The sequence below is a fragment of the Schistocerca cancellata genome, chromosome 6, assembly GCF_023864275.1.
Source record: "Schistocerca cancellata isolate TAMUIC-IGC-003103 chromosome 6, iqSchCanc2.1, whole genome shotgun sequence".
NCBI classification, from domain to species: domain Eukaryota; kingdom Metazoa; phylum Arthropoda; class Insecta; order Orthoptera; family Acrididae; genus Schistocerca; species Schistocerca cancellata.
The window spans coordinates 731166140-732319572 of NC_064631.1; positions in this window are offsets into that span (position 1 = coordinate 731166140).

A 1153433-nucleotide genomic window follows, 5' to 3' on the forward strand; every position below is an offset into this window, starting at 1 on the left:
AAGGAAATGTCTTAGAACACATAGTATTTCATAGCGACGCAATTTCCGTGTGAATTCGTCAATGTGTGGGAGTGAGGGATGCAGTAAAGAAGGATTAGTGGATCGGAAATGAGATTGTCGTATCCCAAAAGAAAATCCTGTCGTTTCCATAGAAACGTTACTCGATTTAGAAGGAAATGTCTTAGAACACATAGTATTTCATAGCGACGCAATTTCCGTGTGAATTCGTCAATGAGTGTAAGCGAGGGATGAAGTAAAGAAGGGTTAGTGGATCGTAACTGTGATTGTCGTATCCCAAAAGAAAATCCAGTCGTTTCCATAGAAACGTTACTCGATTTAGAAGGAAATGTCTTAGAACACATAGTATTTCATAGCGACGCAATTTCCGTGAAAATTTGTCAATGTGTGGGAGTGAGGGATGCAGCAAAGTAGGATTAGTGGATCGGAAATGTGATTGTCGTATCCCAAATGAAAATCCTGTCGTTTCCATAGAAACATTACTCGATTTAGAAGGAAATGCCTCAGAACACAAAGTATTTCATAGCGACGCAATTTCCGTGTGAATTCGTCAATGAGTGGTAGTGAGGGATGCAGTGAAGAAGGATTAGTGGATCGGAAATGAGATTGTCGTATCCCAAAAGAAAATCCTGTCGTTTCCGTAGAAACGTTACTCGATTTAGAAGGAAATGTCTTAGAACACATAGTGTTTCATAGCGACGCAATTTCCGTGTGAATTCGTCAATGTGTAAGAGTGAGGGATGCAGTAAAGAAGGATTAGTGGATCGGGAATGAGATTGTCGTATCCCAAAAGAAAATCTGTCGTTTCCATAGAAACGTTACTCGATTTAGAAGGAAATGTCTTAGAACACATAGTATTTCATAGCGACACAATTTCCGTGTGAATTCGTTAATGAGTGGGAGTGAGGGATGCAGTAAAGAAGGATTAGTTGATCGGAAATGTGATTGTCGTATCCCAAAAGAAAATCTTGTCGTTTCCATAGAAACGGTACTCGATGTAGAAGGAAATGTCTTAGAACACATAGTATTTCATAGCGACGCAATTTCCGCGTTAATTCGTCAATGATTGGGAGTGAGGGATGCAGTAAAGAAGGATTAGTGGATCGGAAATAAGATAGTCGTATCCCAAAAGAAAATCCTGTCGTTCCATAGAAACGTTACTCGATTTAGAAGGAAATGTCTTAGAACACATAGTATTTCATAGCGACGCAATTTCCGTGTGAATTCGTCAATGAGTGGGAGTGAGGGATGCAGTAAAGAAGGAATAGAGGATCCGAAATGAGATTGTCGTATCCCAAAAGAAAATCCTTTCGTTTCATAGAAACGTTACTCGATTAAGAAGGAAATGTCTTAGAACACATAGTATTTCATAGCGACGCAATTTCCGTGTGAATTCGTCAATGAGTGGGAGCCAGGGATGAAGTAAAGAAGGATTAGTGGATCGTAACTGTGATTGTCGTATCCCAAAAGAAAATCCAGTCGTTTCCATAGAAACGTTACTCGATTTAGAAGGAAATGTCTTAGAACACATAGTATTTTATAGCGACGCAATTTCCGTGTGAATTCGTCAATGAGTGGGAGTGAATGATGCAGTAAAGAAGGATAAGTGGATCGGAAATGAGATTGTCGTATCCCAAAAGAAAATCCTGTCGTTTCCATAGAAACGTTACTCGATTTAGAAGGAAATGTCTTAGAACACATAGTATTTCATAGCGACGCAATTTCCGTGTGAATTCGTTAATGAGTGGGAGTGAGGGATGCAGTAAAGAAGGATTAGTGGATCGGAAATGAGATTGTCGTATCCCAAAAGAAAATCCTGTCGTTTCCATAGAAACGTTACTCGATTTAGAAGGAAATGTCTTAGAACACATAGTATTTCATAGCGAAGCAATTTCCGTGATAATTCGTCAATGTGTGGAAGTGAGGGATGCAGCAAAGAAGGATTAGTGGATCGGAAATGTGATTGTCGTATCCCAAATGAAAATCCCGTCGTTTCCATAGAAACATTACTCGATTTAGAAGGAAATGCCTTAGAACACAAAGTATTTCATAGCGACGCAATTTCCGTGTGAATTCGTCAATGAGTGGGAGTGAGGGATGCAGTAAAGAAGGATTAGTGGATCGGAAATGAGATTGTCGTATCCCAAAAGAAAATCCTGTCGTTTCCATAGAAACGTTACTCGATTTAGAAGGAAATGTCTTAGAACACATAGTATTTCATAGCGACGCAATGTCCGTGTGAATTAGTCAATGAGTGGGAGTGAGGGATGCAGTAAAGAAGGATTAGTGGATCGGAAATGTGATTGCCGTATCCCAAAAGAAAATCCTGTCGTTCCATAGAAACGTTACTCGATTTAGAAGGAAATGTCTTAGAACACATAGTATTTCATAGCGACGCAATGTCCGTGTGAATTCGTCAATGAGTGGGAGTGAGGGATGCAGTAAAGAAGGATTAGGGGATCGGATATGAGATTGTCGTATCCCAAAAGAAAATCCTGTCGTTTCCATAGAAACGTTACTCGATTTAGAAGGAAATCTCATAGAACACATAGTATTTCATAGCGACGCAATTTCCGTGCGAATTCGTCAATGAGTGGGAGTGAGGGTTGCAGTAAAGAAGGATTAGTGGATCGGAAATGAGATTGTCGTATCCCAAAAGAAACTCCTGTCGTTTCCATAGAAACGTTACTCGATATAGAAGGAAATGTCTTAGAACACATAGTATTTCATAGCGACGCAATTTCCGTGAAAATTTGTCAATGTGTGGGAGTGAGGGATGCAGCAAAGTAGGATTAGTGGATCGGAAATGTGATTGTCGTATCCCAAATGAAAATCCTGTCGTTTCCATAGAAACATTACTCGATTTAGAAGGAAATGCCTCAGAACACAAAGTATTTCATAGCGACGCAATTTCCGTGTGAATTCGTCAATGAGTGGTAGTGAGGGATGCAGTGAAGAGGGATTAGTGGATCGGAAATGAGATTGTCGTATCCCAAAAGAAAATCCTGTCGTTTCCGTAGAAACGTTACTCGATTTAGAAGGAAATGTCTTAGAACACATAGTGTTTCATAGCGACGCAATTTCCGTGTGAATTCGTCGATGTGTAAGAGTGAGGGATGCAGTAAAGTAGGATTAGTGGATCGGAAATGAGATTGTCGTATCCCAAAAGAAAATCTGTCGTTTCCATAGAAACGTTACTCGATTTAGAAGGAAATGCCTTAGAACACATAGTATTTCATAGCGACGCAATTTCCGTGAAAATTCGTCAATGTGTGGAAGTGAGGGATGCAGCAAAGAAGGATTAGTGGATCGGAAATGTGATTGTCGTATCCCAAATGAAAATCCCGTCGTTTCCATAGAAACATTACTCGATTTAGAAGGAAATGCCTTAGAACACATAGTATTTCATAGCGACCCAATTTCCGTGTGAATTCGTCAATGAGTGGGAGTGAGGGATGCAGTAAAGAAGGATTAGTGGATCGGAAATGAGATTGTCGTATCCCAAAAGAAAATCCTGTCGTTTCCATAGAAACGTTACTCGATTTAGAAGGAAATGTCTTAGAACACATAGTATTTCATAGCGACGCAATGTCCGTGTGAATTCGTCAATGAGTGGGAGTGAGGGATGCAGTAAAGAAGGATTAGTGGATCGGAAATGTGATTGCCGTATCCCAAAAGAAAATCCTGTCGTTCCATAGAAACGTTACTCGATTTAGAAGGAAATGTCTTAGAACAGATAGTATTTCATAGCGACGCAATGTCCGTGTGAATTCGTCAATGAGTGGGAGTGAGGGATGCAGTAAAGAAGGATTAGAGGATCGGATATGAGATTGTCGTATCACAAAAGAAAATCCTGTCGTTTCCATAGAAACGTTACTCGATTTAGAAGGAAATCTCATAGAACACATAGTATTTCATAGCGACGCAATTTCCGTGCGAATTCGTCAATGAGTGGGAGTGAGGGATGCAGTAAAGAAGGATTAGTGGATCGGAAATGAGATTGTCATATCCCAAAAGAAAATCCTGTCGTTTCCATAGAAACGTTACTCGATTTAGAAGAATATGTCTTAGAACACATAGTAATTCATAGCGACGCAATGTCCGTGTGAATTCGTCAATGAGTGGGAGTGAGGGATGCAGTAAAGAAGGATTAGTGGATCGGATATGAGATTGTCGTACCACAAAAGAAAATCCTGTCGTTTCCATAGAAACGTTACTCGATTTAGAAGGAAATGTCTTAGAACACATAGTATTTCATAGCGACGCAATTTCCGTGCGAATTCGTCAATGAGTGGGAGTGAGGGATGCAGTAAAGAAGGATTAGTGGATCGGAAATGAGATTGTCATATCCCAAAAGAAAATCCTGTCGTTTCCATAGAAACGTTACTCGATTTAGAAGAATATGTCTTAGAACACATAGTATTTCATATCGACGCAATTTCCGTGTGAATTCGTCAATGAGTGGGAGTGAGGGATGCAGTAAAGAAGGATTAGTGGATCGGAAATGAGATTGTCGTATCCCAAAAGAAAATCCTGTCGTTTCCATAGAAACGTTACTCGATTTAGAAGGAATGTCTTAGAACACATAGTATTTCATAGCGACGCAATTTCCGTGTGAATTCGTCAATGAGTGGGAGTGAGGGATGCAGTAAAGAAGGATTAGTGGATCGGAAATGAGATTGTCGTATCTTAAAAAGAAAATCCTGTCGTTTCCATAGAAAAGTTACTCGACTTAGAAGGAAATGTCTTAGAACACATAGTATTTCATAGCGACGCAATTTCCGTGTGAATTCGTCAATTAGTGGGAGTGAGGGATGCAGTAAAGAAGGATTAGTCGATCGGAAATGAGATTGTCGTATCCCAAAAGAAAATCCTGTCGTTTCCATAGAAACGTTACTCGATTTAGAAGGAAATGTATTAGAACACATAGTATTTCATAGCGACGCAATTTCCGTGTGAATTCGTCAATGAGTGGGAGTGAGGGATGCAGTAAAGAAGGATTAGTGGATCGGAAATGAGATTGTCGTATCCCAAAAGAAAATCCTGTCGTTTCCATAGAAACGTTACTCGATTTAGAAGGAAATGTCTTAGAACACATAGTATTTCATAGCGACGCAATTTCCGTGTGAATTCGCCAATGTGTGGGAGTGCGGGATGCAGTAAAGAAGGATTAGTGGATCGGAAATGTGATTGTCGTATCCCAAAAGAATATCCTGTCGTTTCCATAGAAACGTTACTCGATTTAGAAGGAAATGTCTTATAAAACATAGTATTTCATAGCGACACAATTTCCGTGTGAATTCGTCAATGAGTGGGAGTGAGGGATGCAGTAAAGAAGGATTAGAGGATCGGAAATGAGATTGACGTTACCCAAAAGAAAATCCTGTCGTTTCCATAGAAACGTTACTCGATTTAGAAGGAAATGTCTTAGAACACATAGTATATCATAGCGACGCAATTTCCGTGTGAATTCGTCAAAGAGTGGCAGTGAGGGATGCAGTAAAGAAGGATTAGTGGATCGGAAATGAGATTGTCGTATCGCAAAAGAAAATCCTTGGGTTTCCATAGAAACGTTACTCGATTTATTAGGAGAAGTCATAGAACTCATAGTATTTCATAGCGACGCAATTTCCGTGTGAATTCGTCAATGAGTGGGAGTGAGGGATGCAGTAAAGAAGGATTGGTGGATCGGAAATGAGATTGTCGTATCCCAAAAGAAAATCCTGTCGTTTCCATAGAAACGTTACTCGATTTAGAACGAAATGTCTTAGAACACATAGTATTTCATAGCGACGCAATTTCAGTATGAATTCGTCAATGAGTGGGAGTGAGGGATGCAGTAAAGAAGGATTAGTGGATCGGAAATGAGATTGTCGTATCCCAAAAGAAAATCCATGGGTTTCCATAGAAACGTTACTCGATTTAGAAGGAGAAGTCATAGAACCCATAATATTTCATAGCGACGCAATTTCCGTGTGAATTCGTCAAAGAGTGGCAGTGAGGGATGCAGTAAAGAAGGATTAGTGGATCGGAAATGAGATTGTCGTATCGCAAAAGAAAATCCTTGGGTTTCCATAGAAACGTTACTCGATTTATTAGGAGAAGTCATAGAACTCATAGTATTTCATAGCGACGCAATTTCCGTGTGAATTCGTCAATGAGTGGGAGTGAGGGATGCAGTAAAGAAGGATTGGTGGATCGGAAATGAGATTGTCGTATCCCAAAAGAAAATCCTGTCGTTTCCATAGAAACGTTACTCGATTTAGAACTAAATGTCTTAGAACAGATAGTATTTCATAGCGACGCAATTTCAGTATGAATTCGTCAATGAGTGGGAGTGAGGGATGCAGTAAAGAAGGATTAGTGGATTGGAAATGAGATTGTCGTATCCCAAAAGAAAATCCTTGGGTTTCCATAGAAACGTTACTCGATTTATTAGGAGAAGTCATAGAACTCATAGTATTTCATAGCGACGCAATTTCCGTGTGAATTCGTCAATGAGTGGGAGTGAGGGATGCAGTAAAGAAGGATTGGTGGATCGGAAATGAGATTGTCGTATCCCAAAAGAAAATCCTGTCGTTTCCATAGAAACGTTACTCGATATAGAAGGAAATGTCTTAGAACACATAGTATTTCATAGCGACGCAATTTCCGTGTGAATTCGTCAATGAGTGGGAGTGAGGGATGCAGTAAAGAAGGATTAGTGGATCGGAAGTGAGATTGTCGTATCCCAAAGGAAATCCTGTTGTTTCCATAGAAACGTTACTCGATTTAGAAGGAAATGTCTTAGAACACATAGTATTTCATAGCGACGCAATTTCCGTGTGAATTCGTCAATGTGTGGGAGTGAGGGATGCAGTAAAGAAGGATTAGTGGATCGGAAATGAGATTGTAGTATCCCAAAAGAAAATCCTGTCGTTTCCATAGAAACGTTACTCGATTTAGAAGCAAATGTCTTAGAACACATAGTATTTCATAGCGAAGCAATTTCCGTGTGAATTCGTCAATGAGTGGGAGTGAGGGATGCAGTAAAGAAGGATTAGTGGATCGTAAATGAGATTGTCGTATCCCAAAAGAGAGTCCTTTGGTTTCCATAGAAACGTTACTCGATTTAGAATTAGAAGTCATAGAACACATTGTATTTCATAGCGACGCAATTTCCGTGTGAATTCGTCAATGAGTGGGAGTGAGGGATGCAGTAAAGAAGGATTAGTAGATCGGAAATGAGATTGTCGTATCCCAAATGAAAATCCAGTCGTTTCCATAGAAATGTTACTCGATTTAGAAGGAAATGTCTTAGAACACATAGTATTTTATAGCGACGCAATTTCCGTGTGAATTCGTCAATGAGTGGGAGTGAGGGATGCAGTAAAGAAGGATTGGTGGATCGGAAATGAGATTGTCGTATCCTAAAAGAAAATCCTGTCGTTTCCATAGAAACATTACTCGATTTAGAAGGAAATGTCTTAGAACACATAGTATTTCATAGCGACGCAATTTCCGTGTGAATTCGTCAATGAGTGGGAGTGAGGGATGCAGAAAAGAAGGATTAGTGGATCGGAAATGAGATTGTCGTATCCCAAAAGAAAATCCTTGGGTTTCCATAGAAACGTTACTCGATTTAGAAGGAGAAGTCATAGGACCCATAGTATTTCATAGCGACGCAATTTCCGTGTGAATTCGTCAATGAGTGGGAGTGAGGAATGCAGTAAGGAAGGATTAGTGGATCGGAAATGTGATTGTCGTATCCCAAAAGAAAATCCTGTCGTTTCCATAGAAACGTTACTCGATTTAGAAGGAAATGTCTTAGAACACATAGTATTTCATAGCGACGCAATTTCCGTGTGAATTCGTCAATGAGTGGGAGTGAGGGATGCAGTAAAGAAGGATTAGTGGATCGGAATTGAGATTGTCGTATCCCAAAAGAAAATTCTGTCGTTTCCATAGAAACGTTACTCGATTTAGAAGGAAATGTCTTAGAACACATTGTATTTAATAGCGACGCAATTTCCGTGTGAATTCGTCAATGAGTGGGAGTGAGGGATGCAGTAAAGAAGGATTAGTGGATCGGAAATGAGATTGTCGTATCCCAAAAGAAAATCCTGTCGTTTCCATAGAAACGTTACTCGATTTAGAAGGAAATGTCTTAGAACACATAGTATTTCATAGCGACGCAATGTCCGTGTGAATTCGTCAATGAGTGGGAGTGAGGGATGCAGTAAAGAAGGATTAGTGGATCGGAAATGTGATTGCCGTATCCCAAAAGAAAATCCTGTCGTTCCATAGAAACGTTACTCGATTTAGAAGGAAATGTCTTAGAACACATAGTATTTCATAGCGACGCAATTTCCGTGTGAATTCGTCAATGAGTGGGAGTGAGGGATGCAGTAAAGAAGGATTAGTGGATCGGATATGAGATTGTCGTATCACAAAAGAAAATCCTGTCGTTTCCATAGAAACGTTACTCGATTTAGAAGGAAATCTCATAGAACACATAGTATTTCATAGCGACGCAATTTCCGTGCGAATTCGTCAATGAGTGGGAGTGAGGGATGCAGTAAAGAAGGATTAGTGGATCGGAAATGAGATTGTCGTATCCCAAAAGAAAATCCTGTCGTTTCCATAGAAACGTTACTCGATTTAGAAGAATATGTCTTAGAACACATAGTATTTCATAGCGACGCAATTTCCGTGTGAATTCGTCAATGAGTGGGAGTGAGGGATGCAGTAAAGAAGGATTAGTGGATCGGAAATGAGATTGTCGTATCCCAAAAGAAAATCCTGTCGTTTCCATAGAAACGTTACTCGATTTAGAAGGAAATGTCTTAGAACACATAGTATTTCATAGCGACGCAATTTCCGTGTGAATTCGTCAATGAGTGGGAGTGAGGGATGCAGTAAAGAAGGATTAGTGGATCGGAAATGAGATTGTCGTATCTTAAAAAGAAAATCCTGTCGTTTCCATAGAAAAGTTACTCGACTTAGAAGGAAATGTCTTAGAACACATAGTATTTCATAGCGACGCAATTTCCGTGTGAATTCGTCAATTAGTGGGAGTGAGGGATGCAGTAAAGGAGGATTAGTGGATCGGAAATGTGATTGTCGTATCCCATAAGAAAATCCTGTCGTTTCCATAGAAACATTACTCGATTTAGAAGGAAATGTTTTAGAACACATAGTATTTCATAGCGACGCAATTTCCGTGTGAATTCGTCAATGTGTGGGAGTGAGGGATGCAGTAAAGAAGGATTAGTCGATCGGAAATGAGATTGTCGTATCCCAAAAGAAAATCCTGTCGTTTCCATAGAAAAGTTCCTCGATTTAGAAGGAAATGTATTAGAACACATAGTATTTCATAGCGACGCAATTTCCGTGTGAATTCGTCAATGAGTGGGAGTGAGGGATGCAGTAAAGAAGGATTAGTGGATCGGAAATGAGATTGTCGTATCCCAAAAGAAAATCCTGTCGTTTCCATAGAAACGTTACTCGATTTAGAAGGAAATGTCTTAGAACACATAGTATTTCATAGCGACGCAATTTCCGTGTGAATTCGTCAATGTGTGGGAGTGCGGGATGCAGTAAAGAAGGATTAGTGGATCGGAAATGTGATTGTCGTATCCCAAAAGAATATCCTGTCGTTTCCATAGAAACGTTACTCGATTTAGAAGGAAATGTCTTATAAAACATAGTATTTCATAGCGACACAATTTCCGTGTGAATTCGTCAATGAGTGGGAGTGAGGGATGCAGTAAAGAAGGATTAGAGGATCGGAAATGAGATTGACGTTACCCAAAAGAAAATCCTGTCGTTTCCATAGAAACGTTACTCGATTTAGAAGGAAATGTCTTAGAACACATAGTATTTCATAGCGACGCAATTTCCGTGTGAATTCGTCAAAGAGTGGCAGTGAGGGATGCAGTAAAGAAGGATTAGTGGATCGGAAATGAGATTGTCGTATCGCAAAAGAAAATCCTTGGGTTTCCATAGAAACGTTACTCGATTTATTAGGAGAAGTCATAGAACTCATAGTATTTCATAGCGACATAATTTCCGTGTGAATTCGTCAATGAGTGGGAGTGAGGGATGCAGTAAAGAAGGATTGGTGGATCGGAAATGAGATTGTCGTATCCCAAAAGAAAATCCTGTCGTTTCCATAGAAACGTTACTCGATTTAGAACGAAATGTCTTAGAACACATAGTATTTCATAGCGACGCGATTTCAGTATGAATTCGTCAATGAGTGGGAGTGAGGGATGCAGTAAAGAAGGATTAGTGGATCGGAAATGAGATTGTCGTATCCCAAAAGAAAATCCTGTCGTTTCCATAGAAACGTTACTCGATTTAGAAGGAAATGTCTTAGAACACATAGTATTTCATAGCGATGCAATTTCCGTGTTAATTCGTCAATGAGTGGGAGTGAGGGATGCAGTAAAGAAGGATTAGTGGATCAGGAATGTGATTGTCGTATCCCAAAAGAAAATCCTGTCGTTTCCATAGAAACGTTACTCGATATAGAAGGAAATGTCTTAGAACACATAGTATTTCATAGCGACGCAATTTACGTGTGAATTCGTCAATGAGTGGGAGTGAGGGATGCAGTAAAGAAGGATTAGTGGATCGGAAGTGAGATTGTCGTATCCCAAAGGAAATCCTGTCGTTTCCATAGAAACGTTACTCGATTTAGAAGGAAATGTCTTAGAACACATAGTATTTCATAGCGACGCAATTTCCGTGTGAATTCGTCAATGTGTGGGAGTGAGGGATGCAGTAAAGAAGGTTTAGTGGATCGGAAATGTGATTGTCGTATCCCAAAAGAAAATCCAGTCGTTTCCATAGAAACGTTACTCGATTTAGAAGGAAATGTCTTAGAACATATAGTATTTCATAACGACGCAATTTCCGTATGAATTCGTCAATGAGTGGGAGTGAGGGATGCAGTAAAGAAGGATTAGTGGATCGGAAATGAGAGTGTCGTACCCCAAAAGAAAATCCTTGGGTTTCCATAGAAACGTTACTCGATTTAGAAGGAGAAGTCATAGGACCCATAGTATTTCATAGCGACGCAATTTCCGTGTGAATTCGTCAATGAGTGGGAGTGAGGAATGCAGTAAGGAAGGATTAGTGGATCGGAAATGTGATTGTCGTATCCCAAAAGAAAATCCTGTCGTTTCCATAGAAACGTTACTCGATTTAGAAGGAAATGTCTTAGAACACATAGTATTTCATAGCGACGCAATTTCCGTGTGAATTCGTCAATGAGTGGGAGTGAGGGATGCAGTAAAGAAGGATTAGTGGATCGGAATTGAGATTGTCGTATCCCAAAAGAAAATTCTGTCGTTTCCATAGAAACGTTACTCGATTTAGAAGGAAATGTCTTAGAACACATTGTATTTAATAGCGACGCAATTTCCGTGTGAATTCGTCAATGAGTGGGAGTGAGGGATGCAGTAAAGAAGGATTAGTGGATCGGAAATGAGATTGTCGTATCCCAAAAGAAAATCCTGTCGTTTCCATAGAAACGTTACTCGATTTAGAAGGAAATGTCTTAGAACACATAGTATTTCATAGCGACGCAATGTCCGTGTGAATTCGTCAATGAGTGGGAGTGAGGGATGCAGTAAAGAAGGATTAGTGGATCGGAAATGTGATTGCCGTATCCCAAAAGAAAATCCTGTCGTTCCATAGAAACGTTACTCGATTTAGAAGGAAATGTCTTAGAACACATAGTATTTCATAGCGACGCAATTTCCGTGTGAATTCGTCAATGAGTGGGAGTGAGGGATGCAGTAAAGAAGGATTAGTGGATCGGATATGAGATTGTCGTATCACAAAAGAAAATCCTGTCGTTTCCATAGAAACGTTACTCGATTTAGAAGGAAATCTCATAGAACACATAGTATTTCATAGCGACGCAATTTCCGTGCGAATTCGTCAATGAGTGGGAGTGAGGGATGCAGTAAAGAAGGATTAGTGGATCGGAAATGAGATTGTCGTATCCCAAAAGAAAATCCTGTCGTTTCCATAGAAACGTTACTCGATTTAGAAGAATATGTCTTAGAACACATAGTATTTCATAGCGACGCAATTTCCGTGTGAATTCGTCAATGAGTGGGAGTGAGGGATGCAGTAAAGAAGGATTAGTGGATCGGAAATGAGATTGTCGTATCCCAAAAGAAAATCCTGTCGTTTCCATAGAAACGTTACTCGATTTAGAAGGAAATGTCTTAGAACACATAGTATTTCATAGCGACGCAATTTCCGTGTGAATTCGTCAATGAGTGGGAGTGAGGGATGCAGTAAAGAAGGATTAGTGGATCGGAAATGAGATTGTCGTATCTTAAAAAGAAAATCCTGTCGTTTCCATAGAAAAGTTACTCGACTTAGAAGGAAATGTCTTAGAACACATAGTATTTCATAGCGACGCAATTTCCGTGTGAATTCGTCAATTAGTGGGAGTGAGGGATGCAGTAAAGGAGGATTAGTGGATCGGAAATGTGATTGTCGTATCCCATAAGAAAATCCTGTCGTTTCCATAGAAACATTACTCGATTTAGAAGGAAATGTTTTAGAACACATAGTATTTCATAGCGACGCAATTTCCGTGTGAATTCGTCAATGTGTGGGAGTGAGGGATGCAGTAAAGAAGGATTAGTCGATCGGAAATGAGATTGTCGTATCCCAAAAGAAAATCCTGTCGTTTCCATAGAAAAGTTCCTCGATTTAGAAGGAAATGTATTAGAACACATAGTATTTCATAGCGACGCAATTTCCGTGTGAATTCGTCAATGAGTGGGAGTGAGGGATGCAGTAAAGAAGGATTAGTGGATCGGAAATGAGATTGTCGTATCCCAAAAGAAAATCCTGTCGTTTCCATAGAAACGTTACTCGATTTAGAAGGAAATGTCTTAGAACACATAGTATTTCATAGCGACGCAATTTCCGTGTGAATTCGTCAATGTGTGGGAGTGCGGGATGCAGTAAAGAAGGATTAGTGGATCGGAAATGTGATTGTCGTATCCCAAAAGAATATCCTGTCGTTTCCATAGAAACGTTACTCGATTTAGAAGGAAATGTCTTATAAAACATAGTATTTCATAGCGACACAATTTCCGTGTGAATTCGTCAATGAGTGGGAGTGAGGGATGCAGTAAAGAAGGATTAGAGGATCGGAAATGAGATTGACGTTACCCAAAAGAAAATCCTGTCGTTTCCATAGAAACGTTACTCGATTTAGAAGGAAATGTCTTAGAACACATAGTATTTCATAGCGACGCAATTTCCGTGTGAATTCGTCAAAGAGTGGCAGTGAGGGATGCAGTAAAGAAGGATTAGTGGATCGGAAATGAGATTGTCGTATCGCAAAAGAAAATCCTTGGGTTTCCATAGAAACGTTACTCGATTTATTAGGAGAAGTCATAGAACTCATAGTATTTCATAGCGACATAATTTCCGTGTGAATTCGTCAATGAGTGGGAGTGAGGGATGCAGTAAAGAAGGATTGGTGGATCGGAAATGAGATTGTCGTATCCCAAAAGAAAATCCTGTCGTTTCCATAGAAACGTTACTCGATTTAGAACGAAATGTCTTAGAACACATAGTATTTCATAGCGACGCGATTTCAGTATGAATTCGTCAATGAGTGGGAGTGAGGGATGCAGTAAAGAAGGATTAGTGGATCGGAAATGAGATTGTCGTATCCCAAAAGAAAATCCTGTCGTTTCCATAGAAACGTTACTCGATTTAGAAGGAAATGTCTTAGAACACATAGTATTTCATAGCGATGCAATTTCCGTGTTAATTCGTCAATGAGTGGGAGTGAGGGATGCAGTAAAGAAGGATTAGTGGATCAGGAATGTGATTGTCGTATCCCAAAAGAAAATCCTGTCGTTTCCATAGAAACGTTACTCGATATAGAAGGAAATGTCTTAGAACACATAGTATTTCATAGCGACGCAATTTACGTGTGAATTCGTCAATGAGTGGGAGTGAGGGATGCAGTAAAGAAGGATTAGTGGATCGGAAGTGAGATTGTCGTATCCCAAAGGAAATCCTGTCGTTTCCATAGAAACGTTACTCGATTTAGAAGGAAATGTCTTAGAACACATAGTATTTCATAGCGACGCAATTTCCGTGTGAATTCGTCAATGTGTGGGAGTGAGGGATGCAGTAAAGAAGGTTTAGTGGATCGGAAATGTGATTGTCGTATCCCAAAAGAAAATCCAGTCGTTTCCATAGAAACGTTACTCGATTTAGAAGGAAATGTCTTAGAACATATAGTATTTCATAACGACGCAATTTCCGTATGAATTCGTCAATGAGTGGGAGTGAGGGATGCAGTAAAGAAGGATTAGTGGATCGGAAATGAGAGTGTCGTACCCCAAAAGAAAATCCTGTCATTGCCATAGAAACGTTACTCGATTTAGAAGGAAATGTCTTAGAACACATAGTATTTCATAGCGACGCAATTTCCGTGTGAATTCGTCAATGTGTGGGAGTGAGGGATGCAGTAAAGAAGGATTAGTGGATCGGAAATGAGATTGTCGTATCCCAAAAGAAAATCCTGGCGTTTCCATAGAAACGTTACTCGATTTAGAAGGAAATGTCTTAGAACACATAGTATTTCATAGCGACGCAATTTCCGTGTGAATTCGTCAATGAGTGGGAGTGAGGGATGCAGTGAAGAAGGATTAGTGGATCGGAAATGAGATTGTCGTATCCCAAAAGAAATTCCTGTCGTTTCCATAGAAACGTTACTCGATTTAGAAGGAAATGTCTTAGAACACATAGTGTTTCATAGCGACGCAATTTCCGTGTGAATTCGTCAATGTGTGGGAGTGAGGGATGCAGTAAAGAAGGATTAGTGGATCGGAAATGAGATTGTCGTATCGCAAAAGAAAATCCTTTCGTTTCATAGAAACGTTACTCGATTTAGAAGGAAATGTCTTAGAACACATAGTATTTCATAGCGACGCAATTTCCGTGTGAATTCGTCAATGAGTGGGAGTGAGGGATGCAGTAAAGAAGGATTAGTGGATCGGAAATGAGAGTGTCGTACCCCAAAAGAAAATCCTGTCGTTGCCATAGAAACGTTACTCGATTTAGAAGGAAATGTATTAGAACACATAGTATTTCATAGCGACGCAATTTCCGTGTGAATTCGTCAATGTGTGGGAGTGAGGGATGCAGTAAAGAAGGATTAGTGGATCGGAAATGAGATTGTCGTATCCCAAAAGAAAATCCTGTCGTTTCCATAGAAACGTTACTCGATTTAGAAGGAAATGTCTTAGAACACATAGTATTTCATAGCGACGCAATTTCCGTGTGAATTCGTCAATGAGTGTAAGCGAGGGATGAAGTAAAGAAGGGTTAGTGGATCGTAACTGTGATTGTCGTATCCCAAAAGAAAATCCAGTCGTTTCCATAGAAACGTTACTCGATTTAGAAGGAAATGTCTTATAAAACATAGTATTTCATAGCGACACAATTTCCGTGTGAATTCGTCAATGAGTGGGAGTGAGGGATATGTAAAGAAGGATTAGAGGATCGGAAATGAGATTGACGTTACCCAAAAGAAAATCCTGTCGTTTCCATATAAACGTTACTCGATTTAGAAGGAAATGTCTTAGAACACATAGTATTTCATAGCGACGCAATTTCCGTGTGAATTCGTCAAAGAGTGGCAGTGAGGGATGCAGTAAAGAAGGATTAGTGGATCGGAAATGAGATTGTCGTATCGCAAAAGAAAATCCTTGGGTTTCCATAGAAACGTTACTCGATTTATTAGGAGAAGTCATAGAACTCATAGTATTTCATAGCGACGCAATTTCCGTGTGAATTCGTCAATGAGTGGGAGTGAGGGATGCAGTAAAGAAGGATTGGTGGATCGGAAATGAGATTGTCGTATCCCAAAAGAAAATCCTGTCGTTTCCATAGAAACGTTACTCGATTTAGAACGAAATGTCTTAGAACACATAGTATTTCATAGCGACGCGATTTCAGTATGAATTCGTCAATGAGTGGGAGTGAGGGATGCAGTAAAGAAGGATTAGTGGATCGGAAATGAGATTGTCGTATCCCAAAAGAAAATCCTTGGGTTTCCATAGAAACGTTACTCGATTTAGAAGGAGAAGTCATAGAACCCATAGTATTTCATAGCGATGCAATTTCCGTGTTAATTTGTCAATGAGTGGGAGTGAGGGTTGCAGTAAAGAAGGATTAGTGGATCAGGAATGTGATTGTCGTATCCCAAAAGAAAATCCTGTCGTTTCCATAGAAACGTTACTCGATATAGAAGGAAATGTCTTAGAACACATAGTATTTCATAGCGACGCAATTTACGTGTGAATTCGTCAATGAGTGGGAGTGAGGGATGCAGTAAAGAAGGATTAGTGGATCGGAAGTGAGATTGTCGTATCCCAAAGGAAATCCTGTCGTTTCCATAGAAACGTTACTCGATTTAGAAGGAAATGTCTTAGAACACATAGTATTTCATAGCGACGCAATTTCCGTGTGAATTCGTCAATGTGTGGGAGTGAGGGATGCAGTAAAGAAGGTTTAGTGGATCGGAAATGTGATTGTCGTATCCCAAAAGAAAATCCAGTCGTTTCCATAGAAACGTTACTCGATTTAGAAGGAAATGTCTTAGAACATATAGTATTTCATAACGACGCAATTTCCGTGTGAATTCGTCAATGAGTGGGAGTGAGGGATGCAGTAAAGAAGGATTAGTGGATCGGAAATGAGAGTGTCGTACCCCAAAAGAAAATCCTGTCGTTGCCATAGAAACGTTACTCGATTTAGAAGGAAATGTCTTAGAACACATAGTATTTCATAGCGACGCAATTTCCGTGTGAATTCGTCAATGTGTGGGAGTGAGGGATGCAGTAAAGAATGATTAGTGGATCGGAAATGAGATTGTCGTATCCCAAAAGAAAATCCTGGCGTTTCCATAGAAACGTTACTCGATTTAGAAGGAAATGTCTTAGAACACATAGTATTTCATAGCGACGCAATTTCCGTGTGAATTCGTCAATGAGTGGGAGCGAGGGATGACGTAAAGAAGGATTAGTGGATCGTAACTGTGATTGTCGTATCCCAAAAGAAAATCCAGTCGTTTCCATAGAAACGTTATTCGATTTAGAAGGAAATGTCTTAGAACACATAGTATTTCATAGCGACGCAATTTCCGTGTGAATTCGTCAAAGAGTGGGAGTGAATGGTGCAGTAAAGAAGGATTAGTGGATCGGAAATGAGATTGTCGTGTCCCAAAAGAAACTCCTGTCGTTTCCATAGAAACGTTACTCGATTTAGAAGGAAATGTCTTAGAACACATAGTATTTCATAGCGACGCAATTTCCGTGAAAATTTGTCAATGTGTGGGAGTGAGGGATGCAGCAAAGTAGGATTAGTGGATCGGAAATGTGATTGTCGTATCCCAAAAGAAAATCCTGGCGTTTCCATAGAAACGTTACTCGATTTAGAAGGAAATGTCTTAGAACACATAGTATTTCATAGCGACGCAATTTCCGTGTGAATTCGTCAATGAGTGGGAGTGAGGGATGCAGTAAAGAAGGATTAGTGGATCGGAAATGAGAGTGTCGTACCCCAAAAGAAAATCCTGTCGTTGCCATAGAAACGTTACTCGATTTAGAAGGAAATGTCTTAGAACACATAGTATTTCATAGCGACGCAATTTCCGTGTGAATTCGTCAATGTGTGGGAGTGAGGGATGCAGTAAAGAAGGATTAGTGGATCGGAAATGAGATTGTCGTTTCCCAAAAGAAAATCCTGTCGTTTCCATAGAAACGTTACTCGATTTAGAAGGAAATGTCTTAGAACACATAGTATTTCATAGCGACGCAATTTCCGTGTGAATTCGTCAATGAGTGTAAGCGAGGGATGAAGTAAAGAAGGGTTAGTGGATCGTAACTGTGATTGTCGTATCCCAAAAAAAAAATCCAGTCGTTTCCATAGAAACGTTACTCGATTTAGAAGGAAATGTCTTAGAACACATAGTATTTCATAGCGACGCAATTTCCGTGTGAATTCGTCAATTAGTGGTAGTGAGGGATGCAGTAAAGAAGGATTAGTGGATCGGAAATGAGAGTGTCGTATCCCAAAAGAAAATCCTGTCGTTTCAATAGAAACGTTACTCGATTTATAAGGAAATGTCTTAGAACACATAGTATTTCATAGCGACGCAATTTCCGTGAAAATTTGTCAATGTGTGGGAGTGAGGGATGCAGCAAAGTAGGATTAGGGGATCGGAAATGTGATTGTCGTATCCCAAAAGAAAATCCTGTCGTTTCCATAGAAACGTTACTCGATTTAGAAGGAAATGTCTTAGAACACATAGTGTTTCATAGCGACGCAATTTCCGTGTGAATTCGTCAATGTGTGGGAGTGAGGGATGCAGTAAAGAAGGATTAGTGGATCGGAAATGTGATTGTCGTATCCCAAAAGAAAATCTGTCGTTTCCATAGAAACGTTACTCGATTTTGAAGGAAATGTCTTAGAACACATAGTATTTCATAGCGACACAATATCCGTGTGAATTCGTCAATGAGTGGGAGTGAGGGATGCAGTAAAGAAGGATTCGAGGATCCGAAATGAGATTGTCGTATCCCAAAAGAAAATCCTTTCGTTTCATAGAAACGTTACTCGATTTAGAAGGAAATGTCTTAGAACACATAGTATTTCATAGCGACGCAATTTCCGTGTGAATTCGTCAATGAGTGGGAGTGAGGGATGCAGTAAAGAAGGATTAGTGGATCGGAAATGAGAGTGTCGTACCCCAAAAGAAAATCCTGTCGTTGCCATAGAAACGTTACTCGATTTAGAAGGAAATGTCTTAGAACACATAGTATTTCATAGCGACGCAATTTCCGTGTGAATTCGTCAATGTGTGGGAGTGAGGGATGCAGTAAAGAAGGATTAGTGGATCGGAAATGAGATTGTCGTTTCCCAAAAGAAAATCCTGTCGTTTCCATAGAAACGTTACTCGATTTAGAAGGAAATGTCTTAGAACACATAGTATTTCATAGCGACGCAATTTCCGTGTGAATTCGTCAATGAGTGTAAGCGAGGGATGAAGTAAAGAAGGATTAGTGGATCGTAACTGTGATTGTCGTATCCCAAAAAAAAATCCAGTCGTTTCCATAGAAACGTTACTCGATTTAGAAGGAAATGTCTTAGAACACATAGTATTTCATAGCGACGCAATTTCCGTGTGAATTCGTCAATTAGTGGTAGTGAGGGATGCAGTAAAGAAGGATTAGTGGATCGGAAATGAGAGTGTCGTATCCCAAAAGAAAATCCTGTCGTTTCAATAGAAACGTTACTCGATTTATAAGGAAATGTCTTAGAACACATAGTATTTCATAGCGACGCAATTTCCGTGAAAATTTGTCAATGTGTGGGAGTGAGGGATGCAGCAAAGTAGGATTAGTGGATCGGAAATGTGATTGTCGTATCTCAAATGAAAATCCTGTCGTTTCCATAGAAACATTACTCGATTTAGAAGGAAATGCCTCAGAACACAAAGTATTTCATAGCGACGCAATTTCCGTGTGAATTCGTCAATGAGTGGTAGTGAGGGATGCAGTGAAGAAGGATTAGTGGATCGGAAATGAGATTGTCGTATCCCAAAAGAAAATCCTGTCGTTTCCGTAGAAATGTTACTCGATTTAGAAGGAAATGTCTTAGAACACATAGTGTTTCATAGCGACGCAATTTCCGTGTGAATTCGTCAATGTGTAAGAGTGAGGGATGCAGTAAAGAAGGATTAGTGGATCGGAAATGAGATTGTCGTATCCCAAAAGAAAATCTGTCGTTTCCATAGAAACGTTACTCGATTTAGAAGGAAATGTCTTAGAACACATAGTATTTCATAGCGACACAATTTCCGTGTGAATTCGTCAATGAGTGGGAGTGAGGGATGCAGTAAAGAAGGATTAGTTGATCGGAAATGTGATTGTCGTATCCCAAAAGAAAATCTTGTCGTTTCCATAGAAACGGTACTCGATGTAGAAGGAAATGTCTTAGAACACATAGTATTTCATAGCGACGCAATTTCCGCGTTAATTCGTCAATGATTGGGAGTGAGGGATGCAGTAAAGAAGGATTAGTGGATCGGAAATAAGATAGTCGTATCCCAAAAGAAAATCCTGTCGTTCCATAGAAACGTTACTCGATTTAGAAGGAAATGTCTTAGAACACATAGTATTTCATAGCGACGCAATTTCCGTGTGAATTCGTCAATGAGTGGGAGTGAGGGATGCAGTAAAGAAGGATTAGAGGATCCGAAATGAGATTGTCGTATCCCAAAAGAAAATCCTTTCGTTTCATAGAAACGTTACTCGATTAAGAAGGAAATGTCTTAGAACACATAGTATTTCATAGCGACGCAATTTCCGTGTGAATTCGTCAATGAGTGGGAGCCAGGGATGAAGTAAAGAAGGATTAGTGGATCGTAACTGTGATTGTCGTATCCCAAAAGAAAATCCAGTCGTTTCCATAGAAACGTTACTCGATTTAGAAGGAAATGTCTTAGAACACATAGTATTTTATAGCGACGCAATTTTCGTGTGAATTCGTCAATGAGTGGGAGTGAATGATGCAGTAAAGAAGGATAAGTGGATCGGAAATGAGATTGTCGTATCCCAAAAGAAAATCCTGTCGTTTCCATAGAAACGTTACTCGATTTAGAAGGAAATGTCTTAGAACACATAGTACTTCATAGCGACGCAATTTCCGTGTGAATTCGTTAATGAGTGGGAGTGAGGGATGCAGTAAAGAAGGATTAGTGGATCGGAAATGAGATTGTCGTATCCCAAAAGAAAATCCTGTCGTTTCCATAGAAACGTTACTCGATTTAGAAGGAAATGTCTTAGAACACATAGTATTTCATAGCGACGCAATTTCCGTGAAAATTCGTCAATGTGTGGAAGTGAGGGATGCAGCAAAGAAGGATTAGTGGATCGGAAATGTGATTGTCGTATCCCAAATGAAAATCCCGTCGTTTCCATAGAAACATTACTCGATTTAGAAGGAAATGCCTTAGAACACATAGTATTTCATAGCAACGCATTTTCCGTGAGAGTTCGTCAATGAGTGGGAGTGAGGGATGCAGTGAAGAAGGATTAGTGGATCGGAAATGAGATTGTCGTATCCCAAAAGTAAATACTGTCGTTTCCATAGAAACGTTACTCGATTTAGTAGGAAATGTCTTAGAACACATAGTGTTTCATAGCGACGCAATTTCCGTGTGAATTCGTCAATGTGTGGGAGTGAGGGATGCAGTAAAGAAGGATTAGTGGATCGGAAATGTGATTGTCGTATCCCAAAAGAAAATCCTGTCGTTTCCATAGAAACATTACTCGATTTAGAAGGAAATGTCTTAGAACACATAGTATTTCATAGCGACGCAATTTCCGTGTGAATTCGTCAATGAGTGGGAGTGAGGGATGCAGTAAAGAAGGATTAGTTGATCGGAAGTGTGATTGTCGTATCCCGAAAGAAAATCCTGTCGTTTCCATAGAAACGTTACTCGATGTAGAGGGAAATGTGTTAGAACACATAGTATTTCATAGCGACGCAATTTCCGCGTTAATTCGTCAATGATTGGGAGTGAGGGATGCAGTAAAGGAGGATTAGTTGATCGGAAATGTGATTGTCGTATCCCAAAAGAAAATCTTGTCGTTTCCATAGAACCGTTACTCGATGTAGAAGGAAATGTCTTAGAACACATAGTACTTCATAGCGACGAAATTTCCGTGTGATTTCGTCAATGAGTGGGAGTGAGGGATGCAGTAAAGAAGGGTTAGTGGATCGGAAATGAGATTGTATCCCAAAAGAAAATCCTGTCGTTTCCATAGAAACGTTACTCGATTTAGAAGGAAATGTCTTAGAACACATAGTATTTCATAGCGACGTAATTTCCGTGTGAATTCGTCAATGACTGGGAGTGAGGGATGCAGTAAAGAAGGATTAGTGGATCGGGAATGAGATTGTCGTATCCCAAAAGAAAATCCTATCGTTTCCATAGAAACGTTACTCGATTTGGAAGGGAATGTCTTAGAACACATAGTATTTCATAGCGACGCAATTTTCGTGTGAATTCGTCAACGAGTGGGTGTGACGGATGCAGTAAAGAAGGATTAGTGGATCGGAAATGAGATTGTCGTATCCCAAAAGAAAATCCTGTCGTTTCCATAGAAACGTTACTCGATTTCGAAGGAAATGTCTTAGAACACATAGTATTTAATAGCGACGCAATTTCCGTGTGAATTCGTCAATGAGTGGGAGTGAGGGATGCAGTAAAGAAGGATTAGTGTATCGGAAATGAGATTGTCGTATCCCAAAAGAAAATCCTGTCGTTTCCATAGAAACGTTACTCGATTTAGAAAGAAATGTCTTAGAACACATAGTATTTCATAGCGACGCAATTTCCGTGTGAATTCGTCAATGTGTGATAGTGAGGGATGCAGTAAAGAAGGATTAGTGGATCGGAAATGTGATTGTCGTATCCCAAAAGAAAATCCTGTCGTTACCATAGAAACGTTACTCGAATTAGAAGGAAATGTCTTAGAACACATAGTATTTCATAGCGACGCAATTTCCGTGTGAATTCGTCAATGAGTGGGAGTGAGGGATGCAGTAATGAAGGATTAGTGGATCGGAAATGTAATTGTCGTATCCCAAAAGAAAATCCTGTCGTTTCCATAGAAACGTTACTCGATGTAGAAGGAAATGTCTTAGAACACATAGTATTTCATAGCGACGCAATTTCCGCGTTAATTCGTCAATGATTGGGAGTGAGGGATGCAGTAAACAAGGATTAGTGGATCGGAGATGAGATTGTCGAATCCCAAAAGAAAATCCTGTCGTTTTCATAGAAACGTTACTCGATTTAGAAGGAAATGTCTTAGAACACATAGTATTTCATAGCGACGCAATTTCCGTGTGAATTCGTCAATGAGTGGGAGTGAGGGATGAAGTAAAGAAGGATTAGTGGATCGGATATGTTATTGTCGTATCCCAAAAGGAAATCCAGTCGTTTCCATAGAAACGTTACTCGATTTAGAAGGAAATGTCTTAGAACACATAGTATTTCATAGCGACGCAATTTCCACGTTAATTCGTCAATGAGTGGGAGTGGGGGATGCAGTAAAGAAGGATTAATGGATCGGAAATGAGATTGTCGTTTCCCAAAAGAAAATTCTGTCGTTTCCATAGAAACGTTACTCGATTTAGAAGGAAATGTCTTAGAACTCATAGTATTTCATAGCGACGCAATTTCCGTGTGAATTCGTCAATGAGTGGGAGTGAGGGATGCAGTAAAGAAGGATTAGTGGATCGGAAATGAGATTGTCGTATCCCAAAAGAAAATCCTGTCGTTTCCTTAGAAACCATACTCGATTTAGAGGGAAATGTCTTAGAACACATAGTATTTCATAGCGACGCAATTTCCGTGTGAATTCGTCAATGAGTGGGAGTGAGGGATGAAGTAAAGAAGGATTAGTGGATCGGATATGTTATTGTCGTATCCCAAAAGGAAATCCAGTCGTTTCCATAGAAACGTTACTCGATTTAGAAGGAAATGTCTTAGAACACATAGTATTTCATAGCGACGCAATTTCCACGTTAATTCGTCAATGAGTGGGAGTGAGGGATGCAGTAAAGAAGGATTAATGGATCGGAAATGAGATTGTCGTTTCCCAAAAGAAAATCCTGTCGTTTCCATAGAAACGTTACTCGATTTAGAAGGAAATGTCTTAGAACTCATAGTATTTCATAGCGACGCAATTTCCGTGTGAATTCGTCAATGAGTGGGAGTGAGGGATGCAGTAAAGAAGGATTAGTGGATCGGAAATGTGATTGTCGTATCCCAAAAGAAAATCCTGTCGTTTCCATAGAACGTTATTCGAATTAGAAGGAAATGTCTTAGAACACATTGTATTTCATAGCGACGCAATTTCCATGTGAATTCGTCAATGAGTGGGAGTGAGGGATGCAGTAAAGAAGGATTAGTGGATCGGAAATGAGATTGTCGTATCCCAAAAGAAAATCCTGTCGTTTCCATAGAAACGTTACTCGATTTAGAAGGAAATGTCTTAGAACACATAGTATTTCATAGCGACGCAATTTCCGTGTGAATTAGTCAATGAGTGGGAGTGAGGGATGCAGTAAAGAAGGATCAGTGGATCGGATAAGAGATTGTCGTATCCCAAAAGAAAATCCTGTCGTTTTCATAGAAACGTTACTCGATTTAGAAGGAAATGTCTTAGAACACATAGTATTTCATAGCGACGCAATTTCCGTGTGAATTCGTCAATGAGTGGGAGTGAGGGATGCAGTAAAGAAGGATTAGTGGATCGGAAATGAGATTGTCGTATCCCAAAAGAAAATCCTGTCGTTTCCATAGAAACCATACTCGATTTAGAAGGAAATGTCTTAGAACACATAGTATTTCATAGCGACGCAATGTCCGTGTGAATTCGTCAATGAGTGGGAGTGAGGGATGCAGTAAAGGAGGATTAGTGGATCTGAAATTAGAGTGTCGTAACCCAAAAGAAAATCCTGTCGTTTCCATAGAAACGTTACTCGATTTAGAAGGAAATGTCTTGGAACACATAGTACACTCCTGGAAATTGAAACAAGAACACCGTGAATTCATTGTCCCAGTAAGGGGAAACTTTATTGACACATTCCTGGGGTCAGATACATCACATGATCACACTGACAGAACCACAGGCACATAGACACATGCAACAGAGCATGCACAATGTCGGCACTAGTACAGTGTATATCCACCTTTCGCAGCAATGCAGGCTGCTATTCTCCCATGGAGACGATCGTAGAGATGCTGGATGTAGTCCTGTGGAACGGCTTGCCATGCCATTTCCACCTGGCGCCTCAGTTGGACCAGCGTTCGTGCTGGACGTGCAGACCGCGTGAGACGACGCTCCATCCAGTCCCAAACATGCTCAATGGGGGACAGATCCGGAGATCTTGCTGGCCAGGGTAGTTGACTTACACCTTCTAGAGCACGTTGGGTGGCACGGGATGCATTCGGACGTGCATTGTCCTGTTGGAACAGCAAGTTCCCTTGCCGGTCTAGGAATGGTAGAACGATGGGTTCGATGACGGTTTGGATGTACCGTGCACTATTCAGTGTCCCCTCGACGATCACCAGTGGTGTATGGCCAGTGTAGGAGATCGCTCCCCACACCATGATGCCGGATGTTGGCCCTGTGTGCCTCGGTCGTATGCAGTCCTGATTGTGGCGCTCACCTGCACGGCGCGAAACACGCATACGACCATCATTGGCACCAAGGCAGAAGCGACTCTCATCGCTGAAGACGACACGTCTCCATTCGTCCCTCCATTCACGCCTGTCGCGACACCACTGGGGGCGGGCTGCACGATGTTGGGGCGTGAGCGGAAGACGGCCTAACGGTGTGCGGGACCGTAGCCCAGCTTCATAGAGACGGTTGCGAATGGTCCTCGCCGATATCCCAGGAGCAACAGTGTCCCTAATTTGCTGGGAAGTGGCGGTGCGGTCCCCTACGGCACTGCGTAGGATCCTACGGTCTTGGCGTGCATCCGTGCGTCGCTGCGGTCCGGTCCCAGGTCGACGGGCACGTGCACCTTCCGCCGACCACTGGCGACAACATCGATGTACTGTGGAGACCTCACGCCCCACGTGTTGAGCAATTCGGCGGTACGTCCACCCGGCCTCCCGCATGCCCACTATACGATCTCGCTCAAAGTCCGTCAACTGCACATACGGTTCACGTCCATGCTGTCGCAGCATGCTACCAGTGTTAAAGACTGCGATGGAGCTCCGTATGCCACGGCAAACTGGCTGACACTGACGGCGGCGGTGCACAAATGCTGCGCAGCTAGCGCCATTCGACGGCCAACACCGCGGTTCCTGGTGTGTCCGCTGTGCCGTGCGTGTGATCATTGCTTGTACAGCCCTCTCGCAGTGTCCGGAGCAAGTATGGTGGGTCTGACACACAGGTGTCAATGTGTTCTTTTTTCCATTTCCAGGAGTGTATTTCATAGCGACGCAATTTCCGTGTGAATTCGTCAATGAGTGGGAGTGAGGGATGCAGTAAAGAAGGATTAGTGGATCGGAAATGAGATTGTCGTATCCCAAAAGAAAAACCTGTCGTTTCCATAGAAACGTTACTCGATTTAGAAGGAAATGTCTTAGAACACATAGTATTTCATAGCGACGCAATTTCCGTGTGAATTCGTCAATGAGTGGGAGTGAGGGATGCAGTAAAGAAGGATTAGTGGATCGGAAATGAGATTGTCGTATCCCAAAAGAAAATCCAGTCGTTTCCATAGAAACCATACTCGATTTAGAAAGAAATATCTTAGAACACATAGTATTTCAAAGCGACGCAATTTCCGTGTGAATTCGTCAATGAGTGGGAGTGAGGGATGCAGTAAAGAAGGATTAGTGGATCGGAAATGAGATTGTCGTATCCCATAAGAAAATCCTGTCGTTTCCATAGAAACGTTACTCGATTTAGAAGGAAATGTCTTAGAACACATAGTATTTCATAGCGACGCAATTTCCGTGTGAATTCGTCAATGAGTGAGAGTGATGGATGCAGTAAAGAAGGATTAGTGTATCGGGTCTGAGATTGTCGTATCCCAAAAGATAATCCTGTCGTTTCCATATAAACGTTACTCGATTTAGAAGGATATGTCTTAGAGCACATAGTATTTCATAGCGACTTAATTTTCGTGTGAATTCGTCAATGAGTGGGAGTGAGGGATGCAGTAAAGAAGGATTAGTGGATCGGAAATGAGATTGTCGTATCCCAAAAGAAAATTCTGTCGTTTCCATAGAAACGTTATTCGTTTTAGAAGGAAATGTCTTAGAACACATAGTATTTCACAGCGACGCAATTTCCACGTTAATTCGTCAATGAGTGGGAGTGAGGGATGCAGTAAAGAAGGATTAATGGATCGGAAATGAGATTGTCGTTTCCCAAAAGAAAATCCTGTCGTTTCCATAGAAACGTTACTCGATTTAGAAGGAAATGTCTTAGAACACATAGTATTTCATAGCGACGCAATTTCCGTGTGAATTCGTCAATGAGTGGGAGTGAGGGATGCAGTAAAGAAGGATTAGTGGATCGGAAATGTGATTGTCGTATCCCAAAAGAAAATCCTGTCGTTTCCATAGAAACGTTATTCGAATTAGAAGGAAATGTCTTAGAACACATTGTATTTCATAGCGACGCTTTTTCCATGTGAATTCGTCAATGAGTGGGAGTGAGGGATGCAGTTAAGAAGGATTAGTGGATCGGAAATGAGATTGTCGTATCCCAAAAGAAAATCCTGTCGTTTCCATAGAAACGTTACTCGATTTAGAAGGAAATGTCTTAGAACACATAGTATTTCATAGCGACGCAATTTCCGTGTGAATTAGTCAATGAGTGGGAGTGAGGGATGCAGTAAAGAAGGATCAGTGGATCGGATAAGAGATTGTCGTATCCCAAAAGAAAATGCTGTCGTTTTCATAGAAACGTTACTCGATTTAGAAGGAAATGTCTTAGAACACATAGTATTTCATAGCGACGCAATTTCTGTGTGAATTCGTCAATGAGTGGGAGTGAGGGATGCAGTAAAGAAGGATTAGTGGATCGGAAATGAGATTGTCGTATCCCAAAAGAAAATCCTGTCGTTTCCATAGAAACCATACTCGATTTAGAAAGAAATGTCTTAGAACACATAGTATTTCAAAGCGACGCAATTTCCGTGTGAATTCGTCAATGAGTGGGAGTGAGGGATGCAGTAAAGAAGGATTAGTGGATCGGAAATGAGATTGTCGTATCCCAAAAGAAAATCCTGTCGTTTCCATAGAAACGTTACTCGATTTAGAAGGAAATGTCTTAGAACACATAGTATTTCATAGCGACGCAATTTCCGTGTGAATTCGTCAATGAGTGGGAGTGAGGGATGCAGTAAAGAAGGATTAGTGGATCGGAAATGAGATTGTCGTATCCCAAAAGAAAATCCTGTCGTTTCCATAGAAACGTTACTCGATTTAGAAGCAAATGTCCTGGAACACATAGTATTTCATAGCGACGCAATTTCCGTATGTATTCGTCAATGAGTGGGAGTGAGGGATGCAGTAAAGAAGGACTAGTGTATCGGAAATGAGATTGTCGTATACCAAAAGAAAATCCTGTCGTTTCCATAGAAACGTTACTCGATTTAGAAGGAAATGTCTTAGAACACATAGTATTTCATACCGACGCAATTTCCGTGTGAATTCGTCAATGAGTGGGAGTGAGGGATGCAGTAAAGAAGGATTAGTGGATCGGAAATGAGATTGTCGTATCCCAAAAGAAAATCCTGTCGTTTCCATAGAAACGTTACTCGATTTAGAAGGAAATGTCTTAGAACACATAGTATTTCTTAGCGACGCAATTTCCACGTTAATTCGTCAATGAGTGGGAGTGAGGGATGCAGTACGGAAGGATTAATGGATCGGAAATGAGATTGTCGTATCCCAAAAGAAAATCCTGTCGTCTCCATAGAAACGTTACTCGATTTAGAAGGAAATGTCTTAGAACACATAGTATTTCATAGCGACGCAATTTCCGTGTGAATTCGTCAGTGAGTGGGAGTGAGGGATGCAGTAAAGAAGGATTAGTGGATCGGAAATGAGATTGTCGTATCCCAAAAGAAAATCCTGTCGTTTCCATAGAAACGTTACTCGATTTAGAAGGGAATGTCTTAGAACACATAGTATTTCATAGCGACGCAATGTCCGTGTGAATTCGTCAATGAGTGGGAGTGAGGGATGCAGTAAAGGAGGATTAGTGGATCTGAAATTAGAGTGTCGTAACCCAAAAGAAAATCCTGTCGTTTCCATAGAAACGTTACTCGATTTAGAAGGAAATGTCTTGGAACACATAGTACACTCCTGGAAATTGAAACAAGAACACCGTGAATTCATTGTCCCAGGAAGGGGAAACTTTATTGACACATTCCTGGGGTCAGATACATCACATGATCACACTGACAGAACCACAGGCACATAGACACAGGCAACAGAGCATGCACAATGTCGGCACTAGTACAGTGTATATCCACCTTTCGCAGCAATGCAGGCTGCTATTCTCCCATGGAGACGATCGTAGAGATGCTGGATGTAGTCCTGTGGAACGGCTTGCCATGCCATTTCCACCTGGCGCCTCAGTTGGACCAGCGTTCGTGCTGGACGTGCAGACCGCGTGAGTCGACGCTTCATCCAGTCCCAAACATGCTCAATGGGGGACAGATCCGGAGATCTTGCTGGCCAGGGTACTTGACTTACACCTTCTAGAGCACGTTGGGTGGCACGGGATGCATTCGGACGTGCATTGTCCTGTTGGAACAGCAAGTTCCCTTGCCGGTCTAGGAATGGTAGAACGATGGGTTCGATGACGGTTTGGATGTACCGTGCACTATTCAGTGTCCCCTCGACGATCACCAGTGGTGTATGGCCAGTGTAGGAGATCGCTCCCCACACCATGATGCCGGATGTTGGCCCTGTGTGCCTCGGTCGTATGCAGTCCTGATTGTGGCGCTCACCTGCACGGCGCGAAACACGCATACGACCATCATTGGCACCAAGGCAGAAGCGACTCTCATCGCTGAAGACGACACGTCTCCATTCGTCCCTCCATTCACGCCTGTCGCGACACCACTGGGGGCGGGCTGCACGATGTTGGGGCGTGAGCGGAAGACGGCCTAACGGTGTGCGGGACCGTAGCCCAGCTTCATAGAGACGGTTGCGAATGGTCCTCGCCGATATCCCAGGAGCAACAGTGTCCCTAATTTGCTGGGAAGTGGCGGTGCGGTCCCCTACGGCACTGCGTAGGATCCTACGGTCTTGGCGTCCATCCGTGCGTCGCTGCTGTCCGGTCCCAGGTCGACGGGCACGTGCACCTTCCGCCGACCACTGGCGACAACATCGATGTACTGTGGAGACCTCACGCCCCACGTGTTGAGCAATTCGGCGGTACGTCCACCCGGCCTCCCGCATGCCCACTATACGATCTCGCTCAAAGTCCGTCAACTGCACATACGGTTCACGTCCATGCTGTCGCGGCATGCTACCAGTGTTAAAGACTGCGATGGAGCTCCGTATGCCACGGCAAACTGGCTGACACTGACGGCGGCGGTGCACAAATGCTGCGCAGCTAGCGCCATTCGACGGCCAACACCGCGGTTCCTGGTGTGTCCGCTGTGCCGTGCGTGTGATCATTGCTTGTACAGCCCTCTCGCAGTGTCCGGAGCAAGTATGGTGGGTCTGACACACAGGTGTCAATGTGTTCTTTTTTCCATTTCCAGGAGTGTATTTCATAGAGACGCAATTTCCGTGTGAATTCGTCAATGAGTGGGAGTGAGGGATGCAGTAAAGAAGGATTAGTGGATCGGAAATGAGATTGTCGTATCCCAAAAGAAAATCCTGTCGTTTCCATAGAAACGTTACTCGATTTAGAAGGAAATGTCTTAGAACACATAGTATTTCATAGCGACGCAATTTCCGTGTGAATTCGTCAATGAGTGGGAGTGAGGGATGCAGTAAAGAAGGATTAGTGGATCGGAAACGAGATTGTCGTATCCCAAAAGAAAATCCTGTCGTTTCCATAGAAACGTTACTCGATTTAGAAGGAAATGTCTTAGAACACATAGTATTTCATAGCGACGCAATTTCCGTGTGAATTCGTCAATGTGTGGGAGTGAGGGGTGCAGTAAAGAAGGATTAGTGGATCGGAAATGAGATTGTCATATCCCAAAAGAAAATCCTGTCGTTTCCATAGAAACGTTACTCGATTTAGAAGGAAATGTCTTAGAACACATAGTATTTCATAGCGACGCAATTTCCGTGTGAATTCGTCAATGAGTGGGAGTGAGGGATGAAGTAACGAAGGATTAGTGGATCGGAAATGAGATTGTCGTATCCCAAAAGAAAATCCTGTCGTTTCCATAGAAACGTTACTCGATTTAGAAGGAAATGTCTTAGAACACATAGTATTTCATAGCGACGCAATTTCCGTGTGAATTCGACAATGAGTGGGAGTGAGGGATGCAGTAAAGAAGGATTAGTGGATCGGAAATGTGATTGTCGTATCCCAAAAGAAAATCCTGTCGTTTCCATAGATACGTTAGTCGATTTAGAAGGAAATGTCTTAGAACACATAGTATTTAATAGCGACGCAATTTCCGTGTGAATTCGTCAATGAGTGGGAGTGAGGGATGCAGTAAAGAAGGATTAGTGGATCGGAAATGAGATTGTCGTATCCCAAAAGAAAATCCTGTCGTTTCCATAGAAACGTTACTCGATTTAGAAGGAAATGTCTTAGAACACATAGTATTTCATAGCGACGCAATTTCCGTGTGAATTCGTCAATGAGTGGGAGTGAGGGATGCAGTAAAGAACGATTAGTGGATCGGAAACGAGATTGTCGTATCCCAAAAGAAAATCCTGTCGTTTCCATAGAAACATTACTCGCTTTAGAAGGAAATGCCTTAGAACACATAGTATTTCATAGCGACGCAATTTCCGTGAGAATTCGTCAATGAGTGGGAGTGAGGGATGCAGTGAAGAAGGATTAGTGGATCGGAAATGAGATTGTCGTATCCCAAAAGAAAATCCTGTCGTTTCCATAGAAACGTTACTCGATTTAGAAGGAAATGTCTTAGAACACATAGTGTTTCATAGCGACGCAATTTCCGTGTGAATTCGTCAATGTGTGGGAGTGAGGGATGCAGTAAAGAAGGATTAGTGGATCGGAAATGTGATTGTCGTATCCCAAAAGAAAATCCTGTCGTTTCCATAGAAACGTTACTCGATTTAGAAGGAAATGTCTTAGAACACATAGTATTTCATAGCGACGCAATTTCCGTGTGAATTCGTCAATGAGTGGGAGTGAGGGATGCAGTAAAGAAGGATTAGTTGATTGGAAGTGTGATTGTCGTATCCCAAAAGAAAATCCTGTCGTTTCCATAGAAACGTTACTCGATGTAGAAGGAAATGTGTTAGAACACATAGTATTTCATAGCGACGCAATATCCGCGTTAATTCGTCAATGATTGGGAGTGAGGGATGCAGTAAGGAAGGATTAGTTGATCGGAAATGTTATATTCGTATCCCAAAAGAAAATCCTGTCGTTTCCATAGAACCGTTACTCGATTTAGAAGGATATGTCTTAGAGCACATAGTATTTCATAGCGGCGCAATTTTCGTGTGAATTCGTCAATGAGTGGGAGTGAGGGATGCAGTAAAGAAGGATCAGTGGATCGGAAAAGAGATTGTCGTATCCCAAAAGAAAATCCTGTCGTTTTCATAGAAACGTTACTCGATTTAGAAGGAAATGTCTTAGAACACATAGTATTTCATAGCGACGCAATTTCCGTGTGAATTCGTCAATGAGTGGGAGTGAGGGATGCAGTAAAGAAGGATTAGTGGATCGGAAATGAGATTGTCGTATCCCAAAAGAAAATCCTGTCGTTTCCATAGAAACGTTACTCGATTTAGAAGGAAATGTCTTAGAACACATAGTATTTCTTAGCGACGCAATTTCCACGTTAATTCGTCAATGAGTGGGAGTGAGGGATGCAGTACGGAAGGATTAATGGATCGGAAATGAGATTGTCGTATCCCAAAAGAAAATCCTGTCGTTTCCATAGAAACGTTACTCGATTTAGAAGGAAATGTCTTAGAACACATAGTATTTCATAGCGACGCAATTTCCGTGTGAATTCGTCAATGTGTGGGAGTGGGGGATGCAGTAAAGAAGGATTAGTGGATCGGAAATGAGATTGTCGTATCCCAAAAGAAAATCCTGTCGTTTCCATAGAAACTTTACTCGATTTAGAATGTAATGTCTTAGAACACATAGTATTTCATAGCGACGCAATGTCCGTGTGAATTCGTCAATGAGTGGGAGTGAGGGATGCAGTAAAGGAGGATTAGTGGATCTGAAATTAGAGTGTCGTAACCCAAAAGAAAATCCTGTCGTTTCCATAGAAACGTTACTCGATTTAGAAGGAAATGTCTTGGAACACATAGTACACTCCTGGAAATTGAAACAAGAACACCGTGAATTCATTGTCCCAGGAAGGGGAAACTTTATTGACACATTCCTGGGGTCAGATACATCACATGATCACACTGACAGAACCACAGGCACATAGACACAGGCAACAGAGCATGCACAATGTCGGCACTAGTACAGTGTATATCCACCTTTCGCAGCAATGCAGGCTGCTATTCTCCCATGGAGACGATCGTAGAGATGCTGGATGTAGTCCTGTGGAACGGCTTGCCATGCCATTTCCACCTGGCGCCTCAGTTGGACCAGCGTTCGTGCTGGACGTGCAGACCGCGTGAGTCGACGCTTCATCCAGTCCCAAACATGCTCAATGGGGGACAGATCCGGAGATCTTGCTGGCCAGGGTACTTGACTTACACCTTCTAGAGCACGTTGGGTGGCACGGGATGCATTCGGACGTGCATTGTCCTGTTGGAACAGCAAGTTCCCTTGCCGGTCTAGGAATGGCAGAACGATGGGTTCGATGACGGTTTGGATGTACCGTGCACTATTCAGTGTCCCCTCGACGATCACCAGTGGTGTATGGCCAGTGTAGGAGATCGCTCCCCACACCATGATGCCGGATGTTGGCCCTGTGTGCCTCGGTCGTGTGCAGTCCTGATTGTGGCGCTCACCTGCACGGCGCGAAACACGCATACGACCATCATTGGCACCAAGGCAGAAGCGACTCTCATCGCTGAAGACGACACGTCTCCATTCGTCCCTCCATTCACGCCTGTCGCGACACCACTGGGGGCGGGCTGCACGATGTTGGGGCGTGAGCGGAAGACGGCCTAACGGTGTGCGGGACCGTAGCCCAGCTTCATAGAGACGGTTGCGAATGTTCCTCGCCGATATCCCAGGAGCAACAGTGTCCCTAATTTGCTGGGAAGTGGCGGTGCGGTCCCCTACGGCACTGCGTAGGATCCTACGGTCTTGGCGTCCATCCGTGCGACGCTGCTGTCCGGTCCCAGGTCGACGGGCACGTGCACCTTCCGCCGACCACTGGCGACAACATCGATGTACTGTGGAGACCTCACGCCCCACGTGTTGAGCAATTCGGCGGTACGTCCACCCGGCCTCCCGCATGCCCACTATACGATCTCGCTCAAAGTCCGTCAACTGCACATACGGTTCACGTCCATGCTGTCGCGGCATGCTACCAGTGTTAAAGACTGCGATGGAGCTCCGTATGCCACGGCAAACTGGCTGACACTGACGGCGGCGGTGCACAAATGCTGCGCAGCTAGCGCCATTCGACGGCCAACACCGCGGTTCCTGGTGTGTCCGCTGTGCCGTGCGTGTGATCATTGCTTGTACAGCCCTCTCGCAGTGTCCGGAGCAAGTATGGTGGGTCTGACACACAGGTGTCAATGTGTTCTTTTTTCCATTTCCAGGAGTGTATTTCATAGAGACGCAATTTCCGTGTGAATTCGTCAATGAGTGGGAGTGAGGGATGCAGTAAAGAAGGATTAGTGGATCGGAAATGAGATTGTCGTATCCCAAAAGAAAATCCTGTCGTTTCCATAGAAACGTTACTCGATTTAGAAGGAAATGTCTTAGAACACATAGTATTTCATAGCGACGCAATTTCCGTGTGAATTCGTCAATGAGTGGGAGTGAGGGATGCAGTAAAGAAGGATTAGTGGATCGGAAACGAGATTGTCGTATCCCAAAAGAAAATCCTGTCGTTTCCATAGAAACGTTACTCGATTTAGAAGGAAATGTCTTAGAACACATAGTATTTCATAGCGACGCAATTTCCGTGTGAATTCGTCAATGTGTGGGAGTGAGGGATGCAGTAAAGAAGGATTAGTGGATCGGAAATGAGATTGTCATATCCCAAAAGAAAATCCTGTCGTTTCCATAGAAACGTTACTCGATTTAGAAGGAAATGTCTTAGAACACATAGTATTTCATAGCGACGCAATTTCCGTGTGAATTCGTCAATGAGTGGGAGTGAGGGATGAAGTAACGAAGGATTAGTGGATCGGAAATGAGATTGTCGTATCCCAAAAGAAAATCCTGTCGTTTCCATAGAAACGTTACTCGATTTAGAAGGAAATGTCTTAGAACACATAGTATTTCATAGCGACGCAATTTCCGTGTGAATTCGACAATGTGTGGGAGTGAGGGATGCAGTAAAGAAGGATTAGTGGATCGGAAATGTGATTGTCGTATCCCAAAAGAAAATCCTGTCGTTTCCATAGATACGTTACTCGATTTAGAAGGAAATGTCTTAGAACACATAGTATTTAATAGCGACGCAATTTCCGTGTGAATTCGTCAATGAGTGGGAGTGAGGGATGCAGTAAAGAAGGATTAGTGGATCGGAAATGAGATTGTCGTATCCCAAAAGAAAATCCTGTCGTTTCCATAGAAACGTTACTCGATTTAGAAGGAAATGTCTTAGAACACATAGTATTTCATAGCGACGCAATTTCCGTGTGAATTCGTCAATGAGTGGGAGTGAGGGATGCAGTAAAGAACGATTAGTGGATCGGAAACGAGATTGTCGTATCCCAAAAGAAAATCCTGTCGTTTCCATAGAAACATTACTCGCTTTAGAAGGAAATGCCTTAGAACACATAGTATTTCATAGCGACGCAATTTCCGTGAGAATTCGTCAATGAGTGGGAGTGAGGGATGCAGTGAAGAAGGATTAGTGGATCGGAAATGAGATTGTCGTATCCCAAAAGAAAATCCTGTCGTTTCCATAGAAACGTTACTCGATTTAGAAGGAAATGTCTTAGAACACATAGTGTTTCATAGCGACGCAATTTCCGTGTGAATTCGTCAATGTGTGGGAGTGAGGGATGCAGTAAAGAAGGATTAGTGGATCGGAAATGTGATTGTCGTATCCCAAAAGAAAATCCTGTCGTTTCCATAGAAACGTTACTCGATTTAGAAGGAAATGTCTTAGAACACATAGTATTTCATAGCGACGCAATTTCCGTGTGAATTCGTCAATGAGTGGGAGTGAGGGATGCAGTAAAGAAGGATTAGTTGATTGGAAGTGTGATTGTCGTATCCCAAAAGAAAATCCTGTCGTTTCCATAGAAACGTTACTCGATGTAGAAGGAAATGTGTTAGAACACATAGTATTTCATAGCGACGCAATATCCGCGTTAATTCGTCAATGATTGGGAGTGAGGGATGCAGTAAAGAAGGATTAGTTGATCGGAAATGTGATATTCGTATCCCAAAAGAAAATCCTGTCGTTTCCATAGAACCGTTACTCGATTTAGAAGGATATGTCTTAGAGCACATAGTATTTCATAGCGGCGCAATTTTCGTGTGAATTCGTCAATGAGTGGGAGTGAGGGATGCAGTAAAGAAGGATCAGTGGATCGGAAAAGAGATTGTCGTATCCCAAAAGAAAATCCTGTCGTTTTCATAGAAACGTTACTCGATTTAGAAGGAAATGTCTTAGAACACATAGTATTTCATAGCGACGCAATTTCCGTGTGAATTCGTCAATGAGTGGGAGTGAGGGATGCAGTAAAGAAGGATTAGTGGATCGGAAATGAGATTGTCGTATCCCAAAAGAAAATCCTGTCGTTTCCATAGAAACGTTACTCGATTTAGAAGGAAATGTCTTAGAACACATAGTATTTCATAGCGACGCAATTTCGGTGTGAATTCGTCAATGAGTGGGAGTGAGGGATGCAGTAAAGAAGGATTAGTGGATCGGAAATGAGATTGTCGTATCCCAAAAGAAAATCCTGTCGTTTCCATAGAAACGTTACTCGATTTAGAAGCAAATGTCTTAGAACACATAGTATTTCATAGCGACGCAATTTCCGTATGTATTCGTCAATGAGTGGGAGTGAGGGATGCAGTAAAGAAGGATTAGTGTATCGGAAATGAGATTGTCGTATACCAAAAGAAAATACTGTCGTTTCCATAGAAACGTTACTCGATTTAGAAGGATATGTCTTAGAACACATAGTATTTCATAGAGACGCAATTTCCGTGTGAATTCGTCAATGAGTGGGAGTGAGGGATGCAGTAAAGAAGGATTAGTGGATCGGAAATGAGATTGTCGTATCCCAAAAGAAAATCCTGTGGTTTCCATAGAAACGTTACTCGATTTAGAAGGAAATGTCTTAGAACACATAGTATTTCATAGCGACGCAATTTCCACGTTAATTCGTCAATGAGTGGGAGTGAGGGATGCAGTAAAGAAGGATTAATTGATCGGAAATGAGATTGTCGTATCCCAAAAGAAAATCCTTTCGTTTCTATAGAAACGTTACTCGATTTATAAGGAAATGTCTTAGAACACATAGTATTTCATAGCGACGCAATTTCCGTGTGAATTCTTCAATGAGTGGGAGTGAGGGATGCAGTAAAGAAGGATTAGTGTATCGGAAATGTGATTGTCGTATCCCAAAAGAAATCCTTTCGTTTCCATAGAAACGTTACTCGATTTAGAAGGAAATGTCTTAGAACACATAGTATTTCATAGCGACGCAATTTCCGTGTGAATTCGTCAATGAGTGGGAGTGAGGGATGCAGTAAAGAAGGATTAGTGGATCGGAAATGAGATTGTCGTATCCCAAAAGAAAATCCTGTCGTTTCCATCGAAACGTTACTCGATTTAGAAGGAAATGTCTTAGAACACATAGTATTTCATAGCGACGCAATTTCCGTGTGAATTCGGCAATGAGTGGGAGTGAGGGATGCAGTAAAGAAGGATTAGTGGATCGGAAATAAGATTGTCGTATCCTAAAAGAAAATCCTGTCGTTTCCATAGAAACGTTACTCGAATTAGAAGGAAATGTCTTAGAACACATAGTATTTCATAGCGACGCAATTTCCGTGTGAATTCGTCAATGAGTGGGAGTGAGGGATGCAGTAAAGAAGGATTAGTGGATCGGAAACGAGATTGTCGTATCCCAAAAGAAAATCCTGTCGTTTCCATAGAAACGTTACTCGATTTAGAAGGAAATGTCTTGGAACACATAGTACACTCCTGGAAATTGAAACAAGAACACCGTGAATTCATTGTCCCAGGAAGGGGAAACTTTATTGACACATTCCTGGGGTCAGATACATCACATGATCACACTGACAGAACCACAGGCACATAGACACAGGCAACAGAGCATGCACAATGTCGGCACTAGTACAGTGTATATCCACCTTTCGCAGCAATGCAGGCTGCTATTCTCCCATGGAGACGATCGTAGAGATGCTGGATGTAGTCCTGTGGAACGGCTTGCCATGCCATTTCCACCAGGCGCCTCAGTTGGACCAGCGTTCGTGCTGGACGTGCAGACCGCGTGAGACGACGCTTTATCCAGTCCCAAACATGCTCAATGGGGGACAGATCCGGAGATCTTGCTGGCCAGGGTAGTTGTCTTACACCTTCTAGAGCACGTTGGGTGGCTCGGGATGCATTCGGACGTGCATTGTCCTGTTGGAACAGCAAGTTCCCTTGCCGGTCTAGGAATGGTAGAACGATGGGTTCGATGACGGTTTGGATGTACCGTGCACTATTCAGTGTCCCCTCGACGATCACCAGTTGTGTATGGCCAGTGTAGGAGATCGCTCCCCACACCATGATGCCGGATGTTGGCCCTGTGTGCCTCGGTCGTATGCAGTCCTGATTGTGGCGCTCACCTGCACGGCGCGAAACACGCATACGACCATCATTGGCACCAAGGCAGAAGCGACTCTCATCGCTGAGGACGACACGTCTCCATTCGTCCCTCCATTCACGCCTGTCGCGACACCACTGGGGGCGGGCTGCACGATGTTGGGGCGTGAGCGGAAGACGGCCTAACGGTGTGCGGGACCGTAGCCCAGCTTCATGGAGACGCTTGCGAATGGTCCTCGCCGATATCCCAGGAGCAACAGTGTCCCTAATTTGCTGGGAAGAGGCGGTGCGGTCCCCTACGGCACTGCGTAGGATCCTACGGTCTTGGCGTGCATCCGTGCGTCGCTGCGGTCCGGTCCCAGGTCGACGGGCACGTGCACCTTCCGCCGACCACTGGCGACAACATCGATGTACTGTGGAGACCTCACGCCCCACGTGTTGAGCAATTGGGCGGTACGTCCACCCGGCCTCCCGCATGCCCACTATACGCCCTCGCTCAAAGTCCGTCAACTGCACATACGGTTCACGTCCATGCTGTCGCGGCATGCTACCAGTGTTAAAGACTGCGATGGAGCTCCGTATGCCACGGCAAACTAGCTGACACTGACGGCGGCGGTGCACAAATGCTGCGCAGCTAGCGCCATTCGACGGCCAACACCGCGGTTCCTGATGTGTCCTCTGTGCCGTGCGTGTGATCATTGCTTGTACAGCCCTCTCGCAGTGTCCGGAACAAGTATGGTGGGTCTGACACACCGGTGTCAATGTGTTCTTTTTTCCATTTCCAGGAGTGTATTTCATAGCGACGCAATTTCGGTGTGAATTCGTCAATGAGTGGGAGTGAGGGATGCAGTAAAGAAGGATTAGTGGAGCGGAAATGAGATTGTCGTATCCCAAAAGAAAATCCTGTCGTTTCCATAGAAACGTTACTCGATTTAGAAGGAAATGTCTTAGAACACATAGTATTTCATAGCGACGCAATTTCCGTGTAAATTCGTCAATGTGTGGGAGTGAGGGATGCAGTAAAGAAGGATTAGTGGATCGGAAATGTGATTGTCGTATCCCAAAAGAAAATCCTGTCGTTTCCATAGAAACGTTACACGAATTAGAAGGAAATGTCTTAGAACACATAGTATTTCATAGCGACGCAATTTCCGTGTGAATTTGTCAATGAGTGGGAGTGAGGGATGCAGTAAAGAAGGATTAGTGGATCGGAAATGAGATTGTCGTATCGCAAAAGAAAATCCTGTCGTTTCCATCGAAACGTTACTCGATTTAGAAGGAAATGTCTTAGAACACATAGTATTTCATAGCGACGCAATTTCCGTAAGAATTCGGCAATGAGTGGGAGTGAGGGATGCAGTAAAGAAGGATTAGTGGATCGGAAATAAGATTGTCGTATCCTAAAAGAAAATCCTGTCGTTTCCATAGAAACGTTACTCGATTTAGAAGGAAATGTCTTAGAACACATAGTATTTCATAGCGATGCAATTTCCGTGTGAATTCGTCAATGAGTGGGAGTGAGGGATGCAGTAAAGAAGGATTAGTGGATCGGAAATGTGATTGTCGTAGCCCAAAAGAAAATCCTGTTGTTTCCATAGAAACGTTACTCGAATTAGAAGAAAATGTCTTAGAACACATAGTATTTCATAGCGACGCAATTTCCGTGTGAATTCGTCAATGAGTGGGAGTGAGGGATGCAGTAAAGGAGGATTAGTGGATCGGAAATGAGATTGTCGTATCCCAAAAGAAAATCCTGTAGTTTCCATAGAAACGTTACTCGATTTAGAAGGAAATGTCTTAGAACACATAGTATTTCATAGCGACGCAATTTCCGTGTGAATTCGTCAATGAGTGGGAGTGAGGGATGCAGTAAAGAAGGATTAGTGGATCGGAAATGAGATTGTCGTATCCCAAAAGAAAATCCTGTCGTTTCCATAGAAACGTTACTCGATTTAGAAGGAAATGTCTTAGAACACATAGTATTTCATAGCGACGCAATTTCCGTGTGAATTCGTCAATGTGTGGGAGTGAGGGATGCAGTAAAGAAGGATTAGTGGATCGCAAATGAGATTGTCGTATCCCAAAAGAAAATCCTGTCGTTTCCATAGAAACATTACTCGATTTAGAAGGAAATGTCTTAGAACACATAGTATTTCATAGCGACGCAATTTCCGTGTGAATTCGGCAGTGTGTGGGAGTGAGGGATGCAGTAAACAAGGATTAGTGGATCGGAAATGAGATTGTCGTATCCCAAAAGAAAATACTGTCGCTTCCATAGAAACATTACTCGATTTAGAAGGAAAAGTCTTAGAACACATAGTATTTCATAGCGACGAAATTTCCGTGTGAATTCGTCAATGAGTGGGAGTGAGGGATGCAGTAAAGAAGGATTAGTGGATCGGAAATGAGATTGTCGTATCCCAAAAGAAAATCCTGTCGTTTCCATAGAAACGTTACTCGATTTAGAAGGAAATGTCTTAGAACACATAGCATATCATAGCGACGCAATTTCCGTGTGAATTCAACAATGTGTGGGAGTGAGGGATGCAGTAAAGAAGGATTAGTGGATCGAAAATGTGATTGTCGTATCCCAAAAGAAAATCCTGTCGTTTCCGTAGAAACGTTACTCGATTTAGAAGGAAATGTCTTAGAACACATAGTATTTCATAGCGACGCAATTTCCGTGTGAATTCGTCAATGAGTGGGAGTGAGGGATGCAGTAAAGGAGGATTAGTGGATCGGAAATGAGATTGTCGTATCCCAAAAGAAAATCCTATCGTTTCCATAGAAACGTTACTCGATTTAGAAGGAAATGTCTTAGAACACAAAGTATTTCATAGCGACGCAATTTCCGTGTGAATTCGTCAATTTGTAGGACTGAGGGATGCAGTAAAGAAGGATTAGTGGATCGGAAATGAGATTGTCGTATCCCAAAAGAAAATCCTGTCGTTTCCATAGAAATGTTACTCGATTTAGAAGGAAATGTCTTAGAACACATAGTATTTCATAGCGACGCAATTTCCGTGTGAATTCGACAATGTGTGGGAGTGAGGGATGCAGTAAAGAAGGATTAGTGGATCGGAAATGTGATTGTCGTATCCCAAAAGAAAATCCTGTCGTTTCCATAGAAACGTTATTCGATTTAGAAGGAAATGTCTTAGAACACATAGTATTTCATAGCGACGCAATGTCCGTGTGAATTCGTCAATGAGTGGGAGTGAGGGATGCAGTAAAGAAGGATTAGTGGATCGGAAATGAGATTGTCGTATAACAAAAGAAAATCCTGTCGTTTCCATAGAAACGTTACTCGATTTAGAAGGAAATGTCTTAGAACACATAGTATTTCATAGCGACGCAATTTCCGTGTGAATTCGTCAATGTGTGGGAGTGAGGGATGCAGTAAAGGAGGATTAGTGGATCGGAAATGTGATTGTCGTATCCCAAAAGAAAATCATGTCGTTTCCATAGAAACGTTACTCGATTTAGAAGGAAATGTCTTAGAACACATAGTATTTCATAGCGACGCAATTTCCGTGTGAATTCGTCAATGAGTGGGAGTGAGGGATGCAGTAAACAAGGATTAGTGGATCGGAAATGAGATTGTCGTATCCCAAAAGAAAATCCTGTCGTTTCCATAGAAACGTTACTCGATTTAGAAGGAAATGTCTTAGAACACATAGTATTTCATAGCGACGCAATTTCCGTGTGAATTCGTCAATGAGTGGGAGTGAGGGATGCAGTAAAGAAGGATTAGGTAATCGGAAGTGAGATTGTCGTATCCGAAAGAAAATCCTGTCGTTTCCATAGAAACGTTACTCGATTTAGAAGGAAATGTCTTAGAACACATAGTATTTCATAGCGACGCAATTTCCGTGTGAATTCGACAATGAGTGGGAGTGAGGGATGCAGTAAAGAAGGATTAGTGGATCGGAAATGTGATTGTCGTATCCCAAAAGAAAATCCTGTCGTTTCCATAGAAACGTTACTCGATTTAGAAGGAAATGTCTTAGAACACATAGTATTTCATAGCGACACAATGTCCGTGTGAATTCGTCAATGAGTGGGAGTGAGGGATGCAGTAAAGAAGGATTAGTGGATCGGAAATGAGATTGTCGTATCCCAAAAGAAAATCCTATCGCTTCCATAGAAACGATACTCGATTTAGAGGGAAATGTCTTAGAACACATAGTATTTCATAGCGACGCAATTTCCGTGTGAATTCGTCAGTGTGTGGGAGTGAGGGTTGCAGTAAAGAAGGATAAGTGGATCGGAAATGAGATTGTCGTATCCCAAAAGAAAATCCTGTCGTTTCCATAGAAACGTTACTCGATTTAGAAGGAAATGTCTTAGAACACATAGTATTTCATAGCGACGCAATTTCCGTGTGAATTCGTCAATGTGTGGGAGTGAGGGATGCAGTAAAGAAGGATTAGTGGATCGGAAATGAGATTGTCGTATCCCAAAAGAAAATCCTGTCGTTTCCATAGAAACGTTACTCGATTTAGAAGGAAATGTCTTAGAACACATAGTATTTCATAGCGACGCAATTTCCGTGTGAATTCGTCAATTAGTGGTAGTGAGGGATGCAGTAGAGAAGGATTAGTGGATCGGAAATGAGATTGTCGTATCCCAAAAGAAAATCCTGTCGTTTCAATAGAAACGTTACTCGATTTAGAAGGAAATGTCTTAGAACACATAGTATTTCATAGCGACGCAATTTCCGTGTGAATTCGTCAATGAATGGGAGTGAGGGATGCAGTAAAGAAGGATTAGTGGATCGGAAATGAGAGTGTCGTATCCCAAAAGAGAGTCCTGTCGTTTCCATAGAAACGTCACTCGATTTATAAGGAAATGTCTTAGAACACATAGTATTTCATAGCGACGCAATTTCCGTGTGAATTCGTCAATGAGTGGGAGTGAGGGATGCAGTAAAGAAGGATTAGTGGATCGGAAATGAGATTGTCGTATCCCAAAAGAAAATCCTGTCGTTTCCATAGAAACGTTACTCGATTTAGAAGGAAATGTCTTAGAACACATAGTATTTCATACCGACGCAATTTCCGTGTGAATTCGTCAATTAGTGGTAGTGAGGGATGCAGTAAAGAAGGATTAGTGGATCGGAAATGAGAGTGCCGTATCCCAAAAGAAAATCCTGTCGTTTCAATTGAAACGTTACTCGATTTAGAAGGAAATGTCTTAGAACACATAATATTTCAAAGCGACGCAATTTCCGTGTGAATTCGTCAATAAGTGGGAGTGAGGGATGAAGTAAAGAAGGATTAGTGGATCGGAAATGAGATTGTCGTATCCCAAAAGAAAATCCTGTCGTTTCCATAGAAACGTTACTCGATTTATAAGGAAATGTCTTAGAACACATAGTATTTCATAGCGACGCAATTTCCGTGTGAATTCGTCAATGTGTAGGACTGAGGGATGCAGTAAAGAAGGATTAGTGGATCGGAAATGAGATTGTCGTATCCCAAAAGAAAATCCTGTCGTTTCCATAGAAACGTTACTCGATTTAGAAGGAAATGTCTTAGAACACATAGTATTTCATAGCGAAGCAATTTCCGTGTGAATTCGACAATGTGTGGGAGTGAGGGATGCAGTAAAGAAGGATTAGTGGATCGGAAATGTGATTGTCGTATCCCAAAAGAAAATCCTGTCGTTTCCATAGAAACGTTACTCGATTTAGAAGGAAATGTCTTAGAACACATAGTATTTCATAGCGACTTAATGTCCGTGTGAATTCGTCAATGAGTGGGAGTGAGGGATGCAGTAAAGAAGGATTAGTGGATCGGAAATGAGATTGTCGTATCCCAAACGAAAATCCTGTCGTTTCCATAGAAACGTTACTCGATTTAGAAGGAAATGTCTTAGAACACATAGTATTTCATAGCGACGCAATTTCCGTGTGAATTCGTCAATGTGTGGGAGTGAGGGATGCAGTAAAGGAGGATTAGTGGATCGGAAATGTGATTGTCGTATCCCAAAAGAAAATCCTGTCGTTTCCATAGAAACGTTACTCGATTTAGAAGGAAATGTCTTAGAACACATAGTATTTAATAGCGACGCAATTTCCGTGTGAATTCGTCAATGAGTGGGAGTGAGGGATGCAGTAAAGAAGGATTAGTGGATCGGAAATGAGATTGTCGTATCCCAAAAGAAAATCCTGTCGTTTCCATAGAAACGTTACTCGATTTAGAAGGAAATGTCTTAGAACACATAGTATTTCATAGCGACGCAATTTCCGTGTGAATTCGTCAATGAGTGGGAGTGAGGGATGCAGTAAAGAAGGATTAGGTAATCGGAAGTGAGATTGTCGAATCCGAAAGAAAATCCTGTCGTTTCCATAGAAACGTTACTCGATTTAGAAGGAAATGTTTTAGAACACATAGTATTTCATAGCGATGGAATTTCCGTGTGATTTCGCCAATGAGTGGGAGTGAGGGATGCAGTAAAGAAGGATTAGTGGATCGGAAATGAGATTGTCGTATCCCAAAAGAAAATCCTGTCGTTTCCATAGAAACATTACTCGATTTAGAAGGAAATGTCTTAGAACAAATAGTATTTCATAGCGACGCAATTTCCGTGTGAATTCGTTAATGAGTGGGCGTGAGGGATGCAGTAAAGAAGGATTAGTAAATCGAAAATGAGATTGTCGTATCCCAAAAGGAAATCCTGTCGTTTCCATAGAAACGTTACTCGATTTTGAAGGAAATGTCTTAGAACACATAGTATTTCATAGCGACGCAATTTCCGTGTGAATTCGACAATGTGTGGGAGTGAGGGATGCAGTAAAGAAGGATTAGTGGATCGGAAATGTGATTGTCGTATCCCAAAAGAAAATCCTGTCGTTTCCATAGAAACGTTACTCGATTTAGAAGGAAATGTCTTAGAACACATAGTATTTCATAGCGACACAATGTCCGTGTGAATTCGTCAATGAGTGGGAGTGAGGGATGCAGTAAAGAAGGATTAGTGGATCGGAAATGAGATTGTCGTATCCCAAAAGAAAATCCTGTCGCTTCCATAGAAACGATACTCGATTTAGAGGGAAATGTCTTAGAACACATAGTATTTCATAGCGACGCAATTTCCGTGTGAATTCGTCAGTGTGTGGGAGTGAGGGATGCAGTAAAGAAGGATAAGTGGATCGGAAATGAGATTGTCGTATCCCAAAAGAAAATCCTGTCGTTTCCATAGAAACGTTACTCGATTTAGAAGGAAATGTCTTAGAACACATAGTATTTCATAGCGACGCAATTTCCGTGTGAATTCGTCAATGAGTGGGAGTGAGGGATGCAGTAAAGAAGGATTAGTGGATCGGAAATGAGATTGTCGTATCCCAAAAGAAAATCCTGTCGTTTCCATAGAAACGTTACTCGATTTATAAGGAAATGTCTTAGAACACATAGTATTTCATAGCGACGCAATTTCCGTGTGAATTCGTCAATGAGTGGGAGTGAGGGATGCAGTAAAGAAGGATTAGTGGATCGGAAATGAGATTGTCGTATCCCAAAAGAAAATCCTGTCGTTTCCATAGAAACGTTACTCGATTTAGAAGGAAATGTCTTAGAACACATAGTATTTCATAGCGACGCAATTTCCGTGTGAATTCGTCAATTAGTGGTAGTGAGGGATGCAGTAAAGAAGGATTAGTGGATCGGAAATGAGAGTGCCGTATCCCAAAAGAAAATCCTGTCGTTTCAATAGAAACGTTACTCGATTTAGAATTAAATGTCTTAGAACACATAATATTTCAAAGCGACGCAATTTCCGTGTGAATTCGTCAATGAGTGGAAGTGACGGATGCAGTAAAGAAGGATTAGTGGATCGGAAATGAGACTGTCGTATCCCAAAAGAAAATCCTGTCGTTTCCATAGAAACGTTACTCGATTTAGAAGGAAATGTCTTAGAACACATAGAATTTCATAGCGACGCAATTTCCGTGTGAATTCGACAATGTGAGGGAGTGAGGGATGCAGTAAAGAAGGATTAGTTGATCGGAAATGTGATTGTCGTATCCCAAAAGAAAATCCTGTCGTTTCCATAGAAACGTTACTCGATTTAGATGGAAATGTCTTAGAACACATAGTATTTCATAGCGACGGAATTTCCGTGTGAATTCGTCAATGAGTGGGAGTGAGGGATGCAGTAAAGAAGGATTAGTGGATCGGAAATGAGAGTGTCGTATCCCAAAAGAAAATCCTGTCGGTTCCATAGAAAAGTTACTCGATTTAAAAGGAAATGTCTTAGAACATATAGTATTTCATAGCGACGCAATTTCCGTGTGAATTCGTCAATGAGTGGGAGTGAGGGATGCAGTAAAGAAGGATTAGTGGATCGGAAACGAGATTGTCGTATCCCAAAAGAAAATCCTGTCGTTTCCATAGAAACGTTACTCGATTTAGAAGGAAATGTCTTAGAACACATAGTATTTCATAGCGACGCAATTTCCGTGTGAATTCGTCAATGAGTGGGAGTGAGGGATGCAGTAAAGAAGGATTAGTGGATCGGAAATGAGATTGTCGTATCCCAAAAGAAAATCCTGTCGTTTCCATAGAAACGTTACTCGATTTAGAAGGAAATGTCTTAGAACACATAGTATATCATAGCGACGCAAATTCCGTGTGAATTCATCAATGAGTGGTAGTGAGGGATGCAGTAAAGAAGGATTAGTGGATCGGAAATGAGATTGTCGTATCCCAAAAGAAAATCCTGTCGTTTCCATAGAAACGTTACTCGATTTAGAAGGAAATGTCTTAGAACACATAGTATTTCATAGCGACGCAATTTCCGTGTGAATTCGTCAATTAGTGGTAGTGAGGGATGCAGTAAAGAAGGATTAGTGGATCGGAAATGAGAGTGCCGTATCCCAAAAGAAAATCCTGTCGTTTCAATAGAAACGTTACTCGATTTAGAAGGAAATGTCTTAGAACACATAATATTTCAAAGCGACGCAATTTCCGTGTGAATTCGTCAATGAGTGGAAGTGACGGATGCAGTAAAGAAGGATTAGTGGATCGGAAATGAGACTGTCGTATCCCAAAAGAAAATCCTGTCGTTTCCATAGAAACGTTACTCGATTTAGAAGGAAATGTCTTAGAACACATAGTATTTCATAGCGACGCAATTTCCGTGTGAATTCGTCAATAAGTGGGAGTGAGGGATGAAGTAAAGAAGGATTAGTGGATCGGAAATGAGATTGTCGTATCCCAAAAGAAAATCCTGTCGTTTCCATAGAAACGTTACTCGATTTAGAAGGAAATGTCTTAGAACACATAGAATTTCATAGCGACGCAATTTCCGTGTGAATTCGACAATGTGAGGGAGTGAGGGATGCAGTAAAGAAGGATTAGTTGATCGGAAATGTGATTGTCGTATCCCAAAAGAAAATCCTGTCGTTTCCATAGAAACGTTACTCGATTTATAAGGAAATGTCTTAGAACACATAGTATTTCATAGCGACGCAATTTCCGTGTGAATTCGTCAATGAGTGGGAGTGAGGGATGCAGTAAAGAAGGATTAGTGGATCGGAAATGAGAGTGTCGTATCCCAAAAGAAAATCCTGTCGGTTCCATAGAAAAGTTACTCGATTTAAAAGGAAATGTCTTAGAACATATAGTATTTCATAGCGACGCAATTCCCGTGTTAATTCGTCAATGAGTGGGTGTGTGGGATGCAGTAAAGAAGGATTAGTTGATCGGAAATGAGATTGTCGTATCCCAAAAGAAAATCCTGTCGTTTCCATAGAAACGTTACTCGATTTGGAAGGAAATGTCTTAGAACACATAGTATTTCATAGCGACGCAATTTCCGTGTGAATTCGTCAATGAGTGGGAGTGAGGGATGCAGTAAAGAAGGATTAGTGGATCGGAAACGAGATTGTCGTATCCCAAAAGAAAATCCTGTCGTTTCCATAGAAACGTTACTCGATTTAGAAGGAAATGTCTTAGAACACATAGTATTTCATAGCGACGCAATTTCCGTGTGAATTCGTCAATGAGTGGGAGTGAGGGATGCAGTAAAGAAGGATTAGTGGATCGGAAATGAGATTGTCGTATCCCAAAAGAAAATCCTGTCGTTTCCATAGAAACGTTACTCGATTTAGAAGGAAATGTCTTAGAACACATAGTATATCATAGCGACGCAAATTCCCTGTGAATTCATCAATGAGTGGTAGTGAGGGATGCAGTAAAGAAGGATTAGTGGATCGGAAATGAGATTGTCGTATCCCAAAAGAAAATCCTGTCGTTTCCATAGAAACGTTACTCGATTTAGAAGGAAATGTCTTAGAACACATAGTACTTCATAGTGACGCAATTTCCGTGTGAATTCGTCAGTGTGTGGGAGTGAGGGATGCAGTAAAGAAGGATTAGTGGATCGGAAATGAGATTGTCGTATCCCAAAAGAAAATCCTGTCGTTTCCACAGAAACAATACTCGATTTAGAAGGAAATGTCTTAGAATACATAGTATTTCATAGCGACGCAATTTCCGTGTGAATTCGTCAATGTGTGGGAGTGAGGGATGCAGTAAAGAAGGATTAGTGGATCGGAAATGAGATTGTCGTATCCCAAAAGAAAATCCTGTCGTTTCCATTGAAACATTACTCGATGTAGAAGGAAATGTCTTAGAACACATAGTATTTCATAGCGACGCAATTTTCGTGTGAATTCGTCAATGAGTGGGAGTGAGGGATGAAGTAAAGAAGGATTAGTGGATCGGAAATGAGATTGTCGTATCCCAAAAGAAAATCCTGTCGTTTCCATAGAAACGTTACTCGATTTAGAAGGAAATGTCTTAGAACACATCGTATTTCATAGCGACGCAATTTCCGTGTGAATTCGACAATGTGTGGGAGTGAGGGATGCAGTAAAGAAGGATTAGTGGATCGGAAATGTGATTGTCGTATCCCAAAAGAAAATCCTGTCGTTTCCATAGAAATGTTACTCGATTTATAAGGAAATGTCTTAGAACACATAGTATTTCATAGCGACGCAATTTCCGTGTCAATTCGTCAATGAGTGGGAGTGAGGGATGCAGTAAAGAAGGATTAGTGGATCGGAAATGAGAGTGTCGTATCCCAAAAGAAAATCCTGTCGGTTCCATATAAACGTTACTCGATTTAGAAGGAAATGTCTTAGAACACATAGTATTTCATAGCGACGCAATTTCCGTGTGAATTCGTCAATGAGTGGGTGTGTGGGATGCAGTAGAGAAGGATTAGTAGATCGGAAATGAGATTGTCGTATCCCAAAAGAAAATCCTGTCGTTTCCACAGAAACGTTACTCGATTTAGAAGGAAATGTCTTAGAACACATAGTATTTCATAGCGACGCAATTTCCGTGTGAATTCGTCAATGAGTGGGAGTGAGGGATGCAGTAAAGAAGGATTAGTGGATCGGAAACGAGGTTGTCGTATCCCAAAAGAAAATCCTGTCGTTTCCATAGAAACGTTACTCGATTTCGAAGGAAATCTCTTAGAACACATAGTATTTCATAGCGACGCAATTTCCGTGTGAATTCGTCAATGTGTGGGAGTGAGGGATGCAGTAAAGAAGGATTAGTGGATCGGAAATGAGATTGTCGTATCCCAAAAGAAAATCCTGTCGTTTCCATAGAAACATTACTCGATTTATAAGGAAATGTCTTAGAACACATAGTATTTCATAGCGACGCAATTTCCGTGTGAATTCGACAATGTGTGGGAGTGAGGGATGCAGTAAAGAAGTATTAGTGGATCGGAAATGAATTGTCGTATCCCAAAAGAAAATCCTGTCGTTTCCGTAGAAACGTTACTCGATTTAGAAGGAAATGTCTTAGAACACATAGTATTTCATAGCGACGCAATGTCCGTGTGAATTCGTCAATGAGTGGGAGTGAGGGATGCAGTAAAGAAGGATTAGTGGATCGGAAATGAGATAGTCGTATCCCAAAAGAAAATACTGTCGTTTCCATAGAAACGTTACTCGACTTAGAAGGAAATGTCTTAGAACACATAGTATTTCATAGCGAGCAATTTCCGTGTGAATTCGTCAATGAGTGGGAGTGAGGGATGCAGTAAAGAAGGATTAGTGGATCGGAAATGAGATTGTCGTATCCCAAAAGAAAATCCTGTCGTTTCCATAGAAACATTACTCGATTTAGAAGGAAATGTCTTAGAACACATATTATTTCATAGCGACGGAATTTCCGTGTGAATTCGTCAATGAATGGGAGTGAGGGATGCAGTAAAGAAGGATTAGTGGATCGGAAATGAGAGTGTCGTATCCCAAAAGAAAATCCTCTCGTTTCAATAGAAACGTTACTCGATTTAGAAGGAAATGTCTTAGAACACATAGTATTTCATAGCGACGCAATTTCCGTGTGAATTCGTCAATAAGTGGGAGTGAGGGATGCAGTAAAGAGGGATTAGTGGATCGGAAATGAGATTGTCGTATCCCAAAAGAAAATTCTGTCGTTTCCATTGAAACATTACTCGATTTAGAAGGAAATGTCTTAGAACACATAGTATTTCATAGCGACGCAATTTTCATGTGAATTCGTCAATGAGTGGGAGTGAGGGATGAAGTAAAGAAGGATTAGTGGATCGAAAATGAGATTGTCGTATCCCAAAAAAAATCCTGTCGTTTCCATAGAAACGTTACTCGATTTAGAAGGAAATGTCTTGGAACACATAGTATTTCATAGCGACGCAATTTCCGTGTGAATTCGACAATGTGTGGGAGTGAGGGATGCAGTAAAGAAGGATTAGTGGATCGGAAATGTGATTGTCGTATCCCAAAAGAAAATCCTGTCGTTTCCATAGAAACGTTACTCGATTTATAAGAAAATGTCTTAGAACACATAGTATTTCATAGCGACGCAATTTCCGTGTGAATTCGTCAATGAGTGGGAGTGAGGGATGCAGTAAAGAAGGATTAGTGGATCGGAAATGAGATTGTCGTATCCCAAAAGAAAATCCTGTCGTTTCCATAGAAACGTTACTCGATTTAGAAGGAAATGTCTTAGAACACATAGTATTTCATAGCGACGCAATTTCCGTGTGAATTCGTCAATTAGTGGTAGTGAGGGATGCAGTAATGAAGGATTAGTGGATCGGAAATGAGAGTGTCGTATCCCAAAAGAAAATCCTGTCGTTTCAATAGAAACGTTACTCGATTTATAAGGAAATGTCTTAGAACACATAGTATTTCATAGCGACGCAATTTTCATGTGAATTCGTCAATGAGTGGGAGTGAGGGATGAAGTAAAGAAGGATTAGTGGATCGGAAATGAGATTGTCGTATCCCAAAAAAAATCCTGTCGTTTCCATAGAAACGTTACTCGATTTATAAGGAAATGTCTTAGAACACATAGTATTTCATAGCGACGCAATTTCCGTGTGAATTCGTCAATGAGTGGGAGTGAGGGATGCAGTAAAGAAGGATTAGTGGATCGGAAATGAGAGTGTCGTATCCCAAAAGAAAATCCTGTCGGTTCCATATAAACGTTACTCGATTTAGAAGGAAATGTCTTAGAACACATAGTATTTCATAGCGACGCAATTTCCGTGTGAATTCGTCAATGAGTGGGTGTGTGGGATGCAGTAGAGAAGGATTAGTAGATCGGAAATGAGATTGTCGTATCCCAAAAGAAAATCCTGTCGTTTCCACAGAAACGTTACTCGATTTAGAAGGAAATGTCTTAGAACACATAGTATTTCATAGCGACGCAATTTCCGTGTGAATTCGTCAATGAGTGGGAGTGAGGGATGCAGTAAAGAAGGATTAGTGGATCGGAAACGAGGTTGTCGTATCCCAAAAGAAAATCCTGTCGTTTCCATAGAAACGTTACTCGATTTCGAAGGAAATCTCTTAGAACACATAGTATTTCATAGCGACGCAATTTTCGTGTGAATTCGTCAATGTGTGGGAGTGAGGGATGCAGTAAAGAAGGATTAGTGGATCGGAAATGAGATTGTCGTATCCCAAAAGAAAATCCTGTCGCTTCCATAGAAACATTACTCGATTTATAAGGAAATGTCTTAGAACACATAGTATTTCATAGCGACGCAATTTCCGTGTGAATTCGACAATGTGTGGGAGTGAGGGATGCAGTAAAGAAGTATTAGTGGATCGGAAATGAATTGTCGTATCCCAAAAGAAAATCCTGTCGTTTCCGTAGAAACGTTACTCGATTTAGAAGGAAATGTCTTAGAACACATAGTATTTCATAGCGACGCAATGTCCGTGTGAATTCGTCAATGAGTGGGAGTGAGGGATGCAGTAAAGAAGGATTAGTGGATCGGAAATGAGATAGTCGTATCCCAAAAGAAAATCCTGTCGTTTCCATAGAAACGTTACTCGACTTAGAAGGAAGTGTCTTAGAACACATAGTATTTCATAGCGACGCAATTTCCGTGTGAATTCGTCAATGAGTGGGAGTGAGGGATGCAGTAAAGAAGGATTAGTGGATCGGAAATGAGATTGTCGTATCCCAAAAGAAAATCCTGTCGTTTCCATAGAAACATTACTCGATTTAGAAGGAAATGTCTTAGAACACATATTATTTCATAGCGACGGAATTTCCGTGTGAATTCGTCAATGAATGGGAGTGAGGGATGCAGTAAAGAAGGATTAGTGGATCGGAAATGAGAGTGTCGTATCTCAAAAGAAAATCCTGTCGTTTCAATAGAAACGTTACTCGATTTAGAAGGAAATGTCTTAGAACACATAGTATTTCATAGCGACGCAATTTCCGTGTGAATTCGTCAATGAGTGGGAGTGACGGATGCAGTAAAGAAGGATTAGTGGATCGGAAATGAGATTGTCGTATCCCAAAAGTAAAGCCTGTCGTTTCCATAGAAACGTTACTCGATTAAAAAGAAATGTCTTAGAACACATAGTATTTCATAGCGACGCAATTTTCATGTGAATTCGTCAATGAGTGGGAGTGAGGGATGAAGTAAAGAAGGATTAGTGGATCGGAAATGAGATTGTCGTATCCCAAAAAAAATCCTGTCGTTTCCATAGAAACGTTACTCGATTTAGAAGGAAATGTCTTAGAACACATAGTATTTCATAGCGACGCAATTTCCGTGTGAATTCGACAATGTGTGGGAGTGAGGGATGCAGTAAAGAAGGATTAGTGGATCGGAAATGTGATTGTCGTATCCCAAAAGAAAATCCTGTCGTTTCCATAGAAACGTTACTCGATTTATAAGAAAATGTCTTAGAACACATAGTATTTCATAGCGACGCAATTTCCGTGTGAATTCGTCAATGAGTGGGAGTGAGGGATGCAGTAAAGAAGGATTAGTGGATCGGAAATGAGATAGTCGTATCCCAAAAGAAAATCCTGTCGTTTCCATAGAAACGTTACTCGATTTAGAAGGAAATGTCTCAGAACACATAGTATTTCATAGCGACGCAATTTCCGTGTGAATTCGTCAATTAGTGGTAGTGAGGGATGCAGTAAAGAAGGATTAGTGGATCGGAAATGAGAGTGTCGTATCCCAAAAGAAAATCCTGTCGTTTCAATAGAAACGTTACTCGATTTATAAGGAAATGTCTTAGAACACATAGTATTTCATAGCGACGCAATTTCCGTGTGAATTCGTCAATGAGTGGGAGTGACGGATGCAGTAAAGAAGGATTAGTGGATCGGAAATGAGATTGTCGTATCCCAAAAGAAAATCCTGTCGTTTCCATAGAAACGTTACTCGATTTAGAAGGAAATGTCTTAGAACACATAGTATTTCATAGCGACGCAATTTCCGTGTGAATTCGTCAATAAGTGGGAGTGAGGGATGAAGTAAAGAAGGATTAGTGGATCGGAAATGAGATTGTCGTATCCCAAAAGAAAATCCTGTCGTTTCCATAGAAACGTTACTCGATTTAGAAGGAAATGTCTTAGAACACATAGAATTTCATAGCGACGCAATTTCCATGTGAATTCGACAATGTGAGGGAGTGAGGGATGCAGTAAAGAAGGATTAGTGGATCGGAAATGTGATTGTCGTATCCCAAAAGAAAATCCTGTCGTTTCCATAGAAACGTTGCTCGATTTATAAGGAAATGTCTTAGAACACATAGTATTTCATAGCGACGCAATTTCCGTGTGAATTCGTCAATGAGTGGGAGTGAGGGATGCAGTAAAGAAGGATTAGTGGATCGGAAATCAGAGTGTCGTATCCCAAAAGAAAATCCTGTCGGTTCCATAGAAAAGTTACTCGATTTAGAAGGAAATGTCTTAGAACATATAGTATTTCATAGCGACGAAATTCCCGTGTGAATTCGTCAATGAGTGTGTGTGTGGGATGCAGTAAAGAAGGATTAGTTGATCGGAAATGAGATTGTCGTATCCCAAAAGAAAATCCTGTCGTTTCCATAGAAACGTTACTCGATTTAGAAGGAAATGTCTTAGAACACATAGTATTTCATAGCGACGCAATTTCCGTGTGAATTCGTCAATGAGTGGGAGTGAGGGATGCAGTAAAGAAGGATTAGTGGATCGGAAATGAGATTGTCGTATCCCAAAAGAAAATCCTGTCGTTTCCATAGAAACGTTACTCGATTTAGAATAAAATGTCTTAGAACACATAGTATTTCATAGCGACGCAATTTCCGTGTGAATTCATCAATGAGTGGTAGTGAGGGATGCAGTAAAGAAGGATTAGTGGATCGGAAATGAGATTGTCGTATCCCAAAAGAAAATCTTGTCGTTTCCATAGAAACGTTACTCGATTTAGTAGGAAATGTCTTAGAACACATAGTACTTCATAGCGACGCAATTTCCGTGTGAATTCGTCAATGTGTGGGAGTGAGGGATGCAGTAAAGAAGGATTAGTGGCTCGGAAATGAGATTGTCGTATCCCAAAAGAAAATCCTGTCGTTTCCACAGAAACATTACTCGATTTGGAAGTAAATGTCTTAGAATACATAGTATTTCATAGCGACGCAATTTCCGTGTGAATTCGACAATGTGTGGGAGTGAGGGATGCAGTAAAGAAGGATTAGAGGATCGGAAATGAGATTGTCGTATCCCAAAAGAAAATCCTGTCGTTTCCATTGAAACATTACTCGATGTAGAAGGAAATGTCTTAGAACACATAGTATTTCATAGCGACGCAATTTTCGTGTGAATTCGTCAATGAGTGGGAGTGAGGGATGAAGTAAAGAAGGATTAGTGGATCGGAAATGAGATTGTCGTATCCCAAAAGAAAATCCTGTCGTTTCCATAGAAACGTTACTCGATTTAGAAGGAAATGTCTTAGAACACATAGTATTTCATAGCGACGCAATTTCCGTGTGAATTCGACAATGTGTGGGAGTGAGGGATGCAGTAAAGAAGGATTAGTGGATCGGAAATGTGATTGTCGTATCCCAAAAGAAAATCCTGTCGTTTCCAAAGAAACGTTACTCGATTTATAAGGAAATGTCTTAGAACACATAGTATTTCATAGCGACGCAATTTCCGTGTGAATTCGTCAATGAGTGGGAGTGAGGGATGCAGTAAAGAAGGATTAGTGGATCGGAAATGAGAGTGTCGTATCCCAAAAGAAAATCCTGTCGGTTCCATATAAACGTTACTCGATTTAGAAGGAAATGTCTTAGAACACTAGTATTTCATAGCGACGCAATTTCCGTGTGAATTCGTCAATGAGTGGGTGTGTGGGATGCAGTAGAGAAGGATTAGTAGATCGGAAATGAGATTGTCGTATCCCAAAAGAAAATCCTGTCGTTTCCACAGAAACGTTACTCGATTTAGAAGGAAATGTCTTAGAACACATAGTATTTCATAGCGACGCAATTTCCGTGTGAATTCGTCAATGAGTGGGAGTGAGGGATGCAGTAGAGAAGGATTAGTGGATCGGAAACGAGATTGTCGTATCCCAAAAGAAAATCCTGTCGTTTCCATAGAAACGTTACTCGATTTCGAAGGAAATGTCTTAGAACACATAGTATTTCATAGCGATGCAATTTCCGTGTGAATTCGTCAATGAGTGGGAGTGGGGGATGCAGTAAAGAAGGATTAGTGGATCGGAAATGAGATTGTCGTATCCCAAAAGAAAATCCTGTCGTTTCCATACAAATGTTACTCGATTTAGAAGGAAATGTCTTAGAACACATAGTATTTCATAGCGACGCAATTTCCGTGTGAATTCGTCAATGAGTGGGAGTGAGGGATGCAGTAAAGAAGGATTAGTGGATCGGAAATGAGATTGTCGTATCCCAAAAGAAAATGCTGTCGTTTCCGTAGAAACGTACTCGATTTAGAAGGAAATGTCTTAGAACACATAGTATTTCATAGCGACGCAATTTCCGTGTGAATTCGTCAATGAGTGGTAGTGAGGGATGCAGTAAAGAAGAATTAGTGGATCGGAAATGAGATTGTCGTATCCCAAAAGAAAATCCTGTCGTTTCCATAGAAACGTTACTCGATTTAGAAGGAAATGTCTTAGAACACATAGTACTTCATAGCGACGCAATTTGCGTGCGAATTCGTCAATGTGTGGGAGTGAGGGATGCAGTAAAGAAGGATTAGTGGGTCGGAAATGAGATTGTCGTATCCCAAAAGAAAATGCTGTCGTTTCCATAGAAACATTACTCGATTTGGAATGAAATGTCTTAGAACACATAGTATTTCATAGCGACGCAATTTCCGTGTGAATTCGTCAATGAGTGGGAGTGAGGGATGCAGTAAAGAAGGATTAGTGGATCGGAAATGAGATTGTCGTATCCCAAAAGAAAATCCTGTCGTTTCCATAGAAACGTTATTCGATTTGAAAGGAAATGTCTTAGAACACATAGTATTTCATAGCGACGCAATTTCCGTGTGAATTCGACAATGTGTGGGAGTGAGGGATGCAGTAAAGAAGGATTAGTGGATCGGAAATGTGATTGTCGTATCCCAGAAGAAAATCCTGTCGTTTCCATAGAGACGTTACTCGATTTAGAAGGAAATGTCTTAGAACACATAGTATTTCATAGCGACGCAATTTCCGTGTGAATTCGTCAATGAGTGGGAGTGAGGGATGCAGTAAAGAAGGATTAGTGGATCGGAAATGAGATTGTCGTATCCCAAAAGAAAATCCTGTCGTTTCCATAGAAACGTTACTCGATTTGGAAGGAAATGTCTTAGAACACATAGTATTTCATAGCGACGCAATTTCCGTGTGAATTCGACAATGTGTGGGACTGAGGGATGCAGTAAAGAAGGATTAGTGGATCGGAAATGTGATTGTCGTATCCCAGAAGAAAATCCTGTCGTTTCCATAGAGACGTTACTCGATTTAGAAGGAAATGTCTTAGAACACATAGTATTTCATAGCGACGCAATTTCCGTGTGAATTCGTCAATGAGTGGGAGTGAGGGATGCAGTAAAGAAGGATTAGTGGATCGGAAATGAGATTGTCGTATCCCAAAAGAAAATCCTGTCGTTTCCGTAGAAACGTTACTCGATTTAGAAGGAAATGTCTTAGAACACATAGTACTTCATAGCGACGCAATTTCCGTGTGAATTCGTCAATGTGTGGGAGTGAGGGATGCAGTAAAGAAGGATTAGTGGATCGGAAATGAGATTGTCGTATCCCAAAAGAAAATCCTGTCGTTTCCATAGAAACATTACTCGATTTAGAAGGAAATGTCTTAGAACACATAGTATTTCATAGCGACGCAATTTCCGTGTGAATTCGTCAATGTGTGGGAGTGAGGGATGCAGTAAAGAAGGATTAGTGGATCGGAAATGAGATTGTCGTATCCCAAAAGAAAATCCTGTCGTTTCCATAGAAACGTTACTCGATTTATAGGGAAATGTCTTAGAACACATAGTATTTCATAGCGACGCAATTTCAGTGTGAATTCGACAATGTGTGAGAGTGAGGGATGCAGTAAAGAAGGATTAGTGGATCGGAAATGAATTGTCGTATCCCAAAAGAAAATCCTAGCGTTTCCGTAGAAACGTTACTCGATTTAGAAGGAAATGTCTTAGAACACATAGTATTTCATAGCGACGCAATGTCCGTGTGAATTCGTCAATGAGTGGGAGTGAGGGATGCAGTAAAGAAGGATTAGTGGATCGGAAATGAGATAGTCGTATCCCAAAAGAAAATCCTGTCGTTTCCATAGAAACGTCACTCGACTTAGAAGGAAATGTCTTAGAACACATAGTATTTCATAGCGACGCAATTTCCGTGTGAATTCGTCAATGAGTGGGAGTGAGGGATGCAGTAAAGAAGGATTAGTAGATCGGAAATGAGATTGTCGTATCCCAAAAGAAAATCCTGTCGTTTCCATAGAAACGTTCCTCGATTTAGAAGGAAATGTCTTAGAACGCATAGTATTTCATAGCGACGCAATGTCCGTGTGAATTCGTCAATGAGTGGGAGTGAGGGAAGCAGTAAAGAAGGATTAGTGGATCGGAAATGAGATTGTCGTATCCCAAAAGAAAATCCTGTAGTTTCCATAGAAACGTTACTCGATTTAGAAGTGAATGTCTTAGAACACATAGTATTTCATAGCGACGGAATTTCAGTGTGAATTCGCCAATGAGTGGGAGTAAAGGATGCAGAAAAGAAGGATTTGTGGATCGGAAATGAGATTGTCGTATCCCAAAAGAAAATCCTGTCGTTTCCATAGACACGTTACTCGATTTAGAAGGAAATGTCTTAGAACACATAGTATTTCATAGCGACGCAATTTCCGCGTTAATTCGTCAATGAGTGGGAGTGAGGGATGCAGTAAAGAAGGATTAGTGGATCGAAAATGAGATTGTCGTATCCCAAAAGAAAATCCTGTCGTTTCCATAGAAACGTTACTCGATTTAGAAGGAAATGTCTTAGAACACATAGTATTTCATAGCGACGCAATTTCCGTGTGAATTCGTCAATGAGTGGGAGTGAGGGATGCAGTAAAGAAGGATTAGTGGATCGGAAATGTGATTGTCATATCCCAAAAGAAAATCCTGTCGTTTCCATAGAAACGTTACTCGATTTAGAAGGAAATGTCTTAGAACGCATAGTATTTCATAGCGACGCAATGTCCGTGTGAATTCGTCAATGAGTGGGAGTGAGGGAAGCAGTAAAGAAGGATTAGTGGATCGGAAATGAGATTGTCGTATCCCAAAAGAAAATCCTGTAGTTTCCATAGAAACGTTACTCGATTTAGAAGTGAATGTCTTAGAACACATAGTATTTCATAGCGACGGAATTTCAGTGTGAATTCGCCAATGAGTGGGAGTAAAGGATGCAGAAAAGAAGGATTTGTGGATCGGAAATGAGATTGTCGTATCCCAAAAGAAAATCCTGTCGTTTCCATAGACACGTTACTCGATTTAGAAGGAAATGTCTTAGAACACATAGTATTTCATAGCGACGCAATTTCCGCGTTAATTCGTCAATGAGTGGGAGTGAGGGATGCAGTAAAGAAGGATTAGTGGATCGAAAATGAGATTGTCGTATCCCAAAAGAAAATCCTGTCGTTTCCATAGAAACGTTACTCGATTTAGAAGGAAATGTCTTAGAACACATAGTATCTCATAGCGACGCAATTTCCGTGTGAATTCGTCAATGAGTGGGAGTGAGGGATGCAGTAAAGAAGGATTAGTGGATCGGAAATGTGATTGTCATATCCCAAAAGAAAATCCTGTCGTTTCCATAGAAACGTTACTCGAATTAGAAGGAAATGTCTTAGAACACATAGTATTTCATAGCGACGCAATTTCCGTGTGAATTCGTCAATGAGTGTTAGTGAGGGATGCAGTAAAGAAGGATTAGTGGATCGGAAATGAGATTGTCGTATCCCAAAAGAAAATCCTGTCGTTTCCATAGAAACGTTACTCGATTTAGAAGGAAATGTCTTAGAACACATAGTATCTCATAGCGACGCAATTTCCGTGTGAATTCGTCAATGAGTGGGAGTGAGGGATGCAGTAAAGAAGGATTAGTGGATTGGAAATGAAATTGTCGTATCCCAAAAGAAAATCCTGTCGTTTCCATAGAAACGTTAATCGATTTAGAAGGAAATGTCTTAGAACACATAGTATTTCATAGCGACGCAATTTCCGCGTTAATTCGTCAATGAGTGGGAGTGAGGGATGCAGTAAAGAAGGATTAGTGGATCGGAAATGAGATTGTCGTATCCCAAAAGAAAATCCTGTCGTTTCCATAGAAACGTTACTCGATTTAGAAGAAAATGTCTTAGAACACATAGTATTTCATAGCGACGCAATTTCCGTGTGAATTCGTCAATGAGTGGGAGTGAGGGAAGCAGTAAAGAAGGATTAGTGGATCGGAAATGAGATTGTCGTATCCCAAAAGAAAATCCTGTAGTTTTCATAGAAACGTTACTCGATTTAGAAGGAAATGTCTTAGAACACATAGTATTTCATAGCGACGCAATTTCCAAGTGAATTCGTCAATGAGTGGGAGTGAGGGATGCAGTAAAGAAGGATTAGTGGATCGGAAGTGAGATTGTCGTATCCGAAAGAAAATCCTGTCGTTTCCATAGAAACGTTACTCGATTTAGAAGGAAATGTCTTAGAACACATAGTATTTCATAGCGACGGAATTTCCGTGAGAATTCGCAAATGTGTGGGAGTGAGGGATGCAGTAAACAGGGATTAGTGGATCGGAAATGAGATTGTCGTATCCCAAAAGAAAATCCTGTCGTTTCCATAGAAACGTTACTCGATTTAGAAGGAAATGTCTTAGAACACATAGTATTTCATAGCGACGGAATTTCAGTGTGAATTCGCCAATGAGTGGGAGTGAGGGATGCAGAAAAGAAGGATTAGTGGATCGGAAATGAGATTGTCGTATCCCAAAAGAAAATCCTGTCGTTTCCATAGAAACGTTACTCGATTTAGAAGGAAATGTCTTAGAACACATAGTATCTCATAGCGACGCAATTTCCGTGTGAATTCGTCAATGAGTGGGAGTGAGGGATGCAGTAAAGAAGGATTAGTGGATCGGAAATGAGATTGTCGTATCCCAAAAGAAAATCCTGTCGTTTCCATAGAAACGTTACTCGATTTAGAAGGAAATGTCTTAGAACACATAATATTTCAAAGCGACGCAAATTCCGTGTGAATTCGTCAATGAGTGGGAGTGAGGGATGCAGTAAAGAAGGATTAGTGGATCGGAAATGAGATTGTCGTATCCCAAAAGAAAATCCTGTCGTTTCCATAGAAACGTTACTCGATTTAGAAGGAAATGTCTTAGAACACATAGTATTTCATAGCGACGGAATATCCGTGTGAATTCGACAATGTGTGGGAGTGAGGGATGCAGTAAAGAAGGATTAGTGGATCGGAAATGAGATAGTCGTATCCCAAAAGAAAATCCTGTCGTTTCCATAGAAACGTTACTCGACTTAGAAGGAAATGTCTTAGAACACATAGTGTTTCATAGCGACGCAATTTCCGTGTGAATTCGTCAATGAGTGGGAGTGAGGGATGCAGTAAAGAAGGATTAATGGATCGGAAGTGAGATTGTCGTATCCGAAAGAAAATCCTGTCGTTTCCATAGAAACGCTACTCGATTTAGAAGGAAATGTCTTAGAACACATAGTATTTCATAGCGACGGAATTTCCGTGTGAATTCGCCAATGAGTGGGAGTGAGGGATGCAGAAAAGAAGGATTAGTGGATCGGAAATGAGATTGTCGTATCCCAAAAGAAAATCCTGTCGTTTCCATAGAAACGTTACTCGATTTAGAAGGAAATGTCTTAGAACACATAGTATTTCATAGGGACATAATTTCCGCGTTAATTCGTCAATGAGTGGGAGTGAGGGATGCAGTAAAGAAGGATTAGTGGATCGGAAATGAGATTGTCGTATCCCAAAAGAAAATCCTGTCCTTTCCATAGAAACGTTACTCGATTTTAGAAGGAAATGTCTTAGAACACATAGTATTTCATAGCGACGCAATTTCCGTGTGAATTCGTCAATGAGTGGGAGTGAGGGATGGAGTAAAGAAGGATTAGTGGATCGGAAATGAGATTGTCGTATCCCAAAAGAAAATCCTGTCGTTTCCATAGAAACGTTACTCGATTTAGAAGGAAATGTCTTAGAACACATAGTATTTCATAGCGACGGAATTTCCGTGTGAATTCGCCAATGAGTGAGAGTGAGGGATGCAGAAAAGAAGGATTAGTGGATCGGAAATGAGATTGTCGTATCCCAAAAGAAAATGCTGTCGTTTCCATAGAAACGTTACTCGATTTAGAAGGAAATGTCTTAGAACACATGGTATTTCATAGCGACGCAATTTCCGCGTTAATTCGTCAATGAGAGGGAGTGAGGGATGCAGTGAAGAAGGATTAGTGGATCGGAAATGAGATTGTCGTATCCGAAAAGAAAATCATGTCGTTTCCATAGAAACGTTACTTGATTTAGAAGGAAATGTCATAGAACACACAGTATTTCATAGCGACGGAATTTCCGTGTGAATTCGCCAATGAGTGGGAGTGAGGGATGCAGAAAAGAAGGATTAGTTGATCGGAAATGAGATTGTCGTATCCCAAAAGAAAATGCTGTCGTTTCCATAGAAACGTTACTCGATTTAGATGGAAATGTCTTAGAACACATAGTATTTCATAGCGACGCAATTTCCGCGTTAATTCGTCAATGAGTGGGAGTGAGGGATGCAGTAAAGAAGGATTAGTGGATCGGAAATGAGAGTGTCGTATCCCAAAAGAAAATCCTGTCGTTTCCATAGAAACATTACTCGATTTAGAATGAAATGTCTTAGAACACATAGTATTTCATAGCGACGCAATTTCCGTGTGAATTCGTCAATGAGTGGGAGTGAGGGATGCAGTAAAGAAGGATTAGTGGATCGGAAATGAGATTGTCGTATCCCAAAAGAAAATCCTGTCGTTTCCATAGAAACATTACTCGATTTAGAAGGAAATGTCTTAGAACACATAGTATTTCATAGCGACGCAATTTCCGTGTGAATTCGTCAATGTGTGGGTGTGAGGGATGCAGTAAAGAAGGATTAGTGGATCGGAAATGAGATTGTCGTATCCCAAAAGAAAATCCTGTCGTTTCCATAGAAACGTTACTCGATTTAGAGGAAATGTCTTAGAACACATAGTATTTCATAGCGACGCAATTTCCGTGTGAATTCGACAATGTGTGGGAGTGAGGGATGCAGTAAAGAAGGATTAGTGGATCGGAAATGTGATTGTCGTATCCCAAAAGAAAATCCTGTCGTTTCCGTAGAAACGTTACTCGATTTAGAAGGAAATGTCTTAGAACACACAGTATTTCATAGCGACGCAATGTCCGTGTGAATTCGTCAATGAGTGGGAGTGAGGGATGCAGTAAAAAAGGATTAGTGGATCGTAAATGAGATGGTCGCATCCCAAAAGAAAATCCTGTCGTTTCCATAGAAACGCTACTCGATTTAGAAGGAAATGTCTTAGAACACATAGTATTTCATAGCGACGGAATTTCCGTGTGAATTCGCCAATGAGTGGGAGTGAGGGATGCAGTAAAGAAGGATTAGTGGATCGGAAATGAGATTGTCGTATCCCAAAAGAAAATCCTGTCGTTTCCATAGAAACGTTACTCGATTTAGAAGGAAATGTCTTAGAACACATAGTATTTCATAGGGACATAATTTCCGCGTTAATTCGTCAATGAGTGGGAGTGAGGGATGCAGTAAAGAAGGATTAGTTGATCGGAAATGAGATTGTCGTATCCCAAAAGAAAATCCTGTCGTTTCCATAGAAACGTTACTCGATTTAGAAGGAAATGTCTTAGAACACATAGTATTTCATAGCGACGGAATTTCCGTGTGAATTCGCCAATGAGTGGGAGTGAGGGATGCAGAAAAGAAGGATTAGTGGATCGGAAATGAGATTGACGTATCCCAAAAGAAAATCCTGTCGTTTCCATAGAAACGTTACTCGATTTAGAAAGAAATGTCTTAGAACACATAGTATTTCATAGCGACGCAATTTCCGTGTGAATTCGTCAATGAGTGGGAGTGAGGGATGAAGTAAAGAAGGATTAGTGGATCGGATATGTTATTGTCGTATCCCAAAAGGAAATCCTGTCGTTTCCATAGAAACGTTACTCGATTTAGAAGGAAATGTCTTAGAACACATAGTATTTCATAGCGACGGAATTTCCGTGTGAATTCGCCAATGAGTGGGAGTGAGGGATGCAGTAAAGAAGGATTAGTGGATCGGAAATGAGATTGTCGTATCCCAAAAGAAAATCCTGTCGTTTCCATAGAAACGTTACTCGATTTAGAAGGAAATGTCTTAGAACACATAGTATTTCATAGGGACATAATTTCCGCGTTAATTCGTCAATGAGTGGGAGTGAGGGATGCAGTAAAGAAAGATTAGTGGATCGGAAATGAGATTGTCGTATCCCAAAAGAAAATCCTGTCGTTTCCATAGAAACGTTACTCGATTTAGAAGGAAATGTCTTAGAACACATAGTATTTCATAGCGACGGAATTTCCGTGTGAATTCGCCAATGAGTGAGAGTGAGGGATGCATAAAGAAGGATTAGTGGATCGGAAATGAGATTGTCGTATCCCAAAAGAAAATGCTGTCGTTTCCATAGAAACGTTACTCGATTTAGAAGGAAATGTCTTAGAACACATAGTATTTCATAGCGACGCAATTTCCGCGTTAATTCGTCAATGAGTGGGAGTGAGGGATGCAGTAAAGAAGGATTAGTGGATCGGAAATGAGATTGTCGTATCCGAAAAGAAAATCATGTCGTTTCCATAGAAACGTTACTTGATTTAGAAGGAAATGTCATAGAACACACAGTATTTCATAGCGACGGAATTTCGGTGTGAATTCGCCAATGAGTGGGAGTGAGGGATGCAGAAAAGAAGGATTAGTTGATCGGAAATGAGATTGTCGTATCCCAAAAGAAAATGCTGTCGTTTCCATAGAAACGTTACTCGATTTAGATGGAAATGTCTTAGAACACATAGTATTTCATAGCGACGCAATTTCCGCGTTAATTCGTCAATGAGTGGGAGTGAGGGATGCAGTAAAGAAGGATTAGTGGATCGGAAATGAGAGTGTCGTATCCCAAAAGAAAATCCTGTCGTTTCCATAGAAACATTACTCGATTTAGAATGAAATGTCTTAGAACACATAGTATTTCATAGCGACGCAATTTCCGTGTGAATTCGTCAATGAGTGGGATTGAGGGATGCAGTAAAGAAGGATTAGTTGATCGGAAATGAGATTGTCGTATCCCAAAAGAAAATCCTGTCGTTTCCATAGAAACGTTACTCGATTTAGAAGGAAATGTCTTAGAACACATAGTATTTCATAGCGACGGAATTTCCGTGTGAATTCGCCAATGAGTGGGAGTGAGGGATGCAGAAAAGAAGGATTAGTGGATCGGAAATGAGATTGACGTATCCCAAAAGAAAATCCTGTCGTTTCCATAGAAACGTTACTCGATTTAGAAAGAAATGTCTTAGAACACATAGTATTTCATAGCGACGCAATTTCCGTGTGAATTCGTCAATGAGTGGGAGTGAGGGATGAAGTAAAGAAGGATTAGTGGATCGGATATGTTATTGTCGTATCCCAAAAGGAAATCCTGTCGTTTCCATAGAAACGTTACTCGATTTAGAAGGAAATGTCTTAGAACACATAGTATTTCATAGCGACGGAATTTCCGTGTGAATTCGCCAATGAGTGGGAGTGAGGGATGCAGTAAAGAAGGATTAGTGGATCGGAAATGAGATTGTCGTATCCCAAAAGAAAATCCTGTCGTTTCCATAGAAACGTTACTCGATTTAGAAGGAAATGTCTTAGAACACATAGTATTTCATAGGGACATAATTTCCGCGTTAATTCGTCAATGAGTGGGAGTGAGGGATGCAGTAAAGAAGGATTAGTGGATCGGAAATGAGATTGTCGTATCCCAAAAGAAAATCCTGTCGTTTCCATAGAAACGTTACTCGATTTAGAAGGAAATGTCTTAGAACACATAGTATTTCATAGCGACATAATTTCCGCGTTAATTCGTCAATGAGTGGGAGTGAGGGATGCAGTAAAGAAGGTTTAGTGGATCGGAAATGAGATTGTCGTATCCCAAAAGAAAATCCTGTCGTTTCCATAGAAACGTTACTCGATTTAGAAGGAAATGTCTTAGAACACATAGTATTTCATAGCGACGCAATTTCCGTGTGAATTCGTCAATGAGTGGGAGTGAGGGATGGAGTAAAGAAGGATTAGTGGATCGGAAATGAGATTGTCGTATCCCAAAAGAAAATCCTGTCGTTTCCATAGAAACGTTACTCGATTTAGAAGGAAATGTCTTAGAACACATAGTATTTCATAGCGACGGAATTTCCATGTGAATTCGCCAATGAGTGAGAGTGAGGGATGCATAAAGAAGGATTAGTGGATCGGAAATGAGATTGTCGTATCCCAAAAGAAAATGCTGTCGTTTCCATAGAAACGTTACTCGATTTAGAAGGAAATGTCTTAGAACACATAGTATTTCATAGCGACGCAATTTCCGCGTTAATTCGTCAATGAGTGGGAGTGAGGGATGCAGTAAAGAAGGATTAGTGGATCGGAAATGAGATTGTCGTATCCGAAAAGAAAATCATGTCGTTTCCATAGAAACGTTACTTGATTTAGAAGGAAATGTCATAGAACACACAGTATTTCATAGCGACGGAATTTCGGTGTGAATTCGCCAATGAGTGGGAGTGAGGGATGCAGAAAAGAAGGAATAGTTGATCGGAAATGAGATTGTCGTATCCCAAAAGAAAATGCTGTCGTTTCCATAGAAACGTTACTCGATTTAGATGGAAATGTCTTAGAACACATAGTATTTCATAGCGACGCAATTTCCGCGTTAATTCGTCAATGAGTGGGAGTGAGGGATGCAGTAAAGAAGGATTAGTGGATCGGAAATGAGAGTGTCGTATCCCAAAAGAAAATCCTGTCGTTTCCATAGAAACATTACTCGATTTAGAATGAAATGTCTTAGAACACATAGTATTTCATAGCGACGCAATTTCCGTGTGAATTCGTCAATGAGTGGGATTGAGGGATGCAGTAAAGAAGGATTAGTTGATCGGAAATGAGATTGTCGTATCCCAAAAGAAAATCCTGTCGTTTCCATAGAAACGTTACTCGATTTAGAAGGAAATGTCTTAGAACACATAGTATTTCATAGCGACGGAATTTCCGTGTGAATTCGCCAATGAGTGGGAGTGAGGGATGCAGAAAAGAAGGATTAGTGGATCGGAAATGAGATTGACGTATCCCAAAAGAAAATCCTGTCGTTTCCATAGAAACGTTACTCGATTTAGAAAGAAATGTCTTAGAACACATAGTATTTCATAGCGACGCAATTTCCGTGTGAATTCGTCAATGAGTGGGAGTGAGGGATGAAGTAAAGAAGGATTAGTGGATCGGATATGTTATTGTCGTATCCCAAAAGGAAATCCTGTCGTTTCCATAGAAACGTTACTCGATTTAGAAGGAAATGTCTTAGAACACATAGTATTTCATAGCGACGGAATTTCCGTGTGAATTCGCCAATGAGTGGGAGTGAGGGATGCAGTAAAGAAGGATTAGTGGATCGGAAATGAGATTGTCGTATCCCAAAAGAAAATCCTGTCGTTTCCATAGAAACGTTACTCGATTTAGAAGGAAATGTCTTAGAACACATAGTATTTCATAGGGACATAATTTCCGCGTTAATTCGTCAATGAGTGGGAGTGAGGGATGCAGTAAAGAAGGATTAGTGGATCGGAAATGAGATTGTCGAATCCCAAAAGAAAATCCTGTCGTTTCCATAGAAACGTTACTCGATTTAGAAGGAAATGTCTTAGAACACATAGTATTTCATAGCGACATAATTTCCGCGTTAATTCGTCAATGAGTGGGAGTGAGGGATGCAGTAAAGAAGGTTTAGTGGATCGGAAATGAGATTGTCGTATCCCAAAAGAAAATCCTGTCGTTTCCATAGAAACGTTACTCGATTTAGAAGGAAATGTCTTAGAACACATAGTATTTCATAGCGACGCAATTTCCGTGTGAATTCGTCAATGAGTGGGAGTGAGGGATGGAGTAAAGAAGGATTAGTGGATCGGAAATGAGATTGTCGTATCCCAAAAGAAAATCCTGTCGTTTCCATAGAAACGTTACTCGATTTAGAAGGAAATGTCTTAGAACACATAGTATTTCATAGCGACGGAATTTCCGTGTGAATTCGCCAATGAGTGAGAGTGAGGGATGCATAAAGAAGGATTAGTGGATCGGAAATGAGATTGTCGTATCCCAAAAGAAAATGCTGTCGTTTCCATAGAAACGTTACTCGATTTAGAAGGAAATGTCTTAGAACACATAGTATTTCATAGCGACGCAATTTCCGCGTTAATTCGTCAATGAGTGGGAGTGAGGGATGCAGTAAAGAAGGATTAGTGGATCGGAAATGAGATTGTCGTATCCGAAAAGAAAATCATGTCGTTTCCATAGAAACGTTACTTGATTTAGAAGGAAATGTCATAGAACACACAGTATTTCATAGCGACGGAATTTCGGTGTGAATTCGCCAATGAGTGGGAGTGAGGGATGCAGAAAAGAAGGATTAGTTGATCGGAAATGAGATTGTCGTATCCCAAAAGAAAATGCTGTCGTTTCCATAGAAACGTTACTCGATTTAGATGGAAATGTCTTAGAACACATAGTATTTCATAGCGACGCAATTTCCGCGTTAATTCGTCAATGAGTGGGAGTGAGGGATGCAGTAAAGAAGGATTAGTGGATCGGAAATGAGAGTGTCGTATCCCAAAAGAAAATCCTGTCGTTTCCATAGAAACATTACTCGATTTAGAATGAAATGTCTTAGAACACATAGTATTTCATAGCGACGCAATTTCCGTGTGAATTCGTCAATGAGTGGGATTGAGGGATGCAGTAAAGAAGGATTAGTGGATCGGAAATGAGATTGTCGTATCCCAAAAGAAAATCCTGTCGTTTCCATAGAAACATTACTCGATTTAGAAGGAAATGTCTTAGAACACATAGTATTTCATAGCGACGCAATTTCCGTGTGAATTCGTCAATGTGTGGGTGTGAGGGTTGCAGTAAAGAAGGATTAGTGGATCGGAAATGAGATTGTCGTATCCCAAAAGAAAATCCTGTCGTTTCCATAGAAACGTTACTCGATTTAGAAGGAAATGTCTTAGAACACATAGTATTTCATAGCGACGCAATTTCCGTGTGAATTCGACAATGTGTGGGAGTGAGGGATGCAGTAAAGAAGGATTAGTGGATCGGAAATGTGATTGTCGTATCCCAAAAGAAAATCCTGTCCTTTCCGTAGAAACGTTACTCGATTTAGAAGGAAATGTCTTAGAACACATAGTATTTCATAGCGACGCAATGTCCGTGTGAATTCGTCAATGAGTGGGAGTGAGGGATGCAGTAAAAAAGGATTAGTGGATCGTAAATGAGATGGTCGTATCCCAAAAGAAAATCCTGTCGTTTCCATAGAAACGTTACTCGATTTAGAAGGAAATGTCTTAGAACAGATAGTATTTCATAGCGACGCAATTTTCGTTTGAATTCGTCAATGTGTTGGAGTGAGGGATGCAGTAAAGAAGGATTAGTGGATCGGAAATGAGATAGTCGTATCCCAAAAGAAAATCCTGCCGTTTCCATAGAAACGTTACTCGACTTAGAAGGAAATGTCTTAGAACACATAGTATTTCATAGCGACGCAATTTCCGTGTGAATTCGTCAATGAGTGGGAGTTAGGAATGCAGTAAAGAAGGATTAGTAGATCGGAAATGAGATTGTCGTATCCCAAAAGAAAATCCTGTCGTTTCCATAGAAACGTTACTCGATTTAGAAGGAAATGTCTTAGAACACATAGTATTTCATAGCGACGCAATTTCCGTGTGAATTCGTCAATGAGTGGGAGTGAGGGATGCAGTAAAGAAGGATTAGTGGATCGGAAGTGAGATTGTCGTATCCGAAAGAAAATCCTGTCGTTTCCGTAGAAACGTTACTCGATTTAGAAGTAAATGTCTTAGAACAGATAGCATTTCATAGCGACGAAATTTCCGTGTGAATTCGTCAATGTGTGGGTGTGAGGGATGCAGTAAAGAAGGATTAGTGGATCGGAAATGAGATTGTCGTATCCCAAAAGAAAATCCTGTCGTTTCCATAGAAACGTTACTCGATTTAGAAGGAAATGTCTTAGAACACATAGTATTTCATAGCGACGCAATTTCCGTGTGAATTCGACAATGTGTGGGAGTGAGGGATGCAGTAAAGAAGGATTAGTGGATCGGAAATGTGATTGTCGTATCCCAAAAGAAAATCCTGTCGTTTCCGTAGAAACGTTACTCGATTTAGAAGGAAATGTCTTAGAACACATAGTATTTCATAGCGACGCAATGTCCGTGTGAATTCGTCAATGAGTGGGAGTGAGGGATGCAGTAAAAAAGGATTAGTGGATCGTAAATGAGATGGTCGTATCCCAAAAGAAAATCCTGTCGTTTCCATAGAAACGTTACTCGATTTAGAAGGAAATGTCTTAGAACAGATAGAATTTCATAGCGACGCAATTTTCGTGTGAATTCGTCAATGTGTGGGAGTGAGGGATGCAGTAAAGAAGGATTAGTGGATCGGAAATGAGATAGTCGTATCCCAAAAGAAAATCCTGTCGTTTCCATAGAAACGTTACTCGACTTAGAAGGAAATGTCTTAGAACACATAGTATTTCATAGCGACGCAATTTCCGTGTGAATTCGTCAATGAGTGGGAGTGAGGGATGCAGTAAAGAAGGATTAGTAGATCGGAAATGAGATTGTCGTATCCGAAAAGAAAATCCTGTCGTTTCCATAGAAACGTTACTCGATTTAGAAGGAAAAGTCTTAGAACACATAGTATTTCATAGCGACACAATTTCCGTGTGAATTCGTCAATGAGTGGGAGTGAGGGATTCAGTAAAGAAGGATTAGTGGATCGGAAGTGAGATTGTCGTATCCGAAAGAAAATCCTGTCGTTTCCATAGAAACGTTACTCGATTTAGAAGGAAATGTCTTAGAACACATAGTATTTCATAGCGACGGAATTTCCGTGTGAATTCGCCAATGAGTGGGAGTGAGGGATGCAGTAAAGAAGGATTAGTGGATCGGAAATGAGATTGTCGTATCCCAAAAGAAAATCCTGTCGTTTGCATAGAAACGTTACTCGATTTAGAAGGAAATGTCTTAGAACACATAGTATTTCATAGCGACGCAATTTCCGTGTGAATTCGCCAATGAGTGGGAGTGAGGGATGCAGAAAAGAAGGATTAGTGGATCGGAAATGAGATTGACGTATCCCAAAAGAAAATCCTGTCGTTTCCATAGAAACGTTACTCGATTTAGAAGGAAATGTCTTATAACACATAGTATTTCATAGCGACATAATTTCCGCGTTAATTCGTCAATGAGTGGGAGTGAGGGTTGCAGTAAAGAAGGATTAGTGGATCGGAAATGAGATTGTCGTATCCCAAAAGAAAATCCTGTCGTTTCCATAGAAACGTTACTCGATTTAGAAGGAAATGTCTTAGAACACATAGTATTTCATAGCGACGCAATTTCCGTGTGAATTCGTCAATGTGTGGGTGTGAGGGTTGCAGTAAAGAAGGATTAGTGGATCGGAAATGAGATTGTCGTATCCCAAAAGAAAATCCTGTCGTTTCCATAGAAACGTTACTCGATTTAGAAGGAAATGTCTTAGAACACATAGTATTTCATAGCGACGGAATTTCCGTGTGTATTCGCCAATGAGTGGGAGTGAGGGATGCAGAAAAGTAGGATTAGTGGATCGGAAATGAGATTGTCGTATCCCAAACGAAAATCCTGTCGTTTCCATAGAAACGTTACTCGATTTAGAAGGAAATGTCTTAGAACACATAGTATTTCATAGGGACATAATTTCCGCGTTAATTCGTCAATGAGTGGGAGTGAGGGATGCAGTAAAGAAGGATTAGTGGATCGGAAATGAGATTGTCGTATCCCAAAAGAAAATCCTGTCGTTTGCATAGAAACGTTACTCGATTTAGAATGAAATGTCTTAGAACACATAGTATTTCATAGCGCCGGAATTTCCGTGTGAATTCGTCAATGAGTGGGAGTGAGGGACGGAGTAAAGAAGGATTAGTGGATCGGAAATGAGATTGTCGTATCCCAAAAGAAATTCCTGTCGTTTCCATAGAAACGTTACTCGATTTAGAAGGAAATGTCTTAGAACACATAGTATTTCATAGCGACGGAATTTCCGTGTGAATTCGTCAATGAGTGGGAGTGAGGGATGGAGTAAAGAAGGATTAGTGGATCGGAAATGAGATTGTCGTATCCCAAAAGAAAATCCTGTCGTTTCCATAGAAACGTTACTCGATTTAGAAGGAAATGTCTTGGAACACATAGTATTTCATAGCGACGCAATTTCCGCGTTAATTCGTCAATGAGTTGGAGTGAGGAATGCAGTAAAGAAGGATTAGTGGATCGGAAATGAGATTGTCGTATCCGAAAAGAAAATCATGTCGTTTCCATAGAAACATTGCTAGATTTAGAAGGAAATGTCATAGAACACACAGTATTTCATAGCGACGGAATTTCCGTGTGAATTCGCCAATGAGTGGGAGTGAGGGATGCAGAAAAGAAGGATTAGTTGATCGGAAATGAGATTGTCGTATCCCAAAAGAAAATGCTGTCGTTTCCATAGAAACGTTACTCGATTTAGATGGAAATGTCTTAGAACACATAGTATTTCATAGCGACGCAATTTCCGCGTTAATTCGTCAATGAGTGGGAGTGAGGGATGCAGTAAGGAAAGATTAGTGGATCGGAAATGAGAGTGTCGTATCCCAAAAGAAAATCCTGTCGTTTCCATAGAAACATTACTCGATTTAGAATGAAATGTCTTAGAACACATAGTATTTCATAGCGACGCAATTTCCGTGTGAATTCGTCAATGAGTGGGAGTGAGGGATGCAGTAAAGAAGGATTAGTGGATCGGAAATGAGATTGTCGTATCCCAAAAGAAAATCCTGTCTTTTCCATAGAAACATTACTCGATTTAGAAGGAAATGTCTTAGAACACATAGTATTTCATAGCGACGCAATTTCCGTGTGAATTCGTCAATGTGTGGGTGTGAGGGATGCAGTAAAAAAGGATTAGTGCATCGGAAATGAGATTGTCGTATCCCAAAAGAAAATCCTGTCGTTTCCATAGAAACGTTACTCGATTTAGAAGGAAATGTCTTAGAACACATAGTATTTCATAGCGACGCAATTTCCGTGTGAATTCGACAATGTGTGGGTGTGAGGGATGCAGTAAAGAAGGATTAGTGGATCGGAAATGAGATTGTCGTATCCCAAAAGAAAATCCTGTCGTTTCCATAGAAACGTTACTCGATTTAGAAGGAAATGTCTTAGAACACATAGTATTTCATAGCGACGCAATTTCCGTGTGAATTCGTCAATGTGTGGGTGTGAGGGTTGCAGTAAAGAAGGATTAGTGGATCGGAAATGAGATTGTCGTATCCCAAAAGAAAATCCTGTCGTTTCCATAGAAACGTTACTCGATTTAGAAGGAAATGTCTTAGAACACATAGTATTTCATAGCGACGCAATTTCCGTGTGAATTCGTCAATGAGTGGGAGTGAGGGATGGAGTAAAGAAGGATTAGTGGATCGGAAATGAGATTGTCGTATCCCAAAAGAAAATCCTGTCGTTTCCATAGAAACGTTACTCGATTTAGAAGGAAATGTCTTAGAACACATAGTATTTCATAGCGACGCAATTTCCGCGTTAATTCGTCAATGAGTTGGAGTGAGGAATGCAGTAAAGAAGGATTAGTGGATCGGAAATGAGATTGTCGTACCCGAAAAGAAAATCATGTCGTTTCCATAGAAACATTGCTTGATTTAGAAGGAAATGTCATAGAACACACAGGTTTTCATAGCGACGGAATTTCCGTGTGAATTCGCCAATGAGTGGGAGTGAGGGATGCAGAAAAGAAGGATTAGTTGATCGGAAATGAGATTGTCGTATCCCAAAAGAAAATGCTGTCGTTTCCATAGAAACGTTACTCGATTTAGATGGAAATGTCTTAGAACACATAGTATTTCATAGCGACGCAATTTCCGCGTTAATTCGTCAATGAGTGGGAGTGAGGGATGCAGTAAGGAAGGATTAGTGGATCGGAAATGAGAGTGTCGTATCCCAAAAGAAAATCCTGTCGTTTCCATAGAAACATTACTCGATTTAGAATGAAATGTATTAGAACACATAGTATTTCATAGCGACGCAATTTCCGTGTGAATTCGTCAATGAGTGGGAGTGAGGGATGCAGTAAAGAAGGATTAGTGGATCGGAAATGAGATTGTCGTATCCCAAAAGAAAATCCTGTCGTTTCCATAGAAACATTACTCGATTTAGAAGGAAATGTCTTAGAACACATAGTATTTCATAGCGACGCAATTCCCGTGTGAATTCGTCAATGTGTGGGTGTGAGGGATGCAGTAAAGAAGGATTAGTGGATCGGAAATGAGATTGTCGTATCCCAAAAGAAAATCATGTCGTTTAAATAGAAACGTTACTCGATTTAGAAGGAAATGTCTTAGAACACATAGTATTTCATAGCGACGCAATTTCCGTGTGAATTCGACAATGTGTGGGAGTGAGGGATGCAGTAAAGAAGGATTAGTGGATCGGAAATGTGATTGTCGTATCCCAAAAGAAAATCCTGTCGTTTCCGTAGAAACGTTACTCGATTTAGAAGGAAATGTCTTAGAACACATAGTATTTCATAGCGACATAATTTCCGCGTTAATTCGTCAATGAGAGGGAGTGAGGGATGCAGTAAAGAAGGATTAGTGGATCGGAAATGAGATTGTCGTATCCCAAAAGAAAATCCTGTCGTTTCCATAGAAACGTTACTCGATTTAGAAGGAAATGTCTTAGAACACATAGTATTTCATAGCGACGGAATTTCCGTGTGAATTCGCCAATGAGTGGGAGTGAGGGATGCTGAAAAGAAGGATTAGTGGATCGGAAATGAGATTGACGTATCCCAAAAGAAAATCCTGTCGTTTCCATAGAAACGTTACTCGATTTAGAAGGAAATGTCTTAGAACACATAGTATTTCATAGCGACATAATTTCCGCGTTAATTCATCAATGAGTGGGAGTGAGGGATGCAGTAAAGAAGGTTTAGTGGATCGGAAATGAGATTGTCGTATCCCAAAAGAAAATCCTGTCGTTTCCATAGAAACGTTACTCGATTTAGAAGGAAATGTCTTAGAACACATAGTATTTCATAGCGACGCAATTTCCGTGTGAATTCGTCAATGAGTGGGAGTGAGGAATGGAGTAAAGAAGGATTAGTGGATCGGAAATGAGATTGTCGTATCCCAAAAGAAAATCCTGTCGTTTCCATAGAAACGTTACTCGATTTAGAAGGAAATGTCTTAGAACACATAGTATTTCATAGCGACGGAATTTCCGTGTGAATTCGCCAATGAGTGAGAGTGAGGGATGCATAAAGAAGGATTAGTGGATCGGAAATGAGATTGTCGTATCCCAAAAGAAAATGCTGTCGTTTCCATAGAAACGTTACTCGATTTAGAAGGAAATGTCTTAGAACACATAGTATTTCATAGCGACGCAATTTCCGCGTTAATTCGTCTATGAGTGGGAGTGAGGGATGCAGTAAAGAAGGATTAGTGGATCGGAAATGAGATTGTCGTATCCGAAAAGAAAATCATGTCGTTTCCATAGAAACGTTACTTGATTTAGAAGGAAATGTCATAGAACACACAGTATTTCATAGCGACGGAATTTCCGTGTGAATTCGCCAATGAGTGGGAGTGAGGGATGCAGAAAAGAAGGATTAGTTGATCGGAAATGAGATTGTCGTATCCCAAAAGAAAATGCTGTCGTTTCCATAGAAACGTTACTAGATTTAGATGGAAATGTCTTAGAACACATAGTATTTCATAGCGACGCAATTTCCGCGATAATTCGTCAATGAGTGGGAGTGAGGGATGCAGTAAAGAAGGATTAGTGGATCGGAAATGAGAGTGTCGTATCCCAAAAGAAAATCCTGTCGTTTCCATAGAAACATTACTCGATTTAGAATGAAATGTCTTAGAACACATAGTATTTCATAGCGACGCAATTTCCGTGTGAATTCGTCAATGAGTGGGAGTGAGGGATGCAGTAAAGAAGGATTAGTGGATCGGAAATGAGATTGTCGTATCCCAAAAGAAAATCCTGTCGTTTCCATAGAAACATTACTCGATTTAGAAGGAAATGTCTTAGAACACATAGTATTTCATAGCGACGCAATTTCCGTGTGAATTCGTCAATGTGTGGGTGTGAGGGTTGCAGTAAAGAAGGATTAGTGGATCGGAAATGAGATTGTCGTATCCCAAAAGAAAATCCTGTCGTTTCCATAGAAACGTTACTCGATTTAGAAAGAAATGTCTTAGAACACATAGTATTTCATAGCGACGCAATTTCCGTGTGAATTCGTCAATGTGTGGGAGTGAGGGATGCAGTAAATAAGGATTAGTGGATCGGAAATGTGATTGTCGTATCCCAAAAGAAAATCCTGTCCTTTCCGTAGAAACGTTACTCGATTTAGAAGGAAATGTCTTAGAACACATAGTATTTCATAGCGACGCAATGTCCGTGTGAATTCGTCAATGAGTGGGAGTGAGGGATGCAGTAAAAAAGGATTAGTGGATCGTAAATGAGATGGTCGTATCCCAAAAGAAAATCCTGTCGTTTCCATAGAAACGTTACTCGATTTAGAAGGAAATGTCTTAGAACAGATAGTATTTCATAGCGACGCAATTTTCGTGTGAATTCGTCAATGTGTGGGAGTGAGGGATGCAGTAAAGAAGGATTAGTGGATCGGAAATGAGATAGTCGTATCCCAAAAGAAAATCCTGCCGTTTCCATAGAAACGTTACTCGACTTAGAAGGAAATGTCTTAGAACACATAGTATTTCATAGCGACGCAATTTACGTGTGAATTCGTCAATGAGTGGGAGTGAGGGATGCAGTAAAGAAGGATTAGTAGATCGGAAATGAGATTGTCGTATCCCAAAAGAAAATCCTGTCGTTTCCATAGAAACGTTACTCGATTTAGAAGGAAATGTCTTAGAACACATAGTATTTCATAGCGACGCAATTTCCGTGTGAATTCGTCAATGAGTGGGAGTGAGGGATGCAGTAAAGAAGGATTAGTGGATCGAGAGTGAGATTGTCGTATCCGAAAGAAAATCCTGTCGTTTCCGTAGAAACGTTACTCGATTTAGAAGGAAATGTCTTAGAACAGATAGTATTTCATAGCGACGAAATTTCCGTGTGAATTCGTCAATGTGTGGGTGTGAGGGAAGCAGTAAAGAAGGATTAGTGGATCGGAAATGAGATTGTCGTATCCCAAAAGAAAATCCTGTCGTTTCCATAGAAACGTTACTCGATTTAGAAGGAAATGTCTTACAACACATAGTATTTCATAGCGACGCAATTTCCGTGTGAATTCGTCAATGAGTGGGAGTGAGGGATGCAGTAAAGAAGGATTAGTAGATCGGAAATGAGATTGTCGTATCCCAAAAGAAAATCCTGTCGTTTCCATAGAAACGTTACTCGATTTAGAAGGAAATGTCTTAGAACACATAGTATTTCATAGCGACGCAATTTCCGTGTGAATTCGTCAATGAGTGGGAGTGAGGGATGCAGTAAAGAAGGATTAGTGGATCGGAAGTGAGATTGTCGTATCCGAAAGAAAATCCTGTCGTTTCCATAGAAACGTTACTCGATTTAGAAGGAAATGTCTTAGAACACATAGTATTTCATAGCGACGGAATTTCCGTGTGAATTCGCCAATGAGTGGGAGTGAGGGATGCAGTAAAGTAGGATTAGTGGATCGGAAATGAGATTGTCGTATCACAAAAGAAAATCCTGTCGTTTCCATAGAAACGTTAATCGATTTAGAAGGAAATGTCTTATAACACATAGTATTTCATAGCGACGGAATTTCCGTGTGAATTCGCCAATGAGTGGGAGTGAGGGATGCAGAAAAGTAGGATTAGTGGATCGGAAATGAGATTGTCGTATCCCAAACGAAAATCCTGTCGTTTCCATAGAAACGTTACTCGATTTAGAAGGAAATGTCTTAGAACACATAGTATTTCATAGGGACATAATTTCCGCGTTAATTCGTCAATGAGTGGGAGTGAGGGATGCAGTAAAGAAGGATTAGTGGATCGGAAATGAGATTGTCGTATCCCAAAAGAAAATCCTGTCGTTTGCATAGAAACGTTACTCGATTTAGAAGGAAATGTCTTAGAACACATAGTATTTCATAGCGACGGAATTTCCGTGTGAATTCGCCAATGAGTGGGAGTTAGGGATGCAGAAAAGAAGGATTAGTGGATCGGAAATGAGATTGACGTATCCCAAAAGAAAGTCCTGTCGTTTCCATAGAAACGTTACTCGATTTAGAAGGAAATGTCTTAGAACACATAGTATTTCATAGCGACATAATTTCCGCGTTAATTCGTCAATGAGTGGGAGTGAGGGATGCAGTAAAGAAGGATTAGTGGATCGGAAATGAGATTGTCGTATCCCAAAAGAAAATCCTGTCGTTTCCATAGAAACGTTACTCGATTTAGAAGGAAATGTCTTAGAACACATAGTATTTCATAGCGACGCAATTTCCGTGTGAATTCGTCAATGAGTGGGAGTGAGGGATGGAGTAAAGAAGGATTAGTGGATCGGAAATGAGATTGTCGTATCCCAAAAGAAATTCCTGTCGTTTCCATAGAAACGTTACTCGATTTAGAAGGAAATGTCTTAGAACACATAGTATTTCATAGCGACGGAAGTTCCGTGTGAATTCGCCAATGAGTGAGAGTGAGGGATGCAGAAAAGAAGGATTAGTGGATCGGAAATGAGATTGTCGTATCCCAAAAGAAAATGCTGTCGTTTCCATAGAAACGTTACTCGATTTAGAAGGAAATGTCTTAGAACACATTGTATTTCATAGCGACGCAATTTCCGCGTTAATTCGTCAATGAGTTGGAGTGAGGAATGCAGTAAAGAAGGATTAGTGGATCGGAAATGAGATTGTCGTATCCGAAAAGAAAATCATGTCGTTTCCATAGAAACATTGCTTGATTTAGAAGGAAATGTCATAGAACACACAGTATTTCATAGCGACGGAATTTCCGTGTGAATTCGCCAATGAGTGGGAGTGAGGGATGCAGAAAAGAAGGATTAGTTGATCGGAAATGAGATTGTCGTATCCCAAAAGAAAATGCTGTCGTTTCCATAGAAACGTTACTCGATTTAGATGGAAATGTCTTAGAACACATAGTATTTCATAGCGACGCAATTTCCGCGTTAATTCGTCAATGAGTGGGAGTGAGGGATGCAGTAAGGAAGGATTAGTGGATCGGAAATGAGAGTGTCGTATCCCAAAAGAAAATCCTGTCGTTTCCATAGAAACATTACTCGATTTAGAATGAAATGTCTTAGAACACATAGTATTTCATAGCGACGCAATTTCCGTGTGAATTCGTCAATGTGTGGGTGTGAGGGATGCAGTAAAGAAGGATTAGTGCATCGGAAATGAGATTGTCGTATCCCAAAAGAAAATCCTGTCGTTTCCATAGAAACGTTACTCGATTTAGAAGGAAATGTCTTAGAACACATAGTATTTCATAGCGACGCAATTTCCGTGTGAATTCGACAATGTGTGGGTGTGAGGGATGCAGTAAAGAAGGATTAGTGGATCGGAAATGAGATTGTCGTATCCCAAAAGAAAATCCTGTCGTTTCCATAGAAACGTTACTCGATTTAGAAGGAAATGTCTTAGAACACATAGTATTTCATAGCGACGGAATTTCCGTGTGAATTCGCCAATGAGTGGGAGTGAGGGATGCAGTAAAGAAGGATTAGTGGATCGGAAATGAGATTGTCGTATCCCAAAAGAAAATCCTGTCGTTTCCATAGAAACGTTAATCGATTTAGAAGGAAATGTCTTATAACACATAGTATTTCATAGCGACGGAATTTCCGTGTGAATTCGCCAATAAGTGGGAGTGAGGGATGCAGAAAAGTAGGATTAGTGGATCGGAAATGAGATTGTCGTATCCCAAACGAAAATCCTGTCGTTTCCATAGAAACGTTACTCGATTTAGAAGGAAATGTCTTAGAACACATAGTATTTCATAGAGACATAATTTCCGCGTTAATTCGTCAATGAGTGGGAGTGAGGGATGCAGTAAAGAAGGATTAGTGGATCGGAAATGAGATTGTCGTATCCCAAAAGAAAATCCTGTCGTTCCATAGAAACGTTACTCGATTTAGAAGGAAATGTCTTACAACACATAGTATTTCATAGCGACGGAATTTCCGTGTGAATTCGCCAATGAGTGGGAGTGAGGGATGCAGAAAAGAAGGATTAGTGGATCGGAAATGAGATTGACGTATCCCAAAAGAAAATCCTGTCGTTTCCATAGAAACGTTACTCGATTTAGAAGGAAATGTCTTAGAACACATAGTATTTCATAGCGACATAATTTCCGCGTTAATTCGTCAATGAGTGGGAGTGAGGGATGCAGTAAAGAAGGATTAGTGGATCGGAAATGAGATTGTCGTATCCCAAAAGAAAATCCTGTCGTTTCCATAGAAGCGTTACTCGATTTAGAAGGAAAAGTCTTAGAACACATAGTATTTCATAGCGACGGAATTTCCGTGTGAATTCGCCAATAAGTGGGAGTGAGGGATGCAGAAAAGTAGGATTAGTGGATCGGAAATGAGATTGTCGTATCCCAAACGAAAATCCTGTCGTTTCCATAGAAACGTTACTCGATTTAGAAGGAAATGTCTTAGAACACATAGTATTTCATAGGGACATAATTTCCGCGTTAATTCGTCAATGAGTGGGAGTGAGGGATGCAGTAAAGAAGGATTAGTGGATCGGAAATGAGATTGTCGTATCCCAAAAGAAAATCCTGTCGTTTCCATAGAAACGTTACTCGATTTAGAAGGAAATGTCTTAGAACACATAGTATTTCATAGCGACGGAATTTCCGTGTGAATTCGCCAATGAGTGGGAGTGAGGGATGCAGAAAAGAAGGATTAGTGGATCGGAAATGAGATTGACGTATCCTAAAAGAAAATCCTGTCGTTTCCATAGAAACGTTACTCGATTTAGAAGGAAATGTCTTAGAACACATAGTATTTCATAGCGACATAATATCCGCGTTAATTCGTCAATGAGTGGGAGTGAGGGATGCAGTAAAGAAGGATTAGTGGATCGGAAATGAGATTGTCGTATCCCAAAAGAAAATCCTGTCGTTTCCATAGAAGCGTTACTCGATTTAGAAGGAAAAGTCATAGAATACATAGTATTTCATAGCGACGCAATTTCCATGTGAATTCGTCAATGAGTGGGAGTGAGGGATGGAGTAAAGAAGGATTAGTGGATCGGAAATGAGATTGTCGTATCCCAAAAGGAAATCCTGTCGTTTCCATAGAAAAGTTACTCGATTTAGAAGGAAATGTCTTAGAACACATAGTATTTCATAGCGACGGAATTTCTGTGTGAATTCGCCAATGAGTGAGAGTGAGGGATGCAGAAAGGAAGGATTAGTGGATCGGAAATGAGATTGTCGTATCCCAAAAGAAAATGCTGTCGTTTCCATAGAAACGTTACTCGATTTAGATGGAAATGTCTTAGAACACATAGTATTTCATAGCGACGCAATTTCCGCGTTAATTCGTCAATGAGTGGGAGTGAGGGATGCAGTAAAGAAGGATTAGTGGATCGGAAATGAGATTGTCGTATCCGAAAAGAAAATCATGTCGTTTCCATAGAAACGTTACTTGATTTAGAAGGAAATGTCATAGAACACACAGTATTTCATAGCGACGGAATTTCCGTGTGAATTCGCCAATGAGTGGGAGTGAGGGATGCAGAAAAGAAGGATTAGTTGATCGGAAATGAGATTGTCGTATCCCAAAAGAAAATGCTGTCGTTTCCATAGAAACGTTACTCGATTTAGATGGAAATGTCTTAGAACACATAGTATTTCATAGCGACGCAATTTCCGCGTTAATTCGTCAATGAGTGGGAGTGAGGGATGCAGTAAGGAAGGATTAGTGGATCGGAAATGAGAGTGTCGTATCCCAAAAGAAAATCCTGTCGTTTCCATAGAAACATTACTCGATTTAGAATGAAATGTCTTAGAACACATAGTATTTCATAGCGACGCAATTTCCGTGTGAATTCGTCAATGTGTGGGTGTGAGGGATGCAGTAAAGAAGGATTAGTGCATCGGAAATGAGATTGTCGTATCCCAAAAGAAAATCCTGTCGTTTCCATAGAAACGTTACTCGATTTAGAAGGAAATGTCTTAGAACACATAGTATTTCATAGCGACGCAATTTCCGTGTGAATTCGACAATGTGTGGGTGTGAGGGATGCAGTAAAGAAGGATTAGTGGATCGGAAATGAGATTGTCGTATCCCAAAAGAAAATCCTGTCGTTTCCATAGAAACGTTACTCGATTTAGAAGGAAATGTCTTAGAACACATAGTATTTCATAGCGACGGAATTTCCGTGTGAATTCGCCAATGAGTGGGAGTGAGGGATGCAGTAAAGAAGGATTAGTGGATCGGAAATGAGATTGTCGTATCCCAAAAGAAAATCCTGTCGTTTCCATAGAAACGTTAATCGATTTAGAAGGAAATGTCTTATAACACATAGTATTTCATAGCGACGGAATTTCCGTGTGAATTCGCCAATAAGTGGGAGTGAGGGATGCAGAAAAGTAGGATTAGTGGATCGGAAATGAGATTGTCGTATCCCAAACGAAAATCCTGTCGTTTCCATAGAAACGTTACTCGATTTAGAAGGAAATGTCTTAGAACACATAGTATTTCATAGAGACATAATTTCCGCGTTAATTCGTCAATGAGTGGGAGTGAGGGATGCAGTAAAGAAGGATTAGTGGATCGGAAATGAGATTGTCGTATCCCAAAAGAAAATCCTGTCGTTCCATAGAAACGTTACTCGATTTAGAAGGAAATGTCTTACAACACATAGTATTTCATAGCGACGGAATTTCCGTGTGAATTCGCCAATGAGTGGGAGTGAGGGATGCAGAAAAGAAGGATTAGTGGATCGGAAATGAGATTGACGTATCCCAAAAGAAAATCCTGTCGTTTCCATAGAAACGTTACTCGATTTAGAAGGAAATGTCTTAGAACACATAGTATTTCATAGCGACATAATTTCCGCGTTAATTCGTCAATGAGTGGGAGTGAGGGATGCAGTAAAGAAGGATTAGTGGATCGGAAATGAGATTGTCGTATCCCAAAAGAAAATCCTGTCGTTTCCATAGAAGCGTTACTCGATTTAGAAGGAAAAGTCTTAGAACACATAGTATTTCATAGCGACGGAATTTCCGTGTGAATTCGCCAATAAGTGGGAGTGAGGGATGCAGAAAAGTAGGATTAGTGGATCGGAAATGAGATTGTCGTATCCCAAACGAAAATCCTGTCGTTTCCATAGAAACGTTACTCGATTTAGAAGGAAATGTCTTAGAACACATAGTATTTCATAGGGACATAATTTCCGCGTTAATTCGTCAATGAGTGGGAGTGAGGGATGCAGTAAAGAAGGATTAGTGGATCGGAAATGAGATTGTCGTATCCCAAAAGAAAATCCTGTCGTTTCCATAGAAACGTTACTCGATTTAGAAGGAAATGTCTTAGAACACATAGTATTTCATAGCGACGGAATTTCCGTGTGAATTCGCCAATGAGTGGGAGTGAGGGATGCAGAAAAGAAGGATTAGTGGATCGGAAATGAGATTGACGTATCCTAAAAGAAAATCCTGTCGTTTCCATAGAAACGTTACTCGATTTAGAAGGAAATGTCTTAGAACACATAGTATTTCATAGCGACATAATATCCGCGTTAATTCGTCAATGAGTGGGAGTGAGGGATGCAGTAAAGAAGGATTAGTGGATCGGAAATGAGATTGTCGTATCCCAAAAGAAAATCCTGTCGTTTCCATAGAAGCGTTACTCGATTTAGAAGGAAAAGTCATAGAATACATAGTATTTCATAGCGACGCAATTTCCATGTGAATTCGTCAATGAGTGGGAGTGAGGGATGGAGTAAAGAAGGATTAGTGGATCGGAAATGAGATTGTCGTATCCCAAAAGGAAATCCTGTCGTTTCCATAGAAAAGTTACTCGATTTAGAAGGAAATGTCTTAGAACACATAGTATTTCATAGCGACGGAATTTCTGTGTGAATTCGCCAATGAGTGAGAGTGAGGGATGCAGAAAGGAAGGATTAGTGGATCGGAAATGAGATTGTCGTATCCCAAAAGAAAATGCTGTCGTTTCCATAGAAACGTTACTCGATTTAGATGGAAATGTCTTAGAACACATAGTATTTCATAGCGACGCAATTTCCGCGTTAATTCGTCAATGAGTGGGAGTGAGGGATGCAGTAAAGAAGGATTAGTGGATCGGAAATGAGATTGTCGTATCCGAAAAGAAAATCATGTCGTTTCCATAGAAACGTTACTTGATTTAGAAGGAAATGTCATAGAACACACAGTATTTCATAGCGACGGAATTTCCGTGTGAATTCGCCAATGAGTGGGAGTGAGGGATGCAGAAAAGAAGGATTAGTTGATCGGAAATGAGATTGTCGTATCCCAAAAGAAAATGCTGTCGTTTCCATAGAAACGTTACTCGATTTAGATGGAAATGTCTTAGAATACGTAGTATTTCATAGCGACGCAATTTCCGCGTTAATTCGTCAATGAGTGGGAGTGAGGGATGCAGTAAAGAAGGATTAGTGAATCGGAAATGAGAGTGTCGTATCCCAAAAGAAAATCCTGTCGTTTCCATAGAAACATTACTCGATTTAGAAGGAAATGTCTTAGAACACATAGTATTTCATAGCGACGCAATTTCCGTGTGAATTCGTCAATGTGTGGGTGTGAGGGATGCAGTAAAGAAGGATTAGTGGATCGGAAATGAGATTGTCGTATCCCAAAAGAAAATCCTGTCGTTTCCATAGAAACGTTACTCGATTTAGAAGGAAATGTCTTAGAACACATAGTATTTCATAGCGACGCAATTTCCGTGTGAATTCGACAATGTGTGGGAGTGAGGGATGCAGTAAAGAAGGATTAGTGGATCGGAAATGTGATTGTCGTATCCCAAAAGAAAATCCTGTCGTTTCCGTAGAAACATTACTCGATTTAGAAGGAAATGTCTTAGAACACATAGTATTTCATAGCGACGCAATGTCCGTGTGAATTCGTCAATGAGTGGGAGTGAGGGATGCAGTAAAAAAGGATTAGTGGATCGTAAATGAGATGGTCGTATCCCAAAAGAAAATCCTGTCGTTTCCATAGAAACGTTACTCGATTTAGAAGGAAATGTCTTAGAACAGATAGTATTTCATAGCGACGCAATTTTCGTGTGAATTCGTCAATGTGTGGGAGTGAGGGATGCAGTAAAGAAGGATTAGTGGATCGGAAATGAGATAGTCGTATCCCAAAAGAAAATCCAGTCGTTTCCATAGAAACGTTACTCGACTTAGAAGGAAATGTCTTAGAACACATAGTATTTCATAGCGACGCAATTTCCGTGTGAATTCGTCAATGAGTGGGAGTGAGGGATGCATTAAAGAAGGATTAGTAGATCGGAAATGAGATTGTCGTATCCCAAAAGAAAATCCTGTCGTTTCCATAGAAACGTTACTCGATTTAGAAGGAAATGTCTTAGAACACATAGTATTTCATAGCGACGCAATTTCCGTGTGAATTCGTCAATGAGTGGGAGTGAGGGATGCAGTAAAGAAGGATTAGTGGATCGGAAGTGAGATTGTCGTATCCGAAAGAAAATCCTGTCGTTTCCATAGAAACGTTACTCGATTTAGAAGGAAATGTCTTAGAACACATAGTATTTCATAGCGACGCAATTTGCGTGTGAATTCGTCAATGAGTGGGAGTGAGGGATGGAGTAAAGAAGGATTCGTGGATCGGAAATGAGATTGTCGTATCCCAAAAGAAAATCATGTCGTTTCCATAGAAACGTTAATCGATTTAGAAGGAAATGTCTTATAACACATAGTATTTCATAGCGACGGAATTTCCGTGTGAATTCGCCAATGAGTGGGAGTGAGGGATGCAGTAAAGTAGGATTAGTGGATCGGAAATGAGATTGTCGTATCCCAAAAGAAAATCCTGTCGTTTCCATAGAAACGTTAATCGATTTAGAAGGAAATGTCTTATAACACATAGTATTTCATAGCGACGGAATTTCCGTGTGAATTCGCCAATGAGTGGGAGTGAGGGATGCAGAAAAGTAGGATTAGTGGATCGGAAATGAGATTGTCGTATCCCAAACGAAAATCCTGTCGTTTCCATAGAAACGTTACTCGATTTAGAAGGAAATGTCTTAGAACACATAGTATTTCATAGGGACATAATTTCCGCGTTAATTCGTCAATGAGTGGGAGTGAGGGATGCAGTAAAGAAGGATTAGTGGATCGGAAATGAGATTGTCGTATCCCAAAAGAAAATCCTGTCGTTTCCATAGAAACGTTACTCGATTTAGAAGGAAATGTCTTAGAACACATAGTATTTCATAGCGACGGAATTTCCGTGTGAATTCGCCAATGAGAGGGAGTGAGGGATGCAGAAAAGAAGGATTAGTGGATCGGAAATGAGATTGACGTATCCCAAAAGAAAATCCTGTCGTTTCCATAGAAACGTTACTCGATTTAGAAGGAAATGTCTTAGAACACATAGTATTTCATAGCGACATAATTTCCGCGTTAATTCGTCAATGAGTGGGAGTGAGGGATGCAATAAAGAAGGATTAGTGGATCGGAAATGAGATTGTCGTATCCCAAAAGAAAATCCTGTCGTTTCCATAGAAACGTTACTCGATTTAGAAGGAAATGTCTTAGAACACATAGTATTTCATAGCGACGCAATTTGCGTGTGAATTCGTCAATGAGTGGGAGTGAGGGATGGAGTAAAGAAGGATTCGTGGATCGGAAATGAGATTGTCGTATCCCAAAAGAAAATCATGTCGTTTCCATAGAAACGTTACTCGATTTAGGAGGAAATGTCTTAGAACACATAGTATTTCATAGCGACGGAATTTCCGTGTGAATTCGCCAATGAGTGAGAGTGAGGGATGCAGAAAAGAAGGATTAGTGGATCGGAAATGAGATTGTCGTATCCCAAAAGAAAATCCTGTCGTTTCCATAGAAACGTTACTCGATTTAGAAGGAAATGTCTTAGAACACATAGTATTTCATAGCGACGCAATTTCCGCGTTGATTCGTCAATGAGTATGAGTGAGGGATGCAGTAAAGAAGGATTAGTGGATCGGAAATGAGATTGTCGTATCCGAAAGGAAAATCATGTCGTTTCCATAGAAACGTTACTTGATTTAGAAGGAAATGTCATAGAACACACAGTATTTCATAGCGACGCAATTTCCGTGTGAATTCGCCAATGAGTGGGAGTGAGGGATGCAGAAAAGAAGGATTAGTTGATCGGAAATGAAATTGTCGTATCCCAAAAGAAAATGCTGTCGTTTCCATAGAAACGTTACTCGATTTAGATGGAAATGTCTTAGAACACATAGTATTTCATAGCGACGCCATTTCCGCGTTAATTCGTCAATGAGTGGGAGTGAGGGATGCAGTAAAGAAGGATTAGTGGATCGGAAATGAGAGTGTCGTATCCCAAAAGAAAATCCTGTCGTTTCCATAGATACATTACTCGATTTAGAATGAAATGTCTTAGAACACATAGTATTTCATAGCGACGCAATTTCCGTGTGAATTCGTCAATGAGTGGGAGTGAGGGATGCAGTAAAGAAGGATTAGTGGATCGGCAATGAGATTGTCGTATCCCAAAAGAAAATCCTGTCGTTTCCATAGAAACATTACTCGATTTAGAAGGAAATGTCTTAGAACACATAGTGTTTCATAGCGACGCAATTTCCGCGTGAATTCGTCAATGTGTGGGTGTGAGGGATGCAGTAAAGAAGGATTAGTGGATCGGAAATGAGATTGTCGTATCCCAAAAGAAAATCCTGTCGTTTCCATAGAAACGTTACACGATTTAGAAGGAAATGTCTTAGAACACATAGTATTTCATAGCGACGCAATTTCCGTGTGAATTCGACAACGTGTGGGAGTGAGGGATGCAGTAAAGAAGGATTAGTGGATCGGAAATGTGATTGTCGTATCCCAAAAGAAAATCCTGTCGTTTCCGTAGAAACGTTACTCGATTTAGAAGGAAATGTCTTAGAACACATAGTATTTCATAGCGACGCAATGTCCGTGTGAATTCGTCAATGAGTGGGAGTGAGGGATGCAGTAAAAAAGGATTAGTGGATCGTAAATGAGATGGTCGTATCCCAAAAGAAAATCCTGTCGTTTCCATAGAAACGTTACTCGATTAAAAGGAAATGTCTTAGAACAGATAGTATTTCATAGCGACGCAATTTTCGTGTGAATTCGTCAATGTGTGGGAGTGAGGGATGCAGTAAAGAAGGATTAGTGGATCGGAAATGAGATAGTCGTATCCCAAAAGAAAATCTTGTCGTTTCCATAGAAACGTTACTCGACTTAGAAGGAAATGTCTTAGAACACATAGTATTTCATAGCGACGCAATTTCCGTGTGAATTCGTCAATGAGTGGGAGTGAGGGATGCAGTAAAGAAGGATTAGTAGATCGGAAATGAGATTGTCGTATCCCAAAAGAAAATCCTGTGGTTTCCATAGAAACGTCACTCGATTTAGAAGGAAATGTCTTAGAACACATAGTATTTCATAGCGACGCAATTTCCGTGTGAATTCGTCAATGAGTGATAGTGAGGGATGCAGTAAAGAAGGGTTAGTGTATCGGAAATGAGATTGTCGTATCCCAAAAGAAAATCCTGTCGTTTCCATAGAAACGTTACTCGATTTAGAAGGAAATGTCTTAGAACAAATAGTATTTCATAGCGACGCAATTTCCGTGTGAATTTGTCAATGTGTGGGAGTGAGGGATGCAGTAAAGGAGGATTAGTGGATCGGAAATGAGATTGTCGTATCCCATAAGAAAATCCTGTCGTTTCCATAGAAACGTTACTCGATTTAGAAGGAAATGTCTTAGAACACATAGTATTTCATAGCGACGCAATTTCCGTGTGAATTCGTCAATGAGTGGGAGTGAGGGATGCAGTAAAGAAGGATTAGTGGATCGGAAATGAGATTGTCGTATCCCAAAAGAAAATCCTGTCGTTTGCATAGAAACGTTACTTGATTTAGAAGGAAATGACTTAGAACACATAGTATTTCATAGCGACGCAATTTCCTCGATAATTCGTAAATGAGTGGGAGTGAGGGATGCAGTAACGAAGGATTAGTGGATCGGAAATGAGATTGTCGTATCCCAAAAGAAAATCCTGTCGTTTCCATAGAAACGTTACTCGATTTAGAAGGAAATGTCTTAGAACACATAGTATTTCATAGCGACGCAATTTCCGTGTGAATTCGTCATTGAGTGGGAGTGAGGGATGCAGTAAAGAAGGAATAGTGGATCGGAAATGAGATTGTCGTATCCCAAAAGAAAATCCTGTCGTTTCCATAGAAACATTACTCGATTTAGAAGGAAATGTCTTAGAACACATAGTAATTCATAGCGACGCAATTTCCGTGTGAATTCGTCAATGAGTGGGAGTGAGGGATGCAGTAAAGAAGGATTAGTGGATCGGAAATGAGATTGTCGTATCCCAAAAGAAAATCCTGTCGTTTCCATAGAAACGTTACTCGATTTAGAAGGAAATGTCTTAGAACACATAGTATTTCATAGCGACGCAATTTCCGCGTTAATTCGTCAATGAGTGGGAGTGAGGGATGCAGTAAAGAAGGATTAGTGGATCGGAAATGAGATTGTCGTATCCCAAAAGAAAATCCTGTCGTTTCCATAGAAACGTTACTCGATTTAGAAGGAAGTGTCTTAGAACACATAGTATTTCATAGCGACGCAATTTCCGTGTGAATTCGTCAATGAGTGGGAGTGAGGGATGCAGTAATGTAGGATTAGTGGATCGGAAATGTGATTGTCGTATCCCAAAAGAAAATCCTGTCGTTTCCATAGAAACGTTACTCGAATTAGAAGGAAATGTCTTAGAACACATAGTATTTCGTAGCGACGTAATTTCCGTGTGAATTCGTCAATGTGTGGGAGTGATGGATGCAGTAAAGTAGGATTAGTGGATCGGAAATGAGATTGTCGTATCCCAAAAGAAAATCCTGTCGTTTCCATAGAAACGTTACTCGATTTAGATGGAAATGTCTTAGAACACATAGTATTTCATAGCGACGGAATTTCCGTGTGAATTCGTCAATGAGTGGGAGTGAGGGATGCAGTAAAGAAGGATTAGTGTATCGGAAATGAGATTGTCGTATCCCAAAAGAAAATCCTGTCGTTTCCATAGAAACGTTACTCGATTTAGAAGGAAATGTCTTAGAACACATAGGATTTCATAGCGACGCAAATTCCGTGTGAATTCGTCAATGAGTGGGAGTGAGGGATGTAGTAAACAAGGATTAGTGGATCGGAAATGAGATTGTCGTATCCCAAAAGAAAATCCTGTAGTTTCCATAGAAATGTTACTCGATTTAGAAGGAAATGTCTTAGAACACATAGTATTTCATAGCGACGCAATTTCCGTGTGAATTTGTCAATGAGTGGGAGTGAGGGATGCAGTAAAGAAGGATTAGTGGATCGGAAGTGAGATTGTCGTATCCGAAAGAAAATCCTGTCGTTTCCATAGAAACGTTACTCGATTTAGAAGGAAATGTCTTAGAACACATAGTATTTCATAGCGACGGAATTTCCGTGTGAATTCGCCAATGAGTGGGAGTGAGGGATGCAGTAAAGAAGGATTAGTGGATCGGAAATGAGATTGTCGTATCCCAAAAGAAAATCCTGTCGTTTCCATAGAAACGTTAATCGATTTAGAAGGAAATGTCTTATAACACATAGTATTTCATAGCGACGGAATTTCCGTGTGAATTCGCCAATGAGTGGGAGTGAGGGATGCAGAAAAGTAGGATTAGTGGATCAGAAATGAGATTGTCGTATCCCAAACGAAAATCCTGTCGTTTCCATAGAAACGTTACTCGATTTAGAAGGAAATGTCTTAGAACACATAGTATTTCATAGGGACATTATTTCCGCGTTAATTCGTCAATGAGTGGGAGTGAGGGATGCAGTAAAGAAGGATTAGTGGATCGGAAATGAGATTGTCGTATCCCAAAAGAAAATCCTGTCATTTCCATAGAAACGTTACTCGATTTAGAAGGAAATGTCTTAGAACACATAGTATTTCATAGCGACGGAATTTCCGTGTGAATTCGCCAATGAGTGGGAGTGAGGGATGCAGAAAAGAAGGATTAGTGGATCGGAAATGAGATTGACGTATCCCAAAAGAAAATCCTGTCGTTTCCATAGAAACGTTACTCGATTTAGAAGGAAATGTCTTAGAACACATAGTATTTCATAGCGACATAATTTCCGCGTTAATTCGTCAATGAGTGGGAGTGAGGGATACAGTAAAGAAGGATTAGTGGATCGGAAATGAGATTGTCGTATCCCAAAAGAAAATCCTGTCGTTTCCATAGAAACGTTACTCGATTTAGAAGGAAATCTCATAGAACACATAGTATTTCATAGCGACGCAATTTCCGTGTGAATTCGCCAATGAGTGAGAGTGAGGGATGCAGAAAAGAAGGATTAGTGGATCGGAAATGAGATTGTCGTATCCCAAAAGAAAATGCTGTCGTTTCCATAGAAACGTTACTCGATTTAGAAGGAAATGAGATTGTCGTATCCCAAAAGAAAATCCTGTCGTTTCCATAGAAACGTTACTCGATTTAGAAGGAAATCTCATAGAACACATAGTATTTCATAGCGACGCAATTTCCGTGTGAATTCGCCAATGAGTGAGAGTGAGGCATGCAGAAAAGAAGGATTAGTGGATCGGAAATGAGATTGTCGTATCCCAAAAGAAAATGCTGTCGTTTCCATAGAAACGTTACTCGATTTAGAAGGAAATGTCTTAGAACACATAGTATTTCATAGCGACGCAATTTCCTGCGTTAATTCGTCAATGAGTGGGAGTGAGGGATGCAGTAAAGAAAGATTAGTGGATCGGAAATGAGATTGTCGTATCCGAAAAGAAAATCATGTCGTTTCCATAGAAACGTTACTTGATTTAGAAGGAAATGTCATAGAACACACAGTATTTCATAGCGACGGAACTTCCGTGTGAATTCGCCAATGAGTGGGAGTGAGGGATGCAGAAAAGAAGGATTAGTTGATCGGAAATGAGATTGTCGTATCCCAAAAGAAAATGCTGTCGTTTCCATAGAAACGTTACTCGATTTAGATGGAAATGTCTTAGAACACATAGCATTTCATAGCGACGCAATTTCCGCGTTAATTCGTCAATGAGTGGGAGTGAGGGATGCAGTAAAGAAGGATTAGTGGATCGGAAATGAGAGTGTCGTATCCCAAAAGAAAATCCTGTCGTTTCCATAGAAACATTACTCGATTTAGAATGAAATATCTTAGAACACATAGTATTTCATAGCGACGCAATTTCCGTGTGAATTAGTCAATGAGTGGGAGTGAGGGATGCAGTAAAGAAGGATTAGTGGATCGGAAATGAGATTGTCGTATCCCAAAAGAAAATCCTGTCGTTTCCATAGAAACATTACTCGATTTAGAAGGAAATGTCTTAGAACACATAGTATTTCATAGCGACGCAATTTCCGTGTGAATTCGTCAATGTGTGGGTGTGAGGGATGCAGTAAAGAAGGATTAGTGGATCGGAAATGAGATTGTCGTATCCCAAAAGAAAATCCTGTCGTTTCCATAGAAACGTTACTCGATTTAGAAGGAAATGTCTTAGAACACATAGTATTTCATAGCGACGCAATTTCCGTGTGAATTCGACAATGTGTGGGAGTGAGGGATGCAGTGAAGAAGGATTAGTGGATCGGAAATGTGATTGTCGTATCCCAAAAGAAAATCCTGTCGTTTCCGTAGAAACGCTACTCGATTTAGAAGGAAATGTCTTAGAACACATAGTATTTCATAGCGACGCAATGTCCGTGTGAATTCGTCAATGATTGGGAGTGAGGGATGCAGTAAAAAAGGATTAGTGGATCGTAAATGAGATGGTCGTATCCCAAAAGAAAATCCTGCCGTTTCCATAGAAACGTTACTCGACTTAGAAGGAAATGTCTTAGAACACATAGTATTTCATAGCGACGCAATTTCCGTGTGAATTCGTCAATGAGTGGGAGTGAGGGATGCAGTAAAGAAGGATTAGTAGATCGGAAATGAGATTGTCGTATCCCAAAAGAAAATCCTGTGGTTTCCATAGAAACGTTACTCGATTTAGAAGGAAATGTCTTAGAACACATAGTGTTTCATAGCGACGCAATATCCGTGTGAATTCGTCAATGAGTGATAGTGAGGGATGCAGTAAAGAAGGGTTAGTGTATCGGAAATGAGATTGTCGATTCCCAAGAGAAAATCCTGTCGTTTCCATAGAAACGTTACTCGATTTAGAAGGAAATGTCTTAGAACAAATAGTATTTCATAGCGACGCAATTTCCGTGTGAATTTGTCAATGTGTGGGAGTGAGGGATGCAGTAAAGGAAGATTAGTGGATCGGAAATGAGATTGTCGTATCCCATAAGAAAATCCTGTCGTTTCCATAGAAACGTTACTCGATTTAGAAGGAAATGTCTTAGAACACATAGTATTTCATAGCGACGCAATTTCCGTGTGAATTCGTCAATGAGTGGGAGTGAGGGATGCAGTAAAGAAGGATTAGTGGATCGGAAATGAGATTGTCGTATCCCAAAAGAAAATCCTGTCGTTTGCATAGAAACGTTACTTGATTTAGAAGGAAATGTCTTAGAACACATAGTATTTCATAGCGACGCAATTTCCTCGATAATTCGTAAATGAGTGGGAGTGAGGGATGCAGTAAATAAGGATTAGTGGATCGGAAGTGAGATTGTCGTATCCCAAAAGAAAATCCTGTCGTTTCCATAGAAACGTTACTCGATTTAGAAGGAAATGTCTTAGAACACATAGTATTTCATAGCGACGCAATTTCCGTGTGAATTCGTGCTTGAGTGGGAGTGAGGGATGCAGTAAAGAAGGATTAGTGTATCGGAAATGAGATTGTTGTATCCCAAAAGAAAATCCTGTCGTTTCCATAGAAACATTACTCGATTTAGAAGGAAATGTCTTAGAACACATAGTATTTCATAGCGACGCAATTTCCGCGTTAATTCGTCAATGAGTGGGAGTGAGGGATGCAGTAAAGAAGGATTAGTGGATCGGAAATGAGATTGTCGTATCCCAAAAGAAAATCCTGTCGTTTCCATAGAAACGTTACTCGATTTAGAAGGAAATGTCTTAGAACACATAGTATTTCATAGCGACGCAATTTCCGCGTTAATTCGTCAATGAGTGGGAGTGAGGGATGCAGTAAAGAAGGATTAGTGGATCGGAAATGAGATTGTCGTATCCCAAAAGAAAATCCTGTCGTTTCCATAGAAACGTTACTCGATTTAGAAGGAAGTGTCTTAGAACACATAGTATTTCATAGCGACGCAATTTCCGTGTGAATTCGTCAATGAGTGGGAGTGAGGGATGCAGTAATGTAGGATTAGTGGATCGGAAATGTGATTGTCGTATCCCAAAAGAAAATCCTGTCGTTTCCATAGAAACGTTACTCGAATTAGAAGGAAATGTCTTAGAACACATAGTATTTCGTAGCGACGCAATTTCCGTGTGAAATCGTCAATGAGTGGGAGTGATGGATGCAGTAAAGAAGGATTAGTGGATCGGAAATGAGATTGTCGTATCCCAAAAGAAAATCCTGTCGTTTCCATAGAAACGTTACTCGATTTAGAAGGAAATGTCTTAGAACACATAGTATTTCATAGCGACGCAATTTCCGTGTGAATTCGTCAATGAGTGGGAGTGAGGGATGCAGTAAAGAAGGATTAGTGGATCGGAAATGAGATTGTCGTATCCCAAAAGAAAATCCTGTCGTTTCCATTAGAAACGTTACTCGATTTAGAAGGAAATGTCTTAGAACACATAGTATTTCATAGCGACGCAAATTCCGTGTGAATTCGTCAATGAGTGGGAGTGACGGATGTAGTAAAGAAGGATTAGTGGATCGGAAATGAGATTGTCGTATCCCAAAAGAAAATCCTGTAGTTTCCATAGAAATCTTACTCGATTTAGAAGAAAATGTCTTAGAACACATAGTATTTCATAGCGACGCAATTTCCGTGTGAATTCGTCAATGAGTGGGAGTGAGGGATGCAGTAAAGAAGGATTAGTGGATAGGAAGTGAGATTGTCGTATCCGAAAGAAAATCCTGACGTTTGCATAGAAACGTTACTTGATTTAGAAGGAAATGTCTTAGAACACATAGTATTTCATAGCGACGCAATTTCCGTGTGAATTCGTCAATGTGTGGGAGTGGGGAATGCAGTATAGAAGGATTAGTGGATCGTAAATGAGATTGTCGTATCCCAAAAGAAAATCCTGTCGTTTCCATAGAAACTTTACTCGATTTAGAAGGAAATATCTTAGAACACATAGTATATCATAGCGACGCAATTTCCTTGTGAATTCGTCAATGAGTGGGAGTGAGGGATGCAGTAAAGAAGGATTAGTGGATCGGAAATGAGATTGTCGTGTCCCAAAAGAAAATCCTGCCGTTTCCATAGAAACATTACGCGATTTAGAAGGAAATGTCTTAGAACACATAGTATTTCATAGCGACGCAATTTCCGTGTGAATTCGTCAATGAGTGGGAGTGAGGGATGCAGTAAAGAAGGATTAGTGGATCGGAAATGAGATTGTCGTATCCCAAAAGAAAATCCTGTCGTTTCCATAGAAACGTTACTCGATTTAGAAGGAAATGTCTTAGAACACATAGTATTTCATAGCGACGCAATTTCCGTGTGAATTCGTCAATGAGTGGGAGTGAGGGATGCAGTAAAGAAGGATTAGTGGATCGGAAATGAGTTTGTCGTATCCCAAAAGAAAATCCTGTCGTTTCCGTAGAAACGTTACTCGATTTAGAAGGAAATGTCTTAGAACACATAGTATTTCATAGCGACGCAATTTCCGTGTGAATTCGTCAATGAGTGGGAGTGAGGGATGTAGAAAAGAAGGATTAGTGGATCGGAAATGAGATTGTCGTATCCCAAAAGAAAATCGTGTAGTTTAATTAGAAATGTTACTCGATTTAGAAGGAAATGTCTTAGAACACATAGTATTTCATACCGACGCAATTTCCGTGTGAATTCGTCAATGAGTGGGAGTGAGGGATGCAGTAAAGAAGGATTAGTGGATCGGAAGTGAGATTGTCGTATCCGAAAGAAAATCCTGTCGTTTGCATAGAAACGTTACTTGATTTAGAAGGAAATGTCTTAGAACACATAGTATTTCATAGCGACGGAATTTCCTTGTGAATTCGCCAATGAGTGGGAGTGAGGGATGCAGTAAATAAGGATCAGTGGATCGGAAATGAGATTGTCGTATCCCAAAAGAAAATCCTGTCGTTTCCATAGAAACGTTACTCGATTTAGAAGGAAATGTCTTAGAACACATAGTATTTCATAGCGACGCAATTTCCGTGTGAATTCGTCAATGAGTGGGAGTGAGGGATGCAGTAAAGAAGGATTAGTGGATCGGAAATGAGATTGTCGTATCCCAAAAGAAAATCCTGTCGTTTCCATTAGAAACGTTACTCGATTTAGAAGGAAATGTCTTAGAACACATAGTATTTCATAGCGACGCAAATTCCGTGTGAATTCGTCAATGAGTGGGAGTGACGGATGTAGTAAAGAAGGATTAGTGGATCGGAAATGAGATTGTCGTATCCCAAAAGAAAATCCTGTAGTTTCCATAGTAATCTTACTCGATTTAGAAGAAAATGTCTTAGAACACATAGTATTTCATAGCGACGCAATTTCCGTGTGAATTCGTCAATGAGTGGGAGTGAGGGATGCAGTAAAGAAGGATTAGTGGATAGGAAGTGAGATTGTCGTATCCGAAAGAAAATCCTGACGTTTGCATAGAAACGTTACTTGATTTAGAAGGAAATGTCTTAGAACACATAGTATTTCATAGCGACGCAATTTCCGTGTGAATTCGTCAATGTGTGGGAGTGGGGAATGCAGTATAGAAGGATTAGTGGATCGTAAATGAGATTGTCGTATCCCAAAAGAAAATCCTGTCGTTTCCATAGAAACTTTACTCGATTTAGAAGGAAATATCTTAGAACACATAGTATATCATAGCGACGCAATTTCCTTGTGAATTCGTCAATGAGTGGGAGTGAGGGATGCAGTAAAGAAGGATTAGTGGATCGGAAATGAGATTGTCGTGTCCCAAAAGAAAATCCTGCCGTTTCCATAGAAACATTACGCGATTTAGAAGGAAATGTCTTAGAACACATAGTATTTCATAGCGACGCAATTTCCGTGTGAATTCGTCAATGAGTGGGAGTGAGGGATGCAGTAAAGAAGGATTAGTGGATCGGAAATGAGATTGTCGTATCCCAAAAGAAAATCCTGTCGTTTCCATAGAAACGTTACTCGATTTAGAAGGAAATGTCTTAGAACACATAGTATTTCATAGCGACGCAATTTCCGTGTGAATTCGTCAATGAGTGGGAGTGAGGGATGCAGTAAAGAAGGATTAGTGGATCGGAAATGAGTTTGTCGTATCCCAAAAGAAAATCCTGTCGTTTCCGTAGAAACGTTACTCGATTTAGAAGGAAATGTCTTAGAACACATAGTATTTCATAGCGACGCAATTTCCGTGTGAATTCGTCAATGAGTGGGAGTGAGGGATGTAGAAAAGAAGGATTAGTGGATCGGAAATGAGATTGTCGTATCCCAAAAGAAAATCGTGTAGTTTAAATAGAAATGTTACTCGATTTAGAAGGAAATGTCTTAGAACACATAGTATTTCATACCGACGCAATTTCCGTGTGAATTCGTCAATGAGTGGGAGTGAGGGATGCAGTAAAGAAGGATTAGTGGATCGGAAGTGAGATTGTCGTATCCGAAAGAAAATCCTGTCGTTTGCATAGAAACGTTACTTGATTTAGAAGGAAATGTCTTAGAACACATAGTATTTCATAGCGACGGAATTTCCTTGTGAATTCGCCAATGAGTGGGAGTGAGGGATGCAGTAAATAAGGATCAGTGGATCGGAAATGAGATTGTCGTATCCCAAAAGAAAATCCTGTCGTTTCCATAGAAACGTTACTTGATTTAGAAGGAAATGTCTTAGAACACATAGTATTTCATAGCGACGGAATTTCCGTGTGAATTCGCCAATGAGTGGGACTGAGGGATGCAGAAAAGAAGGATTAGTGGATCGGAAATGAGATTGTCGTATCCCAAAAGAAAATGCTGTCTTTTCCATAGAAACGTTACTCGATTTAGTAGGAAATGTCTTAGAACACATAGTATTTCATAGCGACGCAATTTCCGCGTTGATTCGTCAATGAGTGGGAGTGAGGGATGCAGTAAAGAAGGATTAGTTGATCGGAAATGAGATTGTCGTATCCCAAAAGAAAATCCTGTCGTTTCCATAGAAACGTTACTCGATTTAGAAGGAAATGTCTTAGAACACGTAGTATTTCATAGCGACGCAATTTCCGTGTGAATTCGTCAATGAGTGAGAGTGAGGGATGTAGTAAAGAAGGATTAGTGGATCGGAAATGAGATTGTCGTATCCCAAAAGAAAATCCTGTCGTTTCCATAGAAACGTTACTCGATTTAGAAGGAAATGTCTTAGAACACATAGTATTTCATAGCGACGCAATTTCCGTGTGAATTCGTCAATGAGTGGGAGTGAGGGATGCAGTAAAGAAGGATTAGTGGATCGGAAACGAGATTGTCGTATCCCAAAAGAAAATCCTGTCGTTTCCATAGAAACGTTACTCGATTTAGAAGGAAATGTCTTAGAACACATAGTATTTCATAGCGACGCAATTTCCGTGTGAATTCGTCAATGTGTGGGAGTGGGGGATGCAGTAAAGAAGGATTAGTGGATCGGAAATGAGATTGTCGTATTTCAAAAGAAAATCCTGTCGTTTCCATAGAAACGTTACTCGATTTAGAAGGAAATTTCTTAGAACACATAGTATTTCATAGCGACGCAATTTCCGTGTGAATTCGTCAATGAGTGGGAGTGAGGGATGCAGTAAAGAAGGATTAGTGGATCGGAAATGAGTTGTCGTATCCCAAAAGAAAATCCTGCCGTTTCCATAGAAACATTACTCGATTTAGAAGGAAATGTCTTAGATCACATAGTATTTCATAGCGACGCAATTTCCGTGTGAATTCGTCAATGAGTGGGAGTGAGGGATGCAGTAAAGAAGGATTAGTGGATCGGAAATGAGATTGTCGTATCCCAAAAGAAAATCCTGTCGTTTCCATAGAAACGTTACTCGATTTAGAAGGAAATGTCTTAGAACACATAGTATTTCATAGCGACGCAATTTCCGTGTGAACTCGACAATGTGTGGGAGTGAGGGATGCAGTAAAGAAGGATTAGTGGATCGGAAATGTGATTGTCGTATCCCAAAAGAAAATCCTGTCGTTTCCGTAGAAACGTTACTCGATTTAGAAGGAAATGTCTTAGGACACATAGTATTTCATTGCGAAGCAATGTCCGTGTGAATTCGTCAATGAGTGGGAGTGAGGGATGCAGTAAAGAAGGATTAGTGGATCGGAAATGTGATTGTCGTATCCCAAAAGAAAATCCTGTCGTTTCCATAGAAACGTTACTCGATTTAGAAGGAAATGTCTTAGAAGAAATAGTATTTCATAGCGACGCAATTTTCGTGTGAATTCGTCAATGTGTGGGAGTGAGGGATGCAGTAAAGAAGGATTAGTGGATGGGAAATGAGATTGTCGTATCCCAAAAGAAAATCCTGTCGTTTCCATAGAAACGTAATTCGACTTAGAAGGAAATGTCTTAGAACACATAGTATTTCATAGCGACGCAATTTCCGTGTGAATTCGTCAATGAGTGGGAGTGAGGGATGCAGTAAAGAAGGATTAGTAGACCGGAAATGAGATTGTCGTATCCCAAAAGAAAATCCTGTGGTTTCCATAGAAACGTTACTCGACTTAGAAGGAAATGTCTTAGAACATACAGTATTTCATAGCGACGCAATTTCTGTGTGAATTCGTCAATGAGTGGGAGTGAGGGATGCAGTAAAGAAGGATTAGTGTATCGGAAATGAGATTGTCGTATCCCAAAAGAAAATCATGTCGTTTCCATAGTAACGTTACTCGATTTAGAAGGAAATGTCTTAGAACACATAGTATTTCATAGCGACGCAATTTCCGTGTGAATTTGTCAATGTGTGGGAGTGAGGGATGCAGTAAAGGAGGATTAGTGGATCGGAAATGAGATTGTCGTATCCCATAAGAAAATCCTGTCGTTTCCATAGAAACGTTACTCGATTTAGAAGGAAATGTCTTAGAACACATAGTATTTCATAGCGACGCAATTTCCGTGTGAATTCGGCAATGAGTGGGAGTGAGGGATGCAGTAAAGAAGGAATAGTGGATCGGAAATGAGATTGTCGTATCCCAAAAGAAAATCCTGTCGTTTCCGTAGAAACGTTACTCGATTTAGAAGGAAATGTCTTAGGACACATAGTATTTCATTGCGAAGCAATGTCCGTGTGAATTCGTCAATGAGTGGGAGTGAGGGATGCAGTAAAGAAGGATTAGTGGATCGGAAATTTGATTGTCGTATCCCAAAAGAAAATCCTGTCGTTTCCATAGAAACGTTACTCGATTTAGAAGGAAATGTCTTAGAAGAAATAGTATTTCATAGCGACGCAATTTTCGTGTGAATTCGTCAATGTGTGCTAGTGAGGGATGCAGTAAAGAAGGATTAGTGGATCGGAATTGAGATTGTCGTATCCCAAAAGAAAATCCTGTCGTTTCCATAGAAACGTAATTCGACTTAGAAGGAAATGTCTTAGAACACATAGTATTTCATAGCGACGCAATTTCCGTGTGAATTCGTCAATGAGTGGGAGTGAGGGATGCAGTAAAGAAGGATTAGTAGACCGGAAATGAGATTGTCGTATCCCAAAAGAAAATCCTGTGGTTTCCATAGAAACGTTACTCGACTTAGAAGGAAATGTCTTAGAACATACAGTATTTCATAGCGACGCAATTTCTGTGTGAATTCGTCAATGAGTGGGAGTGAGGGATGCAGTAAAGAAGGATTAGTGTATCGGAAATGAGATTGTCGTATCCCAAAAGAAAATCCTGTCGTTTCCATAGTAACGTTACTCGATTTGGAAGGAAATGTCTTAGAACACATAGTATTTCATAGCGACGCAATTTCCGTGTGAATTTGTCAATGTGTGGGAGTGAGGGATGCAGTAAAGGAGGATTAGTGGATCGGAAATGAGATTGTCGTATCCCATAAGAAAATCCTGTCGTTTCCATAGAAACGTTACTCGATTTAGAAGGAAATGTCTTAGAACACATAGTATTTCATAGCGACGCAATTTCCGTGTGAATTCGTCAATGAGTGGGAGTGAGGGATGCAGTAAAGAAGGATTAGTGGATCGGAAACGAGATTGTCGTATCCCAAAAGAAAATCCTGTCGTTTCCATAGAAACGTTACTCGATTTAGAAGGAAATGTCTTAGAACACATAGTATTTCATAGCGACGCAATTTCCGTGTGAACTCGTCAATGTGTGGGAGTGGGGGATGCAGTAAAGAAGGATTAGTGGATCGGAAATGAGATTGTCGTATCCCAAAAGAAAATCCTGTCGTTTCCATAGAAACTTTACTCGATTTAGAAGGAAATTTCTTAGAACACATAGTATTTCATAGCGACGCAATTTCCGTGTGAATTCGTCAATGAGTGGGAGTGAGGGATGCAGTAAAGAAGGATTAGTGGATCGGAAATGAGATTGTCGTATCCCAAAAGAAAATCCTGCCGTTTCCATAGAAACATTACTCGATTTAGAAGGAAATGTCTTAGATCACATAGTATTTCATAGCGACGCAATTTCCGTGTGAATTCGTCAATGAGTGGGAGTGAGGGATGCAGTAAAGAAGGATTAGTGGATCGGAAATGAGATTGTCGTATCCCAAAAGAAAATCCTGTCGTTTCCATAGAAACGTTACTCGATTTAGAAGGAAATGTCTTAGAACACATAGTTTTTCATAGCGACGCAATTTCCGTGTGAATTCGACAATGTGTGGGAGTGAGGGATGCAGTAAAGAAGGATTAGTGGATCGGAAATGTGATTGTCGTATCCCAAAAGAAAATCCTGTCGTTTCCGTAGAAACGTTACTCGATTTAGAAGGAAATGTCTTAGGACACATAGTATTTCATTGCGAAGCAATGTCCGTGTGAATTCGTCAATGAGTGGGAGTGAGGGATGCAGTAAAGAAGGATTAGTGGATCGGAAATGTGATTGTCGTATCCCAAAAGAAAATCCTGTCGTTTCCATAGAAACGTTACTCGATTTAGAAGGAAATGTCTTAGAAGAAATAGTATTTCATAGCGACGCAATTTTCGTGTGAATTCGTCAATGTGTGGGAGTGAGGGATGCAGTAAAGAAGGATTAGTGGATGGGAAATGAGATTGTCGTATCCCAAAAGAAAATCCTGTCGTTTCCATAGAAACGTAATTCGACTTAGAAGGAAATGTCTTAGAACACACAGTATTTCATAGCGACGCAATTTCCGTGTGAATTCGTCAATGAGTGGGAGTGAGGGATGCAGTAAAGAAGGATTAGTAGACCGGAAATGAGATTGTCGTATCCCAAAAGAAAATCCTGTGGTTTCCATAGAAACGTTACTCGACTTAGAAGGAAATGTCTTAGAACATACAGTATTTCATAGCGACGCAATTTCTGTGTGAATTCGTCAATGAGTGGGAGTGAGGGATGCAGTAAAGAAGGATTAGTGTATCGGAAATGAGATTGTCGTATCCCAAAAGAAAATCCTGTCGTTTCCATAGTAACGTTACTCGATTTGGAAGGAAATGTCTTAGAACACATAGTATTTCATAGCGACGCAATTTCCGTGTGAATTTGTGAATGTGTGGGAGTGAGGGATGCAGTAAAGGAGGATTAGTGGATCGGAAATGAGATTGTCGTATCCCATAAGAAAATCCTGTCGTTTCCATAGAAACGTTACTCGATTTAGAAGGAAATGTCTTAGAACACATAGTATTTCATAGCGACGCAATTTCCGTGTGAATTCGTCAATGAGTGGGAGTGAGGGATGCAGTAAAGAAGGAATAGTGGATCGGAAATGAGATTGTCGTATCCCAAAAGAAAATCCTGTCGTTTCCGTAGAAACGTTACTCGATTTAGAAGGAAATGTCTTAGGACACATAGTATTTCATTGCGAAGCAATGTCCGTGTGAATTCGTCAATGAGTGGGAGTGAGGGATGCAGTAAAGAAGGATTAGTGTATCGGAAATTTGATTGTCTTATCCCAAAAGAAAATCCTGTCGTTTCCATAGAAACGTTACTCGATTTAGAAGGAAATGTCTTAGAAGAAATAGTATTTCATAGCGACGCAATTTTCGTGTGAATTCGTCAATGTGTGCTAGTGAGGGATGCAGTAAAGAAGGATTAGTGGATCGGAATTGAGATTGTCGTATCCCAAAAGAAAATCCTGCCGTTTCCATAGAAACATTACTCGATTTAGAAGGAAATGTCTTAGATCACATAGTATTTCATAGCGACGCAATTTCCGTGTGAATTCGTCAATGAGTGGGAGTGAGGGATGCAGTAAAGAAGGATTAGTGGATCGGAAATGAGATTGTCGTATCCCAAAAGAAAATCCTGTCGTTTCCATAGAAACGTTACTCGATTTAGAAGGAAATGTCTTAGAACACATAGTATTTCATAGCGACGCAATTTCCGTGTGAATTCGACAATGTGTGGGAGTGAGGGATGCAGTAAAGAAGGATTAGTGGATCGGAAATGTGATTGTCGTATCCCAAAAGAAAATCCTGTCGTTTCCATAGAAACTTTACTCGATTTAGAAGGAAATTTCTTAGAACACATAGTATTTCATAGCGACGCAATTTCCGTGTGAATTCGTCAATGAGTGGGAGTGAGGGATGCAGTAAAGAAGGATTAGTGGATCGGAAATGAGATTGTCGTATCCCAAAAGAAAATCCTGCCGTTTCCATAGAAACATTACTCGATTTAGAAGGAAATGTCTTAGATCACATAGTATTTCATAGCGACGCAATTTCCGTGTGAATTCGTCAATGAGTGGGAGTGAGGGATGCAGTAAAAAAGGATTAGTGGATCGGAAATGAGATTGTCGTATCCCAAAAGAAAATCCTGTCGTTTCCATAGAAACGTTACTCGATTTAGAAGGAAATGTCTTAGAACACATAGTATTTCATAGCGACGCAATTTCCGTGTGAATTCGACAATGTGTGGGAGTGAGGGATGCAGTAAAGAAGGATTAGTGGATCGGAAATGTGATTGTCGTATCCCAAAAGAAAATCCTGTCGTTTCCGTAGAAACGTTACTCGATTTAGAAGGAAATGTCTTAGGACACATAGTATTTCATTGCGAAGCAATGTCCGTGTGAATTCGTCAATGAGTGGGAGTGAGGGATGCAGTAAAGAAGGATTAGTGGATCGGAAATGTGATTGTCGTATCCCAAAAGAAAATCCTGTCGTTTCCATAGAAACGTTACTCGATTTAGAAGGAAATGTCTTAGAAGAAATAGTATTTCATAGCGACGCAATTTTCGTGTGAATTTGTCAATATGTGGGAGTGAGGGATGCAGTAAAGAAGGATTAGTGGATGGGAAATGAGATTGTCGTATCCCAGAAGAAAATCCTGTCGTTTCCATAGAAACGTTACTCGATTTAGAAGGAAATGTCTTCGAACACATAGTATTTCATAGCGACGCAATTTCCGTGTGACTTCGTCAATGAGTGGGATTGAGGGATGCAGTAAAGAAGGATTAGTGGATCGGAAATGAGATTGTCGTATCCCAAAAGAAAATCCTGTCGTTTCCATAGAAACGTTACTCGATTTAGAAGGAAATGTCTTCGAACACATAGTATTTCATAGCGACGCAATTTCAGTGTGACTTCGTCAATGAGTGGGAGTGAGGGATGCAGTATAGAAGGTTTAGTGGATCGGAAGTGAGATTGTCAAATCCCAAAAGAAAATCCTGTAGTTTCCATAGAAACGTTACTCGATTTAGAAGGAAATGTCTTAGAACACATAGTATTTCATAGCTACGCAATTTCCGCGTTAATTCGTCAATGAGTGGGAGTGAGGGATGCAGTAAAGAAGGATTAGTGGATCGGAAATGAGATTGTCGTATCCCAAAAGAAAATCCTGTCGTTTCCATAGAAACGTTACTCGATTTAGAAGGAAATGTCTCAGAACACATAGTATTTCATAGCGACGCAATTTCCGTGTGAATTCGTCAATGAGTGGGAGTGAGGGATGCAGTAAAGAAGGATTAGTGGATCGGAAATGCGATTGTCGTATCCCAAAAGAAAATCCTCTCGTTTCCATAGAAACGTTACTCGAATTAGAAGGAAATGTCTTAGAACACATAGTATTTCATAGCGACGCAATTTCCGTGTGAATTCGTCAATGAGTGGGAGTGAGGGATGCAGTAAAGAAGGATTAGTGGATCGGAAATGAGATTGTCGTATCCCAAAAGAAAATCCTGTCGTTTCCATAGAAACGTTACTCGATTTAGAAGGAATTGTCTTAGAACACATAGTATTTCATAGCGACGCAATTTCCGTGTGAATTCGTCAGTGTGTGGGAGTGAGGGATGCAGTAAATAATGATTAGTGGATCGGAAATGAGATTGTCGTATCCCAAAAAAAAGTCCTGTCGTTTCCATAGAAACATTACTCGATTTAGAAGGAAATGTCTTAGAACACATAGTATTTCATAGCGACGTAATTTCCGTGTGAATTCGTCAATGAGTGGGAGTGAGGGATGCAGTAAAGAAGGATTAGTGGATCGAAAATGAGATTGTCCTATCCCAAAAGAAAATACTGTCGTTTCCATAGAAACGTTACTCGATTTAGAAGGAAATGTCTTAGAACACATAGTATTTCATAGCGACGCAATTTCCGTGTGAATTCGTCAATGTGTGGGAGTGAGGGATGCAGTAAAGAAGTATTAGTTTATCGGAAATGAGATTGTCGTATCCCAAAAGAAAATCCTGTCGTTTCCATAGAAACATTACTAGATTTAGAAGGAAATGTCTTAGAACACATAGTATTTCATAGCGACGCAATTTCCGTGTGAATTCGTCAATGTGTGGGAGTGAGGGATGAAGTAAAGAAGGATTAGTGGATCGGAAATGAGATTGTCGTATCCCAAAAGAAAATCTTGTCGTTTCCATAGAAAAGTTACTCGATTTAGAAGGAAATGTCTTAGAACACATAGTATTTCATAGCGACGCAATTTCCGTGTGAATTCGACAATGTGTGGGAGTGAGGGATGCAGTAAAGAAGGATTATTGGATCGGAAATGTGGTTGTCGTATCCCAAAAGAAAATCCTGCCGTTTCCATAGAAACGTTACTCGATTTAGAAGGAAATGTCTTAGAACACATAGTATTTCATAGCGACGCAATGTCCGTGTGAATTCGTCAATGAGTGGGAGTGAGGGATGCAGTAAAGAAGGATTAGTGGATCGGAAATGAGATTGTCGTATCCCAAAAGAAAATCCTGTCGTTTCCATAGAAACGTTACTCGATTTAGAAGGAAATGTCTTAGAACAAGTAGTATTTCATAGCGACGTAATTTCCGTGTGAATTCGTCAATGTGTGGGAGTGAGGGATGCAGTAAAGAAGGATTAGTGGACCGGAAATGAGATTGTCGTATCCCAAAAGAAAATCGTGTAGTTTCCATAGAAACGTTACTCGACATAGAAGGAAATGTCTTAGAACACATAGTATTTCATAGCGACGCAATTTCCGGTTGAATTCGTCAATGAGTGGGAGTGAGGGATGCAGTAAAAAAGGGTTAGTAGATCGGAATTGAGATTGTCGTATCCCAAAAGAAAATCCTGTGGTTTCCATTGAAACGTTACTCGACTTAGAAGGAAATGTCTTAGAACATACAGTATTTCATAGCGACGCAATTTCTGTGTGAATTCGTCAATGAGTGGGAGTGAGGGATGCAGTAAAGAAGGAATAGTGGATCGGAAATGAGATTGTCGTATCCCAAAAGAAAATCCTGTCGTTTCCGTAGAAACGTTACTCGATTTAGAAGGAAATGTCTTAGGACACATAGTATTTCATTGCGAAGCAATGTCCGTGTGAATTCGTCAATGAGTGGGAGTGAGGGATGCAGTAAAGAAGGATTAGTGTATCGGAAATTTGATTGTCTTATCCCAAAAGAAAATCCTGTCGTTTCCATAGAAACGTTACTCGATTTAGAAGGAAATGTCTTAGAAGAAATAGTATTTCATAGCGACGCAATTTTCGTGTGAATTCGTCAATGTGTGCTAGTGAGGGATGCAGTAAAGAAGGATTAGTGGATCGGAATTGAGATTGTCGTATCCCAAAAGAAAATCCTGTCGTTTCCATAGAAACGTTACTCGATTTAGAAGGAAATGTCTTAGAACACATAGTATTTCATAGCGACGCAATTTCCGTGTGAATTCGTCAATGAGTGGGAGTGAGGGATGCAGTAAAGAAGGATTAGTGGATCGGAAATGAGATTGTCGTATCCCAAAAGAAAATCCTGTAGTTTCCATAGAAACGTTACTCGATTTAGAAGGAAATGTCTTAGAACACATAGTATTTCATAGCGACGCAATTTCCGTGTGAATTCGTCAATGAGTGGGAGTGAGGGATGCAGTAAAGAAGGATTAGTGGATCGGAAATGAGATTGTCGTATCCCAGAAGAAAATCCTGTCGTTTCCATAGAAACGTTACTCGATTTAGAAGGAAATGTCTTAGAACACATAGTATTTCATAGCGACGCAATTTCCGTGTGACTTCGTCAATGAGTGGGAGTGAGGGATGCAGTAAAGAAGGATTAGTGGATCGGAAATGAGATTGTCGTATCCCAAAAGAAAATCCTGTCGTTTCCATAGAAACGTTACTCGATTTAGAAGGAAATGTCTTCGAACACATAGTATTTCATAGCGACGCAATTTCAGTGTGACTTCGTCAATGAGTGGGAGTGAGGGATGCAGTATAGAAGGTTTAGTGGATCGGAAGTGAGATTGTCAAATCCCAAAAGAAAATCCTGCAGTTTCCATAGAAACGTTACTCGATTTAGAAGGAAATGTCTTAGAACACATAGTATTTCATAGCTACGCAATTTCCGCGTTAATTCGTCAATGAGTGGGAGTGAGGGATGCAGTAAAGAAGGATTAGTGGATCGGAAATGAGATTGTCGTATCCCAAAAGAAAATCCTGTCGTTTCCATAGAAACGTTACTCGATTTAGAAGGAAATGTCTCAGAACACATAGTATTTCATAGCGACGCAATTTCCGTGTGAATTCGTCAATGAGTGGGAGTGAGGGATGCAGTAAAGAAGGATTAGTGGATCGGAAATGCGATTGTCGTATCCCAAAAGAAAATCCTGTCGTTTCCATAGAAACGTTACTCGAATTAGAAGGAAATGTCTTAGAACACATAGTATTTCATAGCGACGCAATTTCCGTGTGAATTCGTCAATGAGTGGGAGTGAGGGATGCAGTAAAGAAGGATTAGTGGATCGGAAATGTGATTGTCGTATCCCAAAAGAAAATCCTGTCGTTTCCATAGAAACGTTACTCGAATTAAAAGGAAATGTCTTAGAACACATAGTATTTCATAGCGACGCAATTTCCGTGTGAATTCGTCAATGAGTGGGAGTGAGGGATGCAGTAAAGAAGGATTAGTGGATCGGAAATAAGATTGTCGTATCCCAAAAGAAAATCCTGTCGTTTCCATAGAAACATTACTCGATTTAGAAGGAAATGTCTTAGAACACATAGTATTTCACAGCGACGCAATTTCCGTGTGAATTCGTCAATGTGTGGGAGTGGGGGATGTAGTAAATGAAGGATTAGTGGATCGGAAATGAGATTGTCGTATCCCAAAAGAAAATCCTGTCGTTTCCATAGAAACGTTACTCGATTTAGAAGGAAATGTCTTAGAACACATAGTATTTCATAGCGACGCAATTTCCGTGTGAATTCGTCAATGAGTGGGAGTGAGGGATGCAGTAAAGAAGGATTAGTGGATCGGAAATGAGATTGTCGTATCCCAAAAGAAAATCCTGTCGTTTCCATAGAAACGTTACTCGATTTAGAAGGAATTGTCTTAGAACACATAGTATTTCATAGCGACGCAATTTCCGTGTGAATTCGTCAGTGTGTGGGAGTGAGGGATGCAGTAAATAATGATTAGTGGATCGGAAATGAGATTGTCGTATCCCAAAAAAAAGTCCTGTCGTTTCCATAGAAACATTACTCGATTTAGAAGGAAATGTCTTAGAACACATAGTATTTCATAGCGACGTAATTTCCGTGTGAATTCGTCAATGAGTGGGAGTGACGGATGCAGTAAAGAAGGATTAGTGGATCGGAAATGAGATTGTCCTATCCCAAAAGAAAATACTGTCGTTTCCATAGAAACGTTACTCGATTTAGAAGGAAATGTCTTAGAACACATAGTATTTCATAGCGACGCAATTTCCGTGTGAATTCGTCAATGTGTGGGAGTGAGGGATGCAGTAAAGAAGTATTAGTTTATCGGAAATGAGATTGTCGTACCCCAAAAGAAAATCTTGTCGTTTCCATAGAAACATTACTAGATTTAGAAGGAAATGTCTTAGAACACATAGTATTTCATAGCGACGCAATTTCCGTGTGAATTCGTCAATGTGTGGGAGTGAGGGATGAAGTATAGAAGGATTAGTGGATCGGAAATGAGATTGTCGTATCCCAAAAGAAAATCCTGTCGTTTCCATAGAAAAGTTACTCGATTTAGAAGGAAATGTCTTAGAACACATAGTATTTCATAGCGACGCAATTTCCGTGTGAATTCGACAATGTGTGGGAGTGAGGGATGCAGTAAAGAAGGATTATTGGATCGGAAATGTGGTTGTCGTATCCCAAAAGAAAATCCTGCCGTTTCCATAGAAACGTTACTCGATTTAGAAGGAAATGTCTTAGAACACATAGTATTTCATAGCGACGCAATGTCCGTGTGAATTCGTCAATGAGTGGGAGTGAGGGATGCAGTAAAGAAGGATTAGTGGATCGGAAATGAGATTGTCGTATCCCAAAAGAAAATCCTGTCGTTTCCATAGAAACGTTACTCGATTTAGAAGGAAATGTCTTAGAACAAGTAGTATTTCATAGCGACGTAATTTCCGTGTGAATTCGTCAATGTGTGGGAGTGAGGGATGCAGTAAAGAAGGATTAGTGGACCGGAAATGAGATTGTCGTATCCCAAAAGAAAATCGTGTAGTTTCCATAGAAACGTTACTCGACATAGAAGGAAATGTCTTAGAACACATAGTATTTCATAGCGACGCAATTTCCGTGTGAATTCGTCAATGAGTGGGAGTGAGGGATGCAGTAAAATAGGGTTAGTAGATCGGAATTGAGATTGTCGTATCCCAAAATAAAATTTTGTCGTTTCCATAGAAACGTTACTCGATTTAGAAGGAAATGTCTTAGAACACATAGTATTTCATAGCGACGCAATTTCCGTGTGAATTCGTCAATGAGTGGGAGTGAGGGATGCAGTAAAGAAGGATTAGTGTAACGGAAATGAGATTGTCGTATCCCAAAAGAAAATCCTGTCGGTTTCATAGAAACGTTACTCGATTTAGAAGGAAATGTCTTAGAACACATAGTATTTCATAGCGACGCAATTTCCGTGTGAATTCGTCAATGTGTGGGAGTGAGGGATGCAGTAAAGGAGGATTAGAGGATCGGAAATGAGATTGTCGTATCCCAAAAGAAAATCCTGTCGTTCCCATAAAAACGTTACTCGATTTAGAAGGAAATGTCATAGAACACATAGTATTTCATAGCGACGCAAATTCCGTGTGAATTCGTCAATGAGTGGGAGTGAGGAATGCAGTAAAGAAATATTAGTGGATCAGAAATGAGATGGTCGTGTCCCAAAAGAAAATCCTGTCGTTTCCATAGAAAAGTTACTCGATTTAGAAGGAAATGTCTTAGAACGCATATTATTTCATAGCGACGCAATTTCCGTGTGAATTCGTCAATGAGTGGGAGTGAGGGATGTAGTAAAGAAGGATTAGTGGATCGGAAATGTGATTGTCGTATCCCAAAAGAATATCCTGTCGTTTCCATAGAAACGTTACTCGAATTAGAAGGAAATCTCTTAGAACACATAGTATTTCATAGCGACGCAATATCCGTATGAATTCGTCAATGAGTGGGAGTGAGGGATGCAGTAAAGAAGGATTAGTGGATCGGAATTGAGATTGTCGTATCCCAAAAGAAAATCCTGTCGTTTCCATAGAAACGTTACTCGATTTAGAAGGAAATGTCTTAGAACACATAGTATTTTATAGCGACGCAATTTCCGTGTGAATTCGTCAATGAGTGGGAGTGAGGGATGCAGTAAAGAAGGATTAGTGGATCGGAAATGAGATTGTCGTATCCCAAAAGAAAATCCTGTCGTTTCCATAGAAACGTTACTCGATTTAGAAGGAAATGTCTTAGAACACATAATATTTCATAGCGACGTAATTTCCGTGTGAATTCGTCAATGAGTGGGAGTGAGGGATGCAGTAAAGAAGGATTAGTGGATCGGAAATGAGATTGTCGTATCCCAAAAGAAAATCCTGTCGTTTCCATAGAAACGTTACTCGACTTAGAAGGAAATGTCTTAGAACACATAGTATTTCATAGCGACGCAATTTCCGTGTGATTTCGTCAATGAGTGGTAGTGAGGGATGCAGTAAAGAAGGATTAGTGGATCGGAAACGAGATTGTCGTATCCCAAAAGAAAATCCTGTCGTTTACATAGAAACGTTACTCGATTTAGAAGGAAATGTCTTAGAACACATAGTATTTCATAGCGACGCAATTTCCGTGTGAATTCGTCAATGTGTGGGAGTGGGGGATGCAGTAAAGAAGGATTAGTGGATCGGAAATGAGATTGTCGTATCCCAAAAGAAAATCCTGTCGTTTCCATAGAAACGTTACTCGATTTAGAAGGAATTGTCTTAGAACACATAGTATTTCATAGCGACGCAATTTCCGTGTGAATTCGTCAGTGTGTGGGAGTGAGGGATGCAGTAAATAAGGATTAGTGGATCGGAAATGAGATTGTCGTATCCCAAAAAAAAGTCCTGTCGTTTCCATAGAAACATTACTCGATTAAGAAGGAAATGTCTTAGAACACATAGTATTTCATAGCGACGCAATTTCCGTGTGAATTCGTCAATGAGTGGGAGTGAGGGATGCAGTAAAGAAGGATTAGTGGATCGGAAATGAGATTGTCGTATCCCAAAAGAAAATACTGTCGTTTCCATAGAAACGTTACTCGATTTAGAAGGAATTGTCTTAGAACACATAGTATTTCATAGCGACGCAATTTCCGTGTGAATTCGTCAGTGTGTGGGAGTGAGGGATGCAGTAAATAAGGATTAGTGGATCGGAAATGAGATTGTCGTATCCCAAAAAAAAGTCCTGTCGTTTCCATAGAAACATTACTCGATTTAGAAGGAAATGTCTTAGAACACATAGTATTTCATAGCGACGTAATTTCCGTGTGAATTCGTCAATGAGTGGGAGTGAGGGATGCAGTAAAGAAGGATTAGTGGATCGGAAATGAGATTGTCGTATCCCAAAAGAAAATCCTGTCGTTTCCATAGAAAAGTTACTCGATTTAGAAGGAAATGTCTTAGAACACATAGTATTTCATAGCGACGCAATTTCCGTGTGAATTCGTCAATGAGTGGGAGTGAGGGATGCAGTAAAGAAGGATTAGTGGATCGGAAACGAGATTGACGTATCCCAAAAGAAAATCCTGTCGTTTACATAGAAACGTTACTCGATTTAGAAGGAAATGTCTTAGAACACATAGTATTTCATAGCGACGCAATTTCCGTGTGACTTCGTCAATGAGTGGGAGTGAGGGATGCAGTAAAGAAGGATTAGTGGATCGGAAATGAGATTGTCGTATCCCAAAAGAAAATCCTGTCGTTTCCATAGAAACGTTACTCGATTTAGAAGGAAATGTCTTCGAACACATAGTATTTCATAGCGACGCAATTTCAGTGTGACTTCGTCAATGAGTGGGAGTGAGGGATGCAGTAAAGAAGGTTTAGTGGATCGGAAGTGAGATTGTCAAATCCCAAAAGAAAATCCTGTAGTTTCCATAGAAACGTTACTCGATTTAGAAGGAAATGTCTTAGAACACATAGTATTTCATAGCTACGCAATTTCCGCGTTAATTCGTCAATGAGTGGGAGTGAGGGATGCAGTAAAGAAGGATTAGTGGATCGGAAATGAGATTGTCGTTTCCCAAAAGAAAATCCTGTCGTTTCCATAGAAACGTTACTCGATTTAGAAGGAAATGTCTCAGAACACATAGTATTTCATAGCGACGCAATTTCCGTGTGAATTCGTCAATGAGTGGGAGTGAGGGATGCAGTAAAGAAGGATTAGTGGATCGGAAATGCGATTGTCGTATCCCAAAAGAAAATCCTGTCGTTTCCATAGAAACGTTACTCGAATTAGAAGGAAATGTCTTAGAACACATAGTATTTCATAGCGACGCAATTTCCGTGTGAATTCGTCAATGAGTGGGAGTGAGGGATGCAGTAAAGAAGGATTAGTGGATCGGAAATGTGATTGTCGTATCCCAAAAGAAAATCCTGTCGTTTCCATAGAAACGTTACTCGAATTAAAAGGAAATGTCTTAGAACACATAGTATTTCATAGCGACGCAATTTCCGTGTGAATTCGTCAATGAGTGGGAGTGAGGGATGCAGTAAAGAAGGATTAGTGGATCGGAAATAAGATTGTCGTATCCCAAAAGAAAATCCTGTCGTTTCCATAGACACATTACTCGATTTAGAAGGAAATGTCTTAGAACACATAGTAATTCATAGCGACGCAATTTCCGTGTGAATTCGTCAATGAGTGGGAGTGTGGGATGCAGTAAAGGAGGATTAGTGGATCGGAAATGAGATTGTCGTATCCCAAAAGAAAATCCTGTCGTTTCCATAGAAACGTTACTCGATTTAGAAGGATATGTCTTAGAACACATAGTATTTCATAGCGACGCAATTTCCGTGTGAATTCGTCAATGAGTGGGAGTGAGGGATGCAGTAAAGAAGGATTAGTGGATCGGAAACGAGATTGTCGTATCACAAAAGAAAATCCTGTCGTTTCCATAGAAACGTTACTCGATTTAGAAGGAAATGTCTTAGAACACATAGTATTTCACAGCGACGCAATTTCCGTGTGAATTCGTCAATGTGTGGGAGTGGGGGATGTAGTAAATGAAGGATTAGTGGATCGGAAATGAGATTGTCGTATCCCAAAAGAAAATCCTGTCGTTTCCATAGAAACGTTACTCGATTTAGAAGGAAATGTCTTAGAACACATAGTATTTCATAGCGACGCAATTTCCGTGTGAATTCGTCAATGAGTGGGAGTGAGGGATGCAGTAAAGAAGGATTAGTGGATCGGAAATGAGATTGTCGTATCCCAAAAGAAAATCCTGTCGTTTCCCTAGAAATGTTACTCGATTTAGAAGGAAATGTCTTAGAACACGTAGTATTTCAGAGCGACGCAATTTCCGTGTGAATTCGTCAATGAGTGGTAGTGAGGGATGCAGTAAAGAAGGCTTAGTGGATCGGAAATGAGATTGTCCTATCCCAAAAGAAAATCCTGTGGTTTCCATAGAAACGTTACTCGATTTAGAAGGAAATGTCTTAGAACACATAGTATTTCATAGCGACGCAATTTCCGTGTGAATTCTTCAATGTGTGGGAGTGAGGGATGCAGTAAAGAAGTATTAGTTTATCGGAAATGAGATTGTCGTATCCCAAAAGAAAATCCTGTCGTTTCCATAGAAACATTACTAGATTTAGAAGGAAATGTCTTAGAACACATAGTATTTCATAGCGACGCAATTTCCGTGTGAATTCGTCAATGTGTGGGAGTGAGGGATGAAGTAAAGAAGGATTAGTGGATCGGAAATGAGATTGTCGTATCCCAAAAGAAAATCCTGTCGTTTCCATAGAAAAGTTACTCGATTTAGAAGGAAATGTCTTAGAACACATAGTATTTCATAGCGACGCAATTTCCGTGTGAATTCGACAATGTGTGGGAGTGAGGGATGCAGTAAAGAAGGATTATTGGATCGGAAATGAGATTGTCGTATCCCAAAAGAAAATCCTGTCGTTTCCATAGAAACGTTACTCGATTTAGAAGGAAATGTCTTAGAACAAGTAGTATTTCATAGCGACGTAATTTCCGTGTGAATTCGTCAATGTGTGGGAGTGAGGGATGCAGTAAAGAACGATTAGTGGACCGGAAATGAGATTGTCGTATCCCAAAAGAAAATCGTGTAGTTTCCATAGAAACGTTACTCGACATAGAAGGAAATGTCTTAGAACACATAGTATTTCATAGCGACGCAATTTCCGTGTGAATTCGTCAATGAGTGGGAGTGAGGGATGCAGTAAAAAAGGGTTAGTAGATCGGAATTGAGATTGTCGTATCCCAAAATAAAATTTTGTCGTTTCCATAGAAACGTTACTCGATTTAGAAGGAAATGTCTTAGAACACATAGTATTTCATAGCGACGCAATTTCCGTGTGAATTCGTCAATGAGTGGGAGTGAGGGATGCAGTAAAGAAGGATTAGTGTAACGGAAATGAGATTGTCGTATCCCAAAAGGAAATCCTGTCGGTTTCATAGAAACGTTACTCGATTTAGAAGGAAATGTCTTAGAACACATAGTATTTCATAGCGACGCAATTTCCGTGTGAATTCGTCAATGTGTGGGAGTGAGGGATGCAGTAAAGGAGGATTAGAGGATCGGAAATGAGATTGTCGTATCCCAAAAGAAAATCCTGTCGTTTCCATAAAAACGTTACTCGATTTAGAAGGAAATGTCATAGAACACATAGTATTTCATAGCGACGCAAATTCCGTGTGAATTCGTCAATGAGTGGGAGTGAGGAATGCAGTAAAGAAATATTAGTGGGTCAGAGGTGAGATTGTCGTGTCCCAAAAGAAAATCCTGTCGTTTTCATAGAAACGTTACTCGATTTAGAAGGAAATGTCTTAGAACGCATATTATTTCATAGCGACGCAATTTCCGTGTGAATTCGTCAATGTGTGGGAGTGGGGGATGCAGTAAAGAAGGATTAGTGGATCGGAAATGAGATTGTCGTATCCCAAAAGAAAATCCTGTCGTTTCCATAGAAACGTTACTCCATTTAGAAGGAATTGTCTTAGAACACATAGTATTTCATAGCGACGCAATTTCCGTGTGAATTCGTCAGTGTGTGGGAGTGAGGGATGCAGTAAATAAGGATTAGTGGATCGGAAATGAGATTGTCGTATCCCAAAAAAAAGTCCTGTCGTTTCCATAGAAACATTACTCGATTTAGAAGGAAATGTCTTAGAACACATAGTATTTCATAGCGACGCAATTTCCGTGTGAATTCGTCAATGAGTGGGAGTGAGGGATGCAGTAAAGAAGGATTAGTGGATCGGAAATGAGATTGTCGTATCCCAAAAGAAAATCCTGTCGTTTCCATAGAAACGTTACTCGATTTAGAAGGAATTGTCTTAGAACACATAGTATTTCATAGCGACGCAATTTCCGTGTGAATTCGTCAGTGTGTGGGAGTGAGGGATGCAGTAAATAAGGATTAGTGGATCGGAAATGAGATTGTCGTATCCCAAAAAAAAGTCCTGTCGTTTCCATAGAAACATTACTCGATTTAGAAGGAAATGTCTTAGAACACATAGTATTTCATAGCGACGTAATTTCCGTGTGAATTCGTCAATGAGTGGGAGTGAGGGATGCAGTAAAGAAGGATTAGTGGATCGGAAATGAGATTGTCGTATCCCAAAAGAAAATCCTGTCGTTTCCGTAGAAACGTTACTCGACTTAGAAGGAAATGTCTTAGAACACATAGTATTTCATAGCGACGCAATTTCCGTGTGATTTCGTCAATGAGTGGGAGTGAGGGATGCAGTAAAGAAGGATTAGTGGATCGGAAACGAGATTGACGTATCCCAAAAGAAAATCCTGTCGTTTACATAGAAACGTTACTCGATTTAGAAGGAAATGTCTTAGAACACATAGTATTTCATAGCGACGCAATTTCCGTGTGACTTCGTCAATGAGTGGGAGTGAGGGATGCAGTAAAGAAGGATTAGTGGATCGGAAATGAGATTGTCGTATCCCAAAAGAAAATCCTGTCGTTTCCATAGAAACGTTACTCGATTTAGAAGGAAATGTCTTCGAACACATAGTATTTCATAGCGACGCAATTTCAGTGTGACTTCGTCAATGAGTGGGAGTGAGGGATGCAGTAAAGAAGGTTTAGTGGATCGGAAGTGAGATTGTCAAATCCCAAAAGAAAATCCTGTAGTTTCCATAGAAACGTTACTCGATTTAGAAGGAAATGTCTTAGAACACATAGTATTTCATAGCTACGCAATTTCCGCGTTAATTCGTCAATGAGTGGGAGTGAGGGATGCAGTAAAGAAGGATTAGTGGATCGGAAATGAGATTGTCGTATCCCAAAAGAAAATCCTGTCGTTTCCATAGAAACGTTACTCGATTTAGAAGGAAATGTCTCAGAACACATAGTATTTCATAGCGACGCAATTTCCGTGTGAATTCGTCAATGAGTGGGAGTGAGGGATGCAGTAAAGAAGGATTAGTGGATCGGAAATGCGATTGTCGTATCCCAAAAGAAAATCCTGTCGTTTCCATAGAAACGTTACTCGAATTAGAAGGAAATGTCTTAGAACACATAGTATTTCATAGCGACGCAATTTCCGTGTGAATTCGTCAATGAGTGGGAGTGAGGGATGCAGTAAAGGAGGATTAGTGGATCGGAAATGTGATTGTCGTATCCCAAAAGAAAATCCTGTCGTTTCCATAGAAACGTTACTCGAATTAAAAGGAAATGTCTTAGAACACATAGTATTTCATAGCGACGCAATTTCCGTGTGAATTCGTCAATGAGTGGGAGTGAGGGATGCAGTAAAGAAGGATTAGTGGATCGGAAATAAGATTGTCGTATCCCAAAAGAAAATCCTGTCGTTTCCATAGAAACATTACTCGATTTAGAAGGAAATGTCTTAGAACACATAGTATTTCATATCGACGCAATTTCCGTGTGAATTCGTCAATGAGTGGGAGTGTGGGATGCAGTAAAGGAGGATTAGTGGATCGGAAATGAGATTGTCGTATCCCAAAAGAAAATCCTGTCGTTTCCATAGAAACGTTACTCGATTTAGAAGGATATGTCTTAGAACACATAGTATTTCATAGCGACGCAATTTCCGTGTGAATTCGTCAATGAGTGGGAGTGAGGGATGCAGTAAAGAAGGATTAGTGGATCGGAAACGAGATTGTCGTATCACAAAAGAAAATCCTGTCGTTTCCATAGAAACGTTACTCGATTTAGAAGGAAATGTCTTAGAACACATAGTATTTCACAGCGACGCAATTTCCGTGTGAATTCGTCAATGTGTGGGAGTGGGGGATGTAGTAAATGAAGGATTAGTGGATCGGAAATGAGATTGTCGTATCCCAAAAGAAAATCCTGTCGTTTCCATAGAAACGTTACTCGATTTAGAAGGAAATGTCTTAGAACACATAGTATTTCATAGCGACGCAATTTCCGTGTGAATTCGTCAATGAGTGGGAGTGAGGGATGCAGTAAAGAAGGATTAGTGGATCGGAAATGAGATTGTCGTATCCCAAAAGAAAATCCTGTCGTTTCCCTAGAAATGTTACTCGATTTAGAAGGAAATGTCTTAGAACACGTAGTATTTCAGAGCGACGCAATTTCCGTGTGAATTCGTCAATGAGTGGTAGTGAGGGATGCAGTAAAGAAGGCTTAGTGGATCGGAAATGAGATTGTCCTATCCCAAAAGAAAATCCTGTGGTTTCCATAGAAACGTTACTCGATTTAGAAGGAAATGTCTTAGAACACATAGTATTTCATAGCGACGCAATTTCCGTGTGAATTCTTCAATGTGTGGGAGTGTGGGATGCAGTAAAGAAGTATTAGTTTATCGGAAATGAGATTGTCGTATCCCAAAAGAAAATCCTGTCGTTTCCATAGAAACATTACTAGATTTAGAAGGAAATGTCTTAGAACACATAGTATTTCATAGCGACGCAATTTCCGTGTGAATTCGTCAATGAGTGGGAGTGAGGGATGCAGTAAAGAAGGATTAGTGGATCGGAAACGAGATTGACGTATCCCAAAAGAAAATCCTGTCGTTTACATAGAAACGTTACTCGATTTAGAAGGAAATGTCTTAGAACACATAGTGTTTCATAGCGACGCAATTTCCGTGTGACTTCGTCAATGAGTGGGAGTGAGGGATGCAGTAAAGACGGATTAGTGGATCGGAAATGAGATTGTCGTATCCCAAAAGAAAATCCTGTCGTTTCCATAGAAACGTTACTCGATTTAGAAGGAAATGTCTTCGAACACATAGTATTTCATAGCGACGCAATTTCAGTGTGACTTCGTCAATGAGTGGGAGTGAGGGATGCAGTAAAGAAGGTTTAGTGGATCGGAAGTGAGATTGTCAAATCCCAAAAGAAAATCCTGTAGTTTCCATAGAAACGTTACTCGATTTAGAAGGAAATGTCTTAGAACACATAGTATTTCATAGCTACGCAATTTCCGCGTTAATTCGTCAATGAGTGGGAGTGAGGGATGCAGTAAAGAAGGATTAGTGGATCGGAAATGAGATTGTCGTATCCCAAAAGAAAATCCTGTCGTTTCCATAGAAACGTTACTCGATTTAGAAGGAAATGTCTCAGAACACATAGTATTTCATAGCGACGCAATTTCCGTGTGAATTCGTCAATGAGTGGGAGTGAGGGATGCAGTAAAGAAGGATTAGTGGATCGGAAATGCGATTGTCGTATCCCAAAAGAAAATCCTGTCGTTTCCATAGAAACGTTACTCGAATTAGAAGGAAATGTCTTAGAACACATAGTATTTCATAGCGACGCAATTTCCGTGTGAATTCGTCAATGAGTGGGAGTGAGGGATGCAGTAAAGAAGGATTAGTGGATCGGAAATGTGATTGTCGTATCCCAAAAGAAAATCCTGTCGTTTCCATAGAAACGTTACTCGAATTAAAAGGAAATGTCTTAGAACACATAGTATTTCATAGCGACGCAATTTCCGTGTGAATTCGTCAATGAGTGGGAGTGAGGGATGCAGTAAAGAAGGATTAGTGGATCGGAAATAAGATTGTCGTATCCCAAAAGAAAATCCTGTCGTTTCCATAGACACATTACTCGATTTAGAAGGAAATGTCTTAGAACACATAGTAATTCATAGCGACGCAATTTCCGTGTGAATTCGTCAATGAGTGGGAGTGTGGGATGCAGTAAAGGAGGATTAGTGGATCGGAAATGAGATTGTCGTATCCCAAAAGAAAATCCTGTCGTTTCCATAGAAACGTTACTCGATTTAGAAGGATATGTCTTAGAACACATAGTATTTCATAGCGACGCAATTTCCGTGTGAATTCGTCAATGAGTGGGAGTGAGGGATGCAGTAAAGAAGGATTAGTGGATCGGAAACGAGATTGTCGTATCACAAAAGAAAATCCTGTCGTTTCCATAGAAACGTTACTCGATTTAGAAGGAAATGTCTTAGAACACATAGTATTTCACAGCGACGCAATTTCCGTGTGAATTCGTCAATGTGTGGGAGTGGGGGATGTAGTAAATGAAGGATTAGTGGATCGGAAATGAGATTGTCGTATCCCAAAAGAAAATCCTGTCGTTTCCATAGAAACGTTACTCGATTTAGAAGGAAATGTCTTAGAACACATAGTATTTCATAGCGACGCAATTTCCGTGTGAATTCGTCAATGAGTGGGAGTGAGGGATGCAGTAAAGAAGGATTAGTGGATCGGAAATGAGATTGTCGTATCCCAAAAGAAAATCCTGTCGTTTCCCTAGAAATGTTACTCGATTTAGAAGGAAATGTCTTAGAACACGTAGTATTTCAGAGCGACGCAATTTCCGTGTGAATTCGTCAATGAGTGGTAGTGAGGGATGCAGTAAAGAAGGCTTAGTGGATCGGAAATGAGATTGTCCTATCCCAAAAGAAAATCCTGTGGTTTCCATAGAAACGTTACTCGATTTAGAAGGAAATGTCTTAGAACACATAGTATTTCATAGCGACGCAATTTCCGTGTGAATTCTTCAATGTGTGGGAGTGAGGGATGCAGTAAAGAAGTATTAGTTTATCGGAAATGAGATTGTCGTATCCCAAAAGAAAATCCTGTCGTTTCCATAGAAACATTACTAGATTTAGAAGGAAATGTCTTAGAACACATAGTATTTCATAGCGACGCAATTTCCGTGTGAATTCGTCAATGTGTGGGAGTGAGGGATGAAGTAAAGAAGGATTAGTGGATCGGAAATGAGATTGTCGTATCCCAAAAGAAAATCCTGTCGTTTCCATAGAAAAGTTACTCGATTTAGAAGGAAATGTCTTAGAACACATAGTATTTCATAGCGACGCAATTTCCGTGTGAATTCGACAATGTGTGGGAGTGAGGGATGCAGTAAAGAAGGATTATTGGATCGGAAATGAGATTGTCGTATCCCAAAAGAAAATCCTGTCGTTTCCATAGAAACGTTACTCGATTTAGAAGGAAATGTCTTAGAACAAGTAGTATTTCATAGCGACGTAATTTCCGTGTGAATTCGTCAATGTGTGGGAGTGAGGGATGCAGTAAAGAACGATTAGTGGACCGGAAATGAGATTGTCGTATCCCAAAAGAAAATCGTGTAGTTTCCATAGAAACGTTACTCGACATAGAAGGAAATGTCTTAGAACACATAGTATTTCATAGCGACGCAATTTCCGTGTGAATTCGTCAATGAGTGGGAGTGAGGGATGCAGTAAAAAAGGGTTAGTAGATCGGAATTGAGATTGTCGTATCCCAAAATAAAATTTTGTCGTTTCCATAGAAACGTTACTCGATTTAGAAGGAAATGTCTTAGAACACATAGTATTTCATAGCGACGCAATTTCCGTGTGAATTCGTCAATGAGTGGGAGTGAGGGATGCAGTAAAGAAGGATTAGTGTAACGGAAATGAGATTGTCGTATCCCAAAAGGAAATCCTGTCGGTTTCATAGAAACGTTACTCGATTTAGAAGGAAATGTCTTAGAACACATAGTATTTCATAGCGACGCAATTTCCGTGTGAATTCGTCAATGTGTGGGAGTGAGGGATGCAGTAAAGGAGGATTAGAGGATCGGAAATGAGATTGTCGTATCCCAAAAGAAAATCCTGTCGTTTCCATAAAAACGTTACTCGATTTAGAAGGAAATGTCATAGAACACATAGTATTTCATAGCGACGCAAATTCCGTGTGAATTCGTCAATGAGTGGGAGTGAGGAATGCAGTAAAGAAATATTAGTGGGTCAGAGATGAGATTGTCGTGTCCCAAAAGAAAATCCTGTCGTTTCCATAGAAACGTTACTCGATTTAGAAGGAAATGTCTTAGAACGCATATTATTTCATAGCGACGCAATTTCCGTGTGAATTCGTCAATGTGTGGGAGTGGGGGATGCAGTAAAGAAGGATTAGTGGATCGGAAATGAGATTGTCGTATCCCAAAAGAAAATCCTGTCGTTTCCATAGAAACGTTACTCGATTTAGAAGGAATTGTCTTAGAACACATAGTATTTCATAGCGACGCAATTTCCGTGTGAATTCGTCAGTGTGTGGGAGTGAGGGATGCAGTAAATAAGGATTAGTGGATCGGAAATGAGATTGTCGTATCCCAAAAAAAAGTCCTGTCGTTTCCATAGAAACATTACTCGATTTAGAAGGAAATGTCTTAGAACACATAGTATTTCATAGCGACGCAATTTCCGTGTGAATTCGTCAATGAGTGGGAGTGAGGGATGCAGTAAAGAAGGATTAGTGGATCGGAAATGAGATTGTCGTATCCCAAAAGAAAATCCTGTCGTTTCCATAGAAACGTTACTCGATTTAGAAGGAATTGTCTTAGAACACATAGTATTTCATAGCGACGCAATTTCCGTGTGAATTCGTCAGTGTGTGGGAGTGAGGGATGCAGTAAATAAGGATTAGTGGATCGGAAATGAGATTGTCGTATCCCAAAAAAAAGTCCTGTCGTTTCCATAGAAACATTACTCGATTTAGAAGGAAATGTCTTAGAACACATAGTATTTCATAGCGACGTAATTTCCGTGTGAATTCGTCAATGAGTGGGAGTGAGGGATGCAGTAAAGAAGGATTAGTGGATCGGAAATGAGATTGTCGTATCCCAAAAGAAAATCCTGTCGTTTCCGTAGAAACGTTACTCGACTTAGAAGGAAATGTCTTAGAACACATAGTATTTCATAGCGACGCAATTTCCGTGTGATTTCGTCAATGAGTGGGAGTGAGGGATGCAGTAAAGAAGGATTAGTGGATCGGAAACGAGATTGACGTATCCCAAAAGAAAATCCTGTCGTTTACATAGAAACGTTACTCGATTTAGAAGGAAATGTCTTAGAACACATAGTATTTCATAGCGACGCAATTTCCGTGTGACTTCGTCAATGAGTGGGAGTGAGGGATGCAGTAAAGAAGGATTAGTGGATCGGAAATGAGATTGTCGTATCCCAAAAGAAAATCCTGTCGTTTCCATAGAAACGTTACTCGATTTAGAAGGAAATGTCTTCGAACACATAGTATTTCATAGCGACGCAATTTCAGTGTGACTTCGTCAATGAGTGGGAGTGAGGGATGCAGTAAAGAAGGTTTAGTGGATCGGAAGTGAGATTGTCAAATCCCAAAAGAAAATCCTGTAGTTTCCATAGAAACGTTACTCGATTTAGAAGGAAATGTCTTAGAACACATAGTATTTCATAGCTACGCAATTTCCGCGTTAATTCGTCAATGAGTGGGAGTGAGGGATGCAGTAAAGAAGGATTAGTGGATCGGAAATGAGATTGTCGTATCCCAAAAGAAAATCCTGTCGTTTCCATAGAAACGTTACTCGATTTAGAAGGAAATGTCTCAGAACACATAGTATTTCATAGCGACGCAATTTCCGTGTGAATTCGTCAATGAGTGGGAGTGAGGGATGCAGTAAAGAAGGATTAGTGGATCGGAAATGCGATTGTCGTATCCCAAAAGAAAATCCTGTCGTTTCCATAGAAACGTTACTCGAATTAGAAGGAAATGTCTTAGAACACATAGTATTTCATAGCGACGCAATTTCCGTGTGAATTCGTCAATGAGTGGGAGTGAGGGATGCAGTAAAGGAGGATTAGTGGATCGGAAATGTGATTGTCGTATCCCAAAAGAAAATCCTGTCGTTTCCATAGAAACGTTACTCGAATTAAAAGGAAATGTCTTAGAACACATAGTATTTCATAGCGACGCAATTTCCGTGTGAATTCGTCAATGAGTGGGAGTGAGGGATGCAGTAAAGAAGGATTAGTGGATCGGAAATAAGATTGTCGTATCCCAAAAGAAAATCCTGTCGTTTCCATAGAAACATTACTCGATTTAGAAGGAAATGTCTTAGAACACATAGTATTTCATATCGACGCAATTTCCGTGTGAATTCGTCAATGAGTGGGAGTGTGGGATGCAGTAAAGGAGGATTAGTGGATCGGAAATGAGATTGTCGTATCCCAAAAGAAAATCCTGTCGTTTCCATAGAAACGTTACTCGATTTAGAAGGATATGTCTTAGAACACATAGTATTTCATAGCGACGCAATTTCCGTGTGAATTCGTCAATGAGTGGGAGTGAGGGATGCAGTAAAGAAGGATTAGTGGATCGGAAACGAGATTGTCGTATCACAAAAGAAAATCCTGTCGTTTCCATAGAAACGTTACTCGATTTAGAAGGAAATGTCTTAGAACACATAGTATTTCACAGCGACGCAATTTCCGTGTGAATTCGTCAATGTGTGGGAGTGGGGGATGTAGTAAATGAAGGATTAGTGGATCGGAAATGAGATTGTCGTATCCCAAAAGAAAATCCTGTCGTTTCCATAGAAACGTTACTCGATTTAGAAGGAAATGTCTTAGAACACATAGTATTTCATAGCGACGCAATTTCCGTGTGAATTCGTCAATGAGTGGGAGTGAGGGATGCAGTAAAGAAGGATTAGTGGATCGGAAATGAGATTGTCGTATCCCAAAAGAAAATCCTGTCGTTTCCCTAGAAATGTTACTCGATTTAGAAGGAAATGTCTTAGAACACGTAGTATTTCAGAGCGACGCAATTTCCGTGTGAATTCGTCAATGAGTGGTAGTGAGGGATGCAGTAAAGAAGGCTTAGTGGATCGGAAATGAGATTGTCCTATCCCAAAAGAAAATCCTGTGGTTTCCATAGAAACGTTACTCGATTTAGAAGGAAATGTCTTAGAACACATAGTATTTCATAGCGACGCAATTTCCGTGTGAATTCTTCAATGTGTGGGAGTGTGGGATGCAGTAAAGAAGTATTAGTTTATCGGAAATGAGATTGTCGTATCCCAAAAGAAAATCCTGTCGTTTCCATAGAAACATTACTAGATTTAGAAGGAAATGTCTTAGAACACATAGTATTTCATAGCGACGCAATTTCCGTGTGAATTCGTCAATGTGTGGGAGTGAGGGATGAAGTAAAGAAGGATTAGTGGATCGGAAATGAGATTGTCGTATCCCAAAAGAAAATCCTGTCGTTTCCATAGAAAAGTTACTCGATTTAGAAGGAAATGTCTTAGAACACATAGTATTTCATAGCGACGCAATTTCCGTGTGAATTCGACAATGTGTGGGAGTGAGGGATGCAGTAAAGAAGGATTATTGGATCGGAAATGTGGTTGTCGTATCCCAAAAGAAAATCCTGCCGATTCCATAGAAACGTTACTCGATTTAGAAGGAAATGTCTTAGAACACATAGTATTTCATAGCGACGCAATGTCCGTGTGAATTCGTCAATGAGTGGGAGTGAGGGATGCAGTAAAGAAGGATTAGTGGATCGGAAATGAGATTGTCGTATCCCAAAAGAAAATCCTGTCGTTTCCCTAGAAACGTTACTCGATTTAGAAGGAAATGTCTTAGAACAAGTAGTATTTCATAGCGACGTAATTTCCGTGTGAATTCGTCAAAGTGTGGGAGTGAGGGATGCAGTAAAGAACGATTAGTGGACCGGAAATGAGATTGTCGTATCCCAAAAGAAAATCGTGTAGTTTCCATAGAAACGTTACTCGACATAGAAGGAAATGTCTTAGAACACATAGTATTTCATAGCGACGCAATTTCCGTGTGAATTCGTCAATGAGTGGGAGTGAGGGATGCAGTAAAAAAGGGTTAGTAGATCGGAATTGAGATTGTCGTATCCCAAAATAAAATTTTGTCGTTTCCATAGAAACGTTACTCGATTTAGAAGGAAATGTCTTAGAACACATAGTATTTCATAGCGACGCAATTTCCGTGTGAATTCGTCAATGAGTGGGAGTGAGGGATGCAGTAAAGAAGGATTAGTGTAACGGAAATGAGATTGTCGTATCCCAAAAGGAAATCCTGTCGGTTTCATAGAAACGTTACTCGATTTAGAAGGAAATGTCTTAGAACACATAGTATTTCATAGCGACGCAATTTCCGTGTGAATTCGTCAATGTGTGGGAGTGAGGGATGCAGTAAAGGAGGATTAGAGGATCGGAAATGAGATTGTCGTATCCCAAAAGAAAATCCTGTCGTTTCCATAAAAACGTTACTCGATTTAGTAGGAAATGTCATAGAACACATAGTATTTCATAGCGACGCAAATTCCGTGTGAATTCGTCAATGAGTGGGAGTGAGGAATGCAGTAAAGAAATATTAGTGGATCAGAAATGAGATTGTCGTGTCCCAAAAGAAAATCCTGTCGTTTCCATAGAAACGTTACTCGATTTAGAAGGAAATGTCTTAGAACGCATATTATTTCATAGCGACGCAATTTCCGTGTGAATTCGTCAATGTGTGGGAGTGGGGGATGCAGTAAAGAAGGATTAGTGGATCGGAAATGAGATTGTCGTATCCCAAAAGAAAATCCTGTCGTTTCCATAGAAACGTTACTCGATTTAGAAGGAGAAGTCATAGAACACGTAGTATTTCATATCGACGCAATTTCCGTGTGAATTCGTCAATGTGTGGGAGTGAGGGATGCAGTAAAGAAGGATTAGTGGATCGAAAATGAGATTGTCGTATCCCAAAAAAAAGTCCTGTCGTTTCCATAGAAACATTACTCGATTTAGAAGGAAATGTCTTAGAACACATAGTATTTCATAGCGACGCAATTTCCGTGTGAATTCGTCAATGAGTGGGAGTGAGGGATGCAGTAAAGAAGGATTAGTGGATCGGAAATGAGATTGTCGTATCCCAAAAGAAAATCCTGTCGTTTCCATAGAAACGTTACTCGAATTAGAAGGAAATGTCTTAGAACACATAGTATTTCATAGCGACGCAATTTCCGTGTGAATTCGTCAGTGTGTGGGAGTGAGGGATGCAGTAAATAAGGATTAGTGGATCGGAAATGAGATTGTCGTATCCCAAAAAAAAGTCCTGTCGTTTCCATAGAAACATTACTCGATTTAGTAGGAAATGTCTTAGAACACATAGTATTTCATAGCGACGTAATTTCCGTGTGAATTCGTCAATGAGTGGGAGTGAGGGATGCAGTAAAGAAGGATTAGTGGATCGGAAATGAGATTGTCGTATCCCAAAAGAAAATCCTGTCGTTTTCCTAGAAATGTTACTCGATTTAGAAGGAAATGTCTTAGAACACGTAGTATTTCAGAGCGACGCAATTTCCGTGTGAATTCGTCAATGAGTGGTAGTGAGGGATGCAGTAAAGAAGGCTTAGTGGATCGGAAATGAGATTGTCCTATCCCAAAAGAAAATCCTGTGGTTTCCATAGAAACGTTACTCGATTTAGAAGGAAATGTCTTAGAACACATAGTATTTCATAGCGACGCAATTTCCGTGTGAATTCGTCAATGTGTGGGAGTGAGGGATGCAGTAAAGGAGGATTAGAGGATCGGAAATGAGATTGTCGTATCCCAAAAGAAAATCCTGTCGTTTCCATAAAAACGTTACTCGATTTAGAAGGAAATGTCATAGAACACTTAGTATTTCATAGCGACGCAAATTCCGTGTGAATTCGTCAATGAGTGGGAGTGAGGAATGCAGTAAAGAAATATTAGTGGATCAGAAATGAGATTGTCGTGTCCCAAAAGAAAATCCTGTCGTTTCCATAGAAACGTTACTCGATTTAGAAGGAAATGTCTTAGAACGCATATTATTTCATAGCGACGCAATTTCCGTGTGAATTCGTCAATGTGTGGGAGTGGGGGATGCAGTAAAGAAGGATTAGTGGATCGGAAATGAGATTGTCGTATCCCAAAAGAAAATCCTGTCGTTTCCATAGAAACGTTACTCGATTTAGAAGGAATTGTCTTAGAACACATAGTATTTCATAGCGACGCAATTTCCGTGTGAATTCGTCAGTGTGTGGGAGTGAGGGATGCAGTAAATAAGGATTAGTGGATCGGAAATGAGATTGTCGTATCCCAAAAAAAAGTCCTGTCGTTTCCATAGAAACATTACTCGATTTAGAAGGAAATGTCTTAGAACACATAGTATTTCATAGCGACGCAATTTCCGTGTGAATTCGTCAATGAGTGGGAGTGAGGGATGCAGTAAAGAAGGATTAGTGGATCGGAAATGAGATTGTCGTATCCCAAAAGAAAATCCTGTCGTTTCCATAGAAACGTTACTCGATTTAGAAGGAATTGTCTTAGAACACATAGTATTTCATAGCGACGCAATTTCCGTGTGAATTCGTCAGTGTGTGGGAGTGAGGGATGCAGTAAATAAGGATTAGTGGATCGGAAATGAGATTGTCGTATCCCAAAAAAAAGTCCTGTCGTTTCCATAGAAACATTACTCGATTTAGAAGGAAATGTCTTAGAACACATAGTATTTCATAGCGACGTAATTTCCGTGTGAATTCGTCAATGAGTGGGAGTGAGGGATGCAGTAAAGAAGGATTAGTGGATCGGAAATGAGATTGTCGTATCCCAAAAGAAAATCCTGTCGTTTCCGTAGAAACGTTACTCGACTTAGAAGGAAATGTCTTAGAACACATAGTATTTCATAGCGACGCAATTTCCGTGTGATTTCGTCAATGAGTGGGAGTGAGGGATGCAGTAAAGAAGGATTAGTGGATCGGAAACGAGATTGACGTATCCCAAAAGAAAATCCTGTCGTTTACATAGAAACGTTACTCGATTTAGAAGGAAATGTCTTAGAACACATAGTATTTCATAGCGACGCAATTTCCGTGTGACTTCGTCAATGAGTGGGAGTGAGGGATGCAGTAAAGAAGGATTAGTGGATCGGAAATGAGATTGTCGTATCCCAAAAGAAAATCCTGTCGTTTCCATAGAAACGTTACTCGATTTAGAAGGAAATGTCTTCGAACACATAGTATTTCATAGCGACGCAATTTCAGTGTGACTTCGTCAATGAGTGGGAGTGAGGGATGCAGTAAAGAAGGTTTAGTGGATCGGAAGTGAGATTGTCAAATCCCAAAAGAAAATCCTGTAGTTTCCATAGAAACGTTACTCGATTTAGAAGGAAATGTCTTAGAACACATAGTATTTCATAGCTACGCAATTTCCGCGTTAATTCGTCAATGAGTGGGAGTGAGGGATGCAGTAAAGAAGGATTAGTGGATCGGAAATGAGATTGTCGTATCCCAAAAGAAAATCCTGTCGTTTCCATAGAAACGTTACTCGATTTAGAAGGAAATGTCTCAGAACACATAGTATTTCATAGCGACGCAATTTCCGTGTGAATTCGTCAATGAGTGGGAGTGAGGGATGCAGTAAAGAAGGATTAGTGGATCGGAAATGCGATTGTCGTATCCCAAAAGAAAATCCTGTCGTTTCCATAGAAACGTTACTCGAATTAGAAGGAAATGTCTTAGAACACATAGTATTTCATAGCGACGCAATTTCCGTGTGAATTCGTCAATGAGTGGGAGTGAGGGATGCAGTAAAGGAGGATTAGTGGATCGGAAATGTGATTGTCGTATCCCAAAAGAAAATCCTGTCGTTTCCATAGAAACGTTACTCGAATTAAAAGGAAATGTCTTAGAACACATAGTATTTCATAGCGACGCAATTTCCGTGTGAATTCGTCAATGAGTGGGAGTGAGGGATGCAGTAAAGAAGGATTAGTGGATCGGAAATAAGATTGTCGTATCCCAAAAGAAAATCCTGTCGTTTCCATAGAAACATTACTCGATTTAGAAGGAAATGTCTTAGAACACATAGTATTTCATAGCGACGCAAATTCCGTGTGAATTCGTCAATGAGTGGGAGTGTGGGATGCAGTAAAGGAGGATTAGTGGATCGGAAATGAGATTGTCGTATCCCAAAAGAAAATCCTGTCGTTTCCATAGAAACGTTACTCGATTTAGAAGGATATGTCTTAGAACACATAGTATTTCATAGCGACGCAATTTCCGTGTGAATTCGTCAATGAGTGGGAGTGAGGGATGCAGTAAAGAAGGATTAGTGGATCGGAAACGAGATTGTCGTATCACAAAAGAAAATCCTGTCGTTTCCATAGAAACGTTACTCGATTTAGAAGGAAATGTCTTAGAACACATAGTATTTCACAGCGACGCAATTTCCGTGTGAATTCGTCAATGTGTGGGAGTGGGGGATGTAGTAAATGAAGGATTAGTGGATCGGAAATGAGATTGTCGTATCCCAAAAGAAAATCCTGTCGTTTCCATAGTAACGTTACTCCATTTAGAAGGAAATGTCTTAGAACACATAGTATTTCATAGCGACGCAATTTCCGTGTGAATTCGTCAATGAGTGGGAGTGAGGGATGCAGTAAAGAAGGATTAGTGGATCGGAAATGAGATTGTCGTATCCCAAAAGAAAATCCTGTCGTTTCCCTAGAAATGTTACTCGATTTAGAAGGAAATGTCTTAGAACACGTAGTATTTCAGAGCGACGCAATTTCCGTGTGAATTCGTCAATGAGTGGTAGTGAGGGATGCAGTAAAGAAGGCTTAGTGGATCGGAAATGAGATTGTCCTATCCCAAAAGAAAATCCTGTGGTTTCCATAGAAACGTTACTCGATTTAGAAGGAAATGTCTTAGAACACATAGTATTTCATAGCGACGCAATTTCCGTGTGAATTCTTCAATGTGTGGGAGTGAGGGATGCAGTAAAGAACGATTAGTGGACCGGAAATGAGATTGTCGTATCCCAAAAGAAAATCGTGTAGTTTCCATAGAAACGTTACTCGACATAGAAGGAAATGTCTTAGAACACATAGTATTTCATAGCGACGCAATTTCTGTGTGAATTCGTCAATGAGTGGGAGTGAGGGATGCAGTAAAAAAGGGTTAGTAGATCGGAATTGAGATTGTCGTATCCCAAAATAAAATTTTGTCGATTCCATAGAAACGTTACTCGATTTAGAAGGAAATGTCTTAGAACACATAGTATTTCATAGCGACGCAATTTCCGTGTGAATTCGTCAATGAGTGGGAGTGAGGGATGCAGTAATGAAAGATTAGTGTAACGGAAATGAGATTGTCGTATCCCAAAAGAAAATCCTGTCGGTTTCATAGAAACGTTACTCGATTTAGAAGGAAATGTCTTAGAACACATAGTATTTCATAGCGACGCAATTTCCGTGTGAATTCGTCAATGTGTGGGAGTGAGGGATGCAGTAAAGGAGGATTAGAGGATCGGAAATGAGATTGTCGTATCCCAAAAGAAAATCCTGTCGTTTCCATAAAAACGTTACTCGATTTAGAAGGAAATGTCTTAGAACACATAGTATTTCATAGCGACGCAATTTCCGTGTGAATTCGACAATGTGTGGGAGTGAGGGATGCAGTAAAGAAGGATTATTGGATCGGAAATGTGGTTGTCGTATCCCAAAAGAAAATCCTGCCGATTCCATAGAAACGTTACTCGATTTAGAAGGAAATGTCTTAGAACACATAGTATTTCATAGCGACGCAATGTCCGTGTGAATTCGTCAATGAGTGGGAGTGAGGGATGCAGTAAAGAAGGATTAGTGGATCGGAAATGAGATTGTCGTATCCCAAAAGAAAATCCTGTCGTTTCCATAGAAACGTTACTCGATTTAGAAGGAAATGTCTTAGAACAAGTAGTATTTCATAGCGACGTAATTTCCGTGTGAATTCGTCAATGTGTGGGAGTGAGGGATGCAGTAAAGAACGATTAGTGGACCGGAAATGAGATTGTCGTATCCCAAAAGAAAATCGTGTAGTTTCCATAGAAACGTTACTCGACATAGAAGGAAATGTCTTAGAACACATAGTATTTCATAGCGACGCAATTTCCGTGTGAATTCGTCAATGAGTGGGAGTGAGGGATGCAGTAAAAAAGGGTTAGTAGATCGGAATTGAGATTGTCGTATCCCAAAATAAAATTTTGTCGTTTCCATAGAAACGTTACTCGATTTAGTAGGAAATGTCTTAGAACACATAGTATTTCATAGCGACGCAATTTCCGTGTGAATTCGTCAATGAGTGGGAGTGAGGGATGCAGTAATGAAAGATTAGTGTAACGGAAATGAGATTGTCGTATCCCAAAAGAAAATCCTGTCGGTTTCATAGAAACGTTACTCGATTTAGAAGGAAATGTCTTAGAACACATAGTATTTCATAGCGACGCAATTTCCGTGTGAATTCGTCAATGTGTGGGAGTGAGGGATGCAGTAAAGGAGGATTAGAGGATCGGAAATGAGATTGTCGTATCCCAAAAGAAAATCCTGTCGTTTCCATAAAAACGTTACTCGATTTAGAAGGAAATGTCATAGAACACATAGTATTTCATAGCGACGCAAATTCCGTGTGAATTCGTCAATGAGTGGGAGTGAGGAATGCAGTAAAGAAATATTAGTGGATCAGAAATGAGATTGTCGTGTCCCAAAAGAAAATCCTGTCGTTTCCATAGAAACGTTACTCGATTTAGAAGGAAATGTCTTAGAACGCATATTATTTCATAGCGACGCAATTTCCGTGTGAATTCGTCAATGAGTGGGAGTGAGGGATGTAGTAAAGTAGGATTAGTGGATCGGCAATGTGATTGTCGTATCCCAAAAGAATATCCTGTCGTTTCCATAGAAACGTTACTCGAATTAGAAGGAAACGTCTTAGAACACATAGTATTTCATAGCGACGCAATATCCGTATGAATTCGTCAGTGAGTGGGAGTGAGGGATGCAGTAAAGAAGGATTAGTGGATCGGAATTGAGATTGTCGTATCCCAAAAGAAAATCCTGTCGTTTCCATAGAAACGTTACTCGATTTAGAAGGAAATGTCTTAGAACACATAGTATTTTATAGCGACGCAATTTCCGTGTGAATTCGTCAATGAGTGGGAGTGAGGGATGCAGTAAAGAAGGATTAGTGGATCGGAAATGAGATTGTCGTATCCCAAAAGAAAATCCTGTCGTTTCCATAGAAACGTTACTCGATTTAGAAGGAATTGTCTTAGAACACATAGTATTTCATAGCGACGCAATTTCCGTGTGAATTCGTCAGTGTGTGGGAGTGAGGGATGCAGTAAATAATGATTAGTGGATCGGAAATGAGATTGTCGTATCCCAAAAAAAAGTCCTGTCGTTTCCATAGAAACATTACTCGATTTAGAAGGAAATGTCTTAGAACACATAGTATTTCATAGCGACGTAATTTCCGTGTGAATTCGTCAATGAGTGGGAGTGAGGGATGCAGTAAAGAAGGATTAGTGGATCGGAAATGAGATTGTCCTATCCCAAAAGAAAATCCTGTGGTTTCCATAGAAACGTTACTCGATTTAGAAGGAAATGTCTTAGAACACATAGTATTTCATAGCGACGCAATTTCCGTGTGAATTCGTCAATGTGTGGGAGTGAGGGATGCAGTAAAGAAGTATTAGTTTATCGGAAATGAGATTGTCGTATCCCAAAAGAAAATCCTGTCGTTTCCATAGAAACATTACTAGATTTAGAAGGAAATGTCTTAGAACACATAGTATTTCATAGCGACGCAATTTCCGTGTGAATTCGTCAATGTGTGGGAGTGAGGGATGAAGTAAAGAAGGATTAGTGGATCGGAAATGAGATTGTCGTATCCCAAAAGAAAATCCTGTCGTTTCCATAGAAACGTTACTCGATTTAGAAGGAAATGTCTTAGAACAAGTAGTAATTCATAGCGACGTAATTTCCGTGTGAATTCGTCAATGTGTGGGAGTGAGGGATGCAGTAAAGAAGGATTAGTGGACCGGAAATGAGATTGTCGTATCCCAAAAGAAAATCGTGTAGTTTCCATAGAAACGTTACTCGACATAGAAGGAAATGTCTTAGAACACATAGTATTTCATAGCGACGCAATTTCCGTGTGAATTCGTCAATGAGTGGGAGTGAGGGATGCAGTAAAGAAGGATTAGTGTAACGGAAATGAGATTGTCGTATCCCAAAAGAAAATCCTGTCGGTTTCATAGAAACGTTACTCGATTTAGAAGGAAATGTCTTAGAACACATAGTATTTCATAGCGACGCAATTTCCGTGTGAATTCGTCAATGTGTGGGAGTGAGGGATGCAGTAAAGTAGGATTAGAGGATCGGAAATGAGATTGTCGTATCCCAAAAGAAAATCCTGTCGTTTCCATAAAAACGTTACTCGATTTAGAAGGAAATGTCATAGAACACATAGTATTTCATAGCGACGCAAATTCCGTGTGAATTCGTCAATGAGTGGGAGTGAGGAATGCAGTAAAGAAATATTAGTGGATCAGAAATGAGATTGTCGTGTCCCAAAAGAAAATCCTGTCGTTTCCATAGAAACGTTACTCGATTTAGAAGGAAATGTCTTAGAACGCATATTATTTCATAGCGACGCAATTTCCGTGTGAATTCGTCAATGAGTGGGAGTGAGGGATGTAGTAAAGAAGGATTAGTGGATCGGAAATGTGATTGTCGTATCCCAAAAGAATATCCTGTCGTTTCCATAGAAACGTTACTCGAATTAGAAGGAAATGTCTTAGAACACATAGTATTTCATAGCGACGCAATATCCGTATGATTTCGTCAATGAGTGGGAGTGAGGGATGCAGTAAAGAAGGATTAGTGGATCGGCATTGAGATTGTCGTATCCCAAAAGAAAATCCTGTCGTTTCCATAGAAACGTTACTCGATTTAGAAGGAAATGTCTTAGAACACATAGTATTTTATAGCGACGCAATTTCCGTGTGAATTCGTCAATGAGTGGGAGTGAGGGATGCAGTAAAGAAGGATTAGTGGATCGGAAATGAGATTGTCGTATCCCAAAAGAAAATCCTGTCGTTTCCATAGAAACGTTACTCGATTTAGAAGGAATTGTCTTAGAACACATAGTATTTCATAGCGACGCAATTTCCGTGTGAATTCGTCAGTGTGTGGGAGTGAGGGATGCAGTAAATAAGGATTAGTGGATCGGAAATGAGATTGTCGTATCCCAAAAAAAAGTCCTGTCGTTTCCATAGAAACATTACTCGATTTAGAAGGAAATGTCTTAGAACACATAGTATTTCATAGCGACGTAATTTCCGTGTGAATTCGTCAATGAGTGGGAGTGAGGGATGCAGTAAAGAAGGATTAGTGGATCGGAAATGAGATTGTCGTATCCCAAAAGAAAATCCTGTCGTTTCCATAGAAACGTTACTCGACTTAGAAGGAAATGTCTTAGAACACATAGTATTTCATAGCGACGCAATTTCCGTGTGATTTCGTCAATGAGTGGGAGTGAGGGATGCAGTAAAGAAGGATTAGTGGATCGGAAACGAGATTGTCGTATCCCAAAAGAAAATCCTGTCGTTTACATAGAAACGTTACTCGATTTAGAAGGAAATGTCTTAGAACACATAGTATTTCATATCGACGCAATTTCCGTGTGAATTCGTCAATGTGTGGGAGTGGGGGATGCAGTAAAGAAGGATTAGTGGATCGGAAATGAGATTGTCGTATCCCAAAAGAAAATCCTGTCGTTTCCATAGAAACGTTACTCGATTTAGAAGGAAATGTCTTAGAACACATAGTATTTCATAGCGACGCAATTTCCGTGTGAATTCGTCAATGTGTGGGAGTGGGGGATGCAGTAAAGAAGGATTAGTGGATCGGAAATGAGATTGTCGTATCCCAAAAGAAAATCCTGTCGTTTCCATAGAAACGTTACTCGATTTAGAAGGAATTGTCTTAGAACACATAGTATTTCATAGCGACGCAATTTCCGTGTGAATTCGTCAGTGTGTGGGAGTGAGGGATGCAGTAAATAAGGATTAGTGGATCGGAAATGAGATTGTCGTATCCCAAAAAAAAGTCCTGTCGTTTCCATAGAAACATTACTCGATTTAGAAGGAAATGTCTTAGAACACATAGTATTTCATAGCGACGCAATTTCCGTGTGAATTCGTCAATGAGTGGGAGTGAGGGATGCAGTAAAGAAGGATTAGTGGAAAGGAAATGAGATTGTCGTATCCCAAAAGAAAATCCTGTCGTTTCCATAGAAACGTTACTCGATTTAGAAGGAATTGTCTTAGAACACATAGTATTTCATAGCGACGCAATTTCCGTGTGAATTCGTCAGTGTGTGGGAGTGAGGGATGCAGTAAATAAGGATTAGTGGATCGGAAATGAGATTGTCGTATCCCAAAAAAAAGTCCTGTCGTTTCCATAGAAACATTACTCGATTTAGAAGGAAATGTCTTAGAACACATAGTATTTCATAGCGACGCAATTTCCGTGTGATTTCGTGAATGAGTGGGAGTGAGGGATGCAGTAAAGAAGGATTAGTGGATCGGAAACGAGATTGACGTATCCCAAAAGAAAATCCTGTCGTTTACATAGAAACGTTACTCGATTTAGAAGGAAATGTCTTAGAACACATAGTATTTCATAGCGACGCAATTTCCGTGTGAATTCGTCAATGTGTGGGAGTGGGGGATGCAGTAAAGAAGGATTAGTGGATCGGAAATGAGAGTGTCGTATCCCAAAAGAAAATCCAGTCGTTACCATAGAAACGTTACTCGATTTAGAAGGAAATGTCTTAGAACACACAGTATTTCATAGCGACGCAATTTCCGTGTGAATTCGTCAATGAGTGGGAGTGAGGGATGCAGTAAAGAAGGATTAGTGGATCGGAAATGTGATTGTCGTATCCCAAAAGAAAATCCTGTCGTTTCCATAGAAACGTCACTCGAATTAGAAGGAAACGTCTTAGAACACATAGTATTTCATAGCGACGCAATATCCGTATGAATTCGTCAATGAGTGGGAGTGAGGGATGCAGTAAAGAAGGATTAGTGGATCGGAATTGAGATTGTCGTATCCCAAAAGAAAATCCTGTCGTTTCCATAGAAACGTTACTCGATTTAGAAGGAAATGTCTTAGAACACATAGTATTTTATAGCGACGCAATTTCCGTGTGAATTCGTCAATGAGTGGGAGTGAGGGATGCAGTAAAGAAGGATTAGTGGATCGGAAATGAGATTGTCGTATCCCAAAAGAAAATCCTGTCGTTTCCATAGAAACGTTACTCGATTTAGAAGGAATTGTCTTAGAACACATAGTATTTCATAGCGACGCAATTTCCGTGTGAATTCGTCAGTGTGTGGGAGTGAGGGATGCAGTAAATAAGGATTAGTGGATCGGAAATGAGATTGTCGTATCCCAAAAAAAAGTCCTGTCGTTTCCATAGAAACATTACTCGATTTATAAGGAAATGTCTTAGAACACATAGTATTTCATAGCGACGTAATTTCCGTGTGAATTCGTCAATGAGTGGGAGTGAGGGATGCAGTAAAGAAGGATTAGTGGATCGGAAATGAGATTGTCGTATCCCAAAAGAAAATCCTGTCGTTTCCATAGAAACGTTACTCGACTTAGAAGGAAATGTCTTAGAACACATAGTATTTCATAGCGACGCAATTTCCGTGTGATTTCGTCAATGAGTGGGAGTGAGGGATGCAGTAAAGAAGGATTAGTGGATCGGAAACGAGATTGTCGTATCCCAAAAGAAAATCCTGTCGTTTACATAGAAACGTTACTCGATTTAGAAGGAAATGTCTTAGAACACATAGTATTTCATAGCGACGCAATTTCCGTGTGAATTCGTCAATGTGTGGGAGTGGGGGATGCAGTAAAGAAGGATTAGTGGATCGGAAATGAGATTGTCGTATCCCAAAAGAAAATCCTGTCGTTTCCATAGAAACGTTACTCGATTTAGAAGGAAATGTCTTAGAACACATAGTATTTCATAGCGACGCAATTTCCGTGTGAATTCGTCAATGTGTGGGAGTGGGGGATGCAGTAAAGAAGGATTAGTGGATCGGAAATGAGATTGTCGTATCCCAAAAGAAAATCCTGTCGTTTCCATAGAAACGTTACTCGATTTAGAAGGAATTGTCTTAGAACACATAGTATTTCATAGCGACGCAATTTCCGTGTGAATTCGTCAGTGTGTGGGAGTGAGGGATGCAGTAAATAAGGATTAGTGGATCGGAAATGAGATTGTCGTATCCCAAAAAAAAAGTCCTGTCGTTTCCATAGAAACATTACTCGATTTAGAAGGAAATGTCTTAGAACACAAAGTATTTCATAGCGACGCAATTTCCGTGTGAATTCGTCAATGAGTGGGAGTGAGGGATGCAGTAAAGAAGGATTAGTGGATCGGAAATGAGATTGTCGTATCCCAAAAGAAAATCCTGTCGTTTCCATAGAAACGTTACTCGATTTAGAAGGAATTGTCTTAGAACACATAGTATTTCATAGCGACGCAATTTCCGTGTGAATTCGTCAATGTGTGGGAGTGGGGGATGCAGTAAAGAAGGATTAGTGGATCGGAAATGAGAGTGTCGTATCCCAAAAGAAAATCCAGTCGTTTCCATAGAAACGTTACTCGATTTAGAAGGAAATGTCTTAGAACACATAGTATTTCATAGCGACGTAATTTCCGTGTGAATTCGTCAATGAGTGGGAGTGAGGGATGCAGTAAAGAAGGATTAGTGGATCGGAAATGAGATTGTCGTATCCCAAAAGAAAATCCTGTCGTTTCCATAGAAACGTTACTCGACTTAGAAGGAAATGTCTTAGAACACATAGTATTTCATAGCGACGCAATTTCCTTGTGATTTCGTCAATGAGTGGGAGTGAGGGATGCAGTAAAGAAGGATTAGTGGATCGGAAACGAGATTGTCGTATCCCAAAAGAAAATCCTGTCGTTTACATAGAAACGTTACTCGATTTAGAAGGAAATGTCTTAGAACACATAGTATTTCATAGCGACGCAATTTCCGTGTGAATTCGTCAATGTGTGGGAGTGGGGGATGCAGTAAAGAATGATTAGTGGATCGGAAATGAGAGTGTCGTATCCCAAAAGAAAATCCTGTCGTTTCCATAGAAACGTTACTCGATTTAGAAGGAAATGTCTTAGAACACACAGTATTTCATAGCGACGCAATTTCCGTTTGAATTCGTCAATGAGTGGGAGTGAGGGATGCAGTAAAGTAGGATTAGTGGATCGGAAATGAGATTGTCGTATCCCAAAAGAAAATCCTGTCGTTTCCATAGAAATGTTACTCGATTTAGAAGGAAATGTCTTAGAACACATAGTATTTCATAGCGACGCAATTTCCGTGTGAATTCGTCAATGAGTGGGAGTGAGGGATGCAGTAAAGAAGGATTAGTGTATCGGAAATGAGATTGTCGTATCCCAAAAGAAAATCCTGTCGTTTCCATAGAAACGTTACTCGAATTAGAAGGAAATGTCTTAGAACACATAGTATTTCATAGCGACGCAATTTCCGTGTGAATTCGTCAATGTGTGGGAGTGAGGGACGCAGTAAAGGAGGATTAGTGGATCGGAAATGAGATTGTCGTATCCCAAAAGAAAATCCTGTCGTTTCCATAGAAACGTTACTCGATTTAGAAGGAAATGTCTTAGAACACATAGTATTTCATAGCGACGCAAATTCCGTGTGAATTCGTCAATGAGTGGGAGTGAGGGATGCAGAAAAGAAGGATTAGTGGATCGGAAATGAGATTGTCGTATCCCAAAAGAAAATCCTGTCGTTTCCATAGAAACGGTACTCGATTTAGAAGGAAATGTCTTAGAACACATAGTATTTCATAGCGACGCAATTTCCGTGTGAATTCGTCAATGAGTGGGAGTGAGGGATGCAGTAAAGAAGGATTAGTGGATCGGAAACGAGATTGTCGTATCCCAAAAGAAAATCCTGTCGTTTCCATAGAAACGTTACTCGATTTAGAAGGAAATGTCTTAGAACACATAGTATTTCATAGCGACGCAATTTCCGTGTGAATTCGTCAATGTGTGGGAGTGGGGGATGCAGTAAAGAAGGATTAGTGGATCGGAAATGAGAGTGTCGTATCCCAAGAGAAAATCCTGTCGTTTCCATAGAAACGTTACTCGATTTAGAAGGAAATGTCTTAGACCACATAGTATTTCATAGCGACGCAATTTCGGTGTGAATTCGTCAATCAGTGGGAGTGAGGGATGCAGTAAAGAAGGATTAGTGGATCGGAAATGAGATTGTCGTATCCCAAAAGAAAATCCTGTCGTTTCCATAGAAATGTTACTCGATTTAGAAGGAAATGTCTTAGAACACATAGTACTTCATAGCGACGCAATTTCCGTGTGAATTCGTCAATGAGTGGGAGTGAGGGATGGAGCAAAGAAGGATTAGTGGATCGGAAATGAGATTGTCGTATCCCAAAAGAAAATCCTGTCGTTTCCATAGAAACGTTACTCGAATTAGAAGGAAATGTCTTAGAACACATAGTATTTCATAGCGACGCAATTTCCGTGTGAATTCGTCAATGTGTGGGAGTGAGGAACGCAGTAAAGGAGAATTAGTGGATCGGAAATGAGATTGTCGTATCCCAAAAGAAAATCCTGTCGTTTGCATAGAAACGTTACTCGATTTAGAAGGAAATGTCTTAGAACACATAGTATTTCATAGCGACGCAAATTCCGTATGAATTCGTCAATGAGTGGGAGTGAGGGATGCAGTAAAGAAGGATTAGTGGATCAGAAATGAGATTGTCGTACCCCAAAAGAAAATCCTGTCGTTTGCATAGAAACGTTACTCGATTTAGAAGGAAATGTCTTAGAACACATAGTATTTCATAGCGACGCAAATTCCGTATGAATTCGTCAATGAGTGGGAGTGAGGGATGCAGTAAAGAAGGATTAGTGGATCGGAAATGTGATTGTCGTATCCCAAAAGAAAATCCATTCGTTTCCATAGAAACGTTACTCGAATTAGAAATAAATGTCTTAGAACACATAGTATTTCACAGCGACGCAATTTCCGTGTGAATTCGTCAATGAGTGGGAGTGAGGGATGCAGTAAAGAAGGATTAGTGGAACGGAAATGAGATTGTCGTATCCCAAAAGAAAATACTGTCGTTTCCATAGAAACGATACTCGATTAAGAAGGAAATGTCTTAGAACACATAGTATTTCATAGCGACGCAATTTCCGTGTGAATTCGTCAATGTGTGGGAGTGATGGAAGCAGTAAAGGAGGATTAGTGGATCGGAAATGAGATTGTCGTATCCCAAAAGAAAATCCTGTCGTTTCCATAGAAACGTTACTCGATTTAGAAGGAAATGTCTTAGAACACATAGTATATCATAGCGACGCAAATTCCGTGTGAATTCGTCAATGAGTGGGAGTGAGGGATGCAGTAAAGAAGGATTAGTGGATCAGAAATGAGATTGTCGTGTCCCAAATGAAAATCCTGTCGTTTCCATAGAAACGTTACTCGATTTAGAAGGAAATTTCTTAGAACACATAGTATTTCATAGCAACGCAATTTCCGTGTGAATTCGTCAATGAGTGGGAGTGAGGGATGCAGTAAAGAAGCATCAGTGGATCGGAAATGTGATTGTCGTATCCCAAAAGAAAATACTGTCGTTTCCATAGAAACGTTACTCGAATTAGAAGGAAACGTCTTAGAACACGTAGTTTATTCATAGCGACGCAATATCCGTGTGAATTCGTCAATGATTGGGAATGTGGGATGCAGTAAAGAAGGATTAGTGGATCGGAAATGAGATTGTCGTATCCCAAAAGAAAATCCTGTCGATTCCATAGAAACGTTACTCGATTTAGAAGGAAATGTCTTAGAACACATAGTATTTCATAGCGACGCAATTTCCGTGTGAATTCGTCAATGAGTGGGAGTGAGGGATGCAGTAAAGAAGGATTAGTGGATCGGAAATGAGATTGTCGTATCCCAAAAGAAAATCCTGTCGTTTCCATAGAAACGTTACTCGATTTAGAAGGAAATGTCTTAGAACACATAGTATTTCATAGCGACGCAATTTCCGTGTGAATTCGTCAGTGTGTGGGAGTGAGGGATGCAGTAAAGAAGGATTAGTGGATCGGAAATGAGATTGTCGTATCCCAAAAGAAAATCCTGTCGTTTCCATAGAAACGTTACTCGAATTAGAAGGAAATGTCTTAGAACACATAGTATTTTATAGCGACGCAATTTCCGTGTGAATTCGTCAATGAGTGGGAGTGAGGGATGCAGTAAAGAAGGATTAGTGGATCGGAAATGAGATTGTCGTATCCCAAAAGAAAATTCTGTCGTTTCCATAGAAACGTTACTCGATTTAGAAGGAAATGTCTTAGAACACATAGTATCTCATAGCGACGCAATTTCCGTGTGAATTCGTCAGTGTGTGGGAGTGAGGGATGCAGTAAATAAGGATTAGTGGATGGGAAATGAGATTGTGGTATCCAAAAAAAATCCTGTCGTTTCCATAGAAACATTACTCGATTTAGAAGGAAATGTCTTAGAACACATAGTATTTCATAGCGACGTAATTTCCGTGTGAATTCGTCAATGAGTGGGAGTGAGGGATGCAGTAAAGTAGGATTAGTGGATCGGAAATGAGATTGTCGTATCCCAAAAGAAAATCCTGTCGTTTCCATAGAAACGTTACTCGACTTAGAAGGAAATGTCTTAGAACACATAGTATTTCATAGCGACGCAATTTCCGTGTGAATTCGTCAATGAGTGGGAGTGAGGGATGCAGTAAAGAAGGATTGGTAGATCGGAAATGAGATTGTCGTAACCCAAAAGAAAATCCTGTCGTTTCCATAGAAACGTTACTCGATTTAGAAGGAAATGTCTTAGAACACATAGTATTTCATAGCGACGCAATTTCCGTGTGAATTCGTCAATGTGTGGGAGTGGGGGATGCAGTAAAGAAGGATTAGTGGATCGGAAATGAGAGTGTCGTATCCCAAAAGAAAATCCTGTCGTTTCCATAGAAACGTTACTCGATTTAGAGGGAAATGTCTTAGAACACATAGTATTTCATAGCGACGCAATTTCCGTGTGAATTCGTCAATGAGTGGGAGTGAGGGATGCAGTAAAGAAGGATTAGTGGATCGGAAATGAGATTGTCGTATCCTAAAAGAAAATCCTGTCGTTTCCATAGAAATGTTACTCGATTTAAAAGGAAATGTCTTAGAACACATAGTATTTCATAGCGTCGCAATTTCCGTGTGAATTCGTCAATGAGTGGGAGTGAGGGATGCAGTAAAGAAGGATTAGTGGATCGGAAATTTGATTGTCGTATCCCAAAAGAAAATCCTGTCGTTTCCATAGAAACGTTACTCGATTTAGAAGGAAATGTCTTAGAACACATAGTATTTCATAGCGACGCAATTTCCGTGTGAATTCGTCAATGAGTGGGAGTGAGGGATGCAGTAAAGAAGGATTAGTGGATCGGAAATTTGATTGTCGTATCCCAAAAGAAAATCCTGTCGTTTCCATAGAAACGTTACTCGATTTAGAAGGAAATGTCTTAGAACACATAGTATTTCATAGCGACGCAATTTCCGTGTGAATTCGTCAATGAGTGGGATTGAGGGATGCAGTAAAGAAGGATTAGTGGATCGGAAATGTGATTGTCGTATCCCAAAAGAAAATACTGTCGTTTCCATAGAAACGTTACTCGAATTAGAAGGAAATGTCTTAGAACACATAGTATTTCACAGCGACGCAATTTCCGTGTGAATTCGTCAATGAGTGGGAGTGAGGGATGCAGTAAAAAGGATTAGTGGATTGGAAATGAGATTGTCGTATCCCAAAAAAAATTATGTCCTTTCCATAGAAACGTTACTCGATTTAGAAGGAAATGTCTTAGAACACATAATATTTCATAGCGACGCAATTTTCGTGTGATTTCGTCAATGAGTGGGAGTGAGGGATGCAGTAAAGAAGGATTAGTGGATCGGAAACGAGATTGTCGTATCCCAAAAGAAAATCCTGTCGTTTCCATAGAAACGTTGCTCGATTTAGAAGGAAATGTCTTAGAACACATAGTATTTCATAGCGACGCAATTTCCGTGTGAATTCTTCAATGTGTGGGAGTGGGGAATGCTGTAAAGAAGGATTAGTGGATCGGAAATGAGATTGTCGTATCCCACAAGAAAATCCTGTCGTTTCCATAGAAACGTTACTCGATTTAGAAGGAAATGTCTTAGAACATATAGTATTTCATAGCGACGCAATTTCCGTGTGAATTCGTCAATGAGTGGGAGTGAGGGATGCAGTAAAGAAGGATTAGTGGATCGGAAATGAGATTGTCGTATCCCAAAAGAAAATCCTGTCGTTTCCATAGAAATGTTACTCGATTTAGAAGGAAATGTCTTAGAACACATAGTATTTCATAGCGACGCAATTTCCGTGTGAATTCGTCAATGAGTGGTAGTGAGGGATGCAGTAAAGAAGGATTAGTGTATCGGAAATGAGATTGTCGTGTCCCAAAAGAAAATACTGTCGTTTCCATAGAAACGATACCCGATTTAGAAGGAAATGTCTTAGAACACATAGTATTTCATAGCGACGCAATTTCCGTGTGAATTCCTCAATGTGTGGGAGTGATGGATGCAGTAAAGGAGGATTAGTGGATCGGAAATGAGATTGTCGTATCCCAAAAGAAAATCCTGTCGTTTCCATAGAAACGTTACTCGATTTAGAAGGAAATGTCTTAGAACACATAGTATTTCATAGCGACGCAAATTAAGTGTGAATTCGTCAATGAGTGGGAGTGAGGGATGCAGTAAAGAAGGATTAGTGGATCAGAAATGAGATTGTCGTGTCCCAAAAGAAAATCCTGTCGTTTCCATAGAAACGTTACTCGATTTAGAAGGAAATGTCTTAGAACACATAGTATTTCATAGCGACGCAAATTCCGTGTGAATTCGTCAATGAGTGGGAGTGAGGGATGCAGTAAAGAAGGATTAGTGGATCGGAAATGAGATTGTCGTATCCCAAAAGAAAATCCTGTCGTTTCCATAGAAACGTTACTCGATTTAGAAGGAAATGTCTTAGAACACATAGTATTTCATAGCGACGCAATTTCCGTGTGAATTCGTCAGTGTGTGGGAGTGAGGGATGCAGTAAATAAGGATTAGTGGATCGGAAATGAGATTGTGGTATCCCAAAAAATATCTTGTCGTTTCCGTAGAAACATTACTCGATTTAGAAGGAAATGTCTTAGAACACATAGTATTTCATAGCGACGTAATTTCCGTGTGAATTCGTCAATGAGTGGGAGTGAGGGATGCAGTAAAGTAGGATTAGTGGATCGGAAATGAGATTTTCGTGTCCCAAAAGAAAATCCTGTCGTTTCCATAGAAACGTTACTCGACTTAGAAGGAAATGTCTTAGAACACATAGTATTTCATAGCGACGCAATTTCCGTGTGAATTCGTCAATGAGTGGGAGTGAGGGATGCAGTAAAGAAGGATTAGTAGATCGGAAATGAGATTGTCGTATCCCAAAAGAAAATCCTGTCGTTTCCATAGAAACGTTACTCGATTTAGAAGGAAATGTCTTAGAACACATAGTATTTCATAGCGACGCAATTTCCGTGTGAATTCGTCAATGTGTGGGAGTGGGGGATGCAGTAAAGAAGGATTAGTGGATCGGAAATGAGAATGTCGTATCCCAAAAGAAAATCCTGTCGTTTCCATAGAAACGTTACTCGATTTAGAGGGAAATGTCTTAGAACACATAGTATTTCATAGCGACGCAATTTCCGTGTGAATTCGTCAATGAGTGGGAGTGAGGGATGCAGTAAAGAAGGATTAGTGGATCGGAAATGAGATTGTCGTATCCTAAAAGAAAATCCTGTCGTTTCCATAGAAATGTTACTCGATTTAGAAGGAAATGTCTTAGAACACATAGTATTTCATAGCGACGCAATTTCCGTGTGAATTCGTCAATGAGTGGGAGTGAGGGATGCAGTAAAGAAGGATTAGTGGATCGGAAATGAGATTGTCGTATCCCAAAAGAAAATCCTGTCGTTTCCATAGAAACGTTACTCGATTTAGAAGGAAATGTCTTAGAACACATAGTATATCATAGCGACGCAAATTCCGTGTGAATTCGTCAATGAGTGGGAGAGAGGGATGCAGTAAAGAAGGATTAGTGGATCAGAAATGAGATTGTCGTATCCCAAGAGAAAATCCTGTCGTTTCCATAGAAACGTTACTCGATTTAGAAGGAATTGACTTAGAACACTTAGTATTTCATAGCGACGCAATTTCCGTGTGAATTCGTCAATGAGTGGGATTGAGGGATGCAGTAAAGAAGGATTAGTGGATCGGAAATGTGATTGTCGTATCCCAAAAGAAAATCCTGTCGTTTCCATAGAAACGTTACTCGAATTAGAAGGAAATGTCTTAGAACACATAGTATTTCACAGCGACGCAATTTCCGTGTGAATTCGTCAATGAGTGGGAGTGAGGGATGCAGTAAAAAGGATTAGTGGATTGGAAATGAGATTGTCGTATCCCAAAAGAAAATCCTGTCGTTTCCATAGAAACGTTACTCGATTTAGAAGGAAATGTCTTAGAACACATAATATTTCATAGCGACGCAATTTTCGTGTGATTTCGTCAATGAGTGGGAGTGAGGGATGCAGTAAAGAAGGATTAGTGGATCGGAAACGAGATTGTCGTATCCCAAAAGAAAATCCTGTCGTTTCCATAGAAACGTTGCTCGATTTAGAAGGAAATGTCTTAGGACACATAGTATTTCATAGCGACGCAATTTCCGTGTGAATTCGTCAATGTGTGGGAGTGGGGAATGCTGTAAAGAAGGATTAGTGGATCGGAAATGAGATTGTCGTATCCCACAAGAAAATCCTGTCGTTTCCATAGAAACGTTACTCGATTTAGAAGGAAATGTCTTAGAACACATAGTATTTCATAGCGACGCAATTTCCGTGTGAATTCGTCAATGAGTGGGAGTGAGGGATGCAGTAAAGAAGGATTAGTGGATCGGAAATGAGATTGTCGTATCCCAAAAGAAAATCCTGTCGTTTCCATAGAAATGTTACTCGATTTAGAAGGAAATGTCTTAGAACACATAGTATTTCATAGCGACGCAATTTCCGTGTGAATTCGTCAATGAGTGGTAGTGAGGGATGCAGTAAAGAAGGATTAGTGTATCGGAAATGAGATTGTCGTATCCCAAAAGAAAATACTGTCGTTTCCATAGAAACGATACTCGATTTAGAAGGAAATGTCTTAGAACACATAGTATTTCATAGCGACGCAATTTCCGTGTGAATTCTTCAATGTGTGTGAGTGATGGATGCAGTAAAGGAGGATTAGTGGATCGGAAATGAGATTGTCGTATCCCAAAAGAAAATCCTGTCGTTTCCATAGAAACGTTACTCGATTTAGAAGGAAATGTCTTAGAACACATAGTATTTCATAGCGACCCAAATTAAGTGTGAATTCGTCAATGAGTGGGAGTGAGGGATGCAGTAAAGAAGGATTAGTGGATCAGAAATGAGATTGTCGTGTCCCAAAAGAAAATCCTGTCGTTTCCATAGAAACGTTACTCGATTTAGAAGGAAATGTCTTAGAACACTTAGTATTTCATAGCGACGCAAATTCCGTGTGAATTCGTCAATGAGTGGGAGTGAGGGATGCAGTAAAGAAGGATTAGTGGATCGGAAATGAGATTGTCGTATCCCAAAAGAAAATCCTGTCGTTTCCATAGAAACGTTACTCGATTTAGAAGGAAATGTCTTAGAACACATAGTATTTCATAGCGACGCAATTTCAGTGTGAATTCGTCAATGAGTGGGAGTGACTGATGCAGTAAAGAAGGATTAGTGGGTCGGAAATGTGATTGTCGTATCCCAAAAGAAAATCCTGTCGTTTCCATAGAAACGTTACTCGAATTAGAAGGAAATGTCTTAGAACACATAGTATTTAACAGCGACGCAATTTCTGTGTGAATTCGTCATTGAGTGGGAGTGAGGGATGCAGTAAAGAAGGATTAGTGGATCGGAAATGAGATTGTCGTATCCCAAAAGAAAATCCTGTCGTTTCCATAGAAACGTTACTCGATTTAGAAGGAAATGTCTTAGAACACATAGTATTTCATAGCGACGCAATTTCAGTGTGAATTCGTCAGTGTGTGGGAGTGAGGGATGCAGTAAATAAGGATTACTGGATCGGAAATGAGATTGTGGTATCCCAAAAGAAATCCTGTCGTTTCCATAGAAACGTTACTCGATTTAGAAGGAAATGTCTTAGAACACATAGTATTTCATAGCGACGTAATTTCCGTGTGAATTCGTCAATGAGTGGGAGTGAGGGATGCAGTAAAGAAGGATTAGTGGATCGGAAATGAGATTGTCGTATCCCAAAAGAAAATCCTGTCGTTTCCATAGAAACGTTACTCGACTTAGAAGGAAATGTCTTAGAACACATAGTATTTCATCGCGACGCAATTTCCGTGTGTATTCGTCAATGAGTGGGAGTGAGGGATGCAGTAAAGAAGGATTAGTAGATCGGAAATGAGATTGTCGTATCCCAAAAGAAAATCTGTCGTTTCCATAGAAACGATACTCGATTTAGAAGGAAATGTCTTAGAACACATAGTATTTCATAGCGACGCAATTTCCGTGTGATTTCGTCAATGAGTGGGAGTGAGGGATGCAGTAAAGAAGGATTAGTGTATCGGAAATGAGATTGTCGTATCCCAAAAGAAAATCCTGTCGTTTCCATAGAAACGTTACTCGATTAGGACGGAAATGTCTTAGAACACATAGTATTTCATAGCGACGCAATTTCCGTGTGAATTCGTCAATGTGTGGGATTGAGGGATGCAGTAAAGGAGGATTAGTGGATCGGAAATGAGATTGTCGTAACCCAAAAGAAAATCCTGTCGTTTCCATAAAAACGTTACTCGATTTAGAAGGAAATGTCTTAGAACACATAGTATTTCATAGCGACGCAAAGTCCGTGTGAATTCGTCAATGAGTGGGAGTGAGGGATGCAGTAAAGAAGGATTAGTGGATCAGAAATGAGATTGTCGTGTCCCAAAAGAAAATCCTGTCGTTTCCATAGAAACGTTACTCGATTTAGAAGGAAATGTCTTAGAACACATAGTATTTCATAGCGACGCAATTTCCGTGTGAATTCATCAATGAGTGGGAGTGAGGGATGCAGTAAAGAAGGATTAGTGGATCGGAAATGTGATTGTCGTATCCGAAAAGAAAATCCTGTCGTTTCCATAGAAACGTTACTCGAATTAGAAGGAAATGTCTTAGAACACATAGTATTTCACAGCGACGCAATTTCCGTGTGAATTCGTCAATGAGTGGGAGTGAGGGATGCAGTAAAGAAGGATTAGTGGATCGGAAATGAGATTGTCGTATCCCAAAAGAAAATCCTGTCGTTTCCATAGAAAGGGTACTCGATTTAGAAGGAAATGTCTTAGAACACATAGTATTTCATAGCGACGCAATTTCCGTGTGATTTCGTCAATGAGTGGGAGTGAGGGATGCAGTAAAGAAGGATTAGTAGATTGGAAACGAGATTGTCGTATCCCAAAAGAAATTCCTGTCGTTTCCATAGAAACGTTACTCGATTTAGAAGGAAATGTCTTAGAACACATAGTATTTCATAGCGACGCAAATTCCGTGTGAATTCGTCAATGAGTGGGAGTGAGGGATGCAGTAAAGAAGGATTAGTGGATCAGAAATGAGATTGTCGTATCCCAAAAGAAAATCCTGTCGTTTCCATAGAAACGTTACTCGAATTAGAAGGAAATGTCTTAGAACACATAGTATTTCACAGCGACGCAATTTCCGTGTGATTTCGTCAATGAGTGGGAGTGAGGGATGCAGTAAAGAAGGATTAGTGGATCGGAAATGAGATTGTCGTATCCCAAAAGAAAATCCTGTCGTTTCCATAGAAACGGTATTCGATTTAGAAGGAAATGTCTTAGAACACATAGTATTTCATAGCGACGCAATTTCCGTGTGATTTCGTCAATGAGTGGGAGTGAGGGTTGCACTAAAGAAGGATTAGTAGATCGGAAACGAGATTGTCGTATCCCAAAAGAAAATCCTGTTGTTTCCATAGAAACGTTACTCGATTTAGAAGGAAATGTCTTAGAACACATAGTATTTCATAGCGACGCAATTTCCGTGTGAATTCGTCAATGTGTGGGAGTGGGGGATGCAGTAAAGAAGGATTAGTGGATCGGAAATGAGAGTGTCGTATCCCAAAAGAAAATCCTGTCGTTTCCATAGAAACGTTACTCGATTTAGAAGGAAATGTCTTAGAACACATAGTATTTCATAGCGACGCAATTTCCGTGTGAATTCGTCAATGAGTGGGAGTGAGGGATGCAGTAAAGAAGGATTAGTGGATCGGAAATGAGATTGTCGTATCCTAAAAGAAAATCCTGTCGTTTCCATAGAAATGTTACTCGATTTAGAAGGAAATGTCTTAGAACACATAGTATTTCATAGCGACGCAATTTCCGTGTGAATTCGTCAATGAGTGGGAGTGAGGGATGCAGTAAAGAAGGATTAGTGGATCGGAAATGAGATTGTCGTATCCCAAAAGAAAATCCTGTCGTTTCCATAGAAACGTTACTCGATTTAGAAGGAAATGTCTTAGAACACATAGTATTTCATAGCGACGCAAATTCCGTGTGAATTCGTCAATGAGTGGGAGTGAGGGATGCAGTAAAGAAGGATTAGTGGATCAGAAATGAGATTGTCGTATCCCAAAAGAAAATCCTGTCGTTTCCATAGAAACGTTAATCGATTTAGAAGGAATTGTCTTAGAACACATAGTATTTCATAGCGACGCAATTTCCGTGTGAATTCATCAATGAGTGGGAGTGAGGGATGCAGTAAAGAAGGATTAGTGGATCGGAAATGTGATTGTCGTATCCCAAAAGAAAATCCTGTCGTTTCCATAGAAACGTTACTCGAATTAGAAGGAAATGTCTTAGAACACATAGTATTTCACAGCGACGCAATTTCCGTGTGAATTCGTCAATGAGAGGGAGTGAGGGATGCAGTAAAGAAGGATTAGTGGATTGGAAATGAGATTTTCGTATCCCAAAAGAAAATCCTGTCGTTTCCATAGAAACGTTACTCGATTTAGAAGGAAATGTCTTAGAACACATAATATTTCATAGCGACGCAATTTCCGTGTGATTTCGTCAATGAGTGGGAGTGAGGGATGCAGTAAAGAAGGATTAGTGGATCGGAAACAAGATTGTCGTATCCCAAAAGAAAATCCTGTCCTTTCCATAGAAACGTTACTCGATTTACAAGGAAATGTCTTAGAACACATAGTATTTCATAGCGACGCAATTTCCGTGTGAATTCGTCAATGTGTGGGAGTGGGGAATGCAGTAAAGGAGGATTAGTGGATCGGAAATGAGATTGTCGTATCCCAAAAGAAAATCCTGTCGTTTCCATAGAAATGTTACTCGATTTAGAAGGAAATGTCTTAGAACACATAGTATTTCATAGCGACGCAATTTCCGTGTGAATTCGTCAATGAGTGGTAGTGAGGGATGCAGTAAAGGAGGATTAGTGGATCGGAAATGAGATTGTCGTGTCCCAAAAGAAAATCCTGTCGTTTCCATAGAAACGTTACTCGATTTAGAAGGAAATGTCTTAGAACACATAGTATTTCATAGCGACGCAAATTCCGTGTGAATTCGTCAATGAGTGGGAGTGAGGAATTCAGTAAAGAAGGATTAGTGGATCAGAAATGAGATTGTCGTATCCCAAAAGAAAATCATGTCGTTTCCATAGAAACATTACTGGATTTAGAAGGAAATGTCTTAGAACACATAGTATTTCATAGCGACGCAATTTCCGTGTGAATTCGTCAATGAGTGGGAGTGAGGGATGCAGTAAAGAAGGATTAGTGGATCGGAAATGTGATTGTCGTATCCCAAAAGAAAATCCTGTCGTTTCCATAGAAACGTTACTCGAATTAGAAGGAAATGTCTTAGAACACATAGTATTTAACAGCGACGCAATTTCCGTGTGAATTCGTCATTTAGTGGGAGTGAGGGATGCAGTAAAGAAGGATTAGTGGATCGGAAGTGAGATTGTCGTATCCCAAAAGAAAATCCTGTCGTTTCCATAGAAACGTTACTCGAATTAGAAGGAAATGTCTTAGAACACATAGTATTTCATAGCGACGCAATTTCCGTGTGAATTCGTCAATGTGTGGGAGTGAGGGATGCAGTAAAGGAGGATTAGTGGATCGGAAATGAGATTGTCGTATCCCAAAAGAAAATCCTGTCGTTTCCATAGAAACGTTACTCGATTTAGAAGGAAATATCTTAGAACACATAGTATTTCATAGCGACGCAAATTCCGTGTGAATTCGTCAATGAGTGAGAGTGAGGGATGCAGTAAAGAAGGATTAGTGGATCAGAAATGAGATTGTCGTATCCCAAAAGAAAATCCTGTCGTTTCCATAGAAACGTTACTCGATTTAGAAGGAAATGTCTTAGAACACATAGTATTTCATAGCGACGCAATTTCCGTGTGAATTCGTCAATGAGTGGGAGTGAGGGATGCAGTAAAGAAGGATTAGTGGATCGGAAATGTGATTGTCGTATCCCAAAAGAAAATCCTGTCGTTTCCATAGAAACGTTACTCGAATTAGAAGGAAATGTCTTAGAACACATAGTATTTCACAGCGACGCAATTTCCGTGTGAATTCGTCAATGAGTGGGAGTGAGGGATGCAGTAAAGAAGGATTAGTGGATCGGAAATGAGATTGTCGTATCCCAAAAGAAAATCCTGTCGTTTCCATAGAAACGGTACTCGATTTAGAAGGAAATGTCTTAGAACACATAGTATTTCATAGCGACGCAATTTCCGTGTGATTTCGTCAATGAGTGGGAGTGAGGGATGCAGTAAAGAAGGATTAGTAGATCGGAAACGAGATTGTCGTATCCCAAAAGAAAATCCTGTCGTTTCCATAGAAACGTTACTCGAATTAGAAGGAAATGTCTTAGAACACATAGTATTTCACAGCGACGTAATTTCCGTGTGAATTCGTCAATGAGTGGGAGTGAGGGTTGCATTAAAGAAGGATTAGTGGATTGGAAATGAGATTGTCGTATCCCAAAAGAAAATCCTGTCGTTTCCATAGAAATGTTACTCGATTTAGAAGGAAATGTCTTAGAACACATAATATTTCATAGCGACGCAATTTCCGTGTGATTTCGTCAATGAGTGGGAGTGAGGGATGCAGTAAAGAAGGATTAGTGGATCGGAAATGAGATTGTCGTATCCCAAAACTAAAATCCTGTCGTTTCCATAGAAACGTTACTCGATTTAGAAGGAAATGTCTTAGAACACATAGTATTTCATAGCGACGCAATTTCCGTGTGAATTCGTCAATGATTGGGAGTGAGGGATGCAGTAAAGAAGGATTCTTAGATCATAATTGAGATTGTCGTATCCCAAAAGAAAATCCTGTCGTTTCCATAGAAACGTTACTCGATTTAGAAGGAAATGTCTTAGAACACATAGTATTTCATAGCGACGCAATTTCCGTGTGAATTCGTCAATGAGTGGGAGTGAGGGATGCAGTAAAGAAGGATTAGTGGATCGGAAATGAGATTGTCGTATCCCAAAAGAAAATCCTGTCGTTTCCATAGAAACGCTACTCGATTTAGAAGGAAATGTCTTAGAACAAATAGTATTTCATAGCGACGCAATTTCCGTGTGAATTCGTCAGTGTGTGGGAGTGAGGGATGCAGTAAAGAAGGATTAGTGGATCGGAAATGAGATTGTCGTATCCCAAAAGAAAATCCTGTCGTTTCCATAGAAACGTTACTCGATTTAGAAGGAAATGTCTTAGAACACATAGTATTTCATAGCGACGCAAATTCCGTGTGAATTCGTCAATGAGTGGGAGTGAGGGATGCAGTAAAGAAGGATTAGTGGATCGGAAATGTGATTGTCGTATCCCAAAAGAAAATCCTGTCGTTTCCATAGAAACGTGACACGAATTAGAAGGAAATGTCTTAGAACACATAGTATTTAACAGCGACGCAATTTCCGAGTGAATTCGTCAATGAGTGGGAGTGAGGGATGCAGTAAAGAAGGATTAGTGGATCGGAAATGTGATTGTCGTAACCCAAAAGAAAATCCTGTCGTTTCCATAGAAACGTTACTCGATTTAGAAGGAAATGTCTTAGAACACATAGTATTTCATAGCGACGCAATTTCCGTGTGAATTCGTCAGTGTGTGGGAGTGAGGGATGCAGTAAAGAAGGATTAGTGGATCGGAAATGAGATTGTCATATCCCAAAAGAAAATCCGGTCGTTTCCATAGAAACGTTACTGGATTTAGAAGGAAATGTCTTAGAACACATAGTATTTCATAGCGACGCAATTTCCGTGTGAATTCGTCAATGAGTGGGAGTGAGGGATGCAGTAAAGTAGGATTAGTGGATCGGAAATGTGATTGTCGTATCCCAAAAGAAAATCCTGTCGTTTCCATAGAAACGTTACTCGATTTAGAAGGAAATGTCTTAGAACACATAGTATTTCATAGCGACGCAATTTCCGTGTGATTTCGTCAATGAGTGGGAGTGAGGGATGCAGTAAAGAAGGATTAGTGGATCGGAAACGAGATTGTCGTATCCCAAAAGAAAATCCTGTCGTTTCCACAAAACGTTACTCGATTTAGAAGGAAATGTCTTAGAACACATAGTATTTCATAGCGACGCAATTTCCGTGTGAATTCGTCAATGTGTGGGAGTGGGGGATGCAGTAAAGAAGGATTAGTGGATCGGAAATGAGATTGTCGTATCCCAAAAGAAAATCCTGTCGTTTCCATAGAAACGTTACTCGATTAAGAAGGAAATGTCTTAGAACACATAGTATTTCATAGCGACGCAATTTCCGTGTGAATTCGTCAATGAGTGGGAGTGAGGGATGCAGTAAAGAAGGATTAGTGGATCGGAAATGAGATTGTCGTTTCCCAAAAGAAAATCCTGTCGTTTCCATAGAAATGTTACTCGATTTAGAAGGAAATGTCTTAGAACACATAGTATTTCATAGCGACGCAATTTCCGTGTGAATTCGTCAATGAGTGGGAGTGAGGGATGCAGTAAAGAAGGATTAGTGTATCGGAAATGAGATTGTCGTATCCCAAAAGGAAATCCTGTCGTTTCCATAGAAACGTTACTCGAATTAGAAGGAAATGTCTTAGAACACATACTATATCATAGCGACGCAATTTCCGTGTGAATTCGTCAATGTGTGGGAGTGAGGGATGCAGTAAAGGAGGATTAGTGGATCGGAAATGAGATTGTCGTATCCCAAAAGAAAATCCTGTCGTTTCCATAGAAACGTTACTCGATTTAGATGGAAATGTCTTAGAACACATAGTATTTCATAGCGACGCAATTTCCGTGTGAATTCGTCAATGAGTGGGAGTGAGGGATGCAGTAAAGAAGGATTAGTGGATCGGAAATGAGATTGTCGTATCCCAAAAGAAAATCCTGTCGTTTCCATAGAAATGTTACTCGATTTAGAAGGAAATGTCTCAGAACACATAGTATTTCATAGCGACGCAATTTCCGTGTGAATTCGTCAATGAGTGGGAGTGAGGGATGCAGTAAAGAAGGATTAGTGGATCGGAAATGAGATTGTCGTATCCCAAAAGAAAATCCTGTCGTTTCCATAGAAACGTTACTCGAATTAGAAGGAAATGTCTTAGAACACATAGTATTTCATAGCGACGCAATTTCCGTGTGAATTCGTCAATGTGTGGGAGTGAGGGATGCAGTAAAGGAGGATTAGTGGATCGGAAATGAGATTGTCGTATCCCAAAAGAAAATCCTGTCGTTTCCATAGAAAAGTTACTCGATTTAGAAGGAAATGTCTTAGAACACATAATATTTCATAGCGACGCAAATTCCGTGTGAATTCGTCAATGAGTGGGAGAGAGGGATGCAGTAAAGAAGGATTAGTGGATCAGAAATGAGATTGTCGTATCCCAAAAGAAAATCCTGTCGTCTCCATACAAACGTTACTCGATTTAGAAGGAAATGTCTTAGAACACATAGTATTTCATAGCGACGCAATTTCCGTGTGAATTCGTCAATGAGTGGGAGTGAGGGATGCAGTAAAGAAGAATTAGTGGATCGGAAATGAGATTGTCGTATCCCAAAAGAAAATCCTGTCGTTTCCATAGAAACGTTACTCGATTTAGAAGGAAATGTCTTAGAACACATAGTATTTCATAGCGACGCAATTTCCGTGTGATTTCGTCAATGAGTGGGAGTGAGGGATGCAGTAAAGAAGGATTAGTGGATCGGAAACGAGATTGTCGTATCCCAAAAGAAAATCCTGTCGTTTCCATAGAAACGTTACTCGATTTAGAAGGAAATGTCTTAGAACACATAGTATTTCATAGCGGCGCAATTTCCGTGTGATTTCGTCAATGAGTGGGAGTGAGGGATGCAGTAAAGAAGGATTAGTGGATCGGAAACGAGATTGTCGTATCCCAAAAGAAAATCCTGTCGTTTCCATAGAAACGTTACTCGATTTAGAAAGAAATGTCTTAGAACACATAGTATTACATAGCGACGCAATTTCCGTGTGAATTCGTCAATGAGTGGGAGTGAGGGATGCAGTAAAGAAGGATTAGTGGATCGGAAATGAGATTGTCGTATCAAAAAAGAAAATCCTGTCGTTTCCATAGAAATGTTACTCGATTTAGAAGGAAATGTCTTAGAACACATAGTATTTCATTGCGACGCAATTTCCGTGTGAATTCGTAAATGAGTGGTAGTGAGGGATGCAGTAAAGAAGGATTAGTGGATCGGAAATGAGATTGTCGAATCCCAAAAGAAAATCCTGTCGTTTCCATAGAAACGTTACTCGATTAGGACGGAAATGTCTTAGAACACATAGTATTTCATAGCGACGCAATTTCCGTGTGAATTCGTCAATGAGTGGGAGTGAGGGATGCAGTAAAGAAGGATTAGTGGATCGGAAATGAGATTGTCGTATCCCAAAAGAAAATCCTGTCGTTTCCATAGAAATGTTACTCGATTTAGAAGGAAATGTCTTAGAACACATAGTATTTCATAGCGACGCAATTTCCGTGTGAATTCGTCAATGAGCGGTAGTGAGGGATGCAGTAAAGAAGGATTAGTGGATCGGAAATGAGATTGTCGTATCCCAAAAGAAAATCCTGTCGTTTCCATAGAAACGTTACTCGATTTAGAAAGAAATGTCTTAGAACACATAGTATTTCATAGCGACGCAATTTCCATGTGAATTCGTCAATGAGTGGGAGTGAGGGATGCAATAAAGAAGGATTAGTGGATCGGAAATGAGATTGTAGTTTCCCAAAAGAAAATCCTGTCGTTTCCATAGAAATGTTACTCGATTTAGAAGGAAATGTCTTAGAACACATAGTATTTCATAGCGACGCAATTTCCGTGTGAATTCGTCAATGAGTGGGAGTGAGGGATGCAGTAAAGAAGGATTAGTGGATCGGAAATGAGATTGTCGTATCCCAAAAGAAAATCCTGTCGTTTCCATAGAAACGTTACTCGAATTAGAAGGAAATGTCTTAGAACACATAGTATTTCATAGCGACGCAATTTCCGTGTGAATTCGTCAATGTGTGGGAGTGAGGGATGCAGTAAAGGAGGATTAGTGGATCGGAAATGAGATTGTCGTATCCCAAAAGAAAATCATGTCGTTTCCATAGAAAAGTTACTCGATTTAGAAGGAAATGTCTTAGAACACATAGTATTTCATAGCGACGCAAATTCCGTGTGAATTCGTCAATGAGTGGGAGTGAGGGATGCAGTAAAGAAGGATTAGTGGATCAGAAATGAGATTGTCGTATCCCAAAAGAAAATCCTGTCGTTTCCATACAAACGTTACTTGATTTAGATGGAAATGTCTTAGAACGCATAGTATTTCATAGCGACGCAATTTCCGTGTGAATTCGTCAATGAGTGGGAGTGAGGGATGCAGTAAAGAAGGATTAGTGGATCGGAAATGTGATTGTCGTATCCCAAAAGAAAATCCTGTCGTTTCCATAGAAACGTTACTCGAATTAGAAGGAAATGTCTTAGAACACATAGTATTTCACAGCGACGCAATTTCCGTGTGAATTCGTAAATGAGTGGGAGTGAGGGATGCAGTAAAGAAGGATTAGTGGATCGGAAATGAGATTGTCGTATCCCAAAAGAAAATCCTGTCGTTTCCATAGAAACGTTACTCGATTTAGAAGGAAATGTCTTAGAACACATAGTATTTCATAGCGACGCAATTTCCGTGTGATTTCGTCAATGAGTGGGAGTGAGGGATGCAGTAAAGAAGGATTAGTGGATCGGAAACGAGATTGTCGTATCCCAAAAGAAAATCCTGTCGTTTCCATAGAAACGCTACTCGATTTAGAAGGAAATGTCTTAGAACAAATAGTATTTCATAGCGACGCAAATTCCGTGTGAATTCGTCAATGAGTGGGAGTGAGGGATGCAGTAAAGAAGGATTAGTGGATCAGAAATGAGATTGTCGTGTCCCAAAAGAAAATCCTGTCGTTTCCATAGAAACGTTACTCGATTTAGAAGGAAATGTCTTAGAACACATAGTATTTCATAGCGACGCAATTTCCGTGTGAATTCGTCAATGAGTGGGAATGAGGGATGCAGTAAAGAAGGATTAGTGGATCGGAAATGTGATTGTCGTATCCCAAAAGAAAATACTGTCGTTTCCATAGAAACGTTACTCGAATTAGAAGGAAACGTCTTTAACACATAGTTTATTCATAGCGACGCAGTATCCGTGTGAATTCGTCAATGATTGGGAGTGAGGGATGCAGTAAAGAAGGATTAGTGGATCATAATTGAGATTGTCGTATCCCAAAAGAAAATCCTGTCGTTTCCATAGAAACGTTACTCGATTTAGAAGGAAATGTCTTAGAACACATAGTATTTCATAGCGACGCAATTTCCGTGTGAATTCGTCAATGAGTGGGAGTGAGGGATGCAGTAAAGAAGGATTAGTGGATCGGAAATGAGATTGTCGTATCCCAAAAGAAAATCCTGTCGTTTCCATAGAAACGCTACTCGATTTAGAAGGAAATGTCTTAGAACAAATAGTATTTCATAGCGACGCAATTTCCGTGTGAATTCGTCAGTGTGTGGGAGTGAGGGATGCAGTAAAGAAGGATTAGTGGATCGGAAATGAGATTGTCATACCCCAAAAGAAAATCCTGTCGTTTCTATAGAAACGTTACTCGATTTAGAAGGAAATGTCTTAGAACACATAGTATTTCATAGCGACGCAAATTCCGTGTGAATTCGTCAATGAGTGGGAGTGAGGGATGCAGTAAAGAAGGATTAGTGGATCGGAAATGTGATTGTCGTATCCCAAAAGAAAATCCTGTCGTTTCCATAGAAACGTGACACGAATTAGAAGGAAATGTCTTAGAACACATAGTATTTAACAGCGACGCAATTTCCGAGTGAATTCGTCAATGAGTGGGAGTGAGGGATGCAGTAAAGAAGGATTAGTGGATCGGAAATGTGATTGTCGTAACCCAAAAGAAAATCCTGTCGTTTCCATAGAAACGTTACTCGATTTAGAAGGAAATGTCTTAGAACACATAGTATTTCATAGCGACGCAATTTCCGTGTGAATTCGTCAGTGTGTGGGAGTGAGGGATGCAGTAAAGAAGGATTAGTGGATCGGAAATGAGATTGTCGTATCCCAAAAGAAAATCCTGTCGTTTCCATAGAAACGTTACTGGATTTAGAAGGAAATGTCTTAGAACACATAGTATTTCATAGCGACGCAATTTCCGTGTGAATTCGTCAATGAGTGGGAGTTAGGGATGCAGTAAAGAAGGATTAGTGGATCGGAAATGTGATTGTCGTATCCCAAAAGAAAATCCTGTCGTTTCCATAGAAACGTTACTCGATTTAGAAGGAAATGTCTTAGAACACATAGTATTTCATAGCGACGCAATTTCCGTGTGATTTCGGCAATGAGTGGGAGTGAGGGATGCAGTAAAGAAGGATTAGTGGATCGGAAACGAGATTGTCGTATCCCAAAAGAAAATCCTGTCGTTTCCACAAAACGTTACTCGATTTAGAAGGAAATGTCTTAGAACACATAGTATTTCATAGCGACGCAATTTCCGTGTGAATTCGTCAATGTGTGGGAGTGGGGGATGCAGTAAAGAAGGATTAGTGGATCGGATATGAGATTGTCGTATCCCAAAAGAAAATCCTGTCGTTTCCATAGAAACGTTACTCGATTTAGAAGGAAATGTCTTAGAACACATAGTATTTCATAGCGACGCAATTTCCGTGTGAATTCGTCAATGAGTGGGAGTGAGGGATGCAGTAAAGAAGGATTAGTGGATCGGAAATGAGATTGTCGTTTCCCAAAAGAAAATCCTGTCGTTTCCATAGAAATGTTACTCGATTTAGAAGGAAATGTCTTAGAACACATAGTATTTCATAGCGACGCAATTTCCGTGTGAATTCGTCAATGAGTGGGAGTGAGGGATGCAGTAAAGAAGGATTAGTGTATCGGAAATGAGATTGTCGTATCCCAAAAGGAAATCCTGTCGTTTCCATAGAAACGTCACTCGAATTAGAAGGAAATGTCTTAGAACACATACTATATCATAGCGACGCAATTTCCGTGTGAATTCGTCTATGTGTGGGAGTGAGGGATGCAGTAAAGGAGGATTAGTGGATCGGAAATGAGATTGTCGTATCCCAAAAGAAAATCCCGTCGTTTCCATAGAAACGTTACTCGATTTAGATGGAAATGTCTTAGAACACATAGTATTTCATAGCGACGCAATTTCCGTGTGAATTCGTCAATGAGTGGGAGTGAGGGATGCAGTAAAGAAGGATTAGTGGATCGGAAATGAGATTGTCGTATCCCAAAGGAAAATCCTGTCGTTTCCATAGAAGTTTTACTCGATTTAGAAGGAAATGTCTTAGAACACATAGTATTTCATAGCGACGCAATTTCCATGTGAATTCGTCAATTAGTGGGAGAGAGGGATGCAGTAAAGAAGGATTAGTGGATCAGAAATGAGATTGTCGTATTCCAAAAGAAAATCCTGTCGTTTCCATACAAACGTTACTCGATTTAGAAGGAAATTTCTTAGAACACATAGTATTTCATAGCGACGCAATTTCCGTGTGAATTCGTCAATGAGTGGGAGTGAGGGATGCAGTAAAGAAGGATTAGTGGATCGGAAATGAGATTGTCGTATCCCAAAAGAAAATCCTGTCGTTTCCATAGAAACGTTACTCGATTTAGAAGGAAATGTCTTAGAACACATAGTATTTCATAGCGACGCAATTTCCGTGTGATTTCGTCAATGAGTGGGAGTGAGGGATGCAGTAAAGAAGGATTAGTGGATCGGAAACGAGATTGTCGTATCCCAAAAGAAAATCCTGTCGTTTCCATAGAAACGTTACTCGATTTAGAAGGAAATGTCTTAGAACACATAGTATTTCATAGCGACGCAATTTCCGTGTGATTTCGTCAATGAGTGGGAGTGAGGGATGCAGTAAAGAAGGATTAGTGGTTCGGAAACGAGATTGTCGTATCCCAAAAGAAAATCCTGTCGTTTCCATAGAAACGTTACTCGATTTAGAAGGAAACGTCTTAGAACACATAGTATTTCATAGCGACGCAATTTCCGTGTGAATTCGTCAATGAGTGGGAGTGAGGGATGCAGTAAAGAAGGATTAGTGGATCGGAAATGAGATTGTAGTTTCCCAAAAGAAAATCCTGTCGTTTCCATAGAAATGTTACTCGATTTAGAAGGAAATGTCTTAGAACACATAGTATTTCATAGCGACGCAATTTCCGTGTGAATTCGTCAATGAGTGGGAGTGAGGGATGCAGTAAAGAAGGATTAGTGGATCGGAAATGAGATTGTCGTATCCCAAAAGAAAATCCTGTCGTTTCCATAGAAACGTTACTCGAATTAGAAGGAAATGTCTTAGAACACATAGTATTTCATAGCGACGCAATTTCCGTGTGAATTCGTCATTGTGTGGGAGTGAGGGATGCAGTAAAGGAGGATTAGTGGATCGGAAATGAGATTGTCGTATCCCAAAAGAAAATCCTGTCGTTTCCATAGAAAAGTTACTCGATTTAGAAGGAAATGTCTTAGAACACATAGTATTTCATAGCGACGCAAATTCCGTGTGAATTCGTCAATGAGTGGGAGAGAGGGATGCAGTAAAGAAGGATTAGTGGATCAGAAATGAGATTGTCGTATCCCAAAAGAAAATCCTGTCGTTTCCATACAAACGTTACTCGATTTAGAAGGAAATGTCTTAGAACACATAGTATTTCATAGCGACGCAATTTCCGTGTGAATTCGTCAATGAGTGGGAGTGAGGGATGCAGTAAAGAAGGATTAGTGGATCGGAAATGAGATTGTCGTATCCCAAAAGAAAATCCTGTCGTTTCCATAGAAACGTTACTCGAATTACAAGGAAATGTCTTAGAACACATAGTATTTCATAGCGACGCAATTTCCGTGTGATTTCGTCAATGAGTGGGAGTGAGGGATGCAGTAAAGAAGGATTAGTGGATCGGAAATGTGATTGTCGTATCCCAAAAAAAAATCCTGTCGTTTCCATAGAAACGTTACTCGATTTAGAAGGAAATGTCTTAGAACACATAGTATTTCATAGCGACGCAATTTCCGTGTGATTTCGTCAATGAGTGGGAGTGAGGGATGCAGTAAAGAAGGATTAGTGGATCGGAAACGAGATTGTCGTATCCCAAAAGAAAATCCTGTCGTTTCCATAGAAACGTTACTCGATTTAGAAGGAAATGTCTTAGAACACATAGTATTTCATAGCGACGCAATTTCCGTGTGATTTCGTCAATGAGTGGGAGTGAGGGATGCAGTAAAGAAGGATTAGAGGATCGGAAACGAGATTGTCGTATCCCAAAAGAAAATCCTGTCGTTTCCATAGAAACGTTACTCGATTTAGAAGGAAACGTCTTAGAACACATAGTATTTCATAGCGACGCAATTTCCGTGTGAATTCGTCAATGAGTGGGAGTGAGGGATGCAGTAAAGAAGGATTAGTGGATCGGAAATGAGATTGTAGTTTCCCAAAAGAAAATCCTCTCGTTTCCATAGAAATGTTACTCGATTTAGAAGGAAATGTCTTAGAACACATAGTATTTCATAGCGACGCAATTTCCGTGTGAATTCGTCAATGAGTGGGAGTGAGGGATGCAGTAAAGAAGGATTAGTGGATCGGAAATGAGATTGTCGTATCCCAAAAGAAAATCCTGTCGTTTCCATAGAAACGTTACTCGAATTAGATGGAAATGTCTTAGAACACATAGTATTTCATAGCGACGCAATTTCCGTGTGAATTCGTCATTGTGTGGGAGTGAGGGATGCAGTAAAGGAGGATTAGTGGATCGGAAATGAGATTGTCGTATGCCAAAAGAAAATCCTGTCGTTTCCATAGAAAAGTTACTCGATTTAGAAGGAAATGTCTTAGAACACATAGTATTTCATAGCGACGCAAATTCCGTGTGAATTCGTCAATGAGTGGTAGAGAGGGATGCAGTAAAGAAGGATTAGTGGATCAGAAATGAGATTGTCGTATCCCAAAAGAAAATCCTGTCGTTTCCATACAAACGTTACTCGATTTAGAAGGAAATGTCTTAGAACACATAGTATTTCATAGCGACGCAATTTCCGTGTGAATTCGTCAATGAGTGGGAGTGAGGGATGCAGTAAAGAAGGATTAGTGGATCGGAAATGAGATTGTCGTATCCCAAAAGAAAATCCTGTCGTTTCCATAGAAACGTTACTCGAATTACAAGGAAATGTCTTAGAACACATAGTATTTCATAGCGACGCAATTTCCGTGTGATTTCGTCAATGAGTGGGAGTGAGGGATGCAGTAAAGAAGGATTAGTGGATCGGAAATGTGATTGTCGTATCCCAAAAGAAAATCCTGTCGTTTCCATAGAAACGTTACTCGATTTAGAAGGAAATGTCTTAGAACACATAGTATTTCATAGCGACGCAATTTCCGTGTGATTTCGTCAATGAGTGGGAGTGAGGGATGCAGTAAAGAAGGATTAGTGGATCGGAAACGAGATTGTCGTATCCCAAAAGAAAATCCTGTCGTTCCCATAGAAACGTTACTCGATTTAGAAGGAAACGTCTTAGAACACATAGTATTTCATAGCGACGCAATTTCCGTGTGAATTCGTCAATGAGTGGGAGTGAGGGATGCAGTAAAGAAGGATTAGTGGATCGGAAATGAGATTGTCGTATCCCAAAAGAAAATCCTGTCGTTTCCATAGAAATGTTACTCGATTTAGAAGGAAATGTCTTAGAACACATAGTATTTCATAGCGACGCAATTTCCGTGTGAATTCGTCAATGAGTGGGAGTGAGGGATGCAGTAAAGAAGGATTAGTGGATCGGAAATGAGATTGTCGTATCCCAAAAGAAAATCCTGTCGTTTCCATAGAAATGTTACTCGATTTAGTAGGAAATGTCTTAGAACACATAGTATTTCATAGCGACGCAATTTCCGTGTGAATTCGTCAATGAGTAGGAGTGAGGGATGCAGTAAAGGAGGATTAGTGGATCGGAAATGAGATTGTCGTATCCCAAAAGAAAATCCTGTCGTTTCCATAGAAAAGTTACTCGATTTAGAAGGAAATGTCTTAGAACACATAGTATTTCATAGCGACGCAAATTCCGTGTGAATTCGTCAATGAGTGGGAGTGAGGGATGCAGTAAAGAAGGATTAGTGGATCAGAAATGAGATTGTCGTATCCCAAAAGAAAATCCTGTCGTTTCCATACAAACGTTACTCGATTTAGAAGGAAATGTCTTAGAACACATAGTATCTCATAGCGACTCAATTTCCGTGTGAATTCGTCAATGAGTGGGAGTGAGGGATGCAGTAAAGAAGGATTAGTGGATCGGAAATGTGATTGTCGTATCCCAAAAGAAAATCCTGTCGTTTCCATAGAAACGTTACTCGAATTAGAAGGAAATGTCTTAGAACACATAGTATTTCACAGCGACGCAATTTCCGTGTGAATTCGTCAATGAGTGGGAGTGAGGGATGCAGTAAAGAACGATTAGTGGATCGGAAACGAGATTGTCGTATCCCAAAAGAAAATCCTGTCGTTTCCATAGAAACGTTAATCGATTTAGAAGGAAATGTCTTAGAACACATAGTATTTCATAGCGACGCAATTTCCGTGTGATTTCGTCAATGAGTGGGAGTGAGGGATGCAGTAAAGAAGGATTAGTGGATCGGAAACGAGATTGTCGTATCCCAAAAGAAAATCATGTCGTTTCCATAGAAACGTTACTCGATTTAGAAGGAAATGTCTTAGAACACATAGTATTTCATAGCGACGCAATTTCCGTGTGAATTCGTCAATGAGTGGGAGTGAGGGATGCAGTAAAGAAGGATTAGTGGATCGGAAACGAGATTGTCGTATCCCAAAAGAAAATCCTGTCGTTTCCATAGAAACGTTACTCGATTTAGAAGGAAACGTCTTAGAACACATAGTATTTCATAGCGACGCAATTTCCGTGTGAATTCGTCAATGAGTGGGAGTGAGGGATGCAGTAAAGAAGGATTAGTGGATCGGAAATGAGATTGTAGTTTCCCAAAAGAAAATCCTGTCGTTTCCATAGAAATGTTACTCGATTTAGAAGGAAATGTCTTAGAACACATAGTATTTCATAGCGACGCAATTTCCGTGTGAATTCGTCAATGAGTGGGAGTGAGGGATGCAGTAAAGAAGGATTAGTGGATCGGAAATGAGATTGTCGTATCCCAAAAGAAAATCCTGTCGTTTCCATAGAAACGTTACTCGAATTAGAAGGAAATGTCTTAGAACACATAGTATTTCATAGCGACGCAATTTCCGTGTGAATTCGTCTTTTGTGGGAGTGAGGGATGCAGTAAAGGAGGATTAGTGGATCGGAAATGAGACTGTCGTATCCCAAAAGAAAATCCTGTCGTTTCCATAGAAAAGTTACTCGATTTAGAAGGAAATGTCTTAGAACACATAGTATTTCATAGCGACGCAAATTCCGTGTGAATTCGACAATGAGTGGGAGAGAGGGATGCAGTAAAGAAGGATTAGTGGATCAGAAATGAGATTGTCGTATCCCAAAAGAAAATCCTGTCGTTTCCATACAAACGTTACTCGATTTAGAAGGAAATGTCTTAGAACACATAGTATTTCATAGCGACGCAATTTCCGTGTGAATTCGTCAATGAGTGGGAGTGAGGGATGCAGTAAAGAAGGATTAGTGGATCGGAAATGAGATTGTCGTATCCCAAAAGAAAATCCTGTCGTTTCCATAGAAACGTTACTCGAATTACAAGGAAATGTCTTAGAACACATAGTATTTCATAGCGACGCAATTTCCGTGTGATTTCGTCAATGAGTGGGAGTGAGGGATGCAGTAAAGAAGGATTAGTGGATCGGAAACGAGATTGTCGTATCCCAAAAGAAAATCCTGTCGTTCCCATAGAAACGTTACTCGATTTAGAAGGAAACGTCTTAGAACACATAGTATTTCATAGCGACGCAATTTCCGTGTGAATTCGTCAATGAGTGGGAGTGAGGGATGCAGTAAAGAAGGATTAGTGGATCGGAAATGAGATTGTCGTATCCCAAAAGAAAATCCTGTCGTTTCCATAGAAATGTTACTCGATTTAGAAGGAAATGTCTTAGAACACATAGTATTTCATAGCGACGCAATTTCCGTGTGAATTCGTCAATGAGTGGTAGTGAGGGATGCAGTAAAGAAGGATTAGTGGATCGGAAATGAGATTGTCGTATCCCAAAAGAAAATCCTGTCGTTTCCATAGAAACGTTACTCGATTAGGAAGGAAACGTCTTAGAACTCATAGTATTTCATAGCGACGCAATTTCCGTGTGAATTCGTCAATGAGTGGGAGTGAGGGATGCAGTAAAGAAGGATTAGTGGATCGGAAATGAGATTGTCGTATCCCAAAAGAAAATCATGTCGTTTCCATAGAAACATTACTGGATTTAGAAGGAAATGTCTTAGAACACATAGTATTTCATAGCGACGCAATTTCCGTGTGAATTCGTCAATGTGTGGGAGTGCGGAATGCAGTAAAGGAGGATTAGTGGATCGGAAATGAGATTGTCGTATCCCAAAAGAAAATCCTGTCGTTTCCATAGAAACGTTACTCGATTTAGAAGGAAATGTCTTAGAACACATAGTATTTCATAGCGACGCAATTTCCGTGTGAATTCGTCAATGAGTGGTAGTGAGGGATGCAGTAAAGAAGGATTAGTGTATCGGAAATGAGATTGTCGTATCCCAAAAGAAAATACTGTCGTTTCCATAGAAACGATACTCGATTTAGAAGGAAATGTCTTAGAACACATAGTATTTCATAGCGACGCAATTTCCGTGTGAATTCGTCAATGTGTGGGAGTGATGGATGCAGTAAAGGAGGATTAGTGGATCGGAAATGAGATTGTCGTATCCCAAAAGAAAATCCTGTCGTTACCATAGAAACGTTACTCGATTTAGAAGGAAATGTCTTAGAACACATAGTATTTCATAGCGACGCAAATTCCGTGTGAATTCGTCAATGAGTGGGAGTGAGGGATGCAGTAAAGAACGATTAGTGGATCAGAAATGAGATTGTCGTATCCCAAAAGAAAATCCTGTCGTTTCCATAGAAACGTTACTCGATTTAGAAGGAAAAGTCTTAGAACACATAGTATTTCATAGCGACGCAATTTCTGTGTGAATTCGTCAATGAGTGGGAGTGATGGATGCAGTAAAGGAGGATTAGTGGATCGGAAATGAGATTGTCGTATCCCAAAAGAAAATCCTGTCGTTTCCATAGAAACGTTACTCGATTTAGAAGGAAATGTCTTAGAACACATAGTATTTCATAGCGACGCAAATTCCGTGTGAATTCGTCAATGAGTGGGAGTGAGGAATTCAGTAAAGAAGGATTAGTGGATCAGAAATGAGATTGTCGTATCCCAAAAGAAAATCATGTCGTTTCCATAGAAACATTACTGGATTTAGAAGGAAATGTCTTAGAACACATAGTATTTCATAGCGACGCAATTTCCGTGTGAATTCGTCAATGAGTGGGAGTGAGGGATGCAGTAAAGAAGGATTAGTGGATCGGAAATGTGATTGTCGTATCCCAAAAGAAAATCCTGTCGTTTCCATAGAAACGTTACTCGAATTAGAAGGAAATGTCTTAGAACACATAGTATTTAACAGCGACGCAATTTCCGTGTGAATTCGTCATTTAGTGGGAGTGAGGGATGCAGTAAAGAAGGATTAGTGGATCGGAAGTGAGATTGTCGTATCCCAAAAGAAAATCCTGTCGTTTCCATAGAAACGTTACTCGAATTAGAAGGAAATGTCTTAGAACACATAGTATTTCATAGCGACGCAATTTCCGTGTGAATTCGTCAATGTGTGGGAGTGAGGGATGCAGTAAAGGAGGATTAGTGGATCGGAAATGAGATTGTCGTATCCCAAAAGAAAATCCTGTCGTTTCCATAGAAACGTTACTCGATTTAGAAGGAAATATCTTAGAACACATAGTATTTCATAGCGACGCAAATTCCGTGTGAATTCGTCAATGAGTGAGAGTGAGGGATGCAGTAAAGAAGGATTAGTGGATCAGAAATGAGATTGTCGTATCCCAAAAGAAAATCCTGTCGTTTCCATAGAAACGTTACTCGATTTAGAAGGAAATGTCTTAGAACACATAGTATTTCATAGCGACGCAATTTCCGTGTGAATTCGTCAATGAGTGGGAGTGAGGGATGCAGTAAAGAAGGATTAGTGGATCGGAAATGTGATTGTCGTATCCCAAAAGAAAATCCTGTCGTTTCCATAGAAACGTTACTCGAATTAGAAGGAAATGTCTTAGAACACATAGTATTTCACAGCGACGCAATTTCCGTGTGAATTCGTCAATGAGTGGGAGTGAGGGATGCAGTAAAGAAGGATTAGTGGATCGGAAATGAGATTGTCGTATCCCAAAAGAAAATCCTGTCGTTTCCATAGAAACGGTACTCGATTTAGAAGGAAATGTCTTAGAACACATAGTATTTCATAGCGACGCAATTTCCGTGTGATTTCGTCAATGAGTGGGAGTGAGGGATGCAGTAAAGAAGGATTAGTAGATCGGAAACGAGATTGTCGTATCCCAAAAGAAAATCCTGTCGTTTCCATAGAAACGTTACTCGAATTAGAAGGAAATGTCTTAGAACACATAGTATTTCACAGCGACGCAATTTCCGTGTGAATTCGTCAATGAGTGGGAGTGAGGGTTGCATTAAAGAAGGATTAGTGGATTGGAAATGAGATTGTCGTATCCCAAAAGAAAATCCTGTCGTTTCCATAGAAATGTTACTCGATTTAGAAGGAAATGTCTTAGAACACATAATATTTCATAGCGACGCAATTTCCGTGTGATTTCGTCAATGAGTGGGAGTGAGGGATGCAGTAAAGAAGGATTAGTGGATCGGAAATGAGATTGTCGTATCCCAAAACTAAAATCCTGTCGTTTCCATAGAAACGTTACTCGATTTAGAAGGAAATGTCTTAGAACACATAGTATTTCATAGCGACGCAATTTCCGTGTGAATTCGTCAATGATTGGGAGTGAGGGATGCAGTAAAGAAGGATTCTTGGATCATAATTGAGATTGTCGTATCCCAAAAGAAAATCCTGTCGTTTCCATAGAAACGTTACTCGATTTAGAAGGAAATGTCTTAGAACACATAGTATTTCATAGCGACGCAATTTCCGTGTGAATTCGTCAATGAGTGGGAGTGAGGGATGCAGTAAAGAAGGATTAGTGGATCGGAAATGAGATTGTCGTATCCCAAAAGAAAATCCTGTCGTTTCCATAGAAACGCTACTCGATTTAGAAGGAAATGTCTTAGAACAAATAGTATTTCATAGCGACGCAATTTCCGTGTGAATTCGTCAGTGTGTGGGAGTGAGGGATGCAGTAAAGAAGGATTAGTGGATCGGAAATGAGATTGTCGTATCCCAAAAGAAAATCCTGTCGTTTCCATAGAAACGTTACTCGATTTAGAAGGAAATGTCTTAGAACACATAGTATTTCATAGCGACGCAAATTCCGTGTGAATTCGTCAATGAGTAGGAGTGAGGGATGCAGTAAAGAAGGATTAGTGGATCGGAAATGTGATTGTCGTATCCCAAAAGAAAATCCTGTCGTTTCCATAGAAACGTGACACGAATTAGAAGGAAATGTCTTAGAACACATAGTATTTAACAGCGACGCAATTTCCGAGTGAATTCGTCAATGAGTGGGAGTGAGGGATGCAGTAAAGAAGGATTAGTGGATCGGAAATGTGATTGTCGTAACCCAAAAGAAAATCCTGTCGTTTCCATAGAAACGTTACTCGATTTAGAAGGAAATGTCTTAGAACACATAGTATTTCATAGCGACGCAATTTCCGTGTGAATTCGTCAGTGTGTGGGAGTGAGGGATGCAGTAAAGAAGGATTAGTGGATCGGAAATGAGATTGTCATATCCCAAAAGAAAATCCTGTCGTTTCCATAGAAACGTTACTGGATTTAGAAGGAAATGTCTTAGAACACATAGTATTTCATAGCGACGCAATTTCCGTGTGAATTCGTCAATGAGTGGGAGTGAGGGATGCAGTAAAGAAGGATTAGTGGATCGGAAATGTGATTGTCGTATCCCAAAAGAAAATCCTGTCGTTTCCATAGAAACGTTACTCGATTTAGAAGGAAATGTCTTAGAACACATAGTATTTCATAGCGACGCAATTTCCGTGTGATTTCGTCAATGAGTGGGAGTGAGGGATGCAGTAAAGAAGGATTAGTGGATCGGAAACGAGATTGTCGTATCCCAAAAGAAAATCCTGTCGTTTCCACAAAACGTTACTCGATTTAGAAGGAAATGTCTTAGAACACATAGTATTTCATAGCGACGCAATTTCCGTGTGAATTCGTCAATGTGTGGGAGTGGGGGATGCAGTAAAGAAGGATTAGTGGATCGGAAATGAGATTGTCGTATCCCAAAAGAAAATCCTGTCGTTTCCATAGAAACGTTACTCGATTTAGAAGGAAATGTCTTAGAACACATAGTATTTCATAGCGACGCAATTTCCGTGTGAATTCGTCAATGAGTGGGAGTGAGGGATGCAGTAAAGAAGGATTAGTGGATCGGAAATGAGATTGTCGTTTCCCAAAAGAAAATCCTGTCGTTTCCATAGAAATGTTACTCGATTTAGAAGGAAATGTCTTAGAACACATAGTATTTCATAGCGACGCAATTTCCGTGTGAATTCGTCAATGAGTGGGAGTGAGGGATGCAGTAAAGAAGGATTAGTGGATCGGAAATGAGATTGTCGTATCCCAAAAGGAAATCCTGTCGTTTCCATAGAAACGTTACTCGAATTAGAAGGAAATGTCTTAGAACACATACTATATCATAGCGACGCAATTTCCGTGTGAATTCGTCAATGTGTGGGAGTGAGGGATGCAGTAATGGAGGATTAGTGGATCGGAAATGAGATTGTCGTATCCCAAAAGAAAATCCTGTCGTTTCCATAGAAACGTTACTCGATTTAGATGGAAATGTCTTAGAACACATAGTATTTCATAGCGACGCAATTTCCGTGTGAATTCGTCAATGAGTGGGAGTGAGGGATGCAGTAAAGAAGGATTAGTGGATCGGAAATGAGATTGTCGTATCCCAAAAGAAAATCCTGTCGTTTCCATAGAAATGTTACTCGATTTAGAAGGAAATGTCTCAGAACACATAGTATTTCATAGCGACGCAATTTCCGTGTGATTTCGTCAATGAGTGGGAGTGAGGGATGCAGTAAAGAAGGATTAGTGGATCGGAAACGAGATTGTCGTATCCCAAAAGAAAATCCTTTCGTTTCCATAGAAACGTTACTCGATTTAGAAGGAAATGTCTTAGAACACATAGTATTTCATAGCGGCGCAATTTCCGTGTGATTTCGTCAATGAGTGGGAGTGAGGGATGCAGTAAAGAAGGATTAGTGGATCGGAAACGAGATTGTCGTATCCCAAAAGAAAATCCTGTCGTTTCCATAGAAACGTTACTCGATTTAGAAGGAAATGTCTTAGAACACATAGTATTACATAGCGACGCAATTTCCGTGTGAATTCGTCAATGAGTGGGAGTGAGGGATGCAGTAAAGAAGGATTAGTGGATCGGAAATGAGATTGTCGTATCAAAAAAGAAAATCCTGTCGTTTCCATAGAAATGTTACTCGATTTAGAAGGAAATGTCTTAGAACACATAGTATTTCATTGCGACGCAATTTCCGTGTGAATTCGTCAATGAGTGGTAGTGAGGGATGCAGTAAAGAAGGATTAGTGGATCGGAAATGAGATTGTCGAATCCCAAAAGAAAATCCTGTCGTTTCCATAGAAACGTTACTCGATTAGGACGGAAATGTCTTAGAACACATAGTATTTCATAGCGACGCAATTTCCGTGTGAATTCGTCAATGAGTGGGAGTGAGGGATGCAGTAAAGAAGGATTAGTGGATCGGAAATGAGATTGTCGTATCCCAAAAGAAAATCCTGTCGTTTCCATAGAAATGTTACTCGATTTAGAAGGAAATGTCTTAGAACACATAGTATTTCATAGCGACGCAATTTCCGTGTGAATTCGTCAATGAGCGGTAGTGAGGGATGCAGTAAAGAAGGATTAGTGGTTCGGAAATGAGATTGTCGTATCCCAAAAGAAAATCCTGTCGTTTCCATAGAAACGTTACTCGATTTAGAAAGAAATGTCTTAGAACACATAGTATTTCATAGCGACGCAATTTCCATGTGAATTCGTCAATGAGTGGGAGTGAGGGATGCAGTAAAGAAGGATTAGTGGATCGGAAATGAGATTGTAGTTTCCCAAAAGAAAATCCTGTCGTTTCCATAGAAATGTTACTCGATTTAGAAGGAAATGTCTTAGAACACATAGTATTTCATAGCGACGCAATTTCCGTGTGAATTCGTCAATGAGTGGGAGTGAGGGATGCAGTAAAGAAGGATTAGTGGATCGGAAATGAGATTGTCGTATCCCAAAAGAAAATCCTGTCGTTTCCATAGAAACGTTACTCGAATTAGAAGGAAATGTCTTAGAACACATAGTATTTCATAGCGACGCAATTTCCGTGTGAATTCGTCAATGTGTGGGAGTGAGGGATGCAGTAAAGGAGGATTAGTGGATCGGAAATGAGATTGTCGTATCCCAAAAGAAAATCCTGTCGTTTCCATAGAAAAGTTACTCGATTTAGAAGGAAATGTCTTAGAACACATAGTATTTCATAGCGACGCAAATTCCGTGTGAATTCGTCAATGAGTGGGAGTGAGGGATGCAGTAAAGAAGGATTAGTGGATCAGAAATGAGATTGTCGTATCCCAAAAGAAAATCCTGTCGTTTCCATACAAACGTTACTTGATTTAGATGGAAATGTCTTAGAACACATAGTATTTCATAGCGACGCAATTTCCGTGTGAATTCGTCAATGAGTGGGAGTGAGGGATGCAGTAAAGAAGGATTAGTGGATCGGAAATGTGATTGTCGTATCCCAAAAGAAAATCCTGTCGTTTCCATAGAAACGTTACTCGAATTAGAAGGAAATGTCTTAGAACACATAGTATTTCACAGCGACGCAATTTCCGTGTGAATTCGTAAATGAGTGGGAGTGATGGATGCAGTAAAGAAGGATTAGTGGATCGGAAATGAGATTGTCGTATCCCAAAAGAAAATCCTGTCGTTTCCATAGAAACGTTACTCGATTTAGAAGGAAATGTCTTAGAACACATAGTATTTCATAGCGACGCAATTTCCGTGTGATTTCGTCAATGAGTGGGAGTGAGGGATGCAGTAAAGAAGGATTAGTGGATCGGAAACGAGATTGTCGTATCCCAAAAGAAAATCCTGTCGTTTCCATAGAAACGCTACTCGATTTAGAAGGAAATGTCTTAGAACAAATAGTATTTCATAGCGACGCAAATTCCGTGTGAATTCGTCAATGAGTGGGAGTGAGGGATGCAGTAAAGAAGGATTAGTGGATCAGAAATGAGATTGTCGTGTCCCAAAAGAAAATCCTGTCGTTTCCATAGAAACGTTACTCGATTTAGAAGGAAATGTCTTAGAACACATAGTATTTCATAGCGACGCAATTTCCGTGTGAATTCGTCAATGAGTGGGAATGAGGGATGCAGTAAAGAAGGATTAGTGGATCGGAAATGTGATTGTCGTATCCCAAAAGAAAATACTGTCGTTTCCATAGAAACGTTACTCGAATTAGAAGGAAACGTCTTAGAACACATAGTTTATTCATAGCGACGCAGTATCCGTGTGAATTCGTCAATAATTGGGAGTGAGGGATGCAGTAAAGAAGGATTAGTGGATCATAATTCAGATTGTCGTATCCCAAAAGAAAATCCTGTCGTTTCCATAGAAACGTTACTCGATTTAGAAGGAAATGTCTTAGAACACATAGTATTTCATAGCGACGCAATTTCCGTGTGAATTCGTCAATGAGTGGGAGTGAGTGATGCAGTAAAGAAGGATTAGTGGATCGGAAATGAGATTGTCGTATCCCAAAAGAAAATCCTGTCGTTTCCATAGAAACGCTACTCGATTTAGAAGGAAATGTCTTAGAACAAATAGTATTTCATAGCGACGCAATTTCCGTGTGAATTCGTCAGTGTGTGGGAGTGAGGGATGCAGTAAAGAAGGATTAGTGGATCGGAAATGAGATTGTCATACCCCAAAAGAAAATCCTGTCGTTTCTATAGAAACGTTACTCGATTTAGAAGGAAATGTCTTAGAACACATAGTATTTCATAGCGACGCAAATTCCGTGTGAATTCGTCAATGAGTGGGAGTGAGGGATGCAGTAAAGAAGGATTAGTGGATCGGAAATGTGATTGTCGTATCCCAAAAGAAAATCCTGTCGTTTCCATAGAAACGTGACACGAATTAGAAGGAAATGTCTTAGAACACATAGTATTTAACAGCGACGCAATTTCCGAGTGAATTCGTCAATGAGTGGGAGTGAGGGATGCAGTAAAGAAGGATTAGTGGATCGGAAATGTGATTGTCGTAACCCAAAAGAAAATCCTGTCGTTTCCATAGAAACGTTACTCGATTTAGAAGGAAATGTCTTAGAACACATAGTATTTCATAGCGACGCAATTTCCGTGTGAATTCGTCAGTGTGTGGGAGTGAGGGATGCAGTAAAGAAGGATTAGTGGATCGGAAATGAGATTGTCGTATCCCAAAAGAAAATCCTGTCGTTTCCATAGAAACGTTACTGGATTTAGAAGGAAATGTCTTAGAACACATAGTATTTCATAGCGACGCAATTTCCGTGTGAATTCGTCAATGAGTGGGAGTTAGGGATGCAGTAAAGAAGGATTAGTGGATCGGAAATGTGATTGTCGTATCCCAAAAGAAAATCCTGTCGTTTCCATAGAAACGTTACTCGATTTAGAAGGAAATGTCTTAGAACACATAGTATTTCATAGCGACGCAATTTCCGTGTGATTTCGGCAATGAGTGGGAGTGAGGGATGCAGTAAAGAAGGATTAGTGGATCGGAAACGAGATTGTCGTATCCCAAAAGAAAATCCTGTCGTTTCCACAAAACGTTACTCGATTTAGAAGGAAATGTCTTAGAACACATAGTATTTCATAGCGACGCAATTTCCGTGTGAATTCGTCAATGTGTGGGAGTGGGGGATGCAGTAAAGAAGGATTAGTGGATCGGAAATGAGATTGTCGTATCCCAAAAGAAAATCCTGTCGTTTCCATAGAAACGTTACTCGATTTAGAAGGAAATGTCTTAGAACACATAGTATTTCATAGCGACGCAATTTCCGTGTGAATTCGTCAATGAGTGGGAGTGAGGGATGCAGTAAAGAAGGATTAGTGGATCGGAAATGAGATTGTCGTTTCCCAAAAGAAAATCCTGTCGTTTCCATAGAAATGTTACTCGATTTAGAAGGAAATGTCTTAGAACACATAGTATTTCATAGCGACGCAATTTCCGTGTGAATTCGTCAATGAGTGGGAGTGAGGGATGCAGTAAAGAAGGATTAGTGTATCGGAAATGAGATTGTCGTATCCCAAAAGGAAATCCTGTCGTTTCCATAGAAACGTCACTCGAAATAGAAGTTAATGTCTTAGAACACATACTATATCATAGCGACGCAATTTCCGTGTGAATTCGTCAATGTGTGGGAGTGAGGGATGCAGTAAAGGAGGATTAGTGGATCGGAAATGAGATTGTCGTATCCCAAAAGAAAATCCCGTCGTTTCCATAGAAACGTTACTCGATTTAGATGGAAATGTCTTAGAACACATAGTATTTCATAGCGACGCAATTTCCGTGTGAATTCGTCAATGAGTGGGAGTGAGGGATGCAGTAAAGAAAGATTAGTGGATCGGAAATGAGATTGTCGTATCCCAAAGGAAAATCCTGTCGTTTCCATAGAAATTTTACTCGATTTAGAAGGAAATGTCTTAGAACACATAGTATTTCATAGCGACGCAATTTCCATGTGAATTCGTCATTGAGCGGTAGTGAGGGATGCAGTAAAGAAGGATTAGTGGATCGGAAATGAGATTGTCGTATCCCAAAAGAAAATCCTGTCGTTTCCATAGAAACGTTACTCGATTTAGATGGAAATGTCTTAGAACACATAGTATTTCATAGCGACGCAATTTCCGTGTGAATTCGTCAATGAGTGGGAGTGAGGGATGCAGGAAAGAAGGATTAGTGGATCGGAAATGAGATTGTAGTTTCCCAAAAGAAAATCCTGTCGTTTCCTAAGAAATGTTACTCGATTTAGAAGGAAATGTTTTAGAACACATAGTATTTCATAGCGACGCAATTTCCGTGTGAATTCGTCAATGAGTGGGAGTTAGGGATGCAGTAAAGAAGGATTAGTGGATCGGAAATGAGATTGTCGTATCCCAAAAGAAAATCCTGTCGTTTCCATAGAAACGTTACTCGATTTAGAAGGAAATGTCTTAGAACACATAGTATTTCATAGCGACGCAATTTCCGTGTGAATTCGTCAATGTGTGGGAGTGAGGGATGCAGTAAAGGAGGATTAGTGGGTCGGAAATGAGATTGTCGTATCCCAAAAGAAAATCCTGTCGTTTCCATAGAAAAGTTACTCGATTTAGAAGGAAATGTCTTAGAACACATAGTATTTCATAGCGACGCAAATTCCGTGTGAATTCGTCAATTAGTGGGAGAGAGGGATGCAGTAAAGAAGGATTAGTGGATCAGAAATGAGATTGTCGTATTCCAAAAGAAAATCCTGTCGTTTCCATACAAACGTTACTCGATTTAGAAGGAAATGTCTTAGAACACATAGTATTTCATAGCGACGCAATTTCCGTGTGAATTCGTCAATGAGTGGGAGTGAGGGATGCAGTAAAGAAGGATTAGTATATCGGAAATGAGATTGTCGTATCCCAAAAGAAAATCCTGTCGTTTCCATAGAAACGTTACTCGATTTAGAAGGAAATGTCTTAGAACACATAGTATTTCATAGCGACGCAATTTCCGTGTGATTTCGTCAATGAGTGGGAGTGAGGGATGCAGTAAAGAAGGATTAGTGGATCGGAAACGAGATTGTCGTATCCCAAAAGAAAATCCTGTCGTTTCCATAGAAACGTTACTCGATTTAGAAGGAAATGTCTTAGAACACATAGTATTTCATAGCGACGCAATTTCCGTGTGATTTCGTCAATGAGTGGGAGTGAGCGATGCAGTAAAGAAGGATTAGTGGATCGGAAATGACAGTGTCGTATCCCAAAAGAAAATCCTGTCGTTTCCATAGAAACGTTACTCGAATTAGAAGGAAATGTCTTAGAACACATAGTATTTCATAGCGACGCAATTTCCGTGTGAATTCGTCAATGAGTGGTAGTGAGGGATGCAGTAAAGAAGGATTAGTGGATCGGAAATGAGATTGTCGAATCCCAAAAGAAAATCCTGTCGTTTCCATAGAAACGTTACTCGATTAGGACGGAAATGTCTTAGAACACATAGTATTTCATAGCGACGCAATTTCCGTGTGATTTCGTCAATGAGTGGGAGTGAGGGATGCAGTAAAGAAGGATTAGTGGATCGGAAATGAGATTGTCGTATCAAAAAAGAAAATCCTGTCGTTTCCATAGAAATGTTACTCGATTTAGAAGGAAATGTCTTAGAACACATAGTATTTCATTGCGACGCAATTTCCGTGTGAATTCGTCAATGAGTGGTAGTGAGGGATGCAGTAAAGAAGGATTAGTGGATCGGAAATGAGATTGTCGAATCCCAAAAGAAAATCCTGTCGTTTCCATAGAAACGTTACTCGATTAGGACGGAAATGTCTTAGAACACATAGTATTTCATAGCGACGCAATTTCCGTGTGAATTCGTCAATGAGTGGGAGTGAGGGATGCAGTAAAGAAGGATTAGTGGATCGGAAATGAGATTGTCGTATCCCAAAAGAAAATCCTGTCGTTTCCATAGAAATGTTACTCGATTTAGAAGGAAATGTCTTAGAACACATAGTATTTCATAGCGACGCAATTTCCGTGTGAATTCGTCAATGAGCGGTAGTGAGGGATGCAGTAAAGAAGGATTAGTGGATCGGAAATGAGATTGTCGTATCCCAAAAGAAAATCCTGTCGTTTCCATAGAAACGTTACTCGATTTAGAAAGAAATGTCTTAGAACACATAGTATTTCATAGCGACGCAATTTCCATGTGAATTCGTCAATGAGTGGGAGTGAGGGATGCAGTAAAGAAGGATTAGTGGATCGGAAATGAGATTGTAGTTTCCCAAAAGAAAATCCTGTCGTTTCCATAGAAATGTTACTCGATTTAGAAGGAAATGTCTTAGAACACATAGTATTTCATAGCGACGCAATTTCCGTGTGAATTCGTCAATGAGTGGGAGTGAGGGATGCAGTAAAGAAGGATTAGTGGATCGGAAATGAGATTGTCGTATCCCAAAAGAAAATCCTGTCGTTTCCATAGAAACGTTACTCGAATTAGAAGGAAATGTCTTAGAACACATAGTATTTCATAGCGACGCAATTTCCGTGTGAATTCGTCAATGTGTGGGAGTGAGGGATGCAGTAAAGGAGGATTAGTGGATCGGAAATGAGATTGTCGTATCCCAAAAGAAAATCCTGTCGTTTCCATAGAAAAGTTACTCGATTTAGAAGGAAATGTCTTAGAACACATAGTATTTCATAGCGACGCAAATTCCGTGTGAATTCGTCAATGAGTGGGAGTGAGGGATGCAGTAAAGAAGGATTAGTGGATCAGAAATGAGATTGTCGTATCCCAAAAGAAAATCCTGTCGTTTCCATACAAACGTTACTTGATTTAGATGGAAATGTCTTAGAACACATAGTATTTCATAGCGACGCAATTTCCGTGTGAATTCGTCAATGAGTGGGAGTGAGGGATGCAGTAAAGAAGGATTAGTGGATCGGAAATGTGATTGTCGTATCCCAAAAGAAAATCCTGTCGTTTCCATAGAAACGTTACTCGAATTAGAAGGAAATGTCTTAGAACACATAGTATTTCACAGCGACGCAATTTCCGTGTGAATTCGTAAATGAGTGGGAGTGAGGGATGCAGTAAAGAAGGATTAGTGGATCGGAAATGAGATTGTCGTATCCCAAAAGAAAATCCTGTCGTTTCCATAGAAACGTTACTCGATTTAGAAGGAAATGTCTTAGAACACATAGTATTTCATAGCGACGCAATTTCCGTGTGATTTCGTCAATGAGTGGGAGTGAGGGATGCAGTAAAGAAGGATTAGTGGATCGGAAACGAGATTGTCGTATCCCAAAAGAAAATCCTGTCGTTTCCATAGAAACGCTACTCGATTTAGAAGGAAATGTCTTAGAACAAATAGTATTTCATAGCGACGCAAATTCCGTGTGAATTCGTCAATGAGTGGGAGTGAGGGATGCAGTAAAGAAGGATTAGTGGATCGGAAATGAGATTGTCGTGTCCCAAAAGAAAATCCTGTCGTTTCCATAGAAACGTTACTCGATTTAGAAGGAAATGTCTTAGAACACATAGTATTTCATAGCGACGCAATTTCCGTGTGAATTCGTCAATGAGTGGGAATGAGGGATGCAGTAAAGAAGGATTAGTGGATCGGAAATGTGATTGTCGTATCCCAAAAGAAAATACTGTCGTTTCCATAGAAACGTTACTCGAATTAGAAGGAAACGTCTTAGAACACATAGTTTATTCATAGCGACGCAGTATCCGTGTGAATTCGTCAATGATTGGGAGTGAGGGATGCAGTAAAGAAGGATTAGTGGATCATAATTGAGATTGTCGTATCCCAAAAGAAAATCCTGTCGTTTCCATAGAAACGTTACTCGATTTAGAAGGAAATGTCTTAGAACACATAGTATTTCATAGCGACGCAATTTCCGTGTGAATTCGTCAATGAGTGGGAGTGAGGGATGTAGTAAAGAAGGATTAGTGGATCGGAAATGAGATTGTCGTATCCCAAAAGAAAATCCTGTCGTTTCCATAGAAACGCTACTCGATTTAGAAGGAAATGTCTTAGAACAAATAGTATTTCATAGCGACGCAATTTCCGTGTGAATTCGTCAGTGTGTGGGAGTGAGGGATGCAGTAAAGAAGGATTAGTGGATCGGAAATGAGATTGTCATACCCCAAAAGAAAATCCTGTCGTTTCTATAGAAACGTTACTCGATTTAGAAGGAAATGTCTTAGAACACATAGTATTTCATAGCGACGCAAATTCCGTGTGAATTCGTCAATGAGTGGGAGTGAGGGATGCAGTAAAGAAGGATTAGTGGATCGGAAATGAGATTGTCGAATCCCAAAAGAAAATCCTGTCGTTTCCATAGAAACGTTACTCGATTAGGACGGAAATGTCTTAGAACACATAGTATTTCATAGCGACGCAATTTCCGTGTGATTTCGTCAATGAGTGGGAGTGAGGGATGCAGTAAAGAAGGATTAGTGGATCGGAAATGAGATTGTCGTATCAAAAAAGAAAATCCTGTCGTTTCCATAGAAATGTTACTCGATTTAGAAGGAAATGTCTTAGAACACATAGTATTTCATTGCGACGCAATTTCCGTGTGAATTCGTCAATGAGTGGTAGTGAGGGATGCAGTAAAGAAGGATTAGTGGATCGGAAATGAGATTGTCGAATCCCAAAAGAAAATCCTGTCGTTTCCATAGAAACGTTACTCGATTAGGACGGAAATGTCTTAGAACACATAGTATTTCATAGCGACGCAATTTCCGTGTGAATTCGTCAATGAGTGGGAGTGAGGGATGCAGTAAAGAAGGATTAGTGGATCGGAAATGAGATTGTCGTATCCCAAAAGAAAATCCTGTCGTTTCCATAGAAATGTTACTCGATTTAGAAGGAAATGTCTTAGAACACATAGTATTTCATAGCGACGCAATTTCCGTGTGAATTCGTCAATGAGCGGTAGTGAGGGATGCAGTAAAGAAGGATTAGTGGATCGGAAATGAGATTGTCGTATCCCAAAAGAAAATCCTGTCGTTTCCATAGAAACGTTACTCGATTTAGAAAGAAATGTCTTAGAACACATAGTATTTCATAGCGACGCAATTTCCATGTGAATTCGTCAATGAGTGGGAGTGAGGGATGCAGTAAAGAAGGATTAGTGGATCGGAAATGAGATTGTAGTTTCCCAAAAGAAAATCCTGTCGTTTCCATAGAAATGTTACTCGATTTAGAAGGAAATGTCTTAGAACACATAGTATTTCATAGCGAAGCAATTTCCGTGTGAATTCGTCAATGAGTGGGAGTGAGGGATGCAGTAAAGAAGGATTAGTGGATCGGAAATGAGATTGTCGTATCCCAAAAGAAAATCCTGTCGTTTCCATAGAAACGTTACTCGAATTAGAAGGAAATGTCTTAGAACACATAGTATTTCATAGCGACGCAATTTCCGTGTGAATTCGTCAATGAGTGGGAGTGAGGGATGCAGTAAAGGAGGATTAGTGGATCGGAAATGAGATTGTCGTATCCCAAAAGAAAATCCTGTCGTTTCCATAGAAAAGTTACTCGATTTAGAAGGAAATGTCTTAGAACACATAGTATTTCATAGCGACGCAAATTCCGTGTGAATTCGTCAATGAGTGGGAGTGAGGGATGCAGTAAAGAAGGATTAGTGGATCAGAAATGAGATTGTCGTATCCCAAAAGAAAATCCTGTCGTTTCCATACAAACGTTACTTGATTTAGATGGAAATGTCTTAGAACACATAGTATTTCATAGCGACGCAATTTCCGTGTGAATTCGTCAATGAGTGGGAGTGAGGGATGCAGTAAAGAAGGATTAGTGGATCGGAAATGTGATTGTCGTATCCCAAAAGAAAATCCTGTCGTTTCCATAGAAACGTTACTCGAATTAGAAGGAAATGTCTTAGAACACATAGTATTTCACAGCGACGCAATTTCCGTGTGAATTCGTAAATGAGTGGGAGTGAGGGATGCAGTAAAGAAGGATTAGTGGATCGGAAATGAGATTGTCGTATCCCAAAAGAAAATCCTGTCGTTTCCATAGAAACGTTACTCGATTTAGAAGGAAATGTCTTAGAACACATAGTATTTCATAGCGACGCAATTTCCGTGTGATTTCGTCAATGAGTGGGAGTGAGGGATGCAGTAAAGAAGGATTAGTGGATCGGAAACGAGATTGTCGTATCCCAAAAGAAAATCCTGTCGTTTCCATAGAAACGCTACTCGATTTAGAAGGAAATGTCTTAGAACAAATAGTATTTCATAGCGACGCAAATTCCGTGTGAATTCGTCAATGAGTGGGAGTGAGGGATGCAGTAAAGAAGGATTAGTGGATCAGAAATGAGATTGTCGTGTCCCAAAAGAAAATCCTGTCGTTTCCATAGAAACGTTACTCGATTTAGAAGGAAATGTCTTAGAACACATAGTATTTCATAGCGACGCAATTTCCGTGTGAATTCGTCAATGAGTGGGAATGAGGGATGCAGTAAAGAAGGATTAGTGGATCGGAAATGTGATTGTCGTATCCCAAAAGAAAATACTGTCGTTTCCATAGAAACGTTACTCGAATTAGAAGGAAACGTCTTAGAACACATAGTTTATTCATAGCGACGCAGTATCCGTGTGAATTCGTCAATGATTGGGAGTGAGGGATGCAGTAAAGAAGGATTAGTGGATCATAATTGAGATTGTCGTATCCCAAAAGAAAATCCTGTCGTTTCCATAGAAACGTTACTCGATTTAGAAGGAAATGTCTTAGAACACATAGTATTTCATAGCGACGCAATTTCCGTGTGAATTCGTCAATGAGTGGGAGTGAGGGATGCAGTAAAGAAGGATTAGTGGATCGGAAATGAGATTGTCGTATCCCAAAAGAAAATCCTGTCGTTTCCATAGAAACGCTACTCGATTTAGAAGGAAATGTCTTAGAACAAATAGTATTTCATAGCGACGCAATTTCCGTGTGAATTCGTCAGTGTGTGGGAGTGAGGGATGCAGTAAAGAAGGATTAGTGGATCGGAAATGAGATTGTCATACCCCAAAAGAAAATCCTGTCGTTTCTATAGAAACGTTACTCGATTTAGAAGGAAATGTCTTAGAACACATAGTATTTCATAGCGACGCAAATTCCGTGTGAATTCGTCAATGAGTGGGAGTGAGGGATGCAGTAAAGAAGGATTAGTGGATCGGAAATGTGATTGTCGTATCCCAAAAGAAAATCCTGTCGTTTCCATAGAAACGTGACACGAATTAGAAGGAAATGTCTTAGAACACATAGTATTTAACAGCGACGCAATTTCCGAGTGAATTCGTCAATGAGTGGGAGTGAGGGAAGCAGTAAAGAAGGATTAGTGGATCGGAAATGTGATTGTCGTAACCCAAAAGAAAATCCTGTCGTTTCCATAGAAACGTTACTCGATTTAGAAGGAAATGTCTTAGAACACATAGTATTTCATAGCGACGCAATTTCCGTGTGAATTCGTCAGTGTGTGGGAGTGAGGGATGCAGTAAAGAAGGATTAGTGGATCGGAAATGAGATTGTCGTATCCCAAAAGAAAATCCTGTCGTTTCCATAGAAACGTTACTGGATTTAGAAGGAAATGTCTTAGAACACATAGTATTTCATAGCGACGCAATTTCCGTGTGAATTCGTCAATGAGTGGGAGTTAGGGATGCAGTAAAGAAGGATTAGTGGATCGGAAATGTGATTGTCGTATCCCAAAAGAAAATCCTGTCGTTTCCATAGAAACGTTACTCGATTTAGAAGGAAATGTCTTAGAACACATAGTATTTCATAGCGACGCAATTTCCGTGTGATTTCGGCAATGAGTGGGAGTGAGGGATGCAGTAAAGAAGGATTAGTGGATCGGAAACGAGATCGTCGTATCCCAAAAGAAAATCCTGTCGTTTCCACAAAACGTTACTCGATTTAGAAGGAAATGTCTTAGAACACATAGTATTTCATAGCGACGCAATTTCCGTGTGAATTCGTCAATGTGTGGGAGTGGGGGATGCAGTAAAGAAGGATTAGTGGATCGGAAATGAGATTGTCGTATCCCAAAAGAAAATCCTGTCGTTTCCATAGAAACGTTACTCGATTTAGAAGGAAATGTCTTAGAACACATAGTATTTCATAGCGACGCAATTTCCGTGTGAATTCGTCAATGAGTGGGAGTGAGGGATGCAGTAAAGAAGGATTAGTGGATCGGAAATGAGATTGTCGTTTCCCAAAAGAAAATCCTGTCGTTTCCATAGAAATGTTACTCGATTTAGAAGGAAATGTCTTAGAACACATAGTATTTCATAGCGACGCAATTTCCGTGTGAATTCGTCAATGAGTGGGAGTGAGGGATGCAGTAAAGAAGGATTAGTGTATCGGAAATGAGATTGTCGTATCCCAAAAGGAAATCCTGTCGTTTCCATAGAAACGTCACTCGAATTAGAAGTTAATGTCTTAGAACACATACTATATCATAGCGACGCAATTTCCGTGTGAATTCGTCAATGTGTGGGAGTGAGGGATGCAGTAAAGGAGGATTAGTGGATCGGAAATGAGATTGTCGTATCCCAAAAGAAAATCCCGTCGTTTCCATAGAAACGTTACTCGATTTAGATGGAAATGTCTTAGAACACATAGTATTTCATAGCGACGCAATTTCCGTGTGAATTCGTCAATGAGTGGGAGTGAGGGATGCAGTAAAGAAAGATTAGTGGATCGGAAATGAGATTGTCGTATCCCAAAGGAAAATCCTGTCGTTTCCATAGAAATTTTACTCGATTTAGAAGGAAATGTCTTAGAACACATAGTATTTCATAGCGACGCAATTTCCATGTGAATTCGTCATTGAGCGGTAGTGAGGGATGCAGTAAAGAAGGATTAGTTGATCGGAAATGAGATTGTCGTATCCCAAAAGAAAATCCTGTCGTTTCCATAGAAACGTTACTCGATTTAGATGGAAATGTCTTAGAACACATAGTATTTCATAGCGACGCAATTTCCGTGTGAATTCGTCAATGAGTGGGAGTGAGGGATGCAGGAAAGAAGGATTAGTGGATCGGAAATGAGATTGTAGTTTCCCAAAAGAAAATCCTGTCGTTTCCTAAGAAATGTTACTCGATTTAGAAGGAAATGTTTTAGAACACATAGTATTTCATAGCGACGCAATTTCCGTGTGAATTCGTCAATGAGTGGGAGTGAGGGATGCAGTAAAGAAGGATTAGTGGATCGGAAATGAGATTGTCGTATCCCAAAAGAAAATCCTGTCGTTTCCATAGAAACGTTACTCGATTTAGAAGGAAATGTCTTAGAACACATAGTATTTCATAGCGACGCAATTTCCGTGTGAATTCGTCAATGTGTGGGAGTGAGGGATGCAGTAAAGGAGGATTAGTGGATCGGAAATGAGATTGTCGTATCCCAAAAGAAAATCCTGTCGTTTCCATAGAAAAGTTACTCGATTTAGAAGGAAATGTCTTAGAACACATAGTATTTCATAGCGACGCAAATTCCGTGTGAATTCGTCAATTAGTGGGAGAGAGGGATGCAGTAAAGAAGGATTAGTGGATCAGAAATGAGATTGTCGTATTCCAAAAGAAAATCCTGTCGTTTCCATACAAACGTTACTCGATTTAGAAGGAAATGTCTTAGAACACATAGTAATTCATAGCGACGCAATTTCCGTGTGAATTCGTCAATGAGTGGGAGTGAGGGATGCAGTAAAGAAGGATTAGTGGATCGGAAATGAGATTGTCGTATCCCAAAAGAAAATCCTGTCGTTTCCATAGAAACGTTACTCGATTTAGAAGGAAATGTCTTAGAACACATAGTATTTCATAGCGACGCAATTTCCGTGTGATTTCGTCAATGAGTGGGAGTGAGGGATGCAGTAAAGAAGGATTAGTGGATCGGAAACGAGATTGTCGTATCCCAAAAGAAAATCCTGTCGTTTCCATAGAAACGTTACTCGATTTAGAATGAAATGTCTTAGAACACATAGTATTTCATAGCGACGCAATTTCCGTGTGATTTCGTCAATGAGTGGGAGTGAGGGATGCAGTAAAGAAGGATTAGTGGATCGGAAACGAGATTGTCGTATTCCAAAAGAAAATCCTGTCGTTTCCATAGAAACGTTACTCGATTTAGAAGGAAACGTCTTAGAACACATAGTATCTCATAGCGACGCAATTTCCGTGTGAATTCGTCAATGAGTGGGAGTGAGGGATGCAGTAAAGAAGGATTAGTGGATCGGAAATGAGATTGTAGTTTCCCAAAAGAAAATCCTGTCGTTTCCATAGAAATGTTACTCGATTTAGAAGGAAATGTCTTAGAACACATAGTATTTCATAGCGACGCAATTTCCGTGTGAATTCGTCAATGAGTGGGAGTGAGGGATGCAGTAAAGAAGGATTAGTGGATCGGAAATGAGATTGTCGTATCCCAAAAGAAAATCCTGTCGTTTCCATAGAAACGTTACTCGAATTAGAAGGAAATGTCTTAGAACACATAGTATTTCATAGCGACGCAATTTCCGTGTGAATTCGTCATTGTGTGGGAGTGAGGGATGCAGTAAAGGAGGATTAGTGGATCGGAAATGAGATTGTCGTATCCCAAAAGAAAATCCTGTCGTTTCCATAGAAAAGTTACTCGATTTAGAAGGAAATGTCTTAGAACACATAGTATTTCATAGCGACGCAAATTCCGTGTGAATTCGTCAATGAGTGGGAGAGAGGGATGCAGTAAAGAAGGATTAGTGGATCAGAAATGAGATTGTCGTATCCCAAAAGAAAATCCTGTCGTTTCCATACAAACGTTACTCGATTTAGAAGGAAATGTCTTAGAACACATAGTATTTCATAGCGACGCAATTTCCGTGTGAATTCGTCAATGAGTGGGAGTGAGGGATGCAGTAAAGAAGGATTAGTGGATCGGAAATGAGATTGTCGTATCCCAAAAGAAAATCCTGTCGTTTCCATAGAAACGTTACTCGAATTACAAGGAAATGTCTTAGAACACATAGTATTTCATAGCGACGCAATTTCCGTGTGATTTCGTCAATGAGTGGGAGTGAGGGATGCAGTAAAGAAGGATTAGTGGATCGGAAATGTGATTGTCGTATCCCAAAAGAAAATCCTGTCGTTTCCATAGAAACGTTACTCGATTTAGAAGGAAATGTCTTAGAACACATAGTATTTCATAGCGACGCAATTTCCGTGTGATTTCGTCAATGAGTGGGAGTGAGGGATGCAGTAAAGAAGGATTAGTGGATCGGAAACGAGATTGTCGTATCCCAAAAGAAAATCCTGTCGTTTCCATAGAAACGTTACTCGATTTAGAAGGAAATGTCTTAGAACACATAGTATTTCATAGCGACGCAATTTCCGTGTGATTTCGTCAATGAGTGGGAGTGAGGGATGCAGTAAAGAAGGATTAGTGGATCGGAAACGAGATTGTCGTATCCCAAAAGAAAATCCTGTCGTTTCCATAGAAACGTTACTCGATTTAGAAGGAAACGTCTTAGAACACATAGTATTTCATAGCGACGCAATTTCCGTGTGAATTCGTCAATGAGTGGGAGTGAGGGATGCAGTAAAGAAGGATTAGTGGATCGGAAATGAGATTGTAGTTTCCCAAAAGAAAATCCTGTCGTTTCCATAGAAATGTTACTCGATTTAGAAGGAAATGTCTTAGAACACATAGTATTTCATAGCGACGCAATTTCCGTGTGAATTCGTCAATGAGTGGGAGTGAGGGATGCAGTAAAGAAGGATTAGTGGATCGGAAATGAGATTGTCGTATCCCAAAAGAAAATCCTGTCGTTTCCATAGAAACGTTACTCGAATTAGAAGGAAATGTCTTAGAACACATAGTATTTCATAGCGACGCAATTTCCGTGTGAATTCGTCATTGTGTGGGAGTGAGGGATGCAGTAAAGGAGGATTAGTGGATCGGAAATGAGATTGTCGTATCCCAAAAGAAAATCCTGTCGTTTCCATAGAAAAGTTACTCGATTTAGAAGGAAATGTCTTAGAACACATAGTATTTCATAGCGACGCAAATTCCGTGTGAATTCGTCAATGAGTGGTAGAGAGGGATGCAGTAAAGAAGGATTAGTGGATCAGAAATGAGATTGTCGTATCCCAAAAGAAAATCCTGTCGTTTCCATACAAACGTTACTCGATTTAGAAGGAAATGTCTTAGAACACATAGTATTTCATAGCGACGCAATTTCCGTGTGAATTCGTCAATGAGTGGGAGTGAGGGATGCAGTAAAGAAGGATTAGTGGATCGGAAATGAGATTGTCGTATCCCAAAAGAAAATCCTGTCGTTTCCATAGAAACGTTACTCGAATTACAAGGAAATGTCTTAGAACACATAGTATTTCATAGCGACGCAATTTCCGTGTGATTTCTCAATGAGTGGGAGTGAGGGATGCAGTAAAGAAGGATTAGTGGATCGGAAATGTGATTGTCGTATCCCAAAAGAAAATCCTGTCGTTTCCATAGAAACGTTACTCGATTTAGAAGGAAATGTCTTAGAACACATAGTATTTCATAGCGACGCAATTTCCGTGTGATTTCGTCAATGAGTGGGAGTGAGGGATGCAGTAAAGAAGGATTAGTGGATCGGAAATGTGATTGTCGTATCCCAAAAGAAAATCCTGTCGTTTCCATAGAAACGTTACTCGATTTAGAAGGAAATGTCTTAGAACACATAGTATTTCATAGCGACGCAATTTCCGTGTGATTTCGTCAATGAGTGGGAGTGAGGGATGCAGTAAAGAAGGATTAGTGGATCGGAAACGAGATTGTCGTATCCCAAAAGAAAATCCTGTCGTTTCCATAGAAACGTTACTCGATTTAGAAGGAAATGTCTTAGAACACATAGTATTTCATAGCGACGCAATTTCCGTGTGATTTCGTCAATGAGTGGGAGTGAGGGATGCAGTAAAGAAGGATTAGTGGATCGGAAACGAGATTGTCGTATCCCAAAAGAAAATCCTGTCGTTTCCATAGAAACGTTACTCGATTTAGAAGGAAACGTCTTAGAACACATAGTATTTCATAGCGACGCAATTTCCGTGTGAATTCGTCAATGAGTGGGAGTGAGGGATGCAGTAAAGAAGGATTAGTGGATCGGAAATGAGATTGTAGTTTCCCAAAAGAAAATCCTGTCGTTTCCATAGAAATGTTACTCGATTTAGAAGGAAATGTCTTAGAACACATAGTATTTCATAGCGACGCAATTTCCGTGTGAATTCGTCAATGAGTGGGAGTGAGGGATGCAGTAAAGAAGGATTAGTGGATCGGAAATGAGATTGTCGTATCCCAAAAGAAAATCCTGTCGTTTCCATAGAAACGTTACTCGAATTAGAAGGAAATGTCTTAGAACACATAGTATTTCATAGCGACGCAATTTCCGTGTGAATTCGTCAATGAGTGGGAGTGAGGGATGCAGTAAAGAAGGATTAGTGGATCGGAAATGAGATTGTCGTATCCCAAAAGAAAATCCTGTCGTTTCCATAGAAACGTTACTCGAATTACAAGGAAATGTCTTAGAACACATAGTATTTCATAGCGACGCAATTTCCGTGTGATTTCGTCAATGAGTGGGAGTGAGGGATGCAGTAAAGAAGGATTAGTGGATCGGAAATGTGATTGTCGTATCCCAAAAGAAAATCCTGTCGTTTCCATAGAAACGTTACTCGATTTAGAAGGAAATGTCTTAGAACACATAGTATTTCATAGCGACGCAATTTCCGTGTGATTTCGTCAATGAGTGGGAGTGAGGGATGCAGTAAAGAAGGATTAGTGGATCGGAAACGAGATTGTCGTATCCCAAAAGAAAATCCTTTCGTTCCCATAGAAACGTTACTCGATTTAGAAGGAAACGTCTTAGAACACATAGTATTTCATAGCGACGCAATTTCCGTGTGAATTCGTCAATGAGTGGGAGTGAGGGATGCAGTAAAGAAGGATTAGTGGATCGGAAATGAGATTGTCGTATCCCAAAAGAAAATCCTGTCGTTTCCATAGAAATGTTACTCGATTTAGAAGGAAATGTCTTAGAACACATAGTATTTCATAGCGACGCAATTTCCGTGTGAATTCGTCAATGAGTGGTAGTGAGGGATGCAGTAAAGAAGGAATAGTGGATCGGAAATGAGATTGTCGTATCCCAAAAGAAAATCCTGTCGTTTCCATAGAAACGTTACTCGATTAGGAAGGAAACGTCTTAGAACACATAGTATTTCATAGCGACGCAATTTCCGTGTGAATTCGTCAATGAGTGGGAGTGAGGGATGCAGTAAAGAAGGATTAGTGGATCGGAAATGAGATTGTCGTATCCCAAAAGAAAATCCTGTCGTTTCCATAGAAATGTTACTCGATTTAGTAGGAAATGTCTTAGAACACATAGTATTTCATAGCGACGCAATTTCCGTGTGAATTCGTCAATGAGTAGGAGTGAGGGATGCAGTAAAGGAGGATTAGTGGATCGGAAATGAGATTGTCGTATCCCAAAAGAAAATCCTGTCGTTTCCATAGAAAAGTTACTCGATTTAGAAGGAAATGTCTTAGAACACATAGTATTTCATAGCGACGCAAATTCCGTGTGAATTCGTCAATGAGTGGGAGTGAGGGATGCAGTAAAGAAGGATTAGTGGATCAGAAATGAGATTGTCGTATCCCAAAAGAAAATCCTGTCGTTTCCATACAAACGTTACTCGATTTAGAAGGAAATGTCTTAGAACACATAGTATCTCATAGCGACTCAATTTCCGTGTGAATTCGTCAATGAGTGGGAGTGAGGGATGCAGTAAAGAAGGATTAGTGGATCGGAAATGTGATTGTCGTATCCCAAAAGAAAATCCTGTCGTTTCCATAGAAACGTTACTCGAATTAGAAGGAAATGTCTTAGAACACATAGTATTTCACAGCGACGCAATTTCCGTGTGAATTCGTCAATGAGTGGGAGTGAGGGATGCAGTAAAGAACGATTAGTGGATCGGAAACGAGATTGTCGTATCCCAAAAGAAAATCCTGTCGTTTCCATAGAAACGTTAATCGATTTAGAAGGAAATGTCTTAGAACACATAGTATTTCATAGCGACGCAATTTCCGTGTGATTTCGTCAATGAGTGGGAGTGAGGGATGCAGTAAAGAAGGATTAGTGGATCGGAAACGAGATTGTCGTATCCCAAAAGAAAATCCTGTCGTTTCCATAGAAACGTTACTCGATTTAGAAGGAAATGTCTTAGAACACATAGTATTTCATAGCGACGCAATTTCCGTGTGAATTCGTCAATGAGTGGGAGTGAGGGATGCAGTAAAGAAGGATTAGTGGATCGGAAACGAGATTGTCGTATCCCAAAAGAAAATCCTGTCGTCTCCATAGAAACGTTACTCGATTTAGAAGGAAACGTCTTAGAACACATAGTATTTCATAGCGACGCAATTTCCGTGTGAATTCGTCAATGAGTGGGAGTGAGGGATGCAGTAAAGAAGGATTAGTGGATCGGAAATGAGATTGTAGTTTCCCAAAAGAAAATCCTGTCGTTTCCATAGAAATGTTACTCGATTTAGAAGGAAATGTCTTAGAACACATAGTATTTCATAGCGACGCAATTTCCGTGTGAATTCGTCAATGAGTGGGAGTGAGGGATGCAGTAAAGAAGGATTAGTGGATCGGAAATGAGATTGTCGTATCCCAAAAGAAAATCCTGTCGTTTCCATAGAAACGTTACTCGAATTAGAAGGAAATGTCTTAGAACACATAGTATTTCATAGCGACGCAATTTCCGTGTGAATTCGTCATTGTGTGGGAGTGAGGGATGCAGTAAAGGAGGATTAGTGGATCGGAAATGAGACTGTCGTATCCCAAAAGAAAATCCTGTCGTTTCCATAGAAAAGTTACTCGATTTAGAAGGAAATGTCTTAGAACACATAGTATTTCATAGCGACGCAAATTCCGTGTGAATTCGACAATGAGTGGGAGAGAGGGATGCAGTAAAGAAGGATTAGTGGATCAGAAATGAGATTGTCGTATCCCAAAAGAAAATCCTGTCGTTTCCATACAAACGTTACTCGATTTAGAAGGAAATGTCTTAGAACACATAGTATTTCATAGCGACGCAATTTCCGTGTGAATTCGTCAATGAGTGGGAGTGAGGGATGCAGTAAAGAAGGATTAGTGGATCGGAAATGAGATTGTCGTATCCCAAAAGAAAATCCTGTCGTTTCCATAGAAACGTTACTCGAATTACAAGGAAATGTCTTAGAACACATAGTATTTCATAGCGACGCAATTTCCGTGTGATTTCGTCAATGAGTGGGAGTGAGGGATGCAGTAAAGAAGGATTAGTGGATCGGAAACGAGATTGTCGTATCCCAAAAGAAAATCCTGTCGTTCCCATAGAAACGTTACTCGATTTAGAAGGAAACGTCTTAGAACACATAGTATTTCATAGCGACGCAATTTCCGTGTGAATTCGTCAATGAGTGGGAGTGAGGGATGCAGTAAAGAAGGATTAGTGGATCGGAAATGAGATTGTCGTATCCCAAAAGAAAATCCTGTCGTTTCCATAGAAATGTTACTCGATTTAGAAGGAAATGTCTTAGAACACATAGTATTTCATAGCGACGCAATTTCCGTGTGAATTCGTCAATGAGTGGTAGTGAGGGATGCAGTAAAGAAGGATTAGTGGATCGGAAATGAGATTGTCGTATCCCAAAAGAAAATCCTGTCGTTTCCATAGAAACGTTACTCGATTAGGAAGGAAACGTCTTAGAACACATAGTATTTCATAGCGACGCAATTTCCGTGTGAATTCGTCAATGAGTGGGAGTGAGGGATGCAGTAAAGAAGGATTAGTGGATCGGAAACGAGATTGTCGTATCCCAAAAGAAAATCCTGTCGTTTCCATAGAAACGTTACTCGATTTAGAAGGAAACGTCTTAGAACACATAGTATTTCATAGCGACGCAATTTCCGTGTGAATTCGTCAATGAGTGGGAGTGAGGGATGCAGTAAAGAAGGATTAGTGGATCGGAAATGAGATTGTAGTTTCCCAAAAGAAAATCCTGTCGTTTCCATAGAAATGTTACTCGATTTAGAAGGAAATGTCTTAGAACACATAGTATTTCATAGCGACGCAATTTCCGTGTGAATTCGTCAATGAGTGGGAGTGAGGGATGCAGTAAAGAAGGATTAGTGGATCGGAAATGAGATTGTCGTATCCCAAAAGAAAATCCTGTCGTTTCCATAGAAACGTTACTCGAATTAGAAGGAAATGTCTTAGAACACATAGTATTTCATAGCGACGCAATTTCCGTGTGAATTCGTCATTGTGTGGGAGTGAGGGATGCAGTAAAGGAGGATTAGTGGATCGGAAATGAGACTGTCGTATCCCAAAAGAAAATCCTGTCGTTTCCATAGAAAAGTTACTCGATTTAGAAGGAAATGTCTTAGAACACATAGTATTTCATAGCGACGCAAATTCCGTGTGAATTCGACAATGAGTGGGAGAGAGGGATGCAGTAAAGAAGGATTAGTGGATCAGAAATGAGATTGTCGTATCCCAAAAGAAAATCCTGTCGTTTCCATACAAACGTTACTCGATTTAGAAGGAAATGTCTTAGAACACATAGTATTTCATAGCGACGCAATTTCCGTGTGAATTCGTCAATGAGTGGGAGTGAGGGATGCAGTAAAGAAGGATTAGTGGATCGGAAATGAGATTGTCGTATCCCAAAAGAAAATCCTGTCGTTTCCATAGAAACGTTACTCGAATTACAAGGAAATGTCTTAGAACACATAGTATTTCATAGCGACGCAATTTCCGTGTGATTTCGTCAATGAGTGGGAGTGAGGGATGCAGTAAAGAAGGATTAGTGGATCGGAAACGAGATTGTCGTATCCCAAAAGAAAATCCTGTCGTTTCCATAGAAACGTTACTCGATTTAGAAGGAAATGTCTTAGAACACATAGTATATCATAGCGACGCAATTTCCGTGTGATTTCGTCAATGAGTGGGAGTGAGGGATGCAGTAAAGAAGGATTAGTGGATCGGAAACGAGATTGTCGTATCCCAAAAGAAAATCCTGTCGTTTCCATAGAAACGTTACTCGATTTAGAAGGAAACGTCTTAGAACACATAGTATTTCATAGCGACGCAATTTCCGTGTGAATTCGTCAATGAGTGGGAGTGAGGGATGCAGTAAAGAAGGATTAGTGGATCGGAAATGAGATTGTCGTATCCCAAAAGAAAATCCTGTCGTTTCCATAGAAATGTTACTCGATTTAGAAGGAAATGTCTTAGAACACATAGTATTTCATAGCGACGCAATTTCCGTGTGAATTCGTCAATGAGTGGTAGTGAGGGATGCAGTAAAGAAGGATTAGTGGATCGGAAATGAGATTGTCGTATCCCAAAAGAAAATCCTGTCGTTTCCATAGAAACGTTACTCGATTACGAAGGAAACGTCTTAGAACACATAGTATTTCATAGCGACGCAATTTCCGTGTGAATTCGTCAATGAGTGGGAGTGAGGGATGCAGTAAAGAAGGATTAGTGGATCGGAAATGAGATTGTCGTATCCCAAAAGAAAATCCTGTCGTTTCCATAGAAATGTTACTCGATTTAGAAGGAAATGTCTTAGAACACATAGTATTTCATAGCGACGCAATTTCCGTGTGAATTCGTCAATGAGTGGGAGTGAGGGATGCAGTAAAGGAGGATTAGTGGATCGGAAATGAGATTGTCGTATCCCAAAAGAAAATCCTGTCGTTTCCATAGAAAAGTTACTCGATTTAGAAGGAAATGTCTTAGAACACATAGTATTTCATAGCGACGCAAATTCCGTGTGAATTCGTCAATGAGTGGGAGTGAGGGATGCAGTAAAGAAGGATTAGTGGATCAGAAATGAGATTGTCGTATCCCAAAAGAAAATCCTGTCGTTTCCATACAAACGTTACTCGATTTAGAAGGAAATGTCTTAGAACACATAGTATCTCATAGCGACTCAATTTCCGTGTGAATTCGTCAATGAGTGGGAGTGAGGGATGCAGTAAAGAAGGATTAGTGGATCGGAAATGTGATTGTCGTATCCCAAAAGAAAATCCTGTCGTTTCCATAGAAACGTTACTCGAATTAGAAGGAAATGTCTTAGAACACATAGTATTTCACAGCGACGCAATTTCCGTGTGAATTCGTCAATGAGTGGGAGTGAGGGATGCAGTAAAGAACGATTAGTGGATCGGAAACGAGATTGTCGTATCCCAAAAGAAAATCCTGTCGTTTCCATAGAAACGTTAATCGATTTAGAAGGAAATGTCTTAGAACACATAGTATTTCATAGCGACGCAATTTCCGTGTGATTTCGTCAATGAGTGGGAGTGAGGGATGCAGTAAAGAAGGATTAGTGGATCGGAAACGAGATTGTCGTATCCCAAAAGAAAATCCTGTCGTTTCCATAGAAACGTTACTCGATTTAGAAGGAAATGTCTTAGAACACATAGTATTTCATAGCGACGCAATTTCCGTGTGATTTCGTCAATGAGTGGGAGTGAGGGATGCAGTAAAGAAGGATTAGTGGATCGGAAACGAGATTGTCGTATCCCAAAAGAAAATCCTGTCGTTTCCATAGAAACGTTACTCGATTTAGAAGGAAACGTCTTAGAACACATAGTATTTCATAGCGACGCAATTTCCGTGTGAATTCGTCAATGAGTGGGAGTGAGGGATGCAGTAAAGAAGGATTAGTGGATCGGAAATGAGATTGTAGTTTCCCAAAAGAAAATCCTGTCGTTTCCATAGAAATGTTACTCGATTTAGAAGGAAATGTCTTAGAACACATAGTATTTCATAGCGACGCAATTTCCGTGTGAATTCGTCAATGAGTGGGAGTGAGGGATGCAGTAAAGAAGGATTAGTGGATCGGAAATGAGATTGTCGTATCCCAAAAGAAAATCCTGTCGTTTCCATAGAAACGTTACTCGAATTAGAAGGAAATGTCTTAGAACACATAGTATTTCATAGCGACGCAATTTCCGTGTGAATTCGTCATTGTGTGGGAGTGAGGGATGCAGTAAAGGAGGATTAGTGGATCGGAAATGAGACTGTCGTATCCCAAAAGAAAATCCTGTCGTTTCCATAGAAAAGTTACTCGATTTAGAAGGAAATGTCTTAGAACACATAGTATTTCATAGCGACGCAAATTCCGTGTGAATTCGACAATGAGTGGGAGAGAGGGATGCAGTAAAGAAGGATTAGTGGATCAGAAATGAGATTGTCGTATCCCAAAAGAAAATCCTGTCGTTTCCATACAAACGTTACTCGATTTAGAAGGAAATGTCTTAGAACACATAGTATTTCATAGCGACGCAATTTCCGTGTGAATTCGTCAATGAGTGGGAGTGAGGGATGCAGTAAAGAAGGATTAGTGGATCGGAAATGAGATTGTCGTATCCCAAAAGAAAATCCTGTCGTTTCCATAGAAACGTTACTCGAATTACAAGGAAATGTCTTAGAACACATAGTATTTCATAGCGACGCAATTTCCGTGTGATTTCGTCAATGAGTGGGAGTGAGGGATGCAGTAAAGAAGGATTAGTGGATCGGAAACGAGATTGTCGTATCCCAAAAGAAAATCCTGTCGTTTCCATAGAAACGTTACTCGATTTAGAAGGAAATGTCTTAGAACACATAGTATATCATAGCGACGCAATTTCCGTGTGATTTCGTCAATGAGTGGGAGTGAGGGATGCAGTAAAGAAGGATTAGTGGATCGGAAACGAGATTGTCGTATCCCAAAAGAAAATCCTGTCGTTTCCATAGAAAAGTTACTCGATTTAGAAGGAAACGTCTTAGAACACATAGTATTTCATAGCGACGCAATTTCCGTGTGAATTCGTCAATGAGTGGGAGTGAGGGATGCAGTAAAGAAGGATTAGTGGATCGGAAATGAGATTGTCGTATCCCAAAAGAAAATCCTGTCGTTTCCATAGAAATGTTACTCGATTTAGAAGGAAATGTCTTAGAACACATAGTATTTCATAGCGACGCAATTTCCGTGTGAATTCGTCAATGAGTGGTAGTGAGGGATGCAGTAAAGAAGGATTAGTGGATCGGAAATGAGATTGTCGTATCCCAAAAGAAAATCCTGTCGTTTCCATAGAAACGTTACTCGATTACGAAGGAAACGTCTTAGAACACATAGTATTTCATAGCGACGCAATTTCCGTGTGAATTCGTCAATGAGTGGGAGTGAGGGATGCAGTAAAGAAGGATTAGTGGATCGGAAATGAGATTGTCGTATCCCAAAAGAAAATCCTGTCGTTTCCATAGAAATGTTACTCGATTTAGAAGGAAATGTCTTAGAACACATAGTATTTCATAGCGACGCAATTTCCGTGTGAATTCGTCAATGAGTGGGAGTGAGGGATGCAGTAAAGGAGGATTAGTGGATCGGAAATGAGATTGTCGTATCCCAAAAGAAAATCCTGTCGTTTCCATAGAAAAGTTACTCGATTTAGAAGGAAATGTCTTAGAACACATAGTATTTCATAGCGACGCAAATTCCGTGTGAATTCGTCAATGAGTGGGAGTGAGGGATGCAGTAAAGAAGGATTAGTGGATCAGAAATGAGATTGTCGTATCCCAAAAGAAAATCCTGTCGTTTCCATACAAACGTTACTCGATTTAGAAGGAAATGTCTTAGAACACATAGTATCTCATAGCGACTCAATTTCCGTGTGAATTCGTCAATGAGTGGGAGTGAGGGATGCAGTAAAGAAGGATTAGTGGATTGGAAATGTGATTGTCGTATCCCAAAAGAAAATCCTGTCGTTTCCATAGAAACGTTACTCGAATTAGAAGGAAATGTCTTAGAACACATAGTATTTCACAGCGACGCAATTTCCGTGTGAATTCGTAAATGAGTGGGAGTGAGGGATGCAGTAAAGAAGGATTAGTGGATCGGAAATGAGATTGTCGTATCCCAAAAGAAAATCCTGTCGTTTCCATAGAAACGTTACTCGATTTAGAAGGAAATGTCTTAGAACACATAGTATTTCATAGCGACGCAATTTCCGTGTGATTTCGTCAATGAGTGGGAGTGAGGGATGCAGTAAAGAAGGATTAGTGGATCGGAAACGAGATTGTCGTATCCCAAAAGAAAATCCTGTCGTTTCCATTGAAACGTTACTCGATTCAGAAGGAAATGTCTTAGAACACATAGTATTTCATAGCGACGCAATTTCCGTGTGATTTCGTCAATGAGTGGGAGTGAGGGATGCAGTAAAGAAGGATTAGTGGATCGGAAACAAGATTGTCGTATCCCAAAAGAAAATCCTGTCGTTTCCATTGAAACGTTACTCGATTTAGAAGGAAATGTCTTAGAACACATAGTATTTCATAGCGACGCAATTTCCGTGTGAATTCGTCAATGAGTGGGAGTGAGGGATGCAGTAAAGAAGGATTAGTGGATCGGAAATGAGATTGTAGTATCCCAAAAGAAAATCCTGTCGTTTCCATAGAAACATTACTCGATTTAGAAGGAAATGTCATAGAACACATAGTATTTCATAGCGACGCAATTTTCGTGTGAATTCGTCAATGAGTGGGAGTGAGGGATGAAGTAAAGGAGGATTAGTGGATCGGAAATGAGATTGTAGCATCCCAAAAGAAAATCGTGTCGTTTCCATAGAAACGTTACTCGATTTAGAAGGAAATGTCTTAGAACACATAGTATTTCATAGCGACGCAATTTCCGTGTGAATTCGACAATGTGTGGGAGTGAGGGATGCAGTAAAGAAGGATTAGTGGATCGGAAATGTGATTGTCGTATCCCAAAAGAAAATCCTGTCGTTTCCATAGAAACGTTACTCGATTTAGAAGGAAATGTCTTAGAACACATAGTATTTCATAGCGACGAAATTTCCGTGTGAATTCGTCAATGAGTGGGAGTGAGGGATGCAGTAAAGAAGGATTAGTGGATCGGAAATGAGAGTGTCATATCCCAAAAGAAAATCCTGTCGTTTCCATAGAGACGTTACTCGATTTAGAAGGAAATGTCTTAGAACACATAGTATTTCATAGCGACGCAATTTCCGTGTGAATTCGTCAATGAGTGGGAGTGAGGGATGCAGTAGAGAAGGATTAGTGGATCGGAAATGAGATTGTCGTATCCCAAAAGAAAATCCTGCCGTTTCCATAGAAATGTTACTCGATTTAGAAGGAAATGTCTTAGAACACATAGTATTTCATAGCGACGCAAATTCCGTGTGAATTCGTCAATGAGTGGGAGTGAGGGATGCAGTAAAGAAGGATTAGTGGATCAGAAATGAGATTGTCGTATCCCAAAAGAAAATCCTGTCGTTTCCATACAAACGTTACTCGATTTAGAAGGAAATGTCTTAGAACACATAGTATCTCATAGCGACTCAATTTCCGTGTGAATTCGTCAATGAGTGGGAGTGAGGGATGCAGTAAAGAAGGATTAGTGGATCGGAAATGTGATTGTCGTATCCCAAAAGAAAATCCTGTCGTTTCCATAGAAACGTTACTCGAATTAGAAGGAAATGTCTTAGAACACATAGTATTTCACAGCGACGCAATTTCCGTGTGAATTCGTAAATGAGTGGGAGTGAGGGAAGCAGTAAAGAAGGATTAGTGGATCGGAAATGAGATTGTCGTATCCCAAAAGAAAATCCTGTCGTTTCCATAGAAACGTTACTCGATTTAGAAGGAAATGTCTTAGAACACATAGTATTTCATAGCGACGCAATTTCCGTGTGATTTCGTCAATGAGTGGGAGTGAGGGATGCAGTAAAGAAGGATTAGTGGATCGGAAACGAGATTGTCGTATCCCAAAAGAAAATCCTGTCGTTTCCATTGAAACGTTAATCGATTTAGAAGGAAATGTCTTAGAACACATAGTATTTCATAGCGACGCAATTTCCGTGTGATTTCGTCAATGAGTGGGAGTGAGGGATGCAGTAAAGAAGGATTAGTGGATCGGAAACGAGATTGTCGTATCCCAAAAGAAAATCCTGTCGTTTCCATAGAAACGTTACTCGATTTAGAAGGAAATGTCTTAGAACACATAGTATTTCATAGCGACGCAATTTCCGTGTGAATTCGTCAATGAGTGGGAGTGAGGGATGCAGTAAAGAAGGATTAGTGGATCGGAAATGAGATTGTCGTATCCCAAAAGAAAATCCTGTCGTTTCCATAGAAATGTTACTCGAATTAGAAGGAAATGTCTTAGAACACATAGTATTTCATAGCGACGCAATTTCCGTGTGAATTCGTCAATGAGTGGTAGTGAGGGATGCAGTAAAGAAGGATTAGTGGATCGGAAATGATATTGTCGTATCCCAAAAGAAAATCCTGTCGTTTCCATTGAAACGTTACTCGATTTAGAAGGAAATGTCTTAGAACACATAGTATTTCATAGCGACGCAATTTCCGTGTGAATTCGTCAATGTGTGGGAGTGAGGGATGCAGTAAAGAAGGATTAGTGGATCGGAAATGAGATTGTAGTATCCCAAAAGAAAATCCTGTCGTTTCCATAGAAACATTACTCGATTTAGAAGGAAATGTCTTAGAACACATAGTATTTCATAGCGACGCAATTTTCATGTGAATTCGTCAATGAGTGGGAGTGAGGGATGAAGTAAAGGAGGATTAGTGGATCGGAAATGAGATTGTAGCATCCCAAAAGAAAATCGTGTCGTTTCCATAGAAACGTTACTCGATTTAGAAGGAAATGTCTTAGAACACATAGTATTTCATTGCGACGCAATTTCCGTGTGAATTCGACAATGTGTGGGAGTGAGGGATGCAGTAAAGAAGGATTAGTGGATCGGAAATGTGATTGTCGTATCCCAAAAGAAAATCCTGTCGTTTCCATAGAAACGTTACTCGATTTAGAAGGAAATGTCTTAGAACACATAGTATTTCATAGCGACGAAATTTCCGTGTGAATTCGTCAATGAGTGGGAGTGAGGGATGCAGTAAAGAAGGATTAGTGGATCGGAAATGAGAGTGTCATATCCCAAAAGAAAATCCTGTCGTTTCCATAGAGACGTTACTCGATTTAGAAGGAAATGTCTTAGATCACATAGTATTTCATAGCGACGCAATTTCCGTGTGAATTCGTCAATGAGTGGGAGTGAGGGATGCAGTAAAGAAGGATTAGTGGATCGGAAATGAGATTGTCGTATCCCAAAAGAAAATCCTGTCGTTTCCATAGAAACGTTACTCCATTTAGAAGGAAATGTCTTAGAACACATAGTATTTCTTAGCGACGCAATGTCCGTGTGAATTCGTCAATGAGTGGGAGTGAGGGATGCAGTAAAGAAGGATTAGTGGATCGGAAATGAGATTGTCGTATCAGAAAAGAAAATCCTGTCGTTTCCATAGAAACATTACTCGATTTAGAATCTAAATGTCTTAGAACAAATAGTATTTCATAGCGACGCAATTTCCGTGTGAATTCGTCAATGTGTGGGAGTGAGGGATGCAGTAAAGAAGGATTAGTGGATCGGAAATGAGCTTGTCGTATCCCAAAAGAAAATCCTGTCGTTTCCATAGAAACGTTACTCGACTTAGAAGGAAATGTCTTAGAACACATAGTATTTCATAGCGACGCAATTTCCGTGTGAATTCGTCAATGAGTGCGAGTGAGGGATGCAGTAAAGAAGGATTAGTAGATCGGAAATGAGATTGTCGTATCCCAAAAGAAAATCCTGTCGTTTCCATAGAAACGTTACTCGATTTTGAAGGAAATGTCTTAGAACACATAGTATTTCATAGCGACGCAATTTCCGTGTGAATTCGTCAATGAGTGGGAGTGAGGCATGCAGTAAAGAAGGATTAGTGTATCGGAGATGAGATTGTCGTATCCCAAAAGAAAATCCTGTCGTTTCCATAGAAACGTTACTCGATTTAGAAGGAAATGTCATAGAACACATAGTATTTCATAGCGACGCAATTTCCATGTGAATTCGTCAATGTGTGGGAGTGAGGGATGCAGTAAAGGAGGATTAGTGGATCGGAAATGAGATTGTCGTATCCCAAAAGAAAATCGTGTCGTTTCCATAGAAACGTTACTCGATTTAGAAGGAAATGTCTTAGAACACATAGTATTTCATAGCGACGCAATTTCCGTGAGAATTCGTCAATGAGTGGGAGTGAGGGATGCATTATAGAAGGATTAGTGGATCGGAAATGAGATTGTCGTATCCCAAAAGAAAATCCTGTCGTTTCCATTGAAACGTTACTCGATTTAGAAGGAAATGTCTTAGAACACATAGTATTTCATAGCGACGCAATTTCCGTGTGATTTCGTCAATGAGTGTTAGTGAGGGATGCAGTAAAGAAGGATTAGTGGATCGGAAACGAGATTGTCGTATCCCAAAAGAAAATCCTGTCGTTTCCATAGAAACGTTACTCGAATTAGAAGGAAATGTCTTAGAACACATAGTATATCATAGCGACGCAATTTCCGTGTGAATTCGTCAATGTGTGGGAGTGAGGGATGCAGTAAAGGAGGATTAGTGGATCGGAAATGAGATTGTCGTATCCCAAAAGAAAATCCTGTCATTTCCATAGAAACGTTACTCGATTTAGAAGGAAATGTCTTAGAACACATAGTATTTCATAGCGACGCAAATTCCGTGTGAATTCGTCAATGAGTGGGAGTGAGGGATGCAGTAAAGAAGGATTAGTGGATCAGAAATGTGATTGTCGTATCCCAAAAGAAAATACTGTCGTTTCCATAGAAACGTTACTCGATTTAGAAGGAAATGTCTTAGAACACATAGTATTTCATAGCGACGCAATTTCCATGTGACTTCGTCAATGAGTGGGAGTGAGGGATGCAGTAAAGAAGGATTAGTGGATCGGAAACGAGATTGTCGTATCCCAAAAGAAAATCCTGCCGTTTCCATAGAAATGTTACTCGATTTAGAAGGAAATGTCTTAGAACACATAGTATTTCATAGCGACGCAATTTCCGTGTGATTTCGTCAATGAGTGGGAGTGAGGGATGCAGTAAAGAAGGATTAGTGGATCGGAAACGAGATTGTCGTACCCCAAAAGAAAATCCTGTCGTTTCCATAGAAACGTTACTCGATTTAGAAGGAAATGTCTTAGAACACATAGTATTTCATAGCGACGCAATTTCCGTGTGAATTCGTCAATGTGTGGGAGTGGGGGATGCAGTAAATAAGGATTAGTGGATCGGAAATGAGATTGTCGTATCCCAAAAGAAAATCCTGTCGTTTCCATAGAAACGTTACTCGATTTAGAAGGAAATGTCTTAGAACACATAGTATTTCATAGCGACGCAATTTCCGTGTGAATTCGTCAATGAGTGGGAGTGAGAGATGCAGTAAAGAAGGATTAGTGGATCGGAAATGAGATTGTCGTATCCCAAAAGAATATCCTTTTGTTTCCATAGAAATGTTACTCGATTTAGAAGGAAATGTCTTAGAACACATAGTATTTCATAGCGACGCAATTTCCGTGTGAATTCGTCAATGTGTGGGAGTGAGGGATGCAGTAAAGAAGGATTAGTGGATCGGAAATGAGATTGTAGTATCCCAAAAGAAAATCCTGTCGTTTCCATAGAAACATTACTCGATTTAGAAGGAAATGTCTTAGAACACATAGTATTTCATAGCGACGCAATTTCCGTGTGAATTCGTCAATGAGGGGGAGTGAGGGATGCAGTAGAGAAGGATTAGTGGATCGGAAATGAGATTGTCGTATCCCAAAAGAAAATCCTGCCGTTTCCATAGAAATGTTACTCGATTTAGAAGGAAATGTCTTAGAACACATAGTATTTCATAGCGACGCAATTTCCGTGTGATTTCGTCAATGAGTGGGAGTGAGGGATGCAGTAAACAAGGATTAGTGGATCGGAAACGAGGTGGTCGTATCCCAAAAGAAAATCCTGTCGTTTCCATAGAAACGTTACTCGATTTAGAAGGAAATGTCTTAGAACACATAGTATTTCATAGCGACGCAATTACCGTGTGAATTCGTCAATGTGTGGGAGTGGGGGATGCAGTAAAGAAGGATTAGTGGATCGGAAATGAGATTGTCGTATCCCAAAAGAAAATCCTGTCGTTTCCATAGAAACGTTACTCGATTTAGAAGGAAATGTCTTAGAACACATAGTATTTCATAGCGACGAAATTTCCGTGTGAATTCGTCAATGAGTGGGAGTGAGGGATGCAGTAAAGAAGGATTAGTGGATCGGAAATGAGATTGTCGTATCCCAAAAGAAAATCCTTTCGTTTATATAGAAATGTTACTCGATTTAGAAGGAAATGTCTTTGAACACATAGTATTTCATAGCGACGCAATTTTCGTGTGAATTCGTCAATGAGTGGGAGTGAGGGATGAAGTAAAGGAGGATTAGTGGATCGGAAATGAGATTGTAGCATCCTAAAAGAAAATCGTGTCGTTTCCATAGAAACGTTACTCGATTTAGAAGGAAATGTCTTAGAACACATAGTATTTCATAGCGACGCAATTTCCGTGTGAATTCGACAATGTGTGGGAGTGAGGGATGCAGTAAAGAAGGATTAGTGGATCGGAAATGTGATTGTCGTATCCCAAAAGAAAATCCTGTCGTTTCCATAGAAACATTACTCGATTTAGAAGGAAATGTCTTAGAACACATAGTATATCATAGCGACGCAATTTCCGTGTGATTTCGTCAATGAGTGGGAGTGAGGGATGCAGTAAAGAAGGATTAGTGGATCGGAAACGAGATTGTCGTATCCCAAAAGAAAATCCTGTCGTTTCCATAGAAACGTTACTCGATTTAGAAGGAAATGTCTTAGAACACATAATATTTCATAGCGACGCAATTTCCGTGTGAATTCGTCAATGTGTGGGAGTGGGGGATGCAGTAAAGAAGGATTAGTGGATTGGAAATGAGATTGTCATATCCCAAAAGAAAATCCTGTCGTTTCCATAGAAACGTTACTCGAATTAGAAGGAAATGTCTTAGAACACATAGTATTTCATAGCGACGCAATTTCCGTGTGAATTCGTCAATGAGTGGGAGTGAGGGATGCAGTAGAGAAGGATTAGTGGATTGGAAATGAGATTGTCGTATCCCAAAAGAAAATCCTGCAGTTGCCATAGAAATGTTACTCGATTTAGAAGGAAATGTCTTAGAACACATAGTATTTCATAGCGACGCAATTTCCGTGTGATTTCGTCAATGAGTTGGAGTGAGGGATGCAGTAAAGAAGGATTAGTGGATCGGAAACGAGATTGTCGTATCCCAAAAGAAAATCCTGTCGTTTCCATAGAAACGTTACTCGATTTAGAAGGAAATGTCTTAGAACACATAGTATTTCATAGCGACGCAATTTCCGTGTGAATTCGTCAATGTGTGGGAGTGGGGGATGCAGTAAAGAAGGATTAGTGGATCGGAAATGAGATTGTCGTATCCCAAAAGAAAATCCTGTCGTTTCCATAGAAACGTTACTCGATTTAGAAGGAAAAGTCTTAGAACACATAGTATTTCATAGCGACGCAATTTCCGTGTGAATTCGTCAATGAGTGGGAGTGAGAGATGCAGTAAAGAAGGATTAGTGGATCGGAAATGAGATTGTCGTATCCCAAAAGAATATCCTTTCGTTTCCATAGAAATGTTACTCGATTTAGAAGGAAATGTCTTAGAACACATAGTATTTCATAGCGACGCAATTTCCGTGTGAATTCGTCAATGTGTGGGAGTGAGGGATGCAGTAAAGAAGGATTAGTGGATCGGAAATGAGATTGTAGTATCCCAAAAGAAAATCCTGTCGTTTCCATAGAAACATTACTCGATTTAGAAGGAAATGTCTTAGAACACATAGTATTTCATAGCGACGCAATTTCCGTGTGAATTCGTCAATGAGTGGGAGTGAGGGATGCAGTAGAGGAGGATTAGTGGATCGGAAATGAGATTGTCGTTTCCCAAAAGAAAATCCTGCCGTTTCCATAGAAATGTTACTCGATTTAGAAGGAAATGTCTTAGAACACATAGTATTTCATAGCGACGCAATTTCCGTGTGATTTCGTCAATGAGTGGGAGTGAGGGATGCAGTAAAGAAGGATTAGTGGATCGGAAACGAGATTGTCGTATCCCAAAAGAAAATCCTGTCGTTTCCATAGAAACGTTACTCGATTTAGAAGGAAATGTCTTAGAACACATAGTATTTCATAGCGACGCAATTACCGTGTGAATTCGTCAATGTGTGGGAGTGGGGGATGCAGTAAAGAAGGATTAGTGGATCGGAAATGAGATTGTCGTATCCCAAAAGAAAATCCTGTCGTTTCCATAGAAACGTTACTCGATTTAGAAGGAAATGTCTTAGAACACATAGTATTTCATAGCGACGCAATTTCCGTGTGAATTCGTCAATGAGTGGGAGTGAGGGATGCAGTAAAGAAGGATTAGTGGATCGGAAATGAGATTGTCGTATCCCAAAAGAAAATCCTTTCGTTTCCATAGAAATGTTACTCGATTTAGAAGGAAATGTCTTAGAACACATAGTATTTCATAGCGACGAAATTTTCGTGTGAATTCGTCAATGAGTGGGAGTGAGGGATGAAGTAAAGGAGGATTAGTGGATCGGAAATGAGATTGTAGCATCCCAAAAGAAAATCGTGTCGTTTCCATAGAAACGTTACTCGATTTAGAAGGATATGTCTTAGAACACATAGTATTTCATAGCGACGCAATTTCCGTGTGAATTCGACAATGTGTGGGAGTGAGGGATGCAGTAAAGAAGGATTAGTGGATCGGAAATGTGATTGTCGTATCCCAAAAGAAAATCCTGTCGTTTCCATAGAAACGTTACTCGATTTAGAAGGAAATGTCTTAGAACACATAGTATTTCATAGCGACGAAATTTCCGTGTGAATTCTTCAATGAGTGGGAGTGAGGGATGCAGTAAAGAAGGATTAGTGGATCGGAAATGAGAGTGACATATCCCAAAACAAAATCCTGTCGTTTCCATAGAGACGTTACTCGATTTAGAAGGAAATGTCTTAGAACACATAGTATTTCATAGCGACGCAATTTCCGTGTGAATTCGTCAATGAGTGGGAGTGAGGGATGCAGTAAAGTATGATTAGTGGATCGGAAATGAGATTGTCGTATCCCAAAAGAAAATCCTGTCGTTTCCATAGAAACATTACTCGATTTAGAATCTAAATGTCTTAGAACAAGTAGTATTTCATAGCGACGCAATTTCCGTGTGAATTCGTCAATGTGTGGGAGTGAGGGATGCAGTAAAGAAGGATTAGTGGATCGGAAATGAGCTTGTCGTATCCCAAAAGAAAATCCTGTCGTTTCCATAGAAACGTTACTCGACATAGAAGGAAATGTCTTAGAACACATAGTATTTCATAGCGACGCAATTTCCGTGTGAATTCGACAATGTGTGGGAGTGAGGGATGCAGTAAAGAAGGATTAGTGGATCGGAAATGTAATTGTCGTATCCCATAAGAAAATCCTGTCGTTTCCATAGAAACTTTACTCGATTTAGAAGGAAATGTCTTAGAACACATAGTATTTCATAGCGACGAAATTTCCGTATGAATTCGTCAATGAGTGGGAGTGAGGGATGCAGTAAAGAAGGATTAGTGGATCGGAAATGAGAGTGTCATATCCCAAAAGAAAATCCTGTCGTTTCCATTTAGAAGTTACTCGATTTAGAAGGAAATGTCTTAGAACACATAGTATTTCATAGCGACGCAATTTCCGTGTGAATTCGTCAATGAGTGGGAGTGAGGGATGCAGTAAAGAAGGATTAGTGGATCGGAAATGAGATTGTCGTATCCCAAAAGCAAATCCTTTCGTTTCCATAGAAACGTTACTCGATTTAGAAGGAAATGTCTTAGAACACATAGTATTTCCTAGCGACGCAATGTCCGTGTGAATTCGTCAATGAGTGGGAGTGAGGGATGCAGTAAAGAAGGATTAGTGGATCGGAAATGAGATTGTCGTATCAGAAAAGAAAATCCTGTCGTTTCCATAGAAACATTACTCGATTTAGAATATAAATTTCTTAGAACAAATAGTATTTCATAGCGACGCAATTTCCATGTGAATTCGTCAATGAGTGGGAGTGAGGGATGCAGTAAAGAAGGATTAGTGTATCGGCAATGAGATTGTCGTATCCCAAAAGAAAATCCTGTCGTTTCCATAGAAACGTTACTCGATTTAGAAGGAAATGTCTTAGAACACATAGTATTTCATAGCGACGCAATTTCCGTGTGATTTCGTCAATGAGTGGGAGTGAGGGATGCAGTAAAGAAGGATTAGTGGATCGGAAACGAGATTGTCGTATCCCAAAAGAAAATCCTGTCGTTTCCATAGAAACGTTACTCGATTTAGAAGGAAATGTCTTAGAACACATAGTATTTCATAGCGACGCAATTACCGTGTGAATTCGTCAATGTGTGGGAGTGGGGGATGCAGTAAAGAAGGATTAGTGGATCGGAAATGAGATTGTCGTATCCCAAAAGAAAATCCTGTCGTTTCCATAGAAACGTTACTCGATTTAGAAGGAAATGTCTTAGAACACATAGTATTTCATAGCGACGCAATTTCCGTGTGAATTCGTCAATGAGTGGGAGTGAGGGATGCAGTAAAGAAGGATTAGTGGATCGGAAATGAGATTGTCGTATCCCAAAAGAAAATCCTTTCGTTTCCATAGAAATGTTACTCGATTTAGAAGGAAATGTCTTAGAACACATAGTATTTCATAGCGACGCAATTTCCGTGTGAATTCGTCAATGAGTGGTAGTGAGGGATGCAGTAAAGAGGGATTAGTGGATCGGAAATGAGATTGTCGTATCCCAAAAGAAAATCCTGTCGTTTCCATAGAAACATTACTCGATTTAGAAGGAAATGTCTTAGAACACATAGTATTTCATAGCGACGCAATTTTCGTGTGAATTCGTCAATGAGTGGGAGTGAGGGATGAAGTAAAGGAGGATTAGTGGATCGGAAATGAGATTGTAGCATCCCAAAAGAAAATCGTGTCGTTTCCATAGAAACGTTACTCGATTTAGAAGGAAATGTCTTAGAACACATAGTATTTCATAGCGACGCAATTTCCGTGAGAATTCGACAATGTGTGGGAGTGAGGGATGCAGTAAAGTAGGATTAGTGGATCGGAAATGTGATTGTCGTATCCCAAAAGAAAATCCTGTCGTTTCCATAGAAACGTTACTCGATTTAGAAGGAAATGTCTTAGAACACATAGTATTTCATAGCGACGAAATTTCCGTGTGAATTCGTCAATGAGTGGGAGTGAGGGATGCAGTAAAGAAGGATTAGTGGATCGGAAATGAGAGTGACATATCCCAAAACAAAATCCTGTCGTTTCCATAGAGACGTTACTCGATTTAGAAGGAAATGTCTTAGAACACATAGTATTTCATAGCGACGCAATTTCCGAGTGAATTCGTCAATGAGTGGGAGTGAGGGATGAAGTAAAGGAGGATTAGTGGATCGGAAATGAGATTGTCGTATCCCAAAAGAAAATCCTTTCGTTTCCATAGAAATGTTACTCGATTTAGAAGGAAATGTCTTAGAACACATAGTATTTCATAACGACGCAATTTCCGTGTGAATTCGACAATGTGTGGGAGTGAGGGATGCAGTAAAGAAGGATTAGTGGACCGGAAACGAGATTGTCGTATCCCAAAAGAAAATCCTGTCGTTTCCATAGAAACGTTACTCGATTTTGAAGGAAATGTCTTAGAACACATAGTATTTCATAGCGACGCAATTTCCGTGTGAATTCGTCAATGTGTGGGAGTGGGGGATGCAGTAAAGAAGGATTAGTGGATCGGAAATGAGATTGTCGTATCCCAAAAGAAAATCCTGTCGTTTCCATAGAAACGTTACTCGATTTAGTAGGAAATGTCTTAGAACACATAGTATTTCATAGCGACGCAATTTCCGTGTGAATTCGTCAATGAGTGGGAGTGAGGGATGCAGTAAAGAAGGATTAGTGGATCGGAAATGAGATTGTCGTATCCCAAAAGAAAATCCTGTCGTTTCCATAGAAATGTTACTCGATTTAGAAAGAAATGTCTTAGAACACATAGTATTTCATAGCGACGCAATTTCCGTGTGAATTCGTCAATGAGTGGTAGTGAGGGATGCAGTAAAGAAGGATTAGTGGATCGGAAATGAGGTTGTCGTATCCCAAAAGAAAGTCCTGTCGTTTCCATTGAAACGTTACTCGATTTAGAAACAAATGTCTTAGAACACATAGTATTTCATAGCGACGCAATTTCCGTGTGAATTCTTCAATGAGTGGTAGTGAGGGATGCAGTAAAGAAGGATTAGTGGATCGGAAATGAGATTGTCGTATCCCAAAAGAAAATCCTGTCGTTTCCATTGAAACGTTACTCGATTTAGAAGGAAATGTCTTAGAACACATAGTATTTCATAGCGACGCAATTTCCGTGTGAATTCGTCAATGAGTGGGAGTGAGGGATGCAGTAAAGAAGGATTAGTGGATCGGAAACGAGATTGTCGTATCCCAAAAGAAAATCCTGTCGTTTCCATAGAAACGTTACTCGAATTAGAAGGAAATGTCTTAGAACACATAGTATTTCATAGCGACGCAATTTCCGTGTGAATTCGTCAATGATTGGGAGTGAGGGATGCAGTAGAGAAGGATTAGTGGATCGGAAATAAGATTGTCGTATCCCAAAAGAAAGTCCTGCCGTTTCCATAGAAATGTTACTCGATTTAGAAGGAAATGTCTTAGAACACATAGTATTTCATAGCGACGCAATTTCCGTGTGAATTCGTCAATGAGTGGGAGTGAGGGATGCAGTTATGAAGGATTAGTGGATCGGAAATGAGATTGTCGTATCCCAAAAGAAAATCCTGTCGTTTCCATAGAAACGTTACTCGAATTAGAAGGAAATGTCTTAGAACACATAGTATATCATAGCGACGCAATTTCCGTGTGAATTCGTCAATGTGTGGGAGTGAGGGATGCAGTAAAGGAGGATTAGTGGATCGGAAATGAGATTGTCGTATCCCAAAAGAAAATCCTGTCGTTTCCATAGAAACGTTACTCGATTTAGAAGGAAATGTCTTAGAACACATAGTATTTCATAGCGACGCAAATTCCGTGTGAATTCGTCAATGAGTGGGAGTGAGGGATCCAGTAAAGAAGGATTAGTGGATCAGAAATGAGTTTGTCGTATCCCAAAAAAAATCCTGTCGTTTCCATAGAAACGTTACTCGATTTAGAAGGAAATGTCTTAGAACACATAGTATTTCATAGCGACGCAATTTCCGTGTGAATTCGTCAATGAGTGGGAGTGAGGGATGCAGTAAAGAAGGATTAGTGGATCGGAAATGTGATTGTCGTATCCCAAAAGAAAATCCTGTCGTTTCCATAGAAACGTTACTCGAATTAGAAGGAAATGTCTTAGAACACATAGTATTTCACAGCGACGCAATTTCCATGTGAATTCGTCATTGAGTGGGAGTGAGGGATGCAGTAAAGAAGGATTAGTGGATCGGAAATGAGATTGTCGTATCCCAAAAGAAAATCCTGTCGTTTCCATAGAAACGTTACTCGATTTAGAAGGAAATGCCTTAGAACACATAGTATTTCATAGCGACGCAATTTCCGTGTGATTTCGTCAATGAGTGGGAGTGAGGGATGCAGTAAAGAAGGATTAGTGGATCGGAAACGAGATTGTCGTATCCCAAAAGAAAATCCTGTCGTTTCCATAGAAACGTTAATCGATTTTGAAGGAAATGTCTTAGAACACATAGTATTTCATAGCGACGCAATTTCCGTGTGAATTCGTCAATGTGTGGGAGTGGGGGATGCAGTAAAGAAGGATTAGTGGATCGGAAATGAGATTGTCGTATCCCAAAAGAAAATCCTGTCGATTCCATAGAAACGTTACTCGATTTAGAAGGAAATGTCTTAGAACACATAGTATTTCATAGCGACGCAATTTCCGTGTAAATTCGTCATTGAGTGGGAGTGAGGGATGCAGTAAAGAAGGATTAGTGGATCGGAAATGAGATTGTCGTATCCCAAAAGAAAATCCTGTCGTTTCCATAGAAATGTTACTCGATTTAGAAGGAAATGTCTTAGAACACATAGTATTTCATAGCGACGCAATTTCCGTGTGAATTCGTCAATCAGTGGGAGTGAGGGATGAAGTAAAGGAGGATTAGTGGATGGGAAATGAGATTGTAGCATCCCAAAAGAAAATCGTGTCGTTTCCTTAGAAACGTTACTCGATTTAGAAAGAAATGTCTTAGAACACATAGTATTTCATAGCGACGCAATTTCCGTGTGAATTCGACAATGTGTGGGAGTGAGGGATGCAGTAAAGAAGGATTAGTGGATCGGAAATGTGATTGTCGTATCCCAAAAGAAAATCCTGTCGTTTCCATAGAAACGTTACTCGATTTAGAAGGAAATGTCTTAGAACACATAGTATTTCATAGCGACGAAATTTCCGTGTGAATTCGTCAATGAGTGGGAGTGAGGGATGCAGTAAAGAAGGATTAGTGGATCGGAAATGAGAGTGTCGTATCCCAAAAGAAAATCCTGTCGTTTCCATAGAGACGTTACTCGATTTAGAAGGAAATGTCTTAGAACACATAGTATTTCATAGCGACGCAATTTCCGTGTGAATTCGTCAATGAGTGGGAGTGAGGGATGCAGTAAAGAAGGATTAGTGGATCAGAAATGAGATTGTCGTATCCCAAAAGAAAATCCTGTCGTTTCCATAGAAACGTTACTCGATTTAGAAGGAAATGTCTTAGAACACATAGTATTTCATAGCGACGCAATGTCCGTGTGAATTCGTCAATGAGTGGTAGTGAGGGATGCAGTAAAGAAGGATTAGTGGATCGGAAATGAGATTGTCGTATCAGAAAAGAAAATCCTGTCGTTTCCATAGAATCATTACTCGATTTAGAATCTAAATGTCTTAGAACAAATAGTATTTCATAGCGACGCAATTTCCGTGTGAATTCGTCAATGTGTGGGAGTGAGGGATGCAGTAAAGAAGGATTAGTGGATCGGAAATGAGCTTGTCGTATCCCAAAAGAAAATCCTGTCGTTTCCATAGAAACGTTACTCGACTTAGAAGGAAATGTCTTAGAACACATAGTATTTCATAGCGACGCAATTTCCGTGTGAATTCGTCAATGAGTGGGAGAGAGGGATGCAGTAAAGAAGGATTAGTAGATCGGAAATGAGATTGTCGTATCCCAAAAGAAAATCCTGTCGTTTCCATAGAAACGTTACTCGATTTAGAAGGAAATGTCTTAGAACACATAGTATTTCATAGCGACGCAATTTCCGTGTGAACTCGTCAATGAGTGGGAGTGAGGGATGCAGTAAAGAAGGATTAGTGTATCGGAAATGAGATTGTCGTATCCCAAAAGAAAATCCTGTCGTTTCCATAGAAACGTTACTCGATTTAGAAGGAAATGTCTTAGAACACATAGTATTTCATAGCGACGAAATTTCCATGTGATTTCGTCAATGTGTGGGAGTGAGGGATGCAGTAAAGGAGGATTAGTGGATCGGAAATGAGATTGTCGTATCCCAAAAGAAAATCCTGTCGTTTCCATAGAAACGTTACTCGATTTAGGAGGAAATGTCTTAGAACACATAGTATTTCATAGCGACGCAATTTCCGTGAGATTTCGTCAATGAGTGGGAGTGAGGGATGCAGTATAGAAGGATTAGTGGATCGGAAATGAATTTATCGTATCCCAAAAGAAAATCCTGTCGTTTCCATAGAAACGTTACTCGATGTAGAAGGAAATGTCTTAGAACGCATAGTATTTCATAGCGACGCAATTTCCGTGTGAATTCGTCAATGAGTGGGAGTGAGGGATGCAGTAAAGAAGGATTAGTGTATCGGAAATGAGATTGTCGTATCCCAAAAGAAAATCCTGTAGTTTCCATAGAAACGTTATTCGATTTAGAAGGAAATGTCTTAGAACACATAGTATTTCATAGCGACGCAATTTCCGTGTGAATTCGTCAATGAGTGGGAGTGAGGGATGCAGTAAAGAAGGAATAGTGGATCGGAAATGTGATTGTCGTATCCCAAAAGAAAATCCTGACGTTTCCATAGAAACGTTAGTCGAATTAGAAGGAAATGTCTTAGAACACATAGTATTTCATAGCGACGCAATTTCCGTGTGATTTCATCAATGAGTGGGAGTGAGGGATGCAGTAAAGAAGGATTAGTGGATTGGAAATGAGATTGTCGTATCCCAAAAGAAAATCCTGTCGTTGCCATAGAAACGTTACTCGATTTAGAAGGAAATACCTTAGAACACATAGTATTTCATAGCGACGCAATTTCCGTGTGATTTCGTCAATGAGTGGGAGTGAGGGATGCAGTAAAGAAGGATTAGTGGATCGGAAACGAGATTGTCGTATCCCAAAAGAAAATCCTGTCGTTTCCATAGAAACGTTACTCGATTTAGAAGGAAATGTCTTAGAACACATAATATTTCATAGCGACGCAATTTCCGTGTGAATTCGTCAATGTGTGGGAGTGGGGGATGCAGTAAAGAAGGATTAGTGGATCGGAAATGAGATTGTCATATCCCAAAAGAAAATCCTGTCGTTTCCATAGAAACGTTACTCGAATTAGAAGGAAATGTCTTAGAACACATAGTGTTTCATAGCGACGCAATTTCCGTTTGAATTCATGAATGAGTGGGAGTGAGGGATGCAGTAAAGAAGGATCAGTGGATCGGAAATGAGATTGTCGTATCCCAAAAGAAAATCCTGTCGTTTCCATAGAAATATTACTCGATTTAGAAGGAAATGTCTTAGAACACATAGTATTTCATAGCGACGCAATTTCCGTGTGAATTCGTCAATGAGTGGTAGTGAGGGATGCATTAAAGAAGGATTAGTGGATCGGAAATGAGATTGTCGTATCCCAAAAGAAAATCCTGTCGTTTCCATAGAAACGTTACTCGATTTAGAAGGAAATGTCTTGGAACACATAGTATTTCATAGCGACGCAATTTCCGTGTGAATTCGTCAATGTGTGGGAGTGAGGGATGCAGTAAAGAAGGATTAGTGGATCGGAAATGAGATTGTCGTATCCCAAAAGAAAATCCTGACGTTTCCATAGAACCATTACTCGATTAAGAAGGAAATGTCTTAGAACACATAGTATTTCATAGCGACGCAATTTCCGTGTGAATTCGTCAATGAGTTTGAGTGAGGGATGAAGTAAAGTAGGATTAGTGGATCGGAAATGAGATTGTCGTATCCCAAAAGAAAATCCTGTCGTTTCCATAGAAACGTTACTCGATTTAGAAGGAAATGTCTTAGAACACATAGTATTTTATAGCGACGCATTGTCCGTGTGAATTCGTCAATGAGTGGGAGTGAGGGATGCAGTAAAGAAGGATTAGTGGATCGGAAATGAGATTGTCGTATCGGAAAAGAAAATCCTGTCGTTTCCATAGAAACATTACTCGATTTAGAATCTAAATGTCTTAGAACAAATAGTATTTCATAGCGGCGCAATTTCCGTGTGAATTCGTCAATGAGTGTGAGTGAGGGATGCAGTAAAGAAGGATTAGTGGATCGGAAATGAGATTGTCGTATCAGAAAAGAAAATCCTGTCGTTTCCATAGAAACATTACTCGATTTAGAAGGAAATGTCTTAGAACACATAGTATTTCATAGCGACGCAATTTCCGTGTGAATTCGTCGATGAGTGGGAGTGAGGGATGCAGTAAAGTAGGATTAGTGGATCGGAAATGAGAGTGTCGTATCCCAAAAGAAAATCCTGTCGTTTCCATAGAGACGTTACTCGATTTAGAAGGAAATGTCTTAGAACACATAATATTTCATAGCGACGCAATTTCCGTGTGAATTCGTCAATGAGTGGGAGTGAGGGATGCAGTAAAGAAGGATTAGTGGATCGGAAATGAGATTGTCGTATCCCAAAAGAAAATCCTGTGGTTTCCATAGAAACGTTACTCGATTTAGAAGGAAATGTCTTAGAACACATAGTATTTCATAGCGACGCAATTTCCGTGTGAATTCGTCAGTGAGTGGGAGTGAGGGATGCAGTAAAGAAGGATTAGTGGATCGGAAATGAGATTGTCGTATCCCAAAAGAAAATCCTGTCGTTTCCATAGAAACATTACTCGATTTAGAAGGAAATGTCTTAGAACACATAGTATTTCATAGCGACGCAATTTCCGTGTGAATTCGTCAGTAAGTGGGAGTGAGGGATGCAGTAAAGAAGGATTAGTTGATCGGAAATGAGATTGTCGTATCCCAAAAGAAAATCCTGTCGTTTCCATAGAAACGTTACTCGATTTAGAAGGAAATGTCTTAGAACACATAGTATTTCATAGCGACGCAATTTCCGTGTGAATTCGACAATGTGTGGGAGTGAAGGATGCAGTAAAGAAGGATTAGTGAATCGGAAATGTGATTGTCGTATCCCAAAAGAAAATCCTGTCGTTTCCATAGAAACGTTACTCGATTTAGAAGGAAATGTCTTAGAACACATAGTATTTCATAGCGACGCATTGTCCGTGTGAATTCGTCAATGAGTGGGAGTGAGGGATGCAGTAAAGAAGGATTAGTGGATCGGAAATGAGATTGTCGTATCAGAAAAGAAAATCCTGTCGTTTCCATAGAAACATTATTCGATTTAGAAGAAATGTCTTAGAACATATAGTATTTCATAGCGACGCAACTTCCGTGTGAATTCGTCAATGTGTGGGAGTGTGGGATGCAGTAAAGAAGGATTAGTGGATCGGAAATGAGATTGTCGTTTTCCAAAAAAAAATCCTGTCGTTTCCATAGAAACGTTGCTCGACTTAGAAGGAAATGTCTTAGAACACATAGGATTTCATAGCGACGCAATTTCCGTGTGAATTCGTCAATGAGTGGGAGTGAGGGATGCAGTAAAAAAGGATTAGTGTATCGGAAATGAGATTGTCGTATCCCAAAAGAAAATCCTGTCGTTTCCATAGAAACGTTACTCGATTTAGAAGGAAATGTCTTAGAACACATAGTATTTCATAGCGACGCAATTTCCGTGTGAATTCGTCAATGAGTGGGAGTGAGGGATGCAGTAAAGAAGGATTACTGTATCGGAAATGAGATTGTCGTATCCCAAAAGAAAATCCTGTCGTTTCCATAGAAACGTTACTCGATTTAGAAGGAAATGTCTTAGAACACATAGTATTTCATAGAGACGCAATTTCCGTGTGAATTCGTCAATGTGTGGGAGTGAGGGATGCAGTAAAGAAGGATTAGTGGATCGGAAATGAGATTGTCGTATCCCAAGAGAAAATCCTATCGTTTCCATAGAAACATTACTCGATTTAGAAGGAAATGTCTTAGAACACATAGTATTTCATAGCGACGCAATTTCCGTGTGAATTCGTCAAAGAGGTTTAGTGAGGGATGAAGTAAAGAAGGATTAGTGGATCGGAAATGAGATTGTCGTATCCCAAAAGAAAATCCTGTCGTTTCCATAGAAACGTTACTCGATTTAGAAGAAAATGTCTTAGAACACATAGTATTTCATAGCGACGAAATCTCCGTGTGAATTCGACAATGTGTGGGAGTGAGGGATGCAGTAAAGAAGGATAAGTGGATCGGAAATGTGATTGTCGTATTCCAAAAGAAAATCCTGTCGTTTCCATAGAAACGTTACTCGATTTAGAAGGAAATGTCTTAGACCACATAGTATTTCATAGCGACGCAATTTCCGTGTGAATTCGTCAATGAGTGGGAGTGAGGGATGCAGTAAAGAAGGATTAGTGGATCGGAAATGAGATTGTCGTATCCCAAAAGAAAATCCTGTCGTTTCCATAGAAACGTTACTCGATTTAGAAGGAAATGTCTTAGAACACATAGTATTTCATAGCGACGCAATTTCCGTGTGAATTCGTCAGTGTGTGGGAGTGAGGGATGCAGTAAAGAAGGATTAGTGGATCGGAAATGAGATTGTCGTATCCCAAAAGAAAATCCTGTCGTTTCCATAGAAACATTACTCGATTGAGAAGGAAATGTCTTAGAACACATAGTATTTCATAGCGACGCAATTTCCGTGTGAATTCGTCAGTAAGTGGGAGTGAGGGATGCAGTAAAGAAGGATTAGTGGATCGGAAATGAGATTGTCGTATCCCAAAAGAAAATCCTGTCGTTTCCATAGAAACGTTACTCGATTTAGAAGGAAATGTCTTAGAACACATAGTAATTCATAGCGACGCAATTTCCGTGTGAATTCGACAATGTGTGGGAGTGAGGGATGCAGTAAAGAAGGATTAGTGGATCGGAAATGTGATTGTCGTATCCCAAAAGAAAATCCTGTCGTTTCCATAGAAACGTTACTCGAATTAGAAGGAAATGTCTTAGAACACATAGTATTTCATAGCGACGCAATGTCCGTGTGAATTCGTCAATGAGTGGGAGTGAGGGATGCAGTAAAGAAGGATTAGTGGATCGGAAATGAGATTGTCGTATCAGAAAAGAAAATCCTGCCGTTTCCATAGAAACATTACTCGATTTAGAAGGAAATGTCTTAGAACAAATAGTATTTCATAGCGACGCAATTTCCGTGTGAAATCGTCAATGTGTGGGAGTGAGGGATGCAGTAAAGAAGGATTAGTGGATCAGAAATGAGATTGTCGTTTTCCAAAAGAAAATCCTGTCGTTTCCATAGAAACGTTACTCGACTTAGAAGGAAATGTCTTAGAACACATAGTATTTCATAGCGACGCAATTTCCGTGTGAACTCGTCAATGAGTGGGAGTGAGGGATGCAGTAAAGAAGGATAAGTAGATCGGAAATGTGATTGTCGTATCCGAAAAGAAAATCCTGTCGTTTCCATAGAAACGTTACTCGATTTAGAAGGAAATGTCTTAGAACACATAGTATTTCATAGCGACGCAATTTCCGTGTGAATCGTCAATGAGTGGGAGTGAGGGATGCAGTAAAGAAGGATTAGTGTATCGGAAATAAGATTGTCGTATCCCAAAAGAAAATCCTGTCGTTCCCATAGAAACGTTACTCGATTTAGAAGGAAATGTCTTAGAACACATAGTATTTCATAGCGACGCAATTTCCGTGTGAATTCATCAATGTGTGGGAGTGAGGGATGCAGTAAAGAAGGATTAAAGGATCGGAAATGAGATTGTCGTATTCCAAAAGAAAATCCTATCGTTTCCATAGAAACGTTACTCGATTTAGAAGGAAATGTCTTAGAACACATAGTATTTCATAGCGACACAATGTCCGTGTGAATTCGTCAATGAGTGGGACTGAGGGATGCAGTAAAGGAGGATTAGTATATCGGAAATGAGATTGTCGTATCCCAAAAGAAAATCCTGTCGTTTCAATAGAGACGTTACTCGATTTAGAAGGAAATGTCTTAGAACACATAGTATTTCATAGCGACGCAATTTCCGTGTGAATTCGTCAGTGTGTGGGAGTGAGGGATGCAGTAAAGAAGGATTAGTGGATCGGAAATTAGATTGTCGTATCCGAAAAAAAAATCCTGTCGTTTCCATAGAAACGTTACTCGATTTAGAAGGAAATGTCTTAGAACACATAGTATTTCATAGCGACGGAATTTCCGTGTGAATTCGCCAATGAGTGGGAGTGAGGGATGCAGTAAAGAAGGATTAGTGGATCGGAAATGAGATTGTCGTATCCCAAAAGAAAATCCTGTCGTTTCCATAGAAACATTACTCGATTTAGAAGGAAATGTCTTAGAACACATAGTATTTCATAGCGACGCAATTTCCGTGTGAATTCATCAATGAGTTTGAGTGAGGGATGAAGTAAAGAAGGATTAGTGGATCGGAACTGAGATTGTCGTATCCCCAAAGAAAATCCTGTCGTTTCAATAGAGACGTTACTCGATTTAGAAGGAAATGTCTTAGAACACATAGTATTTCATAGCGACGCAATTTCCGTGTGAATTCGTCAGTGTGTGGGAGTGAGGGATGCAGTAAAGAAGGATAAGTGGATCGGAAATGTGATTGTCGTATCCCAAAAGAAAATCCTGTCGTTTCCATAGAAACGTTACTCGATTTAGAAGGAAATGTCTTAGGACACATAGTATTTCATAGCGACGCAATTTCCGTGTGAATTCGTCAGTGTGTGGGAGTGAGGGATGCAGTAAAGAAGGATTGGTGGATCGGAAATGAGATTGTCGTATCCCAAAAGAAAATCCTGTCGTTTCCATAGAAACATTACTCGATTTAGAAGGAAATGTCTTAGAACACATAGTATTTCATAGCGACGCAATTTCCGTGTGAATTCGTCAATGAGTGGGAGTGAGGGATGCAGTAAAGAAGGATTAGTGGATAGGAAATGAGATTGTCGTATCCCAAAAGAAAATCCTGTCGTTTCCATAGAAACGTTACTCGATTTAGAAGGAAATGTCTTAGAACACATAGTATTTCATAGCGACGCAATTTCCGTGTGAATTCGACAATGTGTGGGAGTGAGGGATGCAGTAAAGAAGGATTAGTGGATCGGAAATGTGATTGTCGTATCCCAAAAGAAAATCCTGTCGTTTCCATAGAAACGTTACTCGATTTATAAGGAAATGTCTTAGAACACATAGTATTTCATAGCGACGCAATAGCCGTGTGAATACGTCAATGAGTGGGACTGAGGGATGCAGTAAAGAAGGATTAGTGGATCGGAAATGAGATTGTCGTATCAGAAAAGAAAATCCTGTCGTTTCCATAGAAACATTACTCGATTTAGAAGGAAATGTCTTAGAACAAATAGTATTTCATAGCGACGCAATTTCCGTGTGAATTCGTCAATGAGTGGGAGTGAGGGATGCAGTAAAGAAGGATTAGTAGATCGGAAATGAGATTGTCGTATCCCAAAAGAAAATCCTGTCGTTTCCATAGAAACGTTACTCGATTTAGAAGGAAATGTCTTAGAACACATAGTATTTCATAGCGACGCAATTTCCGTGTGAATTCGTCAATGTGTGGGGGTGAGGGATGCAGTAAAGGAGGATTAGTGGATCGGAAATGAGATTGTCGTATCCCAAAAGAAAATCCTGTCGTTTCCATAGCAACGTTACTCGATTTAGAAGGAAATATCTTAGAACACATAGTATTTCATAGCGACGCAATTTCCTTGTGAATTCGTCAATGAGTGGGAGTGAGGGATGCAGTATAGAAGGATTAGTGGATCGGAAATGAGATTGCCGTATCCCAAAAGAAAATCCTGTCGTTTCCATAGAAACGTTACTCGATTTAGAAGGAAATGTCTTAGAACACATAGTATTTCATAGCGACACAATGTCCGTGTGAATTCGTCAATGAGTGGGACTGAGGGATGCAGTAAAGGAGGATTAGTATATCGGAAATGAGATTGTCGTATCCCAAAAGAAAATCCTGTCGTTTCCATAGAAACGTTACTCGATTTAGAATGAAATGTCTTAGAACACATAGTATTTCATAGCGACGCAATTTCCGTGTGAATTCGTCAATGAGTGGGAGTGAGGGATGCAGTATAGAAGGAATAGTGGATCTTAAATGAGATTGTCGTATCCCAAAAGAAAATCCTGTCGTTTCCATAGAAACGTTACTCGATTTAGAAGGAAATGTCTTAGAACACATAGTATTTCATAGCGACGCAATTTCCGTGTGAATTCGTCAATGAGTGGGAGTGAGGGATGCAGTAAAGAAGGATTAGTGGATCGGAAATGAGGTTGTCGTATCCCAAAAGAAAATCCTGTAGTTTCAATAGGAACGTTACTCGATTTAGAAGGAAATGTCTTAGAACACATAGTATTTCATAGCGACGCAATTTCCGTGTGAATTCGCCAATGAGTGGGAGTGAGGGATGCAGTAAAGAAGGATTAGTGGATCGGAAATTAGATTGTCGTATCCGAAAAAAAAATCCTGTCGTTTCCATAGAAACGTTACTCGATTTAGAAGGAAATGTCTTAGAACACATAGTATTTCATAGCGACGGAATTTCCGTGTGAATTCGCCAATGAGTGGGAGTGAGGGATGCAGTAAAGAAGGATTAGTGGATCGGAAATGAGATTGTCGTATCCCAAAAGAAAATCCTGTCGTTTCCATAGAAACGTTACTCTATTTAGAAGGAAATGTCTTAGAACACATAGTATTTCATAGCGACGGAATTTCCGTGTGAATTCGCCAATGAGTGGGAGTGAGGGATGCAGTAAAGAAGGATTAGTGGATCGGAAATGAGATTGTCGTATCCCAAAAGAAAATCCTGTCGTTTACATAGAAACGTTACTCGACTTAGAAGGAAATGTCTTAGAACACATAGTATTTCATAGCGACGCAATTTCCGTGTGAATTCGTCAATGAGTGGGAGTGAGGGATGCAGTAAAGAAGGATTAGTGTATCGGAAATGAGATTGTCGTATCCCAAAAGAAAATCCTGTCGTTTCCATAGAAACGTTACTCGATTTAGAAGGAAATGTCTTAGAACACATAGTATTTCATAGCGACGCAATTTCCGTGTGAATTCGTCAATGTGTGGGAGTGAGGGATGCAGTAAAGAAGGATTAGTGGATCGGAAATGAGATTGTCGTATCCCAAAAGAAAATCCTGTCGTTTAAATTGAAACATTACTCGATTTAGAAGGAAATGTCTTAGAACACATAGTATTTCATAGCGACGCAATTTCCGTGTGAATTCGTCAATGAGTTTGAGTGAGGGATGAAGTAAAGAAGGATTAGTGGATCGGAACTGAGATTGTCGTATCCCCAAAGAAAATCCTGTCGTTTCCATAGAAACGTTACTCGATTTAGAAGGAAATGTCTTAGAACACATAGTATTTCATAGCGACGCAATGTCCGTGTGAATTCGACAATGTGTGGGAGTGAGGGATGCAGTAAAGAAGGATAAGTGGATCGGAACTGAGATTGTCGTATCCCCAAAGAAAATCCTGTCGTTTCCATAGAAACGTTACTCGATTTAGAAGGAAATGTCTTAGAACACATAGTATTTCATAGCGACGCAATTTCCGTGTGAATTCGACAATGTGTGGGAGTGAGGGATGCAGTAAAGAAGGATAAGTGGATCGGAAATGAGAGTGTCGTATCCCAAAAGAAAATCCTGTCGTTTCAATAGAGACGTTACTCGATTTAGAAGGAAATGTCTTAGAACAGATAGTATTTCATAGCGACGCAATTTCCATGTGAATTCGTCAATGAGTGGGAGTGAGGGATGTAGTAAAGAAGGATTAGTGGATCGGAAATGAGATTGTAGTATCCCAAAAGAAAATCCTGTCGTTTCCATAGAAACGTTACTCGATTTAGAAGGAAATGTCTTAGAACACATAGTATTTCATAGCGACGCAATTTCCGTGTGAATTCGTCAGTGTGTGGGAGTGAGGGATGCAGTAAAGAAGGATTGGTGGATCGGAAATGTGATTGTCGTATCCCAAAAGAAAATCCTGTCGTTTCCATAGAAACATTACTCGATTTAGAAGGAAATGTCTTAGAACACATAGTATTTCATAGCGACGCAATTTCCGTGTGAATTCGTCAATGAGTGGGAGTGAGGGATGCAGTAAAGAAGGATTAGTGGATAGGAAATGAGATTGTCGTATCCCAAAAGAAAATCCTGTCGTTTCCATAGAAACGTTACTCGATTTAGAAGGAAATGTCTTAGAACACATAGTATTTCATAGCGACGCAATTTCCGTGTGAATTCGACAATGTGTGGGAGTGAGGGATGCAGTAAAGAAGGATTAGTGGTTCGGAAATGTGATTGTCGTATCCCAAAAGAAAATCCTGTCGTTTCCATAGAAACGTTACTCGATTTATAAGGAAATGTCTTAGAACACATAGTATTTCATAGCGACGCAATAGCCGTGTGAATACGTCAATGAGTGGGACTGAGGGATGCAGTAAAGAAGGATTAGTGGATCGGAAATGAGATTGTCGTATCAGAAAAGAAAATCCTGTCGTTTCCATAGAAACATTACTCGATTTAGAAGGAAATGTCTTAGAACAAATAGTATTTCATAGCGACGCAATTTCCGTGTGAATTCGTCAATGAGTGGGAGTGAGGGATGCAGTAAAGAAGGATTAGTAGATCGGAAATGAGATTGTCGTATCCCAAAAGAAAATCCTGTCGTTTCCATAGAAACGTTACTCGATTTAGAAGGAAATGTCTTAGAACACATAGTATTTCATAGCGACGCAATTTCCGTGTGAATTCGTCAATGTGTGGGGGTGAGGGATGCAGTAAAGGAGGATTAGTGGATCGGAAATGAGATTGTCGTATCCCAAAAGAAAATCCTGTCGTTTCCATAGCAACGTTACTCGATTTAGAAGGAAATATCTTAGAACACATAGTATTTCATAGCGACGCAATTTCCTTGTGAATTCGTCAATGAGTGGGAGTGAGGGATGCAGTATAGAAGGATTAGTGGATCGGAAATGAGATTGCCGTATCCCAAAAGAAAATCCTGTCGTTTTTATAGAAACGTTACTCGATTTAGAAGGAAATGTCTTAGAACACATAGTATTTCATAGCGACGCAATTTCCATGTGAATTCGTCAATGAGTGGGAGTGAGGGATGTAGTAAAGAAGGATTAGTGGATCGGAAATGAGATTGTCGTATCCCAAAAGAAAATACTGTCGTTTCCATAGAAACGTTACTCGATTTAGAAGGAAATGTCTTAGGACACATAGGATTTCATAGCGACGCAATTTCCGTGTGAATTCGTCAGTGTGTGGGAGTGAGGGATGCAGTAAAGAAGGATTGGTGGATCGGAAATGAGATTGTCGTATCCCAAAAGAAAATCCTGTCGTTTCCATAGAAACATTACTCGATTTAGAAGGAAATGTCTTAGAACACATAGTATTTCATAGCGACGCAATTTCCGTGTGAATTCGTCAATGAGTGGGAGTGAGGGATGCAGTAAAGAAGGATTAGTGGATAGGAAATGAGATTGTCGTATCCCAAAAGAAAATCCTGTCGTTTCCATAGAAACGTTACTCGATTTAGAAGGAAATGTCTTAGAACACATAGTATTTCATAGCGACGCAATTTCCGTGTGAATTCGACAATGTGTGGGAGTGAGGGATGCAGTAAAGAAGGATTAGTGGTTCGGAAATGTGATTGTCGTATCCCAAAAGAAAATCCTGTCGTTTCCATAGAAACGTTACTCGATTTATAAGGAAATGTCTTAGAACACATAGTATTTCATAGCGACGCAATAGCCGTGTGAATACGTCAATGAGTGGGACTGAGGGATGCAGTAAAGAAGGATTAGTGGATCGGAAATGAGATTGTCGTATCAGAAAAGAAAATCCTGTCGTTTCCATAGAAACATTACTCGATTTAGAAGGAAATGTCTTAGAACAAATAGTATTTCATAGCGACGCAATTTCCGTGTGAATTCGTCAATGAGTGGGAGTGAGGGATGCAGTAAAGAAGGATTAGTAGATCGGAAATGAGATTGTCGTATCCCAAAAGAAAATCCTGTCGTTTCCATAGAAACGTTACTCGATTTAGAAGGAAATGTCTTAGAACACATAGTATTTCATAGCGACGCAATTTCCGTGTGAATTCGTCAATGTGTGGGGGTGAGGGATGCAGTAAAGGAGGATTAGTGGATCGGAAATGAGATTGTCGTATCCCAAAAGAAAATCCTGTCGTTTCCATAGCAACGTTACTCGATTTAGAAGGAAATATCTTAGAACACATAGTATTTCATAGCGACGCAATTTCCTTGTGAATTCGTCAATGAGTGGGAGTGAGGGATGCAGTATAGAAGGATTAGTGGATCGGAAATGAGATTGCCGTATCCCAAAAGAAAATCCTGTCGTTGTCATAGAAACGTTACTCGATTTAGAAGGAAATGTCTTAGAACACATAGTATTTCATAGCGACGGAATTTCCGTGTGAATTCTACAATGAGTGGGAGTGAGGGATGCAGTAAAGAAGGATTAGTGGATCGGAAATTAGATTGTCGTATCCGAAAAGAAAATCCTGTCGTTTCCATAGAAACGTTACTCGATTTAGAAGGAAATGTCTTAGAACACATAGTATTTCATAGCGACGCAATTTCCGTGTGAATTCGTCAATGAGTGGGAGTGAGGGATGCAGTATAGAAGGAATAGTGGATCTTAAATGAGATTGTCGTATCCCAAAAGAAAATCCCGTCGTTTCCATAGAAACGTTACTCGATTTAGAAGGAAATGTCTTAGAACACATAGTATTTCATAGCGACGCAATTTCCGTGTGAATTCGTCAATGAGTGGGAGTGAGGGATGCAGTAAAGAAGGATTAGTGGATCGGAAATGAGGTTGTCGTATCCCAAAAGAAAATCCTGTAGTTTCAATAGGAACGTTACTCGATTTAGAAGGAAATGTCTTAGAACACATAGTATTTCATAGCGACGCAATTTCCGTGTGAATTCGCCAATGAGTGGGAGTGAGGGATGCAGTAAAGAAGAATTAGTGGATCGGAAATTAGATTGTCGTATCCGAAAAAAAAATCCTGTCGTTTCCATTGAAACGTTACACGATTTAGAAGGAAATGTCTTAGAACACATAGTATTTCATAGCGACGGAATTTCCGTGTGAATTCGCCAATGAGTGGGAGTGAGGGATGCAGTAAAGAAGGATTAGTGGATCGGAAATGAGATTGTCGTATCCCAAAAGAAAATCCTGTCGTTTCCATAGAAACGTTACTCGATTTAGAAGGAAATGTCTTAGAACACATAGTATTTCATAGCGACGGAATTTCCGTGTGAATTCGCCAATGAGTGGGAGTGAGGGATGCAGTAAAGAAGGATTAGTGGATCGGAAATGAGATTGTCGTATCCCAAAAGAAAATCCTGTTGTTTACATAGAAACGTTACTCGACTTAGAAGGAAATGTCTTAGAACACATAGTATTTCATAGCGACGCAATTTCCGTGTGAATTCGTCAATGAGTGGGAGTGAGGGATGCAGTAAAGAAGGATTAGTGTATCGGAAATGAGATTGTCGTATCCCAAAAGAAAATCCTGTCGTTTCCATAGAAACGTTACTCGATTTAGAAGGAAATGTCTTAGAACACATAGTATTTCATAGCGACGCAATTTCCGTGTGAATTCGTCAATGTGTGGGAGTGAGGGATGCAGTAAAGAAGGATTAGTGGATCGGAAATGAGATTGTCGTATCCCAAAAGAAAATCCTGTCGTTTCCATAGAAACATTACTCGATTTAGAAGGAAATGTCTTAGAACACATAGTATTTCATAGCGACGCAATTTCCGTGTGAATTCGTCAATGAGTTTGAGTGAGGGATGAAGTAAAGAAGGATTAGTGGATCGGAACTGAGATTGTCGTATCCCCAAAGAAAATCCTGTCGTTTCCATAGAAACGTTACTCGATTTAGAAGGAAATGTCTTAGAACACATAGTATTTCATAGCGACGCAATTTCCGTGTGAATTCGACAATGTGTGGGAGTGAGGGATGCAGTAAAGAAGGATAAGTGGATCGGAAATGTGATTGTCGTATCCCAAAAGAAAATCCTGTCGTTCCCATAGAAACGTTACTCGATTTAGAAGGAAATGTCTTAGAACACATAGTATTTCATAGCGACGCAATTTCCGTGTGAATTCGTCAATGAGTGGGAGTGAGGGATGCAGTAAAGAAGGATTAGTGGATCGGAAATGAGAGTGTCGTATCCCAAATGAAAATCCTGTCGTTTCAATAGAGACGTTACTCGTTTTAGAAGGAAATGTATTAGAACAGATAGTATTTCATAGCGACGCAATTTCCGTGTGAATTCGTCAATGAGTGGGAGTGAGGGATGTAGTAAAGAAGGATTAGTGGATCGGAAATGAGATTGTCGTATCCCAAAAGAAAATCCTGTCGTTTCCATAGAAACGTTACTCGATTTAGAAGGAAATGTCTTAGGACACATAGTATTTCATAGCGACGCAATTTCCGTGTGAATTCGTCAGTGTGTGGGAGTGAGGGATGCAGTAAAGAAGGATTGGTGGATCGGAAATGAGATTGTCGTATCCCAAAAGAAAATCCTGTCGTTTCCATAGAAACATTACTCGATTTAGAAGGAAATGTCTTAGAACACATAGTATTTCATAGCGACGCAATTTCCGTGTGAATTCGTCAATGAGTGGGAGTGAGGGATGCAGTAAAGAAGGATTAGTGGATAGGAAATGAGATTGTCGTATCCCAAAAGAAAATCCTGTCGTTTCCATAGAAACGTTACTCGATTTAGAAGGAAATGTCTTAGAACACATAGTATTTCATAGCGACGGAATTTCCGTGTGAATTCGCCAATGAGTGGGAGTGAGGGATACAGTAAAGAAAGATTAGTGGATCGGAAATGAGATTGTCGTATCCCAAAAGAAAATCCTGTCGTTTCCATAGAAACGTTACTCGATTTAGAAGGAAATGTCTTAGAACACATAGTATTTCATAGCGACGCAATTTCCGTGTGAATTCGTCAATGAGTTTGAGTGAGGGATGAAGTAAAGAAGGATTAGTGGATCGGAAATGAGATTGTCGTATCCCAAAAGAAAATCCTGTCGTTTCCATAGAAACGTTACTCGATTTAGAAGGAAATGTCTTAGAACACATAGTATTTCATAGCGACGCAATTTCCGTGTGAATTCGTCAGTGTGTGGGAGTGAGGGATGCAGTAAAGAAGGATTAGTGGATCGGAAATGAGATTGTCGTATCCCAAAAGAAAATCCTGTCGTTTCCATAGAAACATTACTCGATTTAGAAGGAAATGTCTTAGAACACATAGTATTTCATAGCGACGCAATTTCCGTGTGAATTCGTCAATGAGTGGGAGTGAGGGATGCAGTAAAGAAGGATTAGTGGATCGGAAATGAGATTGTCGTATCCCAAAAGAAAATCCTGTGGTTTCCGTAGAAACGTTACTCGATTTAGAAGGAAATGTCTTAGAACACATAGTATTTAATAGCGACGCAATTTCCGTGTGAATTCGTCAGTGTGTGGGAGTGAGGGATGCAGTAAAGAAGGATTAGTGGATCGGAAATGAGATTGTCGTATCCCAAAAGAAAATACTGTCGTTTCCATAGAAACATTACTCGATTTAGAAGGAAATGTCTTAGAACACATAGTATTTCATAGCGACGCAATTTCCGTGTGAATTCGTCAGTAAGTGGGAGTGAGGGATGCAGTAAAGAAGGATTAGTGGATCGGAAATGAGATTGTCGTATCCCAAAAGAAAATCCTGTCGTTTCCATAGAAACGTTACTCGATTTAGAAGGAAATGTCTTAGAACACATAGTAGTTCATAGCGACGCAATTTCCGTGTGAATTCGACAATGTGTGGGAGTGAGGGATGCAGTAAAGAAGGATTAGTGGATCGGAAATGTGATTGTCGTATCCCAAAAGAAAATCCTGTCGTTTCCATAGAAACGTTACTCTAATTAGAAGGAAATGTCTTAGAACACATAGTATTTCATAGCGACGCAATGTCCGTGTGAATTCGTCAATGAGTGGGAGTGAGGGATGCAGTAAAGAAGGATTAGTGGATCGGAAATGAGATTGTCGTATCAGAAAAGAAAATCCTGTCGTTTCCATAGAAACATTACTCGATTTAGAAGGAAATGTCTTAGAACAAATAGTATTTCATAGCGACGCAATATCCGTGTGAATTCGTCAATGTGTGGGAGTGAGGGATGCAGGAAAGAAGGATTAGTGGATCGGAAATGAGATTGTCGTATCCCAAAAGAAAATCCTGTCGTTTCCATAGAAACATCACTCGATTTAAAAGGAAATGTCTTAGAACACATAGTATTTCATAGCGACGCAATTTCCGTGTGAATTCGTCAATGAGTGGGAGTGAGGGATGCAGTAAAGAAGGATTAGTGTATCGGAAATAAGATTGTCGTATCCCAAAAGAAAATCCTGTCGTTCCCATAGAAACGTTACTCGATTTAGAAGGAAATGTCTTAGAACACATAGTATTTCATAGCGACGCAATTTCCGTGTGAATTCGTCAATGTGTGGGAGTGAGGGATGCAGTAAAGAAGGATTAGTGGATCGGAAATGAGATCGTCGTATCCCAAAAGAAAATCCTATCGTTTCCATAGAAACGTTACTCGATTTAGAAGGAAATGTCTTAGAACACATAGTATTTCATAGCGACGCAATTTCCGTGTGAATTCGTCAATGAGTTTGAGTGAGGGATGAAGTAAAGAAGGATTAGTGGATCGGAAATGAGATTGTCGTATCCCAAAAGAAAATCCTGTCGTTTCCATAGAAACGTTACTCGATATAGAAAGAAATGTCTTAGGACACATGGTATTTCATAGCGACGCAATTTCCGTGTGAATTCGACAATGTGTGGGAGTGAGGGATACAGTAAAGAAGGATTAGTGGATCGGAAATGAGATTGTCGTATCCCAAAAGAAAATCCTGTCGTTTCCATAGAAACGTTACTCGACTTAGAAGGAAATGTCTTAGAACACATAGTATTTCATAGCGACGCAATTTCCGTGTCAATTCGTCAATGAGTGGGAGTGAGGGATGCAGTAAAGAAGGATTAGTGTATCGGAAATGAGATTGTCGTATCCCAAAAGAAAATCCTGTCGTTTCCATAGAAACGTTGCTCGATTTAGAAGGAAATGTCTTAGAACACATAATATTTCATAGCGACGCAATTTCCGTGTGAATTCGACAATGTGAGGGAGTGAGGGATGCAGTAAAGAAGGATTAGTGGATCGGAAATGAGATTGTCGTATCCCAAAAGAAAATCCTGTCGTTTCCATAGAAACATTACTCGATTTGGAAGGAAATGTCTTAGAACACATAGTATTTCATAGCGACGCAATTTCCGTGTGAATTCGTCAATGAGTTTGAGTGAGGGATGAAGTAAAGAAGGATTAGTGGATCGGAACTGAGATTGTCGTATCCCCAAAGAAAATCCTGTCGTTTCCATAGAAACGTTACTCGATTTAGAAGGAAATGTCTTAGAACACATAGTATTTCATAGCGACGCAATTTCCGTGTGAATTCGACAATGTGTGGGAGTGAGGGATGCAGTGAAGAAGGATAAGTGGATTGGAAATGTGATTGTCGTATCCGAAAAGAAAATCCTGTCGTTTCCATAGAAACGTTACTCGATTTAGAAGGAAATGTCTTAGAACACATAGTATTTCATAGCGACGCAATTTCCGTGTGAATTCGTCAATGAGTGGGAGTGAGGGATGCAGTAAAGAAGGATTAGTGGATCGGAAATGAGAGTGTCGTATCCCAAAAAAAAGTCCTGTCGTTTCAATAGAGACGTTACTCGATTTAGAAGGAAATGTCTTAGAACAGATAGTATTTCATAGCGACGCAATTTCCGTGTGAATTCGTCAATGAGTGGGAGTGAGGGATGTAGTAAAGAAGGATTAGTGGATCGGAAATGAGATTGTCGTATCCCAAAAGAAAATCCTGTCGTTTCCATAGAAACGTTACTCGATTTAGAAGGAAATGTCTTAGGACACATAGTATTTCATAGCGACGCAATTTCCGTGTGAATTCGTCAGTGTGTGGGAGTGAGGGATGCAGTAAAGAAGGATTAGTGGATCGGAAATGAGATTGTCGTATCACAAAAGAAAATCCTGTCGTTTCCATAGAAACATTACTCGATTTAGAAGGAAATTTCTTAGAACACATAGTATTTCATAGCGACGCAATTTCCGTGTGAATTCGTCAATGAGTGGGAGTGAGGGATGCAGTAAAGAAGGATTAGTGGATCGGAAATGAGATTGTCGTATCCCAAAAGAAAATCCTGTCGTTTCCATAGAAACGTTACTCGATTTAGAAGGAAATGTCTTAGAACACATAGTATTTCATAGCGAAGCAATTTCCGTGTGAATCCGACAATGTGTGGGAGTGAGGGATGCAGTAAAGAAGGATTAGTGGATCGGAAATGTGATTGTCGTATCCCAAAAGTAAATCCTGTTGTTTCCATAGAAACGTTACTCGATTTATAAGGAAATGTCTTAGAACACATAGTGTTTCATAGCGACGCAATGTCCGTGTGAATACGTCAATGAGTGGGACTGAGGGATGCAGTAAAGAAGGATTAGTGGATCGGAAATGGGATTGTCGTATCAGAAAAGAAAATCCTGTCGTTTCCATAGAAACATTACTCGATTTAGATGGAAATGTCTTAGAACAAATAGTATTTCATAGCGACGCAATTTCCGTGTGAATTCGCCAATGAGTGGGAGTGAGGGATGCAGTAAAGAAGGATTAGTGGATCGGAAATGAGAGTGTCGTATCCCAAAAGAAAATCCTGTCGTTTCCATAGAGACGTTACTCGATTTAGAAGGAAATGTCTTAGAACACATAGTATTTCATAGCGACGCAATTTCCGTGTGAATTCGTCAATGAGTGGGAGTGAGGGATGTAGTAAAGAAGGATTAGTGGATCGGAAATGAGATTGTCGTATCCCAAAAGACAATCCTGTCGTTTCCGTAGAAACGTTACTCGATTTAGAAGGAAATGTCTTAGAACACATAGTATTTCATAGCGACGCAATTTCCGTGTGAATTCGTCAGTGTGTGGGAGTGAGGGATGCAGTAAAGAAGGATTAGTGGATCGGAAATGAGATTGTCGTATCCCAAAAGAAAATCCTGTCGTTTCCATAGAAACATTACTCGATTTAGAAGGAAATGTCTTAGAACACATAGTATTTCATAGCGACGCAATTTCCGTGTGAATTCGTCAATGAGTGGGAGTGAGGGATGCAGTAAAGAAGGATTAGTGGATCGGAAATGAGATTGTCGTATCCCAAAAGAAAATCCTGTGGTTTCCGTAGAAACGTTACTCGATTTAGAAGGAAATGTCTTAGAACACATAGTATTTAATAGCGACGCAATTTCCGTGTGAATTCGTCAGTGTGTGGGAGTGAGGGATGCAGTAAAGAAGGATTAGTGGATCGGAAATGAGATTGTCATATCCCAAAAGAAAATCCTGTCGTTTCCATAGAAACATTACTCGATTTAGAAGGAAATGCCTTAGAACACATAGTATTTCATAGCGACGCGATTTCCGTGTGAATTCGTCAGTAAGTGGGAGTGAGGGATGCAGTAAAGAAGGATTAGTGGATCGGAAATGAGATTGTAGTATCCCAAAAGAAAATCCTGTCGTTTCCGTAGAAATGTTACTCGATTTAGAAGGAAATGTCTTAGAACACATAGTAGTTCATAGCGACGCAATTTCTGTGTGAATTCGACAATGTGTGGGAGTGAGGGATGCAGTAAAGAAGGATTAGTGGATCGGAAATGTGATTGTCGTATCCCAAAAGAAAATCCTGTCGTTTCCATAGAAACGTTACCCTAATTAGAAGGAAATGTCTTAGAACACATAGTATTTCATAGCGACGCAATGTCCGTGTGAATTCGTCAATGAGTGGGAGTGAGGGATGCAGTAAAGAAGGATTAGTGGATCGGAAATGAGATTGTCGTATCAGAAAAGAAAATCCTGTCGTTTCCATAGAAACATTACTCGATTTAGAAGGAAATGTCTTAGAACAAATAGTATTTCATGGCGACGCAATTTCCGTGTGAATTCGTCAATGTGTGGGAGTGAGGGATGCAGTAAAGAAGGATTAGTGGATCGGAAATGAGATTGTCGTATCCCAAAAGAAAATCCTGTCGTTTCCATAGAAACATCACTCGATTTAAAAGGAAATGTCTTAGAACACATAGTATTTCATAGCGACGCAATTTCCGTGTGAATTCGTCAATGAGTGGGAGTGAGGGATGCAGTAAAGAAGGATTAGTGTATCGGAAATAAGATTGTCGTATCCCAAAAGAAAATCCTGTCGTTCCCATAGAAACGTTACTCGATTTAGAAGGAAATGTCTTAGAACACATAGTATTTCATAGCGACGCAATTTCCGTGTGAATTCGTCAATGTGTGGGAGTGAGGGATGCAGTAAAGGATTAGTGGATCGGAAATGAGATCGTCGTATCCCAAAAGAAAATCCTATCGTTTCCATAGAAACGTTACTCGATTTAGAAGGAAATGTCTTAGAACACATAGTATTTCATAGCGACGCAATTTCCGTGTGAATTCGTCAATGAGTTTGAGTGAGGGATGAAGTAAAGAAGGATTAGTGGATCGGAAATGAGATTGTCGTATCCCAAAAGAAAATCCTGTCGTTTCCATAGAAACGTTACTCGATTTAGAAAGAAATGTCTTAGAACACATGGTATTTCATAGCGACGCAATTTCCGTGTGAATTCGACAATGTGTGGGAGTGAGGGATGCAGTAAAGAAGGATAAGTGGATCGGAAATGCGATTGTCGTATTCCAAAAGAAAATCCTGTCGTTTCCATAGAAACTTTACTAGATTTAGAAGGAAATGTCTTAGACCACATAGTATTTCATAGCGACGCAATTTCCGTGTGAATTCGTCAATGAGTGGGAGTGAGGGATGCAGTAAAGAAGGATTAGTGGATCGGAAATCAGAGTGTCGTATCCCAAAAGAAAATCCTGTCGTTTCCATAGAAACGTTACTCGATTTAGAAGGAGAAGCCATAGAACCCATAGTATTTCATAGCGACGCAATTTCCGTGTGAATTCGTCAATGTGTGGGAGTGAGGGATGTAGTAAAGAAGGATTAGTGGATCGGAAATGAGATTGTCGTATCCCAAAAGAAAATCCTGTCGTTTCCGTAGAAACGTTACTCGATTTAGAAGGAAATGTCTTAGAACACATAGTATTTCATAGCGACGCAATTTCCGTGTGAATTCGTCAGTGTGTGGGAGTGAGGGATGCAGTAAAGAAGGATTAGTGGATCGGAAATGAGATTGTCGTATCCCAAAAGAAAATCCTGTCGTTTCCATAGAAACATTACTCGATTTAGAAGGAATCGTTTTAGAACACATAGTATTTCATAGCGACGCAATTTCCGTGTGAATTCGTCAATGAGTGGGAGTGAGGGATGCAGTAAAGAAGGATTAGTGGATCGGAAATGAGATTGTCGTATCCCAAAAGAAAATCCTGTCGTTTCCATAGAAACGTTACTCGATTTAGAAGGAAATGTCTTAGAACACATAGTATTTCATAGCGACGCAATTTCCGTGCGAATTCGACAATGTGTGGGAGAGAGGGATGCAGTAAAGAAGGATTAGTGGATCGGAAATGTGATTGTCGTATCCCAAAAGAAAATCCTTTCGTTTCCATAGAAACGTTACTCGATTTAGAACTAAATGTCTTAGAGCACATAGTATTTCATAGCGACACAATGTCCGTGTGAATTCGTCAATGAGTGGGACTGAGGGATGCAGTAAAGGAGGATTAGTATATCGGAAATGAGATTGTCGTATCCCAAAAGAAAATCCTGTCGTTTCCATAGAAACGTTACTCGATTTAGAAGGAAATGTCTTAGAACACATAGTATTTCATAGCGACGCAATTTCCGTGTGAATTCGTCATTGAGTGGGAGTGAGGGATGCAGTATAGAAGGAATAGTGGATCGGAAATGAGATTGTCGTATCCCAAAAGAAAATCCTGTCGTTTCCATAGAAACGTTACTCGATTTAGAAGGAAATGTCTTAGAACACATAGTATTTCATAGCGACGCAATTTCCGTGAGAATTCGTCAATGAGTGGGGGTGAGGGATGCAGTAAAGAAGGATTAGTGGATCGGAAATGAGGTTGTCGTATCCCAAAAGAAAATCCTGTAGTTTCAATGGGAACGTTACTCGATTTAGAAGGAAATGTCTTAGAACACATAGTATTTCATAGCGACGCAAATTCCGTGTGAATTCGCCAATAAGTGGGAGTGAGGGATGCAGTAAAGAAGGATTAGTGGATCGGAAATTAGATTGTCGTATCCGAAAAGAAAATCCTATCGTTTCCATAGAAACGTTACTCGATTTAGAAGGAAATGTCTTAGAACACATAGTATTTCATAGCGACGGAATTTCCGTGTGAATTCGCCAATGAGTGGGAGTGAGGGATGCAGTAAAGAAGGATTAGTGGATCGGAAATGAGATTGTCGTATCCCAAAAGAAAATCATGTCGTTTCCATAGAAACGTTACTCGATTTAGAAGGAAATGTCTTAGAACGCATAGTATTTCATAGCGACGGAATTTCCGTGTGAATTCGCCAATGAGTGGGAGTGAGGGATGCAGTAAAGAAGGATTAGTGGATCGGAAATGAGATTGTCGTATCCCAAAAGAAAATCCTGTCGTTTCCATAGAAACGTTACTCGACTTAGAAGGAAATGTCTTAGAACACATAGTATTTCATAGCGACGCAATTTCCGTGTCAATTCGTCAATGAGTGGGAGTGAGGGATGCAGTAAAGAAGGATTAGTGTATCGGAAATGAGATTGTCGTATCCCAAAAGAAAATCCTGTCGTTTCCATAGAAACGTTACTCGATTTAGAAGGAAATGTCTTAGAACACATAATATTTCATAGCGACGCAATTTCCGTGTGAATTCGACAATGTGTGGGAGTGAGGGATGCAGTAAAGAAGGATTAGTGGATCGGAAATGAGATTGTTGTATCCCAAAAGAAAATCCTGTCGTTTCCATAGAAACATTACTCGATTTGGAAGGAAATGTCTTAGAACACATAGTATTTCATAGCGACGCAATTTCCGTGTGAATTCGTCAATGAGTTTGAGTGAGGGATGAAGTAAAGAAGGATTAGTGGATCGGAACTGAGATTGTCGTACCCCCAAAGAAAATCCTGTCGTTTCCATAGAAACGTTACTCGATTTAGAAGGAAATGTCTTAGAACACATAGTATTTCATAGCGACGCAATTTCCGTGTGAATTCGACAATGTGTGGGAGTGAGGGATGCAGTGAAGAAGGATAAGTGGATTGGAAATGTGACTGTCGTATCCGAAAAAAAAATCCTGTCGTTTCCATAGAAACGTTACTCGATTTAGAAGGAAATGTCTTAGAACACATAGTATTTCATAGCGACGCAATTTCCGTGTGAATTCGCCAATAAGTGGGAGTGAGGGATGCAGTAAAGAAGGATTAGTGGATCGGAAATTAGATTGTCGTATCCGAAAAGAAAATCCTATCGTTTCCATAGAAATGTTACTCGATTTAGAAGGAAATGTCTTAGAACACATAGTATTTCATAGCGACGGAATTTCCGTGTGAATTCGCCAATGAGTGGGAGTGAGGGATGCAGTAAAGAAGGATTAGTGGATCGGAAATGAGATTGTCGTATCCCAAAATAAAATCCTGTCGTTTCCATAGAAACGTTACTCGATTTAGAAGGAAATGTCTTAGAACACATAGTATTTCATAGCGACGGAATTTCCGTGTGAATTCGCCAATGAGTGGGAGTGAGGGATGCAGTAAAGAAGGATTAGTGGATCGGAAATGAGATTGTCGTATCCCAAAAGAAAATCCTGTCGTTTCCATAGAAACGTTACTCGACTTAGAAGGTATTGTCTTAGAACACATAGTATTTCATAGCGACGCAATTTCCGTGTCAATTCGTCAATGAGTGGGAGTGAGGGATGCAGTAAAGAAGGATTAGTGTATCGGAAATGAGATTGTCGTATCCCAAAAGAAAATCCTGTCGTTTCCATAGAAACGTTACTCGATTTAGAAGGAAATGTCTTAGAACACATAATATTTCATAGCGACGCAATTTCCGTGTGAATTCGACAATATGTGGGAGTGAGGGATGCAGTAAAGAAGGATTAGTGGATCGGAAATGAGATTGTCGTATCCCAAAAGAAAATCCTGTCGTTTCCATAGAAACATTACTCGATTTGGAAGGAAATGTCTTAGAACACATAGTATTTCATAGCGACGCAATTTCCGTGTGAATTCGTCAATGAGTTTGAGTGAGGGATGAAGTAAAGAAGGATTAGTGGATCGGAACTGAGATTGTCGTATCCCCAAAGAAAATCCTGTCGTTTCCATAGAAACGTTACTCGATTTAGAAGGAAATGTCTTAGAACACATAGTATTTCATAGCGACGCAATTTCCGTGTGAATTCGACAATGTGTGGGAGTGAGGGATGCAGTGAAGAAGGATAAGTGGATTGGAAATGTGATTGTCGTATCCGAAAAGAAAATCCTGTCGTTTCCATAGAAACGTCACTCGATTTAGAAGGAAATGTCTTAGAACACATAGTATTTCATAGCGACGCAATTTCCGTGAGAATTCGTCAATAGGTGGGAGTGAGGGATGCAGTAAAGAAGGATTATTGGATCGGAAATGAGAGTGTCGTATCCCAAAAAAAAATCCTGTCGTTTCAATAGAGATGTTACTCGATTTAGAAGGAAATGTCTTAGAACAGATAGTATTTCATAGCGACGCAATTTCCGTGTGAATTCGTCAATGAGTGGGAGTGAGGGATGTAGTAAAGAAGGATTAGTGGATCGGAAATGAGATTGTCGTATCCCAAAAGAAAATCCTGTCGTTTCCATAGAAACGTTACTCGATTTAGAAGGAAATGTCTTAGGACACATAGTATTTCATAGCGACGCAATTTCCGTGTGAATTCGTCAGTGTGTGGGAGTGAGGGATGCAGTAAAGAAGGATTAGTGGATCGGAAATGAGATTGTCGTATCCCAAAAGAAAATCCTGTCGTTTCCATAGAAACATTACTCGATTTAGAAGGAAATGTCTTAGAACACATAGTATTTCATAGCGACGCAATTTCCGTGTGAATTCGTCAATGAGTGGGAGTGAGGGATGCAGTAAAGAAGGATTAGTGGATCGGAAATGAGATTGTCGTATCCCAAAAGAAAATCCTGTCGTTTCCATAGAAACGTTACTCGATTTAGAAGGAAATGTCTTAGAACACATAGTATTTCATAGCGACGCAATTTCCGTGTGAATTCGACAATGTGTGGGAGTGAGGGATGCAGTAAAGAAGGATTAGTGGATCGGAAATGTGATTGTCGTATCCCAAAAGTAAATCCTGTTGTTTCCATAGAAACGTTACTCGATTTATAAGGAAATGTCTTAGAACACATAGTATTTCATAGCGACGCAATGTCCGTGTGAATACGTCAATGAGTGGGACTGAGGGATGCAGTAAAGAAGGATTAGTGGATCGGAAATGGGATTGTCGTATCAGAAAAGAAAATCCTGTCCTTTCCATAGAAACATTACTCGATTTAGAAGGAAATGTCTTAAAACAAATAGTATTTCATAGCGACGCAATTTCCGTGTGAATTCGTCAATGAGTGGGAGTGAGGGATGCAGTAAAGAAGGATTAGTAGATCGGAAATGAGATTGTCGTATCCCAAAAGAAAATCCTGTCGTTTCCATAGAAACGTTACTCGATTTAGAAGGAAATGTCTTAGAACACATAGTATTTTATAGCGACGCAATTTCCGTGTGAATTCGTCGATGAGTGGGAGTGAGGGATGCAGTAAAGAAGGATTAGTGTATCGGAAATGAGATTGTCGTAGCCCAAAAGAAAATCCTGTCGTTTCCATAGAAACGTTACTCGATTTAGAAGGAAATGTCTTAGAACACATAGTATTTCATAGCGACGCAATTTCCGTGTGAATTCGTCAATGTGTGGGGGTGAGGGATGCAGTAAAGGAGGATTAGTGGATCGGAAATGAGATTGTCGTATCCCAAAAGAAAATCCTGTCGTTTCCATAGAAACGTTACTCGATTTAGAAGGAAATATCTTAGAACACATAGTATTTCATAGCGACGCAATTTCCTTGTGAATTCGTCAATGAGTGGGAGTGAGGGATGCAGTATAGAAGGATTAGTGGATCGGAAATGAGATTGCCGTATCCCAAAAGAAAATCCTGTCGTTTCCATAGAAACGTTACTCGATTTAGAAGGAAATGTCTTAGAACACATAGTATTTCATAGCGACGGAATTTCCGTGTGAATTCGCCAATGAGTGGGAGTGAGGGATGCAGTAAAGAAGGATTAGTGGATCGGAAATGAGATTGTCGTATCCCAAAAGAAAATCCTGTCGTTTCCATAGAAACGTTACTCGATTTAGAAGGAAATGTCTTAGAACACATAGTATTTCATAGCGACGCAATTTCCGCGTAAATTCGTGAATGAGTGGGAGTGAGGGATGCAGTAAAGAAGGATTAGTGTATCGGAAATGAGATTGTCGTATCCCAAAAGAAAATCCTGTCGTTTCCATAGAAACGTTACTCGATTTAGAAGGAAATGTCTTAGAACACATAGTATTTCATAGCGACGCAATTTCCGTGTGAATTCGTCAATGAGTGGGTGTGAGGGATGCAGTAAAGAAGGATCAGTAGATCCGAAATGAGATTGTCGTATCCCAAAAGAAAATCCTGTCGTTTCCATAGAAACGTTACTAGATTTAGAAGGAAATGTCTTAGAACACATAGTATTTCATAGCGACGCAATTTCCGTGTGAATTCGTCAATGAGTGGGAGTGAGTGATGCAGTAAAGAAGGATTAGTGGATCGGAAATGAGATTGTCGTATCCGAAAAGAAAATCCTGTCATTTCCATAGAAACGTTACTCGATTTAGAAGGAAATGTCTTAGAATACATAGTATTTCATAGCGACGCAATTTCCGTGTGAATTCGTCAGTGTGTGGGAGTGAGGGATGCAGTAAAGAAGGATTAGTGGATCGGAAATGAGATTGTCGTATCCCAAAAGAAAATCCTGTCGTTTCCATAGAAACATTACTCGATTTAGAAGGAAACGTTTTAGAACACATAGTATTTCATAGCGACGCAATTTCCGTGTGAATTCGTCAATGAGTGGGAGTGAGGGATGCAGTAAAGAAGGATTAGTGGATCGGAAATGAGATTGTCGTATCCCAAAAGATAATCCTGTCGTTTCCATAGAAACGTTACTCGATTTAGAAGGAAATGTCTTAGAACACATAGTATTTCATAGCGACGCAATTTCCGTGCGAATTCGACAATGTGTGGGAGAGAGGGATGCAGTAAAGAAGGATTAGTGGATCGGAAATGTGATTGTCGTATCCCAAAAGAAAATCCTTTCGTTTCCACAGAAACGTTACTCGATTTAGAACTAAATGTCTTAGAACACATAGTATTTCATAGCGACACAATGTCCGTGTGAATTCGTCAATGAGTGGGACTGAGGGATGCAGTAAAGGAGGATTAGTATATCGGAAATGAGATTATCGTATCCCAAAAGAAAATCCTGTCGTTTCCATAGAAACGTTACTCGATTTAGAAGGAAATGTCTTAGAACACATAGTATTTCATAGCGACGCAATTTCCGTGTGAATTCGTCAATGAGTGGGAGTGAGGGATGCAGTATAGAAGGAATAGTGGATCGGAAATGAGATTGCCGTATCCCAAAAGAAAATCCTGTCGTTTCCATAGAAACGTTACTCGATTTAGAAGGAAATGTCTTAGAACACATAGTATTTCATAGCGACGGAATTTCCGTGTGAATTCGCCAATGAGTGGGAGTGAGGGATGCAGTAAAGAAGGATTAGTGGATCGGAAATGAGATTGTCGTATCCCAATAGAAAATCCTGTCGTTTCCATAGAAACGTTACTCGATTTAGAAGGAAATGTCTTAGAACACATAGTATTTCATAGCGACGCAATTTCCGCGTAAATTCGTGAATGAGTGGGAGTGAGGGATGCAGTAAAGAAGGATTAGTGTATCGGAAATGAGATTGTCGTATCCCAAAAGAAAATCCTGTCGTTTCCATAGAAACGTTACTCGATTTAGAAGGAAATGTCTTAGAACACATAGTATTTCATAGCGACGCAATTTCTGTGTGAATTCGTCAATGAGTGGGTGTGAGGGATGCAGTAAAGAAGGATTAGTAGATCGGAAATGAGATTGTCGTATCCCAAAAGAAAATCCTGTCGTTTCCATAGAAACGTTACTAGATTTAGAAGGAAATGTCTTAGAACACATAGTATTTCATAGCGACGCAATTTCCGTGTGAATTCGTCAATGAGTGGGAGTGAGTGATGCAGTAAAGAAGGATTAGTGGATCGGAAATGAGATTGTCGTATCCGAAAAGAAAATCCTGTCATTTCCATAGAAACGTTACTCGATTTAGAAAGAAATGTCTTAGAACACATAGTATTTCATAGCGACGGAATTTCCGTGTGAATTCGCCAATGAGTGGGAGTGAGGGATGCAGAAAAGAAGGATTAGTGGATCGGAAATGAGATTGTCGTATCCCAAAAGAAAATCCCGTCGTTTCCATAGAGTCGTTACTCGGTTTAGAAGGAAATGTCTTAGAACACATAGTATTTCATAGCGACGCAATTTCCGCGTTAATTCGTCAATGAGTGGGAGTGAGGGATGCAGTAAAGAAGGATTAGTGGATCGGAAATGAGATTGTCGTATCCCAAAAGAAAATCCTGTCGTTTACATAGAAACGTTACTCGATTTAGAAGGAAATGTCTTAGAACACATTGTATTTCATAGCGACGCAATTTCCGTGTGAATTCGTCAATGAGTGGGAGTGAGGGATGCAGTAACGAAGGATTAGTGGATGGGAAATGTGATTGTCGTATCCCAAAAGAAAATCCTGTCGGTTCCATAGAAACGTTACTCGAATTAGAAGGAAATGTCTTAGAACACATAGTATTTTATAGCGACGCAATTTCCGTGTGAATTCGTCAATGAGTGGGAGTGAGGGATGCAGTAAAGGAGGATTAGTGGATCGGAAATGAGAGTGTCGTATCCCAAAAGAAAATCCTGTCGTTCCCATAGAAACGTTACTCGATTTAGAAGGAAATGTCTTAGAACACATAATATTTCATAGCGACGCAATTTCCGTGTGAATTCGTCAATGTGTGGGATGCAGTAAAGAAGGATTAGTGGATCGGAAATGAGATCGTCGTATCCCAAAAGAAAATCCTATCGTTTCCATAGAAACATTACTCGATTTAGAAGGAAATGTCTTAGAACACATAGTATTTCATAGCGACGCAATTTCCGTGTGAATTCGTCAATGAGTTTGAGTGAGGGATGAAGTAAAGTAGGATTAGTGGATCGGAAATGAGATTGTCGTATCCCAAAAGAAAATCCTGTCGTTTCCATAGAAACGTTACTCGATTTAGAAGGAAATGTCTTAGAACACATAGTATTTCATGGCGACGCATTTTCCGTGTGAATTCGACAATGTGTGGGAGTGAGGGATGCAGTAAAGAAGGATAAGTGGATCGGAAATGCGATTGTCGTATTCCAAAAGAAAATCCTGTCGTTTCCATAGAAACGTTACTCGATTTAGAAGCAAATGTGTTAGACCACATAGTATTTCATAGCGACGCAATTTCCGTGTGAATTCGTCAATGAGTGGGAGTGAGGGATGCAGTAAAGAAGGATTAGTGGATCGGAAATGACAGTGTCGTATCCCAAAAGAAAATCCTGTCGTTTCCATAGAGACGTTACTCGGTTTAGAAGGAAATGTCTTAGAACACATAGTATTTCATAGCGACGCAATTTCCGTGTGAATTCGTCAATGAGTGGGAGTGAGGGATGTAGTAAAGAAGGATTAGTGGATCGGAAATGAGATTGTCGTATCCCAAAAGAAAATCCTGTCGTTTCCGTAGAAACGTTACTCGATTTAGAAGGAAATGTCTTAGAACACATAGTATTTCATAGCGACGCAATTTCCGTGTGAATTCGTCAGTGTGTGGGAGTGAGGGATGCAGTAAAGAAGGATTAGTGGATCGGAAATGAGATTGTCGTATCCCAAAAGAAAATCCTGTCTTTCCATAGAAACATTACTCGAATTAGAAGGAAACGTTTTAGAACACATAGTATTTCATAGCGACGCAATTTCCGTGTGAATTCGTCAATGAGTGGGAGTGAGGGATGCAGTAAAGAAGGATTAGTGGATCGGAAATGAGATTGTCGTATCCCAAAAGAAAATCCTGTCGTTTCCATAGAAACGTTACTCGATTTAGAAGGAAATGTCTTAGAACACATAGTATTTCATAGCGACGCAATTTCCGTGCGAATTCGACAATGTGTGGGAGAGAGGGATGCAGTAAAGAAGGATTAGTGGATCGGAAATGTGATTGTCGTATCCCAAAAGAAAATCCTTTCGTTTCCATAGAAACGTTACTCGATTTAGAAGGAAATGTCTTAGAACACATAGTATTTCATAGCGACACAATGTCCGTGTGAATTCGTCAATGAGTGGGACTGAGGGATGCAGTAAAGGAGGATTAGTATATCGGAAATGAGATTGTCGTATCCCAAAAGAAAATCCTGTCGTTTCCATAGAAACGTTACTCGATTTAGAAGAAAATGTCTTAGAACACATAGTATTTCATAGCGACGCAATTTCCGTGTGAATTCGTCAATGAGTGGGAGTGAGGGATGCAGTATAGAAGGAATAGTGGATCGGAAATGAGATTGTCGTATCCCAAAAGAAAATCCTGTCGTTTCCATAGAAACGTTACTCGATTTAGAAGGAAATGTCTTAGAACACATAGTATTTCATAGCGACGGAATTTCCGTGTGAATTCGCCAATGAGTGGGAGTGAGGGATGCAGTAAAGAAGGATTAGTGGATCGGAAATGAGATTGTCGTATCCCAAAAGAAAATCCTGTCGTTTCCATAGAAACGTTACTCGATTTAGAAGGAAATGTCTTAGAACACATAGTATTTCATAGCGACGCAATTTCCGTGTGAATTCGTCAATGAGTTTGAGTGAGGGATGAAGTAAAGTAGGATTAGTGGATCGGAAATGAGATTGTCGTATCCCAAAATAAAATCCTGTCGTTTCCATAGAAACGTAACTCGATTTAGAAGGAAATGTCTTAGAACACATAGTATTCCATGGCGACGCAATTTCCGTGTGAATTCGACAATGTGTGGGAGTGAGGGATGCAGTAAAGAAGGATTAGTGGATCGGAAATGTGATTGTCGTATCCCAAAAGAAAATCCTTTCGTTTCCATAGAAACGTTACTCGATTTAGAAGGAAATGTCTTAGAACACATAGTATTTCATAGCGACACAATGTCCGTGTGAATTCGTCAATGAGTGGGACTGAGGGATGCAGTAAAGGAGGATTAGTATATCGGAAATGAGATTGTCGTATCCCAAAAGAAAATCCTGTCGTTTCCATAGAAACGATACTCGATTTAGAAGAAAATGTCTTAGAACACATAGTATTTCATAGCGACGCAATTTCCGTGTGAATTCGTCAATGAGTGGGAGTGAGGGATGCAGTATAGAAGGAATAGTGGATCGGAAATGAGATTGTCGTATCCCAAAAGAAAATCCTGTCGTTTCCATAGAAACGTTACTCGATTTAGAAGGAAATGTCTTAGAACACATAGTATTTCATAGCGACGGAATTTCCGTGTGAATTCGCCAATGAGTGGGAGTGAGGGATGCAGTAAAGAAGGATTAGTGGATCGGAAATGAGATTGTCGTATCCCAAAAGAAAATCCTGTCGTTTCCATAGAAACGTTACTCGATTTAGAAGGAAATGTCTTAGAACACATAGTATTTCATAGCGACGCAATTTCCGTGTGAATTCGTCAATGAGTTTGAGTGAGGGATGAAGTAAAGTAGGATTAGTGGATCGGAAATGAGATTGTCGTATCCCAAAATAAAATCCTGTCGTTTCCATAGAAACGTAACTCGATTTAGAAGGAAATGTCTTAGAACACATAGTATTCCATGGCGACGCAATTTCCGTGTGAATTCGACAATGTCTGGGAGTGAGGGATGCAGTAAAGAAGGATAAGTGGATCGGAAATGCGATTGTCGTATTCCAAAAGAAAATCCTGTCGTTTCCATAGAAACTTTACTCAATTTAGAAGGAAATGTCTTAGACCACATAGTATTTCATAGCGACGCAATTTCCGTGTGAATTCGTCAATGAGTGGGAGTGAGGGATGCAGTAAAGAAGGATTAGTGGATCGGAAATGAGAGTGTCGTATCCCAAAAGAAAATCCTGTCGTTTCCATAGAGACGTTACTCGATTTAGAAGGAAATGTCTTAGAACACATAGTATTTCATAGCGACGCAATTTCCGTTTGAATTCGTTAATGAGTGGGAGTGAGGGATGTAGTAAAGAAGGATTAGTGGATCGGAAATGAGATTGTCGTATCCCAAAAGAAAATCCTGTCGTTTCCGTAGAAACGTTACTCGATTTAGAAGGAAATGTCTTAGAACACATAGTATTTCATAGCGACGCAATTTCCGTGTGAATTCGTCAGTGTGTGGGAGTGAGGGATGCAGTAAAGAAGGATTAGTGGATCGGAAATGAGATTGTCGTATCCCAAAAGAAAATCCTGTCTTTCCATAGAAACATTACTCGATTTAGAAGGAAACGTTTTAGAACACATAGTATTTCATAGCGACGCAATTTCCGTGTGAATTCGTCAATGAGTGGGAGTGAGGGATGCAGTAAAGAAGGATTAGTGGATCGGAAATGAGATTGTCGTATCCCAAAAGAAAATCCTGTCGTTTCCATAGAAACGTTACTCGATTTAGAAGGAAATGTCTTAGAACACATAGTATTTCATAGCGACGCAATTTCCGTGCGAATTCGATAAGGTGTGGGAGAGAGGGATGCAGTAAAGAAGGATTAGTGGATCGGAAAAGTGATTGTCGTATCCCAAAAAAAAATCCTTTCGTTTCCATAGAAACGTTACTCGATTTAGAAGGAAATGTCTTAGAACACATAGTATTTCATAGCGACACAATGTCTGTGTGAATTCGTCAATGAGTGGGACTGAGGGATGCAGTAAAGGAGTATTAGTATATCGGAAATGAGATTGTCGTATCCCAAAAGAAAATCCTGTCGTTTCCATAGAAACGTTACTCGATTTAGAAGGAAATGTCTTAGAACACATAGTATTTCATAGCGACGCAATTTCCGTGTGAATTCGTCAATGAGTGGGAGTGAGGGATGCAGTATAGAAGGAATAGTGGATCGGAAATGAGATTGTCGTATCCCAAAAGAAAATCCTGTCGTTTCCATAGAAACGTTACTCGATTTAGAAGGAAATGTCTTAGAACACATAGTATTTCATAGCGACGCAATTTCCGTGTGAATTCGTCAATGAGTGGGAGTGAGGGATGCAGTAAAGAAGGATTAGTGGATCTGAAATGAGGTAGTCGTATCCCAAAAGAAAATCCTGTAGTTTCAATAGGAATGTTACTCGATTTAGAAGGAAATGTCTTAGAACACATAATATTTCATAGCGACGCAATTTCCGTGTGAATTCGCCAATGAGTGGGAGTGAGGGATGCAGTAAAGAAGGATTAGTGGATCGGAAATTAGATTGTCGTATCCGAAAAGAAAATCCTGTCGTTTCCATAGAAACGTTACTCGATTTAGAAGGAAATGTCTTAGAACACATAGTATTTCATAGCGACGGAATTTCCGTGTGAATTCGCCAATGAGTTGGAGTGAGGGATGCAGTAAAGAAGGATTAGTGGATCGGAAATGAGATTGTCGTATCCCAAAAGAAAATCCTGTCGTTTCCATAGAAACGTTACTCGATTTAGAAGGAAATGTCTTAGAACACATAGTATTTCATAGCGACGCAATTTCCGTGTGAATTCGTCAATGAGTGGGAGTGAGGGATGCAGTATAGAAGGAATAGTGGATCGGAAATGAGATTGCCGTATCCCAAAAGAAAATCCTGTCGTTTCCATAGAAACGTTACTCGATTTAGAAGGAAATGTCTTAGAACACATAGTATTTCATAGCGACGGAATTTCCGTGTGAATTCGCCAATGAGTGGGAGTGAGGGATGCAGTAAAGAAGGATTAGTGGATCGGAAATGAGATTGTCGTATCCCAATAGAAAATCCTGTCGTTTCCATAGAAACGTTACTCGATTTAGAAGGAAATGTCTTAGAACACATAGTATTTCATAGCGACGCAATTTCCGCGTAAATTCGTGAATGAGTGGGAGTGAGGGATGCAGTAAAGAAGGATTAGTGTATCGGAAATGAGATTGTCGTATCCCAAAAGAAAATCCTGTCGTTTCCATAGAAACGTTACTCGATTTAGAAGGAAATGTCTTAGAACACATAGTATTTCATAGCGACGCAATTTCTGTGTGAATTCGTCAATGAGTGGGTGTGAGGGATGCAGTAAAGAAGGATTAGTAGATCGGAAATGAGATTGTCGTATCCCAAAAGAAAATCCTGTCGTTTCCATAGAAACGTTACTAGATTTAGAAAGAAATGTCTTAGAACACATAGTATTTCATAGCGACGCAATTTCCGTGTGAATTCGTCAATGAGTGGGAGTGAGTGATGCAGTAAAGAAGGATTAGTGGATCGGAAATGAGATTGTCGTATCCGAAAAGAAAATCCTGTCATTTCCATAGAAACGTTACTCGATTTAGAAAGAAATGTCTTAGAACACATAGTATTTCATAGCGACGGAATTTCCGTGTGAATTCGCCAATGAGTGGGAGTGAGGGATGCAGAAAAGAAGGATTAGTGGATCGGAAATGAGATTGTCGTATCCCAAAAGAAAATCCCGTCGTTTCCATAGAGTCGTTACTCGGTTTAGAAGGAAATGTCTTAGAACACATAGTATTTCATAGCGACGCAATTTCCGCGTTAATTCGTCAATGAGTGGGAGTGAGGGATGCAGTAAAGAAGGATTAGTGGATCGGAAATGAGATTGTCGTATCCCAAAAGAAAATCCTGTCGTTTACATAGAAACGTTACTCGATTTAGAAGGAAATGTCTTAGAACACATTGTATTTCATAGCGACGCAATTTCCGTGTGAATTCGTCAATGAGTGGGAGTGAGGGATGCAGTAACGAAGGATTAGTGGATGGGAAATGTGATTGTCGTATCCCAAAAGAAAATCCTGTCGGTTCCATAGAAACGTTACTCGAATTAGAAGGAAATGTCTTAGAACACATAGTATTTTATAGCGACGCAATTTCCGTGTGAATTCGTCAATGAGTGGGAGTGAGGGATGCAGTAAAGGAGGATTAGTGGATCGGAAATGAGAGTGTCGTATCCCAAAAGAAAATCCTGTCGTTCCCATAGAAACGTTACTCGATTTAGAAGGAAATGTCTTAGAACACATAATATTTCATAGCGACGCAATTTCCGTGTGAATTCGTCAATGTGTGGGATGCAGTAAAGAAGGATTAGTGGATCGGAAATGAGATCGTCGTATCCCAAAAGAAAATCCTATCGTTTCCATAGAAACATTACTCGATTTAGAAGGAAATGTCTTAGAACACATAGTATTTCATAGCGACGCAATTTCCGTGTGAATTCGTCAATGAGTTTGAGTGAGGGATGAAGTAAAGTAGGATTAGTGGATCGGAAATGAGATTGTCGTATCCCAAAAGAAAATCCTGTCGTTTCCATAGAAACGTTACTCGATTTAGAAGGAAATGTCTTAGAACACATAGTATTTCATGGCGACGCATTTTCCGTGTGAATTCGACAATGTGTGGGAGTGAGGGATGCAGTAAAGAAGGATAAGTGGATCGGAAATGCGATTGTCGTATTCCAAAAGAAAATCCTGTCGTTTCCATAGAAACGTTACTCGATTTAGAAGGAAATGTATTAGACCACATAGTATTTCATAGCGACGCAATTTCCGTGTGAATTCGTCAATGAGTGGGAGTGAGGGATGCAGTAAAGAAGGATTAGTGGATCGGAAATGACAGTGTCGTATCCCAAAAGAAAATCCTGTCGTTTCCATAGAGACGTTACTCGATTTAGAAGGAAATGTCTTAGAACACATAGTATTTCATAGCGACGCAATTTCCGTGTGAATTCGTCAATGAGTGGGAGTGAGGGATGTAGTAAAGAAGGATTAGTGGATCGGAAATGAGATTGTCGTATCCCAAAAGAAAATCCTGTCGTTTCCGTAGAAACGTTACTCGATTTAGAAGGAAATGTCTTAGAACACATAGTATTTCATAGCGACGCAATTTCCGTGTGAATTCGTCAGTGTGTGGGAGTGAGGGATGCAGTAAAGAAGGATTAGTGGATCGGAAATGAGATTGTCGTATCCCAAAAGAAAATCCTGTCTTTCCATTGAAACATTACTCGAATTAGAAGGAAACGTTTTAGAACACATAGTATTTCATAGCGACGCAATTTCCGTGTGAATTCGTCAATGAGTGGGAGTGAGGGATGCAGTAAAGAAGGATTAGTGGATCGGAAATGAGATTGTCGTATCCCAAAAGAAAATCCTGTCGTTTCCATAGAAACGTTACTCGATTTAGAAGGAAATGTCTTAGAACACATAGTATTTCATAGCGACGCAATTTCCGTGCGAATTCGACAATGTGTGGGAGAGAGGGATGCAGTAAAGAAGGATTAGTGGATCGGAAATGTGATTGTCGTATCCCAAAAGAAAATCCTTTCGTTTCCATAGAAACGTTACTCGATTTAGAAGGAAATGTCTTAGAACACATAGTATTTCATAGCGACACAATGTCCGTGTGAATTCGTCAATGAGTGGGACTGAGGGATGCAGTAAAGGAGGATTAGTATATCGGAAATGAGATTGTCGTATCCCAAAAGAAAATCCTGTCGTTTCCATAGAAACGTTACTCGATTTAGAAGAAAATGTCTTAGAACACATAGTATTTCATAGCGACGCAATTTCCGTGTGAATTCGTCAATGAGTGGGAGTGAGGGATGCAGTATAGAAGGAATAGTGGATCGGAAATGAGATTGTCGTATCCCAAAAGAAAATCCTGTCGTTTCCATAGAAACGTTACTCGATTTAGAAGGAAATGTCTTAGAACACATAGTATTTCATAGCGACGGAATTTCCGTGTGAATTCGCCAATGAGTGGGAGTGAGGGATGCAGTAAAGAAGGATTAGTGGATCGGAAATGAGATTGTCGTATCCCAAAAGAAAATCCTGTCGTTTCCATAGAAACGTTACTCGATTTAGAAGGAAATGTCTTAGAACACATAGTATTTCATAGCGACGCAATTTCCGTGTGAATTCGTCAATGAGTTTGAGTGAGGGATGAAGTAAAGTAGGATTAGTGGATCGGAAATGAGATTGTCGTATCCCAAAATAAAATCCTGTCGTTTCCATAGAAACGTAACTCGATTTAGAAGGAAATGTCTTAGAACACATAGTATTCCATGGCGACGCAATTTCCGTGTGAATTCGACAATGTGTGGGAGTGAGGGATGCAGTAAAGAAGGATTAGTGGATCGGAAATGTGATTGTCGTATCCCAAAAGAAAATCCTTTCGTTTCCATAGAAACGTTACTCGATTTAGAAGGAAATGTCTTAGAACACATAGTATTTCATAGCGACACAATGTCCGTGTGAATTCGTCAATGAGTGGGACTGAGGGATGCAGTAAAGGAGGATTAGTATATCGGAAATGAGATTGTCGTATCCCAAAAGAAAATCCTGTCGTTTCCATAGAAACGATACTCGATTTAGAAGAAAATGTCTTAGAACACATAGTATTTCATAGCGACGCAATTTCCGTGTGAATTCGTCAATGAGTGGGAGTGAGGGATGCAGTATAGAAGGAATAGTGGATCGGAAATGAGATTGTCGTATCCCAAAAGAAAATCCTGTCGTTTCCATAGAAACGTTACTCGATTTAGAAGGAAATGTCTTAGAACACATAGTATTTCATAGCGACGGAATTTCCGTGTGAATTCGCCAATGAGTGGGAGTGAGGGATGCAGTAAAGAAGGATTAGTGGATCGGAAATGAGATTGTCGTATCCCAAAAGAAAATCCTGTCGTTTCCATAGAAACGTTACTCGATTTAGAAGGAAATGTCTTAGAACACATAGTATTTCATAGCGACGCAATTTCCGTGTGAATTCGTCAATGAGTTTGAGTGAGGGATGAAGTAAAGTAGGATTAGTGGATCGGAAATGAGATTGTCGTATCCCAAAATAAAATCCTGTCGTTTCCATAGAAACGTAACTCGATTTAGAAGGAAATGTCTTAGAACACATAGTATTCCATGGCGACGCAATTTCCGTGTGAATTCGACAATGTGTGGGAGTGAGGGATGCAGTAAAGAAGGATAAGTGGATCGGAAATGCGATTGTCGTATTCCAAAAGAAAATCCTGTCGTTTCCATAGAAACTTTACTCAATTTAGAAGGAAATGTCTTAGACCACATAGTATTTCATAGCGACGCAATTTCCGTGTGAATTCGTCAATGAGTGGGAGTGAGGGATGCAGTAAAGAAGGATTAGTGGATCGGAAATGAGAGTGTCGTATCCCAAAAGAAAATCCTGTCGTTTCCATAGAGACGTTACTCGATTTAGAAGGAAATGTCTTAGAACACATAGTATTTCATAGCGACGCAATTTCCGTTTGAATTCGTTAATGAGTGGGAGTGAGGGATGTAGTAAAGAAGGATTAGTGGATCGGAAATGAGATTGTCGTATCCCAAAAGAAAATCCTGTCGTTTCCGTAGAAACGTTACTCGATTTAGAAGGAAATGTCTTAGAACACATAGTATTTCATAGCGACGCAGTTTCCGTGTGAATTCGTCAGTGTGTGGGAGTGAGGGATGCAGTAAAGAAGGATTAGTGGATCGGAAATGAGATTGTCGTATCCCAAAAGAAAATCCTGTCTTTCCATAGAAACATTACTCGATTTAGAAGGAAACGTTTTAGAACACATAGTATTTCATAGCGACGCAATTTCCGTGTGAATTCGTCAATGAGTGGGAGTGAGGGATGCAGTAAAGAAGGATTAGTGGATCGGAAATGAGATTGTCGTATCCCAAAAGAAAATCCTGTCGTTTCCATAGAAACGTTACTCGATTTAGAAGGAAATGTCTTAGAACACATAGTATTTCATAGCGACGCAATTTCCGTGCGAATTCGATAAGGTGTGGGAGAGAGGGATGCAGTAAAGAAGGATTAGTGGATCGGAAAAGTGATTGTCGTATCCCAAAAAAAAATCCTTTCGTTTCCATAGAAACGTTACTCGATTTAGAAGGAAATGTCTTAGAACACATAGTATTTCATAGCGACACAATGTCTGTGTGAATTCGTCAATGAGTGGGACTGAGGGATGCAGTAAAGGAGTATTAGTATATCGGAAATGAGATTGTCGTATCCCAAAAGAAAATCCTGTCGTTTCCATAGAAACGTTACTCGATTTAGAAGGAAATGTCTTAGAACACATAGTATTTCATAGCGACGCAATTTCCGTGTGAATTCGTCAATGAGTGGGAGTGAGGGATGCAGTATAGAAGGAATAGTGGATCGGAAATGAGATTGTCGTATCCCAAAAGAAAATCCTGTCGTTTCCATAGAAACGTTACTCGATTTAGAAGGAAATGTCTTAGAACACATAGTATTTCATAGCGACGCAATTTCCGTGTGAATTCGTCAATGAGTGGGAGTGAGGGATGCAGTAAAGAAGGATTAGTGGATCTGAAATGAGGTAGTCGTATCCCAAAAGAAAATCCTGTAGTTTCAATAGGAACGTTACTCGATTTAGAAGGAAATGTCTTAGAACACATAATATTTCATAGCGACGCAATTTCCGTGTGAATTCGCCAATGAGTGGGAGTGAGGGATGCAGTAAAGAAGGATTAGTGGATCGGAAATTAGATTGTCGTATCCGAAAAGAAAATCCTGTCGTTTCCATAGAAACGTTACTCGATTTAGAAGGAAATGTCTTAGAACACATAGTATTTCATAGCGACGGAATTTCCGTGTGAATTCGCCAATGAGTTGGAGTGAGGGATGCAGTAAAGAAGGATTAGTGGATCGGAAATGAGATTGTCGTATCCCAAAAGAAAATCCTGTCGTTTCCATAGAAACGTTACTCGATTTAGAAGGAAATGTCTTAGAACACATAGTATTTCATAGCGACGGAATTTCCGTGTGAATTCGCCAATGAGTGGGAGTGAGGGATGCAGTAAAGAAGGAATAGTGGATCGGAAATGAGATTGTCGTATCCCAAAAGAAAATCCTGTCGTTTCCATAGAAACGTTACTCGACTTAGAAGGAAATGTCTTAGAACACATAGTATTTCATAGCGACGTAATTTCCGTGTGAATTCGTCAATGAGTGGGAGTGAGGGATGCAGTAAAGAAGGATTAATGTATCGGAAATGAGATTGTCGTATCCCAAAAGAAAATCCTGTCGTTTCCATAGAAACTTTACTCGATTTAGAAGGAAATGTCTTAGAACACATAGTTTTCATAGCGACGCAATTTCCGTGTGAATTCGTCAATGTGTGGGAGTGAGGGATGCAGTAAAGAAGGATTAGTGGATCGGAAACGAGATTGTCGTATCCCAAAAGAAAATCCTGTCGTTTCCATAGAAACATTACTCGATTTAGAAGGAAATGTCTTAGAACACATAGTATTTCATAGCGACGCAATTTCCGTGTGAATTCGTCAATGAGTTTGAGTGAGGGATGAAGTAAAGAAGGATTAGTGGATCGGAACTGAGATTGTCGTATCCCCAAAGAAAATCCTGTTGTTCCCATAGAAACGTTACTCGATTTAGAAGGAAATGTCTTAGAACACATAGTATTTCATAGCGACGCAATTTCCGTGTGAATTCGACAATGTGTGGGAGTGAGGGATGCAGTAAAGAAGGATAAGTGGATCGGAAATGTGATTGTCGTATCCCAAAAGAAAATCCCGTCGTTTCCATAGAAACGTTACTCGATTTAGAAGGAAATGTCTTAGAACACATAGTATTACATAGCGACGCAATTTCCGTGTGAATTCGTCAATGAGTGGGAGTGAGGGATGCAGTAAAGAAGGATTAGTGGATCGGAAATGAGAGAGTCGTATCCCAAAAGAAAATCCTGTCGTTTCAATAGAGACGTTACTCGATTTAGAAGGAAATGTCTTAGAACAGATAGTATTTCATAGCGACGCAATTTCCGTGTGAATTCGTCAATGAGTGGGAGTGAGGGATGTAGTAAAGAAGGATTAGTGGATCGGAAATGAGATTGTCGTATCCCAAAAGAAAATCCTGTCGTTTCCATAGAAACGTTACTCGTTTTAGAAGGAAATGTCTTAGGACACATAGTATTTCATAGCGACGCAATTTCCGTGTGAATTCGTCAGTGTGTGGGAGTGAGGGATGCAGTAAAGAAGGATTAGTGGATCGGAAATGAGATTGTCGTATCCCAAAAGAAAATCCTGTCGTTTCCATAGAAACATTACTCGATTTAGAAGGAAATGTCTTAGAACACATAGTATTTCATAGCGACGCAATTTCCGTGTGATTTCGTCAATGAGTGGGAGTGAGGGATGCAGTAAAGAAGGATTAGTGGATCGGAAATGAGATTGTCGTATCCCAAAAGAAAATCCTGTCGTTTCCATAGAAACGTTACTCGAATTAGAAGGAAATGTCTTAGAACACATAGTATTTCATAGCGACGCAATTTCCGTGTGAATTCGAAAATGTGTGGGAGTGAGGGATGCAGTAAAGAAGGATTAGTGGATCACAAATGTGATTGTCGTATCCCAAAAGTAAATCCTGTCGTTTCCATAGAAACGTTACTCGATTTATAAGGAAATGTCTTAGAACACATAGTATTTCATAGCGACGCAATGTCCGTGTGAATACGTCAATGAGTGGGACTGAGGGATGCAGTAAAGAAGGATTAGTGGATCGGAAATGAGATTGTCGCATCAGAAAAGAAAATCCTGTCGTTTCCATAGAAACTTTACTCGATTTAGAAGGAAATGTCTTAGAACAAATAGTATTTCCTAGCGACGCAATTTCCGTGTGAATTCGTCAATGAGTGGGAGTGAGGGATGCAGAAAAGAAGGATTAGTAGATCGGAAATGAGATTGTCGTATCCCAAAAGAAAATCCTGTCGTTTCCATAGAAACGTTACTCGATTTAGAAGGAAATGTCTTAGAACACATAGTATTTCATAGCGACGCAATTTCCGTGTGAATTCGTCAATGAGTGGGAGTGAGGGATGCAGTAAAGAGGGATTAGTGTATCGGAAATGAGATTGTCGTATCCCAAAAGAAAATCCTGTCGTTTCCATAGAAACTTTACTCGATTTAGAAGGAAATGTCTTAGAACACATAGTATTTCATAGCGACGCAATTTCCGTGTCAATTCGTCAATGTGTGGGGGTGAGGGATGCAGTAAAGGAGGATTAGTGGATCGGAAATGAGATTGTCGTATCCCAAAAGAAAATCCTGTCGTTTCCATAGAAACGTTACTCGATTTAGAAGGAAATATCTTAGAACACATAGTATTTCATAGCGACGCAATTTCCTTGTGAATTCGTCAATGAGTGGGAGTGAGGGATGCAGTATAGAATTATTAGTGGATCGGAAATGAGATTGCCGTATCCCAAAAGAAAATCCTGTCGTTTCCATAGAAACGTTACTCGATTTAGAAGGAAATGTCTTAGAACACATAGTATTTCATAGCGACGGAATTTCCGTGTGAATTCGCCAATGAGTGGGAGTGAGGGATGCAGTAAAGAAGGATTAGTGGATCGGAAATGAGATTGTCGTATCCCAAAAGAAAATCCTGTCGTTTCCATAGAAACGTTACTCGATTTAGAAGGAAATGTATTAGAACACATAGTATTTCATAGCGACGCAATTTCCGCATTAATTCGTGAATGAGTGGGAGTGAGGGATGCAGTAAAGAAGGTTTATTGTATCGGAAATGAGATTGTCGTATCCCAAAAGAAAATCCTGTCGTTTCCATAGAAACGTTACTCGATTTAGAAGGAAATGTCTTAGAACACATAGTATTTCATAGCGACGCAATTTCCGTGTGAATTCGTCAATGAGTGGGTGTGAGGGATGCAGTAAAGAAGGATTAGTAGATCGGAAATGAGATTGTCGTATCCCAAAAGAAAATCCTGCCGTTTCCATAGAAACGTTACTAGATTTAGAAGGAAATGTCTTAGAACACATAGTATTTCATAGCGACGCAATTTCCGTGTGAATTCGTCAATGAGTGGGAGTGATTGATGCAGTAAAGAAGGATTAGTGGATCGGAAATGAGATTGTCGTATCCGAAAAGAAAATCCTGTCATTTCCATAGAAACGATACTCGATTTAGAAGGAAATGTCTTAGAACACATAGTATTTCATAGCGACGGAATTTCCGTGTGAATTCGCCAATGAGAGGGAGTGAGGGATGCAGAAAAGAAGGATTAGTGGATCGGAAATGAGATTGTCGTATCCCAAAAGAAAATCCTGTCGTTTCCATAGAGTCGTTACTCGGTTTAGAAGGAAATGTCTTAGAACACATAGTATTTCATAGCGACGCAATTTCCGCGTTAATTCGTCAATGAGTGGGAGTGAGGGATGCAGTAAAGAAGGATTAGTGGATCGGAAATGAGATTGTCGTATCCCAAAAGAAAATCCTGTCGTTTACATAGAAACGTTACTCGATTTAGAAGGAAATGTCTTAGAACACATTGTATTTCATAGCGACGCAATTTCCGTGTGAATTCGTCAATGAGTGGGAGTGAGGGATGCAGTAAAGAAGGATTAGTGGATGGGAAATGTGATTGTCGTATCCCAAAAGAAAATCCTGTCGTTTCCATAGAAACGTTACTCGAATTAGAAGGAAATGTCTTAGAACACATAGTATTTTATAGCGACGCAATTTCCGTGTGAATTCGTCAATGAGTGGAAGTGAGGGATGCAGTAAAGGAGGATTAGTGGATCGGAAATGAGAGTGTCGTATCCCAAAAGAAAATCCTGTCGTTTCCATAGAAACGTTACTCGATTTAGAAGGAAATAGCTTAGAACACATAGTATTTCATAGCGACGCAATGTCCGTGTGAATTCGTCAATGAGTGGGAGTGAGGGATGCAGTAAAGAAGGATTAGTAGATCGGAAATGAGATTGTCGTATCCCAAAAGAAAATCCTGTCGTTTCCATTGAAACGTTACTCGATTTAGAAGGAAATGTCTTAGAACAAATAGTATTTCATAGCGACGCAATTTCCGTGTGAATTCGTCAATGTGTGGGAGTGAGGGATGCAGTAAAGAAGGATTAGTGGATCGGAAATGAGATTGTCGTATCCCAAAATAAAATCCTGTCGTTTCCATAGAAACGTTACTCGATTTAGAAAGAAATGTCTTAGAACACATAGTATTTCATAGCGACGCAATTTCCGTGTGAATTCGTCAATGAGAGGGAGTGAGGGATGCAGTGAAGAAGGATTAGTGGATCGGAAACGAGATTGTCGTATCCCAAAAGAAAATACTGTCGTTTCCATAGAAACGTTACTCGATTTAGAAGGAAATGTCTTAGAACACATAGTATTTCATAGCGACGCAATTTCCGTGTGAATACATCAATGTGTGGGAGTGGGGGATGCAGTAAAGAAGGATTAGTGGATCGGAAATGAGATTGTCGTATCACAAAAGAAAATCCTGTCGTTTCCATAGAAACGTTACTCGATTTAGAAGGAAATGTCTTAGAACACATAGTATTTCATAGCGACGCAATTTCCGTGTGAATTCGTCAATGAGTGGGAGTGAGGGATGCAGTAAAGAAGTATTAGTGGATCGGAAATGAGATTGTCGTATCCCAAAAGAAAATCCTGTCGTTTCCATAGAAACGTTACTCGATTTAGAAGGAAATGTCTTAGAACACAAAGTATTTCATAGCGACGCAATTTCCGTGTGAATTCGTCAATGTGTTGGAGTGAGGGATGCAGTAAAGAAATATTAGTGGATCGGTAATGAGATTGTCGTATCCCAAAAGAAAATCCTGTCGTTTCCATAGAAACATTACTTGATTTAGAAGGAAATGTCTTAGAACACATAGTATTTCATAGCGACGCAATTTCCGTGTGAATTCGTCAATGAGTGGGAGTGAGTGATGCAGTAAAGAAGGATTAGTGGATCGGAAATGAGATAGTCGTATCCCAAAAGAAAATCCTGTCGTTTCCATAGAAACGTTACTCGATTTAGAAGGAAATGTCTTAGAACACATAGTATTTCATAGCGACGCAATTTCCGTGTGAATTCGTCAATGTGTGGGAGTGAGGGATGCTGTAAAGAAGGATTAGTGGATCGGAAATGAGAGTGTCGTATCCCAAAAGAAAATCCTGTCGTTTCCATAGAAACGTTACTCGATTTAGAAGGAAATGTCTTAGAACACATAGTATTTCATAGCGACGCAATTTCCGTGTGAATTCATCAATGTGTGGGAGTGAGGGATGCAGTAAAGAAGGATTAGTGGATCGGAAATGTGATTGTCGTATCCCAAAAGAAAATCCTGTCGTTTCCATAGAAACGTTACTCGATTTAGAAGGAAATGTCTTAGAACACATAGTATTTCATAGCGACGCAATGTCCGTGTGAATTCGTCAATGAGTGGGAGTGAGGGATGCAGTAAAGACGGATTAGTAGATCGGAAATGAGATTGTCGTATCCCAAAAGAAATTCCTGTCGTTTCCTTAGAAACGTTACTCGATTTAGAAGGAAATGTCTTAGAACAAATACTATTTCATAGCGACGCAATTTCCGTGTGAATTCGTCAATGTGTGGGAGTGAGGGATGCAGTAAAGAAGGATTAGTGGATCGGAAATGAGATTGTCATATCCCAAAAGAAAATCCTGTCGTTTCCATAGAAACGTTACTCGACTTAGAAGGAAATGTCTTAGAACACATAGTATTTCATAGCGACGCAATTTCCGTGAGAATTCGTCAATGAGTGGGAGTGAGGGATGCAGTAAGGAAGGATTAGTAGATCGGAAATGAGATTGTCGTATCCCAAAAGAAAATCCTGTCGTTTCCATAGAAACGTTACTCGATTTAGAAGGAAATGTCTTAGAACACATAGTATTTCATAGCGACGCAATTTCCGTGTGAATTCGTCAATGTGTGGGAGTGAGGGATGCAGTAAAGAAGGATTAGTGGATCGGAAATGAGAGTGTCGTATCCCAAAAGAAAATCCTGTCGTTTCCATAGAAACGTTACTCGATTTAGAAGGAAATGTCTTAGAACACATAGTATTTCATAGCGACGCAATTTCCGTGTGAATTCATCAATGTGTGGGAGTGAGGGATGCAGTAAAGAAGGATTAGTGGATCGGAAATGTGATTGTCGTATCCCAAAAGAAAATCCTGTCGTTTCCACAGAAACGTTACTCGATTTAGAAGGAAATGTCTTAGAACACATAGTATTTCATAGCGACGCAATGTCCGTGTGAATTCGTCAATGAGTGGGAGTGAGGGATGCAGTAAAGAAGGATTAGTAGATCGGAAATGAGATTGTCGTATCCCAAAAGAAATTCCTGTCGTTTCCATAGAAACGTTACTCGATTTAGAAGGAAATGTCTTAGAACAAATAGTATTTCATAGCGACGCAATTTCCGTGTGAATTCGTCAATGTGTGGGAGTGAGGGATGCAGTAAAGAAGGATTAGTGGATCGGAAATGAGTTTGTCATATCCCAAAAGAAAATCCTGTCGTTTCCATAGAAACGTTACTCGACTTAGAAGGAAATGTCTTAGAACACATAGTATTTCATAGCGACGCAATTTCCGTGAGAATTCGTCAATGAGTGGGAGTGAGGGATGCAGTAAAGAAGGATTAGTGGATCGGAAATGAGAGTGTCGTATCCCAAAAGAAAATCCTGTCGTTTCCATAGAAACGTTACTCGATTTAGAAGGAAATGTCTTAGAACACATAGTATTTCATAGCGACGCAATTTCCGTGTGAATTCATCAATGTGTGGGAGTGAGGGATGCAGTAAAGAAGGATTAGTGGATCGGAAATGTGATTGTCGTATCCCAAAAGAAAATCCTGTCGTTTCCACAGAAACGTTACTCGATTTAGAAGGAAATGTCTTAGAACACATAGTATTTCATAGCGACGCAATGTCCGTGTGAATTCGTCAATGAGTGGGAGTGAGGGATGCAGTAAAGAAGGATTAGTAGATCGGAAATGAGATTGTCGTATCCCAAAAGAAATTCCTGTCGTTTCCATAGAAACGTTACTCGATTTAGAAGGAAATGTCTTAGAACAAATAGTATTTCATAGCGACGCAATTTCCGTGTGAATTCGTCAATGTGTGGGAGTGAGGGATGCAGTAAAGAAGGATTAGTGGATCGGAAATGAGTTTGTCATATCCCAAAAGAAAATCCTGTCGTTTCCATAGAAACGTTACTCGACTTAGAAGGAAATGTCTTAGAACACATAGTATTTCATAGCGACGCAATTTCCGTGAGAATTCGTCAATGAGTGGGAGTGAGGGATGCAGTAAGGAAGGATTAGTAGATCGGAAATGAGATTGTTGTATCCCAAAAGAAAATCCTGTCGTTTCCATAGAAACGTTACTCGATTTAGTAGGAAATGTCTTAGAACACATAGTATTTCATAGCGACGCAATTTCCGTGTGAATTCGTGAATGAGTGGGAGTGAGGGATGCAGTAAAGAAGGATTAGTGTATCGGAAATGAGATTGTCGTAACCCAAAAGAAAATCCTGTCGTTTCCATAGAAACGTTACTCGATTTAGAAGGAAATGTCTTAGAACACATAGTATATCATAGCGACGCAATTTCCGTGTGAATTCATCAATGTGTGGGAGTTAGGGATGCAGTAACGGAGGATTAGTGCATCGGAAATGAGATTGTCGTATCCCAAAAGAAAATCCTGTTGTTTCCATAGAAACGTTACTCGATTTAGAAGGAAATGTCTTAGAACACATAGTATTTCATAGCGACGCAATTTTCGTGTGAATTCGTCAATGAGTGGGAGTGAGGGATGCAGTAAAGAAGGATTAGTGGATCAGAAATGAGATTGTCGTATCCCAAAAGAAAATCCTGTCGTTTCCATAGAAACGTTACTCGATTTAGAAGGAAAGGTCTTAGAACACATAGTATATCATAGCGACGCAATTTCCGTGTGAATTCGTCAATGAGTGGGAGTGAGGAATGCAGTAAAGAAGGATTAGTGGATCGGAAATGAGATTGTCGTATCCCAAAAGAAAATCCTGTAGTTTCCATAGAAACGTTACTCGATTTAGAAGGAAATGTCTTAGAGCACATAGTATGTCATAGCGACGCAATTTCCGTGTGAATTCGTCAATTTGTGGGAGTGAGGGATGCAGTAAAGAAGGATTAGTGGATCGGAAATGAGATTGTCGTAACCCAAAAGAAAATCCTGTCGATTCCATAGAAACGTTACTCGATTTAGAAGGAAATGTCTTAGAACACATAGTATTTCATAGCGACGCAATTTTCGTGTGAATTCGTCAATGAGTGGGAGTGAGGGATGCAGTAAAGAAGGATTAGTGGATCGGAAATGAGATTGTCGTATCCCAAAAGAAAATCCTGTCGTTTCCATAGAAACATTACTCGATTTAGATGGAAAGGTCTTAGAACACATAGTATATCATAGCGACGCAATTTCCGTGTGAATTCGTCAATGAGTGGGAGTGAGGGATGCAGTAAAGGAGGATTAGAGGATCGGAAATGAGATTGTCGTATCCCAAAAGAAAATCCTGTAGTTTCCATAGAAACGTTACTCGATTTAGAAGGAAATGTCTTAGAACACATAGTATTTCATAGCGACGCAATTTCCGTGTGAATTCGTCAATGTGTGGGAGTGAGGGATGCAGTAAAGAAGGATTAGTGGATCGGAAATGAGATTGTCGTATCCCAAAAGAAAATCCTGTCGTTTCCATAGAAACATCACTCGATTTAAAAGGAAATGTCTTAGAACACATAGTATTTCATAGCGACGCAATTTCCGTGTGAATTCGTCAATGAGTGGGAGTGAATGATGCAGTAAAGAAGGATTAGTGGATCGGAAATGAGATTGTCGTATCCCAAAAGAAAATCCTTTCGTTGCCACAGAAACGTTACTCGATTTAGAAGGAAATGTCTTAGAACACATAGTATTTCATAGCGACGCAATTTCCGTGTGAATTCGACAATGTGTGGGAGTGAGGGATGCAGTAAAGAAGGATTAGTGGATCGGAATTGTGATTGTCGTATCCCGAAAGAAAATCCTGTCGTTTCCATATAAACGTTACTCGATTTAGAAGGAAATGTCTTAGAACACATAGTATTTCATAGCGACGCAATTTCCGTGTGAATTCGTCAATGAGTGGGAGTGAGGGATGCAGTAAAGAAGGATTAGTGGATCGGTAATGAGATTGTCGTATCCCAAAAGAAAATCCTGTCGTTTCCATAGAAACGTTACTCGATTTAGAAGGAAATGTCTTAGAACACAAAGTATTTCATAGCGACGCAATGTCCGTGTGAATTTGTCAATGAGTGGGAGTGAGGGATGCAGTAAAGAAGGATTAGTGGATCGGAAATGAGATTGTCGTATCCCAAAAGAAAATCCTGTCGTTTCCATAGAAACGTTACTCGATTTAGAAGGATATGTCTTAGAACACATAGTATTTCATAGCGACGCAATTTCCGTGTGAATTCGTCAATGAGTGGGAGTGAGGGATGCAGTAAAGAAGGATTAGTGGATCGGAAATGAGATTTTCGGATCCCAAAAGAAAATCCTGTCATTTCCATAGAAACGTTACTCGATTTAGAAGGAAATGTCTTAGAACACATAGTATTTTATAGCGACGCAATTTCCGTGTGAATTCGTCAATGAGTGGGAGTGAGGGATGCAGTAAAGAAGGATTAGTGGATCGGAAATGAGATTGTCATATCCCAAAAGAAAATTCCGTCGTTTCCATAGAAACGTTACTCGATTTAGAAGGAAATGTCTTAGAACACATAGTATTTCATAGCGGCGCAATTTCCGTTTGAATTCGTCAATGTGTGGGAGTGAGGGATGCAGTAAAGAAGGATTAGTGGATCGGAAATGAGATGGTCGTATCACAAAAGAAAATCCTGTCGTTTCCATAGAAACGTTACTCGATTTAGAAGGAAATGTCTTAGAACACATAGTATTTCATAGCGACGCAATTTCCGTGTGAATTCGTCAATGAGTGGGAGTGAGGGATGCAGTAAAGAAGTATTAGTGGATCGGAAATCAGATTGTCGTATCCCAAAAGAAAATCCTGTCGTTTCCATAGAAACGTTACTTGATTTAGAAGGAAATGTCTTAGAACACATCGTATTTCATAGCGACTGTGGTGTTACCTTTTTATTTATCTTATCCTCATTAACTATTAAAACAACATCACTTTGAAATGTAATTTTAATTTTCACCAAAAAAGCACATTCAACGTCGCCGAAAAATACACGTCTTTTGTCTCAAGACTAGAGAGAGAGAGCGTCCTCCTTTTGTTCTTAAAACCAAAAAAAACTACGCAAAAGTAAAAAAAAAGAACAAAATTATTTATAAAATCGGTCGCTGGCGCAGCGCTCTTCTGCGTGCGCGATCGTAAATTATAACTTTGCGGAAGTCAAAGTACCATTACAATGCCTCCTCTACTGACACGCTCCGCAAGCGAGCGTGGCAGTATAGAAAATTTACATAGATACATTCATATATGAGAAAATAAGAAATTTACATATTACAAAAAATATTTCTGAGCACAATGCGCTTTGCATATCAGTCTTTGTATACAGTCTTTTTGGTGTGTATCTTCTTTAGGAGTCGTAACATTAATGTCTTTGAATTGCAGCGTAGTATCGTTGCTTAGCACAGCGTTTGAATTCAGTCCACATGATTCATATTTACAATGGAATTAATTCTAACAATAAATGTTTCTATTATATTGCTCCAATGTCTTTAAACGTAGTATCGGATTCTGAGTGTGTGTGTACTGCCTGGATCTCTTACGTGTGACTTGAAGAAAATCCAAAGTCTGTTCAATGTGTCAACACGAAATTGTGATCTCCAGCAGTCGAATTTTGGTGGCGTCTACCGGGGTATAAATGGTCAATGTGGGCACAGGAAACACCTCACTGCCGACGACAGGTGATGAGCTTGTCTTTTACACCAACCTGAAGACCTGCCGGCTTCCACAACACCATACACTTCAAAGCATATTGACACTACGTAAATATTTCTTGACCCGTGTTCCATCACGTTGGTTTCTTCTTTGCATTTTCAGTTCCATTTATATGAATCATGTGCTACATGCACAAGTCCTTTGCAGTTCGTTAACATCTCCTTAAAATACATTTCTCGATACAATAAGTACATGAATATACAAATATTTACAATTAATCATTATATGAGATACATTGTTGTCATATAGTACATATACAGAATTAAATGAAAAATATAGTCTTTTTTTTTTACGTTACATTCAAGATCATTGTGCTGACATGTGAATTACATTACATTTAGATTGAAATATACATTTTATTTGTTAGCTCTTTTTTTTTTCGTTACACTTGCAACATTTGAAGATAATTGTGGCAACTCGCTAGAATATTCAACTTAAAATTCATCTTGCCTCCTGGAATAAAATTTACACATATTTCAAGCTTCAAGACAGCCCTCTGTAGGAGGATAGGTTCATGGGATGGTTGCTGACTACTTCACAAATACCAGTAAAGTGATCCCCTACAATGGACCACACAAAATAAAATATGATAAAGAAAATTACATGTTAACTTAATATAACGTAACAGTTCCTATACCTAATACCGCTTCCAAGTGTGGTGTCCCCATCATTGCCGTTTCTGAGAGTGGCACCCCTCCATCACCGCTTCTAAGAGTGGTGCCCCTCTAAATATCTTAGGATCCTACAAGTATGTACATCAGTGTGGTAAGTGTACACACACACACACACACACACACACACACACACACACACACACACACACACATATATATATATATATATATATATATATATATATATATATATATATATAGTTCAAGTCAATCATGTTCCTATAAAGTTTGTGTAGTTCATCTCCTCCCTTTCATGAGTGTCAAGCAATATAACTAAATGTTTTACTTAATAAATAAATAAATCTTCTTAGATAATTGCTGCTGCGTTCCATGCTGTATATCCATTCTGTAGTTACCTTGTGGTACCTGTAAAATTCTATTCATAAATAAATATTTGTGTATGTCTCTCCATACTATCAGATAATCACGAATTATATAATGTCCAATATTTCATCAACATGTATAAATTTTTCTAAGGAAGGGATGAGAGTATGAGCCGCAACAGAGGACTGACGTTTTGTTTTCTCCTTATTCTCTTTTCTATTTAATGGTGCATCAGTTCAGTTCAGTAGATGAGCTTTAATTATGTCATTAAATGACTCCTAAATATGTTCTCTTAAATAATTCTTCCAATCTGAAGTGTCAAGCCTACATAACTCCAAAAATTTTATTACAAGCTCCCATTAGATTAGTGTTAAAGTGTTATAGATTTAAATCTTCTGGTATATTTCCAACAGTGGCTGCTGTAAATAATTCTTTCCACATAAATCTATACTTTCACCTTTAGTTATAAGAATATATAAGACACCACATAAGTTATTATCTCAGTCATACCAATCTTTCAATAAATAATAATCTTTCCACTACTTTCATTCTGTATTCCATGAGTACATGTGATATAGCGTTCAAATCTAGTTTCTCTCCTCTCAACATATTCTCAATTGCTCATAACATTCTCACCTACCCATTATTCATTCTTCACAAAATAACATATACTTATTCCTCAGCATTATATATATATATATATATTTTCCTCTTATTCATCACCACTTACTTTTTACTTCAACAACAACAATAATAATAATAATACCCTTTTCTCATCTTATATTCCATTTACCTCTCTCCATATTACTATTTATCCTCTTATTAAACTAAAATTACATTCACTCATCTCATTCAGTCACTCACATCACTCATATCAACATTACTACTATCACATGCCTCCTAAAGAAAATAATTCTGTTCAGTTCTCTGCCTCCTCTAATGTGTATATGCCTCAATAGCAACTCCTCTTGTAACCAAATATCTTATTAGCTATTGGATGGTTCACATTGCTTTCTAGACTTACCTGCATTCATTAGATTGTAAGTATCTGTATAACTTAAATGTAGGCTCATCATAACTGTATATCATATTAATTATCTTCTCCTCAGTAGCTAACATTTTACTGTATGTATTTTTTCAAATGTCTGTGTGGATGTAGACCTCTAGGTTTATGTGTTAATGGATATTCTAATGAATAACAGCCAGGGTGTGGAATATTTGCAATTCGGTATGGTCCAGAGTATAAGATCTGCCATTTCCTGTTTAAATGTTTCAGTTTTGTGGGTTTAGGATGTGTTGTTAGTAAAACTAACTCATCAACTTGAAATGTTTGTGCTTTCCTGACACCTCTGTCATATTTCTGCTTTCTTTCCTTAGCTTTGTCACATAATGTTGTGTAAGCTTGTCTTACCTTTTCTTCTAAACTAACATGATTTGTTGTTGCTGTAAATTTAGGTAGAGGGTCTGTCCATTCATTTCTTTCTGTTTTATCCATAATTAATTCAGTTGGTGTGTACCCAGTAGAAATGTGAGTTAAATTGTTCACTATTTGTTCAAATGGTGCTAGGTATTCTACCCATTTTGTGTGCTTCTCTGGTGTGTGTATTCTCATAAACTGTCCAAATTCTCGAAATGTTCTTTCTACTGGGTTACCTGCTGCGTGAAATCTTGAAATTAAAATATGTTTAACATTCTGTTCTTCAATAAATGTCTTCCATTTTAAACTGGTAAAATATGCTGCATTATCCGTGATCATAACTTCAGGTTTTCCTATTCTTACAAAATAATCTGTTAATAGACGTCTGGTAATAGCAGTGGTAGAAACTGAACGTAAAGCATATAATTTTAAATACTTTGTGAAAACATCTAACACAGCAAGGATGTATTTCATTCCTCCACGTGCTTGTGGATAGGGTCCTGCAATATCTAAAGAAATTAGCTGTAATGGCCTCTTAGGTATGATTGGGTGCAATTCATTCATGCTTGTGCGATTAGAATATTTGGCTTTCTGACATATGATGCATTTCCTAATATTACTCAATACTCTTCGCCTTAAATTTGGAAAATAGCAATATTGTATAATCTTATCTGTACATTTGGTTACACCATAGTGTCCCCAAGTTCTGTGTGTAAATAAAATAAAATCATCAACATGAGCTTCAGGTAAGCAAAGACACCAATGCTGTGATTCAGGGTTTCGTCGGTGAAATAATACTTCTTTGTGTAAAGTGTAATATTTTTCAAGATGTGGGTCTGTTCCTGCACGTAATTTATTCTTTATCTGGATCCACCTGGGATCATTGTCCTGCAATATGGCTAACTTCCTGCACATGTTTTTGTAGTAAGGTGCAAATGTACCATCATACATGAGTAAAATTTTAAAATCTGATGTTTGTTCTGTCACATCTGAAAATTCTTGTAGCCCTTGTGGCAAACGAGATAGAGCATCGGCTATAATGTTGGATTCTCCTTTTATATATATAATATCAAAATCATATTCTTGTAGTGATGCACACCAGCGTGCAAGACGTGGATGTAATAACTTGCATGATAGCAGGAAAGAAAGAGCTTGATGATCAGTATAAAGCTTAGTACGTTTTCCCCATAGAAAGTAGCGAAACTTGCGAAACGCCCATACTATGGCAAGTGTTTCACACTCGGTCACTGAATATGATTTTTCGCATTCAGTGAGTGTGCGGCTAGCAAAACTTATAGGTTTGATGACTGTTTGTTCATCTTCTACATGAATTTGGAATAAAAATGCTCCGAGCCCATAGGAACTTGCATCTGTTACTAGGCAAAAGTCTGACATCATGTCAGGATGACATAACAACGGTGCATTAACTAAAGCATCCTTAATCGCTTCAAAATCTGTCTGACAGAACTCTGTCCATTTCCAAATATTATTTCTTTTGAGTAAAGATAGAAGATGTGGACTGCTAAGAAGGTGGTAGGGTACAAATTTCCTGAAGAATGAAGATAGACCAAGAAAGGCTTTGAGTTGTTTACGATTCTGTTGGGATGGAAAATTCTTTATTGCATCAATTTTTCCTGAGTCTGGATAAATGCCTTCAGTTGATATGATGTGACCAAGGAATTTGATTTCTTTCCTCCCTAATTTCGTCTTTGATAAATTGACAGTGACACCTGCGTCAGAAAATTTAGTCAGAAGTTGCTTCAAAAGATTTACATGTTCTTCCCAAGTAGTGGTGGCAATGACAATGTCGTCAACATAAACTGTGATTTGCGATAACAATTGTGGTCCAAGAACAGCATCTAAGGCTTCAATAAATACTCCAGCACTCACTCGTAGACCAAAGGGTAGAACACAAAATTGATAACTACGTCCCTCACATAGAAATGCAGTGTATTTACGACTGTTTTTATGGAGGTTCACCTGCCAAAATGATGAGCAGAGGTCGATATTGGTTAAATACTGTACCTTATGAAATTTTAAAAGTTGTTCTTCCAAATTAATAGGTCGTGTGTTGATTGGGATTATAACTTTGTTAATTTCTCGTGCATCCAGCACTAATCTTACACTACCATCCTCTTTATTAACTGCTAGGATTGGACTGCAATATGGTGAATGTGACCTTTCAATGATACCCCAAGCTTGCATTTTTTCAATTTCTTTCAAAACTGCGGGTTTCTTTGACCAAGGAATATTATAATATGTTCTACAGTATGTTTTGTGTGGTTTAACATCCATCTCATAAGTATAGCCTCTAATAATTCCAGGTTTCTCCACAAATACCTCAGCAAATTGCTGCAAAACTTCAAGTAATTCAAGTTGTTGTTCCTTCGTCAGATATTCAGATTCTGTGCATTTCTCATATAAATCATTAGGTTTAATTCCCTGAGATACAGCTTCATTAAAAGTTAAATCACATATGTTTATTGCTGGTGGATACACAAAATGTAACTGTTCAAATTTACCTTGTTTACTGTTTAAGTTTTTACCCTGTGTTAACTCTATTGTCAGTTGTTGTTGGTTTACGGTTAAATGTCATTTCCCTTTTCCTAAATCTATGATTGCTTGATATTCATTCAAAAAGTCAATTCCTAATATGCAATGCATAACTAATTTGTCTACTACTAGAAAACTGTAATTGAGTGGTATATTTGAAAACGTGAAGTTAATTAGCACTTGAAATTTCACATTCTTTGATTTGTTACCGGTGGCACTTATAATGTGACAATTCTGTACTGGCAGTGTTTGTATGTTCATTATTTGTTTGAGTTCATTATATAAGGACATTGAAATGACACTTGCTGCTGCTCCTGTATCTAACATTACTTCCACTTCATAGCTACCAATCATAACTCGTGTTATAGCCTGAATAATCTTCTTTGTTTTACTGGTACTATTAAAATCTACATCCTGATATAATTCCTTTTCTATTTTCTTACTGTCATCATATCGGAGAAAACAAATCGTCGGTTCCGTTGCGCTCTGCTCCCTACTGACCGTAACTCGAGCGCTTAGCTCGGTCGTCGTTCGTTTTCCGGCAAATTCGGTTGTTGCTGCGGGTTGGGTTCATTGCCCAACTCAATAATATTTACATTTCTGTCGCGCGTCACCCAAGTATCAGCTGTTTGGTTGTTGACATTACCCCGCGTCGCATTGGGAGTTCCGTTAGGTACAAATTGAGGGTTGCTGTATTGCATGTGTCGTGGCGGTTGTCCATTGTGATTTCCCCATACATTATTTCGCCCATGACTGTAACTGGTGTTGTCATTACTGTTATTCCTGTAATACATGTTTGGATGTTGTTGGATGTTGTTTCTCTGGAAATATCCTGGATGGTACCTGTTATCCTCTCTTTGATCTCTATAATTTCGGTTCCTTCTTCTGTTGTTGTTATTTTGAATATAACTGTTATTGTTCTGATTGTAATTATTGTTCGGATAACCATTATAGTAATAATTACTGTTTCCTTGCCAATGCTGCGAGTTGTTTCTCCTAATATTTAATGGATTTGTCCCAGTGTAGTGTGAATTGTTTCTTTGAGTGTTTTGTTGTGGTGTCGGAGGCGGATTCCAATAGCCTCTGTCATTTCTGTTGTGCGTACGCAAATTGCTTGGATGGATCGGATACAATTGATTGAAATTCCTGATCTCATCTCTGTAAACAACATCTATCTCATCAACATAACTGAAAAAATTCTTTATGTTGTCCTCGGACACTCCTATTAATTTATCACGGTAAGGAAATGGTAAGTGGCTTTTAAGTGTTCTAATTACATCTGGTAAATCTGCTGGTTTTGTCCAATATAATGTTTTGTCTAGATAGCGTTCAAAGTATTGACGTAAAGTCTCTTTCTTCGGGTTGTAAATTTCTGGATTGTATACTTCTCGTTTTAAACTTTGCTGTTCTGTGATCGACCAGAATTCCTCAAGAAATGCTTGTTCAAACTGTTCAAATGTTAAACATCGTCTTTTAATTGCTGCTCCCCACTTAGCTGCTCTTCCACGTAACAAATTTGTAACATATCGAATTTTGTCGGCTTCTAACCAATGTCTCGGGAAAATACCATCAAAAGAGCGGAGAAAAACAATCGGGTGCACTTTGTCTTTCTCATCACATGAAAATGTCTGAAAGTATCCATGTCGTACTAATGTTTCATCAGCTACTCCCGATGGTATTATGGGTCCTGCATTTTGTGTCAAACTGTGCATAGTATGTGGTGATGTCTGATAGTAATTTTGATCTTGTGGTAGCATTGAAAATGGTTCATTGAGATTTGTATCACTCATTGGTAATTCTATTTTCGGCTGTGTGCTGGGTCTAGCATTATTATGAGTCTCATTTATGTTTTGGTTGTCTGTTATGGGTTCTGGTATCACTGACGAACTTGGTATTACATTCTCTTTAAGTTTACGTACCTCTTTCTGAATATTATCTGTTTCTCCCTTTACTTGTTCCTTTGTCTTATCTAAAATGATGTGTGTCATTGTCTCAAACTTCTCATCTAAATAATCATCACATAATTTGCATTCATGTACAAGTTTTTCTGCTAGAGTAGTGTCATTCTTTAAAGATGCTACATCTGCCCTGTCTTCAAGCTTTTCTAACTTTTCCTGTAAGGATTTCTGCTCCAATGTTACATCATTTAATCTGTCTGAAAGGTCTGTAATCGTCAGGTCTAAGCGTTCTTGGTTTATTTTTACAGAATTGTGTGACTGTCGTAATTCGTCAACTTGGGTACTGGTTTTCTGTTGTTCAAAAACTACTGTTAACAATTTCTCATTACATCGTTGTAAGTCAGTTTTTGTCTCGTCACTGAATTCCACAAATACCTTTTCTTGTCTCGTAACCTTGTCTGATAAGTCAGTAAATTTCCTTCCAAGACTACTGGTGGTTTCTGTCAAGTCGGCAATTTGTCTCGATTGTTTTTCAAAATTTTGTTTTATGTCCCGTGTGAGTTCATCGAATTTAGTGTGAAATTTCCCAATGTCACGTTTTAAATTGTCGTCTAAAGCGTCAAATCTTTTGTCTAAAGTGTCAAATTTTCTGTTTTGGTCACCAAGTAACTTCAGAGTCTGGTTGAGCATGTCAGAGTCCTGTGTCTTAGTTTCGTCATTTTTTCGTGTCTGAGTGATGTCTGGTTCTGAAGTTGACGTTGTCAATGTCACGTTTTGTCGCGTAGAACTCACTCTCTATTCGCCTGCATATCTGTTTAAATATAGGGGTTGTTGTCTTAATCGATCCGGTAAAATTATGTCTTGAACATCCTCCCTATTAAGTTCAATATTCATTTGACTGTCGGACATGTTTTGCAATGAGTCACTTTCACTAAGCTCGTCCGCGGAAACAATTTCTACGCGTTTAGCGTCCATCTTGCGATTTTCATAATTAATTGCAAATAAAATTTTCCAATGGTAAAAAAAAAAATTTTTTTTAATATGATATGTTGAAATCTGAAATTTCTCTTATGGAAATGGATATTTCTATATGATTTCTAATTAGAAATTGAATTATAAAATTGGCACTGAAATTTCCCTCTCACAAATAAATGACTGTGAATATGCGCTTCACTTATCATTTGCAATAATAGTAGTAAATCAATTTTAACTACAAATTGAAAAAAATAATTTCGAAATAAATGGATCGGAATAAAGGAAGTACAGATGGCTGCTTGAAACTGGAAAAAATGTAAATTGCTGTACTCACCATTTTTTCTTTGTCAGTCTTATGTTGCAAATGTAGCGTCAAATATACAGTTTTCAATCCAAAATTTTTCTTTTGCGTCCGTGCAAATTATTTTATGGAACGTTATTCTTTTCCATTTTTTTTTACCAAATTAAATTCCTCAACATGAAAAAGAAAATTAACACAAATTAATAACAGGAAAACAATATTGTTGTAAATTTCATGCACGTAACATTACAATTTAAATGAATGAGACTTAGTCCAAATTCATTTTCTGATGCTATTAAGTGGTTAAAATTAGATAAAATGTCCAAAATTTATAGTAACTGCACTTGTATCAAATCCAAACTGCACTTGTATCAAATCCGAAGATTGCACTTATATCAAATCCGAAAATTGCACTTGTATCAAATCCGAAGATTGCACGTCCTGTCACTAGGACGCCAATTGTGGTGTTAGCTTTTTATTTATCTTATCCTCATTAACTATTAAAACAACATCACTTTGAAATGTAATTTTAATTCTCACCAAAAAAGCACATTCAACGTCGCCGAAAAATACACGTCTTTCGTCTCAAGACAAGAGAGAGAGAGCGTCTTCCTTTTGTTCTTAAAAACAAAAAAAACTACGCAAAAGTAAAAAAAAAGAACAAAATTATTTATAAAATCGGTCGCTGGCGCAGTGCTCTTCTGCGTGCGCGATCGTAAATTATAACTTTGCGCAAGACGACGCAATTTCCGTGTGAATTCGTCAATGAGTGAGAGTGAGGGATGCAGTAAAGAAGGATTAGTGGATCGGAAATGAGATTGTCGTATCCCAAAAGAAAATCCTGTCGTTTCCATAGAAACATTACTCGATTTAGAAGGAAATGTCTTAGAACACATAGTATTTCATAGCGACGCAATTTCCGTGTGAATTCGTCAATGAGTGGGAGTGAGGGATGCAGTAAAGAAGGATTAGTGGATCGGAAATGAGATTGTCGTATCCCAAAAGAAAATCCTGTCGTTTCCATAGAAACATTACTCGATTTAGAAGGAAATGTCTTAGAACACATAGTATTTCATAGCGACGCAATTTCCGTGTGAATTCGTCAATGAGTGGGAGTGAGGGATGCAGTAAAGAAGGATTAGTGGATCGGAAATGTGATTGTCGTATCCCAAAAGAAAATCCTGTCGTTTCCATAGAAACGTTACTCGATTTAGAAGGAAATGTCTTAGAACACATAGTATTTCATAGCGACGCAATTTCCGTGTGAATTCGTCAATGTGTGGGAGTGAGGGATGCAGTAAAGAAGGATTGGTGGATAGGAAATGAGATTGTCGTATTCCAAAAGAAATTCCACTCGTTTCCATAGTAACGTTACTCGATTTAGAAGGAGAAGTCACAGAACACATAGTATTTCATAGCGACGCAATTTCCGTGTGAATTCGTCAAAGAGTGGGAGTGAAGGATGCAGTAAAGAAGGATTAGTGGATCGGAAATGATATTGTCGTATCCCAAAAGAAAATCCTGTCGTTTCCATAGAAACGTTACTGGATTTAGAAGGAAATGTCTTAGAACACATAGTATTTCATAGCGACGCCATTTCCGTGTGAATTCGTCAATGTGTGGGAGTGAGGGATGCAGTAAAGAAGGATTAGTGGATCGGAAATGAGATTGTCGTATCCCAAAAGAAAATCCTGTCGTTTCCATAGAAACGTTACTCGATTTAGAAGGAAATGTCTTAGAACTCATAGTATTTCATAGCGACGCAATTTCCGTGTGAATTCGTCAATGAGTGGGAGTAAGGGATGCAGTAAAGAAGGATTAGTGGATCGGAAATGAGATTGTCGTATCCCAAAAGAAAATCCTGTCGTTTCCATAGAAACGTTACTCGATTTAGAAGGAAATGTCTTAGAACACATAGTATTTCATAGCGACGCAATTTCCGTGTGAATTCGTCAATGAGTGGGAGTGAGGGATGCAGTAAAGAAGGATTAGTGGTTCGGAAATGAGAGTGTCGTATCCCAAAAGAAAATCCTGTCGTTTCCATAGAAACATTACTCGATTTAGAAGGAAATGTCTTAGAACACATAGTATTTCATAGCGACGCCATTTCCGTGTGAATTCGTCAATGAGTGGGAGTGAGGGATGCAGTAAAGAAGGATTAGTAGATCGGAAATGAGATTGTCGTATCCCAAAAGAAAATCCTGTCGTTTCGATAGAAACGTTACTCGATTTAGAAGGAAATGTCTTAGAACACATAGTATTTCATAGCGACGCAATTTCCGTGTGAATTCGTCAATGAGTGGGAGTGAGGGATGCAGTAAAGAAGGATTAGTGTATCGGAAATGAGATTGTCGTATCCCAAAAGAAAATCCTGTCGTTTCCATAGAAACGTTACTCGATTTAGAAGGAAATGTCTTAGAACACATAGTATTTCATAGCGACGCAATTTCCGTGTGAATTCGTCAATGAGTGGGAGTGAGGGATGCAGTAAAAAAGGATTAGTGGATCGGAAATGAGATTGTCGTATCCCAAAAGAAAATCCTGTCGTTTGCATAGAAACATTACTCGATTTAGAAGGAAATGTCTTAGAACACATAGTATTTCATAGCGACGCAATTTCCGTGTGAATTCGTCAATGAGTGGGAGTGAGGGATGCAGTAAAGAAGGATTAGTGGATCGGAAATGAGATTGTCGTATCCCAAAAGAAAATCCTGTCGTTTCCATAGAAACATTACTCGATTTAGAAGGAAATGTCTTAGAACACATAGTATTTCATAGCGACGCAATTTCCGTGTGAATTCGTCAATGAGTGGGAGTGAGGGATGCAGTAAAGAAGGATTAGTGGATCGGAAATGAGATTGTCGTATCCCAAAAGAAAATCCTGTCGTTTCCATAGAAACGTTACTCGATTTAGAAGGAAATGTCTTAGAACACATAGTATTTCATAGCGACGCAATTTCCGTGTGAATTCGTCATTGTGTGGGAGTTAGGGATGCAGTAAAGAAGGATTAGTGGATCGGAAATGAGATTGTCGAATCCCAAATGAAAATCCTGTCGTTTCCATAGAAACGTTACTCGATTTAGAAGGAAATGTCTTAGAACACATAGTAATTCATAGCGACGCAATTTCCGTGTGAATTCGTCATTGTGTGGGAGTGAGGGATGCAGTAAAGAAGGATTAGTGGATCGGAAATGAGATTGTCGAATCCCAAATGAAAATCCTGTCGTTTCCATAGAAACGTTACTCGATTTAGAAGGAAATGTCTTAGAACACATAGTATTTCATAGCGACGCAATTTCCGTGTGAATTCGTCAATGAGTGGGAGTGAGGGATGCAGTAAAGAAGGATTGGTGGATAGGAAATGAGATTGTCGTATCCCAAAAGAAATTCCACTCGTTTCCATAGTAACGTTACTCGATTTAGAAGGAGAAGTCACAGAACACATAGTATTTCATAGCGACGCAATTTCCGTGTGAATTCGTCAAAGAGTGGGAGTGAGGGATGCAGTAAAGGAGGATTAGTGGATCGGAAATGATATTGTCGTATCCCAAAAGAAAATCCTGTCGTTTCCATAGAAACGTTACTGGATTTAGAAGGAAATGTCTTAGAACACATAGTATTTCATTGCGACGCCATTTCCGTGTGAATTCGTCAATGTGTGGGAGTGAGGGATGCAGTAAAGAAGGATTAGTGGATCGGAAATGAGATTGTCGTATCCCAAAAGAAAATCCTGTCGTTTCCATAGAAACGTTACTCGATTTAGAAGGAAATGTCTTAGAACACATAGTATTTCATAGCGACGCAATTTCCGTGTGAATTCGTCAATGAGTGGGTGTGAGGGATGCAGTAAAGAAGGATTAGTGGATCGGAAATGAGATTGTCGTATCCCAAAAGAAAATCCTGTCGTTTCCATAGAAACGTTACTCGATTTAGAAGGAAATGTCTTAGAACACATAGTATTTCATAGCGACGCAATTTCCGTGTGAATTCGTCAATGAGTGGGAGTGACGGATGCAGTAAAGAAGGATTAGTGGTTCGGAAATGAGAGTGTCGTATCCCAAAAGAAAATCCTGTCGTTTCCATAGAAACATTACTCGATTTAGAAGGAAATGTCTTAGAACACATAGTATTTCATAGCGACGCAATTTCCGTGTGAATTCGTCAATGAGTGGGAGTGAGGGATGCAGTAAAGAAGGATTAGTAGATCGGAAATGAGATTGTCGTATCCCAAAAGAAAATCCTGTCGTTTCGATAGAAACGTTACTCGATTTAGAAGGAAATGTCTTAGAACACATAGTATTTCATAGCGACGCAATTTCCGTGTGAATTCGTCAATGAGTGGGAGTGAGGGATGCAGTAAAGAAGGATTAGTGTATCGGAAATGAGATTGTCGTATCCCAAAAGAAAATCCTGTCGTTTCCATAGAAACGTTACTCGATTTAGAAGGAAATGTCTTAGAACACATAGTATTTCATAGCGACGCAATTTCCGTGTGAATTCGTCAATGAGTGGGAGTGAGGGATGCAGTAAAGAAGGATTAGTGGATCGGAAATGAGATTGTCGTATCCCTAAAGAAAATCCTGTCGTTTCCATAGAAACGTTACTCGATTTAGAAGGAAATGTCTTAGAACACATAGTATTTCATAGCGACGCAATATCCGTGTGAATTCGTCAATGAGTGGGAGTGAGGGATGCAGTAAAGAAGGATTAGTGGATCGGAAATGAGATTGTCGTATCCCAAAAGAAAATCCTGTAGTTTCCATAGAAACGTTACTCGATTTAGAAGGAAATGTCTTACAACACATAGTATTTCATAGCGACGCAATTTCCGTGTGAACTCGTCAATGTGTGGGAGTGAGGGATGCAGTAAAGAAGGATTAGTGGATCGGAAATGAGATTGTCGTATCCCAAAAGAAATTCCTGGCGTTTCCATAGAAACATAACTCGATTTAGAAGGAAATGTCTTATAACAATAGTATTTCACAGCGACGCGATTTCCGTGTGAATTCGTCAATGAGTGGGAGTGAGGGATGCAGTAAAGAAGGATTAGTGGATCGGAAATGTGATTGTCGTATACCAAAAGAAAATCCTGTCGTTTCAATAGAAACGTTACTCGATTTAGAAGGAAATGTCTTAGAACACATAGTATTTCATAGCGAAGCAATTTCCGTGTGAATTCGTCAATGTGTGGGAGTGAGGGATGCAGTAAAGAAGGAATAGTGGATGGGAAATGAGATTGTCGTATACCAAAAGAAATTCCAGTCGTTTCCATAGTAACGTTACTCGATTTAGAAGGAGAAGTCACAGAACGCATAGTATTTCATAGCGACGCAATTTCCGTGTGAATTCGTCAATGAGTGGGAGTGAGGGATGCAGTAAAGAAGGATTAGTGGATCGGAAATGAGATTGTCGTATCCCAAAAGAAAATCCTCTCGTTTCCATAGAAACGTTACTCGATTTAGAAGGAAATGTCTTAGGACACATAGTATTTCATAGCGACCCAATTTCCGTGTGAATTCGTCAATGAGTGGGAGTGAGGGATGCAGTAAAGAAGGATTAGTGTATCGGAAATGAGATTGTCGTATCCCAAAAGAAAATCCTGTCGTTTCCATAGAAACGTTACTCGATTTAGAAGTAAATGTCTTAGAACACATAGTATTTCATAGCGACGCAATTTCCGTGTGTATTCGTCAATGAGTGGGAGTGAGGGATGCAGTAAAGAAGGATTAGTGGATCGGAAATGAGAGTGTCGTATCCCAAAAGAAAATCCTGTCGTTTCCATAGAAACGTTTCTCGATTTAGAAGGAAATGTCTCAGAACACATAGTATTTCATAGCGACGCAATTTCCGTGCGAATTCGTCAACGAGTGGGAGTGAGGGATGCAGTAAAGAAGGATTAGTAGATCGGAAATGAGATTGTCGTATCCCAAAAGAAAATCCTGTCGTTTTCATTGAAACGTTACTCGATTTAGAAGGAAATGTCTTAGAACACATAGTATTTCATAGCGACGCAATTTCCGTGTGAATTCGTCAATGAGTAGGAGTGAGATATGCAGTAAAGAAGGATTAGTGTATCGGAAATGAGACTGTCGTATCCCAAAAGAAAATCCTGTCGTTTCCATAGAAACGTTACTCGATTTAGAAGGAAATGTCTTAGAACACATAGTATTTCATAGCGACGCAATTTCTGTGTTGAATTCGACAATGTGTGGGAGTGAGGGATGCAGTAAAGAAGGATTAGTGGATCGGAAATGTGATTGTCGTATCCCAAAATAAAATCCTGTCGTTTCCATAGAAACGTTACTCGATTTAGAAGGAAATGTCTTAGAACACATAGTATTTCATAGCGACGCAATGTCCGTGTGAATTCGTCAATGAGTGGGAGTGAGGGATGCAGTAAAGAAGGATTAGTGGGTCGGAAATGTGATTGTCGTAACCCAAAAGAAAATCCTGTCGCTTCCATAGAAACGTTACTCGATTTAGAAGGAAATGTCTTAGAACACATAGTATTTCATAGCGACGCAATTTCCGTGTGAATTCGTCAATGTGTGGGAGTGAGGGATACCGTAAAGAAGGATTAGTGGATCGGAAATGAGATTGTCGTGTCCCAAAAGAAAATCCTGTCGTTTCCATAGAAACGTTACTCGATTTAGAAGGAAATGTCTTAGAACACATAGTATTTCATAGCGACGCAATTTCCGTGTGAATTCGTCAATGAGTGGGAGTGAGGGATGCAGTAAAGAAGGATTAGTGGATCGGAAATGTGATTGTCGTATCCCAAAAGAAAATCCTGTCGTTTCCATAGAAACGTTACTCGATTTAGAAGAAAATGTCTTAGAACACATAGTAATTCATAGCGACGCAATTTCCGTGTGAATTCGTCAATGTGTGGAAGTGAGGGATGCAGTAAAGAAGGATTAGTGGATAGGAAATGAGATTGTCGTATCCCAAAAGAAATTCCAGTCGTTTCCATAGTAACGTTACTCGATTTAGAAGGAGAAGTCACAGAACACATAGTATTTCATAGCGACGCAATTTCCGTGTGAATTCGTCAATGAGTGGGATTGAGGGATGCAGTAAAGAAGGATTAGTGGATCGGAAATGAGATTGTCGTATCCCAAAAGAAAATCCTGTCGTTTCCATAGAAACGTTACTCGATTTAGAAGGAAATGTCTTAGAACAGATAGTAATTCATAGCGACGCAATTTTGGTGTGAATTCGTCAATGTGTGGAAGTGAGGGATGCAGTAAAGAAGGATTAGTGGATAGGAAATGATATTGTCGTATCCCAAAAGAAATTCCAGTCGTTTCCATAGTAACGTTACTCGATTTAGAAGGAGATGTCACAGAACACATAGTATTTCATAGTGACGCAATTTCCGTGTGAATTCGTCAATGTGTGGAAGTGAGGGATGCAGTAAAGAAGGATTAGTGGATAGGAAATGAGATTGTCGTATCCCAAAAGAAATTCCAGTCGTTTCCATAGTAACGTTACTCGATTTAGAAGGAGAAGTCACAGAACACATAGTATTTCATAGCGACGCAATTTCCGTGTGAATTCGTCAATGAGTGGGAGTGAGGGATGCAGTAAAGAAGGATTAGTGGATCGGAAATGTGATTGTCGTATCCCAAAAGAAAATCCTGTCGTTTCCATAGAAACGTTACTCGATTTAGAAGGAAATGTCTTAGTACACATAGTAATTCATAGCGACGCAATTTCCGTGTGAATTCGTCAATGTGTGGAAGTGAGGGATGCAGTAAAGAAGGATTAGTGGATAGGAAATGAGATTGTCGTATCCCAAAAGAAATTCCAGTCGTTTCCATAGTAACGTTACTCGATTTAGAAGGAGAAGTCACAGAACACATAGTATTTCATAGCGACGCAATTTCCGTGTGAATTCTTCAATGAGTGGGAGTGAGGGATGCAGTAAAGAAGGATTAGTGGATCGGAAATGAGATTGTCGTATCCCAAAAGAAAATCCTGTCGTTTCAATAGAAACGTTACTCGATTTAGAAGGAAATGTCTTAGAACACATAGTTTTTCATAGCGACGCAATTTCCGTGTGAATTCGTCAATGTGTGGAAGTGAGGGATGCAGTAAAGAAGGATTAGTGGATAGGAAATGAGATTGTCATATCCCAAAAGAAATTCCAGTCGTTTCCATAGTAACGTTACTCGATTTAGAAGGAGAAGTCACAGAACACATAGTATTTCATAGCGACGCAATTTCCGTCTGAATTCGTCAATGAGTGGGAGTGAGGGATGCAGTAAAGAAGGATTAGTGGATCGGAAATGATATTGTCGTATCCCAAAAGAAAATCCTGTCGTTTCCATAGAAACGTTACTCGATTTAGAAGGAAATGTCTTAGAACACATAGTATTTCATAGCGACGCAATTTCCGTGTGAATTCGTCATTGTGTGGGAGTGAGGGATGCAGTAAAGAAGGATTAGTGGATCGGAAATGAGATTGTCGTATCCCAAAAGAAAATCCTGTCGTTTCCATAGAAACGTTACTCGATTTACGAGGAAATGTCTTAGAACACATAGTATTTCATAGCGACGCAATTTCCGTGTGAATTCGTCAATGAGTAGGAGTGAGGGATGCAGTAAAGAAGGATCAGTGTATCGGAAATGAGATTGTCGTATCCCAAAAGAAAATCCTGTCGTTTCCATAGAATCGTTACTCGATTTAGAAGGAAATGTCTTAGAACACATAGTATTTCATAGCGACGCAATTTCCGTGTGAATTCGTCAATGTGTGGGAGTGAGGGATGCAGTAAAGAAGGATTAGTGGATCGGAAATGAGATTGTCATATCCCAAAAGAAAAATCCGTCGTTTCCATAGAAACGTTACTCGATTTAGAAGGAAATGTCTTAGAACACATAGTATTTCATAGCGGCGCAATTTCCGTTTGAATTCGTCAATGAGTGGGAGTGAGGGATGCAGTAACGAAGGATTAGTGGATCGCAAATGAGATGGTCGTATCACGAAAGAAAATCCTGTCGTTTCCATAGAAACGTTACTCGATTTAGAAGGAAATGTCTTAGAACACATTGTATTTCATAGCGACGCAATGTCCGTGTGAATTCGTCAATGAGTGGGAGTGAGGGATGCAGTTAAGAAGGATTAGTGGGTCGGAAATGAGATTGTCGTAACCCAAAAGAAAATCTTGTCGCTTCCATAGAAACGTTACTCGATTTAGAAGGAAATGTCTTAGAACACATAGTATTTCATAGCGACGCAATTTCCGTGTGAATTCGTCAATGTGTGGGAGTGAGGGATACCGTAAAGAAGGATTAGTGGATCGGAAATGAGATTGTCGTATCCCAAAAGAAAATCCTGTCGTTTCCATAGAAACGTTACTCGATTTAGAAGGAAATGTCTTAGAACACATAGTATTTCATAGCGACGCAATTTCCGTGTGAATTCGTCAATGAGTGGGAGTGAGGGATGCAGTAAAGAAGGATTAGTGGATCGGAAATGTGATTGTCGTATCCCAAAAGAAAATCCTGTCGTTTCCATAGAAACGTTACTCGATTTAGAAGGAAATGTCTTAGAACACATAATAATTCATAGCGACGCAATTTCCGTGTGAATTCGTCAATGTGTGGAAGTGAGGGATGCAGTAAAGAAGGATTAGTGGATAGGAAATGAGATTGTCGTATCCCAAAAGAAATTCCAGTCGTTTCCATAGTAACGTTACTCGATTTAGAAGGAGAAGTCACAGAACACATAGTATTTCATAGCGACGCAATTTCCGTGTGAATTCGTCAATGAGTGGGATTGAGGGATGCAGTAAAGAAGGATTAGTGGATCGGAAATGAGATTGTCGTATCCCAAAAGAAAATCCTGTCGTTTCCATAGAAACGTTACTCGATTTAGAAGGAAATGTCTTAGAACAGATAGTAATTCATAGCGACGCAATTTCCGTGTGAATTCGTCAATGTGTGGAAGTGAGGGATGCAGTAAAGAAGGATTAGTGGATAGGAAATGATATTGTCGTATCCCAAAAGAAATTCCAGTCGTTTCCATAGTAACGTTACTCGATTTAGAAGGAGATGTCACAGAACACATAGTATTTCATAGTGACGCAATTTCCGTGTGAATTCGTCAATGTGTGGAAGTGAGGGATGCAGTAAAGAAGGATTAGTGGATAGGAAATGAGATTGTCGTATCCCAAAAGAAATTCCAGTCGTTTCCATAGTAACGTTACTCGATTTAGAAGGAGAAGTCACAGAACACATAGTATTTCATAGCGACGCAATTTCCGTGTGAATTCGTCAATGAGTGGGAGTGAGGGATGCAGTAAAGAAGGATTAGTGGATCGGAAATGTGATTGTCGTATCCCAAAAGAAAATCCTGTCGTTTCCATAGAAACGTTACTCGATTTAGAAGGAAATGTCTTAGTACACATAGTAATTCATAGCGACGCAATTTCCGTGTGAATTCGTCAATGTGTGGAAGTGAGGGATGCAGTAAAGAAGGATTAGTGGATAGGAAATGAGATTGTCGTATCCCAAAAGAAATTCCAGTCGTTTCCATAGTAACGTTACTCGATTTAGAAGGAGAAGTCACAGAACACATAGTATTTCATAGCGACGCAATTTCCGTGTGAATTCTTCAATGAGTGGGAGTGAGGGATGCAGTAAAGAAGGATTAGTGGATCGGAAATGAGATTGTCGTATCCCAAAAGAAAATCCTGTCGTTTCAATAGAAACGTTACTCGATTTAGAAGGAAATGTCTTAGAACACATAGTTTTTCATAGCGACGCAATTTCCGTGTGAATTCGTCAATGTGTGGAAGTGAGGGATGCAGTAAAGAAGGATTAGTGGATAGGAAATGAGATTGTCATATCCCAAAAGAAATTCCAGTCGTTTCCATAGTAACGTTACTCGATTTAGAAGGAGAAGTCACAGAACACATAGTATTTCATAGCGACGCAATTTCCGTGTGAATTCGTCAATGAGTGGGAGTGAGGGATGCAGTAAAGTAGGATTAGTGGATCGGAAATGATATTGTCGTATCCCAAAAGAAAATCCTGTCGGTTCCATAGAAACGTTACTCGATTTAGAAGGAAATGTCTTAGAACACATAGTATTTCATAGCGACGCAATTTCCGTGTGAATTCGTCAATGTGTGGGAGTGAGGGATGCAGTAAAGAAGGATTAGTGGATCGGAAATGAGATTGTCGTATCCCAAAAGAAAATCCTGTCGTTTCCATAGAAACGTTACTCGATTTACGAGGAAATGTCTTAGAACACATAGTATTTCATAGCGACGCAATTTCCGTGTGAATTCGTCAATGAGTAGGAGTGAGGGATGCAGTAAAGAAGGATCAGTGTATCGGAAATGAGATTGTCGTATCCCAAAAGAAAATCCTGTCGTTTCCATAGAAACGTTACTCGATTTAGAAGGAAATGTCTTAGAACACATAGTATTTCATAGCGACGCAATTTCCGTGTGAATTCGTCAATGTGTGGGAGTGAGGGATGCAGTAAAGAAGGATTAGTGGATCGGAAATGAGATTGTCATATCCCAAAAGAAAAATCCGTCGTTTCCATAGAAACGTTACTCGATTTAGAAGGAAATGTCTTAGAACACATAGTATTTCATAGCGGCGCAATTTCCGTTTGAATTCGTCAATGAGTGGGAGTGAGGGATGCAGTAACGAAGGATTAGTGGATCGCAAATGAGATGGTCGTATCACGAAAGAAAATCCTGTCGTTTCCATAGAAACGTTACTCGATTTAGAAGGAAATGTCTTAGAACACATTGTATTTCATAGCGACGCAATGTCCGTGTGAATTCGTCAATGAGTGGGAGTGAGGGATGCAGTTAAGAAGGATTAGTGGGTCGGAAATGAGATTGTCGTAACCCAAAAGAAAATCCTGTCGCTTCCATAGAAACGTTACTCGATTTAGAAGGAAATGTCTTAGAACACATAGTACTTCATAGCGACGCAATTTCCGTGTGAATTCGTCAATGTGTGGGAGTGAGGGATACCATAAAGAAGGATTAGTGGATCGGAAATGAGATTGTCGTATCCCAAAAGAAAATCCTGTCGTTTCCATAGAAACGTTACTCGATTTAGAAGGAAATGTCTTAGAACACATAGTATTTCATAGCGACGCAATTTCCGTGTGAATTCGTCAATGAGTGGGAGTGAGGGATGCAGTAAAGAAGGATTAGTGGATCGGAAATGTGATTGTCGTATCCCAAAAGAAAATCCTGTCGTTTCCATAGAAACGTTACTCGATTTAGAAGGAAATGTCTTAGAACACATAGTAATTCATAGCGACGCAATTTCCGTGTGAATTCGTCAATGTGTGGAAGTGAGGGATGCAGTAAAAAAGGATTAGTGGATAGGAAATGAGATTGTCGTATCCCAAAAGAAATTCCAGTCGTTTCCATAGTAACGTTACTCGATTTAGAAGGAGAAGTCACAGAACACATAGTATATCATAGCGACGCAATTTCCGTGTGAATTCGTCAATGAGTGGGAGTGAGGGATGCAGTAAAGAAGGATTAGTGTATCGGAAATGAGATTGTCGTATCCCAAAAGAAAATCCTGTCGTTTCCATATAAACGTTACTCGATTTAGAAGTAAATGTCTTAGAACACATAGTATTTCATAGCGACGCAATTTCCGTGTGTATTCGTCAATGAGTGGGAGTGAGGGATGCAGTAAAGAAGGATTAGTGGATCGGAAATGAGAGTGTCGTATCCCAAAAGAAAATCCTGTCGTTTCCATAGAAACGTTTCTCGATTTAGAAGGAAATGTCTTACAACACATAGTATTTCATAGCGACGCAATTTCCGTGTGAACTCGTCAATGTGTGGGAGTGAGGGATGCAGTAAAGAAGGATTAGTGGATCGGAAATGAGATTGTCGTATCCCAAAAGAAATTCCTGGCGTTTCCATAGAAACATAACTCGATTTAGAAGGAAATGTCTTATAACACATAGTATTTCACAGCGACGCGATTTCCGTGTGAATTCGTCAATGAGTGGGAGTGAGGGATGCAGTAAAGAAGGATTAGTGGATCGGAAATGTGATTGTCGTATACCAAAAGAAAATCCTGTCGTTTCAATAGAAACGTTACTCGATTTAGAAGGAAATGTCTTAGAACACATAGTATTTCATAGCGACGCAATTTCCGTGTGAATTCGTCAATGAGTGGGAGTGAGGGATGCAGTAAAGAAGGATTAGTGGTTCGGAAATGAGAGTGTCGTATCCCAAAAGAAAATCCTGTCGTTTCCATAGAAACATTACTCGATTTAGAAGGAAATGTCTTAGAACACATAGTATTTCATAGCGACGCAATTTCCGTGTGAATTCGTCAATGAGTGGGAGTGAGGGATGCAGTAAAGAAGGATTAGTAGATCGGAAATGAGATTGTCGTATCCCAAAAGAAAATCCTGTCGTTTCGATAGAAACGTTACTCGATTTAGAAGGAAATGACTTAGAACACATAGTATTTCATAGCGACGCAATTTCCGTGTGAATTCGTCAATGAGTGGGAGTGAGGGATGCAGTAAAGAAGGATTAGTGTATCGGAAATGAGATTGTCGTATCCCAAAAGAAAATCCTGTCGTTTCCATAGAAACGTTACTCGATTTAGAAGGAAATGTCTTAGAACACATAGTATTTCATAGCGACGCAATTTCCGTGTGAATTCGTCAATGAGTGGGAGTGAGGGATGCAGTAAAAAAGGATTAGTGGATCGGAAATGAGATTGTCGTATCCCAAAAGAAAATCCTGTCGTTTGCATAGAAACATTACTCGATTTAGAAGGAAATGTCTTAGAACACATAGTATTTCATAGCGACGCAATTTCCGTGTGAATTCGTCAATGAGTGGGAGTGAGGGATGCAGTAAAGAAGGATTAGTGGATCGGAAATGAGATTGTCGTATCCCAAAAGAAAATCCTGTCGTTTCCATAGAAACATTACTCGATTTAGAAGGAAATGTCTTAGAACACATAGTATTTCATAGCGACGCAATTTCCGTGTGAATTCGTCAATGAGTGGGAGTGAGGGATGCAGTAAAGAAGGATTAGTGGATCGGAAATGAGATTGTCGTATCCCAAAAGAAAATCCTGTCGTTTCCATAGAAACGTTACTCGATTTAGAAGGAAATGTCTTAGAACACATAGTATTTCATAGCGACGCAATTTCCGTGTGAATTCGTCATTGTGTGGGAGTTAGGGATGCAGTAAAGAAGGATTAGTGGATCGGAAATGAGATTGTCGAATCCCAAATGAAAATCCTGTCGTTTCCATAGAAACGTTACTCGATTTTGAAGGAAATGTCTTAGAACACATAGTAATTCATAGCGACGCAATTTCCGTGTGAATTCGTCATTGTGTGGGAGTGAGGGATGCAGTAAAGAAGGATTAGTGGATCGGAAATGAGATTGTCGAATCCCAAATGAAAATCCTGTCGTTTCCATAGAAACGTTACTCGATTTAGAAGGAAATGTCTTAGAACACATAGTATTTCATAGCGACGCAATTTCCGTGTGAATTCGTCAATGAGTGGGAGTGAGGGATGCAGTAAAGAAGGATTAGTGGATCGGAAATGTGATTGTCGTATCCCAAAAGAAAATCCTGTCGTTTCCATAGAAACGTTACTCGATTTAGAAGGAAATGTCTTAGAACACATAGTATTTCATAGCGACGCAATTTCCGTGTGAATTCGTCAATGTGTGGGAGTGAGGGATGCAGTAAAGAAGGATTGGTGGATAGGAAATGAGATTGTCGTATCCCAAAAGAAATTCCACTCGTTTCCATAGTAACGTTACTCGATTTAGAAGGAGAAGTCACAGAACACATAGTATTTCATAGCGACGCAATTTCCGTGTGAATTCGTCAAAGAGTGGGAGTGAGGGATGCAGTAAAGGAGGATTAGTGGATCGGAAATGATATTGTCGTATCCCAAAAGAAAATCCTGTCGTTTCCATAGAAACGTTACTGGATTTAGAAGGAAATGTCTTAGAACTCATAGTATTTCATAGCGACGCAATTTCCGTGTGAATTCGTCAATGAGTGGGAGTGAGGGATGCAGTAAAGAAGGATTAGTGGATCGGAAATGAGATTGTCGTATCCCAAAAGAAAATCCTGTCGTTTCCATAGAAACGTTACTCGATTTAGAAGGAAATGTCTTAGAACACATAGTATTTCATAGCGACGCAATTTCCGTGTGAATTCGTCAATGAGTGGGAGTGAGGGATGCAGTAAAGAAGGATTAGTGGTTCGGAAATGAGAGTGTCGTATCCCAAAAGAAAATCCTGTCGTTTCCATAGAAACATTACTCGATTTAGAAGGAAATGTCTTAGAACACATAGTATTTCATAGCGACGCAATTTCCGTGTGAATTCGTCAATGAGTGGGAGTGAGGGATGCAGTAAAGAAGGATTAGTAGATCGGAAATGAGATTGTCGTATCCCAAAAGAAAATCCTGTCGTTTCGATAGAAACGTTACTCGATTTAGAAGGAAATGTCTTAGAACACATAGTATTTCATAGCGACGCAATTTCCGTGTGAATTCGTCAATGAGTGGGAGTGAGGGATGCAGTAAAGAAGGATTAGTGTATCGGAAATGAGATTGTCGTATCCCAAAAGAAAATCCTGTCGTTTCCATAGAAACGTTACTCGATTTAGAAGGAAATGTCTTAGAACACATAGTATTTCATAGCGACGCAATTTCCGTGTGAATTCGTCAATGAGTGGGAGTGAGGGATGCAGTAAAAAAGGATTAGTGGATCGGAAATGAGATTGTCGTATCCCAAAAGAAAATCCTGTCGTTTGCATAGAAACATTACTCGATTTAGAAGGAAATGTCTTAGAACACATAGTATTTCATAGCGACGCAATTTCCGTGTGAATTCGTCAATGAGTGGGAGTGAGGGATGCAGTAAAGAAGGATTAGTGGATCGGAAATGAGATTGTCGTATCCCAAAAGAAAATCCTGTCGTTTCCATAGAAACATTACTCGATTTAGAAGGAAATGTCTTAGAACACATAGTATTTCATAGCGACGCAATTTCCGTGTGAATTCGTCAATGAGTGGGAGTGAGGGATGCAGTAAAGAAGGATTAGTGGATCGGAAATGAGATTGTCGTATCCCAAAAGAAAATCCTGTCGTTTCCATAGAAACGTTACTCGATTTAGAAGGAAATGTCTTAGAACACATAGTATTTCATAGCGACGCAATTTCCGTGTGAATTCGTCATTGTGTGGGAGTTAGGGATGCAGTAAAGAAGGATAAGTGGATCGGAAATGAGATTGTCGAATCCCAAATGAAAATCCTGTCGTTTCCATAGAAACGTTACTCGATTTAGAAGGAAATGTCTTAGAACACATAGTAATTCATAGCGACGCAATTTCCGTGTGAATTCGTCATTGTGTGGGAGTGAGGGATGCAGTAAAGAAGGATTAGTGGATCGGAAATGAGATTGTCGAATCCCAAATGAAAATCCTGTCGTTTCCATAGAAACGTTACTCGATTTAGAAGGAATGTCTTAGAACACATAGTATTTCATAGCGACGCAATTTCCGTGTGAATTCGTCAATGAGTGGGAGTGAGGGATGCAGTAAAGAAGGATTTGTGGATCGGAAATGTGATTGTCGTATCCCAAAAGAAAATCCTGTCGTTTCCATAGAAACGTTACTCGATTTAGAAGGAAATGTCTTAGAACACATAGTATTTCATAGCGACGCAATTTCCGTGTGAATTCGTCAATGTGTGGGAGTGAGGGATGCAGTAAAGAAGGATTGGTGGATAGGAAATGAGATTGTCGTATCCCAAATGAAATTCCACTCGTTTCCATAGTAACGTTACTCGATTTAGAAGGAGAAGTCACAGAACACATAGTATTTCATAGCGACGCAATTTCCGTGTGAATTCGCCAAAGAGTGGGAGTGAGGGATGCAGTAAAGGAGGATTAGTGGATCGGAAATGATATTGTCGTATCCCAAAAGAAAATCCTGTCGTTTCCATAGAAACGTTACTGGATTTAGAAGGAAATGTCTTAGAACACATAGTATTTCATTGCGACGCCATTTCCGTGTGAATTCGTCAATGTGTGGGAGTGAGGGATGCAGTAAAGAAGGATTAGTGGATCGGAAATGAGATTGTCGTATCCCAAAAGAAAATCCTGTCGTTTCCATAGAAACGTTACTCGATTTAGAAGGAAATGTCTTAGAACACATAGTATTTCATAGCGACGCAATTTCCGTGTGAATTCGTCAATGAGTGGGTGTGAGGGATGCAGTAAAGAAGGATTAGTGGATCGGAAATGAGATTGTCGTATCCCAAAAGAAAATCCTGTCGTTTCCATAGAAACGTTACTCGATTTAGAAGGAAATGTCTTAGAACACATAGTATTTCATAGCGACGCAATTTCCGTGTGAATTCGTCAATGAGTGGGAGTGACGGATGCAGTAAAGAAGGATTAGTGGTTCGGAAATGAGAGTGTCGTATCCCAAAAGAAAATCCTGTCGTTTCCATAGAAACATTACTCGATTTAGAAGGAAATGTCTTAGAACACATAGTATTTCATAGCGACGCAATTTCCGTGTGAATTCGTCAATGAGTGGGAGTGAGGGATGCAGTAAAGAAGGATTAGTAGATCGGAAATGAGATTGTCGTATCCCAAAAGAAAATCCTGTCGTTTCGATAGAAACGTTACTCGATTTAGAAGGAAATGTCTTAGAACACATAGTATTTCATAGCGACGCAATTTCCGTGTGAATTCGTCAATGAGTGGGAGTGAGGGATGCAGTAAAGAAGGATTAGTGTATCGGAAATGAGATTGTCGTATCCCAAAAGAAAATCCTGTCGTTTCCATAGAAACGTTACTCGATTTAGAAGGAAATGTCTTAGAACACATAGTATTTCATAGCGACGCAATTTCCGTGTGAATTCGTCAATGAGTGGGAGTGAGGGATGCAGTAAAGAAGGATTAGTGGATCGGAAATGAGATTGTCGTATCCCTAAAGAAAATCCTGTCGTTTCCATAGAAACGTTACTCGATTTAGAAGGAAATGTCTTAGAACACATAGTATTTCATAGCGACGCAATATCCGTGTGAATTCGTCAATGAGTGGGAGTGAGGGATGCAGTAAAGAAGGATTAGTGGATCGGAAATGAGATTGTCGTATCCCAAAAGAAAATCCTGTAGTTTCCATAGAAACGTTACTCGATTTAGAAGGAAATGTCTTACAACACATAGTATTTCATAGCGACGCAATTTCCGTGTGAACTCGTCAATGTGTGGGAGTGAGGGATGCAGTAAAGAAGGATTAGTGGATCGGAAATGAGATTGTCGTATCCCAAAAGAAATTCCTGGCGTTTCCATAGAAACATAACTCGATTTAGAAGGAAATGTCTTATAACACATAGTATTTCACAGCGACGCGATTTCCGTGTGAATTCGTCAATGAGTGGGAGTGAGGGATGCAGTAAAGAAGGATTAGTGGATCGGAAATGTGATTGTCGTATACCAAAAGAAAATCCTGTCGTTTCAATAGAAACGTTACTCGATTTAGAAGGAAATGTCTTAGAACACATAGTATTTCATAGCGAAGCAATTTCCGTGTGAATTCGTCAATGTGTGGGAGTGAGGGATGCAGTAAAGAAGGAATAGTGGATGGGAAATGAGATTGTCGTATACCAAAAGAAATTCCAGTCGTTTCCATAGTAACGTTACTCGATTTAGAAGGAGAAGTCACAGAACGCATAGTATTTCATAGCGACGCAATTTCCGTGTGAATTCGTCAATGAGTGGGAGTGAGGGATGCAGTAAAGAAGGATTAGTGGATCGGAAATGAGATTGTCGTATCCCAAAAGAAAATCCTGTCGTTTCCATAGAAACGTTACTCGATTTAGAAGGAAATGTCTTAGGACACATAGTATTTCATAGCGACCCAATTTCCGTGTGAATTCGTCAATGAGTGGGAGTGAGGGATGCAGTAAAGAAGGATTAGTGTATCGGAAATGAGATTGTCGTATCCCAAAAGAAAATCCTGTCGTTTCCATAGAAACGTTACTCGATTTAGAAGTAAATGTCTTAGAACACATAGTATTTCATAGCGACGCAATTTCCGTGTGTATTCGTCAATGAGTGGGAGTGAGGGATGCAGTAAAGAAGGATTAGTGGATCGGAAATGAGAGTGTCGTATCCCAAAAGAAAATCCTGTCGTTTCCATAGAAACGTTTCTCGATTTAGAAGGAAATGTCTCAGAACACATAGTATTTCATAGCGACGCAATTTCCGTGTGAATTCGTCAACGAGTGGGAGTGAGGGATGCAGTAAAGAAGGATTAGTAGATCGGAAATGAGATTGTCGTATCCCAAAAGAAAATCCTGTCGTTTTCATTGAAACGTTACTCGATTTTGAAGGAAATGTCTTAGAACACATAGTATTTCATAGCGACGCAATTTCCGTGTGAATTCGTCAATGAGTAGGAGTGAGATATGCAGTAAAGAAGGATTAGTGTATCGGAAATGAGACTGTCGTATCCCAAAAGAAAATCCTGTCGTTTCCATAGAAACGTTACTCGATTTAGAAGGAAATGTCTTAGAACACATAGTATTTCATAGCGACGCAATTTCTGTGTTGAATTCGACAATGTGTGGGAGTGAGGGATGCAGTAAAGAAGGATTAGTGGATCGGAAATGTGATTGTCGTATCCCAAAATAAAATCCTGTCGTTTCCATAGAAACGTTACTCGATTTAGAAGGAAATGTCTTAGAACACATAGTATTTCATAGCGACGCAATTTCCGTGTGAATTCGTCAATGAGTGGGAGTGAGGGATGCAGTAAAGAAGGATTAGTGTATCGGAAATGAGATTGTCGTATCCCAAAAGAAAATCCTGTCGTTTCCATAGAAACGTTACTCGATTTAGAAGGAAATGTCTTAGAACACATAGTATTTCATAGCGACGCAATTTCCGTGTGAATTCGTCAATGAGTGGGAGTGAGGGATGCAGTAAAGAAGGATTAGTGGATCGGAAATGAGATTGTCGTATCCCTAAAGAAAATCCTGTCGTTTCCATAGAAACGTTACTCGATTTAGAAGGAAATGTCTTAGAACACATAGTATTTCATAGCGACGCAATATCCGTGTGAATTCGTCAATGAGTGGGAGTGAGGGATGCAGTAAAGAAGGATTAGTGGATCGGAAATGAGATTGTCGTATCCCAAAAGAAAATCCTGTAGTTTCCATAGAAACGTTACTCGATTTAGAAGGAAATGTCTTACAACACATAGTATTTCATAGCGACGCAATTTCCGTGTGAACTCGTCAATGTGTGGGAGTGAGGGATGCAGTAAAGAAGGATTAGTGGATCGGAAATGAGATTGTCGTATCCCAAAAGAAATTCCTGGCGTTTCCATAGAAACATAACTCGATTTAGAAGGAAATGTCTTATAACACATAGTATTTCACAGCGACGCGATTTCCGTGTGAATTCGTCAATGAGTGGGAGTGAGGGATGCAGTAAAGAAGGATTAGTGGATCGGAAATGTGATTGTCGTATACCAAAAGAAAATCCTGTCGTTTCAATAGAAACGTTACTCGATTTAGAAGGAAATGTCTTAGAACACATAGTATTTCATAGCGAAGCAATTTCCGTGTGAATTCGTCAATGTGTGGGAGTGAGGGATGCAGTAAAGAAGGAATAGTGGATGGGAAATGAGATTGTCGTATACCAAAAGAAATTCCAGTCGTTTCCATAGTAACGTTACTCGATTTAGAAGGAGAAGTCACAGAACGCATAGTATTTCATAGCGACGCAATTTCCGTGTGAATTCGTCAATGAGTGGGAGTGAGGGATGCAGTAAAGAAGGATTAGTGGATCGGAAATGAGATTGTCGTATCCCAAAAGAAAATCCTGTCGTTTCCATAGAAACGTTACTCGATTTAGAAGGAAATGTCTTAGGACACATAGTATTTCATAGCGACCCAATTTCCGTGTGAATTCGTCAATGAGTGGGAGTGAGGGATGCAGTAAAGAAGGATTAGTGTATCGGAAATGAGATTGTCGTATCCCAAAAGAAAATCCTGTCGTTTCCATAGAAACGTTACTCGATTTAGAAGTAAATGTCTTAGAACACATAGTATTTCATAGCGACGCAATTTCCGTGTGTATTCGTCAATGAGTGGGAGTGAGGGATGCAGTAAAGAAGGATTAGTGGATCGGAAATGAGAGTGTCGTATCCCAAAAGAAAATCCTGTCGTTTCCATAGAAACGTTTCTCGATTTAGAAGGAAATGTCTCAGAACACATAGTATTTCATAGCGACGCAATTTCCGTGTGAATTCGTCAACGAGTGGGAGTGAGGGATGCAGTAAAGAAGGATTAGTAGATCGGAAATGAGATTGTCGTATCCCAAAAGAAAATCCTGTCGTTTTCATTGAAACGTTACTCGATTTAGAAGGAAATGTCTTAGAACACATAGTATTTCATAGCGACGCAATTTCCGTGTGAATTCGTCAATGAGTAGGAGTGAGATATGCAGTAAAGAAGGATTAGTGTATCGGAAATGAGACTGTCGTATCCCAAAAGAAAATCCTGTCGTTTCCATAGAAACGTTACTCGATTTAGAAGGAAATGTCTTAGAACACATAGTATTTCATAGCGACGCAATTTCTGTGTTGAATTCGACAATGTGTGGGAGTGAGGGATGCAGTAAAGAAGGATTAGTGGATCGGAAATGTGATTGTCGTATCCCAAAATAAAATCCTGTCGTTTCCATAGAAACGTTACTCGATTTAGAAGGAAATGTCTTAGAACACATAGTATTTCATAGCGACGCAATTTCCGTGTGAATTCGTCAATGAGTGGGAGTGAGGGATGCAGTAAAGAAGGATTAGTGGGTCGGAAATGTGATTGTCGTAACCCAAAAGAAAATCCTGTCGCTTCCATAGAAACGTTACTCGATTTAGAAGGAAATGTCTTAGAGCACATAGTATTTCATAGCGACGCAATTTCCGTGTGAATTCGTCAATGTGTGGGAGTGAGGGATACCGTAAAGAAGGATTAGTGGATCGGAAATGAGATTGTCGTGTCCCAAAAGAAAATCCTGTCGATTCCATAGAAACGTTACTCGATTTAGAAGGAAATGTCTTAGAACACATAGTATTTCATAGCGACGCAATTTCCGTGTGAATTCGTCAATGAGTGGGAGTGAGGGATGCAGTAAAGAAGGATTAGTGGATCGGAAATGTGATTGTCGTATCCCAAAAGAAAATCCTGTCGTTTCCATAGAAACGTTACTCGATTTAGAAGGAAATGTCTTAGAACACATAGTAATTCATTGCGACGCAATTTCCGTGTGAATTCGTCAATGTGTGGAAGTGAGGGATGCAGTAAAGAAGGATTAGTGGATAGGAAATGAGATTGTCGTATCCCAAAAGAAATTCCAGTCGTTTCCATAGTAACGTTACTCGATTTAGAAGGAGAAGTCACAGAACACATAGTATTTCATAGCGACGCAATTTCCGTGTGAATTCGTCAATGAGTGGGATTGAGGGATGCAGTAAAGAAGGATTAGTGGATCGGAAATGAGATTGTCGTATCCCAAAAGAAAATCCTGTCGTTTCCATAGAAACGTTACTCGATTTAGAAGGAAATGTCTTAGAACAGATAGTAATTCATAGCGACGCAATATCCGTGTGAATTCGTCAATGTGTGGAAGTGAGGGATGCAGTAAAGAAGGATTAGTGGATAGGAAATGATATTGTCGTATCCCAAAAGAAATTCCAGTCGTTTCCATAGTAACGTTACTCGATTTAGAAGGAGATGTCACAGAACACATAGTATTTCATAGTGACGCAATTTCCGTGTGAATTCGTCAATGTGTGGAAGTGAGGGATGCAGTAAAGAAGGATTAGTGGATAGGAAATGAGATTGTCGTATCCCAAAAGAAATTCCAGTCGTTTCCATAGTAACGTTACTCGATTTAGAAGGAGAAGTCACAGAACACATAGTATTTCATAGCGACGCAATTTCCGTGTGAATTCGTCAATGAGTGGGAGTGAGGGATGCAGTAAAGAAGGATTAGTGGATCGGAAATGTGATTGTCGTATCCCAAAAGAAAATCCTGTCGTTTCCATAGAAACGTTACTCGATTTAGAAGGAAATGTCTTAGTACACATAGTAATTCATAGCGACGCAATTTCCGTGTGAATTCGTCAATGTGTGGAAGTGAGGGATGCAGTAAAGAAGGATTAGTGGATAGGAAATGAGATTGTCGTATCCCAAAAGAAATTCCAGTCGTTTCCATAGTAACGTTACTCGATTTAGAAGGAGAAGTCACAGAACACATAGTATTTCATAGCGTCGCAATTTCCGTGTGAATTCTTCAATGAGTGGGAGTGAGGGATGCAGTAAAGAAGGATTAGTGGATCGGAAATGAGATTGTCGTATCCCAAAAGAAAATCCTGTCGTTTCAATAGAAACGTTACTCGATTTAGAAGGAAATGTCTTAGAACACATAGTATTTCATAGCGACGCAATTTCCGTGTGAATTCGTCAATGTGTGGAAGTGAGGGATGCAGTAAAGAAGGATTAGTGGATAGGAAATGAGATTGTCATATCCCAAAAGAAATTCCAGTCGTTTCCATAGTAACGTTACTCGATTTAGAAGGAGAAGTCACAGAACACATAGTATTTCATAGCGACGCAATTTCCGTGTGAATTCGTCAATGAGTGGGAGTGAGGGATGCAGTAAAGAAGGATTAGTGGATCGGAAATGATATTGTCGTATCCCAAAAGAAAATCCTGTCGTTTCCATAGAAACGTTACTCGATTTAGAAGGAAATGTCTTAGAACACATAGTATTTCATAGCGACGCAATTTCCGTGTGAATTCGTCAATGTGTGGGAGTGAGGGATGCAGTAAAGAAGGATTAGTGGATCGGAAATGAGATTGTCGTATCCCAAAAGAAAATCCTGTCGTTTCCATAGAAACGTTACTCGATTTACGAGGAACTGTCTTAGAACACATAGTATTTCATAGCGACGCAATTTCCGTGTGAATTCGTCAATGAGTAGGAGTGAGGGATGCAGTAAAGAAGGATCAGTGTATCGGAAATGAGATTGTCGTATCCCAAAAGAAAATCCTGTCGTTTCCATAGAAACGTTACTCGATTTAGAAGGAAATGTCTTAGAACACATAGTATTTCATAGCGACGCAATTTCCGTGTGAATTCGTCAATGTGTGGGAGTGAGGGATGCAGTAAAGGAGGATTAGTGGATCGGAAATGAGATTGTCATATCCCAAAAGAAAAATCCGTCGTTTCCATAGAAACGTTACTCGATTTAGAAGGAAATGTCTTAGAACACATAGTATTTCATAGCGGCGCAATTTCCGTTTGAATTCGTCAATGAGTGGGAGTGAGGGATGCAGTAACGAAGGATTAGTGGATCGCAAATGAGATGGTCGTATCACGAAAGAAAATCCTGTCGTTTCCATAGAAACGTTACTCGATTTAGAAGGAAATGTCTTAGAACACATTGTATTTCATAGCGACGCAATGTCCGTGTGAATTCGTCAATGAGTGGGAGTGAGGGATGCAGTTAAGAAGGATTAGTGGGTCGGAAATGAGATTGTCGTAACCCAAAAGAAAATCCTGTCGCTTCCATAGAAACGTTACTCGATTTAGAAGGAAATGTCTTAGAACACATAGTATTTCATAGCGACGCAATTTCCGTGTGAATTCGTCAATGTGTGGGAGTGAGGGATACCGTAAAGAAGGATTAGTGGATCGGAAATGAGATTGTCGTGTCCCAAAAGAAAATCCTGTCGTTTCCATAGAAACGTTACTCGATTTAGAAGGAAATGTCTTAGAACACATAGTATTTCATAGCGACGCAATTTCTGTGTGAATTCGTCAATGAGTGGGAGTGAGGGATGCAGTAAAGAAGGATTAGTGGATCGGAAATGTGATTGTCGTATCCCAAAAGAAAATCCTGTCGTTTCCATAGAAACGTTACTCGATTTAGAAGGAAATGTCTTAGAACACATAGTAATTCATAGCGACGCAATTTCCGTGTGAATTCGTCAATGTGTGGAAGTGAGGGATGCAGTAAAAAAGGATTAGTGGATAGGAAATGAGATTGTCGTATCCCAAAAGAAATTCCAGTCGTTTCCATAGTAACGTTACTCGATTTAGAAGGAGAAGTCACAGAACACATAGTATATCATAGCGACGCAATTTCCGTGTGAATTCGTCAATGAGTGGGAGTGAGGGATGCAGTAAAGAAGGATTAGTGTATCGGAAATGAGATTGTCGTATCCCAAAAGAAAATCCTGTCGTTTCCATATAAACGTTACTCGATTTAGAAGTAAATGTCTTAGAACACATAGTATTTCATAGCGACGCAATTTCCGTGTGTATTCGTCAATGAGTGGGAGTGAGGGATGCAGTAAAGAAGGATTAGTGGATCGGAAATGAGAGTGTCGTATCCCAAAAGAAAATCCTGTCGTTTCCATAGAAACGTTTCTCGATTTAGATGGAAATGTCGTAGAACACATAGTATTTCATAGCGACGCAATTTCCGTGTGAATTCGTCAATGAGTGGGAGTGAGGGATGCAGTAAAGAAGGATTAGTAGATCGGAAATGAGTTTGTCGTATCCCAAAAGAAAATCCTGTCGTTTCCATAGAAACGTTACTCGATTTAGAAGGAAATGTCTAAGAACACGTAGTATTTCATAGCGACGCAATTTCCGTGTGAATTCGTCAATGAGTGGGAGTGAGGGATGCAGTAAAGAAGTATTAGTGGATCGGAAATGAGAGTTTCGTATCCCAAAATAAAATCCTGTCGTTTCCATAGAAACGTTTCTCGATTTAGAAGGAAATGTCTCAGAACACATAGTATTTCATAGCGACGCAATTTCCGTGTGAATTCGTCAACGAGTGGGAGTGAGGGATGCAGTAAAGAAGGATTAGTAGATCGGAAATGAGATTGTCGTATCCCAAAAGAAAATCCTGTCGTTTTCATTGAAACGTTACTCGATTTAGAAGGAAATGTCTTAGAACACATAGTATTTCATAGCGACGCAATTTCCGTGTGAATTCGTCAATGAGTAGGAGTGAGATATGCAGTAAAGAAGGATTAGTGTATCGGAAATGAGACTGTCGTATCCCAAAAGAAAATCCTGTCGTTTCCATAGAAACGTTACTCGATTTAGAAGGAAATGTCTTAGAACACATAGTATTTCATAGCGACGCAATTTCTGTGTTGAATTCGACAATGTGTGGGAGTGAGGGATGCAGTAAAGAAGGATTAGTGGATCGGAAATGTGATTGTCGTATCCCAAAATAAAATCCTGTCGTTTCCATAGAAACGTTACTCGATTTAGAAGGAAATGTCTTAGAACACATAGTATTTCATAGCGACGCAATGTCCGTGTGAATTCGTCAATGAGTGGGAGTGAGGGATGCAGTAAAGAAGGATTAGTGGGTCGGAAATGTGATTGTCGTAACCCACAAGAAAATCCTGTCGCTTCCATAGAAACGTTACTCGATTTAGAAGGAAATGTCTTAGAACACATAGTATTTCATAGCGACGCAATTTCCGTGTGAATTCATCAATGTGTGGGAGTGAGGGATACCGTAAAGAAGGATTAGTGGATCGGAAATGAGATTGTCGTGTCCCAAAAGAAAATCCTGTCGTTTCCATAGAAACGTTACTCGATTTAGAAGGAAATGTCTTAGAACACATAGTATTTCATAGCGACGCAATTTCCGTGTGAATTCGTCAATGAGTGGGAGTGAGGGATGCAGTAAAGAAGGATTAGTGGATCGGAAATGTGATTGTCGTATCCCAAAAGAAAATCCTGTCGTTTCCATAGAAACGTTACTCGATTTAGAAGGAAATGTCTTAGAACACATAGTAATTCATAGCGACGCAATTTCCGTGTGAATTCGTCAATGTGTGGAAGTGAGGGATGCAGTAAAGAAGGATTAGTGGATAGGAAATGAGATTGTCGTATCCCAAAAGAAATTCCAGTCGTTTCCATAGTAACGTTACTCGATTTAGAAGGAGAAGTCACAGAACACATAGTATTTCATAGCGACGCAATTTCCGTGTGAATTCGTCAATGAGTGGGATTGAGGGATGCAGTAAAGAAGGATTAGTGGATCGGAAATGAGATTGCCGTATCCCAAAAGAAAATCCTGTCGTTTCCATAGAAACGTTACTCGATTTAGAAGGAAATGTCTTAGAACAGATAGTAATTCATAGCGACGCAATTTCCGTGTGAATTCGTCAATGTGTGGAAGTGAGGGATGCAGTAAAGAAGGATTAGTGGATAGGAAATGATATTGTCGTATCCCAAAAGAAATTCCAGTCGTTTCCATAGTAACGTTACTCGATTTAGAAGGAGATGTCACAGAACACATAGTATTTCATAGTGACGCAATTTCCGTGTGAATTCGTCAATGTGTGGAAGTGAGGGATGCAGTAAAGAAGGATTAGTGGATAGGAAATGTGATTGTCGTATCCCAAAAGAAAATCCTGTCGTTTCCATAGAAACGTTTCTCGATTTAGAAGGAAATGTCTCAGAACACATAGTATTTCATAGCGACGCAATTTCCGTGTGAATTCGTCAACGAGTGGGAGTGAGGGATGCAGTAAAGAAGGATTAGTAGATCGGAAATGAGATTGTCGTATCCCAAAAGAAAATCCTGTCGTTTTCATTGAAACGTTACTCGATTTAGAAGGAAATGTCTTAGAACACATAGTATTTCATAGCGACGCAATTTCCGTGTGAATTCGTCAATGTGTGGAAGTGAGGGATGCAGTAAAGAAGGATTAGTGGATAGGAAATGATATTGTCGTATCCCAAAAGAAATTCCAGTCGTTTCCATAGTAACGTTACTCGATTTAGAAGGAGATGTCACAGAACACATAGTATTTCATAGTGACGCAATTTCCGTGTGAATTCGTCAATGTGTGGAAGTGAGGGATGCAGTAAAGAAGGATTAGTGGATAGGAAATGTGATTGTCGTATCCCAAAAGAAAATCCTGTCGTTTCCATAGAAACGTTTCTCGATTTAGAAGGAAATGTCTCAGAACACATAGTATTTCATAGCGACGCAATTTCCGTGTGAATTCGTCAACGAGTGGGAGTGAGGGATGCAGTAAAGAAGGATTAGTAGATCGGAAATGAGATTATCGTATCCCAAAAGAAAATCCTGTCGTTTTCATTGAAACGTTACTCGATTTAGAAGGAAATGTCTTAGAACACATAGTATTTCATAGCGACGCAATTTCCGTGTGAATTCGTCAATGAGTAGGAGTGAGATATGCAGTAAAGAAGGATTAGTGTATCGGAAATGAGACTGTCGTATCCCAAAAGAAAATCCTGTCGTTTCCATAGAAACGTTACTCGATTTAGAAGGAAATGTCTTAGAACACATAGTATTTCATAGCGACGCAATTTCCGTGTGAATTCGTCAATGTGTAAGAGTGAGGGATGCAGTAAAGAAGGATTAGTGGATCGGAAATGAGATTGTCGTATCCCAAAAGAAAATCCTGTCGTTTCCATAGAAACGTTACTCGATTTACGAGGAAATGTCTTAGAACACATAGTATTTCATAGCGACGCAATTTCCGTGTGAATTCGTCAATGAGTAGGAGTGAGGGATGCAGTAAAGAAGGATCAGTGTATCGGAAATGAGATTGTCGTATCCCAAAAGAAAATCCTGTCGTATCCATAGAAACGTTACTCGATTTAGAAGGAAATGTCTTAGAACACATAGTATTTCATAGCGACGCAATTTCCGTGTGAATTCGTCAATGTGTGGGAGTGAGGGATGCAGTAAAGAAGGATTAGAGGATCGGAAATGAGATTGTCGTATCCCAAAAGAAAATCCTGTCGTTTCCATAGAAACATTACTCGATTTAGAAGGAAATGTCTTAGAACACGTAGTATTTCATAGCGACGCAATTTCCGTGTGAATTCGTCAATGAGTGGGAGTGAGGGATGCAGTAAAGAAGGATTAGTGGATCGGAAATGAGATTGTCATATCCCAAAAGAAAAATCCTTCGTTTCCATAGAAACGTTACTCGATTTAGAAGGAAATGTCTTAGAACACATAGTATTTCATAGCGGCGGAATTTCCGTTTGAATTCGTCAATGAGTGGGAGTGAGGGATGCAGTAACGAAGGATTAGTGGATCGCAAATGAGATGGTCGTATCACGAAAGAAAATCCTGTCGTTTCCATAGAAACGTTACTCGATTTAGAAGGAAATGTCTTAGAACACATTGTATTTCATAGCGACGCAATGTCCGTGTGAATTCGTCAATGAGTGGGAGTGAGGGATGCGGTAAAGAAGGATTAGTGGGTCGGAAATGAGATTGTCGTAACCCAAAAGAAAATCCTGTCGCTTCCATAGAAACGTTACTCGATTTAGAAGGAAATGTCTTAGAACACATAGTATTTCATAGCGACGCAATTTCCGTGTGAATTCGTCAATGTGTGGGAGTGAGGGATACTGTAAAGAAGGATTAGTGGATCGGAAATGAGATTGTCGTATCCCAAAAGAAAATCCTGTCGTTTCCATAGAAACGTTACTCGATTTAGAAGGAAATGTCTTAGAACACATAGTATTTCATAGCGACGCAATTTCCGTGTGAATTCGTCAATGAGTGGGAGTGAGGGATGCAGTAAAGAAGGATTAGTGGATCGGAAATGTGATTGTCGTATCCCAAAAGAAAATCCTGTCGTTTCCATAGAAACGTTACTCGATTTAGAAGGAAATGTCTTAGAACACATAATAATTCATAGCGACGCAATTTCCGTGTGAATTCGTCAATGTGTGGAAGTGAGGGATGCAGTAAAAAAGGATTAGTGGATAGGAAATGAGATTGTCGTATCCCAAAAGAAATTCCAGTCGTTTCCATAGTAACGTTACTCGATTTAGAAGGAGAAGTCACAGAACACATAGTATATCATAGCGACGCAATTTCCGTGTGAATTCGTCAATGAGTGGGAGTGAGGGATGCAGTAAAGAAGGATTAGTGGATCGGAAATGAGATTGTCGTATCCCAAAAGAAAATCCTGTCGTTTCCATAGAAACGTTACTCGATTTAGAAGGAAATGTCTTAGAACACATAGTATTTCATAGCTACGCAATTTCCGTGTGAATTCGTCAATGTGTGTGAGTGAGGGATGCAGTAAAGAAGGATTAGTGGGTCGGAAATGAGATTGTCGTATCCCAAAAGAAAATCCTGTCGTTGCCATATAAACGTTACTCGAATTTGAAGGAGAAGTTAAAGAACCCATAGTATATCATAGCGACGCAATTTCCGTGTGAATTCGTCAATGAGTGGGAGTGAGGGATGCAGTAAAGAAGGATTAGTTGATCGGAAATGAGATTGTCGTATCCCAAAAGAAAATGCTGTCGTTTCCATAGAAACGTTACTCGATTTAGAAGGAAATGTCTTAGAACACATAGTATTTCATAGCGACGCAATTTCCGTGTGAATTCGTCAATGAGTGGGAGTGAGGGATGTAGTAAAGAAGGATTAGTGGATCGGAAATGTGATTGTCGTATCCCAAAAGAAAATCCTGTCGTTTCCATAGAAACGTTACTCGATTTAGAAGGAGAAGTCACAGAACACATAGTATTTCATAGCGACGCAATTTCCGTGTGAATTCGTCAATGAGTGGGAGTGAGGGATGCAGTAAAGAACGATTAGTGGATCGGAAATGAGATTGTCGTATCCCAAAAGAAAATCCTGTCGTTTCCATAGAAACGTTACTCGATTTAGAAGGAAATGTCTTAGAACACATAGTATTTCGAAGCGACGGAATTTCCGTGTGAATTCGTCAATGTGTGGGAGTGAGGGATGCAGTAAAGAAGGATTAGTGGATCGGAAATGAGATTGTCGTATCCCAAAAGAAAATCCTGTCGTTTCCATAGAAACGTTACTCGATTTAGAAGGAAATGTCTTAGAACACATAGTATTTCATAGCGACGAAATTCCCGTTCGAATTCGTCAATGAGTGGGAGTGAGGGATGCAGTAAAGAAGGATTAGTGGATCGGAAATGAGATTGTCGCATCCCAAAAGAAAATCCTGTCGTTTCCATAGAAACGTTACTCGATTTAGAAGGAAATGTCTTAGAACACATAGTATTTCATAGCGACGCAATTTCCGTGTGAATTCGTCATTGTGTGGGAGTGAGGGATGCAGTAAAGAAAGATTAGTGGATCGGAAATGAGATTGTCGTATCCCAATAGAAAATCCTGTCGTTTCCATAGAAACGTTTCTCGATTTAGAAGGACATGTCTTAGAACACATAGTATTTCATAGTGACGCAATTTCCGTGTGTATTCGTCAATGAGTGGGAGTGAGGGATGCAGTAAAGAAGGATTAGTGGATCGGAAATGAGAGTGTCGTATCCCAAAAGAAAATCATGTCGTTTCCATAGAAACGTTTCTCGATTTAGAAGGAAATGTCTTAGAACACATAGTATTTCATAGCGACGCAATTTCCGTGTGAATTCGTCAATGAGTGGGAGCGAGGGATGCAGTAAAGAAGGATTAGTAGATCGGAAATGAGATTGTCGTATCCCAAAAGAAAATCCTGTCGTTTCCATAGAAACATTACTCGATTTAGAAGGAAATGTCTTAGAACACATAGTATTTCATAGCGACGCAATTTCCGTGTGAATTCGTCAATGAGTAGGAGTGAGGGATGCAGTAAAGAAGGATCAGTGTATCGGAAATGAGATTGTCGTATCCCAAAAGAAAATCCTGTCGTTTCCATAGAAACGTTACTCGTTTTAGAAGGAAATGTCTTAGAACACATAGTATTTCATAGCGACGCAATTTCCGTGTGAATTCGTCAATGAGTGGGAGTGAGGGAAGCAGTAAAGAAGGATTAGTGGATCGGAAAAGAGAGTGTCGTATCCCAAAAGAAAATCCTGTCGTTTCCATAGAAACGTTTCTCGATTTAGAAGGAAATGTCTTAGAACACATAGTATTTCATAGCGACGCAATTTCCGTGTGAATTCGTCAATGAGTGGGAGTGAGGGATGAAGTAAAGAAGGATTAGTAGATCGGAAATGAGATTGTCGTATCCCTAAAGAAAATCCTGTCGTTTCCATAGAAACGTTACTCGATTTAGAAGGAAATGTCTTAGAACACATAGTATTTCATAGCGACGCAATTTACGTGTGAATTCGTCAATGAGTTGGAGTGAGATATGCAGTAAAGAAGGATTAGTGTATCGGACATGAGATTGTCGTATCCCAAAAGAAAATCATGTCGTTTCCATAGAAACGTTACTCGATTTAGAAGGAAATGTCTTAGAACACATAGTATATCATAGCGACGCAATTTCCGTGTGAATTCGTCAATGTGTGGGAGTGAGGGATGCAGTAAAGAAGGATTAGTGGATCGGAAATGTGATTGTCGTATCCCAAAAGAAAATCCTGTCGTTTCCATAGAAACATTACTCGATTTAGAAGGAAATGTCTTAGAACACGTAGTATTTCATAGCGACGCAATTTCCGTGTGAATTCGTCAATGAGTGGGAGTGAGGGATGCAGTAAAGAAGGATTAGTGGATCGGAAATGAGATTGTCATATCCGAAAAGAAAATTCCGTCGTTTCCATAGAAACGTTTCTCGATTTAGAAGGAAATGTCTTAGAACACATAGTATTTCATAGCGGCGCAATTTCCGTTTGAATTCGTCAATGTGTGGGAGTGAGGGATGCAGTAAAGAAGGATTAGTGGATCGGAAATGAGATGGTCGTATCACAAAAGAAAATCCTGTCGTTTCCATAGAAACGTTACTCGATTTAGAAGGAAATGTCTTAGAACACATAGTATTTCATAGCGACGCAATGTCCATGTGAATTCGTCAATGAGTGGGAGTGAGGGATGCAGTAAAGAAGGATTAGTGGATCGGAAATGAGATTGTCGTATCCCAAAAGAAAATCCTGTCGTTTCCATAGAAACGTTACTCGATTTAGAAGGAAATGTCTTAGAACACGTAGTATTTCATAGCGACGCAATTTCCGTGTGAATTCGTCATTGTGTGGGAGTGAGGGATGCAGTAAAGAAGGATTATTGGATCGGAAATGAGATTGTCGTATCCCAAAAGAAAATCCTGTCGTTTCCATAGAAACGTTACTCGATTTAGAAGGAAATGTCTTAGAACACATAGTATTTCATAGCGACGCAATTTCCGTGTGAATTCGTCAATGAGTGGGAGTGAGGGATGCAGTAAAGAAGGATTAGTGGATCGGAAATGAGATTGTCGTATCCCAAAAGAAAATCCTGTCGTTTCCATAGAAACGTTACTCGATTTAGAAGGAAATGTCTTAGAACACATAGTATTTCATAGCGACGCAATTTCCGTGAGAATTCGTCAATGAGTGGGAGTGAGGGATGCAGTAAAGAAGGATTCGTGTATCGGAAATGAGATTGTCGTATCCCAAAAGAAAATCCTGTCGTTTCCGTAGAAACGTTACTCGATTTAGAAGGAAATGTCTTAGAACACATAGTATTTCATAGCGACGCAATTTCCGTGTGAATTCGTCAATGTGTGTGAGTGAGGGATGCAGTAAAGAAGGATTAGTGGGTCGGAAATGAGATTGTCGTATCCCAAAAGAAAATCCTGTCGTTTCCATAGAAACGTTACTCGAATTTGAAGGAGAAGTTAAAGAACCCATAGTATATCATAGCGACGCAATTTCCGTGTGAATTCGTCAATGAGTGGGAGTGAGGGATGCAGTAAAGAAGGATTAGTGGATCGGAAATGAGATTGTCGTATCCCAAAAGAAAATCCTGTCGTTTCCATAGAAACGTTACTCGATTTAGAACGAAATGTCTTAGAACACATAGTGTTTCATAGCGACGCAATTTCCGTGTGAATTCGTCAATGAGTGGGAGTGAGGGATGCAGTAAAGAAGGATTAGTGGATCGGAAATGTGATTGTCGTATCCCAAAAGAAAATCCTGTCGTTTCCATAGAAACGTTACTCGATTTAGTAGGAAATGTCTTAGAACACATAGTAATTCATAGCGACGCAATTTCCGTGTGAATTCGTCAATGTGTGGAAGTGAGGGATGCAGTAAAGAAGGATTAGTGGATAGGAAATGAGATTGTCGTATCCCAAAAGAAATTCCAGTCGTTTCCATAGTAACGTTACTCGATTTAGAAGGAGAAGTCACAGAACACATAGTATTTCATAGCGACGCAATTTCCGTGTGAATTCGTCAATGAGTGGGAGTGAGGGATGCAGTAAAGAAGGATTAGTGGATCGGAAATGAAATTGTCGTATCCCAAAAGAAAATCCTGTCGTTTCCATAGAAACGTTACTCGATTTAGAAGGAAATGTCTTAGAACACATAGTATTTCATAGCGACGCAATTTCCGTGTGAATTCGTCAATGTGTGGGAGTGAGGGATGCAGTAAAGAAGGATTAGTGGATCGGAAATGAGATTGTCGTATCCCAAAAGAAAATCCTGTCGTTTCCATAGAAACGTTACTCGATTTAGAAGGAAATGTCTTAGAACACATAGTATTTCATAGCGACGAAATTTCCGTGTGAATTCGTCAATGAGTGGGAGTGAGGGATGCAGTAAAGAAGGATTAGTGGATCGGAAATGAGATTGTCGTATCCCAAAAGAAAATCCTGTCGTTTCCATAGAAACGTTACTCGATTTAGAAGGAAATGTCTTAGAACACATAGTATTTCATAGCGACGCAATTTCCGTGTGAATTCGTCATTGTGTGGGAGTGAGGGAAGCAGTAAAGAAGGATTATTTGATCGGAAATGAGATTGTCGTATCCCAAAAGAAAATCCTGTCGTTTCCATAGAAACGCTACTCGATTTAGAAGGAAATGTCTTAGAACACATAGTATTTCATAGCGACGCAATTTCCGTGTGAATTCGTCAATGAGTGGGAGTGAGGGATGCAGTAAAGAAGGATTAGTGGATCGGAAATGAGATTGTCGTATCCCAAAAGAAAATCCTGTCGTTTCCATAGAAACGTTACTCGATTTAGAAGGAAATGTCTTAGAACACATAGTATTTCATAGCGACGCAATTTCCGTGAGAATTCGTCAATGAGTGGGAGTGAGGGATGCAGTAAAGAAGGATTAGTGTATCGGAAATGAGATTGTCGTATCCCAAAAGAAAATCCTGTCGTTTCCATAGAAACGTTACTCGATTTAGAAGGAAATGTCTTAGAACACAAAGTATTTCATAGCGACGCAATTTCCGTGTGAATTCGTCAATGTGTGTGAGTGAGGGATGCAGTAAAGAAGGATTAGTGGGTCGGAAATGAGATTGTCGTATCCCAAAAGAAAATCCTGTCGTTTCCATAGAAACGTTACTCGAATTTGAAGGAGAAGTTAAAGAACCCATAGTATATCATAGCGACGCAATTTCCGTGTGAATTCGTCAATGAGTGGGAGTGAGGGATGCAGTAAAGAAGGTTTAGTGGATCGGAAATGAGATTGTCGTATCCCAAAAGAAACTCCTGTCGTTTCCATAGAAACGTTACTCGATTTAGAATGAAATGTCTTAGAACACATAGAGTTTCATAGCGACGCAATTTCCGTGTGAATTCGTCAATGAGTGGGAGTGAGGGATGCAGTAAAGAAGGATTAGTGGATCGGAAATGCGATTGTCGTATCCCAAAAGAAAATCCTGTCGTTTCCATAGAAACGTTACTCGATTTAGAAGGAAATGTCTTAGAACACATAGTATTTCATAGCGACGCAATTTCCGTGTGAATTCGTCATTGTGTGGGAGTGAAGGATGCAGTAAAGAAGGATTAGTGGATCGGAAATGAGATTGTCGTATCCCAAAAGAAAATCCTGTCGTTTCCATAGATACGTTACTCGATTTAGAACGAAATGTCTTAGAACACATAGTATTTCATAGCGACGCAATTTCCGTGTGAATTCGTCAATGAGTGGGAGTGAGGGATGCAGTAAAGAAGGATTAGTGGATCGGAAATGAGATTGTCGTATCCCAAAAGAAAATCCTGTCGTTTCCATAGAAACGTTACTCGATTTAGAAGGAAATGTCTTAGAACACATAGTATTTCATAGCGACGAAATTTCCGTGTGAATTCGTCAATGAGTGGGAGTGAGGGATGCAGTAAAGAAGGATTAGTGGATCGGAAATGAGATTGTCGTATCCCAAAAGAAAATCCTGTCGTTTCCATAGAAACGTTACTCGATTTAGAAGGAAATGTCTTAGAACACATAGTATTTCATAGCGACGCAATTTCCGTGTGAATTCGTCATTGTGTGGGAGTGAGGGATGCAGTAAAGAAGGATTAGTGAATCGGAAATGAGATTGTCGTATCCCAAAAGAAAATCCTGTCGTTTCCATAGAAACGTTACTCGATTTAGAAGGAAATGTCTTAGAACACATAGTATTTCATAGCGACGCAATTTCCGTGTGAATTCGTCAATGAGTGGGAGTGAGGGATGCAGTAAAGAAGGATTAGTGGATCGGAAATGAGATTGTCGTATCCCAAAAGAAAATCCTGTCGTTTCCATAGAAACGTTACTCGATTTAGAAGGAAATGTCTTAGAACACATAGTATTTCATAGCGACGCAATTTCCGTGTGAATTCGTCAATGAGTGGGAGTGAGGGATGCAGTAAAGAAGGATTAGTGTATCGGAAATGAGATTGTCGTATCCCAAAAGAAAATCCTGTCGTTTCCATAGAAACGTTACTCGATTTAGAAGGAAATGTCTTAGAACACATAGTATTTCATAGCGACGCAATTTCCGTGTGAATTCGTCAATGTGTGTGAGTGAGGGATGCAGTAAAGAAGGATTAGTGGGTCGGAAATGAGATTGTCGTATCCCAAAATAAAATCCTGTCGTTTCCATAGAAACGTTACTCGATTTAGAAGGAAATGTCTTAGAACACATAGTATTTCATAGCGACGCAAGTTCCGTGTGAATTCGTCAATGTGTGTGAGTGAGGGATGCAGTAAAGAAGGATTAGTGGGTCGGAAATGAGATTGTCGTATCCCAAAAGAAAATCCTGTCGTTTCCATAGAAACGTTACTCGAATTTGAAGGAGAATTTAAAGAACCCATAGTATATCATAGCGACGCAATCTCCGTGTGAATTCGTCAATGAGTGGGAGTGAGGGATGCAGTAAAGAAGGATTAGTGGATCGGAAATGAGATTGTCGTATCCCAAAAGAAAATCCTGTCGTTTCCATAGAAACGTTACTCGATTTAGAAGGAAATGTCTTAGAACACATAGTATTTCATAGCGACGCAATTTCCGTGTGAATTCGTCAATGAGTGGGAGTGAGGGATGCAGTAAAGAAGGATTAGTGGATCGGAAATGAGATTGTCGTATCCCAAAAGAAAATCCTGTCGATTCCATAGAAACGTTACTCGATTTAGAAGGAAATGTCTTAGAACACATAGTATTTCATAGCGACGCAATTTCCGTGTGAATTCGTCAATGAGTGGGAGTGAGGGATGCAGTAAAGAAGGATTAGTGGATCGGAAATGTGATTGTCGTATCCCAAAAGACAATCCTGTCGTTTCCATAGAAACGTTACTCGATTTAGAAGGAAATGTCTTAGAACACATAGTATTTCATAGCGACGCAATTTCCGTGTGAATTCGTCAATGTGTGGGAGTGAGGGATGCAGTAAAGGAGGATTAGTGGATAGGAAATGAGATTGTCGTATCCCAAAAGAAATTCCAGTCGTTTCCATAGTAACGTTACTCGATTTAGAAGGAGAAGTCACAGAACACATAGTGTTTCATAGCGACGCAATTTCCGTGTGAATTCGTCAATGTGTGTGAGTGAGGGATGCAGTAAAGAAGGATTAGTGGATCGGAAATGAGATAGTCGTATCCCAAAAGAAAATCCTGTCGTTTCCATAGAAACGTTACTCGAATTTGAAGGAGAATTTAAAGAACCCATAGTATATCATAGCGACGCAATCTCCGTGTGAATTCGTCAATGAGTGTGAGTGAGGGATGCAGTAAAGAAGGATTAGTGGATCGGAAATGAGATTGTCGTATCCCAAAAGAAAATCCTGTCGTTTCCATAGAAACGTTACTCGATTTAGAAGGAAATGTCTTAGAACACATAGTATTTCATAGCGACGCAATTTCCGTGTGAATTCGTCAATGAGTGGGAGTGAGGGATGCAGTAAAGAAGGATTAGTGGATCGGAAATGAGATTGTCGTATCCCAAAAGAAAATCCTGTCGATTCCATAGAAACGTTACTCGATTTAGAAGGAAATGTCTTAGAACACATAGTATTTCATAGCGACGCAATTTCCGTGTGAATTCGTGAATGAGTGGGAGTGAGGGATGCAGTAAAGAAGGATTAGTGGATCGGAAATGTGATTGTCGTATCCCAAAAGACAATCCTGTCGTTTCCATAGAAACGTTACTCGATTTAGAAGGAAATGTCTTAGAACACATAGTATTTCATAGCGACGCAATTTCCGTGTGAATTCGTCAATGTGTGGGAGTGAGGGATGCAGTAAAGGAGGATTAGTGGATAGGAAATGAGATTGTCGTATCCCAAAAGAAATTCCAGTCGTTTCCATAGTAACGTTACTCGATTTAGAAGGAGAAGTCACAGAACACATAGTATTTCATAGCGACGCAATTTCCGTCTGAATTCGTCAATGAGTGGGAGTTAGGGATGCAGTAAAGAAGGATTAGTGGATCGGAAATGAGATTGTCGTATCCCAAAAGAAAATCCTGTCGTTTCCATAGAAACGTTACTCGATTTAGAAGGAAATGTCTTAGAACACATAGTATTTCATAGCGACGCAATTTCCGTGTGAATTCGTCAATGTGTGGGAGTGAGGGATGCAGTAAAGAAGGATTAGTGGATCGGAAATGAGATTGTCGTATACCAAAAGAAAATCCTGTCGTTTCCATAGAAACGTTACTCGATTTAGAAGGAAATGTCTTAGAACACATAGTATTTCATAGCGACGCAATTTCCGTGTGAATTCGTCAATGAGTGGGAGTGAGGGATGCAGTAAAGAAGGATTAGTGGATCGGAAATGAGATTGTCGTATCCCAAAAGAAAATCCTGTCGTTTCCATAGAAACGTTACTCGATTTAGAAGGAAATGTCTTAGAACACATAGTATTTCATAGCGACGCAATTTCCGTGTGAATTCGTCAATGTGTGGGAGTGAGGGATGCAGTAAAGGAGGATTAGTGGATCGGAAATGAGATTGCCGTATCCCAAAAGAAAAAAACCTGTCGTTTCCATAGAAACGTTACTCGATTTAGTAGGAAATGTCTTAGAACACATAGTATTTCATAGCGATGCAATTTCCGTGTGAATTCGTCAATGAGTGGGAGTGAGGGATGCAGTAAAGAAGGATTAGTGGATCGGAAATGAGATTGTCGTATCCCAAAAGAAAATCCTGTCGTTTCCATAGAAACGTTACTCGATTTAGAAGGAAATGTCTTAGAACACATAGTATTTCATAGCGACGCAATTTCCGTGTGAATTCGTCAATGTGTGGGTGTGAGGGATACAGTAAAGAAGGATTAGTGGATCGGAAATGAGATTGTCGTATCCCAAAAGAAAATCCTGTCGTTTCCATAGAAACGTTACTCGAATTTGAAGGAGAAGTTAATGAACCCATAGTATATCATAGCGACGCAATCTCCGTGTGAATTCGTCATTGAGTGGGAGTGAGGGATGCAGTAAAGAAGGATTAGTGGATCGGAAATGAGATTGTCGTATCCCAAAAGAAAATCCTGTCGTTTCCATAGAAACGTTACTCGATTTAGAAGGAAATGTCTTAGAACACATAGTATTTCATAGCGACGCAATTTCCGTGTGAATTCGTCAATGAGTGGGAGTGAGGGATGCAGTAAAGAAGGATTAGTGGATCGGAAATGAGATTGTCGTATCCCAAAAGAAAATCCTGTCGATTCCATAGAAACGTTACTCGATTTAGAAGGAAATGTCTTAGAACACATAGTATTTCATAGCGACGCAATTTCCGTGTGAATTCGTCAATGTGTGGGAGTGGGGGATGCAGTAAAGAAGGATTAGTGGATCGGAAATGAGATTGTCGTATCCCAAAAGAAAATCCTGTCGTTTCCATAGAAACGTTACTCGATTTAGAAGGAAATGTCTTAGAACACATAGTATTTCATGGCGACGTAATTTACGTGTGAATTCGTCAATGAGTGGGAGTGAGGGATGCAGTAAAGAAGGATTAGTGGATCGGAAATGAGATTGTCGTATCCCAAAAGACAATCCAGTCGTTTCCATAGAAATGTTACTCGATTTAGAAGGAAATGTCTTAGAACACATAGTATTTCATAGCGACGCAATTTCCGTGTGAATTCGTCAATGTGTGGGAGTGAGGGATGCAGTAAAGAAGGATTAGTGGATAGGAAATGAGATTGTCATATCCCAAAAGAAATTCCAGTCGTTTCCATACTAACGTTACTCGATTTAGAAGGAGAAGTCACAGAACACATAGTATTTCATAGCGACGCAATTTCCGTGTGAATTCGTCAATGAGTGGGAGTTAGGGATGCAGTAAAGAAGGATTAGTGGATCGGAAATGAGATTGTCGTATCCCAAAAGAAAATCCTGTCGTTTCCATAGTAACGTTACTCGATTTAGAAGGAAAAGTCTTAGAACACATAGTATTTCATAGCGACGCATTTTCCGTGTGAATTCGTCAATGTGTGGGAGTGAGGGATGCAGTAAAGAAGGATTAGTGGATCGGAAATGAGGTTGTCGTATCCCAAAAGAAAATCCTGTCTATTCCATAGAAACGTTACTCGATTTAGAAGGAAATGTCTTAGAACACATAGTATTTCATAGCGACGCAATTTCCGTGTGAATTCGTCAATGAGTGGGAGTGAGGGATGCAGTAAAGAAGGATTAGTGGATCGGAAATGAGATTGTCGTATACCAAAAGAAAATCCCGTCGTTTCCATAGAAACGTTACTCGATTTAGAAGGAAATGTCTTACAACACATAGTATTTCATAGCGACGCAATTTCCGTGTGAATTCGTCAATGAGTGGGAGTGAGGGATGCAGCAAAGAAGGATTAGAGGATCGGAAATGAGATTGTCGTATCCCAAAAGAAAATCCTGTCGTTTCCATAGAAACGTTACTCGATTTAGAAGGAAATGTCTTAGAACACATAGTATTTCATAGCGACGCAATTTCCGTGTGAATTCGTCAATGTGTGGGAGTGAGGGATGCAGTAAAGAAGGATTAGTGGATCGGAAATGAGATTGTCGTATCCCAAAAGAAAATCCTGTCGTTTCCATAGAAACGTTACTCGATTTAGAAGGAAATGTCTTAGAACACATAGTATTTCATGGCGACGTAATTTCCGTGTGAATTCGTCAATGAGTGGGAGTGAGGGATGCAGTAAAGAAGGATTAGTGGATCGGAAATGAGATTGTCGTATCCCAAAAGACAATCCAGTCGTTTCCATAGAAACGTTACTCGATTTAGAAGGAAATGTCTTAGAACACATAGTATTTCATAGCGACGCAATTTCCGTGTGAATTCGTCAATGTGTGGGAGTGAGGGATGCAGTAAAGAAGGATTAGTGGATAGGAAATGAGATTGTCATATCCCAAAAGAAATTCCAGTCGTTTCCATACTAACGTTACTCGATTTAGAAGGAGAAGTCACAGAACACATAGTATTTCATAGCGACGCAATTTCCGTGTGAATTCGTCAATGAGTGGGAGTTAGGGATGCAGTAAAGAAGGATTAGTGGATCGGAAATGAGATTGTCGTATCCCAAAAGAAAATCCTGTCGTTTCCATAGAAACGTTACTCGATTTAGAAGGAAATGTCTTAGAACACATAGTATTTCATAGCGACGCATTTTCCGTGTGATTTCGTCAATGTGTTGGAGTGAGGGATGCAGTAAAGAAGGATTAGTGGATCGGAAATGAGGTTGTCGTATCCCAAAAGAAAATCCTGTCTATTCCATAGAAACGTTACTCGATTTAGAAGGAAATGTCTTAGAACACATAGTATTTCATAGCGACGCAATTTCCGTGTGAATTCGTCAATGAGTGGGAGTGAGGGATGCAGTAAAGAAGGATTAGTGGATCGGAAATGAGATTGTCGTATACCAAAAGAAAATCCTGTCGTTTCCATAGAAACGTTACTCGATTTAGAAGGAAATGTCTTACAACACATAGTATTTCATAGCGACGCAATTTCCGTGTGAATTCGTCAATGAGTGGGAGTGAGGGATGCAGCAAAGAAGGATTAGTGGATCGGAAATGAGATTGTCGTATCCCAAAAGAAAATCCTGTCGTTTCCATAGAAACGTTACTCGATTTAGAAGGAAATGTCTTAGAACACATAGTATTTCATAGCGACGCAATTTCCGTGTGAATTCGTCAATGTGTGGGAGTGAGGGATGCAGTAAAGGAGGATTAGTGGATCGTAAATGAGATTGCCGTATCCCAAAAGAAAATCCTGTCGTTTCCATAGAAACGTTACTCGATTTAGAAGGAAATGTCTTAGAACACATAGTATTTCATAGCGATGCAATTTCCGTGTGAATTCGTCAATGAGTGGGAGTGAGGGATGCAGTAAAGAAGGATTAGTGGATCGGAAATGAGATTGTCGTATCCCAAAAGAAAATCCTGTCGTTTCCATAGGAACGTTACTCGATTTAGAAGGAAACGTCTTAGAACACATAGTATTTCATAGCGACGCAATTTCCGTGTGAATTCGTCAATGAGTGGGAGTGAGGGATGCAGTAAAGAAGGATTAGTGGATCGGAAATGAGATTGTCGTATCCCAAAAGAAAATCCTGTCGATTCCATAGAAACGTTACTCGATTTAGAAGGAAATGTCTTAGAACACATAGTATTTCATAACGACGCATTTTCCGTGTGAATTCGTCAATGTGTGGGAGTGAGGGATACAGTAAAGAAGGATTAGTGGATCGGAAATGAGATTGTCGTATCCCAAAAGAAAATCCTGTCGTTTCCATAGAAACGTTACTCGATTTAGAAGGAAATGTCTTAGAACACATAGTATTTCATAGCGACGCAATTTCCGTGTGAATTCGTCAATGAGTGGGAGTGAGGGATGCAGTAAAGAAGGATTAGTGAATCGGAAATGTGATTGTCGTATCCCAAAAGACAATCCTGTCGTTTCCATAGAAACGTTACTCGATTTAGAAGGAAATGTCTTAGAACACATAGTATTTCATAGCGACGCAATTTCCGTGTGAATTCGTCAATGTGTGGGAGTGAGGGATGCAGTAAAGAAGGATTAGTGGATAGGAAATGAGATTGTCATATCCCAAAAGAAATTCCAGTCGTTTCCATACTACCGTTACTCGATTTAGAAGGAGAAGTCACAGAACACATAGTATTTCATAGCGACGCAATTTCCGTGTGAATTCGTCAATGAGTGGGAGTTAGGGATGCAGTAAAGAAGGATTAGTGGATCGGAAATGAGATTGTCGTATCCCAAAAGAAAATCCTGTCGTTTCCATAGAAACGTTACTCGATTTAGAAGGAAATGTCTTAGAACACATAGTATTTCATATCGACGCAATTTCCGTGTGAATTCGTCAATGTGTGGGAGTGAGGGATGCAGTAAAGAAGGATTAGTGGATCGGAAATGAGGTTGTCGTATCCCAATAGAAAATCCTGTCTATTCCATAGAAACGTTACTCGATTTAGAAGGAAATGTCTTAGAACACATAGTATTTCATAGCGACGCAATTTCCGTGTGAATTCGTCAATGTGTGGGAGTGGGGGATGCAGTAAAGGAGGATTAGTGGATAGGAAATGAGATTGTCGTATCCCAAAAGAAATTCCAGTCGATTTCATAGTAACGTTACTCGATTTAGAAGGAGAAGTCACAGAACACATAGTATTTCATAGCGACGCAATTTCCGTCTGAATTCGTCAATGAGTGGGAGTTAGGGATGCAGTAAAGAAGGATTAGTGGATCGGAAATGAGATTGTCGTATCCCAAAAGAAAACCCTGTCGTTTCCATAGAAACGTTACTCGATTTAGAAGGCAATGTCTTAGAACACATAGTATTTCATAGCGACGCAATTTCCGTGTGAATTCGTCAATGTGTGGGAGTGAGGGATGCAGTAAAGAAGGATTAGTGGATCGGAAATGAGATTGTCGTATACCAAAAGAAAATCCTGTCGTTTCCATAGAAACGTTACTCGATTTAGAAGGAAATGTCTTACAACACATAGTATTTCATAGCGACGCAATTTCCGTGTGAATTCGTCAATGAGTGGGAGTGAGGGATGCAGTAAAGAAGGATTAGTGGATCGGAAATGAGATTGTCGTATCCCAAAAGAAAATCCAGTCGTTTCCATAGAAACGTTACTCGATTTAGAAGGAAATGTCTAGAACACATAGTATTTCATAGCGACGCAATTTCCGTGTGAATTCGTCAATGTGTGGGAGTGAGGGATGCAGTAAAGGAGGATTAGTGGATCGGAAATGAGATTGCCGTATCCCAAAAGAAAATCCTGTCGTTTCCATAGAAACGTTACTCGATTTAGAAGGAAATGTCTTAGAACACATAGTATTTCATAGCGATGCAATTTCCGTGTGAATTCGTCAATGAGTGGGAGTGAGGGATGCAGTAAAGAAGGATTAGTGGATCGGAAATGAGATTGTCGTATCCCAAAAGAAAATCCTGTCGTTTCCATAGAAACGTTACTCGATTTAGAAGGAAACGTCTTAGAACACATAGTATTTCATAGCGACGCAATTTCCGTGTGAATTCGTCAATGTGTGGGAGTGAGGGATGCAGTAAAGAAGGATTAGTGGATCGGAAATGAGATTGGCGTATCCCAAAAGAAAATCCTGTCGTTTCCATAGAAACGTTACTCGATTTAGAAGGAAATGTCTTAGAACACATAGTATTTCATAGCGACGCAATTTCCGTGTGAATTCGTCAATGTGTGGGAGTGAGGGATTCAGTAAAGAAGGATTAGTGGATAGGAAATGAGATTGTCATATCCCAAAAGAAATTCCAGTCGTTTCCATACTAACGTTACTCGATTTAGAAGGAGAAGTCACAGAACACATAGTATTTCATAGCGACGCAATTTCCGTGTGAATTCGTCAATGAGTGGGAGTTAGGGATGCAGTAAAGAAGGATTAGTGGATCGGAAATGAGATTGTCGTATCCCAAAAGAAAATCCTGTCGTTTCCATAGAAACGTTACTCGATTTAGAAGGAAATGTCTTAGAACACATAGTATTTCATAGCGACGCATTTTCCGTGTGAATTCGTCAATGTGTGGGAGTGAGGGATGCAGTAAAGAAGGATTAGTGGATCGGAAATGAGGTTGTCGTATCCCAAAAGAAAATCCTGTCTATTCCATAGAAACGTTACTCGATTTAGAAGGAAATGTCTTAGAACACATAGTATTTCATAGCGACGCAATTTCCGTGTGAATTCGTCAATGAGTGGGAGTGAGGGATGCAGTAAAGAAGGATTAGTGGATCGGAAATGAGATTGTCGTATACCAAAAGAAAATCCTGTCGTTTCCATAGAAACGTTACTCGATTTAGAAGGAAATGTCTTACAACACATAGTATTTCATAGCGACGCAATTTCCGTGTGAATTCGTCAATGAGTGGGAGTGAGGGATGCAGCAAAGAAGGATTAGTGGATCGGAAATGAGATTGTCGTATCCCAAAAGAAAATCCTGTCGTTTCCATAGAAACGTTACTCGATTTAGAAGGAAATGTCTTAGAACACATAGTATTTTATAGCGACGCAATTTCCGTGTGAATTCGTCAATGTGTGGGAGTGAGGGATGCAGTAAAGGAGGATTAGTGGATCGTAAATGAGATTGCCGTATCCCAAAAGAAAATCCTGTCGTTTCCATAGAAACGTTACTCGATTTAGAAGGAAATGTCTTAGAACACATAGTATTTCATAGCGATGCAATTTCCGTGTGAATTCGTCAATGAGTGGGAGTGAGGGATGCAGTAAAGAAGGATTAGTGGATCGGAAATGAGATTGTCGTATCCCAAAAGAAAATCCTGTCGTTTCCATAGGAACGTTACTCGATTTAGAAGGAAACGTCTTAGAACACATAGTATTTCATAGCGACGCAATTTCCGTGTGAATTCGTCAATGAGTGGGAGTGAGGGATGCAGTAAAGAAGGATTAGTGGATCGGAAATGAGATTGTCGTATCCCAAAAGAAAATCCTGTCGATTCCATAGAAACGTTACTCGATTTAGAAGGAAATGTCTTAGAACACATAGTATTTCATAGCGACGCAATTTCCGTGTGAATTCGTCAATGTGTGGGAGTGAGGGATTCAGTAAAGAAGGATTAGTGGATAGGAAATGAGATTGTCATATCCCAAAAGAAATTCCAGTCGTTTCCATACTAACGTTACTCGATTTAGAAGGAGAAGTCACAGAACACATAGTATTTCATAGCGACGCAATTTCCGTGTGAATTCGTCAATGAGTGGGAGTTAGGGATGCAGTAAAGAAGGATTAGTGGATCGGAAATGAGATTGTCGTATCCCAAAAGAAAATCCTGTCGTTTCCATAGAAACGTTACTCGATTTAGAAGGAAATGTCTTAGAACACATAGTATTTCATAGCGACGCATTTTCCGTGTGAATTCGTCAATGTGTGGGAGTGAGGGATGCAGTAAAGAAGGATTAGTGGATCGGAAATGAGGTTGTCGTATCCCAAAAGAAAATCCTGTCTATTCCATAGAAACGTTACTCGATTTAGAAGGAAATGTCTTAGAACACATAGTATTTCATAGCGACGCAATTTCCGTGTGAATTCGTCAATGAGTGGGAGTGAGGGATGCAGTAAAGAAGGATTAGTGGATCGGAAATGAGATTGTCGTATACCAAAAGAAAATCCTGTCGTTTCCATAGAAACGTTACTCGATTTAGAAGGAAATGTCTTACAACACATAGTATTTCATAGCGACGCAATTTCCGTGTGAATTCGTCAATGAGTGGGAGTGAGGGATGCAGCAAAGAAGGATTAGTGGATCGGAAATGAGATTGTCGTATCCCAAAAGAAAATCCTGTCGTTTCCATAGAAACGTTACTCGATTTAGAAGGAAATGTCTTAGAACACATAGTATTTTATAGCGACGCAATTTCCGTGTGAATTCGTCAATGTGTGGGAGTGAGGGATGCAGTAAAGGAGGATTAGTGGATCGTAAATGAGATTGCCGTATCCCAAAAGAAAATCCTGTCGTTTCCATAGAAACGTTACTCGATTTAGAAGGAAATGTCTTAGAACACATAGTATTTCATAGCGATGCAATTTCCGTGTGAATTCGTCAATGAGTGGGAGTGAGGGATGCAGTAAAGAAGGATTAGTGGATCGGAAATGAGATTGTCGTATCCCAAAAGAAAATCCTGTCGTTTCCATAGGAACGTTACTCGATTTAGAAGGAAACGTCTTAGAACACATAGTATTTCATAGCGACGCAATTTCCGTGTGAATTCGTCAATGAGTGGGAGTGAGGGATGCAGTAAAGAAGGATTAGTGGATCGGAAATGAGATTGTCGTATCCCAAAAGAAAATCCTGTCGATTCCATAGAAACGTTACTCGATTTAGAAGGAAATGTCTTAGAACACATAGTATTTCATAGCGACGCAATTTCCGTGTGAATTCGTCAATGTGTGGGAGTGAGGGATACAGTAAAGAAGGATTAGTGGATCGGAAATGAGATTGTCGTATCCCAAAAGAAAATCCTGTCGTTTCCATAGAAACGTTACTCGATTTAGAAGGAAATGTCTTAGAACACATAGTATTTCATAGCGACGCAATTTCCGTGTGAATTCGTCAATGAGTGGGAGTGGGGGATGCAGTAAAGAAGGATTAGTGGATCGGAAATGTGATTGTCGTATCCCAAAAGACAATCCTGTCGTTTCCATAGAAACGTTACTCGATTTAGAAGGAAATGTCTTAGAACACATAGTATTTCATAGCGACGCAATTTCCGTGTGAATTCGTCAATGTGTGGGAGTGAGGGATGCAGTAAAGAAGGATTAGTGGATAGGAAATGAGATTGTCATATCCCAAAAGAAATTCCAGTCGTTTCCATACTACCGTTACTCGATTTAGAAGGAGAAGTCACAGAACACATAGTATTTCATAGCGACGCAATTTCCGTGTGAATTCGTCAATGAGTGGGAGTTAGGGATGCAGTAAAGAAGGATTAGTGGATCGGAAATGAGATTGTCGTATCCCAAAAGAAAATCCTGTCGTTTCCATAGAAACGTTACTCGATTTAGAAGGAAATGTCTTAGAACACATAGTATTTCATAGCGACGCAATTTCCGTGTGAATTCGTCAATGTGTGGGAGTGAGGGATGCAGTAAAGAAGGATTAGTGGATCGGAAATGAGGTTGTCGTATCCCAAAAGAAAATCCTGTCGTTTCCATAGAAACGTTACTCGATTTAGAAGGAAATGTCTTAGAACACATAGTATTTCATAGCGACGCAATTTCCGTGTGAATTCGTCCATGAGTGGGAGTGAGGGATGCAGTAAAGAAGGATTAGTGGATCGGAAATGAGATTGTCGTATCCCAAAAGAAAATCCTGTCGTTTCCATAGAAACGTTACTCGATTTAGAAGAAAATGTCTTAGGACACATAGTATTTCATAGCGACGCAATTTCCGTGTGAATTCGTCAATGAGTGGGAGTGAGGGATCCAGTAAAGAAGGATTAGTGGATCGGAAATGTGATTGTCGTATCCCAAAAGAAAATCCTGTCGTTTCCATACAAACGTTACTCGATTTAGAAGGAAATGTCTTAGAACACATAGTATTTCATAGCGACGCAATATCCGTGTGAATTCGTCAATGAGTGGGAGTGAGGGATGCAGTAAAGAAGGATTAGTGGATCGGAAATGAGATTGTCGTATCCCAAAAGAAAATCGTGTCGTTTGCATAGAAACGTTACTCGATTTAGAAGGAAATGTCTTAGAACACATAGTATTTCATAGCGACGCCATTTCCGTGTGAATTCGTCAATGAGTTGGAGTGACGGATGCAGTAAAGAAGGATTAGTGGATCGGAGATGAGATTGTCGTATCCCAAAAGACAATCCTGTCGTTTCCATAGAAACGTTACTCGATTTAGAAGGAAATGTCTTAGAACACATAGTATTTCATAGCGACGCAATTTCCGTGTGAATTCGTCAATGTGTGGGAGTGAGGGATGCAGTAAAGAAGGATTAGTGGATAGGAAATGAGATTGTCATATCCCAAAAGAAATTCCAGTCGTTTCCATAGTAACGTTACTCGATTTAGAAGGAGAAGTCACAGAACACATAGTATTTCATAGCGACGCAATTTCCGTGTGAATTCGTCAATGTGTGGGAGTGAGGGATGCAGTAAAGAAGGATTAGTGGATCGGAAATGAGATTGTCGTATCCCAAAAGAAAATCCTGTCGTTTCCATAGAAAGGTTACTCGATTTAGAAGGAAATGTCTTAGAACACATAGTATTTCATAGCGACGCAATTTCCGTGTGAATTCGTCAATGAGTGGGAGTGAGGGATGCAGTAAAGAAGGATTAGTGGATCGGAAATGAGATTGTCGTATCCCAAAAGAAAATCCTGTCGTTTCCATAGAAACGTTACTCGATTTAGAAGGAAATGTCTTAGAACGCATAGTATTTCATAGCGACGCAATTTCCGTGTGAATTCGTCAATGTGTGGGAGTGAGGGATGCAGTAAAGAAGGATTAGCGGATCGGAAATGAGATTGTCGTATCCCAAAAGAAAATCCTGTCGTTTCCATAGAAACGTTACTCGATTTAGAAGGAAATGTCTTAGAACACATAGTATTTCATAGCGACGCAATTTCCGTGTGAATTCGTCAATGAGTGGGAGTGAGGGATGCAGGAAAGAAGGATTAGTGGATCGGAAATGAGATTGTTGTATCCCAATAGAAAATCCTGTCGTATCCATAGAAACGTTACTCGATTTAGAAGGAAATGTCTTAGAACACATAGTATTTCATAGCGACGCAATTTCCGTGTGAATTCTTCAATGAGTGGGAGTGAGGGATGCAGTAAAGAAGGATTAGTGTATCGGAAATGAGATTGTCGTATCCCAAAAGAAAATCCTGTCGTTTCCATAGAAACGTTACTCGATTTAGAAGGAAATGTCTTAGAACACATAGTATTTCATAGCGACGCAATTTCCGTGTGAATTCGTCAATGTGTGGGAGTGTGGGATGCAGTAAAGAAGGATTAGTGGATCGGAAATGAGATTGTCGTATCCCAAAAGAAAATCGTGTCGTTTGCATAGAAACGTTACTCGATTTAGAAGAAAATGTCTTAGGACACATAGTATTTCATAGCGACGCAATTTCCGTGTGAATTCGTCAATGAGTGGGAGTGAGGGATCCAGTAAAGAAGGATTAGTGGATAGGAAATGAGATTGTCATATCCCAAAAGAAATTCCAGTCGTTTCCATAGTAACGTTACTCGATTTAGAAGGAGAAGTCACGGAAGACATAGTATTTCATAGCGACGCAATTTCCGTGTGAATTCGTCAATGTGTGGGAGTGAGGGATGCAGTAAAGAAGGATTAGTGGATCGGAAATGAGATTGTCGTATCCCAAAAGAAAATCCTGTCGTTTCCATAGAAACGTTACTCGAATTAGAAGGAAATGTCTTAGAACACATAGTATTTCATAGCGACGCAATTTCCGTGTGAATTCGTCAATGAGTGGGAGTGAGGGATGCAGTAAAGAAGGATTAGTGGATCGGAAATGAGATTGTCGTATCCCAAAAGAAAATCCTGTCGTTTCCATAGAAACGTTACTCGATTTAGAAGGAAATGTCTTAGAACACATAGTATTTCATAGCGACGCAATTTCCGTGTGAATTCGTCAATGTGTGGGAGTGAGGGATGCAGTAAAGAAGGATTAGCGGATCGGAAATGAGATTGTCGTATCCCAAAAGAAAATCCTGTCGTTTCCATAGAAACGTTACTCGATTTAGAAGGAAATGTCTTAGAACACATAGTATTTCATAGCGACGCAATTTCCGTGTGAATTCGTCAATGAGTGGGAGTGAGGGTTGCAGGAAAGAAGGATTAGTGGATCGGAAATGAGATTGTTGTATCCCAATAGAAAATCCTGTCGTATCAATAGATACGTTACTCAATTTAGAAGGAAATGTCTTAGAACACATAGTATTTCATAGCGACGCAATTTCCGTGTGAATTCTTCAATGAGTGGGAGTGAGGGATGCAGTAAAGAAGGATTAGTGTATCGGAAATGAGATTGTCGTATCCCAAAAGAAAATCCTGTCGTTTCCATAGAAACGTTTCTCGATTTAGAAGAAGATGTCTTAGGACACATAGTTTTTCATAGCGACGCAATTTCCGTGTGAATTCGTCAATGAGTGGGAGTGAGGGATCCAGTAAAGAAGGATTAGTGGATAGGAAATGAGATTGTCATATCCCAAAAGAAATTCCAGTCGTTTCCATAGTAACGTTACTCGATTTAGAAGGAGAAGTCACGGAAGACATAGTATTTCATAGCGACGCAATTTCCGTGTGAATTCGTCAATGTGTGGGAGTGAGGGATGCAGTAAAGAAGGATTAGTGGATCGGAAATGAGATTGTCGTATCCCAAAAGAAAATCCTGTCGTTTCCATAGAAACGTTACTCGTTTTAGAAGGAAATGTCTTAGAACACATAGTATTTCATAGCGACGCAATTTCCGTGTGAATTCGTCAATGAGTGGGAGTGAGGGATGCAGTAAAGAAGGATTAGTGGATCGGAAATGAGATTGTCGTATCCCAAAAGAAAATCCTGTCGTTTCCATAGAAACGTTACTCGATTTAGAAGGAAATGTCTTAGAACACATAGTATTTCATAGCGACGCAATTTCCGTGTGAATTCGTCCATGTGTGGGAGTGAGGGATGCAGTAAAGAAGGATTAGCGGATCGGAAATGAGATTGTCGTATCCCAAAAGAAAATCCTGTCGTTTCCATAGAAACGTTACTCGATTTAGAAGGAAATGTCTTAGAACACATAGTATTTCATAGCGACGCAATTTCCGTGTGAATTCGTCAATGAGTGGGAGTGAGGGATGCAGGAAAGAAGGATTAGTGGATCGGAAATGAGATTGTTGTATCCCAATAGAAAATCCTGTCGTATCAATAGAAACGTTACTCGATTTAGAAGGAAATGTCTTAGAACACATAGTATTTCATAGCGACGCAATTTCCGTGTGAATTCTTCAATGAGTGGGAGTGAGGGATGCAGTAAAGAAGGATTAGTGTATCGGAAATGAGATTGTCGTATTCCAAAAGAAATTCCAGTCGTTTCCATAGAAACGTTACTCGATTTAGAAGAAAATGTCTTAGGACACATAGTTTTTCATAGCGACGCAATTTCTGTGTGAATTCGTCAATGAGTGGGAGTGAGGGATCCAGTAAAGAAGGATTGGTGGATCGGAAATGTGATTGTCGTATCCCAAAAGAAAATCCTGTCGTTTCCATACAAACGTTACTCGATTTAGAAGGAAATGTCTTAGAACACATAGTATTTCATAGCGACGCAATATCCTTGTGAATTCGTCAATGAGTGGGAGTGAGGGATGCAGTAAAGAAGGATTAGTGGATCGGAAATGAGATTGTCGTATCCCAAAAGAAAATCCTGTCGTTTCCATAGAAACGTTACTCGATTTAGTAGGAAATGTCTTAGAACACATAGTATTTCATAGCGACGCAATTTCCGTGTGAATTCGTCAATGAGAGGGAGTGAGGGATGCTGTAAAGAAGGATTAGTGGATCGGAAATGAGATTGTCGTATCCCAAAAGAAAATCCTGTCGTTTCCATAGAAACGTTACTCGATTTAGAAGGAAATGTCTTAGAACACATAGTATTTCATAGCGACGCAATTTCCGTGTGAATTCGTCAATGTGTGGGAGTGAGGGATGCAGTAAAGAAGGATTAGTGGATAGGAAATGAGATTGTCATATCCCAAAAGAAATTCCAGTCGTTTCCATAGTAACGTTACTCGATTTAGAAGGAGAAGTCACAGAACACATAGTATTTCATAGCGACGCAATTTCCGTGTGAATTCGTCAATGTGTGGGATGAGGGATGCAGTAAAGAAGGATTAGTGGATCGGAAATGAGATTGTCGTATCCCAAAAGAAAATCCTGTCTTTTCCATAGAAACGTTACTCGATTGAGAAGGAAATGTCTTTGAACACATAGTATTTCATAGCGACGCAATTTCCGTGTGAATTCGTCAATGTGTGGGAGTGAGGGATGCAGTAAAGAAGGATTAGTGGATAGGAAATGAGATTGCCATATCCCAAAAGAAATTACAGTCGTTTCCATAGTAACGTTACTCGATTTACAAGGAGAAGTCACGGAAGACATAGTATTTCATAGCGACGCAATTTCCGTGTGAATTCGTCAATGTGTGGGTGTGAGGGATGCAGTAAAGAAGGATTAGTGGATCGGAAATGAGATTGTCGTATCCCAAAAGAAAATCCTGTCGTTTCCATAGAAACGTTACTCGATTTAGAAGGAAATGTCTTAGAACACATAGTATATCATAGCGACTCAATTTCCGTGTGAATTCGTCAATGAGTGGGAGTGAGGGATGCAGTAAAGAAGGATTAGTGGATCGGAAATGAGATTGTCGTATCCCAAAAGAAAATCCTGTCGTTTCCATAGAAACGTTACTCGATTTAGAAGGAAATGTCTTAGAACACATAGTATTTCATAGCGACGCAATTTCCGTGTGAATTCGTCAATGTGTGGGAGTGAGGGATGCAGTAAAGAAGGATTAGCGGATCGGAAATGAGATTGTCGTATCCCAAAAGAAAATCCTGTCGTTTCCATAGAAACGTTACTCGATTTAGAAGGAAATGTCTTAGAACACATAGTATTACATAGCGACGCAATTTCCGTGTGAATTCGTCAATGAGTGGGAGTGAGGGATGCAGGAAAGAAGGATTAGTGGATCGGAAATGAGATTGTTGTATCCCAATAGAAAATCCTGTCGTATCAATAGAAACGTTACTCGATTTAGAAGGAAATGTCTTAGAACACATAGTATTTCATAGCGACGCAATTTCCGTGTGAATTCTTCAATGAGTGGGAGTGAGGGATGCAGTAAAGAAGGATTAGTGTATCGGAAATGAGATTGTCGTATCCCAAAAGAAAATCCTGTCGTTTCCATAGAGACGTTACTCGATTTAGAAGGAAATGTCTTAAGACACATAGTATTTCATAGCGACGCAATTTCCGTGTGAATTCTTCAATGAGTGGGAGTGAGGGATCCAGTAAAGAAGGATTAGTGGATCGGAAATGTGATTGTCGATACCCAAAAGAAAATCCTGTCGTTTCCATAGAAACGTTACTCGATTTAGAAGGAAATGTCTTAGAACACATAGTATTTCATAGCGACGCAATATCCGTGTGAATTCGTCAATGAGTGGGAGTGAGGGATGCAGTAAAGAAGGATTAGTGGATCGGAAATGAGATTGTCGTATCAAAAAAAAAAAAAATCCTGTCGTTTCCATAGAAACGTTACTCGATTTAGGAGGAAATGTCTTAGGACACATAGTATTTCATAGCGACGCAATTTCCGTGTGAATTCGTCAATGAGGTGGAGTGAGAGATGCAGTAAAGAAGGATTAGTTGATCGGAAATGAGATTGTCGTATCCCAAAAGAAAATCCTGTCGTTTCCATAGAAACGATACTCGATTGAGAAGGAAATGTCTTTGAACACACAGTATTTCATAGCGACGCAATTTCCGTGTGAATTCGTCAATGTGTGGGATTGAGGGATGCAGTAAAGGAGGATTAGTGGATCGGAAATGAGATTGTCGTATCCCAAAGGAAAATCCTGTCGTTTCCATAGAAACGTTACTCGATTTAGAAGGAAATGTCTTAGAACACATAGTATTTCATAGCGACGCAATTTCCGTGTGAATTCGTCAATGAGTGGGAGTGTGGGATGCAGTAATGAAGGATTAGTGGATCGAAAATGAGATTGTCGTATCCCAAAAGAAAATCCTGTCGTTTCCATAGAAACGTTACTCGATTTAGAAGGAAATGTCTTAGAACACATAGTATTTCATAGCGACGCAATTTCCGTGTGAATTCGTCAATGAGTGGGAGTGAGGGATGCAGTAAAGAAGGATTAGTGGATCGGAAATGAGATTGTCGTATCCCAAAAGAAAATCCTGTCGTTTCCATAGAAACGTTACTCGATTTAGAAGGAAAAGTCTTAGAACACATAGTATTTCATAGCGACGCAATTTCCGTGTGAATTCGTCAATGAGTGGGAGTGAGGGATGCAGTAAAGAAGGATTAGTGGATCGGAAATGAGATTGTCGTATCCCAAAAGAAAATCTTGTCGTTTCCATAGAAACGTTACTCGATTTAGATGGAAATGTCTTAGAACACATTTTATTTCATAGCGACGATATTTCCGTGTGAATTCGTCAATGAGTGGGAATGAGGGATGCAGTAAAGAAGGATTAGTGGATCGGAACTGAGATTGTCGTATCCCAGAAGAAAATCCTGTCGTTTCCATAGAAACGTTACTCGATTTAGAAGGAAATGTCTTAGAACACATAGTATTTCATAGCGACGCAATTTCCGTGTGAATTCGTCAATGAGTGGGAGTGAGGGATGCAGTAAAGAAGGTTTAGTGGATCGGAAATGAGATTGTCGTATTCCAAATGAAAATCCTGTCGTTTCCATAGAAACGTTACTCGATTTAGAAGGAAATGTCTTAGAACACATAGTATTTCATAGCGACGCAATTTCCGTGTGAATTCGTCAATGTGTGGGAGTGAGGAATGCAGTAAAGAAGGATTAGTGGATCGGAAATGAGATTGTCGTATCCCAAAAGAAAATCCTGTCGTTTCCATAGAAACGTTACTCGATTTAGAAGGAAATGTCTTAGAACACATAGTATTTCATAGCGACGCAATTTCCGTGTGAATTTGTCAATGAGTGGGAGTGAGGGATGCAGTAAAGAAGGATTAGTGGATCGGAAATGAGATTGTCGTATCCCAAAAGAAAATCCTGTCGTTTCCATAGAAACGTTACTCGATTTAGAAGGAAATGTCTTAGAACACATAGTATTTCATAGCGACGCAATTTCCGTGTGAATTCGTCAACGTGTGGGAGTAAGGGATGCAGTAAAGAAGGATTAGTGGATCGGAAATGAGATTGTCGTATCCCAAAAGAAAATCCAGTCGTTTCCATAGAAACGTTACTCTATTTAGAAGGAAATGTCTTAGAACACATAGTAATTCATAGCGACGCAATTTCCGTGTGAATTCGTCAATGAGTGGGAGTGAGGGATGCAGTAAAGAAGGATTAGTGGATCGGAAATGAGATTGTCGTATCCCAAAAGAAAATCCTGTCGTTTCCATAGAAACGTTACTCGATTTAGAAGGAAATGTCTTAGAACACATAGTATTTCATAGCGACGCAATTTCCGTGTGAATTCGTCAAAGAGTGGGAGTGAGGGATGCAGTAAAGAAGGATTAGTGGATCGGAAATGTGATTGTCGTATCCCAAAAGAAAATCCTGTCGTTTCCATAGAAACGTTACTCGATTTAGAAGGAAATGTCTTAGAACACACAGTATTTCATAGCGACGCAATTTCCGTGTGATTTCGTTAATGAGTGGGAGTGAGGGATGCAGTAATGAAGGATTAGTGGATCGAAAATGAGATTGTCGTATCCCAAAAGAAAATCCTGTCGTTTCCATAGAAACGTTACTCGATTTAGAAGGAAATGTCTTAGAACACATAGTATTTCATAGCGACGCAATTTCCGTGTGAATTCGTCAATGTGTGGGAGTGAGGGATGCAGTAAAGAAGGATTAGTGGATAGGAAATGAGATTGTCATATCCCAAAAGAAATTCCAGTCGTTTCCATAGTAACGTTACTCGATTTAGAAGGAGAAGTCACAGAAGACATAGTATTTCATAGCGACGCAATTTCCGTGTGAATTCGTCAATGTGTGGGAGTGAGGGATGCAGTAAAGAAGGATTAGTGGATCGGAAATGAGATTGTCGTATCCCAAAAGAAAATCCTGTCGTTTCCATAGAAACGTTACTCGATTTAGAAGGAAATGTCTTAGAACACATAGTATTTCATAGCGACGCAATTTCCGTGTGAATTCGTCAATGAGTGGGAGTGAGGGATGCAGTAAAGAAGGATTTGTGGATCGGAAATGAGATTGTCGTATCCCTAAAGAAAATCCGGTCGTTTCCATAGAAACGTTAGTCGATTTAGAAGGAAATGTCTTAGAACACATAGTATTTCATAGCGACGCAATTTCCGTGTGAATTCGTCAATGTGTGGGAGTGAGGGATGCAGTAAAGAAGGATTAGTGGATCGGAAATGAGATTGTCGTATCCCAAAAGACAATCCTGTCGTTTCCATAGAAACGTTATTAGATTTAGAAGGAAATGTCTTAGAACACATAGTATTTCATAGCGACGCAATTTCCGTGTGAATTCGTCAATGTGTGGGAGTGAGGGATGCAGTAAAGTAGGATTAGTGGATAGGAAATGAGATTGCCATATCCCAAAAGAAATTACAGTCGTTTCCATAGTAACGTTACTCGATTTAGAAGGAGAAGTCACGGAAGACATAGTATTTCATAGCGACGCAATTTCCGTGTGAATTCGTCAATGTGTGGGTGTGAGGGATGCAGTAAAGAAGGATTAGTGGATCGGAAATGAGATTGTCGTATCCCAAAAGAAAATCCTGTCGTTTCCATAGAACCGTTACTCGATTTAGAAGGAAATGTCTTAGAACACATAGTATTTCATAGCGACTCAATTTCCGTGTGAATTCGTCAATGGGTGGGAGTGAGGGATGCAGTAAAGAAGGATTAGTGGATCGGAAATGAGATTGTCGTATCCCAAAAGAAAATCCTGTCGTTTCCATAGAAACGTTACTCGATTTAGAAGGAAATGTCTTAGAACACATAGTATTTCATAGCGACGCAATTTCCGTGTGAATTCGTCAATGTGTGGGAGTGAGGGATGCAGTAAAGAAGGATTAGCGGATCGGAAATGAGATTGTCGTATCCCAAAAGAAAATCCTGTCGTTTCCATAGAAACGTTACTCGATTTAGAAGGAAATGTCTTAGAACACATAGTATTTCATAGCGACGTAATTTCCGTGTGAATTCGTCAATGAGTGGGAGTGAGGGATGCAGGAAAGAAGGATTAGTGGATCGGAAATGAGATTGTTGTATCCCAATAGAAAATCCTGTCGTATCAATAGAAACGTTACTCGATTTAGAAGGAAATGTCTTAGAACACATAGTATTTCATAGCGACGCAATTTCCGTGTGAATTCTTCAATGAGTGGGAGTGAGGGATGCAGTAAAGAAGGATTAGTGTATCGGAAATGAGATTGTCGTATCCCAAAAGAAAATCCTGTCGTTTCCATAGAGACGTTACTCGATTTAGAAGGAAATGTCTTAGAACACATAGTATTTCATAGCGACGCAATTTCCGTGTGAATTCGTCAATGTGTGGGAGTGAGGGATGCAATAAAGAAGGATTAGTGGATCGGAAATGAGATTGTCATATCCCAAAAGAAAATCCTGTCGTTTGCATAGAAACGTTACTCGATTTAGAAGGAAATGTCTTAGAACACATAGTATTTCATAGCGACGCAATTTCCGTGTGAATTCGTCAATGTGTGGGAGTGAGGGATGCAGTAAAGAAGGATTAGCGGATCGGAAATGAGATTGTCGTATCCCAAAAGAAAATCCTGTCGTTTCCATAGAAACGTTACTCGATTTAGAAGGAAATGTCTTAGAACACATAGTATTTCATAGCGACGCAATTTCCGTGTGAATTCTTCAATGAGTGGGAGTGAGGGATGCAGGAAAGAAGGATTAGTGGATCGGAAATGAGATTGTTGTATCCCAATAGAAAATCCTGTCGTATCCATAGAAACGTTACTCGATTTAGAAGGAAATGTCTTAGAACACATAGTATTTCATAGCGACGCAATTTCCGTGTGAATTCTTCAATGAGTGGGAATGAGGGATGCAGTAAAGTAGGATTAGTGTATCGGAAATGAGATTGTCGTATCCCAAAAGAAAATCCTGTCGTTTGCATAGAAACGTTACTCGTTTTAGAAGAAAATGTCTTAGGACACATAGTATTTCATAGCGACGCATTTTCCGTGTGAATTCGTCAATGAGTGGGAGTGAGGGATCCAGTAAAGAAGGATTAGTGGATCGGAAATGTGATTGTCGATACCCAAAAGAAAATCCTGTCGTTTCCATAGAAACGTTACTCGATTTAGAAGGAAATGTCTTAGAACACATAGTATTTCATAGCGACGCAATATCCGTGTGAATTCGTCAATGAGTGGGAGTGAGGGATGCAGTAAAGAAGGATTAGTGGATCGGAAATGAGATTGTCGTATCAAAAAAAAAAAATCCTGTCGTTTCCATAGAAACGTTACTCGATTTAGGAGGAAATGTCTTAGAAAACATAGTATTTCATAGCGACGCAATTTCCGTGTGAATTCGTCAATGAGAGGGAGTGAGGGATGCAGTAAAGAAGGATTAGTGGATCGGAAATGAGATTGTCGTATCCCAAAAGAAAATCCTGTCGTTTCCATAGAAACGTTACTCGATTGAGAAGGAAATGTCTTTGAACACATAGTATTTCATAGCGACGCAATTTCCGTGTGAATTCGTCAATGTGTGGGATTGAGGGATGCAGTAAAGGAGGATTAGTGGATCGGAAATGAGATTGTCGTATCCCAAAAGAAAATCCTGTCGTTTCCATAGAAACGTTACTCGATTTAGAAGGAAATGTCTTAGAACACATAGTATTTCATAGCGACGCAATTTCCGTGTGAATTCGTCAATGAGTGGGAGTGTGGGATGCAGTAAAGAAGGATTAGTGGATCGGAAATGAGATTGTCGTATCCCAAAAGAAAATCCTGTCGTTTCCATAGAAACGTTACTCGATTTAGAAGGAAACGTCTTAGAACACATAGTATTTCATAGCGTCGCAATTTCCGTGTGAATTCGTCAATGTGTGGGAGTGAGGGATGCAGTAAACAAGGATTAGTGGATCGGAAATGAGATTGTCGTATCCCAAAAGAAAATCCTGTCGTTTCCATAGAAACGTTACTCGATTTAGAAGGAAATGTCTTAGAACACATAGTATTTCATAGCGACGCAATTTCCGTGTGAATTCGTCAATGAGTGGGAGTGAGGGATGCAGTAAAGAAGGATTAGTGGATCGGAAATGAGATTGTCGTATCCCAAAAGAAAATCCTGTCGTTTCCTTTGAAACGTTACTCGATTTAGAAGGAAAAGTCTTAGAACACATAGTATTTCATAGCGACGCAATTTCCGTGTGAATTCGTCAATGAGTGGGAGTGAGGGATGCAGTAAAGAAGGATTAGTGGATCGGAAATGAGATTGTCGTATCCCAAAAGAAAATCCTGTCGTTTCCATAGAAACTTTACTCGATTTAGATGGAAATGTCTTAGAACACATTTTATTTCATAGCGACGATATTTCCGTGTGAATTCGTCAATGAGTGGGAATGAGGGATGCAGTAAAGAAGAATTAGTGGATCGGAAATGAGATTGTCGTATCCCAAAAGAAAATCCTGTCGTTTCCATAGAAACGTTACTCGATTTAGAAGGAAATGTCTTAGAACACATAGTATTTCATAGCGACGCAATTTCCGTGTGAATTCGTCAATGTGTGGGAGTGAGGGATGCAGTAAAGAAGGATTAGTGGATCGGAAATGAGATTGTCGTATCCCAAAAGAAAATCCTGTCGTTTCCATAGAAACGTTACTCGATTTAGAAGGAAATGTCTTAGAACACATAGTATTTCATAGCGACGCAATTTCCGTGTGAATTTGTCAATGAGTGGGAGTGAGGGATTCAGTAAAGAAGGATTAGTGGATCGGAAATGAGATTGTCGTATCCCAAAAGAAAATCCTGTCGTTTCCATAGAAACGTTACTCGATTTAGAAGGAAATGTCTTAGAACACGTAGTATTTCATAGCGACGCAATTTCCGTGTGAATTCGTCAATGAGTGGGAGTAAGGGATGCAGTAAAGAAGGATTAGTGGATCGGAAATGAGATTGTCGTATCCCAAAAGAAAATCCTGTCGTTTCCATAGAAACGTTACTCTATTTAGAAGGAAATGTCTTAGAACACATAGTAATTCATAGCGACGCAATTTCCGTGTTAATTCGTCAATGAGTGGGAGTGAGGGATGCAGTAAAGAAGGATTAGTGGATCGGAAATGAGATTGTCGTATCCCAAAAGAAAATCATGTCGTTTCCATAGAAACGTTACTTGATTTAGAAGGAAATGTCTTAGAACACATAGTATTTCATAGCGACGCAATTTCAGTGTGAATTCGTCAATGAGTGGGAGTGAGGGATGCAGTAAAGAAGGATTAGTGGATCGGAAATGTGATTGTCGTATCCCAAAAGAAAATCCTGTCGTTTCCATAGAAACGTTACTCGATTTAGAAGGAAATGTCTTAGAACACATAGTATTTCATAGCGACGCAATTTCCGTGTGAATTCGTCAATGAGTGGGAGTGAGGGATGCAGTAAAGAAGGATTAGTGGATCGGAAATGAGATTGTCGTATCCCAATAGAAAATCCTGTCGTTTCCATAGAAACGTTACTCGATTTAGATGGAAATGTCTTAGAACACATTTTATTTCATAGCGACGATATTTCCGTGTGAATTCGTCAATGAGTGGGAATGAGGGATGCAGTAAAGAAGAATTAGTGGATCGGAAATGAGATTGTCGTATCCCAGAAGAAAATCCTGTCGTTTCCATAGAAACGTTACTCGATTTAGAAGGAAATGTCTTAGAACACATAGTATTTCATAGCGACGCAATTTCCGTGTGAATTCGTCAATGAGTGGGAGTGAGGGATGCAGTAAAGAAGGATTAGTGGATCGGAAATGAGATTGTCGTATTCCAAAAGAAAATCCTGTCGTTTCCATAGAAACGTTACTCGATTTAGAAGGAAATGTCTTAGAACACATAGTATTTCAAAGCGACGCAATTTCCGTGTGAATTCGTCAATGTGTGGGAGTGAGGGATGCAGTAAAGAAGGATTAGTGGATCGGAAATGAGATTGTCGTATCCCAAAAGAAAATCCTGTCGTTTCCATAGAAACGTTACTCGATTTAGAAGGAAATGTCTTAGAACACATAGTATTTCATAGCGACGCAATTTCCGTGTGAATTTGTCAATGAGTGGGAGTGAGGGATGCAGTAAAGAAGGATTAGTGGATCGGAAAGGAGATTGTCGTATCCCAAAAGAAAATCCTGTCGTTTCCATAGAAACGTTACTCGATTTAGAAGGAAATGTCTTAGAACACATAGTATTTCATAGCGACGCAATTTCCGTGTGAATTCGTCAATGAGTGGGAGTAAGGGATGCAGTAAAGAAGGATTAGTGGATCGGAAATGAGATTGTCGTATCCCAAAAGAAAATCCTGTCGTTTCCATAGAAACGTTACTCTATTTAGAAGGAAATGTCTTAGAACACATAGTAATTCATAGCGACGCAATTTCCGTGTGAATTCGTCAATGAGTGGGAGTGAGGGATGCAGTAATGAAGGATTAGTGGATCGGAAATGAGATTGTCGTATCCCAAAAGAAAATCCTGTCGTTTCCATAGAAACGTTACTCGATTTAGAAGGAAATGTCTTAGCACACATAGTATTTCATAGCGACGCAATTTCCGTGTGAATTCGTCAATGAGTGGGAGTGAGGGATGCAGTAAAGAAGGATTAGTGGATCGGAAATGAGATTGTCGTATCCCAAAAGAAAATCCTGTCGTTTCCATAGAAACGCTACTCGATTTAGAAGGAAATGTCTTAGAACACATAGTATTTCATAGCGACGCAATTTCCGTGTGAATTCGTCAATGTGTGGGAGTGAGGGATGCAGTAAAGTAGGATTAGTGGATCGGAAATGAGATTGTCGTATCCCAAAAGAAAATCCTGTCGTTTCCATAGAAACGTTACTCGATTTAGAAGGAGAAGTCATAAAACACATAGTATTTCATAGCGACGCAATTACTGTGTGAATTCGTCAAAGAGTGGGAGTGAGGGATGCAGTAAAGAAGGATTAGTGGATCGGAAATGAGATTGTCGTATCCCAAAAGAAAATCCTGTCGTTTGCATAGAAACGTCACTCGATTTAGAAGAAAATGTCTTAGAACACATAGTATTTCATAGCGACGCAATTTCCGTGTCAATTCGTCAATGAATGTGAGTGAGGGATGCAGTAAAGAAGGATTAGTGGATCGGAAATGTTATTGTCGTATCCCAAAAGAAAGTCCTGTCGTTTCCATAGAAACGTTACTCGATTTAGAAGGATATGTCTTAGAACACATAGTATTTCATAGCGACGCAATTTCCGTGTGAATTCGTCAATGAGTGGGAGTGAGGGATGCAGTAAAGAAGGATTAGTGGATCGGAAATGAGATTGTCGTATCCCAAAAGAAATTCCTGTCGTTTCCATAGAAACGTTAGTCGATTTAGAAGGAAATGTCTTAGAACACATAGTATTTCATAGCGACGCCATTTCCGTGTGAATTCGTCAATGTGTGGGAGTGAGGGATGCAGTAAAGAAGGATTAGTGGATCGGAAATGAGATTGTCGTATCCCAAAAGAAAATCCTGTCGTTTCCATAGAAACGTTACTCGATTTAGAAGGAAATGTCTTAGAACACATAGTATTTCATAGCGACGCAATTTCCGTGTGAATTCGTCAATGTGTGGGAGTGAGGGCTGCAGTAAAGAAGGATTAGTGGATCGGAAATGAGATTGTCGTATCCCTAAAAAAAATCCTGTCGTTTCCATAGAAACGTTACTCGATTTAGAAGGAAATGTCTTAGAACACATAGTATTTCATAGCGACGCAATTTCCGTGTGAATTCGTCAATGAGTGGGAGTGAGGGATGCTGTAAAGAAGGATTAGTGGATCGGTAAATGTGATTGTCGTATCCCAAAAGAAAATTATGTCGTTTCCATAGAGACGTTACTCGATTTAGAAGGAAATGTCTTAGAACACATAGTATTTCATAGCGACGAAATTTCCAAGTGAATTCGTCAATAAGTGGGAGTGAGGGATGCAGTAAAAAAGGATTAGTGGATCGGAAATGAGATTGGCGTATCCCAGGAGAAGTCATAGAACACATAGTATTTCATAGCGACGCAATTACCGTGTGAATTCGTCAATGTGTGGGAGTGAGGGATGCAGTAAAGAAGGATTAGTGGATCGGAAATGAGATTGTCGTATCCCAAAAGAAAATCCTGTCGTTTCCATAGAAACGTTACTCGATTTAGAAGGAGAAGTCATAGAACACGTAGTATTTCATATCGACGCAATTTCCGTGTGAATTCGTCAATGTGTGGGAGTGAGGGATGCAGTAAAGAAGGATTAGTGGATCGAAAATGAGATTGTCGTATCCCAAGAGAAAATCCTGTCGTTTCCATAGAAACGTTACTAGATTTAGTAGGAAATGTCTTAGAACACATTGTATTTCATTGCGACGCAATTTCCGTGTGAATTCTTCAATGAGTGGGAGTGAGGGATGCAGTAAAGCAGGATTAGTGGATCGGAAATGAGATTGTCGTATCGCAAAACAAATTCCTGGCATTTCCATAGAAACGTTACTCGATTTAGAAGGAAATGTCTTAGAACACATAGTATTTCATAGCGACGCAATTTCCGTGTGATTTCGTCAATGAGTGGGAGTGAAAGAAGCAGTAAAGAAGGATTAGTGGATCGGAAATGAGATTGTCGTATCCCAAAAGAGAATCCTGTCGTTTCCATAGAATCGTTACTCGATTTAGAAGGAAATGTCTTAGAACACATAGTATTTCATAGCGACGCAATTTCCGTGTCAATTCGTCAATGAATGTGAGTGAGGGATGCAGTAAAGAAGGATTAGTGGATCGGAAATGTTATTGTCGTATCCCAAAAGAAAGTCCTGTCGTTTCTATAGAAACGTTACTCGATTTAGAAGGAAATGTCTTAGAACACATAGTATTTCATAGCAACGCAATTTCCGTGTGAATTCGTCAATGAGTGGGAGTGAGGGATGCAGTAAAGAAGGATTAGTGGATCGGAAATGAGATTGTCGTATCCCAAAAGAAATTCCTGTCGTTTCCATAGAAACGTTACTCGATTTAGAAGGAAATGTCTTAGAACACATAGTATTTCATAGCGACGCAATTTCCGTGTGAATTCGTCAATGTGTGGGAGTGAGGGTCGCAGTAAAGAAGGATTAGTGGATCGGAAATGAGATTGTCGTATCCCAAAAGAAAATCCTGTCGTTTCCATAGAAACGTTACTCGATTTAGAAGAAAATGTCTTAGAACACATAGTATTTCATAGCGACGCAATTTCCGTGTTAATTCGCCAATGTGTGGGAGTGAGGGATGCAGTAAAGAAGGATTAGTGGATCGGAAATGAGATTGTCGTATCCCAAAAGAAAATCCTGTCGTTTCCATAGAAACGTTATTCGATTTAGAAGGAAATGTCTTAGAACACATAGTATTTCATAGCGACGCAATTTCCGAGTGAATTCGTCAATGAGTGGGAGTGTGGGATGCAGTAAAGAAGGATTAGTGGGTCGGAAATGTGATTGTCGTATCCCAAAAGAAAATCCTGTCGTTTCCATAGAAACGTTACACGATTTAGAAAGAAATGTCTCAGAACACATAGTATTTCATAGCGACGCAATTTCCGTGTGAATTCGTCAATGCGTGGGAGTGAGGGATGCAGTAAAGAAGGATTAGTGCATCGGAAATAAGATTGTCGTATCCTAAAAGAAAATCCTGTCGTTTCCATAGAAACGTTACTCGATTTAGAATGAAAAGTCTTAGAACACATAGTATTTCATAGCGACGCCATTTCCGTGTGAATTCGTCAATGTGTGGGAGTGAGGGATGCAGTAAAGAAGGATTAGAGGATCGGAAATGAGATTGTCGTATCCCAAAAGAAAATCCTGTCGTTTCCATAGAAACGTTACTCGATTTAGAAGGAAATGTCTTAGAACACATAGTATTTCATAGCGACGCAATTTCCGTGTGAATTCGTCAATGTGTGGGAGTGAGGGCTGCAGTAAAGAAGGATTAGTGGATCGGAAATGAGATTGTCGTATCCCAAAAGAAAATTATGTCGTTTCCATAGAGACGTTACTCGATTTAGAAGGAAATGTCTTAGAACACATAGTATTTCATAGCGACGCAATTTCCGTGTGATTTCGTCAATGAGTGGGAGTGAGGGAAGCAGTGAAGAAGGATTAGTGGATCGGAAAAGAGATTGTCGTATCCCAAAAGAGAATCCTATCGTTTCCATAGAATCGTTACTCGATTTAGAAGAAAATGTCTTAGAACACATAGTATTTCATAGCGACGCAATTTCCGTGTGAATTCGTCAATGAGTGGGAGTGAGGGATGCTGTAAAGAAGGATTAGTGGATCGGAAATGTGATTGTCGTATCCCAAAAGAAAATTATGTCGTTTCCATAGAGACGTTACTCGATTTAGAAGGAAATGTCTTAGAACACATAGTATTTCATAGCGACGCAATTTCCAAGTGAATTCGTCAATAAGTGGGAGTGAGGGATGCAGTAAAAAAGGATTAGTGGATCGGAAATGAGATTGTCGTATCCCAAAAGAAAATCCTGTCGTTTCCATAGAAACGTTATTCGATTTAGAAGGAAATGTCTTAGAACACATAGTATTTCATAGCGACGCAATTTCCGTGTGAATTCGTCAATGTGTGGGAGTGAGGGATGCAGTAAAGAAGGATTAGTGGATCGAAAATGAGATTGTCGTAGCCCAAGAGAAAATCCTGTCGTTTCCATAGAAACGTTACTCGATTTAGTAGGAAATGTCTTAGAACACATTGTATTTCATTGCGACGCAATTTCCGTGTGAATTCGTCAATGAGTGGGAGTGAGGAATGCAGTAAAGAAGGATTAGTGGATCGGAAATGAGATTGTCGTATCCCAAAACCAATTCCTGGCGTTTCCATAGAAACGTTACTCGATTTAGAAGGAAATGTCTTAGAACACATAGTATTTCATAGCGACGCAATTTCCGTGTGATTTCGTCAATGAGTGGGAGTGAGGGAAGCAGTAAAGAAGGATTAGTGGATCGGAAAAGAGATTGTCGTATCCCAAAAGAGAATCCTGTCGTTTCCATAGAATCGTTACTCGATTTAGAAGAAAATGTCTTAGAACACATGGTATTTCATAGCGACGCAATTTCCGTGTCAATTCGTCAATGAATGTGAGTGAGGGATGCAGTAAAGAAGGATTAGTGGATCGGAAATGTTATTGTCGTATCCCAAAAGAAAGTCCTGTCGTTTCTATAGAAACGTTACTCGATTTAGAAGGAAATGTCTTAGAACACATAGTATCTCATAGCAACGCAATTTCCGTGTGAATTCGTCAATGAGTGGGAGTGAGGGATGCAGTAAAGAAGGATTAGTGGATCGGAAATGAGATTGTCGTATCCCAAATGAAATTCCTGTCGTTTCCATACAAACGTTACTCGGTTTAGAAGGAAATGTCTTGGAACACATAGTATTTCATAGCGACGCAATTTCCGTGTGAATTCGTCAATGTGTGGGAGTGAGGGTCGCAGTAAAGAAGGATTAGTGGATCGGAAATGAGATTGTCGTATCCCAAAAGAAAATCCTGACGTTTCCATAGAAACGTTACTCGGTTTAGAAGGAAATGTCTTAGAACACATAGTATTTCATAGCGACGCAATTTCCGTGTGAATTCGTCAATGTGTGGGAGTGAGGGATGCAGTAAAGAAGGATTAGTGGATCGGAAATGAGATTGTCGTATCCCAAAAGAAAATCCTGTCGTTTCCATAGAAACGTTATTCGATTTAGAAGGAAATGTCTTAGAACACATAGTATTTCATAGCGACGCAATTTCCGAGTGAATTCGGCAATGAGTGGGAGTGTGGGATGCAGTAAAGAAGGATTAGTGGGTCGGAAATGTGATTGTCGTATCCCAAAAGAAAATCCTGTCGTTTCCATAGAAACGTTACACGATTTAGAAGGAAATGTCTCAGAACACATAGTATTTCATAGCGACGCAATTTCCGTGTGAATTCGTCAATGCGTGGGAGTGAGGGATGCAGTAAAGAAGGATTAGTGCATCGGAAATAAGATTGTCGTATCCTAAAAGAAAATCCTGTGGTTTCCATAGAAACGTTACTCGATTTAGAAGGAAAAGTCTTAGAACACATAGTATTTCATAGCGACGCAATTTCCGTGTGAATTCGTCAATGTGTTAGAGTGAGGGATGCAGTAAAGAAGGATTAGTGGATCGGAAATGAGATTGTCGTATCCCAAAAGAAAATCCTGTCGTTTCCATAGAAACGTTACTCGATTTAGAAGGAAATGTCTTAGAACACGTAGTATTTCATAGCGACGCAATTTCCGTGTGAATTCGACAATGTGTGGGAGTGAGGGATGCAGTAAAGAAGGATTAGTGGATCGGAAATGAGATTGTCGTACTCCAAAAGAAAATCCTGTCGTTTCCATAGAAACATTATTCGATTTAGAAGGAAATGTCTTAGAACACATAGTATTTCATAGCGACGCAATTTCCGTGTGAATTCGTCAATAAGTGGGAGTGAGGGATGCAGTAAAGAAGGATTAGTGGATCGGAAATGAGATTGTCGTATCCCAGGAGAAGTCATAGAACACATAGTATTTCATAGCGACGCAATTTCCGTGTGAATTCGTCAATGTGTGGGAGTGAGGGATGCAGTAAAGAAGGATTAGTGGATCGGAAATGAGACTGTCGTATCCCAAAAGAAAATCCTGTCGTTTCCATAGAAACGTTATTCGATTTGGAAGGAAATGATTTAGAACACATAGTATTTCATAGCGACGCAATTTCCAAGTGAATTCGTCAATAAGTGGGAGTGAGGGATGCAGTAAAAAAGGATTAGTGGATCGGAAATGAGATTGTCGTATCCCAAAAGAAAATCCTGTCGTTTCCATAGAAACGTTATTCGATTTAGAAGGAAATGTCTTAGAACACATAGTATTTCATAGCGACGAAATTTCCGTGTGAATTCGTCAATGTGTGGGAGTGAGGGATGCAGTAAAGAAGGATTAGTGGATCGAAAATGAGATTGTCGTAGCCCAAGAGAAAATCCTGTCGTTTCCATAGAAACGTTACTCGATTTAGTAGGAAATGTCTTAGAACACATTGTATTTCATTGCGACGCAATTTCCGTGTGAATTCGTCAATGAGTGGGAGTGAGGAATGCAGTAAAGAAGGATTAGTGGATCGGAAATGAGATTGTCGTATCCCAAAACCAATTCCTGGCGTTTCCATAGAAACGTTACTCGATTTAGAAGGAAATGTCTTAGAACACATAGTATTTCATAGCGACGCAATTTCCGTGTGATTTCGTCAATGAGTGGGAGTGAGGGAAGCAGTAAAGAAGGATTAGTGGATCGGAAAAGAGATTGTCGTATCCCAAAAGAGAATCCTGTCGTTTCCATAGAATCGTTACTCGATTTAGAAGAAAATGTCTTAGAACACATAGTATTTCATAGCGACGCAATTTCCGTGTCAATTCGTCAATGAATGTGAGTGAGGGATGCAGTAAAGAAGGATTAGTGGATCGGAAATGTTATTGTCGTATCCCAAAAGAAAGTCCTGTTGTTTCTATAGAAACGTTACTCGATTTAGAAGGAAATGTCTTAGAACACATAGTATCTCATAGCAACGCAATTTCCGTGTGAATTCGTCAATGAGTGGGAGTGAGGGATGCAGTAAAGAAGGATTAGTGGATCGGAAATGAGATTGTCGTATCCCAAATGAAATTCCTGTCGTTTCCATAGAAACGTTACTCGGTTTAGAAGGAAATGTCTTGGAACACATAGTATTTCATAGCGACGCAATTTCCGTGTGAATTCGTCAATGTGTGGGAGTGAGGGTCGCAGTAAAGAAGGATTAGTGGATCGGAAATGAGATTGTCGTATCCCAAAAGAAAATCCTGACGTTTCCATAGAAACGTTACTCGGTTTAGAAGGAAATGTCTTAGAACACATAGTATTTCATAGCGACGCAATTTCCGTGTGAATTCGTCAATGTGTGGGAGTGAGGGATGCAGTAAAGAAGGATTAGTGGATCGGAAATGAGATTGTCGTATCCCAAAAGAAAATCCTGTCGTTTCCATAGAAACGTTATTCGATTTAGAAGGAAATGTCTTAGAACACATAGTATTTCATAGCGACGCAATTTCCGAGTGAATTCGGCAATGAGTGGGAGTGTGGGATGCAGTAAAGAAGGATTAGTGGGTCGGAAATGTGATTGTCGTATCCCAAAAGAAAATCCTGTCGTTTCCATAGAAACGTTACACGATTTAGAAGGAAATGTCTCAGAACACATAGTATTTCATAGCGACGCAATTTCCGTGTGAATTCGTCAATGTGTGGGAGTGAGGGATGCAGTAAAGAAGGATTAGTGCATCGGAAATAAGATTGTCGTATCCTAAAAGAAAATCCTGTGGTTTCCATAGAAACGTTACTCGATTTAGAAGGAAAAGTCTTAGAACACATAGTATTTCATAGCGACGCAATTTCCGTGTGAATTCGTCAATGTGTTAGAGTGAGGGATGCAGTAAAGAAGGATTAGTGGATCGGAAATGAGATTGTCGTATCCCAAAAGAAAATCCTGTCGTTTCCATAGAAACGTTACTCGATTTAGAAGGAAATGTCTTAGAACACGTAGTATTTCATAGCGACGCAATTTTCGTGTGAATTCGACAATGTGTGGGAGTGAGGGATGCAGTAAAGAAGGATTAGTGGATCGGAAATGAGATTGTCGTACTCCAAAAGAAAATCCTGTCGTTTCCATAGAAACATTATTCGATTTAGAAGGAAATGTCTTAGAACACATAGTATTTCATAGCGACGCAATTTCCGTGTGAATTCGTCAATAAGTGGGAGTGAGGGATGCAGTAAAGAAGGATTAGTGGATCGGAAATGAGATTGTCGTATCCCAGGAGAAGTCATAGAACACATAGTATTTCATAGCGACGCAATTTCCGTGTGAATTCGTCAATGTGTGGGAGTGAGGGATGCAGTAAAGAAGGATTAGTGGATCGGAAATGAGACTGTCGTATCCCAAAAGAAAATCCTGTCGTTTCCATAGAAACGTTATTCGATTTGGAAGGAAATGATTTAGAACACATAGTATTTCATAGCGACGCAATTTCCGTGTGAATTCGGCAATGAGTGGGGGTGAGGGATGCAGTAAAGGAGGATTAGTGGATCGGAAATGAGATTGTCGTATTTCAAAAGAAAATCCTGTCGTTTCCATAGAAACGTTACTCGATTTAGAAGGAAATGGCTTAGAACACATAGTATTTCATAGCGACGCAATTTCCGTGTGAATTCGTCAATGAGTGGGAGTGAGGGATGCAGTAAAGAAGGATTAGTGGATCGGAAATGAGATTGTCGTATCCCAAAAGAAAATCCTGTCGATTCCATAGAAACTTTACTCGATTTAGAAGGAGAAGTCATAGAACACATAGTATTTCATAGCGACGCAATTTCCGTGTGAATTCGTCAATGTGTGGGAGTGAGGGATGCAGTAAAGAATATTAGTGGATCGGAAATGAGATTGTCGTATCCCAACAGAAAATCCTGTCGTTTCCATAGAAACGTTACTCGATTTAGAAGGAGAAGTCATAAAACACATAGTATTTCATAGCGACGCAATTACTGTGTGAATTCGTCAAAGAGTGGGAGTGAGGGATGCAGTAAAGAAGGATTAGTGGATCGGAAATGAGATTGTCGTATCCCAAAAGAAAATCCTGTCGTTTCCATAGAAACGTCAGTCGATTTAGAAGAAAATGTCTTAGAACACATAGTATTTCATAGCGACGCAATTTCCGTGTGAATTCGTCAACGAGTGGGAGTGAGTTATGCAGTACAGGATTAGTGGATCGGAAATGAGATTGTCGTATCCCAACAGAAAATCCTGTCGTTTCCATAGAAACGTTACTCGATTTAGAAGGAAATGTCTTAGAACACATAGTATTTCATAGCGACGCAATTTCCGTGTGAATTCGTCAATGAGTGGGAGTGAGGGATGAAGTAAAGAAGGATTAGTGGATCGGAAATGAGATTGTCGTATCCCAAAAGAAAATCCTGTCGTTTCCATAGGAACGTTACTCGATTTAGAAGGAAATGTCTTAGAACACGTAGTGTTTCATAGCGACAAAATTTCCGTGTGAATTCGTCAATGAGTGGGAGTGAGGGATGCAGTAAAGAAGGATTAGTTGATCGGAAATGTGATTGTCGTATCCCAAAAGAAAATCCTGTCGTTTCCATAGAAACGTTACTCGATTTAGAAGGAAATGTCTTAGAACACATAGTATTACATAGTGACGCAATTTCCGTGTGAATTCGTCAATGTGTGGGAGTGAGGGATGCAGTAAAGAAGGATTAGTAGATCGGAAATGAGATTGTCGTATCCCAAAAGAAAATCCTGTCGTTTCCATAGAAACGTTACTCGATTTAGAAGGAAATGTCTTAGAACACACAGTATTTCATAGCGACGCAATTTCCGTGTGAATTCGTCAATGTGTGGGAGTGAGGGATGCAGTAAAGAAGGATTAGTTGATCGAAAATGAGATTGTCGTATCCCAAGAGAAAATCCTGTCGTTTCCATAGAAACGTTACTCGATTTAGTAGGAAATGTCTTAGAACACACAGTATTTCATTGCGACGCAATTTCCGTGTGAATTCGTCAATGAGTGGGAGTGAGGGATGCAGTAAAGAAGGATTAGTGGATCGGAAAAGAGATTGTCGTATCCCAAAAGAAAATCCTGTCGTTTCCATAGAAACGTTACTCGATTTAGAAGGAAATGTATTAGAACACATAGTATTTCATAGCGACGCAATTTCCGTGTGAATTCGTCAATGAATGTGAGTGAGGGATGCAGTAAAGAAGGATTAGTGGATCGGAAATGTTATTGTCGTATCAAAAAAGAAAGTCCTGTCGTTTCTATAGAAACGTTACTCGATGTAGAAGGAAATGTCTTAGAACACATAGTATTTCATAGCGACGCAATTTCCGTGTGAATTCGTCAATGAGTGGGAGTGAGGGATGCAGTAAAGAAGGATTAGTGGATCGGAAATGAGATTGTCGTATCCCAAAAGAAATTCCTGTCGTTTCCATAGAAACGTTACTCGATTTAGAAGGAAATGTCTTAGAACACATAGTATTTCATAGCGACGCAATTTCCGTGTGAATTCGTCAATGTGTGGGAGTTAGGGACGCAGTAAAGAAGGATTAGTGGATCGGAAATGAGATTGTCGTCTCCCAAAAGAAAATCCTGTCGTTTCCATATAAACGTTACTCGATTTAGAAGGAAATGTCTTAGAACACATAGTATTTCATAGCGACGCAATTTCCGTGTGAATTCGTCAATGCGTGGGAGTGAGGGATGCAGTAAAGAAGGATTAGTGCATCGGAAATAAGATTGTCGTATCCTAAAAGAAAATCCTGTCGTTTCCATAGAAACGTTACTCGATTTAGAAGGAAAAGTCTTAGAACACATAGTATTTCATAGCGACGCAATTTCCGTGTGAATTCGTCAATGTGTTAGAGTGAGGGATGCAGTAAAGAAGGATTAGTGGATCGGAAATGAGATTGTCGTATCCCAAAAGAAAATCCTGTCGTTTCCATAGAAACGTTACTCGATTTAGAAGGAAATGTCTTAGAACACGTAGTATTTCATAGCGACGCAATTTCCGTGTGAATTCGTCAATGTGTGGGAGTGAGGGATGCAGTAAAGAAGGATTAGTGGATCGGAAATGAGATTGTCGTATCCCAAAAGAAAATCCTGTCGTTTCCATAGAAACGTTACTCGATTTAGAAGGAAATGTCTTAGAACACGTAGTATTTCATAGCGACGCAATTTCCGTGTGAATTCGTCAATGTGTGGGAGTGAGGGATGCAGTAAAGAAGGATTAGTGGATCGGAAATGAGATTGTCGTACTCCAAAAGAAAATCCTGTCGTTTCCATAGAAACATTATTCGATTTAGAAGGAAATGTCTTAGAACACATAGTATTTCATAGCGACGCAATTTCCGTGTGAATTCGTCAATGTGTGGGAGTGAGGGATGCAGTAAAGAAGGATTAGTGGATCGGAAATGAGACTGTCGTATCCCAAAAGAAAATCCTATCGTTTCCATAGAAACGTTATTCGATTTGGAAGGAAATGATTTAGAACACATAGTATTTCATAGCGACGCAATTTCCGTGTGAATTCGTCAATGAGTGGGAGTGAGGGATGCAGTAAAGGAGGATTAGTGGATCGGAAATGAGATTGTCGTATTTCAAAAGAAAATCCTGTCGTTTCCATACAAACGTTACTTGATTTAGAAGGAAATGGCTTAGAACACGTAGTATTTCATAGCGACGCAATTTCCGTGTGAATTCGTCAATGAGTGGGAGTGAGGGATACAGTTAAGAAGGATTAGTGGATCGGAAATGAGATTGTCGTATCCCAAAAGAAAATCCTGTCGATTCCATAGAAACTTTACTCGATTTAGAAGGAGAAGTCATAGAACACATAGTATTTCATAGCGACGCAATTTCCGTGTGAATTCGTCAATGTGTGGGAGTGAGGGATGCAGTAAAGAAGGATTAGTGGATCGGAAATGAGATTGTCGTATCCCAACAGAAAATCCTGTCGTTTCCATAGAAACGTTACTCGATTTAGAAGGAGAAGTCATAAAACACATAGTATTTCATAGCGACGCAATTACTGTGTGAATTCGTCAAAGAGTGGGAGTGAGGGATGCAGTAAAGAAGGATTAGTGGATCGGAAATGAGATTGTCGTATCCCAAAAGAAAATCCTGTCGTTTGCATAGAAACGTCAGTCGATTTAGAAGAAAATGTCTTAGAACACATAGTATTTCATAGCGACGCAATTTCCGTGTGAATTCGTCAATGAGTGGGAGTGAGTTATGCAGTACAGAAGGATTAGTGGATCGTAAATGAGATTGTCGTATCCCAACAGAAAATCCTGTCGTTTCCATAGAAACGTTACACGATTTAGAAGGAAATGTCTTAGAACACATAGTATTTCATAGCGACGCAATTTCCGTGTGAATTCGTCAATGTGTGGGAGTGAGGGACGCAGTAAAGAAGGATTAGTGGATCGGAAATGAGATTGTCGTATCCCAAAAGAAAATCCTGTCGTTTCCATAGAAACGTTACTCGATTTAGAAGGAAATGTCTTAGAACACATAGTATTTCATAGCGACGCAATTTCCGTGTGAATTCGTCAATGCGTGGGAGTGAGGGATGCAGTAAAGAAGGATTAGTGCATCGGAAATAAGATTGTCGTATCCTAAAAGAAAATCCTGTCGTTTCCATAGAAACGTTACTCGATTTAGAAGGAAAAGTCTTAGAACACATAGTATTTCATAGCGACGCAATTTCCGTGTGAATTCGTCAATGTGTTAGAGTGAGGGATGCAGTAAAGAAGGATTAGTGGATCGGAAATGAGATTGTCGTATCCCAAAAGAAAATCCTGTCGTTTCCATACAAACGTTACTCGATTTAGAAGGAAATGTCTTAGAACACGTAGTATTTCATAGCGACGCAATTTCCGTGTGAATTCGTCAATGTGTGGGAGTGAGGGATGCAGTAAAGAAGGATTAGTGGATCGGAAATGAGTTTGTCGTACTCCAAAAGAAAATCCTGTCGTTTCCATAGAAACATTATTCGATTTAGAAGGAAATGTCTTAGAACACACAGTATTTCATAGCGACGCAATTTCCGTGTGAATTCGTCAATAAGTGGGAGTGAGGGATGCAGTAAAGAAGGATTAGTGGATCGGAAATGAGATTGTCGTATCCCAAAAGAAAATCCTGTCGTTTCCATAGAAACGTTACTCGATTTAGAAGGAAATGTCTTAGAACACGTAGTATTTCATAGCGACGCAATTTCCGTGTGAATTCGTCAATGTGTGGGAGTGAGGGATGCAGTAAAGAAGGATTAGTGGATCGGAAATGAGATTGTCGTACTCCAAAAGAAAATCCTGTCGTTTCCATAGAAACATTATTCGATTTAGAAGGAAATGTCTTAGAACACATAGTATTTCATAGCGACGCAATTTCCGTGTGAATTCGTCAATGTGTGGGAGTGAGGGATGCAGTAAAGAAGGATTAGTGGATCGGAAATGAGACTGTCGTATCCCAAAAGAAAATCCTATCGTTTCCGTAGAAACGTTATTCGATTTGGAAGGAAATAATTTAGAACACATAGTATTTCATAGCGACGCAATTTCCGTGTGAATTCGTCAATGAGTGGGAGGGAGGGATGCAGTAAAGGAGGATTAGTGGATCGGAAATGAGATTGTCGTAATTCAAAAGAAAATCCTGTCGTTTCCATAGAAACGTTACTCGATTTAGAAGGAAATGGCTTAGAACACATAGTATTTCATAGCGACGCAATTTCCGTGTGAATTCGTCAATGAGTGGGAGTGAGGGATGCAGTAAAGAAGGATTAGTGGATCGGAAATGAGATTGTCGTATCCCAAAGGAAAATCCTGTCGTTTCCATAGAAACGTTACTCGATTTAGAAGGAAATGTCTTAGAACACGTAGTATTTCATAGCGACGCAATTTCCGTGTGAATTCGTCAATGTGTGGGAGTGAGGGATGCAGTAAAGAAGGATTAGTGGATCGGAAATGAGATTGTCGTACTCCAAAAGAAAATCCTGTCGTTTCCATAGAAACATTATTCGATTTAGAATGAAATGTCTTAGAACACATAGTATTTCATAGCGACGCAATTTCCGTGTGAATTCGTCAATGTGTGGGAGTGAGGGATGCAGTAAAGAAGGATTAGTGGATCGGAAATGAGACTGTCGTATCCTAAAAGAAAATCCTATCGTTTCCATAGAAACGTTATTCGATTTGGAAGGAAATGATTTAGAACACATAGTATTTCATAGCGACGCAATTTCCGTGTGAATTCGTCAATGAGTGGGAGTGAGGGATGCAGTAAAGGAGGATTAGTGGATCGGAAATGAGATTGTCGTATTTCAAAAGAAAATCCTGTCGATTCCATAGAAACTTTACTCGATTTAGAAGGAGAAGTCATAGAACACATAGTATTTCATAGCGACGCAATTTCCGTGTGAATTCGTCAATGTGTGGGAGTGAAGGATGCAGTAAAGAAGGATTAGTGGATCGGAAATGAGATTGTCGTATCCCAACAGAAAATCCTGTCGTTTCCATAGAAACGTTACTCGATTTAGAAGGAGAAGTCATAAAACACATAGTATTTCATAGCGACGCAATTACTGTGTGAATTCGTCAAAGAGTGGGAGTGAGGGATGCAGTAAAGAAGGATTAGTGGATCTGAAATGAGATTGTCGTATCCCAAAAGAAAATCCTGTCGTTTGCATAGAAACGTCAGTCGATTTAGAAGAAAATGTCTTAGAACACATAGTATTTCATAGCGATGCAATTTCCGTGTGAATTCGTCTATGAGTGGGAGTGAGTTATGCAGTACAGAAGGATTAGTGGATGGGAAATGAGATTGTCGTATCCCAACAGAAAATCCTGTCGTTTCCATAGAAACGTTACACGATTTAGAAGGAAATGTCTCAGAACACATAATATTTCATAGCGACGCAATTTCCGTGTGAATTCGTCAATGCGTGGGAGTGAGGGATGCAGTAAAGAAGGATTAGTGCATCGGAAATAAGATTGTCGTATCCTAATAGAAAATCCTGTCGTTTCCATAGAAACGTTACTCGATTTAGAAGGAAAAGTCTTAGAACACATAGTATTTCATAGCGACGCAATTTCCGTGTGAATTCGTCAATGTGTCGGAGTGAGGGATGCAGTAAAGAAGGATTAGTGGATCGGAAATGAGATTGACGTATCCCTAAAGAAAATCCTGTCGTTTCCATAGAAACGTTACTCGATTTAGAAGGAAATGTCTTAGAACACGTAGTATTTAATAGCGACGCAATTTCCGTGTGAATTCGTCAATGTGTTGGAGTGAGGGATGCAGTAAAGAAGGATTAGTGGATCGGAAATGAGATTGTCGTACTCCAAAAGAAAATCCTGTCGTTTCCATAGAAACATTATTCGATTTAGAAGGAAATGTCTTAGAACACATAGTATTTCATAGCGACGCAATTTCCGTGTGAATTCGTCAATAAGTGGGAGTGAGGGATGCAGTAAAGAAGGATTAGTGGATCGGAAATGAGATTGTCGTATCCCAGGAGAAGTCATAGAACACATAGTATTTCATAGCGACGCAATTTCCGTGTGAATTCGTCAATGTGTGGGAGTGAGGGATGCAGTAAAGAAGGATTAGTGGATCGGAAATGAGATTGTCGTACTCCAAAAGAAAATCCTGTCGTTTCCATAGAAACGTTACTCGAATTTGAAGGAGAAGTTAAAGAACACATAGTATATTATAGCGACGCAATTTCCGTATGAATTCGTCAAAGAGTGGGAGTGAGGGATGCAGTAAAGAAGGATTAGTGGATCGGAAATGAGATTGTCGTATCCCAAAAGAAAATCCTGTCGTTTCCATAGAAACGTTACTCGATTTAGAAGGAAATGTCTTAGAACACATAGTATTTCATAGCGACGCAATTTGCGTGTGAATTCGTCAATGTGTATGAGTGAGGGATGCAGTAAAGAAGGATTAGTACATCGGAAATGAGATTGTCGTATCCCAAAAGAAAATCCTGTCGTTTCCATAGAAACTTTACTCGATTTAGATGGAAATGTCTTAGAACACATAGCATCTCAAAGCGACGCAATTTCCGTGTGAATACGTCAATGAGTGGGAGTGAGGGATGCAGTAAAGAAGGATTAGTAGATCGGAAATGTGATTGTCGTATCCCAGGAGAAGTCATAGAACACATAGTATTTCATAGCGACGCAATTTGCGTGTGAATTCGTCAATGTGTATGAGTGAGGGATGCAGTAAAGAAGGATTAGTACATCGGAAATGAGATTGTCGTATCCCAAAAGAAAATCCTGTCGTTTCCATAGAAACATTATTCGATTTAGAAGGAAATGTCTTAGAACACATAGTATTTCATAGCGACGCAATTTCCGTGTGAATTCGTCGATAAGTGGGAGTGAGGGATGCAGTAAAGAAGGATTAGTGGATCGGAAATGAGATTGTCGTATCCCAGGAGAAGTCATAGAACACATAGTATTTCATAGCCACGCAATTTCCGTGTGAATTCGTCAATGTGTGGGAGTGAGGGATGCAGTAAAGTAGGATTAGTGGATCGGAAATGAGACTGTCGTATCCCAAAAGAAAATCCTGTCGTTTCCATCGAAACGTTATTCGATTTGGAAGGAAATGATTTAGAACACATAGTATTTCATAGCGACGCAATTTCCGTGTGAATTCGTCAATGAGTGGGAGTGAGGGATGCAGTAAAGGAGGATTAGTGGATCGGAAATGAGATTGTCGTTTTTCAAAAGAAAATCCTGTCGTTTCCATAGAAACGTTACTCGATTTAGAAGGAAATGGCTTAGAACACATAGTATTTCATAGCGACGCAATTTCCGTGTGAATTCGTCAATGAGTGGGAGTGAGGGATGCAGTAAAGAAGGATTAGTGGATCGGAAGTGAGATTGTCATATCCCAAAAGAAGATCCTGTCGATTCCATAAAAACTTTACTCGATTTAGAAGGAGAAGTCATAGATCACATAGTATTTCATAGCGACGCAATTTCCGTGTGAATTCGTCAATGTGTGGGAGTGAGGGATGCAGTAAAGAAGGATTAGTGGATCGGAAATGAGATTGTCGTATCCCAGGAGAAGTCATAGAATACATAGTATTTCATAGCGACGCAATTTCCGTGTGAATTCGCCAATGTGTGCGAGTGAGGGATGCAGTAAAGAAGGATTAGTGGATCGGAAATGAGTTTGTCGTATCCCAAAAGAAAATCCTGTCGTTTCCATAGAAACGTTATTCGATTTAGAAGGAAATGTCTCAGAACACATAGTATTTCATAGCGCCGCAATTTCCGTGTGAATTCGTCAATGCGTGGGAGTGAGGGATGCAGTAAAGAAGGATTAGTGGATCGGAAATAAGATTGTCGTATCCTAAAAGAAAATCTTGTCGTTTCCATAGAAACGTTACTCGATTTAGAAGGAAAAGTCTTAGAACACATAGTATTTCATAGCGACGCAATTTCCGTGAGAATTCGTCAATGTGTGGGAGTGAGGGATGCAGTAAAGAAGGATTAGTGGATCGGAAATGAGATTGTCGTATCCCAAAAGAAAATCCTGTCGTTTCCATAGAAACGTTACTCGATTTAGAAGGAAATGTCTTAGAACACGTAGTATTTCATAGCGACGCAATTTCCGTGTGAATTCGTCAATGTGTGGGAGTGAGGGATGCAGTAAAGAAGGATTAGTGGATCGGAAATGAGATTGCCGTACTCCAAAAGAAAATCCTGTCGTTTCCATAGAAACATTATTCGATTTAGAAGGAAATGTCTTAGAACACATAGAATTTCATAGCGACGCAATTTCCGTGTGAATTCGTCAATAAGTGGGAGTGAGGGATGCAGTAAAGAAGGATTAGTGGATCGGAAATGAGATTGTCGTATCCCAGGAGAAGTCATAGAACACATAGTATTTCATAGCGACGCAATTTCCGTGTGAATTCGTCAATGAGTGGGAGTGAGGGATGCAGTAAAGAAGGATTAGTGGATCGGAAATGAGATTGTCGTATCCCAAAAGAAATTCCTGTCGTTTCCATAGAAACGTTACTCGATTTAGAAGGAAATGTCTTAGAACACATAGTATTTCATAGCGACGCAATTTCCGTGTGAATTCGTCAATGTGTGGGAGTTAGGGACGCAGTAAAGAAGGATTAGTGGATCGGAAATGAGATTGTCGTCTCCCAAAAGAAAATCCTGTCGTTTCCATATAAACGTTACTCGATTTAGAAGGAAATGTCTTAGAACACATAGTATTTCATAGCGACGCAATTTCCGTGTGAATTCGTCAATGCGTGGGAGTGAGGGATGCAGTAAAGAAGGATTAGTGCATCGGAAATAAGATTGTCGTATCCTAAAAGAAAATCCTGTCGTTTCCATAGAAACGTTACTCGATTTAGAAGGAAAAGTCTTAGAACACATAGTATTTCATAGCGACGCAATTTCCGTGTGAATTCGTCAATGTGTTAGAGTGAGGGATGCAGTAAAGAAGGATTAGTGGATCGGAAATGAGATTGTCGTATCCCAAAAGAAAATCCTGTCGTTTCCATAGAAACGTTACTCGATGTAGAAGGAAATGTCTTTGAACACGTAGTATTTCATAGCGACGCAATTTCCGTGTGAATTCGTCAATGTGTGGGAGTGAGGGATGCAGTAAAGAAGGATTAGTGGATCGGAAATGAGATTGTCGTATCCCAAAAGAAAATCCTGTCGTTTCCATAGAAACGTTACTCGATTTAGAAGGAAATGTCTTAGAACACGTAGTATTTCATAGCGACGCAATTTCCGTGTGAATTCGTCAATGTGTGGGAGTGAGGGATGCAGTAAAGAAGGATTAGTGGATCGGAAATGAGATTGTCGTACTCCAAAAGAAAATCCTGTCGTTTCCATAGAAACATTATTCGATTTAGAAGGAAATGTCTTAGAACACATAGTATTTCATAGCGACGCAATTTCCGTGTGAATTCGTCAATGTGTGGGAGTGAGGGATGCAGTAAAGAAGGATTAGTGGATCGGAAATGAGACTGTCGTATCCCAAAAGAAAATCCTATCGTTTCCATAGAAACGTTATTCGATTTGGAAGGAAATGATTTAGAACACATAGTATTTCATAGCGACGCAATTTCCGTGTGAATTCGTCAATGAGTGGGAGTGAGGGATGCAGTAAAGGAGGATTAGTGGATCGGAAATGAGATTGTCGTATTTCAAAAGAAAATCCTGTCGTTTCCATACAAACGTTACTTGATTTAGAAGGAAATGGCTTAGAACACGTAGTATTTCATAGCGACGCAATTTCCGTGTGAATTCGTCAATGAGTGGGAGTGAGGGATGCAGTTAAGAAGGATTAGTGGATCGGAAATGAGATTGTCGTATCCCAAAAGAAAATCCTGTCGATTCCATAGAAACTTTACTCGATTTAGAAGGAGAAGTCATAGAACACATAGTATTTCATAGCGACGCAATTTCCGTGTGAATTCGTCAATGTGTGGGAGTGAGGGATGCAGTAAAGAAGGATTAGTGGATCGGAAATGAGATTGTCGTATCCCAACAGAAAATCCTGTCGTTTCCATAGAAACGTTACTCGATTTAGAAGGAGAAGTCATAAAACACATAGTATTTCATAGCGACGCAATTACTGTGTGAATTCGTCAAAGAGTGGGAGTGAGGGATGCAGTAAAGAAGGATTAGTGGATCGGAAATGAGATTGTCGTATCCCAAAAGAAAATCCTGTCGTTTGCATAGAAACGTCAGTCGATTTAGAAGAAAATGTCTTAGAACACATAGTATTTCATAGCGACGCAATTTCCGTGTGAATTCGTCAATGAGTGGGAGTGAGTTATGCAGTACAGAAGGATTAGTGGATCGGAAATGAGATTGTCGTATCCCAACAGAAAATCCTGTCGTTTCCATAGAAACGTTACACGATTTAGAAGGAAATTTCTTAGAACACATAGTATTTCATAGCGACGCAATTTCCGTGTGAATTCGTCAATGTGTGGGAGTGAGGGACGCAGTAAAGAAGGATTAGTGGATCGGAAATGAGATTGTCGTATCCCAAAAGAAAATCCTGTCGTTTCCATAGAAACGTTACTCGATTTAGAAGGAAATGTCTTAGAACACATAGTATTTCATAGCGACGCAATTTCCGTGTGAATTCGTCAATGCGTGGGAGTGAGGGATGCAGTAAAGAAGGATTAGTGCATCGGAAATAAGATTGTCGTATCCTAAAAGAAAATCCTGTCGTTTCCATAGAAACGTTACTCGATTTAGAAGGAAAAGTCTTAGAACACATAGTATTTCATAGCGACGCAATTTCCGTGTGAATTCGTCAATGTGTTAGAGTGAGGGATGCAGTAAAGAAGGATTAGTGGATCGGAAATGAGATTGTCGTATCCCAAAAGAAAATCCTGTCGTTTCCATAGAAACGTTACTCGATTTAGAAGGAAATGTCTTAGAACACGTAGTATTTCATAGCGACGCAATTTCCGTGTGAATTCGTCAATGTGTGGGAGTGAGGGATGCAGTAAAGAAGGATTAGTGGATCGGAAATGAGTTTGTCGTACTCCAAAAGAAAATCCTGTCGTTTCCATAGAAACATTATTCGATTTAGAAGGAAATGTCTTAGAACACACAGTATTTCATAGCGACGCAATTTCCGTGTGAATTCGTCAATAAGTGGGAGTGAGGGATGCAGTAAAGAAGGATTAGTGGATCGGAAATGAGATTGTCGTATCCCAAAAGAAAATCCTGTCGTTTCCATAGAAACGTTACTCGATTTAGAAGGAAATGTCTTAGAACACGTAGTATTTCATAGCGACGCAATTTCCGTGTGAATTCGTCAATGTGTGGGAGTGAGGGATGCAGTAAAGAAGGATTAGTGGATCGGAAATGAGATTGTCGTACTCCAAAAGAAAATCCTGTCGTTTCCATAGAAACATTATTCGATTTAGAAGGAAATGTCTTAGAACACATAGTATTTCATAGCGACGCAATTTCCGTGTGAATTCGTCAATGTGTGGGAGTGAGGGATGCAGTAAAGAAGGATTAGTGGATCGGAAATGAGACTGTCGTATCCCAAAAGAAAATCCTATCGTTTCCATAGAAACGTTATTCGATTTGGAAGGAAATAATTTAGAACACATAGTATTTCATAGCGACGCAATTTCCGTGTGAATTCGTCAATGAGTGGGAGGGAGGGATGCAGTAAAGGAGGATTAGTGGATCGGAAATGAGATTGTCGTATTTCAAAAGAAAATCCTGTCGTTTCCATAGAAACGTTACTCGATTTAGAAGGAAATGGCTTAGAACACATAGTATTTCATAGCGACGCAATTTCCGTGTGAATTCGTCAATGAGTGTGAGTGAGGGATGCAGTAAAGAAGGATTAGTGGATCGGAAATGAGATTGTCGTATCCCAAAGGAAAATCCTGTCGTTTCCATAGAAACGTTACTCGATTTAGAAGGAAATGTCTTAGAACACGTAGTATTTCATAGCGACCCAATTTCCGTGTGAATTCGTCAATGTGTGGGAGTGAGGGATGCAGTAAAGAAGGATTAGTGGATCGGAAATGAGATTGTCGTACTCCAAAAGAAAATCCTGTCGTTTCCATAGAAACATTATTCGATTTAGAAGGAAATGTCTTAGAACACATAGTATTTCATAGCGACGCAATTTCCGTGTGAATTCGTCAATGTGTGGGAGTGAGGGATGCAGTAAAGAAGGATTAGTGGATCGGAAATGAGACTGTCGTATCCTAAAAGAAAATCCTATCGTTTCCATAGAAACGTTATTCGATTTGGAAGGAAATGATTTAGAACACATAGTATTTCATAGCGACGCAATTTCCGTGTGAATTCGTCAATGAGTGGGAGTGAGGGATGCAGTAAAGGAGGATTAGTGGATCGGAAATGAGATTGTCGTATTTCAAAAGAAAATCCTGTCGATTCCATAGAAACTTTACTCGATTTAGAAGGAGAAGTCATAGAACACATAGTATTTCATAGCGACGCAATTTCCGTGTGAATTCGTCAATGTGTGGGAGTGAAGGATGCAGTAAAGAAGGATTAGTGGATCGGAAATGAGATTGTCGTATCCCAACAGAAAATCCTGTCGTTTCCATAGAAACGTTACTCGATTTAGAAGGAGAAGTCATAAAACACATAGTATTTCATAGCGACGCAATTACTGTGTGAATTCGTCAAAGAGTGGGAGTGAGGGATGCAGTAAAGAAGGATTAGTGGATCGGAAATGAGATTGTCGTATCCCAAAAGAAAATCCTGTCGTTTGCATAGAAACGTCAGTCGATTTAGAAGAAAATGTCTTAGAACACATAGTATTTCATAGCGATGCAATTTCCGTGTGAATTCGTCTATGAGTGGGAGTGAGTTATGCAGTACAGAAGGATTAGTGGATGGGAAATGAGATTGTCGTATCCCAACAGAAAATCCTGTCGTTTCCATAGAAACGTTACACGATTTAGAAGGAAATGTCTCAGAACACATAATACTTCATAGCGACGCAATTTCCGTGTGAATTCGTCAATGCGTGGGAGTGAGGGATGCAGTAAAGAAGGATTAGTGCATCGGAAATAAGATTGTCGTATCCTAAAAGAAAATCCTGTCGTTTCCATAGAAACGTTACTCGATTTAGAAGGAAAAGTCTTAGAACACATAGTATTTCATAGCGACGCAATTTCCGTGTGAATTCGTCAATGTGTCGGAGTGAGGGATGCAGTAAAGAAGGATTAGTGGATCGGAAATGAGATTGACGTATCCCTAAAGAAAATCCTGTCGTTTCCATAGAAACGTTACTCGATTTAGAAGGAAATGTCTTAGAACACGTAGTATTTAATAGCGACGCAATTTCCGTGTGAATTCGTCAATGTGTTGGAGTGAGGGATGCAGTAAAGAAGGATTAGTGGATCGGAAATGAGATTGTCGTACTCCAAAAGAAAATCCTGTCGTTTCCATAGAAACATTATTCGATTTAGAAGGAAATGTCTTAGAACACATAGTATTTCATAGCGACGCAATTTCCGTGTGAATTCGTCAATAAGTGGGAGTGAGGGATGCAGTAAAGAAGGATTAGTGGATCGGAAATGAGATTGTCGTATCCCAGGAGAAGTCATAGAACACATAGTATTTCATAGCGACGCAATTTCCGTGTGAATTCGTCAATATGTGGGAGTGAGGGATGCAGTAAAGAAGGATTAGTGGATCGGAAATGAGATTGTCGTACTCCAAAAGAAAATCCTGTCGTTTCCATAGAAACGTTACTCGAATTTGAAGGAGAAGTTAAAGAACACATAGTATATTATAGCGACGCAATTTCCGTATGAATTCGTCAAAGAGTGGGAGTGAGGGATGCAGTAAAGAAGGATTAGTGGATCGGAAATGAGATTGTCGTATCCCAGGAGAAGTCATAGAACACATAGTATTTCATAGCGACGCAATTTCCGTGTGAATTCGTCAATGTGTGGGAGTGAGGGATGCAGTAAAGAAGGATTAGTGGATCGGAAATGAGACTGTCGTATCCCAAAAGAAAATCCTGTCGTTTCCATCGAAACGTTATTCGATTTGGAAGGAAATGATTTAGAACACATAGTATTTCATAGCGACGCAATTTCCGTGTGAATTCGTCAATGAGTGGGAGTGAGGGATGCAGTAAAGGAGGATTAGTGGATCGGAAATGAGATTGTCGTTTTTCAAAAGAAAATCCTGTCGTTTCCATAGAAACGTTACTCGATTTAGAAGGAAATGGCTTAGAACACATAGTATTTCATAGCGACGCAATTTCCGTGTGAATTCGTCAATGAGTGCGAGTGAGGGATGCAGTAAAGAAGGATTAGTGGATCGGAAATGAGATTGTCATATCCCAGGAGAAGTCATAGAATACATAGTATTTCATAGCGACGCAATTTCCGTGTGAATTCGCCAATGTGTGCGAGTGAGGGATGCAGTAAAGAAGGATTAGTGGATCGGAAATGAGATTGTCGTATCCCAAAAGAAAATCCTGTCGTTTCCATAGAAACGTTATTCGATTTAGAAGGAAATGTCTCAGAACACATAGTATTTCATAGCGCCGCAATTTCCGTGTGAATTCGTCAATGCGTGGGAGTGAGGGATGCAGTAAAGAAGGATTAGTGGATCGGAAATAAGATTGTCGTATCCTAAAAGAAAATCTTGTCGTTTCCATAGAAACGTTACTCGATTTAGAAGGAAAAGTCTTAGAACACATAGTATTTCATAGCGACGCAATTTCCGTGAGAATTCGTCAATGTGTGGGAGTGAGGGATGCAGTAAAGAAGGATTAGTGGATCGGAAATGAGATTGTCGTATCCCAAAAGAAAATCCTGTCGTTTCCATAGAAACGTTACTCGATTTAGAAGGAAATGTCTTAGAACACGTAGTATTTCATAGCGACGCAATTTCCGTGTGAATTCGTCAATGTGTGGGAGTGAGGGATGCAGTAAAGAAGGATTAGTGGATCGGAAATGAGATTGCCGTACTCCAAAAGAAAATCCTGTCGTTTCCATAGAAACATTATTCGATTTAGAAGGAAATGTCTTAGAACACATAGAATTTCATAGCGACGCAATTTCCGTGTGAATTCGTCAATAAGTGGGAGTGAGGGATGCAGTAAAGAAGGATTAGTGGATCGGAAATGAGATTGTCGTATCCCAGGAGAAGTCATAGAACACATAGTATTTCATAGCGACGCAATTTCCGTGTGAATTCGTCAATGTGTGGGAGTGAGGGATGCAGTAAAGAAGGATTAGTGGATCGGAAATGAGACTGTCGTATCCCAAAAGAAAATCCTGTCGTTTCCATAGAAACGTTATTCGATTTAGAAGGAAATGATTTAGAACACATAGTATTTCATAGCGACGCAATTTCCGTGTGAATTCGTCAATGTGTGGGAGTGAGGGATGCAGTAAAGAAGGATTAGTGGATCGGAAATGAGATTGTCGTATCCCAACAGAAAATCCTGTCGTTTCCATAGAAACGTTACTCGAATTAGAAGGAGAAGTCATAAAACACATAGTATTTCATAGCGACGCAATTACTTTGTGAATTCGTCAAAGAGTAGGAGTGAGGGATGCAGTAAAGAAGGATTAGTGGATCGGAAATGAGATTGTCGTATCCCAAAAGAAAATCCTGTCGTTTGCATAGAAACGTCACTCGATTTAGAAGGAAATGTCTTAGAACACATAGTATTTCATAGCGACGCAATTTCCGTGTGAATTCGTCAATGAGTGGGAGTGAGGGATGCAGTAAAGAAGGATTAGTGGATCGGAAATGAGATTGTCGTATCCCAAAAGAAAATGCTGTCGTTTCCATAGAAACGTTACTCGATTTAGAAGGAAATGTCTTAGAACACATAGTATTTCATAGCGACGCAATTTCCGTGTGAATTCGTCAATGAGTGGGAGTGAGGGATGCAGTAAAGAAGGATTAGTGGATCGGAAATGTGATTGTCGTATCCCAAAAGAAAATCCTGTCGTTTCCATAGAAACGTTACTCGATTTAGAAGGAAATGTCTTAGAACACATAGTATTTCATAGCGACGCAATTTCCGTGTGAATTCGTCAATGTGTGGGAGTGAGGGATGCAGTAAAGAAGGATTAGTAGATCGGAAATGAGATTGTCGTATCCCAAAAGAAAATCCTGTCGTTTCCATAGAAACGTTACTCGATTTAGAAGGAGAAGTCAAAGAACACATAGTATTTCATAGCGACGCAATTTCCGTGTGAATTCGTCAATGTGTGGGAGTGAGGGATGCAGTAAAGAAGGATTAGTTGATCGAAAATGAGATTGTCGTATCCCAAGAGAAAATCCTGTCGTTTCCAGAGAAACGTTACTCGATTTAGTAGGAAATGCCTTAGAACACATAGTATTTCATTGCGACGCAATTTCCGTGTGAATTCGTCAATGAGTGGGAGTGAGGGATGCAGTAAAGAAGGATTAGTGGATCGGAAAAGAGATTGTCGTATCCCAAAAGAAAATCCTGTCGTTTCCTTAGAAACGTTACTCGATTTAGAAGGAAATGTCTTAGAACACATAGTATTTCATAGCGACGCAATTTCCGTGTGAATTCGTCAATGAGTGGGAGTGAGGGATGCAGTAAAGAAGGATTAGTGGATCGGAAATGAGATTGTCGTATCCCAAAAGAGAATCCTGTCGTTTCCATAGAATCGTTACTCGATTTAGAAGGAAATGTCTTAGAACACATAGTATTTCATAGCGACGCAATTTCCGTGTCAATTCGTCAATGAATGTGAGTGAGGGATGCAGTAAAGAAGGATTAGTGGATCGGAAATGTTATTGTCGTATTCCAAAAGAAAGTCCTGTCGTTTCCATAGAAACGTTACTCGATTTAGAAGGAAATGTCTTAGAACACATAGTATTTCATAGCGACGCAATTTCCGTGTGAATTCGTCAATGAGTGGGAGTGAGGGATGCAGTAAAGAAGGATTAGTGGATCGGAAATGAGATTGTCGTATCCCAAAAGAAATTCCTGTCGTTTCCATAGAAACGTTACTCGATTTAGAAGGAAATGTCTTAGAACACATAGTATTTCATAGCGACGCAATTTCCGTGTGAATTCGTCAATACGTGGGAGTGAGGGATGCAGTAAAGAAGGATTAGTTAATCGGAAATAATATTTGTCGTATCCCAGGAGAAGTCATAGAACACATAGTATTTCATAGCGACGCAATTTCCGTGTGAATTCGTCAATGTGTGGGAGTGAGGGATGCAGTAAAGAAGGATTAGCGGATCGGAAATGAGATTGTCGTATCCCAACAGAAAATCCTGTCGTTTCCATAGAAACGTTACTCGATTTAGAAGGAAATGTCTTAGAACACATAGTATTTCATAGCGACGCAATATCCGTGAGAATTCGTCAATGAGTGGGAGTGAGGGATGCAGTAAAGAAGGATTAGTGGATCGTAAATGATATTGTCGTATCGCAAAAGAAATTCCTATCGTTTCCATAGAAACGTTACTCGATTTAGAAGGAAATGTCTTAGAACACATAGCATTTCATAGCGACGCAATTTCCGTGTGAATTCGTCAATGAGTGGGAGTGAGGGAAGCAGTAAAGAAGGATTAGTGGATCGGAAATGAGATTGTCGTATCCCAAAAGAGAATCCTGTCGTTTCCATAGAAACGTTACTCAATTTAGAAGGAAATGTCTTAGAACACATAGTATTTCATAGCGACACAATTTCCGTGTGAATTCGTCAATGTGTGGGAGTGAGGGATGCAGTAAAGAAGGATTAGTGGATCGGAAATGAGACTGTCGTATCCCAAAAGAAAATCCTGTCGTTTCCATAGAAACGTTATTCGATTTAGAAGGAAATGATTTAGAACACATAGTATTTCATAGCGACGCAATTTCCGTGTGAATTCGTCAATGAGTGGGAGTGAGGGATGCAGTAAAGGAGGATTAGTGGATCGGAAATGAGATTGTCGTATTTCAAAAGAAAATCCTGTCGTTTCCATAGAAACGTTACTCGATTTAGAAGGAAATGGCTTAGAACACATAGTATTTCATAGCGACGCAATTTCCGTGTGAATTCGTCAATGAGTGGGAGTGAGGGATGCAGTAAAGAAGGATTAGTGGATCGGAAATGAGATTGTCGTATCCCAAAAGAAAATCCTGTCGATTCCATAGAAACGTTACTCGATTTAGAAGGAGAAGTCATAGAACACATAGTATTTCATAGCGACGCAATTTCAGTGTGAATTCGTCAATGTGTGGGAGTGAGGGATGCAGTAAAGAAGGATTAGTGGATCGGAAATGAGATTGTCGTATCCCAACAGAAAATCCTGTCGTTTCCATAGAAACGTTACTCGATTTAGAAGGAGAAGTCATAAAACACATAGTATTTCATAGCGACGCAATTACTTTGTGAATTCGTCAAAGAGTAGGAGTGAGGGATGCAGTAAAGAAGGATTAGTGGATCGGAAATGAGATTGTCGTATCCCAAAAGAAAATCCTGTCGTTTGCATAGAAACGTCACTCGATTTAGAAGGAAATGTCTTAGAACACATAGTATTTCATAGCGACGCAATTTCCGTGTGAATTCGTCAATGAGTGGGAGTGAGGGATGCAGTAAAGAAGGATTAGTGGATCGAAAATGAGATTGTCGTATCCCAAAAGAAAATGCTGTCGTTTCCATAGAAACGTTACTCGATTTAGAAGGAAATGTCTTAGAACACATAGTATTTCATAGCGACGCAATTTCCGTGTGAATTCGTCAATGAGTGGGAGTGAGGGATGCAGTAAAGAAGGATTAGTGGATCGGAAATGTGATTGTCGTATCCCAAAAGAAAATCCTGTCGTTTCCATAGAAACGTTACTCGATTTAGAAGGAAATGTCTTAGAACACATAGTATTACATAGTGACGCAATTTCCGTGTGAATTCGTCAATGAGTGGGAGTGAGGGATGCAGTTAAGAAGGATTAGTGGATCGGAAAAGAGATTGTCGTATCCCAAAAGAAAATCCTGTCGTTTCCATAGAAACGTTACTCGATTTAGAAGGAAATGTCTTAGAACACATAGTATTTCATAGCGACGCAATTTCCGTGTGAATTCGTCAATGAGTGGGAGTGAGGGATGCAGTAAAGAAGGATTAGTGGATCGGAAATGAGATTGTCGTATCCCAAAAGAGAATCCTGTCGTTTCCATAGAATCGTTACTCGATTTAGAAGGAAATGTCTTAGAACACATAGTATTTCATAGCGACGCAATTTCCGTGTGAATTCGTCAATGAATGTGAGTGAGGGATGCAGTAAAGAAGGATTAGTGGATCGGAAATGTTATTGTCGTATCCCAAAAGAAAATGCTGTCGTTTCCATAGAAACGTTACTCGATTTAGAAGGAAATGTCTTAGAACACATAGTATTTCATAGCGACGCAATTTCCGTGTGAATTCGTCAATGTGTGGGAGTGAGGGATGCAGTAAAGAAGGATTAGTAGATCGGAAATGAGATTGTCGTATCCCAAAAGAAAATCCTGTCGTTTCCATAGAAACGTTAATCGATTTAGAAGGAGAAGTCATAGAACACATAGTATTTCATAGCGACGCAATTTCCGTGTGAATTCGTCAATGTGTGGGAGTGAGGGATGCAGTAAAGAAGGATTAGTTGATCGAAAATGAGATTGTCGTATCCCAAGAGAAAATCCTGTCGTTTCCATAGAAACGTTACTCGATTTAGTAGGAAATGCCTTAGAACACATAGTATTTCATTGCGCCGCAATTTCCGTGTGAATTCGTCAATGAGTGGGAGTGAGGGATGCAGTAAAGAAGGATTAGTGGATCGGAAAAGAGATTGTCGTATCCCAAAAGAAAATCCTGTCGTTTCCTTAGAAACGTTACTCGATTTAGAAGGAAATGTCTTAGAACACATAGTATTTCATAGCGACGCAATTTCCGTGTGAATTCGTCAATGAGTGGGAGTGAGGGATGCAGTAAAGAAGGATTAGTGGATCGGAAATGAGATTGTCGTATCCCAAAAGAGAATCCTGTCGTTTCCATAGAATCGTTACTCGATTTAGAAGGAAATGTCTTAGAACACATAGTATTTCATAGCGACGCAATTTCCGTGTCAATTCGTCAATGAATGTGAGTGAGGGATGCAGTAAAGAAGGATTAGTGGATCGGAAATGTTATTGTCGTATTCCAAAAGAAAGTCCTGTCGTTTCCATAGAAACGTTACTCGATTTAGAAGGAAATGTCTTAGAACACATAGTATTTCATAGCGACGCAATTTCCGTGTGAATTCGTCAATGAGTGGGAGTGAGGGATGCAGTAAAGAAGGATTAGTGGATCGGAAATGAGATTGTCGTATCCCAAAAGAAATTCCTGTCGTTTCCATAGAAACGTTACTCGATTTAGAAGGAAATGTCTTAGAACACATAGTATTTCATAGCGACGCAATTTCCGTGTGAATTCGTCAATACGTGGGAGTGAGGGATGCAGTAAAGAAGGATTAGTTAATCGGAAATAATATTTGTCGTATCCCAGGAGAAGTCATAGAACACATAGTATTTCATAGCGACGCAATTTCCGTGTGAATTCGTCAATGTGTGGGAGTGAGGGATGCAGTAAAGAAGGATTAGCGGATCGGAAATGAGATTGTCGTATCCCAACAGAAAATCCTGTCGTTTCCATAGAAACGTTACTCGATTTAGAAGGAAATGTCTTAGAACACATAGTATTTCATAGCGACGCAATATCCGTGAGAATTCGTCAATGAGTGGGAGTGAGGGATGCAGTAAAGAAGGATTAGTGGATCGTAAATGATATTGTCGTATCGCAAAAGAAATTCCTATCGTTTCCATAGAAACGTTACTCGATTTAGAAGGAAATGTCTTAGAACACATAGCATTTCATAGCGACGCAATTTCCGTGTGAATTCGTCAATGAGTGGGAGTGAGGGAAGCAGTAAAGAAGGATTAGTGGATCGGAAATGAGATTGTCGTATCCCAAAAGAGAATCCTGTCGTTTCCATAGAAACGTTACTCAATTTAGAAGGAAATGTCTTAGAACACATAGTATTTCATAGCGACACAATTTCCGTGTGAATTCGTCAATGTGTGGGAGTGAGGGATGCAGTAAAGAAGGATTAGTGGATCGGAAATGAGACTGTCGTATCCCAAAAGAAAATCCTGTCGTTTCCATAGAAACGTTATTCGATTTAGAAGGAAATGATTTAGAACACATAGTATTTCATAGCGACGCAATTTCCGTGTGAATTCGTCAATGAGTGGGAGTGAGGGATGCAGTAAAGGAGGATTAGTGGATCGGAAATGAGATTGTCGTATTTCAAAAGAAAATCCTGTCGTTTCCATAGAAACGTTACTCGATTTAGAAGGAAATGGCTTAGAACACATAGTATTTCATAGCGACGCAATTTCCGTGTGAATTCGTCAATGAGTGGGAGTGAGGGATGCAGTAAAGAAGGATTAGTGGATCGGAAATGAGATTGTCGTATCCCAAAAGAAAATCCTGTCGATTCCATAGAAACGTTACTCGATTTAGAAGGAGAAGTCATAGAACACATAGTATTTCATAGCGACGCAATTTCAGTGTGAATTCGTCAATGTGTGGGAGTGAGGGATGCAGTAAAGAAGGATTAGTGGATCGGAAATGAGATTGTCGTATCCCAACAGAAAATCCTGTCGTTTCCATAGAAACGTTACTCGATTTAGAAGGAGAAGTCATAAAACACATAGTATTTCATAGCGACGCAATTACTTTGTGAATTCGTCAAAGAGTAGGAGTGAGGGATGCAGTAAAGAAGGATTAGTGGATCGGAAATGAGATTGTCGTATCCCAAAAGAAAATCCTGTCGTTTGCATAGAAACGTCACTCGATTTAGAAGGAAATGTCTTAGAACACATAGTATTTCATAGCGACGCAATTTCCGTGTGAATTCGTCAATGAGTGGGAGTGAGGGATGCAGTAAAGAAGGATTAGTGGATCGAAAATGAGATTGTCGTATCCCAAAAGAAAATGCTGTCGTTTCCATAGAAACGTTACTCGATTTAGAAGGAAATGTCTTAGAACACATAGTATTTCATAGCGACGCAATTTCCGTGTGAATTCGTCAATGAGTGGGAGTGAGGGATGCAGTAAAGAAGGATTAGTGGATCGGAAATGTGATTGTCGTATCCCAAAAGAAAATCCTGTCGTTTCCATAGAAACGTTACTCGATTTAGAAGGAAATGTCTTAGAACACATAGTATTACATAGTGACGCAATTTCCGTGTGAATTCGTCAATGAGTGGGAGTGAGGGATGCAGTTAAGAAGGATTAGTGGATCGGAAAAGAGATTGTCGTATCCCAAAAGAAAATCCTGTCGTTTCCATAGAAACGTTACTCGATTTAGAAGGAAATGTCTTAGAACACATAGTATTTCATAGCGACGCAATTTCCGTGTGAATTCGTCAATGAGTGGGAGTGAGGGATGCAGTAAAGAAGGATTAGTGGATCGGAAATGAGATTGTCGTATCCCAAAAGAGAATCCTGTCGTTTCCATAGAATCGTTACTCGATTTAGAAGGAAATGTCTTAGAACACATAGTATTTCATAGCGACGCAATTTCCGTGTGAATTCGTCAATGAATGTGAGTGAGGGATGCAGTAAAGAAGGATTAGTGGATCGGAAATGTTATTGTCGTATCCCAAAAGAAAATGCTGTCGTTTCCATAGAAACGTTACTCGATTTAGAAGGAAATGTCTTAGAACACATAGTATTTCATAGCGACGCAATTTCCGTGTGAATTCGTCAATGTGTGGGAGTGAGGGATGCAGTAAAGAAGGATTAGTAGATCGGAAATGAGATTGTCGTATCCCAAAAGAAAATCCTGTCGTTTCCATAGAAACGTTAATCGATTTAGAAGGAGAAGTCATAGAACACATAGTATTTCATAGCGACGCAATTTCCGTGTGAATTCGTCAATGTGTGGGAGTGAGGGATGCAGTAAAGAAGGATTAGTTGATCGAAAATGAGATTGTCGTATCCCAAGAGAAAATCCTGTCGTTTCCATAGAAACGTTACTCGATTTAGTAGGAAATGCCTTAGAACACATAGTATTTCATTGCGCCGCAATTTCCGTGTGAATTCGTCAATGAGTGGGAGTGAGGGATGCAGTAAAGAAGGATTAGTGGATCGGAAAAGAGATTGTCGTATTCCAAAAGAAAGTCCTGTCGTTTCCATAGAAACGTTACTCGATTTAGAAGGAAATGTCTTAGAACACATAGTATTTCATAGCGACGCAATTTCCGTGTGAATTCGTCAATGAGTGGGAGTGAGGGATGCAGTAAAGAAGGATTAGTGGATCGGAAATGAGATTGTCGTATCCCAAAAGAGAATCCTGTCGTTTCCATAGAATCGTTACTCGATTTAGAAGGAAATGTCTTAGAACACATAGTATTTCATAGCGACGCAATTTCCGTGTGAATTCGTCAATAAGTGGGAGTGAGGGATGCAGTAAAGAAGGATTAGTTAATCGGAAATAATATTTGTCGTATCCCAGGAGAAGTCATAGAACACATAGTATTTCATAGCGACGCAATTTCCGTGTGAATTCGTCAATGTGTGGGAGTGAGGGATGCAGTAAAGAAGGATTAGCGGATCGGAAATGAGATTGTCGTATCCCAACAGAAAATCCTGTCGTTTCCATAGAAACGTTACTCGATTTAGAAGGAAATGTCTTAGAACACATAGTATTTCATAGCGACGCAATATCCGTGAGAATTCGTCAATGAGTGGGAGTGAGGGATGCAGTAAAGAAGGATTAGTGGATCGTAAATGATATTGTCATATCGCAAATGAAAATCCTATCGTTTCCATAGAAACGTTACTCGATTTAGAAGGAAATGTCTTAGAACACATAGCATTTCATAGCGACGCAATTTCCGTGTGAATTCGTCAATGAGTGGGAGTGAGGGAAGCAGTAAAGAAGGATTAGTGGATCGGAAATGAGATTGTCGTATCCCAAAAGAGAATCCTGTCGTTTCCATAGAAACGTTACTCGATTTAGAAGGAAATTTTCAGAACACATAGTATTTCATAGCGACACAATTTCCGTGTGAATTCGTCAATGAATGTGAGTGAGGGATGCAGTAAAGAAGGATTACTGGATCGGAAATGAGATTGTCGTATCCCAAAAGAAAATCCTGTCGTTTCCATAGAAACGTTACTCGATTTAGAAGGAAATGTCTTAGAAAACATAGTATTTCATAGCGACGCAATTTCCGTGTGAATTCGTCAATGTGTGGGAGTGAGGGATGCAGTAAAGAAGGATTAGTGGATCGGAAATGAGATTGTCGTATTCCAAAAGAAAATCCTGTCGTTTCCATAGAAACATTATTCGATTTAGAAGGAAATGTCTTAGAACACATAGTATTTCATAGCGACGCAATTTCCGAGTGAATTCGTCAATGAATGGGAGTGTGGGATGCAGTAAAGAAGGATTAGTCGATCGGAAATGTGATTGTCGTATCCCAAAAGAAAATCCTGTCGTTTCCATAGAAACGTTACACGATTTACAAGGAAATGTCTTAGAACACATAGTATTTCATAGCGACGCAATTTCCGTGTGAATTCGTCAATGAGTGGGAGTAAGGGATGCAGTAAAGAAGGATTAGTGGATCGGAAATAAGATTGTCGTATCCCAAAAGAAAATCCTGTCGTTTCCATAGAAACGCTACTCGATTTAGAAGGAAAAGTCTTAGAACACATAGAATTTCATAGCGACGCAATTTCCGTGTGAATTCGTCAATAAGTGGGAGTGAGGGATGCAGTAAAGAAGGATTAGTGGATCGGAAATGAGTTTGTCGTATCCCAGGAGAAGTCATAGAACACATAGTATTTCATAGCGACGCAATTTCCGTGTGAATTCGTCAATGTGTGGGAGTGATGGATGCAGTAAAGAAGGATTAGTGGATCGGAAATGAGATTGTCGTATCCCAAAAGAAAATCCTGTCGTTTCCATAGAAACGTTATTCGATTTAGTAGGAAATGCCTTAGAACACATAGTATTTCATAGCGACACAATTTCCGTGTGAATTCGTCAATGTGTGGGAGTGAGGGATGCAGTAAAGAAGGATTAGTGGATCGGAAATGAGACTGTCGTATCCCAAAAGAAAATCCTGTCGTTTCCATAGAAACGTTATTCGATTTAGAAGGAAATGATTTAGAACACATAGTATTTCATAGCGACGCAATTTCCGTGTGAATTCGTCAATGAGTGGGAGTGAGGGATGCAGTAAAGGAGGATTAGTGGATCGGAAATGAGATTGTCGTATTTCAAAAGAAAATCCTGTCGTTTCCATAGAAACGTTACTCGATTTAGAAGGAAATGGCTTAGAACAAATAGTATTTCATAGCGACGCAATTTCCGTGTGAATTCGTCAATGAGTGGGAGTGAGGGATGCAGTAAAGAAGGATTAGTGGATCGGAAATGAGATTGTCGTATCCCAAAAGAAAATCCTGTCGATTCCATAGAAACGTTACTCGATTTAGAAGGAGAAGTCATAGAACACATAGTATTTCATAGCGACGCAATTTCCGTGTGAATTCGTCAATGTGTGGGAGTGAGGGATGCAGTAAAGAAGGATTAGTGGATCGGAAATGAGATTGTCGTATCCCAACAGAAAATCCTGTCGTTTCCATAGAAACGTTACTCGATTTAGAAGGAGAAGTCATAAAACACATAGTATTTCATAGCGACGCAATTACTTTGTGAATTCGTCAAAGAGTAGGAGTGAGGGATGCAGTAAAGAAGGATTAGTGGATCGGAAATGAGATTGTCGTATCCCAACAGAAAATCCTGTCGTTTCCATAGAAACGTTACTCGATTTAGAAGGAGAAGTCATAAAACACATAGTATTTCATAGCGACGCAATTACTTTGTGAATTCGTCAAAGAGTAGGAGTGAGGGATGCAGTAAAGAAGGATTAGTGGATCGGAAATGAGATTGTCGTATCCCAAAAGAAAATGCTGTCGTTTCCATAGAAACGTTACTCGATTTAGAAGGAAATGTCTTAGAACACATAGTATTTCATAGCGACGCAATTTCCGTGTGAATTCGTCAATGAGTGGGAGTGAGGGATGCAGTAAAGAAGGATTAGTGGATCGGAAATGTGATTGTCGTATCCCAAAAGAAAATCCTGTCGTTTCCATAGAAACGTTACTCGATTTAGAAGGAAATGTCTTAGAACACATAGTATTACATAGTGACGCAATTTCCGTGTGAATTCGTCAATGAGTGGGAGTGAGGGATGCAGTTAAGAAGGATTAGTGGATCGGAAAAGAGATTGTCGTATCCCAAAAGAAAATCCTGTCGTTTCCATAGAAACGTTACTCGATTTAGAAGGAAATGTCTTAGAACACATAGTATTTCATAGCGACGCAATTTCCGTGTGAATTCGTCAATGAGTGGGAGTGAGGGATGCAGTAAAGAAGGATTAGTGGATCGGAAATGAGATTGTCGTATCCCAAAAGAGAATCCTGTCGTTTCCATAGAATCGTTACTCGATTTAGAAGGAAATGTCTTAGAACACATAGTATTTCATAGCGACGCAATTTCCGTGTGAATTCGTCAATGAATGTGAGTGAGGGATGCAGTAAAGAAGGATTAGTGGATCGGAAATGTTATTGTCGTATCCCAAAAGAAAATGCTGTCGTTTCCATAGAAACGTTACTCGATTTAGAAGGAAATGTCTTAGAACACATAGTATTTCATAGCGACGCAATTTCCGTGTGAATTCGTCAATGTGTGGGAGTGAGGGATGCAGTAAAGAAGGATTAGTAGATCGGAAATGAGATTGTCGTATCCCAAAAGAAAATCCTGTCGTTTCCATAGAAACGTTAATCGATTTAGAAGGAGAAGTCATAGAACACATAGTATTTCATAGCGACGCAATTTCCGTGTGAATTCGTCAATGTGTGGGAGTGAGGGATGCAGTAAAGAAGGATTAGTTGATCGAAAATGAGATTGTCGTATCCCAAGAGAAAATCCTGTCGTTTCCATAGAAACGTTACTCGATTTAGTAGGAAATGCCTTAGAACACATAGTATTTCATTGCGACGCAATTTCCGTGTGAATTCGTCAATGAGTGGGAGTGAGGGATGCAGTAAAGAAGGATTAGTGGATCGGAAAAGAGATTGTCGTATCCCAAAAGAAAATCCTGTCGTTTCCATAGAAACGTTACTAGATTTAGAAGGAAATGTCTTAGAACACATAGTATTTCATAGCGACGCAATTTCCGTGTGAATTCGTCAATGAGTGGGAGTGAGGGATGCAGTAAAGAAGGATTAGTGGATCGGAAATGAGATTGTCGTATCCCAAAAGAGAATCCTGTCGTTTCCATAGAATCGTTACTCGATTTAGAAGGAAATGTCTTAGAACACATAGTATTTCATAGCGACGCAATTTCCGTGTCAATTCGTCAATGAATGTGAGTGAGGGATGCAGTAAAGTAGGATTAGTGGATCGGAAATGTTATTGTCGTATTCCAAAAGAAAGTCCTGTCGTTTCCATAGAAACGTTACTCGATTTAGAAGGAAATGTCTTAGAACACATAGTATTTCATAGCGACGCAATTTCCGTGTGAATTCGTCAATGAGTGGGAGTGAGGGATGCAGTAAAGAAGGATTAGTGGATCGGAAATGAGATTGTCGTATCCCAAAAGAAATTCCTGTCGTTTCCATAGAAACGTTACTCGATTTAGAAGGAAATGTCTTAGAACACATAGTATTTCATAGCGACGCAATTTCCGTGTGAATTCGTCAATAAGTGGGAGTGAGGGATGCAGTAAAGAAGGATTAGTTAATCGGAAATAATATTTGTCGTATCCCAGGAGAAGTCATAGAACACATAGTATTTCATAGCGACGCAATTTCCGTGTGAATTCGTCAATGTGTGGGAGTGAGGGATGCAGTAAAGAAGGATTAGCGGATCGGAAATGAGATTGTCGTATCCCAACAGAAAATCCTGTCGTTTCCATAGAAACGTTACTCGATTTAGAAGGAAATGTCTTAGAACACATAGTATTTCATAGCGACGCAATATCCGTGAGAATTCGTCAATGAGTGGGAGTGAGGGATGCAGTAAAGAAGGATTAGTGGATCGTAAATGATATTGTCATATCGCAAATGAAAATCCTATCGTTTCCATAGAAACGTTACTCGATTTAGAAGGAAATGTCTTAGAACACATAGCATTTCATAGCGACGCAATTTCCGTGTGAATTCGTCAATGAGTGGGAGTGAGGGAAGCAGTAAAGAAGGATTAGTGGATCGGAAATGAGATTGTCGTATCCCAAAAGAGAATCCTGTCGTTTCCATAGAAACGTTACTCAATTTAGAAGGAAATGTCTTAGAACACATAGTATTTCATAGCGACACAATTTCCGTGTGAATTCGTCAATGAATGTGAGTGAGGGATGCAGTAAAGAAGGATTACTGGATCGGAAATGAGATTGTCGTATCCCAAAAGAAAATCCTGTCGTTTCCATAGAAACGTTACTCGATTTAGAAGGAAATGTCTTAGAAAACATAGTATTTCATAGCGACGCAATTTCCGTGTGAATTCGTCAATGTGTGGGAGTGAGGGATGCAGTAAAGAAGGATTAGTGGATCGGAAATGAGATTGTCGTATTCCAAAAGAAAATCCTGTCGTTTCCATAGAAACATTATTCGATTTAGAAGGAAATGTCTTAGAACACATAGTATTTCATAGCGACGCAATTTCCGAGTGAATTCGTCAATGAATGGGAGTGTGGGATGCAGTAAAGAAGGATTAGTCGATCGGAAATGTGATTGTCGTATCCCAAAAGAAAATCCTGTCGTTTCCATAGAAACGTTACACGATTTACAAGGAAATGTCTTAGAACACATAGTATTTCATAGCGACGCAATTTCCGTGTGAATTCGTCAATGAGTGGGAGTGAGGGATGCAGTAAAGAAGGATTAGTGGATCGGAAATAAGATTGTCGTATCCCAAAAGAAAATCCTGTCGTTTCCATAGAAACGCTACTCGATTTAGAAGGAAAAGTCTTAGAACACATAGAATTTCATAGCGACGCAATTTCCGTGTGAATTCGTCAATAAGTGGGAGTGAGGGATGCAGTAAAGAAGGATTAGTGGATCGGAAATGAGTTTGTCGTATCCCAGGAGAAGTCATAGAACACATAGTATTTCATAGCGACGCAATTTCCGTGTGAATTCGTCAATGTGTGGGAGTGATGGATGCAGTAAAGAAGGATTAGTGGATCGGAAATGAGATTGTCGTATCCCAAAAGAAAATCCTGTCGTTTCCATAGAAACGTTATTCGATTTAGTAGGAAATGCCTTAGAACACATAGTATTTCATAGCGACGCAATTTCCGTGTGAATTCGTCAATGAGTGGGAGTGAGGGATGCAGTAAAGGAGGATTAGTGGATCGGAAATGAGATTGTCGAATTTCAAAACAGAATCCTGTCGTTTCCATAGAAACGTTACTCGATTTAGAAGGAAATGTCTTAGAACACATAGTATTTCATAGCGACGCAATTTCCGTGTGAATTCGTCAATGAGTGGGAGTGAGGGATGCAGTAAAGAAGGATTAGTGGATCGGAAATGAGATTGTCGTATCCCAAAAGAAAATCCTGTCGATTCCATAGAAACGTTACTCGATTTAGAAGGAGAAGTCATAGAACACATAGTATTTCATAGCGACGCAATTTCCGTGAGAATTCGTCAATGTGTGGGAGTGAGGGATGCATTAAAGTAGGATTAGTGGATCGGAAATGAGATTGTCGTATCCCAACAGAAAATCCTGTCGTTTCCATAGAAACGTTACTCGATTTAGAAGGAATTGTCTTAGAACACATAGTATTTCATAGCGACGCAATTTCCGTGTGAATTCGTCAATGAGTGGGAGTGAGGGATGCAGTAAAGAAGGAAAAGTGGATCGGAAATGAGATTGTCGTATCCCAAAAGAAAATCCTGTCGTTTCCATAGAAACGTTACTCGATTGAGAAGGAAATGTCTTAGAACACATAGTATTTCATAGCGACGCAATTTCCGTGTGAATTCGTCAATGAGTGGGAGTGAGGGATGCAGTAAAGAAGGATTAGTGGATCTGAAATGAGATTGTCGTATCCCAAAAGAAAATCCTGTCGTTTCCATAGAAACATTACTCGATTTAGAAGGAAATGTCTTAGAACACATAGTATTTCATAGCGACGCAATTTCCGTATTAATTCGTCAATGAGTGGGAGTGAGGGATGCAGTAAAGAAGGATTAGTGGATCGGAAATGAGATTGTCGTATGCCAAAAGAAAATCCTGTCGTTTCCATAGAAACGTTACTCGATTTAGAAGGAAGTGTCTTAGAACACATAGTATTTCATAGCGACGCAATTTCCGTGTGAATTCGTCAATGTGTGGAAGTGAGGGATGCAGTAAAGAAGGATTAGTGGATCAGAAATGAGATTGTCGTATCCCAAAAGAAAATCCTGTCGTTTCCATAGAAACGTTACTCGATTTACAATGAAATGTCTTAGAACACATAGTATTTCATAGCGACGCAATTTCCGTGTGAATTCGTCAATGAGTGGGAGTGAATGATGCAGTAAAGAAGGATTAGTGGATCGGAAATGAGATTGTCGTATCCCAAAAGAAAATCCTGTCGTTTCCATAGAAACGTTACTCGATTTAGAAGGAAAAGTCTTAGAACACATAGTATTTCATAGCGACGCAATTTCCGTGTGAATTCGTCAATGTGTGGGAGTGAGGGATGCAGTAAAGAAGGATTGTGGATCGGAAATGAGATTGTCGTATCCCAAAAGAAAATCCTGTCGTTTCCATAGAAACATTACTCGATTTAGAAGGAAATGTCTTAGAACACATTTTATTTCATAGCGACGATATTTCCATGTGAATTCGTCAATGAGTGGGAATGAGGGATGCAGTAAAGAAGGATTAGTGGATCGGAAATGAGATTGTCGTATCCCAAAAGAAAATCCTGTCGTTTACATAGAAACGTTACTCGATTTAGAAGGAAATGTCTTAGAACACATAGTATTTCATAGCGACTTAATTTCCGTGTGAATTCGTCAATGAGTTGGAGTGAGGGATGCAGTAAAGAGGGATTAGTGGATCGGAAATGTGATTGTCGTATTCCAAAAGTAAATGCTGTCGTTTCCATAGAAACGTTACTCGATTTAGAAGGAAAATGTCTTAGAACAGATAGTATTTCATAGCGACGCAATTTCCGTGTGAATTCGTCAATGTGTGGGAGTGAGGGATGCAGTAAAGAAGGATTAGTGGATCGGAAATGAGATTGTCGTATCCCAAAAGAAAATCCTGTCGTTTCCATAGAAACGTTACTCGATTTAGAAGGAAATGTCTTAGAAAACATAGTATTTCATAGCGACGCAATTTCCGTGTGAATTCGTCAATGTGTGGGAGTGAGGGATGCAGTAAAGAAGGATTAGTGGATCGGAAATGAGATTGTCGTATTCCAAAAGAAAATCCTGTCGTTTCCATAGAAACATTATTCGATTTAGAAGGAAATGTCTTAGAACACATAGTATTTCATAGCGACGAAATTTCCGAGTGAATTCGTCAATGAATGGGAGTGTGGGATGCAGTAAAGAAGGATTAGTCGATCGGAAATGTGATTGTCGTATCCCAAAAGAAAATCCTATCGTTTCCATAGAAACGTTACACGATTTACAAGGAAATGTCTTAGAACACATAGTATTTCATAGCGACGCAATTTCCGAGTGAATTCGTCAATGAGTGGGAGTGAGGGATGCAGTAAAGAAGGATTAGTGGATCGGAAATGTTATTGTCGTATCCCAAAAGAAAATCCTGTCGTTTCCATAGAAACGCTACTCGATTTAGAAGGAAAAGTCTTAGAACACATAGTATTTCATAGCGACGCAATTTCCGTGTGAATTCGTCAATAAGTGGGAGTGAGGGATGCAGTAAAGAAGGATTAGTGGATCGGAAATGAGTTTGTCGTATCCCAGGAGAAGTCATAGAACACATAGTATTTCATAGCGACGCAATTTCCGTGTGAATTCGTCAATGTGTGGGAGTGAGGGATGCAGTAAAGAAGGATTAGTGGATCGGAAAGGAGATTGTCGTATCCCAAAAGAAAATCCTGTCGTTTCCATAGAAACGTTATTCGATTTAGAAGGAAATGCCTTAGAACACATAGTATTTCATAGCGACGCAATTTCCGTGTGAATTCGTCAATGAGTGGGAATGAGGGATGCAGTAAAGGAGGATTAGTGGATCGGAAATGAGATTGTCGTATTTCAAAACAGAATCCTGTCGTTTCCATAGAAACGTTACTCGATTTAGAAGGAAATGGCTTAGAACACATAGTATTTCATAGCGACGCAATTTCCGTGTGAATTCGTCAATGAGTGGGAGTGAGGGATGCAGTAAAGAAGGATTAGTGGATCGGAAATGAGATTGTCGTATCCCAAAAGAAAATCCTGTCGATTCCATAGAAACGTTACTCGATTTAGAAGGAGAAGTCATAGAACACATAGTATTTCATAGCGACGCAATTTCCGTGTGAATTCGTCAATGTGTGGGAGTGAGGGATGCAGTAAAGTAGGATTAGTGGATCGGAAATGAGATTGTCGTATCCCAAAAGAAAATCCTGTCGTTTCCATAGAAACGTTACTCGATTTAGAAGGAATTGTCTTAGAACACATAGTATTTCATAGCGACGCAATTTCCGTGTGAATTCGTCAATGAGTGGGAGTGAGGGATGCAGTAAAGAAGGAAAAGTGGATCGGAAATGAGATTGTCGTATCCCAAATGAAAATCCTGTCGTTTCCATAGAAACGTTACTCGATTGAGAAGGAAATGTCTTAGAACACATAGTATTTCATAGCGACGCAATTTCCGTGTGAATTCGTCAATGAGTGGGAGTGAGGGATGCAGTAAAGAAGGATTAGTGGATCTGAAATGAGATTGTCGTATCCCAAAAGAAAATCCTGTCGTTTCCATAGAAACATTACTCGATTTAGAAGGAAATGTCTTAGAACACATAGTATTTCATAGCGACGCAATTTCCGTGTGAATTCGTCAATGAGTGGGAGTGAGGGATGCAGTAAAGAAGGATTAGTGGATCGGAAATGAGATTGTCGTATGCCAAAAGAAAATCCTGTCGTTTCCATAGAAACGTTACTCGATTTAGAAGGAAGTGTCTTAGAACACATAGTATTTCATAGCGACGCAATTTCCGTGTGAATTCGTCAATGTGTGGAAGTGAGGGATGCAGTAAAGAAGGATTAGTGGATCAGAAATGAGATTGTCGTATCCCAAAAGAAAATCCTGTCGTTTCCATAGAAACGTTACTCGATTTACAATGAAATGTCTTAGAACACATAGTATTTCATAGCGACGCAATTTCCGTGTGAATTCGTCAATGAGTGGGAGTGAATGATGCAGTAAAGAAGGATTAGTGGATCGGAAATGAGATTGTCGTATCCCAAAAGAAAATCCTGTCGTTTCCATTGAAACGTTACTCGATTTTGAAGGAAAAGTCTTAGAACACATAGTATTTCATAGCGACGCAATTTCCGTGTGAATTCGTCAATGTGTGGGAGTGAGGGATGCAGTAAAGAAGGATTGTGGATCGGAAATGAGATTGTCGTATCCCAAAAGAAAATCCTGTCGTTTCCATAGAAACATTACTCGATTTAGAAGGAAATGTCTTAGAACACATTTTATTTCATAGCGACGATATTTCCATGTGAATTCGTCAATGAGTGGGAATGAGGGATGCAGTAAAGAAGGATTAGTGGATCGGAAATGAGATTGTCGTATCCCAAAAGAAAATCCTGTCGTTTACATAGAAACGTTACTCGATTTAGAAGGAAATGTCTTAGAACACATAGTATTTCATAGCGACGCAATTTCCGTGTGAATTCGTCAATGAGTTGGAGTGAGGGATGCAGTAAAGAGGGATTAGTGGATCGGAAATGTGATTGTCGTATTCCAAAAGAAAATGCTGTCGTTTCCATAGAAACGTTATTCGATTTAGAAGGAAATGCCTTAGAACACATAGTATATCATAGCGACGCAATTTCCGTGTGAATTCGTCAATGAGTGGGAGTGAGGGATGCAGTAAAGGAGGATTAGTGGATCGGAAATGAGATTGTCGTATTTCAAAAGAGAATCCTGTCGTTTCCATAGAAACGTTACTCGGTTTAGAAGGAAATGGCTTAGAACACATAGTATTTCATAGCGACGCAATTTCCGTGTGAATTCGTCAATGAGTGGGAGTGAGGGATGCAGTAAAAAAGGATTAGTGGATCGGAAATGAGATTGTCGTATCCCAAAAGAAAATCCTGTCGATTCCATAGAAACGTTACTCGATTTAGAAGGAGAAGTCATAGAACAAATAGTATTTCATAGCGACGCAATATCCGTGTGAATTCTTCAATGTGTGGGAGTGAGGGATGCAGTAAAGTAGGATTAGTGGATCGGAAATGAGATTGTCGTATCCCAACAGAAAATCCTGTCGTTTCCATAGAAACGTTACTCGATTTAGAAGGAATTGTCTTAGAACACATAGTATTTCATAGCGACGCAATTTCCGTGTGAATTCGTCAATGAGTGGGAGTGAGGGATGCAGTAAAGAAGGAAAAGTGGATCGGAAATGAGATTGTCGTATCCCAAAAGAAAATCCTGTCGTTTCCGTAGAAACGTTACTCGATTGAGAAGGAAATGTCTTAGAACACATAGTATTTCTTAGCGACGCAATTTCCGTGTGAATTCGTCAATGTGTGGGAGTGAGGGATGCAGTAAAGAAGGATTGTGGATCGGAAATGAGATTGTCGTATCCCAAAAGAAAATCCTGTCGTTTCCATAGAAACATTACTCGATTTAGAAGGAAATGTCTTACAACACATTTTATTTCATAGCGACGATATTTCCATGTGAATTCGTCAATGAGTGGGAATGAGGGATGCAGTAAAGAAGGATTAGTGGATCGGAAATGAGATTGTCGTATCCCAAAAGAAAATCCTGTCGTTTACATAGAAACGTTACTCGATTTAGAAGGAAATGTCTTAGAACACATAGTATTTCATAGCGACGCAATTTCCGTGTGAATTCGTCAATGAGTGGGAGTGAGGGATGCAGTAAAGAGGGATTAGTGGATCGGAAATGAGATTGTCGTATTCCAAAAGAAAATGCTGTCGTTTCCATAGAAACGTTACTCGATTTAGAAGGAAATGTCTTAGAACAGATAGTATTTCATAGCGACGCAATTTCCGTGTGAATTCGTCAATGTGTGGGAGTGAGGGATGCAGTAAAGAAGGATTAGTGGATCGGAAATGAGATTGTCGTATCCCAAAAGAAAATCCTGTCGTTTCCATAGAAACGTTACTCGATTTAGAAGGAAATGTCTTAGAACACATAGTATTTCATAGCGACGCAATTTCCGTGTGAATTTGTCAATGAGTGGGAGTGAGGGATGCAGTAAAGAAGGATTAGTGGATCGGAAATCAGATTGTCGTATCCCAAAAGAAAATCCTGTCGTTTCCATAGAAACGTTACTCGATTTAGAAGGAAATGTCTTAGAACACATAGTATTTCATAGCGACGCAATTTCCGTGTGAATTCGTCAATGAGTGGGAGTAAGGGATGCAGTAAAGAAGGATTAGTGGATCGGAAATGAGATTGTCGTATCCCAAAAGAAAAACCTGTCGATTCCATAGAAACGTTACTCGATTTAGAAGGAAATGTCTTAAAACACATAGTATTTCATAGCGACGCAATCTCCGTGTGAATTCGTCAATGAGTGGGAGTGAGGGATGCAGTAAAGAAGGATTAGTGGATCGGAAATGAGATTGTCGTATCCCAAAAGAAAATCATATCGTTTCCATAGAAACGTTATTCGATTTAAAAGGAAATGTCTTAGAACCCATAGTATTTCACAGCGACGCAATTTCCGTGTGAATTCGTCAATGTGTGGGAGTGAGGGATGCAGTAAAGAACGATTAGTGGATCGGAAATGAGATTGCCGTATCCCAAAAGAAAATCCTGTCGTTTCCATAGAAACGTTACTCGATTTATTAGGAAATGACTTAGAAAACATAGTATTTCATAGCGACGCAATTTCCGTGTGAATTCGTCAATGAGTGGGAGTGAGGGATGCAGTAAAGAAGGATTAGTGGATCGGAAATGAGATTGTCGTATCCCAAAAGAAAATCCTGTCGTTTCCATAGAAACGTTACTCGATTAAGAAGGAAATGTCTTAGAACACATAGTATTTCATAGCGACGCAATTTCCGTGTGAATTCGTCAATGAGTGGGAGTGAGGGATGCAGTAAAGATGGATTAGTGGATCGAAAATGTGATTGCCGTATCCCAAAAGAAAATCCTGTCGTTTCCATAGAAACGTTACTCGTTTTCGAAGGAAATGTCTTAGAACACATAGTATTTCATAGCGACGCAATTTCCGTGTGAATTCGTCAATGAGTGGGAGTGAGGGATGCAGTAATGAAGGATTAGTGGATCGAAAATGAGATTGTCGTATCCCAAAAGAAAATCCTGTCGTTTCCATAGAAAAGTTACTTGATTTAGAAGGAAATGTCTTAGAACACATAGTATTTCATAGCGACGCAATTTCCGTGTGAATTCGTCAATGAGTGGAAGTGAGGGATGCAGTAAAGTAGGATTAGTGGATCGGAAATGAGATTGTCGTATCCCAAAAAAAATCCTGTCGTTTCCATAGAAACGCTACTCGATTTAGAAGGAAATGTCTTAGAACACATAGTATTTCATAGCGACGCAATTTCCGTGTGAATTCGTCAAAGTGTGGGAGTGAGGGATGCAGAAAAGGAGGATTAGTGGATCGGAAAGGAGATTGTCGTAACCCAAAAATAAATCCTGTCGTATCCATAGAAACGTTACTGGATTTAGAAGGAGAAGTCATAAAACACATAGTATATCATAGCGACGCAATTACTGTGTGAATTCGTCAAAGAGTGGGAGTGAGGGATGCAGTAAAGAAGGATTAGTGGATCGGAAATGAGATTGTCGTATCCCAACAGAAAATCCTGTCGTTTCCATAGAAACGGTACTCGATTTAGAAGGAAATGTCTTAGAACACATAGTATTTCATAGCGACGCAATTTCCGTGTGAATTCGTCAATGAGTGGGAGTGAGGGATGCAGTAAAGAAGGAAAAGTGGATCGGAAATGAGATTGTCGTATCCCAAAAGAAAATCCTGTCGTTTCCATAGAAACGTTACTCGATTGAGAAGGAAATGTCTTAGAACACATAGTATTTCATAGCGACGCAATTTCCGTGTGAATTCGTCAATGAGTGGGAGTGAATGATGCAGTAAAGAAGGATTAGTGGATCGGAAATGAGATTGTCGTATCCCAAAAGAAAATCCTGTCGTTTCCATTGAAACGTTACTCGATTTTGAAGGAAAAGTCTTAGAACACATAGTATTTCATAGCGACGCAATTTCCGTGTGAATTCGTCAATGTGTGGGAGTGAGGGATGCAGTAAAGAAGGATTGTGGATCGGAAATGAGATTGTCGTATCCCAAAAGAAAATCCTGTCGTTTCCATAGAAACATTACTCGATTTAGAAGGAAATGTCTTAGAACACATTTTATTTCATAGCGACGATATTTCCATGTGAATTCGTCAATGAGTGGGAATGAGGGATGCAGTAAAGAAGGATTAGTGGATCGGAAATGAGATTGTCGTATCCCAAAAGAAAATCCTGTCGTTTACATAGAAACGTTACTCGATTTAGAAGGAAATGTCTTAGAACACATAGTATTTCATAGCGACGCAATTTCCGTGTGAATTCGTCAATGAGTTGGAGTGAGGGATGCAGTAAAGAGGGATTAGTGGATCGGAAATGTGATTGTCGTATTCCAAAAGAAAATGCTGTCGTTTCCATAGAAACGTTATTCGATTTAGAAGGAAATGCCTTAGAACACATAGTATATCATAGCGACGCAATTTCCGTGTGAATTCGTCAATGAGTGGGAGTGAGGGATGCAGTAAAGGAGGATTAGTGGATCGGAAATGAGATTGTCGTATTTCAAAAGAGAATCCTGTCGTTTCCATAGAAACGTTACTCGGTTTAGAAGGAAATGGCTTAGAACACATAGTATTTCATAGCGACGCAATTTCCGTGTGAATTCGTCAATGAGTGGGAGTGAGGGATGCAGTAAAGAAGGATTAGTGGATCGGAAATGAGATTGTCGTATCCCAAAAGAAAATCCTGTCGATTCCATAGAAACGTTACTCGATTTAGAAGGAGAAGTCATAGAACAAATAGTATTTCACAGCGACGCAATATCCGTGTGAATTCTTCAATGTGTGGGAGTGAGGGATGCAGTAAAGTAGGATTAGTGGATCGGAAATGAGATTGTCGTATCCCAACAGAAAATCCTGTCTTTTCCATAGAAACGTTACTCGATTTAGAAGGAATTGTCTTAGAACACATAGTATTTCATAGCGACGCAATTTCCGTGTGAATTCGTCAATGAGTGGGAGTGAGGGATGCAGTAAAGAAGGAAAAGTGGATCGGAAATGAGATTGTCGTATCCCAAAAGAAAATCCTGTCGTTTCCGTAGAAACGTTACTCGATTGAGAAGGAAATGTCTTAGAACACATTGTACTTCATAGCGACGCAATTTCCGTGTGAATTCGTCAATGTGTGGGAGTGAGGGATGCAGTAAAGAAGGATTGTGGATCGGAAATGAGATTGTCGTATCCCAAAAGAAAATCCTGTCGTTTCCATAGAAACATTACTCGATTTAGAAGGAAATGTCTTACAACACATTTTATTTCATAGCGACGATATTTCCATGTGAATTCGTCAATGAGTGGGAATGAGGGATGCAGTAAAGAAGGATTAGTGGATCGGAAATGAGATTGTCGTATCCCAAAAGAAAATCCTGTCGTTTACATAGAAACGTTACTCGATTTAGAAGGAAATGTCTTAGAACACATAGTATTTCATAGCGACGCAATTTCCGTGTGAATTCGTCAATGAGTGGGAGTGAGGGATGCAGTAAAGAGGGATTAGTGGATCGGAAATGAGATTGTCGTATTCCAAAAGAAAATGCTGTCGTTTCCATAGAAACGTTACTCGATTTAGAAGGAAATGTCTTAGAACAGATAGTATTTCATAGCGACGCAATTTCCGTGTGAATTCGTCAATGTGTGGGAGTGAGGGATGCAGTAAAGAAGGATTAGTGGATCGGAAATGAGATTGTCGTATCCCAAAAGAAAATCCTGTCGTTTCCATAGAAACGTTACTCGATTTAGAAGGAAATGTCTTAGAACACATAGTATTTCATAGCGACGCAATTTCCGTGTGAATTTGTCAATGAGTGGGAGTGAGGGATGCAGTAAAGAAGGATTAGTGGATCGGAAATCAGATTGTCGTATCCCAAAAGAAAATCCTGTCGTTTCCATAGAAACGTTACTCGATTTAGAAGGAAATGTCTTAGAACACATAGTATTTCATAGCGACGCAATTTCCGTGTGAATTCGTCAATGAGTGGGAGTAAGGGATGCAGTAAAGAAGGATTAGTGGATCGGAAATGAGATTGTCGTATCCCAAAGAAAAACCTGTCGTTTCCATAGAAACGTTACTCGATTTAGAAGGAAATGTCTTAAAACACATAGTATTTCATAGCGACGCAATCTCCGTGTGAATTCGTCAATGAGTGGGAGTGAGGGATGCAGTAAAGAAGGATTAGTGGATCGGAAATGAGATTGTCGTATCCCAAAAGAAAATCATATCGTTTCCATAGAAACGTTATTCGATTTAAAAGGAAATGTCTTAGAACCCATAGTATTTCACAGCGACGCAATTTCCATGTGAATTCGTCAATGTGTGGGAGTGAGGGATGCAGTAAAGAACGATTAGTGGGTCGGAAATGAGATTGCCGTATCCCAAAAGAAAATCCTGTCGTTTCCATAGAAACGTTACTCGATTTATTAGGAAATGACTTAGAAAACATAGTATTTCATAGCGACGCAATTTCCGTGTGAATTCGTCAATGAGTGGGAGTGAGGGATGCAGTAAAGAAGGATTAGTGGATCGGAAATGACATTGTCGTATCCCAAAAGAAAATCCTGTCGTTTCCATAGAAACGTTACTCGATTAAGAAGGAAATGTCTTAGAACACATAGTATTTCATAGCGACGCAATTTCCGTGTGAATTCGTCAATGAGTGGGAGTGAGGGATGCAGTAAAGATGGATTAGTGGATCGAAAATGTGATTGCCGTATCCCAAAAGAAAATCCTGTCGTTTCCATAGAAACGTTACTCGTTTTCGAAGGAAATGTCTTAGAACACATAGTATTTCATAGCGACGCAATTTCCGTGTGAATTCGTCAATGAGTGGGAGTGAGGGATGCAGTAATGAAGGATTAGTGGATCGAAAATGAGATTGTCGTATCCCAAAAGAAAATCCTGTCGTTTCCATACAAACGTTACTTGATTTAGAAGGAAATGTCTTAGAACACATAGTATTTCATAGCGACGCAATTTCCGTGTGAATTCGTCAATGAGTGGAAGTGAGGGATGCAGTAAAGTAGGATTAGTGGATCGGAAATGAGATTGTCGTATCCCAAAAAAAATCCTGTCGTTTCCATAGAAACGCTACTCGATTTAGAAGGAAATGTCTTAGAACACATAGTATTTCATAGCGACGCAATTTCCGTGTGAATTCGTCAAAGTGTGGGAGTGAGGGATGCAGAAAAGGAGGATTAGTGGATCGGAAAGGAGATTGTCGTAACACAAAAATAAATCCTGTCGTATCCATAGAAACGTTACTGGATTTAGAAGGAGAAGTCATAAAACACATAGTATTTCATAGCGACGCAATTACTGTGTGAATTCGTCAAAGAGTGGGAGTGAGGGATGCAGTAAAGAAGGATTAGTGGATCGGAAATGAGATTGTCGTATCCCAACAGAAAATCCTGTCGTTTCCATAGAAACGGTACTCGATTTAGAAGGAAATGTCTTAGAACACATAGTATTTCATAGCGACGCAATTTCCGTGTGAATTCGTCAATGAGTGGGAGTGAGGGATGCAGTAAAGAAGGAAAAGTGGATCGGAAATGAGATTGTCGTATCCCAAAAGAAAATCCTGTCGTTTCCATAGAAACGTTACTCGATTGAGAAGGAAATGTCTTAGAACACATAGTATTTCATAGCGACGCAATTTCCGTGTAAATTCGTCAATGAGTGGGAGTGAGGGATGCAGTAAAGAAGGATTAGTGGATCTGAAATGAGATTGTCGTATCCCAAAAGAAAATCCTGTCGTTTCCATAGAAACATTACTCGATTTAGAAGGAAATGTCTTAGAACACATAGTATTTCATAGCGACGCAATTTCCGTGTGAATTCGTCAATGAGTGGGAGTGAGGGATGCAGTAAAGAAGGATTAGTGGATCGGAAATGAGATTGTCGTATCCCAAAAGAAAATCTTGTCGTTTCCATAGAAACGTTACTCGATTTAGAAGGAAATGTCTTAGAACACATAGTATTTCATAGCGACGCAATTTCCGTGTGAATTCGTCAATATGTGGGAGTGAGGGATGCAGTAAAGAAGGATTAGTGGATCGGAAATGAGATTGTCGTATCCCAAAAGAAAATCCTGTCGTTTCCATAGAAACTTTACTCGATTTACAATGAAATGTCTTAGAACACATAGTATTTCATAGCGACGCAATTTCCGTGTGAATTCGTCAATGAGTGGGAGTGAGGGATGCAGTAAAGAAGGATTAGTGGATCGGAAATGAGATTGTCGTATCCCAAAAGAAAATCCTGTCGTTTCCATAGAAACGTTACTCGATTTAGAAGGAAAAGACTTAGAACACATAGTATTTCATAGCGACGCAATTTCCGTGTGAATTCGTCAATGTGTGGGAGTGAGGTATGCAGTAAAGAAGGATTAGTGGATCGGAAATGAGATTGTCGTATCCCAAAAGAAAATCCTGTCGTTTCCATAGAAACGTTACTCGATTTAGAAGGAAATGTCTTAGAAAACATTTTATTTCATAGCGACGATATTTCCGTGTGAATTCGTCAATGAGTGGGAATGAGGGATGCAGTAAAGAAGGATTAGTGGATCGGAAATGAGATTGTCGTATCCCAAAAGAAAATCCTGTCGTTTACATAGAAACGTTACTCGATTTAAAAGGAAATGTCTTAGAACACATAGTATTTCATAGCGACGCAATTTCCGTGTGAATTCGTCAATGAGTGGGAGTGAGGGATGCAGTAAAGAGGGATTAGTGGATCGGAAATGAGATTGTCGTATTCCAAAAGAAAATCCTGTCGTTTCCATAGAAACGTTACTCGATTTAGAAGGAAATGTCTTAGAACAGATAGTATTTCATAGCGACGCAATTTCCGTGTGAATTCGTCAATGTGTGGGAGTGAGGGATGCAGTAAAGAACGATTAGTGGATCGGAAATGAGATTGTCGTATCCCAAAAATAAATCCTGTCGTATCCATAGGAACGTTACTGGATTTAGACGGAGAAGACATAAAACACATAGTATTTCATAGCGACGCAATTACTGCGTGAATTCGTCAAAGAGTGGGAGTGAGGGATGCAGTAAAGAAGGATTAGTGGATCGGAAATGAGATTGTCGTATCCCAACAGAAAATCCTGTCGTTTCCATAGAAACGTTACTCGTTTTAGAAGGAAATGTCTTAGAACACATAGTATTTCATAGCAACGCAATTTTCGTGTGAATTCGTCAATGAGTGGGAGTGAGGGATGCAGTAAAGAAGGAAAAGTGGATGGGAAATGAGATTGTCGTATCCCAAATGAAAATCCTGTCGTTTCCATAGAAACGTTACTCGATTGAGAAGGAAATGTCTTAGAACACCTAGTATTTCATAGCGACGCAATTTCCGTGTGAATTCGTCAATGAGTGGGAGTGAGGGATGCAGTAAAGAAGGATTAGTGGATCTGAAATGAGATTGTCGTATCCCAAAAGAAAATCCTGTCGTTTCCATAGAAACATTACTCTATTTAGAAGGAAATGTCTTAGAACACATAGTATTTCATAGCGACGCAATTTCCGTGTGAATTCGTCAATGAGTGGGAGTGAGGGATGCAGTAAAGAAGGATTAGTGGATCGGAAATGAGATTGTCGTATCCCAAAAGAAAATCTTGTCTTTTCCATAGAAACGTTACTCGATTTAGAAGGAAATGTCTTAGAACACATAGTATATCATAGCGACGCAATTTCCGTGTGAATTCGTCAATGTGTGGGAGTGAGGGATGCAGTAAAGAAGGATTAGTGGATCGGAAATGAGATTGTCGTATCCCAAAAGAAAATCCTGTCGTTTCCATAGAAACGTTACTCGATTTACAATGAAATGTCTTAGAACACATAGTATTTCATAGCGACGCAATTTCCGTGTGAATTCGTCAATGAGTGGGAGTGAGGGATGCAGTAAAGAAGGATTAGTGGATCGGAAATGAGATTGTCGTATCCCAAAAGAAAATCCTGTCGTTTCCACAGAAACGTTACTCGATTTAGAAGGAAATGTCTTAGAACAGATAGTATTTCATAGCGACGCAATTTCCGTGTGAATTCGTCAATGTGTGGGAGTGAGGGATGCAGTAAAGAAGGATTAGTGGATCGGAAATGAGATTGTCGTAGCCCAAAAGAAAATCCTGTCGTTTCCATAGAAACGTTACTCGATTTAGAAGGAAATGTCTTAGAACACATAGTATTTCATAGCGACGCAATTTCCGTGTGAATTCGTCAATGAGTGGGAGTAAGGGATGCAGTAAAGAAGGATTAGTGGATCGGAAATGAGATTGTCGTATCCCAAAAGAAAATCCTGTCGTTTCCATAGAAACGTTACTCGATTTAGAAGGAAATGTCTTAGAACACATAGTATTTCATAGCGACGCAATCTCCGTGTGAATTCGTCAATGAGTGGGAGTGAGGGACGCAGTAAAGAAGGATTAGTGGATCGGAAATGAGATTGTCGTATCCCAAAAGAAAATCCTGTCGTTTCCATAGAAACGTTACTCGATTTAGAAGGAAATGTCTTAGAACAGATAGTATTTCATAGCGACGCAATTTCCGTGTGAATTCGTCAATGTGTGGGAGTGAGGGATGCAGTAAAGAAGGATTAGTGGATCGGAAATGAGATTGACGTATCCCAAAAGAAAATCCTGTCGTTTCCATAGAAACGTTAGTCGATTTAAAAGGTAATGTCTTAGAACACATAGTATTTCATAGCGACGCAATTTCCGTGTGAATTTGTCAATGAGTGGGAGTGAGGGATGCAGTAAAGAAGGATTAGTGGATCGGAAATGAGATTGTCGTAGCCCAAAAGAAAATCCTGTCGTTTCCATAGAAACGTTACTCGATTTAGAAGGAAATGTCTTAGAACACATAGTATTTCATTGCGACGCAATTTCCGTGTGAATTCGTCAATGAGTGGGAGTAAGGGATGCAGTAAAGAAGGATTAGTGGATCGGAAATGAGATTGTCGTATCCCAAAAGAAAATCCTGTCGTTTCCATAGAAACGTTACTCGATTTAGAAGGAAATGTCTTAGAACACATAGTTTTTCATAGCGACGCAATCTCCGTGTGAATTCGTCAATGAGTGGGAGTGAGGGATGCAGTAAAGAAGGATTAGTTGATCGGAAATGAGATTGTCGTATCCCAAAAGAAAATCATATCGTTTCCATAGAAACGTTATTCGATTTAAAAGGAAATGTCTTAGAACCCATAGTATTTCACAGCGACGCAATTTCAGTGTGAATTCGTCAATGTGTGGGAGTGAGGGATGCAGTAAAGAACGATTAGTGGATCGGAAATGAGATTGCCGTATCCCAAAAGAAAATCCTGTCGTTTCCATAGAAAAGTTAGTCGATTTAGAAGGAAATGACTTAGAATACATAGTATTTCATAGCGACGCAATTTCCGTGTGAATTCGTCAATGAGTGGGAGTGAGGGATGCAGTAAAGAAGGATTAGTGGATCGGAAATGAGATTGTCGTATCCCAAAAGAAAATCCTGTCGTTTCCATAGAAACGTTACTCGATTTACAATGAAATGTCTTAGAACACATAGTATTTCATAGCGACGCAATCTCCGTGTGAATTCGTCAATGAGTGGGAGTGAGGGATGCAGTAAAGAAGGATTAGTTGATCGGAAATGAGATTGTCGTATCCCAAAAGAAAATCATATCGTTTCCATAGAAACGTTATTCGATTTAAAAGGAAATGTCTTAGAACCCATAGTATTTCACAGCGACGCAATTTCAGTGTGAATTCGTCAATGTGTGGGAGTGAGGGATGCAGTAAAGAACGATTAGTGGATCGGAAATGAGATTGCCGTATCCCAAAAGAAAATCCTGTCGTTTCCATAGAAACGTTAGTCGATTTAGAAGGAAATGACTTAGAAAACATAGTATTTCATAGCGACGCAATTTCCGTGTGAATTCGTCAATGAGTGGGAGTGAGGGATGCAGTAATGAAGGATTAGTGCATCGAAAATGAGATTGTCGTATCCCAAAAGAAAATCCTGTCGTTTCCATAGAAACGTTACTCGATTCAGAAGGAAATGTCTTAGAACACATAGTATTTCATAGCGACGCAATCTCCGTGTGAATTCGTCAATGAGTGGGAGTGAGGGATGCAGTAAAGAAGGATTAGTTGATCGGAAATGAGATTGTCGTATCCCAAAAGAAAATCATCTCGTTTCCATAGAAACGTTATTCGATTTAAAAGGAAATGTCTTAGAACCCATAGTATTTCACAGCGACGCAATTTCAGTGTGAATTCGTCAATGTGTGGTAGTGAGGGATGCAGTAAAGAACGATTAGTGGATCGGAAATGAGATTGCCGTATCCCAAAAGAAAATCCTGTCGTTTCCATAGAAACGTTAGTCGATTTAGAAGGAAATGACTTAGAAAACATAGTATTTCATAGCGACGCAATTTCCGTGTGAATTCGTCAATGAGTGGGAGTGAGGGATGCAGTAATGAAGGATTAGTGCATCGAAAATGAGATTGTCGTATCCCAAAAGAAAATCCTGTCGTTTCCATAGAAACGTTACTCGATTCAGAAGGAAATGTCTTAGAACACATAGTATTTCATAGCGACGCAATTTCCGTGTCAATTCGTCAATGAGTGGGAGTGAGGGATGCAGTAAAGAAGGATTAGTGGATCGGAAATGAGATTGTCGTATCCCAAAAGAAAATCCTATCGTTTCCATAGAAACGCTACCCGATTTAGAAGGAAATGTCTTAGAACACATAGTATTTCATAGCGACGCAATTTCCGTGTGAATTCGTCAATGTGTGGGAGTGAGGGATGCAGAAAAGAAGGATTAGTGGATCGGAAAGGAGATTGTCGTACCCCAAAAATAAATCCTGTCGTATCCATAGAAACGTTACTGGATTTAGAAGGAGAAATCATAAAACACATAGTATTTCATAGCGACGCAATTACTGTGTGAATTCGTCAAAGAGTGGGAGTGAGGGATGCAGTAAAGAAGGATTAGTGGATCGGAAATGAGATTGTCGTATCCCAAAAGAAAATCCTGTCGTTTGCATAGAAACGTCACTCGATTTAGAAGAAAATGTCTTAGAACACATAGTATTTCATAGCGACGCAATTTCCGTGTGAATTCGTCAATGAGTGGGAGTGAGTTATGCAGTACAGAAGGATTAGTGGATCGGAAATGAGATTGTCGTATCCCAACAGAAAATCCTGTCATTTCCATAGAAACGTTACTCGATTTAGAAGGAAATGTCTTAGAACACATAGTATTTCATAGCGACGCAATTTCCGTGTGAATTCGTCAATGAGTGGGAGTGAGGGATGCAGTAAAGAAGGATTAGTGGATCGAAAATGAGATTGTCGTATCCCAAAAGAAAATGCTGTCGTTTCCATAAAAACGTTACTCGAATTAGAAGGAAATGTCTTAGAACACATAGTATTTCATAGCGACGCAATTTCCGTGTGAATTCGTCAATGAGTGGGAGTGAGGGATGCAGTAAAGAAGGATTAGTGGATCGGAAATGTGACCGTCGTATCCCAAAATAAAATCCTGTCGTTTGCATAGAAACGTTACTCGATTTAGAAGGAAATGTCTTACAACACATAGTATTTCATAGCGACGCAATTTCCGTGTGAATTCGTCAATGTGTGGGAGTGAGGGATGCAGTAAAGAAGGATTAGTGGATCGGAAATGAGATTGTCGTATCCCAAAAGAAAATCCTGTCGTTTCCATAGAAACGTTACTCGATTTAGAAGGAAATGTCTTAGAACACATTGTATTTCATAGCGACGCAATTTCCGTGTGAATTCGTCAATGTGTGGGAGTGAGGGATGCAGTAATGAAGGATTAGTGGATCGGAAATGAGATTGTCGTATCCCAAAAGAAAATCCTGTCGTTTCCATAGAAACGTTACTCGATTTAGAAGGAAATGTCTTAGAACTCATAGTATTTCATAGCGACGCAATTTCCAAGTGAATTCGTCAATAAGTGGGAGTGAGGGATGCAGTAAAGAAGGATTAGTGGATCGGAAATGAGAATGTCGTATCCCAAAAGAAAATCCTGTCGTTTCCATAGAAACGTTACTCGATTTAGAAGGAAATGTCTTAGAACACATAGTATTTCATAGCGACGCAATTTCCGTGTGAATTCGTCAATGTGTGGGAGTTAGGGATGCAGTAAAGAAGGATTAGTGGATCGGAAATGAGATTGTCGTATCCCAAAAGAAAATCCTGTCGTTTCCATGGAAACGTTACTCGATTTAGAAGGAAATGTCTTAGAACACATAGTATTTCATAGCGACGCAATTTCCGTGTGAATTCGTCAATGTGTGGGAGTGAGGGATGCAGTAAAGAAGGATTAGTGGATCGGAAATGAGATTGTCGTATCCCAAAAGAAAATCCAGTCGTTTCCATAGAAACGTTACTCGATTTAGAAGGAAATGTCTTAGAACACATAGTATTTCATAGCGACGCAATTTCCAAGTGAATTCGTCAATAAGTGGGAGTGAGGGATGCAGTAAAGAAGGATTAGTGGATCGGAAATGAGAATGTCGTATCCCAGGAGAAGTCATAGAACACATAGTATTTCATAGCGACGCAATATCCGTGTGAATTCGTCAATGTGTGGGAGTGAGGGATGCAGTAAAGAAGGATTAGTGGATCGGAAATGAGATTGTCGTATCCCAACAGAAAATCCTATCGTTTCCATAGAAACGTTACTCGATTTAGAAGGAAATGTCTTAGAACACATAGTATTTCATAGCGACGCAATTTCCGAGTGAATTCGTCAATAAGTGGGAGTGAGGGATGCAGTAAAGAAGGATTAGTGGATCGGAAATGAGATTGTCGTATCCCAAAAGAAAATCCTGTCGTTTCCATAGAAACGTTACTCGATTTAGAAGGAAATGTCTTAGAACACATAGTATTTCATAGCGACGCAATTTCCAAGTGAATTCGTCAATAAGTGGGAGTGAGGGATGCAGTAAAGAAGGATTAGTGGATCGGAAATGAGAATGTCGTATCCCAAAAGAAAATCCTGTCGTTTCCATAGAAACGTTACTCGATTTAGAAGGAAATGTCTTAGAACACATAGTATTTCATAGCGACGCAATTTCCGTGTGAATTCGTCAATGTGTGGGAGTTAGGGATGCAGTAAAGAAGGATTAGTGGATCGGAAATGAGATTGTCGTATCCCAAAAGAAAATCCTGTCGTTTCCATAGAATCGTTACTCGATTTAGAAGGAAATGTCTTAGAACAGATAGTATTTCATAGCGACGCAATTTCCGTGTGAATTCGTCAATCTGTGGGAGTGAGGGATGCAGTAAAGAACGATTAGTGGATCGGAAATGAGATTGTCGTATCCCAAAAATAAATCCTGTCGTATCCATAGGAACGTTACTGGATTTAGACGGAGAAGACATAAAACACATAGTATTTCATAGCGACGCAATTACTGTGTGAATTCGTCAAAGAGTGGGAGTGAGGGATGCAGTAAAGAAGGATTAGTGGATCGGAAATGAGATTGTCGTATCCCAACAGAAAATCCTGTCGTTTCCATAGAAACGTTACTCGTTTTAGAAGGAAATGTCTTAGAACACATAGTATTTCATAGCAACGCAATTTTCGTGTGAATTCGTCAATGAGTGGGAGTGAGGGATGCAGTAAAGAAGGAAAAGTGGATGGGAAATGAGATTCTCGTATCCCAAATGAAAATCCTGTCGTTTCCATAGAAACGTTACTCGATTTAGAAGGAAATGTCTTAGAACACATAGTATTTCATAGCGACGCAATTTCCGTGTGAATTCGTCAATGAGTGGGAGTGAGGGATGCAGTAAAGAAGGATTAGTGGATCTGAAATGAGATTGTCGTATCCCAAAAGAAAATCCTGTCGTTTCCATAGAAACATTACTCTATTTAGAAGGAAATGTCTTAGAACACATAGTATTTCATAGCGACGCAATTTCCGTGTGAATTCGTCAATGAGTGGGAGTGAGGGATGCAGTAAAGAAGGATTAGTGGATCGGAAATGAGATTGTCGTATCCCAAAAGAAAATCTTGTCTTTTCCATAGAAACGTTACTCGATTTAGAAGGAAATGTCTTAGAACACATAGTATATCATAGCGACGCAATTTCCGTGTGAATTCGTCAATGTGTGGGAGTGAGGGATGCAGTAAAGAAGGATTAGTGGATCGGAAATGAGATTGTCGTATCCCAAAAGAAAATCCTGTCGTTTCCATAGAAACGTTACTCGATTTACAATGAAATGTCTTAGAACACATAGTATTTCATAGCGACGCAATTTCCGTGTGAATTCGTCAATGAGTGGGAGTGAGGGATGCAGTAAAGAAGGATTAGTGGATCGGAAATGAGATTGTCGTATCCCAAAAGAAAATCCTGTCGTTTCCACAGAAACGTTACTCGATTTAGAAGGAAATGTCTTAGAACACATAGTATTTCATAGCGACGCAATTTCCGTGTGAATTCGTCAATGTGTGGGAGTGAGGGATGCAGTAAAGAAGGATTAGTGGATCGGAAATGAGATTGTCGTAGCCCAAAAGAAAATCCTGTCGTTTCCATAGAAACGTTACTCGATTTAGAAGGAAATGTCTTAGAACACATAGTATTTCATAGCGACGCAATTTCCCTGTGAATTCGTCAATGAGTGGGAGTAAGGGATGCAGTAAAGAAGGATTAGTGGATCGGAAATGAGATTGTCGTAGCCCAAAAGAAAATCCTGTCGTTTCCATAGAAACGTTACTCGATTTAGAAGGAAATGTCTTAGAACACATAGTATTTCATTGCGACGCAATTTCCGTGTGAATTCGTCAATGAGTGGGAGTAAGGGATGCAGTAAAGAAGGATTAGTGGATCGGAAATGAGATTGTCGTATCCCAAAAGAAAATCCTGTCGTTTCCATAGAAACGTTACTCGATTTAGAAGGAAATGTCTTAGAACACATAGTTTTTCATAGCGACGCAATCTCCGTGTGAATTCGTCAATGAGTGGGAGTGAGGGATGCAGTAAAGAAGGATTAGTTGATCGGAAATGAGATTGTCGTATCCCAAAAGAAAATCATATCGTTTCCATAGAAACGTTATTCGATTTAAAAGGAAATGTCTTAGAACCCATAGTATTTCACAGCGACGCAATTTCAGTGTGAATTCGTCAATGTGTGGGAGTGAGGGATGCAGTAAAGAACGATTAGTGGATCGGAAATGAGATTGCCGTATCCCAAAAGAAAATCCTGTCGTTTCCATAGAAAAGTTAGTCGATTTAGAAGGAAATGACTTAGAATACATAGTATTTCATAGCGACGCAATTTCCGTGTGAATTCGTCAATGAGTGGGAGTGAGGGATGCAGTAAAGAAGGATTAGTGGATCGGAAATGAGATTGTCGTATCCCAAAAGAAAATCCTGTCGTTTCCATAGAAACGTTACTCGATTTACAATGAAATGTCTTAGAACACATAGTATTTCATAGCGACGCAATCTCCGTGTGAATTCGTCAATGAGTGGGAGTGAGGGATGCAGTAAAGAAGGATTAGTTGATCGGAAATGAGATTGTCGTATCCCAAAAGAAAATCATATCGTTTCCATAGAAACGTTATTCGATTTAAAAGGAAATGTCTTAGAACCCATAGTATTTCACAGCGACGGAATTTCAGTGTGAATTCGTCAATGTGTGGGAGTGAGGGATGCAGTAAAGAACGATTAGTGGATCGGAAATGAGATTGCCGTATCCCAAAAGAAAATCCTGTCGTTTCCATAGAAACGTTAGTCGATTTAGAAGGAAATGACTTAGAAAACATAGTATTTCATAGAGACGCAATTTCCGTGTGAATTCGTCAATGAGTGGGAGTGAGGGATGCAGTAATGAAGGATTAGTGCATCGAAAATGAGATTGTCGTATCCCAAAAGAAAATCCTGTCGTTTCCATAGAAACGTTACTCGATTCAGAAGGAAATGTCTTAGAACACATAGTATTTCATAGCGACGCAATCTCCGTGTGAATTCGTCAATGAGTGGGAGTGAGGGATGCAGTAAAGAAGGATTAGTTGATCGGAAATGAGATTGTCGTATCCCAAAAGAAAATCATCTCGTTTCCATAGAAACGTTATTCGATTTAAAAGGAAATGTCTTAGAACCCATAGTATTTCACAGCGACGCAATTTCAGTGTGAATTCGTCAATGTGTGGTAGTGAGGGATGCAGTAAAGAACGATTAGTGGATCGGAAATGAGATTGCCGTATCCCAAAAGAAAATCCTGTCGTTTCCATAGAAACGTTAGTCGATTTAGAAGGAAATGACTTAGAAAACATAGTATTTCATAGCGACGCAATTTCCGTGTGAATTCGTCAATGAGTGGGAGTGAGGGATGCAGTAATGAAGGATTAGTGCATCGAAAATGAGATTGTCGTATCCCAAAAGAAAATCCTGTCGTTTCCATAGAAACGTTACTCGATTCAGAAGGAAATGTCTTAGAACACATAGTATTTCATAGCGACGCAATTTCCGTGTCAATTCGTCAATGAGTGGGAGTGAGGGATGCAGTAAAGAAGGATTAGTGGATCGGAAATGAGATTGTCGTATCCCAAAAGAAAATCCTATCGTTTCCATAGAAACGCTACCCGATTTAGAAGGAAATGTCTTAGAACACATAGTATTTCATAGCGACGCAATTTCCGTGTGAATTCGTCAATGTGTGGGAGTGAGGGATGCAGAAAAGAAGGATTAGTGGATCGGAAAGGAGATTGTCGTACCCCAAAAATAAATCCTGTCGTATCCATAGAAACGTTACTGGATTTAGAAGGAGAAATCATAAAACACATAGTATTTCATAGCGACGCAATTACTCTGTGAATTCGTCAAAGAGTGGGAGTGAGGGATGCAGTAAAGAAGGATTAGTGGATCGGAAATGAGATTGTCGTATCCCAAAAGAAAATCCTGTCGTTTGCATAGAAACGTCACTCGATTTAGAAGAAAATGTCTTAGAACACATAGTATTTCATAGCGACGCAATTTCCGTGTGAATTCGTCAATGAGTGGGAGTGAGTTATGCAGTACAGAAGGATTAGTGGATCGGAAATGAGATTGTCGTATCCCAACAGAAAATCCTGTCATTTCCATAGAAACGTTACTCGATTTAGAAGGAAATGTCTTAGAACACATAGTATTTCATAGCGACGCAATTTCCGTGTGAATTCGTCAATGAGTGGGAGTGAGGGATGCAGTAAAGAAGGATTAGTGGATCGAAAATGAGATTGTCGTATCCCAAAAGAAAATGCTGTCGTTTCCATAAAAACGTTACTCGAATTAGAAGGAAATGTCTTAGAACACATAGTATTTCATAGCGACGCAATTTCCGTGTGAATTCGTCAATGAGTGGGAGTGAGGGATGCAGTAAAGAAGGATTAGTGGATCGGAAATGTGACCGTCGTATCCCAAAATAAAATCCTGTCGTTTGCATAGAAACGTTACTCGATTTAGAAGGAAATGTCTTACAACACATAGTATTTCATAGCGACGCAATTTCCGTGTGAATTCGTCAATGTGTGGGAGTGAGGGATGCAGTAAAGAAGGATTAGTGGATCGGAAATGAGATTGTCGTATCCCAAAAGAAAATCCTGTCGTTTCCATAGAAACGTTACTCGATTTAGAAGGAAATGTCTTAGAACACATTGTATTTCATAGCGACGCAATTTCCGTGTGAATTCGTCAATGTGTGGGAGTGAGGGATGCAGTAATGAAGGATTAGTGGATCGGAAATGAGATTGTCGTATCCCAAAAGAAAATCCTGTCGTTTCCATAGAAACGTTACTCGATTTAGAAGGAAATGTCTTAGAACTCATAGTATTTCATAGCGACGCAATTTCCAAGTGAATTCGTCAATAAGTGGGAGTGAGGGATGCAGTAAAGAAGGATTAGTGGATCGGAAATGAGAATGTCGTATCCCAAAAGAAAATCCTGTCGTTTCCATAGAAACGTTACTCGATTTAGAAGGAAATGTCTTAGAACACATAGTATTTCATAGCGACGCAATTTCCGTGTGAATTCGTCAATGAGTGGGAGTGAGTTATGCAGTACAGAAGGATTAGTGGATCGGAAATGAGATTGTCGTATCCCAACAGAAAATCCTGTCATTTCCATAGAAACGTTACTCGATTTAGAAGGAAATGTCTTAGAACACATAGTATTTCATAGCGACGCAATTTCCGTGTGAATTCGTCAATGAGTGGGAGTGAGGGATGCAGTAAAGAAGGATTAGTGGATCGAAAATGAGATTGTCGTATCCCAAAAGAAAATGCTGTCGTTTCCATAAAAACGTTACTCGAATTAGAAGGAAATGTCTTAGAACACATAGTATTTCATAGCGACGCAATTTCCGTGTGAATTCGTCAATGAGTGGGAGTGAGGGATGCAGTAAAGAAGGATTAGTGGATCGGAAATGTGACCGTCGTATCCCAAAATAAAATCCTGTCGTTTGCATAGAAACGTTACTCGATTTAGAAGGAAATGTCTTACAACACATAGTATTTCATAGCGACGCAATTTCCGTGTGAATTCGTCAATGTGTGGGAGTGAGGGATGCAGTAAAGAAGGATTAGTGGATCGGAAATGAGATTGTCGTATCCCAAAAGAAAATCCTGTCGTTTCCATAGAAACGTTACTCGATTTAGAAGGAAATGTCTTAGAACACATTGTATTTCATAGCGACGCAATTTCCGTGTGAATTCGTCAATGTGTGGGAGTGAGGGATGCAGTAATGAAGGATTAGTGGATCGGAAATGAGATTGTCGTATCCCAAAAGAAAATCCTGTCGTTTCCATAGAAACGTTACTCGATTTAGAAGGAAATGTCTTAGAACTCATAGTATTTCATAGCGACGCAATTTCCAAGTGAATTCGTCAATAAGTGGGAGTGAGGGATGCAGTAAAGAAGGATTAGTGGATCGGAAATGAGAATGTCGTATCCCAAAAGAAAATCCTGTCGTTTCCATAGAAACGTTACTCGATTTAGAAGGAAATGTCTTAGAACACATAGTATTTCATAGCGACGCAATTTCCGTGTGAATTCGTCAATGTGTGGGAGTTAGGGATGCAGTAAAGAAGGATTAGTGGATCGGAAATGAGATTGTCGTATCCCAAAAGAAAATCCTGTCGTTTCCATAGAAACGTTACTCGATTTAGAAGGAAATGTCTTAGAACACATAGTATTTCATAGCGACGCAATTTCCGTGTGAATTCGTCAATGTGTGGGAGTGAGGGATGCAGTAAAGAAGGATTAGTGGATCGGAAATGAGATTGTCGTATCCCAAAAGAAAATCCAGTCGTTTCCATAGAAACGTTACTCGATTTAGAAGGAAATGTCTTAGAACACATAGTATTTCATAGCGACGCAATTTCCAAGTGAATTCGTCAATAAGTGGGAGTGAGGGATGCAGTAAAGAAGGATTAGTGGATCGGAAATGAGAATGTCGTATCCCAGGAGAAGTCATAGAACACATAGTATTTCATAGCGACGCAATATCCGTGTGAATTCGTCAATGTGTGGGAGTGAGGGATGCAGTAAAGAAGGATTAGTGGATCGGAAATGAGATTGTCGTATCCCAACAGAAAATCCTATCGTTTCCATAGAAACGTTACTCGATTTAGAAGGAAATGTCTTAGAACACATAGTATTTCATAGCGACGCAATTTCCGAGTGAATTCGTCAATAAGTGGGAGTGAGGGATGCAGTAAAGAAGGATTAGTGGATCGGAAATGAGATTGTCGTATCCCAAAAGAAAATCCTGTCGTTTCCATAGAAACGTTACTCGATTTAGAAGGAAATGTCTTAGAACACATAGTATTTCATAGCGACGCAATTTCCAAGTGAATTCGTCAATAAGTGGGAGTGAGGGATGCAGTAAAGAAGGATTAGTGGATCGGAAATGAGAATGTCGTATCCCAAAAGAAAATCCTGTCGTTTCCATAGAAACGTTACTCGATTTAGAAGGAAATGTCTTAGAACACATAGTATTTCATAGCGACGCAATTTCCGTGTGAATTCGTCAATGTGTGGGAGTGAGGGATGCAGTAAAGAAGGATTAGTGGATCGGAAATGAGATTGTCGTATCCCAAAAGAAAATCCTGTCGTTTCCATAGAAACGTTACTCGATTTAGAAGGAAATGTCTTAGAACACATAGTATTTCATAGCGACGCAATTTCCAAGTGAATTCGTCAATAAGTGGGAGTGAGGGATGCAGTAAAGAAGGATTAGTGGATCGGAAATGAGAATGTCGTATCCCAGGAGAAGTCATAGAACACATAGTATTTCATAGCGACGTAATATCCGTGTGAATTCGTCAATGTGTGGGAGTGAGGGATGCAGTAAAAAAGGATTAGTGGATCGGAAATGAGATTGTCGTATCCCAACAGAAAATCCTATCGTTTCCATAGAAACGTTACTCGATTTAGAAGGAAATGTCTTAGAACACATAGTATTTCATAGCGACGCAATTTCCGAGTGAATTCGTCAATAAGTGGGAGTGAGGGATGCAGTAAAGAAGGATTAGTGGATCGGAAATGAGATTGTCGTATCCCAAAAGAAAATCCTGTCGTTTCCATAGAAACGTTACTCGATTTAGAAGGAAATGTCTTAGAACACATAGTATTTCATAGCGACGCAATTTCCGTGTGAATTCGTCAATGTGTGGGAGTGAGGGATGCAGTAAAGAAGGATTAGTGGATCGGAAATGAGATTGTCGTATCCCAAAAGAAAATCCTGTCGTTTCCATAGAAACGTTACTCGATTTAGAAGGAAATGTCTTAGAACACATTGTATTTCATAGCGACGCAATTTCCGTGTGAATTCGTCAATGTGTGGGAGTGAGGGATGCAGTAATGAAGGATTAGTGGATCGGAAATGAGATTGTCGTATCCCAAAAGAAAATCCTGTCGTTTCCATAGAAACGTTACTCGATTTAGAAGGAAATGTCTTAGAACTCATAGTATTTCATAGCGACGCAATTTCCAAGTGAATTCGTCAATAAGTGGGAGTGAGGGATGCAGTAAAGAAGGATTAGTGGATCGGAAATGAGAATGTCGTATCCCAAAAGAAAATCCTGTCGTTTCCATAGAAACGTTACTCGATTTAGAAGGAAATGTCTTAGAACACATAGTATTTCATAGCGACGCAATTTCCGTGTGAATTCGTCAATGAGTGGGAGTGAGTTATGCAGTACAGAAGGATTAGTGGATCGGAAATGAGATTGTCGTATCCCAACAGAAAATCCTGTCATTTCCATAGAAACGTTACTCGATTTAGAAGGAAATGTCTTAGAACACATAGTATTTCATAGCGACGCAATTTCCGTGTGAATTCGTCAATGAGTGGGAGTGAGGGATGCAGTAAAGAAGGATTAGTGGATCGAAAATGAGATTGTCGTATCCCAAATGAAAATGCTGTCGTTTCCATAAAAACGTTACTCGAATTAGAAGGAAATGTCTTAGAACACATAGTATTTCATAGCGACGCAATTTCCGTGTGAATTCGTCAATGAGTGGGAGTGAGGGATGCAGTAAAGAAGGATTAGTGGATCGGAAATGTGACCGTCGTATCCCAAAATAAAATCCTGTCGTTTGCATAGAAACGTTACTCGATTTAGAAGGAAATGTCTTACAACACATAGTATTTCATAGCGACGCAATTTCCGTGTGAATTCGTCAATGTGTGGGAGTGAGGGATGCAGTAAAGAAGGATTAGTGGATCGGAAATGAGATTGTCGTATCCCAAAAGAAAATCCTGTCGTTTCCATAGAAACGTTACTCGATTTAGAAGGAAATGTCTTAGAACACATTGTATTTCATAGCGACGCAATTTCCGTGTGAATTCGTCAATGTGTGGGAGTGAGGGATGCAGTAATGAAGGATTAGTGGATCGGAAATGAGATTGTCGTATCCCAAAAGAAAATCCTGTCGTTTCCATAGAAACGTTACTCGATTTAGAAGGAAATGTCTTAGAACTCATAGTATTTCATAGCGACGCAATTTCCAAGTGAATTCGTCAATAAGTGGGAGTGAGGGATGCAGTAAAGAAGGATTAGTGGATCGGAAATGAGAATGTCGTATCCCAAAAGAAAATCCTGTCGTTTCCATAGAAACGTTACTCGATTTAGAAGGAAATGTCTTAGAACACATAGTATTTCATAGCGACGCAATTTCCGTGTGAATTCGTCAATGTGTGGGAGTTAGGGATGCAGTAAAGAAGGATTAGTGGATCGGAAATGAGATTGTCGTATCCCAAAAGAAAATCCTGTCGTTTCCATAGAAACGTTACTCGATTTAGAAGGAAATGTCTTAGAACACATAGTATTTCATAGCGACGCAATTTCCGTGTGAATTCGTCAATGTGTGGGAGTGAGGGATGCAGTAAAGAAGGATTAGTGGATCGGAAATGAGATTGTCGTATCCCAAAAGAAAATCCAGTCGTTTCCATAGAAACGTTACTCGATTTAGAAGGAAATGTCTTAGAACACATAGTATTTCATAGCGACGCAATTTCCGTGTGAATTCGTCAATAAGTGGGAGTGAGGGATGCAGTAAAGAAGGATTAGTGGATCGGAAATGAGAATGTCGTATCCCAGGAGAAGTCATAGAACACATAGTATTTCATAGCGACGCAATATCCGTGTGAATTCGTCAATGTGTGGGAGTGAGGGATGCAGTAAAGAAGGATTAGTGGATCGGAAATGAGATTGTCGTATCCCAACAGAAAATCCTATCGTTTCCATAGAAACGTTACTCGATTTAGAAGGAAATGTCTTAGAACACATAGTATTTCATAGCGACGCAATTTCCGAGTGAATTCGTCAATAAGTGGGAGTGAGGGATGCAGTAAAGAAGGATTAGTGGATCGGAAATGAGATTGTCGTATCCCAAAAGAAAATCCTGTCGTTTCCATAGAAACGTTACTCGATTTAGAAGGAAATGTCTTAGAACACATAGTATTTCATAGCGACGCAATTTCCAAGTGAATTCGTCAATAAGTGGGAGTGAGGGATGCAGTAAAGAAGGATTAGTGGATCGGAAATGAGAATGTCGTATCCCAAAAGAAAATCCTGTCGTTTCCATAGAAACGTTACTCGATTTAGAAGGAAATGTCTTAGAACACATAGTATTTCATAGCGACGCAATTTCCGTGTGAATTCGTCAATGTGTGGGAGTGAGGGATGCAGTAAAGAAGGATTAGTGGATCGGAAATGAGATTGTCGTATCCCAAAAGAAAATCCTGTCGTTTCCATAGAAACGTTACTCGATTTAGAAGGAAATGTCTTAGAACACATAGTATTTCATAGCGACGCAATTTCCAAGTGAATTCGTCAATAAGTGGGAGTGAGGGATGCAGTAAAGAAGGATTAGTGGATCGGAAATGAGAATGTCGTATCCCAGGAGAAGTCATAGAACACATAGTATTTCATAGCGACGCAATATCCGTGTGAATTCGTCAATGTGTGGGAGTGAGGGATGCAGTAAAAAAGGATTAGTGGATCGGAAATGAGATTGTCGTATCCCAACAGAAAATCCTATCGTTTCCATAGAAACGTTACTCGATTTAGAAGGAAATGTCTTAGAACACATAGTATTTCATAGCGACGCAATTTCCGAGTGAATTCGTCAATAAGTGGGAGTGAGGGATGCAGTAAAGAAGGATTAGTGGATCGGAAATGAGATTGTCGTATCCCAAAAGAAAATCCTGTCGTTTCCATAGAAACGTTACTCGATTTAGAAGGAAATGTCTTAGAACACATAGTATTTCATAGCGACGCAATTTCCGTGTGAATTCGTCAATGTGTGGGAGTGAGGGATGCAGTAAAGAAGGATTAGTGGATCGGAAATGAGATTGTCGTATCCCAAAAGAAAATCCTGTCGTTTCCATAGAAACGTTACTCGATTTAGAGGGAAATGTCTTAGAACACATAGTATTTCATAGCGACGCAATTTCCAAGTGAATTCGTCAATAAGTGGGAGTGAGGGATGCAGTAAAGAAGGATTAGTGGATCGGAAATGAGAATGTCGTATCCCAGGAGAAATCATAGAACACATAGTATTTCATAGCGACGCAATTTCCGTATGAATTCGTCAATGTGTGGGTATGAGGGATGCAGTAAAGAAGGATTAGTGGATCGGAAATGAGATTGTCGTATCCCAAAAGAAAATCCTGTCGTTTCCATAGAAACTTTATTCGATTTAGAAGGAAATGTCTTAGAACACATAGTATTTCATAGCGACGCAATTTCCGAGTGAATTCGTCAATAGGTGGGAGTGAGGGATGCAGTAAAGAAGGATTAGTGGATCGGAAATGAGATTGTCGTAACCCAAAAGAAAATCCTGTCGTTTCCATAGAAACGTTACTCGATTTAGAAGGAAATGTCTTAGAACACATAGTATTTCATAGCGACGCAATTTCCGTGTGAATTCGTCAATGTGTGGGTGTGAGGGATGCAGTAAAGAAGGATTAGTGGATCGGAAATGAGATTGTCGTATCCCAAAAGAAAATCCTGTCGTTTCCATAGAAACGTTACTCGATTTAGAAGGAAATGTCTTAGAACACATAGTATTTCATAGAGACGCAATTTCCGTGTGATTTCGTCAATGTGTGGGAGTGAGGGATGCAGTAAAGAAGGATTAGTGGATCGGAAATGAGATTGTCGTATCCCAAAAGAAAATCCTGTCGTTTCCATAGAAACGTTACTCGATTTAGAAGGAAATGTCTTAGAACACATAGTATTTCATACCGACGCAATTTCCAAGTGAATTCGTCAATAAGTGGGAGTGAGGGATGCAGTAAAGAAGGATTAGTGGATCGGAAATGAGAATGTCGTATCCCAGGAGAAGTCATAGAACACATAGTATTTCATAGCGACGCAATTTCCGTGTGAATTCGTCAATGTGTGGGAGTGAGGGATGCAGTAAAGAAGGATTAGTGGATCGGAAATGAGATTGTCGTATCCCAAAAGAAAATCCTGTCGTTTGCATAGAAACGTCACTCGATTTAGAAGAAAATGTCTTAGAACACGTAGTATTTCATAGCGACGCAATTTCCGTGTGAATTCGTCAATGAGTGGGAGTGAGTTATGCAGTACAGAAGGATTAGTGGATCGGAAATGAGATTGTCGTATCCCAACAGAAAATCCTGTCGTTTCCATAGAAACGTTACTCGATTTAGAAGGAAATGTCTTAGAACACATAGTATTTCATAGCGACGCAATTTCCGTGTGAATTCGTCAATGAGTGGGAGTGAGTTATGCAGTACAGAAGGATTAGTGGATCGGAAATGAGATTGTCGTATCCCAACAGAAAATCCTGTCGTTTCCATAGAAACGTTACTCGATTTAGAAGGAAATGTCTTAGAACACATAGTATTTCATAGCGACGCAATTTCCGTGTGAATTCGTCAATGTGTGGGAGTGAGGGATGCAGTAAAGAAGGATTAGTGGATCGGAAATGAGATTGTCGTATCCCAAAAGAAAATCCTGTCGTTTCCATAGAAACGTTACTCGATTTAGATGGAGAAGTCATAGAACACATAGTATTTCATAGTGACGCAATTTCCGTGTGAATTCGTCAATGTGTGGGAGTGAGGGATGCAGTAAAGAAGGATTAGTGGATCGAAAATGAGATTGTCGTATCCCAAAAGAAAATCCTGTCGTTTCCATAGAAACGTTACTCGATTTAGTAGGAAAAGTCTTAGAACACATAGTATTTCATTGCGACGCAGTTTCCGTGTGAATTCGTCAATGAGCTGGAGTGAGGGATGCAGTAAAGAAGGATTAGTGGATCGGAAATGAGATTGTCGTATCCCAAAAGAAAATCCTGTCGTTTCCATAGAAACGATACTCGATTTAGAAGGAAATGTCTTAAAACACATAGTATTTCATAGCGACGCAATTTCAGTGTGAATTCGTCAATGAGTGGGAGTGAGGGAAGCAGTAAAGAAGGATTAGTGGATCGGAAATGAGATTGTCGTATCCCAAAAGAGAATCCTGTCGTTTCCATAGAATCGTTACTCGATTTAGAAGGAAATGTCTTAGAACACGTAGTATTTCATAGCGACGCAATTTCCGTGTCAATTCGTCAATGAATGTGAGTGAGGGATGCAGTAAAGAAGGATTAGTGGATCGGAAATGTTATTGTCGTATCCCAAAAGAAAGTCCTGTCGTTTCCATAGAAACGATACTCGATGTAGAAGGTAATGTCTTAGAGCACATAGTATTTCATAGCGACGCAATTTCCATGTGAATTCGACAATGAGTGGGAGTGAGGGATGCAGTAAAGAAGGATTAGTGGATCGGAAATGAGATTGTCGTATCCCAAAAGAAATTCCTGTCGTTTCCATAGAAACGTTACTCGATTTAGAAGGAAATGTCTTAGAACACATAGTATTTCATAGCGACGCAATTTCCGTGTGAATTCGTCAATGTGTGGGAGTGAGGGATGCAGTAAAGAAGGATTAGTGGATCGGAAATGAGATTGTCGTATCCCAAAAAAAATCCTGTCGTTTCCATAGAAACGTTACTCGATTTAGAAGGAAATGTCTTAGAACACATAGTATTTCATAGCGACGCAATTTCCAAGTGAATTCGTCATTAAGTGGGAGTGAGGGATGCAGTAAAGAAGGATTAGTGGATCGGAAATGAGATTGTCGTATACCAGGAGAAGTCATAGAACAGATAGTATTTCATAGCGACGCAATTTCCGTGTGAATTCGTCAATGTGTGGGAGTGAGGGATGCAGTAAAGAAGGATTAGTGGATCGGAAATGAGATTGTCGTATCCCAAAAGAAAATCCTGTCGTTTCCATAGAAACGTTACTCGATTTAGAAGGAAATGTCTTAGAACACATAGTATTTCATAGAGACGCAATTTCCGTGTGATTTCGTCAATGTGTGGGAGTGAGGGATGCAGTAAAGAAGGATTAGTGGATCGGAAATGAGATTGTCGTATCCCAAAAGAAAATCCTGTCGTTTCCATAGAAACGTTACTCGATTTAGAAGGAAATGTCTTAGAACACATAGTATTTCATAGCGACGCAATTTCCAAGTGAATTCGTCAATAAGTGGGAGTGAGGGATGCAGTAAAGAAGGATTAGTGGATCGAAAATGAGAATGTCGTATCCCAGGAGAAGTCATAGAACACATAGTATTTCATAGCGACGAAATTTCCGTGTGAATTCGTCAATGTGTGGGAGTGAGGGATGCAGTAAAGAAGGATTAGTGGATCGGAAATGAGATTGTCGTATCCCAACAGAAAATCCTATCGTTTCCATAGAAACGTTACTCGATTTAGAAGGAAATGTCTTAGAACACATAGTATTTCATAGCGACGCAATTTCCGTGTGAATTCGTCAATGAGTGGGAGTGAGGGATGCAGTAAAGATGGATTAGTGGATCGGAAATGAGATTGTCGTATCCCAAAAGAAAATCCTGTCGTTTGCATAGAAACGTCACTCGATTTAGAAGAAAATGTCTTAGAACACGTAGTATTTCATAGCGACGCAATTTCCGTGTGAATTCGTCAATGAGTGGGAGTGAGTTATGCAGTACAGAAGGATTAGTGGATCGGAAATGAGATTGTCGTATCCCAACAGAAAATCCTGTCGTTTCCATAGAAACGTTACTCGATTTAGAAGGAAATGTCTTAGAACACATAGTATTTCATAGCGACGCAATTTCCGTGTGAATTCGTCAATGAGTGGGAGTGAGGGATGCAGTAAAGAAGGATTAGTGGATCGGAAATGAGATTGTCGTATCCCAAATGAAAATGCTGTCGTTTCCATAAAAACGTTACTCGAATTAGAAGGAAATGTCTTAGAACACATAGTATTTCATAGCGACGCAATTTCCGTGTGAATTCGTCAATGAGTGGGGGTGAGGGATGCAGTAAAGAAGGATTAGTGGATCGGAAATGTGACCATCGTATCCCAAAATAAAATCCTGTCGTTTCCATAGAAACGTGACTCGATTTAGAAGGAAATGTCTTACAACACATAGTATTTCATAGCGACGCAATTTCCGTGTGAATTCGTTAATGTGTGGGAGTGAGGGATGCAGTAAAGAAGGATTAGTGGATCGGAAATGAGATTGTCGTATCCCAAAAGAAAATCCTGTCGTTTCCATAGAAACGTTACTCGATTTAGATGTAGAAGTCATAGAACACATAGTATTTCATAGTGACGCAATTTCCGTGTGAATTCGTCAATGTGTGGGAGTGAGGGATGCAGTAAAGAAGGATTAGTGGATCGAAAATGAGATTGTCGTATCCCAAAAGAAAATCCTGTCGTTTCCATAGAAACGTCACTCGATTTAGTAGGAAAAGTCTTAGAACACATAGTATTTCATTGCGACGCAGTTTCCGTGTGAATTCGTCAATGAGCTGGAGTGAGGGATGCAGTAAAGAAGGATCAGTGGATCGGAAATGAGATTGTCGTATCCCAAAAGAAAATCCTGTCGTTTCCATAGAAACGATACTCGATTTAGAAGGAAATGTCTTAAAACACATAGTATTTCATAGCGACGCAATTTCAGTGTGAATTCGTCAATGAGTCGGAGTGAGGGAAGCAGTAAAGAAGGATTAGTGGATCGGAAATGAGATTGTCGTATCCCAAAAGAGAATCCTGTCGTTTCCATAGAATCGTTACTCGATTTAGAAGGAAATGTCTTAGAACACGTAGTATTTCATAGCGACGCAATTTCCGTGTCAATTCGGCAATGAATGTTAGTGAGGGATGCAGTAAAGAAGGATTAGTGGATCGGAAATGTTATTGTCGTATCCCAAAAGAAAGTCCTGTCGTTTCAATAGAAACGATACTCGATGTAGAAGGTAATGTTTTAGAGCACATAGTATTTCATAGCGACGCAATTTCCATGTGAATTCGACAATGAGTGGGAGTGAGGGATGCAGTAAAGAAGGATTAGTGGATCGGAAATGAGATTGTCGTATCCCAAAAGAAATTCCTGTCGTTTCCATAGAAACGTTACTCGATTTAGAAGGAAATGTCTTAGAACACATAGTATTTCATAGCGACGCAATTTCCGTGTGAATTCGTCAATGTGTGGGAGTGAGGGATGCAGTAAAGAAGGATTAGTGGATCGGAAATGAGATTGTCGTATCCCAAAAGAAAATCCTGTCGTTTCCATAGAAACGTTACTCGATTTAGAAGGAAATGTCTTAGAACACATAGTATTTCATAGCGACGCAATTTCCGTGTGAATTCTTCAATGTGTGGGAGTGAGGGATGCAGTAAAGAAGGATTAGTGGATCGGAAATGAGATTGTCGTATCCCAAAAGAAAATCCTGTCGTTTCCATAGAAACGTTACTCGATTTAGAAGGAAATGTCTTAGAACACATAGTATTTCATAGCGACGCAATTTCCGTGTGAATTAGTCAATGAGTGGGAGTGAGGGATGCAGTATAGAAGGATTAGTGGATCGGAAATGTGATTGTCGTATCCCAAAAGAAAATCCTGTCGTTTCCATAGAAACGTTACACGATTTAGAAGGAAATGTCTTAGAACACATAGTATTTCATAGCGACGCAATTTCCAAGTGAATTCGTCATTAAGTGGGAGTGAGGGATGCAGTAAAGAAGGATTAGTGGATCGGAAATGAGATTGTCGTATACCAGGAGAAGTCATAGAACACATAGTATTTCATAGCGACGCAATTTCCGTGTGAATTCGTCAATGTGTGGGAGTGAGGGATGCAGTAAAGAAGGATTAGTGGATCGGAAATGAGATTGTCGTATCCCAAAAGAAAATCCTGTCGTTTCCATATAAACGTTATTCGATTTAGAAGGAAATGTCTTAGAACACATAGTATTTCATAGCGACGCAATTTCCGAGTGAATTCGTCAATGAGTGGGAGTGTGGGATGCAGTAAAGAAGGATTAGTGGATCGGAAATGTGATTGTCGTATCCCAAAAGAAAATCCTGTCGTTTCCATAGAAACGTTACACGATTTAGAAGGAAATGTCTCAGAACACATAGTATTTCATAGCGACGCAATTTCCGTGTGAATTCGTCAATAAGTGGGAGTGAGGGATGCAGTAAAGAAGGATTAGTGGATCAAAAATGAGATTGTCGTATCCCAGGAGAAGTCATAGAACACATAGTATTTCATAGCGACGCAATTTCCGTGTGAATTCGTCAATGTGTGGGAGTGAGCGATGCAGTAAAGAAGGATTAGTGGATCGGAAATGAGATTGTCGTATCCCAACAGAAAATCCTGTCGTTTCCATAGAAACGTTACTCGATTTAGAAGGAAATGTCTTAGAACACATAGTATTTCATAGCGACGCAATTTCCGTGTGAATTCGTCAATGAGTGGGAGTGAGGGATGCAGTAAAGATGGATTAGTGGATCGGAAATGAGATTGTCGTATCCCAAAAGAAAATCCTGTCGTTTCCATAGAAACGTTACTAGATTTAGAAGGAAATGTCTTAGAACACATAGTATTTCATAGCGACGCAATTTCCGTGTGAATTCGTCAATGAGTGGGAGTGAGGGAAGCAGTAAAGAAGGATTAGTGGATCGGAAATGAGATTGTCGTATCCCCAAAGAAAATCCTGTCGTTTCCATAGAAACGTTACTCGATTTAGAAGGAAATGTCTTAGAACACATAGTATTTCATAGCGACACAATTTCCGTGTGAATTAGTCAATGAATGTGAGTGAGGGATGCAGTAAAGAAGGATTAGTGGATCGGAATTGTTATTGTCGTTTCCCAAAAGAAAGTCCTGTCGTTTCCATAGAAACGTTACTCGATTTAGAAGGAAAAATCTTAGAACACATAGTATTTCATAGCGACGCAATTTCCGTGTGAATTCGTCAATGAGTGGGAGTGAGGGATGCAGTAAAGAAGGATTAGTGGATCGGAAATGAGATTGTCGTATCCCAAAAGAAATTCCTGTCGTTTCCATAGAAACGTTACTCGATTTAGAAGGAAATGTCTTAGAACACATAGTATTTCATAGCGACGCAATTTCCGTGTGAATTCGTGAATGTGTGGGAGTGAGGGATGCAGTAAAGAAGGATTGGTGGATCGGAAATGAGATTGTCGTATCCCAAAAGAAAATCCTGTCGTTTCCATGGAAACGTTACTCGATTTAGAAGGAAATGTCTTAGAACACATAGTATTTCATAGCGACGCAATTTCCGTGTGTATTCGTCAATGTGTGGGAGTGAGGGATGCAGTAAAGAAGGATTAGTAGATCGGAAATGAGATTGTCGTGTCCCAAAAGAAAATCCTTTCGTTTCCATAGAAACGTTATTCGATTTAGAAGGAAATGTCTTAGAACACATAGTATTTCATAGCGACGCAATTTCCGAGTGAATTCGCCAATGAGTGGGAGTGTGGGATGCAGTAAAGAAGGATTAGTGGATCGGAAATGTGATTGTCGTATCCAAAAAGAAAATCCTATCGTTTCCATAGAAACGTTACACGATTTAGAAGGAAATGTCTTAGAACACATAGTATTTCATAGCGACGCAATTTCCGTGTGAATTCGTCAATGAGTGGGAGTGAGGGATGCAGTAAAGAAGGATTAGTGGATCGGAAATAAGATTGTCGTATCCCAAAAGAAAATCCTGTCTTTTCCATAGAAACTTTACTCAATTTAGAAGGAAATGTCTTAGAACACATAGTAATTCATAGCGACGTAATTTCCGTGTGAATTCGTCAATGAGTGGGAGTGAGGGGTGCAATAAAGATGGATTAGTGGATCGGAAATGAGATTGTCGTATTTCAAAAGAAAATCCTCACGTTTCCATAGAAACGTTACTAGATTTAGAAGGAAATGTCTTAGAACACATAGTATTTCATAGCGACGCAATTTCCGTGTGAATTCGTCAATGAGTGGGAGTGAGGGATGCAGTAAAGAAGGATTAGTGGATCGGAAATAAGATTGTCGTATCCCAAAAGGAAATCCTGTAGTTTCCAAGGAAACGTTACTTGATTTAGAAGGAAAAGTCTTAGAACACATTGTATTTCATAGCGACGCAATTTCCGTGTGAATTCGTGAATGTGTGGGAGTGAGGGATGCAGTAAAGATGGATTAGTGGATCGGAAATGAGATTGTCGTATCCCAAAAGAAAATCCTGTCGTTTCCATAGAAACGTTACTCGATTTAGAAGGAAATGTCTTAGAACACATAGTATTTCATAGCGACGCAATTTCCGTGTGAATTCGTCAATGTGTGGGAGTGAGGGATGCAGTAAAGAAGGATTAGTGGATCGGAAATGAGATTGTCGTATCCCAACAGAAAATCCTGTCGTTTCCATAGAAACGTTACTCGATTTAGAAGGAAATGTCTTAGAACACATAGTATTTCATAGCGACGCAATTTCCGTGTGAATTCGTCAATGAGTGGGAGTGAGGGATGCAGTAAAGATGGATTAGTGGATCGGAAATGAGATTGTCGTATCCCAAAAGAAAATCCTGTCGTTTCCATAGAAACGTTACTAGATTTAGAAGGAAATGTCTTAGAACACATAGTATTTCATAGCGACGCAATTTCCGTGTGAATTCGTCAATGAGTGGGAGTGAGGGAAGCAGTAAAGAAGGATTAGTGGATCGGAAATGAGATTGTCGTATCCCAAAAGAAAATCCTGTCGTTTCCATAGAAACGTTACTCGATTTAGAAGGAAATGTCTTAGAACACATAGTATTTCATAGCGACACAATTTCCGTGTGAATTAGTCAATGAATGTGAGTGGGGGATGCAGTAAAGAAGGATTAGTGGATCGGAATTGTTATTGTCGTATCCCAAAAGAAAGTCCTGTTGTTTCCATAGAAACGTTACTCGATTTAGAAGGAAATATCTTAGAACACATAGTATTTCATAGCGACGCAATTTCCGTGTGAATTCGTCAATGAGTGGGAGTGAGGGATGCAGTAAAGAAGGATTAGTGGATCGGAAATGAGATTGTCGTATCCCAAAAGAAATTCCTGTCGTTTCCATAGAAACGTTACTCGATTTAGAAGGAAATGTCTTAGAACACATAGTATTTCATAGCGACGCAATTTCCGTGTGAATTCGTGAATGTGTGGGAGTGAGGGATGCAGTAAAGAAGGATTGGTGGATCGGAAATGAGATTGTCGTATCCCAAAAGAAAATCCTATCGTTTCCATAGAAACGTTACTCGATTTAGAAGGAAATGTCTTAGAACACATAGTATTTCATAGCGACGCAATTTCCGTGTGTATTCGTCAATGTGTGGGAGTGAGGGATGCAGTAAAGAAGGATTAGTAGATCGGAAATGAGATTGTCGTGTCCCAAAAGAAAATCCTTTCGTTTCCATAGAAACGTTATTCGATTTAGAAGGAAATATCTTAGAACACATAGTATTTCATAGCGACGCAATTTCCGAGTGAATTCGCCAATGAGTGGGAGTGTGGGATGCAGTAAAGAAGGATTAGTGGATCGGAAATGTGATTGTCGTATCCCAAAAGAAAATCCTATCGTTTCCATAGAAACGTTACACGATTTAGAAGGAAATGTCTTAGAACACATAGTATTTCATAGCGACGCAATTTCCGTGTGAATTCGTCAATGAGTGGGAGTGAGGGATGCAGTAAAGAAGGATTAGTGGATCGGAAATAAGATTGTCCTATCCCAAAAGAAAATCCTGTCTTTTCCATTGAAACGTTACTCGATTTAGAAGGAAATGTCTTAGAACACATAGTAATTCATAGCGACGTAATTTCCGTGTGAATTCGTCAATGAGTGGGAGTGAGGGATGCAATAAAGATGGATTAGTGGATCGGAAATGAGATTGTCGTATCCCAAAAGAAAATCCTCTCGTTTCCATAGAAACGTTACTAGATTTAGAAGGAAATGTCTTAGAACACATAGTATTTCATAGCGACGCAATTTCCGTGTGAATTCGTCAATGAGTGGGAGTGAGGGAAGCAGTAAAGAAGAATTAGTGGATCGGAAATGAGATTGTCGTATCCCAAAAGAGAATCCTGTCGTTTCCTTAGAAACGTTACTCGATTTAGAAGGAAATGTCTTAGAACACATAGTATTTCATAGCGACACAATTTCCGTGTGAAATCGTCAATGAATGTGAGTGAGGGATGCAGTAAGGAAGGATTAGTGGATCGGCAATGTTATTGTCGTATCCCAAAAGAAAGTCCTGTCGTTTCCATAGAAACGTTACTCGATTTAGAAGGAAATGTCTTAGAACACATAGTATTTCATAGCGACGCAATTTCCGTGTGAATTCGTCAATGAGTGGGAGTGAGGGATGCAGTAAAGAAGGATTAGTGGATCGGAAATGAGATTGTCGTATCCCAAAAGAAATTCCTGTCGTTTCCATAGAAACGTTACTCGATTTAGAAGGAAATGTCTTAGAACACATAGTATTTCATAGCGACGCAATTTCCGTGTGAATTCGTCAATGTGTGGGAGTGAGGGATGCAGTAAAGAAGGATTAGTGGATCGGAAATGAGATTGTCGTATCCCAAAAGAAAATCCTGTCGTTTCCATAGAAACGTTACTCGATTTAGAAGGAAATGTCTTAGAACACATAGTATTTCATAGCGACGCAATTTCCGTGTGAATTCGTCAATGTGTGGGAGTGAGGGATGCAGTAAAGAAGGATTAGTGGATCGGAAATGAGATTGTCGTATCCCAAAAGAAAATCCTGTCGTTTCCATAGAAACGTTATTCGATTTAGAAGGAAATGTCTTAGAACACATAGTATTTCATAGCGACGCAATTTCCGAGTGAATTCGTCAATGAGTGGGAGTGTGGGATGCAGTAAAGGAGGATTAGTGGATCGGAAATGTGATTGTCGTATCCCAAAAGAAAATCCTGTCGTTTCCATAGAAACGTTACACGATTTAGAAGGAAATGTCTTAGAACACGTAGTATTTCATAGCGACGCAATTTCCGTGTGAATTCGTCAATGAGTGGGAGTGAGGGATGCAGTAAAGAAGGATTAGTGGATCGGAAATAAGATTGTCGTATCCCAAAAGGAAATCCTGTAGTTTTTAAGGAAACGTTACTTGATTTAGAAGGAAAAGTCTTAGAACACATTGTATTTCATAGCGACGCAATTTCCGTGTGAATTCGTCAATAAGTGGGAGTGAGGGATGCAGTAAAGAAGGATTAGTGGATAGGAAATGAGATTGTCGTATCCCAGGAGAAGTCATAGAACACATAGTAATTCATAGCGACGCAATTTCCGTGTGAATTCGTCAATGTGTGGGAGTGATGGATGCAGTAAAGAAGGATTGGTGGATCGGAAATGAGATTGTCGTATCCCAAAAAAAATCCTGTCGTTTCCATAGAAACGTTACTCGATTTCGAAGGAGAAGTCATAGAACACATAGTATTTCATAGCGACGCAATTTACATGTGAATTCGTCAATGTGTGGGAGTGAGGGATGCAGTAAAGATGGATTAGTGGATCGGAAATGAGATTGTCGTATCCCAAAAGAAAATCCTGTCGTTTGCATAGAAACGTCACTCGATTTAGAAGAAAATGTCTTAGAACACATAGTATTTCATAGCGACGCAATTTCCGTGTGAATTCGTCAATGAGTGGGAGTGAGTTATGCAGTACAGAAGGATTAGTGGATCGGAAATGAGATTGTCGTATCCCAACAGAAATCCCTGTAGTTTCCATAGAAACGTTACTCGATTTAGAAGGAAATGTCTTAGAACACATAGTATTTCATAGCGACGCAATTTCCGTGTGAATTCGTCAATGAGTGGGAGTGAGGGATGCAGTAAAGAAGGATTAGTGGATCGGAAATGTGACCGTCGTATCCCAAAATAAACTCCTGTCGTTTCCATAGAAACGGTACTCGATTTAGAAGGAGAAGTCATAGAACACATAGTATTTCATAGCGACGCAATTTCCGTTTGAATTCGTCAATGTGTGGGAGTTAGGGATGCAGTAAAGAAGGATTAGTGGATCGAAAATGAGATTGTCGTATCCCAAAAGAAAATCCTGTCGTTTCCATAGAAACGTTACTCGATTTAGAAGGAAATGTCTTAGAACACATAGTATTTCATAGCGACGCAATTTCCGTGTGAATTCGTCAATGAGTGGGAGTGAGTTATGCAGTACAGAAGGATTAGTGGATCGGAAATGAGATTGTCGTATCCCAACAGAAAATCCTGTAGTTTCCATAGAAACGTTACTCGATTTAGAAGGAAATGTCTTAGAACACATAGTATTTCATAGCGACGCAATTTCCGTGTGAATTCGTCAATGAGTGGGAGTGAGGGATGCAGTAAAGAAGGATTAGTGGATCGGAAATGAGATTGTCGTATCCCAAAAGAAAATGCTGTCGTTTCCATAAAAACGTTACCCGAATTAGAAGGAAAGGTCTTAGAACACATAGTATTTCATAGCGACGCAATTTCCGTGTGAATTCGTCAATGAGTGGGAGTGAGGGATGCAGTAAAGAAGGATTAGTGGATCGGAAATGTGACCGTCGTATCCCAAAATAAAATCATGTCGTTTCCATAGAAACGTGACTCGATTTAGAAGGAAATGTCTTACAACACATAGTATCTCATAGCGACGCAATTTCCGTGTGAATTCGTCAATGTGTGGGAGTGAGGGATGCAGTAAAGAAGGATTAGTGGATCGAAAATGAGATTGTCGTATCCCAAGAGAAAATCCTGTCGTTTCCATAGAAACGTTACTCGATTTAGTAGGAAATGTCTTAGAACACATAGTATTTCATTGCGACGCAATTTCCGTGTGAATTCGTCAATGAGTGGGATTTAGGGATGCAGTAAAGAAGGATTGGTGGATCGGAAATGAGATTGTCGTATCCCAAAAGAAAATCCTTACGTTTCCATAGAAACGATACTCGATTTAGAAGGAAATGTCTTAGAACACATAGTATTTCATAGCGACGCAATTTCAGTGTGAATTCGTCAATGAGTGGGAGTGAGGGATGCAGTAAAGAAGGATTAGTGGATCGGAAATGAGATTGTCGTATCCCAAAAGAGAATCCTGTCGTTTCCATAGAATCGTTAGTCGATTTAGAAGGAAATGTCTTAGAACACATAGTATTTCATAGCCACGCAATTTCCGTGTCAATTCGTCAATGAATGTGAGTGAGGGATGCAGTAAAGAAGGATTAGTGGATCGGAAATGTAATTGTCGTATCCCAAAAGAAAGTCCTGTCGTTTCCATAGAAACGATACTCGATTTAGAAGGTAATGCCTTAGAGCACATAGTATTTCATAGCGAGGCAATTTCCATGTGAATTCGACAATGAGTGGGAGTGAGGGATGCAGTAAAGAAGGATTAGTGAATCGGAAATGAGATTGTCGTATCCCAAAAGAAATTCCTGTCGTTTCCATAGAAACGTTACTCGATTTAGAAGGAAATGTCTTAGAACACATAGTATTTCATAGCGACGCAATTTCCGTGTGAATTCGTCAATGTGTGGGAGTGAGGGATGCAGTAAAGAAGGATTAGTGGATCGGAAATGAGATTGTCGTATCCCAAAAGAAAATCCTGTCGTTTCCATAGAAACGTTACTCGATTTAGAAGGAAATGTCTTAGAACACATAGTATTTCATAGCGACGCAATTTCCGTGTGAATTCGTCAATGTGTGGGAGTGTGGGATGCAGTAAAGAAGGATTAGTGGACCGGAAATGTGATTGTCGTATCCCAAAAGAAATTCCTATCGTTTCCATAGAAACGTTACACGATTTAGAAGGAAATGTCTTAGAACACATAGTATTTCATAGCGACGCAATTTCCGTGTGAATTCGTCAATGAGTGGGAGTGAGGGATGCAGTAAAGAAGGATTAGTGGATCGGAAATAAGATTGTCGTATCCCAAAAGAAAATCCTGTCGTTTCCATAGAAACGTTACTCGATTTAGAAGGAAATGTCTTAGAACACATAGTATTTCATAGCGACGCAATTTCCGTGTGAATTCGTCAATGAGTGGGAGTGAGGGATGCAATAAAGATGGATTAGTGGATCGGAAATGAGATTGTCGTATCCCAAAAGAAAATCCTGTCGTTTCCATAGAAACGTTACTAGATTTAGAAGGAAATGTCTTAGAACACATAGTATTTCATAGCGACGCAATTTCCGTGTGAATTCCTCAATGAGTGGGAGTGAGGGAAGCAGTAAAGAAGAATTAGTGGATCGGAAATGAGATTGTCGTATCCCAAAAGAGAATCCTGTCGTTTCCTTAGAAACGTTACTCGATTTAGAAGGAAATGTCTTAGAACACATAGTATTTCATAGCGACACAATTTCGGTGTGCATTCGTCAATGAATGTGAGTGAGGGATGCAGTAAAGAAGGATTAGTGGATCGGCAATGTTATTGTCGTATCCCAAAAGAAAGTCCTGTCGTTTCCATAGAAACGTTACTCGATTTAGAAGGAAATGTCTTAGAACACATAGTATTTCATAGCGACGCAATTTCCGTGTGAATTCGTCAATGAGTGGGAGTGAGGGATGCAGTAAAGAAGGATTAGTGGATCGGTAATGAGATTGTCGTATCCCAAAAGAAATTCCTGTCGTTTCCATAGAAACGTTACTCGATTTAGAAGGAAATGTCTTAGAACACATAATATTTCATAGCGAAGCAACTTCCGAGTGAATTCGTCAATGAGTGGGAGTGTGGGATGCAGTAAAGAAGGATTAGTGGATCGGAAATGTGATTGTCGTATCCCAAAAGAAAATCCTGTCGTTTCCATAGAAACGTTACACGATTTAGGAGGAAATGTCTTAGAACACGTAGTATTTCATAGCGACGCAATTTCCGTGTGAATTCGTCAATGAGTGGGAGTGAGGGATGCAGTAAAGAAGGATTAGTGGATCGGAAATAAGATTGTCGTATCCCAAAAGGAAATCCTGTAGTTTCCAAGGAAACGTTACTTGATTTAGAAGGAAAAGTCTTAGAACACATTGTATTTCATTGCGACGCAATTTCCGTGTGAATTCGTCAATAAGTGGGAGTGAGGGATGCAGTAAAGAAGGATTAGTGGATAGGAAATGAGATTGTCGTATCCCAGGAGAAGTCATAGAACACATGGTATTTCATAGCGACGCAATTTCCGTGTGAATTCGTCAATGTGTGGGAGTGATGGATGCAGTAAAGAAGGATTGGTGGATCGGAAATGAGATTGTCGTATCCCAAAAAAAATCCTGTCGTTTCCATAGAAACGTTACTCGATTTAGAAGGAGAAGTCATAGAACACATAGTATTTCATAGCGACGCAATTTCCGTGTGAATTCGTCAATGTGTGGGAGTGAGGGATGCAGTAAAGAAGGATTAGTGGATCGGAAATGAGATTGTCGTATCCCAAAAGAAAATCGTGTCGTTTCCATAGAAACGTTATTCGATTTAGAAGGAAATGCCTTAGAACACATAGTATTTCATAGCGACGCAATTTCCGTGTGAATTCGTCAATGAGTGGGAGTGAGGGATGCAGTAAAGGAAGATTAGTGGATCGGAAATGAGATTGTCGTATCCCAAAAGAAAATCCTGGCGATTCCATAGAAACGTTACTCGATTTAGAAGGAGAAGTCATAGAACACATAGTATTTCATAGCGACGCAATTTCCGTGTGAATTCGTCAATTTGTGGGAGTGAGGGATGCAGTAAAGAAGGATTAGTGGATCGGAAATGAGATTGTCGTATCCCAAGAGAAAATCCTGTCGTTTCTATAGAAACGTTACTCGATTTAGTAGGAAATGTCTTAGAACACATAGTATTTCATAGCGACGCAATTTCCGTTTGAATTCGTCAATGAGTGGGAGTGAGGGATGCAGTAAAGAAGGATTAGTGGATCGGAAATGAGATTGTCGTATCCCAAAAGAAAATCCTGTCGTTTCCATAGAAACGTTACTCGATTTAGAAGGAAATGTCTTAGAACACATAGTATTTCATAGCGACGCTATTTCCGTGTGAATTCGTCAATGAGTGGAGTGAGGGAAGCAGTAAAGAAGGATTAGTGGATCGGAAATGATATTGTCGTATCTCAAAAGGAAGTCCTGTCGTTTCCATAGAAACGTTACTCGATTTAGAAGGAAATGTCTTAGAACACGTAGTATTTCATAGCGACGCAATTTCCGTGTGAATTCGTCAATGTGTGGGAGTGATGGATGCAGTAAAGAAGGATTAGTGGATCGGAAATGAGATTGTCGTATCCCAAAAAAAATCCTGTCGTTTCCATAGAAACGTTACTCGATATAGAAGGAGAAGTCATAGAACACATAGTACTTCATAGCGACGCAATTTCCGTGTGAATTCGTCAATGTGTGGGAGTGAGGGATGCAGTAAAGAAGGATAAGTGGATCGGAAATGAGATTGTCGTATCCCAACAGAAAATCCTGTCGTTTCCATAGAAACGTCACTCGATTTAGAAGGATATGTCTTAGAACACATAGTATTTCATAGCAACGCAATTTCCGTGTGAATTCGTCAATGAGTGGGAGTGAGGGATGCAGTAAAGAAGGATTAGTGGATCGGAAATGAGATTGTCGTCTCCCAAAAGAAAATCCTGTCGTTTCCATAGAAACGTTACTCGATTTAGAGGGAAATGTCTTAGAACACGTAGTATTTCATAGCGACGCAATTTCCGTGTGAAATCGTCAATGAGTGGGAGTGAGGGATGCAGTAAAGAAGGATTAGCGGATCGGAAATGTGATTGTCGTAAACCCAAAAGAAAATCCTGTCGTTTCCATGGAAACGTTACTCGATTTAGAAGGAAATGTCTTAGAACACATAGTATTTCATAGCGAGGCAATTTCCGTGTGAATTCGTCAATGAGTGGGAGTGAGAGATGCAGTAAAGAAGGATTAGTGGATCGGAAATGAGATTGTCGTATCCCAGGAGAAGTCATAGAACACATAGTATTTCATAGCGACGTAATTTTCGTGTGAATTCGTCAATGTTTGGGAGTGATGGATGCAGTAAAGAAGGATTAGTGGATCGGAAATGAGATTGTCGTATCGCAAAAGAAAATCCTGTCGTTTCCATAGAAACGTTACTCGATTTAGAAGGAAATGTCTTAGAACACATAGTATTTCATAGCGACGCAGTTTCCGTGTGAATTCGTCAATGAGTGTAAGTGAGGGATGCAGTAAAGAAGGATTAGTGGATCGGAAATGAGATTGTCGTATCCCAAAAGAAAATCCTGTCGTTAATATAGAAACGCTACTCGATTTAGAAGGAAATGTCTTAGAACACATAGTATTTCATAGCGACGCGATTTCCGTGCGAATTCGTCAATGAGTGGGAGTGAGGGATGCAGTAAAGACGGGTTAGTGGATCGGAAATGTTATTGTCGTATCCCAAAAAAAAATCCTGTCGTTTCCATAGAATCGTTACTCGATTTAGAAGGAAATGTCTTAGAACAAATAGTATTTCATAGCGACGCAATTTCCGTGTGAATTCGTCAATGAGTGGGAGAAAGGGATGCAGTAAAGAAGGATTAGTGGATCGGAAATGTGATTGTCGTATCCCAAAAGAAAATCCTGTCGTTTCCATAGAAACGTTACTCGATTTAGAAGGAAGTGTCTTAGAACACATAGTATTTCGTAGCGACGCAATTTCCGTGTGAATTCGTCAATGAGTGGGAGTGAGGGTGCAGTAAAGAAGGATTAGTGGATCGGAAATGAGATTGTCGTATCCCAAAAGAAAATCCTGTCGTTTCCATTAAACGATACTCGTTTTAGAAGGAAATGTCTTAGAACCCATAGTATTTCATAGCGACGCAATTTCCGTGTGAATTCTTCAATGAGTGCTAGTGAGGGATGCAGTAAAGAAGGATTAGTGGATCGGATATGTGATTGTCGAATCCCAAATGAAAATCCTGTCGTTTCCATAGAAACGTTACTCGATTTAGAAGGAAATGTCTTAGAACACATAGTATTTCATAGCGACGCAATTTCCGTGTGAATTCGTCAATGTGTGGGAGTGATGGATGCAGTAAAGAAGGATTGGTGGATCGGAAATGAGATTGTCGTATCCCAAAAAAAATCCTGTCGTTTCCATAGAAACGTTACTCGATTTAGAAGGAGAAGTCATAGAACACATAGTATTTCATAGCGACGCAATTTCCGTGTGAATTCGTCAATGTGTGGGAGTGAGGGATGCAGTAAAGAAGGATTAGTGGATCGGAAATGAGATTGTCGTATCCCAAAAGAAAATCGTGTCGTTTCCATAGAAACGTTATTCGATTTAGAAGGAAATGCCTTAGAACACATAGTATTTCATAGCGACGCAATTTCCGTGTGAATTCGTCAATGAGTGGGAGTGAGGGATGCAGTAAAGGAAGATTAGTGGATCGGAAATGAGATTGTCGTATCCCAAAAGAAAATCCTGGCGATTCCATAGAAACGTTACTCGATTTAGAAGGAGAAGTCATAGAACACATAGTATTTCATAGCGACGCAATTTCCGTGTGAATTCGTCAATTTGTGGGAGTGAGGGATGCAGTAAAGAAGGATTAGTGGATCGGAAATGAGATTGTCGTATCCCAAGAGAAAATCCTGTCGTTTCTATAGAAACGTTACTCGATTTAGTAGGAAATGTCTTAGAACACATAGTATTTCATAGCGACGCAATTTCCGTTTGAATTCGTCAATGAGTGGGAGTGAGGGATGCAGTAAAGAAGGATTAGTGGATCGGAAATGAGATTGTCGTATCCCAAAAGAAAATCCTGTCGTTTCCATAGAAACGTTACTCGATTTAGAAGGAAATGTCTTAGAACACATAGTATTTCATAGCGACGCTATTTCCGTGTGAATTCGTCAATGAGTGGAGTGAGGGAAGCAGTAAAGAAGGATTAGTGGATCGGAAATGATATTGTCGTATCTCAAAAGGAAGTCCTGTCGTTTCCATAGAAACGTTACTCGATTTAGAAGGAAATGTCTTAGAACACGTAGTATTTCATAGCGACGCAATTTCCGTGTGAATTCGTCAATGTGTGGGAGTGATGGATGCAGTAAAGAAGGATTAGTGGATCGGAAATGAGATTGTCGTATCCCAAAAAAAATCCTGTCGTTTCCATAGAAACGTTACTCGATATAGAAGGAGAAGTCATAGAACACATAGTACTTCATAGCGACGCAATTTCCGTGTGAATTCGTCAATGTGTGGGAGTGAGGGATGCAGTAAAGAAGGATAATTGGATCGGAAATGAGATTGTCGTATCCCAACAGAAAATCCTGTCGTTTCCATAGAAACGTCACTCGATTTAGAAGGATATGTCTTAGAACACATAGTATTTCATAGCAACGCAATTTCCGTGTGAATTCGTCAATGAGTGGGAGTGAGGGATGCAGTAAAGAAGGATTAGTGGATCGGAAATGAGATTGTCGTCTCCCAAAAGAAAATCCTGTCGTTTCCATAGAAACGTTACTCGATTTAGAGGGAAATGTCTTAGAACACGTAGTATTTCATAGCGACGCAATTTCCGTGTGAATTCGTCAATGAGTGGGAGTGAGGGATGCAGTAAAGAAGGATTAGCGGATCGGAAATGTGATTGTCGTAAACCCAAAAGAAAATCCTGTCGTTTCCATGGAAACGTTACTCGATTTAGAAGGAAATGTCTTAGAACACATAGTATTTCATAGCGAGGCAATTTCCGTGTGAATTCGTCAATGAGTGGGAGTGAGAGATGCAGTAAAGAAGGATTAGTGGATCGGAAATGAGATTGTCGTATCCCAGGAGAAGTCATAGAACACATAGTATTTCATAGCGACGTAATTTTCGTGTGAATTCGTCAATGTTTGGGAGTGATGGATGCAGTAAAGAAGGATTAGTGGATCGGAAATGAGATTGTCGTATCGCAAAAGAAAATCCTGTCGTTTCCATAGAAACGTTACTCGATTTAGAAGTAAATGTCTTAGAACACATAGTATTTCATAGCGACGCAGTTTCCGTGTGAATTCGTCAATGAGTGTAAGTGAGGGATGCAGTAAAGAAGGATTAGTGGATCGGAAATGAGATTGTCGTATCCCAAAAGAAAATCCTGTCGTTAATATAGAAACGCTACTCGATTTAGAAGGAAATGTCTTAGAACACATAGTATTTCATAGCGACGCGATTTCCGTGCGAATTCGTCAATGAGTGGGAGTGAGGGATGCAGTAAAGACGGGTTAGTGGATCGGAAATGTTATTGTCGTATCCCAAAAAAAAATCCTGTCGTTTCCATAGAATCGTTACTCGATTTAGAAGGAAATGTCTTAGAACAAATAGTATTTCATAGCGACGCAATTTCCGTGTGAATTCGTCAATGAGTGGGAGAAAGGGATGCAGTAAAGAAGGATTAGTGGATCGGAAATGTGATTGTCGTATCCCAAAAGAAAATCCTGTCGTTTCCATAGAAACGTTACTCGATTTAGAAGGAAGTGTCTTAGAACACATAGTATTTCGTAGCGACGCAATTTCCGTGTGAATTCGTCAATGAGTGGGAGTGAGGGTGCAGTAAAGAAGGATTAGTGGATCGGAAATGAGATTGTCGTATCCCAAAAGAAAATCCTGTCGTTTCCATTAAACGATACTCGTTTTAGAAGGAAATGTCTTAGAACCCATAGTATTTCATAGCGACGCAATTTCCGTGTGGATTCTTCAATGAGTGCTAGTGAGGGATGCAGTAAAGAAGGATTAGTGGATCGGATATGTGATTGTCGAATCCCAAATGAAAATCCTGTCGTTTCCATAGAAACGTTACTCGATTTAGAAGGAAATGTCTTAGAACACATAGTATTTCATAGCGACGCAATTTCCGTGTGAATTCGTCAATGAGTGGGAGTGAGGAATGCAGTAAAGAAGGATTAGTGGATCGGAAATGTGATTGTCGAATCCCAAAAGAAAATCCTGTCGTTTCCATAGAAACGTTACTCGGTTTAGAAGGAATTGTCTTAGAACACATAGTATTTCATAGCGACGCAATTTCCGTGTGAATTCGTCAATGAGTGGGAGTGAGGGATGCAGTAAAGAAGGATTAGTGGATCGGAAATGAGATTGTCGTATCCCAAAAGAAAATCCTGTCGTTTCCATAGAAACGTTACTCGATTTAGAAGGAAATGTCTTAGAACACATAGTAATTCATAGCGACGCAATTTCCGTGAGAATTCGTCAATGAGTGGGAGTGAGGGATGCAGTAAAGAAGGATTAGTGGATCGGAAATGAGATTGTCGTATCCCAAAAGAAAATCCTGTCGTTTCCATTGAAACGTTACTCGATTTAGAAGGAAATGTCTTAGAACACATAGTATTTCAAGGCGACGCAATTTCGTGTGAATTCGTCAATGAGTGGGAGTGAGGGATGCAGTAAAGAAGAATTAGTGGATCGGAAATGAGATTGTCGTATCCCAAAAGAAAATCCTGTCGTTTCCATAGAAACGTTACTCGATTTAGAAGGAAATGTCTTAGAACACATAGTATTTCATAGCGACGCAATTTCCGTGTGAATTCGTCAATGAGTGGGAGTGAGGGATGCAGTAAAGAAGGATTAGTGGATCGGAAATGAGATTGTCGTATCCCAAAAGAAAATCCTGTCGTTTCCATAGAAACGTTACTCGATTTAGAAGGAAATGTCTTAGAACACATAGTATTTCACAGCGACGCAATTTCGGTGTGAATTCGTCAATGAGTGGAAGTGAGGGATCCAGTAAAGAAGGATTAGTGGATCGGAAATGAGATTGTCGTATCCCAAAAGAAAATCCTGTCGTTTCCATAGAAACGTTACTCGATTTAGAAGGACATGTCTTAGAACACATAGTATTTCATAGCGACGCAATTTCCGTGTGAATTCGTCAATAAGTAGGAGTGAGGGATGCAGTAAAGAAGGATTAGTGGATCGGAAATGTGATTGTCGTATCCCAAAAGAAAATCCTGTTGTTTCCATAGAAACGTTACTCGATTTAGAAGGAAATGTCTTAGAACACATAGTATTTCATAGCGACGCAATTTCCGTGTGAATTCGTCAATGAGTGGGAGTGAGGGATGCAGTAAAGAAGGATAAGTGGATCAGAAATGAGATTGTCGTATCCCAAAAGAAAATCCTGTCGTTTCCATAGAAACGTTACTCGATTTAGAAGGAAATGTCTTAGAACACATAGTATTTCGTAGCGACGCAATTTTCGTGTGAATTCGTCAATGAGTGGGAGTGAGGGATGCAGTAAAGAAGGATTAGTGGATCGGAAATGTTATTGTCGTATCCCAAAAGAAAATCCTGTCGTCTCCATAGAAACGTTACTAGATTTTGAAGGAAATTTCTTAGAACACATAGTATTTCATGGCGACGCAATTTCCGTGCGAATTCGTCAATGAGTGGGAGTGAGGGATGAAGTAATGAAGGATTAGTGGATCGGAAATGTGATTGTCGTATCCCAAAAGAAAATCCTGTCGTTTCCATAGAAACGTTCTCGATTTAGAAGGAAATGTCTTAGAACACATAGTATTTCATAGCGACGCAATTTCCGTGTAAATTCGTCAATGAGTGGGAGTGAGGGATGCAGTAGAGAAGGATTAGTGGATCGGAAATGTTATTGTCGTATCCCAAAAGAAAATCCTGTCGTTCCCATAGAAACGTTACTCGATTTAGAAGGAAATGTCTTAGAACACATAGTATTTCATAGCGACGCAATTTCCGTGTGAATTCGTCAATGAGTGGGAGTGAGGGATGCAGTAAAGAAGGATTAGTGGATCGGAAATGAGATTGTCGTATCCCAAAAGAAAATCCTGTCGTTTCCATAGACACGTTGCTCGATTTAGAAGGAAATGTCTTAGAACACATAGTATTTCATAGCGACGCAATTTCCGTGTGAATTCGTCAATGAGCGGGAGTGAGTGATGCAGTAGAGAAGGATTAGTGGATCGGAAATGAGATTGTCGTATCCCAAAAGAAAATGCTGTCGTTTCCATAGAAACGTTACTCGATTTAGAAGTAAATGTCTTAGAACACATAGTATTTCATAGCGACGCAAATTCCGTGTGAATTCGTCAATGAGTGGGGGTGAGGGATGCAGTAAAAAAGGATAAGTGGATCGGAAATGAGAATGTCGTATCCCAAAAGAAAATCCTGTCGTTTCCATAGAAACGTTACTCGATTTAGAAGGAAATGTCTTAGAACACATAGTATTTCATAGCGACGCAATTTCCGTGAGAATTCGTCAATGTGTGGGAGTGAGGGATGCAGTAAAGAAGGATTAGTGGATCGGAAATGAGATTGTCGTATCCCAACAGAAAATCCTGTCGTTTCCATAGAAACGTCACTCGATTTAGAAGGAAATGTCTTAGAACACATAGTATTTCATAGCGAAGCAATTTCCGTGTGCAATCGTCAATGAGTGGGAGTGAGGGATGCAGTAAAGAAGGATTAGTTGATCGGAAATGAGATTGTCGTCTCCCAAAAGGAAATCCTGTCGTTTCCATAGAAACGTTACTCGATTTAGAATGAAATGTCTTAGAACAAATAATATTTCATAGCGACATAATTTCCGTGTGAATTCGTCAATGAGTGGGAGTAAGGGATGCAGCAAAGAAGGATTAGTGGATCGGAAATGTGATTGTCGTATCCCCAAAAGAAAATCCAGTCGTTTCCATAGAAACGTTACTCGATTTAGAAGGAAATGTCTTAGAACACATAGTATTTCGTAGCGACGCAATTTCCGTGTGAATTCGTCAATGAGTGGGAGTGAGGGTGCAGTAAAGAAGGATTAGTGGATCGGAAATGAGATTGTCGTATCCCAAAAGAAAATCCTGTCGTTTCCATAGAAACGATACTCGATTTAGAAGGAAATGTCTTAGAACCCATAGTATTTCATAGCGACGCAATTTCCGTGTGAATTCGTCAATGAGTGGGAGGGTGGGATGCAGTAAAGAAGGATTAGTGGATCGGAAATGAGATGGTCGTATCCCAAAAGAAAATCCTGTCGTTTCCATAGAAACGTTACTCGATTTAGAAGGAAATGTCTTAGAACACATAGTATTTCATAGCGACGCAATTTCCGTGCGAATTCGTCAATGAGTGGGAGTGAGGGATGCAGTAAAGAAGGATTAGTGGATCGGAAATGTTATTGTCGTATCCCAAAAGAAAATCCTGTCGTTTCCATAGAAACGTTACTCGATTTAGAAGGAAATGTCTTAGAACACATAGTATTTCATAGTGACGCAATTTCCGTGTGAATTCGTCAATGAGTGGGAGTGAGGGATGCAGTAAATAAGGATTAGTGGATCGGAAATGTGATTGTCGTATCCCAAAAGAAAATCCTGTCGTTTCCATAGAAACGTTACTCGATTTAGAAGGAAATGTCTTAGAACACATAGTATTTCATAGCGACGCAATTTCCGTGTGAATTCGTCAATGAGTGATGGTGAGGAATGCAGTAAAGAAGGATTAGTGGATCGGAAATGTGATTGTCGAATCCCAAAAGAAAATCCTGTCGTTTCCATAGAAACGTTACTCGGTTTAGAAGGAAATGTCTTAGAACACATAGTATTTCATAGCGACGCAATTTATGTGTGAATTCGTCAATGAGTGGGAGTGAGGGATGCAGTAATGAAGGATTAGTGGATCGGAAATGAGATTGTCGTATCCCAAAACAAAATCCTGTCGTTTCCATAGAAACGTTACTCGAGTTAGAAGGAAGTGTCTTAGAACACATAGTATGTCATAGCGACGCAATTTCCGTGTGAATTCGTCAATGAGTGGGAGTGAGGGATGCAGTAAAGAAGGATTAGTGGATCGGAAATGAGATTGTCGTATCCCAAAAGAAAATCTTGTCGTATCCATAGAAACGTTATTCGATTTAGAAGGAAATGTCTTAGAACACATAGTATTTCATAGCGACGCAATTTCCGTGTGAATTCGTCAATGAGTGGGAGTGAGGGATGCAGTAAAGAAGGATTAGTGGATCGGAAATGAGATTGTCGTATCCCAAAAGAAAATCCTGTCGTTTCCATAGAAACGTTACTCGATTTAGAAGGAAATGTCTTAGAACACATAGCATTTCATAGCGACGCAATTTCCGTGTGAATTCGTCAATGAGTGGGAGTGAGGGATGCAGTAAAGAAGGATTAGTGGATCGGAAATGAGATTGTCGTATCCCAAAAGTAAATCATGTCGTTTCCATAGAAACGTTACTCGATTTAGAAGGAAATGTCTTAGAACACATAGTATTTCATAGTGACGCAATTTCGGTGTGAATTCGTCAATGAGTGGAAGTGAGGGATCCAGTAAAGAAGGATTAGTGGATCGGAAATGAGATTGTCGTATCCCAAAAGAAAATCCTTGCGTTTCCATAGAAACGTTACTCGATTTGGAAGGACATGTCTTAGAACACATAGTATTTCATAGCGACGCAATTTCCATGTGAATTCGTCAATGAGTAGGAGTGAGGGATGCAGTAAAGAAGGATTAGTGGATCGGAAATGTGATTGTCGTATCCCAAAAGAAAATCCTCTCGTTTCCATAGAAACGTTACTCGATTTAGAAGGAAATGTCTTAGAACACATAGTATTTCATAGCGACGCAATTTCCGTGTGAATTCGTCAATGAGTGGGAGTGAGGGATGCAGTAAAGAAGGATTAGTGGATCGGAAATGAGATTTTCGTATCCCAAAAGAAAATCCTGTCGTTTCCATAGAAACGTTACTCGATTTAGAAGGAAATGTCTTAGAACACATAGTATATCGTAGCGACGCAATTTCCGTGTGAATTCGTCAATGAGTGGGAGTGAGGGATGCAGTAAAGAAGGATTAGTGGATCGGAAATGTTATTGTCGTATCCCAAAAGAAAATCCTGTCGTTTCCATAGAAACGTTACTCGATTTAGAAGGAAATGTCTTAGAACACATAGTATTTCATAGCGACGCAATTTCCGTGCGAATTCGTCAATGAGTGGGAGTGAGGGATGCAGTAATGAAGGATTAGTGGATCGGAAATGTGATTGTCATATCCCAAAAGAAAATTCTGTCGTTTCCATTGAAACGTTACTCGATTTAGAAGTAAATGTCTTAGAACACATAGTATTTCATAGCGACGCAAATTCCGTGTGAATTCGTCAATGAGTGGGGGTGAGGGATGCAGTAAAAAAGGATATGAGGATCGGAAATGAGAATGTCGTATCCCAAAAGAAAATCCTGTCGTTTCCATAGAAACGTTACTCGATTTAGAAGGACATGTCTTAGAACACATAGTATTTCATAGCGACGCAATTTCCGTGTGAATTCGTCAATAAGTAGGAGTGAGGGATGCAGTAAAGAAGGATTAGTGGATCGGAAATGTGATTGTCGTATCCCAAAAGAAAATCCTGTCGTTTCCATAGACACGTTGCTCGATTTAGAAGGAAATGTCTTAGAACACATAGTATTTCATAGCGACGCAATTTCCGTGTGAATTCGTCAATGAGCGGGAGTGAGTGATGCAGTAGAGAAGGATTAGTGGATCGGAAATGAGATTGTCGTATCCCAAAAGAAAATCCTGTCGTTTCCATAGAAACGTTACTCGATTTAGAAGGACATGTCTTAGAACACATAGTATTTCATAGCGACGCAATTTCCGTGTGAATTCGTCAATAAGTAGGAGTGAGGGATGCAGTAAAGAAGGATTAGTGGATCGGAAATGTGATTGTCGTATCCCAAAAGAAAATCCTGTTGTTTCCATAGAAACGTTACTCGATTTAGAAGGAAATGTCTTAGAACACATAGTATTTCATAGCGACGCAATTTCCGTGTGAATTCGTCAATGAGTGGGAGTGAGGGATGCAGTAAAGAAGGATAAGTGGATCAGAAATGAGATTGTCGTATCCCAAAAGAAAATCCTGTCGTTTCCATAGAAACGTTACTCGATTTAGAAGGAAATGTCTTAGAACACATAGTATTTCGTAGCGACGCAATTTTCGTGTGAATTCGTCAATGAGTGGGAGTGAGGGATGCAGTAAAGAAGGATTAGTGGATCGGAAATGTTATTGTCGTATCCCAAAAGAAAATCCTGTCGTCTCCATAGAAACGTTACTCGATTTTGAAGGAAATTTCTTAGAACACATAGTATTTCATGGCGACGCAATTTCCGTGCGAATTCGTCAATGAGTGGGAGTGAGGGATGAAGTAATGAAGGATTAGTGGATCGGAAATGTGATTGTCGTATCCCAAAAGAAAATCCTGTCGTTTCCATAGAAACGTTCTCGATTTAGAAGGAAATGTCTTAGAACACATAGTATTTCATAGCGACGCAATTTCCGTGTAAATTCGTCAATGAGTGGGAGTGAGGGATGCAGTAAAGAAGGATTAGTGGATCGGAAATGTTATTGTCGTATCCCAAAAGAAAATCCTGTCGTTTCCATAGAAACGTTACTCGATTTAGAAGGAAATGTCTTAGAACACATAGTATTTCATAGCGACGCAATTTCCGTGTGAATTCGTCAATGAGTGGGAGTGAGGGATGCAGTAAAGAAGGATTAGTGGATCGGAAATGAGATTGTCGTATCCCAAAAGAAAATCCTGTCGTTTCCATAGACACGTTGCTCGATTTAGAAGGAAATGTCTTAGAACACATAGTATTTCATAGCGACGCAATTTCCGTGTGAATTCGTCAATGAGCGGGAGTGAGTGATGCAGTAGAGAAGGATTAGTGGATCGGAAATGAGATTGTCGTATCCCAAAAGAAAATGCTGTCGTTTCCATAGAAACGTTACTCGATTTAGAAGTAAATGTCTTAGAACACATAGTATTTCATAGCGACGCAAATTCCGTGTGAATTCGTCAATGAGTGGGGGTGAGGGATGCAGTAAAAAAGGATAAGTGGATCGGAAATGAGAATGTCGTATCCCAAAAGAAAATCCTGTCGTTTCCATAGAAACGTTACTCGATTTAGAAGGAAATGTCTTAGAACACATAGTATTTCATAGCGACGCAATTTCCGTGAGAATTCGTCAATGTGTGGGAGTGAGGGATGCAGTAAAGAAGGATTAGTGGATCGGAAATGAGATTGTCGTATCCCAACAGAAAATCCTGTCGTTTCCATAGAAACGTCACTCGATTTAGAAGGAAATGTCTTAGAACACATAGTATTTCATAGCGAAGCAATTTCCGTGTGCAGTCGTCAATGTGTGGGAGTGAGGGATGCAGTAAAGAAGGATTAGTTGATCGGAAATGAGATTGTCGTCTCCCAAAAGGAAATCCTGTCGTTTCCATAGAAACGTTACTCGATTTAGAATGAAATGTCTTAGAACAAATAATATTTCATAGCGACATAATTTCCGTGTGAATTCGTCAATGAGTGGGAGTAAGGGATGCAGCAAAGAAGGATTAGTGGATCGGAAATGTGATTGTCGTATCCCCAAAAGAAAATCCAGTCGTTTCCATGGAAACGTTACTCGATTTAGAAGGAAATGTCTTAGAACACATAGTATTTCGTAGCGACGCAATTTCCGTGTGAATTCGTCAATGAGTGGGAGTGAGGGTGCAGTAAAGAAGGATTAGTGGATCGGAAATGAGATTGTCGTATCCCAAAAGAAAATCCTGTCGTTTCCATAGAAACGATACTCGATTTAGAAGGAAATGTCTTAGAACCCATAGTATTTCATAGCGACGCAATTTCCGTGTGAATTCGTCAATGAGTGGGAGGGTGGGATGCAGTAAAGAAGGATTAGTGGATCGGAAATGAGATGGTCGTATCCCAAAAGAAAATCCTGTCGTTTCCATAGAAACGTTACTCGATTTAGAAGGAAATGTCTTAGAACACATAGTATTTCATAGCGACGCAATTTCCGTGCGAATTCGTCAATGAGTGGGAGTGAGGGATGCAGTAAAGAAGGATTAGTGGATCGGAAATGTTATTGTCGTATCCCAAAAGAAAATCCTGTCGTTTCCATAGAAACGTTACTCGATTTAGAAGGAAATGTCTTAGAACACATAGTATTTCATAGTGACGCAATTTCCGTGTGAATTCGTCAATGAGTGGGAGTGAGGGATGCAGTAAAGAAGGATTAGTGGATCGGAAATGTGATTGTCGTATCCCAAAAGAAAATCCTGTCGTTTCCATAGAAACGTTACTCGATTTAGAAGGAAATGTCTTAGAACACATAGTATTTCATAGCGACGCAATTTCCGTGTGAATTCGTCAATGAGTGATGGTGAGGAATGCAGTAAAGAAGGATTAGTGGATCGGAAATGTGATTGTCGAATCCCAAAAGAAAATCCTGTCGTTTCCATAGAAACGTTACTCGGTTTAGAAGGAAATGTCTTAGAACACATAGTATTTCATAGCGACGCAATTTATGTGTGAATTCGTCAATGAGTGGGAGTGAGGGATGCAGTAATGAAGGATTAGTGGATCGGAAATGAGATTGTCGTATCCCAAAACAAAATCCTGTCGTTTCCATAGAAACGTTACTCGAGTTAGAAGGAAGTGTCTTAGAACACATAGTATGTCATAGCGACGCAATTTCCGTGTGAATTCGTCAATGAGTGGGAGTGAGGGATGCAGTAAAGAAGGATTAGTGGATCGGAAATGAGATTGTCGTATCCCAAAAGAAAATCTTGTCGTATCCATAGAAACGTTATTCGATTTAGAAGGAAATGTCTTAGAACACATAGTATTTCATAGCGACGCAATTTCCGTGTGAATTCGTCAATGAGTGGGAGTGAGGGATGCAGTAAAGAAGGATTAGTGGATCGGAAATGAGATTGTCGTATCCCAAAAGAAAATCCTGTCGTTTCCATAGAAACGTTACTCGATTTAGAAGGAAATGTCTTAGAACACATAGCATTTCATAGCGACGCAATTTCCGTGTGAATTCGTCAATGAGTGGGAGTGAGGGATGCAGTAAAGAAGGATTAGTGGATCGGAAATGAGATTGTCGTATCCCAAAAGTAAATCATGTCGTTTCCATAGAAACGTTACTCGATTTAGAAGGAAATGTCTTAGAACACATAGTATTTCATAGTGACGCAATTTCGGTGTGAATTCGTCAATGAGTGGAAGTGAGGGATCCAGTAAAGAAGGATTAGTGGATCGGAAATGAGATTGTCGTATCCCAAAAGAAAATCCTTGCGTTTCCATAGAAACGTTACTCGATTTGGAAGGACATGTCTTAGAACACATAGTATTTCATAGCGACGCAATTTCCATGTGAATTCGTCAATGAGTAGGAGTGAGGGATGCAGTAAAGAAGGATTAGTGGATCGGAAATGTGATTGTCGTATCCCAAAAGAAAATCCTCTCGTTTCCATAGAAACGTTACTCGATTTAGAAGGAAATGTCTTAGAACACATAGTATTTCATAGCGACGCAATTTCCGTGTGAATTCGTCAATGAGTGGGAGTGAGGGATGCAGTAAAGAAGGATTAGTGGATCGGAAATGAGATTTTCGTATCCCAAAAGAAAATCCTGTCGTTTCCATAGAAACGTTACTCGATTTAGAAGGAAATGTCTTAGAACACATAGTATATCGTAGCGACGCAATTTCCGTGTGAATTCGTCAATGAGTGGGAGTGAGGGATGCAGTAAAGAAGGATTAGTGGATCGGAAATGTTATTGTCGTATCCCAAAAGAAAATCCTGTCGTTTCCATAGAAACGTTACTCGATTTAGAAGGAAATGTCTTAGAACACATAGTATTTCATAGCGACGCAATTTCCGTGCGAATTCGTCAATGAGTGGGAGTGAGGGATGCAGTAATGAAGGATTAGTGGATCGGAAATGTGATTGTCATATCCCAAAAGAAAATTCTGTCGTTTCCATTGAAACGTTACTCGATTTAGAAGTAAATGTCTTAGAACACATAGTATTTCATAGCGACGCAAATTCCGTGTGAATTCGTCAATGAGTGGGGGTGAGGGATGCAGTAAAAAAGGATATGAGGATCGGAAATGAGAATGTCGTATCCCAAAAGAAAATCCTGTCGTTTCCATAGAAACGTTACTCGATTTAGAAGGAAATGTCTTAGAACACATAGTATTTCATAGCGACGCAATTTCCGTGTGAATACGTCAATGAGTGGGAGTGAGGGATGCAGTAAAGAAGGATTAGTGGATCGGAAATGAGATTGTCGTATCCCAAAAGAAAATCCTGTCGTTTCCATAGAAACGTTACTCGATTTAGAAGGAAATGTCTTAGAACACATAGTATTTCATAGGGACGCAATTTCCGTGTGAATTCGTCAATGTGTGGGAGTGAGTAATGCAGTAAAGAAGGATTAGTGGATCGGAAATGAGATTGTCGTATCCCAGAAGAAAATCCTGTCGTTTCCATAGAAACGTTACTCGGTTTAGAAGGAAATGTCTTAGAACACATAGTATTTCATAGCGACGCAATTTCCGTGTGAATTCGTCAATGAGTGGGAGTGAGGGATGCAGTAAAGAAGGATTAGTGGATCGGAAATGAGATTGTCGTATCCCAAAAGAAAATCCTGTCGTTTCCATAGAAACGTTACTCGATTTAGAAGGAAATGTCTTAGAACACATAGTATTTCATAGCGACGCAATTTCCGTGTGAATTCGTTAATGAGTGGGAGTGAGTAATGCAGTAAAGAAGGATTAGTGGATCGGAAATGAGATTGTCGTATCCCAAAAGAAAATCCTGTCGTTTCCATAGAAACGTTACTCAGGTTTAGAAGGAAATGTCTTAGAACACATAGTGTTTCATAGCGACGCAATTTCCGTGTGAATTCGTCAATGAGTGGGAGTGAGGGATGCAGTAAAGAAGGATTAGTGGATCGGAAATGTGATAGTCGTATCCCAAAAGAAAATCCTGTCGTTTCCATAGAAACGTTACTCGATTTAGAGGGAAATGTCTTAGAACACATAGTATTTCATAGCGACGCAATTTCCGTGTGAATTCGTCAATGAGTGGGAGTGAGGGATGCAGTAAAGAAGGATTAGTGGATCGGAAATGAGATTGTCGTATCCCAAAAGAAAATCCTGTCGTTTCCATAGAAACGTTACTCGATTTAGAAGGAAATGTCTTAGAACACATAGTATTTCATAGCGACGCAATTTTTGTGTGAATTCGTCAATGAGCGGGAGTGAGTGATGCAGTAGAGAAGGATTAGTGGATCGGAAATGAGATTGTCGTATCCCAAAAGAAAATGCTGTCGTTTCCATAGAAACGTTACTCGATTTAGAAGTAAATGACTTAGAACACATAGTATTTCATAGCGACGCAAATTCCGTGTGAATTCGTCAATGAGTGGGGGTGAGGGATGCAGTAAAGAAGGATTAGTGGATCGGAAATGAGATTGTCGTATCCCAAAAGAAAATCCTGTCGTTTCCATAGAAACGTTACTCGATTTAGAAGGAAATGTCTTAGAACACATAGTATTTCATAGCGACGCAATTTCCGTGTGAATTCGTTAATGAGTGGGAGTGAGTAATGCAGTAAAGAAGGATTAGTGGATCGGAAATGAGATTGTCGTATCCCAAAAGAAAATCCTGTCGTTTCCATAGAAACGTTACTCGATTTAGAAGGAAATGTCTTAGAACACATAGTATTTCATAGCGACGCAATTTCCGTGTGAATTCGTCAATGAGTGGGAGTGAGGGATGCAGTAAAGAAGGATTAGTGGATCGGAAATGAGATTGTCGTATCCCAAAAGAAAATCCTGTCGTTTCCATAGAAATGTTACTCGATTTAGAAGGAAATGTCTTAGAACACATAGTATTTCATAGGGACGCAATTTCCGTGTGAATTCGTCAATGTGTGGGAGTGAGTAATGCAGTAAAGAAGGATTAGTGGATCGGAAATGAGATTGTCTTATCCCAGAAGAAAATCCTGTCGTTTCCATAGAAACGTTACTCGGTTTAGAAGAAAATGTCTTAGAACACATAGTATTTCATAGCGACGCAATTTCCGTGTGAATTCGTCAATGAGTGGGAGTGAGGGATGCAGTAAAGAATGATTAGTGGATCGGAAATGTGATAGTCATATCCCAAAAGAAAATCCTGTCGTTTCCATAGAAACGTTACTCGATTTAGAAGGAAATGTCTTAGAACACATAGTATTTCATAGCGACGCAATTTCCGTGCGAATTCGTCAATGAGTGGGAGTGAGGGATGCAGTAATGAAGGATTAGTGGATCGGAAATGTTATTGTCGTATCCCAAAAGAAAATCCTGTCGTTTCCATAGAAACGTTACTCGATTTAGAAGGAAATGTCTTAGAACACATAGTATTTCATAGCGACGCAATTTCCGTGCGAATTCGTCAATGAGTGGGAGTGAGGGATGCAGTAATGAAGGATTAGTGGATCGGAAATGTGATTGTCATATCCCAAAAGAAAATTCTGTCGTTTCCATTGAAACGTTACTCGATTTAGAAGTAAATGTCTTAGAACACATAGTATTTCATAGCGACGCAAATTCCGTGTGAATTCGTCAATGAGTGGGGGTGAGGGATGCAGTAAAAAAGGATATGAGGATCGGAAATGAGAATGTCGTATCCCAAAAGAAAATCCTGTCGTTTCCATAGAAACGTTACTCGATTTAGAAGGAAATGTCTTAGAACACATAGTATTTCATAGCGACGCAATTTCCGTGTGAATACGTCAATGAGTGGGAGTGAGGGATGCAGTAAAGAAGGATTAGTGGATCGGAAATGTTATTGTCGTATCCCAAAAGAAAATCCTGTCGTTTCCATAGAAACGTTACTCGATTTAGAAGGAAATGTCTTAGAACACATAGTATTTCATAGCGACGCAATTTCCGTGTGAATTCGTCAATGAGTGGGAGTGAGGGATGCAGTAAAGAAGGATTAGTGGATCGGAAATGAGATTGTCGTATCCCAAAAGAAAATCCTGTCGTTTCCATAGACACGTTGCTCGATTTAGAAGGAAATGTCTTAGAACACATAGTATTTCATAGCGACGCAATTTCCGTGTGAATTCGTCAATGAGCGGGAGTGAGTGATGCAGTAGAGAAGGATTAGTGGATCGGAAATGAGATTGTCGTATCCCAAAAGAAAATGCTGTCGTTTCCATAGAAACGTTACTCGATTTAGAAGTAAATGTCTTAGAACACATAGTATTTCATAGCGACGCAAATTCCGTGTGAATTCGTCAATGAGTGGGGGTGAGGGATGCAGTAAAAAAGGATAAGTGGATCGGAAATGAGAATGTCGTATCCCAAAAGAAAATCCTGTCGTTTCCATAGAAACGTTACTCGATTTAGAAGGAAATGTCTTAGAACACATAGTATTTCATAGCGACGCAATTTCCGTGAGAATTCGTCAATGTGTGGGAGTGAGGGATGCAGTAAAGAAGGATTAGTGGATCGGAAATGAGATTGTCGTATCCCAACAGAAAATCCTGTCGTTTCCATAGAAACGTCACTCGATTTAGAAGGAAATGTCTTAGAACACATAGTATTTCATAGCGAAGCAATTTCCGTGTGCAGTCGTCAATGAGTGGGAGTGAGGGATGCAGTAAAGAAGGATTAGTTGATCGGAAATGAGATTGTCGTCTCCCAAAAGGAAATCCTGTCGTTTCCATAGAAACGTTACTCGATTTAGAATGAAATGTCTTAGAACAAATAATATTTCATAGCGACATAATTTCCGTGTGAATTCGTCAATGAGTGGGAGTAAGGGATGCAGCAAAGAAGGATTAGTGGATCGGAAATGTGATTGTCGTATCCCCAAAAGAAAATCCAGTCGTTTCCATGGAAACGTTACTCGATTTAGAAGGAAATGTCTTAGAACACATAGTATTTCGTAGCGACGCAATTTCCGTGTGAATTCGTCAATGAGTGGGAGTGAGGGTGCAGTAAAGAAGGATTAGTGGATCGGAAATGAGATTGTCGTATCCCAAAAGAAAATCCTGTCGTTTCCATAGAAACGATACTCGATTTAGAAGGAAATGTCTTAGAACCCATAGTATTTCATAGCGACGCAATTTCCGTGTGAATTCGTCAATGAGTGGGAGGGTGGGATGCAGTAAAGAAGGATTAGTGGATCGGAAATGAGATGGTCGTATCCCAAAAGAAAATCCTGTCGTTTCCATAGAAACGTTACTCGATTTAGAAGGAAATGTCTTAGAACACATAGTATTTCATAGCGACGCAATTTCCGTGCGAATTCGTCAATGAGTGGGAGTGAGGGATGCAGTAAAGAAGGATTAGTGGATCGGAAATGTTATTGTCGTATCCCAAAAGAAAATCCTGTCGTTTCCATAGAAACGTTACTCGATTTAGAAGGAAATGTCTTAGAACACATAGTATTTCATAGTGACGCAATTTCCGTGTGAATTCGTCAATGAGTGGGAGTGAGGGATGCAGTAAAGAAGGATTAGTGGATCGGAAATGTGATTGTCGTATCCCAAAAGAAAATCCTGTCGTTTCCATAGAAACGTTACTCGATTTAGAAGGAAATGTCTTAGAACACATAGTATTTCATAGCGACGCAATTTCCGTGTGAATTCGTCAATGAGTGATGGTGAGGAATGCAGTAAAGAAGGATTAGTGGATCGGAAATGTGATTGTCGAATCCCAAAAGAAAATCCTGTCGTTTCCATAGAAACGTTACTCGGTTTAGAAGGAAATGTCTTAGAACACATAGTATTTCATAGCGACGCAATTTATGTGTGAATTCGTCAATGAGTGGGAGTGAGGGATGCAGTAATGAAGGATTAGTGGATCGGAAATGAGATTGTCGTATCCCAAAACAAAATCCTGTCGTTTCCATAGAAACGTTACTCGAGTTAGAAGGAAGTGTCTTAGAACACATAGTATGTCATAGCGACGCAATTTCCGTGTGAATTCGTCAATGAGTGGGAGTGAGGGATGCAGTAAAGAAGGATTAGTGGATCGGAAATGAGATTGTCGTATCCCAAAAGAAAATCTTGTCGTATCCATAGAAACGTTATTCGATTTAGAAGGAAATGTCTTAGAACACATAGTATTTCATAGCGACGCAATTTCCGTGTGAATTCGTCAATGAGTGGGAGTGAGGGATGCAGTAAAGAAGGATTAGTGGATCGGAAATGAGATTGTCGTATCCCAAAAGAAAATCCTGTCGTTTCCATAGAAACGTTACTCGATTTAGAAGGAAATGTCTTAGAACACATAGCATTTCATAGCGACGCAATTTCCGTGTGAATTCGTCAATGAGTGGGAGTGAGGGATGCAGTAAAGAAGGATTAGTGGATCGGAAATGAGATTGTCGTATCCCAAAAGTAAATCATGTCGTTTCCATAGAAACGTTACTCGATTTAGAAGGAAATGTCTTAGAACACATAGTATTTCATAGTGACGCAATTTCGGTGTGAATTCGTCAATGAGTGGAAGTGAGGGATCCAGTAAAGAAGGATTAGTGGATCGGAAATGAGATTGTCGTATCCCAAAAGAAAATCCTTGCGTTTCCATAGAAACGTTACTCGATTTGGAAGGACATGTCTTAGAACACATAGTATTTCATAGCGACGCAATTTCCATGTGAATTCGTCAATGAGTAGGAGTGAGGGATGCAGTAAAGAAGGATTAGTGGATCGGAAATGTGATTGTCGTATCCCAAAAGAAAATCCTCTCGTTTCCATAGAAACGTTACTCGATTTAGAAGGAAATGTCTTAGAACACATAGTATTTCATAGCGACGCAATTTCCGTGTGAATTCGTCAATGAGTGGGAGTGAGGGATGCAGTAAAGAAGGATTAGTGGATCGGAAATGAGATTTTCGTATCCCAAAAGAAAATCCTGTCGTTTTCATAGAAACGTTACTCGATTTAGAAGGAAATGTCTTAGAACACATAGTATATCGTAGCGACGCAATTTCCGTGTGAATTCGTCAATGAGTGGGAGTGAGGGATGCAGTAAAGAAGGATTAGTGGATCGGAAATGTTATTGTCGTATCCCAAAAGAAAATCCTGTCGTTTCCATAGAAACGTTACTCGATTTAGAAGGAAATGTCTTAGAACACATAGTATTTCATAGCGACGCAATTTCCGTGCGAATTCGTCAATGAGTGGGAGTGAGGGATGCAGTAATGAAGGATTAGTGGATCGGAAATGTGATTGTCATATCCCAAAAGAAAATTCTGTCGTTTCCATTGAAACGTTACTCGATTTAGAAGTAAATGTCTTAGAACACATAGTATTTCATAGCGACGCAAATTCCGTGTGAATTCGTCAATGAGTGGGGGTGAGGGATGCAGTAAAAAAGGATATGAGGATCGGAAATGAGAATGTCGTATCCCAAAAGAAAATCCTGTCGTTTCCATAGAAACGTTACTCGATTTAGAAGGAAATGTCTTAGAACACATAGTATTTCATAGCGACGCAATTTCCGTGTGAATACGTCAATGAGTGGGAGTGAGGGATGCAGTAAAGAAGGATTAGTGGATCGGAAATGAGATTGTCGTATCCCAAAAGAAAATCCTGTCGTTTCCATAGAAACGTTACTCGATTTAGAAGGAAATGTCTTAGAACACATAGTATTTCATAGGGACGCAATTTCCGTGTGAATTCGTCAATGTGTGGGAGTGAGTAATGCAGTAAAGAAGGATTAGTGGATCGGAAATGAGATTGTCGTATCCCAGAAGAAAATCCTGTCGTTTCCATAGAAACGTTACTCGGTTTAGAAGGAAATGTCTTAGAACACATAGTATTTCATAGCGACGCAATTTCCGTGTGAATTCGTCAATGAGTGGGAGTGAGGGATGCAGTAAAGAAGGATTAGTGGATCGGAAATGAGATTGTCGTATCCCAAAAGAAAATCCTGTCGTTTCCATAGAAACGTTACTCGATTTAGAAGGAAATGTCTTAGAACACATAGTATTTCATAGCGACGCAATTTTTGTGTGAATTCGTCAATGAGCGGGAGTGAGTGATGCAGTAGAGAAGGATTAGTGGATCGGAAATGAGATTGTCGTATCCCAAAAGAAAATGCTGTCGTTTCCATAGAAACGTTACTCGGTTTAGAAGTAAATGACTTAGAACACATAGTATTTCATAGCGACGCAAATTCCGTGTGAATTCGTCAATGAGTGGGGGTGAGGGATGCAGTAAAGAAGGATTAGTGGATCGGAAATGAGATTGTCGTATCCCAAAAGAAAATCCTGTCGTTTCCATAGAAACGTTACTCGATTTAGAAGGAAATGTCTTAGAACACATAGTATTTCATAGCGACGCAATTTCCGTGTGAATTCGTTAATGAGTGGGAGTGAGTAATGCAGTAAAGAAGGATTAGTGGATCGGAAATGAGATTGTCGTATCCCAAAAGAAAATCCTGTCGTTTCCATAGAAACGTTACTCGATTTAGAAGGAAATGTCTTAGAACACATAGTATTTCATAGCGACGCAATTTCCGTGTGAATTCGTCAATGAGTGGGAGTGAGGGATGCAGTAAAGAAGAATTAGTGGATCGGAAATGAGATTGTCGTATCCCAAAAGAAAATCCTGTCGTTTCCATAGAAATGTTACTCGATTTAGAAGGAAATGTCTTAGAACACATAGTATTTCATAGGGACGCAATTTCCGTGTGAATTCGTCAATGTGTGGGAGTGAGTAATGCAGTAAAGAAGGATTAGTGGATCGGAAATGAGATTGTCTTATCCCAGAAGAAAATCCTGTCGTTTCCATAGAAACGTTACTCGGTTTAGAAGAAAATGTCTTAGAACACATAGTATTTCATAGCGACGCAATTTCCGTGTGAATTCGTCAATGAGTGGGAGTGAGGGATGCAGTAAAGAATGATTAGTGGATCGGAAATGTGATAGTCATATCCCAAAAGAAAATCCTGTCGTTTCCATAGAAACGTTACTCGATTTAGAAGGAAATGTCTTAGAACACATAGTATTTCATAGCGACGCAATTTCCGTGCGAATTCGTCAATGAGTGGGAGTGAGGGATGCAGTAATGAAGGATTAGTGGATCGGAAATGTTATTGTCGTATCCCAAAAGAAAATCCTGTCGTTTCCATAGAAACGTTACTCGATTTAGAAGGAAATGTCTTAGAACACATAGTATTTCATAGCGACGCAATTTCCGTGCGAATTCGTCAATGAGTGGGAGTGAGGGATGCAGTAATGAAGGATTAGTGGATCGGAAATGTGATTGTCATATCCCAAAAGAAAATTCTGTCGTTTCCATTGAAACGTTACTCGATTTAGAAGTAAATGTCTTAGAACACATAGTATTTCATAGCGACGCAAATTCCGTGTGAATTCGTCAATGAGTGGGGGTGAGGGATGCAGTAAAAAAGGATATGAGGATCGGAAATGAGAATGTCGTATCCCAAAAGAAAATCCTGTCGTTTCCATAGAAACGTTACTCGATTTAGAAGGAAATGTCTTAGAACACATAGTATTTCATAGCGACGCAATTTCCGTGTGAATACGTCAATGAGTGGGAGTGAGGGATGCAGTAAAGAAGGATTAGTGGATCGGAAATGAGATTGTCGTATCCCAAAAGAAAATCCTGTCGTTTCCATAGAAACGTTACTCGATTTAGAAGGAAATGTCTTAGAACACATAGTATTTCATAGGGACGCAATTTCCGTGTGAATTCGTCAATGTGTGGGAGTGAGTAATGCAGTAAAGAAGGATTAGTGGATCGGAAATGAGATTGTCGTATCCCAGAAGAAAATCCTGTCGTTTCCATAGAAACGTTACTCGGTTTAGAAGGAAATGTCTTAGAACACATAGTATTTCATAGCGACGCAATTTCCGTGTGAATTCGTCAATGAGTGGGAGTGAGGGATGCAGTAAAGAAGGATTAGTGGATCGGAAATGAGATTGTCGTATCCCAAAAGAAAATCCTGTCGTTTCCATAGAAACGTTACTCGATTTAGAAGGAAATGTCTTAGAACACATAGTATTTCATAGCGACGCAATTTTTGTGTGAATTCGTCAATGAGCGGGAGTGAGTGATGCAGTAGAGAAGGATTAGTGGATCGGAAATGAGATTGTCGTATCCCAGAAGAAAATGCTGTCGTTTCCATAGAAACGTTACTCGGTTTAGAAGTAAATGACTTAGAACACATAGTATTTCATAGCGACGCAAATTCCGTGTGAATTCGTCAATGAGTGGGGGTGAGGGATGCAGTAAAGAAGGATTAGTGGATCGGAAATGAGATTGTCGTATCCCAAAAGAAAATCCTGTCGTTTCCATAGAAACGTTACTCGATTTAGAAGGAAATGTCTTAGAACACATAGTATTTCATAGCGACGCAATTTCCGTGTGAATTCGTTAATGAGTGGGAGTGAGTAATGCAGTAAAGAAGGATTAGTGGATCGGAAATGAGATTGTCGTATCCCAAAAGAAAATCCTGTCGTTTCCATAGAAACGTTACTCGATTTAGAAGGAAATGTCTTAGAACACATAGTATTTCATAGCGACGCAATTTCCGTGTGAATTCGTCAATGAGTGGGAGTGAGGGATGCAGTAAAGAAGAATTAGTGGATCGGAAATGAGATTGTCGTATCCCAAAAGAAAATCCTGTCGTTTCCATAGAAATGTTACTCGATTTAGAAGGAAATGTCTTAGAACACATAGTATTTCATAGGGACGCAATTTCCGTGTGAATTCGTCAATGTGTGGGAGTGAGTAATGCAGTAAAGAAGGATTAGTGGATCGGAAATGAGATTGTCTTATCCCAGAAGAAAATCCTGTCGTTTCCATAGAAACGTTACTCGGTTTAGAAGAAAATGTCTTAGAACACATAGTATTTCATAGCGACGCAATTTCCGTGTGAATTCGTCAATGAGTGGGAGTGAGGGATGCAGTAAAGAATGATTAGTGGATCGGAAATGTGATAGTCATATCCCAAAAGAAAATCCTGTCGTTTCCATAGAAACGTTACTCGATTTAGAAGGAAATGTCTTAGAACACATAGTATTTCATAGCGACGCAATTTCCGTGCGAATTCGTCAATGAGTGGGAGTGAGGGATGCAGTAATGAAGGATTAGTGGATCGGAAATGTTATTGTCGTATCCCAAAAGAAAATCCTGTCGTTTCCATAGAAACGTTACTCGATTTAGAAGGAAATGTCTTAGAACACATAGTATTTCATAGCGACGCAATTTCCGTGCGAATTCGTCAATGAGTGGGAGTGAGGGATGCAGTAATGAAGGATTAGTGGATCGGAAATGTGATTGTCATATCCCAAAAGAAAATTCTGTCGTTTCCATTGAAACGTTACTCGATTTAGAAGTAAATGTCTTAGAACACATAGTATTTCATAGCGACGCAAATTCCGTGTGAATTCGTCAATGAGTGGGGGTGAGGGATGCAGTAAAAAAGGATATGAGGATCGGAAATGAGAATGTCGTATCCCAAAAGAAAATCCTGTCGTTTCCATAGAAACGTTACTCGATTTAGAAGGAAATGTCTTAGAACACATAGTATTTCATAGCGACGCAATTTCCGTGTGAATACGTCAATGAGTGGGAGTGAGGGATGCAGTAAAGAAGGATTAGTGGATCGGAAATGAGATTGTCGTATCCCAAAAGAAAATCCTGTCGTTTCCATAGAAACGTTACTCGATTTAGAAGGAAATGTCTTAGAACACATAGTATTTCATAGGGACGCAATTTCCGTGTGAATTCGTCAATGTGTGGGAGTGAGTAATGCAGTAAAGAAGGATTAGTGGATCGGAAATGAGATTGTCGTATCCCAGAAGAAAATCCTGTCGTTTCCATAGAAACGTTACTCGGTTTAGAAGGAAATGTCTTAGAACACATAGTATTTCATAGCGACGCAATTTCCGTGTGAATTCGTCAATGAGTGGGAGTGAGGGATGCAGTAAAGAAGGATTAGTGGATCGGAAATGAGATTGTCGTATCCCAAAAGAAAATCCTGTCGTTTCCATAGAAACGTTACTCGATTTAGAAGGAAATGTCTTAGAACACATAGTATTTCATAGCGACGCAATTTCCGTGTGAATTCGTTAATGAGTGGGAGTGAGTAATGCAGTAAAGAAGGATTAGTGGATCGGAAATGAGATTGTCGTATCCCAAAAGAAAATCCTGTCGTTTCCATAGAAACGTTACTCAGGTTTAGAAGGAAATGTCTTAGAACACATAGTATTTCATAGCGACGCAATTTCCGTGTGAATTCGTCAATGAGTGGGAGTGAGGGATGCAGTAAAGAAAGATTAGTGGATCGGAAATGTGATAGTCGTATCCCAAAAGAAAATCCTGTCGTTTCCATAGAAACGTTACTCGATTTAGAGGGAAATGTCTTAGAACACATAGTATTTCATAGCGACGCAATTTCCGTGTGAATTCGTCAATGAGTGGGAGTGAGGGATGCAGTAAAGAAGGATTAGTGGATCGGAAATGAGATTGTCGTATCCCAAAAGAAAATCCTGTCGTTTCCATAGAAACGTTACTCGATTTAGAAGGAAATGTCTTAGAACACATAGTATTTCATAGCGACGCAATTTTTGTGTGAATTCGTCAATGAGCGGGAGTGAGTGATGCAGTAGAGAAGGATTAGTGGATCGGAAATGAGATTGTCGTATCCCAAAAGAAAATGCTGTCGTTTCCATAGAAACGTTACTCGATTTAGAAGTAAATGACTTAGAACACATAGTATTTCATAGCGACGCAAATTCCGTGTGAATTCGTCAATGAGTGGGGGTGAGGGATGCAGTAAAGAAGGATTAGTGGATCGGAAATGAGATTGTCGTATCCCAAAAGAAAATCCTGTCGTTTCCATAGAAACGTTACTCGATTTAGAAGGAAATGTCTTAGAACACATAGTATTTCATAGCGACGCAATTTCCGTGTGAATTCGTTAATGAGTGGGAGTGAGTAATGCAGTAAAGAAGGATTAGTGGATCGGAAATGAGATTGTCGTATCCCAAAAGAAAATCCTGTCGTTTCCATAGAAACGTTACTCGGTTTAGAAGGAAATGTCTTAGAACACATAGTATTTCATAGCGACGCAATTTCCGTGTGAATTCGTCAATGAGTGGGAGTGAGGGATGCAGTAAAGAAGGATTAGTGGATCGGAAATGTGATAGTCGTATCCCAAAAGAAAATCCTGTCGTTTCCATAGAAACGTTACTCGATTTAGAAGGAAATGTCTTAGAACACATAGTATTTCATAGCGACGCAATTTCCGTGTGAATTCGTCAATGAGTGGGAGTGAGGGATGCAGTAAAGAAGGATTAGTGGATCGGAAATGAGATTGTCGTATCCCAAAAGAAAATCCTGTCGTTTCCATAGAAACGTTACTCGATTTAGAAGGAAATGTCTTAGAACACATAGTATTTCATAGGGACGCAATTTCCGTGTGAATTCGTCAATGTGTGGGAGTGAGTAATGCAGTAAAGAAGGATTAGTGGATCGGAAATGAGATTGTCTTATCCCAGAAGAAAATCCTGTCGTTTCCATAGAAACGTTACTCGGTTTAGAAGAAAATGTCTTAGAACACATAGTATTTCATAGCGACGCAATTTCCGTGTGAATTCGTCAATGAGTGGGAGTGAGGGATGCAGTAAAGAATGATTAGTGGATCGGAAATGTGATAGTCATATCCCAAAAGAAAATCCTGTCGTTTCCATAGAAACGTTACTCGATTTAGAGGGAAATGTCTTAGAACACATAGTATTTCATAGCGACGCAATTTCCGTGTGAATTCGTCAATGAGTGGGAGTGAGGGATGCAGTAAAGATGGATTAGTGGATCGGAAATGAGATTGTCGTTTTCATAAGAAAATCCTGTCGCTTCCATAGAAACGTTACTCGATTTAGAAGGAGATGTCTTAGAATACATAGTATTTCATAGCGACGCAATTTCCGTGTGAATTCGTCAATGAGTGGGAGTGAGGGATGCAGTAAAGAAGGATTAGTGGATCGGAAATGAGACTGTCGTATCCCAAAAGAAAATCCTGTCGTTTCCATAGAAACGTTACTCGATTTAGAAGGAAATGTCTTAGAACACATAGTATTTCATAGCGACGCAATTTTTGTGTGAATTCGTCAATGAGCGGGAGTGAGTGATGCAGTAGAGAAGGATTAGTGGATCGGAAATGAGATTGTCGTATCCCAAAAGAAAATGCTGTCGTTTCCATAGAAACGTTACTCGATTTAGAAGTAAATGACTTAGAACACATAGTATTTCATAGCGACGCAAATTCCGTGTGAATTCGTCAATGAGTGGGGGTGAGGGATGCAGTAAAAAAGGATTAGTGGATCGGAAATGAGAATGTCGTATCCCAAAAGAAAATCCTGTCGTTTCCATAGAAACGTTACTCGATTTAGAAGGAAATGTCTTAGAACACATAGTATTTCATAGCGACGCAATTTCCGTGTGAATTCGTCAATGAGTGGGAGTGAGGGATGCAGTAAAGAAGGATTAGTGGATCGGAAATGTGATAGTCGTATCCCAAAAGAAAATCCTGTCGTTTCTATAGAAACGTTACTCGATTTAGAGGGAAATGTCTTAGAACACATAGTATTTCATAGCGACGCAATTTCCGTGTGAATTCGTCAATGAGTGGGAGTGAGGGATGCAGTAAAGAAGGATTAGTGGATCGGAAATGAGATTGTCGTATCCCAAAAGAAAATCATGTCTCTTCCATAGGAACGTTACTCGATTTAGAAGGAAATGTCTTAGAATACATAGTACTTCATAGCGACGCAATTTCTGTGTGAATTCGTCAATGTGTGGGAGTGAGGGATGCAGTAAAGAAGGATTAGTGGATCGGAAATGAGATTGTCGTTTTCATAAGAAAATCCTGTCGCTTCCATAGAAACGTTACTCGATTTAGAAGGAGATGTCTTAGAATACATAGTATTTCATAGCGACGCAATTTCCGTGTGAATTCGTCAATGAGTGGGAGTGAGGGATGCAGTAAAGAAGGATTAGTGGATCGGAAATGAGACTGTCGTATCCCAAAAGAAAATCCTGTCGTTTCCATAGAAACGTTACTCGATTTAGAAGGAAATGTCTTAGAACACATAGTATTTCATAGCGACGCAATTTTTGTGTGAATTCGTCAATGAGCGGGAGTGAGTGATGCAGTAGAGAAGGATTAGTGGATCGGAAATGAGATTGTCGTATCCCAAAAGAAAATGCTGTCGTTTCCATAGAAACGTTACTCGATTTAGAAGTAAATGACTTAGAACACATAGTATTTCATAGCGACGCAAATTCCGTGTGAATTCGTCAATGAGTGGGGGTGAGGGATGCAGTAAAAAAGGATTAGTGGATCGGAAATGAGAATGTCGTATCCCAAAAGAAAATCCTGTCGTTTCCATAGAAACGTTACTCGATTTAGAAGGAAATGTCTTAGAACACATAGTATTTCATAGCGACGCAATTTCCGTGTGAATTCGTCAATGAGTGGGAGTGAGGGATGCAGTAAAGAAGGATTAGTGGATCGGAAATGTGATAGTCGTATCCCAAAAGAAAATCCTGTCGTTTCTATAGAAACGTTACTCGATTTAGAGGGAAATGTCTTAGAACACATAGTATTTCATAGCGACGCAATTTCCGTGTGAATTCGTCAATGAGTGGGAGTGAGGGATGCAGTAAAGAAGGATTAGTGGATCGGAAATGAGATTGTCGTATCCCAAAAGAAAGTCATGTCTCTTCCATAGGAACGTTACTCGATTTAGAAGGAAATGTCTTAGAATACATAGTACTTCATAGCGACGCAATTTCTGTGTGAATTCGTCAATGTGTGGGAGTGAGGGATGCACTAAAGAAGGATTAGTGGATCGGAAATGGGATTGTCGTATCCCAAAAGAAAATCCTGTCGTTTCCATAGAAACGTTACTCGATTTAGAAGGAAATGTCTTAGAACACATAGTATTTCATAGCGACGCAATTTCCGTGTGAATTCGTAAATGAGTGGGAGTGAGGGACGCAGTAAAGAAGGATTAGTGGATCGGAAATGTTATTGTCGTATCCCAAAAGAAAATCCTGTCGTTTCCATAGAAACGTTACTCGATTTAGAAGGAAATGTCTTAGAACACATAGTATTTCATAGCGACGCAATTTCCGTGTGAATTCGTCAATGAGTGGGAGTGAGGGATGCAGTAAAAAAGGATTAGTGGATCGGAAGTGAGATTGTCGTATCCCAAAAGAAAATCCTGTCGTTTCCATAGACATGTTACTCGATTTAGAAGGAAATGTCTTAGAACACATAGTATTTCATAGCGACGCAATTTCCGTGTGAATTCGTCAATGAGCGGGAGTGAGTGATGCAGTAAAGAAGGATTAGTGGATCGGAAATGAGATTGTCGTATCCCAAAAGAAAATGCTGTCGTTTCCATAGAAACGTTACTCGATTTAGAAGTAAATGACTTAGAACACATAGTATTTCATAGCGACGCAAATTCCGTGTGAATTCGTCAATGAGTGGGGGTGAGGGATGCAGTAAAAAAGGATTAGTGGATCGGAAATGAGAATGTCGTATCCCAAAAGAAAATCCTGTCGTTTCCATAGAAACGTTACTCGATTTAGAAGGAAATGTCTTAGAACACATAGTATTTCATAGCGACGCAATTTCTGTGTGAATACGTCAGTGAGTGGGAGTGAGGGATGCAGTAAAGAAGGATTAGTGGATCGGAAATGAGATTGTCGTATCCCAAAAGAAAATCCTGTCGTTTCCATAGAAACGTTACTCGATTTAGAAGGAAATGTCTTAGAACACATAGTATTTCATAGCGACGCAATTTCCGTGTGAATTCGTTAATGAGTGGGAGTGAGTAATGCAGTAAAGAAGGATTAGTGGATCGTAAATGAGATTGTCGTATCCCAAAAGAAAATCCTGTCGTTTCCATAGAAACGTTACTCGGTTTAGAAGGAAATGTCTTAGAACACATAGTATTTCATAGCGACGCAATTTCCGTGTGAATTCGTCAATGAGTGGGAGTGAGGGATGCAGTAAAGAAGGATTAGTGGATCGGAAATGTGATAGTCGTATCCCAAACGAAAATCCTGTCGTTTCCATAGAAACGTTACTCGATTTAGAGGGAAATGTCTTAGAACACATAGTATTTCATAGCGACGCAATTTCCGTGTGAATTCGTCAATGTGTGGGAGTTAGGGATGCAGTAAAGAAGGATTAGTGGATCGGAAATGATATTGTCGTATCCCAAAAGAAAATCATGTCGCTTCCATAGGAACGTTACTCGATTTAGAAGGAAATGTCTTAGAATACATAGTACTTCATAGCGACGCAATTTCTGTGTGAATTCGTCAATGTGTGGGAGTGAGGGACGCAGTAAAGAAGGATTAGTGGATCGGAAATGTTATTGTCGTATCCCAAAAGAAAATCCTGTCGTTTCCATAGAAACGTTACTCGATTTAGAAGGAAATGTCTTAGAACACATAGTATTTCATAGCGACGCAATTTCCGTGTGAATTCGTCAATGAGTGGGAGTGAGGGATGCAGTAAAGAAGGATTAGTGGATCGGAAGTGAGATTGTCGTATCCCAAAAGAAAATCCTGTCGTTTCCATAGACATGTTACTCGATTTAGAAGGAAATGTCTTAGAACACATAGTATTTCATAGCGACGCAATTTCCGTGTGAATTCGTCAATGAGCGGGAGTGAGTGATGCAGTAGAGAAGGATTAGTGGATCGGAAATGAGATTGTCGTATCCCAAAAGAAAATGCTGTCGTTTCCATAGAAACGTTACTCGATTTGGAAGTAAAAGTCTTAGAACACATAGTATGTCATAGCGACGCAAATTCCGTGTGAATTCGTCAATGAGTGGGGGTGAGGGATGCAGTAAAAAAGGATTAGTGGATCGGAAATGAGAATGTCGTATCCCAAAAGAAAATCCTGTCGTTTCCATAGAAACGTTACTCGATTTAGAAGGAAATGTCTTAGAACACATAGTATTTCATAGCGACGCAATTTCCGTGTGAATACGTCAATGAGTGGGAGTGAGGGATGCAGTAAAGAAGGATTAGTGGATCGGAAATGAGATTGTCGTATCCCAAAAGAAAATCCTGTCGTTTCCATAGAAACGTTACTCGATTTAGAAGGAAATGTCTTAGAACACATAGTATTTCATAGCGACGCAATTTCCGTGTGAATTCGTTAATGAGTGGGAGTGAGTAATGCAGTAAAGAAGGATTAGTGGATCGTAAATGAGATTGTCGTATCCCAAAAGAAAATCCTGTCGTTTCCATAGAAACGTTACTCGGTTTAGAAGGAAATGTCTTAGAACACATAGTATTTCACAGCGACGCAATTTCCGTGTGAATTCGTCAATGAGTGGGAGTGAGGGATGCAGTAAAGAAGCATTAGTGGATCGGAAATGTGATAGTCGTATCCCAAAAGAAAATCCTGTCGTTTCCATAGAAACGTTACTCGATTTAGAGGGAAATGTCTTAGAACACATAGTATTTCATAGCGACGCAATTTCCGTGTGAATTCGTCAATGAGTGGGAGTGAGGGATGCAGTAAAGAAGGATTAGTGGATCGGGAATGAGATTGTCGTATCCCAAAAGAAAATCCTGTCGCTTCCATAGAAACGTTACTCGATTTAGAAGGAAATGTCTTAGAATACATAGTATTTCATAGCGACGCAATTTCCGTGTGAATTCGTCAATGAGTGGGAGTGAGGGATGCAGTAAAGAAGGATTAGTGGATCGGAAATGAGATTGTCGTATCCCAAAAGAAAATCCTGTCGTTTCCATAGAAACGTTATTCGATTTAGAAGGAAATGTCTTAGAACACATAGTATTTCATAGCGACGAAATTTCCGTGTCAATTCGTCAATGAGTGGGAGTGAGGGATGCAGTAAAGAAGGATTAGTGGATCGGAAATGTGATTGTCGTATCCCAAAAGAAAATCCTGTCGTTTCCACAGAAACGTTACTCGATTTAGAAGGAAATGTCTCAGAACACATAGTATTTCATAGGGACCCAATTTCCGTGTGAATTCGTCAATGAGTGGGAGTGAGGGATGCAGTAAAGAAGGATTAGTGGATCGGAAATGAGATTGTCGTATCCCAAAAGAAAATCCTGTCGTTTCCATAGAAACGTTACTCGAATTGAAGGAAATGTCTTACAACACATAGTATTTCATAGCGACACAATCTCCGTGTGAATTAGTCAATGAGTGGGAGTGAGGGATGCAGTAATGAAGGATTAGTGGATCGGAAATGAGATTGTCGGATCCCAAAAAAAAAATCCTGTCGTTTCCATAGAAACGTTACTCGATTTAGAAGGAAATGTCTTAGAACACATAGTATTTCGTAGCGACGCAATTTCTGTGTGAATTCGTCAATGAATGGGAGTGAGGGATGCAGTAAAGAAGGATTAGTGGATCGGAAATGAGATTGTCATATCCCAAAAGAAAATCCTTTCGTTTCACTAGAAATGTTACTCGATTTAGTTGGAAATGTCTTAGAACACATAGTATTTCATAGCGCCGCAATTTCCGTGTGAATTCGTCAATGAGTAGGAGAGAGTAATGCAGTAAAGAAGGATTAGTGGATCGGAAATGAGATTGTCGTATCCCAAAAGAAAATCCTGTCTTTTCCATAGAAAGGTTACTCGATTTAGAAGGAAATGATTTAGAACACATAGTATTTCATAGCGACGCAATTTCCGTGTGAATTCGTCAATGAGTGGGAGTGAGGGATGAAGTAAAGAAGGATTAGTGGATCGGAAATGTGATTGTCGTATCCCAAAAATTCCTGTCGTTTCCATAGAAACGTTACTCGATTTAGAGAGAAATGTCTTAGAATACATAGTATTTCATAGCGACGCAATTTCCGTGTGAATTCGTCAATGAGTGGGAGTGAGGGATGCAGTAAAGAAGGATTAGAGGATCGGAAATGAGATTGTCGTATCCCAAAAGAAAATCCTGTCGTTTTGCATAGAAACGTTACTCGATTTAGAAGGAAATGTCTTAGAACACATAGTATTTCATAGCGACACAATCTCCGTGTGAGTTCGTCAATGAGTGGGAGTGAGCGATGCAGTAAAGAAGGATTAGTGGATCGGAAATGAGATTGTCGTATCCCAAAAGAAAATCCTGTCGTTTCCATAGAAACGTTACTCGATTTAGAAGGAAATGTCTTAGAACACATAGTATTTCATAGCGACGCAATTTCCGTGTGAATTCGTCAATGAGTGGGAGTGAGGGATGCAGTAAAGAAGGATTAGTGGATCGGAAATGAGATTGTCGTATCCCAAAAGAAAATCCTGTCGTTTCCATAGAAACGTTACTCGATTTAGAAGGAAATGTCTTAGAACACATAGTATTTCATAGCGACGCAATTTCCGTGTGAATTCGTCAATGAGTGGGAGTGAGGGATGCAGTAAAGAAGGATTAGTGGATCGGAAATGTGATTGTCGTATCCCAAAAGAAAATCCTGTTGTTTCCATAGAAACGTTACTCGATTTAGAAGGAAATGTCTTAGAACACATAGTATTTCATAGCGACGCATTTTCCGTGTGAATTCGCCAATGAGTAGGAGTGAGGGATGCAGTAAAGAAGGATAAGTGGATCGGAAATGAGATTGTCGTATCTCAAAAGAAAATCCTGTCGTTTCCATTGAAACGTTACACGATTTAGAAGGAAATGTCTTAGAACACATAGTATTTCATAGCGACGCAATTTCCGTGTGAATTCGTCAATGAGTGGGAGTGAGGGATGCAGTAAAGAAGGATTAGTGGATCGGAAATGAGATTGTCGTATCCCAAAAGAAAATCCTGTCGTTTCCATAGAAACGTTACTCGATTAGAAGGAAATGTCTTACAACACATAGTATTTCATAGCGACGCAATTTCCGTGTGAATTCGTCAATGAGTGGGAGTGAGGGATGCAGTAAAGAAGGATTAGTGGATCGGAAATTTGATTGTCGTATCCCAGGAGAAGTCATAGAACACATAGTATTTCATAGCGACGCAATTTCCGTGTGAATTCGTCAATGTGTGGGAGTGAGGGATGCAGTAATGAAGGATTAGTGGATCGGAAATGAGATTGTCGTATCCCAAAAGAAAATCCTGTCATTTCCATAGAATCGTTACTCGATTTAGAAGGAATAGTCTTAGAACACATAGTATTTCATTGCGACGCAATTTCCGTGTGAATTCGTCAATGAGTGGAAGTGAGGGATGCAGTAAAGAAGGATTAGTGGATCGGAAATGAGATTGTCGTATCCCAAAAGAAAATCCTGTCGTTTCCATAGAAACGTTACTCGATTTAGAAGGAAATGTCTTAGAACACATAGTATTTCATAGCGACACAATCTCCGTGTGAATTAGTCAATGAGTGGGAGTGAGGGATGCAGTAATGAAGGATTAGTGGATAGGAAATGAGATTGTCGGATCCCAAAAAAAAATCCTGTCGTTTCCATAGAAACGTTACTCGATTTAGAAGGAAATGTCTTAGAACACATAGTATTTCATAGCGACGCAATTTCCGTGTGATTTCGTCAATGAATGGGAGTGAGGGATGCAGAAAAGAAGGATTAGTGGATCGGAAATGAGATTGTCATATCCCAAAAGAAAGTCCTTTCGTTTCACTAGAAATGTTACTCGATTTAGTTGGAAATGTCTTAGAACACATAGTATTTCATAGCGCCGCAATTTCCGTGTGAATTCGTCAATGAGTAGGAGAGAGTAATGCAGTAAAGAAGGATTAGTGGATCGGAAATGAGATTGCCGTATCCCAAAAGAAAATCCTGTCTTTTCCATAGAAAGGTTACTCGATTTAGAAGGAAATGATTTAGAACACATAGTATTTCATAGCGACGCAATTTCCGTGTGAATTCGTCAATGAGTGGGAGTGAGGGATGCAGAAAAGAAGGATTAGTGGATCGGAAATGTGATTGTCGTATCCCAAAAATTCCTGTCGTTTCCATAGAAACGTTACTCGATTTAGAGAGAAATGTCTTAGAACACATAGTATTTCATAGCTACGCAATTTCCGTGTGAATTCGTCAATGAGTGGGAGTGAGGGATGCAGTAAAGAAGGATTAGTGGATCGGAAATGAGATTGTCGTATCCCAAAAGAAAATCCTGTCGTTTCCATAGAAACGTTACTCGACTTAGAAGGAAATGTCTTAGAACACATAGTATTTCATAGCGACACAATCTCCGTGTGAGTTCGTCAATGAGTGGGAGTGAGGGATGCAGTAAAGAAGGATTAGTGGATCGGAAATGAGATTGTCGTATCCCAAAAGAAAATCCTGTCGTTTCCATAGAAACGATACTCGATTTAGAAGGAAATGTCTTAGAACACATAGTATTTCATAGCGACGCAATTCCCGTGTGAATTCGTCAATGAGTGGGAGTGAGGGATGCAGTAAAGAAGGATTAGTGGATCGGAAATGAGATTGTCGTATCCCAAAAGAAAATCCTGTCGTTTCCATAGAAACGTTACTCGATTTAGAAGGAAATGTCTTAGAACACATAGTATTTCATAGCGACGCAATTTCCGTGTGAATTCGTCAATGAGTGGGAGTGAGGGATGCAGTAAAGAAGGATTAGTGGATCGGAAATGTGATTGTCGTATCCCAAAAGAAAATCCTGTCGTTTCCATAGAAACGTTACTCGATTTAGAAGGAAATGTCTTAGAACACATAGTATTTCATAGCGACGCATTTTCCGTGTGAATTCGCCAATGAGTAGGAGTGAGGGATGCAGTAAAGAAGGATTAGTGGATCGGAAATGAGATTGTCGTATCTCAAAAGAAAATCCTGTCGTTTCCATTGAAACGTTACTCGATTTAGAAGGAAATGTCTTAGAACACATAGTATTTCATAGCGACGCAATTTCCGTGTGAATTCTTCAATGTGTGGGAGTGAGGGATGCAGTAAAGAAGGATTAGTGGATCGGAAATGAGATTGTCGTATCCCAAAAGAAAATCCTGTCGTTTCCATAGAAACGTTACTCGATTTAGAAGGAAATGTCTTAGAAAACATAGTATTTCATAGCGACGCAATCTCCGTGTGAGTTCGTCAATGAGTGGGAGTGAGGGATGCAGTAAAGAAGGATTAGTGGATCGGAAATGAGATTGTCGTATCCCAAAAGAAAATCCTGTCGTTTCCATAGAAACGTTACTCGATTTAGAAGGAAATGTCTTAGAACACATAGTATTTCATTGCGACGCAATTTCCGTGTGAATTCGTCACTGAGTGGAAGTGAGGGATGCAGTAAAGAAGGATTAGTGGATCGGAAATGAGATTGTCGTATCCCAAAAGAAAATCCTGTCGTTTCCATAGAAACGTTACTCGATTTAGAAGGAAATGTCTTAGAACACATAGTATTTCATAGCGACGCATTTTCCGTGTGAATTCGCCAATGAGTAGGAGTGAGGGATGCAGTAAAGAAGGATTAGTGGATCGGAAATGAGATTGTCGTATCTCAAAAGAAAATCCTGTCGTTTCCATAGAAACGTTACTCGATTTAGAAGGAAATGTCTTAGAACACATAGTATTTCATAGCGACGCAATTTCCGTGTGAATTCTTCAATGTGTGGGAGTGAGGGATGCAGTAAAGAAGGATTAGTGGATCGGAAATGTGATTGTCGTATCCCAAAAGAAAATCATGTCGTTTCCATAGAAAAGTTACTCGATTTAGAAGGAAATGTCTTAGAACACATAGTATTTCATAGCGACACAATCTCCGTGTGAATTCGCCAATGAGTAGGAGTGAGGGATGCAGTAAAGAAGGATTAGTGGATCGGAAATGAGATTGTCGTATCTCAAAAGAAAATCCTGTCGTTTCCATAGAAACGTTACTCGATTTAGAAGGAAATGTCTTAGAACACATAGTATTTCATAGCGACGCAATTTCCGTGTGAATTCGTCAATGAGTGGCAGTGAGGGATGCAGTAAAGAAGGATTAGTGGATAGGAAATGTGATTGTCGTATCCCAAAAGAAAATCCTGTCGTTTCCATAGAAACGTTACTCGATTTAGAAGGAAATGTCTTAGAACACATAGTATTTCATAGCGACGCATTTTCCGTGTGAATTCGCCAATGAGTAGGAGTGAGGGATGCAGTAAAGAAGGATTAGTGGATCGGAAATGAGATTGTCGTATCTCAAAAGAAAATCCTGTCGTTTCCATTGAAACGTTACTCGATTTAGAAGGAAATGTCTTAGAACACATAGTATTTCATAGCGACGCAATTTCCGTGTTAATTCGTCAATGAATGGGAGTGAGGGATGCAGTAAAGAAGGATTAGTGGATCGGAAATGAGATTGTCGTATCCCAAAAGAAAATCCTGTCGTTTCCATAGAAACGTTACTCGATTTAGAAGGAAATGTCTTAGAACACATAGTATTTCATAGCGACGCAATTTCCGTGTGAATTCGTCAATGAGTGGGAGTGAGGGATGAAGTTAAGAATTTTTAGTGGATCGGTAATGTGATTGTCGTATCCCAAAAATTCCTGTCGTTTCCATAGAAACGTTACTCGATTTAGAAGGAAATGTCTTAGAACACATAGTATTTCATAGCGACGCAATTTCCGTGTGAATTCGTCAATGAGTGGGAGTGAGGGATGCAGTAAAGAAGGATTAGTGGATCGGAAATGAGATTGTCGTATCCCAGGAGAAGTCATAGAACACATAGTATTTCATAGCGACGCAATTTCCGTGTGAATTTGTCAATGTGTGGGAGTGAGGGATGCAGTAATGAAGGATTAGTGGATCGGAAATGAGATTGTCGTATCCCAAAAGAAAATCCTGTCGTTTCCATAGAAACGTTACTCGATTTAAAAGGAAATGTCTTAGAACACATAGTATTTCATAGCGACGCAATTTCCGTGTGAATTCGTCAATGAGTGGAAGTGAGGGATGGAGTAAAGAAGGATTAGTGGATCGGAAATGAGATTGTCGTATCCCAAAAGAAAATCCTGTCGTTTCCATAGAAACGTTACTCGATTTAGAAGGAAATGTCTTAGAACACATAGTATTTCATAGCGACGCAATTTCCGTGTGAATTCGTCAATGAGTGGGTGCGAGGGATGCAGTAAAGAAGGATTAGTGGATCGGAAATGTGATTGTCGTATCCCAAAAGAAAATCCTGTCGTTTCCACAGAAACGTTACTCGATTTAGAAGGAAATGTCTTAGAACACATAGTATTTCATAGCGACTCAATTTCCGTGTGAATTCGTCAATGAGTGGGAGTGAGGGATGCAGTAAAGAAGGATTAGTGAATCGGAAATGAGATTGTCGTATCCCAGGAGAAGTCATAGAACACATAGTATTTCATAGCGACGCAATTTCCGTGTGAATTCGTCAATGTGTGGGAGTGAGGGATGCAGTAAGGAAGGATTAGTGGATCGAAAATGAGATTGTCGTATCCCAAAAGAAAATCCTGTCGTTTCCATAGAAACGTTACTCGATTTAAAAGGAAATGTCTTAGAACACATAGTATTTCATAGCGACGCAATTTCCGAGTGAATTCGTCAATGAGTGGAAGTGAGGGATGCAGTAAAGAAGGATTAGTGGATCGGAAGTGAGATTGTCGTATCCCAAAAGAAAATCCTGTCGTTTCCATAGAAACGTTACTCGATTTAGAAGTAAATGTCTTAGAACACATAGTATTTCATAGCGACGCAATCTCCGTGTGAATTCGTCAATGAGTGGGAGTGAGGGATGCAGTAAAGAAGGATTAGTGGATCGGAAATGTGATTGTCGTATCCCAAAAGAAAATCCTGTCGTTTCCATAGAAACGTTACTCGATTTAGAAGGAAATGTCTTAGAACACATAGTATTTCATAGCGACGCAATTTCCGTATGAATTCGTCAATGAGTGGGAGTGAGGGATGAAGTTAAGAATTTTTAGTGGATCGGTAATGTGATTGTCGTATCCCAAAAATTCCTGTCGTTTCCATAGAAACGTTACTCGATTTAGAAGGAAATGTCTTAGAACACATAGTATTTCATAGCGACGCAATTTCCGTGTGAATTCGTCAATGAGTGGGAGTGAGGGATGCAGTAAAGAAGGATTAGTGGATCGGAAATGAGATTGCCGTATCCCAGGAGAAGTCATAGAACACATAGTATTTCATAGCGACGCAATTTCCGTGTGAATTTGTCAATGTGTGGGAGTGAGGGATGCAGTAATGAAGGATTAGTGGATCGGAAATGAGATTGTCGTATCCCAAAAGAAAATCCTGTCGTTTCCATAGAAACGTTACTCGATTTAAAAGGAAATGTCTTAGAACACATAGTATTTCATAGCGACGCAATTTCCGTGTGAATTCGTCAATGAGTGGAAGTGAGGGATGGAGTAAAGAAGGATTAGTGGATCGGAAATGAGATTGTCGTATCCCAAAAGAAAATCCTGTCGTTTCCATAGAAACGTTACTCGATTTAGAAGGAAATGTCTTAGAACACATAGTATTTCATAGCGACGCAATTTCCGTGTGAATTCGTCAATGAGTGGGAGCGAGGGATGCAGTAAAGAAGGATTAGTGGATCGGAAATGTGATTGGCGTATCCCAAAAGAAAATCCTGTCGTTTCCATAGAAACGTTACTCGATTTAGAAGGAAATGTCTTAGAACACATAGTATTTCATAGCGACTCAATTTCCGTGTGAATTCGTCAATGAGTGGGAGTGAGGGATGCAGTAAAGAAGGATTAGTGGATCGGAAATGAGATTGTCGTATCCCAGGAGAAGTCATAGAACACATAGTATTTCATAGCGACGCAATTTCCGTGTGAATTCGTCAATGTGTGGGAGTGAGGGATGCAGTAAGGAAGGATTAGTGGATCGGAAATGAGATTGTCGTATCCCAAAAGAAAATCCTGTCGTTTCCATAGAAACGTTACTCGATTTAAAAGGAAATGTCTTAGAACACATAGTATTTCATAGCGACGCAATTTCCGAGTGAATTCGTCAATGAGTGGAAGTGAGGGATGCAGTAAAGAAGGATTAGTGGATCGGAAGTGAGATTGTCGTATCCCAATAGAAAATCCTGTCGTTTCCATAGAAACGTTACTCGATTTAGAAGGAAATGTCTTAGAACACATAGTATTTCATAGCGACGCAATCTCCGTGTGAATTCGTCAATGAGTGGGAGTGAGGGATGCAGTAAAGAAGGATTAGTGGATCGGAAATGTGATTGTCGTATCCCAAAAGAAAATCCTGTCGTTTCCATAGAAACGTTACTCGATTTAGAAGGAAATGTCTTAGAACACATAGTATTTCATAGCGACGCATTTTCCGTGTGAATTCGCCAATGAGTAGGAGTGAGGGATGCAGTAAAGAAGGATTAGTGGATCGGAAATGAGATTGTCGTATCTCAAAAGAAAATCCAGTCGTTTCCATTGAAACGTTACTCGATTTAGAAGGAAATGTCTTAGAACACATAGTATTTCATAGCGACGCAATTTCCGTGTTAATTCGTCAATGAATGGGAGTGAGGGATGCAGTAAAGAAGGATTAGTGGATCGGAAATGAGATTGTCGTATCCCAAAAGAAAATCCTGTCGTTTCCATAGAAACGTTACTCGATTTAGAAGGAAATGTCTTAGAACACATAGTATTTCATAGCGACGCAATTTCCGTGTGAATTCGTCAATGAGTGGGAGTGAGGGATGAAGTTAAGAATTTTTAGTGGATCGGTAATGTGATTGTCGTATCCCAAAAATTCCTGTCGTTTCCATAGAAACGTTACTCGATTTAGAAGGAAATGTCTTAGAACACATAGTATATCATAGCGACGCAATTTCCGTGTGAATTTGTCAATGTGTGGGAGTGAGGGATGCAGTAATGAAGGATTAGTGGATCGGAAATGAGATTGTCGTATCCCAAAAGAAAATCCTGTCGTTTCCATAGAAACGTTACTCGATTTAAAAGGAAATGTCTTAGAACACATAGTATTTCATAGCGACGCAATTTCCGTGTGAATTCGTCAATGAGTGGAAGTGAGGGATGGAGTAAAGAAGGATTAGTGGATCGGAAATGAGAATGTCGTATCCCAAAAGAAAATCCTGTCGTTTCCATAGAAACGTTACTCGATTTAGAAGGAAATGTCTTAGAACACATAGTATTTCATAGCGACGCAATTTCCGTGTGAATTCGTCAATGAGTGGGAGTGAGGGATGAAGTTAAGAATTTTTAGTGGATCGGTAATGTGATTGTCGTATCCCAAAAATTCCTGTCGTTTCCATAGAAACGTTACTCGATTTAGAAGGAAATGTCTTAGAACACATAGTATTTCATAGCGACGCAATTTCCGTGTGAATTTGTCAATGTGTGGGAGTGAGGGATGCAGTAATGAAGGATTAGTGGATCGGAAATGAGATTGTCGTATCCCAAAAGAAAATCCTGTCGTTTCCATAGAAACGTTACTCGATTTAGAAGGAAATGTCTTAGAACACATAGTATTTCATAGCGACGCATTTTCCGTGTGAATTCGCCAATGAGTAGGAGTGAGGGATGCAGTATAGAAGGATTAGTGGATCGGAAATGTGATTGTCGTATCCCAAAAGAAAATCCTGTTATTTCCATAGAAACGTTACTCGATTTAGAAGGAAATGTCTTAGAACACATAGTATTTCATAGCGACGCAATTTCCGTGTGAATTAGACAATGAGTGGGAGTGAGGGATGCAGTAAAGAAGGATTAGTGGATCGGGAATGAGATTGTCGTATCCCAAAAGAAAATCCTGTCGTTTCCATAGAAACAATACTCGATTTAGAAGGATATGTCTTAGAACACATAGCATTTCATAGCGACGCAATTTCCGTGTGAATTCGCCAATGTGTGGGTGTGAGGGATGCAGTAAAGAAGGATTAGAGGATCGGAAATGAGATTGTCGTAACCCAAAAGAAAATCCTGTCGTTTCCATAGAAACGTTACTCGATTTAGAAGGAAAAGACTTAGAACACATAGTATTTCATAGCGACACAATCTCCGTGTGAGTTCGTCAATGAGTGGGAGTGAGGGATGCAGTAAAGAAGGATTAGTGGATCGGAAATGAGATTGTCGTATCCCAAAAGAAAATCCTGTCGTTTCCATAGAAACGTTACTCGATTTAGAAGGAAATGTCTTAGAACACATAGTATTTCATAGCGACGCAATTTCCGTGTGAATTCGTCAATGAGTGGGAGTGAGGAATGCAGTAAAGAAGGATTAGTGGATCGGAAATGTGATTGTCGTATCCCAAAAGAAAATCCTGTCGTTTCCATGGAAACGTTACTCGATTTAGAAGGAAATGTCTTAGAACACATAGTATTTCATAGCGACGCAATTTCCGTGTGAATTCGTCAATGAGTGGGAGTGAGGGATGCAGTAAAGAAGGATTAGTGGATCGGAAATGTGATTGTCGTATCCCAAAAGAAAATCCTGTCGTTTCCATAGAAACGTTACTCGATTTAGAAGGAAATGTCTTAGAACACATAGTATTTCATAGCGACGCATTTTCCGTGTGAATTCGCCAATGAGTAGGAGTGAGGGATGCAGTAAAGAAGGATTAGTGGATCGGAAATGAGATTGTCGTATCTCAAAAGAAAATCCTGTCGTTTCCATTGAAACGTTACTCGATTTAGAAGGAAATGTCTTAGAACACATAGTATTTCATAGCGACGCAATTTCCGTGTTAATTCGTAGATGAATGGGAGTGAGGGATGCAGTAAAGAAGGATTAGTGGATCGGAAATGAGATTGTCGTATCCCAAAAGAAAATCCTGTCGTTTCCATAGAAACGTTACTCGATTTAGAAGGAAATGTCTTAGAACACATAGTATTTCATAGCGACGCAATTTCCGTGTGAATTCGTCAATGAGTGGGAGTGAGGGATGAAGTTAAGAATTATTAGTGGATCGGTAATGTGATTGTCGTATCCGAAAAATTCCTGTCGTTTCCATAGAAACGTTACTCGATTTAGAAGGAAATGTCTTAGAACACATAGTATTTCATAGCGACGCAATTTCCGTGTGAATTCGTCAATGAGTGGGAGTGAGGGATGCAGTAAAGAAGGATTAGTGGATCGGAAATGAGATTGTTGTATCCCAGGAGAAGTCATAGAACACATAGTATTTCATAGCGACGCAATTTCCGTGTGAATTTGTCAATGTGTGGGAGTGAGGGATGCAGTAAGGAAGGATTAGTGGATCGGAAATGAGATTGTCGTATCCCAAAAGAAAATCCTGTCGTTTCCATAGATACGTTACTCGATTTAAAAGGAAATGTCTTAGAACACATAGTATTTCATAGCGACGCAATTTCCGTGTGAATTCGTCAATGAGTGGAAGTGAGGGATGGAGTAAAGAAGGATTAGTGGATCGGAAATGAGATTGTCGTATCCCAGAAGAAAATCCTGTCGTTTCGATAGAAACGTTACTCGATTTAGAAGGAAATGTCTTAGAACACATAGTATTTCATATCGACGCAATCTCCGTGTGAATTCGTCAATGAGTGGGAGTGAGGGATGCAGTAAGGAAGGATTAGTGGATCGGAAATGAGATTGTCGTATCCCAAAAGAAAATCCTGTCGTTTCCATAGAAACGTTACTCGATTTAGAAGGAAATGTCTTAGAACACATAGTATTTCATAGCGACGCAATTTCCGTGTGAATTCGTCAATGAGTGGGAGCGAGGGATGCAGTAAAGTAGGATTAGTGGATCGGATATGTGATTGTCGTATCCCAAAAGAAAATCCTGTCGTTTCCATAGAAACGTTACTCGATTTAGAAGGAAATGTCTTAGAACACATAGTATTTCATAGCGACTCAATTTCCGTGTGAATTCGTCAATGAGTGGGAGTGAGGGATGCAGTAAAGAAGGATTAGTGGATCGGAAATGAGATTGTCGTATCCCAGGAGAAGTCATAGAACACATAGTATTTCATAGCGACGCAATTTCCGTGTGAATTCGTCAATGTGTGGCAGTGAGGGATGCAGTAAGGAAGGATTAGTGGATCGGAAATGAGATTGTCGTATCCCAAAAGAAAATCCTGTCGTATCCATAGAAACGTTACTCGATTTAAAAGGAAATGTCTTAGAACACATAGTATTTCATAGCGACGCAATTTCCGAGTGAATTCGTCAATGAGTGGAAGTGAGGGATGCAGTAAAGAAGGATTAGTGGATCGGAAGTGAGATTGTCTTATCCCAAAAGAAAATCCTGTCGTTTCCATAGAAACGTTACTCGATTTAGAAGGAAATGTCTTAGAACACATAGTATTTCATAGCGACGCAATCTCCGTGTGAATTCGTCAATGAGTGGGAGTGAGGGATGCAGTAAAGAAGGATTAGTGGATCGGAAATGAGACTGTCGTATCCCAAAAGAAAATCCTGTCGTTACCATAGAAACGTTACTCGATTAAGAAGGAAATGTCTTAGAACACATAGTATTTCATAGCGACGCAATTTCCGTGTGAATTCGTCAATGAGTGGGAGTGAGGGATGCAGTAAAGAAGGATTAGTGGATCGGAAATGTGATTGTCGTATCCCAAAAGAAAATCCTGTCGTTTCCATAGAAACGTTACTCGATTTAGACGGAAATGTCTTAGAACACATAGTATTTCATAGCGACGCATTTTCCGTGTGAATTCACCAATGAGTAGGAGTGAGGGATGCAGTAAAGAAGGATTAGTGGATCGGAAATGTGATTGTCGTATCCCAAAAGAAAATCCTGTCGTTTCCATAGAAACGTTACTCGATTTAGAAGGAAATGTCTTAGAACACATAGTATTTCATAGCGACGCACTTTCCGTGTGAATTCGTCAATGAGTGGGAGTGAGGGATGCAGTAAAGAAGGATTAGTGGATCGGAAATGAGATTGTCGTATCCCAAAAGAAAATTCTGTCGTTTCCATAGAAACGTTACTCGATTTAGAAGGAAATGTCTTAGAACACATAGTATTTCATTGCGACGCAATTTCCGTGTGAATTCGTCAATGAGTGGGAGTGAGGGAAGCAGTAAAGAAGGATTAGTGGATCGGAAGTGAGATTGTCGTATCCCAAAAGAAAATCCTGTCGTTTCCATAGCAACTTTACTCGATTTAGAAGGAAATGTCTTAGAACACATAGTATTTCATAGCGACGCAATTTCCGTGTTAATTCGTCTATGAATTTGAGTGAGGGATGCAGTAAAGAAGGATTAGTGGATCGGAAATGAGATTGTCGTATCCCAAAAGAAAATCCTGTCGTTTCCATAGAAACGTTACTCGATTTAGAAGGAAATGTCTTAGAACACATAGTATTTCATAGCGACGCAATATCCGTGTTAATTCGTCAATGAATGGGAGTGAGGGATGCAGTAAAGAAGGATTAGTGGATCGGAAATGAGATTGTCGTATCCCAAAAGAAAATCCTGTCGTTTCCATAGAAACGTTACTCGATTTAGAAGGAAATGTCTTAGAACACATAGTATTTCATAGCGACGCAATTTCCGTGTGAATTCGTCTATGAGTGGGAGTGAGGGATGAAGTTAAGAAGGATTAGTGGATCGGAAATGTGATTGTCGTATCCCAAAAATTCCTGTCGTTTCCATAGAAACGTTACTCGATTTAGAAGGAAATGTCTTAGAACACATAGTATTTCATAGCGACGCACTTTCCGTGTGAATTCGTCAATGAGTGGGAGTGAGGGATGCAGTAAAGAAGGATTAGTGGATCGGAAATGAGATTGTCGTATCCCAAAAGAAAATTCTGTCGTTTCCATAGAAACGTTACTCGATTTAGAAGGAAATGTCTTAGAACACATAGTATTTCATAGGGACGCAATTTCCGTGTGAATTCGTCAATGAGTGGGAGTGAGGGAAGCAGTAAAGAAGGATTAGTGGATCGGAAATGAGATTGTCGTATCCCAAAAGAAAATCCTGTCGTTTCCATAGAAACTTTACTCGATTTAGAAGGAAATGTCTTAGAACACATAGTATTTCATAGCGACGCAATTTCCGTGTTAATTCGTCTATGAATTTGAGTGAGGGATGCAGTAAAGAAGGATTAGTGGATCGGAAATGAGATTGTCGTATCCCAAAAGAAAATCCTGTCGTTTCCATAGAAACGTTACTCGATTTAGAAGGAAATGTCTTAGAACACATAGTATTTCATAGCGACGCAATTTCCGTGTGAATTCGTCAATGAGTGGGAGTGAGGGATGCAGTAAAGAAGGATTAGTGGATCGGAAATGAGATTGTCGTATCCGAGGAGAAGTCATAGAACACATAGTATTTCATAGCGACGCAATTTCCGTGTGAATTCGTCAATGTGTGGGAGTGAGGGATGCAGTAAGGAAGGATTAGTGGATCGGAAATGAGATTGTCGTACCCCAAAAGAAAATCCTGTCGTTTCCATAGAAACGTTACTCGATTTAAAAGGAAATGTCTTAGAACACATAGTATTTCATAGCGACGCAATTTCCGAGTGAATCCGTCAATGAGTGGAAGTGAGGGATGCAGTAAAGAAGGATTAGTGGATCGGAAGTGAGATTGTCGTATCCCAAAAGAAAATCCTGTCGTTTCCATAGAAACGTTACTCGATTTAGAAGGAAATGTCTTAGAACACATAGTATTTCATAGCGACGCAATCTCCGTGTGAATTCGTCAATGAGTGGGAGTGAGGGATGCAATAAAGAAGGATTAGTGGATCGGAAATGAGACTGTCGTATCCCAAAACAAAATCCTGTCGTTTCCATAGAAACGTTTCTCGATTAAGAAGGAAATGTCTTAGAACACATAGTATTTCATAGCGACGCAATTTCCGTGTGAATTCGTCAATGAGTGGGAGTGAGGGATGCAGTAAAGAAGGATTAGTGGATCGGAAATGTGATTGTCGTATCCCAAAAGAAAATCCTGTCGTTTCCATAGAAACGTTACTCGATTTAGAAGGAAATGTGTTAGAACACATAGTATTTCATAGCGACGCATTTTCCGTGTGAATTCGCCAATGAGTAGGAGTGAGGGATGCAGTAAAGAAGGATTAGTGGATCGGAAATGTGATTGTCGTATCCCAAAAGAAAATCCTGTCGTTTCCATAGAAACGTTACTCGATTTAGAAGGAAATGTCTTAGAACACATAGTATTTCATAGCGACGCAATTTCCGTGTGAATTCGACAATGAGTGGGAGTGAGGGATGCAGTAAAGAAGGATTAGTGGATCGGGAATGAGATTGTCGTATCCCAAAAGAAAATCCCTTTCGTTTCCATAGAAACGATACTCGATTTAGAAGGTTATGTCTTAGAACACATAGCATTTCATAGCGACGCAATTTCCGTGTTAATTCGTCAATGTGTGGGTGTGAGGGATGCAGTAAAGAAGGATTAGAGGATCGGAAATGAGATTGTCGTAACCCAAAAGAATATCCTGTCGTTTCCATAGAAACGTTACTCGATTTAGAAGGAAATGTCTTAGAACACATAGTATTTCATAGCGACGCAATTTCCGTGTGAATTCGTCAATGAGTGGGAGTGAGGGATGCAGTAAAGAAGGATTAGTGGATCGGAAATGAGATTGTCGTATCCCAAAAGAAAATCCTGTCGTTTCCATAGAAACGTTACTCGATTTAGAAGGAAATGTCTTAGAACACATAGTATTTCATTGCGACGCAATTTCCGTGTGAATTCGTCAATGAGTGGGAGTGAGGGAAGCAGTAAAGAAGGATTAGTGGATCGCAAATGAGATTGTCGTATCCCAAAAGAAAATCCTGTCGTTTCCATAGAAACGTTACTCGATTTAGAAGGAAATGTCTTAGAACACATAGTATTTCATAGCGACGCAATTTCCGTGTTAATTCGTCAATGAATTTGAGTGAGGGATGCAGTAAAGAAGGATTAGTGGATCGGAAATGAGATTGTCGTATCCCAAAAGAAAATCCTGTCGTTTCCATAGAAACGTTACTCGATTTAGAAGGAAATGTCTTAGAACACATTGAATTTCATAGCGACGCATTTTGCGTGTTAATTCGTTAATGAATGGGAGTGAGGGATGCAGTAAAGAACGATTAGTGGATCGGAAATGAGATTGTCGTATCCCAAAAGAAAATCCTGTCGTTTCCATAGAAACGTTACTCGATTTAGAAGGAAATGTCTTAGAACACATAGTATTTCATAGCGACGCAATTTTCGTGTGAATTCGTCTATGAGTGGGAGTGAGGGATGAAGTTAAGAAGGATTAGTGGATCGGAAATGTGATTGTCGTATCCCAAAAATTCCTGTCGTTTCCATAGAAACGTTACTCGATTTAGAAGGAAATGTCTTAGAACACATAGTATTTCATAGCGACGCAATTTCCGTGTGAATTCGTCAATGAGTGGGAGTGAGGGATGCAGTAACGAAGGATTAGTGGATCGGAAATGAGATTGTCGTATCCGAGGAGAAGTCATAGAACACATAGTATTTCATAGCGACGCAATTTCCGTGTGAATTCGTCAATGTGTGGGAGTGAGGGATGCAGTAAGGAAGGATTAGTGGATCGGAAATGAGATTGTCGTACCCCAAAAGAAAATCCTGTCGTTTCCATAGAAACGTTACTCGATTTAAAAGGAAATGTCTTAGAACACATAGTATTTCATAGCGACGCAATTTCCGTGTGAATTCGTCAATGAGTGGAAGTGAGGGATGCAGTAAAGAAGGATTAGTGGATCGGAAATGAGATTGTCGTATCCCAAAAGAAAATCCTGTCGTTTCCATAGAAACGTTACTCGATTTAGAAGGAAATGTCTTAGAACACATAGTATTTCATAGCGACGCAATCTCCGTGTGAATTCGTCAATGAGTGGGAGTGAGGGATGCAGTAAAGAAGGATTAGTGGATCGGAAATGAGACTGTCGTATCCCAAAAGAAAATCCTGTCGTTTCCATAGAAACGTTTCTCGATTAAGAAGGAAATGTCTTAGAACACATAGTATTTCATAGCGACGCAATTTCCGTGTGAATTCGTCAATGAGTGGGAGTGAGGGATGCAGTAAAGAAGGATTAGTGGATCGGAAATGTGATTGTCGTATCCCAAAAGAAAATCCTGTCGTTTCCATAGAAACGTTACTCGATTTAGAAGGAAATGTCTTAGAACACATAGTATTTCATAGCGACGCATTTTCCGTGTGAATTCGCCAATGAGTAGGAGTGAGGGATGCAGTAAAGAAGGATTAGTGGATCGGAAATGTGATTGTCGTATCCCAAAAGAAAATCCTGTCGTTTCCATAGAAACGTTACTCGATTTAGAAGGAAATGTCTTAGAACACATAGTATTTCATAGCGACGCAATTTCCGTGTGAATTCGACAATGAGTGGGAGTGAGGGATGCAGTAAAGAAGGATTAGTGGATCGGGAATGAGATTGTCGTATCCCAAAAGAAAATCCTGTCGTTTCCATAGAAACGATACTCGATTTAGAAGGATATGTCTTAGAACACATAGCATTTCATAGCGACGCAATTTCCGTGTTAATTCGTCAATGTGTGGGTGTGAGGGATGCAGTAAAGAAGGATTAGAGGATCGGAAATGAGATTGTCGTAACCCAAAAGAATATCCTGTCGTTTCCATAGAAACGTTACTCGATTTAGAAGGAAATGTCTTAGAACACATAGTATTTCATAGCGACGCAATTTCCGTGTGAATTCGTCAATGAGTGGGAGTGAGGGATGCAGTAAAGAAGGATTAGTGGATCGGAAATGAGATTGTCGTATCCCAAAAGAAAATCCTGTCGTTTCCATAGAAACGTTACTCGATTTAGAATGAAATGTCTTAGAACACATAGAATTTCATTGCGACGCAATTTCCGTGTGAATTCGTCAATGAGTGGGAGTGAGGGAAGCAGTAAAGAAGGATTAGTGGATCGCAAATGAGATTGTCGTATCCCAAAAGAAAATCCTGTCGTTTCCATAGAAACGTTACTCGATTTAGAAGGAAATGTCTTAGAACACATAGTATTTCATAGCGATGCAATTTCCGTGTTAATTCGTCAATGAATTTGAGTGAGGGATGCAGTAAAGAAGGATTAGTGGATCGGAAATGAGATTGTCGTAACCCAAAAGAAAATCCTGTCGTTTCCATAGAAACGTTACTCGATTTAGAAGGAAATGTCTTAGAACACATAGTATTTCATAGCGACGCAATTTCCGTGTTAATTCGTTAATGAATGGGAGTGAGGGATGCAGTAAAGAACGATTAGTGGATCGGAAATGAGATTGTCGTATCCCAAAAGAAAATCCTGTCGTTTCCATAGAAACGTTACTCGATTTAGATGGAAATGTCTTAGAACACATAGTATTTCATAGCGACGCAATTTTCGTGTGAATTCGTCTATGAGTGGGAGTGAGGGATGAAGTTAAGAAGGATTAGTGGATCGGAAATGTGATTGTCGTATCCCAAAAATTCCTGTCGTTTCCATAGAAACGTTTCTCGATTTAGAAGGAAATGTCTTAGAACACATAGTATTTCATAGCGACGCAATTTCTGTGTGAATTCGTCAATGAGTGGAAGTGAGGGATGCAGTAAAGAAGGATTAGTGGATCGGAAATGAGATTGTCGTATCCCAAAAGAAAATCCTGTCGTTTCCATAGAAACGTTACTCGATTTAGAAGGAAATGTCTTAGAACACATAGTATTTCATAGCGACGCAATCTCCGTGTGAATTCGTCAATGAGTGGGAGTGAGGGATGCAGTAAAGAAGGATTAGTGGATCGGAAATGAGATTGTCGTATCCCAAAAGAAAATCCTGTCGTTTCCATAGAAACGTTACTCGATTTAGAAGGAAATGTCTTAGAACACATAGTATTTCATAGCGGCGCAATTTCCGTGTGAATTCGTCAATGAGTGGGAGTGAGGGATGCAGTAAAGAAGGATTTGTGGATCGGAAATGTGATTGTCGTATCCCAAAAGAAAATCCTGTCGTTTCCATAGAAACGTTACTCGATTTAGAAGGAAATGTCTTAGAACACATAGTATTTCATAGCGACGCATTTTCCGTGTGAATTCGCCAATGAGTAGGAGTGAGGGATGCAGTAAAGAAGGATTAGTGGATCGGAAATGTGATTGTCGTATCCCAAAAGAAAATCCTGTCATTTCCATAGAAACGTTACTCGATTTAGAAGGAAATGTCTTAGAACACATAGTATTTCATAGCGACGCAATTTCCGTGTGAATTCGTCAATGAGTGGGAGTGAGGGATGCAGTAAAGAAGGATTTGTGGATCGGAAATGTGATTGTCGTATCCCAAAAGAAAATCCTGTCGTTTCCATAGAAACGTTACTCGATTTAGAAGGAAATGTCTTAGAACACATAGTATTTCATAGCGACGCAATTTCCGTGTGAATTCGACAATGAGTGGGAGTGAGGGATGCAGTAAAGAAGGATTAGTGGATCGGGAATGAGATTGTCGTACCCCAAAAGAAAACCCTGTCGTTTCCATAGAAACGATACTCGATTTAGAAGGATATGTCTTAGAACACATAGCATTTCATAGCGACGCAATTTCCGTGTGAATTCGTCAATTTGTGGGTGTGAGGGATGCAGTAAAGAAGGATTAGAGGATCGGAAATGAGATTGTCGTAACCCAAAAGAATATCCTGTCGTTTCCATAGAAACGTTACTCGATTTAGAAGGAAATGTCTTAGAACACATAGTATTTCATAGCGACGCAATTTCCGTGTGAATTCGTCAATGAGTGGGAGTGAGGGATGCAGTAAAGAAGGATTAGTGGATCGGAAATGAGATTGTCGTATCCCAAAAGAAAATCCTGTCGTTTCCATGGAAACGTTACTCGATTTAGAAGGAAATGTCTTAGAACACATAGTATTTCATTGTGACGCAATTTCCGTGTGAATTCGTCAATGAGTGGGAGTGAGGGATGAAGTAAAGAAGGATTAGTGGATCGGAAATGTGATTGTCGTATCCCAAAAATTCCTGTCGTTTCCATAGAAACGTTACTCGATTTAGAAGGAAATGTCTTAGAACACATAGTATTTCATAGCGACGCATTTTCCGTGTGAATTCGCCAATGAGTAGGAGTGAGGGATGCAGTAAAGAAGGATTAGTGGATCGGAAATGTGATTGTTGTATCCCAAAAGAAAATCCTGTCGTTTCCATAGAAACGTTACTCGATTTAGAAGGAAATGTCTTAGAACACATAGTATTTCATAGCGACGCAATTTCCGTGTGCATTCGACAATGAGTGGGAGTGAGGGATGCAGTAAAGAAGGATTAGTGGATCGGAAATGAGATTGTCGTATCCCAAAAGAAAATCATGTCGTTTCCATAGAAACGTTACTCGATTTAGAAGGAAATGTCTTAGAACACATAGTATTTCATAGCGACGCAATTTCCGTGTTAATTCGTCAATGAATGGGAGTGAGGGATGCAGTAAAGAAGGATTAGTGGATCGGAAATGAGATTGTCGTATCCCAAAAGAAAATCCTGTCGTTTCCATAGAAACGTTACTCGATTTAGAAGGAAATGTCTTAGAACACATAGTATTTCATTGCGACGCAATTTCCGTGTGAATTCGTCAATGAGTGGGAGTGAGGGATGAAGTTAAGAAGGATTAGTGGATCGGAAATGTGATTGTCGTATCCCAAAAATTCCTGTCGTTTCCATAGAAACGTTACTCGATTTAGAAGGAAATGTCTTAGAACACATAGTATTTCATAGCGACGCAATTTCCGTGTGAATTCGTCAATGAGTGGGAGTGAGGGATGCAGTAAAGAAGGATTAGTGGATCGGAAATGAGATTGTCGTATCCCAGGAGAAGTCATAGAACACATAGTATTTCATAGCGACGCAATTTCCGTGTGAATTCGACAATGAGTGAGAGTGAGGGATGCAGTAAAGAAGGATTAGTGGATCGGGAATGAGATTGTCGTATCCCAAAAGAAAATCCTTTCGTTTCCATAGAAACGTTACTCGATTTAGAAGGAAATGTCTTAGAACACATAGTATTTCATAGCGACGCAATTTCCGTGCGAATTCGACAATGAGTGGCATTGAGGGATGCAGTAAAGAAGGATTAGTGGATCGGAAATGAGATTGTCGTATCCCAGGTGAAGTCATAGAACACATAGTATTACATAGCGACGCAATTTCCGTGTGAATTCGTCAATGTGTGGGAGTGAGGGATGCAGTAAGGAAGGATTAGTGGATCGGAAATGAAATTGTCGTATCCCAAAAGAAAATTCTGTCGTTTCCATAGAAACGTTACTCGATTTAAAAGGAAATGTCTTAGAACACATAGTATTTCATAGCGACGCAATTTCCGTGTGAATTCGTCAATGAGTGGAAGTGAGGGATGCAGTAAAGAAGGATTAGTGGATCGGAAATGAGATTGTCGTACCCCAAAAGAAAATCCTGTCGTTTCCATAGAAACGTTACTCGATTTAGAAGGAAATGTCTTAGAACACATAGTATTTCATAGCGACGCAATCTCCGTGTGAATTCATCAATGAGTGGGAGTGAGGGATGCAGTAAAGGAGGATTAGTGGATCGGAAATGAGATTGTCGTATCCCAAAAGAAAATCCTGTCGTTTCCATAGAAACGTTACTCGATTTAGAAGGAAATGTCTTAGAACACATTGAATTTCATAGCGACGCATTTTGCGTGTGAATTCGTCAATGAGTGGGAGTGAGGGATGCAGTAAAGAAGGACTAGTGGATCGGAAATGTGATTGTCGTATCCCAAAAGAAAATCCTGCCGTTTCCATAGAAACGTTACTCGATTTAGAAGGAAATGTCTTAGAACACATAGTATTTCATAGCGACGCAATTTCCGTGTGAATTCGACAATCAGTGAGAGTGAGGGATGCAGTAAAGAAGGATTAGTGGATCGGGAATGAGATTGTCGTATCCCAAAAGAAAATCCTGTCGTTTCCATAGAAACGATACTCGATTTAGAAGGATATGTCTTAGAACACATAGTATTTCATAGCGACGCATTTTCCGTGTGAATTCGTCAATGAGTGGGAGTGAGGGATGCAGTAAAGAAGGATTAGAGGATCGGAAATGTTATTCTCGTATCCCAAAAATTCCTGTCGTTTCCATAGAAACGTTACTCGATTTAGAAGGAAATGTCTTAGAACACATAGTATTTCATAGCAACGCAATTTCCGTGTGAATTCGTCAATGAGTGGGAGTGAGGGATGCAGTAAAGAAGGATTAGTGGATCGGAAATGTGATTGTCGTATCCCAAAAGAAAATCCTGCCGTTTCCATAGAAACGTTACTCGATTTAGAAGGAAATGTCTTAGAACACATAGTATTTCATAGCGACGCATTTTCCGTGTGAATTCGTCAATGAGTGGTAGTGAGGGATGCAGTAAAGAAGGATTAGTGGATCGGAAATGAGATTGTCGTATCCCAAAAGAAAATCCTGTCGTTTCCATAGAAACGTTACTCGATTTAGAAGGAAATGTCTTAGAACACATAGTATTTCATAGCGATGCAATTTCCGTGTGATTTCGTCAATGAGTGGGAGTCAGGGATGCGGTAAAGATGGATTAGTGGATCGGAAATGTGATTGTCGTATCCCAAAAGAAAATCCTGTCGTTTCCATAGAAACGTTACTCGATTTAGAAGGAAATGTCTTAGAATACATAGTATTTCATAGCGGCGCAATTTCCGTGTGAATTCGTCAATGCGTGGGAGTGAGGGATGCAGTAAAGAAGGATTAGTGGATCGGAAATGAGATTGTCGTATACCAAAAGAAAATCCTGTCGTTTCCGTAGAAGCGATACTCGATTTAGAAGGAAATGAATTAGAACCCATAGTATTTCATAGCGACGCAATTTCCGTGTGAATTCGTCAATGAGTGGGAGTGAGGGATGCAGTAAAGAAGGATTAGTGGAACGGAAATGAGATTGTCGTATCCCAAAAGAAAATCCTGTCGTTTCCATAGAAACGTTACTCGATTTAGAAGGAAATGTCTTAGAACACATAGTATTTCATAGCGACGCAATTTCCGTGCGAATTCGTCAATGAGTGGGAGTGAGGGATGCAGTAGAGAAGGATTAGTGGATCGGAAATGTTATTGTCGTATCCCAAATGAAAATCCTGTCGTTTCCATAGAAACGTTACTCGATTTAGAAGGAAATGTCTTAGAACACGTAGTATCTCATAGCGACGCAATTTCCGTGTGAATTCGTCAATGAGTGGGAGTGAGGGATGCAGTAAAGAAGGATTAGTGGATCCAAAATGTGATTGTCGTATCCCAAAAGAAAATCCTGTCGTTTCCATAGAAACGTTACTCGATTTAGAAGGAAATGTCTTAGAACACATAGTATTTCATAGCGACGCAATTCCCGTGTGAATTCGTCAATGAGTGGGAGTGAGGGATGCAGAAAAGAAGGATTAGTGGATCGGAAAGGAGATTGTCGTATCCCAAAAGAAAATCCTGTCGTTTCCATAGAAACGTTACTCGATTTAGAAAGAAATGTCTTAGAACACATAGTATTTCATAGCGACGCAATTCGGTGTGAATTCGTCAATGTGTGGGAGTGAGGGATGCAGTAAAGAAGGTTTAGTGGATCGGAAATGAGATTGTCGTATCCCAAAAGAAAATCCTGTCGTTTCCATAGAAACGTTACTCGATTTAGAAGGATATGTCTTAGAATACATAGTATTTCATAGCGACGCAATTCCCGTGTGAATTCGTCAATGAGTGGGAGTGAGGGATACAGAAAAGAAGGATTAGTGGATCGGAAATGAGATTGTAGTATCCCAAAAGAAAATCCTGTCATTTCCATAGAAACGTTACTCGATTAGAAGGAAATGTCTTAGAGCACATAGTATATCATAGCGACGCAATTTCCGTGTGAATTCGACAATGAGTGGGAGTGAGGGATGCAGTAAAGAAGGATTAGTGGATCGGAAATGAGATTGTCGTATCCCAAAAGTAAATCCTGTCGTTACCATAGAAACGTTACTCGATTTAGAAGGAAATGTCTTAGAACACATAGTATTTCATAGCGACGCAATTTCCGTGTGAATTCGTTAATGAGTGGGAGTGATGGATGCAGTAAAGAAGGATTAGTGGATCGGAAAGGAGATTGTCGTATCCCAAAAGAAGATCCTGTCGTTTCCATAGAAACGTTACTCGATTTAGAAGGAAATGTCTTAGAACACATAGTATTTCATAGCGACGCAATTTCGGTGTGAATTCGTCAATGTGTGGGAGTGAGGGATGCAGTAAAGAAGGATTAGTGGATCGGAAATGAGATTTTCGTATCCCAAAAGAAAATCCTGTCGTTTCCATAGAAACGTTACTCGATTTAGAAGGAAATGTCTTAGAATACATAGTATTTCATAGCGACGCAATTTCCGTGTGAATTCGTCAATGAGTTGGAGTGAGGGATGCAGTAAAGATGGATTAGTGGATCGGAAATGAGATTGTCGTATCCCAAAAGAAAATCCTGTCGTTTCCATAGAAACGTTACTCGATTTAGAAGGAAATGTCTTAGAACACATAGTATTTCGTAGCGACGCAATTTCCGTGTGAATTCGTCAATGAGTGGGAGTGAGGGATGCAGTAAAGAAGGATTAGTGGATCGGAAATGTGATTGTCGTATCCCAAAAGAGAATCCTGTCGTTTCCATAGAAACGTTACTCGATTTAGATGGAAATGTCTTAGAACACATAGTATTTCATAGCGACGCAATTTCCGTGTGAATTCGTCAATGAGTAGGAGTGAGGGATGCAGTAAAGAGGGATTAGTGGATCGGAAATGAGATTGTCGTATCCCAAAAGAAAATCCTGTCGTTTCCATAGAAACATTACTCGATTTAGAAGGAAATGTCTTAGAACACATAGTATTTCATAGCGACGCAGTTTTTGTGTGAATTCGTCAATGAGTGGGAGTGAGGGATGCAGTAAAGAAGGATTAGTGGATCGGAAATGAGATTGTCGTATCCCAAAAGAAAATCCTGTCGTTTCCATAGAAACGTTACTCGATTTAGAAGGAAATGTCTTAGAACACATAGTATTTCATAGCGACGCAATTTCCGTGTGAATTCATCAATGAGTGGGAGTGATGGATGCAGTAAAGAAGGATTAGTGGATCGGAAATGAGATTGTCGTATCCCAAAAGAAAATCCTGTCGTTTCCATAGAAACGTTACTCGATTTAGAAGGAAATGTCTTAGAACACATAGTATTTCATAGCGACGCAATTTGCGTGTGAATTCGTCAATGTGTGGGAGTGAGGGATGCAGTAAAGAAGGATTAGTACATTGGAAATGGGATTGTCGTATCCCAAAAGAAAATCCTGTCGTTTCCATAGAAACTTTACTCGATTTAGAAGGAAATGTCTTAGAACACATAGTATCTCATAGCGACGCAATTTCCGTGCGAATTCGTCAATGTGTGGGAGTGAATGATGCAATAAAGAAGGATTAGTAGATCGGAAATGAGATTGTCGTATCCCAAAAGAAAATCCTGTCGATTCCATAGAAACGTTACTCGATTTAGAAGGAAATGTCTTAGAACACATAGTATTTCATAGCGACGCAATTTCCGTGTGAATTCGTCAATGAGTGGGAGTGAGAGATGCAGTAAAGAAGGATTAGTGGATCGGAAATGAGATTGTCGTATCCCAAAAGAAAATCCTGTCGTTTCCATAGAAACGTTACTCGATTTAGAAGGAAATGTCTTAGAACACATAGTATTTCATAGCGACGCAATTTCCGTGTGAATTCGTCAATGTGTGGGAGTGAGGGATGAAATAAAGAAGGATTAGTGGATCGGAAATGAGATTGTCGTATACCAAAAGGAAATCCTGTCGTTTCCATAGAAACGTTACTCGATTTAGAAGGAAATGTCTTAGAACACATAGTATTTCATAGCGACGCAATTTCGTGTGAATTCGTCAATGAGTGGGAGTGAGGGATGCAGTAAAGAAGGATTAGTGGATCGGAAATGAGATTGTCGTATCCCAAAAGAAAATCCTGTCGTTTCCATAGAAACGTTACTCGATTTAGAAGGAAATGTCTTAGAACACATAGTATTTCATAGCGACGCAATTTCGTGTGAATTCGTCAATGAGTGGGAGTGAGGGATGCAGTAAAGAAGGATTAGTGGATCGGAAATGAGATTGTCGTATCCCAAAAGAAAATCCTGTCGTTTCCATAGAAACGTTACTCGATTGAGAAGGAAATGTCTTATAACACATAGTATTTCATAGCAACGCAAAATCCGTGTGAATTCGTCAATGTGTGGGAGTGAGGGATGCAGTAAAGAAGGATTAGTACATTGGAAATGGGATTGTCGTATCCCAAAAGAAAATCCTGTCGTTTCCATAGTAACTTTACTCGATTTAGAAGGAAATGTCTTAGAACATATAGTATCTCATAGCGACGCAATTTCCGTGCGAATTCGTCAATGTGTGGGAGTGAATGATGCAATAAAGAAGGATTAGTAGATCGGAAATGAGATTGTCGTATCCCAAAAGAAAATCCTGTCGTTTCCATAGAAACGTTACTCGATTTAGAAGGAAATGTCTTAGATCACATAGTATTTCATAGCGACGCAATTTCCGTGTGAATTCGTCAATGAGTGGTAGTGAGAGATGCAGTAAAGAAGGATTAGTGGATCGGAAATGAGATTGTCGTATCCCAAAAGAAAATCCTGTCGTTTCCATAGAAACTTTACTCGATTTAGAAGGAAATGTCTTAGAACACATAGTATTTCAAAGCGACGCAATTTCCGTGTGAATATGTCAATGAGTGGGAGTGAGGGATGCAGTAAAGAAGGATTAGTGGATCGGAAATGTGATTGTCGTATCCCAAAAGAAAATCCTGTCGTTTCCATAGAAACGTTACTCGATTTAGGAGGAAATGTCTTAGAACACATAGTATTTCATAGCGACGCAATTTCCGTTTGACTTCGTCAATGTGTGGGGAGTGAGGGATGCAGTAAAGAAGGATTAGTAGATCGGAAATGAGATTGTCGTATCCCAAAAGAAAATCCTGTCGTTTCCATAGAAACGTTACTCGATTTAGAAGGAAATGCCTTAGAAAACATAGTATTTCACAGCGACGCAGTTTCCGTGTGAATTCGTTAATGAGTGGGAGTGATTGATGCAGTAAAGAAGGATTAGTGGATCGGAAATGAGATTGTCGTATTCCAAAAGAAAATCCTGTCGTTTCCATAGAAACGTTACTCGATTTAGAAGGAAATGTCTTAGAACAAATAGTATTTCATAGCGACGCCATTTCCGTGTGAATTCGTCAATGTGTGTGAGTGAGGGATGCAGTAAAGAAGGATTAGTGGATCGGAAATGAGATTGTCGTATCCGAAAAGAAAATCCTGTCGTTTCCATAGAAACGTTACTCGAATTTGAAGGAGAAGTTAAAGAACCCATAGTATATTATAGCGACGCAATTTCCGTATGAATTGGTCAAAGAGTGGGAGTGAGGGATGCAGTAAAGAAGGATTAGTGGATCGCAAATGAGATTGTCGTATCCCAAAAGAAAATCCTGTCGTTTCCATAGAAACGTTACTCGATTTAGAAAGAAATGTCTTAGAACACATAGTATTTCATAGCGACGCAATTCGGTGTGAATTCGTCAATGTGTGGGAGTGAGGGATGCAGTAAAGAAGGTTTAGTGGATCGGAAATGAGATTGTCGTATCCCAAAAGAAAATCCTGTCGTTTCCATAGAAACGTTACTCGATTTAGAAGGATATGTCTTAGAATACATAGTATTTCATAGCGACGCAATTCCCGTGTGAATTCGTCAATGAGTGGGAGTGAGGGATACAGAAAAGAAGGATTAGTGGATCGGAAATGAGATTGTAGTATCCCAAAAGAAAATCCTGTCATTTCCATAGAAACGATACTCGATTAGAAGGAAATGTCTTAGAGCACATAGTATATCATAGCGACGCAATTTCCGTGTGAATTCGACAATGAGTGGGAGTGAGGGATGCAGTAAAGAAGGATTAGTGGATCGGAAATGAGATTGTCGTATCCCAAAAGAAAATCCTGTCGTTACCATAGAAACGTTACTCGATTTAGAAGGAAATGTCTTAGAACACATAGTATTTCATAGCGACGCAATTTCCGTGTGAATTCGTTAATGAGTGGGAGTGATGGATGCAGTAAAGAAGGATTAGTGGATCGGAAAGGAGATTGTCGTATCCCAAAAGAAGATCCTGTCGTTTCCATAGAAACGTTACTCGATTTAGAAGGAAATGTCTTAGAACACATAGTATTTCATAGCGACGCAATTTCGGTGTGAATTCGTCAATGTGTGGGAGTGAGGGATGCAGTAAAGAAGGATTAGTGGATCGGAAATGAGATTGTCGTATCCCAAAAGAAAATCCTGTCGTTTCCATAGAAACGTTACTCGATTTAGAAGGAAATGTCTTAGAACACATAGTATTTCATAGCGATGCAATTTCCGTGTGATTTCGTCAATGAGTGGGAGTCAGGGATGCGGTAAAGATGGATTAGTGGATCGGAAATGTGATTGTCGTATCCCAAAAGAAAATCCTGTCGTTTCCATAGAAACGTTACTCGATTTAGAAGGAAATGTCTTAGAATACATAGTATTTCATAGCGGCGCAATTTCCGTGTGAATTCGTCAATGCGTGGGAGTGAGGGATGCAGTAAAGAAGGATTAGTGGATCGGAAATGAGATTGTCGTATACCAAAAGAAAATCCTGTCGTTTCCATAGAAGCGATACTCGATTTAGAAGGAAATGAATTAGAACCCATAGTATTTCATAGCGACGCAATTTCCGTGTGAATTCGTCAATGAGTGGGAGTGAGGGATGCAGTAAAGAAGGATTAGTGGAACGGAAATGAGATTGTCGTATCCCAAAAGAAAATCCTGTCGTTTCCATAGAAACGTTACTCGATTTAGAAGGAAATGTCTTAGAACACATAGTATTTCATAGCGACGCAATTTCCGAGCGAATTCGTCAATGAGTGGGAGTGAGGGATGCAGTAGAGAAGGATTAGTGGATCGGAAATGTTATTGTCGTATCCCAAATGAAAATCCTGTCGTTTCCATAGAAACGTTACTCGATTTAGAAGGAAATGTCTTAGAACACGTAGTATCTCATAGCGACGCAATTTCCGTGTGAATTCGTCAATGAGTGGGAGTGAGGGATGCAGTAAAGAAGGATTAGTGGATCCAAAATGTGATTGTCGTATCCCAAAAGAAAATCCTGTCGTTTCCATAGAAACGTTACTCGATTTAGAAGGAAATGTCTTAGAACACATAGTATTTCATAGCGACGCAATTCCCGTGTGAATTCGTCAATGAGTGGGAGTGAGGGATGCAGAAAAGAAGGATTAGTGGATCGGAAAGGAGATTGTCGTATCCCAAAAGAAAATCCTGTCGTTTCCATAGAAACGTTACTCGATTTAGAAAGAAATGTCTTAGAACACATAGTATTTCACAGCGACGCAATTCGGTGTGAATTCGTCAATGTGTGGGAGTGAGGGATGCAGTAAAGAAGGTTTAGTGGATCGGAAATGAGATTGTCGTATCCCAAAAGAAAATCCTGTCGTTTCCATAGAAACGTTACTCGATTTAGAAGGATATGTCTTAGAATACATAGTATTTCATAGCGTCGCAATTCCCGTGTGAATTCGTCAATGAGTGGGAGTGAGGGATACAGAAAAGAAGGATTAGTGGATCGGAAATGAGATTGTAGTATCCCAAAAGAAAATCCTGTCATTTCCATAGAAACGTTACTCGATTAGAAGGAAATGTCTTAGAGCACATAGTATATCATAGCGACGCAATTTCCGTGTGAATTCGACAATGAGTGGGAGTGAGGGATGCAGTAAAGAAGGATTAGTGGATCGGAAATGAGATTGTCGTATCCCAAAAGTAAATCCTGTCGTTACCATAGAAACGTTACTCGATTTAGAAGGAAATGTCTTAGAACACATAGTATTTCATAGCGACGCAATTTCCGTGTGAATTCGTTAATGAGTGGGAGTGATGGATGCAGTAAAGAAGGATTAGTGGATCGGAAAGGAGATTGTCGTATCCCAAAAGAAGATCCTGTCGTTTCCATAGAAACGTTACTCGATTTAGAAGGAAATGTCTTAGAACACATAGTATTTCATAGCGACGCAATTTCGGTGTGAATTCGTCAATGTGTGGGAGTGAGGGATGCAGTAAAGAAGGATTAGTGGATCGGAAATGAGATTTTCGTATCCCAAAAGAAAATCCTGTCGTTTCCATAGAAACGTTACTCGATTTAGAAGGAAATGTCTTAGAATACATAGTATTTCATAGCGACGCAATTTCCGTGTGAATTCGTCAATGAGTTGGAGTGAGGGATGCAGTAAAGATGGATTAGTGGATCGGAAATGAGATTGTCGTATCCCAAAAGAAAATCCTGTCGTTTCCATAGAAACGTTACTCGATTTAGAAGGAAATGTCTTAGAACACATAGTATTTCGTAGCGACGCAATTTCCGTGTGAATTCGTCAATGAGTGGGAGTGAGGGATGCAGTAAAGAAGGATTAGTGGATCGGAAATGTGATTGTCGTATCCCAAAAGAGAATCCTGTCGTTTCCATAGAAACGTTACTCGATTTAGATGGAAATGTCTTAGAACACATAGTATTTCATAGCGACGCAATTTCCGTGTGAATTCGTCAATGAGTAGGAGTGAGGGATGCAGTAAAGAGGGATTAGTGGATCGGAAATGAGATTGTCGTATCCCAAAAGAAAATCCTGTCGTTTCCATAGAAACATTACTCGATTTAGAAGGAAATGTCTTAGAACACATAGTATTTCATAGCGACGCAGTTTTTGTGTGAATTCGTCAATGAGTGGGAGTGAGGGATGCAGTAAAGAAGGATTAGTGGATCGGAAATGAGATTGTCGTATCCCAAAAGAAAATCCTGTCGTTTCCATAGAAACGTTACTCGATTTAGAAGGAAATGTCTTAGAACACATAGTATTTCATAGCGACGCAATTTCCGTGTGAATTCATCAATGAGTGGGAGTGATGGATGCAGTAAAGAAGGATTAGTGGATCGGAAATGAGATTGTCGTATCCCAAAAGAAAATCCTGTCGTTTCCATAGAAACGTTACTCGATTTAGAAGGAAATGTCTTAGAACACATAGTATTTCATAGCGACGCAATTTGCGTGTGAATTCGTCAATGTGTGGGAGTGAGGGATGCAGTAAAGAAGGATTAGTACATTGGAAATGGGATTGTCGTATCCCAAAAGAAAATCCTGTCGTTTCCATAGAAACTTTACTCGATTTAGAAGGAAATGTCTTAGAACACATAGTATCTCATAGCGACGCAATTTCCGTGCGAATTCGTCAATGTGTGGGAGTGAATGATGCAATAAAGAAGGATTAGTAGATCGGAAATGAGATTGTCGTATCCCAAAAGAAAATCCTGTCGATTCCATAGAAACGTTACTCGATTTAGTAGGAAATGTCTTAGAACACATAGTATTTCATAGCGACGCAATTTCCGTGTGAATTCGTCAATGAGTGGGAGTGAGAGATGCAGTAAAGAAGGATTAGTGGATCGGAAATGAGATTGTCGTATCCCAAAAGAAAATCCTGTCGTTTCCATAGAAACGTTACTCGATTTAGAAGGAAATGTCTTAGAACACATAGTATTTCATAGCGACGCAATTTCCGTGTGAATTCGTCAATGTGTGGGAGTGAGGGATGAAATAAAGAAGGATTAGTGGATCGGAAATGAGATTGTCGTATACCAAAAGGAAATCCTGTCGTTTCCATAGAAACGTTACTCGATTTAGAAGGAAATGTCTTAGAACACATAGTATTTCATAGCGACGCAATTTCGTGTGAATTCGTCAATGAGTGGGAGTGAGGGATGCAGTAAAGAAGGATTAGTGGATCGGAAATGAGATTGTCGTATCCCAAAAGAAAATCCTGTCGTTTCCATAGAAACGTTACTCGATTTAGAAGGAAATGTCTTAGAACACATAGTATTTCATAGCGACGCAATTTCGTGTGAATTCGTCAATGAGTGGGAGTGAGGGATGCAGTAAAGAAGGATTAGTGGATCGGAAATGAGATTGTCGTATCCCAAAAGAAAATCCTGTCGTTTCCATAGAAACGTTACTCGATTGAGAAGGAAATGTCTTATAACACATAGTATTTCATAGCAACGCAAAATCCGTGTGAATTCGTCAATGTGTGGGAGTGAGGGATGCAGTAAAGAAGGATTAGTACATTGGAAATGGGATTGTCGTATCCCAAAAGAAAATCCTGTCGTTTCCATAGTAACTTTACTCGATTTAGAAGGAAATGTCTTAGAACACATAGTATCTCATAGCGACGCAATTTCCGTGCGAATTCGTCAATGTGTGGGAGTGAATGATGCAATAAAGAAGGATTAGTAGATCGGAAATGAGATTGTCGTATCCCAAAAGAAAATCCTGTCGTTTCCATAGAAACGTTACTCGATTTAGAAGGAAATGTCTTAGATCACATAGTATTTCATAGCGACGCAATTTCCGTGTGAATTCGTCAATGAGTGGTAGTGAGAGATGCAGTAAAGAAGGATTAGTGGATCGGAAATGAGATTGTCGTATCCCAAAAGAAAATCCTGTCGTTTCCATAGAAACGTTACTCGATTTAGAAGGAAATGTCTTAGAACACATAGTATTTCATAGCGACGCAATTTCCGTGTGAATTCATCAATGAGTGGGAGTGATGGATGCAGTAAAGAAGGATTAGTGGATCGGAAATGAGATTGTCGTATCCCAAAAGAAAATCCTGTCGTTTCCATAGAAACGTTACTCGATTTAGAAGGAAATGTCTTAGAACACATAGTATTTCATAGCGACGCAATTTGCGTGTGAATTCGTCAATGTGTGGGAGTGAGGGATGCAGTAAAGAAGGATTAGTACATTGGAAATGGGATTGTCGTATCCCAAAAGAAAATCCTGTCGTTTCCATAGAAACTTTACTCGATTTAGAAGGAAATGTCTTAGAACACATAGTATCTCATAGCGACGCAATTTCCGTGCGAATTCGTCAATGTGTGGGAGTGAATGATGCAATAAAGAAGGATTAGTAGATCGGAAATGAGATTGTCGTATCCCAAAAGAAAATCCTGTCGATTCCATAGAAACGTTACTCGATTTAGTAGGAAATGTCTTAGAACACATAGTATTTCATAGCGACGCAATTTCCGTGTGAATTCGTCAATGAGTGGGAGTGAGAGATGCAGTAAAGAAGGATTAGTGGATCGGAAATGAGATTGTCGTATCCCAAAAGAAAATCCTGTCGTTTCCATAGAAACGTTACTCGATTTAGAAGGAAATGTCTTAGAACACATAGTATTTCATAGCGACGCAATTTCCGTGTGAATTCGTCAATGTGTGGGAGTGAGGGATGAAATAAAGAAGGATTAGTGGATCGGAAATGAGATTGTCGTATACCAAAAGGAAATCCTGTCGTTTCCATAGAAACGTTACTCGATTTAGAAGGAAATGTCTTAGAACACATAGTATTTCATAGCGACGCAATTTCGTGTGAATTCGTCAATGAGTGGGAGTGAGGGATGCAGTAAAGAAGGATTAGTGGATCGGAAATGAGATTGTCGTATCCCAAAAGAAAATCCTGTCGTTTCCATAGAAACGTTACTCGATTTAGAAGGAAATGTCTTAGAACACATAGTATTTCATAGCGACGCAATTTCGTGTGAATTCGTCAATGAGTGGGAGTGAGGGATGCAGTAAAGAAGGATTAGTGGATCGGAAATGAGATTGTCGTATCCCAAAAGAAAATCCTGTCGTTTCCATAGAAACGTTACTCGATTGAGAAGGAAATGTCTTATAACACATAGTATTTCATAGCAACGCAAAATCCGTGTGAATTCGTCAATGTGTGGGAGTGAGGGATGCAGTAAAGAAGGATTAGTACATTGGAAATGGGATTGTCGTATCCCAAAAGAAAATCCTGTCGTTTCCATAGTAACTTTACTCGATTTAGAAGGAAATGTCTTAGAACACATAGTATCTCATAGCGACGCAATTTCCGTGCGAATTCGTCAATGTGTGGGAGTGAATGATGCAATAAAGAAGGATTAGTAGATCGGAAATGAGATTGTCGTATCCCAAAAGAAAATCCTGTCGTTTCCATAGAAACGTTACTCGATTTAGAAGGAAATGTCTTAGATCACATAGTATTTCATAGCGACGCAATTTCCGTGTGAATTCGTCAATGAGTGGTAGTGAGAGATGCAGTAAAGAAGGATTAGTGGATCGGAAATGAGATTGTCGTATCCCAAAAGAAAATCCTGTCGTTTCCATAGAAACTTTACTCGATTTAGAAGGAAATGTCTTAGAACACATAGTATTTCAAAGCGACGCAATTTCCGTGTGAATATGTCAATGGGTGGGAGTGAGGGATGCAGTAAAGAAGGATTAGTGGATCGGAAATGTGATTGTCGTATCCCAAAAGAAAATCCTGTCGTTTCCATAGAAACGTTACTCGATTTAGGAGGAAATGTCTTAGAACACATAGTATTTCATAGCGACGCATTTTCCGTTTGACTTCGTCAATGTGTGGGAGTGAGGGATGCAGTAAAGAAGGATTAGTAGATCGGAAATGAGATTGTCGTATCCCAAAAGAAAATCCTGTCGTTTCCATAGAAACGTTACTCGATTTAGAAGGAAATGCCTTAGAAAACATAGTATTTCACAGCGACGCAGTTTCCGTGTGAATTCGTTAATGAGTGGGAGTGATTGATGCAGTAAAGAAGGATTAGTGGATCGGAAATGAGATTGTCGTATTCCAAAAGAAAATCCTGTCGTTTCCATAGAAACGTTACTCGATTTAGAAGGAAATGTCTTAGAACAAATAGTATTTCATAGCGACGCCATTTCCGTGTGAATTCGTCAATGTGTGTGAGTGAGGGATGCAGTAAAGAAGGATTAGTGGATCGGAAATGAGATTGTCGTATCCGAAAAGAAAATCCTGTCGTTTCCATAGAAACGTTACTCGAATTTGAAGGAGAAGTTAAAGAACCCATAGTATATTATAGCGACGCAATTTCCGTATGAATTGGTCAAAGAGTGGGAGTGAGGGATGCAGTAAAGAAGGATTAGTGGATCGGAAAGGAGATTGTCGTATCCCAAAAGAAGATCCTGTCGTTTCCATAGAAACGTTACTCGATTTAGAAGGAAATGTCTTAGAACACATAGTATTTCATAGCGACGCAATTTCGGTGTGAATTCGTCAATGTGTGGGAGTGAGGGATGCAGTAAAGAAGGATTAGTGGATCGGAAATGAGATTTTCGTATCCCAAAAGAAAATCCTGTCGTTTCCATAGAAACGTTACTCGATTTAGAAGGAAATGTCTTAGAATACATAGTATTTCATAGCGACGCAATTTCCGTGTGAATTCGTCAATGAGTTGGAGTGAGGGATGCAGTAAAGATGGATTAGTGGATCGGAAATGAGATTGTCGTATCCCAAAAGAAAATCCTGTCGTTTCCATAGAAACGTTACTCGATTTAGAAGGAAATGTCTTAGAACACATAGTATTTCGTAGCGACGCAATTTCCGTGTGAATTCGTCAATGAGTGGGAGTGAGGGATGCAGTAAAGAAGGATTAGTGGATCGGAAATGTGATTGTCGTATCCCAAAAGAGAATCCTGTCGTTTCCATAGAAACGTTACTCGATTTAGATGGAAATGTCTTAGAACACATAGTATTTCATAGCGACGCAATTTCCGTGTGAATTCGTCAATGAGTAGGAGTGAGGGATGCAGTAAAGAGGGATTAGTGGATCGGAAATGAGATTGTCGTATCCAAAAAGAAAATCCTGTCGTTTCCATAGAAACATTACTCGATTTAGAAGGAAATGTCTTAGAACACATAGTATTTCATAGCGACGCAGTTTTTGTGTGAATTCGTCAATGAGTGGGAGTGAGGGATGCAGTAAAGAAGGATTAGTGGATCGGAAATGAGATTGTCGTATCCCAAAAGAAAATCCTGTCGTTTCCATAGAAACGTTACTCGATTTAGAAGGAAATGTCTTAGAACACATAGTATTTCATAGCGACGCAATTTCCGTGTGAATTCATCAATGAGTGGGAGTGATGGATGCAGTAAAGAAGGATTAGTGGATCGGAAATGAGATTGTCGTATCCCAAAAGAAAATCCTGTCGTTTCCATAGAAACGTTACTCGATTTAGAAGGAAATGTCTTAGAACACATAGTATTTCATAGCGACGCAATTTGCGTGTGAATTCGTCAATGTGTGGGAGTGAGGGATGCAGTAAAGAAGGATTAGTACATTGGAAATGGGATTGTCGTATCCCAAAAGAAAATCCTGTCGTTTCCATAGAAACGTTACTCGATTTAGAAGGAAATGTCTTAGAACACATAGTATTTCATAGCGACGCAATTTCCGTGTGAATTCGTCAATGTGTGGGAGTGAGGGATGAAATAAAGAAGGATTAGTGGATCGGAAATGAGATTGTCGTATACCAAAAGGAAATCCTGTCGTTTCCATAGAAACGTTACTCGATTTAGAAGGAAATGTCTTAGAACACATAGTATTTCATAGCGACGCAATTTCGTGTGAATTCGTCAATGAGTGGGAGTGAGGGATGCAGTAAAGAAGGATTAGTGGATCGGAAATGAGATTGTCGTATCCCAAAAGAAAATCCTGTCGTTTCCATAGAAACGTTACTCGATTTAGAAGGAAATGTCTTAGAACACATAGTATTTCATAGCGACGCAATTTCGTGTGAATTCGTCAATGAGTGGGAGTGAGGGATGCAGTAAAGAAGGATTAGTGGATCGGAAATGAGATTGTCGTATCCCAAAAGAAAATCCTGTCGTTTCCATAGAAACGTTACTCGATTAAGAAGGAAATGTCTTATAACACATAGTATTTCATAGCAACGCAAAATCCGTGTGAATTCGTCAATGTGTGGGAGTGAGGGATGCAGTAAAGAAGGATTAGTGGATCGGAAATGTGATTGTCGTATCCCAAAAGAAAATCCTGTCGTTTCCATAGAAACGTTACTCGATTTAGGAGGAAATGTCTTAGAACACATAGTATTTCATAGCGACGCAATTTCCGTTTGACTTCGTCAATGTGTGGGAGTGAGGGATGCAGTAAAGAAGGATTAGTAGATCGGAAATGAGATTGTCGTATCCCAAAAGAAAATCCTGTCGTTTCCATAGAAACGTTACTCGATTTAGAAGGAAATGCCTTAGAAAACATAGTATTTCACAGCGACGCAGTTTCCGTGTGAATTCGTTAATGAGTGGGAGTGATTGATGCAGTAAAGAAGGATTAGTGGATCGGAAATGAGATTGTCGTATTCCAAAAGAAAATCCTGTCGTTTCCATAGAAACGTTACTCGATTTAGAAGGAAATGTCTTAGAACAAATAGTATTTCATAGCGACGCCATTTCCGTGTGAATTCGTCAATGTGTGTGAGTGAGGGATGCAGTAAAGAAGGATTAGTGGATCGGAAATGAGATTGTCGTATCCGAAAAGAAAATCCTGTCGTTTCCATAGAAACGTTACTCGAATTTGAAGGAGAAGTTAAAGAACCCATAGTATATTATAGCGACGCAATTTCCGTATGAATTGGTCAAAGAGTGGGAGTGAGGGATGCAGTAAAGAAGGATTAGTGGATCGCAAATGAGATTGTCGTATCCCAAAAGAAAATCCTGTCGTTTCCATAGAAACGTTACTCGATTTAGAAAGAAATGTCTTAGAACACATAGTATTTCATAGCGACGCAATTCGGTGTGAATTCGTCAATGTGTGGGAGTGAGGGATGCAGTAAAGAAGGTTTAGTGGATCGGAAATGAGATTGTCGTATCCCAAAAGAAAATCCTGTCGTTTCCATAGAAACGTTACTCGATTTAGAAGGATATGTCTTAGAATACATAGTATTTCATAGCGACGCAATTCCCGTGTGAATTCGTCAATGAGTGGGAGTGAGGGATACAGAAAAGAAGGATTAGTGGATCGGAAATGAGATTGTAGTATCCCAAAAGAAAATCCTGTCATTTCCATAGAAACGTTACTCGATTAGAAGGAAATGTCTTAGAGCACATAGTATATCATAGCGACGCAATTTCCGTGTGAATTCGACAATGAGTGGGAGTGAGGGATGCAGTAAAGAAGGATTAGTGGATCGGAAATGAGATTGTCGTATCCCAAAAGAAAATCCTGTCGTTACCATAGAAACGTTACTCGATTTAGAAGGAAATGTCTTAGAACACATAGTATTTCATAGCGACGCAATTTCCGTGTGAATTCGTTAATGAGTGGGAGTGATGGATACAGTAAAGAAGGATTAGTGGATCGGAAAGGAGATTGTCGTATCCCAAAAGAAGATCCTGTCGTTTCCATAGAAACGTTACTCGATTTAGGAGGAAATGTCTTAGAACACATAGTATTTCATAGCGACGCAATTTCGGTGTGAATTCGTCAATGTGTGGGAGTGAGGGATGCAGTAAAGAAGGATTAGTGGATCGGAAATGAGATTTTCGTATCCCAAAAGAAAATCCTGTCGTTTCCATAGAAACGTTACTCGATTTAGAAGGAAATGTCTTAGAATACATAGTATTTCATAGCGACGCAATTTCCGTGTGAATTCGTCAATGAGTTGGAGTGAGGGATGCAGTAAAGATGGATTAGTGGATCGGAAATGAGATTGTCGTATCCCAAAAGAAAATCCTGTCGTTTCCATAGAAACGTTACTCGATTTAGAAGGAAATGTCTTAGAACACATAGTATTTCGTAGCGACGCAATTTCCGTGTGAATTCGTCAATGAGTGGGAGTGAGGGATGCAGTAAAGAAGGATTAGTGGATCGGAAATGTGATTGTCGTATCCCAAAAGAGAATCCTGTCGTTTCCATAGAAACGTTACTCGATTTAGATGGAAATGTCTTAGAACACATAGTATTTCATAGCGACGCAATTTCCGTGTGAATTCGTCAATGAGTAGGAGTGAGGGATGCAGTAAAGAGGGATTAGTGGATCGGAAATGAGATTGTCGTATCCCAAAAGAAAATCCTGTCGTTTCCATAGAAACATTACTCGATTTAGAAGGAAATGTCTTAGAACACATAGTATTTCATAGCGACGCAGTTTTTGTGTGAATTCGTCAATGAGTGGGAGTGAGGGATGCAGTAAAGAAGGATTAGTGGATCGGAAATGAGATTGTCGTATCCCAAAAGAAAATCCTGTCGTTTCCATAGAAACGTTACTCGATTTAGAAGGAAATGTCTTAGAACACATAGTATTTCATAGCGACGCAATTTCCGTGTGAATTCATCAATGAGTGGGAGTGATGGATGCAGTAAAGAAGGATTAGTGGATCGGAAATGAGATTGTCGTATCCCAAAAGAAAATCCTGTCGTTTCCATAGAAACGTTACTCGATTTAGAAGGAAATGTCTTAGAACACATAGTATTTCATAGCGACGCAATTTGCGTGTGAATTCGTCAATGTGTGGGAGTGAGGGATGCAGTAAAGAAGGATTAGTACATTGGAAATGGGATTGTCGTATCCCAAAAGAAAATCCTGTCGTTTCCATAGAAACTTTACTCGATTTAGAAGGAAATGTCTTAGAACACATAGTATCTCATAGCGACGCAATTTCCGTGCGAATTCGTCAATGTGTGGGAGTGAATGATGCAATAAAGAAGGATTAGTAGATCGGAAATGAGATTGTCGTATCCCAAAAGAAAATCCTGTCGATTCCATAGAAACGTTACTCGATTTAGAAGGAAATGTCTTAGAACACATAGTATTTCATAGCGACGCAATTTCCGTGTGAATTCGTCAATGAGTGGGAGTGAGAGATGCAGTAAAGAAGGATTAGTGGATCGGAAATGAGATTGTCGTATCCCAAAAGAAAATCCTGTCGTTTCCATAGAAACGTTACTCGATTTAGAAGGAAATGTCTGAGAACACATAGTATTTCATAGCGACGCAATTTCCGTGTGAATTCGTCAATGTGTGGGAGTGAGGGATGAAATAAAGAAGGATTAGTGGATCGGAAATGAGATTGTCGTATACCAAAAGGAAATCCTGTCGTTTCCATAGAAACGTTACTCGATTTAGAAGGAAATGTCTTAGAACACATAGTATTTCATAGCGACGCAATTTCGTGTGAATTCGTCAATGAGTGGGAGTGAGGGATGCAGTAAAGAAGGATTAGTGGATCGGAAATGAGATTGTCGTATCCCAAAAGAAAATCCTGTCGTTTCCATAGAAACGTTACTCGATTTAGAAGGAAATGTCTTAGAACACATAGTATTTCATAGCGACGCAATTTCGTGTGAATTCGTCAATGAGTGGGAGTGAGGGATGCAGTAAAGAAGGATTAGTGGATCGGAAATGAGATTGTCGTATCCCAAAAGAAAATCCTGTCGTTTCCATAGAAACGTTACTCGATTAAGAAGGAAATGTCTTATAACACATAGTATTTCATAGCAACGCAAAATCCGTGTGAATTCGTCAATGTGTGGGAGTGAGGGATGCAGTAAAGAAGGATTAGTACATTGGAAATGGGATTGTCGTATCCCAAAAGAAAATCCTGTCGTTTCCATAGTAACTTTACTCGATTTAGAAGGAAATGTCTTAGAACACATAGTATCTCATAGCGACGCAATTTCCGTGCGAATTCGTCAATGTGTGGGAGTGAATGATGCAATAAAGAAGGATTAGTAGATCGGAAATGAGATTGTCGTATCCCAAAAGAAAATCCTGTCGTTTCCATAGAAACGTTACTCGATTTAGAAGGAAATGTCTTAGAACACATTGAATTTCATAGCGACGCATTTTGCGTGTGAATTCGTCAATGAGTGGGAGTGAGGGATGCAGTAAAGAAGGACTAGTGGATCGGAAATGTGATTGTCGTATCCCAAAAGAAAATCCTGCCGTTTCCATAGAAACGTTACTCGATTTAGAAGGAAATGTCTTAGAACACATAGTATTTCATAGCGACGCAATTTCCGTGTGAATTCGACAATCAGTGAGAGTGAGGGATGCAGTAAAGAAGGATTAGTGGATCGGGAATGAGATTGTCGTATCCCAAAAGAAAATCCTGTCGTTTCCATAGAAACGATACTCGATTTAGAAGGATATGTCTTAGAACACATAGTATTTCATAGCGACGCATTTTCCGTGTGAATTCGTCAATGAGTGGGAGTGAGGGATGCAGTAAAGAAGGATTAGTGGATCGGAAGTGTGATTCTCGTATCCCAAAAATTCCTGTCGTTTCCATAGAAACGTTACTCGATTTAGAAGGAAATGTCTTAGAACACATAGTATTTCATAGCAACGCAATTTCCGTGTGAATTCGTCAATGAGTGGTAGTGAGGGATGCAGTAAAGAAGGATTAGTGGATCGGAAATGTGATTGTCGTATCCCAAAAGAAAATCCTGCCGTTTCCATAGAAACGTTACTCGATTTAGAAGGAAATGTCTTAGAACACATAGTATTTCATAGCGACGCATTTTCCGTGTGAATTCGTCAATGAGTGGGAGTGAGGGATGCAGTAAAGAAGGATTAGTGGATCGGAAATGAGATTGTCGTATCCCAAAAGAAAATCCTGTCGTTTCCATAGAAACATTACTCGATTTAGAAGGAAATGTCTTAGAACACATAGTATTTCATAGCGACGCAGTTTTTGTGTGAATTCGTCAATGAGTGGGAGTGAGGGATGCAGTAAAGAAGGATTAGTGGATCGGAAATGAGATTGTCGTATCCCAAAAGAAAATCCTGTCGTTTCCATAGAAACGTTACTCGATTTAGAAGGAAATGTCTTAGAACACATAGTATTTCATAGCGACGCAATTTCCGTGTGAATTCATCAATGAGTGGGAGTGATGGATGCAGTAAAGAAGGATTAGTGGATCGGAAATGAGATTGTCGTATCCCAAAAGAAAATCCTGTCGTTTCCATAGAAACGTTACTCGATTTAGAAGGAAATGTCTTAGAACACATAGTATTTCATAGCGACGCAATTTGCGTGTGAATTCGTCAATGTGTGGGAGTGAGGGATGCAGTAAAGAAGGATTAGTACATTGGAAATGGGATTGTCGTATCCCAAAAGAAAATCCTGTCGTTTCCATAGAAACTTTACTCGATTTAGAAGGAAATGTCTTAGAACACATAGTATCTCATAGCGACGCAATTTCAGTGCGAATTCGTCAATGTGTGGGAGTGAATGATGCAATAAAGAAGGATTAGTAGATCGGAAATGAGATTGTCGTATCCCAAAAGAAAATCCTGTCGATTCCATAGAAACGTTACTCGATTTAGAAGGAAATGTCTTAGAACACATAGTATTTCATAGCGACGCAATTTCCGTGTGAATTCGTCAATGAGTGGGAGTGAGAGATGCAGTAAAGAAGGATTAGTGGATCGGAAATGAGATTGTCGTATCCCAAAAGAAAATCCTGTCGTTTCCATAGAAACGTTACTCGATTTAGAAGGAAATGTCTTAGAACACATAGTATTTCATAGCGACGCAATTTCCGTGTGAATTCGTCAATGTGTGGGAGTGAGGGATGAAATAAAGAAGGATTAGTGGATCGGAAATGAGATTGTCGTATACCAAAAGGAAATCCTGTCGTTTCCATAGAAACGTTACTCGATTTAGAAGGAAATGTCTTAGAACACATAGTATTTCATAGCGACGCAATTTCGTGTGAATTCGTCAATGAGTGGGAGTGAGGGATGCAGTAAAGAAGGATTAGTGGATCGGAAATGAGATTGTCGTATCCCAAAAGAAAATCCTGTCGTTTCCATAGAAACGTTACTCGATTTAGAAGGAAATGTCTTAGAACACATAGTATTTCATAGCGACGCAATTTCGTGTGAATTCGTCAATGAGTGGGAGTGAGGGATGCAGTAAAGAAGGATTAGTGGATCGGAAATGAGATTGTCGTATCCCAAAAGAAAATCCTGTCGTTTCCATAGAAACGTTACTCGATTAAGAAGGAAATGTCTTATAACACATAGTATTTCATAGCAACGCAAAATCCGTGTGAATTCGTCAATGTGTGGGAGTGAGGGATGCAGTAAAGAAGGATTAGTACATTGGAAATGGGATTGTTGTATCCCAAAAGAAAATCCTGTCGTTTCCATAGTAACTTTACTCGATTTAGAAGGAAATGTCTTAGAACACATAGTATCTCATAGCGACGCAATTTCCGTGCGAATTCGTCAATGTGTGGGAGTGAATGATGCAATAAAGAAGGATTAGTAGATCGGAAATGAGATTGTCGTATCCCAAAAGAAAATCCTGTCGTTTCCATAGAAACGTTACTCGATTTAGAAGGAAATGTCTTAGATCACATAGTATTTCATAGCGACGCAATTTCCGTGTGAATTCGTCAATGAGTGGTAGTGAGAGATGCAGTAAAGAAGGATTAGTGGATCGGAAATGAGATTGTCGTATCCCAAAAGAAAATCCTGTCGTTTCCATAGAAACTTTACTCGATTTAGAAGGAAATGTCTTAGAACACATAGTATTTCAAAGCGACGCAATTTCCGTGTGAATATGTCAATGAGTGGGAGTGAGGGATGCAGTAAAGAAGGATTAGTGGATCGGAAATGTGATTGTCGTATCCCAAAAGAAAATCCTGTCGTTTCCATAGAAACGTTACTCGATTTAGGAGGAAATGTCTTAGAACACATAGTATTTCATAGCGACGCAATTTCCGTTTGACTTCGTCAATGTGTGGGAGTGAGGGATGCAGTAAAGAAGGATTAGTAGATCGGAAATGAGATTGTCGTATCCCAAAAGAAAATCCTGTCGTTTCCATAGAAACGTTACTCGATTTAGAAGGAAATGTCTTAGAACACATTGAATTTCATAGCGACGCATTTTGCGTGTGAATTCGTCAATGAGTGGGAATGAGGGATGCAGTAAAGAAGGACTAGTGGATCGGAAATGTGATTGTCGTATCCCAAAAGAAAATCCTGCCGTTTCCATAGAAACGTTACTCGATTTAGAAGGAAATGTCTTAGAACACATAGTATTTCATAGCGACGCAATTTCCGTGTGAATTCGACAATCAGTGAGAGTGAGGGATGCAGTAAAGAAGGATTAGTGGATCGGGAATGAGATTGTCGTATCCCAAAAGAAAATCCTGTCGTTTCCATAGAAACGATACTCGATTTAGAAGGATATGTCTTAGAACACATAGTATTTCATAGCGACGCATTTTCCGTGTGAATTCGTCAATGAGTGGGAGTGAGGGATGCAGTAAAGAAGGATTAGTGGATCGGAAATGTGATTCTCGTATCCCAAAAATTCCTGTCGTTTCCATAGAAACGTTACTCGATTTAGAAGGAAATGTCTTAGAACACATAGTATTTCATAGCAACGCAATTTCCGTGTGAATTCGTCAATGAGTGGGAGTGAGGGATGCAGTAAAGAAGGATTAGTGGATCGGAAATGTGATTGTCGTATCCCAAAAGAAAATCCTGCCGTTTCCATAGAAACGTTACTCGATTTAGAAGGAAATGTCTTAGAACACATAGTATTTCATAGCGACGCATTTTCCGTGTGAATTCGTCAATGAGTGGGAGTGAGGGATGCAGTAAAGAAGGATTAGTGGATCGGAAATGAGATTGTCGTATCCCAAAAGAAAATCCTGTCGTTTCCATAGAAACGTTACTCGATTTAGAAGGAAATGTCTTAGAACACATAGTATTTCATAGCGATGCAATTTCCGTGTGATTTCGTCAATGAGTGGGAGTCAGGGATGCGGTAAAGATGGATTAGTGGATCGGAAATGTGATTGTCGTATCCCAAAAGAAAATCCTGTCGTTTCCATAGAAACGTTACTCGATTTAGAAGGAAATGTCTTAGAATACATAGTATTTCATAGCGGCGCAATTTCCGTGTGAATTCGTCAATGCGTGGGAGTGAGGGATGCAGTAAAGAAGGATTAGTGGATCGGAAATGAGATTGTCGTATACCAAAAGAAAATCCTGTCGTTTCCATAGAAGCGATACTCGATTTAGAAGGAAATGAATTAGAACCCATAGTATTTCATAGCGACGCAATTTCCGTGTGAATTCGTCAATGAGTGGGAGTGAGGGATGCAGTAAAGAAGGATTAGTGGAACGGAAATGAGATTGTCGTATCCCAAAAGAAAATCCTGTCGTTTCCATAGAAACGTTACTCGATTTAGAAGGAAATGTCTTAGAACACATAGTATTTCATAGCGACGCAATTTCCGTGCGAATTCGTCAATGAGTGGGAGTGAGGGATGCAGTAGAGAAGGATTAGTGGATCGGAAATGTTATTGTCGTATCCCAAATGAAAATCCTGTCGTTTCCATAGAAACGTTACTCGATTTAGAAGGAAATGTCTTAGAACACGTAGTATCTCATAGCGACGCAATTTCCGTGTGAATTCGTCAATGAGTGGGAGTGAGGGATGCAGTAAAGAAGGATTAGTGGATCCAAAATGTGATTGTCGTATCCCAAAAGAAAATCCTGTCGTTTCCATAGAAACGTTACTCGATTTAGAAGGAAATGTCTTAGAACACATAGTATTTCATAGCGACGCAATTCCCGTGTGAATTCGTCAATGAGTGGGAGTGAGGGATGCAGAAAAGAAGGATTAGTGGATCGGAAAGGAGATTGTCGTATCCCAAAAGAAAATCCTGTCGTTTCCATAGAAACGTTACTCGATTTAGAAAGAAATGTCTTAGAACACATAGTATTTCATAGCGACGCAATTCGGTGTGAATTCGTCAATGTGTGGGAGTGAGGGATGCAGTAAAGAAGGTTTAGTGGATCGGAAATGAGATTGTCGTATCCCAAAAGAAAATCCTGTCGTTTCCATAGAAACGTTACTCGATTTAGAAGGATATGTCTTAGAATACATAGTATTTCATAGCGACGCAATTCCCGTGTGAATTCGTCAATGAGTGGGAGTGAGGGATACAGAAAAGAAGGATTAGTGGATCGGAAATGAGATTGTAGTATCCCAAAAGAAAATCCTGTCATTTCCATAGAAACGTTACTCGATTAGAAGGAAATGTCTTAGAGCACATAGTATATCATAGCGACGCAATTTCCGTGTGAATTCGACAATGAGTGGGAGTGAGGGATGCAGTAAAGAAGGATTAGTGGATCGGAAATGAGATTGTCGTATCCCAAAAGTAAATCCTGTCGTTACCATAGAAACGTTACTCGATTTAGAAGGAAATGTCTTAGAACACATAGTATTTCATAGCGACGCAATTTCCGTGTGAATTCGTTAATGAGTGGGAGTGATGGATGCAGTAAAGAAGGATTAGTGGATCGGAAAGGAGATTGTCGTATCCCAAAAGAAGATCCTGTCGTTTCCATAGAAACGTTACTCGATTTAGAAGGAAATGTCTTAGAACACATAGTATTTCATAGCGACGCAATTTCGGTGTGAATTCGTCAATGTGTGGGAGTGAGGGATGCAGTAAAGAAGGATTAGTGGATCGGAAATGAGATTTTCGTATCCCAAAAGAAAATCCTGTCGTTTCCATAGAAACGTTACTCGATTTAGAAGGAAATGTCTTAGAATACATAGTATTTCATAGCGACGCAATTTCCGTGTGAATTCGTCAATGAGTTGGAGTGAGGGATGCAGTAAAGATGGATTAGTGGATCGGAAATGAGATTGTCGTATCCCAAAAGAAAATCCTGTCGTTTCCATAGAAACGTTACTCGATTTAGAAGGAAATGTCTTAGAACACATAGTATTTCGTAGCGACGCAATTTCCGTGTGAATTCGTCAATGAGTGGGAGTGAGGGATGCAGTAAAGAAGGATTAGTGGATCGGAAATGTGATTGTCGTATCCCAAAAGAGAATCCTGTCGTTTCCATAGAAACGTTACTCGATTTAGATGGAAATGTCTTAGAACACATAGTATTTCATAGCGACGCAATTTCCGTGTGAATTCGTCAATGAGTAGGAGTGAGGGATGCAGTAAAGAGGGATTAGTGGATCGGAAATGAGATTGTCGTATCCCAAAAGAAAATCCTGTCGTTTCCATAGAAACATTACTCGATTTAGAAGGAAATGTCTTAGAACACATAGTATTTCATAGCGACGCAGTTTTTGTGTGAATTCGTCAATGAGTGGGAGTGAGGGATGCAGTAAAGAAGGATTAGTGGATCGGAAATGAGATTGTCGTATCCCAAAAGAAAATCCTGTCGTTTCCATAGAAACGTTACTCGATTTAGAAGGAAATGTCTTAGAACACATAGTATTTCATAGCGACGCAATTTCCGTGTGAATTCATCAATGAGTGGGAGTGATGGATGCAGTAAAGAAGGATTAGTGGATCGGAAATGAGATTGTCGTATCCCAAAAGAAAATCCTGTCGTTTCCATAGAAACGTTACTCGATTTAGAAGGAAATGTCTTAGAACACATAGTATTTCATAGCGACGCAATTTGCGTGTGAATTCGTCAATGTGTGGGAGTGAGGGATGCAGTAAAGAAGGATTAGTACATTGGAAATGGGATTGTCGTATCCCAAAAGAAAATCCTGTCGTTTCCATAGAAACTTTACTCGATTTAGAAGGAAATGTCTTAGAACACATAGTATCTCATAGCGACGCAATTTCCGTGCGAATTCGTCAATGTGTGGGAGTGAATGATGCAATAAAGAAGGATTAGTAGATCGGAAATGAGATTGTCGTATCCCAAAAGAAAATCCTGTCGATTCCATAGAAACGTTACTCGATTTAGAAGGAAATGTCTTAGAACACATAGTATTTCATAGCGACGCAATTTCCGTGTGAATTCGTCAATGAGTGGGAGTGAGGAATGCAGTAAAGAAGGATTAGTGGATCGGAAATGAGATTGTCGTATCCCAAAAGAAAATCCTGTCGTTTCCATAGAAACGTTACTCGATTTAGAAGGAAATGTCTTAGAACACATAGTATTTCATAGCGACGCAATTTCCGTGTGAATTCGTCAATGTGTGGGAGTGAGGGATGAAATAAAGAAGGATTAGTGGATCGGAAATGAGATTGTCGTATACCAAAAGGAAATCCTGTCGTTTCCATAGAAACGTTACTCGATTTAGAAGGAAATGTCTTAGAACACATAGTATTTCATAGCGACGCAATTTCGTGTGAATTCGTCAATGAGTGGGAGTGAGGGATGCAGTAAAGAAGGATTAGTGGATCGGAAATGAGATTGTCGTATCCCAAAAGAAAATCCTGTCGTTTCCATTGAAACGTTACTCGATTTAGAAGGAAATGTCTTAGAACACATAGTATTTCATAGCGACGCAATTTCGTGTGAATTCGTCAATGAGTGGGAGTGAGGGATGCAGTAAAGAAGGATTAGTGGATCGGAAATGAGATTGTCGTATCCCAAAAGAAAATCCTGTCGTTTCCATAGAAACGTTACTCGATTAAGAAGGAAATGTCTTATAACACATAGTATTTCATAGCAACGCAAAATCCGTGTGAATTCGTCAATGTGTGGGAGTGAGGGATGCAGTAAAGAAGGATTAGTACATTGGAAATGGGATTGTCGTATCCCAAAAGAAAATCCTGTCGTTTCCATAGTTACTTTACTCGATTTAGAAAGAAATGTCTTAGAACACATAGTATCTCATAGCGACGCAATTTCCGTGTGAATTCGTCAATGTGTGGGAGTGAATGATGCAATAAAGAAGGATTAGTAGATCGGAAATGAGATTGTCGTATCCCAAAAGAAAATCCTGTCGTTTCCATAGAAACGTTACTCGATTTAGAAGGAAATGTCTTAGATCACATAGTATTTCATAGCGACGCAATTTCCGTGTGAATTCGTCAATGAGTGGTAGTGAGAGATGCAGTAAAGAAGGATTAGTGGATCGGAAATGAGATTGTCGTATCCCAAAAGAAAATCCTGTCGTTTCCATAGAAACTTTACTCGATTTAGAAGGAAATGTCTTAGAACACATAGTATTTCAAAGCGACGCAATTTCCGTGCGAATATGTCAATGAGTGGGAGTGAGGGATGCAGTAAAGAAGGATTAGTGGATCGGAAATGTGATTGTCGTATCCCAAAAGAAAATCCTGTCGTTTCCATAGAAACGTTACTCGATTTAGGAGGAAATGTCTTAGAACACATAGTATTTCATAGCGACGCAATTTCCGTTTGACTTCGTCAATGTGTGGGAGTGAGGGATGCAGTAAAGAAGGATTAGTAGATCGGAAATGAGATTGTCGTATCCCAAAAGAAAATCCTGTCGTTTCCATAGAAACGTTACTCGATTTAGAAGGAAATGCCTTAGAAAACATAGTATTTCACAGCGACGCAGTTTCCGTGTGAATTCGTTAATGAGTGGGAGTGATTGATGCAGTAAAGAAGGATTAGTGGATCGGAAATGAGATTGTCGTATTCCAAAAGAAAATCCTGTCGTTTCCATAGAAACGTTACTCGATTTAGAAGGAAATGTCTTAGAACAAATAGTATTTCATAGCGACGCCATTTCCGTGTGAATTCGTCAATGTGTGTGAGTGAGGGATGCAGTAAAGAAGGATTAGTGGATCGGAAATGAGATTGTCGTATCCGAAAAGAAAATCCTGTCGTTTCCATAGAAACGTTACTCGAATTTGAAGGAGAAGTTAAAGAACCCATAGTATATTATAGCGACGCAATTTCCGTATGAATTGGTCAAAGAGTGGGAGTGAGGGATGCAGTAAAGAAGGATTAGTGGATCGCAAATGAGATTGTCGTATCCCAAAAGAAAATCCTGTCGTTTCCATAGAAACGTTACTCGATTTAGAAGGAAATGTCTTAGAACACATAGTATTTCATAGCGATGCAATTTCCGTGTGAATTCGTCAATGAGTGGGAGTGAGGGATGCAGTAAAGAAGGATTAGTGGATCGGAAATGAGATTGTCGTATCCCAAAAGAAAATCCTGTCGTTTCCATAGAAACGTTACTCGATTTAGAAGGAAATGTCTTAGAACACATAGTATTTCATAGCGACGCAATTTGCGTGTGAATTCGTCAATGTGTATGAGTGAGGGATGCAGTAAAGAAGGATTAGTACATCGGAAATGAGATTGTCGTATGCCAAAAGAAAATCCTGTCGTTTCCATAGAAACTTTACTCGATTTAGAAGGAAATGTCTTAGAACACATAGTATCTCAAAGCGACGCAATTTCCGTGTGAATACGTCAATGAGTGGGAGTGAGGGATGCAGTAAAGAAGGATTAGTAGATCGGAAATGTGATTGTCGTATCCCAAAAGAAAATCCTGTCGTTTCCATAGAAACGTTACTCGATTTAGAAGGTAATGTCTTAGAACACAGAGTATTTCATAGCGACGCAATTTCCGTGTGAATTCGTCAATGAGTGGGAGTGAGTGATGCAGTAAAGAAGGATTAGTGGATCGGTAATGAGATTGTCGTATCCCAAAAGAAAATTCTGTCGTTTCCATAGAAACGTTACTCGATTTAGAAGGAAATTTCTTAGAACACATAGTATTTCATAGCGACGCAATTTGCGTGTGAATTCGTCAATGTGTGGGAGTGAGGGATGCAGTAAAGAAGGATTAGTACATCGGAAATAAGATTCTCGTATCCCAAAAGAAAATCCTGTCGTTTCCATAGAAACGTTACTCGATTTAGAAGGAAATGTCTTAGAACACATACTATTTCATAGCGACGCAATTTCTGTGTGAATTCGTCAATGAGTGGGAGTGAGGGATGCAGTAAAGAAGGATTAGTACATCGGAAATGAGATTGTCGTATCCCAAAAGAAAATCCTGTCGTTTCAATAGAAACGTTACTCGATTTAGTAGGAAATGTCTTAGAACATATTGTATTTCATAGCGACGCAATTTCCGTGTGAATTCGTCAATGAGTGGGAGTGAGGGATGCAGTAAAGAAGGATTAGTGTATCGGAAATGAGATTGCCGTATCCCAAAAGAAAATCCTGTCGTTTCCATAGAAACGTTACTCGATTTAGACGGAAATGTCTTAGAACACATAGTATTTCATAGCGACGCAATTTCCGTGTGAATTCGTCAATGAGTGGGAGTGAGGGATGCAGTAAAGAAGGATTAGTGGATCGGAAATGTGATTGTCGTATCCCAAAAGAAAATCCTGTCGTTTCCATAGAAACGTTACTCGATTTAGAAGGAAATGTCTTAGAACACATAGTATTTCAAAGCGACGCAATTTTCGTGTGAATTCGTCAATGAGTGGGAGTGAGGGATGCAGTAAAGAGGGATTAGTGGATCGGAAATGAGATTGTCGTATCCCAAAAGAAAATCCTGTCGTTTCCATAGAAACATTACTCGATTTAGAGGGAAATGTCTTAGATCACATAGTATTTCATAGCGACGCAATTTCCGTGTGAATTCGTCAATGTGTGGGAGTGATTGATGCAGTAAACAAGGATTAGTGGATCGGAAATGAGATTGTCGTATCCCAAAAGAAATTCTGTCGTTTCCATAGAAACGTTACTCGATTTAGATGGAAATGTCTTAGAACACATAGTATTTCATAGCGACGCAATTTCCGTGTGAATTCGTCAATGAGTGGGAGTGAGGGATGCAGTAAAGAAGGATTAGTGGATCGGAAATGTGATTGTCGTATCCCAAAAGAAAATCCTTTCGTTTCCATAGAAACGTTACTCGATTTAGAAGGAAATGTCTTAGAACGCATTTTATTTCATAGCGACGCAATTTCCGTGTGAATTCGTCAGTGAGTGGGAGTGAGGGATGCAGTAAAGAAGGATTAGTGGATCGGAAATGAGATTGTCGTATTCCTAAAGAAAATCCTGTCGTTTCCATAGAAACGTTACTCGATTTAGAAGGAAATGTCTTAGAACACATAGTATTTCATAGCGACGCAATTTCCGTGTGAATTCGTCAATGAGTGGGAGTGAGGGATGCAGTAAAGAAGGATTAGTGGATCGGAAATGAGATTGTCGTATCCCAAAAGAAAATCCTGTCGTTTCCATAGAAACGTTACTCGATTTAGAACGAAATGTCTTAAAACACATAGTATTTCATAGCGACGCAAATTCCGTGTGAATTCGTCAAAGAGTGGGAGTGAGGGATGCAGTAAAGAAGGATTAGTGGATCGGAAATGAGATTGCCGTATCCTAAAGAAAATACTGTCGTTTCCATAGAAACATTACTCGATTTAGAAGGAAATGTCTTAGATCATATAGCATTTCATAGCGACGCAATTTCCGTGTGAATTCGTCAATGTGTGGGAGTGAGGGATGCAGTAAAGAAGGATTAGTGGATCGGAAATGAGATTGTCGTATCGCAAAAGAAAATCCTGTCGTTTCCATAGAAACGTTACTCGATTTAGAAGGAAATGCCTTAGAAAACATAGTATTTCACAGCGACGCAGTTTCCGTGTGAATTCGTTAATGAGTGGGAGTGATTGATGCAGTAAAGAAGGATTAGTGGATCGGAAATGAGATTGTCGTATTCCAAAAGAAAATCCTGTCGTTTCCATAGAAACGTTACTCGATTTAGAAGGAAATGTCTTAGAACACATAGTATTTCATAGCGACGCAATTTCCGTGTGAATTCGTCAATGTGTGGGAGTGAGGGATGCAGTAAAGAAGGATTAGTGGATCGGAAATGAGATTGTCGTATCCCAAAAGAAAATCCTGTCGTCTCCATAGAAACGTTACTCGATTTAGAAGGAAATGTCTAAGAACACATAATATTTCATAGCGACGCAATTTCCGTGTGAATTCGTCAATGAGTGGGAGTGAGGGATGCAGTAAAGAAGGATTAGTGGATCGGAAATGATATTGTCCTATCCCAAAAGAAAATCCTGTCGTTTCCATAGAAACGTTACTCGATTTAGAAGGAAATTTCTTAGAACACATAGTATTTCATAGCGACGCAATTTCCGTGTGAATTCGTCAATGAGTGGGAGTGAGGGATGCAGTAAAGAAGGATTAGTGGATCGGAAATGAGATTGTCGTCTCCCAAAAGAAAATCCTGTCGTTTCCATAGAAACGTTACTCGATTTAGAAGGAAATATCTTAGAACACATAGTATTTCATAGCGACGCAATTTCCGTGTGAATTCGTCAATGAGTTTGAGTGAGGGATGCAGTAAAGAAGGATTAGTGGATCGGAAATGAGATTGTCGTATCCCAAAAGAAAATCCTGTCGTTTCCATAGAAACGTTACTCGAATTTGAAGGAGAAGTTAAAGAACCCATAGTATATTATAGCGACGCAATTTCCATGTGAATTCGTCAAAGAGTGGGAGTGAGGGATGCAGTAAAGAAGGATTAGTGGATCGGAAATGAGATTGTCGTATCCCAAAAGAAAATCCTGCCGTTTCCATAGAAACGTTACTCGATTTAGAAGGAAATGTCTTAGAACACATAGTATTTCATAGCGATGCAATTTCCGTGTGAATTCGTCAATGGGTGGGAGTGAGGGATGCAGTAAAGAAGGATTAGTGGATCGGAAATGAGATTGTCGTATCCCAAAAGAAAATCCTTTCGTTTCCATAGAAACGTTACTCGATTTAGAAGGAAATGTCTTAGAACACATAGTATATCATAGTGACGCAATTTCCGTGTGAATTCGTCAATGTGTGGGAGTTAGGGATGCAGTAAAGAAGGAGTAGTGGACCGGAAATGAGATTGTCGTATCCCAAAAGAACAACCTGTCGTTTCCATAGAAACGGTACTCGATTTAAAAGGAAATGTCTTAGAACACATAGTATTTCATAGCGACGCAATTTGCGTGTGAATTCGTCAATGTGTATGAGTGAGGGATGCAGTAAAGAAGGATTAGTACATCGGAAATGAGATTGTCGTATCCCAAAAGAAAATCCTGTCGTTTCCATAGAAACTTTACTCGATTTAGAAGGAAATGTCTTAGAACACATAGTATCTCAAAGCGACGCAATTTCCGTGTGAATTCGTCAATGAGTGGGAGTGAGGGATGCAGTAAAGAAGGATTAGTAGATCGGAAATGTGATTGCCGTATCCCAAAAGAAAATCCTGTCGTTTCCATAGAAACGTTACTCGATTTAGAAGGTAATGTCTTAGAACACAGAGTATTTCATAGCGACGCAATTTCCGTGTGAATTCGTCAATGAGTGGGAGTGAGTGATGCAGTAAAGAAGGATTAGTGGATCGGTAATGAGATTGTCGTATCCCAAAAGAAAATTCTGTCGTTTCCATAGAAACGTTACTCGATTTAGAAGGAAATTTCTTAGAACACATAGTATTTCATAGCGACGCAATTTGCGTGTGAATTCGTCAATGTGTGGGAGTGAGGGATGCAGTAAAGAAGGATTAGTACATCGGAAATAAGATTCTCGTATCCCAAAAGAAAATCCTGTCGTTTCCATAGAAACGTTACTCGATTTAGAAGGAAATGTCTTAGAACACATAGTATTTCATAGCGACGCAATTTCCGTGTGAATTCGTCAATGAGTGGGAGTGAGGGATGCAGTAAAGAAGGATTAGTACATCGGAAATGAGATTGTCGTATCCGAAAAGAAAATCCTGTCGTTTCAATAGAAACGTTACTCGATTTAGTAGGAAATGTCTTAGAACATATTGTATTTCATAGCGACGCAATTTCCGTGTGAATTCGTCAATGAGTGGGAGTGAGGGATGCAGTAAAGAAGGATTAGTGTATCGGAAATGAGATTGCCGTATCTCAAAAGAAAATCCTGTCGTTTCCATAGAAACGTTACTCGATTTAGACGGAAATGTCTTAGAACACATAGTATTTCATAGCGACGCAATTTCCGTGTGAATTCGTCAATGAGTGGGAGTGAGGGATGCAGTAAAGAAGGATTAGTGGATCGGAAATGTGATTGTCGTATCCCAAAAGAAAATCCAGCCGTTTCCATAGAAACGTTACTCGATTTAGAAGGAAATGTCTTAGAACGCATTTTATTTCATAGCGACGCAATTTCCGTGTGAATTCGTCAGTGAGTGGGAGTGAGGGATGCAGTAAAGAAGGATTAGTGGATCGGAAATGAGATTGTCGTATTCCAAAAGAAAATCCTGTCGTTTCCATAGAAACGTTACTCGATTTAGAAGGAAATGTCTTAGAACACATAGTATTTCATAGCGACGCAATTTCCGTGTGAATTCGTCAATGAGTGGGAGTGAGGGATGCAGTAAAGAAGGATTAGTGGATCGGAAATGAGATTGTCGTATCCCAAAAGAAAATCCTGTCGTTTCCATAAAAACGTTACTCGATTTAGAACGAAATGTCTTAAAACACATAGTATTTCATAGCGACGCAAATTCCGTGTGATTTCGTCAAAGAGTGGGAGTGAGGGATGCAGTAAAGAAGGATTAGTGGATCGGAAATGAGATTGCCGTATCCTAAAGAAAATACTGTCGTTTCCATAGAAACATTACTCGATTTAGAAGGAAATGTCTTAGATCATATAGCATTTCATAGCGACGCAATTTCCGTGTGAATTCGTCAATGTGTGGGAGTGAGGGATGCAGTAAAGAAGGATTAGTGGATCGGAAATGAGATTGTCGTATCGCAAAAGAAAATCCTGTCGTTTCCATAGAAACCGTTACTCGATTTAGAAGGAAATGTCTTAGAACACATAGTATTTCATAGCGACGCAATTTCCGTGTGAATTCGTCAATGTGTGGGAGTGAGGGATGCAGTAAAGAATGATTAGTGGATCGGAAATGAGATTGTCGTATCCGAAAAGAAATTCCTGTCGTTTCCATAGAAACGTTACTCGATTTAGAAGGAAATGCCTTAGAAAACATAGTATTTCACAGCGACGCAGTTTCCGTGTGAATTCGTTAATGAGTGGGAGTGATTGATGCAGTAAAGAAGGATTAGTGGATCGGAAATGAGATTGTCGTATTCCAAAAGAAAATCCTGTCGTTTCCATAGAAACGTTACTCGATTTAGAAGGAAATGTCTTAGAACACATAGTATTTCATAGCGACGCAATTTACGTGTGAATTCGTCAATGTGTGTGAGTGAGGGATGCAGTAAAGAAGGATTAGTGGATCGGAAATGAGATTGTCGTATCCCAAAAGAAAATCCTGTCGTTTCCATAGAAACGTTACTCGAATTTGAAATAGAAGTTAAAGAACCCATAGTATATTATAGCGACGCAATTTCCGTATGAATTCGTCAAAGAGTGGGAGTGAGGGATGCAGTAAAGAAGGATTAGTGGATCGGAAATGAGATTGTCGTACCCCAAAAGAAAATCCTGTCGTTTCCATAGAAACGTTACTCGATTTAGAAGGAAATGTCTTAGAACACATAGTATTTCATAGCGATGCAATTTCCGTGTGAATTCGTCAATGAGTGGGTGTGAGGGATGCAGTAAAGAAGGATTAGTGGATCGGAAATGAGATTGTCGTATCCCAAAAGAAAATCCTGTCGTTTCCATAGAAACGTTACTCGATTTAGAAGGAAATGTCTTAGAACACATAGTATTTCATAGCGACGCAATTTCCGTGTGAATTCGTCAATGTGTGGGAGTGAGGGATGCAGTAAAGAAGGATTAGTGGATCGGAAATGAGATTGTCGTATCCCAAAAGAAAATCCTGTCGTCTCCATAGAAACGTTACTCGATTTAGAAGGAAATGTCTAAGAACACATAGTATTTCATAGCGACGCAATTTCCGTGTGAATTCGTCAATGAGTGGGAGTGAGGGATGCAGTAAAGAAGGATTAGTGGATCGGAAATGAGATTGTCGTATCCCAAAAGAAAATCCTGTCGTTTCCATAGAAACGTTACTCGAATTTGAAGGAGAAGTTAAAGAACCCATAGTATATTATAGCGACGCAATTTCCGTATGAATTCGTCAAAGAGTGGGAGTGAGGGATGCAGTAAAGAAGGATTAGTGGATCGGAAATGAGATTGTCGCTTCCCAAAAGAAAATCCTGTCGTTCCATAGAAACGTTACTCGATTTAGAAAGAAATGTCTTAGAACACATAGTATTTCATAGCGATGCAATTTCCGTGTGAATTCGTCAATGAGTGGGTGTGAGGGATGCAGTAAAGAAGGATTAGTGGATCGGAAATGAGATTGTCGCATCCCAAAAGAAAATCCTGTCGTTTCCATAGAAACGTTACTCGATTTAGAAGGAAATGTCTTAGAACACATAGTATTTCATAGCGACGCAATTTCCGTGTGAATTCGTCAATGAGTGGGAGTGAGGGATGCAGTAAAGAAGGATTAGTGGATCGGAAATGAGATTGTCGTATCCCAAAAGAAAATCCTGTCGTTTCCATAGAAACGTTACTCGATTGAGAAGGAAATGTCTTAGAACACATAGTATTTCATAGCGACGCAATTTCCGTGTGAATTCGTCAATGAGTGGGAGTGAGGGATGCAGTAAAGAAGGATTAGTGGATCGGAAATGAGATTGTCGTATCCCAAAAGAAAATCCTGTCGTTTCCATAGAAACGTTACTCGAATTTGAAGGAGAAGTTAAAGAACACATAGTATATTATAGCGACGCAATTTCCGTATGAATTCGTCAAAGAGTGGGAGTGAGGGATGCAGTAAAGAAGGATTAGTGGATCGGAAATGAGATTGTCGTATCCCAAAAGAAAATCCTGTCGTTTCCATAGAAACGTTACTCGATTTAGAAGGAAATGTCTTAGAACACATAGTATTTCATAGCGACGCAATTTGCGTGTGAATTCGTCAATGTGTATGAGTGAGGGATGCAGTAAAGAAGGATTAGTACATCGGAAATGAGATTGTCGTATCCCAAAAGAAAATCCTGTCGTTTCCATAGAAACTTTACTCGATTTAGAAGGAAATGTCTTAGAACACATAGCATCTCAAAGCGACGCAATTTCCGTGTGAATACGTCAATGAGTGGGAGTGAGGGATGCAGTAAAGAAGGATTAGTAGATCGGAAATGTGATTGTCGTATCCCAAAAGAAAATCCTGTCGTTTCCATAGAAACGTTACTCGATTTAGAAGGTAATGTCTTAGAACACAGAGTATTTCATAGCGACGCAATTTCCGTGTGAATTCGTCAATGAGTGGGAGTGAGTGATGCAGTAAAGAAGGATTAGTGGATCGGTAATGAGATTGTCGTAACCCAAAAGAAAATTCTGTCGTTTCCATAGAAACGTTACTCGATTTAGAAGGAAATTCCTTAGAACACATAGTATTTCATAGCGACGCAATTTGCGTGTGAATTCGTCAATGTGTGGGAGTGAGGGATGCAGTAAAGAAGGATTAGTACATCGGAAATAAGATTCTCGTATCCCAAAAGAAAATCCTGTCGTTTCCATAGAAACGTTACTCGATTTAGAAGGAAATGTCTTAGAACACATACTATTTCATAGCGACGCAATTTCCGTGTCAATTCGTCAATGAGTGGGAGTGAGGGATGCAGTAAAGAAGGATTAGTACATCGGAAATGAGATTGTCGTATCCCAAAAGAAAATCCTGTCGTTTCAATAGAAACGTTACTCGATTTAGTAGGAAATGTCTTAGAACATATTGTATTTCATAGCGACGCAATTTCCGTGTGAATTCGTCAATGAGTGGGAGTGAGGGATGCAGTAAAGGAGGATTAGTGTATCGGAAATGAGATTGCCGTATCCCAAAAGAAAATCCTGTCGTTTCCATAGAAACGTTACTCGATTTAGACGGAAATGTCTTAGAACATATAGTATTTCATAGCGACGCAATTTCCGTGTGAATTCGTCAATGAGTGGGAGTGAGGGATGCAGTAAAGAAGGATTAGTGGATCGGAAATGTGATTGTCGTATCCCAAAAGAAAATCCTGTCGTTTCAATAGAAACGTCACTCGATTTAGTAGGAAATGTCTTAGAACATATTGTATTTCATAGCGACGCAATTTCCGTGTGAATTCGTCAATGAGTGGGAGTGAGGGATGCAGTAAAGAAGGATTAGTGTATCGGAAATGAGATTGCCGTATCCCAAAAGAAAATCCTGTCGTTTCCATAGAAACGTTATTCGATTTAGACGGAAATGTCTTAGAACACATAGTATTTCATAGCGACGCAATTTCCGTGTGAATTCGTCAATGAGTGGGAGTGAGGGATGCAGTAAAGAAGGATTAGTGGATCGGAAATGTGATTGTCGTATCCCAAAAGAAAATCCTGTCGTTTCCATAGAAACGTTACTCGATTTAGAAGGAAATGTCTTAGAACACATAGTATTTCAAAGCGACGCAATTTTCGTGTGAATTCGTCAATGAGTGGGAGTGAGGGATGCAGTAAAGAGGGATTAGTGGATCGGAAATGAGATTGTCGTATCCCAAAAGAAAATCCTGTCGTTTCCATAGAAACATTACTCGATTTAGAGGGAAATGTCTTAGATCACATAGTATTTCATAGCGACGCAATTTCCGTGTGAATTCGTCAATGTGTGGGAGTGATTGATGCAGTAAAGAAGGATTAGTGGATCGGAAATGAGATTGTCGTATCCCAAAAGAAATTCTGTCGTTTCCATAGAAACGTTACTCGATTTAGATGGAAATGTCTTAGAACACATAGTATTTCATAGCGACGCAATTTCCGTGTGAATTCGTCAATGAGTGGGAGTGAGGGATGCAGTAAAGAAGGATTAGTGGATCGGAAATGTGATTGTCGTATCCCAAAAGAAAATCCTTTCGTTTCCATAGAAACGTTACTCGATTTAGAAGGAAATGTCTTAGAACGCATTTTATTTCATAGCGACGCAATTTCCGTGTGAATTCGTCAGTGAGTGGGAGTGAGGGATGCAGTAAAGAAGGATTAGTGGATCGGAAATGAGATTGTCGTATTCCTAAAGAAAATCCTGTCGTTTCCATAGAAACGTTACTCGATTTAGAAGGAAATGTCTTAGAACACATAGTATTTCATAGCGACGCAATTTCCGTGTGAATTCGTCAATGAGTGGGAGTGAGGGATGCAGTAAAGAAGGATTAGTGGATCGGAAATGAGATTGTCGTATCCCAAAAGAAAATCCTGTCGTTTCCATAGAAACGTTACTCGATTTAGAACGAAATGTCTTAAAACACATAGTATTTCATAGCGACGCAAATTCCGTGTGAATTCGTCAAAGAGTGGGAGTGAGGGATGCAGTAAAGAAGGATTAGTGGATCGGAAATGAGATTGCCGTATCCTAAAGAAAATACTGTCGTTTCCATAGAAACATTACTCGATTTAGAAGGAAATGTCTTAGATCATATAGCATTTCATAGCGACGCAATTTCCGTGTGAATTCGTCAATGTGTGGGAGTGAGGGATGCAGTAAAGAAGGATTAGTGGATCGGAAATGAGATTGTCGTATCCCAAAAGAAAATCCTGTCGTCTCCATAGAAACGTTACTCGATTTAGAAGGAAATGTCTAAGAACACATAGTATTTCATAGCGACGCAATTTCCGTGTGAATTCGTCAATGAGTGGGAGTGAGGGATGCAGTAAAGAAGGATTAGTGGATCGGAAATGAGATTGTCCTATCCCAAAAGAAAATCCTGTCGTTTCCATAGAAACGTTACTCGATTTAGAAGGAAATTTCTTAGAACACATAGTATTTCATAGCGACGCGATTTCCGTGTGAATTCGTCAATGAGTGGGAGTGAAGGATGCAGTAAAGAAGGATTAGTGGATCGGAAATGAGATTGTCGTATCCCAAAAGAAAATCCTGTCGTTTCCATAGAAACGTTACTCGATTTAGAAGGAAATATCTTAGAACACATAGTATTTCATAGCGACGCAATTTCCGTGTGAATTCGTCAATGAGTTTGAGTGAGGGATGCAGTAAAGAAGGATTAGTGGATCGGAAATGAGATTGTCGTATCCCAAAAGAAAATCCTGTCGTTTCCATAGAAACGTTACTCGAATTTGAAGGAGAAGTTAAAGAACCCATAGTATATTATAGCGACGCAATTTCCGTGTGAATTCGTCAAAGAGTGGGAGTGAGGGATGCGGTAAAGAAGGATTAGTGGATCGGAAATGAGATTGTCGTATCCCAAAAGAAAATCCTGCCGTTTCCATAGAAACGTTACTCGATTTAGAAGGAAATGTCTTAGAACACATAGTATTTCATAGCGATGCAATTTCCGTGTGAATTCGTCAATGGGTGGGAGTGAGGGATGCAGTAAAGAAGGATTAGTGGATCGGAAATGAGATTGTCGTATCCCAAAAGAAAATCCTGTCGTTTCCATAGAAACGTTACTCGATTTAGAAGGAAATGTCTTAGAACACATAGTATATCATAGTGACGCAATTTCCGTGTGAATTCGTCAATGTGTGGGAGTTAGGGATGCAGTAAAGAAGGAGTAGTGGATCGGAAATGAGATTGTCGTATCCCAAAAGAAAAACCTGTCGTTTCCATAGAAACGGTACTCGATTTAAAAGGAAATGTCTTAGAACACATAGTATTTCATAGCGACGCAATTTCCGTGTGAATTCGTCAATGTGTGGGAGTGAGGGATGCAGTAAAGAAGGATTAGTGGATCGGAAATGAGATTGTCGTATCCGAGAAGAAAATCCTGTCGTTTCCATAAAAACGTTACTCGATTTAGAAGGAAATGTCTTAGAACACATAGTATTTCATAGCGACGCAATTTCCGTGTGATTTCGTCAATGAGTGGGAGTGAGGGATGCAGTAAAGAAGGATTAGTGGATCGGAAATGAGATTGTCGTATCCCAAAAGAAAATCCTGTCGTTTCCATAGAAACGTTACTCGAATTTGAAGGAGAAGTTAAAGAACACATAGTATATTATAGCGACGCAATTTCCGTATGAATTCGTCAAAGAGTGGGAGTGAGGGATGCAGTAAAGAAGGATTAGTGGATCGGAAATGAGATTGTCGTATCCCAAAAGAAAATCCTGTCGTTTCCATAGAAACGTTACTCGATTTAGAAGGAAATGTCTTAGAACACATAGTATTTCATAGCGACGCAATTTGCGTGTGAATTCGTCAATGTGTGTGAGTGAGGGATGCAGTAAAGAAGGATTAGTACATCGGAAATGAGATTGTCGTATCCCAAAAGAAAATCCTGTCGTTTCCATAGAAACTTTACTCGATTTAGAAGGAAATGTCTTAGAACACATAGTATCTCAAAGCGACGCAATTTCCGTGTGAATACGTCAATGAGTGGGAGTGAGGGATGCAGTAAAGAAGGATTAGTAGATCGGAAATGTGATTGTCGTATCCCAAAAGAAAATCCTGTCGTTTCCATAGAAACGTTACTCGATTTAGAAGGTAATGTCTTAGAACACAGAGTATTTCATAGCGACGCAATTTCCGTGTGAATTCGTCAATGAGTGGGAGTGAGTGATGCAGTAAAGAAGGATTAGTGGATCGGTAATGAGATTGTCGTATCCCAAAAGAAAATTCTGTCGTTTCCATAGAAACGTTACTCGATTTAGAAGGAAATTTCTTAGAACACATAGTATTTCATAGCGACGCAATTTGCGTGTGAATTCGTCAATGTGTGGGAGTGAGGGATGCAGTAAAGAAGGATTAGTACATCGGAAATAAGATTCTCGTATCCCAAAAGAAAATCCTGTCGTTTCCATAGAAACGTTACTCGATTTAGAAGGAAATGTCTTAGAACACATACTATTTCATAGCGACGCAATTTCCGTGTGAATTCGTCAATGATTGGGAGTGAGGGATGCAGTAAAGAAGGATTAGTACATCGGAAATGAGATTGTCGTATCCCAAAAGAAAATCCTGTCGTTTCAATAGAAACGTTACTCGATTTAGTAGGAAATGTCTTAGAACATATTGTATTTCATAGCGACGCAATTTCCGTGTGAATTCGTCAATGAGTGGGAGTGAGGGATGCAGTAAAGAAGGATTAGTGTATCGGAAATGAGATTGCCGTATCCCAAAAGAAAATCCTGTCGTTTCCATAGAAACGTTACTCGATTTAGACGGAAATGTCTTAGAACACATAGTATTTCATAGCGACGCAATTTCCGTGTGAATTCGTCAATGAGTGGGAGTGAGGGATGCAGTAAAGAAGGATTAGTGGATCGGAAATGTGATTGTCGTATCCCAAAAGAAAATCCTGCCGTTTCCATAGAAACGTTACTCGATTTAGAAGGAAATGTCTTAGAACACATAGTATTTCAAAGCGACGCAATTTTCGTGTGAATTCGTCAATGAGTGGGAGTGAGGGATGCAGTAAAGAGGGATTAGTGGATCGGAAATGAGATTGTCGTATCCCAAAAGAAAATCCTGTCGTTTCCATAGAAACATTACTCGATTTAGAGGGAAATGTCTTAGATCACATAGTATTTCATAGCGACGCAATTTCCGTGTGAATTCGTCAATGTGTGGGAGTGAGGGATGCAGTAAAGAAGGATTAGTGGATCGGAAATGAGATTGTCGTATCCCAAAAGAAATTCTGTCGTTTCCATAGAAACGTTACTCGATTTAGATGGAAATGTCTTAGAACACATAGTATTTCATAGCGACGCAATTTCCGTGTGAATTCGTCAATGAGTCGGAGTGAGGGATGCAGTAAAGAAGGATTAGTGGATCGGAAATGTGATTGTCGTATCCCAAAAGAAAATCCTGTCGTTTCCATAGAAACGTTACTCGATTTAGAAGGAAATGTCTTAGAACGCATTTTATTTCATAGCGACGCAATTTCCGTGTGAATTCGTCAGTGAGTGGGAGTGAGGGATGCAGTAAAGAAGGATTAGTGGATCGGAAATGAGATTGTCGTATTCCAAAAGAAAATCCTGTCGTTTCCATAGAAACGTTACTCGATTTAGAAGGAAATGTCTTAGAACACATAGTATTTCATAGCGACGCAATTTCCGTGTGAATTCGTCAATGAGTGGGAGTAAGGGATGCAGTAAAGAAGGATTAGTGGATCGGAAATGAGATTGTCGTATCCCAAAAGAAAATCCTGTCGTTTCCATAGAAACGTTACTCGATTTAGAACGAAATGTCTTAAAACACATAGTATTTCATAGCGACGCAAATTCCGTGTGATTTCGTCAAAGAGTGGGAGTGAGGGATGCAGTAAAGAAGGATTAGTGGATCGGAAATGAGATTGCCGTATCCTAAAGAAAATACTGTCGTTTCCATAGAAACATTACTCGATGTAGAAGGAAATATCTTAGATCATATAGCATTTCATAGCGACGCAATTTCCGTGTGAATTCGTCAATGTGTGGGAGTGAGGGATGCAGTAAAGAAGGATTAGTGGATCGGAAATGAGATTGTCGTATCGCAAAAGAAAATCCTGTCGTTTCCATAGAAACGTTACTCGATTTAGAAGGAAATGTCTTAGAACACATAGTATTTCATAGCGACGCAATTTCCGTGTGAATTCGTCAATGTGTGGGAGTGAGGGATGCAGTAAAGAATGATTAGTGGATCGGAAATGAGATTGTCGTATCCGAAAAGAAAATCCTGTCGTTTCCATAGAAACGTTACTCGATTTAGAAGGAAATGCCTTAGAAAACATAGTATTTCACAGCGACGCAGTTTCCGTGTGAATTCGTTAATGAGTGGGAGTGATTGATGCAGTAAAGAAGGATTAGTGGATCGGAAATGAGATTGTCGTATTCCAAAAGAAAATCCTGTCGTTTCCATAGAAACGTTACTCGATTTAGAAGGAAATGTCTTAGAACACATAGTATTTCATAGCGACGCAATTTACGTGTGAATTCGTCAATGTGTGTGAGTGAGGGATGCAGTAAAGAAGGATTAGTGGATCGGAAATGAGATTGTCGTATCCCAAAAGAAAATCCTGTCGTTTCCATAGAAACGTTACTCGAATTTGAAATAGAAGTTAAAGAACCCATAGTATATTATAGCGACGCAATTTCCGTATGAATTCGTCAAAGAGTGGGAGTGAGGGATGCAGTAAAGAAGGATTAGTGGATCGGAAATGAGATTGTCGTACCCCAAAAGAAAATCCTGTCGTTTCCATAGAAACGTTACTCGATTTAGAAGGAAATGTCTTAGAACACATAGTATTTCATAGCGATGCAATTTCCGTGTGAATTCGTCAATGAGTGGGTGTGAGGGATGCAGTAAAGAAGGATTAGTGGATCGGAAATGAGATTGTCGTATCCCAAAAGAAAATCCTGTCGTTTCCATAGAAACGTTACTCGATTTAGAAGGAAATGTCTTAGAACACATAGTATTTCATAGCGACGCAATTTCCGTGTGAATTCGTCAATGTGTGGGAGTGAGGGATGCAGTAAAGAAGGATTAGTGGATCGGAAATGAGATTGTCGTATCCCAAAAGAAAATCCTGTCGTCTCCATAGAAACGTTACTCGATTTAGAAGGAAATGTCTAAGAACACATAGTATTTCATAGCGACGCAATTTCCGTGTGAATTCGTCAATGAGTGGGAGTGAGGGATGCAGTAAAGAAGGATTAGTGGATCGGAAATGAGATTGTCGTATCCCAAAAGAAAATCCTGTCGTTTCCATAGAAACGTTACTCGAATTTGAAGGAGAAGTTAAAGAACCCATAGTATATTATAGCGACGCAATTTCCGTATGAATTCGTCAAAGAGTGGGAGTGAGGGATGCAGTAAAGAAGGATTAGTGGATCGGAAATGAGATTGTCGCTTCCCAAAAGAAAATCCTGTCGTTCCATAGAAACGTTACTCGATTTAGAAGGAAATGTCTTAGAACACATAGTATTTCATAGCGATGCAATTTCCGTGTGAATTCGTCAATGAGTGGGTGTGAGGAATGCAGTAAAGAAGGATTAGTGGATCGGAAATGAGATTGTCGCATCCCAAAAGAAAATCCTGTCGTTTCCATAGAAACGTTACTCGATTTAGAAGGAAATGTCTTAGAACACATAGTATTTCATAGCGACGCAATTTCCGTGTGAATTCGTCAATGAGTGGGAGTGAGGGATGCAGTAAAGAAGGATTAGTGGATCGGAAATGAGATTGTCGTATCCCAAAAGAAAATCCTGTCGTTTCCATAGAAACGTTACTCGATTGAGAAGGAAATGTCTTAGAACACATAGTATTTCATAGCGACGCAATTTCCGTGTGAATTCGTCAATGAGTGGGAGTGAGGGATGCAGTAAAGAAGGATTAGTGGATCGGAAATGAGATTGTCGTATCCCAAAAGAAAATCCTGTCGTTTCCATAGAAACGTTACTCGAATTTGAAGGAGAAGTTAAAGAACACATAGTATATTATAGCGACGCAATTTCCGTATGAATTCGTCAAAGAGTGGGAGTGAGGGATGCAGTAAAGAAGGATTAGTGGATCGGAAATGAGATTGTCGTATCCCAAAAGAAAATCCTGTCGTTTCCATAGAAACGTTACTCGATTTAGAAGGAAATGTCTTAGAACACATAGTATTTCATAGCGACGCAATTTGCGTGTGAATTCGTCAATGTGTATGAGTGAGGGATGCAGTAAAGAAGGATTAGTACATCGGAAATGAGATTGTCGTATCCCAAAAGAAAATCCTGTCGTTTCCATAGAAACTTTACTCGATTTAGATGGAAATGTCTTAGAACACATAGCATCTCAAAGCGACGCAATTTCCGTGTGAATACGTCAATGAGTGGGAGTGAGGGATGCAGTAAAGAAGGATTAGTAGATCGGAAATGTGATTGTCGTATCCCAAAAGAAAATCCTGTCGTTTCCATAGAAACGTTACTCGATTTAGAAGGTAAAGTCTTAGAACACAGAGTATTTCATAGCGACGCAATTTCTGTGTGAATTCGTCAATGAGTGGGAGTGAGTGATGCAGTAAAGAAGGATTAGTGGATCGGTAATGAGATTGTCGTATCCCAAAAGAAAATTCTGTCGTTTCCATAGAAACGTTACTCGATTTAGAAGGAAATTTCTTAGAACACATAGTATTTCATAGCGACGCAATTTGCGTGTGAATTCGTCAATGTGTGGGAGTGAGGGATGCAGTAAAGAAGGATTAGTACATCGGAAATAAGATTCTCGTATCCCAAAAGAAAATCCTGTCGTTTCCATAGAAACGTTACTCGATTTAGAAGGAAATGTCTTAGAACACATACTATTTCATAGCGACGCAATTTCCGTGTGAATTCGTCAACGAGTGGGAGTGAGGGATGCAGTAAAGAAGGATTAGTACATCGGAAATGAGATTGTAGTATCCCAAAAGAAAATCCTGTCGTTTCAATAGAAACGTTACTCGATTTAGTAGGAAATGTCTTAGAACATATTGTATTTCATAGCGACGCAATTTCCGTGTGAATTCGTCAATGAGTGGGAGTGAGGGATGCAGTAAAGGAGGATTAGTGTATCGGAAACGAGATTGCCGTATCCCAAAAGAAAATCCTGTCGTTTCCATAGAAACGTTACTCGATTTAGACGGAAATGTCTTAGAACACATAGTATTTCATAGCGACGCAATTTCCGTGTGAATTCGTCAATGAGTGGGAGTGAGGGATGCAGTAAAGAAGGATTAGTGGATCGGAAATGTGATTGTCGTATCCCAAAAGAAAATCCTGTCGTTTCCATAGAAACGTTACTCGATTTAGAAGGAAATGTCTTAGAACACATAGTATTTCAAAGCGACGCAATTTTCGTGTGAATTCGTCAATGAGTGGGAGTGAGGGCTGTAGTAAAGAGGGATTAGTGGATCGGAAATGAGATTGTCGTATCCCAAAAGAAAATCCTGTCGTTTCCATAGAAACATTACTCGATTTAGAGGGAAATGTCTTAGATCACATAGTATTTCATAGCGACGCAATTCCCTTGTGAATTCGTCAATGTGTGGGAGTGAGGGATGCAGTAAAGAAGGATTAGTGGATCGGAAATGAGATTGTCGTATCCCAAAAGAAATTCTGTCGTTTCCATAGAAACGTTACTCGATTTAGATGGAAATGTCTTAGAACACATAGTATTTCATAGCGACGCAATTTCCGTGTGAATTCGTCAATGAGTGGGAGTGAGGGATGCAGTAAAGAAGGATTAGTGGATCGGAAATGAGATTGTCGTATCCCAAAAGAAAATCCTGTCGTTTCCATAGAAACGTTACTCGATTTAGAAGGAAATGTCTTAGAACACATAGTATTTCATAGCGACGCAATTTCCGTGTGAATTCGTCAATGTGTGGGAGTGAGGGATGCAGTAAAGAAGGATTAGTGGATCGGAAATGAGATTGTCGTATCCCAAAAGAAAATCCTGTCGTCTCCATAGAAACGTTACTCGATTTAGAAGGAAATGTCTAAGAACACATAGTATTTCATAGCGACGCAATTTCCGTGTGAATTCGTCAATGAGTGGGAGTGAGGGATGCAGTAAAGAAGGATTAGTGGATCGGAAATGAGATTGTCCTATCCAAAAAGAAAATCCTGTCGTTTCCATAGAAACGTTACTCGATTTAGAAGGAAATTTCTTAGAACACATAGTATTTCATAGCGACGCAATTTCCGTGTGAATTCGTCAATGAGTGGGAGTGAGGGATGCAGTAAAGAAGGATTAGTGGATCGGAAATGAGATTGTCGTATCCCAAAAGAAAATCCTGTCGTTTCCATAGAAACGTTACTGGATTTAGAAGGAAATGTCTTAGAACACATAGTATTTCATAGCGACGCAATTTCCGTGTGAATTCGTCAATGAGTTTGAGTGAGGGATGCAGTAAAGAAGGATTAGTGGATCGGAAATGAGATTGTCGTATCCCAAAAGAAAATCCTGTCGTTTCCATAGAAACGTTACTCGAATTTGAAGGAGAAGTTAAAGAACCCATAGTATATTATAGCGACGCAATTTCCGTGTGAATTCGTCAAAGAGTGGGAGTGAGGGATGCAGTAAAGAAGGATTAGTGTATCGGAAATGAGATTGTCGTATCCCAAAAGAAAATCCTGCCGTTTCCATAGAAACGTTACTCGATTTAGAAGGAAATGTCTTAGAACACATAGTATTTCATAGCGATGCAATTTCCGTGTGAATTCGTCAATGAGTGGGAGTGAGGGATGCAGTAAAGAAGGATTAGTGTATCGGAAATGAGATTGTCGTATCCCAAAAGAAAATCCTGCCGTTTCCATAGAAACGTTACTCGAATTTGAAGGAGAAGTTAAAGAACCCATAGTATATTATAGCGACGCAATTTCCGTGTGAATTCGTCAATGTGTGGGAGTGAGGGATGCAGTAAAGAATGATTAGTGGATCGGAAAGAGATTGTCGTATCCGAAAAGAAAATCCTGTCGTTTCCATAGAAACGTTACTCGATTTAGAAGGAAATGCCTTTGAAAACATAGTATTTCACAGCGACGCAGTTTCCGTGTGAATTCGTTAATGAGTGGGAGTGATTGATGCAGTAAAGAAGGATTAGTGGATCGGAAATGAGATTGTCGTATCCCAAAAGAAAATCCTGTCGTTTCCATAGAAACGTTACTCGAATTTGAAATAGAAGTTAAAGAACCCATAGTATATTATAGCGACGCAATTTCCGTATGAATTCGTCAAAGAGTGGGAGTGAGGGATGCAGTAAAGAAGGATTAGTGGATCGGAAATGAGATTGTCGTACCCCAAAAGAAAATCCTGTCGTTTCCATAGAAACGTTACTCGAATTTGAAATAGAAGTTAAACAACCCATAGTATATTATAGCGACGCAATTTCCGTATGAATTCGTCAAAGAGTGGGAGTGAGGGATGCAGTAAAGAAGGATTAGTGGATCGGAAATGAGATTGTCGTACCCCAAAAGAAAATCCTGTCGTTTCCATAGAAACGTTACTCGAATTTGAAATAGAAGTTAAAGAACCCATAGTATATTATAGCGACGCAATTTCCGTATGAATTCGTCAAAGAGAGGGAGTGAGGGATGCAGTAAAGAAGGATTAGTGGATCGGAAATGAGATTGTCGTACCCCAAAAGAAAATCCTGTCGTTTCCATAGAAACGTTACTCGATTTAGAAGGAAATGTCTTAGAACACATAGTATTTCATAGCGATGCAATTTCCGTGTGAATTCGTCAATGAGTGGGTGTGAGGGATGCAGTAAAGAAGGATTAGTGGATCGGAAATGAGATTGTCGTATCCCAAAAGAAAGTCCTGTCGTATCCATAGAAACGTTACTCGATTTAGAAGGAAATGTCTTAGAACACATAGTATTTCATAGCGACGCAATTTCCGTGTGAATTCGTCAATGTGTGGGAGTGAGGGATGCAGTAAAGAAGGATTAGTGGATCGGAAATGAGATTTTCGTATCCCAAAAGAAAATCCTGTCGTCTCCATAGAAACGTTACTCGATTTAGAAGGAAAAGTCTAAGAACACATAGTATTTCATAGCGACGCAATTTCCGTGTGAATTCGTCAATGAGTGGGAGTGAGGGATGCAGTAAAGAAGGATTAGTGGATCGGAAATGAGATTGTCCTATCCCAAAAGAGAATCCTGTCGTTTCCATAGAAACGTTACTCGATTTAGAAGGAAATTTCTTAGAACACATAGTATTTCATAGCGAGGCAATTTCCGTGTGAATTCGTCAATGAGTGGGAGTGAGGGATGCAGTAAAGAAGGATTAGTGGATCGGAAATGAGATTGTCGTATCCCAAAAGAAAATCCTGTCGTTTCCATAGAAACGTTACTCGATTTAGAAGGAAATGTCTTAGAACACATAGTATTTCATAGCGACGCAATTTCCGTGTGAATTCGTCAATGAGTTTGAGTGAGGGATGCAGTAAAGAAGGATTAGTGGATCGGAAATTAGATTGTCGTATCCCAAAAGAAAATCCTGTCGTTTCCATAGAAACGTTACTCGAATTTGAAGGAGAAGTTAAAGAACCCATAGTATATTATAGCGACGCAATTTCCGTGTGAATTCGTCAAAGAGTGGGAGTGAGGGATGCAGTAAAGAAGGATTAGTGTATCGGAAATGAGATTGTCGTATCCCAAAAGAAAATCCTGCCGTTTCCATAGAAACGTTACTCGATTTAGAAGGAAATGTCTTAGAACACATAGTATTTCATAGCGATGCAATTTCCGTGTGAATTCGTCAATGAGTGGGAGTGAGGGATGCAGTAAAGAAGGATTAGTGGATCGGAAATGAGATTGTCGTATCCCAAAAGAAAATCCTGTCGTTTCCATAGAAACGTTACTCGATTTAGAAGGAAATGTCTTAGAACACATAGTATATCATAGTGACGCAATTTCCGTGTGAATTCGTCAATGTGTGGGAGTTAGGGATGCAGTAAAGCAGGATTAGTATATCGGAAATGAGATTGTCCTATCCCAAAAGAAAATCCTGTCGTTTCCATAGAAACGGTACTCGATTTAAAAGGAAATGTCTTAGAACACATAGTATTTCATAGCGACGCAATTTCCGTGTGAATTCGTCAATGTGTGGGAGTGAGGGATGCAGTAAAGCAGGATTAGTATATCGGAAATGAGATTGTCCTATCCCAAAAGAAAATCCTGTCGTTTCCATAGAAACGTTACTCGATTTAGAAGGAAATTTCTTAGAACACATAGTATTTCATAGCGAGGCAATTTCCGTGTGAATTCGTCAATGAGTGGGAGTGAGGGATGCAGTAAAGAAGGATTAGTGGATCGGAAATGAGATTGTCGTATCCCAAAAGAAAATCCTGTCGTTTCCATAGAAACGTTACTCGATTTAGAAGTTAATGTCTTAGAACACATAGTATTTCATAGCGACGCAATTTCCGTGTGAATTCGTCAATGAGTTTGAGTGAGGGATGCAGTAAAGAAGGATTAGTGGATCGGAAATGAGATTGTCGTATCCCAAAGGAAATCCTGTCGTTTCCATAGAAACGTTACTCGAATTTGAAGGAGAAGTTAAAGAACCCATAGTATATTATAGCGACGCAATTTCCGTGTGAATTCGTCAAAGAGTGGGAGTGAGGGATGCAGTAAAGAAGGATTAGTGTATCGGAAATGAGATTGTCGTATCCCAAAAGGAAATCCTGCCGTTTCCATAGAAACGTTACTCGATTTAGAAGGAAATGTCTTAGAACACATAGTATTTCATAGCGATGCAATTTCCGTGTGAATTCGTCAATGAGTGGGAGTGAGGGATGCAGTAAAGAAGGATTAGTGGATCGGAAATGAGATTGTCGTATCCCAAAAGAAAATCCTGTCGTTTCCATAGAAACGTTACTCGATTTAGAAGGAAATGTCTTAGAACACATAGTATATCATAGTGACGCAATTTCCGTGTGAATTCGTCAATGTGTGGGAGTTAGGGATGCAGTAAAGAAGGAGTAGTGGATCGGAAATGAGATTGTCGTATCCCAAAAGAAAAACCTGTCGTTTCCATAGAAACGGTACTCGATTTAAAAGGAAATGTCTTAGAACACATAGTATTTCATAGCGACGCAATTTCCGTGTGAATTCGTCAATGTGTGGGAGTGAGGGATGCAGTAAAGAAGGATTAGTGGATCGGAAATGAGATTGTCGTATCCGAGAAGAAAATCCTGTCGTTTCCATAGAAACGTTACTCGATTTAGAAGGAAATGTCTTAGAACACATAGTATTTCATAGCGACGCAATTTCCGTGTGAATTCGTCAATGAGTGGGAGTGAGGGATGCAGTAAAGAAGGATTAGTATATCGGAAATGAGATTGTCGTATCCCAAAAGAAAATCCTGTCGTTTCCATAGAAACGTTACTCGAATTTGAAGGAGAAGTTAAAGAACCCATAGTATATTATAGCGACGCAATTTCCGTATGAATTCGTCAAAGAGTGGGAGTGAGGGATGCAGTAAAGAAGGATTAGTGGATCGGAAATGAGATTGTCGCATCCCAAAAGAAAATCCTGTCGTTTCCATAGAAACGTTACTCGATTTAGAAGGAAATGTCTTAGAACACATAGTATTTCATAGCGATGCAATTTCCGTGTGAATTCGTCAATGAGTGGGTGTGAGGGATGCAGTAAAGAAGGATTAGTGGATCGGAAATGAGATTGTCGTATCCCAAAAGAAAATCCTGTCGTTTCCATAGAAACGTTACTCGATTTAGAAGGAAATGTCTTAGAACACATAGTATTTCATAGCGACGCAATTTCCGTGTGAATTCGTCAATGAGTGGGAGTGAGGGATGCAGTAAAGAAGGATTAGTGGATCGGAAATGAGATTGTCGTATCCCAAAAGAAAATCCTGTCGTTTCCATAGAAACGTTACTCGATTGAGAAGGAAATGTCTTAGAACACATAGTATTTCATAGCGACGCAATTTCCGTGTGAATTCGTCAATGAGTGGGAGTGAGGGATGCAGTAAAGAAGGATTAGTGGATCGGAAATGAGATTGTCGTATCCCAAAAGAAAATCCTGTCGTTTCCATAGAAACGTTACTCGAATTTAAAGGAGAAGTTAAAGAACAGATAGTATATTATTGCGACGCAATTTCCGTATGAATTCGTCAAAGAGTGGGAGTGAGGGATGCAGTAAAGAAGGATTAGTGGATCGGAAATGAGATTGTCGTATCCCAAAAGAAAATCCTGTCGTTTCCATAGAAACGTTACTCGATTTAGAAGGAAATGTCTTAGAACACATAGTATTTCATAGCGATGCAATTTCCGTGTGAATTCGTCAATGAGTGGGTGTGAAGGATGCAGTAAAGAAGGATTAGTGGATCGGAAATGAGATTGTCGTATCCCAAAAGAAAATCCTGTCGTTTCCATAGAAACGTTACTCGATTAAGAAGGAAATGTCTTAGAACACATAGTATTTCATAGCGACGCAATTTCCATGTGAATTCGTCAATGTGTGGGAGTGAGGGATGCAGTAAAGACGGATTAGTGGATCGGAAATGAGATTGTCGTATCCCAAAAGAAAATCCTGTCGTCTCCATAGAAACGTTACTCGATTTAGAAGGAAATGTCTAAGAACACATAGTATTTCATAGCGACGCAATTTCCGTGTGAATTCGTCAATGTGTGTGAGTGAGGGATGCAGTAAAGAAGGATTAGTGGATCGGAAATGAGATTGTCGTATCCCAAAAGAAAATCCTGTCGTTTCCATAGAAACGTTACTCGAATTTGAAATAGAAGTTAAAGAACCCATAGTATATTATAGCGACGCAATTTCCGTATGAATTCGTCAAAGAGTGGGAGTGAGGGATGCAGTAAAGAAGGATTAGTGGATCGGAAATGAGATTGTCGTACCCCAAAAGAAAATCCTGTCGTTTCCATAGAAACGTTACTCGAATTTGAAATAGAAGTTAAACAACCCATAGTATATTATAGCGACGCAATTTCCGTATGAATTCGTCAAAGAGTGGGAGTGAGGGATGCAGTAAAGAAGGATTAGTGGATCGGAAATGAGATTGTCGTACCCCAAAAGAAAATCCTGTCGTTTCCATAGAAACGTTACTCGAATTTGAAATAGAAGTTAAAGAACCCATAGTATATTATAGCGACGCAATTTCCGTATGAATTCGTCAAAGAGAGGGAGTGAGGGATGCAGTAAAGAAGGATTAGTGGATCGGAAATGAGATTGTCGTACCCCAAAAGAAAATCCTGTCGTTTCCATAGAAACGTTACTCGATTTAGAAGGAAATGTCTTAGAACACATAGTATTTCATAGCGATGCAATTTCCGTGTGAATTCGTCAATGAGTGGGTGTGAGGGATGCAGTAAAGAAGGATTAGTGGATCGGAAATGAGATTGTCGTATCCCAAAAGAAAATCCTGTCGTATCCATAGAAACGTTACTCGATTTAGAAGGAAATGTCTTAGAACACATAGTATTTCATAGCGACGCAATTTCCGTGTGAATTCGTCAATGTGTGGGAGTGAGGGATGCAGTAAAGAAGGATTAGTGGATCGGAAATGAGATTTTCGTATCCCAAAAGAAAATCCTGTCGTCTCCATAGAAACGTTACGCGATTTAGAAGGAAAAGTCTAAGAACACATAGTATTTCATAGCGACGCAATTTCCGTGTGAATTCGTCAATGAGTGGGAGTGAGGGATGCAGTAAAGAAGGATTAGTGGATCGGAAATGAGATTGTCCTATCCCAAAAGAGAATCCTGTCGTTTCCATAGAAACGTTACTCGATTTAGAAGGAAATTTCTTAGAACACATAGTATTTCATAGCGAGGCAATTTCCGTGTGAATTCGTCAATGAGTGGGAGTGAGGGATGCAGTAAAGAAGGATTAGTGGATCGGAAATGAGATTGTCGTATCCCAAAAGAAAATCCTGTCGTTTCCATAGAAACGTTACTCGATTTAGAAGGAAATGTCTTAGAACACATAGTATTTCATAGCGACGCAATTTCCGTGTGAATTCGTCAATGAGTTTGAGTGAGGGATGCAGTAAAGAAGGATTAGTGGATCGGAAATTAGATTGTCGTATCCCAAAAGAAAATCCTGTCGTTTCCATAGAAACGTTACTCGAATTTGAAGGAGAAGTTAAAGAACCCATAGTATATTATAGCGACGCAATTTCCGTGTGAATTCGTCAAAGAGTGGGAGTGAGGGATGCAGTAAAGAAGGATTAGTGTATCGGAAATGAGATTGTCGTATCCCAAAAGAAAATCCTGCCGTTTCCATAGAAACGTTACTCGATTTAGAAGGAAATGTCTTAGAACACATAGTATTTCATAGCGATGCAATTTCCGTGTGAATTCGTCAATGAGTGGGAGTGAGAGATGCAGTAAAGAAGGATTAGTGGATCGGAAATGAGATTGTCGTATCCCAAAAGAAAATCCTGTCGTTTCCATAGAAACGTTACTCGATTTAGAAGGAAATGTCTTAGAACACATAGTATATCATAGTGACGCAATTTCCGTGTGAATTCGTCAATGTGTGGGAGTTAGGGATGCAGTAAAGCAGGATTAGTATATCGGAAATGAGATTGTCCCATCCCAAAAGAAAATCCTGTCGTTTCCATAGAAACGGTACTCGATTTAAAAGGAAATGTCTTAGAACACATAGTATTTCATAGCGACGCAATTTCCGTGTGAATTCGTCAATGTGTGGGAGTGAGGGATGCAGTAAAGCAGGATTAGTATATCGGAAATGAGATTGTCCTATCCCAAAAGAAAATCCTGTCGTTTCCATAGAAACGTTACTCGATTTAGAAGGAAATTTCTTAGAACACATAGTATTTCATAGCGAGGCAATTTCCGTGTGAATTCGTCAATGAGTGGGAGTGAGGGATGCAGTAAAGAAGGATTAGTGGATCGGAAATGAGATTGTCGTATCCCAAAAGAAAATCCTGTCGTTTCCATAGAAACGTTACTCGATTTAGAAGTTAATGTCTTAGAACACATAGTATTTCATAGCGACGCAATTTCCGTGTGAATTCGTCAATGAGTTTGAGTGAGGGATGCAGTAAAGAAGGATTAGTGGATCGGAAATGAGATTGTCGTATCCCAAAGAAAATCCTGTCGTTTCCATAGAAACGTTACTCGAATTTGAAGGAGAAGTTAAAGAACCCATAGTATATTATAGCGACGCAATTTCCGTGTAAATTCGTCAAAGAGTGGGAGTGAGGGATGCAGTAAAGAAGGATTAGTGTATCGGAAATGAGATTGTCGTATCCCAAAAGAAAATCCTGCCGTTTCCATAGAAACGTTACTCGATTTAGAAGGAAATGTCTTAGAACACATAGTATTTCATAGCGATGCAATTTCCGTGTGAATTCGTCAATGAGTGGGAGTGAGGGATGCAGTAAAGAAGGATTAGTGGATCGGAAATGAGATTGTCGTATCCCAAAAGAAAATCCTGTCGTTTCCATAGAAACGTTACTCGATTTAGAAGGAAATGTCTTAGAACACATAGTATATCATAGTGACGCAATTTCCGTGTGAATTCGTCAATGTGTGGGAGTTAGGGATGCAGTAAAGAAGGAGTAGTGGATCGGAAATGAGATTGTCGTATCCCAAAAGAAAAACCTGTCGTTTCCATAGAAACGGTACTCGATTTAAAAGGAAATGTCTTAGAACACATAGTATTTCATAGCGACGCAATTTCCGTGTGAATTCGTCAATGTGTGGGAGTGAGGGATGCAGTAAAGAAGGATTAGTGGATCGGAAATGAGATTGTCGTATCCGAGAAGAAAATCCTGTCGTTTCCATAGAAACGTTACTCGATTTAGAAGGAAATGTCTGAGAACACATAGTATTTCATAGCGACGCAATTTCCGTGTGAATTCGTCAATGAGTGGGAGTGAGGGATGCAGTAAAGAAGGATTAGTATATCGGAAATGAGATTGTCGTATCCCAAAAGAAAATCCTGTCGTTTCCATAGAAACGTTACTCGAATTTGAAGGAGAAGTTAAAGAACCCATAGTATACTATAGCGACGCAATTTCCGTATGAATTCGTCAAAGAGTGGGAGTGAGGGATGCAGTAAAGAAGGATTAGTGGATCGGAAATGAGATTGTCGCATCCCAAAAGAAAATCCTGTCGTTTCCATAGAAACGTTACTCGATTTAGAAGGAAATGTCTTAGAACACATAGTATTTCATAGCGATGCAATTTCCGTGTGAATTCGTCAATGAGTGGGTGTGAGGGATGCAGTAAAGAAGGATTAGTGGATCGGAAATGAGATTGTCGTATCCCAAAAGAAAATCCTGTCGTTTCCATAGAAACGTTACTCGATTTAGAAGGAAATGTCTTAGAACACATAGTATTTCATAGCGACGCAATTTCCGTGTGAATTCGTCAATGAGTGGGAGTGAGGGATGCAGTAAAGAAGGATTAGTGGATCGGAAATGAGTTTGTTGTATCCCAAAAGAAAATCCTGTCGTTTCCATAGAAACGTTACTCGATTGAGAAGGAAATGTCTTAGAACACATAGTATTTCATAGCGACGCAATTTCCGTGTGAATTCGTCAATGAGTGGGAGTGAGGGATGCAGTAAAGAAGGATTAGTGGATCGGAAATGAGATTGTCGTATCCCAAAAGAAAATCCTGTCGTTTCCATAGAAACGTTACTCGAATTTAAAGGAGAAGTTAAAGAACAGATAGTATATTATTGCGACGCAATTTCCGTATGAATTCGTCAAAGAGTGGGAGTGAGGGATGCAGTAAAGAAGGATTAGTGGATCGGAAATGAGATTGTCGTATCCCAAAAGAAAATCCTGTCGTTTCCATAGAAACGTTACTCGATTTAGAAGGAAATGTCTTAGAACACATAGTATTTCATAGCGATGCAATTTCCGTGTGAATTCGTCAATGAGTGGGTGTGAAGGATGCAGTAAAGAAGGATTAGTGGATCGGAAATGAGATTGTCGTATCCCAAAAGAAAATCCTGTCGTTTCCATAGAAACGTTACTCGATTAAGAAGGAAATGTCTTAGAACACATAGTATTTCATAGCGACGCAATTTCCATGTGAATTCGTCAATGTGTGGGAGTGAGGGATGCAGTAAAGACGGATTAGTGGATCGGAAATGAGATTGTCGTATCCCAAAAGAAAATCCTGTCGTCTCCATAGAAACGTTACTCGATTTAGAAGGAAATGTCTAAGAACACATAGTATTTCATAGCGACGCAATTTCCGTGTGAATTCGTCAATGAGTGGGAGTGAGGGATGCAGTAAAGAAGGATTAGTGGATCGGAAATGAGATTGTCCTATCCCAAAAGAAAATCCTGTCGTTTCCATAGAAACGTTACTCGATTTAGAAGGAAATTTCTTAGAACACATAGTATTTCATAGCGACGCAATTTCCGTGTGAATTCGTCAATGAGTGGGAGTGAGGGATGCAGTAAAGAAGGATTAGTGGATCGGAAATGAGATTGTCGTATCCCAAAAGAAAATCCTGTCGTTTCCATAGAAACGTTACTCGATTGAGAAGGAAATGTCTTAGAACACATAGTATTTCATAGCGACGCAATTTCCGTGTGAATTCGTCAATGAGTGGGAGTGAGGGATGCAGTAAAGAAGGATTAGTGGATCGGAAATGAGATTGTCGTATCCCAAAAGAAAATCCTGTCGTTTCCGTAGAAACGTTACTCGAATTTGAAGGAGAAGTTAAAGAACCCATAGTATATTATAGCGACGCAATTTCCGTGTGAATTCGTCAAAGAGTGAGAGTGAGGGATGCAGTAACGAAGGATTAGTGGATCGGAAATGAGATTGTCGTATCCCAAAAGAAAATCCTGCCGTTTCCATAGAAACGTTACTCGATTTAGAAGGAAATGTCTTAGAACACATAGTATTTCATAGCGACGCAAATTCCGTGTGAATTCGTCAAAGAGTGGGAGTGAGGGATGCAGTAAAGAAGGATTAGTGGATCGGAAATGAGATTGCCGTATCCTAAAGAAAATACTGTCGTTTCCATAGAAACATTACTCGATTTAGAAGGAAATGTCTTAGATCATATAGCATTTCATAGCGACGCAATTTCCGTGTGAATTCGTCAATGTGTGGGAGTGAGGGATGCAGTAAAGAAGGATTAGTGGATCGGAAATGAGATTGTCGTATCGCAAAAGAAAATCCTGTCGTTTCCATAGAAACGTTACTCGATTTAGAAGGAAATGCCTTAGAAAACATAGTATTTCACAGCGACGCAGTTTCCGTGTGAATTCGTTAATGAGTGGGAGTGATTGATGCAGTAAAGAAGGATTAGTGGATCGGAAATGAGATTGTCGTATTCCAAAAGAAAATCCTGTCGTTTCCATAGAAACGTTACTCGATTTAGAAGGAAATGTCTTAGAACACATAGTATTTCATAGCGACGCAATTTCCGTGTGAATTCGTCAATGAGTTTGAGTGAGGGATGCAGTAAAGAAGGATTAGTGGATCGGAAATTAGATTGTCGTATCCCAAAAGGAAAATCCTGTCGTTTCCATAGAAACGTTACTCGAATTTGAAGGAGAAGTTAAAGAACCCATAGTATATTATAGCGACGCAATTTCCGTGTGAATTCGTCAAAGAGTGGGAGTGAGGGATGCAGTAAAGAAGGATTAGTGTATCGGAAATGAGATTGTCGTATCCCAAAAGAAAATCCTGCCGTTTCCATAGAAACGTTACTCGATTTAGAAGGAAATGTCTTAGAACACATAGTATTTCATAGCGATGCAATTTCCGTGTGAATTCGTCAATGAGTGGGAGTGAGGGATGCAGTAAAGAAGGATTAGTGGATCGGAAATGAGATTGTCGTATCCCAAAAGAAAATCCTGTCGTTTCCATAGAAACGTTACTCGATTTAGAAGGAAATGTCTTAGAACACATAGTATATCATAGTGACGCAATTTCCGTGTGAATTCGTCAATGTGTGGGAGTTAGGGATGCAGTAAAGAAGGAGTAGTGGATCGGAAATGAGATTGTCGTATCCCAAAAGAAAAACCTGTCGTTTCCATAGAAACGGTACTCGATTTAAAAGGAAATGTCTTAGAACACATAGTATTTCATAGCGACGCAATTTCCGTGTGAATTCGTCAACGTGTGGGAGTGAGGGATGCAGTAAAGAAGGATTAGTGGATCGGAAATGAGATTGTCGTATCCGAGAAGAAAATCCTGTCGTTTCCATAGAAACGTTACTCGATTTAGAAGGAAATGTCTTAGAACACATAGTATTTCATAGCGACGCAATTTCCGTGTGAATTCGTCAATGTGTGGGAGTGAGGGATGCAGTAAAGAAGGATTAGTATATCGGAAATGAGATTGTCCTATCCCAAAAGAAAATCCTGTCGTTTCCATAGAAACGTTACTCGATTTAGAAGGAAATTTCTTAGAACACATAGTATTTCATAGCGAGGCAATTTCCGTGTGAATTCGTCAATGAGTGGGAGTGAGGGGTGCAGTAAAGAAGGATTAGTGGATCGGAAATGAGATTGTCGTATCCCAAAAGAAAATCCTGTCGTTTCCATAGAAACGTTACTCGATTTAGAAGGAAATGTCTTAGAACACATAGTATTTCATAGCGACGCAATTTCCGTGTGAATTCGTCAATGAGTTTGAGTGAGGGATGCAGTAAAGAAGGATTAGTGGATCGGAAATGAGATTGTCGTATCCCAAAAGAAAATCCTGTCGTTTCCATAGAAACGTTACTCGAATTTGAAGGAGAAGTTAAAGAACCCATAGTATATTATAGCGACGCAATTTCCGTGTGAATTCGTCAAAGAGTGGGAGTGAGGGATGCAGTAAAGAAGGATTAGTGTATCGGAAATGAGATTGTCGTATCCCAAAAGAAAATCCTGCCGTTTCCATAGAAACGTTACTCGATTTAGAAGGAAATGTCTTAGAACACATAGTATTTCATAGCGATGCAATTTCCGTGTGAATTCGTCAATGAGTGGGAGTGAGGGATGCAGTAAAGAAGGATTAGTGGATCGGAAATGAGATTGTCGTATCCCAAAAGAAAATCCTGTCGTTTCCATAGAAACGTTACTCGATTTAGAAGGAAATGTCTTAGAACACATAGTATATCATAGTGACGCAATTTCCGTGTGAATTCGTCAATGTGTGGGAGTTAGGGATGCAGTAAAGAAGGAGTAGTGGATCGGAAATGAGATTGTCGTATCCCAAAAGAAAAACCTGTCGTTTCCATAGAAACGGTACTCGATTTAAAAGGAAATGTCTTAGAACACATAGTATTTCATAGCGACGCAATTTCCGTGTGAATTCGTCAATGTGTGGGAGTGAGGGATGCAGTAAAGAAGGATTAGTGGATCGGAAATGAGATTGTCGTATCCGAGAAGAAAATCCTGTCGTTTCCATAGAAACGTTACTCGATTTAGAAGGAAATGTCTTAGAACACATAGTATTTCATAGCGACGCAATTTCCGTGTGAATTCGTCAATGAGTGGGAGTGAGGGATGCAGTAAAGAAGGATTAGTATATCGGAAATGAGATTGTCGTATCCCAAAAGAAAATCCTGTCGTTTCCATAGAAACGTTACTCGAATTTGAAGGAGAAGTTAAAGAACCCATAGTATATTATAGCGACGCAATTTCCGTATGAATTCGTCAAAGAGTGGGAGTGAGGGATGCAGTAAAGAAGGATTAGTGGATCGGAAATGAGATTGTCGCATCCCAAAAGAAAATCCTGTCGTTTCCATAGAAACGTTACTCGATTTAGAAGGAAATGTCTTAGAACACATAGTATTTCATAGCGATGCAATTTCCGTGTGAATTCGTCAATGAGTGGGTGTGAGGGATGCAGTAAAGAAGGATTAGTGGATCGGAAATGAGATTGTCGTATCCCAAAAGAAAATCCTGTCGTTTCCATAGAAACGTTACTCGATTTAGAAGGAAATGTCTTAGAACACATAGTATTTCATAGCGACGCAATTTCCGTGTGAATTCGTCAATGAGTGGGAGTGAGGGATGCAGTAAAGAAGGATTAGTGGATCGGAAATGAGATTGTCGTATCCCAAAAGAAAATCCTGTCGTTTCCATAGAAACGTTACTCGATTGAGAAGGAAATGTCTTAGAACACATAGTATTTCATAGCGACGCAATTTCCGTGTGAATTCGTCAATGAGTGGGAGTGAGGGATGCAGTAAAGAAGGATTAGTGGATCGGAAATGAGATTGTCGTATCCCAAAAGAAAATCCTGTCGTTTCCATAGAAACGTTACTCGAATTTAAAGGAGAAGTTAAAGAACAGATAGTATATTATTGCGACGCAATTTCCGTATGAATTCGTCAAAGAGTGGGAGTGAGGGATGCAGTAAAGAAGGATTAGTGGATCGGAAATGAGATTGTCGTATCCCAAAAGAAAATCCTGTCGTTTCCATAGAAACGTTACTCGATTTAGAAGGAAATGTCTTAGAACACATAGTATTTCATAGCGATGCAATTTCCGTGTGAATTCGTCAATGAGTGGGTGTGAAGGATGCAGTAAAGAAGGATTAGTGGATCGGAAATGAGATTGTCGTATCCCAAAAGAAAATCCTGTCGTTTCCATAGAAACGTTACTCGATTAAGAAGGAAATGTCTTAGAACACATAGTATTTCATAGCGACGCAATTTCCATGTGAATTCGTCAATGTGTGGGAGTGAGGGATGCAGTAAAGACGGATTAGTGGATCGGAAATGAGATTGTCGTATCCCAAAAGAAAATCCTGTCGTCTCCATAGAAACGTTACTCGATTTAGAAGGAAATGTCTAAGAACACATAGTATTTCATAGCGACGCAATTTCCGTGTGAATTCGTCAATGAGTGGGAGTGAGGGATGCAGTAAAGAAGGATTAGTGGATCGGAAATGAGATTGTCCTATCCCAAAAGAAAATCCTGTCGTTTCCATAGAAACGTTACTCGATTTAGAAGGAAATTTCTTAGAACACATAGTATTTCATAGCGACGCAATTTCCGTGTGAATTCGTCAATGAGTGGGAGTGAGGGATGCAGTAAAGAAGGATTAGTGGATCGGAAATGAGATTGTCGTATCCCAAAAGAAAATCCTGTCGTTTCCATAGAAACGTTACTCGATTGAGAAGGAAATGTCTTAGAACACATAGTATTTCATAGCGACGCAATTTCCGTGTGAATTCGTCAATGAGTGGGAGTGAGGGATGCAGTAAAGAAGGATTAGTGGATCGGAAATGAGATTGTCGTATCCCAAAAGAAAATCCTGTCGTTTCCGTAGAAACGTTACTCGAATTTGAAGGAGAAGTTAAAGAACCCATAGTATATTATAGCGACGCAATTTCCGTGTGAATTCGTCAAAGAGTGAGAGTGAGGGATGCAGTAAAGAAGGATTAGTGGATCGGAAATGAGATTGTCGTATCCCAAAAGAAAATCCTGCCGTTTCCATAGAAACGTTACTCGATTTAGAAGGAAATGTCTTAGAACACATAGTATTTCATAGCGACGCAAATTCCGTGTGAATTCGTCAAAGAGTGGGAGTGAGGGATGCAGTAAAGAAGGATTAGTGGATCGGAAATGAGATTGCCGTATCCTAAAGAAAATACTGTCGTTTCCATAGAAACATTACTCGATTTAGAAGGAAATGTCTTAGATCATATAGCATTTCATAGCGACGCAATTTCCGTGTGAATTCGTCAATGTGTGGGAGTGAGGGATGCAGTAAAGAAGGATTAGTGGATCGGAAATGAGATTGTCGTATCGCAAAAGAAAATCCTGTCGTTTCCATAGAAACGTTACTCGATTTAGAAGGAAATGCCTTAGAAAACATAGTATTTCACAGCGACGCAGTTTCCGTGTGAATTCGTTAATGAGTGGGAGTGATTGATGCAGTAAAGAAGGATTAGTGGATCGGAAATGAGATTGTCGTATTCCAAAAGAAAATCCTGTCGTTTCCATAGAAACGTTACTCGATTTAGAAGGAAATGTCTTAGAACACATAGTATTTCATAGCGACGCAATTTCCGTGTGAATTCGTCAATGTGTGTGAGTGAGGGATGCAGTAAAGAAGGATTAGTGGATCGGAAATGAGATTGTCGTATCCCAAAAGAAAATCCTGTCGTTTCCATAGAAACGTTACTCGAATTTGAAATAGAAGTTAAAGAACCCATAGTATATTATAGCGACGCAATTTCCGTATGAATTCGTCAAAGAGTGGGAGTGAGGGATGCAGTAAAGAAAGATTAGTGGATCGGAAATGAGATTGTCGTACCCCAAAAGAAAATCCTGTCGTTTCCATAGAAACGTTACTCGATTTAGAAGGAAATGTCTTAGAACACATAGTATTTCATAGCGATGCAATTTCCGTGTGAATTCGTCAATGAGTGGGTGTGAGGGATGCAGTAAAGAAGGATTAGTGGATCGGAAATGAGATTGTCGTATCCCAAAAGAAAATCCTGTCGTTTCCATAGAAACGTTACTCGATTTAGAAGGAAATGTCTTAGAACACATAGTATTTCATAGCGACGCAATTTCCGTGTGAATTCGTCAATGTGTGGGAGTGAGGGATGCAGTAAAGAAAGATTAGTGGATCGGAAATGAGATTGTCGTATCCCAAAAGAAAATCCTGTCGTCTCCATAGAAACGTTACTCGATTTAGAAGGAAATGTCTAAGAACACATAGTATTTCATAGCGACGCAATTTCCGTGTGAATTCGTCAATGAGTGGGAGTGAGGGATGCAGTAAAGAAGGATTAGTGGATCGGAAATGAGATTGTCCTATCCCAAAAGAAAATCCTGTCGTTTCCATAGAAACGTTACTCGATTTAGAAGGAAATTTCTTAGAACACATAGTATTTCATAGCGACGCAATTTCCGTGTGAATTCGTCAATGAGTGGGAGTGAGGGATGCAGTAAAGAAGGATTAGTGGATCGGAAATGAGATTGTCGTATCCCAAAAGAAAATCCTGTCGTTTCCATAAAACCTTACTCGATTTAGAAGGAAATGTCTTAGAACACATAGTACTTCATAGCGACGCAATTTCCGTGTGAATTCGTCAATGAGTTTGAGTGAGGGATGCAGTAAAGAAGGATTAGTGGATCGGAAATGAGATTGTCGTATCCCAAAAGAAAATCCTGTCGTTTCCATAGAAACGTTACTCGATTTAGAAGGAAATGCCTTAGAAAACATAGTATTTCACAGCGACGCAGTTTCCGTGTGAATTCGTTAATGAGTGGGAGTGATTGATGCAGTAAAGAAGGATTAGTGGATCGGAAATGAGATTGTCGTATTCCAAAAGAAAATCCTGTCGTTTCCATAGAAACGTTACTCGATTTAGAAGGAAATGTCTTAGAACACATAGTATTTCATAGCGACGCAATTTCCGTGTGAATTCGTCAATGTGTGTGAGTGAGGGATGCAGTAAAGAAGGATTAGTGGATCGGAAATGAGATTGTCGTATCCCAAAAGAAAATCCTGTCGTTTCCATAGAAACGTTACTCGAATTTGAAATAGAAGTTAAAGAACCCATAGTATATTATAGCGACGCAATTTCCGTATGAATTCGTCAAAGAGTGGGAGTGAGGGATGCAGTAAAGAAAGATTAGTGGATCGGAAATGAGATTGTCGTACCCCAAAAGAAAATCCTGTCGTTTCCATAGAAACGTTACTCGATTTAGAAGGAAATGTCTTAGAACACATAGTATTTCATAGCGATGCAATTTCCGTGTGAATTCGTCAATGAGTGGGTGTGAGGGATGCAGTAAAGAAGGATTAGTGGATCGGAAATGAGATTGTCGTATCCCAAAAGAAAATCCTGTCGTTTCCATAGAAACGTTACTCGATTTAGAAGGAAATGTCTTAGAACACATAGTATTTCATAGCGACGCAATTTCCGTGTGAATTCGTCAATGTGTGGGAGTGAGGGATGCAGTAAAGAAAGATTAGTGGATCGGAAATGAGATTGTCGTATCCCAAAAGAAAATCCTGTCGTCTCCATAGAAACGTTACTCGATTTAGAAGGAAATGTCTAAGAACACATAGTATTTCATAGCGACGCAATTTCCGTGTGAATTCGTCAATGAGTGGGAGTGAGGGATGCAGTAAAGAAGGATTAGTGGATCGGAAATGAGATTGTCCTATCCCAAAAGAAAATCCTGTCGTTTCCATAGAAACGTTACTCGATTTAGAAGGAAATTTCTTAGAACACATAGTATTTCATAGCGACGCAATTTCCGTGTGAATTCGTCAATGAGTGGGAGTGAGGGATGCAGTAAAGAAGGATTAGTGGATCGGAAATGAGATTGTCGTATCCCAAAAGAAAATCCTGTCGTTTCCATAAAACCTTACTCGATTTAGAAGGAAATGTCTTAGAACACATAGTACTTCATAGCGACGCAATTTCCGTGTGAATTCGTCAATGAGTTTGAGTGAGGGATGCAGTAAAGAAGGATTAGTGGATCGGAAATGAGATTGTCGTATCCCAAAAGAAAATCCTGTCGTTTCCATAGAAACGTTACTCGAATTTGAAGGAGAAGTTAAAGAACCCATAGTATATTATAGCGACGCAATTTCCGTGTGAATTCGTCAAAGAGTGGGAGTGAGGGATGCAGTAAAGAAGGATTAGTGTATCGGAAATGAGATTGTCGTATCCCAAAAGAAAATCCTGCCGTTTCCATAGAAACGTTACTCGATTTAGAAGGAAATGTCTTAGAACACATAGTATTTCATAGCGATGCAATTTCCGTGTGAATTCGTCAATGAGTGGGAGTGAGGGATGCAGTAAAGAAGGATTAGTGGATCGGAAATGAGATTGTCGTATCCCAAAAGAAAATCCTGTCGTTTCCATAGAAACGTTACTCGATTTAGAAGGAAATGTCTTAGAACACATAGTATATCATAGTGACGCAATTTCCGTGTGAATTCGTCAATGTGTGGGAGTTAGGGATGCAGTAAAGAAGGAGTAGTGGATCGGAAATGAGATTGTCGTATCCCAAAAGAAAAACCTGTCGTTTCCATAGAAACGGTACTCGATTTAAAAGGAAATGTTTTAGAACACATAGTATTTCATAGCGACGCAATTTCCGTGTGAATTCGTCAATGTGTGGGAGTGAGGGATGCAGTAAAGAAGGATTAGTGGATCGGAAATGAGATTGTCGTATCCGAGAAGAAAATCCTGTCGTTTCCATAGAAACGTTACTCGATTTAGAAGGAAATGTCTTAGAACACATAGTATTTCATAGCGACGCAATTTCCGTGTGAATTCGTCAATGAGTGGGAGTGAGGGATGCAGTAAAGAAGGATTAGTGGATCGGAAATGAGATTGTCGTATCCCAAAAGAAAATCCTGTCGTTTCCATAGAAACGTTACTCGAATTTGAAGGAGAAGTTAAAGAACCCATAGTATATTATAGCGACGCAATTTCCGTATGAATTCGTCAAAGAGTGGGTGTGAGGGATGCAGTAAAGAAGGATTAGTGGATCGGAAATGAGATTGTCGCATCCCAAAAGAAAATCCTGTCGTTTCCATAGAAACGTTACTCGATTTAGAAGGAAATGTCTTAGAACACATAGTATTTCATAGCGATGCAATTTCCGTGTGAATTCGTCAATGAGTGGGTGTGAGGGATGCAGTAAAGAAGGATTAATGGATCGGAAATGAGATTGTCGTATCCCAAAAGAAAATCCTGTCGTTTCCATAGAAACGTTACTCGATTTAGAAGGAAATGTCTTAGAACACATAGTATTTCATAGCGACGCAATTTCCGTGTGAATTCGTCAATGAGTGGGAGTGAGGGATGCAGTAAAGAAGGATTAGTGGATCGGAAATGAGATTGTCGTATCCCAAAAGAAAATCCTGTCGTTTCCATAGAAACGTTACTCGATTGAGAAGGAAATGTCTTAGAACACATAGTATTTCATAGCGACGCAATTTCCGTGTGAATTCGTCAATGAGTGGGAGTGAGGGATGCAGTAAAGAAGGATTAGTGGATCGGAAATGAGATTGTCGTATCCCAAAAGAAAATCCTGTCGTTTCCATAGAAACGTTACTCGAATTTGAAGGAGAAGTTAAAGAACAGATAGTATATTATTGCGACGCAATTTCCGTATGAATTCGTCAAAGAGTGGGAGTGAGGGATGCAGTAAAGAAGGATTAGTGGATCGGAAATGAGATTGTCGTATCCCAAAAGAAAATCCTGTCGTCTCCATAGAAACGTTACTCGATTTAGAAGGAAATGTCTAAGAACACATAGTATTTCATAGCGACGCAATTTCCGTGTGAATTCGTCAATGAGTGGGAGTGAGGGATGCAGTAAAGAAGGATTAGTGGATCGGAAATGAGATTGTCGTATCCCAAAAGAAAATCCTGTCGTTTCCGTAGAAACGTTACTCGAATTTGAAGGAGAAGTTAAAGAACCCATAGTATATTATAGCGACGCAATTTCCGTGTGAATTCGTCAAAGAGTGAGAGTGAGGGATGCAGTAAAGATGGATTAGTGGATCGGAAATGAGATTGTCGTATCCCAAAAGAAAATCCTGTCGTTTCCATAGAAACGGTACTCGATGTAGAAGGAAATTTCTTAGAACACAAAGTATTTCATAGCGACGCAATTTCCCTGTGAATTCGTCAATGAGTGGGAGCGAGGGATGCAGTAAAGAAGGATTAGTGGATCGGAAATGAGATTGTCGTATCCCAAAAGAAAATCCTGTCGTCTCCATAGAAACGTTACTCGATTTAGAAAGTAATGTCTAAGAACACATAGTATTTCATAGCGACGCAATTTCCGTGTGAATTCGTCAATGAGTGGGAGTGAGGGATGCAGTAAAGAAGGATTAGTGGATCGGAAATGAGATTGTCTTACCCAAAAGTAAATCCTGTCGTTTCCATAGAAACGTTACTCGATTTAGAAGGAAATTTCTTAGAACACAAAGTATTTCATAGCGACGCAATTTCCGTGTGAATTCGTCAATGAGTGGGAGTGAGGGATGCAGTAAAGAAGGATTAGTGTATCGGAAATGAGATTGTCGTATCCCAAAAGAAAATCCTGCCGTTTCCATAGAAACGTTACTCGATTTAGAAGGAAATGTCTTAGAACACATAGTATTTCATAGCGATGCAATTTCCGTGTGAATTCGTCAATGAGTGGGAGTGAGGGATGCAGTAAAGAAGGATTAGTGGATCGGAAATGAGATTGTCGTATCCCAAAAGAAAATCCTGTCGTTTCCATAGAAACGTTACTCGATTTAGAAGGAAATGTCTTAGAACACATAGTATATCATAGTGACGCAATTTCCGTGTGAATTCGTCAATGTGTGGGAGTTAAGGATGTAGTAAAGAAGGAGTAGTGGATCGGAAATGAGATTGTCGTATCCCAAAAGAAAAACCTGTCGTTTCCATAGAAACGGTACTCGATTTAAAAGGAAATGTCTTAGAACACATAGTATTTCATAGCGACGCAATTTCCGTGTGAATTCGTCAATGTGTGGGAGTGAGGGATGCAGTAAAGAAGGATTAGTGGATCGGAAATGAGATTGTCGTATCCGAGAAGAAAATCCTGTCGTTTCCATAGAAACGTTACTCGATTTAGAAGGAAATGTCTTAGAACACATAGTATTTCATAGCGACGCAATTTCCGTGTGAATTCGTCAATGAGTGGGAGTGAGGGATGCAGTAAAGAAGGATTAGTGGATCGGAAATGAGATTGTCGTATCCCAAAAGAAAATCCTGTCGTTTCCATAGAAACGTTACTCGAATTTGAAGGAGAAGTTAAAGAACCCATAGTATATTATAGCGACGCAATTTCCGTATGAATTCGTCAAAGAGTGGGTGTGAGGGATGCAGTAAAGAAGGATTAGTGGATCGGAAATGAGATTGTCGCATCCCAAAAGAAAATCCTGTCGTTTCCATAGAAACGTTACTCGATTTAGAAGGAAATGTCTTAGAACACATAGTATTTCATAGCGATGCAATTTCCGTGTGAATTCGTCAATGAGTGGGTGTGAGGGATGCAGTAAAGAAGGATTAATGGATCGGAAATGAGATTGTCGTATCCCAAAAGAAAATCGTGTCGTTTCCATAGAAACGTTACTCGATTTAGAAGGAAATGTCTTAGAACACATAGTATTTCATAGCGACGCAATTTCCGTGTGAATTCGTCAATGAGTGGGAGTGAGGGATGCAGTAAAGAAGGATTAGTGGATCGGAAATGAGATTGTCGTATCCCAAAAGAAAATCCTGTCGTTTCCATAGAAACGTTACTCGATTGAGAAGGAAATGTCTTAGAACACATAGTATTTCATAGCGACGCAATTTCCGTGTGAATTCGTCAATGAGTGGGAGTGAGGGATGCAGTAAAGAAGGATTAGTGGATCGGAAATGAGATTGTCGTATCCCAAAAGAAAATCCTGTCGTTTCCATAGAAACGTTACTCGAATTTGAAGGAGAAGTTAAAGAACAGATAGTATATTATTGCGACGCAATTTCCGTATGAATTCGTCAAAGAGTGGGAGTGAGGGATGCAGTAAAGAAGGATTAGTGGATCGGAAATGAGATTGTCGTATCCCAAAAGAAAATCCTGTCGTCTCCATAGAAACGTTACTCGATTTAGAAGGAAATGTCTAAGAACACATAGTATTTCATAGCGACGCAATTTCCGTGTGAATTCGTCAATGAGTGGGAGTGAGGGATGCAGTAAAGAAGGATTAGTGGATCGGAAATGAGATTGTCGTATCCCAAAAGAAAATCCTGTCGTTTCCGTAGAAACGTTACTCGAATTTGAAGGAGAAGTTAAAGAACCCATAGTATATTATAGCGACGCAATTTCCGTGTGAATTCGTCAAAGAGTGAGAGTGAGGGATGCAGTAAAGAAGGATTAGTGGATCGGAAATGAGATTGTCGTACCCCAAAAGAAAATCCTGCCGTTTCCATAGAAACGTTACTCGATTTAGAAGGAAATGGCTTAGAACACATAGTAATTCATAGCGATGCAATTTCCGTGTGAATTCGTCAATGAGTGGGAGTGAGGGATGCAGTGAAGAAGGATTAGTGGATCGGAAATGAGATTGTCGTATCCCAAAAGAAAATCCTGTCGTTTCCATAGAAACGTTACTCGATTTAGAAGGAAATGTCTTAGAACACATAGTACTTCATAGTGACGCAATTTCCGTGTGAATTCGTCAAAGAGTGAGAGTGAGGGATGCAGTAAAGATGGATTAGTGGATCGGAAATGAGATTGTCGTATCCCAAAAGAAAATCCTGTCGTTTCCATAGAAACGGTACTCGATGTAGAAGGAAATTTCTTAGAACACAAAGTATTTCATAGCGACGCAATTTCCCTGTGAATTCGTCAATGAGTGGGAGCGAGGGATGCAGTAAAGAAGGATTAGTGGATCGGAAATGAGATTGTCGTATCCCAAAAGAAAATCCTGTCGTCTCCATAGAAACGTTACTCGATTTAGAAAGTAATGTCTAAGAACACATAGTATTTCATAGCGACGCAATTTCCGTGTGAATTCGTCAATGAGTGGGAGTGAGGGATGCAGTAAAGAAGGATTAGTGGATCGGAAATGAGATTGTCTTACCCAAAAGTAAATCCTGTCGTTTCCATAGAAACGTTACTCGATTTAGAAGGAAATTTCTTAGAACACAAAGTATTTCATAGCGACGCAATTTCCGTGTGAATTCGTCAATGAGTGGGAGTGAGGGATGCAGTAAAGAAGGATTAGTGGATCGGAAATGAGATTGACGTATCCGAAAAGAAAATCCTGTAGTTTCCATAGAAACATTACTCGATTTAGAAGGAAATGCCTTAGAACACATAGCATATCATAGCGACGCAATTTCCGTTTGAAGTCGTCAATGAGTGATAGTGAGGGATGCAGTAAAGAAGGATTAGTGGATCGGAAATGAGATTGTCGTATCCCAAAAGAAAATCCTGTCGTTTCCATAGAAACGTTACTCGATTTAGAAGGAGAAGTCATAGAACACATAGTATTTAATAGCGACGCAATTTCCGTGTGAATTCGTCAATGTGTGGGAGTGAGGGATGCAGTAAAGAAGGATTAGTGGAGCGGAAATGAGATTTTCGTATCCCAATAGAAAGTCCTGTCGTTTCCATAGAAACGTTACTCGATTTAGAATGAAATGTCTTAGAACACATAGTATTTCAAAGCGACGCTATTTCCGTGTCAATTCGTCAATGAGTGAGAGTGAGGGAAGCAGTAGGGAAGGATTAGTGGATCGGAAATGAGATTGTCGTATCCCAAAAGAAAATCCTGTCGTTTCCATAGAAACGTTACTCGATTTAGAAGGAAATGCCTTAGAACACATAGTACTTCATAGCGTCGCAATTTCCGTCTGAATTCGTCAATGTGTGGGAGTGAGGGATGCAGTAAAGAAGGATTAGTGGATCGGAAATGAGATTGTCGTATCCCAAAAGAAAATCCTGTCGTTTCCATAGAAACGTTACTCGATTAAGAAGGAAATGTCTTAGAACACATAGTATTTCAAAGCGACGCAATTTCCGTGTGAATTCGTCAATGAGTGGGAGTGAGGGATGCAGTAAAGAAGGATTAGTGGATCGGAAATGAGATTGTCGTATCCCAAAAGAAAATCCTGTCGTTTCCATAGAAACGTCACTCGATTGAGAAGGAAATGTCTTAGAACACATAGTATTTCATAGCGACGCAATTTCCGTGTGAATTCGTCAATGAGTGGGAGTGAGGGATGCAGTAAAGAAGGATTAGTGGATCGGAAATGAGATTGTCGTATCCCAAAAGAAAATCCTGTCGTTTGCGTAGAAACGTTACTCGAATTTGAAGGAGAAGTTAAAGAACCCATAGTATATTATAGCGACGCAATTTCCGTGTGAATTCGTCAAAGAGTGAGAGTGAGGGATGCAGTAAAGAAGGATTAGTGGATCGGAAATGAGATTGTCGTATCCCAAAAGAAAATCCTGCCGTTTCCATAGAAACGTTACTCGATTTAGAAGGAAATGTCTTAGAACACATAGTAATTCATAGCGATGCAATTTCCGTGTGAATTCGTCAATGAGTGGGAGTGAGGGATGCAGTGAAGAAGGATTAGTGGATCGGAAATGAGATTGTCGTATCCCAAAAGAAAATCCTGTCGTTTCCATAGAAACGTTACTCGATTTAGAAGGAAATGTCTTAGAACACATAGTACTTCATAGTGACGCAATTTCCGTGTGAATTCGTCAATGACTGGGAGTGAGGGATGCAGTAAAGATGGATTAGTGGATCGGAAATGAGATTGTCGTATCCCAAAAGAAAATCCTGTCGTTTCCATAGAAACGGTACTCGATGTAGAAGGAAATTTCTTAGAACACAAAGTATTTCATAGCGACGCAATTTCCCTGTGAATTCGTCAATGAGTGGGAGCGAGGGATGCAGTAAAGAAGGATTAGTGGATCGGAAATGAGATTGTCGTATCCCAAAAGAAAATCCTGTCGTCTCCATAGAAACGTTACTCGATTTAGAAAGTAATGTCTAAGAACACATAGTATTTCATAGCGACGCAATTTCCGTGTGAATTCGTCAATGAGTGGGAGTGAGGGATGCAGTAAAGAAGGATTAGTGGATCGGAAATGAGATTGTCGTACCCAAAAGTAAATCCTGTCGTTTCCATAGAAACGTTACTCGATTTAGAAGGAAATATCTTAGAACACATAGTATTTCATAGCGACGCAATTTCCGTGTGAATTCGTCAATGAGTGGGAGTGAGGGATGCAGTAAAGAAGGATTAGTGGATCGGAAATGAGATTGACGTATCCGAAAAGAAAATCCTGTAGTTTCCATAGAAACATTACTCGATTTAGAAGGAAATGCCTTAGAACACATAGCATATCATAGCGACGCAATTTCCGTTTGAAGTCGTCAATGAGTGATAGTGAGGGATGCAGTAAAGAAGGATTAGTGGATCGGAAATGAGATTGTCTTATCCCAAAAGAAAATCCTGTCGTTCCCATAGAAACGTTACTCGATTTAGAAGGAGAAGTCATAGAACACATAGTATTTAATAGCGACGCAATTTCCGTGTGAATTCGTCAATGTGTGGGAGTGAGGGATGCAGTAAAGAAGGATTAGTGGATCGGAAATGAGATTTTCGTATCCCAATAGAAAGTCCTGTCGTTTCCATAGAAACGTTACTCGATTTAGAATGAAATGTCTTAGAACACATAGTATTTCAAAGCGACGCTATTTCCGTGTCAATTCGTCAATGAGTGAGAGTGAGGGAAGCAGTAGGGAAGGATTAGTGGATCGGAAATGAGATTGTCGTATCCCAAAAGAAAATCCTGTCGTTTCCATAGAAACGTTACTCGATTTAGAAGGAAATGCCTTAGAACACATAGTACTTCATAGCGTCGCAATTTCCGTCTGAATTCGTCAATGTGTGGGAGTGAGGGATGCAGTAAAGAAGGATTAGTGGATCGGAAATGAGATTGTCGTATCCCAAAAGAAAATCCTGCCGTTTCCATAGAAACGTTACTCGATTAAGAAGGAAATGTCTTAGAACACATAGTATTTTATAGCGATGCAATTTCCGTGTGAATTCGTCAATGAGTGGCAGTGAGGGATGCAGTAAAGAAGGATTAGTGGATCGGAAATGAGATTGTCGTATCCCAAAAGAAAATCCTGTCGTTTCCATAGAAACGTTACTCGATTTAGAAGGAAATGTCTTAGAACACATAGTACTTCATAGCGACGCAATTTCCGTGTGAATTCGTCAATGTGTGTGAGTGAGGGATGCAGTAAAGAAGGATTAGTGGATCGGAAATGAGATTGTCGTATAGCAAAAGAAAATCCTGTCTTTTCCATAGAAACGTTACTCGAATTTGAAGGAGAAGTTAAAGAACCCATAGTATATCATAGCGACGCAATTTCCGTGTGAATTCGTCAATGAGTGGGAGAGAGGGATGCAGTAAAGAAGGATTAGTGGATCGGAAATGAGATTGTCGTATCCCAAAAGAAAATCCTGTCGTTTCCATAGAAACGTTACTCGATTAAGAAGGAAATGTCTTAGAACACATAGTATTTATAGCGATGCAATTTCCGCGTGAATTCGTCAATGTGTGGGAGTGAGGGATGCAGTAAAGAAGGATTAGTGGATCGGAAATGAGATTGTCGTATCCCAAAAGAAAATCCTGTCGTTTCCATAGAAACGTTACTCGATTTAGAAGGAAATGTCTTAGAACACATAGTATTTCATAGCAGCGCAATTTCCGTGTGAATTCGTCAATGTGTGGGAGTGAGGGATGCAGTAAAGAAGGATTAGTGGATCGGAAATGAGATTGTCGTATCCCAAAAGAAAATCCTGTCGTTTCCATAGAAACTTTACTCGTTTTAGAAGGAAAAGTCTTAGAACACATAGTATTTCATAGCGACGCAGTTTCCGTGTGAATTCGTCAATGTGTGGGAGTGAGGGATGCAGTAAAGAAGGATTAGTGGATCGGAAATGAGATTGACGTATCCCAAAAGAAATTCCTGTCGTTTCCATAGAAACGTTACTCGATTTAGAAGGAAATGTCTTAGAACACATAGTATTTCATAGCGACGCAATTTCCGTGTGAATTCGTCAATGAGTGCGAGTGAGGGATGCAGTAAAGATGGATTAGTGGATCGGAAATGAGATTGTCGTATCCCAATAGAAAATCCTGTCGTTTCCATAGAAACGTTACTCGATGTAGAAGGCAATTTCTTAGAACACAAAGTATTTCATAGCGACGCAATTTCCCTGTGAATTCGTCAATGAGTGGGAGCGAGGGATGCAGTAAAGAAGGATTAGTGGATCGGAAATGAGATTGTCGTATCCCAAAAGAAATTCCTGTCGTCTCCATAGAAACGTTACTCGATTTAGAAAGAAATGTCTAAGAACACATAGTATTTCGTAGCGACGCAATTTCCGTGTGAATTCGTCAATGAGTGGGAGTGAGGGATGCAGTAAAGAAGGATTAGTTAATCGGAAATGAGATTGTCGTATCCCAAAAGAAAATCCTGTCGTTTCCATAGAAACGTTACTCGATTTAGAAGGAAATTTCTTAGAACACATAGTATTTCATAGCGACGCAATTTCCGTGTGAATTCGTCAATGAGTGGGAGTGAGGGATGCAGTAAAGAAGGATTAGTGGATCGGAAATGAGATTGTCGTATCCCAAAAGAAAATCCTGTCGTCTCCATAGAAACGTTACTCGATTTAGAAGGAAATGTCTAAGAACACATAGTATTTCATAGCGACGCAATTTCCGTGTGAATTCGTCAATGAGTGGGAGTGAGGGATGCAGTAAAGAAGGATTAGTGGATCGGAAATGAGATTGTCCTATCCCAAAAGAAAATCCTGTCGTTTCCATAGAAACGTTACTCGATTTAGAAGGAAATTTCTTAGAACACATAGTATTTCATAGCGACGCAATTTCCGTGTGAATTCGTCAATGAGTGGGAGTGAGGGATGCAGTAAAGAAGGATTAGTGGATCGGAAATGAGATTGTCGTATCCCAAAAGAAAATCCTGTCGTTTCCATAGAAACGTTACTCGATTTAGAAGGAAATGTCTTAGAACACATAGTATTTCATAGCGACGCAATTTCCGTGTGAATTCGTCAATGAGTGGGAGTGAGGGATGCAGTAAAGAAGGATTAGTGGATCGGAAATGAGATTGTCGTATCACAAAAGAAAATCCTGTCGTTTCCATAGAAACGTTACTCGATTTAGAAGGAAATGTCTTAGAACACATAGTATTTCATAGCGACGCAATTTCCGTGTGAATTCGTGAATGTGTGGGAGTGAGGGATGCAGTAAAGAAGGATTAGTAGATCGGAAATGAGATTGTCGTATCCCAAAAGAAAATCCTGTCGTTTCCATAGAAACGTTACTCGATTTAGAAGGAAATTTCTTAGAACACATAGTATTTCATAGCGACGCAATTTCCGTGTGAATTCGTCAATGAGTGGGAGTGAGGGATGCAGTAAAGAAGGATTAGTGGATCGGAAATGAGATTGTCGTATCCCAAAAGAAAATCCTGTCGTTTCCATAGAAACGTTACTCGATTGAGAAGGAAATGTCTTAGAACACATAGTATTTCATAGCGACGCAATTTCCGTGTGAATTCGTCAATGAGTGGGAGTGAGGCATGCAGTAAAGACGGATTAGTGGATCGGAAATGAGATTGTCGTATCCCAAAAGAAAATCCTGTCGTTTCCGTAGAAACGTTACTCGAATTTGAAGGAGAAGTTAAAGAACCCATAGTATATTATAGCGACGCAATTTCCGTGTGAATTCGTCAATGAGTGGGAGAGAGGGATGCAGTAAAGAAGGATTAGTGGATCGGAAATGAGATTGTCGTATCCCAAAAGAAAATCCTGTCGTTTCCATAGAAACGTTACTCGATTAAGAAGGAAATGTCTTAGAACACATAGTATTTCATAGCGATGCAATTTCCGCGTGAATTCGTCAATGAGTGGGAGTGAGGGATGCAGTAAAGAAGGATTAGTGGATCGGAAATGAGATTGTCGTATCCCAAAAGAAAATCCTGTCGTTTCCATAGAAACGTTACTCGATTTAGAAGGAAATGTCTTAGAACACATAGTATTTCATAGCAGCGCAATTTCCGTGTGAATTCGTCAATGTGTGGGAGTGAGGGATGCAGTAAAGAAGGATTAGTGGATCGGAAATGAGATTGTCGTATCCCAAAAGAAAATCCTGTCGTTTCCATAGAAACGTTACTCGTTTTAGAAGGAAAAGTCTTAGAACACATAGTATATCATAGCGACGCAGTTTCCGTGTGAATTCGTCAATGTGTGGGAGTGAGGGATGCAGTAAAGAAGGATTAGTGGATCGGAAATGAGATTGACGTATCCCAAAAGAAATTCCTGTCGTTTCCATAGAAACGTTACTCGATTTAGAAGGAAATGTCTTAGAACACATGGTATTTCATAGCGACGCAATTTCCGTGTGAATTCGTCAATGAGTGCGAGTGAGGGATGCAGTAAAGATGGATTAGTGGATCGGAAATGAGATTGTCGTATCCCAATAGAAAATCCTGTCGTTTCCATAGAAACGTTACTCGATGTAGAAGGCAATTTCTTAGAACACAAAGTATTTCATAGCGACGCAATTTCCCTGTGAATTCTTCAATGAGTGGGAGCGAGGGATGCAGTAAAGAAGGATTAGTGGATCGGAAATGAGATTGTCGTATCCCAAAAGAAAATCCTGTCGTCTCCATAGAAACGTTACTCGATTTAGAAAGAAATATCTAAGAACACATAATATTTCATAGCGACGCAATTTCCGTGTGAATTCGTCAATGAGTGGGAGTGAGGGATGCAGTAAAGAAGGATTAGTTAATCGGAAATGAGATTGTCGTATCCCAAAAGAAAATCCTGTCGTTTCCATAGAAACGTTACTCGATTTAGAAGGAAATTTCTTAGAACACATAGTATTTCATAGCGACGCAATTTCCGTGTGAATTCGTCAATGAGTGGGAGTGAGGGATGCAGTAAAGAAGGATTAGTGGATCGGAAATGAGATTGTCGTATCCCAAAAGAAAATCCTGTCGTCTCCATAGAAACGTTACTCGATTTAGAAGGAAATGTCTAAGAACACATAGTATTTCATAGCGACGCAAATTCCGTGTGAATTCGTCAATGAGTGGGAGTGAGGGATGCAGTAAAGAAGGATTAGTGGATCGGATATGAGATTGTCCTATCCCAAAAGAAAATCCTGTCGTTTCCATAGAAACGTTACTCGATTTAGAAGGAAATTTCTTAGAACACATAGTATTTCATAGCGATGCAATTTCCGTGTGAATTCGTCAATGAGTGGGAGTGAGGGATGCAGTAAAGAAGGATTAGTGGATCGGAAATGAGATTGTCGTATCCCAAAAGAAAATCCTGTCGTTTCCATAGAAACGTTACTCGATTTAGAAGGAAATGTCTTAGAACACATAGTATTTCATAGCGACGCAATTTCCGTGTGAATTCGTCAATGAGTGGGAGTGAGGGATGCAGTAAAGAAGGATTAGTGGATCGGAAATGAGATTGTCGTATCACAAAAGAAAATCCTGTCGTTTCCATAGAAACGTTACTCGATTTAGAAGGAAATGTCTTAGAACACATAGTATTTCATAGCGACGCAATTTCCGTGTGAATTCGTCAATGTGTGGGAGTGAGGGATGCAGTAAAGAAGGATTAGTAGATCGGAAATGAGATTGTCGTATCCCAAAAGAAAATCCTGTCGTTTCCATAGAAACGTTACTCGATTTAGAAGGAAATTTCTTAGAACACATAGTATTTCATAGCGACGCAATTTCCGTGTGAATTCGTCAATGAGTGGGAGTGAGGGATGCAGTAAAGAAGGATTAGTGGATCGGAAATGAGATTGTCGTATCCCAAAAGAAAATCCCGTCGTTTCCATAGAAACGTTACTCGATTGAGAAGGAAATGTCTTAGAACACATAGTATTTCATAGCGACGCAATTTCCGTGTGAATTCGTCAATGAGTGGGAGTGAGGCATGCAGTAAAGAAGGATTAGTGGATCGGAAATGAGATTGTCGTATCCCAAAAGAAAATCCTGTCGTTTCCGTAGAAACGTTACTCGAATTTGAAGGAGAAGTTAAAGAACCCATAGTATATTATAGCGACGCAATTTCCGTGTGAATTCGTCAAAGAGTGAGAGTGAGGGATGCAGTAAAGAAGGATTAGTGGATCGGAAATGAGATTGTCGTATCCCAAAAAAAAATCCTGCCGTTTCCATAGAAACGTTACTCGATTTAGAAGGAAATGTCTTAGAACACATAGTATATCATAGTGACGCAATTTCCGTGTGAATTCGTCAATGACTGGGAGTGAGGGATGCAGTAAAGAGGGATTAGTGGATCGGAAATGAGATTGTCGTATCCCAAAAGAAAATCCTGTCGTTTCCATAGAAACGGTACTCGATGTAGAAGGAAATTTCTTAGAACACAAAGTATTTCATAGCGACGCAATTTCCCTGTGAATTCGTCAATGAGTGGGAGCGAGGGATGCAGTAAAGAAGGATTAGTGGATCGGAAATGAGATTGTCGTATCCCAAAAGAAAATCCTGTCGTCTCCATAGAAACGTTACTCGATTTAGAAAGAAATGTCTAAGAACACATAGTATTTCATAGCGACGCAATTTCCGTGTGAATTCGTCAATGAGTGGGAGTGAGGGATGCAGTAAAGAAGGATTAGTGGATCGGAAATGAGATTGTCGTATCCCAAAAGTAAATCCTGTCGTTTCCATAGAAACGTTACTCGATTTAGAAGGAAATTTCTTAGAACACATAGTATTTCATAGCGACGCAAATTCCGTGTGAATTCGTCAATGAGTGGGAGTGAGGGATGCAGTAAAGAAGGATTAGTGGATCGGAAATGAGATTGACGTATCCCAAAAGAAAATCCTGTAGTTTCCATAGAAACATTACTCGATTTAGAAGGAAATGTCTTAGAACACATAGCATATCATAGCGACGCAATTTCCGTTTGAAGTCGTCAATGAGTGATAGTGAGGGATGCAGTAAAGAAGGATTAGTGGATCGGAAATGAGATTGTCGTATCCCAAAAGAAAATCCTGTCGTTTCCATAGAAACGTTACTCGATTTAGAAGGAGAAGTCATAGAACACATAGTATTTAATAGCGACGCAATTTCCGTGTGAATTCGTCAATGTGTGGGAGTGAGGGATGCAGTAAAGAAGGATTAGTGGATCGGAAATGAGATTTTCGTATCCCAATAGAAAGTCCTGTCGTTTCCATAGAAACGTTACTCGATTTAGAATGAAATGTCTTAGAACACATAGTATTTCAAAGCGACGCTATTTCCGTGTCAATTCGTCAATGAGTGAGAGTGAGGGAAGCAGTAGGGAAGGATTAGTGAATCGGAAATGAGATTGTCGTATCCCAAAAGAAAATCCTGTCGTTTCCATAGAAACGTTACTCGATTTAGAAGGAAATGCCTTAGAACACATAGTACTTCATAGCGTCGCAATTTCCGTCTGAATTCGTCAATGTGTGGGAGTGAGGGATGCAGTAAAGAAGGATTAGTGGATCGGAAATGAGATTGTCGTATCCCAAAAGAAAATCCTGTCGTTTCCATAGAAACGTTACTCGATTAAGAAGGAAATGTCTTAGAACACATAGTATTTCATAGCGATGCAATTTCCGTGTGAATTCGTCAATGAGTGGCAGTGAGGGATGCAGTAAAGAAGGATTAGTGGATCGGAAATGAGATTGTCGTATCCCAAAAGAAAATCCTGTCGTTTCCATAGAAACGTTACTCGAATTTGAAGGAGAAGTTAAAGAACCCATAGTATATCATAGCGACGCAATTTCCGTGTGAATTCGTCAATGAGTGGGAGTGAGGGATTGCAGTAAAGAAGGATTAGTGGATCGGAAATGAGATTGTCGTATCCCAAAAGAAAATCCTGTCGTTTCCATAGAAACGTTACTCGATTAAGAAGGAAATGTCTTAGAACACATAGTATTTCATAGCGATGCAATTTCCGCGTGAATTCGTCAATGAGTGGGAGTGAGGGATGCAGTAAAGAAGGATTAGTGGATCGGAAATGAGATTGTCGTATCCCAAAAGAAAATCCTGTCGTTTCCATAGAAACGTTACTCGATTTAGAAGGAAATGTCTTAGAACACATAGTATTTCATAGCAGCGCAATTTCCGTGTGAATTCGTCAATGTGTGGGAGTGAGGGATGCAGTAAAGAAGGATTAGTGGATCGGAAATGAGATTGTCGTATCCCAAAAGAAAATCCTGTCGTTTCCATAGAAACGTTACTCGTTTTAGAAGAAAAAGTCTTAGAACACATAGTATTTCATAGCGACGCAGTTTCCGTGTGAATTCGTCAATGTGTGGGAGTGAGGGATGCAGTAAAGAAGGATTAGTGGATCGGAAATGAGATTGACGTATCCCAAAAGAAATTCCTGTCGTTTCCATAGAAACGTTACTCGATTTAGAAGGATATGTCTTAGAACACATAGTATTTCATAGCGACGCAATTTCCGTGTGAATTCGTCAATGAGTGCGAGTGAGGGATGCAGTAAAGATGTATTAGTGGATCGGAAATGAGATTGTCGTATCCCAATAGAAAATCCTGTCGTTTCCATAGAAACGTTACTCGATGTAGAAGGCAATTTCTTAGAACACAAAGTATTTCATAGCGACGCAATTTCCCTGTGAATTCGTCAATGAGTGGGAGCGAGGGATGCAGTAAAGAAGGATTAGTGGATCGGAAATGAGATTGTCGTATCCCAAAAGAAATTCCTGTCGTTTCCATAGAAACGTTACTCGATTTAGAAGGAAATGTCTTAGAACACATAGTATTTCATAGCGACGCAAATTCCGTTTGAAGTCGTCAATGAGTGATAGTGAGGGATGCAGTAAAGAAGGATTAGTGGATCGGAAATGAGATTGTCGTATCCCAAAAGAAAATCCTGTCGTTTCCATAGAAACGTTATTCGATTTAGAAGGAGAAGTCATAGAACACATAGTATGTAATAGCGACGCAATTTCCGAGTGAATTCGTCAATGTGTGGGAGTGAGGGATGCAGTAAAGAAGGATTAGTGGATCGGAAATGAGATTTTCGTATCCCAATAGAAAATCCTGTCGTTTCCATAGAAACATTACTCGATTTAGAAGGAAATGTCTTAGAACACATAGTATTTCATAGCCACGCAATTTCCGTGTGAATTCGTCAATGTGTGGGAGTGAGGGATGCAGTAAAGAAGGATTAGTGGATCGGAAATGAGATTGTCGTATCCCAATAGAAAATCCTGTCGTTTCCATAGAAACGTTACTCGATTTAGAAGGAAATGTCTTAGAACACATAGTATTTCATAGCGACGCAATTTCCGTGTGAATTCGTCAATGAGTGGGAGTGAGGGATGCAGTAAAGAAGGATTAGCGGATCGGAAATGAGATTGTCGTATCCCAAAAGAAAATCCTGTCGTTTCCATAGAAACGTTACTCGATTTAGAAGGAAATGTCTTAGAACACATAGTATTTCATAGCGACGCAATTTCCGTGTGAATTCGTCAATGAGTGGGAGTGAGGGATGCAGTAAAGAAGGATTAGTGGATCGGAAATGAGATTGTCGTATCCCAAAAGAAAATCCTGTCGTTTCCATAGAAACGTTACTCGATGCAGAAGGAAATGCCTTAGAACACAAAGTATTTCATAGCGACGCAATTTCCGTGTGAATTCGTCAATGAGTGGGAGTGAGGGATGCAGTAAAGGAGGATTAGTTAATCGGAAATGAGATTGTCGTATCCCAAAAGAAAATCCTGTCGTTTCCATAGAGACGTTACTCGATTTAGAAGGAAATGTCTTAGAACACATAGTACTTCATATCGACGCAATTTCCGTGTGAATTCGTCAATGAGTGGGAGTGAGGAATGCAGTAAAGAAGGATTAGTGGATCGTAAATGAGGTTGTCGTATCCAAAAAGAAAATCATGTCGTCTCCATAGAAACGTTACTCGATGTAGATGGAAATGCCTTAGAACACAAAGTATTTCATAGCGACGCAATTTCCGTGTGAATTCGTCAATGAGTGGGAGTGAGGGATGCAGTAAAGAAGGATTAAGGGATCGGAAATGAGATTGTCGTATCCCAAAAGAAAATCCTGTCGTTTCCATAGAAACGTTACTCGATTTAGAAGGAAATGTCTTAGAACACATAGTATTTCATAGCGACGCAATTTCCGTGTGAATTCGTCAATGAGTGGGAGTGAGGGGTGCAGTAAAGGAGGATTAGTTAATCGGAAATGAGATTGTCGTATCCCAAAAGAAAATCCTGTCGTTTCCATAGAGACGTTACTCGATTTAGAAGGAAATGTCTTAGAACACATAGTATTTCATAGCGACGCAATTTCCGTGTGAATTCGTCAATGTGTGGGAGTGAGGGATGCAGTAAAGAAGGATTAGTGGATCGGAAATGAGATTGTCGTATCCCAATAGAAAATCCTGTCGTTTCCATAGAAACGTTACTCGATTTAGAAGGAAATGTCTTAGAACACATAGTATTTCATAGCGACTTAATTTCCGTGTGAATTCGTCAATGAGTGGGAGTGAGGGATGCAGTAAAGAAGGATTAGCGGATCGGAAATGAGATTGTCGTATCCCAAAAGAAAATCCTGTCGTTTCCATAGAAACGTTACTCGATTTAGAAGGAAATGTCTTAGAACACATAGTATTTCATAGCGACGCAATTTCCGTGTGAATTCGTCAATGAGTGGGAGTGAGGGATGCAGTAAAGAAGGATTAGTGGATCGGAAATGAGATTGTCGTATCCCAAAAGAAAATCCTGTCGTTTCCATAGAAACGTTACTCGATGTAGAAGGAAATGCCTTAGAACACAAAGTATTTCATAGCGACGCAATTTCCGTGTGAATTCGTCAATGAGTGGGAGTGAGGGATGCAGTAAAGAAGGATTAGTGGATCGGAAATGAGATGTCGTATCCCAAAAGAAAATCCTGTCGTTTCCATAGAAACGTTACTCGATTTAGAAGGAAATGTCTTAGAACACATAGTATTTAATAGCGACGCAATTTCCGTGTGAATTCGTCAATGAGTGGGAGTGAGTGATGCAGTAAAGTAGGATTAGTGGATCGGAAATGAGATTGTCGAATCCCAAAAGAAAATCCTGTCGTTTCCATAGAAACGTTACTTGATTTAGAAGCAGATGTCTTAGAACACATAGTAATTCATAGCGACGCAATTTCCGTGTGAATTCGTCAATGTGTGGGAGTGAGGGATGCAGTAAAGAAGGATTAGTGGATCGGAAATGAGATTGTCGTATCCCAAAAGAAAATCCTGTCGTTTCCATAGAAACGTTACTCGATTTAGAAGGAAATGTCTTAGAACACATAGTACTTCATAGCGACGCAATTTCCGTGTGAATTCGTCAATGAGTGGGAGTGAGGGATGCAGTAAAGAAGGATTAGTGGATCGGAAATGAGATTGTCGTTTCCCAAAAGAAAATCCTGTCGTCTCCATAGAAACGTTACTCGATGTAGAAGGAAATGCCTTAGAACACAAAGTATTTCATAGCGACGCAATTTCCGTGTGAATTCGTCAATGAGTGGGAGTGAGGTATGAAGTAAAGAAGGATTAAGGGATCGGAAATGAGATTGTCGTATCCCAAAAGAAAATCCTGTCGTTTCCATTTAAACGTTACTCGGTTTAGAAGGAAATGTCTTAGAACACATAGTATTTCTTAGCGACGCAATTTCCGTGTGAATTCGTCAATGAGTGGGAGTGAGGGATGCAGTAAAGAAGGATTAGTGTATCGGAAATGAGATTGTCGTATCCCAAAAGAAAATCCTGTCGTTTCCATAGAAACGTTACTCGATTTAGAAGGAAATGTCTTAGAATACATGGTATAACATAGCGACGCAATTTCCGTGTGAATTCGTCAATGTGTGGGAGTGAAGGATGCAGTAAAGAAGGATTAGTGGATCGGAAATGAGATTGTCGTATCCCATTAGAAAATCCTGTCGTTTACATAGAAACGTTACTCGATTTAGAAGGAAATGTCTTAGAACACATAGTATTTCATAGCGACGCCATTTCCGTGTGAATTCGTCAATGAGTGGGAGTGAAGGATGCAGTAAAGAAGGATTAGTGGATCGGAAATGAGATTGTCGTATCCCAAAAGAAAATCCAGTCGTTTCCATAGAAACGTTACTCGATTTAGAAGGAAATGTCTTAGAACACATAGTATTTCATAGCGACGCAATTTCCGTGTGAATTCGTCAATGTGTGGGAGTGAGGGATGCAGTAAAGAAGGATTAGTTGATCGGAAATGAGATTTTCGTATCCCAATAGAAAATCCTGTCGTTTCCATAGAAACGTTACTCGATTTAGAAGGAAATGTCTTAGAACACATAGTATATCATAGCGACGCAATTTCAGTCTGAATTCGTCAATGAGTGGGAGTGAGGGATGCAGTAACGAAGGATTAGTGGATCGGAAATGAGATTGTCGTATCCCAAAAGAAAATCCTGTCGTTTCCATAGAAACGTTACTCGATTTAGAAGGAAATGTCTTAGAACACATAGTATTTCATAGCGACGCAATTTCCGTGTGAATTCGTCAATGAGTGGGAGTGAGGGATGCAGTAAAGAAGGATTAGTGGATCGGAAATGAGATTGTCGTATCCCAGGAGAAGTCATAGAACACATAGTATTTCATAGCGACGCAATTTCCGTGTGAATTTGTTAATGTGTGGGAGTGAGGGATGCAGTAAGGAAGGATTAGTGGATCGGAAATGAGATTGTCGTATCCCAAAAGAAAATCCTGTCGTTTCCATAGAAACGTTACTCGATTTAGAAGGAAATGTCTTAGAACACATAGTATTTCATAGCGACGCAATTTCTGTGTGAATTCGTATATGAGTGGGAGTGAGGGTTGCAGTAAAGAAGGATTAGTGGATCGGAAATGAGATTGTCGTATCCCAAAAGAAAATCCTGTCGTTTCCATAGAAACGTTACTCGATTTAGAAGGAAATGTCTTAGAACACATAGTATTTCATAGCGACGCAATTTCCGTGTGAATTCGTCAATGAGTGGGAGTGAGGGATGCAGTAAAGAAGGATTAGTGGATCGGAAATGAGATTGTCGTATCCCTAAAGAAAATCCTGTCGATTCCATAGAAACGTTACTCGATTTAGAAGGAAATGTCTTAGCACACATAGTACTTCATAGCGACGCAATTTCCGTGTGAATTCGTCAATGAGTGGGAGTGAGGGATGCAGTAAAGAAGGATTAGTGGACCGGAAATGAGATTGTCGTATCACAAAAGAAAATGCTGTCGTTTCCATAGAAACGTTACTCGATTTAGACGGAAATGTCTTAGAACACATAGTATTTCATAGCGACGCAATTTCCGTGTGAATTCGTCAATGTGTGGGACTGAGGGATGCAGTAAAGAAGGATTAGTGGATCAGAAATGAGATTGTCGTATCCCAAAAGAAAATCCTGTCGTTTCCATAGAAACGTTACTCGATTTAGAAGGAAATGTATTAGAACACATAGTATTTCATAGCGACGCAATTTCCGTTTGAATTCGTCAATGAGTGGGAGTGAGGGATGCAGTAAAGAAGGATTAGTGGATCGGAAATGAGATTGTCGTATCCCAAAAGAAAATCCTGTCGTTTCCATAGAAACGTTACTCGATTTAGAAGGAAATGTCTTAGACCACATAGTATTACATAGCGACGCAATTTCCGTGTGAATTCGTCAATGTGTGGGAGTGAGGGATGCAGTAAAGAAGGATTAGTGGATCGGAAATGAGATTGTCGTATCCCAAAAGAAAATCCTATCGTTTCCATAGAAACGTTACTCGATTTAGAAGGAAATGTCTTAGAACACATAGTATTTCATAGCGACACAATTTCCGTGTGAATTCGTCAATGTGTGGGAGTGAGGGATGCAGTAAAGGAGGATTAGTGGATCGGAAATGAGATTGTCGTATCCCAAAAGAAAATCCTGTCGTTTCAATAGAAACGTTACACGATTTAGAAGGAAATGTCTTAGAACACATAGTACTTCATAGCGACGCAATTTCCGTGTGAATTCGTCAATGTGTGGGAGTGAAGGATGCAGTAAAGAAGGATTAGTGGATCGGAAATGAGATTGTCGTATCCCAATAGAAAATCCTGTCGTTTCCATAGAAACGTTACTCGATTTAGAAGGAAATGTCTTAGAACACATAGTAAATCATAGCGACGCCATTTCCGTGTGAATTCGTCAATGAGTGGGAGTGAAGGCTGCAGTAAAGAAGGATTAGTGGATCGGAAATGAGATTGTCGTATCCCAAAAGAAAATCCTGTCGTTTCCATAGAAACGTTACTCGAATTAGAAGGAAATGTCTTAGAACACATAGTATTTCATAGCGACGCAATTTCCGTGTGAATTCGTCAATGTGTGGGAGTGAGGGATGCAGTATAGAAGGATTAGTTGATCGGAAATGAGATTTTCGTATCCCAATAGAAAATCCTCTCGTTTCCATAGAAACGTTAGTCGATTTAGAAGGAAATGTCTTAGAACACATAGTATTTCATAGCGACGCAATTTTCGTGTGAATTCGTCAATGAGTGGGAGTGTGGGATGCAGTAAATAAGGATTAGTGGATCGGAAATGAGATAGTCGTATCCCAAAAGAAAATCCTGTCGTTTCCATAGAAACGTTACTCGATTTAGAAGGAAATGTCTTAGAACACATAGTATTTCATAGCGACGCAATTTCCGTGTGAATTCGTCAATGTGTGGGAGTGAGGGATGCAGTAAAGAAGGATTAGTGGATCGGAAATGAGATTGTCGTAACCCAAAAGAAAATCCTGTCGTTTCCATAGAAACGTTACTCGATTTAGAAGGAAATGTCTTAGAACACATAGTATTTCATAGCGACGCAATTTCTGTGTGAATTCGTATATGAGTGGGAGTGAGGGATGCAGTAAAGAAGGATTAGTGGATCGGAAATGAGATTGTCGTATCCCAAAAGAAAATCCTGTCGTTTCCATAGAAACGTTACTCGATTTAGAAGGAAATGTCTTAGAACACATAGTATTTCATAGCGACGCAATTTCCGTGTGAATTCGTCAATGAGTGGGAGTGAGGGATGCAGTAAAGAAGGATTAGTGGATCGGAAATGAGATTGTCGTATCGCAAAAGAAAATCCTGTCGTTTCCATAGAAACGTTACTCGATTTAGAAGGAAATGTCTTAGAACACATAGTATTTCATAGCGACGCAATTTCCGTGTGAATTCGTCAATGAGTGGGAGTGAGGGTTGCAGTAAAGAAGGATTAGTGGATCGGAAATGAGATTGTCGTATCACAAAAGAAAATCCTGTCGTTTCCATAGAAACGTTACTCGATTTAGAAGGAAATGTCTTAGAGCACATAGTATTTCATAGCGACGCAATTTCCGTGTGAATTCGTCAATGTGTGGGAGTGAGGGATGCAGTAAAGAAGGATTAGTGGATCGGAAATGAGATTGTCGTATCCCTAAAGAAAATCCTGTCGATTCCATAGAAACGTTACTCGATTTAGAAGGAAATGTCTTAGAACACATAGTACTTCATAGCGACGCAATTTCCGTGTGAATTCGTCAATGAGTGGGAGTGAGGGATGCAGTAAAGAAGGATTAGTGGATCGGAAATGAGATTGTCGTATCCCAAAAGAAAAACCTGTCGTTTCCATAGAAACGTTACTCGATTTAGACGGAAATGTCTTAGAACACATAGTATTTCATAGCGACGCAATTTCCGTGTGAATTCGTCAATGTGTGGGACTGAGGGATGCAGTAAAGAAGGATTAGTGGATCGGAAATGAGATTGTCGTATCCCAAAAGAAAATCCTGTCGTTTCCATAGAAACGTTACTCGATTTAGAAGGAAATGTCTTAGAACACATAGTATTTCATAGCGACGCGATTTCCGTGTGAATTCGTCAATGAGTGGGAGTGAGGGATGCAGTAAAGAAGGATTAGTGGATCGGAAATGAGATTGTCGTATCCCAAAAGAAAATCCTGTCGTTTCCATAGAAACGTTACTCGATTTAGAAGGAAATGTCTTAGAACACATAGTATTTCATAGCGACGCAATTTGCGTGGAATTTGTCAATGAGTGGGAGTGAGGGATGCAGTAAAGAAGGATTAGTGGATCGGAAATGAGATTGTCGTATCGCAAAAGAAAATCCTGTCGTTTCCATAGAAACGTTACTCGATTTAGAAGGAAATGTCTTAGAACACATAGTATTTCATAGCGACGCAATTTCCGTGTGAATTCGTCAATGAGTGGGAGTGAGGGTTGCAGTAAAGAAGGATTAGTGGATCGGAACTGAGATTGTCGTATCACAAAAGAAAATCCTGTCGTTTCCATAGAAACGTTACTCGATTTAGAAGGAAATGTCTTAGAGCACATAGTATTTCATAGCGACGCAATTTCCGTGTGAATTCGTCAATGTGTGGGAGTGAGGGATGCAGTAAAGAAGGATTAGTGGATCGGAAATGAGATTGTCGTATCCCTAAAGAAAATCCTGTCGATTCCATAGAAACGTTACTCGATTTAGAAGGAAATGTCTTAGAACACATAGTACTTCATAGCGACGCAATTTCCGTGTGAATTCGTCAATGAGTGGGAGTGAGGGATGCAGTAAAGAAGGATTAGTGGATCGGAAATGAGATTGTCGTATCCCAAAAGAAAAACCTGTCGTTTCCATAGAAACGTTACTCGATTTAGACGGAAATGTCTTAGAACACATAGTATTTCATAGCGACGCAATTTCCGTGTGAATTCGTCAATGTGTGGGACTGAGGGATGCAGTAAAGAAGGATTAGTGGATCGGAAATGAGATTGTCGTATCCCAAAAGAAAATCCTGTCGTTTCCATAGAAACGTTACTCGATTTAGAAGGAAATGTCTTAGAACACATAGTATTTCATAGCGACGCGATTTCCGTGTGAATTCGTCAATGAGTGGGAGTGAGGGATGCAGTAAAGAAGGATTAGTGGATCGGAAATGAGATTGTCGTATCCCAAAAGAAAATCCTGTCGTTTCCATAGAAACGTTACTCGATTTAGAAGGAAATGTCTTAGAACACATAGTATTTCATAGCGACACAATTTCCGTGTGAATTCGTCAATGTGTGGGAGTGAGGGATGCAGTAAAGAAGGATTAGTGGATCGGAAATGAGATTGTGGTATCCCAAAAGAAAATCCTATCGTTTCCATAGAAACGTTACTCGATTTAGAAGGAAATGTCTTAGAACACATAGTATTTCATAGCGACACAATTTCCGTGTGAATTCGTCAATGTGTGGGAGTGAGGGATGCAGTAAAGAAGGATTAGTGGATCGGAAATGAGATTGTCGTATCCCAAAAGAAAATCCTGTCGTTTCCATAGAAACGTTACTCGATTTAGATGGAAATGTCTTAGAACACATAGTACTTCATAGCGACGCAATATTCGTGTGAATTCGTCAATGAGTGGGGGTGAGGGATGCAGTAAAGGAGGATTAGTGGACCGGAAATGGTATTGTCGTATCGCAAAGAAAATCCTGTCGTTTCCATAGAAACGTTACTCGATTTAGAAGGAAATGTCTTAGAACACATAGTATTTCATAGCGACGCAATTTCTGTGTGAATTCGTATATGAGTGGGAGTGAGGGATGCAGTAAAGAAGGATTAGTGGATCGGAAATGAGTTTGTCGTATCCCAAAAGAAAATCCTGTCGTTTCCATAGAAACGTTACTCCATTTAGAAGGAAATGACTTAGAACACATAGTATTTCATAGCGACGCAATTTCCGTGTGAATTCGTCAATGAGTGGGAGTGAGGGATGCAGTAAAGAAGGATTAGTGGATCGGAAATGAGATTGTCGTATCCCAAAAGAAAATCCTGTCGTCTCCATAGAAACGTTACTCGATTTAGAAGGAAATGTCTTAGAACACATAGTATTTCATAGCGACACAATTTCCGTGTGAATTCGTCTATGTGTGGGAGTGAGGGATGCAGTAAAGAAGGATTAGTGGATCGGAAATGAGATTGTCGTATCCCAAAAGAAAATCCAATCGTTTCCATAGAAACGTTACTCGATTTAGAAGGAAATGTCTTAGAACACATTGTATTTCATAGCAACACAATTTCCGTGTGAATTCGTCAATGTGTGGGAGTGAGGGATGCAGTAAAGAAGGATTAGTGGATCGGAAATGAGATTGTCGTATCCCAAAAGAAAATCCTGTCGTTTCCATAGAAACGTTACTCGATTTAGAAGGAAATGTCTTAGAACACATAGTACTTCATAGCGACGCAATATTCGTGTGAATTCGTCAATGAGTGGGGGTGAGGGATGCAGTAAAGGAGGATTAGTGGACCGGAAATGGTATTGTCGTATCGCAAAGAAAATCCTGTCGTTTCCATAGAAACGTTACTCGATTTAGAAGGAAATGTCTTAGAACACATAGTATTTCATAGCGACGCAATTTCCGTGTGAATTCGTCAATGTGTGGGAGTGAGGGATGCAGTAAAGAAGGATTAGTGGATCGGAAATGAGATTGTCGTATCCCAAAAGAAAATCCTTTCGTTTCCATAGAAACGTTACTCGATTTTGAAGGAAATGTCTTAGAACACATAGTACTTCAAAGCGACGCAATTTCCGTGTGAATTCGTCAATGAGTGGGGGTGAGGGATGCAGTAAAGAAGGATTAGTGGACCGGAAATGGTATTGTTGTATCGCAAAAGAAAATCCTGTCGTTTCCATAGAAACGTTACTCGATTTAGAAGGAAATGTCTTAGAACACATAGTATTTCATAGCGACGCAATTTCCGTGTGAATTCGTCAATGTGTGGGACTGAGGGATGCAGTAAGGGATTAGTGGATCGGAAATGAGATTGTCGTATCCCAAAAGAAAATCCTGTCGTTTCCATAGAAACGTTACTCGATTTAGAAGGAAATGTCTTAGAACACATAGTATTTCATAGCGACGCAAATTCCGTGTGAATTCGTCATTGAGTGGGAGTGAGGGATGCAGTAAAGAAGGATTAGTGGATCGGAAATGAGATTGTCGTATCCCAAAAGAAAATCCTGTCATGTCCGTAGAAACGTTACTCGATTTAGAAGGAAATGTCTTAGAACACATAGTATTTCATAGCGACGCAATTTCCATGTGAATTCGTCAATGAGTGTGGGTGAGGGATGCAGTAAAGTAGGATTAGTGGATCGGAAATGAGATTGTCGTATCCCAAAAGAAAATCCTGTCGTTTCCATAGAAACGTTACTCGATTTAGAAGGAAATGCTTAGAACACATAGTATCTCATAGCTACGCAATTTCCGTATGTATTCGTCAATGAGTGGGAGTGAGGGATGCAGTAAAGAAGGATTAGTGGATGGGAAATGAGATTGTCGTATCCCAAAAGAAAATCCTGTCGTTTCCATAGAAACGTTACTCGATTTAGAAGGAAATGTCTTAGAACACATAGTATTACATAGCGACGCAATTTCCGTGTGAATTCGGTAATGTGTGGGAGTGAGGGATGCAGTAAAGAAGGATTAGTGGATCGGAAATGAGATTGTCATATCCCAAAAGAAAATCCTCTCGTTTCCATAGAAACGTTACTCGATTTAGAAGGAAATGTCTTAGAACACATAGTATTTAATAGCGACACAATTTCCGTGTGAATTCGTCAATGTATGGGAGTGAGGGATGCAGTAAAGAAGGATTAGTGGATCGGAAATGAGATTGTCGTATCCCAAAAGAAAATCCTGTCGTTTCCATAGAAACGTTACTCGATTTAGAAGGAAATGTCTTAGAACACATTGTATTTCATAGCGACGCATTTTGCGTGTGAATTCGTCAATGTGTGGGAGTGAGGGATGCAGTAAAGAAGGATTAGTGGATCGGAAATGAGATTGTCGTATCCCAAAAGAAAATCCTGTCGTTTCCATAGAAAAGTTACTTGATTTAGAAGGAAATGTCTTATAACACATAGTATTTCATAGCGACGCAATTTCCGTGTGAATTAGTCAATGAGTGGGAGTGAGGGATGCAGTAAAGAAGGATTAGTGGATCGGAAATGAGATTGTCGTATCCCAAAAGAAAATCCTGTCGTTTCCATAGAAACGTTACTCGATTTAGAAGGAAATGTCTTAGAACACATAGTATTTCATAGCGACGCAATTTCCTTGTGAATTCGTCAATGAGTGGGAGTGAGGGATGCAGTAAAGAAGGATTAGTGGATCGGAAATGAAATTGTCGTATCCCAAAAGAAAATCCTGTCGTTTCCATAGAAACGTTACTCGATTTTGAAGGAAATGTCTTAGAACACATAGTATTTCATAGCGACGCAATTTCCGTGTGAATTCGTCAATGTGTGGGAGTGAGGGATGCAGTAAAGAAAGATTAGTGGATCGGAAATGAGATTGTTGTATCCCAAAAGAAAATCCTGTCGTTTCCATAGAAACGTTACTCGATTTAGAAAGAAATGTCTTAGAACACATAGTATTTCATAGCGACGCAAATTCCGTGTGAATTCGTCAATGAGTGGGAGTGAGGGATGCAGTAAAGAAGGATTAGTGGATCGGAAATGAGATTGTCGTATCCCAAAAGATAATCCTGTCATGTCCATAGAAACGTTACTCGATTTAGAAGGAAATGTCTTAGAACACATAGTATTTCATAGCGACGCAATTTCCGTGTGAATTCGTCAATGAGTGGGAGTGAGGGATGCAGTAAAGAAGGATTAGTGGATCGGAAATGAGATTGTCGTATCCCAAAAGAAAATCCTGTTGTTTCCATAGAAACGTTACTCGATTTAGAAGGAAATGTCTTAGAACACATAGTATTTCATAGAGACGCAATTTCCGTGAGAATTCGTCAATGATTGGGGGTGAGGGATGCAGTAAAGTAGGATTAGTGGATCGGAAATGAGACTGTCGTATCCCAAAAGAAAATCCTGTCGTTTCCATAGAAACGTTACTCGATTTAGAAGGAAATGCTTAGAACACATAGTATCTCATAGCTACGCAATTTCCGTGTGTATGCGTCAATGAGTGGGAGGTGGGATGCAGTAAAGAAGGATTAGTGGATCGGAGATGAGATTGTTGTATCCCAAAAGAAAATCCTGTCGTTTCCATAGAAACGTTACTCGATTTAGAAGGAAATGTCCTAGAACACATAGTATTTCATAGCGACGCAATTTCCGTGTGAATTCGTCAATGAGTGGGAGTGACGGATGCAGTAATGAAGGATTAGTGGATCGGAAATGAGATTGTCGTATCCCAAAAGAAAATCCTGTCGTTTCCATAGAAACGTTACTCGATTTAGAAGGAAATGTCTTAGAACACATAGTATTTCATAGCGACGCAATTTCCGTGTGAATTCGTCAATGAGTGGGAGTGAGGGATGCAGTAAAGAAGGATTAGTGGATCGGAAATGAGATTGTCGTATCCCAAAAGAAAATCCTGTCGTTTCCATAGAAACGTTACTCGATTTAGAAGGAAATGTCTTAGAACACATAGTATTACATAGCGACGCAATTTCCGTGTGAATTCGTCAATGTGTGGGAGTGAGGGATGCAGTAAAGAAGGATTAGTGGATCGGAAATGAGATTGTCGTATCCCAAAAGAAAATCCTATCGTTTCCATAGAAACGTTACTCGATTTAGAAGGAAATGTCTTAGAACACATAGTATTTCATAGCGACACAATTTCCGTGTGAATTCGTCAATGTGTGGGAGTGAGGGATGCAGTAAAGAAGGATTAGTGGATCGGAAATGAGATTGTCGTATCCCAAAAGAAAATCCTGTCGTTTCAATAGAAACGTTACTCGATTTAGAAGGAAATGTCTTAGAACACATAGTACTTCATAGCGACGCAATTTCCGTGTGAATTCGTCAATGTGTGGGAGTGAAGGATGCAGTAAAGAAGGATTAGTGGATCGGAAATGAGATTGTCGTATCCCAATAGAAAATCCTGTCGTTTCCATAGAAACGTTACTCGATTTAGAAGGAAATGTCTTAGAACACATAGTATTTCATAGCGACGCCATTTCCGTGTGAATTCGTCAATGAGTGGGAGTGAAGGCTGCAGTAAAGAAGGATTAGTGGATCGGAAATGAGATTTTCGTATCCCAAAAGAAAATCCTGTCGTTTCCATAGAAACGTTACTCGATTTAGAAGGAAATGTCTTAGAACACATAGTATTTCATAGCGACGCAATTTCCGTGTGAATTCGTCAATGTGTGGGAGTGAGGGATGCAGTAAAGAAGGATTAGTTGATCGGAAATGAAATTTTCGTATCCCAATAGAAAATCCTGTCGTTTCCATAGAAACGTTAATCGATTTAGAAGGAAATGTCTTAGAACACATAGTATTTCATAGCGACGCAATTTTCGTGTGAATTCGTATATGAGTGGGAGTGAGGGATGCAGTAAAGAAGGATTAGTGGATCGGAAATGAGATTGTCGTATCCCAAAAGAAAATCTTGTCGTTTCCATAGAAACGTTACTCGATTTAGAAGGAAATGTCTTAGAAAACATAGTATTTCATAGCGACGCAATTTCCGTGTGAATTCGTCAATGAGTGGGAGTGAGGGATGCAGTAAAGAAGGATTAGTGGATCGGAAATGAGATTGTCGTATCGCAAAAGAAAATCATGTCGTTTCCATAGAAACGTTACTCGATTTAGAAGGAAATGTCTTAGAACACATAGTATTTCATAGCGACGCAATTTCCGTGTGAATTCGTCAATGAGTGGGAGTGAGGGATGCAGTAAAGAAGGATTAGTGGATCGGAAATGAGATTGTCGTATCACAAAAGAAAATCCTGTCGTTTCCATAGAAACGTTACTCGATTTAGATGGAAATGTCTTAGAACACATAGTATTTCAAAGCGACGCAATTTCCGTGTGAATTCGTCAATGTGTGGGAGTGAGGGATGCAGTAAAGAAGGATTAGTGGATCGGAAATGAGATTGTCGTATCCCAAAAGATAATCCTGTCATGTCCATAGAAACGTTACTCGATTTAGAAGGAAATGTCTTAGAACACATAGTATTTCATAGCGACGCAATTTCCGTGTGAATTCGTCAATGAGTGGGAGTGAGGGATGCAGTAAAGAAGGATTAGTGGATCGGAAATGAGATTGTCGTATCCCAAAAGAAAATCCTGTTGTTTCCATAGAAACGTTACTCGATTTAGAAGGAAATGTCTTAGAACACATAGTATTTCATAGAGACGCAATTTCCGTGTGAATTCGTCAATGAGTGGGGCTGAGGGCTGCAGTAAAGTAGGATTAGTAGATCGGAAATGAGACTGTCGTATCCCAAAAGAAAATCCTGTCGTTTCCATAGAAACGTTACTCGATTTTGAAGGAAATGTCTTAGAACACATAGTATTTCATAGCGACGCAATTTCCGTGTGAATTCGTCAATGTGTGGGAGTGAGGGATGCAGTAAAGAAAGATTAGTGGATCGGAAATGAGATTGTTGTATCCCAAAAGAAAATCCTGTCGTTTCCATTGAAACGTTACTCGATTTAGAAGGAAATGTCTTAGAACACATAGTATTTCATAGCGACGCAAATTCCGTGTGAATTCGTCAATGAGTGGGAGTGAGGGATGCAGTAAAGAAGGATTAGTGGATCGGAAATGAGATTGTCGTATCCCAAAAGATAATCCTGTCATGTCCATAGAAAGGTTACTCGATTTAGAAGGAAATGTCTTAGAACACATAGTATTTCATAGCGACGCAATTTCCGTGTGAATTCGTCAATGAGTGGGAGTGAGGGATGCAGTAAAGAAGGATTAGTGGATCGGAAATGAGATTGTCGTATCCCAAAAGAAAATCCTGTTGTTTCCATAGAAACGTTACTCGATTTAGAAGGAAATGTCTTAGAACACATAGTATTTCATAGAGACGCAATTTCCGTGTGAATTCGTCAATGAGTGGGGGTGAGGGATGCAGTAAATTAGGATTAGTGGATCGGAAATGAGACTGTCGTATCCCAAAAGAAAATCCTGTCGTTTCCATAGAAACGTTACTCGATTTAGAAGGAAATGCTTAGAACACATAGTATCTCATAGCTACGCAATTTCCGTGTGTATTCGTCAATGAGTGGGAGTGTGGGATGCAGTAAAGAAGGATTAGTGGATCGGAGATGAGATTGTCGTATCCCAAAAGAAAATCCTGTCGTTTCCATAGAAACGTTACTCGATTTAGAAGGAAATATCCTAGAACACAAAGTATTTCATAGCGACGCAATTTCCGTGTGAATTCGTCAATGAGTGGGAGTGAGGGATGCAGTAATGAAGGATTAGTGGATCGGAAATGAGATTGTCGTATCACAAAAGAAAATCCTGTCGTTTCCATAGAAACGTTACTCGATTTAGAATGAAATGTCTTAGAACACATAGTATTTCATAGCGACGCAATTTCCGTGTGAATTCGTCAATGAGTGGGAGTGAGGGATGCAGTAAAGAAGGATTAGTGGATCGGAAATGAGATTGTCGTATCCCAAAAGAAAATCCTGTCGTTTCCATAGAAACGTTACTCGATTTAGAAGGAAATGTCTTAGAACACATAGTATTTCATAGCGACGCAATTTCCGTGTGAATTCGTCAATGAGTGGGAGTGAGGGATGCGGTAAAGAAGGATTAGTGGATCCAAAAGGAGATTGTCGTATCCCAAAAGAAAATCCTGTCGTTTCCATAGAAACGTTACTCGATTTAGAAGGAAATGTCTTACAACACATAGTATTTCATAGCGACGCAATTTCCGTGTGAATTCGTCAATGAGTGGGAGTGAGGGATGCAGTAAAGAAGGATTAGTGGATCGGAAATGAGATTGTCGTATCGCAAAGAAAATCCTGTCGTTTCCATTGAAACGTTACTCGATTTAGAAGGAAATGTCTTACAACACATAGTATTTCATAGCGACGCAATTTCTGTGTGAATTCGTCAATGAGTGGGAGTGAAGGATGCAGTAAAGAAGGATTAGTGGATCGGAAATGAGATTGTGGTATCCCAAAAGAAAATCCTGTCGTTTCCATAGAAACGTTACTCGATTTAGAAGGAATTGTCTTAGAACACATAGTATTACATAGCGACGCAATTTCCGCGTGAATTCGTCAGTGTGTGGGAGTGAGGGATGCAGTAAAGATGGATTAGTGGATCGGAAATGAGATTGTCATATCCCAAAAGATAATCCTGTCGTTTCCATAGAAACGTTACTCGATTTAGAAGGAAATGTCTTAGAACACATAGTATTTCATAGCAACGCAATTTCCGTGTGAATTCGTCAATGAGTGGGAGTGAGGGATGCAGTAAAGAAGGATTAGTGGATCGGAAATGAGATTGTCGTATCCCAAAAGAAAATCCTGTCGTTTCCATAGAAACGTTACTCGATTTAGAGGGAAATGTCTTAGAACACATAGTATTTCATAGCGACGCAGTTTCCGTTTGAATTCGTCAATGAGTGGGAGTGAGGGATGCAGTAAAGAAGGATTAGTGGATCGGAAATGAGATTGTCGTATCCCAAAAGAAAATCCTGTTGTTTCCATAGAAACGTTACTCGATTTAGAAGGAAATGTCTTAGAACACATAGTATCTCATAGCGACGCAATTTCCGTGTGAATTCGTCAATGAGTGGGAGTGAGGGATGCAGTAAAGAAGGATTAGTGGATCGGAAATGAGATTGTCGTATCCCAAAAGATAATCCTGTCATGTCCATAGAAACGTTACTCGATTTAGAAGGAAATGTCTTAGAACACATAGTATTTCATAGCGACGCAATTTCCGTGTGAATTCGTCAATGAGTGGGAGTGAGGGATGCAGTAAAGAAGGATTAGTGGATCGGAAATGAGATTGTCGTTTCCCAAAAGAAAATCCTGTTGTTTCCATAGAAACGTTACTCGATTTAGAAGGAAATGTCTTAGAACACATAGTATTTCATAGAGACGCAATTTCCGTGTGAATTCGTCAATGAGTGGGGCTGAGGGCTGCAGTAAAGTAGGATTAGTAGATCGGAAATGAGACTGTCGTATCCCAAAAGAAATTCCTGTCGTTTCCATAGAAACGTTACTCGATTTAGAAGGAAATGTCTTAGAACACATAGTATTTCATAGCGACGCAATTTCCGTGTGAATTCGTCAATGTGTGGGAGTGAGGGATGCAGTAAAGAAAGATTAGTGGATCGGAAATGAGATTGTTGTATCCCAAAAGAAAATCCTGTCGTTTCCATAGAAACGTTACTCGATTTAGAAGGAAATGTCTTAGAACACATAGTATTTCATAGCGACGCAAATTCCGTGTGAATTCGTCAATGAGTGGGAGTGAGGGATGCAGTAAAGAAGGATTAGTGGATCGGAAATGAGATTGTCGTATCCCAAAAGATAATCCTGTCATGTCCATAGAAAGGTTACTCGATTTAGAAGGAAATGTCTTAGAACACATAGTATTTCATAGCGACGCAATTTCCGTGTGAATTCGTCAATGAGTGGGAGTGAGGGATGCAGTAAAGAAGGATTAGTGGATCGGAAATGAGATTGTCGTATCCCAAAAGAAAATCCTGTTGTTTCCATAGAAACGTTACTCGATTTAGAAGGAAATGTCTTAGAACACATAGTATTTCATAGAGACGCAATTTCCGTGTGAATTCGTCAATGAGTGGGGGTGAGGGATGCAGTAAAGTAGGATTAGTGGATCGGAAATGAGACTGTCGTATCCCAAAAGAAAATCCTGTCGTTTCCATAGAAACGTTACTCGATTTAGAAGGAAATGCTTAGAACACATAGTATCTCATAGCTACGCAATTTCCGTGTGTATTCGTCAATGAGTGGGAGTGTGGGATGCAGTAAAGAAGGATTAGTGGATCGGAGATGAGATTGTCGTATCCCAAAAGAAAATCCTGTCGTTTCCATAGAAACGTTACTCGATTTAGAAGGAAATGTCCTAGAACACAAAGTATTTCATAGCGACGCAATTTCCGTGTGAATTCGTCAATGAGTGGGAGTGAGGGATGCAGTAATGAAGGATTAGTGGATCGGAAATGAGATTGTCGTATCACAAAAGAAAATCCTGTCGTTTCCATAGAAACGTTACTCGATTTAGAAGGAAATGTCTTAGAACACATAGTATTTCATAGCGACGCAATTTCCGTGTGAATTCGTCAATGAGTGGGAGTGAGGGATGCAGTAAAGAAGGATTAGTGGATCGGAAATGAGATTGTCGTATCCCAAAAGAAAATCCTGTCGTTTCCATAGAAACGTTACTCGATTTAGAAGGAAATGTCTTAGAACACATAGTATTTCATAGCGACGCAATTTCCGTGTGAATTCGTCAATGAGTGGGAGTGAGGGATGCGGTAAAGAAGGATTAGTGGATCCAAAAGGAGATTGTCGTATCCCAAAAGAAAATCCTGTCGTTTCCATAGAAACGTTACTCGATTTAGAAGGAAATGTCTTACAACACATAGTATTTCATAGCGACGCAATTTCCGTGTGAATTCGTCAATGAGTGGGAGTGAGGGATGCAGTAAAGAAGGATTAGTGGATCGGAAATGAGATTGTCGTTTCGCAAAGAAAATCCTGTCGTTTCCATTGAAACGTTACTCGATTTAGAAGGAAATGTCTTACAACACATAGTATTTCATAGCGACGCAATTTCTGTGTGAATTCGTCAATGAGTGGGAGTGAAGGATGCAGTAAAGAAGGATTAGTGGATCGGAAATGAGATTGTGGTATCCCAAAAGAAAATCCTGTCGTTTCCATAGAAACGTTACTCGATTTAGAAGGAATTGTCTTAGAACACATAGTATTACATAGCGACGCAATTTCCGCGTGAATTCGTCAGTGTGTGGGAGTGAGGGATGCAGTAAAGAAGGATTAGTGGATCGGAAATGAGATTGTCATATCCCAAAAGATAATCCTGTCGTTTCCATAGAAACGTTACTCGATTTAGAAGGAAATGTCTTAGAACACGTAGTATTTCATAGCAACGCAATTTCCGTGTGAATTCGTCAATGAGTGGGAGTGAGGGATGCAGTAAAGAAGGATTAGTGGATCGGAAATGAGATTGTCGTATCCCAAAAGAAAATCCTGTCGTTTCCATAGAAACGTTACTCGATTTAGAGGGAAATGTCTTAGAACACATAGTATTTCATAGCGACGCAGTTTCCGTTTGAATTCGTCAATGAGTGGGAGTGAGGGATGCAGTAAAGAAGGATTAGTGGATCGGAAATGAGATTGTCGTATCCCAAAAGGAAATCCTGTTGTTTCCATAGAAACGTTACTCGATTTAGAAGGAAATGTCTTAGAACACATAGTATCTCATAGCGACGCAATTTCCGTGTGAATTCGTCAATGAGTGGGAGTGAGGGATGCAGTAAAGAAGGATTAGTGGATCGGAAATGAGATTGTCGTATCCCAAAAGAAAATCCTGTCGTTTCCATAGAAACGTTACTCGATTTAGAAGGAAATGTCTTAGAACACATAGTATTTCATAGCGACGCAATTTCCGTGTGAATTCGTCAATGTGTGGGAGTGAGGGATGCAGTAAAGAAGGATTAGTGGATCGGAAATGAGATTGTCGTATCCCAAAAGAAAATCCTGTCGTTTCCATAGAAACGATACTCGATTTAGAAGGAAATGTCTTAGAACACATGGTATTTCATAGCGACGCAATTTCCGTGTGAATTCGTCAATGAGTGGGAGTGAGGGATGCAGTAAAGAAGGATTAGTGGATCGGAAATGAGATTGTCGTATCGCAAAGAAAATCCTGTCTTTTCCATAGAAACGTTACTCGATGTAGAAGGAAATGTCTTAGAACACATAGTATTTCATAGCGACGCAATTTCCGTGTGAATTCGTCAATGTGTGGGAGTGAGGGATGCAGTAAAGAAAGATTAGTGGATCGGAAATGAGATTGTTGTATCCCAAAAGAAAATCCTCGCGTTTCCATTGAAACGTTACTCGATTTAGAAGGAAATGTCTTCGAACACATAGTATCTCATAGCGACGCAATTTCCGTGTGAATTCGTCAATGAGTGGGAGTGAGGGATGCAGTAAAGAAGGATTAGTGGATCGGAAATGAGATTGTCGTATCCCAAAAGAAAATCCTGTCGTTTCCATAGAAACGTTACTCGATTTAGAAGGAAATGTCTTAGAACACATAGTATTTCATAGCGACACAATTTCCGTGTGAATTCAACAATGAGTGGGAGTGAGGGATGCAGTAAAATAGGATTAGTGGATCGGAAATGAGATTGTCGTATCCCAAAAGAAAATCCTGTCGTTTCCATAGAAACGTTACTCGATTTAGAAGGAAATGTCTTAGAACACATAGTATTTCATAGCGACGCAATTTCCGTGTGAATTCGTCAATTTGTGGGAGTGAGGGATGCAGTAAAGAAGGATTAGTAGGTCGGAAATGAGATTTTCGTATCCCAAAAGAAAATCCTGTCGTTTCCATAGAAACGTTACTCGATTTAGAAGGAAATGTCTTAGAACACGTAGTATTTCATAGCGACGCAATTTCCGTGTGAATTCGTCAATGTGTGGGAGTGAGGGATGCAGTAAAGAAGGATTAGTGGATCGGAAATGAGATTGTCGTATCCCAAAAGAAAATCCTGTCGTTTCCATAGAAACGTTACTCGATTTAGAAGGAAATGTCTTAGAACACATAGTATTTCATAGCGACGCAATTTCCGTGTGAATTCCTCAATGAGTGGGAGTGAGGAATGCAGTAATGAAGGATTAGTGGATCGGAAATGTGATTGTCGTATCGCAAAGAAAATCCTGTCGTTTCCATAGAAACGTTACTCGATTTAGAAGGAAATGTCTTAGAACACATAGTATTTCATAGCGACGCAATTTCCGTGTGAATTCGTCAATGTGTGGGAGTGAGGGATGCAGTAAAGAAAGATTAGTGGATCGGAATGAGATTGTTGTATCCCAAAAGAAAATCCTGTCGTTTCCATAGAAACGTTACTCGATTTAGAAGGAAATGTCTTAGAACACATAGTATTTCATAGCGACGCAAATTCCGTGTGAATTCGTCAATGAGTGGGAGTGAGGGATGCAGTAAAGAAGGATTAATGGATCGGAAATGAGATTGTCGTATCCCAAAAGATAATCCTGTCATGTCCATAGAAACGTTACTCGATTTAGAAGGAAATGTCTTAGAACACATAGTATTTCATAGCGACGCAATTTCCGTGTGAATTCGTCAATGAGTGGGAGTGAGGGATGCAGTAAAGAAGGATTAGTGGATCGGAAATGAGATTGTCGTATCCCAAAAGAAAATCCTGTCGTTTCCATAGAAACGTTACTCGATTTAGAGGGAAATGTCTTAGAACACATAGTATTTCATAGCGACGCAGTTTCCGTTTGAATTCGTCAATGAGTGGGAGTGAGGAATGCAGTAATGAAGGATTAGTGGATCGGAAATGAGATTGTCGTATCGCAAAGAAAATCCTGTCGTTTCCATAGAAACGTTACTCGATTTAGAAGGAAATGTCTTCGAACACATAGTATCTCATAGCGACGCAATTTCCGTGTGAATTCGTCAATGAGTGGGAGTGAGGGATGCAGTAAAGAAGGATTAGTGGATCGGAAATGAGATTGTCGTATCCCAAAAGAAAATCCTGTCGTTTCCATAGAAACGTTACTCGATTTAGAAGGAAATGTCTTAGAACACATAGTATTTCATAGCGACGCAATTTCCGTGTGAATTCGTCAATGTGTGGGAGTGAGGGATGCAGTAAAGAAAGATTAGTGGATCGGAAATGAGATTGTTGTATCCCAAAAGAAAATCCTGTCGTTTCCATTGAAACGTTACTCGATTTAGAAGGAAATGTCTTAGAACACATAGTATCCCATAGCGACGCAATTTCCGTGTGAATTCGTCAATGAGTGGGAGTGAGGGATGCAGTAAAGAAGGATTAGTGGATCGGAAATGAGATTGTCGTATCCCAAAAGAAAATCCTGTCGTTTCCATAGAAACGTTACTCGATTTAGAAGGAAATGTCTTAGAACACATAGTATTTCATAGCGACACAATTTCCGTGTGAATTCAACAATGAGTGGGAGTGAGGGATGCAGTAAAAAAGGATTAGTGGATCGGAAATGAGATTGTCGTATCCCAAAAGAAAATCCTGTCGTTTCCATAGAAACGTTACTCGATTTAGAAGGAAATGTCTTAGATCACATAGTATTTCATAGCGACGCAATTTCCGTGTGAATTCGTCAATTTGTGGGAGTGAGGGATGCAGTAAAGAAGGATTAGTAGGTCGGAAATGAGTTTTTCGTATCCCAAAAGAAAATCCTGTCGTTTCCATAGAAACGTTACTCGATTTAGAAGGAAATATCTTAGAACACATAGTATCTCATGGCTACGCAATTTCCGTGTGTATTCGTCAATGAGTGGGAGTGAGGGATGCAGTAAAGAAGGATTAGTGGATCGGAAATGAGATTGTCGTATCCCAAAAGAAAATCCTGTCGTTTCCATAGAAACGTTACTCGATTTAGAAGGAAATGTCTTAGAACACATAGTATTTCATAGCGACGCAATTTCCGTGTGAATTCGTCAATGAGTGGGAGTGAGGAATGCAGTAATGAAGGATTAGTGGATCGGAAATGAGATTGTCGTATCGCAAAGAAAATCCTGTCGTTTCCATAGAAACGTTACTCGATTTAGAAGGAAATGTCTTAGAACACATAGTATTTCATAGCGACGCAATTTCCGTGTGAATTCGTCAATGTGTGGGTGTGAGGGTTGCAGTAAAGAAAGATTAGTGGATCGGAAATGAGATTGTTGTATCCCAAAAGAAAATCCAGTCGTTTCCATAGAAACGTTACTCGATTTAGAATTAAATGTCTTAGAACACATAGTATTTCATAGCGACGCAAATTCCGTGTGAATTCGTCAATGAGTGGGAGTGAGGGATGCAGTAAAGAAGGATTAGTGGATCGGAAATGAGATTGTCGTATCCCAAAAGATAATCCTGTCATGTCCATAGAAACGTTACTCGATTTAGAAGGAAATGCCTTAGAACACATAGTATTTCATAGCGACGCAATTTCCGTGTGAATTCGTCAATGTGTGGGAGTGAGGGATGCAGTAAAGAAGGATTAGTGGATCGGAAATGAGATTGTGGTATCCCAAAAGAAAATCCTGTCGTTTCCATAGAAACGTTACTCGATTTAGAAGGAATTGTCTTAGAACACATAGTATTACATAGCGACGCAATTTCCGCGTGAATCCGTCAATGTGTGGGAGTGAGGGATGCAGTAAAGAAGGATTAGTGGATCGGAAATGAGATTGTCGTATCCCAAAAGAAAATCCTGTCGTTTCCATAGAAACGTTACTCGATTTAGAAGGAAATGTCTTAGAACACATAGTATCTCATAGCGACGCAATTTCCGTGTGAATTCGTCAAAGAGTGGGCGTGAGGGATGCAGTAAAGAAGGATTAGTGGATCGGAAATGAGATTGTCGTATCCCAAAAGAAAATCCTGTCGTTTCAATAGAAACGTTACTCGATTTAGAAGGAAATGTCTTAGAACACATAGTATTTCATAGCGACACAATTTCCGTGTGAATTCAACAATGAGTGGGAGTGAGGGATGCAGTAAAAAAGGATTAGTGGATCGGTAAATGAGATTGTCGTATCCCAAAAGAAAATCCTGTCGTTTCCATAGAAACGTTACTCGATTCAGAAGGAAATGTCTTAGAACACATAGTATTTCATAGAGACGCAATTTCCGTGTGAATTCGTCAACGAGTGGGGGTGAGGGATGCAGTAAAGTAGGATTAGTGGATCGGAAATGAGACTGTCGTATCCCAAAAGAAAATCCTGTCGTTTCCATAGAAACGTTACTCGATTTAGAAGGAAATGCTTAGAACACATAGTATCTCATAGCTACGCAATTTCCGTGTGTATTCGTTAATGATTGGGAGTGAGGGATGCAGTAAAGAAGGATTACTGGATCGGAGATGAGATTGTCGTATCCCAAAAGAAAATCCTGTCGTTTCCATAGAAACGTTACTCGATTTAGAAGGAAATGTCCTAGAGCACATAGTATTTCATAGCGACGCAATTTCCGTGTGAATTCGTCAACGAGTGGGAGTGAGGGATGCAGTAAAGAAGGATTAGTGGATCAGAAATGAGATTGTCGTATCCCAAAAGTAAAATCCTGTCGTTTCCATAGAAACGTTACTCGATTTAGAAGGAAATGTCTTAGAACACATAGTATTTCATAGCGACGCAATTTCCGTGTGAATTCGTCAATGAGTGGGAGTGAGGGATGCAGTAAAGAAGGATTAGTGGATCGGAAGTGAGATTGTCGTATCCCAAAAGAAAATCCTGTCGTTTCCAAAGAAACGTTACTCGATTTAGAAGGAAATGTCTAAGATCACATAGTATTTCATAGCGACGCAATTTCCGTGTGAATTCGTCAATGAGTGGGAGTGAGGGATGCAGTAAAGAAGGATTAGTGGATCCAAAATGAGATTGTCGTATCCCAAAAGTAAAATCCTGTCGTTTCCATAGAAACGTTACTCGATTTAGAAGGAAATGTCTTAGAACACATAGTATTTCATAGCGACGCAATTTCCGTGTGAATTCGTCAATGTGTGGGAGTGAGGGATGCAGTAAAGAAAGATTAGTGGATCGGAAATGAGATTGTTGTATCCCAAAAGAAAATCCTGTCGTTTCCATTGAAACGTTACTCGATTTAGAAGGAAATGTCTTAGAACACATAGTATCTCATAGCGACGCAATTTCCGTGTGAATTCGTCAATGAGTGGGAGTGAGGGATGCAGTAAAGAAGGATTAGTGGATCGGAAATGAGATTGTCGTATCCCAAAAGAAAATCCTGTCGTTTCCATAGAAACGTTACTCGATTTAGAAGGAAATGTCTTAGAACACATAGTATTTCATAGCGACAAAATTTCCGTGTGAATTCAACAATGAGTGGGAGTGAGGGATGCAGTAAAAAAGGATTAGTGGATCGGAAATGAGATTGTCGTATCCCAAAAGAAAATCCTGTCGTTTCCATAGAAACGTTACTCGATTTAGAAGGAAATGTCTTAGAACACATAGTATTTCATAGCGACGCAATTTCCGTGTGAATTCGTCAATTTGTGGGAGTGAGGGATGCAGTAAAGAAGGATTAGTAGGTCGGAAATGAGTTTTTCGTATCCCAAAGGAAAATCCTGTCGTTTCCATAGAAACGTTACTCGATTTAGAAGGAAATGTCTTAGAACACATAGTATTTCATAGCGACGCAATTTCCTTGTGAATTCGTCAATGTGTGGGAGTGAGGGATGCAGTAAAGAAGGATTAGTGGATCGGAAATGAGATTGTCTTATCCCAAAAGAAAATCCTGTCGTTTCCATAGAAACGTTACTCGATTTAGAAGGAAATGTCTTAGAACACATAGTATTTCATAGCGACGCAATTTCCGTGTGAATTCGTCAATGAGTGGGAGTGAGGAATGCAGTAATGAAGGATTAGTGGATCGGAAATGAGATTGTCGTATCGCAAAGAAAATCCTGTCGTTTCCATAGAAACGTTACTCGATTTAGAAGGAAATGTCTTAGAACACATAGTATTTCATAGCGACGCAATTTCCGTGTGAATTCGTCAATGTGTGGGTGTGAGGGATGCAGTAAAGAAAGATTAGTGGATCGGAAATGAGATTGTTGTATCCCAAAAGAAAATCCAGTCGTTTCCATAGAAACGTTACTCGATTTAGAAGGAAATGTCTTAGAACACATAGTATTTCATAGCGACGCAAATTCCGTGTGAATTCGTCAATGAGTGGGAGTGAGGGATGCAGTAAAGAAGGATTAGTGGATCGGAAATGAGATTGTCGTATCCCAAAAGATAATCCTGTCATGTCCATAGAAACGTTACTCGATTTAGAAGGAAATGTCTTAGAACACATAGTATTTCATAGCGACGCAATTTCCGTGTGAATTCGTCAATGAGTGGGTGTGAGGGATGCAGTAAAGAAGGATTAGTGGATCGGAAATGAGATTGTCGTATCCCAAAAGAAAATCCTGTCGTTTCCATAGAAACGTTACTCGATTTAGAAGGAAATGTCTTAGAACACATAGTATTTCATAGAGACGCAATTTCCGTGTGAATTCGTCAATGAGTGGGGGTGATGGATGCAGTAAAGTAGGATTAGTGGATCGGAAATGAGACTGTCGTATCGCAAAGAAAATCCTGTCGTTTCCATAGAAACGTTACTCGATTTAGAAGGAAATGTCTTAGAACACATAGTATTTCATAGCGACGCAATTTCCGTGTGAATTCGTCAATGTGTGGGAGTGAGGGATGCAGTAAAGAAAGATTAGTGGATCGGAAATGAGATTGTTGTATCCCAAAAGAAAATCCTGTCGTTTCCATAGAAACGTTACTCGATTTAAAAGGAAATGTCTTAGAACACATAGTATTTCATAGCGACGTAAATTCCGTGTGAATTCGTCATTGAGTGGGAGTGAGGGATGCAGTAAAGAAGGATTAGTGGATCGGAAATGAGATTGTCGTATCCCAAAAGAAAATCCTGTCGTTTCCATAGAAACGTTACTCGATTTAGAAGGAAATGTCTTAGAACACATAGTATTTCATAGAGACGCAATTTCCGTGTGAATTCGTCAACGAGTGGGGGTGAGGGATGCAGTAAAGTAGGATTAGTGGATCGGAAATGAGACTGTCGTATCCCAAAAGAAAATCCTGTCGTTTCCATAGAAACGTTACTCGATTTAGAAGGAAATGCTTAGAACACATAGTATCTCATAGCTACGCAATTTCCGTGTGTATTCGTTAATGATTGGGAGTGAGGGATGCAGTAAAGAAGGATTACTGGATCGGAGATGAGATTGTCGTATCCCAAAAGAAAATCCTGTCGTTTCCATAGAAACGTTACTCGATTTAGAAGGAAATGTCCTAGAGCACATAGTATTTCATAGCGACGCAATTTCCGTGTGAATTCGTCAATGAGTGGGTGTGAGGGATGCAGTAAAGAAGGATTAGTGGATCAGAAATGAGATTGTCGTATCCCAAAAGTAAAATCCTGTCGTTTCCATAGAAACGTTACTCGATTTAGAAGGAAATGTCTTAGAACACATAGTATTTCATAGCGACGCAATTTCCGTGTGAATTCGTCAATGAGTGGGAGTGAGGGATGCAGTAAAGAAGGATTAGTGGATCGGAAGTGAGATTGTCGTATCCCAAAAGAAAATCCTGTCGTTTCCAAAGAAACGTTACTCGATTTAGAAGGAAATGTCTTAGATCACATAGTATTTCATAGCGACGCAATTTCCGTGTGAATTCGTCAATGAGTGGGAGTGAGGGATGCAGTAAAGAAGGATTAGTGGATCGGAAATGAGATTGTCGTATCCCAAAAGAAAATCCTGTCGTTTCCATTGAAACGTTACTCGATTTAGAAGGAAATGTCTTAGAACACATAGTATTTCATAGCGACGCAATTTCCGTGTGAATTCGTCAATGAGAGGGAGTGAGGGATGCAGTAAAGAAGGATTAGTGGATCGGAAATGAGTTTGTCGTATCGCAAAGAAAATCCTGTCGTTTCCATAGAAAAGTTACTCGATTTAGAAGGAAATGTCTTAGAACACATAGTATTTCATAGCGACGCAATTTCCGTGTGAATTCGTCAAAGAGAGGGAGTGAGGGATGCAGTAAAGAAGGATTAGTGGATCGGAAATGAGATTGTCGTATCGCAAAGAAAATCCTGTCGTTTCCATAGAAACGTTACTCGATTTAGAAGGAATTGTCTTAGAACACATAGTATTACATAGCGACGCAATTTCCGCGTGAATCCGTCAATGTGTGGGAGTGAGGGATGCAGTAAAGAAGGATTAGTGGATCGGAAATGAGATTGTCATATGCCAAAAGATAATCCTGTCGTTTCCATAGAAACGTTACTCGATTTAGAAGGAAATGTCATAGAACACATAGTATTTCATAGCGACGCAATTTCCGTGTGAATTCGTCAATGAGTGGGAGTGAGGGATGCAGTAAAGAAGAATTAGTGGATCGGAAATGAGATTGTCGTATCCCAAAAGAAAATCCTGTCGTTTCCATAGAAACGATACTCGATTTAGAAGGAAATGTCTTAGAACACATAGTATTTCATAGCGACGCAATTTCCGTGTGAATTCGACAATGAGTGGGAGTGAGGGTCGCAGTAAAGAAGGATTAGTGGATCGGAAATGAGATTGTCGTATCCCAAAAGAAAATCCTGTCGTTTCCATAGAAACGTTACTCGATTTAGAAGGAAATGTCTTAGAACACATAGTATCTCATAGCGACGCAATTTCCGTGTGAATTCGTCAGAGAGTGGGAGTGAGGGATGCAGTAAAGAAGGAGTAGTGGATCGGAAATGAGATTGTCGTATCCCAAAAGAAAATCCTGTCGTTTGCAAAGAAACGTTACTGGATTAAGAAGGAAATGTCTTAGAACACATAGTATTTCATAGCGACGCAATTTCCGTGTGAATTCGTCAATGAGTGGGAGTGAGGGATGCAGTAAAGAAGGATTAGTGGATCCAAAATGAGATTGTCGTATCCCAAAAGAAAATCCTGTCGTTTCCATAGAAACGTAACTCGATTTAGAAGGAAATGTCTTAGAACACATAGTATTTCATAGCGACGCAATTTCCGTGTGAATTCGTCAATGAGAGGGAGTGAGGGATGCAGTAAAGAAGGATTAGTGGATCGGAAATGAGATTGTCGTATCGCAAAGAAAGTCCTGTCGTTTCCATAGAAAAGTTACTCGAATTAGAAGGAAATGTCTTAGAACACATAGTATTTCATAGCGACGCAATTTCTGTGTGAATTCGTCAATGAGTGGGAGTGAAGGATGCAGTAAAGAAGGACTAGTGGATCGGAAATGAGATTGTGGTATCCCAAAAGAAAATCCTGTCGTTTCCATAGAAACGTTACTCGATTTAGAAGGAATTGTCTTAGAACACATAGTATTACATAGCGACGCAATTTCCGCGTGAATCCGTCAATGTGTGGGAGTGAGGGATGCAGTAAAGTAGGATTAGTGGATCGGAAATGAGATTGTCGTATCCCAAAAGAAAATCCTGTCGTTTCCATAGAAACGTTACTCGATTTAGAAGGAAATGTCTTAGAACACATAGTATCTCATAGCGACGCAATTTCCGTGTGAATTCGTCAAAGAGTGGGAGTGAGGGATGCAGTAAAGAAGGATTAGTGGATCGGAAATGAGATTGTCGTATCCCAAAAGAAAATCCTGTCGTTTCCATAGAAACGTTACTCGATTTAGAAGGAAATGTCTTAGAACACATAGTATTTCATAGCGACACAATTTCCGTGTGAATTCAACAATGAGTGGGAGTGAGGGATGCAGTAAAAAAGGATTAGTGGATCGGAAAATGAGATTGTCGTATCCCAAAAGAAAATCCTGTCGTTTCCATAGAAACGTTACTCGATTTAGAAGGAAATGTCTTAGAACACAAAGTATTTCATAGCGACGCAATTTTCGTGTGAATTCGTCAATGTGTGGGAGTGAGGGATGCAGTAAAGAAGGATTAGTAGGTCGGAAATGAGATTTTCGTATCCCAAAAGAAAATCCTGTCGTTTCCATAGAAACGTTACTCAATTTAGAAGGAAATGTCTTAGAACACATAGTATTTCATAGCGACGCAATTTCCGTGTGAATTCGTCAATGTGTGGGAGTGAGGGATGCAGTAAAGAAGGATTAGTGGATCGGAAATGAGATTGTCGTATCCCAAAAGAAAATCCTGTCGTTTCCATAGAAACGTTACTCGATTTAGAAGGAATTGTCTTAGAACACATAGTATTACATAGCGACGCAATTTCCGCGTGAATCCGTCAATGTGTGGGAGTGAGGGATGCAGTAAAGAAGGATTAGTGGATCGGAAATGAGATTGTCGTATCCCAAAAGAAAATCCTGTCATTTCCATAGAAACGTTACTCGATTTAGAAGGAAATGCCTTAGAACACATAGTATTTCATAGCGACGCAATTTCCGTGTGAATTCGTCAATGTGTGGGAGTGAGGGATGCAGTAAAGAAGGATTAGTGGATCGGAAATGAGATTGTGGTATCCCAAAAGAAAATCCTGTCGTTTCCATAGAAACGTTACTCGATTTAGAAGGAATTGTCTTAGAACACATAGTATTACATAGCGACGCAATTTCCGCGTGAATCCGTCAATGTGTGGGAGTGAGGGATGCAGTAAAGAAGGATTAGTGGATCGGAAATGAGATTGTCGTATCCCAAAAGAAAATCCTGTCGTTTCCATAGAAACGTTACTCGATTTAGAAGGAAATGTCTTACAACACATAGTATCTCATAGCGACGCAATTTCCGTGTGAATTCGTCAAAGAGTGGGTGTGAGGGATGCAGTAAAGAAGGATTAGTGGATCGGAAATGAGATTGTCGTATCCCAAAAGAAAATCCTGTCGTTTCCATAGAAACGTTACTCGATTTAGAAGGAAATGTCTTAGAACACATAGTATTTCATAGCGACACAATTTCCGTGTGAATTCAACAATGAGTGGGAGTGAGGGATGCAGTAAAAAAGGATTAGTGGATCGGTAAATGAGATTGTCGTATCCCAAAAGAAAATCCTGTCGTTTCCATAGAAACGTTACTCGATTTAGAAGGAAATGTCTTAGAACACAAAGTATTTCATAGCGACGCAATTTTCGTGTGAATTCGTCAATGTGTGGGAGTGGAGGATGCAGTAAAGAAGGATTAGTAGGTCGGAAATGAGATTTTCGTATCCCAAAAGAAAATCCTGTCGTTTCCATAGAAACGTTACTCAATTTAGAAGGAAATGTCTTAGAACACATAGTATTTCATAGCGACGCAATTTCCGTGTGAATTCGTCAATGTGTGGGAGTGAGGGATGCAGTAAAGAAGGATTAGTGGATCGGAAATGAGATTGTCGTATCCCAAAAGAAAATCCTGTCGTTTCCATAGAAACGTTACTCGATTTAGATGGAAATGTCTTAGAACACATAGTATTTCATAGCGACGCAATTTCCGTGTGAATTCGTCAATGAGTGGGAATGAGGGATGCAGTAAAGAAGGATTAGTGGATCGGAAATGAGATTGTCGTATCCCAAAAGAAAATCCTGTCATTTCCATAGAAACGTTACTCGATTTAGAAGGAAATGCCTTAGAACACATAGTATTTCATAGCGACGCAATTTCCGTGTGAATTCGTCAATGTGTGGGAGTGAGGAATGCAGTAAAGAAGGATTAGTGGATCGGAAATGAGATTGTCGTATCCCAAAAGAAAATCCTGTCGTTTCCATAGAAACGTTACTCGATTTAGAAGGAAATGTCTTAGAACACATAGTATTTCATAGCGAAGCAATTTCCGTGTGAATTCGTCAATGTGTGGGAATGAGGGATGCAGTAAAGAAGGATTAGTGGATCGGAAATGAGATTGTCGTATCCCAAAAGAAAATCCTGTCGTTTCCATAGAAACGTTACTCGATTTAGAAGGAAATGTCTTAGAACACATAGTACTTCATAGCGACGCAATTTCCGTGTGAATTCGTCAATGAGTGGGGGTGAGAGATGCAGTAAAGAAGGATTAGTGGACCGGAAATGGTATTGTCGTATCACAAAAGAAAATCCTGTCGTTTCCATAGAAACGTTACTCGATTTAGAAGGAAATGTCTTAGAACACATAGTATTTCATAGCGACGCAATTTCTGTGTGAATTCGTATATGAGTGGGAGTGAGGGATGCAGTAAAGAAGGATTAGTGGATCGGAAATGAGATTGTCGTATCCCAAAAGAAAATCCTGTCGTTTCCATAGAAACGTTACTCGTTTTAGAAGGAAATGTCTTAGAACACATAGTATTACATAGCGACGCAATTTCCGTGTGAATTCGTCAATGTGTGGGCGTGAGGGATGCAGTAAAGAAGGATTAGTGGATCGGAAATAAGATTGTCGTATCCCAAAAGAAAATCCTGTCGTTTCCATAGAAACGTTACTCGATTTAGAAGGAAACGTCTTAGAACACGTAGTATTTCATAGCGACGCAATTTCCGTGTGAATTCGTCAATGAGTGGGAGTGAGGGATGCAGTAAAAAAGGATTAGTGGACCGGAAATGGTATTGTCGTATCGCAAAAGAAAATCCTGTCGTTTCCATAGAAACGTTACTCGATTTAGAAGGAAATGTCTTAGAACACATAGTATTTCATAGCGACGCAATTTCCGTGTGAATTCGTCAATGTGTGGGACTGAGGGATGCAGTAAAGGATTAGTGGATCGGAAATGAGATTGTCGTATCCCAAAAGAAAATCCTGTCGTTTCCATAGAAACGTTACTCGATTTAGAAGGAAATGTCTTAGAACACATAGTATTTCATAGCGACGAATATTCCGTGTGAATTCGTCAATGAGTGGGAGTGAGGGATGCAGTAAAGAAGGATTAGTGGATCGGAAATGAGATTGTCGTATCCCAAAAGAAAATCCTGTCATGTCCGTAGAAACGTTACTCGATTTAGAAGGAAATGTCTTAGAACACATAGTATTTAATAGCGACGCAATTTCCGTGTGAATTCGTCAATGAGTGTGGGTGAGGGATGCAGTAAAGTAGGATTAGTGGATCGGAAATGAGATTGTCGTATCCCAAAAGAAAATCCTGTCGTTTCCATAGAAACGTTACTCGATTTAGAAGGAAATGTCTTAGAACACATAGTATTACATAGCGACGCAATTTCCGTGTGAATTCGTCAATGTGTGGGAGTGAGGGATGCAGTAAAGAAGGATTAGTGGATCGGAAATGAGATTGTCGTATCCCAAAAGAAAATCCTATCGTTTCCATAGAAACGTTACTCGATTTAGAAGGAAATGTCTTAGAACACATAGTATTTCATAGCGACACAATTTCCGTGTGCATTCGTCAATGTGTGGGAGTGAGGGATGCAGTAAAGAAGGATTAGTGGATCGGAAATGAGATTGTCGTATCCCAAAAGAAAATCCTGTCGTTTCCATAGAAACGTTACTCGATTTAGAAGGAAATGTCTTAGAACACATAGTACTTCATAGCGACGCAATTTCCGTGTGAATTCGTCAATGAGTGTTGGTGAGGGATGCAGTAAAGAAGGATTAGTGGACCGGAAATGGTATTGTCGTATCGCAAAAGAAAATCCTGTCGTTTCCATAGAAACGTTACTCGATTTAGAAGGAAATGTCTTAGAACACATAGTATTTCATAGCGACGCAATTTCCGTGTGAATTCGTTAATGTGTGGGACTGAGGGATGCAGTAAAGTAGGATTAGTGGTTCGGAAATGACATTGTCGTATCCCAAAAGAAAATCCTGTCGTTTCCATAGAAACGTTACTCGATTTAGAAGGAAATGTCTTAGAACACATAGTATTTCATAGCGACGAAAATTCCGTGTGAATTCGTCAATGAGTGGGAGTGAGGGATGCAGTAAAGAAGGATTATTGGATCGGAAATGAGATTGTCGTATCCCAAAAGAAAATCCTGTCATGTCCGTAGAAACGTTACTCGATTTAGAAGGAAATGTCTTAGAGCACATAGTATTTCATAGCGACGCAATTTCCGTGTGAATTCGTCAATGAGTGTGGGTGAGGGATGCAGTAAAGTAGGATTAGTGGATCGGAAATGAGATTGTCGTATCCCAAAAGAAAATCCTGTCGTTTCCATAGAAACGTTACTCGATTTAGAAGGAAATGCTTAGAACACATAGTATTACATAGCGACGCAATTTCCGTGTGAATTCGGTAATGTGTGGGAGTGAGGGATGCAGTAAAGAAGGATTAGTGTATCGGAAATGAGATTGTCGTATCCCAAAAGAAAATCCCCTCGTTTCCATAGAAACGTTACACGATTTAGAAGGAAATGTCTTAGAACACATAGTATTTAATAGCGACACAATTTCCGTGTGAATTCGTCAATGTGTGGGAGTGAGGGATGCAGTAAAGAAGGATTAGTGTATCGTTAATGAGATTGTCGTATCCCAAAAGAAAATCCTGTCGTTTCCATAGAAACGTTACTTGATTTAGAAGGAAATGTTATAGAACACATAGTATTTCATAGCGACGCAATTTCCGTGTGAATTCGTCAATGAGTGGGAGTGAGGGATGCAGTAAAGATGGATTAGTGGATCGGAAATGAGATTGTCGTATCCCAAAAGAAAATCCTGTCGTTTCCATAGAAACGATACTCGATTTAGAAGGAAATGTCTTAGAACACATAGTATTTCATAGCAACGCAAATTCCGTGTGAAATCGTCAATGAGTGGGAGTGAGGGATGCAGTAAAGAAGGATTAGTGGATCGGAAATGAGATTGTCGTATCCCAAAAGAAAATCTTGTCATGTCCGTAGAAACGTTACTCGATTTAGAAGGAAATGTCTTAGAACACATAGTATTTCATAGCGACGCAATTTCCGTGTGAATTCGTCAATGAGTGTGGGTGAGGGATGCAGTAAAGTAGGATTAGTGGATCGGAAATGAGATTGTCGTATCCCAAAAGAAAATCCTGTCGTTTCCATAGAAACGTTACTCGATTTAGAAGGAAATGCTTAGAACACATAGTATCTCATAGCTACGCAATTTCCGTGTGTATTCGTCAATGAGTGGGAGTGAGGGATGCAGTAAAGAAGGATTAGTGGATCGGAGATGAGATTGTCGTATCCCAAAAGAAAATCCTGTCGTTTCCATAGAAACGTTACTCGATTTAGAAGGAAATGTCCTAGAACACATAGTATTTCATAGCGACGCAATTTCCGTGTGAATTCGTCAATGAGTGGGAGTGAGGGATGCAGTAAAGAAGGATTAGTGGATCGGAAATGAGATTGTCGTATCCCAAAAGAAAATCCTGTCGTTTCCATAGAAACGTTACTCGATTTAGAAGGAAATGTCTTAGAACACATAGTATTTCATAGCGACGCAATTTCCGCGTGAATTCGTCAATGTGTGGGAGTGAGGGATGCAGTAAAGAAGGATTAGTGGATCGGAGATGAGATTGTCGTATCCCTAAAGAAAATCCTGTCGTTTCCATAGAAACGTTACTCGATTTAGAAGGAAATGTCCTAGAACACATAGTATTTCATAGCGACGCAATTTCCGTGTGAATTCGTCAATGAGTGGGAGTGAGGGATGCAGTAAAGAAGGATTAGTGGATCGGAAATGAGACTGTCGTATCCCAAAAGAAAATCCTGTCGTTTCCATAGAAACGTTACTCGATTTAGAAGGAAATGTCTTAGAACACATAGTATTTCATAGCGACGCAATTTCCGTGTGAATTCGTCAATGAATTGGAGGTAGGGATGCAGTAAAGGAGGATTAGTGGATCGGAAATGAGATTGTCATATCCCAAAAGAAAATCCTGTCGTTTCCATAGAAACGTTACTCGACTTAGAAGGAAATGCTTAGAACACATAGTATTACATAGCGACGCAATTTCCGTGTGAATTCGGTAATGTGTGGGAGTGAGGGATGCAGTAAAGAAGGATTAGTGTATCGGAAATGAGATTGTCGTATCCCAAAAGAAAATCCTCTCGTTTCCATAGAAACGTTACACGATTTAGAAGGAAATGTCTTAGAACACATAGTATTTCATAGCGACACAGTTTCCGTGTGAATTCGTCAATGTGTGGGAGTGAGGGATGCAGTAAAGAAGGATTAGTGTATCGTTAATGAGATTGTCGTATCCCAAAATAAAATCCTGTCGTTTCCATAGAAACGTTACTTGATTTAGAAGGAAATGTCTTAGAACACATAGTATTTCATAGCGACGCAATTTCCGTGTGAATTCGTCAATGAGTGGTAGTGAGGGATGCAGTAAAGAAGGATTAGTGGATCGGAAATGAGATTGTCGTATCCCAAAAGAAAATCCTGTCGTTTCCATAGAAACGATACTCGATTTAGAAGGAAATGTCTTAGAACACATAGTATTTCATAGCGACGCAAATTCCGTGTGAATTCGTCAATGAGTGGGAGTGAGGGATGCAGTAAAGAAGGATTAGTGGATCGGAAATGAGATTGTCGTATCCCAAAAGAAAATCTTGTCATGTCCGTAGAAACGTTACTCGATTTAGAAGGAAATGTCTTAGAACACATAGTATTTCATAGCGACGCAATTTCCGTGTGAATTCGTCAATGAGTGTGGGTGAGGGATGCAGTAAAGTAGGATTAGTGGATCGGAAATGAGATTGTCGTATCCCAAAAGAAAATCCTGTCGTTTCCATAGAAACGTTACTCGATTTAGAAGGATATGCTTAGATCACATAGTATCTCATGGCTACGAAATTTCCGTGTGTATTCGTCAATGAGTGGGAGTGAGGGATGCAGTAAAGAAGGATTAGTGGATCGGAGATGAGATTGTCGTATCCCAAAAGAAAATCCTGTCGTTTCCATAGAAACGTTACTCGATTTAGAAGGAAATGTCCTAGAAAACATAGTATTTCATAGCGACGCAATTTCCGAGTGAATTCGTCAATGAGTGGGAGTGAGGGATGCAGTAAAGAAGGATTAGTGGATCGGAAATGAGATTGTCGTATCCCAAAAGAAAATCCTGTCGTTTCCATAGAAACGTTACTCGATTTAGAAGGAAATGTCTTAGAACACAAAGTATTTCATAGCGACGCAATTTTCGTGTGAATTCGTCAATGTGTGGGAGTGGGGGATGCAGTAAAGAAGGATTAGTAGGTCGGAAATGAGATTTTCGTATCCCAAAAGAAAATCCTGTCGTTTCCATAGAAACGTTACTCAATTTAGAAGGAAATGTCTTAGAACACATAGTATTTCATAGCGACGCAATTTCCGTGTGAATTCGTCAATGTGTGGGAGTGAGGGATGCAGTAAAGAAGGATTAGTGGATCGGAAATGAGATTGTCGTATCCCAAAAGAAAATCCTGTCGTTTCCATAGAAACGTTACTCGATTTAGAAGGAAATGTCTTAGAACACATAGTATTTCATAGCGACGCAATTTCCGTGTGAATTCGTCAATGAGTGGGAATGAGGGATGCAGTAAAGAAGGATTAGTGGATCGGAAATGAGATTGTCGTATCCCAAAAGAAAATCCTGTCATTTCCATAGAAACGTTACTCGATTTAGAAGGAAATGCCTTAGAACACATAGTATTTCATAGCGACGCAATTTCCGTGTGAATTCGTCAATGTGTGGGAGTGAGGAATGCAGTAAAGAAGGATTAGTGGATCGGAAATGAGATTGTCGTATCCCAAAAGAAAATCCTGTCGTTTCCATAGAAACGTTACTCGATTTAGAAGGAAATGTCTTAGAACACATAGTATTTCATAGCGAAGCAATTTCCGTGTGAATTCGTCAATGTGTGGGAATGAGGGATGCAGTAAAGAAGGATTAGTGGATCGGAAATGAGATTGTCGTATCCCAAAAGAAAATCCTGTCGTTTCCATAGAAACGTTACTCGATTTAGAAGGAAATGTCTTAGAACACATAGTACTTCATAGCGACGCAATTTCCGTGTGAATTCGTCAATGAGTGGGGGTGAGAGATGCAGTAAAGAAGGATTAGTGGACCGGAAATGGTATTGTCGTATCACAAAAGAAAATCCTGTCGTTTCCATAGAAACGTTACTCGATTTAGAAGGAAATGTCTTAGAACACATAGTATTTCATAGCGACGCAATTTCTGTGTGAATTCGTATATGAGTGGGAGTGAGGGATGCAGTAAAGAAGGATTAGTGGATCGGAAATGAGATTGTCGTATCCCAAAAGAAAATCCTATCGTTTCCATAGAAACGTTACTCGTTTTAGAAGGAAATGTCTTAGAACACATAGTATTACATAGCGACGCAATTTCCGTGTGAATTCGTCAATGTGTGGGCGTGAGGGATGCAGGAAAGAAGGATTAGTGGATCGGAAATAAGATTGTCGTATCCCAAAAGAAAATCCTGTCGTTTCCATAGAAACGTTACTCGATTTAGAAGGAAACGTCTTAGAACACGTAGTATTTCATAGCGACGCAATTTCCGTGTGAATTCGTCAATGAGTGGGAGTGAGGGATGCAGTAAAGAAGGATTAGTGGACCGGAAATGGTATTGTCGTATCGCAAAAGAAAATCCTGTCGTTTCCATAGAAACGTTACTCGATTTAGAAGGAAATGTCTTAGAACACATAGTATTTCATAGCGACGCAATTTCCGTGTGCATTCGTCAATGTGTGGGACTGAGGGATGCAGTAAAGGATTAGTGGATCGGAAATGAGATTGTCGTATCCCAAAAGAAAATCCTGTCGTTTCCATAGAAACGTTACTCGATTTAGAAGGAAATGTCTTAGAACACATAGTATTTCATAGCGACGAATATTCCGTGTGAATTCGTCAATGAGTGGGAGTGAGGGATGCAGTAAAGAAGGATTAGTGGATCGGAAATGAGATTGTCGTATCCCAAAAGAAAATCCTGTCATGTCCGTAGAAACGTTACTCGATTTAGAAGGAAATGTCTTAGAACACATAGTATTTAATAGCGACGCAATTTCCGTGTGAATTCGTCAATGAGTGTGGGTGAGGGATGCAGTAAAGTAGGATTAGTGGATCGGAAATGAGATTGTCGTATCCCAAAAGAAAATCCTGTCGTTTCCATAGAAACGTTACTCGATTTAGAAGGAAATGTCTTAGAACACATAGTATTACATAGCGACGCAATTTCCGTGTGAATTCGTCAATGTGTGGGAGTGAGGGATGCAGTAAAGAAGGATTAGTGGATCGGAAATGAGATTGTCGTATCCCAAAAGAAAATCCTATCGTTTCCATAGAAACGTTACTCGATTTAGAAGGAAATGTCTTAGAACACATAGTATTTCATAGCGACACAATTTCCGTGTGCATTCGTCAATGTGTGGGAGTGAGGGATGCAGTAAAGAAGGATTAGTGGATCGGAAATGAGATTGTCGTATCCCAAAAGAAAATCCTGTCGTTTCCATAGAAACGTTACTCGATTTAGAAGGAAATGTCTTAGAACACATAGTACTTCATAGCGACGCAATTTCCGTGTGAATTCGTCAATGAGTGTTGGTGAGGGATGCAGTAAAGAAGGATTAGTGGACCGGAAATGGTATTGTCGTATCGCAAAAGAAAATCCTGTCGTTTCCATAGAAACGTTACTCGATTTAGAAGGAAATGTCTTAGAACACATAGTATTTCATAGCGACGCAATTTCCGTGTGAATTCGTTAATGTGTGGGACTGAGGGATGCAGTAAAGTAGGATTAGTGGTTCGGAAATGACATTGTCGTATCCCAAAAGAAAATCCTGTCGTTTCCATAGAAACGTTACTCGATTTAGAAGGAAATGTCTTAGAACACATAGTATTTGATAGCGACGCAAATTCCGTGTGAATTCGTCAATGAGTGGGAGTGAGGGATGCAGTAAAGAAGGATTATTGGATCGGAAATGAGATTGTCGTATCCCAAAAGAAAATCCTGTCATGTCCGTAGAAACGTTACTCGATTTAGAAGGAAATGTCTTAGAGCACATAGTATTTCATAGCGACGCAATTTCCGTGTGAATTCGTCAATGAGTGTGGGTGAGGGATGCAGTAAAGCAGGATTAGTGGATCGGAAATGAGATTGTCGTATCCCAAAAGAAAATCCTGTCGTTTCCATAGAAACGTTACTCGATTTAGAAGGAAATGCTTAGAACACATAGTATTACATAGCGACGCAATTTCCGTGTGAATTCGGTAATGTGTGGGAGTGAGGGATGCAGTAAAGAAGGATTAGTGTATCGGAAATGAGATTGTCGTATCCCAAAAGAAAATCCCCTCGTTTCCATAGAAACGTTACACGATTTAGAAGGAAATGTCTTAGAACACATAGTATTTAATAGCGACACAATTTCCGTGTGAATTCGTCAATGTGTGGGAGTGAGGGATGCAGTAAAGAAGGATTAGTGTATCGTTAATGAGATTGTCGTATCCCAAAAGAAAATCCTGTCGTTTCCATAGAAACGTTACTTGATTTAGAAGGAAATGTTATAGAACACATAGTATTTCATAGCGACGCAATTTCCGTGTGAATTCGTCAATGAGTGGGAGTGAGGGATGCAGTAAAGATGGATTAGTGGATCGGAAATGAGATTGTCGTATCCCAAAAGAAAATCCTGTCGTTTCCATAGAAACGATACTCGATTTAGAAGGAAATGTCTTAGAACACATAGTATTTCATAGCAACGCAAATTCCGTGTGAAATCGTCAATGAGTGGGAGTGAGGGATGCAGTAAAGAAGGATTAGTGGATCGGAAATGAGATTGTCGTATCCCAAAAGAAAATCTTGTCATGTCCGTAGAAACGTTACTCGATTTAGAAGGAAATGTCTTAGAACACATAGTATTTCATAGCGACGCAATTTCCGTGTGAATTCGTCAATGAGTGTGGGTGAGGGATGCAGTAAAGTAGGATTAGTGGATCGGAAATGAGATTGTCGTATCCCAAAAGAAAATCCTGTCGTTTCCATAGAAACGTTACTCGATTTAGAAGGAAATGCTTAGAACACATAGTATCTCATAGCTACGCAATTTCCGTGTGTATTCGTCAATGAGTGGGAGTGAGGGATGCAGTAAAGAAGGATTAGTGGATCGGAGATGAGATTGTCGTATCCCAAAAGAAAATCCTGTCGTTTCCATAGAAACGTTACTCGATTTAGAAGGAAATGTCCTAGAACACATAGTATTTCATAGCGACGCAATTTCCGTGTGAATTCGTCAATGAGTGGGAGTGAGGGATGCAGTAAAGAAGGATTAGTGGATCGGAAATGAGATTGTCGTATCCCAAAAGAAAATCCTGTCGTTTCCATAGAAACGTTACTCGATTTAGAAGGAAATGTCTTAGAACACATAGTATTTCATAGCGACGCAATTTCCGTGTGAATTCGTCAATGAGTGGGAGTGAGGGATGCAGTAAAGAAGGATTAGTGGATCGGAAATGAGATTGTCGTATCCCAAAAGAAAAACCTGTCGTTTCCATAGAAACGTTACTCGATTTAGAAGGAAATGTCTTAGAACACATAGTATTTCATAGCGACGCAATTTCCGTGTGAATTCGTCAATGAGTGGGAGTGAGGGATGCAGTAAGGAAGGATTAGTGGATCGGAAATGAGATTGTCGTATCGCAAAGGAAGATCCTGTCGTTTCTATAGAAACGTTACTCGATTTAGAAGGAAATGTCTTAGAACACATAGTATTTCATAGCGGCGCAATTTCTGTGTGAATTCGTCAATGAGTGGGAGTGAAGGATGCAGTAAAGAAGGATTAGTGGATCGGAAATGAGATTGTGGTATCCCAAAAGAAAATCCTGTCGTATCCATAGAAACGTAACTCGATTTAGAAGGAATTGTCTTAGAACACATAGTATTACATAGCGACGCAATTTCCGCGTGAATTCGTCAATGTGTGGGAGTGAGGGATGCAGTAAAGAAGGATTAGTGGATCGGAGATGAGATTGTCGTATCCCTAAAGAAAATCCTGTCGTTTCCATAGAAACGTTACTCGATTTAGAAGGAAATGTCCTAGAACACATAGTATTTCATAGCGACGCAATTTCCGTGTGAATTCGTCAATGAGTGGGAGTGAGGGATGCAGTAAAGAAGGATTAGTGGATCGGAAATGAGATTGTCGTATCCCAAAAGAAAATCCTGTCGTTTCCATAGAAACGTTACTCGATTTAGAAGGAAATGTCTTAGAACACATAGTATTTCATAGCGACGCAATTTCCGTGTGAATTCGTCAATGAGTGGGAGTGAGGGATGCAGTAAAGAAGGATTAGTGGATCGGAAATGAGATTGTCGTATCCCAAAAGAAAATCCTGTCGTTTCCATAGAAACGTTACTCGATTTAGAAGGAAATGCTTAGAACACATAGTATTACATAGCGACGCAATTTCCGTGTGAATTCGGTAATGTGTGGGAGTGAGGGATGCAGTAAAGAAGGATTAGTGTATCGGAAATGAGATTGTCGTATCCCAAAAGAAAATCCTCTCGTTTCCATAGAAACGTTACACGATTTAGAAGGAAATGTCTTAGAACACATAGTATTTCATAGCGACACAGTTTCCGTGTGAATTCGTCAATGTGTGGGAGTGAGGGATGCAGTAAAGAAGGATTAGTGTATCGTTAATGAGATTGTCGTATCCCAAAAGAAAATCCTGTCGTTTCCATAGAAACGTTACTTGATTTAGAAGGAAATGTCTTAGAACACATAGTATTTCATAGCGACGCAATTTCCGTGTGAATTCGTCAATGAGTGGTAGTGAGGGATGCAGTAAAGAAGGATTAGTGGATCGGAAATGAGATTGTCGTATCCCAAAAGAAAATCCTGTCGTTTCCATAGAAACGATACTCGATTTAGAAGGAAATGTCTTAGAACACATAGTATTTCATAGCGACGCAAATTCCGTGTGAATTCGTCAATGAGTGGGAGTGAGGGATGCAGTAAAGAAGGATTAGTGGATCGGAAATGAGATTGTCGTATCCCAAAAGAAAATCTTGTCATGTCCGTAGAAACGTTACTCGATTTAGAAGGAAATGTCTTAGAACACATAGTATTTCATAGCGACGCAATTTCCGTGTGAATTCGTCAATGAGTGTGGGTGAGGGATGCAGTAAAGTAGGATTAGTGGATCGGAAATGAGATTGTCGTATCCCAAAAGAAAATCCTGTCGTTTCCATAGAAACGTTACTCGATTTAGAAGGAAATGCTTAGAACACATAGTATCTCATGGCTAAGCAATTTCCGTGTGTATTCGTCAATGAGTGGGAGTGAGGGATGCAGTAAAGAAGGATTAGTGGATCGGAGATGAGATTGTCGTATCCCAAAAGAAAATCCTGTCGTTTCCATAGAAACGTTACTCGATTTAGAAGGAAATGTCCTAGAAAACATAGTATTTCATAGCGACGCAATTTCCGAGTGAATTCGTCAATGAGTGGGAGTGAGGGATGCAGTAAAGAAGGATTAGTGGATCGGAAATGAGATTGTCGTATCCCGAAAGAAAATCCTGTCGTTTCCATAGAAACGTTACTCGATTTAGAAGGAAATGTCTTAGAACACATAGTATTTCATAGCGACGCAATTTCCGTGTGAATTCGTCAATGAGTGGGAGTGAGGGATGCAGTAAAGAAGGATTAGTGGATCGGAAATGAGATTGTCGTATCCCAAAAGAAAATCCTGTCGTTTCCATAGAAACGTTACTCGATTTAGAAGGAAATGTCTTAGAACACATAGTATTTCATAGCGACGCAATTTCCGTGTGAATTCGTCAATGAGTGGGAGTGAGGGATGCAGTAAAGAAGGATTAGTGGATCGGAAATGAGATTGTCGTATCGCAAAGGAAGATCCTGTCGTTTCTATAGAAACGTTACTCGATTTAGAAGGAAATGTCTTAGAACACATAGTATTTCATAGCGGCGCAATTTCTGTGTGAATTCGTCAATGAGTGGGAGTGAAGGATGCAGTAAAGAAGGATTAGTGGATCGGAAATGAGATTGTGGTATCCCAAAAGAAAATCCTGTCGTATCCATAGAAACGTTACCCGATTTAGAAGGAATTGTCTTAGAACACATAGTATTACATAGCGACGCAATTTCCGCGTGAATTCGTCAATGTGTGGGAGTGAGGGATGCAGTAAAGAAGGATTAGTGGATCGGAGATGAGATTGTCGTATCCCAAAAGAAAATCCTGTCGTTTCCATAGAAACGTTACTCGATTTAGAAGGAAATGTCCTAGAACACATAGTATTTCATAGCGACGCAATTTCCGTGTGAATTCGTCAATGAGTGGGAGTGAGGGATGCAGTAAAGAAGGATTATTGGATCGGTAATGAGATTGTCGTATCCAAAAAGAAAATCCTGTCGTTTCCATAGAAACGTTACTCGATTTAGAAGGAAATGTCTTAGAACACATAGTATTTCATAGCGACGCAATTTCCGTGTGAATTCGTCAATGAGTGGGAGTGAGGGATGCAGTAAAGAAGGATTAGTGGATCGGAAATGAGATTGTCGTATCCCAAAAGAAAATCCTGTTGTTTCCATAGAAACGATACTCGATTTAGAAGGAAATGTCTTAGAACACATAGTATTTCATAGCGACGCAAATTCCGTGTGAATTCGTCAATGAGTGGGAGTGAGGGATGCAGTAAAGAAGGATTAGTGGATCGGAAATGAGATTGTCGTATCCCAAAAGAAAATCCTGTCATGTCCGTAGAAACGTTACTCGATTTAGAAGGAAATGTCTTACAACACATAGTATTTCATAGCGACGCAATTTCCGTGTGAATTCGTCAGTGAGTGTTGGTGAGGGAGGCAGTAAAGTAGGATTAGTGGATCGGAAATGAGATTGTCGTATCCCAAAAGGAAATCCTGTCGTTTCCATAGAAACGTTACTCGATTTAGAAGGAAATGCTTAGAACACATAGTATCTCATAGCTACGCAATTTCCGTGTGTATTCGTCAATGAGTGGGAGTGAGGGATGCAGTAAAGAAGGATTAGTGGATCGGAGATGAGATTGTCGTATCCCAAAAGAAAATCCTGTCGTTTCCATAGAAACGTTACTCGATTTAGAAGGAAATGTCCTAGAACACATAGTATTTCATAGCGACGCAATTTCCATGTGAATTCGTCAATGAGTGGGAGTGAGGGATGCAGTAAAGAAGGATTAGTGGATCGGAAATGAGATTGTCGTATCCCAAAAGAAAATCCTGTCGTTTCCATAGAAACGTTACTCGATTTAGAAGGAAATGTCTTAGAACACATAGTATTTCATAGCGACGCAATTTCCGTGTGAATTCGTCAATGAGTGGGAGTGAGGGATGCAGTAAGGAAGGATTAGTGGATCGGAAATGAGATTGTCGTATCCCAAAAGGAAATCCTGTCGTTTCCATAGAAACGTTACTCGATTTAGAAGGAAATGTCTTAGAACACATAGTATTTCATAGCGACGCAATTTCCGTGTGAATTCGTCAATGAGTGGGAGTGAGGGATGCAGTAAAGAAGGATTAGTGGATCGGAAATGAGATTGTCGTATCCCAAAAGAAAATCCTGTCGTTTCCATAGAAACGTAACTCGATTTAGAAGGAAATGTCTTAGAACACATAGTATTTCATAGCGACGCAATTTCCGTGTGAATTCGTCAATGAGTGGGAGTGAGGGATGCAGTAAAGAAGGATTAGTGGATCGGAAATGAGATTGTCGTATCGCAAAGGAAGATCCTGTCGTTTCTATAGAAACGTTACTCGATTTAGAAGGAAATGTCTTAGAACACATAGTATTTCATAGCGGCGCAATTTCTGCGTGAATTCGTCAATGAGTGGCAGTGAAGGATGCAGTAAAGAAGGATTAGTGGATCGGAAATGAGATTGTGGTATCCCAAAAGAAAATCCTGTCGTTTCCATAGAAACGTTACTCGATTTAGAAGGAATTGTCTTAGAACACATAGTATTACATAGCGACGCAATTTCCGCGTGAATTCGCCAATGTGTGGGAGTGAGGGATGCAGTAAAGAAGGATTAGTGGATCGGAAATGAGATTGTCATATCCCAAGAGATAATCCTGTGGTTTCCATAGAAACGTTACTCGATATAGAAGGAAATGTCATGGAACACATAGTATTTCATAGCGACGCAATTTCCGTGTGAATTCGTCAATGAGTGGGAGTGAGGGATGCAGTAAAGAAGGTTTAGTGGATCGGAAATGAGATTGTCGTATCCCAAAAGAAAATCCTGTCGTTTCCATAGAAACGTTACTCGATTTAGAAGGAAATGTCTTAGAACACATAGTATTTCATAGCGACGCAATTTCCGTGTGAATTCGTCAATGAGTGGGAGTGAGGGATGCAGTAAAGGATTAGTGGATCGGAAATGAGATTGTCGTATCCCAAAAGAAAATCCTGTCGTTTCCATAGAAACGTTACTCGATTTAGAAGGAAATGTCTTAGAACATATAGTATTTCATAGCGACGCAAATTCCGTGTGAATTCGTCAATGAGTGAGAGTGAGGGATGCAGTAAAGAAAGATTAGTGGATCGGAAAAGAGATTGTTGTATCCCAAAAGAAAATCCTGTCGTTTCCATAGAAACGTTACTCGATTTAGAAGGAAATGTCTTAGAACACATAGTATTTCATAGCGACGCAAATTCCGTGTGAATTCGTCAATGAGTGAGAGTGAGGGATGCAGTAAAGAAGGATTAGTGGATCGGAAATGAGACTGTCGTATCCCAAAAGAAAATTCTGTCGTTTCCATAGAAACGTTACTAGATTTAGAAGGAAATGCTTAGAACACATAGTATCTCATAGTTACGCAATTTCCGTGTGTATTCGTCAATGAGTGGGAGTGCGGGATGCAGTAAAGAAGGATTAGTGGATCGGAGATGAGATTGTCGTATCCCAAAAGAAAATCCTGTCGTTTCCATAGAAACGTTACTCGATTTAGAAGGAAATGTCTTAGAACACATAGTATTTCATAGCGACGCAATTTCCGTGTGAATTCGTCAATGAGTGGGAGTGAGGGATGCAGTAAAGAAGGATTAGTGGATCGGAAATGAGATTGTCGTATCCCAAAAGAAAATCCTGTTGTTTCCATAGAAACGTAACTCGATTTAGAAGGAAATGTCTTAGAACACATAGTATTTCATAGAGACACAATTTCCGTGTGAATTCGTCAATGAGTGGGGGTGAGGCATGCAGTAAAGTAGGATTAGTGGATCGGAAATGAGACTGTCGTATCCCAAAAGAAAATTCTGTCGTTTCCATAGAAACGTTACTCGATTTAGAAGGAAATGCTTAGAACACATAGTATCTCATAGTTACGCAATTTCCGTGTGTATTCGTCAATGAGTGGGAGTGCGGGATGCAGTAAAGAAGGATTAGTGGATCGGAGATGAGATTGTCGTATCCCAAAAGAAAATCCTGTCGTTTCCATAGAAACGTTACTCGATTTAGAAGGAAATGTCTTAGAACACATAGTATTTCATAGCGACGCAATTTCCGTTTGAATTCGTCAATGAGTGGGAGTGAGGGATGCAGTAAAGAAGGATTAGTGGATCGGAAATGAGATTGTCGTATCCCAAAAGAAAATCCTGTCGTTTCCATAGAAACGTTACTCGATTTAGAAGGAAATGTCTTAGAACACATAGTATCTCATAGCGACGCAATTTCCGTGTGAATTCGTCAATGAGTGGGAGTGAGGGATGCAGTAAAGAAGGTTTAGTGGATCGGAAATGAGATTGTCGTATCCCAAAAGAAAATCCTGTCGTTTCCATAGAAACGTTACTCGATTTAGAAGAAAATGTCTTAGAACACAAAGTATTTCATAGCGACGCAATTTCCGTGTGAATTCGTCAATGTGTGGGAGTGAGGGATGCAGTAAAGAAGGATTAGTAGGTCGGAAATGAGATTGTCGTATCCCAAAAGAAAATCCTGTCGTTTCCATAGAAACGTTACTCGATTTAGAAGGAAATGTCTTAGAACACATAGTATTTCATAGCGACGCAATTTCCGTGTGAATTCGTCAATGTGTGGGAGTGAGGGATGAAGTAAAGAAGGATTAGTGGATCGGAAATGAGATTGTCATATCCCATAAGAAAATCCTGTCGTTTCCATAGAAACGATATTCGATTTAGAAGGAAATGTCTTAGAACACATAGTATTTCATAGCGACGCAATTTCCGTGTGAATTCGTCAATGAGTGGGAGTGAGGGATGCAGTAAAGAAGGTTTAGTGGATCGGAAATGAGATTGTCGTATCCCAAAAGAAAATCCTGTCGTTTCCATAGAAACGTTACTCGATTTAGAAGGAAATGACTTAGAACACATAGTATTTCATAGCGACACAATTTCCGTGTGAATTCAACAATGAGTGGGAGTGAGGGATGCAGTAAAAAAGGATTAGTGGATCGGAAATGAGATTGTCGTATCCCAAAAGAAAATCCTGTCGTTTCCATAGAAACGTTACTCGATTTAGAAGGAAATGTCCTAGAACACATAGTATATCATAGCGACGCAATTTCCGTGTTAATTCGTCAAAGTGTGGGAGTGACGGATGCAGTAAAGACGGATTAGTAGGTCGGAAATGAGATTTTCGTATCCCAAAAGAAAATCCTGTCGTTTCCATAGAAACGTTACTCGATTTAGGAGGAAATGTCTTAGAACACATAGTATTTCATAGCGACGCAATTTCCGTGTGAATTCGTCAATGTGTGGGAGTGAGGGATGCAGTAAAGAAGGATTAGTGGATCGGAAATGAGATTTTCGTATCGCAAAGAAAATCCTGTCGTTTCCATAGAAACGTTACTCGATTTAGAAGGAAATGTCTTAGAACACATAGTATTTCATAGCGACGCAATTTCCGTGTGAATTCGTCAATATGTGGGAATGAGGGATGCAGTAAAGAAAGATTAGTGGATCGGAAAAGAGATTGTTGTATCCCAAAAGAAAATCCTGTCGTTTCCATAGAAACGTTACTCGATTTAGAAGGAAATGTCTTAGAACACATAGTATTTCATAGCGACGCAATTTCCGTGTGAATTCGTCAATGAGTGGGAGTGAGGGATGCAGTAAAGAAGGATTAGTGGATCGGAAATGAGATTGTCGTATCCCAAAAGAAAATCCTGTCGTTTCCAAAGAAACGTTACTCGATTTAGAAGGAAATGTCTTAGAACACATAGTATTTCATAGCGACGCAATTTCCGTGTGAATTCGTCAATGAGTGGGAGTGAGGGATGCAGTAAAGAAGGATTAGTGGATCCAAAAATAGATTGTCGTATCCCAAAAGAAAATCCTGTCGTTTCCATAGAAACGTTACTCGATTTAGAAGGAAATGCTTAGAACACATAGTAACTCATAGCTACGCAATTTCCATGTGTATTCGTCAATGAGTGGGAGTGAGGGATGCAGTAAAGAAGGATTAGTGGATCGGAAATGAGATTGTCGTATCCCAAAAGAAAATCCTGTCGTTTCCATAGAAACGTTACTCGATTTAGAAGGAAATGTCTTAGAACACATAGTATTTCATAGCGACGCAATTTCTTTGTGAATTCGTCAATGAGTGGGAGTGAAGGATGCAGTAAAGAAGGACTAGTGGATCGGAAATGAGATTGTGGTATCCCAAAAGAAAATCCTGTCGTTTCCATAGAAACGTTACTCGATTTAGAAGGAATTGTCTTAGAACACATAGTATTACATAGCGACGCAATTTCCGCGTGAATTCGTCAATGTGTGGGAGTGAGGGATGCAGTAAAGAAGGATTAGTGGATCGGAAATGAGATTGTCATATCCCAAAAGATAATCCTGTCGTTTCCATAGAAACGTTACTCGATTTAGATGGAAATGTCTTAGAACACATAGTATTTCATAGCGACGCAATTTCCGTGTGAATTCGTCAATGAGTGGGAGTGAGGGATGCAGTAAAGAAGGATTAGTGGATCGGAAATGAGATTGTCGTATCGCAAAGGAAGATCCTGTCGTTTCTATAGAAACGTTACTCGATTTAGAAGGAAATGTCTTAGAACACATAGTATTTCATAGCGGCGCAATTTCTGCGTGAATTCGTCAATGAGTGGCAGTGAAGGATGCAGTAAAGAAGGATTAGTGGATCGGAAATGAGATTGTGGTATCCCAAAAGAAAATCCTGTCGTTTCCATAGAAACGTTACTCGATTTAGAAGGAATTGTCTTAGAACACATAGTATTACATAGCGACGCAATTTCCGCGTGAATTCGCCAATGTGTGGGAGTGAGGGATGCAGTAAAGAAGGATTAGTGGATCGGAAATGAGATTGTCATATCCCAAGAGATAATCCTGTGGTTTCCATAGAAACGTTACTCGATTTAGAAGGAAATGTCTTAGAACACATAGTATTTCATAGCGACGCAATTTCCGTGTGTATTCTTCAATGAGTGGGAGTGAGGGATGCAGTAAAGAAGGATTAGTGGATCGGAAATGAGATTGTCGTATCCCAAAAGAAAATCCTGTCGTTTCCATAGAAACGTTACTCGATTTAGAAGGAAATGTCTTAGAACACATAGTATTTCATAGCGACGCAATTTCCGTGTGAATTCGTCAATGAGTGGGAGTGAGGGATGCAGTAAAGGATTAGTGGATCGGAAATGAGATTGTCGTATCCCAAAAGAAAATCCTGTCGTTTCCATAGAAACGTTACTCGATTTAGAAGGAAATGTCTTAGAACACATAGTATCTCATAGCGACGCAATTTCCGTGTGAATTCGTCAATGAGTGGGAGTGAGGGCTGCAGTAAAGAAGGATTAGTGGATCGGAAATGAGATTGTCGTATCCCAAAAGAAAATCCTGTCGTTTCCATAGAAACGTTACCCGATTTAAAAGGAAATGTCTTAGAACAAATAGTATTTCATAGCGACGCAATTTCCGTGTGAATTCGTCAATGAGTGGGGGTGAGGGATGCAGTAAAGAAGGATTAGTGGACCGGAAATGGTATTGTCGTATAGCAAAAGAAAATCCTGTCGTTTCCATAGAAACGTTACTCGATTTAGAAGGAAATGTCTTAGAACACATTGTATTTCATAGCGACGCAATTTGCGTGTGAATTCGTCAATGTGTGGGAGTGAGGGATACAGTAAAGAAGGATTAGTGGACCGGAAATGAGATTGTCGTATCCCAAAAGAAAATCCTGTCGTTTCCATAGAAACGTTACTCGATTTAGAAGGAAATGTCTTAGAACACATAGTATTACATAGCGACGCAATTTCCGTGTGAATTCGTCAATGACTGGGAGTGAGGGATGCAGTAAAGAAGGATTAGTGGATCGGAAATAAGATTGTCGTATCCCAAAAGAAAATCCTGTCGTTTCCATAGAAACGTTACTCGATTTATAAGGAAATGTCTTAGAACACATAGTATTTCATAGCGACGCAATTTCCGTGTGAATTCGTCAATGTGTGGGAGTGAGGGATGCAGTAAAGAAAAATTAGTGGATCGGAAAAGAGATTGTTGTATCCCAAAAGAAAATCCTGTCGTTTCCATAGAAACGTTACTCGATTTAGAAGGAAATGTCTTAGAACATATAGTATTTCATAGCGACGCAAATTCCGTGTGAATTCGTCAATGAGTGAGAGTGAGGGATGCAGTAAAGAAAGATTAGTGGATCGGAAAAGAGATTGTTGTATCCCAAAAGAAAATCCTGTCGTTTCCATAGAAACGTTACTCGATTTAGAAGGAAATGTCTTAGAACACATAGTATTTCATAGCGACGTAAATTCCGTGTGAATTCGTCAATGAGTGAGAGTGAGGGATGCAGTAAAGAAGGATTAGTGGATCGGAAATGAGACTGTCGTATCCCAAAAGAAAATTCTGTCGTTTCCATAGAAACGTTACTAGATTTAGAAGGAAATGCTTAGAACACATAGTATCTCATAGTTACGCAATTTCCGTGTGTATTCGTCAATGAGTGGGAGTGCGGGATGCAGTAAAGAAGGATTAGTGGATCGGAGATGAGATTGTCGTATCCCAAAAGAAAATCCTGTCGTTTCCATAGAAACGTTACTCGATTTAGAAGGAAATGTCTTAGAACACATAGTATTTCATAGCGACGCAATTTCCGTGTGAATTCGTCAATGAGTGGGAGTGAGGGATGCAGTAAAGAAGGATTAGTGGATCGGAAATGAGATTGTCGTATCCCAAAAGAAAATCCTGTTGTTTCCATAGAAACGTAACTCGATTTAGAAGGAAATGTCTTAGAACACATAGTATTTCATAGAGACACAATTTCCGTGTGAATTCGTCAATGAGTGGGGGTGAGGCATGCAGTAAAGTAGGATTAGTGGATCGGAAATGAGACTGTCGTATCCCAAAAGAAAATTCTGTCGTTTCCATAGAAACGTTACTCGATTTAGAAGGAAATGCTTAGAACACATAGTATCTCATAGTTACGCAATTTCCGTGTGTATTCGTCAATGAGTGGGAGTGCGGGATGCAGTAAAGAAGGATTAGTGGATCGGAGATGAGATTGTCGTATCCCAAAAGAAAATCCTGGCGTTTCCATAGAAACGTTACCGATTTAGAAGGAAATGTCTTAGAACACATAGTATTTCATAGCGACGCAATTGCCGTGTGAATTCGTCAATGAGTGGGAGTGAGGGATGCAGTAAAGAAGGATTAGTGGATCGGAAATGAGATTGTCATATCGCAAAGAAAATCCTGTCGTTTCCATAGAAACGTTACTCGATTTAGAAGGAAATGTCTTAGAACACATAGTATTTCATAGCGACGCAATTTCTGTGTGAATTCGTCAATGAGTGGGAGTGAAGGATGCAGTAAAGAAGGATTAGTGGATCGGAAATGAGATTGTGGAATCCCAAAAGAAAATCCTGTCGTTTCCATAGAAACGTTACTCGATTTAGAAGGAATTGTCTTAGAACACATAGTATTACATAGCGACGCAATTTCCGCGTGAATTCGTCAATGCGTGTGAGTGAGGGATGCAGTAAAGAAGGATTAGTGGATCGGAAATGAGATTGTCATATCCCAAAAGATAATCCTGTCTTTTCCATAGAAACATTACTCGATTTAGAAGGAAATGTCTTAGAACACATAGTATTTCATAGCGACGCAATTTCCGTGTGAATTCGTCAATGAGTGGGAGTGAGGGATGCAGTAAAGAAGGATTAGTGGATCGGAAATGAGATTGTCGTATCCCAAAAGAAAATCCTGTCGTTTCCATAGAAACGTTACTCGATTTAGAAGGAAATGTCTTAGAACACATAGTATTTCATAGCGACGCAATTTCCGTTTGAATTCGTCAATGAGTGGGAGTGAGGGATGCAGTAAAGAAGGATTAGTGGATCGGAAATGAGATTGTCGTATCCCAAAAGAAAATCCTGTCGTTTCCATAGAAACGTTACTCGATTTAGAAGGAAATGTCTTAGAACACATAGTATCTCATAGCGACGCAATTTCCGTGTGAATTCGTCAATGAGTGGGAGTGAGGGATGCAGTAAAGAAGGTTTAGTGGATCGGAAATGAGATTGTCGTATCCCAAAAGAAAATCCTGTCGTTTCCATAGAAACGTTACTCGATTTAGAAGGAAATGTCTTAGAACACAAAGTATTTCATAGCGACGCAATTTCCGTGTGAATTCGTCAATGTGTGGGAGTGAGGGATGCAGTAAAGAAGGATTAGTAGGTCGGAAATGAGATTGTCGTATCCCAAAAGAAAATCCTGTCGTTTCCATAGAAACGTTACTCGATTTAGGAGGAAATGTCTTAGAACACATAGTATTTCATAGCGACGCAATTTCCGTGTGAATTCGTCAATGTGTGGGAGTGAGGGATGAAGTAAAGAAGGATTAGTGGATCGGAAATGAGATTGTCATATCCCATAAGAAAATCCTGTCGTTTCCATAGAAACGATATTCGATTTAGAAGGAAATGTCTTAGAACACATAGTATTTCATAGCGACGCAATTTCCGTGTGAATTCGTCAATGAGTGGGAGTGAGGGATGCAGTAAAGAAGGTTTAGTGGATCGGAAATGAGATTGTCGTATCCCAAAAGAAAATCCTGTCGTTTCCATAGAAACGATTTAGAAGGAAATGACTTAGAACACATAGTATTTCATAGCGACACAATTTCCGTGTGAATTCAACAATGAGTGGGAGTGAGGGATGCAGTAAAAAAGGATTAGTGGATCGGAAATGAGATTGTCGTATCCCAAAAGAAAATCCTGTCGTTTCCATAGAAACGTTACTCGATTTAGAAGGAAATGTCCTAGAACACATAGTATATCATAGCGACGCAATTTCCGTGTTAATTCGTCAAAGTGTGGGAGTGACGGATGCAGTAAAGACGGATTAGTAGGTCGGAAATGAGATTTTCGTATCCCAAAAGAAAATCCTGTCGTTTCCATAGAAACGTTACTCGATTTAGGAGGAAATGTCTTAGAACACATAGTATTTCATAGCGACGCAATTTCCGTGTGAATTCGTCAATGTGTGGGAGTGAGGGATGCAGTAAAGAAGGATTAGTGGATCGGAAATGAGATTTTCGTATCGCAAAGAAAATCCTGTCGTTTCCATAGAAACGTTACTCGATTTAGAAGGAAATGTCCTAGAACACATAGTATTTCATAGCGACGCAATTTCCGTGTGAATTCGTCAATATGTGGGAATGAGGGATGCAGTAAAGAAAGATTAGTGGATCGGAAAAGAGATTGTTGTATCCCAAAAGAAAATCCTGTCGTTTCCATAGAAACGTTACTCGATTTAGAAGGAAATGTCTTAGAACACATAGTATTTCATAGCGACGCAATTTCCGTGTGAATTCGTCAATGAGTGGGAGTGAGGGATGCAGTAAAGAAGGATTAGTGGATCGGAAATGAGATTGTCGTATCCCAAAAGAAAATCCTGTCGTTTCCAAAGAAACGTTACTCGATTTAGAAGGAAATGTCTTAGAACACATAGTATTTCATAGCGACGCAATTTCCGTGTGAATTCGTCAATGAGTGGGAGTGAGGGATGCAGTAAAGAAGGATTAGTGGATCCAAAAAGAGATTGTCGTATCCCAAAAGAAAATCCTGTCGTTTCCATAGAAACGTTACTCGATTTAGAAGGAAATGCTTAGAACACATAGTATCTCATAGCTACGCAATTTCCGTGTGTATTCGTCAATGAGTGGGAGTGAGGGATGCAGTAAAGAAGGATTAGTGGATCGGAAATGAGATTGTCGTATCCCAAAAGAAAATCCTGTCGTTTCCATAGAAACGTTACTCGATTTAGAAGGAAATGTCTTAGAACACATAGTATTTCATAGCGACGCAATTTCTTTGTGAATTCGTCAATGAGTGGGAGTGAAGGATGCAGTAAAGAAGGACTAGTGGATCGGAAATGAGATTGTGGTATCCCAAAAGAAAATCCTGTCGTTTCCATAGAAACGTTACTCGATTTAGAAGGAATTGTCTTAGAACACATAGTATTACATAGCGACGCAATTTCCGCGTGAATTCGTCAATGTGTGGGAGTGAGGGATGCAGTAAAGAAGGATTAGTGGATCGGAAATGAGATTGTCATATCCCAAAAGATAATCCTGTCGTTTCCATAGAAACGTTACTCGATTTAGATGGAAATGTCTTAGAACACATAGTATTTCATAGCGACGCAATTTCCGTGTGAATTCGTCAATGAGTGGGAGTGAGGGATGCAGTAAAGAAGGATTAGTGGATCGGAAATGAGATTGTCGTATCTCAAAAGAAAATCCTGTCGTTTCCATAGAAACGTTACTCGATTTAGAAGGAAATGTCTTAGAACACATAGTATTTCATAGCGACGCAATTTCCGTTTGAATTCGTCAATGAGTGGGAGTGAGGGATGCAGTAAAGAAGGATTAGTGGATCGGAAATGAGATTGTCGTATCCCAAAAGAAAATCCTGTCGTTTCCATAGAAATGTTACTCGATTTAGAAGGAAATGTCTTAGAACACATAGTATCTCATAGCGACGCAATTTCCGTGTGAATTCGTTAATGAGTGGGAGTGAGGGATGCAGTAAAGAAGGATTAGTGGATCGGAAATGAGACTGCCGTATCCCAAAAGAAAATCCTGTCGTTTCCATAGAAAAGTTACTCGATTTAGAAGGAAATGTCTTAGAACACATAATATTTCATAGCGACACAATTTCCGTGTGAATTCAACAATGAGTGGGAGTGAGGGATGCAGTAAAAAAGGATTAGTGGATCGGAAATGAGATTGTCGTATCCCAAAAGAAAATCCTGTCGTTTCCATTGAAACGTTACTCGATTTAGAAGGAAATGTCTTAGAACACATAGTATTTCATAGCGACGCAATTTCCGTGTGAATTCGTCAATGTGTGGGAGTGAGGGATGCAGTAAAGAAGGATTAGTAGGTCGGAAATGAGATTTTCGTATCCCAAAAGAAAATCCTGTCGTTCCCATAGAAACGTTACTCGATTTAGAAGGAAATGTCGTCGAACACATAGTATTTCATAGCGACGCAATTTCCGTGTGAATTCGTCAATGAGTGGGGGTGAGGGATGCAGTAAAGAAGGATTAGTGGATCGGAAATGAGATTGTCGTATCCCAAAAGAAAATCCTGTCGTTTCCATAGAAACGATACTCGATTTAGAAGGAAATGTCTTAGAACACATAGTATTTCATAGCGACGCAATTTCCGTGTGAATTCGTCAATGTGTGGGAGTGAGGGATGCAGTAAAGAAGGATTAGTGGATCGGAAATGAGATTGTCGTATCGCAAAGAAAATCCTGTCGTTTCCATAGAAACGTTACTCGATTTAGAAGGAAATGTCTTAGAACACATAGTATTTCATAGCGACGCAATTTCCGTGTGAATTCGTCAATGTGTGGGAGTGAGGGATGCAGTAAAGGAAGATTAGTGGATCGGAAATGAGATTGTTGTATCCCAAAAGAAAATCCTGTCGTTTCCATTGAAACGTTACTCGATTTAGAAGGAAATGTCCTAGAACACATAGTATTTCATAGCGACACAATTTCCGTGTGAATTCGTCAATGAGTGGGAGTGAGGGATGCAGTAAAGAAGGATTAGTGGATCGGAAATGAGATTGTCGTATCCCAAAAGATAATCCTGTCGTTTCCATAGAAACGTTACTCGATTTAGAAGGAAATGTCGTCGAACACATAGTATTTCATAGCGACGCAATTTCCGTGTGAATTCGTCAATGAGTGGGGGTGAGGGATGCAGTAAAGAAGGATTAGTGGATCGGAAATGAGATTGTCGTATCCCAAAAGATAATCCTGTCGTTTCCATTGAAACGTTACTCGATTTAGAAGGAAATGCTTAGAACACATAGTATCTCATAGCTACACAATTTCCGTGTGTATTCGTCAATGAGTGGGAGTGAGGGATGCAGTAAAGAAGGATTAGTGGATCGGAGATGAGATTGTCGTATCCCAAAAGAAAATCCTGTCGTTTCCATAGAAACGTTACTCGATTTAGAAGGAAATGTCCTAGAACACATAGTATAATCTAGCGACGCAATTTCCGTGTAAATTTGTCAATGAGTGTTAGTGAGGGATGCAGTAAAGAAGGATTAGTGGATCGGAAATGAGATTGTCGTATCCCAAAAGAAAATCCTGTCGTTTCTATAGAAACGTTACTCGATTTAGAAGGAAATGCTTAGAACACATAGTATCTCATAGCTACGCAATTTCCGTGTGTATTCGTCAATGAGTGGGAGTGAGGGATGCAGTAAAGAAGGATTAGTGGATCGGAGATGAGATTGTCGTATCCCAAAAGAAAATCCTGTCGTTTCCATAGAAACGTTACTCGATTTAGAAGGAAATGCTTAGAACACATAGTATCTCATAGCTACGCAATTTCCGTGTGAATTCGTCAATGAGTGGGGGTGAGGGATGCAGTAAAGTAGGATTAGTGGATCGGAAATGAGACTGTCGTATCCCAAAAGAAAATCCTGTCGTTTCCATAGAAACGTTACTCGATTTAGAAGGAAATACCCTAGAACACATTGTATTTCATAGCGACGCAATTTCCGTGTGAATTCGTCAATGAGAGGGAGTGAGGGATGCAGTAAAGAAGGATTAGTGGATCGGAAATGAGATTGTCGTATCGCAAAGAAAATCCTGTCGTTTCCATAGAAACGTTACTCGATTTAGAAGGAAATGTCTTAGAACACATAGTATTTCATAGCGACGCAATTTCCGTGTGAATTCGTCAATGAGTGGGGGTGAGGGATGCAGTAAAGTAGGATTAGTGGATCGGAAATGAGACTGTCGTATCCCAAAAGAAAATCCTGTCGTTTCCATTGAAACGTTACTCGATTTAGAAGGAAATGTCCTAGAACACATAGTATTTCATAGCGACGCAATTTCCGTGTGAATTCGTCAATGAGAGGGAGTGAGGGATGCAGTAAAGAAGGATTAGTGGATCGGAAATGAGATTGTCGTATCGCAAAGAAAACCCTGTCGTTTCCATAGAAACGTTACTCGATTTAGAAGGAAATGTCCTAGAACACATAGTATTTCATAGCGACACAATTTCCGTGTGAATTCGTCAATGAGTGGGGGTGAGGGATGCAGTAAAGAAGGATTAGTGGATCGGAAATGAGACTGTCGTATCCCAAAAGAAAATCCTGTCGTTTCCATAGAAACGTTACTCGATTTAGAAGGAAATGTCTTAGAACACATAGTATTTCATAGCGACGCAATTTCCGTGTGAATTCGTCAATGTGTGGGAGTGAGGGATGCAGTAAAGACGGATTAGTGGATCGGAAATGAGATTGTCGTATCGCAAAGAAAATCCTGTCGTTTCCATAGAAACGTTACTCGATTTAGAAGGAAATGTCCTAGAATACATAGTATTTCATAGCGACACAATTTCCGTGTGAATTCGTCAATGTGTGGGAGTGAGGGATGCAGTAAAGTAGGATTAGTGGATCGGAAATGAGATTGTCGTATCGCAAAGAAAATCCTGTCGTTTCCATAGAAACGTTACTCGATTTAGAAGGAAATGTCCTAGAACACATAGTATTTCATAGCGACACAATTTCCGTGTGAATTCGTCAATGAGTGGGGGTGAGGGATGCAGTAAAGTAGGATTAGTGGATCGGAAATGAGACTGTCGTATCCCAAAAGAAAATCCTGTCGTTTCCATAGAAACGTTACTCGATTTAGAAGGAAATGTCCTAGAACACATAGTATTTCATATCGACGCAATTTCCGTGTGAATTCGTCAATGAGAGGGAGTGAGGAATGCAGTAAAGAAGGATTAGTGGATCGGAAATGAGATTGTCGTATCGCAAAGAAAATCCTGTCGTTTCCATTGAAACGTTACTCGATTTAAAAGGAAATGTCTTAGAACACATAGTATTTCGTAGCGACGCAATTTCCGTGTGAATTCGTCAATGAGTGGGGGTGAGGGACGCAGTAAAGTAGGATTAGTGGATCGGAAATGAGATTGTCGTATCGCAAAAGAAAATCCTGTCGTTTCCATTGAAACGTTACTCGATTTAGAAGGAAATGTTCTAGAACACATAGTATTTCATAGCGACGCAATTTCCGTGTGAATTCGTCAATGTGTGGGAGTGAGGGATGCAGTAAAGAAGGATTAGTGGAACGGAAATGAGATTGTCGTATCACAAAGAAAATCCTGTCGTTTCCATAGAAACGTTACTCGATTTAGAAGGAAATGTCGTAGAACACATAGTATTTCATAGCGACGCAATTTCCGTGTGAATTCGTCAATGAGTGGGAGTGAGGGATGCAGTAAAGTAGGATTACTGGATCGGAAATGAGATTGTCGTATCCCAAAAGAAAATCCTGTCGTTTCCATAGAAACGTTACTCGATTTAGAAGGAAATGTCCTAGAACACATAGTATTTCATAGCGACGCAATTTCCGTGTGATTTCGTCAATGTGTGGGAGTGAGGGATGCAGTAAAGAAGGATTAGTGGATCGGAAATGAGATTGTCGTATCGCAAAGAAAATCCTGATGTTTCCATAGAAACGTTACTCGATTTAGAAGGAAATGTCTTTGAACACATAGTATTTCATAGCGACGCAATTTCCGTGTGAATTCGTCAATGAGTGGGAGTGAGGGATGCAGTAAAGAAGGATTAGTGGATCGGAAATGAGATTGTCGTATCCCAAAAGAAAATCCTGTCGTTTCCATTGAAACGTTACTCGATTTAGAAGGAAATGTCCTAGAACACATAGTATTTCATAGCGACGCAATTTCCGTGTGAATTCGTCAATGAGAGGGAGTGAGGGACGCAGTAAAGAAGGATTAGTGGATCGGAAATGAGATTGTCGTATCGCAAAGAAAATCCTGTCGTTTCCATAGAAACGTTACTCGATTTAGAAGGAAATGTCCTAGAACACATAGTATTCATAGCGACACAATTTCCGTGTGAATTCGTCAATGAGTGGGGGTGAGGGATGCAGTAAAGAAGGATTAGTGGATCGGAAATGAGATTGTCGTATCCCAAAAGAAAATCCTGTCGTTTCCATAGAAACGTTACTCGATTTAGAAGGAAATGCTTAGAACACATAGTATCTCATAGCTACGCAATTTCCGTGTGTATTCGTCAATGAGTGGGAGTGAGGGATGCAGTAAAGAAGGATTAGTGGATCGGAGATGAGATTGTCGTATCCCAAAAGAAAACCCTGTCTTTTCCATAGAAACGTTACTGGATTTAGAAGGAAATGTCCTAGAACACATAGTATTTCATAGCGACGCTATTTCCGTGTGAATTCGTCAATGAGTGGGAGTGAGGGATGCAGTAAAGAAGGATTTGTGGATCGGAAATGAGATTGTCGTATCCCAAAAGAAAATCCTGTCGTTTCCATAGAAACGTTACTCGATTTAGAAGGAAATGTCCTAGAACACATAGTATTTCATAGCGACGCAATTTCCGTGTGAATTCGTCAATGAGAGGGAGTGAGGGATGCAGTAAAGAAGGATTAGTGGATCGGAAATGAGATTGTCGTATCGCAAAGAAAATCCTGTCGTTTCCATAGAAACGTTACTCGATTTAGAAGGAAATGTCTTAGAACACATAGTATTTCATAGCGACGCAATTTCCGTGTGAATTCGTCAATGAGTGGGAGTGAGGGATGCAGTAAAGAAGGATTAGTGGATCGGAAATGAGATTGTCGTATCCCAAAAGAAAATCCTGTCGTTTCCATAGAAACGTTACTCGATTTAGAAGGAAATGTCCTAGAACACATAGTATTTCATAGCGACGCAATTTCCGTGTGAATTCGTCAATGAGAGGGAGTGAGGGATGCAGTAAAGAAGGATTAGTGGATCGGAGATGAGATTGTCGTATCCCAAAAGAAAATCCTGTCGTTTCCATAGAAACGTTACTCGATTTAGAAGGAAATGTCCTAGAACACATAGTATTTCATAGCGACGCAATTTCCGTGTGAATTCGTCAATGAGAGGGAGTGAGGGATGCAGTAAAGAAGGATTAGTGGATCGGAAATGAGATTGTCGTATCGCAAAGAAAATCCTGTCGTTTCCAACTAAACGTTACTCGATTTAGAAGGAAATGTCTTAGAACACATAGTATTTCATAGCGACGCAATTTCCGTGTGAATTCGTCAATGAGTGGGAGTGAGGGATGCAGTAAAGAAGGATTAGTGGATCGGAAATGAGATTGTCGTATCCCAAAAGAAAATCCTGTCGTTTCCATAGAAACGTTACTCGATTTAGAAGGAAATGTCCTAGAACACATAGTATTTCATAGCGACGCAATTTCCGTGTGAATTCGTCAATGAGAGGGAGTGAGGGATGCAGTAAAGAAGGATTAGTGGATCGGAAATGAGATTGTCGTATCGCAAAGAAAATCCTGTCGTTTCCATAGAAACGTTACTCGATTTAGAAGGAAATGTCTTAGAACACATAGTATTTCATAGCGACGCAATTTCTGTGTGAATTCGTCATTGAGTGGGAGTGAGGGATGCAGTAAAGAAGGATTAGTGGATCGGAAATGAGATTGTCGTATCCCAAAAGAAAATCCTGTCGTTTCCATAGAAACGTTACTCGATTTAGAAGGAAATGTCCTAGAACACATAGTATTTCATAGCGACGCAATTTCCGTGTGAATTCGTCAATGAGAGGGAGTGAGGGATGCAGTAAAGAAGGATTAGTTGATCGGAGATGAGATTGTCGTATCCCAAAAGAAAATCCTGTCGTTTCCATAGAAACGTTACTCGATTTAGAAGGAAATGTCCTAGAACACATAGTATTTCATAGCGACGCAATTTCCGTGTGAATTCGTCAATGAGAGGGAGTGAGGGATGCAGTAAAGAAGGATTAGTGGATCGGAAATGAGATTGTCGTATCGCAAAGAAAATCCTGTCGTTTCCATAAAAACGTTACTCGATTTAGAAGGAAATGTCTTAGAACACATAGTATTTCATAGCGACGCAATTTCCGTGTGAATTCGTCAATGAGAGGGAGTGAGGGATGCAGTAAAGAAGGATTAGTGGATCGGAGATGAGATTGTCGTATCCCAAAAGAAAATCCTGTCGTTTCCATAGAAACGTTACTCGATTTAGAAGGAAATGTCCTAGAACACATAGTATTTAATAGCGACGCAATTTCCGTGTGAATTCGTCAATGAGTGGGAGTGAGGGATGCAGTAAAGAAGGATTAGTGGATCGGAAATGAGATTGTCGTATTCCAAAAGAAAATCCTGTCGTTTCCATAGAAACGTTACTCGATTTAGAAGGAAATGTCCTAGATCACATAGTATTTCATAGCGACGCAATTTCCGTGTGAATTCGTCAATGTGTGGGAGTGAGGGATGCAGTAAAGACGGATTAGTGGATCGGAAATGAGATTGTCGTATCCCAAAAGAAAATCCTGTCGTTTCCATAGAAACGTTACTCGATTTAGAAGGAAATGTCCTAGAATACATAGTATTTCATAGCGACACAATTTCCGTGTGAATTCGTCAATGTGTGGGAGTGAGGGATGCAGTAAAGTAGGATTAGTGGATCGGAAATGAGATTGTCGTATCGCAAAGAAAATCCTGTCGTTTCCATAGAAACGTTACTCGATTTAGAAGGAAATGTCCTAGAACACATAGTATTTCATAGCGACACAATTTCCGTGTGAATTCGTCAATGAGTGGGGGTGAGGGATGCAGTAAAGTAGGATTAGTGGATCGGAAATGAGACTGTCGTATCCCAAAAGAAAATCCTGTCGTTTCCATAGAAACGTTACTCGATTTAGAAGGAAATGTCCTAGAACACATAGTATTTCATATCGACGCAATTTCCGTGTGAATTCGTCAATGAGAGGGAGTGAGGAATGCAGTAAAGAAGGATTAGTGGATCGGAAATGAGATTGTCGTATCGCAAAGAAAATCCTGTCGTTTCCATTGAAACGTTACTCGATTTAGAAGGAAATGTCTTAGAACACATAGTATTTCGTAGCGACGCAATTTCCGTGTGAATTCGTCAATGAGTGGGGGTGAGGGACGCAGTAAAGTAGGATTAGTGGATCGGAAATGAGATTGTCGTATCGCAAAAGAAAATCCTGTCGTTTCCATTGAAACGTTACTCGATTTAGAAGGAAATGTCCTAGAACACATAGTATTTCATAGCGACGCAATTTCCGTGTGAATTCGTCAATGTGTGGGAGTGAGGGATGCAGTAAAGAAGGATTAGTGGATCGGAAATGAGATTGTCGTATCACAAAGAAAATCCTGTCGTTTCCATAGAAACGTTACTCGATTTAGAAGGAAATGTCGTAGAACACATAGTATTTCATAGCGACGCAATTTCCGTGTGAATTCGTCAATGAGTGGGAGTGAGGGATGCAGTAAAGTAGGATTACTGGATCGGAAATGAGATTGTCGTATCCCAAAAGAAAATCCTGTCGTTTCCATAGAAACGTTACTCGATTTAGAAGGAAATGTCCTAGAACACATAGTATTTCATAGCGACGCAATTTCCGTGTGATTTCGTCAATGTGTGGGAGTGAGGGATGCAGTAAAGAAGGATTAGTGGATCGGAAATGAGATTGTCGTATCGCAAAGAAAATCCTGATGTTTCCATAGAAACGTTACTCGATTTAGAAGGAAATGTCTTAGAACACATAGTATTTCATAGCGACGCAATTTCCGTGTGAATTCGTCAATGAGTGGGAGTGAGGGATGCAGTAAAGAAGGATTAGTGGATCGGAAATGAGATTGTCGTATCCCAAAAGAAAATCCTGTCGTTTCCATTGAAACGTTACTCGATTTAGAAGGAAATGTCCTAGAACACATAGTATTTCATAGCGACGCAATTTCCGTGTGAATTCGTCAATGAGAGGGAGTGAGGGACGCAGTAAAGAAGGATTAGTGGATCGGAAATGAGATTGTCGTATCGCAAAGAAAATCCTGTCGTTTCCATAGAAACGTTACTCGATTTAGAAGGAAATGTCCTAGAACACATAGTATTCATAGCGACACAATTTCCGTGTGAATTCGTCAATGAGTGGGGGTGAGGGATGCAGTAAAGAAGGATTAGTGGATCGGAAATGAGATTGTCGTATCCCAAAAGAAAATCCTGTCGTTTCCATAGAAACGTTACTCGATTTAGAAGGAAATGCTTAGAACACATAGTATCTCATAGCTACGCAATTTCCGTGTGTATTCGTCAATGAGTGGGAGTGAGGGATGCAGTAAAGAAGGATTAGTGGATCGGAGATGAGATTGTCGTATCCCAAAAGAAAACCCTGTCTTTTCCATAGAAACGTTACTCGATTTAGAAGGAAATGTCCTAGAACACATAGTATTTCATAGCGACGCTATTTCCGTGTGAATTCGTCAATGAGTGGGAGTGAGGGATGCAGTAAAGAAGGATTTGTGGATCGGAAATGAGATTGTCGTATCCCAAAAGAAAATCCTGTCGTTTCCATAGAAACGTTACTCGATTTAGAAGGAAATGTCCTAGAACACATAGTATTTCATAGCGACGCAATTTCCGTGTGAATTCGTCAATGAGAGGGAGTGAGGGATGCAGTAAAGAAGGATTAGTGGATCGGAAATGAGATTGTCGTATCGCAAAGGAAATCCTGTCGTTTCCATAGAAACGTTACTCGATTTAGAAGGAAATGTCTTAGAACACATAGTATTTCATAGCGACGCAATTTCCGTGTGAATTCGTCAATGAGTGGGAGTGAGGGATGCAGTAAAGAAGGATTAGTGGATCGGAAATGAGATTGTCGTATCCCAAAAGAAAATCCTGTCGTTTCCATAGAAACGTTACTCGATTTAGAAGGAAATGTCCTAGAACACATAGTATTTCATAGCGACGCAATTTCCGTGTGAATTCGTCAATGAGAGGGAGTGAGGGATGCAGTAAAGAAGGATTAGTGGATCGGAGATGAGATTGTCGTATCCCAAAAGAAAATCCTGTCGTTTCCATAGAAACGTTACTCGATTTAGAAGGAAATGTCCTAGAACACATAGTATTTCATAGCGACGCAATTTCCGTGTGAATTCGTCAATGAGAGGGAGTGAGGGATGCAGTAAAGAAGGATTAGTGGATCGGAAATGAGATTGTCGTATCCCAAAAGAAAATCCTGTCGTTTCCATAGAAACGTTACTCGATTTAGAAGGAAATGTCCTAGAACACATAGTATTTCATAGCGACGCAATTTCCGTGTGAATTCGTCAATGAGAGGGAGTGAGGGATGCAGTAAAGAAGGATTAGTGGATCGGAAATGAGATTGTCGTATCGCAAAGAAAATCCTGTCGTTTCCATAGAAACGTTACTCGATTTAGAAGGAAATGTCTTAGAACACATAGTATTTCATAGCGACGCAATTTCTGTGTGAATTCGTCAATGAGTGGGAGTGAGGGATGCAGTCAAGAAGGATTAGTGGATCGGAAATGAGATTGTCGTATCCCAAAAGAAAATCCTGTCGTTTCCATAGAAACGTTACTCGATTTAGAAGGAAATGTCCTAGAACACATAGTATTTCATAGCGACGCAATTTCCGTGTGAATTCGTCAATGAGAGGGAGTGAGGGATGCAGTAAAGAAGGATTAGTTGATCGGAGATGAGATTGTCGTATCCCAAAAGAAAATCCTGTCGTTTCCATAGAAACGTTACTCGATTTAGAAGGAAATGTCCTAGAACACATAGTATTTCATAGCGACGCAATTTCCGTGTGAATTCGTCAATGAGAGGGAGTGAGGGATGCAGTAAAGAAGGATTAGTGGATCGGAAATGAGATTGTCGTATCGCAAAGAAAATCCTGTCGTTTCCATAGAAACGTTACTCGATTTAGAAGGAAATGTCCTAGAACACATAGTATTTCATAGCGACGCAATTTCCGTGTGAATTCGTCAATGAGAGGGAGTGAGGGATGCAGTAAAGAAGGATTAGTGGATCGGAGATGAGATTGTCGTATCCCAAAAGAAAATCCTGTCGTTTCCATAGAAACGTTACTCGATTTAGAAGGAAATGTCCTAGAACACATAGTATTTAATAGCGACGCAATTTCCGTGTGAATTCGTCAATGAGAGGGAGTGAGGGATGCAGTAAAGAAGGATTAGTGGATCGGAAATGAGATTGTCGTATTCCAAAAGAAAATTCTGTCGTTTCCATAGAAACGTTACTCGATTTAGAAGGAAATGTCCTAGAACACATAGTATTTCATAGCGACGCAATTTCCGTGTGAATTCGTCAATGAGTGGGAGTGAGGGATGCAGTAAAGAAGGATTAGTGGATCGGAAATGAGATTGTCGTATCCCAAAAGAAAATCCTGTCGTTTCCATAGAAACGTTACTCGATTTAGAAGGAAATGTCTTAGAACACATAGTATTTCATAGCGACGCAATTTCCGTGTGAATTCGTCAATGAGTGGGAGTGAGGGATGCAGTAAAGAAGGATTAGTGGATCGGAAATGAGATTGTCGTATCCCAAAAGAAAATCCTGTCGTTTCCATAGAAACGTTACTCGATTTAGAAGGAAATGTCCTAGAACACATAGTATTTCATAGCGACGCAATTTCCGTGTGAATTCGTCAATGAGAGGGAGTGAGGGATGCAGTAAAGAAGGATTAGTGGATCCGAAATGAGATTGTCGTATCGCAAAGAAAATCCTGTCGTTTCCATAGAAACGTTACTCGATTTAGAAAGAAATGTCTTAGAACACATAGTATTTCATAGCGACGCAATTTCCGTTTGAGTTCGTCAATGAGTGGGAGTGAGGGATGCAGTAAAGAAGGATTAGTGGATCGGAAATGAGATTGTCGTATCCCAAAAGAAAATCCTGTCGTTTCCATAGAAACGTTACTCGATTTAGAAGGAAATGTCCTAGAACACATGGTATTTCATAGCGACGCAATTTCCGTGTGAATTCGTCAATGAGAGGGAGTGAGGGATGCAGTAAAGAAGGATTAGTGGATCGGAGATGAGATTGTCGTATCCCAAAAGAAAATCCTGTCGTTTCCATAGAAACGTTACTCGATTTAGAAGGAAATGTCCTAGAACACATAGTATTTCATAGCGACGCAATTTCCGTGTGAATTCGTCAATGAGAGGGAGTGAGGGATGCAGTAAAGTAGGATTAGTGGATCGGAAATGAGATTGTCGTATCGCAAAGAAAATCCTGTCGTTTCCATAGAAACGTTACTCGATTTAGAAGGAAATGTCTTAGAACACATAGTATTTCATAGCGACGCAATTTCCGTGTGAATTCGTCAATGAGTGGGAGTGAGGGATGCAGTAAAGAAGGATTAGTGGATCGGAAATGAGATTGTCGTATCCCAAAAGAAAATCCTGTCGTTTCCATTGAAACGTTACTCGATTTAGAAGGAAATGTCCTAGAACACATAGTATTTCATAGCGACGCAATTTCCGTGTGAATTCGTCAATGAGGGGGAGTGAGGGATGCAGTAAAGAAGGATTAGTGGATCGGAAATGAGATTGTCGTATCGCAAAGAAAATCCTGTCGTTTCCATAGAAACGTTACTCGATTTAGAAGGAAATGTCCTAGAACACATAGTATTTCATAGCGACGCAATTTCCGTGCGAATTCGTCAATGAGTGGGGGTGAGGGATGCAGTAAAGTAGGATTAGTGGTTCGGAAATGAGACTGTCGTATCCCAAAAGAAAATCCTGTCGTTTCCATAGAAACGTTACTCGATTTAGACGGAAATGTCCTAGAACACATAGTATTTCATAGCGACGCAATTTCCGTGTGAATTCGTCAATGAGTGGGAGTGAGGGATGCAGTAAAGAAGGATTAGTGGATAGGAAATGAGATTGTCGTATCCCAAAAGAAAATCCTGTCGTTTCCATTGAAACGTTACTCGATTTAGAAGGAAATGTCCTAGAACACATAGTAATTCATAGCGACGCAATTTCCGTGTGAATTCGTCAATGAGAGGGAGTGAGGGATGCAGTAAAGAAGGATTAGTGGATCGGAAATGAGATTGTCGTATCCCAAAAGAAAATCCTGTCGTTTCCATTCAAACGTTACTCGATTTAGAAGGAAATGTCCTAGAAAACATAGTATTTCATAGCGACGCAATTTCCGTGTGAATTCGTCAATGAGTTGGAGTGAAGGATGCAGTAAAGAAGGATTAGTGGATCGGAAATGAGATTGTCGTATCCCAAAAGAAAATCCTGTCGTTTCCAACTAAACGTTACTCGATTTAGAAGGAAATGTCCTAGAACACATAGTATTTCATAGCGACGCAATTTCCGTGTGAATTCGTCAATGAGAGGGAGTGAGGGATGCAGTAAAGAAGGATTAGTGGATCGGAAATGAGATTGTCGTATCTAAAAAGAAAATCCTTTCGTTTCCATAGAAACGTTACTCGATTTAGAAGGAAATGTCCTAGAACACATAGTATTTCATAGCGACGCAATTTCCGTGTGAATTCGACTATGAGAGGGAGTGAGGGATGCAGTAAAGAAGGATTAGTGGATCGGAAATGAGATTGTCGTATCCCAAAAGAAAATCCTGTCGTTTCCATTGAAACGTTACTCGATTTAGAAGGAAATGTCCTAGAACACATAGTATTTCATAGCGAAGCAATTTCCGTGTGAATTCGTCAATGAGAGGGAGTGAGGGATGCAGTAAAGAAGGATTAGTGGATCGGAAATGAGATTGTCGTATCCCAAAAGAAAATCCTGTCGTTTCCATTGAAACGTTACTCGATTTAGAAGGAAATGTCCTAGAACACATAGTATTTCATAGCGACGCAATTTCCGTGTGAATTCGTCAATGAGGGGGAGTGAGGGATGCAGTAAAGAAGGATTAGTGGATCGGAAATGAGATTGTCGTATCGCAAAGAAAATCCTGTCGTTTCCATAGAAACGTTACTCGATTTAGAAGGAAATGTCCTAGAACACATAGTATTTCATAGCGACGCAATTTCCGTGCGAATTCGTCAATGAGTGGGGGTGAGGGATGCAGTAAAGTAGGATTAGTGGTTCGGAAATGAGACTGTCGTATCCCAAAAGAAAATCCTGTCGTTTCCATAGAAACGTTACTCGATTTAGACGGAAATGTCCTAGAACACATAGTATTTCATAGCGACGCAATTTCCGTGTGAATTCGTCAATGAGTGGGAGTGAGGGATGCAGTAAAGAAGGATTAGTGGATAGGAAATGAGATTGTCGTATCCCAAAAGAAAATCCTGTCGTTTCCATTGAAACGTTACTCGATTTAGAAGGAAATGTCCTAGAACACATAGTAATTCATAGCGACGCAATTTCCGTGTGAATTCGTCAATGAGAGGGAGTGAGGGATGCAGTAAAGAAGGATTAGTGGATCGGAAATGAGATTGTACCGTATCCCAAAAGAAAATCCTGTCGTTTCCATTCAAACGTTACTCGATTTAGAAGGAAATGTCCTAGAAAACATAGTATTTCATAGCGACGCAATTTCCGTGTGAATTCGTCAATGAGTTGGAGTGAAGGATGCAGTAAAGAAGGATTAGTGGATCGGAAATGAGATTGTCGTATCCCAAAAGAAAATCCTGTCGTTTCCAACTAAACGTTACTCGATTTAGAAGGAAATGTCCTAGAACACATAGTATTTCATAGCGACGCAATTTCCGTGTGAATTCGTCAATGAGAGGGAGTGAGGGATGCAGTAAAGAAGGATTAGTGGATCGGAAATGAGATTGTCGTATCTAAAAAGAAAATCCTTTCGTTTCCATAGAAACGTTACTCGATTTAGAAGGAAATGTCCTAGAACACATAGTATTTCATAGCGACGCAATTTCCGTGTGAATTCGACAATGAGAGGGAGTGAGGGATGCAGTAAAGAAGGATTAGTGGATCGGAAATGAGATTGTCGTATCCCAAAAGAAAATCCTGTCGTTTCCATTGAAACGTTACTCGATTTAGAAGGAAATGTCCTAGAACACATAGTATTTCATAGCGAAGCAATTTCCGTGTGAATTCGTCAATGAGAGGGAGTGAGGGATGCAGTAAAGAAGGATTAGTGGATCGGAAATGAGATTGTCGTATCCCAAAAGAAAATCCTGTCGTTTCCATTGAAACGTTACTCGATTTAGAAGGAAATGTCCTAGAACACATAGTATTTCATAGCGACGCAATTTCCGTGTGAATTCGTCAATGAGAGGGAGTGAGGGATGCAGTAAAGAAGGATTAGTGGATCGGAAATGAGATTGTCGTATCGCCAAGAAAATCCTGTCGTTTCCATAGAAACGTTACTCGATTTAGAAGGAAATGTCCTAGAACACATAGTATTTCATAGCGACGCAATTTCCGTGTGAATTCGTCAATGAGAGGGAGTGAGGGATGCAGTAAAGAAGGATTAGTGGATCGGAAATGAGATTGTCGTATCCCAAAAGAAAATCCTGTCGTTTCCATTGAAACGTTACTCGGTTTAGAAGGAAATGTCCTAGAACACATAGTATTTCATAGCGACGCAATTTCCGTGTGAATTCGTCAATGAGAGGGAGTGAGGGATGCAGTAAAGAAGGATTAGTGGATCGGAAATGAGATTGTCGTATCGCAAAGAAAATCCTGTCGTTTCCATAGAAACGTTACTCGATTTAGAAGGAAATGTCCTAGAACACATAGTATTTCATAGCGACGCAATTTCCGTGTGAATTCGTCAATGAGAGGGAGTGAGGGATGCAGTAAAGAAGGATTAGTGGATCGGAAATGAGATTGTCGTATCCCAAAAGAAAATCCTGTCGTTTCCATAGAAACGTTACTCGATTTAGAAGGAAATGTCCTAGAACACATAGTATTTCATAGCGACGCAATTTCCGTGTGAATTCGTCAATGAGAGGGAGTGAGGGATGCAGTAAAGAAGGATTAGTGGATCGGAAATGAGATTGTCGTATCCCAAAAGAAAATCCTGTCGTTTCCATAGAAACGTTACTCGATTTAGAAGGAAATGTCCTAGAACACATAGTAATTCATAGCGACGCAATTTCCGTGTGAATTCGTCAATGAGAGGGAGTGAGGGATGCAGTAAAGAAGGATTAGTGGATCGGAAATGAGATTGTCGTATCCCAAAAGAAAATCCTGTCGTTTCCATTCAAACGTTACTCGATTTAGAAGGAAATGTCCTAGAAAACATAGTATTTCATAGCGACGCAATTTCCGTGTGAATTCGTCAATGAGTTGGAGTGAGGGATGCAGTAAAGAAGGATTAGTGGATCGGAAATGAGATTGTCGTATCCCAAAAGAAAATCCTGTCGTTTCCAACTAAACGTTACTCGATTTAGAAGGAAATGTCCTAGAACACATAGTATTTCATAGCGACGCAATTTCCGTGTGAATTCGTCAATGAGAGGGAGTGAGGGATGCAGTAAAGAAGGATTAGTGGATCGGAAATGAGATTGTCGTATCTAAAAAGAAAATCCTTTCGTTTCCATAGAAACGTTACTCGATTTAGAAGGAAATGTCCTAGAACACATAGTATTTCATAGCGACGCAATTTCCGTGTGAATTCGACAATGAGAGGGAGTGAGGGATGCAGTAAAGAAGGATTAGTGGATCGGAAATGAGATTGTCGTATCCCAAAAGAAAATCCTGTCGTTTCCATTGAAACGTTACTCGATTTAGAAGGAAATGTCCTAGAACACATAGTATTTCATAGCGAAGCAATTTCCGTGTGAATTCGTCAATGAGAGGGAGTGAGGGATGCAGTAAAGAAGGATTAGTGGATCGGAAATGAGATTGTCGTATCCCAAAAGAAAATCCTGTCGTGTCCATTGAAACGATACTCGATTTAGAAGGAAATGTCCTAGAACACATAGTATTTCATAGCGACGCAATTTCCGTGTGAATTTGTCAATGAGAGGGAGTGAGGGATGCAGTAAAGAAGGATTAGTGGATCGGAAATGAGATTGTCGTATCCCAAAAGAAAATCCTGTCGTTTCCATTGAAACGTTACTCGATTTAGAAGGAAATGTCCTAGAACACATAGTATTTCATAGCGACGCAATTTCCGTGTGAATTCGTCAATGAGAGGGAGTGAGGGATGCAGTAAAGAAGGATTAGTGGATCGGAAATGAGATTGTCGTATCGAAAAGAAAATCCTGTCGTTTCCATAGAAACGTTACTCGATTTAGAAGGAAATGTCCTAGAACACATAGTATTTCATAGCGACGCAATTTCCGTGTGAATTCGTCAATGAGAGGGAGTGAGGGATGCAGTAAAGAAGGATTAGTGGATCGGAAATGAGATTGTCGTATCCCAAAAGAAAATCCTGTCGTTTCCATTGAAACGTTACTCGATTTAGAAGGAAATGTCTTAGAACACATAGTATTTCATAGCGACGCAATTTCCGTGTGAATTCGTCAATGAGAGGGAGTGAGGGATGCAGTAAAGAAGGATTAGTGGATCGGAAATGAGATTGTCGTATCGCAAAGAAAATCCTGTCGTTTCCATAGAAACGTTACTCGATTTAGAAGGAAATGTCCTAGAACACATAGTATTTCATAGCGACGCAATTTCCGTGTGAATTCGTCAATGAGAGGGAGTGAGGGATGCAGTAAAGAAGGATTAGTGGATCGGAAATGAGATTGTCGTATCCCAAAAGAAAATCCTGTCGTTTCCATAGAAACGTTACTCGATTTAGAAGGAAATGTCCTAGAACACATAGTATTTCATAGCGACGCAATTTCCGTGTGAATTCGTCAATGAGAGGGAGTGAGGGATGCAGTAAAGAAGGATTAGTGGATCGGAAATGAGATTGTCGTATCCCAAAAGAAAATCCTGTCGTTTCCATAGCAACGTTACTCGATTTAGAAGGAAATGCTTAGAACACATAGTATCTCATAGCTACGCAATTTCCGTGTGTATTCGTCAATGAGTGGGAGTGAGGGATGCAGTAAAGAAGGATTAGTGGATCGGAAATGAGATTGTCGTATCCCAAAAGAAAATCCTGTAGTTTCCATAGAAACGTTACTCGATTTAGAAGGAAATGTCTTAGAACACATAGTATTTCATAGCGACGCAATTTCCGTGTGAATTCGTCAATGAGTGGGAGTGAGGGATGCAGTAAAGAAGGATTAGTGGATCGGAAATGAGATTGTCGTATCCCAAAAGAAAATCCTGTCGTTTCCATAGAAACGTTACTCGATTTAGAAGGAAATGTCTTAGAACACATAGTATCTCATAGCTACGCAATTTCCGTGTGAATTCGTCAATGAGTGGGGGTGAGGGATGCAGTAAAGTAGGATTAGTGGATCGGAAATGAGTTTGTCGTATCCCAAAAGAAAATCCTGTCGTTTCCATAGAAACGTTACTCGATTTAGAAGGAAATGTCTTAGAACACATAGTATTTCATAGCTACGCAATTTCCGTGTGAATTCGTCAATGAGTGGGAGTGAGGGATGCAGTAAAGAAGGATTAGTGGATCGGAAATGAGATTGTCGTATCCCAAAAGAAAATCCTGTCGTTTCCATAGAAACGTTACTCGATTTAGAAGGAAATGTCTTAGAACACATAGTATTTCATAGCGACGCAATTTCAGTGTGAATTCGTCAATGAGTGGGAGTGAGGGTCACAGTAAAGAAGGATTAGTGGATCGGAAATGAGATTGTCGTATCCCAAAAGAAAATCCTGTCGTTTCCATAGAAACGTTACTCGATTTAGAAGGCAATGTCTTAGAACACATAGTATCTCATAGCGACGCAATTTCCGTGTGAATTCGTCAATGAGTGGGAGTGAGGGATGCAGTAAAGAAGGATTAGTGGATCGGAAATGAGATTGTCGTATCCCAAAATAAAATCCTGTCGTTTCCATTGAAACGTTATTCGATTTAGAAGGAAATGTCTTAGAACACATAGTATTTCATAGCGACGCAATTTCCGTGTGAATTCGTCAATGTGTGGGAGTGAGGGATGCATTAAAGAAGGATTAGTAGGTCGGAAATGAGATTTTCGTATCCCAAAAGAAAATCCTGTCGTTTCCATAGAAACGTTACTTGATTTAGAAGGAAATGTCTTAGAACACATAGTATTTCATAGCGACGCAATTTCCGTGTGAATTCGTCAATGTGTGGGAGTGAGGGATGCAGTAAAGAAGGATTAGTGGATCGGAAATGAGATTGTCGTATCCCAAAAGAAAATCCTGTCATTTCCATAGAAACGTTACTCGATTTAGAAGGAAATGCCTTAGAACACATAGTATTTCATAGCGACGCAATTTCCGTGTGAATTCGTCAATGTGTGGGAGTGAGGGATGCAGTAAAGAAGGATTAGTGGATCGGAAATGAGATTGTCGTATCCCAAAAGAAAATCCTGTCGTTTCCATTGAAACGTTACTCGATTTAGAAGGAAATGTCTTAGAACACATAGTATTTCATAGCGACGCAATTTCCGTGTGAATTCGTCAATGAGTGGGAGTGAGGGATGCAGTAAAGAAGGATTAGTGGATCGGAAATGAGATTGTCGTATCGCAAAGAAAATCCTGTCGTTTCCATAGAAACGTTACTCGATTTAGAAGGAAATGTCTTAGAACACATAGTATTTCATAGCGACGCAATTTCCGTGTGAATTCGTCAATGTGTTGGAGTGAGGGATGCAGTAAAGTAAGATTAGTGGATCGGAAATGAGATTGTTGTATCCCAAAAGAAAATCCTTTCGTTTCCTTTGAAACGTTACTCGATTTAGAAGGAATTGTCTTAGAACACATAGTATTTCATAGCGACGCAAATTCCGTGTGAATTCGTCATTGAGTGGGAGTGAGGGATGCAGTAAAGAAGGATTAGTGGATCGGAAATGAGATTCTCGTATCCCAAAAGATTATCCTGTCATGTCCATAGAAACGTTACTCGATTTAGAAGGAAATGTCTTAGAACACATAGTATTTCATAGCGACGCAATTTCCGTGTGAATTCGTCAATGAGTGGGAGTGAGGGATGCAGTAAAGAAGGATTTGTGGATCGGAAATGAGATTGTCGTATCCCAAAAGAAAATCCTGTCGTTTCCATAGAAACGTTACTCGATATAGAAGGAAATGTCTTAGAACACATAGTATTTCATAGAGACGCAAATTCCGTGTGAATTCGTCAATGAGTGGGGGTGAGGGATGCAGTAAAGTAGGATTAGTGGATCGGAAATGAGACTGTCGTATCCCAAAAGAAAATCCTGTCGTTTCCATAGAAACGTTACTCGATTTAGAAGGAAATGCTTAGAACACATAGTATCTCATAGCTACGCAATTTCCGTGTGTATTCGTCAATGAGTGGGAGTGAGGGATGCAGTAAAGAAGGATTAGTGGATCGGAGATGAGATTGTCGTATCCCAAAAGAAAATCCTGTCGTTTCCATAGAAACGTTACCCGATTTAGAAGGAAATGTCCTAGAACACATAGTATTTCATAGCGACGCAATTTCCGTGTGAATTCGTCAATGAGTGGGAGTGAGGGATGCAGTAAAGAAGGATTAGTGGATCGGAAATGAGATTGTCGTATCCCAAAAGAAAATCCTGTCGTTTCCATAGAAACGTTACTCGATTTAGAAGGAAATGTCTTAGAACACATAGTATTTCATAGCGACGCAATTTCCGTGTGAATTCGTCAATGAGTGGGAGTGAGGGATGCAGTAAAGAAGAATTAGTGGATCGGAAATGAGATTGTCGTATCCCAAAAGAAAATCCTGTCGTTTCCATAGAAACGTTACTCGATTTAGAAGGAAATGTCTTAGAACACATAGTATTTCATAGCGACGCAATTTCCGTGTGAATTCGTCAATGAGTGGGAGTGAGGGATGCAGTAAAGAAGGATTAGTGGATCCAAAATGAGATTGTCGTATCCCAAAAGAAAATCCTGTCGTTTCCATCGAAACGTTACTCGATTTAGAAGGAATTGTCTTAGAACACATAGTATGACATAGCGACGCAATTTCCGCGTGAATTCGTCAATGTGTGGGAGTGAGGGATGCAGTAAAGAAGGATTAGTGGATCGGAAATGAGATTGTCGTACCCCAAAAGAAAATCCTGTCGTTTCCATAGAAACGTTACTCGATTTAAAAGGAAATGTCTTAGAACACATAGTATTTCATAGCGACGCAATTTCCGTGTGAATTCGTCAATGAGTGGAAGTGAGGGATGCAGTAAAGAAGGATTAGTGGATCGGAAATGAGATTGTCGTATCCCAAAAGAAAATCCTGTCGTTTCCATAGAAACGTTACTCGATTTAGAAGGAAATGCTTAGAACACATAGTATCTCATTGCTACGCAATTTCCGTGTGTATTCGTCAATGAGTGGGAGTGAGGGATGCAGTAAAGAAGGATTAGTGAATCGGAGAAGAGATTGTCGTATCCCAAAAGAAAATTCTGTCGTTTCCATAGAAACGTTACCCGATTTAGAAGGAAATATCCTAGAACACATAGTATTTCATAGCGACGCAATTTCCGTGTGAATTCGTCGATGAGTGGGAGTGAGGGATGCAGTAAAGAAGGATTAGTGGATCGGAAATGAGATTGTCGTATCCCAAAAGAAAATCCTATCGTTTCCATAGAAACGTTACTCGATTTAGAAGGAAATGTCTTAGAACACATAGTATTTCATAGCGACGCAATTTCCGTGTGAATTCGTCAATGAGTGGGAGTGAGGGATGCAGTAAAGAAGGATTAGTGGATCGGAAATGAGATTGTCGTATCCCAAAAGAAAATCCTGTCATTTCCATAGAAACGTTACTCGATTTAGAAGGAAATGTCTTAGAACACATAGTATTTCATAGCGACGCAATTTCCGTGTGAATTCGTCAATGAGTGGGAGTGAGGGATGCAGTAAAGAAGGATTAGTGGATCCAAAATGAGATTGTCGTATCCCAAAAGAAAATCCTGTCGTTTCCATCGAAACCTTACTCGATTTAGAAGGAATTGTCTTAGAACACATAGTATTACATAGCGACGCAATTTCCGCGTGAATTCGTCAATGTGTGGGAGTGAGGGATGCAGTAAAGAAGGATTAGTGGATCGGAAATGAGATTGCCATATTCCAAACGATAATCCTGTCGTTTCCATAGAAACGTTACTCGATTTAGAAGGAAATGTCTTAGAACACATAGTATCTCATAGCGACGCAATTTCCATGTGAATTCGTCAATGAGTGGGAGTGAGGGATGCAGTAAAGAAGGATTAGTTGATCGGAAATGAGATTGTCGTATCCCAAAAGAAAATCCTGTCGTTTCCATAGAAACGTTAATCGATTTAGAAGGAAATGTCTTAGAACACATAGTATCTCATAGCGACGCAATTTCCGTGTGAATTCGTCAATGAGTGGGAGTGAGGGATGCAGTAAAGAAGGATTAGAGGATCGGAAATGAGATTGTCGTATCCCAAAAGAAAATCCTGTCGTTTCCATAGAAACGTTAATCGATTTATAAGGAAATGTCTTAGAACACATAGTATTTCATAGCGACACAATTTCCGTGAGAATTCAACAATGAGTGGGAGTGAGGGATGCAGTAAAAAAGGATTAGTGGATCGGAAATGAGATTGTCGTATCCCAAAAGAAAATCCTGTCGTTTCCATAGAAACGTTACTCGATTTAGAAGGAAATGTCTTAGAACACATAGTATCTCATAGCGACGCAATCTCCGTGTGAATTCGTCAATGAGTGGGAGTGAGGGATGCAGTAAAGAAGGATTAGTGGATCGGATATGAGATTGTCGTATCCCAAAAGAAAATCCTGTCGTTTCCATAGAAACGTTACTCGATTTAGAAGGAAATGTCTTAGAACACATAGTATTTCATAGCGACACAATTTCCGTGTGAATTCAACAATGAGTGGGAGTGAGGGATGCAGTAAAAAAGGATTAGTGGATCGGAAATGAGATTGTCGTATCCCAAAAGAAAATCCTGTCGTTTCCATAGAAACGTTACTCGATTTAGAAGGAAATGTCTTAGAACACATAGTATTTCATAGCGACGCAATTTCCGTGTGAATTCGTCAATGTGTGGAAGTGAGGGATGCAGTAAAGAAGGATTAGGAGGTCGGAAATGAGATGCTCGTATCTTAAAATACAATCCTGTCGTTTCCATAGAAACGTTACTCGATGTAGAAGGAAATGCCTTAGAACACATAGTATTTCATAGCGACGCAATTTCCGTGTGAATTCGTCAATGTGTGGGAGTGAGGGATGCAGTAAAGAAGGATTAGTGGATCGGAAATGAGATTGTCGTATCCCAAAAGAAAATCCTGTCGTTTCCATAGAAACGTTACTCGATTTAGAAGGAAATGTCTTAGAACACATAGTATTTCATAGCGACGCAATTTCCGTGTGAATTCGTCAATGAGTGGGAGTGAGGGATGCAATAAAGAGCGATTAGTGGATCGGAAATGAGATTGTCGTATCGCAAAGAAAATCCTGTCGTTTCCATAGAAACGTTACTCGATTTAGAAGGAAATGTCTTAGAACACATAGTATATCATAGCGACGCAATTTCCGTGTGAATTCGTCAATGTGTTGGAGTGAGGGATGCAGTAAAGAAAGATTAGTGGATCGGAAGTGAGATTGTTGTATCCCAAAAGAAAATCCTGTCGTTTCCATAGAAACGTTACTCGAATTAGAAGGAAATGCTTAGAACACATAGTGTCTCATAGCTACGCAATTTCCGTGTGTATTCGTCAATGAGTGGGAGTGAGGGATGCAGTAAAGAAGGATTAGTGGATCGGAGATGAGATTGTCGTATCCCAAAAGAAAATCCTGTCGCTTCCATAGAAATGTAACCCGATTTAGAAGGAAATGTCCTAGAACACACAGTATTTCATAGCGACGCAATTTCCGTGTGAATTCGTCAATGAGTGGGAGTGAGGGATGCAGTAAAGAAGGATTAGTGGATCGGAAATGAGATTGTCGTATCCCAAAAGAAAATACTGTCGTTTCCATAGAAACGTTACTCGATTTAGAAGGAAATGTCTTAGAACACATAGTATTTCATAGCGACGCAATTTCCGTGTGAATTCGTCAATGAGTGGGAGTGAGGGATGCAGTAAAGAAGGATTAGTGGATCGGAAATGAGATTGTCGTATCCCAAAAGAAAATCCTGTCGTTTCCATAGAAACGTTACTCGATTTAGAAGGAAATGTCTTAGAACACATAGTATTTCATAGCGACGCAATTTCCGTGTGAATTCGTCAATGAGTGGGAGTGAGGGATGCAGTAAAGAAGGATTAGTGGATCTTAAATGAGATTGTCGTATCCCAAAAGAAAATCCTGTCGTTTCCATAGAAACGTTACTCGATTTAGAAGGAAATGTCTTAGAACACATAGTATTTCATAGCGACGCAATTTCCGTGTGAATTCGTCAATGAGCGGAAGTGAGGGATGCAGTAAAGAAGGATTAGTGGATCGGAAATGAGATTGTCGTATCGCAAAGAAAATCCTGTCGTTTCCATAGAAACGTTACTCGATTTAGAAGGAAATGTCTTAGAACACATAGTATTTCATAGCGACGCAATGTCCGTGTGAATTCGTCAATGAGTGGGAGTGAGGGATGCAGTAAAGAAGGATTAGTGGATCCAAAATGAGATTGTCGTATCCCAAAAGAAAATCCTGTCGTTTCCATAGAAACGTTACTCGATTTAGAAGGAAATGTCTTAGAACACATAGTATTTCATAGCGACACAATTTCCGTGTGAATTCAACAATGAGTGGGAGTGAGGGATGTAGTAAAAAAGGATTAGTGGATCGGAAATGAGATTGTCGTATCCCAAAAGAAAATCCTGTCGTTTCCATAGAAACGTTACTCGATTTAGAAGGCAATGTCTTAGAACACATAGTATCTCATAGCGACGCAATTTCCGTGTGACTTCGTCAATGAGTGGGAGTGAGGGATGCAGTAAAGAAGGATTAGTGGATCGGAAATGAGATTGTCGTATCCCAAAATAAAATCCTGTCGTTTCCATTGAAACGTTATTCGATTTAGAAGGATATGTCTTAGAACACATAGTATTTCATAGCGACGCAATTTCCGTGTGAATTCGTCAATGTGTGGGAGTGAGGGATGCATTAAAGAATGATTAGTAGGTCGGAAATGAGATTTTCGTATCCCAAAAGAAAATCCTGTCGTTTCCATAGAAACGTTACTTGATTTAGAAGGAAATGTCTTAGAACACATAGTATTTCATAGCGACGCAATTTCCGTGTGAATTCGTCAATGTGTGGGAGTGAGGGATGCAGTAAAGAAGGATTAGTGGATCGGAAATGAGATTGTCGTATCCCAAAAGAAAATCCTGTCATTTCCATAGAAACGTTACTCGATTTAGAAGGAAATGCCTTAGAACACATAGTATTTCATAGCGACGCAATTTCCGTGTGAATTCGTCAATGTGTGGGAGTGAGGGATGCAGTAAAGAAGGATTAGTGGATCGGAAATGAGATTGTCGTATCCCAAAAGAAAATCCTGTCGTTTCCATTGAAACGTTACTCGATTTAGAAGGAAATGTCTTAGAACACATAGTATCTCATAGCGACGCAATTTCCGTGTGAATTCGTCAATGAGTGGGAGTGAGGGATGCAGTAAAGAAGGATTAGTGGATCGGATATGAGATTGTCGTATCCCAAAAGAAAATCCTGTCGTTTCCATAGAAACGTTACTCGATTTAGAAGGAAATGTCTTAGAACACATAGTATTTCATAGCGACACAATTTCCGTGTGAATTCAACAATGAGTGGGAGTGAGGGATGCAGTAAAAAAGGATTAGTGGATCGGAAATGAGATTGTCGTATCCCAAAAGAAAATCCTGTCGTTTCCATAGAAACGTTACTCGATTTAGAAGGAAATGTCTTAGAACACATAGTATTTCATAGCGACGCAATTTCCGTGTGAATTCGTCAATGTGTGGAAGTGAGGGATGCAGTAAAGAAGGATTAGTAGGTCGGAAATGAGATTTTCGTATCTTAAAAGACAATCCTGTCGTTTCCATAGAAACGTTACTCGATTTAGAAGGAAATGTCTTAGAACACATAGTATTTCATAGCGACGCAATTTCCGTGTGAATTCGTCAATGAGTGGGAGTGAGGGATGCAGTAAAGAAGGATTAGTGGATCGGAAATGAGATTGTCGTATCGCAAAGAAAATCCTGTCGTTTCCATAGAAACGTTACTCGATTTAGAAGGAAATGTCTTAGAACACATAGTATTTCATAGCGACGCAATTTCCGTGTGAATTTGTCAATGAGTGGGAGTGAGGGATGCAGTAAGGAAGGATTTGTGGATCGGAAATGAGATTGTCGTATCCTAAAAGAAAATCCTGTCGTTTCCATAGAAACGTTACTCGATTTAGAAGGAAATGTCTTAGAACACATAGTATTTCATAGAGACGCAATTTCCGTGTGAAATCGTCAATGAGTGGGGGTGAGGGATGCAGTAAAGTAGGATTAGTGGATCGGAAATGAGACTGTCGTATCCCAAAAGAAAATCCTGTCGTTTCCATAGAAACGTTACTCGATTTAGAAGGAAATGCTTAGAACACATAGTATCTCATAGCTACGCAATTTCCGTGTGTATTCGTCAATGAGTGGGAGTGAGGGATGCAGTAAAGAAGGATTAGTGGATCGGAGATGAGATTGTCGTATCCCAAAAGAAAATCCTGTCGTTTCCATAGAAACGTTACCCGATTTAGAAGGAAATGTCCTAGAACACATAGTAATTCATAGCGACGCAATTTCCGTGTGAATTCGTCAATGAGTGGGAGTGAGGGATGCAGTAAAGAAGGATTAGTGGATCGGAAATGAGATTGTCGTATCCCAAAAGAAAATCCTGTCGTTTCCATAGAAACGTTACTCGATTTAGAAGGAAATGTCTTAGAACACATAGTATTTCATAGCGACGCAATTTCCGTGGGAATTCGTCAATGAGTGGGAGTGAGGGATGCAGTAAAGAAGGATTAGTGGATCGGAAATGAGATTGTCGTAACCCAAAAGAAAATCCTGTCGTTTCCATAGAAACGTTACTCGATTTAGAAGGAAATGTCTTAGAACACATAGTATTTCATAGCGAAGCAATTTCCGTGTGAATTCGTCAATGAGTGGGAGTGAGGGATGCAGTAAAGAAGGATTAGTGGATCCAAAATGAGATTGTCGTATCCCAAAAGAAAATCCTGTCGTTTCCATAGAAACGTTACTCGATTTAGAAGGAAATGTCTTAGAACACATAGTATTTCATAGCGACGCAATTTCCGTGTGAATTCGTCAATGAGTGGGAGTGAGGGATGCAGTAAAGAAGAATTAGTGGATCGGAAATGAGATTGTCGTATCCCAAAAGAAAATCCTGTCGTTTCCATAGAAACGTTACTCGATTTAGAAGGAAATGTCTTAGAACACATAGTATTTCATAGCGACGCAATTTCCGTGTGAATTCGTCAATGAGTGGGAGTGAGGGATGCAGTAAAGAAGGATTAGTGGATCCAAAATGAGATTGTCGTATCCCAAAAGAAAATCCTGTCGTTTCCATCGAAACGTTACTCGATTTAGAAGGAATTGTCTTAGAACACATAGTATGACATAGCGACGCAATTTCCGCGTGAATTCGTCAATGTGTGGGAGTGAGGGATGCAGGAAAGAAGGATTAGTGGATCGGAAATGAGATTGTCGTACCCCAAAAGAAAATCCTGTCGTTTCCATAGAAACGTTACTCGATTTAAAAGGAAATGTCTTAGAACACATAGTATTTCATAGCGACGCAATTTCCGTGTGAATTCGTCAATGAGTGGAAGTGAGGGATGCAGTAAAGAAGGATTAGTGGATCGGAAATGAGATTGTCGTATCCCAAAAGAAAATCCTGTCGTTTCCATAGAAACGTTACTCGATTTAGAAGGAAATGCTTAGAACACATAATATCTCATTGCTACGCAATTTCCGTGTGTATTCGTCAATGAGTGGGAGTGAGGGATGCAGTAAAGAAGGATTAGTGAATCGGAGAAGAGATTGTCGTATCCCAAAAGAAAATCCTGTCGTTTCCATAGAAACGTTACCCGATTTAGAAGGAAATGTCCTAGAACACATAGTATTTCATAGCGACGCAATTTCCGTGTGAATTCGTCGATGAGTGGGAGTGAGGGATGCAGTAAAGAAGGATTAGTGGATCGGAAATGAGATTGTCGTATCCCAAAAGAAAATCCTATCGTTTCCATAGAAACGTTACTCGATTTAGAAGGAAATGTCTTAGAACACATAGTATTTCATAGCGACGCAATTTCCGTGTGAATTCGTCAATGAGTGGGAGTGAGGGATGCAGTAAAGAAGGATTAGTGGATCCAAAATGAGATTGTCGTATCCCAAAAGAAAATCCTGTCGTTTCCATCGAAACGTTACTCGATTTAGAAGGAATTGTCTTAGAACACATAGTATTACATAGCGACGCAATTTCCGCGTGAATTCGACAATGTGTGGGAGTGAGGGATGCAGTAAAGAAGGATTAGTGGATCGGAAATGAGATTGCCATATCCCAAACGATAATCCTGTCGTTTCCATAGAAACGTTACTCGATTTAGAAGGAAATGTCTTAGAACACATAGTATTTCATAGCGACGCAATTTCCATGTGAATTCGTCAATGAGTGGGAGTGAGGGATGCAGTAAAGAAGGATTAGTTGATCGGAAATGAGATTGTCGTATCCCAAAAGAAAATCCTGTCGTTTCCATAGAAACGTTAATCGATTTAGAAGGAAATGTCTTAGAACACATAGTATCTCATAGCGACGCAATTTCCGTGTGAATTCGTCAATGAGTGGGAGTGAGGGATGCAGTAAAGAAGGATTAGTGGATCGGAAATGAGATTGTCGTATCCCAAAAGAAAATCCTGTCGTTTCCATAGAAACGTTAATCGATTTAGAAGGAAATGTCTTAGAACACATAGTATTTCATAGCGACACAATTTCCGTGTGAATTCAACAATGAGTGGGAGTGAGGGATGCAGTAAAAAAGGATTAGTGGATCGGAAATGAGATTGTCGTATCCCAAAAGAAAATCCTGTCGTTTCCATAGAAACGTTACTCGATTTAGAAGGAAATGTCTTAGAACACATAGTATCTCATAGCGACGCAATCTCCGTGTGAATTCGTCAATGAGTGGGAGTGAGGGATGCAGTAAAGAAGGATTAGTGGATCGGATATGAGATTGTCGTATCCCAAAAGAAAATCCTGTCGTTTCCATAGAAACGTTACTCGATTTAGAAGGAAATGTCTTAGAACACATAGTATTTCATAGCGACACAATTTCCGTGTGAATTCAACAATGAGTGGGAGTGAGGGATGCAGTAAAAAAGGATTAGTGGATCGGAAATGAGATTGTCGTATCCCAAAAGAAAATCCTGTCGTTTCCATAGAAACGTTACTCGATTTAGAAGGAAATGTCTTAGAACACATAGTATTTCATAGCGACGCAATTTCCGTGTGAATTCGTCAATGTGTGGAAGTGAGGGATGCAGTAAAGAAGGATTAGTAGGTCGGAAATGAGATTCTCGTATCTTAAAATACAATCCTGTCGTTTCCATAGAAACGTTACTCGATGTAGAAGGAAATGCCTTAGAACACATAGTATTTCATAGCGACGCAATTTCCGTGTGAATTCGTCAATGTGTGGGAGTGAGGGATGCAGTAAAGAAGGATTAGTGGATCGGAAATGAGATTGTCGTATCCCAAAAGAAAATCCTGTCGTTTCCATAGAAACGTTACTCGATTTAGAAGGAAATGTCTTAGAACACATAGTATTTCATAGCGACGCAATTTCCGTGTGAATTCGTCAATGAGTGGGAGTGAGGGATGCAATAAAGAGCGATTAGTGGATCGGAAATGAGATTGTCGTATCGCAAAGAAAATCCTGTCGTTTCCATAGAAACGTTACTCGATTTAGAAGGAAATGTCTTAGAACACATAGTATATCATAGCGACGCAATTTCCGTGTGAATTCGTCAATGTGTTGGAGTGAGGGATGCAGTAAAGAAAGATTAGTGGATCGGAAGTGAGATTGTTGTATCCCAAAAGAAAATCCTGTCGTTTCCATAGAAACATTACTCGAATTAGAAGGAAATGCTTAGAACACATAGTGTCTCATAGCTACGCAATTTCCGTGTGTATTCGTCAATGAGTGGGAGTGAGGGATGCAGTAAAGAAGGATTAGTGGATCGGAGATGAGATTGTCGTATCCCAAAAGAAAATCCTGTCGCTTCCATAGAAATGTTACCCGATTTAGAAGGAAATGTCCTAGAACACACAGTATTTCATAGCGACGCAATTTCCGTGTGAATTCGTCAATGAGTGGGAGTGAGGGATGCAGTAAAGAAGGATTAGTGGATCGGAAATGAGATTGTCGTATCCCAAAAGAAAATACTGTCGTTTCCATAGAAACGTTACTCGATTTAGAAGGAAATGTCTTAGAACACATAGTATTTCATAGCGACGCAATTTCCGTGTGAATTCGTCAATGAGTGGGAGTGAGGGATGCAGTAAAGAAGGATTAGTGGATCGGAAATGAGATTGTCGTATCCCAAAAGAAAATCCTGTCGTTTCCATAGAAACGTTACTCGATTTAGAAGGAAATGTCTTAGAACACATAATATTTCATAGCGACGCAATTTCCGTGTGAATTCGTCAATGAGTGGGAGTGAGGGATGCAATAAAGAAGGATTAGTGGATCTTACATGAGATTGTCGTATCCCAAAAGAAAATCCTGTCGTTTCCATAGAAACGTTACTCGATTTAGAAGGAAATGTCTTAGAACACATAGTATTTCATAGCGACGCAATTTCCGTGTGAATTCGTCAATGAGTGGGAGTGAGGGATGCAGTAAAGAAGGATTAGTGGATCGGAAATGAGATTGTCGTATCGCAAAGAAAATCCTGTCGTTTCCATAGAAACGTTACTCGATTTAGAAGGAAATGTCTTAGAACACATAGTATTTCATAGCGACGCAATTTCTGGGTGAATTCGTCAATGAGTGGGAGTGAAGGATGCAGTAAAGAAGGATTAGTGGATCGGAAATGAGATTGTGGTATCCCAAAAGAAAATCCTGTCGTTTCCATGGAAACGTTACTCGATTTAGAAGGAATTGTCTTAGAACACATAGTATTACATAGCGACGCAATTTCCGCGTGAATTCGTCAATGTGTGGGAGTGAGGGATGCAGTAAAGAAGGATTAGTGGATCGGAAATGAGATTGTCATATCCCAAAGGATAATCCTGTCGTTTCCATAGAAACGTTACTCGATTTAGAAGGAAATGTCTTAGAACACATAGTATTTCATAGCGACGCAATGTCCGTGTGAATTCGTCAATGAGTGGGAGTGAGGGATGCAGTAAAGAAGGATTAGTGGATCCAAAATGAGATTGTCGTATCCCAAAAGAATATCCTGTCGTTTCCATAGAAACGTTACTCGATTTAGAAGGAAATGTCTTAGAACACATAGTATTTCACAGCGACACAATTTCCGTGTGAATTCAACAATGAGTGGGAGTGAGGGATGCAGTAAAAAAGGATTAGTGGATCGGAAATGAGATTGTCGTATCCCAAAAGAAAATCCTGTCGTTTCCATAGAAACGTTACTCGATTTAGTAGGCAATGTCTTAGAACACATAGTATCTCATAGCGACGCAATTTCCATGTGAATTCGTCAATGAGTGGGAGTGAGGGATGCAGTAAAGAAGGATTAGTGGATCGGAAATGAGATTGTCGTATCCCAAAATAAAATCCTGTCGTTTCCATTGAAACGTTATTCGATTTAGAAGGATATGTCTTAGAACACATAGTATTTCATAGCGACGCAATTTCCGTGTGAATTCGTCAATGTGTGGGAGTGAGGGATGCATTAAAGAAGGATTAGTGGATCGGAAATGAGATTTTCGTATCCCAAAAGAAAATCCTGTCGTTTCCATAGAAACGTTACTTGATTTAGAAGGAAATGTCTTAGAACACATAGTATTTCATAGCGACGCAATTTCCGTGTGAATTCGTCAATGTGTGGGAGTGAGGGATGCAGTAAAGAAGGATTAGTGGATCGGAAATGAGATTGTCGTATCCCAAAAGAAAATCCTGTCATTTCCATAGAAACGTTACTCGATTTAGAAGGAAATGCCTTAGAACACATAGTATTTCATAGCGACGCAATTTCCGTGTGAATTCGTCAATGTGTGGGAGTGAGGGATGCAGTAAAGAAGGATTAGTGGATCGGAAATGAGATTGTCGTATACCAAAAGAAAATCCTGTCGTTTCCATTGAAACGTTACTCGATTTAGAAGGAAATGTCTTAGAACACATAGTATCTCATAGCGACGCAATTTCCGTGTGAATTCGTCAATGAGTGGGAGTGAGGGATGCAGTAAAGAAGGATTAGTGGATCGGATATGAGATTGTCGTATCCCAAAAGAAAATCCTGTCGTTTCCATAGAAACGTTACTCGATTTAGAAGGAAATGTCTTAGAACACATAGTATTTCATAGCGACACAATTTCCGTGTGAATTCAACAATGAGTGGGAGTGAGGGATGCAGTAAAAAAGGATTAGTGGATCGGAAATGAGATTGTCGTATCCCAAAAGAAAATCCTGTCGTTTCCATAGAAACGTTACTCGATTTAGAAGGAAATGTCTTAGAACACATAGTATTTCATAGCGACGCAATTTCCGTGTGAATTCGTCAATGTGTGGAAGTGAGGGATGCAGTAAAGAAGGATTAGTAGGTCGGAAATGAGATTTTCGTATCTTAAAAGACAATCCTGTCGTTTCCATAGAAACGTTACTCGATTTAGAAGGAAATGTCTTAGAACACATAGTATTTCATAGCGACGCAATTTCCGTGTGAATTCGTCAATGAGTGGGAGTGAGGGATGCAGTAAAGAAGGATTAGTGGATCGGAAATGAGATTGTCGTATCGCAAAGAAAATCCTGTCGTTTCCATAGAAACGTTACTCGATTTAGAAGGAAATGTCTTAGAACACATAGTATTTCATAGCGACGCAATTTCCGTGTGAATTCGTCAATGAGTGGGAGTGAGGGATGCAGTAAAGAAGGATTAGTGGATCGGAAATGAGATTGTCGTATCCCAAAAGAAAATCCTGTCGTTTCCATAGAAACGTTACTCGATTTAGAAGGAAATGTCTTAGAACACATAGTATTTCATAGCGACGCAATTTCCGTGGGAATTCGTCAATGAGTGGGAGTGAGGGATGCAGTAAAGAAGGATTAGTGGATCGGAAATGAGATTGTCGTATCCCAAAAGAAAATCCTGTCGTTTCCATAGAAACGTTACTCGATTTAGAAGGAAATGTCTTAGAACACATAGTATTTCATAGCGACGCAATTTCCGTGTGAATTCGTCAATGAGTGGGAGTGAGGGATGCAGTAAAGAAGGATTAGTGGATCCAAAATGAGATTGTCGTATCCCAAAAGAAAATCCTGTAGTTTCCATCGAAACGTTACTCGATTTAGAGGGAATTGTCTTAGAACACATAGTATTACATAGCGACGCAATTTCCGCGTGAATTCGTCAATGTGTGGGAGTGAGGGATGCAGTAAAGAAGGATTAGTGGATCGGAAATGAGATTGTCGTACCCCAAAAGAAAATCCTGTCGTTTCCATAGAAACGTTACACGATTTAAAAGGAAATGTCCTAGAACACATAGTATTTCATAGCGACGCAATTTCCGTGTGAATTCGTCAATGAGTGGAAGTGAGGGATGCAGTAAAGAAGGATTAGTGGATCGGAAATGAGATTGTCGTATCCCAAAAGAAAATCCTGTCGTTTCCATAGAAACGTTACTCGATTTAGATGGAAATGCTTAGAACACATAGTATCTCATAGCTACGCAATTTCCGTGTGTATTCGTCAATGAGTGGGAGTGAGGGATGCAGTAAAGAAGGATTAGTGGATCGGAAATGAGATTGTCGTATTGCAAAGAAAATCCTGTCGTTTCCATAGAAACGTTACTCGATTTAGAAGGAAATGTCTTAGAACACATAGTATATCATAGCGACGCAATTTCCGTGTGAATTCGTCAATGTGTTGGAGTGAGGGATGCAGTAAAGAAAGATTAGTGGATCGGAAGTGAGATTGTTGTATCCCAAAAGAAAATCCTGTCGTTTCCATAGAAACGTTACTCGAATTAGAAGGAAATGCTTAGAACACATAGTGTCTCATAGCTACGCAATTTCCGTGTGTATTCGTCAATGAGTGGGAGTGAGGGATGCAGTAAAGAAGGATTAGTGGATCGGAGATGAGATTGTCGTATCCCAAAAGAAAATCCTGTCGCTTCCATAGAAACGTTACCCGATTTAGAAGGAAATGTCCTAGAACACACAGTATTTCATAGCGACGCAATTTCCGTGTGAATTCCTCAATGAGTGGGAGTGAGGGATGCAGTAAAGAAGGATTAGTGGATCGGAAATGAGATTGTCGTATCCCAAAAGAAAATACTGTCGTTTCCATAGAAACGTTACTCGATTTAGAAGGAAATGTCTTAGAACACATAGTATTTCATAGCGACGCAATTTCCATGTGAATTCGTCAATGAGTGGGAGTGAGGGATGCAGTAAAGAAGGATTAGTGAATCGGAAATGAGATTGTCGTATCCCAAAAGAAAATCCTGTCGTTTCCATAGAAACGTTACTCGATTTAGAAGGAAATGTCTTAGAACACATAGTATTTCATAGCGACGCAATTTCCGTGTGAATTCGTCAATGAGTGGGAGTGAGGGATGCAGTAAAGAAGGATTAGTGGATCTTAAATGAGATTGTCGTATCCCAAAAGAAAATCCTGTCGTTTCCATAGAAACGTTACTCGATTTAGAAGGAAATGTCTTAGAACACATTGTATTTCATAGCGACGCAATTTCCGTGTGAATTCGTCAATGAGTGGGAGTGAGGGATGCAGTAAAGAAGGATTAGTGGATCGGAAATGAGTTTGTCGTATCGCAAAGAAAATCCTGTCGTTTCCATAGAAACGTTACTCGATTTAGAAGGAAATGTCTTAGAACACATAGTATTTCATAGCGACGCAATTTCTGGGTGAATTCGTCAATGAGTGGGAGTGAAGGATGCAGTAAAGAAGGATTAGTGGATCGGAAATGAGATTGTGGTATCCCAAAAGAAAATCCTGTCGTTTCCATGGAAACGTTACTCGATTTAGAAGGAATTGTCTTAGAACACATAGTATTACATAGCGACGCAATTTCCGCGTGAATTCGTCAATGTGTGGGAGTGAGGGATGCAGTAAAGAAGGATTAGTGGATCGGAAATGAGATTGTCATATCCCAAAAGATAATCCTGTCCTTTCCATAGAAACGTTACTCGATTTAGAAGGAAATGTCTTAGAACACATAGTACTTCATAGCGACGCAATGTCCGTGTGAATTCGTCAATGAGTGGGAGTGAGGGATGCAGTAAAGAAGGATTAGTGGATCCAAAATGAGATTGTCGTATCCCAAAAGAAAATCCTGTCGTTTCCATAGAAACGTTACTCGATTTAGAAGGAAATGTCTTAGAACACATAGTATTTCATAGCGACACAATTTCCGTGTGAATTCAACAATGAGTGGGAGTGAGGGATGCAGTAAAAAAGGATTAGTGGATCGGAAATGAGATTGTCGTATCCCAAAAGAAAATCCTGTCGTTTCCATAGAAACGTTACTCGATTTAGAAGGAAATGTCTTAGAACACATAGTATTTCATAGCGACGCAATTTCCGTGTGAATTCGTCAATGTGTGGGAGTGAGGGATGCAGTAAAGAAGGATTAGTAGCTCGGAAATGAGATTTTCGTATCCCAAAAGAAAATCCTGTCGTCTCCATAGAAACGTTACTCGATTTAGAAGGAAATGTCTTAGAACACATAGTATTTCATAGCGACGCAATTTCCGTGTGAATTCGTCAATGTGTGGGAGTGAGGGATCCAGTAAAGAAGGATTAGTGGATCGGAAATGAGATTGTCGTATCCCAAAAGAAAATCCTGTCGTTTCCATAGAAACGTTACTCGATTTAGAAGGAAATGTCTTAGAACACATAGTATTTCATAGCGACGCAATTTCCGTGTGAATTCGTCAATGAGTGGGAGTGAGGGATGCAGTAAAGAAGGATTAGTGGATCGGAAATGAGATTGTCGTATCCCAAAAGAAAATCCTGCCATTTCCATAGAAAAGTTATTCGATTTAGAAGGAAATGTCTTAGAACACATAGTATTTCATAGCGACGCAATTTCCGTGTGAATTCGTCAATGAGTGGGAGTGAGGGATGCAGTAAAGAAGGATTAGTGGATCGGAAATGAGATTGTCGTATCCCAAAAGAAAATCCTGTCGTTTCCATAGAAACGTTACTCGATTTAGAAGGAAATGTCTTAGAACACATAGTATTTCATAGCGACGCAATTTCCTTGTGAATTCGTCAATGAGTGGGAGTGAGGGATGCAGTAAAGAAGGATCAGTGGATCGGAAATGAGATTGTCGTACCCCAAAAGAAAATCCTGTCGTTTCCATAGAAACGTTACTCGATTTAGAAGGAAATGTCTTAGAACACATAGTATCTCATAGCGACGCAATTTCCGTGTGAATTCGTCAATGAGTGGGAGTGAGGGATGCAGTAAAGAAGGATTAGTTGATCGGAAATGAGATTGTCGTATCCCAAATGAAAATCCTTTCGTTTCCATAGAAACGTTACTCGATTTAGAAGGAAATGTCTTAGAACACATAGTATTTCATAGCGACACAATTTCCGTATGAATTCAACAATGAGTGGGAGTGAAGGATGCAGTAAAAAAGGATTAGTGGATCGGAAATGAGATTGTTGTATCCCAAAAGAAAATCCTGTCGTTTCCATAGAAACGTTACTCGATTTAGAAGGAAATGTCTTAGAACACATAGTATTTCATAGCGACGCAATTTCCGTGTGAATTCGTCAATGTGTGGGAGTGAGGGATGCAGTAAAGAAGGATTAGTAGGTCGGAAATGAGATTTTCATATCCCAAAAGAAAATCCTGTCGTTTCCATAGAAACGTTACTCGATTTAGAAGGAAATGTCTTAGAAGACATAGTATTTCAAAGCGACGCAATTTCCGTGTGAATTCGTCAATGTGTGGGAGTGAGGGAATGCAGTAAAGAAGGATTAGTGGATCGGAAATGAGATTGTCGTATCCCAAAAGAAAATCCTTTCGTTTCCATAGAAACGTTACTCGATTTAGAAGGAAATGTCTTAGAACACATAGTATTTCATAGTGACGCAATTTCCATGTGAATTCATCAATGAGTGGGAGTGAGGGATGCAGTAAAGTAGGATTAGTGGATCGGAAATGAGATTGTCGTATCCCAAAAGAAAATCCTGTCGTTTCCATAGAAACGTTACTCGATTTAGAAGGAAATGTCTTAGAACACATAGTATTTCATAGCGACGCAATTTCCGTGTGAATTCGTCAATGAGTGGGAGTGAGGGATGCAGTAAAGAAGGATTAGTGGATCGGAAATGAGATTGTCGTATCTCAAAAGAAAATCCTGTCGTTTCCATAGAAACGTTACTCGATTTAGAAGGAAATGTCTTAGAACACATAGTATTTCATAGCGACGCAATTTCCGTGTGAATTCGTCAATGAGTGGGAGTGAGGGATGCAGTAAAGAAGGATTAGTGGATCCAAAATGAGATTGTCGTATACCAAAAGAAAATCCTGTCGTTTCCATCGAAACGTTACTCGATTTAGAAGGAATTGTCTTAGAACACATAGTATTACATAGCGACGCAATTTCCGCGTGAATTCGTCAATGTGTGGGAGTGAGGGATGCAGTAAAGAAGGATTAGTGGATCGGAAATGAGATTGTCGTACCCCAAAAGAAAATCCTGTCGTTTCCATAGAAACGTTACTCGATTTAAAAGGAAATGTCTTAGAACACATAGTATTTCATAGCGACGCAATTTCCGTGTGAATTCGTCAATGAGTGGAAGTGAGGGATGCAGTAAAGAAGGATTAGTGGATCGGAAATGAGATTATCGTATCCCAAAAGAAAATCCCTTCGTTTCCATAGAAACGTTACTCGATTTAGAAGGAAATGCTTAGAACACATAGTATCTCATAGCTACGCAATTTCCGTGTGTATTCGTCAATGAGTGGGAGTGAGGGATGCAGTAAAGAAGGATTAGTGGATCGGAGAAGAGATTGTCGTATCCCAAAAGAAAATCCTGTCGTTTCCATAGAAACGTTACTCGATTTAGAAGGAAATGTCTTAGAACACATAGTATCTCATAGCGACGCAATTTCCGTGTGAATTCGTCAATGAGTGGGAGTGAGGGATGCAGTAAAGAAGGATTAGTGGATCGGATATGAGATTGTCGTATCCCAAAAGAAAATCCTGTCGTTTCCATAGAAACGTTACTCGATTTAGAAGGAAATGTCTTAGAACACATAGTATTTCATAGCGACACAATTTCCGTGTGAATTCAACAATGAGTGGGAGTGAGGGATGCAGTAAAAAAGGATTAGTGGATCGGAAATGAGATTGTCGTATCCCAAAAGAAAATCCTGTCGTTTCCATAGAAACGTTACTCGATTTAGAAGGAAATGTCTTAGAACACATAGTATTTCATAGCGACGCAAATTCCGTGTGAATTCGTCAATGTGTGGAAGTGAGGGATGCAGTAAAGAAGGATTAGTAGGTCGGAAATGAGATTCTCGTATCTTAAAATACAATCCTGTCGTTTCCATAGAAACGTTACTCGATGTAGAAGGAAATGCCTTAGAACACATAGTATTTCATAGCGACGCAATTTCCGTGTGAATTCGTCAATGTGTGGGAGTGAGGGATGCAGTAAAGAAGGATTAGTGGATCGGAAATGAGATTGTCGTATCCCAAAAGAAAATCCTGTCGTTTCCATAGAAACGTTACTCGATTTAGAAGGAAATGTCTTAGAACACATAGTATTTCATAGCGACGCAATTTCCGTGTGAATTCGTCAATGAGTGGGAGTGAGGGATGCAGTAAAGAGCGATTAGTGGATCGGAAATGAGATTGTCGTATCGCAAAGAAAATCCTGTCGTTTCCATAGAAACGTTACTCGATTTAGAAGGAAATGTCTTAGAACACATAGTATATCATAGCGACGCAATTTCCGTGTGAATTCGTCAATGTGTTGGAGTGAGGGATGCAGTAAAGAAAGATTAGTGGATCGGAAGTGAGATTGTTGTATCCCAAAAGAAAATCCTGTCGTTTCCATAGAAACGTTACTCGAATTCGAAGGAAATGCTTAGAACACATAGTGTCTCATAGCTACGCAATTTCCGTGTGTATTCGTCAATGAGTGGGAGTGAGGGATGCAGTAAAGAAGGATTAGTGGATCGGAGATGAGATTGTCGTATCCCAAAAGAAAATCCTGTCGCTTCCATAGAAACGTTACCCGATTTAGAAGGAAATGTCCTAGAACACACAGTATTTCATAGCGACGCAATTTCCGTGTGAATTCGTCAATGAGTGGGAGTGAGGGATGCAGTAAAGAAGGATTAGTGGATCGGATATGAGATTGTCGTATCCCAAAAGAAAATACTGTCGTTTCCATAGAAACGTTACTCGATTTAGAAGGAAATGTCTTAGAACACATAGTATTTCATAGCGACGCAATTTCCGTGTGAATTCGTCAATGAGTGGGAGTGAGGGATGCAGTAAAGAAGGATTAGTGGATCGGAAATGAGATTGTCGTATCCCAAAAGAAAATCCTGTCGTTTCCATAGAAACGTTACTCGATTTAGAAGGAAATGTCTTAGAACACATAGTATTTCATAGCGACGCAATTTCCGTGTGAATTCGTCAATGAGTGGGAGTGAGGGATGCAGTAAAGAAGGATTAGTGGATCTTAAATGAGATTGTCGTATCCCAAAAGAAAATCCTGTCGTTTCCATAGAAACGTTACTCGATTTAGAAGGAAATGTCTTAGAACACATTGTATTTCATAGCGACGCAATTTCCGTGTGAATTCGTCAATGAGTGGGAGTGAGGGATGCAGTAAAGAAGGATTAGTGGATCGGAAATGAGATTGTCGTATCGCAAAGAAAATCCTGTCGTTTCCATAGAAACGTTACTCGATTTAGAAGGAAATGTCTTAGAACACATAGTATTTCATAGCGACGCAATTTCTGGGTGAATTCGTCAATGAGTGGGAGTGAAGGATGCAGTAAAGAAGGATTAGTGGATCGGAAATGAGATTGTGGTATCCCAAAAGAAAATCCTGTCGTTTCCATGGAAACGTTACTCGATTTAGAAGGAATTGTCTTAGAACACATAGTATTACATAGCGACGCAATTTCCGCATGAATTCGTCAATGTGTGGGAGTGAGGGATGCAGTAAAGAAGGATTAGTGGATCGGAAATGAGATTGTCATATCCCAAAAGATAATCCTGTCGTTTCCATAGAAACGTTACTCGATTTAGAAGGAAATGTCTTAGAACACATAGTATTTCATAGCGACGCAATGTCCGTGTGAATTCGTCAATGAGTGGGAGTGAGGGATGCAGTAAAGAAGGATTAGTGGATCCAAAATGAGATTGTCGTATCCCAAAAGAAAATCCTGTCGTTTCCATAGAAACGTTACTCGATTTAGAAGGAAAAGTCTTAGAACACATAGTATTTCATAGCGACACAATTTCCGTGTGAATTCAACAATGAGTGGGAGTGAGGGATGCAGTAAAAAAGGATTAGTGGATCGGAAATGAGATTGTCGTATCCCAAAAGAAAATCCTGTCGTTTCCATAGAAACGTTACTCGATTTAGAAGGAAATGTCTTAGAACACATAGTATTTCATAGCGACGCAATTTCCGTGTGAATTCGTCAATGTGTGGGAGTGAGGGATGCAGTAAAGAAGGATTAGTGGATCCAAAATGAGATTGTCGTATCCCAAAAGAAAATCCTGCCATTTCCATAGAAAAGTTATTCGATTTAGAAGGGAATGTCTTAGAACACATAGTATTTCATAGCGACGCAATTTCCGTGTGAATTCGTCAATGAGTGGGAGTGAGGGATGCAGTAAAGAAGGATTAGTGGATCGGAAATGAGATTGTCGTGTCCCAAAAGAAAATCCTGTCGTTTCCATAGAAACGTTACTCGATTTAGAAGGAAATGTCTTAGAACACATAGTATTTCATAGCGACGCAATTTCTGGGTGAATTCGTCAATGAGTGGGAGTGAAGGATGCAGTAAAGAAGGATTAGTGGATCGGAAATGAGATTGTGGTATCCCAAAAGAAAATCCTGTCGTTTCCATGGAAACGTTACTCGATTTAGAAGGAATTGTCTTAGAACACATAGTATTACATAGCGACGCAATTTCCGCGTGAATTCGTCAATGTGTGGGAGTGAGGGATGCAGTAAAGAAGGATTAGTGGATCGGAAATGAGATTGTCATATCCCAAAAGATAATCCTGTCGTTTCCATAGAAACGTTACTCGATTTAGAAGGAAATGTCTTAGAACACATAGTATTTCATAGCGACGCAATGTCCGTGTGAATTCGTCAATGAGTGGGAGTGAGGGATGCAGTAAAGAAGGATTAGTGGATCCAAAATGAGATTGTCGTATCCCAAAAGAAAATCCTGTCGTTTCCATAGAAACGTTACTCGATTTAGAAGGAAATGTCTTAGAACACATAGTATTTCATAGCGACACAATTTCCGTGTGAATTCAACAATGAGTGGGAGTGAGGGATGCAGTAAAAAAGGATTAGTGGATCGGAAATGAGATTGTCGTATCCCAAAAGAAAATCCTGTCGTTTCCATAGAAACGTTACTCGATTTAGAAGGAAATGTCTTAGAACACATAGTATTTCATAGCGACGCAATTTCCGTGTGAATTCGTCAATGTGTGGGAGTGAGGGATGCAGTAAAGAAGGATTAGTGGATCCAAAATGAGATTGTCGTATCCCAAAAGAAAATCCTGCCATTTCCATAGAAAAGTTATTCGATTTAGAAGGGAATGTCTTAGAACACATAGTATTTCATAGCGACGCAATTTCCGTGTGAATTCGTCAATGAGTGGGAGTGAGGGATGCAGTAAAGAAGGATTAGTGGATCGGAAATGAGATTGTCGTGTCCCAAAAGAAAATCCTGTCGTTTCCATAGAAACGTTACTCGATTTAGAAGGAAATGTCTTAGAACACATAGTATTTCATAGCGACGCAATTTCCTTGTGAATTCGTCAATGAGTGGGAGTGAGGGATGCAGTAAAGAAGGATCAGTGGATCGGAAATGAGATTGTCGTATCCCAAAAGAAAATCCTGTCGTTTCCATAGAAACGTTACTCGATTTAGAAGGAAATGTCTTAGAACACATAGTATCTCATAGCGACGCAATTTCCGTGTGAATTCGTCAATGAATGGGAGTGAGGGATGCAGTAAAGAAGGATTAGTTGATCGGAAATGAGATTGTCGTATCCCAAATGAAAATCCTGTCGTCTCCATAGAAACGTTACTCGATTTAGAAGGAAATGTCTTAGAACACATAGTATTTCATAGCGACGCAATTTCCGTGTGAATTCGTCAATGTGTGGGAGTGAGGGATGCAGTAAAAAAGGATTAGTGGATCGGAAATGAGATTGTTGTATCCCAAAAGAAAATCCTGTCGTTTCCATAGAAACGTTACTCGACTTAGAAGGAAATGTCTTAGAACACATAGTATTTCATAGCGACGCAATTTCCGTGTGAATTCGTCAATGTGTGGGAGTGAGGGATGCAGTAAAGAAGGATTAGTAGCTCGGAAATGAGATTTTCATATCCCAAAAGAAAATCATGTCGTTTCCATAGAAACGTTACTCGATTTAGAAGGAAATGTCTTAGAAGACATAGTATTTCAAAGCGACGCAATTTCCGTGTGAATTCGTCAATGTGTGGGAGTGAGGGAATGCAGTAAAGAAGGATTAGTGGATCGGAAATGAGATTGTCGTATCCCAAAAGAAAATCCTTTCGTTTCCATAGAAACGTTACTCGATTTAGAAGGAAATGTCTTAGAACACATAGTATTTCATAGTGACGCAATTTCCATGTGAATTCATCAATGAGTGGGAGTGAGGGATGCAGTAAAGAAGGATTAGTGGATCGGAAATGAGATTGTCGTATCCCAAAAGAAAATCCTGTCATTTCCATAGAAAGTTACTCGATTTAAAAGGAAATGCCTTAGAACACATATTATCTCATAGCGACGCAATTTGCGTGTGAATTCGTCATTGTGTGGGAGTGAGGGATGCAGTAAAGAAGGATTAGTGGATGGGAAATGAGATTGTCTTATCCCAAAAGAAAATCCTGTCGTTTCCATAGAAACGTTACTCGATTTAGAAGGAAATGTCTTACAACACATAGTATTTCATAGCGACGCAATTTCCGTGTGAATTCGTCAATGAGTGGGAGTGAGGGATGAAGTAAATAAGGATTAGTGGATCGGAAATAAGATTGTCGTATACCAAAAGAAAATCCTGTCGTTTCCATAGAAACGTTACTCGATTTAGAAGGAAATGTCTTAGAACACATAGTATCTCATAGCGACGCAATTTCCGTGTGAATTCGTCAAAGAGTGGGAGTGAGGGATGCAGTAAAGGAGGATTAGTGGATCGGAAATGAGATTGTGGTATCCCAAAAGAAAAACCTGTCGTTTCCATAGAAACGTTACTCGATTTAGAAGGAAATGTCTTAGAACACATAGTATTTCATAGCGACGCAATTTGCGTGTGAATTCGTCAATGTGTGGGAGTGAGGGATGCAGTAAAGATGGATTAGTGGATCGGAAATGAGATTGTCGTATCCCCAAAGAAAATCCTGTCGTTTCCATAGAAACGTTACTCGATTTAGAAGGAAATGTCTTAGAACACATAGTATTTCATAGCGACGCAATTTCCATGTGAATTCGTCAATGTGTGGGAGTGAGGGATGCAGTAAAGAAGGATTAGTGGATCGGAAATGAGATTGTCGTATCCCAAAAGAAAGTCCTGTCGTTTCCATAGAAACGTTACTCGATTTAGAAGGAAATGTCTTAGAACACATGGTATTTCATAGCGACGCAATTTCCGTGTGAATTCGTCAATGTGTGGGAGTGAGGGATGCAGTAAAGAAGGATTAGTGGATCGGAAATAAGATTGTCGTATCCCAAAAGAAAATTCTGTCGTTTCCATAGAAACGTTACTCGATTTAGAAGGAAATGTCTTAGAACACATAGTATTTCATGGCGACGCAATTTCCGTGTGAATTCGTCAATGAGTGGGAGTGAGGGATGCAGTAAAGAAGGATTAGTTGATCGGAAATGAGATTGTCGTATCCCAAAAGGAAATCCTGTCGTTTCCATAGAAACGTTACTCGATTTGGAAGGAAATGTCTTAGAACACATAGTATTTCATAGCGACGCAATTTCCGTGTGAATTCGTCAATGTGTGGGAGTGACGGATGCAGTAAAGAAGGATTAGTGGATCGGAAATGAGATTGTCGTATCCCAAAAGAAAATCCTGTCGTTTCCATAGAAACGTTACTCGATTTAGAAGGAAATGTCTTAGAACACATAGTATTTCATAGCGACACAATTTCCGTGTGAATTCGTCAATGTGTGGGAGTGAGGGATGCAGTAAAGAAGATTAGTGGATCGGAAATGAGATTGTCGTATCCCAAAAGAAAATCCTGTCGTTTCCATAGAAACGTTACTCGATTTAGAAGGAAATGTCTTCAAACACATAGTATTTCATAACGATGCAATTTCCGTGTGAATTCGTCAATGTGTGGGAGTGAGGGATGCAGTAAAGATGGATTAGTGGATCGGAAATGAGATTGTCGTATCCCTAAAGAAAGTCCTGTCGACTCCATAGAAACGTTACTCGATTTAGAAGGAAATGTCTTAGAACACATAGTACTTCATAGCGACGCAATTTCCGTGTGAATTCGTCAATGAGTGGGAGTGAGGGATGCAGTAAAGAAGGATTAGTGGATCGGAAATGAGATTGTCGTATCCCAAAAGAAAATCCTGTCGTTTCCATAGGAACGTTACTTGATTTGGAAGGAAATGTCTTAGAACACATAGTATTTCATAGCGACGCAATTTCCGTGTGAATTCATCAATGTGTGGGTGTGAGGGATGCAGTAAAGAAGGATTAGTGGATCGGAAATGAGATTGTCGTATCCCAAAAGAAAATCCTCTCGTTTCCATAGAAACGTTACTCGATTTAGAAGGAAATGTCTTAGAACACATAGTACTTCATAGCGACGCAATTTCCGTGTGTATTCGTCAATGAGTTGGAGTGAGGGATGCAGTAAAGAAGGATTAGTTTATCGGAGATGAGATTGTCGTACCCCAAAAGAAAATCCTGTCGTTTCCATAGAAACGTTACTCGATTTAGAATGAAATGTCCTAGAACACATAGTATTTCATAGCGAAGCAATTTCCGTGTGAATTCGTCAATGAGTGGGAGTGAGGGATGCAGTAAAGAAGGATTAGTGGATCGGAAATGAGATTGTCATATCCCAAAAGAAAATCCTGTCGTTTCCATAGAAACGTTACTCGATTTAGAAGGAAATGTCTTAGAACACATAGTATTTCATAGCGACGCAATTTCCGTGTGAATTCGTCAATGAGTGGGAGTGAGGGATGCAGTAAAGAAGGATTAGTGGATCGGAAATGAGATTGTCGTATCCCAAAAGAAAATCCTGTCGTTTCCATAGAAACGTTACTCGATTTAGAAGGAAATGTCTTAGAACACATAGTATTTCATAGCGACGCAATTTCCGTGTGAATTCGTCAATGTGTGGGAGTGAGGGATGCAGTAAAGAAGGATTAGTGGATCGGAAATGAGATTGTCGTATCCCAAAAGAAAATTCTGTCGTTTCCATAGAAACGTTACTCGATTTAGAAGGAAATGTCTTAGAACACATAGTATTTCATAGCGACGCAATTTCCGTGTGAATTCGTCAATGAGTGGGAGTGAGGGATGCAGTAAAGAAGGATTAGTGGATCAGAAATGAGATTGTCGTATCCCAAAAGAAATCCTATCGTTTCCATAGAAACGTTACTCGATTTTGAAGGAAATGTCTTAGAACACATAGTATTTCATAGCGACGCAATTTCCGTGTGAATACGTCAATGAGTGGGAGTGAGGGATGCAGTAAAGAAGGATTAGTGGATCGGAAATGAGATTGTCGTATCGCAAAAGAAAATCCTGTCGTTTCCATAGAAACGTTACTCGTTTTAGAAGGAAATGTCTTAGAACACATAGTATTTCGTAGCGACGCAATTTCTGTGTGAATTCGTCGATGAGTGGGAGTGAAGGATGCAGTAAGGAATGATTAGTGGATCGGAAATGAGATTGTCGTATCCCAAAAGAAAATCTTGTCGTTTCCATAGAAACGTTACTCGATTTAGAAGGTATTGTCTTAGAACACATAGTATTACATAGCGACGCAATTTCCGCGTGAATTCGTGAATGTGTGGGAGTGAGGGATGCAGTGAAGAAGAATTAGTGGATCAGAAATGAGATTGTCGTAACCCAAAAGATAATCCGGTCGTTTCCATAGAAACGTTACTCGATTTAGAAGGAAATGTCTTAGAACACATAGTATTTCATAGCGACGCAATTTCCGTGTGAATTCGTCAATGAGTGGGAGTGAGGGATGCAGTAAAGAAGGATTAGTGGATCGGATATGAGATTGTCGTATCCCAAAATAAAATCATGTCGTTTCCATAGAAACGTTACTCGATTTAGAAGGAAATGTCTTAGAACACATTGTATTTCATAGCGACGCAATTTCCGTGTGAATTCGTCAATGTGTGGGAGTGAGGGATGCAGTAAAGAAGGATTAGTGGATCGGAAATGAGATTGTCGTATCCCAAAAGAAAATCCTGTCGTTTCCATAGAAACGTTACTCGATTTAGAAGGAAATGTCTTAGAACACATAGTACTTCATAGCGACGCAATTTCCGTGTGAATTCGTCAATGAGTGGGAGTGAGGGATGCAGTAAAGAAGGATTAGTGGATCGGAAATGAGGTTGTCGTATCCGAAAAGAAAATCCTGTCGTTTCCATAGAAACGTTACTCGATTTAGAAGGAAATGTCTTAGAACACATAGTATTTCATAGCGACGCAATTTGCGTGTGAATTCGTCAATGTGTGGGAGTGAGGGATGCAGTAAAGAAGGATTAGTGGATCGGAAATGAGATTGTCGTATCCCAAAAGAAAATCCTGTCGTTTCCATAGAAACGTTACTCGATTTAGAAGGAAATGTCTTAGAACACATAGTATTTCATAGCGACGCAATTTCCGTGTGAATTCGTCAATGAGTGGGAGTGAGGGATGCAGTAAAGAAGGATTAGTGGATCGGAAATGAGATTGTCGTATCCCAAAAGAAAATCCTGTCGTTTCCATAGAAACGTTACTCGATTTAGAAGGAAATGTCTTAGAACACATAGTATTTCATAGCGACGCAATTTGCGTGTGAATTCGTCAATGTGTGGGAGTGAAGGATGCAGTAAAGAAGGATTAGTGGATCGGAAATGAGATTGTCGTATCCCAAAAGAAAATCCTGTCGTTTCCATAGAAACGTTACTCGATTTAGAAGGAAATGTCTTAGAACACATAGTACTTCATAGCGACGCAATTTCCGTGTGAATTCGTCAATGAGTGGGAGTGAGGGATGCAGTAAAGAAGGATTAGTGGATCGGAAATGAGATTGTCGTATCCGAAAAGAAAATCCTGTCGTTTCCATAGAAACGTTACTCGATTTAGAAGGAAATGTCTTAGAACACATAGTATTTCATAGCGACGCAATTTGCGTGTGAATTCGTCAATGTGTAGGGGTGAGGGATGCAGTAAAGAAGGATTAGTGGATCGGAAATGAGATTGTCGTATCCCAAAAGAAAATCCTGTCGTTTCCATGGAAACGTTACTCGATTTAGAAGAAAATGTCTTACAACACATAGTATTTCATAGCGACGCAATTTCCGTGTGAATTCGTCAATGAGTGGGAGTGAGGGATGCAGTAAAGAAGGATTAGTGGATCGGAAATGAGATTGTCGTATCCCAAAAGAAAATCCTGTCGTTTCCATAGAAAAGTTACTCGATTTAGAAGGAAATGTCTTAGAACACATAGTATTACATAGCGACGCAATTTCCGCGCGAATTCGTCAATGTGTGGGAGTGAGGGATGCAGTAAAGAAGGATTAGTGGATCGGAAATGAGATTGTCGTATCCCAAAAGAAAATGCTGTCGTTTCCATAGAAACGTTACTCGATTTAGAAGGAAATGTCTTAGAACACATAGTATTTCATAGCGACACAATTTCCGTATGAATTCAACAATGAGTGGGAGTGAGGGATGCAGTAAAAAAGGATTAGTGGATCGGAAATGAGATTGTTGTATCCCAAAAGAAAATCCTGTCGTTTCCATAGAAACGTTACTCGATTTAGAAGGAAATGTCTTAGAAAACATAGTATTTCATAGCGACGCAATTTCCGTGTGAATTCGTCAATGTGTGGGAGTGAGGGATGCACTAAAGAAGGATTAGTAGGTCGGAAATGAGATTTTCGTATCCCAAAAGAAAATCCTGTCGTTTCCATAGAAACGTTACTCGATTTAGAAGGAAATGTCTTAGAACACATAGTATTTCATAGCGACGCAATTTCCGTGTGAATTCGTCAATGTGTGGGAGTGAGGGATGCAGTAAAGAAGGATTAGTGTATCGGAAATGAGATCGTCGTATCCCAAAAGAAAATCCTGTCGTTTCCATAGAAACGTTACTCGATTTAGAAGGAAATGTCTTAAAACACATAGTATCTCATAGCGACGCAATTTCCGTGTGAATTCGTCAATGAGTGGGAGTGAAGGATGCAGTAAAGAAGGATTAGTGGATCGGAAATGAGATTGTGGTATCCCAAAAGAGAATCCTGTCGTTTCCATAGAAACGTTACTCGATTTAGAAGGAAATGTCTTAGAACACATAGTATTTCATAGCGACGCAATTTGCGTGTGAATTCGTCAATGTGTGGGAGTGAGGGATGCAGTAAAGAAGGATTAGTGGATCGGAAATGAGATTGTCGTATCCCAAAAGAAAATCCTGTCGTTTCCATAGAAACGTTACTCGATTTAGAAGGAAATGTCTTAGAACACATAGTATTTCATAGCGACGCAATTTCCGTGTGAATTCGTCAATGAGTGGGAGTGAGGGATGCAGTAAAGAAGGATTAGTGGATCGGAAATGAGATTGTCGTATCCCAAAAGAAAATCCTGTCGTTTCCATAGAAACGTTACTCGATTTAGAGGGAAATGTCTTAGAACACATAGTATTTCATAGCGACGCAATTTGCGTGTGAATTCGTCAATGTGTGGGAGTGAAGGATGCAGTAAAGAAGGATTAGTGGATCGGAAATGAGATTGTCGTATCCCAAAAGAAAATCCTGTCGTTTCCATAGAAACGTTACTCGATTTAGAAGGAAATGTCTTAGAACACATAGTACTTCATAGCGACGCAATTTCCGTGTGAATTCGTCAATGAGTGGGAGTGAGGGATGCAGTAAAGAAGGATTAGTGGATCGGAAATGAGATTGTCGTATCCGAAAAGAAAATCCTGTCGTTTCCATAGAAACGTTACTCGATTTAGAAGGAAATGTCTTAGAACACATAGTATTTCATAGCGACGCAATTTGCGTGTGAATTCGTCAATGTGTAGGAGTGAGGGATGCAGTAAAGAAGGATTAGTGGATCGGAAATGAGATTGTCGTATCCCAAAAGAAAATCCTGTCGTTTCCATAGAAACGTTACTCGATTTAGAAGAAAATGTCTTAGAACACATAGTATTTCATAGCGACGCAATTTCCGTGTGAATTCGTCAATGAGTGGGAGTGAGGGATGCAGTAAAGAAGGATTAGTGGATCGGAAATGAGATTGTCGTATCCCAAAAGAAAATCCTGTCGTTTCCATAGAAACGTTACTCGATTTAGAAGGAAATGTCTTAGAACACATAGTATTACATAGCGACGCAATTTCCGCGCGAAATCGTCAATGTGTGGGAGTGAGGGATGCAGTAAAGAAGGATTAGTGGATCGGAAATGAGATTGTCGTATCCCAAAAGAAAATCCTGTCGTTTCCATAGAAACGTTACTCGATTTAGAAGGAAATGTCTTAGAACACATAGTATTTCATAGCGACGCAATTTCCGTGTGAATTCGTCAATGTGTGGGAGTGAGGGATGCAGTAAAGAAGGATTAGTGGATCGGAAATGAGATTGTCGTATCCCAAAAGAAAATCCTTTCGTTTCCATAGAAACGTTACTCGATTTAGAAGGAAATGTCTTAGAACACATAGTATTTCATAGCGACGCAATTTCCGTGTGAATTCGTCAATGAGTGGGAGTGAGGGATGCAGTAAAGAAGGATTAGTGGATCGGAAATGAGATTGTCGTATCCCAAAAGAAATCCTATCGTTTCCATAGAAACGTTACTCGATTTAGAAGGAAATGTCTTAGAACACATAGTATTTCATAGCGACGCAATTTCCGTGTGAATTCGTCAATGTGTGGGAGTGAGGGATGCAGTAAAGAAGGATTAGTGGATCGGAAATGAGATTGTCGTATCCCAAAAGAAAATCCTGTCGTTTCCATAGAAACGTTACTCGATTTAGAAGGAAATGTCTTAGAACACAGAGTACTTCATAGCGACGCAATTTCCGTGTGAATTCGTCAATGAGTGGGAGTGAGGGATGCAGTAAAGAAGGATTAGTGGATCGGAAATGAGATTGTCGTATCGCAAAAGAAAATCCTGTCGTTTCCATAGAAACGTTACTCGTTTTAGAAGGAAATGTCTTAGAACACATAGTATTTCGTAGCGACGCAATTTCTGTGTGAATTCGTCGATGAGTGGGAGTGAAGGATGCAGTAAGGAAGGATTAGTGGATCGGAAATGAGATTGTCGTATCCCAAAAGAAAATCTTGTCGTTTCCATAGAAACGTTACTCGATTTAGAAGGTATTGTCTTAGAACACATAGTATTACATAGCGACGCAATTTCCGCGTGAATTCGTGAATGTGTGGGAGTGAGGGATGCAGTGAAGAAGAATTAGTGGATCAGAAATGAGATTGTCGTAACCCAAAAGATAATCCTGTCGTTTCCATAAAAACGTTACTCGATTTAGAAGGAAATGTCTTAGAACACATAGTATTTCATAGCGACGCAATTTCCGTGTGAATTCGTCAATGAGTGGGAGTGAGGGATGCAGTAAAGAAGGATTAGTGGATCGGAAATGAGATTGTCGTATCCCAAAATAAAATCCTGTCGTTTCCATAGAAACGTTACTCGATTTAGAAGGAAATGTCTTAGAACACATTGTATTTCATAGCGACGCAATTTCCGTGTGAATTCGTCAATGTGTGGGAGTGGGGGATGCAGTAAAGAAGGATTAGTGGATCGGAAATGAGATTGTCGTATCCCAAAAGAAAATCCTGTCGTTTCCATAGAAACGTTACTCGATTTAGAAGGAAATGTCTTAGAACACATAGTACTTCATAGCGACGCAATTTCCGTGTGAATTCGTCAATGAGTGGGAGTGAGGGATGCAGTAAAGAAGGATTAGTGGATCGGAAATGAGGTTGTCGTATCCGAAAAGAAAATCCTGTCGTTTCCATAGAAACGTTACTCGATTTAGAAGGAAATGTCTTAGAACACATAGTATTTCATAGCGACGCAATTTGCGTGTGAATTCGTCAATGTGTGGGAGTGAGGGATGCAGTAAAGAAGGATTAGTGGATCGGAAATGAGATTGTCGTAACCCAAAAGAAAATCCTGTCGTTTCCATAGAAACGTTACTCGATTTAGAAGGAAATGTCTTAGAACACATAGTATTTCATAGCGACGCAATTTCCGTGTGAATTCGTCAATGAGTGGGAGTGAGGGATGCAGTAAAAAAGGATTAGTGGATCGGAAATGAGATTGTCGTATCCCAAAAGAAAATCCTGTCGTTTCCATAGAAACGTTACTCGATTTAGAAGGAAATGTCTTAGAACACATAGTATTTCATAGCGACGCAATTTGCGTGTGAATTCGTCAATGTGTGGGAGTGAAGGATGCAGTAAAGAAGGATTAGTGGATCGGAAATGAGATTGTCGTATCCCAAAAGAAAATCCTGTCGTTTCCATAGAAACGTTACTCGATTTAGAAGGAAATGTCTTAGAACACATAGTACTTCATAGCGACGCAATTTCCGTGTGAATTCGACAATGAGTGGGAGTGAGGGATGCAGTAAAGAAGGATTAGTGGATCGGAAATGAGATTGTCGTATCCGAAAAGAAAATCCTGTCGTTTCCATAGAAACGTTACTCGATTTAGAAGGAAATGTCTTAGAACACATAGTATTTCATAGCGACGCAATTTGCGTGTGAATTCGTCAATGTGTAGGAGTGAGGGATGCAGTAAAGAAGGATTAGTGGATCGGAAATGAGATTGTCGTATCCCAAAAGAAAATCCTGTCGTTTCCATAGAAACGTTACTCGATTTAGAAGAAAATGTCTTAGAACACATAGTATTTCATAGCGACGCAATTTCCGTGTGAATTCGTCAATGAGTGGGAGTGAGGGATGCAGTAAAGAAGGATTAGTAGATCGGAAATGAGACTGTCGTATCCCAAAAGAAAATCCTGTCGTTTCCATAGAAACGTTACTCGATTTAGAAGGAAATGTCTTAGAACACATAGTATTTCATAGCGACACAATTTCCGTATGAATTCAACAATGAGTGGGAGTGAGGGATGCAGTAAAAAAGGATTAGTGGATCGGAAATGAGATTGTTGTATCCCAAAAGAAAATCCTGTCGTTTCCATAGAAACGTTACTCGATTTAGAAGGAAATGTCTTAGAAAACATAGTATTTCATAGCGACGCAATTTCCGTGTGAATTCGTCAATGTGTGGGAGTGAGGGATGCACTAAAGAAGGATTAGTAGGTCGGAAATGAGATTTTCGTATCCCAAAAGAAAATCCTGTCGTTTCCATAGAAACGTTACTCGATTTAGAAGGAAATGTCTTAGAACACATAGTATTTCATAGCGACGCAATTTCCGTGTGAATTCGTCAATGTGTGGGAGTGAGGGATGCAGTAAAGAAGGATTAGTGTATCGGAAATGAGATCGTCGTATCCCAAAAGAAAATCCTGTCGTTTCCATAGAGACGTTACTCGATTTAGAAGGAAATGTCTTAAAACACATAGTATCTCATAGCGACGCAATTTCCGTGTGAATTCGTCAATGAGTGGGAGTGAAGGATGCAGTAAAGAAGGATTAGTGGATTGGAAATGACATTGTCGTATCCCAAAAGAAAATCCTGTCATTTCCATAGAAACGTTACTCGATTTAGAAGGAAATGCCTTAGAACACATAGTATTTCATAGCGACGCAATTTCCACGTGAATTCGTCAATGTGTGGGAGTGAGGGATGCAGTAAAGAAGGATTAGTGGATCGGAAATGAGATTGTCGTATCCCAAAAGAAAATCCTGTCGTTTCCATAGAAACGTTACTCGATTTAGAAGGAAATGTCTTAGAACACATAGTATTTCGTAGCGACGCAATTTCCGTGTGAATTCGTCAATGTGTGGGAGTGAGGGATGCAGTAAAGAAGGATTAGTGGATCGGAAATGAGATTATCGTATCCCAAAAGAAAATCCTTTCGTTCCCATAGAAACGTTACTCGATTTAGAAGGAAATGTCTTAGAACACATAGTATTTCATAGCGACGCAATTTCCGTGTGAATTCGTCAATGAGTGGGAGTGAGGGATGCAGTAAAGAAGGATTAGTGGATCGGAAATGAGATTGTCGTATCCCAAAAGAAATCCTGTCGTTTCAATAGAAACGTTACTCGATTTAGAAGGAAATGTCTTAGAACACATAGTATTTCATAGCGACGCAATTTCCGTGTGAATACGTCAATGAGTGGGAGTGAGGGATGCAGTAAAGAAGGATTAGTGGATCGGAAATGAGATTGTCGTACCGCAAAAGAAAATCCTGTCGTTTCCATAGAAACGTTACTCGTTTTAGAAGGAAATGTCTTAGAACACATAGTATTTCATAGCGACGCAATTTCTGTGTGAATTCGTCGATGAGTGGGAGTGAAGGATGCAGTAAAGAAGGATTAGTGGATCGGAAATGAGATTGTGGTATCCCAAAAGAAAATCTTGTAGTTTCCATAGAAACGTTACTCGATTTAGAAGGAAATGTCTTAGAACACATAGTATTACATAGCGACGCAATTTCCGCGTGAATTCGTGAATGTGTGGGAGTGAGGGATGCAGTGAAGAAGAATTAGTGGATCGGAAATGAGATTGTTGTAACCCAAAAGATAATCCTGTCGTTTCCATAGAAACGTTACTCGATTTAGAAGGAAATGTCTTAGAACACATAGTATTTCATAGCGACGCAATTTCCGTGTGAATTCGTCAATGAGTGGGAGTGAGGGATGCAGTAAAGAAGGATTAGTGGATCGGAAATGAGATAGTCGTATCCCAAAAGAAAATCCTGTCGTTTCCATAGAAACGTTACTCGATTTAGAAGGAAATGTCTTAGAACACATTGTATTTCCTAGCGACGCAATTTCCGTGTGAATTCGTCAATGTGTGGGAGTGAGGGATGCAGTAAAGAAGGATTAGTGGATCGGAAATGAGATTGTCGTATCCCAAAAGAAAATCCTGTCGTTTCGGTAGAAACGTTACTCGATTTAGAAGGAAATGTCTTAGAACACATAGTACTTCATAGCGACGCAATTTCCGTGTGAATTCGTCAATGAGTGGGAGTGAGGGATGCAGTAAAGAACGATTAGTGGATCTGAAATGAGATTGTCGTATCCGAAAAGAAAATCCTGTCGTTTCCATAGAAACGTTACTCGATTTAGAAGGAAATGTCTTAGAACACATAGTATTTCATAGCGACGCAATTTGCGTGTGAATTCGTCAATGTGTGGGAGTGAGGGATGCAGTAAAGAAGGATTAGTGGATCGGAAATTAGATTGTCGTATCCCAAAAGAAAATCCTGTCGTTTCCATAGAAACGTTACTCGATTTAGAAGGAAATGTCTTAGAACACATAGTATTTCATAGCGACGCAATTTCCGTGTGAATTCGTCAATGAGTGGGAGTGAGGGATGCAGTAAAGAAGGATTAGTGGATTGGAAATGAGATTGTGGTATCCCAAAAGAAAATCCTGTCGTTTCCATAGAAACCTTACTCGATTTAGAAGGAAATGTCTTAGAACACATAGTATTACATAGCGACGCAATTTCCGCGTGAATTCGTCAATGTGTGGGAGTGAGGGATGCAGTAAAGAAGGATTAGTGGATCGGAAATGAGATTGTCTTATCCCAAAAGATAATCCTGTCGTTTCCATAGAAACGTTACTCGATTTAGAAGGAAATGTCTTAGCACACATAGTATTACATAGCGACGCAATTTCCGTGTGAATTCGTCAATGAGTGGGAGTGAGGGATGCAGTAAAGAAGGATTAGTGGATCGGAAATGAGATTGTCGTATCCCAAAAGGAAATCCTGTCGTTTCCATAGAAACGTTACTCGATTTAGAAGGAAATGTCTTACAACACATAGTATTTCATAGCGACGCAATTTCCGTGTGAATTCGTCAATGTGTGGGAGTGAGGGATGCAGTAAAGAAGGATTAGTGGATCGGAAATGAGATTGTGGAATCCCAAAAGAGAATCCTGTCGTTTCCATAGAAACGTTACTCGATTTAGAAGGAAATGTCTTAGAACACATAGTACTTCATAGCGACGCAATTTCCGTGTGAATTCGTCAATGAGTGGGAGTGAGGGATGCAGTAAAGAAGGATTAGTGGATCGGAAATGAGATTGTCGTATCCGAAAAGAAAATCCTGTCGTTTCCATAGAAACGTTACTCGATTTAGAAGGAAATGTCTTAGAACACATAGTATCTCATAGCGACGCAATTTGCGTGTGAATTCGTCAATGTGTGGGAGTGAGGGATGCAGTAAAGAAGGATTAGTGGATCGGAAATGAGATTGTCGTATCCCAAAAGAAAATCCTGTCGTTTCCATAGAAACGTTACTCGATTTAGAAGGAAATGTCTTAGAACACATAGTATTTCATAGCGACGCAATTTCCGTGTGAATTCGTCAATGAGTGGGAGTGAGGGATGCAGTAAAGTAGGATTAGTGGATCGGAAATGAGATTGTCGTATCCCAAAAGAGAATCCTGTCGTTTCCATAGAAACGTTACTCGATTTAGAAGGAAATGTCTTAGAACACATAGTATTACATAGCGACGCAATTTCCGCGTGAATTCGTCAATGTGTGGGAGTGAGGGATGCAGTAAAGAAGGATTAGTGGATCGGAAATGAGATTGTCGTATCCCAAAAGAAAATCCTGTCGTTTCCATAGAAACGTTACTCGATTTTGAAGGAAATGTCTTAGAACACATAGTACTTCATAGCGACACAATTTCCGTATGAATTCAACAATGAGTGGGAGTGAGGGATGCAGTAAAAAAGGATTAGTGGATCGGAAATGAGATTGTTGTATCCCAAAAGAAAATCCTGTCGTTTCCATAGAAACGTTACTCGATTTAGAAGGAAATATCTTAGAACACATAGTATTTCATAGCGACGCAATTTCTGTGTGAATTCGTCAATGTGTGGGAGTAAGGGTTGCAGTAAGGAAGGATTAGTAGGTCGGAAATGAGATTTTCGTATCCCAAAAGAAAATCCTGTCGTTTCCATAGAAACGTTACTCGATTTAGAAGGAAATGCCTTAGAACACATAGTATTTCATAGCGACACAATTTCCGTGTGAATTCGTCAATGTGTGGGAGTGAGGGATGCAGTAAAGAAGGATTAGTGGATCGGAAATGAGATTGTCGTATCCCAAAAGAAAATCCTGTCGTTTCCATAGAAACGTTACTCGATTTAGAAGGAAATGTCTTACAACACATAGTATTTCATAGCGACGCAATTTCCGTGTGAATTCGTCAAGGAGTGGGAGTGAGGGATGCAGTAAAGAAGGATTAGTGGATCGGAAATAAGATTGTCGTATCCCAAAAGAGAATCCTGTCGTTTCCATAGAAACGTTACTCGATTTAGAAAGAAAAGTCTTAGAACACATAGTATCTCATAGCGACGCAATTTCCGTGTGAATTCGTCAAAGAGTGGGAGTGAGGGATGCAGTAAAGAAGGATTAGTGGATCGGAAATGAGATTGTGGTATCCCAAAAGAAAATCCTGTCGTTTCCATAGAAACGTTACTCGATTTAGAAGGAAATGTCTTAGAACACATAGTATTTCACAGCGACGCCATTTCCGTGTGAATTCGTCAATGTGTGGGAGTGAGGGATGCAGTAAAGATGGATTAGTGGATCGGAAATGAGATTGTCGTATCCCCAAAGAAAATCCTGTCGTTTCCATAGAAACGTTACCCGATTTAGAAGGAAATGTCTTAGAACACATAGTATTTCATAGCGACGCAATTTCCGTGTGAATTCGTCAATGTGTGGGAGTGAGGGATGCAGTAAAGAAGGATTAGTGGATCGGAAATGAGATTGTCGTATCCCAAAAGAAAATCCTGTCGTTTCCATAGAAACGTTACTCGATTTAGAAGGAAATGTCTTAGAACACATAGTATTTCATAGCGACGCAATTTGCGTGTGAATTCGTCAATGTGTGGGAGTGAGGGATGCAGTAAAGAAGGATTAGTGGATCGGAAATGAGATTGTCGTATCCCAAAAGAAAATCCTGTCGTCTCCATAGAAACGTTACTCGATTTAGAAGAAAATGTCTTAGAACACATAGTATTTCATAGCGACGCAATTTCCGTGTGAATTCATCAATGAGTGGGAGTGAGGGATGCAGTAAGGAAGGATTAGTGGATCGGAAATGAGATTGTCGTATCGCAAAAGAAAATCCTGTCGTTTCCATAGAAACGTTACTCGATTTAGAAGGAAATGTCTTAGAACACATAGTATCTCATAGCGACGCAATTTGCGTGTGAATTCGTCAATGTGTGGGAGTGAGGGATGCAGTAAAGAAGGATTAGTGGATCGGAAATGAGATTGTCGTATCCCAAAAGAAAATCCTGTCGTTTCCATAGAAACGTTACTCGATTTAGAAGGAAATGTCTTAGAACACATAGTATTTCATAGCGACGCAATTTCCGTGTGAATTCGTCAATGAGTGGGAGTGAGGGATGCAGTAAAGAAGGATTAGTGGATCGGAAATGAGATTGTCGTATCCCAAAAGAGAATCCTGTCGTTTCCATAGAAACGTTACTCGATTTAGAAGGAAATGTCTTAGAACACATAGTATTACATAGCGACGCAATTTCCGCGTGAATTCGTCAATGTGTGGGAGTGAGGGATGCAGTAAAGAAGGATTAGTGGATCGGAAATGAGATTGTCGTATCCCAAAAGAAAATCCTGTCGTTTCCATAGAAACGTTACTCGATTTAGAAGGAAATGTCTTAGAACACATAGTACTTCATAGCGACACAATTTCCGTATGAATTCAACAATGAGTGGGAGTGAGGGATGCAGTAAAAAAGGATTAGTGGATCGGAAATGAGATTGTTGTATCCCAAAAGAAAATCCTGTCGTTTCCATAGAAACGTTACTCGATTTAGAAGGAAATATCTTAGAACACATAGTATTTCATAGCGACGCAATTTCTGTGTGAATTCGTCAATGTGTGGGAGTGAGGGATGCAGTAAGGAAGGATTAGTAGGTCGGAAATGAGATTTTCGTATCCCAAAAGAAAATCCTGTCGTTTCCATAGAAACGTTACTCGATTTAGAAGGAAATGCCTTAGAACACATAGTATTTCATAGCGACGCAATTTCCGTGTGAATTCGTCAATGTGTGGGAGTGAGGGATGCAGTAAAGAAGGATTAGTGGATCGGAAATGAGATTGTCGTATCCCAAAAGAAAATCCTGTCGTTTCCATAGAAACGTTACTCGATTTAGAAGGAAATGTCTTACAACACATTGTATTTCATAGCGACGCAATTTCCGTGTGAATTCGTCAAGGAGTGGGAGTGAGGGATGCAGTAAAGAAGGATTAGTGGATCGGAAATAAGATTGTCGTATACCAAAAGAAAATCCTGTCGTTTCCATAGAAACGATACTCGATTTAGAAAGAAAAGTCTTAGAACACATAGTATCTCATAGCGACGCAATTTCCGTGTGAATTCGTCAAAGAGTGGGAGTGAGGGATGCAGTAAAGAAGGATTAGTGGATCGGAAATGAGATTGTGGTATCCCAAAAGAAAATCCTGTCGTTTCCATAGAAACGTTACTCGATTTAGAAGGAAATGTCATAGAACACATAGTATTTCACAGCGACGCCATTTCCGTGTGAATTCGTCAATGTGTGGGAGTGAGGGATGCAGTAAAGACGGATTAGTGGATCGGAAATGAGATTGTCGTATCCCCAAAGAAAATCCTGTCGTTTCCATAGAAACGTTACTCGATTTAGAAGGAAATGTCTTAGAACACATAGTATTTCATAGCGACGCAATTTCCGTGTGAATTCGTCAATGTGTGGGAGTGAGGGATGCAGTAAAGAAGGATTAGTGGATCGGAAATGAGATTGTCGTATCCCAAAAGAAAATCCTGTCGTTTCCATAGAAACGTTACTCGATTTAGAAGGAAATGTCTTAGAACACATTGTATTTCATAGCGACGCAATTTGCGTGTGAATTCGTCAATGTGTGGGAGTGTGGGATGCAGTAAAGAAGGATTAGTGGATCGGAAATGAGATTGTCGTATCCCAAAAGAAAATCCTGTCGTCTCCATAGAAACGTTACTCGATTTAGAAGAAAATATCTTAGAACACATAGTATTTCATAGCGACGCAATTTCCGTGTGAATTCATCAATGAGTGGGAGTGAGGGATGCAGTAAGGAAGGATTAGTGGATCGGAAATGAGATTGTCGTATCGCAAAAGAAAATCCTGTCGTTTCCATAGAAACGTTACTCGATTTAGAAGGAAATGTCTTAGAACACATAGTATTTCATAGCGACGCAATTTCCGTGTGAATTCGTCAATGTGTGGGAGTGACGGATGCAGTAAAGAAGGATTAGTGGATCGGAAATGAGATTGTCGTATCCCAAAAGAAAATCCTTGAGATTCCATAGAAACGTTACTCGATTTAGAAGGAAATGTCTTAGAACACATAGTATTTCATAGCGACGCAATTTGCGTGTGAATTCATCAATGTGTGGGAGTGAGGGATTCAGTAAAGAAGGATTAGTGGATCGGAAATGAGATTGTCGTATCCCAAAAGAAAATCCTGTCGTCTCCATAGAAACGTTACTCGATTTAGAAGAAAATGTCTTAGAACACATAGTATTTCATAGCGACGCAATTTCCGTGTGAATTCATCAATGAGTGGGAGTGAGGGATGCAGTAAGGAAGGATTAGTGGATCGGAAATGAGATTGTCGTATCGCAAAAGAAAATCCTGTCGTTTCCATAGAAACGTTACTCGATTTAGAAGGAAATGTCTTAGAACACATAGTATTTCATAGCGACGCAATTTCCGTGTGAATTCGTAAATGTGTGGGAGTGACGGATGCAGTAAAGAAGGATTAGTGGATCGGAAATGAGATTGTCGTATCCCAAAAGAAAATCCTTGAGATTCCATAGAAACGTTACTCGATTTAGAAGGAAATGTCTTAGAACACATAGTATTTCATAGCGACACAATTTCCGTGTGAATTCGTCAATGTGTGGGAGTGAGGGATGCAGTAAAGAAGATTAGTGGATCGGAAATGAGATTGTCGTATCCCAAAAGAAAATCCTGTCGTTTCCATAGAAACGTTACTCGATTTAGAAGGAAATGTCTTAGAACACATAGTATTTCATAGCGACGCAATTTGCGTGTGAACTCGTCAATGTGTGGGAGTGAGGGATGCAGTAAAGAAGGATTAGTGGATCGGAAATTAGATTGTCGTATCCCAAAAGAAAATCCTGTCGTTTCCATAGAAACGTTGCTCGATTTAGAAGGAAATGTCTTAGAACACATAGTATTTCATAGCGACGCAATTTCCGTGTGAATTCGTCAATGAGTGGGAGTGAGGGATGCAGTAAAGAAGGATTAGTGGATTGGAAATGAGATTGTGGTATCCCAAAAGAAAATCCTGTCGTTTCCATAGAAACGTTACTCGATTTAGAAGGAAATGTCTTAGAACACATAGTATTACATAGCGACGCAATTTCCGCGTGAATTCGTCAATGTGTGGGAGTGAGGGATGCAGTAAAGAAGGATTAGTGGATCGGAAATGAGATTGTCATATCCCAAAAGATAATCCTGTCGTTTCCATAGAAACGTTACTCGATTTAGAAGGAAATGTCTTAGCACACATAGTATTACATAGCGACGCAATTTCCGTGTGAATTCGTCAATGAGTGGGAGTGAGGGATGCAGTAAAGAAGCATTAGTGGATCGGAAATGAGATTGTCGTATCCCAAAAGGAAATCCTGTCGTTTCCATAGAAACGTTACTCGATTTAGAAGGAAATGTCTTACAACACATAGTATTTCATAGCGACGCAATTTCCGTGTGAATTCGTCAATGTGTGGGAGTGAGGGATGCAGTAAAGAAGGATTAGTGGATCGGAAATGAGATTGTCGTATCCCAAAAGAGAATCCTGTCGTTTCCATAGAAACCTTACTCGATTTAGAAGGAAATGTCTTAGAACACATAGTATTACATAGCGACGCAATTTCCGCGTGAATTCGTCAATGTGTGGGAGTGAGGGATGCAGTAAAGAAGGATTAGTGGATCGGAAATGAGATTGTCTTATCCCAAAAGATAATCCTGTCGTTTCCATAGAAACGTTACTCGATTTAGAAGGAAATGTCTTAGCACACATAGTATTACATAGCGACGCAATTTCCGTGTGAATTCGTCAATGAGTGGGAGTGAGGGATGCAGTAAAGAAGGATTAGTGGATCGGAAATGAGATTGTCGTATCCCAAAAGGAAATCCTGTCGTTTCCATAGAAACGTTACTCGATTTAGAAGGAAATGTCTTACAACACATAGTATTTCATAGCGACGCAATTTCCGTGTGAATTCGTCAATGTGTGGGAGTGAGGGATGCAGTAAAGAAGGATTAGTGGATCTGAAATGAGATTGTGGAATCCCAAAAGAGAATCCTGTCGTTTCCATAGAAACGTTACTCGATTTAGAAGGAAATGTCTTAGAACACATAGTACTTCATAGCGACGCAATTTCCGTGTGAATTCGTCAATGAGTGGGAGTGAGGGATGCAGTAAAGAAGGATTAGTGGATCGGAAATGAGATTGTCGTATCCGAAAAGAAAATCCTGTCGTTTCCATAGAAACGTTACTCGATTTAGAAGGAAATGTCTTAGAACACATAGTATCTCATAGCGACGCAATTTGCGTGTGAATTCGTCAATGTGTGGGAGTGAGGGATGCAGTAAAGAAGGATTAGTGGATCGGAAATGAGATTGTCGTATCCCAAAAGAAAATCCTGTCGTTTCCATAGAAACGTTACTCGATTTAGAAGGAAATGTCTTAGAACACATAGTATTTTATAGCGACGCAATTTCCGTGTGAATTCGTCAATGAGTGGGAGTGAGGGATGCAGTAAAGAAGGATTAGTGGATCGGAAATGAGATTGTCGTATCCCAAAAGAGAATCCTGTCGTTTCCATAGAAACGTTACTCGATTTAGAAGGAAATGTCTTAGAACACATAGTATTACATAGCGACGCAATTTCCGCGTGAATTCGTCAATGTGTGGGAGTGAGGGATGCAGTAAAGAAGGATTAGTGGATCGGAAATGAGATTGTCGTATCCCAAAAGAAAATCCTGTCGTTTCCATAGAAACGTTACTCGATTTTGAAGGAAATGTCTTAGAACACATAGTACTTCATAGCGACACAATTTCCGTATGAATTCAACAATGAGTGGGAGTGAGGGATGCAGTAAAAAAGGATTAGTGGATCGGAAATGAGATTGTTGTATCCCAAAAGAAAATCCTGTCGTTTCCATAGAAACGTTACTCGATTTAGAAGGAAATATCTTAGAACACATAGTATTTCATAGCGACGCAATTTCTGTGTGAATTCGTCAATGTGTGGGAGTGAGGGTTGCAGTAAGGAAGGATTAGTAGGTCGGAAATGAGATTTTCGTATCCCAAAAGAAAATCCTGTCGTTTCCATAGAAACGTTACTCGATTTAGAAGGAAATGCCTTAGAACACATAGTATTTCATAGCGACACAATTTCCGTGTGAATTCGTCAATGTGTGGGAGTGAGGGATGCAGTAAAGAAGGATTAGTGGATCGGAAATGAGATTGTCGTATCCCAAAAGAAAATCCTGTCGTTTCCATAGAAACGTTACTCGATTTAGAAGGAAATGTCTTACAACACATAGTATTTCATAGCGACGCAATTTCCGTGTGAATTCGTCAAGGAGTGGGAGTGAGGGATGCAGTAAAGAAGGATTAGTGGATCGGAAATAAGATTGTCGTATCCCAAAAGAGAATCCTGTCGTTTCCATAGAAACGTTACTCGATTTAGAAAGAAAAGTCTTAGAACACATAGTATCTCATAGCGACGCAATTTCCGTGTGAATTCGTCAAAGAGTGGGAGTGAGGGATGCAGTAAAGAAGGATTAGTGGATCGGAAATGAGATTGTGGTATCCCAAAAGAAAATCCTGTCGTTTCCATAGAAACGTTACTCGATTTAGAAGGAAATGTCTTAGAACACATAGTATTTCACAGCGACGCCATTTCCGTGTGAATTCGTCAATGTGTGGGAGTGAGGGATGCAGTAAAGATGGATTAGTGGATCGGAAATGAGATTGTCGTATCCCCAAAGAAAATCCTGTCGTTTCCATAGAAACGTTACCCGATTTAGAAGGAAATGTCTTAGAACACATAGTATTTCATAGCGACGCAATTTCCGTGTGAATTCGTCAATGTGTGGGAGTGAGGGATGCAGTAAAGAAGGATTAGTGGATCGGAAATGAGATTGTCGTATCCCAAAAGAAAATCCTGTCGTTTCCATAGAAACGTTACTCGATTTAGAAGGAAATGTCTTAGAACACATAGTATTTCATAGCGACGCAATTTGCGTGTGAATTCGTCAATGTGTGGGAGTGAGGGATGCAGTAAAGAAGGATTAGTGGATCGGAAATGAGATTGTCGTATCCCAAAAGAAAATCCTGTCGTCTCCATAGAAACGTTACTCGATTTAGAAGAAAATGTCTTAGAACACATAGTATTTCATAGCGACGCAATTTCCGTGTGAATTCATCAATGAGTGGGAGTGAGGGATGCAGTAAGGAAGGATTAGTGGATCGGAAATGAGATTGTCGTATCGCAAAAGAAAATCCTGTCGTTTCCATAGAAACGTTACTCGATTTAGAAGGAAAAGTCTTAGAACACATAGTATCTCATAGCGACGCAATTTGCGTGTGAATTCGTCAATGTGTGGGAGTGAGGGATGCAGTAAAGAAGGATTAGTGGATCGGAAATGAGATTGTCGTATCCCAAAAGAAAATCCTGTCGTTTCCATAGAAACGTTACTCGATTTAGAAGGAAATGTCTTAGAACACATAGTATTTCATAGCGACGCAATTTCCGTGTGAATTCGTCAATGAGTGGGAGTGAGGGATGCAGTAAAGAAGGATTAGTGGATCGGAAATGAGATTGTCGTATCCCAAAAGAGAATCCTGTCGTTTCCATAGAAACGTTACTCGATTTAGAAGGAAATGTCTTAGAACACATAGTATTACATAGCGACGCAATTTCCGCGTGAATTCGTCAATGTGTGGGAGTGAGGGATGCAGTAAAGAAGGATTAGTGGATCGGAAATGAGATTGTCGTATCCCAAAAGAAAATCCTGTCGTTTCCATAGAAACGTTACTCGATTTAGAAGGAAATGTCTTAGAACACATAGTACTTCATAGCGACACAATTTCCGTATGAATTCAACAATGAGTGGGAGTGAGGGATGCAGTAAAAAAGGATTAGTGGATCGGAAATGAGATTGTTGTATCCCAAAAGAAAATCCTGTCGTTTCCATAGAAACGTTACTCGATTTAGAAGGAAATATCTTAGAACACATAGTATTTCATAGCGACGCAATTTCTGTGTGAATTCGTCAATGTGTGGGAGTGAGGGATGCAGTAAGGAAGGATTAGTAGGTCGGAAATGAGATTTTCGTATCCCAAAAGAAAATCCTGTCGTTTCCATAGAAACGTTACTCGATTTAGAAGGAAATGCCTTAGAACACATAGTATTTCATAGCGACGCAATTTCCGTGTGAATTCGTCAATGTGTGGGAGTGAGGGATGCAGTAAAGAAGGATTAGTGGATCGGAAATGAGATTGTCGTATCCCAAAAGAAAATCCTGTCGTTTCCATAGAAACGTTACTCGATTTAGAAGGAAATGTCTTACAACACATTGTATTTCATAGCGACGCAATTTCCGTGTGAATTCGTCAAGGAGTGGGAGTGAGGGATGCAGTAAAGAAGGATTAGTGGATCGGAAATAAGATTGTCGTATACCAAAAGAAAATCCTGTCGTTTCCATAGAAACGATACTCGATTTAGAAAGAAAAGTCTTAGAACACATAGTATCTCATAGCGACGCAATTTCCGTGTGAATTCGTCAAAGAGTGGGAGTGAGGGATGCAGTAAAGAAGGATTAGTGGATCGGAAATGAGATTGTGGTATCCCAAAAGAAAATCCTGTCGTTTCCATAGAAACGTTACTCGATTTAGAAGGAAATGTCATAGAACACATAGTATTTCACAGCGACGCCATTTCCGTGTGAATTCGTCAATGTGTGGGAGTGAGGGATGCAGTAAAGACGGATTAGTGGATCGGAAATGAGATTGTCGTATCCCCAAAGAAAATCCTGTCGTTTCCATAGAAACGTTACTCGATTTAGAAGGAAATGTCTTAGAACACATAGTATTTCATAGCGACGCAATTTCCGTGTGAATTCGTCAATGTGTGGGAGTGAGGGATGCAGTAAAGAAGGATTAGTGGATCGGAAATGAGATTGTCGTATCCCAAAAGAAAATCCTGTCGTTTCCATAGAAACGTTACTCGATTTAGAAGGAAATGTCTTAGAACACATTGTATTTCATAGCGACGCAATTTGCGTGTGAATTCGTCAATGTGTGGGAGTGTGGGATGCAGTAAAGAAGGATTAGTGGATCGGAAATGAGATTGTCGTATCCCAAAAGAAAATCCTGTCGTCTCCATAGAAACGTTACTCGATTTAGAAGAAAATATCTTAGAACACATAGTATTTCATAGCGACGCAATTTCCGTGTGAATTCATCAATGAGTGGGAGTGAGGGATGCAGTAAGGAAGGATTAGTGGATCGGAAATGAGATTGTCGTATCGCAAAAGAAAATCCTGTCGTTTCCATAGAAACGTTACTCGATTTAGAAGGAAATGTCTTAGAACACATAGTATTTCATAACGACGCAATTTCCGTGTGAATTCGTCAATGTGTGGGAGTGACGGATGCAGTAAAGAAGGATTAGTGGATCGGAAATGAGATTGTCGTATCCCAAAAGAAAATCCTTGAGATTCCATAGAAACGTTACTCGATTTAGAAGGAAATGTCTTAGAACACATAGTATTTCATAGCGACGCAATTTGCGTGTGAATTCATCAATGTGTGGGAGTGAGGGATTCAGTAAAGAAGGATTAGTGGATCGGAAATGAGATTGTCGTATCCCAAAAGAAAATCCTGTCGTCTCCATAGAAACGTTACTCGATTTAGAAGAAAATGTCTTAGAACACATAGTATTTCATAGCGACGCAATTTCCGTGTGAATTCATCAATGAGTGGGAGTGAGGGATGCAGTAAGGAAGGATTAGTGGATCGGAAATGAGATTGTCGTATCGCAAAAGAAAATCCTGTCGTTTCCATAGAAACGTTACTCGATTTAGAAGGAAATGTCTTAGAACACATAGTATTTCATAGCGACGCAATTTCCGTGTGAATTCGTAAATGTGTGGGAGTGACGGATGCAGTAAAGAAGGATTAGTGGATCGGAAATGAGATTGTCGTATCCCAAAAGAAAATCCTTGAGATTCCATAGAAACGTTACTCGATTTAGAAGGAAATGTCTTAGAACACATAGTATTTCATAGCGACACAATTTCCGTGTGAATTCGTCAATGTGTGGGAGTGAGGGATGCAGTAAAGAAGATTAGTGGATCGGAAATGAGATTGTCGTATCCCAAAAGAAAATCCTGTCGTTTCCATAGAAACGTTACTCGATTTAGAAGGAAATGTCTTAGAACACATAGTATTTCATAGCGACGCAATTTGCGTGTGAACTCGTCAATGTGTGGGAGTGAGGGATGCAGTAAAGAAGGATTAGTGGATCGGAAATTAGATTGTCGTATCCCAAAAGAAAATCCTGTCGTTTCCATAGAAACGTTGCTCGATTTAGAAGGAAATGTCTTAGAACACATAGTATTTCATAGCGACGCAATTTCCGTGTGAATTCGTCAATGAGTGGGAGTGAGGGATGCAGTAAAGAAGGATTAGTGGATTGGAAATGAGATTGTGGTATCCCAAAAGAAAATCCTGTCGTTTCCATAGAAACGTTACTCGATTTAGAAGGAAATGTCTTAGAACACATAGTATTACATAGCGACGCAATTTCCGCGTGAATTCGTCAATGTGTGGGAGTGAGGGATGCAGTAAAGAAGGATTAGTGGATCGGAAATGAGATTGTCATATCCCAAAAGATAATCCTGTCGTTTCCATAGAAACGTTACTCGATTTAGAAGGAAATGTCTTAGCACACATAGTATTACATAGCGACGCAATTTCCGTGTGAATTCGTCAATGAGTGGGAGTGAGGGATGCAGTAAAGAAGCATTAGTGGATCGGAAATGAGATTGTCGTATCCCAAAAGGAAATCCTGTCGTTTCCATAGAAACGTTACTCGATTTAGAAGGAAATGTCTTACAACACATAGTATTTCATAGCGACGCAATTTCCGTGTGAATTCGTCAATGTGTGGGAGTGAGGGATGCAGTAAAGAAGGATTAGTGGATCGGAAATGAGATTGTCGTATCCCAAAAGAGAATCCTGTCGTTTCCATAGAAACGTTACTCGATTTAGAAGGAAATGTCTTAGAACACATAGTACTTCATAGCGACGCAATTTCCGTGTGAATTCGTCAATGAGTGGGAGTGAGGGATGCAGTAAAGAAGGATTAGTGGATCGGAAATGAGATTGTCGTATCCGAAAAGAAAATCCTGTCGTTTCCATAGAAACGTTACTCGATTTAGAAGGAAATGTCTTAGAACACATAGTATTTCATAGCGACGCAATTTCCGTGTGAATTCGTCAATGAGTGGGAGTGAGGGATGCAGTAAAGAAGGATTAGTGGATCGGAAATGAGATTGTCGTATCCCAAAAGAGAATCCTGTCGTTTCCATAGAAACGTTACTCGATTTAGAAGGAAATGTCTTAGAACACATAGTATTACATAGCGACGCAATTTCCGCGTGAATTCGTCAATGTGTGGGAGTGAGGGATGCAGTAAAGAAGGATTAGTGGATCGGAAATGAGATTGTCGTATCCCAAAAGAAAATCCTGTCGTTTCCATAGAAACGTTACTCGATTTAGAAGGAAATGTCTTAGAACACATAGTACTTCATAGCGACACAATTTCCGTATGAATTCAACAATGAGTGGGAGTGAGGGATGCAGTAAAAAAGGATTAGTGGATCGGAAATGAGATTGTTGTATCCCAAAAGAAAATCCTGTCGTTTCCATAGAAACGTTACTCGATTTAGAAGGAAATATCTTAGAACACATAGTATTTCATAGTGACGCAATTTCTGTGTGAATTCGTCAATGTGTGGGAGTGAGGGATGCAGTAAGGAAGGATTAGTAGGTCGGAAATGAGATTTTCGTATCCCAAAAGAAAATCCTGTCGTTTCCATAGAAACGTTACTCGATTTAGAAGGAAATGCCTTAGAACACATAGTATTTCATAGCGACGCAATTTCCGTGTGAATTCGTCAATGTGTGGGAGTGAGGGATGCAGTAAAGAAGGATTAGTGGATCGGAAATGAGATTGTCGTATCCCAAAAGAAAATCCTGTCGTTTCCATAGAAACGTTACTCGATTTAGAAGGAAATGTCTTACAACACATAGTATTTCATAGCGACGCAATTTCCGTGTGAATTCGTCAAGGAGTGGGAGTGAGGGATGCAGTAAAGAAGGATTAGTGGATCGGAAATAAGATTGTCGTATACCAAAAGAAAATCCTGTCGTTTCCATAGAAACGTTACTCGATTTAGAAAGAAAAGTCTTAGAACACATAGTATCTCATAGCGACGCAATTTCCGTGTGAATTCGTCAACGAGTGGGAGTGAGGGATGCAGTAAAGAAGGATTAGTGGATCGGAAATGAGATTGTCGTATCCCAAAAGAAAATCCTGTCGTTTCCATAGAAACGTTACTCGATTTAGAAGGAAATGTCTTAGAACACATAGTATTTCATAGCGACGCAATTTCCGTGTGAATTCGTCAATGTGTGGGAGTGAGGGATGCAGTAAAGATGGATTAGTGGATCGGAAATGAGATTGTCGTATCCCCAAAGAAAATCCTGTCGTTTCCATAGAAACGTTACTCGATTTAGAAGGAAATGTCTTAGAACACATAGTATTTCATAGCGACGCAATTTCCGTGTGAATTCGTCAATGTGTGGGAGTGAGGGATGCAGTAAAGAAGGATTAGTGGATCGGAAATGAGATTGTCGTATCCCAAAAGAAAATCCTGTCGTTTCCATAGAAACGTTACTCGATTTAGAAGGAAATGTCTTAGAACACATAGTATTTCATAGCGACGCAATTTGCGTGTGAATTCGTCAATGTGTGGGAGTGAGGGATGCAGTAAAGAAGGATTAGTGGATCGGAAATGAGATTGTCGTATCCCAAGAGAAAATCCTGTCGTCTCCATAGAAACGTTACTCGATTTAGAAGAAAATGTCTTAGAACACATAGTATTTCATAGCGACGCAATTTCCGTGTGAATTCGTCAATGAGTGGGAGTGAGGGATGCAGTAAGGAAGGATTAGTGGATCGGAAATGAGATTGTCGTATCGCAAAAGAAAATCCTGTCGTTTCCATAGAAACGTAACTCGATTTAGAAGGAAATGTCTTAGAACACATAGTATTTCATGGCGACGCAATTTCCGTGTGAATTCGTCAATGTGTGGGTGTGACGGATGCAGTAAAGAAGGATTAGTGGATCGGAAATGAGATTGTCGTATCCCAAAAGAAAATCCTTGAGATTCCATAGAAACGTTACTCGATTTAGAAGGAAATGTCTTAGAACACATAGTATTTCATAGCGACACAATTTCCGTGTGAATTCGTCAATGTGTGGGAGTGAGGGATGCAGTAAAGAAGATTAGTGGATCGGAAATGAGATTGTCGTATCCCAAAAGAAAATCCTGTCGTTTCCATAGAAACGTTACTCGATTTAGAAGGAAATGTCTTAGAACACATAGTACTTCATAGCGACGCAATTTCCGTGTGTATTCGTCAATGAGTTGGAGTGAGGGATGCAGTAAAGAAGGATTAGTTTATCGGAGATGAGATTGTCGTATCCCAAAAGAAAATCCTGTCGTTTCCATAGAAACGTTACTCGATTTAGAAGGAAATGTCCTAAAACACATAGTATTTCATAGCGAAGCAATTTCCGTGTGAATTCGTCAATGAGTGGGAGTGAGGGATTCAGTAAAGAAGGATTAGTGGATCGGAAATGAGATTGTCATATCCCAAAAGAAAATCCTGTCGTTTCCATAGAAACGTTACTCGATTTAGAAGGAAATGTCTTAGAACACATAGTATTTCATAGCGACGCAATTTCCGTGTGAATTCGTCAATGAGTGGGAGTGAGGGATGCAGTAAAGAAGGATTAGTGGATCGGAAATGTGATTGTCGTATCCCAAGAGAAAATCCTGTCGTTTCCATAGAAACGTTACTCGATTTAGAAGGAAATGTCTTAGAACACATAGTATTTCATAGCGACGCAATTTCCGGGTTAATTCGTCAATGTGTGGGAGTGAGGGATGCAGTAAAGAAGGATTAGTGGATCGGAAATGAGATTGTCGTATCCCAAAAGAAAATCCTTTCGTTTCCATAGAAACGTTACTCGATTTAGAAGGAAATGTCTTAGAACACATAGTATTTCATAGCGACGCAATTTCCGTGTGAATTCGTCAATGAGTGGGAGTGAGGGATGCAGTAAAGAAGGATTAGTGGATCGGAAATGAGATTGTCATATCCCAAAAGAAAATCTTGTCGTTTCCATAGAAACGTTACTCGATTTAGAAGGTATTGTCTTAGAACACATAGTATTACATAGCGACGCAATTTCCGCGTGAATTCGTGAATGTGTGGGAGTGAGGGATGCAGTGAAGAAGAATTAGTGGATCGGAAATGAGATTGTCGAATCCCAAAAGATAATCCTGTCGTTTCCATAGGAACGTTACTCGATTTAGAAGGAAATGTCTTAGAACACATAGTATTTCATAGCGACGCAATTTCCGTGTGAATTCGTCAATGAGTGGGAGTGAGGGATGCAGTAAAGAAGGATTAGTGGATCGGAAATGAGATTGTCGTATCCCAAAAGAAAATCCTGTCGTTTCCATAGAAACGTAACTCGATTTAGAAGGAAATGTCTTAGAACACATAGTATTTCATAGCGACGCAATTTCCGTGTGAATTCGTCAATGTGTGGGAGTGAGGGATGCAGTAAAGAAGGATTAGTGGATCGGAAATGAGATTGTCGTATCCCAAAAGAAAATCCTGTCGTTTCCATAGAAACGTTACTCGATTTAGAAGGAAATGTCTTAGAACACATAGTACTTCATAGCGACGCAATTTCCGTGTGAATTCGTCAATGAGTGGGAGTGAGGGATGCACTAAAGAAGGATTAGTGGATCGGAAATGAGATTGTCGTATCCGAAAAGAAAATCCTGTCGTTTCCATAGAAACGTTACTCGATTTAGAAGGAAATGTCTTAGAACACATAGTATTTCATAGCGACGCAATTTGCGTGTGAATTCGTCAATGTGTGGGAGTGAGGGATGCAGTAAAGAAGGATTAGTGGATCGGAAATGAGATTGTCGTATCCCAAAAGTAAATCCTGTCGTTTCCATAGAAACGTTACTCGATTTAGAAGGAAATGTCTTAGAACACATAGTACCTCATAGCGACGCAATTTCCGTGTGAATTCGTCAATGAGTGGGAGTTAGGGATGCAGTAAAGAAGGATTAGTGGATCGGAAATGAGATTGTCGTATCCGAAAAGAAAATCCTGTCGTTTCCATAGAAACGTTACTCGATTTAGAAGGAAATGTCTTAGACAACATAGTATTTCATAGCGACGCAATTTGCGTGTGAATTCGTCAATGTGTGGAAGTGAGGGATGCAGTAAAGAAGGATTAGTGGATCGGAAATGAGATTGTCGTATCCCAAAAGAAAATCCTGTCGTTTCCATAGAAACGTTACTCGATTTAGAAGGAAATGTCTTAGAACACATAGTATTTCATAGCGACGCAATTTCCGTGTGAATTCGTCAATGAGTGGGAGTGAGGGATGCAGTAAAGAAGGATTAGTGGATCGGAAATGAGATTGTCGTATCCCAAAAGAAAATCCTGTCGTTTCCATAGAAACGTTACTCGATTTAGAAGGAAATGTCTTAGAACACATAGTATTACATAGCGACTCAATTTCCGCGTGAATTCGTCAATGAGTGGGAGTGAGGGATGCAGTAAAGAAGGATTAGTGGATCGGAAATGAGATTGTCATATCCCAAAAGATAATCCTGTCGTTTCCATAGAAACGTTACTCGATTTAGAAGGAAATGTCTTAGAACACATAGTATTTCATAGCGACGCAATTTCCGTGTGAATTCGTCAATGAAAGAGAGTGAGGGATGCAGTAAAGAAGGATTAGTGGATCGGAAATGAGATTGTAGTATCCCAAAAGAAATCCTGTCGTTTCCATAGAAACGTTACTCGATATAGAAGGAAACGTCTTAGAACACATAGTATTTCATAGCGACGCAATTTCCGTGTGAATTCGTCAATGAGTGGGAGTGAGGGATGCAGTAAAGAAGGATTAGTGGATCGGAAATGAGATTGTCGTATCCCAAAAGAGTATCCTGTCGTTTCCATAGAAACGTTACTCGATTTAGAAGGAAATGTCTTAGAACACATAGTACTTCATAGCGACGCAATTTCCGTGTGAACTCGTCAATGACTATGAGTGAGGGATGCAGTACAGAGGGATTAGTGGATCGGAAATGAGATTGTCGTATCCCAAAAGATAATCCTGTCGTTTCCATAGAAACGTTACTCGATTTAGAAGGAAATGTCTTTTAACACATAGTATTTCATAGCGACGCAATTTCTGTGTGAATTCGTCAATGAGTGGGAGTGAAGGATGCAGTAAAGAAGGATTAGTGGATCGGAAATGAGATTGTGGTATCGCAAAAGAAAATCTTGTCGTTTCCATAGAAACGTTACTCGATTTAGAAGGAATTGTCTTAGAACACATAGTATTACATAGCGACGCAATTTCCGCGTGAATTCGTGAATGTGTGGGAGTGAGGGATGCAGTAAAGAAGGATTAGTGGATCGGAAATGAGATTGTCATATCCCAAAAGATAATCCTGTCATTTCCATAGAAACGTTACTCGATTTAGAAGGAAATGTCTTAGAACACATAGTATTTCATAGCGACGCAATTCCCGTGTGAATTCGTCAATGAGTGGGAGTGAGGGATGCAGTAAAGAAGGATTAGTGGATCGGAAATGAGATTGTCGTATCCCAAAAGAAAATCCTGTCGTTTCCATAGAAACGTTACTCGATTTAGAAGGAAATGCCTTAGAACACATAGTATTTCATAGCGACGCAATTTCCGCGTGAATTCGTCAATGTGTGGGAGTGAGGGATGCAGTAAAGGAGGATTAGTGGATCGGAAATGAGATTGTCGTATCCCAAAAGAAAATCCTGTCGTTTCCATAGAAACGTTACTCGATGTAGAAGGAAATGTCTTAGAACACATAGTATTTCATAGCGACGCAATTTCCGTGTGAATACGTCAATGAGTGGGAGTGAGGGATGCAGTAAAGAAGGATTAGTGGATCGGAAATGAGATTGTCGTACCGCAAAAGAAAATCCTGTCGTTTCCATAGAAACGTTACTCGTTTTAGAATGAAATGTCTTAGAACACATAGTATTTCATAGCGACGCAATTTCTGTGTGAATTCGTCGATGAGTGGGAGTGAAGGATGCAGTAAAGAAGGATTAGTGGATCGGAAATGAGATTGTGGTATCCCAAAAGAAAATCTTGTCGTTTCCATAGAAACGTTACTCGATTTAGAATGAAATGTCTTAGAACACATAGTATTACATAGCGACGCAATTTCCGCGTGAATTCGTGAATGTGTGGGAGTGAGGGATGCAGTAAAGAAGGATTAGTGGATCGGAAATGAGATTGTCGTATCCCAAAAGAAAATCCTGTCGTTTCCATAGAAACGTTACTCGATTTAGAAGGAAATGTCTTAGAACACATAGTATTTCATAGCGACGCAATTTCCGTGTGAATTCGTCAATGTGTGGGAGTGACGGATGCAGTAAAGAAGGATTAGTGGATCGGAAATGAGATTGTCGTATCCCAAAAGAAAATCCTTGAGATTCCATAGAAACGTTACTCGATTTAGAAGGAAATGTCTTAGAACACATAGTATTTCATAGCGACACAATTTCCGTGTGAATTCGTCAATGTGTGGGAGTGAGGGATGCAGTAAAGAAGATTAGTGGATCGGAAATGAGATTGTCGTATCCCAAAAGAGAATCCTGTCGTTTCCATAGAAACGTTACTCGATTTAGAAGGAAATGTCTTAGAACACATAGTATTACATAGCGACGCAATTTCCGCGTGAATTCGTCAATGTGTGGGAGTGAGGGATGCAGTAAAGAAGGATTAGTGGATCGGAAATGAGATTGTCATATCCCAAAAGATAATCCTGTCGTTTCCATAGAAACGTTACTCGATTTAGAAGGAAATGTCTTAGCACACATAGTATTACATAGCGACGCAATTTCCGTGTGAATTCGTCAATGAGTGGGAGTGAGGGATGCAGTAAAGAAGGATTAGTGGATCGGAAATGAGATTGTCGTATCCCAAAAGGAAATCCTGTCGTTTCCATAGAAACGTTACTCGATTTAGAAGGAAATGTCTTAGAACACATAGTATTTCATAGCGACGCAATTTCCGTGTGAATTCGTCAATGTGTGGGAGTGAGGGATGCAGTAAAGAAGGATTAGTGGATCGGAAATGAGATTGTCGTATCCCAAAAGAGAATCCTGTCGTTTCCATAGAAACGTTACTCGATTTAGAAGGAAATGTCTTAGAACACATAGTACTTCATAGCGACGCAATTTCCGTGTGAATTCGTCAATGAGTGGGAGTGAGGGATGCAGTAAAGAAGGATTAGTGAATCGGAAATGAGATTGTCGTATCCGAAAAGAAAATCCTGTCGTTTCCATAGAAACGTTACTCGATTTAGAAGGAAATGTCTTAGAACACATAGTATCTCATAGCGACGCAATTTGCGTGTGAATTCGTCAATGTGTGGGAGTGAGGGATGCAGTAAAGAAGGATTAGTGGATCGGAAATGAGATTGTCGTATCCCAAAAGAAAATCCTGTCGTTTCCATAGAAACGTTACTCGATTTAGAAGGAAATGTCTTAGAACACATAGTATTTCATAGCGACGCAATTTCCGTGTGAATTCGTCAATGAGTGGGAGTGAGGGATGCAGTAAAGAAGGATTAGTGGATCGGAAATGAGATTGTCGTATCCCAAAAGAGAATCCTGTCGTTTCCATAGAAACGTTACTCGATTTAGAAGGAAATGTCTTATAACACATAGTATTACATAGCGACGCAATTTCCGCGTGAATTCGTCAATGTGTGGGAGTGAGGGATGCAGTAAAGAAGGATTAGTGGATCGGAAATGAGATTGTCGTATCCCAAAAGAAAATCCTGTCGTTTCCATAGAAACGTTACTCGATTTAGAAGGAAATGTCTTAGAACACATAGTACTTCATAGCGACACAATTTCCGTATGAATTCAACAATGAGTGGGATTGAGGGATGCAGTAAAAAAGGATTAGTGGATCGGAAATGAGATTGTTGTATCCCAAAAGAAAATCCTGTCGTTTCCATAGAAACGTTACTCGATTTAGAAGGAAAAGTCTTAGAACACATAGTATTTCATAGCGACGCAATTTCTGTGTGAATTCGTCAATGTGTGGGAGTGAGGGATGCAGTAAAGAAGGATTAGTAGGTCGGAAATGAGATTTTCGTATCCCAAAAGAAAATCCTGTCGTTTCCATAGAAACGTTACTCGATTTAGAAGGAAATGCATTAGAACACATAGTATTTCATAGCGACGCAATTTCCGTGTGAATTCGTCAATGAAAGAGAGTGAGGGATGCAGTAAAGAAGGATTAGTGGATCGGAAATGAGATTGTAGTATCCCAAAAGAAATCCTGTCGTTTCCATAGAAACGTTACTCGATATAGAAGGAAACGCCTTAGAACACATAGTATTTCATAGCGACGCAATTTCCGTGTGAATTCGTCAATGAGTGGGAGTGAGGGATGCAGTAAAGAAGGATTAGTGGATCGGAAATGAGATTGTCGTATCCCAAAAGAGAATCCTGTCGTTTCCATAGAAACGTTACTCGATTTAGAAGGAAATGTCTTAGAACACATAGTACTTCATAGCGACGCAATTTCCGTGTGAACTCGTCAATGACTATGAGTGAGGGATGCAGTACAGAGGGATTAGTGGATCGGAAATGAGATTGTCGTATCCCAAAAGATAATCCTGTCGTTTCCATAGAAACGTTACTCGATTTAGAAGGAAATGTCTTTTAACACATAGTATTTCATAGCGACGCAATTTCTGTGTGAATTCGTCAATGAGTGGGAGTGAAGGATGCAGTAAAGAAGGATTAGTGGATCGGAAATGAGATTGTGGTATCGCAAAAGAAAATCTTGTCGTTTCCATAGAAACGTTACTCGATTTAGAAGGAATTGTCTTAGAACACATAGTATTACATAGCGACGCAATTTCCGCGTGAATTCGTGAATGTGTGGGAGTGAGGGATGCAGTAAAGAAGGATTAGTGGATCGGAAATGAGATTGGTTTATCCCAAAAGATAATCCTGTCATTTCCATAGAAACGTTACTCGATTTAGAAGGAAATGTCTTAGAACACATAGTATTTCATAGCGACGCAATTTCCGTGTGAATTCGTCAATGAGTGGGAGTGAGGGATGCAGTAAAGAAGGATTAGTGGATCGGAAATGAGATTGTCGTATCCCAAAAGAAAATCCTGTCGTTTCCATAGAAACGTTACTCGATTTAGAAGGAAATGCCTTAGAACACATAGTATTTCATAGCGACGCAATATCCGCGTGAATTCGTCAATGTGTGGGAGTGAGGGATGCAGTAAAGGAGGATTAGTGGATCGGAAATGAGATTGTCGTATCCCAAAAGAAAATCCTGTCGTTTCCATAGAAACGTTACTCGATTTAGAAGGAAATGTCTTAGAACACATAGTATTTCATAGCGACGCAATTTCCGTGTGAATACGTCAATGAGTGGGAGTGAGGGATGCAGTAAAGAAGGATTAGTGGATCGGAAATGAGATTGTCGTACCGCAAAAGAAAATCCTGTCGTTTCCATAGAAACGTTACTCGTTTTAGAAGGAAATGTCTTAGAACACATAGTATTTCATAGCGACGCAATTTCTGTGTGAATTCGTCGATGAGTGGGAGTGAAGGATGCAGTAAAGAAGGATTAGTGGATCGGAAATGAGATTGTGGTATCCCAAAAGAAAATCTTGTCGTTTCCATAGAAACGTTACTCGATTTAGAATGAAATGTCTTAGAACACATAGTATTACATAGCGACGCAATTTCCGCGTGAATTCGTGAATGTGTGGGAGTGAGGGATGCAGTAAAGAAGGATTAGTGGATCGGAAATGAGATTGTCGTATCCCAAAAGAAAATCCTGTCGTTTCCATAGAAACGTTACTCGATTTAGAAGGAAATGTCTTAGAACACATAGTATTTCATAGCGACGCAATTTCCGTGTGAATTCGTCAATGTGTGGGAGTGACGGATGCAGTAAAGAAGGATTAGTGGATCGGAAATGAGATTGTCGTATCCCAAAAGAGAATCCTTGAGATTCCATAGAAACGTTACTCGATTTAGAAGGAAATGTCTTAGAACACATAGTATTTCATAGCGACACAATTTCCGTGTGAATTCGTCAATGTGTGGGAGTGAGGGATGCAGTAAAGAAGATTAGTGGATCGGAAATGAGATTGTCGTATCCCAAAAGAGAATCCTGTCGTTTCCATAGAAACGTTACTCGATTTAGAAGGAAATGTCTCAGAACACATAGTATTACATAGCGACGCAATTTCCGCGTGAATTCGTCAATGTGTGGGAGTGAGGGATGCAGTAAAGAAGGATTAGTGGATCGGAAATGAGATTGTCATATCCCAAAAGATAATCCTGTCGTTTCCATAGAAACGTTACTCGATTTAGAAGGAAATGTCTTAGCACACATAGTATTACATAGCGACGCAATTTCCGTGTGAATTCGTCAATGAGTGGGAGTGAGGGATGCAGTAAAGAAGGATTAGTGGATCGGAAATGAGATTGTCGTATCCCAAAAGGAAATCCTGTCGTTTCCATAGAAACGTTACTCGATTTAGAAGGAAATGTCTTAGAACACATAGTATTTCATAGCGACGGAATTTCCGTGTGAATTCGTCAATGTGTGGGAGTGAGGGATGCAGTAAAGAAGGATTAGTGGATCGGAAATGAGATTGTCGTATCCCAAAAGAGAATCCTGTCGTTTCCATAGAAACGTTACTCGATTTAGAAGGAAATGTCTTAGAACACATAGTACTTCATAGCGACGCAATTTCCGTGTGAATTCGTCAATGAGTGGGAGTGAGGGATGCAGTAAAGAAGGATTAGTGAATCGGAAATGAGATTGTCGTATCCGAAAAGAAAATCCTGTCGTTTCCATAGAAACGTTACTCGATTTAGAAGGAAATGTCTTAGAACACATAGTATCTCATAGCGACGCAATTTGCGTGTGAATTCGTCAATGTGTGGGAGTGAGGGATGCAGTAAAGAAGGATTAGTGGATCGGAAATGAGATTGTCGTATCCCAAAAGAAAATCCTGTCGTTTCCATAGAAACGTTACTCGATTTAGAAAGAAATGTCTTAGAACACATAGTATTTCATAGCGACGCAATTTCCGTGTGAATTCGTCAATGTGTGGGAGTGAGGGATGCAGTAAAGAAGGATTAGTGGATCGGAAATGAGATTGTCGTATCCCAAAAGAAAATCCTGTCGTTTCCATAGAAACGTTACTCGATTTAGAAGGAAATGTCTTAGAACACATAGTATTACATAGCGACTCAATTTCCGCGTGAATTCGTCAATGAGTGGGAGTGAGGGATGCAGTAAAGAAGGATTAGTGGATCGGAAATGAGATTGTCATATTCCAAAAGATAATCCTGTCGTTTCCATAGAAACGTTACTCGATTTAGAAGGAAATGTCTTAGAACACATAGTATTTCATAGCGACGCAATTTCCGTGTGAATTCGTCAATGAAAGAGAGTGAGGGATGCAGTAAAGAAGGATTAGTGGATCGGAAATGAGATTGTAGTATCCCAAAAGAAATCCTGTCGTTTCCATAGAAACGTTACTCGATATAGAAGGAAACGTCTTAGAACACATAGTATTTCATAGCGACGCAATTTCCGTGTGAATTCGTCAATGAGTGGGAGTGAGGGATGCAGTAAAGAAGGATTAGTGGATCGGAAATGAGATTGTCGTATCCCAAAAGAGAATCCTGTCGTTTCCATAGAAACGTTACTCGATTTAGAAGGAAATGTCTTAGAACACATAGTACTTCATAGCGACGCAATTTCCGTGTGAACTCGTCAATGACTATGAGTGAGGGATGCAGTACAGAGGGATTAGTGGATCGGAAATGAGATTGTCGTATCCCAAAAGATAATCCTGTCGTTTCCATAGAAACGTTACTCGATTTAGAAGGAAATGTCTTTTAACACATAGTATTTCATAGCGACGCAATTTCTGTGTGAATTCGTCAATGAGTGGGAGTGAAGGATGCAGTAAAGAAGGATTAGTGGATCGGAAATGAGATTGTGGTATCGCAAAAGAAAATCTTGTCGTTTCCATAGAAACGTTACTCGATTTAGAAGGAATTGTCTTAGAACACATAGTATTACATAGCGACGCAATTTCCGCGTGAATTCGTGAATGTGTGGGAGTGAGGGATGCAGTAAAGAAGGATTAGTGGATCGGAAATGAGATTGTCATATCCCAAAAGGTAATCCTGTCATTTCCATAGAAACGTTACTCGATTTAGAAGGAAATGTCTTAGAACACATAGTATTTCATAGCGACGCAATTTCCGTGTGAATTCGTCAATGAGTGGGAGTGAGGGATGCAGTAAAGAAGGATTAGTGGATCGGAAATGAGATTGTCGTATCCCAAAAGAGAATCCTGTCGTTTCCATAGAAACGTTACTCGATTTAGAAGGAAATGTCTTAGAACACATAGTACTTCATAGCGACGCAATTTCCGTGTGAACTCGTCAATGACTATGAGTGAGGGATGCAGTACAGAGGGATTAGTGGATCGGAAATGAGATTGTCGTATCCCAAAAGAAAATCCTGTCGTTTCCATAGAAACGTTACTCGATTTAGAAGGAAATGTCTTAGAACACATAGTATTTCATAGCGACGCAATTTCCGTGTGAATACGTCAATGAGTGGGAGTGAGGGATGCAGTAAAGAAGGATTAGTGGATCGGAAATGAGATTGTCGTACCGCAAAAGAAAATCCTGTCGTTTCCATAGAAACGTTACTCGTTTTAGAAGGAAATGTCTTAGAACACATAGTATTTCATAGCGACGCAATTTCTGTGTGAATTCGTCGATGAGTGGGAGTGAAGGATGCAGTAAAGAAGGATTAGTGGATCGGAAATGAGATTGTGGTATCCCAAAAGAAAATCTTGTCGTTTCCATAGAAACGTTACTCGATTTAGAATGAAATGTCTTAGAACACATAGTATTACATAGCGACGCAATTTCCGCGTGAATTCGTGAATGTGTGGGAGTGAGGGATGCAGTAAAGAAGGATTAGTGGATCGGAAATGAGATTGTCGTATCCCAAAAGAAAATCCTGTCGTTTCCATAGAAACGTTACTCGATTTAGAAGGAAATGTCTTAGAACACATAGTATTTCATAGCGACGCAATTTCCGTGTGAATTCGTCAATGTGTGGGAGTGACGGATGCAGTAAAGAAGGATTAGTGGATCGGAAATGAGATTGTCGTATCCCAAAAGAAAATCCTTGAGATTCCATAGAAACGTTACTCGATTTAGAAGGAAATGTCTTAGAACACACAGTATTTCATAGCGACACAATTTCCGTGTGAATTCGTCAATGTGTGGGAGTGAGGGATGCAGTAAAGAAGATTAGTGGATCGGAAATGAGATTGTCGTATCCCAATAGAGAATCCTGTCGTTTCCATAGAAACGTTACTCGATTTAGAAGGAAATGTCTTAGAACACATAGTATTACATAGCGACGCAATTTCCGCGTGAATTCGTCAATGTGTGGGAGTGAGGGATGCAGTAAAGAAGGATTAGTGGATCGGAAATGAGATTGTCATATCCCAAAAGATAATCCTGTCGTTTCCATAGAAACGTTACTCGATTTAGAAGGAAATGTCTTAGCACACATAGTATTACATAGCGACGCAATTTCCGTGTGAATTCGTCAATGAGTGGGAGTGAGGGATGCAGTAAAGAAGGATTAGTGGATCGGAAATGAGATTGTCGTATCCCAAAAGGAAATCCTGTCGTTTCCATAGAAACGTTACTCGATTTAGAAGGAAATGTCTTAGAACACATAGTATTTCATAGCGACGCAATTTCCGTGTGAATTCGTCAATGTGTGGGAGTGAGGGATGCAGTAAAGAAGGATTAGTGGATCGGAAATGAGATTGTCGTATCCCAAAAGAGAATCCTGTCGTTTCCATAGAAACGTTACTCGATTTAGAAGGAAATGTCTTAGAACACATAGTACTTCATAGCGACGCAATTTCCGTGTGAATTCGTCAATGAGTGGGAGTGAGGGATGCAGTAAAGAAGGATTAGTGAATCGGAAATGAGATTGTCGTATCCGAAAAGAAAATCCTGTCGTTTCCATAGAAACGTTACTCGATTTAGAAGGAAATGTCTTAGAACACATAGTATCTCATAGCGACGCAATTTGCGTGTGAATTCGTCAATGTGTTGGAGTGAGGGATGCAGTAAAGAAGGATTAGTGGATCGGAAATGAGATTGTCGTATCCCAAAAGAAAATCCTGTCGTTTCCATAGAAACGTTACTCGATTTAGAAGGAAATGTCTTAGAACACATAGTATTTCATAGCGACGCAATTTCCGTGTGAATTCGTCAATGAGTGGGAGTGAGGGATGCAGTAAAGAAGGATTAGTGGATCGGAAATGAGATTGTCGTATCCCAAAAGAGAATCCTGTCGTTTCCATAGAAACGTTACTCGATTTAGAAGGAAATGTCTTATAACACATAGTATTACATAGCGACGCAATTTCCGCGTGAATTCGTCAATGTGTGGGAGTGAGGGATGCAGTAAAGAAGGATTAGTGGATCGGAAATGAGATTGTCGTATCCCAAAAGAAAATCCTGTCGTTTGCATAGAAACGTTACTCGATTTAGAAGGAAATGTCTTAGAACACATAGTACTTCATAGCGACACAATTTCCGTATGAATTCAACAATGAGTGGGAGTGAGGGATGCAGTAAAAAAGGATTAGTGGATCGGAAATGAGATTGTTGTATCCCAAAAGAAAATCCTGTCGTTTCCATAGAAACGTTACTCGATTTAGAAGGAAAAGTCTTAGAACACATAGTATTTCATAGCGACGCAATTTCTGTGTGAATTCGTCAATGTGTGGGAGTGAGGGATGCAGTAAAGAAGGATTAGTAGGTCGGAAATGAGATTTTCGTATCCCAAAAGAAAATCCTGTCGTTTCCATAGAAACGTTACTCGATTTAGAAGGAAATGCCTTAGAACACATTGTATTTCATAGCGACGCAATTTCCGTGTGAATTCGTCAATGTGTGGGAGTGAGGGATGCAGTAAACAAGGATTAGTGGATCGGAAATGAGATTGTCGTATCCCAAAAGAAAATCCTGTCGTTTCCATAGAAACGTTACTCGATTTAGAAGGAAATGTCTTACAACACATAGTATTTCATAGCGACGCAATTTCCGTGTGAATTCGTCAATGAGTGGGAGTGAGGGATGCAGTAAAGAAGGATTAGTGGATCGGAAATAAGATTGTCGTATACCAAAAGAAAATCCTGTCGTTTCCATAGAAACGTTACTCGATTTAGAAGGAAATGTCTTAGAACACATAGTATCTCATAGCGACGCAATTTCCGTGTGAATTCGTCAAAGAGTGGGAGTGAGGGATGCAGTAAAGAAGGATTAGTGGATCGGAAATGAGATTGTGGTATCCCAAAAGAAAATCCTGTCGTTTCCATAGAAACGTTACTCGATTTAGAAGGAAATGTCTTAGAACACATAGTATTTCATAGCGACGCAATTTCCGTGTGAATTCGTCAATGTGTGGGAGTGGGTGATGCAGTAAAGATGGATTGGTGGATCGGAAATGAGATTGTCGTATCCCCAAAGAAAATCCTGTCGTTTCCATAGAAACGTTACTCGATTTAGAAGGAAATGTCTTAGAACACATAGTATTTCATAGCGACGCAATTTCCGTGTGAATTCGTCAATGTGTGGGAGTAAGGGATGCAGTAAAGAAGGATTAGTGGATCGGAAATAAGATTGTCGTATCCCAAAAGAAAATCCTGTCGTTTCCATAGAAACGTTACTCGATTTAGAAGGAAATGTCTTAGAACACATAGTATTTCATAGCGACGCAATTTGCGTGTGAATTCGTCAATGTGTGGGAGTGAGGGATGCAGTAAAGAAGGATTAGTGGATCGGAAATGAGATTGTCGTATCCCAAAAGAAAATCCTGTCGTCTCCATAGAAACGTTACTCGATTTAGAAGAAAATGTCTTAGAACACATAGTATTTCATAGCGACGCAATTTCCGTGTGAATTCGTCAATGAGTGGGAGTGAGGGATGCAGTAAGGAAGGATTAGTGGATCGGAAATGAGATTGTCGTATCGCAAAAGAAAATCCTGTCGTTTCCATAGAAACGTTACTCGATTTAGAAGGAAATGTCTTAGAACACATAGTATTTCATGGCGACGCAATTTCCGTGTGAATTCGTCAATGAGTGGGAGTGAGGGATGCAGTAAAGAAGGATTAGTGGATCGGAAATGAGATTGTAGTATCCCAAAAGGAAATCCTGTCGTTTCCATAGAAACGTTACTCGATTTAGAAGGAAATGTCTTAAAACACATAGTATTTCATAGCGACGCAATTACCGTGTGAAGTCGTCAATGAGTGGGAGTGAGGGATGCAGTAAAGAAGGATTAGTGGATCGGAAATGAGATTGTCGTATCCCTAAAGAAAATCCTGTCGACTCCATAGAAACGTTACTCGATGTAGAAGGAAATGTCTTAGAACACATAGTACTTCATAGCGACGCAATCTCCGTGTGAATTCGTCAATGAGTGGGAGTGAGTGATGCAGTAAAGAAGGATTAGTGGATCGGAAATGAGATTGTCGTATCCCAAAAGAAAATCCTGTCGTTTCCATAGAAACGTTACTCGATTTGGAAGGAAATGTCTTAGAACACATAGTATTTCATAGCGACGCAATTTCCGTGTGAATTCGTCAATGTGTGGGAGTGACGGATGCAGTAAAGAAGGATTAGTGGATCGGAAATGAGATTGTCGTATCCCAAAAGAAAATCCTTGAGATTCCATAGAAACGTTACTCGATTTAGAAGGAAATGTCTTAGAACACATAGTATTTCATAGCGACACAATTTCCGTGTGAATTCGTCAATGTGTGGGAGTGAGGGATGCAGTAAAGAAGATTAGTGGATCGGAAATGAGATTGTCGTATCCCAAAAGAAAATCCTGTCGTTTCCATAGAAACGTTACTCGATTTAGAAGGAAATGTCTTAGAACACATAGTACTTCATAGCGACGCAATTTCCGTGTGTATTCGTCAATGAGTTGGAGTGAGGGATGCAGTAAAGAAGGATTAGTTTATCGGAGATGAGATTGTCGTATCCCAAAAGAAAATCCTGTCGTTTCCATAGAAACGTTACTCGATTTAGAAGGAAATGTCCTAAAACACATAGTATTTCATAGCGAAGCAATTTCCGTGTGAATTCGTCAATGAGTGGGAGTGAGGGATGCAGTAAAGAAGGATTAGTGGATCGGAAATGAGATTGTCATATCAAAAAAGAAAATCCTGTCGTTTCCATAGAAACGTTACTCGATTTAGAAGGAAATGTCTTAGAACACATAGTATTTCATAGCGACGCAATTTCCGTGTGAATTCGTCAGTGAGTGGGAGTGAGGGATGCAGTAAATAAGGATTAGTGGATCGGAAATGTGATTGTCGTATCCCAAGAGAAAATCCTGTCGTTTCCATAGAAACGTTACTCGATTAAAAAGGAAATCTCTTAGAACACATAGTATTTCATAGCGACTCAATTTCCGGGTTAATTCGTCAATGTGTGGGAGTGAGGGATGCAGTAAAGAAGGATTAGTGGATCGGAAATGAGATTGTCGTATCCCAAAAGAAAATCCTTTCGTTTCCATAGAAACGTTACTCGATTTAGAAGGAAATGTCTTAGAACACATAGTATTTCATAGCGACGCAATTTCCGTGTGAATTCGTCAATGAGTGGGAGTGAGGGATGCAGTAAAGAAGGATTAGTGGATCTGAAATGAGATTGTCGTATCCCAAAAGAAAATCTTGTCGTTTCCATAGAAACGTTACACGATTTAGAAGGTATTGTCTTAGAACACATAGTATTACATAGCGACGCAATTTCCGCGTGAATTCGTGAATGTGTGGGAGTGAGGGATGCAGTGAAGAAGAATTAGTGGATCGGAAATGAGATTGTCGTATCCCAAAAGATAATCCGGTCGTTTCCATAGGAACGTTACTCGATTTAGAAGGAAATGTCTTAGCACACATAGTATTTCATAGCGACGCAATTTCCGTGTGAATTCGTCAATGAGTGGGAGTGAGGGAATCAGTAAAGAAGGATTAGTGGATCGGAAATGAGATTGTCGTATCCCAAAAGAAAATCCTGTCGTTTCCATAGAAACGTTACTCGATTTAGAAGGAAATGTCTTAGAACACATAGTATTTCATAGCGACGCAATTTCCGTGTGAATTCGTCAATGTGTGGGAGTGAGGGATGCAGTAAAGAAGGATTAGTGGATCGGAAATGAGATTGTCGTATCCCAAAAGAAAATCCTGTCGTTTCCATAGAAACGTTACTCGATTTAGAAGGAAATGTCTTAGAACACATAGTACTTCATAGCGACGCAATTTCCGTGTGAATTCGTCAATGAGTGGGAGTGAGGGATGCAGTAAAGAAGGATTAGTGGATCGGAAATGAGATTGTCGTATCCGAAAAGAAAATCCTGTCGTTTCCATAGAAACGTTACTCGATTTAGAAGGAAATGTCTTAGAACACATAGTATTTCATAGCGACGCAATTTGCGTGTGAATTCGTCAATGTGTGGGAGTGAGGGATGCAGTAAAGAAGGATTAGTGGATCGGAAATGAGATTGTCGTATCCCAAAAGAAAATCCTGTCGTTTCCATAGAAACGTTACTCGATTTAGAAGGAAATGTCTTAGAACACATAGTACTTCATAGCGACGCAATTTCCGTGTGAATTCGTCAATGAGTGGGAGTGAGGAATGCAGTAAAGAAGGATTAGTGAATCGGAAATGAGATTGTCGTATCCGAAAAGAAAATCCTGTCGTTTCCATAGAAACGTTACTCGATTTAGAAGGAAATGTCTTAGACAACATAGTATTTCATAGCGACGCAATTTGCGTGTGAATTCGTCAATGTGTGGAAGTGAGGGATGCAGTAAAGAAGGATTAGTGGATCGGAAATGAGATTGTCGTATCCCAAAAGAAAATCCTGTCGTTTCCATAGAAACGTTACTCGATTTAGAAGGAAATGTCTTAGAACACATAGTACTTCATAGCAACGCAATTTCCGTGTGAATTCGTCAATGAGTGGGAGTGAGTGATGCAGTAAAGAAGGATTAGTGGATCGGAAATGAGATTGTCGTATCCCAAAAGAAAATCCTGTCGTTTCCATAGAAACGTTACTCGATTTGGAAGGAAATGTCTTAGAACACATAGTATTTCATAGCGACGCAATTTCCGTGTGAATTCGTCAATGTGTGGGAGTGACGGATGCAGTAAAGAAGGATTAGTGGATCGGAAATGAGATTGTCGTATCCCAAAAGAAAATCCTTGAGATTCCATAGAAACGTTACTCGATTTAGAAGGAAATGTCTTAGAACACATAGTATTTCATAGCGACACAATTTCCGTGTGAATTCGTCAATGTGTGGGAGTGAGGGATGCAGTAAAGAAGATTAGTGGATCGGAAATGAGATTGTCGTATCCCAAAAGAAAATCCTGTCGTTTCCATAGAAACGTTACTCGATTTAGAAGGAAATGTCTTAGAACACATAGTACTTCATAGCGACGCAATTTCCGTGTGTATTCGTCAATGAGTTGGAGTGAGGGATGCAGTAAAGAAGGATTAGTTTATCGGAGATGAGATTGTCGTATCCCAAAAGAAAATCCTGTCGTTTCCATAGAAACGTTACTCGATTTAGAAGGAAATGTCCTAAAACACATAGTATTTCATAGCGAAGCAATTTCCGTGTGAATTCGTCAATGAGTGGGAGTGAGGGATGCAGTAAAGAAGGATTAGTGGATCGGAAATGAGATTGTCATATCCCAAAAGAAAATCCTGTCGTTTCCATAGAAACGTTACTCGATTTAGAAGGAAATGTCTTAGAACACATAGTATTTCATAGCGACGCAATTTCCGTGTGAATTCGTCAGTGAGTGGGAGTGAGGGATGCAGTAAATAAGGATTAGTGGATCGGAAATGTGATTGTCGTATCCCAAGAGAAAATCCTGTCGTTTCCATAGAAACGTTACTCGATTAAAAAGGAAATCTCTTAGAACACATAGTATTTCATAGCGACTCAATTTCCGGGTTAATTCGTCAATGTGTGGGAGTGAGGGATGCAGTAAAGAAGGATTAGTGGATCGGAAATGAGATTGTCGTATCCCAAAAGAAAATCCTTTCGTTTCCATAGAAACGTTACTCGATTTAGAAGGAAATGTCTTAGAACACATAGTATTTCATAGCGACGCAATTTCCGTGTGAATTCGTCAATGAGTGGGAGTGAGGGATGCAGTAAAGAAGGATTAGTGGATCTGAAATGAGATTGTCGTATCCCAAAAGAAAATCTTGTCGTTTCCATAGAAACGTTACTCGATTTAGAAGGTATTGTCTTAGAACACATAGTATTACATAGCGACGCAATTTCCGCGTGAATTCGTGAATGTGTGGGAGTGAGGGATGCAGTGAAGAAGAATTAGTGGATCGGAAATGAGATTGTCGTATCCCAAAAGATAATCCGGTCGTTTCCATAGGAACGTTACTCGATTTAGAAGGAAATGTCTTAGCACACATAGTATTTCATAGCGACCCAATTTCCGTGTGAATTCGTCAATGAGTGGGAGTGAGGGAATCAGTAAAGAAGGATTAGTGGATCGGAAATGAGATTGTCGTATCCCAAAAGAAAATCCTGTCGTTTCCATAGAAACGTTACTCGATTTAGAAGGAAATGTCTTAGAACACATAGTATTTCATAGCGACGCAATTTCCGTGTGAATTCGTCAATGTGTGGGAGTGAGGGATGCAGTAAAGAAGGATTAGTGGATCGGAAATGAGATTGTCGTATCCCAAAAGAAAATCCTGTCGTTTCCATAGAAACGTTACTCGATTTAGAAGGAAATGTCTTAGAACACATAGTACTTCATAGCGACGCAATTTCCGTGTGAATTCGTCAATGAGTGGGAGTGAGGGATGCAGTAAAGAAGGATTAGTGGATCGGAAATGAGATTGTCGTATCCGAAAAGAAAATCCTGTCGTTTCCACAGAAACGTTACTCGATTTAGAAGGAAATGTCTTAGAACACATAGTATTTCATAGCGACGCAATTTGCGTGTGAATTCGTCAATGTGTGGGAGTGAGGGATGCAGTAAAGAAGGATTAGTGGATCGGAAATGAGAGTGTCGTATCCCAAAAGAAAATCCTGTCGTTTCCATAGAAACGTTACTCGATTTAGAAGGAAATGTCTTAGAACACATAGTACTTCATAGCGACGCAATTTCCGTGTGAATTCGTCAATGAGTGGGAGTGAGGAATGCAGTAAAGAAGGATTAGTGAATCGGAAATGAGATTGTCGTATCCGAAAAGAAAATCCTGTCGTTTCCATAGAAACGTTACTCGATTTAGAAGGAAATGTCTTAGACAACATAGTATTTCATAGCGACGCAATTTGCGTGTGAATTCGTCAATGTGTGGAAGTGAGGGATGCAGTAAAGAAGGATTAGTGGATCGGAAATGAGATTGTCGTATCCCAAAAGAAAATCCTGTCGTTTCCATAGAAACGTTACTCGATTTAGAAGGAAATGTCTTAGAACACATAGTACTTCATAGCAACGCAATTTCCGTGTGAATTCGTCAATGAGTGGGAGTGAGTGATGCAGTAAAGAAGGATTAGTGGATCGGAAATGAGATTGTCGTATCCCAAAAGAAAATCCTGTCGTTTCCATAGAAACGTTACTCGATTTGGAAGGAAATGTCTTAGAACACATAGTATTTCATAGCGACGCAATTTCCGTGTGAATTCGTCAATGTGTGGGAGTGACGGATGCAGTAAAGAAGGATTAGTGGATCGGAAATGAGATTGTCGTATCCCAAAAGAAAATCCTTGAGATTCCATAGAAACGTTACTCGATTTAGAAGGAAATGTCTTAGAACACATAGTATTTCATAGCGACACAATTTCCGTGTGAATTCGTCAATGTGTGGGAGTGAGGGATGCAGTAAAGAAGATTAGTGGATCGGAAATGAGATTGTCGTATCCCAAAAGAAAATCCTGTCGTTTCCATAGAAACGTTACTCGATTTAGAAGGAAATGTCTTAGAACACATAGTACTTCATAGCGACGCAATTTCCGTGTGTATTCGTCAATGAGTTGGAGTGAGGGATGCAGTAAAGAAGGATTAGTTTATCGGAGATGAGATTGTCGTATCCCAAAAGAAAATCCTGTCGTTTCCATAGAAACGTTACTCGATTTAGAAGGAAATGTCCTAAAACACATAGTATTTCATAGCGAAGCAATTTCCGTGTGAATTCGTCAATGAGTGGGAGTGAGGGATGCAGTAAAGAAGGATTAGTGGATCGGAAATGAGATTGTCATATCCCAAAAGAAAATCCTGTCGTTTCCATAGAAACGTTACTCGATTTAGAAGGAAATGTCTTAGAACACATAGTATTTCATAGCGACGCAATTTCCGTGTGAATTCGTCAGTGAGTGGGAGTGAGGGATGCAGTAAATAAGGATTAGTGGATCGGAAATGTGATTGTCGTATCCCAAGAGAAAATCCTGTCGTTTCCATAGAAACGTTACTCGATTAAAAAGGAAATCTCTTAGAACACATAGTATTTCATAGCGACTCAATTTCCGGGTTAATTCGTCAATGTGTGGGAGTGAGGGATGCAGTAAAGAAGTATTAGTGGATCGGAAATGAGATTGTCGTATCCCAAAAGAAAATCCTTTCGTTTCCATAGAAACGTTACTCGATTTAGAAGGAAATGTCTTAGAACACATAGTATTTCATAGCGACGCAATTTCCGTGTGAATTCGTCAATGAGTGGGAGTGAGGGATGCAGTAAAGAAGGATTAGTGGATCTGAAATGAGATTGTCGTATCCCAAAAGAAAATCTTGTCGTTTCCATAGAAACGTTACTCGATTTAGAAGGTATTGTCTTGGAACACATAGTATTACATAGCGACGCAATTTCCGCGTGAATTCGTGAATGTGTGGGAGTGAGGGATGCAGTGAAGAAGAATTAGTGGATCGGAAATGAGATTGTCGTATCCCAAAAGATAATCCGGTCGTTTCCATAGGAACGTTACTCGATTTAGAAGGAAATGTCTTAGCACACATAGTATTTCATAGCGACCCAATTTCCGTGTGAATTCGTCAATGAGTGGGAGTGAGGGAATCAGTAAAGAAGGATTAGTGGATCGGAAATGAGATTGTCGTATCCCAAAAGAAAATCCTGTCGTTTCCATAGAAACGTTACTCGATTTAGAAGGAAATGTCTTAGAACACATAGTATTTCATAGCGACGCAATTTCCGTGTGAATTCGTCAATGTGTGGGAGTGAGGGATGCAGTAAAGAAGGATTAGTGGATCGGAAATGAGATTGTCGTATCCCAAAAGAAAATCCTGTCGTTTCCATAGAAACGTTACTCGATTTAGAAGGAAATGTCTTAGAACACATAGTACTTCATAGCGACGCAATTTCCGTGTGAATTCGTCAATGAGTGGGAGTGAGGGATGCAGTAAAGAAGGATTAGTGGATCGGAAATGAGATTGTCGTATCCGAAAAGAAAATCCTGTCGTTTCCACAGAAACGTTACTCGATTTAGAAGGAAATGTCTTAGAACACATAGTATTTCATAGCGACGCAATTTGCGTGTGAATTCGTCAATGTGTGGGAGTGAGGGATGCAGTAAAGAAGGATTAGTGGATCGGAAATGAGAGTGTCGTATCCCAAAAGAAAATCCTGTCGTTTCCATAGAAACGTTACTCGATTTAGAAGGAAATGTCTTAGAACACATAGTACTTCATAGCGACGCAATTTCCGTGTGAATTCGTCAATGAGTGGGAGTGAGGAATGCAGTAAAGAAGGATTAGTGAATCGGAAATGAGATTGTCGTATCCGAAAAGAAAATCCTGTCGTTTCCATAGAAACGTTACTCGATTTAGAAGGAAATGTCTTAGACAACATAGTATTTCATAGCGACGCAATTTGCGTGTGAATTCGTCAATGTGTGGAAGTGAGGGATGCAGTAAAGAAGGATTAGTGGATCGGAAATGAGATTGTCGTATCCCAAAAGAAAATCCTGTCGTTTCCATAGAAACGTTACTCGATTTAGAAGGAAATGTCTTAGAACACATAGTATATCATAGCGACGCAATTTCCGTGTGAATTCGTCAATGAGTGGGAGTGAGGGATGCAGTAAAGAAGGATTAGTGGATCGGAAATGAGATTGTCGTATCCCAAAAGAAAATCCTGTCGTTTCCATAGAAACGTTACTCGATTTAGAAGGAAATGTCTTAGAACACATAGTATTACATAGCGACGCAATTTCCGCGTGAATTCGTCAATGTGTGGGAGTGAGGGATGCAGTAAAGAAGGATTAGTGGATCGGAAATGAGATTGTCATATCCCAAAAGATAATCCTGTCGTTTCCATAGAAACGTTACTCGATTTAGAAGGAAATGTGTTAGAACACATAGTATTTCATAGCGACGCAATTTCCGTGTGAATTCGTCAATGAAAGAGAGTGAGGGATGCAGTAAAGAAGGATTAGTGGATCGGAAATGAGATTGTAGTATCCCAAAAGAAATCCTGTCGTTTCCATAGAAACGTTACTCGATATAGAAGGAAATGTCTTAGAACACATAGTATTTCATAGCGACGCAATTTCCGTGTGAATTCGTCAATGAGTGGGAGTGAGGGATGCAGTAAAGAAGGATTAGTGGATCGGAAATGAGATTGTCGTATCCCAAAAGAGAATCCTGTCGTTTCCATAGAAACGTTACTCGATTTAGAAGGAAATGTCTTAGAACACATAGTACTTCATAGCGACGCAATTTCCGTGTGAATTCGTGAATGTGTGGGAGTGAGGGATGCAGTAAAGAAGGATTAGTGGATCGGAAATGAGATTGTCATATCCCAAAAGATAATCCTGTCATTTCCATAGAAACGTTACTCGATTTAGAAGGAAATGTCTTAGAACACATAGTATTTCATAGCGACGCAATTTCCGTGTGAATTCGTCAATGAGTGGGAGTGAGGGATGCAGTAAAGAAGGATTAGTGGATCGGAAATGAGATTGTCGTATCCCAGAAGAAAATCCTGTCGTTTCCATAGAAACGTTACTCGATTTAGAAGGAAATGTCTTAGAACACATAGTATTTCATAGCGACGCAATTTCCGTGTGAATTCGTCAATGTGTGGGAGTGAGGGATGCAGTAAAGAAGGATTAGTGGATCGGAAATGAGATTGTCGTATCCCAAAAGAAAATCCTGTCGTTTCCATAGAAACGTTACTCGATTTAGAAGGAAATGTCTTAGAACACATAGTACTTCATAGCGACGCAATTTCCGTGTGAAGTCGTCAATGAGTGGGAGTGAGGGATGCAGTAAAGAAGGATTAGTGGATCGGAAATGAGATTGTCGTATCCGAAATGAAAATCCTGTCGGTTCCATAGAAACGTTACTCGATTTAGAAGGAAATGTCTTAGAACACATAGTATTTCATAGCGACGCAATTTGCGTGTGAATTCGTCAATGTGTGTTAGTGAGGGATGCAGTAAAGAAGGATTAGTGGATCGGAAATGAGATTGTCGTATCCCAAAAGAAAATCCTGTCGTTTCCATAGAAACGTTACTCGATTTAGAAGGAAATGTCTTAGAACACATAGTATTTCATAGCGACGCAATTTCCGTGTGAATTCGTCAATGAGTGGGAGTGAGGGATGCAGTAAAGAAGGATTAGTGGATCGGAAATGAGATTGTCGTATCCCAAAAGAAAATCCTGTCGTTTCCATAGAAACGTTACTCGATTTAGAAGGAAATGTCTTAACACACAGTATTTCATAGCGACGCAATTTCCGTGTGAATTCGTCAATGTGTGGGAGTGAGGGATGCAGTAAAGAAGGATTAGTGGTTCGGAAATGAGATTGTCGTATCCCAAAAGAGAATCCTGTCGTTTCCATAGAAACGTTACTCGATTTAGAAGGAAATGTCTTAGAACACATAGTATTTCATAGCGACGCAATTTCCGTGTGAATTCGTCAATGTGTGGGAGTGAGGGATGCAGTAATGATGGATTAGTGGATCGGAAATGAGATTGTCGAATCCCAAAAGAAAATCCTGTCGTCTCCATAGAAACGTTACTCGATTTAGAAGGAAATGTCTTAGAACACATAGTATTTCATAGCGACGCAAATTCCGTGTGAATTCGTCAATGAGTGGGAGTGAGGGATGCAGTAAAGAAAGATTAGTGGATCGGAAATGAGATTGTCGTATCCCAATAGAAAATACTGTCGTTTCCATAGAAACATTACTCGATTTAGAAGGAAATGTCTTAGATGACATAGTATTTCATAGCGACGCAATTTCCGTGTGAATTCGTCAATGTGTGGGAGTGAGGGATGCAGTAAAGAAGGATTAGTGGATCGGAAATGAGATTGTCGTATCCCAAAAGAAAATCCTGTCGTTTCCATATAAATGTTACTCGATTTAGAAGGAAATGTCTTAGAACACATAGTATTTCATAGCGACGCTATTTCCGTGTGAATTCGTCAATGTGTGGGAGTGAGGGATGCAGTAAAGAAGGATTAGTGGATCGGAAATGAGATTGTCGTATCGCAAATGAAAATCCTGTCGTTTCCATAGAAACGTTGCTCGATTTAGAAGGAAATGTCTTAGAACACATCGTATTTCGTAGCGACGGAGTTTCCGTGTGAATTCGTCAACGAGTGGGAGTGACGAATGCAGTAAAGAAGGGTTAGTGGATCGGAAATTAGATTGTCGTACCCAAAAGAAAATGCTGTCGTTTCCATAGAAACGTTACTCGATTTAGAAGGAAATGTCTGAGAAAACATAGTATTTCATAGCGACGCAATTTCCGTGTGAATTCGTCAATGAGTGGGAGTGAGGGATGCAGTTAAGAAGGATTAGTGGATCGGAAATGAGATTGTCGTATCCCAAAAGAAAATCCTGTCGTTTCCATAGAAACGTTACTCGATTTAGAAGGAAATGTCTTAGAACACATAGTATTTCATAGCGACGCAATTTCCGTGTGAATTCGTCAATGAGTGGGAGTGAGGGATGCAGTAAACAAGGATTAGTGGATCGGATATTAGATTGTCGTATCCCAAAAGAAAATCCTGTCGTTTCCATAGAAACGTTACTCGATTTAGAAGGAAATGTCTTAGAACACATAGTATTTCATAGCGACGCAATTTCCGTGTGAATTCGTCAATGAGTGGGAGTGAGGGATGCAGTAAAGCAGGATTAGTGGATCGGAAATGAAATTGTCGTATCCCAAAAGAAAATCCTGTCGTTTCCATAGAAACGTTACTCGATTTAGAAGGAAATGTCTTAGAACACATAGTATTTCATAGCGACGCAATTTCCGTGTGAATTCGTCAATGTGTGGAAGTGAGGGATGTAGTAAAGAAGGATTAGTGGATCGGAAATGAGATTGTCGTATCCCAAAAGAAAATCCTGTCGTTTCCATAGAAACGTTACTCGATTTGGAAGGAAATGTCTTAGAACACATAGTATTTCATAACGACGCTATCTCCGTGTGAATTCGTCAATGTGTGGGAGTGAGGGATGCAGTAAAGAAGGATTAGTGGATCGGAAATGAGATTGTCGTATCCCAAAAGAAAATCCTGTCGTTTCCATAGAAACGTTACTCGATTTAGAAGGAAATGTCTTAGAACACATAGTACTTCATAGCGACGCAATTTCCGTGTGAATTCGTCAATGAGTGGGAGTGAGGGATGCAGTAAAGAAGGATTAGTGGATCGGAAATGAGATTGTCGTATCCGAAAAGAAAATCCTGTCGTTTCCATAGAAACGTTACTCGATTTAGAAGGAAATGTCTTAGAACACATAGTATTTCATAGCGACGCAATTTCCGTGTGAATTCGTCAATGTGTGGGAGTGAGGGATGCAGTAAAGAAGGATTAGTGGATCGGAAATGAGATTGTCGTATCCCAAAAGAGAATCATGTCGTTTCCATAGAAACGTTACTCGATTTAGAAGGAAATGTCTTAGAACACATAGTACTTCCTAGCGACGCAATTTCCGTGTGAATTCGTCAATGAGTGGGAGTGAGGGATGCAGTAAAGAAGGATTAGTGGATCGGAAATGAGATTGTCGTATCCCAAAAGAAAATCCTGTCGTTTCCATAGAAACGTTACTCGATTTAGAAGGAAATGTCTTAGAACACATAGTATTTTATAGCGACGCAATTTTCGTGCGAATTCGTCAATGAGTGGGAGTGAGGGATGCAGTAAAGAAGGATTAGTGGATCGGAAATGGGATTGACGTATCCCAAAAGAAAATCCTGTCGTTTACATAGAAACGTTACTCGATTTAGAAGGAAATGTGTTAGAACACATAGTATTTCATAGCGACGCAATTTCCGTGAGAAGTCGTCAATGAGTGGGAGTGAGGGATGCAGTAAAGAAGGATTAGTGGATCGGAAATGAGATTGTCGTATCCCAAAAGAGAATCCTGTCGTTTCCATAGAAACGTTACTCGATTTAGAAGGAAATGTCTTAGAACACATAGTATTTCATAGCGACGCAATTTCCGCGTGAATTCGTCAATGTGTGGAAGTGAGGGATGCAGTAAAGATGGATTAGTGGATCGGAAATGAGATTGTCGTATCCCAAAAGAAAATCCTGTCGTTTCCATAGAAACGTTACTCGATTTGGAAGGAAATGTCTTAGAACACATAGTATTTCATAACGACGCTATTTCCGTGTGAATTCGTCAATGTGTGGGAGTGAGGGATGCAGTAAAGAAGGATTAGTGGATCGGAAATGAGATTGTCGTATCCCAAATGAAAATCCTGTCGTTTCCATAGAAACGTTACTCGATTTAGTAGGAAATATCTTAGAACTCATCGTATTTCATAGCGACGCCGTTTCCGTGTGAATTCGTCAATGAGTGGGAGTGAGGGATGCAGTAAAGAAGGGTTAGTGGATCGGAAATGAGATTGTCGTATCCCAAAAGAAAATCCTGTCGTTTCCATAGAAACATTACTCGATTTAGAAGGAAATGTCTTAGAACACATAGTGTTTCATAGCGTCGCAATTTCCGTGTGAATTCGTCAATGTGTGGGAGTGAGGGATGCAGTTAAGAAGGATTAGTGGATCGGAAATGAGATTGTCGTATCCCAAAAGAAAATCCTGTCGTTTCCATAGAAACGTTACTCGATTTAGAAGGAAATCTCTTAGAACACATAGTATTTCATAGCGACGCAATTTCCGTGTGAATTCGTCAATGTGTGGGAGTGAGGGATGCAGTTAAGAAGGATTAGTGGATCGGAAATGAGATTGTCGTATCCCAAAAGAAAATCCTGTCGTTTCCTTAGAAACGTTACTCGATTTAGAAGGAAATGTCTTAGAACACATAGTATTTCATAGCGACGCAATTTCCGTGTGAATTCGTCAATGAGTGGGAGTGAGGGATGCAGTAAAGAAGGATTAGTGGATCGGAAATGAGATTGTCGTATCCCAAAAGAAAATCCTGTCGTTTCCATAGAAACGTTACTCGATTTAGAAGGAAATATCTTAGAACACATAGTATTTCATAGCGACGCAATTTCCGTGTGAATACGTCAATGTGTGGGAGTGAGGGATGCAGTAAAGAACGATTAGTGGATCGGAAATGAGATTGACGTATCCCAAAAGAAAATCCTGTCGTTTACATAGAAACGTTACTCGATTTAGAAGGAAATGTGTTAGAACACATAGTATTTCATAGCGACGCTATTTCCGTGTGAATTCGTCAATGTGTGGGAGTGAGGGATGCAGTAAAGGAGGATTAGTGGATCGGAAATGAGATTGTCGTATCCCAAAAGAAAATCCTGTCGTTTCCATAGAAACGTTACTCGATTTAGAAGGAAATGTCTTAGAACACATAGTACTTCATGGCGACGCAATTTCCGTGTCAATTCGTCAATGAGTGGGAGTGAGGGATGCAGTAAAGAAGGATTAGTGGATCGGAAATGAGATTGTGGTATCCCAAAAGAAAATCCTGTCGTTTCCATAGAAACGTTACTCGATTTAGAAGGAAATGTCTTAGAACACATTGTATTTCATAGCGACGCAATTTGCGTGTGAATTCCTCAATGAGTGGGAGTGAGGGATGCAGTAAAGAAGGATTAGTGGATCGGAAATGAGATTGTCGTATCCCAAAAGAAAATCCTGTCGTTTCCATAGAAACGTTACTCGATTTAGAAGGAAATGTCTTAGAACACATAGTATCTAATAGCGACGATATTTCCGTGTGAATTCGTCAATGAGTGGGAGTGAGGGATACAGTAAAGAAGGATTAGTGGATCGGAAATGAGATTGTCGTATCCCAAAAGAAAATCCTGTCGTTTCCATAGAAACGTTACTCGATTTAGAAGGAAATGTCTTAGAACACATAGCATTTCATAGCGACACAATTTCCGTGTGAATTCAACAATGAGTGGGAGTGAGGGATGCAGTAAAAAAGGATTAGTGGATCGGAAATGAGATTGTCGTATCCCAAAAGAAAATCCTGTCGTTTCCATAGAAACGGTTTTCGATTTAGAAGGAAATGTCTTAGAACACATAGTGTTTCATAGCGATGCAATTTCCGTGTGAATTCGTCAATGTGTGGGAGAGAGGGATGCAGTAAAGAAGGATTAGTAGGTCGGAAATGAGATTTTCGTATCCCAAAAGAAAATCCTGTCGTTTCCATAGAAACGTTACTCGATTTAGAAGGAAGTGTCTTAGAACACATAGTATTTTATAGCGACGCAATTTTCGTGCGAATTCGTCAATGAGTGGGAGTGAGGGATGCAGTAAAGAAGGATTAGTGCATCGGAAATGAGATTGACGTATCCCAAAAGAAAATCCTGTCGTTTACATAGAAACGTTACTCGATTTAGAAGGAAATGTCTTAGAACTCATAGTATTTCATAGCGACGCAATTTCCGTGTGAATTCGTCAATGAGTGGGAGTGAGGGATGCAGTAAAGAAGGATTAGTGGATCGGAAATGAGATTGTCGTATCCCAAAAGAAAATCCTGTCGTTTCCATAGAAACGTTACTCGATTTAGAAGGAAATGTCTTAGAACACATAGTATTTCATAGCGACGCAATTTCCGTGTGAATTCGTCAATGAGTGGGAGTGAGGGATGCAGTAAAGAAAGATTAGTGGATCGGAAATGAGATTGTCGTATCCCAAAAGAAAATCCTGTCATTTCCATAGAAACGTTACTCGATTTAGAAGGTAATGCCTTAGAACACATAGTATTTCATAGCGACGCAATTTCCGTGTGAATTCGTCAATGTGTGGGAGCGAGGGATGCAGTAAAGAAGGATTAGTGGATCGGAAATGAGATTGTCGTATCCCAAAAGAAAATCCTGTCGTTTCCACAGAAACGTTACTCGATTTAGAAGGAAATGTCTTAGAACACATTGTATTTCATAGCGACGCAATTTCCGTGTGAATTCGTCAATGAGTGGGAGTGAGGGATGCAGTAAAGAAGGATTAGTGGATCGGAAATAAGATTGTCGTATACCAAAAGAAAATCCTGTCGTTTCCATAGAAACGTTACTCGATTTAGAAGGAAATGTCTTAGAACACATAGTATCTCATAGCGACGCAATTTCCGTGTGAATTCGTCAAAGAGTGGGAGTGAGGGATGCAGTAAAGAAGGATTAGTGGATCGGAAATGAGATTGTCGTATCCCAAAAGAAAATCCTGTCGTTTCCATAGAAACGTTACTCGATTTAGAAGGAAATGTCTTAACGCATAGTATTTCATAGCGACGCAATTTCCGTGTGAATTCGTCAATGTGTGGGAGTGAGGGATGCAGTAAAGATGGATTAGTGGATCGGAAATGAGATTGTCGTATCCCAAAAGAAAATCCTGTCGTTTCCATAGAAACGTTACTCGATTAGGAAGGAAATGTCTTAGAACACATAGTATTACATAACGACGCTATTTCCGTGTGAATTCGTCAATGTGTGGGAGTGAGGGATGCAGTAAAGAAGGATTAGTGGATCGGAAATGAGATTGTCGTATCCCAAAAGAAAATCCTGTCGTTTCCATAGAAACGTTACTCGATTTAGAAGGAAATGTCTTAGAACACATAGTACTTCATAGCGACGCAATTTCCGTGTGAATTCGTCAATGAGTGGGAGTGAGGGATGCAGTAAAGAAGGATTAGTGGATCGGAAATGAGATTGTCGTATCCGAAAAGAAAATCCTGTCGTTTCCATAGAAACGTTACTCGATTTAGAAGGAAATGTCTTAGAACACATAGTATTTCATAGCGACGCAATTTCCGTGTGAATTCGTCAATGTGTGGGAGTGAGGGATGCAGTAAAGAAGGATTAGTGGATCGGAAATGAGATTGTCGTATCCCAAAAGAAAATCCTGTCGTTTCCATAGAAACGTTACTCGATTTAGAAGGAAATGTCTTAGAACACATAGTATTTCATAGCGACGCAATTTCCGTGTGAATTCGTCAATGAGTGGGAGTGAGGGATGCAGTAAAGAAGGATTAGTGGATCGGAAATGAGATTGTCGTATCCCAAAAGAAAATCCTGTCGTTTCCATAGAAACGTTACTCGATTTAGAAGGAAATGTCTTAGAACACATAGTACTTCATAGCGACGCAATTTCCGTGTGAATTCGTCAATGAGTGAGAGTGAGGGATGCAGTAAAGAAGGATTAGTGGATCGGAAATGAGATTGTCGTATCCGAAAAGAAAATCCTGTCGTTTCCATAGAAACGTTACTCGATTTAGAAGGAAATGTCTTAACACATAGTATTTCATAGCGACGCAATTTCCGTGTGAATTCGTCAATGTGTGGGAGTGAGGGATGCAGTAAAGAAGGATTAGTGGATCGGAAATGAGATTGTCGTATCCCAAAAGAGAATCATGTCGTTTCCATAGAAACGTTACTCGATTTAGAAGGAAATGTCTTAGAACACATAGTACTTCATAGCGACGCAATTTCCGTGTGAATTCGTCAAAGAGTGGGAGTGAGGGATGCAGTAAAGAAGGATTAGTGGATCGGAAATGAGATTGTCGTATCCCAAAAGAAAATCCTGTCGTTTCCATAGAAACGTTACTCGATTTAGAAGGAAATGTCTTAGAACACATAGTATTTTATAGCGACGCAATTTTCGTGCGAATTCGTCAATGAGTGGGAGTGAGGGATGCAGTAAAGAAGGATAAGTGGATCGGAAATGAGATTGACGTATCCCAATAGAAAATCCTGTCGTTTACATAGAAACGTTACTCGATTTAGAAGGAAATGTGTTAGAACACATAGTATTTCATAGCGACGCAATTTCCGTGAGAAGTCGTCAATGAGTGGGAGTGAGGGATGCAGTAAAGAAGGATTAGTGGATCGGAAATGAGATTGTCGTATCCCAAAAGAAAATCCTGTCGTTTCCATAGAAACGTTACTCGATTTAGAAGGAAATGTCTTAGAACACATAGTATTTCATAGCGACGCAATTTCCGCGTGAATTCGTCAATGTGTGGAAGTGAGGGATGCAGTAAAGATGGATTAGTGGATCGGAAATGAGATTGTCGTATCCCAAAAGAAAATCCTGTCGTTTCCATAGAAACGTTACTCGATTTGGAAGGAAATGTCTTAGAACACATAGTATTTCATAACGACGCTATTTCCGTGTGAATACGTCAATGTGGTTGAGTGAGGGATGCAGTAAAGAACGATTAGTGGATCGGAAATGAGATTGACGTATCCCAAAAGAAAATCCTGTCGTTTACATAGAAACGTTACTCGATTTAGAAGGAAATGTGTTAGAACACATAGTATTTCATAGCGACGCTATTTCCGTGTGAATTCGTCAATGTGTGGGAGTGAGGGATGCAGTAAAGGAGGATTAGTGGATCGGAAATGAGATTGTCGTATCCCAAAAGAAAATCCTGTCGTTTCCATAGAAACGTTACTCGATTTAGAAGGAAATGTCTTAGAACACATAGTACTTCATAGCGACGCAATTTCCGTGTGAATTCGTCAATGAGTGGGAGTGAGGGATGCAGTAAAGAAGGATTAGTGGATCGGAAATGAGATTGTGGTATCCCAAAAGAAAATCCTGTCGTTTCCATAGAAACGTTACTCGATTTAGAAGGAAATGTCTTAGAACACATTGTATTTCATAGCGACGCAATTTGCGTGTGAATTCCTCAATGAGTGGGAGTGAGGGATGCAGTAAAGAAGGATTAGTGGATCGGAAATGAGATTGTCGTATCCCAAAAGAAAATCCTGTCGTTTCCATAGAAACGTTACTCGATTTAGAAGGAAATGTCTTAGAACACATAGTATCTAATAGCGACGATATTTCCGTGTGAATTCGTCAATGAGTGGGAGTGAGGGATGCAGTAAAGAAGGATTAGTGGATCGGAAATGAGATTGTCGTATCCCAAAAGAAAATCCTGTCGTTTCCATAGAAACGTTACTCGATTTAGAAGGAAATGTCTTAGAACACATAGTATTTCATAGCGTCACAATTTCCGTGTGAATTCAACAAAGAGTGGGAGTGAGGGATGCAGTAAAAAAGGATTAGTGGATCGGAAATGAGATTGTCGTATCCCAAAAGAAAATCCTGTCGTTTCCATAGAAACGTTATTCGATTTAGAAGGAAATGTCTTAGAACACATAGTGTTTCATAGCGACGCAATTTCCGTGTGAATTCGTCAATGTGTGGGAGAGAGGGACGCAGTAAAGAAGGATTAGTAGGTCGGAAATGAGATTTTCGTATCCCAAAAGAAAATCCTGTCGTTTCCATAGAAACGTTACTCGATTTAGAATGAAATATCTTAGAACACATAGTATTTCATAGCGACGCAATTTCCGTGTGAATTCGTCAATGTGTGGGAGTGAGGAATGCAGTAAAGAAGGATTAGTGGATCGGAAATGAGATTGTCGTATCCCAAAAGAAAATCCTGTCGTTTCCATAGAAACGTTACTCGATTTAGAAGGAAATGTCTTAGAACACATAGTATTTCATAGCGACGCAATTTCCGTGTGAATTCGTCAATGAGTGGGAGTGAGGGATGCAGTAAAGAAAGATTAGTGGATCGGAAATGAGATTGTCGTATCCCAAAAGAAAATCCTGTCATTTCCATAGAAACGTTACTCGATTTAGAAGGTAATGCCTTAGAACACATAGTATTTCATAGCGACGCAATTTCCGTGTGAATTCGTCAATGTGTGGGAGCGAGGGATGCAGTAAAGAAGGATTAGTGGATCGGAAATGAGATTGTCGTATCCCAAAAGAAAATCCTGTCGTTTCCACAGAAACGTTACTCGATTTAGAAGGAAATGTCTTAGAACACATTGTATTTCATAGCGACGCAATTTCCGTGTGAATTCGTCAATGAGTGGGAGTGAGGGATGCAGTAAAGAAGGATTAGTGGATCGGAAATAAGATTGTCGTATACCAAAAGAAAATCCTGTCGTTTCCATAGAAACGTTACTCGATTTAGAAGGAAATGTCTTAGAACACATAGTATCTCATAGCGACGCAATTTCCGTGTGAATTCGTCAAAGAGTGGGAGTGAGGGATGCAGTAAAGAAGGATTAGTGGATCGGAAATGAGATTGTCGTATCCCAAAAGAAAATCCTGTCGTTTCCATAGAAACGTTACTCGATTTAGAAGGAAATGTCTTAACGCATAGTATTTCATAGCGACGCAATTTCCGTGTGAATTCGTCAATGTGTGGGAGTGAGGGATGCAGTAAAGATGGATTAGTGGATCGGAAATGAGATTGTCGTATCCCAAAAGAAAATCCTGTCGTTTCCATAGAAACGTTACTCGATTTGGAAGGAAATGTCTTAGAACACATAGTATTTCATAACGACGCTATTTCCGTGTGAATTCGTCAATGTGTGGGAGTGAGGGATGCAGTAAAGAAGGATTAGTGGATCGGAAATGAGATTGTCGTATCCCAAAAGAAAATCCTGTCGTTTCCATAGAAACGTTACTCGATTTAGAAGGAAATGTCTTAGAACACATAGTACTTCATAGCGACGCAATTTCCGTGTGAATTCGTCAATGAGTGGGAGTGAGGCATGCAGTAAAGAAGGATTAGTGGATCGGAAATGAGATTGTCGTATCCGAAAAGAAAATCCTGTCGTTTCCATAGAAACGTTACTCGATTTAGAAGGAAATGTCTTAGAACACATAGTATTTCATAGCGACGCAATTTGCGTGTGAATTCGTCAATGTGTGGGAGTGAGGGATGCAGTAAAGAAGGATTAGTGGATCGGAAATGAGATTGTCGTATCCCAAAAGAAAATCCTGTCGTTTCCATAGAAACGTTACTCGATTTAGAAGGAAATGTCTTAGAACACATAGTATTTCATAGCGACGCAATTTCCGTGTGAATTCGTCAATGAGTGGGAGTGAGGGATGCAGTAAAGAAGGATTAGTGGATCGGAAATGAGATTGTCGTATCCCAAAAGAAAATCCTGTCGTTTCCATAGAAACGTTACTCGATTTAGAAGGAAATGTCTTAACACATAGTATTTCATAGCGACGCAATTTCCGTGTGAATTCGTCAATGTGTGGGAGTGAGGGATGCAGTAAAGAAGGATTAGTGGATCGGAAAAGAGATTGTCGTATCCCAAAAGAGAATCCTGTCGTTTCCATAGAAACGTTACTCGATTTAGAAGGAAATGTCTTAGAACACATAGTACTTCATAGCGACGCAATTTCCGTGTGAATTCGTCAATGAGAGGGAGTGAGGGATGCAGTAAAGAAGGATTAGTGGATCGGAAATGAGATTGTCGTATCCCAAAAGAAAATCCTGTCGTTTCCATAGAAACGTTACTCGATTTAGAAGGAAATGTCTTAGAACACATAGTATTTTATAGCGACGCAATTTTCGTGCGAATTCGTCAATGAGTGGGAGTGAGGGATGCAGTAAAGGAGGATTAGTGGATCGGAAATGAGATTGTCGTATCCCAAAAGAAAATCCTGTCGTTTCCATAGAAACGTTACTCGATTTAGAAGGAAATGTCTTAGAACACATAGTATTTCATAGCGACGCAATTTCCGTGTGAATTCGTCAATGTGTGGGAGTGAGGGATGCAGTAATGAAGGATTAGTGGATCGGAAATGAGATTGTCGATTCCCAAAAGAAAATCCTGTCGTTTCCATAGAAACGTTACTCGATTTAGAAGGAAATGTCTTAGAACTCATCGTATTTCATTAGCGACGGAGTTTCCGTGTGAATTCGTCAATGAGTGGGAGTGAGGGATGCAGAAAAGAAGGGTTAGTGGATCGGAAATCAGATTGTCGTACCCGAAAGAAAATGCTGTCGTTTCCATAGAAACGTTACTCGATTTAGAAGGAAATGTCTTAGAAAACATAGTATTTCATAGCGACGCAATTTCCGTGTGAATTCGTCAATGTGTGGGAGTGAGGGATGCAGTTAAGAAGGATTAGTGGATCGGAAATGAGATTGTCGTATCCCAAAAGAAAATCCTGTCGTTTCCATAGAAACGTTACTCGATTTAGAAGGAAATGTCTTAGAACACATAGTATTTCATAGCGACGCAATTTCCGTGTGAATTCGTCAATGAGTGGGAGTGAGGGATGCAGTAAAGAAGGATTAGTGGATCGGATATTAGATTGTCGTATCCCAAGAGAAAATCCTGTCGTTTCCATAGAAACGTTACTCGATTTAGAAGGAAATGTCTTAGAACACATAGTATTTCATAGCGACGCAATTTCCGTGTGAATTCGTCAATGAGTGGGAGTGAGGGATGCAGTAAAGAAGGATTAGTGGATCGGAAATGAGATTGTCGTATCCCAAAAGAAAATCCTGTCGTTTCCATAGAAACGTTACTCGATTTAGAAGGAAATGTCTTAGAACACATAGTATTTCATAGCGACACAATTTCCGTGTGAATTCAACAATGAGTGGGAGTGAGGGATGCAGTAAAAAGAATTAGTGGATCGGAAATGAGATTGTCGTATCCCAAAAGAAAATCCTGTCGTTTCCATAGAAACGTTATTCGATTTAGAAGGAAATGTTTTAGAACACATAGTGTTTCATAGCGACGCAATTTCCGTGTGAATTCGTCAATGTGTGGGAGTGAGGGATGCAGTAAAGAAGGATTAGTAGGTCGGAAATGAGATTTTCGTATCCCAAAAGAAAATCCTGTCGTTTCCATAGAAACGTTACTCGATTTAGGAGGAAATGTCTTAGAACACATAGTATTTTATACCGACGCAATTTCCATGTGAATTCGTCAATGTGTGGGAGTGAGGAATGCAGTAAAGAAGGATTAGTGGATCGGAAATGAGATTGTCGTATCCCAAAAGAAAATCCTGTCGTTTCCATAGAAACGTTACTCGATTTAGAAGGAAATGTCTTAGAACACATAGTATTTCATAGCGACGCAATTTCCGTGTGAATTCGTCAATGAGTGGGAGTGAGGGATGCAGTAAAGAAAGATTAGTGGATCGGAAATGAGATTGTCGTATCCCAAAAGAAAATCCTGTCATTTCCATAGAAACGTTACTCGATTTAGAAGGAAATGCCTTAGAACACATAGTATTTCATAGCGACGCAATTTCCGTGTGAATTCGTCAATGTGTGGGAGTGAGGGATGCAGTAAAGAAGGATTAGTGGATCGGAAATGAGATTGTCGTATCCCAAAAGAAAATCCTGTCGTTTCCATAGAAACGTTACTCGATTTAGAAGGAAATGTCTTAGAACACATTGTATTTCATAGCGACGCAATTTCCGTGTGAATTCGTCAATGAGTGGGAGTGAGGGATGCAGTAAAGAAGGATTAGTGGATCGGAAATAAAATTGTCGTATACCAAAAGAAAATCCTGTCGTTTCCATAGAAACGTTACTCGATTTAGAAGGAAATGTCTTAGAACACATAGTATCTCATAGCGACGCAATTTCCGTGTGAATTCGTCAAAGAGTGGGAGTGAGGGATGCAGTAAAGAAGGATTAGTGGATCGGAAATGAGATTGTCGTATCCCAAAAGAAAATCCTGTCGTTTCCATAGAAACGTTACTCGATTTAGAAGGAAATGTCTTAACACATAGTATTTCATAGCGACGCAATTTCCGTGTGAATTCGTCAATGTGTGGGAGTGAGGGATGCAGTAAAGATGGATTAGTGGATCGGAAATGAGATTGTCGTATCCCAATAGAAAATCCTGTCGTTTCCATAGAAACGTTACTCGATTTTGAAGGAGATGTCTTAGAACACATAGTATTTCATAACGACGCTATTTCCGTGTGAATTCGTCAATGTGTGGGAGTGAGGGATGCAGTAAAGAAGGATTAGTGGATCGGAAATGAGATTGTCGTATCCCAAAAGAAAATCCTGTCGTTTCCATAGAAACGTTACTCGATTTAGAAGGAAATGTCTTAGAACACATAGTACTTCATAGCGACGCAATTTCCGTGTGAATTCGTCAATGAGTGGGAGTGAGTGATGCAGTAAAGAAGGATTAGTGGATCGGAAATGAGATTGTCGTATCCCAAAAGAAAATCCTGTCGTTTCCATAGAAACGTTACTCGATTTAGAAGGAAATGTCTTAGAACACATAGTATTTCATAGCGACGCAATTTGCGTGTGAATTCGTCAATGTGTGGGAGTGAGGGATGCAGTAAAGAAGGATTAGTGGATCGGAAATGAGATTGTCGTATCCCAAAAGAAAATCCTGTCGTTTCCATAGAAACGTTACTCGATTTAGAAGGAAATGTCTTAGAACACATAGTATTTCATAGCGACGCAATTTCCGTGTGAATTCGTCAATGAGTGGGAGTGAGGGATGCAGTAAAGAAGGATTAGTGGATCGGAAATGAGATTGTCGTATCGCAAAAGAAAATCCTGTCGTTTCCATAGAAACGTTACTCGATTTAGAAGGAAATGTCTTAACACATAGTATTTCATAGCGACGCAATTTCCGTGTGAATTCGTCAATGTGTGGGAGTGAGGGATGCAGTAAAGAAGGATTAGTGGATCGGAAATGAGATTGTCGTATACCAAAAGAAAATCCTGTCGTTTCCATAGAAACGTTACTCGATTTAGAAGGAAATGTCTTAGAACTCATAGTATTTTATAGCGACGCAATTTTCGTGCGAATTCGTCAATGAGTGGGAGTGAGGGATGCAGTAAAGAAGGATTAGTGGATCGGAAATGAGATTGTCGTATCCCAAAAGAAAATCCTGTCGTTTCCATAGAAACGTTACTCGATTTAGAAGGAAATGTCTTAGAACACATAGTATTTCATAGCGACGCAATTTCCGTGTGAATTCGTCAATGTGTGGGAGTGAGGGATGCAGTAATGAAGGATTAGTGGATCGGAAATCAGATTGTCGATTCCCAAAAGAAAATCCTGTCGTTTCCATAGAAACGTTACTCGATTTAGAAGGAAATGTCTTAGAACTCATCGTATTTCATTAGCGACGGATTTTCCGTGTGAATTCGTCAATGAGTGGGAGTGAGGGATGCAGTATAGAAGGGTTAGTGGATCGGAAATCAGATTGTCGTACCCAAAAGAAAATGCTGTCGTTTCCATAGAAACGTTACTCGATTTAGAAGGAAATGTCTTAGAAAACATAGTATTTCATAGCGACGCAATTTCCGTGTGAATTCGTCAATGAGTGGGAGTCAGGGATGCAGTAAAGAAGGATTAGTGGATCGGAAATTAGATTGTCGTATCCCAAAAGAAAATCCTGTCGTTTCCATAGAAACGTTACTCGATTTAGAAGGAAATGTCTTAGAACACATAGTATTTCATAGCGACGCAATTTCCGTGTGAAATCGTCAATGTGTGGAAGTGAGGGATGCAGTAAAGATGGATTAGTGGATCGGAAATGAGATTGTCGTATCCCAAAAGAAAATCCTGTCGTTTCCATAGAAACGTTACTCGATTTGGAAGGAAATGTCTTAGAACACATAGTATTTCATAACGACGCTATTTCCGTGTGAATTCGTCAATGTGTGGGAGTGAGGGATGCAGTAAAGAAGGATTAGTGGATCGGAAATGAGATTGTCGTATCCCAAATGAAAATCCTGTCGTTTCCATAGAAACGTTACTCGATTTAGTAGGAAATATCTTAGAACTCATCGTATTTCATAGCGACGCAGTTTCCGTGTGAATTCGTCAATGAGTGGGAGTGAGGGATGCAGTAAAGAAGGGTTAGTGGATCGGAAATGAGATTGTCGTATCCCAAAAGAAAATGCTGTCGTTTCCATAGAAACATTACTCGATTTAGAAGGAAATGTCTTAGAACACATAGTGTTTCATAGCGACGCAATTTCCGTGTGAATTCGTCAATGTGTGGGAGTGAGGGATGCAGTTAAGAAGAATTAGTGGATCGGAAATGAGATTGTCGTATCCCAAAAGAAAATCCTGTCGTTTCCATAGAAACGTTACTCGATTTAGAAGGAAATGTCTTAACACATAGTATTTCATAGCGACGCAATTTCCGTGTGAATTCGTCAATGTGTGGGAGTGAGGGATGAAGTAAAGATGGATTAGTGGATCGGAAATGAGATTGTCGTATCCCCAAAGAAAATCCTGTCGTTTCCATAGCAACGTTACTCGATTTAGAAGGAAATGTCTTAGAACACATAGTATTTCATAGCGACACAATTTCCGTGTGAATTCAACAATGAGTGGGAGTGAGGGATGCAGTAAAAAAGGATTAGTGGATCGGAAATGAGATTGTCGTATCCCAAAAGAAAATCCTGTCGTTTCCATAGAAACGTTATTCGATTTAGAAGGAAATGTCTTAGAACACATAGTGTTTCATAGCGACGCAATTTCCGTGTGAATTCGTCAATGTGTGGGAGTGAGGGATGCAGTAAAGAAGGATTAGTAGGTCGGAAATGAGATTTTCGTATCCCAAAAGAAAATCCTGTCGATTCCATAGAAACATTACTCGATTTAGAAGGAAATGTCTTAGAACACATAGTATTTCATAGCGACGCAATTTCCGTGTGAATTCGTCAAAGTGTGGGAGTGAGGAATGCAGTAAAGAAGGATTAGTGGATCGGAAATGAGATTGTCGTATCCCAAAAGAAAATCCTGTCGTTTCCATAGAAACGTTACTCGATTTAGAAGGAAATGTCTTAGAACACATAGTATTTCATAGCGACGCAATTTCCGTGTGAATTCGTCAATGAGTGGGAGTGAGGGATGCAGTAAAGAAGGATTAGTGGATCGGAAATGAGATTGTCGTATCCCAAAAGAAAATCCTGTCATTTCCATAGAAACGTTACTCGATTTAGAAGGAAATGCCTTAGAACACATAGTATTTCATAGCGACGCAATTTCCGTGTGAATTCGTCAATGTGTGGGAGTGAGGGATGCAGTAAAGGAGGATTAGTGGATCGGAAATGAGATTGTCGTATCTTAAAAGAAAATCCTGTCGTTTCCATAGAAACGTTACTCGATTTAGAAGGAAATGTCTTAGAACACATTGTATTTCATAGCGACGCAATTTCCGTGTGAATTCGTCAATGAGTGGGAGTGAGGGATGCAGTAAAGAAGGATTAGTGGATCGGAAATAAGATTGTCGTATACCAAAAGAAAATCCTGTCGTTTCCATAGAAACGTTACTCGATTTAGAAGGAAATGTCTTAGAAAACACAGTATCTCATAGCGACGCAATTTCCGTGTGAATTCGTCAAAGAGTGGGAGTGAGGGATGCAGTAAAGAAGGATTAGTGGATCGGAAATGAGATTGTCGTATCCCAAAAGAAAATCCTGTCGTTTCCATAGAAACGTTACTCGATTTAGAAGGAAATGTCTTAACACATAGTATTTCATAGCGACGCAATTTCCGTGTGAATTCGTCAATGTGTGGGAGTGAGGGATGCAGTAAAGATGGATTAGTGGATCGGAAATGAGATTGTCGTATCCCAAAAGAAAATCCTGTCGTTTCCATAGAAACGTTACTCGATTTGGAAGGAAATGTCTTAGAACACATAGTATTTCATAACGACGCTATTTCCGTGTGAATTCGTCAATGTGTGGGAGTGAGGGATGCAGTAAAGAAGGATTAGTGGATCGGAAATGAGATTGTCGTATCCCAAAAGAAAATCCTGTCGTTTCCATAGAAACGTTACTCGATTTAGAAGGAAATGTCTTAGAACACATAGTACTTCATAGCGACGCAATTTCCGTGTGAATTCGTCAATGTGTGGGAGTGAGGGATGCAGTAAAGAAGGATTAGTGGATCGGAAATGAGATTGTCGTATCCGAAAAGAAAATCCTGTCGTTTCCATAGAAACGTTACTCGATTTAGAAGGAAATGTCTTAACATATAGTATTTCATAGCGACGCAATTTCCGTGTGGATTCGTCAATGTGTGGGAGTGAGGGATGCAGTAAAGAAGGATTAGTGGATCGGAAATGAGATTGTCGTATCCCAAAAGAGAATCCTGTCGTTTCCATAGAAACGTTACTCGATTTAGAAGGAAATGTCTTAGAACACATAGTACCTCATAGCGACGCAATTTCCATGTGAATTCGTCAATGAGTGGGAGTGAGGGATGCAGTAAAGAAGGATTAGTGGATCGGAAATGAGATTGTCGTATCCCAAAAGAAAATCCTGTCGTTTCCATAGAAACGTTACTCGATTTAGAAGGAAATGTCTTAGAACACATAGTATTTTATAGCGACGCAATTTTCGTGCGAATTCGTCAATGAGTGGGAGTGAGGGATGCAGTAAAGAAGGATTAGTGGATCGGAAATGAGATTGTCGTATCCCAAAAGAAAATCCTGTCGTTTCCATAGAAACGTTACTCGATTTAGAAGGAAATGTCTTAGAACACATAGTATTTCATAGCGACGCAATTTCCGTGTGAATTCGTCAATGTGTGGGAGTGAGGGATGCAGTAATGAAGGATTAGTGGATCGGAAATGAGATTGTCGATTCCCAAAAGAAAATCCTGTCGTTTCCATAGAAACGTTACTCGATTTAGAAGGAAATGTCTTAGAACTCATCGTATTTCATTAGCGACGGAGTTTCCGTGTGAATTCGTCAATGAGTGGGAGTGAGGGATGCAGTAAAGAAGGGTTAGTGGATCGGAAATGAGATTGTCGTATCCCAAAAGAAAATCCTGTCGTTTCCATAGAAACGTTACTCGATTTAGAAGGAAATGTCTTAGAACACATGGTATTTCATAGCGACGCAATTTTCGTGCGAATTCGTCAATGAGTGGGAGTGAGGGATGCAGTAAAGAAGGATTAGTGGATCGGAAATGAGATTGTCGTATCCCAAAAGAAAATCCTGTCGTTTCCATAGAAACGTTACTCGATTTAGAAGGAAATGTCTTAGAACACATAGTATTTCATAGCGACGCAATTTCCGTGTGAATTCGTCAATGAGTGGGAGTGAGGGATGCAGTAAAGAAGGATTAGTGGATCGGAAATGAGATTGTCGTATCCCAAAAGAAAATCCTGTCGTTTCCATAGAAACGTTACTCGATTTAGAAGGAAATGTCTTAGAAAACATAGTATTTCATAGCGACGCAATTTCCGTGTGAATTCGTCAATGTGTGGGAGTGAGGGATGCAGTTAAGAAGGATTAGTGGATCGTAAATGAGATTGTCGTATCCCAAAAGAAAATCCTGTCGTTTCCATAGAAACGTTACTCGATTTAGAAGGAAATGTCTTAGAACACATAGTATTTCATAGCGACGCAATTTCCGTGTGAATTCGTCAATGAGTGGGAGTGAGGGATGCAGTAAAGAAGGATTAGTGGATCGGAAATGAGATTGTCGTATCCCAAAAGAAAATCCTGTCGTTTCCATAGAAACGTTACTCGATTTAGAAGGAATTGTCTTAGAACACATAGTATTTCATAGCGACGCAATTTCCGTGTGAATTCGTCAATGTGTGGGATGAGGGATGCAGTAAAGAAGGATTAGTGGATCGGAAATGAGATTGACGTCTCCCAAAAGAGAATCCGGTCGTTTACATAGAAACGTTACTCGATTTAGAAGGAAATGTGTTAGAACACATAGTATTTCATAGCGACGCAATTTCCGTGTGAAGTCGTCAATGAGTGGGAGTGAGGGATGCAGTAAAGAAGGATTAGTGGATCGGAAATGAGATTGTCGTATCCCAAAAGAAAATCCTGTCGTTTCCATAGAAACGTTACTCGATTTAGAAGGAAATGTCTTAGAACACATAGTACTTCATAGCGACGCAATTTCCGTGTGAATTCGTCAATGAGTGGGAGTGAGGGATGCAGTAAAGAAGGATTAGTGGATCGGAAATGAGATTGTCGTATCCCAAAAGAAAATCCTGTCGTTTCCATAGAAACGTTACTCGATTTAGAAGGAAATGTCTTAGAACACATAGTATTTTATAGCGACGCAATTTTCGTGCGAATTCGTCAATGAGTGGGAGTGAGGGATGCAGTAAAGAAGGATTAGTGGATCGGAAATGAGATTGTCGTATCCCAAAAGAAAATCCTGTCGTTTCCATAGAAACGTTACTCGATTTAGAAGGAAATGTCTTAGAACACATAGTATTTCATAGCGACGCAATTTCCGTGTGAATTCGTCAATGAGTGGGAGTGAGGGATGCAGTAATGAAGGATTAGTGGATCGGAAATGAGATTGTCGATTCCCAAAAGAAAATCCTGTCGTTTCCATAGAAACGTTACTCGATTTAGAAGGAAATGTCTTAGAACTCATCGTATTTCATTAGCGACGGAGTTTCCGTGTGAATTCGTCAATGAGTGGGAGTGAGGGATGCAGTAAAGAAGGGTTAGTGGATCGGAAATCAGATTGTCGTACCCAAAAGAAAATGCTGTCGTTTCCATAGAAACGTTACTCGATTTAGAAGGAAATGTCTTAGAAAACATAGTATTTCATAGCGACGCAATTACCGTGTGAATTCGTCAATGTGTGGGAGTGAGGGATGCAGTTAAGAAGGATTAGTGGATCGGAAATGAGATTGTCGTATCCCAAAAGAAAATCCTGTCGTTTCCATATAAACGTTACTCGATTTAGAAGGAAATGTCTTAGAACACATAGTATTTCATAGCGACGCAATTTCCGTGTGAATTCGTCAATGAGTGGGAATGAGGGATGCAGTAAAGAAGGATTAGTGGATCGGAAATGAGATTGTCGTATCCCAAAAGAAAATCCTGTCGTTTCCATAGAAACGTTACTCGATTTAGAAGGAAATGTCTTAGAAAACATAGTATTTCATAACGACGCAATTTCCGTGTGAATTCGTCAATGTGTGGGAGTGAGGGATGCAGTTAAGAAGGATTAGTGGATCGTAAATGAGATTGTCGTATCCCAAAAGAAAATCCTGTCGTTTCCATAGAAACGTTACTCGATTTAGAAGGAAATGTCTTAGAACACATAGTATTTCATAGCGACGCAATTTCCGTGTGAATTCGTCAATGAGTGGGAGTGAGGGATGCAGTAGAGAAGGATTAGTGGATCGGATATTAGATTGTCGTATCCCAAAAGAAAATCCTGTCGTTTCCATAGAAACGTTACTCGATTTAGAAGGAAATGTCTTAGAACACATAGTATTTCATAGCGACGCAATTTCCGTGTGAATTCGTCAATGAGTGGGAGTGAGGGATGCAGTAAAGAAGGATTAGTGGATCGGAAATAAAATTGTCGTATACCAAAAGAAAATCCTGTCGTTTCCATAGAAACGTTACTCGATTTAGAAGGAAATGTCTTAGAACACATAGTATCTCATAGCGACGCAATTTCCGTGTGAATTCGTCAAAGAGTGGGAGTGAGGGATGCAGTAAAGAAGGATTAGTGGATCGGAAATGAGATTGTCGTATCCCAAAAGAAAATCCTGTCGTTTCCATAGAAACGTTACTCGATTTAGAAGGAAATGTCTTAACACATAGTATTTCATAGCGACGTAATTTCCGTGTGAATTCGTCAATGGGTGGGAGTGAGGGATGCAGTAAAGAAGGATTAGTGGATCGGAAATGAGATTGTCGTATCCCAAAAGAAAATCCTGTCGTTTCCATAGAAACGTTACTCGATTTAGAAGGAAATGTCTTAACACATAGTATTTTATAGCGACGCAATTTTCGTGCGAATTCGTCAATGAGTGGGAGTGAGGGATGCAGTAAAGAAGGATTAGTGGATCGGAAATGAGATTGTCGTATCCCAAAAGAAAATCCTGTCGTTTCCATAGAAACGTTACTCGATTTAGAAGGAAATGTTTTAGAACACATAGTATTTCATAGCGACGCAATTTCCGTGTGAATTCGTAAATGTGTGGGAGTGAGGGATGCAGTAATGAAGGATTAGTGGATCGGAAATCAGATTGTCGATTCCCAAAAGAAAATCCTGTCGTTTCCATAGAAACGTTACTCGATTTAGAAGGAAATGTCTTAGAACTCATCGTATTTCATTAGCGACGGATTTTCCGTGTGAATTCGTCAATGAGTGGGAGTGAGGGATGCAGTATAGAAGGGTTAGTGGATCGGAAATCAGATTGTCGTACCCAAAAGAAAATGCTGTCGTTTCCATAGAAACGTTACTCGATTTAGAAGAAAATGTCTTAGAAAACATAGTATTTCATAGCGACGCAATTTCCGTGTGAATTCGTCAATGAGTGGGAGTGAGGGATGCAGTAAAGAAGGATTAGTGGATCGGAAATGAGATTGTCGTATCCCAAAAGAAAATCCTGTCGTTTCCATAGAAACGTTACTCGATTTAGAAGGAAATGTCTTAGAACACATAGTATTTCATAGCGACGCAATTTCCGTGTGAAATCGTCAATGTGTGGAAGTGAGGGATGCAGTAAAGATGGATTAGTGGATCGGAAATGAGATTGTCGTATCCCAAAAGAAAATCCTGTCGTTTCCATAGAAACGTTACTCGATTTGGAAGGAAATGTCTTAGAACACAAAGTATTTCATAACGACGCTATTTCCGTGTGAATTCGTCAATGTGTGGGAGTGAGGGATGCAGTAAAGAAGGATTAGTGGATCGGAAATGAGATTGTCGTATCCCAAAAGAAAATCCTGTCGTTTCCATAGAAACGTTACTCGATTTAGTAGGAAATATCTTAGAACTCATCGTATTTCATAGCGACGCAGTTTCCGTGTGAATTCGTCAATGAGTGGGAGTGAGGGATGCAGTAAAGAAGGGTTAGTGGATCGGAAATGAGATTGTCGTTTCCCAAAAGAAAATGCTGTCGTTTCCATAGAAACATTACTCGATTTAGAAGGAAATGTCTTAGAACACATAGTGTTTCATAGAGACGCAATTTCCGTGTGAATTCGTCAATGTGTGGGAGTGAGGGATGCAGTTAAGAAGGATTAGTGGATCGGAAATGAGATTGTCGTATCCCAAAAGAAAATCCTGTCGTTTCCATAGAAACGTTACTCGATTTAGAAGGAAATGTCTTAACACATAGTATTTCATAGCGACGCAATTTCCGTGTGAATTCGTCAATGTGTGGGAGTGAGGGATGAAGTAAAGATGGATTAGTGGATCGGAAATGAGATTGTCGTATCCCCAAAGAAAATCCTGTCGTTTCCATAGAAACGTTACTCGATTTGAAGGAAATGTCTTAGAACACATAGTATTTCATAGCGACACAATTTCCGTGTGAATTCAACAATGAGTGGGAGTGAGGGATGCAGTAAAGAAGGATTAGTGGATCGGAAATGAGATTGTCGTATCCCAAAAGAAAATCCTGTCGTTTCCATAGAAACGTTACTCGATTTAGAAGGAAATGTCTTAGAACACATAGTATTTCATAGCGACGCAATTTCCGTGTGAATTCGTCAATGTGTGGGATGAGGGATGCAGTAAAGAAGGATTAGTGGATCGGAAATGAGATTGACGTCTCCCAAAAGAGAATCCTGTCGTTTACATAGAAACGTTACTCGATTTAGAAGGAAATGTGTTAGAACACATAGTATTTCATAGCGACGCAATTTCCGTGTGAAGTCGTCAATGAGTGGGAGTGAGGGATGCAGTAAAGAAGGATTAGTGGATCGGAAATGAGATTGTCGTATCCCAAAAGAAAATCCTGTCGTTTCCATAGAAACGTTACTCGATTTAGAAGGAAATGTCTTAGAACACATAGTACTTCATAGCGACGCAATTTCCGTGTGAATTCGTCAATGAGTGGGAGTGAGGGATGCAGTAAAGAAGGATTAGTGGATCGGAAATGAGATTGTCGTATCCCAAAAGAAAATCCTGTCGTTTCCATAGAAACGTTACTCGATTTAGAAGGAAATTTCTTAGAACACATAGTATTTTATAGCGACGCAATTTTCGTGCGAATTCGTCAATGAGTGGGAGTGAGGGATGCAGTAAAGAAGGATTAGTGGATCGGAAATGAGATTGTCGTATCCCAAAAGAAAATCCTGTCGTTTCCATAGAAACGTTACTCGATTTAGAAGGCAATGTCTTAGAACACATAGTATTTCATAGCGACGCAATTTCCGTGTGAATTCGTCAATGTGTGGGAGTGAGGGATGCAGTAATGAAGGATTAGTGGATCGGAAATGAGATTGTCGATTCCCAAAAGAAAATCCTGTCGTTTCCATAGAAACGTTACTCGATTTAGAAGGAAATGTCTTAGAACTCATCGTATTTCATTAGCGACGGAGTTTCCGTGTGAATTCGTCAATGAGTGGGAGTGAGGGATGCAGTAAAGAAGGGTTAGTGGATCGGAAATCAGATTGTCGTACCCAAAAGAAAATGCTGTCGTTTCCATAGAAACGTTACTCGATTTAGAAGGAAATGTCTTAGAAAACATAGTATTTCATAGCGACGCAATTACCGTGTGAATTCGTCAATGTGTGGGAGTGAGGGATGCAGTTAAGAAGGATTAGTGCATCGGAAATGAGATTGTCGTATCCCAAAAGAAAATCCTGTCGTTTCCATAGAAACGTTACTCGATTTAGAAGGAAATGTCTTAGAACACATAGTATTTCATAGCGACGCAATTTCCGTGTGAATTCGTCAATGAGTGGGAGTGAGGGATGCAGTAAAGAAGGATTAGTGGATCGGAAATGAGATTGTCGTATCCCAAAAGAAAATCCTGTCGTTTCCATAGAAACGTTACTCGATTTAGAAGGAAATGTCTTAGAAAACATAGTATTTCATAACGACGCAATTTCCGTGTGAATTCGTCAATGTGTGGGAGTGAGGGATGCAGTTAAGAAGGATTAGTGGATCGTAAATGAGATTGTCGTATCCCAAAAGAAAATCCTGTCGTTTCCATAGAAACGTTACTCGATTTAGAAGGAAATGTCTTAGAACACATAGTATTTCATAGCGACGCAATTTCCGTGTGAATTCGTCAATGAGTGGGAGTGAGGGATGCAGTAAAGAAGGATTAGTGGATCGGAAATAAAATTGTCGTATACCAAAAGAAAATCCTGTCGTTTCCATAGAAACGTTACTCGATTTAGAAGGAAATGTCTTAGAACACATAGTATCTCATAGCGACGCAATTTCCGTGTGAATTCGTCAAAGAGTGGGAGTGAGGGATGCAGTAAAGAAGGATTAGTGGATCGGAAATGAGATTGTCGTATGCCAAAAGAAAATCCTGTCGTTTCCATAGAAACGTTACTCGATTTAGAAGGAAATGTCTTAACACATAGTATTTCATAGCGACGCAATTTCCGTGTGAATTCGTCAATGTGTGGGAGTGAGGGATGCAGTAAAGAAGGATTAGTGGATCGGAAATGAGATTGTCGTATCCCAAAAGAAAATCCTGTCGTTTCCATAGAAACGTTACTCGATTTAGAAGGAAATGTCTTAGAAAACATAGTATTTCATAGCGACGCAATTTCCGTGTGAATTCGTCAAAGAGTGGGAGTGAGGGATGCAGTAAAGAAGGATTAGTGGATCGGAAATGAGATTGTCGTATCCCAAAAGAAAATCCTGTCGTTTCCATAGAAACGTTACTCGATTTAGAAGGAAATGTCTTAGAACACATAGTACTTCATAGCGACGCAATTTCCGTGTGAATTCGTCAATGAGTGGGAGTGAGGGATGCAGTAAAGAAGGATTAGTGGATCGGAAATGAGATTCTCGTATCCCAAAAGAAAATCCTGTCGTTTCCATAGAAACGTTACTCGATTTAGAAGGAAATGTCTTAGAACACATAGTATTTCATAGCGACGCAATTTGCGTGTGAATTCGTCAATGTGTGGGAGTGAGGGATGCAGTAAAGAAGGATTACTGGATCGGAAATGAGATTGTCGTATCCCAAAAGAAAATCCTGTCGTTTCCATAGAAACGTTACTCGATTTAGAAGGAAATGTCTTAGAACACATAGTATTTCATAGCGACGCAATTTCCGTGTGAATTCGTCAATGGGTGGGAGTGAGGGATGCAGTAAAGAAGGATTAGTGGATCGGAAATGAGATTGTCGTATCCCAAAAGAAAATCCTGTCGTTTCCATAGAAACGTTACTCGATTTAGAAGGAAATGTCTTAACACATAGTATTTCATAGCGACGCAATTTCCGTGTGAATTCGTCAATGTGTGGGAGTGAGGGATGCAGTAAAGAAGGATTAGTGGATCGGAAATGAGATTGTCGTATACCAAAAGAAAATCCTGTCGTTTCCATAGAAACGTTACTCGATTTAGAAGGAAATGTCTTAGAACTCATAGTATTTTATAGCGACGCAATTTTCGTGCGAATTCGTCAATGAATGGGAGTGAGGGATGCAGTAAAGAAGGATTAGTGGATCGGAAATGAGATTGTCGTATCCCAAAAGAAAATCCTGTCGTTTCCATAGAAACGTTACTCGATTTAGAAGGAAATGTCTTAGAACACATAGTATTTCATAGCGACGCAATTTCCGTGTGAATTCGTCAATGTGTGGGAGTGAGGGATGCAGTAATGAAGGATTAGTGGATCGGAAATCAGATTGTCGATTCCCAAAAGAAAATCCTGTCGTTTCCATAGAAACGTTACTCGATTTAGAAGGAAATGTCTTAGAACTCATCGTATTTCATTAGCGACGGATTTTCCGTGTGAATTCGTCAATGAGTGGGAGTGAGGGATGCAGTATAGAAGGGTTAGTGGATCGGAAATCAGATTGTCGTACCCAAAAGAAAATGCTGTCGTTTCCATAGAAACGTTACTCGATTTAGAAGGAAATGTCTTAGAAAACATAGTATTTCATAGCGACGCAATTTCCGTGTGAATTCGTCAATGAGTGGGAGTCAGGGATGCAGTAAAGAAGGATTAGTGGATCGGAAATTAGATTGTCGTATCCCAAAAGAAAATCCTGTCGTTTCCATAGAAACGTTACTCGATTTAGAAGGAAATGTCTTAGAACACATAGTATTTCATAGCGACGCAATTTCCGTGTGAAATCGTCAATGTGTGGAAGTGAGGGATGCAGTAAAGATGGATTAGTGGATCGGAAATGAGATTGTCGTATCCCAAAAGAAAATCCTGTCGTTTCCATAGAAACGTTACTCGATTTGGAAGGAAATGTCTTAGAACACATAGTATTTCATAACGACGCTATTTCCGTGTGAATTCGTCAATGTGTGGGAGTGAGGGATGCAGTAAAGAAGGATTAGTGGATCGGAAATGAGATTGTCGTATCCCAAATGAAAATCCTGTCGTTTCCATAGAAACGTTACTCGATTTAGTAGGAAATATCTTAGAACTCATCGTATTTCATAGCGACGCAGTTTCCGTGTGAATTCGTCAATGAGTGGGAGTGAGGGATGCAGTAAAGAAGGGTGAGTGGATCGGAAATGAGATTGTCGTATCCCAAAAGAAAATGCTGTCGTTTCCATAGAAACATTACTCGATTTAGAAGGAAATGTCTTAGAACACATAGTGTTTCATAGCGACGCAATTTCCGTGTGAATTCGTCGATGTGTGGGAGTGAGGGATGCAGTTAAGAAGGATTAGTGGATCGGAAATGAGATTGTCGTATCCCAAAAGAAAATCCTGTCGTTTCCATAGAAACGTTACTCGATTTAGAAGGAAATGTCTTAACACATAGTATTTCATAGCGACGCAATTTCCGTGTGAATTCGTCAATGTGTGGGAGTGAGGGATGAAGTAAAGATGGATTAGTGGATCGGAAATGAGATTGTCGTATCCCCAAAGAAAATCCTGTTGTTTCCATAGAAACGTTACTCGATTTAGAAGGAAATGTCTTAGAACACATAGTATTTCATAGCGACACAATTTCCGTGTGAATTCAACAATGAGTGGGGGTGAGGGATGCAGTAAAAAAGGATTAGTGGATCGGAAATGAGATTGTCGTATCCCAAAAGAAAATCCTGTCGTTTCCATAGAAACGTTATTCGATTAAGAAGGAAATGTCTTAGAACACATACTGTTTCATAGCGACGCAATTTCCGTGTGAATTCGTCAATGTGTGGGAGTGAGGGATGCAGTAAAGAAGGATTAGTAGGTCGGAAATGAGATTTTCGTATCCCAAAAGAAAATCCTGTCGATTCCATAGAAACGTTACTCGATTTAGAAGGAAATGTCTTAGAACACATAGTATTTCATAGCGACGCAATTTCCGTGTGAATTCGTCAAAGTGTGGGAGTGAGGAATGCAGTAAAGAAGGATTAGTGGATCGGAAATGAGATTAACGTATCCCAAAAGAAAATCCTGTCGTTTCCATAGAAACGTTACTCGATTTAGAAGGAAATGTCTTAGAACACATAGTATTTCATAGCGACGCAATTTCCGTGTGAATTCGTCAATGAGTGGGAGTGAGGGATGCAGTAAAGAAGGATTAGTGGATCGGAAATGAGATTGTCGTATCCCAAAAGAAAATCCTGTCATTTCCATAGAAACGTTACTCGATTTAGAAGGAAATGCCTTAGAACACATAGTATTTCATAGCGACGCAATTTCCGTGTGAATTCGTCAATGTGTGGGAGTGAGGGATGCAGTAAAGGAGGATTAGTGGATCGGAAATGAGATTGTCGTATCCCAAAAGAAAATCCTGTCGTTTCCATAGAAACGTTACTCGATTTAGAAGGAAATGTCTTAGAACACATTGTATTTCATAGCGACGCAATTTCCGTGTGAATTCGTCAATGAGTGGGAGTGAGGGATGCAGTAAAGAAGGATTAGTGGATCGGAAATAAGATTGTCGTATACCAAAAGAAAATCCTGTCGTTTCCATAGAAACGTTACTCGATTTAGAAGGAAATGTCTTAGAAAACACAGTATCTCATAGCGACGCAATTTCCGTGTGAATTCGTCAAAGAGTGGGAGTGAGGGATGCAGTAAAGAAGGATTAGTGGATCGGAAATGAGATTGTCGTATCCCAAAAAAAATCCTGTCGTTTCCATAGAAACGTTACTCGATTTAGAAGGAAATGTCTTAACACATAGTATTTCATAGCGACGCAATTTCCGTGTGAATTCGTCAATGTGTGGGAGTGAGGGATGCAGTAAAGATGGATTAGTGGATCGGAAATGAGATTGTCGTATCCCAAAAGAAAATCCTGTCGTTTCCATAGAAACGTTACTCGATTTGGAAGGAAATGTCTTAGAACACATAGTATTTCATAACGACGCTATTTCCGTGTGAATTCGTCAATGTGTGGGAGTGAGGGATGCAGTAAAGAAGGATTAGTGGATCGGAAATGAGATTGTCGTAGCCCAAAAGAAAATCCTGTCGTTTCCATAGAAACGTTACTCGATTTAGAAGGAAATGTCTTAGAACACATAGTACTTCATAGCGACGCAATTTCCGTGTGAATTCGTCAATGTGTGGGAGTGAGGGATGCAGTAAAGAAGGATTAGTGGATCGGAAATGAGATTGTCGTATCCGAAAAGAAAATCCTGTCGTTTCCATAGAAACGTTACTCGATTTAGAAGGAAATGTCTTAGAACACATAGTATTTCATAGCGACGCAATTTGCGTGTGAATTCGTCAATGTGTGGGAGTGAGGGATGCAGTAAAGAAGGATTAGTGGATCGGAAATGAGATTGTCGTATCCCAAAAGAAAATCCTGTCGTTTCCATAGAAACGTTACTCGATTTAGAAGGAAATGTCTTAGAACACATAGTATTTCATAGCGACGCAATTTCCGTGTGAATTCGTCAATGAGTGGGAGTGAGGGATGCAGTAAAGAAGGATTAGTGGATCGGAAATGAGATTGTCGTATCCCAAAAGAAAATCCTGTCGTTTCCATAGAAACGTTACTCGATTTAGAAGGAAATGTCTTAACACATAGTATTTCATAGCGACGCAATTTCCGTGTGAATTCGTCAATGTGTGGGAGTGAGGGATGCAGTAAAGAAGGATTAGTGGATCGGAAATGAGATTGTCGTATCCCAAAAGAGAATCCTGTCGTTTCCATAGAAACGTTACTCGATTTAGAAGGAAATGTCTTAGAACACATAGTACTTCATAGCGATGCAATTTCCATGTGAATTCGTCAATGAGTGGGAGTGAGGGATGCAGTAAAGAAGGATTAGTGGATCGGAAATGAGATTGTCGTATCCCAAAAGAAAATCCTGTCGTTTCCATAGAAACGTTACTCGATTTAGAAGGAAATGTCTTAGAACACATAGTATTTTATAGCGACGCAATTTTCGTGCGAATTCGTCAATGAGTGGGAGTGAGGGATGCAGTAAAGAAGGATTAGTGGATCGGAAATGAGATTGTCGTATCCCAAAAGAAAATCCTGTCGTTTGCATAGAAACGTTACTCGATTTAGAAGGAAATGTCTTAGAACACATAGTATTTCATAGCGACGCAATTTCCGTGTGAATTCGTCAATGTGTGGGAGTGAGGGATGCAGTAAAGAAGGGTTAGTGGATCGGAAATCAGATTGTCGTACCCAAAAGAAAATGCTGTCGTTTCCATAGAAACGTTACTCGATTTAGAAGGAAATGTCTTAGAAAACATAGTATTTCATAGCGACGCAATTTCCGTGTGAATTCGTCAATGTGTGGGAGTGAGGGATGCAGTTAAGAAGGATTAGTGGATCGGAAATGAGATTGTCGTATCCCAAAAGAAAATCCCGTCGTTTCCATAGAAACGTTACTCGATTTAGAAGGAAATGTCTTAGAACACATAGTATTTCATAGCGACGCAATTTCCGTGTGAATTCGTCAATGAGTGGGAGTGAGGCATGCAGTAAAGAAGGATTAGTGGATCGGAAATGAGATTGTCGTATCCCAAAAGAAAATCCTGTCGTTTCCATAGAAACGTTACTCGATTTAGAAGGAAATGTCTCAGAAAACATAGTATTTCATAACGACGCAATTTCCGTGTGAATTCGTCAATGTGTGGGAGTGAGGGATGCAGTTAAGAAGGATTAGTGGATCGTAAATGAGATTGTCGTATCCCAAAAGAAAATCCTGTCGTTTCCATAGAAACGTTACTCGATTTAGAAGGAAATGTCTTAGAACACATAGTATTTCATAGCGACGCAATTTCCGTGTGAATTCGTCAATGAGTGGGAGTGAGGGATGCAGTAAAGAAGGATTAGTGGATCGGATATTAGATTGTCGTATCCCAAAAGAAAATCCTGTCGTTTCCATAGAAACGTTACTCGATTTAGAAGGAAATGTCTTAGAACACATAGTATTTCATAGCGACGCAATTTCCGTGTGAATTCGTCAATGAGTGGGAGTGAGGGATGCAGTAAAGAAGGATTAGTGGATCGGAAATGAGATTGTCGTATCCCAAAAGAAAATCCTGTCGTTTCCATAGAAACGTTACTCGATTTAGAAGGAAATGTCTTAGAACACATAGTATTTCATAGCGACGCAATTTCCGTGTGAATTCGTCAATGTGTGGGATGAGGGATGCAGTAAAGAAGGATTAGTGGATCGGAAATGAGATTGACGTCTCCCAAAAGAGAATCCTGTCGTTTACATAGAAACGTTACTCGATTTAGAAGGAAATGTGTTAGAACACATAGTATTTCATAGCGACGCAATTTCCGTGTGAAGTCGTCAATGAGTGGGAGTGAGGGATGCAGTAAAGAAGGATTAGTGGATCGGAAATGAGATTGTCGTATCCCAAAAGAAAATCCTGTCGTTTCCATAGAAACGTTACTCGATTTAGAAGGAAATGTCTTAGAACACATAGTATTTCATAGCGACGCAATTTCCGTGTGAATTCGTCAATGTGTGGAAGTGAGGGATGCAGTAAAGATGGATTAGTGGATCGGAAATGAGATTGTCGTATCCCAAAAGAAAATCCTGTCGTTTCCATAGAAACGTTACTCGATTTGGAAGGAAATGTCTTAGAATACATAGTATTTCATAACGACGCTATTTCCGTGTGAATTCGTCAATGTGTGGGAGTGAGGGATGCAGTAAAGAAGGATTAGTGGATCGGAAATGAGATTGTCGTATCCCAAATGAAAATCCTGTCGTTTCCATAGAAACGTTACTCGATTTAGTATGAAATATCTTAGAACTCATCGTATTTCATAGCGACGCAGTTTCCGTGTGAATTCGTCAATGAGTGGGAGTGAGGGTTGCAGTAAAGAAGGGTTAGTGGATCGGAAATGAGATTGTCGTATCCCAAAAGAAAATGCTGTCGTTTCCATAGAAACATTACTCGATTTAGAAGGAAATGTCTTAGAACACATAGTGTTTCATAGCGACGCAATTTCCGTGTGAATTCGTCAATGTGTGGGAGTGAGGGATGCAGTTAAGAAGGATTAGTGGATCGGAAATGAGATTGTCGTATCCCAAAAGAAAATCCTGTCGTTTCCATAGAAACGTTACTCGATTTAGAAGGAAATGTCTTAACACATAGTATTTCATAGCGACGCAATTTCCGTGTGAATTCGTCAATGTGTGGGAGTGAGGGATGCAGTAAAGATGGATTAGTGGATCGGAAATGAGATTGTCGTATCGCAAAATAAAATCCTGTCGTTTCCATAGAAACGTTACTCGATTTAGAAGGAAATGTCTTAGAACACATAGTATTTCATAGCGACGCAATTTCCGTGTGAATTCCTCAATGTGTGGGAGTGAGGGATGCAGTAAGGAAGGATTAGTGGATCGGAAATGAGATTGTCGTATCGCAAAAGAAAATCCTGTCGTTTCCATAGAAACGTTACTCGATTTAGAAGGAAACGTCTTAGAACACATGGTATTTCATAGCGACGCAATTTCCGTGTGAATTCGTCAATGAGTGGGAGTGAGGGATGCAGTAAAGAAGGATTAGTGGATCGGAAATGAGATTGTCGTATCCCAAAAGGAAATCCTGTCGTTTCCATAGAAACGTTACTCGATTTAAAAGGAAATGTCTTAAAACACATAGTATTTCATAGAGACGCAATTTCCGTGTGAATTCGTCAATGTGTGGGAGTGAGGGATGCAGTAAAGAAGGATTAGTGGATCGGAAATGAGATTGTCGTATCCCTAAAGAAAATCCTGTCGTTTCCATAGAAACGTTACTCGATTTAGAAGGAAATGTCTTAGAACACATAGTATCTCATAGCGACGCAATTTCCGTGTGAATTCGTCAAAGAGTGGGAGAGAGGGATGCAGTAAAGAAGGATTAGTGGGTCGGAAATGAGATTGTGGTATCCCAAAAGATAATCCTGTCGTTTCCATAGAAACGTTACTCGATTTAGAAGGAAATGTCTTAGAACACATAGTATTTCATAGCGACGCAATTTACGTGTGAATTCGTCAATGAGTGCCAGTGAGGGATGCAGTAAAGATGGATTAGTGGATCGGAAATGAGATTGTCGTATCCCCAAAGAAAATCCTGTCGTTTCCATAGAAACGTTACTCTATTTAGAAGGAAATGTCTTAGAACACATAGTATTTCATAGCGACGCAATTTCCGTGTGAATTCGTCAATGTGTGGGAGTGAGGGATGCAGTAAAGAAGGATTAGTGGATCGGAAATGAGACTGTCGTATCCCAAAATCAAATCCTGTCGTTTCCATAGAAACGTTACTCGATTTAGAAGGAAATGTCTTAAAACACATAGTATTTCATAGCGACGCAATTTCCGTGTGAATTCGTCAATGTGTGGGAGTGAGGGATGCAGTAAAGAAGGATTAGTGGATCGGAAATGAGATTGTCGTATCCCTAAAGAAAATCCTGACGAATCCATAGAAACGTTACTCGATTTAGAAGGAAATGTCTTAGCACACATAGTACTTCATAGCGACGCAATTTCCGTGTGAATTCGTCAATGAGTGGGAGTGAGGGATGCAGTAAAGAAGGATTAGTGGATCGGAAATGAGATTGTCGAATCCCAAAAGAAAATCCTGTCGTTTCCATAGAAACGTTACTCGATTTAGAAGGAAATGTCTTAGAACACATAGTACTTCATAGCGACGCAATTTCCGTGTGTATTCGTCAATGAGTTGGAGTGAGGGATGCAGTAAAGAAGGATTAGTGGATCGGAGATGAAATTGTCGTATCCCAAAAGAAAATCCTGTCTTTTTCATAGAAACGTTACTCGATTTAGAAGGAAATGTCTTAGAACACATAGTATTTCATAGCGACGCAATTTCCGTGTGAATTCGTCAATGAGTGGGAGTGAGGGATGCAGTAAAGAAGGATTAGTGGATCGGAAATGAGATTGTCGTATCCCAAAAGAAAATCCTGTCGTTTCCATAGAAACGTTACTCGATTTAGAAGGAAATGTCTTAGAACACATAGTATTTCATAGCGACGCAATTTCCGTGTGAATTCGTCAATGAGTGGGAGTGAGGGATGCAGTAAAGAAGGATTAGTGGATCGGAAATGAGATTGTCGTATCCCAAAAGAAAATCCTGTCGTTTCCATAGAAACGTTACTCGATTTAGAAGGAAATGTCTTAGAACACATAGTATTTCATAGCGACGCAATTTCCGTGTGAATTCGTCAATGTGTGGGATGAGGGATGCAGTAAAGAAGGATTAGTGGATCGGAAATGAGATTGACGTCTCCCAAAAGAGAATCCTGTCGTTTACATAGAAACGTTACTCGATTTAGAAGGAAATGTGTTAGAACACATAGTATTTCATAGCGACGCAATTTCCGTGTGAAGTCGTCAATGAGTGGGAGTGAGGGATGCAGTAAAGAAGGATTAGTGGATCGGAAATGAGATTGTCGTATCCCAAAAGAAAATCCTGTCGTTTCCATAGAAACGTTACTCGATTTAGAAGGAAATGTCTTAGAACACATAGTATTTCATAGCGACGCAATTTCCGTGTGAATTCGTCAATGTGTGGAAGTGAGGGATGCAGTAAAGATGGATTAGTGGATCGGAAATGAGATTGTCGTATCCCAAAAGAAAATCCTGTCGTTTCCATAGAAACGTTACTCGATTTGGAAGGAAATGTCTTAGAATACATAGTATTTCATAACGACGCTATTTCCGTGTGAATTCGTCAATGTGTGGGAGTGAGGGATGCAGTAAAGAAGGATTAGTGGATCGGAAATGAGATTGTCGTATCCCAAATGAAAATCCTGTCGTTTCCATAGAAACGTTACTCGATTTAGTATGAAATATCTTAGAACTCATCGTATTTCATAGCGACGCAGTTTCCGTGTGAATTCGTCAATGAGTGGGAGTGAGGGTTGCAGTAAAGAAGGGTTAGTGGATCGGAAATGAGATTGTCGTATCCCAAAAGAAAATGCTGTCGTTTCCATAGAAACATTACTCGATTTAGAAGGAAATGTCTTAGAACACATAGTGTTTCATAGCGACGCAATTTCCGTGTGAATTCGTCAATGTGTGGGAGTGAGGGATGCAGTTAAGAAGGATTAGTGGATCGGAAATGAGATTGTCGTATCCCAAAAGAAAATCCTGTCGTTTCCAAAGAAACGTTACTCGATTTAGAAGGAAAAGTCTTAACACATAGTATTTCATAGCGACGCAATTTCCGTGTGAATTCGTCAATGTGTGGGAGTGAGGGATGCAGCAAAGATGGATTAGTGGATCGGAAATGAGATTGTCGTATCGCAAAATAAAATCCTGTCGTTTCCATAGAAACGTTACTCGATTTAGAAGGAAATGTCTTAGAACACATAGTATTTCATAGCGACGCAATTTCCGTGTGAATTCCTCAATGTGTGGGAGTGAGGGATGCAGTAAGGAAGGATTAGTGGATCGGAAATGAGATTGTCGTATCGCAAAAGAAAATCCTGTCGTTTCCATAGAAACGTTACTCGATTTAGAAGGAAACGTCTTAGAACACATAGTATTTCATAGCGACGCAATTTCCGTGTGAATTCGTCAATGAGTGGGAGTGAGGGATGCAGTAAAGAAGGATTAGTGGATCGGAAATGAGATTGTCGTATCCCAAAAGGAAATCCTGTCGTTTCCATAGAAACGTTACTCGATTTAAAAGGAAATGTCTTAAAACACATAGTATTTCATAGAGACGCAATTTCCGTGTGAATTCGTCAATGTGTGGGAGTGAGGGATGCAGTAAAGAAGGATTAGTGGATCGGAAATGAGATTGTCGTATCCCTAAAGAAAATCCTGTCGTTTCCATAGAAACGTTACTCGATTTAGAAGGAAATGTCTTAGAACACATAGTATCTCATAGCGACGCAATTTCCGTGTGAATTCGTCAAAGAGTGGGAGAGAGGGATGCAGTAAAGAAGGATTAGTGGGTCGGAAATGAGATTGTGGTATCCCAAAAGATAATCCTGTCGTTTCCATAGAAACGTTACTCGATTTAGAAGGAAATGTCTTAGAACACATAGTATTTCATAGCGACGCAATTTACGTGTGAATTCGTCAATGAGTGCCAGTGAGGGATGCAGTAAAGATGGATTAGTGGATCGGAAATGAGATTGTCGTATCCCCAAAGAAAATCCTGTCGTTTCCATAGAAACGTTACTCTATTTAGAAGGAAATGTCTTAGAACACATAGTATTTCATAGCGACGCAATTTCCGTGTGAATTCGTCAATGTGTGGGAGTGAGGGATGCAGTAAAGAAGGATTAGTGGATCGGAAATGAGACTGTCGTATCCCAAAAGAAAATCCTGTCGTTTCCATAGAAACGTTACGCGATTTAGAAGGAAATGTCTTAAAACACATAGTATTTCATAGCGACGCAATTTCCGTGTGAATTCGTCAGTGTGTGGGAGTGAGGGATGCAGTAAAGAAGGATTAGTGGATCGGAAATGAGATTGTCGTATCCCTAAAGAAAATCCTGACGATTCCATAGAAACGTTACTCGATTTAGAAGGAAATGTCTTAGCACACATAGTACTTCATAGCGACGCAATTTCCGTGTGAATTCGTCAATGAGTGGGAGTGAGGGATGCAGTAAAGAAGGATTAGTGGATCGGAAATGAGATTGTCGAATCCCAAAAGAAAATCCTGTCGTTTCCATAGAAACGTTACTCGATTTAGAAGGAAATGTCTTAGAACACATAGTACTTCATAGCGACGCAATTTCCGTGTGTATTCGTCAATGAGTTGGAGTGAGGGATGCAGTAAAGAAGGATTAGTGGATCGGAGATGAAATTGTCGTATCCCAAATGAAAATCCTGTCGTTTTCATAGAAACGTTACTCGATTTAGAAGGAAATGTCTTAGAACACATAGTATTTCATAGCGACGCAATTTCCGTGTGAATTCGTCAATGAGTGGGAGTGAGGGATGCAGTAAAGAAGGATTAGTGGATCGGAAATGTAATTGTCGTATCCCAAAAGAAAATCCTGTCGTTTCCATAGAAACGTTACTCGATTTAGAAGGAAATGTCTTAGAACACATAGTATTTCATAGCGACGCAATTTCCGTGTGAATTCGTCAATGAGTGGGAGTGAGGGATGCAGTAAGGAAGGATTAGTGGATCGGAAATGAGATTGTCGTATCGCAAAAGAAAATCCTGTCGTTTCCAAAGAAACGTTACTCGATTTAGAAGGAAATGTCTTAGAAGACATAGTATTTCATAGCGACGCAATTTCCGTGTGAATTCGTCAATGAGTGGGAGTGAGGGATGCAGTAAAGAAGGATTAGTGGATCGGAAATGAGATTGTCGTATCCCAAAAGGAAATCCTGTCGTTTCCATAGAAACGTTACTCGATGTAGAAGGAAATGTCTTAAAACACATAGTATTTCATAGCGACGCAATTTCCGTGTGAATTCGTCAATGTGTGGGAGTGAGGGATGCAGTAAAGAAGGATTAGTGGATCGGAATTGAGATTGTCGTATCCCTAAAGAAAATCCTGTCGATTCCATAGAAACGTTACTCGATTTAGAAGGAAATGTCTTAGAACACATAGTACTTCATAGCGACGCAATTTCCGTGTAATTCGTCAATGAGTGGGAGTGAGGGATGCAGTAAAGAAGGATTAGTGGATCGGAAATGAGATTGTCGTATCCCCAAAGAATATCCTGTCGTTTCCATAGAAACGTTACTCTATTTAGAAGGAAATGTCTTAGAACACATAGTATTTCATAGCGACGCAATTTCCGTGTGAATTCGTCAATGTGTGGGAGTGAGGGATGCAGTAAAGAAGGATTAGTGGATCGGAAATGAGATTGTCGTATCCCAAAAGAAAATCCTGTCGTTTCCATAGAAACGTTACTCGATTTAGAAGGAAATGTCTTAACACATAGTATTTCATAGCGACGCAATTTCCGTGTGAATTCGTCAATGTGTGGAGTGAGGGATGCAGTAAAGAAGGATTAGTGGATCGGAAATGAGATTGTCGTATCCCAAAAGAAAACCCTTTCGTTTCCATAGAAACGTTACTCGATTTAGAATGAAATGTCTTAGAACACATAGTATTTCATAGCGACGCAATTTCCGTGTGAATTCGTCAATGAGTGGGAGTGAGGGATGCAGAAAAGAAGGATTAGTGGATAGGAAATGAGATTGTCGTATCCCAAAAGAAATCCGTCGTTTCCATAGAAACGTTACTCGATTTAGAAGGAAATGTCTTAGATCATATAGTATTTCATAGCGACGCAATGTCCGTGTGAATACGTCAATGAGTGGGAGTGAGGGATGCAGTAAAGTAGGATTAGTGGATCGGAAATGAGATTGTCGTATCGCAAAAGAAAATCCTGTCGTTTCCATAGAAACGTTACTCGTTTTAGATGGAAATGTCTTAGAACACATAGTACTTCATAGCGACGCAATTTCTGTGTGAATTCGTCAATGAGTGGGTGTGAAGGATGCAGTAAAGAAGGATTAGTGGATCGGAAACGAGATTGTGGTATCCCAAAAGAAAATCTTGTCGTTTCCATAGAAACGTTACTCGATTTAGAAGGAATTGTCTTAGAACACATAGTATTACATAGCGACGCAATTTCCGCGTGAATTCGTGAATGTGTGGGAGTGAGGGATGCAGTAAAGAAGGATTAGTGGATCGGAAATGAGATTGTCATATCCCAAAAGATAATCCTGTCGTTTCCAAAGAAACGTTACTCGATTTAGAAGGAAATGTCTTAGAACACATAGTATTTCATAGCGTCGCAATTTCCGTGTGAATTCGTCAATGAGTGGGAGTGAGGGATGCAGTAAAGAAGGATTAGTGGATCGGAAATGAGATTGTCGTATCCCAAAAGAAAATCCTGTCGTTTCCAAAGAAACGTTACTCGATTTAGAAGGAAAAGTCTTAACACATAGTATTTCATAGCGACGCAATTTCCGTGTGAATTCGTCAATGTGTGGGAGTGAGGGATGCAGTAAAGATGGATTAGTGGATCGGAAATGAGATTGTCGTATCGCAAAATAAAATCCTGTCGTTTCCATAGAAACGTTACTCGATTTAGAAGGAAATGTCTTAGAACACATAGTATTTCATAGCGACGCAATTTCCGTGTGAATTCCTCAATGTGTGGGAGTGAGGGATGCAGTAAGGAAGGATTAGTGGATCGGAAATGAGATTGTCGTATCGCAAAAGAAAATCCTGTCGTTTCCATAGAAACGTTACTCGATTTAGAAGGAAACGTCTTAGAACACATAGTATTTCATAGCGACGCAATTTCCGTGTGAATTCGTCAATGAGTGGGAGTGAGGGATGCAGTAAAGAAGGATTAGTGGATCGGAAATGAGATTGTCGTATCCCAAAAGGAAATCCTGTCGTTTCCATAGAAACGTTACTCGATTTAAAAGGAAATGTCTTAAAACACATAGTATTTCATAGAGACGCAATTTCCGTGTGAATTCGTCAATGTGTGGGAGTGAGGGATGCAGTAAAGAAGGATTAGTGGATCGGAAATGAGATTGTCGTATCCCTAAAGAAAATCCTGTCGTTTCCATAGAAACGTTACTCGATTTAGAAGGAAATGTCTTAGAACACATAGTATCTCATAGCGACGCAATTTCCGTGTGAATTCGTCAAAGAGTGGGAGAGAGGGATGCAGTAAAGAAGGATTAGTGGGTCGGAAATGAGATTGTGGTATCCCAAAAGATAATCCTGTCGTTTCCATAGAAACGTTACTCGATTTAGAAGGAAATGTCTTAGAACACATAGTATTTCATAGCGACGCAATTTACGTGTGAATTCGTCAATGAGTGCCAGTGAGGGATGCAGTAAAGATGGATTAGTGGATCGGAAATGAGATTGTCGTATCCCCAAAGAAAATCCTGTCGTTTCCATAGAAACGTTACTCTATTTAGAAGGAAATGTCTTAGAACACATAGTATTTCATAGCGACGCAATTTCCGTGTGAATTCGTCAATGTGTGGGAGTGAGGGATGCAGTAAAGAAGGATTAGTGGATCGGAAATGAGACTGTCGTATCCCAAAAGAAAATCCTGTCGTTTCCATAGAAACGTTACTCGATTTAGAAGGAAATGTCTTAAAACACATAGTATTTCATAGCGACGCAATTTCCGTGTGAATTCGTCAATGTGTGGGAGTGAGGGATGCAGTAAAGAAGGATTAGTGGATCGGAAATGAGATTGTCGTATCCCTAAAGAAAATCCTGACGATTCCATAGAAACGTTACTCGATTTAGAAGGAAATGTCTTAGCACACATAGTACTTCATAGCGACGCAATTTCCGTGTGAATTCGTCAATGAGTGGGAGTGAGGGATGCAGTAAAGAAGGATTAGTGGATCGGAAATGAGATTGTCGAATCCCAAAAGAAAATCCTGTCGTTTCCATAGAAACGTTACTCGATTTAGAAGGAAATGTCTTAGAACACATAGTACTTCATAGCGACGCAATTTCCGTGTGTATTCGTCAATGAGTTGGAGTGAGGGATGCAGTAAAGAAGGATTAGTGGATCGGAGATGAAATTGTCGTATCCCAAATGAAAATCCTGTCGTTTTCATAGAAACGTTACTCGATTTAGAAGGAAATGTCTTAGAACACATAGTATTTCATAGCGACGCAATTTCCGTGTGAATTCGTCAATGAGTGGGAGTGAGGGATGCAGTAAAGAAGGATTAGTGGATCGGAAATGTAATTGTCGTATCCCAAAAGAAAATCCTGTCGTTTCCATAGAAACGTTACTCGATTTAGAAGGAAATGTCTTAGAACACATAGTATTTCATAGCGACGCAATTTCCGTGTGAATTCGTCAATGAGTGGGAGTGAGGGATGCAGTAAGGAAGGATTAGTGGATCGGAAATGAGATTGTCGTATCGCAAAAGAAAATCCTGTCGTTTCCAAAGAAACGTTACTCGATTTAGAAGGAAATGTCTTAGAAGACATAGTATTTCATAGCGACGCAATTTCCGTGTGAATTCGTCAATGAGTGGGAGTGAGGGATGCAGTAAAGAAGGATTAGTGGATCGGAAATGAGATTGTCGTATCCCAAAAGGAAATCCTGTCGTTTCCATAGAAACGTTACTCGATGTAGAAGGAAATGTCTTAAAACACATAGTATTTCATAGCGACGCAATTTCCGTGTGAATTCGTCAATGTGTGGGAGTGAGGGATGCAGTAAAGAAGGATTAGTGGATCGGAATTGAGATTGTCGTATCCCTAAAGAAAATCCTGTCGATTCCATAGAAACGTTACTCGATTTAGAAGGAAATGTCTTAGAACACATAGTACTTCATAGCGACGCAATTTCCGTGTAATTCGTCAATGAGTGGGAGTGAGGGATGCAGTAAAGAAGGATTAGTGGATCGGAAATGAGATTGTCGTATCCCCAAAGAATATCCTGTCGTTTCCATAGAAACGTTACTCTATTTAGAAGGAAATGTCTTAGAACACATAGTATTTCATAGCGACGCAATTTCCGTGTGAATTCGTCAATGTGTGGGAGTGAGGGATGCAGTAAAGAAGGATTAGTGGATCGGAAATGAGATTGTCGTATCCCAAAAGAAAATCCTGTCGTTTCCATAGAAACGTTACTCGATTTAGAAGGAAATGTCTTAACACATAGTATTTCATAGCGACGCAATTTCCGTGTGAATTCGTCAATGTGTGGAGTGAGGGATGCAGTAAAGAAGGATTAGTGGATCGGAAATGAGATTGTCGTATCCCAAAAGAAAACCCTTTCGTTTCCATAGAAACGTTACTCGATTTAGAATGAAATGTCTTAGAACACATAGTATTTCATAGCGACGCAATTTCCGTGTGAATTCGTCAATGAGTGGGAGTGAGGGATGCAGAAAAGAAGGATTAGTGGATAGGAAATGAGATTGTCGTATCCCAAAAGAAATCCGTCGTTTCCATAGAAACGTTACTCGATTTAGAAGGAAATGTCTTAGATCATATAGTATTTCATAGCGACGCAATTTCCGTGTGAATACGTCAATGAGTGGGAGTGAGGGATGCAGTAAAGAAGGATTAGTGGATCGGAAATGAGATTGTCGTATCGCAAAAGAAAATCCTGTCGTTTCCATAGAAACGTTACTCGTTTTAGATGGAAATGTCTTAGAACACATAGTACTTCATAGCGACGCAATTTCTGTGTGAATTCGTCAATGAGTGGGTGTGAAGGATGCAGTAAAGAAGGATTAGTGGATCGGAAACGAGATTGTGGTATCCCAAAAGAAAATCTTGTCGTTTCCATAGAAACGTTACTCGATTTAGAAGGAATTGTCTTAGAACACATAGTATTACATAGCGACGCAATTTCCGCGTGAATTCGTGAATGTGTGGGAGTGAGGGATGCAGTAAAGAAGGATTAGTGGATCGGAAATGAGATTGTCATATCCCAAAAGATAATCCTGTCGTTTCCATAGAAACGTTACTCGATTTAGAAGGAAATGTCTTAGAACACATAGTATTTCATAGCGTCGCAATTTCCGTGTGAATTCGTCAATGAGTGGGAGTGAGGGATGCAGTAAAGAAGGATTAGTGGATCGGAAATGAGATTGTCGTATCCCAAAAGGAAATCCTGTCGTTTCCATAGAAACGTTACTCGATTTAGATGGAAATGTCTTAAAACACATAGTATTTCATAGCGACACAATTTCCGTGTGAATTCGTCAATGTGTGGGAGTGAGGGACGCAGTAAAGAAGGATTAGTGGATCGGAATTGAGATTGTCGTATCCCTAAAGAAAATCCTGTCGATTCCATAGAAACGTTACTCGATTTAGAAGGAAATGTCTTAGAACACATAGTATTTCATAGCGACATAATTTCCGTGTGATTTCGTCAATGAGTGGGAGTGAGGGATGCAGTAAAGAAGGATTAGTGGATCGGAAATGAGATTGTCGTATCCCAAAAGAAAATCCTTTCGTTCCATAGAAACGTTACTCGTTTTAGAAGGAAATGTCTTAGAACACATAGTATTACATAGCGACGCAATTTCTGTGTGAATTCGTCAATGAGTGGGAGTGAAGGATGCAGTAAAGAAGGATTAGTGGATCGGAAATGAGATTGTGGTATCCCAAAAGAAAATCTTGTCGTTTCCATAGAAACGTTACTCGATTTAGAAGGAATTGTCTTAGAACACATAGTATTACATAGCGACGCAATTTTCGCGTGAATTCGTGAATGTGTTTGAGTGAGGGATGCAGTAAAGAAGGATTAGTGGATCGCAAATGAGATTGTCATATCCCAAAAGATAATCCTGTCGTTTCCATAGAAACGTTACTCGATTTAGAAGGAAATGTCTTAGAACACATAGTATTTCATAGCGACGCAATTTCCGTGTGAATTCGTCAATGAGTGGGAGTGAGGGATGCAGTAAAGAAGGATTAGTGGATCGGGAATGAGATTGTCGTATCCCAAAAGAAAATCCTGTCGTTTCCATAGGAACGTTACTCGATTTAGAAGAAAAATGTCTTAGAACACATAGTATTTCATAGCGACGCAATTTCCGTGTGAATTCGTCAATTAGTGGGAGTGAGGGATGCAGTAAGGATGGATTAGTGGATCGGAAATGAGATTGTCGTATCGCAAAAGAAAATCCTGTCGTTTCCATAGAAACGTTACTCGATTTAGAAGGAAATGTCTTACAACACATAGTATTTCATAGCGACGCAATTTCCGTGTGAATTCGTCAATGAGTGGGAGTGAGGGATGCAGTAAAGAAGGATTAGTGGATCGGAAATGAGATTGTCGTATCCCAAAAGAAAATCCTGTCGTTCCACAGAAACGTTACTCGATTTAGAAGGAAATGACTTAGAACACATAGTATTACATAGCGACGCAATTTCCGTGTGAATTCGTCAATGTGTGGGAGTGAGGGATGCAGTAAAGAAGGATTAGTGGATCGGAAATGAGATTGTGATATCCCAAAAGAAAATCCTGTCGTTTCCATAGAAACGTTACTCGATTTAGAAGGAAATGTCTTAGAACACATAGTATTTCATAGCGACGCAATTTCCGTGTGAATTCGTCAATTAGTGGGAGTGAGGGATGCAGTAAGGAAGGATTAGTGGATCGGAAATGAGATTGTCGTATTGCAAAAGAAAATCCTGTCGTTTCCATAGAAACGTTACTCGATTTAGAAGGAAATGTCTTAGAACACATAGTATTTCATAGCGACGCAATTTCCGTGTGAATACGTCAATGAGTGGGAGTGAGGGATGCAGTAAAGAAGGATTAGTGGATCGGAAATGAGATTGTCGTATCCCAAAAGAAAATCCTGTCGTTTCCATAGAAACGTTACTCGATTTAGAAGGAAATGTCTTAGAACACATAGTATTTCATAGCGACGCAATTTCCGTGTGAATTCGTCAAAGTGTGGGAGTGAGGGATGCAGTAAAGAAGGATTAGTGGATCGGAAATGAGATTGTCGTATCCCAAAAGAAAATCCTGTCGTTTCCATACAAACGTTACTCGATTTAGAAGGAAATGTCTTAGAACACATAGTATTTCATAGCGACGCAATTTCCGTGTGAATTCGTCAATGAGTGGGAGTGAGGGATGCAGTAAAGAAGGATTAGTGGATCGGAAATGAGATTGTCATATCCCAAAAGAAAATCCTGTCGTTTCCATAGAAACGTTACTCGATTTAGAAGGAAATGTCTTAGAACACATAGTATTTCATAGCGACGCAATTTCCGTGTGAATTCGTCAATGAGTGGGAGTGAGGGATGCAGTAAAGAAGGATTAGTGGATCGGAAATGAGATTGTCGTATCCCAAAAGAAAATCATGTCGTTTCCATAGAAACGTTACTCGATTTAGAAGGAAATGTCTTAGAACACATAGTATTTCATAGCGACGCAATTTCCGTGTGAATTCGTCAATGTGTGGGAGTGAGGGATGCAGTAAAGAAGGATTAGTGGATCGGAAATGAGATTGTCGTATCCCAAAAGAAAATCCTTTCGTTTCCATAGAAACGTTACTCGATTTAGAATGAAATGTCTTAGAACACATAGTATTTCATAGCGACGCAATTTCCGTGTGAATTCGTCAATGAGTGGGAGTGAGGGATGCAGAAAAGAAGGATTAGTGGATAGGAAATGAGATTGTCGTATCCCAAAAGAAATCCGTCGTTTCCATAGAAACGTTACTCGATTTAGAAGGAAATGTCTTAGATCATATAGTATTTCATAGCGACGCAATTTCCGTGTGAATACGTCAATGAGTGGGAGTGAGGGATGCAGTAAAGAAGGATTAGTGGATCGGAAATGAGATTGTCGTATCGCAAAAGAAAATCCTGTCGTTTCCATAGAAACGTTACTCGTTTTAGATGGAAATGTCTTAGAACACATAGTACTTCATAGCGACGCAATTTCTGTGTGAATTCGTCAATGAGTGGGTGTGAAGGATGCAGTAAAGAAGGATTAGTGGATCGGAAACGAGATTGTGGTATCCCAAAAGAAAATCTTGTCCTTTCCATAGAAACGTTACTCGATTTAGAAGGAATTGTCTTAGAACACATAGTATTACATAGCGACGCAATTTCCGCGTGAATTCGTGAATGTGTGGGAGTGAGGGATGCAGTAAAGAAGGATTAGTGGATCGGAAATGAGATTGTCATATCCCAAAAGATAATCCTGTCGTTTCCATAGAAACGTTACTCGATTTAGAAGGAAATGTCTTAGAACACATAGTATTTCATAGCGTCGCAATTTCCGTGTGAATTCGTCAATGAGTGGGAGTGAGGGATGCAGTAAAGAAGGATTAGTGGATCGGAAATGAGATTGTCGTATCCCAAAAGGAAATCCTGTCGTTTCCATAGAAACGTTACTCGATGTAGATGGAAATGTCTTAAAACACATAGTATTTCATAGCGACACAATTTCCGTGTGAATTCGTCAATGTGTGGGAGTGAGGGACGCAGTAAAGAAGGATTAGTGGATCGGAATTGAGATTGTCGTATCCCAAAAGAAAATCCTTTCGTTCCATAGAAACGTTACTCGTTTTAGAAGGAAATGTCTTAGAACACATAGTATTACATAGCGACGCAATTTCTGTGTGAATTCGTCAATGAGTGGGAGTGAAGGATGCAGTAAAGAAGGATTAGTGGATCGGAAATGAGATTGTGATATCCCAAAAGAAAATCTTGTCGTTTCCATAGAAACGTTACTCGATTTAGAAGGAATTGTCTTAGAACACATAGTATTACATAGCGACGCAATTTCCGCGTGAATTCGTGAATGTGTTTGAGTGAGGGATGCAGTAAAGAAGGATTAGTGGATCGCAAATGAGATTGTCATATCCCAAAAGATAATCCTGTCGTTTCCATAGAAACGTTACTCGATTTAGAAGGAAATGTCTTAGAACACATAGTATTTCATAGCGACGCAATTTCCGTGTGAATTCGTCAATGAGTGGGAGTGAGGGATGCAGTAAAGAAGGATTAGTGGATCGGGAATGAGATTGTCGTATCCCAAAAGAAAATCCTGTCGTTTCCATAGGAACGTTACTCGATTTAGAAGAAAAATGTCTTAGAACACATAGTATTTCATAGCGACGCAATTTCCGTGTGAATTCGTCAATTAGTGGGAGTGAGGGATGCAGTAAGGAAGGATTAGTGGATCGGAAATGAGATTGTCGTATCGCAAAAGAAAATCCTGTCGTTTCCATAGAAACGTTACTCGATTTAGAAGGAAATGTCTTACAACACATAGTATTTCATAGCGACGCAATTTCCGTGTGAATTCGTCAATGAGTGGGAGTGAGGGATGCAGTAAAGAAGGATTAGTGGATCGGAAATGAGATTGTCGTATCCCATAAGAAAATCCTGTCGTTCCACAGAAACGTTACTCGATTTAGAAGGAAATGACTTAGAACACATAGTATTACATAGCGACGCAATTTCCGTGTGAATTCGTCAATGTGTGGGAGTGAGGGATGCAGTAAAGAAGGATTAGTGGATCGGAAATGAGATTGTCATATCCCAAAAGAAAATCCTGTCGTTTCCATAGAAACGTTACTCGATTTAGAAGGAAATGTCTTAGAACACATAGTATTTCATAGCGACGCAATTTCCGTGTGAATTCGTCAATTAGTGGGAGTGAGGGATGCAGTAAGGAAGGATTAGTGGATCGGAAATGAGATTGTCGTATTGCAAAAGAAAATCCTGTCGTTTCCATAGAAACGTTACTCGATTTAGAAGGAAATGTCTTAGAACACATAGTATTTCATAGCGACGCAATTTCCGTGTGAATACGTCAATGAGTGGGAGTGAGGGATGCAGTAAAGAAGGATTAGTGGATCGGAAATGAGATTGTCGTATCCCAAAAGAAAATCCTGTCGTTTCCATAGAAACGTTACTCGATTTAGAAGGAAATGTCTTAGAACACATAGTATTTCATAGCGACGCAATTTCCGTGTGAATTCGTCAATGTGTGGGAGTGAGGGATGCAGTAAAGAAGGATTAGTGGATCGGAAATGAGATTGTCGTATCCCAAAAGAAAATCCTGTCGTTTCCATAGAAACGTTACTCGATTTAGAAGGAAATGACTTAGAACACATAGTACTTCATAGCGACGCAATTTCCGTGTGAATTCGTCAATGAGTTGGAGTGAGGGATGCAGTAAAGAAGGATTAGTGGATCGGAGATGAGATTGTCGAATCCCAAAAGAAAATCCTGTCGTTTCCATAGAAACGTTACTCGATTTAGAAGGAAATGTCTTAGAACACATAGTATTTCATAGCGACGCAATTTCCGTGTGAATTCGTCAATTAGTGGGAGTGAGGGATGCAGTAAGGAAGGATTAGTGGATCGGAAATGAGATTGTCGTATCGCAAAAGAAAATCCTGTCGTTTCCATAGAAACGTTACTCGATTTAGATGGAAATGTCTTAGAACACATAGTATTTCATAGCGACGCAATTTCCGTGTGAATTCGTCAATGAGTGGGAGTGAGGGATGCAGTAAAGAAGGATTAGTGGATCGGAAATAAAATTGTCGTATCCCAAAAGAAAATCCTGTCGTTTCCATAGAAACGTTACTCGATTTAGAAGGAAATGTCTTAGAACACATAGTACTTCATAGCGACGCAATTTCCGTGTGTATTCGTCAAAGAGTTGGAGTGAGGGATGCAGTAAAGAAGGATTAGTGGATCGGAGATGAGATTGTCGTATCCCAAAAGAAAATCCTGTCGTTTCCATAGAAACGTTACTCGATTTAGAAGGAAATGTCCTAGAACACATAGTATTTCATAGCGACGCAATTTCCGTGTGAATTCGTCAATGAGTGGGAGTGAGGAATGCAGTAAAGAAGGATTAGTGGATCGGAAATGAGATTGTCGTATCCCAAAAGAAAATCCTGTCGTATCCATAGAAACGTTACTCGATTTAGAAGGAAATGTCTTAGAACACATAGTATTTCATAGCTACGCAATTTCCGTGTGAATTCGTCAATGAGTGGGAGTGAGGGATGCAGTAAGGAAGGATTAGTGGATCGGAAATGAGATTGTCGTATCGCAAAAGAAAATCCTGTCGTTTCCAAAGAAACGTTACTCGTTTTAGAAGGAAAATTTTTAGAAGACATAGTATTTCATAGCGACGCAATTTGCGTGTGAATTCGTCAATGAGTGGGAGTGAGGGATGCAGTAAAGAAGGATTAGTGGATCGGAAATGAGATTGTCGTATCCCAAAAGGAAATCCTGTCGTTTCCATAGAAACGTTACTCGATTTAGAAGGAAATGTCTTAAAACACATAGAATTTCATAGCGACGCAATTTCCGTGTGAATTCGTCAATGTGTGGGAGTGAGGGATGCAGTAAAGAAGGATTAGTGGATCGGGAATGAGATTGTCGTATCCCAAAAGAAAATCCTGTCGTTTCCATAGAAACGTTACTCGATTTAGAAGGAATTGTCTTAGAACACATAGTATTACATAGCGACGCAATTTCCGCGTGAATTCGTGAATGTGTGGGAGTGAGGGATGCAGTAAAGAAGGATTAGTGGATCGCAAATGAGATTGTCATATCCCAAAAGATAATCCTGTCGTTTCCATAGAAACGTTACTCGATTTAGAAGGAAATATCTTAGAACACATAGTATTTCATAGCGACGCAATTTCCGTGTGAATTCGTCAATGAGTGGGAGTGAGGGATGCAGTAAAGAAGGATTAGTGGATCGGGAATGAGATTGTCGTATCCCAAAAGAAAATCCTGTCGTTTCCATAGAAACGTTACTCGATTTAGAAGGAAATGTCTTAGAACACATAGTATTTCATAGCGACGCAATTTCCGTGTGAATTCGTCAATGAGTGGGAGTGAGGGATGCAGTAAGGAAGGATTAGTGGATCGGAAATGAGAATGTCGTATCGCAAAAGAAAATCCTGTCGTTTCCATAGAAACGTTACTCGATTTAGAAGGAAATGTCTTAGAACACATAGTATTTCATAGCGACGCAATTTCCGTGTGAATTCGTCAATGAGTGGGAGTGAGGGATGCAGTAAAGAAGGATTAGTGGATCGGAAATGAGATTGTCGTATCCCAAAAGAAAATCCTGTCGTTTCCATAGAAACGTTACTCGATTTAGAAGGAAATGTCTTAGAACACATAGTATTTCATAGCGACGCAATTTCCGTGTGAATTCGTCAATGTGTGGGAGTGAGGGATGCAGTAAAGAAGGATTAGTGGATCGGAAATGAGATTGTCGTATCCCAAAAGAAAATCCTGTCGTTTCCATAGAAACGTTACTCGATTTAGAAGGAAATGTCTTAGAACACATAGTACTTCATAGCGACGCAATTTCCGTGTGTATTCGTCAATGAGTTGGAGTGAGGGATGCAGTAAAGAAAGATTAGTGGATCGGAGATGAGATTGTCGTATCCCAAAAGAAAATCCTGTCGTTTCCATAGAAACGTTACTCGATTTAGATGGAAATGTCCTAGAACACATAGTATTTCATAGCGACGCAAATTCCGTGTGAATTCGTCAATGTGTGGGAGTGAGGGATGCAGTAAAGGAGGATCAGTGGATCGGAAATGAGATTGTCGTATCTTAAAAGAAAATCCTGTCGTTTCCATAGAAACGTTACTCGATTTAGAAGGAAATGTCTTAGAACACATTGTATTTCATAGCGACGCAATTTCCGTGTGAATTCGTCAATGAGTGGGAGTGAGGGATGCAGTAAAGAAGGATTAGTGGATCGGAAATAAGATTGTCGTATACCAAAAGAAAATCCTGTCGTTTCCATAGAAACGTTACTCGATTTAGAAGGAAATGTCTTAGTAAACACAGTATCTCATAGCGACGCAATTTCCGTGTGAATTCGTCAAAGAGTGGGAGTGAGGGATGCAGTAAAGAAGGATTAGTGGATCGGAAATGAGATTGTCGTAACCCAAAAGAAAATCCTGTCGTTTCCATAGAAACGTTACTCGATTTAGAAGGAAATGTCTTAGAACACATAGTATTTCATAGCGACGCAATTTCCGTGTGAATTCGTCAATGAGTGGGAGTGAGGGATGCAGTAAAGAAGGATTAGTGGATCGGAAATGAGATTGTCGTATCCCAAAAGAAAATCCTGTCGTTTCCATAGAAACGTTACTCGATTTAGAAGGAAATGTCTTAGAACACATAGTTATTCTAAGCGACGCAATTTCCGTGTGAATTCGTCAATGAGTGGGAGTGAGGGATGCAGTAAAGAAGGATTAGTGGATCGGAAATGAGATTGTCGTATCCCAAAAGAAATCCTGTCGTTTCCATAGAAACGTTACTCGATTTAGAAGGAAATGTCTTAGAACACATAGTATTTCATAGCGACGCAATTTCCGTGTGAATACGTCAATGAGTGGGAGTGTGGGATGCAGTAAAGAAGGATTAGTGGATCGGAAATGAGATTGTCGTATCGCAAAAGAAAATACTGTCGTTTCCATAGAAACGTTACTCGTTTTAGAAGGAAATGTCTTAGAACACATAGTATTTCATAGCGACGAAATTTCTGTGTGAATTCGTCAATGAGTGGGAGTGAAGGATGCAGTAAAGAAGGATTAGTGGATCGGAAATGAGATTGTGGTATCCCAAAAGAAAATCTTGTTGTTTCCATAGAAATGTTACTCGATTTAGAAGGAATTGTCTTAGAACACATAGTATTACACAGCGACGCAATTTCCATGTAAATTCGTGAATGTGTGGGAGTGAGGGATGCAGTAAAGAAGGATTAGTGGATCGGAAATGAGATTGTCGTATCCCAAAAGAAAATCCTGTCGTTTCCATAGAAACGTTACTCGATTTAGAAGGAAATGTCTTAGAACACATAGTATTTCATAGCGACGCAATTTCCGTGTGAATTCGTCAATGTGTGAAAGTGAGGGATGCAGTAAAGAAGGATTAGTGGGTCGGAAATGAGATTGTCGTATCCCAAAAGAAAATCCTGTCGTTTCCATAGAAAGGTTACTCGATTTGGAAGGAAATGTCTTAGAACACATAGTATTTCATAACGACGCTATTTCCGTGTGAATTCGTCAATGTGTGGGAGTGAGGGATGCAGTAAAGAAGGATTAGTGGATCGGAAATGAGATTGTCGTATCCCAAATGAAAATCCTGTCGTATTCATAGAAACGTTACTCGATTTAGAAGGAAATGTCTTAGAACTCATCGTATTTCATAGCGACGCAGTTTCCGTGTGAATTCGTCAATGAGTGGGAGTGAGGGATGCAGTAAAGAAGGATTAGTGGATCGGAAATGAGATTGTCGTATCCCAAAAGAAAATGCTGTCGTTTCCATGGAAACATTATATGATTTAGAAGGAAATGTCTTAGAACAAATAGTATTTCATAGCGACGCAATTTCCGTGTGAATTCGTCAATGTTTGGGAGTGAGGGATGCAGTTAAGACGGATTAGTGGATCCGAAATGAGATTGTCGTATCCCAAAAGAAAATCCTGTCGTTTCCATAGAAACGTTACTCGATTTAGAAGGAAATGTCTTAGAACACATAGTATTTCATAGCGACGCAATTTCCGTGTGAATTCGTCAATGAGTGGGAGCGAGGGATGCAGTAAAGAAGGATTAGTGGATCGGAAATGAGATTGTCGTATCCCAAAAGAAAATCCTGTCGTTTCCATAGAAACGTTACTCGATTTAGAAGGAAATGTCTTAGAACACATAGTATTTCATAGCGACGCAATTTCCGTGTGAATTCGTCAATGTGTGGGAGTGAGGGATGCAGTAAAGAAGGATTAGTGGAACGGAAATGAGATTGACGTATCCCAAAAGAAAATCCTGTCGTTTCCATAGAAACGTTACTCGATTTAGAAGTAAATGTCTTAGAACACATAGTATTTCATAGCGACGCAATTTCCGTGTGAAGTCGTCAATGAGTGGGAGTGAGGGATGCAGTAAAGAAGGATTAGTGGATCGGGAATGAGATTGTCGTATCCCAAAAGAAAATCCTGTCGTTTCCATAGAAACGTTACTCGATTTAGAAGGAAATGTCTTAGAACACATAGTATTTCATAGCGACGCAATTTCCGTGTGAATTCGTCAATGAGTGGGAGTGAGGGATGCAGTAAGGAAGTATTAGTGGATCGGAAATGAGAATGTCGTATCGCAAAAGAAAATCCTGTCGTTTCCATAGAAACGTTACTCGATTTAGAAGGAAATGTCTTAGAACACATAGTATTTCATAGCGACGCAATTTCCGTGTGAATTCGTCAATGAGTGGGAGTGAGGGATGCAGTAAAGAAGGATTAGTGGATCGGAAATGAGATTGTCGTATCCCAAAAGAAAATCCTGTCGTTTCCATAGAAACGTTACTCGATTTAGAAGGAAATGTCTTAGAACACATAGTATTTCATAGCGACGCAATTTCCGTGTGAATTCGTCAATGTGTGGGAGTGAGGGATGCAGTAAAGAAGGATTAGTGGATCGGAAATGAGATTGTCGTATCCCAAAAGAAAATCCTGTCGTTTCCATAGAAACGTTACTCGATTTAGAAGGAAATGTCTTAGAACACATAGTACTTCATAGCGACGCAATTTCCGTGTGTATTCGTCAATGAGTTGGAGTGAGGGATGCAGTAAAGAAGGATTAGTGGATCGGAGATGAGATTGTCGTATCCCAAAAGAAAATCCTGTCGTTTCCATAGAAACGTTACTCGATTTAGATGGAAATGTCCTAGAACACATAGTATTTCATAGCGACGCAATTTCCGTGTGAATTCGTCAATGAGTGGGAGTGAGGGATGCAGTAAAGAAGGATTAGTGGATCGGAAATGAGATTGTCATATACCAAAAGAAAATCCTGTCGTTTCCATAGAAACGTTACTCGATTTAGAAGGAAATGTCTTAGAACACATAGTATTTCATAGCGACGCAATTTCCGTGTGAATTCGTCAATGAGTGGGAGTGTGGGATGCAGTAAAGAAGGATTAGTGGATCGGAAATGAGATTGTCGTATCGCAAAAGAAAATCCTGTCGTTTCCATAGAAACGTTACTCGTTTTAGAAGGAAATGTCTTAGAACACATAGTATTTCATAGCGACGAAATTTCTGTGTGAATTCGTCAATGAGTGGGAGTGAAGGATGCAGTAAAGAAGGATTAGTGGATCGGAAATGAGATTGTGGTATCCCAAAAGAAAATCTTGTTGTTTCCATAGAAATGTTACTCGATTTAGAAGGAATTGTCTTAGAACACATAGTATTACATAGCGACGCAATTTCCATGTGAATTCGTGAATGTGTGGGAGTGAGGGATGCAGTAAAGAAGGATTAGTGGATCGGAAATGATATTGTCGTATCCCAAAAGAAAATCCTGCCGTTTCCATAGAAACGTTACTCGATTTAGAAGGAAATGTCTTAGAACACATAGTATTTCATAGCGACGCAATTTCCGTGTGAATTCGTCAATGTGTGGAAGTGAGGGATGCAGTAAAGAAGGATTAGTGGGTCGGAAATGAGATTGTCGTAACCCAAAAGAAAATCCTGTCGTTTCCATAGAAACGTTACTCGATTTGGAAGGAAATGTCTTAGAACACATAGTATTTCATAACGACGCTATTTCCGTGTGAATTCGTCAATGTGTGGGAGTGAGGGATGCAGTAAAGAAGGATTAGTGGATCGGAAATGAGATTGTCGTATCCCAAATGAAAATCCTGTCGTATTCATAGAAACGTTACTCGATTTAGAAGGAAATGTCTTAGAACTCATCGTATTTCATAGCGACGCAGTTTCCGTGTGAATTCGTCAATGAGTGGGAGTGAGGGATGCAGTAAAGAAGGATTAGTGGATCGGAAATGAGATTGTCGTATCCCAAAAGAAAATGCTGTCGTTTCCATAGAAACATTATATGATTTAGAAGGAAATGTCTTAGAACAAATAGTATTTCATAGCGACGCAATTTCCGTGTGAATTCGTCAATGTGTGGGAGTGAGGGATGCAGTTAAGAAGGATTAGTGGATCCGAAATGAGATTGTCGTATCCCAAAAGAAAATCCTGTCGTTTCCATAGAAACGTTACTCGATTTAGAAGGAAATGTCTTAGAACACATAGTATTTCATAGCGACGCAATTTCCGTGTGAATTCGTCAATGAGTGGGAGCGAGGGATGCAGTAAAGAAGGATTAGTGGATCGGAAATGAGATTGTCGTATCCCAAAAGAAAATCCTGTCGTTTCCATAGAAACGTTACTCGATTTAGAAGGAAATGTCTTAGAACACATAGTATTTCATAGCGACGCAATTTCCGTGTGAATTCGTCAATGTGTGTGAGTGAGGGATGCAGTAAAGAAGGATTAGTGGAACGGGAATGAGATTGACGTATCCCAAAAGAAAATCCTGTCGTTTCCATAGAAACGTTACTCGATTTAGAAGTAAATGTCTTAGAACTCATAGTATTTCATAGCGACGCAATTTCCGTGTGAAGTCGTCAATGAGTGGGAGTGAGGGATGCAGTAAAGAAGGATTAGTGGATCGGAAATGAGATTGACGTATCCCAAAAGAAAATCCTGTCGTTTCCATAGAAACGTTACACGATTTAGAAGGAAATGTCTTAGAACACATAGTATTTCATAGCGACGCAATTTCCGTGTGAATTCGTCAATGAGTGGGAGTGAGGGATGCAGTAAAGAAGGATTAGTGGATCGGAAATGGGATTGTCGTATCCCAAATGAAAATCCTGTCGTATCCATAGAAGCGTTACTCGATTTAGAAGGAAATGTCATAGAACACATAGTATTTCATAGCGACGCAATTTCCGTGTGAATTCGTCAATGTGTGGAAGTGAGGGATGCAGTAAAGAAGGATTAGTGGATCGGAAATGAGATTGTCGTATCCCAAAAGAAAATCCTGCCGTTTCCATAGAAACGTTACTCGATTTAGAAGGAAAAGTCTTAGAACACATAGTATTTCATAGCGACGCAATTTCCGTGTGAATTCGTCAATGAGTGGGAGTGAGGGATGGAGTAAAGAAGGATTAGTGGATAGGAAATGAGATTGCCGTATCCCAAAAGAAAATCCTGTCGTTTCCATAGAAACGTTACTCGATTTAGAAGGAAATGTCTTAGAACACATCGTATTTCATAGCGACGCAATTTCCGTGTGAATTCCTGAATGAGTGGGAGTGAGGGATGCAGTAAAGAAGGATTACTGGATCGGAAATGAGATTGTTGTATCCCAAAAGAAAATCCTGTCGTTTCCATTGAAACGTCACTCGATTTAGAAGGAAATTTCTTAGAACACATAGTATTTCATAGCGACGCAATTTCCGTGCGAATTCGTCAATGTGTGGGAGTGAGGGATGCAGTAAAGGAGGATTAGTGGATCGGAAATGAGATTGTCGTATCCCAAAAGAAAATCCTGTCGTTTCCATAGAAACGTTACTCGATTTAGAAGGAAATGTCTTAGAACACATAGTACTTCATAGCGACGCAATTTCCGTGTGAATTCGTCAATGAGTTTGAGTGAGGGATGCAGTAAAGTAGGATTAGTGGATCGGAAATGAGATTGTGGTATCCCAAAAGAAAATCCTGTCGTTTCCATAGAAACGTTACTCGATTTAGAAGGAAATGTCTTAGAACACATTGTATTTCATAGCGACGCAATTTGCGTGTGAATTCCTCAATGTGTGGGAGTGAGGGATGCAGTAAAGAAGGATTAGTGGATCGGAAATGAGATTATCGTATCCCAAAAGAAAATCCTGTCGTTTCCATAGAAACGTTACTCGATTTAGAAGGAAATGTCTTAGAACACATAGTATTTCATAGCGACGCAATATCCGTGTGACTTCGTCAATGTGTGGGAGTGAGGGATGCAGTAAAGAAGGATTAGTGGATCGGAAATGAGATTGTCGTATCCCACAAGAAAATCCTGTCGTTTCCATAGAAACGTTACTCGATTTAGAAGGAAATGTCTTAGAACACATAGTATTTCATAGCGACGCAATTTCCGTGTGAATTCGTCAATGAGTGGGAATGAGGGATGCAGTAAAGAAGGATTAGTAGATCGGAAATGAGATTGTCGTATCTTAAAAGAAAATCCTGTCGTTCCAATAGAAACGTTACTAGATTTAGAAGGAAATGTCTTAGAACACATAGTATTTCATAGCGACGCAATTTACGTGTGAATTCGTCAATGTGTGGGAGTGGGGGATGCAGTAAAGAAGGATTAGTGGATCGGAAATGAGATTGTCGTATCCCATAAGAAAATCCTGTCGTTTCCATAGAAACGTTACTCGATTTAGAAGGAAATATCTTAGAACACATAGTATTTCATAGCGACGCAAATTCCGTGTGAATTCGTCAATGAGTGGGAGTGAGGGATGCAGTAAAGGAGGATTACTGGATCGGAAATGAGATTGTCGTAACTCAAAAGAAAATCCTGTCGTCTCCATAGAAACGTTACTCGATTTAGAAGGAAATGTCTTAGAACACATAGTATTTCATAACGACGCAATTTCCGTGTGAAGTCGTCAATGAGTGGGAGTGAGGGATGCAGTAAAGAAGGATTAGTGGATCGGAAATGAGATTGACGTATCCCAAAAGAAAATCCTGTCGTTTCCATAGAAACGTTACTCGATTTAGAAGGAAATGTCTTAGAACACATAGTATTTCATAGCGACGCAATTTCCGTGTGAATTCGTCAATGAGTGGGAGTGAGGGATGCAGTAAAGAAGAATTAGTGGATCGGAAATGGGATTGTCGTATCCCAAAAGAAAATCCTGTCGTTTCCATAGAAGCGTTACTCGATTTAGAAGGAAATGTCTTAGAACACATAGTATTTCATAGCGACGCAATTTCCGTGTGAATTCGTCAATGTGTGGGAGTGAGGGATGCAGTAAAGAAGGATTAGTGGATCGGAAATGAGATTGTCGTATCCCAAAAGAAAATCCTGCCGTTTCCATCAAAACGTTACTCGATTTAGAAGGAAATGACTTAGAACACATAGTATTTCATAGCGACGCAATTTCCGTGTGAATTCGTCAATGAGTGGGAGTGACGGATGCAGTAAAGAAGGATTAGTGGATCGGAAATGAGATTGTCGTATCCCAAAAGAAAATACTGTCGTTTCCATAGAAACGTTACTCGATTTAGAAGGAAATGTCTTAGAACACATAGTATTTCATAGCGACGCAATTTCCGTGTGAATTCGTCAATGTGTGGGAGTGAGTGATGCAGTAAAGAAGGATTACTGGATCGGAAATGAGATTGTCGTATCCCAAAAGAAAATCCTGTCGTTTCCATAGAAACGTTACTCGATTTAGAAGGAAATATCTTAGAACACATAGTATTTCATAGCGACGCAATTTCCGTGTGAATTCGTCAATGAGTGGGAGTGAGGGATGCAATAAAGAAGGATTAGTGGATCGGAAATGAGATTGTCGTATCCGAAAAGAAAATCCTGTCGTTTCCATAGAAACGTTACTCGATTTAGAAGGAAATGTCTTAGAACACATAGTATTTCATAGCGACGCAATTTCCGTGTGAATTCGTCAATGAGTGGGAGTGAGGGATGCAGTAAAGAAGGATTTGTAGATCGGAAATGAGATTGTCGTATCTTAAAAGAAAATCCTGTCGTTTCAACAGAGACGTTACTCGATTTAGAAGGAAATGTCTTAGAACACATAGTATTTCATAGCGACGCAATTTACGTGTGAATACCTCAATGTGTGGGAGTGGGGGACGCAGTAAAGAAGGATTAGTGGATCGGAAATGAGATTGTCGTATCCCATAAGAAAATCCTGTCGTTTCCATAGAAACGTTACTCGATTTAGAAGGAAATTTCTTAGAACACATAGTATTTCATAGCGACGCAATTTCCGTGTGAATTCATCAATGAGTGGGAGTGAGGGATGCAGTAAAGAAGGATTAGTGGATCGGAAATGAGATTGTCGTACCCAAAAGAAAATGCTGTCGTTTCCATAGAAACGTTACTCGATTTAGAAGGAAGTGTCTTAGAAAACATAGTATTTCATAGCGACGCAATTTCCGTGTGAATTCGTCAATGTGTGGGAGTGAGGGATGCAGTTAAGAAGGATTAGTGGATCGGAAATGAGATTGTCGTATCCCAAAAGAAAATCCTGTCGTTTCCATAGAAACGTTACTCGATTTAGAAGGAAATGTCTTAGAACACATAGTATTTCATAGCGACGCAATTTCCGTGTGAATTCGTCAATGAGTGGGAGTGAGGGATGCAGTAAAGAAGGATTAGTGGATCGGATATTACATTGTCGTATCCCAAAAGAAAATCCTGTCGTTTCCATAGAAACGTTACTCGATTTAGAAGGAAATGTCTTAGAACACATAGTATTTCATAGCGACGCAAATTCCGTGTGAATTCGTCAATGAGTGGGAGTGAGGGATGCAGTAAAGAAGGATTAGTGGATCGGAAATGAGATTGTCGTATCCCAAAAGAAAATCATGTCGTTTCCATAGAAACATTACTCGATTTAGAAGGAAATGTCTTAGAACACATAGTATTTCATAGCAACGCGATTTCCGTGTGAATTCGTCAATGAGTGGGAGTGAGGGATGCAGTAAAGAAGGATTAGTGGATCGGAAATGAGATTGTCGTATCCCAAAAGAAAATCCTGTCGTTTCCATAGAAACGTTACTCGATTTAGAAGGAAATGTCTTAGAACACATAGTATTACATAGCGACGCAATTTCCGTGTGAATTCGTCAATGTGTGGGAGTGAGTGATGCAGTAAAGAAGGATTACTGGATCGGAAATGAGATTGTCGTATCCCAAAAGAAAATCCTGTCGTTTCCATAGAAACGTTACTCGATTTAGAAGGAAATATCTTAGAACACATAGTATTTCATAGCGACGCAATTTCCGTGTGAATTCGTCAATGAGTGGGAGTGAGGGATGCAATAAAGAAGGATTAGTGGATCGGAAATGAGATTGTCGTATCCGAAAAGAAAATCCTGTCGTTTCCATAGAAACGTTACTCGATTTAGAAGGAAATGTCTTAGAACACATAGTATTTCATAGCGACGCGATTTCCGTGTGAATTCGTCAATGAGTGGGAGTGAGGGATGCAGTAAAGAAGGATTAGTGGATCGGAAATGAGATTGTCGTATCCCAAAAGAAAATCCTGTCGTTTCCATAGAAACGTTACTCGATTTAGAAGGAAATGTCTTAGAACACATAGTATTTCATAGCGACGCAATTTCCGTGTGAATTCGTCAATGTGTGGGAGTGAGTGATGCAGTAAAGAAGGATTACTGGATCGGAAATGAGATTGTCGTATCCCAAAAGAAAATCCTGTCGTTTCCATAGAAACGTTACTCGATTTAGAAGGAAATATCTTAGAACACATAGTATTTCATAGCGACGCAATTTCCGTGTGAATTCGTCAATGAGTGGGAGTGAGGGATGCAATAAAGAAGGATTAGTGGATCGGAAATGAGATTGTCGTATCCGAAAAGAAAATCCTGTCGTTTCCATAGAAACGTTACTCGATTTAGAAGGAAATGTCTTAGAACACATAGTATTTCATAGCGACGCAATTTCCGTGTGAATTCGTCAATGAGTGGGAGTGAGGGATGCAATAAAGAAGGATTTGTAGATCGGAAATGAGATTGTCGTATCTTAAAAGAAAATCCTGTCGTTTCAACAGAAACGTTACTCGATTTAGAAGGAAATGCCTTAGAACACATAGTATTTCATAGCGACGTAATTTCCGTGTGAAGTCGTCAATGAGTGGGAGTGAGGGATGCAATAAAGAAGGATTAGTGGATCGGAAATGAGATTGTCGTATCCGAAAAGAAAATCCTGTCGTTTCCATAGAAACGTTACTCGATTTAGAAGGAAATGTCTTAGAACACATAGTATTTCATAGCGACGCAATTTTCGTGTGAATTCGTCAATGAGTGGGAGTGAGGGATGCAGTAAAGAAGGATTTGTAGATCGGAAATGAGATTGTCGTATCTTAAAAGAAAATCCTGTCGTTTCAACAGAAACGTTACTCGCTTTAGAAGGAAATGTCTTAGAACACATAGTATTTCATAGCGACGCAATTTACGTGTGAATACGTCAATGTGTGGGAGTGGGGGACGCAGTAAAGAAGGATTAGTGGATCGGAAATGAGATTGTCGTATCCCATAAGAAAATCCTGTCGTTTCCATAGAAACGTTACTCGATTTAGAAGGAAATTTCTTAGAACACATAGTATTTCATAGCGACGCAATTTCCGTGTGAATTCATCAATGAGTGGGAGTGAGGGATGCAGTAAAGAAGGATTAGTGGATCGGAAATGAGATTGTCGTACCCAAAAGAAAATGCTGTCGTTTCCATAGAAACGTTACTCGATTTAGAAGGAAATGTCTTAGAAAACATAGTATTTCATAGCGACGCAATTTCCGTGTGAATTCGTCAATGTGTGGGAGTGAGGGATGCAGTTAAGAAGGATTAGTGGATCGGAAATGAGATTGTCGTATCCCAAAAGAAAATCCTGTCGTTTCCATAGAAACGTTACTCGATTTAGAAGGAAATGTCTTAGAACACATAGTATTTCATAGCGACGCAATTTCCGTGTGAATTCGTCAATGAGTGGGAGTGAGGGATGCAGTAAAGAAGGATTAGTGGATCGGATATTAGATTGTCGTATCCCAAAAGAAAATCCTGTCGTTTCCATAGAAACGTTACTCGATTTAGAAGGAAATGTCTTAGAACACATAGTATTTCATAGCGACGCAAATTCCGTGTGAATTCGTCAATGAGTGGGAGTGAGGGATGCAGTAAAGAAGGATTAGTGGATCGGAAATGAGATTGTCGTATCCCAAAAGAAAATCATGTCGTTTCCATAGAAACATTACTCGATTTAGAAGGAAATGTCTTAGAACACATAGTATTTCATAGCAATGCGATTTCCGTGTGAATTCGTCAATGAGTGGGAGTGAGGGATGCAGTAAAGAAGGATTACTGGATCCGAAATGAGATTGTCGTATCCCAAAAGAAAATCCTGTCGTTTCCATAGAAACGTTACTCGATTTAGAAGGAAATGTCTTAGAACACATAGTATTTCATAGCGACGCAATTTCCGTGTGAATTCGTCAATGTGTGGGAGTGAGTGATGCAGTAAAGAAGGATTACTGGATCCGAAATGAGATTGTCGTATCCCAAAAGAAAATCCTGTCGTTTCCATAGAAACGTTACTCGATTTAGAAGGAAATATCTTAGAACACATAGTATTTCATAGCGACGCAATTTCCGTGTGAATTCGTCAATGAGTGGGAGTGAGGGATGCAATAAAGAAGGATTAGTGGATCGGAAATGAGATTGTCGTATCCGAAAAGAAAATCCTGTCGTTTCCATAGAAACGTTACTCGATTTAGAAGGAAATGTCTTAGAACACATAGTATTTCATAGCAACGCGATTTCCGTGTGAATTCGTCAATGAGTGGGAGTGAGGGATGCAGTAAAGAAGGATTAGTGGATCGGAAATGAGATTGTCGTATCCCAAAAGAAAATCCTGTCGTTTCCATAGAAACGTTACTCGATTTAGAAGGAAATGTTTTAGAACACATAGTATTTCATAGCGACGCAATTTCCGTGTGAATTCGTCAATGTGTGGGAGTGAGTGATGCAGTAAAGAAGGATTACTGGATCGGAAATGAGATTGTCGTATCCCAAAAGAAAATCCTGTCGTTTCCATAGAAACGTTACTCGATTTAGAAGGAAATATCTTAGAACACATAGTATTTCATAGCGACGCAATTTCCGTGTGAATTCGTCAATGAGTGGGAGTGAGGGATGCAATAAAGAAGGATTAGTGGATCGGAAATGAGATTGTCGTATCCGAAAAGAAAATCCTGTCGTTTCCATAGAAAAGTTACTCGATTTAGAAGGAAATGTCTTAGAACACATAGTATTTCATAGCGACGCAATTTCCGTGTGAATTCGTCAATGAGTGGGAGTGAGGGATGCAATAAAGAAGGATTTGTAGATCGGAAATGAGATTGTCGTATCTTAAAAGAAAATCCTGTCGTTTCAACAGAAACGTTACTCGATTTAGAAGGAAATGTCTTAGAACACATAGTATTTCATAGCGACGCAATTTACGTGTGAATACGTCAATGTGTGGGAGTGGGGGACGCAGTAAAGAAGGATTAGTGGATCGGAAATGAGATTGTCGTATCCCATAAGAAAATCCTGTCGTTTCCATAGAAACGTTACTCGATTTAGAAGGAAATTTCTTAGAACACATAGTATTTCATAGCGACGCAATTTCCGTGTGAATTCATCAATGAGTGGGAGTGAGGGATGCAGTAAAGAAGGATTAGTGGATCGGAAATGAGATTGTCGTACCCAAAAGAAAATGCTGTCGTTTCCATAGAAACGTTACTCGATTTAGAAGGAAATGTCTTAGAAAACATAGTATTTCATAGCGACGCAATTTCCGTGTGAATTCGTCAATGTGTGGGAGTGAGGGATGCAGTTAAGAAGGATTAGTGGATCGGAAATGAGATTGTCGTATCCCAAAAGAAAATCCTGTCGTTTCCATAGAAACGTTACTCGATTTAGAAGGAAATGTCTTAGAACACATAGTATTTCATAGCGACGCAATTTCCGTGTGAATTCATCAATGAGTGGGAGTGAGGGATGCAGTAAAGAAGGATTAGTGGATCGGAAATGAGATTGTCGTATCCGAAAAGAAAATCCTGTCGTTTCCATAGAAACGTTACTCGATTTAGAAGGAAATGTCTTAGAACACATAGTATTTCATAGCGACGCAAATTCCGTGTGAATTCGTCAATGAGTGGGAGTGAGGGCTGCAGTAAAGAAGGATTAGTGGATCGGAAATGAGATTGTCGTATCCCAAAAGAAAATCCTGTCGTTTCCATAGAAACGTTACTCGATTTAGAAGGAAATGTCTTAGAACACATAGTATTTCATAGCGACGCAATTTCCGTGTGAATTCGTCAATGTGTGGGAGTGAGTGATGCAGTAAAGAAGGATTACTGGATCGGAAATGAGATTGTCGTATCCCAAAAGAAAATCCTGTCGTTTCCATAGAAACGTTACTCGATTTAGAAGGAAATATCTTAGAACACATAGTATTTCATAGCGACGCAATTTCCGTGTGAATTCGTCAATGAGTGGGAGTGAGGGATGCAATAAAGAAGGATTAGTGGATCGGAAATGAGATTGTCGTATCCGAAAAGAAAATCCTGTCGTTTCCATAGAAACGTTACTCGATTTAGAAGGAAATGTCTTAGAACACATAGTATTTCATAGCGACGCAAGTTCCGTGTGAATTCGTCAATGAGTGGGAGTGAGGGATGCAGTAAAGAAGGATTAGTGGATCGGAAATGAGATTGTCGTATCCCAAAAGAAAATCCTGTCGTCTCCACAGAAACGTTACTCGCTTTAGAAGGAAATGTCTTAGAACACATAGTATTTCATAGCGATGCAATTTCCGTGTGAATTCGTCAATGAGTGGGAGTGAGGGATGCAGTAAAGAAGGATTAGTGGATCGGAAATGAGATTGTCGTATCCCAAAAGAAAATCCTGTCGTTTCCATAGAAACGTTACTCGATTTAGAAGGAAATATCTTAGAACACATAGTATTTCATAGCGACGCAATTTCCGTTTGAATTCGTCAATGTGTGGGAGTGAGGGATGCAGTAAAGAAGTATTAGTGCATCGGAAATGTGATTGTCGTATCCCAAAAGAAAATCCTGTCATTTCCGTAGAGACGTTACTCGATTTAGAAGGAAATGTCTTCGAACACATAGTATTTCATAGCGATGCAATTTCCGTGTGAATTCGTCAATGAGTGGGAGTTAGGGATGCAGTAAAGAAGGATTAGTGGATCGGAAATGAGATTGTCGTATCCCAAGAGAAAATCCTGTCGTTTCCATAGAAACGTTACTCGATTTAGAAGGAAATGGCTTAGAACACATAGTATTTCATAGCGACGCAATTTCCGTGTGAATTCGTCAATGAGTGGGAGTGAGGGATGCAGTAAAGAAGGATTAGTGGTCCGGAAATGAGATTGTCGTATCCCTAAAGAAAATCCTGTCGTTTCCATAGAAACGTTACTCGATTTAGAAGGAAATGTCTTAGAACACATAGTATTTCATAGCGACGCAATTTCCGTGTGAATTCGTCAATGTGTGGGAGTGAGGGATGCAGTAAAGGAGGATTAGTGGATCGGAAATGAGATTGTCGTATCCCAAAAGAAATTCCTGTCGTTTCCATAGAAACGTTACTCGATTTAGAAGGAAATGTCTTAAAACACATAGTATTTCATAGCGACGCAATTTCCGTGTGAATTCGTCAATGAGTGGGAGTGAGGGATGCAGTAAAGAAGGATTAGTGGTTCGGAAATGAGATTGTATTATCCCAAAAGAAAATCCTGTCGTTTCCATAGAAACGTTACTCGATTTAGAAGGAAATGTCTTAGAACACATAGGATTTCATAGCGACGCAATTTCCGTGTGAATTCGTCAGTGAAAGGGAGTGAGGGATGCAGTAAAGAAGGAATAGTGGATCGGAAATGAGATTGTCGTATCCCAAAAGAAAATCCTGTCGTTTCCATAGAAACGTTACTCGATTTAGAAGGAAATGTCTTAGAACACATAGTATTTCATAGCGACGCAATTTCCGTGTGAATTCGTCAATGAGTGGGAGTGAGGGATGCAGTAAAGAAGGATTAATGGTCCGGAAATGAGATTGTCGTATCCCTAAAGAAAATCCTGTCGTTTCTATAGGAACGTTAGTCGATTTAGAAGGAGAAGCCATAGAACCCATAGTATTTCATAGCGAGGCAATTTCCGTGTGAAATCGTCAATGTGTGGGAGTGAGGGATGCAGTAAAGAAGGATTAGTGGATCGGAAATGAGATTGTCGTATCCCAAAAGGAAATCCAGTCGTTTCCATAGAAACGTTACTCGATTTAGAAGGAAATGTCTTAGAACATATAGTATTTCATAGCGACGCAATTTCCGTGTGAATTCGTCAATGAGTGGGAGTGAGGGATGCAGTAAAGAAAGATTAGTGGATCGGAAATGAGATTGTCGTATCTCAAAAGAAAATCGTGTCGTTTCCATAGAAACGTTACTCGATTTAGAAAGAAATGTTTTAGAACATATAGTATTTCATAGCGACGCAATTTCCGTGTGAATTCGTCAATGTGTGGGAGTGAGGGATGCAGTAAAGGAGCATTAGTGGATCAGAAATGAGATTGTCGTATCCCAAAAGAAAATCCTGTCGTTTCCATAGTAACGTTACTCGATTTAGAAGGAAATGTCTTAAAACACATAGTATTTCATAGCGACGCAATTTCCGTGTGAATTCGTCAATGAGTGGGAGTGAGGGATGCAATAAAGAAGGATTAGTGGATCGGAAATGAGATTGTCGTATCCGAAAAGAAAATCCTGTCGTTTCCATAGAAACGTTACTCGATTTAGAAGGAAATGTCTTAGAACACATAGTATTTCATAGCGACGCAAGTTCCGTGTGAATTCGTCAATGAGTGGGAGTGAGGGATGCAGTAAAGAAGGATTAGTGGATCGGAAATGAGATTGTCGTATCCCAAAAGAAAATCCTGTCTTCTCCACAGAAACGTTACTCGCTTTAGAAGGAAATGTCTTAGAACACATAGTACTTCATAGCGATGCAATTTCCGTGTGAATTCGTCAATGAGTGGGAGTGAGGGATGCAGTAAAGAAGGATTAGTGGATCGGAAATGAGATTGTCGTATCCCAAAAGAAAATCCTGTCGTTTCCATAGAAACGTTACTCGATTTAGAAGGAAATGTCTTAGAACACATAGTATTTCATAGCGACGCAATTTCCGTGTGAATTCGTCAATGTGTGGGAGTGAGTGATGCAGTAAAGAAGGATTACTGGATCGGAAATGAGATTGTCGTATCCCAAAAGAAAATCCTGTCGTTTCCATAGAAACGTTACTCGATTTAGAAGGAAATATCTTAGAACACATAGTATTTCATAGTGACGCAATTTCCGTGTGAATTCGTCAATGAGTGGGAGTGAGGGATGCAATAAAGAAGGATTAGTGGATCGGAAATGAGATTGTCGTATCCGAAAAGAAAATCCTGTCGTTTCCATAGAAACGTTACTCGATTTAGAAGGAAATGTCTTAGAACACATAGTATTTCATAGCGACGCGATTTCCGTTTGAATTCGTCAATGAGTGGGAGTGAGGGATGCAGTAAAGAAGGATTAGTGGATCGGAAATGAGATTGTCGTATCCCAAAAGAAAATCCTGTCGTTTCCATAGAAACGTTACTCGATTTAGAAGGAAATGTCTTAGAACACATAGTATTTCATAGCGACGCAATTTCCGTGTGAATTCGTCAATGTGTGGGAGTGAGTGATGCAGTAAAGAAGGATTACTGGATCGGAAATGAGATTGTCGTATCCCAAAAGAAAATCCTGTCGTTTCCATAGAAACGTTACTCGATTTAGAAGGAAATATCTTAGAACACATAGTATTTCATAGCGACGCAATTTCCGTGTGAATTCGTCAATGAGTGGGAGTGAGGGATGCAATAAAGAAGGATTAGTGGATCGGAAATGAGATTGTCGTATTCGAAAAGAAAATCCTGTCGTTTCCATAGAAACGTTACTCGATTTAGAAGGAAATGTCTTAGAACACATAGTATTTCATAGCGACGCAATTTCCGTGTGAATTCGTCAATGAGTGGGAGTGAGGGATGCAATAAAGAAGGATTTGTAGATCGGAAATGAGATTGTCGTATCTTAAAAGAAAATCCTGTCGTTTCAACAGAAACGTTACTCGATTTAGAAGGAAATGCCTTAGAACACATAGTATTTCATAGCGACGCAATTTCCGTGTGAATTCGTCAATGAGTGGGAGTGAGGGATGCAATAAAGAAGGATTAGTGGATCGGAAATGAGATTGTCGTATCCGAAAAGAAAATCCTGTCGTTTCCATAGAAACGTTACTCGATTTAGAAGGAAATGTCTTAGAACACATAGTATTTCATAGCGACGCAATTTCCGTGTGAATTCGTCAATGAGTGGGAGTGAGGGTTGCAGTAAAGAAGGATTTGTAGATCGGAAATGAGATTGTCGTATCTTAAAAGAAAATCCTGTCGTTTCAACAGAAACGTTACTCGATTTAGAAGGAAATGTCTTAGAACACATAGTATTTCATAGCGACGCAATTTACGTGTGAATACGTCAATGTGTGGGAGTGGGGGACGCAGTAAAGAAGGATTAGTGGATCGGAAATGAGATTGTCGTATCCCATAAGAAAATCATGTCGTTTCCATAGAAACGTTACTCGATTTAGAAGGAAATTTCTTAGAACACATAGTATTTCATAGCGACGCAATTTCCGTGTGAATTCATCAATGAGTGGGAGTGAGGGATGCAGTAAAGAAGGATTAGTGGATCGGAAATGAGATTGTCGTACCCAAAAGAAAATGCTGTCGTTTCCATAGAATCGTTACTCGATTTAGAAGGAAATGTCTTAGAAAACATAGTATTTCATAGCGACGCAATTTCCGTGTGAATTCGTCAATGTGTGGGAGTGAGGGATGCAGTTAAGAAGGATTAGTGGATCGGAAATGAGATTGTCGTATCCCAAAAGAAAATCCTGTCGTTTCCATAGAAACGTTACTCGATTTAGAAGGAAATGTCTTAGAACACATAGTATTTCATAGCGACGCAATTTCCGTGTGAATTCGTCAATGAGTGGGAGTGAGGGATGCAGTAAAGAAGGATTAGTGGATCGGATATTAGATTGTCGTATCCCAAAAGAAAATCCTGTCGTTTCCATAGAAACGTTACTCGATTTAGAAGGAAATGTCTTAGAACACATAGTATTTCATAGCGACGCAAATTCCGTGTGAATTCGTCAATGAGTGGGAGTGAGGGATGCAGTAAAGAAGGATTAGTGGATCGGAAATGAGATTGTCGTATCCCAAAAGAAAATCATGTCGTTTCCATAGAAACATTACTCGATTTAGAAGGAAATGTCTTAGAACACATAGTATTTCATAGCAACGCGATTTCCGTGTGAATTCGTCAATGAGTGGGAGTGAGGGATGCAGTAAAGAAGGATTAGTGGATCGGAAATGAGATTGTCGTATCCCAAAAGAAAATCCTGTCGTTTCCATAGAAACGTTACTCGATTTAGAAGGAAATGTCTTAGAACACATAGTATTTCATAGCGACGCAATTTCCGTGTGAATTCGTCAATGTGTGGGAGTGAGTGATGCAGTAAAGAAGGATTACTGGATCGGAAATGAGATTGTCGTATCCCAAAAGAAAATCCTGTCGTTTCCATAGAAACGTTACTCGATTTAGAAGGAAATATCTTAGAACACATAGTATTTCATAGCGACGCAATTTCCGTGTGAATTCGTCAATGAGTGGGAGTGAGGGATGCAATAAAGAAGGATTAGTGGATCGGAAATGAGATTGTCGTATCCGAAAAGAAAATCCTGTCGTTTCCATAGAAACGTTACTCGATTTAGAAGGAAATGTCTTAGAACACATAGTATTTCATAGCGACGCAATTTCCGTGTGAATTCGTCAATGAGTGGGAGTGAGGGATGCAGTAAAGAAGGATTAGTGGATCGGAAATGAGATTGTCGTATCCCAAAAGAAAATCCTGTCGTTTCCATAGAAACGTTACTCGATTTAGAAGGAAATGTCTTAGAACACATAGTATTTCATAGCGACGCAATTTCCGTGTGAATTCGTCAATGTGTGGGAGTGAGTGATGCAGTAAAGAAGGATTAGTGGATCGGAAATGAGATTGTCGTATCCCAAAAGAAAATCCTGTCGTTTCCATAGAAACGTTACTCGATTTAGAAGGAAAAATCTTAGAACACATAGTATTTCATAGCGACGCAATTTCCGTGTGAATTCGTCAATGAGTGGGAGTGAGGGATGCAATAAAGAAGGATTAGTGGATCGGAAATGAGATTGTCGTATCCGAAAAGAAAATCCTGTCGTTTCCATAGAAACGTTACTCGATTTAGAAGGAAATGTCTTAGAACACATAGTATTTCATAGCGACGCAATTTCCGTGTGAATTCGTCAATGAGTGGGAGTGAGGGATGCAATAAAGAAGGATTTGTAGATCGGAAATGAGATTGTCGTATCTTAAAAGAAAATCCTGTCGTTTCAACAGAAACGTTACTCGATTTAGAAGGAAATGTCTTAGAACACATAGTATTTCATAGCGACGCAATTTACGTGTGAATACGTCAATGTGTGGGAGTGGGGGACGCAGTAAAGAAGGATTAGTGGATCGGAAATGAGATTGTCGTATCCCATAAGAAAATCCTGTCGTTTCCATAGAAACGTTACTCGATTTAGAAGGAAATTTCTTAGAACACATAGTATTTCATAGCGACGCAATTTCCGTGTGAATTCATCAATGAGTGGGAGTGAGGGATGCAGTAAAGAAGGATTAGTGGATCGGAAATGAGATTGTCGTACCCAAAAGAAAATGCTGTCGTTTCCATAGAAACGTTACTCGATTTAGAAGGAAATGTCTTAGAAAACATAGGATTTCATAGCGACGCAATTTCCGTGTGAATTCGTCAATGAGTGGGAGTGAGGGATGCAGTAAAGAAGGATTACTGGTCCGGAAATGAGATTGTCGTATCCCTAAAGAAAATCCTGTCGTTTCCATAGAAACGTTACTCGATTTAGAAGGAAATGTCTTAGAACACATAGTATTTCATAGCGACGCAATTTCCGTGTGAATTCGTCAATGTGTGGGAGTGAGGGATGCAGTAAAGAAGTATTAGTGCATCGGAAATGTGATTGTCGTATCCCAAAAGAAAATCCTGTCGTTTCCGTAGAGACGTTACTCGATTTAGAAGGAAATGTCTTAGAACACATAGTATTTCATAGCGATGCAATTTCCGTGTGAATTCGTCAATGAGTGGGAGTGAGGGATGCAGTAAAGAAGGATTAGTGGATCGGAAATGAGATTGTCGTATCCCAAGAGAAAATCCTGTCGTTTCCATAGAAACGTTACTCGATTTAGAAGGAAATGTCTTAGAACACATAGTATTTCATAGCGACGCAATTTCCGTGTGAATTCGACAATGAGTGGGAGTGAGGGATGCAGTAAAGAAGGATTAGTGGTCCGGAAATGAGATTGTCGTATCCCTAAAGAAAATCCTGTCGTTTCCATAGAAACGTTACTCGATTTAGAAGGAAATGTCTTAGAACACATAGTATTTCATAGCGACGCAATTTCCGTGTGAATTCGTCAATGTGTGGGAGTGAGGGATGCAGTAAAGGAGGATTAGTGGATCGGAAATGAGATTGTCGTATCCCAAAAGAAATTCCTGTCGTTTCCATAGAAACGTTACTCGATTTAGAAGGAAATGTCTTAAAACACATAGTATTTCATAGCGACGCAATTTCCGTGTGAATTCGTCAATGAGTGGGAGTGAGGGATGCAGTAAAGAAGGATTAGTGGTTCGGAAATGAGATTGTATTATCCCAAAAGAAAATCCTGTCGTTTCCATAGAAACGTTACTCGATTTAGACGGAAATGTCTTAGAACACATAGGATTTCATAGCGACGCAATTTCCGTGTGAATTCGTCAATGAAAGGGAGTGAGGGATGCAGTAAAGAAGGAATAGTGGATCGGAAATGAGATTGTCGTATCCCAAAAGAAAATCCTGTCGTTTCCATAGAAACGTTACTCGATTTAGAAGGAAATGTCTTAGAACACATAGTATTTCATAGCGACGCAATTTCCGTGTGAATTCGTCAATGAGTGGGAGTGAGGGATGCAGTAAAGAAGGATTAATGGTCCGGAAATGAGATTGTCGTATCCCTAAAGAAAATCCTGTCGTTTCTATAGGAACGTTAGTCGATTTAGAAGGAGAAGCCATAGAACCCATAGTATTTCATAGCGAGGCAATTTCCGTGTGAAATCGTCAATGTGTGGGAGTGAGGGATGCAGTAAAGAAGGATTAGTGGATCGGAAATGAGATTGTCGTATCCCAAAAGGAAATCCAGTCGTTTCCATAGAAACGTTACTCGATTTAGAAGGAAATGTCTTAGAACATATAGTATTTCATAGCGACGCAATTTCCGTGTGAATTCGTCAATGAGTGGGAGTGAGGGATGCAGTAAAGAAAGATTAGTGGATCGGAAATGAGATTGTCGTATCTCAAAAGAAAATCCTGTCGTTTCCATAGAAACGTTACTCGATTTAGAAGGAAATGTCTTAGAACATATAGTATTTCATAGCGACGCAATTTCCGTGTGAATTCGTCAATGTGTGGGAGTGAGGGATGCAGTAAAGGAGCATTAGTGGATCAGAAATGAGATTGTCGTATCCCAAAAGAAAATCCTGTCGTTTCCATAGTAACGTTACTCGATTTAGAAGGAAATGTCTTAAAACACATAGTATTTCATAGCGACGCAATTTCCGTGTGAATTCGTCAATGAGTGGGAGTGAGGGATGCAATAAAGAAGGATTAGTGGATCGGAAATGAGATTGTCGTATCCCAAAAGAAAATCCTGTCGTTTCCATAGAAACAATACTCGATTTAGAAGGAAATGTCTTAGAACACATAGTATTTCATAGCGACGCAAGTTCCGTGTGAATTCGTCAATGAGTGGGAGTGAGGGATGCAGTAAAGAAGGATTAGTGGATCGGAAATGAGATTGTCGTATCCCAAAAGAAAATCCTGTCTTCTCCACAGAAACGTTACTCGCTTTAGAAGGAAATGTCTTAGAACACATAGTACTTCATAGCGATGCAATTTCCGTGTGAATTCGTCAATGAGTGGGAGTGAGGGATGCAGTAAAGAAGGATTAGTGGATCGGAAATGAGATTGTCGTATCCCAAAAGAAAATCCTGTCGTTTCCATAGAAACGTTACTCGATTTAGAAGGAAATGTCTTAGAACACATAGTATTTCATAGCGACGCAATTTCCGTGTGAATTCGTCAATGTGTGGGAGTGAGTGATGCAGTAAAGAAGGATTACTGGATCGGAAATGAGATTGTCGTATCCCAAAAGAAAATCCTGTCGTTTCCATAGAAACGTTACTCGATTTAGAAGGAAATATCTTAGAACACATAGTATTTCATAGCGACGCAATTTCCGTGTGAATTCGTCAATGAGTGGGAGTGAGGGATGCAATAAAGAAGGATTAGTGGATCGGAAATGAGATTGTCGTATCCGAAAAGAAAATCCTGTCGTTTCCATAGAAACGTTACTCGATTTAGAAGGAAATGTCTTAGAACACATAGTATTTCATAGCGACGCGATTTCCGTGTGAATTCGTCAATGAGTGGGAGTGAGGGATGCAGTAAAGAAGGATTAGTGGATCGGAAATGAGATTGTCGTATCCCAAAAGAAAATCCTGTCGTTTCCATAGAAACGTTACTCGATTTAGAAGGAAATGTCTTAGAACACATAGTATTTCATAGCGACGCAATTTCCGTGTGAATTCGTCAATGTGTGGGAGTGAGTGATGCAGTAAAGAAGGATTACTGGATCGGAAATGAGATTGTCGTATCCCAAAAGAAAATCCTGTCGTTTCCATAGAAACGTTACTCGATTTAGAAGGAAATATCTTAGAAAACATAGTATTTCATAGCGACGCAATTTCCGTGTGAATTCGTCAATGAGTGGGAGTGAGGGATGCAATAAAGAAGGATTAGTGGATCGGAAATGAGATTGTCGTATCCGAAAAGAAAATCCTGTCGTTTCCATAGAAACGTTACTCGATTTAGAAGGAAATGTCTTAGAACACATAGTATTTCATAGCGACGCAATTTCCGTGTGAATTCGTCAATGAGTGGGAGTGAGGGATGCAATAAAGAAGGATTTGTAGATCGGAAATGAGATTGTCGTATCTTAAAAGAAAATCCTGTCGTTTCAACAGAAACGTTACTCGATTTAGAAGGAAATGCCTTAGAACACATAGTATTTCATAGCGACGCAATTTCCGTGTGAATTCGTCAATGAGTGGGAGTGAGGGATGCAATAAAGAAGGATTAGTGGATCGGAAATGAGATTGTCGTATCCGAAAAGAAAATCCTGTCGTTTCCATAGAAACGTTACTCGATTTAGAAGGAAATGTCTTAGAACACATAGTATTTCATAGCGACGCAATTTCCGTGTGAATTCGTCAATGAGTGGGAGTGAGGGATGCAGTAAAGAAGGATTTGTAGATCGGAAATGAGATTGTCGTATCTTACAAGAACATCCTGTCGTTTCAACAGAAACGTTACTCGATTTAGAAGGAAATGTCTTAGAACACATAGTATTTCATAGCGACGCAATTTACGTGTGAATACGTCAATGTGTGGGAGTGGGGGACGCAGTAAAGAAGGATTAGTGGATCGGAAATGAGATTGTCGTATCCCATAAGAAAATCATGTCGTTTCCATAGAAACGTTACTCGATTTAGAAGGAAATTTCTTAGAACACATAGTATTTCATAGCGACGCAATTTCCGTGTGAATTCATCAATGAGTGGGAGTGAGGGATGCAGTAAAGAAGGATTAGTGGATCGGAAATGAGATTGTCGTACCCAAAAGAAAATGCTGTCGTTTCCATAGAAACGTTACTCGATTTAGAAGGAAATGTCTTAGAAAACATAGTATTTCATAGCGACGCAATTTCCGTGTGAATTCGTCAATGTGTGGGAGTGAGGGATGCAGTTAAGAAGGATTAGTGGATCGGAAATGAGATTGTCGTATCCCAAAAGAAAATCCTGTCGTTTCCATAGAAACGTTACTCGATTTAGAAGGAAATGTCTTAGAACACATAGTATTTCATAGCGACGCAATTTCCGTGTGAATTCGTCAATGAGTGGGAGTGAGGGATGCAGTAAAGAAGGAATGGTGGATCGGATATTAGATTGTCGTATCCCAAAAGAAAATCCTGTCGTTTCCATAGAAACGTTACTCGATTTAGAAGGAAATGTCTTAGAACACATAGTATTTCATAGCGACGCAAATTCCGTGTGAATTCGTCAATGAGTGGGAGTGAGGGATGCAGTAAAGAAGGATTAGTGGATCGGAAATGAGATTGTCGTATCCCAAAAGAAAATCATGTCGTTTCCATAGAAACATTACTCGATTTAGAAGGAAATGTTTTAGAACACATAGTATTTCATAGCAACGCGATTTCCGTGTGAATTCGTCAATGAGTGGGAGTGAGGGATGCAGTAAAGAAGGATTAGTGGATCGGAAATGAGATTGTCGTATCCCAAAAGAAAATCCTGTCGTTTCCATAGAAACGTTACTCGATTTAGAAGGAAATGTCTTAGAACACATAGTATTTCATAGCGACGCAATTTCCGTGTGAATTCGGCAATGTGTGGGAGTGAGTGATGCAGTAAAGAAGGATTACTGGATCGGAAATGAGATTGTCGTATCCCAAAAGAAAATCCTGTCGTTTCCATAGAAACGTTACTCGATTTAGAAGGAAATATCTTAGAACACATAGTATTTCATAGCGACGCAATTTCCGTGTGAATTCGTCAATGAGTGGGAGTGAGGGATGCAATAAAGAAGGATTAGTGGATCGGAAATGAGATTGTCGTATCCGAAAAGAAAATCCTGTCGTTTCCATAGAAACGTTACTCGATTTAGAAGTAAATGTCTTAGAACACATAGTATTTCATAGCGACGCGATTTCCGTGTGAATTCGTCAATGAGTGGGAGTGAGGGATGCAGTAAAGAAGGATTTGTGGATCGGAAATGAGATTGTCGTATCCCAAAAGAAAATCCTGTCGTTTCCATAGAAACGTTACTCGATTTAGAAGGAAATGTCTTAGAACACATAGTATTTCATAGCGACGCAATTTCCGTGTGAATTCGTCGATGTGTGGGAGTGAGTGATGCAGTAAAGAAGGATTACTGGATCGGAAATGAGATTGTCGTATCCCAAAAGAAAATCCTGTCGTTTCCATAGAAACGTTACTCGATTTAGAAGGAAATATCTTAGAACACATAGTATTTCATAGCGACGCAATTTCCGTGTGAATTCGTCAATGAGTGGGAGTGAGGGATGCAATAAAGAAGGATTAGTGGATCGGAAATGAGATTGTCGTATCCGAAAAGAAAATCCTGTCGTTTCCATAGAAACGTTACTCGATTTAGAAGGAAATGTCTTAGAACACATAGTATTTCATAGCGACGCAATTTCCGTGTGAATTCGTCAATGAGTGGGAGTGAGGGATGCAATAAAGAAGGATTTGTAGATCGGAAATGAGATTGTCGTATCTTAAAAGAAAATCCTGTCGTTTCAACAGAAACGTTACTCGATTTAGAAGGAAATGTCTTAGAACACATAGTATTTCATAGCGACGCAATTTACGTGTGAATACGTCAATGTGTGGGAGTGGGGGACGCAGTAAAGAAGGATTAGTGGATCGGAAATGAGATTGTCGTATCCCATAAGAAAATCCTGTCGTTTCCATAGAAACGTTACTCGATTTAGAAGGAAATGTCTTAGAACACATAGTATTTCATAGCGACGCAATTTCCGTGTGAATTCGTCAATGAGTGGGAGTGAGGGATGCAGTAAAGAAGGATTAGTGGATCGGAAATGAGATTGTCGTATCCGAAAAGAAAATCCTGTCGTTTCCACAGAAACGTTACTCGCTTTAGAAGGAAATGTCTTAGAACACATAGTACTTCATAGCGATGCAATTTCCGTGTGAATTCGTCAATGAGTGGGAGTGAGGGAAGCAGTAAAGAAGGATTAGTGGATCGGAAATGAGATTGTCGTATCCCAAAAGAAAATCCTGTCGTTTCCATAGAAACGTTACTAGATTTAGAAGGAAATGTCTTAGAACACATAGGATTTCATAGCGACGCAATTTCCGTGTGAATTCGTCAATGTGTGGGAGTGAGTGATGCAGTAAAGAAGGATTACTGGATCGGAAATGAGATTGTCGTATCCCAAAAGAAAATCCTGTCGTTTCCATAGAAACGTTACTCGATTTAGAAGGAAATATCTTAGAACACATAGTATTTCATAGCGACGCAATTTCCGTGTGAATTCGTCAATGAGTGGGAGTGAGGGATGCAATAAAGAAGGATTAGTGGATCGGATATGAGATTGTCGTATCCGAAAAGAAAATCCTGTCGTTTCCATAGAAACGTTACTCGATTTAGAAGGAAATGTCTTAGAACACATAGTATTTCATAGCGACGCAAGTTCCGTGTGAATTCGTCAATGAGTGGGAGTGAGGGATGCAGTAAAGAAGGATTAGTGGATCGGAAATGAGATTGTCGTATCCCAAAAGAAAATCCTGTCGTCTCCACAGAAACGTTACTCGCTTTAGAAGGAAATGTCTTAGAACACATAGTATTTCATAGCGATGCAATTTCCGTGTGAATTCGTCAATGAGTGGGAGTGAGGGATGCAGTAAAGAAGGATTAGTGGATCGGAAATGAGATTGTCGTATCCCAAAAGAAAATCCTGTCGTTTCCATAGAAACGTTACTCGATTTAGAAGGAAATATCTTAGAACACATAGTATTTCATAGCGACGCAATTTCCGTTTGAATTCGTCAATGTGTGGGAGTGAGGGATGCAGTAAAGAAGTATTAGTGCATCGGAAATGTGATTGTCGTATCCCAAAAGAAAATCCTGTCGTTTCCGTAGAGACGTTACTCGATTTAGAAGGAAATGTCTTAGAACACATAGTATTTCATAGCGATGCAATTTCCGTGTGAATTCGTCAATGAGTGGGAGTGAGGGATGCAGTAAAGAAGGATTAGTGGATCGGAAATGAGATTGTCGTATCCCAAGAGAAAATCCTGTCGTTTCCATAGAAACGTTACTCGATTTAGAAGGAAATGTCTTAGAACACATAGTATTTCATAGCGACGCAATTTCCGTGTGAATTCGTCAATGAGTGGGAGTGAGGGATGCAGTAAAGAAGGATTAGTGGTCCGGAAATGAGATTGTCGTATCCCTAAAGAAAATCCTGTCGTTTCCATAGAAACGTTACTCGATTTAGAAGGAAATGTCTTAGAACACATAGTATTTCATAGCGACGCAATTTCCGTGTGAATTCGTCAATGTGTGGGAGTGAGGGATGCAGTAAAGGAGGATTAGTGGATCGGAAATGAGATTGTCGTATCCCAAAAGAAATTCCTGTCGTTTCCATAGAAACGTTACTCGATTTAGAAGGAAATGTCTTAAAACACATAGTATTTCATAGCGACGCAATTTCCGTGTGAATTCGTCAATGAGTGGGAGTGAGGGATGCAGTAAAGAAGGATTAGTGGTTCGGAAATGAGATTGTATTATCCCAAAAGAAAATCCTGTCGTTTCCATAGAAACGTTACTCGATTTAGAAGGAAATGTCTTAGAACACATAGGATTTCATAGCGACGCAATTTCCGTGTGAATTCGTCAATGAAAGGGAGTGAGGGATGCAGTAAAGAAGGAATAGTGGATCTGAAATGAGATTGTCGTATCCCAAAAGAAAATCCTGTCGTTTCCATAGAAACGTTACTCGATTTAGAAGGAAATGTCTTAGAACACATAGTATTTCATAGCGACGCAATTTCCGTGTGAATTCGTCAATGAGTGGGAGTGAGGGATGCAGTAAAGAAGGATTAATGGTCCGGAAATGAGATTGTCGTATCCCTAAAGAAAATCCTGTCGTTTCTATAGGAACGTTAGTCGATTTAGAAGGAGAAGCCATAGAACCCATAGTATTTCATAGCGAGGCAATTTCCGTGTGAAATCGTCAATGTGTGGGAGTGAGGGATGCAGTAAAGAAGGATTAGTGGATCGGAAATGAGATTGTCGTATCCCAAAAGGAAATCCAGTCGTTTCCATAGAAACGTTACTCGATTTAGAAGGAAATGTCTTAGAACATATAGTATTTCATAGCGACGCAATTTCCGTGTGAATTCGTCAATGAGTGGGAGTGAGGGATGCAGTAAAGAAAGATTAGTGGATCGGAAATGAGATTGTCGTATCTCAAAAGAAAATCCTGTCGTTTCCATAGAAACGTTACTCGATTTAGAAGGAAATGTCTTAGAACATATAGTATTTCATAGCGACGCAATTTCCGTGTGAATTCGTCAATGTGTGGGAGTGAGGGATGCAGTCAAGGAGCATTAGTGGATCAGAAATGAGATTGTCGTATCCCAAAAGAAAATCCTGTCGTTTCCATAGTAACGTTACTCGATTTCGAAGGAAATGTCTTAAAACACATAGTATTTCATAGCGACGCAATTTCCGTGTGAATTCGTCAATGAGTGGGAGTGAGGGATGCAATAAAGAAGGATTAGTGGATCGGAAATGAGATTGTCGTATCCGAAAAGAAAATCCTGTCGTTTCCATAGAAACGTTACTCGATTTAGAAGGAAATGTCTTAGAACACATAGTATTTCATAGCGACGCAAGTTCCGTGTGAATTCGTCAATGAGTGGGAGTGAGGGATGCAGTAAAGAAGGATTAGTGGATCGGAAATGAGATTGTCGTATCCCAAAAGAAAATCCTGTCTTCTCCACAGAAACGTTACTCGCTTTAGAAGGAAATGTCTTAGAACACATAGTACTTCATAGCGATGCAATTTCCGTGTGAATTCGTCAATGAGTGGGAGTGAGGGATGCAGTAAAGAAGGATTAGTGGATCGGAAATGAGATTGTCGTATCCCAAAAGAAAATCCTGTCGTTTCCATAGAAACGTTACTCGATTTAGAAGGAAATATCTTAGAACACATAGTATTTCATAGCGACGCAATTTCCGTTTGAATTCGTCAATGTGTGGGAGTGAGGGATGCAGTAAAGAAGTATTAGTGCATCGGAAATGTGATTGTCGTATCCCAAAAGAAAATCCTGTCGTTTCCGTAGAGACGTTACTCGATTTAGAAGGAAATGTCTTAGAACACATAGTATTTCATAGCGATGCAATTTCCGTGTGAATTCGTCAATGAGTGGGAGTGAGGGATGCAGTAAAGAAGGATTAGTGGATCGGAAATGAGATTGTCGTATCCCAAGAGAAAATCCTGTCGTTCCCATAGAAACGTTACTCGATTTAGAAGGAAATGTCTTAGAACACATAGTATTTAATAGCGACGCAATTTCCGTGTGAATTCGTCAATGTGTGGGAGTGAGGGATGCAGTAAAGAAGGATTAGTGGATCGGAAATGAGATTGTCGTATCCCAAAAGAAATTCCTGTCGTTTCCATAGAAACGTTACACGATTTAGAAGGAAATGTCTTAGAACATATAGTATTTCATAGCGACGCAATTTCCGTGTGAATTCGTCAATGAGTGGGAGTGAGGGATGCAGTAAAGAAGGATTAGTGGATCGGAAATGAGATTGTCGTATCTCAAAAGAAAATCCTGTCGTTTCCATAGAAACGTTACTCGATTTAGAAGGAAATGTCTTAGAACACATAGTATTTAATAGCGACGCAATTTCCGTGTGAATTCGTCAATGTGTGGGAGTGAGGGATGCAGTAAAGGAGGATTAGTGGATCGGAAATGAGATTGTCGTATCCCAAAAGAAATTCCTGTCGTTTCCATAGAAACGTTACTCGATTTAGAAGGAAATGTCTTAAAACACATAGTATTTCATAGCGACGCAATTTCCGTGTGCATTCGTCAATGAGTGGGAGTGAGGGATGCAGTAAAGAAGGATTAGTGGTTCGGAAATGAGATTGTCTTATCCCAAAAGAAAATCCTGTCGTTTCCATAGAAACGTTACTCGATTTAGAAGGAAATGTCTTATAACACATAGGATTTCATAGCGACGCAATTTCCGTGTGAATTCGTCAATGAAAGGGAGTGAGGGATGCAGTAAAGAAGGAATAGTGGATCGGAAATGAGATTGTCGTATCCCAAAAGAAAATCCTGTCGTTTCCATAGAAACGTTACTCGATTTAGAAGGAAATGTCTTAGAACACATAGTATTTCATAGCGACGCAATTTCCGTGTGAATTCGTCAATGAGTGGGAGTGAGGGATGCAGTAAAGAAGGATTAGTGGATCGGAAATGTGATTGTCGTATCCCAAAAGAAAATCCTGTCGTTTCCACAGAAACGTTACTCGATTTAGAAGGAAATGTCTTAGAACACATAGTATTTCATAGCGAGGCAATTTCCGTGTGAATTCGTCAATGTGTGGGAGTGAGGGATGCAGTAAAGAAGGATTAGTGGATCGGAAATGAGATTGTCGTATCCCAAAAGGAAATCCTGTCGTTTCCATAGAAACGTTACTCGATTTAGAAGGAAATGTCTTAGAACATATAGTATTTCATAGCGACGCAATTTCCGTGTGAATTCGTCAATGAGTGGGAGTGAGGGATGCAGTAAAGAAGGATTAGTGGATCGGAAATGAGATTGTCGTATCTCAAAAGAAAATCCTGTCGTTTCCATAGAAACGTTACTCGATTTAGAAGGAAATGTCTTAGAACATATAGTATTTCATAGCGACGCAATTTCCGTGTGAATTCGTCAATGTGTGGGAGTGAGGGATGCAGTAAAGGAGGATTAGTGGATCGGAAATGAGATTGTCGTATCCCAAAAGAAAATCCTGTCGTTTCCATAGTAACGTTACTCGATTTAGAAGGAAATGTCTTAAAACACATAGTATTTCATAGCGACGCAATTTCCGTGTGAATTCGTCAATGAGTGGGAGTGAGGGATGCAGTAAAGAATTATTAGTGGTTCGGAAATGAGATTGTCATATCCCAAAAGAAAATCCTGTCGTTTCCACAGAAACGTTACTCGATTTAGAAGGAAATGTCTTAGAACACATAGTATTTCATAGCGACGCAATTTCCGTGTGAATTCGTCAATGAGTGGGAGTGAGGGATGCAGTAAAGAAGGATTAGTCGATCGGAAATGAGATTGTCGCATCCCAAAAGAAAATCCTTTCGTTTTCATAGGAACGTTACTCGATTTAGAAGGAAATGTCTTAGAACACATAGTATTTCATAGCGACGCAATTTCCGTGTGAATTCGTCAATGAGTGGGAGTGAGGGATGCAGTAAAGAAGGATTAGTGGATCGGAAATGAGATTGTCGTATCCCAAAAGAAAATCCTGTCGTTTCCATAGAAACGTTACTCGATTTAGAAGGAAATGTCATAGAACACATAGTATTTCATAGCGACGCAATTTCCGTGTGAATTCGCCAATGAGTGGGAGTGAGGGATGCAGTAAAGAAGGATTAGTGGATCGGAAATGAGATTGTCGTATCCCAAAAGAAAATCCTGTCGTTTCCATAGAAACGTTAATCGATTTAGAAGGAAATGTCTGTGAACACATAGTATTTCATAGCGATGCAATTTCCGTGTGAATTCATCAATGAGTGGGAGTGAGGGATGCAGTAAAGAAGGATTAGTGGATCGGAAATGTGATTGTCGTATACCTAAAGAAAATCCTGTCGTTTCCATAGAAACGTTACTCGATTTAGAAGGAGCAGCCATAGAACCCATAGCATTTCATAGCGTCGCAATTTCCGTGTGAATTCGTCAATGTGTGGGAGTGAGGGATGCAGTAAAGAAGGATTAGTGGATCGGATGTGAGATTATCGTATCCCAAAAGAAAATCCTGTCGTTTCCATAGAAACGTTACTCGATTTAGAAGGAAATGTCTTAGAACACATAGTATTTCATAGCGACGCAATTTCCGTGTGAATTCGCCAATGAGTGGGAGTGAGGGATGCAGTAAAGAAGGATTAGTGGATCGGAAATGAGATTGTCGTATCCCAAAAGAAAATCCTGTCGTTTCCATAGAAACGTTAATCGATTTAGAAGGAAATGTCTTAGAACACATAGTATTTCATAGCGACGCAATTCCTGTGTTAATTCGTCAATGAGTGGGAGTGAGGGATGCAGTAAAGAAGGATTAGTGGATCGGAAATGAGATTGTCGTATCCCAAAAGAAAATCCTCTCGTTTCCATAGAAACGTTACTCGATTTAGAAGGAAATGCCTTAGAACACATAGTATTTCATAGCGACGCAATTTCCGTGTGAATTCGTCAATGAGTGGGAGTGAGGGATGCAGTAAAGAAGGATTAGTGGATCGGAAATGAGATTGTCGTATCCCAAAAGAAAATCCTGTCGTTTCCATATAAACGTTACTCGATATAGAAGGAAATGTCTTAGAACACATAGTATTTCATAGCGATGCAATTTCCGTGTGAATTCATCAATGAGTGGGAGTGAGGGATGCAGTAAAGAAGGATTAGCGGATCGGAAATGTGATTGTCGTATCCCTAAAGAAAATCCTGTCGTTTCCATAGAAACGTTACTCGATTTAGTAGGAGAAGCCATAGAACCCACAGCATTTCATAGCGACGCAATTTCCGTGTGAATTCGTCAATGTGTGGGAGTGAGGGATGCAGTAAAGAAGGATTAGTGGATCGGAAATGAGATTGTCGTATCCCAAAAGAAAATCCTGTCGTTTCCATAGAAACGTTACTCGATTTTGAAGGAAATGTCTTAGAACACACAGTATTTCATAGCGACGCAATTTCCGTGTGAATTCGTCAATGAGTGGGAGTGAGGGATGCAGTAAAGAAGGATTAGTGGATCGGAAATGAGATTGTCGTATCCCAAAAGAAAATCCTGTCGTTTCCATAGAAACGTTACACGATTTAGAAGGAAATGTCTTAGAACACATAGTATTTCATAGCGACGCCATTTCCGTGTGAATTCGTCAATGAGTGGGAGTGAGGGATGCAGTAAAGAAGGATTAGTGGATCGGAAATGAGATTGTCGTATCCCAAAAGAAAATCCTGTCGTTTCCATAGAAACGTTACTCGATTTAGAAGGAAATGTCATAGAACACATAGTATTTCATAGCGACGCAATTTCCGTGTGAATTCGCCAATGAGTGGGAGTGAGGGATGCAGTAAAGAAGGATTAGTGGATCGGAGAAGAGATTGTCGTATCCCAAAAGAAAATCCTGTCGTTTCCATAGAAACGTTACTCGATTTAGAAGGAAATGTCTGAGAACACATAGTATTTCATAGCGATGCAATTTCCGTGTGAGTTCATCAATGAGTGGGAGTGAGGGATGCAGTAAAGAAGGATTAGTGGATCGGAAATGTGATTGTCGTATCCCAAAAGACAATCCTGTCGTTTCCATAGAAACGTTACTCGATTTAGAAGGAAATGTCTTAAAACACATAGTATTTCATAGCGACGCAATTTCCGTGTGAATACGTCAATGTGTGGGAGTGAGGGATGCAGTAAAGAAGGATTATTGGATTGGAAATGAGATTGTCATATCCCAAAAGAAAATCCTGTCGTTTCCATAGAAACGTTACTCGATTTAGAAGGAAATGTCTTAGAACACATAGTATTTCATAGCGACGCAATTTCCGTGTGAATTCGTCAATGAGTGGGAGTGAGGGATGCAGTAAAGAAGGATTAGTGGATCGGAAATGAGATTGTCGTATCCCTAAAGAAAATCCTGTCGTTTCCATAGAAACGTTACTCGATTTAGAAGGAAATGTCTTAGAACACACAGTATTTCATAGCGACGCAATTTCCGTGTGAATTCGTCAATGTGTGGGAGTGAGGGATGCAGTAAAGAAGGATTAGTGGATCGGAAATGAGATTGTCGTATCCCAAAAGAAAATCCTGTCGTTTTCATAGAAACGTTACTCGATTTAGAAGGAAATGTCTTAGAACACATAGTATTTCATAGCGACGCAATTTCCGTGTGAATTCGTCAATGAGTGGGAGTGAGGGATGCAGTAAAGAAGGATTAGTGGATCGGAAATGAGATTGTCGTATCCCAAAAGAAAATCCTCACGTTTCCATAGAAACGTTACTCGATTTAGAAGGAAATGCCTTAGAACACATAGTATTTCATAGCGACGCAATTTCCGTGTGAATTCGACAATGAGTGGGAGTGAGGGATGCAGTAAAGAAGGATTAGTGGATCGGAAATGAGATTGTCGTATCCCAAAAGAAAATCCTGTCGTTTCCATAGAAACGTTACTCGATATAGAAGGAAATGTCTTAGAACACATAGTATTTCATAGCGATGCAATTTCCGTGTGAATTCATCAATGAGTGGGAGTGAGGGATGCAGTAAAGAAGGATTAGTGGATCGGAAATGTGATTGTCGTATCCCTAAAGAAAATCCTGTCGTTTCCATAGAAACGTTACTCGATTTAGTAGGAGAAGCCATAGAACCCATAGCATTTTATAGCGACGCAATTTCCGTGTGAATTCGTCAATGTGTGGGAGTGAGGGATGCAGTAAAGAAGGATTAGTGGATCGGAAATGAGATTGTCGTATCCCAAAAGAAAATCCTGTCGTTTCCATAGAAACGTTACTCGATTTTGAAGGAAATGTCTTAGAACACACAGTATTTCATAGCGACGCAATTTCCGTGTGAATTCGTCAATGAGTGGGAGTGAGGGATGCAGTAAAGAAGGATTAGTGGATCGGAAATGAGATTGTCGTATCCCAAAAGAAAATCCTGTCGTTTCCATAGAAACGTTACACGATTTAGAAGGAAATGTCTTAGAACACATAGTATTTCATAGCGACGCAATTTCCGTGTGAATTCGTTAATGTGTGGGAGTGAGGGATGCAGTAAAGAAGGATTAGTGGATCGGAAATGAGATTGTCGTGTCCCAAAAGAAAATCCTGTCGTTTCCATAGAAACGTTACTCGATTTTGAAGGAAATGTCTTAAAACACATAGTATTTCATAGCGACGCAATTTCCGTGTGAATTCGTCAATGAGTGGGAGTGAGGGATGCAGTAAAGAAGGATTAGTGGATCGGAAATGAGATAGTCATATTCCAAAAGAAAATCCTGTCGTTTCCATAGAAACGTTACTCGATTTAGAAGGAAATGTCTTAGAACACATAGTATTTCATAGCGACGCAATTTCCGTGTGAATTCGTCAATGAGTGATAGTGAGGGATGCAGTAAAGAAGGATTAGTGGATCGGAAATGAGATTGTCGTATCCCAAAAGAAAATCCTGTCGTTTCCATAGAAACGTTACACGATTTAGAAGGAAATGTCATAGCACACATAGTATTTCATAGCGACGCAATTTCCGTGTGAATTCGTCGATGAGTGGGAGTGAGGGATGCAGTAAAGAAGGATTAGTGGATCGGAAATGAGATTGCCGTATCCCAAAAGAAAATCCTGTCGTTTCCGTAGAAATGTTACTCGATATAGAAGGTAATGTCTTAGAACACATAGTATTTCATAGCGATGCAATTTCCGTGTGAATTCATCAATGAGTGGGAGTGAAGGATGCAGTAAAGAAGGATTAGTGGATCGAAAATGAGATGGTCGTATCCCAAAAGAAAATTCTGTCGTTTCCATAGAAACGTTACTCGATTTAGAAGGAAATGTCTTAGAACACATCGTATTTCATAGCGACGCAATTTCCGTTTGAATTCGTCAATGTGTGGGAGTGAGTGATGCAGTAAAGAAGGATTAGTGGATCGGAAATGTGATTGTCGTATCCCTAAAGAAAATCCTGTCGTTTCCATAGAAACGTTACTCGATTTAGAAGGAGAAGCCATAGAACCCATTGCATTTCATAGCGACGCAATTTCCGTGTGAATTCGTTAATGTGTGGGAGTGAGGGATGCAGTAAAGAATTATTAGTGGATCGGAAATGAGATTGTCGTATCCCAAAAGAAAATCCTGTCGTTTCCATAGAAACGTTACTCGATTTAGAAGGAAATGTCTTAGAACACATAGTATTTCATAGCGACGCAATTTCCGTGTGAATTCGTTAATGTGTGGGAGTGAGGGATGCAGTAAAGAAGGATTAGTGGATCGGAAATGAGATTGTCGTATCCCAAAAGAAAATCCTGTCGTTTCCATAGAAACGTTACTCGATTTAGAAGGAAATGTCTTAAAACACATAGTATTTCATAGCGACGCAATTTCCGTGTAAATTCGTCAATGAGTGGGAGTGAGGGATGCAGTAAAGAAGGATTAGTGGATCGGAAATGAGATAGTCATATCCCAAAAGAAAATCCTGTCGTTTCCATAGAAACGTTACTCGATTTAGAAGGAAATGTCTTAGAACACATAGTATTTCATAGCGACGCAATTTCCGTGTGAATTCGTCAATGAGTGATAGTGAGGGATGCAGTAAAGAAGGATTAGTGGATCGGAAATGAGATTGTCTTATCCCAAAAGTAAATCCTGTCGTTTCCATAGAAACGTTACACGATTTAGAAGGAAATGTCGTAGAACACATAGTATTTCATAGCGACGCAATTTCCGTGTGAATTCGTCGATGAGTGGGAGTGAGGGATGCAGTAAAGAAGGATTAGTGGATCGGAAATGAGATTGCCGTATCCCAAAAGAAAATCCTGTCGTTTCCGTAGAAATGTTACTCGATATAGAAGGAAATGTCTTAGAACACATAGTATTTCATAGCGATGCAATTTCCGTGTGAATTCGTCAATGAGTGGGAGTGAGGGATGCAGTAAAGAAGGATTAGTGGATCGAAAATGAGATTGTCGTATCCCAAAAGAAAATCCTGTCGTTTCCATAGAAACGTTACTCGATTTTGAAGGAAATGTCTTAGAACACATAGAATTTCATAGCGACGCAATTTCCGTGTGAATTCGTCAATGAGTGGGAGTGGGGGATGCAGTAAAGAAGGATTAGTGGATCGGAAATGAGATTGTCGTATCCCAAAAGAAAATCCTGTCGTTTCCATAGAAACGTTACTCGATTTAGAAGGAAATGTCTTAGAACACATGGTATTTTTTAGCGACGCAATTTCCGTGTGAATTCGTCATTCAATGGGAGTGAGGGATGCGGTAAAGAAGGATTAGTGGATCGGAAAAGAGATTGTCGTATCCCAAAGGAAAATCCCGTCGTTTCCATAGAAACGTTACTCGATTTAGAAGGAAATGTCATAGAACACATAGTATTTCATAGCGACGCAATTTCCGTGTGAATTCGTCAATCAGTGGGAGTGAGGGATGCAGTAAAGAAGGATTAGTGGATCGGAAATGAGATTGTCGTATCCCAAAAGAAAATCCTGTCGTTTCCATAGAAACGTTACTCGATTTAGAAGGAAATGTCTTAGAACACATAGTATTTAATAGCGATGCAATTTCCGTGTGAATTCGTCAATGAGTGGGAGTGAGGGATGCAGTAAAGAAGGATTAGTGGATCGGAAATGAGATTGTCGTATCCCAAAAGAAAATCCTGTCGTTTCCATAGAAACGTTACTCGATTTAGAAGGAAATGTCTTAGAACACATAGTATGTCATAGCGACGCAATTTCTGTGTGAATTCGTCAATGAGTGGGAGTGAGGGATGCAATAAAGAAGGATTAGTGGATCGGAAATGAGATTGTCGTATCCCAAAAGAAAATCCTGTCGTTTGCATAGAAACGTTACTCGATTTAGAAGGAAATGTCTTAGAACACATAGTATTTCATAGCGACGCAATTTCCGTGTGAATTCGTTAATGTGTGGGAGTGAGGGATGCAGTAAAGAAGGATTAGTGGATCGGAAATGAGATTGTCGTATCCCAAAAGAAAATCCTGTCGTTTCCATAGAAACGTTACTCGATTTAGAAGGAAATGTCTTAAAACACATAGTATTTCATAGCGACGCAATTTCCGTGTGAATTCGTCAATGAGTGGGAGTGAGGGATGCAGTAAAGAAGGATTAGTGGATCGGAAATGAGATAGTCATATCCCAAAAGAAAATCCTGTCGTTTCCATAGAAACGTTACTCGATTTAGAAGGAAATGTCTTAGAACACATAGTATTTCATAGCGACGCAATTTCCGTGTGAATTCGTCAATGAGTGATAGTGAGGGATGCAGTAAAGAAGGATTAGTGGATCGGAAATGAGATTGTCTTATCCCAAAAGTAAATCCTGTCGTTTCCATAGAAACGTTACACGATTTAGAAGGAAATGTCATAGAACACATAGTATTTCATAGCGACGCAATTTCCGTGTGAATTCGTCGATGAGTGGGAGTGAGGGATGCAGTAAAGAAGGATTAGTGGATCGGAAATGAGATTGCCGTATCCCAAAAGAAAATCCTGTCGTTTCCGTGGAAATGTTACTCGATATAGAAGGAAATGTCTTAGAACACATAGTATTTCATAGCGATGCAATTTCCGTGTGAATTCGTCAATGAGTGGGAGTGAGGGATGCAGTAAAGAAGGATTAGTGGATCGAAAATGAGATTGTCGTATCCCAAAAGAAAATCCTGTCGTTTCCATAGAAACGTTACTCGATTTTGAAGGAAATGTCTTAGAACACATAGAATTTCATAGCGACGCAATTTCCGTGTGAATTCGTCAATGAGTGGGAGTGGGGGATGCAGTAAAGAAGGATTAGTGGATCGGAAATGAGATTGTCGTATCCCAAAAGAAAATCCTGTCGTTTCCATAGAAACGTTACTCGATTTAGAAGGAAATGTCTTAGAACACATGGTATTTTTTAGCGACGCAATTTCCGTGTGAATTCGTCATTCAGTGGGAGTGAGGGATGCGGTAAAGAAGGATTAGTGGATCGGAAAAGAGATTGTCGTATCCCAAAGGAAAATCCTGTCGTTTCCATAGAAACGTTACTCGATTTAGAAGGAAATGTCATAGAACAACATAGTATTTCATAGCGACGCAATTTCCGTGTGAATTCGTCAATCAGTGGGAGTGAGGGATGCAGTAAAGAAGGATTAGTGGATCGGAAATGAGATTGTCGTATCCCAAAAGAAAATCCTGTCGTTTCCATAGAAACGTTACTCGATTTAGAAGGAAATGTCTTAGAACACATAGTATTTAATAGCGATGCAATTTCCGTGTGAATTCGTCAATGAGTGGGAGTGAGGGATGCAGTAAAGAAGGATTAGTGGATCGGAAATGAGATTGTCGTATCCCAAAAGAAAATCCTGTCGTTTCCATAGAAACGTTACTCGATTTAGAAGGAAATGTCTTAGAACACATAGTATGTCATAGCGACGCAATTTCCGTGTGAATTCGTCAATGAGTGGGAGTGAGGGATGCAGTAAAGAAGGATTAGTGGATCGGAAATGAGATTGCGGTATCCCAAAAGAAAATCCTGTCGTTTCCATAGAAACGTTACTCGATTTGGAAGGAAATGTCTTAGAACACATAGTATTTCATAGCGACGCAATTTCCGTGTGAATTCGTCAATGTGTGGGAGTGAGGGATGCAGTAAAGAAGGATTAGTGGATCGGAAATGAGATTGACGTATCCCAAAAAAAAATCCTGTCGTTTCCATAGAAACGTTACTCGATTTAGAAGGAAATGTCTTAGAACACATAGTATTTCATAGCGACACAATTTCCGTGTGAAGTCGTCAATGAGTGGGAGTGAGGGATGCAGTAAAGAAGGATTAGTGGATCGGAAATGAGATTGTCGTATCCCAAAAGAAAATCCTGTCGTTTCCATAGAAACGTTACTCGATTTAGAAGGAAATGTCTTAGAACACATAGTATTTCATAGCGATGCAATTTCCGTGTGAATTCGTCAATGAGCTGGAGTGAGGGATGCAGTAAAGAAGGATTTGTGGATCGGAAATGAGATTGTCGTATCCGAAAAGAATATCCTGTCGTTTCCATAGAAACGTTACTCGATTTAGAAGGAAATGTCTTAGAACACATAGTATTTCATAGCGACGCAATTTCCGTGTGAATTCGTCAATGAGTGGGAGTGAGGGATGCAGTAAAGAAGGATTAGTGGATCGGAAATGAAATTGTCGAATCCCTAAAGAAAATCCTGTCGTTTCCATAGAAACGTTACTCGATTTAGAAAGAGAAGCCATAGAACACATAGCATTTCATAGCGACGCACTTTCCGTGTGAATTCGTCAATGTGTGGGAGTGAGGGATGCAGTAAAGAAGGATTAGTGGATCGGAAATGTAATTGTCGTATCCCAAAAGAAAATCCTGTCGTTTTCATAGAAACGTTACTCGATTTAGAAGGAAATGTCTTAGAACACATAGTATTTCATAGCGACGCAATTTCCGTGTGAATTCGTCAATGAGTGGGAGTGAGGGATGCAGTAAAGAAGGATTAGTGGATCGAAAATGAGATTGTCGTATCCCAAAAGAAAATCCTGTCGTTTCCATAGAAACGTTACTCGATTTAGTAGGAAATGTCTTAGAACACATAGTATTTCATAGCGACGCAATTTCCGTGTGAATTCGTCAATGAGTGGGAGTGAGGGATGCAGTAAAGAAGGATTAGAGGATCGGAAATGTGATTGTCGTATCCCAAAAGAAAATCCTGTCGTTTCCACGGAAACGTTACTCGATTTAGAAGGAAATGTCTTAGAACACATAGTATTTCATAGCGACGCAATTTCCGTGTGAATTCGTCAATGAGTGGGAGTGAGGGATGCAGTAAAGAAGGATTAGTGGATCGGAAATTAGATTGTCGAATCCCAATAGAAAATACTGTCGTTTCCATAGAAACATTACTCGATTTAGAAGGAAATGTCTTAGATGACATAGTATTTCATAGCGACCCAATTTCCGTGTGAATTCGTCAATGTGTGGGAGTGAGGATGCAGTAATGATGGATTAGTGGATCGGAAATGGGATTGTCGTATCCCAAAAGAAAATCCTGTCCTTTCCATTGAAACGTTACTCGATTTAGAAGGAAATGTCTTAGAACACATAGTATTTCATAGCGATGCAATTTCCGTGTGAATTCGTCAATGAGTGGGAGTGAGGGATGCAGTAAAGAAGGATTAGTGGATCGGAAATGAGATTGTCGTATCCCAATAGAAAATACTGTCGTTTCAATAGAAACATTACTCGATTTAGAAGGAAATGTCTTAGATGACATAGTATTTCACAGCGACGCAATTTCCGTGTGAATTCGTCAATGTGTGGGAGTGAGGGATGCAGTAAAGAAGGATTAGTGGATCTTAAATGAAATTGTCGTATCCCAAAAGAAAATCCTGTCGTTTCCATAGAAACGTTACTCGATTTAGAAGGAAATGTCTTAGAACACATAGTATTTCATAGCGACGCAATTTCCGTGTGAATTCGTCAATGAGTGGGAGTGAGGGATGCAGTAAAGAAGGATTAGTGGATCGGAAATGAGATTGTCGTATCCGAAAAGAAAATCCTGTCGTTTCCATAGAAACGTTACTCGATTTAGAAGGAAATGTCTTACAACACATAGTATTTCATAGCGACGCAATTTCCGTTTGAATTCGTCAATGAGTGGGAGTGAGGGATGCAGTAAAGAAGGATTAGTGGATCGGATATGAGATTGTCGTATCCCAATAGAAAATACTGTCGTTTCCATAGAAACATTACTCGATTTAGAAGGAAATGTCTTAGATGACATAGTATTTCATAGCGACGCAATTTCCATGTGAATTCGTCAATGTGTGGGAGTGAGAGATGCAGTAAAGAAGGATTAGTGGATCGGAAATGAGATTGTCGTATCCCAAAAGAAAATCCTGTCGTTTCCATAGAAACGTTACTCGATTTAGAAGGAAATGTCTTAGAACACATAGTATTTCATAGCGACGCAATTTCCGTGTGAATTCGTCAATAAGTGGGAGTGAGGGATGCAGGAAAGAAGGATTAGTGGATCGGAAATGAGATTGTCGTATCCCAAAAGAAAATCATGTCGTTTCCATAGAAACGTTACTCGATTTAGAAGGAAATGTCTTAGAACACATAGTATTTCAAAGCGACGCAATTTCCGTGTGAATTCGTCAATGAGTGGGAGTGAGGGATGCAGTAAAGAAGGATTAGTGGATCGGAAATGAGATTGTCGTATCCCAAAAGAAAATCCTGTCGTTTCTACGGAAACGTTACTCGATTTAGAAGGAAATGTCTTAGAACACATAGTATTTCATAGCGACGCAATTTCCGTGTGAATTCGTCAATGAGTGGGAGTGAGGGATGCAGTAAAGAAGGATTAGTGGATCGGAAATGAGATTGTCGTATCCGAAAAGAAAATCCTGTCGTTTCCATAGAAACGTTACTCGATTTAGAAGGAAATGTCTTAGAACGCATAGTATTTCATAGCGACGCAATTTCCGTGTGAATTCGTCAATGAGTGGGAGTGAGGGATGCAGTAAAGAAGGATTAGTGGATCGGAAATGAGATTGTCGTATCCCAATAGAAAATACTGTCGTTTCCATAGAAGCATTACTCGATTTAGAAGGAAATGTCTTAGATGACATAGTATTTCATAGCGACGCAATTTCCGTGTGAATTCGTCAATGTGTGGGAGTGAGAGATGCAGTAAAGAAGGATTAGTGGATCGGAAATGAGATTGTCGTATCCCAAAAGAAAATCCTGTCGTTTCCATAGAAACGTTACTCGATTTAGAAGGAAATGTCTTAGAACACATAGTATTTCATAGCGACGCATTTTCCGTGTGAATTCGTCAATGAGTGGGAGTGAGGGATGCAGTAAAGAAGGATTAGTGGATCGGAAATGAAATTGTCGTATCCCAAAAGAAAATCCTGTCGTTTCCATAGAAACGTTACTCGATTTAGAAGGAAATGTCTTAGAACACATAGTATTTCATAGCGACGCAATTTCCGTTTGAATTCGTCTATTTGTGGAGGTGAGGGATGCAGTAAGGAAGGATTAGTGGATCGGAAATGTGATTGTCGTATCCCAAAAGAAAATCCTGTCATTTCCGTAGAGACGTCACTCGATTTAGAAGGAAATGTCTGAGAACACATAGTATTTCATAGCGACGCAATTTCCGTGTGAATTCGTCAATGAGTGGGAGTGAGGGATGCAGTAAAGAAGGATTAGTGGATCGGAAATGAGATTGCGGTATCCCAAAATAAAGTCCTGTCGTTTCCATAGAAACGTTACTCGATTTAGAAGGAAATGTCTTAGAACACATAGTATTTCATAGCGACGCAATTTCCGTGTGAATTCGTCAATGGGTGGGAGTGAGGGATGCAGTAAAGAAGGATTAGTGGATCGGAAATGAAATTGTCGTATCCCTAAAGAAAATCCTGTCGTTTCCATAGAAACGTTACTCGATTTATAAAGAGAAGCCATAGAACACATAGCATTTCATAGCGACGCACTTTCCGTGTGAATTCGTCAATGTGTGGGAGTGAGGGATGCAGTAAAGAAGGATTAGTGGATCGGAAATGTAATTGTCGTATCCCAAAAGAAAATCCTGTCGTTTTCATAGAAACGTTACTCGATTTAGAAGGAAATGTCTTAGAACACATAGTATTTCATAGCGACGCAATTTCCGTGTGAATTCGTCAATGAGTGGGAGTGAGGGATGCAGTAAAGGAGGATTAGTGGATCGGAAATGAGATTGTCGTATCCCAAAAGAAAATCCTGTCGTTTCCATAGAAACGTTACACGATTTAGAAGGAAATGTCTTAGAACACATAGTATTTCATAGCGACGCAATTTCCGTGTGAATTCGTCAATGAGTGGGAGTGAGGGATGCAGTAAAGAAGGATTAGTGGATCGGAAATGAGATTGTCGTATCCCAAAAGAAAATCCTGTCGTTTCTACGGAAACGTTACTCGATTTAGAAGGAAATGTCTTAGAACACATAGTATTTCATAGCGACGCAATTTCCGTGTGAATTCGTCAATGAGTGGGAGTGAGGGATGCAGTAAAGAAGGATTAGTGGATGGGAAATTAGATTGTCGTATCCCAATAGAAAATACTGTCGTTTCCATAGAAACATTACTCGATTTAGAAGGAAATGTCTTAGATGACATAGTATATCATAGCGACCCAATTTCCGTGAGAATTCGTCAATGTGTGGGAGTGAGGGATGCAGTAAAGAAGGATTAGTGGATCGGAAATGGGATTGTCGTATCCCAAAAGAAAATCCTGTCGTTTCCATTGAAACGTTACTCGATTTAGAAGGAAATGTCTTAGAACACATAGTATTTCATAGCGATGCAATTTCCGTGTGAATTCGTCAATGAGTGGGAGTGAGGGATGCAGTAAAGAAGGATTAGTGGATCGGAAATGAGATTGTCGTATCCCAATAGAAAATACTGTCGTTTCAATAGAAACATTACTCGATTTAGAAGGAAATGTCTTAGATGACATAGTATTTCACAGCGACGCAATTTCCGTGTGAATTCGTCAATGTGTGGGAGTGAGGGATGCAGTAAAGAAGGATTAGTGGATCTTAAAAGAGATTGTCGTATCCCAAAAGAAAATCCTGTCGTCTCCATAGAAACGTTACTCGATTTAGAAGGAAATGTCTTAGAACACATAGTATTTCATAGCGACGCAATTTCCGTGTGAATTCGTCAATGAGTGGGAGTGAGGGATGCAGTAAAGAAGGATTAGTGGATCGGAAATGAGATTGTCGTATCCGAAAAGAAAATCCTGTCGTTTCCATAGAAACGTTACTCGATTTAGAAGGAAATGTCTTAGAACACATAGTATTTCATAGCGACGCAATTTCCGTGTGAATTCGTCAATGAGTGGGAGTGAGGAATGCAGTAAAGAAGGATTAGTGGATCGGAAATGAGATTGTCGTATCCCAATAGAAAATACTGTCGTTTCCATAGAAACATTACTCGATTTAGATGGAAATGTCTTAGATGACATAATATTTCATAGCGACGCAATTTCCGTGTGAATTCGTCAATGTGTGGGAGTGAGAGATGCAGTAAAGAAGGATTAGTGGATCGGAACTGAGATTGTCGTATCCCAAAAGAAAATCCTGTCGTTTCCATAGAAACGTTACTCGATTTAGAAGGAAATGTCTTAGAACACATAGTATTTCATAGCGACGCAATTTCCGTGTGAATTCGTCAATGAGTGGGAGTGAGGGATGCAGTAAAGAAGGATTAGTGGATCGGAAATGAAATTGTCGTATCCCAAAAGAAAATCCTGTCGTTTCCATAGAAACGTTACTCGATTTAGAAGGAAATGTCTTAGAACACATAGTATTTCATAGCGACGCAATTTCCGTTTGAATTCGTCTATTTGTGGAGGTGAGGGATGCAGTAAGGAAGGATTAGTGGATCGGAAATGTGATTGTCGTATCCCAAAAGAAAATCCTGTCGTTTCCGTAGAGACGTCACTCGATTTAGAAGGAAATGTCTGAGAACACATAGTATTTCATAGCGACGCAATTTCCGTGTGAATTCGTCAATGAGTGGGAGTGAGGGATGCAGTAAAGAAGGATTAGTGGATCGGCAATGAGATTGCGGTATCCCAAAATAAAATCCTGTCGTTTCCATAGAAACGTTACTCGATTTAGAAGGAAATGTCTTAGAACACATAGTATTTCATAGCGACGCAATTTCCGCGTGAATTCGTCAATGAGTGGGAGTGAGGGATGCAGTAAAGAAGGATTAGTGGATCGGAAATGAAATTGTCGTATCCCTAAAGAAAATCCTGTCGTTTCCATAGAAACGTTACTCGATTTATAAAGAGAAGCCATAGAACACATAGCATTTCATAGCGACGCACTTTCCGTGTGAATTCGTCAATGTGTGGGAGTGAGGGATGCAGTAAAGAAGGATTAGTGGATCGGAAATGTAATTGTCGTATCCCAAAAGAAAATCCTGTCGTTTTCATAGAAACGTTACTCGATTTAGAAGGAAATGTCTTAGATCACATAGTATTTCATAGCGACGCAATTTCCGTGTGAATTCGTCAATGAGTGGGAGTGAGGGATGCAGTAAAGAAGGATTAGTGGATCGGAAATGAGATTGTCGTATCCCAAAAGAAAATCCTGTCGTTTCCATAGAAACGTTACTCGATTTAGAAGGAAATGTCTTAGAACACATAGTATTTCATAGCGACGCAATTTCCGTGTGAATTCGTCAATGAGTGGGAGTGAGGGATGCAGTAAAGAAGGATTAGTGGATCGGAAATGAGATTGTCGTATCCCAAAAGAAAATCCTGTTGTTTCCATGGAAACGTTACTCGATTTAGAAGGAAATGTCTTAGAACACATAGTATTTCATAGCGACGCAATTTCCGTGTGAATTCGTCAATGAGTGGGAGTGAGGGATGCAGTAAAGAAGGATTAGTGGATCGGAAATTAGATTGTCGTATCCCAATAGAAAATACTGTCGTTTCCATAGAAACATTACTCGATTTAGAAGGAAATGTCTTAGATGACATAGTATTTCATAGCGAGGCAATTTCCGTGTGAATTCGTCAATGTGTGGGAGTGAGGGATGCAGTAATGAAGGATTAGTGGATCGGAAATGGGATTGTCGTATCCCAAAAGAAAATCCTGTCGTTTCCATTGAAACGTTACTCGATTTCGAAGGAAATGTCTTAGAACACATAGTATTTCATAGCGATGCAATTTCCGTGTGAATTCGTGAATGAGTGGGAGTGAGGGATGCAGTAAAGAAGGATTAGTGGATCGGAAATGAGATTGTCGTATCCCAATAGAAAATACTGTCGTTTCAATAGAAACATTACTCGATTTAGAAGGAAATGTCTTAGATGACATAGTATTTCACAGCGACGCAATTTCCGTGTGAATTCGTCAATGTGTGGGAGTGAGGGATGCAGTAAAGAAGGATTAGTGGATCTTAAATGAGATTGTCGTATCCCAAATGAAAATCCTGTCGTTTCCATAGAAACGTTACTCGATTTAGAAGGAAATGTGTGAGAACACATAGTATTTCATAGCGACGCAATTTCCGTGTGAATTCGTCAATGAGTGGGAGTGAGGGATGCAGTAAAGAAGGATTAGTGGATCGCAAATGAGATTGTCGTATCCCAAAAGAAAATCCTGTCATTTCCATAGAAACGTTACTCGATTTAGAAGGAAATGTCTTAGAACACATAGTATATCACAGCGACGCAATTTCCGTGTGAATTCGTCAATGAGTAGGAGTGATGGATGCAGTAAAGAAGGATTAGTGGATCGGAAATGAGATTGTCGTATCCCAAAAGAAAATCCTGTCGTTTCCATAGAAACAATACTCGATTTAGAAGGAAATGTCTTAGAACACATAGTATTTAATAGCGACGCAATTTCCGTGTGAATTCGTCAATGTGTGGGAGTGAGGGATGCAGTAAAGAAGGATTAGTGGATCGGAAATGAGATTGACGTATCCCAAAAGAAAATCCTGTCGTTTCCATAGAAACGTTACTCGATTTAGAAGGAAATGTCTTAGAACACATAGTATTTCATAGCGACGCAATTTCCGTGTGAATTCGTCAATGTGTGGGAGTGAGGGATGCAGTAAAGAAGGATTAGTGGATCGGAAATGAGATTTTCGTATCGCAAAAGAAAGTCCTGTCGTTTCCATAGATACGTTACTCGATTTAGAATGAAATGTCTTAGAACACATAGTATTTCATAGCGACGCAATTTCCGTGTGAATTCGTCAATGTGTGGGAGTGAGGGATGCAGTAGAGATGGATTAGTGGATCGGAAATGAGATTGTCGTATCCCAAAAGAAAATACTGTCGTTTCCATAGAAACGTTACCCGATTTAGAAGGAAATGTCTTAGAACACATAGTATTTCATAGCGACGCAATTTCCGTGTGAATTCGTCAATGAGTGGGAGTGAGGGATGCAGTAAAGAAGGATTAGTGAATCGGAAATGAGATTGAATATCCCAAAGGAAAATCCTGTCGTTTCCATAGAAACGTTACTCGATTTAGAAGGAAATGTCTTAGAACACATAGTATTTCATAGCGACGCAATTTCCGTGTGAATTCGTCAATGAGTGGGAGTGAGGGATGCAGTAAAGAAGGATTAGTGGATCGGAAATGAGATTGTCGTATCCCAAAAGAAAATCCTGTCGTTTCCATAGAAACGTTACTCGATTTAGAAGGAAATGTCATAGAACACATAGTATTTCATAGCGAAGCAATTTCCGTGTGAATTCGTCAATGAGTGGGAGTGAGGGATGCAGTAAAGAAGGATTAGTGGATCGGAAATGAAATTGTCGTATCCCAAAAGAAAATCCTGTCGTTTCCATAGAAACGTTACTCGATTTAGAAGGAAATGTCTTAGAACACATAGTATTTCATAGCGACGCAATTTCCGTTTGAATTCGTCTTTTTGTGGAGGTGAGGGATGCAGTAAGGAAGGATTAGTGGATCGGAAATGTGATTGTCGTATCCCAAAAGAAAATCCTGTCGTTTCCGTAGAGACGTCACTCGATTTAGAAGGAAATGTCTGAGAACACATAGTATTTCATAGCGACGCAATTTCCGTGTGAATTCGTCAATGAGTGGGAGTGAGGGATGCAGTAAAGAAGGATTAGTGGATCGGCAATGAGATTGCGGTATCCCAAAATAAAATCCTGTCGTTTCAATAGAAACGTTACTCGATTTAGAAGGAAATGTCTTAGAACACATAGTATTTCATAGCGACGCAATTTCCGCGTGAATTCGTCAATGAGTGGGAGTGAGGGATGCAGTAAAGAAGGATTAGTGGATCGGAAATGAAATTGTCGTATCCCTAAAGAAAATCCTGTCGTTTCCATAGAAACGTTACTCGATTTATAAAGAGAAGCCATAGAACACATAGCATTTCATAGCGACGCACTTTCCGTGTGAATTCGTCAATGTGTGGGAGTGAGGGATGCAGTAAAGAAGGATTAGTGGATCGGAAATGTAATTGTCGTATCCCAAAAGAAAATCCTGTCGTTTTCATAGAAACGTTACTCGATTTAGAAGGAAATGTCTTAGAACACATAGTATTTCATAGCGACGCAATTTCCGTGTGAATTCGTCAATGAGTGGGAGTGAGGGATGCAGTAAAGAAGGATTAGTGGATCGGAAATGAGATTGTCGTATCCCAAAAGAAAATCCTGTCGTTTCCATAGAAACGTTACTCGATTTAGAAGGAAATGTCTTAGAACACATAGTATTTCATAGCGACGCAATTTCCGTGTGAATTCGTCAATGAGTGGGAGTGAGGGATGCAGTAAAGAAGGATTAGTGGATCGGAAATGAGATTGTCGTATCCCAAAAGAAAATCCTGTCGTTTCCATTGAAACGTTACTCGATTTCGAAGGAAATGTCTTAGAACACATAGTATTTCATAGCGATGCAATTTCCGTGTGAATTCGTCAATGAGTGGGAGTGAGGGATGCAGTAAAGAAGGATTAGTGGATCGGAAATGAGATTGTCGTATCCCAATAGAAAATACTGTCGTTTCAATAGAAACATTACTCGATTTAGAAGGAAATGTCTTAGATGACATAGTATTTCACAGCGACGCAATTTCCGTGTGAATTCGTCAATGTGTGGGAGTGAGGGATGCAGTAAAGAAGGATTAGTGGATCTTAAATGAGATTGTCGTATCCCAAATGAAAATCCTGTCGTTTCCATAGAAACGTTACTCGATTTAGAAGGAAATGTGTGAGAACACATAGTATTTCATAGCGACGCAATTTCCGTGTGAATTCGTCAATGAGTGGGAGTGAGGGATGCAGTAAAGAAGGATTAGTGGATCGCAAATGAGATTGTCGTATCCCAAAAGAAAATCCTGTCATTTCCATAGAAACGTTACTCGATTTAGAAGGAAATGTCTTAGAACACATAGTATATCACAGCGACGCAATTTCCGTGTGAATTCGTCAATGAGTAGGAGTGATGGATGCAGTAAAGAAGGATTAGTGGATCGGAAATGAGATTGTCGTATCCCAAAAGAAAATCCTGTCGTTTCCATAGAAACAATACTCGATTTAGAAGGAAATGTCTTAGAACACATAGTATTTCATCGCGACGCAATTTCCGTGTGAATTCGTCAATGAGTGGGAGTGAGGGATGCAGTAAAGAAGGATTAGTGGATCGGAAATGAGATTGACGTATCCCAAAAGAAAATCCTGTCGTTTCCATAGAAACGTTACTCGATTTAGAAGGAAATGTCTTAGAACACATAGTATTTCATAGCGACGCAATTTCCGTGTGAATTCGTCAATGAGTGGGAGTGAGGGATGCAGTAAAGAAGGATTAGTGGATCGGAAATGAGATTTTCGTATCGCAAAAGAAAGTCCTGTCGTTTCCATAGATACGTTACTCGATTTAGAATGAAATGTCTTAGAACACATAGTATTTCATAGCGACGCAATTTCCGTGTGAATTCGTCAATGTGTGGGAGTGAGGGATGCAGTAGAGATGGATTAGTGGATCGGAAATGAGATTGTCGTATCCCAAAAGAAAATACTGTCGTTTCCATAGAAACGTTACCCGATTTAGAAGGAAATGTCTTAGAACACATAGTATTTCATAGCGACGCAATTTCCGTGTGAATTCGTCAATGAGTGGGAGTGAGGGATGCAGTAAAGAAGGATTAGTGGATCGGAAATGAGATTGAATATCCCAAAGGAAAATCCTGTCGTTTCCATAGAAACGTTACTCGATTTAGAAGGAAATGTCTTAGAACACATAGTATTTCATAGCGACGCAATTTCCGTGTGAATTCGTCAATGAGTGGGAGTGAGGGATGCAGTAAAGAAGGATTAGTGGATCGGAAATGAGATTGTCGTATCCCAAAAGAAAATCCTGTCGTTTCCATAGAAACGTTACTCGATTTAGAAGGAAATGTCATTGAACACATAGTATTTCATAGCGAAGCAATTTCCGTGTGAATTCGTCAATGAGTGGGAGTGAGGGATGCAGTAATGAAGGATTAGTGGATCGAAAATGAGATTGTCGTATCCCAAAAGAAAATCCTGTCGTTTCCATAGAAACGTTACTCGATTTAGAAGGAAATGTCTTAGAACACATAGTATTTCATAGCGATGCAATTTCCGTGTGAATTCGTCAATGAGTGGGAGTGAGGGATGCAGTAAAGAAGGATTAGTGGATCGGAAATGAGATTGTCGTATGCCAAAAGAAAAACCTGTCGTTTCCTTAGAAAAGTTACTCGATTTAGTAGGAAATGTCTTAGAACACATAGTATTTCATAGCGACGCAATTTCCGTTTGAATTCGTCAATGTGTGGAGGTGAGGGATGCTGTTAAGAAGGATTAGTGGTTCGGAAATGTGATTGTGGTATCCCTAAAGAAAATCCTGTCGTTTCCATAGAAACGTTACTCGTTTTAGAAGGAGAAGCCATAGAACGCATAGTATTTCATAGCGACGCAATTTCCGTGTGAATTCGTCAATGTGTGGGAGTGAGGGATGCAGTAAAGAAGGATTAGTGGATCGGAAATGAGATTGTCGTATCCCAAAAGAAAATCCTGTCGTTTCCATAGAAACGTTACTCGATTTAGAAGGAAATGTCTTAGAACACATAGTATTTCATAGCGACGCAATTTCCGTGTGAATTCGTCAATGAGTGGGAGTGAGGTATGCAGTAAAGAAGGATTAGTGGATCGGAAATGAGATTGTCGTATCCCTAAAGAAAATCCTGTCGTTTCCATAGAAACGTTACTCGATTTAGAAGGAAATGTCTTAGAACACATAGTATTTCATAGCGACGCAATTTCCGTGTGGATTCGTCAATGTGTGGGAGTGAGGGATGCAGTAAAGAAGGATTAGTGGATCGGAAATGTGATTGTCGTATCCCAAAAGAAAATCCTGTCGTTTTCATAGAAACGTTACTCGATTTAGAAGGAAATGTCTTAGAACGCATAGTATTTCATAGCGACGCAATTTCCGTGTGAATTCGTCAATGAGTGGGAGAGAGGGATGCAGTAAAGAAGGATTAGTGGATCGGAAATGAGATTGTCGTATCCCAAAAGAAAATCCTGTCGTTTCCATAGAAACGTTACTCGATTTAGAAGGAAATGTCTTAGAACACATAGTATTTCATAGCGACGCAATTTCCGTGTGAATTCGACAATGTGTGGGAATGAGGGATGCAGTAAAGAAGGATTAGTGGATCGGAAATGAGATTGTCGTATCCCAAAAGAAAATCCTGTAGTTTCCATAGAAACGTTACTCGATTTAGAAAAAAATGTCTTACATACACATAGTATTTCATAGCGACGCAATTTCCGTGTGAATTCTTCAATGAGTGGGAGTGAGGGATGCAGTAAAGAAGGATTAGTGGATCGGAAATGAGATTGTCGTATCCCAAAAGAAAATCCTGTCGTTTCCATAGAAACGTTACTCGATTTAGAAGGAAATGTCTTAGAACACATAGTATTTCATAGCGACGCAATTTCCGTGTGAATTCGTCAATGTGTGGGAGTGAGGGAAGCAGTAAAGAAGGATTAGTGGATCGGAAATGAGATTGTCGAATCCCAAAAGAAAATCCTGTCGTTTCCATAGAAACGTTACTCGATTTAGAAGGAAATGTCTTAGAACACATAGTATTTCATAGCGACGCAATTTCCGTGTGAATTCGTCAATGAGTGGGAGTGAGGGATGCAGTAAAGAAGGATTAGTGGATCGGAAATGAGATTGTCGTATCCCAAAAGAAAATCCTGTCGTTTCCATAGAAACGTTACTCGATTTAGAAGGAAATGTCTTAGAACACATAGTATTTCATAGCGACGCAATTTCTGTTTGAATTCGTCAATTTATGGAGGTGAGGGATGCAGTAAGGAAGGATTAGTGGATCGGAAATGTGATTGCCGTATCCCAAAAGAAAATCCTGTCGTTTCCGTAGAGACGTTACTCGATTTAGAAGGAAATGTCTGAGAACACATAGTATTTCATAGCGACGCAATTTCCGTGTGAATTCGTCAATGAGTGGGAGTGAGGGATACAGTAAAGAAGGATTAGTGGATCGGAAATGAGATTGCGGTATCCCAAAATAAAATCCTGTCGTTTCCATAGAAACATTACTCGATTTAGAAGGAAATGTCTTAGAACACACAGTATTTCATAGCGACGCAATTTCCGTGCGAATTCGTCAATGAGTGGGAGTGAGGGATGCAGTAAAGAAGGATTAGTGGATCGGAAATGAGATTGTCGTATCCCAAAAGAAAATCCTGTCGTTTCCATAGAAACGTTACTCGATTTAGAAGGAAATGTCTTAGAACACCTAGTATTTCATAGCGACGCACTTTCCGTGTGAATTCGTCAATGTGTGGGAGTGAGGGATGCAGTAAAGAAGGATTAGTGGATCGGAAATGTGATTGTCGTATCCCAAAAGAAAATCCTGTCGTTTTCATAGAAATTGTTACTCGATTTAGAAGGAAATGTCTTAGAACACATAGTATTTCATAGCGACGCAATTTCCGTGTGAATTCGTCAATGAGTGGGAGTGAGGGATGCAGTAAAGAAGGATTAGTGGCTCGGAATTGAGATTGTCGTATCCCAAAAGAAAATCCTGTCGTTTCCATAGAAACGTTACTCGATTTAGAAGGAAATGTCTTAGAACACATAGTATTTCATAGCGACGCAATTTCCGTGTGAATTGGTCAATGATGGGAGTGAGGGATGCAGTAAAGAAGGATTAGTGGATCGGAAATGAGATTGTCGTATCCCAAAAGAAAATCCTGTCGTTTCCATAGAAACGTTACTCGATTTAGAAGGAAATGTCTTAGAACACATAGTATTTCATAGCGACGCAATTTCCGTGTGAATTCGTCAATGAGTGGGAGTGAGGGATGCAGTAAAGAAGGATTAGTGGATCGGAAATGAGATTGTCGTATCCCAAAAGAAAATCCTGTCGTTTCCATAGAAACGTTACTCGATTTAGAAGGAAATGTCTTAGAACACATAGTATTTCATAGCGACGCAATTTCCGTTTGAATTCGTCAATTTGTGGAGGTGAGGGATGCAGTAAAGAAGGATTAGTGGATCGGAAATGTGATTGTCGTATCCCAAAAGAAAATCCTGTCGTTACCGTAGAGACGTTACTCGATTTAGAAGGAAATGTCTGAGAACACATAGTATTTCATAGCGACGCAATTTCCGTGTGAATTCGTCAATGAGAGGGAGTGAGGGATGCAGTAAAGAAGGATTAGTGGATCGGAAATGAGATTGCGGTATCCCAAAAGAAAATCCTGTCGTTTCCATAGAAACGTTACTCTATTTAGAAGGAAATGTCTTAGAACACATAGTATTTCATAGCGACGCAATTTCCGTGTGAATTCGTCAATGAGTGGGAGTGAGGGATGCAGAAAAGAAGGATTAGTGGATCGGAAATGAGATTGTCGTATCCCAAAAGAAAATCCTGTCGTTTCCATAGAAACGTTACTCGATTTAGAAGGAAATGTCTTAGAACACATAGTATTTTATAGCGACGCAATATCCGTTTGAATTCGTCAATGTGTGGAGGTGAGGGATGCAGTAAAGAACGATTAGTGGATCGGAAATGTGATTGTCGTATCCCTAAAGAAAATCCTGTCGTTTCCATACAAACGTTACTCGTTTTAGAAGGAGAAGCCATAGAACCCATTGTATTTCATAGCGACGCAATTTCCGTGTGAATTCGTCAATGTGTGGGAGTGAGGGATGCAGTGAAGAAGGATTAGTGGATCGGAAATGAGATTGTCGTATCCCAAAAGAAAATCCTGTCGTTTCCATAGAAACGTTACTCGATTTAGAAGGAAATGTCTTAGAACACATAGTATTTCATAGCGACGCAATTTCCGTGTGAATTCGTCAATGAGTGGGAGTGAGGGATGCAGTAAAGAAGGATTAGTGGATCGGAAATGAGATTGTCGTATCCCAAAAGAAAATCCGGCCGTTTCCATAGAAACGTTAGTCGATTTAGAAGGAAATGTCTTAGAACACATAGTATTTCATAGCGACGCAATTTGCGGTTGAATTCGTCAATTTGTGGAGGTGAGGGATGCAGTAAGGAAGGATTAGTGGATCGGAAATGTGATTGTCGTATCCCAAAAGAAAATCCTGTCCTTTCCGTAAAGACGTTACTCGATTTAGAAGCAAATGTCTGAGAACACATAGTATTTCATAGCGACGCAATTTCCGTGTTAATTCGTCAATGAGTGGGAGTGAGGGATGCAGTAAAGAAGGATTAGTGGATCGGAAATGCGATTGCGGTATCCCAAAAGAAAATACTGTCGTTTCCATAGAAACGTTACTCGATTTAGAAGGAAATGTCTTAGAACACATAGTATTTCATAGCGACGGAATTTCCGTGTGAATTCGGCAATGAGTGGGAGTGAGGGATGCAGTAAAGAAGGATTAGTGGATCGGAAATGAGATTGTCGTATTCCTAAAGAAAATCCTGTCGTTTGCATAGAAACGTTACTCGATTTAGAAGGAGAAGCCATAGAACCCATAGTATTTCATAGCGACGCACTTTCCGTGTGAATTCGTCAATGTGTGGGAGTGAGGGATGCAGCAAATAAGGATTAGTGGATCGGAAATGTGATTGTCGTATACCAAAAGAAAATCCTGTCGTTTTCATAGAAACGTTACTCGATTTAGAAGGAAATGTCTTAGAACACATAGTATTTCATAGCGACGCAATTTCCGTGTGAATTCGTCAATGAGTGGGAGAGAGGGATGCAGTAAAGAAGGATTAGTGGATCGGAAATGAGATTGTCGTATCCCAAAAGAAAATCCTGTCGTTTCCATAGAAACGTTACTCGATTTAGAAGGAAATGTCTTAGAACACATAGTATTTCATAGCGACGCAATTTCCGTGTGAATTCGTCAATGTGTGGGAATGAGGGATGCAGTAAAGAAGGGTTAGTGGATCGGAAATGAGATTGTCGTATCCCAAAAGAAAATCCTGTCGTTTCCATAGAAACGTTACTCGATTTAGAAGGAAATGTCTTACAACACATAGTATTTCATAGCGACGCAATTTCCGTGTGAATTCGTCAATGAGTGGGAGTGAGGGATGCAGTAAAGAAGGATTAGTGGATCGGAAATGAGATTGTCGTATCCCAAAAGAAAATCCTGTCGTTTCCATAGAAACGTTACTTGATTTAGAAGGAAATGTCTTAGAACACATAGTATTTCATAGCGACGCAATTTCCGTGTGAATTCGTCAATGAGTGGGAGTGAGGGATGCAGAAAAGAAGGATTAGTGGATCGGAAATGAGATTGTCGTATCCCTAAAGAAAATCCTGCCGTTTCCATAGAAACGTTACTCGATTTAGAATGAGAAGCCATAGAACCCATAGTATATCATAGCGACGCACTTTCCGTGTGAATTCGTCAATGTGTGGGAGTGAGGGATGCAGTAAAGAAGGATTAGTGGATCGGAAATGTGATTGTCGTATCCCAAAAGAAAATCCTGTCGTTTTCATAGAAACGTTACTCGATTTAGAAGGAAATGTCTTAGAACACATTGTATTTAATAGCGACGCAATTTCCGTGTGAATTCGTCAGTGAGTGGGAGTGAGGGATGCAGTAAAGAAGGATTAGTGGATCGGAAATGTGTTTGTCGTATCACTAAAGAAAATCCTGTCGTTTCCATAGAAACGTTACTCGTTTTAGAAGGAGAAGCCATAGAACCCATAGTATTTCATAGCGACGCAATTTCCGTGTGAATTCGTCAATGTGTGGGAGTGAGGGATGCAGTGAAGAAGGATTAGTGGATCGGAAATGAGATTGTCGTATCCCAAAAGAAAATCCTGTCGTTTCCATAGAAACGTTACTCGATTTAGAAGGAAATGTCTTAGAACACATAGTATTTCATAGCGACGCAATTTCCGTGTGAATTCGTCAATGAGTGGGAGTGAGGGATGCAGTAAAGAAGGATTAGTGGATCGGAAATGAGATTGGCGTATCCCAAAAGTAAATCCGGTCGTTTCCATAGGAACGTTAGTCGATTTAGAAGGAAATGTCTTAGAACACATAGTATTTCATAGCGACGCAATTTCCGGTTGAATTCGTCAATTTGTGGAGGTGAGGGATGCAGTAAGGAAGGATTAGTGGGTCGGAAATGTGATTGTCGTATCCCAAAAGAAAATCCTGTCGTTTCCGTAGAGACGTTACTCGATTTAGAAGCAAATGTCTGAGAACACATAGTATTTCATAGCGACGCAATTTCCGTGTTAATTCGTCAGTGAGTGGGAGTGAGGGATGCAGTAAAGAAGGATTAGTGGATCGGAAATGAGATTGCGGTATCCCAAAAGAAAATCCTGTCGTTTCCATAGAAACGTTACTCGATTTAGAAGGAAATGTCTTAGAACACATAGTATTTCATAGCGACGCAATTTCCGTGTGAATTCGTCAATGAGTGGGAGTGAGGGTTGCAGTAAAGAAGGATTAGTGGATCGGAAATGAGATTGTCGTATCCCTAAAGAAAATCCTGTCGTTTCCATAGAAACTTTACTCGATTTAGAAGGAGAAGCCATAGAACCCATAGTATTTCATAGCGACGCACTTTCCGTGTGAATTCGTCAATGTGTGGGAGTGAGGGATGCAGTAAAGAAGGATTAGTGGATCGGAATTGTGATTGTCGTATACCAAAATAAAATCCTGTCGTTTTCATAGAAACGTTACTCGATTTAGAAGGAAATGTCTTAGAACACATAGTATTTCATAGCGACGCAATTTCCGTGTGAATTAGTCAATGAGTGGGAGAGAGGGATGCAGTAAAGAAGGATTAGTGGATCGGAAATGAGATTGTCGTATCCCAAAGGAAAATCCTGTCGTTTCCATAGAAACGTTACTCGATTTAGAAGGAAATGTCTTAGAACACATAGTATTTCATAGCGACGCAAATTCCGTGTGAATTCGTCAATGTGTGGGAGTGAGGGATGCAGTAAAGAAGGATTAGTGGATCGGAAATGAGATTGTCGTATCCCAAAAGGAAATCCTGTCATTTCCATAGAAAGGTTACTCGATTTAGAAGGAAATGTCTTACAACACATAGTATTTCATAGCGACGCAATTTCCGTTTGAATTCGTCAATTTGTGGAGGTGAGGGATGCAGTAAAGAAGGATTAGTGAATCGGAAATGGGATTGCGGTATCCCAAAAGAAAATCCTATCGTTTCCATAGAAACGTTACTCGATTTAGAAGGAAATGTCTTAGAACACATAGTATTTCATAGCGACGCAATTTCCGTGTGAATTCGTCAATGAGTGGGAGTGAGGGATGCAGTAAAGAAGGATTAGTGGATCGGAAATGAAATTGTCGTATCCCTAAAGAAAATCCTGTCGTTTCCGTAGAAACTTTACACGATTCAGAAGGAGAAGCCATAGAACCCATAGTATTTCATAGCGACGCACTTTCCGTGTGAATGCGTCAATGTGTGGGAGTGTGGGATGCAGTAAAGAAGGATTATTGGATCGGAAATGTGATTGTCGTATCCCAAAAGAAAATCCTGTCGTTTTCATAGAAACGTTACTCGATTTAGAAGGAAATGTCTTAGAACACATAGTATTTCATAGCGACGCAATTTCCGTGTGAATTCGTCAATTAGTGGGAGAGAGGGATGCAGTAAAGAAGGATTAGTGGATCGGAAATGAGATTGTCGTATCCCAAAAGAAAATCCTGTCGTTTCCATAGAAACGTTACTCGATTTAGAAGGAAATGTGTGAGAACACATAGTATTTCATAGCGACGCAATTTCCGTGTGAATTCGTCAATGAGTGGGAGTGAGGGATGCAGTAAAGAAGGATTAGTGGATCGCAAATGAGATTGTCGTATCCCAAAAGAAAATCCTGTCATTTCCATAGAAACGTTACTCGATTTAGAAGGAAATGTCTTAGAACACATAGTATATCACAGCGACGCAATTTCCGCGTGAATTCGTCAATGAGTAGGAGTGATGGATGCAGTAAAGAAGGATTAGTGGATCGGAAATGAGATTGTCGTATCCCAAAAGAAAATCCTGTCGTTTCCATAGAAACAATACTCGATTTAGAAGGAAATGTCTTAGAACACATAGTATTTAATAGCGACGCAATTTCCGTGTGAATTCGTCAATGTGTGGGAGTGAGGGATGCAGTAAAGAAGGATTAGTGGATCGGAAATGAGATTGACGTATCCCAAAAGAAAATCCTGTCGTTTCCATAGAAACGTTACTCGATTTAGAAGGAAATGTCTTAGAACACATAGTATTTCATAGCGACGCAATTTCCGTGTGAATTCGTCAATGAGTGGGAGTGAGGGATGCAGTAAAGAAGGATTAGTGGATCGGAAATGAGATTTTCGTATCGCAAAAGAAAGTCCTGTCGTTTCCATAGATACGTTACTCGATTTAGAATGAAATGTCTTAGAACACATAGTATTTCATAGCGACGCAATTTCCGTGTGAATTCGTCAATGTGTGGGAGTGAGGGATGCAGTAGAGATGGATTAGTGGATCGGAAATGAGATTGTCGTATCCCAAAAGAAAATACTGTCGTTTCCATAGAAACGTTACCCGATTTAGAAGGAAATGTCTTAGAACACATAGTATTTCATAGCGACGCAATTTCCGTGTGAATTCGTCAATGAGTGGGAGTGAGGGATGCAGTAAAGAAGGATTAGTGGATCGGAAATGAGATTGAATATCCCAAAGGAAAATCCTGTCGTTTCCATAGAAACGTTACTCGATTTAGAAGGAAATGTCTTAGAACACATAGTATTTCATAGCGACGCAATTTCCGTGTGAATTCGTCAATGAGTGGGAGTGAGGGATGCAGTAAAGAAGGATTAGTGGATCGGAAATGAGATTGTCGTATCCCAAAAGAAAATCCTGTCGTTTCCATAGAAACGTTACTCGATTTAGAAGGAAATGTCATAGAACACATAGTATTTCATAGCGAAGCAATTTCCGTGTGAATTCGTCAATGAGTGGGAGTGAGGGATGCAGTAATGAAGGATTAGTGGATCGAAAATGAGATTGTCGTATCCCAAAAGAAAATCCTGTCGTTTCCATAGAAACGTTACTCGATTTAGAAGGAAATGTCTTAGAACACATAGTATTTCATAGCGATGCAATTTCCGTGTGAATTCGTCAATGAGTGGGAGTGAGGGATGCAGTAAAGAAGGATTAGTGGATCGGAAATGAGATTGTCGTATGCCAAAAGAAAAACCTGTCGTTTCCTTAGAAAAGTTACTCGATTTAGTAGGAAATGTCTTAGAACACATAGTATTTCATAGCGACGCAATTTCCGTTTGAATTCGTCAATGTGTGGAGGTGAGGGATGCTGTTAAGAAGGATTAGTGGTTCGGAAATGTGATTGTGGTATCCCTAAAGAAAATCCTGTCGTTTCCATAGAAACGTTACTCGTTTTAGAAGGAGAAGCCATAGAACGCATAGTATTTCATAGCGACGCAATTTCCGTGTGAATTCGTCAATGTGTGGGAGTGAGGGATGCAGTAAAGAAGGATTAGTGGATCGGAAATGAGATTGTCGTATCCCAAAAGAAAATCCTGTCGTTTCCATAGAAACGTTACTCGATTTAGAAGGAAATGTCTTAGAACACATAGTATTTCATAGCGACGCAATTTCCGTGTGAATTCGTCAATGAGTGGGAGTGAGGAATGCAGTAAAGAAGGATTAGTGGATCGGAAATGAGATTGTCGTATCCCTAAAGAAAATCCTGTCGTTTCCATAGAAACGTTACTCGATTTAGAAGGAAATGTCTTAGAACACATAGTATTTCATAGCGACGCAATTTCCGTGTGGATTCGTCAATGTGTGGGAGTGAGGGATGCAGTAAAGAAGGATTAGTGGATCGGAAATGTGATTGTCGTATCCCAAAAGAAAATCCTGTCGTTTTCATAGAAACGTTACTCGATTTAGAAGGAAATGTCTTAGAACGCATAGTATTTCATAGCGACGCAATTTCCGTGTGAATTCGTCAATGAGTGGGAGAGAGGGATGCAGTAAAGAAGGATTAGTGGATCGGAAATGAGATTGTCGTATCCCAAAAGAAAATCCTGTCGTTTCCATAGAAACGTTACTCGATTTAGAAGGAAATGTCTTAGAACACATAGTATTTCATAGCGACGCAATTTCCGTGTGAATTCGACAATGTGTGGGAATGAGGGATGCAGTAAAGAAGGATTAGTGGATCGGAAATGAGATTGTCGTATCCCAAAAGAAAATCCTGTAGTTTCCATAGAAACGTTACTCGATTTAGAAAAAAATGTCTTACATACACATAGTATTTCATAGCGACGCAATTTCCGTGTGAATTCTTCAATGAGTGGGAGTGAGGGATGCAGTAAAGAAGGATTAGTGGATCGGAAATGAGATTGTCGTATCCCAAAAGAAAATCCTGTCGTTTCCATAGAAACGTTACTCGATTTAGAAGGAAATGTCTTAGAACACATAGTATTTCATAGCGACGCAATTTCCGTGTGAATTCGTCAATGTGTGGGAGTGAGGGAAGCAGTAAAGAAGGATTAGTGGATCGGAAATGAGATTGTCGAATCCCAAAAGAAAATCCTGTCGTTTCCATAGAAACGTTACTCGATTTAGAAGGAAATGTCTTAGAACACATAGTATTTCATAGCGACGCAATTTCCGTGTGAATTCGTCAATGAGTGGGAGTGAGGGATGCAGTAAAGAAGGATTAGTGGATCGGAAATGAGATTGTCGTATCCCAAAAGAAAATCCTGTCGTTTCCATAGAAACGTTACTCGATTTAGAAGGAAATGTCTTAGAACACATAGTATTTCATAGCGACGCAATTTCCGTGTGAATTCGTCAATGAGTGGGAGTGAGGGATGCTGTAAAGAAGGATTAGTGGATCGGAAATAAGACTGTCGTATCCCAAAAGAAAATCCTGTCGTTTCCATAGAAACGTTACTCGATTTAGAAGGAAATGTCATAGAAGACATAGTATTTCATAGCGACGCAATTTCCGTGTGAATTCGTCAATGAGTGGGAGTGAGGGATGCAGTAAAGAAGGATTAGTGTGTCGGAAATGAGATTGTCGTATCTCAAAAGAAAATCCTGTCGTTTCCATAGAAACGTTACTCGATTTAGAAGGAAATGTCTTAGAACACATAGTATTTCATAGCGATGCCATTCACGTGTGAATTCGTCAATGAGTGGGAGTGAGGGATGCAGTAAAGAAGGATTAGTGGATCGGAAATGAGATTGTCGTATCCCAAAAGAAAATCCTGTCCTTTCCATAGAAACAATACTCGATTTAGAAGGAAATGTCTTAGAACACATAGTATTTAATAGCGACGCAATTTCCGTGTGAATTCGTCAATGTGTGGGAGTGAGGGATGCAGTAAAGAAGGATTAGTGGATCGGAAATGAGATTGACGTATCCCAAAAGAAAATCCTGTCGTTTCCATAGAAACGTTACTCGATTTAGAAGGAAAAGTCTTAGAACACATAGTATTTCATAGCGACGCAATTTCTGTTTGAATTCGTCAATTTATGGAGGTGAGGGATGCAGTAAGGAAGGATTAGTGGATCGGAAATGTGATTGCCGTATCCCAAAAGAAAATCCTGTCGTTTCCGTAGAGACGTTACTCGATTTAGAAGGAAATGTCTGAGAACACATAGTATTTCATAGCGACGCAATTTCCGTGTGAATTCGTCAATGAGTGGGAGTGAGGGATACAGTAAAGAAGGATTAGTGGATCGGAAATGAGATTGCGGTATCCCAAAATAAAATCCTGTCGTTTCCATAGAAACATTACTCGATTTAGAAGGAAATGTCTTAGAACACACAGTATTTCATAGCGACGCAATTTCCGTGCGAATTCGTCAATGAGTGGGAGTGAGGGATGCAGTAAAGAAGGATTAGTGGATCGGAAATGAGATTGTCGTATCCCAAAAGAAAATCCTGTCGTTTCCATAGAAACGTTACTCGATTTAGAAGGAAATGTCTTAGAACACCTAGTATTTCATAGCGACGCACTTTCCGTGTGAATTCGTCAATGTGTGGGAGTGAGGGATGCAGTAAAGAAGGATTAGTGGATCGGAAATGTGATTGTCGTATCCCAAAAGAAAATCCTGTCGTTTTCATAGAAATTGTTACTCGATTTAGAAGGAAATGTCTTAGAACACATAGTATTTCATAGCGACGCAATTTCCGTGTGAATTCGTCAATGAGTGGGAGTGAGGGATGCAGTAAAGAAGGATTAGTGGCTCGGAATTGAGATTGTCGTATCCCAAAAGAAAATCCTGTCGTTTCCATAGAAACGTTACTCGATTTAGAAGGAAATGTCTTAGAACACATAGTATTTCATAGCGACGCAATTTCCGTGTGAATTGGTCAATGATGGGAGTGAGGGATGCAGTAAAGAAGAATTAGTGGATCGGAAATGACATTGTCGTATCCCAAAAGAAAATCCTGTCGTTTCCATAGAAACGTTACTCGATTTAGAAGGAAATGTCTTAGAACACATAGTATTTCATAGCGACGCAATTTCCGTGTGAATTCGTCAATGAGTGGGAGTGAGGGATGCAGTAAAGAAGGATTAGTGGATCGGAAATGAGATTGTCGTATCCCAAAAGAAAATCCTGTCGTTTCCATAGAAACGTTACTCGATTTAGAAGGAAATGTCTTAGAACACATAGTATTTCATAGCGACGCAATTTCCGTTTGAATTCGTCAATTTGTGGAGGTGAGGGATGCAGTAAAGAAGGATTAGTGGATCGGAAATGTGATTGTCGTATCCCAAAAGAAAATCCTGTCGTTACCGTAGAGACGTTACTCGATTTAGAAGGAAATGTCTGAGAACACATAGTATTTCATAGCGACGCAATTTCCGTGTGAATTCGTCAATGAGAGGGAGTGAGGGATGCAGTAAAGAAGGATTAGTGGATCGGAAATGAGATTGCGGTATCCCAAAAGAAAATCCTGTCGTTTCCATAGAAACGTTACTCTATTTAGAAGGAAATGTCTTAGAACACATAGTATTTCATAGCGACGCAATTTCCGTGTGAATTCGTCAATGAGTGGGAGTGAGGGATGCAGAAAAGAAGGATTAGTGGATCGGAAATGAGATTGTCGTATCCCAAAAGAAAATCCTGTCGTTTCCATAGAAACGTTACTCGATTTAGAAGGAAATGTCTTAGAACACATAGTATTTTATAGCGACGCAATATCCGTTTGAATTCGTCAATGTGTGGAGGTGAGGGATGCAGTAAAGAACGATTAGTGGATCGGAAATGTGATTGTCGTATCCCTAAAGAAAATCCTGTCGTTTCCATACAAACGTTACTCGTTTTAGAAGGAGAAGCCATAGAACCCATTGTATTTCATAGCGACGCAATTTCCGTGTGAATTCGTCAATGTGTGGGAGTGAGGGATGCAGTGAAGAAGGATTAGTGGATCGGAAATGAGATTGTCGTATCCCAAAAGAAAATCCTGTCGTTTCCATAGAAACGTTACTCGATTTAGAAGGAAATGTCTGAGAACACATAGTATTTCATAGCGACGCAATTTCCGTGTGAATTCGTCAATTTATGGAGGTGAGGGATGCAGTAAGGAAGGATTAGTGGATCGGAAATGTGATTGCCGTATCCCAAAAGAAAATCCTGTCGTTTCCGTAGAGACGTTACTCGATTTAGAAGGAAATGTCTGAGAACACATAGTATTTCATAGCGACGCAATTTCCGTGTGAATTCGTCAATGAGTGGGAGTGAGGGATACAGTAAAGAAGGATTAGTGGATCGGAAATGAGATTGCGGTATCCCAAAATAAAATCCTGTCGTTTCCATAGAAACATTACTCGATTTAGAAGGAAATGTCTTAGAACACACAGTATTTCATAGCGACGCAATTTCCGTGCGAATTCGTCAATGAGTGGGAGTGAGGGATGCAGTAAAGAAGGATTAGTGGATCGGAAATGAGATTGTCGTATCCCAAAAGAAAATCCTGTCGTTTCCATAGAAACGTTACTCGATTTAGAAGGAAATGTCTTAGAACACCTAGTATTTCATAGCGACGCACTTTCCGTGTGAATTCGTCAATGTGTGGGAGTGAGGGATGCAGTAAAGAAGGATTAGTGGATCGGAAATATGATTGTCGTATCCCAAAAGAAAATCCTGTCGTTTTCATAGAAATTGTTACTCGATTTAGAAGGAAATGTCTTAGAACACATAGTATTTCATAGCGACGCAATTTCCGTGTGAATTCGTCAATGAGTGGGAGTGAGGGATGCAGTAAAGAAGGATTAGTGGCTCGGAATTGAGATTGTCGTATCCCAAAAGAAAATCCTGTCGTTTCCATAGAAACGTTACTCGATTTAGAAGGAAATGTCTTAGAACACATAGTATTTCATAGCGACGCAATTTCCGTGTGAATTGGTCAATGATGGGAGTGAGGGATGCAGTAAAGAAGAATTAGTGGATCGGAAATGACATTGTCGTATCCCAAAAGAAAATCCTGTCGTTTCCATAGAAACGTTACTCGATTTAGAAGGAAATGTCTTAGAACACATAGTATTTCATAGCGACGCAATTTCCGTGTGAATTCGTCAATGAGTGGGAGTGAGGGATGCAGTAAAGAAGGATTAGGGGATCGGAAATGAGATTGTCGTATCCCAAAAGAAAATCCTGTCGTTTCCATAGAAACGTTACTCGATTTAGAAGGAAATGTCTTAGAACACATAGTATTTCATAGCGACGCAATTTCCGTTTGAATTCGTCAATTTGTGGAGGTGAGGGATGCAGTAAAGAAGGATTAGTGGATCGGAAATGTGATTGTCGTATCCCAAAAGAAAATCCTGTCGTTACCGTAGAGACGTTACTCGATTTAGAAGGAAATGTCTGAGAACACATAGTATTTCATAGCGACGCAATTTCCGTGTGAATTCGTCAATGAGAGGGAGTGAGGGATGCAGTAAAGAAGGATTAGTGGATCGGAAATGAGATTGCGGTATCCCAAAAGAAAATCCTGTCGTTTCCATAGAAACGTTACTCTATTTAGAAGGAAATGTCTTAGAACACATAGTATTTCATAGCGACGCAATTTCCGTGTGAATTCGTCAATGAGTGGGAGTGAGGGATGCAGAAAAGAAGGATTAGTGGATCGGAAATGAGATTGTCGTATACCAAAAGAAAATCCTGTCGTTTCCATAGAAACGTTACTCGATTTAGAAGGAAATGTCTTAGAACACATAGTATTTTATAGCGACGCAATATCCGTTTGAATTCGTCAATGTGTGGAGGTGAGGGATGCAGTAAAGAACGATTAGTGGATCGGCAATGTGATTGTCGTATCCCTAAAGAAAATCCTGTCGTTTCCATACAAACGTTACTCGTTTTAGAAGGAGAAGCCATAGAACCCATTGTATTTCATTGCGACGCAATTTCCGTGTGAATTCGTCAATGTGTGGGAGTGAGGGATGCAGTGAAGAAGGATTAGTGGATCGGAAATGAGATTGTCGTATCCCAAAAGAAAATCCTGTCGTTTCCATAGAAACGTTACTCGATTTAGAAGGAAATGTCTTAGAACACATAGTATTTCATAGCGACGCAATTTCCGTGTGATTTCGTCAACGAGTGGGAGTGAGGGATGCAGTAAAGAAGGATTAGTGGATCGGAAATGAGATTGTCGTATCCCAAAAGAAAATCCGGCCGTTTCCATAGAAACGTTAGTCGATTTAGAAGGAAATGTCTTAGAACACATAGTATTTCATAGCGACGCAATTTGCGGTTGAATTCGTCAATTTGTGGAGGTGAGGGATGCAGTAAGGAAGGATTAGTGGATCGGAAATGTGATTGTCGTATCCCAAAAGAAAATCCTGTCCTTTCCGTAAAGACGTTACTCGATTTAGAAGCAAATGTCTGAGAACACATAGTATTTCATAGCGACGCAATTTCCGTGTTAATTCGTCAATGAGTGGGAGTGAGGGATGCAGTAAAGAAGGATTAGTGGATCGGAAATGCGATTGCGGTATCCCAAAAGAAAATACTGTCGTTTCCATAGAAACGTTACTCGATTTAGAAGGAAATGTCTTAGAACACATAGTATTTCATAGCGACGCAATTTCCGTGTGAATTCGGCAATGAGTGGGAGTGAGGGATGCAGTAAAGAAGGATTAGTGGATCGGAAATGAGATTGTCGTATTCCTAAAGAAAATCCTGTCGTTTGCATAGAAACGTTACTCGATTTAGAAGGAGAAGCCATAGAACCCATAGTATTTCATAGCGACGCACTTTCCGTGTGAATTCGTCAATGTGTGGGAGTGAGGGATGCAGCAAATAAGGATTAGTGGATCGGAAATGTGATTGTCGTATACCAAAAGAAAATCCTGTCGTTTTCATAGAAACGTTACTCGATTTAGAAGGAAATGTCTTAGAACACATAGTATTTCATAGCGACGCAATTTCCGTGTGAATTCGTCAATGAGTGGGAGAGAGGGATGCAGTAAAGAAGGATTAGTGGATCGGAAATGAGATTGTCGTATCCCAAAAGAAAATCCTGTCGTTTCCATAGAAACGTTACTCGATTTAGAAGGAAATGTCTTAGAACACATAGTATTTCATAGCGACGCAATTTCCGTGTGAATTCGTCAATGTGTGGGAATGAGGGATGCAGTAAAGAAGGATTAGTGGATCGGAAATGAGATTGTCGTATCCCAAAAGAAAATCCTGTCGTTTCCATAGAAACAATACTCGATTTAGAAGGAAATGTCTTACAACACATAGTATTTCATAGCGACGCAATTTCCGTGTGAATTCGTCAATGAGTGGGAGTGAGGGATGCAGTAAAGAAGGATTAGTGGATCGGAAATGAGATTGTCGTATCCCAAAAGAAAATCCTGTCGTTTCCATAGAAACGTTACTTGATTTAGAAGGAAATGTCTTAGAACACATAGTATTTCATAGCGACGCAATTTCCGTGTGAATTCGTCAATGAGTGGGAGTGAGGGATGCAGAAAAGAAGGATTAGTGGATCGGAAATGAGATTGTCGTATCCCTAAAGAAAATCCTGCCGTTTCCATAGAAACGTTACTCGATTTAGAATGAGAAGCCATAGAACCCATAGTATATCATAGCGACGCACTTTCCGTGTGAATTCGTCAATGTGTGGGAGTGAGGGATGCAGTAAAGAAGGATTAGTGGATCGGAAATGTGATTGTCGTATCCCAAAAGAAAATCCTGTCGTTTTCATAGAAACGTTACTCGATTTAGAAGGAAATGTCTTAGAACACATTGTATTTAATAGCGACGCAATTTCCGTGTGAATTCGTCAGTGAGTGGGAGTGAGGGATGCAGTAAAGAAGGATTAGTGGATCGGAAATGTGTTTGTCGTATCACTAAAGAAAATCCTGTCGTTTCCATAGAAACGTTACTCGTTTTAGAAGGAGAAGCCATAGAACCCATAGTATTTCATAGCGACGCAATTTCCGTGTGAATTCGTCAATGTGTGGGAGTGAGGGATGCAGTGAAGAAGGATTAGTGGATCGGAAATGAGATTGTCGTATCCCAAAAGAAAATCCTGTCGTTTCCATAGAAACGTTACTCGATTTAGAAGGAAATGTCTTAGAACACATAGTATTTCATAGCGACGCAATTTCCGTGTGAATTCGTCAATGAGTGGGAGTGAGGGATGCAGTAAAGAAGGATTAGTGGATCGGAAATGAGATTGGCGTATCCCAAAAGTAAATCCGGTCGTTTCCATAGGAACGTTAGTCGATTTAGAAGGAAATGTCTTAGAACACATAGTATTTCATAGCGACGCAATTTCCGGTTGAATTCGTCAATTTGTGGAGGTGAGGGATGCAGTAAGGAAGGATTAGTGGATCGGAAATGTGATTGTCGTATCCCAAAAGAAAATCCTGTCGTTTCCGTAGAGACGTTACTCGATTTAGAAGCAAATGTCTGAGAACACATAGTATTTCATAGCGACGCAATTTCCGTGTTAATTCGTCAGTGAGTGGGAGTGAGGGATGCAGTAAAGAAGGATTAGTGGATCGGAAATGAGATTGCGGTATCCCAAAAGAAAATCCTGTCGTTTCCATAGAAACGTTACTCGATTTAGAAGGAAATGTCTTAGAACACATAGTATTTCATAGCGACGCAATTTCCGTGTGAATTCGTCAATGAGTGGGAGTGAGGGTTGCAGTAAAGAAGGATTAGTGGATCGGAAATGAGATTGTCGTATCCCTAAAGAAAATCCTGTCGTTTCCATAGAAACTTTACTCGATTTAGAAGGAGAAGCCATAGAACCCATAGTATTTCATAGCGACGCACTTTCCGTGTGAATTCGTCAATGTGTGGGAGTGAGGGATGCAGTAAAGAAGGATTAGTGGATCGGAATTGTGATTGTCGTATACCAAAATAAAATCCTGTCGTTTTCAAAGAAACGTTACTCGATTTAGAAGGAAATGTCTTAGAACACATAGTATTTCATAGCGACGCAATTTCCGTGTGAATTAGTCAATGAGTGGGAGAGAGGGATGCAGTAAAGAAGGATTAGTGGATCGGAAATGAGATTGTCGTATCCCAAAGGAAAATCCTGTCGTTTCCATAGAAACGTTACTCGATTTAGAAGGAAATGTCTTAGAACACATAGTATTTCATAGCGACGCAAATTCCGTGTGAATTCGTCAATGTGTGGGAGTGAGGGATGCAGTAAAGAAGGATTAGTGGATCGGAAATGAGATTGTCGTATCCCAAAAGGAAATCCTGTCATTTCCATAGAAAGGTTACTCGATTTAGAAGGAAATGTCTTACAACACATAGTATTTCATAGCGACGCAATTTCCGTTTGAATTCGTCAATTTGTGGAGGTGAGGGATGCAGTAAAGAAGGATTAGTGGATCGGAAATGAGATTGCGGTATCCCAAAAGAAAATCCTATCGTTTCCATAGAAACGTTACTCGATTTAGAAGGAAATGTCTTAGAACACATAGTATTTCATAGCGACGCAATTTCCGTGTGAATTCGTCAATGAGTGGGAGTGAGGGATGCAGTAAAGAAGGATTAGTGGATCGGAAATGAAATTGTCGTATCCCTAAAGAAAATCCTGTCGTTTCCGTAGAAACTTTACACGATTCAGAAGGAGAAGCCATAGAACCCATAGTATTTCATAGCGACGCACTTTCCGTGTGAATGCGTCAATGTGTGGGAGTGTGGGATGCAGTAAAGAAGGATTATTGGATCGGAAATGTGATTGTCGTATCCCAAAAGAAAATCCTGTCGTTTTCATAGAAACGTTACTCGATTTAGAAGGAAATGTCTTAGAACACATAGTATTTCATAGCGACGCAATTTCCGTGTGAATTCGTCAATTAGTGGGAGAGAGGGATGCAGTAAAGAAGGATTAGTGGATCGGAAATGAGATTGTCGTATCCCAAAAGAAAATCCTGTCGTTTCCATAGAAACGTTACTCGATTTAGAAGGAAAAGGCTTAGAACACATAGTATTTCATAGCGACGCAATTTCCGTGTGAATTCGTCAATGTGTGGGAGTGAGGGATGCAGTAAAGAAGGATTAGTGGATCGGAAATGAGATTGTCGTATCCCAAATGAAAATCCTGTCGTTTCCATAGAAACGTTACTCGATTTAGAAGGAATTGTCTTACAACACATAGTATTTCGTAGCTTCGCAATTTCCGTGTGAATTCGTCAATGAGTGGGAGTGAGGGATGCAGTAAAGAAGGATTAGTGGATCGGAAATGAGATTGTCGTATCCCAAAAGAAAATCCTGTCGTTTCCATAGAAACGTTACTCGATTTAGAAGGAAATGTCTTAGAACACATAGTATTTCATAGCGACGCAATTTCCGTTTGAATTCGTCAATTTGTGGAGGTGAGGGATGCAGTAAGGAAGGATTAGTGGATCGGAAATGTGATTGTCGTATCCCAAAAGAAAATCCTGTCGTTGCCGTAGAGACGTTACTCGATTTAGAAGGAAATGTCTGAGAACACATAGTATTTCATAGCGACGCAATTTCCGTGTGAATTCGTCAATGAGTGGGAGTGAGGGATGCAGTAAAGAAGGATTAGTGGATCGGAAATCAGATTGTCGTATCCCAAAAGAAAATACTGTCGTCTCCATAGAAACGTTACTCGATTTAGAAGGAAATGTCTTAGAACACATAGTATTTCATAGCGACGCAATTTCCGTGTGAATTCGTCAATGAGTGGGAGTGAGGGATGCAGAAAAGAAGGATTAGTGGATCGGAAATGAGATTGTCCTATCCCTAAAGAAAATCCTGTCGTTTCCATAGAAACGTTACTCGATTTAGAATGAGAAGCCATAGAACCCATAGTATTTCATAGCGACGCACTTTCCGTGTGAATTCGTCGATGTGTGGGAGTGAGGGATGCAGTAAAGAAGGATTAGTGGATCGGAAATGTGATTGTCGTATCCCAAAAGAAAATCCTGTCGTTTTCATAGAAACGTTACTCGATTTAGAAGGAAATGTCTTAGAACACATTGTATTTAATAGCGACGCAATTTCCGTGTGAATTCGTCAGTGAGTGGGAGTGAGGGATGCAGTAAAGAAGGATTAGTGGATCGGAAATGTGTTTGTCGTATCACTAAAGAAAATCCTGTCGTTTCCATAGAAACGTTACTCGTTTTAGAAGGAGAAGCCATAGAACCCATAGTATTTCATAGCGACGCAATTTCCGTGTGAATTCGTCAATGAGTGGGAGAGAGGGATGCAGTAAAGAAGGATTAGTGGATCGGAAATGAGATTGTCGTATCCCAAAAGAAAATCCTGTCGTTTCCATAGAAACGTTACTCGATTTAGAAGGAAATGTCTTAGAACACATAGTATTTCATAGCGACGCAATTTCCGTGTGAATTCGTCAATGTGTGGGAATGAGGGATGCAGTAAAGAAGGATTAGTGGATCGGAAATGAGATTGTCGTATCCCAAAAGAAAATCCTGTCGTTTCCATAGAAACGTTACTCGATTTAGAAGGAAATGTCTTACAACACATAGTATTTCATAGCGACGCAATTTCCGTGTGAATTCGTCAATGAGTGGGAGTGAGGGATGCAGTAAAGAAGGATTAGTGGATCGGAAAAGAGATTGTCGTATCCCAAAAGAAAATCCTGTCGTTTCCATAGAAACGTTACTCGATTTAGAAGGAAATGTCTTAGAACACATTGTATTTCATAGCGACGCAATTTCCGTGTGAATTCGTCAATGAGTGGGAGTGAGGGATGCAGAAAAGGAGGATTAGTGGATCGGAAATGAGATTGTCGTATCCCTAAAGAAAATCCTGTCGTTTCCATAGAAACGTTACTCGATTTAGAATGAGAAGCCATAGAACCCATAGTATTTCATAGCGACGCACTTTCCGTGTGAATTCGTCAATGTGTGGGAGTGAGGGATGCAGTAAAGAAGGATTAGTGGATCGGAAATGTGATTGTCGTATCCCAAAAGAAAATCCTGTCGTTTTCATAGAAACGTTACTCGATTTAGAAGGAAATGTCTTAGAACACATTGTATTTAATAGCGACGCAATATCCGTGTGAATTCGTCAGTGAGTGGGAGTGAGGGATGCAGTAAAGAAGGATTAGTGGATCGGAAATGTGTTTGTCGTATCACTAAAGAAAATCCTGTCGTTTCCATAGAAACGTTACTCGTTTTAGAAGGAGAAGCCATAGAACCCATAGTATTTCATAGCGACGCAATTTCCGTGTGAATTCGTCAATGTGTGGGAGTGAGGGATGCAGTGAAGAAGGATTAGTGGATCGGAAATGAGATTGTCGTATCCCAAAAGAAAATCCTGTCGTTTCCATAGAAACGTTACTCGATTTAGAAGGAAATGTCTTAGAACACATAGTATTTCATAGCGACGCAATTTCCGTGTGAATTCGCCAATGAGTGGGAGTGAGGAATGCAGTAAAGAAGGATTAGTGGATCGGAAATGAGATTGGCGTATCCCAAAAGAAAATCCGGTCGTTGCCATAGAAACGTTAGTCGATTTAGAAGGAAATGTCTTAGAACACATAGTATTTCATAGCGACGCAATTTCCGGTTGAATTCGTCAATTTGTGGAGGTGAGGGATGCAGTAAGGAAGGATTAGTGGATCGGAAATGTGATTGTCGTATCCCAAAAGAAAATCCTGTCGTTTCCGTAGAGACGTTACTCGATTTAGAAGCAAATGTCTGAGAACACATAGTATTTCATAGCGACGCAATTTCCGTGTTAATTCGTCAGTGAGTGGGAGTGAGGGATGCAGTAAAGAAGGATTAGTGGATCGGAAATGAGATTGTCGTATCCCTAAAGAAAATCCTGTCGTTTCCATAGAAACTTTACTCGATTTAGAAGGAGAAGCCATAGAACCCATAGTATTTCATAGCGACGCACTTTCCGTGTGAATTCGTCAATGTGTGGGAGTGAGGGATGCAGTAAAGAAGGATTAGTGGATCGGAAATGTGATTGTCGTATACCAAAAGAAAATCCTGTCGTTTTCATAGAAACGTTACTCGATTTAGAAGGAAATGTCTTAGAACACATAGTATTTCATAGCGACGCAATTTCCGTGTGAATTCGTCAATGAGTGGGAGAGAGGGATGCAGTAAAGAAGGATTAGTGGATCGGAAATGAGATTGTCGTATCCCAAAGGAAAATCCTGTCGTTTCCATAGAAACGTTACTCGATTTAGAAGGAAATGTCTTAGAACACATAGTATTTCATAGCGACGCAAATTCCGTGTGAATTCGTCAATGTGTGATAGTGAGGGATGCAGTAAAGAAGGATTAGTGGATCGGAAATGAGATTGTCGTATCCCAAAGGAAAATCCTGTTGTTTCCATAGAAACGTTACTCGATTTAGAAGGAAATGTCTTAGAACACATAGTATTTCATAGCGACGCAAATTCCGTGTGAATTCGTCAATGTGTGGGAGTGAGGGATGCAGTAAAGAAGGATTAGTGGATCGGAAATGAGATTGCGGTATCCCAAAAGAAAATCCTGTCGTTTCCATAGAAACGTTACTCGATTTAGAAGGAAATGTCTTAGAACACATAGTATTTCATAGCGACGCAATTTCCGTGTGAATTCGTCAATGAGTGGGAGTGAGGGATGCAGTAAAGAAGGATTAGTGGATCGGAAACGAGATTGTCGTATCCCTAAAGAAAATCCTGTCGTTTCCGTAGAAACTTTACACGATTCAGAAGGAGAAGCCATAGAACCCATAGTATTTCATAGCGAGGCACTTTCCGTGTGAATGCGTCAATGTGTGGGAGTGTGGGATGCAGTAAAGAAGGATTATTGGATCGGAAATGTGATTGTCGTATCCCAAAAGAAAATCCTGTCGTTTTCATAGAAACGTTACTCGATTTAGAAGGAAATGTCTTAGAACACATAGTATTTCATAGCGACGCAATTTCCGTGTGAATTCGTCAATTAGTGGGAGAGAGGGATGCAGTAAAGAAGGATTAGTGGATCGGAAATGAGATTGTCGTATCCCAAAAGAAAATCCTGTCGTTTCCATAGAAACGTTACTCGATTTAGAAGGAAAAGGCATAGAACACATAGTATTTCATAGCGACGCAATTTCCGTGTGAATTCGTCAATGTGTGGGAGTGAGGGATGCAGTAAAGAAGGATTAGTGGATCGGAAATGAGATTGTCGTATCCCAAATGAAAATCCTGTCGTTTCCATAGAAACGTTACTCGATTTAGAAGGAAATGTCTTACAACACATAGTATTTCGTAGCTTCGCAATTTCCGTGTGAATTCGTCAATGAGTGGGAGTGAGGGATGCAGTAAAGAAGGATTAGTGGATCGGATATGAGATTGTCGTATCCCAAAAGAAAATCCTCTCGTTTCCATAGAAACGTTACTCGATTTAGAAGGAAATGTCTTAGAACACATAGTATTTCATAGCGACGCAATTTCCGTTTGAATTCGTCAATTTGTGGAGGTGAGGGATGCAGTAAGGAAGGATTAGTGGATCGGAAATGTGATTGTCGTATCCCAAAAGAAAATCCTGTCGTTACCGTAGAGACGTTACTCGATTTAGAAGGAAATGTCTGAGAACACATAGTATTTCATAGCGACGCAATTTCCGTGTGAATTCGTCAATGAGTGGGAGTGAGGGATATAGTAAAGAAGGATTAGTGGATCGGAAATGAGATTGCGGTATCCCAAAAGAAAATCCTGTCGTTTCCATAGAAACGTTACTCTATTTAGAATGAGAAGCGATAGAACCCATAGTATTTCATAGCGACGCACTTTGCGTGTGAATTCGTCAATGTGTGGGAGTGAGGGATGCAGTAAAGAAGGATTAGTGGATCGGAAATGTGATTGTCGTATCCCAAAAGAAAATCCTGTCGTTTTCATAGAAACGTTACTCGATTTAGAAGGAAATGTCTTAGAACACATTGTATTTAATAGCAACGCAATTTCCGTGTGAATTCGTCAATGAGTGGGAGTGAGGGATGCAGTAAAGAAGGATTAGTGGATCGGAAATGAGATTGTCGTATCCCAGTAGAAAATCCTGTCGTTTCCATAGAAACGTTACTCGATTTAGAAGGAAATGTCTTAGAACACATAGTATTTTATAGCGACGCAATATCCGTTTGAATTCGTCAATGTGTGGAGGTGAGGGATGCAGTAAAGAACGATTAGTGGATCGGAAATGTGATTGTCGTATCCCTAAAGAAAATCCTGTCGTTTCCATAGAAACGTTACACGTTTTAGAAGGAGAAGCCATAGAACCCATAGTATTTCATAGCGACGCAATTTCCGTGTGAATTCGTCAAAGTGTGGGAGTGAGGGATGCAGTGAAGATGGATTAGTGGATCGGAAATGAGATTGTCGTATCCCAAAAGAAAATCCTGTCGTTTCCATAGAAACGTTACTCGATTTAGAAGGAAATGTCTTAGAACACATAGTATTTCATAGCGACGCAATTTCCGTGTGAATTCGTCAATGAGTGGGAGTGAGGGATGCAGTAAAGAAGGATTAGTGGATCGGAAATGAGATTGTCGTATCCCAAAAGAAAATCCTGTCGTTTCCATAGTAACGTTAGTCGATTTAGAAGGAAATGTCTTAGAACACATAGTATTTCATAGCGACGCAATTTCCGGTTGAATTCGTCAGTTTGTGGAGGTGAGGGATGCAGTAAGGAAGGATTAGTGGATCGGAAATGTGATTGTCGTATCCCAAAAGAAAATCATGTCGTATCCGTAAAGACGTTACTCGATTTAGAAGCAAATGTCTGAGAACACATAGTATTTCATAGCGACGCAATTTCCGTGTTAATTCGTCAATGAGTGGGAGTGAGGGATGCAGTAAAGAAGGATTAGTGGATCGGAAATGCGATTGCGGTATCCCAAAAGAAAATCCTGTCGTTTCCATAGAAACGTTACTCGATTTAGAAGGAAATGTCTTAGAACACATAGTATTTCATAGCGACGCAATTTCCGTGTGAATTCGTCAATGAGTGGGAGTGAGGGATGTAGTAAAGAAGGATTAGTGGATCGGAAATGAGATTGTCGTATCCCTAAAGAAAATCCTGTCGTTTCCATAGAAACGTTACTCGATTTAGAAGGAGAAACCATAGAACCCATAGTATTTCATAGCGACGCACTTTCCGTGTGAATTCGTCAATGTGTGGGAGTGAGGGATGCAGTAAAGAGGGATTAGTGGATCGGAAATGTGATTGTCGTATACCAAAAAAAATCCTGTCGTTTTCATAGAAACGTTACTCGATTTAGAAGGAAATGTCTTAGAACACATAGTATTTCATAGCGACGCAATTTCCGTGTGAATTCGTCAATGAGTGGGAGTGAGGGATGCAGTAAAGAAGGATTAGTGGATCGGAAATGAGATTGTCGTATCCCAAAAGAAAATCCTGTCGTTTCCATAGAAACGTTACTCGATTTAGAAGGAAATGTCTTAGAACACATAGTATTTCATAGCGACGCAATTTCCGTTTGAATTCGTCAATTTGTGGAGGTGAGGGATGCAGTAAAGAAGGATTAGTGGATCGGAAATGTGATTGTCGTATCCCAAAAGAAAATCCTGTCGTTACCGTAGAGACGTTACTCGATTTAGAAGGAAATGTCTGAGAACACATAGTATTTCATAGCGACGCAATTTCCGTGTGAATTCGTCAATGAGTGGGAGTGAGGGATGCAGTAAAGAAGGATTTGTGGATCGGAAATGAGATTGCGGTATCCCAAAAGAAAATCCTGTCGTTTCCATAGAAACGTTACTCTACTTAGAAGGAAATGTCTTAGAACACATAGTATTTCATAGCGACGCAATTTCCGTGTGAATTCGTCAATGAGTGGGAGTGAGGGATGCAGAAAAGAAGGATTAGTGGATCGGAAATGAGATTGTCGTATCCCTAAAGAAAATCCTGTCGTTTCCATAGAAACGTTACTCGATTTAGAATGAGAAGCCATAGAACCCATAGTATTTCATAGCGACGCACTTTGCGTGTGAATTCGTCAATGTGTGGGAGTGAGGGATGCAGTAAAGAAGGATTAGTGGATCGGAAATGTGACTGTCGTATCCCAAAAGAAGATCCTGTCGTTTTCATAGAAACGTTACCCGATTTAGAAGGAAATGTCTTAGAACACATTGTATTTAATAGCGACGCAATTTCCGTGTGAATTCGTCAATGAGTGGGAGTGAGGGATGCAGTAAAGAAGGATTAGTGGATCGGAAATGAGATTGTCGTATCCCAAAAGAAAATCCTGTCGTTTCCATAGAAACGTTACTCGATTTAGAAGGAAATGTCTTAGAACACATAGTATTTTATAGCGAAGCAATATCCGTTTGAATTCGTCAATGTGTGGAGGTGAGGGATGCAGTAAAGAACGATTAGTGGATCGGAAATGTGATTGTCGTATCCCTAAAGAAAATCCTGTCGTTTCCATAGAAACGTTACTCGTTTTAGAAGGAGAAGCCATAGAACCCATAGTATTTCATAGCGACGCAATTTCCGGTTGAATTCGTCAATTTGTGGAGGTGAGCGATGCAGTAAGGAAGGATTAGTGGATCGGAAATGTGATTGTCGTATCCCAAAATAAAATCCTGTCGTTTCCGTAAAGACGTTACTCGATTTAGAAGCAAATGTCTGAGAACACATAGTATTTCATAGCGACGCAATTTCCGTGTTAATTCGTCAATGAGTGGGAGTGAGGGATGCAGTAAAGAAGGATTAGTGGATCGGAAATGCGATTGCGGTATCCCAAAAGAAAATCCTGTCGTTTCCATAGAAACGTTACTCGATTTAGAAGGAAATGTCTTAGAACACATAGTATTTCATAGCGACGCAATTTCCGTGTGAATTCGTCAATGAGTGGGAGTGAGGGATGCAGTAAAGAAGGATTAGTGGATCGGAAATGAGATTGTCGTATCCCTAAAGAAAATCCTGTCGTTTCCATAGAAACGTTACTCGATTTAGAAGGAGAAGCCATAGAACCCATAGTATCTCATAGCGACGCACTTTCCGTGTGAATTCGTCAATGTGTGGGAGTGAGGGATGCAGTAAAGAAGGATTAGTGGATCGGAAATGTGATTGTCGTATACCAAAAGAAAATCCTGTCGTTTTCATAGAAACGTTACTCGATTTAGAAGGAAATGTCTTAGAACACATAGTATTTCATAGCGACGCAATTTCCGTGTGAATTCGTCAATGAGTGGGAGTGAGGGATTCTGTAAAGAAGGATTAGTGGATCGGAAATGAGATTGTCGTATCCCAAAAGAAAATCCTGTCGTTTCCATAGAAACGTTACTCGATTTAGAAGGAAATGTCTTAGAACACATAGTATTTCATAGCGAGGCAATTTCCGTGTGAATTCGTCAATGTGTGGGAGTGAGGGATGCAGTAAAGAAGGATTAGTGGATCGGAAATGAGATTGTCGTATCCCAAAAGAAAATCCTGTCGTTTCCATAGAAACGTTACTCGATTTAGAAGGAAATGTCTTACAACACATAGTATTTCATAGCGACGCAATTTCCGTGTGAATTCGTCAATGAGTGGGAGTGAGGGATGCAGTAAAGAAGGATTAGTGGATCGGAAATGAGATTGTCGTATCCCAAAAGAAAATCCTGTCGTTTCCATAGAAACGTTACTCGATTTAGAAGGAAATGTCTTAAAATACATAGTATTTCATAGCGACGCAATTTCCGTGTGAATTCGTCAATGTGTGGGAGTGAGGGATGCAGTAAAGAAGGAGTAGTGGATCGGAAATGAGATTTTCATATCCCAAAAGAAAATCCTGTCGTTTCCATAGAAACGTTACTCGATTTAGAAGGAAATGTCTTAGAACACATAGTATTTCATAGCGACGCAATTTCCGTGTGAATTCGTCAATGAGTGGGAGTGAGGGATGCAGTAAAGAAGGATTAGAGGATCGGAAATGTGATTGTCGTATCCCAAAAGAGAATCCTGTCGTTTCCATAGAAACGTTACTCGATTTAGAAGGAAATGTCTTAGAACACATAGTATTTCATAGCGACGCAATTTCCGTTTGAATTCGTCAATTTGTGGAAGTGAGGGATGCAGTAAGGAAGAATTAGTGGATCGGAAATGTGACAGTCGTATCCCAAAAGAAAATCCTGTCGTTTCCGTAGAGACGTTACTCGATTTAGAAGGAAATGTCTGAGAACACATAGTATTTCATAGCGACACAATTTCCGTGAGAATTCGTCAATGAGTGGGAGTGAGGGATGCAGTAAAGAAGGATTAGTGGATCGGAAATGAGATTGCGGTATCCCAAAAGAAAATCCTGCCGTTTCCATAGAAACGTTACTCGATTTAAAAGGAAATGTCTTAGAACACATAGTATTTCATAGCGACGCAATTTCCGTGTGAATTCGTCAATGAGTGAGAGTGAGGGATGCAGTAAAGAAGGATTAGTGGATCGGAAATGAGATTGTCGTATCCCTAAAGAAAATCCTGTCGATTCCGTAGAAACTTTACACGATTCAGAAGGAGAAGCCATAGAACCCATAGTATTTCATAGCGACGGACTTTCCGTGTGAATTCGTCAATGTGTGGGAGTGTGGGATGCAGTAAAGAAGGATTAGTGGATCGGAAATGTGATTGTCGTATCCCAAAAGAAAATCCTGTCGTTTTCATAGAAACGTTACTCGATTTAGAAGGAAATGTCTTAGAACACATAGTATTTCATAGCGACGCAATTTCCGTGTGAATTCGTCAATTAGTGGGAGAGAGGGATGCAGTAAAGAAGGATTAGTGGATCGGAAATGAGATTGTCGTATCCCAAAAGAAAATCCTGTCGTTTCCACAGAAACGTTACTCGATGTAGAAGGAAATGTCTTAGAACACATAGTATTTCATAGCGACGCAATTTCCGTGTGAATTCGTCAATGTGTGGGAGTGAGGGATGCAGTAAAGAAGGATTAGTGGATCGGAAATGAGATTGTCATATCCCAAAAGAAAATCCTGTCGTTTCCATTAAAACGTTACTCGATTTAGAAGGAAATGTCTTAAAACACATAGAATTTCATAGCGACGCAATTTCCGTGTGAATACGTCAATGTGTGGGAGTGAGGGATGCATTAGAGAAGGATTAGTGGATCGGAAATGAGATTGTCATATCCCAAAAGAAAATCCTGTCGTTTCCATAGCAACGTTACTCGATTTAGAAGGAAATGTCTTAGAACACATAGTATTTCATAGCGACGCAATTTCCGTGTGAATTCGTCAATGAGAGGGAGTGAGGGATGCAGTAAAGAAGGATTAGTGGATCGGAAATGAGATTGTCGTATCCCAAAAGAAAATCCTGTCGTTTCCATAGAAACGTTACTCGATTTAGAAGGAAATGTCATAGAACACATAGTATTTCATAGCGACGCAATTTCCGTGTGAATTCGTCAATGAGTGGGAGTGAGGGATGCAGTAAAGTAGGATTAGTGTATCGGAAATGAGATTGTCGTATCCCAAAAGAAAATCCTGTCGTTTCCATAGAAACGTTACTCGATTTAGAAGAAAATGTCTTAGAACACATAGTATTTCATAGCGATGTAATTTCCGTGTGAATTCGTCAATGAGTGGGAGTGAGGGATGCAGTAAAGAAGGATTAGTGTATCGGAAATGAGATTGTCGTATCCCAAAAGAAAATCCTGTCGTTTCCATAGAAACGTTACTCGATTTAGAAGGAAATGTCTTAGAACACATAGTATTTCATAGCGATGCAATTTCCCTGTGAATTCGTCAATGAGTGGGAGTTAGGGGTGCAGTAAAGAAGGATTAGTGGATCGGAAATGAGATTGTCGTATCGCAATAGAAAATCCTGTCGTTTCCATAGAAACTTTACTCGATTTAGAAGGAAATGTCTTAGAACACATAGTATTTCATAGCGACGCAATTTCCGTTTGAATACGTCAATTTGTGGAGGTGAGGGATGCAGTAAAGAAGGATTAGTGGATCGGAAATGAGATTGTCGTATCCCAAAAGAAAATCCTGTCGTTTCCATAGAAACGTTACTCGATTTAGAAGGAAATGTCTTAAAACACACAGTATTTCATAGCGACGCAATTTCCGTGTGAATTCGTCAATGAGTGGGAGTGAGGGATGCAGTAAAGAAGGATTAGTGGATCGGAAATGGGATTGTCGTATCCCAAAAGAAAATCCTGTCGTTTCCATAGAAGCGTTACTCGATTTAGAAGGAAATGCCTTAGAACACATAGTATTTCATAGCGACGCAATTTCCGTGAGAATTCGTCAATGTGTGGGAGTGAGGGATGCAGTAAAGAAGGATTAGTGGATCGGAAATGAGATTGTCGTATCCAAAAAGAAAATCCTGCCGTTTCCATAAAAACGTTACTGGATTTAGAAGGAAATGTCTTAGAACACATAGTATTTAATAGCGACGCAATTTCTGTGTGAATTTGTCAATGAGTGGGCGTGAGGGATGCAGTAAAGAAGGATTAGTGGATCGGAAATGAGATTGTCGTATCCCAAATGAAAATCCTGTCGTTTCCATAGAAACGTTACTCGATTTAGAAGGAAATGTCTTAGAACACATAGTATTTCATAGCGACTCAATTTCCGTGTGAATTCGTCAATGTGTGGGAGTGAGGGATGCAGTAAAGAAGGATTAGTGGATCGGAAATGAGATTGTCGTATCCCAAAAGAAAATCCTGTCGTTTCCATAGAAACGTTACTCGATTTAGAAGGAAATGTCTTAAAACACATAGTATTTCATAGCGACGCAATTTCCGTGTGAATTCGTCAATGTGTGGGAGTGAGGGATGCAGTAAAGAAGGATTATTGGTTTGGAAATGAGATTGTCATATCCCAAAAGAAAATCCTGTCGTTTCCATAGAAACGTTACTCGATTTAGAAGGAAATGTCTTAGAACACATAGTATTTCATAGCGACGCAATTTCCGTGTGAATTCGTCAATGAGTGGGAGTGAGGGATGCAGTAAAGAAGGATTAGTGGATCGGAAATGAGATTGTCGTATCCCAAAAGAAAATCCTGTCGTTTCCCTAGAAACGTTACTCGATTTAGAAGGAAATGTCATAGAACACATAGTATTTCATAGCGACGCAATTTCCGTGTGAATTCGTCAATGAGTGGGAGTGAGGGATGCAGTAAAGAAGGATTAGTGTATCGGAAATGAGATTGACGTATCCCAAAAGAAAATCCTGTCGTTTCCATAGAAACGTTACTCGATTTAGAAGGAAATGTCTTAGAACACATAGTATTTCATAGCGATGTAATTTCCGTGTGAATTCGTCAATGAGTGGGAGTGAGGGATGCAGTAAAGTAGGATTAGTGTATCGGAAATGAGATTGTCGTATCCCAAAAGAAAATCCTGTCGTTTCCATAGAAACGTTACTCGATTTAGAAGGAAATGTCTTAGAACACATAGTATTTCATAGCGACACAATTTCCGTGTGAATTCGTCAATGAGTGGGAGTGAGGGATGCAGTAAAGAAGGATTAGTGGATCGGAAAAGAGATTGTCGTATCCCAATAGAAAATCCTGTCGTTTCCATAGAAACTTTACTCGATTTAGAAGGAAATGTCTTAGAACACATAGTATTTCATAGCGACGCAATTTCCGTTTGAATTCGTCAATTTGTGGAGGTGAGGGATGCAGTAAAGAAGGATTAGTGGATCGGAAATGAGATTGTCGTATCCCAAAAGAAAATCCTGTCGTTTCCATAGAAACGTTACTCGATTTAGAAGGAAATGTCTTAGAACACATAGTATTTCATAGCGACGCAATTTCCGTGTGAATTCGTCAATGAGTGGGAGTGAGGGATGGAGTAAAGAAGGATTAGTGGATCGGAAATGGGATTGTCGTATCCCGAAAGAAAATCCTGTCGTTTCCATAGAAGCGTTACTCGATTTAGAAGGAAATGCCTTAGAACACATAGTATTTCATAGCGACGCAATTTCCGTGTGAATTCGTCAATGTGTGGGAGTGACGGATGCAGTAAAGAAGGATTAGTGGATCGGAAATGAGATTGTCGTATCCCAAAAGAAAATGCTGCCGTTTCCATAAAAACGTTACTCGATTTAGAAGGAAATGTCTTAGAACACATAGTATTTCATAGCGACGCAATTTCCGTGTGAATTCGTCAATGAGTGGGCGTGAGGGATGCAGTAAAGAAGGATTAGTGGATCGGAAATGAGATTGTCGTATCCCAAAAGAAAATCCTGTCGTTTCCATAGAAACGTTACTCGATTTAGAAGGAAATGTCTTAGAACACATAGTATTTCATAGCGACGCAATTTCCGTGTGAATTCGTCAATGAGTGGGAGTGAGGGATGCAGTAAAGAAGGATTAGTGGATCGGAAATGAGATTGTCGTATCCCAAAAGAAAATCCTGTCGTTTCCATAGAAACGTTACTCGATTTAGAAGGAAATGTCTTAGAACACATAGTAGTTCATAGCGACGCAATTTCTGTGTGAATTCGTCAATGAGTGGGAGTGAGGGATGCAGTAAAGAAGGATTAGTGGATCGGAAATGAGATTGTCGTATCCCAAAAGAAAATCCTGTCGTTTCCATAGAAACGTTACTCGATTTAGAAGGAAATGTCGTAGAACACATAGTATTTCATAGCGACGCAATTTCCGTGTGAATTCGTCAATGAGTGGGAGTGAGGGATGCAGTAAAGAAGGATTAGTGGATCGGAAATGAGATTGTCGTATCCCAAAAGAAAATCCTGTCGTTTCCATAGAAACGTTACTCGATTTAGAAGGAAATGTCTTAGAACACATAGTATTTCATAGCGACGCGATTTCCGTGTGAATTCGTCAATGTGTGGGAGTGAGGGATGCAGTAAAGAAGCATTAGTGGATCGGAAATGAGATTGTCGTATCCCAAAAGAAAATCCTGTCGTTTCCATAGAAACGTTACTCGATTTAGAAGGAAATGTCTTAGAACACATAGTATTTCATAGCGATGCAATTTCCGTGTGAATTCGTCAATGAGTGGGAGTTAGGGGTGCAGTAAAGAAGGATTAGTGTATCGGAAATGAGATTGTCGTATCCCAAAAGAAAATCCTGTCGTTTCCATAGAAACGTTACTCGATTTAGAAGGAAATGTCTTAGAACACATAGTATTTCATAGCGATGCAATTTCCGTGTGAATTCGTCAATGGGTGGGAGTTAGGGGTGCAGTAAAGAAGGATTAGTGGATCGGAAATGAGATTGTCGTATCCCAAAAGAAAATCCTGTCGTTTCCATAGAAACGTTACTCGATTTAGAAGGAAATGTCTTAGAACACATAGTATTTCATAGCGATGCAATTTCCGTGTGAATTCGTCAATGAGTGGGAGTGAGGGATGCAGTAAAGAAGGATTAGTGTATCGGAAATGAGATTGCCGTATCCCAAAAGAAAATCCTGTCGTTTCCATAGAAACGTTACTCGATTTAGAAGGAAATGTCTTAGAACACATAGTATTTCATAGCGATGCAATTTCCGTGTGAATTCGTCAATGAGTGGGAGTTATGGGTGCAGTAAAGAAGGATTAGTGGATCGGAAATGAGATTGTCGTATCGCAATAGAAAATCCTGTCGTTTCCATAGAAACTTTACTCGATTTAGAAGGAAATGTCTTAGAACACATAGTATTTCATAGCGACGCAATTTCCGTTTGAATACGTCAATTTGTGGAGGTGAGGGATGCAGTAAAGAAGGATTAGTGGATCGGAAATGAGATTGTCGTATCCCAAAAGAAAATCCTGTCGTTTCCATAGAAACGTTACTCGATTTAGAAGGAAATGTCTTAGAACACATAGTATTTCATAGCGACGCAATTTCCGTGTGAATTCGTCAATGAGTGGGAGTGAGGGATGGAGTAAAGAAGGATTAGTGGATCGGAAATGGGATTGTCGTATCCCGAAAGAAAATCCTGTCGTTTCCATAGAAGCGTTACTCGATTTAGAAGGAAATGCCTTAGAACACATAGTATTTCATAGCGACGCAATTTCCGTGTGAATTCGTCAATGTGTGGGAGTGACGGATGCAGTAAAGAAGGATTAGTGGATCGGAAATGAGATTGTCGTATCCCAAAAGAAAATCCTGCCGTTTCCATAAAAACGTTACTCGATTTAGAAGGAAATGTCTTAGAACACATAGTATTTCATAGCGACGCAATTTCCGTGTGAATTCGTCAATGAGTGGGCGTGAGGGATGCAGTAAAGAAGGATTAGTGGATCGGAAATGAGATTGTCGTATCCCAAAAGAAAATCCTGTCGTTTCCATAGAAACGTTACTCGATTTAGAAGGAAATGTCTTAGAACACATAGTATTTCATAGCGACGCAATTTCCGTGTGAATTCGTCAATGAGTGGGAGTGAGGGATGCAGTAAAGAAGGATTAGTGGATCGGAAATGAGATTGTCGTATCCCAAAAGAAAATCCTGTCGTTTCCATAGAAACGTTACTCGATTTAGAAGGAAATGTCTTAGAACACATAGTAGTTCATAGCGACGCAATTTCTGTGTGAATTCGTCAATGAGTGGGAGTGAGGGATGCAGTAAAGAAGGATTAGTGGATCGGAAATGAGATTGTCGTATCCCAAAAGAAAATCCTGTCGTTTCCATAGAAACGTTACTCGATTTAGAAGGAAATGTCGTAGAACACATAGTATTTCATAGCGACGCAATTTCCGTGTGAATTCGTCAATGAGTGGGAGTGAGGGATGCAGTAAAGAAGGATTAGTGGATCGGAAATGAGATTGTCGTATCCCAAAAGAAAATCCTGTCGTTTCCATAGAAACGTTACTCGATTTAGAAGGAAATGTCTTAGAACACATAGTATTTCATAGCGACCCGATTTCCGTGTGAATTCGTCAATGAGTGGGAGTGAGGGATGCAGTAAAGAAACATTAGTGGATCGGAAATGAGATTGTCGTATCCCAAAAGAAAATCCTGTCGTTTCCATAGAAACGTTACTCGATTTAGAAGGAAATGTCTTAGAACACATAGTATTTCATAGCGATGCAATTTCCGTGTGAATTCGTCAATGACTGGGAGTTAGGGGTGCAGTAAAGAAGGATTAGTGTATCGGAAATGAGATTGTCGTATCCCAAAAGAAAATCCTGTCGTTTCCATAGAAACGTTACTCGATTTAGAAGGAAATGTCTTAGAACACATAGTATTTCATAGCGATGCAATTTCCGTGTGAATTCGTCAATGGGTGGGAGTTAGGGGTGCAGTAAAGAAGGATTAGTGGATCGGAAATGAGATTGTCGTATCCCAAAAGAAAATCCTGTCGTTTCCATAGAAACGTTACTCGATTTAGAAGGAAATGTCTTAGAACACATTGTATTTCATAGCGATGCAATTTCCGTGTGAATTCGTCAATGAGTGGGAGTGAGGGATGCAGTAAAGAAGGATTAGTGTATCGGAAATGAGATTGCCGTATCCCAAAAGAAAATCCTGTCGTTTCCATAGAAACGTTACTCGATTTAGAAGGAAATGTCTTAGAACACATAGTATTTCATAGCGATGCAATTTCCGTGTGAATTCGTCAATGAGTGGGAGTTATGGGTGCAGTAAAGAAGGATTAGTGGATCGGAAATGAGATTGTCGTATCGCAATAGAAAATCCTGTCGTTTCCATAGAAACTTTACTCGATTTAGAAGGAAATGTCTTAGAACACATAGTATTTCATAGCGACGCAATTTCCTTTTGAATACGTCAATTTGTGGAGGTGAGGGATGCAGTAAAGAAGGATTAGTGGATCGGAAATGAGATTGTCGTATCCCAAAAGAAAATCCTGTCGTTTCCATAGAAACGTTACTCGATTTAGAAGGAAATGTCTTAAAACACACAGTATTTCATAGCGACGCAATTTCCGTGTGAATTCGTCAATGAGTGGGAGTGAGGGATGCAGTAAAGAAGGATTAGTGGATCGGAAATGGGATTGCCGTATCCCAAAAGAAAATCCTGTCGTTTCCATAGAAGCGTTACTCGATTTAGAAGGAAATGCCTTAGAACACATAGTAATTCATAGCGACGCAATTTCCGTGAGAATTCGTCAATGTGTGGGAGTGAGGGATGCAGTAAAGAAGGATTAGTGGATCGGAAATGAGATTGTCGTATCCAAAAAGAAAATCCTGCCGTTTCCATAAAAACGTTACTCGATTTAGAAGGAAATGCCTTAGAACACATAGTTTTTAATAGCGACGCAATTTCCGTGTGAATCCGTCAATGAGTGGGCGTGAGGGATGCAGTAAAGAAGGATTAGTGGATCGGAAATGAGATTGTCGTATCCCAAAAGAAAATCCTGTCGTTTCCATAGAAACGTTACTCGATTTAGAAGGAAATGTCTTAGAACACATAGTATTTCATAGCGACGCAATTTCCGTGTGAATTCGTCAATGAGTGGGAGTGAGGGATGCAGTAAAGAAGGATTAGTGGATCGGAAATCGGATTGTCGTATCCCGAAAGAAAATCCTGTCGTTTCCATAGATGCGTTACTCGATTTAGAAGGAAATGCCTTAGAACACATAGTATTTCATAGCGACGCAATTTCCGTGTGAATTCGTCAATGTGTGGGAGTGACGGATGCAGTAAAGAAGGATTAGTGGATCGGAAATGAGATTGTCGTATCCCAAAAGAAAATCCTGCCGTTTCCATAAAAACGTTACTCGATTTAGAAGGAAATGTCTTAGAACACATAGTATTTCATAGCGACGCAATTTCCGTGTGAATTCGTCAATGAGTGGGCGTGAGGGATGCAGTAAAGAAGGATTAGTGGATCGGAAATGAGATTGTCGTATCCCAAAAGAAAATCCTGTCGTTTCCATAGAAACGTTACTCGATTTAGAAGGAAATGTCTTAGAACACATAGTATTTCATAGCGACGCAATTTCCGTGTGAATTCGTCAATGAGTGGGAGTGAGGGATGCAGTAAAGAAGGATTAGTGGATCGGAAATGAGATTGTCGTATCCCAAAAGAAAATCCTGTCGTTTCCATAGAAACGTTACTCGATTTAGAAGGAAATGTCTTAGAACACATAGTAGTTCATAGCGACGCAATTTCTGTGTGAATTCGTCAATGAGTGGGAGTGAGGGATGCAGTAAAGAAGGATTAGTGGATCGGAAATGAGATTGTCGTATCCCAGTACAAAATACTGTCGTTTCCATAGAAACATTACTCGATTTAGAAGGAAATGTCTTAGATGACATAGTATTTCATAGCGACGCAATTTCCGTGTGAATTCGTCAATGTGTGCGAGTGAGGGATGCAGTAAAGAAGGATAAGTGGATCGGAAATGAGATTGTCGTATCCCAAAAGAAAATCCTGTCGTTTCCATAGAAACGTTATTAGATTTAGAAGGAAATGTCTTAGAACACATAGTATTCTATAGCGATGCAATTTCCGTGTGAATTCGTCAATGAGTGGGAGTGAGGGATGTAGTAAAGAAGGATTAGTGGATCGGAAATGAGATTGTCGTATCCCAAAAGAAAATCCTGTCGTTTCCATAGAAACGTTACTCGATTTAGAAGGAAATGTCTTAGAGCACATAGTATTTCATAGCGACGCAACTTCCGTTTGAATTCGTCAATTTGTGGAGGTGAGGGATGTAGTATAGAAGGATTAGTGGATCGGAAATGTGATTGTCGTATCCCAAAAGGAAATCCTGTCGTTTTCATAGAAACGTTACTAGATTTAGAAGGAAATGTCTTAGAACACATAGTATTTGAAAAAAAGCGACGCAATTTCCGTGTGAATTCGTCAATGAGTGGGAGTGAGGGATGCAGTAAAGATGGATTAGTGGATCGGAAATGAGATTGTCGTATCCCAAAAGAAAATCCTGTCGTTTCCATAGAAACGTTACTCGATTTAGAAGGAAATGTCTTAGAACACATAGTATTTCATAGCGACGCAATTTCCGTGTGAATTCGTCAATGAGTGGGAGTGAGGGATGAAGCGAAGAAGGATTAGTGGATCGGAAATGAGATTGTCGTATCCCAATAGAAAATACTGTCGTTTCCATAGAAACATTACTCGATTTAGAAAGAATCGTCTTAGATGACATAGTATTTCATAGCGACGCAATTTCCGTGTGAATTCGTCAATGAGTGGGAGTGAGGGATGCAGTAAAGAAGGAATAGTGGATCGGAATTGAGATTGTCGTATCCCAAAAGAAAATCCTGTCGATTCCATTGAAACGTTACTCGATTTAGAAGGAAATGTCTTAGCACACATAGTATTTCATAGCAACGCAATTTCCGGTTGAATTCGTCAATTTGTGGAGGTGAGGGATGCAGTAAGGAAGGATTAGTGGATGGGAAGTGTGATTGTCGTTTCCCAAAAGAAAATCCTGTCGTTTCCGTACAGACGTTACTCGATTTAGAAGGAAATGTCTTAGAACACATAGTATTTCATAGCGACGCAATTTCCGTGTGAATTCGCCAATGTGTGGGAGTGAGGGATGCAGTAAAGAAGGATTAGTGGATCGGAAATGAGATTGTCGTATCCCAAAAGAAAATCCTGTCGTTTCCATAGAAACGTTACCCGATTTAGAAGGAAATGTCTTAGAACACATAGTATTTCATATCGACGCAATTTCCGTGTGAATTCGTCAATGAGTGGGAGTGAGGGATGCAGTAACGAAGGATTAGTGGATCGGAAATGTGATTGTCATATCCCAAAAGAAAATCCTGTCGTTTCCATAGAAACGTTACCCGATTTAGAAGGAAATGTCTTAGAACACTTAGTATTTCATAGCGACGCAATTTCCGTGTGAATTCGTCAATGAGTGGGAGTGAGGGATGCAGTAAAGAAGAATTAGTGGAATGGAAATGAGATTGTCGTATCGCAAAAGAAAATCCTGTCGTTTGCATAGAAACGTTACTCGATATAGAAGGAAATGTCATGGAACACATAGTATTTCATAGCGACGCAATTTCCGTGTGAATTCGTCAATGAGTGGGAGTGAGGGATGCAGTAAAGAAGGATTAGTGGATCGGAAATTAGATTGTCGTATCCCAAAAGAAAATCCTGTCGTTTCCATAGAAACGTTACTCGATTTAGAAGGAAATGTCTTAGAACACATAGTATTTCATAGCGATGCAATTTCCGTGTGAATTCGTCAATGAGTGTGAGTGAGGGATGCAGTAAAGAAGGATTAGTGGATCGGAAATGAGATTGTCGTATCCCAAAAGAAAATCCTGTCGTTTCCATAGAAAGGTTACTCGATTTAGAAGGAAATGCCTTAGAACACATAGTATTTCATAGCGACGCAATTTCCGTTTGAATTCGTCAATGTGTGGAGGTGAGGGATGCAGTAAAGAAGGATTAGTGGATCGGAAATGTGATTCTCGTATCCCTAAAGAAAATCCTGTCGTTTCCATAGAAACGTTACTCGATTTAGAAGGAGAAGCCATAGAACCCATAGTATTTCATAGCGACGCAATTTACGTGTGAATTCGTCAATGTGTGGGAGTGAGGGATGCAGTAAAGAGGCATTAGTGGATCGGAAATGAGATTGTCGTATCCCAAAAGAAAAACCTTTCGTTTCCATAGAAACGTTACTCGATTTAGAAGGAAATGTCTTAGAACACATAGTATTTCATAGCGACGCAATTTCCGTGTGAATTCGACAATGTGTGGGAGTGAGGGATGCAGTAAAGAAGGATTAGTGGATCGGAAATGAGATTGTCGTACCCCAAAAGAAAATCCTGTCGTTTCCATAGAAAGGTTACTCGATTTAGAAGGAAATGTCTTAAAACACATAGTATTTCATAGCGACGCAATTTCCGTGTGAATTCGAAATGAGTGGGAATGAGGGATGCAGTAAAGAAGGATTAGTGGATCGGAAATGAGATTGTCATATCCCAAAAGAAAATCCTGTCGTTTCCATAGAAACGTTACTCGATTTAGAAGGAAATGTCTTAGAACACATAGTATTTCATAGCGACGCAATTTCCGTGTGAATTCGTCAATGAGTGGGAGTGAGGGATGCAGTAAAGAAGGATTAGTGGATCGGAAATGAGATTGTCGTATCCCAAAAGAAAATCCTGTCGTTTCCATAGAAACGTTACTCGATTTAGAAGGAAATGTCTTAGATCACATAGTATTTCATAGCGACGCAATTTCCGTGTGAATTCGTCAATGAGTGGGAGTGAGGGATCCAGTAAAGAAGGATTAGTGGATCGGAAATGAGATTGTCGTATCCCAAAAGAAAATCCTGTCGTTTCCATAGAAACGTTACTCGATTTAGAAGGAAATGTCTTAGAACACATAGTATTTCATAGCGACGCAATTTCCGTTTGAATTCGTCAATGTGTGGAGGTGAGGGATGCAGTAAAGAAGGATTAGTGGATCGGAAATGTGATTGTCGTATCCCTAAAGAAAATCCGGTCGTTCCCATAGAAACGTTACTCGATTTAGAAGGAGAAGCCATAGAACCCATAGTATATCATAGCGACGCAATTTCCGTGTGAATTCGTCAATGTGTGGGAGTGAGGGATGCAGTAAAGAAGGATTAGTGGATCGGAAATGAGTTTGTCGTATCCCAAAGAAAATCCTGTCGTTTCCATAGAAACGTTACTCGATTTAGTAGGAAATGTCTTAGAACACATAGTATTTCATAGCGACGCAACTTCCGTGTGAATTCGTCAATGTGTGGGAGTGAGGGATGCAGTAAAGAAGGATTTGTGGATCGGAAATGAGATTGTCGTATCCCAAAAGAAAATCCTGTCGTTTCCATAGAAAGGTTACTCGATTTAGAAGGAAATGTCTTAAAACACATAGTATTTCATAGTGACGCAATTTCCGTGTGAATTCGTCAATGAGTGGGAGTGAGGGATGCAGTAAAGAAGGATTAGTGGATCGGAAATGAGATTGTCATATCCCAAAAGAAAATCCTGTCGTTTCCATAGAAACGTTACTCGATTTAGAAGGAAATATCTTAGAACACATAGTATTTCATAGCGACGCAATTTCCGTGTGAATTCGTCAATGAGTGGGAGTGAGGGATGCAGTAAAGAAGGATTAGTGGATCGGAAATGAGATTGTCGTATCCCAAAAGAAAATCCTGTCGTTTCCATAGAAACGTTACTCGATTTAGAAGGAAATGTCTTAGATCACATAGTATTTCATAGCGACGCAATTTCCGTGTGAATTCGTCAATGAGTGGGAGTGAGGGATCCAGTAAAGAAGGATTAGTGGATCGGAAATGAGATTGTCGTATCCCAAAAGAAAATCCTGTCGTTTCCATAGAAACGTTACTCGATTTAGAAGGAAATGTCTTAGAACACATAGTATTTCATAGCGACGCAATTTCCGTTTGAATTCGTCAATGTGTGGAGGTGAGGGATGCAGTAAAGAAGGATTAGTGGATCGGAAATGTGATTGTCGTAACCCTAAAGAAAATCCGGTCGTTCCCATAGAAACGTTACTCGATTTAGAAGGGGAAGCCATAGAACCCATAGTATATCATAGCGACGCAATTTCCGTGTGAATTCGTCAATGTGTGGGAGTGAGGGATGCAGTAAAGAAGGATTAGTGGATCGGAAATGAGTTTGTCGTATCCCAAAGAAAATCCTGTCGTTTCCATAGAAACGTTACTCGATTTAGTAGGAAATGTCTTAGAACACATAGTATTTCATAGCGACGCAATTTCCGTGTGAATTCGTCAATGTGTGGGAGTGAGGGATGCAGTAAAGAAGGATTTGTGGATCGGAAATGAGATTGTCGTATCCCAAAAGAAAATCCTGTCGTTTCCATAGAAAGGTTACTCGATTTAGAAGGAAATGTCTTAAAACACATAGTATTTCATAGTGACGCAATTTCCGTGTGAATTCGTCAATGAGTGGGAGTGAGGGATGCAGTAAAGAAGGATTAGTGGATCGGAAATGAGATTGTCATATCCCAAAAGAAAATCCTGTCGTTTCCATAGAAACGTTACTCCATTTAGAAGGAAATATCTTAGAACACATAGTATTTCATAGCGACGCAATTTCCGTGTGAATTCGTCAATGTGTGGGAGTGAGGGATGCAGTAAAGAAGGATTAGTGGATCGGAAATGAGATTGTCGTATCCCAAAAGAAAATCCTGTCGGTTCCATAGAAACGTTACTCGGTTTAAAAGGAAATGTCTTAGAACACATAGTATTTCATAGCGATGCAATTTCCGTGTGAATTCGTCAATGAGTGGGAGTGAGGGATGCAGTAAAGAAGGATTAGTGGATCGGAAATGAGATTGACGTATCCCAAAAGAAAATCCTGTCGTTTCCATAGAAACGTTACTCGATTTAGAAGGAAATGTCTTAGAACACATAGTATTTCATAGCGACGCAATTTCCGTTTGAATTCGTCAATGTGTGGAGGTGAGGGATGCAGTAAAGAAGGATTAGTGGATCGGAAATGTGATTGTCGTATCCCTAAAGAAAATCCAGTCGTTTCCATAGAAACGTTACTCGATTTAGAAGGAGAAGTTATAGAACCCATAGTATTTCATAACAACGCAATTTCCGTGTGAATTCGTCAATGTGTGGGAGTGAGGGATGCAGTAAAGAAGGATTAGTGGATCGGAAATGAGATTGTCGTATCCCAAAAGAAAATCCTGTCGTTTCCATAGAAACGTTACTCGATTTAGAAGGAAATGTCTTAGAACACATAGTATTTCATAGCGATGCAATTTCCGTGTGAATTCGTCAATGAGTGGGAGTTAGGCGTGCAGTAAAGAAGGATTAGTGGATCGGAAATGAGATTGTCGTATCGCAATAGAAAATCCTGTCGTTTCCATAGAAACTTTACTCGATTTAGAAGGAAATGTCTTAGAACACATAGTATTTCATAGCGACGCAATTTCCGTTTGAATACGTCAATTTGTGGAGGTGAGGGATGCAGTAAAGAAGGATTAGTGGATCGGAAATGAGATTGTCGTATCCCAAAAGAAAATCCTGTCGATTCCATAGAAACGTTACTCGATTTAGAAGGAAATGTCTTAAAACACATAGTATTTCATAGCGACGCAATTTCCGTGTGAATTCGTCAATGAGTGGGAGTGAGGGATGCAGTAAAGTAGGATTAGTGTATCGGAAATGAGATTGTCGTATCCCAAAAGAAAATCCTGTCGTTTCCATAGAAACGTTACTCGATTTAGAAGGAATTGTCTTAGAACACATAGTATTACATAGCGACGCAATTTCCGCGTGAATTCGTGAATGTGTGGGAGTGAGGGATGCAGTAAAGAAGGATAAGTGGATCGGAAATGAGATTGTCGTATCCCAAAAGAAAATCCTGGCGTTTCCATAGAAACGTTATTAGATTTAGAAGGAAATGTCTTAGAACACATAGTATTTCATAGCGATGCAATTTCCGTGTGAATTCGTCAATGAGTGGGAGTGAGGGATGCAGTAAAGAAGGATTAGTGGATCGGAAATGAGATTGTCGTATCCCAAAAGAAAATCCTGTCGTTTCCATAGAAACGTTACTCGATTTAGAAGGAAATGTCTTAGAGCACATAGTATTTCATAGCGACGCAACTTCCGTTTGAATTCGTCAATTTGTGGAGGTGAGGGATGTAGTATAGAAGGATTAGTGGATCGGAAATGTGATTGTCGTATCCCAAAAGGAAATCCTGTCGTTTTCATAGAAACGTTACTCGATTTAGAAGGAAATGTCTTAGAACACATAGTATTTGAAAAAAAGCGACGCAATTTCCGTGTGAATTCGTCAATGAGTGGGAGTGAGGGATGCAGTAAAGATGGATTAGTGGATCGGAAATGAGATTGTCGTATCCCAAAAGAAAATCCTGTCGTTTCCATAGAAACGTTACTCGATTTAGAAGGAAATGTCTTAGAACACATAGTATTTCATAGCGACGCAATTTCCGTGTGAATTCGTCAATGAGTGGGAGTGAGGGATGCAGCAAAGAAGGATTAGTGGATCGGAAATGAGATTGTCGTATCCCAATAGAAAATACTGTCGTTTCCATAGAAACATTACTCGATTTAGAAAGAATCGTCTTAGATGACATAGTATTTCATAGCGACGCAATTTCCGTGTGAATTCGTCAATGAGTGGGAGTGAGGGATGCAGTAAAGAAGGAATAGTGGATCGGAATTGAGATTGTCGTATCCCAAAAGAAAATCCTGTCGATTCCATAGAAACGTTACTCGATTTAGAAGGAAATGTCTTAGAACACATAGTATTTCATAGCAACGCAATTTCCGGTTGAATTCGTCAATTTGTGGAGGTGAGGGATGCAGTAAGGAAGGATTAGTGGATGGGAAGTGTGATTGTCGTTTCCCAAAAGAAAATCCTGTCGTTTCCGTACAGACGTTACTCGATTTAGAAGGAAATGTCTTAGAACACATAGTATTTCATAGCGACGCAATTTCCGTGTGAATTCGCCAATGTGTGGGAGTGAGGGATGCAGTAAAGAAGGATTAGTGGATCGGAAATGAGATTGTCGTATCGCAAAAGAAAATCCTGTCGTTTCCATAGAAACGTTACTCGATATAGAAGGAAATGTCATGGAACACATAGTATTTCATAGCGACGCAATTTCCGTGTGAATTCGTCAATGAGTGGGAGTGAGGGATGCAGTAAAGAAGGATTAGTGGATCGGAAATTAGATTGTCGTATCCCAAAAGAAAATCCTGTCGTTTCCATAGAAACGTTACTCGATTTAGAAGGAAATGTCTTAGAACACATAGTATTTCATAGCGATGCAATTTCCGTGTGAATTCGTCAATGGGTGGGAGTGAGGGATGCAGTAAAGAAGGATTAGTGGATCGGAAATGAGATTGTCGTATCCCAAAAGAAAATCCTGTCGTTTCCATAGAAAGGTTACTCGATTTAGAAGGAAATGTCTTAGAACACATAGTAATTCATAGCGACGCAATTTCCGTTTGAATTCGTCAATGTGTGGAGGTGAGGGATGCAGTAAAGAAGGATTAGTGGATCGGAAATGTGATTCTCGTATCCCTAAAGAAAATCCTGTCGTTTCCATAGAAACGTTACTCGATTTAGAAGGTGAAGCCATAGAACCCATAGTATTTCATAGCGACGCAATTTACGTGTGAATTCGTCAATGTGTGGGAGTGAGGGATGCAGTTAAGAGGGATTAGTGGATCGGAAATGAGATTGTCGTATCCCAAAAGAAAATCCTTTCGTTTCCATAGAAACGTTACTCGATTTAGAAGGAAATGTCTTAGAACACATAGTATTTCATAGCGACGCAATGTCCGTGTGAATTCGTCAATGAGTGGGAGTGAGGGATGCAGTAAAGTAGGATTAGTGGATCGGAAATGAGATTGTCGTATACCAAAAGAAAATCCTGTCGTTTCCATAGAAAGGTTACTCGATTTAGAAGGATATGTCTTAGAACACATAGTATTTCATAGCGACGCAATTTCCGTGTGAATTCGACAATGTGTGGGAGTGAGGGATGCAGTAAAGAAGGATTAGTGGATCGGAAATGAGATTGTCGTACCCCAAAAGAAAATCCTGTCGTTTCCATAGAAACGTTACTCGATTTAGAAGGAAATGTCTTAAAACACATAGTATTTCATAGCGACGCAATTTCCGTGTGAATTCGAAATGAGTGGGAATGAGGGATGCAGTAAAGAAGGATTAGTGGATCGGAAATGAGATTGTCATATCCAAAAAGAAAATCCTGTCGTTTCCATAGAAACGTTACTAGATTTAGAAGGAAATGTCTTAGAACACATAGTATTTCATAGAGACGCAACTTCCGTGTGAATTCGTCAATGAGTGGGAGTGAGGGATGCAGTAAAGAAGGATTAGTGGATCGGAAATGAGATTGTCGTATCCCAAAAGAAAATCCTGTCGTTTCCATAGAAACGTTACTCGATTTAGAAGGAAATGTCTTAGAACACATAGTATTTCATAGCGACGCAATTTCCGTGTGAATTCGTCAATGAGTGGGAGTGAGGGATCCAGTAAAGAAGGATTAGTGGATCGGAAATGAGATTGTCGTATCCCAAAAGAAAATCCTGTCGTTTCCATAGAAACGTTACTCGATTTAGAAGGAAATGTCTTAGAACACATAGTATTTCATAGCGACGCAATTTCCGTTTGAATTTGTCAATGTGTGGAGGTGAGGGATGCAGTAAAGAAGGATTAGTGGATCGGAAATGTGATTGTCGTATCCCTAAAGAAAATCCGGTCGTTCCCATAGAAACGTTACTCGATTTAGAAGGAGAAGCCATAGAACCCATAGTATATCATAGCGACGCAATTTCCGTGTGAATTCGTCAATGTGTGGGAGTGAGGGATGCAGTAAAGAAGGATTAGTGGATCGGAAATGAGTTTGTCGTATCCCAAAGAAAATCCTGTCGTTTCCATAGGAACGTTACTCGATTTAGTAGGAAATGTCTTAGAACACATAGTATTTCATAGCGACGCAATTTCCGTGTGAATTCGTCAATGTGTGGGAGTGAGGGATGCAGTAAAGAAGGATTTGTGGATCGGAAATGAGATTGTCGTATCCCAAAAGAAAATCCTGTCGTTTCCATAGAAAGGTTACTCGATTTAGAAGGAAATGTCTTAAAACACATAGTATTTCATAGTGACGCAATTTCCGTGTGAATTCGTCAATGAGTGGGAGTGAGGGATGCAGTAAAGAAGGATTAGTGGATCGGAAATGAGATTGTCATATCCCAAAAGAAAATCCTGTCGTTTCCATAGAAACGTTACTCGATTTAGAAGGAAATATCTTAGAACACATAGTATTTCATAGCGACGCAATTTCCGTGTGAATTCGTCAATGAGTGGGAGTGAGGGATGCAGTAAAGAAGGATTAGTGGATCGGAAATGAGATTGTCGTATCCCAAAAGAAAATCCTGTCGGTTCCATAGAAACGTTACTCGGTTTAAAAGGAAATGTCTTAGAACACATAGTATTTCATAGCGATGCAATTTCCGTGTGAATTCGTCATTGAGTGGGAGTGAGGGATGCAGTAAAGAAGGATTAGTGGATCGGAAATGAGATTGACGTATCCCAAAAGAAAATCCTGTCGTTTCCATAGAAACGTTACTCGATTTAGAAGGAAATGTCTTAGAACACATAGTATTTCATAGCGACGCAATTTCCGTTTGAATTCGTCAATGTGTGGAGGTGAGGGATGCAGTAAAGAGGGATTAGTGGATCGGAAATGTGATTGTCGTATCCCTAAAGAAAATCCAGTCGTTTCCATAGAAACGTTACTCGATTTAGAAGGAGAAGTTATAGAACCCATAGTATTTCATAGCAACGCAATTTCCGTGTGAATTCGTCAATGTGTGGGAGTGAGGGATGTAGTAAAGAAGGATTAGTGGATCGGAAATGAGATTGTCGTATCCCAAAAGAAAATCCTGTCGTTTCCATAGAAACGTTACTCGATTTAGAAGGAAATGTCTTAGAACACATAGTATTTCATAGCGATGCAATTTCCGTGCGAATTCGTCAATGAGTGGGAGTTAGGGGTGCAGTAAAGAAGGATTAGTGGATCGGAAATGAGATTGTCGTATCGCAATAGAAAATCCTGTCGTTTCCATAGAAACTTTACTCGATTTAGAAGGAAATGTCTTAGAACACATAGTATTTCATAGCGACGCAATTTCCGTTTGAATACGTCAATTTGTGGAGGTGAGGGATGCAGTAAAGAAGGATTAGTGGATCGGAAATGAGATTGTCGTATCCCAAAAGAAAATCCTGTCGTTTCCATAGAAACGTTACTCGATTTAGAAGGAAATGTCTTAAAACACATAGTATTTCATAGCGACGCAATTTCCGTGTGAATTCGTCAATGAGTGGGAGTGAGGGATGCAGTAAAGAAGGATTAGTGGATCGGAAATGGGATTGTCGTATCCCAAAAGAAAATCCTGTTGTTTCCATAGAAGCGTTACTCGATTTAGAAGGAAATGCCTTAGAACACATAGTATTTCATAGCGACGCAATTTCCGTGAGAATTCGTCAATGTGTGGGAGTGAGGGATGCAGTAAAGAAGGATTAGTGGATCGGAAATGAGATTGTCGTATCCAAAAAGAAAATCCTGCCGTTTCCATAAAAACGTTACTCGATTTAGAAGGAAATGTCTTAGAACACATAGTATTTAATAGCGACGCAATTTCCGTGTGAATTCGTCAATGAGTGGGCGTGAGGGATGCAGTAAAGAAGGATTAGTGGATCGGAAATGAGATTGTCGTATCCCAAATGAAAATCCTGTCGTTTCCATAGAAACGTTACTCGATTTAGAAGGAAATGTCTTAGAACACATAGTATTTCATAGCGACTCAATTTCCGTGTGAATTCGTCAATGTGTGGGAATGAGGGATGCAGTAAAGAAGGATTAGTGGATCGGAAATGAGATTGTCGTATCCCAAAAGACAATCCTGTCGTTTCCATAGAAACGTTACTCGATTTAGAAGGAAATGTCTTAAAACACATAGTATTTCATAGCGACGCAATTTCCGTGTGAATACGTCAATGTGTGGGAGTGAGGGATGCAGTAAAGAAGGATTATTGGATTGGAAATGAGATTGTCATATCCCAAAAGAAAATCCTGTCGTTTCCATAGAAACGTTACTCGATTTAGAAGGAAATGTCTTAGAACACATAGTATTTCATAGCGACGCAATTTCCGTGTGAATTCGTCAATGAGTGGGAGTGAGGGATGCAGTAAAGAAGGATTAGTGGATCGGAAATGAGATTGTCGTATCCCAAAAGAAAATCCTGTCGTTTCCATAGAAACGTTACTCGATTTAGAAGGAAATGTCATAGAACACATAGTATTTCGTAGCGACGCAATTTCCGTGTGAATTCGTCAATGAGTGGGAGTGAGGGATGCAGTAAAGAAGGATTAGTGTATCGGAAATGAGATTGACGTATCCCAAAAGAAAATCCTGTCGTTTCCATAGAAACGTTACTCGATTTAGAAGGAAATGTCTTAGAACACATAGAAATTCATAGCGATGTAATTTCCGTGTGAATTCGTCAATGAGTGGGAGTGAGGGATGCAGTAAAGTAGGATTAGTGTATCGGAAATGAGATTGTCGTATCCCAAAAGAAAATCCTGTCGTTTCCATAGAAACGTTACTCGATTTAGAAGGAAATGTCTTAGAACACATAGTATTTCATAGCGATGCAATTTCCGTGTGAATTCGTCAATGAGTGGGAGTTAGGGGTGCAGTAAAGAAGGATTAGTGGATCGGAAATGAGATTGTCGTATCCCAATAGAAAATCCTGTCGTTTCCATAGAAACTTTACTCGATTTAGAAGGAAATGTCTTAGAACACATAGTATTTCATAGCGACGCAATTTCCGTTTGAATTCGTCAATTTGTGGAGGTGAGGGATGCAGTAAAGAAGGATTAGTGGATCGGAAATGAGATTGTCGTATCCCAAAAGAAAATCCTGTCGTTTCCATAGAAACGTTACTCGATTTAGAAGGAAATGTCTTAGAACACATAGTAATTCATAGCGATGTAATTTCCGTGTGAATTCGTCAATGAGTGGGAGTGAGGGATGCAGTAAAGTAGGATTAGTGTATCGGAAATGAGATTGTCGTATCCCAAAAGAAAATCCTGTCGTTTCCATAGAAACGTTACTCGATTTAGAAGGAAATGTCTTAGAACACAGAGTATTTCATAGCGATGCAATTTCCGTGTGAATTCGTCAATGAGTGGGAGTTAGGGGTGCAGTAAAGAAGGATTAGTGGATCGGAAATGAGATTGTCGTATCCCAAAAGAAAATCCTGTCGTTTCCATAGAAACTTTACTCGATTTAGAAGGAAATGTCTTAGAACACATAGTATTTCATAGCGACGCAATTTCCGTTTGAATTCGTCAATTTGTGGAGGTGAGGGATGCAGTAAGGAAGGATTAGTGGATCGGAAATGAGATTGTCGTATCCCAAAAGAAAATCCTGTCGTTTCCATAGAAACGTTACTCGATTTAAAAGGAAATGTCTAAAAACACATAGTATTTCATAGCGACGCAATTTCCGTGTGAATTCGTCAATGAGTGGGAGTGAGGGATGCAGTAAAGAAGGATTAGTGGATCGGAAATGGGATTGTCGAATCCCAAAAGAAAATCCTGTCGTTTCCATAGAAGCGTTACTCGATTTAGAAGGAAATGCCTTAGAACACATAGTATTTCATAGCGACGCAATTTCCTTGAGAATTCGTCAATATGTGGGAGTGAGGGATGCAGTAAAGAAGGATTAGTGGATCGGAAATGAGATTGTCGTATCCAAAAAGAAAATCCTGCCGTTTCCATAAAAACGTTACTCGATTTAGAAGGAAATGTCTTAGAACACATAGTATTTAATAGCGACGCAATTTCCGTGTGAATTCGTCAATGAGTGGGCGTGAGGGATGCAGTAAAGAAGGATTAGTGGATCGGAAATGAGATTGTCGTATCCCAAATGAAAATCCTGTCGTTTCCATAGAAACGTTACTCGATTTAGAAGGAAATGTCTTAGAACACATAGTATTTCATAGCGACTCAATTTCCGTGTGAATTCGTCAATGTGTGGGAGTGAGGGATGCAGTAAAGAAGGATTAGTGGATCGGAAATGAGATTGTCGTATCCCAAAAGAAAATCCTGTCGTTTCCATAGAAACGTTACTCGATTTAGAAGGAAATGTCTTAAAACACATAGTATTTCATAGCGACGCAATTTCCGTGTGAATACGTCAATGTGTGGGAGTGAGGGATGCAGTAAAGAAGGATTATTGGTTTGGTAATGAGATTGTCATATCCCAAAAGAAAATCCTGTCGTTTCCATAGAAACGTTACTCGATTTAGAAGGAAATGTCTTAGAACACATAGTATTTCATAGCGACGCAATTTCCGTGTGAATTCGTCAATGAGTGGGAGTGAGGGATGCAGTAAAGAAGGATTAGTGGATCGGAAATGAGATTGTCGTATCCCAAAAGAAAATCCTGTCGTTTCCATAGAAACGTTACTCGATTTAGAAGGAAATGTCATAGAACACATAGTATATCATAGCGACGCAATTTCCGTGTGAATTCGTCAATGAGTGGGAGTGAGGGATGCAGTAAAGAAGGATTAGTGTATCGGAAATGAGATTGACGTATCCCAAAAGAAAATCCTGTCGTTTCCATAGAAACGTTACTCGATTTAGAAGGAAATGTCTTAGAACACATAGTATTTCATAGCGATGTAATTTCCGTGTGAATTCGTCAATGAGTGGGAGTGAGGGATGCAGTAAAGTAGGATTAGTGTATCGGAAATGAGATTGTCGTATCCCAAAAGAAAATCCTGTCGTTTCCATAGAAACGTTACTCGATTTAGAAGGAAATGTCTTAGAACACATAGTATTTCATAGCGACACAATTTCCGTGTGAATTCGTCAATGAGTGGGAGTTAGGGGTGCAGTAAAGTAGGATTAGTGGATCGGAAATGAGATTGTCGTATCCCAATAGAAAATCCTGTCGTTTCCATAGAAACTTTACTCGATTTAGAAGGAAATGTCTTAGAACACATAGTATTTCATAGCGACGCAATTTCCGTTTGAATTCGTCAATTTGTGGAGGTGAGGGATGCAGTAAAGAAGGATTAGTGGATCGGAAATGAGATTGTCGTATCCCAAAAGAAAATCCTGTCGTTTCCATAGAAACGTTACTCGATTTAGAAGGAAATGTCTTAGAACACATAGTATTTCATAGCGACGCAATTTCCGTGTGAATTCGTCAATGAGTGGGAGTGAGGGATGCAGTAAAGAAGGATTAGTGGATCGGAAATGGGATTGTCGTATCCCGAAAGAAAATCCTGTCGTTTCCATAGAAGCGTTACTCGATTTAGAAGGAAATGCCTTACAACACATAGTATTTCATAGCGACGCAATTTCCGTGTGAATTCGTCAATGTGTGGGAGTGAGGGATGCAGTAAAGAAGGATTAGTGGATCGGAAATGAGATTGTCATATCCCAAAAGAAAATCCTGCCGTTTCCATAAAAACGTTACTCGATTTAGAAGGAAATGTCTTAGAACACATAGTATTTCATAGCGACGCAATTTCCGTGTGAATTCGTCAATGAGTGGGCGTGAGGGATGCAGTAAAGAAGGATTAGTGGATCGGAAATGTGATTGTCGTATCCCTAAAGAAAATCCAGTCGTTTCCATAGAAACGTTACTCGATTTAGAAGGAAATGTCTTAGAACACATAGTATTTCATAGCGACGCAATTTCCGTGTGAATTCGTCAATGAGTGGGAGTGAGGGATGCAGTAAAGAAGGATTAGTGGATCGGAAATGAGATTGTCGTATCCCAAAAGAAAATCCTGTCGTTTCCATAGAAACGTTACTCGATTTAGAAGGAAATGTCTTAGAACACATAGTAGTTCATAGCGACGCAATTTCTGTGTGAGTTCGTCAATGAGTGGGAGTGAGGGATGCAGTAAAGAAGGATTAGTGGATCGGAAATGAGATTGTCGTATCCCAAAAGAAAATCCTGTCGTTTCCATAGAAACGTTACTCGATTTAGAAGGAAATGTCGTAGAACACATAGTATTTCATAGCGACGCAATTTCCGTGTGAATTCGTCAATGAGTGGGAGTGAGGGATGCAGTAAAGAAGGATTAGTGGATCGGAAATGAGATTGTCGTATCCCAAAAGAAAATCCTGTCGTTTTCATAGAAACGTTACTCGATTTAGAAGGAAATGTCTTAGAACACATAGTATTTGAAAAAAAGTGACGCAATTTCCGTGTGAATTCGTCAATGAGTGGGAGTGAGGGATGCAGTAAAGATGGATTAGTGGATCGGAAATGAGATTGTCGTATCCCAAAAGAAAATCCTGTCGTTTCCATAGAAACGTTACTCGATTTAGAAGGAAATGTCTTAGAACACATAGTATTTCATAGCGACGCAATTTCCGTGTGAATTCGTCAATGAGTGGGAGTGAGGGATGCAGCAAAGAAGGATTAGTGGATCGGAAATGAGATTGTCGTATCCCAATAGAAAATACTGTCGTTTCCATAGAAACATTACTCGATTTAGAAAGAATCGTCTTAGATGACATAGTATTTCATAGCGACGCAATTTCCGTGTGAATTCGTCAATGAGTGGGAGTGAGGGATGCAGTAAAGAAGGAATAGTGGATCGGAATTGAGATTGTCGTATCCCAAAAGAAAATCCTGTCGATTCCATAGAAACGTTACTCGATTTAGAAGGAAATGTCTTAGAACACATAGTATTTCATAGCAACGCAATTTCCGGTTGAATTCGTCAATTTGTGGAGGTGAGGGATGCAGTAAGGAAGGATTAGTGGATGGGAAGTGTGATTGTCGTTTCCCAAAAGAAAATCCTGTCGTTTCCGTACAGACGTTACTCGATTTAGAAGGAAATGTCTTAGAACACATAGTATTTCATAGCGACGCAATTTCCGTGTGAATTCGCCAATGTGTGGGAGTGAGGGATGCAGTAAAGAAGGATTAGTGGATCGGAAATGAGATTGTCGTATCCCAAAAGAAAATCCTGTCGTTTCCATAGAAACGTTACCCGATTTAGAAGGAAATGTCTTAGAACACATAGTATTTCATAGCGACGCAATTTCCGTGTGAATTCGTCAATGAGTGGGAGTGAGGGATGCAGTAACGAAGGATTAGTGGATCGGAAATGTGATTGTCATATCCCAAAAGAAAATCCTGTCGTTTCCATAGAAACGTTACCCGATTTAGAAGGAAATGTCTTAGAACACTTAGTATTTCATAGCGACGCAATTTCCGTGTGAATTCGTCAATGAGTGGGAGTGAGGGATGCAGTAAAGAAGAATTAGTGGAATGGAAATGAGATTGTCGTATCGCAAAAGAAAATCCTGTCGTTTGCGTAGAAACGTTACTCGATATAGAAGGAAATGTCATGGAACACATAGTATTTCATAGCGACGCAATTTCCGTGTGAATTCGTCAATGAGTGGGAGTGAGGGATGCAGTAAAGAAGGATTAGTGGATCGGAAATTAGATTGTCGTATCCCAAAAGAAAATCCTGTCGTTTCCATAGAAACGTTACTCGATTTAGAAGGAAATGTCTTAGAACACATAGTATTTCATAGCGATGCAATTTCCGTGTGAATTCGTCAATGAGTGGGAGTGAGGGATGCAGTAAAGAAGGATTAGTGGATCTGAAATGAGATTGTCGTATCCCAAAAGAAAATCCTGTCGTTTCCATAGAAAGGTTACTCGATTTAGAAGGAAATGTCTTAGAACACATAGTATTTCATAGCGACGCAATTTCCGTTTGAATTCGTCAATGTGTGGAGGTGAGGGATGCAGTAAAGAAGGATTAGTGGATCGGAAATGTGATTCTCGTATCCCTAAAGAAAATCCTGTCGTTTCCATAGAAACGTTACTCGATTTAGAAGGAGAAGCCATAGAACCCATAGTATTTCATAGCGACGCAATTTACGTGTGAATTCGTCAATGTGTGGGAGTGAGGGATGCAGTTAAGAGGGATTAGTGGATCGGAAATGAGATTGTCGTATCCCAAAAGAAAATCCTTTCGTTTCCATAGAAACGTTACTCGATTTAGAAGGAAATGTCTTAGAACACATAGTATTTCATAGCGACGCAATGTCCGTGTGAATTCGTCAATGAGTGGGAGTGAGGGATGCAGTAAAGTAGGATTAGTGGATCGGAAATGAGATTGTCGTATACCAAAAGAAAATCCTGTCGTTTCCATAGAAAGGTTACTCGATTTAGAAGGATATGTCTTAGAACACATAGTATTTCATAGCGACGCAATTTCCGTGTGAATTCGACAATGTGTGGGAGTGAGGGATGCAGTAAAGAAGGATTAGTGGATCGGAAATGAGATTGTCGTACCCCAAAAGAAAATCCTGTCGTTTCCATAGAAACGTTACTCGATTTAGAAGGAAATGTCATAAAACACATAGTATTTCACAGCGACGCAATTTCCGTGTGAATTCGAAATGAGTGGGAATGAGGGATGCAGTAAAGAAGGATTAGTGGATCGGAAATGAGATTGTCATATCCCAAAAGAAAATCCTGTCGTTTCCATAGAAACGTTACTCGATTTAGAAGGAAATGTCTTAGAACACATAGTATTTCATAGCGACGCAATTTCCGTGTGAATTCGTCAATGAGTGGGAGTGAGGGATGCAGTAAAGAAGGATTAGTGGATCGGAAATGAGATTGTCGTATCCCAAAAGAAAATCCTGTCGTTTCCATAGAAACGTTACTCGATTTAGAAGGAAATGTCTTAGAACACATAGTATTTCATAGCGACGCAATTTCCGTGTGAATTCGTCAATGAGTGGGAGTGAGGGATCCAGTAAAGAAGGATTAGTGGATCGGAAATGAGATTGTCGTATCCCTAAAGAAAATCCAGTCGTTTCCATAGAAACGTTACTCGATTTAGAAGGAAATGTCTTAGAACACATAGTATTTCATAGCGACGCAATTTCCGTGTGAATTCGTCAATGAGTGGGAGTGAGGGATGCAGTAAAGAAGGATTAGTGGATCGGAAATGAGATTGTCGTATCCCAAAAGAAAATCCTGTCGTTTCCATAGAAACGTTACTCGATTTAGAAGGAAATGTCTTAGAACACATAGTAGTTCATAGCGACGCAATTTCTGTGTGAGTTCGTCAATGAGTGGGAGTGAGGGATGCAGTAAAGAAGGATTAGTGGATCGGAAATGAGATTGTCGTATCCCAAAAGAAAATCCTGTCGTTTCCATAGAAACGTTACTCGATTTAGAAGGAAATGTCGTAGAACACATAGTATTTCATAGCGACGCAATTTCCGTGTGAATTCGTCAATGAGTGGGAGTGAGGGATGCAGTAAAGAAGGATTAGTGGATCGGAAATGAGATTGTCGTATCCCAAAAGAAAATCCTGTCGTTTTCATAGAAACGTTACTCGATTTAGAAGGAAATGTCTTAGAACACATAGTATTTGAAAAAAAGTGACGCAATTTCCGTGTGAATTCGTCAATGAGTGGGAGTGAGGGATGCAGTAAAGATGGATTAGTGGATCGGAAATGAGATTGTCGTATCCCAAAAGAAAACCCTGTCGTTTCCATAGAAACGTTACTCGATTTAGAAGGAAATGTCTTAGAACACATAGTATTTCATAGCGACGCAATTTCCGTGTGAATTCGTCAATGAGTGGGAGTGAGGGATGCAGCAAAGAAGGATTAGTGGATCGGAAATGAGATTGTCGTATCCCAATAGAAAATACTGTCGTTTCCATAGAAACATTACTCGATTTAGAAAGAATCGTCTTAGATGACATAGTATTTCATAGCGACGCAATTTCCGTGTGAATTCGTCAATGAGTGGGAGTGAGGGATGCAGTAAAGAAGGAATAGTGGATCGGAATTGAGATTGTCGTATCCCAAAAGAAAATCCTGTCGATTCCATAGAAACGTTACTCGATTTAGAAGGAAATGTCTTAGAACACATAGTATTTCATAGCAACGCAATTTCCGGTTGAATTCGTCAATTTGTGGAGGTGAGGGATGCAGTAAGGAAGGATTAGTGGATGGGAAGTGTGATTGTCGTTTCCCAAAAGAAAATCCTGTCGTTTCCGTACAGACGTTACTCGATTTAGAAGGAAATGTCTTAGAACACATAGTATTTCATAGCGACGCAATTTCCGTGTGAATTCGCCAATGTGTGGGAGTGAGGGATGCAGTAAAGAAGGATTAGTGGATCGGAAATGAGATTGTCGTATCCCAAAAGAAAATCCTGTCGTTTCCATAGAAACGTTACCCGATTTAGAAGGAAATGTCTTAGAACACATAGTATTTCATAGCGACGCAATTTCCGTGTGAATTCGTCAATGAGTGGGAGTGAGGGATGCAGTAACGAAGGATTAGTGGATCGGAAATGTGATTGTCATATCCCAAAAGAAAATCCTGTCGTTTCCATAGAAACGTTACCCGATTTAGAAGGAAATGTCTTAGAACACTTAGTATTTCATAGCGACGCAATTTCCGTGTGAATTCGTCAATGAGTGGGAGTGAGGGATGCAGTAAAGAAGAATTAGTGGAATGGAAATGAGATTGTCGTATCGCAAAAGAAAATCCTGTCGTTTGCATAGAAACGTTACTCGATATAGAAGGAAATGTCATGGAACACATAGTATTTCATAGCGACGCAATTTCCGTGTGAATTCGTCAATGAGTGGGAGTGAGGGATGCAGTAAAGAAGGATTAGTGGATCGGAAATTAGATTGTCGTATCCCAAAAGAAAATCCTGTCGTTTCCATAGAAACGTTACTCGATTTAGAAGGAAATGTCTTAGAACACATAGTATTTCATAGCGATGCAATTTCCGTGTGAATTCGTCAATGAGTGGGAGTGAGGGATGCAGTAAAGAAGGATTAGTGGATCTGAAATGAGATTGTCGTATCCCAAAAGAAAATCCTGTCGTTTCCATAGAAAGGTTACTCGATTTAGAAGGAAATGTCTTAGAACACATAGTATTTCATAGCGACGCAATTTCCGTTTGAATTCGTCAATGTGTGGAGGTGAGGGATGCAGTAAAGAAGGATTAGTGGATCGGAAATGTGATTCTCGTATCCCTAAAGAAAATCCTGTCGTTTCCATAGAAACGTTACTCGATTTAGAAGGAGAAGCCATAGAACCCATAGTATTTCATAGCGACGCAATTTACGTGTGAATTCGTCAATGTGTGGGAGTGAGGGATGCAGTTAAGAGGGATTAGTGGATCGGAAATGAGATTGTCGTATCCCAAAAGAAAATCCTTTCGTTTCCATAGAAACGTTACTCGATTTAGAAGGAAATGTCTTAGAACACATAGTATTTCATAGCGACGCAATGTCCGTGTGAATTCGTCAATGAGTGGGAGTGAGGGATGCAGTAAAGTAGGATTAGTGGATCGGAAATGAGATTGTCGTATACCAAAAGAAAATCCTGTCGTTTCCATAGAAAGGTTACTCGATTTAGAAGGATATGTCTTAGAACACATAGTATTTCATAGCGACGCAATTTCCGTGTGAATTCGACAATGTGTGGGAGTGAGGGATGCAGTAAAGAAGGATTAGTGGATCGGAAATGAGATTGTCGTACCCCAAAAGAAAATCCTGTCGTTTCCATAGAAACGTTACTCGATTTAGAAGGAAATGTCTTAAAACACATAGTATTTCACAGCGACGCAATTTCCGTGTGAATTCGAAATGAGTGGGAATGAGGGATGCAGTAAAGAAGGATTAGTGGATCGGAAATGAGATTGTCATATCCCAAAAGAAAATCCTGTCGTTTCCATAGAAACGTTACTCGATTTAGAAGGAAATGTCTTAGAACACATAGTATTTCATAGCGACGCAATTTCCGTGTGAATTCGTCAATGAGTGGGAGTGAGGGATGCAGTAAAGAAGGATTAGTGGATCGGAAATGAGATTGTCGTATCCCAAAAGAAAATCCTGTCGTTTCCATAGAAACGTTACTCGATTTAGAAGGAAATGTCTTAGAACACATAGTATTTCATAGCGACGCAATTTCCGTGTGAATTCGTCAATGAGTGGGAGTGAGGGATCCAGTAAAGAAGGATTAGTGGATCGGAAATGAGATTGTCGTATCCCAAAAGAAAATCCTGTCGTTTCCATAGAAACGTTACTCGATTTAGATGGAAATGTCTTAGAACACATAGTATTTCATAGCGACGCAATTTCCGTTTGAATTCGTCAATGTGTGGAGGTGAGGGATGCAGTAAAGAAGGATTAGTGGATCGGAAATGTGATTGTCGTATCCCTAAAGAAAATCCGGTCGTTCCCATAGAAACGTTACTCGATTTAGAAGGAGAAGCCATAGAACCCATAGTATATCATAGCGACGCAATTTCCGTGTGAATTCGTCAATGTGTGGGAGTGAGGGATGCAGTAAAGAAGGATTTGTGGATCGGAAATGAGATTGTCGTATCCCAAAAGAAAATCCTGTCGTTTCCATAGAAAGGTTACTCGATTTAGAAGGAAATGTCTTAAAACACATAGTATTTCATAGCGACGCAATTTCCGTGTGAATTCGTCAATGAGTGGGAGTGAGGGATGCAGTAAAGAAGGATTAGTGGATCGGAAATGAGATTGTCGTATCCCTAAAGAAAATCCGGTCGTTCCCATAGAAACGTTACTCGATTTAGAAGGAGAAGCCATAGAACCCATAGTATTTCATAGCGACGCAATTTCCGTGTGAATTCGTCAATGAGTGGGAGTGAGGGATGCAGTAAAGAAGGATTTGTGGATCGGAAATGAGATTGTCGTATCCCAAAAGAAAATCCTGTCGTTTCCATAGAAAGGTTACTCGATTTAGAAGGAAATGTCTTAAAACACATAGTATTTCATAGTGACGCAATTTCCGTGTGAATTCGTCAATGAGTGGGAGTGAGGGATGCAGTAAAGAAGGATTAGTGGATCGGAAATGAGATTGTCATATCCCAAAAGAAAATCCTGTCGTTTCCATAGAAACGTTACTCGATTTAGAAGGAAATATCTTAGAACACATAGTATTTCATAGCGACGCAATTTCCGTCTGAATTCGTCAATGAGTGGGAGTGAGGGATGCAGTAAAGAAGGATTAGTGGATCGGAAATGAGATTGTCGTATCCCAAAAGAAAATCCTGTCGGTTCCATAGAAACGTTACTCGGTTTAAAAGGAAATGTCTTAGAACACATAGTATTTCATAGCGATGCAATTTCCGTGTGAATTCGTCAATGAGTGGGAGTGAGGGATGCAGTAAAGAAGGATTAGTGGATCGGAAATGAGATTGACGTATCCCAAAAGAAAATCCTGTCGTTTCCATAGAAACGTTACTCGATTTAGAAGGAAATGTCTTAGAACACATAGTATTTCATAGCGACGCAATTTCCGTTTGAATTCGTCAATGTGTGGAGGTGAGGGATGCAGTAAAGAGGGATTAGTGGATCGGAAATGTGATTGTCGTATCCCTAAAGAAAATCCAGTCGTTTCCATAGAAACGTTACTCGATTTAGAAGGAGAAGTTATAGAACCCATAGTATTTCATAGCAACGCAATTTCCGTGTGAATTCGTCAATGTGTGGGAGTGAGGGATGCAGTAAAGAAGGATTAGTGGATCGGAAATGAGATTGTCGTATCCCAAAAGAAAAACCTGTCGTTTCCATAGAAACGTTACTCGATTTAGAAGGAAATGTCTTAGAACACATAGTATTTCATAGCGATGCAATTTCCGTGTGAATTCGTCAATGAGTGGGAGTTAGGGGTGCAGTAAAGAAGGATTAGTGGATCGGAAATGAGATTGTCGTATCGCAATAGAAAATCCTGTCGTTTCCATAGAAACTTTACTCGATTTAGAAGGAAATGTCTTAGAACACATAGTATTTCATAGCGACGCAATTTCCGTTTGAATACGTCAATTTGTGGAGGTGAGGGATGCAGTAAAGAAGGATTAGTGGATCGGAAATGAGATTGTCGTATCCCAAAAGAAAATCCTGTCGTTTCCATAGAAACGTTACTCGATTTAGAAGGAAATGTCTTAAAACACATAGTATTTCATAGCGACGCAATTTCCGTGTGAATTCGTCAATGAGTGGGAGTGAGGGATGCAGTAAAGAAGGATTAGTGGATCGGAAATGGGATTGTCGTATCCCAAAAGAAAATCCTGTTGTTTCCATAGAAGCGTTACTCGATTTAGAAGGAAATGCCTTAGAACACATAGTATTTCATAGCGACGCAATTTCCGTGAGAATTCGTCAATGTGTGGGAGTGAGGGATGCAGTAAAGAAGGATTAGTGGATCGGAAATGATATTGTCGTATCCAAAAAGAAAATCCTGCCGTTTCCATAAAAACGTTACTCGATTTAGAAGGAAATGTCTTAGAACACATAGTATTTAATAGCGACGCAATTTCCGTGTGAATTCGTCAATGAGTGGGCGTGAGGGATACAGTAAAGAAGGATTAGTGGATCGGAAATGAGATTGTCGTATCCCAAATGAAAATCCTGTCGTTTCCATAGAAACGTTACTCGATTTAGAAGGAAATGTCTTAGAACACATAGTATTTCATAGCGACTCAATTTCCGTGTGAATTCGTCAATGTGTGGGAATGAGGGATGCAGTAAAGAAGGATTAGTGGATCGGAAATGAGATTGTCGTATCCCAAAAGAAAATCCTGTCGTTTCCATAGAAACGTTACTCGATTTAGAAGGAAATGTCTTAAAACACATAGTATTTCATAGCGACGCAATTTCCGTGTGAATACGTCAATGTGTGGGAGTGAGGGATGCAGTAAAGAAGGATTATTGGTTTGGAAATGAGATTGTCATATCCCAAAAGAAAATCCTGTCGTTTCCATAGTAACGTTACTCGATTTAGAAGGAAATGTCTTAGAACACATAGTATTTCATAGCGACGCAATTTCCGTGTTAATTCGTCAATGAGTGGGAGTGAGGGATGCAGTAAAGAAGGATTAGTGGATCGGAAATGAGATTGTCGTATCCCAAAAGAAAATCCTGTCGTTTCCATAGAAACGTTACTCGATTTAGAAGGAAATGTCATAGAACACATAGTATTTCGTAGCGACGCAATTTCCGTGTGAATTCGTCAATGAGTGGGAGTGAGGGATGCAGTAAAGAAGGATTAGTGTATCGGAAATGAGATTGACGTATCCCAAAAGAAAATCCTGTCGTTTCCATAGAAACGTTACTCGATTTAGAAGGAAATGTCTTAGAACACATAGAAATTCATAGCGATGTAATTTCCGTGTGAATTCGTCAATGAGTGGGAGTGAGGGATGCAGTAGAGTAGGATTAGTGTATCGGAAATGAGATTGTCGTATCCCAAAAGAATATCCTGTCGTTTCCATAGAAACGTTACTCGATTTAGAAGGAAATGTCTTAGAACACATAGTATTTCATAGCGATGCAATTTCCGTGTGAATTCGTCAATGAGTGGGAGTTAGGGGTGCAGTAAAGAAGGATTAGTGGATCGGAAATGAGATTGTCGTATCCCAATAGAAAATCCTGTCGTTTCCATAGAAACTTTACTCGATTTAGAAGGAAATGTCTTAGAACACATAGTATTTCATAGCGACGCAATTTCCGTTTGAATTCGTCAATTTGTGGAGGTGAGGGATGCAGTAAAGAAGGATTAGTGGATCGGAAATGAGATTGTCGTATCCCAAAAGAAAATCCTGTCGTTTCCATAGAAACGTTACTCGATTTAGAAGGAAATGTCTTAGAGCACATAGTATTTCATAGCGACGCAACTTCCGTTTGAATTCGTCAATGTGTGGAGGTGAGGGATGTAGTATAGAAGGATTAGTGGATCGGAAATGTGATTGTCGTATCCCAAAAGGAAATCCTGTCGTTTTCATAGAAACGTTACTCGATTTAGAAGGAAATGTCTTAGAACACATAGTATTTGAAAAAAAGCGACGCAATTTCCGTGTGAATTCGTCAATGAGTGGGAGTGAGGGATGCAGTAAAGAAGGATTAGTGGATCGGAAATGAGATTGTCGTATCCCAAAAGAAAATCCTGTCGTTTCCATAGAAACGTTACTCGATTTAGAAGGAAATGTCTTAGAACACATAGTATTTCATAGCGACGCAATTTCCGTGTGAATTCGTCAATGAGTGGGAGTGAGGGATGCAGTAAAGAAGGATTAGTGGATCGGAAATGAGATTGTCGTATCCCAATAGAAAATACTGTCGTTTCCATAGAAACATTACTCGATTTAGAAAGAATCGTCTTAGATGACATAGTATTTCATAGCGACGCAATTTCCGTGTGAATTCGTCAATGAGTGGGAGTGAGGGATGCAGTAAAGAAGGATTAGTGGATCGGAATTGAGATTGTCGTATCCCAAAAGAAAATCCTGTCGATCCCATAGAAACGTTACTCGATTTAGAAGGAAATGTCTTAGAACACATAGTATTTCATAGCGACGCAATTTCCGGTTGAATTCGTCAATTTGTGGAGGTGAGGGATGCAGTAAGGAAGGATTAGTGGATGGGAAGTGTGATTGCCGTATCGGAAAAGAAAATCCTGTCGTTTCCATAGAAACGTTACGCGATTTAGAAGGAAATGTCTTAGAACACATAGTATTTCATAGCAACGCAATTTCCGGTTGAATTCGTCAATTTGTGGAGGTGAGGGATGCAGTAAGGAAGGATTAGTGGATGGGAAGTGTGATTGCCGTATCGGAAAAGAAAATCCTGTCGTTTCCATAGAAACGTTACTCGATTTAGAAGGAAATGTCTTAGAACACATAGTATTTCATAGCGACGCAATTTCCGTGTGAATTCGTCAATGAGTGGGCGTGAGGGATGCAGTAAAGAAGGATTAGTGGATCGGAAATGTGATTGTCGTATCCCTAAAGAAAATCCAGTCGTTTCCATAGAAACGTTACTCGATTTAGAAGGAAATGTCTTAGAACACATAGTATTTCATAGCGACGCAATTTCCGTGTGAATTCGTCAATGAGTGGGAGTGAGGGATGCAGTAAAGAAGGATTAGTGGATCGGAAATGAGATTGTCGTATCCCAAAAGAAAATCCTGTCGTTTCCATAGAAACGTTACTCGATTTAGAAGGAAATGTCTTAGAACACATAGTAGTTCATAGCGACGCAATTTCTGTGTGAGTTCGTCAATGAGTGGGAGTGAGGGATGCAGTAAAGAAGGATTAGTGGATCGGAAATGAGATTGTCGTATCCCAAAAGAAAATCCTGTCGTTTCCATAGAAACGTTACTCGATTTAGAAGGAAATGTCGTAGAACACATAGTATTTCATAGCGACGCAATTTCCGTGTGAATTCGTCAATGAGTGGGAGTGAGGGATGCAGTAAAGAAGGATTAGTGGATCGGAAATGAGATTGTCGTATCCCAAAAGAAAATCCTGTCGTTTTCATAGAAACGTTACTCGATTTAGAAGGAAATGTCTTAGAACACATAGTATTTGAAAAAAAGTGACGCAATTTCCGTGTGAATTCGTCAATGAGTGGGAGTGAGGGATGCAGTAAAGATGGATTAGTGGATCGGAAATGAGATTGTCGTATCCCAAAAGAAAATCCTGTCGTTTCCATAGAAACGTTACTCGATTTAGAAGGAAATGTCTTAGAACACATAGTATTTCATAGCGACGCAATTTCCGTGTGAATTCGTCAATGAGTGGGAGTGAGGGATGCAGCAAAGAAGGATTAGTGGATCGGAAATGAGATTGTCGTATCCCAATAGAAAATACTGTCGTTTCCATAGAAACATTACTCGATTTAGAAAGAATCGTCTTAGATGACATAGTATTTCATAGCGACGCAATTTCCGTGTGAATTCGTCAATGAGTGGGAGTGAGGGATGCAGTAAAGAAGGAATAGTGGATCGGAATTGAGATTGTCGTATCCCAAAAGAAAATCCTGTCGATTCCATAGAAACGTTACTCGATTTAGAAGGAAATGTCTTAGAACACATAGTATTTCATAGCAACGCAATTTCCGGTTGAATTCGTCAATTTGTGGAGGTGAGGGATGCAGTAAGGAAGGATTAGTGGATGGGAAGTGTGATTGTCGTTTCCCAAAAGATAATCCTGTCGTTTCCGTACAGACGTTACTCGATTTAGAAGGAAATGTCTTAGAACACATAGTATTTCATAGCGACGCAATTTCCGTGTGAATTCGCCAATGTGTGGGAGTGAGGGATGCAGTAAAGAAGGATTAGTGGATCGGAAATGAGATTGTCGTATCCCAAAAGAAAATCCTGTCGTTTCCATAGAAACGTTACCCGATTTAGAAGGAAATGTCTTAGAACACATAGTATTTCATAGCGACGCAATTTCCGTGTGAATTCGTCAATGAGTGGGAGTGAGGGATGCAGTAACGAAGGATTAGTGGATCGGAAATGTGATTGTCATATCCCAAAAGAAAATCCTGTCGTTTCCATAGAAACGTTACCCGATTTAGAAGGAAATGTCTTAGAACACTTAGTATTTCATAGCGACGCAATTTCCGTGTGAATTCGTCAATGAGTGGGAGTGAGGGATGCAGTAAAGAAGAATTAGTGGAATGGAAATGAGATTGTCGTATCGCAAAAGAAAATCCTGTCGTTTGCGTAGAAACGTTACTCGATATAGAAGGAAATGTCATGGAACACATAGTATTTCATAGCGACGCAATTTCCGTGTGAATTCGTCAATGAGTGGGAGTGAGGGATGCAGTAAAGAAGGATTAGTGGATCGGAAATTAGATTGTCGTATCCCAAAAGAAAATCCTGTCGTTTCCATAGAAACGTTACTCGATTTAGAAGGAAATGTCTTAGAACACATAGTATTTCATAGCGATGCAATTTCCGTGTGAATTCGTCAATGAGTGGGAGTGAGGGATGCAGTAAAGAAGGATTAGTGGATCTGAAATGAGATTGTCGTATCCCAAAAGAAAATCCTGTCGTTTCCATAGAAAGGTTACTCGATTTAGAAGGAAATGTCTTAGAACACATAGTATTTCATAGCGACGCAATTTCCGTTTGAATTCGTCAATGTGTGGAGGTGAGGGATGCAGTAAAGAAGGATTAGTGGATCGGAAATGTGATTCTCGTATCCCTAAAGAAAATCCTGTCGTTTCCATAGAAACGTTACTCGATTTAGAAGGAGAAGCCATAGAACCCATAGTATTTCATAGCGACGCAATTTACGTGTGAATTCGTCAATGTGTGGGAGTGAGGGATGCAGTTAAGAGGGATTAGTGGATCGGAAATGAGATTGTCGTATCCCAAAAGAAAATCCTTTCGTTTCCATAGAAACGTTACTCGATTTAGAAGGAAATGTCTTAGAACACATAGTATTTCATAGCGACGCAATGTCCGTGTGAATTCGTCAATGAGTGGGAGTGAGGGATGCAGTAAAGTAGGATTAGTGGATCGGAAATGAGATTGTCGTATACCAAAAGAAAATCCTGTCGTTTCCATAGAAAGGTTACTCGATTTAGAAGGATATGTCTTAGAACACATAGTATTTCATAGCGACGCAATTTCCGTGTGAATTCGACAATGTGTGGGAGTGAGGGATGCAGTAAAGAAGGATTAGTGGATCGGAAATGAGATTGTCGTACCCCAAAAGAAAATCCTGTCGTTTCCATAGAAACGTTACTCGATTTAGAAGGAAATGTCTTAAAACACATAGTATTTCACAGCGACGCAATTTCCGTGTGAATTCGAAATGAGTGGGAATGAGGGATGCAGTAAAGAAGGATTAGTGGATCGGAAATGAGATTGTCATATCCCAAAAGAAAATCCTGTCGTTTCCATAGAAACGTTACTCGATTTAGAAGGAAATGTCTTAGAACACATAGTATTTCATAGCGACGCAATTTCCGTGTGAATTCGTCAATGAGTGGGAGTGAGGGATGCAGTAAAGAAGGATTAGTGGATCGGAAATGAGATTGTCGTATCCCAAAAGAAAATCCTGTCGTTTCCATAGAAACGTTACTCGATTTAGAAGGAAATGTCTTAGAACACATAGTATTTCATAGCGACGCAATTTCCGTGTGAATTCGTCAATGAGTGGGAGTGAGGGATCCAGTAAAGAAGGATTAGTGGATCGGAAATGAGATTGTCGTATCCCTAAAGAAAATCCAGTCGTTTCCATAGAAACGTTACTCGATTTAGAAGGAAATGTCTTAGAACACATAGTATTTCATAGCGACGCAATTTCCGTGTGAATTCGTCAATGAGTGGGAGTGAGGGATGCAGTAAAGAAGGATTAGTGGATCGGAAATGAGATTGTCGTATCCCAAAAGAAAATCCTGTCGTTTCCATAGAAACGTTACTCGATTTAGAAGGAAATGTCTTAGAACACATAGTAGTTCATAGCGACGCAATTTCTGTGTGAGTTCGTCAATGAGTGGGAGTGAGGGATGCAGTAAAGAAGGATTAGTGGATCGGAAATGAGATTGTCGTATCCCAAAAGAAAATCCTGTCGTTTCCATAGAAACGTTACTCGATTTAGAAGGAAATGTCGTAGAACACATAGTATTTCATAGCGACGCAATTTCCGTGTGAATTCGTCAATGAGTGGGAGTGAGGGATGCAGTAAAGAAGGATTAGTGGATCGGAAATGAGATTGTCGTATCCCTAAAGAAAATCCAGTCGTTTCCATAGAAACGTTACTCGATTTAGAAGGAAATGTCTTAGAACACATAGTATTTGAAAAAAAGTGACGCAATTTCCGTGTGAATTCGTCAATGAGTGGGAGTGAGGGATGCAGTAAAGATGGATTAGTGGATCGGAAATGAGATTGTCGTATCCCAAAAGAAAACCCTGTCGTTTCCATAGAAACGTTACTCGATTTAGAAGGAAATGTCTTAGAACACATAGTATTTCATAGCGACGCAATTTCCGTGTGAATTCGTCAATGAGTGGGAGTGAGGGATGCAGCAAAGAAGGATTAGTGGATCGGAAATGAGATTGTCGTATCCCAATAGAAAATACTGTCGTTTCCATAGAAACATTACTCGATTTAGAAAGAATCGTCTTAGATGACATAGTATTTCATAGCGACGCAATTTCCGTGTGAATTCGTCAATGAGTGGGAGTGAGGGATGCAGTAAAGAAGGAATAGTGGATCGGAATTGAGATTGTCGTATCCCAAAAGAAAATCCTGTCGATTCCATAGAAACGTTACTCGATTTAGAAGGAAATGTCTTAGAACACATAGTATTTCATAGCAACGCAATTTCCGGTTGAATTCGTCAATTTGTGGAGGTGAGGGATGCAGTAAGGAAGGATTAGTGGATGGGAAGTGTGATTGTCGTTTCCCAAAAGAAAATCCTGTCGTTTCCGTACAGACGTTACTCGATTTAGAAGGAAATGTCTTAGAACACATAGTATTTCATAGCGACGCAATTTCCGTGTGAATTCGCCAATGTGTGGGAGTGAGGGATGCAGTAAAGAAGGATTAGTGGATCGGAAATGAGATTGTCGTATCCCAAAAGAAAATCCTGTCGTTTCCATAGAAACGTTACCCGATTTAGAAGGAAATGTCTTAGAACACATAGTATTTCATAGCGACGCAATTTCCGTGTGAATTCGTCAATGAGTGGGAGTGAGGGATGCAGTAACGAAGGATTAGTGGATCGGAAATGTGATTGTCATATCCCAAAAGAAAATCCTGTCGTTTCCATAGAAACGTTACCCGATTTAGAAGGAAATGTCTTAGAACACTTAGTATTTCATAGCGACGCAATTTCCGTGTGAATTCGTCAATGAGTGGGAGTGAGGGATGCAGTAAAGAAGAATTAGTGGAATGGAAATGAGATTGTCGTATCGCAAAAGAAAATCCTGTCGTTTGCATAGAAACGTTACTCGATATAGAAGGAAATGTCATGGAACACATAGTATTTCATAGCGACGCAATTTCCGTGTGAATTCGTCAATGAGTGGGAGTGAGGGATGCAGTAAAGAAGGATTAGTGGATCGGAAATTAGATTGTCGTATCCCAAAAGAAAATCCTGTCGTTTCCATAGAAACGTTACTCGATTTAGAAGGAAATGTCTTAGAACACATAGTATTTCATAGCGATGCAATTTCCGTGTGAATTCGTCAATGAGTGGGAGTGAGGGATGCAGTAAAGAAGGATTAGTGGATCTGAAATGAGATTGTCGTATCCCAAAAGAAAATCCTGTCGTTTCCATAGAAAGGTTACTCGATTTAGAAGGAAATGTCTTAGAACACATAGTATTTCATAGCGACGCAATTTCCGTTTGAATTCGTCAATGTGTGGAGGTGAGGGATGCAGTAAAGAAGGATTAGTGGATCGGAAATGTGATTCTCGTATCCCTAAAGAAAATCCTGTCGTTTCCATAGAAACGTTACTCGATTTAGAAGGAGAAGCCATAGAACCCATAGTATTTCATAGCGACGCAATTTACGTGTGAATTCGTCAATGTGTGGGAGTGAGGGATGCAGTTAAGAGGGATTAGTGGATCGGAAATGAGATTGTCGTATCCCAAAAGAAAATCCTTTCGTTTCCATAGAAACGTTACTCGATTTAGAAGGAAATGTCTTAGAACACATAGTATTTCATAGCGACGCAATGTCCGTGTGAATTCGTCAATGAGTGGGAGTGAGGGATGCAGTAAAGTAGGATTAGTGGATCGGAAATGAGATTGTCGTATACCAAAAGAAAATCCTGTCGTTTCCATAGAAAGGTTACTCGATTTAGAAGGATATGTCTTAGAACACATAGTATTTCATAGCGACGCAATTTCCGTGTGAATTCGACAATGTGTGGGAGTGAGGGATGCAGTAAAGAAGGATTAGTGGATCGGAAATGAGATTGTCGTACCCCAAAAGAAAATCCTGTCGTTTCCATAGAAACGTTACTCGATTTAGAAGGAAATGTCTTAAAACACATAGTATTTCACAGCGACGCAATTTCCGTGTGAATTCGAAATGAGTGGGAATGAGGGATGCAGTAAAGAAGGATTAGTGGATCGGAAATGAGATTGTCATATCCCAAAAGAAAATCCTGTCGTTTCCATAGAAACGTTACTCGATTTAGAAGGAAATGTCTTAGAACACATAGTATTTCATAGCGACGCAATTTCCGTGTGAATTCGTCAATGAGTGGGAGTGAGGGATGCAGTAAAGAAGGATTAGTGGATCGGAAATGAGATTGTCGTATCCCAAAAGAAAATCCTGTCGTTTCCATAGAAACGTTACTCGATTTAGAAGGAAATGTCTTAGAACACATAGTATTTCATAGCGACGCAATTTCCGTGTGAATTCGTCAATGAGTGGGAGTGAGGGATCCAGTAAAGAAGGATTAGTGGATCGGAAATGAGATTGTCGTATCCCAAAAGAAAATCCTGTCGTTTCCATAGAAACGTTACTCGATTTAGATGGAAATGTCTTAGAACACATAGTATTTCATAGCGACGCAATTTCCGTTTGAATTCGTCAATGTGTGGAGGTGAGGGATGCAGTAAAGAAGGATTAGTGGATCGGAAATGTGATTGTCGTATCCCTAAAGAAAATCCGGTCGTTCCCATAGAAACGTTACTCGATTTAGAAGGAGAAGCCATAGAACCCATAGTATATCATAGCGACGCAATTTCCGTGTGAATTCGTCAATGTGTGGGAGTGAGGGATGCAGTAAAGAAGGATTTGTGGATCGGAAATGAGATTGTCGTATCCCAAAAGAAAATCCTGTCGTTTCCATAGAAAGGTTACTCGATTTAGAAGGAAATGTCTTAAAACACATAGTATTTCATAGCGACGCAATTTCCGTGTGAATTCGTCAATGAGTGGGAGTGAGGGATGCAGTAAAGAAGGATTAGTGGATCGGAAATGAGATTGTCGTATCCCTAAAGAAAATCCGGTCGTTCCCATAGAAACGTTACTCGATTTAGAAGGAGAAGCCATAGAACCCATAGTATTTCATAGCGACGCAATTTCCGTGTGAATTCGTCAATGAGTGGGAGTGAGGGATGCAGTAAAGAAGGATTTGTGGATCGGAAATGAGATTGTCGTATCCCAAAAGAAAATCCTGTCGTTTCCATAGAAAGGTTACTCGATTTAGAAGGAAATGTCTTAAAACACATAGTATTTCATAGTGACGCAATTTCCGTGTGAATTCGTCAATGAGTGGGAGTGAGGGATGCAGTAAAGAAGGATTAGTGGATCGGAAATGAGATTGTCATATCCCAAAAGAAAATCCTGTCGTTTCCATAGAAACGTTACTCGATTTAGAAGGAAATATCTTAGAACACATAGTATTTCATAGCGACGCAATTTCCGTCTGAATTCGTCAATGAGTGGGAGTGAGGGATGCAGTAAAGAAGGATTAGTGGATCGGAAATGAGATTGTCGTATCCCAAAAGAAAATCCTGTCGGTTCCATAGAAACGTTACTCGGTTTAAAAGGAAATGTCTTAGAACACATAGTATTTCATAGCGATGCAATTTCCGTGTGAATTCGTCAATGAGTGGGAGTGAGGGATGCAGTAAAGAAGGATTAGTGGATCGGAAATGAGATTGACGTATCCCAAAAGAAAATCCTGTCGTTTCCATAGAAACGTTACTCGATTTAGAAGGAAATGTCTTAGAACACATAGTATTTCATAGCGACGCAATTTCCGTTTGAATTCGTCAATGTGTGGAGGTGAGGGATGCAGTAAAGAGGGATTAGTGGATCGGAAATGTGATTGTCGTATCCCTAAAGAAAATCCAGTCGTTTCCATAGAGACGTTACTCGATTTAGAAGGAGAAGTTATAGAACCCATAGTATTTCATAGCAACGCAATTTCCGTGTGAATTCGTCAATGTGTGGGAGTGAGGGATGCAGTAAAGAAGGATTAGTGGATCGGAAATGAGATTGTCGTATCCCAAAAGAAAAACCTGTCGTTTCCATAGAAACGTTACTCGATTTAGAAGGAAATGTCTTAGAACACATAGTATTTCATAGCGATGCAATTTCCGTGTGAATTCGTCAATGAGTGGGAGTTAGGGGTGCAGTAAAGAAGGATTAGTGGATCGGAAATGAGATTGTCGTATCGCAATAGAAAATCCTGTCGTTTCCATAGAAACTTTACTCGATTTAGAAGGAAATGTCTTAGAACACATAGTATTTCATAGCGACGCAATTTCCGTTTGAATACGTCAATTTGTGGAGGTGAGGGATGCAGTAAAGAAGGATTAGTGGATCGGAAATGAGATTGTCGTATCCCAAAAGAAAATCCTGTCGTTTCCATAGAAACGTTACTCGATTTAGAAGGAAATGTCTTAAAACACATAGTATTTCATAGCGACGCAATTTCCGTGTGAATTCGTCAATGAGTGGGAGTGAGGGATGCAGTAAAGAAGGATTAGTGGATCGGAAATGGGATTGTCGTATCCCAAAAGAAAATCCTGTTGTTTCCATAGAAGCGTTACTCGATTTAGAAGGAAATGCCTTAGAACACATAGTATTTCATAGCGACGCAATTTCCGTGAGAATTCGTCAATCTGTGGGAGTGAGGGATGCAGTAAAGAAGGATTAGTGGATCGGAAATGATATTGTCGTATCCAAAAAGAAAATCCTGCCGTTTCCATAAAAACGTTACTCGATTTAGAAGGAAATGTCTTAGAACACATAGTATTTAATAGCGACGCAATTTCCGTGTGAATTCGTCAATGAGTGGGCGTGAGGGATACAGTAAAGAAGGATTAGTGGATCGGAAATGAGATTGTCGTATCCCAAATGAAAATCCTGTCGTTTCCATAGAAACGTTACTCGATTTAGAAGGAAATGTCTTAGAACACATAGTATTTCATAGCGACTCAATTTCCGTGTGAATTCGTCAATGTGTGGGAATGAGGGATGCAGTAAAGAAGGATTAGTGGATCGGAAATGAGATTGTCGTATCCCAAAAGAAAATCCTGTCGTTTCCATAGAAACGTTACTCGATTTAGAAGGAAATGTCTTAAAACACATAGTATTTCATAGCGACGCAATTTCCGTGTGAATACGTCAATGTGTGGGAGTGAGGGATGCAGTAAAGAAGGATTATTGGTTTGGAAATGAGATTGTCATATCCCAAAAGAAAATCCTGTCGTTTCCATAGTAACGTTACTCGATTTAGAAGGAAATGTCTTAGAACACATAGTATTTCATAGCGACGCAATTTCCGTGTGAATTCGTCAATGAGTGGGAGTGAGGGATGCAGTAAAGAAGGATTAGTGGATCGGAAATGAGATTGTCGTATCCCAAAAGAAAATCCTGTCGTTTCCATAGAAACGTTACTCGATTTAGAAGGAAATGTCATAGAACACATAGTATTTCGTAGCGACGCAATTTCCGTGTGAATTCGTCAATGAGTGGGAGTGAGGGATGCAGTAAAGAAGGATTAGTGTATCGGAAATGAGATTGACGTATCCCAAAAGAAAATCCTGTCGTTTCCATAGAAACGTTACTCGATTTAGAAGGAAATGTCTTAGAACACATAGAAATTCATAGCGATGTAATTTCCGTGTGAATTCGTCAATGAGTGGGAGTGAGGGATGCAGTAAAGTAGGATTAGTGTATCGGAAATGAGATTGTCGTATCCCAAAAGAATATCCTGTCGTTTCCATAGAAACGTTACTCGATTTAGAAGGAAATGCCTTAGAACACATAGTATTTCATAGCGATGCAATTTCCGTGTGAATTCGTCAATGAGTGGGAGTTAGGGGTGCAGTAAAGAAGGATTAGTGGATCGGAAATGAGATTGTCGTATCCCAATAGAAAATCCTGTCGTTTCCATAGAAACTTTACTCGATTTAGAAGGAAATGTCTTAGAACACATAGTATTTCATAGCGACGCAATTTCCGTTTGAATTCGTCAATTTGTGGAGGTGAGGGATGCAGTAAAGAAGGATTAGTGGATCGGAAATGAGATTGTCGTATCCCAAAAGAAAATCCTGTCGTTTCCATAGAAACGTTACTCGATTTAGAAGGAAATGTCTTAGAGCACATAGTATTTCATAGCGACGCAACTTCCGTTTGAATTCGTCAATGTGTGGAGGTGAGGGATGTAGTATAGAAGGATTAGTGGATCGGAAATGTGATTGTCGTATCCCAAAAGGAAATCCTGTCGTTTTCATAGAAACGTTACTCGATTTAGAAGGAAATGTCTTAGAACACATAGTATTTGAAAAAAAGCGACGCAATTTCCGTGTGAATTCGTCAATGAGTGGGAGTGAGGGATGCAGTAAAGAAGGATTAGTGGATCGGAAATGAGATTGTCGTATCCCAATAGAAAATACTGTCGTTTCCATAGAAACATTACTCGATTTAGAAAGAATCGTCTTAGATGACATAGTATTTCATAGCGACGCAATTTCCGTGTGAATTCGTCAATGAGTGGGAGTGAGGGATGCAGTAAAGAAGGATTAGTGGATCGGAATTGAGATTGTCGTATCCCAAAAGAAAATCCTGTCGATCCCATAGAAACGTTACTCGATTTAGAAGGAAATGTCTTAGAACACATAGTATTTCATAGCGACGCAATTTCCGGTTGAATTCGTCAATTTGTGGAGGTGAGGGATGCAGTAAGGAAGGATTAGTGGATGGGAAGTGTGATTGCCGTATCGGAAAAGAAAATCCTGTCGTTTCCATAGAAACGTTACGCGATTTAGAAGGAAATGTCTTAGAACACATAGTATTTCATAGCGACGCAATTTCCGTGTGAATTCGCCAATGTGTGGGAGTGAGGGATGCAGTAAAGAAGGATTAGTGGATCGGAAATGAGATTGTCGTATCCCAAAAGAAAATCCTGTCGTTTCCTTTGAAACGTTACCCGATTTAGAAGGAAATGTCTTAGAACACATAGTATTTCATAGCGACGCAATTTCCGTGTGATTCGTCAATGAGTGGGAGTGAGGGATGCAGTAACGAAGGATTAGTGGATCGGAAATGTGATTGTCATATCCCAAAAGAAAATCCTGTCGTTTCCATAGAAACGTTACCCGATTTAGAAGGAAATGTCTTAGAACACTTAGTATTTCATAGCGACGCAATTTCCGTGTGAATTCGTCAATGAGTGGGAGTGAGGGATGCAGTAAAGAAGAATTAGTGGAATGGAAATGAGATTGTCGTATCGCAAAAGAAAATCCTGTCATTTGCATAGAAACGTTACTCGATATAGAAGGAAATGTCATGGAACACATAGTATTTCATAGCGACGCAATTTCCGTGTGAATTCGTCAATGAGTGGGAGTGAGGGATGCAGTAAAGAAGGATTAGTGGATCGGAAATTAGATTGTCGTATCCCAAAAGAAAATCCTGTCGTTTCCATAGAAACGTTACTCGATTTAGAAGGAAATGTCTTAGAACACATAGTATTTCATAGCGATGCAATTTCCGTGTGAATTCGTCAATGAGTGGGAGTGAGGGATGCAGTAAAGAAGGATTAGTGGATCGGAAATGAGATTGTCATATCCCAAAAGAAAATCCTGTCGTTTCCATAGAAACGTTACTCGATTTAGAAGGAAATGTCTTAGAACACATAGTATTTCATAGCGACGCAATTTCCGTTTGAATTCGTCAATGTGTGGAGGTGAGGGATGCAGTAAAGAAGGATTAGTGGATCGGAAATGTGATTCTCGTATCCCTAAAGAAAATCCTGTCGTTTCCATAGAAACGTTACTCGATTTAGAAGGAGAAGCCATAGAACCCATAGTATTTCATAGCGACGCAATTTCCGGTTGAATTCGTCAATTTGTGGAGGTGAGGGATGCAGTAAGGAAGGATTAGTGGATGGGAAGTGTGATTGCCGTATCGGAAAAGAAAATCCTGTCGTTTCCATAGAAACGTTACTCGATTTAGAAGGAAATGTCTTAGAACACATAGTATTTCATAGCGACGCAATTTCCGTGTGAATTCGCCAATGTGTGGGAGTGAGGGATGCAGTAAAGAAGGATTAGTGGATCGGAAATGAGATTGTCGTATCCCAAAAGAAAATCCTGTCGTTTCCATAGAAACGTTACCCGATTTAGAAGGAAATGTCTTAGAACACATAGTATTTCATAGCGACGCAATTTCCGTGTGAATTCGTCAATGAGTGGGAGTGAGGGATGCAGTAACGAAGGATTAGTGGATCGGAAATGTGATTGTCATATCCCAAAAGAAAATCCTGTCGTTTCCATAGAAACGTTACCCGATGTAGAAGGAAATGTCTTAGAACACTTAGTATTTCATAGCGACGCAATTTCCGTGTGAATTCGTCAATGAGTGGGAGTGAGGGATGCAGTAAAGAAGAATTAGTGGAATGGAAATGAGATTGTCGTATCGCAAAAGAAAATCCTGTCGTTTGCATAGAAACGTTACTCGATATAGAAGGAAATGTCATGGAACACATAGTATTTCATAGCGACGCAATTTCCGTGTGAATTCGTCAATGAGTGGGAGTGAGGGATGCAGTAAAGAAGGATTAGTGGATCGGAAATTAGATTGTCGTATCCCAAAAGAAAATCCTGTCGTTTCCATAGAAACGTTACTCGATTTAGAAGGAAATGTCTTAGAACACATAGTATTTCATAGCGATGCAATTTCCGTGTGAATTCGTCAATGAGTGGGAGTGAGGGATGCAGTAAAGAAGGATTAGTGGATCGGAAATGAGATTGTCGTATCCCAAAAGAAAATCCTGTCGTTTCCATAGAAAGGTTACTCGATTTAGAAGGAAATGTCTTAGAACACATAGTATTTCATAGCGACGCAATTTCCGTTTGAATTCGTCAATGTGTGGAGGTGAGGGATGCAGTAAAGAAGGATTAGTGGATCGGAAATGTGATTCTCGTATCCCTAAAGAAAATCCTGTCGTTTCCATAGAAACGTTACTCGATTTAGAAGGAGAAGCCATAGAACCCATAGTATTTCATAGCGACGCAATTTACGTGTGAATTCGTCAATGTTTGGGAGTGAGGGATGCAGTAAAGAGGGATTAGTGGATCGGAAATGAGATTGTCGTATCCCAAAAGAAAATCCTTTCGTTTCCATAGAAACGTTACTCGATTTAGAAGGAAATGTCTTAGAACACATAGTATTGCATAGCGACGCAATTTCCGTGTGAATTCGTCAATGAGTGGGAGTGAGGGATGCAGTAAAGTAGGATTAGTGAATCGGAAATGAGATTGTCGTATACCAAAAGAAAATCCTGTCGTTTCCATAGAAAGGTTACTCGATTTAGAAGGAAATGTCTTAGAACACATAGTATTTCATAGCGACGCAATTTCCGTGTGAATTCGTCAATGAGTGGGAGTGAGGGATGCAGTAAAGTAGGATTAGTGGATCGGAAATGAGATTGTCGTATACCAAAAGAAAATCCTGTCGTTTCCATAGAAAGGTTACTCGATTTAGAAGGAAAAGTCTTAAAACACATAGTATTTCATAGCGACGCAATTTCCGTGTGAATTCGTCAATGAGTGGGAATGAGGGATGCAGTAAAGAAGGATTAGTGGATCGGAAATGAGATTGTCATATCCCAAAAGAAAATCCTGTCGTTTCCATAGAAACGTTACTCGATTTAGAAGGAAATGTCTTAGAACACATAGTATTTCATAGCGACGCAATTTCCGTGTGAATTCGTCAATGAGTGGGAGTGAGGGATGCAGTAAAGAAGGATTAGTGGATCGGAAATGAGATTGTCGTATCCCAAAAGAAAATCCTGTCGTTTCCATAGAAACGTTACTCGATTTAGAAGGAAATGTCTTAGAACACATAGTATTTCATAGCGACGCAATTTCCGTGTGAATTCGTCAATGAGTGGGAGTGAGGGATCCAGTTAAGAAGGATTAGTGGATCGGAAATGAGATTGTCGTATCCCAAAAGAAAATCCTGTCGTTTCCATAGAAACGTTACTCGATTTAGAAGGAAATGTCTTAGAACACATAGTATTTCATAGCGACGCAATTTCCGTTTGAATTCGTCAATGTGTGGAGGTGAGGGATGCAGTAAAGAAGGATTAGTGGATCGGAAATGTGATTGTCGTATCCCTAAAGAAAATCCGGTCGTTTCCATAGAAACGTTACTCGATTTAGAAGGAGAAGCCATAGAACCCATAGTATTTCATAGCGACGCAATTTCCGTGTGAATTCGTCAATGTGTGGGAGTGAGGGATGCAGTAAAGAAGGATTAGTGGATCGGAAATGAGATTGTCGTATCCCAAAGAAATTCCTGTCGTTTCCATAGAAACGTTACTCGATTTAGAAGGAAATGTCTTAAAACACATAGTATTTCATAGCGACGCAATTTCCGTGTGAATTCGTCAATGAGTGGGAGTGAGGGATGCAGTAAAGAAGGATTAGTGGATCGGAAATGAGATTGTCGTATCCCAAAAGAAAATCCTGTCGGTTCCATAGAAACGTTACTCGGTTTAAAAGGAAATGTCTTAGAACACATAGTATTTCATAGCGATGCAATTTCCGTGTGAATTCGTCAATGAGTGGGAGTGAGGGATGGAGTAAAGAAGGATTAGTGGATCGGAAATGAGATTGTCGTATCCCAAAAGAAAATCCTGTCGTTTCCATAGAAACGTTACTCGATTTAGAAGGAAATGTCTCAGATCACATAGTATTTCATAGCGACGCAATTTCCGTTTGAATTCGTCAATGTGTGGAGGTGAGGGATGCAGTAAAGAAGGATTAGTGGATCGGAAATGTGATTGTCGTATCCCTAAAGAAAATCCAGTCGTTTCCATAGAAACGTTACTCGATTTAGAAGGAGAAGTTATAGAACCCATAGTATTTCATAGCAACGCAATTTCCGTGTGAATTCGTCAATGTGTGGGAGTGAGGGATGCAGTAAAGAAGGATTAGTGGATCGGAAATGAGATTGTCGTATCCCAAAAGAAAATCCTGTCGTTTCCATAGAAACGTTACTCGATTTAGAAGGAAATGTCTTAGAACACATAGTATTTCATAGCGACGCAATTTCCGTGTGAATTCGTCAATGAGTGGGAGTGAGCGATGCAGTAAAGAAGGATTAGTGGATCGGAAATGAGATTGTCGTATCCCAAAAGAAAATCTTGTCGTTTCCATAGAAACGTTACTCGATTTAGAAGGAAATGTCTTAGAACACATAGTATTTCATAGCGACGCAATTTCCGTGTGAATTCGTCAATGAGTGGGACTGAGGGATGCAGTAAAGAAGGATTAGTGGATCGCAAATGAGATTGTCGTATCCCAAAAGAAAATCCTGTCGTTTCCATAGAAACGTTACTCGATTTAGAAGGAAATGTCTTAGAACACATAGTATTTCATAGCGACGCAATTTCCGTGTGAATTCGTCGATGAGTGGGAGTGAGGGATGCAGTAAAAAAAGGATTGGTGGATCGGAAATGAGATTGTCGTATCCCTAAAGAAAATCCTGTCGTTTCCATAGAAACGTTACTCGATTTAGAAGGAGATGCCATAGAACCCATAGTATTTCATAGCGACGCACTTTCCGTGTGAATTCGTCAATGTGTGGGAGTGAGGGATGCAGTAAAGAAGGAATAGTGGATCGGAAATGTGATTGTCGTATCCCAAAAGAAAATCCTGTCGTTTTCATAGAAACGTTACTCGATTTAGTAGGAAATGTCTTAGAACACATAGTATTTCATAGCGACGCAATTTCCGTGTGAATTCGTCAATGAGTGGGAGTGAGGGATGCAGTAAAGAAGGATTAGTGGATCGGAAATGAGATTGTCGTATCCCAAAAGAAAATCCTGTCGTTTCCATAGAAACGTTACTCGATTTAGAAGGAAATGTCTTAGAACACATAGTATTTCATAGCGACGCAATTTCCGTGTGAATTCGTCAATGTGTGGGAGTGAGGGATGCAGTAAAGAAGGATTAGTGGATCGGAAACGAGATTGACGTATCCCAAAAGAAAATCCTGTCGTTTCCATAGAAACGTTACTCGTTTTAGAAGGAAATGTCTTAGAACACATAGTATTTCATAGCGACGCAATTTCCGTGTGAATTCGTCAATGTGTGGGAGTGAGCGATGCAGTAAAGAAGGATTAGTGGATCGGAAATGAGATTGTCGTATCAAAAAAGAATATCGTGTCGTTTCCATAGAAACGTTACCCGATTTAAAAGGAAATGTCTTAGAACACATAGTATTTCATAGCGACGCAATTTCCGTGTGAATTCGTCAATGAGTGGGAGTGAGGGATGCAGTAAAGAAGGATTGGTGGATCGGAAATGAGATTGTCCTATCCCAAAAGAAAATCCTGTCGTTTCCATAGAAACGTTACTCGATTTAGAAGGAGAAGCCATAGAACCCATAATATTTCATAGCGATGCACTTTCCGTGTGAATTCGTCAATGTGTGGGAGTGAGGGATGCAGTAAAGAAGGATTAGTGGATCGGAAATGAGATTGTCGTATCCCAAAAGAAAATCCTGTCGTTTCCATAGAAACGTTACTCGATTTAGAAGGAAATGTCTTAGAACACATAGTACTTCATAGCGACGCAATTTCCGTGTGAATTCGTCAATGAGTGGGAGTGAGGGATGCAGTAAAGAAGGATTAGTGGATCGGAAATGAGATTGTCGTATCCCAAAAGAAAATCCTTTCATTTCCATAGAAACGTAACTCGATTTAGAAGGAAATGTCTTAGACCACATAGTATTTCATAGCGACGCAATTTCCGTGTTAATTCCTCAATGAGTGGGAGTGAGGGATGCAGTAAAGAAGGATAAGTGGATCGGAAATGAGATTGTCGTATCCCAAAAGAAAATCCTGTCGATTCCATATAAACGTTACTCGATTTAGGAGGAAATGTCTTAGAACACATAGTATTTCATAGCGACGCAATTTCCGTGCGAATTCGTCAATGAGTGGGAGTGAGGGATGCAGTAAAGAAGGATTAGTGGATCGGAAATGTGATTGTCGTATCCCAAAAGAAAATCCTTTCGTTTCCATAGAAGCGTTACTCGATTTAGGAGGAAATGTCTTAGAACACATAGTATTTCATAGCGACGCAATTTCCGTGTGAATTCGTCAATGTGTGGGAGTGAGGGATGCAGTAAAGAAGGATTAGTGGATCGGAAACGAGATTGTCGTATCCCAAAAGAAAATCCTGCCGTTTCCATAAAAACGTTACTCGATTTAGAAGGAAATGTCTTAGAACACATAGTATTTCATAGCGACGCAATTTCCGTGTGATTTCGTCAATGAGTGGGAGTGAGGGATGCAGTAAAGAAGGATTAGTGGATCGGAAATGAGATTGTCGTATCCCAAAGGAAAATCCTGTCGTTTCCATATAAACGTTACTCGATTTAGAAGGAAATGTCATAGAACACATAGTATTTCATAGCGACGCAATTTCCGTGTGAATTCGTCAATGAGTGGGAGTGAGGGATGCAGTAAAGAAGGATTAGTGGATCGGAAATGAGATTGTCGTATCCCAAAAGAAAACCCTGTCGTTACCATAGAAACGTTACTCGATTTAGAAGGAAATGTCTTAGAACACATAGTATTTCATAGCGATGCAATTTCCGTGTGAATTCGTCAATGAGTGGGAGTGAGGGATGCAGTAAAGAAGGATTAGTGGATCGGAAATGAGATTGTCGTATCCCAATAGAAAATCCTGTCGTTTCCATAGAAACGTTACTCGATTTTGAAGGAAATGTCTGACAACACATAGTATTTCATAGCGACGCAATTTCCGTTTGAATTCGTCAATTTGTGGAGGTGAGGGATGCAGTAAGGAAGGATTAGTGGATCGGAAATGTGATTGTCGTATCCCAAAAGAAAATCCTGTCGTTTCCGTAGAGACGTTACTCGATTTAGAAGGAAATGTCTGAGAACACATAGTATTTCATAGCGACGCACTTTCCGTGTGAATTCGTCAATGTGTGGGAGTGAGGGATGCAGTAAAGAAGGATTAGTGGATCGGAAATGAGATTGCCGTATCCCAAAAGAAAATCCTGTCGCTTCCATAGAAACGTTACTCGATTTAGTAGGAAATGTCTTAGAACACATAGTATTTCATAGCGACGCAATTTCCGTGTGAATTCGTCAATGAGTGGGAGTGAGGGATGCAGTAAAGAAGGATTAGTGGATCGGAAATGAGATTGTCGTATCCCAAAAGAAAATCCTGTCGTTTCCATAGAAACGTTACTCGATTTAGAAGGAAATGTCTTAGAACACATAGTATTTCATAGCGACGCAATTTCCGTGTGAATTCGTCAATGTGTGGGAGTGAGGGATGCAGTAAAGAAGGATTAGTGGATCGGAAACGAGATTGACGTATCCCAAAAGAAAATCCTGTCGTTTCCATAGAAACGTTACTCGTTTTAGAAGGAAATGTCTTAGAACACATAGTATTTCATAGCGACGCAATTTCCGTGTGAATTCGTCAATGAGTGGGACTGAGGGATGCAGTAAAGAAGGATTAGTGGATCGCAAATGAGATTGTCGTATCCCAAAAGAAAATCCTGTCGTTTCCATAGAAACGTTACTCGATTTAGAAGGAAATGTCTTAGAACACATAGTATTTCATAGCGACGCAATTTCCGTGTGAATTCGTCGATGAGTGGGAGTGAGGGATGCAGTAAAAAAAGGATTGGTGGATCGGAAATGAGATTGTCGTATCCCTAAAGAAAATCCTGTCGTTTCCATAGAAACGTTACTCGATTTAGAAGGAGATGCCATAGAACCCATAGTATTTCATAGCGACGCACTTTCCGTGTGAATTCGTCAATGTGTGGGAGTGAGGGATGCAGTAAAGAAGGAATAGTGGATCGGAAATGTGATTGTCGTATCCCAAAAGAAAATCCTGTCGTTTTCATAGAAACGTTACTCGATTTAGTAGGAAATGTCTTAGAACACATAGTATTTCATAGCGACGCAATTTCCGTGTGAATTCGTCAATGAGTGGGAGTGAGGGATGCAGTAAAGAAGGATTAGTGGATCGGAAATGAGATTGTCGTATCCCAAAAGAAAATCCTGTCGTTTCCATAGAAACGTTACTCGATTTAGAAGGAAATGTCTTAGAACACATAGTATTTCATAGCGACGCAATTTCCGTGTGAATTCGTCAATGTGTGGGAGTGAGGGATGCAGTAAAGAAGGATTAGTGGATCGGAAACGAGATTGACGTATCCCAAAAGAAAATCCTGTCGTTTCCATAGAAACGTTACTCGTTTTAGAAGGAAATGTCTTAGAACACATAGTATTTCATAGCGACGCAATTTCCGTGTGAATTCGTCAATGTGTGGGAGTGAGCGATGCAGTAAAGAAGGATTAGTGGATCGGAAATGAGATTGTCGTATCAAAAAAGAATATCGTGTCGTTTCCATAGAAACGTTACCCGATTTAAAAGGAAATGTCTTAGAACACATAGTATTTCATAGCGACGCAATTTCCGTGTGAATTCGTCAATGAGTGGGAGTGAGGGATGCAGTAAAGAAGGATTGGTGGATCGGAAATGAGATTGTCCTATCCCAAAAGAAAATCCTGTCGTTTCCATAGAAACGTTACTCGATTTAGAAGGAGAAGCCATAGAACCCATAATATTTCATAGCGATGCACTTTCCGTGTGAATTCGTCAATGTGTGGGAGTGAGGGATGCAGTAAAGAAGGATTAGTGGATCGGAAATGAGATTGTCGTATCCCAAAAGAAAATCCTGTCGTTTCCATAGAAACGTTACTCGATTTAGAAGGAAATGTCTTAGAACACATAGTACTTCATAGCGACGCAATTTCCGTGTGAATTCGTCAATGAGTGGGAGTGAGGGATGCAGTAAAGAAGGATTAGTGGATCGGAAATGAGATTGTCGTATCCCAAAAGAAAATCCTTTCATTTCCATAGAAACGTAACTCGATTTAGAAGGAAATGTCTTAGACCACATAGTATTTCATAGCGACGCAATTTCCGTGTTAATTCCTCAATGAGTGGGAGTGAGGGATGCAGTAAAGAAGGATAAGTGGATCGGAAATGAGATTGTCGTATCCCAAAAGAAAATCCTGTCGATTCCATACAAACGTTACTCGATTTAGGAGGAAATGTCTTAGAACACATAGTATTTCATAGCGACGCAATTTCCGTGCGAATTCGTCAATGAGTGGGAGTGAGGGATGCAGTAAAGAAGGATTAGTGGATCGGAAATGTGATTGTCGTATCCCAAAAGAAAATCCTTTCGTTTCCATAGAAGCGTTACTCGATTTAGGAGGAAATGTCTTAGAACACATAGTATTTCATAGCGACGCAATTTCCGTGTGAATTCGTCAATGAGTGGGAGTGAGGGATGCAGTAAAGAAGGATTAGTGGATCGGAAATGAGATTGTCGTATCCCAAAAGAAAATCCTGTCGTTTCCATAGAAACGTTACTCGATTTAGAAGGAAATGTCTTAGAACACATAGTATTTCATAGCGACGCAATTTCCGTGTGAATTCGTCAATGTGTGGGAGTGAGGGATGCAGTAAAGAAGGATTAGTGGATCGGAAACGAGATTGACGTATCCCAAAAGAAAATCCTGTCGTTTCCATAGAAACGTTACTCGTTTTAGAAGGAAATGTCTTAGAACACATAGTATTTCATAGCGACGCAATTTCCGTGTGAATTCGTCAATGTGTGGGAGTGAGCGATGCAGTAAAGAAGGATTAGTGGATCGGAAATGAGATTGTCGTATCCCAAAAGAAAATCCTGTCGTTTCCATAGAAACGTTACTCGATTTAGAAGGAAATGTCTTAGAACACATAGTATTTCATAGCGACGCAATTTCCGTGTGAATTCGTCAATGAGTGGGAGTGAGCGATGCAGTAAAGAAGGATTAGTGGATCGGAAATGAGATTGTCGTATCCCAAAAGAAAATCCTGTCGTTTCCATAGAAACGTTACTCGATTTAGAAGGAAATGTCTTAGAACACATAGTATTTCATAGCGACGCAATTTCCGTGTGAATTCGTCAATGAGTGGGACTGAGGGATGCAGTAAAGAAGGATTAGTGGATCGCAAATGAGATTGTCGTATCCCAAAAGAAAATCCTGTCGTTTCCATAGAAACGTTACTCGATTTAGAAGGAAATGTCTTAGAACACATAGTATTTCATAGCGACGCAATTTCCGTGTGAATTCGTCGATGAGTGGGAGTGAGGGATGCAGTAAAAAAAGGATTGGTGGATCGGAAATGAGATTGTCGTATCCCTAAAGAAAATCCTGTCGTTTCCATAGAAACGTTACTCGATTTAGAAGGAGATGCCATAGAACCCATAGTATTTCATAGCGACGCACTTTCCGTGTGAATTCGTCAATGTGTGGGAGTGAGGGATGCAGTAAAGAAGGAATAGTGGATCGGAAATGTGATTGTCGTATCCCAAAAGAAAATCCTGTCGTTTTCATAGAAACGTTACTCGATTTAGTAGGAAATGTCTTAGAACACATAGTATTTCATAGCGACGCAATTTCCGTGTGAATTCGTCAATGAGTGGGAGTGAGGGATGCAGTAAAGAAGGATTAGTGGATCGGAAATGAGATTGTCGTATCCCAAAAGAAAATCCTGTCGTTTCCATAGAAACGTTACTCGATTTAGAAGGAAATGTCTTAGAACACATAGTATTTCATAGCGACGCAATTTCCGTGTGAATTCGTCAATGTGTGGGAGTGAGGGATGCAGTAAAGAAGGATTAGTGGATCGGAAACGAGATTGACGTATCCCAAAAGAAAATCCTGTCGTTTCCATAGAAACGTTACTCGTTTTAGAAGGAAATGTCTTAGAACACATAGTATTTCATAGCGACGCAATTTCCGTGTGAATTCGTCAATGTGTGGGAGTGAGCGATGCAGTAAAGAAGGATTAGTGGATCGGAAATGAGATTGTCGTATCAAAAAAGAATATCGTGTCGTTTCCATAGAAACGTTACCCGATTTAAAAGGAAATGTCTTAGAACACATAGTATTTCATAGCGACGCAATTTCCGTGTGAATTCGTCAATGAGTGGGAGTGAGGGATGCAGTAAAGAAGGATTGGTGGATCGGAAATGAGATTGTCCTATCCCAAAAGAAAATCCTGTCGTTTCCATAGAAACGTTACTCGATTTAGAAGGAGAAGCCATAGAACCCATAATATTTCATAGCGATGCACTTTCCGTGTGAATTCGTCAATGTGTGGGAGTGAGGGATGCAGTAAAGAAGGATTAGTGGATCGGAAATGAGATTGTCGTATCCCAAAAGAAAATCCTGTCGTTTCCATAGAAACGTTACTCGATTTAGAAGGAAATGTCTTAGAACACATAGTACTTCATAGCGACGCAATTTCCGTGTGAATTCGTCAATGAGTGGGAGTGAGGGATGCAGTAAAGAAGGATTAGTGGATCGGAAATGAGATTGTCGTATCCCAAAAGAAAATCCTTTCATTTCCATAGAAACGTAACTCGATTTAGAAGGAAATGTCTTAGACCACATAGTATTTCATAGCGACGCAATTTCCGTGTTAATTCCTCAATGAGTGGGAGTGAGGGATGCAGTAAAGAAGGATAAGTGGATCGGAAATGAGATTGTCGTATCCCAAAAGAAAATCCTGTCGATTCCATACAAACGTTACTCGATTTAGGAGGAAATGTCTTAGAACACATAGTATTTCATAGCGACGCAATTTCCGTGCGAATTCGTCAATGAGTGGGAGTGAGGGATGCAGTAAAGAAGGATTAGTGGATCGGAAATGTGATTGTCGTATCCCAAAAGAAAATCCTTTCGTTTCCATAGAAGCGTTACTCGATTTAGGAGGAAATGTCTTAGAACACATAGTATTTCATAGCGACGCAATTTCCGTGTGAATTCGTCAATGTGTGGGAGTGAGGGATGCAGTAAAGAAGGATTAGTGGATCGGAAACGAGATTGTCGTATCCCAAAAGAAAATCCTGCCGTTTCCATAAAAACGTTACTCGATTTAGAAGGAAATGTCTTAGAACACATAGTATTTCATAGCGACGCAATTTCCGTGTGATTTCGTCAATGAGTGGGAGTGAGGGATGCAGTAAAGAAGGATTAGTGGATCGGAAATGAGATTGTCGTATCCCAAAGGAAAATCCTGTCGTTTCCATATAAACGTTACTCGATTTAGAAGGAAATGTCATAGAACACATAGTATTTCATAGCGACGCAATTTCCGTGTGAATTCGTCAATGAGTGGGAGTGAGGGATGCAGTAAAGAAGGATTAGTGGATCGGAAATGAGATTGTCGTATCCCAAAAGAAAACCCTGTCGTTACCATAGAAACGTTACTCGATTTAGAAGGAAATGTCTTAGAACACATAGTATTTCATAGCGATGCAATTTCCGTGTGAATTCGTCAATGAGTGGGAGTGAGGGATGCAGTAAAGAAGGATTAGTGGATCGGAAATGAGATTGTCGTATCCCAATAGAAAATCCTGTCGTTTCCATAGAAACGTTACTCGATTTTGAAGGAAATGTCTGACAACACATAGTATTTCATAGCGACGCAATTTCCGTTTGAATTCGTCAATTTGTGGAGGTGAGGGATGCAGTAAGGAAGGATTAGTGGATCGGAAATGTGATTGTCGTATCCCAAAAGAAAATCCTGTCGTTTCCGTAGAGACGTTACTCGATTTAGAAGGAAATGTCTGAGAACACATAGTATTTCATAGCGACGCACTTTCCGTGTGAATTCGTCAATGTGTGGGAGTGAGGGATGCAGTAAAGAAGGATTAGTGGATCGGAAATGAGATTGCCGTATCCCAAAAGAAAATCCTGTCGCTTCCATAGAAACGTTACTCGATTTAGTAGGAAATGTCTTAGAACACATAGTATTTCATAGCGACGCAATTTCCGTGTGAATTCGTCAATGAGTGGGAGTGAGGGATGCAGTAAAGAAGGATTAGTGGATCGGAAATGAGATTGTCGTATCCCAAAAGAAAATCCTGTCGTTTCCATAGAAACGTTACTCGATTTAGAAGGAAATGTCTTAGAACACATAGTATTTCATAGCGACGCAATTTCCGTGTGAATTCGTCAATGTGTGGGAGTGAGGGATGCAGTAAAGAAGGATTAGTGGATCGGAAACGAGATTGACGTATCCCAAAAGAAAATCCTGTCGTTTCCATAGAAACGTTACTCGTTTTAGAAGGAAATGTCTTAGAACACATAGTATTTCATAGCGACGCAATTTCCGTGTGAATTCGTCAATGTGTGGGAGTGAGCGATGCAGTAAAGAAGGATTAGTGGATCGGAAATGAGATTGTCGTATCAAAAAAGAATATCGTGTCGTTTCCATAGAAACGTTACCCGATTTAAAAGGAAATGTCTTAGAACACATAGTATTTCATAGCGACGCAATTTCCGTGTGAATTCGTCAATGTGTGGGAGTGAGGGATGCAGTAAAGAAGGATTAGTGGATCGGAAATGTGATTGTCGTTTCCCAAAAGAAAATCCTGTCGTTTCCATAGAAACATTACTCGATTTAGAAGGAGAAGCCATAGAACCCATAATATTTCATAGCGATGCACTTTCCGTGTGAATTCGTCAATGTGTGGGAGTGAGGGATGCAGTAAAGAAGGATTAGTGGATCGGAAATGAGATTGTCGTATCCCAAAAGAAAATCCTGTCGTTTCCATAGAAACGTTACTCGATTTAGAAGGAAATGTCTTAGAACACATAGTACTTCATAGCGACGCAATTTCCGTGTGAATTCGTCAATGAGTGGGAGTGAGGGATGCAGTAAAGAAGGATTAGTGGATCGGAAATGAGATTGTCGTATCCCAAAAGAAAATCCTTTCATTTCCATAGAAACGTAACTCGATTTAGAAGGAAATGTCTTAGACCACATAGTATTTCATAGCGACGCAATTTCCGTGTTAATTCCTCAATGAGTGGGAGTGAGGGATGCAGTAAAGAAGGATAAGTGGATCGGAAATGAGATTGTCGTATCCCAAAAGAAAATCCTGTCGATTCCATACAAACGTTACTCGATTTAGGAGGAAATGTCTTAGAACACATTGTATTTCATAGCGACGCAATTTCCGTGCGAATTCGTCAATGAGTGGGAGTGAGGGATGCAGTAAAGAAGGATTAGTGGATCGGAAATGTGATTGTCGTATCCCAAAAGAAAATCCTTTCGTTTCCATAGAAGCGTTACTCGATTTAGGAGGAAATGTCTTAGAACACATAGTATTTCATAGCGACGCAATTTCCGTGTGAATTCGTCAATGTGTGGGAGTGAGGGATGCAGTAAAGAAGGATTAGTGGATCGGAAACGAGATTGTCGTATCCCAAAAGAAAATCCTGCCGTTTCCATAAAAACGTTACTCGATTTAGAAGGAAATGTCTTAGAACACATAGTATTTCATAGCGACGCAATTTCCGTGTGATTTCGTCAATGAGTGGGAGTGAGGGATGCAGTAAAGAAGGATTAGTGGATCGGAAATGAGATTGTCGTATCCCAAAGGAAAATCCTGTCGTTTCCATATAAACGTTACTCGATTTAGAAGGAAATGTCATAGAACACATAGTATTTCATAGCGACGCAATTTCCGTGTGAATTCGTCAATGAGTGGGAGTGAGGGATGCAGTAAAGAAGGATTAGTGGATCGGAAATGAGATTGTCGTATCCCAAAAGAAAACCCTGTCGTTACCATAGAAACGTTACTCGATTTAGAAGGAAATGTCTTAGAACACATAGTATTTCATAGCGATGCAATTTCCGTGTGAATTCGTCAATGAGTGGGAGTGAGGGATGCAGTAAAGAAGGATTAGTGGATCGGAAATGAGATTGTCGTATCCCAATAGAAAATCCTGTCGTTTCCATAGAAACGTTACTCGATTTTGAAGGAAATGTCTGACAACACATAGTATTTCATAGCGACGCAATTTCCGTTTGAATTCGTCAATTTGTGGAGGTGAGGGATGCAGTAAGGAAGGATTAGTGGATCGGAAATGTGATTGTCGTATCCCAAAAGAAAATCCTGTCGTTTCCGTAGAGACGTTACTCGATTTAGAAGGAAATGTCTGAGAACACATAGTATTTCATAGCGACGCACTTTCCGTGTGAATTCGTCAATGTGTGGGAGTGAGGGATGCAGTAAAGAAGGATTAGTGGATCGGAAATGAGATTGCCGTATCCCAAAAGAAAATCCTGTCGCTTCCATAGAAACGTTACTCGATTTAGAAGGAAATGTCTTAAAACACATAGTATTTCATCGCGACGCAATTTCCGTGTGAATTCGTCAATGAGTGGGAGTGAGGAATGCAGTAAAGAAGGATTAGTGGATCGGAATATAGATTGTCGTATCCCAAAAGAAAATCCTGTCGTTTCCATAGAAACGTTACTCGATTTAGAAGGAAATGTCTTAGAACACGTAGTATTTCATAGCGACGCAATTTCCGTTTGAATTCGTCAATTTGTGGAGGTGAGGGATGCAGTAAAGAAGGATTAGTGGATCGGAAATGTGATTGTCGTATCCCAAAAGAAAATCCTGTCGTTTCCGTAGAGACGTTACTCGATTTAGAAGGAAATGTCTGAGAACACATAGTATTTCATAGCGACGCAATTTCTGTGTGAATTCGTCAATGAGTGGGAGTGAGGGAAGCAGTAAAGAAGGATTAGTGGATCGCAAATGAGATTGTCGTATCAAAAAATGAAAATCCTGTCGTTTCGATAGAAACGTTACTCGATTTAGAAGGAAATGTCTTAGAACACATAGTATTTCATAGCGACGCAATTTCCGTGTGAATTCGTCAATGAGTGGGAGTGAGGGATGCAGTAAAGAAGGATTGGTGGATCGGAAATGAGATTGTCGTATCCCTAAAGAAAATCCTGTCGTTTCCATAGAAACGTTACTCGAGTTAGAAGGAGAAGCCATAGAACCCATAGTATTTCATAGCGACGCACTTTCCGTGTGAATACGTCAATGTGTGGGAGTGAGGGATGCAGTAAAGAAGGATTAGTGGATCGGAAATGTGATTGTCGTATCCCAAAAGAAAATCCTGTCGTTTCCATAGAAACGTTACTCGATTTAGAAGGAAATGTCTTAGAACACATAGTACTTCATAGCGACGCAATTTCCGTGTGAATTCGTCAATGAGTGGGAGTGAGGGATGCAGTAAAGTAGGATTAGTGGATCGGAAATGAGATTGTCGTATCAAAAAAGAAAATCCTGTCTTTTCCATAGAAACGTTACTCGATTTAGAAGGAAATGTCTTAGAACACACAGTATTTCATAGCGACGCAATTTCCGTGTGAATTCGTCAATGAGTGGGAGTGAGGGATGCAGTAAAGAAGGATTAGTGGATCGGAAATGAGATTGTCGTATCCCAAAAGAAAATCCTGTCGTTTCCATAGAAACTTTACTCGATTTAGAAGGAAATGTCTTAGAACACATAGTATTTCATAGCGACGCAATTTCTGTGTGAATTCGTCAATGTGTGGGAGTGAGGGATGCAGTAAAGAATGATTAGTGGATCGGAAACTAGATTGCCGTATCCCAAAAGAAAATCCTGTCGTTTCCATAGAAACGTTACTCGATTTAGAAGGAAATGTCTTAGAACACATAATACTTCATAGCGACGCAATTTCCGTGTGAATTCGTCAATGAGTGGGAGTGGGGGATGCAGTAAAGAAGGATTAGTGGATCGGAAATGAGATTGTCGTATCCCAGAAGAAAATCCTGTCGTTATCATAGAAACGTTACTCGATTTAGAAGGAAATGACTTAGAACACATAGTATTTCATTGCGATGCAATTTCCGTGTGAATTCGTCAATGAGTGGGAGTGAGGGATGCAGTAAAGAAGGATTAGTGGATCGGAAATGAGATTGTCGTATCCCAATAGAAAATCCTGTCGTTTCCATAGAAACGCTACTCGATTTAGAAGGAAATGTCTTACAACACATAGTATTTCATAGCGACGCAATTTCCGTTTGAATTCGTCAATTTGTTAAGGTGAGGGATGCAGTAAAGAAGGATTAGTGGATCGGAAATGTGATTGTCGTATCCCAAAAGAAAATCCTGTCGTTTCCGTAGAGACGTTACTCGATTTAGAAGGAAATGACTGAAAACACATAGTATTTCATAGCGACGCAATTTCTATGTGAATTCGTCAATGAGTGGGAGTGAGGGATGCAGTAAAGAAGGATTAGTGAATCGCAAATGAGATTGTCGTATCAAAAAAGAAAATCCTGTCGTTTCCATAGAAACGTTACTCGATTTAGAAGGAAATGTCATAGAACTCTTAGTATTTCATAGCGACGCAATTTCCGTGTGAATTCGTCAATGAGTGGGAGTGAGGGATGCAGTAAAGAATGATTGGTGGATCGGAAATGAGATTGTCGTATCCCTAAAGAAAATCCTGTCGTTTCCATAGAAACGTTACTCGATTTAGAAGGAGAAGCCATAGAACCCATAGTATTTCATAGCGACGCACTTTCCGTGTGAATTCGTCAATGTGTGGGAGTGAGGGATGCAGTAAAGAAGGATTAGTGGATCGGAAATGTGATTGTCGTATCCCAAAAGGAAATCCTGTCGTTTCCATACAAACGTTACTCGATTTAGAAGGAAATGTCTTAGAACACATAGTACTTCATAGCGACGCAATTTCCGTGTGAATTCGTCAATGAGTGGGAGTGAGGGATGCAGTAAAGAAGGATTAGTGGATCGGAAATGAGATTGTCTTATCAAAAAAGAAAATCCTGTCGTTTCCATAGAAACGTTACTCGATTTAGAAGGAAATGTCATAGAACACATAGTGTTTCATAGCGAAGCAATTTCCGTGTGAATTCGTCAATGAGTGGGAGTGAGGGATGCAGTAAAGAAGGATTAGTGGATCGGAAATGAGATTGTCGTATCCCTAAAGAAAATCCTGTCGTTTCCATAGAAACGTTACTCGATTTAGAAGGAGAAGCCATAGAACCCATAGTATTTCATAGCGACGCACTTTCCGTGTGAATTCGTCAATGTGTGGGAGTGAGGGATGCAGTAAAGAAGGATTAGTGGATCGGAAATGTGATTGTCGTATCCCAAAAGAAAATCCTGTCGTTTCCATAGAAAGGTTACTCGATTTAGAAGGATATGTCTTAGAACACATAGTATTTCATAGCGACGCATTTTCCGTGTGAATTCGTCAATGAGTGGGAATGAGGGATGCAGTAAAGAAGGATTAGTGGATCGGAAATGAGATTGTCATATCCCAAAAGAAAATCCTGTCGTTTCCATAGAAAGGTTACTCGATTTAGAAGGAAATGTCTTAGAACACATAGTATTTCATAGCGACGCAATTTCCGTTTGAATTCGTCAATGTGTGGAGGTGAGGGATGCAGTAAAGAAGGATTAGTGGATCGGAAATGTGATTCTCGTATCCCTAAAGAAAATCCTGTCGTTTCCATAGAAACGTTACTCGATTTAGAAGGAGAAGCCATAGAACCCATAGTATTTCATAGCGACGCAATTTACGTGTGAATTCGTCAATGTTTGGGAGTGAGGGATGCAGTAAAGAGGGATTAGTGGATCGGAAATGAGATTGTCGTATCCCAAAAGAAAATCCTTTCGTTTCCATAGAAACGTTACTCGATTTAGAAGGAAATGTCTTAGAACACATAGTATTGCATAGCGACGCAATTTCCGTGTGAATTCGTCAATGAGTGGGAGTGAGGGATGCAGTAAAGTAGGATTAGTGGATCGGAAATGAGATTGTCGTATACCAAAAGAAAATCCTGTCGTTTCCATAGAAAGGTTACTCGATTTAGAAGGATATGTCTTAGAACACATAGTATTTCATAGCGACGCAATTTCCGTGTGAATTCGTCAATGAGTGGGAATGAGGGATGCAGTAAAGAAGGATTAGTGGATCGGAAATGAGATTGTCATATCCCAAAAGAAAATCCTGTCGTTTCCATAGAAACGTTACTCGATTTAGAAGGAAATGTCTTAGAACACATAGTATTTCATAGCGACGCAATTTCCGTTTGAATTCGTCAATGTGTGGAGGTGAGGGATGCAGTAAAGAAGGATTAGTGGATCGGAAATGTGATTCTCGTATCCCTAAAGAAAATCCTGTCGTTTCCATAGAAACGTTACTCGATTTAGAAGGAGAAGCCATAGAACCCATAGTATTTCATAGCGACGCAATTTACGTGTGAATTCGTCAATGTTTGGGAGTGAGGGATGCAGTAAAGAGGGATTAGTGGATCGGAAATGAGATTGTCGTATCCCAAAAGAAAATCCTTTCGTTTCCATAGAAACGTTACTCGATTTAGAAGGAAATGTCTTAGAACACATAGTATTGCATAGCGACGCAATTTCCGTGTGAATTCGTCAATGAGTGGGAGTGAGGGATGCAGTAAAGTAGGATTAGTGGATCGGAAATGAGATTGTCGTATACCAAAAGAAAATCCTGTCGTTTCCATAGAAAGGTTACTCGATTTAGAAGGATATGTCTTAGAACACATAGTATTTCATAGTGACGCAATTTCCGTGTGAATTCGTCAATGAGTGGGAGTGAGGGATGCAGTAAAGTAGGATTAGTGGATCGGAAATGAGATTGTCGTATACCAAAAGAAAATCCTGTCGTTTCCATAGAAAGGTTACTCGATTTAGAAGGAAAAGTCTTAAAACACATAGTATTTCATAGCGACGCAATTTCCGTGTGAATTCGTCAATGAGTGGGAATGAGGGATGCAGTAAAGAAGGATTAGTGGATCGGAAATGTGATTGTCGTATCCCTAAAGAAAATCCGGTCGTTTCCATAGAAACGTTACTCGATTTAGAAGGAGAAGCCATAGAACCCATAGTATTTCATAGCGACGCAATTTCCGTGTGAATTCGTCAATGTGTGGGAGTGAGGGATGCAGTAAAGAAGGATTAGTGGATCGGAAATGAGATTGTCGTATCCCAAAGAAAATCCTGTCGTTTCCATAGAAACGTTACTCGATTTAGAAGGAAATGTCTTAAAACACATAGTATTTCATAGCGACGCAATTTCCGTGTGAATTCGTCAATGAGTGGGAGTGAGGGATGCAGTAAAGAAGGATTAGTGGATCGGAAATGAGATTGTCGTATCCCAAAAGAAAATCCTGTCGGTTCCATAGAAACGTTACTCGGTTTAAAAGGAAATGTCTTAGAACACATAGTATTTCATAGCGATGCAATTTCCGTGTGAATTCGTCAATGAGTGGGAGTGAGGGATGCAGTAAAGAAGGATTAGTGGATCGGAAATGAGATTGTCGTATCCCAAAAGAAAATCCTGTCGTTTCCATAGAAACGTTACTCGATTTAGAAGGAAATGTCTCAGATCACATAGTATTTCATAGCGACGCAATTTCCGTTTGAATTCGTCAATGTGTGGAGGTGAGGGATGCAGTAAAGAAGGATTAGTGGATCGGAAATGTGATTGTCGTATCCCTAAAGTAAATCCAGTCGTTTCCATAGAAACGTTACTCGATTTAGAAGGAGAAGTTATAGAACCCATAGTATTTCATAGCAACGCAATTTCCGTGTGAATTCGTCAATGTGTGGGAGTGAGGGATGCAGTAAAGAAGGATTAGTGGATCGGAAATGAGATTGTCGTATCCCAAAAGAAAATCCTGTCGTTTCCATAGAAACGTTACTCGATTTAGAAGGAAATGTCTTACAACACATAGTATTTCATAGCGACGCAATTTCCGTGTGAATTCGTCAATGAGTGGGAGTGAGCGATGCAGTAAAGAAGGATTAGTGGATCGGAAATGAGATTGTCGTATCCCAAAAGAAAATCCTGTCGTTTCCATAGAAACGTTACTCGATTTAGAAGGAAATGTCTTAGAACACATAGTATTTCATAGCGACGCAATTTCCGTGTGAATTCGTCAATGAGTGGGACTGAGGGATGCAGTAAAGAAGGATTAGTGGATCGCAAATGAGATTGTCGTATCCCAAAAGAAAATCCTGTCGTTTCCATAGAAACGTTACTCGATTTAGAAGGAAATGTCTTAGAACACATAGTATTTCATAGCGACGCAATTTCCGTGTGAATTCGTCGATGAGTGGGAGTGAGGGATGCAGTAAAAAAGGATTGGTGGATCGGAAATGAGATTGTCGTATCCCTAAAGAAAATCCTGTCGTTTCCATAGAAACGTTACTCGATTTAGAAGGAGATGCCATAGAACCCATAGTATTTCATAGCGACGCACTTTCCGTGTGAATTCGTCAATGTGTGGGAGTGAGGGATGCAGTAAAGAAGGAATAGTGGATCGGAAATGTGATTGTCGTATCCCAAAAGAAAATCCTGTCGTTTTCATAGAAACGTTACTCGATTTAGTAGGAAATGTCTTAGAACACATAGTATTTCATAGCGACGCAATTTCCGTGTGAATTTGTCAATGAGTGGGAGTGAGGGATGCAGTAAAGAAGGATTAGTGGATCGGAAATGAGATTGTCGTATCCCAAAAGAAAATCCTGTCGTTTCCATAGAAACGTTACTCGATTTAGAAGGAAATGTCTTAGAACACATAGTATTTCATAGCGACGCAATTTCCGTGTGAATTCGTCAATGTGTGGGAGTGAGGGATGCAGTAAAGAAGGATTAGTGGATCGGAAACGAGATTGACGTATCCCAAAAGAAAATCCTGTCGTTTCCATAGAAACGTTACTCGTTTTAGAAGGAAATGTCTTAGAACACATAGTATTTCATAGCGACGCAATTTCCGTGTGAATTCGTCAATGTGTGGGAGTGAGGGATGCAGTAAAGAAGGATTAGTGGATCGGAAATGAGATTGTCGTATCAAAAAAGAATATCGTGTCGTTTCCATAGAAACGTTACCCGATTTAAAAGGAAATGTCTTAGAACACATAGTATTTCATAGCGACGCAATTTCCGTGTGAATTCGTCAATGAGTGGGAGTGAGGGATGCAGTAAAGAAGGATTGGTGGATCGGAAATGAGATTGTCCTATCCCAAAAGAAAATCCTGTCGTTTCCATAGAAACGTTACTCGATTTAGAAGGAGAAGCCATAGAACCCATAATATTTCATAGCGATGCACTTTCCGTGTGAATTCGTCAATGTGTGGGAGTGAGGGATGCAGTAAAGAAGGATTAGTGGATCGGAAATGAGATTGTCGTATCCCAAAAGAAAATCCTGTCGTTTCCATAGAAACGTTACTCGATTTAGAAGGAAATGTCTTAGAACACATAGTACTTCATAGCGACGCAATTTCCGTGTGAATTCGTCAATGAGTGGGAGTGAGGGATGCAGTAAAGAAGGATTAGTGGATCGGAAATGAGATTGTCGTATCCCAAAAGAAAATCCTTTCATTTCCATAGAAACGTAACTCGATTTAGAAGGAAATGTCTTAGACCACATAGTATTTCATAGCGACGCAATTTCCGTGTTAATTCCTCAATGAGTGGGAGTGAGGGATGCAGTAAAGAAGGATAAGTGGATCGGAAATGAGATTGTCGTATCCCAAAAGAAAATCCTGTCGATTCCATACAAACGTTACTCGATTTAGGAGGAAATGTCTTAGAACACATAGTATTTCATAGCGACGCAATTTCCGTGCGAATTCGTCAATGAGTGGGAGTGAGGGATGCAGTAAAGAAGGATTAGTGGATCGGAAATGTGATTGTCGTATCCCAAAAGAAAATCCTTTCGTTTCCATAGAAGCGTTACTCGATTTAGGAGGAAATGTCTTAGAACACATAGTATTTCATAGCGACGCAATTTCCGTGTGAATTCGTCAATGTGTGGGAGTGAGGGATGCAGTAAAGAAGGATTAGTGGATCGGAAACGAGATTGTCGTATCCCAAAAGAAAATCCTGCCGTTTCCATAAAAACGTTACTCGATTTAGAAGGAAATGTCTTAGAACACATAGTATTTCATAGCGACGCAATTTCCGTGTGATTTCGTCAATGAGTGGGAGTGAGGGATGCAGTAAAGAAGGATTAGTGGATCGGAAATGAGATTGTCGTATCCCAAAGGAAAATCCTGTCGTTTCCATATAAACGTTACTCGATTTAGAAGGAAATGTCATAGAACACATAGTATTTCATAGCGTCGCAATTTCCGTGTGAATTCGTCAATGAGTGGGAGTGAGGGATGCAGTAAAGAAGGATTAGTGGATCGGAAATGAGATTGTCGTATCCCAAAAGAAAACCCTGTCGTTACCATAGAAACGTTACTCGATTTAGAAGGAAATGTCTTAGAACACATAGTATTTCATAGCGATGCAATTTCCGTGTGAATTCGTCAATGAGTGGGAGTGAGGGATGCAGTAAAGAAGGATTAGTGGATCGGAAATGAGATTGTCGTATCCCAATAGAAAATCCTGTCGTTTCCATAGAAACGTTACTCGATTTTGAAGGAAATGTCTTACAACACATAGTATTTCATAGCGACGCAATTTCCGTTTGAATTCGTCAATTTGTGGAGGTGAGGGATGCAGTAAGGAAGGATTAGTGGATCGGAAATGTGATTGTCGTATCCCAAAAGAAAATCCTGTCGTTTCCGTAGAGACGTTACTCGATTTAGAAGGAAATGTCTGAGAACACATAGTATTTCATAGCGACGCACTTTCCGTGTGAATTCGTCAATGTGTGGGAGTGAGGGATGCAGTAAAGAAGGATTAGTGGATCGGAAATGAGATTGCCGTATCCCAAAAGAAAATCCTGTCGCTTCCATAGAAACGTTACTCGATTTAGAAGGAAATGTCTTAAAACACATAGTATTTCATCGCGACGCAATTTCCGTGTGAATTCGTCAATGAGTGGGAGTGAGGAATGCAGTAAAGAAGGATTAGTGGATCGGAATATAGATTGTCGTATCCCAAAAGAAAATCCTGTCGTTTCCATAGAAACGTTACTCGATTTAGAAGGAAATGTCTTAGAACACGTAGTATTTCATAGCGACGCAATTTCCGTTTGAATTCGTCAATTTGTGGAGGTGAGGGATGCAGTAAAGAAGGATTAGTGGATCGGAAATGTGATTGTCGTATCCCAAAAGAAAATCCTGTCGTTTCCGTAGAGACGTTACTCGATTTAGAAGGAAATGTCTTAGAACACATAGTATTTCATAGCGACGCAATTTCTGTGTGAATTCGTCAATGAGTGGGAGTGAGGGAAGCAGTAAAGAAGGATTAGTGGATCGCAAATGAGATTGTCGTATCAAAAAATGAAAATCCTGTCGTTTCGATAGAAACGTTACTCGATTTAGAAGGAAATGTCTTAGAACACATAGTATTTCATAGCGACGCAATTTCCGTGTGAATTCGTCAATGAGTGGGAGTGAGGGATGCAGTAAAGAAGGATTGGTGGATCGGAAATGAGATTGTCGTATCCCTAAAGAAAATCCTGTCGTTTCCATAGAAACGTTACTCGAGTTAGAAGGAGAAGCCATAGAACCCATAGTATTTCATAGCGACGCACTTTCCGTGTGAATTCGTCAATGTGTGGGAGTGAGGGATGCAGTAAAGAAGGATTAGTGGATCGGAAATGTGATTGTCGTATCCCAAAAGAAAATCCTGTCGTTTCCATAGAAACGTTACTCGATTTAGAAGGAAATGTCTTAGAACACATAGTACTTCATAGCGACGCAATTTCCGTGTGAATTCGTCAATGAGTGGGAGTGAGGGATGCAGTAAAGTAGGATTAGTGGATCGGAAATGAGATTGTCGTATCAAAAAAGAAAATCCTGTCTTTTCCATAGAAACGTTACTCGATTTAGAAGGAAATGTCTTAGAACACACAGTATTTCATAGCGACGCAATTTCCGTGTGAATTCGTCAATGAGTGGGAGTGAGGGATGCAGTAAAGAAGGATTAGTGGATCGGAAATGAGATTGTCGTATCCCAAAAGAAAATCCTGTCGTTTCCATAGAAACTTTACTCGATTTAGAAGGAAATGTCTTAGAACACATAGTATTTCATAGCGACGCAATTTCTGTGTGAATTCGTCAATGTGTGGGAGTGAGGGATGCAGTAAAGAATGATTAGTGGATCGGAAACTAGATTGCCGTATCCCAAAAGAAAATCCTGTCGTTTCCATAGAAACGTTACTCGATTTAGAAGGAAATGTCTTAGAACACATAATACTTCATAGCGACGCAATTTCCGTGTGAATTCGTCAATGAGTGGGAGTGGGGGATGCAGTAAAGAAGGATTAGTGGATCGGAAATGAGATTGTCGTATCCCAGAAGAAAATCCTGTCGTTACCATAGAAACGTTACTCGATTTAGAAGGAAATGACTTAGAACACATAGTATTTCATTGCGATGCAATTTCCGTGTGAATTCGTCAATGAGTGGGAGTGAGGGATGCAGTAAAGAAGGATTAGTGGATCGGAAATGAGATTGTCGTATCCCAATAGAAAATCCTGTCGTTTCCATAGAAACGCTACTCGATTTAGAAGGAAATGTCTTACAACACATAGTATTCCATAGCGACGCAATTTCCGTTTGAATTCGTCAATTTGTTAAGGTGAGGGATGCAGTAAAGAAGGATTAGTGGATCGGAAATGTGATTGTCGTATCCCAAAAGAAAATCCTGTCGTTTCCGTAGAGACGTTACTCGATTTAGAAGGAAATGACTGAAAACACATAGTATTTCATAGCGACGCAATTTCTATGTGAATTCGTCAATGAGTGGGAGTGAGGGATGCAGTAAAGAAGGATTAGTGAATCGCAAATGAGATTGTCGTATCAAAAAAGAAAATCCTGTCGTTTCCATAGAAACGTTACTCGATTTAGAAGGAAATGTCATAGAACTCTTAGTATTTCATAGCGACGCAATTTCCGTGTGAATTCGTCAATGAGTGGGAGTGAGGGATGCAGTAAAGAATGATTGGTGGATCGGAAATGAGATTGTCGTATCCCTAAAGAAAATCCTGTCGTTTCCATAGAAACGTTACTCGATTTAGAAGGAGAAGCCATAGAACCCATAGTATTTCATAGCGACGCACTTTCCGTGTGAATTCGTCAATGTGTGGGAGTGAGGGATGCAGTAAAGAAGGATTAGTGGATCGGAAATGTGATTGTCGTATCCCAAAAGGAAATCCTGTCGTTTCCATACAAACGTTACTCGATTTAGAAGGAAATGTCTTAGAACACATAGTACTTCATAGCGACGCAATTTCCGTGTGAATTCGTCAATGAGTGGGAGTGAGGGATGCAGTAAAGAAGGATTAGTGGATCGGAAATGAGATTGTCTTATCAAAAAAGAAAATCCTGTCGTTTCCATAGAAACGTTACTCGATTTAGAAGGAAATGTCATAGAACACATAGTGTTTCATAGCGAAGCAATTTCCGTGTGAATTCGTCAATGAGTGGGAGTGAGGGATGCAGTAAAGTAGGATTAGTGGATCGGAAATGAGATTGTCGTATCCCAAAAGAAAATCCTGTCGTTTCCATAGAAACGTTACTCGATTTAGAAGGAAATGTCTTAGAACACATAGTATTTCATAGCGACGCAATTTCCGTGTGAATTCGTCAATGTGTGGGAGTGAGGGATGCAGTAAAGAAGGATTAGTGGATCGGAAACTAGATTGTCGTATCCCAAAAGAATATCCTGTCGTTTCCATAGAAACGTTACTCGATTTAGAAGGAAATGTCTTAGAACACGTAGTACTTCATAGCGACGCAATTTCCGTGTGAATTCGTCAATGAGTGGGAGTGAGGGATGCAGTAAAGAAGGATTAGTGGATCGGAAATGAGATTGTCGTATCCCAAAAGAAAATCCTGTCATTTCCATAGAAACCTTACACGATTTAGAAGGAAATGTCTTAGACCACATAGTATTTCATAGCGACGCAATTTCCGTGTGAATTCGTCAATGAGTGGGAGTGAGGGATGCAGTAAAGAAGGATTATTGGATCGGAAATCAGATTGTCGTATCCCAAAAGAAAATCCTGTCGTTTCCATAGAAACGTTACTCGATTTAGAAGGAAATGTCTTAGAACACATAGTATTTCATAGCGACGCAATTTCCGTGTGAATTCGTCAATGAGTGGGAGTGAGGGATGCAGTAAAGAAGGATTAGTGGATCGGAAATGAGATTGTCGTATCCCAAAAGAAAATCCTGTCGTTTCCATAGAAACGTTACTCGATTTAGAAGGAAATGTCTTAGAACACATAGTATTTCATAGCGACGCAATTTCCGTGTGAATTCGTCAATGTGTGGGAGTGAGGGATGCAGTAAAGAAGGATTAGTGGATCGGAAATGAGATTGTCGTATCCCAAAAGAAAATCCTGTCGTTTCCATAGAAACGTTACTCGATTTAGAAGGAAATGTCTTAGAACACATAGTATTTCATAGCGACGCAATTTCTGTGTGAATTCGTCAATGAGTGGGAGTGAGGGATGCAGTAAAGAAGGATTAGTGGATCGGAAATGAGATTGTCGTATCCCAAAAGAAATTCCTGTCGTTTCCATAGAAACGTTACTCGATTTAGAAGGAAATGTCTTAGAACACATAGTATTTCATAGCGACGCAATTTCCGTGTGAATTCGTCAATGTGTGGGAGTGAGGGATGCAGTAAAGAAGGATTAGTGGATCGGAAATGAGATTGTCGTATCCCAAAAGAAAATCCTGTCGTTTCCATAGAAACGTTACTCGATTTAGAAGGAAATGTCTTAGAACACATAGTGTTTCATAGCGACGCAATTTCCGTGTGAATTCGTCAATGAGTGGGAGTGAGGGATGCAGTAAAGAAGGATTAGTGGATCGGAAATGAGATTGTCGTATCCCAAAAGAAAATCCTGTCGTTTCCATAGAAACGTTACTCGATTTAGAAGGAAATGTCTTAGAACACATAGTATTTCATAGCGACGCAATTTCCGTGTGAATTCGTCAATGTGTGGGAGTGAGGGATGCAGTAAAGAAGGATTAGTGGATCGGAAATGAGATTGTCGTATCCCAAAAGAAAATCCTGTCGTTTCCATAGAAACGTTACTCGATTTAGAAGGAAATGTCTTAGAACACATAGTATTTCATAGCGACGCAATTTCTGTGTGAATTCGTCAATGAGTGGGAGTGAGGGATGCAGTAAAGAAGGATTAGTGGATCGGAAATGAGATTGTCGTATACCAAAAGAAAATCCTGTCGTTTCCATAGAAACGTTACTCGATTTAGAAGGAAATGTCTTAGAACACATAGTATTTCATAGCGACGCAATTTCCGTGTGAATTCGTCAATGTGTGGGAGTGAGGGATGCAGTAAAGAACGATTAGTGCATCGGAAATGAGATTGTCGTATCCCAAATGAAAATCCTGTCGTTTCCATAGAAACGTTACTCGATTTAGAAGGAAATGTCTTAGAACACATAGTATTTCATAGCGACGCAATTTCCGTGTGAATTCGTCAATGAGTGGGAGTGAGGGATGCAGTAAAGAAGGATTAGTGGATCGGAAATAAGATTGTCGTATCCCAAAAGAAAATCCTGTAGTTTCCATAGAAACGTTACTCGATTTAGAAGGAAATGTCTTAGAACACATAGAACTTCATAGCGACGCAATTTTCGTGTGAATTCGTGAATGAGTGGGAGTGAGGGATGCAGTAGAGAAGGGTTAGTGGATCGGAAATGAGATTGTCGTATCCCAAAAGAAAATACTGTCGTTTCCATAGAAACGTTACTCGATTTAGAAGGAAATGTCTTAGAACACATAGTATTTCATAGCGACGCAATTTCCGTGTGAATTCGTCAATGTGTGGGAGGGAGGGATGCAGTAAAGAAGGATTAGTGGATCGGAAATGAGATTGTCGTATCCCAAAAGAAAATCCTGTCGTTTCCATAGAAACGTTACTCGATTTAGAAGGAAATGTCTTAGAACACATAGTATTTCATAGCGACGCAATTTCCGTGTGAATCCTTCAATGTGTGGGAGTGAGGGATGCAGTAAAGAAGGATTAGTGGATCGGAAATGACATTGTCGTATCCCAAAAGAAAACCCTGTCGTTTCCATAGAAACGTTACTCGATTTAGAAGGAAATGTCATAGAACTCATAGTATTTCATAGCGACGCAAGTTCCGTGTGAATTCGTCAATGAGTGGGAGTGAGGGATGCAGTAAACCAGGATTAGTGGATCGGAAATGAGATTGTCGTATCCCAAAAGAAAATCCTGTCGTTTCCGTAGAAACATTACACGATTTAGAAGGAAATGTCTTAGAACACATAGTATTTCATAGCGACGCAATTTCCGTGTGAATTCGTCAATGTGTGGGAGTGAGGGATGCAGTAAAGAAGGATTAGTGGATCGGAAATGAGATTGTCGTATCCCAAAAGAAAATCCTGTCGTTTCCATAGAAACGCTACTCGATTTAGAAGGAAATGTCTTACAACACATAGTATTTCATAGCGACGCAATTTCCGTTTGAATTCGTCAATTTGTTAAGGTGAGGGATGCAGTAAAGAAGGATTAGTGGATCGGAAATGTGATTGTCGTATCCCAAAAGAAAATCCTGTCGTTTGCGTAGAGACGTTACTCGATTTAGAAGGAAATGTCTTAGAACACATAGTATTTCATAGCGACGCAATTTCCGTGTGAATTCGTCAATGAGTGGGAGTGAGGGATGCAGTAAAGAAGGATTAGTGGATCGGAAATGAGATTGTCGTATCCCAAAAGAAAATCCTGTCGTTTCCATAGAAACGTTACTCGATTTAGAAGGAAATGTCTTAGAACACATAGTATTTCATAGCGACGCAATTTCCGTGTGAATTCGTCAATGTGTGGGAGTGAGGGATGCAGTAAAGAATGATTAGTGGATCGGAAATGAGATTGTCGTATCCCAAAAGAAAATCCTGTCGTTTCCATAGAAACGTTACTCGATTTAGAAGGAAATGTCTTAGAACACATAGTATTTCATAGCGACGCAATTTCTGTGTGAATTCGTCAAATGAGTGGGAGTGAGGGATGCAGTAAAGAAGGATTAGTGGATCGGAAATGAGATTGTCGTATCCCAAAAGAAATTCCTGTCGTTTCCATAGAAACGTTACTCGATTTAGAAGGAAATGTCTTAGAACACATAGTATTTCATAGCGACGCAATTTCCGTGTGAATTCGTCAATGTGTGGGAGTGAGGGATGCAGTAAAGAAGGATTAGTGGATCGGAAATGAGATTGTCGTATCCCAAAAGAAAATCCTGTCGTTTCCATAGAAACGTTACTCGATTTAGAAGGAAATGTCTTACAACACATAGTATTTCATAGCGACACAATTTCCGTGTGAATTCGTCAATGAGTGGGAGGGAGGGATGCAGTAAAGAAGGATTAGTGGATCGGAAATAAGATTGTCGTATCCCAAAAGAAAATCCTGTAGTTTCCATAGAAACGTTACTCGATTTAGAAGGAAATGTCTTAGAACACATAGAACTTCATAGCGACGCAATTTTCGTGTGAATTCGTCAATGAGTGGGAGTGAGGGATGCAGTTAAGAAGGGTTAGTGGATCGGAAATGAGATTGTCGTATCCCAAAAGAAAAAACTGTCGTTTCCATAGAAACGTTACTCGATTTAGAAGGAAATGTCTTAGAACACATAGTATTTCATAGCGACGCAATTTCCGTGTGAATTCGTCAATCTGTGGGAGGGAGGGATGCAGTAAAGAAGGATTAGTGGATCGGAAATGAGATTGTCGTATCCCAAAAGAAAATCCTGTCGTTTCCATAGGAACGTTACTCGATTTAGAAGGAAATGTCTTAGAACACATAGTATTTCATAGCGACGCAATTTCCGTGTGAATTCTTCAATGTGTGGGAGTGAGGGATGCAGTAAAGAAGGATTAGTGGATCGGAAATGACATTGTCGTATCCCAAAAGAAAACCCTGTCGTTTCCATAGAAACGTTACTCGATTTAGAAGGAAATGTCATAGAACTCATAGTATTTCATAGCGACGCAATTTCCGTGTGAATTCGTCAATGAGTGGGAGTGAGGGATGCAGTAAACCAGGATTAGTGGATCGGAAATGAGATTGTCGTATCCCAAAAGAAAATCCTGTCGTTTCCGCAGAAACGTTACACGATTTAGAAGGAAATGTCTTAGAACACATAGTATTTCATAGCGACGCAATTTACGTGTGAATTCGTCAATGTGTGGGAGTGAGGGATGCAGTAAAGAAGGATTAGTGGATCGGAAATGAGATTGTCGTATCCCAAAAGAAAATCCTGTCGTTTTCATAGAAACGTTACTCGATTTAGAAGGAAATGTCTTAAAACTCATAGTATTTCATAGCGACGCAATTTCCGTGTGAATTCGTCAATGAGTGGGAGTCAGGGATGCAGTAAAGAAGGATTAGTGGATCGGAAATGAGATTGTCGTATCCCAAAAGAAAATCCTTTCGTTTCCGTAGAAACGTTACTCGATTTAGAAGGAAATGTCTTAGAACACATAGTATTTCATAGCGACGCAATTTCCGTGTGAATTCGTCAATGAGTGGGAGTGAGGGATGCAGTAAAGAAGGATTAGTAGATCGGAAATGAGATTGTCGTATCCCAAAAGGAAATCCTGTTGTTTCCATAGAAACGTTACTCGATTTAGAAGGAAATGTCTTAGAACACGTAGTATTTCATAGCGACGCAATTTCCGTGCGAATTCGTCAATGAGTGGGAGTGAGGGATGCAGTAAAGAAGGATTAGTGGATCGGAAATGAGATTGTCGTATCCCAAAAGAAAACCCTGTCGTTTCCATAGAAACGATACTCGATTTAGAAGGAAATGTCTTAGAACACATAGTATTTCATAGCGACGCAATTTCCGTGTGAATTCGTCAATGTGTGGGAGTGAGGGATGCAGTAAAGAAGGATTAGTGGATCGGAAATGTGATTGTCGTTTCCCAAAAGAAAATCCTGTCGTTTCCATAGAAACGTTGCTCGATTTAGAAGGAAATGTCTTAGAACACATGGTATTTCATAGCGACGCAATTTCCGTGTGAATTCGTTAATGTGGGGGAGTGAGGGATGCAGTAAAGAAGGATTAGTGGATCGGAAATGAGATTGTCGTATCCCAAAAGAAAATCCTGTCGTTTCCATAGAAACGTTACTCGATTTAGAAGGATATGTCTTAGAACACATAGTATTTCATAGCGGCGCCATTTCCGTGTGAATTCGTCAATGTGTGGGAGTGAGGGATGCAGCAAAGAAGGATTAGTGGATCGAAAATGAGATTGTCGTATCCCAAAAGAAAATCCTGTCGTTTCCATAGAAACGTTTCTCGATGTAGAAGGAAATGTTTAGAACGCATAGTATTTCATAGCGACGCAATTTCCGTGTGAATTCGTCAATGTGTGGGAGTGAGGGATGCAGTTAAAAAGGATTAGTGGATCGGAAATGAGTTTGTCGTATCCCAAAAGAAAACCCTGTCGTTTCCATAGAAACGTTCCTCGATTTAGAAGGAAATGTCTTAGAACACATAGTCTTTCATAGCGACGCAATTTCCGTGTGAATTCGTCAATGTGTGGGAGTGAGGGATGCAGTAAAGAAGGATTAGTGGATCGGAAATGAGAATGTCGTATCCCAAAAGAAAACCCTGTCGTTTCCATAGAAACGTTACTCGATTTAGAAGGAAATGTCTTAGAACACATAGCAATTCACAGCGACGCAATTGCCGTGTGAATTCGTCAATGTGTGGGAGTGAGGGATGCAGTAAAGAAGGATTAGTGGATCGGAAATGAGATTGTCGTATCCCAGAAGAAAATCCTGTCGTTTCCATAGAAACGTTACTCGATTTAGAAGGAAATGTCTTAGAACATATAGTATTTCATAGCGACGCAATTTCCGTGTGAATTCGTCAATGTGTGGGAGTGAGGGATGCAGTAAAGAAGGATTAGTGGATCGGAAATGTGATTGTCGTTTCCCAAAAGAAAATCCTGTCGTTTCCATAGAAACGTTACTCGATTTAGAAGGAAGTGTCTTAGAACACATAGTATTTCATAGCGACGCAATTTCCGTGTGAATTCGTTAATGTGGGGGAGTGAGGGATGCAGTAAAGAAGGATTAGTGGATCGGAAATGAGATTGTCGTATCCCAAAAGAAAATCCTGTCGTTTCCATAGAAACGTTACTCGATTTAGAAGGATATGTCTTAGAACACATAGTATTTCATAGCGGCGCCATTTCCGTGTGAATTCGTCAATGTGTGGGAGTGAGGGATGCAGTAAAGAAGGATTAGTGGATCGGAAATGAGATTGTCGTATCCCGAAAGAAAATCCTGTCGTTTTCATAGAAACGTTACTCGATTTAGTAGGAGACGTCATAGAACCCATAGTATTTCATAGCGACGCAATTTCTGTGTTAATTCGTCAATGTGAGGGAGCTAGGGACGCAATAAAGAAGGAATAGTGCATCGAGAAGGAGATACTCGTATCGCAAAAGAAAATCCTGTCGTTTCCATAGAAACGTTACTCGATTTAGAAGGAGAAGTCATAGAACCCATAGTATTTCATAGCGACTCAATATCTGTGTTAATTCGTCAATGAGTGGGAGTGAGGGATGCAGTAAAGAAGGATTAGTGGATCGGAAATGTGATTGTCGTATCCCAAAATTAAATCCTGTCGTTTCCATAGAAACGTTACACGATTTAGAAGGAGAAGTCATAGAACACATACTATTTCATAGCGACGCAATTTCCGAGTGAATTCGTCAATGTGTGGGAGTGATGGATGCAGTAAAGAAGGATTAGTGGATCGGATATGAGATTGTCGTATCCCAAAAGAAAATCCTGCCGTTTCCATAGAAACGTTACTCGATTTAGAAGGAAATGTCTTAGAACACATAGTATTTCATAGCGACGCAATTTCCGTGTGAATTCGTCAATGTGTGAAAGTGAGGGATGCAGTAAAGAAGGATTAGTGGATCGGAAGTGTGATTGTCGTATCCCAAAAGAAAATCCTGTCGTTTCCATAGAAACGTTACTCGATTTAGAAGGATGTGTCTTAGAACACATAGTATTTCATAGCGACGCCATTTCCGTGCGAATTCGTCAATGTGTGGGAGTGAGGGATGCAGTAAAGAAGGATTAGTGGATCGGAAATGAGATTGTCGTATCCCGAAAGAAAATCCTGTCGTTTCCATAGAAACGTTACTGGATTTAGAAGGAGAAGTCATAGAACCCATAGTATTTCATAGCGACGCAATTTCTGTGTTTATTCGTCAATGTGAGGGAGCTAGGGACGCAATAAAGAAGGAATAGTGCATCGAGAAGGAGATACTCGTATCGCAAAAGAAAATCCCGTCGTTTCCATAGAAACGTTACTCGATTTAGAAGGAGAAGTCATAGAACACATAGTATTTCATAGCGACTCAATTTCTGTGTTAATTCGTCAATGAGTGGGAGTGAGGGATGGAGTAAAGAATGATTAGTGGATCGGAAATGAGATTGTCGTATCCCAAAATTAAATCCTGTCGTTTCCATAGAAACGTTACTCGATTTGGAAGGAGAAGTCATAGAACACATAGTATTTCATAGCGACGAAATTTTCGTGTGAATTCGTCAATGTGTGGGAGTGAGGGAAGCAGTAAAGAAGGATTGGTGGATCGGAAATGAGATTGTCGTATCCCAAAAGAAAATCCTGTCGTTTCCATAGAAACGTGACTCGATTTAGAAGGAGAAGTCATAGAACCCATAGTATTTCATAGCGACTCAATTTCTGTGTGAATTCGTCAATGTGTGGGAGTGAGGGATGCAGTAAAGAAGGATTAGTGGATCGGAGATGTGATTGTCGTACCCCAAAGGAAAATCCTGTCGTTTCCATAGAAACGTTACTCGATTTAAAAGGAAATGTCTTAGAACACATAGTATTTCATAGCGACGCAATTTCCGTGTGAATTCGTCAATGTGTGGGAGTGAGGGATGCAGTAAAGAAGGATTAGTGGATCGGAAATGAGATTGTCGTATCCCAAAAGAAAATCCTGTCGTTTCCATAGAAACGTTATTCGATTTAGAAGGAAATGTCTTAGAACACATAGTATTTCATAGCGACGCAATTTCCGTGTGAATTCGTCACTGTGTGGGAGTGAGGGATGCAGTAAAGAGGATTAGTGGATCGGAAATGAGATTGTCGTATCCCAAAAGAAAATCCGGTCGTTTCCATAGAAACGTTTCTCGATGTAGAAGGAAATGTTTAGAACGCATAGTATTTCATAGCGACGCAATTTCCGTGTGAATTCGTCAATGTGTGGGAGTGAGGGATGCAGTAAAGAAGGATTAGTGGATCGGAAATGAGTTTGTCGTATCCCAAAAGAAAACCCTGTCGTTTCCATAGAAACGTTACTCGATTTAGAAGGAAATGTCTTAGAACACATAGTCTTTCATAGCGACGCAATTTCCGTGTGAATTCGTCAATGTGTGGGAGTGAGGGATGCAGTAAAGAAGGATTAGTGGATCGGAAATGAGAATGTCGTATCCCAAAAGAAAACCCTGTCGTTTCCATAGAAACGTTACTCGATTTAGAAGGAAATGTCTTAGAACACATAGCAATTCACAGCGACGCAATTGCCGTGTGAATTCGTCAATGTGTGGGAGTGAGGGATGCAGTAAAGAAGGATTAGTGGATCGGAAATGAGTTTGTCGTATCCCGAAAGAAAATCCTGTCTTTTTCATAGAAACGTTACTCGATTTAGAAGGAGACGTCATAGAACCCATAGTATTTCATAGCGACGCAATTTCTGTGTTAATTCGTCAATGTGAGGGAGCTAGGGACGCAATAAAGAAGGAATAGTGCATCGAGAAGGAGATACTCGTATCGCAAAAGAAAATCCTGTCGTTTCCATAGAAACGTTACTCGATTTAGAAGGAGAAGTCATAGAACCCATAGTATTTCATAGCGACTCAATTTCTGTGTTAATTCGTCAATGTGTGTAAGTGAGGGATGCAGTAAAGAAGGATTAGTGGATCGGAAGTGTGATTGTCGTATCCCAAAAGAAAATCCTGTCGTTTCCATAGAAACGTTACTCGATTTAGAAGGATGTGTCTTAGAACACATAGTATTTCATAGCGACGCCATTTCCGTGCGAATTCGTCAATGTGTGGGAGTGAGGGATGCAGTAAAGAAGGATTAGTGGATCGGAAATGAGATTGTCGTATCCCGAAAGAAAATCCTGTCTTTTTCATAGAAACGTTACTCGATTTACAAGGAGTCGTCATAGAACCCATAGTATTTCATAGCGACGCAATTTCTGTGTTAATTCGTCAATGTGAGGGAGCTAGGGACGCAATAAAGAAGGAATAGTGCATCGAGAAGGAGATACTCGTATCCCAAAAGAAAATCCTGTCGTTTCCATAGAAACGTTTCTCGATGTAGAAGGAAATGTCTTAGAACGCATAGTATTTCATAGCGACGCAATTTCCGTGTGAATTCGTCAATGTGTGGGAGTGAGGGATGCAGTAAAGAAGGATTAGTGGATCGGAAATGAGTTTGTCGTCTCCCAAAAGAAAACCCTGTCGTTTCCATAGACACGTTACTCGATTTAGAAGGAAATGTCTTAGAACACATAGTCTTTCATAGCGACGCAATTTCCGTGTGAATTCGTCAATGTGTGGGAGTGAGGGATGCAGTAAAGAAGGATTAGTGGATCGGAAATGAGAATGTCGTATCCCAAAAGAAAACCCTGTCGATTCCATAGAAACGTTACTCGATTTAGAAGGAAATGTCTTAGAACACATAGTATTTCATAGCGACGCAATTTTCGTGGGAATTCGTCAATGTGTGGGAGTGAGGGATGCAGTAAAGAAGGATTAGTGGATCGGAAATGTGATTGTCGTTTCCCAAAAGAAAATCCTGTCGTTTCCATAGAAACGTTGCTCGATTTAGAAGGAAATGTCTTAGAACACATGGTATTTCATAGCGACGCAATTTCCGTGTGAATTCGTTAATGTGGGGGAGTGAGGGATGCAGTAAAGAAGGATTAGTGGATCGGAAATGAGATTGTCGTATCCCAAAAGAAAATCCTGTCGTTTCCATAGAAACGTTACTCGATTTAGAAGGATATGTCTTAGAACACATAGTATTTCATAGCGGCGCCATTTCCGTGTGAATTCGTCAATGTGTGGGAGTGAGGGATGCAGTAAAGAAGGATTAGTGGATCGAAAATGAGATTGTCGTATCCCAAAAGAAAATCCTGTCGTTTCCATAGAAACGTTTCTCGATGTAGAAGGAAATGTTTAGAACGCATAGTATTTCATAGCGACGCAATTTCCGTGTGAATTCGTCAATGTGTGGGAGTGAGGGATGCAGTAAAGAAGGATTAGTGGATCGGAAATGTGATTGTCGTTTCCCAAAAGAAAATCCTGTTGTTTCCATAGAAACGTTACTCGATTTAGAAGGAAGTGTCTTAGAACACATAGTATTTCATAGCGACGCAATTTCCGTGTGAATTCGTTAATGTGGGGGAGTGAGGGATGCAGTAAAGAAGGATTAGTGGATCGGAAATGAGATTGTCGTATCCCAAAAGAAAATCCTGTCGTTTCCATAGAAACGTTACTCGATTTAAAAGGATATGTCTTAGAACACATAGTATTTCATAGCGGCGCCATTTCCGTGTGAATTCGTCAATGTGTGGGAGTGAGGGATGCAGTAAAGAAGGATTAGTGGATCGGAAATGAGATTGTCGTATCCCAAAATTAAATCCTGTCGTTTCCATAGAAACGTTACTCGATTTAGAAGGAAATGTCTTAGAACACATAGTATTTCATAGCGACGCAATTTCCGTGTGAATTCGTCACTGTGTGGGAGTGAGGGATGCAGTAAAGAAGGATTAGTGGATCGGAAATGAGATTGTCGTATCCCAAAAGAAAATCCTGTCGTTTCCATAGAAACGTTACTCAATTTAGAAGGAGAAGTCATAGAACCCATAGTATTTCATAGCGACGCAATTTCAGTGTTAATTCGTCAATGTGAGGGAGGTAGGGATGCAATAAAGAAGGAATAGTGCATCGAGAAGGAGATACTCGTATCGCAAAAGAAAATTCTGTCGTTTCCATAGAAACGTTACTCGATTTGGAAGGAGAAGTCATAGAACCCATAGTATTTCATAGCGACTCAATTTCAGTGTTAATTCGTGAATGAGTGGGAGTGAGGGATGCAGTAAAGAAGGATTAGTGGATCGGAAATATGATTGTCGTATCCCAAAAGAAAATCCTGTCGTTTCCATAGAAACGTTACTCGATTTAGAAGGAGAAGTCATAGAACACATAGTATTTCATAGCGACGCAATTTCCGTGTGAAATCGTCAATGTGTGGGAGTGAGGGATGCAGTAAAGAAGGATTAGTGGATCGGAAATGAGATTGTCGTATCCCAAAAGAAAATCCTACCGTTTCCGTAGAAACGTTACTCGATTTAGAACGAAATATCTTGGACCACATAGCATTTCATTGCGATGCAATTTCCGTGTGAATTCGTCAATGAGTGGGAGTGAGGGATGCAGTAAAGAAGGATTAGTGCATCGGAAATGTGATTGTCGTATCCCAGAAGATAATCCTGTCGTTTCCATAGAAACGTTACTAGATTTAGAAGGAAATGTCTTAGAACACATAGGATTTCATAGCGACGCAATTTCCGTGTGAATTCGTCAATGTGTGGGAGTGAGGGATGCAGTAAAGCAGGATTAGTGGATCGGAAATGAGATTGTCGTATCCCAAAAGAAAATTCTGTCGTTTCCATAGAAACGTTACTCGATTTAGAAGGATATGTCTTAATACACATAGTATTTCATATCGACGCAATTTCCGTGTGAATTCGTTAATGTGTGGGAGTGAGGGATGCAGTAAAGAAGGATTAGTGGATCGGTAATGAGATTGTCGTATCCCAAAAGAAAATCCTGTCGTTTCCATAGAAACGTTAGGCGATTTAGAAGGAGAATTCATAGAACCCATAGTATTTCATAGCGACGCAATTTCGTGTGAGTTCGTCAATGAGTGGGAGTGAGGGATGCAGTAAAGAAGGATTAGTGGATCGGAAGTGAGATTGTCGTATCCCTAAAGAAAATCCTGTCGTTTCCATAGAAACGTTACTCGATTTACAAGGAAATGTATTAGATCACATAGTATTTCATAGCGACGCAATTTCCGTGTGAATTCGTCATTGTGTGGGAGTGAGGGATGCAGTAAAGAAGGATTAGTGGATCGGAAATGAGATTGTCGTATCCCAAAGGAAAATCCTGTCGTTTCCATAGAGACGTTACTCGATTTAGGAGGAGAAGTCATAGAACCCATAGTATTTCCTAGCGACTCAATTTCCGTGTGAATTCGTCAATGTGTGGGAGTGAGGGATGCAGTAAAGAAGGATTAGTGGATCGGAAATGTGATTGTCGTATCCCAAAAGAAAATCCTGTCGTTTCCATAGAAACGTTCCTCGATTTAGAAGGAAATGTCTTAGAACACATAGTATTTCATAGCGACGCAATTTCCGTGTGAATTCGTCAATGAGTGCGAGAGAGGGATGCAGCAAAGAAGGATTAGTGGATCGGAAATGAGATTGTCGTATCCCAAAAGAAAATCCTGTCGTTTCCATAGAAATGTTACTCGATTTAGAAGGAAATGGCTTAGAACACATAGTATTTCATAAAGAAGCAATTTCCGTGTGAATTTGTCAATGTGTGGGAGTGAGGGATGCAGTAAAGAAGGATTAGTGGATCGGAAATGAGATTGTCGTATCCCAAAAGAAAATCCTGTCGTTTCCATAGAAACGTTACTCGATTGAGAAGGAAATGTCTTAGAACACATAGTACTTCATAGCGACGCAATTTCCGTGTGAATTCGTCAATGTGTGGGAGTGAGGGATGCAGTAAAGAAGGATTAGTGGATCGGAAATGAGATTGTCGTATCCCAAAAGAAAATCCTGTCGTTCCCATAGAAACGTTACTCGATTTAGAAGGAAATGTCTTAGAACCCATAGTATTTCATAGCGACGCAATTTCCGTGTGAATTCGTCAATGAGTGGGAGTGAGGGATGCGGTAAAGAAGGATTAGTGGATCGGAAATGAGATTGTCGTATCCCAAAAGAAAATCCTGTCGTTTCCATAGAAACGTTACTCGATTTAGAAGGAAATGTCTTAGAACACATAGTATTTCATAGCGACGCAATTTCCGTGTGAATTCGTCAATGTGTGTGAGTGAGGGATGCAGTAAAGAAAGACTAGTGGATCGGAAATGAAATTGTCGTATCCCAAAAGAAAATCCTGTCGTTTCCATAGAAACGTTACTCGATTTAGAAGGAGATGTCATAGAACCCATAGTATTTCATAGCGACGCAATTTCCGTGTGAATTCGTCAATGTGTGGGAGTGAGGGATGCAGTAAAGAAGGATTAGTGGATCGGAAATTAGATTGTCGTATCCTAAAAGAAAATCCTGTCGTTTCCATAGAAACGTCACTCGATTTAGAAGGAAATGTCTTAGAACACATAGTATTTCATAGCGACGCAATTTCCGTGTGAATTCGTCAGTGTGTGGGAGTGAGGGATGCAGTAAAGAAGGATTAGTGGATCGGAAATGAGATTGTCGTATCCCAAAAGAAAATCCTGTCGTTTCCATAGAAACGTTACTCGATTTAGAAGGAGAAGTCATAGAACCCATAGTACTTCATAGCGACCGAATTTCCGTGTGAATTCGTCAATGAGTGGGAGTGAGGGATGCAGTAAAGAAGGATTAGTGGATCGGAAATGAGATTGTCGTATCCCAAAAGAAAATCCTGTCGTTTCCATAGAAACGTTACTCGATTTAGAAGGAAATGTCTTAGAACCCATAGTATTTCATAGCGACGCAATTTCCGTGTGAATTCGTCAATGAGTGGGAGTGAGGGATGCTGTAAAGAAGGATTAGTGGATCGGAAATGAGATTGTCGTATCCCAAAAGGAAATCCTGTCGTTTCCATAGAAACGTTACTCGATTTAGAAGGAAATGTCTTAGAACCCATAGTATTTCATAGCGACGCAATTTCCGTGTGAATTCGTCAATGTGTGGGAGTGAGGGATGCAGTAAAGAAGGATTAGTGGATCGGAAATGAGATTGTCGTATCCCAAAAGAAAATCCTGTCGTTTCCATAGAAACGTTACTCGATTTAGAAGGAGAAATCATAGAACACATAGTATTTCATAGCGACGCAATTTCCGTGTGAATTCGTCAATGAGTGGGAGTGAGGGATGCAGTAAAGAAGGATTAGTGGATCGGAAATGAAATTGTCGTATCCCAAAAGAAAATCCTGTCGTTTCCATAGAAACGTTAGGCGATTTAGAAGGAGAATTCATAGAACCCATAGTATTTCATAGCGACGCAATTTCGTGTGAGTTCGTCAATGAGTGGGAGTGAGGGATGCAGTAAAGAAGGATTAGTGGATCGGAAGTGAGATTGTCGTATCCCTAAAGAAAATCCTGTCGTTTCCATAGAAACGTTACTCGATTTACAAGGAAATGTATTAGATCACATAGTATTTCATAGCGACGCAATTTCCGTGTGAATTCGTCATTGTGTGGGAGTGAGGGATGCAGTAAAGAAGGATTAGTGGATCGGAAATGAGATTGTCGTATCCCAAAGGAAAATCCTGTCGTTTCCATAGAGACGTTACTCGATTTAGGAGGAGAAGTCATAGAACCCATAGTATTTCCTAGCGACTCAATTTCCGTGTGAATTCGTCAATGTGTGGGAGTGAGGGATGCAGTAAAGAAGGATTAGTGGATCGGAAATGTGATTGTCGTATCCCAAAAGAAAATCCTGTCGTTTCCATAGAAACGTTACTCGATTTAGAAGGAAATGTCTTAGAACACATAGTATTTCATAGCGACGCAATTTCCGTGTGAATTCGTCAATGAGTGCGAGAGAGGGATGCAGCAAAGAAGGATTAGTGGATCGGAAATGAGATTGTCGTATCCCAAAAGAAAATCCTGTCGTTTCCATAGAAATGTTACTCGATTTAGAAGGAAATGGCTTAGAACACATAGTATTTCATAAAGAAGCAATTTCCGTGTGAATTTGTCAATGTGTGGGAGTGAGGGATGCAGTAAAGAAGGATTAGTGGATCGGAAATGAGATTGTCGTATCCCAAAAGAAAATCCTGTCGTTTCCATAGAAACGTTACTCGATTGAGAAGGAAATGTCTTAGAACACATAGTACTTCATAGCGACGCAATTTCCGTGTGAATTCGTCAATGTGTGGGAGTGAGGGATGCAGTAAAGAAGGATTAGTGGATCGGAAATGAGATTGTCGTATCCCAAAAGAAAATCCTGTCGTTCCCATAGAAACGTTACTCGATTTAGAAGGAAATGTCTTAGAACCCATAGTATTTCATAGCGACGCAATTTCCGTGTGAATTCGTCAATGAGTGGGAGTGAGGGATGCGGTAAAGAAGGATTAGTGGATCGGAAATGAGATTGTCGTATCCCAAAAGAAAATCCTGTCGTTTCCATAGAAACGTTACTCGATTTAGAAGGAAATGTCTTAGAACACATAGTATTTCATAGCGACGCAATTTCCGTGTGAATTCGTCAATGTGTGTGAGTGAGGGATGCAGTAAAGAAAGACTAGTGGATCGGAAATGAAATTGTCGTATCCCAAAAGAAAATCCTGTCGTTTCCATAGAAACGTTACTCGATTTAGAAGGAGATGTCATAGAACCCATAGTATTTCATAGCGACGCAATTTCCGTGTGAATTCGTCAATGTGTGGGAGTGAGGGATGCAGTAAAGAAGGATTAGTGGATCGGAAATTAGATTGTCGTATCCTAAAAGAAAATCCTGTCGTTTCCATAGAAACGTCACTCGATTTAGAAGGAAATGTCTTAGAACACATAGTATTTCATAGCGACGCAATTTCCGTGTGAATTCGTCAGTGTGTGGGAGTGAGGGATGCAGTAAAGAAGGATTAGTGGATCGGAAATGAGATTGTCGTATCCCAAAAGAAAATCCTGTCGTTTCCATAGAAACGTTACTCGATTTAGAAGGAGAAGTCATAGAACCCATAGTACTTCATAGCGACCGAATTTCCGTGTGAATTCGTCAATGAGTGGGAGTGAGGGATGCAGTAAAGAAGGATTAGTGGATCGGAAATGAGATTGTCGTATCCCAAAAGAAAATCCTGTCGTTTCCATAGAAACGTTACTCGATTTAGAAGGAAATGTCTTAGAACCCATAGTATTTCATAGCGACGCAATTTCCGTGTGAATTCGTCAATGAGTGGGAGTGAGGGATGCTGTAAAGAAGGATTAGTGGATCGGAAATGAGATTGTCGTATCCCAAAAGGAAATCCTGTCGTTTCCATAGAAACGTTACTCGATTTAGAAGGAAATGTCTTAGAACCCATAGTATTTCATAGCGACGCAATTTCCGTGTGAATTCGTCAATGTGTGGGAGTGAGGGATGCAGTAAAGAAGGATTAGTGGATCGGAAATGAGATTGTCGTATCCCAAAAGAAAATCCTGTCGTTTCCATAGAAACGTTACTCGATTTAGAAGGAGAAATCATAGAACACATAGTATTTCATAGCGACGCAATTTCCGTGTGAATTCGTCAATGAGTGGGAGTGAGGGATGCAGTAAAGAAGGATTAGTGGATCGGAAATGAAATTGTCGTATCCCAAAAGAAAATCCTGTCGTTTCCATAGAAACGTTACTCGATTTAGAAGGAAATGTCTTAGAACACATAGTATTTCATAGCGACGCAATTTCCGTGTGAATTCGTCAATGTGTGGGAGTGAGGCATGCAGTAAAGAAGGATTAGTGGTTCGGAAATGAGGTTGTCGTATTCCAAAAGAAAATCCTGTCGTTTCCATAGAAACGTTACTCGATTTGGAAGGAAATGTCTTAGAACACATAGTATTTCATAGCGACGTAATTTCCGTGTGAATTCGTCAATGAGTGGGAGTGAGGGATGCAGTAAAGAAGGATTAGTGGATCGGAAATGAGATTGCCGTATCCCAAAAGAAAATCCTGTCGTTTCCATAGAAACGTTACTCGATTTAGAGGGAGAAGTCATAGAACCCACAGTATTTCATAGCGACGCAATTTCTGTGTTAATTCGTCAATGTGAGGGAGCTAGGGATGCAATAAAGAAGGAATAGTGCATCGAGAAGGAGATACTCGTATCGCAAAAAAAATCCTGTTGTTTCCATAGAAACGTTACTCGAATTAGAAGGAGAAGTCATAGAACCCATAGTATTTCATAGCGTCTCAATTTCTGTTTTAATTCGTCAATGAGTGGGAGTGAGGGATGCAGTAAAGAAGGATTAGTGGATCGGAAATCAGATTGTCGTATCCCAAAAGAAAAGCCTGTCGTTTCCATAGAAACGTTACGCGATTTAGAAGGAAAAGTCATACAACCTATAGTATTTCATAACGACTCAATTTCTGTGTTAATTCGACAATGAGTGGGAGTGAGGGATGCAGTAAAGAAGGATTAGTGGATCGGAAATGAGATTGTCGTATCCCAAAAGAAAATCCTGTCGTTTCCATAGAAACGTTACTCGATTTAGAAGGAGAAGTCACAGAACCCATAGTACTTCATAGCGACGCAATTTCCGTGTGTATTCGTCAATGTGTGGGAGTGAGGGATGCAGTGAAGAAGGATTAGTGGATCGGAAATGAGATTGTCGTATCCCAAAAGAAAATTCTGTCGTTTCCATAGAAACGTTACTCGATTTAGAAGGAAATGTCTTAGAACACATAGTATTTCATAGCGACGCAATTTCCGTGTGAATTCGTCAATGTGTGGGAGTGAGGGATGCAGTAAAAAAGGATTAGTGGATCGGTAATGAGATTGTCGTATCCCAAAAGAAAATCCTGTCGTTTCCATAGAAACGTTACTCGATTTACAAGGAAATGGCTTAGAACACATTGTATTTCATAGCGACGCAATTTCCGTGTGAATTTGTCAATGTGTTGGAGTGAGGGATGCAGTAAAGAAGGATTAGTGGATCGGAAATGAGATTGTCGTATCCCAAAAGAAAATCCTGTCGTTTCCATAGAAACGTTACTCGATTTAGAAGGAAATGTCTTAGAACACATAGTACTTCATAGCGACGCAATTTCCATGTGAATTCGTCAATGTGTGGGAGTGAGGGATGCATTAAAGAAGGATTAGTGGATCGGAAATGAGATAGTCGTATCCCAAAAGAAAATCCTGTCGTTCCCATAGAAACGTTCTTCGATTTAGAAGGAATTGTCTTAGAACACATAGTATTTCATAGCGACGCAATTTCCGTGTGAATTCGTCAATGTGTGGGAGTGAGGGATGCAGTAAAGAAGGATTAGTGGATCGGTAATGTGATTGTCGTATCCCAAAAGAAAATCCTGTCGTTCCCATAGAAACGTTACTCGATTTAGAAGGAAATGTCTTAGAACCCATAGTATTTCATAGCGACGCAATTTCCGTGTGAATTCGTCAATGTGTGTGAGTGAGGGATGCAGGAAAGAAGGACTAGTGGATCGGAAATGAGATTGTCGTATCCCAAAAGAAAATCCTGTCGTTTCCATAGAAACGTTACTCGATTTAGAAGGAGAAGTCATAGAACCCATAGTATTTCATAGCGACGCAATATCTGTGTTAATTCGTCAATGTGAGGGAGCTAGGGACGCAATAAAGAAGGAATAGTGCATCGAGAAGGAGATACTCGTATCGCAAAAGAAAATCCTGTCGTTTCCATAGAAACGTTACTCGATTTAGAAGGAGAAGTCATAGAACCCATTGTATTTCATAGCGACTCAATTTCTGTGTTAATTCGTCAATGAGTGGGAGTGAGGGATGCAGTAAAGAATGATTAGTGGATCGGAAATGAGATTGTCGTATCCCAAAATTAAATCCTGTCGTTTCCATAGAAACGTTACTCGATTTGAAGGAGAAGTCATAGAACACATAGTATTTCATAGCGACGAAATTTTCGTGTGAATTCGTCAAAGTGTGGGAGTGAGGGAAGCAGTAAAGAAGGATTGGTGGATCGGAAATGAGATTGTCGTATCCCAAAAGAAAATCCTGTCGTTTCCATAGAAACGTTACTCGATTTAAAAGGAAATGTCTTAGAACACATAGTATCTCATAGCGACGCAATTTCCGTGTGAATTCGTCAATGTGTGGGAGTGAGGGATGCAGTAAAGAAGGATTAGTGGATCGGAAATGAGATTGTCGTATCCCAAAAGAAAATCCTGTCCTTTCCATAGAAACGTTACTCGATTTAGAAGGAAATGTCTTAGAACACATAGTATTTCATAGCGACGCAATTTCCGTGTGAATTCGTCACTGTGTGGGAGTGAGGGATGCAGTAAAGAAGGATTAGTGGATCGGAAATGAGATTGTCGTATCCCAAAAGAAAATCCTGTCGTTTCCATAGAAACGTTACTCAATTTAGAAGGAGAAGTCATAGAACCCATAGTATTTCATAGCGACGCAATTTCAGTGTTAATTCGTCAATGTGAGGGAGGTAGGGATGCAATAAAGAAGGAATAGTGCATCGAGAAGGAGATACTCGTATCGCAAAAGAAAATTCTGTCGTTTCCATAGAAACGTTACTCGATTTGGAAGGAGAAGTCATAGAACCCATAGTATTTCATAGCGACTCAATTTCAGTGTTAATTCGTGAATGAGTGGGAGTGAGGGATGCAGTAAAGAAGGATTAGTGGATCGGAAATATGATTGTCGTATCCCAAAAGAAAATCCTCTCGTTTCCATAGAAACGTTACTCGATTTAGAGGGAGAAGTCATAGAACACATAGTATTTCATAGCGACGCAATTTCCGTGTGAAATCGTCAATGTGTGGGAGTGAGGGATGCAGTAAAGAAGGATTAGTGGATCGGAAATGAGATTGTCGTATCCCAAAAGAAAATCCTACCGTTTCCGTTGAAACGTTACTCGATTTAGAACGAAATATCTTAGACCACATAGCATTTCATAGCGATGCAATTTCCGTGTGAATTCGTCAATGAGTGGGAGTGAGGGATGCAGTAAAGAAGGATTAGTGCATCGGAAATGTGATTGTCGTATCCCAGAAGATAATCCTGTCGTTTCCATAGAAACGTTACTAGATTTAGAAGGAAATGTCTTAGAACACATAGGATTTCATAGCGACGCAATTTCCGTGTGAATTCGTCAATGTGTGGGAGTGAGGGATGCAGTAAAGCAGGATTAGTGGATCGGAAATGAGATTGTCGTATCCCAAAAGAAAATTCTGTCGTTTCCATAGAAACGTTACTCGATTTAGAAGGATATGTCTTAATACACATAGTATTTCATAGCGACGCAATTTCCGTGTGAATTCGTCAATGTGTGGGAGTGAGGGATGCACTAAAGAAGGATTAGTGGATCGGTAATGAGATTGTCGTATCCCAAAAGAAAATCCTGTCGTTTCCATAGAAACGTTAGGCGATTTAGAAGGAGAATTCATAGAACCCATAGTATTTCATAGCGACGCAATTTCGTGTGAGTTCGTCAATGAGTGGGAGTGAGGGATGCAGTAAAGAAGGATTAGTGGATCGGAAGTGAGATTGTCGTATCCCTAAAGAAAATCCTGTCGTTTCCATAGAAACGTTACTCGATTTACAAGGAAATGTATTAGATCACATAGTATTTCATAGCGACGCAATTTCCGTGTGAATTCGTCATTGTGTGGGAGTGAGGGATGCAGTAAAGAAGGATTAGTGGATCGGAAATGAGATTGTCGTATCCCAAAGGAAAATCCTGTCGTTTCCATAGAGACGTTACTCGATTTAGGAGGAGAAGTCATAGAACCCATAGTATTTCCTAGCGACTCAATTTCCGTGTGAATTCGTCAATGTGTGGGAGTGAGGGATGCAGTAAAGAAGGATTAGTGGATCGGAAATGTGATTGTCGTATCCCAAAAGAAAATCCTGTCGTTTCCATAGAAACGTTACTCGATTTAGAAGGAAATGTCTTAGAACACATAGTATTTCATAGCGACGCAATTTCCGTGTGAATTCGTCAATGAGTGCGAGAGAGGGATGCAGCAAAGAAGGATTAGTGGATCGGAAATGAGATTGTCGTATCCCAAAAGAAAATCCTGTCGTTTCCATAGAAATGTTACTCGATTTAGAAGGAAATGGCTTAGAACACATAGTATTTCATAAAGAAGCAATTTCCGTGTGAATTTGTCAATGTGTGGGAGTGAGGGATGCAGTAAAGAAGGATTAGTGGATCGGAAATGAGATTGTCGTATCCCAAAAGAAAATCCTGTCGTTTCCATAGAAACGTTACTCGATTGAGAAGGAAATGTCTTAGAACACATAGTACTTCATAGCGACGCAATTTCCGTGTGAATTCGTCAATGTGTGGGAGTGAGGGATGCAGTAAAGAAGGATTAGTGGATCGGAAATGAGATTGTCGTATCCCAAAAGAAAATCCTGTCGTTTCGATAGAAACGTTACTCGATTTAGAAGGAAATGTCTTAGAACCCATAGTATTTCATAGCGACGCATTTTCCGTGTGAATTCGTCAATGTGTGTGAGTGAGGGATGCAGTAAAGAAAGACTAGTGGATCGGAAATGAAATTGTCGTATCCCAAAAGAAAATCCTGTCGTTTCCATAGAAACGTTACTCGATTTAGAAGGAGATGTCATAGAACCCATAGTATTTCATAGCGACGCAATTTCCGTGTGAATTCGTCAATGTGTGGGAGTGAGGGATGCAGTAAATAAGGATTAGTGGATCGGAAATTAGATTGTCGTATCCTAAAAGAAAATCCTGTCGTTTCCATAGAAACGTCACTCGATTTAGAAGGAAATGTCTTAGAACACATAGTATTTCATAGCGACGCAATTTCCGTGTGAATTCGTCAGTGTGTGGGAGTGAGGGATGCAGTAAAGAAGGATTAGTGGATCGGAAATGAGATTGTCGTATCCCAAAAGAAAATCCTGTCGTTTCCATAGAAACGTTACTCGATTTAGAAGGAGAAGTCATAGAACCCATAGTACTTCATAGCGACCGAATTTCCGTGTGAATTCGTCAATGAGTGGGAGTGAGGGATGCAGTAAAGAAGGATTAGTGGATCGGAAATGAGATTGTCGTATCCCAAAAGAAAATCCTGTCGTTTCCATAGAAACGTTACTCGATTTAGAAGGAAATGTCTTAGAACCCATAGTATTTCATAGCGACGCAATTTCCGTGTGAATTCGTCAATGAGTGGGAGTGAGGGATGCTGTAAAGAAGGATTAGTGGATCGGAAATGAGATTGTCGTATCCCAAAAGGAAATCCTGTCGTTTCCATAGAAACGTTACTCGATTTAGAAGGAAATGTCTTAGAACCCATAGTATTTCATAGCGACGCAATTTCCGTGTGAATTCGTCAATGTGTGGGAGTGAGGGATGCAGTAAAGAAGGATTAGTGGATCGGAAATGAGATTGTCGTATCCCAAAAGAAAATCCTGTCGTTTCCATAGAAACGTTACTCGATTTAGAAGGAGAAATCATAGAACACATAGTATTTCATAGCGACGCAATTTCCGTGTGAATTCGTCAATGTGTGGGAGTGAGGGATGCAGTAAAGAAGGATTAGTGGTTCGGAAATGAGGTTGTCGTATTCCAAAAGAAAATCCTGTCGTTTCCATAGAAACGTTACTCGATTTAGAAGGAAATGTCTTAGAACACATAGTATTTCATAGCGACGTAATTTCCGTGTGAATTCGTCAATGAGTGGGAGTGAGGGATGCAGTAAAGAAGGATTAGTGGATCGGAAATGAGATTGCCGTATCCCAAAAGAAAATCCTGTCGTTTCCATAGAAACGTTACTCGATTTAGAGGGAGAAGTCATAGAACCCACAGTATTTCATAGCGACGCAATTTCTGTGTTAATTCGTCAATGTGAGGGAGCTAGGGATGCAATAAAGAAGGAATAGTGCATCGAGAAGGAGATACTCGTATCGCAAAAAAAATCCTGTTGTTTCCATAGAAACGTTACTCGATTTAGAAGGAGAAGTCATAGAACCCATAGTATTTCATAGCGTCTCAAATTCTGTTTTAATTCGTCAATGAGTGGGAGTGAGGGATGCAGTAAAGAAGGATTAGTGGATCAGAAATGAGATTGTCGTATCCCAAAAGAAAATCATGTCGGTTCCATAGAAACGTTACTCTATTTAGGAGGAGAAGTCATAGAACACATAGTATTTCATAGCGACGAAATTTCCGCGTGAATTCGTCAATGTGTGGGAGTGAGGAATGCAGTAAAGAAGGATTAGTGGATCGGAAATGAGATTGTCGTATCGCAAAAGAAAATCCTGTCGTTTCCATAGAAACGTTACTCTATTTAGAAGGAGAAGACATAGAACACATAGTATTTCATAGCGACGCAGTTTCCGTGTGAATTCGTCAATAAGTGGGAGTGAGGGATGCAGTAAAGAAGGATTAGTGGATCGGAAATCAGATTGTCGTATCCCAAAAGAAAAGCCTGTCGTTTCCATAGAAACGTTACGCGATTTAGAAGGAAAAGTCATACAACCTATAGTATTTCATAGCGACTCAATTTCTGTGTTAATTCGACAATGAGTGGGAGTGAGGGATGCAGTAAAGAAGGATTAGTGGATCGGAAATGAGATTGTCGTATCCCAAAAGAAAATCCTGTCGTTTCCATAGAAACGTTACTCGATATAGAAGGAGAAGTCATAAAACCCATAGTACTTCTTAGCGACGCAATTTCCGTGTGTATTCGTCAATGTGTGGGAGTGAGGGATGCAGTGAAGAAGGATTAGTGGATCGGAAATGAGATTGTCGTATCCCAAAAGAAAATCCTGTCGTTTCCGTAGAAACGTTACTCGATTTAGAACGAAATATCTTAGACCACATAGCATTTCATAGCGATGCAATTTCCGTGTGAATTCGTCAATGAGTGGGAGTGAGGGATGCAGTAAAGAAGGATTAGTGGATCGGAAATGTGATTGTCGTATCCCAAAAGAAAATCCTGTCGTTTCCATAGAAACGTTACTAGATTTAGAAGGAAATGTCTTAGAACACATAGGATTTCATAGCGACGAAATTTCCGTGTTAATTCGTCAATGTGTGGGAGTGAGGGATGCAGTAAAGCAGGATTAGTGGATCGGAAATGAGATTGTCGTATCCCAAAAGAAAATCCTGTCGTTTCCATAGAAACGTTACTCGATTTAGAAGGAAATGTCTTAGAACACATAGTATTTCATAGCGACGCAATTTCCGTGTGAATTCGTCAATGTGTGGGAGTGAGGGATGCAGTAAAGAAGGATTAGTGGATCGGTAATGAGATTGTCGTATCCCAAAAGAAAATCCTGTCGTTTCCATAGAAACGTTACTCGATTTAGAAGGAAATGGCTTAGAACACATTGTATTTCATAGCGACGCAATTTCCGTGTGAATTTGTCAATGTGTGGGAGTGAGGGATGCAGTAATGAAGGATTAGTGGATCGGAAATGAGATTGTCGTATCCCAAAAGAAAATCCTGTCGTTTCCATAGAAACGTTACTCGATTTAGAAGGAAATGTCTTAGAACACATAGTACTTCATAGCGACGCAATTTCCATGTGAATTCGTCAATGTGTGGGAGTGAGGGATGCATTAAAGAAGGATTAGTGGATCGGAAATGAGATTGTCGTATCCCAAAAGAAAATCCTGTCGTTCCCATAGAAACGTTCTTCGATTTAGAAGGAAATGTCTTAGAACACATAGTATTTCATAGCGACGCAATTTCCGTGTGAATTCGTCAATGTGTGGGAGTGAGGGATGCAGTAAAGAAGGATTAGTGGATCGGAAATGTGATTGTCGTATCCCAAAAGAAAATCCTGTCGTTCCCATAGAAACGTTACTCGATTTAGAAGGAAATGTCTTAGAACCCATAGTATTTCATAGCGACGCAATTTCCGTGTGAATTCGTCAATGTGTGTGAGTGAGGGATGCAGGAAAGAAGGACTAGTGGATCGGAAATGAGATTGTCGTATCCCAAAAGAAAATCCTGTCGTTTCCATAGAAACGTTACTCGATTTAGAAGGAGATGTCATAGAACCCATAGTATTTCATAGCGACGCAATTTCCGTGTGAATTCGTCAATGTGTGGGAGTGAGGGATGCAGTAAAGAAGGATTAGTGGATCGGAAATGAGATTGTCGTATCCCAAAAGAAAATCCTGTCGTTTCCATAGAAACGTTACTCGATTTAGAAGGAGAAATCATAGAACACATAGTATTTCATAGCGACGCAATTTCCGTGTGAATTCGTCAATGTGTGGGAGTGAGGGATGCAGTAAAGAAGGATTAGTGGTTCGGAAATGAGGTTGTCGTATTCCAAAAGAAAATCCTGTCGTTTCCATAGAAACGTTACTCGATTTGGAAGGAAATGTCTTAGAACACATAGTATTTCATAGCGACGTAATTTCCGTGTGAATTCGTCAATGAGTGGGAGTGAGGGATGCAGTAAAGAAGGATTAGTGGATCGGAAATGAGATTGTCGTATCCCAAAAGAAAATCATGTCGGTTCCATAGAAACGTTACTCTATTTAGAAGGAGAAGACATAGAACACATAGTATTTCATAGCGTCTCAATTTCTGTTTTAATTCGTCAATGAGTGGGAGTGAGGGATGCAGTAAAGAAGGATTAGTGGATCAGAAATGAGATTGTCGTATCCCAAAAGAAAATCATGTCGGTTCCATAGAAACGTTACTCTATTTAGAAGGAGAAGACATAGAACACATAGTATTTCATAGCGACACAGTTTCCGTGTGAATTCGTCATTAAGTGGGAGTGAGGGATGCAGTAAAGAAGGATTAGTGGATCGGAAATCAGATTGTCGTATCCCAAAAGAAAAGCCTGTCGTTTCCATAGAAACGTTACGCGATTTAGAAGGAAAAGTCGTACAACCTATAGTATTTCATAGCGACTCAATTTCTGTGTTAATTCGACAATGAGTGGGAGTGAGGGATGCAGTAAAGAAGGATTAGTGGATCGGAAATGAGATTGTCGTATCCCAAAAGAAAATCCTGTCGTTTCCATAGAAACGTTACTCGATATAGAAGGAGAAGTCATGAAACCCATAGTACTTCTTAGCGACGCAATTTCCGTGTGTATTCGTCAATGTGTGGGAGTGAGGGATGCAGTGAAGAAGGATTAGTGGATCGGAAATGAGATTGTCGTATCCCAAAAGAAAATCCTGTCGTTTCCGTAGAAACGTTACTCGATTTAGAACGAAATATCTTAGACCACATAGCATTTCATAGCGATGCAATTTCCGTGTGAATTCGTCAATGAGTGGGAGTGAGGGATGCAGTAAAGAAGGATTAGTGGATCGGAAATGTGATTGTCGTATCCCAAAAGAAAATCCTGTCGTTTCCATAGAAACGTTACTAGATTTAGAAGGAAATGTCTTAGAACACATAGGATTTCATAGCGACGAAATTTCCGTGTTAATTCGTCAATGTGTGGGAGTGAGGGATGCAGTAAAGCAGGATTAGTGGATCGGAAATGAGATTGTCGTATCCCAAAAGAAAATTCTGTCGTTTCCATAGAAACGTTACTCGATTTAGAAGGAAATGTCTTAGAACACATAGTATTTCATAGCGACGCAATTTCCGTGTGAATTCGTCAATGTGTGGGAGTGAGGGATGCAGTAAAGAAGGATTAGTGGATCGGTAATGAGATTGTCGTATCCCAAAAGAAAATCCTGTCGTTTCCATAGAAACGTTACTCGATTTAGAAGGAAATGGCTTAGAACACATTGTATTTCATAGCGACGCAATTTCCGTGTGAATTTGTCAATGTGTGTGAGTGAGGGATGCAGTAAAGAAGGATTAGTGGATCGGAAATGAGATTGTCGTATCCCAAAAGAAAATCCTGTCGTTTCCATAGAAACGTTACTCGATTTAGAAGGAAATGTCTTAGAACACATAGTGCTTCATAGCGACGCAATTTCCATGTGAATTCGTCAATGTGTGGGAGTGAGGGATGCATTAAAGAAGGATTAGTGGATCGGAAATGAGATTGTCGTATCCCAAAAGAAAATCCTGTCGTTCCCATAGAAACGTTCTTCGATTTAGAAGGAAATGTCTTAAAACACATAGTATTTCATAGCGACGCAATTTCCGTGTGAATTCGTCAATGTGTGGGAGTGAGGGATGCAGTAAAGAAGGATTAGTGGATCGGAAATGTGATTGTCGTATCCCAAAAGAAAATCCTGTCGTTCCCATAGAAACGTTACTCGATTTAGAAGGAAATGTCTTAGAACCCATAGTATTTCATAGCGACGCAATTTCCGTGTGAATTCGTCAATGTGTGTGAGTGAGGGATGCAGGAAAGAAGGACTAGTGGATCGGAAATGAGATTGTCGTATCCCAAAAGAAAATCCTGTCGTTTCCATAGAAACGTTACTCGATTTAGAAGGAGATGTCATAGAACCCATAGTATTTCATAGCGACGCAATTTCCGTGTGAATTCGTCAATGTGTGGGAGTGAGGGATGCAGTAAAGAAGGATTAGTGGATCGGAGATTAGATTGTCGTATCCCAAAAGAAAATCCTGTCGTTTCCATAGAAACGTTACTCGATTTAGAAGGAGATGTCATAGAACCCATAGTATTTCATAGCGACGCAATTTCCGTGTGAATTCGTCAATGTGTGGGAGTGAGGGATGCAGTAAAGAAGGATTAGTGGATCGGAAATTAGATTGTCGTATCCTAAAAGAAAATCCTGTCGTTTCCATAGAAACGTCACTCGATTTAGAAGGAAATGTCTTAGAACACATAGTATTTCATAGCGACGCAATTTCCGTGTGAATTCGTCAGTGTGTGGGAGTGAGGGATGCAGTAAAGAAGGATTAGTGGATCGGAAATGAGATTGTCGTATCCCAAAAGAAAATCCTGTCGTTTCCATAGAAACGTTACTCGATTTAGAAGGAGAAGTCATAGAACCCATAGTACTTCATAGCGACCGAATTTCCGTGTGAATTCGTCAATGAGTGGGAGTGAGGGATGCAGTAAAGAAGGATTAGTGGATCGGAAATGAGATTGTCGTATCCCAAAAGAAAATCCTGTCGTTTCCATAGAAACGTTACTCGATTTAGAAGGAAATGTCTTAGAACCCATAGTATTTCATAGCGACGCAATTTCCGTGTGAATTCGTCAATGAGTGGGAGTGAGGGATGCTGTAAAGAATAATTAGTGGATCGGAAATGAGAGTGTCGTATCCCAAAAGGAAATCCTGTCGTTTCCATAGAAACGTTACTCGATTTAGAAGGAAATGTCTTAGAACCCATTGTATTTCATAGCGACGCAATTTCCGTGTGAATTCGTCAATGAGTGGGAGTGAGGGATGCAGTAAAGAAGGATTAGTGGATCGGAAATGAGATTGTCGTATCCCAAAAGAAAATCCTGTCGTTTCCATAGAAACGTTACTCGATATAGAAGGAGAAGTCATAAAACCCATAGTACTTCTTAGCGACGCAATTTCCGTGTGTATTCGTCAATGTGTGGGAGTGAGGGATGCAGTGAAGAAGGATTAGTGGATCGGAAATGAGATTGTCGTATCCCAAAAGAAAATCCTGTCGTTTCCGTAGAAACGTTACTCGATTTAGAACGAAATATCTTAGACCACATAGCATTTCATAGCGATGCAATTTCCGTGTGAATTCGTCAATGAGTGGGAGTGAGGGATGCAGTAAAGAAGGATTAGTGGATCGGAAATGTGATTGTCGTATCCCAAAAGAAAATCCTGTCGTTTCCATAGAAACGTTACTAGATTTAGAAGGAAATGTCTTAGAACACATAGGATTTCATAGCGACGAAATTTCCGTGTTAATTCGTCAATGTGTGGGAGTGAGGGATGCAGTAAAGCAGGATTAGTGGATCGGAAATGAGATTGTCGTATCCCAAAAGAAAATTCTGTCGTTTCCATAGAAACGTTACTCGATTTAGAAGGAAATGTCTTAGAACACATAGTATTTCATAGCGACGCAATTTCCGTGTGAATTCGTCAGTGTGTGGGAGTGAGGGATGCAGTAAAGAAGGATTAGTGGATCGGTAATGAGATTGTCGTATCCCAAAAGAAAATCCTGTCGTTTCCATAGAAACGTTACTCGATTTAGAAGGAAATGGCTTAGAACACATTGTATTTCATAGCGTCGCAATTTCCGTGTGAATTTGTCAATGTGTGGGAGTGAGGGATGCAGTAAAGAAGGATTAGTGGATCGGAAATGAGATTGTCGTATCCCAAAAGAAAATCCTGTCGTTTCCATAGAAACGTTACTCGATTTAGAAGGAAATGTCTTAGAACACACAGTACTTCATAGCGACGCAATTTCCATGTGAATTCGTCAATGTGTGGGAGTGAGGGATGCATTAAAGAAGGATTAGTGGATCGGAAATGAGTTTGTCGTATCCCAAAAGAAAATCCTGTCGTTCCCATAGAAACGTTCTTCGATTTAGAAGGAAATGTCTTAGAACACATAGTATTTCATATCGACGCAATTTCCGTGTGAATTCGTCAATGTGTGGGAGTGAGGGATGCAGTAAAGAAGGATTAGTGGATCGGAAATGTGATTGTCGTATCCCAAAAGAAAATCCTGTCGTTTCCATAGAAACGTTACCCGATTTAGAAGGAAATGTCTTAGAACCCATAGTATTTCATAGCGACGCAATTTCCGTGTGAATTCGTCAATGTGTGTGAGTGAGGGATGCAGGAAAGAAGGACTAGTGGATCGGAAATGAGATTGTCGTATCCCAAAAGAAAATCCTGTCGTTTCCATAGAAACGTTACTCGATTTAGAAGGAGATGTCATAGAACCCATAGTATTTCATAGCGACGCAATTTCCGTGTGAATTCGTCAATGTGTGGGAGTGAGGGATGCAGTAAAGAAGGATTAGTGGATCGGAGATTAGATTGTCGTATCCTAAAAGAAAATCCTGTCGTTTCCATAGAAACGTCACTCGATTTAGAAGGAAATGTCTTAGAACACATAGTATTTCATAGAGACGCAATTTCCGTGTGAATTCGGCAGTGTGTGGGAGTGAGGGATGCAGTAAAGAAGGATTAGTGGATCGGAAATGAGATTGTCGTATCCCAAAAGAAAATCCAGTCGTTTCCATGGAAACGTTACTCGATTTAGAAGGAGAAGTCATAGAACGCATAGTACTTCATAGCGACAGAATTTCCGTGTGAATTCGTCAATGAGTGGGAGTGAGGGATGCAGTAAAGAAGGATTAGTGGATCGGAAATGTGATTGTCGTATCCCAAAAGAAAATCCTGTCGTTTCCATAGAAACGTTACTAGATTTAGAAGGAAATGTCTTAGAGCACATAGGATTTCATAGCGACGCAATTTCCGTGTGAATTCGTCAATGTGTGGGAGTGAGGGATGCAGTAAAGCAGGATTAGTGGATCGGAAGTGAGATTGTCGTATCCCTAAAGAAAATCCTGTCGTTTCCACAGAAACGTTACTCGATTTAGAAGGAAATGTATTAGATCACATAGTATTTCATAGCGACGCAATTTCCGTGTGAATTCGTCAATGTGTGGGAGTGAGGGATGCAGTAAAGAAGGATTAGTGGATCGGAAATGAGATTGTCGTATCCCAAAAGAAAATCCTGTCGTTTCCATAGAGACGTTACTCGATTTAGGAGGAGAAGTCATAGAACCCATAGTAATTCATTGCGACTCAATTACCGTATGAAATCGTCAATGTGTAGGAGTGAGGGATGCAGTAAAGAAGGATTAGTGGATCGGAAATGTGATTGTCGTATCCCAAAAGAAAATCCTGTCGTTTCCATAGAAACGTTACTCGATTTAGAAGGAAATGTCTTAGAACACATAGTATTTCATAGCGACGCAATTTCCGTGTGAATTCGTCTATGAGTGGGAGAGAGGGATGCAGCAAAGAAGGATTAGTGGATCGGAAATGAGATTGTCGTATCCCAAAAGAAAATCCTGTCGTTTCCATAGAAACGTTACTCGATTTACAAGGAAATGGCTTAGAACACATAATATTTCATAGCGACGCAATTTCCGTGTGAATTTGTCAATGTGTGGGAGTGAGGGATGCAGTAAAGAAGGATTAGTGGATCGGAAATGAGATTGTCGTATCCCAAAAGAAAATCCTGTCGTTTCCATAGAAACGTTACTCGATTTAGAATTAAATGTCTTAGAACACATAGTACTTCATAGCGACGCAACTTCCGTGTGAATTCGTCAATGTGTGGGAGTGAGGGATGCATTAAAGAAGGATTAGTGGATCGGAAATGAGATTGTCGTATCCCAAAAGAAAATCCTGTCGTTCCCATAGAAACGTTACTCGATTTAGAAGGAAATGTCTTAGAACCCATAGTATTTCATAGCGACGCAATTTCCGTGTGAATTCGTCAATGAGTGATAGGGAGGGATGCAGTAAAGAAGGATTAGTGGATCGGAAACGAGATTGTCGTATCCCAAAAGAAAATCCTGTCGTTTCCATAGAAACGTTACTCGATTTAGAAGGAAATGTCTTAGAACACATAGTATTTCATAGCGACGCAATTTCCGTGTGAATTCGTCAGTGTGTGGGAGTGAGGGATGCAGTAAAGAAGGATTAGTGGATCGGAAATGAGATTGTCGTATCCCAAAAGAAAATCCAGTCGTTTCCATGGAAACGTTACTCGATTTAGAAGGAGAAGTCATAGAACCCATAGTACTTCATAGCGACAGAATTTCCGTGTGAATTCGTCAATGAGTGATAGTGAGGGATGCAGTAAAGAAGGATTAGTGGATCGGAAATGTGATTGTCGTATCCCAAAAGAAAATCCTGTCGTTTCCATAGAAACGTTACTAGATTTAGAAGGAAATGTCTTAGAGCACATAGGATTTCATAGCGACGCAATTTCCGTGTAAATTCGTCAATGTGTGGGAGTGAGGGATGCAGTAAAGCAGGATTAGTGGATCGGAAGTGAGATTGTCGTATCCCTAAAGAAAATCCTGTCGTTTCCACAGAAACGTTACTCGATTTAGAAGGAAATGTATTAGATCACATAGTATTTCATAGCGACGCAATTTCCGTGTGAATTCGTCAATGTGTGGGAGTGAGGGATGCAGTAAAGAAGGATTAGTGGATCGGAAATGAGATTGTCGTATCCCAAAAGAAAATCCTGTCGTTTCCATAGAAACGTTACTCGATTTAGAATTAAATGTCTTAGAACACATAGTACTTCATAGCGACGCAACTTCCGTGTGAATTCGTCAATGTGTGGGAGTGAGGGATGCATTAAAGAAGGATTAGTGGATCGGAAATTAGATTGTCGTATCCTAAAAGAAAATCCTGTCGTTTCCATAGAAACTTTATTCGATTTAGAAGGAAATGTCTTAGAACACATAGTATTTCATAGCGACGCAATTTCCGTGTGAATTTGTCAGTGTGTGGGAGTGAGGGATGCAGTAAAGAAGGATTAGTGGATCGGAAATGAGATTGTCGTACCCCTAAAGAAAATCCTGTCGTTTCCATAGAAACGTTTCTCGATTTGGAAGGAGAAGTCATAGAACCCATAGTACTTCATAGAGACAGAATTTCCGTGTGAATTTGTCAATGAGTGGGAGTGAGGTATGCAGTAAAGAAGGATTAGTGGATCGGAAATGAGATTGTCGTATCCCAAAAGAAAATCCTGTCGTTTCCACAGAAACGTTACTCGATTTAGAAGGAAATGTCTTAGAACCCATAGTATTTCATAGCGACGCAATTTCCGTGTGAATTCGTCAATGAGTGGGAGTGAGGGATGCTGTAACGAAGGATTAGTGGATCGGAAATGAGATTGTCGTATCCCAAAAGGAAATCCTGTCGTTTCCATAGAAACGTTACTCGATTTAGAAGGAAATGTCTTAGAATCCATAGTATTTCATAGAGACGCAATTTCCGTGTGAATTCGTCAATGTGTGGGAGTGAGGGATGCAGTAAAGAAGGATTAGTGGATCGGAAATGAGATTGTCGTATCCCAAAAGAAAATCCTGTCGTTTCCATAGAAACGTTACTCGATTTAGAAGGAGAAATCATAGAACACATAGTATTTCATAGCGACGCAATTTCCGTGTGAATTCGTCAATGAGTGGGAGTGAGGGATGCAGTAAAGAAGGTTTAGTGGATCGGAAATGAGATTGTCGTATCCCAAAAGAAAATCATGTCGTTTCCATAGAAACGTTACTCGATTTAGAAGGAAATGTCTTAGAACACATAGTATTTCATAGCGACGCAATTTCCGTGTGAATTCGTCAATGTGTGGGAGTGAGGGATGCAGTAAAGAAGGATTAGTGGATCGGAAATGAGATTGTCGTATCCCAAAAGAAAATCCTGTCGTTTCCATAGAAACGTTACTCGATTTAGAAGGAAATGTCTTAGAACACATAGTACTTCATAGCGACGCAACTTCCGTGTGAATTCGTCACTGTGTGGGAGTGAGGGATGCATTAAAGAAGGATTAGTGGATCGGAAATGAGATTGTCGTATCCCAAAAGAAAATCCTGTCGTTCCCATAGAAACGTTCTTCGATTTAGAAGGAAATGTCTTAGAACACATAGTATTTCATAGCGACGCAAATTCCGTGTGAATTCGTCAATGTGTGGGAGTGAGGGATGCAGTAAAGAAGGATTAGTGGATCGGAAATGCGATTGTCGTATCCCAAAAGAAAATCCTGTCGTTCCCATAGAAACGTTACTCGATTTAGAAGGAAATGTCTTAGAACCCATAGTATTTCATAGCGACGCAATTTCCGTGTGAATTCGTCAATGAGTGGGAGTGAGGGATGCAGTAAAGAAGGATTAGTGGATCGGAAACGAGATTGTCGTATCCCAAAAGAAAATCCTGTCGTTTCCATAGAAACGTTACTCGATTTAGAAGGAAATGTCTTAGAACACATAGTATTTCATAGCGACGCAATTTCCGTGTGAATTCGTCAATGTGTGTGAGTGAGGGATGCAGTAAAGAAGGACTAGTGGATCGGAAATGAGATTGTCGTATCCCAAAAGAAAATCCTGTCGTTTCCATAGAAACGTTACTCGATTTAGAAGGAGAAGTCATAGAACCCATAGTACTTCATAGCGACAGAATTTCCGTGTGAATTCGTCAATGAGTGGGAGTGAGGGATGCAGTAAAGAAGGATTAGTGGATCGGAAATGAGATTGTCGTATTCCAAAAGAAAATCCTGTCGTTTCCATAGAAACGTTACTCGATTTGGAAGGAAATGTCTTAGAACACATAGTATTTCATAGCGACGTAATTTCCGTGTGAATTCGACAATGAGTGGGAGTGAGGGATGCAGTAAAGAAGGATTAGTGGATCGGAAATGAGATTGCCGTATCCGAAATGAAAATCCTGTCGTTTCCATAGAAACGTTACTCGATTTAGAAGGAAATGTCTTAGAAAACATAGTATTTCATAGCGACGCAAATTCCGTGTGAATTCGTCAATGAGTGGGAGTGAGGGATGTGGTAAAGAAGGATTAGTGGATCGGAAATGAGATTGTCGTATCCCAAAAGGAAATCCTGTCGTTTTCATAGAAACGTTACTCGATTTAGAAGGAATTGTCTTAGAACACATAGTATTTCATAGCGACGCAATTTCCGTGTGAATTCGTCAATATGTAGGAGTGAGGGATGCAGTAAAGAAGGATTAGTGGATCGGAAATGAGATTGTCGTATCCTAAAAGAAAATCCTGTCGTTTCCATAGGAACGTTACTCGATTTGGAAGGAAATGTCTTAGAACACATAGTATTTCATAGCGACGCAATTTCCGTGTGAATTCGTCAATGTGTGGGAGTGAGGGATGCAGTAAAGAAGGATTAGAGGATCCGAAATGAGATTGTCGTATCCCAAAAGAAAATCCTGTCGTTTCCATAGAAACGTTACTCGATTTAGAAGGAGAATACATAGAACCCATAGTATTTCATAGCGACAGAATTTCCGTGTGATTTCGTCAATGAGTGGGAGTGAGTAATGCACTGAAGAAGGATTAGTGAATCGGAAATGAGATTGTCGTATCCCAAAAGAAAATCCTGTCGTTTCGATAGAAACGTTACTCAATTTAGAAGGAAATGTCTTAGAACCCATAGTACTTCATTGCGACGCAATTTCCGTGTGAATTCGTCAGTGTGTGGGAGTGAGGGATGCAGTAAAGAAGGATTAGTGGATCGGAAATGAGATTGTCGTATCCCAAAAGAAAATCCAGTCGTTTCCATGGAAACGTTACTCGATTTAGAAGGAGAAGTCATAGAACCCATAGTACTTCATAGCGACAGAATTTCCGTGTGAATTCGTCAATGAGTGGGAGTGAGGGATGCAGTAAAGAAGGATTAGTGGATCGGAAATGTGATTGTCGTATCCCAAAAGAAAATCCTGTCGTTTCCATAGAAACGTTACTAGATTTAGAAGGAAATGTCTTAGAGCACATAGGATTTCATAGCGACGCAATTTCCGTGTGAATTCGTCAATGTGTGGGAGTGAGGGATGCAGTAAAGCAGGATTAGTGGATCGGAAGTGAGATTGTCGTATCCCTAAAGAAAATCCTGTCGTTTCCACAGAAACGTTACTCGATTTAGAAGGAAATGTATTAGATCACATAGTATTTCATAGCGACGCAATTTCCGTGTGAATTCGTCAATGTGTGGGAGTGAGGGATGCAGTAAAGAAGGATTAGTGGATCGGAAATGAGATTGTCGTATCCCAAAAGAAAATCCTGTCGTTTCCATAGAGACGTTACTCGATTTAGGAGGAGAAGTCATAGAACCCATAGTAATTCATTGCGACTCAATTTCCGTATGAAATCGTCAATGTGTGGGAGTGAGGGATGCAGTAAAGAAGGATTAGTGGATCGGAAATGTGATTGTCGTATCCCAAAAGAAAATCCTGTCGTTTCCATAGAAACGTTACTCGATTTAGAAGGAAATGTCTTAGAACACATAGTATTTCATAGCGACGCAATTTCCGTGTGAATTCGTCAATGAGTGGGAGAGAGGGATGCAGCAAAGAAGGATTAGTGGATCGGAAATGAGATTGTCGTATCCCAAAAGAAAATCCTGTCGTTTCCATAGAAACGTTACTCGATTTAGAAGGAAATGGCTTAGAACACATAGTATTTCATAGCGACGCAATTTCCGTGTGAATTTGTCAATGTGTGGGAGTGAGGGATGCAGTAAAGAAGGATTAGTGGATCGGAAATGAGATTGTCGTATCCCAAAAGAAAATCCTGTCGTTTCCATAGAAACGTTACTCGATTTAGAATTAAATGTCTTAGAACACATAATACTTCATAGCGACGCAACTTCCGTGTGAATTCGTCAATGTGTGGGAGTGAGGGATGCATTAAAGAAGGATTAGTGGATCGGAAATGAGATTGTCGTATCCCAAAAGAAAATCCTGTCGTTCCCATAGAAACGTTACTCGATTTAGAAGGAAATGTCTTAGAACCCATAGTATTTCATAGCGACGCAATTTCCGTGTGAATTCGTCAATGAGTGATACTGAGGGATGCAGTAAAGAAGGATTAGTGGATCGGAAACGAGATTGTCGTATCCCAAAAGAAAATCCTGTCGTTTCCATAGAAACGTTACTCGATTTAGAAGGAAATGTCTTAGAACACATAGTATTTCATAGCGACACAATTTCCGTGTGAATTCGTCAATGTGTGTGAGTGAGGGATGCAGTAAAGAAGGACTAGTGGATCGGAAATGAGATTGTCGTATCCCAAAAGAAAATCCTGTCGTTTCCGAAGAAACGTTACTCGATTTAGAAGGAGATGTCATAGAACCCATAGTATTTCATAGCGACGCAATTTCCGTGTGAATTCGTCAATGTGTGGGAGTGAGGGATGCAGTAAAGAAGGATTAGTGGATCGGAAATTAGATTGTCGTATCCTAAAAGAAAATCCTGTCGTTTCCATAGAAACGTTACTCGATTTAGAAGGAAAAGTCTTAGAACACATAGTATTTCATAGCGACGCAATTTCCGTGTGAATTTGTCAGTGTGTGGGAGTAAGGGATGCAGTAAAGAAGGATTAGTGGATCGGAAATGTGATTGTCGTACCCCTAAAGAAAATCCTGTCGTTTCCATAGAAACGTTTCTCGATTTGGAAGGAGAAGTCATAGAACCCATAGTACTTCATAGAGACAGAATTTCCGTGTGAATTTGTCAATGAGTGGGAGTGAGGAATGCAGTAAAGAAGGATTAGTGGATCGGAAATGAGATTGTCGTATCCCAAAAGAAAATCCTGTCGTTTCCACAGAAACGTTACTCGATTTAGAAGGAAATGTCTTAGAACCCATAGTATTTCATAGCGACGCAATTTCCGTGTGAATTCGTCAATGAGTGGGAGTGAGGGATGCTGTAACGAAGGATTAGTGGATCGGAAATGAGATTGTCGTATCCCAAAAGGAAATCCTGTCGTTTCCATAGAAACGTTACTCGATTTAGAAGGAAATGTCTTAGAACCCATAGTATTTCATAGAGACGAAATTTCCGTGTGAATTCGGCAATGTGTGGGAGTGAGGGATGCAGTAAAGAAGGATTAGTGGATCGGAAATGAGATTGTCGTATCCCAAAAGAAAATCCTGTCGTTTCCATAGAAACGTTACTCGATTTAGAAGGAGAAATCATAGAACACATAGTATTTCATAGCGACGCAATTTCCGTGTGAATTCGTCAATGAGTGGGAGTGAGGGATGCAGTAAAGAAGGTTTAGTGGATCGGAAATGAGATTGTCGTATCCCAAAAGAAAATCCTGTCGTTTCCATAGAAACGTTACTCGATTTAGAAGGAAATGTCTTAGAACACATAGTATTTCATAGCGACGCAATTTCCGTGTGAATTCGTCAATGTGTGGGAGTGAGGGATGCAGTAAAGAAGGATTAGTGGATCGGAAATGAGATTGTCGTATCCCAAAAGAAAATCCTGTCGTTTCCATAGAAACGTTACTCGATTTAGAAGGAAATGTCTTAGAACACATAGTACTTCATAGCGACGCAACTTCCGTGTGAATTCGTCAATGTGTGGGAGTGAGGGATGCATTAAAGAAGGATTAGTGGATCGGAAATGAGATTGTCGTATCCCAAAAGAAAATCCTGTCGTTCCCATAGGAACGTTCTTCGATTTAGAAGGAAATGTCTTAGAACACATAGTATTTCATAGCGACGCAATTTCCGTGTGAATTCGTCAATGTGTGGGAGTGAGGGATGCAGTAAAGAAGGATTAGTGGATCGGAAATGCGATTGTCGTATCCCAAAAGAAAATCCTGTCGTTCCCATAGAAACGTTACTCGATTTAGAAGGAAATGTCTTAGAACCCATAGTATTTCATAGCGACGCAATTTCCGTGTGAATTCGTCAATGAGTGGGAGTGAGGGATGCAGTAAAGAAGGATTAGTGGATCGGAAACGAGATTGTCGTATCCCAAAAGAAAATCCTGTCGTTTCCATAGAAACGTTACTCGATTTAGAAGGAAATGTCTTAGAACACATAGTATTTCATAGCGACGCAATTTCCGTGTGAATTTGTCAATGTGTGTGAGTGGGGGATGCAGTAAAGAAGGACTAGTGGATCGGAAATGAGATCGTCTTATCCCAAAAGAAAATCCTGTCGTTTCCATAGAAACGTTACTCGATTTAGAAGGAGAAGTCATAGAACCCATAGTACTTCATAGCGACAGAATTTCCGTGTGAATTCGTCAATGAGTGGGAGTGAGGGATGCAGTAAAGAAGGATTAGTGGATCGGAAATGAGATTGTCGTATTCCAAAAGAAAATCCTGTCGTTTCCATAGAAACGTTACTCGATTTGGAAGGAAATGTCTTAGAACACATAGTATTTCATAGCGACGTAATTTCCGTGTGAATTCGACAATGAGTGGGAGTGAGGGATGCAGTAAAGAAGGATTAGTGGATCGGAAATGAGATTGTCGTATCCCAAAAGAAAATCCTGTCGTTTCCATAGAAACGTTACTCGATTTAGAAGGAAATGTCTTAGAAAACATAGTATTTCATAGCGACGCAAATTCCGTGTGAATTCGTCAATGAGTGGGAGTGAGGGATGTGGTAAAGAAGGATTAGTGGATCGGAAATGAGATTGTCGTATCCCAAAAGGAAATCCTGTCGTTTTCATAGAAACGTTACTCGATTTAGAAGGAATTGTCTTAGAACACATAGTATTTCATAGCGACGCAATTTCCGTGTGAATTCGTCAATATGTAGGAGTGAGGGATGCAGTAAAGAAGGATTAGTGGATCGGAAATGAGATTGTCGTATCCTAAAAGAAAATCCTGTCGTTTCCAAAGAAACGTTACTCGATTTGGAAGGAAATGTCTTAGAACACATAGTATTTCATAGCGACGCAATTTCCGTGTGAATTCGTCAATGTGTGGGAGTGAGGGATGCAGTAAAAAAGGATTAGAGGATCCGAAATGAGATTGTCGTATCCCAAAAGAAAATCCTGTCGTTTTCATAGAAACGTTACTCGATTTAGAAGGAGAATACATAGAACCCATAGTATTTCATAGCGACAGAATTTCCGTGTGATTTCGTCAATGAGTGGGAGTGAGTAATGCACTGAAGAAGGATTAGTGAATCGGAAATGAGATTGTCGTATCCCAAAAGAAAATCCTGTCGTTTCCATAGAAACGATTCTCGATTTACATGGAAATGTCTTAGAACCCATAGTATTTCATAGCGACGCAATTTCCGTGTGAATTCGTCAATGAGTGGGAGTGAGGGATGCAGTAAAGAAGGATTAGTGGATCGGAAATGAGATTGTCGTATCCCAAAAGAAAATCCTGTCGTTTCCATAGAAACGTTACTCGATTTAGAAGGAAATGTCTTAGAACCCATATTATTTCATAGCGACGCAATTTCCGTGTGAATTCGTCAATGTGTGGGAGTGAGGGATACAGTAAAGAAGGATTAGTTTATCGGAAATGAGATTGTCGTATCCCAAAGGAAAATCCTGTCGTTTCCATAGTAAAGTTACTCGATTTAGAAGGAAATGTCTTAGAACAGATAGTATTTCATAGCGACTCAATTTCCGTGTGAATTCGTCAATGAGTGGGAGTGAGGGATGCAGTAGATAAGGATTAGTGGATCGGAAATGAGATTGTCGTATCCCAAAAGAAAATCCTGTCGTTTCCATAGAAACGTTACTCGATTAAGGAGGAGAAATCATAGAACACATAGTATTTCATAGCGACGCAATTTCCGTGTGAATTCGTCAAAGAGTGGGAGTGAGGGATGCAGTAAAGAAGGATTTGTGGATCGGAAATGAGATTGTCGTATCCCAAAAGAAAATCCTGTCGTTTCCATAGAAACGTTACTCGATTTAGAAGGAAATGTCTTAGAATACATAGTATTTCATAGCGATGCAATTTCCGTGTGAATTCGTCAATGAGTGGGAGTGAGGGATGCAGAAAAGAAGGATTAGTGGATCGGAAATGAGATTGTCGTATCCCAAAAGAAAATCCTGTCGTTTCCATAGAAACGTTACTCCATTTAGAAGGAATTGTCTTAGAACACATAGTATTTCATAGCGACGCAATTTCCGTGTGAATTCGTCAATGTGTGGAAGTGAGGGATGCAGTAAAGAAGGATTAGTGGATCGAAAATGAGATTGTCGTATCCCAAAAGAAAATCCTGTCGTTTCCATAGAAACATTACTCGATTTAGAAGGAAATGTCTTAGAACACATAGTATTTCATAGCGACGCAATTTCCGTGTGAATTCGTCAATGTGTGGGAGTGAGGGATGCAGTAAAGAAGGATTAGTGGATCGGTAATGAGATTGTCGTATCCCAAAAGAAAATCCTGTCGTTTCCATAGAAACGTTACTCGATTTAGAAGGAAATGGCTTAGAACACATTGTATTTCATAGCGACGCAATTTCCGTGTGAATTTGTCAATGTGTGGGAGTGAGGGATGCAGTAAAGAAGGATTAGTGGATCGGCAATGAGATTGTCGTATCCCAAAAGAAAATCCTGTCGTTTCCATTGAAACGTTACTCGATTTAGAAGGAAATGTCTTAGAACACATAGTACTTCATAGCGACGCAATTTCCATGTGAATTCGTCAATGTGTGGGAGTGAGGGATGCATTAAAGAAGGATTAGTGGATCGGAAATGAGATTGTCGTATCCCAAAAGAAAATCCTGTCGTTCCCATAGAAACGTTCTTCGATTTAGAAGGAAATGTCTTAGAACACATAGTATTTCATAGCGACGCAATTTCCGTGTGAATTCGTCAATGTGTGGGAGTGAGGGATGCAGTAAAGAAGGATTAGTGGATCGGAAATGTGATTGTCGTATCCCAAAAGAAAATCCTGTCGTTCCCATAGAAACGTTACTCGATTTAGAAGGAAATGTCTTAGAACCCATAGTATTTCATAGCGACGCAATTTCCGTGTGAATTCGTCAATGAGTGGGAGTGAGGGATGCAGTAAAGAAGGATTAGTGGATCGGAAATGAGATTGTCGTATCCCAAAAGAAAATCCTGTCGTTTCCATAGAAACGTTACTCGATTTAGAAGGAAATGGCTTAGAACACATTGTATTTCATAGCGACGCAATTTCCGTGTGAATTTGTCAATGTGTGGGAGTGAGGGATGCAGTAAAGAAGGATTAGTGGATCGGCAATGAGATTGTCGTATCCCAAAAGAAAATCCTGTCGTTTCCATAGAAACGTTACTCGATTTAGAAGGAAATGTCTTAGAACACATAGTATTTCATAGCGACGCAATTTCCGTGTGAATTCGTCAACGTGTGTGAGTGAGGGATGCAGTAAAGAAGGACTTCTGGATCGGAAATGAGATTGTCGTATCCCAAAAGAAAATCCTGTCGTTTCCATAGAAACGTTACTCGATTTAGAAGGAGATGTCATAGAACCCATAGTATTTCATAGCGACGCAATTTCCGTGTGAATTCGTCAATGTGTGGGAGTGAGTGATGCAGTAAAGAAGGATTAATGGATCGGAAATTAGATTGTCGTATCCTAAAAGAAAATCCTGTCGTTTCCATAGAAACGTCACTCGATTTAGAAGGAAATGTCTTAGAACACATAGTATTTCATAGCGACGCAATTTCCGTGTGAATTCGTCAGTGTGTGGGAGTGAGGGATGCAGTAAAGAAGGATTAGTGGATCGGAAATGAGATTGTCGTATCCCAAAAGAAAATCCTGTCGTTTCCATGGAAACGTTACTCGATTTAGAAGGAGAAGTCATAGAACCCATAGTACTTCATAGCGACAGAATTTCCGTGTGAATTCGTCAATGAGTGGGAGTGAGGGATGCAGTAAAGAAGGATTAGTGGATCGGAAATGTGATTGTCGTATCCCAAAAGAAAATCCTGTCGTTTCCATAGAAACGTTACTAGATTTAGAAGGAAATGTCTTAGAGCACATAGGATTTCATAGCGACGCAATTTCCTTGTGAATTCGTCAATGTGTGGGAGTGAGGGATGCAGTAAAGCAGGGTTAGTGGATCGGAAGTGAGATTGTCGTATCCCTAAAGAAAATCCTGTCGTTTCCACAGAAACGTTACTCGATTTAGAAGGAAATGTATTAGATCACATAGTATTTCATAGCGACGCAATTTCCGTGTGAATTCGTCAATGTGTGGGAGTGGGGGATGCAGTAAAGAAGGATTAGTGGATCGGAAATGAGATTGTCGTATCCCAAAAGAAAATCCTGTCGTTTCCATAGAGACGTTACTCGATTTAGGAGGAGAAGTCATAGAACCGATAGTAATTAATTGCGACTCAATTTCCGTATGAAATCGTCAATGTGTGGGAGTGAGGGATGCAGTAAAGAAGGATTAGTGGATCGGAAATGTGATTGTCGTATCCCAAAAGAAAATCCTGTCGTTTCCATAGAAACGTTACTCGATTTAGAAGGAAATGTCTTAGAACACATAGTATTTCATAGCGACGCAATTTCCGTGTGAATTCGTCAATGAGTGGGAGAGAGGGATGCAGCAAAGAAGGATTAGTGGATCGGAAATGAGATTGTCGTATCCCAAAAGAAAATCCTGTCGTTTCCATAGAAACGTTACTCGATTTAGAAGGAAATGGCTTAGAACACATAGTATTTCATAGCGACGCAATTTCCGTGTGAATTTGTCAATGTGTGGGAGTGAGGGATGCAGTAAAGAAGGATTAGTGGATCGGAAATGAGATTGTCGTATCCCAAAAGAAAATCCTGTCGTTTCCATAGAAACGTTCTTCGATTTAGAAGGAAATGTCTTAGAACACATAGTATTTCATAGCGACGCAATTTCCGTGTGAATTCGTCAATGTGTGGGAGTGAGGGATGCAGTAAAGAAGGATTAGTGGATCGGAAATGTGATTGTCGTATCCCAAAAGAAAATCCTGTCGTTCCCATAGAAACGTTACTCGATTTAGAAGGAAATGTCTTAGAACCCATAGTATTTCATAGCGACGCAATTTCCGTGTGAATTCGTCAATGAGTGGGAGTGAGGGATGCAGTAAAGAAGGATTAGTGGATCGGAAATGAGATTGTCGTATCCCAAAAGAAAATCCTGTCGTTTCCATAGAAACGTTACTCGATTTAGAAGGAAATGGCTTAGAACACATTGTATTTCATAGCGACGCAATTTCCGTGTGAATTTGTCAATGTGTGGGAGTGAGGGATGCAGTAAAGAAGGATTAGTGGATCGGCAATGAGATTGTCGTATCCCAAAAGAAAATCCTGTCGTTTCCATAGAAACGTTACTCGATTTAGAAGGAAATGTCTTAGAACACATAGTATTTCATAGCGACGCAATTTCCGTGTGAATTCGTCAACGTGTGTGAGTGAGGGATGCAGTAAAGAAGGACTTCTGGATCGGAAATGAGATTGTCGTATCCCAAAAGAAAATCCTGTCGTTTCCATAGAAACGTTACTCGATTTAGAAGGAGATGTCATAGAACCCATAGTATTTCATAGCGACGCAATTTCCGTGTGAATTCGTCAATGTGTGGGAGTGAGTGATGCAGTAAAGAAGGATTAATGGATCGGAAATTAGATTGTCGTATCCTAAAAGAAAATCCTGTCGTTTCCATAGAAACGTCACTCGATTTAGAAGGAAATGTCTTAGAACACATAGTATTTCATAGCGACGCAATTTCCGTGTGAATTCGTCAGTGTGTGGGAGTGAGGGATGCAGTAAAGAAGGATTAGTGGATCGGAAATGAGATTGTCGTATCCCAAAAGAAAATCCTGTCGTTTCCATGGAAACGTTACTCGATTTAGAAGGAGAAGTCATAGAACCCATAGTACTTCATAGCGACAGAATTTCCGTGTGAATTCGTCAATGAGTGGGAGTGAGGGATGCAGTAAAGAAGGATTAGTGGATCGGAAATGTGATTGTCGTATCCCAAAAGAAAATCCTGTCGTTTCCATAGAAACGTTACTAGATTTAGAAGGAAATGTCTTAGAGCACATAGGATTTCATAGCGACGCAATTTCCTTGTGAATTCGTCAATGTGTGGGAGTGAGGGATGCAGTAAAGCAGGATTAGTGGATCGGAAGTGAGTTTGTCGTATCCCTAAAGAAAATCCAGTCGTTTCCACAGAAACGTTACTTGATTTAGAAGGAAATGTATTAGATCACATAGTATTTCATAGCGACGCAATTTCCGTGTGAATTCGTCAATCTGTGGGAGTGAGGGATGCAGTAAAGAAGGATTAGTGGATCGGAAATGAGATTGTCGTATCCCAAAAGAAAATCCTGTCGTTTCCATAGAGACGTTACTCGATTTAGGAGGAGAAGTCATAGAACCGATAGTAATTAATTGCGACTCAATTTCCGTATGAAATCGTCAATGTGTGGGAGTGAGGGATGCAGTAAAGAAGGATTAGTGGATCGGAAATGTGATTGTCGTATCCCAAAAGAAAATCCTGTCGTTTCCATAGAAACGTTACTCGATTTAGAAGGAAATGTCTTAGAACACATAGTATTTCATAGCGACGCAATTTCCGTGTGAATTCGTCAATGAGTGGGAGAGAGGGATGCAGCAAAGAAGGATTAGTGGATCGGAAATGAGATTGTCGTATCCCAAAAGAAAATCCTGTCGTTTCCATAGAAACGTTACTCGATTTAGAAGGAAATGGCTTAGAACACATAGTATTTCATAGCGACGCAATTTCCGTGTGAATTTGTCAATGTGTGGGAGTGAGGGATGCAGTAAAGAAGGATTAGTGGATCGGAAACGAGATTGTCGTATCCCAAAAGAAAATCCTGTCGTTTCCATAGAAACGTTATTCGATTTAGAATAAAATGTCTTAGAACACATAGTACTTCATAGCGACGCAACTTCCGTGTGAATTCGTCAATGTGTGGGAGTGAGGGATGCATTAAAGAAGGATTAGTGGATCGGAAATGAGATTGTCGTATCCCAAAAGAAAATCCTGTCGTTCCCATAGAAACGTTACTCGATTTAGAAGGAAATGTCTTAGAACCCATAGTATTTCATAGCGACGCAATTTCCGTGTGAATTCGTCAATGAGTGGGAGTGAGGGATGCAGTAAAGAAGGATTAGTGGATCGGAAACGAGATTGTCGTATCCCAAAAGAAAATCCTGTCGTTTCCATAGAAACGTTACTCGATTTAGAAGGAAATGTCTTAGAACACATAGTATTTCATAGCGACGCAATTTCCGTGTGAATTCGTCAATGTGTGTGAGTGAGGGATGCAGTAAAGAAGGACTAGTGGATCGGAAATGAGATTGTCGTATCCCAAAAGAAAATCCTGTCGTTTCCGAAGAAACGTTACTCGATTTAGAAGGAGATGTCATAGAACCCATAGTATTTCATAGCGACGCAATTTCCGTGTGAATTCGTCAATGTGTGGGAGTGAGGGATGCAGTAAAGAAGGATTAGTGGATCGGAAATGAGATTGTCGTATCCCAAAAGAAAATCCTGTCGTTTCCACAGAAACGTTACTCGATTTAGAAGGAAATGTCTTAGAACCCATAGTATTTCATAGCGACGCAATTTCCGTGTGAATTCGTCAATGAGTGGGAGTGAGGGATGCTGTAACGGAGGATTAGTGGATCGGAAATGAGATTGTCGTATCCCAAAAGGAAATCCTGTCGTTTCCATAGAAACATTACTCGATTTAGAAGGAAATGTCTTAGAACCCATAGTATTTCATAGTGACGCAATTTCCGTGTGAATTTGTCAATGTGTGGGGGTGAGGGATGCAGTAAAGAAGGATTAGTGGATCGGAAATGAGATTGTCGTATCCCAAAAGAAAATCCTGTCGTTTCCATAGAAACGTTACTCGATTTAGAAGGAGAAATCATAGAACACATAGTATTTCATAGCGACGCAATTTCCGTGTGAATTCGTCAATGAGTGGGAGTGAGGGATGCAGTAAAGAATGTTTAGTGGATCGGAAATGAGATTGTCGTATCCCAAAAGAAAATCCTGTCGTTTCCATAGAAACGTTACTCGATTTAGAAGGAAATGTCTTAGAACACATAGTATTTCATAGCGACGCAATTTCCGTGTGAATTCGTCAATGTGTGGGAGTGAGGGATGCAGTAAAGAAGGATTAGTGGATCGGAAATGAGATTGTCGTATCCCAAAAGAAAATCCTGTCGTTTCCATAGAAACGTTCTTCGATTTAGAAGGAAATGTCTTAGAACACATAGTATTTCATAGCGACGCAATTTCCGTGTGAATTCGTCAATGTGTGGGAGTGAGGGATGCAGTAAAGAAGGATTAGTCGATCGGAAATGTGATTGTCGTATCCCAAAAGAAAATCCTGTCGTTCCCATAGAAACGTTACTCGATTTAGAAGGAAATGTCTTAGAACCCATAGTATTTCATAGCGACGCAATTTCCGTGTGAATTCGTCAATGAGTGGGAGTGAGGGATGCAGTAAAGAAGGATTAGTGGATCGGAAATGAGATTGTCGTATCCCAAAAGAAAATCCTGTCGTTTCCATAGAAACGTTACTCGATTTAGAAGGAAATGGCTTAGAACACATTGTATTTCATAGCGACGCAATTTCCGTGTGAATTTGTCAATGTGTGGTAGTGAGGGATGCAGTAAAGAAGGATTAGTGGATCGGCAATGAGATTGTCGTATCCCAAAAGAAAATCCTGTCGTTTCCATAGAAACGTTACTCGATTTAGAAGGAAATGTCTTAGAACACATAGTATTTCATAGCGACGCAATTTCCGTGTGAATTCGTCAACGTGTGTGAGTGAGGGATGCAGTATAGAAGGACTTCTGGATCGGAAATGAGATTGTCGTATCCCAAAAGAAAATCCTGTCGTTTCCATAGAAACGTTACTCGATTTAGAAGGAGATGTCATAGAACCCATAGTATTTCATAGCGACGCAATTTCCGTGTGAATTCGTCAATGTGTGGGAGTGAGTGATGCAGTAAAGAAGGATTAATGGATCGGAAATTAGATTGTCGTATCCTAAAAGAAAATCCTGTCGTTTCCATAGAAACGTCACTCGATTTAGAAGGAAATGTCTTAGAACACATAGTATTTCATAGCGACGCAATTTCCGTGTGAATTCGTCAGTGTGTGGGAGTGAGGGATGCAGTAAAGAAGGATTAGTGGATCGGAAATGAGATTGTCGTATCCCAAAAGAAAATCCTGTCGTTTCCATGGAAACGTTACTCGATTTAGAAGGAGAAGTCATAGAACCCATAGTACTTCATAGCGACAGAATTTCCGTGTGAATTCGTCAATGAGTGGGAGTGAGGGATGCAGTAAAGAAGGATTAGTGGATCGGAAATGTGATTGTCGTATCCCAAAAGAAAATCCTGTCGTTTCCATAGAAACGTTACTAGATTTAGAAGGAAATGTCTTAGAGCACATAGGATTTCATAGCTACGCAATTTCCTTGTGAATTCGTCAATGTGTGGGAGTGAGGGATGCAGTAAAGCAGGATTAGTGGATCGGAAGTGAGATTGTCGTATCCCTAAAGAAAATCCTGTCGTTTCCACAGAAACGTTACTCGATTTAGAAGGAAATGTATTAGATCACATAGTATTTCATAGCGACGCAATTTCCGTGTGAATTCGTCAATGTGTGGGAGTGAGGGATGCAGTAAAGAAGGATTAGTGGATCGGAAATGAGATTGTCGTATCCCAAAAGAAAATCCTGTCGTTTCCATAGAGACGTTACTCGATTTAGGAGGACAAGTCATAGAACCGATAGTAATTAATTGCGACTCAATTTCCGTATGAAATCGTCAATGTGTGGGAGTGAGGGATGCAGTAAAGAAGGATTAGTGGATCGGAAATGTGATTGTCGTATCCCAAAAGAAAATCCTGTCGTTTCCATAGAAACGTTACTCGATTTAGAAGGAAATGTCTTAGAACACATAGTATTTCATAGCGACGCAATTTCCGTGTGAATTCGTCAATGAGTGGGAGAGAGGGATGCAGCAAAGAAGGATTAGTGGATCGGAAATGAGATTGTCGTATCCCAAAAGAAAATCCTGTCGTTTCCATAGAAACGTTACTCGATTTAGAAGGAAATGGCTTAGAACACATAGTATTTCATAGCGACGCAATTTCCGTGTGAATTTGTCAATGTGTGGGAGTGAGGGATGCAGTAAAGAAGGATTAGTGGATCGGAAATGAGATTGTCGTATCCCAAAAGAAAATCCTGTCGTTTCCATAGAAACGTTACTCGATTTAGAATAAAATGTCTTAGAACACATAGTACTTCATAGCGACGCAACTTCCGTGTGAATTCGTCAATGTGTGGGAGTGAGGGATGCATTAAAGAAGGATTAGTGGATCGGAAATGAGATTGTCGTATCCCAAAAGAAAATCCTGTCGTTCCCATAGAAACGTTACTCGATTTAGAAGGAAATGTCTTAGAACCCATAGTATTTCATAGCGACGCAATTTCCGTGTGAATTCGTCAATGAGTGGGAGTGAGGGATGCAGTAAAGAAGGATTAGTGGATCGGAAACGAGATTGTCGTATCCCAAAAGAAAATCCTGTCGTTTCCATAGAAACGTTACTCGATTTAGAAGGAAATGTCTTAGAACACATAGTATTTCATAGCGACGCAATTTCCGTGTGAATTCGTCAATGTGTGTGAGTGAGGGATGCAGTAAAGAAGGACTAGTGGATCGGAAATGAGATTGTCGTATCCCAAAAGAAAATCCTGTCGTTTCCGAAGAAACGTTACTCGATTTAGAAGGAGATGTCATAGAACCCATAGTATTTCATAGCGACGCAATTTCCGTGTGAATTCGTCAATGTGTGGGAGTGAGGGATGCAGTAAAGAAGGATTAGTGGATCGGAAATGAGATTGTCGTATCCCAAAAGAAAATCCTGTCGTTTCCACAGAAACGTTACTCGATTTAGAAGGAAATGTCTTAGAACCCATAGTATTTCATAGCGACGCAATTTCCGTGTGAATTCGTCAATGAGTGGGAGTGAGGGATGCTGTAACGAAGGATTAGTGGATCGGAAATGAGATTGTCGTATCCCAAAAGGAAATCCTGTCGTTTCCATAGAAACATTACTCGATTTAGAAGGAAATGTCTTAGAACCCATAGTATTTCATAGAGACGCAATTTCCGTGTGAATTCGTCAATGTGTGGGAGTGAGGGATGCAGTAAAGAAGGATTAGTGGATCGGAAATGAGATTGTCGTATCCCAAAAGAAAATCCTGTCGTTTCCATAGAAACGTTACTCGATTTAGAAGGAAATGTCTTAGAACACATAGTATTTCATAGCGACGCAATTTCCGTGTGAATTCGTCAATGTGTGGGAGTGAGGGATGCAGTAAAGAAGGATTAGTGGATCGGAAATGAGATTGTCGTATCCCAAAAGAAAATCCTGTCGTTTCCATAGAAACTTTGCTCGATTTAGAAGGAAATGTCTTAGAACACATAGTACTTCATAGCGACGCAACTTCCGTGTGAATTCGTCAATGTGTGGGAGTGAGGGATGCATTAAAGAAGGATTAGTGGATCGGAAATGAGATTGTCGTATCCCAAAAGAAAATCCTGTCGTTCCCATAGAAACGTTCTTCGATTTAGAAGGAAATGTCTTAGAACACATAGTATTTCATAGCGACGCAATTTCCGTGTGAATTCGTCAATGTGTGGGAGTGAGGGGTGCAGTAAAGAAGGATTAGTGGATCGGAAATGCGATTGTCGTATCCCAAAAGAAAATCCTGTCGTTCCCATAGAAACGTTACTCGATTTAGAAGGAAATGTCTTAGAACCCATAGTATTTCATAGCGACGCAATTTCCGTGTGAATTCGTCAATGAGTGGGAGTGAGGGATGCAGTAAAGAAGGATTAGTGGATCGGAAACGAGATTGTCGTATCCCAAAAGAAAATCCTGTCGTTACGATAGAAACGTTACTCGATTTAGAAGGAAATGTCTTAGAACACATAGTATTTCATAGCGACGCAATTTCCGTGTGAATTCGTCAATGTGTGTGAGTGAGGGATGCAGTAAAGAAGGACTAGTGGATCGGAAATGAGATTGTCGTATCCCAAAAGAAAATCCTGTCGTTTCCATAGAAACGTTACTCGATTTAGAAGGAGAAGTCATAGAACCCATAGTACTTCATAGCGACAGAATTTCCGTGTGAATTCGTCAATGAGTGGGAGTGAGGGATGCAGTAAAGAAGGATTAGTGGATCGGAAATGAGATTGTCATATTCCAAAAGAAAATCCTGTCGTTTCCATAGAAACGTTACTCGATTTGGAAGGAAATGTCTTAGAACACATAGTATTTCATAGCGACGTAATTTCCGTGTGAATTCGTCAATGAGTGGGAGTGAGGGATGCAGTAAAGAAGGATTAGTGGATCGGAAATGAGATTGCCGTATCCGAAAAGAAAATCCTGTCGTTTCCATAGAAACGTTACTCGATTTAGAAGGAAATGTCTTAGAAAACATAGTATTTCATAGCGACGCAAATTCCGTGTGAATTCGTCAATGTGTGGGAGTGAGGGATGTGGTAAAGAAGGATTAGTGGATCGGAAATGAGATTGTCGTATCCCAAAAGGAAATCCTGTCGTTTTCATAGAAACGTTACTCGATTTAGAAGGAATTGTCTTAGAACACATAGTATTTCATAGCGACGCAATTTCCGTGTGAATTCGTCAATATGTAGGAGTGAGGGATGCAGTAAAGAAGGATTAGTGGATCGGAAATGAGATTGTCGTATCCTAAAAGAAAATCCTGTCGTTTCCATAGAAACGTTACTCGATTTGGAAGGAAATGTCTTACAACACATAGTATTTCATAGCGACGCAATTTCCGTGTGAATTCGTCAATTTGTGGGAGTGAGGGATGCAGTAAAGAAGGATTAGTGGATCCGAAATGAGATTGTCGTATCCCAAAAGAAAATCCTGTCGTTTTCATAGAAACGTTACTCGATTTAGAAGGAGAATACATAGAACCCATAGTATTTCATAGCGACAGAATTTCCGTGTGATTTCGTCAATGAGTGGGAGTGAGTAATGCACTGAAGAAGGATTAGTGAATCGGAAATGAGATTGTCGTATCCCAAAAGAAAATCCTGTCGTTTCCATACAAACGATTCTCGATTTAGATGGAAATGTCTTAGAACCCATAGTATTTCATAGCGACGCAATTTCCGTGTGAATTTGTCAATGAGTGGGAGTGAGGGATGCAGTAAAGAAGGATTAGTGGATCGGAAATGAGATTGTCGTATCCCAAAAGAAAATCCTGTCGTTTCCATAGAAACGTTACTCGATTTAGAAGGAAATGTCTTAGAACCCATATTATTTCATAGCGACGCAATTTCCGTGTGAATTCGTCAATGTGTGGGAGTGAGGGATACAGTAAAGAAGGATTAGTTTATCGGAAATGAGATGCAGTAAATAAGGATTAGTGGATCGGAAATGAGATTGTCGTATCCCAAAAGAAAATCCTGTCGTTTCCATAGAAACGTTACTCGATTTAGGAGGAGAAATCATAGAACACATAGTATTTCATAGCGACGCAATTTCCGTGTGATTCGTCAATGAGTGGGAGTGAGGGATGCAGTAAAGAAGGATTAGTGGATCGGAAAAGAGATTGTCGTATCCCAAAAGAAAATCCTGTCGTTTCCATAGAAACGTTACTCGATTTAGAAGGAAATGTCTTAGAACACATAGTATTTCATAGCGATGCAATTTCCGTGTGAATTCGTCAATGAGTGGGAGTGAGGGATGCAGAAAAGAAGGATTAGTGGATCGGAAATGAGATTGTCGTATCCCAAAAGAAAATCCTGTCGTTTCCATAGAAACGTTACTCCATTTAGAAGGAATTGTCTTAGAACACTTAGTATTTCATAGCGACGCAATTTCCGTGTGAATTCGTCATGGTGTGGAAGTGAGGGATGCAGTAAAGATTGATTAGTGGATCGGAAATGAGATTGTCGTATCCCAAAAGAAAATCCTGTCGTTTCCATAGAAACATTACTCGATTTAGAAGGAAATGTCTTATAACACATAGTCTTTCATAGCGACGCAATTTCCGTGTGAATTCGTCAATGTGTGGGAGTGAGGGATGCAGTAAAGAAGGATTAGTGGATCGGAAATGAGAATGTCGTAATCCCAAAAGAAAACCCCGTCGTTTCCATAGAAACGTTACTCGATTTAGAAGGAAATGTCATAGAACACATAGTAATTCACAGGGACGCAATTGCCGTGTGAATTCGTCAATGTGTGGGAGTGAGGGATGCAGTAAAGAAGGATTAGTGGATCGGAAATGAGATTGTCGTATCCCAGAAGAAAATCCTGTCGTTTCCATAGAAACGTTACTCGATTTAGAAGGAAATGTCATAGAACACATAGTATTTCATAGCGGCGCAATTTCCGTGTGAATTCGTCAATGTGTGGGAGTGAGGGCTGCAGTAAAGAAGGATTAGTGGATCGGAAATGTGGTTGTCGTTTCCCAAAAGAAAATCCTGTCGTTTCCATAGAAACGTTACTCGATTTAGAAGGAAATGTCTTAGAACACATAGTATTTCATAGCGACGCAATTTCCGTGTGAATTCGTCAATGTGTGGGAGTGAGGGATGCAGTAAAGAAGGATGAGTGGATCGGAAATGTGATTGTCGTATCCCAAAAGAAAATCCTGTCGTTTCCATAGAAACGTTACTCGATTTAGAAGGAAATGTCTTAGAACACATAGTATTTCATAGCGAAGCAATTTCCGTGTGAATTCGTCAATGTGTGAGAGTGAGGGATGCAGTAAAGAAGGATTAGTGTATCGGAATTGAGATTGTCGTATCCCAAAAGAAAATCCTGTCGTTTCCATAGAAACGTTACTCGATTTAGAAGGAAATGTCTTAGAACACATAGTATTTCATAGCGACGCAATTTCCGTGTGAATTCGTCAATGTGTGGGAGTGAGGGATGCAGTAAAGAAGGATTAGTGGATGGGAAATGAGTTTGTCGTATCCCAAAAGAAAATCCTGTCGTTTTCATAGAAACGTTACTCGATTTAGAAGGAAATGTCTTAGAACACATAGTATTTCATAACGACGCAATTTCCGTGTGAATTCGTCAAAGTGGGGGAGTGAGGGATGCAGTAAAGAAGGATTAGTGGATCGGAAATGAGATTATCGTATCCCAAAAGAAAATCCTGTCGTTTCCATAGAAACGTTACTCGATTTAGAAGGATATGTCTTAGAACACATAGTATTTCATAGCGGCGCCATTTCCGTGTGAATTCGTCAATGTGTGGGAGTGAGGGATGCAGTAAAGAAGGATTAGTGGATCGGAAATGAGATTGTCGTATCCCGAAAGAAAATCCTGTCGTTTTCACAGAAACGTTACTCGATTTAGAAGGAGAAGTCATAGAACCCATAGTATTTCATAGCGACGCAATTTCTGTGTTAATTCGTCAATGTGAGGGAGCTAGGGACGCAATAAAGAAGGAATAGTGCATCGAGAAGGAGATACTCGTATCGCAAAAGAAAATCCTGTCGTTTCCATAGAGACGTTACTCGATTTAGAAGGAGAAGTCATAGAACCAATAGTATTTAATAGCGACTCAATTTCCGTGTGAATTCGTCAATGAGTGGGAGTGAGGGATGCAGTAAAGAAGGATTATTGGATCGGAAATGAGATTGTCGTATCCCAAAAGAAAATCCTGTCGTTTCCATAGAAACGTTACTCGATTTAGAAGGAAATGTCTTAGAACTCATAGTATTTCATAGCGACGCAATTTCCGTGTGAATTCGTCAATGTGTGTAAGTGAGAGATGCAGTAAAGAAGGATTAGTGGATCGGAAATGTGATTGTCGTATCCCAAAAGAAAATCCTGTCGTTTCCGTAGAAACGTTACTCGATTTAGAAGGAAATGTCTTAGAACACATAGTATTTCATAGCGACGCGATTTCCGTGTGAATTCGTCAATGAGAGGGAGTGAGGGATGCAGTAAAGAAGGATTAGTGGATCGGAAATGAGATTGTCGCATCCCAAAAGAAAATCCTGTCGTTTCCATAGAAACGTTACTCGATTTAGAAGGAGAAGTCATAGAACTCATAGTATTTCATAGCGACGCAATTTCTGTGTTAATTCGTCAATGTGAGGGAGCTAGGGATGCAATAAAGAAGGACTAGTGCATCGAGAAGGAGATACTCGTATCGCAAAAGAAAATCGGGTCGTTTCCATAGAAACGTTATTCGATTTAGCAGGAGAAGTCATAGAACCCATAGTATTTCATAGCGACTCAATTTCTGTGTTAATTCGTGAATGGGTGGGAGTGAGGGATGCAGTAAAGAAGGATTAGTGGATCGGAAATGAGATTGTCGTATCCCAAAAGAAAATCCTGTCGTATCCATAGAAACGTTACTCGATTTAGAAGGAAATGTCTTATAACACATAGTATTTCATAGCGACGCCATTTCCGTGTGAATTCGTCAATGTGCGGGAGTGAGGGATGCAGTAAAGAAGGATTAGTGAATCGGAAATGAGATTGTCGTATCCCGAAAGAAAATCCTGTCGTTTTCATAGAAACGTTACTCGATTTAGAAGGGGAAGTCATAGAACCCATAGTATTTCATAGCGACGCAATTTCTGTGTTAATTCGTCAATGTTAGGGAGCTAGGGACGCAATAAAGAAGGAATAGTGCATCGAGAAGGTGATACTCGTATCGCAAAAGAAAATCCTGTCGTTTCCATAGAAACGTTACTCGATTTAGAAGGAGAAGTCATAGAACCCATAGTATTTCATAGCGACTCCATTTCTGTGTTAATTCGTCAATGAGTGGGAGTGAGGGATGCAGTAAAGAAGGATTAGTGGATCGGAAATGAGATTGTCGTATCCCAAAATTAAATCCTGTCGTTTCCATAGAAACGTTACTCGATTTGGAAGGAGAAGTCATAGAACCCTTAGTATTTCATAGCGACTCAATTTCTGTGTTAATTCGTCAATGAGTGGGAGTGAGGGATGCAGTAAAGAAGGATTAGTGGATCGGAAATGAGATTGTCGTATCCCAAAAGAAAATCCTGTCGTTTCCATAGAAACGTTACTCGATTTAGAAGGAAATGTCTTAGAACACATAGTATTTCATAGCGACGCAATTTCCGTGTGAATTCGTCAATGTGTGGGAGTGAGGGATGCAGTAAAGAAGGATTAGTGGATCGGAAATGAGATTGTCGTATCCCAAAAGAAAATTCTGTCGTTTCCATAGAAACGTTACTCGATTTAGAAGGAAATGTCTTAGAACACATAGTTTGTCATAGCGACGCAATTGCCGTGTGAATTCGTCAATGTGTGGGAGTGAGTGGTGCAGTAAAGAAGGATTAGTGGATCGGAGATGTGATTGTCGTATCCCAAAGGAAAATCCTGTCGTTTCCATAGAAACGTTACTCGATTTATAAGGAAATGTCTTAGAACACATAGTATTTCATAGCGACGCAATTTCCGTGTGAATTCGTCAATGTGTTGGAGTGAGGGATGCAGTAAAGAAGGATTAGTGGATCGGAAATGAGATTGTCGTATCCCAAAAGAAAATCCTGTCGTTTCCATAGAAACGTTACTCGATTTAGAAGGAGAAGTCATAGAACCCATAGTATTTCATAGCGACGCAATTTCAGTGTTAATTCGTCAATGTGAGTGAGGTAGGGATGCAATAAAGAAGGAATAGTGCATCGAGAAGGAGATACTCGTATCGCAAAAGAAAATCCTGTCGTTTCCATAGAAACGTTACTCGATTTGGAAGGAGAAGTCATAGAACCCATAGTATTTCATAGCGACTCAATTTCAGTGTTAATTCGTGAATGAGTGGGAGTGAGGGATGCAGTAAAGAAGGATTAGTGGATCGGAAATATGATTGTCGTATCCCAAGAGAAAATCCTGTCGTTCCCATACAAACGTTACGCGATTTAGAAGGAGAATTCGTAGAACCCATAGTATTTCATAGCGACGCAATTTCGTGTGAGTTCGTCAATGAGTGGGAGTGAGGGATGCAGTAAAGAAGGATTAGTGGATCGGAAATGAGATTGTCGTACATCTAAAGAAAATCCTGTCGTGTCCATAGAAACGTTACTCGATTTAGAAGGAAATGTATTAGATCACATAGTATTTCATAGCGACGCAATTTCCGTGTGAATTCGTCAATGTGTGGGAGTGAGGGATGCAGTAAAGAAGGATTAGTGGATCGGAAATGAGATTGTCGTATCCCAAAAGAAAATCCTGTCGTTTCCATAGAGACGTTACTCGATTTAGAAGGAGAAGTCATAGAACCCATAGAGTTTCATAGCGACTCAATTTCCGTGTGAATTCGTCAATGAGTGGGAGTGAGGGATGCAGTAAAGAAGGATTAGTGAGTCGGAAAATAGATTGTCGTATCCCAAAATTAAATCCTGTCGTTTCCATAGAAACGTTACTCGATTTAGAAGGAGAAGTCATAGAACACATAGTATTTCATAGCGAAGCAATTTCCGTGTGCATTCGTCAATGTGTGGGAGTGAGGGATGCAGTAAAGAAGGATTGGTGGATCGGAAATGAGATTGTCGTATCCCAAAAGAAAATCCTGTCGTTTCCATAGAAACGTTACTCGATTTAGAACGAGAAGTCATAGAACCCATAGTATTTCATAGCGACTCAATTTCTGTGTTAATTCGTCAAAGGGTGGGAGTGAGGGATACAGTAAAGAAGGATTAGTGGATCGGAAATGAGATTGACGTATCCCAAAAGAAAATCCTGTCGTTTCCATAGAAACGTTACTCGATTTAGAAGGACATTTCTTAGAACACATAGTATTTCATACCGACGCAATTTCCGTGTGAATTCGTCAATGTGTGGGAGTGAGGGATGCAGTAAAGAAGGATTAGTGGATCGGATATGAGATTGTCGTATCCCAAAAAAAATCCTGTCGTTTCCATAGAAACGTTACTCGATTTAGAAGGAAATGTCTTAGAACACATAGTATTTCATAGCGACGCGATTTCCGTGTGAATTCTTCAGTGAGAGGGAGTGAGGGATGCAGTAAAAAAGGATTAGTGGATCGGAAATGAGATTGTCGTATCCCAAAAGAAAATCCTGTCGTTTCCATAGAACCGTTACTCGATTTAGAAGGAGAAGTCATAGAACCCATAGTATTTCATAGCGACGCAATTTCTGTGTTAATTCGTCAATGTGAGGGAGCTAGGGATGCAATAAAGAAGGACTAGTGCATCGAGAAGCAGATACTCGTATCGCAAAAGAAAATCCTGTCGTTTCCATAGAAACGTTATTCGATTTACCAGGAGAAGTCATAGAACCCATAGTATTTCATAGCGACTCAATTTCTGTGTTAATTCAAGAATGGGTGGGAGTGAGGGATGCAGTAAAGAAGGATTAGTGGATCGGAAATGAGATTGTCGTATCCCAAAAGAAAATCCTGTAGTTTCCATAGAAACGTTACTCGATTTAGAAGGATGTGTCTTAGAACACTTAGTATTTCATAGCGACGCCATTTCCGAGTGAATTCGTCAATGTGTGGGAGTGAGGGATGCAGTAAAGAAGGATTAGTGGATCGGAAATGAGATTGTCGTATCCCGAAAGAAAATCCTGTCGTATTCATAGAAACGTTACTCGATTTAGAAGGAGAAGTCATAGAACCCATAGTATTACATAGCGACGCAATTTCTGTGTTAATTCGTCAATGTGAGGGAGCTAGGGACGCAATAAAGAAGGAATAGCGCATCGAGAAGGAGATACTCGTATCGCAAAAGAAAATCCTGTCGTTTCCATAGAAACGTTACTCGATTTAGAAGGAGAAGTCGTAGAACCCATAGTATTTCATAGCGACTCCATTTCTGTGTTAATTCGTCAATGAGTGGGAGTGAGGGATGCAGTAAAGAAGGATTAGTGGATCGGAAATGAGATTGTCGTACCCCAAAATTAAATCCTGTCGTTTAGATAGAAACATTACTCGATTTGGAAGGAGAAGTCATAGAACACATAGTATTTCATAGCGACGCAATTTCCGTGTGAATTCGTCAATGTGTTGGAGTGACGGATGCAGTGAAGAAGGATTGGTGGATCGGAAATGAGATTGTCGTATCCCAATAGAAAATCCTGTCGTTTCCATAGAAACGTGACTCGATTTAGAAGGAGAATTCATAGAACCCATAGTATTTCATAGCGACTCAATTTCTGTGTTAATTCGTCAATGAGTGGGAGTGAGGGATGCAGTAAAGAATGTTTAGTGGATCGGAAACTAGATTGTCGTATCCCAAAAGAAAATCCTGTCGTTTCCATAGAAACGTTACTCGATTTAGAAGGAAATGTCTTAGAACACATAGTACTTCATAGCGACGCATTTTCCGTGTGAATACGTCAATGAGTGGGAGTGAGGGATGCAGTAAAGAAGGATTAGTGTATTGGAAATGAGATTGTCGTATCCCAAAAGAAAATCCTGTCATTTCCATAGAAACGTTACTCGATTTAGAAGGAAATGTCTTAGAACACATAGTATTTCATAGCGACGCAATTTCCGTGTTAATTCCTCAATGAGTGGGAGTGAGGGATGCAGTAAAGAAGGATTAGTGGATCGGAAATGAGATTGTCGTATCCCTAAAGAAAATCCTGTCGATTCCATAGAAACGTTACTCGATTTAGAAGGAAATGTCTTAGAACACATAGTATTTCATAGTGACGCAATTTCCGTGCGAATTCGTCAATGTGTGGGAGTGAGGGATGCAGTAAAGAAGGATTAGTGGATCGGCAATGGGATTGTCGTATCCCAAAAGAAAATCCTGTCGTTTCCATAGAAGCGTTACTCGATTTAGGAGGAAATGTCTTAGAACACATAGTACTTCATAGCGACGCAATTTCCGTGTGAATTCGTCAATGTGTGGGAGTGAGGGATGCAGTAAAGAAGGATTAGTGGATCGGAAACGAGATTGTCGTATCCCAAAAGAAAATCCTGCCATTTCCATAAAAACGTTACTCGAATTAGAAGGTAATGTCTTAGAACACATAGTATTTCATAGCGACGCAATTTCCGTGTGAATTCATCAATGAGTGGGAGTGAGGGATGAAGTAAAGAAGGATTAGTGGATCGGAAATGAGATTGTCGTATCCCAATTGAAAATTCTGTCGTTTCCATAGAAACGTTCCTCGATTTTGACGGAAATGTCTTACAACACATAGTATTTCATAGCGACGCAATTTCCGTTTGAATTCGTCAATTTGTGGAGGTGAGGGATGCAGTAAAGAAGGATTAGTGGTTCGGAAATGTGATTGTCGTATCCCAAAAGAAAATCCTGTCGTTTCCGTAGAAACGTTACTCGATTTAGAAGGAAATGTCTGAGAACACATAGTATTTCATAGCGACGCAATTTCTGTGTGAATTCGTCAATGAGTGGGAGTGAGGGAAGCAGTAAAGAAGGATTAGTGGATCGCAAATGAGATTGTCGTATCAAAAAAGAAAATCCTGTCGTTTCCATAGAAACGTTACTCGATTTAGAAGCAAATGTCTTAGAACACATAGTATTTCATAGCGACGCAATTTCCGTGTGAATTCGTCAATGAGAGGGAGTGAGGGATGCAGTAAAGAAGGATTGGTGGATCGGAAATGAGATTGTCGTATCCCTAAAGAAAATCCTGTCGATTCCATACAAACGTTACTCGATTTAGAAGGAGAAGCCATAGAACCCATAGTATTTCATAGCGACGCACTTTCCGTGTGAATTCGTCAATGTGTGGGAGTGAGGGATGCAGTAAAGAAGGATTAGTGGATCGGAAATGTGATTGTCGTATCTCAAAATAAAATCCTGCCGTTTCCATAAAAACGTTACTCGATTTAGAAGGAAATGTCTTAGAACACATAGTATTTCATAGCGACGAAATTTCCATGTGAATTCATCAATGAGTGGGAGTGAGGGATGCAGTAAAGAAGGATTAGTGGATCGGAAATGTGATTGTCGTATCCCAAAAGAAAATCCTGTCGTTTCCATAGAAACGTTACTCGATTTAGAAGGAAATGTCTTAGAACACATAGTATTTCATAGCGACGCAATTTCCGTGTGAATTCGTCAATGAGTGGGAGTGAGGGATGCAGTAAAGAAGGATTAGTGGATCGGAAATGAGATTGACGTATCCCAAAATAAAATCCTGTCGTTTCCATAGGAACGTTACTCGATGTAGAAGGAAATGTCTTAGAACACATAGTATTTCATAGCGACGCAATTTCCGTGTGAATTCGTCAATGTGTGGGAGTGAGGGATGCAGTAAAAAGGATTAGTGGATCGGAAATGAGATTGCCGTATCCCAAAAGAAAATCCTGTCGTTTCCATAGAAACGTTACTCGATTTAGAAGGAAATGTTTTAAACACATAGTATTTCATAGCGACGCAATTTCCGTGTGAATTCGTCAATGAGTGGGAGTGAGGGATGCAGTAAAGAAGGATTAGTGGATCGGAAATGAGATTGTCGTATCCCAAAAGAAAATCCTGTCGTTTCCATAGAAACGTTACTCGATTTAGAAGGAAATGTCTTAGAACACATAGTATTTCATAGCGACGCAATTTCCGTGTGAATTCGTCAATGAGTGGGAGTGAGGGATGCAGTAAAGAAGGATTAGTGGATCGGAAATGAGATTGTCGTATCCCAAATGAAAATACTGTCGTTTCCATAGAAACGTTACTCGATTTAGAAGGAAATGTCTTAGAACACATAGTATTTCATAGCAACGCAATTTCCGTGTGAATTCGTCAATGAGTGGGAGTGAGGGATGCAGTAAAGAAGGATTAGTGGATCGGAAATGAGATTGTCGTAACCCAATAGAAAATCCTGTCGTTTCCATAGAAACGTTACTCGATTTAGAAGGAAATGTCTTACAACACATAGTATATCATAGCGACGCAATTTCCGTTTGAATTCGTCAATTTGTGGAGGTGAGGGATGCAGTAAAGAAGGATTAGGGGATCGGAAATGTGATTGTCGTATCCCAAAAGAAAATCCTGTCGTTTCCGTAGAGACGTTACTCGATTTAGAAGGAAATGTCTGAGAACACATAGTATTTCATAGCGACGCAATTTCTGTGTGAATTCGTCAATGAGTGGGAGTGAGGGAAGCAGTAAAGAAGGATTAGGGGATCGCAAATGAGATTGTCGTATAAAAAAAGAATATCCTGTCGTTTCCATAGAAACGTTACTCGATTTAGAAGGAAATGTCTTAGAACACATAGTATTTCATAGCGACGCAATTTCCGTGTGAATTCGTCAATGAGTGGGAGTGAGGGATGCAGTAAAGAAGGATTGGTGGATCGGAAATGAGATTGTCGTATCCCTAAAGAAAATCCTGTCGTTGCCATAGAAACGTTTCTCGATTTAGAAGGAGAAGCCATAGAACCCATAGTATTTCATAGCGACGCACTTTCCGTGTGAATTCGTCAATGTGTGGGAGTGAGGGATGCAGTAAAGAAGGATTAGTGGTTCGGAAATGTGATTGTCGTATCCCAAAAGAAAATCCTGTCGTTTCCATAGAAACGTTACTCGATTTAGAAGGAAATGTCTTAGAACACATAGTACTTCATAGCGACGCAATTTCCGTGTGAATTCGTCAATGAGTGGGAGTGAGGGATGCAGTAAAGAAGGATTAGTGGATCGGAAATGAGATTGTCGTATCAAAAAGGAAAATCCTGTCGTTTCCATAGAAACGTTACTCGATTTAGAAGGAAATGTCTTAGAACACACAGTATTTCATAGCGACGCAATTTCCGTGTGAATTCGTCAATGAGTGGGAGTGAGGGATGCAGTAAAGAAGGATTAGTGGATCGGAAATGAGATTGTCGTATCCCAAAAGAAAATCCTGTCGTTTCCATAGAAACGTTACTCGATTTAGAAGGAAATGTCTTAGGACACATAGTATTTCATAGCGACGCAATTTCCGTGTGAATTCGTCAATGTGTGGGAGTGAGGGATGCAGTAAAGAATGATTAGTGGATCGGAAACTAGATTGTCGTATCCCAAAAGAAAATCCTGTCGTTTCCATAGAAACGTTACTCGATTTAGAAGGAAATGTCTTGGAACACATAGTACTTCATAGCGACGCAATTTCCGTGTGAATTCGTCAATGAGTGGGAGTGGGGGATGCAGTAAAGAAGGATTAGTGGATCGGAAATGAGATCGTCGTATCCCAGAAGAAAATCCTGTCGTTACCATAGAAACGTTACTCGTCTTAGAAGGAAATGGCTTAGAACACATAGTATTTCATTGCAATGCAATTTCCGTGTGAATTCGTCAATGAGAGGGAGTGAGGGATGCAGTAAAGAAGGATTAGTGGATCGGAAATGAGATTGTCGTATCCCAATAGAAAATCCTGTCGTTTCCATAGAAACGTTACTCGATTTAGAAGGAAATGTCTTACAACACATAGTATTTCATAGCGACGCAATTTCCGTTTGAATTCGTCAATTTGTTAAGGTGAGGGATGCAGTAGAGAAGGATTAGTGGATCGGAAATGTGATTGTCGTATCCCAAAAGAAAATCCTGTCGATTCCGTAGAGACGTTACTCGATTTAGAAGGAAATGTCTGAGAACACATAGTATTTCATAGCGACGCAATTTCTGTGTGAATTCGTCAATGAGTGGGAGTGAGGGATGCAGTAAAGAAGGATTAGTGGATCGTAAATGTGATTGTCGTATCCCAAAAGAAAATCCTGTCGTTTCCATCTAAACGTTACTCGATGTAGAAGGAAATGTCTTAGAACACATAGTACTTCATAGCGACGCAATTTCCGTGTGAATTCGTCAATGAGTGGGAGTGAGGGATGCAGTAAAGAAGGATTAGTGGATCGGAAATGAGATTGTCGTATCAAAAAAGAAAATCCTGTCGTTTCCATAGAAACGTTACTCGATTTAGAAGGAAATGTCTTAGAACACGTAGTATTTCATAGCGACGCAATTTCCGTGCGAATTCGTCAATGAGTGGGAGTGAGGGATGCAGTAAAGAAGGATTAGTGGATCGGAAATGAGATTGTCGTATCCCAAAAGAAAATCCTGTCGTTTCCATAGAAACGTTACTCGATTTAGAAGAAAATGTCTTAGAACACATAGTATTTCATAGCGACGCAATTTCCGTGTGAATTCGTCAATGTGTGGGAGTGAGGGATGCAGTAAAGAAGGATTAGTGGATCGGAAATGAGATTGACGTATCCCAAAAGAAAATCCTGTCGTTTCCATAGGAACGTTACTCGATGTAGAAGGAAATGTCTTAGAACACATAGTATTTCATAGCGAGGCAATTTCCGTGTGAATTCGTCAATGTGTGGGAGTGAGGGATGCAGTAAAGAAGGATTAGTGGATCGGAAATGAGATTGCCGTATCCCAAAAGAAAATCCTGTCGTTTCCATAGAAACGTTACTCGATTTAGAAGGAAATGTCTTAAAACACATAGTATTTCATAGCGACGCAATTTTCGTGTGAATTCGTGAATGAGTGGGAGTGAGGGATGCAGTAAAGAAGGATTAGTGGATCGGAAATGAGATTGTTGTATCCCAAAAGAAAATCTGTCGTTTCCATAGAAACGTTACTCTATGTAGAAGGAAATGTCTTAGAACACATAGTATTTCATAGCGACGCAATTTCCGTGTGAATTCGTCAATGAGTGGGAGTGAGGGATGCAGTAAAGAAGGATTAGTGGATCGGAAATGAGATTGTGGTATCCCAAATGAAAATCCTGTCGTTTCCATAGAAACGTTACTAGATTTAGAAGGAAATATCTTAGAACACATAGTATTTCATAGCAACGCAATTTCCGTGTGAATTCGTCAATGAGTGGGAGTGAGGGATGCAGTAAAGAAGGATTAGTGGATCGGAAATGAGATTGTCGTATCCCAAAAGAAAATCCTGTCGTTTCCATAGAAACGTTACTCGATTTAGAAGGAAATGTCATAGAACACATAGTATTTCATAGCGACGCAATTTCCGTGTGAATTCGTCAATGAGTGGGAGTGAGGGATGCAGTAAAGAAGGATTAGTGGATCGGAAATGAGATTGTCGTATCCCAATAGAAAATCCTGTCGTTTCCATAGAAACGTTACTAGATTTAGTAGGAAATGTCTTACAACACATAGTATTTCATAGCGACGCAATTTCCGTTTGAATTCGTCAATTTGTGGAGGTGAGGGATGCAGTAAAGAAGGATTAGTGGATCGGCAATGTGATTGTCGTATCCCAAAAGAAAATCCTGTCGTTTCCGTAGAGACGTTACTCGATTTAGAAGGAAATGTCTGAGAACACATAGTATTTCATAGCGACGCAATTTCTGTGTGAATTCGTCAATGAGTGGGAGTGAGGGAAGCAGTAAAGAAGGATTAGTGGATCGCAAATGAGATTGTCGTATCAAATAAGAAAATGATGTCGTTTCCATAGAAACGTTACTCGATTTAGAAGGAAATGTCTTAGAATACATAGTATTTCATAGCGACGCAATTTCCGTGTGAATTCGTCAATGAGTGGGAGTGAGGGATGCAGTAAAGTAGGATTGGCGGATCGGAAATGAGATTGTCGTATCCCTAAAGAAAATCCTGTCGTTTCCATAGAAACGTTACTCGATTTAGAAGGAGAAGCCATAGAACCCATAGTATTTCATAGCGACGCACTTTCCGTGTGAATTCGTCAATGTGTGGGAGTGAGGGATGCAGTAAAGAAGGATTAGTGGATCGGAAATGTGATTGGCGTATCCCAAAAGAAAATCCTGTCGTTTCCATAGAAACGTTACTCGATTTAGAAGGAAATGTCTTAGAACACATAGTACTTCATAGCGACGCAATTTCCGTGTGAATTCGTCAATGAGTGGGAGTGAGGGATGCAGTAAAGAAGGATTAGTGGATCGGAAATGAGATTGTCGTATCAAAAAAGAAAATCCTGTCGTTTCCATAGAAACGTTACTCGATTTAGAAGGAAATGTCTTAGAACACACAGTATTTCATAGCGACGCAATTTCCGTGTGAATTCGTCAATGAGTGGGAGTGAGGGATGCAGTAAAGAAGGATTAGTGGATCGGAAATGAGATTGTCGTATCCCAAAAGAAAATCCTGTCGTTTCCATAGAAACGTTACTCGATTTAGAAGGAAATGTCTTAGAACACATAGTATTTCATAGCGACGCAATTTCCGTGTGAATTCGTCAATGTGTGGGAGTGAGGGATGCAGTAAAGAATGATTAGTGGATCGGAAATGAGATTGTCGTATCCCAAAAGAAAATCCTGTCGTTTCCATAGAAACGTTACTCGGTTTAAAAGGAAATGTCTTAGAACACATAGTACTTCATAGCCACGCAATTTCCGTGTGAATTCGTCAATGAGTGGGAGTGGGGAATGCAGTAAAGAAGGATTAGTGGATCGGAAATGAGATTGTCGTATCCCAGAAGAAAATCCTGTCGTTACCATAGAAACGTTACACGATTTAGGAGGAAATGACTTAGAACACATAGTATTTCATTGCGATGCAATTTCCGTGTGAATTCGTCAATGAGTGGGAGTGAGGGATGCAGTAAAGAAGGATTGGTGGATCGGAAATGAGATTGTCGTATCCCTAAAGAAAATCCTGTCGTTTCCATAGAAACGTTACTCGATTTAGAAGGAAATGTCTTAGAACACATAGTATTTCATAGCGACGCAATTTCCGTGTGAATTCGTCAATGAGTGGGAGTGAGGGATGCAGTAAAGAAGGATTAGTGGATCGGAAATGAGATTGTCGTATCCCAAAAGAAAATCCTGTCGTTTCCATAGAAACGTTACTCGATTTAGAAGGGAATGTCTTAGAACACATAGTATTTCATAGCGACGCAATTTCCGTGTGAATTCGTCAATGTGTGGGAGTGAGGGATGCAGTAAAGAAGGATTAGTGGATCGGAAACTAGATTGTCGTATCCCAAAAGAAAATCCTGTCGTTTCCATAGAAACGTTACTCGATTTAGAAGGAAATGTCTTAGAACACATAGTACTTCATAGCGACGCAATTTCCGTGTGAATTCGTCAATGTGTGGGAGTGAGGGATGCAGTAAAGAAGGATTAGTGGATCGGAAATGAGATTGACGTATCCCAAATGAAAATCCTGTCGTTTCCATAGAAACGATACTCGATTTAGAAGGAAATGTCTTAGAACACATAGTATTTCATAGCGACGCAATTTCCGTGTGAATTCGTCAATGAGTGGGAGTGAGGGATGCAGTAAAGAAGGATTAGTGGATCGGAAATGAGATTGTCGTATCCCAAAAGAAAATCCTGTCGTTTCCATAGAAACGTTACTCGACTTAGAAGCAAATGTCTTAGAACACATAGTATTTCATAGCGACGCAATTTCCGTGTGAATTCGTCAATGAGTGGGAGTGAGGGATGCAGTAAAGAAGGATTGGTGGATCGGAAATGAGATTGTCGTATCCCTAAAGAAAATATTGTCGTTTCCATAGAAACGTTACTCGATTTAGAAGGAGAAGACATTGAACCCATAGTATTTCATAGCGACGCACTTTCCGTGTGAATTCGTCAATGTGTGGGAGTGAGGGATGCAGTAAAGAAGGATTAGTGGATCGGAAATGTGATTGTCGTATCCCAAAATAAAATCCTGCCGTTTCCATAAAAACGTTACTCGATTTAGAAGGAAATGTCTTAGAACACATAGTATTTCATAGCGACGAAATTTCCGTGTGAATTCATCAATGAGTGGGAGTGAGGGATGCAGTAAAGAAGGATTAGTGGATCGGAAATGTGATTGTCGTATCCCAAAAGAAAATCCTGTCGTTTCCATAGAAACGTTACTCGATTTAGAAGGAAATGTCTTAGAACACATAGTATTTCATAGCGACGCAATTTCCGTGTGAATTCGTCAATGAGTGGGAGTGAGGGATGCAGTAAAGAAGGATTAGTGGATCGGAAATGAGATTATCGTATCCCAAAAGAAAATCCTGTCGTTTCCATAGAAACGTTACTCGATTTAGAAGGAAATGTCTTAGAACACATTGTATTTCATAGCGACGCAATTTCTGTGTGAATTCGTCAATGAGTGGGAGTGAGGGATGCAGTAAAGAAGGATTAGTGGATCGGAAATGAGATTGTCGTATCCCAAAAGTAAATCCTGTCGTTTCCATAGAAACGTTACTCGATTTAGAAGGAAATGTCTTAGAACACATAGTATTTCATAGCGACGCAATTTCCGTGTGAATTCGTCAATGTGTGGGGGTGAGGGATGCAGTAAAGAAGGATTAGTGGATCGGAAATGAGATTGACGTATCCCAAAATAAAATCCTGTCGTTTCCGTAGGAACGTTACTCGATGTAGAAGGAAATGTCTTAGAACACATAGTTTTTCATAGCGACGCAATTTCCGTGTGAATTCGTCAATGTGTGGGAGTGAGGGATGCAGTAAAGAAGGATTAGTGGATCGGAAATGAGATTGCCGTATCCCAAAAGAAAATCCTGTCGTTTCCATAGAAACGTTACTCGATTTAGAAGGAAATGTCTTAAAACACATAGTATTTCATAGCGACGCAATTTCCGTGTGAATTCGTCAATGAGTGGGAGTGAGGGATGCAGTAAAGAAGGATTAGTGGATCGGAAATGAGATTGTCGTATCCCAAAAGAAAATCATGTCGTTTCCATAGAAACGTTACTCGATTTAGAAGGAAATGTCTTAGAACACATAGTATTTCATAGCGACGCAATTTCCGTGTGAATTCGTCAATGAGTGGGAGTGAGGGATGCAGTAAAGAAGGATTAGTGGATCGGAAATGAGATTGTCGTATCCCAAATGAAAATCCTGTCGTTTCCATAGAAACGTTACTCGATTTAGAAGGAAATGTCTTAGAACACAAAGTATTTCATAGCAACGCAATTTCCGTGTGAATTCGTCAATGAGTGGGAGTGAGGGATGCAGTAAAGAAGGATTAGTGGATCGGAAATGAGATTGTCGTATCCCAAAAGAAAAACCTGTCGTTTCCATAGAAACGTTACTCGATTTAGAAGGAAATGTCATAGAACACATAGTATTTCATAGCGACGCAATTTCCGTGTGAATTCGTCAATGAGTGGGAGTGAGGGATGCAGTAAAGAAGGATTAGTGGATCGGAAATGAGATTGTCGTATCCCAATAGAAAATCCTGTCGTTTCCATAGAAACGTTACTCGATTTAGAAGGAAATGTCTTACAACACATAGTATATCATAGCGACGCAATTTCCGTTTGAATTCGTCAATTTGTGGAGGTGAGGGATGCAGTAAAGAAGGATTAGGGGATCGGAAATGTGATTGTCGTATCCCAAAAGAAAATCCTGTCGTTTCCGTAGAGACGTTACTCGATTTAGAAGGAAATGTCTGAGAACACATAGTATTTCATAGCGACGCAATTTCTGTGTGAATTCGTCAATGAGTGGGAGTGAGGGAAGCAGTAAAGAAGGATTAGTGGATCGCAAATGAGATTGTCGTATAAAAAAAGAAAATCCTGTCGTTTCCATAGAAACGTTACTCGATTTAGAAGGAAATGTCTTAGAACACATAGTATTTCATAGCGACGCAATTTCCGTGTGAATTCGTCAATGTGTGGGAGTGAGGGATGCAGTAAAGAAGGATTCTTGGATCGGAAATGAGATTGTCGTATCCCTAAAGAAAATCCTGTCGTTGCCATAGAAACGTTTCTCGATTTAGAAGGAAAAGCCATAGAACCCATAGTATTTCATAGCGACGCACTTTCCGTGTGAATTCGTCAATGTGTTGGAGTGAGGGATGCCGTAAAGAAGGATTAGTGGTTCGGAAATGTGATTGTCGTATCCCAAAAGAAAATCCTGTCGTTTCCATAGAAACGTTACTCGATTTAGAAGGAAATGTCTTAGAACACATAGTACTTCATAGCGACGCAATTTCCGTGTGAATTCGTCAATGAGTGGGAGTGAGGGATGCAGTAAAGAAGGATTAGTGGATCGGAAATGAGATTGTCGTATCAAAAAGGAAAATCCTGTCGTTTCCATAGAAACGTTACTCGATTTAGAAGGAAATGTCTTAGAACACACAGTATTTCATAGCGCCGCAATTTCCGTGTGAATTCGTCAATGAGTGGGAGTGAGGGATGCAGTAAAGAAGGATTAGTGGATCGGAAATGAGATTGTCGTATCCCAAAAGAAAATCCTGTCGTTTCCATAGAAACGTTACTCGACTTAGAAGCAAATGTCTTAGAACACATAGTATTTCATAGCGACGCAATTTCCGTGTGAATTCGTCAATGAGTGGGAGTGAGGGATGCAGTAAAGAAGGATTGGTGGATCGGAAATGAGATTGTCGTATCCCTAAAGAAAATATTGTCGTTTCCATAGAAACGTTACTCGATTTAGAAGGAGAAGACATTGAACCCATAGTATTTCATAGCGACGCACTTTCCGTGTGAATTCGTCAATGTGTGGGAGTGAGGGATGCAGTAAAGAAGGATTAGTGGATCGGAAATGTGATTGTCGTATCCCAAAATAAAATCCTGCCGTTTCCATAAAAACGTTACTCGATTTAGAAGGAAATGTCTTAGAACACATAGTATTTCATAGCGACGAAATTTCCGTGTGAATTCATCAATGAGTGGGAGTGAGGGATGCAGTAAAGAAGGATTAGTGGATCGGAAATGTGATTGTCGTATCCCAAAAGAAAATCCTGTCGTTTCCATAGAAACGTTACTCGATTTAGAAGGAAATGTCTTAGAACACATAGTATTTCATAGCGACGCAATTTCCGTGTGAATTCGTCAATGAGTGGGAGTGAGGGATGCAGTAAAGAAGGATTAGTGGATCGGAAATGAGATTATCGTATCCCAAAAGAAAATCCTGTCGTTTCCATAGAAACGTTACTCGATTTAGAAGGAAATGTCTTAGAACACATTGTATTTCATAGCGACGCAATTTCTGTGTGAATTCGTCAATGAGTGGGAGTGAGGGATGCAGTAAAGAAGGATTAGTGGATCGGAAATGAGATTGTCGTATCCCAAAAGTAAATCCTGTCGTTTCCATAGAAACGTTACTCGATTTAGAAGGAAATGTCTTAGAACACATAGTATTTCATAGCGACGCAATTTCCGTGTGAATTCGTCAATGTGTGGGGGTGAGGGATGCAGTAAAGAAGGATTAGTGGATCGGAAATGAGATTGACGTATCCCAAAATAAAATCCTGTCGTTTCCGTAGGAACGTTACTCGATGTAGAAGGAAATGTCTTAGAACACATAGTTTTTCATAGCGACGCAATTTCCGTGTGAATTCGTCAATGTGTGGGAGTGAGGGATGCAGTAAAGAAGGATTAGTGGATCGGAAATGAGATTGCCGTATCCCAAAAGAAAATCCTGTCGTTTCCATAGAAACGTTACTCGATTTAGAAGGAAATGTCTTAAAACACATAGTATTTCATAGCGACGCAATTTCCGTGTGAATTCGTCAATGAGTGGGAGTGAGGGATGCAGTAAAGAAGGATTAGTGGATCGGAAATGAGATTGTCGTATCCCAAAAGAAAATCATGTCGTTTCCATAGAAACGTTACTCGATTTAGAAGGAAATGTCTTAGAACACATAGTATTTCATAGCGACGCAATTTCCGTGTGAATTCGTCAATGAGTGGGAGTGAGGGATGCAGTAAAGAAGGATTAGTGGATCGGAAATGAGATTGTCGTATCCCAAATGAAAATCCTGTCGTTTCCATAGAAACGTTACTCGATTTAGAAGGAAATGTCTTAGAACACAAAGTATTTCATAGCAACGCAATTTCCGTGTGAATTCGTCAATGAGTGGGAGTGAGGGATGCAGTAAAGAAGGATTAGTGGATCGGAAATGAGATTGTCGTATCCCAAAAGAAAAACCTGTCGTTTCCATAGAAACGTTACTCGATTTAGAAGGAAATGTCATAGAACACATAGTATTTCATAGCGACGCAATTTCCGTGTGAATTCGTCAATGAGTGGGAGTGAGGGATGCAGTAAAGAAGGATTAGTGGATCGGAAATGAGATTGTCGTATCCCAATAGAAAATCCTGTCGTTTCCATAGAAACGTTACTCGATTTAGAAGGAAATGTCTTACAACACATAGTATATCATAGCGACGCAATTTCCGTTTGAATTCGTCAATTTGTGGAGGTGAGGGATGCAGTAAAGAAGGATTAGGGGATCGGAAATGTGATTGTCGTATCCCAAAAGAAAATCCTGTCGTTTCCGTAGAGACGTTACTCGATTTAGAAGGAAATGTCTGAGAACACATAGTATTTCATAGCGACGCAATTTCTGTGTGAATTCGTCAATGAGTGGGAGTGAGGGAAGCAGTAAAGAAGGATTAGTGGATCGCAAATGAGATTGTCGTATAAAAAAAGAAAATCCTGTCGTTTCCATAGAAACGTTACTCGATTTAGAAGGAAATGTCTTAGAACACATAGTATTTCATAGCGACGCAATTTCCGTGTGAATTCGTCAATGTGTGGGAGTGAGGGATGCAGTAAAGAAGGATTCTTGGATCGGAAATGAGATTGTCGTATCCCTAAAGAAAATCCTGTCGTTGCCATAGAAACGTTTCTCGATTTAGAAGGAAAAGCCATAGAACCCATAGTATTTCATAGCGACGCACTTTCCGTGTGAATTCGTCAATGTGTTGGAGTGAGGGATGCCGTAAAGAAGGATTAGTGGTTCGGAAATGTGATTGTCGTATCCCAAAAGAAAATCCTGTCGTTTCCATAGAAACGTTACTCGATTTAGAAGGAAATGTCTTAGAACACATAGTACTTCATAGCGACGCAATTTCCGTGTGAATTCGTCAATGAGTGGGAGTGAGGGATGCAGTAAAGAAGGATTAGTGGATCGGAAATGAGATTGTCGTATCAAAAAGGAAAATCCTGTCGTTTCCATAGAAACGTTACTCGATTTAGAAGGAAATGTCTTAGAACACACAGTATTTCATAGCGCCGCAATTTCCGTGTGAATTCGTCAATGAGTGGGAGTGAGGGATGCAGTAAAGAAGGATTAGTGGATCGGAAATGAGATTGTCGTATCCCAAAGGAAAATCCTGTCGTTTCCATAGAAACGTTACTCGATTTAGAAGGAAATGTCTTAGAAAACATAGTATTTCGTAGCGACGCAATTTCCGTGTGAATTCGTCAATGTGTGGGAGTGAGGGATGCAGTAAAGAATGATTAGTGGATCGGAAACTAGATTGTCGTATCCCAAAAGAAAATCCTGTCGTTTCCATAGAAACGTTACTCGATTTAGAAGGAAATGTCTTGGAACACATAGTACTTCATAGCGACGCAATTTCCGTGTGAATTCGTCAATGAGTGGGAGTGGGGGATGCAGTAAAGAAGGATTAGTGGATCGGAAATGAGATCGTCGTATCCCAGAAGAAAATCCTGTCGTTACCATAGAAACGTTACTCGATTTAGAAGGAAATGGCTTAGAACACATAGTATTTCATTGCAATGCAATTTCCGTGTGAATTCGTCAATGAGTGGGAGTGAGGGATGCAGTAAAGAAGGATTAGTGGATCGGAAATGAGATTGTCGTATCCCAATAGAAAATCCTGTCGTTTCCATAGAAACGTTACTCGATTTAGAAGGAAATGTCTTACAACACATAGTATTTCATAGCGACGCAATTTCCGTTTGAATTCGTCAATTTGTTAAGGTGAGGGATGCAGTAAAGAAGGATTAGTGGATCGGAAATGTGATTGTCGTATCCCAAAAGAAAATCCTGTCGATTCCGTAGAGACGTTACTCGATTTAGAAGGAAATGTCTGAGAACACATAGTATTCCATAGCGACGCAATTTCTGTGTGAATTCGTCAATGAGTGGGAGTGAGGGATGCAGTAAAGAAGGATTAGTGAATCGCAAATGAGATTGTCGTATCAAAAAAGAAAATCCTGTCGTTTCCATAGAAACGTTACTCGATTTAGAAGGAAATGTCTTAAAACACATAGTATTTCATAGCGACGCAATTTCCGTGTGAATTCGTCAATGAGTGGGAGTGAAGGATGCAGTAAAGAAGGATTGGTGGATCGGAAATGAGATTGTCGTATCCCTAAAGAAAATCCTGTCGTTTCCATAGAAACGTTACTCGATTTAGAAGGAGAAGCCATAGAACCCATAGTATTTCATAGCGACGCACTTTCGGTGTGAATTCGTCAATGTGTGGGAGTGAGGGATGCAGTAAAGAAGGATTAGTGGATCGGAAATGAGATTGCCGTATCCCAAAAGAAAATCCTGTCGTTTCCATAGAAACGTTACTCGATTTAGATGGAAATGTCTTAAAACACATAGTATTTCATAGCGACGCAATTTCCGTCTGAATTCGTCAATGTGTGGGAGTGAGGGATGCAGTAAAGAAGGATTAGTGGATCGGAAATGAGATTGACGTATCCCAAAAGAAAATCCTGTCGTTTCCATAGGAACGTTACTCGATTTAGAAGGAAATGTCTTAGAACACATAGTATTTCATAGCGAGGCAATTTCCGTGTGAATTCGTCAATGTGTGGGAGTGAGGGATGCAGTAAAGAAGGATTAGTGGATCGGAAATGAGATTGCCGTATCCCAAAAGAAAATCCTGTCGTTTCCATAGAAACGTTACTCGATTTAGAAGGAAATGTCTTAAAACACATAGTATTTCATAGCGACGCAATTTTCGTGTGAATTCGTCAATGAGTGGGAATGAGGGATGCAGTAAAGAAGGATTAGTGGATCGGAAATGAGATTGTTGTATCCCAAAAGAAAATCTGTCGTTTTCATAGAAACGTTCTCGATGTAGAAGGAAATGTCTTAGAACACATAGTATTTCATAGCGACGCAATTTCCGTGTGAATTCGTCAATGAGTGGGAGTGAGGGATGCAGTAAAGAAGGATTAGTGGATCGGAAATGAGATTGTGGTATCCCAAATGAAAATCCTGTCGTTTCCATAGAAACGTTACTCGATTTAGAAGGAAATGTCTTAGAACACATAGTATTTCATAGCAACGCAATTTCCGTGTGAATTCGTCAATGAAAGGGAGTGAGGGATGCAGTAAAGAAGGATTAGTGGATCGGAAATGAGATTGTCGTATCCCAAAAGAAAATTCTGTCGTTTCCATAGAAACGTTACTCGATTTAGAAGGAAATGTCATAGAACACATAGTATTTCATAGCGACGCAATTTCCGTGTGAATTCGTCAATGAGTGGGAGTGAGGGATGCAGTAAAGAAGGATTAGTGGATCGAAAATGAGATTGTCGTATCCCAATAGAAAATCCTGTCGTTTCCATAGAAACGTTACTCGATTTAGTAGGAAATGTCTTACAACACATAGTATTTCATAGCGACGCAATTTCTGTTTGAATTCGTCAATTTGTGGAGGTGAGGGATGCAGTAAAGAAGGATTAGTGGATCGGCAATGTGATTGTCGTATCCCAAAAGAAAATCCTGTCGTTTCCGTAGAGACGTTACTCGATTTAGAAGGAAATGTCTGAGAACACATAGTATTTCATAGCGACGCAATTTCTGTGTGAATTCGTCAATGAGTGGGAGTGAGGGAAGCAGTAAAGAAGGATTAGTGGATCGCAAATGAGATTGTCGTATCAAATAAGAAAATCCTGTCGTTTCCATAGAAACGTTACTCGATTTAGAAGGAAATGTCTTAGAACACACAGTACTTCATAGCGACGCAATTTCCGTGTGAATTCGTCAATGAGTGGGAGTGAGGGATGCAGTAAAGAAGGATTAGTGGATCGGAAATGAGATTGTCGTATCCCAAAAGAAAATCCTGTCGTTTCCATAGAAACGTTACTCGATTTAGAAGGAAATGTCTTAGAACACATAGTATTTCATAGCGACGCAATTTCCGTATGAATTCGTCAATGTGTGGGAGTGAGGGATGCAGTAAAGAATGATTAGTGGATCGGAAACTAGATTGTCGTATCCCAAAAGAAAATCCTGTCGTTTCCATAGAAACGTTACTCGATTTAGAAGGAAATGTCTTAGAACACATAGTATTTCATAGCGACGCAATTTCCGTGTGAATTCGTCAATGAGTGGGAGTGAGGGATGCAGTAAAGAAGGATTGGTGGATCGGAAATGAGATTGTCGTATCCCTAAAGAAAATCCTGTCGTTTCCATAGAAACGTTACTCGATTTAGAAGGAGAAGCCATAGAACCCATAGTATTTCATAGCGACGCACTTTCCGTGTGAATTCGTCAATGTGTGGGAGTGAGGGATGCAGTAAAGAAGGATTAGTGGATCGGAAATGTGATTGTCGTATCCCAAAAGAAAATCCTGTCGTTTCCTTACAAACGTTACTCGATTTAGAAGGAAATGTCTTACAACACATAGTACTTCTTAGCGACGCAATTTCCGTGTGAATTCGTCAATGAGTGGGAGTGAGGGATGCAGTAAAGAAGGATTAGTGGATCGGAAATGAGATTGTCGTATCAAAAAAGAAAATCCTGTCGTTTCCATAGAAACGTTACTCGATTTAGAAGGAAATGTCTTAGAACACATAGTATTTCATAGCGACGCAATTTCCGTGTGAATTCGTCAATGAGTGGGAGTGAGGGATGCAGTAAAGAAGGATTAGTGGATCGGAAATGAGATTGTCGTATCCCAAAAGAAAATCCTGTCGTTTCCTTAGAAACGTTACTCGATTTAGAAGGAAATGTCTTAGAACACATAGTATTGTAACCTCCCCCTCACTTACCGACCTTAATGACAGTGAAAAATGAAACCGCGTGTACCTAATGGGAGTTTTGGAAAAGCAATCGTCACCGAAGTTAACCTGTCGGTAAAGAGGGAGGAAAGGGTTACATCTAAATGAAAGGAAATGTGCTAATGAAACTGGTGGAAATTAATTTTGAAAAGGGGTAAAGTTAATAAAGAAAGTAAATGTGCAGCCGTTACGTTAACAATTAACTAGCGGTAATTAGGTATTTGAGATTTGGGGGAAATCACGGTCGCCAGTCCTAAGGACAATTACTATAGTAACTGAAAAAGAAAGGTTATTACACATATAATTAGCACTAGAAGCGTGGCAACTGAAGGTTGACACGTGTAGTGTGAAAACTGAAAGTTTGTCAGAAGTAATAAATTTCGCTACACCCTGACTTAATTTAGCAAAGAATTAATAAAACCGGAAAATCGAAAGTTAATTTAGTGACTGAAGTTAATAGTGAGCTTTCTTTCTGAAGCACATCGAAATTCAGTAAAATACGGTTAGTCTTGGACTACCTCAACAATCATTTCAAAAGCTACTTGAATCTACACAATTTAGAAATAAGAGATTTAACTTTGAACTTGAATTAAATGATTCTGAACAATTAACAATAGTAAAACTTAGTACGTACCAAGCTGAGCTGCAGTCACGGGTAAGCTAAATATGCTAACAAAACTCACACTCTTAATTCGTGCTTATGTAATCTGAATATTGTAGCCAGCTAACTGAACTTTGAAATTAAAGCAGTGAAATAGAATTAGCTATATTACTTTAGTGCTGGCGTTTAAATTTCTACGACACTCGGGTTCATTTCGGAAAAGGAAGGGACTCTGCTTGGTAATGCAATTGGGACAATGAGCAACAAAAGTTCATGCTAAGTTGCTGTAGTTATATTGACGAAAATGGAACTGTTTGAAAAGCTGAGGTCTGCCATACAGTTCTAAAACTTTACTTGCTTCCAGTCTTCCTTGTTGGTTGATTGAAGGTTTGAAGCCGTCGATCGAGGAGGTGGCGACAGTCACTCATTGTCGGCCGCCGCTGTTGCAGAAGCTGGGTGTTGGCGCGCCTTCTTCTCGACACGGTCACCAGACGAAACGGGCTCTTGATGCGCGCTAGTTAATGTTTCCCGTCCGCGACACCATGTCAGAAACTATCATCGCAAGTCGAGCGCAATTACATGCTGCCAAACCCCGAAAGCGCGGCAACTCGCGGGAGCGTCACACAACACAACTGCTCCACTCGCTACCCCAGCCAGACTCTCTCTCTCAGCCCGCGCTCCACGTGGCAGAGTTAACACTACCAAAGATCCTACACACTTTGATTCTTCACACGACCTATCGACGTAATCGTTCGATAGCAGTTTTCCCTAGGCAAGACCCAGCGTAAAAATACAAATAATATTTACGAAACAAACCAATTATACATCGACATAAATGCATAAATATACAAATAGTAAAACAATTACAATATACAAAGAGACAGAAATGTCATATCTTGAGGTAACAAAGCAAGGAAAAAAAATAGTACAATAGATGGAAATAGGAGGATATGCATTTCCGGCGTTACACGTGCCCCACATTGTCTGAGGATGTTCGTGTAACGTAAACAGACTCAGAAAATGTCCCAAAAAAGAAACAGCGGAAATGCATATGCTCAAAGCATAACAAAATTTAGCATTCGTCTAATTAATCGTAAACCAATTTTGAAACGATAATAATTGAGTGGAGGCACTCCTAATCTTAATCCACTCTGTCATCTTGCACAAAATAAAATAGGTTGACAACATATCAAAATTCATAGAAAACATAGAAAATGGTTTAGCTATTCCAAAATCATTAAAATTCGTAACACTATAAGAAATGGAATACTATTTGCAAAATTGATCAGAGTACATGGTCATAAAAAACAGGTATATCAAAATACGCAAACTAATAATTAATTACATAGAATACACAATTTTATGTAACCTTTTCATAATTAATATTCTCGTCATGTCCAATTAACGCTAAACAAGAAAATAATATACAGCAGATCGAAGAAAACAAATATTGACAGCAGAATTCTTTCAGCTGTCCAGGAAGAAAAACAATTCCACCTTCCGTACCCGCAAGTATAAAGAATGCCGACAGCGGCACAAGAGCCGACAGCGGCACAAGAGCCGACAGCGGCTTCGCCTCGCAAGTATTGTTGCGCCCGCCTGTGCGGCACGCTTGATCTCACTCGCCCTTGTAACGGCGTTTCCAGAACGTCCGTTTCACTGAATCCTTTCGGAAAAACTCACTCCCGAGTAATCTCAAGGAGTCCCTTAATACTATCACAGTGGATAACTCAACACTGTCCATCATCACACGCATGTACTAGCCTGAAACTTAAAACAGCGTCTAAGTACATCGGCAATGACTAATAAAAACACACATTCATGAAATATTACAGAAAGTTACAAAATCATATTTACATTGCTTAATCTACTGTGACTCAGCTGAAAACTTAAACTAGCAGCTTGGATTTTTCAGATGATTACTAATCAGTTACTCTTAAATCATTTAGTCAAAATTAATTACTTATTAATTACAACTTCTTTAATGACCTCTAGGTCAGGCAAAAGCATCGTAACATGGCACATCCTTAAATCTTACACTCTATATTTACATACTGTACAAATTACCCATTGTGTGGTATTAATCGATCCTAGGTTGGTACAATTTCAAGTTTACAATATTCCTTATACCTAATCGTTTTCCAGAGCTTGGATACTCTAAGCAATAAGCATTTGTGTGAGGTATACCAATGACTTTATATGGTCCATTATAAACAAACTTAAATTTAGAGATTTCATTGTCTATCTCGCTCGATTTCTCATGAGCTTTTACAAGTACTAAGTCTCCGATTGCAAACTTAGCAAAACGCGTTTTAGCGTCATGACGACGTATGCGAGCATCGGCTTTTAGCTTCATTACTTCTCGCAAACGATCTTTTTTCACACCAATACTAATGTCAATCCGTGGAGGGAATTTGATTATCTCTTCCACTTCACTTTCTACACTTTTGTCAATGCCGAAATTCCTCACGTTACGGCAGTTCAAATTCATTCCTACATCAATGTCATCCGGCCAGTTAACAATGTGTATAGGCTGGTATTGCCTATGCACACAGTCTCCTGCCTCATCAAAACTAACTACTATTGTTTTATCTTGTGACATACATGTCAAAGTTTTGCTTTCGCAATTAATCACTGCACGGTTCTTTAATAGCCAATCTAACCCGATAATTACTTCCGTAGTCAAGTCTGGCACTACGACAAACTCTTGTTGAAATCGTGCCCCACATATCTCGAAGTTGACAAAAATCTGTTTTGTGACCGGTTTACTGGCCTTCCCAGTAGCACCGATAATTTTCACTCCTGTTACTGGCATAACTACGATGCCAGGTCTGTCTTTCAGTAACTCAAATATTTTCCCAGATACAGCACTCAATTCTGCACCGGTGTCAATCAACACGTTTAGTTGTAGGTCATGCATATTAACAGACACTACTATCTGTCCACACTTGTCCTCGGCTGTTTCTTTATTTTCCCACAGTAAATCCTCGTCTATATCCAGGTCATTCCAGAAAAAACCATCCGGCTTTGACCCTAAATCCGGCTTATCTGGCGGCTTTTTCAGCCTCTGTTCACATACAGTTTTAATTTCAACACGTTTGTCCTGAGGCTTAGCCTGTAGCTTCGCCTCCAATACCGAAACCTTTTCCTGTAACTCGTCAACTAGTGAGTGTTGCTTTGCTATCAGTTCACTAATCGTCACCTTCGTTGATTCCACTTTGGTCAGATTAATCTCATCTGCCAATCTACCTGGAGGAATGTGCCCAGTATTATCTGCAATTACTTCCTCTGGATCTGCGCAACCCACACTGCTACCGTCTGACCGTATAACGTCAGCTCTAACCTCATACACGCTGTAATCTACGTGCTTTTCTACCAATCGTGTCCGGCTATCGGCAAAATTTTCGTAATCTTTCTCCTTAATACTCTCGCAATGTTTAAACTGGAGGTTTGCGTCGGATGGGTCGGTTACTTCTACCACTGAAACTTTCGGTAAAGTCTGCCGGTTAGGGCCAGAACTTCCCGTTACTACTTCAACATCTAACTCCTGCGGGACGAAACACGACGAATATTGCTCGTGCTCCCCATTAACATCAACTATTTCTAGTAAAGTCTGCCGGTTAGGGCCAGAACTTTCTATCACTTCACAAACACTATCTTCCTGCGGGACGAGACGCGGCAAATCCTGCACGCGCTCCCCATAAACACTTCTCCCATACAGACCCCTATAATCTCTTAGTTCGTCGTATAAGCGACCGAACTGCCTTAACCAGACCTCATCCCTCTCTGCATCCCCTCGCTTGATGACGGACGTGTTATCCGACATCTGATCTTCTCTCAACACTTGTGAATCATTATTAAACTCAATCTCCAGTTCCGCTGTGGGTATTACAGCTGCCACTTTATGATCGATTTCCGGAACACTACTTAAATTGTTCTCACTGACAGCGAATGTATTTTCTACTGCCGTGTATACAGCTGATCTACTACTTGTGGGCGCACTCTTTTCTCTTAACACTGGCACACTCTCCCGCCGTTGATTATTCCATACGGAATTTTCATAACGGCGACACCTGGGTTTTCTCTTGTTATTGGGCCGCCAAAATTTCTCCACGCCCGCTCGGCCCCTCACCGGCGCGGCTAATGGTTTCCCTGTCTCGTCCCAGCAGATACGCTCCCCGGATGCTGCTGAGGCGGCTGATCACACTCTCTGGCGTTATTACTATTCTGTGAAGCCCATATCACGTTAGTATGATACTGGTTTCTGTCATTCCTGTTATTATTTGCATTGTACCGATTGTTATTACGGTCCGAACCATTATTGTTATTGCTGCGGTATGCATTATTCCCATGGTTATCATTGTTGTGGTTGCTGTGGTACTCGTTGTTGTTACCACGGCCTCTACCACTGTCGCGATTATTGCGCCAATTGTCCTCGTCCGCAACTCTTTCCAGGAAATCATTCACTGTCCTATAATTGCTTCCTACGTAGCGTTTTGTATCATCTGGAAGCTTCTTGTAGAGTTCCCAGACTATTTCGGATTCCGTGCGGCGATCACGCAAATATTCCAACTTGCGGATCCAGCCCTCACAAAACTCCTTCATCGAGCCGCGCGAATTCGCATCGAAAGGCCTCGATACGACAAATTCGCGCCAGACACTTTGCTGTTTTTGCTCTGACCAGTATTCAGCCAGAAACAAAATTTTAAACTCGTCAAAAGTCAGGTTCGTAATGTTGAGGTTTAAGCCCCAACGCTTGGCATCACCAGCCAGCACATCAATAACCGCATTAATTTTTCTCTCATTAGTCCATGATCTGGGTAAAACTCTTTCACAATTTTTAATGAAATCCGCCGCGTGTATACCGCCTTTTTTCAAGGGGTCGAACCGCTCCTCTTTCGTCAACAATTCCGAACTATGTGCACAGATTGGCACATAGTTCTGTTTTTCGTCAAGTTTCTTTTCTAATTCCGACACTCTCGTAATTACTTGGCAAGTGGTTGTCGCAAGCGTTTCCACTTCCCTCTTTTTCTCTTCGCAGGTATTAGCCTGCTCCCTCACTTTAGTGTCTACTTCGGACACTAAAGCCTTTAAAGTTTCCACCATCTGTTGATCCTCTTTTTTCACTAATTGAATTTGTTCCGTCACCTTATTCTCGATGATCGGAGCAACTGCTTCTCCTACACTTTTCTCGATTCTGCTAATTTCGGAATCAAAACGAGTATTTATGCTCGCAATTTCCGCCTGAACGCCTATCATTTCCTGTTTAAGATTACCGATTTCGGTATTAATTACAAAAATATCTTCTTTGATTTTATCAACTTTTGTATTAACAACTCCAACATTGTTGTTAACAACGTTAATAGCTTTGTTCTGATTGTCTAGCATCCGTTCAATTTTTTCAGACTGAGCTTCTTGCTTGGCAGCCTGAGCTTCTTGCTTGGCAGCCTGAGCTTCTTGCTTGGCAGCCTGATCTTCTTGCTTGGCAGACAGAGCTTTAATTTCTGCCGATTGACTCTTGATTTCGTTAATCAAAACATTCAATAAATCAGTTAAATTCCCGGAAACTACCGGTTTTACTTCCGTAGCGGCTTCCTCTTCAATTGTCCCCCCGTATTCGTCATCAAGGGATTCACATTTGATTTTCACTTCCGATTCCGAAACATTTTCTAAAGTGTGGAATTCCATTTCTGCTCTTTGTTGCGTTTCGGCGATCGCGTCTTTCATGCTACCCGCCTGCCCCTGAACAACGGGTACCGCGGTGCGCGTTTCCCACTGTTCGACCGATTGTTCCGTATCCAAGTCTACCAAATTTTGGCAATTGTTGCCTTCACTCATTTTAATAATTTTCAATATAAATGCCAAACCTCAAATATAATTAGGATTACTCCCACTACTTATTCTCGCTGACGTAACGGCCTGTACGTAACCAGTACTTTGTTACGAGATTTGCACAATGCAAAATTCGTGTCCAGAACAACCTCAAATCCGGAGATTGTCCTGTCACCAGGTCGCCACGTGTAACCTCCCCCTCACTTACCGACCTTAATGACAGTGAAAAATGAAACCGCGTGTACCTAATGGGAGTTTTGGAAAAGCAATCGTCACCGAAGTTAACCTGTCGGTAAAGAGGGAGGAAAGGGTTACATCTAAATGAAAGGAAATGTGCTAATGAAACTGGTGGAAATTAATTTTGAAAAGGGGTAAAGTTAATAAAGAAAGTAAATGTGCAGCCGTTACGTTAACAATTAACTAGCGGTAATTAGGTATTTGAGATTTGGGGGAAATCACGGTCGCCAGTCCTAAGGACAATTACTATAGTAACTGAAAAAGAAAGGTTATTACACATATAATTAGCACTAGAAGCGTGGCAACTGAAGGTTGACACGTGTAGTGTGAAAACTGAAAGTTTGTCAGAAGTAATAAATTTCGCTACACCCTGACTTAATTTAGCAAAGAATTAATAAAACCGGAAAATCGAAAGTTAATTTAGTGACTGAAGTTAATAGTGAGCTTTCTTTCTGAAGCACATCGAAATTCAGTAAAATACGGTTAGTCTTGGACTACCTCAACAATCATTTCAAAAGCTACTTGAATCTACACAATTTAGAAATAAGAGATTTAACTTTGAACTTGAATTAAATGATTCTGAACAATTAACAATAGTAAAACTTAGTACGTACCAAGCTGAGCTGCAGTCACGGGTAAGCTAAATATGCTAACAAAACTCACACTCTTAATTCGTGCTTATGTAATCTGAATATTGTAGCCAGCTAACTGAACTTTGAAATTAAAGCAGTGAAATAGAATTAGCTATATTACTTTAGTGCTGGCGTTTAAATTTCTACGACACTCGGGTTCATTTCGGAAAAGGAAGGGACTCTGCTTGGTAATGCAATTGGGACAATGAGCAACAAAAGTTCATGCTAAGTTGCTGTAGTTATATTGACGAAAATGGAACTGTTTGAAAAGCTGAGGTCTGCCATACAGTTCTAAAACTTTACTTGCTTCCAGTCTTCCTTGTTGGTTGATTGAAGGTTTGAAGCCGTCGATCGAGGAGGTGGCGACAGTCACTCATTGTCGGCCGCCGCTGTTGCAGAAGCTGGGTGTTGGCGCGCCTTCTTCTCGACACGGTCACCAGACGAAACGGGCTCTTGATGCGCGCTAGTTAATGTTTCCCGTCCGCGACACCATGTCAGAAACTATCATCGCAAGTCGAGCGCAATTACATGCTGCCAAACCCCGAAAGCGCGGCAACTCGCGGGAGCGTCACACAACACAACTGCTCCACTCGCTACCCCAGCCAGACTCTCTCTCTCAGCCCGCGCTCCACGTGGCAGAGTTAACACTACCAAAGATCCTACACACTTTGATTCTTCACACGACCTATCGACGTAATCGTTCGATAGCAGTTTTCCCTAGGCAAGACCCAGCGTAAAAATACAAATAATATTTACGAAACAAACCAATTATACATCGACATAAATGCATAAATATACAATAGTAAAACAATTACAATATACAAAGAGACAGAAATGTCATATCTTGAGGTAACAAAGCAAGGAAAAAAAATAGTACAATAGATGGAAATAGGAGGATATGCATTTCCGGCGTTACATAGCGGCGTTCATAGCGACGCAATTTCCGTGTGAATTCGTCAATGTGTGGGAGTGAGGGATGAAGTAAAGAAGGATTAGTGGATCGGAAACTAGATTGTCGTATCCCAAAAGAAAATCCTGTCGTTTCCATAGAAACGTTACTCGATTTAGAAGGAAATGTCTTAGAACACATAGTACTTCATAGCGACGCAATTTCCGTGTGAATTCGTCAATGAGTGGGAGTGAGGGATGCAGTAAAGAAGGATTAGTGGATCGGAAATGAGATTGTCGTATCCCAAAAGAAAATCCTGTCGTTTCCATAGAAACGTCACTCGATTTAGAAGGAAATGTCTTAGAACACATAGTATTTCATAGCGACGCAATTTCCGTGTGAATTCGTCAATGTGTGGGAGTGAGGGATGCAGTAAAGAAGGATTAGTTAATCGGAAATGAGATTGACGTATCCCAAATGAAAATCCTGTCGTTTCCATAGAAACGTTACTCGATTTAGAAGGAAATGTCTTACAACACATAGTATTTCATAGCGACGCAATTTCTGTGTGAATTCGTCAATGAGTGGGAGTGAGGGATGCAGTAAAGAAGGATTAGTGGATCGGAAATGAGATTGTCGTATTCCAAAAGAAAATCCTGTCGTTTCCATAGAAACGTTACTCGATTTAGTAGGAAATGTCTTAGAACACATAATATTTCATAGCGACGCAATTTCCGTGTGAATTCGTCAATGTGTGGGAGTGAGGGATGCAGTAAAGAAGGATTAGTGGATCGGAAATGAGATTGTCGTATCCCAAAAGAAAATCCTGTCGTTTCCATAGAAACGTTACTCGATTTAGAAGGAAATGTCTTAGAACACATAGTATTTCATAGCGACGCAATTTCCGTGTGAATTCTTCAATGAGTGGGAGTGAGGGATGCAGTAAAGAAGGATTAGTGGATCGGAAATTAGATTGTCGTATCCCAAAAGAAAATCCTGTAGTTTCCATAGAAACGTTACTCCATTTAGAAGGAAATGTCTTAGAACACATAGTACTTCATAGCGACGCAATTTTCGTGTGAATTCGTCAATGAGTGGGAGTGAGGGATTAGTAAAGAAGGGTTAGTGGATCGGAAATGAGATTGTCGAATCCCAAAAGAAAATCCTGTCGTTTCCATAGAAACGTTACTCGATTTAGAAGGAAATGTCTTAGAACACATAGTATTTTGTAGCGACGCAATTTCCGTGTGAATTCGTCAATGTGCGGGAGGGAGGGATGCAGTAAAGAAGGATTAGTGGATCGGAAATGAGATTGTCGTATCCCAAAAGAAAATCCTGTCGTTTCCATAGAAACATAACTCGATTTAGCAGGAAATGTCTTAGAACACATAGTATTTCATAGCGACGCAATTTCCGTGTGAATTCGTCAATGAGTGGGAGTGAGGGATGCAGTAAAGAAGGATTAGTGGATCGGAAATGGGATTGTCGTATCCCAAAAGAAAATCCTGTCGTTTCCATAGAAACGTTACTCGATTTAGAAGGAAATGTCTTAGAACACATAGTATTTCATAGCGACGCAATTTCCGTGTGAATTCGTCAATGAGTGGGAGTGAGGAATGCGGTAAAGAAGGATTAGTGGATCGGAAATGAGATTGTCGTATCCCAAAAGAAAATCCTGTCGTTTCCATAGAAACGTTACTCGATTTAGAAGGAAATGTCTTAGAACACATAGTATTTCATAGCGACGCAATTTCCGTGTGAATTCGCAATGTGTGGGAGTGAGGGATGCAGTAAAGAATGATTAGTGGATCGGAAACTAGATTGTCGTATCCCAAAAGAAAATCCTGTCGTTTCCATAGAAACGTTACTCGATTTAGAAGGAAATGTCTTAGATCACATAGTATTTCATAGCGACGCAATTTCCGTGTGAATTCGTCAATGAGTGGGAATGAGGGATGCAGTAAAGAAGGATTAGTGGATCGGAAATGAGATTGTCGTATCCCAAAAGAAAATCCTGTCATTTCCACAGAAACGTTACTCGATTTAGAATTAAATGTCTTAGACCACATAGTATTTCATAGCGACGCAATTTCCGTGTGAATTCGTCAATGAGTGGGAGTGAGGGATGCAGTAAAGAAGGATTAGTGGATCGGAAATAAGATTGTCGTATCCCAAAAGAAAATCCTGTCGTTTCCATAGAAACGTTCCTCGATTTAGAAGGAAATGCCTTAGAACACATAGTATTTCATAGCGACGCAATTTCCGTGTGAATTCGTCAATGTGTGGGAGTGAGGGATGCAGTAAAGAAGGATTAGTGGATCGGAAATGAGATTGACGTATCCCAAATGAAAATCCTGTCGTTTCCATAGAAACGTTACTCGATTTAGAAGGAAATGTCTTAGAACACATAGTATTTCATAGCGACGTCATTTCCGTGTGAAGTCGTCAATGAGTGGGAGTGAGGGATGCAGTAAAGAAGGATTAGTGGATCGGAAATGAGATTGTCGTATCCCAAAAGAAAATCCTGTAGTTTCCATAGAAACGTTACTCGATTTAGAAGTAAATGTCTTAGAACACATAGTATTTCATAGCGACGCAATTTCCGTGTGAATTCGTCAACGAGTGGGAGTGAGGGAGGCAGTAAAGAGGAATTAGTGGATCGGAAATGGGGTTGTCGTATCCCAAAAGAAAATCCTGTCGTTTCCATAGAAGCGTTACTCGATTTAGGAGGAAATGTCTTAGAACACATAGTATTTCATAGCGACGCAATTTCCGTGTGAATTCGTCAATGTGTGGGAGTGAGGGATACAGTAAAGAAGGATTAGTGGATCGGAAACGAGATTGTCGTATCCCAAAAGAAAATCCTGCCGTTTCCATAGAAACGTTACTCGATTTAGAAGGAAATGTCTTAGAACACATGGTATTTCATAGCGACGCAATTTCTGTGTGAATTCGTCCTTGAGTGGGAGTGAGGGATGCAGTAAAGAAGGATTAGTGGATCGGAAATGGGGTTGTCGTATCCCAAAAGAAAATCCTGTCGTTTCCATAGAAACGTTACTCGATTTAGAAGGAAATGTCTTACAACACATAGTATTTCATAGCGACGCAATTTCCGTGTGAATTCGTCAATGAGTGGGAGTGAGGAATGCAGTAAAGAAGGATTAGTGGATCGGAAATGAGATTGTCGTATCCCAAAAGAAAATCCTGTCGTTTCCATAGAAACGTTACTCGATCTAGAAGGAAATGTCTTAGAACACATAGTATTTCATAGCGACGCAATTTCCGTGTGAATTCGCAATGTGTGGGAGTGAGGGATGCAGTAAAGAATGATTAGTGGATCGGAAACTAGATTGTCGTATCCCAAAAGAAAATCCTGTCGTTTCCATAGAAACGTTACTCGATTTAGAAGGAAATGTCTTAGAACACATAGTATTTCATAGCGACGCAATTTCCGTGTGAATTCGTCAATGAGTGGGAGTGAGGGATGCAGTAAAGAAGGATTAGTGGATCGGAAATAAGATTGTCGTATCCCAAAAGAAAATCCTGTCGTTTCCATAGAAACGTTCCTCGATTTAGAAGGAAATGCCTTAGAACACATAGTATTTCATAGCGACGCAATTTCCGTGTGAATTCGTCAATGTGTGGGAGTGAGGGATGCAGTAAAGAAGGATTAGTGGATCGGAAATGAGATTGACGTATCCCAAATGAAAATCCTGTCGTTTCCATAGAAACGTTACTCGATTTAGAAGGAAATGTCTTAGAACACATAGTATTTCATAGCGACGTCATTTCCGTGTGAAGTCGTCAATGAGTGGGAGTGAGGGATGCAGTAAAGAAGGATTGGTGGATCGGAAATGAGATTGTCGTATCCCAAAAGAAAATCCTGTAGTTTCCATAGAAACGTTACTCGATTTAGAAGTAAATGTCTTAGAACACATAGTATTTCATAGCGACGCAATTTCCGTGTGAATTCGTCAATGAGTGGGAGTGAGGGAGGCAGTAAAGAGGAATTAGTGGATCGGAAATGGGGTTGTCGTATCCCAAAAGAAAATCCTGTCGTTTCCATAGAAGCGTTACTCGATTTAGGAGGAAATGTCTTAGAACACATAGTATTTCATAGCGACGCAATTTCCGTGTGAATTCGTCAATGTGTGGGAGTGAGGGATGCAGTAAAGAAGGATTAGTGGATCGGAAACGAGATTGTCGTATCCCAAAAGAAAATCCTGCCGTTTCCATAGAAACGTTACTCGATTTAGAAGGAAATGTCTTAGAACACATGGTATTTCATAGCGACGCAATTTCTGTGTGAATTCGTCCTTGAGTGGGAGTGAGGGATGCAGTAAAGAAGGATTAGTGGATCGGAAATGAGATTGTCGTATCCCAAAAGAAAATCCTGTCGTTTCCATAGAAACGTTACTCGATTTAGAAGGAAATGTCTTAGAACACATAGTATTTCATAGCGACGCAATTTCCGTGTGAATTCGTCAATGAGTGGGAGTGAGGGATGCAGTAAAGAAGGATTAGTGGATTGGAAATGAGATTGTCGTATCCCAAAAGAAAATCCTGTCGTTTCCATAGAAACGTTACTCGATTTAGAAGGAAATGTCTTAGAACACATGGTATTTCATAGCGACGCAATTTCTGTGTGAATTCGTCCTTGAGTGGGAGTGAGGGATGCAGTAAAGAAGGATTAGTGGATCGGAAATGAGATTGTCGTATCCCAAAAGAAAATCCTGTCGTTTCCATAGAAACGTTACTCGATTTAGAAGGAAATGTCTTAGAACACATAGTATTTCATAGCGACGCAATTTCCGTGTGAATTCGTCAATGTGTGGGAGTGAGGGATGCAGTAAAGAAGGATTAGTGGATCGGAAATGAGATTGTCGTATCCCAAAAGAAAATCCTGTCGTTTCCATAGAAACGTTACTCGATTTAGAAGGAAATGTCTTAGAACACATAGTATTTCATAGCGACGTAATTTCCGTGTGAATTCGTCAATGAGTGGGAGTGAGGGATGCAGTAAAGAAGGATTAGTGGATCGGAAATAAGATTGTCGTATCCCAAAAGAAAATCCTGTCGTTTCCATAGAAGCGTTACTCGATTTAGAAGGAAATGTCTTAGAACACATAGTACTTCATAGCGACGCAATTTTCGTGTGAATTCGTCAAAGAGTGGGAATGAGGGATGCAGTAAAGAAGGATTAGTGGATCGGAAATGAGATTGTCGTATCCCAAAAGAAAATCGTGTCGTTTCCATAGAAACGTTACTCGATTTAGAAGGAAATGTCTTAGAACACATAGTATTTCATAGCGACGTCATTTCCGTGTGAAGTCGTCAATGAGTGGGAGTGAGGGATGCAGTAAAGAAGGATTAGTGGATCGGAAATGAGATTGTCGTATCCCAAAAGAAAATCCTGTAGTTTCCATAGAAACGTTACTCGATTTAGAAGGAAATGTCTTAGAACACATAGTATTTCATAGCGACGCAATTTCCGTGTGAATTCGTCAATGAGTGGGAGTGAGGGATGCAGTAAAGAGGAATTAGTGGATCGGAAATGGGGTTGTCGTATCCCAAAAGAAAATCCTATCGTTTCCATAGAAGCGTTACTCGATTTAGGAGGAAATGTCTTAGAACACATAGTATTTCATAGCGACGCAATTTCCGTGTGAATTCGTCAATGTGTGGGAGTGAGGGATGCAGTAAAGAAGGATCAGTGGATCGGAAACGAGATTGTCGTATCCCAAAAGAAAATCCTGCCGTTTCCATAGAAACGTTATTCGATTTAGAAGGAAATGTCTTAGAACACATAGTAATTCATAGCGACGCAATTTCCGTGTGAATTCGTCAATGAGTGGGAGTGAGGGATGCAGTAATGAATGATTAGTGGATCGGAAATGAGATTGTCGTATCCCAAAAGAAAATCCTGTCGTTTCCATATAAACGTTACTCGATTTAGAAGGAAATGTCTTAGAACACATAGTAATTCATAGCGACGCAATTTCCGTGTGAATTCGTCAATGAGTGGGAGTGAGGGATGCAGTAAAGAATGATTAGTGGATCGGAAATGAGATTGTCGTATCCCAAAAGAAAATCCTGTCGTTTCCATATAAACGTTACTCGATTTAGAAGGAAATGTCTTAGAACACATAGTATTTCATAGCGACGCAATTTCCGTGTGAATTCGTCAATGAGTGGGAGTGAGGGAGGCAGTAAAGAGGAATTAGTGGATCGGAAATGGGGTTGTCGTATCCCAAAAGAAAATCCTGTCGTTTCCATAGAAGCGTTACTCGATTTAGGAGGAAATGTCTTAGAACACATAGTATTTCATAGCGACGCAATTTCCGTGTGAATTCGTCAATGTGTGGGAGTGAGGGATGCAGTAAAGAAGGATTAGTGGATCGGAAACGAGATTGTCGTATCCCAAAAGAAAATCCTGCCGTTTCCATAGAAACGTTACTCGATTTAGAAGGAAATGTCTTAGAACACATGGTATTTCATAGCGACGCAATTTCTGTGTGAATTCGTCCTTGAGTGGGAGTGAGGGATGCAGTAAAGAAGGATTAGTGGATCGGAAATGAGATTGTCGTATCCCAAAAGAAAATCCTGTCGTTTCCATAGAAACGTTACTCGATTTAGAAGGAAATGTCTTAGAACACATAGTATTTCATAGCGACGCAATTTCCGTGTGAATTCGTCAATGAGTGGGAGTGAGGGATGCAGTAAAGAAGGATTAGTGGATTGGAAATGAGATTGTCGTATCCCAAAAGAAAATCATGTCGTTTCCATAGAAACGTTACTCGATTTAGAAGGAAATGTCTTAGAACACATGGTATTTCATAGCGACGCAATTTCTGTGTGAATTCGTCCTTGAGTGGGAGTGAGGGATGCAGTAAAGAAGGATTAGTGGATCGGAAATGAGATTGTCGTATCCCAAAAGAAAATCCTGTCGTTTCCATAGAAACGTTACTCGATTTAGAAGGAAATGTCTTAGAACACATAGTATTTCATAGCGACGCAATTTCCGTGTGAATTCGTCAATGAGTGGGAGTGAGGGATGCAGTAAAGAAGGATTAGTGGATTGGAAATGAGATTGTCGTATCCCAAAAGAAAATCCTGTCGTTTCCATAGAAACGTTACTCGATTTAGAAGGAAATGTCTTAGAACACATGGTATTTCATAGCGACGCAATTTCTGTGTGAATTCGTCCTTGAGTGGGAGTGAGGGATGCAGTAAAGAAGGATTAGTGGATCGGAAATGAGATTGTCGTATCCCAAAAGAAAATCCTGTCGTTTCCATAGAAACGTTACTCGATTTAGAAGGAAATGTCTTAGAACACATAGTATTTCATAGCGACGCAATTTCCGTGTGAATTCGTCGATGTGTGGGAGTGAGGGATGCAGTAAAGAAGGATTAGTGGATCGGAAATGAGATTGTCGTATCCCAAAAGAAAATCCTGTCGTTTCCATAGAAACGTTACTCGATTTAGAAGGAAATGTCTTAGAACACATAGTATTTCATAGCGACGTAATTTCCGTGTGAATTCGTCAATGAGTGGGAGTGAGGGATGCAGTAAAGAAGGATTAGTGGATCGGAAATAAGATTGTCGTATCCCAAAAGAAAATCCTGTCGTTTCCATAGAAGCGTTACTCGATTTAGAAGGAAATGTCTTAGAACACATAGTACTTCATAGCGACGCAATTTTCGTGTGAATTCGTCAATGAGTGGGAATGAGGGATGCAGTAAAGAAGGATTAGTGGATCAGAAATGAGATTGTCGTATCCCAAAAGAAAATCCTGTCGTTTCAATAGAAACGTTACTTGATTTAGAAGGAAATGTCTTAGAACACATAGTATTTCATAGCGACGTCATTTCCGTGTGAAGTCGTCAATGAGTGGGAGTGAGGGATGCAGTAAAGAAGGATTAGTGGATCGGAAATGAGATTGTCGTATCCCAAAAGAAAATCCTGTAGTTTCCATAGAAACGTTACTCGATTTAGAAGGAAATGTCTTAGAACACATAGTATTTCATAGCGACGCAATTTCCGTGTGAATTCGTCAATGAGTGGGAGTGAGGGATGCAGTAAAGAGGAATTAGTGGATCGGAAATGGGGTTGTCGTATCCCAAAAGAAAATCCTGTCGTTTCCATAGAAGCGTTACTCGATTTAGGAGGAAATGTCTTAGAACACATAGTATTTCATAGCGACGCAATTTCCGTGTGAATTCGTCAATGAGTGGGAGTGAGGGATGCAGTAAAGAAGGATTAGTGGATTGGAAATAAGATTGTCGTATCCCAAAAGAAAATCCTGTCGTTTCCATAGAAACGTTACTCGATTTAGAAGGAAATGTCTTAGAACACATAGTATTTCATAGCGACGCAATTTCTGTGTGAATTCGTCAATGTGCGGGAGGGAGGGATGCAGTAAAGAAGGAATAGTGGATCGGAAATGAGATTGTCGTATCCCAAAAGAAAATCCTGTCGTTTCCATAGAAACGTTACTCGATTTAGAAGGAAATGTCTTAGAACACATAGTATTTCATAACGACGCAATTTCCGTGTGAATTCGTCAATGTGTGGGAGTGAGGGATGCAGTAAAGAAGGATTAGTGGATCGGAAATGAGATTGTCGTATCCCAAAAGAAAATCCTGTCGTTTCCATAGAAACGTTACTCGATTTAGAAGGAAATGTCTTAGAACACATAGTATTTCATAGCGACGCAATTTCTGTGTGAATTCGTCAATGAGTGGGAGTGAGGGATGCAGTAAAGAAGGACTAGTGGATCGGTAATGAGATTGTCGTATCCCAAAAGAAAATCCTGTCGTTTCCATAGAAACGTTACTCGATTCAGTAGGAAATGTCTTAGAACACATAGTATTTCATAGCGACGCAATTTCCGTGTGAATTCGTCAATGTGTGGGAGTGAGGGATGCAGTAAAGAAGGATTAGTGGATCGGAAATGAGATTGTCGTATCCCAAAAGAAAATCCTGTCGTTTCCATAGAAACGTTACTCGATTTAGAAGGAAATGTCTTAGAACACATGGTATTTCATAGCGACGCAATTTCTGTGTGAATTCGTCCTTGAGTTGGAGTGAGGGATGCAGTAAAGAAGGATTAGTGGATCGGAAATGAGATTGTCGTATCCCAAAAGAAAATCCTGTCGTTTCCATAGAAACGTTACTCGATTTAGAAGGAAATGTCTTAGAACACATAGTATTTCATAGCGACGCAATTTCCGTGTGAATTCGTCAATGAGTGGGAGTGAGGGATGCAGTAAAGAAGGATAAGTGGATTGGAAATGAGATTGTCGTATCCCAAAAGAAAATCCTGTCGTTTCCATAGAAACGTTACTCGATTCAGTAGGAAATGTCTTAGAACACATAGTATTTCATAGCGACGCAATTTCCGTGTGAATTCGTCAATGTGTGGGAGTGAGGGATGCAGTAAAGAAGGATTAGTGGATCGGAAATGAGATTGTCGTATCCCAAAAGAAAATCCTGTCGTTTCCATAGAAACGTTACTTGATTTAGAAGGAAATGTCTTAGAACACATAGTATTTCATAGCGACGCAATTTCCGTGTGAATTCTTCAATGAGTGGGAGTGAGGGATGCAGTAAAGAAGGATTAGTGGATCGGAAATAAGATTGTCGTATCCCAAAAGAAAATCCTGTAGTTTCCATAGAAACGTTACTCGATTTAGAAGGAAATGTCTTAGAACACATAGTACTTCATAGCGACGCAATTTTCGTGTGAATTCGTCAATGAGTGGGAGTGAGGGATGCAGTAAAGAAGGGTTAGTGGATCGGAAATAAGATTGTCGTATCCCAAAAGAAAATCCTGTCGTTTCCATAGAAGCGTTACTCGATTTAGAAGGAAATGTCTTAGAACACATAGTACTTCATAGCGACGCAATTTTCGTGTGAATTCGTCAAAGAGTGGGAATGAGGGATGCAGTAAAGAAGGATTAGTGGATCGGAAATGAGATTGTCGTATCCCAAAAGAAAATCGTGTCGTTTCCATAGAAACGTTACTCGATTTAGAAGGAAATGTCTTAGAACACATAGTATTTCATAGCGACGTCATTTCCGTGTGAAGTCGTCAATGAGTGGGAGTGAGGGATGCAGTAAAGAAGGATTAGTGGATCGGAAATGAGATTGTCGTATCCCAAAAGAAAATCCTGTAGTTTCCATAGAAACGTTACTCGATTTAGAAGGAAATGTCTTAGAACACATAGTATTTCATAGCGACGCAATTTCCGTGTGAATTCGTCAATGAGTGGGAGTGAGGGATGCAGTAAAGAGGAATTAGTGGATCGGAAATGGGGTTGTCGTATCCCAAAAGAAAATCCTATCGTTTCCATAGAAGCGTTACTCGATTTAGGAGGAAATGTCTTAGAACACATAGTATTTCATAGCGACGCAATTTCCGTGTGAATTCGTCAATGTGTGGGAGTGAGGGATGCAGTAAAGAAGGATCAGTGGATCGGAAACGAGATTGTCGTATCCCAAAAGAAAATCCTGCCGTTTCCATAGAAACGTTATTCGATTTAGAAGGAAATGTCTTAGAACACATAGTAATTCATAGCGACGCAATTTCCGTGTGAATTCGTCAATGAGTGGGAGTGAGGGATGCAGTAATGAATGATTAGTGGATCGGAAATGAGATTGTCGTATCCCAAAAGAAAATCCTGTCGTTTCCATATAAACGTTACTCGATTTAGAAGGAAATGTCTTAGAACACATAGTAATTCATAGCGACGCAATTTCCGTGTGAATTCGTCAATGAGTGGGAGTGAGGGATGCAGTAAAGAATGATTAGTGGATCGGAAATGAGATTGTCGTATCCCAAAAGAAAATCCTGTCGTTTCCATATAAACGTTACTCGATTTAGAAGGAAATGTCTTAGAACACATAGTATTTCATAGCGACGCAATTTCCGTGTGAATTCGTCAATGAGTGGGAGTGAGGGAGGCAGTAAAGAGGAATTAGTGGATCGGAAATGGGGTTGTCGTATCCCAAAAGAAAATCCTGTCGTTTCCATAGAAGCGTTACTCGATTTAGGAGGAAATGTCTTAGAACACATAGTATTTCATAGCGACGCAATTTCCGTGTGAATTCGTCAATGTGTGGGAGTGAGGGATGCAGTAAAGAAGGATTAGTGGATCGGAAACGAGATTGTCGTATCCCAAAAGAAAATCCTGCCGTTTCCATAGAAACGTTACTCGATTTAGAAGGAAATGTCTTAGAACACATGGTATTTCATAGCGACGCAATTTCTGTGTGAATTCGTCCTTGAGTGGGAGTGAGGGATGCAGTAAAGAAGGATTAGTGGATCGGAAATGAGATTGTCGTATCCCAAAAGAAAATCCTGTCGTTTCCATAGAAACGTTACTCGATTTAGAAGGAAATGTCTTAGAACACATAGTATTTCATAGCGACGCAATTTCCGTGTGAATTCGTCAATGAGTGGGAGTGAGGGATGCAGTAAAGAAGGATTAGTGGATTGGAAATGAGATTGTCGTATCCCAAAAGAAAATCATGTCGTTTCCATAGAAACGTTACTCGATTTAGAAGGAAATGTCTTAGAACACATGGTATTTCATAGCGACGCAATTTCTGTGTGAATTCGTCCTTGAGTGGGAGTGAGGGATGCAGTAAAGAAGGATTAGTGGATCGGAAATGAGATTGTCGTATCCCAAAAGAAAATCCTGTCGTTTCCATAGAAACGTTACTCGATTTAGAAGGAAATGTCTTAGAACACATAGTATTTCATAGCGACGCAATTTCCGTGTGAATTCGTCAATGAGTGGGAGTGAGGGATGCAGTAAAGAAGGATTAGTGGATTGGAAATGAGATTGTCGTATCCCAAAAGAAAATCCTGTCGTTTCCATAGAAACGTTACTCGATTTAGAAGGAAATGTCTTAGAACACATGGTATTTCATAGCGACGCAATTTCTGTGTGAATTCGTCCTTGAGTGGGAGTGAGGGATGCAGTAAAGAAGGATTAGTGGATCGGAAATGAGATTGTCGTATCCCAAAAGAAAATCCTGTCGTTTCCATAGAAACGTTACTCGATTTAGAAGGAAATGTCTTAGAACACATAGTATTTCATAGCGACGCAATTTCCGTGTGAATTCGTCGATGTGTGGGAGTGAGGGATGCAGTAAAGAAGGATTAGTGGATCGCAAATGAGATTGTCGTATCCCAAAAGAAAATCCTGTCGTTTCCATAGAAACGTTACTCGATTTAGAAGGAAATGTCTTAGAACACATAGTATTTCATAGCGACGTAATTTCCGTGTGAATTCGTCAATGAGTGGGAGTGAGGGATGCAGTAAAGAAGGATTAGTGGATCGGAAATAAGATTGTCGTATCCCAAAAGAAAATCCTGTCGTTTCCATAGAAGCGTTACTCGATTTAGAAGGAAATGTCTTAGAACACATAGTACTTCATAGCGACGCAATTTTCGTGTGAATTCGTCAATGAGTGGGAATGAGGGATGCAGTAAAGAAGGATTAGTGGATCAGAAATGAGATTGTCGTATCCCAAAAGAAAATCCTGTCGTTTCAATAGAAACGTTACTTGATTTAGAAGGAAATGTCTTAGAACACATAGTATTTCATAGCGACGTCATTTCCGTGTGAAGTCGTCAATGAGTGGGAGTGAGGGATGCAGTAAAGAAGGATTAGTGGATCGGAAATGAGATTGTCGTATCCCAAAAGAAAATCCTGTAGTTTCCATAGAAACGTTACTCGATTTAGAAGGAAATGTCTTAGAACACATAGTATTTCATAGCGACGCAATTTCCGTGTGAATTCGTCAATGAGTGGGAGTGAGGGATGCAGTAAAGAGGAATTAGTGGATCGGAAATGGGGTTGTCGTACCCCAAAAGAAAATCCTGTCGTTTCCATAGAAGCGTTACTCGATTTAGGAGGAAATGTCTTAGAACACATAGTATTTCATAGCGACGCAATTTCCGTGTGAATTCGTCAATGTGTGGGAGTGAGGGATGCAGTAAAGAAGGATTAGTGGATCGGAAACGAGATTGTCGTATCCCAAAAGAAAATCCTGCCGTTTCCATAGAAACGTTATTCGATTTAGAAGGAAATGTCTTAGAACACATAGTAATTCATAGCGACGCAATTTCCGTGTGAATTCGTCAATGAGTGGGAGTGAGGGATGCAGTAAAGAATGATTAGTGGATCGGAAATGAGATTGTCGTATCCCAAAAGAAAATCCTGTCGTTTCCATATAAACGTTACTCGATTTAGAAGGAAATGTCTTAGAACACATAGTATTTCATAGCGACGCAATTTCCGTGTGAATTCGTCAATGAGTGGGAGTGAGGGATGCAGTAAAGAAGGATTAGTGGATTGGAAATAAGATTGTCGTATCCCAAAAGAAAATCCTGTCGTTTCCATAGAAACGTTACTCGATTTAGAAGGAAATGTCTTAGAACACATAGTATTTCATAGCGACGCAATTTCTGTGTGAATTCGTCAATGTGCGGGAGGGAGGGATGCAGTAAAGAAGGAATAGTGGATCGGAAATGAGATTGTCGTATCCCAAAAGAAAATCCTGTCGTTTCCATAGAAACGTTACTCGATTTAGAAGGAAATGTCTTAGAACACATAGTATTTCATAACGACGCAATTTCCGTGTGAATTCGTCAATGTGTGGGAGTGAGGGATGCAGTAAAGAAGGATTAGTGGATCGGAAATGAGATTGTCGTATCCCAAAAGAAAATCCTGTCGTTTCCATAGAAACGTTACTCGATTTAGAAGGAAATGTCTTAGAACACATAGTATTTCATAGCGACGCAATTTCTGTGTGAATTCGTCAATGAGTGGGAGTGAGGGATGCAGTAAAGAAGGATTAGTGGATCGGTAATGAGATTGTCGTATCCCAAAAGAAAATCCTGTCGTTTCCATAGAAACGTTACTCGATTCAGTAGGAAATGTCTTAGAACACATAGTATTTCATAGCGACGCAATTTCCGTGTGAATTCGTCAATGTGTGGGAGTGAGGGATGCAGTAAAGAAGGATTAGTGGATCGGAAATGAGATTGTCGTATCCCAAAAGAAAATCCTGTCGTTTCCATAGAAACGTTACTTGATTTAGAAGGAAATGTCTTAGAACACATAGTATTTCATAGCGACGCAATTTCCGTGTGAATTCTTCAATGAGTGGGAGTGAGGGATGCAGTAAAGAAGGATTAGTGGATCGGAAATAAGATTGTCGTATCCCAAAAGAAAATCCTGTAGTTTCCATAGAAACGTTACTCGATTTAGAAGGAAATGTCTTAGAACACATAGTACTTCATAGCGACGCAATTTTCGTGTGAATTCGTCAATGAGTGGGAGTGAGGGATGCAGTAAAGAAGGGTTAGTGGATCGGAAATGAGATTGTCGTATCCCCCAAGAAAATCCTGTCGTTTCCATAGAATCGTCACTCGATTTAGAAGGAAATGCCTTAGAACACATAGTAATTTGTAGCGACGCAATTTCCGTGTGAATTCGTCAATGTGCGGGAGGGAGGGATGCAGTAAAGAAGGATTAGTGGATCGGAAATGAGATTGTCGTATCCCAAAAGAAAATCCTGTCGTTTCCATAGAAACATTACTCGATTTAGAAGGAAATGTCTTAGAACACATAGTATTTCATAGCGACGCAATTTCCGTGTGAATTCGTCAATGAGTGGGAGTGAGGGATGCAGTAAAGAAGGATTAGTGGATCGGAAATAAGATTGTCGTATCCCAAAAGAAAATCCTGTCGTTTCCATAGAAACGTTACTCGATTTAGAAGGAAATGTCTTAGAACACAAAGTATTTCATAGCGACGCAATTTCCGTGTGAATTCGTCAATGAGTGGGAGTGAGGGATGCAGTAAAGAAGGATTAGTGGATCGGAAATGAGATTGTCGTATCCCCAAAATAAAATCCTGTCGTTTCCATAGAAACGTTACTCGATTTAGAAGGAAATGTCTTAGAACACATAGTATTTCATAGCGGCGCAATTTCCGTGTGAATTCGTCAATGTGTGGGAGTGAGGGATGAAGTAAAGAATGATTAGTGGATCGGAAACTAGATTGTCGTATCCCAAAAGAAAATCCTGTCGTTTCCATAGAAACGTTACTCGATTTAGAAGGAAATGTCTTAGAACACATAGTATTTCATAGCGACGCAATTTCCGTGTGAATTCGTCAATGAGTGGGAATGAGGGATGCAGTAAAGAAGGATTAGTGGATCGGAAATGAGATTGTCGTATCCCAAAAGAAAATCCTGTCATTTCCATAGAAACGTTACTCGATTTAGAAGGAAATGTCTTAGACCACATAGTATTTCATAGCGACGCAATTTCCGTGTGAATTCGTCAATGAGTGGGAGTGAGGGATGCAGTAAAGAAGGATTAGTGGATCGGAAATGAGATTGTCGTATCCCAAAAGAAAATCCTGTCGTTTCCATAGAAACGTTACTCGATTTAGAAGGAAATGCCTTAGAACACATAGTATTTCATAGCGACGCAATTTCCGTGTGAATTCGTCAATGTGTGGGAGTGAGGGATGCAGTAAAGAAGGATTAGTGGATCGGAAATGAGATTGACGGATCCCAATTGAAAATCCTGTCGTTTCCATAGAAACGTTACTCGATTTAGAAGGAAATGTCTTAGAACACATAGTATTTCATAGCGACGTCATTTCCGTGTGAAGTCGTCAATGAGTGGGAGTGAGGGATGCAGTAAAGAAGGATTAGTGGATCGGAAATGACATTGTCGTATCCCAAAAGAAAATCCTGTAGTTTTAATTGAAACGTTACTCGATTTAGAAGGAAATGTCTTAGAACACATAGTATTTCATAGCGACGCAATTTCCGTGTGAATTCGTCAATGAGTGGGAGTGAGGGAGGCAGTAAAGAGGAATTAGTGGATCGGAAATGGGGTTGTCGTATCCCAAAAGAAAATCCTGTCGTTTCCATAGAAGCGTTACTCGATTTAGGATGAAATGTCTTAGAACACATTGTATTTCATAGCGACGCAATTTCCGTGTGAATTCGTCAATGTGTGGGAGTGAGGGATGCAGTAAAGAAGGATTAGTGGATCGGAAACGAGATTGTCGTATCCCAAAAGAAAATCCTGTCGTTTCCATAGAAACGTTACTCGATTTAGAAGGAAATGTCTTAGAACACATAGTATTTCATAGCGACGCAATTTCCGTGTGAATTCGTCAATGTGTGGGAGTGAGGGATGCAGTAAAGAAGGATTAGTGGATCGGAAATGAGATTGTCGTATCCCAAAGAAATTCCTGTCGTTTCCATAGAAACGTTACTCGATTTAGAAGGAAATGTCTTAGAACACATAGTATTTCATAGCGACGCAATTTCCGTGTGAATTCGTCAATGAGTGGGAGTGAGGGATGCAGTAAAGAAGGATTAGTGGTTCGGAAATAAGATTGTCGTATCCCAAAAGAAAATCCTGTCGTTTCCATAGAAGCGTTACTTGATTTAGAAGGAAATGTCTTAGAACACATAGTACTTCATAGCGACGCAATTTTCGTGTGAATTCGTCAATGAGTGGGAGTGAGGGATGCAGTAAAGAAGGATTAGTGGATTGGAAATGAGATTGTCGTATCCCAAAAGAAAATTCTGACGTTTCCATAGAAACGTTACTCGATTTAGAAGGAAATGTCTTAGAACACATAGTATTTCATAGCGACGCAATTTCCGTGTGAATTCGTCAATGTGTGGGAGTGAGGGATGCAGTAAAGAAGGATTAGTGGATCGGAAACGAGATTGTCGTATCCCAAAAGAAAATCCTGCCGTTTCCATAGAAACGTTATTCGATTTAGAAGGAAATGTCTTAGAACACATTCTAATTCATAGCGACGCAATTTCCGTGTGAATTCGTCAATGAGTGGGAGTGAGGGATGCAGTAAAGAATGATTAGTGGATCGGTAATGAGATTGTCGTATCCCTAAAGAAAATCCTGTCGTTTCCATATAAACGTTACTCGATTTAGAAGGAAATGTCTTAGAACACATAGTATTTCATAGCGACGCAATTTCCGTGTGAATTCGTCAATGAGTGGGAGTGAGGGATGCAGTAAAGAAGGATTAGTGGATTGGAAATGAGATTGTCGTATCCCAAAAGAAAATCCTGTCGTTTCCATAGAAACGTTACTCGATTTAGAAGGAAATGTCTTAGAACACATAGTATTTCATAGCGACGCAATTTCTGTGTGAATTCGTCAATGAGTGGGAGTGAGGGATGCAGTAAAGAAGGATTAGTGGATCGGAAATGAGATTGTCGTATCCCAAAAGAAAATCCTGTCGTTTCCATAGAAACGTTACTCGATTTAGAAGGAAATGCCTTAGAACACATAGTATTTCATAGCGACGCAATTTCCGTGTGAATTCGTCAATGTGTGGGAGTGAAGGATGCAGTAAAGAAGGATTAGTGGATCGGAAATGAGATTGTCGTATCCCAAAAGAAAATCCTGTCGTTTCCATAGAAACGTTACTCGATTTAGAAGGAAATGTCTTAGAACACATAGTATTTCATAGCGACGCAATTTCCGTGTGAATTCGTCAATGAGTGGGAGTGAGGGAGGCAGTAAAGAGGAATTAGTGGATCGGAAATGGGGTTGTCGTATCCCAAAAGAAAATCCTGTCGTTTCCATAGAAGCGTTACTCGATTTAGGATGAAATGTCTTAGAACACATAGTATTTCATAGCGACGCAATTTCCGTGTGAATTCGTCAATGTGTGGGAGTGAGGGATGCAGTAAAGAAGGATTAGTGGATCGGAAACGAGATTGTCGTATCCCAAAAGAAAATCCTGTCGTTTCCATAGAAACGTTACTCGATTTAGAAGGAAATGTCTTAGAACACATAGTATTTCATAGCGACGCAATTTCCGTGTGAATTCGTCAATGAGTGGGAGTGAGGGATGCAGTAAAGAAGGATTAGTGGATCGGAAATGAGATTGTCGTATCCCAAAGAAAATCCTGTCGTTTCCATAGAAACGTTACTCGATTTAGAAGGAAATGTCTTAGAACACATAGTATTTCATAGCGACGTAATTTCCGTGTGAATTCGTCAATGAGTGGGAGTGAGGGATGCAGTAAAGAAGGATTAGTGGTTCGGAAATAAGATTGTCGTATCCCAAAAGAAAATCCTGTCGTTTCCATAGAAGCGTTACTCGATTTAGAAGGAAATGTCTTAGAACACATAGTACTTCATAGCGACGCAATTTTCGTGTGAATTCGTCAATGAGTGGGAATGAGGGATGCAGTAAAGAAGGATTAGTGGATCGGAAATGAGATTGTCGTATCCCAAAAGAAAATCCTGTCGTTTCCATAGAAACGTTACTCGATTTAGAAGGAAATGTCTTAGATCACATAGTATTTCATAGCGACGTCATTTCCGTGTGAAGTCGTCAATGAGTGGGAGTGAGGGATGCAGTAAAGAAGGATTAGTGGATCGGAAATGAGATTGTCGTATCCCAAAAGAAAATCCTGTAGTTTCCATAGAAACGTTACTCGATTTAGAAGGAAATGTCTTAGAACACATAGTATTTCATAGCGACGCAATTTCCGTGTGAATTCGTCAATGAGTGGGAGTGAGGGATGCAGTAAAGAGGAATTAGTGGATCGGAAATGGGGTTGTCGTATCCCAAAAGAAAATCCTGTCGTTTCCATAGAAGCGTTACTCGATTTAGGAGGAAATGTCTTAGAACACATAGTATTTCATAGCGACGCAATTTCCGTGTGAATTCGTCAATGAGTGGGAGTGAGGGATGCAGTAAAGAAGGATTAGTGGATTGGAAATGAGATTGTCGTATCCCAAAAGAAAATTCTGTCGTTTCCATAGAAACGTTACTCGATTTAGAAGGAAATGTCTTAGAACACATAGTATTTCATAGCGACGCAATTTCCGTGTGAATTCGTCAATGTGTGGGAGTGAGGGATGCAGTAAAGAAGGATTAGTGGATCGGAAACGAGATTGTCGTATCCCAAAAGAAAATCCTGCCGTTTCCATAGAAACGTTATTCGATTTAGAAGGAAATGTCTTAGAACACATTCTAATTCATAGCGACGCAATTTCCGTGTGAATTCGTCAATGAGTGGGAGTGAGGGATGCAGTAAAGAATGATTAGTGGATCGGAAATGAGATTGTCGTATCCCTAAAGAAAATCCTGTCGTTTCCATATAAACGTTACTCGATTTAGAAGGAAATGTCTTAGAACACATAGTATTTCATAGCGACGCAATTTCCGTGTGAATTCGTCAATGAGTGGGAGTGAGGGATGCAGTAAAGAAGGATTAGTGGATTGGAAATGAGATTGTCGTATCCCAAAAGAAAATCCTGTCGTTTCCATAGAAACGTTACTCGATTTAGAAGGAAATGTCTTAGAACACATAGTATTTCATAGCGACGCAATTTCTGTGTGAATTCGTCAATGAGTGGGAGTGAGGGATGCAGTAAAGAAGGATTAGTGGATCGGAAATGAGATTGTCGTATCCCAAAAGAAAATCCTGTCGTTTCCATAGAAACGTTACTCGATTTAGAAGGAAATGTCTTAGAACACATAGTATTTCATAGCGACGCAATTTCCGTGTGAATTCGTCAATGTGTGGGAGTGAAGGATGCAGTAAAGAAGGATTAGTGGATCGGAAATGAGATTGTCGTATCCCAAAAGAAAATCCTGTCGTTTCCATAGAAACGTTACTCGATTTAGAAGGAAATGTCTTAGAACACATAGTATTTCATAGCGACGTAATTTCCGTGTGAATTCGTCAATGAGTGGGAGTGAGGGATGCAGTAAAGAAGGATTAGTGGATCGGAAATAAGATTGTCGTATCCCAAAAGAAAATCCTGTCGTTTCCATAGAAGCGTTACTCGATTTAGAAGGAAATGTCTTAGAACACATAGTACTTCATAGCGACGCAATTTTCGTGTGAATTCGTCAATGAGTGGGAGTGAGGGATGCAGTAAAGAAGGATTAGTGGATCGGAAATGAGATTGTCGTATCCCAAAAGAAAATCCTTTCGTTTCCATAGAAACGTTACTCGATTTAGAAGGAAATGTCTTAGAACACATAGTATTTCATAGCGACGCAATTTCCGTGTGAATTCGTCAATGTGTGGGAGTGAGGGATGCAGTAAAGAAGGATTAGTGGATCGGAAATGAGATTGTCGTATGCCAAAAGAAAATCCTGTCGTTTCCATAGAAACGTTACTCGATTTAGAAGGAAATGTCTTAGAACACATAGTATTTCATAGCGACGTAATTTCAGTGTGAATTCGTCAATGAGTGGGAGTGAGGGATGCAGTAAAGAAGGATTAGTGGATCGGAAATGAGATTGTCGTATCCCAGAAGAATATCCTGTCGTTTCCATAGAAACGTTACTCGATTTAGAATCAAATATCTTAGAACACATAGTATTTCATAGTGACGCAATTTCCGTTTGATATTCGTCAATGTGTGGGAGTGAGGGATGCAGTAAAGAGGGATTAGTGGATCGGAAATGTGATTGTCGTATCCCAAAAGAAAATCCTGTCGTTTCCGTAGAGACGTTACTCGATTTAGAAGGAAATGTCTTGGAACACATAGTATTTCATAGCGACGCAATTTCCGTGTGAATTCGTCAAAGTGTGGGAGTGAGGGATGCAGTAAAGAAGGATTAGTGGATCGGAAATGAGATTGTCGTATCCCAAAAGAAAATCCTGTCGTTTCCATAGAAACGTTACTCGATTTAGAAGGAAATGTCTTAGAACTCATAGTATTTCATAGCGACGCAATTTCCGTGTGAATTCGTCAATGAGTGGGAGTGAGGGATGCAGTAAACCAGGATTAGTGGATCGGAAATGAGATTGTCGTATCCCAAAAGAAAATCCTGTCGTTTCCGTAGAAACGTTACACGATTTAGAAGGAAATGTCTTAGAACACATAGTATTTCATAGCGACGCAATTTCCGTGTGAATTCGTCAATGTGTGGGAGTGAGGGATGCAGTAAAGAAGGATTAGTGGATCGGAAATGAGATTGTCGTATCCCAAAAGAAAATCCTGTCGTTTCCATAGAAACGTTACTCGATTTAGAAGGAAATGTCTTAAAACACATAGTATTTCATAGCGACGCAATTTCCGTGTGAATTCGTCAATGAGTGGGAGTGAGGGATGCAGTAAAGAAGGATTAGTGGATCGGAAATAAGATTGTCGTATCCCAAAAGAAAATTCTGTCGTTTCCATAGAAACGTTACTCGATTTAGAAGGAAATGTCTTAGAACACATAGTATTTCATAGCGATGCAATTTCCGTGTGAATTCGTCAATGAGTGGGAGTGAGGGATGCAGTAAAGAAGGATTAGTGGATCGGAAATGAGATTGTCGTATCCCAAAAGAAAATCCTGTCGTTTCCATAGAAACGATACTCCATTTAGAAGGAATTATCTTAGAACACATAGTATTTCATAGTGACGCAATTTCCGTGTGAATTCGTCAATGTGGGGAAGTGAGGGATGCAGTAAAGAAGGATTAGTGGATCGGAAATGTGATTGTCGTATCCCAAAAGAAAATCCTGTCGTTTCCATAGAAACGTTACTCGATTTAGAAGGAAATGTCTTAGAGCACATAGTAATTCATAGCGACGCAATTTCCGTGTGAATTCGTCAATACGTGGAAGTGAGGGATGCAGTAAAGAAGGATTAAAGGATCGGAAATGAGAATGTCGTATCCCAAAAGAAAATCCTGTCGTTTCCATAGTAACGTTACTCGATTTAGAAGTAAATGTCTTAGAACACATAGTATTTCATTGCGACGCAATTTCCGTGTGAATTCGTCAATGTGTGGGAGTGAGGGATGCAGTAAAGAAGGATTAGTGGATCGAAAATGAGATTGTCGTATCCCAAAAGAAAATCCTGTCGTTTCCATAGAAACGTTTCTCGATGTAGAAGGAAATGTCTTAGAACGCATAGTATTTCATAGCGACGCAATTTCCGTGTGAATTCGTCAATGTGTGGGAGTGAGGGATGCAGTAAAGAAGGATTAGTGGATCGGAAATGAGATTATCGTATCCCAAAATAAAATATGGTCGTTTCCATAGAAACGTTACTCGATTTAGAAGGAAATGTCTTAGAACTCATAGTATTTCATAGCGACGCAATTTCCGTGTGATTTTGTCAATGAGTGGGAGTGAGGGATGCAGTAAAGAAGGATTAGTGGATTGGAAATGCGATTGTCATATCCCAAAAGAAAATCTTGTTGTTTCCATAGAAACGTTACTCGATTTAGAAGGAAATGTCTTAGAACACATAGTATTTCATAGCGACGCAATTTCCGTGTGACTTCGTCAATGTGTGGGAGTGAGGGATGCAGTAAAGAAGGATTAGTGGATTGGAAATGAGATTGTCGTATCCCAAAAGAAAATTCTGTCGTTTCCATAGAAACGTTACTCGATTTAGAAGGAAATGTCTTAGAACACATAGTATTTCATAGCGACGCAATTTCCGTGTGAATTCGTCAATGTGTGGGAGTGAGGGATGCAGTAAAGAAGGATTAGTGGATCGGAAACGAGATTGTCGTATCCCAAAAGAAAATCCTGCCGTTTCCATAGAAACGTTATTCGATTTAGAAGGAAATGTCTTAGAACACATTCTAATTCATAGCGACGCAATTTCCGTGTGAATTCGTCAATGAGTGGGAGTGAGGGATGCAGTAAAGAATGATTAGTGGATCGGAAATGAGATTGTCGTATCCCTAAAGAAAATCCTGTCGTTTCCATATAAACGTTACTCGATTTAGAAGGAAATGTCTTAGAACACATAGTATTTCATAGCGACGCAATTTCCGTGTGAATTCGTCAATGAGTGGGAGTGAGGGATGCAGTAAAGAAGGATTAGTGGATTGGAAATGAGATTGTCGTATCCCAAAAGAAAATCCTGTCGTTTCCATAGAAACGTTACTCGATTTAGAAGGAAATGTCTTAGAACACATAGTATTTCATAGCGACGCAATTTCTGTGTGAATTCGTCAATGAGTGGGAGTGAGGGATGCAGTAAAGAAGGATTAGTGGATCGGAAATGAGATTGTCGTATCCCAAAAGAAAATCCTGTCGTTTCCATAGAAACGTTACTCGATTTAGAAGGAAATGTCTTAGAACACATAGTATTTCATAGCGACGCAATTTCCGTGTGAATTCGTCAATGTGTGGGAGTGAAGGATGCAGTAAAGAAGGATTAGTGGATCGGAAATGAGATTGTCGTATCCCAAAAGAAAATCCTGTCGTTTCCATAGAAACGTTACTCGATTTAGAAGGAAATGTCTTAGAACACATAGTATTTCATAGCGACGTAATTTCCGTGTGAATTCGTCAATGAGTGGGAGTGAGGGATGCAGTAAAGAAGGATTAGTGGATCGGAAATAAGATTGTCGTATCCCAAAAGAAAATCCTGTCGTTTCCATAGAAGCGTTACTCGATTTAGAAGGAAATGTCTTAGAACACATAGTACTTCATAGCGACGCAATTTTCGTGTGAATTCGTCAATGAGTGGGAGTGAGGGATGCAGTAAAGAAGGATTAGTGGATCGGAAATGAGATTGTCGTATCCCAAAAGAAAATCCTTTCGTTTCCATAGAAACGTTACTCGATTTAGAAGGAAATGTCTTAGAACACATAGTATTTCATAGCGACGCAATTTCCGTGTGAATTCGTCATTGTGTGGGAGTGAGGGATGCAGTAAAGAAGGATTAGTGGATCGGAAATGAGATTGTCGTATGCCAAAAGAAAATCCTGTCGTTTCCATAGAAACGTTACTCGATTTAGAAGGAAATGTCTTAGAACACATAGTATTTCATAGCGACGTAATTTCAGTGTGAATTCGTCAATGAGTGGGAGTGAGGGATGCAGTAAAGAAGGATTAGTGGATCGGAAATGAGATTGTCGTATCCCAGAAGAATATCCTGTCGTTTCCATAGAAACGTTACTCGATTTAGAATCAAATATCTTAGAACACATAGTATTTCATAGTGACGCAATTTCCGTTTGATATTCGTCAAAGTGTGGGAGTGAGGGATGCAGTAAAGAGGGATTAGTGGATCGGAAATGTGATTGTCGTATCCCAAAAGAAAATCCTGTCGTTTCCGTAGAGACGTTACTCGATTTAGAAGGAAATGTCTTGGAACACATAGTATTTCATAGCGACGCAATTTCCGTGTGAATTCGTCAAAGTGTGGGAGTGAGGGATGCAGTAAAGAAGGATTAGTGGATCGGAAATGAGATTGTCGTATCCCAAAAGAAAATCCTGTCGTTTCCATAGAAACGTTACTCGATTTAGAAGGAAATGTCTTAGAACTCATAGTATTTCATAGCGACGCAATTTCCGTGTGAATTCGTCAATGAGTGGGAGTGAGGGATGCAGTAAACCAGGATTAGTGGATCGGAAATGAGATTGTCGTATCCCAAAAGAAAATCCTGTCGTTTCCGTAGAAACGTTACACGATTTAGAAGGAAATGTCTTAGAACACATAGTATTTCATAGCGACGCAATTTCCGTGTGAATTCGTCAATGTGTGGGAGTGAGGGATGCAGTAAAGAAGGATTAGTGGATCGGAAATGAGATTGTCGTATCCCAAAAGAAAATCCTGTCGTTTCCATAGAAACGTTACTCGATTTAGAAGGAAATGTCTTAAAACACATAGTATTTCATAGCGACGCAATTTCCGTGTGAATTCGTCAATGAGTGGGAGTGAGGGATGCAGTAAAGAAGGATTAGTGGATCGGAAATAAGATTGTCGTATCCCAAAAGAAAATTCTGTCGTTTCCATAGAAACGTTACTCGATTTAGAAGGAAATGTCTTAGAACACATAGTATTTCATAGCGATGCAATTTCCGTGTGAATTCGTCAATGAGTGGGAGTGAGGGATGCAGTAAAGAAGGATTAGTGGATCGGAAATGAGATTGTCGTATCCCAAAAGAAAATCCTGTCGTTTCCATAGAAACGATACTCCATTTAGAAGGAATTATCTTAGAACACATAGTATTTCATAGTGACGCAATTTCCGTGTGAATTCGTCAATGTGGGGAAGTGAGGGATGCAGTAAAGAAGGATTAGTGGATCGGAAATGTGATTGTCGTATCCCAAAAGAAAATCCTGTCGTTTCCATAGAAACGTTACTCGATTTAGAAGGAAATGTCTTAGAGCACATAGTAATTCATAGCGACGCAATTTCCGTGTGAATTCGTCAATACGTGGAAGTGAGGGATGCAGTAAAGAAGGATTAAAGGATTGGAAATGAGAATGTCGTATCCCAAAAGAAAATCCTGTCGTTTCCATAGTAACGTTACTCGATTTAGAAGTAAATGTCTTAGAACACATAGTATTTCATTGCGACGCAATTTCCGTGTGAATTCGTCAATGTGTGGGAGTGAGGGATGCAGTAAAGAAGGATTAGTGGATCGAAAATGAGATTGTCGTATCCCAAAAGAAAATCCTGTCGTTTCCATAGAAACGTTTCTCGATGTAGAAGGAAATGTCTTAGAACGCATAGTATTTCATAGCGACGCAATTTCCGTGTGAATTCGTCAATGTGTGGGAGTGAGGGATGCAGTAAAGAAGGATTAGTGGATCGGAAATGAGATTATCGTATCCCAAAATAAAATATGGTCGTTTCCATAGAAACGTTACTCGATTTAGAAGGAAATGTCTTAGAACTCATAGTATTTCATAGCGACGCAATTTCCGTGTGATTTTGTCAATGAGTGGGAGTGAGGGATGCAATAAAGAAGGATTAGTGGATTGGAAATGCGATTGTCATATCCCAAAAGAAAATCTTGTTGTTTCCATAGAAACGTTACTCGATTTAGAAGGAAATGTCTTAGAACACATAGTATTTCATAGCGACGCAATTTCCGTGTGACTTCGTCAATGTGTGGGAGTGAGGGATGCAGTAAAGAAGGATTAGTGGATCGGAAATGTGATTGTCGTATCCCAAAAGAAAATCCGGTCGTTTCCATAGAAACGTTACTCGATTTAGAAGGAAATGTCTTAGTACACATAGTATTTCATAGCGACGTAATTTCCGTGTGAATTCGTCAATGAGTGGGAGTGAGGGATGCAGTAAAGAAGGATTAGTGGATCGGAAATGAGATTGTCGTATCCCAGAAGAATATCCTGTCGTTTCCATAGAAACGTTACTCGATTTAGAATCAAATATCTTAGAACACATAGTATTTCATAGTGACGCAATTTCCGTTTGATATTCGTCAATGTGTGGGAGTGAGGGATGCAGTAAAGAGGGATTAGTGGATCTGAAATGTGATTGTCGTATCCCAAAAGAAAATCCTGTCGTTTCCGTAGAGACGTTACTCGATTTAGAAGGAAATGTCTTGGAACACATAGTATTTCATAGCGACGCAATTTCCGTGTGAATTCGTCAAAGTGTGGGAGTGAGGGATGCAGTAAAGAAGGATTAGTGGATCGGAAATGAGATTATCGTATCCCAAAAGAAAATCCTGTCGTTTCCATAGTAACGTTACTCGATTTAGAAGGAAATGTCTTAGAACTCATAGTATTTCATAGCGACGCAATTTCCGTGTGAATTCGTCAATGAGTGGGAGTGAGGGATGCAGTAAACCAGGATTAGTGGATCGGAAATGAGATTGTCGTATCCCAAAAGAAAATCCTGTCGTTTCCGTAGAAACGTTACACGATTTAGAAGGAAATGTCTTAGAACACATAGTATTTCATAGCGACGCAATTTCCGTGTGAATTCGTCAATGTGTGGGAGTGAGGGATGCAGTAAAGAAGGATTAGTGGATCGGAAATGAGATTGTCGTATCCCAAAAGAAAATCCTGTCGTTTCCATAGAAACGTTACTCGATTTAGAAGGAAATGTCTTAAAACACATAGTATTTCATAGGGACGCAATTTCCGTGTGAATTCGTCAATGAGTGGGAGTGAGGGATGCAGTAAAGAAGGATTAGTGGATCGGAAATGAGATTGTCGTATCCCAAAAGAAAATCCTGTCGTTTCCGTAGAAACGTTACTCGATTTAGAAGGAAATGTCTTAGAACACATAGTATTTCATAGCGACGCAATTTCCGTGTGTATTCGTCAATGAGTGGGAGTGAGGGATGCAGTGAAGAAGGATTAGTGGATCGCAAATGAGATTGTCGTATCCCAAAAGAAAATCCTGTTGTTTCCATAGAAACGTTACTCGATTTAGAAGGAAATGTCTTCGAACACGTAGTATTTCATAGCGACGCAATTTCCGTGCGAATTCGTCAATGAGTGGGAGTGAGGGATGCAGTAAAGAAGGATTAGTGGATCGGAAATGAGATTGTCGTATCCCAAAAGAAAATCCTGTCGTTTCCATAGAAACGTTACTCGATTTAGAAGGAAATGTCTTAGAACACATAGTATTTCATAGCGATGCAATTTCCGTGTGAATTCGTCAATGAGTGGGAGTGAGGGATGCAGTAAAGAAGGATTAGTGGATCGGAAATGAGATTGTCGTATCCCAAAAGAAAATCCTGTCGTTCCATAGAAACGATACTCCATTTAGAAGGAATTATCTTAGAACACATAGTATTTCATAGTGACGCAATTTCCGTGTGAATTCGTCAATGTGGGGAAGTGAGGGATGCAGTAAAGAAGGATTAGTGGATCGGAAATGTGATTGTCGTATCCCAAAAGACAATCCTGTCGTTTCCATAGAAACGTTACTCGATTTAGAAGGAAATGTCTTAGAGCACATAGTATTTCATAGCGACGCAATTTCCGTGTGAATTCGTCAATGTGTGGAAGTGAGGGATGCAGTAAAGAAGGATTAAAGGATCGGAAATGAGAATGTCGTATCCCAAAAGAAAATCCTGTCGTTTCCATAGTAACGTTACTCGATTTAGAAGGAAATGTCTTAGAACACATAGTATTTCATTGCGACGCAATTTCCGTGTGAATTCGTCAATGTGTGGGAGTGAGGGATGCAGTAAAGAAGGATTAGTGGATCGAAAATGAGATTGTCGTATCCCAAAAGAAAATCCTGTCGTTTCCATAGAAACGTTTCTCGATGTAGAAGGAAATGTCTTAGAACGCATAGTATTTCATAGCGACGCAATTTCCGTGTGAATTCGTCAATGTGTGGGAGTGAGGGATGCAGTAAAGATGGATTAGTGGATCGGAAATGAGATTATCGTATCCCAAATTAAAATATGGTCGTTTCCATAGAAACGTTACTCGATTTAGAAGGAAATGTCTTAGAACTCATAGTATTTCATAGCGACGCAATTTCCGTGTGATTTTGTCAATGAGTGGGAGTGAGGGATGCAATAAAGAAGGATTAGTGGATTGGAAGAGAGATTGTCATATCCCAAAAGAAAATCTTGTTGTTTCCATAGAAACGTTACTCGATTTAGAAGGAAATGTCTTAGAACACATAGTATTTCATAGCGACGCAATTTCCGTGTGACTTCGTCAGTGTGTGGGAGTGAGGTATGCAGTAAAGAAGGATTAGTGGATCGGAAATGTGATTGTCGTATCCCAAAAGAAAATCCGGTCGTTTCCATAGAAACGTTACTCGATTTAGAAGGAAATGTCTTAGTACACATAGTATTTCATAGCGACGTAATTTCCGTGTGAATTCGTCAATGAGTGGGAGTGAGGGATGCAGTAAAGAAGGATTAGTGGATCGGAAATGAGATTGTCGTATCCCAGAAGAAAATCCTGTCGTTTCCATAGAAACGTTACTCGATTTAGAAGGAAATGTCTTAGAACTCATAGTATTTCATAGCGACGCAATTTCCGTGTGAATTCGTCAATGAGTGGGAGTGAGGGATGCAGTGAACCAGGATTAGTGGATCGGAAATGAGTTTGTCGTATCCCAAAAGAAAATCCTGTCGTTTCCGTAGAAACGTTACACGATTTAGAAGGAAATGTCTTAGAACACATAGTATTTCATAGCGACGCAATTTCCGTGTGAATTCGTCAATGTGTGGGAGTGAGGGATGCAGTAAAGAAGGATTAGTGGATCGGAAATGAGATTTTCGTATCCCAAAAGAAAATCCTGTCGTTTCCATAGAAACGTTACTCGATTTATAAGGAAATGTCTTAGAACACATAGTATTTCATAGCGATGCAATTTCCGTGTGAATTCGTCAATGAGTGGGAGTGAGGGATGCAGTAAAGAAGGATTAGTGGATCGGAAATGAGATTGTCGTATCCCAAAAGAAAATCCTGTCGTTTCCATAGAAACGATACTCCATTTAGAAGGAATTATCTTAGAACACATAGTATTTCATAGTGACGCAGTTTCCGTGTGAATTCGTCAATGTGGGGAAGTGAGGGATGCAGTAAAGAAGGATTAGTGGATCGGAAATGTGATTGTCGTATCCCAAAAGAAAATCCTGTCGTTTCCATAGAAACGTTACTCGATTTAGAAGGAAATGTCTTAGAGCACATAGTAATTCATAGCGACGCAATTTCCGTGTGAATTCGTCAATACGTGGAAGTGAGGGATGCAGTAAAGAAGGATTAAAGGATCGGAAATGAGAATGTCGTATCCCAAAAGAAAATCCTGTCGTTTCCATAGTAACGTTACTCGATTTAGAAGTAAATGTCTTAGAACACATAGTAGTTCTTGCGACGCAATTTCCGTGTGAATTCGTCAATGTGTGGGAGTGAGGGATGCAGTAAAGAAGGATTAGTGGATCGAAAATGAGATTGTCGTATCCCAAAAGAAAATCCTGTCGTTTCCATAGAAACGTTTCTCGATGTAGAAGGAAATGTCTTAGAACGCATAGTATTTCATAGCGACGCAATTTCCGTGTGAATTCGTCAATGTGTGGGAGTGAGGGATGCAGTAAAGAAGGATTAGTGGATCGGAAATGAGATTATCGTATCCCAAAATAAAATATGGTCGTTTCCATAGAAACGTTACTCGATTTAGAAGGAAATGTCTTAGAACTCATAGTATTTAATAGCGACGCAATTTCCGTGCGATTTTGTCAATGAGTGGGAGTGAGGGATGCAATAAAGAAGGATTAGTGGATTGGAAATGCGATTGTCATATCCCAAAAGAAAATCTTGTTGTTTCCATAGAAACGTTACTCGATTTAGAAGGAAATGTCTTAGAACACATAGTATTTCATAGCGACGCAATTTCCGTGTGACTTCGTCAATGTGTGGGAGTGAGGGATGCAGTAAAGAAGGATTAGTGGATCGGAAATGTGATTGTCGTATCCCAAAAGAAAATCCGGTCGTTTCCATAGAAACGTTACTCGATTTAGAAGGAAATGTCTTAGTACACATAGTATTTCATAGCGACGTAATTTCCGTGTGAATTCGTCAATGAGTGGGAGTGAGGGATGCAGTAAAGAAGGATTAGTGGATCGGAAATGAGATTGTCGTATCCCAGAAGAATATCCTGTCGTTTCCATAGAAACGTTACTCGATTTAGAATCAAATATCTTAGAACACATAGTATTTCATAGTGACGCAATTTCCGTTTGATATTCGTCAATGTGTGGGAGTGAGGGATGCAGTAAAGAGGGATTAGTGGATCGGAAATGAGATTGTCGTATCCCAAAAGAAAATCCTCTCGATTCCGTAGAGACGTTACTCGATTTAGAAGGAAATGTCTTGGAACACATAGTATTTCATAGCGACGCAATTTCCGTGTGAATTCGTCAAAGTGTGGGAGTGAGGGATGCAGTAAAGAAGGATTAGTGGATCGGAAATGAGATTGTCGTATCCCAAAAGAAAATCCTGTCGTTTCCATAGAAACGTTACTAGATTTAGAAGGAAATGTCTTAGAACACATAGTATTTCATAGCGACGCAATTTCCGTGTGAATTCGTCAATGAGTGGGAGTGAGGGATGCAGTAAAGAAGGATTAGTGGATCGGAAATGAGATTGTCGTATCCCAAAAGAAAATCCTGTCGTTTCCGTAGAAACGTTACTCGATTTAGAAGGAAATGTCTTAGAACACATAGTATTTCATAGCGACGCAATTTCCGTGTGTATTCGTCAATGAGTGGGAGTGAGGGATGCAGTAAAGAAGGATTAGTGGATCGCAAATGAGATTGTCGTATCCCAAAAGAAAATCCTGTTGTTACCATAGAAACGTTACTCGATTTAGAAGGAAATGTCTTCGAACACGTAGTATTTCATAGCGACGCAATTTCCGTGCGAATTCGTCAATGAGTGGGAGTGAGGGATGCAGTAAAGAAGGATTAGTGGATCGGAAATGAGATTGTCGTATCCCAAAAGAAAATCCTGTCGTTTCCATAGAAACGTTACTCGATTTAGAAGGAAATGTCTTAGAACACATAGTATTTCATAGCGATGCAATTTCCGTGTGAATTAGTCAATGAGTGGGAGTGAGGGATGCAGTAAAGAAGGATTAGTGGATCGGAAATGAGATTGTCGTATCCCAAAAGAAAATCCTGTCGTTTCCATAGAAACGATACTCCATTTAGAAGGAATAATCTTAGAACACATAGTATTTCATAGTGACGCAATTTCCGTGTGAATTCGTCAATGTGGGGAAGTGAGGGATGCAGTAAAGAAGTATTAGTGGATCGGAAATGTGATTGTCGTATCCCAAAAGAAAATCCTGTCGTTTCCATAGAAACGTTACTCGATTTAGAAGGAAATGTCTTAGAGCACATAGTAATTCATAGCGACGCAATTTCCGTGTGAATTCGTCAATACGTGGAAGTGAGGGATGCAGTAAAGAAGGATTAAAGGATCGGAAATGAGAATGTCGTATCCCAAAAGAAAATCCTGTCGTTTCCATAGTAACGTTACTCGATTTAGAAGTAAATGTCTTAGAACACATAGTAGTTCTTGCGACGCAATTTCCGTGTGAATTCGTCAATGTGTGGGAGTGAGGGATGCAGTAAAGAAGGATTAGTGGATCGAAAATGAGATTGTCGTATCCCAAAAGAAAATCCTGTCGTTTCCATAGAAACGTTTCTCGATGTAGAAGGAAATGTCTTAGAACGCATAGTATTTCATAGCGACGCAATTTCCGTGTGAATTCGTCAATGTGTGGGAGTGAGGGATGCAGTAAAGAAGGATTAGTGGATCGGAAATGAGATTATCGTATCCCAAAATAAAATATGGTCGTTTCCATAGAAACGTTACTCGATTTAGAAGGAAATGTCTTAGAACACATAGTACTTCATAGCGACGCAATTTTCGTGTGAATTCGTCAATGAGTGGGAATGAGGGATGCAGTAAAGAAGGATTAGTGGATCGGAAATGAGATTGTCGTATCCCAAAAGAAATTCCTGTCGTTTCCATAGAAACGTTACTCGATTTAGAAGGAAATGTCTTAGATCACATAGTATTTCATAGCGACGTCATTTCCGTGTGAAGTCGTCAATGAGTGGGAGTGAGGGATGCAGTAAAGAAGGATTAGTGGATCGGAAATGAGATTGTCGTATCCCAAAAGAAAATCCTGTAGTTTCCATAGAAACGTTACTCGATTTAGAAGGAAATGTCTTAGAACACATAGTATTTCATAGCGACGCAATTTCCGTGTGAATTCGTCAATGAGTGGGAGTGAGGGATGCAGTAAAGAGGAATTAGTGGATCGGAAATGGGGTTGTCGTATCCCAAAAGAAAATCCTGTCGTTTCCATAGAAACGTTACTCGATTTAGAAGGAAATGTCTTAGAACACATAGTATTTCATAGCGACGCAATTTCCGTGTGAATTCGTCAATGTGTGGGAGTGAGGGATGCAGTAAAGAAGGATTAGTGGATCGGAAACGAGATTGTCGTATCCCAAAAGAAAATCCTGCCGTTTCCATAGAAACGTTATTCGATTTAGAAGGAAATGTCTTAGAACACATTCTAATTAATAGCGACGCAATTTCCGTGTGAATTCGTCAATGAGTGGGAGTGAGGGATGCAGTAAAGAATGATTAGTGGATCGGAAATGAGATTGTCGTATCCCTAAAGAAAATCCTGTCGTTTCCATATAAACGTTACTCGATTTAGAAGGAAATGTCTTAGAACACATAGTATTTCATAGCGACGTAATTTCCGTGTGAATTCGTCAATGAGTGGGAGTGAGGGATGCAGTAAAGAAGGATTAGTGGATCGGAAATGAGATTGTCGTATCCCAGAAGAATATCCTGTCGTTTCCATAGAAACGTTACTCGATTTAGAATCAAATATCTTAGAACACATAGTATTTCATAGTGACGCAATTTCCGTTTGATATTCGTCAATGTGTGGGAGTGAGGGATGCAGTAAAGAGGGATTAGTGGATCGGAAATGAGATTGTCGTATCCCAAAAGAAAATCCTCTCGATTCCGTAGAGACGTTACTCGATTTAGAAGGAAATGTCTTGGAACACATAGTATTTCATAGCGACGCAATTTCCGTGTGAATTCGTCAAAGTGTGGGAGTGAGGGATGCAGTAAAGAAGGATTAGTGGATCGGAAATGAGATTGTCGTATCCCAAAAGAAAATCCTGTCGTTTCCATAGAAACGTTACTAGATTTAGAAGGAAATGTCTTAGAACACATAGTATTTCATAGCGACGCAATTTCCGTGTGAATTCGCCAATGAGTGGGAGTGAGGGATGCAGTAAAGAAGGATTAGTGGATCGGAAATGAGATTGTCGTATCCCAAAAGAAAATCCTGTCGTTTCCGTAGAAACGTTACTCGATTTAGAAGGAAATGTCTTAGAACACATAGTATTTCATAGCGACGCAATTTCCGTGTGTATTCGTCAATGAGTGGGAGTGAGGGATGCAGTAAAGAAGGATTAGTGGATCGCAAATGAGATTGTCGTATCCCAAAAGAAAATCCTGTTGTTACCATAGAAACGTTACTCGATTTAGAAGGAAATGTCTTCGAACACGTAGTATTTCATAGCGACGCAATTTCCGTGCGAATTCGTCAATGAGTGGGAGTGAGGGATGCAGTAAAGAAGGATTAGTGGATCGGAAATAAGATTGTCGTATCCCAAAAGAAAATCCTGTCGTTTCCATAGAAACGTTACTCGATTTAGAAGGAAATGTCTTAGAACACATAGTATTTCATAGCGATGCAATTTCCGTGTGAATTAGTCAATGAGTGGGAGTGAGGGATGCAGTAAAGAAGGATTAGTGGATCGGAAATGAGATTGTCGTATCCCAAAAGAAAATCCTGTCGTTTCCATAGAAACGATACTCCATTTAGAAGGAATAATCTTAGAACACATAGTATTTCATAGTGACGCAATTTCCGTGTGAATTCGTCAATGTGGGGAAGTGAGGGATGCAGTAAAGAAGGATTAGTGGATCGGAAATGTGATTGTCGTATCCCAAAAGAAAATCCTGTCGTTTCCATAGAAACGTTACTCGATTTAGAAGGAAATGTCTTAGAGCACATAGTAATTCATAGCGACGCAATTTCCGTGTGAATTCGTCAATACGTGGAAGTGAGGGATGCAGTAAAGAAGGATTAAAGGATCGGAAATGAGAATGTCGTATCCCAAAAGAAAATCCTGTCGTTTCCATAGTAACGTTACTCGATTTAGAAGTAAATGTCTTAGAACACATAGTAGTTCTTGCGACGCAATTTCCGTGTGAATTCGTCAATGTGTGGGAGTGAGGGATGCAGTAAAGAAGGATTAGTGGATCGAAAATGAGATTGTCGTATCCCAAAAGAAAATCCTGTCGTTTCCATAGAAACGTTTCTCGATGTAGAAGGAAATGTCTTAGAACGCATAGTATTTCATAGCGACGCAATTTCCGTGTGAATTCGTCAATGTGTGGGAGTGAGGGATGCAGTAAAGAAGGATTAGTGGATCGGAAATGAGATTATCGTATCCCAAAATAAAATATGGTCGTTTCCATAGAAACGTTACTCGATTTAGAAGGAAATGTCTTAGAACACATAGTACTTCATAGCGACGCAATTTTCGTGTGAATTCGTCAATGAGTGGGAATGAGGGATGCAGTAAAGAAGGATTAGTGGATCGGAAATGAGATTGTCGTATCCCAAAAGAAATTCCTGTCGTTTCCATAGAAACGTTACTCGATTTAGAAGGAAATGTCTTAGATCACATAGTATTTCATAGCGACGTCATTTCCGTGTGAAGTCGTCAATGAGTGGGAGTGAGGGATGCAGTAAAGAAGGATTAGTGGATCGGAAATGAGATTGTCGTATCCCAAAAGAAAATCCTGTAGTTTCCATAGAAACGTTACTCGATTTAGAAGGAAATGTCTTAGAACACATAGTATTTCATAGCGACGCAATTTCCGTGTGAATTCGTCAATGAGTGGGAGTGAGGGATGCAGTAAAGAGGAATTAGTGGATCGGAAATGGGGTTGTCGTATCCCAAAAGAAAATCCTGTCGTTTCCATAGAAGCGTTACTCGATTTAGGAGGAAATGTCTTAGAACACATAGTATTTCATAGCGACGCAATTTCCGTGTGAATTCGTCAATGAGTGGGAGTGAGGGATGCAGTAAAGAAGGATTAGTGGATTGGAAATGAGATTGTCGTATCCCAAAAGAAAATTCTGTCGTTTCCATAGAAACGTTACTCGATTTAGAAGGAAATGTCTTAGAACACATAGTATTTCATAGCGACGCAATTTCCGTGTGAATTCGTCAATGTGTGGGAGTGAGGGATGCAGTAAAGAAGGATTAGTGGATCGGAAACGAGATTGTCGTATCCCAAAAGAAAATCCTGCCGTTTCCATAGAAACGTTATTCGATTTAGAAGGAAATGTCTTAGAACACATTCTAATTCATAGCGACGCAATTTCCGTGTGAATTCGTCAATGAGTGGGAGTGAGGGATGCAGTAAAGAATGATTAGTGGATCGGAAATGAGATTGTCGTATCCCTAAAGAAAATCCTGTCGTTTCCATATAAACGTTACTCGATTTAGAAGGAAATGTCTTAGAACACATAGTATTTCATAGCGACGCAATTTCCGTGTGAATTCGTCAATGAGTGGGAGTGAGGGATGCAGTAAAGAAGGATTAGTGGATTGGAAATGAGATTGTCGTATCCCAAAAGAAAATCCTGTCGTTTCCGTAGAAACGTTACTCGATTTAGAAGGAAATGTCTTAGAACACATAGTATTTCATAGCGACGCAATTTCTGTGTGAATTCGTCAATGAGTGGGAGTGAGGGATGCAGTAAAGAAGGATTAGTGGATCGGAAATGAGATTGTCGTATCCCAAAAGAAAATCCTGTCGTTTCCATAGAAACGTTACTCGATTTAGAAGGAAATGTCTTAGAACACATAGTATTTCATAGCGACGCAATTTCCGTGTGAATTCGTCAATGTGTGGGAGTGAAGGATGCAGTAAAGAAGGATTAGTGGATCGGAAATGAGATTGTCGTATCCCAAAAGAAAATCCTGTCGTTTCCATAGAAACGTTACTCGATTTAGAAGGAAATGTCTTAGAACACATAGTATTTCATAGCGACGTAATTTCCGTGTGAATTCGTCAATGAGTGGGAGTGAGGGATGCAGTAAAGAAGGATTAGTGGATCGGAAATAAGATTGTCGTATCCCAAAAGAAAATCTTGTCGTTTCCATAGAAGCGTTACTCGATTTAGAAGGAAATGTCTTAGAACACATAGTACTTCATAGCGACGCAATTTTCGTGTGAATTCGTCAATGAGTGGGAGTGAGGGATGCAGTAAAGAAGGATTAGTGGATCGGAAATGAGATTGTCGTATCCCAAAAGAAAATCCTTTCGTTTCCATAGAAACGTTACTCGATTTAGAAGGAAATGTCTTAGAACACATAGTATTTCATAGCGACGCAATTTCCGTGTGAATTCGTCAATGTGTGGGAGTGAGGGATGCAGTAAAGAAGGATTAGTGGATCGGAAATGAGATTGTCGTATGCCAAAAGAAAATCCTGTCGTTTCCATAGAAACGTTACTCGATTTAGAAGGAAATGTCTTAGAACACATAGTATTTCATAGCGACGTAATTTCAGTGTGAATTCGTCAATGAGTGGGAGTGAGGGATGCAGTAAAGAAGGATTAGTGGATCGGAAATGAGATTGTTGTATCCCAGAAGAATATCCTGTCGTTTCCATAGAAACGTTACTCGATTTAGAATCAAATATCTTAGAACACATAGTATTTCATAGTGACGCAATTTCCGTTTGATATTCGTCAATGTGTGGGAGTGAGGGATGCAGTAAAGAGGGATTGGTGGATCGGAAATGTGATTGTCGTATCCCAAAAGAAAATCCTGTCGTTTCCGTAGAGACGTTACTCGATTTAGAAGGAAATGTCTTGGAACACATAGTATTTCATAGCGACGCAATTTCCGTGTGAATTCGTCAAAGTGTGGGAGTGAGGGATGCAGTAAAGAAGGATTAGTGGATCGGAAATGAGATTGTCGTATCCCAAAAGAAAATCCTGTCGTTTCCATAGAAACGTTACTCGATTTAGAAGGAAATGTCTTAGAACTCATAGTATTTCATAGCGACGCAATTTCCGTGTGAATTCGTCAATGAGTGGGAGTGAGGGATGCAGTAAACCAGGATTAGTGGATCGGAAATGAGATTGTCGTATCCCAAAAGAAAATCCTGTCGTTTCCGTAGAAACGTTACACGATTTAGAAGGAAATGTCTTAGAACACATAGTATTTCATAGCGACGCAATTTCCGTGTGAATTCGTCAATGTGTGGGAGTGAGGGATGCAGTAAAGAAGGATTAGTGGATCGGAAATGAGATTGTCGTATCCCAAAAGAAAATCCTGTCGTTTCCATAGAAACGTTACTCGATTTAGAAGGAAATGTCTTAAAACACATAGTATTTCATAGCGACGCAATTTCCGTGTGAATTCGTCAATGAGTGGGAGTGAGGGATGCAGTAAAGAAGGATTAGTGGATCGGAAATAAGATTGTCGTATCCCTAAAGAAAATTCTGTCGTTTCCATAGAAACGTTACTCGATTTAGAAGGAAATGTCTTAGAACACATAGTATTTCATAGCGATGCAATTTCCGTGTGAATTCGTCAATGAGTGGGAGTGACGGATGCAGTAAAGAAGGATTAGTGGATCGGAAATGAGATTGTCGTATCCCAAAAGAAAATCCTGTCGTTTCCATAGAAACGATACTCCATTTAGAAGGAATTATCTTAGAACACATAGTATTTCATAGTGACGCAATTTCCGTGTGAATTCGTCAATGTGGGGAAGTGAGGGATGCAGTAAAGAAGGATTAGTGGATCGGAAATGTGATTGTCGTATCCCAAAAGAAAATCCTGTCGTTTCCATAGAAACGTTACTCGATTTAGAAGGAAATGTCTTAGAGCACATAGTAATTCATAGCGACGCAATTTCCGTGTGAATTCGTCAATACGTGGAAGTGAGGGATGCAGTAAAGAAGGATTAAAGGATCGGAAATGAGAATGTCGTATCCCAAAAGAAAATCCTGTCGTTTCCATAGTAACGTTACTCGATTTAGAAGTAAATGTCTTAGAACACACAGTATTTCATTGCGATGCAATTTCCGTGTGAATTCGTCAATGTGTGGGAGTGAGGGATGCAGTAAAGAAGGATTAGTGGATCGAAAATGAGATTGTCGTATCCCAAAAGAAAATCCTGTCGTTTCCATAGAAACGTTTCTCGATGTAGAAGGAAATGTCTTAGAACGCATAGTATTTCATAGCGACGCAATTTCCGTGTGACTTCGTCAATGTGTGGGAGTGAGGGATGCAGTAAAGAAGGATTAGTGGATCGGAAATGAGATTATCGTATCCCAAAATGAAATATGGTCGTTTCCATAGAAACGTTACTCGATTTAGAAGGAAATGTCTTAGAACTCATAGTATTTCATAGCGACGCAATTTCCGTGTGATTTTGTCAATGAGTGGGAGTGAGGGATGCAATAAAGAAGAATTAGTGGATTGGAAATGCGATTGTCATATCCCAAAAGAAAATCTTGTTGTTTCCATAGAAACGTTACTCGATTTAGAAGGAAATGTCTTAGAACACATAGTATTTCATAGCGACGCAATTTCCGTGTGACTTCGTCAATGTGTGGGAGTGAGGGATGCAGTAAAGAAGGATTAGTGGATCGGAAATGTGATTGTCGTATCCCAAAAGAAAATCCGGTCGTTTCCATAGAAACGTTACTCGATTTAGAAGGAAATGTCTTAGTACACATAGTATTTCATAGCGACGTAATTTCCGTGTGAATTCGTCAATGAGTGGGAGTGAGGGATGCAGTAAAGAAGGATTAGTGGATCGGAAATGAGATTATCGTATCCCAAAAGAAAATCCTGTCGTTTCCATAGTAACGTTACTCGATTTAGAAGGAAATGTCTTAGAACTCATAGTATTTCATAGCGACGCAATTTCCGTGTGAATTCGTCAATGAGTGGGAGTGAGGGATGCAGTAAACCAGGATTAGTGGATCGGAAATGAGATTGTTGTATCCCAAAAGAAAATCCTGTCGTTTCCGTAGAAACGTTACACGATTTAGAAGGAAATGTCTTAGAACACATAGTATTTCATAGCGACGCAATTTCCGTGTGAATTCGTCAATGTGTGGGAGTGAGGGATGCAGTAAAGAAGGATTAGTGGATCGGAAATGAGATTGTCGTATCCCAAAAGAAAATCCTGTCGTTTCCATAGAAACGTTACTCGATTTAGATGGAAATGTCTTAAAACACATAGTATTTCATAGGGACGCAATTTCCGTGTGAATTCGTCAATGAGTGGGAGTGAGGGATGCAGTAAAGAAGGATTAGTGGATCGGAAATGAGATTGTCGTATCCCAAAAGAAAATCCTGTCGTTTCCATAGAAACGTTACTCGATTTAGAAGGAAATGTCTTAGAACACATAGTATTTCATAGCGACGTAATTTCCGTGTGAATTCGTCAATGAGTGGGGGTGAGGGATGCAGTAAAGAAGGATTAGTGGATCGGAAATAAGATTGTCGTATCCCAAAAGAAAATCCTGTCGTTTCCATAGAAGCGTTACTCGATTTAGAAGGAAATGTCTTAGAACACATAGTACTTCATAGCGACGCAATTTTCGTGTGAATTCGTCAATGAGTGGGAGTGAGGGATGCAGTAAAGAAGGATTAGTGGATCGGAAATGAGATTGTCGTATCCCAAAAGAAAATCCTTTCGTTTCCATAGAAACGTTACTCGATTTAGAAGGAAATGTCTTAGAACACATAGTATTTCATAGCGACGCAATTTCCGTGTGAATTCGTCAATGTGTGGGAGTGAGGGATGCAGTAAAGAAGGATTAGTGGATCGGAAATGAGATTGTCGTATGCCAAAAGAAAATCCTGTCGTTTCCATAGAAACGTTACTCGATTTAGAAGGAAATGTCTTAGAACACATAGTATTTCATAGCGACGTAATTTCAGTGTGAATTCGTCAATGAGTGGGAGTGAGGGATGCAGTAAAGAAGGATTAGTGGATCGGAAATGAGATTGTTGTATCCCAGAAGAATATCCTGTCGTTTCCATAGAAACGTTACTCGATTTAGAATCAAATATCTTAGAACACATAGTATTTCATTGTGACGCAATTTCCGTTTGATATTCGTCAATGTGTGGGAGTGAGGGATGCAGTAAAGAGGGATTGGTGGATCGGAAATATGATTGTCGTATCCCAAAAGAAAATCCTGTCGTTTCCGTAGAGACGTTACTCGATTTAGAAGGAAATGTCTTGGAACACATAGTATTTCATAGCGACGCAATTTCCGTGTGAATTCGTCAAAGTGTGGGAGTGAGGGATGCAGTAAAGAAGGATTAGTGGATCGGAAATGAGATTGTCGTATCCCAAAAGAAAATCCTGTCGTTTCCATAGAAACGTTACTCGATTTAGAAGGAAATGTCTTAGAACTCATAGTATTTCATAGCGACGCAATTTCCGTGTGAATTCGTCAATGAGTGGGAGTGAGGGATGCAGTAAACCAGGATTAGTGGATCGGAAATGAGATTGTCGTATCCCAAAAGAAAATCCTGTCGTTTCCGTAGAAACGTTACACGATTTAGAAGGAAATGTCTTAGAACACATAGTATTTCATAGCGACGCAATTTCCGTGTGAATTCGTCAATGTGTGGGAGTGAGGGATGCAGTAAAGAAGGATTAGTGGATCGGAAATGAGATTGTCGTATCCCAAAAGAAAATCCTGTCGTTTCCATAGAAACGTTACTCGATTTAGAAGGAAATGTCTTAAAACACATAGTATTTCATAGCGACGCAATTTCCGTGTGAATTCGTCAATGAGTGGGAGTGAGGGATGCAGTAAAGAAGGATTAGTGGATCGGAAATAAGATTGTCGTATCCCTAAAGAAAATTCTGTCGTTTCCATAGAAACGTTACTCGATTTAGAAGGAAATGTCTTAGAACACATAGTATTTCATAGCGATGCAATTTCCGTGTGAATTCGTCAATGAGTGGGAGTGAGGGATGCAGTAAAGAAGGATTAGTGGATCGGAAATGAGATTGTCGTATCCCAAAAGAAAATCCTGTCGTTTCCATAGAAAAGATACTCCATTTAGAAGGAATTATCTTAGAACACATAGTATTTCATAGTGACGCAATTTCCGTGTGAATTCGTCAATGTGGGGAAGTGAGGGATGCAGTAAAGAAGGATTAGTGGATCGGAAATGTGATTGTCGTATCCCAAAAGAAAATCCTGTCGTTTCCATAGAAACGTTACTCGATTTAGAAGGAAATGTCTTAGAGCACATAGTAATTCATAGCGACGCAATTTCCGTGTGAATTCGTCAATACGTGGAAGTGAGGGATGCAGTAAAGAAGGATTAAAGGATCGGAAATGAGAATGTCGTATCCCAAAAGAAAATCCTGTCGTTTCCATAGTAACGTTACTCGATTTAGAAGTAAATGTCTTAGAACACATAGTATTTCATTGCGATGCAATTTCCGTGTGAATTCGTCAATGTGTGGGAGTGAGGGATGCAGTAAAGAAGGATTAGTGGATCGGAAATGAGATTGTCGTATCCCAAAAGAAAATCCTGTCGTTTCCGTAGAAACGTTACTCGATTTAGAAGGAAATGTCTTAGAACACATAGTATTTCATAGCGACGCAATTTCCGTGTGTATTCGTCAATGAGTGGGAGTGAGGGATGCAGTGAAGAAGGATTAGTGGATCGCAAATGAGATTGTCGTATCCCAAAAGAAAATCCAGTTGTTTCCATAGAAACGTTACTCGATTTAGAAGGAAATTTCTTCGAACACGTAGTATTTCATAGCGACGCAATTTCCGTGCGAATTCGTCAATGAGTGGGAGTGAGGGATGCAGTAAAGAAGGATTAGTGGATCGGAAATGAGATTGTCGTATCCCAAAAGAAAATCCTGTCGTTTCCATAGAAACGTTACTCGATTTAGAAGGAAATGTCTTAGAACACATAGTATTTCATAGCGATGCAATTTCCGTGTGAATTCGTCAATGAGTGGGAGTGAGGGATGCAGTAAAGAAGGATTAGTGGATCGGAAATGAGATTGTCGTATCCCAAAAGAAAATCCTGTCGTTTCCATAGAAACGATACTCCATTTAGAAGGAATTATCTTAGAACACATAGTATTTCATAGTGACGCAATTTCCGTGTGAATTCGTCAATGTGGGGAAGTGAGGGATGCAGTAAAGAAGGATTAGTGGATCGGAAATGTGATTGTCGTATCCCAAAAGACAATCCTGTCGTTTCCATAGAAACGTTACTCGATTTAGAAGGAAATGTCTTAGAGCACATAGTATTTCATAGCGACGCAATTTCCGTGTGAATTCGTCAATGTGTGGAAGTGAGGGATGCAGTAAAGAAGGATTAAAGGATCGGAAATGAGAATGTCGTATCCCAAAAGAAAATCCTGTCGTTTCCATAGTAACGTTACTCGATTTAGAAGGAAATGTCTTAGAACACATAGTATTTCATTGCGACGCAATTTCCGTGTGAATTCGTCAATGTGTGGGAGTGAGGGATGCAGTAAAGAAGGATTAGTGGATCGAAAATGAGATTGTCGTATCCCAAAAGAAAATCCTGTCGTTTCCATAGAAACGTTTCTCGATGTAGAAGGAAATGTCTTAGAACGCATAGTATTTCATAGCGACGCAATTTCCGTGTGAATTCGTCAATGTGTGGGAGTGAGGGATGCAGTAAAGAAGGATTAGTGGATCGGAAATGAGATTATCGTATCCCAAAATAAAATATGGTCGTTTCCATAGAAACGTTACTCGATTTAGAAGGAAATGTCTTAGAACTCATAGTATTTCATAGCGACGCAATTTCCGTGTGATTTTGTCAATGAGTGGGAGTGAGGGATGCAATAAAGAAGGATTAGTGGATTGGAAATGCGATTGTCATATCCCAAAAGAAAATCTTGTTGTTTCCATAGAAACGTTACTCGATTTAGAAGGAAATGTCTTAGAACACTTAGTATTTCATAGCGACGCAATTTCCGTGTGACTTCGTCAATGTGTGGGAGTGAGGGATGCAGTAAAGAAGGATTAGTGGATCGGAAATGTGATTGTCGTATCCCAAAAGAAAATCCGGTCGTTTCCATAGAAACGTTACTCGATTTAGAAGGAAATGTCTTAGTACACATAGTATTTCATAGCGACGTAATTTCCGTGTGAATTCGTCAATGAGTGGGAGTGAGGGATGCAGTAAAGAAGGATTAGTGGATCGGAAATGAGATTGTCGTATCCCAGAAGAATATCCTGTCGTTTCCATAGAAACGTTACTCGATTTAGAATCAAATATCTTAGAACACATAGTATTTCATAGTGACGCAATTTCCGTTTGATATTCGTCAATGTGTGGGAGTGAGGGATGCAGTAAAGAAGGGATTAGTGGATCGGAAATGTGATTGTCGTATCCCAAAAGAAAATCCTCCCGATTCCGTAGAGACGTTACTCGATTTAGAAGGAAATGTCTTGGAACACATAGTATTTCATAGCGACGCAATTTCCGTGTGAATTCGTCAAAGTGTGGGAGTGAGGGATGCAGTAAAGAAGGATTAGTGGATCGGAAATGAGATTGTCGTATCCCAAAAGAAAATCCTGTCGTTTCCATAGAAACGTTACTAGATTTAGAAGGAAATGTCTTAGAACACATAGTATTTCATAGCGACGCAATTTCCGTGTGAATTCGTCAATGAGTGGGAGTGAGGGATGCAGTAAAGAAGGATTAGTGGATCGGAAATGAGATTGTCGTATCCCAAAAGAAAATCCTGTCGTTTCCGTAGAAACGTTACTCGATTTAGAAGGAAATGTCTTAGAACACATAGTATTTCATAGCGACGCAATTTCCGTGTGTATTCGTCAATGAGTGGGAGTGAGGGATGCAGTAAAGAAGGATTAGTGGATCGCAAATGAGATTGTCGTATCCCAAAAGAAAATCCTGTTGTTACCATAGAAACGTTACTCGATTTAGAAGGAAATGTCTTCGAACACGTAGTATTTCATAGCGACGCAATTTCCGTGCGAATTCGTCAATGAGTGGGAGTGAGGGATGCAGTAAAGAAGGATTAGTGGATCGGAAATGAGATTGTCGTATCCCAAAAGAAAATCCTGTCGTTTCCATAGAAACGTTACTCGATTTAGAAGGAAATGTCTTAGAACACATAGTATTTCATAGCGATGCAATTTCCGTGTGAATTAGTCAATGAGTGGGAGTGAGGGATGCAGTAAAGAAGGATTAGTGGATCGGAAATGAGATTGTCGTATCCCAAAAGAAAATCCTGTCGTTTCCATAGAAACGATACTCCATTTAGAAGGAATAATCTTAGAACACATAGTATTTCATAGTGACGCAATTTCCGTGTGAATTCGTCAATGTGGGGAAGTGAGGGATGCAGTAAAGAAGGATTAGTGGATCGGAAATGTGATTGTCGTATCCCAAAAGACAATCCTGTCGTTTCCATAGAAACGTTACTCGATTTAGAAGGAAATGTCTTAGAGCACATAGTATTTCATAGCGACGCAATTTCCGTGTGAATTCGTCAATGTGTGGAAGGGAGGGATGCAGTAAAGAAGGATTAAAGGATCGGAAATGAGAATGTCGTTTCCCAAAAGAAAATCCTGTCGTTTCCATAGTAACGTTACTCGATTTAGAAGGAAATGTCTTAGAACACATAGTATTTCATTGCGACGCAATTTCCGTGTGAATTCGTCAATGTGTGGGAGTGAGGGATGCAGTAAAGAAGGATTAGTGGATCGAAAATGAGATTGTCGTATCCCAAAAGAAAATCCTGTCGTTTCCATAGAAACGTTTCTCGATGTAGAAGGAAATGTCTTAGAACGCATAGTATTTCATAGCGACGCAATTTCCGTGTGAATTCGTCAATGTGTGGGAGTGAGGGATGCAGTAAAGAAGGATTAGTGGATCGGAAATGAGATTATCGTATGCCAAAATAAAATATGGTCGTTTCCATAGAAACGTTACTCGATTTAGAAGGAAATGTCTTAGAACTCATAGTATTTCATAGCGACGCAATTTCCGTGTGATTTTGTCAATGAGTGGGAGTGAGGGATGCAATAAAGAAGGATTAGTGGATTGGAAATGAGATTGTCATATCCCAAAAGAAAATCTTGTTGTTTCCATAGAAACGTTACTCGATTTAGAAGGAAATGTCTTAGAACACATAGTATTTCATAGCGACGCAATTTCCGTGTGAATTCGTCAATGTGTGGGAGTGAGGGATGCAGTAAAGAAGGATTAGTGGATCGGAAATGAGATTGTCGTATCCCAAAAGAAAATCCTGTCGTTTCCATAGAAACGTTACTCGATTTAGAAGGAAATGTCTTAAAACACATAGTATTTCATAGCGACGCAATTTCCGTGTAAATTCGTCAATGAGTGGGAGTGAGGGATGCAGTAAAGAAGGATTAGTGGATCGCAAATGAGATTGTCGTATCCCAAAAGAAAATCCTGTTGTTTCCATAGAAACGTTACTCGATATAGAAGGAAATGTCTTCGAACACGTAGTATTTCATAGCGACGCAATTTCCGTGCGAATTCGTCAATGAGTGGGAGTGAGGGATGCAGTAAAGAAGGATTAGTGGATCGGAAATGAGATTGTCGTATCCCAAAAGAAAATCCTGTCGTTTCCATAGAAACGTTACTCGATTTAGAAGGAAATGTCTTAGAACACATAGTATTTCATAGCGATGCAATTTCCGTGTGAATTAGTCAATGAGTGGGAGTGAGGGATGCAGTAAAGAAGGATTAGTGGATCGGAAATGAGATTGTCGTATCCCAAAAGAAAATCCTGTCGTTTCCATAGAAACGATACTCCATTTAGAAGGAATTATCTTAGAACACATAGTATTTCATAGTGACGCAATTTCCGTGTGAATTCGTCAATGTGGGGAAGTGAGGGATGCAGTAAAGAAGGATTAGTGGATCGGAAATGTGATTGTCGTATCCCAAAAGACAATCCTGTCGTTTCCATAGAAACGTTACTCGATTTAGAAGGAAATGTCTTAGAGCACATAGTATTTCATAGCGACGCAATTTCCGTGTGAATTCGTCAATGTGTGGAAGGGAGGGATGCAGTAAAGAAGGATTAAAGGATCGGAAATGAGAATGTCGTTTCCCAAAAGAAAATCCTGTCGTTTCCATAGTAACGTTACTCGATTTAGAAGGAAATGTCTTAGAACACATAGTATTTCATTGCGACGCAATTTCCGTGTGAATTCGTCAATGTGTGGGAGTGAGGGATGCAGTAAAGAAGGATTAGTGGATCGAAAATGAGATTGTCGTATCCCAAAAGAAAATCCTGTCGTTTCCATAGAAACGTTTCTCGATGTAGAAGGAAATGTCTTAGAACGCATAGTATTTCATAGCGACGCAATTTCCGTGTGAATTCGTCAATGTGTGGGAGTGAGGGATGCAGTAAAGAAGGATTAGTGGATCGGAAATGAGATTATCGTATCCCAAAATAAAATATGGTCGTTTCTATAGAAACGTTACTCGATTTAGAAGGAAATGTCTTAGAACTCATAGTATTTCATAGCGACGCAATTTCCGTGTGATTTTGTCAATGAGTGGGAGTGAGGGATGCAATAAAGAAGGATTAGTGGATTGGAAATGAGATTGTCATATCCCAAAAGAAAATCTTGTTGTTTCCATAGAAACGTTACTCGATTTAGAAGGAAATGTCTTAGAACACATAGTATTTCATAGCGACGCAATTTCCGTGTGAATTCGTCAATGTGTGGGAGTGAGGGATGCAGTAAAGAAGGATTAGTGGATCGGAAATGAGATTGTCGTATCCCAAAAGAAAATCCTGTCGTTTCCATAGAAACGTTACTCGATTTAGAAGGAAATGTCTTAAAACACATAGTATTTCATAGCGACGCAATTTCCGTGTGAATTCGTCAATGAGTGGGAGTGAGGGATGCAGTAAAGAAGGATTAGTGGATCGGAAATGAGATTGTCGTATCCCAAAAGAAAATCCTGTCGTTTCCGTAGAAACGTTACTCGATTTAGAAGGAAATGTCTTAGAACACATAGTATTTCATAGCGACGGAATTTCCGTGTGTATTCGTCAATGAGTGGGAGTGAGGGATGCAGTAAAGAAGGATTAGTGGATCGCAAATGAGATTGTCGTATCCCAAAAGAAAATCCTGTTGTTTCCATAGAAACGTTACTCGATTTAGAAGGAAATGTCTTCGAACACGTAGTATTTCATAGCGACGCAATTTCCGTGCGAATTCGTCAATGAGTGGGAGTGAGGGATGCAGTAAAGAAGGATTAGTGGATCGGAAATGAGATTGTCGTATCCCAAAAGAAAATCCTGTCGTTTCCATAGAAACGTTACTCGATTTAGAAGGAAATGTCTTAGAACACATAGTATTTCATAGCGATGCAATTTCCGTGTGAATTAGTCAATGAGTGGGAGTGAGGGATGCAGTAAAGAAGGATTAGTGGATCGGAAATGAGATTGTCGTATCCCAAAAGAAAATCCTGTCGTTTCCATAGAAACGATACTCCATTTAGAAGGAATAATCTTAGAACACTTAGTATTTCATAGTGACACAATTTCCGTGTGAATTCGTCAATGTGGGGAAGTGAGGGATGCAGTAAAGAAGGATTAGTGGATCGGAAATGTGATTGTCGTATCCCAAAAGACAATCCTGTCGTTTCCATAGAAACGTTACTCGATTTAGAAGGAAATGTCTTAGAGCACATAGTATTTCATAGCGACGCAATTTCCGTGTGAATTCGTCAATGTGTGGAAGGGAGGGATGCAGTAAAGAAGGATTAAAGGATCGGAAATGAGAATGTCGTTTCCCAAAAGAAAATCCTGTCGTTTCCATAGAAACGTTACTCGATTTAGAAGGAAATGTCTTAGAACACATAGTATTTCATAGCGATGCAATTTCCGTGTGAATTAGTCAATGAGTGGGAGTGAGGGATGCAGTAAAGAAGGATTAGTGGATCGGAAATGAGATTGTCGTATCCCAAAAGAAAATCCTGTCGTTTCCATAGAAACGATACTCCATTTAGAAGGAATAATCTTAGAACACTTAGTATTTCATAGTGACGCAATTTCCGTGTGAATTCGTCAATGTGGGGAAGTGAGGGATGCAGTAAAGAAGGATTAGTGGATCGGAAATGTGATTGTCGTATCCCAAAAGAAAATCCTGTCGTTTCCATAGAAACGTTACTCGATTTAGAAGGAAATGTCTCAGAACACATAGTATTTCATTGCGACGCAATTTCCGTGTGAATTCGTCAATGTGTGGGAGTGAGGGATGCAGTAAAGAAGGATTAGTGGATCGAAAATGAGATTGTCGTATCCCAAAAGAAAATCCTGTCGTTTCCATAGAAACGTTTCTCGATGTAGAAGGAAATGTCTTAGAACGCATAGTATTTCATAGCGACGCAATTTCCGTGTGAATTCGTCAATGTGTGGGAGTGAGGGATGCAGTAAAGAAGGATTAGTGGATCGGAAATGAGATTATCGTATCCCAAAATAAAATATGGTCGTTTCCATAGAAACGTTACTCGATTTAGAAGGAAATGTCTTAGATCTCATAGTATTTCATAGCGACGCAATTTCCGTGTGATTTTGTCAATGAGTGGGAGTGAGGGATGCAATAAAGAAGGATTAGTGGATTGGAAATGAGATTGTCATATCCCAAAAGAAAATCTTGTTGTTTCCATAGAAACGTTACTCGATTTAGAAGGAAATGTCTTAGAACACATAGTATTTCATAGCGACGCAATTTCCGTGTGACTTCGTCAGTGTGTGGGAGTGAGGTATGCAGTAAAGAAGGATTAGTGGATCGGAAATGTGATTGTCGTATCCCAAAAGAAAATCCGGTCGTTTCCATAGAAACGTTACTCGATTTAGAAGGAAATGTCTTAGTACACATAGTATTTCATAGCGACGTAATTTCCGTGTGAATTCGTCAATGAGTGGGAGTGAGGGATGCAGTAAAGAAGGATTAGTGGATCGGAAATGAGATTGTCGTATCCCAGAAGAAAATCCTGTCGTTTCCATAGAAACGTTACTCGATTTAGAAGGAAATGTCTTAGAACTCATAGTATTTCATAGCGACGCAATTTCCGTGTGAATTCGTCAATGAGTGGGAGTGAGGGATGCAGTAAACCAGGATTAGTGGATCGGAAATGAGATTGTCGTATCCCAAAAGAAAATACTGTCGTTTCCGTAGAAACGTTACACGATTTAGAAGGAAATGTCTTAGAACACATAGTATTTCATAGCGACGCAATTTCCGTGTGAATTCGTCAATGTGTGGGGGTGAGGGATGCAGTAAAGAAGGATTAGTGGATCGGAAATGAGATTTTCGTATCCCAAAAGAAAATCCTGTCGTTTCCATAGAAACGTTACTCGATTTAGAAGGAAATGTCTTAAAACACATAGTATTTCATAGCGACGCAATTTCCGTGTGAATTCGTCAATGAGTGGGAGTGAGGGATGCAGTAAAGAAGGATTAGTGGATCGGAAATGAGATTGTCGTATCCCAAAAGAAAATCCTGTCGTTTCCGTAGAAACGTTACTCGATTTAGAAGGAAATGTCTTAGAACACATAGTATTTCATAGCGACGCAATTTCCGTGTGTATTCGTCAATGAGTGGGAGTGAGGGATGCAGTAAAGAAGGATTAGTGGATCGCAAATGAGATTGTCGTATCCCAAAAGAAAATCCTGTTGTTTCCATAGAAACGTTACTCGATTTAGAAGGAAATGTCTTAGAACACGTAGTATTTCATAGCGACGCAATTTCCGTGCGAATTCGTCAATGAGTGGGAGTGAGGGATGCAGTAAAGAAGGATTAGTGGATCGGAAATGAGATTGTCGTATCCCAAAAGAAAATCCTGTCGTTTCCATAGAAACGTTACTCGATTTAGAAGGAAATGTCTTAGAACACATAGTATTTCATAGCGATGCAATTTCCGTGTGAATTCGTCAATGAGTGGGAGTGAGGGATGCAGTAAAGAAGGATTAGTGGATCGGAAATGAGATTGTCGTATCCCAAAAGAAAATCCTGTCGTTTCCATAGAAACGATACTCCATTTAGAAGGAATTATCTTAGAACACATAGTATTTCATAGTGACGCAATTTCCGTGTGAATTCGTCAATGTGGGGAAGTGAGGGATGCAGTAAAGAAGGATTAGTGGATCGGAAATGTGATTGTCGTATCCCAAAAGAAAATCCTGTCGTTTCCATAGAAACGTTACTCGATTTAGAAGGATATGTCTTAGAGCACATAGTATTTCATAGCGACGCAATTTCCGTGTGAATTCGTCAATGTGTGGAAGTGAGGGATGCAGTAAAGAAGGATTAAAGGATCGGAAATGAGAATGTCGTATCCCAAAAGAAAATCCTGTCGTTTCCATAGTAACGTTACTCGATTTAGAAGGAAATGTCTTAGAACACATAGTATTTCATTGCGACGCAATTTCCGTGTGAATTCGTCAATGTGTGGGAGTGAGGGATGCAGTAAAGAAGGATTAGTGGATCGAAAATGAGATTGTCGTATCCCAAAAGAAAATCCTGTCGTTTCCATAGAAACGTTTCTCGATGTAGAAGGAAATGTCTTAGAACGCATAGTATTTCATAGCGACGCAATTTCCGTGTGAATTCGTCAATGTGTGGGAGTGAGGGATGCAGTAAAGAAGGATTAGTGGATCGGAAATGTGTTTGTCGTCTCCCAAAAGAAAACCCTGTCGTTTCCATAGAAACGTTAATCGATTTAGAAGGAAATGTCTTAGAACACATAGTCTTTCATAGCGACGCAATTTCCGTGTGAATTCGTCAATGTGTGGGAGTGAGGGATGCAGTAAAGAAGGATTAGTGGATCGGAAATGAGAATGTCGTATCCCAAAAGAAAACCCTGTCGTTTCCATAGAAACGTTACTCGATTTAGAAGGAAATGTCTTAGAACACATAGCAATTCACAGCGACGCAATTTCCGTGTGAATTGGTCAATGAGTGGGAGTGAGGGATGTAGTAAATAAGGATTAGTGGATCGGAAATGAGATTATCGTATCCCAAAAGAAAATCCTGTCGTTTCCATAGAAACGTTACTCGATTTAGAAGGAAATGTCTTAGAACTCATAGTATTTCATAGCGACGCAATTTCCGTGTGATTTTGTCAATGAGTGGGAGTGAGGGATGCAATAAAGAAGGATTAGTGGATTGGAAATGAGATTGTCATATCCCAAAAGAAAATCTTGTTGTTTCCATAGAAACGTTACTCGATTTAGAAGGAAATGTCTTAGAACACCTAGTATTTCATAGCGACGCAATTTCCGTGTGACTTCGTCAGTGTGTGGGAGTGAGGTATGCAGTAAAGAAGGATTAGTGGATCGGAAATGTGATTGTCGTATCCCCAAAGAAAATCCGGTCGTTTCCATAGAAACGTTACTCGATTTAGAAGGAAATGTCTTAGTACACATAGTATTTAATAGCGACGTAATTTCCGTGTGAATTCGTCAATGAGTGGGAGTGAGGGATGCAGTAAAGAAGGATTAGTGGATCGGAAATGAGATTGTCGTATCCCAAAAGAAAATCCTGTCGTTTCCGTTGAAACGTTACTCGATTTAGAAGGAAATGTCTTAGAACACCTAGTATTTCATAGCGACGCAATTTCCGTGTGTATTCGTCAATGAGTGGGAGTGAGGGATGCAGTAAAGAAGGATTAGTGGATCGCAAATGAGATTGTCGTATCCCAAAAGAAAATCCTGTTGTTTCCATAGAAACGTTACTCGATTTAGAAGGAAATGTCTTAGAACACGTAGTATTTCATAGCGACGCAATTTCCGTGCGAATTCGTCAATGTGGGGAAGTGAGGGATGCAGTAAAGAAGGATTAGTGGATCGGAAATGTGATTGTCGTATCCCAAAAGACAATCCTGTCGTTTCCATAGAAACGTTACTCGATTTAGAGGGAAATGTCTTAGAGCACATAGTATTTCATAGCGACGCAATTTCCGTGTGAATTCGTCAATGTGTGGAAGGGAGGGATGCAGTAAAGAAGGATTAAAGGATCGGAAATGAGAATGTCGTTTCCCAAAAGAAAATCCTGTCGTTTCCATAGTAACGTTACTCGATTTAGAAGGAAATGTCTTAGAACACATAGTATTTCATTGCGACGCAATTTCCGTGTGAATTCGTCAATGTGTGGGAGTGAGGGATGCAGTAAAGAAGGATTAGTGGATCGAAAATGAGATTGTCGTATCCCAAAAGAAAATCCTGTCGTTTCCATAGAAACGTTTCTCGATGTAGAAGGAAATGTCTTAGAACGCATAGTATTTCATAGCGACGCAATTTCCGTGTGAATTCGTCAATGTGTGGGAGTGAGGGATGCAGTAAAGAAGGATTAGTGGATCGGAAATGAGATTATCGTATCCCAAAATAAAATATGGTCGTTTCCATAGAAACGTTACTCGATTTAGAAGGAAATGTCTTAGAACTCATAGTATTTCATAGCGACGCAATTTCCGTGTGATTTTGTCAATGAGTGGGAGTGAGGGATGCAATAAAGAAGGATTAGTGGATTGGAAATGAGATTGTCATATCCCAAAAGAAAATCTTGTTGTTTCCATAGAAACGTTACTCGATTTAGAAGGAAATGTCTTAGAACACATAGTATTTCATAGCGACGCAATTTCCGTGTGACTTCGTCAGTGTGTGGGAGTGAGGTATGCAGTAAAGAAGGATTAGTGGATCGGAAATGTGATTGTCGTATCCCAAAAGAAAATCCGGTCGTTTCCATAGAAACGTTACTCGATTTAGAAGGAAATGTCTTAGTACACATAGTATTTCATAGCGACGTAATTTCCGTGTGAATTCGTCAATGAGTGGGAGTGAGGGATGCAGTAAAGAAGGATTAGTGGATCGGAAATGAGATTGTCGTATCCCAGAAGAAAATCCTGTCGTTTCCATAGAAACGTTACTCGATTTAGAAGGAAATGTCTTAGAACTCATAGTATTTCATAGCGACGCAATTTCCGTGGGAATTCGTCAATGAGTGGGAGTGAGGGATGCAGTAAACCAGGATTAGTGGATCGGAAATGAGATTGTCGTATCCCAAAAGAAAATACTGTCGTTTCCGTAGAAACGTTACACGATTTAGAAGGAAATGTCTTAGAACACATAGTATTTCATAGCGACGCAATTTCCGTGTGAATTCGTCAATGTGTGGGGGTGAGGGATGCAGTAAAGAAGGATTAGTGGATCGGAAATGAGATTTTCGTATCCCAAAAGAAAATCCTGTCGTTTCCATAGAAACGTTACTCGATTTAGAAGGAAATGTCTTAAAACACATTGTATTTCATAGCGACGCAATTTCCGTGTGAATTCGTCAATGAGTGGGAGTGAGGGATGCAGTAAAGAAGGATTAGTGGATCGGAAATGAGATTGTCGTATCCCAAAAGAAAATCCTGTCGTTTCCGTAGAAACGTTACTCGATTTAGAAGGAAATGTCTTAGAACACATAGTATTTCATAGCGACGCAATTTCCGTGTGTATTCGTCAATGAGTGGGAGTGAGGGATGCAGTAAAGAAGGATTAGTGGATCGCAAATGAGATTGTCGTATCCCAAAAGAAAATCCTGTTGTTTCCATAGAAACGTGACTCGATTTAGAAGGAAATGTCTTAGAACACGTAGTATTTCATAGCGACGCAATTTCCGTGCGAATTCGTCAATGAGTGGGAGTGAGGGATGCAGTAAAGAAGGATTAGTGGATCGGAAATGAGATTGTCGTATCCCAAAAGAAAATCCTGTCGTTTCCATAGAAACGTTACTCGATTTAGAAGGAAATGTCTTAGAACACATAGTATTTCATAGCGATGCAATTTCCGTGTGAATTCGTCAATGAGTGGGAGTGAGGGATGCAGTAAAGAAGGATTAGTGGATCGGAAATGAGATTGTCGTATCCCAAAAGAAAATCCTGTCGTTTCCATAGAAACGATACTCCATTTAGAAGGAATTATCTTAGAACACATAGTATTTCATAGTGACGCAATTTCCGTGTGAATTCGTCAATGTGGGGAAGTGAGGGATGCAGTAAAGAAGGATTAGTGGATCGGAAATGTGATTGTCGTATCCCAAAAGAAAATCCTGTCGTTTCCATAGAAACGTTACTCGATTTTAGAAGGATATGTCTTAGAGCACATAGTATTTCATAGCGACGCAATTTCCGTGTGAATTCGTCAATGTGTGGAAGTGAGGGATGCAGTAAAGAAGGATTAAAGGATCGGAAATGAGAATGTCGTATCCCAAAAGAAAATCCTGTCGTTTCCATAGTAACGTTACTCGATTTAGAAGGAAATGTCTTAGAACACATAGTATTTCATTGCGACGCAATTTCCGTGTGAATTCGTCAATGTGTGGGAGTGAGGGATGCAGTAAAGAAGGATTAGTGGATCGAAAATGAGATTGTCGTATCCCAAAAGAAAATCCTGTCGTTTCCATAGAAACGTTTCTCGATGTAGAAGGAAATGTCTTAGAACGCATAGTATTTCATAGCGACGCAATTTCCGTGTGAATTCGTCAATGTGTGGGAGTGAGGGATGCAGTAAAGAAGGATTAGTGGATCGGAAATGTGTTTGTCGTCTCCCAAAAGAAAACCCTGTCGTTTCCATAGAAACGTTAATCGATTTAGAAGGAAATGTCTTAGAACACATAGTCTTTCATAGCGACGCAATTTCCGTGTGAATTCGTCAATGTGTGGGAGTGAGGGATGCAGTAAAGAAGGATTAGTGGATCAGAAATGAGAATGTCGTATCCCAAAAGAAAACCTTGTCGTTTCCATAGAAACGTTACTCGATTTAGAAGGAAATGTCTCAGAACACATAGCAATTCACAGCGACGCAATTTCCGTGTGAATTGGTCAATGAGTGGGAGTGAGGGATGCAGTAAATAAGGATTAGTGGATCGGAAATGAGATTATCGTATCCCAAAAGAAAATCCTGTCGTTTCCATAGAAACGTTACTCGATTTAGAAGGAAATGTCTTAGAACTCATAGTATTTCATAGCGACGCAATTTCCGTGTGATTTTGTCAATGAGTGGGAGTGAGGGATGCAATAAAGAAGGATTAGTGGATTGGAAATGAGATTGTCATATCCCAAAAGAAAATCTTGTTGTTTCCATAGAAACGTAACTCTATTTAGAAGGAAATGTCTTAGAACACATAGTATTTCATAGCGACGCAATTTCCGTGTGACTTCGTCAGTGTGTGGGAGTGAGGTATGCAGTAAAGAAGGATTAGTGGATCGGAAATGTGATTGTCGTATCCCCAAAGAAAATCCGGTCGTTTCCATAGAAACGTTACTCGATTTAGAAGGAAATGTCTTAGTACACATAGTATTTAATAGCGACGTAATTTCCGTGTGAATTCGTCAATGAGTGGGAGTGAGGGATGCAGTAAAGAAGGATTAGTGGATCGGAAATGAGATTGTCGTATCCCAAAAGAAAATCCTGTCGTTTCCGTTGAAACGTTACCCGATTTAGAAGGAAATGTCTTAGAACACATAGTATTTCATAGCGACGCAATTTCCGTGTGTATTCGTCAATGAGTGGGAGTGAGGGATGCAGTAAAGAAGGATTAGTGGATCGCAAATGAGATTGTCGTATCCCAAAAGAAAATCCTGTTGTTTCCATAGAAACGTTACTCGATTTAGAAGGAAATGTCTTAGAACACGTAGTATTTCATAGCGACGCAATTTCCGTGCGAATTCGTCAATGAGTGGGAGTGAGGGATGCAGTAAAGAAGGATTAGTGGATCGGAAATGAGATTGTCGTATCCCAAAAGAAAATCCTGTCGTTTCCATAGAAACGTTACTCGATTTAGAAGGAAATGTCTTAGAACACATAGTATTTCATAGCGATGCAATTTCCGTGTGAATTCGTCAATGAGTGGGAGTGAGGGATGCAGTAAAGAAGGATTAGTGGATCGGAAATGAGATTGTCGTATCCCAAAAGAAAATCCTGTCGTTTCCATAGAAACGATACTCCATTTAGAAGGAATTATCTTAGAACACATAGTATTTCATAGTGACGCAATTTCCGTGTGAATTCGTCAATGTGGGGAAGTGAGGGATGCAGTAAAGAAGGATTAGTGGATCGGAAATGTGATTGTCGTATCCCAAAAGAAAATCCTGTCGTTTCCATAGAAACGTTACTCGATTTAGAAGGATATGTCTTAGAGCACATAGTATTTCATAGCGACGCAATTTCCGTGTGAATTCGTCAATGTGTGGAAGTGAGGGATGCAGTAAAGAAGGATTAAAGGATCGGAAATGAGAATGTCGTATCCCAAAAGAAAATCCTGTCGTTTCCATAGTAACGTTACTCGCTTTAGAAGGAAATGTCTTAGAACAGATAGTATTTCATTGCGACGCAATTTCCGTGTGAATTCGCCAATGTGTGGGAGTGAGGGATGCAGTAAAGAAGGATTAGTGGATCGAAAATGAGATTGTCGTATCCCAAAAGAAAATCCTGTCGTTTCCATAGAAACGTTTCTCGATGTAGAAGGAAATGACTTAGAACGCATAGTATTTCATAGCGACGCAATTTCCGTGTGAATTCGTCAATGTGTGGGAGTGAGGGATGCAGTAAAGAAGGATTAGTGGATCGGAAATGTGTTTGTCGTATCCCAAAAGAAAATCCTGTCGTTTCCATAGAAACGTTTCTCGATGTAGAAGGAAATGTCTTAGAACGCATAGTATTTCATAGCGACGCAATTTCCGTGTGAATTCGTCAATGTGTGGGAGTGAGGGATGCAGTAAAGAAGGATTAGTGGATCGGAAATGTGTTTGTCGTCTCCCAAAAGAAAACCCTGTCGTTTCCATAGAAACGTTAATCGATTTAGAAGGAAATGTCTTAGAACACATAGTCTTTCATAGCGACGCAATTTCCGTGTGAATTCGTCAATGTGTGGGAGTGAGGGATGCAGTAAAGAAGGATTAGTGGATCAGAAATGAGAATGTCGTATCCCAAAAGAAAACCTTGTCGTTTCCATAGAAACGTTACTCGATTTAGAAGGAAATGTCTTAGAACACATAGCAATTCTCAGCGACGCAATTTCCGTGTGAATTGGTCAATGAGTGGGAGTGAGGGATGCAGTAAATAAGGATTAGTGGATCGGAAATGAGATTATCGTATCCCAAAAGAAAATCCTGTCGTTTCCATAGAAACGTTACTCGATTTAGAAGGAAATGTCTTAGAACTCATAGTATTTCATAGCGACGCAATTTCCGTGTGATTTTGTCAATGAGTGGGAGTGAGGGATGCAATAAAGAAGGATTAGTGGATTGGAAATGAGATTGTCATATCCCAAAAGAAAATCTTGTTGTTTCCATAGAAACGTAACTCTATTTAGAAGGAAATGTCTTAGAACACATAGTATTTCATAGCGACGCAATTTCCGTGTGACTTCGTCAGTGTGTGGGAGTGAGGTATGCAGTAAAGAAGGATTAGTGGATCGGAAATGTGATTGTCGTATCCCCAAAGAAAATCCGGTCGTTTCCATAGAAACGTTACTCGATTTAGAAGGAAATGTCTTAGTACACATAGTATTTAATAGCGACGTAATTTCCGTGTGAATTCGTCAATGAGTGGGAGTGAGGGATGCAGTAAAGAAGGATTAGTGGATCGGAAATGAGATTGTCGTATCCCAAAAGAAAATCCTGTCGTTTCCGTTGAAACGTTACCCGATTTAGAAGGAAATGTCTTAGAACACATAGTATTTCATAGCGACGCAATTTCCGTGTGTATTCGTCAATGAGTGGGAGTGAGGGATGCAGTAAAGAAGGATTAGTGGATCGCAAATGAGATTGTCGTATCCCAAAAGAAAATCCTGTTGTTTCCATAGAAACGTTACTCGATTTAGAAGGAAATGTCTTAGAACACGTAGTATTTCATAGCGACGCAATTTCCGTGCGAATTCGTCAATGAGTGGGAGTGAGGGATGCAGTAAAGAAGGATTAGTGGATCGGAAATGAGATTGTCGTATCCCAAAAGAAAATCCTGTCGTTTCCATAGAAACGTTACTCGATTTAGAAGGAAATGTCTTAGAACACATAGTATTTCATAGCGATGCAATTTCCGTGTGAATTCGTCAATGAGTGGGAGTGAGGGATGCAGTAAAGAAGGATTAGTGGATCGGAAATGAGATTGTCGTATCCCAAAAGAAAATCCTGTCGTTTCCATAGAAACGATACTCCATTTAGAAGGAATTATCTTAGAACACATAGTATTTCATAGTGACGCAATTTCCGTGTGAATTCGTCAATGTGGGGAAGTGAGGGATGCAGTAAAGAAGGATTAGTGGATCGGAAATGTGATTGTCGTATCCCAAAAGAAAATCCTGTCGTTTCCATAGAAACGTTACTCGATTTAGAAGGATATGTCTTAGAGCACATAGTATTTCATAGCGACGCAATTTCCGTGTGAATTCGTCAATGTGTGGAAGTGAGGGATGCAGTAAAGAAGGATTAAAGGATCGGAAATGAGAATGTCGTATCCCAAAAGAAAATCCTGTCGTTTCCATAGTAACGTTACTCGCTTTAGAAGGAAATGTCTTAGAACAGATAGTATTTCATTGCGACGCAATTTCCGTGTGAATTCGTCAATGTGTGGGAGTGAGGGATGCAGTAAAGAAGGATTAGTGGATCGAAAATGAGATTGTCGTATCCCAAAAGAAAATCCTGTCGTTTCCATAGAAACGTTTCTCGATGTAGAAGGAAATGACTTAGAACGCATAGTATTTCATAGCGACGCAATTTCCGTGTGAATTCGTCAATGTGTGGGAGTGAGGGATGCAGTAAAGAAGGATTAGTGGATCGGAAATGTGTTTGTCGTCTCCCAAAAGTAAACCCTGTCGTTTCCATAGAAACGTTAATCGATTTAGAAGGAAATGTCTTAGAACACATAGTCTTTCATAGCGACGCAATTTCCGTGTGAATTCGTCAATGTGTGGGAGTGAGGGATGCAGTAAAGAAGGATTAGTGGATCGGAAATGAGAATGTCGTATCCCAAAAGAAAACCCTGTCGTTTCCATAGAAACGTTACTCGATTTAGAAGGAAATGTCTTAGAACACATAGCAATTCACAGCGACGCAATTTCCGTGTGAATTGGTCAATGAGTGGGAGTGAGGGATCCAGTAAATAAGGATTAGTGTATCGGAAATGAGATTATCGTATCCCAAAAGAAAATCCTGTCGTTTCCATAGAAACGTTACTCGATTTAGAAGGAAATGTCTTAGAACTCATAGTATTTCATAGCGACGCAATTTCCGTGTGATTTTGTCAATGAGTGGGAGTGAGGGATGCAATAAAGAAGGATTAGTGGATTGGAAATGAGATTGTCATATCCCAAAAGAAAATCTTGTTGTTTCCATAGAAACGTTACTCGATTTAGAAGGAAATGTCTTAGAACACATAGTATTTCATAGCGACGCAATTTCCGTGTGACTTCGTCAGTGTGTGGGAGTGAGGTATGCAGTAAAGAAGGATTAGTGGATCGGAAATGTGATTGTCGTATCCCAAAAGAAAATCCGGTCGTTTCCATAGAAACGTTACTCGATTTAGAAGGAAATGTCTTAGTACACATAGTATTTCATAGCGACGTAATTTCCGTGTGAATTCGTCAATGAGTGGGAGTGAGGGATGCAGTAAAGAAGGATTAGTGGATCGGAAATGAGATTGTCGTATCCCAGAAGAAAATCCTGTCGTTTCCATAGAAACGTTACTCGATTTAGAAGGAAATGTCTTAGAACTCATAGTATTTCATAGCGACGCAATTTCCGTGGGAATTCGTCAATGAGTGGGAGTGAGGGATGCAGTAAACCAGGATTAGTGGATCGGAAATGAGATTGTCGTATCCCAAAAGAAAATACTGTCGTTTCCGTAGAAACGTTACACGATTTAGAAGGAAATGTCTTAGAACACATAGTATTTCATAGCGACGCAATTTCCGTGTGAATTCGTCAATGTGTGGGAGTGAGGGATGCAGTAAAGAAGGATTAGTGGATCGGAAATGAGATTTTCGTATCCCAAAAGAAAATCCTGTCGTTTCCATAGAAACGTTACTCGATTTAGAAGGAAATGTCTTAACACACATAGTATTTCATAGCGACGTTATTTCCGTGTGAATTCGTCAATGAGTGGGAGTGAGGGATGCAGTAAAGAAGGATTAGTGGATCGGAAATGAGATTGTCGTATCCCAAAAGAAAATCCTGTCGTTTCCGTAGAAACGTTACTCGATTTAGAAGGAAATGTCTTAGAACACATAGTATTTCATAACGACGCAATTTCCGTGTGTATTCGTCAATGAGTGGGAGTGAGGGATGCAGTAAAGAAGGATTAGTGGATCGCAAATGAGATTGTCGTATCCCAAAAGAAAATCCTGTTGTTTCCATAGAAACGTTACTCGATTTAGAAGGAAATGTCTTAGAACACGTAGTATTTCATAGCGACGCAATTTCCTTGCGAATTCGTCAATGAGTGGGAGTGAGGGATGCAGTAAAGAAGGATTAGTGGATCGGAAATGAGATTGTCGTATCCCAAAAGAAAATCCTGTCGTTTCCATAGAAACGTTACTCGATTTAGAAGGAAATGTCTTAGAACACATAGTATTTCATAGCGATGCAATTTCCGTGTGAATTCGTCAATGAGTGGGAGTGAGGGATGCAGTAAAGAAGGATTAGTGGATCGGAAATGTGATTGTCGTATCCCAAAAGAAAATCCTGTCGTTTCCATAGAAACGTTACTCGATTTAGAAGGATATGTCTTAGAGCACATAGTACTTCATAGCGACGCAATTTCCGTGTGAATTCGTCAATGTGTGGAAGTGAGGGATGCAGTAAAGAAGGATTAAAGGATCGGAAATGAGAATGTCGTATCCCAAAAGAAAATCCTGTCGTTTCCATAGTAACGTTACTCGATTTAGAAGGAAATGTCTTAGAACACATAGTATTTCATTGCGACGCAATTTCCGTGTGAATTCGTCAATGTGTGGGAGTGAGGGATGCAGTAAAGAAGGATTAGTGGATCGAAAATGAGATTGTCGTATGCCAAAAGAATATCCTGTCGTTTCCATAGAAACGTTTCTCGATGTAGAAGGAAATGTCTTAGAACGCATAGTATTTCATAGCGACGCAATTTCCGTGTGAATTCGTCAATGTGTGGGAGTGAGGGATGCAGTAAAGAAGGATTAGTGGATCGGAAATGTGTTTGTCGTCTCCCAAAAGAAAACCCTGTCGTTTCCATAGAAACGTTAATCGATTTAGAAGGAAATGTCTTAGAACACATAGTCTTTCATAGCGACGCAATTTCCGTGTGAATTCGTCAATGTGTGGGAGTGAGGGATGCAGTAAAGAAGGATTAGTGGATCGGAAATGAGAATGTCGTATCCCAAAAGAAAACCCTGTCGTTTCCATAGAAACGTTACTCGATTTAGAAGGAAATGTCTTAGAACACATAGCAATTCACAGCGACGCAATTTCCGTGTGAATTGGTCAATGAGTGGGAGTGAGGGATGCAGTAAATAAGGATTGGTGGATTGGAAATGAGATTGTCGTATGCCAAAAGAAAATCCTGTCGTTTCCATAGAAACGTTTCTCGATGTAGAAGGAAATGTCTTAGAACGCATAGTATTTCATAGCGACGCAATTTCCGTGTGAATTCGTCAATGTGTGGGAGTGAGGGATGCAGTAAAGAAGGATTAGTGGATCGGAAATGTGTTTGTCGTCTCCCAAAAGAAAACCCTGTCGTTTCCATAGAAACGTTAATCGATTTAGAAGGAAATGTCTTAGAACACATAGTCTTTCATAGCGACGCAATTTCCGTGAGAATTCGTCAATGTGTGGGAGTGAGGGATGCAGTAAAGAAGGATTAGTGGATCGGAAATGAGAATGTCGTATCCCAAAAGAAAACCCTGTCGTTTCCATAGAAACGTTACTCGATTTAGAAGGAAATGTCTCAGAACACATAGCAATTCACAGCGACGCAATTTCCGTGTGAATTGGTCAATGAGTGGGAGTGAGGGATGCAGTAAATAAGGATTAGTGGATCGCAAATGTGATTGTCGTATCCCAAAAGAAAATCCTGTCGTTTCCATAGAAACGTTACTCGATTTAGAAGGAAATGTCTTAGAACACATAGTATTTCATAGCGACGCAATTTCCGTGTGAATTCGTCAATGTGTGGGAGTGAGGGATGCAGTAAAGAAGGATTAGTGGATCGGAAATGAGATTGTCGTATGCCAAAAGAAAATCCTGTCGTTTCCATAGAAACGTTACTCGATTTAGAAGGAAATGTCTTAGAACACATAGTATTTCATAGCGACGCAATTTGCGTGTGAATTCGTCAATGTGTGGGAGTGAGGGATGCAGTAAAGAATGATTAGTGGATCGGAAATGAGATTATCGTATCCCAAAATAAAATATGGTCGTTTCCATAGAAACGTTACTCGATTTAGAAGGAAATGTCTTAGAACTCATAGTATTTCATAGCGACGCAATTTCCGTGTGATTTTGTCAATGAGTGGGAGTGAGGGATGCAATAAAGAAGGATTAGTGGATTGGAAATGAGATTGTCATACCCAAAAGAAAATCTTGTTGTTTCCATAGAAACGTTACTCGATTTAGAAGGAAATGTCTTAGAACACATAGTATTTCATAGCGACGCAATTTCCGTGTGACTTCGTCAATGTGTGGGAGTGAGGGATGCAGTAAAGAAGGATTAGTGGATCGGAAATGTGATTGTCGTATCCCAAAAGAAAATCCGGTCGTTTCCATAGAAACGTTACTCGATTTAGAAGGAAATGTCTTAGTACACATAGTATTTCATAGCGACGTAATTTCCGTGTGAATTCGTCAATGAGTGGGAGTGAGGGATGCAGTAAAGAAGGATTAGTGGATCGGAAATGAGATTGTCGTATCCCAGAAGAATATCCTGTCGTTTCCATAGAAACGTTACTCGATTTAGAATCAAATATCTTAGAACACATAGTATTTCATAGTGACGCAATTTCCGTGTGAATTCGTCAAAGTGTGGGAGTGAGGGATGCAGTAAAGAAGGATTAGTGGATCGGAAATGAGATTGTCGTATCCCAAAAGAAAATCCTGTCGTTTCCATAGAAACGTTACTCGATTTAGAAGGAAATGTCTTAGAACTCATAGTATTTCATAGCGACGCAATTTCCGTGTGAATTCGTCAATGAGTGGGAGTGAGGGATGCAGTAAACCAGGATTAGTGGATCGGAAATGAGAATGTCGTATCCCAAAAGAAAATCCTATCGTTTCCGTAGAAACGTTACACGATTTAGAAGGAAATGTCTTAGAACACATAGTATTTCATAGCGACGCAATTTCCGTGTGAATTCGTCAATGTGTGGGAGTGAGGGATGCAGTAAAGAAGGATTAGTGGATCGGAAATGAGATTGTCGAATCCCAAAATAAAATCCTGTCGTTTCCATAGAAACGTTACTCGATTTAGAAGGAAATGTCTTAAAACACATAGTATTTCATAGCGACGCAATTTCCGTGTGAATTCGTCAATGAGTGGGAGTGAGGGATGCAGTAAAGAAGGATTAGTGGATCGGAAATGAGATTGTCGTATCCCAAAAGAAAATCCTGTCGTTTCCGTAGAAACGTTACTCGATTTAGAAGGAAATGTCTTAGTACACATAGTATTTCATAGCGACGCAATTTCCGTGTGTATTCGTCAATGAGTGGGAGTGGGGGATGCAGTAAAGAAGGATTAGTGTATCGCAAATGAGTTTGTCGTATCCCAAAAGAAAATCCTGTTGTTTCCATAGAAACGTTACTCGATTTAGAAGGAAATGTCTTAGAACACGTAGTATTTCATAGCGACGCAATTTCCGTGCGAATTCGTCAATGAGTGGGAGTGAGGGATGCAGTAAAGAAGGATTAGTGGATCGGAAATAAGATTGTCGTATCCCAAAAGAAAATCCTGTCGTTTCCATAGAAACGTTACTCGATTTAGAAGGAAATGTCTTAGAACACATAGTATTTCATAGCGATGCAATTTCCGTGTGAATTCGTCAATGAGTGGGAGTGAGGGATGCAGTAAAGAAGGATTAGTGGATCGGAAATGAGATTGTCGTATCCCAAAAGAAAATCCTGTCGTTTCCATAGAAACGATACTCCATTTAGAAGGAATTATCTTAGAACACACAGTATTTCATAGTGACGCAATTTCCGTGTGAATTCGTCAATGTGGGGAAGTGAGGGATGCAGTAAAGAAGGATTAGTGGATCGGAAATGTGATTGTCGTATCCCAAAAGAAAATCCTGTCGTTTCCATAGAAACGTTACTCGATTTAGAAGGAAATGTCTTAGAGCACATAGTAATTCATAGCGACGCAATATCCGTGTGAATTCGTCAATGTGTGGAAGTGAGGGATGCAGTAAAGAAGGATTAAAGGATCGGAAATGAGAATGTCGTATCCCAAAAGAAAATCCTGTCGTTTCCATAGTAACGTTACTCGATTTAGAAGGAAATGTCTTAGAACACATAGTATTTCATTGCGACGCAATTTCCGTGTGACTTCGTCAATGTGTGGGAGTGAGGGATGCAGTAAAGAAGGATTAGTGGATCGGAAATGTGATTGTCGTATCCCAAAAGAAAATCCGGTCGTTTCCATAGAAACGTTACTCGATTTAGAAGGAAATGTCTTAGTACACATAGTATTTCATAGCGACGTAATTTCCGTGTGAATTCGTCAATGAGTGGGAGTGAGGGATGCAGTAAAGAAGGATTAGTGGATCGGAAATGAGATTGTCGTATCCCAGAAGAATATCCTGTCGTTTCCATAGAAACGTTACTCGATTTAGAATCAAATATCTTAGAACACATAGTATTTCATAGTGACGCAATTTCCGTTTGATATTCGTCAATGTGTGGGAGTGAGGGATGCAGTAAAGAGGGATTAGTGGATCGGAAATGTGATTGTCGTATCCCAAAAGAAAATCCTGTCGTTTCCGTAGAGACGTTACTCGATTTAGAAGGAAATGTCTTGGAACACATAGTATTTCATAGCGACGCAATTTCCGTGTGAATTCGTCAAAGTGTGGGAGTGAGGGATGCAGTAAAGAAGGATTAGTGGATCGGAAATGAGATTGTCGTATCCCAAAAGAAAATCCTGTCGTTTCCATAGAAACGTTACTCGATTTAGAAGGAAATGTCTCAAAACACATAGTATTTCATAGCGACGCAATTTCCGTGTGAATTCGTCAATGAGTGGGAGTGAGGGATGCAGTAAAGAAGGATTAGTGGATCGGAAATGAGATTGTCGTATCCCAAAAGAAAATCCTGTCGTTTCCGTAGAAACGTTACTCGATTTAGAAGGAAATGTCTTAGAACACATAGTATTTCATAGCGACGCAATTTCCGTGTGTATTCGTCAATGAGTGGGAGTGAGGGATGCAGTAAAGAAGGATTAGTGTATCGCAAATGAGTTTGTCGTATCCCAAAAGAAAATCCTGTTGTTTCCATAGAAACGTTACTCGATTTAGAAGGAAATGTCTTAGAACACGTAGTATTTCATAGCGACGCAATTTCCGTGCGAATTCGTCAATGAGTGGGAGTGAGGGATGCAGTAAAGAAGGATTAGTGGATCGGAAATAAGATTGTCGTATCCCAAAAGAAAATCCTGTCGTTTCCATAGAAACGTTACTCGATTTAGAAGGAAATGTCTTAGAACACATAGTATTTCATAGCGATGCAATTTCCGTGTGAATTCGTCAATGAGTGGGAGTGAGGGATGCAGTAAAGAAGGATTAGTGGATCGGAAATGAGATTGTCGTATCCCAAAAGAAAATCCTGTCGTTTCCATAGAAACGATACTCCATTTAGAAGGAATTATCTTAGAACACACAGTATTTCATAGTGACGCAATTTCCGTGTGAATTCGTCAATGTGGGGAAGTGAGGGATGCAGTAAAGAAGGATTAGTGGATCGGAAATGTGATTGTCGTATCCCAAAAGAAAATCCTGTCGTTTCCATAGAAACGTTACTCGATTTAGAAGGAAATGTCTTAGAGCACATAGTAATTCATAGCGACGCAATTTCCGTGTGAATTCGTCAATGTGTGGAAGTGAGGGATGCAGTAAAGAAGGATTAAAGGATCGGAAATGAGAATGTCGTATCCCAAAAGAAAATCCTGTCGTTTCCATAGTAACGTTACTCGATTTAGAAGGAAATGTCTTAGAACACATAGTATTTCATTGCGACGCAATTTCCGTGTGAATTCGTCAATGTGTGGGAGTGAGGGATGCAGTAAAGAAGGATTAGTGGATCGAAAATGAGATTGTCGTATCCCAAAAGAAAATCCTGTCGTTTCCATAGAAACGTTTCTCGATGTAGAAGGAAATGTCTTAGAACGCATAGTATTTCATAGCGACGCAATTTCCGTGTGAATTCGTCAATGTGTGGGAGTGAGGGATGCAGTAAAGAAGGATTAGTGGATCGGAAATGAGATTATCGTATCCCAAAATAAAATATGGTCGTTTCCATAGAAACGTTACTCGATTTAGAAGGAAATGTCTTAGAACTCATAGTATTTCATAGCGACGCAATTTCCGTGTGATTTTGTCAATGAGTGGGAGTGAGGGATGCAATAAAGAAGGATTAGTGGATTGGAAATGCGATTGTCATATCCCAAAAGAAAATCTTGTTGTTTCCATAGAAACGTTACTCGATTTAGAAGGAAATGTCTTAGAACACATAGTATTTCATAGCGACGCAATTTCCGTGTGACTTCGTCAATGTGTGGGAGTGAGGGATGCAGTAAAGAAGGGTTAGTGGATCGGAAATGTGATTGTCGTATCCCAAAAGAAAATCCGGTCGTTTCCATAGAAACGTTACTCGATTTAGAAGGAAATGTCTTAGTACACATAGTATTTCATAGCGACGTAATTTCCGTGTGAATTCGTCAATGAGTGGGAGTGAGGGATGCAGTAAAGAAGGATTAGTGGATCGGAAATGAGATTGTCGTATCCCAGAAGAATATCCTGTCGTTTCCATAGAAACGTTACTCGATTTAGAATCAAATATCTTAGAACACATAGTATTTCATAGTGACGCAATTTCCGTTTGATATTCGTCAATGTGTGGGAGTGAGGGATGCAGTAAAGAGGGATTAGTGGATCGGAAATGTGATTGTCGTATCCCAAAAGAAAATCCTGTCGTTTCCATAGAGACGTTACTCGATTTAGAAGGAAATGTCTTGGAACACATAGTATTTCATAGCGACGCAATTTCCGTGTGAATTCGTCAAAGTGTGGGAGTGAGGGATGCAGTAAAGAAGGATTAGTGGATCGGAAATGAGATTGTCGTATCCCAAAAGAAAATCCTGTCGTTTCCATAGAAACGTTACTCGATTTAGAAGGAAATGTCTTAGAACTCATAGTATTTCATAGCGACGCAATTTCCGTGTGAATTCGTCAATGAGTGGGAGTGAGGGATGCAGTAAACCAGGATTAGTGGATCGGAAATGAGATTGTCGTATCCCAAAAGAAAATCCTGTCGTTTCCGTAGAAACGTTACACGATTTAGAAGGAAATGTCTTAGAACACATAGTATTTCATAGCGACGCAATTTCCGTGTGAATTCGTCAATGTGTGGGAGTGAGGGATGCAGTAAAGAAGGATTAGTGGATCGGAAATGAGATTGTCGTATCCCAAAAGAAAATCCTGTCGTTTCCATAGAAACGTTACTCGATTTAGAAGGAAATGTCGTAAAACACATAGTATTTCATAGCGACGCAATTTCCGTGTGAATTCGTCAATGAGTGGGAGTGAGGGATGCAGTAAAGAAGGATTAGTGGATCGGAAATGAGATTGTCGTATCCCAAAAGAAAATCCTGTCGTTTCCGTAGAAACGTTACTCGATTTAGAAGGAAATGTCTTAGAACACATAGTATTTCATAGCGACGCAATTTCCGTGTGTATTCGTCAATGAGTGGGAGTGAGGGATGCAGTAAAGAAGGATTAGTGGATCGCAAATGAGATTGTCGTATCCCAAAAGAAAATCCTGTTGTTTCCATAGAAACATTACTCGATTTAGAAGGAAATGTCTTCGAACACGTAGTATTTCATAGCGACGCAATTTCCGTGCGAATTCGTCAATGAGTGGGAGTGAGGGATGCAGCAAAGAAGGATTAGTGGATCGGAAATGAGATTGTCGTATCCCAAAAGAAAATCCTGTCGTTTCCATAGAAACGTTACTCGATTTAGAAGGAAATGTCTTAGACCACATAGTATTTCATAGCGATGCAATTTCCGTGTGAATTCGTCAATGAGTGGGAGTTAGGGATGCAGTAAAGAAGGATTAGTGGATCGGAAATGAGATTGACGTATCCCAAAAGAAAATCCTGTCGTTTCCATAGAAACGATACTCCATTTAGAAGGAATTATCTTAGAACACATAGTATTTCATAGTGACGCAATTTCCGTGTGAATTCGTCAATGTGGGGAAGTGAGGGATGCAGTAAAGAAGGATTAGTGGATCGGAAATGTGATTGTCGTATCCCAAAAGAAAATCCTGTCGTTTCCATAGAAACGTTACTCGATTTAGAAGGAAATGTCTTAGAGCACATAGTATTTCATAGCGACGCAATTTCCGTGTGAATTCGTCAATGTGTGGAAGTGAGGGATGCAGTAAAGAAGGATTAAAGGATCGGAAATGAGAATGTCGTATCCCAAAAGAAAATCCTGTCGTTTCCATAGTAACGTTACTCGATTTAGAAGGAAATGTCTTAGAACACATAGTATTTCATTGCGACGCAATTTCCGTGTGAATTCGTCAATGTGTGGGAGTGAGGGATGCAGTAAAGAAGGATTAGTGGATCGAAAATGAGATTGTCGTATCCCAAAAGAAAATCCTGTCGTTTCCATAGAAACGTTTCTCGATGTAGAAGGAAATGTCTTAGAACGCATAGTATTTCATAGCGACGCAATTTCCGTGTGAATTCGTCAATGTGTGGGAGTGAGGGATGCAGTAAAGAAGGATTAGTGGATCGGAAATGAGATTATCGTATCCCAAAATAGAATATGTTCGTTTCCATAGAAACGTTACTCGATTTAGAAGGAAATGTCTTAGAACTCATAGTATTTCATAGCGACGCAATTTCCGTGTGAATTCGTCAATGAGTGGGAGTGAGGGATGCAGTAAAGAAGGATTAGTGGATCGGAAATGAGATTGTCGTATCCCAAAAGAAAATCCTGTCGTTTCCGTAGAAACGTTACTCGATTTAGAAGGAAATGTCTTAGAACACATAGTATTTCATAGCGACGCAATTTCCGTGTGTATTCGTCAATGAGTGGGAGTGAGGGATGCAGTAAAGAAGGATTAGTGTATCGCAAATGAGTTTGTCGTATCCCAAAAGAAAATCCTGTTGTTTCCATAGAAACGTTACTCGATTTAGAAGGAAATGTCTTAGAACACGTAGTATTTCATAGCGACGCAATTTCCGTGCGAATTCGTCAATGAGTGGGAGTGAGGGATGCAGTAAAGAAGGATTAGTGGATCGGAAATAAGATTGTCGTATCCCAAAAGAAAATCCTGTCGTTTCCATAGAAACGTTACTCGATTTAGAAGGAAATGTCTTAGAACACATAGTATTTCATAGCGATGCAATTTCCGTGTGAATTCGTCAATGAGTGGGAGTGAGGGATGCAGCAAAGAAGGATTAGTGGATCGGAAATGAGATTGTCGTATCCCAAAAGAAAATCCTGTCGTTTCCATAGAAACGATACTCCATTTAGAAGGAATTATCTTAGAACACGTAGTATTTCATAGTGACGCAATTTCCGTGTGAATTCGTCAATGTGTGGAAGTGAGGGATGCAGTAAAGAAGGATTAAAGGATCGGAAATGAGAATGTCGTATCCCAAAAGAAAATCCTGTCGTTTCCATAGTAACGTTACTCGATTTAGAAGGAAATGTCTTAGAACACATAGTATTTCATTGCGACGCAATTTCCGTGTGAATTCGTCAATGTGTGGGAGTGAGGGATGCAGTAAAGAAGGATTAGTGGATCGAAAATGAGATTGTCGTATCCCAAAAGAAAATCCTGTCGTTTCCATAGAAACGTTTCTCGATGTAGAAGGAAATGTCTTAGAACGCATAGTATTTCATAGCGACGCAATTTCCGTGTGAATTCGTCAATGTGTGGGAGTGAGGGATGCAGTAAAGAAGGATTAGTGGATCGGAAATGAGATTATCGTATCCCAAAATAAAATATGGTCGTTTCCATAGAAACGTTACTCGATTTAGAAGGAAATGTCTTAGAACTCATAGTATTTCATAGCGACGCAATTTCCGTGTGATTTTGTCAATGAGTGGGAGTGAGGGATGCAATAAAGAAGGATTAGTGGATTGGAAATGCGATTGTCATATCCCAAAAGAAAATCTTGTTGTTTCCATAGAAACGTTACTCGATTTAGAAGGAAATGTCTTAGAACACATAGTATTTCATAGCGACGCAATTTCCGTGTGACTTCGTCAATGTGTGGGAGTGAGGGATGCAGTAAAGAAGGGTTAGTGGATCGGAAATGTGATTGTCGTATCCCAAAAGAAAATCCGGTCGTTTCCATAGAAACGTTACTCGATTTAGAAGGAAATGTCTTAGTACACATAGTATTTCATAGCGACGTAATTTCCGTGTGAATTCGTCAATGAGTGGGAGTGAGGGATGCAGTAAAGAAGGATTAGTGGATCGGAAATGAGATTGTCGTATCCCAGAAGAATATCCTGTCGTTTCCATAGAAACGTTACTCGATTTAGAATCAAATATCTTAGAACACATAGTATTTCATAGTGACGCAATTTCCGTTTGATATTCGTCAATGTGTGGGAGTGAGGGATGCAGTAAAGAGGGATTAGTGGATCGGAAATGTGATTGTCGTATCCCAAAAGAAAATCCTGTCGTTTCCGTAGAGACGTTACTCGATTTAGAAGGAAATGTCTTGGAACACATAGTATTTCATAGCGACGCAATTTCCGTGTGAATTCGTCAAAGTGTGGGAGTGAGGGATGCAGTAAAGAAGGATTAGTGGATCGGAAATGAGATTGTCGTATCCCAAAAGAAAATCCTGTCGTTACCATAGAAACGTTACTCGATTTAGAAGGAAATGTCTTAGAACTCATAGTATTTCATAGCGACGCAATTTCCGTGTGAATTCGTCAATGAGTGGGAGTGAGGGATGCAGTAAACCAGGATTAGTGGATCGGAAATGAGATTGTCGTATCCCAAAAGAAAATCCTGTCGTTTCCGTAGAAACGTTACACGATTTAGAAGGAAATGTCTTAGAACACATAGTATTTCATAGCGACGCAATTTCCGTGTGAATTCGTCAATGAGTGGGAGTGAGGGATGCAGTAAAGAAGGATTAGTGGATCGCAAATGAGATTGTCGTATCCCAAAAGAAAATCCTGTTGTTTCCATAGAAACATTACTCGATTTAGAAGGAAATGTCTTCGAACACGTAGTATTTCATAGCGACGCAATTTCCGTGCGAATTCGTCAATGAGTGGGAGTGAGGGATGCAGCAAAGAAGGATTAGTGGATCGGAAATGAGATTGTCGTATCCCAAAAGAAAATCCTGTCGTTTCCATAGAAACGTTACTCGATTTAGAAGGAAATGTCTTAGACCACATAGTAATTCATAGCGATGCAATTTCCGTGTGAATTCGTCAATGAGTGGGAGTGAGGGATGCAGTAAAGAAGGATTAGTGGATCGGAAATGAGATTGACGTATCCCAAAAGAAAATCCTGTCGTTTCCATAGAAACGATACTCCATTTAGAAGGAATTATCTTAGAACACATAGAATTTCATAGTGACGCAATTTCCGTGTGAATTCGTCAATGTGGGGAAGTGAGGGATGCAGTAAAGAAGGATTAGTGGATCGGAAATGTGATTGTCGTATCCCAAAAGAAAATCCTGTCGTTTCCATAGAAACGTTACTCGATTTAGAAGGAAATGTCTTAGAGCACATAGTATTTCATAGCGACGCAATTTCCGTGTGAATTCGTCAATGTGTGGAAGTGAGGGATGCAGTAAAGAAGGATTAAAGGATCGGAAATGAGAATGTCGTATCCCAAAAGAAAATCCTGTCGTTTCCATAGTAACGTTACTCGATTTAGAAGGAAATGTCTTAGAACACATAGTATTTCATTGCGACGCAATTTCCGTGTGAATTCGTCAATGTGTGGGAGTGAGGGATGCAGTAAAGCAGGATTAGTGGATCGAAAATGAGATTGTCGTATCCCAAAAGAAAATCCTGTCGTTTCCATAGAAACGTTTCTCGATGTAGAAGGAAATGTCTTAGAACGCATAGTATTTCATAGCGACGCAATTTCCGTGTGAATTCGTCAATGTGTGGGAGTGAGGGATGCAGTAAAGAAGGATTAGTGGATCGGAAATGAGATTATCGTATCCCAAAATGGAATATGGTCGTTTCCATAGAAACGTTACTCGATTTAGAAGGAAATGTCTTAGAACTCATAGTATTTCATAGCGACGCAATTTCCGTGTGATTTTGTCAATGAGTGGGAGTGAGGGATGCAATAAAGAAGGATTAGTGGATTGGAAATGAGATTGTCATATCCCAAAAGAAAATCTTGTTGTTTCCACAGAAACGTTACTCGATTTAGAAGGAAATGTCTTAGAACACATAGTATTTCATAGCGACGCAATTTCCGTGTGACTTCGTCAGTGTGTGGGAGTGAGGTATGCAGTAAAGAAGGATTAGTGGATCGGAAATGTGATTGTCGTATCCCAAAAGAAAATCCGGTCGTTTCCATAGAAACGTTACTCGATTTAGAAGGAAATGTCTTAGTACACATAGTATTTCATAGCGACGTAATTTCCGTGTGAATTCGTCAATGAGTGGGAGTGAGGGATGCAGTAAAGAAGGATTAGTGGATCGGAAATGAGATTGTCGTATCCCAGAAGAAAATCCTGTCGTTTCCATAGAAACGTTACTCGATTTAGAAGGAAATGTCTTAGAACTCATAGTATTTCATAGCGACGCAATTTCCGTGTGAATTCGTCAATGAGTGGGAGTGAGGGATGCAGTAAAGACGGATTAGTGGATCGGAAATGAGATTGTCGTATCCCAAAAGAAAATCCTGTCGTTTCCGTAGAAACGTTACACGATTTAGAAGGAAATGTCTTAGAACACATAGTATTTCATAGCGACGCAATTTCCGTGTGAATTCGTCAATGTGTGGGAGTGAGGGATGCATTAAAGAAGGATTAGTGGATCGGAAATGAGATTTTCGTATCCCAAAAGAAAATCCTGTCGTTTCCATAGAAACGTTACTCGATTTAGAAGGAAATGTCTTAAAACACATAGTATTTCATAGCGACGCAATTTCCGTGTGAATTCGTCAATGAGTGGGAGTGAGGGATGCAGTAAAGAAGGATTAGTGGATCGGAAATGAGATTGTCGTATCCCAAAAGAAAATCCTGTCGTTTCCGTAGAAACGTTACTCGATTTAGAAGGAAATGGCTTAGAACACATAGTATTTCATAGCGACGCAATTTCCGTGTGTATTCGTCAATGAGTGGGAGTGAGGGATGCAGTAAAGAAGGATTAGTGGATCGCAAATGAGATTGTCGTATCCCAAAAGAAAATCCTGTTGTATCCATAGAAACGTTACTCGATTTAGAAGGAAATGTCTTAGAACACGTAGTATTTCATAGCGACGCAATTTCCGTGCTAATTCGTCAATGAGTGGGAGTGAGGGATGCAGTAAAGAAGGATTAGTGGATCGGAAATGAGATTGTCGTATCCCAAAAGAAAATCCTGTCGTTTCCATAGAAACGTTACTCGATTTAGAAGGAAATGTCTTAGAACACATAGTATTTCATAGCGATGCAATTTCCGTGTGAATTCGTCAATGAGTGGGAGTGAGGGATGCAGTAAAGAAGGATTAGTGGATCGGAAATGAGATTGTCGTATCCCAAAAGAAAATCCTGTCGTTTCCATAGAAACGATACTCCATTTAGAAGGAATTATCTTAGAACACATAGTATTTCATAGTGACGCAATATCCGTGTGAATTCGTCAATGTGGGGAAGTGAGGGATGCAGTAAAGAAGGATTAGTGGATCGGAAATGTGATTGTCGTATCCCAAAAGAAAATCCTGTCGTTTCCATAGAAACGTTACTCGATTTAGAAGGATATGTCTTAGAGCACATAGTATTTCATAGCGACGCAATTTCCGTGTGAATTCGTCAATGTGTGGAAGTGAGGGATGCAGTAAAGAAGGATTAAATGATCGGAAATGAGAATGTCGTATCCCAAAAGAAAATCCTGTCGTTTCCATAGTAACGTTACTCGATTTAGAAGGAAATGTCTTAGAACACATAGTATTTCATTGCGACGCAATTTCCGTGTGAATTCGTCAATGTGTGGGAGTGAGGGATGCGGTAAAGAAGGATTAGTGGATCGAAAATGAGATTGTCGTATCCCAAAAGAAAATCCTGTCGTTTCCATAGAAACGTTTCTCGATGTAGAAGGAAATGTCTTAGAACGCATAGTATTTCATAGCGACGCAATTTCCGTGTGAATTCGTCAATGTGTGGGAGTGAGGGATGCAGTAAAGAAGGATTAGTGGATCGGAAATGTGTTTGTCGTCTCCCAAAAGAAAACCCTGTCGTTTCCATAGAAACGTTAATCGATTTAGAAGGAAATGTCTTAGAACACATAGTCTTTCATAGCGACGCAATTTCCGTGTGAATTCGTCAATGTGTGGGAGTGAGGGATGCAGTAAAGAAGGATTAGTGGATCGGAAATGAGAATGTCGTATCCCAAAAGAAAACCCTGTCGTTTCCATAGAAACGTTACTCGATTTAGAAGGAAATGTCTTAGAACACATAGCAATTCACAGCGACGCAATTTCCGTGTGAATTGGTCAATGAGTGGGAGTGAGGGATGCAGTAAATAAGGATTAGTGGATTGGAAATGAGATTGTCGTATCCCAAAAGAAAATCCTGTCGTTTCCATAGAAACGTTACTCGATTTAGAAGGAATTATCTTAGAACACATAGTATTTCATAGCGACGCAATTTCTGTGTGAATTCGTCAATGAGTGGGAGTGAGGGATGCAGTAAAGAAGAATTAGTGGATCGGAAATGAGATTGTCGTATCCCAAAAGAAAATCCTTTCGTTTCCTTAGAAACGTTACTCGATTTAGAAGGAAATGTCTTAGAACATATAGTATTTCATAGCGACGCAATTTCCTTGTGAATTCGTCAATGTGTGGGAGTGAGGGATGCAGTAAAGAAGGATTAGTGGATCAGAAATGAGATTGTCGTATCCCAAAAGAAAATCCTGTCGTTTCCATAGAAACGTTACTCGATTTAGAAGGAAATGTCTTAGAACACATAGTAATTCATAGCGACGCAATTTCCGTGTGAATTCGTCAATGAGTGGGAGTGAGGGATTCAGTAAAGAAGGATTAGTGGATCGGAAATGAGATTGTCGTATCCCAAAAGAAAATCCTGTCGTTTCCATATAAACGTTACTCGATTTAGAAGGAAATGTCTTAGAACACATAGTATTTCATAGCGGCGCAATTTCCGTGTGAATTCGTCAATGAGTGGGAGTGAGGGATGCAGGAAAGTAGGATTAGTGGATTGGAAATGAGATTGTCGTGTCCCAAAAGAAAATCCTGTCGTTCCCATAGAAACGTTACTCGATTTAGAAGGAAATGTCTTAGAACACATAGTATTTCATAGCGACGCAATTTCTGTGTGAATTCGTCAATGAGTGGGAGTGAGGGATGCAGTAAAGAAGGATTAGTGGATCGGAAATGAGATTGTCGTATCCCAAAAGAAAATCCTGTCGTTTCCATAGAAACGTTACTCGATTTAGAAGGAAATGTCTTAGAACACATAGTATTTCATAGCGACGCAATTTCCGTGTGAATTCGTCAATGTGTGGGAGTGAGGGATGCAGTAAAGAAGGATTAGTGGATCGGAAATGAGATTGTCGTATCCCAAAAGAAAATCCTGTCGTTTCCATAGAAACGTTACTCGATTTAGAAGGAAATGTCTTAGAACACATAGTATTTCATAGCGACGCAATTTCCGTGTGAATTCGTCAATGAGTTGGAGTGAGGGATGCAGTAAAGGAGGATTAGTGGATCGGAAATAAGATTGTCGTATCCCAAAAGAAAATCCTGTCGTTTCCATAGAAGCGTTCCTCGATTTAGAAGGAAATGTCTTAGAACACATAGTACTTCATAGCGACGCAATTCTCGTGTGAATTCGTCAATGAGTGGGAGTGAGGGATGCAGTAAAGAAGGATTAGTGGATCCTAAATGAGATTGTCGTATCCCAAAAGAAAATCCTGTCGTTTCCATAGAAACGTTACTCGATTTAGAAGGAAATGTCTTAGAACACATAGTATTTCATAGCGACGCAATTTCCGTGTGAATTCGTCAATGTGTGGGAGTGAGGGATGCAGTAAAGAAGGATTAGTGGATCGGAAATGAGATTGTCGTATCCCAAAAGAAAATCCTGTCGTTTCCATAGAAACGTTACTCGATTTAGAAGGAAATGTCTTAGAACACATTGTATTTCATAGCGACGCAATTTGCGTGTGAATTCGTCAATGTGTTGGAGTGAGGGATGCAGTAAAGAAGGATTAGTGGATCGGAAATGAGATTATCGTATCCCAAAATAAAATATGGTCGTTTCCATAGAAACGTTACTCGAATTAGAAAGAAATGTCTTAGAACTCATAGTATTTCATAGCGACGCAATTTCCGTGTGATTTTGTCAATGAGTGGGAGTGAGGGATGCAGTAAAGAAGGATTAGTGGATTGGAAATGAGATTGTCATATCCCAAAAGAAAATCTTGTTGTTTCCATAGAAACGTTACTCGATTTAGAAGGAAATGTCTTAGAACACATAGTATTTCATAGCGACGCAATTTCCGTGTGAATTCGTCAATGTGTGGGAGTGAGGGATGCAGTAAAGAAGGATTAGTGGATCGGAAATGAGATTGTCGTATCCCAAAAGAAAATCCTGTCGTTTCCATAGAAACGTTACTCGATTTAGAAGGAAATGTCTTAGAACACATAGTATTTCATAGCGACGCAATTTCCGTGTGAATTCGTCAATGAGTTGGAGTGAGGGATGCAGTAAAGGAGGATTAGTGGATCGGAAATAAGATTGTCGTATCCCAAAAGAAAATCCTGTCGTTTCCATAGAAGCGTTCCTCGATTTAGAAGGAAATGTCTTAGAACACATAGTACTTCATAGCGACGCAATTCTCGTGTGAATTCGTCAATGAGTGGGAGTGAGGGATGCAGTAAAGAAGGATTAGTGGATCCTAAATGAGATTGTCGTATCCCAAAAGAAAATCCTGTCGTTTCCATAGAAACGTTACTCGATTTAGAAGGAAATGTCTTAGAACACATAGTATTTCATAGCGACGCAATTTCCGTGTGAATTCGTCAATGTGTGGGAGTGAGGGATGCAGTAAAGAAGGATTAGTGGATCGGAAATGAGATTGTCGTATCCCAAAAGAAAATCCTGTCGTTTCCATAGAAACGTTACTCGATTTAGAAGGAAATGTCTTAGAACACATTGTATTTCATAGCGACGCAATTTGCGTGTGAATTCGTCAATGTGTTGGAGTGAGGGATGCAGTAAAGAAGGATTAGTGGATCGGAAATGAGATTATCGTATCCCAAAATAAAATATGGTCGTTTCCATAGAAACGTTACTCGATTTACAAAGAAATGTCTTAGAACTCATAGTATTTCATAGCGACGCAATTTCCGTGTGATTTTGTCAATGAGTGGGAGTGAGGGATGCAGTAAAGAAGGATTAGTGGATTGGAAATGAGATTGTCATATCCCAAAAGAAAATCTTGTTGTTTCCATAGAAACGTTACTCGATTTAGAAGGAAATGTCTTAGAACACATAGTATTTCATAGCGACGCAATTTCCGTGTGAATTCGTCAATGTGTGGAAGTGAGGGATGCAGTAAAGAAGGATTAAATGATCGGAAATGAGAATGTCGTATCCCAAAAGAAAATCCTGTCGTTTCCATAGTAACGTTACTCGATTTAGAAGGAAATGTCTTAGAACACATAGTATTTCATTGCGACGCAATTTCCGTGTGAATTCGTCAATGTGTGGGAGTGAGGGATGCGGTAAAGAAGGATTAGTGGATCGAAAATGAGATTGTCGTATCCCAAAAGAAAATCCTGTCGTTTCCATAGAAACGTTTCTCGATGTAGAAGGAAATGTCTTAGAACGCATAGTATTTCATAGCGACGCAATTTCCGTGTGAATTCGTCAATGTGTGGGAGTGAGGGATGCAGTAAAGAAGGATTAGTGGATCGGAAATGTGTTTGTCGTCTCCCAAAAGAAAACCCTGTCGTTTCCATAGAAACGTTAATCGATTTAGAAGGAAATGTCTTAGAACACATAGTCTTTCATAGCGACGCAATTTCCGTGTGAATTCGTCAATGTGTGGGAGTGAGGGATGCAGTAAAGAAGGATTAGTGGATCGGAAATGAGAATGTCGTATCCCAAAAGAAAACCCTGTCGTTTCCATAGAAACGTTACTCGATTTAGAAGGAAATGTCTTAGAACACATAGCAATTCACAGCGACGCAATTTCCGTGTGAATTGGTCAATGAGTGGGAGTGAGGGATGCAGTAAATAAGGATTAGTGGATTGGAAATGAGATTGTCGTATCCCAAAAGAAAATCCTGTCGTTTCCATAGAAACGTTACTCGATTTAGAAGGAATTATCTTAGAACACATAGTATTTCATAGCGACGCAATTTCTGTGTGAATTCGTCAATGAGTGGGAGTGAGGGATGCAGTAAAGAAGAATTAGTGGATCGGAAATGAGATTGTCGTATCCCAAAAGAAAATCCTTTCGTTTCCTTAGAAACGTTACTCGATTTAGAAGGAAATGTCTTAGAACATATAGTATTTCATAGCGACGCAATTTCCTTGTGAATTCGTCAATGTGTGGGAGTGAGGGATGCAGTAAAGAAGGATTAGTGGATCAGAAATGAGATTGTCGTATCCCAAAAGAAAATCCTGTCGTTTCCATAGAAACGTTACTCGATTTAGAAGGAAATGTCTTAGAACACATAGTAATTCATAGCGACGCAATTTCCGTGTGAATTCGTCAATGAGTGGGAGTGAGGGATGCAGTAAAGAAGGATTAGTGGATCGGAAATGAGATTGTCGTATCCCAAAAGAAAATCCTGTCGTTTCCATATAAACGTTACTCGATTTAGAAGGAAATGTCTTAGAACACATAGTATTTCATAGCGGCGCAATTTCCGTGTGAATTCGTCAATGAGTGGGAGTGAGGGATGCAGGAAAGTAGGATTAGTGGATTGGAAATGAGATTGTCGTGTCCCAAAAGAAAATCCTGTCGTTCCCATAGAAACGTTACTCGATTTAGAAGGAAATGTCTTAGAACACATAGTATTTCATAGCGACGCAATTTCTGTGTGAATTCGTCAATGAGTGGGAGTGAGGGATGCAGTAAAGAAGGATTAGTGGATCGGAAATGAGATTGTCGTATCCCAAAAGAAAATCCTGTCGTTTCCATAGAAACGTTACTCGATTTAGAAGGAAATGTCTTAGAACACATAGTATTTCATAGCGACGCAATTTCCGTGTGAATTCGTCAATGTGTGGGAGTGAGGGATGCAGTAAAGAAGGATTAGTGGATCGGAAATGAGATTGTCGTATCCCAAAAGAAAATCCTGTCGTTTCCATAGAAACGTTACTCGATTTAGAAGGAAATGTCTTAGAACACATAGTATTTCATAGCGACGCAATTTCCGTGTGAATTCGTCAATGAGTGGGAGTGAGGGATGCAGTAAAGGAGGATTAGTGGATCGGAAATAAGATTGTCGTATCCCAAAAGAAAATCCTGTCGTTTCCATAGAAGCGTTCCTCGATTTAGAAGGAAATGTCTTAGAACACATAGTACTTCATAGCGACGCAATTCTCGTGTGAATTCGTCAATGAGTGGGAGTGAGGGATGCAGTAAAGAAGGATTAGTGGATCCTAAATGAGATTGTCGTATCCCAAAAGAAAATCCTGTCGTTTCCATAGAAACGTTACTCGATTTAGAAGGAAATGTCTTAGAACACATAGTATTTCATAGCGACGCAATTTCCGTGTGAATTCGTCAATGTGTGGGAGTGAGGGATGCAGTAAAGAAGGATTAGTGGATCGGAAATGAGATTGTCGTATCCCAAAAGAAAATCCTGTCGTTTCCATAGAAACGTTACTCGATTTAGAAGGAAATGTCTTAGAACACATTGTATTTCATAGCGACGCAATTTGCGTGTGAATTCGTCAATGTGTTGGAGTGAGGGATGCAGTAAAGAAGGATTAGTGGATCGGAAATGAGATTATCGTATCCCAAAATAAAATATGGTCGTTTCCATAGAAACGTTACTCGATTTAGAAAGAAATGTCTTAGAACTCATAGTATTTCATAGCGACGCAATTTCCGTGTGATTTTGTCAATGAGTGGGAGTGAGGGATGCAGTAAAGAAGGATTAGTGGATTGGAAATGAGATTGTCATATCCCAAAAGAAAATCTTGTTGTTTCCATAGAAACGTTACTCGATTTAGAAGGAAATGTCTTAGAACACATAGTATTTCATAGCGACGCAATTTCCGTGTGACTTCGTCAATGTGTGGGAGTGAGGGATGCAGTAAAGAAGGATTAGTGGATCGAAAAAGTGATTGTCGTATCCCAAAAGAAAATCCGGTCGTTTCCATAGAAACGTTACTCGATTTAGAAGGAAATGTCTTAGAACACATAGTATTTCATAGCGACGTAATTTCCGTGTGAATTCGTCAATGAGTGGGAGTGAGGGATGCAGTAAAGAAGGATTAGTGGATCGGAAATGAGATTGTCGTATCCCAGAAGAAAATCCTGTCGTTTCCATAGAAGCGTTACTCGATTTAGAAGCAAATATCTTAGAACACATAGTATTTCATAGTGACGCAATTTCCGTTTGACATTCGTCAATGTGTGGGAGTGAGGGATGCAGTAAAGAAGGATTAGTGGATCGGAAATGTGATTGTCGTATCCCAAAAGAAAATCCTGTCGTTTCCGTAGAGACGCTACTCGATTTAGAAGGAAATGTCTTGGAACACATAGTATTTCATAGCGACGCAATTTCCGTGTGAATTCGTCAATGTGTGGGAGTGAGGGATGCAGTAAAGAAGGTTTAGTGGATCGAAAATGAGATTGTCGTATCCCAAAAGAAAATCCTGTCGTTTCCATAGAAACGTTACTCGATTTAGAAGGAAATGTCTTAGAACTAACAGTATTTCATAGCGACGCAATTTCCGTGTGAATTCACCAATGAGTGGGAGTGAGGGATGCAGTAAACCAGGATTAGTGGATCGGAAATGAGATTGTCGTATCCCAAAAGAAATCCTGTCGTTTCCGTAGAAACGTTACACGATTTAGAAGGAAATGTCTTAGAACACATAGTATTTCATAGCGACGCAATTTCCGTGTGAATTCGTCAATGTGTGGGAGTGAGGGATGCAGTAAAGAAAGATTAGTGGATCGGAAATGAGATTGTCGTATCCCAAAAGAAAATCCTGTCGTTTCCATAGAAACGTTACTCGATTTAGAAGGAAATGTCTTGAAACACATAGTATTTCATAGCGACGCAATTTCAGTGTGAATTCGTCAATGAGTGGGAGTGAGGGATGCAGTAAAGAAGGATTAGTGGATCGGAAATGAGATTGTCGTATCCCAAAAGAAAATCCTGTCGTTTCCGTAGAAACGTTACTCGATTTAGAAGGAAATGTCTTAGAACACATAGTATTTCATAGCGACGCAATTTCCGTGTGTATTCGTCAATGAGTATGAGTGAGGGATGCAGTAAAGAAGGATTAGTAGTTCGCAAATGAGATTGTCGTATCCCAAAAGAAAATCCTGTTGTTTCCATAGAAACGTTACTCGATTTAGAAGGAAATGTCTTAGAAAACGTAGTATTTCATAGCGACGCAATTTCCGTGCGAATTCGTCAATGAGTGGGAGTGAGGGATGCAGTAAAGAAGGATTAGTGGATCGGAAATGAGATTGTCGTATCCCAAAAGAAAATCCTGTCGTTTCCATAGAAACGTTACTCCATTTAGAAGGAATTATCTTAGAACACATAGTATTTCATAGTGACGCAATTTCCGTGTGAATTCGTCAATGTGGGGAAGTGAGGGATGCAGTAAAGAAGGATTAGCGGATCGGAATTGTGATTGTCGTATCCCAAAAGAAAATCCTGTCGTTTCCATAGAAACGTTACTCCATTTAGAAGGAATTATCTTAGAACACATAGTATTTCATAGTGACGCAATTTCCGTGTGAATTCGTCAATGTGGGGAAGTGAGGGATGCAGTAAAGAAGGATTAGTGGATCGGAAATGTGATTGTCGTATCCCAAAAGAAAATCCTGTCGTTTCCATAGAAACGTTACTCGATTTAGAAGGAAATGTCTTAGAACACATAGTATTTCATAGCGACGCAATTTCCGTGTGAATTCGTCAATGTGTGGGAGTGAGGGATGCAGTAAAGAGGGATTAGTATATCGGAAATGTGATTGTCGTTTCCCAAAAGAAAATCCTGTCGTTTCCATAGAAACGTTGCTCGATTTAGAAGGAAATGTCTTAGAACACATAGTATTTCATAGCGACGCAATTTCCGTGTGAATTCGTTAATGTGGGGGAGTGAGGGATGCAGTAAAGAAGGATTAGTGGATCGGAAATGAGATTGTCGTATCCCAAAAGAAAATCCTGTCGTTTCCATAGAAACGTTACTCGATTTAGAAGGATATGTCTTAGAACACATAGTATTTCATAGCGGCGCCATTTCGGTGTGAATTCGTCAATGTGTGGGAGTGAGGGATGCAGTAAAGAAGGATTAGTGGATCGGAAATGAGTTTATCGTATCCCAAAAGAAAACCCTTTCGTTTCCATTGAAACGTTACTCGATTTAGAAGGAAATGTCTTAGAACACATAGTCTTTCACAGCGACGCAATTTCCGTGTGAATTCGTCAATGTGTGGGAGTGAGGGATGCAGTAAAGAAGGATTAGTGGATCGAAAATGAGATTGTCGTATCCCGAAAGAAAATCCTGTCGTTTTCATAGAAACGTTACTCGATTTTGAAGGAGAAGTCATAGAACCCATAGTATTTCATAGCGACGCAATTTCTGTGTTAATTTGTCAATGTGAGGGTGCTAGGGACGAAATAAAGAAGGAATAGTGCATCGAGAAGGAGATACTCGTATCGCAAAAGAAAATCCTGTCGTTTCCATAGAAACGTTACTCGATTTAGAAGGAGAAGTCATAGAACCCATAGTATTTCATAGCGACTCAATTTCTGTGTTAATTCGTCAATGAGTGGGAGTGAGGAATGCAGTAAAAAGGATTAGTGGATCGGAAATGTGATTGTCGTATCCCAAAATTAAATCCTGTCGTTTCCATAGATACGTTACACGATTTAGAAGGAGAAGTCATAGTACACATACTATTTCATAGCGACGCAATTTCCGAGTGAATTCGTCAATGTGTGGGAGTGAGGGATGCAGTAAAGAAGGATTAGTGGATCGGATATGAGATTGTCGTATCCCAAAAGAAAATCCTGCCGTTTCCATAGAAACGTTACTCGATTTAGAAGGAAATGTCTTAGAACACATAGTATTTCATAGCGACGCAATTTCCGTGTGAATTCGTCAATGTGTGTAAGTGAGGGATGCAGTAAAGAAGGATTAGTGGATCGGAAGTGTGATTGTCGTATCCCAAAAGAAAATCCTGTCGTTTCCATAGAAACGTTACTCGATTTTGAAGGATGTGTCTTAGAACACATAGTATTTCATAGCGACGCCATTTCCGTGTGAATTCGTCAATGTGTGGGAGTGAGGGATGCAGTAAAGAAGGATTAGTGGATCGGAAATGAGATTGACGTATCCCGAAAGAAAATCCTGTCGTTTCCATAGAAACGTTACTCGATTTAGAAGGAGAAGTCATAGAACCCATAGTATTTCATAGCGACGCAATGTCTGTGTTAATTCGTCAATGTGAGGGAGCTAGGGACGCAATAAAGAAGGAATAGTGCATCGAGAAGGAGATACTCGTATCGCAAAAGAAAATCCTGTCGTTTCCATAGAAACGTTACTCGATTTAGAAGGAGAAGTCCTAGAACCCATAGTATTTCATAGCGACTCAATTTCCGTGTGAATTCGTCAATGAGTGGGAGTGGGGGATGCAGTAAAGAATGATTAGTGGATCGGAAATGAGATTGTCGTATCCCAAAATTAAATCCTGTCGTTTCCATAGAAACGTTACTCGATTTGGAAGGAGAAGTCATAGAACACATAGTATTTCATAGCGACGCAATTTCCGTGTGAATTCGTCAATGTGTGGGAGTGAGGGATGCAGTAAAGAAGGATTGGTGGATCGGAAATGAGATTGTCGTATCCCAAAAGAAAATCCTGTCGTTTCCATAGAAACGTGACTCGATTTAGAAGGAGAAGTCATAGAACCCATAGTATTTCATAGCGACTCAATTTCTGTGTTAATTCGTCAATGAGTGAGAGTGAGGGATGCAGTAAAGACGGATTAGTGGATCGGAAATGAGATTGTCGTATCCCAAAAGAAAATCCTGTCGTTTCCATAGAAACGTTACTCGATTTAGAAGGAAATGTCTTAGATCACATAGTTTTTCATAGCGACGCAATTGCCGTGTGAATTCGTCAATGTGTGGGAGTGAGGGATGCAGTAAAGAAGGATTATTGGATCGGAGATGTGATTGTCGTATCCCAAAGGAAAATCCTGTCGTTTCCATAGAAACGTTACTCGATTTAAAAGGAAATGTCTTAGAACACATAGTATTTCATAGCGACGCAATTTCCGTGTGAATTCGTCAATGTGTGGGAGTGAGGGATGCAGTAAAGAAGGATTAGTGGATCTGAAATGAGATTGTCGTATCCCAAAAGAAAATCCTGTCATTTCCATAGAAACGTTACTCGATTTAGCAGGAAATGTCTTACAACACATTGTATTTCATAGCGACGCAATTTCCGTGTGAATTCGTCACTGTGTGGGAGTGAGGGATGCAGTAAAGAAGGATTAGTGGATCGGAAATGAGATTGTCGTACCCCAAAAGAAAATCCTGTCGTTTACATAGAAACGTTACTCGATTTAGAAGGAGAAGTCATAGAAAACATAGTATTTCATAGCGACGCAATTTCAGTGTTAATTCGTCAATGTGAGGGAGGTAGGGATGCAATAAAGAAGGAATAGTGCATCGAGAAGGAGATACTCGTATCGCAAAGGAAAATTCTGTCGTTTCCATAGAAACGTTACTCGATTTGAAAGGAGAAGTCAATGAACCCATAGTATTTCATAGCGACTCAATTTCAGTGTTAATTCGTGAATGAGTGGGAGTGAGGGATGCAGTAAAGAAGGATTAGTGGATCGGAAATGAGATTGTCGTATCCCAAAAGAAAATCCTGTCGTTCCCATAGAAACGTTCTTCGATTTAGAAGGAAATGTCTTAGAACACATAGTATTTCATAGCGACGCAATTTCCGTGTGAATTCGTCAATGTGTGGGAGTGAGCAATGCAGTAAAGAAGGATTAGTGGATCGGAAATGAGATTGTCGTATCCCAAAAGAAAATCCTGTCGTTCCCATAGAAACGTTCTTCGATTTAGAAGGAAATGTCTTACAACACATTGTATTTCATAGCGATGCAATTTCCGTGTGAATTCGTCAATGAGTGGGAGTGAGGGATGCAGTAAAGAAGGATTAGTGCATCGGAAATGTGATTGTCGTATCCCAAAAGAAAATTCTGTCGTTTCCATAGGAACGTTACTAGATTTAGAAGGAAATATCTTAGAACACATAGGTTTTCATAGCGACGCAATTTCCGTGTGAATTCGTTAATGTGTGGGAGTGAGGGATGCAGTAAAGCATGATTAGTGGATCGGAAATGAGATTGTCGTATCCCAAAAGAAAATTCTGTCGTTTCCATAGAAACGTTACTCGATTTAGAAGGAAATGTCTTAATACACATAGTATTTCATAGCGACGCAATTTGCGTGTGAATTCGTCAATGTGTGGGAGTGAGGGATGCAGTAAAGAAGGATTAGTGGATCGGAAATGAGATTGTCGTATCCCAAAAGAAAATCCTGTCGTTTCCATAGAAACGTTACTCGATTTAGAAGGAAATGTCTTAGAACACATAGTACTTCATAGCGACGCAATTTCCGTGTGAATTCGTCAATGTGTGGGAGTGAGGGATGCAGTAAAGAAGGATTAGTGGATCGGAAATGAGATTGTCGTATCCCAAAAGAAAATCCTGTCGTTCCCATAGAAACGTTCTTCGATTTAGAAGGAAATGTCTTAGAACACATAGTATTTCATAGCGACGCAATTTCCGTGTGAATTCGTCAATGTGTGGGAGTGAGGGATGCAGTAAAGAAGGATTAGTGGATCGGAAATGAGATTGTCGTATCCCAAAAGAAAATCCTGTCGTTCCCATAGAAACGTTCTTCGATTTAGAAGGAAATGTCTTAGAACACATAGTATTTCATAGCGACGCAATTTCCGTGTGAATTCGTCAATGAGTGGGAGTGAGGGATGCAGTAAAGAAGGATTAGTGGATCGGAAATGAGATTGTCGTATCCCAAAAGAAAATCTTGTCGTTTCCATAGAAACGTTACTCGATTTAGAAGGAGAAGTCATAGAACCCATAGTACTTCATAGCGACCGAATTTCCGTGTGAATTCGTCAATGAGTGGGAGTGAGGGATGCAGTAAAGAAGGATTAGTGGATCGGAAATGAGATTGTCGTATCCCAAAAGAAAATCCTGTCGTTTCCATAGAAACGTTACTCGATTTAGAAGCAAATGTCTTAGAACCCATAGTATTTCATAGCGACGCAATTTCCGTGTGAATTCGTCAATGAGTGGGAGTGAGGGATGCTGTAAAGAAGGATTAGTGGATCGGAAATGAGATTGTCGTATCCCAAAAGAAAATCCTGTCGTTTCCATAGAAACGTTACTCGATTTAGAAGGAAATGTCTTAGAACCCATAGTATTTCATAGCGACGCAATTTCCGTGTGAATTCGTCAATGTGTGGGAGTGAGGGATGCAGTAAAGAAGGATTAGTGGATCGGAAATGAGATTGTCGTATCCCAAAAGAAAATCCTGTCGTTTCCATAGAAACGTTACTCGATTTAGAAGGAGAAATCATAGAACACATAGTATTTCATAGCGACGCACTTTCCGTGTGAATTCGTCAATGAGTGGGAGTGAGGGATGCAGTAAAGAAGGATTAGTGGATCGGAAATGAGATTGTCGTATCCCAAAAGAAAATCCTGTCGTTTCCATAGAAACGTTACTCGACTTAGAAGGAAATGTCTTAGAACACATAGTATTTCATAGCGACGCAATTTCCGTGTGAATTCGTCAATGTGTGGGAGTGAGGGATGCAGTAAAGAAGGATTAGTGGATCGGAAATGAGATTGTCGTATCCCAAAAGAAAATCCTGTCGTTTCCATAGAAACGTTACTCGGTTTAGAAGGAGAAGTCATAGAACCCATAGTATTTCATAGCGACGCAATTTCCGTGTGAATTCGTCAATGAGTGGGAGTGAGGGATGCAGTAAAGTAGGATTAGTGGATCGGAAATGAGATTGTCGTATCCCAAAACAAAATCCTGTCGTTTCCATAGAAACGTTACTCGATTTAGAAGGAAATGTCTTAGAACCCATAGTATTTCATAGCGACGCAATTTCCGTGTGAATTCGTCAATGTGTGGGAGTGAGGGATGCAGTAAAGAAGGATTAGTGGTTCGGAAATGAGGTTGTCGTATTCCAAAAGAAAATCCTGTCGTTTCCATAGAAACGTTACTCGATTTGGAAGGAAATGTCTTAGAACACATAGTATTTCATAGCGATGTAATTTCCGTGTGAATTCGTCAATGAGTGGGAGTGAGGGATGCAGTAAAGAAGGATTAGTGGATCGGAAATGAGATTGCCGTATCCCAAAAGAAAATCCTGTCGTTTCCATAGAAACGTTACTCGATTTAGAGGGAGAAGTCATAGAACCCACAGTATTTCATAGCGACGCAATTTCTGTGTTAATTCGTCAATGTGAGGGAGCTAGGAATGCAGAAAAGAAGGAATAGTGCATCGTGAAGGAGATACTCGTATCGCAAAAAAAATCCTGTTGTTTCCATAGAAACGTTACTCGATTTAGAAGGAGAAGTCATAGAACCCGTAGTATTTCATAGCGTCTCAATTTCTGTTTTAATTCGTCAATGAGTGGGAGTGAGGGATGCAGTAAAGAAGGATTAGTGGATCAGAAATGAGATTGTCGTATCCCAAAAGAAAATCCTGTCGTTTCCATAGAAACGTTCCTCTATTTAGGAGGAGAAGTCATAGAACACATAGTATTTCATAGCGACGAAATTTCCGCGTGAATTCGTCAATGTGTGGGAGTGAGGGATGCAGTAAAGAAGGATTAGTGGATCGGAAATGAGATTGTCGTATCGCAAAAGAAAATCCTGTCGTTTCCATAGAAACGTTACTCTATTTAGAAGGAGAAGTCATAGAACACATAGTATTTCATAGCGACGCAATTTCCGTGTGAATTCGTCAATAAGTGGGAGTGAGGGATGCAGTAAAGAAGGATTAGTGGATCGGAAATGAGATTGTCGTATCCCAAAAGAAAAGCCTGTCGTTTCCATAGAAACGTTACTCGATTTAGAAGGAAAAGTCATACAACCTGTAGTATTTCATAGCGACTCAATTTCTGTGTTAATTCGTCAATGAGTGGGAGTGAGGGATGCAGTAAAGAAGGATTAGTGGATTGGAAATGAGATTGTCGTATCCCAAAAGAAAATCCTGTCGTTTCCATAGAAACGTTACTCGATTTAGAAGGAGAAGTCATAGAACCCATAGTACTTCATAGCGACCGAATTTCCGTGTGAATTCGTCAATGAGTGGGAGTGAGGGATGCAGTAAAGAAGGATTAGTGGATCGGAAATGAGATTGTCGTATCCCAAAAGAAAATCCTGTCGTTTCCATAGAAACGTTACTCGATTTAGAAGGAGAAATCATAGAACACATAGTATTTCATAGCGACGCAATTTCCGTGTGAATTCGTCAATGAGTGGGAGTGAGGGATGCTGTAAAGAAGGATTAGTGGATCGGAAATGAGATTGTCGTATCCCAAAAGGAAATCCTGTCGTTTCCATAGAAACGTTACTCGATTTAGAAGGAAATGTCTTAGAACCCATAGTATTTCATAGCGACGCAATTTCCGTGTGAATTCGTCAATGTGTGGGAGTGAGGGATGCAGTAAAGAAGGATTAGTGGATCGGAAATGAGATTGTCGTATCCCAAAAGAAAATCCTGTCGTGTCCATAGAAACGTTACTCGATTTAGAAGGAGAAATCATAGAACACATAGTATTTCATAGCGACGCAATTTCCGTGTGAATTCGTCAATGAGTGGGAGTGAGGGATGCAGTAAAGAAGGATTAGTGGATCGGAAATGAGATTGTCGTATCCCAAAAGAAAATCCTGTCGTTTCCATAGAAACGTTACTCGATTTAGAAGGAAATGTCTTAGAACACATAGTATTTCATAGCGACGCAATTTACGTGTGAATTCGTCAATGTGTGGGAGTGAGGGATGCAGTAAAGAAGGATTAGTGGATCGGAAATGAGATTGTCGTATCCCAAAGGAAAATCCTGTCGTTTCCATAGAAACGTTACTCGGTTTAGAAGGAGAAGTCATAGAACCCATAGTATTTCATAGCGACGCAATTTCCGTGTGAATTCGTCAATGAGTGGGAGTGAGGGATGCAGTAAAGTAGGATTAGTGGATCGGAAATGAGATTGTCGTATCCCAAAAGAAAATCCTGTCGTTTCCATAGAAACGTTACTCGATTTAGAAGGAAATGTCATACAACCCATAGTATTTCATAGCGACGCAATTTCCGTGTGAATTCCTCAATGTGTGGGAGTGAGGGATGCAGTAAAGAAGGATTAGTGGTTCGGAAATGAGGTTGTCGTATTCCAAAAGAAAATCCTGTCGTTTCCATAGGAACGTTACTCGATTTGGAAGGAAATGTCTTAGAACACATAGTATTTCATAGCGATGTAATTTCCGTGTGAATTCGTCAATAAGTGGGAGTGAGGGATGCAGTAAAGAAGGATTAGTGGATCGGAAATGAGATTGCCGTATCCCAAAAGAAAATCCTGTCGTTTCCATAGAAACGTTACTCGATTTAGAGGGAGAAGTCATAGAACCCACAGTATTTCATAGCGACGCAATTTCTGTGTTAATTCGTCAATGTGAGGGAGCTAGGGATGCAGTAAAGAAGGAATAGTGCATCGAGAAGGAGATACTCGTATCGCAAAAAAAATCCTGTTGTTTCCATAGAAACGTTACTCGATTTAGAAGGAGAAGTCATAGAACACATAGTATTTCATAGCGTCTCAATTTCTGTTTTAATACGTCAATGAAAGGGAGTGAGGGATGCAGTAAAGAAGGATTAGTGGATCAGAAATGAGATTGTCGTATCCCAAAAGAAAATCCTGTCGTTTCCATAGAAACGTTACTCTATTTAGGAGGAGAAGTCATAGAACACATAGTATTTCATACCGACGAAATTTCCGCGTGAATTCGTCAATGTGTGGGAGTGAGGGATGCAGTAAAGAAGGATTAGTGGATCGGAAATGAGATTGTCGTATCGCAAAAGAAAATCCTGTCGTTTCCATAGAAACGTTACTAGATTTAGAAGGAGAAGTCATAGAACACATAGTATTTCATAGCGACGCAATTTACGTGTGAATTAGTCAATAAGTGGGAGTGAGGGATGCAGTAAAGAAGGATTAGTGGATTGGAAATGAGATTGTCGTATCCCAAAAGAAAAGCCTGTCGTTTCCATAGAAACGTTACTCGATTTAGAAGGAAAAGTCATACAACCTATAGTATTTCATAGCGACTCAATTTCTGTGTTAATTCGACAATGAGTGGGAGTGAGGGATGCAGTAAAGAAGAATTAGTGGATCGGAAATGAGATTGTCGTATCCCAAAAGAAAATCCTGTCGTTTCCATAGAAACGTTACTCGATTTAGAAGGAGAAGTCATACAACCTGTAGTATTTCATAGCGACTCAATTTCTGTGTTAATTCGTCAATGAGTGGGAGTGAGGGATGCAGTAAAGAAGGATTAGTGGATCGGAAATGAGATTGTCGTATCCCAAAAGAAAATCCTGTCGTTTCCATAGAAACGTTACTCTATTTAGAAGGAGAAGTCATAGAACACATAGTATTTCATAGCGACGCAATTTCCGTGTGAATTCGTCAATAAGTGGGAGTGAGGGATGCAGTAAAGAAGGATTAGTGGATCGGAAATGAGATTGTCGTATCGCAAAAGAAAATCCTGTCGTTTCCATAGAAACGTTACTCTATTTAGAAGGAGAAGTCATAGAACACATAGTATTTCATAGCGACGCAATTTCCGTGTGAATTCGTCAATAAGTGGGAGTGAGGGATGCAGTAAAGAAGGATTAGTGGATCGGAAATGAGATTGTCGTATCCCAAAAGAAAAGCCTGTCGTTTCCATAGAAACGTTACTCGATTTAGAAGGAAAAGTCATACAACCTGTAGTATTTCATAGCGACTCAATTTCTATGTTAATTCGTCAATGAGTGGGAGTGAGGGATGCAGTAAAGAAGGATTAGTGGATCGGAAATGAGATTGTCGTATCCCAAAAGAAAATCCTGTCGTTTCCATAGAAACGTTACTCGATTTAGAAGGAGAAGTCATAGAACCCATAGTACTTCATAGCGACCGAATTTCCGTGTGAATTCGTCAATGAGTGGGAGTGAGGGATGCAGTAAAGAAGGATTAGTGGATCGGAAATGAGATTGTCGTATCCCAAAAGAAAATCCTGTCGTTTCCATAGACACGTTACTCGATTTACAAGCAAATGTCTTAGAACCCATAGTATTTCATAGCGACGCAATTTCCGTGTGAATTCGTCAATGAGTGGGAGTGAGGGATGCTGTAAAGAAGGATTAGTGGATCGGAAATGAGATTGTCGTATCCCAAAAGGAAATCCTGTCGTTTCCATAGAAACGTTACTCGATTTAGAAGGAAATGTCTTAGAACCCATAGTATTTCATTGCGACGCAATTTCCGTGTGAATTCGTCAATGTGTGGGAGTGAGGGATGCAGTAAAGAAGGATTAGTGGATCGGAAATGAGATTGTCGTATCCCAAAAGAAAATCCTGTCGTTTCCATAGAAACGTTACTCGATTTAGAAGGAGAAATCATAGAACACATAGTATTTCATAGCGACGCAATTTCCGTGTGAATTCGTCAATGAGTGGGAGTGAGGGATGCAGTAAAGAAGGATTAGTGGATCGGAAATGAGATTGTCGTATCCCAAAAGAAAATCCTGTCGTTTCCATAGAAACGTTACTCGATTTAGAATGAAATGTCTTAGAACACATAGTATTTCATAGCGACGCAATTTCCGTGTGAATTCGTCAATGTGTGGGAGTGAGGGATGCAGTAAAGAAGGATTAGTGGATCGGAAATGAGATTGTCGTATCCCAAAAGAAAATCCTGTCGTTTCCATAGAAACGTTACTCGGTTTAGAAGGAGAAGTCATAGAACCCATAGTATTTCATAGCGACGCAATTTACGTGTGAATTCGTCAATGAGTGGGAGTGAGGGATGCAGTAAAGTAGGATTAGTGGATCGGAAATGAGATTGTCGTATCCCAAAAGAAAATCCTGTCGTTTCCATAGAAACGTTACTCGATTTAGAAGGAAATGTCATACAACCCATAGTATTTCATAGCGACGCAATTTCCGTGTGAATTCGTCAATGTGTGGGAGTGAGGGATGCAGTAAAGAAGGATTAGTGGTTCGGAAATGAGGTTGTCGTATTCCAAAAGAAAATCCTGTTGTTTCCATAGAAACGTTACTCGATTTGGAAGGAAATGTCTTAGAACACATAGTATTTCATAGCGATGTAATTTCCGTGTGAATTCGTCAATAAGTGGGAGTGAGGGATGCAGTAAAGAAGGATTAGTGGATCGGAAATGAGATTGCCGTATCCCAAACGAAAATCCTGTCGTTTCCATAGAAACGTTACTCGATTTAGAGGGAGAAGTCATAGAACCCACAGTATTTCATAGCGACGCAATTTCTGTGTTAATTCGTCAATGTGAGGGAGCTAGGGATGCAGTAAAGAAGGAATAGTGCATCGAGAAGGAGATACTCGTATCGCAAAAAAAATCCTGTTGTTTCCATAGAAACGTTACTCGATTTAGAAGGAGAAGTCATAGAACCCGTAGTATTTCATAGCGTCTCAATTTCTGTTTTAATACGTCAATGAGTGGGAGTGAGGGATGCAGTAAAGAAGGATTAGTGGATCAGAAATGAGATTTTCGTATCCCAAAAGAAAATCCTGTCGTTTCCATAGAAACGTTACTCTATTTAGGAGTTGAAGTCATAGAACACATAGTATTTCATACCGACGAAATTTCCGCGTGAATTCGTCAATGTGTGGGAGTGAGGGATGCAGTAAAGAAGGATTAGTGGATCGGAAATGAGATTGTCGTATCGCAAAAGAAAATCCTGTCGTTTCCATAGAAACGTTACTAGATTTAGAAGGAGAAGTCATAGAACACATAGCATTTCATAGCGACGCAATTTCCGTGTGAATTCGTCAATAAGTGGGAGTGAGGGATGCAGTAAAGAAGGATTAGTGGATTGGAAATGAGATTGTCGTATCCCAAAAGAAAAGCCTGTCGTTTCCATAGAAACGTTACTCGATTTAGAAGGAAAAGTCATACAACCTATAGTATTTCATAGCGACTCAATTTCTGTGTTAATTCGACAATGAGTGGGAGTGAGGGATGCAGTAAAGAAGAATTAGTGGATCGGAAATGAGATTGTCGTATCCCAAAAGAAAATCCTGTCGTTGCAATAGAAACGTTACTCGATTTAGAAGGAGAAGTCATAGAACCCATAGTACTTTATAGCGACGCAATTTCCGTGTGAATTCGTCAATGTGTGGGAGTGAGGGATGCAGTAAAGAAGGATTAGTGGATCGGAAATGAGATTGTCGTATCCCAAAAGAAAATCCTGTCGTTTCCATAGAAACGTTACTCGATTTAGAAGGATATGTCTTAGAACACATAGTATTTCATAGCGGCGCCATTTCCGTGTGAATTCGTCAATGTGTGGGAGTGAGGGATGCAGTAAAGAAGGATTAGTGGATCGGAAATGAGTTTGTCGTATCCCAACGTTACTCGATTTAGAAGGAAATGTCTTAGAACACATAGTATTTCACAGCGACGTAATTTCCGTGTGAATTCGTCAATGTGTGGGAGTGAGGGATGCAGTAAAGAAGGATTAGTGGATCGAAAATGAGATTGTCGTATCCCGAAAGAAAATCCTGTCGTTTTCATAGAAACGTTACTCGATTTAGAAGGAGAAGTCATAGAACCCATAGTATATCATAGCGACGCAATTTCTGTGTTAATTTGTCAATGTGAGGGAGCTAGGGACGCAATAAAGAAGGAATAGTGCATCGAGAAGGAGATACTCGTATCGCAAAAGAAAATCCTGTCGTTTCCATAGAAACGTTACTCGATTTAGAAGGAGAAGTCATAAAACCCATAGTATTTCATAGCGACTCAATTTCTGTGTTAATTCGTCAATGAGTGGGAGTGAGGGATGCAGTAAAGAAGGATTAGTGGATCGGAAATGTGATTGTCGTATCCCAAAATTAAATCCTGTCGTGTCCATAGAAACGTTACACGATTTAGAAGGAGAAGTCATAGAACACATACTATTTCATAGCGACGCAATTTCCGAGTGAATTCGTCAATGTGTGGGAGTGAGGGATGCAGTAAAGAAGGATTAGTGGATCGGATATGAGATTGTCGTATCCCAAAAGAAAATCCTGCCGTTTCCATAGAAACGTTACTCGATTTAGAAGGAAATGTCTTAGAACACATAGTATTTCATAGCGACGCAATTTCCGTGTGAATTCGTCAATGTGTGTAAGTGAGGGATGCAGTAAAGAAGGATTAGTGGATCGGAAGTGTGATTGTCGTATCCCAAAAGAAAATTCAAACGTTTCCAAAGAAACGTTACTCGATTTAGAAGGATGTGTCTTAGAACACATAGTATTTCATAGCGACACCATTTCCGTGTGAATTCGTCAATGTGTGGGAGTGAGGGATGCAGTAAAGAAGGATTAGTGGATCGGTAATGAGATTGTCGTATCCCGAAAGAAAATCCTGTCGTTTCCATAGAAACGTTACTCGATTTAGAAGGAGAAGTCATAGAACCCATAGTATTTCATAGCGACGCAATTTCTGTGTTAATTCGTCAATGTGAGGGAGCTAGGGACGCAATAAAGAAGGAATAGTGCATCGAGAAGGAGATACTCGTATCGCAAAAGAAAATCCTGTCGTTTCCATAGAAACGTTACTCGATTTAGAAGGAGAAGTCATAGAACCCATAGTATTTCATAGCGACTCAATTTCTGTGTTAATTCGTCAATGAGTGGGAGTGAGGGATGCAGTAAAGAATGATTAGTGGATCGGAAATGAGATTGTCGTATCCCAAATTAAATCCTGTCGTCTCCATAGAAACGTTACTCGATTTGGAAGGAGAAGTCATAGAACACATAGTATTTCATAGCGACGCAATTTCCGTGTGAATTCGTCAATGTGTGGAAGTGAGGGATGCAGTAAAGAAGGATTGGTGGATCGGAAATGAGATTGTCGTATCCCAAAAGAAAATCCTGTCGTTTCCATAGAAACGTGACTCGATTTAGAAGGAGAAGTCATAGAACCCATAGTATTTCATAGCGACGCAATTTCAGTGTTAATTCGTCAATGTGAGGGAGGTAGGGATGCAATAAAGAAGGAATAGTGCATCGAGAAGGAGATACTCGTATCGCAAAGGAAAATTCTGTCGTTTCCATAGAAACGTTACTCGATTTGGAAAGGAATTGTCTTAGAACACATAGGATTTCATAGCGACGCAATTTCCGTGTGAATTCGTCAATGTGTGGGAGTGAGGGATGCAGTAAAGCAGGATTAGTGGATCGGAAATGAGATTGTCGTATCCCAAAAGAAAATTCTGTCGTTTCCATAGAAACGTTACTCGATTTAGAAGAAAATGTCTTAGATCACATAGTTTTTCATAGCGACGCAATTGCCGTGTGAATTCGTCAATGTGTGGGAGTGAGGGATGCAGTAAAGAAGGATTAGAGGATCGGAAATGAGATTGTCGTACCCCAAAAGAAAATCCTGTCGTTTCCATAGAAACATTACTCGATTTAGAAGGAGAAGTCATAGAACCCATAGTATTTAATAGCGACGCAATTTCAGTGTTAATTCGTCAATGTGAGGGAGGTAGGGATGCAATAAAGAAGGAATAGTGCATCGAGAAGGAGATACTCGTATCGCAAAGGAAAATTCTGTCGTTTCCATAGAAACGTTACTCGATTTAGAAGGAAATGTCTTAGAACACATAGGATTTCATAGCGACGCAATTTCCGTGTGAATTCGTCAATGTGTGGGAGTGAGGGATGCAGTAAAGCAGGAATAGTGGATCGGAAATGAGATTGTCGTATCCCAAAAGAAAATTCTGTCGTTTCCATAGAAACGTTACTCGATTTAGAAGGAAATGTCTTAATACACATAGTATTTCATAGCGACGCAATTTCCGTGTGAATTCGTCAATGTGTGGGAGTGAGGGATGCAGTAAAGAAGGATTAGTGGATCGCAAATGTGATTGTCGTATCCCCAAAGAAAATCCTGTCGCTTTCATAGAAACGTTACTCGATTTAGAAGGAGAAGTCATAGAACCCATAGTATATCATAGCGACGCAATTTCTGTGTTAATTTGTCAATGTGAGGGAGCTAGGGACGCAATAAAGAAGGAATAGTGCATCGAGAAGGAGATACTCGTATCGCAAAAAAAAATCCTGTCGTTTCCATAGAAACGTTACTCGATTTAGAAGGAGAAGTCATGGAACCCATAGTATTTCATAGCGACTCAATTTCTGTGTTAATTCGTCAATGAGTGGGAGTGAGGGATGCAGTAAAGAAGGATTAGTGGATCGGAAATGAGATTGTCGTATCCCAAAAGAAAATCCTGTCGTTTCCATAGAAACGTTACTCGATTTAGAAGGAAATGTCTTAGAACACATAGTACTTCATAGCGACGCAATTTCCGTGTGAATTCGTCAATGTGTGCGAGTGAGGGATGCAGTAAAGAAGGATTAGTGGATCGGAAATGGGATTGTCGTATCCCAAAAGAAAATCCTGTCGTTCCCATAGAAACATTACTCGATTTAGAAGGAAATGTCTTAGAACCCATAGTATTTCATAGCGACGCAATTTCCGTGTGAATTCGTCAATGAGTGGGAGTGAGGGATGCAGTAAAGAAGGATTAGTGGATCGGAAATGAGATTGTCGTATCCCAAAAGAAAATCCTGTCGTTTCCATAGAAACGTTACTCGATTTAGAAGGAGAAGTCATAGAACCCATAGTACTTCATAGCGACCGAATTTCCGTGTGAATTCGTCAATGAGTGGGAGTGAGGGATGCAGTAAAGTAGGATTAGTGGATCGGAAATGAGATTGTCGTATCCCAAAAGAAAATCCTGTCGTTTCCATAGAAACGTTACTCGATTTAGAAGGAAATATCTTAGAACCCATAGTATTTCATAGCGACGCAATTTCCGTGTGAATTCGTCAATGAGTGGGAGTGAGGGATGCTGTAAAGAAGGATTAGTGGATCGGAAATGAGATTGTCGTATCCCAAAAGGAAATCCTGTCGTTTCCATAGAAACGTTACTCGATTTAGAAGGAAATGTCTTAGAACCCATAGTATTTCATAGCGACGCAATTTCCGTGTGAATTCGTCAATGTGTGGGAGTGAGGGTTGCAGTAAAGAAGGATTAGTGGATCGGAAATGAGATTGTCGTATCCCAAAAGAAAATCCTGTCGTTTCCATAGAGACGTTACTCGATTTAGAAGGAGAAATCATAGTACACATAATATTTCATAGCGACGCAATTTCCGTGTGAATTCGTTAATGAGTGGGAGTGAGGGATGCAGTAAAGAAGGATTAGTGGATCGGAACTGAGATTGTCGTATCCCAAAAGAAAATCCTGTCGTTTCCATAGAAACGTTACTCGATTTAGAAGGAAATGTATTAGAACTCACAGTATTTCATAGCGACGCAATTTCCGTGTGAATTCGTCAATGTGTGGGAGTGAGGGATGCAGTAAAGAAGGATTAGTGGATCGGAAATGAGATTGTCGTATCCCAAAAGAAAATCCTTTCGTTTCCATAGAAACTTTACTCGGTTTAGAAGGAGAAGTCATAGAACCAATAGTATTTCATAGCGACGCAATTTCCGTGTGAATTCGTCAATGAGTGGGAGTGAGGGATGCAGTAAAGTAGGATTAGTTGATCGGAAATGAGATTGTCGTATCCCAAAGGAAAATCCTGTCGTTTCCATAGAAACGTTACTCGATTTAGAAGGAAATGTCTTAGAACCCATAGTATTTCATAGCGACGCAATCTCCGTGTGAATTCGTCAATGTGTGGGAGTGAGGGATGCAGTAAAGAAGGATTAGTGGTTCGGAAATGAGGTTGTCGTATTCCAAAAGAAAATCCTGTCGTTTCCATAGAAACGTTACTCGATTTGGAAGGAAATGTCTTAGAACACGTAGTACTTCATAGCGACGCAATTTCCTTGTGAATTCGTCAATGTGTGGGAGTGAGGGATGCAGTAAAGAAGGATTAGTGGATCGGAAATGAGATTGTCGTATCCCAAAAGAAAATCCTGTCGTTCCCATAGAAACGTTACTCGATTTAGAAGGAAATGTCTTAGAACACATAGTATTTCATAGCGACGCAATTTCCGTGTGAATTCTTCAATGTGTGGGAGTGAGGGATGCAGTAAAGAAGGATTAGTGGATCGGAAATGTGATTGTCGTATCCCAAAAGAAAATCCTGTCGTTCCCATGGAAACGTTACTCGATTTAGAAGGAAATGTCTTAGAACCCATAGTATTTCATAGCGACGCAATTTCCGTGTGAATTCGTCAATGAGTGGGAGTGAGGGATGCAGTTAAGATGGATTAGTGGATCGGAAATGAGATTGTCGTATCCCAAAAGAAATTCCTGTCGTTTCCATAGAAACGTTACTCGATTTAGAAGGAGAAGTCATAGAACCCATAGGACTACATAGCGACCGAATTTCCGTGTGAATTCGTCAATGAGTGGGAGTAAGGGATGCTGTAAAGAAGGATTAGTGGATCGGAAATGAGATTGTCGTATCCCAAAAGGAAATCCTGTCGTTTCCATAGAAACGTTACTCGATTTAGAAGGAAATGTCTTAGAACCCATAGTATTTCATAGCGACGCAATTTCCGTGTGAATTCGTCAATGAGTGGGAGTGAGGGATGCAGTAAAGAAGGATTAGTGGATCGGAAATGAGATTGTCGTATCCCAAAAGAAAATCCTGTCGTTTCCATAGAAATGTTACTCGATTTAGAAGGAAATGTCTTAGAACCCAACGTATTTCATAGCGACGCAATTTCCGTGTGAATTCGTCAATGAGTGGGAGTGAGGGATGCTGTAAAGAAGGATTAGTGGATCGGAAATGAGATTGTCGTATCCCAAAAGGGAATCCTGTCGTTTCCATAGAAACGTTACTCGATTTAGAAGGAAATGTCTTAGAACCCATAGTATTTCATAGCGACGCAATTTCCGTGTGAATTCGTCAATGTGTGGGAGTGAGGGATGCAGTAAAGAAGGATTAGTTGATCGGAAATGAGATTGTCGTATCCCAAAAGAAAATCCTGTCGTTTCCATAGAAACGTTACTCGATTTAGAAGTTGAAATCATAGAACACATAGTATTTCATAGCGACGCAATTTCCGTGTGAATTCGTCAGTGAGTGGGAGTGAGGGATGCAGTAAAGAAGGAATAGTGGATCGGAAATGAGATTGTCGTATCCCAAAAGAAAATCCTGTCGTTTCCATAGAAACGTTACTCGATTTAGAAGGAAATGTCTTAGAACACATAGTATTTCATAGCGACGCAATTTCCGTGTGAATTCGTCAATGTGTGGGACTGAGGGATGCAGTAAAGAAGGATTAGTGGATCGGAAATGAGATTGTCGTATCCCAAAAGAAAATCCTGTCGTTTCCATAGAAACGTTACTCGGTTTAGAAGGAGAAGTCATAGAACCCATAGTATTTCATAGCGACGCAATTTCCGTGTGAATTCGTCAATGAGTGGGAGTGAGGGATGCAGTAAAGTAGGATTAGTGGATCGGAAATGAGATTGTCGTATCCCAAAAGAAAATCCTGTCGTTTCCATAGAAACGTTACTCGATTTAGAAGGAAATGTCTTAGAACCCATAGTATTTCATAGCGACGCAATTTGCGTGTGAATTCGTCAATGTGTGGGAGTGAGGGATGCAGTAAAGAAGGATTAGTGGTTCGGAAATGAGGTTGTCGTATTCCAAAAGAAAATCCTGTCGTTTCCATAGAAACGTTACTCGATTTGGAAGGAAATGTCTTAGTACACATAGTATTTCATAGCGATGTAATTTCCGTGTGAATTCGTCAATGAGTGGGAGTGAGGGATGCAGTAAAGAAGGATTAGTGGATCGGAAATGTGATTGCCGTATCCCAGAAGAAAACCTGTCGTTTCCATAGAAACGTTACTCGATGTAGAGGGAGAAGTCATAGAACCCACAGTATTTCATAGCGACGCAATTTCTGTGTTAATTCGTCAATGAGAGGGAGCTAGGGATGCAATAAAGAAGGAATAGTGCATCGAGAAGGAGATACTCGTATCGCAAAAAAAATCCTGTTGTTTCCATAGAAATGTTACTCGATTTAGAAGGAGAAGTCATAGAACCCATAGTATTTCATAGCGTCTCAATTTCTGTTTTAATTCGTCAATGAGCGGGAGTGAGGGATGCAGTAAAGAAGGATTAGTGGATCAGAAATGAGATTGTCGTATCCCAAAAGAAAATCCTGTCGTTTCCATAGAAACGTTCCTCTATTTAGGAGGAGAAGTCATAGAACACATAGTATTTCATAGCGACGAAATTTCCGCGTGAATTCGTCAATGTGTGGGAGTGAGGGATGCAGTAAAGAAGGATTAGTGGATCGGAAATGAGATTGTCGTATCGCAAAAGAAAATCCTGTCGTTTCCATAGAAACGTTACTCTATTTAGAAGGAGAAGTCATAGAACACATAGTATTTCATAGCGACGCAATTTCCGTGTGAATTCGTCAATAAGTGGGAGTGAGGGATGCAGTAAAGAAGGATTAGTGGATCGGAAATGAGATTGTCGTATCCCAAAAGAAAAGCCTGTCGTTTCCATAGAAAGGTTACTCGATTTAGAAGGAAAAGTCATACAACCTATAGTATTTCATAGCGACTCAATTTCTGTATTAATTCGCCAATGAGTGGGAGTGAGGGATGCAGTAAAGAAGGATTAGTGGATCGGAAATGAGATTGTCGTATCCCAAAAGAAAATCCTGTCGTTTCTATAGAAACGTTACTCGATTTAGAAGGAGAAGTCATAGAACCCATAGTACTTCATAGCGACGCAATTTCCGTGTGAATTCGCCAATGTGTGGGAGTGAGGGATGCATTAAAGAAGGATTAGTGGATCGGAAATGAGATTGTCGTATCCCAAAAGAAAATCCTGTCGTTCCCATAGAAACGTTCTTCGATTTAGAAGGAAATGTCTTAGAACACATAGTATTTCATAGCGACGCAATTTCCGTGTGAATTCGTCAATGTGTGGGAGTGAGTGATGCAGTAAAGAAGGATTAGTGGATCGGAAATGTGATTGTCGTATCCCAAAATAAAATCCTGTCGTTCCCATAGAAACGTTACTCGATTTAGAAGGAAATGTCTTAGAACCCATAGTATTTCATAGCGACGCAATTTCCGTGTGAATTCATCAATGAGTGGGAGTGAGGGATGCAGTAAAGCAGGATTAGTGGATCGGAAATGAGATTGTCGTATCAGAAAGAAAATTCTGTCGGTTCCATAGAAACGTTACTCGATTTAGAAGGAAATGTCTTAGAACACATAGTATTTCATAGCGACGCAATTTCCGTGTGAATTCGTAAATGTGTGGGAGTGAGGGATGCAGTAAAGAAGGATTAGTGGATCGGTAATGAGATTGTCGTATCACAAAAGAAAATCCTGTCGTTTCCATAGAAACGTTACGCGATTTAGAAGGAGAATTCATAGAACCCATGGTATTTCATAGCGACGCAATTTCGTGTGAGTTCGTCAATGTGTGGGAGTGAGGGATGCAGTAAAGAAGGATTAGTGGATCGGAAGTGAGATTGTCGTATCCCTAAAGAAAATCCTGTCGTTTCCACAGAAACGTTACTCGATTTAGAAGGAAATGTATTAGATCACATAGTATTTCATAGCGACGCAATTTCCGTGTGAATTCGTCAATCTGTGGGAGTGAGGGATGCAGTAAAGAAGGATTAGTGGATCGGAAATGAGATTGTCGTATCCCAAAAGAAAATCCTGTCGTTTCCATAGAGACGTTACTCGATTTAGGAGGAGAAGTCATAGAACCCATAGTATTTCATAGCGACTCAATTTCCGTGTGAATTCGTCAATGTGTGGGAGTGAGGGATGCAGTAAAGAAGGATTAGTGGATCGGAAATGAGATTGTCGTATCCCAAAAGAAAATCCTGTCGTTCCCATAGAAACGTTCTTCGATTTAGAAGGAAATGTCTTAGAACACATAGTATTTCATAGCGACGCAATTTCCGTGTGAATTCGTCAATGTGTGGGAGTGAGGGATCCAGTAAAGAAGGATTAGTGGATAGGAAATGTGATTGTCGTATCCCAAAAGAAAATCCTGTCGTTCCCATAGAAACGTTACTCGATTTAGAAGGAAATGTCTTAGAACCCATAGTATTTCATAGCGACGCAATTTCCGTGTGAATTCGTCAATGAGTGGGAGTGAGGAATGCTATAAAGAAGGATTAGTGGATCGGAAATGAGATTGTCGTATCCCAAAAGAAAATCCTGTCGTTTTCATAGAAACGTTACTCGATTTAGAAGGAAATGTCTTAGAACCCATTGCATTTCATAGAGACGCAATTTCCGTGTGAATTCGTCAATGTGTGGGAGTGAGGGATGCAGTAAAGAAGGATTAGTGGATCGGAAATGAGATTGTCGTATCCCAAAAGAAAATCTTGTCGTTTCCATAGAAACGTTACTCGATTTAGAAGGAGAAATCATAGAACACATAGTATTTCATAGCGACGCACTTTCCGTGTGAATTCCTCAATGAGTGGGAGTGAGGGATGCAGTAAAGAAGGATTAGTGGATCGGAAATGAGATTGTCGTATCCCAAAAGAAAATCCTGTCGTTTCCATAGAAACGTTACTCGATTTAGAAGGAAATGTCTTAGAACACATAGTATTTCATAGCGACGCAATTTCCGTGTGAATTCGTCAATGTGTGGGAGTGAGGGATGCAGTAAAGAAGGATTAGTGGATCGGAAATGAGATTGTCGTATCCCAAAAGAAAATCCTGTCGTTTCCATAGAAACGTTACTCGATTTAGAAGGAAATGTCTTAGAACACATAGTACTTCATAGCGACACAACTTCCGTGTGAATTCGTCAATGTGTGGGAGTGAGGGATGCATTAAAGAAGGATTAGTGGGTCGGAAATGAGATTGTCGTATCCCAAAAGAAAATCCTGTCGTTTCCATAGAAACGTTCCTCTATTTAGGAGGAGAAGTCATAGAACACATAGTATTTCATAGCGACGAAATTTCCGCGTGAATTCGTCAATGTGTGGGAGTGAGGGATGCAGTAAAGAAGGATTAGTGGATCGGAAATGAGATTGTCGTATCGCAAAAGAAAATCCTGTCGTTTCCATAGAAACGTTACTCTATTTAGAAGGAGAAGTCATAGAACACATAGTATTTCATAGCGACGCAATTTCCGTGTGAATTCGTCAATAAGTGGGAGTGAGGGATGCAGTAAAGAAGGATTAGTGGATCGGAAATGAGATTGTCGTATCCCAAAAGAAAAGCCTGTCGTTTCCATAGAAAGGTTACTCGATTTAGAAGGAAAAGTCATACAACCTATAGTATTTCATAGCGACTCAATTTCTGTATTAATTCGCCAATGAGTGGGAGTGAGGGATGCAGTAAAGAAGGATTAGTGGATCGGAAATGAGATTGTCGTATCCCAAAAGAAAATCCTGTCGTTTCTATAGAAACGTTACTCGATTTAGAAGGAGAAGTCATAGAACCCATAGTACTTCATAGCGACGCAATTTCCGTGTGAATTCGCCAATGTGTGGGAGTGAGGGATGCATTAAAGAAGGATTAGTGGATCGGAAATGAGATTGTCGTATCCCAAAAGAAAATCCTGTCGTTCCCATAGAAACGTTCTTCGATTTAGAAGGAAATGTCTTAGAACACATAGTATTTCATAGCGACGCAATTTCCGTGTGAATTCGTCAATGTGTGGGAGTGAGTGATGCAGTAAAGAAGGATTAGTGGATCGGAAATGTGATTGTCGTATCCCAAAATAAAATCCTGTCGTTCCCATAGAAACGTTACTCGATTTAGAAGGAAATGTCTTAGAACCCATAGTATTTCATAGCGACGCAATTTCCGTGTGAATTCATCAATGAGTGGGAGTGAGGGATGCAGTAAAGCAGGATTAGTGGATCGGAAATGAGATTGTCGTATCAGAAAGAAAATTCTGTCGGTTCCATAGAAACGTTACTCGATTTAGAAGGAAATGTCTTAGAACACATAGTATTTCATAGCGACGCAATTTCCGTGTGAATTCGTAAATGTGTGGGAGTGAGGGATGCAGTAAAGAAGGATTAGTGGATCGGTAATGAGATTGTCGTATCACAAAAGAAAATCCTGTCGTTTCCATAGAAACGTTACGCGATTTAGAAGGAGAATTCATAGAACCCATGGTATTTCATAGCGACGCAATTTCGTGTGAGTTCGTCAATGTGTGGGAGTGAGGGATGCAGTAAAGAAGGATTAGTGGATCGGAAGTGAGATTGTCGTATCCCTAAAGAAAATCCTGTCGTTTCCACAGAAACGTTACTCGATTTAGAAGGAAATGTATTAGATCACATAGAATTTCATAGCGACGCAATTTCCGTGTGAATTCGTCAATCTGTGGGAGTGAGGGATGCAGTAAAGAAGGATTAGTGGATCGGAAATGAGATTGTCGTATCCCAAAAGAAAATCCTGTCGTTTCCATAGAGACGTTACTCGATTTAGGAGGAGAAGTCATAGAACCCATAGTATTTCATAGCGACTCAATTTCCGTGTGAATTCGTCAATGTGTGGGAGTGAGGGATGCAGTAAAGAAGGATTAGTGGATCGGAAATGAGATTGTCGTATCCCAAAAGAAAATCCTGTCGTTCCCATAGAAACGTTCTTCGATTTAGAAGGAAATGTCTTAGAACACATAGTATTTCATAGCGACGCAATTTCCGTGTGAATTCGTCAATGTGTGGGAGTGAGGGATCCAGTAAAGAAGGATTAGTGGATAGGAAATGTGATTGTCGTATCCCAAAAGAAAATCCTGTCGTTCCCATAGAAACGTTACTCGATTTAGAAGGAAATGTCTTAGAACCCATAGTATTTCATAGCGACGCAATTTCCGTGTGAATTCGTCAATGAGTGGGAGTGAGGAATGCTATAAAGAAGGATTAGTGGATCGGAAATGAGATTGTCGTATCCCAAAAGAAAATCCTGTCGTTTTCATAGAAACGTTACTCGATTTAGAAGGAAATGTCTTAGAACCCATTGCATTTCATAGAGACGCAATTTCCGTGTGAATTCGTCAATGTGTGGGAGTGAGGGATGCAGTAAAGAAGGATTAGTGGATCGGAAATGAGATTGTCGTATCCCAAAAGAAAATCTTGTCGTTTCCATAGAAACGTTACTCGATTTAGAAGGAGAAATCATAGAACACATAGTATTTCATAGCGACGCACTTTCCGTGTGAATTCCTCAATGAGTGGGAGTGAGGGATGCAGTAAAGAAGGATTAGTGGATCGGAAATGAGATTGTCGTATCCCAAAAGAAAATCCTGTCGTTTCCATAGAAACGTTACTCGATTTAGAAGGAAATGTCTTAGAACACATAGTATTTCATAGCGACGCAATTTCCGTGTGAATTCGTCAATGTGTGGGAGTGAGGGATGCAGTAAAGAAGGATTAGTGGATCGGAAATGAGATTGTCGTATCCCAAAAGAAAATCCTGTCGTTTCCATAGAAACGTTACTCGATTTAGAAGGAAATGTCTTAGAACACATAGTACTTCATAGCGACGCAACTTCCGTGTGAATTCGTCAATGTGTGGGAGTGAGGGATGCATTAAAGAAGGATTAGTGGGTCGGAAATGAGATTGTCGTATCCCAAAAGAAAATCCTGTCGTTCCCATAGAAACGTTCTTCGATTTAGAAGGAAATGTCTTAGAACACATAGTATATCATAGCGACGCAATTTCCGTGTGAATTCGTCAATGTGTGGGAGTGAGGGATGCAGTAAAGAAGGATTAGTGGCTCGGAAACGAGATTGTCGTATCCCAAAAGAAAATCCTGTCGTTTCCATAGAAACGTTACTTGATTTAGAAGGAAATGTCTTAGAACACATAGTATTTCATAGCGACGCAATTTCCGTGTGAATTCGTCAATGTGTGTGAGTTAGAGATGCAGTAAAGAAGGACTAGTGGATCGGAAATGAGATTGTCGTATCCCAAAAGAAAATCCTGTCGTTTCCATAGAAACGTTACTCGATTTAGAAGGAGATGTCATAGAACCCATAGTATTTCATAGCGACGCAATTTCCGTGTGAATTCGCCAATGAGTGGGAGTGAGGGATGCAGTAAAGAAGGATTAGTGGATCGGAAACGAGATTGTCGTATCCCAAAAGAAAATCCTGTCGTTTCCATAGAAACGTTACTCGATTTAGAAGGAAATGTCTTAGAACACATAGTATTTCATAGCGACGCAATTTCCGTGTGAATTCGTCAATGTGTGTGAGTGAGAGATGCAGTAAAGAAGGACTAGTGGATCGGAAATGAGATTGTCGTATCCCAAAAGAAAATCCTGTCGTTTCCATAGAAACGTTACTCGATTTAGAAGGAGATGTCATAGAACCCATAGTATTTCATAGCGACGCAATTTCCGTGTGAATTCGTCAATGTGTGGGAGTGAGGGATGCAGTAAAGAAGGATTAGTGGATCGGAAATTAGATTGTCGTATCCTAAAAGAAAATCCTGTCGTTTCCATAGAAACGTTACTCGATTTAGCAGGATATGTCTTAGAACACATAGTATTTCATAGCGACGCAATTTCCGTGTGAATTCGTCAGTGTGTGGGAGTGAGAGATGCAGTAGAGAAGGATTAGTGGATCGGAAATGAGATTGTCGTATCCCAAAAGAAAATCCTGTCGTTTCCATAGAAACGTTACTCGATTTGGAAGGAGAAGTCATAGAACCCATAGTACTTCATAGCGACAGAATTTCCGTGTGAATTCGTCAATGAGTGGGAGTGAGGGATGCAGTAAAGAAGGATTAGTGGATCGGAAATGAGATTGTCGTATCCCAAAAGAAAATCCTGTCGTTTCCACAGAAACGTTACTCGATTTAGAAGGAAATGTCTTAGAACCCATAGTATTTCATAGCGACGCAATTTCCGTGTGAATTCGTCAATGAGTGGGAGTGAGGGATGCTGTAAAGAAGGATTAGTGGATCGGAAATGAGATTGTCGTATCCCAAAAGGAAATCCTGTCGTTTCCATAGAAACGTTACTCGATTTAGAAGGAAATGTCTTAGAACCCATAGTATTTCATAGAGACGCAATTTCCGTGTGAATTCGTCAATGTGTGGGAGTGAGGGATGCAGTAAAGAAGGATTAGTGGATCGGAAATGAGATTGTCGTATCCCAAAAGAAAATCCTGTCGTTTCCATAGAAACGTTACTCGATTTAGAAGGAGAAATCATAGAACACATAGTATTTCATAGCGACGCAATTTCCGTGTGAATTCGTCAATGAGTGGGAGTGTGGGATGCAGTAAAGGAGGATTAGTGGATCGGAAATGAGATTGTCGTATCCCAAAAGAAAATCCTGTCGTTTCCATAGAAACGTTACTCGATTTAGAAGGAGAATACATAGAACCCATAGTATTTCATAGCGACAGAATTTCCGTTAGATTCGTCAATGAGTGGGAGTGAGTAATGCACTAAAGAAGGATTAATGGATCGGAAATGAGATTGTCGTATCCCAAAAGAAAATCCTGTCGTTTCCATAGAAACGATTCTCGATTTAGATGGAAATGTCTTAGAACCCATAGTATTTCATAGCGACCCAATTTCCGTGTGAATACGTCAATGAGTGGGAGTGAGGGATGCAGTAAAGAAGGATTAGTGGATCGGAAATGAGATTGTCGTATCCAAAAAGAAAATCCTGTCGTTTCCATAGAAACGTTACTCGATTTAGAAGGAAATGTCTTAGAACCCATAGTATTTCATAGCGACGCAATTTCCGTGTGAATTCGTCAATGTGTGGGAGTGAGGGATACAGTAAAGAAGGATTAGTTTATCGGAAATGAGATTGTCGTATCCCAAAGGAAAATCCTGTCGTTTCCATAGAAACGTTACTCGATTTAGAAGGAAATGTCTTAGAACACATAGTATTTCATAGCGACTCAATTTCCGTGTGAATTCGTCAATGAGTGGGAGTGAGGGATGCAGTAAATAAGGATTAGTGGATCGGAAATGAGATTGTCGTATCCCAAAAGAAAATCCTGTCGTTTCCATAGAAACGTTACTCGATTTAGAAGGAGAAATCATAGAACACATAGTATTTCATAGCGACGCAATTTCCGTGTGAATTCGTCAATGAGTGGGAGTGAGGGATGCAGTAAAGAAGGATTAGTGGATCGGAAATGAGATTGTCGTATCCCAAAAGAAAATCCTGTCGTTTCCATAGAAACGTTACTCGATTTAGAAGGAAATGTCTTAGAACACATAGTATTTCATAGCGATGCAATTTCCGTGTGAATTCGTCAATGAGTGGGAGTGAGGGATGCAGTAAAGAAGGATTAGTGGATCGGAAATGAGATTGTCGTATCCCAAAAGAAAATCCTGTCGTTTCCATAGAAACGTTACTCCATTTAGAAGGAATTATCTTAGAACACATAGTATTTCATAGCGACGCAATTTCCGTGTGAATTCGTCAATGTGTGGGAGTGAGGGATGCAGTAAAGAAGGATTAGTGGATCGGAAATGTGATTGTCGTATCCCAAAAGAAAATCCTGTCGTTCCGATTGAAACGTTACTCGACTTAGAAGGAAATGTCTTACAACCCATAGTATTTCATAGCGACGCAATTTCCGTGTGAATTCGTCAATGAGTGGGAGTGAGGAATGCTGTAAAGAAGGATTAGTGGATCGGAAATGAGATTGTCGTATCCCAAAAGGAAATCCTGTCGTTTCCATAGAAACGTTACTCGATTTAGAAGGAAATGCCATAGAACCCATAGTATTTGATAGCAACTCAATTTCCGTGTGAATTCGTCAATGTGTGGGAGTGAGGGATGCAGTAAAGAAGGATTAGTGGATCGGAAATGAGATTGTCGTATCCCAAAAGAAAATCCTGTCGTTCCCATAGAAACGTTCTTCGATTTAGAAGGAAATGTCTTAGAACACATAGTATTTCATAGCGACGCAATTTCCGTGTGAATTCGTCAATGTGTGGGAGTGAGGGATGCAGTAAAGAAGGATTAGTGGATCGGAAATGTGATTGTCGTACCCCAAAAGAAAATCCTGTCGTTCCCATAGAAACGTTACTCGATTTAGAAGGAAATGTCTTAGAACCCATAGTATTTCATAGCGACGCAATTTCCGTGTGAATTCGTCAATGAGTGGGAGTGAGGAATGCTGTAAAGAAGGATTAGTGGATCGGAAATGAGATTGTCGTATCCCAAAAGGAAATCCTGTCGTTTCCATAGAAACGTTACTCGATTTAGAAGGAAATGTCTTAGAACCCATAGTATTTCATAGAGACGCAATTTCCGTGTGAATTCGTCAGTGTGTGGGAGTGAGGGATGCAGTAAAGAAGGATTAGTGGATCGGAAATGAGATTGTCGTATCCCTAAAGAAAATCCTGTCGTTTCCATAGAAACGTTACTCGATTTAGAAGGAGAAATCATAGAACACATAGTATTTCATAGCGACGCAATTTCCGTGTGAATTCCTCAATGAGTGGGAGTGAGGGATGCAGTAAAGAAGGATTAGTGGATCGGTAATGAGATTGTCGTATCACAAAAGAAAATCCTGTCGTTTCCATAGAAACGTTACGCGATTTAGAAGGAAATGTCTTAGAACACATAGTATTTCATAGCGACGCAATTTCCGTGTGAATTCGTCAATGTGTGGGAGTGAGGGATGCAGTAAAGGATAATTAGTGGATCGGAAATGAGATTGTCGTATCCCAAAAGAAAATCCTGTCGTTTCCATAGAAACGTTACTCGATTTAGAAGGAAATGTCTTAGAACACATAGTACTTCATAGCGACGCAACTTCCGTGTGAATTCGTCAATGTGTGGGAGTGAGGGATGCATTAAAGAAGGATTAGTGGATCGGAAATGAGATTGTCGTATCCCAAAAGAAAATACTGTCGTTCGCATAGAAACGTTCTTCGATTTAGAAGGAAATGTCTTAGAACACATAGTATATCATAGCGACGCAATTTCCGTGTGAATTCGTCAATGTGTGGGAGTGAGGGATGCAGTAAAGAAGGATTAGTGGATCGGATATGTGATTGTCGTATCCCAAAAGAAAATCCTGTCGTTTCCATAGAAACGTTACTCGATTTGGAAGGAGAAGTCATAGAACCCATAGTACTTCATAGCGACAGAATTTCCGTGTGAATTCGTCAATGAGTGGGAGTGACGGATGCAGTAAAGAAGGATTAGTGGATCGGAAATGAGATTGTCGTATCCCAAAAGAAAATCCTGTCGTTTCCACAGAAACGTTACTCGATTTAGAAGGAAATGTCTTAGAACCCATAGTATTTCATAGCGACGCAATTTCCGTGTGAATTCGTCAATGAGTGGGAGTGAGGGATGCTGTAAAGAAGGATTAGTGGATCGGAAATGAGATTGTAGTATCCCAAAAGGAAATCCTGTCGTTTCCATAGAAACGTTACTCGATTTAGAAGGAAATGTCTTAGAACCCATAGTATTTCATAGAGACGCATTTTCCGTGTGAATTCGTCAATGTGTGGGAGTGAGGGATGCAGTAAAGAAGGATTAGTGGATCGGAAATGAGATTGTCGTATCCAAAAAGAAAATCCTGTCGTTTCCATAGAAACGTTACTCGATTTAGAAGGAGAAATCATAGAACACATAGTATTTCATAGCGACGAAATTTCCGTGTGAATTCGTCAATGAGTGCTAGTGAGGGATGCAGTAAAGGAGGATTAGTGGATCGGAAATGAGATTGTCGTATCCCAAAAGAAAATCCTGTCGTTTTCATAGAAACGTTACTCGATTTAGAAGGAAATGTCTTAGAACACATAGTATTTCATAGCGACGCAATTTCCGTGTGAATTCGTCAATATGTAGGAGTGAGGGATGCAGTAAAGAAGGATTAGTGGATCGGAAATGAGATTGTCGTATCCTAAAAGAATATCCTGTCGTTTCCATAGAAACGTTACTCGATTTGGAAGGAAATGTCTTAGAACACATAGTATTTCATAGCGACGCAATTTCCGTGTGAATTCGTCAATGTGTGGGAGTGAGGGATGCAGTAAAGAAGGATTAGTGGATCCGAAATGAGATTGTCGTATCCCAAAAGAAAATCCTGTCGTTTCCATAGAAACGTTACTCGATTTAGAAGGAGAATACATAGAACCCATAGTATTTCATAGCGACAGAATTTCCGTGTGAATTCGTCAATGAGTGGGAGTGAGTAATGCACTAAAGAAGGATTAGTGGATCGGATATGAGATTGTCGTATCCCAAAAGAAAATCCTGTCGTTTCCATAGAAACGATTCTCGATTTAGATGGAAATGTGTTAGAACCCATAGTATTTCATAGCGACGCAATTTCCGTGTGAATACGTCAATGAGTGGGAGTGAGGGATGCAGTAAAGAAGGATTAGTGGATCGGAAATGAGATTGTCGTATCCAAAAAGAAAATCCTGTCGTTTCCATAGAAACGTTACTCGATTTAGAAGGAAATGTCTTAGAACCCATAGTATTTCATAGCGACGCAATTTCCGTGTGAATTCGTCAATGTGTGGGAGTGAGGGATACAGTAAAGAAGGATTAGTTTATCGGAAATGAGATTGTCGTATCCCAAAGGAAAATCCTGTCGTTTCCATAGAAACGTTACTCGATTTAGAAGGAAATGTCTTAGAACACATAGTATTTAATAGCGACTCAATTTCCGTGTGAATTCGTCAATGAGTGGGAGTGAGGGATGCAGTAAATAAGGATTAGTGGATCGGAAATGAGATTGTCGTATCCCAAAAGAAATTCCTGTCGTTTCCATAGAAACGTAACTCGATTTAGAAGGAAATGTCTTAGAACACATAGTATTTCATAGCGACGCAATTTCCGTGTGAATTCGTCAATGAGTGGGAGTGAGGGATGCTGTAAAGAAGGATTAGTGGATCGGAAATGAGATTGTCGTATCCCAAAAGGAAATCCTGTCGTTTCCATAGAAACGTTACTCGATTTAGAAGGAAATGTCTTAGAACACATAGTATTTCATAGAGACGCAATTTCCGTGTGAATTCGTCAATGTGTGGGAGTGAGGGATGCAGTAAAGAAGGATTAGTGGATCGGAAATGAGATTGTCGTATCCAAAAAGAAAATCCTGTCGTTTCCATAGAAACGTTACTCGATTTAGAAGGAAATGTCTTATAACACATAGTCTTTCATAGCGACGCAATTTCCGTGTGAATTCGTCAATGTGTGGGAGTGAGGGATGCAGTAAAGAAGGATTAGTGGATCGGAAATGAGAATGTCGTATCCCAAAAGAAAACCCTGTCGTTTCCATAGAAACGTTACTCGATTTAGAAGGAAATGTCATAGAACACATAGTAATTCACAGCGACGCAATTGCCGTGTGAATTCGTCAATGTGTGGGAGTGAGGGATGCAGTAAAGAAGGATTAGTGGATCGGAAATGAGATTGTCGTATCCCTAAAGAAAATCCTGTCGTTTCCATAGAAAAGTTACTCGATTTAGAAGGAAATGTCTTAGAACACATAGTATTTCATAGCGACGCAATTTCCGTGTGAATTCGTCATTGTGTGAGAGTGAGGGATGCAGTAAAGAAGGATTAGTGGATCGGAAATGCGATTGTCGTTTCCCAAAAGAAATCCTGTCGTTTCCATAGAAACGTTACTCGATTTAGAAGGAAATGTCTTAGAACACATAGTATTTCATAGCGACGCAATTTCCGTGTGAATTCGTCAATGTGTGGGAGTGAGGGATGCAGTAAAGAAGGATGAGTGGATCGGAAATGTGATTGTCGTATCCCAAAAGAAAATCCTGTCGTTTCCATAGAAACGTTACTCGATTTAGAAGGAAATGTCTTAGAACACATAGTATTTCATAGCGACGCAATTTCCGTGTGAATTCGTCAATGTGTGAGAGTGAGGGATGCAGTAATGAAGGATTAGTGGATCGGAAATGAGATTGTCGTATCCCAAAAGAAAATCCTGTCGTTTCCATAGAAACGTTACTCGATTTAGAATGAAATGTCTTAGAACACATAGTATTTCATAGCGACGCAATTTCCGTGTGAATTCGTCAATGTGTGGGAGTGAGGGATGCAGTAAAGAAGGATTAGTGGATGGGAAATGAGATTGTCGTATCCCAAAAGAAAATCCTGTCGTTTTCATAGAAACGTTACTCGATTTAGAAGGAAATGTCTTAGAACACATAGTATTTCATAACGACGCAATTTCCGTGTGATTTCTTCAAAGTGGGGGAGTGAGGGATGCAGTAAAGAAGGATTAGTGGATCGGAAATGAGATTGTCGTATCCCAAAAGAAAATCCTGTCGTTTCCATAGAAACGTTACTCGATTTAGAAAGATATGTCTTAGAACACATAGTATTTCATAGCGGCGCCATTTCCGTGTGAATTCGTCAATGTGTGGGAGTGAGGGATGCAGTAAAGAAGGATTAGTGGATCGGAAATGAGATTGTCGTATCCCGAAAGAAAATCCTGTCGTTTTCATAGGTACGTTACTCGATTTAGAAGGAGAAGCCATAGAACCCATAGTATTTCATAGCGACGCAATTTCAGTGTTAATTCGTCAATGTGAGGGAGCTAGGGACGCAATAAAGAAGGAATAGTGCATCGAGAACGAGATACTCGTATCGCAAAAGAAAATCCTGTCGTTTCCATAGAAATGTTACTCGATTTAGAAGGAGAAGTCATAGAACCCATAGTATTTCATAGCGACTCAATTTCAGTGTTAATTCGTCAATGAATGGGAGTGAGGGATGCAGTAAAGAAGGATTAGTGGATCGGAAATGCGATTGACGTATCCCAAAAGAAAATCCTGTCGTTTCCATAGAAACGTTGCTCGATTTAGAAGGAGATGTCTTAGAACACATAGTATTTCATAGCGACGCAATTTCCGTGTGAATTCGTCAATGTGTGGGAGTGAGGGATGCAGTAAACAAGGATTAGTGGATCGGATATGAGATTGTCGTATCCCAAAAGAAAATCCTGTCGTTTCCATAGAAACGTTACTCGATTTCGAAGGAAATGTCTTAGAACACATAGTATTTCATAGCGACGCAATTTCAGTGTGAATTCGTCAACGTGTGTAAGTGAGGGATGCAGTAAAGAAGGATTAGTGGATCGGAAATGTGATTGTCGTATCCCAAAGGAAAATCCTGTCGTTTCCATAGAAACGTTACTCGATTTAGAAGGAAATGTCTTAGAACACATAGTATTTCATAGCGACGCGATTTCCGTGTGAATTCGTCAATGAGAGGGAGTGAGGGATGCAGTAAAGAAGGATTAGTGGATCGGAAATGAGATTGTCGTATCACAAAAGAAAATCCTGTCGTTTCCATAGAAACGTTACTCGATTTAGAAGGAGAAGTCAAAGAACCCATAGAATATCATAGCGACGCAATTTCTGTGTTAATTCGTCAATGTGAGGGAGCTAGGGATGCAATAAAGAAGGACTAGTGCATCGAGAAGGAGATACTCGTATCGCAAAAGAAAATCCTGTCGTTTCCATAGAAACGTTATTCGATTTAGCATGAGAAGTCATAGAACCCATAGTATTTCATAGCGACTCAATTTCTGTGTTAGTTCGTGAATGGGTGGGAGTGAGGGATGCAGTAAAGAAGGATTAGTGGATCGGAAATGTGATTGTCGTATCCCAAAAGAAAATCCTGTCGTTTCCATAGAAACGTTACTCGATTTAGAAGGAAATGTCTTTGAACACATAGTATTTCATAGCGACGCAATTTCCGTGTGAATTCGTCAATGTGTGGAAGTGAGGGATGCAGTAAAGAAGGATTAAAGGATCGGAAATGAGAATGTCGTATCCCAAAAGAAAATCCTGTCGTTTCCATAGTAACGTTACTCGATTTAGAAGGAAATGTCTTAGAACACATAGTATTTCATAGCGACGCAATTTCCGTGTGAATTCGTCAATGTGTGGGAGTGAGGGATGCAGTAAAGAAGGATTAGTGGATCGGAATTGAGATTGTCTTATCCCAAAAGAAAATCCTGTCGTTTCCATAGAAACGTTACTCGATGTAGAAGGAAATGTCTAAGAACGCATAGTATTTCATAGCGACGCAATTTCCGTGTGAATTCGTCAATGTGTGGGAGTGAAAGATGCAGTAAAGAAGGATTAGTGGATCGGAAATGAGTTTGTCGTATCCCAAAAGAAAACCCTGTCGTTTCCATAGAAACGTTACTCGATTTAGAAGGGAATGTCTTATAACACATAGTCTTTCATAGCGACGCAATTTCCGTGTGAATTCGTCAATGTATGGGAGTGAGGGATGCAGTAAAGAAGGATTAGTGGATCGGAAATGAGAATGTCGTATCCCAAAAGAAAACCCTGTCGTTTCCATAGAAACGTTACTCGATTTAGAAGGAAATGTCATAGAACACATAGTAATTCACAGCGACGCAATTGCCGTGTGAGTTCGTCAATGTGTGGGAGTGAGGGATGCAGTAAAGAAGGATTAGTGGATCGGAAATGAGATTGTCGTATCCCAGAAGAAAATCCTGTCGTTTCCATAGAAACGTTACTCGATTTAGAAGGAAATGTCTTAGAACACATAGTATTTCATAGCGACGCAATTTCCGTGTGAATTCGTCAATGTGTGGGAGTGAGGGATGCAGTAAAGAAGGATTAGTGGATCGGAAATGTGATTGTCGTTTCCCAAAAGAAATCCTGTCGTTACCATAGAAACGTTACTCGATTTAGAAGGAAATGTCTTAGAACACATAGTATTTCATAGCGACGCAATTTCCGTGTGAATTCGTCAATGTGTGGGAGTGAGGGATGCAGTAAAGAAGGATGAGTGGATCGGAAATGTGATTGTCGTATCCCAAAAGAAAATCCTGTCGTTTCCATAGAAAAGTTACTCGATTTAGAAGGAAATGTCTTAGAACACATAGTATTTCATAGCGACGCAATTTCCGTGTGAATTCGTCAATGTGTGAGAGTGAGGGATGCAGTAAAGAAGGATTAGTGGATCGGAAATGAGATTGTCGTATCCCAAAAGAAAATCCTGTCGTTTCCATAGAAACGTTACTCGATTTAGGAGGAAATGTCTTAGAACACATAGTATTTCATAGCGACGCAATTTCCGTGTGAATTCGTCAATGTGTGGGAGTGAGGGATGCAGTAAAGAAGGATTAGTGGATGGGAAATGAGATTGTCGTATCCCAAAAGAAAATCCTGTCGTTTCCATAGAAACGTTACTCGATTTAGAAGGAAATGTCTTAGAACACATAGTATTTCATAACGACGCGATTTCCGTGTGAATTCGTCAAAGTGGGGGAGTGAGGGATGCAGTAAAGAAGGATTAGTGGATCGGAAATGAGATTGTCGTATCCCAAAAGAAAATCCTTTCGTTTCCATAGAAACGTTACTCGATTTAGAATGAAACGTCTTAGAACACATAGTATTTCATAGCGGCGCCATTTCCGTGTGAATTCGTCAATGTGTGGGAGTGAGGGATGCAGTAAAGTAGGATTAGTGGATCGGAAATGAGATTGTCGTATCCCGAAAGAAAATCCTGTCATTTTCATAGAAACGTTACTCGATTTAGAAGGAGAAGTCATAGAACCCATAGTATTTCATAGCGACGCAATTTCTGTGTTAATTCGTCAATGTGAGGGAGCTAGGGACGCAATAAAGAAGGAATAGTGCATCGAGAAGGAGATACTCGTATCGCAAAAGAAAATCCTGTCGTTTCCATAGAAATGTTACTCGATTTAGAAGGAGAAGTCATAGAACCCATAGCATTTCATAGCGACTCAATTTCTGTGTTAATTCGTCGATGAGTGGGAGTGAGGGATGCAGTAAAGAAGGATTAGTGGATCGGAAATGAGATTGTCGTATCCCAGAAGAAAATCCTGTCGTTTCCATAGAAACGTTACTCGATTTAGAAGGAAATGTCATAGAACACATAGTAATTCACAGCGACGCAATTGCCGTGTGAATTCGTCAATGTGTGGGAGTGAGGGATGCAGTAAAGAAGGATTAGTGGATCGGAAATGAGATTGTCGTATCCCAGAAGAAAATCCTGTCGTTTCCATAGAAACGTTACTCGATTTAGAAGGAAATGTCTTAGACCACACAGTATTTCATAGCGACGCAATTTCCGTGTGAATTCGTCAATGTGTGGGAGTGAGGGATGCAGTAAAGAAGGATTAGTGGATCGGAAATGTGATTGTCGTTTCCCAAAAGAAATCCTGTCGTTTCCATAGAAACGTTACTCGATTTAGAAGGAAATGTCTTAGAACACATAGTATTTCATAGCGACGCAATTTCCGTGTGAATTCGTCAATGTGTGGGAGTGAGGGATGCAGTAAAGAAGGATGAGTGGATCGGAAATGTGATTGTCGTATCCCAAAAGAAAATCCTGTCGTTTCCATAGAAAAGTTACTCGATTTAGAAGGAAATGTCTTAGAACACATAGTATTTCATAGCGACGCAATTTCCGTGTGAATTCGTCAATGTGTGAGAGTGAGGGATGCAGTAAAGAAGGATTAGTGGATCGGAAATGAGATTGTCGTATCCCAAAAGAAAATCCTGTCGTTTCCATTGAAACGTTACTCGATTTAGGAGGAAATGTCTTAGAACACATAGTATTTCATAGCGACGCAATTTCCGTGTGAATTCGTCAATGTGTGGTAGTGAGGGATGCAGTAAAGAAGGATTAGTGGATGGGAAATGAGATTGTCGTATCCCAAAAGAAAATCCTGTCGTTTTCATAGAAACGTTACTCGATTTAGAAGGAAATGTCTTAGAACACATAGTATTTCATAACGACGCGATTTCCGTGTGATTTCGTCAAAGTGGGGGAGTGAGGGATGCAGTAAAGAAGGATTAGTGGATCGGAAATGAGATTGTCGTATCCCAAAAGAAAATCCTTTCGTTTCCATAGAAACGTTACTCGATTTAGAATGAAACGTCTTAGAACACATAGTATTTCATAGCGGCGCCATTTCCGTGTGAATTCGTCAATGTGTGGGAGTGAGGGATGCAGTAAAGAAGGATTAGTGGATCGGAAATGAGATTGTCGTATCCCGAAAGAAAATCCTGTCATTTTCATAGAAACGTTACTCGATTTAGAAGGAGAAGTCATAGAACCCATAGTATTTCATAGCGACGCAATTTCTGTGTTAATTCGTCAATGTGAGGGAGCTAGGGACGCAATAAAGAAGGAATAGTGCATCGAGAAGGAGATACTCGTATCGCAAAAGAAAATCCTGTCGTTTCCATAGAAATGTTACTCGATTTAGAAGGAGAAGTCATAGAACCCATAGCATTTCATAGCGACTCAATTTCTGTGTTAATTCGTCGATGAGTGGGAGTGAGGGATGCAGTAAAGAAGGATTAGTGGATCGGAAATGAGATTGTCGTATCCCAGAAGAAAATCCTGTCGTTTCCATAGAAACGTTACTCGATTTAGAAGGAAATGTCATAGAACACATAGTAATTCACAGCGACGCAATTGCCGTGTGAATTCGTCAATGTGTGGGAGTGAGGGATGCAGTAAAGAAGGATTAGTGGATCGGAAATGAGATTGTCGTATCCCAGAAGAAAATCCTGTCGTTTCCATAGAAACGTTACTCGATTTATAAGGAAATGTCTTAGACCACACAGTATTTCATAGCGACGCAATTTCCGTGTGAATTCGTCAATGTGTGGGAGTGAGGGATGCAGTTAAGAAGGATTAGTGGATCGGAAATGTGATTGTCGTTTCCCAAAAGAAATCCTGTCGTTTCCATAGAAACGTTACTCGATTTAGAAGGAAATGTCTTAGGACACATAGTATTTCATAGCGACGCAATTTCCGTGTGAATTCGTCAATGTGTGGGAGTGAGGGATGCAGTAAAGAAGGATGAGTGGATCGGAAATGTGATTGTCGTACCCCAAAAGAAAATCCTGTCGTTTCCATAGAAACGTTACTCGATTTAGAAGGAAATGTCTTAGAACACATAGTATTTCATAGCGACGCAATTTCCGTGTGAATTCGTCAATGTGTGAGAGTGAGGGATGCAGTAATGAAGGATTAGTGGATCGGAAATGAGATTGTCGTATCCCAAACGACAATCCTGTCGTTTCCATAGAAACGTTACTCGATTTAGAAGGAAATGTCTTAGAACACATAGTATTTCATTGCGACGTAATTTCCGTGTGAATTCGTCAATGTGTGGGAGTGAGGGATGCAGTAAAGAAGGATTAGTGGATGGGAAATGAGATTGTCGTATCCCAAAAGAAAATCCTGTCGTTTTCATAGAAACGTTACTCGATTTAGAAGGAAATGTCTTAGAACACATAGTATTTCATAACGACGCAATTTCCGTGTGAATTCGTCAAAGTGGGGGAGTGAGGGATGCAGTAAAAAAGGATTAGTGGATCGGAAATGAGATTGTCGTATCCCAAAAGAAAATCCTGTCGTTTCCATAGAAACGTTACTCGATTTAGAAGGATATGTCTTAGAACACATAGTATTTCATAGCGGCGCCATTTCCGTGTGAATTCGTCAATGTGTGGGAGTGAGGGATGCAGTAAAGAAGGATTAGTGGATCGGAAATGAGATTGTCGTATCCCGAAAGAAAATCCTGTCGTTTTCATAGATACGTTACTCGATTTAGAAGGAGAAGCCATAGAACCCATAGTATTTCATAGCGACGCAATTTCTGTGTTAATTCGTCAATGTGAGGGAGCTAGGGACGCAATAAAGAAGGAATAGTGCATCGAGAAGGAGATACTCGTATCGCAAAAGAAAATCCTGTCGTTTCCATATAAATGTTACTCGATTTAGAAGGAGAAGTCATAGAACCCATAGTATTTCATAGCGACTCAATTTCTGTGTTAATTCGTCAATGAGTGGGAGTGAGGGATGCAGTAAAGAAGGATTGGTGGATCGGAAATGAGATTGTCGTATCCCAAAAGAAAATCCTTTCGTTTCCATAGAAACGTTACTCGATTTAGAACGAGAAGTCATAGAACCCATAGTATTTCATAGCGACTCAATTTCTGTGTTAATTCGTCAATGAGTGGGAGTGAGGGATGCAGTAAAGAATGATTAGTGGATCGGAAATGCGATTGACGTATCCCAAAAGAAAATCCTGTCGTTTCCATAGAAACGTTACTCGATTTAGAAGGAGATGTCTTAGAACACATAGTATTTCATAGCGACGCAATTTCCGTGTGAATTCGTCAATGTGTGGGAGTGAGGGATGCAGAAAAGAAGGATTAGTGGATCGGATATGAGATTGTCGTATCCCAAAAGAAAATCCTGTCGTTTCCATAGAAACGTTACTCGATTTCGAAGGAAATGTCTTAGAACACATAGTATTTCATAGCGACGCAATTTCAGTGTGAATTCGTCAACGTGTGTAAGTGAGGGATGCAGTAAAGAAGGATTAGTGGATCGGAAATGTGATTGTCTTATCCCAAAGGAAAATCCTGTAGTTTCCATAGAAACGTTACTCGATTTAGAAGGAAATGTCTTAGAACACATAGTAATTCATAGCGACGCGATTTCCGTGTGAATTCGTCAATGAGAGGGAGTGAGGGATGCAGTAAAGAAGGATTAGTGGATCGGAAATGAGATTGTCGTATCCCAAAAGAAAATCCTGTCGTTTCCATAGAAACGTTACTCGATTTAGAAGGAGAAGTCATAGAACCCATAGTATTTCATAGCGACGCAATTTCTGTGTTAATTCGTCAATGTGAGGGAGCTAGGGATGCAATAAAGAATGACTAGTGCATCGAGAAGGAGATACTCGTATCGCAAAAGAAAATCCTGTCGTTTCCATAGAAACGTTATTCGATTTAGCATGAGAAGTCATAGAACCCATTGTATTTCATAGCGACTCAATTTCTGTGTTAGTTCGTGAATGGGTGGGAGTGAGGGATGCAGTAAAGAAGGATTAGTGGATCGGAAATGTGATTGTCGTATCCCAAAAGAAAATCCTGTCGTTTCCTTAGAAACGTTACTCGATTTAGAAGGAAATGTCTTAGAACACATAGTATTTCATAGCGACGCAATTTCCGTGTGAATTCGTAAATGTGTTTGAGTGAGGGATGCAGTAAAGAAGGATTAGTGGATCGGAAATGAGATTGTCTTATCCCAAAAGAAAATCCTGTCGTTTCCATAGAAACGTTACTCGATGTAGAAGGAAATGTCTAAGAACGCATAGTATTTCATAGCGACGCAATTTCCGTGTGAATTCGTCAATGTGTGGGAGTGAGGGATGCAGTAAAGAAGGATTAGTGGATCGGAAATGAGTTTGTCGTATCCCAAAAGAAAACCCTGTCGTTTCCATAGAAACGTTACTCGATTTAGACGGAAATGTCTTATAACACATAGTCTTTCATAGCGACGCAATTTCCGTGTGAATTCGCCAATGTGTGGGAGTGAGGGATGCAGTAAAGAAGGATTAGTGGATCGGAAATGAGAATGTCGTATCCGAAAAGAAAACCCTGTCCTTTCCATAGAAACGTTACTCGACTTAGAAGGAAATGTCATAGAACACATAGTAATTCACAGCGACGCAATTGCCGGGTGAATTCGTCAATGTGTGGGAGTGAGGGATGCAGTAAAGAAGGATTAGTGGATCGGAAATGAGATTGTCGTATCCCAGAAGAAAATCCTGTCGTTTCCATAGAAACGTTACTCGATTTAGAAGGAAATGTCTTAGAACACATAGTATTTCATAGCGACGCAATTTCCGTGTGAATTGGTCAATGTGTGGGAGTGAGGGATGCAGTAAAGAAGGATTAGTGGATCGGAAATGTGATTGTCGTTTCCCAAAAGAAATCCTGTCGTTTCCATAGAAACGTTACTCGATTTAAAAGGAAATGTCTTAGAACACATAGTATTTCATAGCGACGCAATTTCCGTGTGAATTCGTCAATGTGTGGGAGTGAGGGATGCAGTAAAGAAGGATGAGTGGATCGGAAATGTGATTGTCGTATCCCAAAAGAAAATCCTTTCGTTTCCATAGAAAAGTTACTCGATTTAGAAGGAAATGTCTTAGAACACATAGTATTTCATAGCGACGCAATTTCCGTGTGAATTCGTCAATGTGTGAGAGTGAGGGATGCAGTAAAGAAGGATTAGTGGATTGGAAATGAGATTGTCGTATCCCAAAAGAAAATCCTGTCGTTTCCATAGAAACGTTACTCGATTTAGAAGGATATGTCTTAGAACACATAGTATTTCATAGCGACGCAATTTCCGTGGGAATTCGTCAATGTGTGGGAGTGAGGGATGCAGTAAAGAAGGATTAGTGGATCGGAAATGAGATTGTCGTATCCCGAAAGAAAATCCTGTCGTTTTCGTAGAAACGTTACTCGATTTAGAAGGAGAAGTCATAGAACCCATAGTATTTCATAGCGACGCAATTTCTGTGTTAATTCGTCAATGTGAGGGAGCTAGGGACGCAATAAAGAAGGAATAGTGCATCGAGAAGGAGATACTCGTATCGCAAAAGAAAATCCTGTCGTTTCCATAGAAATGTTACTCGATTTAGAAGGAGAAGTCATAGAACCCATAGTATTTCATAGCGACTCAATTTCTGTGTTAATTCGTCAATGAGTGGGAGTGAGGGATGCAGTAAAGAAGGATTAGTGGATCGGAAATGAGATTGTCGTATCCCAAAATCAAATCCTGTCGTTTCCATAGAAACGTTACTCGATTTAGAAGGAGATGTCTTAGAACACATAGTATTTCATAGCGACGCAATTTCCGTGTGAATTCGTCAATGTGTGGGAGTGAGGGATGCAGAAAAGAAGGATTAGTGGATCGGATATGAGATTGTCGTATCCCAAAAGAAAATCCTGTCGTTTCCATAGAAACGTTACTCGATTTCGAAGGAAATGTCTTAGAACACATAGTATTTCATAGCGACGCAATTTCAGTGTGAATTCGTCAACGTGTGTAAGTGAGGGATGCAGTAAAGTAGGATTAGTGGATCGGAAATGTGATTGTCTTATCCCAAAGGAAAATCCTGTAGTTTCCATAGAAACGTTACTCGATTTAGAAGGAAATGTCTTAGAACACATAGTAATTCATAGCGACGCGATTTCCGTGTGAATTCGTCAATGAGAGGGAGTGAGGGATGCAGTAAAGAAGGATTAGTGGATCGGAAATGAGATTGTCGTATCCCAAAAGAAAATCCTGTCGTTTCCATAGAAACGTTACTCGATTTAGAAGGAGAAGTCATAGAACCCATAGTATTTCATAGCGACGCAATTTCTGTGTTAATTCGTCAATGTGAGGGAGCTAGGGATGCAATAAAGAATGACTAGTGCATCGAGAAGGAGATACTCGTATCGCAAAAGAAAATCCTGTCGTTTCCATAGAAACGTTATTCGATTTAGCATGAGAAGTCATAGAACCCATTGTATTTCATAGCGACTCAATTTCTGTGTTAGTTCGTGAATGGGTGGGAGTGAGGGATGCAGTAAAGAAGGATTAGTGGATCGGAAATGTGATTGTCGTATCCCAAAAGAAAATCCTGTCGTTTCCTTAGAAACGTTACTCGATTTAGAAGGAAATGTCTTAGAACACATAGTATTTCATAGCGACGCAATTTCCGTGTGAATTCGTAAATGTGTTTGAGTGAGGGATGCAGTAAAGAAGGATTAGTGGATCGGAAATGAGATTGTCTTATCCCAAAAGAAAATCCTGTCGTTTCCATAGAAACGTTACTCGATGTAGAAGGAAATGTCTAAGAACGCATAGTATTTCATAGCGACGCAATTTCCGTGTGAATTCGTCAATGTGTGGGAGTGAGGGATGCAGTAAAGAAGGATTAGTGGATCGGAAATGAGTTTGTCGTATCCCAAAAGAAAACCCTGTCGTTTCCATAGAAACGTTACTCGATTTAGACGGAAATGTCTTATAACACATAGTCTTTCATAGCGACGCAATTTCCGTGTGAATTCGCCAATGTGTGGGAGTGAGGGATGCAGTAAAGAAGGATTAGTGGATCGGAAATGAGAATGTCGTATCCGAAAAGAAAACCCTGTCCTTTCCATAGAAACGTTACTCGACTTAGAAGGAAATGTCATAGAACACATAGTAATTCACAGCGACGCAATTGCCGGGTGAATTCGTCAATGTGTGGGAGTGAGGGATGCAGTAAAGAAGGATTAGTGGATCGGAAATGAGATTGTCGTATCCCAGAAGAAAATCCTGTCGTTTCCATAGAAACGTTACTCGATTTAGAAGGAAATGTCTTAGAACACATAGTATTTCATAGCGACGCAATTTCCGTGTGAATTGGTCAATGTGTGGGAGTGAGGGATGCAGTAAAGAAGGATTAGTGGATCGGAAATGTGATTGTCGTTTCCCAAAAGAAATCCTGTCGTTTCCATAGAAACGTTACTCGATTTAAAAGGAAATGTCTTAGAACACATAGTATTTCATAGCGACGCAATTTCCGTGTGAATTCGTCAATGTGTGGGAGTGAGGGATGCAGTAAAGAAGGATGAGTGGATCGGAAATGTGATTGTCGTATCCCAAAAGAAAATCCTTTCGTTTCCATAGAAAAGTTACTCGATTTAGAAGGAAATGTCTTAGAACACATAGTATTTCATAGCGACGCAATTTCCGTGTGAATTCGTCAATGTGTGAGAGTGAGGGATGCAGTAAAGAAGGATTAGTGGATTGGAAATGAGATTGTCGTATCCCAAAAGAAAATCCTGTCGTTTCCATAGAAACGTTACTCGATTTAGAAGGATATGTCTTAGAACACATAGTATTTCATAGCGACGCAATTTCCGTGGGAATTCGTCAATGTGTGGGAGTGAGGGATGCAGTAAAGAAGGATTAGTGGATCGGAAATGAGATTGTCGTATCCCGAAAGAAAATCCTGTCGTTTTCGTAGAAACGTTACTCGATTTAGAAGGAGAAGTCATAGAACCCATAGTATTTCATAGCGACGCAATTTCTGTGTTAATTCGTCAATGTGAGGGAGCTAGGGACGCAATAAAGAAGGAATAGTGCATCGAGAAGGAGATACTCGTATCGCAAAAGAAAATCCTGTCGTTTCCATAGAAATGTTACTCGATTTAGAAGGAGAAGTCATAGAACCCATAGTATTTCATAGCGACTCAATTTCTGTGTTAATTCGTCAATGAGTGGGAGTGAGGGATGCAGTAAAGAAGGATTAGTGGATCGGAAATGAGATTGTCGTATCCCAAAATCAAATCCTGTCGTTTCCATAGAAACGTTACTCGATTTAGAAGGAGAAGTCATAGAACACATAGTAGTTCATAGCGACGCAATTTCCGTGTGAATTCGTCAATGTGTGGGAGTGAGGGATGCAGTAAAGAAGGATTAGTGGATCGGAAATGAGATTGTCGTATCCCAAAAGAAAATCCTTTCGTTTCCATAGAAACGTTACTCGATTTAGAACGAGAAGTCATAGAACCCATAGTATTTCATAGCGACTCAATTTCTGTGTTAATTCGTCAATGAGTGGGAGTGAGGGATGCAGTAAAGAAGGATTAGTGGATCGGAAATGCGATTGACGTATCCCAAAAGAAAATCCTGTCGTTTCCAAAGAAACGTTACTCGATTTAGAAGGAGATGTCTTAGAACACATAGTATTTCATAGCGACGCAATTTCCGTGTGAATTCGTCAATGTGTGGGAGTGAGGGATGCAGTAAAGAAGGATTAGTGGATCGGATATGAGATTGTCGTATCCCAAAAGAAAATCCTGTCGTTTCCATAGAAACGTTACTCGATTTCGAAGGAAATGTCTTAGAACACATAGTATTTCATAGCGACGCAATTTCAGTGTGAATTCGTCAACGTGTGTAAGTGAGGGATGCAGTAAAGAAGGATTAGTGGAACGGAAATGTGATTGTCGTATCCCAAAGGAAAATCCGGTCGTTTCCATAGAAACGTTACTCGATTTAGAAGGAAATGTCTTAAAACACATAGTATTTCATAGCGACGCGATTTCCGTGTGAATTGGTCAATGAGAGGGAGTGAGGGATGCAGTAAAGAAGGATTAGTGGATCGGAAATGAGATTGCCGTATCCCAAAAGAAAATCCTGTCGTTTCCATAGAAACGTTACTCGATTTAGAAGGAGAAGTCATAGAACCCATAGTATTTCATAGCGACGCAATATCTGTGTTAATTCGTCAATGTGAGGGAGCTAGGGATGCAATAAAGAAGGACTAGTGCATCGAGAAGGAGATACTCGTATCGCAAAAGAAAATCCTGTCGTTTCCATAGAAACGTTATTCGATTTAGCATGAGAAGTCATAGAACACATAGTATTTCATAGCGACTCAATTTCAGTGTTAATTCGTGAAAGGGTGGGAGTGAGGGAAGCAGTAAAGAAGGATTAGTGGATCGGAAATGTGATTGTCGTATCCCAAAAGAAAATCCTGTCGTTTCCATAGAAACGTTACTCGATTTAGAAGGAAATGTCTTAGAACACATAGTATTTCATAGCGACGCAATTTCCGTGTGAATTCGTCAATGTGTGGAAGTGAGGGATGCAGTAAAGAAGGATTAAAGGATCGGAAATGAGAATGTCGTATCCCAAAAGAAAATCCTGTCGTTTCCATAGTAACGTTACTCGATTTAGAAGGAAATGTCTTAGAACACATAGTATTTCATAGCGACGCAATTTCCGTGTGAATTCGTCAATGTGTGGGAGTGAGGGATGCAGTAAAGAAGGATTAGTGGATCGGAAATGAGATTGTCTTATACCAAAAGAAAATCCTGTCGTTTCCATAGAAACGTTACTCGATTTAGAAGGAAATGTCATAGAACACATAGTAATTCACAGCGACGCAATTGACGTGTGAATTCGTCAATGTGTGGGAGTGAGGGATGCAGTAAAGAAGGATTAGTGGATCGGAAATGAGATTGTCGTATCCCAGAAGAAAATCCTGTCGTTTCCATAGAAACGTTACTCGATTTCGAAGGAAATGTCGTAGAACACATAGTATTTCATAGCGACGCAATTTCCGTGTGAATTCGTCAATGTGTGGGAGTGAGGGATGCAGTAAAGAAGGATTAGTGGATCGGAAATGTGATTGTCGTTTCCCAAAAGAAATCCTGTCGTTTCCATAGAAACGTTACTCGATTTAGAAGGAAATGTCTTAGAACACATAGTATTTCATAGCGACGCAATTTCCGTGTGAATTCGTCAATGTGTGGGAGTGAGGGATGCAGTAAAGAAGGATGAGTGGATCGGAAATGTGATTGTCGTATCCCAAAAGAAAATCCTGTCGTTTCCATAGAAACGTTACTCGATTTAGAAGGAAATGTCTTAGAACACATAGTATTTCATAGCGACGCAATTTCCGTGTGAATTCGTCAATGTGTGAGAGTGAGGGATGCAGTAAAGAAGGATTAGTGGATCGGAAATGAGATTGTCGTATCCCAAAAGAAAATCCTGTCGTTTCCATAGAAACGTTACTCGATTTAGAAGGAAATGTCTTAGAACACATAGTATTTCATAGCGACGCAATTTCCGTGTGAATTCGTCAATGTGTGGGAGTGAGGGATGCAGTAAAGAAGGATTAGTGGATGGGAAATGAGATTGTCGTATCCCAAAAGAAAATCCTGTCGTTTTCATAGAAACGTTACTCGATTTAGAAGGATATGTCTTAGAACACATAGTATTTCATAGCGGCGCCATTTCCGTGTGAATTCGTCAATGTGTGGGAGTGAGGGATGCAGTAAAGAAGGATTAGTGGATCGGAAATGAGATTGTCGTATCCCGAATGAAAATCCTGTCGTTTACATAGAAACGTTACTCGATTTAGAAGGAGAAGTCATAGAACCCATAGAATTTCATAGCGACGCAATTTCTGTGTTAATTCGTCAATGTGAGGGAGCTAGGGACGCAATAAAGAACGAATAGTGCATCGAGAAGGAGATACTCGTATCGCAAAAGAAAATCCTGTCGTTTCCATAGAAATGTTACTCGATTTAGAAGGAGAAGTCATAGAACCCATAGTATTTCATAGCGACTCAATTTCTGTGTTAATTCGTCAATGAGTGGGAGTGAGGGATGCAGTAAAGAAGGATTAGTGGATCGGAAATGAGATTGTCGTATCCCAAAATTAAATCCTGTCGTTTCCATAGAACCGTTACTCGATTTAGAAGGAGAAGTCATAGAACACATAGTATTTCATAGCGACGCAATTTCCGTGTGAATTGGTCAATGTGTGGGAGTGATTGATGCAGTAAAGAAGGATTGGTGGATCGGAATTGAGATTGTCGTACCCCAAAAGAAAATCCTTTCGTTTCCATAGAAACGTTACTCGATTTAGAACGAGAAGTCATAGAACCCATAGTATTTCATAGCGACTCAATTTCTGTGTTAATTCGTCAATGAGTGGGAGTGAGGGATGCAGTAAAGAAGGATTAGTGGATCGGAAATGCGATTGACGTATCCCAAAAGAAAATCCTGTCGTTTCCATAGAAACGTTACTCGATTTAGAAGGAGATGTCTTAGAACACATAGTATTTCATAGCGACGCAATTTCCGTGTGAATTCGTCAATGTGTGGGAGTGAGGGATGCAGTAAAGAAGGATTTGTGGATCGGTTATGAGTTTGTCGTATCCCAAAAGAAAATCCTGTCGTTTCCATAGAAACGTTACTCGATTTAGAAGGAGAAGTCATAGAACCCATAGTATTTCATAGCGACGCAATTTCTGTGTTAATTCGTCAATGTGAGGGAGCTAGGGATGCAATAAAGAATGACTAGTGCATCGAGAAGGAGATACTCGTATCGCAAAAGAAAATCCTGTCGTTTCCATAGAAACGTTATTCGATTTAGCATGAAAAGTCATAGAACCCATAGTATTTCATAGCGACTCAATTTCTGTGTTAGTTCGTGAATGGGTGGGAGTGAGGGATGCAGTAAAGAAGGATTAGTGGATCGGAAATGTGATTGTCGTATCCCAAAAGAAAATCCTGTCGTTTCCATAGAAACGTTACTCGATTTAGAAGGAAATGTCTTAGAACACATAGTATTTCATAGCGACGCAATTTCCGTGTGAATTCGTCAATGTGTGGAAGTGAGGGTTGCAGTAAAGAAGGATTAAAGGATCGGAAATGAGAATGTCGTATCCCAAAAGAAAATCCTGTCGTTTCCATAGTAACGTTACTCGATTTAGAAGGAAATGTCTTAGAACACATAGTATTTCATAGCGACGCAATTTCCGTGTGAATTCGTCAATGTGTGGGAGTGAGGGATGCAGTAAAGAAGGATTAGTGGATCGGAAATGAGATTGTCTTATCCCAAAAGAAAATCCTGTCGTTTCCATAGAAACGTTACTCGATGTAGAAGGAAATGTCTAAGAACGCATAGTATTTCATAGCGACGCAATTTCCGTGTGAATTCGTCAATGTGTGGGAGTGAGGGATGCAGTAAAGAAGGATTAGTGGATCGGAAATGAGTTTGTCGTATCCCAAAAGAAAACCCTGTCGTTTCCATAGAAACGTTACTCGATTTAGACGGAAATGTCTTATAACACATAGTCTTTCATAGCGACGCAATTTCCGTGTGAATTCGTCAATGTGTGGGAGTGAGGGATGCAGTAAAGAAGGATTAGTGGATCGGAAATGAGAATGTCGTATCCCAAAAGAAAACCCTGTCCTTTCCATAGAAACGTTACTCGATTTAGAAGGAAATGTCATAGAACACATAGTAATTCACAGCGACGCAATTGCCGTGTGAATTGGTCAATGTGTGGGAGTAAGGGATGCAGGAAAGAAGGATTAGTGGATCGGAAATGTGATTGTCGTTTCCCAAAAGAAATCCTGTCGTTTCCATAGAAACGTTACTCGATTTAGAAGGAAATGTCTTAGAACACATAGTATTTCATAGCGACGCAATTTCCGTGTGAATTCGTCAATGTGTGGGAGTGAGGGATGCAGTAAAGAAGGATGAGTGGATCGGAAATGTGATTGTCGTATCCCAAAAGAAAATCCTGTCGTTTCCATAGAAAAGTTACTCGATTTAGAAGGAAATGTCTTAGAACACATAGTATTTCATAGCGACGCAATTTCCGTGTGAATTCGTCAATGTGTGAGAGTGAGGGATGCAGTAAAGAAGGATTAGTGGATTGGAAATGAGATTGTCGTATCCCAAAAGAAAATCCTGTCGTTTCCATAGAAACGTTACTCGATTTAGAAGGATATGTCTTAGAACACATAGTATTTCATAGCGACGCAATTTCCGTGGGAATTCGTCAATGTGTGGGAGTGAGGGATGCAGTAAAGAAGGATTAGTGGATGGGAAATGAGATTGTCGTATCCCGAAAGAAAATCCTGTCGTTTTCATAGAAACGTTACTCGATTTAGAAGGAGAAGTCATAGAACCCATAGTATTTCATAGCGACGCAATTTCTGTGTTAATTCGTCAATGTGAGGGGGCTACGGACGCAATAAAGAAGGAATAGTGCATCGAGAAGGAGATACTCGTATCGCAAAAGAAAATCCTGTCGTTTCCATAGAAATGTTACTCGATTTAGAAGGAGAAGTCATAGAACCCATAGTATTTCATAGCGACGCAATTTCTGTGTTAATTCGTCAATGAGTGGGAGTGAGGGATGCAGTAAAGAAGGATTAGTGGATCGGAAATGAGATTGTCGTATCCCAAAATCAAATCCTGTCGTTTCCATAGAAACGTTACTCGATTTAGAAGGAGAAGTCATAGAACACATAGTATTTCATAGCGACTCAATTTCTGTGTTAATTCGTCAATGAGTGGGAGTGAGGGATGCAGTAAAGAAGGATTAGTGGATTGGAAATGCGATTGACGTATCCCAAAAGAAAATCCTGTCGTTTCCATAGAAACGTTACTCGATTTAGAAGGAGATGTCTTAGAACACATAGTATTTCATAGCGACGCAATTTCCGTGTGAATTCGTCAATGTGTGGGAGTGAGGGATGCAGTAAAGAAGGATTAGTGGATCGGATATGAGATTGTCGTATCCCAAAAGAAAATCCTGTCGTTTCCATAGAAACGTTACTCGATTTCGAAGGAAATGTCTTAGAACACATAGTATTTCATAGCGACGCAATTTCAGTGTGAATTCGTCAACGTGTGTAAGTGAGGGATGCAGTAAAGAAGGATTAGTGGAACGGAAATGTGATTGTCGTATCCCAAAGGAAAATCCTGTCGTTTCCATAGAAACGTTACTCGATTTAGAAGGAAATGTCTTAGAACACATAGTATTTCATAGCGACGCGATTTCCGTGTGAATTCGTCAATGAGAGGGAGTGAGGGATGCAGTAAAGAAGGATTAGTGGATCGGAAATGAGATTGCCGTATCCCAAAAGAAAATCCTGTCGTTTCCATAGAAACGTTACTCGATTTAGAAGGAGAAGTCATAGAACCCATAGTATTTCATAGCGACGCAATATCTGTGTTAATTCGTCAATGTGAGGGAGCTAGGGATGCAATAAAGAAGGACTAGTGCATCGAGAAGGAGATACTCGTATCGCAAAAGAAAATCCTGTCGTTTCCATAGAAACGTTATTCGATTTAGCATGAGAAGTCATAGAACACATAGTATTTCATAGCGACTCAATTTCTGTGTTAATTCGTGAATGGGTGGGAGTGAGGGAAGCAGTAAAGAAGGATTAGTGGATCGGAAATGTGATTGTCGTATCCCAAAAGAAAATCCTGTCGTTTCCATAGAAACGTTACTCGATTTAGAAGGAAATGTCTTAGAACACATAGTATTTCATAGCGACGCAATTTCCGTGTGAATTCGTCAATGTGTGGAAGTGAGGGATGCAGTAAAGAAGGATTAAAGGATCGGAAATGAGAATGTCGTATCCCAAAAGAAAATCCTGTCGTTTCCATAGTAACGTTACTCGATTTAGAAGGAAATGTCTTAGAACACATAGTATTTCATAGCGACGCAATTTCCGTGTGAATTCGTCAATGTGTGGGAGTGAGGGATGCAGTAAAGAAGGATTAGTGGATCGGAAATGAGATTGTCGTATCCCAGAAGAAAATCCTGTCGTTTCCATAGAAACGTTACTCGATTTCGAAGGAAATGTCGTAGAACACATAGTATTTCATAGCGACGCAATTTCCGTGTGAATTCGTCAATGTGTGGGAGTGAGGGATGCAGTAATGAAGGATTAGTGGATCGGGAATGTGATTGTCGTTTCCCAAAAGAAATCCTGTCGTTTCCATAGAAACGTTACTCGATTTAGAAGGAAATGTCTTAGAACACATAGTATTTCATAGCGACGCAATTTCTGTGTTAATTCGTCAATGTGAGGGAGCTAGGGATGCAATAAAGAATGACTAGTGCATCGAGAAGGAGATACTCGTATCGCAAAAGAAAATCCTGTCGTTTCCATAGAAACGTTACTCGATTTAGAAGGAAATGTCTTAGAACACATAGTATTTCATAGCGACGCAATTTCCGTGTGAATTCGTCAATGTGTGAGAGTGAGGGATGCAGTAAAGAAGGATTAGTGGATCGGAAATGAGATTGTCGTATCCCAAAAGAAAATCCTGTCGTTTCCATAGAAATGTTACTCGATTTAGAAGGAAATGTCTTAGAACACATAGTATTTCATAGCGACGGAATTTCCGTGTGAATTCGTCAATGTGTGGGAGTGAGGGATGCAGTAAAGAAGGATTAGTGGATGGGAAATGAGATTGTCGTATCCCAAAAGAAAATCCTGTCGTTTTCATAGAAACGTTACTCGATTTAGAAGGATATGTCTTAGAACACATAGTATTTCATAGCGGCGCCATTTCCGTGTGAATTCGTCAATGTGTGGGAGTGAGGGATGCAGTAAAGAAGGATTAGTGGATCGGAAATGAGATTGTCGTATCCCGGATGAAAATCCTGTCGTTTACATAGAAACGTTACTCGATTTAGAAGGAGAAGTCATAGAACCCATAGTATTTCATAGCGACGCAATTTCTGTGTTAATTCGTCAATGTGAGGGAGCTAGGGACGCAATAAAGAACGAATAGTGCATCGAGAAGGAGATACTCGTATCGCAAAAGAAAATCCTGTCGTTTCCATAGAAATGTTACACGATTTAGAAGGAGAAGTCATAGAACCCATAGTATTTCATAGCGACTCGATTTCTGTGTTAATTCGTCAATGAGTGGGAGTGAGGGATGCAGTAAAGAAGGATTAGTGGATCGGAAATGAGATTGTCGTATCCCAAAATTAAATCCTGTCGTTTCCATAGAACCGTTACTCGATTTAGAAGGAGAAGTCATAGAACACATAGTATTTCATAGCGACGCAATTTCCTCGTGAATTGGTCAATGTGTGGGAGTGAGGGATGCAGTAAAGAAGGATTGGTGGATCGGAAATGAGATTGTCGTACCCCAAAAGAAAATCCTTTCGTTTCCATAGAAACGTTACTCGATTTAGAACGAGAAGTCATAGAACCCATAGTATTTCATAGCGACTCAATTTCTGTGTTAATTCGTCAATGAGTGGGAGTGAGGGATGCAGTAAAGAAGGATTAGTGGATCGGAAATGCGATTGACGTATCCCAAAAGAAAATCCTGTCGTTTCCATAGAAACGTTACTCGATTTAGAAGGAGATGTCTTAGAACACATAGTATTTCATAGCGACGCAATTTCCGTGTGAATTCGTCAATGTGTGGGAGTGAGGGATGCAGTAAAGAAGGATTAGTGGATCGGTTATGAGATTGTCGTATCCCAAAAGAAAATCCTGTCGTTTCCATAGAAACGTTACTCGATTTCGAAGGAAATGTCTTAGAACACATAGTATTTCATAGCGACGCAATTTCAGTGTGAATTCGTCAACGTGTGTAAGTGAGGGATGCAGTAAAGAAGGATTAGTGGATCGGAAATGTGATTGTCGTATCCCAAAGGAAAATCCTGTCGTTTCCATAGAAACGTTACTCGATTTAGAAGGAAATGTCTTAGAACACATAGTATTTCATAGCGACGCGATTTCCGTGTGAATTCGTCAATGAGAGGGAGTGAGGGATGCAGTAAAGAAGGATTAGTGGATCGGAAATGAGATTGTCGTATCCCAAAAGAAAATCCTGTCGTTTCCATAGAAACGTTACTCGATTTAGAAGGAGAAGTCATAGAACCCATAGTATTTCATAGCGACTCAATTTCTGTGTTAATTCGTCAATGAGTGGGAGTGAGGGATGCGGTAAAGTAGGATTAGTGGATCGGAAATGAGATTGTCGTATCCCAAAAGAAAATCCTGTTGTTTCCATAGAAAGGTTACTCGATTTAGAAGGATGTGTCTTAGAACACATAGTATTTCATAGCGACGCCATTTCCGTATGAATTCGTCAATGTGTGGGAGTGAGGGATGCAGTAAAGAAGGATTAGTGGATCGGAAACGAGATTGTCGAATTCCGAAAGAAAATCCTGTCGTTTCCATAGATACGTGACTCGATTTAGAAGGAGAAGTCATAGAACCCATAGTATTTCATAGCGACTCAATTTCTGTGTTAATTCGTCAATGAGTGGGAGTGAGGGATGCAGTAAAGAGGGATTAGTGGATCGGAAATGAGATTGTCGTATCCCAAAAGAACATCCTGTCGTTACCATTGAAACGTTACTCGATTTAGAAGGAAATGTCTTAGAACACATACTATTTCATAGCGACGCAATTTCCGTGTGAATTCGTCAATGTGTGGGAGTGAGGGATGCAGTAAAGAAGGATTAGTGGATCGGAAATGAGATTGTCGTATCCCAAAAGAAAATCACGTCGTTTCCATAGAATCGTAACTCGATTTAGAAGGAGAAGTCATAGAACCCATAGTATTTCATAGCGACGCAATTTCAGTGTTAATTCGTCAATGTGAGGGAGGTAGGGATGCAATAAAGAAGGAATAGTGCATCGAGAAGGAGATTCTCGTATCGCAAAAGAAAATCCTGTCGTTTCCATAGAATCGTTACTCGATTTGGAAGGAGAAGTCATAGAACCCATAGTATTTCATAGCGACTCAATTTCAGTGTTAATTCGTGAATGAGTGGGAGTGAGGGATGCAGTAAAGAAGGATTAGTGGATCGGAAATATGATTGTCGTATCCCAAAAGAAAATCCTGTCGTTTCCATAGAAACGTTACTCGATTTAGAAGGAGAAGTCATAGAACAAGTAGTATTTCATAGCGACGCAATTTCCGTGTGAATTCGTCAATGTGTGGGAGTGAGGGATGCAGTAAAGTAGGATTAGTGGATCGGAAATGAGATTGTCGTATCCCAAAAGAAAATCCTGTCGTTTCCGTAGAAAAGTTACTCGATTTAGAACGAAATGTCTTAGACCACATAGCATTTCATAGCGATGCAATTTCCGTGTGAATTCGTCAATGAGTGGGAGTGAGGGATGCAGTAAAGAAGGATTAGTGGATCGGAAATGTGATTGTCGTATCCCAAAAGAAAATCCTGTCGTTTCCATAGAAACGTTACACGATTTAGAAGGAAATGTCTTAGAACACATAGGATTTCATAGCGACGAAATTTCCGGGTGAATTCGTCAATGTGTGGGAGTGAGGGATGCAGTAAAGCAGGATTAGTGGATCGGAAATGAGATTGTCGTATCCCAAAAGAAAATTCTGTCGTTTCCATAGAAACGTTACTCGATTTAGAAGGAAATGTCTTAGAACACACAGTATTTCATAGCGACGCAGTTTCCGTGTGAATGCGTCAATGAGTGGGAGTGAGGGATGCAGTAAAGAAGGATTAGTGGATCGGAAATGAGATTGTCGTATCCCAAAAGAAAATCCTGTCGTTTCCATAGAAACGTTACTCGATTTAGAAGGAAATGTCTTAGAACACATAGTATTTCATAGCGACGCAATTTCCGTGTGAATTCGTCAATGTGTGGGAGTGAGGGATGCAATAAAGAAGGATTAGTGGATCGGTAATGAGATTGTCGTATCCCAAAAGAAAATCCTGTCGTTTCCATAGAAACGCTACGCGATTTTGAAGGAGAATTCATAGAACCCATAGTATTTCATAGCGACGCAATTTCGTGTGAGTTCGTCAATGAGTGGGAGTGAGGGATGCAGTAAAGAAGGATTAGTGGATCGGAAATGAGATTGTCGTATCCCTAGAGAAAATCCTGTCGTTTCCGTAGAAACGTTACTCGATTTAGAACGAAATGTCTTAGACCACATAGCATTTCATAGCGATGCAATTTCCGTGTGAATTCGTCAATGAGTGGGAGTGAGGGATGCAGTAAAGAAGGATTAGTGGATCGGAAATGTGATTGTCGTATCCCAAAAGAAAATCCTGTCGTTTCCATAGAAACGTTACACGATTTAGAAGGAAATATCTTAGAACACATAGGATTTCATAGCGACGAAATTTCCGTGTGAATTCGTCAATGTGTGGGAGTGAGGGATGCAGTAAAGCAGGATTAGTGGATCGGAAATGAGATTGTCGTATCCCAAAAGAAAATTCTGTCGTTTCCATAGAAACGTTACTCGATTTAGAAGGAAATGTCTTAGAACACATAGTATTTCATAGCGACGCAATTTCCGTGTGAATTCGTCAATGAGTGGGAGTGAGGGATGCAGTAAAGAAGGATCAGTGGATCGGAAATGAGATTGTCGTATCCCAAAAGAAAATCCTGTCGTTTCCATAGAAACGTTACTCGATTTAGAAGGAAATGTCTTAGAACACATAGTATTTCATAGCGACGCAATTTCCGTGTGAATTCGTCAATGTGTGGGAGTGAGGTATGCAGTAAAGAAGGATTAGTGGATCGGTAATGAGATTGTCGTATCCCAAAAGAAAATCCTGTCGTTTCCATAGAAACGCTACGCGATTTAGAAGGAGAATTCATAGAACCCATAGTATTTCATAGCGACGCAATTTCATGTGAGTTCGTCAATGAGTGGGAGTGAGGGATGCAGTAAAGAAGGATTAGTGGATCGGAAATGAGATTGTCGTATCCCAAAAGAAAATCCTGTCGTTTCCATAGAAACGTTACTCGATTTAGAAGGAAATGTATTAGAACACATAGTATTTCATAGCGACGCAATTTCCGTGTGAATTCGTCAATGTGTGGGAGTGAGGGATGCAGTAAAGAAGGATTAGTGGATCGGAAATGAGATTGTCGTATCCCAAAAGAAAATTCTGTCGTTTCCATAGAAACGTTACTCGATTTAGAAGGAAATGTCTTAGAACACATAGTTTTTCATAGCGACGCAATTGCCGTGTGAATTCGTCAATGTGTGGGAGTGAGGGGTGCAGTAAAGAAGGATTAGTGGATAGGAGATGTGATTGTCGTATCCCAAAGGAAAATCCTGTCATTTCCATAGAAACGTTACTCGATTTATAAGGAAATGTCTTAGAACACATAGTATTTCATAGCGACGCAATTTCCGTGTGAATTTGTCAATGTGTGGGAGTGAGGGATGCAGTAAAGTAGGATTAGTGGATCGGAAATGAGATTGTCGTATCCCAAAAGAAAATCCTGTCGTTTCCATAGAAACGTTACTCGATTTAGAAGGAGAAGTCATAGAACCCTTAGTATTTCATAGCGACGCAATTTCAGTGTTAATTCGTCAATGTGAGGGAGGTAGGGATGCAATAAAGAAGGAATAGTGCATCGAGAAGGAGATACTCGTATCGCAAAAGAAAATCCTGTCGTTTTCATAGAAACGTTACTCGATTTGGAAGGAGAAGTCATAGAACACATAGTATGTCATAGCGACTCAATTTCAGTGTTAATTCGTGAATGAGTGGGAGTGAGGGATGCAGTAAAGAAGGATTAGTGGATCGGAAATATGATTGTCGTATCCCAAAAGAAAATCCTGTCGTTTCCATAGAAACGTTACTCGATTTAGAAGGAGAAGTCATAGAACACGTAGTATTTCATAGCGACGCAATTTCCGTGTGAATTCGTCAATGTGTGGGAGTGAGGGATGCAGTAAAGAAGGATTAATGAATCGGAAATGAGATTGTCGTATCCCAAAAGAAAATTCTGTCGTTTCCGTAGAAACGTTACTCGATTTAGAACGAAATGTCTTAGACCACATAGCATCTCATGGCGATGCAATTTCCGTGTGAATTCGTCAATGAGTGGGAGTGAGGGATGCAGTAAAGAAGGATTAGTGGATCGGAAATGTGATTGTCGTATCCCAAAAGAAAATTCTGTCGTTTCCATAGAAACGTTACTCGATTTAGAAGGAAATGTCTTAGAACACATAGTATTTCATAGCGACGCAATTTCCGTGTGAATTCGTCAATGAGTGGGAGTGAGGGATGCAGTAAAGAAGGATTAGTGGATCGGAAATGAGATTGTCGTTTCCCAAAAGAAAATCCTGTTGTTTCCATAGAAACGTTATTCGATTTATCAGGAGAAGTCATAGAACCCATAGTATTTCATAGCGACTCAATTTCTGTGTTAATTCGAGAATGGGTGGGAGTGAGGGATGCAGTAAAGAAGGATTAGTGGATCGGAAATGAGATTGTCGTATCCCAAAAGAAAATCCTGTCGTTTCCATAGAAACGTTACTCTATTTAGAACGATGTGTCTTAGAACACATAGTATTTCATAGCGACGCCATTTCAGTGTTAATTCGTGAATGAGTGGGAGTGAGGGATGCAGTAAAGAAGGATTAGTGGATCGGAAATATGATTGTCGTATCCCAAAAGAAAATCCTGTCGTTTCCATAGAAACGTTACTCGATTTAGAAGGAGAAGTCATAGAACACGTAGTATTTCATAGCGACGCAATTTCCGTGTGAATTCGTCAATGTGTGGGAGTGAGGGATGCAGTAAAGAAGGATTAATGGATCGGAAATGAGATTGTCGTATCCCAAAAGAAAATTCTGTCGTTTCCGTAGAAACGTTACTCGATTTAGAACGAAATGTCTTAGACCACATAGCATCTCATAGCGATGCAATTTCCGTGTGAATTCGTCAATGAGTGGGAGTGAGGGATGCAGTAAAGAAGGATTAGTGGATCGGAAATGTGATTGTCGTATCCCAAAAGGAAATTCTGTCGTTTCCATAGAAACGTTACTCGATTTAGAAGGAAATGTCTTAGAACACATAGTATTTCATAGCGACGCAATTTCCGTGTGAATTCGTCAATGAGTGGGAGTGAGGGATGCAGTAAAGAAGGATTAGTGGATCGGAAATGAGATTGTCGTTTCCCAAAAGAAAATCCTGTCGTTTCCATAGAAACGTTATTCGATTTATCAGGAGAAGTCATAGAACCCATAGTATTTCATAGCGACTCAATTTCTGTGTTAATTCGAGAATGGGTGGGAGTGAGGGATGCAGTAAAGAAGGATTAGTGGATCGGAAATGAGATTGTCGTATCCCAAAAGAAAATCCTGTCGTTTCCATAGAAACGTTACTCTATTTAGAAGGATGTGTCTTAGAACACATAGTATTTCATAGCGACGCCATTTCCGTGTGAATTCGTCAATGTGTGTGAGTGAGGGATGCAGTAAAGAAGGATTAGTGGATCGGAAATGAGATTGTCGTATCCCGAAAGAAAATCCTGTCGTTTTCATAGAAACGTTACTCGATTTAGAAGGAGTAGTCATAGAACCCATAGTATTCCATAGCGACGCAATTTCTGTGTTAATTCGTCAATGTGAGGGAGCTAGGGACGCAATAAAGAAGGAATAGTGCATCAAGAAGGAGATACTCGTATCGCAAAAGAAAATCCTGTCGTTTCCATAGAAACGTTACTCGATTTAGAAGGAGAAGTCATAGAACCCATAGTATTTCATAGCGACTCCATTTCTGTGTTAATTCGTCAATGAGTGGGAGTGAGGGATGCAGTAAAGAAGGATTAGTGGATCGGAAATGAGATTGTCGTATCCCAAAATTAAATCTTGTCGTTTCCATAGAAACGTTACTCGATTTGGAAGGAGAAGTCATAGAACCCATAGTATTTCATAGCGACTCAATTTCTGTGTTAATTCGTCAATGAGTGAGAGTGAGGGATGCAGTAAAGAAGGATTAGTGGATCGGAAATGAGATTGTCGTATCCCAAAAGAAAATCCTGTCGTTTCCATAGAAACGTTACTCGATTTAGAAGGAAATGTCTTAGAACACATAGTATTTCATAGCGACGAAATTTCCGTGTGAATTCGTCAATGTGTGGGAGTGAGGGATGCAGTAAAGAAGGATTAGTGCATCGGAGATGTGATTGTCGTATCCCAAAGGAAAATCCTGTCGTTTCCATAGAAACGTTACTCGATTTAGAAGGAAATGTCTTAGAACACATAGTATTTCATAGCGACGTGATTTCCGTGTGAATTCGTCAATGAGAGGGAGTGAGGGATGCAGTAAAGAACGATTAGTGGATCGGAAATGAGATTGTCGTATCCCTAAAGAAAATCCTGTCGTTTCCATAGAAACGTTACTCGATTTAGAAGGAAATGTATTAGATCACATAGTATTTCATAGCGACGCAATTTCCGTGTGATTTCGTCAATGTGTGGGTGTGAGGGATGCAGTAAAGAAGGATTAGTGGATCGGTAATGATATTGTCGTATCCCAAAAGAAAATCCTGTCGTTTCCATAGAAACGTTACGCGATTTAGAAGGAGAATTCATAGAACCCATAGTATTTCATAGCGACGCAATTTCGTGTGAGTTCATCAATGAGTGGGAGTGAGGGATGCAGTAAAGAAGGATTAGTGGATCGGAAATGAGATTGTCGTATCCCTAAAGAAAATCCTGTCGTTTCCATAGAAACGTTACTCGATTTAGAAGGAAATGTATTAGATCACATAGTATTTCATAGCGACGCAATTTCGTGTCAGTTCGTCAATGAGTGGGAGTGAGGGATGCAGTAAAGAAGGATTAGTGGATCGGAAATGAGATTGTCGTATCCCTAAAGAAAATCCTGTCATGTCCATAGAAACGTTACTCGATTTAGAAGGAAATGTCTTAGAACACATAGTATTTCATAGCGACGCAATTTCCGTGTGAATTCGTCAATAAGTGGGAGTGAGGGATGCAGTAAAGAAGGATTAGTGGATCGGAAATGAGATTGTCGTTTCCCAAAAGAAAATCCTGTCGTTTCCATAGAAACGTTACTCGATTTAGATGGAAATGTCTTAGAACACATAGTATTTCATAGCGACGAAATTTCCGTGTGAAATCGTCAATGTGTGGGAGTGAGGGTGCAGTAGAGAAGGATTAGTGGATCGGAAATGAGATTGTCGTATCCCAAAAGAAAATCCTGTCGTTTCCATAGAGACGTTACTCGATTTAGAAGGAGAAGTCATAGAACCCATAGTATTTCATAGCGACTCAATTTCCGTGTGAATTCGTCAATGAGTGGGAGTGAGGGATGCAGTAAAGAAGGATTAGTGGATCGGAAATGAGATTGTCGTATCCCAAAATTAAATCCTGTCGTTTCCATAGAAACGTTACTCGATTTAGAAGGAGAAGTCATAGAACACATAGTATTTCATAGCGACGCAATTTCGTGTCAGTTCGTCAATGAGTGGGAGTGAGGGATGCAGTAAAGAAGGATTAGTGGATCGGAAATGAGATTGTCGTATCCCTAAAGAAAATCCTGTCGTGTCCATAGAAACGTTACTCGATTTAGAAGGAAATGTATTAGATCACATAGTATTTCATAGCGACGCAATATCCGTGTGAATTCGTCAGTGTGTGGGAGTGAGGGATGCAGTAAAGAAGGATTAGTGGATCGGAAATGAGATTGTCGTATCCCAAAAGAAAATCCTGTCGTTTCCATAGAGACGTTACTCGATTTAGAAGGAGAAGTCATAGAACCCATAGTATTTCATAGCGACGCAATTTCCGTGTGAATTCGTCAATGTGTGGGAGTGAGGTATGCAGTAAAGAAGGATTAGTGGATCGGTAATGAGATTGTCGTATCCCAAAAGAAAATCCTGTCGTTTCCATAGAAACGCTACGCGATTTAGAAGGAGAATTCATAGAACCCATAGTATTTCATAGCGACGCAATTTCATGTGAGTTCGTCAATGAGTGGGAGTGAGGGATGCAGTAAAGAAGGATTAGTGGATCGGAAATGAGATTGTCGTATCCCAAAAGAAAATCCTGTCGTTTCCATAGAAACGTTACTCGATTTAGAAGGAAATGTATTAGAACACATAGTATTTCATAGCGACGCAATTTCCGTGTGAATTCGTCAATGTGTGGGAGTGAGGGATGCAGTAAAGAAGGATTAGTGGATCGGAAATGAGATTGTCGTATCCCAAAAGAAAATTCTGTCGTTTCCATAGAAACGTTACTCGATTTAGAAGGAAATGTCTTAGAACACATAGTTTTTCATAGCGACGCAATTGCCGTGTGAATTCGTCAATGTGTGGGAGTGAGGGGTGCAGTAAAGAAGGATTAGTGGATACGAGATGTGATTGTCGTATCCCAAAGGAAAATCCTGTCATTTCCATAGAAACGTTACTCGATTTATAAGGAAATGTCTTAGAACACATAGTATTTCATAGCGACGCAATTTCCGTGTGAATTTGTCAATGTGTGGGAGTGAGGGATGCAGTAAAGTAGGATTAGTGGATCGGAAATGAGATTGTCGTATCCCAAAAGAAAATCCTGTCGTTTCCATAGAAACGTTACTCGATTTAGAAGGAGAAGTCATAGAACCCTTAGTATTTCATAGCGACGCAATTTCAGTGTTAATTCGTCAATGTGAGGGAGGTAGGGATGCAATAAAGAAGGAATAGTGCATCGAGAAGGAGATACTCGTATCGCAAAAGAAAATCCTGTCGTTTTCATAGAAACGTTACTCGATTTGGAAGGAGAAGTCATAGAACACATAGTATGTCATAGCGACTCAATTTCAGTGTTAATTCGTGAATGAGTGGGAGTGAGGGATGCAGTAAAGAAGGATTAGTGGATCGGAAATATGATTGTCGTATCCCAAAAGAAAATCCTGTCGTTTCCATAGAAACGTTACTCGATTTAGAAGGAGAAGTCATAGAACACGTAGTATTTCATAGCGACGCAATTTCCGTGTGAATTCGTCAATGTGTGGGAGTGAGGGATGCAGTAAAGAAGGATTAATGGATCGGAAATGAGATTGTCGTATCCCAAAAGAAAATTCTGTCGTTTCCGTAGAAACGTTACTCGATTTAGAACGAAATGTCTTAGACCACATAGCATCTCATGGCGATGCAATTTCCGTGTGAATTCGTCAATGAGTGGGAGTGAGGGATGCAGTAAAGAAGGATTAGTGGATCGGAAATGTGATTGTCGTATCCCAAAAGAAAATTCTGTCGTTTCCACAGAAACGTTACTCGATTTAGAAGGAAATGTCTTAGAACACATAGTATTTCATAGCGACGCAATTTCCGTGTGAATTCGTCAATGAGTGGGAGTGAGGGATGCAGTAAAGAAGGATTAGTGGATCGGAAATGAGATTGTCGTTTCCCAAAAGAAAATCCTGTTGTTTCCATAGAAACGTTATTCGATTTATCAGGAGAAGTCATAGAACCCATAGTATTTCATAGCGACTCAATTTCTGTGTTAATTCGAGAATGGGTGGGAGTGAGGGATGCAGTAAAGAAGGATTAGTGGATCGGAAATGAGATTGTCGTATCCCAAAAGAAAATCCTGTCGTTTCCATAGAAACGTTACTCTATTTAGAACGATGTGTCTTAGAACACATAGTATTTCATAGCGACGCCATTTCAGTGTTAATTCGTGAATGAGTGGGAGTGAGGGATGCAGTAAAGAAGGCTTAGTGGATCGGAAATATGATTGTCGTATCCCAAAAGAAAATCCTGTCGTTTCCATAGAAACGTTACTCGATTTAGAAGGAGAAGTCATAGAACACGTAGTATTTCATAGCGACGCAATTTCCGTGTGAATTCGTCAATGTGTGGGAGTGAGGGATGCAGTAAAGAAGGATTAATGGATCGGAAATGAGATTGTCGTATCCCAAAAGAAAATTCTGTCGTTTCCGTAGAAACGTTACTCGATTTAGAACGAAATGTCTTAGACCACATAGCATCTCATAGCGATGCAATTTCCGTGTGAATTCGTCAATGAGTGGGAGTGAGGGATGCAGTAAAGAAGGATTAGTGGATCGGAAATGTGATTGTCGTATCCCAAAAGGAAATTCTGTCGTTTCCATAGAAACGTTACTCGATTTAGAAGGAAATGTCTTAGAACACATAGTATTTCATAGCGACGCAATTTCCGTGTGAATTCGTCAATGAGTGGGAGTGAGGGATGCAGTAAAGAAGGATTAGTGGATCGGAAATGAGATTGTCGTTTCCCAAAAGAAAATCCTGTCGTTTCCATAGAAACGTTATTCGATTTATCAGGAGAAGTCATAGAACCCATAGTATTTCATAGCGACTCAATTTCTGTGTTAATTCGAGAATGGGTGGGAGTGAGGGATGCAGTAAAGAAGGATTAGTGGATCGGAAATGAGATTGTCGTATCCCAAAAGAAAATCCTGTCGTTTCCATAGAAACGTTACTCTATTTAGAAGGATGTGTCTTAGAACACATAGTATTTCATAGCGACGCCATTTCCGTGTGAATTCGTCAATGTGTGTGAGTGAGGGATGCAGTAAAGAAGGATTAGTGGATCGGAAATGAGATTGTCGTATCCCGAAAGAAAATCCTGTCGTTTTCATAGAAACGTTACTCGATTTAGAAGGAGTAGTCATAGAACCCATAGTATTCCATAGCGACGCAATTTCTGTGTTAATTCGTCAATGTGAGGGAGCTAGGGACGCAATAAAGAAGGAATAGTGCATCAAGAAGGAGATACTCGTATCGCAAAAGAAAATCCTGTCGTTTCCATAGAAACGTTACTCGATTTAGAAGGAGAAGTCATAGAACCCATAGTATTTCATAGCGACTCCATTTCTGTGTTAATTCGTCAATGAGTGGGAGTGAGGTATGCAGTAAAGAAGGATTAGTGGATCGGAAATGAGATTGTCGTATCCCAAAATTAAATCTTGTCGTTTCCATAGAAACGTTACTCGATTTGGAAGGAGAAGTCATAGAACCCATAGTATTTCATAGCGACTCAATTTCTGTGTTAATTCGTCAATGAGTGAGAGTGAGGGATGCAGTAAAGAAGGATTAGTGGATCGGAAATGAGATTGTCGTATCCCAAAAGAAAATCCTGTCGTTTCCATAGAAACGTTACTCGATTTAGAAGGAAATGTCTTAGAACACATAGTATTTCATAGCGACGAAATTTCCGTGTGAATTCGTCAATGTGTGGGAGTGAGGGATGCAGTAAAGAAGGATTAGTGCATCGGAGATGTGATTGTCGTATCCCAAAGGAAAATCCTGTCGTTTCCATAGAAACGTTACTCGATTTAGAAGGAAATGTCTTAGAACACATAGTATTTCATAGCGACGTGATTTCCGTGTGAATTCGTCAATGAGAGGGAGTGAGGGATGCAGTAAAGAACGATTAGTGGATCGGAAATGAGATTGTCGTATCCCTAAAGAAAATCCTGTCGTTTCCATAGAAACGTTACTCGATTTAGAAGGAAATGTATTAGATCACATAGTATTTCATAGCGACGCAATTTCCGTGTGATTTCGTCAATGTGTGGGTGTGAGGGATGCAGTAAAGAAGGATTAGTGGATCGGTAATGATATTGTCGTATCCCAAAAGAAAATCCTGTCGTTTCCATAGAAACGTTACGCGATTTAGAAGGAGAATTCATAGAACCCATAGTATTTCATAGCGACGCAATTTCGTGTGAGTTCATCAATGAGTGGGAGTGAGGGATGCAGTAAAGAAGGATTAGTGGATCGGAAATGAGATTGTCGTATCCCTAAAGAAAATCCTGTCGTTTCCATAGAAACGTTACTCGATTTAGAAGGAAATGTATTAGATCACATAGTATTTCATAGCGACGCAATTTCGTGTCAGTTCGTCAATGAGTGGGAGTGAGGGATGCAGTAAAGAAGGATTAGTGGATCGGAAATGAGATTGTCGTATCCCTAAAGAAAATCCTGTCATGTCCATAGAAACGTTACTCGATTTAGAAGGAAATGTCTTAGAACACATAGTATTTCATAGCGACGCAATTTCCGTGTGAATTCGTCAATAAGTGGGAGTGAGGGATGCAGTAAAGAAGGATTAGTGGATCGGAAATGAGATTGTCGTTTCCCAAAAGAAAATCCTGTCGTTTCCATAGAAACATTACTCGATTTAGATGGAAATGTCTTAGAACACATAGTATTTCATAGCGACGAAATTTCCGTGTGAAATCGTTAATGTGTGGGAGTGAGGGTGCAGTAGAGAAGGATTAGTGGATCGGAAATGAGATTGTCGTATCCCAAAAGAAAATCCTGTCGTTTCCATAGAGACGTTACTCGATTTAGAAGGAGAAGTCATAGAACCCATAGTATTTCATAGCGACTCAATTTCCGTGTGAATTCGTCAATGAGTGGGAGTGAGGGATGCAGTAAAGAAGGATTAGTGGATCGGAAATGAGATTGTCGTATCCCAAAATTAAATCCTGTCGTTTCCATAGAAACGTTACTCGATTTAGAAGGAGAAGTCATAGAACACATAGTATTTCATAGCGACGCAATTTCGTGTCAGTTCGTCAATGAGTGGGAGTGAGGGATGCAGTAAAGAAGGATTAGTGGATCGGAAATGAGATTGTCGTATCCCTAAAGAAAATCCTGTCGTGTCCATAGAAACGTTACTCGATTTAGAAGGAAATGTATTAGATCACATAGTATTTCATAGCGACGCAATATCCGTGTGAATTCGTCAGTGTGTGGGAGTGAGGGATGCAGTAAAGAAGGATTAGTGGATCGGAAATGAGATTGTCGTATCCCAAAAGAAAATCCTGTCGTTTCCATAGAGACGTTACTCGATTTAGAAGGAGAAGTCATAGAACCCATAGTATTTCATAGCGACTCAATTTCCGTGTGAATTCGTCAATGAGTGGGAGTGAGGGATGCAGTAAAGAAGGATTAGTGGATCGGAAATGAGATTGTCGTATCCCAAAATTAAATCCTGTCGTTTCCATAGAAACGTTACTCGATTTAGAAGGAGAAGTCATAGAACACATAGTATTTCATAGCGACGCAATTTCCGTGTGAATTCGTCAATGTGTGGGAGTGAGGGATGCAGTAAAGAAGGATTGGTGTATCGGAAATGTGATTGTCGTATCCCAAAAGAAAATCCTGTCGTTTCCATAGAAACGTTACTCGATTTAGAACGAGAAGTCATAGAACCCATAGTATTTCATAGCGACTCAATTTCTGTGTTAATTCGTCAAAGAGTGGGAGTGAGGGATACAGTAAAGAAGGATTAGTGGATCGGAAATGAGATTGACGTATCCCAAAAGAAAATCCTGTCGTTTCCATAGAAACGTTACTCGATTTAGAAGGACATTTCTTAGAACACATAGTATTTCATATCGACGCAATTTCCGTGTGAATTCGTCAATGTGTGGGAGTGAGGGATGCAGTAAAGAAGGATTAGTGGATCGGATATGAGATTGTCGTATCCCAAAAAAAATCCTGTCGTTTCCATAGAAACGTTACTCGATTTAGAAGGAAATGTCTTAGAACACATAGTATTTCATAGCGACGCAATTTACGTGTGAATTCGTCAATGTGTGTAAGTGAGGGATGCAGTAAAGAAGGATTAGTGGATCGGAAATGAGATTGTCGTATCCCAAAAGAAAATCCTGTCGTTTCCATAGAAACGTTACTCGATTTAGAAGGAGAAGTCATAGAACCCATAGTATTTCATAGCGACGCAATTTCTGTGTTAATTCGTCAATGTGAGGGAGCTAGGGATGCAATAAAGAAGGACTAGTGCATCGAGAAGGAGATACTCGTATCGCAAAAGAAAATCCTGTCGTTTCCATAGAAACGTTATTCGATGTAGCAGGAGAAGTCATATAACCCATAGTATTTCATAGCGACTCAATTTCTGTGTTAATTCGAGAATGGGTGGGAGTGAGGGATGCAGTAAAGAAGGATTAGTGGATCGGAAATGAGATTGTCGTAACCCAAAAGAAAATCCTGTCGTTTCCATAGAAACGTTACTCTATTTAGAAGGATGTGTCTTAGAACACATAGTATTTCATAGCGACGCAATTTCCGTGTGAATTCGTCAATGTGTGGGAGTGAGGGATGCAGTAAAGAAGGATTAGTGGATCGGAAATGAGATTGTCGTATCCCGAAAGAAAATCCAGTCGTTTTCATAGAAACGTTACTCGATTTAGAAGGAGAAGTCATAGAACCCATAGTATTTCATAGCGACGCAATTTCTGTGTTAATTCGTCAATGTGAGGGAGCTAGGGACGCAATAAAGAAGGAATAGTGCATCAAGAAGGAGATACTCGTATCGCAAAAGAAAATCCTGTCGTTTCCATAGAAACGTTACTCGATTTAGAAGGAGAAGTCATAGAACCCATAGTATTTCATAGCGACTGCATTTCTGTGTTAATTCGTCAATGAGTGGGAGTGAGGGATGCAGTAAAGAAGGATTAGTGGATCGGAAATGAGATTGTCGTATCCCAAAATTAAATCCTGTCGTTTCCATAGAAACGTTACTCGATTTGGAAGGAGAAGACATAGAACACATAGTAATTCATAACGACGCAATTTCCGTGTGAATTCGTCAATGTGTGGGAGTGAGGGATGCAGTAAAGAAGGATTGGTGGATCGGAAATGAGATTGTCGTATCCCAAAAGAAAATCCTGTCGTTTCCATAGAAACGTGACTCGATTTAGAAGGAGAAGTCATAGAACCCATAGTATTTCATAGCGACTCAATTTCTGTGTTAATTCGTCAATGAGTGAGAGTGAGGGATGCAGTAAAGAAGGATTAGTGGATCGGAAATGAGATTGTCGTATCCCAAAAGAAAATCCTGTCGTTTCCATAGAAACGTTACTCGATTTAGAAGGAAATGTCTTAGAACACATAGTATTTCATAGCGACGAAATTTCCGTGTGAATTCGTCAATGTGTGGGAGTGAGGTTTGCAGTACAGAAGGATTAGTGGATCGGAAATGAGATTGTCGTATCCCAAAGGAAAATTCTGTCGTTTCCATAGAAACGTTACTCGATTTAGAAGGAAATGTCTTAGAACACATAGTTTTTCATAGCGACGCAATTGCCGTGTGAATTCGTCAATGTGTGGGAGTGACTGATGCAGTAAAGAAGTATTAGTGCATCGGAGATGTGATTGTCGTATCCCAAAGGAAAATCCTGTCGTTTCCATAGAAACGTTACTCGATTTAGAAGGAAATGTCTTAGAACACATAGTATTTCATAGCGACGCGATTTCCGTGTTAATTCGTCAATGAGAGGGAGTGAGGGATGCAGTAAAGAAGGATTAGTGGATCGGAAATGAGATTGTCGTACCCCTAAAGAAAATCCTGTCGTTTCCATAGAAACGTTACTCGATTTAGAAGGAAATGTATTAGATCACATAGTATTTCATAGCGACGCAATTTCCGTGTGATTTCGTCAATGTGTGGGTGTGAGGGATGCAGTAAAGAAGGATTAGTGGATCGGTAATGATATTGTCGTATCCCAAAAGAAAATCCTGTCGTTTCCATAGAAACGTTACGCGATTTAGAAGGAGCATTCATAGAACCCATAGTACTTCATAGCGACGCAATTTCGTGTGAGTTCGTCAATGAGTGGGAGTGAGGGATGCAGTAAAGAAGGATTAGTGGATCGGAAATGAGATTGTCGTATCCCTAAAGAAAATCCTGTCGTTTCCATAGAAACGTTACTCGATTTAGAAGGAAATGTATTAGATCACATAGTATTTCATAGCGACGCAATTTCCGTGTGAATTCGTCAATGTGTGGGAGTGAGGGATGCAGTAAAGAAGGATTAGTGGATCGGAAATGAGATTGTCGTATCCCAAAAGAAAATCCTGTCGTTTCCATAGAGACGTTACTCGATTTAGAAGGAGAAGTCATAGAACCCATAGTATTTCAGAGCGACTCAATTTCCGTGTGAATTCGTCAATTAGTGGGAGTGAGGGATGCAGTAAAGAAGGATTAGTGGATCGGAAATGAGATTGTCGTATCCCAAAATTAAATCCTGTCGTTTCCATAGAAACGTTACTCGATTTAGAAGGATAAGTCATAGAACACATAGTATTTCATAGCGACGCAATTTCCGTGTGAATTCGTCAATGTGTGGGAGTGAGGGATGCAGTAAAGAAGGATTGGTGGATCGGAAATGAGATTGTCGTATCCCAAAAGAAAATCCTGTCGTTTCCATAGAAACGTTACTCGATTTAGAACGAGAAGTCATAGAACCCATAGTATTTCATAGCGACTCAATATCTGTGTTAATTCGTCAGTGAGTGGGAGTGAGGGATGCAGTAAAGGAGGATTAGTGGATCGGAAATGAGATTGACGTATCCCAAAAGAAAATCCTGTCGTATCCATAGAAACGTTACTCGATTTAGAAGGACATGTCTTAGAACACATAGTATTTCATAGCGACGCAATTTCCGTGTGAATTCGTCAATGTGTGGGAGTGAGGGATGCAGTAAAGAAGGATTAGTGGATCGGATATGAGATTGTCGTATCCCAAAAGAAAATCCTGTCGTTTCCATAGAAACGTTACTCGATTTAGAAGGAAATGTCTTAGAACACATAGTATTTCATAGCGACGCGATTTCCGTGTGAATTCGTCAATGAGAGGGAGTGAGGGATGCAGTAAAGAAGGATTAGTGGATCGGAAATGAGATTGTCGTATCCCAAAAGAAAATCCTGTCGTTTCCATAGCAACGTTACTCGATTTAGAAGGAGAAGTCATAGAACCCATAGTATTTCATAGCGACGCAATTTCTGTGTTAATTCGTCAATGTGAGGGAGCTAGGGATGCAATAAAGAAGGACTAGTGCATCGAGAAGGAGATACTCGTATCGCAAAAGAAAATCCTGTCGTTTCCATAGAAACGTTATTCGATTTAGCAGGAGAAGTCATATAACCCATAGTATTTCATAGCGACTCAATTTCTGTGTTAATTCGAGAATGGGTGGGAGTGAGGGATGCAGTAAAGAAGGATTAGTGGATCGGAAATGAGATTGTCGTATCCCAAAAGAAAATCCTGTCGTTTCCATAGAAACGTTACTCTATTTAGAAGGATGTGTCTTAGAACACATAGTATTTCATAGCGACGCAATTTCCGTGTGAATTCGTCAATGTGTGGGAGTGAGGGATGCAGTAAAGAAGGATTAGTGGATCGGAAATGAGATTGTCGTATCCCGAAAGAAAATCCAGTCGTTTTCATAGAAACGTTACTCGATTTAGTAGGAGAAGTCATAGAACCCATAGTATTTCATAGCGACGCAATTTCCGTGTTAATTCGTCAATGTGAGGGAGCTAGGGACGCAATAAAGAAGGAATAGTGCATCAAGAAGGAGATACTCGTATCGCAAAAGAAAATCCTGTCGTTTCCATAGAAACGTTACTCGATTTAGAAGGAGAAGTCATAGAACCCATAGTATTTCATAGCGACTCCATTTCTGTGTTAATTCGTCAATGAGTGGGAGTGAGGGATGCAGTAAAGAAGGATTAGTGGATCGGAAATGAGATTGTCGTATCCCAAAATTAAATCCTGTCGTTTCCATAGAAACGTTACTCGATTTGGAAGGAGAAGTCATAGAACACATAGTAATTCATAACGACGCAATTTCCGTGTGAATTCGTCAATGTGTGGGAGTGAGGGATGCAGTAAAGAAGGATTGGTGGATCGGAAATGAGATTGTCGTATCCCAAAAGAAAATCCTGTCGTTTCCATAGAAACGTGACTCGATTTAGAAGGAGAAGTCATAGAACCCATAGTATTTCATAGCGACTCAATTTCTGTGTTAATTCGTCAATGAGTGAGAGTGAGGGATGCAGTAAAGAAGGATTAGTGGATCGGAAATGAGATTGTCGTATCCCAAAAGAAAATCCTGTCGTTTCCATAGAAACGTTACTCGATTTAGAAGGAAATGTCTTAGAACACATAGTATTTCATAGCGACGAAATTTCCGTGTGAATTCGTCAATGTGTGGGAGTGAGGGATGCAGTACAGAAGGATTAGTGGATCGGAAATGAGATTGTCGTATCCCAAAGGAAAATTCTGTCGTTTCCATAGAAACGTTACTCGATTTAGAAGGAAATGTCTTAGAACACATAGTTTTTCATAGCGACGCAATTGCCGTGTGAATTCGTCAATGTGTGGGAGTGAGGGATGCAGTAAAGAAGTATTAGTGCATCGGAGATGTGATTGTCGTATCCCAAAGGAAAATCCTGTCGTTTCCATAGAAACGTTACTCGATTTAGAAGGAAATGTCTTAGAACACATAGTATTTCATAGCGACGCGATTTCCGTGTTAATTCGTCAATGAGAGGGAGTGAGGGATGCAGTAAAGAAGGATTAGTGGATCGGAAATGAGATTGTCGTACCCCTAAAGAAAATCCTGTCGTTTCCATAGAAACGTTACTCGATTTAGAAGGAAATGTATTAGATCACATAGTATTTCATAGCGACGCAATTTCCGTGTGATTTCGTCAATGTGTGGGTGTGAGGGATGCAGTAAAGAAGGATTAGTGGATCGGTAATGATATTGTCGTATCCCAAAAGAAAATCCTGTCGTTTCCATAGAAACGTTACGCGATTTAGAAGGAGCATTCATAGAACCCATAGTATTTCATAGCGACGCAATTTCGTGTGAGTTCGTCAATGAGTGGGAGTGAGGGATGCAGTAAAGAAGGATTAGTGGATCGGAAATGAGATTGTCGTATCCCTAAAGAAAATCCTGTCGTTTTCATAGAAACGTTACTCGATTTAGAAGGAAATGTATTAGATCACATAGTATTTCATAGCGACGCAATTTCCGTGTGAATTCGTCAATGTGTGGGAGTGAGGGATGCAGTAAAGAAGGATTAGTGGATCGGAAATGAGATTGTCGTATGCCAAAAGAAAATCCTGTCGTTTCCATAGAGACGTTACTCGATTTAGAAGGAGAAGTCATAGAACCCATAGTATTTCAGAGCGACTCAATTTCCGTGTGAATTCGTCAATTAGTGGGAGTGAGGGATGCAGTAAAGAAGGATTAGTGGATCGGAAATGAGATTGTCGTATCCCAAAATTAAATCCTGTCGTTTCCATAGAAACGTTACTCGATTTAGAAGGATAAGTAGTAGAACACATAGTATTTCATAGCGACGCAATTTCCGTGTGAATTCGTCAATGTGTGGGAGTGAGGGATGCAGTAAAGAAGGATTGGTGGATCGGAAATGAGATTGTCGTATCCCAAAAGAAAATCCTGTCGTTTCCATAGAAACGTTACTCGATTTAGAACGAGAAGTCATAGAACCCATAGTATTTCATAGCGACTCAATATCTGTGTTAATTCGTCAGTGAGTGGGAGTGAGGGATGCAGTAAAGGAGGATTAGTGGATCGGAAATGAGATTGACGTATCCCAAAAGAAAATCCTGTCGTTTCCATAGAAACGTTACTCGATTTAGAAGGACATGTCTTAGAACACATAGTATTTCATAGCGACGCAATTTCCGTGTGAATTCGTCAATGTGTGGGAGTGAGGGATGCAGTAAAGAAGGATTAGTGGATCGGATATGAGATTGTCGTATCCCAAAAGAAAATCCTGTCGTTTCCATAGAAACGTTACTCGATTTAGAAGGAAATGTCTTAGAACACATAGTATTTCATAGCGACGCAATTTCCGTGTGAATTCGTCAATGTGTGTAAGTGAGGGATGCAGCAAAGAAGGATTAGTGGATCGGAAATGTGATTGTCGTATCCCAAAAGAAAATCCTGTCGTTTCCGTAGAAACGTTACTCGATTTAGAAGGAAATGTCTTAGAACACATAGTATTTCATAGCGACGCGATTTCCGTGTGAATTCGTCAATGAGAGGGAGTGAGGGATGCAGTAAAGAAGGATTAGTGGATCGGAAATGAGATTGTCGTATCCCAAAGAAAATCCTGTCGTTTCCATAGAAACGTTACTCGATTTAGAAGGAGAAGTCATAGAACCCATAGTATTTCATAGCGACGCAATTTCTGTGTTAATTCGTCAATGTGAGGGAGCTAGGGATGCAATAAAGAAGGACTAGTGCATCGAGAAGGAGATACTCGTATCGCAAAAGAAAATCCTGTCTTTTCCATAGAAACGTTATTCGATTTAGCAGGAGAAGTCATAGAACCCACAGTATTTCATAGCGACTCAATTTCTGTGTTAATTCGTGAATGGGTGGGAGTGAGGGATGCAGTAAAGAAGGATTAGTGGATCGGAAATGAGATTGTCGTATCCCAAAAGAAAATCCTGTCGTTTCCATAGAAACGTTACTCGATTTAGAAGGATGTGTCTTAGAACACATAGTATTTCATAGCGACGCCATTTCCGTGTGAATTCGTCAATGTGTGGGAGTGAGGGATGCAGTAAAGTAGGATTAGTGGATCGGAAATGAGATTGTCGTATCCCGAAAGAAAATCCTGTCGTTTTCATAGAAACGTTACTCGATTTAGAAGGATAAGTCATTGAACCCATAGTATTTCATAGCGACGCAATTTCTGTGTTAATTCGTCAATGTGAGGGAGCTAGGGACGCAATAAAGAAGAAATAGTGCATCGAGAAGGAGATACTCGTATCGCAAAAGAAAATCCTGTCGTTTCCATAGAAACGTTACTCGATTTAGAAGGAGAAGTCATAGAACCCATAGTATTTCATAGCGACTCCATTTCTGTGTTGATTCGTCAATGAGTGGGAGTGAGGGATGCAGTAAAGAAGGATTAGTGGATCGGAAATGAGATTGTCGTATCCCAAAATTAAATCCTGTCGTTTCCATAGAAACGTTACTCGATTTGGAAGGAGAAGTCATAGAACACATAGTATTTCATAGCGACGCAATATCCGTGTGAATTCGTCAATGTGTGGGAGTGAGGGATGCAGTAAAGAAGGATTGGTGGATCGGAAATGAGATTGTCGTATCCCAAAAGAAAATCCTATCGTTTCCATAGAAACGTGACTCGATTTAGAAGGAGAAGTCATAGAACCCATAGTATTTCATAGCGACTCAATTTCTGTGTTAATTCGTCAATGAGTGGGAGTGAGGGATGCAGTAAAGAAGGATTGGTGGATCGGAAATGAGATTGTCGTATCCGAAAAGAAAATTCTGTCGTTTCCATAGAAACGTTACTCGATTTAGAAGGAAATGTCTTAGAACACATAGTTTTTCATAGCGACGCAATTGCCGTGTGAATTCGCCAATGTGTGGGAGTGAGGGATGCAGTAAAGAAGGATTAGTGGATCGGAGATGTGATTGTCGTATCCGAAAAGAAAATCCTGTCGTTTCCATAGAAACGTTACTCGATTTAGAAGGAAATGTCTTAGAACACATAGTATTTCATAGCGACGTAATTTCCGTGTGAATTCGTCAAGGTGTGAGAGTGAGGGATGCAGTAAAGAAGGATTAGTGGATCGGAAATGAGATTGTCGTATCCCAAAAGAAAATCCTGTCGTTTCCATAGAAACGTTACTCGATTTAGAAGGAAATGTCTTAGAACACATAGTATTTCATAGCGACGCAATTTCCGTGTGAATTCGTCAATGTGTGGAAGTGAGGGATGCAGTAAAGAAGGATTGGTGGATCGGAAATGATATTGTCGTATCCCAAAAGAAAATCCTGTCGTTTCCATAGAAACGTTACTCGATTTAGAAGGAGAAGTCATAGAACCCATAGTATTTCATAGCGACACAATTTCAGTGTTAATTCGTCAATGTGAGGGAGGTAGGGATGCAATAAAGAAGGAATAGTGCATCGAGAAGGAGATACTCGTATCGCAAAAGAAAATCCTGTCGTTTCCATAGAAACGTTACTCGATTTGGAAGGAGAAGTCATAGAACCCATAGTATTTCATAGCGACTCAATTTCAGTGTTAATTCGTGAATGAGTGGGAGTGAGGGATGCAGTAAAGAAGGATTAGCGGATCGGAAATATGATTGTCGTATCCCAAAAGAAAATCCTGCCGTTTCCATAGAAACGTTACTCGATTTAGAAAGAGAAGTCATAGAACACGTAGTATTTCATAGCGACGCAATTTCCGTGTGAATTCGTCAATGTGTGGGAGTGAGGGATGCAGTAAAGAAGGATTAGTGGATCGGAAATGAGATTGTCGTACCCCTAAAGAAAGTCCTGTCGTTCCTATAGAAACGTTCTTCGATTTAGAAGGAAATGTCTTAGAACACATAGTATTTCATAGCGACGCAATTTCCGTGTGAATTCGACAATGTGTGGGAGTGAGGGATGCAGTAAAGGATTGGTGGATCGGAAATGAGATTGTCGTATCCCAAAAGAAAATCCTGTCGTTTCCATAGAAACGTTACTCGATTTAGAAGGACATTTCTTAGAACACATAGTATTTCATATCGACGCAATTTCCGTGTGAATTCGTCAATGTGTGGGAGTGAGGGATGCAGTAAAGAAGGATTAGTGGATCGGATATGAGATTGTCGTATCCCAAAAAAAATCCTGTCGTTTCCATAGAAACGTTACTCGATTTAGAAGGAAATGTATTAGATCACATAGTATTTCATAGCGACGCAATTTCCGTGTGAATTCGTCAATGTGTGGGAGTGAGGGATGCAGTAAAGAAGGATTAGTGGATCGGAAATGAGATTGTCGTATCCCAAAAGAAAATCCTGTCGTTTCCATAGAGACGTTACTCGATTTAGAAGGAGAAGTCATAGAACCCATAGTATTTTATAGCGACTCAATTTCCGTGTGAATTCGTCAATTAGTGCGAGTGAGGTATGCAGTAAAGAAGGATTAGTGGATCGGAAATGAGATTGTCGTATCCCAAAATTAAATCCTGTCGTTTCCATAGAAACGTTACTCGATTTAGAATGATAAGTCATAGAACACATAGTATTTCATAGCGACGCAATTTCCGTGTGAATTCGTCAATGTGTGGGAGTGAGGGATCCAGTAAAGAAGGATTGGTGGATCGGAAATGAGATTGTCGTATCCCAAAAGAAAATCCTGTCGTTTCCATAGAAACGTGACTCGATTTAGAAGGAGAAGTCATAGAACCCATAGTATTTCATAGCGACTCAATTTCTGTGTTAATTCGTCAATGAGTGAGAGTGAGGGATGCAGTAAAGAAGGATTAGTGGATCGGAAATGAGATTGTCGTATCCCAAAAGAAAATCCTGTCGTTTCCATAGAAACGTTACTCGATTTAGAAGGAAATGTCTTAGAACACATAGTATTTCATAGCGACGAAATTTCCGTGTGAATTCGTCAATGTGTGGGAGTGAGGGATGCAGTACAGAAGGATTAGTGGATCGGAAATGAGATTGTCGTATCCCAAAAGAAAATTCTGTCGTTTCCATAGAAACGTTACTCGATTTAGAAGGAAATGTCTTAGAACACATAGCTTTTCATAGCGACGCAATTGCCGTGTGAATTCGTCAATGTGTGGGAGTGAGGGATGCAGTAAAGAAGGATTAGTGCATCGGAGATGTGATTGTCGTATCCCAAAGGAAAA